General features: G+C 38.5%; 3 protein-coding genes, 1 long non-coding RNA gene and 3 pseudogenes across 29 annotated transcripts in view; 3 read left to right on the top strand and 4 right to left on the bottom strand.

Annotated features, from left to right (window-relative positions):
* Positions 1-203,690: 203,690 nt before the first annotated feature.
* On the top strand, positions 203,691-218,323 carry LOC129060844 (uncharacterized; annotated as a pseudogene).
* Positions 218,324-258,495: 40,172 nt separating this feature from the next.
* PXDNL (peroxidasin like) lies at positions 258,496-781,480 on the bottom strand. 7 transcript variants are annotated; one of them, XM_002819072.4, is made up of 23 exons: positions 773,176-781,480; positions 594,366-594,437; positions 536,114-536,185; positions 500,626-500,697; positions 445,771-445,842; positions 423,425-423,496; positions 414,764-414,933; positions 412,018-412,135; positions 397,298-397,467; positions 393,505-393,771; positions 388,981-389,097; positions 386,998-387,156; positions 363,981-364,093; positions 361,205-361,361; positions 350,695-350,803; positions 348,792-348,949; positions 345,604-347,098; positions 313,940-314,074; positions 311,220-311,428; positions 285,204-285,318; positions 279,000-279,129; positions 260,181-260,294; positions 258,497-259,417 (listed from the first exon to the last, which is right to left on the bottom strand). In XM_002819072.4, the coding sequence occupies exons 1-23, from the start codon at positions 773,337-773,339 to the stop codon at positions 259,286-259,288; spliced, it is 4,392 nt and encodes a 1,463-aa protein (XP_002819118.4). In that variant the 5' UTR covers positions 773,340-781,480; the 3' UTR covers positions 258,497-259,285. The 7 variants fall into 7 exon arrangements, with proteins under 7 accessions (XP_054417566.2, XP_054417567.2, XP_054417569.2 ...); XM_054561595.2 differs by lacking the exon at positions 773,176-781,480 and adding an exon at positions 617,944-618,957; XM_054561591.2 differs by lacking the exon at positions 500,626-500,697 and having other exon boundaries at positions 258,496-259,417.
* LOC134761880 (ribosome biogenesis protein BRX1 homolog) lies at positions 375,651-376,575 on the top strand (annotated as a pseudogene).
* On the bottom strand, positions 665,219-669,964 carry LOC112134676 (transcription factor BTF3-like; annotated as a pseudogene).
* Positions 781,481-781,566: 86 nt separating the features above from the next.
* On the bottom strand, positions 781,567-863,507 carry PCMTD1 (protein-L-isoaspartate (D-aspartate) O-methyltransferase domain containing 1). 10 transcript variants are annotated; one of them, XM_054560911.2, is made up of 7 exons: positions 862,731-862,938; positions 833,138-833,219; positions 824,557-824,958; positions 809,334-809,436; positions 797,179-797,350; positions 795,102-795,225; positions 781,567-784,699 (listed from the first exon to the last, which is right to left on the bottom strand). In XM_054560911.2, the coding sequence occupies exons 3-7, from the start codon at positions 824,861-824,863 to the stop codon at positions 784,332-784,334; spliced, it is 1,074 nt and encodes a 357-aa protein (XP_054416886.1). In that variant the 5' UTR covers positions 824,864-824,958; positions 833,138-833,219; positions 862,731-862,938; the 3' UTR covers positions 781,567-784,331.
* A 324-nt stretch (positions 863,508-863,831) lies between these two features.
* On the top strand, positions 863,832-916,126 carry LOC129061000 (uncharacterized). 3 transcript variants are annotated; one of them, XR_010141109.1, is made up of 4 exons: positions 863,832-864,023; positions 875,236-875,508; positions 876,871-876,994; positions 911,803-916,126. It is a non-coding gene; the product is annotated as an uncharacterized LOC129061000 (long non-coding RNA). The 3 variants fall into 3 exon arrangements; XR_008527921.2 differs by lacking the exon at positions 911,803-916,126 and adding an exon at positions 893,316-895,129; XR_008527918.2 differs by lacking the exon at positions 911,803-916,126 and adding an exon at positions 878,242-879,449.
* Positions 916,127-1,076,503: 160,377 nt separating this feature from the next.
* Positions 1,076,504-1,153,433, bottom strand: part of ST18 (ST18 C2H2C-type zinc finger transcription factor) — a 144,358-nt gene continuing 67,428 nt past the window's right edge. For 8 of the 9 annotated variants that reach the window (XM_054561605.2, XM_054561600.2, XM_054561604.2 and 5 more), the window contains 18 exons: positions 1,146,233-1,146,432; positions 1,137,934-1,138,725; positions 1,133,015-1,133,149; positions 1,131,300-1,131,390; positions 1,130,151-1,130,255; positions 1,127,529-1,127,722; positions 1,125,048-1,125,259; positions 1,115,901-1,116,146; positions 1,109,100-1,109,215; positions 1,103,292-1,103,354; positions 1,102,454-1,102,522; positions 1,099,146-1,099,208; positions 1,098,964-1,099,044; positions 1,097,650-1,097,871; positions 1,091,827-1,091,915; positions 1,084,095-1,084,198; positions 1,082,036-1,082,179; positions 1,076,504-1,078,998 (listed from right to left, as the gene is read on the bottom strand). In XM_054561605.2, the coding sequence (XP_054417580.2) occupies positions 1,078,858-1,078,998; positions 1,082,036-1,082,179; positions 1,084,095-1,084,198; positions 1,091,827-1,091,915; positions 1,097,650-1,097,871; positions 1,098,964-1,099,044; positions 1,099,146-1,099,208; positions 1,102,454-1,102,522; positions 1,103,292-1,103,354; positions 1,109,100-1,109,215; positions 1,115,901-1,116,146; positions 1,125,048-1,125,259; positions 1,127,529-1,127,722; positions 1,130,151-1,130,255; positions 1,131,300-1,131,390; positions 1,133,015-1,133,149; positions 1,137,934-1,138,725; positions 1,146,233-1,146,432 (3,067 nt within the window). In that variant the 3' untranslated portion in view covers positions 1,076,504-1,078,857. The remainder of the gene's footprint in view (positions 1,078,999-1,082,035; positions 1,082,180-1,084,094; positions 1,084,199-1,091,826; positions 1,091,916-1,097,649; positions 1,097,872-1,098,963; positions 1,099,045-1,099,145; positions 1,099,209-1,102,453; positions 1,102,523-1,103,291; positions 1,103,355-1,109,099; positions 1,109,216-1,115,900; positions 1,116,147-1,125,047; positions 1,125,260-1,127,528; positions 1,127,723-1,130,150; positions 1,130,256-1,131,299; positions 1,131,391-1,133,014; positions 1,133,150-1,137,933; positions 1,138,726-1,146,232; positions 1,146,433-1,153,433) is intronic. The other variant, XM_054561607.2, reaches the window with a different exon arrangement.

Below are 1,153,433 nucleotides of genomic sequence, written 5' to 3' on the forward strand. Positions count from 1 at the left end.
TTCACACAATGGGCTTAGGTACAACTTCTAACCACACACTGGCTGAACAAGCTATTCAGACTCAACAATTTAATTTCTAGGTATGTACCAAACAGGAATGAAAACATAGGTCCTTACAATAGCTAGTAAACACATATTCATAGCAGCGTGAGTCCTAATTGCCACAGAGTGGAAACAGCACAAATGTCTTTTAACTAATGAATGGATAAAAATCATGTGCCATATCTATACAATGGAATATTATTAGGCAATAAAAATGAATGATGTACTAATGCATACTACTACATGGATGAACAATGAAAGCTTTATGCTAAGTGAAAGAAGCTAGTCACAAAAGAACATGTATTGTATAATTTCATTTATATAAAATGTCCAGAAAGGGTCAATCGGTAGAGGACTTTTGGAGGTAAACTAATTAATACTTATCTTTTTTTTTTTTTTTTTTGAGACGGAGTCTCGCTCTGTCGCCCAGGCTGGAGTGCAGTGGCGTGATCTCAGCTCACTGCAACCTCTGCCTCCCAGGTTCATGTGATTCCCTTGCCTCAGCCTCTCGAGTAGCTGGGACTACAGGCGCGTGCCACCACACCTGGCTGATGTTTTGTATTTTTAGTAGAGATGGGGTTTCACCATGTTAGCCAGGATGGTCTCGATCTCCTGACCTCGTGATCCACCCACCTCGGCCTCCCAAAAGTGCTGAGATTACAGACGTGAGCCACTGCATCCAGCCTAATTGGCCTAATTATCTATTTTATAAATATACAAACACGACTGTATAAGAAGCGGAGGCTTTATTTCTCATATTCTCATTTTCTCTTCTCTTTAGTTTCTTTTGAATGAATGAAAACTCAAAACCGAGTTTTGTGTTTTATCTGTATTCCCCAAGTCCCCATGCAATATCATGCTTTATCCAATGTAATGCAGACTCTTAAATAAGCTCTTCTTTCAAGGTATTTATTTAAATCCAGTTACAGTAAACTTCCATAGATGCTCAGTTTTTTCATTCAGTTAATATGGTGTTGTATTAAATATAACTAAATGGACTAAATAAATGTCAGGACCCAGAAATCTTATTAAATAGAGATTTTCACTCTAATCTTTAAAAAAATAATATCTACTCATTCTCTAAGAGTGCTCTTAGCTTATTAAAATCCATCTCACTTCTGAGAAATCCAGACATCCAAACCCCCTAGATATGTGAATGATTCTCTTGCCAACTCACTCAAAATTATTTTTCTCTTGCCAACTCACTCATTAATTTCCTTTTCTGAGTATACTATAACCCAAGAAGATTTTGTCAAACTTTGTTTATATCACAAAAATAATAGTTTTTACTGGTTTTTAAAATTTAAAATATTATAATGTTGAATACACTTCCTCCAAATGACAATAGTCTCCAAAAATATTATCCAATTCACCCACCCAATAATTGCCATTGTTAAAATTTGCACATATTTACACACACACACGTGTCTTATTTTAAACAACAATATTTTAAATCCCACTCTGGACTGTAGTGAGGTTTTCTGTTTTTTTGTTTTGTTTTGTTATTTATTTATGTTTTTTACCTAAATACTTTAAAAGTTAACTATAGCATTTTACTTGCTTTTTTTTTTTACATTCCTACTCTTTGTGGATATATCACACATTACAGAACTATTTCTTTATTGATAGCCATTTATATTAATTCCATTATTTTCCTATTCCAAACAATATTATAAAAATATTATTGGGGTTATATATTTTTAAATACAATCCCTGTGATTGCTTTCAGGAAAAACAAAACAACAACAAAAATGATAAAAACAAAAAACAGAATAGGCCAGGTAAAGTGGATCACACCTATAATCTCAGCACTTTAGGAGGCGGAGGCAGGCAGATCTCTTGAGCCCAGCGGTTCCAGACCAGGCTGAGCAACATGGAGAAACCCCATCTCTAAAAAAAAATACCAAAATTAGCTAGGGTGGTGGCGGGTGCCTGTAGACCCAGCTACTCAGGAGGCGGAGGTGGGAGGATTGCCTGGACCCAAGAGGTCAAGGCTGCAGTGAGCCAAGATCAAACCACTGCACTCCAGCCTCGGTGACAGAGGAATGCCCTGTCTCAAAAACAACAACCATAAACAAACAAACAAACAAAAACAGAATTAGAAAAATGAAATACATGGGGAAAAGTCTTTTTGAACTGGGTAAGCTCATATCTGGTGAAACAAAGACAGCCTTGCAAGTGAATCTTCCAGGGAATCATCTGACAGGTCAAGGGAGGACAGTTATCTGAGAGGGAAGCTGGGAAGATGCCCCAGCCCCGTCCTGCTCCCACAGGTGACTGCTAGACTGGTGGTGCTGACTTTGACTTCAGGACTTTCGGTTTTTCAAGGCTAGAGATAGGGATTGGCCAACTCAAAAAGCCACATACCTCCCTGTTCTCACCAAGAATTAGCTGCTTTTTCTGAATAACAGTCTGGGTTTAATTTCCAGAGCCTGAAAATGTTGATGCTGCCAGTTTTTGGCATTTTTGTTGTTTTTTCTTTTGAGGAGGATAGGATTTTTCAATCTTTGCCCTGCGATTTTCCCTGACATCTGAAAACAAATTGATCTTTATATGACTCTTGTACTGTAGTCTCACTATAGACATTGTTACCTTTCATAGATATTTTGTAGTTTTCTTACAATTTCTACATTGATGATTCTTTCACCTACAAATAATGACACTTTTAGCTTTAGTTCTAAATTGTAATCCTTTATTTTTCTTTTTTTTTGTATTGTTACACTGCCTGGGACGTCCAGAACAGTGTTGAAGGAAAGTGATAAGAGAAAATAACATTGGCTTTTCTCCAATTTCAGGAAGAAAGCGCTTTCCCTATTAAGTATGTTACCAACTGCAAGTTTTCATCAATGCTATTTATCAGGTTGATAAAAGTTTCTTTTTATGCCCAGTGTACTGAGTTTTAATTGTATTATGATTAACCATTAAATTTTTCCAGAACCCTGTGTTCACGTTTCTTTATATCTGGAGTCAGCAAACTTCTTCTGTAAAGGTCCGGAAAGAAATTACTTTAATGTTTCCAGGTAATACAATCTCTGTCATGCTCTGTCATGACAACTCAACACTGATTTTGTAACACAAAAGCACCAAAGACCATAGAAAACCAATGGATGTGGCTTTGTAGACGTTTATTACACATGTGGTAGGCTAAATAGTGTCCACATTTTGGTTGGCCAATCAAAGATAAAGATAATCATGCGATTTTTCTTTTTTTTCTTTTCTTTCGTTTTTTTTTTGTTGTTGTTGTTTTGTTTTTTTGAGGTGTAGTTTCACTCTTGTTGCCCAGGCTGGAGTGCAATGTCTCAATCTTGGCTCACCACAACTTCTGCCTCCCAGGTTCAAGCAATTCTCCTGCCTCAGCCTCCTGAGTAGCTGGGATTACAGGCATGCACCACCACGCCCGGCTAATTTTATAATTTTAGCAGAGATGTGGTTTCTCCATATTGGTTAGGCTGGTCTCCAACTCCCAAACGCAGGTGGTCTTCCCACCTCGGCCTCCTTAAGTGCTGGGATTACAGACGTGAGCCACCGTGCCCAGCTGTAATTTTTCTTTTTAATCTGATCTGTTAATAGGTAAATTTCACTGAATTATTTTCAAGTGCTAAACCAGTCTTGTATTCTTAGGATAGATCCCACTTGTTCATGATAAATAATTATTATTTGATTATTATTAGATTTTACTTAACTCTATATTAAGTATTTTTTGCATCACTATGGATTTCTTGCCTTTCCACATTTGTATTTTTATCTCCTGTCTTCACAGTAACAATCTTACTCCCAAAAATATTGACATTTTCTAGTTTTCTCAAACCTAAAATATGCAGTAACTAGTTTAGAATTGCTCTGCCTATTCAATTACCAGAAATACACCTTCAAACTAATAATTTAAAATTACCAGATAATTTGGTATATACCATAGATCATGCCAAATGATGTAAAAATTTTTATTCCAGTCTGAAAAATAATCATCAAATTATATTTTACCTTGATAAGTGTTGAAGTGGTGATAAAAGAGCATATCCCATTTTGACACAGCTTTATATGCAATGTGTCTTTATTTCTACTGGACTACTAGAGAATAAAGCCAAAAACAGGTTAATGGGAATGATACTTTCCCATTTATACATATGAAAATCCATTTTGGTGCCCTTAGAAAAAAAAATGTTTCAATTGCTCTCTGAAAAGAGAAAGTACCCATATGCATTTACAAACATATAAAACAAAACACTGAAACACTTCTATAACCTAATTTCTGATTAGCGAATATTGCCAGATTTATCCACCTCTTTGCCCTAATCAAGTTGCTATTAATATAAACTCATTTTTGAACACATTATTAAGCCCAACTTTATTCTAATTGTTATAAATGTCTAATCTTTAAGAAATAGTATATAACTACTCTTATTAGTAGTTTACATGGTTTTCTTGTAGTTGATTTATAATCTTAATAAAGGAATTTAATCTAACCACCGAGTTTACTGTCTCAAAAAATCACGTGAGCAGGTATTAGTCACAGGTTTACAGAATAATATATATCCATCAGCTTTGCTTTAGGTGGGCAGCCAACCTTGACATTTAAACTTACTGAGAATAAAATAATGATATAGTTATGTTAACTGTTATTGACAAATATCAATTGTTTTTAACTCTTCAGAAAGTGATTCATTATTCTTCATAAATTCTTAATGACTACGATGGTCTGAGTGTGTCCTCCAAAATTAATATGTTAAAATTTAATAACCAATGTGATAGGAAGAACAAATGAGGCATTTAGGTAGTGATTAAATCATGTGGGTGGAGTTCTTGTAGATGGTATTAGCTCCTTAGAAAAGGGCTTGCAGAGGTGAATCCCTTCCTTCTGTCTCATCATCCATGTGTGGATACAGAGGATGCAGCAACACGGCACCATCCTGGAAGCAAAGGACAGCCCTCAACAGACAATAGACCAGCCAGCACCTTGATTTTGAATTTCCCAGCCTCCAGATCCATGAGACATAAATTTCTATTGTTTATAAATTACCTAGTCTCTGGTATTTTGTTACAGCAAAACAAAAGGACTAAGACAATGACCTCTTTTTTAAAAAACTTCTCTGTTAGTCTAATTCTCATTTTTTCTCAATGCAAAAAAACAACAACACAGGATTCTCACTTTGGGTACATAAATGTGGTAAATATGAGTTTTGTTACTTTAGTGTGTATTTTTCAGTGATAATATCCTACTTCCATAAATTTTCTAATTAATATTTTAGGTTTGGTAGAAAAAATTTGAGTCACAAATCCCTGCCCACAGTTCCAATATTATACTAAAGGTTCATAACTTTAAAATCCTAAGTTGGGCCAGGCATGGTGGCTCATGCCTGCAATTCCAGCACTTTGGGAGGCCGAGGCGGGCAGATCGTTTGAGGTCAGGAGTTTGAGACCAACCTGACCAACATGGTGAAACCTCGTCTCTACTAAATACAAAAGATAGCCAGGCGTGGCAGCGCGTGCCTGTAATCTCAGCTACTCAGGAGGCTGAGGCAGGAGAATGGCTTGATTCCAAGAGGTGGAAGTGGCAATGAGCCGAGATCGTGCCACTGCACTCCAGCCTGGGTGAGACAGCGAGACTCCCTCTCAAAAAAAAAAATTGCTAAGCTGTATTGTGGTATAAATCATGATTTTCTCACATATAGTCATACTACATTCACAATCTCTTTCTGAACCAGTAGTAGTAAATCACCAGCAGTGTCTTCTAACAATTAGAAATAGGTAAAAGACCACTTTACACTTAAAACATAACAAAAAAAGCTTATGATTTCTCAATTATTTTAATAAATAAATTTTTAGATTTTAACGTCTGTGTAATTGAGTGTATCTTTCAATGCATAAAAAACTCAGTCAGCTAAACAGCCATCATGAAATACTGCTCAATTCATGTAAAAATTTAGAAACATATCCATATTGTCATTAATTTGGAGATATGTACATTATTAGTTGTATATGTGTTTGGCTTAATTGGCATTTAATGTGTTAAAATAGACTAAAATTCAACACTAAACAAAAGGGAATATGAAAATAAAGCAGAATCTAAAAAGGTAAACAATAAATTTGATGAATATTCATCATCTAGAAGAATGACCACGTTTGTATATTAGCTTGTGAATAAAAAACTAAGTGCTTTAATGAACTTAAGAAGATACTTTCAGGTACAATCATGTGTCACTTAATAATGAGGATGCATCTTGAACATGCATTTTAAGGCAAATTCACCATGCAGACATCACAGAGTATATTCACACAAACCTAGATGGCATAGCCTACTACATACTTAGGCTAATATGGAATAGCCTATTGCTCCTAAGATACACACTTGCACATTATGATATTGTATAGAATACTGCAGGCAATTGGAACACAATGGTAGGTATTTATGTATCTAAACATAGAAAACATAGTGTAAAACGTAGTATTATGATTTTACAAAGCCAGCATTTTATATACAGTCCATCAGTAAATGAAATGTCATGTGGCACATGACTGCAACTTTGTTGTGTTCTAAAAGATTGCCCATGATAAGTATCTGATATGAAAGTGAGAAAAAATTGCCAAATTCTTCATAATAGATATAAGAAATTCACAACAAAGAAAGTCTGGTGTGACAGACTCATGCATAAACTAGAACTATTTTCAAACATTCATGTGTTAGAAATCTGTCTACTTTGACCGAAAGCTCCTTAATTTCTAATGGGATTTAAATCTTGAAAAAAATAAAACTATATAGAAAATACTGATTTATTCACAGTTTTTGACTTGCTTTAAAATTATAATTCAGTGCTACAAAGAACAAGGTCATGAATGCCAATTATGAAAAGCAGCATATCACTGTGAAGCTAAAAATAACTGCTGATCACAAAACGTTGCTTGCATATTTAAGTTTACCCTGTACAACAATCTCAAAGAATGAAATCTTCCCTAATAATTTTGCTGTGCTTTCTGAAAAACTGGATAGGTGTCAGGTGACCTGACAGAAAACTGAGTAAACATTTTATGGAATTGAGATCCTCCAGCTTTTTATTCTAAGTTGCCAAGTATCTTGATTCTTAATGCAGTTCATGGCACATACCAGAAAAGGTAAAAATGATCATGGTGAAAAATATGGCTAATTGATTCTGCCGCTGGTGGACTTTATGGTCAGCTACAGTCTCTCAACATGCCAGTCAACAGGCCTCTTAAAAAATCATTTGAAGAAAGAATATAATTTCAAGATTTTTTCTAAAAACATTCCAATAATACCTGCTGGTATAATCAAGAAAGTACCAGCACTGACCAGGCGCGGTGGCTCATGCCTGTAATCCCAGCACTTTGAGAGGCCGAGGCGGGCGGATCATCTAAGGTCGGGAGTTTGAGACTAGCCTGACCAACATGGAGAAACCCCGTCTCTACTAAAAATACAAAATTAGCCTGGTATGGTAGTGCATGCCTGTAATCCCAGCTACTCAGGAAGGCTGAGGCAGGAGAATCACCTGAATCCAGGCGGAGGTTGCAGTGAGCCGAGATCTCGCCATTGCTCTCCAGCCTGGGCAACAAGAGTGAAACTCCATCTCAAAAAAAAGAAAAAAGAAAAGAAAAAAAAGAAAGCACCAGCATCAAAACCTCCTTAATGAATATCAGCAACATGGCAGACAATACCAGAGCAGGGCATTCTGTTAAGAAAGGCTCTATCATCTCAGCTTGTTATAGCATATAAGTGAATCATTTTTTGAAAATCATAGACATCAATGTGCAATTAAAAAGCTGTAGAAATACCGAGTTGGACTCCAAACATGAAGCCTTTAAGAAATATCTTGATTGATATATTTATCTTATATTTTTCTTTCTTTATGCAAACAAGTGACATGAAACAATAATCTGTGTTTAAATAGGAGGAATTAATTTAAAAGTTCATGAGGATAAAATGAAAAATTTTAAAAATTATAATGTAATTCACTCTGCAATGTTTTTATTTAGTAGTACCTTATATAATGGTAAATCTTGCAATCTGGGTTATCTTATACTAAATGATATGGTGCCAATATTTTATCATTTAATCATAAGCAATTTTTAAAAGTCAGCTATTTAAAGAAAATGTTGTGTCCTATTAGGTTGGTGCAAAAGTAATTGTGGTTTCAGACAGTGAATTTTAAATCATTATAATTAGGCTGAAACACATCTTTATTGATCGAAATAGGAGCCATTACATTACAATCAACACATTTTTGTCAAGGAGCAATGTTTGTTTATTCCTGTAGCGTAAAAATCCATGCTTCAGGATTCGACAAACTCTTGGAAAGCATTTTCTGCATCCTGCTGGTTGTAGAAGCATTTTCCCTGCAAAAAAAAATTGTCAAGATGCTAGAAAAAGTGGTAGTCGGCTGGCAAGAGGTCAGGTACATACGGCAGATGAGGCAAACCTTCCAACCCAATTCATTCAATTTTTGACACATGGGTTGTGTGATACGCAGTCCTGTGTTGCTGTGGAGAAGAATTGAGCCCTTTCTGTTGACCAGTGGTGGAGGCAGGCATTGAAGTTTTCAGTGCATCTCATCCATTTGCTGAGCATAATTCTCTGAGATCATGGTTTTACCAGGGTTCAGAAAACTGTAGTGGATCAGACTGGCAGCAGACCACCAAACAGTGACCACGACCTGTTTTTGGTGCAAGTTTGGCTTTGGGAAGTGCTTTGGAGCTTCTTCTCAGTCCAACCACTGTGCTGGTCATTACTGGTTGTCTTATAAAATCCACTTTTCATCCCACATCACAATCTGATGAGAAATGGTTCGTTGTTGTTGCATACAATAAGAGAAGGTGAAACTTCAAAACAACGATTTTTTTTTTTTTTTTTTTTTTTTGGTTAGCTCATGAGGCACCCACTTACTGAGATTTGTCACCTTTCCAATTTTCTTCAAATGTCAAACAACAGTAAAATGGTCGACATTGAATTATTTGGCAACTTCTTGTGTAGTTTTAAGAAGATCAGCTTCGATGATTGCTCTTAATTGGTCATTGTCAACTTGCAATAGCCAGCCACTAAGCTCCTCATCTTCAAGGCTCTCATCTCCTTTGGAAAAGTTCTTGAACCACCACTGCACTGGACATTTGTTAACAGTTCCTGGGCCAAATGTGTTGTTAATGTTATAAGTTGTCTTCATTGCTTTACACCCCATTTTGAACTCAAATAAGAAAATAGCTCGAATTTGGTTTTTGTCTAACATCATTTCTATAGTCTAAAATAAACATAAAATAAACAAGTGGTAAGTTATTAGCAAAAAGAAAAGTGAAAATTGCCCATTAAAATGATGTATAACATGACCGCATTTACTTAAGAACGTATTCCAAAATCAAATGGCCAATTCCAACAATGCAAAAACTGTGTTACCTTTGCTCCAACCTAGTATCTTGAGGATCAAGGAAATGGCACTAAATATTTTTTCATTGTGTTCATGAAAATAATTCCTTAGCAATAGCAGTAGCACTCAACAGGAAAGAAGATAAAAACATAGAAATGAGATATTAAATATAAGCATATATATACATATACCTATAAACATATATGGCAATATAAATCTGTCTCTGTGCATATACACATTAGTTAAAATAAATTTGGCCAGAGACTGTCTCTTTTTCTTGAGTTTTTACATAACAAACTGCAATCTGACTTAGTAGGTAACCCAAATGAAAGCCTAACTTAGCATATTTTTTGTAACAACTAACTGAGTCTCTGTCAATCACAGTAGTTGAACTTCAGCCAGTCAGAGACTGCCAACTGGTGACCATGCTCAAATAAGGCCAAAGCTGTAACCATTTTTGCTGTTCCTGTACCTCACTTCCATTTTCTGCCTAGAAAAGCTGTCAACTCAAGTTGCAGAACTTGAGAAATGCTGTGAACAACTTTTGATTCTGAAAACTGCCCAATTTGCATCACAAATGTTCTTTGCTCAATTACACTTTGTTTAATTTGTCTAAAGTTTTTCTTTTAATTATGTGTGTGTGTGCATGTGCACATCCATGTGCAAGCACGTACGTATACTTTTAGGATGCCATCAGGCTGCCCACAGGTATGATATTAACTCTTTCATTAATTGTCTTTTATTGTCACTGTTTGTGTAACAAAACACAAGGAAAGAATCCCTAACATCAAGTGGTTTGCATGTCCATGGCATAGCATTGTAAGATTTTATTTTCCCATTTATGGCAAGAGTTAAAATGAGTTATAGGACATTTTTTCACACTCTTCTATAAAATAGATATTCCCGTTGCATGTTTAATTATCGAATTCCATTTTTATGATTGCTTATATCAATTGTTATTGCTGAATTCAAAGGAGTTAAGAGAGAAAGTGTTTCTCCCAACTTATAAAGTATCAATGAAGTTTAAATTAAACATAAGTTTCAAACACTAACTAGGTGCCATTTTGCCAGATACAATGAATAAAATGTGAATAAAACTCAGTTCCTTCCCTGAGGATGTTTGTGCTCTAGGGCTGTTACCTTTGACTAGAATTCAATGTTGTAGTGAGAAACAAATCTGTTAAATTAAATGATATCAGCTTTTGGGAAACTACTTCCTATTTGTGAATTCACTGGACATTTACAAAAGCCTATCAGATGCATTATTAGGTACAGGAGACACAAAGATAAATAAAACATAGTTGCAGTACCAAGGGGACTATAACTTTGTTCACAATATAAACACTATTAATATTTAATTATACTGCATTATATATTAAGATACAATTAATACATATATTATGGTATATATTGATGGCATAACTAATAAAAATAATGAATGCTTACATATATTATGGTATATATTGATGGCATAACTAATAAAAATAATGAATGCTTATATGTGTTAGACACAATATTAAGAGCTTTGCCTATATTATACTTGACGAGGTAGCTGTATCATTATGATTACCATTTTCAGTTGAAGAAATTGAGACACAGATATTGAATACCTTAAACAGGTAGTACCTTTGTTCTAGAATTTGGACCCAGGAAGTCTACTTCCAGAGTAAGGAAGGGAATAAACAATGATGATTAAGCAATAGCTATCATAGCAGTTTAAGCATAATTATAAAGAAAGAACAATTCACTCTTCCTGAGGTAACTGGAAATGTCTAAATAAGGAAACCAAGATTTAACTGAATTTTAAGAAAGAAGTCTACCTCTATTTTTTTTTTTTTTTTTGAGACGGAATCTCACTCTGTTGCCTAGGCTGGGGTGCAGTGGCACTATCTTGGCTCACTGCAACCTCCGCCTCCCAGGATCAAGAGATTGTCCTGCCTCAGCCTCCCAAGTAGCTAGGACTACAGGCATGATCTAATAATAGGGTATATAGGTTTTAATTAAATAGCTAGTGAGATTCCATCTGTGTCAATAGGGGAGCAAATGCAAATTAACTTTTTTTCTTAATTCATGGAAAAAAAAGAATGACAACCTGTATTTTTTCAAACTACCTCTTTCTAAACAGTGAACACAGCTGAAGATATAATTTTCCTCAGGCCTTTTTGAAAGATGTATGGAATTTACAAAAATTCAGCAGGGGATCATATTAAGTGTATTTCCATCAGCAGGAGTATTCTGTATTGTATGGTTTTCTCCTATGCAAATATTAAAGTTGAAGGTAAGTACATGAAAAATTGTTCATAATTTTAAAGGAAACCTTGAACTGATAGCCACATTCCTCCCTTCTGTGGGAAGAAATGAGCTTTCACTATACCTTAGGTTTTGATTTAAACATTCTTCTTGCTTTGAGAAGATAGAAGTAAAAGTTACTTTTAGTAGTACAGGGAGTTAAAATGCTAAGTCATAATAAGCCACTTTCAATATATTATATATGAACAGTATGTTTATAAATGTCCTGATTTTTATACAATGATATATACATTTTATAATTTATACATTCAAACAGTGAATGTATACATTCAAATATTTGGAGCAGTGTTTCTAATATGTTATTTGAGGAGCAAAACAAGAAAAAATTAAATGAGAGTGTAAAATCAGGAAGGAGTTTTTGTATTTTGTTTGTTAACTGTGTTGCTTGTTGTAGAAACAAAAATGTGTATGACAGAGTGTAATGGCAATGGCAGGCAGCAGTGATTTTAAAAACATCAGTGTCCGCCCGGTGCGGTGGCTCATGCCTGTAATCCCAGCACTTTGGGAGGCCGAGGTGGGTGGATCACAAGGTCAGGAGATCGAGACCATCCTGGCTAACATGGTGAAACCTCATCTCTACTAAAAATACAAAAAATTAGCCAGGCATGGTGGTGGGTCCCTGTAGTCCCAGCTACTCGGGAGGTTGAGGCAGAAGAATGGTGTGAACCCAGGAGGTGGAGTTTGCAGTGAGCCAAGATTCTGCCACTGCACTCCAGCCTGGGCAACAGAGCGAGACTCCAACTCAAAAAAAAAAAAAAAAAAAAAAATTGGTACGTTATGCCACATAGTGGTAGCAGTGAGAGCAAAACAAAAGCACCAGTAAATGAAACTCCTCTCCAGTTTGGTGCTTAAACCCTAAAGAGGTCAGCAGATAATTTTAGGGTCTCAGATTATAGTAAATATAGCAATGTCCAATTCCTGTCAATTAACTTACCAGAATTACTGTTTGGTGCTCAGTCAGGCTTTCAAGTCACAGACAACCCACAGAACCCCTGGGACTTACAAGTGGTGTATTAAAAATATCAAGATATATCATAAATGAAAACAAAATGTATACTTAAGCAGGAGAAGACAACCAGAGTAAAAAAATATCAAAAGTCAGTCTGGATTAACTAGAAGACCCAATATAGACAGTAGTTGATAAACAAAACTAGATTTATTTATCTCTGAGGAACAGAAGGAATCCATCATAGTCAAGGATTTATATCAGAAAATCCGCAAAATTATTCTAGACAGACAGAAAAACAAGTTTCAGATCATAAAATATTTACAAGGTATGCATAGAATTTTGAGTGAAAATTACTGTAGAGCGAGTGATTGTCACATCAGACTATCAAAAAGTTCAATAGTGCCAAAATAGAATACTAGAAAATATATATTATAGGAGTTGAAATCATTAAAAGATTTTTTCTTATTCTAAAAGAGATTAAGTCTGGAAGTTAACCTAAGACTCAAAGAAAATTATAAATCTAAATGTGTATATTAAATATTGGCAGGTAACTACCCCAAAAATGCAAAGTATAATGGCTGAACCAATGGAGGCAAAAAGAACAGAAATATTTTAAATGCAAAAAGAAGTTGATGGCTCTCATCAAACCCTGCAAACCTTTAGAGCTTGCAATTTAACTTGCCATTATTGTCAGGTTGTAGTTTGAGTTTTGCACACATATAAATAACTAATTTAAAAAAGGGCATAAAACCTTTTCCTGTTTGCCCTGAAAATAGTTGCTGGTGGTGTTTGTGGCTGTAATATTTACCCTGAGATAACTTTGCCACGAAATATTTCTTTTTTATTATTATTTTCATATAACTCTAGGATATCATTTTGGAAACAAAAGACATCATTGTATTTATAGTATTCTGGTTTTAGTAATGGGATTTACATTTACGAAATATAGTAATTCTGGGTTGCTGAAAATGCCAAATCCTAGAAAACACAGCATTCTTACTCATGAGTTCTTGAGCAGTTGCTGGCTGAAGATTCATTTGATGAATTCAGTTTTTCCAAAATAGACAATTCTGATGATTCAGACAATTCTTCTATTAGTTCTGTTTAGAAATAACTCCAAGAACAGCTGTTATATTTTATTTTCACATTGAAAATCAGTCAGATTTGCTTCAGCCTCAAAGAGTGTGTTTGTGTAAAATTAAATGAACACTGGCAGTGAACTGTACTTTTTCTTTTCTAAATAGGAAAAAGGTTTAAAGGAAACGAATTATAAACCAGTTTTAACTATCTTCATTATTATATCAATCTTTAATATAGTCTGGTCATTAAATTTTAATATTCATACTATTTTAATTAATTTTAAGGTACTGAAATTTGGATCTCCTCACTTACTAAATATGCGTATTAAGGAAGAAAATGTTTTTGATTGTTTTATGTTTAAATACTAATTGGGCTCCCCAGGGCATAAACTAAGAAAACAACTAAAAAATATATATTAAGGGTGTTGATGTTAAAAGCCAAACTATATAAAATATTTAAAGATGTTTATTCTGAGTCAATATGAGTAACCATGGTCCAAGCACAGTCACAAAAGTTCCTAAGAATGTGTGCTCAAGGTTGTTTGATTACAGTTGACTTTATACATTTTAGGGAGACAGAAGTTACAGGCAAAGACATAGATAAATACATACAAGGTATACATTGGTTCAGTCTAAAGAGATGGGATATCGTGAATTTGATGGAGGGGCTCACGGGTCATAGGTGGATTTAAAGATTATCTGACTAATAATTGGTTGAGAGAGATAAACTTTGTCTAAAGACTTAGAAAGTCACTAGAAAGAAATGCTTGAGTTAGGATAAGGGGTTTTGAGGAAGCCACAGTTCTTGTTATGTAGATGAGGCCTCTAAGTATCCGACTTCAGAAAGAATCGGTGGTAAATGTCTCTTTTGAGACCTTAAAGCTTATCAGAACCTAGTTAAATCTCTCCTAAATCCAGGAAAGAACTAGAAAGGGAAGGGGATTTTCTACAGATGCAAATTTACCCCAGAAGTGGGGTCCATTTAAAAATATGTCCAAGAAATGTATTTTGGTGTAAAATACTTTTATTTCCTTCAGGGCCTGCTATTTGTCATGTGATGCTATAGCAGAGTCAGCTTGGAATTTAGTGTCTTATTGTCACAAAGAGTCTATTTGGTCAGTTTCATGATCTTTGTGTTAATGTTAATGCTGGTCAGTTGTGCCTAAACTCCAAAAGAGAGAGGGTATAATGAGGCGTGTCCAAACTCCTTTCTTGTCATGATTGGGAATTCTGTTTTTCAGATTTCCCTTGGCCCATAAGAAGTCCACTCAGCTGGTTGGGGAGCTTAGGGTTCTCTTTTTGGTTTACAAGCAGAACTGCGAATTAGAATAATGCATTTAAGGGATTTTTAAGTTCTAGCTTTGACAGGTAAAGAGCTTAACAGGAGTCACTCTTATCTTTATAACAACAACAAAAGAACAAACTGAAGTTTTATGATTTTATTGGGCCAATCAGAAAACTGAAGTTGGAGGGGAGAATGACACCCTGAAATCTAAAGAGACAGACACATCCAGAGAGATACAGAAACAGATCTGTTTACCTGGAGCAGGAGTGCTGGAGCCATTAACTGGTACAAGCCCTGGAACAGTAATTGTGACGAATCACAGGAGGCTGGATGTGGGCTAGTGTGAGGGTGAGAAGCTTCTGGGAGCTGCAGTCTCAGAAAGCCAGTTGCACTTTCCAGGGCTTTATCTCCAGGAACCCACCAGCTTCTCACTGTAAAGATCCAAATAAGATCCCCATATGACTCTGGAAGAGGAGAGGAAGAGCAATCATTGAGAAATAGGCCTAGAGTGCTGGCCACAAAAAAGTCCACCCTCCAGGGAAACACTTCCTAGTGCCTTTTCTCACCTGAGAAAGGGCATTCCTCAACCTCCACCCACTCTGTTCTGACTGTCTCACATAAGGAGAGAAAAAATAAATCTCCATCAGAAGAGAATCACAGTGAAAGTTACTGCTCATAGTCACAGGCCCATGAAGAGACAGGTTTAATCATAAGATTGTAGAAAAATTTCTCTTTTTTGTACTTTAAAACACCACCAAAGGAGACCCCATAAAACAGTGATTTAGAGCTTAAATGATTCGAGATAGAGACTCTCTGAAAGAGGGATATCACAGAAACCAAAAGCCAAAGGGAGGCACAAAAACAAGGACACTGGAGGAACTTGAGGCCAATGGCACTGACAGTAACAGCAAACATTAAATAAAAAGCTAAAATCCTAACTATATTAGCATAAATCACCACAAGAAAGGCCCATTTACCTGAATTGGTATTAACAGATACAGCATGTTATCATTCTATGAAACCATAAAAGGCAACCAAATGCATGAAAAAATAGAATCTGAAGGAAAAAAAGCAAGGATTAGAAACAGATTCAGACATGATATATAAATGTTGGAATTTTTACCTAAAGAAATTAAAATTGATACAGGAGCTAAAAAGAAATTATTTAGGCAGATAGTGAGGGTAAGAGATCCTCAGTGGAATTTCCTTTTAATAAAAAGCAGCCCCCAAATCATTTCTTTTCTAAAAAAAAAGTTAGTCTAAAAAATCAAGCTACAAACATAGATAAGCAAACTAGAAGCTTGCATAGGTAAATGCCAGCAGCTGTGTGAATAGAAAAGGGATAGCTGAAAACCAGGTATGTTCAACATGGAGGTTCCATCTTCCCTTTACTTTGTCACCATGTGTGCAGTAAAAAGCAGGCAACATGGCGCAGATCAGGCGGGTAATCATCTGCATAACAAAAGATTAGGATGGGGTGGTCAGCTTCTTCACACACTGTGTAAATGGCACACCTGGTCCAACCAATCCTTTGTGCCCTGTGTAAATCAAACACCACCTTGTCAAGCTCATCTATAAAACCAACCACATCTTGCCACAAACAGCAGGGAGATTGATTTGGAACACCCTCCCTCTCTGCATGAGGGAGCTTTTCCCCTTAGCCTATTAAACTTCTGGGTTTTTTTTTTTGTGTGTGTGTTTTTTTTTTTTTTTGAGACAGAGTCACACTCTGTCATCAAGCTGGAGTTCAGTGGCGCGATCTCGGCTCACTGCAACCTCTGCCTCCGGGGTTCAAGTGATTCTCTTGCCTCAGCCTCCTGAGTAGCTGGGATTACAGGCACCCACCACCACACCTAACTAATTTTTCTATTTTTAGTAGAGACAGGTTTCACCATGTTGGCCAGGATGGTCTCGATCTCTCTCGATCTCTTGACCTCGTTATCTGTCCGCCTCGGCCTCCCAAAGTGCTGGTATTACAGGTGTGAACCACCGCACCAGGACTAAATTTCTGCTCTCAAAGTCATTCCTTGTGTGTCTGAACCCTTGGTTTCCTTGGTGTGAGGCAAGGAACATCGAGTATTACCCTAGAAAAACAATACTGCTTCAAAATAACTATAACTAGTATGATAAGTGCTTTAATGAAAAAAATGTAGACAGCATGCCAGAATATACAGATAATGAAAGCAGAGATAAGGTAACTCTAAAGAAAGAATAAAATGCAAATGTTAGAAACAATAATGAAGAAAAATTGCAATAGCATTGAAGAATGCCTTCAATAGGCTCAACAGGCAAAAAATCAGTGGTCTTAAAGACAGATTGATGGAAACTTTACAAGCAGAAATACAGAGATAAGAACAAATGGAAATGGAAATGGGGGGAAAGAATATCCAAAAATAGAATTACAAGAACCATGGAGCAATTACAAATGTGTTTGTGATTGGAATACCAGAGAAGAAATAAAGACTGGAGACATATATTTGAAGTACTGATAGATAAGAATTTGCTACAATTAGTGACAGAGACCTGACCAGAAATCTAGGGAGTTCAACAAACACAAATAAAATAAAACCAAAATATCTATGTTGAGACAGCTACTTAGTGGTGAGTGGCACATACAGCATGGACACCAGGAGGATTCACGTTCTAGGAAGGGTGGAGAAAGATGGTAGGAAATTTTATCATGTTATGCACAATGTACAAAATTTAAAATTTATATATTGTTTATTTATAGAATCTTCCATTTAACATTTCAGGCCACAGTTGACTGTGAGCAACTGAAACAAGGAAAAGTGAAACCACAGATAAAGGGGACAGCTGTATTTTATATGATCTCATTTTATAATCTCCTCTTGCTTGTAAATTTAACACAAAGAAAAACATTAATGTAATGACACCAATATTTTACCTAACTACACCAATGTTAATCTAATTATGTCATAGCTACTTTAAATCTGAATGGTGTAAATACAAATAAAAAACAAAGAGAGTGGGATGAATTAAAAAAATCCCAAATCTATGTTATCAATAAATAATTCCATTTTCACTAAAGACTTAGATAATTTAAAACTAAAGGAATGGTTACAAAAAAAACAAACAAAAAAAAAGCAAAGAAAGACAGAATATATGTATGGAATAGAAAAATCAAATTTCACAATAAACTAGGCCTAACATACATAGAATACTTCAGCCCAAAACAGAAGAATGTACATCCTTCTCAAATAAAATTGCACATTCTTCAAGATAGATCATACATTACAGATGAAAACAAGTCTCATTATGTTTTATAAGATGGATATCCAAATTATCTTCTCTGATTGCAATAAGATGAAATTAAAAAAAAAAAAAAGGAAGAAAACCTGAGGATTTGCTGGCAAGATGGCTGAATAGGAACAGCTCCAGTCTGCAGCTCCCAGCGAGATCGATGCAGAAGGTGGATTATTTCTGCATTTCCAACTGAGGTACCCAATTCCTCTCACTGGGACTGGTTGGAAAGTGGGTGCAGCCCAAGGAGGGTGAGCCGAAGCAGGGTGGGATGTCACCTCACCCGGGAAGTGCAAGAGGTCAGGGAAGCGCAAGCTCTTTGGGCCAAGGGAAGCCATTAGGGATTGTACCATACACTCTGGCCCAGATAATGCGCATTTCCCATGGTCTTCGCAACCCACACACCAGGAGTTTCCCTCCTTTGCCTACACCACCAGGGCCCTGGGTTTCCAGCACAAAACTGGGCAGCCATTTTGGCAGACACCAAGCTAGCCACAGGAGGTTTTTTTTCATACCCCAGTGGAGCCTGGAATGCCAAAGAGACAGAACCATTCACTCCCCTAGAAAGTGGGCTGAAGCCAGGGAGCAAAGTGGCCTGGCTCGGCAGGTCCCACCACCAAGGAGCCAGCAAGCTAAGATCCAGAAGCTTCAAATTCTCATGACTGCATAGCAATCTGAGCTCCACCTGGGACACTTGAGTTTGGTGGGGAGAGGGGCATCCGCCATTGCTGAGGCTTGAGGAGGTGGTTTTACCCTCACAGTGTAAACAAAGCTGCTGGGAAGTTAGAACTGGGCAAAGCCCACCACAGCTCAGCAAGGCCACTGTGGCCGACTGCCTCTCTAGATTTCCTCCTCTCTGGGCAGGGCATCTCTGAAAAAAAGGTAGCAGCCCTAGTCAGGGAATTACAGATAAAACCCCCACCTCCCTGAAACAGAGCACCTGGGGGAAAGGGCAGTTGTGGGCGCAGCTTCAGCAGACTTAAACGTCACTACCTGGCAGCTCTGAAGAGAGCAGTGGATCTCCCAGCACAGAGTTTGAGCTCTGATAAGGGACAGCCTGCCTCTCAAGTGGGTCCCTGACCCCCGTGTAGCCTGACTGGGAGACACCTCCCAATAGGGGCCGACAGACAACTTATACAGGAGATCTCTGGCTGGCATCTGGCAGGCACCCTTCTGGGATGAAGCTTCCAGGGGTAGGAACAGGCAGCAATCTTTGCTGTTCTGCAGCCTCCGCCAGTGATATGCAGCCAAACAGGGTCTGGAGAGGATCTCCAGCAAACTCCAGCAGACCTGCAGCAGAGAGGCCTGACTTTTAGAAGGAAAACTGACAAACAGAAAGGAATAGTATCAACATCAACAAAAAGGACATCCACTCAGAGACCCCATCCGAAGGTCACCAACTTAAAAGACCAAAGGTAGATAAATCCACGAAGATGGGAAGAAACCTGTGCAAAAAAAGCTGAAAATTCCAAAAACCAGAACACCTCTTCTCCTCCAAAAGATCACAATTCCTTGCCAGCAAGGGAACAAAATTGGATGGAGAATGAGTTTGACAAATTGACAGAGTAGGCTTCAGAAGGTGGGTAATAACAAACTCCTCCAAGCTAAAGGAGCATGTTCTAACCCAATGCAAGAAAGCTATAAACCTTGAAAAAAGGTTAGACAAATTGCTAACTAGAATAAGCATTTTAGAGAAGAACATAAATGACCTGAGAAGCTGAAATACATAGCACGAGAACTTCGTAAAGCATACACAAGTATCAATATCCGAATCAATCAAGAGGAAGAAAAGATATCAGAAATTGAAGATCAACTCAATGAAATAAAGTGAGAAGACAAGATTAGAGAAAAAAGAGTGAAAAGAAACAAACAAAGCCTTCAAGAAATATGGGACTATGTGAAAAGACCAAATCTATGTTTAATTGGTGTACCTGAAAGTGACAGGGAGAATGGAACCAAGTTGGAAAACACTCTTCAGTATATTATCCAGGAGAACCTCCCCAACCTAGCAAGGCAGGCCAACTTTCAAATTCAGGAAATACAGAGAACACCACAAAGATACTCCTTGAGAAGCCCAACCCCAAGACACATAATTGTCAAATTCACCAAGGTTGAAATGAAGGAAAAAATGTTAAGGGCAGTCAGAGGGAAAGGTCGGGTTACCCACAAAGGGAAGCACATCAGACTAACAGTGAATCTCTCAGCAGAAACCCTAAAAACCAGAAGAGAGTGGGAGCCAATATTCAACATTCTTAAAGAAAGGAAATTTCAATCTAGATTTCATATCCAGACAAACTAAGCTTCATAAGCAAAGGAGAAATAAAATCCTTTACACACAAAGAAATGCTGAGAGATTTTGTCACCACCAGGCCTGCCCTACAAGAACTGCTGAAGGAAACACTAAACATGGAAAGGAACAACTGGTACCACCCACTGCAAAAACATACCAAATGGTAAAGACCATCAATGCTATGAAGGAACTGCATCAATTAATGAGTAAAATAGCCAGCTAGCATCATAATGGCCGGATCAAATTACACATAGCAATATTAACCTTAAATGGAAACAGGTTAAAAGCCTCAATTAAAAGACGCAGACTGGAAAACTGGATAAAAAGTCAAGCCCCATCGGTGTGCTGAATTCAGGAGATCCATCTCATGTGCAAAGACACACATAAGCTCAAAATCAAGGGATAGAGGAATATTTACCAAGCAAATGGAAATAAAGAAACAAACAAACAAACAAAAAAAGCAGGAGTTGCAAACCTAGTCTCTGATAAAACAGACTTTAAACCAACAAAGATCAAAAGAGGCAAAGAAGGGCATTACATAATGATAAAGGGATCAATGCGACAAGAAGTGCTAACTATTCTAAATATATATGTGCCCAATACAGGAGCACCCAGATTCATAAGGCAAGTTCTTAGAGACCTACAAACAGACTTAGACTCCTACACAATAATAGTGGGAGACTTCAACACCCCATTGTCAATACTAGACAGATAAATGAGACAGAAAATTAGTAAGAATATCCAGGACTTAAACTCAGCTATGGACCAAGCAGACCTAATAGAAATCTACAGAACCCTCCACCCCAAATCAACAGAATATACATTCTTCTCAGCACCACATCACACTTATTCTAAAATTGACCACATAATTGGAAGTAAAACACTCCTTAACAAATGCAAAAGAATGGAAACCATAGCAAACAGTCTCTCAGAACACAGTGCAACCAAATTAGAACTCAGGATTAAGAAACTCACTCAAAACTGCACAACTACATGGAAACTGAACAACCTGCTCCTGTATGACTACTGAGTAAATAACAAAATGAAGGCAAAAATAAAGATGTTCTTTGAAAACAATGAGAACAAAGATACAACATACCAGAATTTCTGGGACATATTTAAAGGAGTGTGTACAGGGAAATTTATAGCACTAAATGCCTACAACAGAGAGCAGGAAAGATCTATAATCAACACCCTAACACCACAACAAAAGAACTAGAGAAGCAAGAGCAAACAAATTCAAAAGTTAGCAGAAGACAAGAAATAACTAAGATAAGAGCAAAACTGAAGGAGATAGAGACACAAAAATCCCTTCAAAAAATCACTGAAACCAGAAGTTGGTTTTTTGAAAAGATCAACAAAATAGATAGACCACTAGACAGACTAATAAAGGAAAAAAGAGACAAGAATCAAATAGATGCAATAAAAAAGATAAAGGGGATATCACCACCAATCCCACAGAAATACAAACTAACATCAGAGAATATTATAAACACCTCTACACAAATAAACTAGAAAATCTGGAAGAAATGGATAAATTCCTGGACACACATGCCCTCCCAAGACTAGACCAAGAAGAAGTCGAATTCCTGAATAGACCAATAATAAGTTCTGAAATTGAGGCAGCAATTAATAGCCTACCAACCAAAAACAGTCCAGGACCAGATGGATTCTTAGCCGAATTATATGAGAGGTACAAAAAGGAGTTGGTACCACCCTTCTGAAACTATTCCAAACAATAGAAAAAGACCTCCCTAACTCATTTTATGAGGGCAGCAGCATCCTGATACCAAAGCCCGGCAGAGACACAACAAAAAAAAAGATAATTTTAGACCAATATCCCTGATGAACATCGATGCAAAAATCCTCAACAAAATACTCACAAACCAAATCCAGCAGCACATCAAAAAACATATCCATGATGAACAAGTCGGCTTCATCCCTGGGATGCAAGGCTGGTTCAACATAAACAAATCAATAAACATAATCCATCACATCGACAGAACCAATGACAAAAAGTGCATGATTATCTCAATAGATGCCAAAAAGGCCTTTGACAAAATGCAACAATGCTTCATGATAAAAACTCTCAATCAATAGGCTTTGATGGAATGTATCTCAAAATAAAATAGCTATTTATGAGAAAACCACAGCCAGTATCAGACTGAATAGGCAAAAACAAGAAGCATTCCCTTTGAAAACTGGCACAAGACCATGATGCTCTCTCTCACCACTCCTCTTCAACATAGCATTGGAAGTTCTGGCCAGGGCAGGCAGGCAAAAGAAAAAAATAAAGGATATTCAATTAGGAAAAGAGGAAGTCAAATTGTCTCTGTTTGAAGATGACATGATTGTATATTTGGAAAACCCCATCATGTCAGCCCAAAATCTCCTTAAGCTGATAAGCAACTTCAGCAAAGTCTTAGGATACATAATCAAAGTGCAAAAATCACAGGCATTCCTATACATCAATAATAGACAGACAGCCAAATCATGAGTGAACTCCCATTCACAATTGCTACTAAGAGAATAAAATATCTAGGAATAAAATTTACAAGGGATGTGAAGGACCTCTTCAAGGTGAACTACAAACCACTGCTCAAGAAAATAAGAGAGGACACAAACAAATGAGAAAACATTTCATGTTCATGGAGAGGAGGAATCAATATTGTGAAAATAGCCACATTGCCCACAGTAATTTATAGATTCAATGCCGTCCCCATCAAGTTACCATTGACTTTTTTCACAGATTGGAAAAAACTACTTTAAATTTCATATGGAACCAAAGAAGAGCCCACACAGCCAAGACAATCCTAAGCAAAAAGAACAAAGCTGGAAGCATCATGCTACCTGACTTCAAGCTATACTACAAGGCTACAGTAACCAAAACAGCATGGTACTGGTACCAAAACAGATATGTAGACCAATGGAGCAGAACAGAGGCCTCTGAAATAATGCCACACATCTACAACCATCTGATCTTTGACAAACCTGACAAAAACAAGCAATGGGGAAACGATACCCTATGTAATTAATGGTGTTGGGAAAACTGGCTAGCCATATGCAGAAAAGTGAAACTAGATCCCTTCCTTATACCTTATACAAAAAGTAACTCAAGATGGATTAAAGACTTAAATGTAAGACCTAAAACCATAAAAAAACCTAGAGGAAAACCTAGGCAATACCATTCAGGACATAGGCATGTGCAAAGACTTCATGACTAAAACACCAAAAGCAATGGCAACAAAAGCCAAAATCAACAAATGGGATCTCATTAAACTAAAGAGCTTCTGCACAGCAAAATAAACTATCATCAGAGTGAACAGGCAACCTACAGAATGGGAGAAAATTTTTGCAATCTATCCATCTGACAAAAGGCTAATGTCCAGAATCTACAAAGAGCTTAAACAAATTTACAAGAAAAAAACAATGCCATCAAAAAGTGGGTGAAGGATATTAACAGAGAATTCTCAAGAGAAGACATTTATGCATCCAACAAACATATGAAAAAAAAAGCTCATCATCACTGGTCATTAGAGAAATGCAAATCAAAACCACAATGAGATACCATCTCATGCCAGTTAGAATGGCAATCATTAAAAAGTCAGGAAACAACAGGTGCTGGAGAGGATGTGGAGAAATAGGAACACTTTTACACTGTTGGTAGGAGTGTAAATACTTCAACCATTGTGGAAGACAGTGTGGCGATTCCTCAAGGATCTGGAACTAGAAATGTCATTTGACCCAGCAATCCCATTACTGGGTATATACCTAAAGATTATAAGTCATTCTACTATAAATACATATGCACACATGTAATAAACATGTATGTTTATTGCAGCACTGATCACCACAGTAAAGACTTTGAGCCAACCCAAATGCCCATCAATGATAGACTGGATAAAGAAAATGTGGGAGGAGCCAAGATGGCCAAATAGGAACAGCTCCGGTCTACAGCTCCCAGCATGAGCAATGCAGAAGACAGGTGATTTCTGCATTTCCATCTGAGGTACCAGGTTCATCTCACTAGGGAGTACCAGACAGTCGGCGCAGGACAGTGGGCGCAGCGCACTGTGTGCGAGCTGAAGCAGGGCGAGGCATTGCCTCACTCGGGAAGTGCAAGGGGTCAGGGAGTTCCCTTTCCTGGTCAAGGAAAGGGGTGACAGACGGCACCTGGAAAATCAGGTCACTCCCACCCGAATACTGTGCTTTTCTGACGGGCTTAGGAAATGGCACACCAGGAGATTATATCCCACACATGGCTCAGAGGGTCCTACACCCACAGAGTCTCGCTGATTGCTAGCACAGCAGTCTGAGATTAAACTGCAAGGTGGCAGCGAGTCTCGGGGAGGGGCACCTACCATTGCCCAGGCTTGCTTAGGTAAACAAAGCAGCCGGGAAGCTGGAACTGGGTGGAGCCCACCACAGCTCAAGGAGGCCTGCCTGCCTCTGTAGGTTCCACCTCTGCAGGCAGGGCACAGATGAACAAAAAGACAGTAGTAACCTCTGCAGACTTAAATGTCACTATCTGACAGCTTTGAAGAGAGCAGTAGTTCTCCCACCATGCAGCTGGAGATCTGAGAATGGGCAGACTGCCTCCTCAAGTGGGTCCCTGACCCTTGACCCCCAAGCAGCCTAACTGGGAGGCAGCCCCCAGTAGGGGCAGATTGACACCTCACATGGCCGGGTACTCCTCTGAGACAAAACTTCCAGAGAAATGATCAGACAGCAGCAGTCACAGTTCATGAAAATCCACTGTTCTGCAGACACTGCTGCTGATACCCAGGCAAACAGGGTCTGGAGTGGACCTCTAGCAAACTCCAACAGACCTGCAGCTGTGGGTCCTGTCTGTTAGAAGGAAAACTAACAAACAGAAAGGACATCCACAAGAAAAACCCATCTGTACATCACCATCATCAAAGACCAAAAGTAGATAAAACCACAAAGATGGGGAAAAAACAGAGCAGAAAAACTGGAAACTCTAAAAAGCAGAGTGCCTCTCCTCCTCCAAAGGAACGCAGTTCCTCACCAGCAATGGAACAAAGCTGGATGGAGAATGACTTTGACGAGTTGAGAGAAGAAGGCTTCAGACGATCAAACTACTCTGAGCTACAGGAGGAAATTCAAACCAAAGGCAAAGAAGATGAAAACTTTGAAAAAATTTAGATGAATGTTTAACTAGAATAACTAACACAGAGAAGTGCTTAAAGGAGCTGATGGAGCTGAAAGCCAAGGCTCAAGAACTACGTGAAGAATGAAGAAGCCTCAGGAGCCAATGCAATCAACTGGAAGAAAGGGTATCAGTGATGGAAGATGAAATGAATGAAATGAAGCGAGAAGGGAAGTTTAGAGAAAAAAGAATAAAATGAAACGAACAAAGCCTCCAAGAAATATGGCACTATGTGAAAAGACCAAATCTACGTCTGATTGGTGTACCTGAAAATGACGGGGAGAATGGAACCAAGTTGAAAAACACTCTGCAGGATATTATCCAGGAGAACTTCCCCAATCTAGCAAGGCAGGCCAACATTCAGATTCAGGAAATACAGAGAATGCCACAAAGATACTCCTCGAGAAGAGCAACTCCAAGACACATGATTGTCAGATTCACCAAAGTTGAAATGAAGGAAAAAATGTTAAGGGCAGCCAGAGAGAAAGGTCGGGTTACCCATAAAGGGAAGCCCATCAGACTAACAGCAGATCTCTCGGCAGAAACTCTACAAGCCAGAAGAGAGTGGGGGCCAATATTCAACATTCTTAAAGAAAAGAATTTTCAACCCAGAATTTCATATCCAGCCAAGCTAAGCTTCATAAGTGAAGGAGAAATAAAATACTTTACAGACAAGCAAATGCTGAGAGATTTTGTCACCACCAGGCCTGCCCTAAAAGAGCTCTTGAAGGAAGCGCTAAACATGGAAAGGCACAACCGGTACCAGCCACTGCAAAATCATACCGAAATGTAAAGACCATCGAGACTAGGAAGAGACTGCATCAACTAACGAGCAAAATATCCAGCTAACATCATAATGACAGGATCAAATTCACACATAACAATATTAACTTTAAAGGTAAATGGACTAAATGCTCCAATTAAAAGACACAGACTGGCAAATTGGATAAAGAGTCAAGACCCATCAGTGTGCTGTATTCAGGAATCCCACCTCATGTGCAGAGACACGCATAGGCTCAAAATAAAAGGATGGAGGAAGATCTACCAAGCAAATGGAAAACCAAAAAAGGCAGGGGTTGCAATCCTAGTCTCTGATAAAACAGACTTTAAACCAACAAAGATCAAAAGAGACAAAGAAGGCCATTACATAATGGTAAAGGGATCAATTCAACAAGAAGAGCTAACTATCCTAAATATAGATGCACCCAATACAGGAGCAACCAGATTCATAAAGCAAGTCCTGAGTGACCTACAAAGAGACTTAGACTCCAACACAATAATAATGGGAGACTTTAACACCCCACTGTCAACATTAGACAGATCAACCAGACAGAAAGTTAACAAGGATACCCAGCAATTGAACTCATCTCTTCACCAAGCGGACCTAACAGACATCTACAGAACTCTCCACCCCAAATCAACAGAATATACATTTTTTTCAGCACCACACCACACCTATTCCAAAATTGACCACATACTTGGAAGTAAAGCTCTCCTCAGCAAATGTAAAAGAACAGAAATTATAACAAACTGTCTCTCAGACCACAGTGCAATCAAACTAGAACTCAGGATTAATAAACTCACTCAAAACCACTCAACTACATGGAAACTGAACAACCTGCTCCTGAATGACTACTGGGTACATAATGAAATGAAGGAAGAAAAAAAGATGTTCTTTGAAACCAACAAGAACAAAGACACAACATACCAGAATCTCTGGGACATGTTCAAAGCACTGTGTAGAGGGAAATTTATAGCACTAAATGCCCACAAGAGAAAGCAGGAAAGATCCAAAATTGACACCCTAACATCACAATTAAAAGAACTAGAAAAGCAAGAGCAAACACATTCAAAAGCTAGCAGAAGGCAAGAAGTAACTAAAATCAGAGCAGAACTGAAGGAAATAGAGACACAAAAAACCCTTCAAAAAATTAATGAATCCAGGAGCTGGTTTTTTGAAAGGATCAACAAAATTGATAGACCACTAGCAAGACTAATAAAGAAAAAAAGAGAGAAGAATCAAATAGATGCAATAAAAAATGATAAAGGGGATATCACCACCGATCCCACAGAAATACAAACTACCATCAGAGAATACTACAAACACCTCTAGGCAAATAAACTAGAAAATCTAGAAGAAATGGATACATTCCTCAACACATACACTCTCCCCAGACTAAACCAGGAAGAGGTTGAATCTCTGAATAGACTCACAACAGGATCTGAAATTGTGGCAATAATCAATGGCTTACCAACCAAAAAGAGTCCAGGACCAGATGGATTCACAGCCGAATTCTACCAGAGGTACAAGGAGGAACTTGTAAACTATTCCAATCAATAGAAAAAGAGGGAATCCTCCCTAACTCATTTTATGAGGCCAGCATCATCCTGATACCAAAGCCGGGCAGAGACACAACCAAAACAGAGAATTTTAGACCAATATCCTTGATGAACATTGATGCAAAAATCCTCAATAAAATCCTGGCAAACAGAATCCAGCAGCACATCAAAAAGCTTATCCACCATGATCAAGTGGGCTTCATCCCTGGGATGCAAGTCTGGTTCAATATACGCAAATCAATAAATGTAATCCAGCATATAAACAGAACCAAAGACAAAAACCACATGATTATCTCAATAGATGCAGAAAAGGCCTTTGACAAAATTCAACAACCCTTCGTGCTAAAAACTCTCAATAAATTAGGTATTGATGGGACATATCTCAAAATAATAAGAGCTATCTATGACAAACCAACAGCCAATATCATATTGAATGGGGAAAAACTGGAAGCATTCCCTTTGAAAACAGGCACAAGACAGGGATGCCCTCTCTCACCACTCCTATTCAACATAGTGTTGGAAGTTCTGGCCAGGGCAATTAGGCAGGAGAAGGAAATAAAGGGTATTCAATTAGGAAAAGAGGAAGTCAAATTGTCCCTGTTTGCAGATGACATGATTGTATATCTAGAAAACCCCATTGTCTCAGCCCAAAATCTCCTTAAGCTGATAAGCAACTTCAGCAAAGTCTCAGGATACAAAATCAGTGCACAAAAATCACAAGCATTCTTATACACCAATAATAGACAAACAGAGAGCCAAATCATGAGTGAACTCCCATTCACAATTGCTTCGAAGAAAATAAAATACCTAGGAATCCCACTTACAAGGGACATGAAGGATCTCTTCAAGGAGAACTACAAACCACTGCTCAATGAAATAAAAAAGGATACAAGCAAATGGAAGAACATTTCATGCTCATGTGTAGGAAGAATCAATATCGTGAAAATGGCCATACTACCCAAGGTAATTTATAGATTCAATGCCATCCCCATCAAGCTACCAATGACTTTCTTCACAGAACTGGAAAAAACTACTTTAAAGTTCACATGGAACCAAAAAAGAGCCCACATCACCAAGTCAATCCTAAGCCAAAAGAACAAAGCTGGAGGCATCACGCTACCTGACTTCAAACTATACTACAAGCCTACAGTAACCAAAACAGCATGGTACTGGTACCAAAACAGAGATATAGATCAATGGAACAGAACAGAGCCCTCAGAAATAACGCTGCATACCTACAACTATCTGATCTTTGACAATCCTGTGAAAAACAAGCAATTGGGAAAGGATTCCCTATTTAATAAATGGTGCTGGGAAAACTGGCTACCCATATGTAGAAAGCTGAAACTGGATCCCTTCCTTACACCTTATACAAAAATTAATTCAAGATGGATTAAAGACTTAAATGTTAGACCTAAAACCATAAAAACCCTGGAGGAAAACCTAGGCATTACCATTCAGGACATAGGCATGGGCAAGGACTTCATGTCTAAAACACCAAAAGCAATGGCAACAAAAGCCAAAATTGACAAATGGGATCTAATTAAACTAAAGAGCTTCTGCACAGCAAAAGAAACTACCATCAGGGTGAACAGGCAACCTACAAAACGGGAGAAAATTTTCGCAACCTACTCATCTGACAAAGGGGTAGTATCCAGAATCTACAATGAACTCCAACAAATTTACAAGAAAAAAACAAACAGCCCCATCAAAAAGTGGGCAAAGGATATGAACAGACACTTCTCAAAAGAAGACATTTATGCAGCCAACAGACACATGAAAAATTGCTCATCATCACTGGCCATCAGAGAAATGCAAATCAAAACCACAATGAGATACCATCTCACACCAGTTAGAATGGCAATCATTAAAAAGTCAGGAAACAACACGTGCTGGAGAGGATGTGGAGAAATAGGAACACTTTTACACTGTTGGTGGGACTGTAAACTAGTTCAACCCTTGTGGAAGTCAGTGTGGCGATTCCTCAGGGATCTAGAACTAGAAATGCCATTTGACCCAGCCATCCCATTACTGGATATATACCCAAAGGATTATAAATCATGCTGCTATAAAGACACATGCACACGTATGTTTATTGTGGCATTATTCACAATAGCAAAGACTTGGAACCAACCTGAATGTCCAACAATGATAGACTGGATTAAGAAAATGTGGCACATATACACCATGGAATACTATGCAGCCACAAAAAATGATGTGTTCATGTCCTTTGTAGGGACATGGATGAAATTGGAAATCATCATTCTCAGTAAACTATTGCAAGGACAAACAACCAAACACTGCGTGTTCTCACTCATAGATGGGAATTGAACAATGAGAACACATGGACACAGAAAGGGGAACATCACACTCTGTGGATAATTGTGGGGTGGGGAGAGGGGGGAGGGATAGCATTAGGAGATATACCTAATGCTAAATGACGAGTTAATGGGTGCAGCACACCAGCATGGCACATGTATACATATGTAACAAACCTGCACGTTGTGCACATGTACCCTAAAACTTAAAGTATAATAATAATAATAAAAATAATAATAATAATAATAATAATAATAATAAAAAGAAAATGTGGTACATATACACCATGGAATACTATGCAGCCATAAAAAAAGATGAGTTCATGTCCTTTGCAGGCACATGGATGACACTGGAAACCATCATTCTCAGCAAACTAACACAAGAACAGAAACCAACACAGCATGTTCTCACTCATAAGTGGGAGTTGAACAATGAGAACACATGGACACAGGGAGGGGAACATCACACACTGGGTCCTGTTGAAGGGTGGAGGGCCTGGGTAGGGGATAGCATTAGGAGAAATACCTGATGTAGATGATGGGTTGATGGGTGCAGCAAACCATCATAGCACATATATACCTATGTAACAAACCTGCCCATTCTGCACATGTACTCCAGAACTTAAAGTATAACTTAAAAAAAAGAAAACCTGTAAAAATTCAAAAACGTGTGGAAATTTTTAAACACAGTCAACCATTAAGTCAAAAAGAAATTACACGAGAAATTTAAAATTATTTAGTAATGACTTAAATAAAAAAAAAACACAACATATCAAAACTTATTGGAGCAGTGAAAGCAGTACTCAGAGGGTAATTGGTAGCTGAAAATGTCTACATTGAAAAATGACATTGGGTCAATAATCTAACTTTACATTTTAAGCAACTAGAGAAAGATGAGCAAACGAAACACAAGCTAGCAGAAAAAAAAATCAAATAATGCTGAAAAAAACTAGGTATCCACATCCAAAAGAATGAACATGGTCAACCACACCTAAATACCAGTACAAAAAAAAAAAAGAAAATTGAAAGTCTGAAATTTAAGACCCAAAACTGTAAAACTTCTTAGGAGAAAACATTGGGGACATTTTTTATGACAGTATTGGCAACTTTCATGGATCAAACAACAAAAGAAAAAATTGATAAATTGAGCTTGCACTTTTGTGCATCAAAGTCACTACCGAGGAAGCAAAAAGACGACCAACTGAATGGAAGACACTATTGCAAATCATATTGTCCGATAAGAGATTGCTTTTCAGAATATGCAAAATAACTTCTAACATTCAGCAACAGCAACAACAAAATAAACAACCCAATTCAAACATGGGCAAAGGATTTTAATAGAAATTTTTCCAAATAAGATATGCAAAGGACCAATAAGTTCATGAACATATGCTCAACATTATTAGTCAGTAAGAAAATGCATATAAAACCACAATAAAACATAACAAGTGTTGGTGTGTGGGATGTGGAGAAAAAAGAACCCTTTTGTATTACTGATAGTGATGTAAACCAATGCAGCCACTGTAGAAACCAGTTTAGTGTTTCCTCAAAAATTAAATATACAACAACCAAATGAGTCAACAATTCCATTTTTCATTTTTTTGGTATCTGTGCAAAAAAACTGAAAGTAGAAACTTGAACAAATATGTGTTTACAAATATTCATTGTTGCATTATTCAGAATAGCCAAAAGATGAAAAGAAACCAGATGTTTATAAAAAGATGAATGGACAAACAAATACGGTAGAGTCATATAATCAGCCATTAAAAAGAAAAAAATTCTTATGCATGACATAATATGCCTGGACCTTGATAACATGATGCAAAGTGAAATCAGCCAGACATCAAAGGGCAAATATTGTAATTCCACTTGTATGTTGTACCCAGATAAGCCAATCCAAAGAGGCAGAAAGTAGAATTTAGGTTACCAGGAGCTGAGGAGGAGAAAAGAGTGAGACGTTATTGCTTAACTGGTACAAAGCTTTTCTTGGGGATGATGAAAATGTTTTTGGTATAGACAGTGGTAATGAGTTCACAACATTGTTAAGGTATTTAATACCTCCGAGTTGTACACTTAAAAATGGTTAAAATGATAAATATTATAATTTGCATGTTTTACCACAATAAAAAATAACTGGAAAAACAGATACAGCAATATATAAAAATATTATATACCATGACAAAGTGGAATTTTTATCATGAATGCAGTTTTGTAATTTTTTAAAATACATCAATATATAAAAATATATTAGGTACCATAGAAAAGGGCAATTTTCTCTTATGTATGCAAGGCTTTGTTTCCTATTTTATTGTATGTAATACACCATAAAAAGAACAAAGGGCAAAACCACATAATCATCTTAATAAACAGAGAAGAAATATGACAAATCCAACATCCTTTCAGGATTGAAACACTCAACAAACTAGGAACTGAAGGTCACAAAAGAATAAAAAAGAAAAAGGAATTGAAAGTGACAAAAGTAAAATGTTTACTCTTGCTTCTTCTATTCAACATTGTGTTACACATTCCAGCCAAAGAAATTAGGCAAGGAAAAAAGACATTTGGATTAAAAAAAAAAAAAAAAAAAAAAAAAGGCAGGAAGGAAGGAAGGAAATATCTCTATTTGCAGATGCCGTTACCTTACACGCAGAAAATTTTCAGTAATTTGGTCAGAAAAAGCTATTTGAAATAATAATAAAGTTAAACAAGGTTTCAGTATAAAAGATCATTGTAAGAAATATTTCTATAAAGTAGCAATGAACAATGGAATTATGAAAAACTTCCATTTGGAATAGCATAAAAATAACAGCATAAAATAACAGTCAGGGTTCTCTAGAGGGACAGAACTAATAGGATATAAGTATGTATGAAGGGGAGTTTATTAAGGAGTATTGATTTACATGATGACAAGGTAAAGTCCCGCAATAGGCTGCCGGCAAGCTGAGGAGCCAGGAAGCCAGTTTTAGTCTCAAAACCTCAAAAGGAGGGAAGTCGATGGTGCAGCCTTCAGTCTGTGGCCAAAGGCCTGATAGCCCCTGGCAAACCACTAGTGTAAGTCCAAGAGTCCAAAAGCTAAAGAACTTGGAGTTTGATGTTCAAGGGCAGGAAGCATCCAGCACGGGAGAAAGATGAAAGCCAGAAGACTCAGCAAGTCTGCTCTTCCATCTTTTCCTACCTGCTTTATTCTAGCCGTGCTGGCAGCTGACTAGAATGGTGCCCACCCAGATTGAGGGTGGGTCTGCCTCTCCCCGTCCACTAGTCCACTACTCAAATGTTAATCTCCTTTGGCAGCACCCTCACAGACACTTCCAGGAACAATATTTTGCATCTTTCAATCCAATCAAGTTGACACTCAATATTAACCATCACAAATAGTTAGGAATACATTGAACACAAAAAGTGTGAGAGTTTCATACTGAAAACTATAAAACATTATTGAGAAAATGTAAAGGAGATCTAAAGAAATGAAAAAGACATTCATACTTCCTGTATAAGAAGACAATATTGTTAAAGTGGCAACACTCCAGAAATTATTCAACAGATTCAACAATATCCTAGTCAAAATCACAGTCTGCTTTTAGTTTTGTTTTCTAAATTATTTATTATTTATTGATTTGCTTGTTTATTTATTTTTATTTTATCTTAGTTTCTTGAGTCGACGTCTTGCGCTGTCACCCAGACTGGAATGTAGTGACACAATTATGGCTCACTGCAGCCTCAAACTTCTAGGTGGTAGTGATCTTCCCACTTCAGCCTCTGAAGTGGCTGAGACTACAGGCACATGCCATCATTTGTGGATAACATTTTTTAAATTTTTAATAGAGCTGGGGGTCTCAATATGTTGCCCTGGCTGGTCTTGAATTTTTGGCCTCACCTGATCTTCCCACCTTGGACTTCCAAACTGCTGAGATTACAGACACGAGCCAGCTCCCCGCCTGCTTTTAATAGAGACTGACAGGATTATATTAAAATTTCATGTAGAAATTCAAGTTGCTAATAATAGCCAAAACAGTCTTAGAAAAAGAAAACTACTTTGGAGGATTCACATTCCCTAATTTTAAAATTTACTACAGAAAACAAGACAGGATGGTAGAAGAATATGAACAGACATACAGATTAATGGAATATATTTCAGTTCAGAAATGTGCCCTTACACTTATGGTCAGTTGATTTTTGACAATGGTGCCAAGATAACTCAATAAAACAAAATAATTCTTAGAATAAATGGTGCCGGGACAAGAGGACAGCCACATACAATAGAATGAACTAGGACCCCCTACCTCACAGCATGTACAGAAACTAACTAAAAATTAATCACAGACCAAGATGGAAGTGCTAAAAATATAAAACTCTCAGAATAAAACAGAATAAATCTTCATGGCCTTGGCTTTAGCAGTGGTTTATTAGATACGATGCTGAAAGTATAAGTGGAAAAACAAAAAATGAGTAAATTAGACACATCAGAATTAAAAATGTTTGTACTTTAAACAATACCATTAAGAGAGTGAAAAGAAAACCCACATGATGAGATGAAATATTTACAAATCACATATTTGATAAGGGTCTTATATCCTGAATAAGAAAAGAGCCCTTAGAAATCAATAATAGAAGAACAAATGACCTAATTAAAAATAAGCAAAGAATCTGAATAGACATTTCTCCACAGAAGATATACAAATAGCAAATAGACACATGAAAAAATGATGAACATCATAAGTCATGGGGAAATGCAAATCAAAATCACAGTGAAATTCCCCTTCAAATCTACAAGACCGGTAATTTTTAAAAGATAGTTAATTATAAGTGTTGGTGAGGACTAAGGATAGAAACTGGAACACTTATACATTGCTGGTGGCCATGTAAAATAGTGCAGTTACTTAGAAAACATGTTAGCAACACCTCAAAATCTTAAAAATAGAGTTAGCATTAGCGTATAATCTAACAATTCTACAAATTCTACATATATACCTGAGAAAAAATTAAAAACATAGTTTCACAAAAAAACTTGTACATAAATGTTCATAAAGTATTATTTAATAACAACTCCTAAATGGAAACAACACTAATGTCTATCAACTGATACACAGATAAATAAAATATAATATAATCACATTATAAAAAGGAATAAAGTACTGATATATGCTACAGTATGGATAAACCTTGAAAACATTACACTAACTGAAAGAAGTCAGTCACAATAGACCCCATGTTGTGTGGTTCCAATTACATGGAGTATCCACTATGGCAAATCTTAGAGAGACAGAAAGTAGGTCTGTTGTTGCTTAGAGCTGGGCTTGGAGTCAGAATGAGAATTAACTCCTAATGAGGTTGCTTTTGGGAGAGAGAGTTGTTTTTTTTTAATTAGATTGTGGTTATGAATACAAAACTCTCTAAATATACTAAAATCCATATAAATTGCACACAAAATTAGAAATTTTTACAGCATGTGAATTATATCTATGTAAACCCATTAATAAAAATATTGCTTGCTTTAGGAATAGTATAAGAAACAAATATATTCAGTGATAAAAATATGCTCAAAAATGAAGTATTTTTTATTATCTTTCCTTTTGTATTATTCATAATAGTATTCTTCTCTACTAATTTATTGAGTAGTTATAAGACAATCACTACTTAAAAGTAAAACAAATACTATGTAATCATTTGGAGTCCAGGTTCAGTTACTTGTTCTTGCCCTAAATAAACTACCTCCTATGTTAATGCCTTAAGTATTGTATTTTTCAGAAAACTTCATTAATAATGTATTAACATTACTGATGAATATCTTGGCAACAGTAGGGTTTTTGTACTAGTCAAATGCTGCAAATACTTTTTGAGTTTGTTTTTTATGTGGGTAATGTATATATGCAACTTTCACTAATTGTACAAAACTACCAGATCCTCATAGGTGAAATCAGCTATCTTTAGGGTACTGGTGAGTTTCCTATCTATGCCTAGGCCATTTTCCAGGTTACCGACAGTGATAAGATATTAAAAATGAAGTTATTGAAAGCAGTGAATAAACCACCCATTATGGTGGTTTATATATGGTGGTGTATATATAATATACACTTTATTTTAAGTTTCAACCCTTAATCAATTAATGCTTATGAAGTTGTCAAAATTCCCTTCAAAGTAAAATGATCTACCTAGGAGATATTGTTAGTCAGTATATAACTACGATTACTGATATGTTTTCTACCCTGATAAACATTATTTTAAAAAATATATATAGTTTTCTATATACATAAGTACAGAAATCATTGATATTATAATGCCTCAGTTATCCAAGGAAACAATGGGTAAATTATTATTGCAATAAGTTAAATATAATTCTTGATATTCAAAAGAATTTTTTTCTTTAATGACTTGGAATATTTTCTAAAGTGTAATAATTAACCCTCTGTCTTTGGAACATAATTCTGAATCTTCTGAAATTACTTTGTTACTCTATTTGACACACTGCAAATTTGTTATAATAAATGTATATTTTAATTTTGAGAAATAGAGATAGATCACGCAATTCTTGGCTTCTACTCATTAAACAGAGGTAGTGAATAAAGGTGAAATATATATAAAAAAATTATATTTTGTAAAAGTAAAAAAATCTAAATATGAGAACCAAAATTATTATTTTGAACAAATTATCTGTTTTGTTTGTTTTTTGATTTGAAAAAATAATACAATGCAACCACAAGGGCTCTTGTCATTTTTCTCCTTCTGCTCTTATCTAGGAGCAAGAAGACAGAAAACCTGGAAAAGCTACTACCTTAATTCCAGCAGTCAAACAACAGCAAAGGACTGTTCATTTCTGACCAAGAAAGAGCTGGCAGATGAGAAAGGCCTACCAACAAAAGAGCTAATTTGTTATGATTTGTGTGACTTATCCTGGCAGGAATCTGGCTTAAGATTCAGAACCTGAGCCAATCACTAGAATGAACTGTCTACTAAAATGAATGTAAGTATTGACATCTTCTTTCAAAATGAGACATGAAAAGTAAGAGAAAACAATCTCAAATAAACTCTTTTCTTAATTGTACAAATAATCTATACATTTATGCTAGGAATTTTTCTTTAAAATGTCTCTTCTCAAATGTTATTTATTATTAGATTTTACAATCCCACAAAATAAAATTACATCTAGATAAATACACCTAAACAGTATAATTAATGCCTATTAAAATACTCAATATGAGTATTTTCATATAATTGATATTATTTTGACAAATGTACTCATGCTGATATAATTTTCTTTGTTTAGTGAAATTCTGAGTATACTTTTGTTTTCTACTTTTATGTTTGCAAAAGTATTGAATAAAGATGTATTTTTATGAAAAAAATCAACTTTACTGTTGCCAAGGTTTTTCTTCTCCAGCTTCTTAAATGTAATCTCTTTTTCTCTCTCTCGTTCTGCTTTCATATATGTCTATGTATTATACATGTGCATCTGAAAGTTTTTAAAACTTCAAACGAAAGGTACTGGGTAAATAAAAATTATTATTACGGAGATAAATTTCTCATATTTTGAACTGCATCTTTTGCCCCCGAATTATTTAAAGAACAGCTAATAAAAAGCTTCTCAAAAATTTTTAGTGCCTCAACTTAATGAAATTGCTACAACCCCAGCTAGGAATGTAATTCTAAACATAATTTTGTCAGAATAATCCTGAGTAACTGTTGTTTAAATGGAAATATCCATATTATTAGTTAGGTTCTCTAAGACTGACACCTGTACATTGTTTATGTATCAGGTGTTTCTTCAATAATTCCTGCATCTCCTCCATTGGGTCTATCAAGTAATAATAAATAACAACAATAATAATAACAACTACAACAATAGCACCAAAACCCTTCCTATGTGCCAGGCATTGTTCAAAATGCTTTACATTAATTAACCATTTAATCATCAAGATGATCCTATAAAATATAGTAACGCCAATTTATGGATGAGGAAACTGGACATAAAAGTTTGAAAAACTTCCCAAAGTCACATAACATGTTAAGTGATGGGGCGAGGATTGACTCCTAGAATAATATTTTCAAGCTAAGCTTTTTACCACTGTGTGCTACTTTGTGTCTTCCTATAACACACACACACATACACACACACATGCATTTGCACATACAAACACATATATGGCTTTATTTAAATTTTCTTTAAACTCCATCCTTCTCCTACACTAATAACAATACAATCTTTTATTTTGTTTCAAGTAATATTCCATAGAGCCTTTGGTATACCACAAACCTCAGTGCAATAAGGCTGTAAAATTGAATTTATTGAACTACGAGTTGTCCCTCATGGTCTTATGCTGATTTGGGGTGAAAGACAATGCCTATAAAGACTATAATAAAGAAGCCCTCAATCAGCTCAGTAGGTAGAACAATTTCCACAAATACCTTAGGAGGTACTTTATTATGATGCTCATTTTATTAAAGTAAATTAATTCACCCAAATAATAACTCTCAAGGACAAGATCACTCCCAGGCATGATAACACTAGAATTCTTACTCTTCACCATTATGATATCAAGACAATAGTCAAGGCTTGGGATAAAAATTCATGTCTTCATGGCATCCGCATTTTGACAGTAGCTGAAACCAAAGGAAAATATATAGTTGCCCAAAGAAAGCAGGAAAGTTAAAAACAATGAGCTGGACTCACAAAACATAAGCATGAAATATATAGGCGGAAAAAGAGGTGAAGAAAATGTGAAAGGTAGGATAAATACTAGTTATGGGTGCTTCGAGGGTGGCTCAGAGCGAAAAAGTCAAGCCAGTTTCAATTTCAGAAAGGAAAGGGAGGAGCCATCAAATGAAATAGCATTTCACTAAGGAAAAAAGTCTTGAATCAAATGAAAGCATCTATGGAATTTCGGATAGTTTCAGCAAGGTGGTAGGCTTGGAAAACATATTTAAGAAGTAGAGCCTGGGCACAGTGGTTCATGCCTGTTATCCTTGCACTTTGGGAGGCTGAGGTGGGTAGATTGCCTGAGCCCAGGAGTTCGAGCAGCCTGGACAACACAGTGAGACCCTGTCTCTTAAAAAAATGTACAAAAATTAGACAGGCCTGATGGTGTGCACCTGTGGTCCCAGATACATGAGAGGCTGAAGTGAAGGATTGCATGAGCATGGGAAGTCAAGGCTGCAGTGAGCTGTGATTGCGCAATTGCACTCCAGCCTGGGAGACAGTGAGACCCTGTCTCAAAAATAAATAAATAAATAAATAAATAAATAAATAATAAAATAAAATAAGAGATAGAGGTTGTTGAGGGAATTGGATGTAAGAAAATGGAGATAGAAGACATAAAATCTTTAGATTTTTTGTTAGTTGTTTGTTTTATATAAACTTGCCTTAGGAAAAAAATAGCTATTTTCAATTGTAAGACAAGGTCAAAGTTGATTTTTTTCCTCCTTTGAGTTGACAGAAAAGTAAGAAAGTTTACAGCTGGAGGAAAAATGCTCTAGTCAAGAGAAAGAGATTAAAAATAGAGGTGACAGTAAAAGGAGGGAACACTTAACTAGAGGAAATTATTGGAAGACATAACAAAAATAAAATTAAGATTTTATTTTAGGAAACTTCACTCTTGGCTATTGATAGGGAAGCTTCACACAGGTGAATGCTCCCACTGAGAACAATTAGAAAAGATAAGTAAAATACCAAAAACTGTTTGGAGGAATTGGAGAGTTTACACTGTACTCATAACTTAAAAAGCCAGACCCTGGAGGAAAGGGAGCTTACGTAGGAGAACCTAAGTTTATGCAAGCCACATTTCCTCTTAAGCATTTGCCTACTGGTGGTTGAGGGAAAGGCTGAGAACGAAGAGAGAAGGCAGATGCTAACAAGAAGAGGAACCACCAAACTCCCGGCCATCCCATGGAGGAGACAGAACAAAATATTGGAGTTGATGGGTCAAGATGACCAGCGGGTAAGGGGCCAAAATCTCAGAGAGGAGGGAAGCACAGAGATGTGAAAGTGATATTTAGCACCTTCTGTCCTGTTAACACGTTGTCTACATTAATATATGTGGTAGACTGTATGATGATAATCTACATAGTGAAGGAGAATAAAAAACAAAGCAAAAAGGAACTGCAAAGCACAGTGCAGTTGTTGGCAGTATTGCCATTCTAGAAGACAAAATGGAATCAAGGATTCAAAAAGAAGGAAGGCTCTAGGAATCATCCCAAGCTCTCAGTTATTTCCCTCCAGATACTACACCCCAGGAGTGTGGGTAAACCAGAGAAAGACTGCACCTTACACAGACTATAAACAAGCCATGATTCACTTCAGTCCCTAATAGGTTTGAGGTTATCCAATTTTCTGTTCCCTGCACAAACTACTAGAGTACAGGATACAGCCTGTATGAAGGGAGAGAACATTATCTGTAGAATTCTCAGTTTTTCATATAAAATTATGAGCAGTCATTCAAAAATGTTGTAAGCATGTAAAACAAATAAAGTAGAAAAGCAGACAGCAGAAACAAACCTGCAGGTGACCAATATCAGAATGGGTGAAAACAAATACTACAGTTACAAATTGTATAACCCAATTAAAAAAAAAAGTATACCAATGGAAAAATGGGCAAAACTTGATACCCCACAATAGAAATTTCCAAAAGCTTCCAATATTATATGCTTCCAAAAGCATATTATACTGTATGCAACTTCATTAGTTGTCTGGGAAATGCAAATTATAATCTCAGGCAGACTCTACTAGAGACCTACCAGAATAGTAAAAAACAGAATGACTGATAAATTAAGGGTTAATAAACAGATGTTGTCACTGGAATCCTCATACATGGTTGGTAGTAATGAAAACTGTGCACCTACTTGGAAAACTCCTTGCAAATATCTGCTAAAATACATGCATACCCATTTATATGAAATTCAAAAACTGACCAAAGTTATCTAAGCTGTTACAAATCATCACAGTGTTAACCTGTGATGGGTAGTGACCAGACAGGAACACAGGAAGGACTTACAGAATACTCTTTTTAAGGTTCATCTCTATTCCCCAAATCACATTCTCTCAAGCCTATCTTTTTGTGTTAGCCATCGTTGTAGCATTGAGCTGAACATAGGTGTCCTTCAGCTACATTCTTTATGACTTGGATTCTGTGTCTCTTATCTTCTATCTGGAGTTTATCTGCAGCTGTCACATTCTATAACTATAGGAATGTTCTCAAACATACCAGAAATTATGTAAATATATAAATACAAGGTAGTCACTACATTCTATTGCTTTGATCAATATCAGCCAGGAAAAAAATTGTTGATATTACCCTTTTCTTGGTTTCTTATAGGGAGTTCTGAGATGTGTTCTGCACTGCTTTTCAGGGATCCCCAGCTACATGGAGCCCCAGGTACCCACAACACACACTAGCTCAATATACACTCTTGGATTGGATTTTCCTCCTTATGGGTTTTTCTAATTTCAAAACCTTCAATTATGTTCCCTTTAATTACTTCCTACTTTTAACTGCTTGTCAGCAATCCCTTGATTCAGGCTTTGCTTTTTGAGGAAACCCAATCCAAACATGTTGGTACTCTCAGATTCTGGAATAAGACCACTTATTGATCAGAAGAGAATCTGATCTTATTGCAGGTGAAATTAGAATATTGATAATCCCTCAATGTGTAATAAATTACAGTTACTAAAACATGATCAATGGTTGATTATACTGAGGTACAAATGAAAAATGAAACATTTGTTGAAGCCCTAGTAGACACTTGAATGTTATAGTGTGTATGATAATTACCTGGGTTTATTAAAAACTTTAGAATCTTTGAAGAAGACAGAAGCAGAATCAGATTAACAATCAACCCACCTTACCCTGAGAAAGCCAAAGATCTTCCATGGTAGCATTTAGAGACTCATCTCGTGCAGCTAGAAGATGGAGTGTGCTACAAATTAGTCTAGAATATAATTGTGAGAGGAACCAAGGTACAGGGAGAAAAAATGCCACACCTCCTCCCACTGCCAAGTGTCCTCTGGCAACATTAAGGAGTTGATAAGATCCCTCCTAGCATAAGCTAGGTGATAGGGCTTAAATGACAGAGGCAAAATGGATAAAATTCTAACCAAAGTGATATAAATATTATTGTGTGAATGCCTATATCCTCTCCAAATTCATATGCTGAAATCCTAACCCCCACAGTAATGGTATTAGGAGGTGGAGTCTTGGAAGGTGATTAGATCATGAGGGCATAGCCTTCATGATTGGGATTAGTGCTCTTATGAAAGAGACCATAGAGAACTAGCTCACCTCTTCCATGATGTGAGAACACCGTGAGAAGGTGACATCTACGAACCAGGGAAAAGGCCCTCACCAGACACCAAGTGTTCTTGTTTTTCCACCTTAGACTCCCCAGCCATGAGAAATTAATTTTTTGTTATTTTAAGCCACTCAGCTTATAGTATTTTTGTTATAACATTCTGAACAAACTAAGACAGCAAGAAGAGAGATAAATAAGAAAGCAAATAGGATGTTGTTTGGCTTAACCAGAGAAAACTAACAACAGCTTAAAAGCAAAAGATTGAATTCAGCTGTAACAATAGAAAAATGCAACTTTTCCTAAAATTTCCAGATCTAAGCCAGTACTTTGACTAGAGACCTACAATGAAACAGCAAGGGCAGTTCATCTGCGGAAAGGTCTTAAATACCACTGCATGTATATACAATAAATACTACCCAATATTTTGCCAAAAGGAGCTGAAGCCATTCACCAGAATAGAGAGGAGCAAAAAACAAAAATAAAAACAAAACAAAAATAAAAACAAAACAAAACAAAACAAAAAAATGCCATTCACCATTGTGTCAAATCAATGTGCAGGGAAGCACTCGATAGTTTTACAGGATGATTTTTCCTGCAGCTGATTAGGGTGGTGGCTCAAGCTAGTGATTCTATGCACATACAATGGGCTTTTCAATAAAGTACTCATGATGACAGAATGGGGCCTATTATTGGTTCAAAATTAAAGACTCCATCTAACTAAGGCCAATCTAAATACTGCTACTGATGGAGGACCAAGCTATTGATAGCAGAAACCAATATTTAGCCTTTGAAATTGCACTATTCCTCAAGAGGATGACCAAGTTTTCTAGTGGCACATTGATTAGATTGGATCACTTCTAGTCTGAAGTGGGTAAAATTTTGTCCTTACTAAAAGTGATATCTGTTCTGGAAATGAGCTTGCCCTCCCTGCTCAAAATACCTCTGCCAATACCATCATCTGAGGGTTTATAGAAGGCTTGATCTACTTTCATGAGTCCCGGAATAAGATCTCCTCAAACAAGGAATTTTTTTTCAATCATGGAAGTATGGCAATGGGCAACTAAACCAAAAGTCTCAGCGCTCCTCTCAGATATAGCTTCACTCAGAAACAGCCAGCCTGGTAGAAAGATGGAATGTAAAGTCTTATTAAGTGCTCAGCTAAAGTGTCAAGTAGGGGGCTTTAGTGCTGTCCTTCACGATGTAATATATGCACTAAACCAGTGACCGAATACTATACAGAATCAGTAGTGCCTAAAATACATGGATTTTTATACCAAGGCTTAGACCTAGAATCAACACTTGTAACTATCAAATGGTTGAGGAATTTCTATTTCATTTGTCCACAATTACATTGGATTAGAAGTGTTTGCATCCTTGCATCCGTGTGTGTGTGTGTGTGTATGTGTGTGTGTGTCTATGTGTGAGTGTTGGGATGAGCAGTACTTCCCTACAGGTAAACAGTAAGGGTTTCACTGAACCCAAAGCTGTGATTCCCCATGATGATGTTCAAGTTCTCATGCTGATTGGTAAGCAATAAATGAAGTTACTATATTGGTAGGATTGATTGGCACTGATTTATATGAGTGTCAAAGCAAGATGCTACACAATAGAGACAGAAAGGATGATATCTAGACCCCAGAATAATCACAGATTTATCTCTTGGTGCTATGTCCAGTTACGACTGTAAATGGGAAATCATTCCAATTATGGCTCAAATAAGGCAAAAGCAACCAAGAACTCTGATCCCTTGTACTGTTCACCTTACTGGATACAATGAGAAAAATCTAAATGAGTGAGTGATAATAGACATCATAAGCAGAAAAGGCAGCCCCAGATCAGTTATAGTTGGTGAGTCCATAAATTATTTTACTGGTCCTTTTGTGTTGAGTCTTTTGTAGAGATTGTGACTATCTGACATTTTGCAGTCTTTTGTGATAGTCCTGATTTAGTTAATGAAAAAGCATGAGTGGATCCAAGGTGCAAGGGATGAACTGTGCTGAACATCCATTGTACCCCATTCTTTTGGCCAAATGTTTACAGTTGGTCATTCACAGCAATCAGTTGAGCACAAACATACCTTGAGAACATATGTCCTTGATTTTATTGTTTATCCCTTTCTTCCTGCTCTGAAAATTCTCTTTTGCTGCACATAGGGCACCTGAAAGAGTCTACTGAGCCATTTAACCATGTGTACGAATCTGGAAGTGTGAGGGTGTTAGGACCTCTTGGGCAAATCTTGGGCAGTGCGAAGCAGGCATGGTCAGCAAATCTCTTCTTCCATGTGTACAGCAGACAGCCCTTCCCAGTTGGTCAGAGGATCGCCAGTAGGATTGAAGCCTCTTTGCACACAGTGATAACCAGTTCAATTTTCAACTATTCAGTTGGCTTTCTTTCTTTCCTTATTTCACTATTCTAAATTCTCCCAGTTTTATTCACTGAAATATTTCAAATTAAACTAGCTATATACAAGTTTTGTCTCCAGTTCTGCTTTTTAGAAGAACATAAGCTAAATATATGACAGTGTTCTATTTCATAATCTGAGTGGTTGTTACACAGAAGTAAAGAGTAATGAGTGTACTATTCAGCAATAGAAAGTTTATTTTAAAAACATATACTCCAACTTGGGAGATTCTAAGTAGATTCTAAGACCATGCTATCTCATGAAAACTTCTTACCCTAATAGAAATGATATCCACTTACTCTTAATATACCTTTTCTTAGCTCCTTGAAAATGTTCCATTCCATATCCTTCTTATCTTATACAAGTCTGTATGAGTCCATGAGATTTTTCTTTTCTCTCTTTTAAAATTGTCATTAAAAATAATTTTAGATGCAAAAAGATTGCAAAAGTTATTTTCATATACACTGAGCTTCCCCAAATGGTAACTGACATAATCACAGTACAAATATTAAAATCAGGAAATTAATGTTGATACAGCACTATTATCTAATCTACAGGCCTTATTCAAATTCATCACTTGCTTCACTAATACCATTTTCCCAGTCCATGACCAATTAAGGGTCACATTGCATTTACTTGTCATGGTTCCCTTGTCTTCTCTAATCTTGGGCAGATCCTCAATATTTCTGCTTTTTGTGACCTTGTCATTTTTGCTTCCATTTTAATACCACTATTTTTCTTTTTTACTTAACCAGACTAGATCGATATAGTTCAGTGTGGCCTTGTAACTGAGCTAAAATCAGTAACATATAAGGAGATATAATGTGGGTCTCTGCTCTTCCTGGCTGATGAAACTCCCTGCTTATGTTCTCCATACCATTTCCCTACTACCTGCCTGGATCAGAGGTAGTCACTCGGTGGGGAAAGGGGGCTGGATGTAGAAGACATGGAAGAAGGCAGAGCTTCTGTCATCTTGAGGCACTGATGTGAAGAATGGCCAACACAGACCTACTCACTGCAGGTATCATTCATAAGGAAGAAATAATTCTATTATGTTTGAATAATTTTGCATTTGTATCTGACTTATTTAACTAGTTGTTTGGGGGTCCATACTACCATAGCTAGTTCACAGAGAAAAAATGGATTTGAGGAGTTAGGGAAAGTGCTTAAAATAAGCAATGGGTTTCCAGATTGGGGGCAGGGGGAGTTAATGAGGGTAGAGAACCGTGATATGGAGATGAGGATGCAGGAAAGTGCAGGTGACTACAGGGATGCATGGGCTTTCTGAAGAATGACTACAATTAAGTGAATACACAGTGCAGTGCCAATTAATTAACAGAGACCCCACAGCTAGTCAGATTTATTTTCAAGCACTACAGACTAAGTGTTTTCCTGGAGTTGTATCAGACACTGAAAATTCCAGGGTCCAAAACTGAGTTCATGACCTTCCCACAAAATTCTCCTGTGATTTTTAGCTTAGAAAAATGCCACCACCACCCACACAGTTATTCAGATCCGGAAATCTCTAAACCACAGAAATAGCCTTCTAGTTTTTATGCAACATCCAGTTTTATCACCTCCATCCACTCCTTTCTCCAAATATTGCCCAAATTTTCACTTTAAAAGCAAATCTGATGAAAAGACCTCTCTCCTTCTCCCTTCTTTCTGCTCCCAATCCACTGTTACGAACCATGAATGTTGATCATTTCTTTTAGTATAAAAGCATAGTCCTTACTCTGGCATCTCTGGCATAGCATAATTCAATTCTTTGCCCCTTAAGATGCTCTATATTGTCACTCCAGGGATTTTGGATATGCTGGGTTTTTTTGTTGTTGTTGTTTATTTGTTTTTTGGCTTAGGAAACCTTTCTGCAACTACTGATGACTAACTCACTTCCCACACCTTAGGTCAACTCTCACTCCCTTTAGGAGACCTTCATTGAACCCACAGTGACATATGTTCCTGTTGACTCCCTATACTTCTCCATTTGTAGAACTCATTGTAATTATGGATAGGTGTTCAGTATTTGTACAACTGACTTAAAAAATAGATCCTTTGGAAACAGAGGATGCCCGTTTCATTCAGTAATTGTCTTGTTCAATAATTTGAATAAATGCAAAATGTATCTTCTCTCTAAATGGCTCCTACTGCATCCTCTATATCTTGACCTCCTTCCCCAGTCTGGTGAGCTGGCTTAAAGACACACAAGGAAACCTCAGTCACTTAGAGCATTATACAGAAACTATTAATTTTCAAAATCTATAAGTAAGTGCTTACAAGGTATTGTGGGGATACGTGAGTGAGTGTCATGATTATGCAGGGCAGGTTATACAGCAACACTTCAGGGAGGATTTAAGTGTTGAGATAAGCTTTACAGAAGGAGAGAAACTTGATTTGACAAGAAGAATTAGGATCAGAAAACCACCAAATGGAAAAATGTGTGCATTCATACACTCTGCAGAGTTACAGGCACGCAAAGATAAGCATTCATAAGCTCTTCTATCAGATATTAAAAATACACAGGAGGAAACGCACAACAAATTACACTAATGAAATGTGGGCAGTTCTCTCTGCACACCGTTATGCAGTGCATTATATTGCTTTTAGCTGAACAACTGAATAAAAAGGGTAACACTATTTGTGTTTTATTTCTTTTATGTATTGAGAAGTCAAGGTTAGGGGATTCTGGGATTCTGGGTCTATTTAGAGATTCAACACCAGAACTTTGGGTCTGCTTTAGTGTGATTTCACAGACCTCTGGGCCTGCTTGTAAGGGGACTACAGCAGTGCCAGGTAACCTATTCTGATATGATGATGCCCTAAGTGGCTCTCTTCGCTCATGACTCATCCAGTTTCTCGGCAGAGTAGATGGGGGTGAGGGGTGCAGATCTCTTTCAGGAACCTGTGACCATAGCAGATCTATTGCCCAAGGCACAGAAAGTCAATACAACACTGAGGGTTGCAGCAGAAAAAGAGCTTAATAATAGTAGGGCAGCCAAATGAGGAAACAGGAGGAAATCTCAAATCTGCCTCCCCAGGGAGTCTGGGGAAGAGATATTAAGGGGTTTAGCATGAGCTGGGGTATGAGGATCATTGATTAGTCAGAGTGCAGGGCCAAGTCATGGGACCAGGAAAGGAAGAAACTGCATTCTCGTGATGACTAGGTTTCTCTGTGAGGATCTTCAAACTGTTTGGTGTCAGCCATTCAGCCAGAATTCAGGGTCTAAAACACACCTTAAGCAATTCTTAAATTAAAACCTTATGATTCTAAGGTCAGCAGTCTTATCTATAGGAACAACAGGGATACAGATGGTCAGTGTCTAGAGCTGTGTAACTTTGAATTACAAGGAAGTAATTCAAAGTTAATTCAATTAATTAAGCCTGATTAATGCATGCTTATAACCATGTTTCTGCCCAGAACCCAGCATGTAATTCTTGTTAACATCGTAAGGACAGCATCCAACCCTCTATCCACACCACTTCAGGTCAGGATTGGGTAACAGAGCCATGTTGCAGCTGGGAGCCAGGTTATGGAGCTGAGTAGCTAACATTTTCTATACTGACAGCCAGCCTACATCTGAAAGAAAGGAATGTTCCCAACTATGGGTACTGTGTGGCCTATCAATAGTGTGTGCACATGTAGAAACCACACAGATATTACTTATTAGCTCTGACCAAATGATGAAGATCTTCAAGGAAGAAACAGTACTTCAACTAATGTGCACTTGAGAACCAAACTTGTTCCTGAACTTGGGAGGCATGGAAAGTAGAATGGTGGAAAAACAATCATAGCCCCTGTCCCTCAGGCCATTGAACTTGCTGGTGTCCCTCAGGCCATTGAACTTGCTGGAGCATCTTCCTCAAGACTTGCACATGGCTGGTTGCATTTTGTCATTTGGATACCTGCTCATATGCCACACCATCAGAGATGCCTTCCAGATGTCCTCATCTCAAGTAGCTATTTTCCTGCTGAAATTGCACCTGTCAAATGCTCTTTAAGTTATAAAGCTCTCCAAGTTAACACCTGGAATGTTATCGATGAGATATGTAGGAGCAAATTAATAATATAACTGGAAGAAAGACAAAATGACTAGGTAGATTGTGCTACAGCAAAAAATAAGTATTTGATCTTTTGTCTGGGTTCCTGGTACAAAATTTCTAAAATCTTTGGAATCTCTGCAGGGACAAGAGTGTCTTTTCTATGCTAATGAGACAACAGGTGGCTGGGGTCTCCTAGTAGCTTCAGGATAGGGGCTGATGACCAGAAATAAAAAATAACAGGCATGAATAGAGGGTGGAAATTCCCATTAGTCCCTCCCTCCTAATTCCCCACCCCATTCTTGGGACTGGGAGACAGGCTAGAGGCTGAGTTCAGTCACCAAAAGTCAAAGATATAACTAAACATGTCTATGTAATGAAACCTCCATCAAAACCCCTAAACAATGTGGTATGCAGAGCTTCCAGGCTGTTGAGCACATGCAGTAGCTGAGAGTGTGGTATACCTGGGAAAGCCACCGAAGCACCACACCCCTTCCTCCATAGCTTGACCTGTGCATCTCTGCCATTTGGCTGTTCTCGAGTTGTATACATTATAATAAACTGGTAATAGTAAGTAAAGTATTTTCCTAAGTAAGTTCTATGAGTCATTCTAGCAAATGATCAAATTTGATGGAGTATCCTAGGAACTGCTGACTTTGTAGTTGTTGAGGCAGAAGTGCAGGCAGCCCAGGCAACCCATCTGTGGCTGGCATCTGAAATGGGGGTTGTCTTGGGGACTCCCTTAAATTTGTGGAGTCTGATGCTAACTCTAGGTATTCAGTGTCAGAATTATGTTGAATACCCAGTTGGTATTAGACATTTAGAGAATTGGTTGGAGCTAGGAGGAAAAAAACTGCTCATTAATAAAAACATTAAATAAAGAGACAGACACTGACAAAGAAGGAAAAGAAATCATAAACTACCAACACTTGCTAATATAGAGACAAAAATAGTAAAAAAAAAAAAAAAAAGCAAATAAGACTGATACTTTATTAAGATTATAAGATGCCACCAAAAAGTGACTTTAAGAAAAAACATTGTTTCCAATGACAAGGTTCATTAAGGGAATATATTCAAAAATAGCAAATGAGTAAAACATTATTCATTTGATTGTGCCTCAAATGGCATTTGTTTTTGTTTTTCCACACTACACTGATATATAAAACGGCACTTGAAATAAGTCAACATTTCTTCTTAATAGAATCTCATAGTGAACAAAAAATAAAATTAACAGAAAATATAATATCTTAAAGCAGCCACCAACATTATGCATAACAGTAAAGTCATCATAAGGGTTATTTTCAGATAATATGATGGTAAGCTAGGAAAACAATAGAATTAGCTGCATCCACCTCCAACTACAACGACTCACAAAAGTGCGAATGAGGGTAAGATTCAGAAGACTCTTTTATGGATAAGACAGATTTTCTTCTTGCATCACTGATACCATCCTGATTCCAGCGTGAGTGCTAAGGAGAAAGACACCTGGAGACGTAGGGAGACAAGATAGGAAGGAAGTCCTTATTAGGCAGGTATAGAAGGGAAATGTTGTACCTTTCTATTTCAGAGGACTGTGGAAAGGAGAAGGTAATTAGAGGGATTGTAAGGTTGAAATCTTGGGTTATAATGCCCTCCTAACTGTGGAAATGGCTTTGAGGAAGAAGTGGGAGGTGAGCAGGAAGCTAAAAAAAAAAAGGAAAGAATTTGGCCCAGTTCCCATTTGGTTTTCCAAGAAGAGATTACTTCACTTTTTCATTTTAAAGAATGTTGGTCTTTAACAGAACTTCAATTATTTAAAATTTAACAGACATCAAAGTACAGAACATCAGAAAGTATTCTCCATCTGCACTTCCAAACATTCACCCTGTTGGAACAGAGGTCACTTGAATTTAAAGGAAATATATTTTAAGGAAACATATTTAAAATATTTTAATCCAATTTACTATACAGTTCTGTATTCTGATGAATCTATACAGGCATTTAACTACCACCACAAGATACAGCACAATTGCATCACCTAAAAACATTCCCCCTTGCTCTTTATAGTCAAGTCCTTCCTAGACTTACAGCCGTAGTAGCCGTGGAACTATGTCCTAGCAGTTTGAAAGCAAAAATGAAATCTGTTTTGTGCAGTTACTTTTTTTTTGTCAAAAAAGTTTTCTTTTCCGCTTATTTGGCATCATTTTAAAAGTACCTTTATTGGGATATGATTATTTCACTTCTTACTCCCAGTCTCTCTGCTCCTAGATGCAAAAATACTTTGACAGGAAAAGGTGGAAGAACCAGAGGCTAAGTAATCTGGAAGAATAATAATATAGAGCGTTTCTCACTCTTTTTTCTTTCCTCTATCCCTTGTTGAGCACGCATGCTGGAGACAGTGTGTGTACTGGTACTGTCTATGGAGCCCCACCTTAACATCCGTGCGGTAAAGGAAATATCCATAAGTTAGCATAAGCTCAAAAAGAAGAATACGGGAAATGATTAAGGAGCATGATGTCACAAAGACATCATAGAGAAAGGAAATTAACCTGTAGTCAAAGATTAGACAGCAGATCCCCCAACCTACTAGAAATTAAGCCAGATCTCAGGATTCTACCATGCTTGTGAAAAATAATGGAACCAATCACTGACAGAATTTGACGGCTCTCCTGGGGCAGACCACTACTCACATTGGTTTCAATGCTAGCTGAATACCTGAAGTCAGTATTAGACTCAACGGTGGAGTGAATAGCATCCACATGCATATAAGACCAGCCCGAGCACCAGCCTGAGATCGGGAACACCCTTCCTCCATCACCAATGCCATGAGTCTCTGAAACGCCCATGCCATCTTAAAGAGGAAACAGAAGGAAAATAAAACAATACCAAAAACAATCCAACACATATCTCCCAAATCAATGAATGATCCAAAAGAGAATATTTCAGTTGATAGAGGCTGAAAAAATATTTAAAGAGAGGTCTAATGGGTGTATTAAATAAGTTATATAAAATAGATACTTTTTATTTAAAAATTTAGGTATATAATTTTTTTATAAACTAGATAGCTAAACATTTAATATATTCCATTGCTTTTCTATATAGCAGCAGAAAATAAATGGAGACACCTATCAAGTTCGTGGATATAACCTACTATTGCAAACGTATTAACTCTCTACAAGACCGCCCATACAGTTAAATTAGTCTAATCAGAAGAAGAAAAATTAAGCAGGAAAACCAATAATTTTTAACATCAAGAAGCAGGACCTCCTTGTTTCTAAAGTTCATCTAATTATATAAAATTAGAAGTTATAAAAAATGAGTTATTGGATAGATATATATTTTAGAATATATTGTAGAATGTAATCAGTATATAAAAGAGGTTAATAACCTTACAATAGACAGATGAAGTTGGAAATTGATGGTTACTCAGTTACTATTGTGGGGAAAATAATTTTTGAAACAATTTTTAAAAATGTGATCTGTTGAGGTCACTAAAGGAAAATCCTACTAAATACAGAATTCACATTGTGTTTGTCTTTGTTTATGTCCTGTGCATGCAGAAAGACTATCTTTGTGTGGAGATATTTTACCTCTATATGTGAGTAAAATTAAAAAAGAAAATGCTGAGCTACAAGTTATTTTTAAGCATTCTGTGATCCATTAGCACTTTGTTTTCTTTCTTTTCTTTTTTTTTTTGAGACAGGGTGTGTCGCTCTCTCTCCCAGGCTGGAGTTCAGTGGCGTGATCTGGATTCACTGCAACCTCTGCCACCCGGGTTCAAGCGATTCTTCTGTCTCAGCCTCCTGAGTACCTGGGATTACAGGCTTGTGCCACTACGCCTGGCTAATTTTTGTATTTTTAGTAGAGACGGGGTTTCACCATATTGGCCACGCTGGTCTCAAACTCCTGACTTCAGGTGATCCGCCCACCTTGGCCTCCCAAACTGCTGGGATTACAAGTGTGAGCCACTGCGCCAGCAGCACTTTGTTTCTTTTAGGAATTTTAACAGTCAATTTTATAGATTTATGCCCACTGCCTTGTTTTACCTGCAACAAATAAACATAATTCTTATTTGGCCATTATCTGCATTGCTTTTGTTTAGTATATTGTCCCAATTTTTATTAAACCATAATTTATATAAAGTAAAATTAATCCAACTGAGTATACAGTTCTGTATTCTGATAAATCTATACAGGCATTTAACTATCACCAAAAGACACAGCACAATTGCATCACCTAAAAACATTCCCCCTTGCCCTTTATAGTCAAGTGCTTCCCAGACTTCCAGCCCCTGACAGCCCTGGGTCTGTTTCCTGTTCCTACATTATGAAAAAAAAAAAAAAAAAAGCCTTCAATTTTCCTTATCTGTCTTTTTTCAGTTTTCATTGTAGAGATCTTTTGCTTCTTTGGTTAATTCCTAGGTATTTAATTTTATTTATGTCTATTCTAAATGGGACTATTTTTCGTTATTTCTTTTTCAAATTGTTCACTGTTTGCATATAGAGATGTTACTGAGCTTTGTATGTTGATTTTGAATCCTGCGACTTTACCAAATTTGTTTACCAGTTCTAATAGTTTTTTGGTGGAATCTTTAGGTTTTTCCAAATATAAGCTCATGGCATCTTCAAATAAGGATAATTTTACTTCTTCCTTTCCAATTTGGATGCTGTTTATTTATTTGTCTGATCTGATTGATATTTTGTTTCTTTGTTATGAATTTAGGTATAGGTTTAGGTCAGTGAGAATTCTGTTGTGCCCTCCTAAGGGGTGTGTGTGTATGTGTGTGTGTGTGTGTGTGTGTAAAGGAGCGATCACATTCCATGGATTTGAGGAAAACCTTTCCCTCATCCTTGTGGTGAAACTTTGAAGGTAACAAACATTAAGCACTACAGTATTTCTCTTGGACTGTTTTTCTCACCCATCCTTACCCCCACTACTCTGAATGCACTGATATACTGAAATGTACCACTTTAGAAATCTAAGATTATACAGATGTGAGGAAGAGGAGGACTCTCAGGTAAAACTAACTTCTGTGGTTACAGATGGGAATTTCCTGAAGGATGGTGGAACCCACACTCTGAAGAGGAGGGGACTGACCACAGTAGAGGAAAGAGAGGGACCTCGAGACTGGGTAGCAAGGAGTTTCTACTCCTTAAAAGACACTGAGCATGGTGCTCACATCCGGGTTCACTGTGAATAGTGCTAGTTTTTTTATGTCATTGAAAATTCTTAAATTCTTCTTTTAGATTCATCTTATAACCATCAAACATATGTACTCAAATAATTCTTTTAAAATAGAACATGAATTTTCTGAGTCCCTCCATGTGCACAAATATTTTTCTATTAACTTTAATTATTACATACAAATTTCTGAGAACAAATGTCTTGAGTTATAATCCTTTCTCATTCTGCACTCTCTGAGGCCATTTGTCTATGCTTAGATAGAAGTCCTTTTTAGGCTGATGTCAACAAATTGTAACCTCTTTAGTTCAGAATACACATTTCCATTTTTAAGGCAGAAATGCTTTATTTAATACCATACTGTATAACTGCTTAGCTTCATTTGTAAAAAGATCTTCCTTGGGTCCAGCCCTCATTTTAATATTGGTTCTATTCTTTTTTGTCTATGATCCCCCCCAGCCCCTGGTTTTGATAAGATTCCCTTCAGCATGCTGTGCTGTAGAAGGTAGTGTTTTTCCCTCACTCATCGTTCACCTGAACCATGAGGCCCAGTCAACAAATGTTGCCCCTGAAACACACAAGACCCCTCCCAGGGCATTTGCTGCTCCCTGCAAGCTCTTTCTTTATTGCTCACCACTGTGGTTTACTTATAGGGAGCCCGTGTTTAAGTCGCCGTTCACCAGTTTCTCTCTGTTTGCAGAGTGTAATAGAATGAGATTATAAATTATGGGAGTTCTAGATGACAAAAATAACTGTCTAGCAGTCCACCTCCAAATCTATGTAAACAATGGAAACCAGAATGCACTTTGACTTTGTTGTCAGAATTCAGATGATATTTTTACTGTTTAAAGGTCAATGGAATTAGACGAATAACATAAAGCCTGTAGTTGTATTTACTTGGTGTCTCTCAAAGCAAATAGGGAGATCATTATCACTTTACTGTCTACAACTACACTCAGCCAAGGATAATTTTAATCAGAAAATGCAGCAGCCACCTCTTTACTGTGTTTTTGCAGCCTTTCCAAGCAGCTGGGCTACTTTTTCTTCCATTAGTACAGTCGTTCCTCCGTACAGTTTCCTCTGGAAAACTGGTTACAAGACTTCCCACAAATACCAAAATCTGAGAATGTTAAAGCCCCTTACATGAAATGGCATAGTATTTACATATAACCTGCATACCTCCTTCCAAACTTTAAATCATCTCTAGATTATTAATAATACCTAATTCAATGCATATGCTATGTAAATAGTTCTTAGACTGTATTGGCTTTTATTTGTGATAATGGGAGCGGGACAGGGAAGTGCTGGGAGAAGAAGGATAAGGTCCCTGGCAAGAGCTGCGCCCTCAGATCTGTGCCCACGGACCTAGTTGAGGACAGACATTTTTGTTTTCACAACTAAATGTTGCATTTTTCAAGACCACCCTTGCCCATCATGCCCCTATCTTGCGCCCATAAAAACTCTGAGACTCTAGAGGGCACAGACACATGTCTGCGGACGTCGAGAGGAACACATTGGCGGAATAACACACAGGCGGTTGGAAATCGAGGGGAGCCGAGGGCTCCAGCAGACGCCAACAGGCCATTGACTGCAGGACAATGTGAAATTCAGCTGCGGCAGTCATAGGAGAGTAGGGCTGCCAGCGGCTGACTCCAGGGGAATACCACTTTCCCACTCCATCTTCCTTCTGGCCTCCCCATTCACCTCGACGAGAGCTACCTCCACTTAATAAAACCTCGCCCCCATTCTCCAAGCCCACGTGTGATCCGATTTTTCCTGTACACTAAGGCATGAACCTGGGATGCAGAAAGCCCTCTGTCCTTGTGATAAGGCAGAGGGCCTGACTGAGATGATTACCACAAGCCACTTGCAGCTTGTGTTAATCAAAAACTGAAACTGAAAGAGCGCACTGTAACACACGCCCACTGGGGCTTCTGCAGCTGTAAACACTCAACCCTCAGACACTGCCCTGGGGTTGGCGCTCCCCACTACCTGCCCTTCGGCGTGCTCCCCTCTAGGGGTATGAGCAGTGGGGCACCAGAAGCGAGCCACACCCCCATCGCATGCCCTGCGAGGGGGATAAAGGAACTTACCCCGTTTCATGTGCAGTATTTTTTATTGTCACATTGTTACTTTTTATTTTTTACTTTTTTCGAATATTTTAGATCCACAGCTGGTTGAGTCCTCATATGCAGAGTCAGGGATATGGAGAGCTGACTGTAGTGCTCTGTGACAATCATTAAAGGCCAAACTCTCCCTCCTCCCAAGAACAGCTAAAGTGTAAATTAGTTATACTAAGCTCAGTCCTTCGGAGGTGAAATAAAGATCCCTTATCCATATCATTTCCCATAATATGTATTAATTAATCCTTTTTTAGCACTTTTCTTGATCTTTCATCTCTGCCTAAAAATAGGATTCAACTGTATTGTTTCTTCCAGCCCTTTCTTTCTCTTCCCCCAAATAAATGGCTGCCTAGAGCCATAATCTCCATTTTTTTCCAGTGACATCCTTTAATGTCTACTTATTCCTAACCAAAAATTCAGTGGATAGTGTTCCCTTTTACTGATCTCATTATTGAACCACTTCCCACAATGAGTCAAACAGATAGAATTAGTGTTTTAGAAGAATTTTCAAAAAGTCTTTTATATGAAATAACCATCAGCACTTGTTTACTATTTTGGAGTTCTGAATACTATTAAATTCACTTAATTATAAATTCACTTATATTATTAAGCAGCATCAAAAATTTGAATGTTCTATGTATCAGATTTGTCAGCTAGTTTTATGTTTTCAATAGAATAAATGTAATATTTTATGAGAATTTGTATTAATTTTCTCAACAGTCAATGACTCATATTCTTGTCATTAAAATGTCTTTCTTCATACTGCATTAAATTCTCACTTATAAAGTTTCTGATTTTGTTAGGGCAGAAATTTTTAGGTTCTGGTTTTGGGAACTGTTTTAAAGTGTGAGTTCAATAATTCATGAATAAATGAATGCTCAGATAGTAGTCATGAAATGTCATGAACATTTTTCAGGTTGTTTAAATTTATTCTTGACAGTTAAAGAATTAAGTCTTGTCCTTGAAATGTCTTATTTTATTTTCATATTCTTATATGAAATATTTATCAGTGAATTTACCTGGGGACATCACTTTAGATTAGAAATAGAAGACAATAACAATGACATGTGACGATTACTTTATTTGAAAGTGACTGTGTGGTGACCACGTAATTATGTAATGAGTACCTGAAAAGTTTAGGCAGTTAAACTTTTAGGCAATGAACTAGAGTTCCCTGCCAAGGTATTGATGACTAGCCAATAGTGATGCCTTTTCCTAGAGAGAAAAAAGCACCACGAATAGGTTGACTGAATTATTTGCAGAAGTACCCACATTGTACTGAAGCTAAAGACAGTAATTTGATGAGATCTCATTTGTTTAATATCTAGGGACAAATCTTTTCAGGAAATTGTGCTTATCTTTAGATAGATGAACTAGTAATGGCTTTATAATTAATGGTACTCTGTCAGTTAACTGAATACTTTCAGACTGTTCTGAGGTGGATCTATCTGCAAGCTTTATGAACTGAGCAGAAGAATAATGTTTTCAAAAGAACAAGTCATGTGTCCTGTAAAACGTGAAAGGTTTGAGATATAACAGGGCAAGTAGAATGACCAAAATAAAATTGTAAAGTAATAAAACATTCTCAAGTTCTGACTGAATATAATAAACACTCAATGACAGGCCATTATGTACCAGGCGCTGAATGCTTGGGGCTAGAGATTAATAAAACACTAGCTATTTTTGTTTTCTGAAGCTTCCAGTGGACTAGGAGAGGGGAGCATACAAACAAATAAATGCCCTATATGATAAATAAAAGTGCTTGGCAAAGAATAATTTTTCCACAAATGTTAGGCACTTTGTTTTAATGGGACTGGGAACTGAATGACAATGGGAAATCCCTGGAGAAAGTGGTTCACTTAGTTCAGTGAGGCTATGCAATCTTCACTTCCAGGGTGGTGATGCCAGAATTACTGAGTCCAGAAGGAGTAGCCACAGTTGTCCAGAGATAAATGAGGACGCTGTGAAACCCCAGCCTCTTGTGTCTTTGCTTGCAATAATCTCTCCACCACTATATGCCCATATAAATATTGCAGTGACTTTCACTCTTGCTCAACAATTTTCTTTGGTGATTAGACACTGCTATCACTTATAGCAATAGAAGTAGAACCAGTATTTGAAAATAGGCTGATTCACCATTTTTCAACACCTTCCACTGAAGTCATTAGCCAGCTTAAATCAAGAGTAACCAAAGGATGCTCTTTGCAATCAACACAGGCATTTCCATGACCAAAATAAGAACCAGAAATTACAAGGTCAATGAATCAACGTGTAGATTTAGACTTCAGAAATGCATCCAGAAAGTTGACACCTCAGAGTGCCTGATTTAAATTACACCTTTTCATTCACTGGTTTATGACTTGGAAAATGTATTCAGCCATCTCTGTGTCTATTTTTCATCAACATAATGGATTTATGAGTAATAAAAATTTTATACAATTATGATGATTAAATGAGTTAGTCTATATAAAGGAAGTGCTGTATTCTATATAAAAGCTCAAATTATTATGTTACCTTGCATCAACCTAATAATTTACATGTACTTAAATGATTTTATATGGTATTTCCCATATGTGATCCATAAGTTATAAACGAGTAGTTTTTAAAGTGTGTATTTTAGAACCTCAGGGCCCACCAGGGGTCAGACAAGGGAAGATAAAAGATGCAACGAAAGCCCCCAACAACCTATGGGAATTCAGAAACAATGGTATCAGGCTGCCAAGTATTTACAATCTTTATTATATCTTTTGCATCTGTAGGAATTTAAAGATTTTTATAATCTATAAATGTTGGATTTGATTTTCTTAAAGAACCTACTTCAAAATGTGTGCATCTAGAATTTATTCAACTATTTATATTTTAAAATATGCTTTTCTATAAATAATATCATTAAACACATGACAAAACCTACAAGGAGTGTTATGAAAGTCTCATTTTAAAGATAGAAAAATTCAGACTCAGGGAGATTAACTTCTGATTGTTCTATTGCTCACAGACTTACTTGGCGGGGCTCAAAATATACTCATTGTTTTCATATATAAAACACTATTTTTTCATTGATTTTTATTTTGACATAATTATAGATTTACAAGCAGTTGCGAAAAATAATACATAAAGATCCTTTATTCACTTTATCTAATTTACTTCAATGCTGACAGCTTACAAAAGTATAAAAAAATTCACAACTAAAATATTGATAATGATACTGCCCAGACCAACTTGGTCAGGGACACCCTAACCCAGCAGTGCTAGAGGAATTAAAGACACACACACAGAAATATAGAGGTGTGGAGTGCGTAACAGAGCTCATAGAAATTCTATAATTCGAATGTAGAATTACCTAGATTAGACTGACAACCCATACTATCATACATATATTTTCTCTTTTGAATATTTTTCTCTAAAAATAATAGCAATGAATACACATTTGTGGTTTCTGAAAGATTTAGCGATGTAAAATTTTAAAATAAATATTTTCTGTATTTTCAGGACCCAGAAGTACAGGTAAAATTGTTTATATGTTTTCTTTCAATTGTATTAGGTGTTGGACATTTTCCAAATAAAATTAGTATCATAGAATATATTGGATTTTATTTTCTTTATAATTAACATTACATAAACAATTTGTCAGTATTGTTTAAGGCTACATGATAGCTCATCCTATATATCAGTATACCAAACATTATTGACAATTATCTAACTATAAATATTGATTGTTCCCATTTATGTACCATTAGTAATACTGTGATAGATAGTAATGTGTGTTCCTAAGTGTTTGTTTCAGGTTACCTCCTGAATTAGTGAAGCGGCTCTGTTGTCTATTGTAAATACCCCGGGTTCATCATCTTGTGCCAAGAAAATTTAGGACATGGACACACATGAGGAGTTTAGAAGCAGAGGTTTAATAGACAAAAGAAAGAGAAAGGAGAACAGCTCTCTCCCTACTGAGAGAGAGGGGATTCTGAAAGGAAACACCAGCCAGTGGTGGATGCACTGAATTTTATAGGTCGGCTTGAGGAGGCAGTGTCTGATTTATGTAGAGCCCACACATTGGTTCGATTAGGTGTGCGTGATATTTACATAGCGCACAGGGAAGGCTGACCACCTCACCCTAGTCTTATTATGTAAATGGGCTTTCCACTTGACCAGTGCCATCTTGTCTGCTCCTTACTGTACATGTGGCTGGCAAAGAGAGAAGGGAGGATGGAATTGCTGTTTTGAACATGCTTAGTCCCAGGTAACTTTTTCTGCTGGCATTCACCCATGCAAACTTCCAGATTGCTTGTCTATGTCTGCAGCTCAATTTTACAAGCTGCTCTTTGTTAGAAAATGATTTTGGGACTGTTTTTCATTAATAAGGAAAACCTTACCGAGGACTCCTTACCCTCACCATCTGCCTAAGTAACTTCTTCTTAACTCCTATATCATTAGTCTGTTCTCACACTGCTATGAAGAAATACCCAAGACTGAATAATTTATAAAGAAAAGAGGTTTAATTGAATCACAGTTCCGCATGGCTGGGGAGTCCTCAGGAAACTTACAATCATGACAGAAGGCACCACTTCATAGGACAGCAGGAGAGAGAATGAATGAAAGTGAAGAAGGAAGGCATCTGTTCTCATAAAACCATCAGATCTTGTGATAACTCACTCACTATCATGAGAACAGCATGGGGGGAACTGCCCCCATGATTCACTTATCTCCACCTTGTCCCACCCTTGCCACATGGGGATTTTTATAACTCAAGGTCAGATTTAGGTGGGGACACAGAACCAAACCATATTACCTCCTAACAGTATCTTGACCTAATTGCTATTGTCTTTCCTTTATTATCAGACTACTACTGAAAAACTACAAGAAATGCTGAAAGACTGAAATGTCTAAAGATCAATATAGAAGTTGTATTAATGGCCCACAAAAAAAATTGTGGTGTTTCCAAGCAATAAAATTCTACAGATAGAAAAAGAAAAGGATAATTTATTTTAGAGTCCCATGAAAAGAATTTTTGCTCCATTTAACCCAAACCTCTGATTATTTCACATAATCATTGTATCTAACCAATGTAGCTGGGGTCTTTGACAAAAATTGATATATATAATAGCACTCTGTTAGACTCCATAAAATATGACAGAAGAAGAAAAAGTAGCATGAGCCGCTAATCAACAAGGATGTTGTATTAAATAAGCTTAGATTGACTTGAAAATGACCATCTGTAGCAGATAGACATTCCAGAGGACAAGTAGAGCTACTTATGCGATGCAGACTCATAGCATTCCTGTAAATAACACCTCTCTTTGGTCATTTAGAGTTCACCAGAGGATTGAAAAACCGTTAACAGTGTCTGAGTGTCTGTACCTGGCCAGGTAACTGTGATAGGTAAACAAAGCATGTTCTCATTCTCCAGGCATTTGCAGACTAGTATTGCAGTTATTTAAATGCGTAAACTCCTGCTGAATTAGGCAGACAGATTTTAATACAAATTATAGTAAGAGACGAATAAACTGCCATGTAAATAAGAGAGATTTATTCATATTAGGGAACTCAGGTAGATAATAACTTTATTAGACATCTATTCAACAAATATTTATTGAGTGCTTATCATGTTTTCCAGAAGTAAATCATATAACAGTGAACTAGACAGAAGTCTTGATCTCATATAGGTTTCACTGCAGCAGAGGAAGGCAAACCCCAAACAAATAAAACAGGAAAAATAGAGTTATCATTTACTGAGATGGGCACAACCAAGAACGGCCTGCCCTGAGGGACAGAGTAACAAAAGCTCAGTTTAACTTGGGTTAAGTTTAAAATTTAAATGTTTAAGGATAAGAAAGAGAATTTCAAATCAAAAGAAAATTTAAAAATTTTTTTTTGGAATTCTAGAATCTAATCCAAAACATAGAGCAACCAGATGGGCTGTTTAAATGAAGAAAAGTATGGGTGAGTTTTTGTAAGAAAGTATTGTGGTAGTTTTGTTCACCTGTCCACCATCTCCCAGTCTCCAGCCAGTGGGAGTGGTCACGGCTGTGAGTTTGGCAATCCATGTTCCCAATGTGCCTTGCTGGTACCAAGAGGCTAATACGCACCTTGTTCTCAAAAGACTGGCTCTTAAAATTCATGTTAGTATATCGTGTTTTGACTTTTTTGTGGCTCCCAGAGGAACAGGCACAAAGGCTGACCTTTATTTTGTTTTCTTCTTTCCTCCTTGGGTTGGGATGACTGTCCAGGCAGTGACACTAGTGGTCTGTCTAAAAATTTAGAGACATATTCTACCCATTCATACCTGGAGAAAGGGACAGTAAACAGGGAAAAATAAAATAAACCCACGACAGGAAGAAGGCAGAAAAGAAATTTCCTTGGAGGAATAATGGCTCAGAATGACCATTACATATACTGGGGAGAGAGGGAGTGGAATGTGCAGGCCCAGCACCAGATGCAGGCTCAGAAAAGACTGGAGAGGACCCTGTGCTTACCCTCCTGGCCGATCTGCAGACTCTGCAGAAGCAAAGGGAAAAGCAAAGCTGAATTATAAGCAGCCCAGTTTAGCATTGAGAGATTGCTCCAGCTCAAAGCCAAAAAGAAAAATATTTTTCTCTCTCTCCTTCTACTTTTTCTCTCCCTCTTTCCCCTCTGTGCTATAAATGTTTAATAAAATTACTTCTCTGTGATTTGGTGACAAGTGAGAAAGTGAACAGAGATGTCAGTGATCACACATGACAAGGAATGCAGTATTGCAAAATAGTTTGAAAAAAAGTTACTAGACCGCTGTACAACTACAGATCTCAGCTAGTAAACCTAGGGAAGGGTGAGACGCTGACTTCCAGAGTTACCGGAACACAATACTCAGAAGCCCAGTTTTTAACAAAACATTGTAAGGCATACAATGAAAAAGAAAAGTATGGCCCATTCAAAGGAAATATTAAATTGACAAAAACCATCCCTGAGGACATCCAGACATGAAACTTATTAGATAAAGACTTTAAATCTACTGTCTTGAATATGTTCAAAGGGCTAACAGAAACTGTGGACAAAAATCTAAAGGAAACAATGGAAACCATATGTGAACAAAATGAGAATATCAATAAAGATATAAAAATTATGAAAAGGAAGCAAATAGAAATTCTGAAACTGACAAGGGCAATAACTGAAATAAAAAATTCACTCAAGTTCAACAGGATTTGAACAGGTAGAAGAAAGAATCAGCAGCTTGAAGATAAGACAATTAATTTTCTGAGGAGAAGAAAGAAAAAATCATGAAGAAAAGTGAACAGAGTCGTAGGGATCTATAAAACACCATTTTACCATTTTACACCATATCGCCATTTAAATATAAATTTATTATATATTTTATAATATTTTATATATAACATACATAATATATATAATTTATATATAATAGTATACATAATATATATTAACATATATAAACTATGTATACTAACTATATATAAACATGTATATTAATCATATATACTATGTACATTAACATATATGTTAACTATTTGTATGTAGACAGAGATAAATATTAGCTGAAACCCCTTTAATAAGTGGTGCAGGAGTAACTGGATTTTCACACACAAAAAAATAAAATTAGGCTGGGCACAATAGCTCACACCTATAATCCCAGAACTTTGAGAGGCCAAGGCACACAGATTGCTTAAGTCCAGGAATTCGAGACCAGCCTGGGCAACATGGCAATAACCTGTCTCTACAGAAAATACCAAAAAAAAAAAGAAAATTAGCTGGGAGTGGTGGCATGCACCTGTAATCCCAGCTACTTAGGAGGCTGAGATGGGAAGGTCATTTGAGCCTGAGAGATTGAAGCTGCAGTGAACCATTATTGTATCACCTTACTTCAACTGGGCAACAGATTGAGACCCTGTCTCAAACAAAAAAGCAAGCAAACAAACAAACAAAAAAATGCTCTCAGATTAGAGGATTTAAAAATAATAGTAATAATGTTAGACTCCTAAATTCAAAATGGATCAGTGACCTGAATATAAGCACTAAAACCACGTAACTCTTAGAAGGAAACAAAGAGGTAGATTTTTACAGCCTTATATTTGGCAGTAGATTTTTAGGTATGACACCAAAAGCAGAAGCAGCAAAAGAGTAAAAAAGTCAGACTTCATCAAAATTGTAAGCTTTTTGTATCAAAAAAATCAGTAATAAAGTGAAAATAACTTACACAAAAGAGCATATTTACAAATATTATATCTGATAAGAAACTAATATACAACATATATAAAGAACACTTATGACTCAACAACAAAACCACAGACAACCTAATTAAAAACTAGCCCAAGGACTTGAATAGACCTTTTCCCAGAGAATATATACAAATGGCCACTAACCACATAAAATGATGCTCAACATCATCGGTTATTACGGAAATGGAAAAACACGATGAGATATCACTTTACTCCCACTAGCATGGTGATTTAAAAATAAAGAAAGAAAAGAACAATTGTTGGCAGGGATATGGAGAAATTGAAACACTCATAAACTCTGCTGAAAATGTAAAATGATACAGCCACTGTGAAAACAAATAGCTCCTAAAAATGTTAAACATAGAATTACTCTATGACCTGGCCATTCCACTCCTAGTTATATACCCAAGAGAATTGAAAACTTGTAGTCATACGAATACATGTACATGCATGTTCAAAGCAAGCAGCACTCTTCACAATAGCTAAAAGGTGGAAACATCCCAAATGTTCATCAATAGAAGAAGGAATAACAAATCATGGTATACATGCATAATAAAAAGTTATTTAGCAATAAAAAAGAATGAAATAATTATCCATATATGCTACAAAGTGATAAACCTCAGAAACTTCATACTAAGTAAAAGAAGGCAGGCACAAAACATCATGTATTGTCTGATTCCTGTTATATAAAGAATTCAGGTCAGGCACGGTGGCTCATACCTGTAGTCCCAGCACTTTGGGAGGCCTAGACGGGTGGAACATCTGAGGTCAGGAGTATAAGACCAGCCTGACCAACATGGTGAAACCCTGTATCTACTAAAAATACAAAAATTAGCCGGTCATGGTGGCAGGACTATATCCCCTATAGTCTATATCCCCAGCTACTTGGGAGACTGAGGTGGGAGAATCACTTGAACCCGGGAGATGGAGGTTGCAGTGAACCAAGGTCACACCATTGTACTCCAGGCTAGGCAACAAAAATGAAACTCCACCTCAAAAAAACTTTAAAAATAAAATATATAAATAAATAAATGTATTCAGCATAGGGTAAATTCATACAGACAGAATTTATATTGGTAGGTGTTAGAGGGTGGAAGGGGGGGAAATGGAGAACAACTGCTTAATGGTTACTGAGTTTCATTCTGGGGTGAAACAAAAATGTTTTGGAACTAGGTAGACACAGAATTTGCAGAACAATGTACTGAATGCCACTCACTCACTGAATTGTTCCCTTAAAATCAATCAATTTAATGTTATGTGAATTTTACCTTAATTAAAAAGATAATGTAAATGAACTCTGTAAATTGAATACATTGATGCACCAAGAAAAAAAGAAAAGAAAGAAGTAATTCAAGCTAAGATATAGAAGCAGAAAAGCACCGATAATATTCATGATCTAGTGTATAGCCCGGCTTCAAAGAATACAAAATAAATAACAAGGGATAATGGAAAATAAACCTAAGAAAATAATTCTACTGTGATTATGAGAATAGTTTTCATCATAAGTTGTACTAAAGCAATTGTAATGCTACTCATCATACAGGTGGTAAGTATTAAAATATGAAAGATACCTCATATTTTGTGGTACAAAAACTATTTTGCATTCTTTGTGGAAATACTGAATCAGTTTTAGGGCTCTACAACTTAATGTGAGCACAGACTAAAAATCATTACAGAAATCATTTCAGTAAGTCATCAAACACTGTAGACACAAGATATATATAAATATCCATATGCTCATTTTCTTTTTACTTTTAAAAAATCTAGAGAATGAGAAAATTCTCAAAGATGGAAACTAAATAATCCTCAGATTTATATAAAACACATTTTTGCTTTTTAATGGAAATAACTAATGCAATTAATAGTGGTTATGTTTTCTAATGAACATTTAATATAGTCTTTGAGAAATTACTTGTGATTACAAGTCATTACCAAATAATTGCATGCGGTATAGTGATTTGTGTCATGTCATTAATTCGTACTGGTGAAAGGGACCAGTATTTCTGAAGTCAAATTCTAGTCTTTTGTAAAAAAAAAAAAAACACTTTCTTTTTCATAATAAAAATTAGTACTGTTAAAGCAAACTAAATATGGCCTGAGAAGGACTCTGTACTTCTGTATTTGAGTCCTTGTGGGTGAACTGCAACCTAACTTAATTGGTAGACAAGATTAAAAACGTAACTCAGGAGTATGCACCTGTAAAAATCGCTGAGTCTTGGCCAGTCCCAGCGGCCATACTTCATACATGGCTGAGTGTTCAAACTGTGTTCAAATAAGGCAAACACGGAGCTGTAAACAATCCAGCTGTTTCTGTACCTCACTTTACTTTTTTAGTCTATTAATTTCTTCTGACCAGAAGGCACCCCTGGAGTCTCTCTGAACTGCTGTGAATCTGGGGGCTGCCCAATTCACAAATTATTCATTGCTCATATAAATCCTTTAAATTTAATTCGGCTCAAGTTTTTAACAGTACTCATAAATATAATCCTTTTCAATTGCCTGGTGTTTGCTGACAAATCATTGATGGGATAGAAATGTCATTTTCATTTAAAGAGTATATCGAAAATAGAGGAAGGGTCAGGTTGAAATTTACTTGATTTGGATTTAAATCATCAACAAAAGAAGTGCCCAGTTGGAGTAGGAGGCCAGATCGCTGATGACTGCCATTGCAGACATGACTTACCACATGTGTAGCATTTTCTTTTGAGATGATTTTCCTATGAAAATTGCCATTTTGCATTGAGTGCAATTGGAGTTGTCCCTTCCCTTTGCTGTAGTCAGTTTACCTAACAGTCGCCCTTGCCCTAAGGGTGCGGCTCAGGGAACTCCAGCCCAGCAAGGGCTGTTGCCTCAGTTGCTGTAATGGACCAAGCCATAGTGGAAATGGGGGTGGAACATGGGGCTCATTGCATTGCTCCATCCTGGGAGTTAAATGTCTGTGCTCAAACGTCAATATTCCTAACGATATGCTCTGAGGACCTTGGGCAAACTTCTTATCATGTGTTAGCTTCAATTTCCTCATTTGTAAAAAGAGGACAACCACAGTACTTGGGTTGTTGGGATTAAATGAAAACTGTGTAAGGCACTCAACTCAATTCCTGGAAGAATGAAAAAACATTCAGCAGATAATAGCAGTTATGATTATTGTGAGTAGTTGTCACCTAAGCAAACTATCCATAAACAACAGTTTGCATGTTTTTGTCTTACTGGGAAGAAAACAACAAGTGAGGAAGAAATTCCTAGTTAAAAATATAAAGCAAAATAAGTACTTATATTATAAAGCAAACAATTGTACACTGGATATTTTACAATATCACTTTCAAGGTTAAATGCAGCATTTGGCATTGAACATGCTTTCTCGGTGGGAACTCAAATATTATTCTATTTTTAGGTGCCTGGAAAAAATAGAGGTTCAAGAAATATCTGTAGGATAAATGAAAGAATTTAACAAACATTTATGAAATGAATTTTTTCAAAATAGCTATTTCATAGGCTAATGATAGCTAAACTAAGAATATTAAAAAATTGAAACCTTTTCTGTGTGTTTCCTATTTGTTCATATTATCAGGATGTCTTAAAAGACTATTCCATTGTGTCAGAAGCAAGGCCTGATATGCAAAAATTTGAGCTTACCAACCAGATAAATATCTGTCCTGGTAAAACATCTTCTCTTAAGCTGTGTCTCAATGTAACAAAATAAAAAATCTTAAATTCCTTTTTGTATAATATAATATATAATATAGTGGAGGCATATAATTATAATATACTATGTATATAATTATTTAATTAAAGCAATTACAAAAGAAAAGCACATGTGGTTGTTTGGGCTTATCAGCTTTTATCTCACAATCTTAAACTAAGGTGATATATCTATTGGTCGAAAATATCAGCTCAGGTTAACGTCTCAAAATTTCATTTACAGACTTTTGTTCTGGGAAAATACTCTGGACAGGTTCAAAATAACATGACCAACTCACTGATATTACTGATGTTATTTAGATTTCTACAAGCAGCTTTGATCAATCTCCTGTCACCCAGAGTAAAGAAATAATAACTTTGTAAGGAGTTGCCAGACGCCTGTGGTGGCAGCCCATGCATTTAATAAAAATGAATGATGGTGCAAGAGATTCTGAATCCCACATACTTGCTATAGCGTGGTTAGAACAACAGTGCTGCTCTTTCTCCCCACATCTCTGTAATCTGTCAAAAGCACATCTTATTTTTGAGGAAGAATTTTTATTGAGCACATATGTGCCAGGGCTGGCCTAAGGCACTTAAAATATCAATTCAAAATATGTATTTACAATAAGTCCAAAAACTTAGAAGTGATCTGAGGTAAAAGTTAAGCCAGGAGACCAATTTAATCAATGGAAGACACCCAGGTTTTTAGTCCTTGAATTGTTAATCAGAAAACAGAGATAGCAGAGAAGTCGAAACAGACTTAAGCCCTACCCTGAAATAGAAATGGCAAGAACAGTGCTTAAGGGGCTCCAGGTAACGGCATCAAAGGAGCACTTATTATCCAGCACCTCATGCAGCCTGTGGGCCGAGCATCTCACTTCAGCCCTTGGAAGCTGTTTCTCATCTCTATCCTCAAGTCATAGTAAACTGTTTCATTGGGTGGTTTGGAGGGCATTGCCTGTCATAGGCACTTCCTTTGCTTCACTTTATATTCATTAAGAAACTTCATTTCCAAAATTCTTATAAACTTGTAGATGATTCATTTAAGAGTGGGTTTCAACTTGCTGACTATTGGTTGAAGTCCTGTATTGATGACCACAACAAATGAATCAGGAGCAGATGACTGATAATGACAAACTTGTATGGTGACACTTTCAGATAAATCTAGAAACACCAGTCACCCTACAGAATCACCAACAGAATCACCAACCAGCCACCCTACAGAATCACCAACAACACAGCTATTTTAAATGAGACCAATGGATGCTTGGGCATAAAGAAATTAACAAATTGAAAGTCACATATTTATGTTAGACTATATGGATACTATTAACTCAAATAATCCAGAACTTCAGAGTCTCAGCAAGAAACAGCATCCACTTGAAAATGGTTTAAATAATGAGACCTAAATAAGAGACTATTAATAAAGTGTGGTCAGGATTAAGAAAAACAACATGATGTATGCTGAGATCTAAAGGAGCAACGGTTTGAGATTACAGCATGGAGGGAGCAGGGAGGAAACACCCTGACGTCTACTGCATTGTCCCTATAGCATCCCATCACTCTTTTTCAATTAGAAGCCAGCTGCTAAGGATCTGAATGATGACAAACATTGGGCAGAGCCTTGGAGATCACAGAGCAGGGCAGTGGGATCAGAGAATGTGTCTGGGAGAGACCAGCAGAGACTAACCAGCAAAACTCAACCACTTATCCACCCGGCATTCTTTCTTGCCTTTTGTTCACGTGAAGAAATTCTCATGCTAAGTAGAAGGGAGTCATAAAGTATCACTGGCCATTGTATATCACTATGTGATGTAAATTTCACACTTCCTTTTAGAACTTAAATTAGGATGTTAGACTCCATTTAGGCACCAGTAGAACACTGAAGGAGAAGTAGGAAGAAACGGTTAGGATAAAATACCCATACCTGCCATGACTGGCCTCTGTAAATGAACACTAGACCACGATTATGAGCATACCTTCCTCCTTCCATCATTCATTTTATGTTCCCCTTTTCTAAATAAGGTTGTGTCTTTTTTTTTTTTTTTGATAAGGAGTCTCGCTCTGTCACCCAGGCTGGAGTGCAGTGGCCCTGTCTCGGCTCACTGCAAGCTCTGCCTCCCGGGTTCATGCCATTCTCCTGCCTCAGCCTCCCGAGTAGCTGGGACTACAGGTGCCCGCCACCATGCCCGGCTAATTTTTTTGTATTTTTAGTAGAGACAGGGTTTCACTGTGTTAATCAAGATGGTCTCGATCTCCTGACCTCGTGATCCGGCCACCTCAGCCTCCCAAAGTGCTGGGATTACAGGCGTGAGCCACCGTGCCCAGCTGGTTGCGTCTTTAATCTTAATGGATCTGAGTCCTCAGTGGTCTCATCTCTGTCAAGGTGCTGGCCTTTAGTTTTGGACACAGGGGTACCACAGTGTGCACTGGGACAACTAGCTTCTACATCTAGTCCCTTCGGCCCAGATGGTTTCTTCTTGGCAAGGGGGACTAATCGTCTGAGCCAAGAGTGTCACCTTCTTCTCTGCTTGCCCTTCAGTGGCATATTGTGGCCAAAATGACCTAAAGACATGAGACATATCTCAGTTTCCAATTCCATGCAGCCTTTCTTGATGGAAGTGTTTGTTTTCTTGGGAACTAGGGTCTCCAAAAAACATCCAAGGGAGACATAAGAATCAGAAAGTCCTTAAAGGCTGAAAGTTGAAACTGTGAGGGATACTCACTATTAAACCCTCTACCACATCCCTGGCCCTGGACTCTTGTATTCTGGAGATGTGGGGAAACAGCACTATATATTAGTTCTGAATTTAAAGCAAATGCTGCAGCCAGTGAGTCCTTATTTCGATTTGAAGTATAGATGATGATAGACATGGAGATACATTACCAAGGTCTCCCTCAGGGACTGTTGTCCCAAGGCTGAGAGGGTAATCAGCAGACAGTCTTCACTGGTCTGCCCCTTCAGGGATTGCCCAAGCTCTGAAGAGCTGCCTCCTCTAAGATCATTCCCTTCCTTTATGCATCATATATCCAGTGACTTACTGAGATGAGTTGTAAAGTTCTGGATCCTTTGGCCCAGTGTGGAAAAACTCAGCCCTTTCCAGCTCCAGGGTGTCATGTAGAGTTTCTGAGGCTATCAGGTCTGAATAGCAGGTTATCTTCTTTACCTGTCCATTATGCTTCCTTCCCCACTTTCTGCAGATGTCAATCCTAAGGACATTCAATGAGAAGCATACCAGATATTACGCTCCCTCTTAGAGTCTATTTCTTAGACAAGCAACTGTCACATCCCATCTCTCAGATGATGCTGTCACTGTTCCATAATTCACATAGGATTTATCAAGCCAGCAGTTTGTAATGGAATTTGCAAAAAAAAAAAAAAAAAATCAAGTGGCAAGTCTCATACCACACTCCTTTCCCTGTAAAACAAATTCTTAAGTCAAAAGCAATATTTGTGGAACACCATCTTGGCAAGTAAAGAATTCTGAATGTCCACAGTGGACAATGCTGGCAGGAACATGTGGGCAAAGGAAGAAAAATTATATTTGAAAATCATCTCTTTCCTCATGAGAACATCACTGTTCCCTATGGGATGGAATTTGTCCAGTAGTTCCTACTACCCCTGGGAGGCTGGCTGCCCCCATCTGTAATTCCCAGGGAGTTGCAACATGTCAGGGACTCTGTGCTGGCCTCTGCTGTTAGCACTTAGTGAAAGTGGTAGCCAGACCTGTTTTGGTGAGAGGAGGTCTCTGTTATCGAACCCCTGCATGGCCTCCACCCCTGCCTGGAATGATGAGTAAATCCATTGCATAAGTGCTGGGAAAAGCAGGGAACAGAAGCTTGCTGACATCCACAGCTTGGTTGTCTTTCCATCTTCATCTGTTCCACCTGATGAAAGGGCATCTGTCTTACCACAGATACCTGCTGAGGGGTGGTCCCAGGATCATGGACATCCTCACACTCTCTGCCCAGTCTGAGCAACTCATCCATCTGGTCTTTCCTGGACCTCCTTACCCTTAATCTTCCAATCTTTCTTTTTCTGGGTTCTTGATCAATGAGGCAAACCATATGTATGCCTATGCCCCTGCCTCACACCACTTCTCTCTCCACACGCAGTGGACATTATTCTGTACTCTTGCAAATTTACACTCTCCACTGTATTCCAAGGCACTCTCCTGAGTGGGGCTCAAATATCACTTTCTATTTTGTCATATGTTCACAACCAAGCTGATTGATCTGTGAACCAAGCTTGGTCATTTCTTTATACATCACCCCCACAACACACACACCAAGAGGCAGAGACCTGGTGGACAGCGAGAGATACAGGGCCTGGGACACTTGCTAATGCATCTTACTCTGTTCTGGCTCTGACCATTTCTCATCTAGGAGATACCTCCCTTGTCTTTATATGGATTACTGTTGTGCCCAAATGATATTATGACTTGATGGCTTTGATATAGCTCAGCTCATGATGGGCAATTTTGGCCACAAGGTTTTTTAGTGCCCCATGGTCAGGCACTTCATATCTGTTAGGTCCAGTAGCATGTCAAAAATTGCTTTGTTTTGTTTTTTTAATGTATAATTCTCTTCTGCATATGACCTTACTTCAATGCCCTAAAGGTAAATGTTATAATTTTGCGTTTTGGCCTTACTCAGGAGGCCATGAGGGATGATAAAATAATTACAGTCTAATATGGTTGGATTAACAGGACATGTGTCCCAAATGATAGGACTAGCTGCACAGTAGTCTGGATCTTTTACAGAGCCCTTTTCTTCTTTAAGTCTTATTAAAAGTGGGTAATCCCTCCAAAGTGGGGGATCTTTTGGGTAATACAGCTAATGCACCTGGTTCCCAAGAAGCTGACTCTGAGCTGGAGATCTGTATGCATGAAATTCACTGGGGAGAATTCTTGGGAAAATACTTCGAGAGGAGTGAAGAAAATGGGGTTAGGCAGAGACAAATTGTTAAATTGTGATTTTAGTTGCAAAAAAGCTCTCAGCAAATCTTTCAGGGAGTTCTACATCTGGGATAGACTTTCAGACTTAAATTGGTGCAAGGGGTCCAGGCCTATATGTTTTTATGGAGGTATCCACTGTAAGCACACATGCTCTATACAGGGGACATAACCTTGGTCAAGGAGGCTCTGTTCAGTTAAAGGCAAATCCCCAAAGAGGAATCAGCTGAGAGCTGTCAAAGGCTGAGGGAATAAGTGTTTAATCTTGGAGGTGGAGGGGTGTAGGCATTAGATTTGCCAAATTTGCCGATAAAAGTACAAGGTGCTCAGTTTAATATGAATTTCAGATTAAAAAAAGCATAAACATATAATATTTAATCTTTGGGACATATTTATGACTAAAAAACTATCCGTGTATATCTAAAATATAAATCAAATTGGGTGTCAAACAAAAGGTTTTTTATTTCATCTAGAATGGGCAGGCAACAGAGTAAGATATTACTGCTCTAGCAAAATTTATTATTTTAATGTGAACAATATGTGATAAATACCTGACATAGATTGAATTGTGTTCCCCTAAGATTCCTATGTTGAAACCCTAACCCATAGGACCTCAGAATGGGACTGTATTGGAGACAGGAACTTTAAGGAGATAATTACGAGTTAATGAGATCCTAAGGGTGGGGTCTCAATCCAAGGTCCATTTAAGAAGAGGAAAGGACACCAGATATCACTCTCTCTCTCTCTCCAGGCATGAACAGAGAAATGACCACGTGTAGTGGAATCATGTGGCCATCTGCAAGCCAGAAAGAAGTGTCTGCCTCGTCGGACACCCTGGCACCTTGATCCTGGACTTTCAGCCTCCAGAGCTGTGAGAAATAATTTTCTGTTGTTTAAGCCACCTAGTCTGTGGTATTCTGTTTTGGCAACTCAAGCAGACTAATACAATATCCTTCCCCAATTAAGCAATTAATTGTAAAACAAAGAAGCAAGCAAACACAGTTGCTAACTAAATATTTAATTGACACAATAGAAAATAAAGTCATTGATACCCCTGTATTGGTCACTGTCACTAATATGGAAATTCATGTATACATAATAAAAAAGACAAATGATCTTTTGTATTAAATGAATACTAAGGCAAGCAAAGAATAAAACACTTATTATAGAAGGAAGACTTCTAGACAAAATGTTTATTGAATTTGTTTCATAAGCCATTAAAGTTTTCAGAAAGAGCTGAATAAACAGCAGCAAAGCTTTAATAAATTGAAATTTTCCACGAGAAAAAGCTAAAATTGGGATTCAAACAGAGATGGTGGACAAAACCTGTCCTGACCAGTTCTTTCAAGCCTGTTCATGCCAAAGAAATGTTTCTCATCAGAGTGTTTTCTTCTAACATAATTAGAATAAGTAATTTTAAAATACTATAATGGGGAGTTTTAAATTTTGTGACTAATTATATTTTATTTGCAATTATATTTTTATTTCCTAAATTAGTGTCTCTGAATATATTCTTAGTGGTCTAAATTTTCAATATAAATTTTTTTCCTGAGACTTTGCTGAGTTGCATATCAGCTTAAGCAGATTTTGGGCTGAGATGATGGGGTTTTCTAAATACACAATAACATCATCTGCAAACAGAGACAATTTTACTTCCTGTCTTCCTATTTGAATATGCTTTATTTCTTTCTCTTGCCTAATTGCCCTGGCCAGAGCTTCTAATACTATGTTGAATAGGAGTGGTGACAGAGGGCACCTCTGTCTTGTGCCAGTTTTCAAAGGGAATGCTTCCAGTTTTTGCCCATTCAGTATGATATTGGCTGTGGGTTTGTCATAAATAGCTCTTATTCTTATTATTTTGAGATATGTTCCATCGATACCTAGTTTATTGAGAGCTTTTAGCATGAAGGAGTGTTGAACTTTGTTGAAGGCCTTTTCTGCATCTATTGAGATAATCATGTGGTTTTTGTCATTGGTTCTGTTTATGTGATGGATTACATTTATTGATTTGTGTATGTTGAACCAGCCCTCCATCCCATGGATGAAGCCCACTTGATCATGGTGGATAAGCTTTTTGATGTGCTGCTGGATTCGGTTTGCCAGTAGATTTTCACATTGATGTTCATTGGGACTATTGGCCTGAAATTTTCTTTTTTTGTTGTGTCTCTGCTGGGTTTTGTTATCAGACTGATGCTGGCATCATAAAATGAGTTAGGGAGGATTCCTTTTTTTTCTATTGTTTGGAATAATTTCAGAAATAATGGTACCAGATCCTCTTTGTACATCTGGTAGCATTCGGCTGTGAATCCATCTGGTCCTGGACTTTTTTTGATTGGTAGGCTATTAATTACTGCCTCCATTTCAGAACTTGTTATTGGTCCATTCAGGGATTCGACTTCTTCCTGGTTTAGACTTGGGAGGGTGTATGCGTCCAGGAAATTATCCATTTCTTCTAGATTTTCTAGTTTATTTGCATAGAGATATTTATATTATTCTCTGATGGTAGTTTGTATTTCTGTGGGATCAATGGTGATATCCTCTATATCATTTTTTACTGAGTCTATTTGATTCTTCTCTCTTTTCTTCTTTATTAGTCTGGCTAGTGGTCAATCTATTTTGTTGATCTTTTCAAAAAACCAGCTCCTGGATTCATTGATTTTTTTAAACAGTTTTTCGTGTCTCTATCTCCTTCAGTTCTCCTCTGATCTTAGTTATTTCTTGTCTTTGACTAGTTTCTGAATTTGTTTGCTGTTGCTTCTCTAGTTCTTTTTACTTTGATGTTAGGGTGTCAATTTTAGATCTTTCCTGCTTTCTCTTGTGGACATTTAGTGCTATAAATTTCCCTCTACACACTGCTTTAAACGTGTCCCAGAGATTCTGGTATGTTCTGCCTTCATCCTAATTGGTTTCAAAGAACATCTTCATTTCTGCCTTCATTTTATTATTTACCCAGTAGTCATTCAGGAGCAGGTTGTTCAGTTTCCATGTAGTTGTGCAGTTTTGAGTGAGTTTCTTAATCCTGAGTTCTAATTGATTGCACTGTGTTCTGAGAGACTGTTTGCTATGATTTCCATTCTTTTGCATTTGCTGAGGAGTGTTTTACTTTCAATTATGTGGTCAATTTTAGAATAAGTGTGATGAGGTGCTGAGAAGCATTCCTATATACCGATAACAGACAGAGAACCAAATCATGAGTGAATTCCCATTCACAGTTGTTACTAAGAGAATAAAATACCTAGGAATACAACATACAAGGGATATAAAAGACCTCTTCAAGGAGAACTACGAACCCCTGCTCAAGGAAATAAGAGAGGACACAAACAAATGGAAAAACATTCCATGCTCATGGATAGGAAGAAACAGTATTGTGAAAATGGCCATACTGCCCACAGTAATTTACAGATTCAGTGCTATCCCCATCAAGCTACTAGTGTCTTTCTTTACAGAATTGGAAGAAACTACTTTAAACTTCATATGGAACCAAAAAAGAGCCAAGACAATCCTAAGCCAAAATAACAAAGCTGGAGGCACCACACTACCTGACTTCAAACTATACTACAAGGCTACAGTAACAAAAAGAGCATGGTACTGGTACCAAAACAGATATCTAGACCAGTGGAACAGAACAGAGGCCTCAGAAATAACACAACATGTCTACAACCATCTTTCAAAAGTCTGTTACAAACAACCAGTGGGGAAAAGATTCCCTGTTTAATAAATGGTGTTGGGAAACTGGCTAGCCATATGCAGAAAACTGAAACTGGACTCCCTTCCTTATACCTTATACAAAAAGCCACTCAAGATGGATTAAAGACTTAAACTTAAGATCTAAAACCATAAAATTCCTAGAAGAAAACTTGGGCAATACCATTCAGGACATAAGCATGGGCAAGGACTTCATGACTAAAACACCAAAAGCAATGGCAACAAAAGCCAAAATCGACAAATGGGATCTCATTAAACTAAAGAGCTTCTGTACAGCAAAAGAAACTATCGTTAGAGTGAACAGGCAACCTACAGAATGGGAGAAAATTTTTGCAATCTATCCATCTGAGAAAGGGCTAATATCTAGAGTCTACAAAGAACTTAAACAAATTTACATGAAAAACAAACAACCCAATCAAAAAGTGGGCAAAGGATATGAACAGACACTTCTCAAAAGAAGACATTTATGCAGCCAACAAACATATGAAAGAAAGTTCATCAGCACTGGTCATTAGAGAAATGCAAATCAAAACCACAATTTAATACCATCTCACGCCAGTTAGAATGGCGATCATTAAAAAGTCAGGAAACAACAGATGCTGGAGAGGATGTGGAGAAATAGGAATGCTTTTACATTGTTGGTGGGAGTATAAACTAGTTCAACCATTGTGGAAGTCAGTGTGGCGATTCCTCAAGGATCTAGAACTAAAAATACCATTTGACCCAGCAATCTCGTTACTGGGTATATGCCCAAAGGATTATAAATCATTCTACTATAAGGACACATGCACACATATGTTTATTGTTGCACTATTCACAATAGCAAAGACTTGGAACCAACCCAAAAGCCTATCAATGATAGACTGGATTAAGAAAATGTGGCACATATACACCATGGAATGCTATGTAACCATAAAAAAGTATGAGTTCATATCCTTTGCAGGGACATGGATGAAGCTGGAAACCATCATTCTCAGCAAACTACCACAAGAACAGAAAACCAAATACCACATATTCTCACTCATGAATGGGAGTTGAACCAAGAAAGCACATGGACACAGGGAGGGGAACATCACGCCCTGGGGCCTGTCTGAGGGTAGGGGCCTAGGGGAAGGATAGCAGTAACAGAAATACCTAATGTAGACGACGGGTCGATGGGTGCAGCAAACCACCATGGCACGTGTATACCTATGTAACAAAACTGCACGTTCTGCACAGGCACCCTAGAACTTAAAGCATAATAATAACTAAAACATTTAAAAATTAAAAAAAAAATCCCCTCTTCTTTTGGTCACTAATCTTGTGTGTGTGTGTGTGTGTGTGTGTGTGTGTGTATGTGTGTTTACCTGTTCCAGGTCATTTCAACAACCATTTCTTACTTGAAAACTGCCATGCAGCATGCACATTTGTATTCCATGATTGGATTGGTGCCCAGTGATCACCTAACTCTAAAATGTTTTATTTTAATGTTATGTCCCTTAAGTGGGAGTAGAGGACTCTCAGGATTCTAAAGAGGGGGATCCAGTACTTCTCAATCAACACTGAAGATTTCTACTTGTCTTTGGCAAAACAATCTCACTGTCTCTGTTAGCTTCCTCAATTGTAGGCACAAATTTATGGAAAAGATTATTGGTCAAAGGGGCATCATGATGTCTGCTTCTAGGAATTTGAAAAAGCATATTAAGATACTAATTTAGTCTGGTATCTCCATCTTCACAGCAGTGAATAAAGGACTTTAATAACCTTTGCATAATTTTTCAAAAAGATTATTGTGCATCTTAACAGAACATCACACATTAATCCTTAATGCTCTTTGAAATACAAAAGATTCAAAAAGAGCTACAGAAGAGGAATATCATCCTTAGGAAACAGTAAAAACAAGACAAAGAAGATAAAAAGAAGGCACATTGAGATGAATAACAATTTGCACTGAAGTATCATTAACTGCAGATGGTTAAGTTGAGTTTAGCATGGGCTGCAATAGAAACTAGAATGATTTAAGATAGGCCAATATAGTTCCAACTGGAGTGATAAGAATTCAAATTTTGCAGTCATTGAAAACCAGAGGCTAAAAAATGTAAATAGATACTTTTGTAATCAATTATAATTACTTAATTATGAAAATTATATATGTTCTAAATTACAAATGAAAACTGCATATAAGCATATTGAGATGAAATTGTAGGCACTGTGAATAAAGGATGATTAAAGAGGTCTCAGAGAAAATAAATTGGGGTTGGTAGAAAGGTTTTTATTTGTCTTTCTGGGGCAAAGCCAATGGGAACAGTAATACAGAAAAGTGAAAAATCATCTCAAATCTGCCATGGGTCTGACAACTTGATCTGTGGCTATGAGCCTTTAGAGGCCAGGGAATAGCACACTGTGGCATAATTTCTCCTGAGTGTCCCTCAGGTTGGATGCTGTTCCTCTCTCTTCCTCGTTCGCATGTTCAGTAATATTAAGGGATGACAAAAACTTTAAAAGTGACTCTCACCTCTTGTGTTTTCTGCCACTACTCACCCATTTTACCCGAGAAGAGTTCCAAGATATGGCTATGCCTTTAAAACTTCACAGAAAATGTTGCTGCATTTAACTCATAAATACATCTGCAAAACAGTATAGAAGGCTGTAGTGAGTTTATTTCCTTGTAGGAAAAATCAAATCTCACTCTTCTAAGAAAGCTTCTTGATAAATTAACATGGACATCACCCCAGCAGTCACAAAAGAAATCAGGATTAAATGAAAATTAATAACCATCTAATGATATGCCCTATTCATTGACATATGAAGTATGACTGCAATTTTCAGATAAAGTTATCACCTTTGTAATCTCTTGAGTATCTAAATTAGTGAAGAGAGGAGGATAGGGTTTACTAGTTAATAATATAAATATATATTTGGCTTTAGGATGACTGCTTTAGCCATCCTTTTGCTTTGGAAAAGAATCTTTTTTGAAGTAGGGTGGGAGGGCTCTAGTTCAATATGACTTTTAAAAGGAGGAAATTTTGACACAGAGACAGACACACACAGAGGGAAGATTATGTGAAAACACACAAAGAGAAAGCCATGTGAAGATTGGAGTGATGCTATCAGAAGCCAAGAAACAATTGGGGCTACCAGAAGCTGGAACAGGGAAGGAAGATTCTTCCTCTAAGATGTCCCAGGGAGCATGGCTCTGCCAACACCTTGATTTCAGACTTCTGAACTCAAGAACTGTGAGACAAAAAGTTTCTGTTGTTTTAAAAAAATCTGTTTTTTGGTACTTAGTTATAGCAGTTTTAGGGAACTAATAAGCCTCTTAATGCTTTTCATGATGGAAAACCATGATGTTGCCTGAGTGTTTGTGGCCTACAACCAGCCGCTGTAATAAACCATAGTGGGCTGTGCTCTTGGCGCCATCTTTCTGTTGTTCGGATGGTTCAGCATCTCCAACAAGCACATACAGGATGCTGTTTCTACAGGGCAGCTCACTGTCCCCTTTAAACCGGAATGTAAGAGATTTCTAGCCCTTTATGGGTGAGTGCATCAAACCTCACAACTTGAGCTTACTAGTGGTCGAAAACTGACGCATTTACTTTGTCAATTGTAAATTTAACACATGTTAGAAAAAGTCCTGATGGTTCCCTAGACAAACTCCCAAACTTACATTTGGTTTAGTTATAGACTTGCAAAGTGCTAGTTTTACAAATGAACTTTGGAAAGTATTTCACAAAATCAAGGCAATGGGAGTTCACCTTGTAGCACTCCCCTCACCCATTTCGATGTATGCTTTCCCCTAAGCCTTTTTGTTGACTGGAGTGAAGAACACTTGCACTTTAGCAGCATTGAGAGTTCTAATGGAGTAGACTGTGGAGGAGCTGGAGGAATGGTGCACATGTTTGTCCTTCTCACCACTTCTCCTTCCAGCATCCAATAGTCCAGTCCATAGCCCACTGGAAAAGGACAGATCCTGGCTACATAGGAAATGCTGCATTTTACATGGACATTGCATGTGCAGGCCTGTCTCTAAGCCCTTTCTCTAACCCACCTCATGCCATAACCCCTGAGGAATAATATGTAGGATTTTGATTGCCAATGAATTTGTTGGTGAAAATTATCTGATGGAGTATAGAACACCTTGAAAGTGGGTAAAGTTTAAAAATGAGTAGAGGATAGCAACCATGTATTGCTTGTTTACTGTTTACTGTACAAGAAAGGCTGTTGAAGATTCAAAGACTCTTCAAATAATTTCTCCATGAAGCAGGAAATATATTATTTTAATCATCATGTTTACTATCAGTAAGGTACCATTTAGTACAGTCTTCAGTAAGTACTTGGAAGTTGTAATTGTAAGCACGCTTAGATCTATCATGTCCTCCATGTCCCTACAAAGACATGAACCCATCATTTTTTATTGCTGCATAGTATTCCATGGTGTATATGTGCCACATTTTCTTAATCCAGTCTATCATTTTTGGACATTTGTGTTGGTTCCAGGTCTTTGCTATTGTGAATAGTGCCGCAATAAACATACGTGTGATATGCCTTTATAGCGGCATGATTTATAATCCTTTGGGTATATACCCAGTAATGGGATTGCTGGGTCAAATGGTATTTCCGGTTCTAGATCCCGGAGGAATCGCCACACTGTCTTCCACAATGGTTGAACCAGTTTACAGTCCCACCAACAGTGTAAAAGTGTTCCTATTTTTCCACATCCTCTCCAGCACCTGTTGTTTCCTGACTTTTTAATGATTGCCATTCTAACTGGTGTGAGATGGTATCTCATTGTAGTTTTGATTTGCATTTCTCTGATGGCCAGTGATGATGAGCATTTTTTCATGTGTCTGTTGGCTGCATAAATGTCTTCTTTTGAGAAGTGTCTGTTCATATCCTTTGCCTACTTGTTGATGGGGTTGTTTGTTTTTTTCTTGTAAATTTGTTTGAGTTCTTTGTAGATTCTGGATATTAGCCCTTTGTCAGATGAGTAGATTGCAAAAAATTTCTCCCATTCTGTAAGTTGCCTGTTCACTCTCATGATAGTTTCTTTTGCTGTGCAGAAGCTCTTTAGTTTACTTAGATCCCATTTGTCAGTTTTGGCTTTTGTTGCCATTGCTTTTGGTGTTTTACACATGAAGTCCTTGCCCATGCCTATGTCCCGAATGGTATTGCCTAGGTTTTCTTCTAGGGTTTTTATGGTTTTAGGTCTAACATTTAAGTCTTTAATCCATCTTGAATTAATTTTTGTATAAGGTGTAAGGAAGGGATCCAGTTTCAGCTTTCTACATATCACTAGCCAGTTTTCCCAGCACCATTTGTTAAATAGGGAATCCTTTCCCCGTTTCTTGTTTTTGTCAGGTTTGTCAAAGATCACATAGTTGTAGATGTGTGGTATTATTTCTGAGGGCTCTGTTCTGTTCCATTGGTCTATATCTCTGTTTTGGTACCAGTACCACGCTGTTTTGGTTACTGTAGGCTTGTAGTATAGTTTGAAGTCAGGTAGAGTGATGCCTCCAGCTTTGTTATTTTGGCTTAGGATTGACTTGGCAATGCAGGCTCTTTTTTGGTTCCATATGAACTTTTAAGTAGTTTTTTCCAATTCTGTGAAGAAACTCATTGGTAGCTTGATAGGAATGGCATTGAATCTATAAATTACCTTGGGCAGTATGGCCATTTTCATGATATTGATTCTTCCTATCCATGAGCATGGAATGTTCTTCCATTTGTTTGTATCCTTTTTTATTTCGTTGAGCAGTGGTTTGGAGTTCTCCTTGAAGAGGTCCTTCACATCCCTTGTAAGTTGGATTCCTAGGTATTTTATTCTCTTTGAAGCAATTGTGAATGGGAGTTCACTCATGATTTGGCTCTCTGTTTGTCTGTTATTGGTGTATAAGAATGCTTGTGATTTTTGTGCATTGATTTTGTATCCTGAGACTTGGCTGAAGTTGCTTATCAGCTTAAGGAGATTTTGGGCTAAGACGATGGGGTTTTCTAGATATACAATCATGTGATCTGCAAACAGGGACAATTTGACTTCCTCTTTTCCTAATTGAATACCCTTTATTTCTTTCTCCTGCTGATTGCCCTGGCCAGAACTTCCAAAACTATGTTGAATAGAAGTGGTGACAGATCATCATTCTCAGCATACTATCGCAAGGACAAAAAACCAAACATCACATGTTCTCACTCATAGGTGGGAAATGAACAATGAGAACACTTGGACACAGGAAGGGGGACATCACACACCGGGGCCTGTTGTGGGGTGGGGGGAGGGATAGCATTAGGCGATATACCTAATGTAAATGATGAGTTAATGGGTGCAGCACACCAACATGACACATGTGTACATATGTAACAAACCTGCACATTGTGCACATGTACCCTAGAACTTAAAGTATAATTAAAAAAAAAAAAAGATCTATCATGTCCTAGGCTGCTAGGCAGTAAGAAAAACAGCAATGTTCAGTTTGCTGCGCCCAGACTTGGCCTAGGTCCTCTCTCCACATTCTCTCTAAACCTCGCAAGGAGGCACTACAAGGAAGATGCCATCAAATTCAGGAATCCTCCTTTAGGAATCAGCTAGGGAAAATGACAATTGGAAAGACGGAGCTATTTGATTCTGGTTCTGTATCTTGTAAATGACAGAGTGAGAATTAAAAACAAGCCTCATCTTTGCCAAAAAACATGTTTTTGTTTGTTTTTACTTCATTAATTTGTCATAGTGAAAAAAATGGACTTTAAAAATTAGACTTAGAATCAAGTTTCTTATTTAGTTATATGACTTTGAAATATGCAGTACCTATCACAAAATCCCTCACATAGAAGATGCTCTAAACATAATTTCTCAATGTGTTTACTTGAGTTTAAGTTTCACTGACATCAAAATGGGCCCACAATACTTATTTTAGTGGCTTATTTATTAGGATTCTCTAAGACAGATAAAAAAGCCCGAGGTGTTTTGCTTTCAGTAAATGTCAGTTTTCACTCCCCTTTCTTCTTCTTTCTCTCTAATATTTATTTATTTAAACAAGAAATAATCAGAAGCTTTCAACATCAGTGTGTGTTAATATTGTATAACTTTTATATCATGAGATAACTTGGACAAAAGAATCTGCCTTATTTTGTATGACACGTTCTGTCAAAGCAAATGAGCCTGAAAATCTATTTCCTTACACAAGGTTACAGAGTTACGTGGAAATTACAGACCATAACTAACAATATATCATGCAAAATGTATATTCAAAAGGAAACATCAATATAAATAAAACGTCCTAATGTAAGACAGAGGACTTTTTCCTTTTTAATAAATAAGAAAATTTCAGATAATCTGAGCAGATAAACAGTGTGAAATTATTTTGCATTTAAATAAGATCAGTTTTAAAAAGAAGAAATTACTATGCTGGAACCAGCAGATGACACATTGAATTCAGTGGAGCTGCCTAAACAAGTTACTCCAAGTTCCGGCCTGGGATGATGGAGGAGGACACTCACACTCATTCTGTCCCTGATTATGAAAATATTTTTTCTTGTCATAATAATCCATGGTAAGATTGTGTCTGTCCACCTTGTTTCACCTCTTGATTGTAACATGGATTTTATCCCATTTCCCAGTGACCTTCTGTGAACGTTATGCAAGTTCATGATGATTTTATTCATTGTGGTGTACACGTGACTTGAAGAGTAATTGGAGAACCTGTTTTATTTTCCTTGGGAAACTAAATGAAAGCAACTATAACAAATCAGTCTTAAAAATATATATTTGAAAGGATAGGCTTATATTGAAAGGAACTTATAAAGTTTAATAGAAGAAAAATCTACTACAATTTAAGATCAGTGATTGTAGAGAATTACCTTTTACTGTTACGAGAGTTTTTTTGTATAATCCAAAGCATGGATGGCTTTGCTCTTGAGAAAATAAAAGTTCATGTATTGATAAAATTTTCCATTTTGCAGCTAAAATAAAATCTAACATATGGCCAAGGAAAATGTGCAAGGTACTAATTGGATTTGGCACAAGAATAAGTTCATTGGTGAACTCAGTAAGAGTGGAGAGGGAGGCTATTGATTTGCATTGATTATGATGGTGGTACCAAAAAGGTGAAAATAATTAAATCTACCAAAATGAGTCAAGGAATATTTGCAGAGGAAGGAACTTAACCTAGTTCAACAGACATGAGACCCTTTTCTTCAGGAATTGCTAGAAAGTAATGGGTCTCTAAGTATTTTAGAAAATTTTATTCAAATTGGAAAGAAAAACCAGATTGTCTCTATGGCTGGTCACAAGAAGGAAGAGTATACTAATTCTTTATTGATGCATAATAGATTACCATAAACTGAGGGGCTTAAAGCAACACACATTTATTGTCTCTCACTCTGCAGGAGTTAAAAGTTGAGGCATGGTATTACTGGGTTCCCTGCTCAGGGTCTTACAGGTGTCAGTCACAGTGTTGCCAGGGTGCATTCTCATCTGGAGGCCGGAGTGGGAAAGAACCCATTCCTTCACATTGTTTGCAGAAATCGTTTCCTGTGGTGTGTGACTGAGACCCTTGGCTGTTGCTGGCAGTAGGTTTTCAGTCACTTGTCTGCCTACAGTCACTTGTCACACAGACTCCTCCAACATGGCCAATTACTTCATTAAGCCAGCAAGGAGAGTCTCTCACTTGAGGGAGGGACCTCATCCCTCTTGTAAGAGCCTTTATCTGAGTAGGTCAGTCCCACTCAGGATGATCTCTCTTTTTCTTTTCTTTTCTTTTTTCTTTTTTTTTTTTTTTGAGACAAGGTCTTGCTCTGTCACACAGGCTGCAGTACAGTGACACAATCCTGGGCTCAAGCAATCTTCCCACCTCAGCCTCAAGTGTCTGGGACTACAGATCCACACCACCATGCCTGGGTAATTGTTTGAAATTTTTTATGCAGACTGGGTCTCACCATGTTACTCAGGCTGGTCTCAAATTCCTGGTCTCAAGTGATCCTCCCACCTCAGCCTCCAAAGTGCTGGGATTACAGGCGTAAACCACTGAGCCTGGCCCATGTTACTTTTGATTAATTTAACATTAACTCATTTGAGGCCTTAATTCTTTCACATTGGCCATATTCTACTAGCCAGAAGCAAGGAACAGGTCATACCCATGTCCAGGAGGAGGAGGTTATGCAGGATATGAACTCCAGTGTATAGAATTGAGAGGGCTCAGTAGGGTCTGCCTATCAAAAAGAGAAAATAAAATGTTGGAGATGAAGCTGAAGCTAGGGTTTCCTGAGTGGTAACTATGCAGTCTAAAAGAGAAAGTTCCACTAAGTGGTCACAGAACTCCCCAGCAGAGGCAGATTAAGACCTTTAGATACTGAAAATATTTTGACAATTCTATATGTAATTTAAAATAATGCTATTTATTTTATCCTAATGATTAAAATTGTCTTTTAAAAAATATTACATTAACAAATTGTAAATGTTCTAGGCTGGGTGTGGTGGCTTATGCCTGCAATCCCAGCACTTTGGGAGGCCAAAGCCGGCAGATCACCTGAAATCAGGAGTTCGAGACCAGCCCGGCCAACAAGGCGAAACCCCATCTCTGCTAAAAATACAAAAATTAGCTGGGCATGGTGGCGGGTGCCTCAGCTACTCAGGAGACTGAGGCAGGGGAATTGCTTGAACCTGGGAGGTGGAGGTTGCAGTGAGCCAAGATCGCACCACTGTGCATTCCAGCCTGGGCGACAGAACAAGAGTCCATCTCAAAACAAACAAACGAAAAAACAAACAAAAATTGTAAACATTCCCTTTTTGCTGTTTTCCTAGGCACATATGTGCTCAGTATGTTTATTGGGTGACCCAGTTTTGCTCCCTGTAAAAGATACACAATATTATGTACCTATACCTGAGAGAGAAGGGTATAAGTTGTGGGTATATTTTTTAACTCACATATTCGCCTATTATGTCAAGGAAAGAGAGGAAATATAATATAATCTATTATTTTCACAAGTGGCCAACTTTTAAGAATTAGCTACTTCTTTTCTTTTTTTTTTTTTTTTTGCAGGATCAAGGGAGGTTTTTATTGTTTGTGAGAAAGACTTGAATACATTTATATTTTTAAGGGAAAGAAGCAAAGAAATTGACAGGAGAGAGAATAAACAGCATGTTCATTCTCTGAACCTAGAGAGGAACAGGTACATTTATTGGCAAAGAGACAACTTACTCTGTGATTCACACGACCCAACTTAGAGATATTTGGATCCTTGAGTTCTCAAGCGAAATTAACTTGGTGCTAGGGCTCATAGAGGGCTTTAATGTAAAGTTTGACTTGGCTATAGAATTTTTGCCATACCAGGCTGGGCGCGGTGGCTTATGCCTGTAATCCCAGCACTTTGGGAGGCCGAGGCTGGTGGATCACCTGAGCTCAGGAGTTCAAGACCAGCCTGGCCAACATGGCGAAACCCCGTCTCTACTAAAAATACAAAAATTAGCCAGGCACAGTGGCGGGCACCTGTAATCTGAGCTACTCTGGAAGCTGAGGCAGGAGAATCACTTGATCCCAGGAGGCGGAGGTTGCAGTGAGCAGAGATCGTGTCACTGCATTCCAGCCTGGGTAACAGAGCGGGACTCTGTCTCAAGAAAAAAAAAAAAAAAGAATTTTTGCCATACCAAGAAGGGGGTTGACTTTGTCCTGCATTTTTTTTCTTTTATTATTATTATTATTATTATTATTATTATTATTATTATTATACTTTAGGTTTTATGGTACATGTGCCCAATGTGCAGGTAAGTTACATATGTATACATGTGCTACTTCTTTTCAAATAATTTCATGAAAGATCTATATTCATACTGAAGGGGAGGATTTGAAACTCATTAAGAAATAGTACAATTCTCTATTTAGTAGCTAATTGGCTACTAAATAACATGACTGTAATAATTGTTTATAAAGCTGCCTTCTATCCTGTTTTAGTTCTGATTATGCAATATACAAAATGAAGAAAAAGGTATAAATTATTTTAAAAATTATCTCTATTTATTACACACATTCTATAAATCTCCAGTTTTGTTCAGCAAAACTGCTGGTTCTAACTTTACGAAAATCCAGTTCAGCATTTCAGAAAAAAATAGAACCACTGATATTGAGTTTAGTTGCCTCTGAAGTCAAATTACAAAAGCAGGAAATTTTGAGCTACAAAAGTCTATAGGGCTACAAAATATTTTGAAGGTTGTTCTATTTTTCTTTTCCTATGCTCCACAGACATGCTTCCTCATAACTGTAGCACCTGCCTTACAAGGCAAATTCTATTCCAGACGTAACTGTTGTGAAGTGATTACAGAACAACACAGGGGAAATCAGAGCAGCTTCCTTTTCACTTCCAAGCTGTACACAACGTCAACCTCAGCAGCCCCTAATCAACGTTCCTATAGTCTCTACTTAGTGCTTAGTTGATGGGAGTTAACCTCCAATCCAAGTCCACTGGTGTGTAGCCCGATAAACCAATTTTTAGTCCTCTTGTTTATTTGGCTTGAGTCAGTTTAATTTTTAGTTGCCAGGAGGGTTCTGGGGGATTTAGAGCTACCTCTGCATCTCTAGGGTCTCGGCAACAAAGAATATAAAAAACAGTCTCAATCAAGAGGGTGATACACACTTATCACAGACCTTTCTCACTTACTGACTCCTTTCACAAAATTAAGTCTTTCACCAGGACTATAGGTGCATTAACAGGGCTGACTGTGTTCTTAGACCACTATCTTTGTTTTTAAATAATAGTAAAAACTAGTCGGGCGCGGCGGCTCACGCCTGTAATCCCAGCGCTTTGGGAGGCCGAGGCGGGTGGATCACGAGGTGAGGAAATCGAGACCATCCTGGCTAAGATGGTGAAACCCCGTCTGTACTGAAAATACAAAAAATTAGCCCAGCCGGGCGTGGTAGTAGTCCCAGCAAGTAGTAGTCCCAGCTACTCGGGAGGCTGAGGCAGGAGAACGGGGTGAACCTGAGAGGCAGAGTTTGCAGTGAGCTGAGATCGTGCCACTGCACTCCAGCCTGGGCGACAGAGCGAGACTCCATCTCAGAAAATAATAATAATAAATACCAAAAAATGTCAGGAAACCTATGGTTTTTAGAAATCAGGTATTGGAATGGATCTCCGATAAATTAGTTCACCTCAGTGCTCAACTATGATTCAACTGGTAATTTTGGAAAACAAGGATATTATTTTAACTACCTCACAAATAGAAGTCCATAACCACAGAAGTGAGATTAACTGAACGTTCAGTACCTGAGAATATAACAATATCCATTAACCATTGGAATGAGCAGAACATGAACCAAATCACACTCACAATGGAGACTCAAGGAAAAATGGACCAGAGATCCAAGGTAAAACATGCTGTTAAGCCTCATAAGGATTGTTTTTCTGTCCTGGAGCCAAAGCTAGCAGTAAATGATTCTATAACTGCCTAAAGAAGTATTTTTTAAGTCATATTTTGTATATCATTACAAAGAATGCAAGTTAACTACTGAAAAATAAATCTGTCTTCAAAAGAACATTAAGAAATATCTTTTGGCAAAGAGAAGCCTTAACTTTACTATCAGTCTTTAATTTGCTTTGCAAAGTCACATCATGTAGCTCAAGGTAAATGAAATATAAAGTGAAGTGACTTGTCTAAATAAAATAAAAACAAATTTGATTCTTTTCTACAAAATTATGGTAATAGCTTTTCTTGATTTTTATGTAGAGTGCTTTTTGAAGTGATACCAGGATTGAAAACTATAAAGCCAGAAGTTGTAACTCAGCTGAAATCAACAATGATATCCTATTCCATTAGAAAACTTAGTAGGAGAGCTTGCAGCTGGATTGGATACTGGAACCTTTGTGGCTGATAAAGAATAAACGATAATTATTTTAGAAAGTGTTCTATTTCTTTAAGAAAAAAATCAAGTAAAATGTCTATGTCATTAAAAGATTGTCTATGTCCAGATAGTTTATTAATGTGCTTTCACTTCTTCCTCTTCTTTATCAATGCATCCATAGTGGCCCACCCAGCCTGAACCTAAAGTAAATTCAAATATTCCTGACAAAGCCAGGCACGGTGGCTCACGCCTGTAATCCCAGCACTTTGGGAGGCCAAGGGGGGTGGATCACAAGGTCAGGAGATAGAGACCACCCTGGATAACACGGTGAAACCCCGTCTCTACTAAAAATACAAAAAATTAGCCAAGCGTGGTGGCAGGCGCCTGTAGTCTCACCTACTTGGAAGGCTGATTCAGGAGAATCGCTTGAACCTGGGAGGCAGAGGTTGCAGTGAGTCAAGATCGTGCTGCTGCACTCCAGCCTGGGCAACACAGCAAGACTCTGTCTCAAAAAAAAAAAAAAAAAAAAAAAAAGAAAGTTCCTGACAAGCTTAGGTGGAAAACCTCCCCTTTAAAATTATTTTCAAAGGTGCCAAAAATCTTCTTGGAGGAGAAGTTATAATAAAGAAAAAACAAATAAGAAACAATAAGCTTGACTCAGTGAGTGCCTTCTTCTAGGAGAGGAAGGGTGGTCCCGGGCAGGGTGTCCACTGTTGCTATTTGCTTAGTGCCCGGGGTTCACCCCAGTCCTGCCTGAGAGGACAGTAAATAAAAGTGAAAGATCGAGTTCACAAAACTAAGGGTGACACTGAGATTTAAGGAGCACCACTAAGGCTCCTCTCCATCAATTTGTAACATAAAAGGAGCAGAGTTTCCTTGCAAATATTCAGCAGGACACTTTACAATTTTTGCCATCTTGAGGTTTCTCCCACTTTAGGAGGAGTGGGAAGAGGTGATGGTGGTATACAGAGATGGCGGTGCTCAGGTTACCTGGTGGGAAACACCTGTTCTCAGCAGATGGCCAGTGAGAAATGACAGGAGAGATTTCCTGAACTTCTATAAAGCACACCATTAAAAATACTGTAGAGATACTTGAATACCACTTTCTTTAAGGATACAGGTGCAGAGAACTGATAGAATGAATATTTTTATATTTATTGGAATCATGTTAGTAAAAATAAAAAGCTACTGAGATCCAAGAAAATAAGCTTGTGCTTCAGTTCTTTAGAATATCAAACTCCTTCCACCCCTATTTTTTGGAAGACTGGTATCATTTCATTTATATTCTTGCCAGTTTCTGTTCTAATCATATAAGTGGATTTTAAAACTTTTAACTTTTCTTTCCAATGCCATAGGTGTCTGTGAATTCTTAAGAGCAGTATTATATGTAAGTGGGTCTTCTAAGCAGAAAGATTATTTATTGACTGTGACAGTTGGGACAGCCTGAGGGGGGTTCAGTGATGAAGTATGGTGGGAGCGAGGGCCTCAGGGACTGGGCACACAGTGATAGTGGGAGTAACCCTCTCTCCCACACTCTCCTCCTCTGATTCTCAGCTCTGTTCTCTGCATGTTGGTTCTCCCCATGGCAGGAAGGTTGGTTGTCAGGGCCCAGGCCTTACACTTACACTCTAGCATTCAAGCAGACAAGTGGGTAGCTGTCTATCTCCAGTTAAAAATACTGCAGAGAAGAGTGCAGATTGTCCAGGCCTAGGTCACCTTCTCATACTGAGCATATGATGAAATGTTCCGGCTATTTTCCATTTTGCATAAAAGTGAATGCTCAACAGTTTCAAGTTCCTCTTCATGAATATACTTCTTATACAGACTCATGTAAATATGAGATATCATTTGAAAAAAATGAGCCTTTGGTCAACATAAGAATTTTCTCTTTGTTTTACTGTTATTTTTAAGTTAGAGCAATAAACAATATTTTAAAAGTAATTTGCAAGTATAAAAAGTTGTTTATTTAAAACATTTCTTCAATTCTTCAATTTAAGTAAATAACTTTTTTTCCCAACTATGTAGAGTTGGAAAAACCCCAACTACTTATTAACAAAACTTTCCTTGTCTGTATCTTCTTCAAGAAATTTGATCTTTCTGGGTGGTAATAGCATCACTATACCTTTCATCTAAAGCCAACTTGCTAATGTTGGCTATTGCATTTGGTGAGGTAAGTCATCAGTATATCTGGTTCTAAAGCCACTTAAAATAATAGCAAGGATGCAAACTTCTTAATAGTGGGAGAAATTAGATGACTTGACAAATTTGAATTTTTAGTATTTACTGAATTTGTGTGATTACATGAATGAAAATGAATTTAAAGATATATTTTGTGATTCAGTAAAAATTTCAAGCTTTCTGTCAAGCAGAATTTTAACTTCCACTTCCATCAAGAGAATCTAAATTGGTATTAATATAATGAAATTTCCACGGCAAGGTCATAACCTGACTTCAGACTAAGTGTAGAAAAAGTAAATAAGTTGTAACATAGCTGATGTGCTGTGAGTTGACTCCACTTAAAGACGTAAAAATGTGGTAATCAGTGCATGTTGATATACTTTATTATGATATGTAATGTGTGAAAAATCATAGCTTATTTTCATAGATAAGTGTCTCATATTAACACCTTGAAAGTTTATCAATAAGATCCTGGAACAGCAGAAATAAAATAAGTTCATTCACAGAAAATAAGCATATATTTAGAAATGTTAAGCAGCATTTACATAGAGATTAAAACTTGAAAAGTGTTCTCATATTCATTACTACATTTGGTTCTTATAGCCTTGTAGTTATTATTATTTGAACAAGACAATTATGATTGAGAAATATTTCATAATAAAAACTAACTTATATTGATCTAAAATTCAGAATTTTTCTATGTAAAATGATTTCTAATATATAGGGAACTAATTGGTCAAAACTCATAAGCCAATCCTGGTATGATCGCAGTTTATTCTGGGATCAACTTCTAGCAAGCTGGAATCATCACCAGTTTTCTGTCAACTACAATGATACCCTTTCCTGTTTACAACATGTTTCTGTGAGGCCTTATTTTTCAAGGAGCAAAAGCATGAAACCTTTTCACCCACATGAAGCAATACTGCACACACCAGCAGTAACATCTGAACTTGTTCAGGTGACAGCTCACGGCAGAAAATGTTGAGCTTTTACAGATGTTCACCCTTTTTTTTTCAACCAACTTAGCTTATCAAATTTTCTTGAATTACTCAGTTAGAAACATGAGGAGGATTGTCAGTTCCTCTCTGACAAGGCCATATGTTTCACAAATCAAATTTTTACACCTCTCTTTGCTATTTAGTGATGACATTTGTAGTTTAAGTGCCTTCACCAAAACCTTTTTTGCCACATTTATATCTCTCTTTCAAATTCTTTAAAATATAATTATGCTCTTCACAGTGTTTAAGCCTTAAAATGATATACAATACTTTGAGTGAACTCTTCTCTTAGCATAGAGGGAGCATGCTTAGATGTTAAGTATCAGGCACTTTTGACATCTTATATATGAAGAGCTAAAGATATTCTCTCACCACCACGAAGGAATAAGCACCCCTCTTACCTTTTTAGTAGCATTCCTGTGCATGTATGATTATTTGATTCACTTCTATTACAAGAACATGTTCTGAGAAGTTATTTGATACCAGGTCATAACCCACAGATCTGACTTAGCAGATAAGAGAACAAATGAAAAAATGTACTAAAGTTGAAGATGCCAAGCTTGCTTGACAATATCAAACAGCATCAGTTTCAGTGATTTCAGTCCAGGAGAAGATGACTTTGATAGAAATACCAAGTTTTAGCAACTCCAATTTGCTTGCTGAATTTGATGTCTTTAAGTAAGCCATGCTATCAAAAAGCATTCTTTATACAGTTTCTGAAATGCTTGGCTGTTCAACCAAATGAGCAGTAGAGTCCTGAATAACTGTGATAAAAGTTCTTGGCAAAAACATTTAGAACATAAATGCTGTAAGATAATAAATATTCCACTTATTATAAGTCGAAGACAATTTTTTCTTACAGAGGTACTGATATCTGGGTTTCCTTCTATAGTGCTAATTTGCCATTTAAATATGTACTTTACTTTTTTTGCTTAAATAAAATGTTTGTACCTACATGCAGTATCTGTTCAACTTCTACACATAAATATTAATTTATTACATTTATTAGGTTTAAGCTAGAAGAAAAGAATGTTTTGGTCTACAACTAATAAGCTGACCAATACAGTAACAGATATTAGAAATCAGAATTTAATATCTGGTCTAGTTGATTGGAAGCCTGTGAGGATTAGCATTAAATTATAAAATATTTGGTAGCTCTGAATACCAGCAGGGAGCTATTACCTAGAATGAGGTGTCAAAGACAAGGCTTGGTTTCAACTGTGTGACTATTGACCCAAGCTGTTAGGATGGGCATAGGAGACACTAGAAATGGGGAGTGAGCTGGCCACTTTTATGTGCACTACAGGACTTAGCAGTTTAATATGAAAAGGTCTAATTTTAATTTCTTGCTTTGAACTATGGTCAGAGAATGAACAAGTTTCCATAACTGACAAAAGAGTTTCTAATCTTTGGTGGTATGTGGATCAGGGCAAAGAAAGAAAATCAGTCAGAGTCAGGTCCTAAATATTACTGTGTATATGTGAATAGTTGTTTTGTCTCTTATGTGAAATTTCCTATATAAAATTTAAGACACAGTGGGACAAGCTGAGCCGCTGACAAGTGAAGGATTGATGTTGGGGAGATTCAGGTGTGTTTTAGGCCTCTCTTTTTGGCCTTTTAGACGAAACACACTGCATCTCCATGCCAGGTGTGGAATCCGCTCCTTTCTCATCTGCCTGGACCCTGTGAGGACCTTACCTAAGGTTTTGGTGAGCAGAAGTGTGTTAATGTTCCTTAAGCATTACTGTAAAATGTTGAAAGACTCTAGGCCTCAATCTGTGTCAGATCACAGTATACCTCAAGGATCCTATTTCAGGGCCAACCTGGTAAGAGAAGGTGTATACATCAAACTAACTGTATTTTTGTGTTAATTAATATAAGAAAAAAAACTTAGAAAATAAGTGAAAATGGGCATTGATGGTGCTAAGTTGGAGAAGTAAACAAAGGTAATTCTTATTTGGGCCAGAATAATTAAAAAGAAAAAACATCATTGATTATTTTAATAGATATAGGAAAAGTGTGAAAAAGTATTAACTGTCTTTCGTGATACAAATATCTGCAGACAATTAATAGAAGGAAATGTTTTTAACCTGATAAAAGGTATTACAAAAAAGGGAGCCTGTGGGCAGTTCCTCAAAATGCTAAGCACATAGTTATCCTATGACCTAGCAACTCCATTCCTAGGGATACTCTATGTATACTCAAAAGAACTGACAATGTATATATTTACACAAAAACAAAATATGGTCTATCTCCACAATGGAATATTATTTGCTTATAAAAAGGAACACAGTACTAATATGTGTGGTTGAGCATTGAAAATATTATACTAGGCCGAGCGCAGTGGCTCACACTCACATTCTTAGCACTTTAGGAGGCCAAGGCAGGTGGATCACGAGGTTAGGAGTTCAAGACCAGCCTGGCCAAGATGGTGAAACCCCATCTCTACTAAAAATACAAAAATTACACAGGCATGGTGGTGGGCACCTATAATCCCAGCTACTCAGGAGGCTGAAGCAGAGAATTGCTTGAACCCAGGAGGCAGAGGTTGGCGTGAGCCAAGATAGTGCCACTGCACTCCAGCCTGGGTGACAGAGCAACACTCTGTCTTAAATATACATATATATATACACATATATATGTGTATATATGTGTGTATATATGTATATATGTATATATGTATATAAGTAAGTAAAATAACTTAGTAAAAAATAAAATATTATTTGACTTTCTGTATAGAAATGGTATATGGATATAGATAGCTGTTTGTGGTTCTGAGTTAGAGGTTCTACGGCGCTCCATTCAGAGTATATGGGAGGCCATAAGAAAATCCAGGGACTCAAAAGTGTGCTTCCTCAAGTTGCAAGGTCACTGAGCAGCTCCCCAGGTTTGTAGTTGGAAAAGGGGGGTTTAGAAGGGAAGGGTGAATCTCTTTTGGTTGGAACTGGAAGTTGTCATTTATTTTAAAAGATCTTTATGTCCCTTTTGAAAGATAATAATATTATAGCTACCATTTGCAATGCACTGTTCTATTATTATGATGTATGTATGCCCCAAACAACATATGAACTTCTTAAATATTCTATCTCCAGATTTCATGCAAGAGTATTCTGACACACAATGTTTAAGCAACTTGCTCAAAATCATTTAGCCAGTAAATGTTTGGCTTTAGAGAAGAATCTATGACCTTGCTGCAGGCCACCTAATAATTTGCTAGATTCTGAGTGATGACTTGATGTAAGAAGACTGTAGGAAGTTTTGTGTTCATTTTTATCCTCCCAAAACAAAACTAAAAATAGAAAAGTTCTTACTGTAGTCAAAACCAAAGTATAAACACTGATGACAAAAATTGGTTATATTATCATAGTCATTTTGTAATAAATACATGGGAATATTTAAAAATTATAAAATTGTCACAGATTTACTATTTTATTTAAAATGGTTCTAGGGAAAATCCAATTTTAATCTATCAGTTGTTCAAGTATATTCAAATTAATAAATCTATTTTTTAAGTTGAGAAATTTATGTTAGAACATAACAAATGAAAAATGGTAGGTTTAATTTATGCAAAGTCATCAGACTTTCATCATCCACTGATTCCATGCTCACCAAGCATCTTCTGAATATGTTTGTCTTTGCAAGTATATTTACTTTCAAGGAATTTTTTGTACATCACCAAAATCTTCTTCTGTCTTCTGTCTTCTTCTGTCTGAATCATGTATTCTTAAATTGCAATTTGGTTCACAGACTACTTCCTTGTGAATTTTGTCACCAAGAAATAATGCTGGATACCAACCCACTTGGAGGAATTGACCATTTCCAGTTTCTATACATCTACAGCTGAGGACCAGTCCCTAGACCATGCAGCCTCACCAGCATGATGCCTCCTGGAGAAACTAGGCACAGTGGGCTAGATGGATGCCCTAGAGAGCAACCCTCTCTTATTTCTTGTCAGCTGCAACATTGCCGTCCTCATGCGAAAGACTTATCAAACATATCTAAATTAAAAGTGTGGACTAACATGGCCAGCATTGGAACACACATCTCTCAACTTCAAGTCAAATTATTATTCTGTAAGAGTCTCTATGTCTCTGTCTCTCTCTTTTGATCTATGTACCTAGACATACACACACACACACACACACACAATTACTTAAGATTTAGTGAATAAGTAGTTCCCAGAAAAGTGGCATTAGCATACGGTTGCAAGTAAGCATTGTTTTTTTCTGACATTAAATTAACAAAACCGATAAAATTATGTCTTGTGTAAGAAAAAGTTGTGTAAAGGGAGAGTAGACTGTAACTCTAAAATGTTGAAGTCATTAATTTCTAGATGTAAAATATTTTAACATACTTTTAATTTTTTCTATTGTAACATTGATTCATATTGTACAAATTGGCAATTTCTGTTTTGAGATATAAAGCTATCTTTTTAAAATTTTGAGATATAAAGCTTTTTTAAATTTTGAGATATAAAGCTATTTTTAATAAATCTATCTTTGGTAGAGTATCTTTCTCTTTCTTTCATCAGTGGTAAAGCAGGTAAATAAACTTTGAAAGTTTTTGACTAAGTCTTGAATATTGTAAGGCAAAGCAGACATAAAGATAATTTGTGTTGGCTTTAGTACTAACTTACAATTTCCAAGGAAAGTGATATGATTATAAAACAAACAATAACCACCTAGTTTTCAATGTCATAGATATGATACTTAGCAGAATTCTTAATCTTTATCATCCAATTTATGTCATTCTTCTATTCATGGAATAATTCTTTCAAAACTCTTTCCATTCTCTAGAGGTATATCCCCATATATTTTATAACACAAATAGCTGACTTCCCAAATAAAGCATAATGGGATTTTTGAAATGCTGTTGTCTGTCAAGATTTACACATAAAACAATGGGTTACAAGAATCATAAATTCTGATGAAGAAAATGCTCTTCTGTGCTAGACTAGGGGCAAATTTCCTCAACAAAGGAAGGATTTTAGATATTGTTTATATGAAGTACTTTTTTCTAGAAAGAACATTTGATAAGTTAAAATGTTTATGCTAATAATCAAATGTTTAAAGCTTATTTCAAATAGTTTTAGACTGTGTTGTCATTAGAATAATATATTAGCATACAAAGCCCACTTTTGTCAAGTCTGGCAGCCTGAAGATGCAAACATGGACATGTTCTCAACCATTACACATAGTTCACTGGATCTCAGTTCACGTGCCATACAGAGTTCCAAGTCCCTGCATCTGCTTGCAACTGATTATTTCTTGGAATTCAGATATGTCATATGGGGTGCTTCACATGTACTCTCTAATATGTCTGTGAACTTCAAAGTGCCATCAGCTGTTTCTCCTTTCCCATTTCAGACCTCTCCATATTGCCCATTGCCAAGGGTCTTGAAGCCACTAGCAAGTGCCTCAGTGCCTACTCCTCAGGGGTTCCAGGAAATCCATCTTTTGTTCTCAAAATTTCACCACCACCACCATCTTCCCCTATACAGATAATGCCTTTATCTGTGTCTTGACACGATTCATCTTTAGATCAATACTCAATGACCAGTTACATTATTTTAACAACATAACAGAATATCTGTGTATTGGCTGGGTGAAAATCATTTATTTATTTATTTTGTTTTTCCACTGGTAGTAAATCTTTCTTTAGAAAACTTAGATTTTTATTAAGCTAGACTCAAGGATACAGTCATCATTTTAAGCTACTGCATGATTCCATTTTTTTCCTACATGACAGAACGAGGAACAGAACTGTTAACTTGTATTGCACTAAAGTGCCTTTCTATTCTCAGATCGAATTGCAAAAACCTTTTCTGTTATGCTTTGAATCATTAAGATATTGGCTTTGAAAGTCCATCAGGCACAGTAAGTGTTTATAGGTTTGTTCCAAAGACACCCTCAATACCATGTCGTGCCGTAAAATAAGCAAATGGAACCAGGGCTGGACTTGATTTAATTAGTTTTGTCTATTGGAAATCACAGGAGGCTTATAGAGACCTCTTAATTCCTCCAGGCTTTATTACTTGGTATATTCACAGCATGTATTTTCTGTATCACCTTATTAAAAAAAAAAAAAAACCAGGGTAACTACTAAAGATCACACTGTTTGTCCAGGCCATCCAAGTAGCATTTTAGAGGAGATGTAATGATTCTCAGCAAGAAGAAATGTTTCATAATTTTGATCTTTGGCACAAAAATTAAAAAGAGCAAAGACAGTGTTTGCTTCCTGAGAGACACCTTCTGTTGTGTTTTTCATCTGAGTCTTTTCTGGTACCCTACAAAACAGTGGCTTTAGAGATCTGTTTGGCAAGAGACAGATTTTAAGCATACTTAAATAGGACGGTATATTCTGCTTGATCCATATAAAGTAAAAACTTATGTCCGCTACATTTGATGATATATCTGTCTTTCTCCACTGAAATAATCACTTTTAATAATTACTAATGCTTCCCTCTAGAATTTTTTTATAACGATGAGAATATGATATTAATTTATGTAAATTTACCAACTTACATAAATTCATGTAAAAATGTGCCGAAATCACTTCCTGTAATTTGTTGCTCCACGTGAGACAAAAAGCCAACTACATGTAGATTATAGATCTAAATGTAAAAGACATGATGATAAAACTTCTCATCTCAAACATGGGTAACATATTAGTCAAAGTTCTTCAGATAATGAGAACTAATTGGAGATATAGAAAGATTGATAGTAAGGAAATAGTCTACTTGATTATGGAGGCTAGAAAGTCCAAAATCTGCAGAGCCAATGTCCCAGCTTGAGTCCAAAGGCAGAAGTTACTGTAGAAATAGGAAAAGGTGATGTCCCAATTTGAAGGCCTTTGGGGAAATTAGGTTTTTGTTCTATTCAGGCCTTTGTCTGATTGACTGAGTCCCATCTACATTAGAGAGGGCAATCTGCTTTACTCAGTCTACTGATTTAAATATTAACATTACCAAAAAAACCCACATAGAAACTTCCAGGATAATATTTGACCAAATATCTCAATACCCATGGCCCAGTCAACTTGACGTATAAAATTAACTGTCATGGGTATTATGAATATATATGTGGTTTGGAGAACTAGTTCTTGATAGAAACTAAAAAGGATTTAACTCAGGAGTTTGACACCAGCCTGGGTAACATGGGGACACCCTGTTTCTATTTAAATTTTTTTTTAAATAGTCAGGTGCGGTTGCACACATCTATAGTCCCTGCTATTGTGGAGGCTGACATGGGAGGATTGCTTGAGCCCAGGAGATCAAGGCTGCAGTAAGCCATGTTGGCGCCACTGCATTCCAGCCTGGGCTACAGAGCAAGACCTTGTCTCAAAAGAGAAGAGGCTTTAACCATAAAGAAAAGATTAATAAAATGCCACATTAAAATTAAAGTTAACAAATTCAGTTTTCAGTAGCTACAATTTAGGGAATATATTTACACAGTGAAATAAGCTTCAGCAATAAAAATAAATAATCTATTGTTATAAGCAATAACATGGATAAATCTCACAAGCATTGTGTTGAATGAAAGAAGCCAGATGCAAGAGTGAATGTTCTATAATCCCACTTATGCTAACTCTAGCAACTAACATATATGATCTTTAGAAGTCAGGTTAACACTTGCATTTGGGGAGAGTAAGGATAAAGATCTGGGGGTTATTTATAAGCTTACATTCACTTTGCGATAATTCATCAACATGTACATTTATATTTGTACGGTTTTCTTTATGTATAACATACATATAAATAATAAGTCAACTGCAAACTTTCTTATATTTAACAGCAGCAGTTAAATTGCCAGTCTAAAGTAAAATTTTGCTATATCTTCTAGAGTTATTAATCATCAGAGGAAGTGAAGACAAAAATAAATTTGCAAATCCAAGAGGAAGACACAATCAATACTTATTATAAAAACACAATTTTAATATAAAGAAAGATAATATAATTAGGGCTAACATGTATTACATTTAATACAGCTAAATCTAACGTTAGAAAAAATACATCTCAGATTTGTTTTAAAAAACACATAATATGTAAGATAAAACAAGTATAAACATATACTGACTCAGAAAAATTTAAAGTGAAAGAATAAGTGATGACATTAAATAAACACTGCAATTAAGTGTTGATTTTATTGGCAGAGTACTGAATGTCAAAATTAAGACAGCTTCATATTTATACAACAAAAAATGGACCCATAAGTTGCCTTATTCTCATAAACAAAAAGTTCTGTAATAAAGATATTATTGTTAGGAATTTGAATGTATCACATAAACTAGCATCAAAACAGAGAAACTTCAGATAGAAAAAATGACAGGGAATGCTAATAGATGGTTTTAATTTTCCTAGCTCCGCAATGTCATCAGTAGTCTTGATGCAAACTGCCAGAATATGTTGTTTGTCTTGTAAGGTATGGCCAAAAAATGTTCAAATTTAAAGGCTTTTAGGCCTTTAAATATGTTCTCTAGTTTTCCAACTCCTACATCACTCCTTATGTTACATCTGTTCTGCGCCTTGTGAAGTTCATTCAAATCTATAAGAAACAGAAATTTATTACACTAATAAAATCATTGCAGATTATGAAAAAGGAAGTAAATTTCCGTGTTACTTTATTAACTGTGATGGTTAATTTTATGTGTCAGCTTGACCAAGTCAGGGGATATTCAGATATTTGGTCAAACATTATTGCAAGTGTGACTCTGAAGGCATTTTTAAATGAGATTAACATTCAAATCAGAAGGCAGAGTAAAGCAGAGTGACCTCCCTAATGATGGTGAGCTTCGTCTAATCAGTGGAAGACCTGACTAGAACAAAAAGCTGACTCTTCTTGCAAGCAAGAGAGAATTCTGCCTTTCTGACTGCCTTTGAACTGAAACTGATTTTTTTTTTTTTTTTCTGGCTCTGGAGAAAAAAGCAGAAAAAAAAAACAAAAACAACCCTGTTTTTTTCTGGCTCTGGCTTTTGACAGCCTTCAGACTGAAGGTATTTCAGAATGTCTAATAATCACATAAGTGAAAACCTTTTATATCAAATCTATGCAATATTTCATCATCTGTGTATAATTTTCTATATTTTCCTAACAATACACACACAAACATTTTGTGTATTAGATTTATTTTTCTACACTGACTGCAAATTTTTATTTCATTTTGCTAAGAAGTGTGTTACACTTTTCTGCAATTTAGACCTCCCTTCCTGTGCACTGCCCTCTCTTACTGTTTGCCTGTTTTGTTACTGCCTGTCTTTATTTGTTGTAGAAATTATTTACATAATCTTAATAGTAATAAAGTCTAAATTATAAATGTAAAATGTTTTATCAGTTCTAAAAGTGATTGTGAATTGCTTTTTTCATTTTAGTATCATCATTTAAGAACCATTAAAATTCAGTCTTACTGTAGTATAATTTGTTGGTCATATCCATTAGAGTTTTTGTTTCTTTATCTTAATAGATAGTCATACTTTGGGCCAATAAAGATTACACCAGCTATTTTCTTCTAAAGTTCATATTTACTCTTATATTTATATCTCTAATTCATCTTTAACAAAGAGTAGTGTTTCAGTGTTTTGTTTATCCATATGAATAACCAGTGGTCAGAGTATAATTGGTTGATTTTTCCCCCATTGTTCTGTGTGTACCCGAATCACATAACAGCAATTATATAACACATAAAACAATTGTATAACCTGGATGTATTTTGGGATTATCACAACTTTCTAATACATTTTCTCTGGTAAAGCAATATTTGTCATCAATCTATTTCTTCAGTATAATTGGGGATATTTTTGGCCACTGACTTTTCCAAAATAAATGTATACATTGCTTGTTAAATTTTATTTGAAAACACGTGCTAACATTATTTATAAAGAATCACTGCTTATAGATACTTTTTTAAAAGAATCAATGTGCTTTTATTGACTATATTTAAGAATGTGGTATACCTCTCAGTTAAAGTCTTCTCATATGTATTCCAACAAATGCATAAAGAACAACAAATTATTCTACATGAAGCAACTACAAATATTTTCCCAGACTTATTTCTATTAGTTCTAAAGTTATCATAAATGTTAACTCTTTTAATACTTATATATTCTCATTCTTTGTGAGAACATTTTTGTGACGGTATTCAGAAATAGAATTGATTTTTCTAAACTTAAATTTAGTCACCTTGGAAATTATCTTACTTATAAAAATAATTTCTCCATAGATCCTATAGGATTTTCCATGTATCCTTTCAATTATCTGTTAACCATGACTCTTTGATTTTGCCATGTCAAATCATTATATCTTTTTTTAAAAAATTTTCCTTGCTGAAAAGGGCTGCCAATACAATATTGATGAGAAATGATCATAGATATATTCTTACACGATTTTAAATAAAACATAAGGGGATAATTCTTAAGCAAAATTTCCTATGATCTTTCTTACATGAGGAATTTTATTGTTGGATTCATTGATATGGTCAATCTAATTTTCCTTGTAAAATAAGTTTTGCATTGAATTATTCATAAATGTTTTAAAGTTAAATTATCCTGATGAAATTTTAATTGCTCATGATTTCTATTTTCATATAAAATTGTAGAGTTTACTTTGCTAATAATTTCCTTTTAGAATGGTGGTATCTACAGCTATAAGTGAGTTTGGCCAGTATTTTTTTCTGGATTTTGCAGTATTTGCTTTTATTTTGTCTTTAACACATATTGGCTTCAAATAAATAAATTAGAGAATATTCACTTTATTTGCAGTTTAATCCTAATTTGGTTAATGTAGCCTATATTTTTTAGAAATTACTTCTAAAACTATTTATGTTGTTGCTTTGAGCAGGCAAAATTTAAACTACTGATTCAACTGTCTTGATTTTTTTAGTTTTTTTTTTAATACCTATTTCCTTCTGTTTCAGTGTTCGTAAGTGATTACTTTGGGAAAATTTTCCCATTATTTTATATAAATTTAAAGTTGATTGGCATGACATTTTTTTCCTAGTAACATGTTAGGCACTATTGAATACATAACTTTGTCACTGCATGCATTTATGCAAACTGGTTTTCTTTCTATTTTTATTGATAAATCTTACCATATACTTTTCTGTTTATTATTTTTAAACAATCAAATCTTTGATACTCTATTGAGTGCATTTTTATTATATCAGTGTTTGATTTCACCTATATTGTATCATTTTTTTCTATTGTGAGCTTATACAGATACAGATTTTTTGCTAAATTATTAAGTTGGAAATTTGTTTCATTAATTTTCATCCTTTTAAACAAACATAAGCATTTAAGGGTCTGAATTTCTTTTGAAATACGCTTTAGCTACATCTCATGAATTCCTATCAAAAAATATTTTCACAAGTACAAAATTTTAAGGTCTTTTTGTACATTTGCATTTATCAATGAGATATTTACAGGTGGGATTTTACATTTTACTTCGATATATAATTTGTAGTTTATATTTTATTGTAAATTTATAATCCAATACTTTTGTTGTCAGAGAATGTCATATGTATATTAATTTTTTTGACATCTGTAAGAGTTGGATGTAGGGCTTAGAAAATAATCAGTATTCAAAATGTGTCTTGTGTGCTTAAAAATATTGGATATATCTAAATTTTACTTTTTATTTTTTATTTTCCAGCATTTTTGAGGTATAATTGTAACCATGGGACCAGCTCCAGCTGACTAATGATTGCTTAAGTTGTTTCAGGTGTTACAGAGCCAAAATTTCCCAGCCATGGGCAATGGAAAGGGCTTTAACCTCCTAACTCTGAACACAATCAGCCTGGCAGAACAGCAGAGACTGTTGGCATCACCAGGGACTAGCTGGGACCGCTGTAAAAGCTTGACTCACCCCCAGCTTGGAGAGACAGATTCGAACATTGCCTCCTGTCTACTTGCCAGCTGACTTGCAATAAAGCTTTTTCTTTTCTCAAAAGCTAGTGTCATGGTGTTGGTTTCTATGCCCATCACACAGTGAGCCCATTGCTTGGTAAAGTAATTAACAAACAAAATTCAAAAATAGTTAAAGTGTACAACTTTGTTTTGATATATGTATACACTGTTAAATGATTACCACAGTCAAATGAATTTGCATAGCAATCACCTCACATAGTTACTTTTGTGTGCATGTGTGTGTGCTGACAGTATTTAACATCTATCCCATTAGCAAATTTCAATAATATATTATTATTAACCATAGTCACCATGCTGTATACTAGATCTGTAGAATTTATTCATCCTACATAACTTGAACTGTGTGCTCTTTGACCAACACCTCCCCATTTCCTCCTCCCTGTAGGCATTGGCAACCATTACTCTCAAGTGCTTCTGAGAGTTCAACTTTCTCAGATTCCACATATAAATGAGATTATGCAGTATTTGTCTTCCTAAACCTGGTTTCTACATTTGCATGCTGAGTTTGCAAAATGTCCACAAAATTACATGTCATTTATGACATTCGGAATGGCTATATTCTTGTTTATGTTTGTTTAACTGATCAAATTCTTAGGGAACCATGCTATAATCCTGCATACTAATGTCAGATTTCCTTTGTAAGTCTATCAGTAATTTTTCACCTGGTGTATGGAAGGTATTTACCATAAAGTAAGTTAACCTCTGTACTAACTGAAATATAAACTCTATTCAGATTTTCTTAATTTTTTGCCTAATATCATTTTTTCTGTTCCAGGATTCAATTCAGGATACCACATTTCTGGTAGTGACAGGTTCTTAGGTTTTCCTTATTTTTTTATGACCCTAATAATTTTGATGACTACTGCTTAATTATTTTGTAGAATGTCCCTCAACTAGAATTTGCCTTATATTTTTCTCATTAGACTTGGACTTTTGGGATTTGAGGAGAAAAACCAAAGAGATACAGTTCATTTTCTTCCAGTATATTAGGGGTATATACTATCAACATGACGTCATCATTGAAGTTGACTTTGATCACCCAGTTGAGGAAATTACACAGGATTCTTTTGGTGCCATTTCGCTAGCCAGACATCTCCATGGTCAGCAGTGCCTCTGACTTGGTTTCACTTGGCTCTGTGCTCACCACTGGGCTCACCCTGCCCACTCAGCCCAACAGGTTGTGCTTGGCTCATGCCTGAATTTTGCAACCACCATGTGCTCTGCACTCAACCCGGGGCTGGGTCTGACATGCCATGACCTGCTTCCACCTTGGGCGCCTGCATCTGGATGAGGGGAACTCAGTGATGCCCAAAAACTCAGAAATGCCAGCAACTGCAGAGCCCCAAGTGGTGTTGTGGCTTTTGCCTGGGGATTCCCAAGGTCTGAGTCCCCAAGGACTCAGCATGGCAAACAAGGGCAGTGGGGAGCGTGTTGCAGTTCATTTGTGTTGTGGCTCATGTTTGTTCCCACCACCCGCAGTGCAGTGAATGGTGGAGTGGGGGCATGTTACAGTTTATTCGTGTTACAGTTCATTTTCCCCACTTGTAGCATGGTGAATAGGGATGTGTGGTGCCCAGTAGCTTGGCAAACTGGAGGGAGGGTTTGTGGTGTTACAGCTGCTTTCGCACCCTCTGTTTGGCAGGTTCTGTGTTATTGTCCCACGTCCAAGAGGAATGAGGTACACTGATACCAGAGAGTGAGCAAGATGGAGAAGAGATTTTTTGAGCAACAGAAGGAAAGTTCTCAGCAGAGAGGGGACTGAGAGTGGGTAACCCTCTGTGTGAGAGGGTCCCAAAAGTCAGTAGCCTAATGTGTGGCCGAGTCTGGGGCTTTTATAGGCTCAGAATGAGAGAGTGAATGCTGACTGGTCCATGGGTGGGCCTAGGAAAAGCATCATTTGACTGGGTAAAAGACATTGAGGAAGTTCTCACTCCCGTTGTGGACTCTACTCAGAACTGGCAGCTCAGTTCAGGCTTTAAATTATCTTTGGTTTGAAGGTTGGGTTTCTTCAGGGACCCACCCCTGTCTGCCTAGGAATTTGTCTGTCTCCTGCCACTATCAGTAATAATTGCCAATACTTACTCTCACTCATAAGTGGGAGCTAAATACTTTGTACACACAGACATAGAAAGTGGCATGATAGGCCTTGGAGACTCAGAAGGAAGTGAGGTTGGGAAGAAGGTGAGGGATGAGAAATTACTTAATGGATAAAATGTACATTGTTTGGGTGATGGTTACACTAAAAGGCCAGACTTCTGTGCAATATATTCATGTAACAAAACTGTAGTTGTGTCCCTTAAAGTTATACAAACAAAACAAAATAAAAACAATACCTCACAATTTATTTTTTTTAATTAACTCAAAATGGATCACGCACGGCTGGGTGCAGTGGCTCATGCCTGTAATTCCAGCACTTTGGGAAGCCAAGGTGGGTGGATCACTTGATGCCAGGAGTTCAAGACAAGCCTGGGCAACATGGCAAAACTCCATCTCTACTAAAAATAAAGGTTAGCCAGGCAATGTGATGTGTGCCTGTAGTCCCAGTTACTTGGGAAGCTGAGGCATGACAATTGCTAGAACCCAGGAGGCAGGAGTTTCAGTGAGCCAAGCTTGTGCCACCGCACTCCAGCCTGGGTGACAGAGAGAGACTCTGTCTCAAAAATAAAACATTAAAAAAATTTTTAAAAATGGATCATGAACATAAGTATAAGCCATCAAACTATAAAATTTTAAAATAAAAAATAAGAGAAATATAATCTGACCTTTAGCTTGGTGAAGAGTTCTTAGACTTGACATCAAAAGCACAAGCCATAAAAGAAAAAATTTAAATTGCATCTTATCAAAATTAATTGTTTTTACTCTATAAAAGCACCCATTAAGCTATAGGCCTGGAGAAAATATTTCTAAACCACATTTCTGACAAAGGACTCATGTCTAAAACATACAAAGAACTTCCAAAACTCACTGCTAGAAAAAAAAAGCCCATTAGAAAATAGACAAAAGACATGAGCAGACATTTCTCTGGCATCTAAGTGTATTAAAACATGGTCAGTATCATTAGCTATTAGGAAAATGCAAATTAAGGCCATAATGAAATATTCCTGCATGCCTATCACAATAACTAATTTTTTTAAATGACAGTAACAATGCTGACTAGAATCTGGAAAACCTGATTACTCATATATTGTTGCCAGGAATGTCAGCTAGCACAGCTTCTCTGAAAACAGTTTTTTAGTTTCTTTTTCTTTCTTTCTTTTTTGAAGGACTTTCACTCTTGTTTTCCATGCTGGAGTGCAATGGTGTGATCTTGGCTCACCGCAACCTCCACCTCCTAGGTTCAAGCAATTCTCCTGCTTCACTCAGATTACAGGCCTGCACCACCACACTCAGCTAATTTTGTATTTTTAGTTGAGACGGGGTTTCTCCATGTTGGTCAGGCTGGTCTCAAACTCCCAACCTCAGGTGATCCACCCGCCTCAGCCTCCCAAAGTGCTGGGATTACAGGCGTGAGCCACCGTGCCTGGCCCGTTTGTCAGTTTCTTACAAACTAAAAATGTGTGTTGGGGAAACCAGCCCCACACCACCCAGAGGGTACACTGAGTCTGGCACAGACAAAGGAGTTAGAAAGAGACAGAATAAGCCTTTAAAAGGCGGGTCCAGGGGACCAGAGCATCGGAGGCTTTCTCACGGCCCAGATCTCTTGGGCTCCACCCAATTTATAGGTTTGCAAGCTCTTTGTTGTTAGGGCAGATGGGAAGGTGAGGAAGGGATGAGGAAAAGGATTAATCAGTGAAGAAGAACTCGTGAGTCATTCAATAAGATGTATAGCAGTGGTAGTTTCTGTGAATTTCCTTGAGCAAAGGCATGTGTCTAAACTACTTAAGATCTTTAACTTATCGGGACTGAAACGGGTGGGAGCAGGTTTCAGGAGGAGCCAAGATGTTTGATTATGCTCCACTGCTTCAAGGGAGTGTTATCTCCCTGAGCAACCTGTGGAATGCTGCTGAGTGGTTATGCTCTCAGGGCATAAAGACATGAAGGCAATAAGGAGTCTTTTCTCCTCAGAGGCTGCCCATGGCTCCCCATGAGTGTCTCAAAAAGGGGAGACCAACTCAACTGGCACCCCAGAAACTCTCTTTTCCACAATGTGCTTGGCATGTAACCCAGGAATTGCACTCCTGGGCATTTATCCCAGAAAAATAAAAATGTATATTCACACAAAGTTTTGCATGTGAATATTTCTAAAAGCTTTATTTGTAATAGTCAAACCACAGAAAAAACACAGATGTGTCCTTCAACAGTTGAATGATTAAAGAAACTGCAGTACATCAATACCATGAAATACCATGTAGCAATAAAAGGGAAGGAACTATTGATACACCCAGCTTGATGGCTCTCCAGGGGATTTTGTTGAGTGAAAAAAGGCAGTTCCAAATGATTACATACTTTAAGATTCCATCTAATTAACATTACTAAAATGAGATGATTATGGTCCTGAAGAAGGCATTAGTGGTTTCTAGGGATTAGGTGAGAAAGAAAAAAAAACCTTTTTATCTGAGGAATGGGGAGCCCCTTTAAATTAACAAGCCCAGAGATGCATTTAAAGTGTCACAGCAGTCAGGTCTCAGTCCCCCTTGAGCTAAATAATTACCTCTTGAAGCCACTTGCTATGCTCTAGACTAACTCATGCCAAGTAGCTATAAATGCCATACACCCTATAGCTCAACAAGGTATAGCCCGTCACTAACCAATGTTATTTTGTAAGCCAATGACAATTCCTGATAAGCAATTTACATAATTGCCTCCTCTCCTGATTAATCATTTTTTTCTTTAAAACCTTGAGCCTCTCTTTTGTTCTCTGGAACACTCTCCATGGCAACCTGTAACTGTGCCCTGGGCTGCAGTCCTGGGCTGCAGTCCCAAACCTTGGCCCAAATAAACCCTCTATATTAATTTAGCCTCAGCTCCTGCCTTTTAGGGCAATGTAGTGATGGGTGAAGAGGGAGGCTGTGGCTTATAAAGGGTTGCACAAGGGAGGTTTGTGATGGAATTGTCCTCTAGCTTGACTGAAGTGGTGACTCTACAAATTCACACACAACAAAATCGCCAAGAACTAAATGCACGCGCACACACACACACACACACACACGACTACATTTAAAACTAACGATATTTGAATACAGCCAATGGTTTATATTAATATTCTCCTATTGTAATATCTTACTTTATCTAACCAAGGTGTTACCACTGGATGACACTGGGTAAAAAGTGTGTGGGCTCTGTATTATTTCTCACAACTGCATGTGAGCATACAGTTATGCAAATAATATAAATAAATCACTTAGACCAAATGCATCTTTTAGGTATTCAAAAAGTTAAAATAAAACCTTTATAATAATATTAACAATTATCATCATTATTATTAGTCACTTGTAATCTGAAGGCTGACCCCTTCCTCCTTATCTTCTCTCTAAGCTATAGGAAAATAATAGATCAAAGCTTGATTTTCTTCTAACAAGTTCATGAATCTTCTTAAAAATCATCCTGAACTGATTATCAATTAGTTCTGCATTAGCTCAGTTTTATTTCACTGAATAGCAACCTTGTAGCTATTTAAACAGAACTCACTTATGATGCACCAAGTACTGGATCTTCCCCAAGAGACATATTCATAGTTTATATTTTAAATTTTAAATATATTTTAAAATTTAAAGTGATTCATTTTAAAGTGATTCATTCCTGTCATAACATTGTCTTACTAATTAGGGACACATTTCTTCGCCATTCCCTTCCAAATCTCCCAAATGTGACATCTAAACAACCTCCTTTTAAGACTTGTTTCATCTATAAATGACTCCTTCAAGGTCATTGATACCTTTTTGCACTGCTGAGAACACTTTCTAAGTCCATTACTTTCTACCTACCTGACGTAAGTCCACGTTAATGTTTTCCAGTCATCTTTCACAGGAGTAGTAGAGTTTTGAAATTAAATCAGTAAAATAAAAGTCAGAAAATCTTCCAACTCAATCATCCTATTGATTTACTGAGAATGTTTAAACAGCTAAGGTAGTGATTTTTTTTCAAAGAAATCAATGTTTCATATTTTTTTTCACAGTGGCAAATACTACTTCTAAATTAGCTCAATTTATTAATATTGATACTTGAGTGCTGGGAAGGGAAGAGTGTGGTCCCTTTAAATGATATGGAAGTGGGGAAGGGAAGTGCTGGGTAGACTAGGGCATGGTCCCTGGCTAGGGCTGTACCCCTAGGGACCTAGGTGGATACAGACACTTCTGCCTTCGCACCCAAATTTTGCATTTTCCAAGACCACCCTGTCCCACTATGCCCCTATCCTGGGCCTATAAAAACCCGAGACCCTAGCGGGCAGACAGAGCTGCTGGATGGCGAGAGGAACACATCAGCAGAAGACAAATGGCTGGACATCAAGAAGACATCGAGGGGAGCACACCAGCGAAACAGCAAACCGACAGATGCTGGCGCTCCTGCAGGCCACTGATCAGTGGAACAAGGCGGAGTTTGGCCGGGGCATTTGGAGGAGAGCCGAGTCACTGAGTGGCCCAACTCTAGGCTAAAACCATCTCCCTTCTGGCTCTCCCATCTGCTGAGAGCTACTTCTACTCCACAAAACTTTGCACTCATTCCCCAAGCCCGCAGGTGATCTGAGTCTTCCAGTACACCAAGGCAAGAATCCCCGGATACAGAAATCCCTCTGTCCTTGTGACAAGGTAGAGGGTCTAACTGATCTGGTCAACACAAGCTGCCTATGGATGGCAAAATTAAAAGACCAAAACTAAAAGAGCATCCTGTAACACACACCCACTGGGGCTTCAGCTGTAAACATTCACCCCTAGACACTGCCAGGGAGATGGAGCCCCCACAGCCTGTCTGTCTGTATGACCCCCTAAAGGTTTCAGCAGGGGAGCACTGAAGAAGTGAGCCACCCCTCCCCCATCACACGCCCTGTGAGGGGGACAAGGGAACCTTTCCCATTTCAGTATTATTAAGACTGCTTGCTAATAACAGTGATTTGAAATGGATACTCTTTCAATATGTTAATATACAAAATATGCCCATGCCTTTATGTTTTTTACAATTAACATCATTATGTGTTTCTTGCCTTGAGATCTTTTCCAAGGTGCCCAATGATATTAATTGCTTTTTGAGTTACTTCTTGAATTGAAGTGTCTTCAAAACATTAAGCTGAACGCAACAAATTAGTTTAAAAGGAAGTTATTTTTACTGCTCTCTATATCAACTCTTTAAATATTCTGACCTAATAGTCTCAGGCCAACTCCTATTTTTGCTTTTGAGAAGCCTCACTTTAGGGAGCAGTTGGCTCCTCATACCCATTTCATGTTTGAAAATCTAAGCCTCTAAGCAGACATTCCATGTTTAAAGGGCTCCCAGAACTCCTGTGAGGTGAAAGTAGAGGTGGGGAAATGTGGATTGGTCACTGTGACAGTTGCTCACTTGCTTTTGTCACATAAAGACAAGCCCTTGAGCTCTTGCATAATGGTAGGAATGATTGAGGCTTGGCCTCATGCTTTTTATAACGTGGGATTTTTATGCCGTGTTGTATTTTCTTTCATCTTTTCCTGGCATGCTAACTATTTTGCATACACAATCTCTTAACCGATTTCATTTGCTCAGGGATCATAAACATTTTATATGCTATTGAAAGAAATTTTTGCCTTTGATGTAGGATGCCTGGAGCTTAAATTTAAAATGTATCATTCATTACTGCACATTTTTCAACATTCTAAAATATATTTCAACCAAAACTATATCACAAACCAGAATATGTAACACTGACACGCTATTTGAAAGTTACAAGGACTAGGTCATTATCACCATTAAAATCATCCCTGTTTTGCCTCTATATGGATGGATTCACATAGAAGTCTAAGTAAAAGAGAATTAAAATACAGCTAAGATGTTTAATTCTCTATTTCATATAATTATGTATAATAATGCAAATAAAATAGTCTGTTGAATCATAATGGTGATTAAATAATATAATTTTAGCAACTCTATCTTTAGGAATGGAAGATAGAGTGCAGACTATCCTTTAATAAGTATAATGGCAATAACTAATGCAGTCACCCATTGGCATCCAGTGGGGATTGGTTCCAAGACCCCAACGATACTAAAATCCACGGATGCTGAAGTCCCTTATATAAAATGGCTATTTGCATATAATCTACACACATCTTCTCCTATACTTTAAATCATGTTTAGATTATTTATAATACTTAATATATAAATGTTATGTCAATTGTTATCATACTGTATTTTAATTTGTCGGTTTAAAATTTTTTAAATATTTTTTATTAATAGTTGATTGAATTTATTGACGTGAAACCAATGAATAGATGGCTGACTGTATATAGATACATCTTTACAGTTAATGAAGAAATTTTATAAACATAGTTGACTGTCATAAACACACACACACATACACACAACACACAGTTCATGTCTTTCCAATCAGAAAACAAACATAGAATGGGTTAGCTTTTCTCAATAAATTTTCTTAGAATATACTTTATGTCCCCAGTTGTCTATCAAATGGTTCATAACTCCTTTGGCAGTTTCAGAAGAAATGGCAGAGGCAATTTGGTCTACAAACATTCCTCAATTTGCATGTATTTCCCATCGATAGTTTTTACCTGGAGATTTTCTGATGTCTGTCAGTACCTTGGGTCATTTCAAGCAAAAAAGAAGATTCAATAAAGCTGATCCTAATGTGAAAGGTTGATATATTTTTAATCATGATTTTTTGCATTCAGCACTATTTATTTGTATTAATGAGATTTTTGGTGCACCCTTAATTTTGTACCTAATAGTAGTAACAAGCATGGCTAATAACTCAATTGGTTCATATCTAACTTAAATTAGTTAGGTGCCATTCCTCTTGGACAACCTATTTTCACATTGCTTACTTTTGTTGTATTTCTCTTATTAAAATATCGTTCATTGTGCCAGCAATTCATCAACATGCATCACTGACTTAAAAGGATTAATTAAAGCAAAGAATAGTAATTACTAATGAAGATAATACTAACATATAAAGTATAAAAATAAACAACTGATAATATAAATGTAAATGGTGAACATGAATTGTGGAATGTGATTTGGAATGTGAGTGAGAAGTAAATATTGAAATGTTCTGATTGCACGAACGTTCTGAAAAAGCAGACTTTGGCTAGAAAGAACAAACATAATCATCTAAAAATTATCGTTCTACTATTGAAAATCCTTAGTTCCCTGTATATTATCTTTTGCAAATTTTATTAGAAAGTGGCATAAATCTAACAAACATATCATTATCATCTTCTGAAAATTTTGGTTATCTAAAATTGAATTTAGGTTTTCTAAAGTAATACATTAATTTTTGCCCAGAAGGCTTACAGAAAACCTAAACTAAGGAAATATAATTTAAAGGAATACTAGTAATAGCAAAAACTTTTTCAAGTTACTTTATTACTAGCTAGGCAGAGTGACCCACACCTGTAATCCCAGCACTTTGGGAGGCCAAGGAGGCTGAGGAGGAAGGATTGCTTGAGCCCCAGGAGTTTGAGGTTACAGTGAGCTATGATCACGCCACTGCACTCCAGCCTAGGTGACAGGGCAAGACAAGTGAGACCCTTTCTCTCAAAAAAGAAAGAAACAAAAACGCTTACTGAGAAAATTAACAACTTATACCGAAGTTAATTTTAAAAAATCTTATGATTGAGGCAGAAACAGAATGAATGTTGGCAGAATTAGTTATCATTATAATGCTGTGGAAGTTGCACAAAAGTGGAAGAATGATTAATCTTACATAAGCGAAGTCAAAAGAGAACATGAAGCATCCCCTGCCTCAGCCTCCTGAGTAGCTGGGATTACAAGGCATCAGCCACCATGCCCAGTTAATTTTTTTGTATTTTTAGTAGAGACGGGATTTCATCATGTTAGCCAGGATGGTCTCAATCTCCTGACCTCATGATCCGCCTGCCTCAGCCTCCCAAAGTGCTGGGATTACAGGCATGAGCCACCACGCCTGGTGAGAACATGAAGCATCTCCTAGCGCACATGTGGTAGTCATTTAAGGGAGAGTGCTTCCTCGGTGGTTTTCACTAAGTCGGAAAGTTTCTCATAGTTACTGAACATTTCTTTGAGCCATGGCAGAGACTGAAATTATATTTCAGAATTAGGCTGCATTTCTAGGTACAGCAAGAAAATGCCTTAATGCCAGCCAGCAGAGTTGTCTGTTATATCCACAGACAATCCTTGGTGATGGATAGCAGACTTCAGGGTCAAAAGACCCAGAGCGAGTATGGCTTCGGTCAATTCCCGACATGACTGCTGGACTCTCAGTCGTGAATGGGCAGTAGTGGCAAGCCACACTTACACAGATTTGTTCTCTGTCCAAGGGACAGACACACACTAAATTTATGAAAATGAGAGATAGGATTTTAAAAATTCTTCAGATATGCATATTTTAGCTTATTTGGTTCACTGAAATTCCTGACACTCTCACTTCACTGATGAGGTGTTTTTTTTTTTTTCAATGTTCAGAAAAAGTTATTGTCATTTCTTAAGAAAGCAAACTGTGGAGAAAGAAACTCAACAATTGAATAATTCATTGAATTTTACCCAATTGTTAAGTCTTTTAAAACCATGTCTAAATTCGACAACAAAGCATGATGAAATTTATTCCAGACATGAATGCAACCAAAGAGACGATAGGAGATTATTTCCTTGCTTTCTTCAAAGCCAAAACCTTAGACTTTCAGTATGTTTATTACTCATGTACCATGAAAAATGTCTCCAAAGTTTCTGAAGTTGTCAAAGGCAAGTCGTTTCCAGTACTGTTTTACAAAGCTTCCAACACCCCTTTCCTTTTCCTAGGAGTATGATTTTGAATTAGAAATGTCTGCCTTAAATAAAGATCAATTATAGAAACTAATGGAATACTAAATCTTGCTTATTGCTCAAGCTTTCTCTTATTGAGTTTTATAAAAATTCATTTGTGAAGAATTGCAAACAGTATAATTTCCTGATATGAGTGTGCAAACATACACGTGTACACAGAATGCATATTATTGCAACTTTAGTTTTTCTTAAATTTGTTTTTTCATGTGTGGTATAAACATGATTAAGTGATTCACAGCGGCCAAAAGTTTGAGAAATATTATTCTAAATTTAATATAATTTTATTTTTACTTTAATACAATATGGCATACATAACAATTAACTATCAATTGTCATTAATTTATTAAACATTAATTAACAAAATTTATTTGACTGTGAAATGAACAGTTCAAACAAATTAAAATGTTGTTTGCTTTATGATTCTTGTCTCATCACATTTGTGAAGAAAGAAGTAGCTACAAAATTTTTTTAGTCCTATGGATTATCTCTAATTGCTAAGAAAATAAGGAATTTACCTCATCTGGTGTATCTTAAGACCTTGCTATATTCAAAGTTGTAAGTGTGTATTTTATCCTAAGGTGGGAAGGTTTGTAGGTCATAAGTAGAAAGGAGGACTTTTTTGAATTATATATTTAGAAAATCATTTTGTAGAGATAAGCAATGGGGAATGCTAGAATAAATCACAGGGTACTGGATTAAAGTCAGTGACATCAGTATGAACCACTTAGCTTAATATAAATACTGATGGACATCTATGCATACATACATATATGTGTGTGTGTGTGTTACAGAGGTGCGAATAGATACAATTAGTATCCATTCATACATATATTTCATAGTTCTGTGCACTAAAAAGGCCTAGAAACAATAACATCCCAGAAGCACATCCAGTGCCCTTATCTTGATTTCTGATACCATTCTCCAAGTATAGGAACAAGAACTCTGGAGAAATGGCTCATTCAAGTGTTGGGAGAGAGATTATACAAGATGAGACTAGAACATCTTGCAGATCCAGAAAGTAAGGAAGTACTAAAAAATAAAATGATAGGGTTGACTGAAAGAGATACAGGAGCCAAGTGAAAGAGCTCTCGATGGCAAGCTGGAAACATTGAAGTGAAAATAAGTAAAATCATATTGGAGGATCACCCAAAGCATAAAATAAATATTAATGAGTTCTTACCAATATAATTAAATGACTAAATAAATAAGTAAATGGAGGAGAAGAGAAAAATCTCCCAAGGAGAATACCAAATTATCTAGATATTCCTTTGTCAAGAAACTAGACCACTATAGGGACTACCCTTAGCGACTTGTTTACAAAGAGTATAGTAAAGAAGTGAGAGGAAGTAACTTGACATGGAGACACCTGGGGAATACTACCTCAGTCAGATGATCAAGATGAGCGTCATCAGTGATGAGTCACGTTGACAGCACCACCCTTGACACGCATGACATGTTGGAATTGCACTTACCTCGGTCGTCTTCTCCCCAAAACACAAAACCCCAGCCTGACTTTGAGAAAAATGCCAGAGAAACACAAGCTGAGTGACATTTTACTTAATCTCTCTGACCAATACTCCTCAAAACTATTGAAGGCATCAAAATCAAAGAACATTTGAGAAACTGGCACAACCCAGAGCAGCCTAAGGAGATACAGTGACTTAATGCAGTATTCTGGAAGGGCTCCTGGAGCTGAAAAAACACAAATAGGAAAACACTAACACATCCAAATAAAATATGGAGCTTAGCTTAAAAAATGAACAAAAAATTACTCTGGCTACTCTAGAAAGAATGAGATTTGGGGCATGTGCTTGCCTACATAGTACTCTTTCTCCCTTCTTTATAATTACCTATGTGTACTTAGCTAAGATCCTGTATTTCCCAAACTCGTTTGAGGGAGCATGCCTCTATTTACTTACTAATCAGATGTAAGCCAGATTGTGTGGAACCTCTGAGAAGTCTGCTGAGAGACAGCTGTTTCAGCTGGGTGGCAAGGTCTTACCCACCACTTCTCTGTGCAGCCTGAGATAATGACATGATGGAAGAAGCTCTGTAGCCATCTTGGATTAAAGTGACCTTGAGGATAGCAACCTCACAATGAAGATGGCTGAGTAGAGGATACATAAGCATGGGTCCCTGATAACTGTAGAAACATCACACCGGGTTTTTATAACCTACCTTAAAACTGCTTATTTTGCAAGAGAAAAGTGAGCCTTTTTATATTGAAGGCATGAGTTTTCTGCATTGCACACTGAACCTAATCTTACATGACATAGGCAATATTTGGAAGTGTCAAGGCTAGTTAATAGAGTATTAGTAGTGTGAACCATTTGACATTGCTTTTCCTGTAGGTGAAAAAAAAATCAAGCATTAGCAATTTAATTTTGTTCATTCTAAATAGTATTAGTCTAAATAAAAGTGTGACTTGTTCTAGGATTTGGAAATGGAAAAATCAGAAAGGTTCAGGGTATATGTAAAGATCAAACTAATAAGACTTAATGATGAATTATATATTTTGAGTAATTGAAACAGACGAAATGAATGTGGCATCTAGCTTCCAGGCATTAGCTATTGGATGCATGCTGGGCAGAAATTGTTAGGTGAGCTGAGGTGAGTGCTGGGCAGAGCTAGCATCTGGCTACTGCCAACCAACGACACCTCTCAAAGCAGGGCAGCAGTTCTCCCTGAAGCAGGTCCGAGTCCAGCATGTCTGGGTACTACAGTCTTCCAGGAGGTTGCCTTATTTTTGTCACTCCTTACTTCAAATCATTCATCACCATCCCTGATATATTTCTCAAAGAAGCAAACACTAATTTGCTGTGCCATCCCCTTGTTTGCCAATTTTTAGAGACTTAAAAAAACAAACTACTACACCAAGTTTTAACATTTTTCTCTATACATTTTAACACTCAGGTATCTGTTCCAAACTCAGTACTCCTCACTTTCCTACCAGAAACCTCATTACCAATTAATCTACATACTGTCCTTTTCATACACAGAGGTGTATTTCTTCCTCTGTGTCTTCTTTAGCTTCTCCAAACCTATTTCCACTCCTACTTCTCTACCTGAATCCAGTCTCTTCTACCTGCTCTTCCCTTCCCCCATCACTGAATCCAAACAGTTCTTCCTTCCTCTGATCCTGTTCAGCACTGAATTATAACATTATTCCACAGACATGTTTAATAAGGGAGTGCTGTGACTGAGCCCTTAGATTTGCTGCATTTGGTTCTTCTAATGATGTTATTAACTCCTTAGTAGATAGAAACAGGCCTTATGTGGCTATTTTTGGTATTTAGTATTCAGTTTAGTATTTATGTTAGTCATCAACACAACGTAGCTTAAAATTATAACAATTGCTGTAACTTCTCAGGGTGGTTCACCAAGTAAAGGCAGTATTTGGTGTAGACACGATTAGTCATTTCTAGTCATTTGTGACACCTTAAATGGTAGAATATTACATACAATGATACATTGTCTTTGTTTGGTAAAGAACAATGTCAAAAAGACCAGTTATTCAAATCTGCAAGCTAGAATATCAATATTGGTCATATTTAAATTTATTTTTGTAGAGAAAGTTTTATAGAAGCATAAACTATGGCTTAAAGAACAATTTTAAAAATTGAAGTCACACCATATATCTTGTTTTATTAATTTATGTTACCATAATCCCTTCCACACATTTTAGTAGAACTGCTAGATCCCAAGAGTACATTTGTTTTGAAAGATTTTGCAGCCACATTTCCTCCAGATGTGAAAACACAGTGCATATGTCATCTCTTTCCTATGAAAGATGATGCTCTTGGCAGAGTTACCATCTAAAATACCCAGGACCACTCTACACAGACCACGTGTGTCATCCATCATTTTACTCAGAACATTATAGTCCTAAAGAATGATTTCTTTTTTACCCTGAGGCCTGCATAACTTTCAGGAACAGCTATGGAAATGTTTGCCAAATGAGCCACATTTCTAGAGAGGGGGTGACTGCTATTTTGGTTGATCAAAACGTATCATTTAAATTGGATAATTCTAACATAGAATGTGAGGCATACCACTTTTCTAGAAACATGAAATATTTCTATTTCAAGTCAGTCATTACTCAGTGGCTTAATGCTATACGTTCTTACCTGAACGTTGTCTTTGGACTATTCTTTTTGTGTTCCTTTTGTACACTCACTTGCAGTTTGTCTACTTCATTTTTTGTCACTTTTCCGTGGGTTCCTGTTAAAACACTTGATACCCTGGCTAACCTAACAATAATGAGTCAAATTGGAACTCAGAAAGCATTGTGCCACTGGCTTCACTATAATGTTGGTAGTATTACCAATATTTTCCAAATGGAGAAACAATGATCAAGCAAAAAGCAACTATCCAAGGATAATCAATTAATAAATATGTGACGCATATTCAAATGCAGGTTTCCTAAATCTGCATGCTTCCATTGTATAATTATAGCTTTCATAAGTTGTGTGTTTTACATTTGCATATACAGGCACAATTCCTCTTTACTTTTGAAATAAGTCTTGAAATAAGTCTTCAACTTCAAAAATGAGCTACTCTGCTTCCAATTTAAACAAAATACAATTTAGGAGGGTTAGAATAAAGGAAATAATATTTAGGGAATGCCTGCTACATGTCTGACATTAAGCTACAAATTTTATATGTTAATTAATCATTTCCAATTGGTAGCTTTCATCTAGCATTTTGTAGAAACTCTTAATCTCATTGGCAATTAAAAGTGCACTGCAGGGTGGATGAATTCAGCAAAGGCAGTCTATCCTGGTGATCCTTCCTATTCACAGTGTATAACTTCATGTCATTTTTAATTAAAGATAATAAATTGGTTTGACGTGAATAGTTCAATTTCATGCATACTCATTTATTTCAATTATCTATTCAATAATTTATAGTCCCAAGCTTATAGAACATTTTAAGGTAGTAACTAGAATCCTTAGTTTTTTCATCCTTTGACATTTCATGGGCTTTCATATTAATATATGAAAGGGACTTTCAAAGTGTTGAAAATTCAACAGGGCAGAAAGCAGACAATGGCCCTATTGTCATACAACAGGGCTGACTTTGCAGTAGGCTAAATAGATAATAAATGTAGTAAAGAAATACTAACTATAATTTTTTTTTAAAAAAGTCTAGTCAGGCACAGTGGCTCACACCTGTAATCTCAGCACTTTGGGAAGCCGAGGCGGGTGGATCACCTGAGGTCAGGAGTTCAAGACCAGCCTGGCCAACATGTTGAAACCCCATCTCTATTAAAAAATACAAAAATTAGCTGGGCGTGGTGGTGTGCACCTATAATCTCAGCTACTTGGGGAGGCTGAGGCAGGAGAATCGTTTGAACCCAGAAAGTGGAGGTTGCAGTGAGCTGAGATCATGCCATTGCACTCCAGCCTGGGCAACAAGAGCAAAATTCAGTCTCAGAGAAAAAAAAAAAGTCCTTTGTTTCATTAGGCCTTTCTCCCCTTGTTATCCAGCCTTATTTCAAAGTGGCAGTGAGAGTTTTTAGCCCCTCTTTATTTTTATTCATTCAGATCAAATGCCTACCATGATGAGCAATAATGAGGAAACAGGAACTTCCAAGAACCTTCATGGAGCTCACCATAGAGGTTATATAGTGTCCTTAATTACCATCCATCATTCCACCTGGCTTTTTAATTGCAACTTTTTCTAAACAATCTGCTTGTCCCTGTTTTACTTACTTATAAGTAACAGTAATTTCTGCCAAACACATTTCTCATCTGTTAAGCACAATGGACACATGCAATTAACACATTAACTAGGGTAGACAAAATGGGTCTCTTTAACAATGAGTAAAAGAGCTAGGGTAAAAATGCTGATGTGATGTGTCTCTTTTAAAAATACTTTTACATGATGTGTCTTTAATTTAAATTCTTTGATGAGTCTGAAAGAAGAGAAATTCAGTGATTTAAGTGTTCATTTTTTAAGGGTGTGCAGACTTTCTCTGTGTAACATTTATTTACTTGCTTCTGTTTTATCGAGCCTTTCACCTTCATTTAATTTTGCTGATGTTCTAATGAGTTGAAATTTGAAAAAAAAGAGCATAGTTTTATATTGATAAAGATGGACCCTGAAAAGAATAAAAAGAACATGCAAATCTCATTATTACTTTTATAATTTGGTTTATGCTTTTAGCTTTCTGTGTTAAAAAAGGGTCCCATGACTAAATATCTAACCAGAAATGTTTGAAAAGCTGTTTGAACACATCGCTATTTTTTTGGAAATTGCCTGTCTACATTCCTTGGAGAATGTTTAATTGTTGTATTTATTGTAGCCAATTCTTTGGAAAATTAACAGTATCTCCTAACTTGCTTTTGCAATCTTTGTTAGCATGCAAAATTACAAATAAGGATAAGAGAAAATAATCTAATAATCAGTGTGAAATATATATATTTGAAAATGTCTTTCTCCTATCCTAAAATTCATAACAAACCTAGGCAAAAATAAATTATAGGGGACAATCAAAGTCTACCCTTTCTGTGATTAGAAATTTTGTGACATTCTTTTCTAACCTCTATTTGGGTAGCACAATTGGAGAAAATCCTCTTAATGGATGCATGAGAGTCATTGATCATAGACGTTTCCATGTCTACTTCTTACTACGCAAGGGAATTTGTGTTAATGAAATTATACAGTTTCTCTTCATTTACTTAGAGGAATTCTCTCTTTCTAGCTGCATAGTGGGGGATAATATCCTCAAGGATATGGAGACAAAATAATTCATCCTATGCCAATTTATTGTGGTAGGAAGACAAATTCTCCTACATTAACATAAGCCTGTGGGAGCTCCTTCCAGGGACTGATGGCAATATAGAAATACATAATACACCTAATGTAAAAGATACAACTACCATGTCTCTAGAGTAAACAGAAGAAGGATACCTTATTCATCTTGGAATAGGCAAAGACTTCTTAAAGAGGGCACAAAAAGCATTAACCACAAGATAAAAAGGTTGACCTTATTAAAATAAAGAACTCAACAAATTAACAACGCTCCTTAAGCTAGTGAATACATAATGAAGACTGGGAGGAAATAGCTTCGATACATACTGAAGAGAGGTTTTACTTCCATAATATATAGAGAACTCCTAAAATCAACCAGAAAAGTGGAGAAAACTATTTATCAGAAAATTAAATGTTAAAACGAGAATGAAATATTACTGCAATCATTCTCAACTATCTGAAACAAAAATGAGAGACAACAGCAAGTGTAATATGGACACGGAGCAATTAAAACTCCCATACAGGCTGGGTGTGGTGGCCCATGCCTGTAATCTCAGAACTTTGGGAGGCCAAGGTGGGAGGATTGCTTGAGGCCAGAAGTTCAAGACCAGCCTGGAAAACATAGTTGACTCTCATCACTACAAAACACACACAGAGAGAGAGAGAGAGAGAGAGAGAAAGAAAATAAAACACTCTCATACATTGCTGAGTGGAAGTGTAAATTGGTTGTCCACATTGGTGAATCATTTAGCAGTATCTACTAGAGCAAATCATACATACACACTATGACCTAGCCCTTCCATTCCTGCCAATGAGTGCTTATCCTCAACAAATTATATGCAAAAGAATGTCCATACTAGTGTAATTCGTAATTGCCAAAAATGAAAACAATTCACATGTCTAAAAATACCAGAATGAATAAATATAGCAAGACATGTTTATAAAAGTGTATTTGACACAGCAACAAAATAAAACTAATTATTATCATAAACAAGAAGATAAATAAATTTTACATCACAAAAAACCTTCATGCTGAGTAATTTCATTCATTTGGAGTACAAAACCAGGCAAAACTGGTCTGTAAAGATGGTGAGCTGACTCAGAGGTGTCCCGAGGAGGTCCTCTCAGGTGGGTAATGTTCTATATGCTGATTTGCTCAATGGCTTCCTCCTGACATGCTCCTTTTGCCCAAATCCAGTAATAATCCATAGGTCCTATAATCTACAGATGCTAAACATTTGGCTCAACCTCCCATGACAGAGAAAGGTGGACACGGGAGCAGGGAGATCTGAAAGGACAAATGAATACCAATCCCATTTCAAGATTTTGAGCGAATATGTTCTAGAGCAGGTCTGGAATCATCCTTAGTCAAGAGTATAGCTTCTTATTTCAGTCTTCTGTTCATTTTCTGGCAAAAGAGTATTATGATTAATTAGGTCAAGAGAGTGCCACCAAATAAATTTGTAAGCATAAAATAATGTCTTAAAAAGTAAGAGACATTAATGTAAAGTGGTTAAGAGCTTGGATTTTGGAATCATAGCTGGGTCTAATCTGTGCCCCAAGGTTCTTATTTCCAAACTTCCAGCACTAACATTTACATTGTTAAGATGTGTGAGGATTCAGTGAGATATTGAAGTTGAAGCTTTTGATACAAGGCCCAGCACACAGTAAATGGCAGCTAACTGACATGAAGAAGTTGTGTTGCAATAGATGAAGGTTGTATAGTTTTCAACCCAGGTCAACATGAAACAAATGACTCCCGAAGTAACTTTGAGGTACATGGGGATGAGAGAGGGTTCTGAAAAACACGGTTAGTCAAATATATCAGTCAAGCCAAGCACAGAAAATGAGTGATTTAGGACATTATACTTAGAGCAGATGGAATTTTGAGTCCCTGGAATATTTTTTAAATCATGATTAATGAATATAGTAAATACAATAGAAAATGGAAAACTGGTAAGAGATCACTGAGAAAGTTTCTATAATAGTCAGTAGGACTCAGTCCAAATGACAAGGACATCAGAAATTGAATGAGATCAGCATGAAATAGGACTATAAAGTGCTAACTCACTTTGTAGGGAAGAATTTGTTAGCCTCAAAATTGGCGTATTCAGGGAGAACAATGGCTATCGCTGGGTTCTGAATCCCTTCCCTCCCAACGAAGTAGAACAAATCACTCTTAACATGACTAAGGACAACAAGTCCACATGGGACTACAGTTTCAGGAAATATAGACGTGACAATCTTCAAATTATTGTAAATAGCGACAAAATAATAACGAATCTGATAGATTCAAGCCCCCATGCACTGCTGTAAGCCTGAGGACACCAAAGGGCTAGAAAGAGCCATGGAGTACAAGAAATACAGCAGCCAAATAAATAACCAATTCCAGTCAAATCCTGTGCAGAGGGGAAACTATGCTGCAAAGAACATCATCGGTCAACTGAAAAAAATAATATATAGATCGTTAGATTTTTAAATACCATTTTTTAAAGCAAGCTGAAGAGAGTATCTATAGAAAGACTTTGAGATTTGAGTAAATAGCAGTGCTGGCCCTTTATAGCAGGGAACTGGTGACTGGTTGTGGAAAGGGTCAGAGAGGTGTTTGTACTTTTTAAAATGTTTCACCATGATTATGTGTATGTGTGTGTATGTTCACACATGTATGTGTGTATATTTCTAATAATAAATACTTTTTCTGAGTAAAGTGGGAGTTTTTTAAAGGCAACAAGCTCAGTTGCACAGAACATGGGCTCTGGAGTCAGATATATTCCATCTCCTCCCACTTCCTGGTTTACCTCTGTCATGTTATTTAAATTCTTAAGCCCTAGCTTTATGTCTAGATTACATAAGGATGATTTATGGTTGTTATTAGCAATAAGTGAAGGGATTGGTATAGACTTCTGAAGTTTGTTAGCTCCCTCAATATGTTGAAAGTGATTACCATTCGGCTCTGGGTACCAAACTGTTTACACAGACAGCTACAGTGACAACTAGGGCACCCATGCTACCTGCAGGTCAGAACAACACTCTGTAGTCACTCTGCTCACTAAGATGAGGAAATATGGAACATATTTAGAAAGGGGCACAATAAAATGCTGTTGGGGCGGGGGTTTAAAGGGCCTGAAAATCCTAAATTTGCAAGGCCACCTATTCCTTAAACAAAGTGAAAGAATTTTTTGTTTGCTTTGTGTTTGGTTCATTTTAAGAGACTTGTGACGTCTCTTATATTGATAACGGTTATTTAAAACTTTGAAAATTATACATGAAAGCTCTCAGTCTATGTGAGGAAAACCTTTAACCTCAGACACATGGAAACTTTGGCTCAGTGTACTTCATTTTAAAAAGTGAAGAATTTTTATTTTTGACCTCAGGTTTATGTAAATAATTAAAAATTACTTAAACACTTAAGCACTCTTTTCTTGTTTGATTCTTTTGAACAACAACAAAAAAAACTTTTCAAGACAAACTCCATGAAAATGCTTTGCTTTTTACTTTTTTTTTCCCTATGGATAACTTTATGGCAAATGCTCCAAGATGTCAAAAACTTAAAATAACTGTGCATTCAGAAAAATATTTCAAAAATAAAAAATTTCGAAGAAGAGTAAAATGACTAGAATAAACAATGTGGATATTTATTTATTCTTATACTTTTCCAGTCAAATACATTTGAGGTCATTTTTTAAAATAAATAGAAATAACAAAATGGAAACTATAGATGAAGAAGGAAGATTGGAATACTTCTCAGCAACAAGGAAAAAGAGGCAACTGAGAGGTCCTGCCCCTCCTCACTTGAGGGAAGGCTCCCCAACACCTCTCAGGGTTACACACGTATTTTAAACAATGACAGTAACAACAAAGGGTCACCTAGAATGACAGGTACATGCTATTGCCTCCATAATTAAATTTAAAATTGTATGTCTTTGTGGAAAAATACAAAAGTTAAATATATTCCAGAACATCAGAAACAAACATATTTATATTTTTATCAGAGAAATAAGCCTTTTGATTTTTCCTTTTAAAAATATTTTTATTTTAGAAGAGATTTATATTTATAGAATTATTGCAAAGGTAGAGCAGAGAATCCCATGCATCCTAATCCCTAGTTTCCCTTATGAATACCTCATATCAGTATGGTACGTTTGTCACAATTAATAAAAAATATTGCTATATTATTAACGAAAGTCTATAAATTATTCAGATTCTCTGTTTTTGTCTATTTTTTTCTGTTCCAGGATCCCATCAAGGATACTACATTTTACTTTGTAGTTATATATCCTTAGCTTGCTTTTGGTTGTGATAAGTTCTCAGACTTTGCTTTTGAATGTCATTAGAATTTAGAAAATTATTTGTCAGATATTTTGTTGAATATCAATCAATTAAGAATTGTCTGTTGTTTTTCTCCCGATTAGACTGGGGTTATGGGTTTGGGAAGTAAAAACACAGAGGCAAAGTTCTATTCTCATCACATTATATCAAGTGTATGTACTATCAGCATGACTTGTCACTGTTGATACTAACCTTGAAAATCTGGTGGAGGAAGTTTTTGTCCATTATTTCCACCATAAAGTCACTGTTTCATTTCTCCCTTCTATAATGTAATCTTTAAAAGAAAGTCACTATGTATAGCACACTTTTCACTTGGTTCCTCTGTCCTTTTGATATATCCCATCATTGTGTGTGTGTGTGTGTGTGTGTGTGCATGTGTATGTGTGTGTTGTGTTTTAACGTTTTCTTATTTTCTGATCCTACAAGATGCTCAAGGCTGATATTGTATTTCCTGTCCCAGCCATAGAGTAAGCCATTTCTTTAAGGAGTTCTGGTTTCTTTTGTCAGTGGATGGTACTAAAATCCAAGATATGGGATATCTTTTTATCTAGGGCTTTTCAACTGACAGGGCAAGAAGATATATAGGTGTGTATATATCTGTGTATAAAAACATATGCATAAATATTTCTATATATTATTTTATGTATGTTAAAGTAAACATGATTTCATACTGATATCTCCAACTGTAATCACTTCTGCGTGGAACAGTCGCAACTTCTCCCTTGGTTTATCTGTAAGCTCCTACTTCAACACTTAAAAACAGGGCTCTCACCCTCTGCCATCTATTTACTAAATTGTTCAATTCCAGTGTACATGTATGGTGGCTTCAGAGTTATTAACCCATATCCCCATGGGAAACAACTTTATCAACTAGAATGTAATTCTTATGCAGTTTCTTTTGTCCAGTTTCTTGTGCACGGACCCCACACTGATTTTCAAAGATATTTAGGTGACCAACTAATTGCCGACTTCCATCAGTAAGGTTTTTTCTGACATTTTTAATACTATTAGATTATTTTGTCACATTCTATACCTCATCCTGTTGTCACCCAATCTCCTAAATAATTTTCTAAATTTGCATACATTAAGGTGCAATCTTTGTTCTGTAATTTTCTATGGGTTTTGACAAATGCATAATCACATAGATACACCATTAGAGTATCATAAGTAATAGTTCCAATGCCCTATAAAATGCCCTATGTTTCAGCTATTCATAGGGCTGAATCCTCTCTCACCCCAAACATCTGGCAATCATTGATGTTTTTTATTGTCTTTATAGCTTTTCCTTCTACAGAATGACATATAATTGAAATTGTACAGTATCTGGCTTTCAGTCAGGCTAGCTTCTTTCACAAAACAATAGGAATTTAAGATTTATGTCTGGGCTGAGCGCGGTGGCTCACGCCTGTAATCCCAGCACTTTGCGAGGCCGAGGCGGCCAGATCGCGAGGTCAGGAGATTGAGACCATCCTGGCTAACACGGTGAAACCCCGTCTCTACTAAAAATACAAAAAATTAGCCGGGCTTGGTGGCGGGCGCCTGTAGTCCCAGCTACCCGGGAGGCTGAGGCAGGAGAATGGCGTAAACCAGGGAGGCGGAGCTTGCAGTGAGCCGAGACCGCGCCACTGCACTCCAGCCTAGCGACAGAGCGAGATTCCATTTCAAAAGAAAAAGATTTATGTCTGTTTTTTTGTGGTTATATAGTCCATTTTTTATCACTCTATAATATTCCAGTGTATGGGCATTCCACAGTTTGTCTATCAATGTCTATCCATTCACTTCTTGAAAGACATCTGGCTTGCATGTAGTTTTAATAATTATAAACACATCTACTAGAAATACAAGCATGTAGGATTCCATATGGACATAAGTTTATTGGAGTGTAATTACTGCATTGTATGGTAAGACTATGTTTAGCTTTATAAGAAGCTGCCAAACAGCCTTCCAAAGTGACTGTGCCATTTGCTTTCACACTGTGAATCACCAAGAGTTTCTGCCGCTCTGCATCCCCCCAGCCATTTGTATTTTCAGTATTTTGAATTTTAAACATTCTCATGGGTGTATATCATATTTTACTGTGGTTTTCATTTGAAATCCCCTAATGACAAATAATGTTGAGTACATTTTCACGGGTTTATTTCCTATTTGTATAACTTCTTTGGTGAAATGTCTGTCCAGATTTTGACTACTTGTAACTAGGTTGTTTGTTCCTTATTGTTGATTCTTAAGAGTTCTTTGTGTATTTTTGATAGGAGATTTTCATTAGATTTGTATTTTGCAAATATTTTCTTCCAGTCTCTGGCTTGTTTTTTTTATTCTCTTAACAATGTGTTTTGCAGAGAAAAAAAATTTAATTTTGATAAAGTCCAAATTACCCATTTTCTCTTTCTTGGGTCATGCTTTTGGTATTGTCTCTATAAAATTGTAATTATAATTAAATCATTGGTAAGTATTTTTTCTCTTATACTTTCATGTAAAAGTTGCATATATTTTACATTTTACAGTTAGGTCTATAATCAACTTTGAAATAATTTTGTAAAAAGTCTAAGGTCTTTGTCTAGGTTTTGAATTTTTTTTAATTTTTTACATAAAGACATTTTAATTTTTCCTCAGCATTTGGTTGAAAGACTACCCTTTCTTCATTGAGTTGAATCCTTTGTCAAAAGTCACTTTACTATATTTCTGTCGGTCTATTTGTGGTATCTCTATTCTGGTTCATCCTTCTATATGTTTATTCTTTTGCCAATAGCAGACTGTCACTATTATTTGTGCTATGTGGTAAGTCTTACAATCAGGTAGTTTGAGTACTTTGACTTTGTTCTTCAGTCCTGTATTGGCTGTTCTAGGTCTTACCTTTCCATACAAACTTTAGAATCAGTTTGTCAATATTTCAATCTGTTCCAGCTGCTGTAACAAAATGCCATAGAATGAAGCTTTAGCAACAAGACATTTATTTCTCACAGTTCTGGAGGCTAGGGTGTCTGAGATCAGAGTGCCGGATAATTCTGTTTATGGAGAGAGCTCTCTCTTCCTGGCTTGCAAATGTCTACCATTTCCTGTGCCTTCCCATGGAGAAGAGAGAGAACCCTCTTTGTCCTCTTATGAAGGTCACTAATCCCATCACAAGGACCCCACTCTCATGACCTCATCTAATCTAATTAATTAGCTCTCAAAGGCCTCATCTCCACATATCATCACACTATGGGTTAATGCTTCAATATATGAATTTGGAGAGAGGTGCAAAATTCTATCCATAACAGTCAATATCTACAAAATATCTTGCTGGGATTTTGATTTTGATTGTGTTGACCCTAGAGATCAATTCGGGAAGAAGTGATATCTTAACAATATTGGGCCTTCCAAACCATGAATTTGGACTATCATTTCATTTATTTAGATTTTCTTCAGCTTTCTATCAATGTTCTACATTTTCTTCACACATAGGTTTTTTATAATTTTAGCTTAAATATTCTATTTATGTGCTATTCAATATTACATTTTTAACTTCTAATTATTCATAGGAAAGTAACTGAATTTTTGCATAAATTAAACTTATAAGTTGTAGAAGTTTTTTATGCAATTCTTTGGGATTCTCGACATATAAAACCATATAATCTACAAACAGAAAGAGCTTATTTCTTTTCAATATGTATATATTTATTTTCCTTGTCTTTCATACTGTAGTAGGTGGGAGTTCTAGCATTATGTTGAATAGGATTTGTGAGAGGACCTTCTTTGTTAAGTATGATTTTTACTGTAGGTTTTTTGTGGCTACTCTTTATCAAATTCAGACTGTTCTCTTTCCTTCATAGCTTGCTGATAGATTTTATAATGAATGGATATAGCATTTTGTCAAATTATTTTTCTGAGTCAATTGATATGTTTATATTATTTTAATTCTTTTGTCTGTTGATTGGATACATTACATACATTTATTTTCTAAACTTGCACAACTGTAGTAAATCCCACATTGTCATGATGTACTTTTTTTTGCATTATTAGAATTAATTTACTAATATTTTGTTAGTATTTTTGCATCTCATTTCATGAGAGATAATGTTCTGTTATGTTTCTTTCTTTTTATCTTTTATCTGGTTTTTATTTTAGGATAGTTCCATACTTATAAAATAAATTAGAAAGTTTTGCTCTGCTTCTATTTTCAGGAAAAGTTTATGAATAATTGGTATCATTTCTTCCTATGTTTTGTACAATTCACCAGTGAAACTATTTTGACTGTTGATTTATTCTTTAGAGAGCTATGAGTTATTGATTCAATTACTTTAATACATATAAGCACTGGCAATTTGGGCTGCCTTTTTGCTTTGTGTGAGTTACGGTAGTTTGTGTCGTCCAAGGAACTGGTCTGTTTCATCTAGTTATCAATTTTGTGGCCAGATAATTGCTCAAATACATTTTCTTTTTAATTCACTCAAAGGGCTTGATGATATTAGTGTTGATCACTTTTGTATTTCTGATATTGGTAATTTCTTTATTCTCTCTCTTTCTTTCTTTCACCTGCCTAGAAATTTATTACTCCTATTAAACTTTTCAAAGGTGGATTGTTTGCTAATTTAAATTTTATTAGTTTCTGTTCTAGTTTTTGTTATTTTCTTATGTTTTCTTTAGCTTAAAGTGTTCTTTTGTCTCTATTTTTAAGGTGAGAGCAATATTATGGATTCTAGATCTTTCTTCTCTCTTAAATATACTTTGAATGCTATCAATATTCCTCTAAGCACTGTTTTGCTGCTTTCCACTCATTTTGATAAAGTGCGTTTTATTTTCTTTAGTTCAAAACATTTTTAAATTTCTCTTAAAAATTCTTATTTGATCCATATGTTACTTAGATGTAAGTAGTTTAATTTTCAAATATTTTCAGATTTTCTAGGTGCCTTTCTGTTACTCTTTTCTAATTTAAGTAAATTATTCCTAAGGACATATTCAGTATGTTTTCAGTTTAAATGTTTTCCTTCATTTTATTAATGTGGTGTATTACACTGATTGATTTTTATATGCTAAACTATCCTTGCATTCCAGGAGTAACCCTCACTTGGTTTTGGTGTATAATCCTTTTAAAGTGCTGCCATATCCTGTCTGCTGGTATTTTGTTGTAGATTTTTGCATCAGTATTCAACAGGGTAACTGATCTGCATTTCTTTTTGTTTTCGTTTTTGTTTTTGTTTTGTTTTTCCCTATAGTTCTTTGTCTGGCTTTGTATCAGGGTAGCACTGGCCTCATAAAATGAGTTTGACTGTATTTCCTCCTCTGCAATGTTTTAGAAAAATTTGAGGAAGATTCGCATTAATTTAATTCTTTTAAAATTTTTAAGGTGTGTTTATGATGCAGATTGTGGACTATCTTGATAAGTGGATAAATGTTTCATGCAAGCTTGAGATGAAGGTGCATTCTTCAGTTGTTGGATGTGACATTCTATAAATGTTAACTAGATCAAACTGATTGATAGTGCTGTTCAAATAAAATATATCTTTACTGCTTTTCTGGCTGCTTGAGCTATACATTACTGATAAGGTATGCCAACATCTCCAAACATAATAGTGGATTTATCTACTTCTTCTTTCAGTTCTATCAATATTTGTCTCACATATTTTGATTATCTATTGTTTGGTGTTTATGCATTTAAGATTTGTATGTTTTCTTGGAAAATTTGCCCCCTTATGATTGTAAAATGCTCTCCTTTTCACTAATAATTTCCCTTGCTCTAAAGACTTATTTGTCTTTAGTTAATATAGCCACTCAAGCTTTCTTTTGATTTTTGTTAGCAAGACACATTTTTCTCAATCTCTTTACTTTTAACCTGTCTTTATTTTTAAAGTGGACTCATTGTACACAACACATAGTGAGTCTTGTTGCGTCATATACACTGACAATCTCTGCATTTTCACTGGCATATTTAGACCATTCAAATTTAAGGTGATTATTCCTATATTTGGAACAATATTAACTATGTTTGTAACTCCTTTCTATATATTGCCAGAGACTTCTTTTTCTGCCTACTGTGGATTTATATGAGTATTTTTATGATTCAATTTCATCTTCTCTTTCAAGATATCAATTATGCCTTTTTAAATATTTATTTTATTATTATTTTTCTTGATTTCTTAACTTTTATTTTAGATTCGGGGTAAATGGGCAGGTTTGTAACATGGGTATATTTCAGGTCACTGAGGTTTAGTGTATGATTTATCCCACCACCCAGGTAATAATAATGTTACCCAATAGGTAGTTTTTCAACCCAAACACCCTTCTCACTCTCCCCTCTCAAGCAGTTCTCAGTGTCTATTCTTCCAACTTTGGTTTATGTGTTTCCAATGTTTATTTAGCTCCCGCTTATAAATAAGAATGTGCAGTATTTGGTTTTGTGTTCTGGTGTTACCTCACTTAGAATAATGGCCTGTAGTCAGAGCACTTTGGGAGGCTGAGGCAGGTGGATCACGAGGTGAGGAGTTCAAGACCAGTCTGGCCAACATGGTGAAACCCTGTCTCTACTGAAAATACAAAATATTAGCCAGGTGTGGCAGTGTGCACCTGTAATCCCAGCTACTTGGGAGGCTGAGGCAGGGGAATCACATGAACCCAGGAGGCGGAGGTGGCAGTGAGCTGAGATCATGCCATTGCACTCCAGCTGGGCGACAGTGCTGTGTGAGACTCTGTCTCAAGAAAAAAAGTATTTTTTCATAAATCTGTTGGCCATATGCATGTCTTCTTTGGAAAAATATCTGTTCATGTCCCTTGTACACTTTTCCTTCTTTTCTTTCTTTATTTTTTTGAGACGGGGTCTTGCTCTGTTGCCAGGCTGGGGTGCAGTGGTGTGATCTCAGCTCACTGCAACCTCAGCCTCCCAGGCTCAAGGGATTCCCCTGCCTCAGCCTCCCAAGTAGCTGGGATTACAGGCAGGCACCACCACGCCCGGCTAATTTTTTGTATTTTATTAGAGATGGGGTTTCACCGTGTTGGCTAAGACGTTCTTCATCTCCTGATCTCATGATCCGCCTGCCTCAGCCTCCCAAAGTGCTGGGATTACAGGCGTGAGCCACCAGGCCTGGCCTCTTTGTACACTTTTAATGAGGTTGTTTGTTTTTGTTTGTTGAATTAAGTTCCCTGTAGATTGTGGATACTAGACCTTTTTTGGATTCATAGTTTGTGAATATTTTCTCTCATTCTGTGGGTTGCCTGTTTACTCAGTTGAGAGTTTCTTTTGCTGTACAGAAGTTCTTTGGTTTGATTAGGTTGCACTTGTCAATTTTTGGTTTTGTTGCAATTCCTTTTGAGGACTTAGTCATTAATTCTTTCACAAGACCAATTTCCAGAATGGTATGTATTTCCTAAGTTTTCTTCTCAGATTCTTATAGTTTTAGATCACACATTTAAATTTTTAATCCATCTTGAGTTAATATTTGTATATGGTAAAAGGAAGGTTCAATCCTCTGCATATGGATAGCCAGCTACCCTAACAGCATTTATTGAACAGGGAGTCTTTTCCCCATTGCTTCTTATTGCCAACTTTGTCAAAGATCATGTGATTGTAGGTGTGTTGCTTTATTTCTGGGTTCTTTTCTCTGTTTCGTTGGTCTGTGTGTTTGTTTTTGTACCAATACCATGCTGTTTTGATTACTATAGACTGATAGTATGGTTTTATGTCAGATAGTGTGATGTCTTCAGCTTTATTATTTTTGTCTAGTATTGTGCTGGTGATTCGGACTCTTTTTTGGTTCTATATAAATTTTAGAGTAATTTCTTTTTCTAATTCTGTGAAAAATGACATAAATATTTTCATAGTAATAGCAGTGAGTCTGTTCCCCTTGCAATATTGTCATTTTAACAACACTGATTCTCCCTATCCATGGGCGTGGAATGTTTTTCCATTTGAATGTGTCTTCTTTGATTTCTTTCAGCAGTGTTTGGTAATTCTCATTGTAGAGATCTTTACATCCCTGGTGAGTTGTTCTACAGGGGTGGTTGTAATGTCACCTCTGTCATTTTGGATTGTATATATTTGAATCTTTTGTTTTTCTTTATTAATCTAGCTATCGATCCATCTTGTTTATTCTATTGAAGACCAACTTTGGGTTTCTTTGATCTTTTCTATGGATTTTTTACATCTCAAATTCATTCAATTCAGGCCTGATTTTGATTATTTATTGTCTACTGCTAGTTTTAGGGTTGGTTTGCTCTTGTTTTTGTAATTTTTCTAGGTGTGGCATTAAGTTATTAATTTGAGTTCTTTCTAACTTCTTGATGTAAGTGTTTAGAGCCATAAATTTTCCTCTTAACATTACTTTAGCTATGTCCCAAAGATTCTGGTATGTTGTGTCACTCTTTGTGTTAGTTTCAAATAATTATTTTTATTTCTGCCTTAATTTTATTTCTAACCAAGTCATTCAGGGGCAGATTGTTTAGCTTCCATGTAATCGTGTGGTTTTGAAATATTATCTTGGTATTTATTTCTACTTTTATTGCACTGTGGTCTGAGAATGTGGTTGATATGATTTCAGTTTTTTTGAATCTGTTGAGACTTGCTTTATGGTGGAGGATTTGGTTAATCTTGAGTATATGCTGTGTACAGATAAGAAGAATGTATATTCTGTTATTGTTGTGTGGAGTGTTCTTTAACTATCTATTAGGACAAATTGGTCAAGTATTGAATTTAAGTCCAAAATATCCTTATTGGACTTCTGCCACAATGATCTGTCCAATACTGTCAGTGTGATTTCAAATGACACTATTCCTGTATGTTTATCTAAATCATTTTGTAGATCTCTAAGAATTTGTTTTGTGAATGAGTGCTCCAACATTGGATGTATATATATTAAGGATAGTTAAGTCATCTTGTTGAATTGAACACTTTGTCATTATGTGATGCCTTTCTTCATCCTTTTAAATGGTCATTGTTTGTTAAAGTCTGTTTTATCTGTTATAATAATAGTGATGCCTGCTTTTTTAAATTTTTGTTTGCATGATAAATATTTCTCCATTTCTTTACTTTAAGCCTGTGTGTATTGTTACTTGTGATATGGGTCTCCTGAAGAGAGCAGACAGCTCAGTCTTGCTTCTTTATCCAACTTGCCACTCTATGCTTTTTAAGTGGAGCATTTAGCCTGTTTACATTAATCATCAATATTGACATGTGAGGATTTGATCTTGTCATCCTATCATTAGCTAATTGTTATGTAGACTTGATTGTACAGTTACTTTATAGTGACAATGGGCTGTATACCTAAGTGTGTTTTGTGATGGCAGATATTCTTTCATTTCCATATTTAGCACTGCCTTTAGGACCTCTTGTAATGCAGGTCTAGTGATAACAAATTCCCTCAGGATTTTCTTGTCTGAAAATGATTTTATTTCTTCTTTGCTCAGGTGGCTGGAATATGAGATTCTTGGCTGGAATTTCTTTTATTTAAGGGTGTTGAAAATAGGCCCCCAATCTCTCTGGCTTGTAAGGTTTCTGCTGAAAGTTCTGCTGTTAGTTTGATGGGATTCCCTTTGTAAGTGAACTTCCCCTTCTCTCTAGCTACCTTTAAGAATTTTTTTTTCATGTTGACCTTGAAGAATCTGATTACTCTTATGTCTTGGGGATGGTCACCTTGTCCAATACCTCACAGGGGTTCTCTGTATTTCTTGAATTTGCATGTCAACCTGTCTACTGAAAATGCAGAAATTTTTATGGATTATTTCCTCCAATATATTTTGCAACTTGCTTGCTCTCTCTCCTTCTCATTTAGAAATGCCAATGAGTCATATGTTTACACAGTCCCATATTTCTTTACATAATCCCATATTTCTCAGAGGTTTTCTTCATTTGTCTATATTCTTTGTTCTTTATTTTTGTCCACCTGCATTGCTTTGAAGGAGATATTTTCAAGCTCTGAGATGCTTTCCTCAGCTTAGTCTATTCTGTCGTTTATGCTTTCAATTGTTTTATGAAATTCCTGTAGTGAATTTTTTATTTCTAATAATTCAGTTTGGTTCTTTCTTAAAATAGCTATGTCATCTTTTAACTCTTGGATTGTTTTGCTGTTTTCCTTAGATTGGGTTTCAACCTTTTCTTGTATCTCATTGCACTAGATTGCCATCTAGTTTCTGAATTCCATTGCTGACTTTTCAGCCATTTCTATTTAGTTAAGAACCAATGCTAAGGAGCTAGTGTGATCCTTTGTAAGTAAGAAGACACTCTTAACTTTAAGGGTTGCCAGAGTTCTTGCACTGGTTCTTTTGCATCTGTGAGATCTGATGTCCCTTTATTCTTTGAAGTTGTTGTCCTTTGAATGGGGCTTTTTGTTTTTATGTTCTTTATTGCCTCTGAGGGTTCGACTGTGGTATGAGTTATGTATAGTCGAATGGCTTCATTTCCAGATGCTTTCAGAGGGCGAAGTTTAGGCTCAGCAATCCTGGACTGCATGCTCCACCCTGGGTGGCTGGAATCAGGCCCTTAGCTTTGTCCTCTGGCCCTTGAGGTGCAGCACCAGCTGCACTGCAGGGCTGAGATGCTCCCAGACCACTGGCAACAGCACTCCGTGGGGGTTGTGTGCAAAAGTGCACTGGCAGGCAGCATGGGGGCAGCATGTGAAGGTGCTCCAGTGGGGTTGTGGCAGAGTCACAGCCAAATGTATTCCAGTAGGGCAGTGATTGGTGGGGGGCATCTTGGAGGGACATACTCTCGTGGGGGACTGTCAGCAAAAGCGCTGTGGTGGGGTGACAGGGGTTTCCTGCAAGAGCACTATGGCCATAGAGACTGCAAAAGTGCTTTAGTGAGAGAGCTGAAGATGTTTGCGAACTGGTGTTGTCAGGCAGGGACTCTGGATGGGGCCAGCAGAAAGGGGGTGAGGGTGCACAGATGAAACTCACCCCTGTGCCAGAAGAAAGGCAGCCATGTTCTCTCCAGGTGCAGCAGATAGTAAAGTTAAAGCCACCTGGAGGAATATGGAGAAATGTTGGGGGATGGGTGCCTATAGCTGTGTTCCACCACATCCTTGCCCCCACTAACTCAACTGGGTTCTGTGCAGATTCAAGCTCTGTCTTTGCCAAATCTCTGGGCAGTTTCTCCTGCCAACTCAAATGACCATGGGGATCATGGGATCATCTAGACTAGGATCCCGGAGATCTGTGGAGATAGTGAGCTGTTCTATATTTATTTCGCTCACCCCTTCCTTAGAAGCCATTCAGGATCAGGAATGAGTCCTGATGCTTGGCCTCAATTATACTTCCTCTGATTTGTTTTTTTTTTAGTGTTTTTCTTGCAGCTTACAACATAAATTTTTAGCCACTTCAAGGCTACCTTAAAATGATACTATTTTTCATGTTACTTCAGGCAACTTATAACGGAGGATCCAAATTTTCACTCTAACATCCCTTGTGACAAAGCTGTCTTTCATTTAACTTATTAATAGGCTGTAAATGCATGATACTTTATTACTATTATTACTTATAATAAATAGCTATCTTTTACATCATTAAGAATTATAAATAATAAAACATATTAATTTGCCAAAAGTCATTACTTCTCTGTTGTTCTGCATTTCTTTATGTTGATTCAATATTCTGACCTAAATGGTTCCTTCTTCCAGAATAAAAAATAATAATAAACCTTACAAAGTAGGTCTGTTGGCCATGAATTCTGTTTGTTTTTGTGTGAGAAAGACTATATCTTTTTATTTTTGAAAGGTAATTTCACAGGATATAGAATTTTAGGTTGGTAGTTTTTGTTCTTTCAACATTTTAAAGACATAACTATTTTCAACTAGATTTTCTTTTGTTTATGTGGTTTCCATAAAGAATCTGATGTTTCTGTTATTCTTCCTCTATAGATAAAGTGTTTTCCTCAACTCTGGGTCTATTTGGAAGTTGATCTTTGTCTCCTGTTTCCTGGAGTTTTAATATATGTTTAAGGTGAAAGGTTTTTGGTGTTCTTGTTTTTGTATTTATTTTGCTGGATGTTCTATAACCTTCCTGAATCTGTGATTTATTGTCATTAATTTTAAAAAGTTATCAGCATCATTACTTCACAACTTTCTGCTCCATTCACTTTTTATTCTCCTCATGATACTCAATTTCACATATACTGCATCATTTTCATTGTTCAACAGTACACAGACATTCTGTTCTATTTTTCATCCCCCCAACTTCACCTTTTAATTTCATTTTGGGAAGTTTCTGTTAACTTATATTAATGCTCACTGATCCTTTACTCAATGCTGTCTTGCTTCCTTGCCTACTGATGACTTCAAAAGGCATTTTTAATTTGTTATAGTGTTTTTTATTCTTAACATTTACCTTTGATTTTTAATTAAAAATCCCATATCTCTATTATGCATCTGGTCCTTTATGTTCTTTTTTATTAGAGCTCTTAACACATTAGAAATCTTTTTTGGTATTTTGTTTGGGGGATTTTTGGTATTTTTTTAATTGAGATAAGACTTAAATAACATGAAATTAATCTTTATAAAGTGAACAATTCAGTGTCATTTAGTTTATTCACAATGTTGTACAACTATCACCTTTATCTAGTTTCAAGACGTGTTCACCGTCCCAAAATAAACCGGAGGCACATCAAGGAGTTATCCCCTACTACCTTCTCCCCAAAACCACCAATCTCCTTTCTGTTAAATGAATGTATTTATTAGGCTAGTTCATATAAATGGAACCATACACTGTGTCACTTTTTGTGCTTGGCTTATTTATATTAGTATAATGCTTTCCAGGTTCATCTATACTGTCGTACATACTAGATTTCATTCCTTTTTAAGGCTGAATAATATTCCATTGTGTGGATATACCACCTTTTGTCAAATGTCAAATGTCCCTTGATAAGCATTTGGGTTGTTTCCACCTTTTGGCTATGTGAATAGTGCTGCTATGGGTATTTATGTGGAAATATTTGTTTGAATATCTATTTTTACTACTTTTGAGTATATACTGAGGAATGAAACTCCTGAGTCATATGGTAATTCTATGTTTAAAATTGTGAGGAACCTCCAGAGTGTTTCCCATTGTGGCTACAACATATTGAATTCCTATTAACAATGTACAAAGGTTTTCATTTCTTTATATCTTTCCCAACACTTGTTATATTTGTCAGTTATTATTATTTTTTGATTGTCACCACCTTAGTGGATGCAAAGTGATATTTCATTGTGGTATTACTATGTATTTTGCTAACGATTAATGATGTTGAGGTTCTTTTCATGTGCTTATTGGTCACTTGTATAACTTTGTTAGAGAAGAAAATAATAAAAATAAGAGCAGAGATCAATGAAATAGAACACAAAAAAAGAGGAGAAAATCAATAAAACCATAAGTTGATTCTTTAAAAGATTAGCAGATTTTTAAAAAGTCTAAAATGTTGGAGCAAGAGAAAAGAGAGAGTCAAAATACAAATTACTAATATCAGAAGTGACATATTGATACAGATCCTACATGTTTTGAATCGCTTCTGTCAATAAATTACAAGACTTAGATAAGTTGTACAAGAATATTGAAAAAATTAATTCATTAACATAAATGCAAGAATAAAATTAACATTACATATTAATCTTAAGGAAATTACATTTGCACTCAAAACACTATAGAAAAAATGTCAAAGCTCTAATTTCTTCACTGGTGAATTCTGCTAAAGTTTTATGAAAGAGATCAATAATACATTTTTAGAAAATAGAAGAAAAATAGCTTTACAATGACATTATAAGAAACAAATGTTATGACCAATTATTCTTCACAACAGACTGGCCAAAAGAAAACAAACAAAAGTAGTATAAATCAAGACTATTATTAAACAAGAAGTGTAATCTATTATTACAAAGTGGGATTTATGTTAGAATTACAAATTTGCTTTTACATTAATAAATATATTAATGTAATTTAATACTTAAATCATAAATAGAATAAAAGACTATGTGTAAGGTTTAACAAAAACTTTCCTTTCCCTTTATTCATGAAAATTTGGTCTTTGGTTGATTTCCTGCTTTTGTTTCCATAGAAATTAATGGCATGTTTTACTAGACAATGCTGCTTATGGAAAAGCTAACCCTGGATAGGTACATTGCTCCTCTAGTGGCAATTACAAATACAGTATTCTTTCGTTATCCCCAGTTTTGTTTCCACATCTTCAGTCACTCCAGTCAACCATGGTCCAAAAATACTAAGTGGAAAATGACCCCCCAAATTCCTAAGTTTTAAACTACATGTCATTCTGAGTAGTGTGATGAAATCTTGCACCATTCTGCTTCATCCTGACTAGGATGTGAATCTTCTCTTTCTCCAGTATCTCCACTCTGTGGGGATCTCCTGTCTGCCTGTTAATCACTTAGTAGCCATCTCGGTTAACAGATGGATTGTGGTGGTATCACAGCACTTGTGTTCAAATCACCGTTATTTTACTTAACAATGGCCCCAAAGTGCAAGAGTAGTAATAATGGCAATTTGGATATACCAAAGAGAAGATGTAAAGTGCTTTCTTTAAGTGAAAAGTTGAAAGTTCTCAACTTTATAAGGAAAGAAAATCAAAGGTATGCTGTGATTGCTAGCATCTATTGAAAGAACAAATTTACCTGTGAAATTGTAAAGAAGGATAAAGAAGTTCAGGCTAGTTTAACTGTCTTAACTCAACACTGTAAAATTACAACCACAGTACATGAAAGGTGCTTAATTTAGATAGAAAAGGCATTACATTTGTGGGTGGAAGATATTAGCAGAAACGTGTTCCTTATTATGGCAATTGGGTTCAGCACTGTCCGTGGTTTCATTTCAGGCATCCACTTGGGGTCTTGAAATGCATTCCCTGTGAAGAAGTGGGCACTACCACAAACAGTGTGGCCCTTCTATCTTTCAGCTTTTTTAAATGAGATAACTTGTGAATGGGCAGGTTATAGGGCACTGAAAACTATGGTTATGGAGCTATTACAAGGATTTGGTGAGGGAGTGCAGCTTCTAAGCTAGTGGAGCTCCTACACCAATAGGAATTTTTGATAGAAATCCACATTTATAGTTGTATATATTCACTGCATTTTACCATGGGTCTTAATGCAGACACCAACTCGTTTTAGGTAGATCTGTTTAATACAAGCAAAGAGTTTGATATACAACTCACTGAATCATGCAGTAGTTCTTATAATGTCAACATATTCACTTTTGATAATCAGTTATTTTATTAGCCAAATATTCTATAGTTTTAAACATATATCTTCATTGAGAATCAAACCATGCATTTTCTTGATGGTGGGATAAGAAAAATAGTGTTATATTTCAATAGATCACTGTAAGTGATCTATTGAAGTATTATTCTTTAAAAGTTAGGCAATACTAATTAACTAATTATCAATCAATTCTGCAATATGTGAAATTGCAAAGCAGGTTATAGTTTATAATGATCTTACATGGTTCTCTTAATCTAATTGTATTTTTTTCTTTATCATTTTCTCTACTAAACACTGAAATTACAAGTTTGTTCTCTTGAGTAAAAAAATGTTAATGTATTCCTCCTGCTAAGATCAAACTATATTTTTTTGGTGACTGGAGGGTATGTGTCCTGCTGAGGCAACATAAATTGCTACACTTCCCTAAGAGTGTTCGGTTCCAGTAACAATCTACCCTGCCAGGTCCCAGCAGGTGAAAATGACTCACTTCTAAATCTAGTGAATATCCAGACACATTTAACATCTTAAAGTGTAGTTTCCCCAGATGATTTTTAATATATATGATATTTGACAAAATTATTTTATGGATTGTTATCCCAAAAAGAACCACTCAAATCTGCAGATTATAAGCACTTATTGATTAATTACTCACACTTGTCAAGGGGTTATAAGGTTATGACAATTTGATAAAATTCACAGACAATCCGGGCATGGTGGCTCATGCCTGTAATCCCAACACTTTGGTAGGCCAAGGCGGGTGGATCAGGAAGTCAGGAGTTTGAGACCAGTCTGGCTAACATGGTGAAACCCCGTCTCTACTAAAAATACCAAAAAAAGTAGCCAGGTGTGGTAGCAGGTGCCTGTAATCCCAGCTACTGGGGAGGGTGAGGCAGGATAATCACTTGAACCCGGGAAGGCAGAGGTTGTAGTGAGCCGAGATCATGCCACTGCACTCCAGCCTGGCAACAAGAGTGAGACTCCATTTCAAAAAAAAAAGAAAAATTACAGGCAGAAACAAATTTTTCCTCTTTTGGAAAATACACATTTTTAAGTCCAGTCTCCAGAACAATATTAGGTGAATGTAGGCTGTGATGATTTGAACTTTGATCTTTTACATTTGCTGTGACACTAGAGTTGATATTTTGACACTGAAACATAATATAACTACATCTGGCTGGAAAAAGGTCAGGAAAAGTGGAAATTCATAACAGTATAGTATTAATGAAAATCACACCAACTCCTGACTCCTGTAAGGAAGGAAGTTATAAAAGTTGGGAGGTGTAAAATGCCTAAATTATCTTCACCTCTTCTCATTTCTCACCCTCTGCATCCTTATCTCCCGGGATGTTTTGGAAATCTCCAAGGCCAGCAGAAAAAGGCAAAATATTTTTCAAGTGCTTAAAGGAAAGTACTGTTAACCCAGAATCCACTTCCAGCACAAATATTCTTCAGGCATAAAGGGGAAGTCATGACTTTTCAGATGGTGAAAAACATACAGAACTTGTCCCCAACAGGTATACCCTAAAACAATGGCAGAAGGAAGTCCTCTAACCGTCGCGATCTATGGCTAGGCAGTATTCTTAGAACTGACATGAAAAGCATAATCCATAGAAGGAAAAAATAACAATATATAGAACTTCATTCAAATGTTTAAAAGTTACTCTGCTGAAATTCTCATTGTTTTTTACCCACAAATAAGGCCTGTCTCTCTCTCTCTGCTTTGAAAACATTTTTCTTAGTTTTTAATTTTAGAAATTTGAAGATGATGTGTCTTGCTGTGAATGTATTTAAGTTTATCCTGTTTGGTGTTCACTCAGGTTTATGTCTTTTGGGAATGTTCCAGCCATTATTTTTTCAAGTACTTTCTCAGCCAGCTTTTCTTTTTTCTCTCCTTGCAACAGTTTGATAACATGAGTGTTAGAAATTTTATTACAATTTTCTCTGTTTCTGAGGCTCCATTCATTGCTTTTTAGTCTATTTTTTCTGTCATTCAGATTGAATAATTTCAATTATTGTATCTTTCAGTTCACTTTTTCATTTTATGCCCCCTCCATTCTACTGTTACACACATATATGGAAGTTTTATTTCAATTATTATATTTTTAAGTTCTAAAACTTCTATTTTTTTGTTTCTTTCCTGAGACATTTCATTTTCTTACATTTGTATAAAGCATATTTATAACTGCTCCCTAAAGTATTTTAATAATGGCTGCTTGAAAGTCTTTAGTAATTCTAACATCTATATCATCTTGGTGGTGTTGTCTGTGGATTATCTTTTCTCATTCAAGTTGAGATCTTCCTGTCTCTTGGTATGATGCATGATTTTCCATGGAAACCTATGGAAACAAGCTGGGATCTTCAGACTCTGCTATATCAAACATTGCCAGAACCCTTAGGGCCAACCTGAAGAACAAACCCCTCTCAACATTATATTAGTTTATCCCAGTTATTGAATGCAATTGTACTTTGTTCACTCATGTCAATATACAGTACTTCATTTCTATTGAGAGAGTACACTTATTATATACACTTTTAAATATATAAATTGATAGATTATACTTTATTTCTGTGTATACAGATAAACTTTATGTTGAAGGCATTTTATATATTTTTCAAATCTTGAAGCTTATGAATAGCTCTGCAGTGATAATCCTTGATATATCTTTTGGTGAATACACTTCCTTATTTTAGTTCACTAGCTACATAAGAGTGGAATTATTGAGTCATAAAGTATACATATACTCAGCTTTGACAGATAATTCCAAACAGTTTTCTGATAAGGTTGTACTAATTTATGTTCCCGTTAGCAGTGTATGAGAGTTTCAGTTGTTCCACACTCTTGACAGCCCTTGGATCACTGTTTTCTTTTTATCATCAATGGTGATTGTGACATTGCACTGTGGTTTTAATTTGCATTTCTTAGATGGAAAATATAGTGCTTCATGTGTTTATTGTACATCTGAATATCCTCTTATGTGAAATGTCTGTTCAAAACTTTTGCCCGCTTTATGTAGAATTGTCTTTTTCTTTATTATTAATATATTGGAGTTCTTTATATACCATGAATATTCATGTGTTTTGGGATCTATATCTATACTGACATAGATATAGATCTATATCTATACTGACATAGATATAGATCTATATCTATACTGACATAGATATAGATCTATATCTATACTGACATAGATATAGATCTATATCTATACTGACATAGATATAGATCTATATCTAAATAATTATCTTCTATGTCTCTGTAGGCTATCTTTTCAATTAATGTTGTCTTTTGATCTGAAGTTCTTATTTATAAATAAGTGTGATTCAGCAATATTCTCTCTGTGGTTAGTGCATTTTTTCCTCCTTTAAGAAATGTTACCTCCTTTAAGGTCATAAAAATATTCTCTGTATATTTCTAAAGGTTTCATTGTTTATATTTATATCTATAATTTATATTTATATAAATATAAGTCTACATATTTATATCTATAAAAAAGTGGAATTGATTATTGTAAAAGGCATGAAGCAGAGACAAGAGGTATTTTTAAATCTAATAGGTTAAGAATTACTTATTTCCAAGACCATTTTTTTCCACCACTACATTGCAGTATTACATTTTTTCATTAGCAGGTGAATTACTTCTATTCCTGGATTCTCTCCTTGTTTCAATTTCACATTGCCTTATTTACTATCACTTTATAATAGATCTTAATATATATACATTTATAAATTTATGTATTCTATAAATTTGCTATGAATTTAATTTATCAAGTTATAGAAAATGTTTAAAGAAATGTTAAAAGAATAGTTATAACTGCTAATTTCATATTATTTATACCTGTAGCAGTCAAAAGCATGGGATCTGAACTCACATTGCCTTACTATATCTTAATTTCCTAATCCATCAAATTAAGTATAATATTAGGACCTATCTCAAGGCTATTCTAAGTTTTAAATTAATTAACAAATATTAATTATTTATAGAATGCTCAGTACATAGTACACAGTTGAGGTTTGTTAATATTAATAATTATCAGCATAAACATATATGCATGTGTGTACATACACACATAAATATACATATACATATATACATATATATGAAAGTACAAGAAATTCTAGAAGTTTGTTAGGACTTATTTACAGAACAAAATAATTTCATTTGAGCGCAATCAACACAAATTGTTTACAGTTAAATCAATGATATTTACATACTAATTTAGATGTACTTACTCATTTGGTTATATCACTCATTCTTAGAAGTTCTTTCAGAAAATGAAGGCATATTTTTCTAATATGAACATGATCATTTTAAGTTGGAGCCTTCAGTAATTTAGAGTTCTATGATTTATCTATTTATTAAAAATACTATGATATAAATAGTATAAAAAGCTGCACCAAGAATATAGGCTATGTGGTGGCAGAAAGCTGTATACAGCTTTAACAAATAATTTTTGAAATATAATATAAATTATACTTAAACATGATATCATCTGTATCATAGATCAATTGAATTAATTATATACTATATTCTCTTTTTAGTTCAGATGATATAAACATGCAAGATTCCTAAACTCAATGTGATTCCCTCTAAAAACAGCAAAAGTCTTCAAAAATCTCATAGGAGCCACAAACTTTTATTAATCTTCTTAAACATCCAACCAATAATTGCAAAATAGAGCATCAACTTGCTCATCTTTTATGAGAGAACATTGGCAAGTTTGAATAAATAATAATTTTAAATTATCTATTAAAGAAAAATCCTTCTTTATTCTTTCAATTTTTTAATTTTAATTGAAAGACAGCCTTGTATGTTTTAATCATGTACATACGGTGTTTTGAAGTATCTATAATATTGTGGAATGCTTAAATCTAGCTAAAAAACAAATGCATTTTTGTGATTTGATAACACACAACTTCACATTCTTTAATCTTTTTAAAAATAGAATGTATCATAATAATAGTCACCTTCTGTGCAATATATTTCTTGAAATATATTCCTTCTATGTAATTGTAGTTATGTATCTTTTGAACAAAAAGGATATTTTTCATATGTAATAAAAATTTTTAGTTTTTATTTTTTATTTATTAAATTTTCTGTATAAAATAAAATTCTTCATGTGATTTTTAAAATTTTCTTATATCTAAGAGAGGTGAACAGGTCTAATTATAATAGTATTTGAGGACAAATTTACATTTGTAAGTATAAGTTAGCTATTTGTTTGTTTCTGGATAAGTCCACAAACATATCCAAATATTTTTTCCAGATAAAGCTGATAATATCACACAAATATCAACTTTTCCTGCAGAGTAAAGTTTATATTAATTAATAAAAATTTTATAAGAGTTTGCAATCTTATACAATCACTTATTACAATCTTATATAATATTTGATAAGAGTTTTGCAATCTTATATGATCTTATATAAGATCATCATTTTGATCAATGATGAACTGCACATTCATCTCATAAGATTATAATGAAGGGGCTGTGCCTGGTGGTACACACCTGTAATCCCAGCAATTTGAGAAGCAGAGGTGGGCAGATTGCTTTAGCTGAGGAGTTTGAGACTAGCCTGGGCAACATGGTGTAACCCCATCTTTACAAAAAATACAAAAGTTAACTGGGCATGTGGGTGTACACCTGTAGTCCCAGCTACTCTGGGAGCTAAGGTGGGAGGATTGCTTGAGCCCAGGGAGTCGAGGCTGCAGTGAACCCAGTGCCACTGCACTTCAGCCTGGGTGACAGAGTGAGATCCGTCTAAAAAAAAAAAAAGATAATGGAACTGTTACCACCCCTAAAGACCTTCCAGTGGAACAGGATATTGATGATCCTGATCCTGCATGTAGGCCTAGCCTAAGGTGTGTGCTTGTATCTTAGTTTGCAATTAAAATTTTAAAAAGTAAAAAATTTTTAAAAATAAAAAAGTATATAGACAAATGATAGAAAAAAATGTTTTTGTACAGTTGCACAGTGTTTTGGTTTCTTCTTTTTTTTTTTGAGACAAAGTATCACTCTGTCACCTAGGCTGGAGTGCAGTGGCATGATCACAGCTCACTGCAACCTCCACCTCCCGGGTAAGCAATTCTCATGCCTCAGCCTCCCAAGTAGCTAGAATTACAGGCATCTGCCACCACATCCAGCTAATTTTTGTATTTTTAGTAGAGACAGGGTTTCACCATGTTGGCCAGGCTGGTCTCAAACTCCTGACCTCAGGTGATCCACCTGCCTCAGCCTCCCAAAGTGCTGGTATTACAGGCATGAGCCACCGCACCCAACCGTGTTTTTGTTTTAAGCCAAGTATTATTACAAAAGAGTAAAGGAGTATACAAAAAAATAAGTTTATAAGGTAAAAAAGTTATGCTAAGCTATGATTAATTTATTATTAAGAAAAGAAAATGTTTAAAAATTAAGCGTAATGTAGCTTAAATGTACAGTTTTATAAAGTAATGCACAGTAATGTCCTAGGCTTTCACATTTAATCAACACTCACTCATTGGCCTAGAGCAAATTCCAGTCCTACAGGCTTCATTCATGATAAGTTCCCTATACCGGGCTACAATTTTTCATCTTTTATACTGTATTTTTACTGTACATTTTCTATGTTTAAATACACAAATACTTATCATTGTGTTACAATTGCCTATAGTATTCAGCAGAGTAACATACTGTATAGCTTTGTAGCCTAGAAGCAATGGGTTATACCATAAATCCTAGGAGTGTGGTAGGCTCTACCATCTGGGGTTTAATTATGCATTTGTCAGATCATATCCTTATTATTAAGTGATGCATGATGATAAATCCTAATTCTGAAAAGAGTCAGGCATACTTAGGTACTTTTTTATTATCTCCCTGCACCTTGCCTAGCAGACTTAGCCTCAGGCCCTTGGCCAAATACTGACCATCCTGAATGATTTATGGCTTCAACTACTCATGAGACACACTCCCAGGGATTTATGATCTAGATGTACATAAATTTATGACTTAACTACTTTGATGTAAGTGATTGACAGACAGACACTTGTACAGATCAAGGGGCTAAATCAGTTTATAAATTTAAACCAGCCATGTACAGAGATACAGGCATAAATAAATGATGCATAGAATCTTTGAGACAATCTCCTTATCCTCAGAGTACAACTATGTTGGATTTATATTCTAGCCTACTAATGATAGAAGTTGGAAAGTTGATGAAAACATCCACTTTTCTTACAAACAAGGTTATATTTTCTCTTCCTTACATTTCTACAAATCTATTACTTGCAAGCTATTTTTCTATATGCTCTCAGATAACTTATACTATAACTTCTATCTATGACACTTTGGTACTAAAAACTGCTAAGATATTATATGTGCTATGCAAATATATAACATAAATATTATGACTTGCAAAGGTCAAGAGTGTTGTATAAAATCTTATTTAGTTGAATTCAGTATAGACCCCCAAATGATTAATTATATGTGAAAAAATATAATTTTTAACCAAGATAATGCCAAATAAAAATGATGTACAGGATTAAAGAAAATATATCAAGAATCTGCCCTTGAAAGCCATTGTAAGTTGTCAAATAACCACTAAAGAATATTTAGCTCCCTACAAGAGACAGACTTCTGGCTAAAGACAGCTACATATTCAAAGTAAAAGGGTGGAAAAAGATATGTCATGCAAATGTAAATAAAACAAAAGCAACTAGGAGTAGCCATTCTCATATCAGAAAAATATTTTTCCTTTTTTTTTTGAGATGGAGTCTCAGTCTGTGCCCAGGCTAGAGTGCAGTGGCACAATTTCAACTCACTGCAACCTCCACCTCCCTGGTTCAAGCAATTCCCCTGCTTCAGCCTCCTGAGTAGCTGGGATTACAGGTGCACACCACCACAGCCCGGCTAATTTTTGGTATTTTTATTGGAGATGGTGTTTCACCACGTTGGCTACACTGGTCTCGAACTCCTGAACTCAGGCAATCTGCCCACCTCGGCCTTCCAAAATGCTGGGATTACAGACTTAAGACACTGTGCCTGGCCCCAGATAAAATACTTTAAACCAAGAACAGTAAAAGAAGACAAAGAAGGGCAAGGTTCAATACAAGAAGATATATGTATCCTAAATATATATGCACCCAACAATGGAGCACACATAATGATAAAACAAATGCTACTAGACCTAAGAAAACATATGGATAGCAATAGGAAAATGGTGGGGGAAGAGCAATTTCAACACCTCACTGACATCACTAGAGAGATCATTGAGACAGAAAATCTATAAGGAAACTCTGGACTTAAACTGTACTATAGATCAAATGAACCTAATAGACATTTACATAACACTCTATACAATAAGTGCAAAATATGCATTCTTCTCACCTCTGCATGGAACACTATCCAAAATTTAGCATATGCTGAGTCATAAAGCAAGTATCAATAAATGCCAAAAAATCAAAATCACATCAAGTATCTTCTTGGACCACAACTGAATAAAATTTAAAATTGAAACTAAGAGGAACTCTCAAAACTACATAAGTACATGGAAGGTAAACACATTGGTCCAGCATGACTCTTGGGTAAACAATGAAATTAAATAGAAATCAAAAAAATTGTTGAAATGAATAAAAATAGAGACAAAACATACCAAACTCTGAAATATATACCAAATATATACCAAAAGCACTGCAAAGGCAGTGCTAAGAGGAAAGTGTATAACAATAAATGTCCACATCAAAAAAATAGAAAGATCTCAAATTATTAACCTAATATCAAATCTCAAGTAACTAGAAAAACAAAAACAATTCCAACCCAAAGGTAAGGAAAGAAATACAAAGATCAGCATAGAACTAAATGACATGGAGACCAAAAAAAATGATACAATGAATTAATTAAACAAAATATTGGTTTTTTAAAAGGTTAAACAAAATTGGCAGACCACTAGCTAGATTAACCAAGAAAAAATGAGAAAAGAGTCAAATAAGTGCAATCAAAAATGAGAAAGAGAGGCATTTAAACTGATGCTACAGAAAAACAAAAGACCATCAGCTCTAAGCACACAAACTAGAAAACCTAGAGGATGGGACTGTTTGTTTTTTTCTTGTAAATTTGTTGCAGTTCCTTGTAGATTCTGGATATTAGCCCTTTGTCAGATGAGTAGATTGCAAAAATTTTCTCCCATTCTGTAGGTTGCCTGTTCACTCTGATGGTAGTTTCTTTTGGTGTGCAGAAGCTCTTTAGTTTAATTAGATCCCACTTGTCAATTTTGGCTTTTGTTGCCACTGCTTTTGGTGTTTTAGACATGAAGTCCTTGCCCATGCCTATGTCCTGAATGGTATTGCCTAGGTTTTCTTCTAGGATTTTTATGGTTTTAGGTCTAACATTTAAGTCTTTAATCCATCTTGAATTAATTTCTGTATAAGGTGTAAGGAAGGGATCCAGTTTCAGCTTTTTACATATAGCTAGCCAGTTTTCCCAGCACCATTTGTTAAATATGTAATCCTTTCCCCATTTCTTGTTTTTGTCAGGTTTGTCAAAGATAATATAGTTGTAGATGTGTGGTATTATTTCTGAGGGCTCTGTTCTGTTCCATTGGTCTGTATCTCTGTTTTGGTACCAGTACCATGCTGTTTTGGTTACTGTAGGCTTGTAGTATAGTTTGAAGTCAGGTAGCGTGATGCCTCCAGCTTTGTTCTTTTGGCTTAGGATTGACTTGGCAAACCATCATTCTGAGCAAACTATTGCAAGGACAAAAAACCAAATGTCACATGTTCTCACTCATAGGTGGAGATTGAACAATGAGAACACTTGGACACAGGAAGGGGGACATCACACACCGGGGCCTGTTGTGGGGTGGGGGGAGGGGGGAAGGATAGCATTAGGAGACATACCTAATGTAAATGACAAGTTAATGGGTGCAGCACACCAACATGGCACATGTATACATATGTAACAAACCTGCACATTGTGCACATGTGCCCTAGAACTTAAAGTATAATAATAAAAAATAAATAAATAAATAAAAAGAAAACCTAGAGGAGATAGATGAATTCCTTTAAACATACAGCAGATCCTCAAGTTTGAACCAGGTATAAACAGAAACCCTTAACAGACTAACGATGAGTAATGAAATCGAATCAGTAATAAAAAATCTTCCAAGGTGGGGAAACGAACCAGCCAAGACCAGACCTGAATTTCACCAGACATATCAATAAGAGCTGGTAACAAACCCACTGAACCTATTTCAAAAAATCAAGAAGTGATTCTTCCCCTAACTCATTCTATGAAACCAGTATCACCCTGATACCAAAAATCAGTCAAGCATACTACCAAAAAAAAAAAAAAAAAAGAAAGAAAACTACAAGCCAACATCCCTGAGGAACATAGATGCAAAAATCCTTAACAAAACACTAGCAAGCTGAATCCAATAGCAAATCAAAAAGATAATTCATCACTTTCAAGTTGGTTTTCTTCCAGGGATGCAAGAATAATTCAATATTTACAAGTCAATAAATGTGGTGCATCTCATAAATAGAACTTCAAAAGCATAAGATCATCTCAATAGACATAGACATAGGCAAGGTGTTCAATAAAATCTGACTTTATTCATAATTAAAAACTCTCAATAAACTAGGCATTGAAAGAACATACCTCAAAATAATAAGAACCAACTGTGAAAAACCCAGAGTCAACATTATACTGAACGGGGAATAGTTGAAAGCATTTACCCTAAGAACTGGAACAAGACAAGTATGTCTATTCTCACCAGTTCTACTCAACATAGTACGGGAAGTACTAGCCAGGACAATCAGGCAAGAGAAAGAAATAAAAGGCATTCAAGTCAATGAGGAAGTCAAATTTTGTTTGGTGATTACATGAATGTATACCTAGAAAACCCCAGATTCTCCTCCGAAAGCCTCCTAGATTTAATAAACAAATTAAATAAAGCTTCATGATACAAAGTCAATGTACAAATATCAGTAGCATTTCTATACACCAATGACATTCAAGATGAGAAACAAATAAATAACACAATTCTATTTACGATATTAACAAGAAAGATAAAATACCTAGGAATACATTTAACCAAGGAGGTGAAAGATCTCTATAAGGAGAAACTATAAAACAATTGTGAAAGAAATCATAGACGACCCAAGCAAATAGCAAAATATTCCATGCTCATGGAAGGGAAGAATCAATATTATTAAAATGGCCATACTGCTCAAAACAATCTATACATTCAATGCAATCCCTATCAAATTATCAACATCATTTTTCACAGAATTAGAAAAAACAACACTAAAGTTTATATGGAACTAAAAAAACCCCAAAGATCCAAAGCAATTCTAAATAAAAAGAACAAATCTAGGGGCATCACATTGCGTGACTTCAAATTATACTATAAGGCTAGAGTAACTAAAACAGCATGATCCTGTTCCAAAAAAATAGGCACATAGATCAATGGAACAGAATAGAGAACCTGAATATAGTACCACATATCTACAACCAGCTAATCTTCAACAAAGTTGGCAAAAATAAACAATGGGGAAAAGACATCCTATTCAATAAATAGTACTTGGAAAATTAACTAGCCATATGCAGAAGAATGAAGCTGGACCTCTATCTCTCACCATATACAAAAATTAAGTCAAAATGGATTAATGACCATCTTGACATAAGACCTGCACATAAACTTCTGTACAACAAGAGAAATAATTAACAGAATAAACAGACAACATACAGAATGGGAGAAAATATTTGCAAATTATGACTCTGACAAAGGACTAATATCCAGAATCTTAAAAGCAACACAAACAACTCAACAAGAAAAAAACAAACGACTTCACTAAAAGCTGAGCAAAGGACATGAACAGACATTTCTCAAAAGAAGAAATACAAACAACCAACAAGCACATGAAAAAAGTGTTCAACATCACTAATCATCAGAGAAATGCAAATTAAAACCACAATGATATATCATTTTATACTATCAATAAAGGCTTTTAGTAAAACACCAAAAACAACAGATATTGATGCGGATATGGAGAAAAGGAAACATATACTGTTGCTGGGAATGTAAATTAATTTAACCTCTATGGAAAATAGTATGGAGATTTCTCAAAGAACTAAAGACAAAACTACCATTCAACACAGCAATCCCACTATTAAGCATTTATCCAACGGAAAATAAATTGTTATATCAAAAGGGCAGCTGCACTTGCATGTTCATCATGACACTATTCACAATAGTAAAGCTGACCAACCTAAGTGTCCATCAGTGGTTGACTGGATAAAGAAAATATGGTACATATCCACCATGGAGTAGTATGCAGACATAAAATCGAAGTAAATCATGTCCTTTGCAGCAATGGAGGTGGAGCTAGAGGTCATCATCCTAAGTGAACAAACTCAGAAAACCAAATACTACATGTTCTCACTTATAGGTTGGAGCTAAACGATGGGTAAATATGGTCATAAATAAGAAAATAATAGACATTGGGGACTCCAAAAGCAGTGGGAAGTTGAAAAACTAACAAGCACAGGATCACTATTTGGATATTGGATACACTAGAATCCTAATCCCCACCAGTACGCTATATACTCATGTAACAAAAAAGCACATGTACCTTCTGGATTAAAATAAAATAACATAAAACAAAATAAAACTTTACAGTTTTAAAAAAAAAAAAACCTGTTGCGGCTGGGCACATTGGCTCACGCCTGTAATCCCAGCACTTTGGAAGGACGAGGCAGGCAGATCACAAGGTCAGGAGTTCAAGACCAGCCTCACCAACATGGTGAAACCCCGTCTGTACTAAAAATACAAAAATTAGCCGGGCTTGGTGGCACGTGCCCGTAATCCCAGCTACTCAGGAGGCTGAGGCAGGAGAATCACTTGAACCCAGGAGGCGGAGGTTGCAGTGAGCCGAGATGGCCCCATGGCATTCCAGCCTGGGTGACAGAGCGAGACTCCATCTCAAACAAACAAACAAAAAAACAAAAAAACCTGTTGCTAAATTAGCAGTCTGATTCAGAAAATATTTACTTATTTTACTTCAAAATTGACCCCAAGTTTTGTGCCCATATCCATTAATACATTATCCAGTTTTTTATGCAATCATTATTTTACTCTGAGGCAATAAACATTTGTATTTTTCTTTGGAGTGCCAATTTCATCAAAGTTGCAATTACATGTATAAAAGCAATGTTCAATATGCCTGAATTGCTTGTTTCAAACATAATTTATTGATGAAACAAACATATTTCCAGCTCTTTTCTCAATGGTTACTTCCACTAGAAAGGATAAAAAATAAATAAAACATCCATGTATAATTATGGTTTTGTAGTTAAGGACAACCCTGTGACATCATTTTGGTCAAAAAAGGATTTACAGAATTATAACGGTAGGGTATAGAACGTCTTGATGCTTTTAGAGTAAGGGGGCATTCACAGCTGTTGCCATTTCTCCGTTCTCCTTCCCAAGCTTCCCACCTTTATAATGGTCATGATGTTTGGGACTATCCCAAGTGTCTCACAGGAACGAGCTGACAAGCATAATGGAATGATTTCCAGAATGGCTACATGAGGGGCTTAGCAATTCTTTTCCCAGTAAAACAATGAGTTAACTGGTAAAATATATAAGAAACATTCACCTAAAGTCTCTGAAAATTGATCTAATTGCATATAGCAAATGGAGAAACAGTTATTCAAAAACACCTGCTAACTTTCTGTAAGAACAGCAAGAATCTGTAGCATTTGAACCGCAATCTGCTTCAACTAACTTCCCATGCGTGTTGTAAGGAGTCTCTACCCTGACAGTACAACCAAGAAAGAAGGCTCCCTTTTCCCACTGGTGGTAGCCTGAATAGTATTTCGCTCAAGTAGGAGCATGGCACTGGTAACTATTATCTCCCATACCCCAGCTCTCTGTCTTAATCTTAGAAGTCTTAATCCAAGAAGGCATAGCAAGAGGATTACGGTTCCCTTCCCTCACCCAGCTGACACACATAGGGCAGAATCTCTATCCAGACATGTTAAAATAATACTAGGGCCCATATCTTTCCTGCCACAGCTAACTGGTATGACAGAAGTTCATACTAGGAAAGAATGATGGGAAGACCAGGGGCTATCAACCCTCTCCTCCACTCCCATGCCCACTCATGGAACAGTGGTGTCACTCTTGAAAAGAAAAATATAAGAATCAGAACACCTGAAAAATGTAAGCTATAGAGAGAAAAAAAGAAAAGCAGGTGCCAGAAGCTGCCTTAAAGAGAGCTCAGATCTTAGATTTAGTGAACAAAAACTTCAAAACAGCTATTATAAATTTTTTCAAAGGACTACTAGGGACCATATCTAAAGAATTAAAGTATAATGACAAGTTTTTATCAACTAGAGAATATCAACACATAAATAGAAATGATAAAGAAGAATCAAATGGAATTTTAAAGTTGACAAGTACAATAATAAAAAGTTACTGAAGGGCTCATCAGTGGATTTGAGTTGACAAAAGTAAGAACAAATGAGCTTGATAAAATTAATAGCTAATTCATGATCAGAAAAACAGATAAGAATGAAGAAAAAGTTAACAGAACCACAGATAAATATGGTACAACTTAAGCAGGCCAAAATATGCATAATAGGAATACCAGAAGAAGAGAGAGAGAAAGGAACAAAATACCATTACAAAATAGTGGCAGAGACTGCAAGTTTGATGAAAAAACACAAATACTCTACATATTTACGAAAATAAACAATCCCTAAGTAGGATAAATACAGAAACATCCCCACCAAGAAACATCATAGTCAAAAGGTTAAAAGCCAAATATAAAAAGAAAACTGTGAAAGCAGCAAGAGAATAAAAACCCAGGCCGGGCACGGTGGCTCAGGCCTGTAATCCCAGCACTTTGCAAGGCTGAGGTGGATAGATCACCTGAGGTCAGGAGTTCGAGACCAGCCTGACCAACATGGTGGAACCCTGTCTCTACTAAAAAATACAAAAAAAAAAAAAAATAGCTGGGGTCATGACGGGCGCCTGTAATCACCGCTACTCGGGAGGCTGAGGCAGGATAATCGCTTGAACCCGGGAGGCAGAGGTTGCAGTGAGCCGAGATCTCACCATTGAACTCCAGTCTGGGCAACAAGAGCAAAACTCCACCCACTGCTCCCCCCAAAAAAAAGAAAGAAAGAAACAATAGGTGCAAGAGGTTCTGAGATGGCATATTAAAAATCCTGAAGACAAAAAGATAGTCAACCAAAAATCTTATTCCCAAGTATATATATTATTCAAAAATGAAGAAGAAATAACGATGTTCCAAAACAAGAAAAACAGAAAATTGTTGCTAACACACTTGCCTTAAAAACATACTAAAGGAAATTCTTCGATGTGAATATGACAACAGACAGTAATATAACTATACGCACTCCCACACACAAAATAGTGTCAGTAAAGGTAATTTTGTAGATAATAATAAAAGATAAAATAACTATCTGATATAGGTTTTTTTTTCTTCACTTATTTACAAGGCACAGAGGTTGAATTAGTCATTTTTAAATTTCCCACAAAGAAAAGCCCAATTCCAATGGCTTCACTGATGAATTCTACCAGACATCTAAAGAAAACTTAAGGCTAATGCCTCATAAACTTTCAAAAAGTTGAAAATAGAGAACACATTCAAACTTAATTCTGTGAAACTGGAATTCCTTGATATTAGGACAAGAAAAAGACATCACAAGAAAAACTGCAGACCAATGCTTCTTATTAAAATAAACATGAAAATTCTCAACTAAAGGTGACCTTCCTCAATCTGACACGCGGCATGTATGAAACACCCAGAGCTAATATCATAATAAATAAAGAAAAACAATGCTTTCCCTCTAAAATAAGAAAGAGGATAATGATGTTTGCTCTCACTGCTTCTGTTCCACTGCATACTACATGTTCTAGCCAGAAAAGTTAAGCTAGAAAAAAAAAGTCCAGATTAGAAAGAAGTAAAACAATGTCTATTTACAGATGACATAGTATTTTATACCTACAACCCCCCAAATTTACTAAAATACTAATAAATGGATTCACAGAGATTAAATGATACAAATTCCACATACAAAAATTAATCATCTTTCTATACATTAGCAATGAATAAAGTAAAAAGGAAGTTAAGAATGATTTTATTTATAATAGCATCAAAAGGATAATAAAATACATAGAAACACATTTATCAAAATAAGTGCAGTATTTGTAAACTGAAAACCACAAAATATTGTTGAAAGACATTAAGTTCTAAATTATTCATATAGCAATGAGTTAAGATTATTAAAGTGACAATACTTCCTCAAATTTTATACATATACCATGAAATTCAAAATTCCAGCTAGATTTTTTGGAGAAGTTAACAACCTCTTCCTAAAATTCACATGGAAGTCAAAGAACCAGAATAATTAGTTAAAACAATGTTGAAATAGAAAAAGTTGGAGGAGTCACAGTTCTCTCTTTCAAAAGCTACAAGAAAGGTATGTGCTGGAATAAGACAGTGGTGCTGGAATAAGAATAAACATATGGATAAATGTATTAAAACTAAGAGTTGAGAAGTTAACCCGAATATCTATGATCAATTGATCTTTGGCAAAGAGTTCTTAGCCATGACACCAAAAGCAAGATACATAACTTTTCCTCTGGAAAAGATCCTGTTAAGAAGATGCAAAAACAATTGACAGACTGGGAGAAAATATTTGCAAACGTGTTATCTGACAGAAATCTAGTATCTAGAATATATAAAGAACACAACAGAAAAATACAATCTACTCTAACCAAAAATGGACAAAGTCATCAAGATTTATTTCACCAAGGATACCTGCTGCCAAATAAGCAAACGAAAAGATGTTCAACATCACCAGTCGTTAGCAAAGTGCAAACTAACACCATGATGAGATGTCACTTTGTGCATATTAGCAGAGAAAGGCAACAATATTATATATAGTATTGACAATACCAAAATGCTGACCAGGATTTGTAGAAACCGGTGTTCTCAATCATTGGTGGTAGAAATTTAGAATTGTACAGACACTCTGTAAAATAATTTTTCAGTTTCTTAACTGAAAACATAAGTAATCATACATTTAGTAGATAATCCAGCAATCTCCTTACTGGGTATTCATCCCAGAGAAACAAAAAATTATGTGCATGCAGAAATATGTACATGATATCTCACAGAAACTTTATTTAAAATAGCCCCAAACTGGAAACAATTAAAATGTTTCTCAATAAGTGAATGATGAGATATACTTCTATGCTTATATGGAATACTACTCACCACTCAATAGAATTAACTATGAATACACACAACTTGTATGGATCTCAAGGGCATTATGCCAAGTGAAAAAAGTTTATCTCAAAATGTTGCATACTATGTGATACCACTTATATAACATTCTTAATATGACACAATCACAGGACTGGAGAAAAGATTAAAGATTCCCCAGGGTAAGCAATGGCAAACGGGGTTGGGGGAGGGCTGTGACTAAATGGGTTGCACAAAGGTGATCTTTGTGAAGGTGAAATAGTTCTGTATCTAGATTGCAGTAGTGGTTACACAAATATGAGCATGCGATAAAATGACATAGAGTTATATTTACACATTGAGCCAATATTAATTTCCTGTTTTGATGATGTATTAGAATTATGCAAGATATATTGAGGGAAGCCGGGTAAAGGATGCAGCTCTTTTTTGGAATATCTATGCAACTTTCTGAGGTTATATAATTGCTTCAAAATAAAAATTTAACAAGAGAAAGAAATTCACAACACAGTTTTATCTAAAAAACATAATACTAAGTGAAATACACCAGTCAAAAATACTATTTATTGTATGATAACATTTATAAGAAAACGCCAAAATCGGCAATTATAGAGAAAGACAGTCTGCAAGTGGTTGCCAAGGACTAGAGGTGAGGTGGGGCGGGACAATGGTGAAGAAGTGGTAGTAGGTACAAATTTATTTTTTGGAGTGATAAAAATACTCAAAAATTATACTATGATTATATTTGCACAACTCTCTGAATATACTACACCCCATTGAATTGTGTACTTTAAACAGATGAACTTTATAGTGTGTAAACTATAACTCCATACAACTGAAAAAAATGAAGAATATCTGAAAGTCCCTGAGGTTTACTGAAGCCCTAGCCTTGGCCTTGAGCTGAGAAACTGGCATCATCAGGATCCACCGAAACTTGATGGTTCTGCAACTTGCTGTGTTTCATAAGCACTAGATACTTTGAAAATGCAGATAAAGCTCTAATTAATTATTTTCAACCTTTGCATGGCATTCCATTGTATGAATACACAATGTTTATGTGTTCTTATTTCTATACATGAGTAATTTGTGTATTTCTCCTTATACTCATAAAGGGGAATTTTATATTGAAGAGAACAATTTTTGTGTTATGTCATGAGCCTATCTTAAACTTTCTAGATGAAGGCCTATTTTTCTAGGAAGCAATGAACCAATTACTCTCCTACTGACACACTATGTCATCCCTGTTTTTGAGGCTGTTTCCTGTACTTGTTATTGTCAGACTTTATTTTTTTAGTGAATTGCTTTTAAATTGCACATCATTGTGATGTTACTTTGCATTTTCCTAATTTCTAGTAAAATAGAGTAGGTTTTTAAATGCTTATTTATTTTACATTTACAAATCAGAAAAAAATCATTATATGATTTATCCATTTTCTATTATTTTAATTGCAGCATTTTTCTTTTATATTTGTATAGTAATTGTAGGAATCTTTATTGCAAATATCCTTTCCCAGCTCCTGACATGCTATTTTTGTTGTTTGTAAAGTCTTTTTTAGGTTCCTAAAGTCTCTGTTCTAATGGAGGAGAAATAATAGTTGTCTTTAAAATTGGTGTGCATTTTATATAATTGTTAATATTTTATTTTCATACTTTGATTTTTCTTAAACCAAAACATCTTTCTATGTTTTAGATAAGGATATTTTTTTTCCGTATAGACAATCAATAGCCCCAGTATAATTAATTAAATACTCCATTCTTTATGGATTCATACCACCACCCTAAGATGCTGACTCCAGAGATGTTCTGAGATTTATTTTACTACATATGTGAGTGCACTACCTTGTTGTCATTACCATTGTGTATTATATATAAGCCTGTAGTTTTCAGGACAATGAAATGAATATAAATTCAAACTCATGACTGATGACATATGATTATGAGTCTGCTGGATGAAATTTGTCCACTCAGTGCCCAGATGAGGCAGATGAACTTGATCTTGTTGTTTCTTTACACCAATGGGGAGATGTTTTGATACTCATTCTTTCACTGAAGATAAAGCCAAGCATCAGCAGTTTCTCAGAACCCATACGGTTAAAACATCTTATGTCACCCAATGTTCAGCTTATTTTTAGTATAAAAATTCACTATTTTAAAACAATTTTATTTTTTGATATTTGAAATAGCTGAGATAATTTGAGATATTTTATATCTCCGATTATAATCCTCTAAGACAGAAAGTTCTGAGCATATTTCTAAGGGGGAGGGGTGTGGAGACTATTTTAAGATATTTAATTAACTTCTAAATAAATACCATACATACCACCCCACAACTCTGTCAAAGCAAGTTAGTCATATTTGCTATGCATTTCTTATAAAATCACTAAAATGTTTCTTGTATAACATTTTCAAAATTCCAAGTCACCTATACTGTAATATACTGTAGTATGTTTTCACCTTCAAGGAAAACCTATTATGTGGCATTAAACAATTGCTTTCCCAAGCTTTGCTACAGCTTACAATTTTTGTTATAGAATGTAATTACTGTTTTTTGAATCCTGAGATTAGCTGTTGTAGACTACACACATAACAGCTCATGTTTTCTTCTTTGCTTTTGTTATGCATGAAGGTATATTGATAAACTCTCTCAATTTAATCACTGAGTACATTACGAATGAAATAGATGTCTCTGAAAAAATTTGTATCAAAATAATTTTTTTAATTTCAAGCTCATTTTTCAGTAAACCTTATTATAAAATTAAAAGTGATTATCTTTAAGAAAACATTTAACCTTCGGCCAGGCACGGTGGCTCACGCCTGTAATCCCAGTGAGACGTGACAGCGTGCTGGCAGCCCTCGCAGCCCTCCCTCGCCAGCATGAGTTCCGGGTGGGTGTGGGCTCAGAGAGGCCCACACTTGGAGCCGCCAGCCGCCCCTGGCACTGAGGGACTTAGCACCTGGGCCAGCAGCTGCTGTGCTCGACTTCTCACCAGGCCTTAGCTGCCTCCCTACAGGGCAGGGCTCGGGACCTGCAGCCCACCATGCCTGAGCCTCCCCCACGTGGGCTCCTAGTCAGCCCCAGCCTCCCAGATGAGCACGGCTCCCTGCTCCATGGCACCCAGTCCCCATCCACTGCCCAAGGGCTGAGGAGTGTGGGCACACTGCGCAGGACTGGCACGCAGCTCCACCTGGGGCCTGGTGCCAGATCCACTGAGTGAAGCCAGCTGGGCTCCTGAGTCTAGTGGGGACTTGGAGAATCTTTATGTCTAGCTAAGGGATTGTAAATACACCAATGGGCACTCTGTATCTAGCTCAAGGTTTGTAAACACACCAATCAGCACCCTGTGTCTAGCTCAGGGTTTGTGAATGCACCAATCCACACTCTGTATCCAGCTACTCTGGTAGGGACTTGGAGAACCTTTGTGTCCACGTTGTATCTAGCTAATCTAGTGGGGAGATGGAGAACCTTTGTGTCTAGCTCAGGGATTGTAAATGCACCAATCAGCGCCCTGTCAAAACAGACTACTGGGCTCTCTGTAAAATGAACCAATCAGCAGGATGTGGGTGGGGCCAGATAAGAGACTAAAAGCAGGCTGCCCTTAGCCAGCAGTGGCAACCTGCTCGGGTCCCCTTCCGCGCTGTGGAAGCCTTGTTCTTTCGCTCTTTGCAATAAATCTTGCTGCTGCTCACTGTTTGGGTCCGCACTGCCTTTATGAGTTGTAACACTCATCTTGAAGGTCTGCAGCTTCACTCCTGAAGCCAGCGAGACCACCAACCCACTGGGAGGAACGAATAACTCCAGATGTGCCACCTTAAGGGCTGTAACACTCACCACGAAGGTCCGCAGCTTCACTCCTGAGCCAGCGAGACCACGAACCCCACCAGAAGGAAGAAACTCGGAACACATCTGAACATCAGAAGGAACAAACTCCGGACATGCCACCTTTAAGAACTGTAACACTCACTGCGAGTGTCCACGGCTTCATTCTTGACGTCAGTGAGACCAAGAACTCACCAATTCTGGACACACCAGCACTTTGGGAGGCCGAGGCAGGGAGATCACGAAGTCAGGAGATCGAGACCATCCTGGCTAACACGGTGAAACCCCGTCTCTACTAAAAATACAAAAAAAAAAATTAGCAGGGCATGGTGGCGGGCACCTGTAGTCCTAGCTACTCGGGAGGCTGAGGCAGGAGAATGGCGTAAACCGGGGAGGCAGAGCTTGCAGTAAGCCGAGATCGCACCACTGCACTCTAGCCTGGGTGACAGAGCGAGACTCCGTCTCAAAAAAAAAAAAAAAAAAAAAAAAAAAAAAAGAAAACATTTAGCTTTCAATCTTTTCTCTATACAACCAATTTAAAAACTCACATATTTTAGAAACATTCTAATTTGCCGACAAAATGTGAGAGCAATTTAAGTATGTTTTAAAAATATGAGGCATGAAAGTATGAGAAGCTATGACATTGGTTTGTCAGAGATTCCACAGGCACTAGCAATGTCATCCCAACAACATACAAGAAGTTTTCATTAGGATTACACACAACTGGCCAGAGTGGTATTGCAGACTGCAGCTGATCAGCTTTAAAGTTTTTAAAAATAGAAAGAAGAAAAATTGACAAATAGGTAATACATGTATTATTAAATACCTTTTGTTGGACTGTTACCATCACCTATATCAATACTTATTATTTCTATTGCCAAAACATTATTCATATACACTGAAAAGACAAACAAAACACAATTGTTAATGTTGAGTTTCCTTGCATTTTTTCCTCCATATTCATGAGGAAGTCAATGAGAAGGAGGATCATAGAGGTCACAAGATTAGTGAGGGCCCCCAGCATTAGAAGGTAAGTGGTACTGTTTTTTGTTTATTCTTTTGTTCAGATTTTTCCCAGCCAAAGGTTTTCAGGTCTACAGATCTTAGAAGGTGATTATTAAAGTCTAGGAGCTATTTCTTTTTAAATGAATGTATTGCTCAACTAATTCATATTTGTTGTGGAAAAACTGTAAAATACAGATAAGCATACAATAAATAATCACTTCAGGTCCCCACAATTAAGGCAAAAACCCTATGCCAATTGAAACAATTTTAAATGTAGATATGTGTGTTTTATGAACACAAAGAGTGAAACTGCCTTTGACTATGACAAGTCTAGAAGCCAGAAAATTCTGCTACTCTATTGCTAATTATAATTCTCATAAATATAATAAATCTCTTTTCTCAAATTCAAATTCAAACATGTCACTATTTTTTAAAATAAAGAAATCCATCCCAATGTACCCTAAAAAGCTCTGTGCTTTTATTTTACATGATCTTCGTCTTTCATAGCAGAAGGCAAGAAATTTACCTAAATTTATCTAAGCTTTGGCTTTTTTTGGACAAATAATGTTTATATATCATAAAGTAAACAGCATGTGTCAACACAAAAGAAAGAAAGCTGTGAAGTAATTTGAGGCTCCACCTCAATATTCTAATTTTGTGGTCTCCTTTATTTCCTTGAAATAAGGGAAATGGAAATTAGGATGGCATTTAAGGGGAAGAAGATGTAGAGACTCTAAGGAAGAAAATGAGCAGGATCCTTGTAGCTGTTTCCAGTGTGCTTACCTCTTGTGGTAGGCAGAAGAGTATTTCTGGTTTCATTACCCATGAAGAGGCTTCCAAATGGATGCTTCCCCATAGGGTTCCTAAGCAATCATTCCATTAGTCAATGAATCAAGAGACACTCAGTGACCACATCATTAGACTAATAGCACATTCAAAGGTTGTAATAAAGGAAAGTTAAACAAAGCCTCTGCTTCTCACAGAAAGTCCAGAGTCAGAGACATACCTCTTGACCCACATTCCACACCCAAAATATTCCCTTGTCCTCTTAACTAGGAAACTGATTTGTCTTTTCTTTCCATTCTCTGTGACCATATACTAATTAAACAAATATGTGTTGGGTGTCAATAAGAAATAATTCCTGTCATTAACAAGAATCCCTCCTTAAGTTCAAACTTGAATCTTTCCGATTTCAAAGCTGCTGCTCTCATATAATAAAGTATACTGCCTTTTACAGAAATGGTATTATTTCATTTTCCTTCCGTAAGTTTTTGTCTAACATGTGTAACATACATGTAAGGAGATACAATCTCCATCACATTGATGAGAATCTGAAAACTAGAAAGATTCAAGCAAGCTTTCCAAGGTAAAAAGTAGGTAAATTGCAGAGCCAATATATGAACGCGGTTATTCCAAATATGTGAGTGGAGTAGAGATGAGGTGGACAAAGACAGTGCCCAGTTTCTGACCCTGGGTAACTTCCTGAGTGGTAATGCCACCTAAATTAGGCATAGCATGTTTGAGGAAGAAGAAAAATCAGTGATCATTGTATCAGTTGAGCAAACAGAAATTGGAGGTAAGATAGAAGACAAGGGTTTTCAAGAATTTTGCAGACCAAAGTCAAGGAAAGGTTTGAGAGTATCTAGATGCGCAAATAAGATCAAATCAGCATGAAACTTTATTAGTTTAGTTGCTTAGTTTGTTAGGTTAGTGTGTTTCTAATAAGATGACAGAAACTTGAGGATATTTGTTGACTTGAGAAGCAAAAGGCAGAGATGAAGGAGCAACTGAAGAAGGGAATTTGGAAAGAGTGTTCTAATGAAAAAGTAGAGAATAGGATCAAGAAACAGGAGTGCAGGCTTAATTTAGACAAAAAACACTGATTTCAATCAAAAAGACATTTGATTTCAATAACCTTAATTAACTTGCATGGCATTCTTCTTTGATCTCACTAATTTTTTACTACCAATATTTGTCTACCTGTTACTTTGAATCTTATGACAATTGAATTATTTTTAATCAACTTCCTTATGAATGTATTACACAAATTTACATGGTATGGTTTTTAGTTTTGTGATTGGACACTGCATGATATTAGTAGTCATTAGGGTAGTCTGCATACTCCAAAGTGTAGCAGAAAGGGGGTGACAGAAAGATCCTCTGTAATGTTGAATCTCAAAAACATTCCTATCAGTATCAGGCCTTCAAGTTGAATTGGGCGATTATTACTACTTCCAATCCATGGGCATAGTCTTGTCTTCAGAATTCCAAATCTCAAAACTATGATAAAGTGACTAAAACATTACTAATGTAATCCATTTCAGATGAACTGCCACATACATATAAATAAGCTATGATGGTTTAAGGAAAGAGCCATCAAATCTAAAATTTTAAAGCAAAGTTTCCAGGTTAAAGCTTCAGTTCTGCTAACATGGTTGACTCTTGGACTCTTGGTTTTTTGCCAGTGGTGGTAAGACATCTTTGTATGTTTCTGAAACTTTTTAAATATGTTTATGTATGTCAGTGGAGGTTGTTAATCTAGATGTTACTTTTCTCTATAAATAAGCTTCCTAGTCATCCAGCATTTTGGGTAATAGCATAGTTACCATCTCATTAAAAATGTGAATCCCAATGAAGAAACATGTTTCTAGAATGAAGCACTTTCTTTCTTTTTACCAGGTCACTGTAACAGAGATGAGGCATTTGATTTCAATAACCTTAATTAGCTTCCATGGTATTCTGCCTTGATGTCACTAATTGTTTACTAGAAATATTTGCCTACCTGTTACTTTGAATTTTATGACAATTGAATTATTTTTAATCAACTTCCTTACGAATGCATTACACAAATATATACGGTATGGTTTTTAGTTTTGTGATTGGACACTGCATGATATTAGTAGTCATGTCCTTCCACAAATATTTTGTGTCCCAGCCCTATGTTTGCTTCTTTATAACTTACCACAATGAAAGTTTGCTTATGAGTGTTTAGTAAGTTTTTGCCGGTATCTCCACCTGGAATATAAGATACAAGCACAAAACTGTCTTTCTTTTCACTATTCAATTCTCACTGCCTAACCAAGGGTGTGGATTAGCCACTTAATGTTTGCTGAAGTAATGCTTGAATGAGCCAAATCATTGTAAATGAGCCAATTGATTTGCTTTCTACAGACCTGGATTTTGATCTCCCTTTTTTTTTAGTTTAATAACTTTAGACTATTTCAATGATTTTCTTTAGCAGTAAGATGGATGGATGGATAGATAGATAGATAGATAGATAGATAGATAGATAGATAGATATAGATAGATAGATATGTGAACTTTACCCATGATATGATTTAGATCTGTGTCCCCACCCAAATCTCATGTCAAATTGTAATAGCCAATGTTGGGGGTGCTACCTGGTGGGAGGTGATTAGATCATGGCGGTGGTTTCTAATGGTTTAGCACCACTCCCCTTGTACTCTCTCATGATAGAATTCTCATGAGATCTGGTTGATTAAAAGTGGGTAGCACCTCCACCCTCCCTCTCTCTTTTTCCTGGCCATGTGAGATGCCTTCCTTGCTCCCCGTTTGCCTTCCTAAGTTTCCTGAGGCTTCCCAAGAAGCAGAAGCTGCTATGCTTCCTGTATAACCTGCACAATCATGAGCCAATTAAATCTCTTTTCTTTATAAAGTACCCAATTTCAGGTATTTCTTTACAGCAGTGCGAGAATGGATTAATACAACCCATTTCAACTCATTCTAGAGGAACAAACATATATCTTTTTACTTTGTTCTAAATTACAGTGGTTTGGTTTTATATGTGTGCTTGCATCTTGTTTACAAAGAATTATATTTTTAAAATCCAGCTGTGCTTTAAATAATCAAACAAGTGGATTATAAAAGTATTTTCATTTTAACCATTGTAACTACAGATGCTGCCAAGTTGTTAAGCTCCTGAAAATAATCTCTTACATCTCTTTAAGTCCTTTAGAACACAAATGACAAGTGAGTCCCCTGACATTTCTTTTGATGTCCGTAGTATGTATTTATCTCTTTCTCAGAAAGCTAATTATTTGTTTTTTCCTTAAATATCCTTTTAGAAAGATATCATCAATGTTTATTCTTTTTTCGTCCTATTGCTTGACCTCATTTGTAGGTTTTCCACAAAACATAACAGCTTGGATTTGCTGAATGGCTCATCACACAAATCACAAAATATAAATTTTGCTTTGAGGTTTTTGTCTCTCCCCGGCCCTAGTTTAAGAATCCTTAACATGATTTACAACTTCTCCCAATTTCTTTTTACCTCACTTTCCCATTTATTAACGTCTTTACAATTTTACTCTCCCTTCTAAATATATTTCTTCTCACCACAAATCAATTGTTTTAATACACTCGTGTGAGGACAGGGAGAGCACCCTAACCCTGGAGAGGGGTGACAGCCTGAGAGATTAGAGCATTATATGAGAAATTTGACTAAAATTAGAAAAGCAACAGATGCCTTTCTCACGAAGATGTCTCAGGAGCATGACTTGACCCAGGAGGCTTAGTACATTGTCCTGGGATTTGGCAGTGATGACGGAAAATGTGCAGTGCCTTGGTACACTTGCCTGTTTAAATCAGTGTTGCCAGTCATTGCCTTTGCCCTGAATTTTTAAATATTGACTTCCATATTTGCAAGGCAAATGCTCTTAATTTCTGATGCAGTTAGTGAAGTCTGCCATCTACTTTGTCCCAAGCCCTTTAACTGACATAAAGAGAAAGGAATTTTAAGAATCGAAGTATGTAAAAGCCAAATTGTTCTCTGTCTCTCTGTCTCTCTCTCCCCACCCTCACCCAAACACACACACATGCACACACACACACACAAAGAAATAACAGTCCAGAGAGTTTGAGTTATTTACCTGTTATCACAATGGATGGGACACTTTCCCTGCCTCTCATTACATTTATGCCTGCAGCCCCTCAGGAAGAGCAGAGCTTAAGAAGAGTCTGGCTCCCTGATCTCCATGTAACTCTACCAACCAGAAACATATGACCAAAAATATAAATCCAGGTATTCAGATTTCTAACGTGATCATCTGGAGATTTAAATGATTTTTTATGATTAATCAAGATGATCTAAATAAACAAAAATACTTATATGAAGTATATTTTGGCCATATGATAAGAGTCATACAAATTCCAACTCTTCTTGGTTGGTTAGCATGTTCAGAACCCCTGAAGATAGAAAGATATATCAACAGGTAAATACAACCTCTCTATGTTTATGATACATTGAAATTAGAAGCAACAGGAAAAAGAAGGTGAATGGAGGTAAACGATTCACTTGAGCAATTAGAAATATGGCCAAGTTCTGCTATAAACATACTTTGGGGTTTTTTTTCTTTGTTGTCATTTTTCTTTGCTGCACCTGAGCAAAACTATGTTCACCAACCACATTTGAGGTGCAGTCATCCTTTTTTTTTTTTTTTTTTTTTTTTGAGATGGAGGCTCACTCTATCGCCCAGGCTGGAGTGCAGTGGCTCGATCTTGGCTCACTGCAAACTACGCCTCCCGGGTTCACGCCATTCTCCTGCCTTAGCCTCCTGAGTAGCTGGGACTACAGGCACCTGCCACCACGCCAGCTAATTTTTTGTATTTTTAGTAGAGACGGGGTTTCACCGTGTTAGGCGGGATGGTCTCGATCTCCTGACCTCGTGATCCGGCCGCCTTGGCCTCCCAAAGTGCTGGGATTACAGGCGTGAGCCACCGTGCCTGGCCGGTGTGGTCATTCTTAAATACACTTTGACATGGAGATGGTAAACCCAATAGAAACATGACTCATCCCCAAATGTATACACTATAAATTCATGATGCCAAACTGAACAATTAAAAGTTTAGAAGGATTAGTCATCCACAATTTTTTAAATAACTATAATTGCAAATAATGTACTTTACATTATACTGTAGGATTTAGTAATGATTGAATAAAACTCAATATAGGATAATTACATAAGATTACCCCAATAATACCTGTATTAATAATAATGCCTCTACCTGCTATCAGTGATGAAAAAGAGCATGAGTAGGAATCCTGATTAGCTCAATTAAGACTCATAATAATAACATGAGTACTTCGTGATATGCACAATGTTTCACATTAAATATATTGGGTATATTGAATATTATGAAGAAAAATGGAAAATTCTAATTATGAGATAAAACTACAAAGATAAGTGATATCAGAAAATGGGAAGTAAAAAATATGGTCTTTGTCACCCAAGAAATAAAGGTTTTAATTTTTCTTTTCTCTTCATTTATAGTTTTCATAGATAAGATAGTTAATATTTAACTTGATATTCTTGAGTAAAGTTGAATTACAAGAATTTCAAATTTGCGCTATAGATTCCAAACTACTTTGGAATATTCTCCACACATTTAAGTGACATCTTTTTCAAAGCACCATGGCTTTAGAGATAGAAAGGGTTTGACAGGGTGCTATTAATTATGAAATTTTCACAATTATTTTCAAAAACTAGCTGGAATTTTTATAAATAATGTATTAACCTGATTTGATGAATCTAGTTAGTAAATTATCTCCCACACTTTTTTTTTATAGAACCTAATGGTACTTGTGGAAATACATTGATCTGACTCCATCAGAAAACACTTGTAATGGTAATGAAAACCTAAGTACCATAGATAAAACACAGCAAATGAATTTCCTAATGTTATGAGAGCAATATCAAGCACAATGTGAATGTTGCTATTAATTCTTGTTTTCCATTATTGTTGCAACATGTTGTTAAAAGCATTTGTGAATTCAAAATAATTAAATCTTTTGACCTACTCAAAAGAAATGATCCCCCAAGACATAGCTTCAAAAATCTAATTTTCCTTCAAACTGTTGTATATTTGAGGGCTTTAATTAATTCATTAGTTTATTTAATATGATAAAATTAATCTTGATTTTGCATTTCATTTTAATAACTTTGATAGCTTAAGAACTGCATTTGATCTTATGATAATTTTGCCTGAGATGTGTTATTATCTTGAAGGATTTCTTCAAATTCCCATTTGCAAATAGTCTCAGAATTTGCAAGTGTTTACTTGTTGAGCACAAATGCATTTAAAGGTAAAAGTAGCAAAAATGCAGACAATCACAAATAAACATTGAAAATAAACACAAAAATGTGTTTCCAAGCTTCTTTATATTCTTTTCTTATGGACTTAGCCTCTGATTGGAGAAGTGCTAATGTGAAGCTCGAAGGCTTCCCCCAGGAGACCTCTGATGCCTCTTTTAAAGTGTATTATTCAGACTAGAGTGAGCAGCTGCTCCTGTGCCCAGCTGTGAATGGTTCTGAAAGCTTTCCTCTACAAGTCACTCATCCAACTCTCATAGTTCACAATAATCATGCTTTAGGTTAAGGCCTTAAAATGTCCCCATTAAAATACATATGAATTAATTGGCAATGTGGTGGCAGGTAGAGGGAGACTAGATTAATCCAAAAATTTTGAAAATATTTTTAAAGGGTTTTATGAATAACTTTTATTCATAAAGTTTGAAACTTAATTCCACGTTAATTCGTTCATTCACAAATATTTCCTTGCATGGGCCAGACACTATTCTTGGTATAGTAACGATTCAGGCACAGGTACCAGGGGAGCATTCTGCTCTGCTGTGGCCTGCAAAGGACCTTTGGGTTTCCTGAAGCTCTCACTACTTATCTCACCTAGTGTCACTTAGCCTGAACTGCTTTGTATCGTATATTGCATGGGATAGCCATTTCCTCCACCCATGGTGTGTCAGCTACTAGAGGGGGCAATTTTATTCTACATACAGCACTGATCAATGTCCCACTGTGAAGTTTAGAGGATGCTGATGGGATGCGGACTATTCTGGGCAGTATGCAGCAGGTCTAGAGATTGAACACGTGTTTTACGCATGTATATTCTTTGATTTCCAACTCACGTATAGTGTCTTCTAGCTCTATTTCCCAATGACCTATTTGAGCTGACTGGCTCATTTCCTACTGAAAATAAATTTGAGCTTCACAGGAAAATATCCTGATTTACTTAATTGCAAAAGACATGTCAATATTTTAATATCCAACTTTTCAATTCCAATCATTAGGAACTATTTTCATAATATGTTTAATTCAAGGACTTCTAAAATATAAGCAATGATTTGGGAAAAGGAAAGATGAACTTGGAAGGAGCAGAGTCTCTACAGTAAAAAATAATTGGTTCTGTTCTAGCTGCATGGCTTTATTCATGTAAGTCCTTCAATCACAGCAATGTTTACTTAGTATCTACCATGCACTAAAAAGACATACAAGACATTGAAGACATAACTCTGAAACAATAGGCACCTTATCAACAATGAGCTTAGGGTCTAGGAACACTACAGTCATGAGGTATGTACAGAAAGCCAGGGGGATAAATGGAAACCACAGCTATTGTATTTTGGGGGATCAAGGAAGGAGTATTTGGAGAAATACAGCAGAAATCAGCCAAAAGAAGAAGGGAGATAAAGGATAAACAAATTCTTTCCGATAGAAAAAAACATGGACATAAGCTGGACAGATGACATACAGTAGAGTTCATTGATGAAACCAGTGTGAATTTCTATATTTTCTCTCAAAATGGGAAACATAATGCTTGTTATACCTACCCTACAGGGATTTATTTATAAAGAGCAAATGAAATGGAAATGTTAGAGAATAAATATGAGAATTGGAGTATTTCTAGCTTCACTAGGGTGGCTTCTATTCATAGTAAAGACTTTTCTAAAATTCTTATTAACTATTATTCAGTTTGTTGAAGTACAAGTAGAAAAACAATTTTAGTTAGTCAAATGTTTAAATATTATTTCTCTATGTATAAATATACTATATTTTATCAATTCTTTACAACATTTTTGTATCTTAGCTAAAATCCCTTATATATTGTTACATTATAAATTTAACATATCAAATTTTTTAAATACCTAAATGTCTAACAAAAATTACCAGTTATTTAATGTCCTATAAATCTAATGAGTTAAGCTCATAAAGTTGATAAATTTTAAATTCACATAAGTATTTCAGTGTTGCTTACAATCTTAATGAAAATCCCTTTATACTTTTTAATATTAAGTATAAACATAATTAATCTCTTTATACATTTCAAACAGAAAAATGAGGTTTATCTGTTAGGTCTCTAGTCTACCAAATTCTTTTAAATGTAACAAATACCATAATACTAAATATAAATAGTTGTTACAAATATAACACAAAAATATTCAAATGATGAGTTTGATTGGCTTCGAAATTTTGAATATTTATTTCTGGTTATTCTAAAATTCATATTCAGTGCTTATCTACTACCAATTGTATTATTCCAAAAAAATCAGATTCTCTTTTCAGTATTTTTACATCATCCATAGAGATATTTGATCAGAATGCTGGTGTCAATTCTTGCTTAATATACTAATTGAGGCCATGAACCCCTGTAGTCACAAAAACAAATTTCTATGATTTACTAAGAACTATAATCTTACATATTCACCTGATTTAAATCAGAAACCTATCAACCAAGTTTTCTAATCTGTTCATTGAACTCAACTAATTAATTTACTGCCAAATTCTATTCTAAAATATTGTTCCTCTTTCTCCTATGTGATAGGACCACAATTTATGTAGCTATTTTTATTATATCCCATTAGATTTTTTTCATCTCTCAAAAGTTTGTCACATAATTCACATTTGACATACATCAGTATCAGGTACTGCCCTAGGCACTGATGTAGAACCAAGAGACACAAAATTCATTCTCCCATGAGGCTTACATTCTCATGGGGTCAGTATCTGATTAGGGCTTACATAGAAAATTAAATAAGATTATGGAATAGTAACCAAGTAACTTCTTTCATTAGTTGGTCAGATAAGCCTTTTCACAATAGAAAATGAGCAGAAACTTGAAGATCAGGGAAGAAATGTGACTGAATGGAAGGAACTGCTAGTGCATTAGGATTGAACATAATGTATTTAAGTGTCTCAAAATCAGGCAAGCAGGCCAGAACATAGTAAATTAAGGAGGGAAGGGTTGGACAGATACCTGCAGGCCAGATCTTTCAGACAATATTAGGCAAGGATAAATGGAATAAAAAAGTCACTGGATAGTGTTAAGCAAGGGTGTGCATGGGTGCATTAAAAAAGAAAAACCTACTGATTACCATGTGTAAACTAATTTTAAGAAGCTAGATTGTAAAGTAGTGAGATAAGAATGCAATTAATCAGGTGTCAGTTTTTGGGAACTCAACTGAGGAAATAAACATGAAGGTGGTAAGGAATGGTCCGACTCAGGATATATTTTAGGGTTAGAATATGTATTGCTGAGGGACTGAATCTGGACTTTGAGGGTAGAAGGGAAAATCAATTATTACTGTTGATGTATTACTCTGAAATTTGGAGTTTGAGAATCATGGTTGTGAGAGTTCTACTTTGGACATGTTAAGTTGGAAATGTCAATTTAACATCCAAATGGTGATGTCAAAGGCACCATTTGATATACATCTGGGGTAATGGAGAAAAATCAGGGTTAAGAAACATATTTTAGAGTCATTGACATATAGGTGTATTTAAAGCCATGAAAGAGCTGAGATAATACAAAGAGTAGGTAGATAAAACAAGATCAAAGGGCCTGGGAGCAAGTGATGCAATATTTTGTAGATGAGAAAAAAAGAAAGATGAGCCAGGAGGAAAAAAAATAAAAGGAAGAAAGTAGATGGTGAAATATTTTATAGAAGGAAATACTGAGCATTTTTTTTTCTTAGAAGCCCAGGGAAAAAAGAGTTCAAGATGGGAGGCATGGTCAACAGTGTCAAATACTGAAATTCAGCTGGGTGAGATATAAACAGACAAGTGAACATTGGATTTGACAACACAGAAGTAAGGTCAGAGCCTGACTAGAGAGAATTGAGAAGAGAATATGAGGTAAGGAAATTATGATAGTGTCTGTAGAAAATTCTTTCAACAAATACACATTATCTTGTTATTCTTGTTAGTCTAGTAGAGAGATGAGACAATATCTAGAAACCTACGTGGCATCAAGGGGTCAGGAGACAGTTTAGTATTAAAAGAACACATGATTTTATGCTGATATAACTAAAACAGTAAAAATAGATATATGCTTATGCAGGGGAGAGAAGAGATAACTGGCAATAATTTAATATTTGAGAAGTAAGACCAGATGAGATCTAGTACTCAAGTAGAGGTGGATCTTTGGTAGGATGTTTGGTAGGAACTAGAACAGTTTATTTTTATAACAAGAAAATAGAAAGTAGGGAGTAAGAAATATAGTAAGAAAGTATGACCAGATTGCTTGGTCATATTTGAAAGGCTCCAAATATCCATTTGAAATCTGTGATCATGAATTTGAGTTAGACTCTTTAGCACTATCTTGTCATGTTCTCAGGCAGAATAGGGGCTAAATGAAGCCTGCAATCTTTGATTTTCTGTCAAAGTAATTTAACCGGAGAAAGAAGTGAGAGAACTAAGAATGTCTGCAAAAGATAAATTATAGCAATGTACCATGAAATCCAGGCTGGCCAGGGAGGGTTTGACAGCACAATAGGGCAACTGACAATGAGAAAAAGAAGTGGTGATGCAGCTTTGTTGTTGGTGATGAGGTTAGTGATATAATATGGAAATGGACCGGATGGTGCTGCTAAGTAAAAATATTGTCAGTGAAGAGATGCAGTGAAGGCAAATATTATCTACAATTGTTGAAGTCACAAGGAATAGTGATAGAAAGGGAAATGGGAAGGGAGATGTTAAGCAGGACATTAAAGTCACAAATGAATGAAATAGAAATGACTAGGAGACAAGTAAATTATAAGTAACAAGAAGAGGTAGCAGAGGTAACATGAAAGTTTAAAATTCAGAATGAAGACTTAATAAAAAGGAATAGTAACTAAAAAAAATTGCCATTTTATACTCTAGCCTTAGAAATATAGCCATAGAAATATAGATGGCCTATAACAAATACCCAAATATAAAAAAACCCACAAAACTAATGCAAATTTACCCCTATACAGTGTTTAGCTTGTTAAATATATGTATACTGAAAAAACTCAAAGTCTTCTCTACATCTTCAAGTAAGAGTTGGTAATCTTTTTTCTGTAAAGGGTAAGAGAATAAATGTCTTAAGTTTTATAGGACATGCAGGCTCTATGGCAATTACTCAACTCTACTACTGTAATGTGAATGCAGCCATAGATAATATGTAAATAAATTTTCGTTTGTGAAACAATACAACTTTATTTATAAAAACAGGTGATGGGTTAAATCTGACTTCCTGGTCTTAGTTTGCCAACACTTGAGTTAGAGTCCAACAACCAATTTAATTAGAATCTCAATTTTAAACTCTAGTGGATTACAAAAATCAATAATAGCAATATGTTTATATCTGTGTCTCTAAATATATATTTAAGTGGAAGTATTTGGAATTGAATTTTGACCTATGAATATTTTGCCTTACAAATATTTGAAATTTTGGAGATTAAAGATGACTGAGTTATGCATAGTTGTTCAGCATTCTAAAGACACAGCATGTTGACAAATTCAGTATAACATACTTATCATCAACTGGGCGCGATGGCTCATGCATGTAATCCCAGCACTTTGAGAGGCCGAGGCAGGCGGAATACAAGGTCAAGAGATCGAGACCATCCTGGCCAACATGGTGAAACCCCGTCTCTACTAAAAATACAAAAATTAGCTGGGCTTGGTGGCATGCGCCTGTAGTCCCAGCAACTCGGGAGGCTGAGGCAGGAGAATTGCTTGAACCCAGGAAGCAGAGGTTGCAGTGAGCCGAGACTGTGCCACTGCATTCCAGCCTGGTGAATGTTACCTATATGTATTTCTTCAAAAGGTAAAATGAGATAAAAGATGCTTGAAGAAAAAATTGTCATACTAGTTGTTCTTAGAGGAGTTCATTTAAATAAAATTTTTAGATAAAATTGTACATCCGTCATTCATGATTACAAGATGAAATAAAAATGAAGTTAAGATAAAAATGGCTTAGTGTAACTTGCAGTTTCCCATCTGGCATCTAAGGGCTCCAAAAGTTATCACTTCCATCTCTACAAGAAGATAAAAGAAACTGAACAAATTGAAAATCGCCAATTGCTTTTTGATCTATCAGATAATTGAAGTCACGAAGTCAATCACTGTCCCCCAAAATTAGAGAGACAAAGCAAACTAACACAGGAATACAAAAACAAAATACCACATGTTCTCACTTGTAAGTGGGAACTAAACATCAAGTACATATAGACACAAAGAAGGAAAAAACCACAACAGGGCCTACTTGAGAGCAGAGGACGGAGGAAGGTGAGGATCAAAAAACACCTATCAGGTACTATGCTAATTACCTTGGTGATAAAATAACCTATACACCAAATCCCCATGATATGCAATTTACCTATATAACAAACCTGCACATGGGCACTTGCACCTAAAATAAAAGTTTAAAAAAATTGGAGAGACAGACAGGCACATACAAAGTATCACAATATATCAGAGCAGAAGTCAAGGAGCAAAAACTGCTGCTAGAGCCAGTAGCGAGGTAAGAAAACTTAACTGTAATTTAAAAAGTGTTGAAGGCTTAGTGTGGACAAGATAAAAATCTACCCCTAGTCATATCAGATTCAAACTGCAGAAAATCAAGATGAGAGAATATTCAAAGAAGTCAAAAGCAAAAATACACTTTACCCATAGAGAAGCAAGGATAAGATTATATCTGACTTCAGACACCATGCAAGTAAGAAGAGTATAATAAAATATTTAAAACAGTGAAAGAAGAAAATGTGACCAACCTAAATTTCTGTTTTCTATAAAATTATCCTTCAAAGGTAAAAGAAAAATACAGATTTTCTGAGATAAACAAAAATTGAGAGAATTTGTTACTATTAGACCCGCCTTGCAAGAAATGTTAAAGCAAATTCTTCAGAAAGAAGAAAAATTATATAGGTCAGGAAGTCATATCTACATTTTATTAGTCTGCTTGTGCTGCAGCAACAAAATACTTGAAACTGGTAAATTTATAAATAATAGCAATTAATTTGTCCACAGTCTGAAGGCTGGGAAGTCCAAGATCAAGGTGCTGGCAGATTCATTGTCTGATAAGGACTCTCTCTTTCTGCTCTCAAGATGGTGTCTTGTCGCTGTGTTCTCTAGAGGGAACAAATACTGTGTCCTCATATGGTGAAACGGGAAAAAGGGGTGGTAGATTTCTGAAGACCCTTTTATGAGGCTTTAATCCTATTCATGAAGACAGAGCCCTCATGACTTAATCACTTCCTCAAAGGCCTCACCTCTTAGTACTATCATGTTGGGGTTTTTGTTCCAACATATACATTTTGAAGGAACACATACATTCACACCATAGAGCCTGCAGTAATAGCAGCCTTGAGAACATTCATTTCTCCTTGGCTTCACCCCTAAGGAGGTGGCATAGGATTCAGAGCTTATTTTTGGAACTATTTTCACAATTACCTGTAAATCGGTACCTGGGGTGAAGGTATTACCTACTCTACTGTACCTTTAAGAAGTTTAACAATAGCAATTTGATGTCAAACTTAATGGTATGAATGTTATCACTTGTGAACTAATAGTACCTTGCATGGATATGCTTAAGATTAAACATGGGCCTAGAACCATTGAATTGGGAAAAATGAAGAAACATTTTAGGAGAAGGAAAATACAAATTTTTGTAATTGCATTCTTTACTTGTGATTCTCACTCTTCTCAACCCAATAAACCTTACTTCCATTCCTTATGTTCCCTCATAGTCATTATAAAGACAAGATCATCCACACAATTAGGTCAACCTTTCAAACTTTTTTTTTCTTATCTGCTTAAGGAGCATATATTTCAGTTGTTCATTCCAATTTCCAATGAGATAACTGCTCTAAGGCTGACAGGGATGGGGTATGTTCATGTTATGTTTTATTGCCTGATTTTTTTTTGTCTTTTTGCATTTCTTACCAAAAAAATAATTTCAGCTTCAATCAAGAATTTGGGGAAAAGACTATAAATCATGCTGCTATAAAGACACATGCAAACGTATGTTTATTACGGCACTATTCACAGTAGCAAAGACTTGGAACCAACCCAAATGTCCAACAATGATAGACTGGATTAAGAAAATGTGGCACATATACACCATGGAATACTGTGCAGCCATAAAAAATGATGAGTTCATGTCCTTTGTAGGGACATGGATGAAATTGGAAATCATCATTCTCAGTAAACTATCACAAGGACAGAAAACCAAACACCACATGTTCTCACTCATAGATGGGAATTGAACAGTGAGAACACATGGACACAGGAAGCGGAACATCACACTCTGGGGCCTGTTGTGGGGTGGGGGAGGAGGGAGGGATAGCATTAGGAGATATACCTAATGCTAAATGGCGAGTTAATGGGTGTAGCACACCAGCATGGCACATGCATACATATGTAACTAACCTGCACATTGTGCACATGTACCCTAAAACTTGAAGTATAGCAATAAAAAAGAAAAGAGTTTGCAGTTTCAAACCTTTGATTGTATTCTTTGAGACTACTTGCGTTACAAGTTAATTGAGAAATGGGTTAGAATAAGCGTTCATCTCAGTTAACACTCATTTATTATACCTCAAAGAGATCTAAAAGGCCAGCAATGAACTCAAACCTTTTATTAGGGAATTGTATTCACAGCTGTTTTCAAGCATTTATTTCCTATGAGTGATAGGTGTTATTTTTTAAATCACATTGGTGGTTTTCACTGATGCAAAGAAAAGTGTTATCTCTCTGCCCATTGATGAGTGGCTTAAACGACTATCTGCCTCTGTATTTCATGAATTCAACTAGCAAGCTTAGGAAACAGACTGAGGCATCTGAGCTGGTACCTGAGCTTTGGTTTTGTTTCATTGTCTTATTATTTGGGAAGGTGATAAACAACTCATAACCAATTAAATTGTCATAGAAGTTTACATATGAAGTGCAGTTATCTGGAGCAATCAATTCTGCCCTGTGTTTTACTGAACAGTGTATGTTTGATATGTAGACATTAGCAGAAAACTGATTTATAGTGCTTAATATTATTAATAATGAGATATTCATTAGTGACACAGGTTAATGAAATATCACTATAAATAATTATGTGTAATAACTCATTACCCAGCATAAATGTAAATGCTCTTTAGTTTCAAAATTTTTGTAATATTCAATCTCCCTACTTTGAGAGAAAAGCATTTACTAGTTGCCTGTCAATTATCAAAAATGCAACTATGCCATAGTGACTTACCATCCCTTTTCCAGTTTTTTGTTTGTTTGTTTGCAAAATATTACTTGTCTTTGCATGAATCTAAAGCACCTAGTTACATTATGTGGTTCATTTGGCTCAAATTTTAATGAAGTATATCCATTAAATTATCCTGATACACCTACTCTAAATTATGAGTCTTCTAAATATTTCAAGGAAATTAACAAAGGAACGTATATGTTGTCTCCCTGTAACTGAATGAAAATTAGGTAAAACAGAAATGCCAGTGAAGAGTCATTATTATTGTAATGAGAGAAAAAATGAGGTAACAAAAGGATCATGCAGAACAGTAATGTCTTTTGACATGTCTCACAAGTCTGAAGTGGGCGTGTAGAACACTCTCCCTGACCAGCTCAGCCTCTGCGCTCTGTGCTGTCGAGTGCTGCCCACCCATCAATGTGCAGAGGCAGCCTGTGGGAAAGGTTACCTCATGGGCAAAACCAGCACTTTGTAAAAAGCTTGAAGGAAGTGTTTTTATCTAAAGCTTGACAAGCATCGATTCCACATAATTTGATTAAAACATCTATTAATGTCAACCTTTAAAAATAACAGTGAAAAGCAAACAAACAACTCCATCCAAAAGTAGGTAAAGGATATGAACAGACACTTCTCAAAAGAAGACCTTTATGTGGCCAACAAACATATGAAAAAAAAGCTCATCGTCACTGGTATTAGAGAAATGCAAATGAAAACCACAATGAACTACCATCTCATGCCAATCAGAATGGCAATTATTAAAAAGTCAGAAAACAACAGATGCTGGAGAGGCTCTGGAGAAATAGGAACGCTTTTACACTGTTGGTGGGAGTGCAAATTACTTCAAACATTGTGGAAGACAGTGTGGTGATTCCTCAAGGATTTAGAACCAGAAATACCATCTGACCAAATACCATTTGACCCAGCAATCCTATTACTGGGTATATTCCCAAAGGATTATAAATTGTTCTACCATAAAGACACATGCACAGGTATGTTTATTGCAGCACTATTTATAATAGCAAAGACTTGGAACCAACCCAAATGCCTATCAGTGAAAGACTGGATAAAGAAAATGTGGCACATATATGCTGTGGAATACTATGCAGCCATAAAAAAAGAATGAGTTCAGGTCCTTTGCAGGGACATGGATGAAGCTGGAAGCTATCATTCTCAGCAAACTAATACAGAAACAGAAAACCAAACACTGCATGTTCTCACTCATAAGTGGGAGTTGAACAACGAGAACACATGGACACAGGGAGGGGAACATCACCTACCGGGGCCTGTCGAGGGACAGGCCAAGGGGAGGGAGAACATTAGGACAAATACCTAATGCATGTGGGGCTTAAAACCTAGATGACAGGTTGATAGGTGCAGCAAACCACTATGGCACATGCATACCTATGTAACAAACCTGCACATTCTGCACATGTATCCCAGAACTTAAAATAAAATAATTAAATTTAAAAAGAAGTTGTTCAAATAGGACTCAGCTCAATGTCTCTGAAGTTCTCTCAGTCTTCTCACCTCTCTGTGTTGCTTTTATGCTTCAAGTTTTACACCTGTTCAAGGCCCAGAGGAAGAGGGAACCGACTTTCTGCAGCTCACTCTTTTTTTGTTGTTTGTTTGAGACAGAGCTTGGCACTGTCATCCAGGCTGGAGTGCAGTGGCACGATCTCAGCTCACCGCAACCTCCACTTCCTGGGCTCAAGCTATTCTCTGGCTTCAACCTCATGAGTAGCTGGGATTACAGTGGCCCACCACCACCCCCGGCTAATTTTTGTATTTTAGTAGAGACAGGGATTTGCCATGTTGGACAGGCTGGTCTCGAACTCCTGACCTCAAGTGATCTGCCTGCCTCGGCCACCCAAAGTGCTGGAATTACAGGCATGAACCACCGTGCCCAGCCAGCTCACTCTTAAGAGTCAAAAGCAAGACTCCCTAGTCAGCCCTCACAACAACCATTGTGTCTTATTGGCTTATAGCTGGCCAAATGCTCATTTCTGAAATAATGTTTTTGGCCAAGAAAATTGGAGCAACTAATATTGTCTGAAGAAATCACTGTGTAAAGGGAGATGGGAGTAATCTAATTTAGGTAAAATAATCAATGCCTATCATGAAGCAGGAAAAATGATCAATCTCTTCTCAAAGCACAGAGCTACTAAAGATAGAAGGACACATGGAAGCATTTTGGAGAAATAGCCACACTACCCACTGTACTTCCTAAGCAGAGAGATCTAGAAAGAAGAAAAGTTCCTAATTTTCAAGTCTTCAGGTAGGTCATTTCTATTTTGCATGTATCCACTGCCAGTATGTGTGGTATCCTGGGACTCTAGGCATTACAACTTACCTAAGAAATTAGCTCTGACCTGTGTTTGGTTCACATGAGTCTATAATGAGCAAATACAATATAACAAAACACTTGTACTTTTCATAAATCGGTACATTAGTAATGTGTTCATGCTTCAATAAAGACAATATTAGAATACTTAATAATAAAGTGATAAATATTATGTCAATTATGAAATAACTATTTTACTAAATAACGAATCAAGAAATATTATTTTTAAATGCCAACAGCCTGATCAAAACTTCAGTTCTACCAGTTTTAGTAAAAGCATGTCTATCAGTTTTGAGGTGGTTCACTAATACAACAAATGTCAATTTCTAAATAATTATAAACAATACAGAGAAAGAAAGCTGATTCTCAAATGCAGCAAATAAAGTCAGGAATAAGTTTGCTTTGTCCAACAAATACTCACCCAACAACCATCACACATTTAGCATTTGATTATGCATGTGTTAGAGAGGCATGCCATTCCATAATACAAAATTATAACTAAAAGCCATCTGTTTCTGCTTATGTTTTAGCAAGTTTTTATAACATGAAAACAGCTATTTTTCACCAGAATAGAGAGCTGGTTTGTCTTAATGTAGCTGGTCCTTAAATTTGACATGCCAGTCAAGCCACGAGGGGAGAACAAAATATATAATTTGATATACCAGCAATGTCATTACAAGAGAATGAAATGTAGAAGCCTGTGTGTGTGTGTGTGTGTGTGTGTGTGTGTGTGTGTGTGTGTGTCTGTGTGTCTGTGTGGTGAGGGGTGTAATAGAAAGATAAAATTAGAAGGGAAGAAAATTTTACTTACAAACAATAAGCATTACATAAGTTTCAGATGATTCACATTTAAAAGATATACTAATATTGATTTTTTCAAAACACTCTACTTAAAACAAAACAAAAACAGCAAAATCTCCCTGAGATTACTTAAATAATTTAAGGTAAGCCGTCCTCTGTCCTCATCCCACTTGTATGGAACACTTCACCACAAACGTAAGGAACCTTAAACAATTTCTTCACCATCACTCCTCCATTTCACAAATGAAGAAACTAACCAAGTCCACATGAGGCAGAAAAGAAAAGTCCAGATTACAACTTGGATACTAAAACTTTATCTCCACTGTATCAGACTATTTATCTGATGCAAATCATTCCCTGAGTCTCCACCTAATCTGCTAATTTTCACCTACATACAGTTACTCATTAAGATCCTTCAGGAATTCAATTGAAATTCTTTTCAGTCAAACATTTCCCTAATCCTGTTTTCCACTAAAATTCGGCTTACATTTAATAAATTCCAGGAAGCTATTCATGATCACTCACATACTTCTTAAAGTCCCTTGTGTCTGATCATTAAGATTCATTGTCAATAATCATACATAGAGATGATTAATAGTATATTGGTTTCATACTCATTACACATAGTTCAATAAGTAGTTCATTTAACTGTAAAACGTATCCAATGTTAAAGTAAATTACAAATAATGTGAGAATTTAACCAAGGCAAACTTTTGGAATGAGCTGTCAATTTCACTTCATTAAGGTTTTGGTGAACATTTACTTTCTGTTTTCCAATTGTGATTAACTTTTGAACTTCTATGCCTCATGCTAACTTAAATGTTACACTGATTATGGCAAATAAGCATAGAATCCACAAATCCCCTCTATGAAAATTGGCAGTATTAAGTAAAAATTAGTATCATCACAAAGCATATCAACTGTGCTTTCTGATCTAGCTTTTAATTTATGACCACACTTCTCAAGTGGGTCTTCAGCTTTCACATGCTCAACTCCCAAAATTCTATTAAGCTTTCCCAATAGCCCTGCTACTCACTGTGCTGAATGAAATATTTCTCTCCCTTTCTGTCTTCTACAACTGCCAGCACCCTGTTTATTATTTTCTCTTAGTGAATCACCTTCATTTGTATTTCCTGAGAAAATACAACCACCCAAATCTCATGTTCAATTGTAATCCGCAGTGTTGGTGATGGGATGGTGGGAGGTAATTGGATCATGGGGGTGGATTTCTCACGAATGGCTTAGCACCGTCCCCTGGGTGCTATCCATGAAATAGTGAGTGAGTTCTCATGAGATCTGGTAGTTTAAAAGCGTGTGCCATCTCTTGTTCCTGCTCCAGCCAAGTAACACGTCTGCTCTCCTTCACCTTCCACCATGATTGTCAGTTTCTTGAGGCCTCCCCAGAAGCCAAGCAGATGCCAGCATCATGCTTCCAACCATGAGTCAATTAAACCTCTTTTCTTTATAAATTATCCAGTCTCAGGTATTTCTTTATAGCAATGCAAGAACAGTCTAACTCAGTACACTTTATCCTTTATTCTTTACTTTCCAGTAAACCTACATTCAATCAATCAGAAAATCCTACTTTGAAATTACACCTTGAATGTGTCCACTTTATTCTATCACTTTTTACTGGTAATGCCTTCCAAACAGGTCTCCATGGTGACTTTCTTGTCACATTCATATGCAATTCTTCATGCAGCATTCAGAAAACTCTTCCAAAAATGCAGAAGTTCTCTTGCTCGAACCTACCACTGGCTGTTAATAATACTTAGAATAAAATCCAACTTCCTAGATCCATCATGATCTAGCCTCTGCCTACCTCTCCAGTCTCAACTTCTCTTCTCCTTGTCTCCTGTAATCCAAATGCCAGATCTTTTTGTTCATCTTCAAATTTTATATATACCTTCACTCTAGCAATCTCAGCTTTAGCAATTATTTGAAAGTTGAGTGACTTATTTTAATTCGCTTTACTCCTTTTTCAAAATCTAAGTGCTATTGTTCTCATCCTTCGATCTGATTGGTGGTTAGCAATTATTTGAAATTAAAAAAACAGGTAATAATGTCAGATTTATACAGATATTTATTGTAGTGCTGTTAATGATAATATGAGATATTAAAATGACATGAACAATGTGAAATGTGTTTAATAAACTATCATCTTACATGGAGTAAATGAAATAATAGGTTCAAGAGTAAATTTATTGATGTGATAATATATAATATATACTAGTAAATGAAAAAACTTTATAAAAGTTTCCATGGTAAAATTCTGAATGTATGAGAAATAATAAATAACCAAACATGTAAAAAATGGGATATATACATTAATATGTTAACAGTAATAATTTAAGTATTAGAGAAAAGTTAATTTTAATCTTATTTGAGCTTATTTGTTTAAATATATTCTATAATAATGTGTATCACTTGGGAAATTAAGAAAATGTATATCTATAAAATATTGAGGATTATATTTATGAGAAGATTTTGAAAACACAGCCAGTTGATTGAGCCCTCATCTCCCTTTACTGTGAAATGCATGGGACTACCTCTTCAAATAAATACCAGGACTTAGAGGGGACAGCGTTTGATGCTTTGGGTTATATTGGGGGTTTTGATGGAGATAACTGGTGTGAGAATCCATCCAGTAGGGTGGGAGCCTAACAATAGGAATTGGAAAGGAGTTGATATTAAGAAGATCTGTCTTTGCTGATATCTGGGGACTCCATGAAAGAAGGAAACTGTTGACCATTCTGAGTCCCCAGAGTCCCAGAAAGCAAGAGTGAGTATAAGGATGATGTCTTTTGGGACTTCCAAAAAGTAAGAATGAGGCCATAGTAAAACAAAGAGCCTTTCTTCAAGAACTTCAAAACAGAACCTGCTTTTAGACCTCAAGTACAGGGACAGAAATGGGAAGCCCATGTGCATTTTGTCCTCACTGAACCTCTGCTGTTTAGAATGCTGCAGCCACCTTGCCTAGGTACACAGGAGCTGACAACAGAGAAGCGGAGTGCCAATCTGAATTCACAAGAACTTACCACAAATCAGTTCGAAAGATGAGAACAATCGGACTTAGATTTTGAAAATGGAGTAAAGTGAAATAAAATAAATTACTCAACTTTCAAGTAAAGTTTATTTCAAAAAAGAGAAACAAATTTTAAAAAGACATTGAAACAAACAAAAAACTTCAAAATGCACTGATCGTTTTCTACTGCTCTGTAACAATGGCAACACTGCAGTTTAAAAGGCAGATGTTTGTTTTCTACAGTTTTCATGGTTTAGGAATACAGGTTAGGAGTACTGGGTCCTATATTCAGGGTCTGCCAGGCTGCAATGAAGTTACCAGCCGAGCTGCATTCCCATCTGGACATGCAGCCATTTCCAAACACGTTCAGGTTGTTGGAAAAATTCATTTCCTCCCAGGTATAGGATTTAGGGCCCCAGCTTCTTGCTGGCTATTGTCTGAGAGCTACTTCAGTTGACATGGGACATCTCTGATGTGGCATTTTTCTTCTTCAGAGCCAGGAGGAGTAACATCCATTGACACTGTCATATTCTATTGATTAGAAATAAGTCCCAGTCCTGCCCCCATTCAAAGGAGGAGATTGTGTGGGAAGTAAACACCAGAAAGGAGAAGTTACTAGATATCATCTTAGAGTCTGTCTGCCAGACAAACAAAATTATGAAAAATGTAACTAAATTAAAGGAATTGGGTCATCACTGAGACCTATAATGAGCAAGAAATATATCAAGTCAGAGATCAAAAATTAAGAGGTTAAAATCATGAGGGGAAGGACAGGGAACTGAGTGATGGAGTCAGAAGACCTAATGTATGATAATCTGGAGTCTTAGGGGTCGAAAACACACACAGGATAAAAGAAATAGAAGATCATGGAGACACAGTAATCAAATAAATAACAGAAAAATAATTCTTTTTACGTGATGGAAACAATGTAATAGAAGCATTGAAGTCTGAAAATCAAATGGGTTCATCGAGTTCCAATCTATATTGAGGAAAATACACATACACACACACACAATTTATACATACACATATTTACACACACACACACACAGAGACACCAGGGGATCTTCCTGAGTATACAACAACTAGTCTACATTTTCCAGTCTTCTTTGAAAGCAGATGTAGCCACAGATGAATAGTTTTTGCTAATAAATTCTGAAAGGTATAACACTTCCATACCTGGCCCATGGAAACTTATGAAAGCTCTTCATGTTCTCTTTTTACACACACGGTAGGTGGAATGGAAGCCACTCCTAAGGCAACTTTGTAAAGCACACTTGAGCTGGTAGAAGAATCATCAGATGTGATGACAAGCTACAGGGAAAGCTGCCTGCTGCCTGGTTCACCTGCCGCAAAGATAGAGCATATTTGTCAGTAAGTTTCATGATCACAAAAATAGAAGTAAATCCTTCAGTTGCCTCTTAGAATCAACACTGTAGAAATAAAGACGAAAATACAAAGAACATATAAAAAATAATATTATTTTGAAGTCTGTGGACTTTGAACAAATAGAAGTTTTATAATTCGGGGCTTTGCTATAGATACACTGATATATCCACATCAAGATATATCATTCAGTTATTCAAAAGAATAAATTAGAATCAGTGAGTTGAAATGATTTCCATAGTGTCTCATCCTTGGAATGAAGAAGAAAAACAAAAAGTGGGAAAGTGTGTTTAATGAAGCGTCATTAAAAAAGAAAAACGTCAACATTAACTTTTAAAAAAAAAAAAATCACTTTATGAGGTGGGTGTGTTGGCCAACACCTGTAATCCCAGCACTTTGGGAGGCCGAGGTGAGTGGATCACCTGAGCTCAGGAGTTCGACATCAGCCTGGGCAACACGATGAAACCCCGTCTCCACCTAAAATACAAAAAAAATTAGCCGGGCTTGGTGGTAGGCCTCTGTAGTCCCAGCTACTCAGGAGGCTGAGGCAGGAGAATCGCTTGAACCTGGGAAGCAGAGGTTGCAGTGAGCCAAGATTGCAGCAGCATGGGCGACACAGCGAGACTCTGGTTCAAGAAAAAAATATCACTTTATAAATACTTCTATGTTTACAAAAAAAGAATGCTGAAGGATATACATGAGGTTGTTACAAAGACAACTTAAAGAGAGAAAGGAAATGGTACTGGGAATGGGAAGAAGAATGAGAAGAGGATCCAAGCAGAAAAATAATTTTAATACACTAAAAAGAATTAATATGATCACATGCATAATTAATGTAAAAGCCTCTTTAAGTGTACACATGTGTAAGGAAGTTAAATAGATATTTCTTAAACAATTTTAATTATCTCAAATTCGCTTTCTATAGTTATATGGCAGACCTAGAACAGGATAGTTGCCAATGAAGTGTAATGTGTTGTTTCTCAAAGATATTGGGGGGCAAAGGATGCATGGAAAAACACAGGCATCCAATTGTTGTCCTAGATCCTGTATTACAACCTTAACTTTTTTTAGAAAATTTATTTTCTCTCATTTTACTGTTTTTAAAAAATTCAGATAAATGCCAACTGTTCCAATCTATTCAAACTGAAATGATGCAAATATCTATTCTATTATATATGCATTTATCTCAATATTTTGATCTTTTATTCATCTTAATCTCAGTTGTTTTGAAAGCATATCAAAATTGAAAAATATAAGAATGATCTGATAAATTATTAAATATATTATATATTCTTCAAGAACATAAATCTAAACTTTGTTACCTGGGATTGTTTTAAAAATGGATTTCCACAAACTAATCATCTGCTTTCCTTGTTTCTATCATTTTTACATGTTAGTATTTTGCAAGAAGCTAATTTATTCTTATGGCTCGTTTCGAAATTTTTACTTTAAGAACTTTCATTTTGACAGAACTCTTTACATGTTTGGCTTAATAATAATTTAGTAATTTAAATAAGCCAAATTGCTCTTTTGCAATTTTTAAAGTAATAATCTCCATCTGCATTGCATTACAAATGTATCAAAACAATGAGAAATATGTTAATATTCACAATATGAAATATACAAATTTAAGAATGATTTTAGGTGACATTATTCTATATACAGAATAACCAGTAGCCAGAAAACAAAACTAAACACTCAAGTTGTTACTTGTACTTTGTGAAGAATGACATTTTCTCTCTGAGTCTTCTTTCAGTCTCTAAGAATTGCTGGTTAATTAAGTGAAATCTTTAAAAAGCCTTTGGATCCTCAAAGTTTTGCTGGATGGCACTTGAAATTCCTGATGTGCGCAGTTTGTTTTCTATAGCTTGCCATTGCTGTCTCATGTCAGAATTCTTCAGTTACTCCATTTGTTGTTGTGATTGGTTTGATTTAGTTTCATTTGGTTTTGGTTTTATTTGCCTCAAAGTACGATACTACAGATCTCTTTTCCATTGGGTAGTCCACTTCTCTGCAGTACACAAAGTAGATATTCATCATCTCCAAAATTTTAGTGATTTTTTTCAGTGACTAATTTGTCACTCACAGACCTAACCAATGAATATCTAAATATGATACTAAAGAGCTGCTATTTTTGAAATAGTTCATTTACAAAAATAATAAATTTCATTTTATTCCATCTATTAGAAATATAAATATTCACATTTAATTTCTGTAGAGCATTTTTCCACCGCATTCCAATAAGCCATGTATAATGGATGTGGTCTACCCCGTGAAAGAAAAAACAAATGGTCTGATCTCTGGCACTGTCTTTTTTCCATCAGATCAAGGAAGTACATGCAGTGTAATAATATCACAATATCCACACATGAGGAAAGTCATCTAGTCCTTCTAGTCCACACTATTTTGTGTGTCCCAAATAAAATCTTGTAGAAATCAATACTGATAATAAGAAGAAAGAAAAATAAACTAGCAAACCAAAAACGTTTTTTGTTTGTCTATTTCAAAAAAAAGTGATCTATTTATATCTCTTCCTTTGAGAAATGTCTGTTCAGATCCTTTGCCCATTTTTTAATTTGGTTACTTGTTTTCTTGCTTTTGAGTTGTTTTAGTTCCTTATATAATTTTAATATTAGTCCTTCATCAGATGTATGGTTTGCAAATATTTTCTCCCAACTCACAGGTTGTCTATTCACTTAGTTATTTCCTTTGCTGTGTGGAAGATTTTTAGTTTGATGCAATCCCATTTGTTTGTTTTTGCTTTCGTTGCCTGTACTTTTGGAGTCCTATCTAAGAAATCATTGTCCAGGACAATGTTGTGGATCATTTCTCCTATTTTATTCTAGTGGCTTTACAGTTTAAAGTCTTACATGTAAGTCATTTATCCATTTTGAGCTGATTTTTAAAATACAATGTGAGATAAGTTCTAATTTAATTCTTCCACCTGTGCATATCCAGTTTTCCCAGCACCATTTATTAAAGAAACAATCCTTTCACCATTGTGTTCTTAACACCTTTATCAAAAATCAATTGACTGAGAAAAGTTGGGTTTATTTGTGGGTTTCCATCCTATTCCATTGGTTGATGTATCTACTTTTTATGTCAGTGCCATGCTGTTTTGGGTTAAAATAGCTTCATAGTGCATTTTAAATAAAGGTGTGTGATATCTCCAGCTTTGTTATTTTTGCTCAAGATTGTTTTGGCTATTTTGGGACTTTTTTGGTTTCATATGAATTTTAGGATTGTTTTTCATATTTCTGTGAAAAATTGCATTAGAATTTTCATAGGAACTGTATTGAATCTGCAGATTATTTTGGGTAGTATGCATATTTTAACAAGATTAATTCTTCCAATCTATGGACATGAGATATCTTTTTATTTAATTGTGTCTTCTTCAATTTCTTTCATGATATTATATAGTTTTCAGTATACAGATACTTCACTTTCTTGGCTAAACTTACTCCAACATATTTTATTTTCTGCAGCTAAATTATAAATGGGATTGTTTTCTGGATTTCTTTATTGAATAGTTTATTTTTACCACATAGATATGTTACAGATTTTTGAATGTTGATTAATGATTGGCCAACAGCTATTTTAAAAAATTTCAACATCTCTAATCGTTAGAGAAATGGAAGTTAAAACCACAAGATATCGCATCCTGCCTGTTAGAATGGCTATTATCAAAAAGATGAATGATGACGTGTTGGTGAGGATGTGGAGAAAAGGCAATCCTTGTACACTGTTGGTGGGAGTGTAAATTAGTACATCTATTTTGGAAAATAATATAGAGGTTTCTCAAAAAGCTTAAAACATAATTGCCATATAATCCAGTGCTTCTGGGTATATATCCAAAGGGATTTAATTAGTATGTTAAAGAATATCTGCACTTCCATATTCATTTCAGCATTTTTTTACTTTAGCCAAGAAAGCGAAGCAATCTAAGTGTCCATCAATGGATGAATGGATAAAGAAAGTGTGATTATATAGATAGATAGATAGATAGATAGATAGATAGATAGATAGATAGATAGATAGATAACGGGGGAGGCTATGCATGCATCAGGGTAGGAAGTTATGGGATATTCCTATACCTTCCACTCAATTTTGCTCCTAACTTAAAATTGTTTTTTACAAAATAAATCTAAAAAAAAAAAAACCTTACAATAAAAGTGAAACTTTTAATAGTATACAGTATTTCCAAAGTGAGCATCTCATGTTATATTATAGCTGCCCTGTTTATTTATTTAAATAGATGCCTATATAATAGAATTGAACTATCCGGATTTTGTTAGTTGTTCACAGCTCTGATTTTGTATATATATAATATAAAAATATATAAAAAATATATATACACACACACACACACACACACACACACACAGAGGCAATGGAATACTATGCATCCTTAATAGAGAAGGAAATCCTGTCATTTGAGACAATATGAATGAAACTGGAGGATATTACACTATGTGAAAAAAGACAGGCACAGAAAGGCAAATACCACACGTTCTCACTCATACATGGACTCTGTCAAAGTAGATCTCATAGAAACAGAGAGTAAAAAGGTAGTTACCAGAATCTGACGGTGGTAAGGGGAGGAGAGAGAAAGAGAAGATGCTGATCCAAGGGTACAAAGCTTCAGTTAGACTGGAGGAAGAAGTTTTAGTGATCTATTGCACTCCATGTTCACCACTGGTAATAATACTGTATTGCATATTTCAAAATTGCTAAAATTTATTTTTAATGTTTTCACCACAGAAAAAGATAAATTGGGGAGGTGACATATATGTTCATTAGCTCGATTTATCTTTTAATAATATATACATAGATCAAAACATCACACTACCCTCAAAAATATACATAATTATTGTTTGTTAGTTAAAAATAAGTTTTAAAACTCCTGGGGAGTGAGTCTCTAATAAACTTTCCTGGCAGACAGCATTTCATATGTGTTGCCATCCATGTCCTGTGTAATTACTGGGAGATAATTTTTGGAAGCTTGTGCCTGATTTCCTGAGACTTTCATGCACCTTTTTCCTTTGCTGATTTTGCTTGATATCTTTCTGCTATAGTAAATTAGAGCTGTGAGTACAACTGAAAAAAAAAAACAATTCAATTCTATTATATAGGCATCTATTTAAATAAATAAACAGGGCAGTTATAAAATGAGATGCTCACTTTGGAAATATTATATATTATTAAAAGTTTCACTTTTATTGTAAGGTTTCTTTTTTAGACTTATTTTTACAAAAACAATTTTAGGTTAGGAGCAAGGTTGAGAGGAAGGTACAGGGATATCCCATAACTTCCTACCCTCATGCATGCATAGCCTCCCCCATTATCAATTTCACCACAAAGGTGGTACATTTTTTCTAACTGATGAACTTATATTGGCACATCATTATCACTGAAAAGACTATAGTTTACATTGTGGTTACTCTTGGTGTTGCACATTTTCTGGGTTTGGGCAAATATATAATGACATGTAGTTATCATATAGAATTGTTTCACTGCCTTTAAAGTCCTCTGTTCTCTACCTATTCATCTGTCTCTTCTAACCATTGGCAACCACTGATCTTTTTACTGTCTCCATAGTTTTGCCTTTTTCAGAATATAATGTAGTTTGAATCACACAGTATGCAGCCTTTTCAGACGGGCTTCTTTCACTTAATAATATGCTTTTAAGATTTCTTCATGGCTTAAGAGCTTATTTCCTCTTAGTGTTAAATATTATCCCATTGTCTGGATGTATCTGTTTATCCATTCACCTATTGAGGGTCATCTTGGGGGCTTTAAAGTTCATCAATTATGAATAAAAAGGCTACAAATATCCATGTGCAGGTTTTTGTGTGGACATAAGTTTTAAACTCCTTTGGGAAAATACCAAGGAGCATGATTGTTAGACCAGATGGTGACAGTATGTTTAGTTTTGTAAGAAATCATCAAACCATCTCCTAAAGTGTCTGTACTGCTTTGTATTCCTTCCAGCCATTAATAAGGATTTCTGCTGCTCCAGATTCTCACCAGCACTTGCCGGTGTTATGAATTTGGCCCATTTTAATAGGTTTGTAGTGGTATTTCATTGTTGTTTTGATTTTCATTTACCTGATGGCATATATATGATGTGGAGCACTTTTTCTCTCCCTATTTGCCATCTATATATCTTCTTTGGTGAGGTTTCTGTTAAGGTCTTTGGCTTATTTTTAGTTGATTGTTTTATTATTGTTACATTTTAAGAGTTTTTTGTATATTTTGGATAACTGTCCTTTATTAGGTATGTTTTCTGCACATGTTTTCTTTCAATCTGCAGCTTGTGTTTTCACTGTCTTGACAGTATCTTTTGCAGAGTGGAAATATTTAATTTTAATGAGGGTCCACTTATCAGTTACTTCATGGATTGTGCCTTTGGTGTCATAACTAAAAAGTCATCATCGAACTCAAGGTAATCTAGATTTTATTCTATGTTATCTAGGAGTTTGATAGTGTTGTGTTTTACATTTAGGTATGTTATCCATTTGCAGTTAATTTTTGTGAAAAGTGTAAGATCTGTGTCTAGATTCCTTTTTTTGGCACACGAATGTCCAGTTTTTCCAGCACCATTTGGGAAAAACATAATCTTTGCTTTATCATCTTGCCTTTGCTTCTTTGTCAAAAATCAGTGGACTATATTTATCTGGGTCTATTTCTAGGCTCTCTATCCTGTTCCATTAATTAATTGTCTATTTGTTCACCAATACAGTATTGTCTTCATTATTCTAGCTTCGTAGTAAGTCTTAAAATTGAGTAATACTTGTCCTCCCACTTTGTCCTTCTTCAAAAAAGTCATCAAGTCTGGGTCTTCTGCCTCTCCATGTAAGCTTTACAATCAGTTTGTCAGTATTCATATACCACTTTTCTGAGATTTTTATGGGGATTGCATTTAATTTATAGATTGAGAAGAACTGACAATATTGAGTCTTCCTATTCATTAACATGAAATATATCTGTTTTGTTAGTTCTTCTTTGATTTATTTTATCAGAGTTTTGGAGGTTTCCTTGTATAGATTTTGTACATTTCATTAGATTTATACATAAGTATTTAATTTGAGGTGAAGTGTTAATATAAATGTATTATGTTTTTTATTTCAAATTCCACTTGTTCATTGATGGAATATAGAAAAGTTGTTAACTCCTATTTATTAAACTTGCATCCTGCAAATTTGCTATAATTGCTTATTAGTCCAAGGACTACTTTGTTGATTCATTCCATTTTTCTGCACAGATGATCGTCATCTGCAAATGAAAAGTTTTATTTGTTTCTTACCAAAATGTCTATCATTTATTTCCTTTTCTTATCTCATTGTAGTAGCTAGGACTTCCAATACAATGTTGAGAATCAGTGGTGAGAGGACATACTTGTTTTGTTTCTGATCTTAGTGGGAAAGTTTCTAATTTCTCACATTAAGCATGATGTTAGCTTAGATTTCCTGTAGATGTTCTTTATCAGGTTGAGTAAGTTCACCTCTATTGCTAATTTACTGAGAGTTTGTATCATGAATGAGTGTTGGATTTTGTCAAATTATTTTTCTGCATCTATTGTTGAGATCATTTGATTTTTCTTCTTAAGCCATTGATGTGATAAATTACATTAGTTGATATCTGAATGTTGAACCAGCTTGTATACTTCAAATAAATCCCATTTTTTATCATGGTGTATAATTCTTTTTATAAGTTGTTGAATTCAATTTTCTAATTGTGGGTTTTTGCACCTGTGTTCATGAGCAATATTGGTCTATAGTTTTCCTTTCTCATAATATCTTCATCTGATTTTGATATTAGGGTGATTCTAGCTTCATAGAATGAGGTAGAAAGTATTTTCACTGCTTCCATCACAAATAAAGAGATTGTAGAGAATTTGGTATAATTTATTTCTTAAATTGTTTGGTAGAATTCTCCAGTGAACTCATCTGAGCCAGATTCATCCTGTTTTGGAATGTTATTAATTATTGATTCAATTTATTTAATAGACATAGGCCTATTCTGATTGTCTATTTCTTCTTGTGTAAGTTTTATCAGATTGTTTCTCTCAAGGAATTTGTCCATTTCATTTGTTATCAAATTTGTGAGCATAGAGTTGTTCATAGTATTCCTTTGTTATCTTTTCAAGGTCCATTAATGTCCACTTAATGTACTGATGTCTCCTTGTTCATTTCTGACATTAGTACTTTATGTTCTCTCTCTTGTTTTCTTAGTTAGCCTAGCTAGAGGCTTGTCAATTTTATTAATCTTTGTGAAGAAGCAGCTTTTTGTTTCATTGTATATTCTTATTAATTTCCTGTTTTCAATTTATTGATTTCTGCTATTTCATTATTTATTTTATATTGCCAATTTTGGATGTAATTTGTTCTTTCTTTTCTAATTTGTTAAGGTGGAAACTTAGATGATTGGGAATACAACAATCATCTTGGCAGGGTTTTTTTTTCTGTTAACACTCAAGTATTTCACTTCATTTTTTTCTTGCTTATATGGCTTCTGAGGAAAAGTCAGATATAGTTATGATATTTTGCTTCTCTATAACTAATAGGTGTCTTTCTCTGGCCTCTTTCAGATTTTGTTATTTATGTTTGACTTTTTTTACTTTGAAAATGATACACCTAAGTGTAGGGTTATTTTGACATTTATCTTGTGTTATATTCCCTCAATTTCCTGAATCTTCAGTTTGGTGTTTGACATTAATTTGGAGGAATCCTCAGTCATCACTGTTTCAAATATTTATTCTGTTCATTTTTTTCTTTCTTTCCCTTCTGGTATTCTCATTACATGTATGTTGCATCATTTGTAGTTGTTTCACAACCCTTGGATATTTTGTTCTTTTTTTCATTCTTTGTTCTCTTTGCTTTTCAGTTTTGGGGGTTTCTATTGATACATGCTCAAGGTCATAAATTTTTTCCCTCAGCAGTGTCCAGTCTACCAAAAAGCCCATCAAAGGTATTCTTCATTTCTTTTACAGTGTTTTGATCCTTAGCATCTGTTGTTTCTTTCTTTGGATTTCTATCATTCTGTTTGAATTGCCCATCTGTTCTTGTATATTGCCTACTTTAGACATCGGAGCCCTTAGCATATTAATCACAGCTGTTTTAAATTCCTTGTCTGATAATTCCAATATCCCTGCCATGTCTGGTTCTGGTGCTTGATCTGTCTCTTCAAAATGTGTGTGTGTGTGTGTGTGTGTGTGTGTGTGTGTGTATATATATATATGGGGAGAGAGAGAGAGAGAGAGAGCACCTTTTAGTATGCTTGCACTTTTTTGTTGATAGTCAGGTAAGATGTACTGTATAAGAGGAACTTCAGTGAATAGGCCTTTAGTAATGTGGTAAGGTGTGGGGCTGGGAATAATTCTATAGTTTTATGATTAGGTCTCTGTTTTTCAGCAAGTCTCTGCTTCTGAGCTGTGGCTTTCACAAGTGCTTCTCCATTTTTTCTTCTTTTCTCTTATTCCGCATGCAAGGCTAAAGTAGGCTGGACCTGGCTATTTCCCTTTTCTCCAGTAAGTTATGCTCTGACATAACTGCAGCCGGCTTGGCTCTGGTTAACTGTATTAGTCAGAGTTCTCTAGAGGGACAGAACTAATAGGATAGATGTATATATGAAGGAGAGTTTATTAAGGAGTATTGTCTCACACAATCACAAGGTGAAGTCCCCAATTGGCCATCTGCAAGCTGAGGAGCAAGGAAGCCAGTCTGAGTCTTAAAACCTCAAAAGTACAGAAGCTGACAGTGCAGCCTTCAATCTGTGACCAAAGGCTCGAGAGCCCTGGCAAATCATTGGTGTAGGTCCAAGAGTCCAAAATCTGTAGAACTTGTAGTCTGATGTTCCAAGGCAGGAAGTATCTAGCACGGGAGAAAGATGAAGGCCGGAAGACTTAGCATGACTACTCCTTCCAACTTCTTCTGCCTGCTTTATTCTAGCCATGCTGGCAGCTGATTAGATGGTGCCCACCCAGGTAGAGGGTGGGTCTGCCTCTCCCAGTCCACTGACTCAAATGTTAACCTCCTTTGGCGACACCCTCAAAGACACACCCAGGAACAACCTTTTACATCCTTCAATTCAATCAAGTTGACAATATTAACCATCACAAGTCCACCCCTTGTCAACTTGAACCCATACACATCTCCAGAAATCATATATAATCTTCAAATAAAGACAATAGTAAGGTCATAATTATTCCTAACATAATATGGCTATCCTTTGTACAACCAGAAACACACTAATCCTTAACCTAAATGCTATTACATAAAGTTAACAAACACTTAAATGTTGATATGAAGTCAGTAAACATTATGCCACATGATAAAGAAAAAAATGAAAATGAAAATATTTTCTTACTACAAGTGTATACATGCACAAACACGTTCTTAACAAAATAAGGAGGAAATACTCATCACAATTACATTCCTTGTTTCTGCAACTGGTCATGTGTTTATAGCTGGTATTGATGACTATCTTCTTCTACTACTCATTCTGTATTCCCTTTGCTTTTAGCAAGCACCTCAGTGGGTCATGGATTTTTTACCTGGTGGGGTGAACCAAACCTTCATTCCTGAAGAGGCTGGGCCATTAGTATTCCTGCCTGGATTGGGTTGTTGTAGTTTCTCATTGACCTTAATCACAGTGCATGGTAATACTGAGAGATGCCCTAAGGAATCTCCCATATTTCACACATTCTTCCTTACCTCCACTGTGAGTAGTAGACTGATTTCATCTTGCTAGTTCAGATCAATCACTACAGCCAACACTGTACCTCCCTTCTTAGCCTGTTGACTTAGAGGTAAGAGGAGCCCAAACTGGCCAGGTGGCAATCTTAATTTCCAGTTTAATGGAATTGTTGTTGTGTCTCCTGGTGGCAGCATTCCTCCCATTGAAACTAAGACCTCTTGAGCAGCAGAACATAATGTCTTGGGAACAGGAAGCAAAATTTTGCTAGTGGAAAGGAGGTGATGGTGAGTGGTGCCATTTCCACTTCTACCCCTTGATTCCCAGAACCATGAATCCTGGCTATAGGAGAAACAGTACCATATATTGGCACCATTCAGGGTATACACAGCCTTCTAGAGTACTTATTTCTCAAGTTAAGAGGGCAAAACTTGTTATGAACCAGAGTGCCCCAGCATATTTCAAAATGGTTCATTTTCCTTTTTTCCTGCTGGAAGTATGAGGGGATTTTTCTGGTTTTACTGTGAGAACACTGTGGGGCTCCAGAAGGTAAAACTCACAAAAGCTTGGTGGAAACCTGGAGACTTAATTCTTAGATTTGTCCACACCTGGACTCCAGCAATTCCCAATTACATTTCAGGTTCTCCTACTCCACAGAGGTTCCTGTGGAGTTTCTTCTCTAGCATGTTGTAATTACTTTTCTCTATCTATCTCTTCAATTTTGGTAGCAGTAGTTTGCCTTGTGACCTCCCTTCCCTTATGAATCTCAGAAGAGTTGCTGATTTTTTATTGCGTTTACCTTTTTTCCTGTGATTAAGACAAGAACAACATCCGAGGTCCTTACATGTGGAACCTGACCAACTGACTTTTAATATGAATTAAAATTTTTATATTTCTGACCAGTTCTTTTTTTCTAATATTTTTAATAAAACATAAGTAAATGACTTTTCTACATCTTCATCCTCATCAACTATAAAAAAAAAAAAACACATGCCTTAAAAGATTCAGGAAAATAAGCATTTTATACACTTTCCATATTCTTATACAGAAAACAAATTTCAGGCACCTTAAGCTACTCTTATAGGTTAAACCCATCTTCAATAACCTCATTTTGTAAACTGCAGATTAAATGTTTTATACTTTAAAGTCACAATGTTTTAAACTTTTTTATTTAGTCAGTTTGTAACCTAGTCAACAAATATTTGTGAAATGCCTACTAAGAAAGTAGGCACTGTGTTAGACTGAGAATGGAAGAAGATAAGAGGTGTTTTGTTATTATAAACACTACAGTATTTTATAGCAGACAGGTGTGGAGAAATATAATTATACCATAATAAACTTGTTATATTCGTATAAGTTGCAAAGGGCTTAAGGCGCCATCTGTCCATTTCAATTGTATATATGAACAGAATTCAGATGAGAAAGATTTATGGTTGTCCAGTATGGACTTAGGCTAATCTTTAGATATTATAATATCTAATTAATGATTATGCAACTTTTACTGTAAAAAGTAGAAATGTAGGGATATCAGCTGATGTGTTTACAAAATATCTTTCTTTTCTTTCTACTTTTTACTAAAGTAGTCATAACAGCAAAAGATGAAACTTTATTGTAACTAATAGAAGAAAATTATTTCATTTCTGTTATTCATATGACACATTTTATATTTGCAGCAAAATAAACGTAATATGTGCTAGAGTGCAAAGTTCTGTAATGAAATTGAAGGTGGAGAGGAGAAAGCAAAGGCAATCTCTACCAGGAAGGGAGACAGAAAAATATCAGCACCTGACAGAGCAGAAATGCCCTTAGGAAAAATGTGGCAACTGAAATAAATTGTAAACTAACCATAGCATAGGGATTAACAGGGCCCTTGGAATTAAATTTCTACCCAATTTACTTTGTCTAATGCTGTCTTTATAGTAAATTTTAACACTCAGACCTCAAATAAATAATATAAATTTTTAAGCAAGGTATTTTTCAAGAATTGGCTGATTTTTTTATGCCACATAATATGTCTCTACTATTAAATTATAAGTACTACACTCCTATTCTTCTATATTCTTATTCTATTATTATCTTCTCACCAAAATGGTTATTAAATTTCATTCCTTTTCCCCTACAAAGACATCTTGCTGTTTTACTCTTTTATTATTTTTCTTTTTTCTTTTTTTCTTTTTGAGATGGAATTTCACTCTGTTGCCAGGCAGAAGTACAGTGGCGTGATCTGGGCTCACCACAACCTCCGCCTCCCTGGTTCAAGTGATTCTCTTGCCTCAGCCTACCGAGTTGCTGGTGAGAGGTGACAGCTTGCTGGCAGTCCTCACAGCCCTCGCTCTCTCTCGGTGCCTCCTCTGCCAGGGATACCACTTTGGCAGCACTTGAGGAGTCCTTCAGCTGGCCACTGCACTGTGGGAGCCCCTTTCTGGGCTGGCCAAGGCTGGAGCCGCTCCCTCTGCTTGCGGGGAGGTGTGGAGGGACAGGCACCTGCAAGAACCCAGGCTGCTTGCAGGGCTTGCAGTGCTTGCCAGCCAGCTGGAGTTCTGGGCGGGCGTGGGCTTGGCGGGCCCTGCACTTGGAGCAGCAGCCAGCCCTGCTGGCCCCGGGCAATGAGGGGCTTAGCACCCCGGCCAGCAGCTGCAGAGGGTGTACTGGGTCCCCCAGCAGTGCCAGCCCACCGGCGCTGTGCTCGATTTCTCACCCGGCCTTAGCTGCCTCTCCATGGGGCAGGGCTCAGGACCTGCAGCCTGCCATGCCTGAGCCTCCCACCCCCTCCATGGGCTCCTTTGCAGCCCGAGCCTCCCTGATGAGCTCCAACCCTTGCTCCACGGTGCCTAGTCCCATCGGCCACCCAAGGGCTGAGGAGTGCGGGCGCACAGTGCCAGACTGGCAGGCAGCTCCACCTGCAGCCCCGGTGGGGGATCCACTGGGTGAAGCCAGCTGGGCTCCTGAGTCTGGTGGGGACTGAAGAACCTTTATGTCTGTTTGGGGATTGTAAATGCACCAATCAGGGCCCTGTGTCTAGCTCAAGGTTTGTGAATGCACCAATTGACACTCTGTATCCAGCTACTCTGGTGGGACCTTGGAGAACCTTTATGTCTAGCTCAGGGCTTGTAAATATACCAATTGGCACTCTGTATCTAGCTCAATGTTTGTAAACACACCAATCAGCACCCTGTGTCTAGCTCAGGGTTTGTGAATGCACCAGTTGACACTGTATGTAGCTACTCTGGTGGGGCCTTGGAGAACCTTTGTGTCTAGCTCAGGGATTGTAAATGCACCAATCAGCGCCCTGACAAAACAGACCACTCGGCTCTACCAATCACCAGGATGTGGGTGGGGCCAGATAAGAGAATAAAAGCAGGTTGCCTGAGCCAGTAGTGGCAACCCTCTCGGGTCCCCTTCCACACTGTGGAAGCTTTGTTCTTTTGCTCTTTGCAATAAATCTTGCTACTGCTCACTCTTTGGGTCCACACTGCTTTTAAGAGCTGTAACACTCACGGTGAAGGTCTGCAGCTTCACTCCTGAGCCAGCAAGACCACGAACCCACCAGAAGGAAGAAACTCCAAACACATCCGAACATCAGAGGGAACAAACTCCAGACGTGCCACTTTAAGAGTTGTAACACTCACCGCGAGGGTCTGCGGTTTCATTCTTTAAGTCAGTGAGACCAAGATCCCACAACTTCTGGACACATTTTGGTGACCCAGATGGGACTTCTGCCCATTGCCAAGTGGTGAGACAATCGCCGAGTAGTGAGACCATCGCCTATTGCTGAGCGATTAGACCATCACTTATCGCCAAGCAGTGAGTACCCTTTCGCTTGCTATTCTGTCCTGACTTTCCTTAGAATTCGGGGGCTAAATACCCGGCACCTGTCAGCCAGTTAAAAGCGATTAGTGTGGCTGCTGGACTAAAGACATGGGTCAGGCTTTCTGGGAAAGGGCTCTCTAACAACCCCCGACTCTTCGGAGTTGGGACCGTTGGTTTGTCTAGAACTAGCTTCTGCTTTTCCTGTACTTCTTGGCTGAGCTGAGTTTCGACAGAGAGGAAAGCCATGCAGCTTCGGGGTCCCAACAACAAGTTGGTTGACCCTGTGGCCATGAGTGGAACTCTCAAAACATGTCACCCAAGCAAGACTCGCCCATCTATCCTATCTATCCTGACCCTTGCCTCCTGGGTCCTAATGCCTGCCGGACAAACTTCCTCTCACCTCTCTTCTCTGAGGTTAGTCCCGCTTCTAAAAATTGCTACCTGTCTCTGGTGATTTTCTAGTTTCTCCCATAAGAATGATTTCTAGTATAAACTCTAGGACTCTGTTACCTTCTTTAGGCACCCAGGCTCACCAATCAGAAAGACACAATCTTTGCCCAAAGCCCCGTTGTAGTGGGAACTACCTGGAATTTTAGGATCCCTCCTCAGACTAACAGGCCTAACAAAAGCTATTCCTGAAGCCAGGATATGGGGAGCCTCAGAAATTGTATCCTTCCTATTCATATAAGTGAGGACAAGAGGTGTCACTCCTACAACTCTGGAGATCCCTTCCCTCCCTCAGGGTATGGCCCTCCACTTCATTTTTGGGGCATAACATCTTTATAGGAAAGGGGTAAAGTCCCAATACTAACAGGAGAATGCTTAGGACTCTAACAGGTTTTTGAGAATGCGTCAGTAAGGGCCACTAAATCTGATTTTTCTCGGTCAGTCCTCCTTGTGGTCTAGGAGGACAGGCAAGGGTGCAGGTTTTTGAGAATGCATCAGTAAGGACCACTAAATCTGACCTTCCTTGGTCCTCCATATAGTCTGGGAGGAAAACTAGTGTTTCTGCTGCTACGTCAGTGAGCGTAACTATTCCGATCAGCAGGATTCAGGGACTGTTGCGGGTTCTTGGGCAGGGGTTGTTGCTGCTACTGTGTCGGTGAGTGCAACTATTCTGATCAGTAGGGTCCAGGGACCGTTGTGGGTTCTTGGGCAGGGGGAGAAACAAAATAAACCAAAACCGTGTGTGGTTTTGTCTTTCAGATGGGAAACAATCAGGCATCAACAGGCTCACCCTTGAAATGCATCCTAAGCCATTGGGACCAATTTGACCCACAAACCCTGAAAAAGAGGCTGCTCATTTTTTTCTGCACTATGGCTTGGCCCCAATATTCTCTTTCTGATGGGGAAAAATGGCCACCTGAGGGAAGTACAAATTGCAATACTATCCTGCAGCTTGACTTTTCTGTAAGAGGGAAGGCAAATGGAGTGAAATACCTTATGTCCAAGCTTTATTTTCCTTGAGGGAGAATACACAACTATGCAAAGCTTATAATTTACATCCCACAGGAGGACCTCTCAGCTTACCCCCATATCCTAGCCTCCCTATAGCTCCCCTTCCTGTTAGTGATAATCTTCCTCTAATCTCCCCTTCCCAGAAGGAAATAAGCAAAGAAATCTCCAAAGGTCCACAAAAACCCCTGGGCTATTGGTTGTGTCCCCTTCAAGCTGTAGGGGGAGGGGAATTTGGCCCAACCCAGGTACCTGTCCACTTCTCCCTCTCTGATTTAAAACAGATCAAGGCAGACCTGGGGAAGTTTTCAGATGATCCTGATAGGTACATAGATGTCCTACAGGGTCTAGGGCAAACCTTTGACCTCACTTGGAGAGATGTAATGCTACTGTTAGATCAAACCCTGGCCTTTAATGAAAAGAATGTGGCTTTAGCTGAAGCCCAAGAGTTTGGAGATACCTGGTATCTTAGTCAAGTAAATGATAGAATGACAGCAGAAGAAAGGGACAAATTCCCTACTGGTCAGCAAGCCATCCCCAGTATGGATCCCCACAGGGACCTTGACTCAGATCATGGGGACTGGAGTCATAAACATCTGTTGACCTGTGTTCTAGAAGGACTAAAGAGAATTAGAAAAAAGCCCATGAATTATTCAATGATATCCACCATAACTCAGGGAAAGGAAGAAAATCCTTCTGCCTTCCTCAAGCAGCTATGAGAGGCTTTAAGAATATATACTCCCCAGTCACCTGAATCACTCTAGGGTCAATTGATTCTAAAAGATAGGTTTATTACCCAGTCAGCTGCAGATACCAGGAGAAAGCTCCAAAAGCAAGCCCTGGGCCCTGAACAAAATCTAGAGGCATTATTAAACCTGGCAACCTCAGTGTTCTATAATAGGGACCAAAACGAACAGGCCCAAAAGGAAAAGCGAGATCAGAGAAAGGCCACAGCCTTAGTCATGGCTCTCAGACAAACAAACCTTGGTGGTTGAGAGGACAGAAAATGGAGCAGGCCAATCACCTGGTAGGGCTTGTTATCAGTGTGGTTTACTAGGACACTTTAAAAAAGATTGTCCAGTGAGAAACAAGCTGCCCCGTCATCCATGTCCACTATGCTGAGGCAATCACTGGAAGGTGCACTGCCCCAGAGGATGAAGTTTCCGTGGGTCAGAAGCCCTCAACCAGATGATCCAACAAGAGGACTGAGGGTGCCCGGGACAAGTGCTAGCTCATGTCATCACCCTCACTGAGCACCAGGTATGTTTAACTACTGAGGGCCAGGAAATTCACTTCCTCCTGGACACTGGCACAGCCTTCTTAGTGTTAATCTCCTGTCCTGGACGACTGTCTTCAAGGTCCATTACCATCCAAGGAATCCTGGGACGGCCTGTAACCAGGTATTTCTCCCACCTTCTCAGTTGTAATTGGGAGACTTTGCTCTTTTCACATGACTTTCTTGTTATGCCTGAAAGTCCCACACTCTTATTAGGGAGGGACATATTAGCCAAGGCTGGAGCTATTATCTACATGAATATGGGAAACAAGTTACCCATTTGTTGTCCCCTACTTGAGGAGAGAATCAACCCTGAAGTCTGGGTATTGGAAGGACAATTTGGAAGGGCAAAAAATGCCCACCCAGTCCAAATCAGGTTAAAAGATCCCACCACTTTTCCTTATCAAAGGCAATATCCCTTAAGGTCTGAAGCTCATAAAGGATTACAGAATATTTTTAAACATTCTGTTTAAAATATAAAATATTTTATAATATTTTGAAACATTCTTTCAAGGCTTACTAAGCCTTGAAAGCTCAAGGCTTAGTAAGGAAATGCAGCAGTCCCTGCAACATCCCAGTTCTGGGAGTACAAAAACCAAATGGTCAGTGGAGACTAGTGCAAGATCTTAGACTCATCAATGAGGCAGTAATTCCACTATATCCAGTTGTACCCAACCCCTATACCCTGCTCTCTCAAATACCAGAGGAAGCAGAATGGTTCATGGTTCTGGACCTCAAGGATGCCTTCTGTATTCCCCTGCACTCTGATTCCCAGTTCCTCTTTGCTTTTGAGGATCCCACAGACCACACATCCCAAATTACGTGGACAGTCTTGCCCCAAGGGTTTAGGGATAGCCCTCATCTGTTTGGTCAGGCACTGACCCAAGATCTAGGCCACTTCTCAAGTCCAGGCACTCTGGTCCTTCAATATGTGGATGATTTACTTTTGGCTACCAGTTTGGAAGCCTCGTGCCAGCAGGCTACTCCCGTAGACCTCTTGAACTTTCTAGCTAATCAAGGGTACAAAGTGGCTATGTCGAAGGTGCAGCTATGTCTATGACAGGTTAAATATCTAGGCCTAATCTTAGCCAAAGGGACCAGGGCCCTCAACACAGAATGAATGCAGCCTTTACTGGCATATCCTCACCCTAAGACATGAAGACAATTGAGGGGGTTCCTTGGATTTACCGGCTTTTGCTGACTATGGAACCCTGGATACAGCCCCTCTATAATCAAGGAAACCCAGAAGGCAAATACTCATCTAGTCGAATGGGAACCAGAGGCAGAAACAGCCTTCAAAACCTTAAAGCAGGCTCTAGTACAAGCTCCAGCTTTAAGCCTTCCCACAGGACAGAACTTCTCTTTATATGTCACAGAGAGAGCTGGGATAGCTCTTGGAGTCCTTACTCTGACTCGTGGGACAACCCCACAACCAGTGGCATACCTAAGAAAGGAAATTGATGTAGTAGCAAAAGGCTGGCCTCACTGTTTAAGGGTAGTTGCAGCAGTGGCCATCTTAGTGTCAGAGGCTATCAAAATAATACAAGGAAAGGATCTGACTGTCTGGACTACTCATGATGTAAATGGCATACTACGTGCCAAAGGAAGTTTATGGCTATCAGACAACCACCTACTTAGATACCAGGCACTACTCTTTGAGGGACTGGTGCTTCAAATATGCACATGTGTGGCCCTCAACCCTGCCACTCTTCTCCCAGAGGATGGGGAACCAATCGAGCATGACTGCCAATAAATTATAGTCCAGACTTATGCCGCCCAAGATGATCTCTTAGAAGTCCCCTTAACTAATCCTGACCTTAACCTATACACTGATGGAAGTTCATTTGTGGAGAATGGGATACGAAGGGCAGGTTATGCCATAGTTAGTGATGTAACCATACTTGAAAGCAAGCCTCTTCCCCAAGGGACCAGTGCCCAGTTAGCAGAACTAGTGGCACTTACCCGAGCCTTAAAACTGGGAAAGGGAAAAAGAATAAATGTGTATACAGATAGCAAGTATGCTTATCTAATCCTACATGCCAATGCTACAATATGGAAAGAATGGGAGTTCCTAACCTTTGGGAACCCCCACTGGATGCCACAAGGAAGTTATGGAGTTATTGCACATGGTACAAAAGCCCAAAGAGGTGGGAGTCTTACACTACCAAAGCCATCAAAATGGGAAGGAGAGGGAAGAACAGCAACGTAAGTGGCTGGCAGAGGTAGGGAAAGACCAGCAAGAAGGAAAGAGAGAAAGAGAAAGTCAGAGAAAGAGACAAAGAGAGGAAGAGACAGAGAGACAGAAAGTCAAAGAGGGAGTCAAAAACAGAGACAAAGAAAAGGAGTCAGAAAGAAAGAGGGACAGACACAGAAAGTCAAAGAGAGAGTTAAAAAGAGAGGAAGAGACAAAAAAGAAGTCAAAGAGAAAGAAAGAGAGATAGAAGTAGTAAAGAAAAAAAAACAGTGTACCCTATTCCTTTAAAAGCCAGGATAAATGTCTATCTACCCAGCCAAGGCATATTCTACTTATGTGGATCCTCAACCCATATCTGCCTCTCAGACAGTTTGCAAGAAATAACAAAATCTATTCTTACTTTACAATCCCAAATAGACTCTTTGGCAGCAGTGATTCTCCAAAACCACTGAAGCCTAGACCTCCCCACTGCTGAGAAAGGAGGACTCTGCACCTTCTTAGGGGAAGAGTGTTGTCTTTACACTAACCAGTCAGGGATAGTATGAGATGCCGCCCTGTGTTTACAGGAAAAGTCTTCTGAAATCAGACAATGCCTTTCAAATTGTTATACCAACCTCTGGAGTTGGGCAACATGGCTTCTCCCCTTTCTAGGTCCCATAGCAGCCATCTGCTGTTACTCACCTTTGGGCCCTGTATTTTTAACCTTCTTGTCACATTTGTTTCCTCTAGAATAAAGGCCATCAAGCTACAGATGGTCTTACAAATGAAACCCCAAATGAGTTCAACTAACAACTTCTACCGAGGACCCCCGGACTGACCTGTTGGCACTTCCCCTGGCCTAGAGAGTTCCCCTCTGAAGGACACTACAACTGCAGTGCCCCTTCTTCAACCCATCCAGCAGGAAGTAGCTAGAGTGGTCATTGGCCAAATTCCCAACAGCAGTTGGGGTGTCCTGTTTAGAGGAGGGATTGAGAGGTGACAGCGTGCTGGCAGTACTCACAGCCCTCACTCTCTCGGTGCCTCCTCTGCCTGGGCTTCCACTTTGGCAGCAATTGAGGAGTCCTTCAGCCCACCACTGCACTGTGGGAGCCCCTTTCTGGGCTGGCAAAGGCCGGAGCCATCTCCTTCAGCTTGCAGGGAGGTGTGGAGGGAGAGGCACAAGCGGGAACCCAGGCTGCGTGTGGCACTTGTGGGCCAGCTGGAGTTCTGGGTGGGCATAGGCTTGGCAGGCCCCGCACTTGGAGCAGCCGGCCAGCCCTGCTGGCCCCGGGCAATGAGGGGCTTAGCACCCCGGCCAGCAGCTGTGGAGGGTGTACTGGGTCCTCCAGCAGTGCCAGCCCACCAATGCTGCACTCAATTTCTCACCAGGCCTTAGCTGCCTTCCTGTGGGGCAGGGCTCAGGACCTGCAGCCCACCATGCCTGAGCCTCCCACCCTCTCCATGGGCTCCTGTGTGGCCCGAGCCTCCCCAATGAGTGCCACTCCCTGCTCCATGGTGCCCAGTCCCATCGACCACCCAAGGGCTGAGGAGTGCAGGCGCATGGTGCGGGACTGGCAGGCAGCTCCACCTGCAGCCCCGGTGGGGATCCACTGGGTGAAGCCAGCTGGGCTCCTGAGTCTGGTGGGGATGTGGAGAACCTTTATGTCTAGCTCAGGGATTGTAAATGCACCAATCAGCACCCTGTGTCTAGCTCAGGGTTTGTGAATGAACCAATCGACACTCTGTATCTAGCTACTCTGTTGGGACCTTGGAGAACCTTTATGTCTAGCTCAGGAATTGTAAATACACAAATTGGCACTCTGTATCTAGCTCAAGGTTTGTAAACACACCAATCAGCACCCTGTGTCTAGCTCAGGGTTTCTGAATGCATCAATCGACAGTCTGTATCTAGCTACTCTGGTGGGGCCTTGGAGAACCTTTGTGTCGACACTCTGTATCTAGCTAATCTGGTGGAGACAAGGAGAACCTTTGTGTCTAGCTGAGGGATTGTAAATGCACCAATCAGCATCCTGTCAGACCACTCAGCTCTACCAATCAGCAGGATGTGGGTGGGGCCAGATAAGAGAATAAAAGCAGGTTGCCCGAGCCAGCAGTGGCAACCCGCTCGGGTCCCCTTCCACACTGTGGAAGCTTTGTTCTTTCGCTCTTTGCAATAAATCTTGCTACTGCTCACTCTTTGGGTCCACACTGCTTTTATGAGTTGTAACACTCACCGCGAAGGTTTGCAGCTTCACTCCTGAAGCAAGCGAGACCACGAGCCCACAAAGAGGAATGAACAACTCCAGACACACCTCTTCAAGAGCTGTAACACTCACCGTGAAGGTCTGCAGCTTCACTCCTGAGCCAGCAAGACCACGAACCCACCAGAAGGAAGAAACTCCAAACACATCCGAACATCAGAAGGAACAAACTCCAGATGTGCCACCTTGAGAGCTGTAACATTCACTGTGAGGGTCCGCGGCTTCATTCTTGAAGTCAGTGAGACCAAGAACCCACCAATTCCGAACACACTGGGACTACAGGAGCGCACCACCATGCACCGCTAATTTTTGTGTTTTTAGTAGAGATGGAGTTTCACCATGTTGGCCAGGATGGTCTTGGTCTCTTGACCTCATGATCTGCCTGCCTCGGCCTCCCAAAGTGCTGGTAAGTGGTGACAGTGTGCTGGCAGCCCTCGCAGCGCTCGCTCATTCTCAGCCTCGGCACCCACTCTGGTCATGCTTGAGGAGCCCTTCAGCCTGCCACTGCACTGTGGGAGCCCCTCTCTGGGCTGGCCGAGGCCAGAGCTGGCTCCCTCAGCTTGCAGGGAGGTGTGGAGGGAGATGCAAGGTGTGGAGGGAGAGGCACAGGCAGAGGCAGGAACCAGGGATGCACAGCACTTGTGGGCCAGAATGAGTTCCAGGTGGGCATGGGCTCAGTTGGCCCTGCACTTGGAGTGGCCAGCTGGCACCACTGGCCCCAGGCAGTCAGGAGCTTAGCACCCTGGCCACCATCTGCGGAGGGTGCACCAGGTCCCCCAGCGGTGCCGGCCCACCAGTGCTGTGCTTGAATTCTTGCCAGGCTTAGCTGCCTCCCCACAGGGCAGGGCTTGGGACCTGCAGCCCACCATTCCAGAGCCTTCCCCCAACGCTGTTGGCTCCTGCATGCCAAGCCTCCCTGACGAGCACCGCCCCCTGCTCCGTGGCACCTGATCCCACTGACCACCCAAGGGCTGAGGAGTGCAGGTGCACGGCCACTGGTGGGCAGCTCCCCCTGTGGCCCCAGTGCAGGATCCACCAGGTGAAGCCAGCTGGGCTTCTGAGTCTAATGGGGACTTGGAGTACCTTTATGTCTAGCTAAGGGATTGCAGATACACCAATCAGCACTCTGTGTCTAGCTCAAGGTTTGTAAAGGCACCAGTCCATACCCCATGTCTAGTTCAAGGTTTGTAAATGCACCAGTCAGTGCTCTGTGTCTAGCTAATCTAGTGGGGACTTGGAGAACTTTTGTGTCTAGCTCAGGGATTGTAAACGCACCAATCAGCACCCTGTCAAAACGGACCAATCAGCTCTCTGTAAAACAGATCAATCAGCTCTCTGTAAAATGGACCAATCAGCAGGAATTAGGTGGGGCCAGATAAGGGAATAAAAGCAGGCTGCCCGAGCCAGTATTGGCAACCCGCTGGGGTCCCTTCCACACTGTGGAAGCTTTGTTCTTTCACTCTTTGCAATAAGTCTTGCTGCTGCTCACTCTTTGGGTCCGCACTGCCTTTATGAGCTGTAACACTCACCGTGAAGTTCTGAAGCTTCACTCCTGAGGCCAGAGAGACCATGAACCCACCGGGAGGAATGAACAACTCAAGACGGGAGGAACGAACAGAACAACTCCAGACACACCACCTTAAGAGCAGTAACACTCACCGCCAAGATCTGCATCTTCACTCCTGAAGCCAGCGAGACCATGAGCCCGCCAGAAGGAAGAAACTCCGAACACGTCCAAACATCAGAAGGAACAAACTCTGGACACATCATCTTTAAGAACTGTAACACTCACCATGAGGGTCCGCAGCTTCATTCTTGAAGTCAGTCAGACCAAGAACCCACCAATTCTGGACACGCTGGGATTACAGGCATGAGCCACTGCACCGGGCCTATTATTTTTCAATGACCTTTATTCTTCTTGCTTTAATATATACTTTATTTTTATTTCATATAACTATTTATTCCCCTGAAATTGCTGAAAAAATAACTACTTCATTTGGATAGAGATTGAACAAATGATAGTGACTCAAAATGTTTATTGGTGATTAAATTTATTGATTACACATACTAATTATTTCCAACTCTACTTCTTTCAGGTGGTTAATAACAGGAAAACTCTGACCTGTTATGTTCCTTGAGACTTCACAACAAAAACTACTATTTATTTACTACTACTATAAGTTTACTAAATTCCTCTAATTTACAGGGTATTAATTTACTGGATACTTAATAGGCATTCTCAATTCAATTCTTACATCAATCATATAGGATATATAATATATGACAATAGTTTAGAAATAAAAATTATACTTTGACAAGTTTATTAATTTGTCCAAGTAATGCAACTCAGTAGAAAGTCAGAATTTAAACACATCTACTAAGTATGTGATATTCTTTATCATCTATTTTACCTACACAAGGGAAAAAATATGAACTTAATTCAAAAGACTATATGTCCCTCAGATGAAATAGAGGAATCCGAGATGATCTCAGGTATGAATTAGCCAAATTGCAAACAGAAATGAAAGGAAAACAGGAAAGATCCAAAATTAGGAACTGTGTAGATGGAAAGCCAGATGTTTCAGAAACCTAAGGAACAGGAAGAAGGCCTTGAATGAGCTCTTCAGATGGCCTCCAGCCATCTGTCATTAAATTGAAAGAAATGCTTGAGTTGAACAAGGAAGTAAAGAAACTAAGCAGTGGCTAATTTCAGAAGAGCACTTTGATTTTGGCTACTGGCAGATGGAATTGGGTGGAGGCAACAGATCAGAAGTTTACCATCTAGGTCAGGGCCTCTAGAACCTAGAGCCTGAGGCCAGGATTCAAGTGTTGATACTTTATTTGGAAAGTGCAGGCCCAGGGCTGTGAATGCAATGAAAAAATGGAAGGGAAGCACACAGAGATGAAAGTTTCAGGATGAACCTCAGAGACATGGGCGATTTCTCACGCAGGGCTGTAATCCTATCTCAAAGTAGTTTACACAAGGGACAGAGGAAGGGGGTGCGTTGGCTTCACTCCTTCCCATGCCCATTTCCTGTCAGTGGAGAGTTTCTCATGGTGGGTCATTCCAGGTTGTGTCCCCCAGTCGCATGTTGGTGTGCAGAAAGCATGCCACATACTCTCTGATGTGGCTTCTCAGCCAAGCCAAGGAATGGGAGTGTGACTCAATCTGAGGCGTGGCATGCAGGTGGCATGTAAGCCACAAGGTCTGGGCCTTCATGAGGACTCCAGCCAGCTAGGAAGCTCAGCAAGGGTGATGGCAGCGTTGCCCGGGCTGTGCGTGGTGCCGCTATGAAGGAAGCAACAGCTGAATCAGAAACATCTGTTATGGTGCATTACCTATGAAACTACAAGCCTGGACTGAAAATGTCTGTGAGTTTTCAAGTCTCAAACTGATATTTATGCTCTCAAACTTATCCAGTCTATTAATTTTGTATGCCTGCCTTAACAAGTTACCACAGACTGAGTGGCTTAAAAATATAAATTTATTTTCTTATATTTCTGGAGACCAGAAGTCCAAAATCAAGGTGTTGGCAAGGCCATGCTACCTCTGAAGGCTCTAGGAGAGAAACTTCCATTTATAATGAGATTCCTGGTAGCTCCATACATTGCTTACCTTGTGGCTGTCTAACTCCATTTTCTGCCTCCAACTTTGCCACTTTCTCCTTGTGCCCATGTCTCTTCCTTTTCTTTGTCTGAAAAAGACAGTCATCTTTGCTTTTAAGGCTCATTCAGATAATCCAGGATTATCTCATCTCTCAATCCTTAGTTATATATCCAGAATCCTTTTTCAGATAAGGTAACATTCAGGGATTCTAGGAATTAGGATATAAAGCTATTTTGGGAAGCCACTATTCAATCCACTACAGGAATATGTTGTTAAATGCAACAGTCTTCAAAAAATGAATACTCTCTAACATCCACTGTAAATGTGGCCTGAAGTACAAAGGTCAATGAATAATCTTCCAAGGGGCTGAGTTGGAGGCCCTGGAGAATAAGATAAGGGACTTTTTCCACGTTTCAGCACTAGGGAAAGATGGATAGGCTAAACCTGAAAAGATGCTGTAGCTGGGGCAGAGAATATTTGTAATACTGTCCAGCAGGATTTAATAGTTGCTATAAAGTAATGCCATCTTGGTGTTTTCCATCCTTTCCTGCTCTTAGTGGGGATTACTGAAACTGACGCAACAGTCCCATAGATAGTTTTTTGGATAAACAGAAATTGACCCTCTGGTCTTAAAGCTTGAAGCTTACATTTGTTTCATCTGAGTTCCTTCCTCAGGAAACCACCTTCAGGTCTCAAAAAATATTAAAGAACTGAAACTCACTAAATCACCACATCCAGACAATATAATATGCGAGACCCTTCATTCATCATGATTGCTTCCTTACTCCTCCCTAGTTCCTGTTTCCTTACACATTGTTACATTTCTTCCCTGCATGGAAACCTCTAGTTTTAGTCTGTCAGGGAGATGGATTTGAGACTGAACTCACATCTTCTCTGCTGCAGCACCAGATTAAAGCCTTCTCCCTTGGTAATGCTTGTTATCTCAGTGATTGGCTTTCTGTGCGGTGAGCAGCAGGGCCTAGGCTGAAGCCCTGGTGTTTTTGGTAACATTACATCATGAATAACTTGAGTGTGCTTCACCACTGGAAGTATCCAAGTGTGTGCATGCAGGAGAAGGTTGAAGGGGAGCAGGCAATTTTTCTTTGTATTTTTAAGAGGCATGGTCTCACTCTGTCATAATTTGCCTTTAATTTAAAAGTTATAGGGACTAACCTCCCAATCTCATGAAAAATACTGCACATTACACACAAATCCTAGATTTAGTGGTTCCACCCCAATTATCTTGACTGAGTAAGGGATGACTATCTATTGCATGAAGAAAGGTAAATGGGGCCCCCTGGCAGAAACCGCTAGTACACACACACACACACACACACACGCGCGTTCTTTCTTTCTGAAGAGCAGAATTGTAGCTTGTGGTTACAATATAGACTACATGGAGGCTGCATTTATCAGTCCCTTTACTGCTAGCTGTGGCCACATGACTGTTCAAAACCAATGGATGGTGAGCGAATGCAGCACAGGTGTGTCCTGGAAAGTCTGTAGCATGCACATTGCCATGCCATTTCTCCCTTCTTGCTGGCTGGAGTAACCAGAAAGACCTTGAAAGTTCCATGATCCAGAGAGAAGAACCATTGTCAGTTGATGTCTGTGAATGATTTTTCAAGACAAAGACACTATGGAACTGCTCAGTGAAGTATAGGACACACTGCGAATTCTTATATATGTGAAAAATAAAGTACTTTGTCCTTTGTCTTATTCTTTTGAAGTCTTTTATTGTGGAAGCTAAGCCTTTTATTTTAAAAGAATTTTAGATAGTTCACTTCATTTAAAATTATTGTTTAGCAATTATTATTGTTACAGAATGCACTAGGTGTTGTGGGGAAGAGAAAAAACACAGGCAGGTAGAGATAATCAATGTTTTAAGGAGCTTTAGGTTATTGGAGGTATCCGAAGAAATAACAGAGTAAAATACCAGACAAATAACTAGAATATGAACTCTCATACAAGTTCTAGAGCAGATCATAGGAAGAGCCAAATGTGCATGGGGAAATCAGAAAAGACATGGCAGAAAAATGTAACGTTTGGACTGGAGATTTGGTTCAAACAAGAGGTTGTCAGGTGTGAATCCAGAGGAAAGAAAAGAGCAGCTGAGCAGTTTTACACACTATAGTAGGAGTTATTATGTGCATATTCAAATCTGTGATAAGCACATACCATGTGTAAAAAATTAGCTACATCCTGTGAGGAATATAAAAAAATAATGACTGCCTCTCCTCTCAATGGACTTGCAAGATAGCAAGGAATATGACACAGCCACAGAATTCACACTACACACAGAATTTAATGAGTGCTACAAGGGACATATAAATAACCTGTTAAAAAGGAAGAGCTTCTCAAAATTCTTAACCCTTTCAAGCAGCAATATTGTTTTCATTAGTAAAATTAAAAAGGTATATAACAGAACCCACAATGTTATCGTTTTTAATGTTAAATGAGCTAAGGACTGCAGAATGTGTGAGTGCCTTAAACATGCTAAGCATGCTGGTGTGGAGATTGTTGTTGTTTTCTTTGTGGTTGTTGCTGTGTTTTGCATTGGGTCCTGGAGGTTGTGTAGAGTTTGGATAAGCAGACTTCACATCAATTTTGGTAGAAAGACTAGCTTGCACAAACTGTAAAATCAGGAATATCCAGGGACCATTCAGAGCATAGGGGACAGTTTGCTTTCAATGTGACATGATGTAGACAGGGTAGCAGATGACATCCCTTCACCGCCATGCTGAGGGATTTGGATTTCTTTTGATTGGTGGGGACAGGCTATGCACTGAATGCATTTGAGCAAGGAAGCTACAAGTTAAAGTTATCATAAGTGTTTTGGCTGGATTAAATTTCAGAAAACCTGGAAGTAGAGTGGCCCAGATAAAAGGCTATTTTCAATCTAGTAAGAGGTAATTAAAGTGTAGAGATAGAGCCACAGATGTGGGGAAGAAAACGAAGGGAAGAGTTTGAGAAGCATCACAAACATAGAATTTATAGAACGTAGCAATTGATTACATATGAGAACTAGTAAAGTGAGAAAGAGAAAATAAAAAAGCTCTCAGGTTTTTAAGTGATCAGGATAATGAAGATGCTAATTTCAAGAAAGAAGTAAACAAAAAATGCTGGCTTGTTTTGGATATATTCTTTGATGCAATGGTGGAACATTTTGGTAGGATTCTCACTTAGCAGTTGGAAATTTCTGATTGGCAGTTGGAGTGAGAGCTAGCTAACATGCAAGCTGTGCTCAGCAGAGAGAGCTGAGGCAAAGAATATAAAGTAAGGTTGTTTTGATACTCTGGCCTGGAGATTACTCTGCTCTTTATTTCGAAGGGGGCATTCAATAAATATGCATGTCAACACAGCTGCGGAATTTGGCAATACCTCTGTCTCTTCATATTTATACCCGCAAAGTGCAGACCTCGTTAACAGCCCTGTTATTCCGCATCTGCACCCTTGTTGCTCAGGATGTCAGACAATGCTGCCAATGAGCCTGAGAGTGTATGTGTAATTCCTTTAGAAGAAGAATACAAATGTTAGTTTGGTCTTCATCTCCTTAAAGGTGTACTGTTTGTCACAAGGCAGAGAAAAAAATATGAGATTCTGAATAGATTAGTAAAACTCTACCTCATTGTCATAAAAAAATAAAACCCTGAAGAACCTACTTTCTTGTTTTCAATACACTCATTAGGTTCATTACTTCAGTTGATTCATTACTTTATCTTTCATATCTGTCTTGGTGATGGAAGTTTATTTGAAAGTTTATTTCCCCCAATTTTATAACAGTTTCCAACATGTGTCCATGTTCCAAAGAGCTTCTGTTTTTTCTTCCAAACAACTCAGTATTCTTCATTAAATATCCTAGTATTATCAGTATCTCCTGCTCTCTAACTCTTTACACACGTGCACAGACACATGTTATTGAATAATTCATAATTTAGGATAATTCATAATCTTCCCAGAGGTTACAATAACTCATCTAATACTGAAAATAAAATTCAAAAGTGTGAATTACTCCCTTCTTCAGTTACTATGGATTTAACAAACTGAGAGGTAGCTTCTTCTTTGAATATTTTTACAAGTGGAGATTAATGTTACATGACATATTTGAACCACTTATTTAATTATTTACTTGTAAATATGATCCCTGGAATTAGCTGACTTAAAATATTGCCCTGACCACATTTTGGCTATATATTTTTTAAGTCATTATAACTCTCTTAAGTGAAAGATATCATTTGTAAAATAGATGCATAATTGGTCCTCATCCCTCTGGAATGTGAGCATGAGAGATAACTTAGTAGTGCCAGAGGTGATAATTAGGGGTAATGGCAGTAGTCATTCTAGTGACAGTAGCAGTGATAGTAGTTAGTGGTGGTACTATTGGTAGTAGTGATGGATCAGTTAAGAATTTACTTCTAAAGTCCCAATGGATATTGAATAGGGGCCATTCTGATGTAGGTAAGGATATAGGACTATGTAGAGTTGCCCAAGGATAAAATGAAGAGTTAGGAGAGAGAAAGCTAAGACTGACCTGGGACAACTCCCCAAATTGAGAAGACAAAGGAGGATGAGCCAGCAGTGGAAAACTCAGAGAAAAAGAAGGGACAGGGGTCAAAGAGGAAAGAGCAATGAACCTTGCCAGATGCTGGGGAGAGTTTCAACAATCTGAACACTGAACGAGTGTGGAATGGGTTGAAAATTATCTATCTTCAAGGCAGTGAGAACACAATACAGGTAATAATAGGCTTAAGGAAAAAAAGGTGGTAAACCTAAATATGCCATATGAGATGTTTTGTGATAAAAGAAAAAAGAAGACAAAGATACGTCAGTCATGGGAGGTTGAGAAATGAGCATTTTTGCAAATGAAGTACAGAAACACAGCCAGGCCCATTTGTTTTCACACTGTGGATGGCCGCTTTCTCTGACAGACAGAGCTGCCTCCCTAGGACAGAGTTGAGAGGCTATGACAAAGGCTGCATGATACACAAAGCTGAAAGTACTTACCTTTTGGCTCTTTATGGAAAACGTTTACCAACTCCAACTCTACGTGATCCTGGGAAAACTGATTTTGGAACTTACAGATAGAAACGTGTTTACTCTTCCTCGAATATATGTATTCAAATACATAATATATATATGTTTTTTTAAGAAAAAATATTTGTGCAGATTGATTACTTATGTAGATACCAGCTCTCTCTTCTTGACTGATTAGCTTCTAAGTTCCATAAAGAATCCACTGTCCCATGATAACCTTTTTTACTATGTCACTAAACAAAACCAATAAATTCCATCATCATTCTATCAATTACATAAAACTAAATGCAAATAAAAGTTTAAAATTTTTCACCAAAATATACTTAGAAAAGCAACTTTATAAAAATAGAATGATTTTCCACATTTCCTACTATTTGAAGGTGCTTTTTAGAGTAAATGGTTGAATTTATGTATAATAAATCACAACTTGTGAGCATATTTAATCATTTTTATATTACAATTATTTTTAATATGAGTCACACAATAAATTATCACATAATGAATTAAGGAATAATAAAAAAGCATTTATTACTTGCAAATATGTATAGTGTCATGAGTAAAGAGAATTAACAGACTTGTTAAACACCACCTTAGTGAGTTATGGTTTCTATAGTGCTCAATAAAAACAGATGTCAAATTTAATTCAATTTAATTACACATTTCTAAGAATATGTTGGAGTATATTAGATTTTGAAAATGCTAAAAAATTACTCATTGGCTCTAGGCACAAATAAACAGTATGTCTCATATATTTCAGGAAACAGATAATAATATCTGACTTCTCAATTTTCATGAGAAGCAAAATGGAATGTGCTATTAAAAGCCTTAATGCTGCACGTGTTGCAGCTGCCAAATTCTAAAATTTCAAATTAATGACTGTACAATAAACATCAAAATAATAAGCAAAATAATTAAGAGTGAAGCCTACATATGGCTTATATGCTTTTAACTAGGCTTTTAGAGTTTGCAAAGACCAAGAGCTGCAGCACTAATTTCGTTGAGAGATTTTTTAAAAATTAGTGTTCTTCAGAGAATCTAGATGAATATTCAGAAACAGTTAAGCATGCTAAGTAAACTTTCATATAAGAATGTTTTTTAAAATTGTGTTTGAAATGTAGCCAACACTTTGGTGTTGATTTTCCCTTAGACAGTGTCAATATTTTTTAAATAAACCTAAAATGTTTGAAATTTATCTATTTGTATATTTTGTAATGAAATTAAATTTACTGCTAAGTTTATCAAAGTTTTTAGAATTCTTTTTAAATGTTTGTGTTATAATATTTTTGATAAATATACCTGAATTTCTAGCATAAAAATTCTTAAATGATCAAGCCAGGCACAGTGGCTCATGCCTGTAATCCCAGCATTTTGGGAGGCCAAGGCGGGCAGATCACCTGAGGTCAGGAGTTCGAGACTAGCTTGGCCAACATGGCGAAACCCCGTCTCTACTAAAAATACAAAAATTTTCCAGGTGTGGTGGCGTATGCCTGTAGTCCCAGCTACTCAGGAAGCTGAGACAGGAGAATTGCTTGAACCCGGGAGGCGGAGGTTGCAGTGAGCAAAGATTGCACCATTGCACTCTAGCCTGGGTGACAAGAGCAAAACACTGCCTCAAAAAAAAAAATTAATGATCAACAATGACTTGGCTTTTATTGTTATACATTCTCTTGGAAAAGTGAGCAAAACTGCCTTTGATAGTAAGAAAAAAATATTTGTTTCTTTTGAACTTGAAAACATTTTAGAGAAGAGATAGAGTAGATGATAGTTGAGTCACTAATAACATCTAGATGCCTTAGCTGCAGAGAACAATCAACTCCCAGACTTTTTTAGAGCTATCTTCTCAAGGATGCAGAGATATTCTGGCCTATCTGTAACACTTACTCTGAGGATAAGGCAACATCAACTAGAACATTTGCTACTTAAGATATGTTATTATTGAGAACTTGGGTCTCTCAAACTGATGCTTCAGAAGGTTGCCTCTTGCTCAACAAGAACAAAATGTCAGGACTTTCTCTGGGGCTCGATGCTGTTGGCCATGAAGAGTGTCCAGGAACTGACCAGGTGCAGGCTCTGTGCCAGGCAGACCATGACATGAATCCAGCTTTGCTGTCACTAGTCCACCATCCATTCCTGCCTAGGGAGAGCAAAGTTGGGAATTCAGTAAGAAGTTAAAGATAAAAAGGGACTGCTATGGCAACAAAAAATGCTGGAATTCTGTTCTCACACACTCTGCATAAATGTCACAGGAAAGGGGCTCAAAAACCACTTCTCCCATGGCCTGTGTAGGACACAGGGACTTCAGAGGCACATGGAGATGACTCTAGGTGGAGCTCAGACAGTGTACAGAGAGGGCTATGACTGGAAGGGGCTGTGTTCTCCCTATGGCAGGGCACAGGGTGTGCTTTCTACTGGCCAACTGTGGATCTCGTGAAAGAGATCCAAGGTAAGCCATCGCTGACAGATCCCATAGCATTGAAGAGGGCTGCGTGGGTGCTTGACACTGACAAGAGCTGCTGCATAGGGGCTGAGTGGGAGTCACCTGCCTCCACCTGGAGGAGGTTTCACCTGACTCAGAAAATTACCAGGTTCCCTGGTTGGGAAGTCTGAGAAATCCACCAGGGCCTTTACCTAAAAGGCAGCTTTTAATTCTTTTGGAGATTTGTGAACATATTGGAAATATGATTATTATTAATAAGTTGATAGAAACTTTATACCTCCTGGCATTCTCTAATTCTTAATTTGAAGCTCAAAAAGGGAGCTCTTTATTTTCCTCTACTGAATTAAGAATTCCTTTTATATGTTTGCCATTTCAGCAACCTTGCCAAGATATCTGTCACCTCCTAATTTCTTATCTTCACTCTCTTCCTCTCTCCGTGGGGTCTCCAATGTCTCCAAACTTTTGTTGGTCTCTACATAAACTTTAAAACAAAACAAGCAAACAAAAATAAATAAAGCCTTAACTCATTTCTCCTCCTCACTTGAGAGGAGCTTTTTTCCATTGTTATAATTGTGAAACAAATGTTATATGCCATAGCTACTATTTCCTTACCAACAATTTGTTAGTGTCATGAAATGTGTTCTTTCACACTTACTCTATCAAAATCACCCTTCCAAAGACCTTAACCATTTGCATCCTACCTACAAAAAAAAGTCCTGTGCTTTTTCTTCATTTATTCGCAGTCACATCTTGAGTATTTTTGTTTTTTGCGTCATTTCTATGGTGGGTTTCAGGTGTCGGAAATACTGAATAAAGCCTCATTGATGCAATGAACAAGAATAGATAATTTTTATTAAAAGAGGAGTTTTTGACAAATGTGGTTAAAATTACAACTGTAAGAAGTAAATGAAAGATTTATAAGACAATATAAATATATATGATTTTTTGAACTAAAAAATTACAGTAACAATACTTAATAAAATATGAAGATAATATGGCTTCTAAGGAATCCATCATACCAAAAGGTTTTTTTCCTCTTCCAGCTGCAGTAGAGATAAGAGAATTTACCCAACAAACATATTGTCTATAATTTGACGTATGAACATTACACTGAATATAACTCAAAATGCCAGCACTCATTAGTAAGTGTAAAATTGTGCTAAGATTAAATGACAAACCTTTGACTTTTTTGTTTTTCATTTGAATATGACTTTGTATATTTAAGAATATCATAATTTCAGGAGTGTGTTAATAAAGTTTCTGTCTTGATAAATTACTGTCATTATCTCTAATAATTTAAATTCTATAAATACATACACACTTAGGAAAATAATAATTGCATAATTCCTAAGAAGATAATTGATAACACATTAAAGTTATGGAATTTTAAATAAGTTTACCCATATCTATTGCATATTAAGAATTCTTGGCTGGGCATGGTGGCTCACGCCTGTAATCCCAGCACTTTGGGAGACCAAGGCGGGTGGATCATGAAGTCAGGAGATCAAGACCACCCTGGCTAACACGGTGAAACCCCTCTCCACTAAAAAAATTAAAAAAATTAGCCAGACGTGGTGACAGGTGCCGGTAGTCCCAGCTACTTGGGAGGCTGAGGCAGGAGAATGGCATGAATCCAGGAGGTGGAGCTTGCAGTGAGCTGAGATCGTGCCACTGCACTTCCAGCTTGGACAACAGAGCAAGACTCCATCCAAAAAAAAAAAAGAAAGAAAAGGATTCTTGACAGAGTGAACATCCTTGCCCTACTCAGAGGGGTACATGTGAAGTGCTTCAACAACACACCAGTTGTATCTGAGTCTATATTGGCAGTAAAATGAAGAAAATGCTAGAGATTTAAAACACTTTAACAGGTTTATTGATGGTCTAAGCTAAATGGGAGATGAATAGGAAAGAGCTTTGTTTATTTACCCTCATTGCCTTCAGATGGCTTCTAATCCATTTCTACCTCCAGCCTCTTCCCCCCTCCAGGGCATATCTCACAGCTTTTCTGTTGGTCCTGAGCAGGCTAGTGCAGAAGCTCTATCTCACATGCAATGCAAGAATTCTTCCCACCTGCCTGCTTAGCCATGAACCTTGGCTGGGTGGCCTGCAATGGGAAAAGGGATTGTGCCAGTGTCTTCCTCTTTCTATATGACTCCTTTTCTTCAATGAATTCAAGAATAGGGCAGTGGAGAGTCAATTAGAGGAGACAGTTCATACATGAGGTAGTACATGGCACAGCATGGATTCTGTTACTAGAGTTCTCTCTTGTCAATACGACAATGGTCAACATGCTTCTTATTTAGTATATCTCCAAATGTCAGTATGCACATGCAGTATCTTATGGATTCTTGAAAGTCTTCAGCACTTCCCAGTGCAAGCAGAACATTCACTAATTGCCGAGGAGACTACTTGTTGCCAGTTTTTCTGTAGTAACAGAGATTAACTGAACAAATGGAAGCCAAGCTAAACAAGATAATTCTCAGCTTAAACTGTAGCTTTCAGTGACTGCCTGACTAAGGTCTCACTGATGGGAAATGGAAATTATATAAACCATTTTCACATATTTCACATATAGCTGAGACTCAGCTAGTCTCAGCTAGACCTCAGAGGTGTCACATGCCAGCTTTGACCATACAAAGGAGGACAGTGTCCTAGGAGATGATGAAACAACAGATGGAAGGATCCTGGATCCCTGAATGATTATGTGGAGCAGAGATGCCTCTTCAATCTGCACCACCAACCTCTGAAGAGTTATGTCAGAAAATCTGTAGGCCATTGTATTGTAGGATCTCTTTTTTATTAGCTTAGACATTTCCCTTTCTAATAGTCCAACTGAACTACTATGACTTACTCTCAGCTCCTGCTGTGTCTCCCTCATTCTGACAGACAGCACCTTCTTGGAAAGATCTTACTATAAGGATTCTGACCTGTCTACCTCCTGAGTTGTCCAAGATACCCAAGAGAAATTTACATACCATTGCCACTTCAAATAATGAAGGCACTGCTCCATGTAGCTGCTGCCAACCTCCTGCTTTCTGATTTCTACAGGTAGAACACAGTAAAGAGTCAGTGCATCCTGCCTCTGAAACATGCTGTGAGAAGGGAGATCTCAGCGTTTACTTCCTCCATACCCTGGCCTCTCCCTCAGCACCCCTGGAGTTTTACATGTGGCTCATTGGAGAAAGACCAATGAAAGGAGAATGCCAACTGCCTCCACACTGGGTAGCCAGTTTTTTCTAGCTTGGATAATTCTTTTCAGACATTTAGACTGGGATGGGGTTAGTTATTAATACTCCCTCAATCTGTTCTCTATTCAGCACTGTAATAGTTAATTTTATGTGTCTACTCAACTCAGTGCCCAAATATTTGTTCAAATATTGTTCTAGGTGTGTCTGTGAGGGTGTTTTTGGATGAGATCAACATTGAAATCAGTTGACTGAGTAAAGCAGACTGCCCTCTGTGATATGGGGGGCCTCATCCAATCAGTTGAAAAAATGAATAGAAGAAGAAAGGCCAACCATCCCCCTGGGCTGGAGGGAGTTTCTGTTGCTTGATTGCCTTTGAACTGAGACACTGGCTTTTTCCTGCCTTGAACTGAAACATTGTCTCTTCCTGGGTCTTCAGCCTGATGACCTTCAGACCTGAACCACACAATCAGTTCTCCTGGGCCTCAGGCTTTGTACTCCAGCTGAAACTATACCATTATCTCTGTGAGGTCACTAGGTTTCAAACTACCCTGCAGATTTTGGGACTTGTTAGTCTGCATCCAAAATCCTGTGATCAATTCCTTATAGTAAATCCCTTTATATGTATGTGTACACACACTCACACATATATTCATATACACATTATATATACACATATGCATACACACACATATACACATTATATATACACACATATATACACATATACACATTATATATACACATATACATACACACATATACATATACACATATACATACACACATATACATATACACTTATATACATACACACCTATATACATATGCACACTATATATACATACACATATATACATACACACATACACATATATACATATACACATTATATATACAGATATACACATACACACATATATACATATACACATATATACATACACACATCCATACATATATACATATACAAATTGTGTATGCATACACACACACACACACACACACACATACACATACACATACACATCCTATGTGCTCTGCTCCTCTGGAGAATCTGACTAGCACAAGCACCTTTCCTTTGAACATGGGTACTTATCACCTAGTCTCCTTAACTTTGGGACTTTAATTAAAATTCTGAGACCACAAGAAAAATTACACTTATTATCTTAGTAAATATGTTTTAGTATCAAATCCAGTGAGAAACAGAAAAAAATACTTCGATATAACATGTGTTTTTGACCTAAAATTAAGAACAAAAAAACCCTTTTCAAACAATGGAAGCAACTAGAAGCTAAAGGATTCCAGGAATGGGGGTGGAGGGGAGAGGACTTGATCGGATTTTGTGTCAAATAAAGATTACTTATATGGTAATTTTAATATTTAATGAAATAAAGATTACTAATATGGAAATGTCCTTACTTCCAACGCATATTGGTAAGCAGACCATTTAAAGTTAGATTTCAGCACTATTTCTGTCTCTCTCTTTTGTCAGATACCAAATGAGGTCAATTAAGAAATAAACCTGGCCAGGTGCAGTGGCTCACGCCTGTAATCCCAGGACTTTGGGAGGCCGAGGCGGGCAGATCATGAGGTCAGGAGATCGAAACCATCCTGGCTAACATGGTGAAACCCTGTCTCTTCTAAAAAATACAAAAAAAAAAATTAGCCAGGTATGGTGGCGGGTGCCTGTAGTCCCAGCTACTTGGGAGGCTGAGGCAGGAGCATGGCATGAACCCGGGAGGTGGAGCTTGCAATGAGCCCAGATCAGCCACTGCACTCCAGCCTGGGCGACAGAGCAAGACTCTGTCTCGAAAAAAAAAAAAAGAAATAAACCTAATTGACATGAGTTTGTATAAATAAATGCTGTTTGACAATTTTTCTTAGAAGTTGTGAGTAAAGTAAGAGGAATAATATATTTCTGTGTCTATTCATTTCAATAGATTTTAAGATCAGATGATTTTGGTTACATGGATGAGTTCTTTAGCGGTGAGTTACGAGATTTTCCATGCACCTGTCACCGAAGCAGTGTACACTGTACACAATATGTAGTGTTTTATCCCTCAGCCCACTCTCAACCACCTCCCAAAGTCCCCAGAGTCCATCACATCCCCCTATATGCTTCTGAGTCCTCATAGCTTAGCTCTCACTTATAAGTGAGAACATATGATACTTGGTTTTTCATTCTCAGTTACTTCTGAGTTAGAATAATGTCCTCCGGCTACATTTAAGTTTCCGCAAACAATATTATTTCATTCCTTTTTATGGAATGAAGTATTCCATGGTGTATGTATACCACATTTTCCTTTTTTTTTTTTGAGACTAAGTCTCACTCTGTCACCCAGGCTGGAGTGCAGTGGTGCCATCTCAGCTCACTGCAACCTCCATCTCCCGGGTTCAAGTAATTCTCCTGCCTCAGCCTCCCAAGTAGCTGGGATTAAAGGCACCCACCACCATGCCTGGCTAATTTTTGTATTTTTAGTAGAGACAGGGTTTCACTATATTGGTCGGGCTTGTCTCAATCTCCCAACCTCAGGCAGTCTGCCTGCCTCAGCCTCCCAAAGTGCAAAGATTACAGATGTGAACCACCACAACTGGCCCCCATTTTCTTTATCCATTTGTTGGTCAATGATCACTTAGGTTGGTTCCATATCTTTGCAATTGCAAATTCTGCTGCTATAAACATGCATTTGTATGTGTCTTTTTAATGGAATGACTTATTTTCCTTTGAGTAGAGACCCAGTATTGAGATTGCTGGATTGAATGGTAGTTCTACTTTTAATTTTTAAGGAGTCGGCATACTGTTTTTCAGAGTGATTGTACTAATTTACATTCCCATCAGCAGTGTAAAAGTGTTCCCTTTTCACCATATCTATGCCAACATCTATAGTTTTTCTTTACATTTTAATTGTGGACATTTCGTATTGTTAATTTTAAAAACTATTTGCACATCCACCAATTTGATTTCCTGCAGCAATTCTGAGATCCACCCAACTCCCTTAAATGGATGCCAGAGAGGACCCCAGGGCTTAGAGTCACCACTGTTTTCATGTCAGGGCAAGGAGAGGTATTCGGAGAATTATACTTTCCTTTAAGTAAAAATTTTGTATTTTTAAATTATTTTAAGCAGGAATGATTATTTTCAGCTTTTATTTTAGATTCAGGGGGTACATGTGCATGTTTGTTACCTGAGTATACTGTGTGATATTAAGGATTGGAATACAATTGATGCTGTCACCCAGATACTGAGTACTCAATACTTAATTAAGTACTCAATACTTAATTTTTCAACATTTTTCCCCCTTCCCTTTCTCCCCTCTTGTATTAGCCTGTTCTCATGTTGCTAATAAAGACATACCTGAGACTGGGTAATTTATATAGGAAAGAGGTTTAATTGACTCACAGTTCTGCAGGGCTGTGGAGGCCTAAGGAAACTTATTAATACAATCATGGCAGAAGGGGAAGCAAACACGTCCTTCTTCAAGAGCTGCAGGACAGAGAAATGTTGAGCAAAAGTGGGAAAAGTCCCTTATAAAAACCATCAGATCTTGTGAGAACTCACTATCGCAAGAACAGCATGAAGGTAATCAACCCTATGTTTCAATTACCTCTCACTAAGTCCCTCCCATGACATGTGGGGATTGTGGGAAGTGCAATTCAAGATAAGGTTTTGGTGGGGACACAGCCAAACCATATCATTCTGCCCCAGACCTTTCCAAATCTCATGTCCTCACATTTCAAAATCAATCCTGCCTTCCCAATGATCCCCCAAAGTCTTAACTCATTCCAGCATTAACTCAAAAGTCTAAGTTCAAAGTCTCATCTAAGAAAAGGCAAGTCCCTTTGTGTCCAAAGTTCATTCCTTCTGGTGGGTTCATGGTCTCTCTGACTTCAAGAATGAAGCCACAGACCTTCGCAGTGAGTGTTACAGCTCTTAAAGATGGCACAGACCCAACAAGTGAGCAGTAGCAAGGTTTATTGTGAACAGCAAAAGAACAAAGCTTCCACAGTGTGGAAGGTGACCCAAATGGGTTGCCACTGCTGGCTGGGGGTGGACAGCTTTTATTCCCTTATTTGTCCCCTCCCATGTTCTGTTTCTGTCCTATCAGAATACCCTTTTTTCAATCCTCCCTGAGATTGGCTACTTTTAGGATCCTGCTGATTGGTACTTTTTTTGTTTTTTTTTTTTTGGAGATGGAGTCTTGCTCTGTCACCCAGGCTGGACTGCAGTGACACGGTCTTGGCTCACTGCCAGCTCTGCCTCCTGGGTTCATGCCATTCTTCTACCTCAGCCTCCCAAGTAGCTGGGACTACAGACGCCCTCCACAATGCCCAGCTAATTTTTTGTATTTTTAGTAGAGACAGAGTTTCACCATGTTAGCCAGGATGGTCTCGATCTCTTGACCTTGTGATCCACCTGCCTTGGCCTCCCAAAGTGCTGGGATTACAGGCAGGAACCCAGCCTGATTGGTGCATTTTACAGAACACTGATTGGTGCATTTACAGAGTGTTGATTGGTGCGTTTATACAGAGTGCTGATTTGTGCATTTTACAATCCTCTTGTGAGACAGAAAAGTTCTCCAAGTCCCCACTTGAGCCAGGAAGTTCAGCTGGCTTCACATCTCAATCCTCCCTCTAAACAAGACACCCCAACTGCTGTTGGGAATTGGGTGATGACCACTCTAGCTACTTCCTGCTGGATGGGGTGAGGAAGGGGCCCTGCAGTTGTAGTGTTCTCCAGAGGGGAAATTCTCTAGGCCAGTTATAGGGGGAACCAGCCCCCAATATTTCAATGTAGGTTCTTTCTATTATCCATAAATGTTGGCTGGCTGAAAAATAAACAGAAAGAGTACAAAGAGAAGAATTTTACAGCTGGGCCTCCGGGAGTGACATCACATATTGATAGGACTGTGATGCCCACCTGAGCCACAAAACCAGCAAGTTTTATTAAGGATTTCAAAAGGGGAGGCTGTACAAGAACAGGAAGTAGGTCACAAGATCACATGATTCAAAGGGCAAAAAGAAGAACAAAGATCACATGCTTCTGAGGAAACAGGACAAGGGCAAACTCAGAACTACTGATAAGGGTCTATGTTCAGCTGTGCATGTATTGTCTTGGTAAACATTTTAAACAAAAGAAAAAAGGGTTTGAGAGCAGAGAACCAGTCTGACCACAAGATTAACAGGGTGGAGTTTCCCAATCATAGTAAGCCTGAGGGTACTGCAGGAGACCAGGGCATATTTCAGTCCTTATCTCAACCACATAAGACAGACACTCCCAGAGCAGCCATTTATAGACCTCTCCCCAGGAATGCATTCCTTCTCTAGGGTATTAATTATTAATATTCCTTGCTAGGAAAAGAATTTAGTGATATCTTCCCTACTTGCATGTCCATTTATAGGCTGTCTGCAAGAAGACCTTATGGTTATCTTCCCTTTTTCCCTGAAAATCGCTGTTATTCTGTTCTTTTTCAAGGTGCACTGATTTCATACTGTTCATACACACATGTTTTACAATAAATTTGTACAGTTAATTCAAATATCATAGTGGTCCTGAGGTGATGTACATTCTCAGCTTACAAAGACAACAAGATTAAGAGATTAAAGACAGGCATAAGAAATTATAAAAGTATTATTTGGGAATTGATAAATGTCTATATTCAAATGAAATCTTCACAATTTATGTTCCTCTGCCACAGCTCCAACTGGTCCCTCCATTTGGGGTCCCTGACTTCCTGCAACTTCCAGTCAAAACGCCAGTGGGTTGATCCAGGGGTCCTTGGTAGAAGTTGTGAGTTGAGCTCATTTGGGGTTCCATCTGTAAGACCATCTGTAGCTTGATGGCCCCACTCCTGGAGGAAACATATTTGATAAGGAGGTTAAAAATACAGGGTCCAAAGGTGAGTAATAGCAAGATGGCTGTAATGGGACCTAGAATGGGGAGAAGCCATGTCACCCAACTCCAGAGGTTGGTATAGGAGTTTGAAAGGCATTGTCTGATTTCAGAAGCCTTTTCCTGTAAATGCCAGGTGGGATCTTGTACTATCCCTGACTAGTGTAAAATCAACACTCTTCCCCTAAGAAGATGCAAAGTTCTCCCTTCTCAGCAGTGAAGAGGTCTAGGCCTTGGCGGTTTTGGAAAGTCACTGCTGCCAAAGAGTCTATTTGGCATTGTAGAGTAAAGATAGATTTTGTTATTTCTTGAAAACTGTCTGAGAAATCCTTTGAGAGTGACTGGTAGTAGGATAGTGAAGTGGACAAACTTGCTATTCCGGCTCCTGTAGCAGTGGCCATTCTAACCCTATAAGTAGGGATATTAGTTGTATGGTCCTGTGCTGATGGACTTGAGCTTTGAAGAGCACCAATAGGGTCTGATGTCCTGGAGCAATGTCAATGTTGGGACTCAGGAAGATTAAGGTGCAGGTGCCTGCCCAATTGGTGGGGAGGCAGATACAGGTTGAAGTTCCACGTAAGAAGAATATGCCTTGGCTGTGTAGACAGAACTGGTTGTGTATGTTAAAAAGGTGTGTGAGTTTGTTGTTTTCATTTTCCCATACTCCTAGAGTACTTGCCAATGTGGCTCCAGTGAGTAGCTGGAAAGGGGTGTTGGGAGCAAACTAAGTGGCTCCCTGTGTTCTATTTTCCCATTAGAGAAAAAACAGTTTTGTATCTGCTAGGAACCATTCAAGGGAGTGATTGAAAGAGGGGATGAGAAGTCATGGTGGGGGCACTGCTGCAGGGGGCCCAGGGGTGAATCATCATTCAGGGAGCATGTTTGCCATTACAAAATCCAGACTGTTTGTTAAGCAGGGAGAAGTTGATGATTTTTGGAGGCCCTGAGAAGCAGAGGAGCCATCTGAATGGGGCTGTTTGGGTGACTCAGAAGTTACTATGATCAGTTGGGGCTTGAAGTTGAAGGGTGTAATTACACCGATGGGATAGTAGGTGCCCCAGGGGCAGGCCTGATAAAAGCTTGTGTTGGATGCATAAGGGGGCTTGGAAAGTTAGATGGTATTCGTGGTTACAGGGCCCTGTAACCACATGGGTTAAAGGGCTTTTCTTTGCTCATGTAATAGGTGAGGTTGGAAATGTAACAGCATAAAAGTTGGATTGCGCATCCTGTTAGGGTATTCTTCGTCCTATCAAAGATGGGGAAGTTGGCTAACGATTGCATATTTAGAAGTCAGAAAGGATCTTTTCCTTCATAATGAGGGTGGTAGGTTAAGTTAGTAAAGACTCAGTTTTTTGCAGGAACAAGGGTGGCAATGCAAGCAGTGACAGATAGAGAGACACAAAGCCAACAGTCATTTGCCAGGGAAGGGTTGGACTGGTTTAACTGAGAGTGGGTTAAGTTGAGAGTTTTGTAGAGGTAATTAGGAGCTAGTGGAAGGGGAGGGGTGACTATCTGGGGTGTCCAAGGAAGCAGGAGGGATAGATAGGCAAAGAGTAAGTAGGAGGGTAAAGAGGGTGCCCTAGAAGATGAGATCATTTTATCCAGTCTGAGTTAAAGGTAGGAGTAAATTGCTGTCAGAAGGAAGGATGATAGAAAAAAGATTGACGTGATTAGGATTTTTGTCCCTGCAGAAGCTACAGTATATAGTCCTACTGCAAAGAATATGGTAGTATACTGCTTAATAATGTGATGAAACAGAAAAAGGATTCCATTAAAGGAGAAAGGAGAGGTGTTAAAGATATGTAGGTTTTCACTTATCTTTTTAAGTAGGAAAGGCTTTTCCTCAGGATCAGCTGTAGGAGTCTTTTTAGTCTGGGATGTTTTCTTCTGAAATAGGAGATGGAAGCAATCCAATGGCTTACAGGTTTATCGAGGCTGGTCTGGCTGATCTTGGGAATCCTGAGCTGTCAGTCCTGCAGGTTCTTCAGGGGATGTCCAAAGTTTAACTCAGGTGTGCTAATCCAAGATTCCACTCCTGCCACCATCACTGCAGTGGGCGTAGAGAGGATTACTGAATATTGTCCTTCCCACAAAGAATCCATAGATGGGGAGGTAGAGGGGAGGGATTTGACCAACACTAGTTCTCTTGGTTGAAACCACTCCATTCTCTTTTCTCTGTGACATCCTTTGGGTAGGTTTTAAAGGTTTTGTTGATATTTTGCCAAAGAAGTTATATATTTGACCAAGTTGGCTGTTTCCTGATCAAGTAGGAGGTCATTTGTGAGAAAAGGTCATCCATACAACATTTCATATGGACTGAGCCCCATTTTGTAAGGAGAATTTCGGATTCTCAACAAGGCCATGGGCAAGAGAGTAGTCCATAGGAGATGAGTTTCTTGTGTTACCTTCCATAAATGCCTCTTGAGTGTTTCATTTGCCTTCTCGACCTTCCCTGAGGATTGCGGCCTCCAGACTCAGTGAAGGTGGTATTGTATCCCTAGCGCCCTGGAAATTCCCTGATTTACCGTGGCTTTAAAAGCTGGACCATTGTAGCTTTGTAAGCCTTGGGGAAGCCTACATCGAGGAATTATTTCATGAATTAGATCTTCAAACACTTCCTGAGCCTTCTCTGTCTTGCAGGAGAAGTCTTCTATCCAATTTGTAAAGGTATCAACACAGACCAACAAGTGTTGAAATCCCCTTGACTTAGGCACATGGGTGAAGTCTAACTGCCAGTCCTCTCCAGGATAGTGACATATTTTTTGTTCCCCCAGAGGGGCCTTATGATGAAGCAAGGGGTTATTCCTTTGGCACACCTCACAGGCTTTGACTACTTGTTGGATTGTCCAGAGGAGATTTGGCCCTGTAAATAGGGATTTGGCCATTTGATGAGTGTTCTTAATACCCATATGAAAAGTTTGGTGCAGGGTCTTAAGTATTTTCCACTGGCTGGCTTCAGGTATGAGTACCTTTCCCTCTTCTGTTGTTAACCACCCCAAGAGGAGAAAACTATGCCCCTGTGAAAGTCCCCATTCTGTTTTGGTCAGGGAATACTGGGGCTTAATCTCTTGGAGAGGATTGTTCCATACCAAGGGTCCTTCCATAGGTATTTCTAATGGGAGGTTCCACCTGGCAGCAATTTTGGCCTCAGCATCTGCCCAGTGGTTTCCTTTTGCCTTTTCTCCTTCACCTTTTTGATGGCTTTGGCAGTGTAAGACTGCCATCTACTTGGGTTTTTGTATTGGGTGCAATAACTCCATGATTTCCTTGTGGTATTTAATGGGGGTTCCCCCAGAGGTTAGGAACACCCTTTCTTTCCCTATTGCAGCATGGGCATGTAGGATTATATAAGCATACTTGCTGTTTGTATACACATTTATTCTTTTTCCCTTTCCCAGTTCTAAGGCTCCGGTAAATGACACTAGTTCTGCTAACTGGGCTCTGGTCCCTGGGGGAAGAGGCATACTTTCAAGTACTGTTACATCACTAACTATGACACAACCAGCCCTTTGTATCACATTCTCCACAAGAGAACTTCCATCCATATATAGGTTAAGGTCAGGGTTATCTAAGGGGACTTCTAAGAGTTCCTCTTGGGTGGCATAAATCTGGTCTACAATTTGTTGGCAGTCATGCTCGATTGGTTCCCCATCCTCTGGGAGAAAAGTGTCAGGGTTGAAGGCTGCACATGTGTGTATTTGAAGCACTGGTCCCTCAAGGAGAAGCACCTGGTATCTAAGCAGGCAGTTATCTGATAGCCATGAACTTCCTTTGGCACCTAGTATGCCATTTACATCATGAGTAGTCCAGACAGTGAGATCCTTTCCTTGTATTATTTTGATAGCCTCTGACACTAAGATGGCCACCACCACAACAAACTGTAAACAATGAGGCCAGCCTTTTGCTATTACATCAATTTCCATACTTAGGTATGCCACTGGTTGTGGGGTTATCCCACAAGTCTGAATAAGGACTCCAAGAGCTATCCATGCTCTCTCTGTGGCGTATAAAGAGAAGTTTTGTCCTTTGGGAAGGCTTAAGGCTGGAGCTTGGGCTAGGGCTTGCTTTAAGGTTTTGAAGGCTGTTTCTGCCTCTGGTTCCCATTCGACTAGATGAGTATTTGCCGTCTGTGTCTCCTTGATTAGAGTATAGAGTGGCCTGGCCATCTCGCTATATCTGGGGATCCATAGTCAGCAAAAGCTGGTGATTCCAAGGAACCCCTGCAACTGTTTTAATGTCTTAGGGTCAGGATAAGCCAGTAGGCTGTATTCATTCTTTTTTGAGGGCCCTAGTTCCTCTGGCTAAGATTAGGTCTAGATATTTGACTTCTTTTAGGCAGAGCTGGGACTTTGATTTAGATAACTTGTTCCCTTGATTAGCTAGAAAGTTCAAGAAATCTAGATTAGACTGCTGACATGAGACCTCTAAACTGGTAGCCAAAAGTAAATCATCCACATAATGAAGGACCAAGGTGCCTGGACTTGAGAAGTGGCCTAGATCTTGGGTCAGTGCATGACCAAACAGATGATGACTATCCCTAAACCTTTGAGGCAAGACCGTCCATATAAGTTGGAACATGTGTTCTGTGGGATCCTCAAAGGCAAAGAGTAACTGGGAGCCAGAGTGCAGGGGAATGCAAAAGAAGGCATCCTTGAGGTCCAGAACAGTGAACCATTTTGCTTTCTCTGGTATTTAAGAGAGAAGTGCATAGGGGTTGAGTACAATTGGATATAGAGGAATTACTGCCTCATTGATGAGTCTAAGATCTTGCACTAGTCTCCACTGACTGTTTGGTTTTTGTACTCCTAGAATTGGGGTGTTGCAGGGACTGCTGCATTTTCTTACTAAGACTTGAGCTTTTAAATGTCTAACAGTATCCTGTAATCCTTTATGAGCTTCAGGCCTTAAGGGATATTGCCTTTGATAAGGAAAAGTTGTGAAGTCTTTTAGCTTGATTTGAACCAGGTGGGTATTTTTTGCCCTTCTGAATTGTCCTTCCAATGCCCAGACTTCAGGGTTGATTCTCTCCTCAAGCAGGGGACAACAAATGGGTTCCCCATATTCATGTAGATAATAGCTCCAGCTTCAGCTAATATGTCTCTCCCTACTAAGGGTGTGGGACTTTCAGGCATAACAGGAAAGGCATGTGAAAAAAGCAAAGTCTCTCAATTACAACTGAAGAGGTGGGAGAAATACCTGGTTACAGGCTGTCCCAGGATTCCTCGGTTAGTAACAGACCTTGAGCACAGCCATCTGGGGGAGGAGATTAACTCTGAGAAGGCTGTACCAGTGTCCAGGAGGAAGTCAATTTCCTGGCCCTCAATGGTTAAACTTACCAGGGGCTCAGTGAGGGTGATGACATGAGCTGGTGCTTGCCCCAGGCACCCTCAGTCCTGTTGTTGGATCATCTGGTTGGGAGCTTCTGGCCCAGAGAACCTTTGTCCTCTGGGGCAGTATGCCTTCCAGTGATTTCCTGGGCATAGTGGACATGGGCAAGGTGGCAGCTTGTTTCTCGTTGGACAATCTTTTTGAAGGTGTCCTTGCAAACCACACTGATAACAAGCCCTACTGGGTAATTGGCCTGCTCCATTTTCTGTCCTGTCTGAACCACCAAGGTTTGTTTGTCTGAGGGCCATGCCTAAGGCTGCAGCCTTTCTTTTATGTCACTTTTCCTTTTTTGGCCTGTTCTTCTCGGTCCCTATTATAGAACCCCAATGTTGTCAGGTTTAATAATGCCTCCAGATTTTGTTCAGGGCCCAAGGCTTGCTTTTGGAGCTTTCTCCTGATATCTGCATCTGATTGTGTAATTAACTTATTTTTGAGGATCAATTGATCCTCGAGGGAGTCACGTGACAAGGGAGTATATTTTCTTAAGGCCTCCCATAGTCACTCAAGGAAGGCAAAAGGATTTTCTTCCTTTCCCTGAGTTATGGTGGGCATCATTGAATAATTCATGGGCTTTTTCCCAATTCTTCTTAGTCCTTCTAGAACACAGGTGAACAGATGTTTGTGACTCCACTCCCCATGATCTGAGTTGAGGTCTTAGTGGGAATCCATACTAGGGACAGCTTGCTGGCCAGTAGGGAATTTGGCCCTTTCTTCAGCTATCATTCTATCATCTACTTGACTAAGATGCCAGGTATCTCCAAACTCTCAGGCTGCAGCTAAAGCCACATTCTTTTCATCAAAAGCCAGTATTTGATCTAATAATAGCATGATATCTCTCCAAGTGAGGTCAAAGGTTTGCCCTAGACCCTGTAGGACAGCTATATACCTATCAGTATCATCTGAAAATTTCCCCAGGTCTACTTTGATCTGCTTTAATTCAGAAAGGGAGAAGGCGACATGTACCTGGGTTGGTCCAAATTCCTCTTCCCCTACAGCTTGAAGGGGACATAACCAATAGCCCAGGGATTTTTGCGGTCCATTAGAGATTTCTTTGCTTGTTTTCTTCTGGGTGGGGGAGATTAGAGGAGGCTTATCATTAATAGGAAGGGGAGCTGTAGGAAGTCTAGGATATGGAGGTAAGCTGAGAGGTCCTCCTGTGGGATGTAGATTGCAAGCTTTGCATAGCTGTGGATTATCCTTCAATGAAAAGGAAGCTTTGACATAAAGTATTTCACTCCATTTGCCTTCCCTCTTACAGAAAAGGTCAAGCTGCAGGATAGTATTGTAATTTATACTTCCATCAAGTGGCCATTTTTTCCCATCAGAGAGAGAATATTGGGGCCAGGCCATAGTGCAGAAAAAAATGAGCCACCTCTTTTTCAGGGTTTGAGGGTCAAATTGGTCCCAATGGCTTACGATGCATTTCATGGGTGAGCCTGTTGATGCCTGAGTGTTTCCCATCTGAAAAAAAAAAAACAAAAAAAAAAACCCACGTGTTTATTTTTTTTTTTTCCCCTGCCCAAGAACCCACAACAGTCCCTGGACCCTGCTGTTTGGAATAATTGAGCTCACTGAAGCAGCAGCAGAAACACTAGTTTTCCTCCCAGACCACAAAGAGGACTGAGGAAGGTCAGATTTAGTGGCCTTTACTGACGCATTCTCAAAAACCTGCCCCCTTGCCTTTCCTCTTAGACCACAAAGAGGATCAAGGAAAAATCTAATTTAGTGGCCCTTACCGATGCATTCTTTTTTTTTTTTTTTTTTGGACAGAGTCTTACTGTGTCGCCCAGGCTGGAGTGCAGTGGCACAATCTCAGCTCACTGCAAGCTCCACCTCCTTGATTCATGCCACTCTCCTGCCTCAGTCTCCCAAGTAGCTGGGACTACAGGCACTTGCCACCATGTCTGGCTAATTTTTTTTTTTATTTTTTTAGTGGAGGCAGGGTTTCACCATGTTAGCCAGGATGGTCTCGATCTCCTGACCTCATGATCCACCCACCTTGGCCTCCCAAATTGCTGGGATTACAAGCATGAGCCACCATGCCCAGCCACTGATGCATTCTTGAAAACCTGTTAGAGTCCTAAGCATTTTCTCCTGTTGGTATTGGGACCTTACCCTTGTCCTATAAAGATGATATGCCTCAAAATGGAGCAGAGAGCCATACCCTGAGGGAGGGAAGGGATCTCCAGTGTTGGAAGAATGATGCCTTTTGTCCTCACTTCTCATCATATGAATAGAAAGGGTATAATTTCTGAGGCTCCCCATATCTTAGCTTTGGGAATAGCCTTTGATAGGCCTGCTAGTCTGAGGAGGGATTCTAAATCTCCAGATAGTACCCTCCCCAATGGGGCTTTGGGCAAAAATTATCTTTCTGATTGGTGAGCCTGGGTGCCTAAGGAAGGGAACAGATTCCCAAAATTCATACTGGAAATCATTCTTATAGGAGAAACTAGAAAAGCACCAGAAACAGGGAGTGGTTTTTAGAAGTGGGACTAGCATCAGAGAAGAGGGGCGGGAGGAAGTTTGTCTGACAGGTGTTAGGACCCAGGAGGCAAGGGTCAGGATAGATAGGAAAGGTGGGTGAGTCTTGCTTGGACAATGTAACTTTAAGAGTTTGGCTCATAGCTGCAGGGTCAACCAACTTTTTGTTGGGACCCCGAAGCTGAATGGCTTCCCTCTCTGTCAACACCTGGCTCAGCCCTGAAGCACAGGAAAAGTGGAAGCTGGTTCCATGCAAACCAATGCTGGTTAGAGCGCCCTTTCCCAGAAAGCCTGACACCCACGTCTTTAGTCCAGCGGTCAACAGGTGCCGGTGTTTGGCCCCCAAATTCTAAGGGAAAATGGGACAGAATAGTAAGCAAAAGTGGTCCAAAGATACTCACTGCATGGCAATATCTTAGACAAGCCCCCAAGATGTGTCTGGATTTGGTTCCTTCAGGTGGGTTCGTGGCCTTGCTGACTTCAAACGAAGCTGCGGATCTTTGCAGTGAGTGTTACAGCTCTTAAAGATGGCACAGACCCAAAGAGTGAGCAGTAGCAAGGTTTATTGTGAAGAGCAAAAGAACAAAGCTTCCACAGTGTGGAAGGGGACCAGAGTGGGATGCTGCTGCTGGCTAGGGGTAGCCAGATTTTATTCCCTTATTTATCCCCTCCCATGTTCCATTTCTGTCCTGTCAGAATGCTCTTTTTTCAACCCTCCCTGCGATTGGCTACTTTTAGGATCCTGCTGATTGGTGCGTTTTACAGAACACTGATTGGTGCATTTTACAGAGTGTTGATTGGTGCATTTTACAGAGCATGGATTGGTGCATTTTACAATCCTCTTGCCAGCTACCCAGCACTGATTGGTGCATTTTACAATCTCCTTGCTAGCTACAGAGCACTGATTGGTGTGTTTTTACAGAGTGCTGATTGGTGCATTTTGTAATCCTCTTGTAAGACAGAAAAGTTATCCAAGTCCCCACTCAACCCAGGAAGTCCAGCTCGCTTCACCTCTCACCTTCTGCCTATGAGCCTGTAAAATCTAAAACAGGTTAGTTACTTCCTAGACACAATGGTAGTAAAGGCATTTAGTAAATACACCTGTTCCAAATTGGAGAAATTGGCCAAAATAAAGGGGCTACAAGCCCCATATAAGTCTGAAATCCAGTAGGGCAGTCATTAATCCTGATCTCCTTTGACTCCATGTCTCACATCCAGGACATGCTGATGCAAAAGGTGGACTCCCATGGCCTTGGGCAGCCTCAGTGGCTTTGCAGGGTATAGGCCACCTTCCAGCTGCTTTCATAGGCTAACATTGAGCATCTATGAGTTTTCCAGGTACATGGTGCAATCTGTCAGTGGATCTACTATTCTGGGGTGTGGAAAACAGTGGATCTCTTCTCTCAGCTTCACTAGGCAGTGCCCCATTGGGAACTCTGTGTGGGAGCTCCAACCTCACATTTCCCCTCTGCCCTGCCCTAGCAGAGGGTCTCCATGAGGGCTCCACTGCTGCAGCAAACTTCTGCCTGGGCATCCAGGCATTTCCATACATCATCTGAAATCTAGGCAGAGGTTTCCAAACCTCAATTTTTTACTTCTGTGCAACTGCAGGCTCAACAACACGTGAAAGCTGCCAAGTCTTGGAGCTTGCACGCTCTGAAGCCACAGCCTGAGCTGTACCTTGGCCCTTTTTAGTCATGGCTGGAGCAGCTGGGGTGCAGGGTACCAAGTCTTGAGGCTGCACACTAGGCTGCATACAACAGGGAGCCTTAGGCCCTGCCCATTAAACCATTTTTAACTCCTAGGCTTCCTGGCCTGTGATGTGAGGGGCTGCTGTGAAGGTCTCTGGCATGCCCTGGAGACACTTTCGTCATTGTCTTGGTGATTAACATTAGGCTTCCTGTTACTTATGTGAATTTTCTGCAGCTGGCTTGAATTTCTCCCCAGAAAATGAATTTTTCTTTTCTATTGCAGGGCAGGCTGCAAATTTTCCAAACTTTTATGCTCTGGTTCTTCTTGAAAGCTTTGACACTTAGAATTTCTTCTGCCAGATACCCCAAATTATCTCTCTCAGATTTAAAGTTCCAAAGATCTCTAGGGCAGGGACAAAATGCCACCAGTCTCTTTGCATAGCAAGAATGAACTTTACTCTAGTCCTAACAAGTTCCTCATCTCCATCTGAGATCACCTCAGCCTGGACTTTATTGTCCATATCACTAGCAGCATTTTGAGCAAAGCTACTTAACAAGTCTCTAGGAAGCTCCAAACATTCACACATTTTTCTTTCTTCTTCTGAGCCCTCTAAACTGTTCCAACCTCTGCCTGTTAACCAGTTCCAAAGTTGCTTCCACATTTTCAGATGTCTTTACAGCAGCACCCCAATACCTGGTATCAATTTACTGTATTAATCTCTGCTCACACTGCTAATAAAGTCATACCCAAGACTGGGTAATTTATAAAGGAAAGAGGTTTAATTGACTCACAGTTTCACAGGGCTGTGGAGGCCTCAGGAAACTTATTAATATAATAATGGTGAAAGGGGAAAAAACAGTCCATGGGGTGGAAGTGCTGAGCAAAAGGGGAAATGTCCCTCATAAAATCATCAGACCTTGTAAGAACTCACTCACTCATGCGAACTGAGGGTAACTTCCCCCATGATTCAATTACCTCCCACTGGGTCCCTCCCATAATGTGTGGGTATTATGTGAACTACAATTCAAGATGAAATTTGGGTGGGGACACAGCCAAACCATATCACTTCTCTAGTAGTTTTCAGTGTCTATTATTGCCATCTTACATCCATGGGTACCCAATATTTAGCTTCCACTTATAAGTGACAACATGCAGTATTTGGTTTTCTGTTTCTGCATTAATTTGCTTAAGATAGTGACCTCCAGCTGCACCCATGTTACTGCAATGAACATGATTTCATTCTTTTTTATGGTTTCATAATATTACATGGTGTATATATACCACATTTTCTTTATCCAGTCCACCATTGATAGGCACTTAGGTTGATTCCATGTCTTTGCTATTGTGAATAGTGCTGCGATGAACGTGTGAGTGCATGTGTTTTTTTGGTAGAAAATTTGTTTTCTTTTTGATATACATCCAGTAATGGGATTACTGAATTGAATGTAGTTCTGTAGTTCTAAGTTCTTTGAGAAATCTGAGGGACTTATACTTTATTTTTATTTCATTCATTACATTTGCTTTGCTAGTTATTGAATTTATGCTTATTAATTTGTACTTAATTACTTTTTATACAGACATGGTTTGTCGTTTCCTACTCCAATTTTCATATAATAAACTGGGGTTTTTATAAATGAAATGCAAACATGATTTTCATAGAAAATATTAACTCGACAACTGCTTGGTAAAAACACTCAACTTTGTATTCAAAACAATATCCCAGAAACCCAGGTGCCTCATTCAACCTGTCTATATTCATTACATAGTTTACTTTTCATTTGTTTAAAAATCATATTCTGATAGTATTCTTCAAGGTAAAGTTTGTATTGTTTTGTATGCTCTGAAAGAAATTAAACTGTGTCTGCATTGCTGACATTGTTCAACCTTCTGTTTTTGTTCTTATTTTGTCTGGTCTAGAAATAGAAATAAAACCTTGGAATGTCAAGTTATAGAAGACTGAGCATGTGTCACAATACAGACGATGTTTCTGAGGGAAAAAGTAGGAATTGGCAGTCCTAGTGATTTTCATGCTATCAGCATCCATGAGAGTTTGCAGAGGGGGAGAGATGGGCAGCAATTAGAGGCTGACATGAATACAGATAAGCTGGCTGCCTATAAAAATATATATTAATAAAGTGTTCAACAGCTGAATTTAAAATTCATGCAACAAAGGAAAAACACAATATCTGCATCCTTTGGTTAAATGAAACAACACAAATAAATAAACAGTAAAGCTTACAAAAGTATTAATGAGCCTTCTCACTCTCCCTTTCAGGCTTTCAAAAAATCCTAAGTATAGCAGCCAGAGGGTAGGGCTCATGACAGGCATGGGGCAGCTACCAAGTAAGTAGTCTGATTTCTTTCGTTTTCTTTTCTTTTCTTTTCTTTTTTTTTTTTAATGGAGTTTTGCTCTTGTTGCCTAGGCTGGAGTGCAATGATGTGATCTCAGCTCACTGAAACCTCCACCTCCTGGGTTCAAGAGATTATCCTGCCTCAGCCTCCCAAGTAGCGGGGATTACAGGTGTGCACCACCACACCTGGCTCATTTTTTGCCTTTTTAATAGAATGGGGTTTCACCATGTTAGTCAGGCTTGTCTCAAACTCCTGACCTCAGATGATCTGCCTGCCTCGGCCTCCCAAAGTGCTAGGATTACAGGTGTGAGCCACCTTGCCCACCTGGCTTATTTCTTTATTGAAAGTCCTGCTCCAGCACTGAGCATGACACTTAAAAGATGGAAGACTTTCTAATTCATTAGAAACATTACAGGGAGAACCCTTTCCCAGTGCACAGTGGCATCATGTTTGGCAGCATGGAAACTGCCGCACTTGCTCCCCTGACCTGAGGGAAAGGGTTTACCTTGAAGCCAGCAGTGCACTGAAATGTGCCTCTGACTGGGAATGCCTGGTCTCTGGTCAAGCTTGTCTGGAGCCTGCTTGGGCTGACAGTCCACACCTAGACTCTGCACACACTGCTGCATTCCATGCATGAACAACACTTGGCCCAGGGAGGCTTTCTAGCAAGGCAGCACTATATCTGGGAAAGGGAAAGGGTTTTAGGGTCTGTATTAGTCCATTTTCATGCTGCTGACAAAGACATATCCAAGACAGGGCAATTTACAAAAGAAAGAGGTTTATTGGACTTACAGTTCTACATGGCTGGAGAGGCCTCACAATCATAGTGGAAGGCAAGGAGGAGCAAGTCACATCTTACATGGATGGCAGCAGGCAAAGAAAGAGAGCTTGTGCAGGAAAACTACCATTTTTAAAACCATCAGATCTCGTGAGAGTTACTCGTTATCATGAGAACAGCATGGGAAAGACCCGCCCCCACAATTAAATTACCTCCCCCTGGGTTCCTCCTGTGAAACATGGGAATTCTGGAAGTTACAATTAAAAATGAGATTTGGGTAGGGACACAGCCAAACCATATCAGTGTCATTCATTCTGGGTTCTCTTCCTATTTTTGCCATTTTGAGTGATCTTATGCACATCATTTAATGTTACTAAGCCTCAGTTTTTTCAATTGCAAAATGACCACACTTGCCTCACAGTATTGATGTGACAATCTAATAAGTTTGACAGCAAATATCAAATTTAATTGTGAAATGCGAAAATCATTCCACTTAACTTCAAGACCAAGAGGAATGTTCTTTGTCATTACTTCTACTCAAAATTGGGTGGAAGATTCTAGTCAATATAGTAATAAAAAATTATGGAAAAAATAGAATGTATAGGATTAGAAAGGAAGAAACAAAAATTTGAATACTCATCTAGAGTACCATAGTTTGCCCAACAAACTCAAGATAATCTAGAAATATATTAATAGGACTAAAGAACTCAAAAGAGTTTCTAGCTCTATTATCGATATAAAAGTTGGTTGTACTCCTGTATGTCAGCAACAAACATACAGAAAGCATACTTTTAAAGGCATACATTTTATAATACCTGCAAGAGTTTAATATTTACAAGAATTCATCTAAAAAGATATGGAGCACATTGATGAGGGAAAATGCAGTACTACTGAAAAAAAGACCAGAAAAGACTTAAGTAAATAGAAAGACATAGTGTATCATATGTGAAAACACTCAATACAGTAAAATATCATTTGCCTAAATTTACCTATCAATTCAATGCAATTTCAACTAAAATCCCAATGGGATTCCTTTTAGGGAACTTTTAAAACTGACTTAAGTGTTCATATGGAAATGCTAAGATCTAAATCTAGTCAAGACACTCCTGAAGAAAAGAGTGGCTACATTAGCCCTCCTAGATATCAAGACCTGCTATAAAGCTATGGTGATGAATGTCTTGTAGAACTGTCACTAGGATAGATGAATGCAACAGAGCAGACAGCCCAGAAATAAACTCACAACACAAGGAAACTTCTTAAGTAGCAGAGGAGGCTTGAAGAAACAGTGGAAGAGTGCTTTGATAAATAGTGCTGTTTATCCTTGTTGAAAGATTATAATTAGATATACATAAAAAGTAAATTTCAGGTAAATCCAAGATTAATGTGTGAAAAAATAAAAGTACTTTAACATTGTTTTTGAAAAATAATTTCAATAATTTATGAAAAAATTATTGGAGAATATTTTGTACTCAAGGCTAGAAAAGTTTTCTTTGAAAAGCTCAAAATTGTAATTATAAAGGAAAAACTGATAAAGTCAACTATTTTAGAGCCTGACACTTCCATATTACAAAAAATACTATGACAGGTAGAAAGACATGTCTAGACTGGAGAAAACATTTGCAATTTTTCTCCAGTGACAACAGATTTGAATGGAAGATACATAAAAATCAATATATATAAATTTCATATATAAAATAATATATTTATATATAATATATACATATATTACATATTATATATACATATATTACATATTATATATACATATATTATATATTATATATACATATATTACATATTATATATACATATATTGCATATTATATATACATATATTACATATTATATATACATATATTATATATGCATGCATTATATTATATATACATATATTGTATATTATATATATTTATATATATTATATATTTATATAATATATAAAATAAATATATATAATATTTATTTTATATTATATATAAAATAAATATATAATATAAAAATATATAATATAAAAATAAATATATAATAAATATATATAATATATTTATATATTTATATATTATATATAAATATATTATATATTTATATATTATATAATATATATTATATATTACATATATATTACATACATACATATAATATACATATACATATATACATATATGTATATATACATATAATATATAATATATTGTATATAACATATATAATATAAATTATATAACATATATAATATATCATATATAATATATGTGTATATATAATACATAAATATATATATATTATATATATATTTTTTTGAGTTGGAGTCTTGTACTGTTGCCTGGGCTAGAGTGTAATGGTGCGATCTTAGCTCACTGCAACCCCATCTCTCGGGTTCAAGCGATTCTCCTGCCTCAGCCTCCCAAGTAGCTGGGATTACAGGCACGTGCCGCCACGCCCGGCTAATTTTTTGTATTTTTAGTAGAGACGGGGTTTCACTATGTTCGCCAGGCTGGTCTTGAACTCCTGACTTCGTGATCTGCCCGCCTCGGCCTCCCAAAGTGCTGGGATTACAGGCATCAATATATTTTTTAAATGAGAATCCTAATTGAAAATCAAGCAAACAATATGGAAAGGTAATTCATAAAACTTATAGGACATACTAGTGGAAAATAAGCATACAAAAATACTCTCCTTTTTATTTCTTGGCAGAGAAATGCATATTAAAATCACAATGAGAGAGAACATAGCAAGAAGATTTTGCAAGTCTGACAATGCTAAGACTCCTAAGTAAGCATATGGGGACATAAAATTTCTAGCATTCAGCTAGTGGAATTTTAAATTTGCACAACTACTTTGCAGAGTAATTTGGCAATATTTGAGAAATACATGCATACACTATGAACCAGCAATTATATTAAATACATTCACGTATACACATGTGGGTATACATTCATTGCATTCTCTCTACTATTCTATTAAATATTTCATAATAAAAATATGCTTTCTTTGAAGGTGAAGAATGTTTGCATGTGCATATACCCAGATGAGAAGTAATTTAAATCTTTTTAGCTAACCTGAAAACTTACTATAATATGTGCTTCTATAACACATTATTTTATTCTTAATTGTGTCACTAATAACCTCTCCACTTTTGGAAAATTGTTGTAGGCATTTAGGTTTCCTGTTAGAAAGGGAATTATTGAATAAAAATAATTATATCTCATTCATGTCTCTATCTTCCCCACTATCATCGTCACATATTTTGCATTTAATGTGTGCTCAAAAACATTAAGAGTTTATTTGAGAAGCTTGGCGCTCACTATTCCAGGTCCAGCAAAGAAGCAGGATATCGTTTGGGGTGAATGTCCAAGAAAGAGTCTTGGAAAACTATTGTTTCTGAGCTACATATATGCACAAGCTCTGGTTTATGGATTCTTCTGAATTTTTAGGACTGGATGGAATACTGACAGGATAGTGTTTAGGGGCTCATCTCCATTGACATAATTCCATTCCAAACATCCAGTGTGGGTCAGTATCCCCAGTGTATTGAGATACCCTGGGAACCAGACTCTGGAACTAGAGGCCCGTTACACGGTGCACCCAGAAAGCAAACATGAAAGCTTAAAAGTAGCAGTGTGAGACCGGGCACGTTGGTTCATGCCTGTAATCCCAGCATTTTGGGAGGCCGAGGCGGGTGGATCACCTGAGGTCGGGAGTTTGAGCCCAGCCTGACCAACATGGAGAAACCTCATCTTTACTAAAAATACAAATTAGCAGGGTGTGGTGGCACATACCTGTAATCACAGCCACTCGGGAGACTGAGGCAGGAGTGTCACTTGAACCCGGGAGTTGGAGGTTGCAGTGAGCGGAAATTGCGCCATTGCACTCCAGCCTGGGCAACAAGAGCAAAACTCCATCTCAAAGGAAAAAAAGAGTAGCATTGTGTTCCTCAGGATGAAAACTTTATTTATTTGTCTCCAGGGTTTAATATAGTAGTTACTGTCATTAAGAATATTATGTCTAGTTTTAATGTTTTCTAGCTACCCTTTTAAATGTACTTTGGACTAATTTGTTTTTAATCTAATTTTACAAATGTTTAATTGCATTCTGCTCAACCACTAAGCAAGTATTGTGATACACTGTCAGTAGTTTTGATTATATCATAAATTATGCGTTTCTGTCAAATGGTTATTTTCCATGTCTTTTTTTGTGACATATAAGGATAAATAACTTCAAGATATGAGTAATACATCAAACAAAGTAGAGCTCAATAGTATTAATCCACTTTTATGTAAAAATAAATTGCTACTTTTTTGGCATTCAATTCCAACTTACTGCCTGTTCACAGTGATATCTGCTCATTTGACATTCTTGAAGAAAAACAGAACTGAGACAGCTGAAATGTATCATTCTTTCTATAATAAAAATCTGAAATATACATCTGTCAGATGACACAGTTTCAGTATAATAGAGGGATACTCAAAAGCCAGAATAATTGATTCAACTTGTATACTTTATTGATTCTTGGCTGGGAATACATAATAGAGCCCAATATCTGGAATAATTCCTTTACCTTTTTTTTGCCTTTTTAAAATTAAATGTTTTATTTTTAGATTTTGTGGGTACATAGTAGGAGTATATATTTCTGGGATACATAAAGCGTTTTGATACAGGAATGCAATGTGAAATAATCACATCATAGAGAATAGGGTATCCATCCCCTCAAGCATTTATTCTTTGTGTTACAAATAATCCTATTATACTCTTTTAGTTATTTAAAAATGTACAACTAAGTTATTGTTGACTACACTCGCCCTGTTGTGTGTTCAAATGGTATGTCTTATTCATTGTTTTTAACTATATATATTTTGTACTCATTAACTGTTATATAAGTTTGATATATAGAAATCAATGTAGTTGTGATTGACACCAAAGTCCTCTGATCAACAGCCATTTGCAACCTTTTTCTCCTATGTAGCCATCCCACTACAGAAACTGTGAAACCTAATCACTCATGTTCCAAGGTTCCTTTGCTTTTATGGGTTCTGAAGCAGCGTGGTACTAGCCAATATAAGAGAAATTGACTGGAGGAAAGAGGTTCTGTGCAGGTTTTGATTTTCCAACAAAAGAGACAGAAAGCCTTAAGTATAAATGTCTCCTGGTGTTCACAGTTATATGAAAAACCTGAGGCACCACACATGGCAGGAAGAGCAAGAGTGCATCAAAGAGGTTGGCTCTGCCACTGTATGAATGCTGACAGACACTATATTCACACTTCTATTTTTAAGACATTATAAATAGGCTGATATTGTTTGGCCCTGTGTCCCCACCCAAGTCACATCTCAAATTGTAATCCTCACATGTCCTGGGGAGGGGCCTGGTGGGAGGTGATTGTATCATAGGGGTAAACTTCCCTCTTGCTATTCTTGTGACAGTGGGTTTTCATGAGATCTGGTTGTTTGAAAGTGTGTGGCCCTTCCTGCTTCACGCTTTCTCTCTCTCTCTCTGCTGCTGCCACGAGAAGACATGCCTTGCTTCCCCTTTGCCTTCTGCCATGATGGTAACTTTCCTGAGACCCCCAAGTCATGCTTCCTGTCAAACCTGTGGAACTGGGAGTCAAACCTCTTTTCTTCATAAATTACCCAGTTTCAGATAGTTCTTTACAACAGTGTGAAAAACATAATACAAAGGCTAAAATCTGCTCACAAACAAAAGGTACTTCTAACTCAAACACCAAATAAATAATCTTTCTATTAATCTGGCTAGTTGATTTATAAAGAATTAGTTTCTATTTTTTTCACATATCTCTTACAATCACATACTACTTTTAATTTTTTCTTTATAGTTCAGATTCTCACATCTTATGCCAGAAATTCAGTTAGCACCTTTGTCATTAGAGCATTAGATGAAAGAGTGCATTTAGCTGATAATGGGTCCATTATCATCTGTTCTCTGTGTCTCATCCATCTTGTCTTGACATAATCTAACCCAAGTATAAAATCTGGGTCCATAGGATAAAGGGATAAGCCTCTGAATAGTTCTGGCTAACAGAAACTTTCTTCATGATAGAAATGCCCTTTAGTGTGCTGTTCAAAATGGTAGTCACTAATCACATTTAGCCATCAAGCATATGAAATACGGTCAGCACAAATGAAGAACACAAATGTTAATATTACTTAATTAAAATTGAATGTGTCTTTGCCTTGTGACTACCATATTGGACAGTAGAGACTACAGAAACCAAGAGACAGCAGTCTAAGTTCACTATGACTGGGGCTTTCAGACTAAATTTTAGACTTAGTTGTCTCTGGTGCCTTCCTGTCTAACCAAATTTGCACACGTTCTTCAGACTTAAGTTTCTAAAGCACTAGGTGATTTCACCTGGTTGTTCAAAAGCTGTATGGGATACTCATGCCTTAAAAAATTAAATTTCAACTTCTGATATTGACATTCAAGATTCTTCATAACTTAGACTCTCTTTGTCTCCTGAAGTTCCTTCATATATATGTTTACTTTTATGAAAATCGTCTACTCATTGTGTTCTAATACATTCGTAATTTTCTTTCCTGTTTGCAGTAATCTTACCACCTGCAATGTCCTGCATGCGTCCATAGGTCAAATTTAAAAGTTTTGTTATCTTAACAATATTAATTCTCTAATTCATAGACATAGAATGTGTTTCCACTTATTTAAGTCATCTTTAATTTTTCTAAACAATATTCATTGTTTCCAGCATAAACATTTTTCAGCTCCTTTGTTAAATTTATTCCTAAGTATTTTTGTTAAATTTATTCAAAGTATTTTATTCTTTTTTGATGGTAATAGAGTCATTTCCTTGATTTTTTTAATTTTGCTTATTACTAGTTTATAGGAGTATAATTGAATTTTATATATTGATGTCATATTTCTGCAATGTTATTGAACTTGTTTATTATTTCTAGTAGTTGTTAGTGGGGTTCTTAAGACTTCCTGTATATAAGATCGTGGTTTTCTTCAAACAGAAATAACTTTACTTCCTTTCCAAACTGAACAAACTGAATGCTTTTTTTTTTCCATTTTCTTGCCTTATTGCATGGCTAGAACTTCCATCACGTAACTGAAGTATTGAGAGTGGGCATCCTTGTTTTGCTCCTGATCTTAAAGGCAAAACATTGTTTTACAATATTAAATGATTATATGAGCTTTGGGTTTTACATAAGTGCCGTTTTCAATTTGAGAAAATTTCCCTCTATTTCTAATTTGTTGAGAGTTTTTATTGTGAAAAGATGTTAAATTTTGACAAATGCAATTTCCACATATTTAAGATAATTTTCTGAGTTTTTTGCCCTTTATTCTATTGATATTGTATATTATATTAACTGACTTTAAGATGTAAAACCAACTTTGCAGTCTTGGGATAAATTTCACTTGGCTGTGCATATATCATATATATGTTGCTGTGTCCTGTTTGCTAGTATTTAGTTGAAGATTTTTGGATCTATATTCGTAAGCGATATTGGTCTTTGATTGTAATATATTTGACTGATTTGGGTATTAGAGTAATACTGGCCTCATGCAGTTTGTTTGAAAGTGTTCCCTTTTCCTGTGTTCTTTGGGGGAGTTTGCAGCAGTTCTAGAAGGGAGATTTATAGCAAAAAAACACATCAAAAAAAGAAAGATCTCAAATAAACAACCTAAAGTTACACCTCGAGGAACTAGAAGAAGAAGAACAAACTAAGCACAAAGTTAATGGAAGGAAGGACGTACTAAAGAACAGAGCAGAAATAAAAGAAATAGAAACTAGATCAATAGTAGAAAAGATCAACTAAGAGTTGGTTTCTTGAAAAAATAAACACAATTGCAAACCTTCAGCTGGACTAAGAAAAAAGGCTCAAATAAATAAAATCAGAAATATAGAGGATATATTAAAACTGATACCACAGAAATGCAAAGGATCATAGGAAACTATTATGGACAATTTTATACCAACAAATAGGATAACCTAGAAGGAATGGATACATTCCTAGACACATACAACCTACCAAGATTTAACCACAACAAAATAGAATATCTTAAGCCCAGCTGAATTCTACCAAACATTTCAAGAACTATCAGTCTTCTCAAACCTTTCCAAAATAGTTAAGAAGAGGCAATACTTTCAAACTCATTTTTCAAGGCCAGTTTGATCCTGATATTAAAGCTTTATGAGGACACTACAAGAAAATAAAACTACAGGTCAATATTCCTCATGAACACAGATGCAAAAATCCTAAAAATATATAGCTAACTGGGCTGGGCACAGTGGCTCACACCTGTAATCCCAGACAGGGTTTCACCATGTTGGCCAGGCTGGTCTCGAACTCCTGACCTCAGATGATCCTCCTGCCTCAGCCTCCCAAAGTGCTCGGATTACAGGCATGAACCACCGTGCCCGGCAATTTCTGCCTTTTGATCAGGTTTTTAGACTAACTTTAAAATGTATATATTTCTCTCAATCAGCTCCCTAAGCATGAAAGAGTACATTTTCACAAAATTTATCCCTACCAAGTGTATATGGTATACTAGTGCTGCTTAAGATTATAGCTAAAAAACTGTTATATTTTTGTTTTGCTTTACTACTACAGGAAGCCTTGAACCTATTTTGTTTTTGATGTTATACAATAAAGTGATATGAACTTTAAACTATATTATTATAAAGTAGATGCTGCTTTTACTCTCCAGCCAGGATACTTTAACATCTGTCTCAACTTTCCTTGCACAGAAGAATATTAAAAATGTGTTTTGAGAATGAAAATAGCTGCTATATAGGCTTAACAAGTCAATGTTGGATTTTTTCAAATATCTCAATTGCAAAAGCAGAAAAGTGGTGTCATATTGATGTAGAAGATAACACATATACTATATGTGTTTATCTTTCCCTACAAATTTTCACTCTGATTATTGGGTTCTTAGTTATTGAATATTGATTCCCCTTGCTTGCTTCTATTTTTAATGTTTGTTGATAACTAACCTCAAGTATAGACTGGATTTCTGTCCCAGTCTCAGTACACAGTCAAGCATGCAAAGCCCAATGTCCATGCCCAGTCTCTACTTTGGAAAAGGGGCAGCCCCCTGAGCTCTGTGATACTCCCAGACATACCCATTATCTGTCTTGGCCTTTCTACTCCACAGGTAATTTAGGATTTTGTGCCAGTGTGTTTGTTGTAGGCCTGAGATTTGCATGTGTTTTGGCGTGGGGGTTGGGGGAGGGTGAGGTCAAATCTAATGGTTTGTTGATACTATTAAAAAGAAACAAATTCACTTACCTTCCTAATCCCAGTCTTTGGAAACTTAAAACTGTGTAGATTTCTTTGTATACCTACATCAACAAGACCACTTTTCTGCTTTTGCAATTGAGATATTTCATGATTATACTATTTAAATGGCTGTAACAGAGGTCTTTATTTTTTGTCTGGTTGTTCTAGTGTCATTTCCTTTGCAAAAAATATTTGAAGATGGTGAAAGTGTTGTGGGTGGCCTCCCAAAATTATAGCTGGTTTTGAAACTACCACTGTTGCTGCTACCCATAGAGCATTTTGCTACTTGGAACATTGCCTATGGCTTCGAGTCAGTATGACTTCATATTTAAAGGTCAGCTCAGGTTTTTGGAAGTCAAGCCACTCCATTTTGGACTGCCATCCGCAACCCTGAAGCCAGTGTGGTGTGCTGGCTCCTGTAATTTCCTAGCTATTAATGTAATGACACATGGCTTCCAACTGTGCTTCAGTAAATTGCTTCTTCTTAAGATCCTTTAGTGCACACTTGGATCTCATAGTGCACACATATTTCAGTTTTAAAGCAAAAAGAAAAGGAAGAAAGAAAAAAATTCTATCTTATTGCCTGAAGGTAATTGTGTAAAAGAGCCATTCCCGCATCGTGATACAAAAAGACTGGCTCATATTTCATGCTGATTTCTTCCCTTTGCTCACACAGGAATCTCCAGCAGTGACAAGAAGAACACATGAATCTTTCATCTATAATCAAGAAAGTTAGTTTATACATTAAACACTTTCAGGAGATACATATTTTATATGTCTGATTAATAAATTTAACATCCATTTAGTCCAACAAAATCAGTTTAGAAGACCAAAATACTCTATTGTGGCCTTCGTCACTTACAAATAGGAAGTGATTAAATAAATGAATACATTATTTATAAAATTTTCTCTTCAAGATTGCAGAAAACTCACTCATACCATGGGAATTCTTTGAATAAAAATATAATTCGTATCTTTTCCATAGCCTACTATCATGGAGATATATTTGTCAGGAGAAATGATTTTAGTTAACTTATGCAAATATGAACTGTTTTTAAGAAGAATGGATGAGAGCAAAAGAAAATTTAAATAATTCATAAATGTCAGAGTTTTACAGAAACCAAATGAAGGATTTTAGCATGAGGGAAATGAGAAGATAGTGCATTCCATTAAAAGAGGCGTGTACTAAAAGTGACTGGGGAGAAATCTTATTCTTTGCGACCCAAACTGCTTTAAATTTTTCAACATGCCATCAGTCACAATATATAAACCAAAGAATCTACTCCTAAGAATTTGTTTCTTTACTGGCCCTGTTTTCACATAACAATAATTAAACCCAGTTATAATAAATATGAAAGGATTTGGAACTATTTGCAGCAACTAATGTAAACAGTGTTCTTTACAAAAATAAAGGCAAAATAAAGAATTCCTGGAGATCCAGATGCCTAGATTTTCTAATCTGGATTATTTTAATTGAGTGAAGAAATCATAACTGTATTTTGTCGTGCGAGGAGAGTGCAGAAGGATCTTAACCAAATGTTGTTTAGGATTTGCTTTTGAAGTTTTGTCTTGTGTAATTTATGCATTAAAAATACGTAGTTTGTCACCAGGGACAGCGGCTCATGCCTGTAATCCCAGCACTTTGGGAGGCCAAGGTAGGCAGATCATTTGAGGTCAAGAGTTCGAGACCAGCCTGCCAACATGGTGAAACACTGTCTGTACTAAAAATTCAAAAATTAGCTGGATTTGTTGGTGCATGCCTGTAATCCCAGCTACTTGGGAAGCTGAGGCAGGAGAATCCCTTGAACCAGGGCAATGGAGGTTGCTTTGAGCCGAGATCATGCCCCTACACTCCAGCCTGGGTGACAGTGCCTCAAAAAAAATTAAATTAAAAAAAATGAAAAGAAATGTAGTTTGAATGGAGGTAGGAGAAAGGTCAGACAAGACTCTGGGACTATATATATACACACACAAATATATACAAGCATATACACATGCATATACAAATACATATATGTACATGATACACACATACACTGTGTGTATGTATATTCCAAAGAAACTTTGCTTCTGTGACAGTATCAGTCAAATAAGTTGGTTTGCATGACTCTTCTATTTTCATTTAAACTTCAAATCCTTTGAGAGCTTTGGAGGACATCCTTTACATTTTCTGCTGCTTAACATCCGAGGCAACATGATATTCAGTACTCTAAGAAGCAGTGTTGCTTTCTTTCAAGGTATGTAACTGACTTTTAACATACAGTCCCATGCCACAAGGCCGTGACTATACATACTGGTTATAAAACAGGCAGTATACATTTTGGCCAACATTATGCTCTTTTTTTTTTTTTTTTTGAGACAGAGTCTCGCTCAGTCACCCAGGTTGGAGCGCAGTGGCACCATCTCGGCTCACTGCAAGCTCCACCTCCTGGGTTCATGCCATTCTCCTGCCTCAGCCTCCCAAGTAGCTGGGACTAGAGGCACCGGCCACCATGCCGGGCTAATTTTTTATATTTTTTTAGTAGAGACGGGGTTTCTCCGTGTTAGCCAGGATGTTCTCGATCTCCTGACCTCGTGATCTGCCCTCCTCGGCCTCCCAAAGTGCTGAGCCACCGCGCTTGGCATTTTTTTTTTTTTTTTTTTTTAGAAGGAGTCTTACTCTGTCGCTCAGGCAGGAGTGCAGTGGCACAATCTCGGCTCACTGCAAACTCTGCCTCCTGAATTCAAGTGATTCTCCTGTCTCAGCCTCCCGAGTAGCAGGGATTACAGGTGTGCTCCACCATGCCTGGCTAATTTTTGTAATTTTGATAGAGACGGGACTTTGCCATATTGGCCAGGCTGGTCTCAAACTCCTGACCTCGGGTGATCCACCTCTCTCGGCCTCCCAAAGTGTTGGGATTACAGGTGTGAGCCACTGTGCCCGGCCTCATGCTCTCTTTTTTTAAAGATACCATTTCAAATGCCTTGTCATTCCCAATAGTGGTGATATCTCAATAGAAGGGTGATTCCTAAGCCGTCATCAACTAGAAGGCTCTACTTAGGTGTTTTTCCCCACTGGGTATTTTTATAACCCTCCACTGCTAGTGCAGAGGAGAGACAGTGACTAAAAGACTGTCACTTTCTTTCCAAAATGTTCTAAGATTCAAGCTTATTTCTCATATTTTCCATTACTCCCTTCCACCCCAAATGCCTACAGTGGCGTGGCCTATGCATCAGAGTCCTGTGTACCAAGTGTTCTGTGCTTACCTGTGGTCAGAGAGAACTGCAGAGGCTAAAAATAGAAATCATTCAGATATGATCAAAGTGAACTAATGCTCATTACTCAATTACACTTCACAATTATAACTGCTTTCCACAAGTTTTGATATATATTATTTTTTTACTTTTTAGTTTTGGGTTCAGTCTAAATAATTTATAATTTCCATTCTAATCTCTTTTTATATGAAAGTGTATTTTTTATGAAAGTGTATGTATATGCTATCATTTTGTTAATTATTAGTTTTCTATTTTGATTGTATTTGTTATGAAGTAACATGCAGTGTAAAATACCACTTGGTCACTGAAATTTGTTAAAATATAAAGTGCAACACAGGGTCAGTTTTTCAAAATGTTTCTTATTTTCCACCAGCTCCATTCCTTCTCTTAGTATCCTTCAGAATTTTTTACTATCTTAAGTTCTTGGGGTGCTTATAATCCTGTTTGTTGTGATTCTTGACTAATCTGTGTGATGAGCCATTTCCTCATATGGTTTGTGATTTCTTTATTGGGACAGGGCAACTGTTCACATCCATTTCCTAGCTTGGGATTTCCAAACCTTAAGGCTGGTGTCAATTTGGCTGCAGACTTCCACAGGCCATGACATAAGAGTTTCTTCCATCCCAAGCTGGAATAGAAAGGACCTTCTCTGCAGCATCCCTGGACTGGAGATCAGATTTTCCAGGTATCCTCCATGGGAAGGACGTCTTAAGGAGGCAACTTGGTTTATGCTTATAGTGTTGTCCTGGCCCCAGGCTGCACCATCCAATCCCGAGTGTGAATTTAAAACACCAGCCTCAACTTTACTGGGCCCTATATCTGACTTTATTTTGCCCCTGGCTCGCCTTTTATATCTCTTGATTTAGGTTCCTTCTGTTATAAAACTCAGAGATTTTCTGTGTTTTTTTCCTCTCATATTGAATTACATATTTCATGTTCTGTATCATATTTTGTTCAGCATTTTAGAAATGTGAAACAGAACAGGATTCTGGTTAGTTCAGTTTTCCATGTCATTAGAAATTTGGGGTATGGGTTTAAAACATAAAACATAGTCTTGCAGTCTCTTTGCACTTCTAGTGTCTGGGCTTTGATTTAACACTGGCCACTAGAGCTCCTTGTCTTCACTGTGATTCGTTCATTACCAGGATCAAATTGGAATGTTCTCCAGATTCATCAGCATAGATCTGTGTGGCTCCAGCCTGCTCCTTCAGCTCTGCCTCCATGCTCTGCCCTTCAGAGTTACTGGCACATCCAGTTCATGTGTTTTACCTTTATACATTTTTTCTTTCTTTTGTGGGCAAACGATATCATATTGTCAATCACATATTCCATTCCCTGACAGCTAGTCATGCTGTTTCTTTCACATGCTTTTCCAAAAAACAGATTACTTGATACTTTCCACTTCTAAACAATTCTAAATTTCTAAAAATGCAGATTCTCTTCTAACTTGACTTACTTCCTTTTCTCTCAAGATATCATTACCACTTGACATGTGTAAGTCTTATCAGTTTACGTAGCCTTTACCCAGCTCATTTATTTTGATGTGGTACTTCCTTTTAAAATATGATAAATGGAAATTTCTACTACACACACACAAAGGCACATACACACATACACATACACACACACACATCCTAAAACTAAAAATAGTCATTGCACTTAGACTGGAGAAATGAAGGGCAGGGTATATCCTTGGGAAATACTTGAAATTTTTACCATTTGCAATATTATTTTCAAGAATAAAAACAACATTAAAAACATAGACAAGTGTTATACAGTAAAATATACAAAGCAAAAAGCAATTTATATGACTGAATATAATGATGTCTATAAAGTTGGCTGAATTTTCAAGTTTTCTTGTCAATCAACATACAGTTTTTAAAATCCTCATATAGTCAATCCAGTTCCATTTTAAATGATAATTTCATTCTGTTATTTTAATATTTGTTTATGTTATATGAGCCAGTCATATTAACCATGTGATATCCAAGTTAACATGTGGTCAGTGTGTAAAAAATAAAATGAGCAATCACATAGGTCTTGCTTAAATGGCAGTAAGATGAAACAACGGCAAATGACTATTATGAGAAACCTAAACTTTACAAAGTTCTTTCGTAATTGTCATTTTTTTGTTTGTTTGTTTGTTGAGACAGAGTCTCGCTCTGTCGCCTAGGCTGGAGTGCAGTGGCATGATCTCAGCTCACTGCAAGCTCCGCCTCCCAGGTTAACGCCATTCTCCTTCTTCAGCCTCCCCAACAGCTGGGACTACTGGCGCACACCGCCACGCTCAGCTAATTTTTTGTATTTTTAGTAGAGACGGGGTTTCACCATGTTAGCCAGGATGGTCTCGATCTTCTGACCTTGTGATCTGCCCACCTCGGCCTCCCAAAGTGCTGGCATTACAGGTGTGAGCCACCGTGCCCGGCCAGTAATTGTCATTTGTTACTGTCATCTGCAGGTAAGCTTACTGTGACTGTTTCTGAGGAACGCATTACACTTACATTCATAAGATTTAGCTGCATTTCACAATGTTGGGCTTTAAAAGGCCACCAAATGTCAAGCATCTGAGATTTGTTAGGTTTTATCTTTTAAAACTTAGTATAATTAAAAATTATTTTGGATTTTGAAAGGCCATGAAATATGAAGCTTTTATGGCATATTAGGATTTATCCTTTGACACCTTTTTAGTAAACATTAACTTGGATCTTGGGAATCACTAACACATTTTAAAACAATGAAATACACTACAAACTCTAGAAACATCTTTCCTCACTCACGATACAAAAGCCACCAGAATATTTTCTCTAAAACTAATACTGCATTTTACAAAAGAACTCTAAATATCGGGAAATGATGCCTATTTTTAAAAGTTTATTTTGTAATTGAAAAACAGTAGCACTCTCTCTTCGAGACCCTCTCTTGGCAGGACACTACATGAAATCTTTCCTCAAAGGGTTTGGCTGTCATGGTGGCTTATGCTTGTAATTCCAGTGCTTTGGGAGGCTGAGGAGGGAGGACTGCTTGAGGCCAGAAGTTTGAGATCTGCCTGGGGAACACAGTGAAACCCTATTTCTACAAAATTAAAAAAAAACAATTAGTTGGACATGGTGGTGTGTACCTGTAGTCCCACCTACTCAAGAGGTTGAGATGAGACTATTGCTTGAGCTCAGGAGGTGGAGCTGCAGTGAGCCGTGAAGGCACCACTGCACTGCACTCCAGCCTAGGTGACAGAGTGAGACCTTGTCTCAAAAAAAAAAAAAAAAAAAGTCTTGGCACAAGGTATTCTTTAAAAAGATCTATCAGCCCCACATATAGGTACATATTTTTATATCAGATTTTAAAGGCTCTGATCTAATATGAAGTGAAAATCACCTAAATTACTTAATACTCAACTGTGAGTATAAATACACTAGTCTATGGGGTTCTGTGTCAAATGCCGTAAGAAAGTGCCCAGATTAGAAGAACCCCACAGCAACACCTTTTGTAAAAGTCAGAAACACTTTCAAGTCTGCTTATAGTAAATTCAGATTGCTCCTGAATTTCAGGCTTGGTTATATTTCAATTTTGACATCTCAGGAATGGCAATAATGCCAAGTAAGAGGAAGGTGGATATTGAGCAGTTCTACTTTAAAGTCTTTTTCTCTCAGAGAGTTTGCATTTTTCTGCCACACGCAGAACTAACAAGCTCCCTAAAATAATGATATTCCTTCACTGACTTTTTCCTTATGTCCAAGGATTTAGCGACTAATGATGGTTAAGATAAGTGCCTTCCCAGCAAAGTCTGACAATTGTCTAGGTTGTAGATCTGAGAGAGGGGGGTCAGTGGGGAAAACAGCATCACAACATTGTCACGAATGTATCACAGACCCTTCCAGATGTTTTCTGTAAGTGCAAAACTCATTATTTCAATATTCCTGCAGATATGAAACCTTGAAACCTCTCTGAATTCCAAAATTAGAGATTTTCCACAAAACTCATATATTTTTTAAATATTCCATGATATTCTTTTTATTTCCAGGTGTGGCATATAAAACTGACAGCTTACAGTAAGAAATATTTCTTATGATCAAACACTTCCTATGCACTTCATTGCTTTTAGTTTTGAATTATTTCAAGGTATGTTAGAAAATGAAAAAAATAAAAGATCTTCAGTATATGTAAGATTAGATGAACTAAGTTGCTTGTCAGTGGTTTCCATATCAACAATGTGACTACAAGTTAAAAGTTCTGAAGTACTAAATGTCTCTTCCTGAGAAATTTCCCATTCGAGGCTCAAGAGCACAAAACTTTTATTAGCGCTTCTCTGTGGAATCAGTTGGCATTCCTTGGTCTCTGCAAACTGGACAGCAGTTTCCTTTCACCAATTCAGGACTGGGACAGGGAGCTGGGGGACAAATCTCCACCACACAGGTGACCTGGCCACTCTGAAAGGCAGCATGCACATATCACCTCCATGTTTCTTATAGTCAAAGTACTTAAAAGACAAATAAATGTTTCTTATAATACATAATCTAATAAGCTGACTGTCTCAATATAATAAAAAATGCTCATGGTATGAGCTCATTTTTGCATGGTTTCTATTGATTCTTTCTTTCTACACATTTGCAGCACGAAGACCAAGCCTGCCCTATAAAATGTTACCTACCTTACTATACCATATGGTAGGATTAGCTGAGGAAGTTCATGCATTTCTAGATGGCTGGAAAGAATCAGCTCTGTTCAAAAAGCAAACTAAATAACAAATACAGAGCATTTTTATTTTCTTTTGTTTTGGTAGACACCATGACAACACTTTTTTATTTTTCCATAGAATTATGTAGGTTTACCAAGTGCCTTTAGGCAGCATTTATAGTGAGCCTGACTGAAGAATAATGAGATGAACTCAAGTCCCAGGTTGGCTCAGTTTACTTACTGACATAAACTTCCTTAGCCTTGGTTCCTCGTCCATCAGTGAACATGGAAAAAGCTTGTGGTCTCTGGCGACTTCTCATTAGATTGTGACTATACTCTTTTATTAATAAGCAAAAGCCTCAAAATTTCACACCAGTACCTTGATCTTAATAATATGCCTAGAATCTACTGACATAAAATATATTTTTTCTCCTTTTGAGTTTTTCAAGTATGCTTCAACTGGCTGGCTAGGAGAAGTGAAACGGGGAGTTGGATGGGAAAACTCGCAGCACAAACCTCACAGACGCAGTGAGTGCAGTCTTCTTTCATCCAGCGCTCCTCGGCCTTCCTTGGAACCCCTTTAACATCTGTACACCCTGCCTGCCTCAGGCGTGCCTCCAGCTTGTTTATCTGAAAGGGGAGGCAACGGAAAGAAGAGTGGGAATTGAAGCGGATAGCAACAAAGCCAGTCAATAACATGGTTTGATGAAATGCTCTATTCTGTAAGCACACACCTAGAAGGCAAAAGAAACTTCAAAGCCTACATAATTTTTCTTAACATTTTCCCCCAGAACTTAATGAGCTTGAATCATCCAGTATCCAAACTAATAAACAGTTCTGTAGGTGTTAAAAAATATTGAACATGGACCTAGAGTCTGAAAGAGTTAATTTCTAAATGAAGGGGAATTAAAATCAAATGAATGAAATTACATATTTGGAAAATCTTCTCAATAAGCATAAATGTAAATTCAACTAATAAGTATTTTATTTATTTTTTGTTGCCCAAGTTGTTATAAAATAATATTTATTTAACAAATATTTATTAAGTTTCAAAGATGAAAGCAAGCAGACCAGGGTCTCTCTGACTTTACAATTTGGTAGAAAGGCCAATAAACCACAGCTATAAGCCATTAGATAATGAGGGTCTTTAGGAATCCCAAAGGGAGCAGAAGGGAAGGTTTGGCTTTGTGTCCCCACCCAATCTCATGTTGAATTGTAATTCTAAATGCTGGGGGAGGGACCTGTTGGGAGGTGATTGGATCTTGGGGGCGGATTTTCCCCATTCTATTCTCGTGATAGTGAGTTCTTATGAGATCTGATGGTTTAAAGGTGTGTGGCAGTTCCTCCCCCATTTGCTCTCTCTCTCCTGCTGCCATGTGAAGAAGGTGCTTGCTTCCCCTTTGCCTTCCACCATGATTGTAAGCTTCCTAAGGCCTCCCAGTCATGCTTCCTGTTAACCCTATGGAACTGTAAGTCAACTAAACCTATTTTCTTCATAAATTGCCCAGTGTCAGGTAGTTCTTTATAGCAGTATGAGAATGAACTAACACAGAAGCCACATTCAGTTCTGCCTCAGGGAATGAGGGGATGCCTGATATTATGGACTGAACTGTGTTACCCCAAAATTCATAAGTTGAAGCCTTAATCCCCAACGTGACTATATTTGGACATAGGGCCTCGAAGGATGTAATGAAGGTTAAATTAGGTCATGGGAGTGGGGCTCTAACCCAATAGCATTGGTGTCCTTGTAAAAAGAGGAAGAGACACCAGATGTGCTCATACAGCGAAGGCCATGTGAGGACACAGGGAGAAGGTGGCCAGCAGCAAGCCAAGGTGTGAGGCCTTGGAAGAAACCATCCCTGCTGACACTTTGATCGTGGACTTTCAGCCTCCAGAACTGTGAAAAAACAAACTGTTTAAGTTACCCATTCTCTTGTATTCTGCTATGGTGCCTGAGCAGACTAATATACGATATATGGAAAAAAGCATTTGAGCTGTGAAAGATGACCATGTCTTTCAGGAGAACAAGCAGGGAAAGGCATTTCAGGCAAATGGAAAAAAAAATATGTGTTAAAGCATGGGCACCACAAACAGATCAGTATTTCAGAAATGTACATTACTCTCCCCTTCTTTGTTGGGGAGATCCACAGAGAACGTGTTAGTGGGAACTGAAGTGGGATGAGTGGGCAGCAAAGAAAATTAGGCCCTTAAAAGTCACATAAATTAATTAAGTGCAGTCTCCAGGCAATGGGAAATAACATCACAATGATCACTCCAGTGGCAACATGAAGGATCACTGGCGAGAAACTAACATGGAGACCAATATGGACTCCACTGAGGAAGGAGGGAGGGAGACAAAAAGAGCCATGTAGCAGGTAGAGGAGATTGGCTAGATGTGGGTTTAAGGAGAATAGAAGAACCCAAAAAATCACGATGAACTCAGACTTCATTTAGAGAGCAAAAAGTCTTGATGTGAAAGAATTTTGATTCTGTAAATTCTTTTCACCGCTTTTGTGTTGAAGTAGGACAGGAGGGTTGGCTCTTGGAAGATAATTTAGCATGAGTGCCTACACTTAGGCAGTGGCATCCACCCATTCATTACCCAATAGGTATATTCAGTACCTGATATGTACCAGCTAATACACTAATAAACTAGCAGGACTTGACCCCTGACTTTAGGTGAGCAGTGAGAATGGAGAGGATGATAAGACAAATATTACAGTGCAGGCTTGATGACAAGGCTTCACAATAACCAGATGTGGACCAAATAATCCATTGCTTGAATGGGATCATGGGTTTGAAGTATGAAAATCACAAAAAAATCTCTGAAGATATTAATGAATATGTCCTAGCAGACTAGGACACATAGAAAACTTTTATTTCCAAAAACACTGGGAAAATGCATATCTATTCTAAACTTTAGGCACTTAGGACAGTAAAGCTTTTTCAAATTTAAATACAACAAATTAATAAATTATTTAAGGGAAATAGTTTTGCTTTTTTTGTTTTGTTTTGTTTTTTGAGACAGTCCTGCTCTGTCATCCAGGCTGGAGTGTAGTGGCACCATCATGGCTCACTGTATCCTCAACCTCCTGGGCTCAAGTGATCATCCCTCCTCAGCCTCCCAGGTAGCTGGAACCACTGGTGTGTGCCACCATGTCCAGCTAATTTTTTGTTGTTGCTGTTGTTTTGTAAAGATGGGGTCTCGCTATGTTACCCAGGCTGATCCTAAACTCCTGGGCTCAAGCAATCCTTCTGTCTTGGCTTCCCAAAGTGCTGGGATTACAGGCTTAAACCACCACACCCTGCTCTAAGAAGGGAAATAAATAGTTTAAGAATCTTGTATGTACCAGGGCCAGGTGTGGTGGCTCATGCCTGTAATCCCAGCACTTTGGGAGGCCAAGGCAGGGGGATCACCTGAGGTCAGAAGTTCAAGACCAGCCGGGTCAACATGGTAAAACCCCATCTCTACTAAATATACAAAAAATTAGCCGGGCGTAGTGGTGGGCGCCTGTAATCCCAGCTACTCGGGAGGCTGAGGCAGGATAATTGCTTGAACCAGGAGGTGGAAGTTGCAGTGAGCTGAGATCGTGCCATTACGCTCCAGCCTGGGTACCAAGGGCAAAACTTCATCTCAAAAAAATAAATAAATAAATAAATAATAATAAAAATAAGAATCTTGTAGGGATCATAAGTATAAGAAATACAGTGCATGGCACTTTTGTTCCAGGCTTAACTAAAAAGTCTTGATGATAAAAGGATGTAACTTTCCTTTTCCTATCCCCCTATGTGTTCACTGTATATAGAAATGCCATTAATTTTTTATATGTTTATCTTGGGTTTATGTTGTATCCTGTAACCTTGCTCAACTCATGTATTCATTTTAGGAGTATTTTTGTAGATTCCTTGAGATTTTCTATGTAGGCAGCTGTATCATCTGAAAATAGTTTATTTCTTCCTTTTCAATCTATAGGCCTTTTCCTTTTCTTGACTTATTGCACTGGCAAGAACTTCCAGCATTAGGTTGAATGAGAATGGTGAGAATGGACATCCTTGCCTTGTTTGCAATACCTTGCAGTTTTATGGGGAAAGCATTCAAGCATTCACCATTCAGCATGTAAATGGCAGGGTGATGTTTCCCTTTTGCTGCTTTCAAAATGTTTTCCTTTTTATTTTGTTGTCAAAAGTGTGACTATGTGTCTTGGTGTGCATTTCTTTGGAATTGTCCTCACCTTCTCTCTTCTTTCTATCCAAGACTTGAATGACACAAATATTGGATGTTTTATTATAATCCCACAGGCTTCTGAGGCTCTGCTCATCTTGTTTTTGTCTATTCTGTCTCTGTTGTTGAGCATGTATAATTGCTAGTCTTCTATCTTCCAGTTCACTGATTCTTTCCCCTCTGATCTATATTCCATTTTGAGCCCATTGACTGATCTTTTTTATTTCTGTTATTGTAGTTTTCAGTTCCAAAATCTCCATCTGGTTTCTCTTTGTGTCTTGTATTACTTTGATGAAAATTTTCATCCATTTTTCATTTGTTTCCAGTGTGTTTGAAATTGCTCATTGAAGCATTTTTTATGACTGCTTTATTTATTTATTTGTTTGTTTGTTTATTTTGAGACAGAGTCTCACTCTGTTGCCCAGGCTGGAGTGCAGTGGCATGATCTTGGCTCCCTGCGACCTCCTGCCTCAGCCTCCTGAGCAGCTGGGATTATAGGCATGTACCACCACACCCGGCTAATTTTTGTATTTTTACTAGAGACAGGGTTTCACCATGTTGGTCAGACTGGTCTCAAACTCCTGACCTTGTGATCCACCTGCCTCGGCCTCCCAAAATGCTAGGATTACAGGTGTGAGCCACTGCACCCAGCTTATGACTGCTTTGAAATCTTTTTCAGATAACTGCAACACCTCTATCACTTCAGTGTTGATTGCCTTTTTTCATTCCATTTGAGATCTTCTTGGTTCTTGGTATGATGAATAATTTCCTATTGAAACCTGGAGGCTTTGGATCTTACTTAAGCCTTCTATTTTAGGTGTTTCCCTCTGAAACTGCTCTGGCATGGGAAGAGGGGTCCCACATCATTACTGCCATGTGGGAATAGAAGTCCAGGTTCCCTCCTTGGCCTCCATTGACACACAAAGGGGTTCTCTTCATTACTGCTGGGTGGAGTTGGGGTTCTGGCTCCCTGTCAGGCCACCTCATAAACCTCCTGGATGGGAGGCATAGTGTTCTGTGATTCCTCCCCACGTGGCCTCCATGCACTACAGGATGGAGAGGGGCAGGGCAGCCTCATCATCCCCTGGTAAATGGATAGCACCTGGAACCTCCACTAGGCCTTCTCTGCAACCACCCCAGTGAAGAGGGAGGGGAGCTTCATTCCTCCTGGGTTAGGACGGAAGTCCAGGCTCCCCTTGTGACCCCAAGCTTTTGCGTGCAATCATCTGGCACGATGACTCCCTAGTTTCCTACTTGGCTGTCTTGGACAGCAGCCTCAAGGGGTCCTTAGGTGCCTCAGTATACCCTGGGAAGAGTGAAAGCCACCTCCTCACTTGGCCTTTGCTGGTCTTGCTGGAGGTGGGGGCCACAGTTTCTTCTGTGCTGTTTGGCTGGGGTAGAGTGGTTATTGTCTAGAAGTTACCTGTATTGCTAGGCCTCCACTTTTCTGGCCTGTTGTCTAGAGGGACTCAGGTTTTGTTGGGCCTTTTTCTGTGTCTGTTGATGTGCTCTGATTTCTGGCTTCTTCAGTTTCAAGCCTGACCTACATGAGGAAAAACTACCCAGGAAAGAGTATCACATTGTTCCTGGAGCCCAAGGTCCCTGATCAGTCTGCTTTCTTGCTCTTCATCATTCTGAGTCATCTTATGTTTGTTTTAAACGTGATATCCAGGGGTTGTAGCTGTCTATACTATAATCAAGAGGTGTCCGTGTGCAGTGGCTCATGCCTGTAGTCCCAGCACTTTGGGAGGCTGAGGTGGGTGGATCACTTGAGGTCAGGATTTCAAGACCAGCCTGGCCGACATGGTGAAATCCCGTCTCTGCTAAAAATACAAAAATTAGCCAAGCGTGGTGGCAGGTGCCTGTAATCCAAGCTACTCAGGAGGCTGAAGCACAAGAATCGCTTGAACCTGCGAAGCAGAGGTTGCAGTGAGCCGAGATTGCACCACTGCATTCTAGCCTGGGCGAGTGAGACTCAGTCTCAGAAAAAAAGTAAAAATAAAAGAAAAATAAGCAGGAGGCAAAAATACATCTACTCGGCCTTCCCAGAAATAGAATTCTCATTAGACACTATTTCACGTAACATTTTTACTTAATTTATTCAAACTATTGCAGTTTTAGATTTCCTAAGGATATATAATCAAAAGTGTAGCCTTCTCAGCCTCACTGCATTCCCCAAAAAGCAGCTGCTGTGTCGAAGTAGATAATACTGACAATGATTGTGTCATTGCTCTGCATTCCAGAAGCATCCTTATCTGCATGGTTCCTGCTTGGGGTTGAGCTGCATCACTCCCCAAATTCAAATCTTGAGGTCCTAACCCTCTGTACCTCAGAATGTGATGTTTTTTGGAAATAGTATTGCAGATGTAATTCGTTATGATAAAGTCAGAGTAGAGTGAGCCCCTACTTCAATATGACTGATGCTCTCATAAACAAAGGAAATCTGAACACAGATTAGCACACAGGGATAATCCTATGTGAACAAAAAGACAGAGATCTACAAGCCAAAAAACATCACATTCTGAGGTACTGTCTAATGAGACTTCTATTGCCTATCTCCTTCTGCAACAGCAAGGTATACTCCAGTTAGAGATGCTCCTTCCTCTGGGTTGGAAGATTGAAAAACTGTGGAGGAGAGACACAGCTGAACCCCAAAGAGCATGCAACATGAGTGAAAAACAATCCTCCTTGTTGCCGTAAACCAAGATTTGGGTTGTTACTAGAGTGTAACTTAGCAAAACCTGTCTAATTCATGGCTTAATCTAGACCAAGTCGCTGTATAAAATGCAGTGAAAGAAAAAACTTTCATCACAACAACAACAATTACCAAGTTATCTTCTTCAGTGATGGCCCTGATACAATCATATAAGTGTCTTTTCACTGGGAGCTGTACGGAAACAGTTATGGAAAATTTAGAAGAGCTTTCTTATTAACCAATTCATGTTGCTGAAAACCTTTTGTACTCAAAATTAGAAGGCGTAATGGAAAGTACTGCAGAATTGTAATTACATAAGCTTGAACTATAAAGTCAAGGGCACTCCAAGACTCAATGTTGTAAAGTTCAATACTTTTGCTCAGTGTACTTAAGATGCATCTCCAGATGTTTTATGCAAGAGCATAGCCCATAAACCTGAAGAGCCACATCTCCTACAAGATACCAGGACTTTTAAATTGGCAAAGAAATCTCTCTGTGTTCAGAAATATGAGTAAAACATAAAGCAACTCCAGCGTTAGTTCCAGCATGTAGCAAGCTTGTAAATCATCACTCCCATCCTCACGACAAGAAAAATTGGACACACTGAAACTCAATAAATTTCTTAGAGAGCTAAGGTTGCAGGCCAAACCACTAAGGTGAAATCTGAAGAGACAGGAGGATAACAAGAGAGGCAGCAACCAAGATCTGCTTGCCTGGGACAGACTGACTGAGCTGAGCCATACTGGTGGAAACACCCTCATGGTTAGTTTTATGAGCCAGCTTGGAGAGCGCTTTTGGATGAGATTAACATTTAAACTGGTGAATTCTGGGTAAAGCAGATTGCCTTCCATAATGTGGGTGGGCCTCATCCAGTAAGGTGAAAGCCTGAATAGAACACAAATAGCAGCCTCCCAGAGCAAGACTGACTTCTCCAGCAGATGGCCTTCCACTTCATCTGCACCATCAGTTGTCCTGGGTCTTCAGCCTGTCAGGCCAAGATTTTGGACTGTCCAGCCTCCATAATGGTGTGAGCCAATGCCTTTTAATACACATATCAGATGGACAGACAGACATTTCCTATTAGTTCTAGTTCTCTGGAGAACTCTGACTAATACAAACTCTTAAATGGTAAATTTTAAGAAGTTGCTGGAGGCTTCCTTCACTTTTTTGTTCCAGTCAGGGCCTGAACGAATTGAAGGATGCCCCCCTACACTGGGGAAGGGCACCTGCTTTTCTCAGTCCACCAATCCTAATGCTAATCTCTTCAGAAATGCTCTCACAGAAACATCCAGAAATACTGTTTGACCAGATAGCTGGGCATCCCAAGATCCAGAAATTGACACATAAAATTAACTATCACACTCAAAGTGGCAGGGGAAAGAATCTGTTGACCTGAAGATATGTCAATAGTAACTTCCCAAACTAAAATGCAAAGAGAAAACTGAGAATGAAAAACTAACAGAAAATCTAAGAACTACAGGGCAATTTAAAAATGTGAGCATGACAAACTACTAGGTGTTACTGTCTTAGTGAGGTAAGGTATTCAAGAAGTTTACCTTAAGGAAACTTACGAGGTTCTCATAGAAGAGATCCAAGAAACAGCCCTTCCTGGCCCTGGCAGCGGGAGGGGAAGATATCCTTCATGAAAAACACCTAAAGCCTTCTCCATAAAAAAGGCCTCTATACCAAGGGAAAGGACCTTGCCAGGGTACAGTACTAAATCCTAAAACAAACTGGGAAAAGGGATTCTTACTCACTGAATCCTACTCCAGGCTTCCTGACTCACTTAATCAGGAAAAAGCCAACAGAAAAACCAGGGGTCAGCCCTTCAGTGAAATCAATTAGCTGCACACCAGCCAGGGAAAGGAGTAGGAGGTGGAGAAAAAGCCACAGTACTGGAGCAACGCTTGTGAAAATCATAGCCTCAGAACATAAGCCCACTAGAAAGCTGAGGTTTCATCAGAAGATGATAAAATATTTCCCATCCCCACACCTGACCAGCACATCAACAGGATGCCAGCATAATAATAGTGATTACTGCTGAAGCAGCTGAAAGACACAGACTCTCTCTCAGGAAGAATACATAAGAAAGGCCAAAGTCAGTAGGAAAAACAAAAACAAAGACACTGGAGGAATTTAAAGCCATGGCATCTACAGCTACAGGAAACACTAAACACAGCACAACATTCAGCCTTTTTAATACAAAAACCTAAAGCAAAGGCTTATCGACTACAGTTCCTATTACCCAAGACATCATGTATGACTTTAAACAAAATTTACAAGGCATGCTCCAAAGAAAGGGAAAAAATACAGTTTTAAGAGGCAAAACAAGCATCGGAAGCAGACCCACATGAGACACAGATGTTGAAATTATCTGGCAGGGATAAAAATAACTATGATTAATACATTCATGGCCCTAGTAGAAAAAGTAGGCAACATTCAGGAAAAGATGGGTAATTTAAGTAGAGAAATAAAAATGCCAAAGAAGAATTAAAAGAAAATGTTAGAAATCAAAACTATAACAGAAATGAAGAATGCCTTCAATGGTTTCATCAGTAGACTTAATGTATTAGTCAAGATTCTCCAGGGAAATAAAACCAATAAGATGTGAATATAAAGAGATTTACTATAAGGAATTGGATCCATGTTTATGGAGATTGAGAAGTGTCACAATCTTCTGTCTGCAAGCTGGAGACCCAGGAATGTCAGTGGTATAGTTCAAAGGCTGGAGAGCCAGAGAACAAATGGTATGGATCAGTCTGAGTCTGAAGACCTGAGAACCAGGAGTGCTGAGGGCAGGAGAGGCTTATGTCCCAACTCAAGCTGTCAGGCACAGTTAATTCAACCTTCCTCCAATTTTTTGTTCCAGTCAGGCCCTGAACAAATTGAAGGATGCCCCCCTACAATGGGAGGGGCACCTGCTTTTCTTAGTCCACCAATCCTAATACTAATCTCTTCAGAAACACCCTCACAGAAACATGAAAAATACTGTTTAACCAGATAGCTAGGCATCCCATGATCCAGAATTTGACACATAAAATTAACTATCACACTCAAGGTGGCAGGGGAAAGAATCTGTTGACCTGAAGATATGTCAATAGTAACTTCCCAAACTAAAATGCAAAGAAAAAACTGAGAATGGAAAACTAATATAAAACCTAAGAACTACAGGGCAATATTAAAAAAAAAGTGGCTATTCAGCATCCCTTATAATTCCATATGAATTTTTGACAGCCTGTTTCATTTCTGAAAAAATGGTATCTTAGTTTGCTAGGGCTGTCATAACAAAATACCACAGATTGGGTAGCCTAAACAACAGAAATTGATTTTCTCACAGCTCTAGAGGCTGAAAGTCCAAAATCAAGGTGCCAGCAGGGTTGATTTCTTCTCAGGCCTTTCTCTTGGCTTGCAGATGGTTATCAACTACATTCACATTATGAGGTACTGGGGATTAGAACTCAACATGAAAATTTGAGGAAAAGACACAATTTAGTCCATAACACTACACGCTTTGAACCCCTAAAATTCATGTCTTTCTCACATGCAAAATAATCAATTCACCCCATCGCAATAGCCCCTAAAGTCTTAATCCATTCCAAGCCTCAAATCTCATTAAAATATCATCTAAACCAATTATGGGTAAGACTAGAGTATGATTGATCCTGAGAGAAAATTCCTCTCAATCTGTGAACCTGAGAAACCAAACAAGTCATTTGCTTTCAGAATACAATGGATAAGGACTTCCGTTAGATCATAGCAGACAGGAGGCAGGACTAGATTGCAGATCCGGATACTGCAGCATTGCGGAGGCTTGCATTGTGAAACTTAACTCCAGATCAACTGCAAGAACAAACCAGCAATCCCGAGAGGATCCACAGACCCTCTGTACGAAGCAGACTGCTCCTGCAGGACCCAGGAGACACCCCAAATACTGTAAGTGCCCCAACTGCAGAAGTGGGTAAAGGAAACCCTCCTTTCCCGGACACACACCCCCACTGGAGAAGCTCAAGGTCTGTTTGTGGGAGATGTTCCCGACTTTACCTGGAGCTGAGTTGAGTTAGAGAGCCAAGCCAAGTGAAATACAGGGGTGGAGGAGGCAGCAGGGAGGCCCTGGGAGCTTGCTGAATCCCCAAGCAGCCCATTCCTGCCTGACACCACAGGGATCCATCAGGAGAGAGGCTGGAGGAGCAGGGGATAAAACCCCACTGGAGAGAAGGACTTCCTTAGCTGAACTTTGTAACAATTTCAGTGGGGACAGAAGCTTCCTAGCTAGAACTCTGGGGAGGGCATGAATCCAGCTTACAGACATCACAGGCAGGGGAAGAACTAAAGCCCTTTCCTTTCGTAGCTGGGAGGCGGAAAGCCTGAAAGCTTCTGGCAAGTTTTCAAGCCCGCCCTCCACCTGGAAACAGACTAGGGGCTGTTGCAGGTGGCACGGTGGCAGTGGGACTGGCCCTTCGGTTTGCATGGGAGCTGGATGAGGCCTGTGACTGCCGGCTTTTCCTCACTTCCTTGACAACCTGCATGACTCAGCAGAGGCAGCCAAATCCTCCTAGGTACCAGGTTCACAACTCCAGTGACCTGGGAATCTCATCCCCATCCCCCACAGCAGCGCAGCAAGACTGGCCCAAGGAGAGTCTAAGCTCACACACGCCTAGCCTAGCCCCCAACTGATGGTCCCTCCCTACCCATCCTGGTAGTGGAAGACAAAGGACATATAATCTTGGTAGTTCTAGGGCCCGGTCCCTCTCTATTCTACTACAGCTGATGCTTTCTGCGGAGGACCACCTCCTGGCAGGAGGTCAACCAGCACAAAAATAGAACATTAAACCACCCAAGCTAAGAACCCTCATGGAGTCCACTTCACCTTCTGCCACCTCCACTAGAACAGGTGCTGGCATCCATGGCTGAGAGACCCATAGACAGTTCATAGCACAGGTTTCTGTGCAGAAACCACCAGGACAAGCCAGGGGCTGGGTAGACTCGCTGGATGGCTAGACCCAGAAGAGAGACAACAATCACTGCAGTTCAGCTCACAGGAAGCCACAACCACAGGAAAAGGGGGCGAGTACTGCATCAAGAGAACACCCTGTGGGACAAAAGAATCTGAACAACAGTCTTCAGCCCTAGACCTTCCCTCTGACGGAGGCTACCCAAATGAGAAGGAACCAGAAAACCAACCCTGGTAATATGACAACACAAGGCTCATCAATGACCCCAAAAATCACACTAGTTCACCAGCAAAGGATCCAAACCAAGAAGAAATCCCTGACTTACCTGAAAAAGAATTCAGGAGGTTAGTTATTAAGCTAATCAGAGAGGGACCAGAAAAAGGCGAAGCCCAGTGCAAGAGCTTGTATCAAAAAAAAAGATACAAGAAGTGAAGGGAGAAATATTCAATGAAATAGAGTGCTTAAAGAAAAAAAACAATAAAAAATTCAGGAAACTTTGGACACACTTTTAGAAATGTGAAATGCTCCGGAAAGTCTCAGCAATAGAATTGAACAAGTAGAAGAAAGAAATTCAGGGCTCGAAGACAAGGTCTTTGAACTAACCCAATCCAACAAAGACAAAGAAAAAAGAATAAGAAAATATGAACAAAGCCTCCAATAAGTCTGGAATTATGTTATATGACCAAACCTAAGAATAATCGGTGTTCCTGAGGAAGAAGACAATTCTAAAAGCTTGGAAAACATGTGTGGGGGAATAATCGAGGAAAACTTCCCCAGCCTTGCCAGAGACCTAGACGTGCAAGTACAAGAAGCACAAAGAACACCTGGGGAATTCATTGCAAAAAGATCTTCACCTAGGCACATTGTCATCAGGTTATCCAAAGTTAAGATGAAGGAAAGAATCTTAAGAGCTGTGAGACAGAAGCGCCAGGTAACTTGTAAAGGAAAACCTATCAGATTAACAGCAGACTTCTCAGCAGAAACCTTACAAGCTAGAAGGGAGTAGGGCCCTATCTTCAACCTCCTCAAACAAAACAATCTTCAGCCAAGAATTTTGTAGACAGCGAAACTAAGCAGCATATATGAAGGAAAGATACAGTCGTTTTCAGACAAACAAATGCTGAGAGAATTCACCATTACCAAGCCACTGGTACAAGAACCGCTAAAAGGAGCTCAAAATATTAAAACAAATCCTGGAAACACATCAAAACAGAATATCTTTAAAGCATAAAGCACACAGGACCAATAAAACAAAAATACAAGTTAAAAAGCAAAAACAAAAAAAAAAGTATGCAGGCAACAAAGAGCACAATGAATGCAACAGTACCTCACATTTCAATACTAACATTGAATGTAAATGTCCTCAATGCTCCACTTAAAAGATAAGGAACTGCAGAATGGATAAAAACTCACCAACAAACCATCTGCTGCCTTCAGGAGACTCACCTAACACATAAGGACTCACATAAACTTAAAGTAAAGGAGTGGAAAAAAGCATTTTATGAAAATAGACACACAGACAAAACAAACTTTAAAGCACCAGTGGTTAAAAGAGACAAAGAGGGACATTATATAATGGTAAAAGGCCTTGTCCAACAGGACAATATCACAATCCTAAACATACATGCACCTAACACTGGAGCTCCCAAATTTATAAAACAATTACTAATAAACCTAAGAAATGAGATAGACAGCAACACATTAATAGTGGGGGACTTCAATACTCTACTGACAGCACTAGACAGGTCATCAAGACAGAAAATCAACAAGGAAATGATGGATCTAAACTATGCCTTGTAACAAATGGACATAACAGATATATACAGAACACCCCATTCAACAACCATAGAATACACATTCTATTCAACAGCCCATGGAACTTTCTCCAAGATAGATCATATGATAGGCCATAAAATGAGCCTCATTGAATTTAAGAAAATTGAAATCATATCAAGCACTCTCTCAGACCACAGTGGAATAAAATTGGAAATCAATTCCAAAAGGAACCCTCAAAACCATGCAAATACATGGAAATTAAATAACCTGCTCTTGATTGAGCATTGCGTCAAAAACAAAATCAAGATGGAAATTTAAAAATTCTTCAAACTGAATGACAATAATGACACAACATATCAAAATCTCTGGGATACAGCTAAGGTGGTGCTAAGAGGAAAGTTTATAGCCCAAATGCCAACATCAAAAAGTCTGAAAGAGCACAAACAGACAATCTAAGATCATGCCTCAAGGAACTAGAGAAACAAGAACAAACCAAACCCAAACCCAGCAGAAGAAAGGAAATTACCAAGATCAGAGCAGAACTAAATAAAATCGAAACTAAAAAAGTACAAAAGATAAGTGAAACAAAAAGGTGGTTCTTTGAAAAGATAAATAAAACTGATAGACCATTAGCAAGATTAACCAAGAAAAGAAGAGAGAAAATCCAAATAACCTCACTGAAAAATGAAACGAGATATTACAACTGACACCACTGGAATGCAAAAGATCATTCAAGGCTGCTATGAACACTTATACACATATAAACTAGAAAACCTAGAAGAGATGGATAAATTCCTGGAATTCCTACGCATCCAGAAGAAAAAATATATATTCCTTCCTCATATACTTAGAGTCCAGAAGAAAATCTAATATGAGCTTATTAGGTCTTCTCATCTAGAAACTTTCTGCCTCACCAGGCACCTTGTACATTGTTTTGACAATCTTGATTAGCTAATCTCCAGCCACACTGAACATCAATCTGTTCCTTACATATGTCATAACCTACTTAACCTTAACTGTTCCACCTTCTATAATTGTTATTTAGTAATAACATTACCTGTCTCCTAATTTTAAGAAAGCCTCCGGAGTATCTTTTATTCCTTCCTTTCAACCATCTACATTTACTTGTTTAATAAAGTGAGGAGGCTGGATTTGCTGGAACAGTTCTAATGTATGTGTTTTTTTCCAGACCTAATTAATTTTAGATTAACAAATTATAGTGGCCAACATAGTGATCCCCATATCTCTGTTTATATCAGTTTATTTGTTTTATGTAATTGGCATTCAGAACAGAATTCTGTCTTTGTGACCACAAAGTATTTTTCTGGCCTCATGTACCATCTTTCCTGGATCTCTTTCCCTTTGTGGTTTTGGGTTAGAGTCTACCAACGAGAGGCACTGATAGAAGATTTGGAAGGAGACACCATTACTATCTTAGTGCAGTTGTCAGCAGATGCATAAAGGAGCGCTGGGCTTGGGGATCCTGTACAAATGACTGAGATGTGCTATGGCTTCCTGGTGAGCTCCTTTCAGTAGCTGTTTCCATGACCTTTGTTCTCACTGCTCCAACAATTGTGAGAATCTCTAACTTCTTTTATTAAAACCTCTCCTATTCGTAGTACCTCGAGTACACGCATGCACACATTTTTGTAATATCTGTGAAGACCTCATTAACATTTTTATTATAATTAAAGGTGTAAATTCTTATATCTCATCTCATTGTTCATCATATACCCTACACACACACACACACACACACACACACACACACACACACTTCCATGCCCTCTCCACAGTCAGGTAAACTAGATACAATCTCAAATAGAAATAATAAAAAGTTCTGAGTGTAATTATGGCTCTAGTTATTCCCACAATAATCAGAATCAAATGAAAAGGGCAAATATAATTTACTGGACCCAACTACTTACACAAGAGCTATAACATGTATGGAAATTTGCAGACCACTTTGGTTAGCTTGATGCCATCACGGTGAATAAATCAAGACCAAAAAGTATCATTCCTAGACATTCAAAAGTCACTTAACAAAGGTAAAACATCAACAGTGTGAAATGTCAAGACAGACCTTATGTTGCAGACCATAGATGTAATGTCACCTAGAGTTAGAAAGTAAAGGTAAGAAATCTTTGGCTGAAGTTTGGAATCCCCTCACATCTAAAGGATGAGTCTCAAGAACATTAGTAATCTCCCATGATGAGGCCCATTATGGTATATAGATTCTCTTAAACATTCTAGATTCTGTTTAATCTATTTCTTCGCTGCTAATTTCATTTCCAGAAATATACATGCCCTTTATCTCTATGCTCATTTTTCACAAAACAAAGGGTTTTTGTAAAAAGCAAACTTTTCACAGGACTTACTGCATCCACAATGGTGAGTAATAGAAAAACCACAAAGTGGCATACACTGAACAATCAGAAATTTCCTTCTCCAGCTAACAGGCTCACTGTTACAACCTACCTTTCAATGTGGACCATTAAAATTTATGTCTCAGTATAGTAAGTGACAGATCAGTAGTAAGTGCTAATTTCACAAATAATCAGGGCTTGTCGCATCTCAAAAGACCGTTGGCCCTCACAAAAGTCTGTCTTCATCATCCCCATCTACCTTTGGGTGCTCCCCATTCTATTATAGTTGCACCTGACAGTCACCCAGGAAATCTGCAGTTTATCATTGCTATCTATCCTGGGTCCTTTATTTTTCTCAATCCCCTTTAGATGATCTGGGTTGATTTCTGGCTTTGGTCAATATTCCTTATTGCTGGTGTTATGTCATGTTTATTTATTGTTTAATTCCTATCAATCAGGCATTTGCTACATGTCACTCAGTGTACATGAGGCACTGGGAACTACTGCAACTTCTTTCCACCTCTACAGCCTAGTCATAGCTTGAGTAAGTCTCTGACCTCTATAAGAGATCACAGGACCTTCTAATTCTCTCATTGAACCTTGCCTAGCCTGTCACACACCTTAGATTATGGAGAGATATAGAGCTAATTTTTCATGTTCCAACACAAAGAAACTGGCTATTTTTAAACACAGACTTTGTATCAGGCTCTGAAGATACCCGTGTGAAATAGTCTCAACTATGAAGAAATTAACAATGGAATGAAAGAGACAGACAATTAAACAGGCGAAAACACTCCATCTTGATAAATTTAGAGATAAGTACTAAGAATGCTACTAAACACCTAGAAGGGGCAACTACTGCAGTCTTGGGGTATGTTTAAAAACATACATCTCTGGGATGTTTTTAATCACTACAGCACATATCAAATACACAATGATCGCCATCAATATGTAATGAAATGGAAATTGAACTGAAATGTTGCTCGTGGACTCTACCTGTGTCTGTAAATCCATAAATTAAATTTATGAAAAAATAGTTTGTTGAGTGATATATGAGTTAATGTTTAAATTGTTTGGGCCCACCTTCTCTAGCCCAGCTCTGAGGACTTTTCTTTGCTGTTATAACATCTCTTCCCTGATACACAATAACTCACGAGGACGAAATAGGGTTTCCGGACTCTGTGATGTCCAGAGTTCTCAGTCACCCCAACCATTGCATGCTATCTATCTTAAGGGTAACCTTCTAGAAGCAATGCCTCACGTCTTTCAGATTTTTATAAGGCTCAGATTGGGCCGGGCATGGTGGCTCAGGCCGGTAATCCCAGCACTTTGGGAGGCCAAGGCAGGAAGATCACCTGAGGTCAGGAGTTTGAGACCAGCCTGGCCAACATGGTAAAATCCCATCTCTATTGAAATTACAAAAATGAGCTGGGCATGGTGGCGGGCGCCTGTAGTCCCCCAGCTATACGGGAGGCTGAGGCTGTGCTTGAACCTGGGAAGCAGAGGTTGCAGCGAGCTGGGATTTCACCACTGCACTCCAGCCTGGGCAACAGAGCAAGACTCCATCTCAAAAAAAAAAAAAAAAAAAAGCAGATTGGATGGCCAGGCACAATGGCTCACACCTGTAATCCCAGCATTTTGGGAGGCCGAAGTGGGCAGATCCCCTGAAGTCAGGAGTTCGAAACCAGCCTGGCCAACATGGCAAAACCCCATCTCTACTAAAAATACAAAAATTACTCGGGCGCAGTGGTGGACACCTGTAATCCCAGCTACTTGGGAGGCTGAGGCAGGAGAATCACTTGAACCTGGGAGGCAGAGGTAGGTTGCAGTGAGCCAAGATCATGCCATTGCACTCCAGCCTGGGTGACAGAGCGAGACTCCATCTCAAAAAAAAAAAAAAAGGAAAAAAGATTCAGATTGGACAAGTGATTTCGATGGTGGCTATTTCTGGTCAAGTGAAGGCACTGATACAGACCGCAGCTGCAGGCAGCTTAGCCTCCCAATGCGAGCCTCTCAGGGAAGCATATGCACCTGGTAATCACACCCCTCCACCTGGGACTAGACGTGTTCACATCCAAAAGAAGCAATCATATTTTAAGGGGCTTGTAGTTCACAAAGTCCTTCAGTTCTAGAATCTCTTTGGATCCTCACAATAGCCCTGAAGTTCAGATGAGGATATTTGTTCTGAATGATTAAATAAATTGACTGGGTCAGGCCAATAGTGAGGGCAGAACTTCCTGATGGCACAGCCTGGGCTCAGCCCATCCTCCTACGGGTGTTTTCTGCTTTCAAGGCTTTGATGCTATGAAGAAAAGCATATACCTCACAGTGACATTACTGTCTAAGAAGCAGACAGCTTGGCACCATGCCTTGAAAGAAATCAGACATATATTTTTGAATAAAAACATCTACATTGCAATTTCCAATACAAGTCTTTTCCTTCTTGTTGATTCATCCTCAAGTTTTTGCAAAAATGAAATAAGGCATGAGCCAGAACAACTGACAAAATAAGCAAAAGTATAGCGGGGTGTGGGAATGTTGTTTTCCACAACTTTGTTAGAAAAAGAAAGCCAGAGAAAACAGTAATTCCTAAGAAGCTTCTCTGACTCTACTCCAAGAAAAATTGATAAGAAAAGTATACATCGTGCTGTTAAAAATTATCTCCATCTGTGGAGATGAAGCAGGCATCAAGCTCACAGTTATTCAGAAAAGTGCTGGTGAGGCAGTCGGAAGCAGCAAGTGGAGCCAGTGCCGACCAAATTCATGCCCATCAGAGCCCCGAGCATTAGGTAGAAAGGATGAGGCTCTCTGCCTGTTTGTAGTGTGTTTCCCCAAGGCCTCCTTTCCTAACTCAATTCTTATTACAATACTACTCCCTGCCGGTGCAGTGACTCACACCCATAATCCCAGCACTTTGGGAGGCCAAGGAGGGCAAATCACTTGAGTCCAGGAGTTCAAGACCAGCCTGGCCAACATGGCAAAACCCCATCTCCACTAAAAATACAAAACTTAGCTGGGTGTAGTGACGGACGCCTGTAATCCCAGCTACTTGGGAGGCTGAGGCACAAGAATCGCTTGAACCCAAGAGGTGGAGGCTCCAGTGAGCCAGAATTGTGCTACTACATTCCATCCGGGGCAACAGAACAAAGACTGTGTCTTTAAAAAAGCAAAAGTGAAAACAAAAAAAAAGCAGTACAACTCCCTGTATAGGTTTTTATTATTCTGATACTGTGCTGTAATTGTGGAGAGTTACTGGACAAATCTTTTATGTTTAGTTATTCCAATGCATACAATAAGGACATGTTATTTGAGGAGAAAACAAACCTGCTCTCTGAGTGCTGTGATGGTTTCCTGAATTTCCACTGCAAACGTGCTGAAATCTTGGGAGAACTTTGTTTTTGCCAGAACTGTCACATTTCTAGCATCTTCACCCACATATATTTTATCTTGTTGCCTATTTATAACAAGAAGCAAATAAAATGCTGAAAAATAAAAGTTGTGTGAGAATTTTAAAATATCATCAAATCTTCTTTGGTCATTTGGCACATACAAGGCATTGTGACTGGTGTTCTGTGTGATCTTAAAAGGAAAATGGTATGAGTGGAATTCAAAATTGAAATTAAACAGCAGATAAGATGATAATCCAGAGTGTCACATCTGATTCATGTAATTTATCTAAAATTATAAGAAAGTATTTCTTATGACATAAAGGAAATGTCATGTTGTATTACATATATATTTGATATATTATTTAGACCTTAAAGTATGTCTTTTGCTAACAAATTCTTCATTTCACTTTAAACAGTGAAAGAGCAGTGACAAATTTAATGTAACATATTATCCAGTAGCCAGGTAGGGAAGCTGCTTTCTCTATTATAAATTCATGGCAAGAACTAAAATAAGATAAGGATACTATGAGTGACAAAAATCTAACCTTTAACCTGATGCAAAATAGCTCAGTCTTGATAATAAAAGGATATAAGGAAAACTTGGGTTGAATTTAAGATATGTTTCTTAGAGTTTACTGAAACTTTCAAAAAACAGAAGCAAATAACTAATTTGGGAAATAGAAATGAAAGTTCTTTCTATTTACAATTATCATGTATTGTTAAAAATATTTTTAGATAGATTTGATTTATTGGGTATGATATCTGCATTTCAAGTTCTCAATGTTTTTCCAAATTTTATAAAAAGTTGTTCCTTGTGAAGAAACCATTATAACTTTCAAAATTGTTCTGCTTTATTCTATTTGAAATACGTCTTCCATTGTTTACCAAGAAAATGGCTTGCCAGAAACAGTACATTCTATGAGCTTCTAAAACAAGTCATAAATCAGAGACATAATATAGAGTTTACATCAATCAGGGAATTTAAAAAGGGGAAACAAAGAAAAATAACAAAAGTTACCAACAGCAATAGTTTAGTCACTGGATAACTCCATGTCCTCTGAGACACTGTGAGCTAGAGGCACCATGAATCAGTACTGACCACATGCTAGCTTCTATACAGTACTATGTTAAAACAGTTTAAATGTACAAGTGTTGTTAGGGATAATATTAATGCAAATGGTTGGACATTTTACTTTCATAATGCTCTCTTCTGTAAATCTTCGGTGTCTAATCAAAGGTATTTAATCCTGAAGAAGCCTGAATGAACGTATGGAAGATATAACCAACAGTCAAAAGACCACACGTGGGAACACGGGGAAGTGGCTGATGTTGGTGAGCCCAGATGTTGTGGAGTAGGACAGTATTCACAATTTAACAAATATGTGTGGGTATGGGCCACGCATCAGGCATTCTGCTCAGGTAGATGGGTGCAGGATGTGAGGGTGCAGCCGTTAGGCTCCTCACATTCTTTCAAAACAACAGTTGGCAAAGAAGCAAGACACATAGCATCCGCATTAGGAAGACAAATAAGAGGTATAACCTTGTATTTATAGGCAACAATACTACATTTTAAGCTTTACTGATGTACAACTGATACACACAAAAACACACATATTTAATGCATAAATTTTGATGAGTTTGGACATGTGCATATATACCTGTGATATTACAAAGTACTAAATATAAATATATTCACCACCTCCAAAAATTTCCTTATTTTTTTTCACGTGTGCATGTGGTTTGTTTTGGTTTCTGTTTGTTTGTTTTTATGATGATATGAGATCTAGCTTCTCAATCTATTTGAAAGTGTACAGTACCATTTATTAACTATGGGTACTAGGTTGTGCAGCGAATCTCTAGAACTTATTTGTCTTGCATAAGTAAAACTCTTTACTCATTGAGCAACAATTCTCCATTTCTTCCTTCTCCTAGCCCCTGGCAACCACCATTCTATTCTCTGCCACTAAGAATCCAACTATTTTAGATACCTCATATAAACAGAATCATGCAATATCTTCCTTTTGTGACTGGCTAATTTCACTTAGCATAATGTCCTCTAGAACTACAATGACATAGCACCTCACACCTGTTAGGATGACTATTACCAAAAAACAAAAGATAACAAAAGTGTTAGTGAGGATTATACAACGTTGGTGGAAATGTGGGTTGGAGTAGCCACTGTGGAAAACAGTATGGAGACTCCTCAAAAAGCAACATGGAACTACCATTTCATCTAGCAATCCCACTCCTGGGTATACAGCCAAAATAATTGAAATGAGGATATCAAAGAGATGTCCGCACTCCCATGTTACCTGCAACATTATTCATAATTAGCACAGTATGGAAACAATATAAGTGTCCATCAATGGACAGATGAACAATACTGTATTGTACACTGACAAATGTGTTAAGAGGTATGATCTCATGTTAAGTGTTCTTATCACAATAAAATAAAATTAATAAAGTAAAATAAAATATATAAAAAATAAGGTTTTACCCATAAAAAATAGTATATGCTATTTAAGAAGATTTGCAAAATGCAGTAAACTATAAGAGAAAAATCATCAGTACTCAATTAAAAAATAGGGGAGGGGTGACCTATATTCATAAGACTACACTTTTAACATAATTATTTATATTTTTAGTTTATTATTTCATTTACAAATAGGTTTTTTCCATAGTAAAGGTAGCACATGTTATTTTGGAAAAAAATTGTTTAAGCAGAAGTTCAGAAGAAAAAAATGCCACTTAAATTATTCAGGAAAAATGATTCTTTTATCTCAAAAATTACTTTGCATTGTTGATTTCAGATTGAAAAAAAAATTTAGAAATCTCTGAAAAGCACACAATATGAAGAATAAAATCCCTGATAGTCTCAAACAAACATGAATGCATAAATAAGTAAGAAGGCAATGCCTTCTGCCTGGGAGCAGAGCAGTAATGAGTCTGGGAAGCTGTGTAAAGAGAATCCCATGTCAGGTCCATGTAGTTAGTGCCTGCTCTGCACAGGCAGGAGTCAAAGTGCTAGCATACACTTTGTGTCACTTAACTGCTTAGTAGTTCTACAAGACACTTTAACTAGCCTGTGTTTCAGGTAAGAATACTGCAGCTTAGAAAGTTGTTAACATGTCCACAGTATATAGAGCTGTTAAACTGCACAGCTGGGATGCAGATTAGTATTCAAAAAAAAAAAAAGGCCTTGCTCTTAACCAGTACATAGTCTATTTTCCATCCATAGAGAGTGATGGGTAATTTAAAGAATGATCAGATTTACATTTTAGACAATTTGGAAGGATAGAAGAGAGGCAAAGAGCCCAGGTAGGAAGGTTATTGCAAAAAAATGAAAGACAAAAACCCAAGACACTGTGAATTTTGCTATATTTCGGATTCTTACCAAAAACATAAAACTCAACATATTGCTTATAAAAGAAGACTCTTGGATATAGTATTGAAAGGAAGCTTTAATTTGTGACCAAGACAGAAGAAAGGAAAGATAGAGAAGAGAGGATAAGTGCAAATAAAATGGGCACACAGAGAAAACAAGAAGTGAAATTACAACCGCAGTTATTTGTGCATGTTGGTTGAGGGAATTTGACCTCCTCTGGTCTAAACAATTATGGTACATTTAAGAACAACAGAAACAATCTATAAAGGATTGCTAAAGCGTGTGTTGTTATAAAACAAAACAAATCAGAGCTCTTCTTACCTTTTTATTGTCAGATTAATGATAAACTGAACTCATAATTGTAAGGTGTATGTTTGAGTAAAAGTTTGATAAGATTGGCAGGAGGCTAAAAATAAAATTAACCAATCTTTAGCTGAGGCAACATCTGAGCTGGGCTTCAATGGGGCCACCCAGAATATTAAGTGTTTTGATAATAAGTTAATTTTATCTCAAAAACAAGCAAAATGAGTCTTTGTGGTAAAAGCTGGGTGTGGCTGTAGAAAAGGACAGAAGGTAGTAATGGGTGTCGTTATCCATGCCTGTGCTTGTGGACACGACTGGAAGGGACTGATCCCCATCACCATCTTATAAAACAAGAGAAATTGCCCTCCAATATGTGAGTCCGGTACCCACTTCTGATGACACACTGGTAAAACGCTTCACCTGAATCAATGGAAAAACAGATGAAATTCCAAATAAAAGGGCCAAGTGAATGTTTCCAACACTCAGATTATTTAAAAATGGTTCTCACTAGGACTCCAACTCCTGATCAGAGTTCTAATTACCTTGCAGGGATTAGCTCCAGGAACACAAAATATATTTCATTTCCTTACCCTGGAATTTACAGCTCTTCACTCTTTGCCTCAACCTTCTTTCAGAACGTTCTGGAAGAATGTTCTTCATTCCTAGTTATTGAACACACCAACTCATTCATTCATTCATTCATTCATTCATTTTGGGGGTTTTGTTTGTTTTTTATAGAGGTCTATAGACAGTCTCGCTCTATCACTCAGGGTGGAGTATAGTGCCATGATCATAATTCATGGAAGCCTCAAACTTCTTAGCTCAAGACATTTTCCTGCCTCAGCCTCCCTAGTAGCAGGGACTACTGGTGTATGCTACCATGCCCAGCTAATCTTTTAAATAAAAAAAAAAAAAACTTTTTTAGAGATGGAGTCTCACTTTGTGGCCCAGGCTGGTCTCAAACTCCTGGCCTCAGGCGATGCTCCCACCTCAGCTTCCTGAATATTTGGGACCAACTCATTTAGACACATGAGTTGTCCCATTCTCCAAACACACCTCACTTCCCTTTGCTCATGTTGTTCTTTCAGACTTGGACTCCCCTAACTGCTATCAAAATCTTAGCTTATCCTTCAAGATCCCTCCTCTGTCTACCCTGTCAAAGGGCCCCAATAAGAATTAATCACCCCTTGCTCTGCACTACTCACTCCATGATTGCATTTCACATCAGTACTCATATAAGCACTTTCGTTAAGTGAGTTAATATTTGTTTGATGCTTAAAAGAATGTTTGGCATGCAGTGAACACTATAACAGCATGTGTCATTACAGAATGTGTGTTATAGAATGCCTGTAAAATGCTAGGTACTATATTAGTATTTAGTGCTTTACATATGTATCCTCAAGTTAAAACAATAATCCTGTATAGTAGGTATTACATGCCCATTTTACAGCGAGGAAATGGAGATTTGGAAATTTTATATAACATGCATAGTTATGAAGCAGTAGAAACAGGATTTGAATCTATGTGCCTGACTCTAAAGCCTTCACACTTCTGTCCAACAACACTATCTCCTCTCCTCAATTTTAAATCTTAGAGTACAGGGCCCATATATTGTTCAAGTTTACAACTGTAATTGAAGAAATGGATGCCAAAAATGGATTTTGAATTTGACTAAATTATACCACTTAGAAGGCAGCTACGGACAACAAAAATAGGATATATGGTTCCTTGAAAGAAACTGCATGGCCTATGAAGCTGTGAATTGCAATGTTTATTTTGGTAACTTAATTTCACAAGTATGTACTGACTCCTTATTCAATGAAAAGGAGCTACTGGACATATCTATGCCCAAGGTAGTGTTTCTGCTTTCAGAAGCTTCCAAGTCAATGGTAGGGAGAAACTTTTTAAAGCAACACTTTGTATCAAGCTAATATACAAGCTACACATAAGAAGTCCTAAGGGATTTCAAAGGAATAAGATTGACATTTCTCAATTTTCTAAGAGTTCAAAAATATTCCATCTTGGTCACAAATCAAGCCTTGCTTGCCATATATTATTCATGAATTCAAATCAACTTAACATGAATTAACTTAAATAGATACTGTTACCTTTCTCGCAAACAATATGCTATTTCATAGTTTCAAAAAGAATCTGAAAAATATCAACTCATAATGTCATTTAAGGTATCAAAACTAGCATCTAATACACATAGTTTTCTGCACTTTATTGAGAAAAATTCATTGCCAAATACGCTCTGGTTGGGCTATTGCAGAGTGAAATGGAACCCAAACACATTACAGAATTCATTCTGTGTTTGCTCCTTTTCATGTGATTCATCCTATATGTAAATAAGTTAACTGTGGTCTCTATTAAAAAAGATAAAAACAAATTGTAGGTTTGAAGCAAATCTATAGTATGTTGCCTAAAGAAATGAGATATTTCTATACATACCTACTTCTTAGATGACTTGACTCCATATCTTTATCATCAGGATAGCTGTATTGAGCTGAGCGTTTCTTTTGAGATTCTTGTGTCACTGCTCTGAACTGTCCTCTACCCCTACAGTCTGTGGGGAAAGAAGTAACCACAATAGCATCATGTGAGATGGGATGTCATGATCTCATCTAGATCATTTCTTTAACAGTCAGAGAGGGCAAGAGTACCAAGAAGAAAGAGTAGACAGCGAGAGTGAGAGAGATTCATTTAGTCCATTCCATTTTGCTGGGTGACCACAGTCTCAGATACCTGCTTTTGCATGTCACTGAATCTCTGTTTTGCAGCAGCAAGTGGGATGCAAGGCAGTCTGCAGAACCTCTGGAGGAGCCCCAGGGAGAGTGATGTTGAATCTTAGTAAGGGCATGGATTACACGGCGTCTTTTATTCACTAAGGACTTGGCACAATGAAGAAAGAAGCAGTAGAGTCCTGGGTGGAATGCTTGAAATTTGGCAACTCCTCAAAATGTCTCAGGCACACCTGATACCCACTAGGGATTTGTTTTTTAAGATACCCCCTATTGCACAACTGTACTGTGTCCTCCAAGTGGTTAAAATGGTAAGTTTTATGTTATGTGTTTTTATCACAATCAAAAAGATATGAGAATAACATGAAAAACTTGTTGCAAATAAATATGGAACTTTAAAAAGTGGTCTCTGATATAGTACGGATGTCCCCCTCAAACCTGCTGTTGAGATGTAATTCCCAGTGTTGGTGGAGCCTGGTGGGAGGTATCTGGATGTGGGAGCGGCTCCCTCACATCTTTGTGCTGTTCCTGCCATAGTGAGTGAGTTCTTGGAGATCTGTTGTTTACAAGTGCGTGGGACCTCCCCTACTCTCTTGCTCCCACCCATGTCATGTGCCCTGCCTCCTGCTCCCTTTTGCCTTGGCCATGAGTGAAAGCTCCTTGAGGCCTCCCTAGAAGCTGAGCAGATACTTGCACCAGGCTTCCAGTATGGCCTACAGAACTGTGAGCCCATTCAACTGCTTTTCTTTATAAATTACCCAGTCTTGGGTATTTTTTATAGCAATGCAAAAACTGCTTAATACACTCTCTAAAATTTCATATGAAAACAGATGGTCTGGAAACTAAGATATTTTGAAAATGAAAAAGAATGATGTAGGAATCAACATTCCCAGATAGTAAAACTACTATATATGAAGTTCAAAAATAAAAATTATTAATATTGATGGGAAAATACCTGAAAAAATAAAACAGGATAACAACCCGAGAGCATCTTACCATGCAATCGAATTTAACACAGTATATTAGGCAGCATAAATTGGAAAATAGGGAGAGAGTACTTTTGTTATGGGCAGCTAGCAAGTTATTCTTAAAAGAAGAGAAAGTGAAAACCACTTACATCTTCACCTTATCATATGTAAATTAAATTCAAGAGGAATATGACATGAAAGATAAGCAAACATGAATATGAAATTTAGGATGATTTTTAAAATAACACAACAAACTGCAAATGCTATAACACTAAACAAAATAAGAGTAAAACTTACACATATGAACTCACTGATATTAAAACATACCAGAAATAAACTAAAACGAAAACATCCCAAAATTACTACAGTGACATTGTCTAGAATACTGGTTATGTTTGTTACTTTTTTTCTTTTTTATTTCTACTTCTACCTTTTGTTTTCAATTAAAAACATCTTTATTTATAAAATCCAAACACAGTTCACTGAAGAAAATCCAAGCCTTCTTATAAGATTTACAAGTTAATTATCATATTGTTGTATATTACCATAATTGGATAAAAAATTTCTGGAGGCTGGGTGCAGTGGCTCATGCCTCGGCCTCCCAAAGTGCTGAGATTACTGGCATGAGCCACCGCGCCTGACCTATTGCTACTTCTATAACGATGAAGCCAAGACATTCTATATAAAGCTGTACATTATACTAAGGGACCCACAGGTGCTTATTTTCCCCTACTGTTATGCTGTTACCTCAACTTAGTACTTTACTGATAATTAATAACGCATAAATATTTGCAGCTCTGAGTAAAAAAAAAAATACATAGAAATATTTACGAAGAATACAACTAAAGAAAGTGAACTTCAATCATAAAATGAAACTCGGTCTTTCTATTTCTGAATAGCACACAGCTTTTGTCAATAAATATTTATGGAGATCGTACTGAATTAAGGTATTAGGCTAGGCACTGTAGAGAAAATAAAAATGGATAAGGCATGGTTCCTGATTTTCAATAGGTTGCAAGTATTCTCCCCACTACAATGCAGCATCTCCAGCTAAGCCAAATATCTTTCTTTCCAATTCTCATATAAAAAGGAAAAAATATAGAGAAAAGGCTCTGCAGATAAACTCTCATCATCTATGGTCTTTCATTATTTTTTAGAAAGATAAAGCTTTAGAATTTATTTACTTTAAAGCACTGATAGATTGTTCAAGGTCATATAAATAAAACCCAAAAAGCAAAGAATCATGTATATAACACTGCAGGTATACAGAGGTGAGTACACCTGAACAGAAACAACCCACCAGACTGCAGTGACATGGCAGGTTTCTTGTAATGTGACAGCTAAAATGTTGTAGTTCTGACATCATTTCTTTTAATTCACTTCGTTATTTATTCCTAGATACTGCCAAAGAAGTAGAGTATTCTTGATTGCTGAATGTTTGGCTCTTAAGCAAACAACATTACGTTTACATTTAAATGCAATGTTAGTATAGTAGATGCTTTGATTTTATCCCTATGCATATTTATCTTATATAAATATATACATATGCGTACATATATATGTGTATGTGTATATATACACACATGTTTTCAAGCTCTGTTCTTAGGCTTTACATGAGTTATTTATTTGAAACTTTACAATAACCCATACTCAATATTATCTTCTCTATTGTTAACCTGAGGCACAGAAAGATTATATTATCTTGTACAGAGTCCTACAGCTTTTCAACAGAAGAGACAGAGTTTAAATCCGGACGGTCAGACTCAAAAGCCGTAACACTACAGCACAGAATGAGGAAAACAGAAGAAGGTTAACTCCTAGATTTCTGGCTTATGCAACTTGCAAATAATAGGGTCATTATTTGTTAACTGAATGAATGGATGGATGAGTCTAGTGTGGAAAGTAAAATGAAATGACTTAAATTTAGATCAGTTTAAATTTCTGGTCTATGTGTGACATGGGGGCATGAAATACAGCAGATATGGTGTTTGAAGACAGCAACAGATGTGGATGAAGATACAGCCAGATAACTTGTGTTCAAAAGGGATAACAGTGGGTGGGTGTGTGTATGTGTGTATGTATCTTCCCATTCAGGGCAGCCTTGGTTGCCCCCACCCTGACCCTGCTCCTGCCTTTGCTTTGTGAATGGTGACCTAGATTCTTAATGGGTGAAACAAGGTTCTTCCCTATGCAGCACCTTCTTGCCTCTCCAGTTTCATTTCTCCCTAATGCACAATCCACAGCCAGTGATCCTGCTCCAACTTCATTTGCTCTCACTTGAGTGACAAATGCCATAGGTGTCATGTCAGCCTTCTCCAGGAAGCCTTTCTTAACTGCCAAGAGCAATTCGAATGTAAACTCATTGCACTCTCTCAGCACTCTGGATACATTGGGTCTTACTCCTCTCATTCTCTGAGAAGAGCAGAAGAGAAGGGCCTTGTCCTACCTACCGGTTAATACTCAGCACATGCTTGTGGCACGTGCCTAGTAAATACTTTAATAAAATTAGAAAATTCTCAAGACAGCAGGTTGCTTTCAGAATATGTCTGAATATTGCAGTTCATTGGAGTGGATTGACAGTCCGTGGTGAATAAACAAGGTCAAGTTTGGGAGATTGAGCTATAGTAGCTCAGGCAATCCTATGTCTTTCCATGAACTGATCAAAACTATGCAACTATGCAACACTAGTATCCCAATGCTGCATTCCATAGATTAAAAATATGTCAAAATTGATTTTTCAAATTGGCAAAAATATATCTGATTTTCATTTTCAACACTTTCAACGCCTCTTATTTGCTTGCAAAAAGGGAAAAAGTACAAATAACTGAAAGCAAACTTACAAAACTGACAATAAATTTGGGGAACACTTTGAGAATGAATGCATTCATATTGCATATGAAACATCTCTGTTGTCTGGGGTATATACCCTGGTTCTTTATCTCTTACCAAGAAAAAGTCAGGACACGGACACACACGAGGAGTGGGTTTAGAGGCATAAAGTTTAATAGACAAAAAAGAAGAGAAAGAGAAAAAGCTTCCTTATGCTGGGAAAGCTGGTCGCCCAAGACAGGGTCTCTGGTTTGGGACGGAATGCAATCAATTTTGTATAGAGGCTTGAGGAGGCAGTGATTGATTTACATAGGGCCCAGGGGACTGGTCTGACCAGGTATGCCATTTAGATAGCCTAGGAAAAGACTAGCCCTCCCACCCTAGTCTCTTATTAGCAAATGCAGCTTCTTCTTTTTTTTTTTTTTTTTTTTTGAGAGGGAGTTTCACTCTTGTTGCCCAGGCTAGAGTACAATGATGGCATCTCGGCTAACTGCAACCTCCGCCTCCCGGGTTCAAGTGATTCTCCTGCCCCAGCCTCCTGAGTACCTGGGATTACAGACCCACACTACCCAGCTAATATTTGTATTATTAGTAGAGACGGGGTTTCACCGTGTTGGCCAAGCTGTTCTCGAACTCCTGACCTCAGGTGGTCAGCCCACCTCGGTCTCCCAAGTGCTGGGATTACAGGTGTGAGCCACCACGCCCAGCCGCAAATGCAGCTTCTACCTGGCAGCCGCCATGACACCCACGCACGTGCTGACAAGGAAAAGGGGGCGGGAACCGCCATGTTGGATGGACTTGGCTCTTAGCCACAGGTATTTACATATGCATGGGTATGCTTGCAGCCTGACCTTTCAGACTTCTTTTTGTTAGAGAAGAAATGATTTGGGCTGCTTTTTATTAAAGGAGAATTCCACTGAGAAATTTTACCCTCGCTAACTTCCCAAAATAATTTCTTAATAACTCCTGTATTAATAGCAAAGTGGCTTCTAGTTCTCATAAAGGAACTGAGTATATTAATACATCATATCTTTAGATGATGTTTCACCTCAATTAGAATCAATACTGAACTATCCCCACAATTGTTTTGAAGTGAGATGGTTCCAGTAGCACCCCATTAATATTTCTTCATACTCTTACTGGTATTTCACTTTCTTATTACAATTGTTTTAGGAATCTATCACAGTGTTAACAGGTTACTACAAATGCAATGGCTTAAAATGATACAAACGCATTTTTATGGATTGCTGTGTATTCCCTCAAAATTCATATGTTGAAATTCTAATCCCCAGTAACTCAGACTATAACCTTATTTGGAAATAGGGTTGTTGCAGAGTAATTCGTTAAGAGATCACACTGGAGTAGATGGGCCACTAATTCAACATGATTAATGCCCTTATAAATAGAAGAAATTTCGACACAGCCATGAACACAGAATACTGTGTGAACATGAAGGTAGAGGTCGGAGAGATACAGCAGAAGCCAAGAAACAATGGATGTTGGCAAACCATGAAAAGTAGGGTGAGGGGCATGGAATGCATTCTCCCACACAGCCCTCAGTTGGAACCAGCCCTGCCAGCACTTGATCTTAGACTCCCAGCCTCTGGAGTGGGGAGACACGTTTTGCTGTCCCGTTTGTGGTGCTTTGTTACAGAATCCCAAGCAAACTACCACACGCAGCACATCACACCTTCCATGGCCAGAATGCAGGACTCCTGGCACAGGTTAGCAGGTCCTTTGCTCAGTCTCATGAGGTTCCAATCTGTTAGTGGGGCTACATTCTCATCTCATCAGGGGCAGAATCTGTGTTGGCAGAACTCACTTCCTCATGGTTGTGTTACTGAAGGCCACCTGGAGGCCACCCACAGTTCCCTTCCATGAGGCCCTCTCCATAATAAATAAAAATCAGAAAAATGTTATCTCCACAACATAGTGGTTTGCTTTCTCACAATCAGCAGGGGAATCTTTCTCCCTCCATCTAGTAAGACAGAGTCTAATATAAGGTAGCTTCATCATGGGAGGGACATTTCATCACCTTTGCTGTATTCTGCTGGTTAGAAGCAGGTCACAGGTTCTGCTCTCACTAAAGAAAAGTGATGACATGAGGGTGTGACTCCTCAGGGTTACATTAGTGTGTGGTCATCTCAACAACCATCCACTGCGCACTGCTCTCAACTTGCTCTCATGAATCAGGAAGATAATTCCCACCATAAAAAAAAATGTACTGTAGTATGGAGATTTTGCAAAAAGCTAAAAATAGAACTACCATTTGATCCAGCAATCCCACTACTGGATATTTACCAAAAGGAAAAGAAATCATTATTTCAAAAAGGCACCTGCACTCATACATTTATCACAGCTCTACTCAAAAGAGCAAAAACACGAGATTAGCCTAAAAGTGCATCAATGGATTTAAAAATGTGGTATATATACACCATGGATAATATGGTTTGGCTGTGTCCCCATCCAAATCTCATCTCTAATTGTAAGCCCCACATGTCCAGGGAGGGACCTGGTGGGAGGTGATTGGACCATGGGGGTGGTTTCCCCCATGCTGTTCTCATGATAGTGAGGGGGTTCTCACGAGATCTGATGGTTTAAAAGTATGACACTTCCCCTTTGCTCTCTCTTCCTCCTGCCAGCTTCTGAAGAAGGTGCTTTCTTCTCCTTTGCCTTCCGACATGATAGTGAGTTTCATGAGGCCTCCCCAGCCATGTGGAACTGTGAGTCAGAAACCCTCTTTTATTTGTAAATTATCCAATCTCAGGTAGTACCTCTATAACAGTGTGAAAATGGACTAATATGATGGAATAATACTCAACCATAAAAAGAGTGAAATCATGTCTTTTGCAGCAACGTGGATGGAACTTGAGGCCATTATCTTAAATGAAATAACTCAGAAACATAAAAGCAAATAGCGCATGTTCTCACTTATGAGTGGGAGCTAACAATGGGTACACATGGATAGACTGAGTGGAATAACATGCTGGAGACTCTGAAAGGTAGGAGAGTGGGAAGGGAGTGAGTGTTGAAGATTACCTATTGAGTACAATGGTACAAAGTATACAACTAAAAAGCATTCCTATGTTTCAAGACTCCAAGAACGAAAATGGCGACAATCTTCTTCTAATTTTCAATTTCATTTTTCTCTCTTTGTCATTATTGGAAAAAGTATGTTATTATTATGCTATTGTGTATATTACTATGTATTACATATATTATACCTATATAATACATATTAGATATTAGATGAATATATAATTTCTTATAGTTATTACTTCTCCTTCCTTTATTTTTTAAGCCAGCTATAGATTTATTCATCAATTCCACTTATATCTTTATTCAGGCTTTCTCAGTACATTCATATTTATTTAGCTGTCTTTTCTCTAACATTTTAAGCTGTGTGTTTTGTTAATTTATTTTTATTATTTCATTTTTAATAAAACTACAAGTTTGTTTCTGTATTTACCTCTGTTACCCATAAATTTTGATAATAATGTTGTCATTAATATTTTTAGATATTACACTTCTTGTTGATAAAATATTTATTTGGTCTAATGACTAAAAAATTCTAAGTAGCTATTTTCTTCTAAATTTGATTATTTTAGATTAGTTGCACTGTGGTAAAAGATAATGAAGTCTGCTTTTGGGAATTTAGTGTTCCTAGTGACCTAGAATATAATCAATATTTGAGAATCTTTATGAATATTTGAAGATAAAGTTAATTTAGCTTATAGGGACAAAGTTAAATACATCTTTCACAAATTGATCTCATTAGTAATATTCAAACACGATTCTATTAAGCTGTGCTGAATGGATGCTAAGCTATTTTAAAATTGAGATTGAAAAAAACTTCGTTTCAGTTAATGCTTTTCTTACTTACATTCAACTATGTATTGTTATTGCCACTCCTGTTTCTGTGTGCCTGACTTAACTTTGATGTATGCTTTTATATTTGACCATTATCAATATTTTGCTTATGTATGGCCCTTGTTAATGGTATGGAGTTAAAAGCTGCTTTTTGGATAGATAAAGCAGTCTTCAACTTCCAGTAATTCTCTTAATGCACTGAAACTTCAGGCACATTTGGGTCTTATGAGGATTTTAATGTTTCCTTTTGTTCTTCAATGTTTCCTTTAAACTCCACATTGTTGGTTTTCCCTAGTGATCTGCAGAGCATATATCCTGTTTACCAAATATTTTGCCTTTTATGGGAACATATTTGAAACCAAATTTCATTAATTATCAATGTCATACTTTAGCAATATTAATAATTACAAATGTAATGAGGATTTCTAAATTTTCTAACTTTTATCATTTATCATCATGCTTATGCTAAGACAATTTTATCAGTAGAATTTTGACTTATTTGATTATGGCACAAACAAATGGACAATTACAAAATTTGCTGAAATAAGTAGATTGGTAACAAGGACTTGTGAATGTTGTTTAATTGCACCTGCAATGCCTAAAGTATTACGCGAACACTCTTGATCCTACTGATTAGCTGATATGAAAAATTAGCTTAAATTGATGTTAAAATGTCAAGATTGTTGCATTTGTAATTCATTAGCGTAAGATTCTAAAAGGGAAGGTCATCAGCTACAAGACAGTTCTCATGTTTACTAAAAGGCACGTATCTAATGGGAAAATACTAAGAGGAACATATCTGATGGGAAAATACTAAGAGGCACTTATCTGATGGTAAAATAAATTTCTAGTATTAAGAAACCATTTTATTAAATTAAGCAAGTTGGTGAAGCCCTGCTAATGAATTACCTAATCCTGATATAGACAAATTTTTCTTTCTTATGTGATATAATAGATTGTAAATAAATGCAGAATGCTGTATTTGGAAGATAACTTATCCTTAGAACTTATGAGAGGGTTATTTTCAAGAGAATGCTTTGTACTCTTTGTAAAGTCAACATCATCAGTAGAGTTTGATTAATCATCTATATCACTGAACACTCATTCTGTTTTGTATCATTTCAGGGCTACTTATTTGCCCTTTTTCCTACTGTAATGTTCTCACCTTGATTTCAACAAGTTTTTCACACAAGATATTAGGTACTAACAGACCCAAGGAGAGTGGGAGATGTCCTTATGGTGTTCTATTGAAAATAGCAAAAACTGTCAAAGACAAACCTGAGATCACTGTTGCAATGTAATTGCTTCATTAAAGCTTTATAGGAGTTGCTGAAATCTTACTTCTTTAGTAATACTTCGAAGGCATTTTATAAGTTAATCATGAAACAACCACAGCATCATGAAATACAATGGTAATAAAATTAGTCTCTTATGAAAGAAATTAAACTTTCATTAGTTTACAAACATAAGCACAATTTATTTGAAAGAAAGTCATGAGCAAACCTAAATATATTTATGTTTGTACATAAAATATACTGTATTTACAATTACTTGATGCTCTAAAGACAGAACTTAATGTGAAGTATGCAGCTGGAAATTACAACACCAGATGGTTCAATAAATCCCAGTAGAAAATATACATCTGTTGACTCTGTGCAATTGTTTTATTTGAAGGAAGTTTTATTTAATTGAGTGGTATAGTGTCTTAGTACATCACTTATCTTGTCTTAGGAAATATCCCACCTGCCTTAGGTGTAAGTTTTTAATTTCTAAAATAAATGAGAGTAAATCATTTTCTGCTCTATATTGAAGAGAATGCTTTCTGCTCTATGCAAAGTCAATTTTATCCGTAGAGTTTTGACTGACTTATGACACAAACAAATGTGTCAATTGTAGAGTTTGCTGAAATTAGTAGATTGGTAATAAGAACTTGTGAATATTATTTAATTGCATCTGTAATGCCTACAGTATTATGCAAAGACTCTTGATCTATTGATTAGCTGATACTGAAAATTAATTTGATGTTAAAATGTCAAGATTGTTGCATTTGCAATTTTTTAGCACAGGATTTTAAAAAAGGCCACCCAGCTAAAGAAGAGTTCCTATATTTACTACTTGTGAAAGAGATTTGGAGAAAATTATAGAAAGTATAACGAAAGGAAAACTAGCAATGAGGTGACATGGTGGGGTGAGGAAAACAAATGGACTTGGCAATGGGGAGTCTGAGCTCTATCCCTAGGTCTGCTAATAAATAACTGAGAGCAAATAACTTAAACCTTTCCAACTTTTGCTTCCTAATCTTAAGATGAAGTGTTGGTTTTTTTGGTCTTGTTTCTTAGTCAGATACTCTCTTAGGTCACCTCCAGCTTCAAAAATCTATAACTGGCTGGGTGTGGTGGCCCACGCCTGTAATCCCAGCACTTTGGGAGGCTGAGGCAGGCAGATCGCCTGAGGCCAGGAGTTTGAGACCAGCCTGGCCAACACGGTGAAACCCCGTCTCTACTAAAAATACAAAAATTAGCTGGGTGTGGTGGTGGGCGCCTGTAATCTCAGCTACTCAGGAGCCTGAGGCAGGAGAATAGCCTGAACCCGGGAGGGGGAGGTTGCAGTGAGCCGAGATCGCGCCATTGCACTCCAGTGGTGATAAGAGTGAAACTCCATCTCAAAAAAAGAATAAAAAAAAAAAAAAAGAAGAAAATCTGTACCTAAGATAGCTAAGGAAAGAAAAGAACCTAGGAATTTAATGTGAAATGTTCTATAAAGTATGTTAAGTGATATAAAATATTAAATCTCAAAGAAAATTTGAAAATTTTTGCTTTATCTTTTATGCTGGCAAAATAAGATTCTTGGCTTTCTCGTTATAGTCATTCGTTTATCAATCTTGGTTACTGTGATCTTTTGATAACTACAAATTTAGCATTTGTCTCATGAGGTTTCCCTTTTCCCTTTTCCTTAAAAGCAAATCAAATCAAACAACATTTTGAAAACTTGCTGCTTATCACTTCACCAGCTACGGCTCTGTTGGAGCTCTCTTGGTTCCTCATCTTTTCTTAATATTTTCAGTGGGCACTTACTGTCTCCTAGGCCTTACCTATAGCTCTGAATTAGTATGTCTCTGCTGGCTAAAAGAACAAAAACTCCAATCAGGCAGCTGATTTATCTGATAATTATCCCCCAAACCATCCTACTGTTTATATAAGCTCTGAGTCAACTTGTAAGTTGTTTTGACATAATTTGGACACTGTCAATGGAATAGCATTTTCTCAGGTACCCAGAAAAATAAAAACACCTCCTCAGGACAACAAGCAACATAATCTTTGGCCAGAATATCCCATTATTTGAATCAGAATATAGTCTCATTATCCTTACCAGTATTAATCCTTCCAGAGTGCTGTATTAATGGACCAAGTTATAAGTATACTGGTTTTCTCCCACGTATCTTGTACCAAAGACATCCATCCACCTGAGGCAAGAGTATATACAGAAGCAGCACAGAACTCCTGGCTTGCCTCTGCCATGTTTCCACATTCTCTAGTACTATCGATGGCAGTTCCTGTGCAAATCACAGCATTCCCAGAATGACTTCCAGTAAAATGCTGGGTGGCCCAAAGATAAGTGATTATACAGAGAATATCAAGAAGTGGTCCCTGAAGGAGGTCATCTGAGCAGACGATATCTGATGTGGCTTCTTCGGATGCATTTGCACATATTTTTTCACACATATTTAGATGCAACTTGCTCATATTGACAAAATCACAGTCAGTATACACACACAATAGAGAGTATAAATCTATGTGTCAAAATAACATGGGCAGAGAAATTAACCCACAAGGTAAAAGAAAGAAGTTGGCAACACCAGAGTGGAACAAATAGGATGCCCAGGGAAGAAAGGATCCCTGACTTTTTTTGGAGATTAACCACATGATTTTTATTTTTTTCCTAATGGAGGGCTTGTAGGTTTATTTTTGAGTAGGAAAGAAATATATCAGATTGGACAATTCTGTCAATATCCACAACATACCTTTAAAGCTATGCTTACTTCTGGGCATCACACTTTAATAAATACCTTGATGAATTATAATGTTCTGAAAGAAAAACTGATAAGTAAAATCAGAATAATGAAGCAACTCTAAATCATGCAGCATGAAGAAACTAGGGAGTTTGGGGTGGAGGGTGTCTGTTTAGTGCAGAAGAAAAGATTCATTATAAAAAAGAAAGCCATCTTCACAGGATAAACATGTCATACGAAAAGAGAATTAGAATTATCCCACGTTTCTCCACAAGGAGAAAATGACCAAATAGAAACCTGTTATGATAAGTTTCATCTTAGTATAAGATTAAAAATGAAACCTAATGAATTATCTTTAAATGAAATAGATTCTCAGACGATGTGGGCTCAGAGCCCATGGGATTTCATCTTCTCTCTTCCCAGGCTAAAAGACAGGAGGGGGCTAGATGAAACAGTAAACAGTAGTACCAGTTTTGCTTTTCACTTATGATAATCCTGAGGATCCTTCTAAGAGCTTTTTCGTCTTCAAAGAAATCAGTGTTTTAGAACTGAATTCCAGGTCACCCCTTAGCTTCAGATCAAAACTGGTTTTCTCAGACCTTGTGTCGGTACATTCCTGGTCCCCATAATAGTGTGTAAAAAAATGATTAAACAGGATCTTCTGTGACCTTAACAAACCAAATATGCTGATTAATGCTGTCAGACAGGAAAGCTCACATGCCCGTGCTCTCCCTGAAGAGCTCAGGCCTTGATCAGCATGCACCTCAACCAAAGACAAGAGCAATGGTCTCCCCTGGCCCCAGCATGAGGTCCTCATCACAGGACGCTCATTGCAGCACGCAGACACTGAGCTTACAGGGATTCGGGAGCACAGTACCCTGAAGATAAGCACCCCAAAGATGGGCCTTCTTCCCCTCCCCCACAACCCCAGGGGACAGGCCTCCCCGGGGCAAGTGGCATAGGAACATAGAGGCCACAGTGTGCTTGAGAGGACAGGGGAACCCTGGGGAAGAACGCAGCATATAATCCTCCTGAAGGCTGCAGGCTTGAAGGAACCACGCCCAGCCCTGCCCAACTGAGGACTCAGAGCAGCTCACCTCTGAAAGGACTTCATGTTCAGATTTCTGGCCGAGAGCTTCTGCCCTCAGAGCCTGCAGTGTGTCTCCACTTCTCAGAAGGCCAAGAATGAACTGAATAAGTGGGTTGTCTTCCTGCTTTAGCCTACGGAGGGCTGATGTCACAGTCCAGCCCAGTGAAGCTGTCTGTCTCCTTCTGCTAGGTTTCTGCCATGGAGATAACCTTGACAACTTGAGCCAAGATAAAAAAGTCACTGTCCATGAAAGGATCCTGAACAGTCATCAGAGAGAGGAGCCACTTTCTCAGTGAAAACATGACCCAAGAGATGGAGATGACAAAAGAACATCTGTTTAAAGTAGTAACAATAATAAATAATAATAATAGAAGCAGTTAGGGCATTTCTGATGCTGCAGAAAATGATGTCCTAAAACTTAGATGATCAGATGATATTGGAACTAAGAAGTTAAATAGATAATTTTAAAAGGAGGTTGATCTCTGTTGAGACTGATTAGTGAATTTGATATAAGTGGTCATGTGCAAAAAATATATCAGAGCATTAAGCAAAAATATAAAAGAGTGATATGAAGGAAAAGAAAAGAGATTTGGAAGGTAGACCTAATGCTCAAATAAAAAATGTTTCAGAAGGAAAAAAAATATTTGGAGGATACATACAGATATACAGTAATTAAGGAAATATATGCTATAAATTTCCCCTTGTTGAAGAAATGTGCAAATCTATGAATTGAAATTGTTCCCTAAGTTTGATACTGGATTGATAAGGAAAGTTACATCTAAGCATATTCTGCTCTAATTCTGAACAAAAGATCTTACAGAATCCCATTTAAAAAGAGTTAGAGACACCTATTTAAGCAGGGGAAAAAAATCCAGACTGGCACCTATCGCACCTACCCTTCCAATTGCAATATAAGCAACTAGAAATCAGGAAAGGAACACTGGCAAAGAATGGGAAAGACCACAGTCCAGGAATCCTGTGCAAGTAAGATGCTCTTCACTGTTCAGCGGGAAAAAGATACTTGAGTATAAAATACCATTTGCAGAATACTTTACACAAGTACTCAATTTGAAAGCATTACTTGATAGGCCACTTTAGGAAAAGAGGAAAGCAAAAAAAAAAAAAAAAAAAAGCAATGAGTAGTAAAGGCAAGCATTTTCCACCTATATATGCACACACCTATACATGTGTACACTTACTCATGTGTATCCTGGACATGTATATACCTATACATGCATGTACACAACCATTCATGTATACGCTTTTGTGTACACATATAAACATACCCATACATGTATACAAATGTGCATGTACACACCCATATGTATACACATCTATGCATGCATACACTCAAACATGCATACACTCATACATGTGCATGCTTACACATGTACACACATCTACATATACACACCTGTACATGCCTATACATACAATACCTATTCATGCTCATGACTATACATGTACATATGCATAACTTAAACATGCATATATCATACATGCACATAGATATACATGCCTATACAATACATACATCTACCTGTACATGCTTATGCATACACATGTATATATGTACACAACTACACATGCACACACCCATATGTGTACACACTCATGCATGCACATACCTATCCATGTACACAGTTATATACACACATACATACACATGTTGTTAAATTAGGTTTAGCCCAAAGCTACTTTCTTACATATTTTAAGTTCAGCCTAAAGGTTTTTCCAGACATAATGAACTGTAACCTAACTGGATGTGTAAACAGACTGTAGTCTACCCTTGTGTCAATCACTAAGTTTTGGCCAATAAAAGGCAGCCAACTGTTCAAACTGTGTTCAATAATGCAAATGCTGGTCTGGAACCAATCTGGCTGTTTCTGTACCTCACTTCTGTTTTCTGTACATCTGTTCTCTTTTTCTGTCCATAAATCTTCTTCCACCACATGGCTGTGCTGGAGTCTCTGAGCCTACTCTTGCTCAGGAGTCTTCCTAATTCACAAATCATTCTTTGCTCAATTTAATTTGCATAAAGTTTTTCTTTTAACAGATGGTGTCAGAAGTGGGACCTGAAGTAGAGCTTCCCCTGATGCCCAGGAGCAACATGTGACCAAGTGAGGTCCCTGCCAGGCCCACTGTGGCCACTGCTCTCTCACAGCAACTGGGGATCATGGTATTCTCTCTCAGATTCCAAAGCTCCACGGATTTGTTTTTAGCTCTCTGAGCTTGTTTGAGCAAATTTTTTTATCTGAACTGGGTTCGGAAAACACAATAGAAACTGGACTGGATGCAGAATCACGTTGGATCTGATATTAACTGGCTTGGATCCAGTTAGAGGCCTCTTATGTCTGACCCAGTCAGACAGAAACTGATAATAAATGGAAATATTGCAGGAGGTATAAATTTTAGCTTTTGGAAATTCACAGGGATTTTTGTGTTCTACCCCTTCCTTGCACTTTTCTCTTTTTGGGTGCTTAGGTAGGAAAAAAATCATTGACTAAGTTGATCAAGGAGATCTGATAGCCAAAGCCAAGATGTAAGGTAAAAAGGAGATCCTTAGTTTCTAAAGAACCAAATAATCCACCTTCCAGCTATGCCTACATTTGCATGTATAAATATCAGACTCTGTAAGCAGCAAACACTTACACAAGTGGTAAAATCTTACTAAAGGTAATTTAAAATTAGAATGGAATGTTCCAAATGAATAACACCAGACTTTAAGCAGTGCATCTGAAAATGAGAATTCCTGGCCAGGTGCGGTGGCTCACGCCTGTAATCTCTGCACTTTGAGAGGCTGAGGCAGGCGGATCACTTAAGGTAAGGAGTTTGAGACCAGCCTGGCTAACATAGTGAAACCCCATCTCTACTAAAAATACAAAAATTAGGCAGGAGTGATAGTGGGCACCTGTAGTCCCAGCTACTTGGGAGGCTGAGGCAGGAGAATTACTTGAACCCCAGGATCTTGCCACTGCACTCCAGCCTGGGCAACAGAGTGAGATTCCATCTCAAAAGAAAAAAAAAAGAAAAGAAAAAGAAAACGAGAATTTTTGAATTAGTCTTATCTAGGGATGCCTATAGATATTATAGATAGGCAGAAACTTCTAAAAAGATTTTAATACCTTTACTGGTTTTTAAAAAACTTTTTATAAACGGCAAATAAAAAGTTTAAGTGACTAATTGATAAGAAAATATCTGTTCACCTTTTGGTTTAGTTATTATTCTATCCCAAAGGCAAAAAGAAAGCTATCCTAAAGTGTTTACAAAAGATAAGACCTCCGGTAAAGTAGGCTTCCTTCTTTCTCACAGCAATCCATGCTGAATCCAGTCATGGAAAATGCTTTCTTTGCCCTGTTCCTTAATGGGCTCCATGCTGAACTTAGTAATTTTAGCTAAGAAACAGTAGCTAAGTTAAAAAGAACACCCATGGAACTAAAATATGCCTTTCTGGAATTTAACTGGCTATCTTTAAACCTTTTTGTAAAAGAAATCTACATTTATAAAGGAAATCTCCATTTTTAAGGATATTTGCCTATGTACATGAGAAACTCTTGCCATTGTTTTCAATTTACATAACAAGTCAAACCTTTTTTAAAGTGCTTTTCGGACTATCTTGTCTTAACTGAACTTTTACTTCCACTATTTTTTCTTTGGTTTGAGCTGATGATACAATATTTAGGTCTAAAGTCTTAGCTCTGTGCTTTTGAAATACAGATTTTCTTGTTTGGCCTGGGAGTTGGCCCTGTAGAAGTACAGATTTGGAGTTGCCTGGCTGGCGGTTGCTTAGGGCAATGAAGCATGTGATTGAAAGAGGGATAGTCTAAAGAGAGAAAGGAAAAATTATTTATAAGCTAGCTTTATGAATGCTAGAAGATCTGCTTCTGTCTGTGTTCATATGTCTACTATATATGTTAAGTGTATGTGATAAAATTTGGTAAATAAAACTAGTTTTTAAATTGTTGGCAAAATATGGTTTCAAAATTGTCAGTTAAATAAGTAGGTACTTGTTTGATTTGACTGTGAGCTTACGGTTTGGTTTTGAGAGTCTGGATTCAGCGATTTGGACAGATAGCCATGGTGAGGCCTGGGGCTAAGTTCTCAGTTCCTAGAACAGCAGCTATAAGCCAGAATCAAACCCAACATGACCCCTTCTTCCCTGGCCCAGTTTTGCCTCTTGGCTTTTCTGGGAGGGGTTGTATCCTCCAGGCATCCTCCTCACAACTGTTTTCTGTCCTGACTTCTACATCAGGCATGAAAATTCAGGACTTAGACAAGCACTGCCCTTCATAGTCCTCCTGGGTGCCACATGGCTAAATGGCATATAGGAGAAGACATTAGGGAAGGTACCTGGGGGAAGACATTAGCAAAGGTACCTGGGGGAAGACATTAGTGAAGGTACTGTAGCAGGATGAGCCGTAGACAAAACCCCTCAGACACAGAGTTAAAGAAGGAAGGGCTTTATTCAGCCGGGAGGGTTGGCAAAACTCACTTCTGAAAAACCGAGCTCTCTGAGTGAGCAATTCCTGTCCCTCTTAAGGGCTTACAACTCTAGGGGGTCCACGTGAGAGAGCAGTGATCGATTGAGCAAGCAGGGGGTACGTGACTGGGGGCTGCATACACCTGTAATTAGAATGGAACAGAACAGGACAGGGATTTTCACAGTGCTTTTCCACACAATGTCTGTAATTTATAGATAACATAACCTATTAGGTCAGGGATCCACCTTTAACTACCAGGCCCAGCGCGTGGCACCAGGCTCTATGTCTGTGGATTTCATTTCTGCCTTTTAGTTTCTACTTCTGCTTTCTTTGGAGGCAGAAATTGGGCATAAGATAATATGAGGGGTGGTCTCCTCCCTTAGTACCTGGGGGAAGACATTTTCAGTGCATGTCTTCTGGTTGTATAAAAGCTTTCCCATGCACGAGGGCTGATGTTATAACAGTAGCTAAAAGATTATTCCTGGAGAAATAGCCAGAGATAGGATATTTATTTTACTGGACAAGTTATAAAACAGTTAAATAAGGTATTATAGATACTATAGTACTGGGCAAAGCTAGCTGAATTGACTGAATTGTTTTGGTCAAAGGTATTGTAGATTAATGACAATCAGATCCATTTCCAGTGTAAAACATAAGTTGACACCTTTATTATGTCATTGAAAGGCCTATCCCCCTAACAATACAGTCTCATGTATCTTCCACTAATAAACTCTGACATAACTAAATGCTGCAAAGCCTTAATGCACTATGTCAAGGTGTATTTTCACAAGGTAAAGAAAGCTTTACATGGTGATCTGACTGAGGACAATCTAGAAACTGAAGACTGAATTTTCTGAGAACAACATCAAAGTTGGCCTTTGTCATCACATTGTAGCAAAACTTTGAGACCTTGAACCTTGGGTTTATGACCTCACAACTCAGAAGGTCCCCTCCACACTCTCACTGTATTCCCACTGGAAACCTTAAGGTTAAAGCTAACCAGGAAAATTTCTCCCCAGAAGAAGATGACAACATTGATGTGGGTAGCTTTTTCTCCAGATCAAGAATCAAGACTTCTCTGCTATCATAAGACTCTTATCTTTCTATTTTTTTTCCTTGCTTATACTTCTATGAACAATAAAAGTGAAAAGGGAGACAGTTGTGTGGACTCATAGGCTATACTTTTATTTTGTGAAAGATATTGAAGCCAGCCTTATATACATAGACAACTTTATGCTTTGATAGGTGGAAGATGAAGGGCCAGTGTAAGTGAGAAATGTTCATGGTACATTTGTTGTCTCATAATCAGTCAGAAACAGAACATTGATACCCTCCTCTTAACCTACATCATAGGTTAAAGAGAAAATTGCTGCCACCAGTTATGGAGAAAATTAATAGGAAGCCTTCACTCTTCCAAATGGGCATCTTTTGTTAGGTTTCTTTTCCCATGGTTTGGAGTAAATGAAGCAATGATTAGAAATTTATCCCTCATGATAGGCTCTTATAGCAGATAATACTGTAAATGCTATGTTATACAACAGACTTTATTTTTTTTTCTTTGTTTTATTTTAGAGATGAAGTCTCGCTCTGTAGCCCAGGTTGGAGTGCAGTGTCATGATCTCGACTCACTGAAACCTCTGCTTCCCGGGTTCAAACAATTCTCTTGCCTCAGCCTCCCGAGTAGCCGGGATTACAGGCACCCACCACACCCAGCTAATTTTTGTATTTTTAGTAGAGATGGGGTTTTACTGTGTCGGCCAGCCTGACCTCAAACTCCTGGCCTCAAGTGATCTGCCCACCTTGGCCTCCCAAAGTTCTGTGATTATAGGCTTGAGCCACCAGGCCCAGCCGGTTATACAACAGATTTTAAATGCTCCGTTGAAAGTTGTGCTAAATAATAAAATTGCTCTAGATCACTTAGTGATTAACAGAGAAGTGTCTGTGCAGTTGTTGGCACTTCTTGTTACCCATGGAGAAATATGTCACAGGTATTATAGAGATTCAGTTGTAAGGAATTAATGAATAGACTGCTTGGTTAAAGTGAGTAGATTCTTTACCTAGCACATTCTTTGATCTATTTGATTTTATTTGGTTGGTTTGGTTTATGGGACCCCAGGTAAGGAGCATACTCCAAGCTCTTGGTATTATCCTCCTGATAATCATAACAGCAGTCTCCCTGCTGCGTTGTATTCTCTCAAAAATTTTAAATGTTTTCATGCAGCCATCTGTAGAATGTCAAATGGCCTTTCTTCAACTGGAATGACAAAAACTCAAAGAAACATGTGATCATGAGAACATCGTAGCCTATAAATGATATGCTGAGACAGAAAACCCAAAATGATGGTAACTGAGAGTGGTGATAAGGCCCTAAGTATTGGTCACATGCTCACCTAAGTGAGAACCTTACCAAAAAGGGAGAGGAGGTTTTTAAACAAAATTATGGGAGGTCATTGTTTTGGACTGAGCTCCTGCATTAGGCCCCAACAAACCAGACAAAAGCAAAATGGAGGCACTTACGCTAAATGCAACATAACCAAACTGAAACTTTAAGGAAGGAGATAGGTCCTAAAATGACCATTTTTCCCCCTGTAAACAGTAGATTCCAACAAAAGAAGGTTGCCCCTACTGTAACCCTCATGCACACACAAAATTACTTGACATTTATGATGATGACAGAGTGACATTGATTCGTAAAGTTCTAGTCTATCTCCCAAAGTTGAGAGGATGACCAAAAGAGGGAAATTGCTAAATTAAGTTTAGCCCAAAGCTGCCTCCTTACATATTTTAAGTTTGGCCTAAAGATGTCTGGGCATAGTGAACCTGACTTGAAGTGCAAACAGACTGTAATCAACTCTTGTGCCAGCTGACCCTCATAATCAGTTGGCCAATCAAAGGCAGCCAACTGTTCAAATCGGGTTCAAATAAGGCAAAACCCAAGCTGTGACCAATTTGGCTGTTCCTGAATCTCACTTCTGTTTTCCATACATTGCTTCTCTTTTTCTGTCCATAAATCTTCTTCCACTACGTGGCTGTGCTGGAGTCTCTCTGAGCCTGCTCTGGCTCAGGAGGCTGCCCTTTGTCAATTAAAGTCTGTTAAATTTAATTTGTCTAAGGTTTTTAATAATGTACACATCTGTGTGTGTACACACCTATAAATGTATACAGACATAGAAGATACGTTTTACGTATTTATGTATATAATGCATATGGAAATAATGGGAAAAATAAATAAGGCTAATTTGAAGAGGGAAGCTCTAAATAGCAGTAAATGAAGTAACTAAATTAAAGAAAGTCCCCATATTAATGAAGCCCTCTGTACACTAGGACCTGACGGTGGGCAGTGCACAGGAAGAAGGAGCAGCACAGGTGAAATGCAGCAGCTACTTTGTTACAGAAAGGACCAAGGGACTGAAAGAAATCTACTTAAGCTTAAAAAAATTCAAATAAACTGGGCGCAGTGGCTCACATCTGTAACCCCAGCACTTTGGGAGGCCGAGGCAGGCAGATCACAAGGTCAGGAGTTCAAGACCATCCTGGTCAACATGGTGAAACCCCTTCTCTACTAAAAATACAAAAATTAGCCAGGTGTGGTGGTGGGCGCCTGTAGTCCCAGCTACTTTGGAGGCTGAGGCAGGGGAATCGCTTAAACCTGGGAGGTGGAGGTTGCAATAAGCCGAGATCGCCTCACTGCATTCCAGCCTTGCGACAGAGCAAGACTCCGTCTCAAAAAAAAAAAAAGAAATTCACATAAAAGGAAGCAAGTACGTTGCTGCTGAGTAAATGATGAAACAGTTTCAATTTAGTGGCAAGCCTGGGATGTTCACCCTCACCATTGTTAACACATAGCATTTGCAGAGAGCTCATACAGATTAATTAAAGGACAAAGACCATGAACACACAATGCACACAGCTAATCCCCGAAACCAAAAACCATGGAAAAAGCTGTTTAAACATACTAACAGAGAAATGAAAATTAAAATGAACTTGAGATAATTAAGTTTTTACTCACTGCACTATCAAAAAACCAAGGGCTATATTACCAATTGCTGGTGGGGAAATAAAGTGGGTATTAATATAATTGTTTGTGGAATCGTCATGTTTATCTTTTTAGAAATAAATCTGACAACACTTTTTTTCATTAAAAAGCCTATATCCTGTACCTCAGCAACTTTACTTTGGGAATTCTATAAGAACATAGCCTATGGAAATATAAGCCCTGATATGCAAAGTATGGCTGCATGAATTTTGGTATATACAATCCTATCCATTAAATACTAAGCAATATTTTAAAGGAATTACTTATACAACAGATACATAGAATGACTTGAGGAAATTTATGAAAAAAAATGCACAACAATGGATTTAGTTAAGGGCAAAAAGAAAAACAAAAACACCATGCTGTTTTAGAATAGTTTGAAGAGAAACTGAAATTCATGGGTTAAAAACTATGGATAGGGCCGGGTGCAGTGGCTCATGCCTGTAATCCCAGCATTCTGGGAGGCCGAGATGGGTGGATCACCTGAGGTCAGGAGTTTGAGACCAGCCTGATCAGCATGGAGAAACCACGTCTCTACCAAAAATACAAAAATTAGCCAGGTCTGATGGCGCAGGCCTGTAATCCCAGCTACTCGGGAGGCTGAGGCAGGAGAATCGTTTGAACCCAGGAGGGAGAGGTTGCAGTGAGCCAAGATCCAAGATCATGCTGTTGCACTCCAGGCTGGGCAACGAGAGCAAAACTCTATCTCAAAACAAAACAAAACAAAATGGTGGATAACAAAATTCTTCATCGAACATAATAAATGACACAAAAACTACAAACCAAGTCCTTAACACCCCAACTTTTTCCAGTTTGATCACCCATACAAACCCATAGCCTTACAGCTAAGTGACAGAAATCCCAGCTCCATTATTTAGATCTCATGCTTTCTACCTACAAAGAATAACAAGATATAATGATGTAAATCTTGATTGCACTTATATTATCACTGTTTAAACAGACTCAGAGTCCATTTCAATGTGTTTAGGAATTTAGGAGAAGAGTTTCTCCAGGATTTAAAAAAAATGTAGTTAAATTTGGAAGATGCTGGTATCAGTATTAACCAGTAGGCTATTATTCATGGGAAACAAAAAATGGAAAAAAAAAATAGCCCTGTTGAAAATAAAATTTTTCTTTAAAAACAACATAAAGAGCTGAGGGTCCATTTAATCATACGTTTCATTCTAACAAAATGAACCACTAGGACTGCTTGGAGTGGCCATTTACATCCCAAACGGAGGTCTCTATTTTACTCTAGGATAATACCAGTTAAAACAATTAAATCCGCTGGGCATGGTGGCTCACCCCTGTAATCACAGCAATTTGGGAGGCCGAGGCCGGCAGATCACTTGAGATCAGGAGTTCAAGACCAGCCTGGCCAACATGGTGAAACCCTGTCTCTACTAAAAATACAAAAATTAGCTGGGCGCAGTGGTGAGGGCCTGTAGTCACAGCTACTCAGGAGGCTGAGGCAGGAGAATCACTTGAACTCGGGAGGCAGAAGTTGCAGTGAGCCGAGATTGTACCACTGCACTCCAGCCTAGGCAACAGAGCGAGACTCTGTTTCAAAAAAATAAAAATAAAAATAAATAAGTAAATCATTTAAACACCATCCCTTATTTTAATCTGAGAGTGAGATTAGCAAAGGAGAGTGAAGAAATCTATTAATACAACATGAATGAACACACAACAAAGACAAGTGTACTGAGTAGTGACATAGTTTCTAGGTCATTTAATACATCTTCTCTGTTTGGGAAATTCACAACTTCAGGTCTCAGGGATGGACTCAATGCAGTCAATACCAGCACTTCTCAACTGCCTTACTTAACTCAGACCATTAAAATGTATAACCTACCTGAAACTACGGAGCCACAGTCTAGAAACTAGTTCCTCAGAGATCTGAATGTTCCAGCAGGCCCCTAATCTACATAGAGCAATGTTTCTGTTAATTGGGAAGTGTAAGAAACCCATCCCATAAGAAAGTGGTCCACTTTTGAGCAGTTACTAAACACCTTTTTTTAAGCCACTCATTTTAAACTTTTAATTTTTCTGAAAAATCCATGCTTGTTAGTCAAAATGTACACAGAAAAATACACATGTATCCATTTGTAATGGTTCTCATTACAAACATTACATTAGGATTGGAACTATATCAGGCATATTCATATCTTTAGGTAATTTTGCTACTGACATGACTTCTGAGCATTTTTATAGTGCCATAAAAAAAGCACTGTATGTTTGTATCCAATTAAGGAGTAGATGTTTACTGCTGGCTTATTAATTTCCAGACATTTTTTAAAGACATTCACAGAGAAAGAGTATTCTTATTATTGATTGGGACCACAGATCTTGATAAGAACGCCACACAAACTCAAGACCCCAACTCTCCTCTGGTCTGTTACATCCTTGCATTGCATTTTCCCTAACAAACATTGCCCACAGCAGATTCATTACCATTTAAATAACCAGAGGAGCCCTCCTCCAAGTCTTCAATATGGAACAATGGCCATGGAGGGAGGGCAGCAGAGGAACCACCCTCAGTGGGGGCCTGCTCCCTGTCTCTGTGCCATGCACCTACCCTACAGGTGCTACCAGGTGGCGGTGCGCACAGAGGAAAGAGCCGAGGCCTTCAGGTCAGCTGTGGGACCTTAGAAAATGGATTTCATTTCCAGGAGCCTTATTTTCCTCATATGTAAATCAGGGATAATAACACCCACTTTGAAAGACTCAGGACAATTATATGAGCTAGGTGTTTCCATGAATCACCTATCCATGGCCAGAGGTGAGAAGAGCTAAAAATGGTGTGTGTCAGTATGAGGGGCACACAGCCCTGGTCTCTACACGGAGCCATTGCTCCCTTGCAGGGCACCGCTGTGGTCATCACAGCCCACACCCTGCCATGCCCTCTATCTCTCCCTCTGCTCAGCAGGCCCTGTGTCCCACCCCAGGGACATTGGAGAAGAAGCAAAGGAGTGTTACTAGTTGCCATTCGTATGGTTTGTATATTGCTCTCTGCTCCCCCAACATTCTGAAGAGGGGGGACTATTTCCTTATTCCTGGATCTAATCACTAAGAACCTGAGGTAAGAGAAAGAATGCCACCCTCCCTGGAGTACCACATTCCTTTTTGCTGTGTCCGATAAAGCACCACCACAGTGAAAAAGACAACCCTGACTCAGGTGTCACTGAGTCTGGCTCTGTCACCCAGGCTGGAGTGCAATGGCACGATCTGGGCTCACTGCAACCTTTGCCTCCAGGGTCCAAGCGATTCTCTTGCCTTAGCCTCCCAAGTAGCTGGGATTACAGGTGCCCACCATCACGCCTGGCTAATTTTTGTATTTTTAGTGGAGACGGGATTTCGCCATGTTTGCCAGGCTGGTCTTGAACTCCTGACCTCAAACAATCCACCCACCTTGGCTTCCCAAAGTGCTGGGATTACAGGCAAGAGCCACCACACCCGGCCAGTGTTCTATCACACTTCTAGCAGTGGCTTTCAATTTCCTCCCCTGACCACAAGTCTCTAGTACTACTTAGGTACAGAGAATGATCATTTTAGTCACAGAGAACATCAGAACTCCCAGGCCCATGGCCACTACACGGAGCAGGCATGAGGCTATGGTGGCCCTTGTGTCATTGGCGTCCAGAGGAGCTGCAAGTATCCTCCATGTGACAGACACCTGCTCAGCTGTGAAGACGTCAGCATGTTCTGCTCCAGAACCATCAAGTCCTCAGTTCACCTCTAGGTTTCAACAAACAATACATCTTTTCTCTGGCCCTGGCTCCACCACTTACTCATCTTTGGACTTTGAGAAAGTCATCTAATATTTCTGAGCCACACTTTCATCAAAGGAGAAAGAAATCCACATTTCTAAAGGGATATTGTGAGAACAAAACAGATGCTTATAGAAGCACCTTAGGGAAAGTTTGGTTTATAAACGGTGATGTTGTAGATATCACCAATTCTGTTGTGCCATTAGGGAAAGTTTTTTCCTGACTCTATCAAAATTTCCTTGTACTTCCAATGAGCACTACTGCAACATCTTATGAAGAATCAATAGTCTAAGTTAGCCAAGTTACTATAAACTTTCATTTCTCTCTTGTTAGATGAACCCCAAGAAGTAGATATAGTCAGTACCAAGTGATTGGCATTTGATCTTTGGTGCAGAAATCTGAAATGCAGTAAGAAGGCAGAGGCCAGTTTTGCCAGCAAGTGTCCCCATTCTAACAAGGTTAGTGTGGAATGGAAGAGGATGGGCAGCTTGGGAGCCTCTGTTTTTCCTGGTGTCCACCCCTTCGTCATCCGTCAGATTTCCAAAAGGGAAGGTCCGTTTTGTTGGCTTTTTGTGTATCTTTGTTTAAATCGCATAATCTTTACCACTGAAAACAATTCAAGCTTGCAAACATGCACATCAACCCAGATCGTGCTCATTGCATTATTACTGACCTGCACAGCAGTCTTGCCACACTTGCAGGTCCACCTTCGGGATCTCACTGCAGCTCAGGTAATCCTGTGGGTATTCTGCTTTTACAAAGACATCAGCCTGCACTTGCTGAATGCTGTCACCATTGTCACAAAGCACCCGACCCAGGGATGCCTGCTTCAGCTGAGTGAGTTGTGCCGGGGTAAATACTCCAGGGTTTTCATACCAGAACCTGGTAGTCAACAAAAAAAAGCATTGTCATGGGTCTGTGGCCTGAGAACTCAGCTGCATGTCAAACAGCCACAATGCACCAAGAAGAGCTCAACATAAAAGATGCATACTCAAGGAATTATGCTTGTTCTCCAACTGAATATCCTTTTAATTTTCTCCAATATTTACAACGTTCTTAAATCACATGCTTCTGAACTATCACTTTCTACTCAAGCTTTACAAAATGATTCAAAGGAAAGTTTTCTAAGGTTTTCCTCCAAAAAAGAAAAGTCCATTATTACATTTTTAAATTTTTTTTAATTTTTAAGTTTTTTTTGAGACGGAGTCTCATTCACTCTGTAGCCCAGGTTGGAGTGCAGTGGCATGATCTCAGCTCACTGCAACCTCCACCTCCCGAGTTCACGCAACTTTCCTGACTCAGCCTCCCAAGTAGCTGGGATTACAGGCTCCTGTCACCACGCCTGGCTAATTTTTATATCGTTACTAGAGATGGGGATTCGCCATGTTAGCCAGGCTAGTCTTGATCTCCTGGCCTCAAGTGATCTGCCCACCTTGGCCTCCCAAACTGTTGGGATTACAGGCATGAGCCACCGCGCCTAGCCCTATTGTTACATTTAAATTCCATGAACTAACCTTAGAAAGTGTCTGAGCAATGTAATATTAACATGTTTGCCTAAGAAGAAAATAGCACTTTTGATAATTAATATATACTATTTGATTATATCTATCAACTAACTAGAATAAGCACATTCAATTTTAAATGAAAGGATACAATCAATTTTAAATAAAAGAACTATTAAAGTCAATCTTTGGGTACATTCAGTAAAGTCAATCCTTGGGTTCATTCATTCAGTAAATATTTGAATATCATATGCCAAGCACTTTTTTGTGCTGGGTATAGAGCAGGAAATTAAAATGGTAGGCAAAAAGACTTCTTGCCACTATCTTGATGTTATGGACTGAGCTGTGTCCCCCTAAAATGTATATGTTGAAGTCCTATGCCCCAGTACCTTCGAAGGTGACTCTATTTGGAGACAGGGCCTTTACATAAGTATTTAAGGTAAAAATAGACCGTGTGTGTGAGCCCGAACCCAGTACGACTGGTGTCCTTATAAGAAAAGGATGTGGACATAGATAACAGAAGGAAGACCATTTGAAGACACAGGGAGAAGATGCCGTATACAAGCTGAAAGAGACGCTCCAGTAGGAATCAACTCTGCTGATGCCTTGATCAGCATCTAACCTCCAGAATTGTAAGAATAACAAATTTCTGTTGTCTAAGCTATCCACGCTATGGGGCTTTGTTACAACAGCCTGGCAAACTAATATATATGGGGAAGACAGCTTAACCCCCAAACTGAAGCTTTTTCAATTATTTTCAGTCTTTCACTGAATACATTTTTAAACTATTGCCAACTGAGCACATTAACCCAATTATGTGAGTCAAGAAATACAGTGTTAAAAATTATTTTAAAAAATTAATGAAATATACTATTAATTGTTACCAATGTGCAATAAAGGGAATTAAATCCTTTGCTACTTGCTCTACAATTTGTAGAGGGAAGAGATTTAAAGTAAAGAATAATTGTTATTGTAACTTTAATTAAAAACTAAGCTCTGGGCTTTGTTTCAAGTCTTATATACATCATCTCTGCAATAATACAAAAGGTTATATTGTCAAACAGATTTACAAGATTCCTAGATCTTACTCAACACTAAGCTTCACTAATGATTCAGAAGATATCATGCCCTGGAACATACTTGATTCCAAGCAATAGAAGAGCACGTGTCCACTCAGGAGAGGCTGCTTAGGTTTGTATTTCTTGGTTTTTATTCTTGGTTAGTCTTGGAACAGTAAACAGATTACATGACTAACTTACATTCTCCAGCCTGCTGTTTCCCATTATTTCATGATTAAATTTATTTACAATGAACACTTTAGATAAACCAAGAAATTTTAGAGAAGAGTTCCCAGTTATCTTTCCACTCATAAATGCCCTCATAATGTAATTTTACAAGGAGATCTGGTCTAGCGTCATCAGGTCTTCCTCCATGAGAATGAAGGGAGGGAATCTCAAGGCTGCTATCAATTCCTTCCTTCTCAACATCATTGAAGGCTGCAGACATCCTATGGAATAGGTACGATTGTTACTCACACTTTACAGATGAGGAACCTGGTTCCGAGTGATACATGTCTAAAGTCAAACAGCTGTAAGTGGTGAGACTCAGATTTAAGCACAACGTAGTCCATCTAGCCTTCATCCTCTCAATCACCAACTTCTATTGCCTTTTGAGAAATTATTTTTCTTCCCTTCTTACAAAGATTTACAAAAATAGATGTTATCTGATAATATTGGTGGTTACAAAAGTTCTGTCACCTAATGCTGTCTGATATTTATTATACTCAATATGCATTAAATCATAAAAATATGAATCACAATGTTATACATATACATTTTGGGTCAAAAACAACTTTTGTGATATTTAATAAGTATAACAGATAATCCTTCACCTATCTCCGTCTCTTAGCCGCTGAAACTGGGTAACAAACAGGCACATAAGTGTTGGTCCCACTCTCGTACCGGGAATCAGGTCTTCAACCATAAGGGCGGGCCAGAGGTCAATGTCACCTGGAAAGCTGTACAACCTGGAACAGAGACAGGCAGATAGCACATGCCTGAGACTGGAAGTGGAATTGAAAATATTCCTTATATGAATGACCACTAAGCATTATTTTATCCACACAAAAAAAGAAAAGTAGATATGATTATTACTGTATTCTCATTTCATGGGGGAAAGCACTCAAATGAAGGAACCCTCAGGGATCACCCCGTAGGCAGGAGGCAGAGTCATAACCTAACCAAGAACATATGACACCAAGCCTCATGCAATGTCCCCTGTGCAATTCTTTATAATTATTCTCTAAGCATATGGAGTATAACTGTATATATATATATATGCAAGTGTGTGTGTGTTATGTCATGTATAAATGCATCTAGCTAATTCCTTCAGAAATACATGGAAAATTGACAATTCAGCATTGAGAAATATCCACGTAAGTGTATATGCTAGGTATGCTAAAAAGTCAATAGAAAATCATAATTTGCGGAGATGATAAGATAATAAGTGTTAGGTAAGTTTTCTCTTGCTAAAAAGGCAATAAGTATTTGATCTAAGGTTTGAAGCAACTTTTAAAAACAACAAACAAACAAAAAAGCACAATGCAAATGTTGATTATAAGCCAACAGCCTTGGCTCACCACTCAGAGAAAGAAAATATGATCCATATGCTTGACGCTCCCAGTAGGAGCCACTCTGATTGTTTTTTTTTCTCTGTACTCTAATGATAAACGTGACACCAACTTTACTTGTCCCTTATTTTATTTTATTTCATACATATGATTCCCTAAACTACAAATAGTTTAGTTTGCATGTTTTAGCCTTGTCACAAATGGAAATATAATATTCATACTTCCTTTTTTTTCACTCAACAGTTTACTTGGCAACGCCATTGTGTGGTTGCATATATTTGTACTTTTTTCATTTTCTCTGCTGTATAGTAAACAGTCTATTATTGGAAACCATTCCAATTTAGTTTAGTTACACTGATGATGAATACTTGTGAGGTTTTTCAATTTTTACACTATGAACATTCTCTACATGTTTCTTCATATGCACAAGAGTTTCTCTAGACTAGGCGTCAGCAAATTTTTATGATAAAGGGCCAGAGAGCCAGTATTTTCAGCTTTGTGGGACAACTATGGGTTCTGTTGCAACTACCCAACTCCTGTTTTGCATAAAAGCAGCCATAGACAACATATAAACAAACAGACATAGTTGTGTTCCAATAAAACTTTATTTACAAAATTAGAAAAATAGGTCAGATTTGGCCACTTAGCTGTGGTTTGCAGATCCCTGCTCTAGATTATGTTGGGCAAGAGCTAGAATTCTGAGGGCAGAGTATAATATCTTCAATTTTAATAGTTAATGCCAAACTGCTATATGAAATTGATGTATGATTCATATTCCCATAATGAGTATACAGGATTACTCTATGATAGATATCCATATGTATATCTTCAATTTTAATAGACAATGCCAAACTGCTATCCAAAATGGATGTACAATTCATACTTCCACAAGAAGCATATCAAAATTCTCAATGTCACCTGGAGAGCTATACAGCCTGGAACAGACAGTCATATTATTACTTGACACATTGTAAATTATTCCATTTTACTTTATTTTGTTAGTCAACTCTCATCACTACCGCCCTTCCCCACTTTCTCCTTCTTGGTTTCTGATAATAGGTGGACTTTTTAGATTTCCAAGTGCCTGCTTGAATGTTTGAGTGCTGTTTAACTCCGGTTTGAATGTTGTGTTATTGTTTCCTCCTGTTTCAATTCTTTTTCTGAGAGATTTTTCCTCTGAAATGTTTTGATTTGCATTTCTGTTTTCTTGTTACATAGCTTTATTTGAAATACATCTCTCTCTCTCTTTCTCTCTTTTAATTCCTATGCATTTCATGAAATGAATTTCTGGTTGGGTAGCATACTCTTCTTTCACTACAGGGAAGTGCAGTCTTTTTGATGTCTGTTTTGGTGGTGATGGGGAGAAGTGGGAGTTAACATGTTTTGTTTCTCTTCTCTTTTTTTTTTTTTTTTTTTTTTTTTTTTTTTTAGACAGAGTCTTGCTCTGTCGCCCAGGCTGGAGTGCAGTGGCACGATCTCAGTTCACTGCAAGCTCTACCTCCCGGGTTCAGGCCATTCTCCTGCCTCAGCCTCCTGAGTAACTGGGACTACCGACGCCCGCCATGACGCCCGGCTAATTTTTTTGTATTTTTAGTAGAGACGGGGTTTTACCGTGTTAGCCAGGATGGTCTCGATCTCCTGACCTCGTGATCCACCCTCCTCAGCCTCCCAAAGTGCTGGGATTACAGGCTCGAGCCACCGCACCAGCCTTGTTTCTCTTTAAGTGCTAGAGCATCCTTAATTTCATTTCATTCTGCTTTAATGTCACTATCAAATCTGAAGGGGCACTCTACCCTTTCTCTAAACACACACACATACACACACACACAAAGCCATCTCTGGACACTCTCAGATTTGTAACTGGTGTTGATAACTTCCAGGTTTCCAGAATTTCACTTGACAACTTAGTACTTGGTGCTGGAGTTTTTCCTTCCAAGGGATTTTTTTTTTTTTAAGAGACAGGGTCTCACTTTGTTGCCCATGCTGGACTGCAGTGGTGCAATTGAGAGGTGACAGCGTGCTGGCAGCCCTCGCAGCCCTCACTCACTCTCCTAGCCTCCTCGGCCTCCGCGGCCAGAACCCACTCTGGCCGCGCTTGAGGGGCCCTTCAGCCCGCTGCTGCACTGTGGGAACCCCTCTCTGGGCTGACTGAGGCCGGAGCCGGCTCCCTCAGCTTGCAGGGATGTGTGGAGGGAGAGGTGCAAGAGGGAACAGGGGCTGTGAACGGTGCTTGCGGGCCAGTGCAAATTCCGGGTGGGCATGGGCTCAGGGGGCCACACACTGGGAGCAGCCAGCTGGCACCACCAGCCCCAGGCAGTGATGGGCTTAGCACCCAGGCCAGCAGCTGTGGAGGGTGCGCCAGGTCCCCCAGCAGTTCCGGCCAGCCAGTGCTGTGCTCAAATTCTCCACCGGGCCTCAGCTGCCTCCCTGCAGGGTAGGGCTCAGGACCCGCAGCCCACCATGCCTGAGCCTCCCCCACACTGTGGGCTCCTGTGCATCCTGAGCCTCTGGGATGAGCGCCACCCCCTGCTCCTGCTCCACAGCGCCCAGTCCCATCGACTGCCCAAGGGCTGAGGAGTGTGGAAGCAGGACACGGGACTGGCAAGCAGCTCCACCTGCGGCCTGGTGCAGCATCCACTGGGTGAAGCCAGCTGGACTCCTGAGTCTAGTGGGGACTTGGAGAACCTTTATGTCTAGCTAAGGGATCGTAAATACACCAATCAGCACTCTGTGTCTAGCTCAAGGTTTGTAAATGCACCAATCAGCACTGTGTATCTAGCTAATCTGGTGGAGACTTGGAGAACGTTTATGTCTAGCTAAGGTATTGTAAATACACCAATCAGCACTCTGTCTAGCTCAAGGTTTGTAAATACACCAATCAGCACCCTGTGTCTAGCTCAAGGTTTGTAAATGCACCAATCAGCGCTCTGTGTCTAGCTAATCTAGTGGGGACTTGGAGAATTTTTGTGTCTAGCTCAGGAATTGTAAATGCACCAATCAGCACCCTGTCAAAACAGACCAATCAGCTCTCTGTAAAATGGACCAATCAGCAGGATGTGGGTGGGACCAGAAAAGGGAATAAAAGCAGGCTGCCCCAGCCAGCAGTGGCAACCCACTGGGGTCCCCTTTCACTGTGTGGAAGATTTGTTGTTTTGCCCTTTGCAACAAATCTTGCTGCTGCTCACTCTTTGGGCCGGCACTGCACTGCTTTTATGAGCTGTAACACTTGCTGTGAAAATCTGCAGCTTCACTCCTGAGGCCAGCAAGACCAGGAATCCACTGGGAGGAATGAGCAACTCAGGACGGGAGGAACGAACAGCTCCAGACGCGCCACCTTAAGAGCTGTAACACTCACTGTGAAGGTCTGCAGCTTCACTCCTGAAGCCAGTAAGACCATAAACCCACCAGAAGGAAAAAACTCTGAACATGTCCAAACATCAGAAGGAACAAACTCCGGACACATCACCTTTAAGAACTGTAACACTCACCGCGAGGGTCCGCGGCTTCAGTCTTCAAGTCAGTGAGACCAAGAACCCACTAATTCCGGACACACAATCACAGCTCACTGTAGCTTTAAGCTCCCGGGCTCAAGGGCTCCTCTTGCCACAGCGCCAGGATGCCCCAGCCTTTTCTGTATGTTTTCTTCCGTCCTTCCCATTCCTTTGTCCGTGGAGATTTTTTTAATTGGCTTACCCTTCTTTTTCCCAATCCCACGAACTTCCAGCGAACATGGAGTTCCAGTGGCAGCTCCGATAACTTGTTATTTTCAAACTTGCCGTTGAAACTCATGCTATTTTCTGTCTCTCACTAATTCTGAAGGTATGAGTCATGTGTTATTTTGTGTTCTCTTTGTTGATCTTACAGATTTGGAGAAGGCTGTGGTGAGAGATTTAGAAGTAAGGGACAATTATTTTCTTAGGTCTAACCTGAAAATATGTCTTTTTCAAAAAATTTCTGGTAATCTGAGGAGTGTGAAATGGTGTTTCATTATGATTCTGGATCTTCCTAATGAATTATACAATTGAATATCTTCTACATGTTGATTGAAAATTTAGTTTTTTCTTATGTGAAATGTGTATTTATACCTTTTATCCTTTTTTAATTGGATTTTTTTTCTTACTGTTAATTCTCTACATATTCTGAATGCTAATACTGTGATCTATGTCCAAATGTATTCCTTGTATTTGTGGTGCTTTTAATCATTCTCATTATGTTGGATTCTGATGAAAATATTTTCTTAATCTTAAGGTCATTTCATCAATATTTATATAAATTTTACAAGTTTTTGTACCTTACTGAAAATTTATTTCTTTCCCCAATGCCATAGAGATATTCTCTTTTATTTTTTGTGAAGTTAAAATTTTGCCTCTCAGACTTAATTCCCCTATCTATCTGGAATTGATTTTCATATATGATATGAGATCAGAATCCATACTCATTTTTAATCCAAGGGTAGCCAGTTGGTACTGCACCACTCACTGAATATGTCCTCACTTCTCACCGATGTTTCTTGCAGCTCTTTCAAATATAGTATTTCCATATATGAGCCCTTTTTCTTGTGGCTTTCTATTCTATTCTATTGTCTTAATTACTAAAACTTTATAGCAGGGTATCCAATCTCTTGGCTTCCCTGGGCCACATTGAAAAAAGAAGAATTATCTTGGGCCACACATAAAATACATAACACTAAGAATAGCTGATGAGCTAAAAAAACACACACACACACACACACACAAAACTCATAATATTTTAAGAAAGTCTATGAATTTGTGTCGGGCCACAGTCCAAGCCATCTTGGGCTGCATGGCTCCCGCAAGCCGCAGGTTGGACAAGTTTGCTTTATAGGAAGGGTTGCTAACTGGAACATCAAGCCACCCTACCATGTTCCTCTTGGCCATCAGCTTTACCAATTTAATTTTAAAATGAGCTGTTGATGCCACAAAGAAGCACTACTAAGCTCTTCATTGGCACTACAATAAATATATCATTTGGGGGAAGTACTGACATATCAATATGACTGAATCTTTCTACACCTGAGAATGTTAGTTGTCTCCACTCTTTAATAACTATCTGTAAGTCTTCTAATTATCATTACAATACAATGCACGGCTTGTTAGACTTTTTCTTTACCTTTTCTTCTCTTTGGAAAAGCGATTTTTCTTTATATTCATTCCCATTTACTACATAGAGTATTTGCAAAAAAAGTAATATGGCAGTTTTATCCTTTCTGATCTTTATCTTTTTCTTATGTTATTGTCTTGGTTGTTTTTTTCAATACAATTTTGAAGTTGCTGCCATTTATGTCTATTCATGTTTTTAAATGGAATGCTTCTAACATTTAATTAATGCTTACAATAGATTTTTGAGATGTTCTTTAGTTAGGATGTTCCATTTTTCCTAGAATTCTAACAGCCTTTCTTAAATTCTAGAGCAATGTTGCATTTTATATGGAATGTTTTTTCTGCCAATACTGAAATGATCACCTTTTTCTTTTTAATCAGCTTATGGCCTAAATTATATCAACACTTTAAAAATCTTGGACCAATTATATTACTGAAATGAACCTATTATGGTCATGTTATATATGTATGTATATATGGCATTCAACTTGAGTTTTCAGTGCTTTGTTTATAATTTTTATATACATTTATATGAGATGTTGTCTTGTAAATTTCCTTGCCTCGTACTGTTACTGTTTATTTTAATATCAAAATGTTACTGGCCTGAGAAAGTAAGTTAGATAGTGCTCCTTCTTTTGCATTCCCTAAATGACTCCATGGGCCTTTGGAACCACCCAAATTACATTTATAAATGGAACACTAGGTTTGATTGAAGAGCATATGTCAAAACTTTATTCTGAAAATCTTCTTTCCCACTTAGGTCTTCTAGAGTCTTTTGCCAAAGCACTTTGTTTCTCTTTATTGTTCTGTGTCTTATCCTGTGTTTCCAATAAAATGAGTAAAAAAAAAAAATTTTGTCCAAGGCTGCACCAACCTCCAAAGTAAGTAAACAATATTTTGTTAGGTAAGAACTAAATTTTAATTATTGCTATGAGTTGAGTTGTGTTCCCATGAAAAGATATTAACATGGGGAAGTCCTGGCCCCCAGTATCTGCTAATATGGTAATACTATTTGGAGGTAGGATCTTTGCTGATGTAATCAAGTTAAGATTAGGTCATTAGGGTGGACCCTGATCCAATATGACTGGTGTCCTTATTTATTTATTTATTTGTTTATTTATTTATTTTTGAGACAGAGTCTTGCTCTGTCGCCCAGGCTAGAGTGCAGTGGTGCAATCTCGGCTCACTGCAAGCTCCACTTCCCGGGTTCACGCCATTCTCCTGTCTCAGCCTCCCGAGTAGCTGGGACTATAGGCACCCGTCACCACGCCCAGCTAATTTTTTTTATTTTTTTACCAGAGGCCCAAAAGATATGATTTAATAAGAAAAATAGAAACACTAATGACAGGTTAACTGCTAAATTATGGCTACTGCTGACTTTAACTTTCATAACAATAGTGAATTTTTTTTAATTATACTTTAAGTTTTAGGGTACATGTGCATGAATGTGCAGGTTTGTTACATATGTATACATGTGCAGAGATGGGGTTTCACCATGTTAACCCAGGATGGTCTCGATCTCCTGACCTTGTGATCCGCCCGCCTTGGCCTCCCAAAGTGCTGGGATTACAGGCGTGAGCCTCCGCTCCCGGCCATGGTGTCCTTATCTTTATTTATTTATTTTTTTTCTTTATTTTTTTTTTCTTTTATTATTATTATTATTATACTTTAGGTTTTATGGTACATGTGCGCAATGTGCAGGTAAGTTACATATGTATACATGTGCCATGCTGGTGCACTGCACCCACCAACTCGTCATCTAGCATTAGGTATATCTCCCAATGCTATCCCTCCCCCTGTCCTTATCTTTAAAAGAGCAGTTTGAACACAGACCAAGAGTGAGAATGCTGTCCTACAGCAGAGGCAGGGACTGAGGCACTGCAGCTGCAAGTCAGGGAAACCAAGGGTCGCCGGGAAACCACCAGAAACTAGGAAGAGCAAAGGATTCTCTCCTCCAAGATCCTGAGGAAGCATGGCCCTGCTGACACCTTGATTCCAGATTTCCAGACTCCAGAGCTGTGGGATGATAAACTTCTGATGTCTTAAGCCACACAGTGTGTGGTCCGTTGTTACGACAGCCTAGAAAACTAACATAATTATGACCTTCCATTGACTTTATGCTAAATTCACTCCTAATTTTTAAAACAATTTTCCTGCCAAACATGAGACTATTGTCCTAAATCTTACACCTGCTTATTTTTAGTATAATGTAATTTTAATGTATCTTTGAAGAGACCCTTCAATTAATTTTTTAATAGGCTTGATTTTGTACAGCAGTTTTAGGTTCACAGCCAAACTGAGTGAAAGGTACAGAGATTTATCATACACCCCTGCATTACTTCTTTAAAATAAGTTAAAAAAAAAGATATATTGATCTCTGAATGGTTAGAATTAAATTATGCAGAATATGAGAAATAATAATAATGGAAATCAGGAAGTTACATAGGGTCAGATTTATGTCTATGAACTGTAAGAGTCCAGAAAAAAATAGTACTTAGAAGTTTTAGAAGTTAGAACATTGAACTTTCCCAGAGAGTATAATCCTGGCTTTGTTAATTTCAGTTCTTCATCATTGATCTGTTTCTCATGTCTTAAATAATTCAGCTAAACATTAACTATTCCTATCCTTATTGTTCTATATTACTTTACCATGGCTCACCACAGCAGCTCCAAGAAATGTTGGGAGTCTTCGTGCATATCCTATACAAGTAATTTATTAATCATGTAAAGCCTATGTTTGGAAAAATAAATCCTCTCCACTTTCCTTAGAGGGAAGTCTGAGATCCATAAGCTCTCAAAACATTTCTTATTAATTCATCTGCATTACTCTGGAGAATGTCAATTCTATTTTTTTTAACTTTTTCAATCGTAGACATTGTAGCTCTTCTTTTGTGGTTATAATTGGTCATTAGTAAGATTATAAAGCAGCTTCTGTATTAATAGCTTTGGTATATCATTTCACTTGTCAACTTTTGTCCCCAAACCTAATGTTAAACATTTGTTCCATACCTTAAAATGATAATCCAATACAAAGCGGCATGGTTTTATGAGAGCAAAGACATCTGTAATCTGAGATGGCATCCGAGGGGACTGTCCCTGAAAGTGAGAATGACAATACACACCAAGCCCCTTTCTGTTGTGTGCAGCAGCAAATACAAAGGGCACTGGTACCTTTCGCCAGAATTCCCCTAAATGCAGACAACATGAGAGAGTACTGCCCAAAGCAGGGCTGCAAACTGCCATCTTAAAATCTCCTGGCTTTGGTAATGTACCATCTAACTGTGTTTAAATTTACCTTTTAACCTTTTCCATGATTGCAAACCAAAAACACACATGGAATAATAAGAGTAAACAGTCTAGCTATATTAAAAAAAAAAAGTAGTGCTTTTATCGGTATTTTGATATAAGAAAGTTGAAAGAAAAGATTTGCAGACCTTGAAATGAACTATTTCATGCCACAAAGACCACAGTGTCAATCCATATCTAATTTCATAATGACAGGTTGACTTAAAGTCAGCTTTAGAAGGAAGGATAATAATAATAATAATAACTTTCATTCAACTGGATCATTCACAGAGACACAAGGGCAGAGGTCCTGTATGGAATCCTTTCAGGGTTATACATGCTCACCTGATTCAGAGAGTGCAAGATAGATATGCAGCAATGTATGGTGTTAATGAAACAAATAAAAATCCTTCCCCAAAACACAAAGGAAAGGTGCTTTGTGATAAAGTGTCCTTGTGGAAAAGCTTTCTGAGAGACATCTGGATTTTCAGAGCAAATATGATCATTTAGTAGCTTTTAGAGAAAAAATATATTTGAAACATGTCCTTTGGCAAAAAAGGCAAAATGCCCTTGTGTACTTTCACACAGAACAAAATTTCCTCTGCCTCAGGATGACTGCATCAATTTAAGGGAAGTAAATGACATTTTACATCAGAGAAATTAAAACAATGAAAACATCCTAGCCCACTAGCATGATTAGTCAGATCAGACACATGGTACAAAACAATCTTATGGTTACCAGCACAGAAATAAAGGTGAATGACAAAAAAAAATCTTATGGTTAATTTGTCATTTCACAACACCAGACAGAAAAATTGTTTCTTTACTTGGAAGAAAATTTTCCCAGAATACTTTTTATTAAAAGCTATCTTGGGACTCTAGATATCTAATTTCCTCAAAAATCTTAAGGACATCACATTTTTGTAAAAATAAATTCTTCTACAATTAAAAACGTATGCATTTTAGAAAACTATATATAAAACTCTATGTTAACAAACATATCTGTAACAGAAATAGCACAGAAAAGTAAACAAATGGGAAAAATGACTCAAGCGACTTTTATTTTTAAACAAGGATATAATACTATTCATTTTTTGCTTTTATGGGAGGAGGAACTTTTCTTTCTACTACTACTTTAAAGGAGGAAAATAATCTAAGCTATTTATATAAGATTTTACATAGAACTAAAATGTGATAGTCATCAAATTTTCAAAAGCAGAGTACAGAATATAGAACTCTGTAATTATGTCTAGTAATAAAAATAATCATTTATACTTTGTTTTGTGATTAGAGGAAAAAGGAAAGAAGGGATATAAATATAAGAAGAAAATTAAGAAACTGAATAAAATCAATGAAGGCAGAGACATCAAGAACAAGACAGAGATAAGTCCAGACAGTCATTGAGACTGAGATAGACTTCCACATAAGAAAAGAGACAGGTCCATATCCAATAAAAATTCACATGTATTGAACTAAGTAGCATATTTGAACAATACTTACAGCATGACAGCTATTAACAATTAAATCATTTTTTAACTCCAGTGGATAAATTTGCTTTTCACTGTCACCTTCAGGATGAAATACAAATAAGATTTTAAAGCTATTTTATTAAATTCTACCTACATACGGTAACCCTTTGAAATCCTGGGCCTGAGACATGTTCTCCTTTTATTTAAAAGGTTGACTAAATAAACATCAAGTGTTAAAGACACAGAGTCTCCAGGTGAGACTCCCTACATCATAACAACAGAAGCAGAAAAATAGCTAAAAAGGAAAAAAAAAAACAAACCACTTTCCACTGTGTAGGACAATGTCATTAAATATTATGTTTACACACTACATAAGATTAGTTAGCATACATTCTGGGGTAAGCTACAGTAATAAATCATGCTTTTAATTTCTGATTGAGAAATTAAAGATTAACTTTCCATTCAATCCACATATTCCTAAGGATTCCCTGAGTTTTCTAGCCACCAATCTAGACTAAAAAAACGGCTAATTAACAGCCCCTGATTTAAAGAGCATAGGCCAGTCAGAAGGCATAAACAGATATTTAAAACATAAACTACGTTTTTATACCATGTGATATGGTTTGGCTGTGTCCCTGCCCAAATCTCATCTTGAATTGTAGCTCCCATAATTCCCATGTGTTGTGGAGGGAATCTGGTGGGAGATAACTGAATCATAGGGTGGTTTCCCCATACTGTTCTCCTGGTACTGAGTAAGTCTCACAAGAGCTAATGGTTTTATAAGGGGTTTCTCCTTCCACTTGGCTCTCATTCTCTCTTGCCTGCCACCATGTAAGACGTGCCTTTCACCTTCCACTATGATTGTGAGGCCTCCCAGCCGAGTGGAACTGTAAGTTCATTAAACCTCTTTTTCTTTATAAATTACCCAGTCTCCGGTATGTGTTTATCAAGCAGCATGAAAATGGACTAATAGACCATGGTATTGATATAAAAGCAGATAATGAATAAAAGAATAGGTCTCCATTGGTGGAATTCAAGACACTTAACAGAAATGTTGGGTGATTTATTCTTTTTTTTTTTTTTTTTTGACATAAGACTCTTGCTCTGTCACCCAGGCTAGAGTGCAGTGGCGCGATCTCAGCTCACCACAACCTCTGCCTCCCAGGTTCAAGCAATTCTTCTGCCTCAGCCTCTGGAGTACCTGGGACTACAGGCACATGCCACCATGCCCGGCTAATTTTTGTATTTTTAGTAGAGATGGGGTTTCACCATATTGGCCAGGCTGGTCTCGAACTCCTGACCTTGTGATCTGCCTGCCTCAGCCTCCCAAAGTGCTGAGATTACAGGCGTGAGCCACTGTGCCTGGCCGGGTGATTTATTCTAAGCTTCAGAAATCACACCCCTATGTCATGACACTGGAAGTAGTAAGATAGATGATGACTGATAGAAAAAGAGATAAAGATAGATATAGAGAGATGACAGAGAATTAGAAGCAAGTGATAGATGACTGATAAAGAGAGGTAGAGATGATATAGAGATAAAGAGAGATAATAGAAATAGATAATAGATATATAGATAGGTAAGTGGATAAATAGATGATAGATGGAAACCTCGTCTCTACTAAAAATATAAAAATTAGCCAAGTGAATAGAAATAGATAATAGATATATAGATAGGTAAGTGGATAAATAGATGATAGATGGAAACCTCGTCTCTACTAAAAATATAAAAATTAGCCAAGTGCGGTGGCACACACCTGTAGTCCCAGCTACTAGGGAGGCTGAGGCAGAAGAATTGCATGAACCCAGGAGGTGGAGGTTGCAGTGAGCCAAGATAGCACCACTGCACTCCAGCCTGAGTGACAGATGACAGAACAAGACTCTGTCTCAAAAAAAAAAAAAAAAAAGAAAAGAGTCTTTTCTACATGCCAGCCAAGTGACAAGCATTTTATTTCTATTACTCTATTTAATCAACTGTATACACTTGATTTATAAATTTCATTTATGTCCTCAAAACTGCAAAACTATTTTGGCTTGATGCTCTGACTTTTTTCCAATCTTATGAAGTCCATTATGATGTGAGAGCTTCTCCACTCAAATCTGATTTCCCACTGTTCTACTCTTTCACAGTCAGAGATGAACTAAGCTTATACTTCATTCAGCAAAGGAAGCCTATAGTTAGGACCTCCTCAACTGTCCACCACAAATCATGCCACTGCATAGATCTCATAATTACCACCCACTCTTACAATTCTCCCTTTTAGACAACATTCTAAACTGATGAAAATTATGCAGTTATAAAAATGAACAGGCTTCATTTTGTTTCTCCAGCTCATAAGTCCCAATAGGGCCTATTGCATTGAAATTTAAAAGCAATGTTAACTATGGTAATAGAGACATGTTTTGTTTCCAGGTGGGCATGCTCCAGTGAGGGGCCATAAGGAGGTCTCATTTTGTATGCCAGGTCCCATCAAACAGAGTAACTGCTGGCTCTCATGAGAGCCATGTCTAGAAGAAGTCAGAGATTGCCTCTACGTTCGGTAGGAAAAAATCCTATGAGAGTTTAGCAGTGTTTGTCACAGAAGCAGTAGGGGAGACTGGTCACACAATTGCTAGTTTTTTGCCTGTCCTAAGCCAGTGAGTGCTTCGTCATTCACTACAGTATCAGTTGTGTACCTTTTATTAAGCAAATAGGTGGAATAAAGTAGGTATAATAAATATTTATGAATTAACGTAATTACTAATTGAATGAATACATGAATATTACAGTAAAAAAAGATGTTTCTACTTCAAAACTGCTAAAAATGTTTTTGTTGTTTTTATTTTCACCTTAAATATGTTTTCAAGTTTTATTGAATGTCATTTTGGTATACTCTGAGATGACTGAATGGGTTTTATAACTGTATATTCTAATATAATATCCTATATTGATACTAACTCAGTTTTATATTCTGGACTTATATTAATTATTCCTCCTTAATCATGTTGCACTATTCTTAAACTATTCATGATTTGACTGACAAGCATTTTTTTAATGTTATTCCCTATAAAAAATGACTTTAGGGTTAACATTACAGATCCTTTCTTAAGGTTTATACCAGAGGCATGCTAATTTCAGCTAATAAATCAAGTAGCTTATCATCTTTTTATATATTCCATAATACTGTATAATGTGCTCTTTAAAATTTGAAATATTTTGTCTAGCTAGAACTCAGAAACTATTAAAAGTAATTTTTCAATGATTTCAAATGGATGTAGGCTCTGTTTTGATATTGGCTTTCTTATTATTCGAAGACCAAATAGAAAATTATTCAATTACTATGATTTTCAAGCTATCTTTATAAAAACACAAATAGTAATTTCTTAGAAACCTGTTTTTTTATGTTTTTGTAACTTAACTTTCAGTTTGGGAACATATTAATCAATTAGTCTTTTTTTCATCTTTTTACTTTATTAACTTTTGCTTTTGTATTTATTCTTTCCAACTTGAGTTAGACACTTAACATAAGTGAAAAATATCTGCTATGCTCATCCTGTGAGATTTTTGGTTGTTGATTACCATAGCCTCGCATATCTAGACTGATGCAGGTTTCAAATACATACATTCTACTTCCTAAGTGAAATGTTCTGCAGATGAGTACATTGGTACTGGTTCTGTTCATTAAATGTGAGGACTCAAGTCTTTCTTCAATTTTATAACTCTTCTATTGCTAACCCTTCAAACTGGATCTCTCTCTCTCATTCCTGTTTTCTACCTCTTGGAACTTCTATAAATATTTGATGTTTTCAATCTTTTCTCTCTATCTCTAAATCTCTCTTATTATTTATTCTTCTCATCTGTCTGTACTACTCGCTGAGTGAATTCTTCAGATTTATCTTCCAGTTCACTATTTTTTTAATTCAGCTATTTCTAGTATGCTGTTTCACTATCTACTGAGATCTTAATTTAAATTATATATATCATGTATTGAAATTCAGTTTTTCAAATACCTGTATTTTTACCTTTTCCTTTTAACATGGTTTCTATTCATTCTCTTACTTAATTTAATGTTAAATGCACATACTTTAGAGTCTCTCCTATTGTTTTAATCTCCCTAAGTTCCATTTTTATTTTGTTTTGTTTTGTTGCTTTTCATTTATTCTCATTGCTGACTATCTTGCAGCTATGTATTTCCTGATATGAATTTTAACTTGCATGTGTGAGAAGGAGAGAACTTCTTGGTAGTTTGGTTTGTCATTCCCGTGATTGTCTGTATGCACCAGGTCGTAAAAGAACGCCTAGAGAGTGATTTCACACGTGCTTGTGTGAGGATTTCAGGGGTTTCATGTGCCCCTGGGCTGTTTTTCATGTTAATTTATCTTCTTGTCTTTCCAGCACCATGGTGTTTGAGTAAATTCAGATTCTTTTCCTGTGTAACACAGGCTGGGATTTGAATTTCAAAAATTTTCCTGTTTCATTTCAGCCTCAGTCCCTGATGTTTACTTGAGAAACCGTATTGCTGCTTCCTCTTTCCTGACGGGAAGGCATTTTCTAGTTCCCTTCATCCTTGCAGAGATGAGGCAGGATTTCAGGCTTTCTGCAGAGAACTCTGTTTCAGGCCTCTGACTAGGTGGATTCTGTATCTCCTTACCCTGTATGGGTACTAAAACCTCAACTTCTGATCCCTCAGAGCGATGTCTATGACTGATAATCATGGGCCAAGACAGCACATTCATTCCTGATTTCTCCCTGGCTTTTAAGTTTCCTTGTCCTTTGTGACATATAAGAATTGCCCATTTGTTTGAGCTTCTTTATGTTTAAAGCCATTCTTTATAGTTTTACTTTTTGTTCAATGGTTCTATGTATTTTTTAGCAAAAAGGAAGCTTATTTTACTGAACTGATTATTTGCCAAGAAATTCTCAAACTGCCAGTGAAAAGAGGCTATTAGTCAAATGCCTTATAAAGCAAATCATTCTCTGTTCTGTTTAAAGTAGCTTTTATGTCACATTTCCTCATAGTGGAACAGGCAAGAAAAACAAAGAAAAGGTTTTAATATTATATATAGCACAAATGTTTATATATTTAATTCATTTTCAATTATTATTTCAGGTAATTAAAAATAGAAAATAAGCTAATGACTTCACTAGCTATGGAAAAGATGCCCCCCACCAAAAAAAAAAATCTATTCTAGCTAAAAAATGTTATGAAGTACCATTCATTGTTAATGAGAAAATGAGGATATAGGCCAAACTATCCAAATGTTGCAAAGAACATCTGGCATTATGCAAAATGAAAGTAAATGTTGACTTAATTCAGTCTTTAAAAACATTCTAAACTGATTCAAACTAGTTTTTGTCTGCCTTAGGCTCATAAGTATTTGCAAAGGAGAGTATTTTAGAGCCATTTAAAAGCATTCAGTAAGTTTCCTGTGGCAACCAATGAATAATATGCCCAGGGAAGTGGAAACTCAGACAGATCATGCAATTTGCCGAAGATCACAAAGTTAATTACTAGGAACCCAAAAAAGCACCTAGGTAGTATTTTCAGCACATTTTCCGAAATTCTCCGCCTTCTCCATATTAATTCTGGATGAAATAAGTACAAATATTAATTCACAGATATCTTTATTATAATTTATAAAGCCTTTAAAATATTTTCTGTGTATTCTATAAATTTGCATGATAACAGTTACTGGTCTCTTCACACAAAAACATAAAGCACATTGACTGCTTTCCTCATTTCTAGCCAATAAGTGATGTGGATTCAGGTTCTCTGAGGATCTCTATTTGTTTAATGCGGTGATAAGCCGACCTCACTAAATGGCATAAAGCACAGATTATCAACAGCAACAGTGGTGCCATTTCTATTGTGAGGTTAGGAGAAATTGATTGGCATAAAAATTAATATCAAAGTTCCTCAAATTTAACGTAAAGAGAAGATTAGAGAGTATACAAATGGGAGTATTCTCACTTACAGCCATTTGAAAATATATTTCCTGAGCAAAAGAAAATACTGAGTTACACATCACTGACTATGAATTTCACTTAATTTAAAGCCAGTCTCCTGTGTTTTCATTCTGAAGTATACATTTTATGTGAATGTCATGCCACTCTGAAACGAAAAGGAAAGAATTGCTACCTATGGAAAGACAGGTTTCCACCTTTACTTAAAGAATGCTTTTTCTTTAATTTTCCTGGATTTTAATTTCCTAAATTTCCATAATTGGAGACCAATGCAGATTCACTTACACATGGCACTCAGATGTGTGCATAGACTTAGCATCCAGGCACTCTGTCAAGTGCTTGACATACTTTAAATTATTTCATCTTCTCAGTAAACTGATGAGACACATACAGTGATCCTCATATTAGGGATGAGAAGTATGAGACTAAGAACAAGTACAAAAGGCTCCACAGTGAGAAGGAAATGAAGAGAGCACATATAACACCATGGTCTGACATCAGAGCCTTTATGCCTGTATTGCTAAGTGCTGGGTTATGCTGTTTCTCATAGCCTACTTCTGTGCTAAAGCTGAAGCAAAACAGAAAATAAAAACAAACATCGGTAGTTGTGTCATAGCAGTGCACCACCCTTCAAAGATGCCCATGGCCTAATCTTTGGAACCTGTGAATATGTCACCTTACATGGCAAAAGAGATTTTGCCAATGTGATTCACCAAAGGATATCAAGAGGGGAAGACCATTGTGCATTATCTGGGTGGGCCCAATGTAATCACAAGAGTTCTTAAAAGTGGAAAAGGGAATAGGAGAGTGAAAAGAAGGGGCCCCAGTGAAGGAGTGTGGGCAGCCTCTAGAAGGGGGAAAGATGGGGAAACAAATCCTCCCATGAAGCCACCTGAGAGGGCACAGCCCTGATTTTAGCCCAGCAAGACCAATTTCCGACTCCTGACCTCTGAACTACAAGACAATAAATCTGTCTTCTTTTAAGGCATCTATTTTATGGTAATTCATTACAGCAGTCACAGGAAATAATATAGTAGCTAAAAGCATCAACTTTGGAATCATATAGATTCAGATTAAAACCCGCATTCTCCAGTTGACAACTCCATGTCCTTGGGAAAGTTAACACCATCTCATGAGATAACAAAAGTGTTAATGGAAAGTGTGAATGTGCCCAGGGCATATACAGAAGACATCCGCCTCAAACTATTCTATATATGTTGGAGCACGAATAATTATTTTTAAAAATAGCACTTCATGTAATAAATTGTCTTACAAAATGAGAGGTGATGTATGTCACAAAACACTCCTTTTTGTGCAACAAACGCCAGCCAAATATGAAGGAAAAATTATTACTATTAGACTAAAGCTATCCTTTCCATAAAACCTAAGAGGTTAACAAGAAAAATATGGCTTCCATTTGGGGACTTTTTTGATATGACTGTCTCATATTGAGGTGAGAAAATTATAACTCTGAAGAGGAACAGTATCATTCCCAAGTCCTGAGATATATTAGAAAAACTCATCAAAGAATATCCTTCTTCAATCGTGCTTTCATTCTGTAACAGTAGGCATCGGCAAACTATTCTTAAAGGGTGGCTAGTATACCCTTGGACTTTTCAAGCCATACAATCTTTGTTGCAACTATTCAACTCTGCCAGGTAGTGGGACATACAGAATGTTAAGTAAATATGTCTGGCTATGTAACAAACTATTCATAAGAACAACGGCCAGCCTGCAGGCTGTGGTTTGCCAAACCCTGCGTTAAAGTGGCATCTTGAACTGAAGGGTGTTCACTCTAACTGAAGTTTTAGCATTCACAGTGCCCTCTTTTATTCTCAAAAGTGCCCTGGGGTACATAGCCCTGGTCCTATGGCCACACAGGCCTAGAAGTCTCTGCTCTGCCCAGGATCCCACAAAGGCACTTGATTGCGGAATACAAGGTGTATTTATTCACCTTGGAAGACCCCAAGTGTAGATAGGGACTGTCCTAGACATATGGCACAATGATCATCCCATGTCTGCCTCACATTTCACAAAGATGAGCACATTCAGCAACCCCATGAGATATAACCTGCTCAAAGGAAGGGAAAGGGTGTGTCATGGGTCTGTATTTGCTGAGTAACAACTACCCAGAGGCAGAGTTCCCAGGAAGCAAGTGAAGATGACTCTACAGAGCCCTAACCACAAGGGCCACTCCCAAGACCCTAGAGAGAGCCTGCAAGGTATTCACGCAGTCACAAGTGTGCATAAAGTGTGTGTGCATATAAGCGTCAGGCCCTCCTTGACTTTGTAGACACTATTCCAGATGCTGGGTGAACACACTCAACAAAAGAGCTCTCAGAGGACTGGGATGGGGCTCAACAAATTCAGAACTATCACCTGCTCACTCACTCTCCAGAAATCATCAATGCAGGTATGATGTTCAATTCACTTGTGCTGCCTCTCCCTCAAATTCTGGTTTATAACAGTGACTTAATAAATGTCTGTGAAATGTAGATATCAATGCATTCAATGCAGGAGAAAAGGTAAGTCATTCTAAAAGAAAATATTTTTAAAAAATGATTTAGTGAGTTAAAGAGATAAGAAAAAAGGGAATTCAAATTATGAGACAAAAGAAACAACCAAGATTTTTTAAGTATATATTGAATTGAAAAATAATGGGTGAAGCTGTGAAAGAGAGGATTTAGAGAGATTAAAAGACGATATAATTTGGTTTCAAAGAGGATACAAAATGTTACAGAGGAACTGAAAAATCAGTAGAAGACGGGACACTGAGAAGAGATACATAGAAAAACAGGAAATAAATGGCTATGTTCCTTCTTGCTTGCTTGCTTTTGTTTTGGCAGAGAATAAAAGAGCTTTCCAAAACTTTAAAAAATCTATTACTGCCTATGAGACCCATACTTAACTCCAATTTACTCTCAGGGCAGTTAGCCCACCACCCCCAACTCTGCCAGCAGAATGCCACTGAGTAATGGGACTGTCACAGGACAACCCCACAGCTCCTCACTGCTCCTTTCTTGTTTTTCTATGGGAAGATTATCTAAGATTATAGCTAATTTATGACTACCTACGCCTCTCTTGCTACAGGTACTGACACTAATGGATCTTAGCTGCACTTGGCTGTGCAATAAATCAGTTCTATAGATCAGCAATAAACACAGCTATAGCAGGGAACGCAGCTTCAGCAGACCACCTATGCCTGCGAGAAGAAAGGGATGGGCTAGACGGGGAATGGGAATTTGACTGCAGGATTCATGTGCGTATGATGTGTGATTTGGATGGATGGCTAAACTGAGTTTTTTCTCTTTCCACACGCCAACGCCAGACACCTGGTTGCAAGCCTCTGGCTGCAGGCACCATATGTGCTGCTGGATGGGGTATTGCAGCACAGGGACGTGGGAAGACCCACTGTCCCCAGAGGCCTTCCCGACCGGAGTGCAGAGCGCCTGTATCTCCACATGACTCAGCAATGACTGTGGCCTGAGAGTGCCTGGCTGCACAGAAACATCAATCTGGGATTTAAAAATAAACAGGCTGGGTGAGGTGGCTCACGCCTGTAATCCCAGCACTTTGGGAGGCTCAGGCAGGTGGATCACCTGAGGTCAGGAGTTCCAGACCAGCCTGACCAACATGGAGAAACTCCGTCTCTACTAAAAATACAAAAATTAGCCGGGCATAGTCGTGCATGCCTGTAATCCCAGATACTCAGGATGCTGAGGGCAGGAGAATCGCTTGAATGTGAGAGGCAGAGGTTGAGGTGAGCCGAGATTGCACCATTGCATTCCAGCCTGGGCAACAAGAACGAAACTCCGTCTCAAAAGTAATGGTAATAATAATAATAATAAACAAATAAACCATTCATACTGTAGTCCAGATATTCCTTCCAATCAGTCCTGCTACAAGATCTTGTGTTGGAAGCAATTTTCAAGCTTTTCCTCATGGATGGAAAAAAGGACTTACTTACATTTTTAGCTTCTAAACAGTCACTTTGCACTTGAAACCTGCAAACTTATTTGCTATACTTTATTTTTGAATATTTTGATGGCTGTCTCTGCCATAGCCACTCAACTGTAGTCTTCACACATCTGTCATATATGCCCATATATATTAGGTCTGATACAAAACCAAAATATGTTATTAAGGGTTTGGGCAGATATATAAAAAGTTGAACACATTTCAGTTTACTGCTGTTCTTAAAGTGATTGTCAACTGCAGACCATTCTTGTACTTATGAAATAAAATATAAGTATGCCTGCTAACAATTCCAATTTTAGTTCCTTAGCTAGAAATGGGTTTTGAATCAGTTCTAATGTTTATATTCATGTTACAATTATGACCAAATTATACTACTACTTTTAAAGATTTTGGAACTGTTGTTTAAATTTCTGGTTTGCTATTTAGATATGTTAAAAATGCAAATTGTTTACATAGTTCAAATCCCTAATCTAAGGCCACAGGAAATATAATACCTCAAAAACAAAAAACTAAACCAACAAAACTTATGAGATTCATCCATTAATCCTTCTGCTCGTTTAACAAATACTAAGAATCAGGCATTGTTAGACACTTAAGGAGATAAGCCCTACTCCTCCAAAATGTTCACATTTTAATGTGGAGGTTGCACACATAAATAGTTGCAACGTACTGTAAGCATTTTAATCTCAATAGGTGCAAAGTCCTGCAATATTACTAAAGAAAAAATAGCTCTGCAGGGGTAACAATATTAGGTGCCATAGAAAGGAAGAAATGCATTGCAGGAGGACATAAAGAGAGCTGCTGTGAACACTCAGGTCTAAGTAGGAAGAGGCCTTTTTTTTTTTTTTATACTTTAAGTTTTCGGGTACATGTGCACAATGTGCAGGTTTGTTACATATGTATACATGTGCCATGTTGGTGTGCTGCACCCATTAACTCGTCTTTTAGCATTACGTGTCTCTCCTAATGCTATCCATCCCCCCCCACCCACCCCACAACAGGCCCCGGTGTGAAGATAAATAGTTAATTATGGTAAAATCTTTCATTTAAACAATTGCTCAGGAGCTAAAATTGTAAAGGAAAAATATAATTTAGAATGAATGTAAGCTTCTGTTTCTGGCTATGGTGTGATGGAAAGGAGACTGGTTTTCCCATTATAAACAATCACAAAAGAGGACAACATGTGTGAGCCCACAGCTTCCAAACACTGGACAACAAGCAGCCTAAGACTGAGGAGCCTGAGAAGAGGGAAACTCATGACAATGGCCTCAGTTTCCCTTTAGGAGAAATCTCCCCCACACTGCACAGGGCACTAGAATCCCAGCACAGCAAGGTGCAGCTGCACTCAAGAGGCTGCCATCCCAGTTCTGGAAAGCTGAAGCAGCTGGGAACAGGTGGCAGGACCTGCAGTGGGGAGCGGGCAGACATTTACCTTGGGGCCCCTCACAGTCCTGGGGATGGCTGGCTGACACCTGAGCAAGAGGAACTGCATGAGGTATACACAGGGCTACTGCTGCAGGAGGTTGAATCAGAACACGGTGATGGCTGTAACACCTCAGTAATACCCAAAGAGCAGCCAGACAGCAGCTTGCCAAGTCTTAACAGAATAACTTTTATCCTTATAAGGATAAACTCTACTCAACAGAGCTGAAAACCAAGCCCTGCCAAGATTAGCATGGCCAAAAGCATTTGGAAGTTCAGCCACCTCACATCAGCGGAGCTTAGGAAACATTCCTGGGGTTTCTACTTTTCCACCCAAATGAAGCATAAAGCAAAACCTATGCAAATGCAAGGCGGAATCACAGTAATTGATATGCATTTAGAAATTACAAGACAGAGAAGGAAGCAAAATTGGAATTCACACTTAGGAAAGTAATGAACCCCTGAATGATGGCTGTGATGTTTAATTTATCAGAAAAGGACATTAAAGCCACTATTATACATGTATTTAATAAATTAAAGAAGGTATGCTCTTATTGAATTAACATTTAAACAAATGTAAAAAGAAAATTAAGAATCATAAAAACGTAAATTCTAGAACTAGTACAATAATCAAAATGAAAATTTCACTTGATATATGTAAGAGGAGATTGAAGATGACAGTAGAAAGTCTTTGAACTAGCAAGAAAAATCAATAGAACATTTCTAACCAGAAGAACAGACAGGAGAAAAAAATTAAGCAAATATAATGTCTTCTACACTGCCAGTGGGAGTGAATAATATTACAACCGCTTTGGGTAACAATTTGGCAGTTTCTTATAAAGTTAAATACAGAGTTACTAAGTGACCTAGAAATTATACTGTTAGGTTTTTTATTCAAGAAAAATGGAATCATAGGCCCACAAAAAGACTTGCACGTAAGAGTTCATCCCTGAGTTATTCAGAAGAGATAAATACGGGAAACAACCCAAATGGCTGCTTCAAATGGAAGAGTAAACAAATATTTGTATATTCATACAAACAGTACCACTCACAATGAACAAAATATATGATCTACAGGTGTACTTCACAATATAGGTGAACTCCAAAAACATTCCAAGCAAAATAAGCTTAAAACAATACATACAGTATGATTCAATTTATGTGAAGTTCTAGAAGAGATAAAACGAATGTACAGTGAGAGGAATCCAATATGTGGTTGCTGGGAAGAGTCTGGGTGAGAAGACAGACTGCAAAGACCATGAGCTATGCTTCTGGGATGATGACAATGCTCTTTGTCTTCACTGGGGTAATGATTACAGAGGTATGAATGTTGTTCAAAGGCATCAAATTGTACACTTAAAATGTGTGCATTGTACCACATGCCACTTTTGATACATGATGTTAATTGAAAATTTAGTTTAGTTTAGTCAGATTTTGGTGATTTAAAGACAAAATGCATTAAATTGCATTCAGATGTATACTCCAGTGGTAAAATAGAATTTAGAAGTGAAATAAAGCATAAAGTTTTCTATAAAGTATTTGCTATGATTTTCTATGGTATATAATGAGGAACAACTGAATATCTTTATTTCTGTAAGTGTTAGATTTTGATAACATAATGGTAAAGATTTCTTCAGTTGAATTTTTATAATTGTAAAATAATCTATCATAGTACTAAACAATTTTCAAAGGCAGGTATAAAAAGTAGATTCTAAAAGTGAAGAAGTTATGTACAGGTTGTGAGTATCCCTTATCCAGCTTGGGATCAGCAATGTTTCAGATTTAGAATCTTTTCAGATTTGGGAATATTTGCACATACATAATGAGATATTATGGGAATGGAACCCAACTCTAAACACCAAATTCATTTATGTTTCACATACACCTTAAAAGATATATTGCAGCTGAAGGGGGCTGTGGAAGTCTTTTTTCCCTTGAGGATGCTTTTGTGCACCTGTTTTAACTGAAACTGGTCATATAAGTTCAGGATGGAATTTTCCACTTGTGGCATCATGACAGTACTAAAAAATTTTGGATTTTTGATTTTTGAGCATTTGAGGAATTTTGAATTTTTGGATTAGTGATGCTCAACCTGTATATATTTATTACTTCTAAAACACAATTACTAAGAATCACCACTGTCTACACAACTGATATTAAATTAATGTCATACTTTAAGGCGTTAAATTATTTTGCATTCTGTTTTTGCTAGACAACTAGAGCTGCATGCCTTCTAAGAAATGGACCTTTGAGGATAACTGACTGACAACCCTATTTTTAATATGGCCTTGTCAGTTTTTATTTGCTCAGGCATGTGTGTCTTCTGTGTTGCAGGTCTGTAGTGTTGACAGAATGAGTTTTGATTGGTTAAGTGTGTGCATTTTTAACTTTTTGAAATTGGGGTTAAGGTCATGTAAGAATCAAACGTGTCGTTCTCTGTTGTAACTTCTCCTTCCTTTTTATAAAAGATTATAGTACATCATAGTTCGTTGATGCCACTCAATAGTTGATGAAAAAATAAATTGGTTGGAATAAGTGTAAAAATCTAGTTTTCACCTAAGAAAATTTGTCTTGTCAAAGGTGTTCAAGCAAAGAATAATTTTCAAATCAAAGCCTCTTGGAAAATTAAAATGAGTCTCACCCAAGCATGTACCACTTCCCCTAATGAAATATCTAGAGAGCAGCTGCTTTGTGCTAGGCCCTGGGCTGAACTCCAGGGATTCAAAGATAAATTAGACAATTTATTTGCAACCAAGGAGTACATACTCTTGGAACCTGTCATTCAATTAATATGCTCTCTAGAAAAGCAGAAATACTGTGCAATGAAAATGACCAGGGGTAGCAAGGCTCTAAAACTGGCATTTAGAGTCAAACAACAGGACTTGGTCTAATTGTATAATACCCTTATAAAAGTATTGTTTAGAAAAAAAATGTGATACTCAAAACCCTTGTGCTAGCTTTACCATAAAAGATTATGTAAACCTGGGAGCCAGGAGAAAGCCATCATCAGTACACCATATGCATAAGTTAGCAGATAGGAGATCTGAGGGAGAAAGAAACAAAACACTGAACAGAAAGCAGCTGAGACTAGAGATGAAAACAAGACGCTGGTCCTTCAGAGGCCCAGCTACGTTTGAGCAGCTCAGTACCCTTCTGTGACATAAAGAACAAAGTCACTGCCTCCAAATGGGATAGGAGAAAAAGACTGGTCCTTAACTAAGAGTGCATGGTAGTCACACATCTGGGGGATGCTGTTTGGCCAAGAGAGCAGCCATTTGAAGGCATATGGGAGAGAAGCACCCTTTTCCTATGTCTGAGATGCCAGCAAGGAAGAGACACTACATCAGTGAAGGAATAGGGGGCACCCAGGAATCTGTGAGTCTTCTGAAAATACACACAGATTTGGGTCTATTTTTCTATCTTTTCTGTATCTTCCTGCAAAAGAAGGTTCATAGATTCTACTAGATTTGGGAAATGGTCTTACATGAAATGGTCAACAATCACTGTTTTACAGCAATTAAAGTTGCTCCTGGGCCTACTAAACACTCAGGAAAGGTGAAGGGGTGGTGTCGATGCAAAGTCTTTAAAGGCTGGCATGAATATGAAAGTTGATAAATATTTAGCAGAGGAATGACAGCTGAACATACAGAAGAAGGAAAAGCCACGCCCACGGGAAAGGGGCAACCTTTTCGGGCACAGGAAGACAAAGACAGAGAATGCAAGTTTTTGGGAAGGAATCATGTGGTTTGACCTCCTGAAACCCAAGAGTGGAAAGAGGAAAGAAATTAAGAATTTTTTGTTAATTTGTCTATTTTTAATATCGAGTAAGGCTATCATAAAATAGGTACATATACGGAATATAAGTTACTTAATTGGTGAAATATGAGCTATTCTTTTAAGGAGCAGAGGCAGAGCTGGGCACAATGGCTCACATCCGTAATCCCGGTACTTTGGGAGGCTGAAGCAGGCAGATCACATGTGGTCAGGAGTCCGAGACCAGCCTGGCTAACATGGTGAGACCTGGTCTCTACCAAATATACAAAATTAGCCAGGCGTGGTGGCATGCACCTGTAATCCCAGCTACTCGGGAGGCTGACGAAGGAGAATCACTTGAATCTTGGAGGTGGAGGTTGCAGCAAGCCGAGATCGCACCACTGCACTCCAGCCTGGGTGACAGAGCAAGACTCCGTCTCAAAATAAATAAATAAATAAAGTCGAGGCAGTTACACATCCCTGTGATTATGAGTGAAAAATAAACTTATACTTACTCAAAACCAAAAGTAACCGTATCCACAAAAAATTACACACAGTATTATATTTTCAGAAGAGGATTCAAAAATAGCTTTAAAAATGGCCTCTCTGGGAATTTATGTTCACCATTCAGTGAATAACTGATCTTCACCTTCCGCTCATTACATGTTTTAGAAACAATAAAAAGAAATAGAGTGGCCAGGTGCGGTGTAATCACACCTGTAATCCCAGCACTTTGGGAGGCCGAGGCGGGTGGATCACGAGGTCAGGAGATCGAGACCATTCTGGCTAACATGGTGAACCCCCGTCTCTACTAAAAATACAAAAAAAAAATTAGCCGGGTGAGGTGGCGGGCGCCTGTAGTCCCAGCTACTCGGGAGGCTGAGGCAGGAGAATGGCGTGAACCTGGGAGACGGAGCTTGCGGTAAGCTGAGATCGTGCCACTGCACTCCAGCCTGGGCAACAGAGCCAGACTCCATCGCCAAATAAGGAAAAAAAAAAAGAAACAGTGTGATTCTTGAGAGCAAGAATAATCTTATAAAAAGAAAATAATTCATTTTCATATAATCCTGGAATAAAATAAGCTCTTTAAAAAATAAAAACACTTTCGACCAAGAAAAAAAAAGAAAAAAAGGTTTCCTGAGCTCTTGGTACTGAAGGAGGCAGGATATTTGTACATGTCACAAATCCTTCTGGCAAATGCTGTGGTCTGTGGATCTGACAGCAGTGAACTCAGACGAGTAGATGCCAAGGAACCCCACCCAGCCTCCACCCACCTCTCCCTGAACTCCTCTGCTGTCCTCTCCTCTAGGGGGCAGTGTTCCATGTACAGTTCCACTTAGGAAAAAGTGTCAGTTTGCCTGGTGCATCTTAATGTTTTGGGGGTGAGATGAGTCTGATGCTAATTTTAGGATTGGACTCCTTGGTGCAGCAAGACCCATGGCTTTTCACGTCTCACACATATCACACGGGCCCTGGTGCCAGTCTTTACCCTACTTCTCATGTATCTCAAATGTCTTTCTTGGCACTCACAGCCAAGTCTTTCACAGACAGCTGCCATCTGCTTTAGGATTGGGTTTCCGCACTGCTATGATCTAAACATGTCTCCCCAAAATTCAAATGTGGAAGCTTCATCTCCGATGTGATGGTATTAATAAGTGGGACCTTAGGTGGTGATTAGGTCATGATGTGTCCGGAATTGGTGAGGTCTTGGTCTCACTGACTTCAAGAATGAAGCTGCAGACCCTCAGGTGAGTGTTACAGTTCTTAAAGGTGGTGTATCCGGAGTTTGTTTCTTCTGATGTTCAGACATGTTCAGAGTTTCTTCCTTCTGGTGGGTTCGTGGTCTCTCTGGCTTCAGGAGTGAAGCTGCAGACCTTCACCGTGAGTGTTACAGCTCTTAAGATGGCGCGTCTGGAGTTATTAGTTCCTCCTGCCCAGACTTGTTCATTCCTCCCGCTGGGTTCATGGTCTCACTGGCCTCAGGAGTGAAGCTACATACCTTTTGGGTGAGTGTTTCAGCTCATAAAAGCAGTGTGGACCCAAAGAATAAGCAGCAGGAAAATTTATTGCAAAGAGTGAAATAACAAAGCTTCCACACGGTGGAAAAGGACCAGAGTGGGTTGCCACTCTTGGCTCAGGCAGCCTGCTTTTATTCCCTTATCTGGCCCCACGCACATCCTGCTGATTGGTCCATTTTACAGAGAGCTGATTGGTCTGTTTTACAGAGAGCTGATTGGTCTGGTTTGACAGGGTGCTGATTGGTGTGTTTACAATCCCTGAGCTAGACACAGAGTCCTGATTGGTGCATTTACAATCCTGTAGCTAGACATAAAAGTTCTCCAAGTCCCCACCAGATTAGCCACATAGAAAGTGCTGATTGGTGCATTTACAAACCTTGAGCTAGACAGAGTGCTGATTGGTGTGTTTACAGTCCTTTAGCTAGACATAACGGCTCTCCAATTCCCCACCAGATTAGCCAGATACAGAGTGCTAATTGGTGCATTCACAAACCTTGAGCTAGACACAGGGTGCTGATTGGTGCATTTACAAACTTTGAGCTAGACACAGAGTGCGGATTGGTGTATCTACAATCCCTTAGCTAGACATAAAGGTACTCCAAGTCCCCACTAGACTCAGGAGCCCAGCTGGCTTCACCTAGTGGATCCTGCACCAGGGCCGCAGGCAGAGCTGCCCACCAGTCCCACGCAGTGCGCCGGCACTCCGCAGCCCTTCGGCAGTCGATGGGACCGGGTGCCACGGAGCAGGGGGCGGTGATGGTCAGGGAGGCTTGGGCTGTGCAGGAGCCCATGGCAAGAGTGGGAGGAGGCGCCGGCGTGGTGGGCTGCAGGTCCCAGCCCTGCCCCGAGGGGAGGCAGCTGAGGCCCTGGGAGAATTGGAGGGCAGCACGGGGACCCAGCGCACCCTCCACAGCTGCTGGCCCGGGTGCTAAGCCCCTCACTGCCTGGGGCCGGCAGCGCCGGCCAGCCACTGGGAGTGTGGGGCCCACTGAGCCCACACCCACCCAGAACTGGCGCTGACCCGCCTGCGCCTCTCTCTCCACACTTACTGGCAAGTAGAGGGTGCCGGCTCCGGCCTGGACCAACCCAGAAAGGGGCTCCCACAGTGCAGCCGCAGGCTGAAGGGCTCCTCAAGCACGGCCTGAGTGGGCACCGAGGCCCAGGAGGTGCCCAGAGCGAGCGATGGCTGCGAGGGCTGCCAGCATGCCTTCCCCTCTCAATGAGGGTGAAGCCCTCATGAAAGTTATTAATGAATTATAAAAGAGGCTTTACACAACATTTGCTCCTTTTGTCTTCCCTCCACTCGGCCATATGAGGATACGGGGCTCAAGACACATCTTAGAGGCAGAGACAAGGGCCCCCACCCAGTGGACTGAAGTGATTTAAAAACAAAGTCCTAAAACCACACTTGTAAATTAATACAAAAAGGAAAAGAAGTAATAAGGTAAAGAAATACTATGTAAATTAAACTACTTTAAAGCTATATCATCTTCAGCAGCTCCTGAGAAATTGCAATCTACATATTTGAGGACTGACACTGTAAAAACCATTCCAATTTATGTTGCACTCATAGTTGAATGAGTATATGTTTCATATTTTACAAATTTGCCGTTAATGAAAGGGGAAAGTCAGGCATCTGTGACAGCCTAAGCAAAAAGCATCTGGCTTCTACTTGACTTCTGGCAATCCACCCATGCCAGTCAGCAATGCTCTCCTCCTCTGGCTGATGCCAAGCACCAGGCTGCGTAGAGTTCCACTAGTTCAAACATTCTCCCAGGCAAGGATAATGACTCAATGTTTAGGCCGCATAGACTCTTGGGGCCAATATCCCATAGGCATGAAAGGAACACATAGAAAGGCCACTGAGTGAATGCTCAATGCAGTCTCCCCAGCTGCTGTCCATCTGAAAGGCCACTTATACTTCCCATCGGCCACTGTAAGGACGGACAGTGGCCGGCAGTGGAGGCTAATACAGCTAACACTAGAACCACATGATTGAGGAGGAATTTGGGACAGGAAATTTGTAAGAAGAAACATTCCGGGTACTCTAATTTGTGGTGAATTTACAAGTTAGCTGCCAATTGAGAAGTGGGACTCAAATTGCACAAGACGTCATACCCCTAACTTTTTCCAATCCAGATAATCTATCCACAGGAAACATTTAAAATTCTGATAGGACTGCATACATGGCCACAAGCCTATCTGTGCCATCTTTGAGGTCTCCTGGATGACTCTAGCAGCTGTTGGATTCTTGGCTGCTATACTAGTCTCCCTTCTTGCAATACACCTTCCAGATGCCTGCCAGTTACCATGTCAGGGAAGAGTCTCTCTTCAGGTCACTCCTTGCTTTAGAGTTAAATATGGAGTGAAGATCAGATTCCCTTGCATGGCACACAGCCTCTTTAAAAGGAGTCCCCTATTACCTCTTTGTTCTGTCCTCCTGACACTCAACCCCATGCCTTCCTGCTTCCAGTCCCTCGCCCCAGATGCCACCTGGTGTTCCCCATCATCTAGCCTCTTACACTTAAACTTCTAAGACCAGATCAAGTGACATCTCTTATCAGTGGCTTGCTGTGAGCCTTCCATTTCTCAGCTCTGTGTACTCACAGCATTTAATCGCGACTTCTACCAAGCCCTTTCCACACTGGTCACAGCAGCTCCCTGGCTCCCCCGCACGCTGTCAGGCTTTCCCCGTGTGGATGCTGTTCCAGTCATCTCGGCTCCCACGCCCACCACAGGGCTGGATCTGAGCAGATGTGCAATATCGTAATGCCCTGACAACTGAAATGATCATGTTATAATAAAACATCTACTGCTAACATTTATTGATTGCCTATGATGCAGGAGGAATGGGGCCAAGTATCTGATGCATTTTATGTAATTTAATCTTTAAACAATTCTGAGAAGAAGGTGCTACTTTCTCATTTTATAGGTATCCTGAGATTGAAAACTTTTTACTTTTCACAGGCTCTCGGTGGGTGGTAGAACAGAGATTTAAACCAGGTCTTCGCGAATCCAAATCAATGTCCTTTCCAAAAGAAATGTGCAAATTCAATCTGCAGGGTACTCTGATTTCTTTTAAATACATTACACATTTTCAAAGTTTGATATTCCACATGTGACAAATTCTATTGACACAGAAGTATTTATAGCCTTAGTTTTGCAAAGAAAGGCCTAATCTTGACAATTGGCTATGGAACTTATAATTTTAAATTTCTTTGAAATATTTCACACAAATATACCTTAAAATATTAATAAATATTAGTGTCCTATATTTAACCTACTACAGACAAAACTTCTTTGTGAAACTGTTTTTAAAAAAATATTTTTAAAGGAGGAATGTTGGTGACCATGAGGAACAGTTGAATCTCATTCCTGGAAATGTATACTTGTAATTTTAATGAAACTTCAAATCCCGTATATAGAAAAAGTAACAGTAATACTTTACTGAAAGACATTAAGGATGAAGTGAAAAAGCTCCAACTTAAATTCCGACCATGAATTTAGAACTATCACAAAAAATAATTTGTTTTTATTATCACTACTTTTCTCTCCCTAAGAAGGCCTATGTGATGGGCCAGTTTATTTTATGAATTTATATCGAATGCATGGCCTCATATCAACAAAAGGGCCTTGCTTGGATTACCACGGAACACGAATGGGCTAGATATGCTTACCTCACCTCTCCTAACTGAAATGCAAGTTAATAGGAGGCAGCAATATTTGCATTTCCAAGGAGGTGGATAGAAAAAGGAGCAGAAAGGGGGATTTCAGTTTCTGCTGAATCCTTCCTTTAATATTAAACCTCTCCAACAATAACAAGTACTAAAAGCTCTGCAACACCCCCAGGGAACCAAATTCCAGCCACACAAAATGACCTTTAACACTTTTACCTCTCCTAAGAAATGTTTAAATCCAGGCAACATTTGCATACTTACTTTCTCAGTTTTTGTCTAATCTCTGAATCTTTAATTTCATTTTGAAGATCCTCAAAGTTCTTAACTGAAGTCAAATTACAGAAAACTCTGAAGTCAACATATGGTGGGATCCCGTGGTCTCTACCCCTTTGAATGATGGTGGCAGCCGAATCCAGGGCCGCAGAATAAGCCGCGGAGAAGAGCCTCTGGGTCAGCTCAGGACTGAGAAGGTAGGAGGGTGTCTGCCATTTAGCAGCCACGCCAAACAGCCCCCGGAGAACCGGGTCTATCCCACCTTCCTTGATTATTCTGGACGGTGAAAAGAGCGCTTTATGGAACGGAAGGTGGCCTTCGGAAATTTCACCTAAGGTGGCATTCAGTCGGTAAAGAATAGGATTGATTAATGTGTGGCCAAATCTAAAGGCTGCAGTAGCAAAAGAGTTAATGATGCCCGCATTCACGTTGGGGTTGTAGCCTCGGTAACCCCTCAGCATCCTAGTGCCAGGGTCCCCCAGGACCTTAGGCAGCCAGTGGCTGTAGGTGATGTGCTGCAGCTCCGCGCCCACGATCTTCCTGGCTTCCTGGTAAACCATGTTTCCCTCCCAGTGGGGGTTCAGGGCGGACAGCTCCGTGGCCACCCTGTTGTGTTCCCGGAACCACAGGGTGTGCATGGCGGTCAGAGCCAGATGCTCGTTGGCCCGGTGGTCCCCGGCCAGGAAACAGGGGCTGTCCTGCTCCTGTCGCGCGCACTCGGTGGGTGGGCCTGTAGAAAAGGGCAATAAGGGCTTTCCGGAGGGAGGCCAAGGAAAGCCTGTCCTCAGGAGTCCCCGAGGCACCGAAGGGTCTCTGAGAGCCTGGGATTCCCGCTCCGAGCTCCCGTAAACGTTGGAGCCATCGATGTAGGCTGTTTGCTGGTTGATCTGCTCTCGTGCATAGACTGAATCCACCGTCGCAGAGGGACGGCCGCTGGCACACGCGGGGCTGGAGCGCGCGAAGAGCATGCAGGGCGCGTGGGTGCCCCGGGGGTCGGCGTGCCGGGTGTTCATGGGGAAGCACGGAGGGTCATTGGTGCAGACGGAGCTGCACGGCCGCCCATCTGAGAAGCGGGCTGTGCTCAGCGCGGGCACTGTGTGGTCCAAGTCGTGCTGTAGAAACCAGCCCCAGTGCATGAGCATGCGTGTGTAGCTGTGGTCGGGAGTGATAGCCGCCGCGCGCGCCCACACTGTGGCGACCAGCCGGGGCGGCGGGAGGGGCTGGCGGGAGCCCACAGGAAGGCAAAGCCCGCGGGGCGCGCGGATGCCGTCCTGGTAGGCTGGCTGCAGCAGGCGCGCGAAGGCGGTCAGCGCCGCACCCCACGTGGGCTGCTGCAGGTTGTTGCACGTGCCGTCGTGGGCGCGGTACTTCGCATGAAAACACGGGTCGGAGCAGTTGGGCAGAGGCCTGCGAGCTGTGCATCCAGATAAATTGGCGATGAGGCTGAGGGAGCGCGGGGACACCAAGTCATTGTACCGGAATTCTGAAAGGCAAGCGGCGAAAGCCGTGAGGAGGGAGGGCCTGGGAGGGCGCGGGCAACTTGGAACTCCAGGTGCTGCGGGAACCACCTCCCACCCCGCCCGCCCTGGGTGAACAGAGGCCTTTCTTACTTCCAAAAACATGTCGTTAGGTCATAACAAAAGGGGGGATCATTCTATAACGCTAAAAGATGTTTCCAGAAGATCCTGGGATTACTTTTGAGCGTTCATCCTGTAAACAATGGCTAGCTGCTAGAAGGAGCAAAATGGAAGGAGAGCAAAATGCCAGCCAGACACTAAAAGATGTTTCCAGAAGACCCGGGATTACTTTTGTGCTGTTCATCCTGTAAACAATGGCTAGCTGCTAGAAGAAGCAAAATGGAAAGAGAACAGGTGCCAGCCAGCTCCTAACTTCTACTCTGTGCCTTTACAAGAACGATGTTGGCAAGGATTTGTTCCTCCACATCCCAGAATTGTTTTGTTGATTTTTGTTTGTTTCATTTCAGATTTTTTTCTCTCAAGTTTTGTGCTTCTAGAGAACAAGGTCAAAGAAATATCAATATGGATCATGTGAATATTAACCCACATGATACTTGACAAGGAGGAATTAAGCAGCAACTTTCTGAACTACTATAAGCTGTCATTCCCTGGCAAATTGGCAAAATAATAAGGGACATGCTTGGAGCTCTACCTTTTAACAGGGCTTAAAATTCCAGCATTCTCCCAGCGCTACAAAGACTGTTCACTAAGTCATACTAAGAGTTACCATCCTTATTTAATCTTAAGAAACTGGCAAGCAAGAATGGGACCATTTGCACTTTATCCGTGTTAGCCAGTCCCTGGCTGGATCCTGAGATATCTTAATCTTGGGTATCTGGATATTTTGGCTAAGGAAACTTTGAAAACCCATCATACTGGGTGACAAGGGACAGTTAAATGCCCATTAGAGAAATTGTACAGAGCTCTAAGGGCTGAGGCAAGCTCACAGATAGGCCTTCTCCACCACGTCTCGGTTGATTTCCTGAAGGAGAATAAAGAAAGAGTAAGTCGATAGAAATTGATGCTGTACTCACAGCACAAATAGTATATAGCAAAGAATCACATTCATTTATTTCATTTGAAAGAGAACAACTTAGAAAATCTGAAAGCTTTCTATATCATCTCATTGACATTTACTAAGTAGATGTCTGGTTTTAAAAAGAAATACACAAGAACTTGGATATACCAAAAAACAAAACAACAAAAACAACAACAACAAAACAAGAATCAAAAGAACTGGGGAGGGATTATAAATATTATAAGTGGTAGAAGAAATTTCAAGTAAATTCACTGAATGATTCAGGTGACTGCAAGGATAAGTAGAAGAATATCCCCCTGGTAATAAAGCATTTCTCTATAAGACGCAATAATATCTTTTACATTTGACACACAAGTTCACTTAATGTAGGTTCCCTAGATTTGTTCTCTATACATACAACTGTTAAAAGTTGAGACAAGTTTGAATATATATTTATCATCCTTAGTTTGGAATTACAGTTCCTATGAGAAACATCTGCATTTATTTGGTAAAAGTAGTGAGTAAATTAATTTCTAAATCCCATGATATTCTGGAGATTAAAAGTTCAGTGTCCATTGCTAAGGTAGTGGTCAGTTTTGCTGTGGGCAGTAGGCTGAGAACAGAATGGCTTTGTGGCTGACCTTTCCCTTCCAAGTCCACATTGAGCCCCTGCTTCACACGTTCCCGTATCAGCTGCAGCGTGTGCTCAAAAATCTCCCCTGCTCTTGCCATTTCCACAATCAGTGGGTCACGTGGGTAATGAAACTGAGCCAGCAGATCACTGGAGGTGTGAAGTTTTCTGCAAATGACAAAACACATGATTCTTTACAAGGCAAAACAGCAGAATCCATGAAGCTTGCAAATACTGTGCATTTAAAAAGGCATTTCCCAAACGTTCGAGAAGAATGAAAGCTCCACCACAATAGAGGCTCTACAGAGGAGCTGTGGGTTCTTTTCCTATTTTGCTAACAACTTATTCCAAATGTTAGTCCCAGTGCTGAACTCAAAAATATATATTTTTAATGAATGGATGATTTAAACAATAGTTTTATGCAGTAAACAACATCTATGGTGGGGTTCTAAACTGGAGGGGTCGGTTGATGAATGGATTCTAGGAGGCTCAGTCAACCTTCTGAAGTACTATGCAATTCTCTCGGTCTGCAGGACTTGGCATTTTGTGTCTTCTCTTTCCCTGAGTGTAATCTCCTAGAAATTCCTCCTTGCCTTTAGAATCCTCCTCACTCTACCTGTAGAGTTTCACTGAGAGCTCTGACAAGCTATCACTCCATCTTCTCTAGTACTCCTGTATCCTTAAATATGTCTCTTATATACTCATCAAAATGTACTTGAATTGCTGACATATTGTCTCCTCCGCTAAAGAAAGAACTAGGTTACTGATGAGATGCTGACCTATTATTTATCTTGTATCCCAAATACCAAGCCCACTGACCAGCACATAATAGCAGTTTATGCACAGTTTATGCACATTTGTAGAACTGAACCAAATATGTTAAAAAGAAATTTAAAAGCACTGAGAATGTGAAGCAAACTGTTTTAGAGACTTTGATCAACTGAGGCACATCTCATCCTCTATGTCTTGAATCTTAATAACTTGAGGTCACAGAATAATAATAATGATGCTAATAGCTCACTTTGGTTAAGCACTTTCTATTCTCCAGGCACTGTTGAAGCACTTTTTACATATTATCTTATTTTTTCTTCCTAACAAGCACATCCAAGAAGTAGATCCTACTGTTATCCCAACTTTACAGGCAAGGAGCCTGAGGTACAAAGATGTTAAGTCACTTGCCCAAGGTCACCCAGACAGAAAGTAATGAAGTGAGGAATCAAGAAGAGAATATAAATCGGCTGCGTGGTTCTAGAACACACATGCATGACCACAAAGCCATTCTATTTATGGATGTGCAGGAAGCCAGAAGAGACTCAGTTTGGGATTTTATGATGTCCCTTTTTGACCACTAACTGAAAATACTGAATATATACTTTATTCGATTTATGATGAAACCAACAATCATTTTTTTGTTAACGCATCCTGATGTTACAAACACAGAGAAGTTAATGGGATTGGAAGGTTTCACTAGTCCATGAACATTCCAATTCAAATTAAAATAATGTAAAATGCCAAATAGCCTAAACATAATGTTTGTCGTAGGCTCCCAGTTTATACCAAGGTGTGTTCAACTTGATAATCATTCTCAATTCACACATTGCAGGAGCACTGCATCTGACACTGTTTGGTGGATGCTGAGGTAACCCAGCCAATTGCCTACTGTCTATTGTCAGCCTGTATAGCATGGAGCTTTGGCATAAATTAATGCCATTTAGATTCTATGGGGAAGAAGTTTCCCCTTTTTTAGGGTGAACTGATAATGATGGCTAGCCCAGATGGGGACGCATACACAAAGACTAAAGAAAGCACTATTTTGCAATCTTATGCACTATAATGTGACTTACGGAGATGATAAAAACTAAAGAGAACAGAAATGAAAACAAGTTTTCGATCTATATAAAATAAATTCTTACTGTGAAAACAAATGTCTTCGTGTGGAGTTAATTGCACTGTCAACTCTCTGTACAGCATCAAGAATGGAAGATTCAACAAAGTCATCGCCAGCTTGTCTACCCTGCATAGCTTTGAAAATCAATTCCATGATTAAAAATATCAAACAGACCTTGAAGTTAGGCATGATATGATATGAATGGCATTACATTTTTAAATGTAATGCCATTACATTTAAAACCTCTAAGACAATGAAAATGTTATACAATATCTACATGATAATGCCCATTGCAGAGAGGTAGGTAATTATCTTGAAGCAAAGCTTCATCTAACAATAACAATGTTATTTAGGGAATTAAAGTATTCCAAAATCTAGTAAAGCTACGTAAAATATTTCCTTTTGAACAATGCTGATTCACACGGGATCCAAGTTTGTCAGCAATTTGTCATCTTGGAGAAGGTATGAAATACGTATCTCTTCAGCCACCTTGCTTTAATGTTAAACATTAAAGCAAAGTAAATATTCTCCCATCCCACAGAGGCTTCTTAAGGCAAGAATTGAACTCGCAATAAGATTTATGGGAAAATTAATTTATGCTTTTTTTATAGCTCTCCAACATGTGAAAATACTGCAAAGTTGAATCCTATAGACAAAGGAGGCTATTTACTTACAGCTGATCATTTCCAATCTATTGAATCTTCTTCAAATAATGGTTTAAGATGTTTAACAGTAAAGGAACAAATACTAAATAAAAATAATTACGAATGAATATTTACAGTTCATATCAGAGAAATAATCAGCACAGTATCTAGTTCATTTTTGAGATACTAAAAGTACAGCAACATTTTATATGACACAGGCAATGAAAACAATAACTTTTTAGCACTGCTAAATATTGAAAGCAAAAGTCAATATAGCTTTAAATGTTGAGTTTGAAAATAATGTCATTTAGGGGAAATAAAAGTGATTAAAAACTTAATAGGAAGGTATTGTATGTATTATCCAAAAGAACTCACAATGAAGTAACTATTATAAGCCTAAGTCAAGGTGTTACCACAATATAGTATGATGCTATTATATATGTACATATCTATATATGTGTTTCTATATATATTTAAGCATATATATTTGACAATAGATGGGCCTGTATAGCATTCTCCATCTAGATATTACAGGAATATTCCTGTATATTATGACCGTCTATATACCCTAGATTTTATTGTCTTAAAAAGACCACCAACATAAAACAATTTTAAGAAAAAAAAATACCAATGGTATGGGAATATTATAAGGAAATAATAAAATTCAGGACCATACTGAAAATCCTTCTTGGCAAACTAGATTATGTGCAGCAATTGTGAGTAAGTAGGTGGCTCCACTGTCAAGTCATTGCAGCCTTTATGATGACCACAAGATTGAGGCTCTAAATGGCCAATGTCGCCTTTCCTAGTCCAAAAAATACATGGGATTGACCACACATTAGCTAAAGATAATTGAAAGAAAAAAAGACAAAAATTGATTAATTCAATTGGATGAAATTAACAATTTCAAGTAAGAACATGAACAAAATAAATAATAAATGACACAAATAGCTGACAATATTTGCAATCTCAAACTCTGACTCAGAAATGATATTCTGTTTCATACAAAGAAACCTTATAATACACTAAGAAAACAATATATAGGCAAGTTATAAAAGAGGAAAGCTCAAAAGTTGATAAGGATATAACATGCTCAAAATCACTTGTAACCTCAGAAATGAAAAAGTGTCAATGAACTATCATTTTATGCTTATTCTAGCAAAAAATAAAAAGCTGATTAAAGCCAAATTTTGACAGGAGTGAGAGTTCCTATAAATCCTTAGGCAGCCAGATAGGACTGTGGAATTGACACCTATTTTGGGGATTGTATTTAGAGCCATTTTTTGGCAGGGGGGAGATGGCAGTTGTTACTTTGTAAAATTGCATATGCACACATCCTCTCATCCAGCAATTTCAATCCCATGCATATATGCAGAAATATAATTGAAATCCACAAGGGTATGTATGAGAATGTTTACTGCAACTTTGTGCAGTAGGAATTGTAGAAAATTGGTTGTACAGCAGTAGAAGTATGGGTGTATTAGTCTGTTCTTGCATTGCTATAAAGAACTACCTCAGAATGGGTAATTTATAAAGAAAAGAGGTTTAATTGGCTTACAGTTCCTTGGGCTGTACAGGAAGGATCACTGGGGAGGCCTTAGGAAGCTTACAGTAGTGGCAGAAGGTGAAGAAGAAGGAAGCACGTGTTACATGGCTGGAACAGGAGAGAGAGCAAAGGGAGAGAGGCTACACAATTTTAAACAACCAGATCTCGTGAGAATTCACTCATTATCACAAGAACAGCAAGAGGGAAACTCACCCCAATCACCTCCCACCAGGCCCCTCCTCCAACATTGGGAATTACAACTGGACATGAGATATGGACAGGGACACAAATCCAAACCATACCAGTGTGCAAGGAAAATGTGTTGGATGTTCAACGTGGAATGTCATGCAACAGTTAGAATTGTCTGGGCATACATGGATGGACACTTAAAAGATGCTTAAGGTAAAAATTAGAAAACTAGAAAGAGATTACCATAAAATGATTGAATTAAAATATATAATACTTAGATGTAGTATACTTGTTACATATATAGCAACGATGATGAAAGCAGAATATGGACATAAAAGGTAATGAATTAATTAGTTAACCAATTGAGTAATCAATCAATATAATTACTGTGATTATGAGAAAACAATACTATAAATATAGCTACATTAGTCTGCTATGTGTTCAAAAAAAGTCAGTAGGAATGAGCCTACTTAATTTACTTTTACTTTAGAAATAAAGAAACTAAAATCAATCAAATCAATCTGCACTGGCATGTATGACTTGATTATTTAATCAACATATTAGCTTTTTCTTTGTTCCTTTTACTCCTTCACTTTTGGACCTCAAATATAGAAAGCAGCATTAACTACACACTTCTGTTTGTGGCAAGTATTGTCATTGGGCCACTGCATCTGGGAAAAATATGTTATCAAAGGTCTACTTGGATTTGGAAGTAAGAAGGTTGTGTGCTAGGACTGTTACCATACAGGACATAGTGCTATTGAGATGTCAAAACTTAAAAGGCTATTCACAATGGTGGACAGAAGTTGATATAAAGTATAAATTTCAGGAAACCATCATTTAATATGTGAATGTGAATTGGATTGATATTTTTGCTTTTATTCTGTTTATAAAATTGTTTTGCTGTTATAGTTGTATAAGATTTACAAGCATAGGGATTTTGCAGCACTTGTCTTCATCTTTTAGCTCATCCATTAAATGGAGAGAGCAAGCCTTGCTCAGCACAGAGCTCAGGGCTGATGTGATTATCAGACAGCAAAGATACACAAAGTTCTTTTAAAACTGCATGTTGCAATGCACATATAAGGTGGCTTTCATGATTAATGTGTTTTAAAACCTATAGGCAATCTGTATCCTCACATGATTATCAATTGATACTGTTATACTGTCAATATGATTTGCTATTTATTTATATGAATCAGAAGTCAACCAGTGTGTAAAAGTGAAAAGGAGAAGAAAATTTTAAAAATGGAATAGTATGCAAATATTCTTTGAAATATTTAAACTCTAAACTACACAAATAGAACACATAAAGTTGTACAGATCCTTAAAAGCACATTAAATATGTGATATAGTCAAACAAAAACATTCTTGATAATAAAGCTTTCTCGTTTTTATGTCAGTTATGATTTTTTAAGTTTATGTGGTTTAAGAGTAAACTAAAACTAACTCTTTTATTATTCATTTGATTTCAGTGTTGTTTTGTTTGATTTGGTACAAACTGCAAAAATATTTTTATAAATTTCTTTAGAACAGCACTGTGTTATGTAAGCAAATCCAATGTGTTGGGGACACATTAGAATTAATCAATACTGTTGTAGTTATTTGTCTCAAAAATCATCTCAGTTAATGGCTTAAGGAATAGAACAATCAGAAAATTCTAAGCATATTTTCCATCTTTTTATGCAAAATTTTACAGGAGTAGAGGGACAATTAGATCATTTTTCTTTGTTAAGTCTCAGGGTTAACAAAAATGAGAAAAAGGCTTCAGTATATTTACAAAATAAACATTTTTAAAGTTATTGATGCACATCTACTTGCAATCCTATCCCTGCATCTATGAGGCTATCACCACTATTGATGGTAAAATCCAATGGTAATATTGAGTCCTTTCAGAAAAGGGGGAGCTTAGGCCACGTGGCCACTCACTGCTCTGCATGAAAGGCCTGGCTCTGGGTGACGTGGGGACTGGACCTAGAGATGGGATGCAGAAACAAAACAGCTGTGCTCATCTGTCACCCTTGCTAAAAAATGCCTAGACCTCAATAAAGGCTGAGATTTTTTCACAATTACCAATTGGGTTTTGAGTATTTTTTATCCTCCCCCTTTTTCCCTCTGGGGAAGAAAATTAGCAGCTAATGTAACTATCATAACCAAATAGGTCTTATCATATTCAGTCTTTCCCTATAAAGAGTGATGCTAACACTGACACATGTGAGGGCTGTCCTAGGACACCAGAGACAGGTCCACAGCATACACACTGATGGTAATGACTGCCTTTATGAAATCATTTTCTTTCAACAGCAGAGAATCTGTCTTACTCATCACTTTGCATCATTAAACATGGAAACCAATTCATTGCCCTGGAGAGCTCCACTGTTTTTTCAGAGACTGGAAAAGGAGAGGCACCATCTACTTTGTTTAAGGTTATGGTGCTTAGATTATGACGTTTTATTTGTTTTCTTTATAATGTTTAAACTATTCAAACACTACAACACCAAAAATCTGGAAATGCTACTTACACATATTAAAATGTATATGTTAAAATTTTGAGAGCATTTATCTCAGGATAGAAGTATGTGGTCACTGTATATTTTATGTATAAAATGGATGAGAAATGTGTTACCTTTAACATAGTTAAAGGTAGTTAACTATGTTACTACTATATAACTATATGTATATACTAATATATAACTATATAACTACTATGTAAACATAGTTAAAAGTTAACATAGTTAAAGGTAATACAAACATATGTGTATGTATACTAGGTAGATGCTGTTGTTTACAAAAATTTTCCCCACTCATTGTATTATTAAAGTTTGACAAAATAAAATAGAAAATAAAATTAAAAGCTTGGCAAGATAGCAAAGATTGTCATGTATCTCTTAATTAGTTTGTAAACTAACTTATACCTTATTCAGAGTAAATTTTAAAATGTAGTAAAATAGCAATTTAAAACTCTTCAATTACCAATTTCACTTCATTAATGTTTGAATAAATATAACTAATGAAAATATTTTGATACTTTATTGTCCACTCATAACTCTGCAACAACTTCAGTGGCTTAGAAATTGATGTTTGTCTACACCATGATAAATATTGGGATTAAAATGTCAAATAATTCAAATAGTGAATTGTTTATACGGAGTTCTGAAAAATAACTAGAACTCACAAGAACCGAATAGGTTAATTAATGTATAGCATTTGGAGCACATGGTAAATGCTCAATAAATGTTAACTCTTTATTTTTACTACTGATATTTCTATGAGTTTAGTATAGGTTATTTCATTAACTTCAAAGAAAAGGTCCCACTAACCTAAAGTCAGCTAATGTAGCCTTAAATCTTCAATCAGTTTAGTTTGATAATAATTTATTGGGTTAAGGATACAGTTGAAGTAGCAAATATTATGGGTGGGAGGATAATTTGGAAAGTTATTTCCAAACCTACATTCAAAATGATGAAAGGCTGAGCCATAGAACAGGAGTCACATAAAGAAGAGAAGTGGAAAAGAAGCAATTTTAGGGAAGGAAAGACCAGGGAGGCATTGAGTTGGAGTAATGGAGCTGGGGAGGAAGATAAATTGTGAGGGCTCAGCTTCCTGCTTCTGCTATGAAGGCATGCTGGGAGGAGACAGGGTCTTCGGGGAAAGACCAGGGGTTCAGATTCGAATATGATCAAGATCAGTTTTTAACATGAGGAATTGCAAGGACTGTGGGTCCACCAAAATGAGGTGCCCCACAGACAATTAGACACTTGCCTAGGAATTTCAGAGGAGATCACATTGCCTAGCATTATTTTCATACAATTTAAACCAGTATATGCACGTTACATGCTCCAAGTTTTTCATTTCATAAATTCTGGGTCATCTTTGCATTTTTCACTTTGTCCACATATTAGTTCAAATGTCTCAATGGTAAGAATTTGACCACAGACATGCCATAAAGTGCTTCCTCATTACCATTGTACTATTTTCGTAACTATTGTTTGAATTCTATCATGGAAACATAGAAATTCTATGCCAAGAAATACTCTTGAGAGAGTTCAGGTCCATCTTTTTAAAAAATAAGAAAATCAATTCCAGTTATGGGTAAGGAAGTTATCTAAAGTGGCCGAGATCAATGAAGTCTGATGGCTTAACCCAGGGTTTTCTTCTCACTATCTCACACTTCTAATGTTTCATATAAATGTGTTGTGTCTTCAGTCAAACCGAATCATTTTCATGAGCACGAAGTGAGTCTATACTTCACAGCACTTCCTAGCACTTCGTAGTTAATATAATATAGGGAGAGTTACAATAAGTTATTAAATATTTTTTAAAAACAATAAATATATAAATATTTTATCTAAATAAAATGTGTAGCATTTAGATACAAAATATTATCTAGAAAAAAAGAGAGAAGTGGGCAAATAGAATTAATATTTGCTGATATAAAATACATTGACAACATCCTAAACAAAAGGATAGATTCCCAGGAAATACTGTTTCAGTCTTACAGGTTATTTATGTAAACTGTTTACAAATCTATTAACTCTAAAGGGAAAATGAGCTTTCTGAAAAAATTACAACTGTGGAAATCTTTTTGTTCTTTTGCTATCATAGATGCCCTGCTATAAACATCAGTCAGTAAAATGTAAATTTTATATAATGCCTATATGGTTGTGTACTTTTCATTATTGTGCATTACTTTCTATGGCTGTAATTCCCAATGTAAATTAGAAACTCAAAAGTCATGATCACTTACTTGTGTCACTTACTCCACAAATGGAATTACAACATTCTACAATAACTAAGTGGGGGCATCAAGATTGGAAAATCGTCCTGTAATGTATGAACTCTTCCTTTTAGTTATAATGACCTGATGAATGAAAGGGTCTCAGTCATAAAACATTCAGAAAATATTACTTTAGTTTGCCATATTTCCCCTTATTCTGTTAATTTGGGTTTTATAAACACATACACACTCCTTGTCTTGGATCTTAAATTTACTCAAAACTTTTAAATTTGTATTCTTTCATCTTTCTTTTACTTTATTAAAAAATATTTCTAACATTATGAAACTTATTTGGTATAAATTACTTTTCCCTCATATTGACATATAAATGCCCCAGAGACAACAAAGTTTTTCTTTGTTGAATAACATTTATTTTATTGTATTATTATCTCCTTATACCCTGTTTCAACACCATAGAACAGAATATCATTGACTGCTATCACCATTCTAAAATCTGGTAAATAAAGTGATTAATACATTTTACTGAATGTTTTACTTTTGTTTTGTTTTTGAGATGAAGTCTCACTCTGTCATCCAGGCTGGAGTGCAGTGGTGTGATCTTGATACTACAACATCCACCTCCCAGGTTCAAGTGATTCTCTTGCCTCAGCCTCCCAAGTAGCTGGGACTACAGGTAAGCGCCACCATGTCTAGTTAATTTTTTGTATTTTTAGTAGAGACAGGGTTTCACCATGTTGGCCAGGCTGGTCTCGAACTCCTGACGTTGTGATCTGCCTGCCTCAGCTTCTCAAAGTGCTGGGATTACAGGTGTGAGCCACTGCACCCAGCCTGAATGTTTTACTTTTAATATGTATGTATAATTACAATTAGTTAAATTTCTGTTAAAGAAAATGAAATTCTTGTGTTGGAGATTCTGAAATGTTTTTTCACTGTGATTACAGTGCTTCTGTGTATATGGAAGAGCAAGACAGAGGGGCAATACAGAGAGAGAGGATGTTTGTTTGTATGTGTGTTTGTTTAATGGTAAAGATTTTTAGCATTTCTAAAACATGGTGATATTAATATAAATTCTCTAATAATTTTTTCCCAAACTATCTCAAGGGCATTTTTCCACAGGTCTCATAAATAGTTGAATAGCAAAATGTGAACTCCATAAATTTATAAGAAGCACAACTACCACAGATTTTAAATCAGGAAAATCATGAACTCATAGAGAATAGCAGAGTGAGACTAAGATTTTGTAACATTAAGAAATTTTAGGTCAGGCGAAGTGGCTCACACTTGTAATCCCAGCACTTTGGGAGGCTAAGGTGGGCGGATCACCTGAGGTCAGGAGTTCAAGACAGGCCTGGCCAACATGGTGAAATCCAATCTCTACTAAAAATACAAAAATTAGCCTGGCCTGTGGTAGGCACCTGTAACCCCAGCAACTCGGGAGGCTGGGGCAGGAGAATTGCTTGAACCCGGGAGGCGGAAGTTGCAGTGAGCTGAGATTGTGCCACTGCACTCCAGCCTGGGCAACAGAGTGAGACTCTGTCTCAAAAAAAATAAAAAGCAATTTTATATGATAAACAACCTCTGACATTATTAGGACAAATATTTGCTAGTTACTAAGCTACATTGTTACAATTTTAAGAATATTATTCTACAAAAGACATTTTTACAATATGGATACATTTTATTTAAAATACCTAGACCAGGGGTTCCCAACCCCAGCACCTTCAGAATAAATCCATACTCTTCACTGAGGTTTGAAGATCCTATGGCAGAGGTCCCCAACCCCCAATACTGGTCACAGCCTGTTAGTAACACAGCAGGAGGCGAGCAGCAGGCAAGCGAGCATTACTGCCTGAGCTCCACCTCCTGTCAGATCAGCAGGGGCACTAGATTCTAATAGGAGCACTAACCCTATTGTGAACTGCACATGTGAGGGATCTAGGTTGTGCACTCCTTATGAGAATCTAATGCCTGATGATCTGTCACTGTCTCCCATCACCCCAAGATGGGACCATCTAGTTGCAGAAAAACAAGCTCAGGGCTCCCACTGATTCTACATTATGGTGAGTTGTAGAATTATTTCATTATATGTTACAATGTAATAATAATAGATATAAAGTGCACAATAAATGTAATGCACTTGAATCATCCCAAAGCCATCTCCCCACCCCGGTCTGTGGAAAAATTGTCTTCGACAAAACCAGTTCCTGGTGCCAAAAAGGTTGGGGACCAGTGACCTAGGCAAAATAAATGCTCAGAAGTTTGATATTTCAGAATATGTAAGTGGAAGAATGTGAAAGTATTCATATGATAGGAAAATGGCAAATTTTTATAAATATGAGTTGATAAGCTAAATCTATTTTTAATCAGGCCTGTGTTATGAAATATTATTGTACTTAATGGAACAGTTACCCAATCTCTTTTATAAACCCATAAGGCCTGCAAAAACTAAAAGGTAAAAAAGAATCTGCAAAACCATATTTATGAAATTTGTTCATTTTTAAGGAAACTGAAAGCTGAGCAAAGCCCAAAATAGCACTCCAGATGCTTGTAGCTAAACTCATTTATTTCAACTGTGGATTGTCAATACAGCAAAAACTCCTGAACCCATTTGCAAAAAAAGCAACACTAATGTCAGCTCCCACATGCAGACATGCTGTGCTTTCCTTCAATGCCTCCCCATGTAAAGAACACACCAGGCAATCTTAACAGCCTGTCTCCACTTGTAAATAATCTCAGCTGAGTTTCAGTACAGTCTACTCAAGTCTGCCTACAAATGGACTCTCCCATGTCCCTTGTGAACTAAATAATCAAAAAAAGAAAAAAATTTTTTTATAAGACTACAGTAAACAGTATTTTAAAGTCATTATATATAATCAACCTGCAGAGGGTTCCAGCTATATAACCAGATTAATGATAGAATGTAAAAAGCTATGTCAATTATGTTGGCCAATTATAAATGCCTGCAAACATTGAGATATTTGTTCTGTGGTTGTAAAGTTTACTTGGGAGTTTGATGGATTGATTTCTAATTTTAAACTGAGATTAAATATACTAGGCTAGAGTACATAGTACATGTTGAATTCCATATTATGCTTCCACCTCAGGCTCTACATTTTGGCTATAAATACATCTTGCATTCTATAATTTTTGGCTTATAAGAAAACATGATATACATTTGCAAATCTTTGCTATTTATGTTCTTTTTTTAAATTGTTATTTTTCACTTTATATCCTTTAAGATTGTTTATATTTAAATTTTTTTATTTTTAAAAGAATAAAACAACTTTGACTATAAACACACTTGACCAGAAAGAAAGTATAAGAAAGCATGATTAGTGAGGTCAGTCAAATAGGATTGGGGTAGAAGCTGTTCAAAGACAGTTATTTGGATGTTGTAAATGGAGCTATAGACACCTACCAGTGACTGTAAGAAACATGTTGGTCACAACAAGGCCAAATGAATTCTGAGCCACACATTCATATCTTCCCTGGTCAGGGAACCCTGCGTCATAGATAGTCAGCGTGCCTTCACCATCCACGTGGAATTTGCCACTCTCAGTAATCTGCACACCTTCCTAGGGAGCAAAAAAGAGTTGTCACTGGATGGCTGTGGTTCCTTAAAAAATCATTTATTTACTTTTTTAAATGTGGGTTCATTTATTCAACAGATATCTATTGTATGTCTGCTGTGTGTCAAGTACTGGAGGAGATACATGAATCTAGTGGAGGGAAGGAAGAGAGGAAAAGAGGTTTCTAGGAAGAGTGGTTTTTCCCTCTCTCTAATTATTAAATATGATAACCAAAAGTTCAATCATGTAATTATTTAACAGAATAATTATTTTAAAATTATCACTCCAATGAATGGATAGACACAATTGATTCATATATTGCTTATTGCTAAAGATAATTCTGACAACTACATTTGGTCGGGCACAGTGGCTCATGCCTACAATCCCAGCAGTTTGGAAGGCTAAGGCAGAAGGACCACTTGAGCTCAGGAGTTCAAGACCAGCCTGGGTGACATAGCAAGACCCCATCCCTACAAAAAAAAAAAATAGAACAAAAGTCATCCAGGCATGGTAGTGTGTGCCTGTAGTTCTAGCTACTCAGGAGGCTTAAGCAAAAGGGTTGCTTGAGTCCAGAAGTGTGAATCTGTAATGAACTATGATCATGTCACTGTACTGTAGCCTGGGCAACATAGTAAGATCCCATATCTAAAATAAAAAAGTTAAAAATTAAAGAGGAGAAGTATGCTCACAAATCCATCATCTAAAAACATCAAAATATTTTTATTAACATATTTCTAATTTCCCTTCTATTTCTTCCTTGTATGTACTCATATGTTTTGTATAGCTACACTGATATGTGTATTATATATATACACAATTAAAAATATAAGAAGATAAAAATAACTACATTTTATATGAGCTATTATTAAAGTGCATTTACTTTTAATTAATATAGATTTACATGCATTTTCATTATTATGGAGTTAATTTTAAAAAGTAAAAGAAATTAGCCTTATGAAATTGCAGTTAAAATGGTGTGCCCCTACCCTGCCTCTCCCCAAAAGACTCACAGGAAACAGAGAATGGGAGATATTTTTCCAAAAGAACTCACACTCCAGCTATAGCCAATAGGCCAGAATGTAACCATGAACGTTTAGAGTGAAAATAACATTTCACAGGTCTTCAGATTCTCACAGCTGACTTTACCCCATGCTTGAAAACAAGTCTAGGTGATTGGTAGCTGGTAAATCAGAGTAGGGAGTGAGAAGTTGCAGGGCCCTACCAGGTGAGAGGGCGGATGAGAGAGACCAGACACAAGGCATGGATGAGGCAACCAGGTGCACAGGTCACAGGGCCTAGTGGGTCCTTCCTTCAGAACCACACCTTCCCTGTCTCAGGTTGGGCCACTATTAAATTTTCTTTCAAAGTTGCTCCCTTCTCCTCACCTATTGCCAGAACTCCAGACTAAATTTATTGCTCTGAAATATTTGCTTGGAGTCTCAGCAATCAGATGGCTTTCCAGCACATTCCTTATCTGCTTATGGTAGGGCGTTTCTATTGCTGGTAGCAAAGTATGCTAACTCATACCTTTTCCAAACTTGTCAGCTGAAGAGGACTGTTATGAAAAGTAAATGTGACAGTGTGTGTAAAATGTCTGGCATAGAGTCAGCACTTAGTTTGTGATTAAAAGCTACCTTTTACAAAGTAGACGCTGAGATATTCTGCTGATGTGATTATATAATGATGCATGTCATAGAGTGTCAAATAAGGCTTTAGAGACTGCCCAAAATGTATATTTTTCACACTTTCTATTTTTAGCATAAAAATATTTTAATATATAATATCAAATTAAAAGGGGGTTATAAAAATATTCAGACTAGTGAGAGGACATGAACCGAAAGACTCAAGATTGAGACCCCTAAACTTACTCTTCATAGAGACTGGCATGTGAGACTTGCTACAGCACAAAAGAAGGCCTTGTTAATATATGGTAGCAATAAAAATAAGCCAAGTGGTTTTGGAAAACAGCTTTGTAACCTTTCACAGATTTTATATTTTGTCAAAATGTTTCAAAAACTGACATTCAAGTGTGCACATTTGTAGATTTTTAAGAACACTGAAATCTGAGACCAACCATTTTGTTTTGATGAAAAACTTAAAACAGAAGAAGTAGTTATGTTGGAAGAATATGGCTTCCAAAAGATGTAAGATATATAAATAAGGAGCTATTGTTTCTTTAAAGCCATTCAGGTTTTGAAACTTCAGAACTACTTTTTCTTGTTTCTTTAACACCAAGCTTTCCACTTCTTTCCTGTTTCAGCCAATGACCTACTTTTAATCCACTTCTGAGTTATTAACTTAAAATGGTTTCTTATTAGCCACTAAACTCTTAATTTATATGTGTCAAAACCAATTTTCCTTAGAGGAATTCAGTTATGCTTATGAAGTTTTCATCACCAGGCAAATTAGAAAGGATAAACCTTATCAAAACACAACCAAAATCAGATAGAGTCACTTAAAAAAAAAGAAGAAACAGGAAATAAACCTGCTGCAATGTAAAAAGTATTATTTGCTAGCAAAAGTTGCAACAGTAAAAAATCAATATGAGAATCATTACCTCCATTTCAGTGGGTCAATACATCTGTCAGTGTTTTTAATATTATGTACTTTTAGTTGAGATCTTACCTTATTCCAAGTAATTATGGGCTGTGGCTCTCCTTGAGCATGACATGAAATGTTTATATTCTTTCCAAACTCGACACTTGTATCCTGAGGAAGTTGAGTAAACACTGCAAGAGCTGTGGAAACAAACCAAAATAACTTCTTGTCAAATAATATCATTTTTGTCAACATATACCAGCTGAGTCAAAGGTATGAACCCGAATGCCATATTGGTTAAGCACAGTAGTTTTTTAAAAATCAATTACTTGGACGTCTAGGGGAATAACAAGCATCACACCCAGGCTGGCGGCAGGTACAGCAGAGGCCAGAGCAGGAATTAGGCAAAAGGAATGCACTGAAACTTTAACTACATTTGCCTTTTTAACATGCATCTCTTCAGCTGAGCTGTGGGTACAGGATTTTCATTATTCTTTCTCAGTACTTTTTGTTAAGTGTGAAATAAAGCTATATGGTAACATCAAAATTTATTTGTGGCTAAGATAAAAAGATCCAGCTCTTCAGTGAGCATCTCGTTTCCTCAAAAAACACAAACTACCATAACACAACTAATATGAAATAGATAATTGAGATAGCTCTATAACTATTAAAAAAATGAATTCCTAATCCTTAAAACTCCCCAAATAAGAAATCCCCAGGAAGGAATTAAAATTATTTCACTGGAGAATTTGACCCAGTGTTTAAAAAAATTAACAGCAATTTTATAGACTCTCCTCTATAAAATAACAGAGGAGGGAATACTTCCCAACTCCTTTTGGAAGGCTCACCCAAATATCAAAACCAGACGACAACTACAAACAAAGAAAAAAAAGACTACAATCAAATACTTCTCATGAACATATACACAAGAATCATTAACAAAATATCAGCAAATAGAATTTATCAATACGAAAAAGTGTATACACCATGAGCAAGTAAGGTTTATTCCCAGGATGCAATACTGGTGCAATATTTGAAAATAAATCAATATAATCCATCATATTAATGGCTAAAGAAGAAAAGTCACATAATAGTATCAATACATAAAAAGTGTTTGCCTATATTCAACCCTCGTTATGTGTTACAGACCTCTCAGAAAGAAAATAAAAGTAGAGGGGAACTTCCACAACTTGGAAAAGAACATGTACAAAAGCCCTAGAGTAAGGAAACACAGTGAATACTTTTCCCATAGAAAATAAGGCAGGGACCAGTACCATGCTGTTTTGGTTACTGTAGCCTTGTAGTATAGTTTGAAGTCAGGTAGCGTGATGCCTCCAGCTTTGTTCTTTTGGCTTAGGATTGACTTGGCGATGCGGGCTCTTTTTTGGTTCCATATGAACTTTAAAGTAGTTTTTTCCAATTCTGTAAAGAAAGTCATTGGTAGCTTGATGGGGATGGCATTGAATCTATAAATTACCTTGGGTAGTGTGGCCATTTTCACGATATTGATTCTTCCTACCCATGAACATGGAATGTTCTTCCATTTGTTTGTATCCTCTTTTATTTCATTGAGCAGTGGTTTATAGTTCTTCTTGAAGAGGTCCTTCACGTCCCTTGTAAGTTGGATTCCTAAGTATTTTATTCTCTTTGAAGCAATTGTGAATGGGAGTTCACTCATGATTTGGCTCTCTGTTTGTCTGTTATTGGTGTATAAGAATGCTTGTGATTTTTGTACACTGATTTTGTATCCTGAGACTTTGCTGAAGTTGCTTATCAGCTTAAGGAGATTTTGGGCTGAGACGATGGGGTTTTCTAGATATACAATCATGTTGTCTGCAAACAGGGACAATTTGACTTTCTCTTTTCCTAATTGAATACCCTTTATTTCCTTCTCCTGCCTAATTGCCCTGGCCAGAACTTCCAACACTATGTTGAATAGGAGTGGTGAGAGAGGGCATCCCTGTCTTGTGCCAGTTTTCAAAGGGAATGCTTCCAGTTTTTGCCCATTCAGTATGATATTGGCTGTGGGTTTGTCGTAGATAGCTCTTATTATTTTGAGATACGTCCCATCGATACCTAATTTATTGAGAGTTTTTAGCATGAAGGGTTGTTGAATTTTGTCAAAGGCCTTTTCTGCATCTATTGAGATAATCATGTGGTTTTTGTCTTTGGTTCTGTTTATATGCTGGATTACATTTATTGATTTGCGTATATTGAACCAGGCTTGCATCCCAGGGATGAAGCCCACTTGATCATACTGGATAAGCTTTTTGATGTGCTGCTGGATTCAGTTTGCCAGTATTTTATCGAGGATTTTTGCATCAATGTTCATCAAGGATATGGGTCTAAAATTCTCTTTTTTGGTTGTGTCTCTGCCTGGCTTTGGTATCAGGATGATGCTGGCCTCATAAAATGAGTTAGGGAGGATTCCCTCTTTTTCTATTGATTGGAATAGTTTCAGAAGGAATGGTACCAGTTCTTCCTTGTACCTCTGGTAGAATTCGGCTGTGAATCCATCTGGTCCCGGACTCTTTTTGGTTGGTAAGCTATTGATTATTGCCACAATATCAGATCCTGTTATTGTATCAATGAACAGAACAGAGCCCTCAGAAATAACGCCACATATCTACAACTATTTGATCTTTGACAAACCTGAGAAAAACAAGAAATGGGGAAAGGATTCCCTATTTAATAAATGGTGCTGGGAAAACTGGCTAGCCATCTGTAGAAAGCTGAAACTGGATCCCTTCCTTACACCTTATAGAAAAATTAATTCAAGATGGATTAAAGACTTAAACGTTAGACCTAAAACCATAAAAATCCTAGAAGAAAACCTAGGTGTTACCATTCAGGACATAAGCATGGGCAAGGACTTTATGCCTAAAACACCAAAAGCAATGGCAACAAAAGCCAAAATTGACAAATGGGATCTAATTAAACTCAAGAGCTTCTGCACAGCAAAAGAAACTACCATCAGAGTGAACAGGCAACCTACAGAATGGGAGAAAATTTTCGCAACCTACTCATCTGACAAAGGGCTAGTATCCAGAATCTACAATGAACTCCAACAAATTTACAAGAAAAAAACAAACAACCCCATCAAAAAGTGGGCAAAGGATATGAACAGACACTTCTCAAAAGAAGATATTTATGCAGCCAAAAGGTACATGAAAAAATGCTCATCATCACTGGCCATCAGAGAAATGGAAATCAAAACCACAATGAGATACCATCTCACACCAGTTAGAATGTCAATCATTAAAAAGTCAGGAAACAACACGTGCTGGAGAGGATGTGGAGAAATAGGAACACTTTTACACTGTTGGTGGGACGGTAAACTAGTTCAACCATTGTGGAAGTCAGTGTGGCGATTCCTCAGGGACCTAGAACTAGAAATACCATTTGACCCAGCCATCCCATTACTGGGTATATACCCAAAGGACTATAAATCATGCTGCTATAAAGACACATGCACACGTATGTTTATTGCGGCACTATTCACAATAGCAAAGACTTGGAACCAACCCAAATGTCCAACAATGATAGACTGGATTAAGAAAATGTGGCACATATACACCATGGAATACTATGCAGCCATAAAAAATGATGAGTTCATGTCCTTTGTAGGGACATGGATGAAATTGGAAATCATCATTCTCAGTAAACTATCTCAAGGACAAAAAACTAAACACCGCATGTTCTCACTCATAGATGGGAATTGAACAATGAGAACACATGGACACAGGAAGGGGAACATCACACCCTGGGGACTGTTGTGGGGTGGGGCGGAGGGGGAGGGATAGCATTAGGAGATGTACCTAATGCTAAATGACGAGTTAATGAGTGCAGCACACCAGCATGGCACATGTATACATATGTAACTAACCTGCACATTGTGCACATGTACTTTAAGTACCCTAAAACTTAAAGTATAATAAAAAAAAAAAAGCATAAAAAAAAAAAAGAAAGAAAAGAAGGCAGGGATATCTGTTCTCTCTAGTCTTATTCGACACAGTGCTGCAAGTTCTGGCCTGTGCACCATGGCAAGAAAAGGGCATAGAAAGCAAACAGAATGGAAAAGAAGAGATAAAACTGTCCCTATTTGCAGATGAAATTATTGTCTATGTAGAAAATCCTAATATATATCAAAAATACTCCAAAGTGAGTTCAGCAAGGTCTCTGGATACAAGGCAAATGTATTAATATATAGATAGTATTTATTTTATATACAATCAATGAACATATGGACATAGATCTTTTTAAAAAATACCATTTACAATTGCTCAAAAGCACAAAATAATTAGGTATAAATTTAACAAAACATCTACCGTACTTATAAACTAAAAACTACAAAATACTGAAGTACAAAATCAAAGATTTAAAAAAATGAATAAGCATATATGCATGGATTGAAAGTCTAAAGACAGTAAATATGTCATTTCTTTATAAGTTGATATACAGGTTTAATACAATTCTCATTAAAATCCCAGCAAGATTTTTTCATAAATATAGATCAGATTATTCTAAAATTTATGTGGAAATGCAAAGGAACTAGAATAGCTAAATGGTTTTGACAAAAAAGAATAGTGAGAGCAACTGATCTACTGGATTTTAAGACGGGTCATATAGCTGCAGTAATCAAGACTGTGTGGTATCGAGGAAAACAGAAGACACAGACACAAATATCAATGCAACACAGCAGACAGCCCAGTAATAGACCCACACAAATATGCTCCATTGATTTTAATGAAAGAGCAGAAGCAGTTCACTGGAAGCCTTTCAACCAACGGTAAAATAGCAAATGGATAACCATAGGCGGAAAAATAAACCTTTCCCTAAGTCTCATACTTTATAAAAAATTAACTCAAAATGGACAACAAACTTAAATATAAAATGTAAAACTATTATTAAAAAAAGGAGAAAATCTTTGATATTTAAGCCAAAAGTCCTTTGACTTTGCACAAAAAACTTGATCTATTAAAGAAAAAAAATGATAATCAGGATTTCACCACAATAAAAAATTCTGTGCTGTGAACACCATGCTGAGAGTATCAAAGGGCAAGTTATAGATGGAGAAAATATTTGCAAACCAAATATGCAGAAAGGAATAGTGTCTAAAATATATAAAGAACCCAAAAATTCAATAGTAAAATACCAAACACTTCAAACAGAGAATGGGCAAAAGGCATGACATTGTACTGTAGAGGCTATACAGATGGCAAGACAGCATATGAAAAGGTGCTAAAAATCAGAAGTCATTAGGGACATGCAAATTAAAACCACAATGTAATATTATTACACACCTATGAAAATGGGGAAAATACAAAATAATGACATTACAAATTTCAGGCAAGGATGCAGGGAAACTGAATTACTCATACATTGTTGGTGGGAATGTAAGATGGTACAGACACTCTGGAAAAGAGTTTGGAAACTTCTTTAAAAATTTAAACATGTGGCTGGGTGCAGTGGCTCGTGCCTATAATCCCAGCACTTTGTGAGGCCGAGGTCGACGGATCACCTGAGGTCAAGAGTATGAAACTAGCCTGGCCAGCATGGTGAAACCCTGTCTCTACTAAAAATACAATAAATTAGCCAGGCGTGGAGGTGCGAGCCTTTAATTCCAACTACTTGGGAGGCTGAGGCAGGAGAATCGCTTGAACTAAGGAGGTGGAGGTTGCAGTGAGCCACTGCACTCCAGCCTGGGCGACAGAGTGAGGCTCCATCTCAAAACAAAATAAAACAAAAAAAGTCCAAAAGTGCACAAGCCAAGTCCTGTAGTAGTAAAATATGTAGCATTTTAGGAAAGCTACCAAACTGTCTTCCTCGTGTTCTTTTTTTCTTTTTTCTTTCTTTCTTTTTTTTTTTTTTTTTTATGAGACAGGGTCTGACTCTGTCACGCAGGCTGGATCTTCGATTAAGGAAATAAGAGCTTTCATCATCTCTTCCTTGTATGTTTCTGTATTTCTGAAAAAAAATATAGTAACATCAAACATTTATTGCTGAGAAAGATAAAAAGGTTCAGTTCCTCTGTTGGAATCTTATTTTTCTTATGTATTTAAATCTCATGGTATATTCTAAGTTAACACATGCATTTCAGAATGCTGAGACCATGGCTGATTGATGCCTGACAATGCATAATGGACATCTCATGAGGACCAGGGTCAGCCTGTGTGGCAGTGATGCTCCTGATCCAATCATGAAGTCTCCAGTGTCTCACTCTTCACATCATAGCCTCCTTTGTCTGATGTCCTTTATCGCCAGCTGCTTTCACCTCCTGTCACAACAGTTGCTCAATACCACAAGCTGTGCCATCACTTATAATATTTTGGAAATATCTAACACCACACTCTAAAGCAAAGGTCTTCTCACTATGCCCTTGCATCTCCTCATTTGGACTTTATCTGGACTTGGAAGGCGATCTGCTTCTTTCCTGTCGACCAACAATCTTCTAGTCTCATTCCCTTTCCTTTTCAGCCAAGCTCCTGTGAATAAATAGAAGCTTAAAAGATCCAATCCTTCAGGATGAATCCCAAGCGGCTAACTGGGCTTACATTTAAAATAGAGCCACACAGTCATTTCCTGACTAGAGGTGACACACATGCTCTGAGTTCCCTGAAAACACACACACACCTTTTTAACTTCAAGACCTTCAGAGCTTACCTGAACCAACCAATCAGAACTCAGCAAGTTTGAATCCTTCATTTGCATAAATGGACCTGATTGGGAACATGGGTGGAAACTTTTGCTATAAAACTTGAACTCTCTCTTTGTTTTCTGGAGCTCACCTTTGTTTTACACTAAGGGCTCTGTCTCTCCAGTTTGTAAACTGTTCGCTGGAATAGTCCCTGCTTCAAATTCTTTTGCAAAGAACTTTTGTTCAGGATCCCAAGTTTTGTCACCTTTACCACTTTTCTTACAAAATGCTAAACTCCTTTACCCCATTGTCCTTTCATTCAACAACCCTCCACCATTTTCTTGCATTTCTTCTCACAAAATATCTGCAGTAAAAATAGAGTGATTCTATGTCCTGGATTGTCAGGAACAAACTGCCCTTGTCAATTCAGATCCTATTTCACATCAACAGCAACGAATTTCAAGCACTTATTTCTCTTTCAAGTCACCTACTTCATCTCTTGGAATACCCTTCTCCTACACAATATTGACTTCTCCACAAAGAAAACAGAAGCCATCAGACTATAAATTCCTCAACTCCTACACTCTTCTTCCACAGAGGTATCATTCAATCCATACAACCATTCTTACCTCCCCTCCTATCCTCATCTAAACTGAAAAAAATAACTCTTCTCTTAAAGGTCAATTGGATCATTAGATTTGCAAATCTCACCCCATCTTGCCACCTGAGTGATCTTAAATTATTTAATGCTTATGCTCTTCCGTCTTTTCAGCCTCTCCTTCCTTTAGAAAATACCTAGGAAAAACAGGCCCTTCCACTTATTTCTGCATGACCCAGCCCCATCTTCACTGCTGTCTCTTTACTGTTTCCCTCTTCACTTGTTTCCAAGAAACCAATAAGTTTCTTGGAAAACAAAAACATTCTCTGCTCATGGCACTTCTATACCCTTTATGTCACAGCCCACTTCATTAAGGCTTCAATTTCCTTGACTGTATGAAACTGCCTTTGTTCAGGCCCTTAAAAAAATTCCAGTCTTTATTGAATGCACCTTTTTGTGGCTTTTGACACATTTGATTCTCTCCTTGTGGGAATAACTTTTTCTTAGCTGCTACGACTCTTGTCTCCTCAGGGTTTTTGTGTAACCCAGAGGCTGGGAATTCCTCTATAATATCGCTCGTAGCTTTTTCTTCTCTCTACATTCCAAGGGGGTCCAATTCTTGGTCCTCTCACCTTCTCACTTAATGCACCACCTTAGTTCTAAATTAGTTCATTAATAACCATGGACTCTACATCTTAGGTCCACGCTCAGAAACCAGCCATTTCATGGACATCTACATTAATTCTGAGCAAGCATACCGATTTAACTTTTTCCCAAGCTGTATTGACTGTGTTTTCCCATTTGTTAATTGAATTCTTTTTATTAAATTTGGGAATTCTCTCTATATTACAGATATCACAACACACTTGTCAGATATATATATTGCAAATATCTTCTATTTCTGATTTATGAATAGAGTATCCAAATTTTAATGTAGATAAGATTATCATCTTTTCTGATAGGCTAATAGTTTTCTGTAATTTGTTTTGCAAATCTTTCTATACTATCATAATGATTTTTTCTTATTGAAAAAGAGTTAAATGTTTTAAATCTTAAAGCTTTTTTATCTGGAATTGATTTTGATGTGTAGGGTGATGTAAAGATGTAATTTCACCTTCCCCCTGTGGATAATGAGTTGCCCAGAACTATTATTGAGAAGCCATAGTTTCTGCAGCCATGAGCAATGACACTGCTTACACATACGGGTTTTTTGTTTGTTTGGTAAGTTGTTAATCCTTGAGCCAGTCATACAATATGTTGTCCCTGAGCAGTATACAGTAATACCATCTTGCGATTTGGATGATCTAGGTTATTTTTGTTATTCCATATGCCTTCCAGAAGCATCCTTTCAGTTTCCATCAAGAACTCTTTTAGGGTTTTGATTGGAATTGCATTGATCTATAAATCAATGTTGGAAGAATTAGCATCTTTACAATAGTAAGTCTATCTTCTTCAATTTCTTTCAATGACATTTTATTTTTCTTCTACACAATTCTTTCACGTCTTTTGTTAGATTTATTTTTAACTTATACTTTCTTGTCATTTTAAGGAGCTTTGCTTTTAAAATAAAATTAGGCATTTTGTTGCTGGCATGTAGAATGAAAAATAGTTTTTACTTGTTAATGTCATATCCAATGATCTTGCTGAACTCTTAGGTCTGATAGTTTATTTGTAGATGTTTTTGGATTGTGTATGAGGAGAATCCTATTATATACAAATAAAATTATACATATTTCTTCTAAAGTCATAACATTTGTTTTCTATGTCTTGCCTTTTTGTAAAGGCTAGGACCTTCCATTACAACATTGAGTACATGCAATCTTCTTCCTAATTTTAAAAGGAATATTTCGGCCAGGCGCAGTGGCTCATGCCTGTAATCCCAGCACTTTGGGAGGCCAAGGCGGGTGGGGATCACTTGAGCCCAGGACTTTGAGACCAGCCTGGCCAACGTGGTAAAAACCTGTCTCTATTAAAATATAAAAATTAGCTGGATGTGGCAGGGCGCCCCTGTAGTCCCAGCTACTGGGGAAGCTGAGCCAGGAGAATCACTTGAATCTGAGAGGCAGAGATTGCAGTGAGCGGAGGTCGCACCACAGCACTCCAGCCTGGGTGACAGAGTAAGACTCTATCTATAATAATAATAATAATAATAATAATAATAGAAATATTTCTAACATTTCACCTTTAAAAATGTAATTTTCTATTATTTTTTCCACAAAAAAAGGGTTTTTTTGTAGAAAATATTTTATTTCTATGTTGCTAAGATCTTCTCTTAATAATTAGTTAATAAATTTGATCGAATGTTTTCCCTGCATCTATTAAAATGATTTGTCCTCCATTAATCTAGCAATGTCAGTGGAGTCAGTGGGGCGATATTTTGTACAGAGATTAAGATTTGGCCATAATTTCCTTTATTAGTTAATTTGAAATGTATTTCCTCTTATATTATCTGCAAAACTTTGTTTAAGACTGGGTTGACTTTTAGGACATTTACAGAATTCACCTGTAAATTTGCTGCCACTACTCCTTTCTTAGCTTTTATTTAAACAATTAATTTGCTGGTTTTCTAATTCATCATTTTCACTTTTCCGGTTTGAAACTTATAATCGTATTTTTATACTTTACTATTTACCCTTAGTATCTGTGGCATTCATAATTACGAGCCTGAAATTAATAGATTAGCCAACCTATTAACCAACATCTCATCTCAGATATATAAGAATATTATAAAACTTTAACTTCAATAACCATTTTTCCAACATATATTCCATTGTAAGTCAGTATTTAATTGTGTAATTTTATTCAATGTCACACCTTAATGATTACAATTATTATTATTGAATGTAGAAAATATTTTAATATTATCTATATGTTCATCAGGTTCTTTTATTCACTATTGAATTTCTTTTTTTTTGAATCACAGCTCTTTTTAAGATTTTGTCCTTCTTCAAGAAGATAATCTTTAGCCCTCATTCTTGAACACTTTGATGGGTATACAATACTATATTCTCAGTTTTATTTTCTGAAAATATCTTTATTTAGCTCCTATCCATGAAGGAGTTGATGCTTATATAATATTAGATTTACAGTTATTTTTGTCAAAACACTTTGAAGAATCAATTCCAGCATCTTTTGGCTTCTGTTGTTACTGACATAAAGCCTGTTGTTAGTTTAAATGCTGTAAGTGATTTGCCTTTTTTCTCTGACTGTCACTTCACTCAGCTCTCTGCTCAAATGTCATGTCCTTCTAGAGGTATCCCCTGACCTCTCTTTTTAAATGACATGTCCTGGTACATTTTTCTGGCCCTATGCCTTGTTGCTTCTTCATCACACTTAACACTCTCTGGAATACACAATATTTATTTCATTTTCTTTCCCTTCAGATGAGGAGCATCTTTTCCAAGAGAACAGGGATTCTTCTGCTGTATTTACTGCTAAGTCACCAGTGAGTAAAATAGTGATACCACATGGTTTGTACTCAATATACATTAAATGTATTTTGTACCATGTAACAAATGGTTCCAGAATGTTTGCTAATAATCTTTTTGGAACTACTAGGAAATAAGAAGGTTAAAAATACTAGAATTAAGACACTATGAATTCTAGTATGCTCTACTGCAGATTAATGGCATTGATATTATTCCCCCCAAATTATGATAATCATGAGCATTTATTAGATGAGGAAACTGAGTCACAGAATTATGACAGAATGTAACACAGATCAGTTTGCCATAGACACAATATATCTTGATTTTAGCATTCTATAGACTGCCTCTTTCCAGAGATGAGGTAGTAAAAACAGGGTAGAAAGGAGCTCTTTATAAAGGACACATAATAATTGAACATCTATACCCAAGAAATATCAATTAATAGATCAATGTCACCCAGATAAAGTGCTCTGTCCTTTCCACATTTCATCAAATACATAGACAAAACCACACAAAAAAGTCTTCATTGGCCGGATGCAATGGCTCAGGCCTGTAGTCCCAGCACTTTGGGAGGCTGAGGCGGGCAGATCATAAGGTCAGGAGATCGGAGACCATCCTGGCTAACATGGTGAAACTCCTTCTCTACTAAAAATACAAAAAAATTAGCCGGGCATGGTGGCACATGCCTGTAATCCCAGCTACTCAGGAGGCGGAGGCAGGAGAATCACTTGAACCCAGGAGGTGAAGGTTGCAGTGAGCCATGATCATGCCATTGCACTCCAGCCTGGGTGATAGAGCGAGACTCTGTCTCAAAAAAAAAACAACAAAAAAAAACTCATCAGTGTTTTTTGTTTGCTTGTTTTCGTTTGTTTGGTTTTTTTTTTTTTAGATGCAACATATTTGGAAGAGAAAATAATTACACTGGACTCTAGTCAAGAATGGGAAGGTATCATTGCAGCCTGGTAGAATGGCTGAAATAAACAAGTTAAAATTTTAAAAAGTAATAAATTTGGGGAATTTTTCAGATTAAATAAAATTTTCTTTACAAATAGAAGATGTAGATAATGAGAACAAATAATTAATGTGGAGGCAAGATGGCAGCAACCAAGAGGAAGCAGCATGGAGGCTGGCAGTTCAGGCGAAGAACCCAGAAAGAAGTGAAAAAGAGGCCGAGCAGCCAGCTAAGTTGGGCGCCACCACAGAGGAGGTGGAAGAAGAAGATAGAGACTGGATTCCAGGCCCTGTTTGCAAGGGAGAGTGAAAAAACAAGGAATGTCATCTTTTCTTCCAGAGGAATAAATAAATTTCAGAACAAGGCATTTTATGCAGGACTTGAGAATGTTGATGCCTCATTCTAAAGCAGATACTAAAATGGATAGTAAGCATAAATAATTTGAGATTAGCCAGTTCTGTGAAATGAAAAACTGTAATAAATGCATCTACTTTGAAGCTAAGAAAAAAACAGGATCTCTTTATGTAGTTTTCAAATTCACTTCATGGACCATCTGCTAAAGTCCTTGTTCAAAATATTCATACCCTAGCTGAACTAAAGATGACTGGAAACCTTTTGAAAGGTTCTTGCCCCTTTTGTCTTGACCCAGCTTTTGATGAATTACTACATTCTGCTTTGTTAAAAGAACTCTTAATTCAGATCTTTAGTACACCGTGGTATCATCCCAAAAGCCAACCATTCATGGGCCATGTGTTTACTTTCACCATTTTGAATAATAGGATATGGTTTCAGAAGTTTCATATCATAGAAGAAGGTGTGCTCTTGTAGAAATAGGACCTTGTTTTGTCTTAAATCTCATAAACACTATTCAGGGAAGTTTTGGAGGACCAACTTTATATGAAAATTCTCACTACCAGGCGCCAAAAATGCATTGCCATGTCATAAGATCCATCACACCTGCAAAATACAGAGAGAATCAGCAAGTGAAAGATGTGCAGAAACTGAGAAAGAAAGAGCCACAGATCCTTCTTCCACATGATCCCACTGTTCAGACTACAGTGGAATAAAATTGAAAATCAATTCCAAAAGGATCCCTCAAAACCATGCAAATACATGGAAATTAAACAATCTGCTCCTGAATGGTCACTGGGTCAACAGTGAAATCAAGATGGAAATTTCAGAATTGTTTGAGCTGAACAATAATACACAACCTATTAAAACCTCTGGGATAAAGCAAACACAGTGCTAAGAGGGAAGTTCATAGCCTTAAATGCCTACACCATAAAGTCTGAAAGGGCACAAACAGACAATCTAAGGTCACACCTCAATGAACTAGAGAAAGAAGAACAAACCAAATCTAAACCCAGCAGAAGAAAAGAAATAAAGATCAGAGCAGAACTACATGAAATTGAAGCAAACAAAATACAAAAGATAAATGAAAAAAAAAGCTGGTTCTTTGAAAAGATAAATAAAATTCATAGGTCATTAGCAAGATTAACCAAGAAAAGAAGAGAAAAGAGCCAAATAAGCTCAATTAGAAATGAAACAGGAGATATTACAACCAATACCACAGAAATACAAAAGATCATTCAAGGCTACTATGCAAACCTTCATGTGCACAAACTAGAAAATGTAGAGGAGATGGATATATTCCTGGAAATATACAACCTTCCTAGATTAAACCAGGAAGAAGTAGAAACTCTGAACAGACCAACAGTAAGTAGTGAGATTAAAACGGTAACAAAAAATTTATCAACAAAAAATTCTAGAATTCATAGCTGAATTCTATCAGACATTCAAAGAAGAATTGGTATCAATCTTATTGACACTATTCCACAAGATAGAGACAGGGGGAATTTTCCCTAAATCATTCTATGAAACCAGTATAATCCTAATACCAAAAACCAGGAAAGGACATAACAGAAAAAGAAAACTACAGACCAATATCCGTGATGAATATAGTTGCAAAAATCCTTAACAAAATACTAGCTAACCAAATTCAACAGCATATCAAAATGATAATCCACTGTGATCAAGTGGGTTTTACACCAGGGATGCACAGATGGTTTAACATATGCAAATCAATAAGTGTGATACACCACATAAACAGAATTAAAAACATAAATCACATGATCATACCAATAGAAGCAGAAAAAGCATTTGACAAAATCCAGCATCTCTTTATGACTAAAACCCTCACCAAAATTTGCATAGAAGGGAAATATCCTAAGGTAATAAAAGCCATCTATGATAAACCCACAACCAACATAATACTGAATGGGAAAAGTTGACAGCACTATCCCTCAGAACTACTTCTATTCAACATAGTACCGGCAGTCCTAGACAGAGCAGTTGGACAAGAGAAAGAAATAAGGGCCATCCAAATAAGTAAAGAGGAAGTCAAATTCACTGTTTGCTGATGATATGATTGTATACCTAGAAAACCCTAAAGGCTCCTCCAAAAAGTTCTTAGAACTGATAAATGTATTCAGCAAAGTTTCAGAATACAAAATTAATGTACACAAATCAGTAGCACTGGTATATACAGGAGCAACCAAATTGAGAATCAAATCAGGAACTCAACTCCTTTTACAATAGCTGCAAAAAATAAAACAAAATAAAATAAACTACTTAGAAGTATACCTAATCAAGGAGGTGAAAGAGCTCTACAACGAAAACTTCAAAACACTGCTGAAAGAAATCATAGACGACACAAATGAATTGAAACACATCCTGTGCTCATGAATGGGGAGAATCAGTATTGTGAAAATGACCACACTGACAAAAGCAATCTAAAAATTCAATGCAATTCCCATCAAAATACCACCATCATTCTTCACAGAACTAAAAAAAGCAATTCTAAAATTCATATGGAAGCAAAAAAAGCCCACATAACCAAAGCAAGACTAAGCAAAAAGAGAAAATCTAAAGGCATCTCATTACCTGACTTCAAACTATACTATAAGGTCATAGTCACCAATAAAGCATGGAACTGTTATAAAAATAGGCACATATTTGGGAGGTTGAAGCAGGCGGATCACGAGGTCAGGAGATCGAGACCATCCTGGCTAACATGGTGAAACCCCGTCTCCACTAAAAATACAAAAAATTAGCCAGGCATGGTGGCAGGCGCCTATAGTCCCAGCTACTCGGGAGGCTGAGGCAGGTGAATGGCATGAACCTGGGAGATGGAGCTTGCAGTGAGCCAAGATTGCACCACTGCACTCCAGCCTGGGCAACAGAGCCAGACTCCGTCAAAAAAAAAAAAAAAATGGCACATAAACCAATGCAACAGAATAGAGAACCCAGAAATTAAGTGAAATACTTATGGCCCACTGATCTTCAACAAGGCAAACAAAAACATAAAGTGGGGAAAGGATACCCTATTCAGCAAATGGTGCTGGGGTAATTGGCAAGCCACATGGAGAAGAATGAAACTGGATCCTCATTGTTCACCTTATACAAAAATCAACACAAGACTGATCAAGGAGTTAAATCTAAGACCTGAAAGCATAAAAACTGTAGAAGATGACATCAGAAAAAACCCTTCTAGACATTGGCTTGGGCAAAGACTTCATGACCAAGAATCCAAAGGCAAATGCAACAAAAACAAAGATAAATAAGTGAGACTTAATTAAAATAACAAGCTTCTGCACAGTAAAAGAAATAATCGGCAGAGTAAACAGACAACCCACAGGATAGAAGAAAATCTTTACAATCTATGCATCCAGTGAAGACTAATATCCAGAATCTACAAGGAACTCAAACAAATCAGCAAGAAAAAAACAAACAATCCATCAAAAAGTGCGCTAAGGACATGAATAGACACTTCTCAAAAGAAGATATACAAAGGGCCAACAAACGTAAGAAAAAATGCTCAATATCACAAATGATCAGGGAGATGCAAATCAAAGCAAAAAATGTGATACCACCTTACTCCTGCAAGAATGGCCATAAGCAAAAAAATCAAAAAATAATAGATGTTGGCATGGATGTAGTGGAAAGGGAACACTTTTACACTGCTGGTGGGAATGTAAACTAGTATAACCACTATGGAAAAGAGTGTGGAGATTCCTTAAAGAATTAACAGTACAGGCCAGGTATGGTGACTCACGTCTGTAATCCCAACACTTTGGGAGGCCAAGGTAGGTGGATCACTTCAGGCCAAGAGTTCGAGACCAGCCTGGCCAATATGGCGAAAAAATATCTCTACTACAAATATAAATATTAGCAAGGCATGTTAACACGCACCTGTAATCCCAGCTACTTGGGAGACTGAGGCAGGAGAATTGCTTGAACCCTGGAGGCAGAGGTTGCAGTAAGCCAAGATTGCACCACTGCACTCCAGCCTAGGTGACAAAGTCAGATTCCATCTCAAAAAAAAAAAAAAAAGAATTAAAACTAGAACTACCATTTGATCCAACAATTCCCCTACTGGTTATTTACCCAGAGGAAAAGAAGAAGTCATTACACCAAAAAGATACTTGCACATGCAGTTTTATAACGGCACAATTTGCAATTGCAAAAATATGAAACCAGACCAAATGCCCATCAATCAACAAGTGGATGAAGAAATTGCGAGACAGATATACATATATATGTATATATATATGTGTATATACACACACACACACACACCATGGAATACTACTCAGCCATAAAAGGGAATGAAATAATGGCATTTGCAGCAACCTGGATGGAATTGAAGACTATTATTCTGAGTGAAGTAACTCAGGAATGGAAAACCAAATATTTTACGTTCTCACTCATAAGTGGGAGCTAAGCTATGAGGATGAAAAGAGATAATAATGATACAATGGACTTTGGGGACTCAGGGGAAAGGATGGGAGGGTGGTGAGGGATGAAAGACTACACATTGGGTACAGTGTACACTGCTTGGGTGATGGGTGCACCAAAATCTCAGAAATCACCACTAAAGAACTTATTCATGTAACCAAACACCACCTATTCCCCCAAAACCTACTGAAATTAAAAAAAAATCCATTGAAAAATAATAATAATAATAATTCATGTGGCAGTGACTTCTGGGGATATTACCAGTGAAACATCATGAATGAGTCCACACCATCCATGAAAGCTCTCCCACATTGCAGCTATCCCACAACACTCTACATAGCCCACAACACATATTGCCCTTACTGACTGACCGTGCACATTTATTCAATATTTACCTTCTGCTTACAAAATATATTTTAAAATTAAAATAATAGCTAAAGCATCTATCTAGGAAGGAAATTACACATTTGAGTCTGAATTGGGACACAGAGAAATACCTGAGACCAGGAAGGGCCTGAAAACACAGCAGAGTATTAAGGGGGCTTTTCCAGCTGTCTTAGTGTTGCTGCTGAGGCCTATGGCACAGGGAGAAGAGTGAGATGTGTCCCAGCCATGAGGTGCAGAGAGCCAGCAAGATCGCACTGCCTCTCCCCAGTGGGGCTTACTGAGCAGATCTAGAGCCTGTCCAGGTGACTGTGGGAGAGAGGGGCCCATGTCTTTGGGCAGTGCAGTGCTGAGGGGAAGAGACATCATATGGTTTGGTTCTGTGTCCCCACCCACATCTCACTTTGAATTGTAATAATTCCCACGTGTCAAGGGCTGGACTGGGTAGAGACAATTGAATCATGGGGGAGGTTTCCACCATACTGTTCTCGTAATATTGAGTTCTCACGAGATCTGATGGTTTTATAAGGGGCTTCCCCTTCTGCTCAGCACTCATTCTGTCTCCTGCCGCCGTGTGAAGAGGTGCCTTCTGCCACGATTGTAAGTTTCCTGAGGTCTCCCCAGCCATGCAGAAATGTGAGCCAATTAAACCTCTTTTCTTTATAAATTAGCCAGTCTCAGGTATTTCTTCATGGTAGCAGGAGAACAGACTAATACAAGGCCCTTCATTTTCTTGGATATGGAGAAGAGAGTTGCCTCCCATGAAATTGAAAGTGTCACACAGAAGCGGAGACTAGCATTTACTTCCCTAGTTAGATGTCTGCTTGGTCAGTGGACTTGATGACATGGTAGAGGTGAACAGCAGCAGAGAACTAGAAAGCAAAGGCAGAGCTGAGAGACAGAGCAGCATGGCAATGTGACATGCTATAACAAGTCAGTGCCAATTTATTTTAGTGCAAAAAAATTTGAAATCCATGCACAGTTTTTTCCTAATATACATTCTCCATGAACTTTCTGAAGTCCCTCAATACTGGTATACAGATAGATCACTGTGATGATTACAGATTGATCACTGTGATGGTTAGTGGTATCCACAGAAAATGGTGACTTAAGCTATCTTTCAGGTAGTAAATGCCCTGTAGAACTGTCCATTGAATGAAGAAACCCTGTTAGCTGGGGTTGGTTCTAAGAGGAGGTAAGATTGGCTGAAAGACAAAATGCTGGAGCTGGATGTCCCACATCAGGGAATAGAGTACTGGAAGGACTTCAATATGGCCTCTGAATAATACACACATGAAGCCTGGGGGCTGGCCACACAGAGCACCCTGATGACCAAGTAAGGCCACACAGCAACAGAAGGAGAGGTCGCCACACTGCTGGCTTCCAGTCAGCAGGCTTTTCTTCTCCTTTTTTCTGTACCCTCACTGGGAAGGACACCTCCAGAACAAAACCCATGTGACATGGACCCAGGGTCACTCTTCCATATGTCTACTGAGTTATTCCCAACTCTTTTATTATTGAGTTGCTTTCTTTACTGACAGAAAATGCTACCTTTTTCCCACATTAATTCCCAGATAAAATGGAACAAATTTGTGGTTACATATTGTTTTGTAATGTACTATCTGGGTACATTTTAATTATTGTAGGTTTATCATGTGTTTTAGTGTCTAGTATGATTAGCCCTTGATTCTGGTTTTTTTTCAGAGTTTTCTTGGTTATTCTTTCTTGCATATCTTACCTAATTTTGATGTTTTATCACTCAACTGTATGTTAAATGACAGTGATGACAGTAGAAATCCTTGGTCTGTTCCTTTCTTTATGAAAATATTATCTCATTTATTGATTAAGCAAGATTCTAGCTAATGAGTTCAGTAGACCTATTTTATCATGTTAAAGAAATATCTATTAGGACCTAAGTTATGAAGAGTTTTTGATGAGAATGAATGTTGAATGTTTAACAAATGCCTTTTTAGTAGCTATGGAAATACTCATGATTCTTCTTCCTAAATCTATTAATATAAAATATGTCGATTAATAAAATATATTCTTTTCTACTGCTGTTTTGTTCTTAAATTTCTGGAATAAATACCACTAATGTTTTTAATGTGCTACTGGATTCTTTGATATCTATGATTACGTTTATTTATTTTCATTTTGGATTTCTGTGTGGATATGTAAGAGCTTTGCTTTTTTTATTTTTAATTAATTCTCAGAGTTTTATTATCAAGATTATGCTTGTTTTTAAAAAATACCTTATGGCATTAATTATTTTCTAATTCTCTAAGCAATTTAAGTAACATTGGAAATGTTATTTAAAGGAATGATAGTTCCTCCTGGAAAAGCACCCGACCACATGATTTAGTAAAGGTAGCTCTTCCACAGGTTTAACGCATGGAATAATTAACAACCTCTACAGCCATGCCAGAGAGTCATAATTTGAGTATCTGTTCTGCTCTGATCTCTGGCAACTTGTTTTCTCCTTGTAACATTCTGTTTAGACTTCTCTCTCTTTTGACATAAATTTTCATTAGTTACATTTTTCTGTAAAATTACTAATTTTATTCATTGCTTACAAATATTTGCATATAATTATCCAAAATCCTAGTGGAAAAAATAAAATGCATAAGTAAGAGTTAGAAGCATCTCTGGAGTCAAAAGACACTGTCAAAAACACATGAGGGATATGAAGACAGATATGAAAAAAGCCAGCATAATGCTCTGAAAACAAAGAGCTAAAAGGGATTGAAGAGAAAGAGAGAGAGCTAGAAATTGGGCAAAGAAGATCAACAGATGAGTGGCACCCAATCATTTTGGCCTCAGGAACCCTTTACTTTTAAAAATTATTGACAAGCACTAAGAGCTTTTATTTATATGGCTTACATGTAGCTATGCTTACTGCATTGTGAACTCAAACTGAGAATTTAAAAATGTATGTGTTCATTTTAAAATTATGATTATAAACTCATAGCATTTTTAATAACATATTTTATTAAAATTAATTATATTTTCTACAAAAAAGTAGTGAGTACAGTAGCATTGTTTTACAAATCTCAATAGTAGAAGAACTGCTTTCAAATTCAATCTCTTACAATTAGTTGTTTTGGTTGAAGTCTATGAATAAAATATTACCTCACCAAGACATGTTTTTAAAAGTACAGGAATATTTTTAAGGATTTTTCAGATAACTGTAAACATTCTTTTATACTATACCAAAATTTGACAACTGATAGCTCCTTTTTTTTTTTATTTAAGTTTTAGGGTACATGTGCACAATGTGCAGGTTAGTTACATATGTATACATGTGCCATGTTGGTGTGCTGCACCCAGTAACTCGACATTTAACTTTACTCGTCACTTAACTTTAGGTAGCTTCTTTTGACAATTTCCTTTATCACAAACTACCGAAAGGATATGTATGTAAAGGTCAAGATTTAATAAAAGCAATATTTCCCCCTGTTTCATCAATAACAGCATCAAGTAAAATTACTTTTCTTTTTTACTTTCTGCTACAAACAAAGGATATAATGATATACTCCTACCATTTGGCACCCTCTGTCTTGGTTCAGGCTGAGGCTCCAGCAGTTTTACCCACCATGACTTTTGCACCATCAGTGCAAATGTCAACCCAGTGAAGAGGCAAATTACTGACACTATTATGAGAAAGTTTTAACCTAGGAAACCCCCTCAAGGGTCTCGGGATCTCCCTTAACCAGCAACCACAGAACACACTTTGAGAAGCATTGCAACATACACAAAATGTGGAGGTTCCCCAAAAAGAAACAAATAATGAGACAGAAGTGATATTAAAAGAATTAATTCAAGAGAACATTCCTTAAACAAAATAGTATTTGATTCTTCATAGTAAAAAAAACACCTAATACCCGAAGGAAATTCAACACTAAGACACCTTAGGCAGAATAAGACTGTCATAGATGTGCAATATGCCCAAAATATAGGTAAGGAAGCTGATTCCGAGCTGGAAACAGATGAAGGTTCTGCAAAGTATTACCGGGAACAGGTACTGGGGGGAAAATATTCCTCATAATCTCAGAGATAAAATGATTCAACCTGCTATACTTTTTCTTGAATTCATTCACTCTTCCATTCCCACCATTGTGATCCTAGTTTATAGATCTCATAACATATCACTTGGTGACAGCAGTAGCTCCAGTGGTTTCTGACTTTCATTTTTCTCCATTCCAACCTGTCCTGTCCTCTTTAGGTTAACAAATATTATTTTTCTATTTTTTTTTTTTTTTGAGATGGAGTCTTGCTTTGTCGCCCAGACTGGAGTGCGGTGGCATGATCTTGGCTCACTGAAACCTCTGCCTCCCAGGTTCTAACAATTCTCCCTCCTCAGCCTCCCACCTCAGCCTCCCGAGTAGCTGGAAGTACAGGCACATGCCACCATGCCTGGCTAATTTTTGTATTTTTAGTAGAGACAGGGTTTCACCATGTTGGCCAGGCTGGTCTGGAACTCCTGATCTCAGGTGATCCACCAGCCTCAGCCTCCCAAAGTGCTGGGATTACAGGTGTGAGTAACCACCACTCTCGTCCCAGATTAATGAATATTCTGAATAATCGATCTGATCAAGACTTTCAATAGTTCTATAGTCTGAAGTCTAGATCTGATGTGTTCCAACTCAACCAACCATCCCAACTAACTCCTTCCATATGGCTCTCACCTGCCACCATTCACAAAATCTGGTGCTACACTTAGGGCCTTTTGTTCTCTAAAAAACTTATTTGCTTCCATATTCATGCCAATTGCTAGTGGTATTTTCTCACCTACGGATATGTGGTAGATTTATCAAATTCTTATACATATGTCAACTCCTAGATTAAATGGTGTATTCTAACACTAATTTCAACAGGGGCAACTTACAGTGGTCTTAGAGAGTCGAGGAAGCCTCCTTAGGGGAAGTGAAGTGGCTTCTAGACTGAGATCTAAAGCATCAACAGGAGCAAGTCAAGTGAAAGGATTCGGCAATAGGGAAAAATCAAGATGAGGCTCCTTAGTGTCCTTACCTCATATTTGGTTTTAATAATATGTGTGGACTTACTATTGGTCCCATTTTAAAAGATATAATGTAAATACCACCTAATTTTTGGATTTTAGTTGAACACCAATTCAAAAGTAGTTTGAAACATTCTGCAGACAAGCTTTTGGTATTTCCTCTTAGACAGAAAGTTTTGTCAGGACACGTCATAGCCTGACAACTTTCCACAATTGTATTTTCAAATCTTCCCACTCGTTTGAGTTGCTATTTGCACATCTTCCCTACAATCCTTTTTCCGCCTCATAGAACCTCAACTTCCTTTAAAAAAAAACATTTAATGTCTAAAATATAAGGGGAAAGTAATTGCTAACAGACCATATGTAGACAGTAGCTCAGTGTAGGCCTTCATCTGTGTTTAGGCATCATGAACATGTCAGCATTCCCAATGCTTCTTCTCACACCTACACTGACACATGCAGGAGAGCTTTGCTTTTCCTTCTCTTATGCTCTCATCAATACATGTTACCTCTGAATTGAGATCTACTACATCAGAACAAATTGTAGCAAACTGTGGAGAGACTTAGGAAATTATATCAAAATGTAAAGCAGTGCTAAAAACGCAGTGTAGGTGCTATGCATTTTGTAGTTAAGTTCCATCATTTCACCATAAGCCAGAAACTAAGAAAAAATTTCAATAGTAATTAATAACAACCATTTTTCATTTTTACATTGGAATTATCTCTAAAAATTCAAACCTTGATTTTTTTCCCTTTTTATATATCAGGTGACAATAAATTATGGATGAATAACACAATCTCATTCCACAATATATATTATGTAGGATAAACCTAAGTACAGTTGTCACATGAAGAGTCTGAAGGGGAGTGTCTTCACTGTATTCCCAATACCACTCAGCATAAAACATACTTCAGTGTCAGAGTGAGATTCAGCATGTCAGGCCGAGAAGCTGCATTCTTTTGTAAGATAGTCTAGGCAGGTAGGACTAATTAATCCTAGTAATTGTAAAAAATTTTGTAAGAAAACCTGAAATGGCATTTTTAAGGAAAACATAATCTAATTAGTATGAATGAAAATAGAATTCTAAAAACTGAAGTTATATAAAAGACTGATTGGAAGAAGATATCAAATTTGCATTTCTTAGATCATAGACTATCTATCTATCTATCTATCTATCTATCTACATATATATAGATAGTCATATATGTCATAAGATCCCTGTCGGGTGTGTTAAAGGCAGAGGCAGAGGGCACACTTCAGAATGTGAATATGAATCACAGTATATATTACCTTTGGGTTTTACAGTCAGCTGCACAGACACCGTTTTCACCCCCAACGAACTGACTGCTTGACATTCATATTGGCCTTGATCATGCTGTGCTGCATGGTCAATTCTCAAAGTGCCAGAGGAGAGAACCATATGCTGGCCTTCCACAGAGAGCTGCCCTCCTGCAAAAAGAGGTAAAGAAAGTATTCTACATGGCCCAGAGCACTGGAAGCCAGAGCTGCTGGCTGTCCTGGGTAAAGGGTGAGGCCTGTCTTTCAGGAAATTCTCGGTGCTAGGGTGTACTGTGTGTGTTCTGCCCTAGCATTGCAACCCCAGAAACACAGCACCCCCATGCCGCTTGTCCTGAAACTCTGCCACTGTATCGTAAGGAATTCTCATCTGTCACCAGAATAGCCCAGCCTCCTAATGAATTTTTAATCTTCATGTTTGTGCCCCTCAGCCTTACTATAATCAGAAAGCAAATTTCAAAACCAATCTGATTCTTAAATTTGATTTTCAGATATCTTCGTGACAGTTGTTTACCATGTGTATGCAATATTTGGGATACAATAATGTGATTGAAATATGTTTAAAATGCAGAGGCAGCATTTCGAAAATGGTGATTTTGTGACATTCGTGCTGTTAATCTACACAGTCAACCAGAGGCCATTGTACTTTGCACTGCTGAGCTTATATGAGCCTCTGAATCCTTCTTAACACTTTATTCTTATGGTCATTAACAATTAAATGAGATTATCATTTTCAACTAGTTCAGTGAAAACTTGTATCTTATTGAATGTCTTGTTATAGATGGAAAAAGGAATAGCTAATCCTATTGAGTGTACACACAATGTGCCATCAACTGTTCTAAATGTTGAAGAGTATAAATTATTCAAATCAAACCCCACAACCACCCTATGATGTAGGAAACATCATCACCCCCAACCCAGCAACAAAGACTGGCAAACAGCAGTTAACAGGTTTGCTCAAGGTCACATGACAAGCAAATGGAGGAGTGGAGATGTGAACCAAGGCTTTATGGTTCCAAAGTCTACCTCCTATCAACTAATCTCATAAAGAATAGAGCAAAAATGTTAATACAAGAAATTCATAAATGTAGATTTTGAATTTTATTTCGTACCTGAACTAATATGGAAAGTAGGATTTCCAAGCCTGGAGGAATCTTAGACAAGCTCTCAACCAGCCAATTGTCAATCCTGTTCTGTTATGTGCCCAGGTTCCCTGGAAGTGTCTGGCCCCTTGGTGGGGCATAGGGGGTTAGATCCTGCCTGCCAGGCCCACGGCCCACCACCCACACTTCAGGAACAGCAGCTCTTTTTTGGAGCTTCACTTCGGATTTCATTTCACTTATGATTTCATTTTGTACTAGAAGAAAATTATCCCACTAAAAAAAAATGTTTAAAACTGCTACACTTGCAGCCAGGCGCGGTGGCTCACTCCTGTAATCCCAGAACTTTGGGAGGCCGAGGTGGGCGGATCACAAGATCAGCAGATCAAGACCATCCTGGGTAACACGGTGAAACCCCGTCTCTATTAAAAATACAAAAAAAGTAGCCGGGCGTGGTGGCAGGCACCTGTAGTCCCAGCTACAGGCTGAGGCAGGAGAATGGCGTGAACCCGGGAAGCGGAGCTTGCAGTGAGCCGAGATTGCGCCACTGCACTCCAGCCTGGGCGACAGAGCAAGACTCCGTCTCAAAAACAAACAAACAAACAAACAAAACTGTATGATTTCCAGTAATTTTATTTTAAAAATCAGGAAGCCGAGTCCCAGAGGGGATGATCTCAGGAAGGCCACACACTCAAATGCCAAAACTCAAAACACCACGAAAATTATGATGATGTCATGTTTAGATCAAAGATTATTTTCTGTGTAATTTTTTCATGTCCATGATATACCTTCGATAATTAATTTAAATTATGTTTTTTACTCTCCACAAAAGAAGGCACTTATTTTCCCCCACAGTTACCTGCAGATGTTCTAATACCTGTTTTTGTCCAGACAATTACAGGAGGTGGGTTGCCATCAGCTTCACAGAACCACTCTACAGCATGTTCTTCCAGCACCACTTGATCCTTGGGGGTTACTGTAAATTGCGGAGGAGCTAAAGAGAATGAAACATACATCAAAATTGAAAATTATTTTACAAATTTTCAGTGCCAATAGAAAAAAGAAAATGTGTTCAAATATGTCGTGTGATCAGAATTTGTTTACAATTGTATATAAACAAGGTTATAAAGAGTGTGGAGGTGCTTCTGTATGTTTGTGCCTGTTTGCAAGGAAGCCAGAAATACACACATCTGGTCTGCAAAGCAGAACAGCAGTAGCCAATGAGAAGAAACCATTTCTAAATTTTATGGCAGCTGTTTCCCAAGATTGAATCATATTGGTTATCATTTTACTAGATGTGATAAACATATTTAAAGCTACAAATTGTACTTTAAACTATTAACAAAACCGTTTTCTCCAAACTTTCACATGCACAATAAAATTTGAAACGAGTTGATCTTTCGATTTCAGAAAGAAAAATAAGCTCCTTAAGATAAATGTTCCTACAACACTTGAAATTATACTTTAGAAAAAGTCATATTTATGTCAAAATTCAGAGTTCCAAATATTCAGATTTTGTATTATTGATTTTGTATAAATAAGAAATAGCTAATAGCTGCATATGCCATTCCTGAAAAGGGATTCTGTCCGTGACTCTTTGATTGAATAAAAAAATAAATCAATGTGGCCATTTAAGAAGAGCGCAATGATCCCCAGTAACGCCTAAGTGATCAAAAGAACTTTCGCAGATGACTTTGTAACTGGAAAGGGGTCCCAATCCAAATCCCAAAAAAGGATTCTTGGACTTTGTGCAAGAAAGAATATGAGGCAAATCCATAGAGTAAAGTGAAAGCAGGTTTATTAGGAAAGTAAAGGAATAAAGAATGGCTACTCCACAGGCAGAGAAGCAGTATAGACTGCTGGGCTGAGTATACTTATAGTTATTTCTCCATTATGTGCTAAACATGGGGTGGATTATTTACGAGTTTTCTGGAAAGGGGTGGGCAATTCCCAGAACTTAGAGTTCCTCCCCATTTTAGACCATAAAAGGTGACATTGCCATGGCATTTGTAAACTGTCCTGGTGCTGGTAGGAGTGTCTTGTAACATGCTAATGCATTATAATTAGCATATAATGAGCAGTGAGAACAACCAGGGGTCACTGTCATCACCATCTTGGTTTTGGCAGGTTTTTGCCAGCTCCTTTACTGCATCCTGTTTTATCAGCAGGGTCTTTGTGCCCTGTATATTGTGCTAACCTCCTATCTCATCCTGTGACTAAAAATCCCAAACCTGCTAGGAATCCAGCCCAGCAGGTCTCATCCTCATTTTACCCAGCCCTCATTCAAGATGGAGTCACTTTGGTTGAAATGCTTTGACAACTTCACAAATCATTTCTCTGCCTTGTTAGATTTTTGCACAATTCCTACTACCCCCTTCTTTTCACCTGCATCTGGAAATACAAGAAACATGATAAAGTAAATAATATTTGGCAAAGTGTATTTGTTGCAAGTTTCATACTGTGTGCAAGTCCTAAAGAGTTTTTTAAAGTCTTCATCCATTCTAAGTAAGGTGCTGGACTAAATAACTATGGTATAAAATAAATTTCCAAGTCACACAAATTCATGGAAACCCTCAGGAATGCCTGCAAGCTATTTGTAATAGAGTTCTAGAAAAGTCAAGCTGGAAAACAGCCCACAAATCAGCAATCTCAGGCTCCTCACTGCACAGATGAGAAAATTTAGACTGTGGGAGGTAGGATTGAATTTCTCTCAGTCAGAACTAATAAGTAGAAAAGATAGTAGAGAATCTGGGCCACTCAACCCCCAGCCTGATGTTCTTACCAGAATATTACACTAACTCCCAAAATTACTAGGAACAACTTAAAAAGAACAAAAATATTTCTACATTAAAAAATAGATTCATGACACAGTAAAAGAGCTATACAACAAAAGATGGTAGTAGTTAAGAGAAATAATGTAGTCCTGGTTCTAGTGTTGGGAAATTTGATTTCAACTTTTGAATAATAATAACTTTAATAATTATTAAAATATTAAAATTTTATTTTATTTTAATTATTAAAATATTAACATTTAATAACTTTAATAATAATTAAAGTTCACAGTTAGCCAAGTCTGTGTGAAAAGAATTGTTAAACTTCACGTGTTCTCACTTTTAACAGAACCCAAGATCCACATCTTAGCAAAGTATAGAAAACATTTAAGAAAATAGTCAATTTACATTTGTTTCTAACACTAAAATGAGCAGCTTGCTAGGTCGATGAAGAAATTAGGAACATCATCAAAGCAGGCAGAGAAGGTGGAATAATTAGACAAGAATGATGAAGCTGATGTCTTTGGACTTTCCATTTAAAATGATGGCCTTCTGAGTCCCACTTCCAGTGCTAAAAAAGCACATGCCGAGATGAAGTGTTTTGCTATTTTATTAAAATCTAAGATTCTGGCTACTCATTAAGGTGCTGCCTCACACATAAAGCATTTTGATTTACACTGTTGATGACCATAGGCCTTTTTACCTATATGTCCACACTGTGATTCATATCTTTCATTGAAGCTTTTTTGTGTCATTTTATTTATTATTTATATTTGCTCCAGTCAGTCTAAAAAAGGAAGTTTATCTGTGGGTAACTGTGATCTCAGTTTAAACAGACGTTAAAAGATCAAGAACATGGATAGAAACCTGTTAAAATGACACAAAAGGATACATCTTAAAATGTTTAATCTATGATTAGGCAAATAAAATCAGCCTTTTAAATAAATGTATAGAATGATTAATGGACCATTTCAAAATCAATTAAAAATCTGGGCACATAGATCCAAAAGTGACAAAAGTACATGGTCACAAATAACAAAGGACAAGCAGATGGCCATTTCAGTGCAAACTCACTGGCAACAAGAAATCATTAGCATATTGTGGTAGAAGAAATAGGCAGGATGGTAAAGGTTACCAGAGTTCTGTTAAGCAATGATTGACACAGATGGGCAGATGGAAGCATAGGAAGGAAGTACATGGAAAAAGCTGAGAAACAAAAGCCTAGCACAGTGTGGAATACAGGCAACCACTAAAGTGTGAAAGTGATCAGGCATTAGGTTTCTAAAAAACAGACATTGAACACAAAATGATGTAAGCAAAACAAAACCCAAACACAATTTCTTTGAAGGCATTTTTCAATCTCAACATATTAAAAGTTTAAAAATAATGTTTGGATCCTTTAAAAGTAATTTCCCCCAGGAGTTACCAAAGACCTCAAGAAAATATTTCATTTCTGTGCCTTCTTATTAGAGAAAGGAAAGTATTTTTGGGATATTAGCAGTTCTAGGGAAAAACACAATTTTTTTTTCCTGAGACATGTAAATAGGAAAAAGAAAAGTATTGATCTATTGCTACTTAAGGAGTTGATGCTAAACAGTTCAATTTAGAAAACATTCTCTGAATGCAGGAAGCCTAGGCTGGAGGAAGCCTTGTGTTTGTGGGGGCCAAGACCACTCTTGGGGCCACTGGGCCTCACTGTTCTGAAGCCCTCCCAACTCAGGCACTGCACTAGGCTGGCCACTTCCATTTTTCTCTGTTCTGTGTTTCACAGGGTTCAGCATTTTTGTAGATAACATCCTGTGCAACTCTTAAAATAATGAAACTTAACTCAATCAAAATATGCATGATATCAGGAAGCCCCTAAAACGGATCATGTAAATTACTGTACTCTCGTCAACTGATGAAAAACTATTTTAGAAAAAACTGGACCTTTGATATGACTCCAATAGCACTTATATTCTGCTGTTTGCTAAACTCTAACCCTACAGGAGGATGGCATGCAAGCACACATGCACACACACACAGACACACACACACAAACACATCCACACACACACACACACACACGCATGCACACACACCAGAAAGGAAGGGGCCACCCCAGGCTGAGAATTAAAGTACAAAGAAGAATGTGCCTTCTTTACAACACGATTGCATGCCCATGCATATAAATTAATTTCTGGATTCAGAATAGTTTTATTATTGCTGTTGTTACACAGCCTGGCCTCGTAGGAGCCTTCAGCATGTCCTCAAGCTCTGTTGAGTAGACAGTTTGGTAAGTGACTATGAACACAGGGCACAGCCTTTTCACTTTCATATCTGTACTGTCTTTCCTGTATCTGTAAAATATTCTGAAGCACAAATATCTCTTGACAGTTTCCTTCCAGATTAATGACTCCATCTCTTTTGTTGCTAATGGTTGATTCTGACCTTTGGATAAAAATTGAAGTAGGAAAGAAAAAAACAACTTTTAACTTGAAACAGATTAGCTTTGAAAATCTTATTGTGTCAAAAATAATTGGCAAATAAAAATGTCTCTCCACTGATGTACATAACATTATTTAAGTTGAAAAATAATTTTCTGAGTGTGGCAGGAGGAACATTTCAATCATGACCTTCTGCTCCCATACCTTGTACAATTATGTTTGCTGCAGCTTGAACAGAGCCGTGGCTATTGTTGGCGTGACAGGTAAATCGACCGTGATCCTGTTGTGTGATGTTCTGTAAGTAAAGCCCACTGGACGTTGCCACGTGCCTGGATCCATCCAGCTCCAATCCGTTGTCCCTGGTCCAAGTGATATGGGGGTGTGGGTAGCCTGTGGCCATACATTCCAAAGTTGTGCTGGTGCCAATTAAAACCTCTGTGTCCTGAGGCTGGATTACAAAGCTTGGTTTGGCTGATGGTAAAGGGGAAACAAAACAAAATCCAGCAAGTAGCAGTTAGGAAGATTTATTTATTCTGCATTGTGGTTTTAAGATTATTGTCATTTTCAAAACGCCTTTAAACTAAAATATTACACAAATATATATATATAAATGTATATATATATATACATTTAATTCCCAGAGAATTAAATCTAAAATAATGAAATGTGGATTTGCTGTAAGTACATACTTTTTTAAAAAGATTGCTTGCCTTGATATCACGATATATTATAGATACTGCGAAGCACCTACACAATACATATTCCTTATTTTAGGGGCTAAATGTTTAAACATTCCCTCTTAAGAATACTCACTTTTTTTAAAACTCAGTTTAGGCACATGTCACCAGGAATAAATAAAAGTGCTAAGTCTAAGTAGTCATTTCTTCCTCCTGTTTGCTACCTGGAATTCGGGCAGGAATGCGTTTGGTTTACAGGAGCCACTTTGTGATTAAGAGATGAAAATTATGAGGAATAAAGAAACCTATGTGCAAAGCAGATCTAAGAGCAGAAAGAAGAATATTATTGGCTCACTGGGGTAATGTGGCAGCTCTGTGACAGACTACCCTTGTCCTACTTGTGGTATACAATTAAAATACACATGCACACACACAAACACACACACATAGAAGCTATGCATTTAAGCCATATCTAGCCAAGCTTTCAGTTACTTTCAGCTAAATATATTATAAATGGATTCATCAAGTATCCATGTAAATAGAAAATTTAGACTTTCATATAAGGAGTTCCACTCTTACAAATTCATAGGAGTTTCTCTTTTCTGGGAATCTCAAGCAAAAAGTAAATATTTGCTAAGGTGTTAAAAATGCCTAATGACTGATTCTAAGTTTGGGGAGAGGGGATCATCCATTCCTGAGATGAACATACTCTGGAGAGTGGAAATAAATTAAATTAATCCAATTCAACCATAAATGTTTAATTTAATTCCTAACAATATCGAACGTCTTAAGTATATTAGTAACATGCTGGATGTTGGAAAGATACAGAGATGAACAAACACACTCCTCCTTGTGTGCTCCTACTCTAGCTGCATGAACAGAGGACAGAACACATCATCTGTAAAACCATAACGTGCCTCAGAAAGAATTGTCTCAGAGTTAGGTGTAAATGTGATAGGAGAACATTCTGGCAAGAGGTTAGGGAAAGCTATTATAATAATTGAAATAAATGTTCTGAAGGAAGTGAGTGACAGTAGAACTGGAAAAGGAGATAATCTGATGCATCTTGGAACTAAATTTTTAGAGAATTGTGGAAGAAGGAGTAGCACTAGAGGGTGAATCGGAGGTTACTGGAGGAGGGTAATGATACCAATAGAGATAGCAAACACAGAATGCTGTGGGTTTGTGTGGGCAAATATGTTTGAGAGATGTAAAGATTTACATGTGAAGATAAAAAGAAAGTCCTGGCAATGTCCATTGAAATCTCAGGAAGGATCTCAGCAATAAAGACTATAAATTTTACATGAAGTATGAAAGTTGAAGGTTTGGGAAGAGCTCAGACGGAAGAGGAAAAAACTGCGATTAGGGCACGGGGGACTAGAGAAAGGGAGGGGAGGACAGCGCTATAAGGAACATCACATTTTAGGCAGGCAAAAGAGAGTTAAAAAGAGAATTGAGGACATTAGGAAAGGATCAAGAGGAAGTCATGTTCTCAAAGTAGAAATGCTCCTGTGTGCAGGGTCAGACTTGACCTAGAGGCAGAAGGGAAGGAGGCTTTGGAAGGAGACAGTGGTGTTTCAATCAGAAATTACTTGGTGTAATCCCAGCACTTTGGGAGGCCTAGGCAGGAGGATCACTTAAGGACAGGAATTTCAGTCTGCAGTGAGCTATGATCATGCCACTGCACTCCAGCCTGGGTGACAGAGTGAGACCTTGTCTCTACAAACATTTTTTTAAAGAAATTACTTGGGAACCATGTGAGGAATTATCATATTCAATCAAACACTAACTCAAGTGTCTTTTTCTCCTGGAAAAACTCTTGATTCACTGCAATTTCCTCCATTCACTTTGCCACTGCCCTATCCATGCCGCCACCAGCTCTCTTCTGCCCTGTGGCAATTGCCGCTGCTGACTTCCTCATCCTGACATGCCTATCTTACAATGCCCTCCTGTTTGTTCTCTGAAATGCCGCCAGGGACATTTTTCTAAAAGAAAAATCTAATTTTGATCATCTCAGTGTAGCGTCATGAATAGCCTAAGTGATCTGACCCCACTTTATACCTCACCAAATCTCGTGTCATTCCCAGCCTCTCCTCTGTATGCTCCAGGATCTCCATCTCTTGAATGTGCCTTGCTCTGTCTTCCCTATGCTGTCTCTTCTCCTAAAATGATGCTTCAATCCTACTTCTCTGGCTCTCTCCCACTTGTTGTTGCTTTCAACTTAAAGGTCAATGCTCTTGGGAAGACTTGAGTGAATGCAATTCTCCAAGGCTGCTGCTCCAAGTGCTCCCCTCCACTGGGATGGGCTGGAGCCGGCTCTGGAGAGCCAGTTGTCAAATTTTCAGTATTCTGCAAGCTGACTGCTACACTAAGCCATTCTTAAAATTTTAACTAAATAAACTTACAATCAAATAAATTTTATTAACATCAAAACTAACAAATTCATCCCTTTTTTTACTACATTTTATTATTATCTTCGGTCTCAGGGTTATTATGCCTACTGTGTCTGCACGATAGAAATGCTCTATTATGATGAACTTCTGTGCATCTCTTCCCAAATCCACATTCAGTGATATCATTTCAGTAACTAGGAATTAGCCATGGTGAGATTACTTATGCAACAGATACTGACAAATGCTGTAAGTCAGGGCTCCCTGCTCCTCAGAGACAATTTACAAACATTTACCAGCACACAGCTGTCCTTTATGCTTCTCTCCCCTCTCCTTACACATCATAAAACTTATTTCTTGAATTATGGCTATCATCTAATAGATGATAGTCTCAGTAAGGTGAGAGACAATGTATTTCCATCATGTCAACATGCTATTAATGAAAATTTGTTGCAGTCATTATGTCTGGTTTATATAAGCCACTGAAATTATGACAAAGCAAAGCCCCTGGAAAGTTGAATAAGGAAGGTGGTTGATAACCATGCAATCTTCAACAGCTAGCTCAGTGGGCATTCAATAAATATGTGTTGGATTAATTCATGATGAATGAATGATTGAATGAATTTCTGAAAAGAGTAATATTCCTGCCTAGGTAACAATGGTTCACTCTGCATAAGGATGCTGGATAGCTGGATAGGGAATCAAAAGTAGAAAAGTCTTGGAACCACAATGTGCTGTACCAGAAAGGAACTAAGGCAGGAAATTAAAATAAACTTCAAGAGAAAAAATTCAAGTTTCTCTAAAACGAAATTTAAAAATTCACAGCCAATGGGAATAGTTTCACTTTGAAGCATTACATACTGTAAAGCAGCAGTATTGGATCATTTTCCAGTGCAGATAATTGATAGAACTAGAAAATAATAGTTTTACCTGGAAGACTGGAGTATCTGAGCATGGCACTCTGTGTCTTGGCTTCCCCGGCGGAATTTCTGGCCATGCACTGATAGACACCTTGGTCTGACTCTCTGGTGTTTCGGATCATGAGCGTGCCATCATCAAACATATTAAGTCGAGTATCATCTTCCAAATCCAATGAGTGGCTGGAAATATATATTATACATGTATATTATTTAATCCCATTCATGTTTAAAACTCTTAACAAGACTGAGAATATAGTACTATATAGCTATGTTTCATGTCTACCCAATTAGTTAAATTTATTTTATCTGAATAATTTTAATTATTTCACTTTAAATCCTAGTTATCGTCTTCCTTTTTCAAGATTACACCCTGAACAAAGGCTCTGAGTCAACATTTGATAGAGGGAAATGAGGTTGAGATGTTCTGCCTTCCTGAGTGGCATGAATTTAGACACTGAAGCAAGCGCTCCCGTATGACAGACACGTCAGCACATTTTTATACATTTGAATGCCCACTTTTCAGAAAAGAAATCACCAGATGGTAATATGTAATCCTTTTACCTCCTTCCATGAGTCATTCAGTATTCTTTCATATTTTGTTAAAGTGTAAAAGAAATATTCCTATTCAAACCAGCACGGGCTCAAAGCCAAGTATAATTATATGACTGAGCAATAAATAACACACCTAATCTACCAAGTTGTTGAATATTAGGCCCCCTTCTCTGATGTGCACCATTTGGATATACTAGAAAAGTCCCATTTATCAATTAAGTGCATAATCCATTGAGTGCAAGTAGGTTCAGATGTGCAACACCATATCACATCAATAATCATAAGAAAGGGAGTGCCTGCATGAGTTATTTTTAACAATAAATGCAAAGCTACTGACACAGAAACATATGTTAGAAATTTTTACAGATTTTTTTTCTGGCCAAGATTTTTTTCCTTTAAAAATATTTAATGATTATGTATGAGAAGGTATATAGATTTTCACATGTGTATGCTTAGTACTAATGAACGTGTTAGGCATAGATAAAGGAAACCTACTCTCCTCCATCTTCATCACTCAATACATATTTTCTAAACACTGACTAGGTGTCACCCACAAAAACATCATTCCCAGAGAAAGAAAAAGTCCATTAGGAGAATTCCATAGTTCTCCCTTTAACTCATGTATTTGTTTTATAAAGACAGGTAGACATTTTCCCACTAATTTCAAAATGTACCCACACTAAAGAATAACAACCTATTCCCACATAGGTAAAAACAGTAAAGCTTGTTAAAGAGATGAATAAATCGTCATTCTTATCTAACCATGTTTGTCGTGAAAGATAAGAAAGAAACAGACAACGGCCATATTTGACTTTTATGTTTTAGAGCAGAATCACAGAGTGAAGACAGGAAAGATGGAGACAATCTGATCTTCTTCAGCCATTGGGTGAGAAAAGCCCAATGTGAAGAAGAAGTACCAATTAGCCAAAAAACAAATTCGAGTTTTTGAACAGACTAGTTTCACAAAAAACAGGCATGCTTTTGAATAGTCAGCAATGCAAGACAAAGGCAAGAAAAGAAGAAACTGGATGCTCCTATCCATATCACCTGCGAAGTTTCTCAGTGTAAGTAGCATGAAACGAACATCAGAAAGAATGTTTTTTCAAGGCCGGGTGCAGTGCCTCACGCCTGTAATCCTAGCACTTTGGGAGGCTGAGGCAGGCAGATCGCCTGAGGTCGGGAGTTCAGGAAATAATATTTTTTCTTAAAGTTCCCCATTCAAGGGGTTCATTTAGTATTAAGCAATTTAATTATTTTAAATGCAATTCTAAAATTATCTAACACTGAACCCAAATAAGACTACTTGCAAACGAATATGACAAATGACGAAATCACATTTTTCAGAAGGTGATTTAAGTTCCTGGAATTTTGTTCCAAAACTTTGTAGCCCAAAATTTCAAAGGCTACCAGATGTGTATGTGCTATCTATCATCTGGCTACACAATGCAATAGAATTCACCAAGATTCATTATACTAAAAATGATATAAAACAGGCAGTAGCACATCACACCCATAAATTCAAAATGCATCATTCCTTTTCCTAGTAATTTCCCTCTTTGTCCATAAACTCTTCGTTATGCTCATAAAACTTGTTTGCTCATGAATCATGGTGTTCCTTCCCAAAAAATCAAAGTCTTCATGTTTCAATATATTCCATTCACATTGTCAGTTTGATGCAAATCGCAATCATGTGTAAAAACACAAAGGTTTGCAGAGGTAGAATATATGTGAATATATTCTATTTTTCCTTGAAAAGGTACAAATAAACATATTTGATTTAATGAAGACATATAAATAACTTCTATTAAGGTGTTTCATTACAACAATCATTTGTTAAGTGCTTTCTAAGAACTAGGTGCTGTAGCTAGATACCAGAAGTATTGACAAATAAGTTATCACCACACAAATTAAAACTATCTTCTATGGCCATGCACAGTGACTCACACCTGTGATGCCAGCACTATGGGAGGCTGAGGTGGGAGGATTGCTTGAGGCCAGGAGCTTGAGACAAGCCTGGGCAACACAGTGAGACCCTGTCCCTACAAAAAAATCTAAAAATTAGCCAGATGTGGTGGCATAGGCCTGTAGTCCCAGCTACTTGGAGGCTGAGGCAGGAGGATTGCTTGAGCTCAGAAGTTCAAGCCTGCAGTGAACTATAATTGTGCCACTTAACTCCAGCCTGGGCAACAGAGTGAGACTCTGTCTCAAAAAAAAAAAAAAATCTTCCATATACAAAACCACCATCAACCACAAATTATAGTATAGTTGTAAAGTTTGCTTATAATCTACTGGAACTATCAATCATATTTACCATGTTTACTAGAATTTGAATTCATTTAGAATGGCCTAAATTTCCATAGCTAAACCTCAACATTACGAAAAGTGTGGAAGACAGCCAACTAGATGCAGCCAGGAAGCCCTTCTCCCACTAAGAGAAGCCAAAATATTGAAAAAGCCATCACACTTTAAACAGATCTTTTGAGGGAAAACACTGAGAGTTGCTAGAGGGGAAACACAGCCACTGAGGCTTAATAGGATGGAAGCTGGGAAGCCTGCACAGAGTCGCCAAGTGCCAAGACCCGTTCCTAGTCCTGATCAGGTCCTAAAGAAGAAGTGAGTGAAGGAAACTGCAGGGCACCACACCCCCACAATGGACCTCTGGGATCTTAGCTGCAAGAGATCCCACGACCCCCATAGACATTTTAATTGGCGGAGGATCTGTGGGAGATAAGGCAGAGGCAGAGCTTGAGCCTGCATGGAGGCCAGGTTTTACACGTGGGGCAACTCCAGCAAAATGTGACCATAGGTTCCCATGCCCCAAGGCTCTCCATCTTGCTCTGAGTCACTCCAGCACCTGCTGACTGCTGGGCTGGGATAGAGCAGGGCTGCCTTTCCTACAGGACTGGGGCCAATCTGATTGCATGCTCCCTTGTCTCTGGACCCTCCCAAGGCCCCCACCCGGCTGCTCCCACAAGAGCATGCACACAACACAGCCTCCACTACCCAGGTTGAGTGCTTTGCCAGCAGCCTAAGAGCACTACAGCCTCCCCAGCACAGCCAGTGCTAGACCCCAAAGGGCTAAAGGACAAAACCACAGGCCCAATCCCATCCTCCCAGGGTCCAGGCACACAGCTGAAGGATATCAAGCTGAGATGTGTGACTAGAGATGAACAGAGGAGGAAATGCCAATCTCAGAACACTGAGAAGAGTGAAATGCAGATTTGTATTCTGGCACAGGAGCTGGGTGTGCCTCCCCACCACAGGGCTACTATGGGAAGGGTGTGGCCTTTCTGCTAGCCACAGCCTCTGCCTGAGGGAGCTCCATGGCCTGAAACACCTGACAGCCCAGCAATCTGGGTGCAGAAGGCTTGGGACAAAACCAGCAGATCGAGTAAGCTAGAGGGCAGCCACCAGGAGACCTAGTCAAGGGAGCACAGGCTGGGCAGTCCCCGTAGCCATCTTCTGGGCAAAAAACCCAAGCCGTGGGCACTACACCAACTGCATAGCCAAAACAACTCCACCATGCCTGGGGTCCTCTGCCATTGACCTCCTACACAAACACACCACCCATAGACATATCACAAAGCACAGAGGACCAGTGGGCCCCTAGGGAGCTGCAAGTCTCGGGTTTCCCCTAAGAGTGAGGGCAGCACAGCCTGTCAGGGCTCCTTTGGGCCTAAGAAAATGTAGGTGTGTCAACAGTGATTGGAGGAGGGTCTTCCAAGGCCCAGGAATAGACTTGGCAAGGAAGTATATCTCTCACTTCCTGTCTCCCTCACCCCCAGAGCACTGTAGCAAATAAGAATAAGCTGAAATACAAAAGAAGTACACAGCTGAGGAAGAGTCTATCTGTCAGCCCTTACTCTTAAGCACCATCTACTGAATTGCAGCCTGAAATACACCACCAAACAAAAATTCTTTCAGCACATATCACCCATGAAACACAATGCAAAAATCTAGCCACAAATTAAGTTCCCACACAGGGCCTTGATATTCGGAAAGTACACAGAAGCAAAGTCAATCAACTATATTCAACATACAGCACAGTCAAAACCTCAAGGGAAATAACATAAAAACAAAAAGCCCCATACAACTGACAGCAACTTCAAAGAGATAAAGGAACACCAGCCCTCTCAAATGAGCAAGAATCAGGGCAAGAACTCAGGCAATTAAAAAAGTCAGAGCATCTTATTACTTCCAAATGACTGTACTGACTCCCCAGCAATGGATTCTAACCAGATTGAAATGGCTGAAATGACAGACATAGAATTCAGAATCTGGATGGCAAGGAAGTTCAATGAGATAAGGAGAAAGTTGAAACCTAATCCAAGGAAGCCAATAAAATGACTCAATAGTTGAAAGATAATGTAGACATTTTAAGAAAGAACCAAATTGAACTGGAATTGAAAAAATCACTACAGGAATTTCATAATACAGTTAGAAGCATTAACAACAGAACAGACCAAGCTGAGGCAAGAGTCTCAGAGCTCAAAAACTGGTTCTTCGAATCAACCCAGTCAGACAAAAAGAGAGAAAAAAGAATTAAAAAGAAGGAATAAAATCTCTGAGAAATGTGGGATTACATAAGGAGACCAAACCTACAATTCATTGGCATTCCTGAGAGAAAATGAAGAAGAGTAAACAACTGGGAAAACATATCTGAGAATATAGTCCACAAAAATTTCCCCAATATTGCTAGAGACATCAGCATGCAAATTCAAGAAGTTCTGAGAATTTCTGGGAGATATTACACAAGATGCCTCCAGGACACATAGTCATTAGATTCTGTGAGGTCAACATGAAAAAAAAACCTTCAAGGAAGCTAGAAAAAAGGGTTAGATTTCTTACAAAGGGAGCCCCATAGGGGCTAACAGCAGACTTCTCAGCAGAAACCTTGCAAGCCAGAAAAGATTGGGGACCTTTTCTCAAAATGCTTAAAGAAAAGAAATTCCAACCAAGAATTTCATATCCAGCCAAACTAAACTTTATAAGTGAAGGATAAATAAAATTCTTCCCAGACAAGCAAATGTTAAGAGAATTGGTTAACACTAGAACAGCCTTATAAGAGGAACTTAAGGGAGTTCTAAACATGGAAACAAAAGAATGATGCCTACCAGCACCAAGACATATTTAAGTACATACTCCATAGATAGACCCTATAAAGCAACTACACAGTCAAGCCTACCAAACAACCAGCTAAACAAGAAGATCAAAATATCACATATCAATATTAACCTTGAATGTAAATAGTCTAAATGGTCCATTAAAAAGGCACAGAGTGGCAAGTTGGATTTTTAAAAAGACCCAAACTTTTGCTGTCTTCAACAGACGCATCTCACATATAATGACACTCAAAGGCTCAAAGTAAAAGGATGGAGAAAGATCTCTCATGTAATTGGAAAACAAAAAAGGGTAGGAGGTTGCTATTCTTATATAAGATAAAATAGACTTTAAACCATCAATTATAAAAAAAAGGACAAATAAGGGCACAACATAATAATAATTAGTTCAATTCAACAAGAAGGCAAAGAAATTCTGAACTTAAATTTGACACTTGACCAACCAGACTTGATAGATAGCTACAGAACACTTTATCCAATAATAACAGAATATACATTCTTCTCATCTATACATGGAAGATGACCATGTACTTAGCCATAAAGCAAGTCTCAATAAATGCAAAAACATCAAAATCATACCAACCATACTCTCAGACACAATGTAATAAAAATAAAAAATGAATACCAAGAATATCTCTCAAAATATGGAAATTAAACAGCTTAATCCTGAATGACTTTTGGGTAAACAACAAAATTAAAACAAATCAAAAAATTCTTTGAAATTCATTAAAATAGAAACATAACATACCAAAATCTCTAGAATGCAGCAAAAGCAATGTTAAGAGGAGAGTTTATAAAGCTAAAAGCCTACATGAAGAAGTTAAGAAAGATCTCAAATTAACAATCTAGAGGAACTAAAAAAAAAAAACTCAAATAAACTAACCCCAAAGTGAAGCAGAAGAAAAAATATAACTGGCTGGGCACAGTGGCTCATGCCTGTAATACCAGCACTTTGGGAGGCTGAGGCAGGAGGACTTTTTGAGCCCAGGAGTTTGAGACCAGCCTAGGCAATGTAGCAAGACCCTATATCTCCAAAAAATGAAAATATTAGCTGGGTGTGCTGGCATGTGCCTGTAGTCTCAGCTACTCAGGAGCCTGAGGTGGAATGATTGTTTGAGTCCGGGAGGTCAAGGCTGCGGTAAGCCATGATTGCACCATTACAATTTAGCCTGGGTGACAGAGTGAGACCCCATCTCTAATTTTTTAAAAAATCAATTTTTAAAAATAAAATAACCAAAATCAGAGCAGAACTACATTAAACTGAGACACAAGATCCATACAAAAGATCAATGAAACCAAAAGTTGGTTATTGGAAAGGATAAAGAGGATTGATAGAACATTAGCTAGATTAACAAAGAAAAAAAGAGAGATGTTTCAAATAAGCACAATCAGAAATGACAAAAATGATACTACAACAATTTCCACAGAAATACAAAAGACCCAGAGAGTCTATTAAGAGGAAATGGACAACTCCCATAAACACACAACCTCCCAAATTAAACCAGGAAGAAGCTGAAACCCTCAATAGATAAATAATGAGTTCTGATACATGGGCACAGGGAGGGGAACATCACACACCAGGGTCTGTCGGGGAGGTGGGGAGCTAGGGGAGGGATAGCATTAGGAGAAATACCAAATGTAGATGACATGTTGATTGGTGCAGAAACCACCAAGGCGTGTGTATACCTATGTAACAAACCTGCACGTTCTGCACATGTATCCCAGAACTTAAAGTATAATAATAACAATAATAATGGTAATGAGTTTTGAAATTGAATCTGTAATAAAAATCCTACCAATCAAAAAAGGCTTGGACTACATGGAGTCACAGCCAAATTTTACCTGACATACAGAGGAGAGCTTGTGCCAATTCTACTGAACCTATTCTAAAAAATCAAGGAAGAAGGATCCTCCCTAGCTCATTCTATGAAGTGAATATCATCCTGATACTAAAATCTGGCAGAGACACAACAAAAAAGGAAACCATGGGCCAGTATCCCTGACAAACATAAATCCCAAAATCCTCAACAAAACGCTAGCAAACTGAATCCAGCAGTAAATCAGAAAGTTAATTTATCATGACCAAGTAGGCTTTATTCCTGAGATACAAAGTTGGTTCAACATATGCAAATCAACACGTCATTCACCACATAAACAGAATTTTAAAAAATTATATGATCATCTCAGTAGATGTGGAGAAAGCTTTCTATAAAATCCAACATTCCTTCATGATTAAAAAAAAAACCCTCAACAAACTAGGCATCAAAGGAACATACCTCAAAATAATAAGAGCCATCAATTACAAACCCACAGCCAATATCATACTGAATGGGCAAAAGCTGGAAGCATTCCCCTTGAGAACCAAAACAAGACAAGGATGTCCACTTTCACCATACCTATTCAACATAGTACTGGAAGTCCTAGACAGAGCAATCAGGTAAGAGAAAGAAATAAATGACATCCAAATAGAAGAAAAGTCAAACTATCTCTATTTGCTGATAATATGATTCTATACCATGAAAACCCTAAACACTCCACCAAAGCCTCCTAGAACTGATAAAGGACTTCAGTAAATTTTCAGGATACAAAATCAATGTGTAAAAAATAGTAGCATTTCTGTACACCAATAATGTTCAAGCTGAGAGCCACATCAAATATGTAATCTCACTTACAATAGCCACAAAAAGAAAAAATATCTAGAACTACATCTAACCAAGTAAGTGAAATATTGCTACAAGGAGAACTACAAAACATTGTTGAAAGAAACCACAGATGACACCAATAAATAAGAAAGCATTTCATGCTCATAAATTGGAAGAATCAATATTGTTCAAATGGCCATACTGCCCAAGGCAATTTACAAATTCAATGCAATTCCTATCAAACCACCAATGTCATTTTTCACAGATGTAGAAAAAAAAACCTATTCTAAAATTCATATGAAACAGAAAAAGAGCCTGAGTAGCCAAAGAAATTCTAAGCAAAAAGAACAAAGCTGGAAGCCTCACATTATCCAACATCAAACTATTCTACAAGGCTACACTAAACAAAACATGGTGCTAGTACAAAAACAGAAACATAGACAAACAGAACAGAATAGAGAACCCAGAAATAAAATTGCACCTCTACAGCCATCTGATCTTCAACAAAGTCAACCAAACTAAGCAATGGAAAAGAATTCCCTATTCAATAAATGGTGCTGGGAGAACTGGCTATCCATATGCAGAAAGATGAAACGAGAACCCTATATATCACCATATACAAAAATCAACTCAGGATGGATTAAAGACTTACATATAAGACCTCAAACTGTAAAAATTTTAGAAGAAAACCTAAGAAATACACTTCTCAACATCAGTCTTGGCAAAGAATTTATGGCTAAGTCCTCAAAGCAATTGCAATGAAAACAAAAATTGACAAGTGGGACCTAATTAAACTAAAGAGCTTTTGCACAGCAAGATAAACTATCAACAGAGTAAATAGACAACTTACAGTCTGGGAGAAAGTATCCACAAACTACACATCTGACAAAAGCCTAATATCCTGAATCTACAAGGAACTAAACAAATCAACAAACAAAACACAAATAACCCTATTAATAAGCGGGCAAAGTATGAGAACAGACACTTCTCACAGGAAGGCATACAGGCAGCCAACAAACTTGTGAAAAAATGTTCATTATCACAGATCATCAGAGAAATGCAAATCAAAACCACAATAATATGCCGTCTAGCACCCGTCAGAATGGCTTTCATTAAAAAGTCAAAAAATAACAGGTCTTGTTGGGGCTGCAGAGAAAAGCTAATGCTTCCACACTGTTGGAAATGTAGATTAGTTCAGCCACTGCAGAGAGCAGCTTGAAGATTTCTCAAAGAAGTAAAAGTTGAGCTACCATCCAACACAGCAACCCCATTACTGGATACCCAAAGAAAAACAAATCCTTCTACCAAAAAGACCCGTGTGTCCATATGTTAATTACAGCATTATTAGCAATAGAAAAAACATAGAATCAACACAGGTTCCTATCAATGGTGGACTGGATAAAGAAAATGTACTACATACACACCTTGGAATACTATGCAGCCATAAAAAAGAATGGAATCATGTCCTTTGCAACAACCTGAATGCAGTTGAAGGCCATTATCCTAAGTGAACTAATACAGGAACAACAACGACAACAAACAAATACTGTTTGTCTTTACAAACTTACAAATATTCTCATTGTAAGTGAGAGCTAAATATTGTAAGTCTGCAAACTTACAAATATTCCCACTTGTAAGTGGGCACTAAATGTTGGGTACATATGGACATAAAGATGGGAACATTAGACACTGGGGAATACATGATGGAGAAGTAGGGAGGAAGATAAGTGTTGAAAAACTACCTATCTGTTACTGTGCTCACTTCTTGGGTAATGGTTCTGTCATATTCCAAACCTCAGCATCATGTAATATACTTTTGTAACAAACCTGCACTTGTACCTCCAGAATCTACAATAAAAGTTGAAAAAGAAATAGAAAAGTGTGGTTTGTTTTTCAATCTCTTTCATCAAGTCATTGTCTTGCTCAACATCTTCTAATGGGTCTCAAAGTTTATAAACTGAAAGCCCAAGTCATTAGTTTTGCCATTATTATGCAATCTTTTTCTATTTCTCCCCAAGGTAAAACCTTAATTCTCACAAATTTGCTCTACACACTTTCCTGAAACTAACCTTCATTCTGAGCTTTTAATTATTCTTTCTTCAGCCTGGCAGGTTTCTCTCATCTTTGAATCTATTCAGTTATTCTAAAACTACTTATTAAGTGCTGGTAATCATTTCATTTTCCTACTGAGATATGTAAAGAATCTCTAAAATTATCTGGACAAATGGCTGTTTTCTAAAATTTGTTTAAATTGTACTAAAAGAAAAGGATTTTTATGAAATTGATTCTTGGCTATGAGTTGAGATTTTGTATCTTTGCATGTGATCAATCTTGATAAGTGTTCTATAACTTATTGAAAAGATAGTATGGTTTAGATTTGTATGTAGTAGATATCATCAGTGTTTTAAGCTATGTTTAGATATTGCTACTAATTTTTGTTCCTAATCTTTCTGGGAAAGCAGTATTAAAATTTCTTGCTATAATTGGATTTGCGTAAATATATCCCTATAATTCTCTGAATCTTGTTTTATTCTTCAGCAGCTATTTTGTTAGGTATATAAAGGTTCATGAATTTTAAGTTCAGATGAATTACATCTTTTATCATTAAGTATGAACTAATGATATGTGATTACACTATAATAGTCTTACATCATCCTTATCTTGATCAGTATAACATGGTTGATATATTTGTTTACCTGTCGACTTTCCACCTCTCAGTGTCATAATGTTTCAGATACGCCTCTTATAAATAGCATATAGCTGGATTTTAAAATTCAATATTATGTCTTCCAATAGACTATTTATTGTCTTCACTAATGTATTTAAATTTATTTCTGATGAGTTATTTTATATTTTCTCTTTCCCAAGCCTTTTCCCTGCCTTTTTAATCCATCCCCGCTTCCCTTTTGTGGATTGATCCAGTTTTCTTTATCCACTTTTTTCTTCTCCTAGTCTGGAAGGATCTATTTGTTAGTATTCCATCTTAATTGTTAATATGCACTCCTGACTTAACAGAATTCACAGTATCACTCTTCACCTCGAAAATGAGAGATGTAAAATAATTTAACTATGTTCTCTCTCCTTATAACTCTTCTATTAATATTGTCTAACGTTCTACATTTTTCTTACTTTAAAGTTGTTCAGTCCTTAATTTAATAATCTAAGTGTATTCATATTTATCAACATGTTTAAAACTTTCTTTGTTCAACTTTGCTTTTTGCAAATCACACCTTTCTTATTGGATCAAACTCCTACTTACTGAAACACATCTACTTGTAGTTCTTTCAGCAAATACTCCTGAATAAAGCTCTATTCTTTGCCTAAAAATGTTTTTATTTTACCTTGTAAGATAATTTAGCTGGATGTAAAACTGAAGGAAATCAGTTATTTTTCCTTAACACCCTAAATATATTTTATTGTCTTCTGTCTGACGTAAAGTTTACCACAAATATAACTGCTGTACATTTGAAGGTAATCTGCAAATTACTTGGGAATGAAAGATTTTGTCTCTGACTTTCAATGTTGTGATCACAATGAAGAGTATAGATTTATTTTTTAAATCCTATTTTGGAATCAATATAATTCTCATTCTGAAATTTTCTGATTTTTTTATTTCTGGATAATTCTATCATTACCTTTTCAAATGTTGCCTTTAGCTCATTCTTTCCTACCTGTCTTTCTGGAACTCCTACTGGATAGACACTAGATCTTTGCATTGTAGTCTCCATGTCTCTTAACCACACTTAAATCTGGTTATTCCCACATACCTACTTTCTAATCCTCCAATTCTACCTCTGGTTGTGTCTAATCAGTTTTTAATCCACTCCTCTAAGGACCCTAAATCCAGATCCTCTCCAGGGGAGTAGAAAAGGATAATGATAATGAAAGAAAACATGGGTAGCTTCTGAGTTGGGGTATTTTTTTCTTAGCCTGGTTCATGTTGAACAGATGTTTGTTTAAAATAATTTGCTATACCACACTTTATGCTCCACGCACTTTCAGGATATATATTATCTTTCTATAAAAAATACTCAACAATAAATAATCAGTAAGTTAATAGTTGCTCATGTTAAACATTTCTTGTCATAAACTCTTCTCTTTCATCTTTAATTTTTTGATATAAAATGATTAACATTTTAACAGACATTTTTACCGATACTTTTCTTTATTCTATTCTTTCTTTTTAGATTTCTTTGTTTTCCTTTCAAACACATCTTAGCTTCTTTAGTCACTATATTTGAAACTTTTATGTCATAAGTTAAAACAGGTAATGTGATTTTTTCACTTGTTTCTTTCTAAATACTAGTGAGTATCTTTGTAACCCTGAACACATCATTTTAAAATTTAAATTGAAAGAAAGCAGAAAAAGCAGTTTTAAGACATTACAAGCAGTGATTTCTGTTTCTCAAGTGCACTTGAGCAATCTAAAGATGGAAATAAATTGAACACTTCTATCAATTGAAGTCTTTCTCGTGGGCTACTTTCCAGATTTAATAGTATTCATAATTGCCTTCTATACAAGCTATTTTTAACCTACACTTACTAGACTTTTTACAAGAATTTAAAACACATGGCTGAGTTTCTGGCTACAATTATAAATCCAAATTATATACAAAAAGCAAAAAAATTGTATAATATATTTTAGAATGTTTTATACAGACAGGCAAGAAAAATCAGAGTTGATTATACACGCGACAAAAGAAAATCAGTGAAAGTCTGTGCAAGAATGGAAGGGACACATGAAAACCATGGTAATTATCATTATCATAACTAAAGATAATATAATTGTCCAAGTGCTATCATTGAATTGTATTAGGTATATAGTGCACTTTATGTTTCTATTTTATGTTAACTACCAGTTCAGGTTTAAAACAGATATACAGACCAGTGGAACAGAACAGAGGCCTCAGAAACAGTGCCATACATCTACAAATATCTGATCTTTGACAAACCTGACAAAAACAAGCAAGGGGGAAAGGATTCTCTATTTAATAAATGGTATTGGGAAAACTGGCTAGCCATATGCAGAAAGCTGAAACTGGATGCCTTCCTTACACCTTATACAAAAATTAACTCAAGATGGATTAAAGACTTAAACGTAAGACCTAAAACCATAAAAACCCTAGAAGAAAAGCTAGGCAATACCATTCAGGACATAGGCATGGGCAAAGACTTCAAGGCTAAAACATGAAAAGCAATGGCAACAAAAGCCAAAATTAACAAATGGGATCTAGTTAAACTAAAGAGCTTCTGCACAGCAAAAAAAACTATCATCAGAGTGAACAGGCAACCTACAGAATGGGAGAAGATTTTTGCAATCTATCCATCTGACAAAGGGCTAATATCCAGAATCTATGAGGAACTTAAACAAATTTACAAAAAAAAAAAATCAAAAAGTGAGTAAAGGATATGAACAGACACTTCTCAAAAGAAGACATTTATGCAGCCAACAAACATATGAAAAAAAGCTCATCATCACTGGTCATTAGAGAAAAGCAAATCAAAACTGCAATGAGATATCATCTCATGCCAGTTAGAATGGTGATCACATCTAACTTTTTTAACATTTGTTATTACTATTTAATTTTATACTCACAGGTTTTTGGACTCATTGGTTTTATGTTTTATCAAACAGTACCATGAGCATAAAATAAATGACTAGCCATTTAAATAATTTTGCGTTATCATTTTTGCCAGTTTGCTTAAATAATCCTATACTGATTTACCATAGGAAAGTTGCAATGTCAAATATGAAGTATCAGTTTAAATCTGAAATAACTTAGATGTGGCTATATCAAATTATATTCAGCTTTAAAACAAACTAGTTTGTTATTAATCCCAACATTTCCTTCTAGAAATAACACAGAATTATTTTAGTCAGTTTCAGAATCACTGATGTCTGGAAATGTGTAAGTTTTTTTTTTTGTTTGTTTGTTTTGAGATGGGGTCTTGCTCTGTCGCCCAGGCTGGAGTGCAGTGGCACAATCTCAGCTCACTGCAAGCTCCGCCTCCCAGGTTCACGCCATTCTCCTGCTTCAGCCTCCCGAGTAGCTGGGACTACAGGTACTCGCCACCACGCCCAGCTAACTTTTTGTATTTTTAGTAGAGACAGGGTTTCACCGTGTTAGCCAGGATGGTCTCAATCTCCTGACCTCGTGATCCGCCCACCTCGGCCACCCAAAGTGCTGGGATTACAGGCATGAGCCACGGCGCCCAGCCGGAAATGTATAAGTTTTAAGAAAAAGGCCTTAACGTAGCTTGAGCAAGTCAAAAGATAAAAGTTAAAAGGCATTTTATCTTTAAGAAACTCTGAAAAATTTAGTAATTTCTTCTCTAGATAAAGGAGTTAAATTGAGTTTAAAAGATTGCTGGAATCAGAAAGAGAATCACAACCCATGTCCATGTTCAGTGTTTACTTGTTGTGTATCCAAATAATCTCAGGTTTGGGGTTTCCTTCTGCCCGGCAGGTGAAGTAGACAGTATTTCCTGATGGTACCTCCACATCCTGGGGCTCAAAAGTAATTCGGGGGCTCTCTGCAACAAAAGAATTATCAACATAGTTTTCAAAGATACAAAATTATGGCCTTCCAAGATGCTGAGAAAGAGATGTAGGCAATTTAAATTTATTTCTACATTAAAGTTTTACACATCGAACTGCATTTACCCAGTAATACATGTACCAGGTTAGAGATTAGACATATATTTGACTTATACTTTAGAAGTTTGAAAGATTCACTGCACAAAGGGATCTCCAATGAAGTAAATTAAGTAAATTTTCCTGTGCTTTTATTTCTAGGAGCTCAATACAACCATATTTATGGAAGGAGTTTGATTTTATGGGTCAATTTTTCAAACCAAGTACTTAAACTGAGCTTGCAGTTTTGCAGGCACTCTTCCTATACAATTAGCCATCTAAGCACCCAACCACCCACTTTACACAATTTACAAGTGATAAGTCTAGACCTCAAAACTGGTTGAGCAAAATTCTTATCTATATAAATGAATGATTACATCTTCCAATAATAATTGAGTGGTAAAACATGAAAACACTTAAATTATTTTAATAAGAAGATGGAGTGACTGATTTTGTAATGAATCAGGTAATATTATTGAACTTAAATTATAAAGAACAATGTACAAAACGGACTTTTAGTTTTCTGTAGTTTCACCTAATTCTCTTTAAACCTTTCTAAATAATAAAACTCTTCCTTTTATAAGTGCCTTATCTGAAATTTCCTGTCATTAACCGTGACTATTATATCTTTAGTAATCTTGCTTACTTCATTAAAAGTCCATATAATTAATATCTTGGCTTTATTCTTTTTAGATAAATGATTTTATTCATTTGTATAATTAAAAAAAAATAATTCAACATCAGTTATGTGCCAGACAAGGCGCTAGGACAAGTGATGAAGCAGTGTTCAAAATAGACAAGGTCTCTGTACCAAGGGGTTTACAGTTTCATTGAAGCAGTAGAAAACACACACACACACACACACACACACACAAATGCATATAAACATATGCGGCAAATGCTTAGATGGAAAATAAACGATGTTTTGATGGATTATAAAAAGGGACCTGATTCAGTATGGAGGGATAGGTAGGTCAGTGGGAATGGGGTTTAAATGAAGGCTTTCCATGTAATTCATATTTAAGAGGAGGACCATTAAAAGAAGTAGAATCAGAATATTGTATGCAGGAAAGATAGCATGTAAAAAGTCCTTGGGTTGAAGAAAGGCTTAAGAACTTCCAAGAATGGAGAACACTGAGTTGGCTACGACACTGAGAAAAGAGTAAGTGACTGGAGGGATAGCATTAGGAGATATACCTAATGTTAAATGACAAGTTAATGGTTGCAGCACACCAACATGGCACATGTATACATATGTAACTAACCTGCATGTTGGGCACATGTACCCTAAAACTTAATGTATAATAAAAAAAAAAAAAGAGTAAGTGACTGGAGGAGCAGAGTGTAGCCAGGAAGGACCGTACAAAAAGAATCAACCACGTTAAGAATTGTGTGCTTTATTTTAAGGTAGGAACCTATATAAGGATTATGGGTAAAGAAATGATGTAATAAGATGTGTTTTTAAACAATTTTCCTAAACATAAAGGAGCAAGAAAAATGAAAGCTGGGATATCAGTTAAGATGTGAAGCAATCCAGCCAAATTTGACTGTGGTTTGAACTGGAAGTTAGTAGTAAAGATGGGAGCTATGAACAAGCTTGAGAATTTTTGGGCAGTAAAGACCACGTCAATTTTCTTCTCAATTTGAATATAAATTAATTATATTGATATGATTTTTAATTACTTGTTTAGAGAAATTCAAAAAATGGCTTGCCAGTGAGGGAGTGGAAAGCAAATTTTTGCTGTAATTACAGCAGTCATTGAGTAAATCTCCAAGACACTGAATTATCACACACACGCGTGCACACACACGAAGGTACTCATTTATTTCTATTTAAACCGAAATACAGGAATGGAGATACATAGAGATATATTCTTATATTCACATGAAAAGCTTTAAATGAAAATCAAATAATATTGTAAGCAGCTGTAATAAATTATTTAGGTAATGCTTATTGCTTTAGTAAGGTTGTCAGAATATAACCATATGCTTATTAAATCCAAGGTTTCCATTATTTAAAAATGTACAAAGAGATGGTAAAACTGATTTTCATTATTTTAGTCATATTCATGGTCCCATTATACATTTAAAAAATCAATTACTGGATTTGTTGAGGGGCTTTCTCAGCAATGAATATTAGCAATTATTTGATTTAAAGTTGAAACCCCTAAATTACTGATTATTAACACTAAGTCATACCAAGGAATAAGTGGAGATTTTAATGTTGGACACCACTTCTGGTGACCTTGTTGAAAATCAGTTTTCTCAATATTTCTCCTCTGAAATTATGGAAATTAGATTAAATGTTCCTCAAAGACTCTCTCAGCTCTTAATTTTATGTTGATAAAACCTTCTTTAAATGAAAATGCAGATGATGGAAAGGAAATTGGCCATACTTTTACCACATTCCTTAAAAACACTTTCTGATAACACGTTCTTCTACAATGCAATATTATATAATAAACCTTTACAAAAAGAGAGCAAATGAGAGACATTTCTATCTTATACACACATTGAAATTTACGTACGGCAATTGAATTCCTCTATTGTTACTGAAGCAACTGCACGCCCATGGAGTCTCCTGGGATATTCACAGGTAGCTGCAGCCTGGGTGTGGCCGTGTTGGGCAAAGCCTTGTAAGAGCTCCCCCAGCCACATCAGATCACAGTCACAAACCAGGGCGTTGGAATCCAGACGCCTAGGCATGCAGGCAAGAAGTACAACTGTTAAAAGGGACTATTAATTTCTATGATGAATCTTTTGAGTGGTAATATTTAATTTCCCCTGATTTACCTTGTCTGTTACATTTTTGACTCCAGGATTCTATTAACCAATAAACAGATTTTAAGAATCAGTTAACTCATTGCATATCTTGCACAGAGTAGACACATTTTCAAATTAACCATGTTTTTGAGAAGCCACTTTAAAACTGGAAAAGCGGTTTTCCCTTAATGTGCACTATGTCTATTATAAATAAATAATTGTGAGGTGAAATGAATCCTTATTTTTTTCAGAGAAATGTAGAATTAAAACTGTAAGTATGGCCAGGTGCAGTGGCTCACGCCTGTAATTCAAGTGCTTTGGGAGGCCTAGGCAAAAGGATCACTTAAGGCCAGGAGTTTGAGACCAGTCTGGGCATTCTAGCTAGGCTCCCTCTCCAAAGATAAAAATTTTCTTTAATTTCTTTATAGTTTCAACTTTTATTCTAGATTCAGGGGGTACATCTGCAGTTTGTTACCTGGGTATATTGCATAATGCTGAGGTTTGCAGTCCTATTGATCCCATCACCAAAGTACTGAACATAGTATCCAATAGTTTTGCAACCCTCACCTCCCTCCCTCCCTTCCCTCACCAGTAGTCCCCAGTGTCTGTTGTTGTCATTTTTATAACTATGAGTACTCAATATTTAGATCCCACTTATAAGTGAGAACATATGGTGTTTTGTTTACTGTTCCTGCATTAATTCATTATTTCATTCTTTTTTATGGCTGTGCCTACAATTTTTTAGTTAGCCAAGCATGGTGGCACCCACCTGTAGTCCCAGCCACTTGGGAGGCTGAGGTGGGAGAATCACTTAAGCCCAGGAGTTGGAGGCTGCAGTGAGTTATGAAGGCACCACTGCACTCCAGCCTGGGTGACAGAGTGCGACCCTGTCCCAAAAGCAAAAACAAACAAACCAACCAACAAACAAAAAAGCTGTAAGTACTGAAGTGTTCCAGTTTGCTTTGTTTATGTGTTACAGAACAAGGAAGCTGTAATGTGGTAGTGGTATTCCAATATTTTTGGATTACTCAAAAGAGTGGTAGAAGCTTTGCTGCCCAAAGGAGGCTTATAAATGTGATGTGTGATTCACGCAGCTCCCCCAGGAGGTTGGCTTTTTTCTTTTGTAAACTCCTTGGCATCATTATGGATAGGCATGTGTTCTCTGTGTTTTCCACTTGCTCTAAAGGACAGAAGCCAAGCTTTCCTTTTTTATAATGCTCAAAGTCCCAGTTAGAAGGTCCCCCTCTGAAATTGCTACATGCAGACTGTAACAGGAAGGCTATGGCTCTTTTCATTTCTTTATGGTGTTTCCTAAGATAGGCACACAAGTTATTCATTTTTGCCAAGTTATACTATACTTCACTAATTTTCCTATCATATTTTTCCTCATGAAATAAAATAGATCACCAAAGAGATTTATGGTACATACTTCCATTCTTGCCAAAACGTGTGGCAAAAAGGTACAGAAATGATTAACACATTTTTTCATTTCTCCCAATGGATTAAAAAGGGAGCTTTTGCTAAGTAGAATTCACAAGTCTGTCTATGGTGGCAGTTGGATCACACTCTATGCAAGGAAGTCCAGCAATAAAAGAGTAATGTGAACATATTTTATGATAGGTGTTAGATTGCTTATACCTGATTGTAAGAAGTAGTGTTCAATGTGACTGGAGGAGAACACAAAATGCCATAATTTTAATAACTTTTAATCAAAATTATTCATGCACAAAAAGTCCTTACAAACATGGAAAAACAAACACACAAACACAAATTAAATCTAAAGATACCAATTTGCAAATAAAAAAATCACTTCATTGTATTAATTTGGAAATTTGCATCAATATCATGTTACTGGAAGAGACAAACCTGAAAGTAAAGAAATTGTGCTATTCTCTGGATTTAGAAACTAAAACACTTCCTAAAACAACTGTATACATTTTAATAAATTTAAGAAAGTTTTATTATCTGACAGTTTTGTAAAATGTTTTGTAGATACCCAATTCATAAGACTAATTTTTATAACTGTATCTAAATTTTATTATATTACCCTGAAAATGATAGCTATATTTAGTAGTTTTAAATTGCTAAAGGGAAAAGATTTGCACTTATTGAAAAGTTAGTTAACCATATAGATATTATTTGCTGTAATGTTTCCAACAAGACTTCACACTAACGTGAGAATATAAAGCCATGGCTAAAGTAGGGAATTCTGTCAGCCATGTCGGGAGTGAGATGTAAGTCATAAAAGTCAACTAGCACTTGTTCAGGACAGTGCTGTTGGTTCAGTGGGCCTCGGCTGTTCCTTGCCACTGACTGACTTATTGTACCAGCTACGTGGCTATAAAACAGATCTAGTTCAACAGTATGGTGTTTGAAGTTCACATTTATATTTTGAGTTTAATGTCTTGTAATTTTATCAAAAGGGAACATACAAGAACTTACTCCTCTAAATATAAAGGAGTAAGTTCTCGCTTCAGCATCACCATGACGTTCCTCTGAGTTGAACATAAGCAAGGATGTGAATACACATCCCCTGGGAGCATCCTGAGCATGGCAACCTCACCATGCAGTTGCCCCATTTCCCAGAGGTCATCACTGCTTGCTCATCACCTTCCCTCAGTCATACCTTCCCTTAATGCGTCCTCATGCTTATGTGTTTTGGTAATAACTGAGCACAGGATTTCATTTCTTTCTAATTATTATTTTCAACTTAAGATATCCATAGTGGGGATGCAAAACATGAAGAAAACAACAAAAGGATACAGATTTTCACTTGCCAGTTAAAAACTCCTTTTACGTTTGGAAAATAATCTAGTAGTAAAAGTACACTTTTATATGATAATCTGAGTAATCTTTATAAATAATTTTCAAATTTATCATGAGAAAACGTTTTCAAAATTTTGCCTATAATTTAGAGCCATGAATATTGAAAACCAAGAAGCAACAGAGTCAATCAATAAGAAAGATGGTTCTTATGAATCTTTATTAGACTATACTAAATATTGAATACACTATGTTTAAAATCATTATCATTTTACTGTTCTCCATTTTGAAAGTGCTCTTACATCAAATATCATACCAAGTATAATAAATGAAAGCCCTCTGATGGTATGCAGTCAAGAATCACAGCACTAAAATAATTACTCACTTGGAATATATTCTCTGCTCAATGAAAAATTTCAAAGGAAGTAGTGGTGCTAGGTAAATTAATCTTTTCTATTTGAAAACAGTAACACCTCACTTGTACTTACACAATCCCTTTCACTTAAAGATCCAAAAACACTTTTAAACAAAACAAAATCAAAAATATTTTATTGATTTTTACAGTCCACTTGTGAGGAGTGTGGTTGTCATGAATTAGAAATGGTATGGTACAGATGGAGAACCCAGTGTCAGTTGACCCTTCAAAGTGCCACGCCCAGAGTCAAGGGCAGAATTCCTGCTGGTTTCTCTGCCCTCACAAGCTATCAGTGAATGGACACTCCTCAGTTGAAAAACTTTATTGTTGAAGGTGGAATTCATTTAATAATAGATGTAGCCCTCTATTGCTCTCCTGTATTCTGTTGTTCTCAACTAAATTGTAGCCTAATTAGGACAGGAGTTGAGGATTTGGAATAAACAGGTGCCCAGTTTCCACCCTGTCTTGGACCCATCGGGATTTCATGGACCCTAAGCAGGTTGCTCAAATCATCTGTATATCAGTTTCCCATAAAATAAATTCATAACATAAAGATAGTTTGTCAAAATAACAAACTAAAAAAATCATCTTAAAACATTTGGAATAAGCACAGTGCATGCATGTAAGGTGCATACTGGCACATCACTGTAAGGAGAACTCCCTCAGCCTCTTTATTGGCAGTTATTTTTGCATGTGTGTTCCAGCAATGGAGTGAATGCTGTTTAAGTAAATGTAACAGGAGGCTAGAACAAAAAAGTTGCTACTAAGATTCAACATGAAAGAATAATAAAAAGAGATTAGAAAAAACTAAGGGATTTGGCACTTCAAGATTTTCTCTGAGTCACAGAAGGCAAGAATGACCCAGATAGAAATTTATGTAGACAAGAAACACTGCATGGGAATTATAATTGCAAATATACAAAGACAGTGACTCTAACCATAACTGATGTAACAAATCCAAAAAAAGAGAGAAAACAGACAAGTAGAAAATAATACACAATATTTCTCCCACCACCAAAATGGAACATCCTATGACCCTGTTACAAAATGTCTTGGCATTTTGCATATCCCACATAGGATTAAAAAACAAGAATAAATGGATGTGTTATTCCAAATGGCTGTTGCAGCCAGTTCTGACAAGTAAGAAAACTTTGGCAAAAAACAGAGTCATCATGGATGGAACTGGAAGCCATTATCTTTAGTGAAATAACTCAGAAACAGAAAGTCATATACCTCATATTTTCAAGCTTACAAGTGGGAGCTAAATAATGCATGCACACAGACGTAGGGAGTGAAATAATAGACAATGGAGACTCAAAAAAGTGGAAGGGTGGGGTGAGGGTGAGGGATGAGAAATTATCTAATGGGTGCAGTGTACACTATTAAGGTGATGGTTACACTAAAAACTCATACTTCACCACTATGCTATATATCCATGTAACAAATCTGTACTTGTACCCCTTTACAGATAGATTAGATAGACAGATAGACATGGTCAGTTGATGACCATATCCAAGACTTTTGAGGGCTTGGATACAATCAAAGAACACCAAGAAGACTGGGAAGCAGCATTATGTGTGTTTGACCTGAGAATTACCAAGAAAGGAGGAAATAAAGACTTGAAGAAAAGGATTAGGAGTGGGTGAAATGCCTCCTTGATTAAACTCTAAGATTGCAAGCATTATTTCTGGGCACAACTGGGCCTGGATTTATTTTCCTCAGGGCTCTGATTTTTACTTAATCATAACATTCTCTTGCTCATGGACCTGTGTCTAGGAACACAATATTAGAAGAGCAACCACAACAAAAGTGGCCTCTGTATTAGGCCATTCTTGCATTGCCATAAAGAAATACCTAAGACAGGGTAATTTATAAGAAAAGAGATTTAATTGGCTCATGGTTCTGTAGGCTGTACAGGAAGCATAGTGCCAGCATTAGCTCTGGGGGAGGCTTCAGGAAGCTTTTACTCATGGCGGAAGGAGGAGCAGAAGCAGGTACTTCACATGGTGAAAGCAGGAGAAAGGGTGGAGGGTGCCACACTTTATAATGACCAGATCTCAAGAAAACACACTCAATATTGGGAGGACAGCACCCAGCCATGAAGGATCTGCCCCCATGAACCTCCCATCACACCCCACGACTGACATTAGGGATTACAATTGCCATGAGATTTAGAGGGGAGAACATCCAAACTATATCAGCCTCTGATATGGTTTGGCTGTGTCCCCACCCAAATTTCACCTTGAATTGTAAAAATCCCTACATGTCAAGGGTGGGGCCAGGTGAAGATAATTGAATCATGGGGGTGGTTTCCCCCATACTATTCTCATGGTAGTGAATAAGTCTCACAAGATCTGATGGTTTTATAAATGGGAGTTCCCCTGCACAGGCTCTCTTGCCTGCTGCCATGTAAGACATTCCTTTGCTCTTTCTTCATCTTCTGCCATGATTGTGAGGCCTCCCTAGCCATGTGGAAATGTGAGTCCATTAAACCTCTTTTTCTTTATAAACTACCCAGTCTCATGTATGTCCTTATTAGCAGTATAAGAAGAGACTAATATAATAAATTGGTACTGGGAGTGGGGCACTGCTGTAAAGATACCCAAAAATGTGGAAGGGACTTTGGAACTGGATAACAGGCAGATGTTGGAACAGTTTAGAGGGCTCAGAAGCAGACAGAAAAATATTTGAAAGTTTGGAACTTCCTAGAGACTTGGAGGGCCCAGAAGACAGGGAGATGTAGGAAAGCTTGGAACTTCCTAGAGACTTGTTTAATGGCTTTGACCAAAATGCTGATAGTGACATGGACAATAAAATCCAGACTGAGGGAGTCTCAGATGGAGATAAGGAACTTGTTGGGAACTGGAGTGAAGGTCACTCTTCCTATGCAAAGAGACTGGTGGCATTTTTCCCCTGCCCTAGAGATCTGTGGGAATTTGAACATGAGAGAGATGATTTCAGGTATCTGGTAGAAGAAATTTCTAGTTAGCAAAGCATTCAAGAGGTGACAAGGCATAAAAATTTTGGAAATTTGCAGCCTCGTGATGCAGTAGAAAAGAAAAACCCATTTTCGGGGGAGAAATTCAAGCTGGCTGCAGAAATATGCAAAAGTCATGAGGGGCCAAAGGCTAATCACCAAGGCAATGGGGAAAATGTCTCCAGGGTATGTCAGAGACCTTCACAGCAGCTCCTCCCATCACTGGCCTGGAGGCCTAGGAGGGAAAAATGGTTTCATGGACTGGGCCTAGGGCACCCCTGATCTATGCAGTTTCTGAACATGGTGCCCTGCATCCCAGCTGTTTCAGATCTAGCCATGACTAAAAGGGGTCAACATACTTCTGAGGCCATTGCTTCAGAGGGTGCAAGTCCAAAGCCTTAGCAGCTTACATGTGGTGTTGGGCCTGTGGGTGCACAGAAGTCAAGAATTGAGGTTTGGGAACCTCCACCTAGATTTTAGAGAATGTATAGAAATGCCTGAATGTCCAGGCAGAAGTTTGCTGCAGGGGTGGGGCCCTCATGGAGAACCTCTGCCAGGGCAGTGTGGGAGGGAAATGTGGGGTTGGAGCCCCCACACAGAGTCCCTACTGGGGCACTCCCTGCCTAGTGGAGCTGTGAGAAGAAGGCCAACATCCTCCAGACCCCAGAATGGTAGATTCACTGACAGCTTGTACTGTGCACCTGGAAAAGCTGCATACACTCAAAACACCCCATGAAAGAAACCAGGAGAGAAGCTGTGCCCTGCAAAGCCACAGGAGCAGAGCTGCCCAAGGCCATGGGAGCCCACCTCTTCCATCAATGTGACCTGGTCGTGAGACATGGAGTCAAAGGAGATCATTTTGGAGCTTTAAGATTTGACTGCCCCACTGGATTTTGGACTTGCATGGGACCTGTAGCCCCTTCATTCTGGCCAATTTCTGCCATTTGGAATGACTGTATTTACCCAACACCTGTACCCCCATTGTATCTAGGAAGTAACTAACTTGCTTTTGATTTTACAGGCTCATAGGCAGAAGGGACTTGCCTTGTCTCAGATGAAACTTTGGACTGTGGACTTTTGAGTTAATGCTGAAATGAGCTAAGACTTTGAGGGACTGTTGGGAAGGCATGATTTGTTTTCAAATGTGAGGATATGAGATTTGGGAGGGGCCAGGGGCGGAATGATATGATTTGGCTGTGTCCCCACCCAAATCTCATCTTGAATTGTAATAATCCCCATGTGTCAAGGGTACTAAATCATAGAGGCAGTTTCCCCCATATTGTTCTCATGGTAGTGAATAAGTCTCATGAGATCTGATGGTTTTATAAATGGGAGTTCCCTGCACAGGCTCTCTTGCCTGCCACCATGTAAAATATTCCTTTGCTCTCTGTTCATCTTCTGCCATGATTGTGAGGCCTCCCCAGCCATGAGGAACTGTGAGTCCATTAAACTTCTTTTTCTTTATAAGCTACCCAGTCATGGGTGCGTCTTAATTAGCAGTATGAGAACAGACTAATACAGTCTCCAAGGCCCATGATGGATACACCTGTGTGAGTTTTCCACTATGTGCTCTCTGACTGACATCTGGGAAGCAGGCATCTATCCTTTTCTGATAACTGGAACTTGTACTTGTGTTTGGAGTTGAGGATTAGTGGGGGGGTTGGGTAACCACAAAATAAAGACATCAACAGTATAGAAGGCTACACACAGATGGGAGTGAAGAGACAGCTGGAATGAAAGAGGGTGGAGGAGACACAGGTGGAAAAAAGTGATGGACATCAGCCCACGGACGGGAGCAGGGAAGCTGTGGAGAATACAGACCTTGCAAGCATGGGGATTTTTGTTTTGTTTTGCTTAATGCAGGAGGAAATGAGTAGGAAGACAACTCCGTACAACAAGGGAAAACTGAAGCCTGGCCCGAGGAGTCAGACTTTTTTGGAACTTCTCACATCTCTTATCTCATGAAAAAGTTAAAGGAAAAAGAAGTCTTGGGAGTCTTTAGATTTAGCCAGCAAAGATTTTAAAGACAAATGAGGAAAACTTCTATTTTAATACTCCTTTTGAATGTCACTTCTAAGAGAATACATGAAAGCCCAGAAGACTATCTGGGTTCTCTATCACTCTGCAGTTAACAAAACCATTTTCTCCCTAACATGCTAGAATTGCAATGTCTTTCACAGGAAAAGCAGGGGAAGGCAACCAACCATTGTTTGGGATTGATTTTGGAGGAAATTTTAAGGTTTTTGTGTTAATGCCCTTGCTTTCACTTACAATCTTTTTAATGAATCCAGATTAGAAAAGCTCCCAGCCAGAATTTTAGATAATTTGTTGTTATGCAAAAATCTGAAAAAGAAAAGATAAACTTTAATCACCATACAATAATAATGAGTTTGACAAACAAAACCTTTTTTTCACCTAACTGTGAATCCAATATCTTTTTTGAAATATTTCAGTGAGAAAGGGCAAACAGAAGTCAGAGTGTCATTTATACAACCATCTGTTTTAAAGATTTACATATCTCTATCTACCACTACTATATGGGTATTTTTTCACATCTGTGTACTTTTGATTTTTTTAGTTGACTTAGTTAGAGATTACAAATGATAAAGAGAAATACATAAAAATAAATATTTAAGTATGAGGAAATCAAAGTAAATAGTCAATGTATTCATTATCAGCAGGCAATGTATACATATATCAAATCAGCATGCTGTACACCTTGAATGCATACAATTTTTATTTGTGAACTAAATATTTTAAATTTAAAAATAATGGCACAGGCCAGGCGTGGTGGTTCACGCCTGTAATCCCAGCACTTTGGGAGGCCAAGCTGGGCAGATAACTTGCGGCCAGGAGTTCGAGACCAGCCTGGCCAACATGGTGAAACCCTGTCTCTACCAAAAATACAAAAATTAGCCAGGCATGGTGGCAGATGCCTGTAATCCCAGCTACTCCAGAGGCTGAGGCATGAGAATTGCTTGAACTAGGCAGGCAGAGGTTTTAGTGAGCTGAGATTGCACCCCTACACTCCAGCCTGAGTGACAGAGCAAGACTCTGTCTCGGAAAAAAAAAAAGGCACAACAATATATGACAACAGATGCCTACAGATGTAGCATGAGTAACTGCTGTAATCCTGCAAATGTAGGATCACGTGGAGATGTGCAAGCTCTGCCTGTCGCTTACTGGCCAGCAGTTTTGCTGATCCAGAGTCCCATTGGGTGCTGCTATGGTTACTGCTTAGCCAGCCATTTCTACATGTCCGGGGCTGGATCACAGAGAGGTGCACTTATGAGGTCGTGCCCCATGCCAGGTGATGGAGGGTGGCGGGAGGAGGAGAAGATCCAGGCCTCAGTACTTCTCCCTCTCCCTCCACCTGAGCAGTCTTGCACTGGCTTTGGCTCCCTCCATGCTGCCTTGGCTATACCCATTCCCCTCATTATGACCAGAGAAATTATGACCAAGAAAAGCACCAGCCAGGGACTGTCTAGTCACCAGGACTACTGAATACATATTCAGCAAAGAGCCTATGGGTGAAGAGAGAAAACACGATGGTCTCTGCAATATAGAGAAAAGATGGAGATCAGTTTTCTTAAGACTCAAGGATATGAGCATAAATAATCAATTTATATCTTAAACTTAATAATTAGCTACATCCAGCCACTTTGTGAGCTGTACTTCATGACTAGTATCTCGGTCACAAAATTAAATAAAATCATGTGGCCATATTTTCTTATCAGTGTCTTGGCTTTATGTTTTTGGCTTTATTTTAACTGTATTAAATGTTAAGGTCAGGGGGAGTGAGCTGGGGCCAAACTATTTCTACTATTTTGGGAACTTGAATTTCACTGATGCATATCTGAGAAGATAAAAAGTTTTCCTGATCCTTCCTATTTTGATTCCCTGTGCTTATCTTTACCGGCCCCATGTAATTCACCTAACTCAGAAGCAGTAGCTAGAGAAGAAATGAGGACGTGAAGATGGATATTGAGAAAGACTCTCTTCTTGACCAAACTCTACTCAGGTTCTCCTGAGCTCTTTTCCAACTAGACCTGACTTTCAGATTTCCATGTCCATCTCTACATTGTCCAATTTTAGCAAGAACCCTGCTGCTAAGTTTAACCAGCACCTCCCACCCCTTGATACCTGAAATTCCTCATCCCCATCATTTCCCAGGTGATATTTGATCATCACCAAGATCATCACCCTATCCTGTTAAATAGGGTCAGCCTGAGCCTTTCTCCTAATGTTTCCTGTAAGTAATTTTCCATCCATTGACTCCACCCTGCTCCTGGGCTATCAACTCCCACTTGCTCATGGCGTATTTGGAGTTCAGCCCAATCTTTCTCCCCCAGTGCACAACTCCATTGCACTGGTCCCTATACCTATCACCATGGTCCCCCTTGAATAACATCTTTCTTGCCATGCTTTAACAAGTATTGTTGAATAACCTTTTCTTCAACAGTGTGCAGATGGATGACACAGTAATTCTCATTCTCTACCACAAGCCCTAGCCATATGCCATTTCCTTATCTTGGGGAACACTGGAATAGAGTTTCAGGATGGAGAAACAGCTTATAGTAGATTGCACTGAATCTCGGGAAAAGCCAAATTACCAGGACAATTTATGCCTGCTTCATTTTTGCTAGGTGAAATGAAAGCTTTCTTCATTATTTTATAAGTGGTGCAGTTCTGCAAGATAACAACAGTAGAAAGACTGTTGTTCTTTCTTTAAACGTATTTTAGAGGCTGGAAATTGCATCCATGAATGAATATTGAAAGATATTATCTATTTTCCAAGCCAAGCAGACCAGAATTAATTGCTTAACAGGCAAAACAAATCAAAACAAAAGTAAAACATTTCCATCATCACAGATTTTGAAGCAAGGTATGTAAATATTGAAAAATCATTCTTGAATTTTTTTCTTAATTTTGTACAAATGGTGACAAAATATCCAAAGTAGTGATATTTTACATCAGTTTATATCAAACATGTTATATGATTCCCAAATCAGATATTACTGCTACTTGATATTTCTATAACAACTTGCTTTCAAGCAGATTAATCTAAGTGCCAGTCCCTTTATGTATAAAGGAAAAATTATGATAATAATAATTGTCATTGTTTATCTCCTAGAATACTATCCCAGTAGTATTCAGTAAATTAAAACAGTAGTTCTGTTCCAGCAGTACTGATTTGCATGGGGTGCAAAAATGTATGCTTGTAGTTTCCTTTTGTCCTTTCTTCTTTCCAACTTTCCTGAAATTAATTTTCAAAACAGTTATGCAATGTATTTGTTCATTTCTGCTTGTAGATGACTTTGATTGCTTTACTCCCAATAAGAAGCTAAAAAGCACTTCTTCCTATGTTAAAAAGTTTATTTATATATATATATATATATATATATTTTTTTTTTTTTTTGAGACGGAGTCTCATTCTTGCCAGGCTGTAGTGCAGTGGCACAATCTTGGCTCACTGAAACCTCCGCCTCCTGGCTTCAAGCAATTCTCCTGTCTCAGCCTCCCAAGTAGCTACAGGAGCACGCCACCACGCCCAGCTAATTTTTTATATTTTTGTAGAGACGGAGTTTCACCATGTTGGCCAGAATGGCCTCCATCTCTTGACCTTGTGATCGGCCTGCCCCGGCTTCCCAAAGTGCTGGAATTACAGGCAGGAGCCACCGCACCCAGCCGAAAAGTTTATATAATTATTTGCTGCTGCTGTCTTCTGTCAAAGACGCTTGATCAAAAAAATAATATTTGAGCAGTATCTACTTTTATACAAAGTTTATACAGAGTTTATACAAAGACTTGTCTCCTTCCTGTGACAGAAACATGCGTATTATCTAAAAAAGTCAAGTCATGAATGAGCATTTTCTTCATAAATGTTCTAAGAAAGTAAATCTTCTGCCTGAGGTTTAGGTTAGTGTTTCAAGATGTATCCCTTGAAAATCCAGGAGACTTTTGAGAAGTAGAGTAAAAGTCATATTCAGCTCCTACTTCTTGAGAAAACTTCGTGAAATGGCCTCAGCTTTAGTGAGGTGCATACCAGATAGAGAAAACATTGTCCAGTCTGGTCGACTCCATGTTCTTTAATACCAACCACAATTTTTAGCCAAAAAGTCCAAATTCTGTAATGCTTGACCTACTTTAACGAAAGCACTACTTCAATTTTCTGCCTGAGCACCAAGCTCTAAAGTAACTTGAACATTTTAAACCACATGGCTCCACTAAATGTGCTTGGATTCTTTTGCTTGGTAACATAGTAGTAAGAAGTTGATTGTGTTTGAAGATAAGACTTCTCTTTTGGAGAAAACCTAACTTGGTAAAGTGAAGATTTTCAAATCAATCCTTCTTTTAACAGAAAAGAGGAAGATGCAGGACTTGCTTGATTGTATTGAGATCATGACTTCATTGAAAAAAACATTCCTACCCAGGTTAGAGGTTAGTACTTATGAATGTAATACATAGGGACTTTTGTCAAATCATAACAATAAAGAACCATTCTAGGCATTGTGCTGCTCCTGCTGAATGCACGTTACTTGACTATGTGCAGTCTGCAGATAAAGTCATGGTAAAGTTGCTTGAATTTAGAAATGCCTTAATAGGATAATTTTAGCAATACAAATATTATTTCAGCAAACAAATTTCAAAGTTACGGGGAAAAGAATTTTAGTCCAAAATAGTGAAGTAGATATGCAAATCTTCCTCAATCTCTTTTGAGTCTCCACTGAAATAATTACCAGGATGCTTAATAAGAACAAATACATCCATATTCATCAAGAGGGCAGAATGTGGAAGGTCACCAACAGATAAGAGTATTCAGCAAATTCTGGAAAAATAAAATACATGAGAAAATGTTGACAGATGAAATAGGAGAGAAAGCTGCAGCCCAGAGAATCCTATGAGGCAGGAGCAGTCTGACTGTGTGTCGCCCAGAGACCCCAAACAGTTAAGGCAGGGGTTAGAGGAGGGAGAAGTGAGATTGCAAACAAGGGTTCACAAATACCTGGATGGAGAAACACAATAATTAGTAGCCACCATCCATACAGAACACCGACAGCTAAGAGGAAAATGTTATTGACATAGTGACAGATGAGATAGACATAGAAATAGAGATTTTTTTCCAAAAAAATTGAACAAATTGAAAGAAGAAAAGTAACGGAATTTTTGTGGAGCTGAAACTCAAGAGAAAAAGCCTTCCTCATTCTGGAATTTTAGGAAGATAAATCTGCATTTTACATCCAATTGTTCAAACTCAAATTTACACCAAAGGGGAAATTTTGTAAGAAAATAAACTTATCTAAAGGAGAGCAGATGAAACTCACACTACCAATTGAAATGCTACTAATTTCAAATATCAATAGACAATGAAGAATCACAAGGCATGGGAGGTTAATTAGGAACATGAAAAAGAAAGACCAAGATTTTAAAAAAGGAAAACAATGCCAGAAGAAACAGGGAAATTCCAAGAACTAGAGAAAAAAAGTAAGAAAGCATTACAATTATTACATGTACTCAGAGACTTCAATATATATCATACTTATAAAACAAGGATAAGTTTCTATAGAAGATAAATGGGAAACAAGAAAGATCTCTTAGGAATTAAACTCTGATTAAAAAATGTTTTTATGCACACCAACATAGCACATGTATACATATGTAACAAACCTGCATATTGTGCACATGTACCCTAAAACTTAAAGTATAATAATAATAAAATTAAAAAAAAGAAAAAAATGTTTTTATGTAGCAAATGTTAAAAATTAAGTAAAACATACCAGGTTAGGAATCAAAATGACAAAATAACAGATATTATGAAACAAAAGATAAAAATGTAGAGATCCAGATGATCTAATATTCAATTAAGGTATCTCTGGAAGAGAAGACAGAAAGAATAAAGGGAAACATAGTCAAATAAATAATTAAAGAGAATCTTTCCAAATTGTGGATGGATTTGTCTTTACATTGAAAACTCCAATAATTGAAAAGTCTCATTCCTTGATGTAAATTTATAAGATCTTATTTTTATTTTAACTATATGTTTATTTACAGACAGGGTCTCACCCTTCACTCAGGATGGAGTACAGTGGCACATCATGGTTCATTGCAGCCTCAACCTCCTAGGCTCAAGCAGTCCTCCTGCCTCACCCTCCCAAGTAGCTGAGACTACAGGTGCCTGCCATCATGCTCAGCTAATTTATTTTTATTTTTATTTTTTGTAGAGATTGGGTTTTGCTATGTTGCCCAGGCTAGTCTGGAACTCCTGGGCTCAAGCACTCCTCCCACCTCAGCCGCTCAAAGTGCAGGCCATTACATTTGGCCTGTAAGATTTTTAAAAATAAAGAATAATCATAAAATTTTAAACCTCTCTGTGAAAATAAAATTGATTTCCTATAAAATGGAATCATAATAGGCTAGAAGAAATAGAATGGACTCTTCAAAGATCAAGGGAAACTTCTTGAACTTATAATTTTATAACAGATGACCTATCAATTATGAGGAAATAATACATACAATTTCAGGCATTCAAGGATTATCAAAACTATCTCCCTTAAGCCTTTTCATATTAAGTTCTTCAACATGTATTCCAGCAGAACAAAGAAGTAACACAAGAAAAAGGAAGAATGGAGACCAGAAACCATGGACTTCACTCAAGCAATTAGTGAAGGGAAATCCCAGGTTGATGGCAGATGACACTAATCCTAATGAAAAGCCAGTTCAAATTAGAAGACAGGGGTCTCTGGCATAAAAGAGAAATCACATGGTTTATATAATTTGATTGTATAAAAAATGTGAAGATATTGCAAAGACATATAATGCATTTAGAATATCCAGAAAAAGCAAAAAATATATAAGAAAATAACAGTTCAAATATGAACCAAAGACATGACATTATTTTAAATAATTTAAATCACACAAGAAAATTGCCCTTTTATTAAGGCAATTATTTTTGAAGTGGCCAGATTCATAATATTTACACATAGAGAAAGAAATAAAATCTGAGCATGTTTCCTGATCCTACAATAATTTAGTTAAAATGATATATACTTTTAATTGTTCAAGGTAATTTATGGTCAACAGCAAGAAATTTCATTGTAGTTGCAGGATAAACATGTTGAATATCTGAGTAATATAAAGATAATAACATAGCTAACAGAGTGAAGATGTAAAAGGTGAAGAAAATGCAAGTAAGTATGGGATTGGGTAGTAGTTTCAAAACTTTAGATAAAGAAGACAGGCTATCAAAATTAATGCAACAAGAATTAGAAGGTCAATTACATACCAATGAATGGACTAAATATGTGTATGTATATATATATTTAGTGGACTTTATTTATGAGTCACATATACATATATATATACATACAGTTTACTCACCAGTATGTAATTGACCTTCTAGTGTGTGTGTGTGTGTGTGTATCACACAGGGATAGCATAAGCAAGATAAATCCTCATCTTCAGAGTGAAAATTGATATCTTCTACAGTTGAAAATGAATGAAATAAAAATCTATTACCTAGATGTGATGGTTAATACTGAGTGTTAACTTGATTGGATTGAAGGCTGCATTGATCCTTGGTGGGCTTGTGAGGGTGTTGCCAAAGGAGATTAACATTTGAGTCTGTGAACTGGGAAAGGCAGACCCACCCTTAATCTGAGTAGGCACCATCTAATCAGCTGCCAGCGTGGCCAGAATAAAAAGCAGGCAGAAGAACGTAAAAAGACTAGACTGGCTTAACCTCCCAGACTACATTTTTCTACTGAGCTGCATTCTTCTTGCCCTCAAACATCAGACTCCAAATTCTTCAGGTCTGGGACTTGGACTGGCTTCCCTGCTCCTCAGCTTGCAGATGGTCTATTGTGGGACCCTGTGATAATGTAAGTTAATACTCCTTAATAAACTCCCTTTTATATACATCTATCTATCCTATTAGTTCTGTCCCTCTAGAGAACCCTAATACACTAGACAATTATGATGGCAACAACCAAAGAATATAAAAGAGAAATACCTAAAAGAAGCTGCCTCTGAAGAGAGGGTCCAGGCTCGAGTTTTCTTTCAGGAGCTCTATTGTATGATATGATTTGATATCACATGTCTGTACTACAAGGTTAAAATAGATGCAAATATATTTAGACAATAGGAAAGAAACCAGAAGCTAAAACTTTTTTAGTTGGTCCATTCCCCACCTTCCAAGCCCATTCATGGATCCCAAGCTAAGAAGTCTCTTCTATAAAGGCAAGCCCCAGCACCACTGCCATGGGCCTGCCTGCCAGGGCTTCCACACCTCCCCAGGCAGCAGGATTCTCCCCTTCCCATCTTCGCAGTTTTCAGGGCTGCTGTTGGTGAGGATTCTGAGTCTTGGTGGTTTATTGGCTACGCAACAAAAATACAAGGCTTGGTGGTTTATTGCTACACCACAGAACACAAGGTTAACAATGTGACAAAAAAATTTCCCCCAAATTAAAGTTGGTGTCCCATGTGTTTTGAAGTTATTAACCATTGTGATGCTAAATCTTGAACAATCCATCTGTCTTGCACCAGGGCTGTCCTGCACAAGGCTGGCTCCCTGCTCACACAGGTTAGAGCAGAAAAGGAGAAGTATAACACACTTTCTTACCTCATTTCGTAAGAATGTTTGCACAAAGCAAACAAAAGCAAACCATGTGATTTTATGCCTTGCAACTGCTACAGTTCTATAGGCAAATGAGGTTGCAGTAATTGCATAAGAAAGTGGTTGACTGGCTCTTTTTAGCCTTTAATTTTACTGATCTATTTTGTATATTAATTAAGGGCATTCTTTTTTAAACATAAATTTTTAACTCAAATTTTCTTTTAGGGAAAACATTTTTCTGCTTAAGGTTAGCTATGTAATTCTGCATTTTCTTTCTTTTCAGAGAGAAATAGCATATCATCAGCTAGATACAATAAATTTATTGGGGTGGAGCCAAGATGGCCAAAAAGGAACAGCTCCAATCTACAGTTCCCAGCATGAGCGACACAGAAGACGGGTGATTTCTGCATTTCCAACTGAGGTACTGGGTTCATCTCACTGGGGAGTGTCAGAAAGTGGGTGCAGGATAGTGGGTGCAGTGCACCAAGCATGAGCCAAAGCTGGGCGAGGCATCGCCTCACCCGGGAAGCACAAGGGGTCAGTGAATTCCCTTTCCTAGTCAAAGAAAGGGGTGACAGATGGCACCTGGAAAATCGGGTCACTCCCACCCTAATGCTGTGCTTTTCCAACGGTCTTAGCAAATGGCACACCAGGAGATTGTATCCCACGCCTGGTTCAGGGGGTCCTACGCCCACGGAGCCTCTCTCATTGCTAGCACAGCAGTCTCAGATCAAACTGCAAGGCAGCAGTGAGGCTGGGGGAGGGGGGCCTGCAATTGCCCAGGCTTGAGTAGGTAAACAAAACAGCCGGGAAGCTCGAAATGGGTGGAGCCCACCACAGCTCAAGGAGGCCTGTCTGCCTCTGTAGACTCCACCTCTGGGGGCAGGGAATAGCCAAACAGAAGGCAGCAGAATCCTCTGCAGACTTAAATGTCCCTGTCTGACAGCTTTGAAGAGAGTAGTGGTTCTCCCAGCACCCAGCTGGAGATCTGAGAATGGAGAGACTGCCTCCTCAAGTGGGTCCCTGACCCCTGAGTAGCCTAACTGGGAGGCATCCCCAAGTAGGGGCAGACTGACAACTCACACAGCTGGGTACTCCTCTGAGACAAAACTTCCAGAGGAATGATCAGGCAGCAACATTTGCTGCTCACCAACATCCACTGTTCTGCAGCCTGCGCTGCCGATACCCAGGCAAACAGGATCTGGAGTGGACCTCCAGCAAACTCCAACAGACCTGCAGCTGGGGGTCCTGACTGTTAGAAGAAAAATTAACAAACAGAAAGGACATCTACACCAAAACCCCATCTGTACGTCACCATCATCAAAGACCAAAGGTAGATAAAAGCACAAAGATGGGGAAAACACAGAGCACAAAAACGGGAAACTCTAAAAATCAGAGCACCTCTCCTCCTCCAAAGGAATGCAGCTCCTCACCAGCAATAGAACAAAGCTGGATGGAGAATGACTTTTGATGAGTTGAGAGAAGAAGCCTTCAGACGATCAAACTATTCCGAGCTAAAGGAGGAAGTTCGAACCAATGGCAAAGAAGTTAAAAACCTTGAAAAAAAACTAGACGAATGGCTAACTAGAATAACCAATGCAGAGAAGTCCTTAAAGGACCTGATGGAGCTGAAAACCAAGGCACAAGAACTACGTGATGAATGCACAAGCCTCAGTAGCCGATTCGATCAACTGGAAGAAAGGGTATCAGTGATGGAAGATCAAATGACTGAAATGAAGTGAGAAGAGAAGTTTAGAGAAAAAAGAGTAAAAAGAGATGAACAAAGCCGCCAAGAAATATGGGACTATGTGGAAAGACCAAATCTATGTCTGACTGGTGTACCTGAAAGTGATGGGGAGAATGGAACCAAGTTGGAAAACACTCTGCAGGATATTATCCAGGAGAACTTCAGGAATCTAGTAAGGCAGGACAACATTCAAATTCAAGAAATACAGAGAATGCCACAAAGATACTCCTCGAGAAGAGCAACTCCAAGACACATAATTGTCAGATTCACCAAAGTTGAAATGAAGGAAAAAATGTTAAGGGCAGCCAGAGAGAAAGGTCGGGTTACCCACAAAGGGAAGCCCATCAGACTAACAGCTGATCTCTCGGCAGAAACTCTATAAGCCAGAAGAGAGTGGGGGCCAATATTCAACATTCGTAAAGACAAGAATTTTCAACCCAGAATTTCATATCCAGCCAAACTAAGCTTCATAAGTGAAGGAGAAATAAAATACTTTACAGACAAGCAAATGCTGAGAGATTTTGTCACCACCAGGCCTGCCCTAACAGAGCTCCTGAAAGAAGCACTAAACATGGAAAGGAACAACTTATACCAGCCACTGCAAAAATATGCCAAATTGTAAAGACCATCGAGGCTAGGAAGAAACTGCATCAACTAATCAGCAAAATAACCAGCTAACATCATAATGACAGGATCAAATTCACACATAACAATATTAACTTTAAATGTAAATGGACTAAATGCTCCAATTAAAAGACACAGACTGGCAAATTGGATAAAGACTCAAGACCCATCAGTGTGCTATATTCAGGAAACCCATCTCACGTGCAGAGACACACATAGGCTCAAAATACAGGGATGGAGGAAGATCTACCAATCAAATAGAAAACAAAAAAAGGCAGGGGTTGCAATCCTAGTCTCTGATAAAACAGACTTTAAACCAACAAAGATTGAAAGAGACAAAGAAGGCCATTACATAATGGTAAAGGGATCAATTCAACAAGAAGAGCTAACTATCCTAAATATATATGCACCCAAAACAGGAGCACCCAGATTCATAAAGCAAGTACTTAGAGACTAGAAAGAGACTTAGACTTCCACACAATAATAATGGGAGACTTTAACACCCCACTGTCAACATTAGACAGATCAACGGGACAGAAAGTTAAAAAGGATATCCAGGAATTGAACTCAGCTCTGCACCAAGCAGACCTAATAGACATCTACAGAACTCTCCACCCCAAATCAACAGAATATACATTCTTCTCAGCACCACACCATACCTTTTCCAAAATTGACCACATAGTTGGAAGTAAAGCACTCCTCAGCAAATGTAAAAGAACAGAAATAACAACAAACTCTCTCATGGACCACAGTGCAATCAAACTAGAACTCAGGATTAAGAAACTCACTCAAAACTGCTCAACTACATGGAAACTGAACAACCTGCTCCTGAATGACTACTGGGTACATAACGAAATGAAGGCAGAAATAAAGATGTTCTTTGAAACCAATGAGAACAAAGACACAACATACCAGAATCTCTGGGACACATTCAAAGCAGTGTGTAGAAGGAAATTTATAGCACTGAATGCCCACAAAAGAAAGCACGAAAGATCTAAAATTGACACCCTAACATCACAATTAAAAGAACTAGAGAAGCAAGAACAAACACATTCAAAAGCTAGCAGAAGGCAAGAAATAACTAATATCAGAGCAGAACTGAAGGAAATAGAGACACAAAAAACCCTTCAAAAAATCAGTGGGGGGGGAGGAGCCAAGATGGCCGAATAGGAACAGCTCCGGTCTACAGCTCCCAGCGTGAGCGACACAGAAGACGGGTGATTTCTGCATTTCCATCTGAGGTACCGTGTTCATCTCACTAGGGAGTGCCAGACAGTGGGCGCAGGTCAGTCGGTGAGCGCACCGTGCGCCAGCCGAAGCAGGGGCGAGGCATTGCCTCACTCGGGAAGCGCAAGGGGTCAGGGAGTTCCCCTTCCAGGGGTGACAGAGGGCACCTGGAAAATCGGGCCACTCCCACCCGAATACTGTGCTTTTCCGAAGGGCTTAGGAAACGGTGCCCCAGGAGAGTATAGCCCGCACCTGGCTCAGAGGGTCCTACGCCCATGGAGTCTCGCTGATTGCTAGCACAGCAGTCTGAGATTAAACAGCAAGTCGGCAGCGAGGCTGGGGGAGGGGCGCCCGCCATTGCCCGGGCTCGCTTAGGTAAACAAAGCAGCCTGGAAGCTTGAACTGGGTGGAGCCCACCACAGCTCAAGGAGGCCTGCCTGCCTCTGTAGGCTCCACCTCTGGGGGCAGGACACAGACAAACAAAAAGACAGCAGTAACCTCTGCAGACTTAAATGTCCCTGTCTGACAGCTGTGAGAGAGCAGTGGTTCTCCCAGCACGCAGCTGGAGATCTGAGAAAGGGCTGACTGCCTCCTCAAGTGGGTCCCTGACCCCTGACCCCCGAGCAGCCTAACTGGGAGGCACCCCCCAGCAGGGGCAGACTGACACCTCACACGGCCGGCCAGGTACTCCAACAGACCTGCAGCTGAGGGTTCTGTCTGTTAGAAGGAAAACTAACAGAAAGGACATCCACACCAAAAACCCATCTGTACATCACCATCATCAAAGACCAAAAGTAGATAAAACCACAAAGATGGGGAAAAAACAGAGCAGAAAAACTGGAAACTCTAAAAACCAGAGTACCTCTCCTCCTCCAAAGGAACGCAGTTCCTCACCAGCAACGGAACAAAGCTGGACAGAGAATGACTTTGACGAGCTGAGAGAAGAAGGCTTCAGACGATCAAATTACTCCGAGCTACGGGAGGATATTCAAACCAAAGGCAAAGAAGTTGAAAACTTTGAAAAAAATTTAGAAGAATGTATAACTAGAATAACCAATACAGAGAAGTGCTTAAAGGAGCTGATGGAGCTGAAAACCAAGGCTCGAGAACTACGTGAAGAATGCAGAAGCCTCAGGAGCCGATGCGATCAAATGGAAGAAAGGGTATCAGCCCTGGAAGATGAAATGAATGAAATGAAGCAAGAAGGGAAGTTTAGAGAAAAAAGAATAAAAAGAAACGAGCAAAGCCTCCAAGAAATGTGGGACTATGTGAAAAGACCAAATCTACGTCTGATTGGTGTACCTGAAAGTGACGGGGAGAATGGAAACAAGTTGGAAAACACTCTGCAGGATATTATCCAGGAGAACTTCCCCAATCTAGCAAGGCAGGCCAACATTCAGATTCAGGAAATACAGAGAACGCCACAAAGATACCCCTCGAGAAGAGCAACTCCAAGACACATAATTGTCAGATTCACCAAAGTTGAAATGAAGGAAAAAATGTTAAGGGCAGCCAGAGAGAAAGGTCGGGTTACCATCAAAGGGAAGCCCATCAGACTAACAGCGGATCTCTCGGCAGAAACCCTACAAGCCAGAAGAGAGTGGGGGCCAATATTCAACATTCTTAAAGAAAAGAATTTTCAACCCAGAATTTCATATCCTGCCAAACTAAGCTTCATAAGTGAAGGAGAAATAAAATACTTTACAGACAAGCAAATGCTGAGAGATTTTGTCACCACCAGGCCTGCCCTAAAAGAGCTCCTGAAGGAAGCGCTAAACATGGAAAGGCACAACCGGTACCAGCCACTGCAAAATCATACCGAAATGTAAAGAACATCGAGACTAGGAAGAGACTGCATCAACTAACGAGCAAAATATCCAGCAAACATCATAATGACAGGATCAAATTCACACATAACAATATTAACTTTAAATGTAAATGGACTAAATGCTCCAATTAAAAGACACAGACTGGCAAACTGCATAAAGACTCAAGACCCATCAGTGTGCTGTATTCAGGAAACCCATCTCACGTGCAGAGACACACATAGGCTCAAAATAAAAGGATGGAGGAAGATCTACCAAGCAAATGGAAAACAAAAAAAGGCAGGGGTTGCAATCCTAGTCTCTGATAAAACAGACTTTAAACCAACAAAGATCAAAAGAGACAAAGAAGGCCATTACATAATGGTAAAGGGATTAATTCAACAAGAAGAGCTAACTATCCTAAATATATATGCACCCAATACAGGAGCACCCAGATTCATAAAGCAAGTCCTGAGTGACCTACAAAGAGACTTAGACTCCCACACATTAATAATGGGAGACTTTAACACCCCACTATCAACATTAGACAGATCAACGAGACAGAAAGTCAACAAGGATACCCAGGAATTGAACTCAGCTCTGCACCAAGCGGACCTAATAGACATCTACAGAACTCTCCACCCCAAATCAACAGACTATACATTTTTTTCAGCACCACACCACACCTATTCCAAAATTGACCATATACTTGGAAGTAAAGCTCTCCTCAATAAATGTAAAAGAACAGAAATTGTAACAAACTGTCTCTCAGATCACAGTGCAATCAAGCTAGAACTCAGGATTAAGAATCTCACTCAAAACCGCTCAACTACGTGGAAACTGAACAACCTGCTCCTGAATGACTACTGGGTACATAACGAAATGAAGGCAGAAATAAAGATGTTCTTTGAAACCAACGAGAACCAAGACACAACATACCAGAATCTCTGGGATGCATTCAAAGCAGTGTGTAGAGGGAAATTTATAGCACTAAATGCCCACAAGAGAAAGCAGGAAAGATCCAAAATTGACACCCTAACATCACAATTAAAAGAACTAGAAAAGCAAGAGCAAACACATTCAAAAGCTAGCAGAAGGCAAGAAATAACTAAAATCAGAGCAGAACTGAAGGAAATAGAGACACAAAAAACCCTTCAAAAAATAAATGAATCCAGGAGCTGGTTTTTTGAAAGGATCAACAAAATTGATAGACCGCTAGCAAGATTAATAAAGAAAAAAAGAGAGAAGAATCAAATAGATGCAATAAAAAATGATAAAGGGGATATCACCACCGATCCCACAGAAATACAAACTACCATCAGAGAATATTACAAACACCTCTATGCAAATAAACTAGAAAATCTAGAAGAAATGGATAAATTCCTCGACACATACACCCTCCCAAGACTAAACCAGGAAGAAGTTGAATCTCTGAATAGACCAATAACAGGAGCTGAAATTGTGGCAATAATCAATAGCTTACCAACCAAAAAAAGTCCAGGTCCAGATGGATTCACAGCCGAATTCTACCAGAGGTACAAGGAGGAGCTGGTACCATTCCTTCTGAAACTATTCCAATCAATAGAAAAAGAGGGAATCCTCCCTAACTCATTTTATGAGGCCAGCATCATCCTGATACCAAAGCCTGGCAGAGACACAACAAAAAATGAGAATTTTAGACCAATATCCTTGATGAACATTGATGCAAAAATCCTCAATAAAATACTGGCAAACAGAATCCAGCAGCACATCAAAAAGCTTATCCACCATGATCAAGTGGGCTTCATCCCTGGGATGCAAGGCTGGTTCAATATACGCAAATCAATAAATGTAATCCAGCATATAAACAGAACGAAAGACAAAAACCACATGATTATCTCAATAGATGCAGAAAAGCCCTTTGACAAAATTCAACAACGCTTCATGCTAAAAACTCTCAATAAATTAGGAATTGATGGGATGTATCTCAAAATAATAAGAGCTATTTATGACAAACCCACAGCCAATATCATACTGAATGGGCAAAAACTGGAAGCATTCCCTTTGAAAACTGGCACAAGACAGGGATGCCCTCTCTCACCACTTCTATTCAACATAGTGTTGGAAGTTCTGGCCAGGGCAATTAGGCAGGAGAAGGAAATCAAGGGTATTCAATTAGGAAAAGAGGAAATCAAATTGTCCCTGTTTGCAGATGACATGATAGTATATCTAGAAAACCCCATTGTCTCAGCCCAAAATCTCCTTAAGCTGATAAGCAACTTCAGCAAAGTCTCAGGATACAAAATCAACGTGCAAAAATCACAAGCATTCTTATACATCAATAACAGACAAACAGAGAGCCAAATCATGAGTGAACTCCCATTCACAATTGCTTCAAAGAGAATAAAATACCTAGGAATCCAACTTACAAGGGATGTGAAAGACCCCTTCAAGGAGAACTACAAACCGCTGCTCAAGGAAATAAAAGAGGATACAAACAAATGGAAGAACATTCCATGCTCATGGGTAGGAAGAATCAATATCATGAAAATGGCCATCCTTCCCAAGGTAATTTACAGATTCAATGCCATCCCCATCAAGCTACCAATGACTTTCTTCTCAGAATTGGAAAAAACTACTTTAAAGTTCATATGGAACCAAAAAAGAGCCCGCATCGCCAAGTCAATCCTAAGCCAAAAGAACAAAGCTGGAGGCATCACACTACCTGACTTCAAACTATACTACAAGGCTACAGTAACCAAAACAGCATGGTACTGGTACCAAAACAGAGATATAGATCAATGGAACAGAACAGAGCCGTCAGAAATAATGCCACGTATCTACAAGTATCTGATCTTTGACAAACCTGACAAAAACAAGAAATGGGGAAAGGATTCCCTATTTAATAAATGGTGCTGGGAAAACTGGCTAGCCATATGTAGAAAGCTGAAACTGGATCCCTTCCTTACACCTTATACAAAAATCAATTCAAGATGGATTAAAGACTTAAATGTTAGACCTAAAACCATAAAAACCCTAGAAGAAAACCTAGGCATTACCATTCAGGACATAGGCATGGGCAAGGACTTCATGTCTAAAACACCAAAAGCAATGGCAACAAAAGCCAAAATTGACAAATGGGATCTAATTAAACTCAAGAGCTTCTGCACAGCAAAAGAAACCACCATCAGAGTGAACAGGCAACCTACAAAATGGGAGAAAATTTTCGCAACCTACTCATGTGACAAAGGGCTAATATCCAGAATCTACAATGAACTCCAACAAATTTACAAGAAAAAAACAAACAACCCCATCAAAAAGTGGGCAAAGGACATGAACAGACACTTCTCAAAAGAAGACATTTATGCAGCCAAAAAACACATGAAAAAATGCTCACCATCACTGGCCATCAGAGAAATGCAAATCAAAACCACAATGAGATACCATCTCACACCAGTTAGAATGGCAATCATTAAAAAGTCAGGAAACAACACGTGCTGGAGAGGATGTGGAGAAATAGGAACACTTTTACACTGTTGGTGGGACTGTAAACTAGTTCAACCATTGTGGAAGTCAGTGTGGCGATTCCTCAGGGATCTAGAACTAGAAATTCCATTCGACCCAGCCATCCCATTACTGGGTATATACCCAAAGGACTATAAATCATGCTGCTATAAAGACACATGCACACGTATGTTTATTGCGGCATTATTCACAATAGCAAAGACTTGGAACCAACCCAAATGTCCAACAATGATAGACTGGATTAAGAAAATGTGGCACATATACACCATGGAATACTATGCAGCCATAAAAAATGATGAGTTCACGTCCTTTGTAGGGACATGGATGAAACTGGAAATCATCATTCTCAGTAAACTATCGCAAGAACAAAAAACCAAACACCGCATATTCTCACTCATAGGTGGGAATTGAACAATGAGAACACATGGACACAGGAAGGGGAACATCACACTCTGGGGACTGTTGTGGGGTGGGGGGAGGGGGGAGGGATAGCATTGGGAGATATACCTAATGCTAGATGACGAGTTGGTGGGTGCAGCGCACCAGCATGGCACATGTATACATATGTAACTTACCTGCACATTGCGCACATGTACCATAAAACCTAAAGTATAATAATAATAATAATAATAATAATAAAAGAAAAAACAAACAAACAAACAAAAAAAAACAAAACAAAACAAACAAAAAAAAAATAATAAGTATTATTTAAACCATTATCCCCAGGAGATGATGTAAACCTTTTTCAGAGCTGATATGTCTTGCTGTATCCCCACCCAAATCTCATCTTGAATTCCACCCTGCCATGTGGGACTGTGAGTCAATTAAACTTATTTCCTTTATAACTTAAAAAAAAAAAAAAAAAAAATCAGTGAATCCAGGAGCAGGTTTTTTGAAAAGATCAACAAAATTGATAGACTGCTAGCAAGACTAATAAAGAAGAAAAGGGAGAAGAATCAAAGAGATGCAATAAAAAATGATAAAGGGAATGTCATCACCGATCCCACAGACATACAAACTACCATCAGAGAATACTACAAACACCTCTATGCAAATAAACTAGAAAATCTAGAAGAAATGGATAAATTCCTCGACACATACACCCTCCCAAGACTAAACCAGGAAGAAGTTGAATCTCTGAATAGACCAATAACAGGCTCTGAAAGTGAGGCAATAATTAATAGCTTACCAACCAAAAAAAGTCCAGGACCAGAACGAGTCACAGCCAAATTCTACCAGAGGTACAAGGAGGAGCTGGTACCATTCCTTCTGAAACTACTCCAATCAATAGAAAAAGAGGGAATCCTCCCTAACTCATTTTATGAGGCCGGCATCATCCTGATACCAAAGCCGGGCAGAGACACAACCAAAAAAGAGAATTTTAGACCAATATCCCTGATGAACATCGACGCAAAAATCCTCAATAAAATACTGGCAAACTGAATCCAGCAGCATATCAAAAAGCTTATCCACCATGATCAAGTGGGCTTCATCCCTGGGGTGCAAGGCTGGTTCAACATACGCAAATCAATCAACATAATCCAGCATATAAACAGAACCAAAGACAAAAACCATATGATTATCTCAATAGATGCAGAAAAGGCCTTTGACAAAATTCAAGAACCCTGCATGCTAAAAACTCTCAATAAATTAGGTATTGATGGTACGTATCTCAAAATAATAAGAGCTATCTATGACAAACCCACAGCCAATATCATACTGAATGGGCAAAAACTGGAAGCATTCCCTTTGAAAACTGGCACAAGACAGGGATGCCCTCTCTCACCACTCCTATTCAGCATAGTGTTGGAAGTTCTGGCCAGGGCAATCAGGCAGGAGAAAGAAATAAAGGGTATTCAATTAGGAAAAGAGGAAGTCAAATTGTCCCTGTTTGCAGATGACATGATTGTATATTTAGAAAACCCCATTGTCTCAGCCCAAAATCTCCTTAAGCTGATAGGAAACTTCAACAAAGTCTCAGGATACAGGATACAAAATCAATTCGCAAAAATCACAAGCATTCTTATACACCAATAACAGACAAACAGAGAGCCAAATCATGAGTGAAATCCCATTCACAATTGCTTCAAAGAGAATAAAATACCTAGGAATCCAACTTGCAAGGGACATGAAGGACCTCTTCAAGGAGAACTACAAACCACTGCTCCATGAAATAAAAGAGGATACAAACAAATGGAAGAACATTCCATGCTCATGAGTAGGAAGAATCAATATCATGAAAATGGCCAACTGCCAAAGGTAATTTATAGATTCAATGCCATCCCCATCAAGCTACCAATGACTTTCTTCACAGAATTGGAAAAAACTACTTTCAAGTTCATATGGAACCAAGAAAGAGCCCGCATTGCCAAGTCAATCCTAAGCAAAAAGAACAAAGCTGGAGGCATCACCCTACCTGACTTCAAACTATACTACAAGGCTACAGTAACCGAAACAGCATGGTACTGGTACCAAAACAGAGATAGAGACCAATGGAACAGAACAGAGCCCTCAGAAATAATGCCACATATCTACAACCATCTGATCTTTGACAAACCTGACAAAAACAAGAAATGGGGAAAGGATTCCCTATTTAATAAATGGTGCTGGGAAAACTGGCTAGCCATATGTAGAAAGCTGAAACTGGATCCCTTCCTTACACCTTATACAAAAATTAACTCGAGATGGATTAAAGACTTAAATGTTAGACCTAAAACCATAAAAACCCTAGAAGAAAACCTAGGCATTACCATTCAGGACATAGGCATGGGCAAGGACTTCATGTCTAAAACACCAAAAGCAATGGCAACAAAAGCCAAAATTGACAAGTGGGATCTAATTAAACTCAAGAGCTTCTGCACAGCAAAAGAAACCACCATCAGAGTGAACAGGCAACCTACAGAACGGGAGAACATTTTTGCAATCTACTCATCTGACAAAGGGCTAATATCCAGAATCTACAATGAACTCAACAAATTTACAAGAAAAAAACAAACAACCTCATCAAAAAGTGGGCAAAGGATATGAACAGACACTTCTCAAAAGAAGACATTTATGCAGCCAACAGACACATGAAAAAATGCTCATCATCACTGGCCATCAGAGAAATGCAAATCAAAACCACAATGAGATACCATCTCACACCAGTTAGAATGACGATCATTAAAAAGTCAGGAAACAACAGGTGCTGGAGAGGATGTGGAGAAATAGGAACACTTTTACACTGTGGGTGGGACTGTAAACTAGTTCAACCATTGTGGAAGTCAGTGTGGTGATTCGTCAGGGATCTATAACTAGAAATACCATTTGACCCAGCCATCCCATTACTGGGTATATACCCAAAGGATTATAAATCATGCTGTTATAAAGACACATGCACACGTATGTTTATTGCGGCATTATTCACAATAGCAAAGACTTGGAACCAACCCAAATGTCCAACAATGATAGACTGGATTAAGAAAATGTGGCACATATACACCCTGGAATACTATTCAGCCATAAAAAATGATGAGTTCATGTCCTTTGTAGGGACATGGATGAAACTGGAAACCATCATTCTCAGCAAACTATCACAAGGACAGAAAAAGAAACACTGCATATTCTCACTCATAGGTGGGAATTGAACAATGAGAACACATGGACACAGGAAGGGGAACATCACACTCTGGGGCCTGTTGTGGGGTGGGTGGAGGGGGGAGGGATAGCATTAGGAGATATACCTAATGTTAAATGACGAGTTAATGGGTGCAGCACACCAACATGGCACATGTATACATATGTAACTAACCTGCACATTGTGCACATATACCCTAAAACTTAAAGTATAATAAAAAAATAAAATAAATAAATAAATTTATTAATATAAGGTATTAGAAAAACTGAAGTAGCAGAGTAACTTCATTTGATAAAAGACAAAACAGAAGAAGGATGTCCAAGTGCCCTTGTGGTTTGTCATTGTTTATTTAATAAGCCTTTACTGAAATACAACATTCATCTGGAGAAGTGTAGACATCGTGATGTAGAGTACAATGCCTTGCCTGAAAGTGAACACAGCTGTGTAATTACCACCCAGGAAAAATAAAGAATACAAAACATTGCCAGGCCTACAGAGGCTCCTCCTGTCATTTCTAATGGCCTCTCTCCTGCTAAAGGTAAGCACCATTCGACTTCTCAATACCACATATATTTCTGCTATCTCTTTTAAAATTTCTTTTGAGAATAAAATAGAACTATGCAAGTTCCAGTGTTTAGATTATTCTTCTCAGAATGTTTGTGACATCCATCCGTGTTGCAGTATAGTATTATATTTTATGAATATACAACAGCTTATTTCTGTCCTCTTTTGTTGTTGGAGACTTGAGTAGTTCTCAGTGTGGAGCTACCAGAAAAAATGCTGCTGCAAATACAAGAACACATCTTCTGGTGCGTACATGTGTGCATTTCTGCGGTGTATATACCTGAAAGTGAAACTGCTAGGTCATAGGGGATGTATATGTTCAACTGTACCAGATTCTGCTGTAAGGTTATGTTTGTTTCTTTGTTTTTGAGATGGAGTCTCACTCTGTCACCCAGGCTGGAGTGCAGTGGCACGATCTCGGCTCACTGCAACCTACGCTTCCCGGGTTCAAGCGATTCTCGTGCCTCAGCCTCCCGAGTAGCTGGGATTACAGAAGTGCGCCACCAGGTCCAGATACTTTTTTGTGTTTTTAGCAGAGACAGGGTTTCACTATCTTGGCCAAGCTGGTATCGAACTCCTGAACTCAGGTGATCCGCCCACCTCGGCCTCCTAAAGTACTGGGATTACAGGTGTGGGCCACCTTGCCCAACCCCGATGTAAGTTTTTTAAATAGCTTTCCCTCATTTGTGAAATGCTTCTTCCTCTCTTTTGCCCTATTTTTAATTGGCTATTTCACCTTTTCTCCATTAATCTTAAACTATAGAAAGCTTTATATTAACTCTGTTTTATAGTGCCAAGATACAGGCTATGCCTCTAAAGCTTACAGCAAAGTGGCCTGATCTCCACGGCAGTCAGATGGGTTGTATAAACGGAAAATGTAAAGCAGAAGCAAAGGGCATCTAAAGGGTCAACACTTACAGTCTCTCTAATCTCAGAAGGTCTCCAAAGGTCTCTGGCTGTAGCGTTTCTAGTTGGTTGAAATGAATATACCTGGAAGGCAAAAAATCAAGTTGGTTATTCCTTGTGCTGGTGAGTAAAATAAAATGTTTGAAGAATTAGCAATTGCTTCAGCAGAAATTGTGAATTTCACTGGCCCCAACCACTATATATCACATACGAAAATCAGAAGCTCTGAGATATTTTGTCTCTTCTGTTCATCACAGTCCTGGGTCTAAAAACCTGATGTTCCAAAGGGGAATCCGATGCCCCAGAAAGGGGCATGATGCTGCCCCTTGAGTCAATGCTAACTGGTTGTTGAAATTACTCTTTTACTCATTAAAATGTTTAAAGTAAGCAAAGTTAGGGTAATAATTAAGATTACAAACATAATAAGATACATTACAAGTGACCACATGCTTATTTACATCTCAGAACAGGGAGAAGTGTCCTGTCTGACGGAGTCAAAGTATGGCATATTTGATGTCATATGATCATCATATTTGAAATGAATTAATCTTAACCCTGGGAGATGCATGAGAAGTAATGTGTCTTGTTTTAATCCTTTTGGAATTTCGAATTAGACTTTTTCAGACCTCGGTATCCCCTCTGTGCAACTGATCCAGGAGTTATTTCCTAAGCTTCCATTTCAGAAAGGCTTCTCTTAAAGCAGGGCAACTGAAGACAGAAAGGCTTGCATTTCCTTCAGAAATCCTGTGATGAAATGCAGAAGCGTGCTTCCAAAGCAGACAGCTGAGCAGACCTTTGAGAAGCAAATCTTCCCAACAGACAGAAAGATCCATGGGGAAGGCTGCACACTCCTCTTAGAAAATTTAAATGTATTCCCTGCACCTGACTTCTGAACACAGCTTTTTCAAATAATCTCAATGAAACCAAAAGTGATATATACCAGTCTATAGTGAACTACTGAAGAAAGCACTGCAGATACAAAGTTACCATGAAAAGTAACAAAGTTTCACACCAAACTGGAAAAGAGGATATTGTACATTTATGTGGGAAGACACAGTGAATGATACTTGACTTTGTCAATGGGAAGCTCTCTGACTTGAAGTAACGGCAGGCAAGTAAAAAGAAAGCTTTACAGCCCAGGTTTGCATGAAATGTATTGATTTCATCACAATTAGAAACACTTTTGAAAGGAGAAAAGAAAAATGTTTAAGAAAAAGAAATACTTTTACTTCATTCCTAGGCTTCCTTCTTATAAATCATTATTACAGGAAAAGCACTTCAGACACCTAATGAAAAAGTATAATAATCACAGCAGAATGAAAACCATGTCACTGGAAAGGTATGATTGTTTCAGACTGCCTTAGGTTGGATCCAGAGTCAGTGCTACACTGTACTACTCTCTGAAATTCAGCATCCTGGCCCGCATCCCACGCATTCCTCCCAAGGGTTCTGTTCATTTTAAAAGTGGTGACATTTTACAGTGGTGACATTGTATAAGACCTGGCAATAATTGCTGTTGGGTTAGCATGAAACAACTTTACCTTGGTTGCCTTGAATTATACACACACTCACGCTCACTAACAGACTCACACATACTGACACTCTCAGCTTCACACATACTTTCATACTGACAGACACACACTCTCACATTGTCTCACACTGACACACTCTGACACACTCACATGAACACATCCTCACATGCTCACAGACTCCCTCATACTCACACATGCTCACACTCACACACATATACTCATACACACTACCACACTTATGCTAACACACACACTCTTGGACACTCGTGCACACCACACTTGTTCACATACACTCTCACATACACTAACACACACCGTCACACTCAGATACATATCTACACACTTGCACACACTCGCCTAATCTCACACACTCACACACTGTCATGCTCACACTCACACTGTCTCATGTACACTAACACATTTTCACACACTGACACATGTATTCACATATATGCTTACATACACTAACACAGTCACACACACATACTCATTCCCACGCACTCACACACTGTCCCCCACAAAATCATTACCTGTGTCATTGGTCTAGCACATTAAAAAGGAGGTAGGGGCTGGGAGAGTGAAAGCGGATGTGGGGGAGGAGTGTTAGGCGGAGACTGGCTGCTGAAAGCAGGGAAGAGAGAGAAGTAGACTGCAATGAAGAAAGAGTTAGAAGGAGGGTCCATTACAAGGTTTCTCTTCCCAAGTGAAATGTATTGCATGGTTGGATTCCAATCTCTGTGTACATTGGACAGGCCCAGGCCTGTAGAGTACAAATAGACACTTTATGAAGACTAGGAATAAGTGCTGATGAGAGCATCAAACTTAGCATAAAGTAAATAAGAGCAACAGCAAAAAAAAATGTATTGTCCTAAGTGCTTTACATGTATTTAGTCATTTTTAATTTTTGCAACTGCACTGTGTGGTAGGTTCTATAAATACCCCATTATTTAATTAGGAAAAATGTGATACAGAGATAAAGTAATTTGTTCAATTTCACACAGCCAGCCTCTCTAGCAGCAAGGGGGTTGGCCGTGCAAAGGCTCAGCTGACACAGAGCACCCAGAGGTGATGGAAACCTGATCCAAGAATCCCGGAGCAGAGCCTTTCTCGGGTATGGAAACAGATACTCCACAGGGAGAAGGAAAGTGCCCAAGGCCACAAAGCCAGTCAATGGTAAATCCAAGCCACAAACCCAGCAAAACCCATGCTCTCTACACTCCTGTTCTCAGTTTGCCTACATTAGTGGCTTTTTAAATGTGAAGCTGTGGGGTTCTTAACTGGAGGCAAGCATCGCATTCCAGTCATAAAACAACCTAACAGGTCACAGGAAAGGAGTCACAAGCCGGGTCTGTGGTTTAGCCAACCTAACAACTCCCAGATTTTCAAAGTGAGTATTCTAGCTTATGTATAAGCTCAACAAAAGTGGTTTTTTTTTCCTTTCAACTTTTTAATGCTTTGAAACAATTTATTATAAAGAAAACTTGAGTTTAGCATAAGAATTTTCAAGTAGCATTAGTATTCCTGCCATCATTGATCAAATGTGCATCCTCCATAGTTTGCACAGGTGTCTGCGTTGCTAGAACTAGAAAGAAAGACAGCTTTCGCTTGGGAGGGCATCTTACATACTGAGCCACCTAAAATTGGAGCAAAGAGACAATCTAAGAGGTAGAATAACATACAACAGCTTATCCAATATCACATAGCTACTATGTGATTTATTATCCACAGTAATTAATAAATATCGATTTAATATTTAAATATTTCACAGGTAATAATTAAATATTTCACATAGTAAATTCATATTTACTATGAATTGTGCATAATTCATGAGAAATGCATAATCTCCTTTTCCACAATGCGCCCACTGACAGCCCACTAATCACAGAGCCCTGTCTGTTCCCCATTCCAGCCATGCTTCCCTAGAATAAATCACTGCAATCTTAGACTCACCCAGAGATGCCCTGAAGGACAAATGTTTTCTGCTGGACTTCAATCTAATACACAGTAGGGTAAGCAACTGGTATTGGAATTCACTACTAATGAATGAGAAAAAAGCATGTAAGTAGATTTTGTTCCTTGCAGGAAAGTAAGACAACCCAGAGAGTTCTGTTTGATTATAGTGCAAGCATATTTAAGTTTTGTGTCCATATGATTTGACAAATTTTCTAACAAAATCTTTTTCAAAATTTTTTTAAAACTTTAAGCCAATTTAAAGCAGTAGGATGTTTTAGGTTATATGTGTTTGATTTATGTGATGGCTTTAGCAGATTCAAATAAGGAGAGAGTTAGCTTTGATCTCCACTCCCTTCTGTGCCTTGATAAGATAGCAAGACTATCCTCTCCTACACCTTATTTTTCTAGGCTGTGGATAACTCTGCCATTTTTGGATATCTATTGCAGGTAGATAAATATGAATGATTACTTGAGAGGATTTTAAATCTGTGTAAGTCACTTCATAAAGTCTATATGTAGATGAATTAGTAGTTATCCCTTCATTTAAAGCAGGCAGGAAATTATTGCCACTGTCACGTCATGTTGATTCATACTTAGCTTCCCCAGATGATGTCATCAACACCCACGGCTTCAATTATTATCTCGATGCAGAAGATCTACAAATTACATCTCCAACCCAAATTTACCTCTAGGACCTAAATTCATGCACCCAATGTCTTCTTAAAATATCCTCTAGGTGTCTCAAGGAACCTCAAATCCAACATGTCTGAAACCCAGCCCAGGATCCTCCTTCACCATACTGGCTGTCCTCCATTTTTGCTTGTCTCAATTTATGGCACTGCTGTATATCTATTTGCGCAACTCAGAAAACTAGCAATAACTCCTCTGTCTCCCTCACTCCCTGTATCTTACCCAATTCTGCATTTTTTATTTTGCCTCCTAAATATCTCTTGAATGTATTCCACTCTCCTCTTACCCACTACTTCCACACTAGAGTAAACTATGCCCTCAGTTACTAAAATACAAGAACAAACTGGTCTGCCTACATCTATCTGATCTACCCTCAATAGAAATATAAGACCCTTAAATGGCTTTTAATTTCTATAGAAATAAAGACAGAATTTTTTAACAGAGACCAACAGGCTGGTCTTTCCTGGAAATGCCCTTCCAGTATCCCCTTTATCCCCTTCTTGCCCTACCTCAATCCCAGTGCTCTGGCCTCCTCCCAGCCACATATCTGCCATACCCCTGCCTACAGCAGTCTCTGAATGATTGTCTTTGTAGCCCAGTAAACCTTCCCACCATTCTTGCCTGGTAATTCTGGACATGTTTTCAGATCTCACTTGCTCTTTCCTTGGAAAGATTTCCCTGAGCTCCTGGTCAAATCCCCCTGTTATGGGCTCACCCAGCATTGTACTGTTGCAATGTTATATTTGAGTGATTATGTGATCCATGTCTGTCTGCCCTAACTAAACTCTAAGATCCATGAAGACAGAAATCATATTGGATTTAAAGGAATATTCACATCCCTAGTTTCTTAGCAGAGTTTGACAAATAGATAGTCAGTGCATAGTTGATCACTGAAAGAATGAATGACCAGCCAGTATTTTTGCATGAGCATTGTCTTTGCAAAGGTGAGGATAAGACATTGAACTTTTCATATGTTCTATGGTATAAAACAAAAGATGGGAGTATGAACCCTAATAAAAGCTTTCTGAGTTAATATTGGCTCAACAATCTATAATGGCATTACATTTCCTTGGGGAAGAACCATCCCAAACATTTACACAAGCCTGACTTTAGTAAGATCTGTAATAACGTATGTTTAATTGTATCTCCTAAAACTTTATAGAATCCTTGAGCACTAATGAACCTAGAGGGCATCTAGCAAAGTCTTCCTGGGGCTTCTCCAAGAGAATCCATCTCACTCCAAAGGGACATGTTTGAATCACACATTTTTGTGAGCACTGACAACACATTTGACATCTCTTATCTGAGTAAATATTTACACAACCACCCCGAGGTATCAGGCCACCAAAGTGAGGACAAAAATCTTCCTATGATCTTTAAAACATGCAGAGCAAGAACGTGTGGCCAGAGAATGACAGCAAAAATAATAGAGACAGAATGATTCTCAGTGTGAGAAGTTGCTGGTATCGCTTTAGCTTTCAGCGTGAACTCACTGAGCCACATAAAAACAAATGTTCTGTGTCGTATGATCACCTTGGCAACCTCGATCTAAGGCAAGAGCAGAGATGGGGAGAAAAACACTATGTTTATCTGTATCTAACTGCACAATAAAAATAGCATATATGGTCAATGTTCTCAACCTTTTTGTAGAAAGTGTCTGCTTTTTATTTTCTCAAAATCCATGAGATTGTAAAGAAAAAAGGAGTACTGTTGGTAGGAGGCTGCACACCAGAGTGTCTCTGTGTGTCTCTGTGTGTCTGTGTATGTAATTTTACATGTGTCTATATGTGTGTAACATAAGCTAAGGACATCTGAATCTGAAGCCTGAAATACAGGGGATATTGAATATAAGATGTCAACAATCCTAGCACATGAAACAGAGCTCAGAGGAAAAGCAGTTTGCTGACAGCTGGCTTGGAGATCCACCATGTCCTGCCTCACATCCACAGGCTGGGTGCATTGAGATGACACCAACTTTCTGTATAATAATCTCAGCTAAGATTAAAATAGGCATGTTTTAGCTTCATGGCGCAATAGCAAGCAAGAATTATCTATTACACCAACAAATTATTCATACCATTCAGGAATTAATTAAACATCTGAATGAAGATCCTTATTTCAGAGCACGATAAATTATTTCAACTGATTTTAAAGGAAAAATTGACTGAATTATCATAATCTGTTAGTTTCCAGAGAAAAGCTTTCCAGCATCTCATTTGCATGCTGTGCTAAAGTCAATAACAATGTATTCTACCAAAATTCATTATAAAGAGAATTATGTTTATTCTTAAAGAGTTAAAACCAGTTAAAAACCATACTGCACAAGCTTCACTCCTTGGGAAGTTATTTCAATCCTAAATTAGAATAGTTACAGAAAAAGGCTGGGCACAGTGGCTCACGCCTATAATCCCAGCACTTTGGGAGGCCAAGGCGGGTGGATCACGAGATCAGGAGATTGAGACCATCCTAGCCAACATGGTGAAACCCCGTCTCTACTAAAAATACAAAAATTAGCTAGGCATGGTGGCGCGTGCCTGTAATCCCAGCTACTCGGGAGGCTGAGGCAGGAGAATCGCTTGAACCAGGGATTCGGAGGTTGCAGTGAGCCGAGATCGTACCATTGCACTCCAGCCTGGGTGACAGAGTGAGACTCTGTCTCAAAAAAAAAAAAAAAGACTAGTTACAGAAAAAGCCATGTTTCTACAATAGTTTAGATACAATATGATTGAGAGTTATGAAAAATATTTCTCACTCTTTGTTCAATCTCTATCTCTTTTTACCTGAAATAATAGCTGTAAATGTTCCATGTAAATCCAGTCTCTTCTTTCCAATCTACACTATGTTGAATTATTTGGTGGTTCTTCCCAAAAAAATGAGGATTAGACCATCCCCTTTATTAAGGATCATCAATGTCTTCTCACTGTCTTTGGCAGGAATTCAAGGCTTTTCAAGATTCAGCGCCAACCTGTGACTTTCCCCTCCCTCATAAGTCTGAGCACCCTCTAACCAAATTCATTATCACTGGAATCTCTCTTATTTTTTTCATAGTGTCTAACAGTCAAAGTGTTTTCTCACCCATTTAAGCTCAACAGTACTTTTTTTTCCATTAAGGACTTAGTGACTGCTTGTGTCAGATGTAACTTCATTCCTCTGGCTCCTTTAGTATATTAAAACATTCATAAGTACTTATTGAGTGCCTGTGAAGTGTGAGACAAGATCCTTGACCTTCTCAGAGATTGGAATTAGGTAAGTGGTAAAATACAAGGAATCAATGACCACAGTCTTGTAGAATATGTATTATGATAATGGGATGCAAGGAATACCATGAGAACCCAAATATTTACATTAGATTTAAAGATAAAGAAAGGTTATACAGAGAAAAGGGTTCTCTACCTAACTTTTATGGACAAACAGTACTGACCTAGGTACAAAAGAGAAAAGACAGTGTAGAAAGTGGGGAGACAAATGTATGTGAAGTGCAGAGGCATGAAAATGCAGGACTCTTGTACAGAACAGTAAGGAGCTGAGCGGGACAGAAGCACTGGTTGCCTGCAGAACTCTGGAAAGATGGACTTGGGCAGGAACCGAATCACACATTTCCTTTGTGCTCAACAAGGTGATTTTAACTTTACCTTAAAGATATAAGGACACATGACAAGATTTAAAGAAATGAAATTTCTTAGTGAAATTTTTATTTTACAACATTGCCAGCAGCTGTGCAAACAAAGGACTGGAAGTTAGCTAGAGAGAGACTCCAGCTAGAGCAATGGTTTGCAGTGGTTTTCAGCTTAGGATGATTTTCTTTTGTCCCCCTCCATCCTCCCAGGGAATATTTGGCAATGTCTGGAGATGCTTTTACTTGTCGCAGCTGGAGGTGGTGGTGCTACTAGCCTCCAGTGGGTAGGGACCAGGGTGTTTCTCAGTGTCCTATCCTACATGACCTGGGCCAGCCCCACAACATTATTAAGCCCAAAATGTCAACAGTGCCAGGTTGAGAAACACCTGAGCTAGAGCCTGCTTTATTTTCTGAGCAGGAAGGAGTGGTGGTGACAATGCCTGCCATGTGGAGCCTCAATTGAAGGCTGCAAGAGCTTTTCCAAAGGATCCTAGAAAAATGAAATGATAGAAAACTATTAAAGGGGTGTCAAATAAGAAGGGGAAAGAATTAATAGAAGCAAAGTGAGGAAGACCCTGCACAGGACCAATGGTACTCGATGGCACCGAAAGGGCTATTGGAAGATGTGACTGTAAAAAGCAGGCAGGAATGTGTCCCAGTAAAACAGGCTGGAACAAAGGAAATGGGCATTAACTCACAATCGTCTCTTGTCACAAGGAAAGCTAGTGAGATGTCTATTAGCTTTGCCCTCAATTTTCCCCTTAAGGTAAAAGGCAAAGTCAACTGTGAAATGTAAGAGAAATGTAGAAAAGAAAAACAGGGGTATGAATTTTGAATTGTGGCTACGTCATGCAGGACAAGGAGCTCAGCTCCTTTTGATCAGGACAAGGATCTCAGCTCCTTTTGATCATTGCTGCTAAAGCTGGGACTGAGTTCTTAGTCCTTTCCCTAGTGGATTTTCAGCAGCATTGGAATGTGTCGGTTAGTCCCTCTCCCTGCCATCTTCTTCCCTGGCTTCCAGGACGCCATCTTCTCCCACCTCAGTGGACCTCCTGCTCAGGGCCCTTCACTGCGTCCTTCTCTTTCCTCAGCCTCCTGGACTGGAGTGCCTGGGGCTGAGTCCTGAGGCTTCTCCTTTTTTCCAGCCAAACTCAACGGTATCCAGTACCAGGAACATGAGCACTTTCAGGTGCCAAAGATACCCACATTGCACAGCCAGCCCTCACCACCGCCTTACATTGGAGACCCATGCCCTACTGCCAGCTCCATGCCCATGTGGCTGCCTAGTAGACAACTCAAACTTGTTGTGTGCAAATCTGCAGTCCTGATTAGTCTTCATGCCCACTTCCCAGCATGTCCATCTCAGCTGAGGACCACACTTCCTTCTAGTTGTTTAGGGCAAGAATCTCAGTAATTCCTTTGACTTCTTTCTTTCTCCAACATCCTACATTTAAGTGGTTGGTTGTAAAAGAGATCCAGATGCTGCACCCATCCCAAACTTACCCTACTGCCTCCTTACTCTGAAGCCACACCACTTCTGGCCTAGCAAAGCAAACCAACTGGTCCCCCACCCTTGCTAGGCCATAGCCTATTGTCTACATAGCCGTCCTTGTTGAGATAGGAGATTTTAGATGCTCTCACCACACACACAAAGCAAGAAGCGTATGAGGTAAGACATAGGTTAATTAGCTTGACTTGGCCATTTCACAATGTATACATATATCTAAGCATCATATTGTACATTATAAATATATACAACATTTATTTGTCAAATACATTTTTATAAAGAAGAATGCAAGAAACACAGAAGTCAGAGTGACCATTATAAGGCCTGTTGGATCAGGCATGCCAACTGTCCTTCAAAACCCTCCAGTGCTCACTCAGAATAAAATGCACATCGCTCACGATGATACAAATCAAATCTGTTCCTCTGAGCTACACGGTTCTGTGCTAACTGGGCCTGTCTCTCTGCTCCAGCCACATCAGCATCCAAGCTGTTGCTCTCACATGCCAGGCTCACTCCTAACTTAGGGTGTTAGCAGCAGCTGCCTTTCTGCCTGCACTGTGCCTCCCTGGCATGCATGTGTCTCCTTCCCTGCCCACCAAGCCTTTGCTCAAATGCCACCCACTCAATGAGCCCAACTGCAACCCTTCCTTTTTCCAATTACAACCACATTCCCACATCCTGGCACTTCTCAACCCCTCCCTCCTCTGGTTCTGCATATATATATATATATATACACACACACACACACACACACACACACACATACACACACACACATAAGTGTATATATGTGTGTGTGTGTATATATATACAGATTTAAATATTTGCCAAAGACTTGCATTATACTATGCAATATACTTGTTCATTTATTAGTTTTAAAGCTTGCCTTCCCTGCTGGAATGTTAGCAGGTCCCTCAAGGTCAGAGATTTTATGTTTTGTTTAGTGCCACAGCCCAGCTCCTAAGAGAGTTTTGGCATGCAAAAGACACCCATTAAAACGGAAAAATGACAATATTATCTATATTGCAGGGCTGCTGCAAGATCAGAGATAATGCCCAACAGACCCTTAGCACAAGTTTCTAGAAAGGCAGAAGGCCAAGTCACCTATGAAATGTGGGGGGAGTATTGGATCTAAGGCAAGAAAGGCACATTGGGAAAAGTCCGCAGAGCCAGCAAGAGAAGGAGCTCCATTGTGCTCCTTGTCATTGCCAGACCATGGTCAAGTTTTAGTTTTCACCTTTATTGACCCATCGAGAGCATGATCTTACTGAGAAACTCATCTCACCTAGTTCTAGAAGATCATGCTCTCTAAGACACCCTCTTACCAAACATGAGTTTCCGGAAAAAACAAATTGTTTGAGAATCTACTTGAAATTCAAGATGGGTTTGTTGTGACTCAAAATAGTATAGCTATGTGATTTTGTGGTTTCCTCCAACACAGTGGAGTAGAAAGAAGAAATAAAGAAATAGAAGCTGAGGTTGGCTCATATTTGAATCTAAAGGACAGCAGGAGCATAGGACAAAGCATACAAGGGAAAGGAACTATAGGCCACATGCAGAGGGACTTAAATCTGGAAGGCATGGATAGATTTTAGATGAGATAAAACCGTCCCATGAGAGCAGGCCTGAGACATGACCTAAGAAGCACACGAGACCTGAGGCTCATCAGGTGATATTTTGGAATTTAAGATTCCTGGGGCCGGGCACTATAGTTCACGCCTATAATCTCAGCACTTCGGGAGGCCAAAGCGGGTGGATCATCTGAGGTCAGGACTTTGTGACCAGCTTAGCCAACACAGGCAAAAACATTACTGTGTTTGCCTGTGAATACTGAGATATGTAGGGGCTGGTCTGTATTTTTTTAAGCACTAATTAAAGGGTTTCAGGCTCAGGAAATTGATGTTGTCAGTGCTGCAATTTAGGGTCACAATTCAGTCAAAGGTGGTACAATGTAACAGATCAAGGGATGAGTTAGCTATGAGGATGCTATCGTGGTCTAGGAAAGAAGAAATGAGACAGCGGGTCTCATGTGAAGCAGAGGTAATCCCAAGAGAAAATGCAGAAATGGATCCCAGAGGCTTTTACAGGGGCAGGATGGGGCAAGAGAAGCTTGAGCACTGGACACATGTAGGCCTGCACTCGTCTTCTTATTTGACCCCTCAATCACTCTGTGATGCTGTGGCTGATGATACTTCACGCCAGGGCAGTGGAAGACTGCAGATCATCTGTAAAAATCACCTAGCACCTTCCCGATACATAGCAGAAGTCCAAGGCAACTAGAGAGCACAGGAGGTTGAGAAAATCCTTATGGCTTAGAACTTTAGACAGGGGCTAGCAGTATTTGGCCTCCTTCCCTCCAGAGTTAATAGAGCATACAATAGAGCAATACCATAATAGAGGGGCTGGTTGCTGATGGAGAAGTGACTCCCAATGCAGGCCTCTTTGTGAAACACTGGAATGGACAACTTGGTTGGTGCTGAGGTCAGCACGGGGACTTTTACTTCCTGCTTCCAAATTAAAATCATCGGGTCCCCTTCCCAAGCTTATGTACAGAGATATGCAGGGCCTGGAGTATGTACTCCAAAGCCACTCACTGACCAGTTGCAAGGAGGGGGCTGCAGGCCAGACTCAGGCAGGCAGGGCAGAAAAAGGATGACTGAGGTCACTGCAGAGCCACCCTGATCCGGGGACATCAATCACCAACCAATCAAATGCACTCCCCCCTTTCTAGGGAGAAGTGTCTGAGAAGGGGGATAAATGCCCAGGATGAAGAGTGCAGTGCTCCCTCTCATGGGTACAGTAGGCTTGAGAAGAAATGTGAGGAAAACACAAGAAAGGGAGAAGGTAAAGCCTCCTTCCCCAGTATACTGTATCTGCTATATTTCTTCTCAGCCCTGAACCTGAATGCCCCCATCATCCAGGCAAGTTACTGGCTAAAAGATTTCAGTTGAATTTAAAAGCAAAGGAATGGCTGCCGGCTCTGACATCTCCTTCATGCACCATGATTTTATGGCACTGTGGCCGTGGACAATGCTCGTCAGATCAGACGGCTCCCTCTGAAACCATTCCCATTAAAAAAACTCAAGTGGGGAGGTGTGCACAATTTATACACCTACTGACATTTCGAAAACGGAACAAGTACAGGGTATTTCAGAGAAGGGCAGCATAACGTAGAAATTTCAGAACTCTTGCCACGAAGAAAAGAGAGCAACAAAGTTAGATCCAGGGGAGGAAATAAATGTGTGAAGAGGAGCAAAGACTGAGCCTCCTGAGATGTGAGGACAGGGGTAAGAAGTAGACCTGACATGACACGGATGGTGGGATTTCTAAGAAGTGAGAGAAGCACAGAGAGAAGTCAGAGAAGAAGGACCGAATCACAAAGGAGGAGATATTCCAATACATCCCCCTCTCAGCCATAAAGTGAAGATCTCTTTGGAAGAGTAATATAGAAAAAGGGAGATGGCGGCATTGATTCTGTAACAGGGAAACAGCAAATGAATGAATATAACACACTCCACTTTTGTTTAAGGGGTCTTTACCCAATCCTGCATGTAGGCTAGGATAACTTTAGAGCACTGAGATAAAATGCAGAAACAGCCACATGTAGTTTTTGAAGCTGACTCTGGGATAAAAGGGGAAGTATGTAAACAACTAATGATGTTTTGTTGAAGATTTACAAAAGCACTATGACCTGGCCAAGGACAAAGTTTACAACCTTCTTGGACCCTCGCTGGTGCCCAGATGGCTGCAGTCACGATCACGTGACTCTTGATCTCAATTCCCTCCTCCCCACCCTGCTTCCCTTAACATAAAAAAGAGTCTGAAATCTATACTGACTTAAGATGGTTACTTAGGACACTAGTCTGCCATCTTCTCAGTTTGCTGGCTCTTGAATAAAGCTGCTTTTCCTCCCACCAACTCTCAAGCGGCAAGCCGCCCAACCTAGGTTCTGTTCCAATTATAAGGCAAGGAAGGCATCCTGGAAGGGTCTGTGCCTGCATGCTGTGGAATGATCCACCTCTCCCTCTGCCTCTTGAGTTTTCATACAAACAAAATCAATTGTACACAAGCATCAGGAAGCTAAGATTTGTTCAAACAAAACAGGACTCTAGCTAGCAGCAGTGTTGAAGACCTGGTTGCGGAGGGGAGATGAACAAGTGGTGGGTGGGGTGGAGGAGTCATGATGCAGGCTGATGCCCACAGGTGAGGCTGTGCTGCTCTCCAGGTGAGGCTGTGCACTTGCAGGCAGGGCCTCGGCATAAACATTCTGAGGATGGAAGCAGTGAGGAACGGGAAGTACGAGAGGTCAGCACTGACATGCCCTGCACTGTGCCTTGTGAAAGCTGCTTCATAAACATCAGGGCCGCCCTGAGCATGAAGGTGGTGGGCCCACATCTTAGTAGGAGGGGAAGATGAGTCACACTGTGCAAGGGACCAGGAGAAGCCTCAGCTTGCACACCAATGCAACCTTACTGCATTCTTTTTGTGACTTCAGACAAGCATGGCATTTGATTACTACAACAACAAAAACTTTTAAATAAGAAAGAGAATGAAGCTATAGTGAAAGTTACAGAAAAATTAGCATTGGTCACTGATGCACAATATTGAAACATTTTCTATAAATATATTTTCTCACAATAGTGAAAGAGAACAACACACTATAGATTAGTATTGGCATGCATGCATGCCTGCCTCCTTTATTCTAAATTGGCTTTAGAAACTCAAATTCACTTTCTAAATGCATATACTGTAATAAGTTATATTTAAGTTTGCTCCACAAGATTCTAACCAACTATAAAATTCTACAATGTTCTAAATATTCTGGCCTGGAAGACTCTCCCAATTCAACCCATAAAACCAGTTTCCAGACGTAGACGTAGTTGATTGTCACCTGGGGACTTACACCTCAGAGAGAGCTAGACACAGCTATAACCAAACCTGACCATAAATGAATATTGTTTCTCCTCTATTTCTATAACAATGGTTTTATTTTACATTTCACTTCTGGATGTAAGCCATATACAAATTAGAGGAGGACAGTCTGCCATGAATAGAGCCCCTCACAGTTATTGAAGAACACAGAGCTCTATTCCTCACTGAGGAAGTGGGTTGATGTTTGAAATCCTGAGCATATTTACATTGCATTGAGAATAAATGGCTTTTATCTCAGCTGGAGCCATAAGAAATAAACTAATAGTAGGCTTTTAACATTTAGAGGATAATACGGAAGAGAAAGATACTAGGACAAAACCATAATGATAGTTGTATGAAATAATCAATGAATAAAATTGCAAAAAAGACTCAATTGTTTCAGTCAGCAAATGTAACATATTTCCAAATTGCAATCCTTATTTCTTTCCTTTTAAATCATTAATTTCAGATGTAATAGAAAGTGTCAGGTTGCTATATACGGAACCATCCCTGGATGAAGCTTTCCAAATGCAACATTTAAGACACTGGGCAGCAGACTCAATACTATATTATGAAAAATCACATGCTTTGATAATTCAAATGTTTATGATATAATTATCTGTAATGCACCAATCCTTCAGGTAGCATCTTCCAATAGTACAATCTAAATGCCTTCCAATACATAGGACTGACAACGGAAGGTAGAATATAAATCAATTGGTGCTCCTGAACCCCCTGTTCAATACTTTGAGCAAATGACACCACTTAAGTATGTCCATGCCCCCATCCACTAGGCCACTCCACAAAGTCCAAGCAACTGAGCAAGACCCTCTGGGGCTTGATGGAAAGCCCAGAGACATAATAAATACAGCCCTGGAAATGGGAGAAAGTTATATCCCCACACTGACCTCCAGAAACCAAAGTATTGAAGAAAAGAGGCATTTGAGACAAGCCAATGTCCTTTTCATTCCCACAATCATTGCTGCTCTGTGCAAAATTCCCATTTCATAACGTACACTTTTGGAGAAACATACTTGGAGAAACTCTGGTCTGAAGCATCATGACATTGTCTTAAGCAGAGGAATACATAGTAAATAATAAAGAGAATTAGACCTAAAATTACAGTAGATGCAAATAGCAGCGTGAAGCCAGGAGGAGGTTGCGTCCTCGCCAGAGCTGAGCCTCACCTTACAGGGGCATGAGAACCTCAGTGTTGAAGTCCCCAGGTGTGATGCCTGCTGAGGAGGGAAGGGGGCAAGGACAGTGAGGGACAATCGGGGTGATATGGAAGCACCCTGGTCATGGGCTTGCAGGCTCTTCAGGGGCTCAGTGGAAGAGAGCTTAGATGGAAGAGCAGGGGGAGATCATCCACAGAAGCTAAGGTTCCAGGGGGCAGGTCACACCCTAGCTGGTCTGTGCTGCTGTGAGGCTCCAGGGGTGGAGGCATTGTAGAGAGGTGGAGAAGGAACCCACTGTGAACACATACCTGAGAGTTCTGGGAAGCTGACTTGGAAACAAAGTGCCCGGCATCCATGTTCTCCAGGCACTCTTGACACACACCACTAAACATGTACCCAAGCGCACTGTGGATGCTTCTTTAGATGTTTCTCTTCCCTGCCCATGGCAAAAGTCCTTGGGAGCTGTGAGGAAACCACATTCCTTGGCTTCATTTTCTGTTCCTGTTGTCCTCCCTTGTGAACATCTCACGGGATTGATGGACTGTCGGCCTCCTCCCACAGGGGAGAGAATAAGCTCTTGGCTTGACTTGTCTGATCTCTAGAAAGTAATTGGAACTCCCTGAGAGCTAATGTTCTTACTTGTCACAAGTGAAAATAACAATCTTTTGGAAGTTTCATGGGTGTGAGTGAAATATTCTCATATATAGACATACAAAGCACAAAGTACAGACTGTCACAATAATTGTGATCATTTTGATATCAGATTTCTATTAGTTTTTTCCTCTTTCCTAATTTCATGTTTTACAAGATTTTAAAGTACTCACCTGGTTATAGTTTTTATATTAATAAAGATATATAGCAGTTTTTAAAATCCTCTAAGTAACTTTATAAGCCTCTGGGGGGTGAAATTTCAATTTAGGATCATAACTGAGGTATAAGAAGACATATTTTCAATAATAAAACAATTGAAAAGATATAGCTTCAGCTTTGGGTGGATTTTCTTTCTGTGTTTCTGACTTTTAAAGGATATTATTAAAGCCTCTGTTGAAATAAAATTATGTAACTTTAAAAAACAAATTTTATATTTACAAAGATCATTCTGAGATGAGTAACAGCATCCTATAATTTAAATCAAAGAAACATGTTACATTTCTTCTATTCAATTTATGTAAAATATGCATGGTGAAAAGCAGAGCCCTGATTGTGAAAATACAGCACAGCCACTTTTGATTAGAAACACAAATTCAAGTCAACTCTAGAAAGAAGTTAATTTTCATTTGGCCTGTAGAGCAGATAAACTGGTATTTAAGCCTGAGCCTCTGTGAGTATCTTGGCTTTGACAGACACAAATTACAGCCTTTCCAAGAATATACTTTCATTTGTATTTCTCCTTCAAAGTAAGAGGATTGATAGTCAGAAAATCCACCATGATAAGTAATTAGGGTTTGTTCATGGCGCTTTATTTTACTTTAAATTGACATTCTATCCCAGTATATTTCTAGACAAAATTAGTTTTACAATATTAGCATTTTCTAGAGAGTGCCATATTCTTCTCATCTGCCAGAATGAGATGAGACATACAAGGAAATGATATAACTTGCCTCAAGTCACACAGTCCTTTCTGTTCTTGCCATTAGCTACATCGTAAATCATTCCTTGGTAGTAAAATGCTGCCAGGGCCCCTTTAACTGTTTCCTGACATTAGGGACAAATTAAGATGTATAAATTACGCATTTAATAGATGCTCCCTGCCTAAAACAGTTAAAATGCCTCTGAGGTCCTACTTCAATACCAAAGCCTGACAAATAAAAGAATTAGAAGCTAGCAAGCCATAGAGCTTGACACTATTAATTCCTATTTATTATTAAACCCAATGATCAGAAGTTCTAATTATCCAACTTTTATTTCACTTTAGCATATTCTGTATATTCTTCCTTTTACTTTCTTTTTAGGAAAAGTATAAAACAAATAAGTAGAACACTAGTAGTGATTTATTTCAATTCATTGTTACCTTTCACTACTGATGCTCAGCTCTGATTGAATATTATATTTGCCTGGACAACTTTTTTAAAAAATCTAGAATTTTTAGATTTTTTTATCAGGTATCCACCCTGAGAGATTCTGATTTCATTGGGCTGGGTGGTACCCAGGCACTGTTATTTTTCAGAAATTCTCCCGGTGATTCTTACATAAAACGCTAATAGAAAACCATTGTTTTATAGCAATAAAATATAGATGCCATATCATAACCAAAATATACTAAAATATATTGAAGTAGTTTCTGAAGAAAATATTAGTATATAGTGAGCAAAGTGCTTTTACTGTACTCAAGTTTAAAACCAATAATAATGGTATATATAATAATGCCCAGGGTGCTAAAATAGTAATAGAACCCTTTCCTATCCATTGTAGACACAATTGACTATGTCTTGCTCATGCTTTCTAAGACTTGGTCTAGCTTCTTTGCCAGAGCAGTAGATTTGTTATTTCTAAAATGCCAGTGCAAAATAAAATGTATCATACTAGCATTCTATGGCACATCAAAGATGAGTGATAACATTATTATATGTGTAATTGCCTCTTATATGTTTTATCAAGGGATAATTTTATATGCTCTTGTTCTTTTTCCTAACGTGACAAGCTTTCAACTAGCTTCAGAGGGAGAGCCGAGATTAATTGCAATCTAGTACATTGTAACTGTTGCTTCCTGTTTGTGAAGATCAGCATCTAATCAATAAAATATTAACGACTATTTTTTTAGCCCTTCTAAATTAACAGCTAAAGGCAAAGAGTTGTTTTTGTTCTCCACTCTATTTCTTTATAGTTGGGTGTAAAATCAAATGAAACGTAGTTTTCGGTGTGATTAATGTTGACTTTAACAGATTGCTTCTGTTTGGTGTAGTTAGTTCCTTAATTTATCTTCATATAATTGCAAGGCTGTGTCTCTAACAAACCTCTTTAAGGCTATTGTTTCTTAACAGTGTTCTTCCTAACGTCAGGGTCAGTGTATCTTGTTTTGTTTTTATCATAGACTTCTTTAACATGTTAATCTTTTTGAAGCACAAATAAAAAGTAAATGGTTAACTCTCATACCTACTGAATAAGAACTTCTGTGAGGACTTCTGTAAACCCACAGACGGATTCCAATGCTGAATTTCCAATTGGTCTATGAGAGCTCCTGGAGCTCCATCTGGGCACATGTCACTGATTCTTGGGCCAAGACTGCCAGAGTCCCTGTTCTCAAGGAGCACACAATACTTGGGAGAATCAAATGTTTCTATGCACATCAAACCTATGCACATTAAACAATCACAGCATAAAACATATATATATATATACACACACATATGCATACAAGCATAGAACATATAATATGCTCAAAACTGTGGAATACAGCTGAGTGTTTTCATTGGTAGAGATCACCATGGACTGAAGTTGTCAGGTAAGATGTTAATGTAATCTTGATTTGTGTCCTGAGAAACTCTTATAGAGGCAGGAACATGACAAAGAGGTTAGTGATGGGAAAATAGCGTAAATCATAGCAGAAAATAATACTAACCTCACTAGAGGATTCGCTGCACTGCAGAAAAAGGAGGAGGTGACTGACAGATTAGATTACACTGCACCCTGAGAATGAGAGGGAGAGAATCTGATTTCCTCACTGTAGGAGACATGGAGCAATTGCATATTAATGAGAAAGAAAGTGGCTGAGGATGAGTCTGACAGAGACACAAAGAATGGGCTCAATAGGAGAAATGATGGTAGCAGAAAAACCTGGGAGGTGGTAATTGCAGATGTCACTTAATGAAGGGAGGTACAAGTGAAGGAAGAAGGGGTGGGAGGAAGGAAATAATTAAAGGCTAATATGAAAGACAAAAGGGACAGGAAATAAACAAGGACTCCAGAATTTTGGTCAGAAATTTTTTAAAACAGAAATGGAAACTTTGGGATAGGAAATTGATTTGGCCATTAGGAAAGTGAAAGTACTGACATAAGATGGATTTTTCTTATTTTGAGAATTTGAGAAGAAATACAAGTAAAAATTGTCATTGGTAATTTTAATTCTGTGATGGTAGGATAAAAAATTAAAGTAAGATAAAAATCTAGATTGGATATGTAGAATAAAACTAACATATAAATAATATCTAAGTACAAGAGTGATCAAGAATTTCCTGAAGAAGGCCGGGTGCGGTGGCTCACCCCTGTAATCCCAGAACTTGGGAGGCTGAGGCAGGCAGATCACCTGAGATCAGAGGTTCAAGACCAGCCTGGCCAACGTGATGAAACCCCATCTCTACTAAAAATTAGCCAGGCGTGGTGGTGTGAGCCTATAATCCCAGGTACTTGGGAGACTGAGACAGGAGAATTGCTTGAACCTGGGAGGTAGAGGTTGCAGGGAGCAGACATTGCACCACTGCACTCCAGCCTGGGCAACAGAGTGAGATGCTATCTAAAAAAAAAAAAAAAAAAAAAGTTTCCTGAAGACAATGGAGAAAAAGAAAACAAAGAAGAGGAGAAGGAGGAGGAAAGATAAATTGCTTATCATATGGAAGGGCTCCAGCTGGAATGGCTACACACATCTCAAGACTGAGTTCATTAAAAAATAAAGCAAGAGAGTTCATCAACAACAAAAACTGCAATGATTGTGTAAGTGCCGAAAGGGTGAGTTCTCTCAAGGGGTAAACAATAATGAGAGATTGGGGCATCCCAAGAGACTGGAAGTCAGCATTCCTGTCCTTACAATAAAAACAAGTTCAACGAAACGAAAATAACTACTTTTTTTGGACCCACCAGAGAACTGAGGTCTCAGAGCAGTGAGCCATCCCTAAATCTGAAAAGACAGGCACCTTCAGGCAGAAAAAAACCACCTGAGATTTGCTTACCTAGGGCGGAACACCGCAGGATGCAATAGTCTGGGGGGAACAGCAAGGTGGGAATTTGGAGGAGTTGCTGGCGTCCAAGTGTGGACTGCGGTTGTGGGGATCTGCAGGCTTTTCCTCCAGGAAGGCGTTCACTGAGACCCACAGAAAGAATGCAGGGGAATCTGAGGGAGCTTCCCTCACACGCGGCAGGGAAAGGGAAAGAATTATCACAGTGCTGTCTGCCCAGGCCCTGCTCCCTCACAGAATTAAAGTCTCAACCTTGGGAAGAACACGGCCAGAGGGCAATAGTGAAATCCCGCCCTATCTGCCCCTCTTCAACCCAACTCTAGCTTCTGTTTTCCCTCAGAAAAATAAGTAAAAGAAAGAAAAGAAACCATCCGTCTAGAAGGGCGAGTGCTTTGAATATGTGGACTGGAACCTGGCTGCAGGGAAGGGACTGGGGCATGGAAGTGACTGGGGCCAATCACTCCACGCCGCACCAGGAGGAGGGACGGAAACACGTGGGAGAGCCACACCCTGGAGACACTGGCCCGCCATGCACCCAGAGGACCCAAATCTCATCGGAAGATCCGAGGACATCCACCCACCATGTCCTCCCATCTATGCTAATAAAGCTCCAGGAACGGGAACTATGGGTCAGAGTGAGAAAAGCTCTAAGGAGGATCACAAAGGCCAAACCCGAAAGGGGAGGCGAAACAAGGTGCACCAGAAGAAACAGAGACTCTCCTGCCCTCACGGCCAACGAACTTCACACTGCCCAGCTCCTGCAGAGCAACGCAAATCCTCACACTGAAGCCTGCATACCTCAGCACCTGCTGCCTTGCTCAACACTCCTGGCCCTAGAACAAAAAAAAAACTTAGAGGCATACCAAAAGTCAGAAAAACACAAACATTCCGAAGAAAGAAAGCAATCACCAGAACCAGACCCAACATGACCAAGATGTTGACATTTATCATACAGGGAATTTAAAAAAACTATAACTAGGCCAGGTGCAGTGGCTCATGCCTGTAATCCCAGCACTTCGGCTGGGTGGGAGGAGGCGGAGTTGGGAGGATTGCTAGACGCCAGGAGCTTGACACCAGCCCAGGCAACAGAGCACATAGCACGACCCCGTTTCTGCAAAAAAATTTAAAATACTAGCCAGGCATTGTATTCCTGCCTGCAGTCCCAGCTACCTGGGAGGATGAGGTGGAAAGATGGCTTGAGCCCAGGAGTATGAGGCTACAGTGTGCTGTGATTGCATCACTGCACTGTAGTCTGAGTGACAGAGTGAGATTCTGTCTCCAAAAATATAAAAATAAAAAAGTCTTTACCAGAAAAAGTAAATGACTTATAAGACTAGATAGATAATCTCAGAGAGATGGAAACTATAAAAAAAATATTTTAACTCAAAAACAATAGCAACAAAAATGCTCCAGCCTCATTAGTGTATTTGACATAGTTGAGTAAAGAGTAGCTAACTTGAAAAAAGTCAACAAAAGTTGACTCAAAGAGAACTGAACTAAAATAATAATAATAAACACATATCCAAGAAATGTGGGAAAATGGCAAAAGTTGTGATGTGTACCTAGTTAAAAACAGAAACTGGCAGAATAAATATTAAAGAAATAAACAATGGCTTTTTATAGAAGAAATAATGGAAATAAAAGTTTCCAAAATTCAAATATCAAGCTAAAACTCCGAGGAGCTTAGAAACACCAAGCAGGATAAATATCAAAAAACCGCATCTATGCATGACATATTCAAACTGCAGAAAAACAAAGACAAAGAGATATCCTTGAAGTCAGTCAAAAAAAAGGAAAAGAAAAAAGAAAAAAAGATAAACTTATCTACAGAGGAACAAGGATAAAAATTACATTGAACTTCTCATTAGAAACCATGCAAGCAGAAAGAAAACAGAGTGAATTATTTAAAATACTAAAAGAGAAAAACTGCCAATCTAGAATTCTATACCCAGTGAAGTTGACTTCAAAGGTGAAAGAGAAATAGACTTTCTTGGACAAACAAAAACTGAGGCAAAATAAACATAACTAAGAAAATTCTTCCGGCAGAAAGAAATGAAATAGGTCAGAAACTGGGATCTATACAAACAAAGAATGAGCATCATAGAGAGAAAAAATTGAGAGAATAATCTTTTATTTTTCTTATTTTTAAGTTCTCTAAAATTCTAATGAGAAAAGGAAATACAGTGCAAACTTCAAAACCAGCAAGTTGATTGAACCTGGACTATATGGAATGGGAATCAAATAGGAAGGAATAATATATTCTAAGTGATGTTTTTCAGAAAAAGATCATCAAAAATAAGAGAAACTATTTAGCAAATCTGTAAAAAGGTATTTGTAATCCCTCTTGTTCTGGGTTTTCTGTTTTAACTGCCATCGGGTCAGGTCTGTGGAATGAGTTATGAAATGAGCATGGGTCTAAATGAGAAGATGACCATGCCCCACAGGCAGCCTGGCACGCTGAGCTCCAGCATTAAAGGACTCGTTGAAAAACTTAGAGTAGAGTAGAGGAAACTAGAACAAACTACCAGAGAAGTTCATTTTTCATTGAAAATATAATACGTCCATTTTCTTCCATTGTAATTGGCCTTATAAGAGAATGTAAGGCCGGGCACGGTGGCTCTCAACTGTAATCCCAGCACTTTGGGGGACCGAGGTGGGTGGATCACCTGAGGTCAGGGGGTCAAGACCAGCCTGGCCAACATGATGAAACCCCATCTCTACTAAAACTACAAAAATTAGCTGGGCATTGTGGTGCATGCCTGTAATCCCAGCTACTAGGGAGGCTGAGGCAGCAGAATCGCTTGAACCCAGGAGGCAGAGGTTGCAGTGAGCCAAGATCGTGCCATTGAACTCCAGCCTGGGCAACAAGTGAAATCCATCTCCAAAAAAAAAACAAAAACAAAAACAAACAAACAAAAACAGAGAATGTAATAGAAGTCTCTTTTCATTTAATAAAATAGTTTATCTTTGTGGGAAACTTAAGACCATTAACTGATTTAGTTTATTTACCTAGAGATGGAATTACCTACAACAGTGATACCTTTGTATGAAATCAAGCTTCACCAAAAGAGAAAGATAACTATTTTAATGATAGTTTAAAATTGTATATATTCTATTTTAACCTATCATTAAAAAACCAGCCAAGTATCCTGCAGTTTAAGAAAAACAGAGCATAAGAGGAGCACAGTTAAATATCTATGATGTGTCTAAAGAAATAGTATATGAAAAGTCGATTAGGATACTAGGATTTTTGAGTGATATAGATATAAAGATATTCTCACTTATGATATAATGTTGTGAAACATCTATAAGATTTTTCCACTTCTATTATTTACTAATATGCTTTTGATAATAATAGCTGTAAACTACATTTGGCAAATAAAATTTTCTATCTATGCAAGTTGTGTATCCCATCAACATAGCCAACAATCCGTGGCATATGGGAAAATCACTGACTTGTGGTCTAAAAACCTGAATTCTAATTGTGTTCTGCTATTAACTTATCTTGTGATTTTGAGAAATTCAGTTCTTTCTCAAGTATCTAGTTCTTTTTCAACATTTAGCTCTTAAGTGTATCAACAGAAAAACAAAACAAATAAAACACAGATAGAAGAATTCAGCTAGATGATGCCCAAAGTCCCTTCCAGCATGATATGAAAATGCTTTCAGGAAAATGAAAGTTAACATTATCCCAGGAACCTAGTATTACTGCAAACTGCACCTGCTTTTGTAGTTGCTATCATGGAGGCTCCCACACTCTTACTTTAAGGTTGGCAAGCATGATCTTCCCCTTTGTACAGGAGGTCCCTCAGGCCCGGGGTGAGCCTGAGCAATGACAGGAGAAGAATATTAATTGATTCAAAATTGAACTAGACCAGGCAAGATTTCTTTTTTAATCCCTGAAAGAAATCAGAGAATTCTCTGATCTTTCAGAGATGAAATCAGGGCTGGAAAAGGAAAATCTCCATGATGTTTAAAGAGAGCAATGGGGAAAAAAAGTTAGAATCATGTCTCAACCGTGTCAAGATCAATCCTTTCAATAAATGCTTTAAGCATGTAACTGGAGCCTCTGCAGCAGTATCTGGGCACCCCACTGCCTGTGTGGCACCACCCATACGATGGGCTTGTCCACAGGGATTTGCCACCTCGGTTCCTCATGGCACCCAAGGGATTATGATGGAGTCATACCAATTGATATATGACCTTGTTTTAAATGCAATCCTTTTATGACACATTGTTAGATACGCTCCCTAACATGACATCTAGTTGTTTTCATCCTCTGAAAAGCTGTTATCTTGTAATGAAAACAGATAACTTCAAAGCACATAACAGGTATACAATAAATAGTAGATCTTATTAAATTAAAGTTAAAAATTAAAGTTCTTGCTGAGAAGCACGTTGTAGAACTTGGAAATAAATTTTTTCTGGCTGGCATGTCATTGGCAATTGGCTTGGTAGCCTCCTTTTTCTCTAAAAGGGCAATACATTTAAACAGTTATAACAGATTTCAAAAACCACTTCCTAAATCTCTTTCTCTAAGCTTTGTGAAATACCATCACAAATCTCAAAGTTTAGGCAAATCTTTCCACCTAATATGGAGTGAAGCACAAAACATAAATGTATACAATTGAGTTTTTATTTTAGATGTGAAACTTTTCTTATGACGCCACCATTAACTAAAAAAAAATGATTTCTATAAAATAAGTACTTCTCAATTAATTTTTTACTTATCTTTCAAAAGGTATCTTTTGAGCAGTTTGAATGTATCAGGAAAATGCATCTTTTACTTTTTGTGTGTGCCTAGTTACAGAATGGGAAATCATCAAATTCTCTTCTGTGGTCACTGTTCTACTGAAATAGAAACAGCACAATTTCAGAGGAAATTGCTCTTGGGAGTTTTCCAACCCAATACTGCAATCTTGAGATTTCCGGAATCTTTGAGCAAGCTTAAGGTTAGAAATGCAAAAGTTCCAAACCAACCTAGAAAACACTGAAACTGTTGACTCATACACCCTCGACTTGCTGGAACAGGGGCGTGTTGAACTCTTCCTGATGAGGCACCATCCCAGAAGACTGAGAACTAACATGAAGGAAGAACAATTTTAAAGCAAACACTGCTTCTGCATTTTTAAAAATTGCTAGCTAAGTTTATGTGTCACGTTTATAAAAAAAAAAAAAATCTTTAAAGTCTTCACACATCACTTTCCCCACAACAGGAAAAGTGCAGGAAAGCTCTGCAAAGCCTTATTTACTTTTCCTCTGACCCACTCATGATTTCTAATGGCATTGTCATTTTTGTGAAGATTACATATTCTTTAAATGGGTAGATTTTGTGGTATGTAAATTACAGCTGTTCAATAAAGCTGTTAAAATGATAAATGGGTTGAGAAAAATTCAAATGATACAGAAAAGTGCATTAACAAACCCTAAAAACCCAACTGTCCAGTAATTACCACATGTAACATTTGTCACTGTGCCTCGGTCTGCTTCGCTCTCTATCTGTAATCACACACACTCAGAAACGTGTCTCCAACTTAATATAACATCTCTTTTCCCTCCTCCATTTTGGTAAATAAAGTTCTAACATGGAGACAGAAGGAAAATCAAGGCCCAGCTAAAAGCATCAGCCTAGGCCAAAATGCTGGACAAAATAAAAAACATTCTAGTGTGGTGAGTCTGATGCTATAAATAAAAATAAAAATAAAAATAAAAAACCCTAAAACCAATGATCCTGGCTCAGGGAAGATTTTGGCAGCCTGTCTGTCCTCTTAGCAGAGCAACCCCTGAGCACTGAAGGAACCAGAGCATGTCCGTGGTCAGCAGTCGCGATGATGGCAAGCAGATAGCAGGGCCAGGGGACAGCTTGTCACCAGGGAAATGTGCAGTCCAGAACTCCATTGTGAACCCTCCCACATATTTGCCCTAAAGACACAAACACTGGTTAAACGGAGCTGTGGCAAATAAGAAAGAGGAAAACTCAACCCAGAATACTGCGCTGTGTTTCAAATGGCATGCTCACTCATACAGCTCTTGTTAGAGGGAAATGCTGCTGAAACTCCAGAAATTTTTCCATCTGAAATATTTTGCATATATAGTTTCTTTCCCTCACCGAAATGAAAATGTCACTGAAATGCCATCATTTTACTATAATCTGTTCTCGGAATGTTCCCAATGTGTGTGTGTCAATCACAGGAGTCCTGGATCATCCAGGACAGACAGGTGGACGCATTCTTGGTCTCTGCAGCTGGGCATGGGGCCGGCGAGGCAAGTACTGCGAGTTAACAGTGCCACCTTCAGGGCACAGACGGCATAACAGAACATATCAGCAACAGAAACAGCTCTCTGTTTCAGAATGAGAAATCTTCCCATACCACTAAGTAGCTGATCTGTTTTTTTTTTCTTTTTTTTTTAATTTCATTTTGTGAGACAGCCTACGAGGTCAGTGCCAATGTTGATATTCAGCATATGAAGCCAATAGTGTCTAAAGGTTATGTGACAGATGGTAGCTGAGGTTATACATCCATCTAGAAGGGATGTGAGAAAAAAATGTCCAGCAGTTAAGGAAAGTTTCCATTTGGGGTATAAAAGCTAAGGAGACTATTTTATTGTCTCTCCATCCAACCTCCTCCTGCCTCTGCTATTTCTGTCACTAAATAATTGTTCTTCCTGTCACTGAAGCTCTGCATTCCCAGGCACACAACACATCCCTCTGATCGAATATGTTCTTTCCTAACATGTGATGTGATGTGAGGGGCATTTGGCGTGGAATGGGAATTTAAAGATGCTGTTGCTAATAATGACCAGGTCACCTCAGAGAGTGCCTGGACCACCATTACCTCTCTATCCTGATGACTTTCCATTTATTCTTCCAGGTCAGCCTTGCGTCTCCTGCTGCCTACCAGACATCTCCACCTGGGTGTCCTGCAGGCACCTTCACATTGGCACAGCAAGGCTTCCTCCTGCCAGCCCCCTCTGTGCTCCCCCCTGGGAATTAACATCATTCACCCGGTCAACCATGAGCCTCTCTTCACCTTCCTTTCCACTCAGCCATCTGCTTCTGTAGCTTCTACCTTCTTCATATACCTCTTCCCCTTCCCCACTGCAAGGGTCTTCAATTTGACTCTTTTTAAAAAAGCTTTTACTTTTCCTGCCTCTCAGTTTGGATGCATGCAGCCTATTTCTTGAACAGTTGCCACAATATCTTCCCAAAATGAAGGTCTGATTCTATCACTGCTCTGCTCCTCCTGATCAGCCAGACACCTGAGCTTGCCATAGAAGACCCACAATGAGCTGGGACCTACCTACATGGGTTCTTGCCTTCACACACCCCCTTCCTACCTCCTGCAAGGATGTTGTTTCAGTTCCCTACCTGCCATGTTTTCATGATTTAGCACATTTGCTCCCCGCCACCTCATATTTCCATTTGCTTGATAGGCTCATTTTACCTGCCTTCTACCCTCAAATTCCAATCCACACCTGGTAAATATTCACTCCTCATTGTAGACCTCCACCAGAATAACAAGGAGAGCAAACAGGTTGTAGCATTTCATGGTTGCCAAACACTGTTCCAGCTGCTTTATATGAACTATCCGATTTGTTCTACAACAACCTTGTGAGGTGAGTATTATTATCCACAGGAGATGTCATGGCCTAGGGCTCGGAACAGCTGTCTAAGTGGTATGACTTTTCTGAGTGTAAATACTTAAAGTGAGCTGCAGGCAGTAATGGTAGTGATTGCCAACACAGGTCTGGATCTCATAATCCTTATAACTTACATGTAGGAGAGAGAACCATCTGCAGGAGTGTGAAGGAAGGCTAGAGTTGTCATCACGAAATTGTGCAGAGGGTGCAACAGTGGGAATCCATGATGGAGAGACAGAGGTTACTTGTACTTAGCCTTGAAGAGAGAATCAGTCAGGGAAAATATGCAGAAAAGGAAGCTTTCATGGAGGTTAGGAGTGTGGATCTGGGACCCAGCTCCTGGGTTCCACTCCTGGCTCCAACACTTACTGGCTGTTTGTGCTTGGCCAAGGAGTTTAACCTCAATGTGCCCCAGTTTCTTTATGTGTCTAATCTAGTAGTTTGTGTGCAAGATAATTTGGAAAAAGAAGAAACCAAAGGTATGAGAATTAATCAGAGGGCCATTGCAATATTACAACCAGGAGAGGATTCAAATATTAATAAAAATGGTCACTTGACTCATCCTTAAGTTATTTATACAACTACCATGGGACTGAAAACAACAGTCCCAGCTTCTCCTGACAGCTGAGAAGGTGACTCAGGGATGCAGAAAATGAAGAAACAAGTTCTACCAGCTAGTGTCATAAAGATGCAAATAATTTCACTTAAGGATATAACAAAAACTGAAGACAAAAAGTGTGTTCACCATAGTGCTATTTGCAAAATTTAAAAATACGCAGAAGCCCAACAATAAGTGTTTAAAATGAATTATAGTACATTCACATAGTTAATAAAATATACAGCCATTAAATTGTGTTATCAAAGAATGTTTAATGTTGTTATAGACAACCCCTCAAAGATGTAAATGCATTAATCTCCAAACCTGACCATGTTACATTCCATGACAAAAGGGACTTTGCAGACGTGATTAAAATTAAGAGCTTTGAAATGAGAGATTATCTTGGATTATCTGGGTAAATCCAATCTAATCACACCAGTTCTTAAAAGTGGAAAAGGGGGCAGAAGAGCCCATCAAGGAGATGTGGCAGAGGAAAAGGGCAGAGATTCAGATCACGGGAGGGACTCACTTTGCTGTTGCTGGTTTTGAAGCTGGAAATGGGACTGCAGGCCCAGGACTGCAGGCAACCTCTAGAAATTGGGTTTTTACAGTTTCCACAACCGCAAGAAACTGAACTCTGCCCACAACGCAAGTGAGTAGGAAGCAAATTATCCCCTAAAGCATCCAGAAAGGAGCACACCCATGCCGACACTTAGACTTAGCCAGGCAAGACCCATACCGAAATTCTGACCCACGGAAATGTAAAACAACTAATTTGTATTGTTTAAGATGCTATGGTTGTGGTTATTTGTTATGGGAACGAATATAGTTACAAATCTGTATATTGTTATACAGTTATAAACATTATGGACAATGTCAGGTTTTTTAAAAAGCCCAGCATAGCACTACATAGATACTTTAACGTCACTCACATCCCAGTTGTATATACACATGCAAGATGAAAAAGAAGTACACAAAAATATTTTTCAGAGTTTGGGGATTATGGGCATTTTCATTTCCTCTGGATATGTTACCCATCGTCACTCCCTCTTATCCCTTCTCCCACTCGCTGTCTTTCTGGATGCTAATCCAACTGGGCTTCTGCCTCCATGTTTGCACCTGGAGCAATAGTAATGGGTAACTAGTTTGCAAAGTCGAATGCTGCTTCCACTATCATCTTACTTGACTTATCAACAGCATTGCCCACAGGTTATTACTCCTGAAGACCTAAAAGTGTTGCTTGTTGGGCTCTAGGAAGCCTCCCCTAGGACCTTGTAATTTCATTTGCCTTTTCTAAGTCTCTTTTGCTGTTTCATTCTCACCTCTCAATCTCCAGATGTCTGGGTGAATTGGGATTCAAACATTAGATCTCTTTCTGCCACTGGGTACACTCTCCCTAACCCATCTCATCCATCCTTTGAATTTAAAGTGTATCCACACAATGATGACTCCCAAATATTGATCTCCCAAGAAGCCCTCTACTGTGAACTCCAGATGCACATAGCCAGCTACCTGCCCTTAAACATCTGACAGCCACCTGCAGTCTAACCTGTCCAACCTGAGTTCCCAATCTCTCCCCATAACCACTCCCCTTGCACTCTTCCATATCTCGGTACCTGAAAACTATTCTTCTAGGCCAGACACTATGGACGTCTGTGAGGGGCTGTCCCATGCTTGGTAGGAAGTGTAGCAGCATCCCTGGCCTCTACCCACAAGATGCCTATAGCAACCCCCCTTCCCCAGCTGTACAACCAAAAATGCATCGACATTGTTAAATGATCCCTAGGGAGGCAACTTCCTCAACTCTCCTGTGAGGAAGCACTCATCTAGGCCATGAGCTTTGGAGTTCTTGTGGATATAGGTTGAAGATAAAGCAGGTAGACTATCAGATGATCAAGGGGAGATGTGGGGTCGGCAGCTGGGTGTGTGCATCTGGAATTCACGGTAGAGGTCTAGTTGGGAGATCAATATTTGAGAGTCATCATTGTCTGGATACAATTTAAATTCAAAAGATGGATGAGATGGATTAGGAAGAGTATACATAGCGGCAAAAAGGGATCTAGCGAGTGATTTCTAAGTTCTTCTCTTCTCCTTTTTGCTCACTTTATAAATCCATTTGTTCATGACATCTGTCTTCCTTACCTTCAACCTAAATCCACAGTAGAAACACTTCTCCCCTGCTCCTCCAGGTCCCTGGCCTCTAGTCTTCCTCCTTCTCTCTACTAAATAGATCAAAGCAGCCAGAATGATCCTTTCAAACATAAATCAGATCTGTCATTGCTCAGCTGGAAATCCCCAGTATCTTTCTCCTGCTCAAAGTAGAGCCAACGTTGCTGCCATGACCACCCGGACTGCCCACTGCTGCTCAGGTGTCTCTGCGGCTCTCCACTCACCCCAGTACAGCACATCTGCCCAACCAGCTCCCTGCTTTTCCTTAAACACACAGTGCCTAGAAAGCTCCGACCTCCGGCCTCTGCCCTCACACTCTGCTTGTAGTGCTCTGTTCCTGAGGCTCCTTCTCTCCCTCCAGGCCTCAGTTCTGCTGTGAGGGCTTCCCTACACCCTATTTAACACCACACCCCACTCTTGCACCATTTCCTAGTAGCTACAACCCTCTGTCTGCTACTCCACATATTAATGTGTTCCTTTGTTTCTCTCTCCTCCCTAAAAAGGAAGAACCCTGAGGCCAGTACTTCGTTTTTTATTCACTGATTGATTTCCAATGCCTAGACAGAAAATGCCTAGCACAAAACAGATGCTCAGTAAATATTTTGAATGTGCACAAGAATAAATGAATGGGTAAATGAATGAACTGTAAACGCAATAAAGTCCAAATACGGAAAGTTACTGTCTGTGACTTTTAAATTTTAAAGCAGTCTATGAGCCTCTCATATGACACTAACAGGAAGAGGGCAGTGGCTAAAACTTCCAGGTCTACAGGCAGAAAAATCTCCCCAACAAATGCCCCCAAAAGTGTGTTAGCTAGAGCCATCTAGAGCTACTAAATTGCTTAACCAAGGAATTGATTCCAGTGGAAGGAGTTATAATTTTGCCCATCAGGATGTGACATGCATTGTAGACCAGTGATGACTGTGTCCTTCAAGATCTCCATGTTCTCTAACAAGTCTTTGCTTGTTTGCTCTTATTAAACCTGTTCTATTCCTCCCTCCACTCCACCGCCCCCAGCATATACTGAAGCCGGGGAGTAGATAACCTGTCTGCCAGCCATCAGCCCCTGAGGGCCACATCTGGAGCAGCTGTGGAGAATGGCATGGTGCAGAGATCCCAGGAACTCAGCTGCTGGCTGGAATGAGACGGGCTCAGGCTGGTCCCCAGGGAGAAGGTAGGTGCATTCAATAGCAAGTAAGGCATGAACACAGAGCTTTGCTGGGTCAGCAGAGAGATGGAGCATGAGACACTGTGAGGTGGGCTTTTTGCTACTGTATTGTATATAAGCCCTAACTTATACAGATCTATGGCAAGAAGGAGCTTAAGTCAAGTGAAGAAGATAGGGATGAGATGTAAGGAACAGTGGAGAGAATCTGCAAAGTCTTGGAGGTGATAGAAGAGGGAAGGCATTCAAAGAAAGGATGCAGATTGTCATCACACACCACAGTAGACAGCACACAAGTTCAAGTATAGAAACAGGATTTGGCCATTGCCAAACTCCAATCAGAAAGTAATGGTGAAGAGCTCCCCCCACCATCATCATCCACATTCAGTTGCAGACATCCCAAGAAGCAAGAACACTCCCCAAACACAGTTTAATGTATACCTTCTCTTGACTAAATTTTGCTACAACAGCTTGCAAATCCTTGCAATGGCTTCTTGTGTAGATCAAGATTATAAATTGAGGTTGTAGGGTCTGGTCTGTCTACAGTGCAGAATGCAGGTAAGTATGACTAATGCAAGACATGCTTCTCTTAAGCTGGCTTAGTAATAGCCTTCCCATTAGAGGCACTGACACTAGAAACAACTTTTATACTTACCACTTGAGAATCAGTGGCCAGAATTAAGAAAAAAAAATATTGCTAAAACAGCAAAGCCTGTTATTTTTCACAGTATTATATAGTGATATTCTCATGAAGACCCAAAACTCAAAAGCAAAAGACTTCAGTTTGTATTGGGCAGTACCGTTCACCAACTGTGCAACAATGTGTGAGTAGCTGAAACTCTCTGAGACTCTGCTGCTTCTATAACCTTTCTGACAGCAATGATTACCTCACTGTTACTAGAGCATTAATGCCACAATGTGTACAAAAACACTGCTAACAAGGATGCCTGACACCAGTGTGTGATGTTATTACTATTATTGCTATTTCAGTAGAACTGAGAGTAGCATCTTTGAGTTTGTTTGTTTGTTTGCTTGCTTTTTGGTTTTTAACTTCTCCTTTGGTAAGTCATTTGTGCAGTTTCAATTGAAAAGATGTAAGCAGAATGTAAAGGCTTCGGACAGCTTGCTAATTCAAAGTGTGGTCTCTGACAAAGTCTTCCCAGCCATAGTCTTCTGGTGCTGTCTCTTCTATTTTCTCCTTTCACTACCCTGGAACATGGATGCAGAGCAGCCTTCACTAAAGCTATTAAAACAAATGATAGAATAATCTGTGTTCTCAGATGTAATCATTGAGTTACCACACTAACTCCCAAACGCCTATACCTGAACTTCTTGTTGATTTAAATAAATGAACCTCTTTTTTGATTAAGCCACAACTCTGGCTTAATGTGAAACTGAATGCAATTCTAATTGAATCAAGTAGGAAAAAAAGGAAAAGAAAAAAAAAGTGTGGCCTCCTGACAGCCACAGCAGCATCTCCAGAAGCTGATTCAAGAAGCAGAAACATGGCCCCATACTACAACTTCTGAATCAGAATCTTCTTTTAAAAAATATCACCAAGTATTTATATGCTGTTTATTTATTTATATTTATTTACTTTTTTATTTTTTGAGGCAGAGTCTCGCCCTGTCACCCAGGCTGGAGTGCAGTGGTGCGATCTCAGCTCACTGCAACCTCTGCCTCCTGGGTTCAAGTGATTCTCCTGCCTTAGCCTCCGGAGTAGCTAGGATCACAGGCATGCACCACCACGCCTGGCTAATTTTTGTATTTTTAGTAGAGACAGGGTTTCACCATGTTGGCCAGGCTGGTCTTGAACTCCTGACCTCAGGAGATCCACCTGCTTTGACCTCCCAAAGTGTTGGGATTACAGGCATGAGCCACTGTGCCCAGCCTCATATGCTGTTTAAAGTTTAAGAAGAACTGGTATGAACTTCTCTTTTCTTCTTTCTTTTTCTCCTTTCTCCCATCTTTCCTCTCTTATTTTCCTTAAAAAAGAAGAAAATATTCCTTAGTCCTTATAGAATCTCACAAGACAGGTATAGTGGAGATTTGCTCTTGCCCTCTGCCTGCATTCGCTCTCTTTTACTGTGACTACAGTTCTTACCATGTTTCCAGCTTCTGTGACCTGTGTAAAGTTGACCCTGGCCCTGGACTTGGGGGATGGAACAAGTGATTAAGTTCAGTGCAACCAGAGCATGTGGACCCCTGGCCATGGTGATCCAGGCCAGCAACGGGCACCTGACCATCCCAGTCAGTCCACTCAGGGCCACACCCTCTCGGGCCTTGAAATTTTCCTGGATATTTGAGTACCAAGTTCTATCTTAATGAACAAGAATAAGGATAAAACGAGGAGGCTAGAGCCGAAGCATCCTTTTAATACAGTTATAGAGCTTGAGAATAAAACTGACACCAAGGACACAGGAACTGGAAATGGAGAGAAAAAAACCTTGTACTAAGGCTGCATCTAGACTATGAGGCCTCATTTTTTGCTTAAGCAAGTTGAGGTTGAGTTCTTTATCACTTACAGTGTAATGTATGCTTAATTATATACATAAAGGGAAGAAAAAGAACAGTAGCTAAATGGGAATGTTGGCTCAAGAATGGGTTTTCTTGGTAAGAAAAACTTGAGCCTAGGCTGAAAGGAAAAAGGTAATGAAGGCGTGGAGGGGAAAAGCAAAAGAGAACAGGAAGGACCCAGAGAGTGAGTATGACACCATCCAGGGAACAGGCATGACAGTGCCTAGGACGGGGTGGCACCGAGTTTGTTCAATATCCCAAGTCTTTCAGTTTTTTTAAAAAAATGCATTTATTCTTTAAGCTTTTGGATTCCTCTTTCTTCATAATATATCACAGATTTCATCTAATTTTCAAAGGTTTATGCTTGGAAAACATGAATATTTGCTACAACACTAAATGGAACTGAAGAGGTCTGGTCCCCAACAGTTTTCACACAATTGCATATAAAAGAATGTCTGAGAAAGTGATTTTTGCAACAAACGTGCTCTGAGGTGTAGAAAAGTAAGTTAAGAAGATAACATTTTCACGACTTCTATTTCTTAGGTACCTGAACTCAATGTTTATAAAATTCCATTTAAAGCCCAAACCTAACATGCTTATTGGCTGGTGCCTGGCACAGCTTTTATGCCAGATAAAGGCAGACTTTAGATAATGGGGCTTATAAAATACTGGTGATGACTGTTAGGCGAGGGTTGTAGACAGAAAAGGAAACATAAATCCCAGATAAGACTCGGATAGTATCTCTAGGACATGTAATACCTTTAAGGTAGAGATAATGATTCCTAACCCTGACCACATATTAGAGTCTCGTGGGGAACTTTGAAAAAAACCACTGATACCAGCACCCTCCTCCTGAGATTCTGATTCACTGAGTGTGGGCAGGCAGTGCCTAGGTGATTCTAACATGCTGCAGGCTGGACACCCTCTGGCTGGGGACACTGCTGAGCACCATGATAAGACAGAAAAGTTTCCACTAATCTCAACCTATCCTCTTAAAACATAACTTAGAAAAGGAAACTTAATCAGAAACTCAGACATATAAATTGGTAGCAATTGCTTACATAGTCACTTCAAAACATATTCAGACCTATAAATTTTATTCTCCCCTCTAGCCATTTTAAAAACTGCACTGCTTGAAGCTGGACATGAGTCCCCTACCTCCCTGTGATCCCAGCCAGTCACAAATACCTGTGAGCAAGCAAAGAGCAACAGGGGGGAAGAGGGACGTTCAGTTCCACCCGCCCCCCCCCCCGCCCACTGACCTATTTCTCAGTGTGAGTGTCTGGGCCTTTTCCTTGGAAACCTTGAAGAGCCCCCAAAGGATATCAGAGAACTTCTCTGTTTTTAACATGTGCTTCCTATTGAAGAACAAACTTGGGCATTTTCAAAGTAAGTTATGCTCTTTACATCATACGGGTTTTATCTAGAATTGCACAGAAGATGGAAAGGTCTTCAAACCCTATTTTTTTCATGCGGTGCCCAGAAAAGAGGTTTTACCAGTGTTAGATTCATGAGAAGGAATGTCAATGAGGAATCAGGATGGAATAGATCGGAAAAGCCACACCACTTCCAGCTGGCATGACATGCAGCCAATCCTGCCCCAGAAAAGGATGCTCTCACGACTTAACAATAGAGAATATTGTATTACTATTTTCTCATCAAATGTATCTCAAACTTGTTACAAAGAATTACATAATGCAGAATAGAGCTATTCCTAGAGAGGTACTTACAAATAGACTTTTACTGATTGCAGGGAATACGGTGAAATTGCAGTGCCCAAAACTGCTCTCCAGCCCTCGTATCCCTGAGGTTCTGTGAAAGAGAAACCAGTGATTCTACCCAAGATACACAGGATGCTGTTTCCAGCCAAACATGCGCTTTGATTTTTCTAAACAATTTAGATAACTAAAATTTTTGCTCTGGTATAATTCTGCCAAAAAATAACACATTTCGTTTGTCTGTACATTTATAGTGTGTTTGGTGATAGAAATTCCAACAAACTGATCCATAGATTCAATATAGTTTCAATCAGAATTCAGAGGGCTTTTTTTTTCAGACTGAGGGGATGATTAGAAATAGACAATCTAATTCTAAAATATATATGAGAATGTAAACAATTTTTAAAAATAAATCGGCCGGGTGCAATGGCTCACGCCTGTAATCCCAGCACTTTGGGAGACTGAGGCGGGTGGATTACCTGAGGTCAGGAGTTTGAGACCAGATTGGCCAACATGATGAAACCTCGTCTCTACTAAAAATACAAAAAATTAGGCGAGCGTGGTGGTGGGTGTCTGTAATCCCAGCTACTCAGGAGGCTGAGGCAGGAGAATCACTTGAATCTGGGAAGCAGAGGTTGCAGTGAGCCGAGATCGTGCGAGTGCACTCCAGTCTGGGCAACAAGAGCGAAACTTGATCTCAAATAAATAAATGAATAAATAGATCAAAGTTGGAGACACTTTACTGTCTGATTTTAAGACTTGCTATAAACCACTAAACAAAAATAAGGGGAAAATCATGCAACTATGTGGTGAATAATAATAATGTATTTGTCTTTGCTTTTCGTTTTATGTTTTTTGTTTCTTCCTTCCCAATCTGAATTCCTTCCATTTATTTTCCTTTCCTTATTAGAATCATTAGAATCTCCAGTAAAATACTGAGTTGAAATCATGTAAGCAGACATCTTTACCTTGTTCTTCACCTTAAGAGTTATTCAGTCTTTCACCACTGAGTATGAAATTCACCAAGGGTCTTTCCTAGATGTCTTTTACCAGGTTAAGGAAGTTCGCGTTTGTTCTTAATTTTGTAGAGGTTTTCTGTCATGAATGGACATTAAATTTTTCCATATGCTTTTTCTGCATATATTGAGATGTTTTTATTATTTTTCTTTTTTAATCTGTTAATATAGTAAATTACATTTTTGTTTTTCAAATGATAAACTAACTTGCATTCCTAAAATTAAACTTACTTATGCATGATATATTTTTATCTTTTTCTTATATTGCTGAACTCAATTTTCTAATATTTGATTAAGGGATTTTGCTTTATTTTAATGAGAAATATGTTGAAGGTTTTTCTTATGTCTGTGCTTTTGGTGTCATAAAATAATTCTAACTCATAAAATGAGTTGAGAATTATCCCACTGTAAGAATTTGTACCGAATTGAATTTGTTTGTTTCTTAAATATTTGTTAGAATTTAACAGTGAAGATATTTGGGTGTAGAGTTTTGTTTTGTTTTGTTTTAATTGGAAAAGTTTTAACTTCAAATATGATTTCTTTAAAAGATTTAGTTATGCAGTTTATCCTCTCTTCTTGAGTTAACTTTATAAGTTGTATTTTTCACAAATATTTTCATTTCATTAAGTTGTCAAATTTACTAATATAAAACACTTCAGGATGCTCCCTTTATCCATTTAATATGCATATTATCTGTAATGAGATGCCTCCCTTCTTGATATTATGTGTCTTCTCCCTTTTTTATGGTATTTCAGCTTGAGGTCTATCAATATTATTACTCTTCTCAGCTATAATTTGTTCTATTGACTTCTCTCTATTGTTGTTCAGTTATCTACTACCTTTTTTTTTTAGACAGAGTCTCGCTCTGTCAACCAGGCTGGAGTGCAGTGGCACAATCTCAACCTCCGCCTCCCAGGTCTTCTGAGTACTGGGACTACAGGTGCACACCATCATGCCATCTAAATTTTGTATTTTTAGTAGAGACGGGATTTGTCCATGTTGGCCAGGCTGGTCTCGAACTCCTGGCCTCAAGTGATCCATACACCTCACCCTCCCAAAGTGCTGGAGTTACTGGTGTGAGCCACTGAGTCTGGACCAGTTATCTCTCTGGTTTCTCTCTCTATGGTTTAACTCTTACCTCTGTTGTTTCCTTTCTTTTGCTTCCTTTGAATACAATTCTCCATTTTTTGTCCTGATTCTTAAGGTAGAAGATTGCATCACTGATTTGAAGTCTTTATTAATTCCAAATATCACCATTTAATTTTATAAATTTCTATCTAACTTCTACTTTCTCTTTAGGGATTAGATATATCCCCAAAATTTCTGAATACTGAGTTTTCATTCTTATTCTGTTTGAGATATTTAACTTTCCTTATAATGTCTTCTTTGACACATTGATTACTTAATAGGTCTAAATATTTGAGAATTTTTATGATATCTACTGTTGTGTTCTAGTTTAATCCTGTTTTGATAGGAAAATATATTTTATATGACTTCAATCCTTTAAAATTTATTGAGCTTTATTATGTAATCCACAATATAGTCTATCTCGGGGAATGATACTTATGTGGTTGAAAAAGTTGTGTATTCTTCTGGCTTTGGGTGTAGTGCTCTATTAATATCAGTTAGGTCAAGTTGGTTGATTTTGTTATTCAGGTCTTCTTTATACTTATTTTCTGTTTACTTGTTCTATCAGTTACTAAAAGAGGAGCATGGAATTTGTTTATTTCTTTTTTCAGTTGTATCACATTTTGGCACCTTGTATTTTGTAACTCTTGTATGATGTGCTTGCCTGGTCATTTTTGACTGGATGATGGAAACTGTGATTTTTAGTTTCTTGGGTGCAGATTTGGTTATTATTTTTTTCAAGAGTATTGGACTTTCAGCTGGTTGCAGTGGCTTATGCCTATAATCCCAGCACTTTGGGGGGGCCAAGGCGTGCTGATCACAAGGTCAATAGATCGAGACCAGCCTGACCAACATGGCGAAATCTCGTCTCTACTAAAAATGCAAAAATTAGCTGGGCGTGGTGGCACGTGCCTATAGTCCCAGCTACTCAGGAGGCTGAGGCAGGAGGATCACTTGAACCCGGGAGGTGGAGGTTGCAGTGAGCCAAGATCGCACCACTGCACTCCGGCCTGGTGACAGAGTGAGACTCCATCAAAAAAAAAAAAAGAAAGAATATTGGACTTTTGGACTTTCTTCTGCCACACAGTTACATTTCTTGGGATCGGTTTGATCCTTTCAGGTTTACTTTTGTGCTTTATAGAGCAAGCCCAGAATGATCTTCATAATAGGGCTCATATAGCCTTTCTACTAAGGTGACACCTTTCTGAGGGCTCCATCCAATGCTATGCAGCAAGGTCTTTCCACACTAGCTGGTAGTAACACAAAGTATTCCCCACCCTGAGTGATTTCTGGGAAGTTTTTGGCCCAGGAATTTTTACTGGTTCTTTTCTAGCCACAAGTAGTTTCCTCTGACACGTGCAGATCAGTATCCAGCCAAAGATTTTAGGGGAAGCCTCCGCAGGTTTCTAGGGCTCTCTGTGTAGCTCCGTGCTCACTGGTCTCCTACACCACTAATTTTCACACTAGGCTTCCTGAGCCCCAGTCTCTGTATCCTCAACTTGGCAAGACTGCTGGTCTCTGGTTGGGAACCCTTCTCTGTACTTCAGCATGGAAACCACCTCTGGAAAACACCAAAGAAAACTCACAGAGATCACCCCGTGTGTCCCTTGCCTCATGGACCACAGCCCCTCACAGTCTGCTCTCCAGTTCTCCAACACTGCCGTTTCATGTTTTCTGGTTTTCTACGAGTATTTTTAAGCAGAATATTAATCTGGTCTCTCCTAAGCCATCATGGTTAAAAGCAGAAATTTGTCTCTGTTTTACAATTAAATGAAAACTCTTCCAGATATTATGTATCAAAGGTGCTTTTTGTACTAATAAGTTGCTAGTCATCATGATGGAAAAAATTACAGTACATAAAGTCTTTTGTAAAGAACATTTACCACCACAATAGTCTATGTTTTATTCTGAATTTCAGGCTTTAATTTATTTTGAGAAAGGGGGAAAAAAAGAGTATCCTCAACATTTAAAAACTGGTTTCGCACTCAAGGGCAGTCCATGGTATTCTCCTATTAAATATTACCTAACAGAACACAACCTCCGACAAGGTTACCCTGAGACCATGATAAAATGAGCCAGAGCAATCCTACTTTATAATTTTGTCTCAGCATAGACAAAAGCAGGTTTATTGTATATTATGGACTGAATGTTTATGTTCCATATAATTCATATGTTGAAATCTTAACCCCAAATGTAATAGTATTTGGAGACAAGGCCTTTGAGAGGCAATAGAATTAGATTAGATCACGAGGGTAGGGCCCCTGTGATGGAATTAACGCCCTTATAAAAAAAAAAAGAGAGAGAGAGAGAGAAGTCGACCAGGTGCTGTGGCTCATTTCTGTAATCTCAGCACTTTTGGAGGCTGAAGCAGATGAATCACATGAGGTCAGCAGCTTGAGACCAGCCTGACCAATATGGTGAAACTCTGTCTCTACTAAAAAATACAAAAATTAGGCTGTGATGGTGGGAGGCGCCTATAATCCCAGCTACTCGGGAGGCTGAGGCAGGAGAAACGCTTGAACCCAGAAGGCAGAGGTTGCAGTAAGCCAAGATTGCACCATTGCACTCCAGCCCAGGTGACAAAGCGAGACTCCATCTCAAAAAAAAAAAAAGAAATAAAATGAGAAACTCCTTTAAAATAAACTAGACAGATCAAGAAAGGTCAAAAGAATTAAGTTAATGATACTTTATATCACTGGCTAAATTTAATTGTGTATTTAAAAATACGCCATTTAAAGTTAGCTCTGTCAGAAAGTAATTGCTGAAATAATAATAACAAAATAATTAATACAGTAACAAAGAAAATAGGTATTATTATTTCAGAATCTGCTCCTACCAAGTGTTTCATACATTACCTCTAGATTTCAGAACCAGCCTGTCAAATCACTGTAATTATTCTCATTTTATAAACAATACCAAGAAACTCTAAGACTTAGAATTTTAAAGCGGAATTCTCAAGATCAAAGAGCTAAGTGCCAAACTTTCACTCAATTCAAACTCAGGTCTGTTTGATTTCCAAGACTTTATGCCTGGTGATACTACTCTGCCTCTTTCCATAAATTTAGTAGATGATAAGATAAAAAGTTTGTATTTAATACATGATGCAATATGTAGCAGTTTTACACAGGTGTAGAAGCCTGCTGTTGTTTAAAAAAGGTACTCTAGTAAAATATCCCACTTAGAAATAAGTAAACAGGTAAAGAAAAGAAGAGGTAATAAATATAAGGCTATATACTGAAGAGGAAATGTAAGTTAAAAAATAATGACTATGGGCAGATCACAAGGTCAGGAGATTGAGACAATCCTGGCTAACATGGTGAAACCCCTTCTCTACTAAAAATACAAAAAATTTGCCGGGTATGGTGGTGTGCACCTGTAATCCCAGCTACTTGGGAAGCTGAGGGAGAAGAATCACTCGAATCCAGGAGGTGGAGGTCGCAGTGAGTCGAGATCACGCCATTGCACTCCAGCCTGGTGACAGAGCAAGACTCCATATCAAAAAAAAAAAAAAAAAAAGAAAGAAAGAAAGAATGACTAGTCAAAGTGGATTATAACACTTCTAGTTCAATGGTCATATGAGGAACATGGCTAGAAGATATAATTTTTACAAAAGAGATATTTGGTGCCTACTAAGGAGGCAAGAAAAAAGAAAAATTTATTGGCAAGGATAATCAATAAAAATATGAAAATATGTCAGCTCTATCAGTGAAATAAAGGCAGAAATTGTAGATGAGGAATAACTGAAAGCAGGATGATTGATTAACATCAGCATTATTAAACAGTGCTTTCTAAGAACATACCGATTACTCTTGTTCTGAAAAGTGGAGTGATTAAAGAGTCCTCTGTGCCATTTGTAGAGCAGAAACATCCAGCTAACAGGATGTGTATATAAAAGGAGAAAATAATACCTAATCAAAAGGTCTTTACCTTTGGTAAAAGTTCATTATATCCTCTCAAGTCTGATCATTTTAAAGTATGATATGCTTTATGCAACTGAGCATGCTCATGCAACTGAGCATGAACTTTCCTGAACAAAATCTGGGGTGGAGGGTGAACATGAAGTGCAGATATGAGCACAGAAGCTCCAGCAGATGGTGCAGGCAGGTGGGGAGGGGTGAGGCCTGATAATAAATTATCATCCATTTTCTTTCATAAAAATCTGATGATTATAATTCTTACAAGATGATTACTCTTCCCTATGCTATCTTCTGCACTGACACAATCAATATAACATCAGGTTATTCTTCAGAACTATCTAGCCCTCACTGATGCTTAAAGTAACATTTTTGTTTATTCTATGACATTGTTGTGTTTACCAAATTTCTCCTGATGTAGCCAACACATAGAAAATAACCTAATGCAACATAAAGAGGACATTTATACTTGAAGCCAATGTAGTTTGGCAAATTTTCAATCAGCAAACAATCAAGAATAAGGCTAACAAATCCTTCTTCAATATCCCTTCCTCACCCCCCACAACCTACTTTTTAGGGTCAAAGGCTATGTCATGAAGCCAACAGAAAAATCAAAAAGTGTATTTTTATACGAATTGTGAATATTTATGTCTGTAGCAGGATTGGCATTTCTATACTGTGCTACTGTCAAGACCTCTGAAAAGATCTATTATTTATCTCTGCCTTCCTCAAAAATAAATTTAATTTAAAATGGATGATGTACAATAAGAAACATTAAAATAAAGGCAGTATAAAGAACAAATATCTCAGGCACCTTAAGATCTATCATTGTTTTGCCAAGATATACTGAAATAAAATTGAATTTCAGAGTTATGATTAAAATTATGATAAATTTTAAGGATTATAGATTACATGTTTGGAAACCAAAAATTCTCTTTGAATAGTGATTCACAACAGCATGGAATCAGTTTTAAAATAGAAAGCAAAAATGTCTGTTTTCTTGGCTTTAAATACTAAGATTACTCAATATTAGTAAGACCAGTAATTATTATCAGAATATAAAGCACTTACTGCTGAGAATTATGTGCATTTTAAATGGGAATTAGAACTTTTCATATGCTAATTTTTATAAGCCATCTGTAAATATATTTGATGAAAAACATCACAGTGATAAGGGCTTTCCATTTTGTCTTTATTTAAAAATGTGTACTTGATTGGTTAATGTGATGATTCAGCAATATAGTAAAAATTACCTAAAGCATTACACAATGTAAAATTATTTTTTAAAAAGATAAAGGCACACATTTTATCACAGTGATAGTTTAGTAGTCATTGTCTTAGTTTGTTTTGTACTGCTCTTAAAAAAAATCACAGACTGGGTAATTTATAATGAATAGAAACATATTGGCTCATGGCTCTGAAGGCTGGAAAGTCCAAGATTGAGAGGCCAATCATCCCCTCAATCCCATGTCATCCCATGGCAGAAGGGCATCCCATGGCCTTATGTCATCCCATAGCAGAAGGGCATCCCATGGCCTTATATCATCCCATGGCAGAAGGGCAAAGAGAGGGTGAGAGAGAGCCAAAAGGGAAAAAAGCACATCCTTTCATAAGGAACCCAATCCCAAGATGTGGAACTCACCCCCACAGTAATGGCATTAATCTATTCATGAGGGCACAGCCTTCTTGGTCTAATCACTTCTTAAAAGCCCAACCTCTTAATACTGCTACAAGGCAATTAAATTTCAATCTGATATTCAGAGGAAACAAACATTCAAACTTAGTCTGTCTTACATACAAAATATGTTATTTTCATCTCTATAGCCTCAAAATCTTAACTTATTCCAGCATCAACTGAAAAGTCTAAAGTCCAAAGTCTCATTTAAATCAGATATGGGTGGGTAGGGGGGATGATGGACAGAAGACAGGACTAACAAGCAGCTCCCATTTGGACAGACAGAACAGCATCTGAAAACTTACATTGTGAACTCTTGCTTCAATAACCACTATAGCAACACATGAGGAAAACCAAAAGAATTCACAGACCCTTTATAGCAGCCGCTTGCTGCTACAAGTGCTGTGAGACAGCCAGAAAACTGTGAGTTCCTAAATTGTTAGAAGGGGAAAATTCAGCCTCTGAACATGCATTCCCACTGGGCAACCTAAAAATCCAGATCACAGGAGAAGGATTTAACCTTACCTATAGCTGAAACGGATTTAAGGACCTGAATCTATAGCCATACCACCCTGAAAGTGCTTGATCTTGTTTGATCTCAAAAGCTAAGCAAGATCTGACCTGATTAGTATTGGATGGGATTTAGGGAGCTGAGTGAAATGTAAAAGTAGATAAAGCAGCAGAAAGAGCCCTGTAGGCACTCCTGGTCACCAGCTTGAGTCCAGGGAAGCCATTCCTAGCCTTACCTCACAGAGGTCCTTGGGGAAGGGAAGGCAGCTAGCAGAATTGGGGAGGGGCCACAGGGTAAAGGAAGCTCTTAGTTGAATTTGGTAATAATTGCAACTGAGCATGAACTTTCCTGAACAAAATCTGGGGTGGAGGGTGAACATGAAGTGCAGAAATGAGTGCAGAAACTCCAGCGGATGGTGCAGGCAGGCAGGGCAGGGCGAGGCCTGAGAGCCCTACTTGCTTTCTCAGTCAGAAGGCTTGTAGCCTGGGGCAAGATCTCAGCCCTGCACAGAGGCTGCATGGATATAAACTCAGTGCAGATGGGTGGGGCACAGCAGGAGCGAGACTGGCCTTGCTGAATCCATGAGAGCAGGGTAAGGCCTGTCACTGCTGGCTTCCCCCAATTCTCTGAAAACCTGAATGAAGCAGCAGAGGCATTCATAATCCCCCTTGGATCATAACTCCATTGGCCAAAGAACCACCCGCTCAATCCCCCACAGTGGCCGCAGCAAGCCCCACCAAAGAAAAGTCTGAGCTCGGTACTGCCCAACCTGCCCCCACCTGATGGTTTTCTCTACCTGCCCTGATAGCCAAAGGCAAAAGACATAAACTTTTGGGAGCTCTATGGCCCCACCCATCACCTGAGAAACCTGAGTACCTATCCTGACCAATGTAGGGCAAACCCATATCCCCCTCCTATTGCCACAGCTGGTACTCTCTAGAAAGTACCACCTCCTGGCTGGAGGCCACCAACTCAAGCTATTATTTCAACTCATAACAGAACAACCCTGCTCCAAAGAAGGAGCAAACAACAGCAAATTTCACCAGCTGCAACACCCTGGCTAACCACAGATCCTGACTCTGACCATGTGTTAGCTTCACCACTAACATAATCAGCATTCAAGAAAACCAGCACACTAAATAAAACTCCAACAACGGACTCCAACATAGTCCACTTCACTTCCCCACAACCTCCACCAGAGCAGAGACTGGTATCCATGGCTGGGAGACCTAAAGACAGATCACATCACAAGACTTTGCAGACATTCTCCAGCACCAGCCTACAGCCCAGTAGCCCTGCTGGGTGGCTAGACCCAGAGGGCAATAATGGTTACCAAAGTCTGGCTCTCAGAAAACCCTATCCCTAGGGGAAGGGGGAGAATGCCACATCAAGGGATCACCCTATGGGACAAGAGAATCTGAACAGCAGCTGAGTCCCAGATCTTTCCACTGAAACAGTCTACCCAAATGAGAAGGAACCAGAAAAGTAATTCTGAAAGTATGACAAAACAACATTCTACAACATCCCCAAAAGCTCACACTAGCTCTCTAGCAATGGATCCAAACAAAGAAGAAATCTCTGAATTGCCAGATAAAGAATTCAGAAAGTTGATTATTAAGCTACTCAGGGAAGCACCAGAGAAAGATGAAGAAGATATTTTTTTTAAATACAGAATATGAATGAAAAAGTCTGCAGAGAAATAGATAGCATAAAGAAAACACAATCACAACTTCTGGAAATGAAAGACACACTTATAGAAATACAAATACACTGGAAAGTTTTGAACAATAGAATCATACAAGTAGAAGAAACAACTTCAGAATTCAAAAAAAAAAAGGCTTTTGAATTAACCCAATCTGACAAAGACAAAGAAAAAAGAATTTTAAAAATGAACAAAGCGTCCCAGAAATTTGGGATTATGTTAAACAACCAAACATTAGAATAATTGGTGTTCCTGAAGAAGAGAAATCTAAAACTTCTGAAAACTTATTTGAGGGAATAATCAAGGAAATCTTCCCTGATCTTTCTAGAGGTCTAGACATCCAAATACAAGAAGCTCAAAGAATACTCAGGAAATTTAACACAAAAAGTTCATCACCTAGCCACATAGTTATCATGTTATCTAAATTCAAGATGAAGGGAAAAATCTTAAGAGTTGTGAGGCAAAAGTACCAAGTAGTCTATAAAGGAAAACTTATCAGATTAGCAGCAGATTTTTCAGCAGAAACCTTACAAGCCAGGATTGGGGTTCTATCTTTAGCCTCCTTAAACAAAATAATTGTTAGTCAAGAATTTTGTATCCAGCAAAACTAAGCTTCATAAATGAAGGAGAGATAAAGTATAATTCAGACAAACAAATGCTGAGAGAATTCACCTCTATCAACCCAGCACTACAAAAAAATGCTAACTCTTGAAACAAACCCGCAAAATACACCAAAATAGAACCTCTGTAAAGCACAAATCTCATAGGACCTATAAAACAATAACACAGTGGAAAAAAACAAGGTATTCAGGCAATAACTAGCACAATAAATAGGACAGTACTTCACATCTCATTACTAGCATTGAATGTAAATGGCCTAAAGGATCCACTTAAAAGATATGGAATGGCAGAATGCATAAAAATCCAACAGCCAAGTCTTGCTGTCTTCAAGAGGTCCACCTAACACATAAGGACTGACATAAACTTAAGGCAAAGGGGTGGGAAAAGGGATTTCATGCAAATGGAAACCAAAAGCAAGCAGGAATAGCTATTCTTACATCAGACAAAACACACTATAAAGCAATAACAGTTTAAAAAGACAAAAAGAGACATTATATAATACTAAAAGGATTAGCCCAATAGAAAAATATCACAATTTTAAATACATATGCACATAACACTGGAGCTCCAAAATTTATAAAACAATTATTACTAGACCTAAGAAATGAGATAGATGGCAACACAATCATAATGGGGACTTCAGTACTCCACTGACAGCACTGGACCGGTCACCAAGATGGAAAGTCCACAAAGAAGCAATGGACTTAAACTATACCGTAGGAAAAATGGACTTAACAGATATTTACAGAGCATTCTACCCAATAACTGAAGAACATATATATTTTTTTCATCAGAACATGGAACATTCTCCAAAATAGAACATTATGACAGGACACAAAACAAGTCTCAAGAAATTTAAGAAAACTGAAATTATATCAAGTATTCTCTCAGATCACAGGTGAATAAAGTTGGAAATTCACTCTAAAAGGAACTCTCAAAAATATACAAATACATGGAAATTAAATAATCTGCCCCTGAATGATCTTTGGGTCAAAACTGAATCAAGATGGAAACTGAAAAATTGTTCAAACTGAATGATGATAGTGACACAACTTATCAAAACCTCTGGGATAGAGAAAAAGCAGTGCTAAGAGGAAAGTTCATAGCATTAAATGCATACATCAAAAAATCTAAAAGAGCACAAACAGACAATCTAGGTTCACATCTCAAGGAACTAGAGAAACAAAAACTAGCCAAACCCAAAGCCAGCAGAAGAAAAGAAATAATAATAATCAGAGCAGAACTACATGAAATGGAAACAAACAATACAATACAAAAGATACATAAAACAAAAAGCTGGTTCTTTGAAAAGATAAACAAAATCAATAGACCGTTAGTGAGATTAACCAAGAAAAGAAGGGAGAAGATCCAAATAAGCTCAATCAGAAATGAAATGGGAGATATTAAAACCAATACCACAGAAATACAAAATATCACTTGAGGCTACTATGAGCACATTCGTGTGCATAGACTAGAAAACCTAGAGAAGATGAATAAATTCCTGGAAATATACAAACCTCCTAGATTAAACCTGGAAGAAATAGAAACTCTGAACAGACCAATAACAAGTAGTGAGATTGAACCAGTAATAAAAAATTGCCAACAACAACAACAAAAAGTCCAGGACCAGATAGATTCACAGCTGAATTCTATCAGACATCCAAATAAGAATTGGTTCCAATCCTACTGAAACTATTCCAAAAGATAAAGAGGGAATCCTCCTTAAATCATTCTATGAAGCCACTATTACCATAATACCAAAACGAGGAGATGTTGTAACAAAAAAAGAAAACTACAGACCAATGTCCCTGATGAACATGATGCAAAAATCCTCAACAAAAACCTAGCTAAGCAAATCCAACAGCATATCAAAAAGATAATACACAATGATCAAGTGGGTTTCATACCATGGATGTAGGGTTGGTTTAACATACACTAGTCAATAAATGTGATACACCACATAAACAGAATTAAAACAAAAAATTGTATTATTATCTCAGTAGATGCAGGAAAAGCATTTGACAAAATTCAGCATCCTTTATGATTAAAACCCTCAGCAAAATTTTCATAGAAGGGACATACCCTAAGGTAATAAAAGCCATCTATGACAAACCCACAGCCAACATTATACTGAGAGCACTACCCCTGAGAACTGGAACAAGACAAGGAGGCTCACTTTCACTACTTTTATTCAGCATAGTACTGGAAGTCCTAGCCAGAGCAATCAGACAAGAGAAAGAAAGAAAGGACATCCTAATCGGTAAAGAGGAAGTCAAACTGTCGTTGTTCGCCAATGATATGATTGTACCAGAAAACCCTAAAGACTCATCCAAAAAGCTCTTAGATCTGATAAACGAATTCAGTAAACTTTCAGAATACAAAATCAATGTACAGAAATCAGTAGCACTGCTATACACCAACAGTGACCAAGCTGAGAACCAAATCAAGAACTCAGCCCCTTTTACAACAGCTGAAAAACAACAAACAAACAAACAAAAAACAAACAAACAAATAAAAACCTTACAAATATACCTAACCAAACAGGTAAAAGATCTCTAAAACAAAAACTAAAAAATGCTGCTGAAAGAAATCATAAATGACACAAACAAATGCAAACACACCCTATGTTCACAGATGGGTAGAATCAGTATTATGAAAATGACCATACTGCCAAAAGCAATCTATAAATTCAATACAATTTCCATCAAAATATCACTATAATCCTTCACAGAACTATGAAAAACAATCCTAAAATTCATATGGAACCAAAAAAGAGCTCACAAAAGCAAGACTAAGCAAAAAGAACAAATCTGGAGGCATCACATTATCTGACTATAAACTATACTACAAGGCTATAAATACCAAAACAGCATGGTACTACTGGTATAAAAACAGGCAAGTAGAACAATGGAATGAAATAGAGAACTCAGAAATAAAGCCAAATACTTACAGCCAACTGATCTTTGGCAAAGCAAATAAAAACATAAAGTGTGGAAAGGAGACCCTATTTAACAAATGGTGTTGGGATAATTGGAAAGCCGCATGTAGAAGAATCAAACTGGATCCTTTTCTCATCTAATACAAAAATCAACTCAAGAAGGGTCAAAGACATAAATCTAAGACCTGAAACCATAAAAATTCTAGAAGATAACATTGTAAAAACTCTTCTAGACATTGGCCTAGGCAAAGACTTCATGACCGAGAACCCAAAAGCAAATGCAACAAAAACAAAGATAAATAGATGGGACTTAATTAAAAAGCCTCTGCACAGCAAAAGAAGCAATCAGCAGAGTAAAAGACAGCCCACAGAGTGGGAGAAAATATTTGCAAACTATGCATCTGACAAAGGACTAACATCCAAATCTATAAGGGAACTAAAACAAATCAGTCAGAAAAACACAAGTAATCCCATCAAAAAGTGGGCTAAGGACATGAATAGACAATGCTGAAAAGAAGGTATACAAATGGCCAACAAATATATGAAAAAATGCTCAACATCACTCATTATCAGGAAAATGCAAATCAAAACCACAATGCAATACTACCTTACTCCTACAAGAATGGCCATAATGTAATTAAAAAACCAAAAAATATCAAATGTTGGCGTGGATGTGGTTAAAAAGGAACACTTTTACAATGCTGGTAGGGCAACCACTAATACAACCACTATGGAAAACAGTATGGAGATTCTTAAAGAATTAAAAGTAGAACTACCATTTGATCCAGCAATCCCACTACTAGGTATCTACCCACAGAAAAAGAAGTTATTATATAAAACAGACACATGCACAACCATGTTTATAGCAGCACAATTTGCAATTGCAAAAATATGGAACCAGCTTGAATGCCCATCAACCAACAAGCGAAAACGAAAATGTGGTATATATATACCATGAAATACTACTCAGCCATAAAAATGAATGAAATAATGGCACTTGCAGCAACCTTGATGGAGATGGAGACCATTATTCTAAGTGCAGTAACTCAGAAATGGAAAGCCAAATATTGTAGGTTCTCATAAGTGTGAACTAAGCTATGAGGATGCAAAGGCATTAGAATTATATAAGGGACTCTAGGTACTCGGAGTAAGGATGGAAGCGGGGGTGAGGGATCAAAGACTACACATTGGGTGCAGTGTACACTGCTCAGGTGTTGGGTGCACCAAAATCTCAAAAATTACCACTAAAGAATTTATTCATGTAACCAAAAACCATGTGTTCCCCCCAAAACTATTGAAATAATAATAGTAACAATAATAAAAGATAGACAAAAAATTAAATAAATCAGATATGGGTGAGACTCAAGGCATGATTCATCCTGAGGCAAATTTCCCCACAGCTGTGAGCCTGTGAAATCAAAACCAGTTACATGCTTCCAAAATGCAATGTGGGACATACATAGAACAGACATTCCAATTACAAAAGGGAAAAACAGGCAAGAAAAAAGGAACAATTGTTGCCAAGTAAGTCCACAATCCAACAGGGTGAACAACATTAAATCCTAAGGCTCTCGAATTATCTTCCTTGACTCTGTGTCCTGCCTCCTGGACAAGGTGGGGTAGGGGTTGGGCCCCCAAGGCCTCAAGCAGCCCAAGCCCTATGGCTCAGCACACCCAAAGCTCTCATGAGTTGAAGTCTTGTGCTGCAGCTCTCCCAGGCTGACATTGCACACTGGCAGCTCAATAGTTCTGGGATCTTAGTGGCAGTCCCACTCCCATTACTCCACTAGGCATTGCCCTCGTATGGACTGTCTGCAATGGCTCTGCTCCTGTGAAAAGGCACTGCCTGGGGCCCCAGGCTGTCCAAAACATCCTTTGAAATCTAGGTGGAGACCATTTTTGACCCCACAGCCCACTCATTCTGTGCATCTTGAGAATTAATACCAAACTGCGGACTCTGTAAGTAAGTGTATAAAATATGCTTTTTACTGATGTTCTTCGTCATTTAGTTTAATGCCTTGCTGTGAGAAGTTTATATATGCACATTGAAAACATGAAATGAATGTGTTACTTCAAAGATGCATTGTGAGCTCCTTTATTACAGTGAATTGAATCGCTTCCCAAACAATGAACTCTGTAAACAAATGTACAAATACACATTTAAAAGATGTTCCTTATCATTTAGTTTATTGCCTTATTGTGAGGGATTTTATATATATATACACACTGAAAATATGAATCTGGACATGTTACTTCAAAGATGCATTGTGAAGCACTTTATTAAAATGAATTGAACTGTTTAACACAGTGAACTTTTTAACCACATGTTTAAAACATGCTTTTTAAAGATGTCCCTTGCCCTTGTGTTCTAAGCCATAATGTGAGGAGTTTATACATCCACATTTAAAAGATGAATCGAAGTATGTTACTTCAAAGATGTATTGTGAGCTGACTTATTACAGTGAATTGGACTGTTTACCATTCTGTGAATTCTGTAAACAAGCATATAAAATGTTTTTTAAAGATGTTCTTTACCAATAAGTTTAAAGACTTATTGTGTGAGGTTTACAAATACGTACTAAAACATAAATCTGCTGTCAAGTCTTACCACTTGCATTCCTCAAATTAGGGGCACAATCCACACCTAAGCCCACTTGAGTGACAGCTGAGGTGACCAAGGAGCACTGTTTGGGAATTTGGGGGGCAGAGACTTACGGTGGTGTAGGGTAGTGAATGCTGATTTTTTTCAGGCATGCTGAGATGCTCTCTTGAGGCTGCCTCAAAAATCTCTGAAATGAATTGGGTGTCATTCTCCCATTGTCTTGATGAATGGCACCTGGCTTATTTTATCTACTCTAATCCCTTTATCAAAGGATCAATTGGCTGCACCCTTGCACTTTTTTTGTTCTTTACTTGGCCAGGCTGTGAATTTTCTAAATCTTTATGTTCCACTTCCCTTTTAATTATAAATGTCATCTTTAAATCATTCATCTCTTCCTACATTTTACTCTAGGCATTTAATAGAAGCTGTGCAGCTCCTTCAACGTTTTGCTTAAAAATTTATTCCACCAGATGTCCCAGTTCATTCTCTTAAATTCAGCCTTACATAAAGCCCTCTGGTATAGACACAATTCAGCCAAGTTATTTGCCACGTTAGAAAATAATGGCCTTTACTCCAGTTTCCATTACCTTGTTCCACATTTCTGTCCAAGACCCCATCAGAATTGCCTTACTGTCCATATTTATACCAGCTTTCTGATCATAGCTACTTAAGCAACCTCTAAGAAGTTTTAGACTTTCCCTACAGCTCTCCTTTTCTTTTGAGCCCTCGCCAGAACTGCCCTTAATGATCTGTTCATGGCAATACAAGCTTTTTCTATCCTGGTTCTCCAGATTCTTCCCATTTGTACCCATTATCCAGTTCCAAAGTCACTTCCAAATATTCAGGTGTTTGTCACAGTAACACCCTACTCTTTGGTACCAATTCTCTTTCTGAGTCATTTTATGCTGCTATAACAGAGTACCACAGATGGAGTAATTCATAATGAACAGAAATTCGTTGGCTCACAATTCTAGAGGCAGGGAATTCCAAGATTGAAGGGCCAGCATCCTTTAAGGGCCTTCCTGCAGTATAATCCCATGGCAAAAGGGCAAGAGAGGGCGAGAGAGCAAGAAGAAGCCAAGTTTGTCCTTTTATAAGGAACCCACTCCCATAATAAAGAGCTTCCTCCCACAATAAGAAACTCACTTCCACAACGACAACATTAATCTATTCATTACCTTTCATGGTCTAATCACCCCTTAAAGTTCCCACTTCTTAATGCTGCTACAATGGTAATTAAATTTCAGCATGAGTTTCAAACCATAGCAGTCATGTAAAAGGAAATTAATAAGAGACAAAAGTAGAACAAAGGCAATTTAAAAACTTTTTTGGATTGGTTGACTGTTTTTTAATACTATAACCTAACAGTTTGGCCTTCTATGAAAAAGAAATTTAGATTTCTTCTAACCATATTTATTACAGAAATAAAATCATGTTTTGAAATTAAGAAACCATATTGAATATGGAAACACATTTCAGGATCAAAAGCTCCTGATATACAGAAATCCTGCCAATACTTAAAAACCAGCCTGCATTCTACATATCCGAGTTTCAGAACTATCCCATAGGTTGTCATCAATGGGAAAAATCTTTTTAATTATCTAATTAGTATTTGTGTTTCAAACACTTGTAATTGAGAGAAATCTATGAATAAAACATCAAATTGCAGTTTAGTAGCAGTATTAGTATACGATATGACTTTTTGATATTGAAGAATTCATATTTCACACTGAAATTATGATGGTGAATCTGAGGTTTTCATGAAGTATCAAATGCTAAAAAGTACACTAAGATAGCAGTCAGTTTGAGTTGTAATAATAATGCTACAGAGCTAGGCATGAAGGCTCATGACTATAATCTCAGCACTTTGGGAATCCGAGGCGGGCAGATCTCTTGAGGCCAAAAGTTCAAGACCAGCTTGGCCAATGTGGTGAAACCCTGTCTCCACTAAAAACATAGAAATTAGGCGGGCATGGTGGGGCATACCTGTAATCCCAGCTACTTGGGAGGCTGAGGCACAAGAATCACTTGAACCCAGGAGGCGGATGAGCTGTGATGGGACAACTGCACTCCAGTCTGGGCAACAGAGAGAGACTCTGCCTCAAAAATAATAATAATAATAATAATAATAATACAGACTCTTAATTTGGGGCAAATCATTTAACTAACATTGAAGTTAATTTTATTATCTGTAAAATGAGAGGTATAATCCCATGTTTCAGAAGTTCTAATGTCAGTTAAAAGCTTGAACTTGTTTCATAAATTATAGTCACAGCTATAAATTACCTTCTATAAAATGCCAATTTTAAGTCAAGTAAGAAACATTTTTGCTTAATAAACATTATTGCTCTTTGCATGCAGTACCTTAACATGCACCACAGAAATATGTGCATTTCAGGATTTGGAAACAAAGGTTCACGGAGGGTAAGTTGCCCAATGTCACACAAGTAATAAATGCAGTGCTGGAATTCCAGCTGAGTTCTGTCTGTCTTTCTATCCTTATGCCAACTCAATCATACATTCTGATTTTTATCCAACTGATGACAGATATTCAATCATTCAAGCCACACGGAAAAGCTTAAAATAGTTGTTCAACTATCACATAATGGCATTTAAAAAGCTGTCTATTTGAACTGTCACCATGAGTGATTTAATAAAAAAGTTTCTATTACTTACAGATGTTCCAAAGATATGAGTCCTTTAAATGTTTGCTTATCTAGTGCATGGATTTCGTTCTTATACAGGTACCTGGAAAATATATAGAATCTCATTAAATTATAAATTAGTAGAGATACCACATGTCTTAGATACAAACTTTTTAAACTATAAGCTGTGGACCTTAGGAGCTTTGTGGGATGTCCATGGATTCTCTAACAATATATAGAAACTGTTATTTCACTTAAATGTGTACAATCGGTAAGAGTTCTAAGCCTCTCATCAAATTCTCAAATGGATCCTTGGTTCAAAATATTAAGAAACATAGAGTATTTGTGGAGAAATTCTGACTAATGGAGTCATATATACTGAGTAACAACTTCTCTAAGAAAAATATAAGTTTGACTATAAACAATTTTTTAAAATTTATTTTATGACACTCAATATATTCAACTGGTAGTTATAAAGCTGGCAAATACCACCATGGGATTCATCTTAAGAGGATAAAAGCATCTTAGAGATGCATAAGATGAATTTTGGTCCTCCTGTGGCTGCTGTTGAAAATCTGCAGGAAAGAATACTATAAATGGATTTATAAATACGATGATACAACTAATCTTTACCAAAGGGTTTAAAGAAAACAATTTATGTGACATATGAGCACTTTCTCCTTTTTCTTCAACCATAGGTTAGTAAGGTGATTTCTTCTCCACACTGTTTGTTAATGTCATGAAAATGAAGCCCTGGATCTTTTCTACTTGTGCCTCTCAGGGTTTGGGACAATCAGAATTCCTGAAACCTTCTATCAAGTGTCTTGCATATCAAGTATCAAATGTGCTCTTGCATATTGTCAGTGCATCAGGATCAGCTGGTGGTTTGTTAAACACACCAATTCTAAAGCTCACCCACAAACCTAATCAATCGGACTCTCTCAGGATATTTTCTAGATAATTCAATTGCAGCTCATCTGCAGTCCTGCCTTAAAGGCCATCAAAATCACAATTCTGCCTAAAAATAAAGAAGGGACTGATTTTCTATAATTTGCTTAGTTAAGCTTTGAAAGTTCCAAACCAGTTTCTTTTCCCCCAGTTTAGGACTCCAGTTTCTAAAAGTAGCAGTGACTAGTGTGGATTTACATCTAACTAGATATTGTTTTTCCTCAGCATTAATTGATACTTCAGAAGATTTTGTTTTTACTCCAAATCTCAAAAATATAGCTACGTGTTAGAATTCAAGAAATACAATATTCTAGAACCATGTTTCTTCAAACAGTTTATAAGAAGCATTGAGAAGTGGTCTCAAAACTCACTAGTAGTTCTCAAGTGTGGATGTATGCAAATCATAGTGTAGGTACGTGAGTCAGTAGTATTTGTAAGGCCTCATTTTGAGTTCTAGCCAAGCCTTATAGTGATGTCTGGGTCCCTGCCTCCACAAATTCTGATTTAATGATGGGTCCAGGGTACAGACTAGATATTGATATTCTTCATAGCTCCACAGGAGATAATAATATGCAGCAAGGTTGAAAGCTACTGTTACTAGGTACAGAACAGGTGAAAGTATTCAGTAAATGTACCCCACTGGATTCAGAAATACCTCCTGGTAAAGGCCCTTAGACTATTAGAATGTTGAGAGCCACATGACTTCAAGGGTGTCATGTCTTGAGGCATAAAGAAGTTGACTTCTACTGAGAAGCATACAAACACTATACTTTGTTTTTACTATTATCGTCAGTTTCAAATAATGAGGGATTGTTTCATAAAGATAAAATGAAATCATAAAATATTCATGAAGGAGTTTCAAAACTTAAAACTAAAGGTTTCCCATAATGTTTTATCTCAGATACACAGATTCACTTTAGATTGTTATATTGTAGAAAACGGTTCAGGAAAAATAAGCACAAAGTAGGGGGAAAAGAATAGAACTTCTGCAATCAGATCTGCACAAATTGATTAAATCAGTAAAGTATGAATTCCAGGTATGTTACTACCTATATTCAAGTTGTAGGACCAACAGGTTTGTACGCTCGCTGAAGAGTAACAGACCAATACTCTGAGATAGCAGAGTTTGCAGCAGAGAAAGAGTTTAATTATCAACGGGCAGCCAAATAAAGAGACAGAAAGGACCCTCAAATTCTTCACCCCGATGAGTTCTGGGCTGGGGTTTTTAATGGATTAGTGGAGGGAAAGAGGTTAGAAAATTGGGGTTGTTGATTGGCTGGAATAAGGGGGATATTATTTGGATATGGAAACAGCATTGTTTGGTGAGTCAGCTCCTCATCAGGTCCTTCAGACCTTATTGGTGTGCATAACCTAAAAGGATATCTCAAATGGAAAACTTAACATTTTATAATTCTCAAGTTGTTATCTACAGAGCAGTTAAGGAGAACTATAATCTTCATGGGTCTATGTGATTTTACGACAATAGGCACCAAACAGCTATGAGGAAGGGGTCAGAGAGCAGCTGATCTCATGATGAATGCTGATGTGCTGAAAGTTTCGCTTATTTTTGTTTCTTCCCCCCCCCCCACCTTCTTTCCTGATTAATTTTATAAAGTTTATAGGGACAGTTTCATTAACAGCAGTCACACAGCTTCCAGTTTCCCATAGGATAATGGTATTCAGCTAAATTCAAATCTCTCCACACACCTCTGAAAACCACACAGTTCAACAAAGAAGAAAAACACATCACCCAGAGCACAAGCTACCATAAAATCAGAGAAAGAGAGCATTAGCAACTTCAATTTACATTTAAGTGGTGAAAACACTAAAGCATCTCTAGAGTCCACCCTCAGCAGAGTCAAGTGGGAATCCCCACTTTTTACAGATGAAGGGACTGTGGAAGAAGGGGTAGAACAACAAAGGGTGAGAGTACCACCCTGATGAGAATTTAAGATTGAGAAAATTAGAACCCTGGCTCCTAAGGAATTGAAAGAAAGGGCTTGTAAAATGAGTGGGAGAAAGCACCTTGCTAGCATGGGGTAACTTGTGGAGAATTGGTATTAACAGGAAAGAAGAAAGCAAGAAGTCAAAGGTAAAATAAATTAGGACCAGGATTTTAAAAATCAAGATTATTGTGTACCAAGATAATCACTGTAAGGAAAATTACCTGTAAATACTAAAGGAAAATTAAGAAAAACAAATCTGATACTAAATTTGATAGAAATAGAAAACCTAGAAATAGTAATTTTGATCAAAATCTAAATAAAAAATCAAAAAGATATTTCTCAACTATTTCATTTACAATAGCTTATAAATAATAAGCTACCTAGGAACAAACTTAACCAAGGGGGTTAAAGACTTCTACATTGAAAGATACAAAACATTACTATAAGAAATTAAAGAGAATGTGAATGAATTGAAAGATTTCCCATACTCATGGCCTTAAAGATTTAATATTGTAAAAATGTCAATACTACTCAGAATGATCTAAAAATTTAATACAATCCCTATCAGAATTTCAATGGCATTTTTTTTTTTTGCAGAAATAGGGAATCTCATCCTAAAATCTATGTGACATTTCAAGAGGCCCTGAACAGTTAAAACAATCTTGAGAAAGAATAACATAGTTGAAGATTTTACACTTTCTGATTTCAAAACTTGTAACAAATGTATAGTAATCAAAACAGCATGGTACTGGCATAGAAACAGATATACAGACCAATAGGAAGTCCAAAAATAAACCCTCACATATATGGTCAAATGATTATTTACAAGAGTACCAAGAATACACAATGAGGAAAGGAAAATCTGTTAAATAAATAGTGTTGGGAAAACTAGCTCTCCACATGGAAAAGAATAAAACTGGAACTTTGTCTTATACTATATACAAAAATTAACTCAAAATGAAGCAAAGACCTAAAATTGTTAGAAGGAAACATACAGAGAAAGCTCCATGACCTTGGGTTTGGCAAATATTTCTTAAATGTGACACCAAAAGCAAAGGCAACAAAAGTAAAAATAGGTAAACTGGACTACACCATTTAAAAGTTTTAAATTTTACAAGATTTAAAAGTTCGGTATGTCAAAGAATACAGTCAGCAGGGTGAAAAGGCAACTTGCAGAATGGACAAAAATATTTGCAAACCATATATCTGATAAGGAGTTAATATCCAGAATATACAAAGACCTTCTACAACTCAGCAACAACAACCAAAAAAAAACCATTTAAAAATGGGTAAAGGACTTTAATAGACAGTTCGTCAAAGAAAATGTACAAGTGACCAACAAGAATTCACTAATCATTAGTGAAATGCAAATCAAAACCACAATGAGCTATCACCTCACATGTTAGGATGGCTACTTTCAAAAAGACAAAATAAGCATTTGTGAGGATGTGGAGAAATAAGAATCCTGTACACTGTTGGTGGGAATGTAAATTGGTACAGCCACTATGAAAAACTGTATGGAGAGTCCTCAAAAATTAAAAATTCAATTACCATCTAGCAATTCCTAGGCAAATATACTTCTGGGCAAATATCTGAAAGAATTGAAAGTAGAGATATCTGCACACACATGTCACACCAGCACTACTCACATAGCCAAGAGGTAGATTCAACCCAAGTGTCCATTGGCGAGTGAATAGAAAAACAAAATGTGGTATATATATACAATGATATATTATTCAGCCTTAGCATTTCAGGAAGCCAAGGCAGGAGGATCACTTGAGCCCAGGGGTTCAAGTCCAGTCTGGACAGATGAGATCGCAAGATCTCATCTCTACTAAAAAAAGTTTGAATTATTTTTTTTTAAAAAAAAGGAAGGAAATTCTGACACATGCTACAAAGTGGATTAACATCGAGGACATTAAACTAAGTAAACCGGTCACAAGAAGACAAATACTATATGATTCCTCTTGTATGAGGAAGATAGAGTAGTAAAGTCATAATGACAGAAAGTAGAATAGTGGTTGCCAGGGGCTACAGAGAGATGGAAATGGAGAGTTGTCTAATGGGTATAGAGTTTCGGTTTTGCAAGATTAAAAAGTTCTGGAGATTGATTACACCACAGTGTGAATATACTGAATAATACCAAATCATTTAGAAATGTTTAAGATGGTACATTTTATGTTTCGTAATTTTTACCACAATTACACTTTTTAAAAAATGTTAAACAGACATAAAAATTATCTAAATTATATAAAATAACTGTGTCTACATAAAAATTAAAACTACATCCAAAACATTGACAGTGATAACAGGCCTGGGGTTTTGCACAAATTTATTTTCTTCATTGTTCTTTTTCATATTTCAATATTTTCTAAGATGATTATATATTGATATATTGCTTTTTCATATTTATTTCATATTTATTTTTATTATATGAGTAAGAAATTATATCCCTTTATAAAATATACAATTTTAAAGAAATAAATCAAACTCATCTACATGTTCTTCACCCTGGATAATAACATTACTTTTAAAATGTGTTGTTTTATATTTTGTGTTATCTTTTTTTATAAAAATGATATTTAGTGTATAAAATATTATGTCACTTTTTATCTTTACAACTGGAAGACTTTAACCAACTTATTTTATCCCTCCATGCTTCATTAAATTTCTTTAGGTAACTAAAGATTCTTTCCCTAATTCCAAAAAAAATTATGTGAAATTTATAGCCCCAATAATAACTTATACGAATGAAATCACAGAAATCAAACATCATTTATTTCCTTTTAAGTCTCACATAGCTATTATATAGGTTTGACACTAAAATGTTGGGGAAATGCTTGCTGAACTAATGTATTAAGTTTTTCACTCCACCCTCTCAGTGTAGATAAAAATTATTGGGCTTTTGGACCAAGGAGTGTTATAGAGGCGAGCAATGAAAAGCCTAAACCCTCCCCATCAAACATAGAATTAGTTCCAAGGGAAGAGTAATAAAAATCAAAACAGTTGGTAGGTGTGAGAATAGAGTCTGTACCCCCATTTCCTGATGGTTGCTCTGGAAGATGACAGACATCACAGATAGGTTTCTAATCTACCATGGGACCATAGAGGTGCTGAGATGGCTGCAAGATGCATCAAGGCATAAAACTAACCTGACAAATCACTGAGCTCTTCAATGGGGTGGGGAAGAGAAAAAGGGTTTTGCAGGCCTTATAGTGGGTGGATGTGACACCAAGAGTCATAGACCTGCGAGGGAGTTGCAGTTGTAATGGAGATGTCACAGTAGAGGTTGGTTTGCTCTTGCAACCCTGTGACAAGAAAAAAACAGAGTAGCCCCAGATGTCATGACTGTGCTCAAGGACTACCTAGACTTGTGTTTCACGTCACAGAATGAGAATGATCACAGACTAGAGAGCAAGCATAATACCTCCATGAAAACAACCAAGAGGTCTCATGAAGCCATATGGAGCCTGGGCTGCCATCTTAGCCCAGGCTTCCATAACAAAAGTACATAGTCTGGATGGTTTGAACAATAACAATTTATATGCTGACAGTTCTAGAGGCTGCAAAGTCCAAGATCAAGGTCTGGCACTGTTTGGTTTCTGAAGTCTCTCTTCCTGGCTCGCAGATAGCCACTTTGTCACTGTGCCCTTACATGGCACAGAGAGAGTGAGAGCAAGCCCTGATGTCTCTTCCTCTTTCAAGGACACTACTCCCATACAGGGGCTCCACACTCATGACCTCACCTAAACCCAATTACCTGCTGAAGGCTCCACCTCCAAATACCATCACACTGGGTCTTAGGGCTTCAAGATAGGAGTCTTGGGAGGATACAAACATTCAATCCATAACAGTATTTTGGATTGAATAGAGAGAAAAGAATGAGTAACAAAGATTCTGAATGGACTCTATTTACCCCAAATGGTAAGTTTACCCAAATTGGGCCAAGATGTTTTCTGCCATTATGTGGAATGAGGTCCAAAATAATAATTGGCTTACAAAAAAATTATTTTTTGCACTACTCAATACATAGACTGATAAATTCACAGTTGATACATACCCCATTGTAAACATATTTCCATGTGAAGAACTACACAGTAAGTTGCAAAAGTTGCACACCTCAGTCTCTGTGTGGTATCATGCTCTGCTCAATATATTTAAAAGACAGTACAGAGCGATGTAACTTTCTATTATCTACAAAAATTCCATGCATATTTTCAAGTAATAATATATGTGAAAATAAAAATGCAAAATAACTTAAAATGTGAAATAAATCTAGTTGTTAATTCAAAGTTGGAAATTCATTTCTATACACACAAAATCTAAAAGTCATGAAAAAATGTTTGACTGCATGAAATGTCAAGGAAATTGAAATCTTGTTTTCTAAAATATCCTACATTTAATTACCTCCCAGTATAAAAGGACACTTGCTATTCAGATTTTATTTTCAATTACTATTTTTCACTAGAAGAAATCCAACTCTTTGAAGACACAGCTGCTTCCAGGTCTGGGGCAACAAAAGTATATGACACAATGTTTGACAAAAAGCACTCAAAGTCTAATGGGATTATGTCAAAACGACGAAAGAGTTAGCTGGAAGAGTCTTCCACTGGCCAAATTTGGGACTATTTGTGGGTTAGAAAAAGGGATAATAGAACTGATTATAATACGTAGAATTTATTTTATTTCCAACTTTTATTTTGGGTTCTGAGGGTACTGTGCAGGTTTGTTACATACGTAAATTTCAGGTCACAGACGGTTGGTGCACAGATTATTTTGCCACCCAGATAATAAGCCTAGTGCTCATTAGGGAGTTTTTCCATGCTCACTCTCCTCCCAACCTCCACCCTCAAGTAGGCACACTGGTGCCTACTTGGACACATTTGTGTCCATCTGTACTTAACGTTTAGCATTTCATGAGTCCACTGAGATAAGGGAGAAAAAGAGAAAACGACAGAGACACAACATGATGGGGCATGGGAACAGATTCCTTCTTTTAAGAAGAATACCAGCTAGTACAGGGAGTCATCAAATTAGGAAATCATAATTTTGCAATACAATATAAAAGTATATTTATGCAAGGCTCATCAATGATGCCAAAACTATTGGTGAAATTTTGCATACGGGAAAGCAATTAACTTTGATACATTAACCTTGAATCTTATAAACCTTGCTATAATCACTTATTAGTTCTAAGAGATTTGTGTTGATTGTTTGGGATTTTCCTGATAAGTAATCATGTAATTTGCAAACAAAGACAGTTTTATTTCTCCCTTCCCAATCTATTGTTTCCACATTTCATTAGCTAAGGCTTCCAGTACGATGGTGAATAGGGATGGAGAGAGGGGACATTCTGGCCTTGTTCCTGAGCCTAGTGGGAAAGCAATACAGGTTAAGCATCCCTAATCCAAAAATGTGAAATCTGAAATGCTCCAAAATCCAAAACTTTTTAAGTGCGGACATGATGCAAGGGTAAAATTCTATACCTGACTTCCTGTGAGAGGTCGTAGTTAAAACTCAGTCACACAACATACAGCTTATTCAGTGTCCCCAAGGGAAAAGGGCTCTCCCAGCCCCCTTCAGCTGCAATGTATCTTTTCCTAAATAAATAAATAAATAAATAAAGTGCACAGTAACTTTTTAGTTGAAAAACCACATCATAGGTGGAGGCTGAAAGCCTGCCATTGTTTGTCGTTGCTGTTGTTCAACAGCTGACGCAGGTATCTGGTGATGCCACTGCCCTGCTTAGGTACTCTGCACACAATATTTTTTCACTGTAATAATAATATGTCATTTTTTACTATTAAGTACTTATGTGTGAATAAGTATAAAAAAAAGATTCCAAGTCAGGAATGAGAGTACTGTCAAACAACAACAGATTGTCTATATGGATGGCTGAGACAGTGACAACTTTGCTTTCTGATGGTTCAATGTACACATACTTTGTCTCATGCAAAAAATTATTAAAATATTTTATAAAATTACTATTAGTCTATGTGCATAAGGTTAATACATGTAATGTATTGTGAAACATAAATGAATTTCATATTTATATGGATTCCATCCCTAAGATATCTCATTATGCATATGCAAATATGCCAAAATAAAAAAAAATCCATAATTCAAAGCATTTCTGGTCCCAAGCATTTCATATAAAGGATACTTAACCTGTAGTTTCTCACCATTAAGCATTATATTAGCTATAGGGATTTTTTTTGGATCTTCTTTATTGAGTGAAGAGAGTCCCCTCGCTTCCTAGTTTGCTCAGGTTTTATCACAAATGGGTGTTCAATTTTGCCAAATGCATTTTATGCATCTGCTGATATATCACTTTTCTTCTCTAACCTGTTGATATGATGGATTACATTATCTGATTTTCAAATGTTGAACCACCTTTGTACACCTGGGATAGTATAATTACTTTTATGCAATGTTGGATTTGATTAGCTAATATTTTGTTGAGGATTCTTGCATTTATATTTATGAGAGATATTGGTCTGTGCTTATTATTTCCTGTAATATATTTTTCTGGTTTTGGTATTAGGGTAATGTTGGCCTCAGATAATTAAAGTTAGGAAGTATTCCCTCTGCTTCTGCTTTTCTGGAACAAATTATACATAATTAACGTCATTTTTTCTTTAAATGTTTGGTAGAATTCACCAGTAAAATCATCTGAATCTGGTGCTTTCTGTTTTAGAAGGTTATTAATTATTGATTCAATTTGTTTAATAAATATGGGCCTACTTAGATTATCTCTTTATTCTTGTGTGGTTTGTTACATTGTGTCTTTCAAGAAATTAGTCCATTTTATCTAAGTTACCAAACTTATGGGCTTAAAATTGCTAATAATACCCTTTTATTATTCTTTTAACATCTATGGTTCACTAGAGATTGCCCAATTTTATGTGTGATATTAGTAATTTGTGTTTATTCTTTTTTTTTCTTCACTATCCTGGCTGGGAATTTGTCAATTTTCACAATTTTTTCAAAGAACCAGTTCTTACTTTTGTCAAATTTCTGTATTGTTTCCCATTTTCACTTTTATTGATTTATGCTCTATTTTGTAATTATTCATTTCTTCTGCTTGTTTAATTTTATATTGCTTTTGTTTCCCTTGTCTCCTATGATTGGAGGTCTAGATTATTGATTTTATATCTTTTTTCTTTTCTAATATATTCATTCAACACTATATCTCTAAGGACTGCTTTCACTGCATCCCACGAAATCTGATGAGTTGTATTTTTATTTTTATTCAGTTCAAAATATTTTTAAATTTCCCTTGAGACTTCTTTGATCAGCATGTTACTTATAAGTGTGTTTAATCTATAAATATTTTGTTATTTTCCAGCTATCTTTCAGTTATTAATTTCTAGTTTAATTCCACTGTGGTTTGAGAACATACTTTGTATGCTTTCTATTTTTTTAATTAGATGAGATGTGTTGTATGGCATATAATATGTTCCTTCTTGGTGAATGTTCTATGTGAGCTTGAGAAGAATGTGTATTTCTGTTGTCACTGGGTGGAGTATTCTATACATTTCAATTAGACCCAGTTGAGTGATGGTGCTGTTCAGTTCAACTACATCCTTACTAGTTTTCTGCCTGCTGGATCTGTCAATTGCTGATAGAGGCATGTTGAAGCCTTCAACTATCATAGTGGATTCCTCTACTTCTTCTTGCAGCTCTAACAGTTTTTGCCTCACATATTTTGCTGCTCTACTGTTAGGTGCGTATACATTAAGGATTGTGTGTCTTCTTGGAGAATGAATCCCTTTATCATTACATAATACTCTCTTTATCCCTCAATACTTTTTGTTTTTGTCCTTAAGTCTGCTTTATCTGAAATTAATATAGCTACTCTAGTTTTCTTTTCATTTGTGTTAGCATGATGCAACTTTCTCCACCTCTTTATTTTTAATCTATCTATAATTGATTATACTACTTCATGGGTAGTGCTGGTACCTTGTAACAGAGTACAGTCATCCTTCAGTATCCATAAGGGGTTGGTTTCAGGACCTCTCGAGGACACGAGAATCTGTAGATGCTCAAGTTCTGATATAAAATGATGCGACATTTACATATAACCTATGCACATCCTCCTATATACCCCAAATTATCTCTAAATTACTTATAATACCTAATACAATATAAAAACCTATGTAAATAGTTGTTGAACTGTTTAGAGAATAATAACAAGAAAAAAGTCTGTAATGTTCATATGGATGCAATTTTTTCCTAATATTTTCAATCTGTGATCAGCTGAATCCATGGATGTGAAACCCATAAATATGAAGGGCTGACTGTATTTCCAATTCCTTTTTTCTATCCCTTTTAACAATTATTCCTGTCATTCCACTTATCCATAAGCTACCAAATTTATTGTATTTATTTTTATTCTGAACAAACTATTATCTGTTATATCAATTAATAATAAAAAATAAAAGGTTATATTTTACCTTGATTTATTCCTTCTCTATTGCTCCACCTTCCTTTGTATAAATCTGAGTTTCAGATCTATATCATTTCCCTTCTCTTTAAAGGATTTTTTAAACATTCATTGCAAGGCAGGTCTACTAGTAACAAATTTCCTCAATTCTTGTTTGCCTAAGAAAGTCATTATTTCCTCTTCAATTTGAAGGATTTTTATCAATACAGAAGTCTAAACTGGGGGTTTTTACTTTCAATGTTTTAAATATTTTACTTCATGCTCTTTTTGCTTGCATGTTTTCTGAGAAGTCCGGTGTAATTTGTATCCTTGTTCCTATACAGGTAAGGTGTTTTTACCCCTGGCTTTCAAGATTTAATTCTTTGTCTGTTTTTCTGCAATGTGAATATGCTATGCCTAGGTGTAGATTCTTTGGTATTTATTCTGCTTTGTGTTCTCTGAGCTTTTGGGACCTGTGTTTCCCATCTGTCATTATTTTTGAAAAATTATCAGCCATTATTACTTCAAATGTTTTTTCTTCTCCTTTCACATTTTCTTCCGATCTGGTGTTTCCATTACACGTATGTTACACCTTTTGTTATTATCCTGCCTTTCTTGAGTATTGTGTTTCATTTTTCCATCCTTTTTCTCTTTGTATTTCAGTTTATGAGGTCTCTATTAACATATCACCAAGGTCACTGATTCTTTCCTCAGCCATATCCAGTCAACTGGTGGGCCCATTGAAGGCATTCTTAACTTCTGCTACAGTGTTTTTATTTCTAGAATTTCCTTTTCATTCTTTCCTAGAGTTTCTGTTTCTCTGCTTAAATTACCCACCTATTCTTGCATGTTTTCCACTTTTCCCATTAGAGTCTTTGGCACATTAATATAGTTGTTTGAAATTCCTGAGTGAGCGAGCATTCCAAAATTTCTGCCGAATCTGAGTCTAGTTCTGATGCCAGCTTTATCTCTTCTGGCTGCATGTTTTCTTGCTTTTTAACTTCCCTTATAATTTTTTTAAAAGGTGGAAATGACATATCCTGTAACAGGAACTGTGGTAAATAATTTTTCAGTACTGAAAGGTGACTTGCAGCTTATTTTCATATGGTTCAGTAAAATGTATAATGCATACAAATATATAATATGCGAATTTCTAATTAATTTCCATTCAATGGTGGTTTTACAGGTGTTTACTTTCCTGCATGCTTACAAATTTTCAAAGTAAAATTTGGAGCGCAAATATGAAAAGATTAGGATGCTAATAACTAAAACACACGCTTTTTGTTCTTTCAAAAATGTTATGATGACCATACAGAGATAAACACACATGACAATTGTATGTCACTCTATGAAGGCAAATAAACATTTCTTTTATTTAAAAGCAACATAATTTAGTATTCAATATTATCCCTTCAAAAAGGATTAGGAATTTCTTCCAAGATGTGAAAATGCTATCTAAAAATAACATTAACTTAAAATTTTTGGTACTACTGAATTATGAGATAGTTTTTATTATATTTACTTATCATAATTTTTTCAAACCATTAAAATATTGTAAACATTTTGAAAGGAAGATAATTCTATATAAGGAAAAACTGTAAATCTAAAATCAGATTAATACTCCAGCAAAACTGACAGCTAATTTAATTCTGTAAAGCCATGTTTCTGACCAATAATACATCAGAGATACATGGGCATGAAAATCTTCTAAAGTGCCTTGCTTGAGACAGTTTTTCCAAAAAAGAGTTAAAATTTTTTCTCAGTAAATAATGCATTTAGATGTTTTACAGAAAATGGCACAATTTTCTGCACGTGCTTTTGTTGCCTGGCATCACTGCGAAGCTGCAGAGCAGCTTTGGCAGCACCAACTTCCTCATTTCTTAGTTACAGTGTTTACAACCAGCCTCAGGCTGCAGGGACCGGCTCAGAGAAAGACATGAGCAGTGAGACACAAGGAGACATTTGCTGGGATTCTCATATATTAAAAAAGTTTAATCTCTCTTCCTCATGAGCCATCAGAAGAAATCCATCATTTTCCCTGGATGGGGCAGTATGAAGAGTCTGGCAGAGAAGTGTTGCTAACTGGAGGGGAAAACATGACTCTGTTGGGTTCCACTAGGTAGAGCTAAGGATGAATTAAACCTGGGAGAGGCCCACCCATCCTGAGAGATGCAGATGAACTAGGCTCTTGGCGAAATTGTTTGAGCCAGTAGGTTCATCTTAGTCAGCATTACTTCTAAGATATTTATAACTACCTGAGCAGTTTGTGTTTTTATTTGTTTGTTTTGGTCTATTGTCACCAAGAGAATCTAAACTGACATTATACTTTTTGAAAAGAAAGGAAAGGAAACAAAGGAGAAAAAAAGAAACTTTCATTTTTCTTTTATCATTGCCTCCTCATCCTTTTCGTTTATGAATTCTTCCTAATAATGGCTTCAGCAACATGAAAACCCACCAAATCTGAAGCATTTTTATTTTTAACAATACTACCATGGGAAGTTGTCCCCTGTCCTTTTATCCACTATTCACATAGGTTTACTAACAATGGTGTATACTTATAATGTTACATTTTGCTCATTTGATAATTCCAACATTCAAGCTAGAATTCATAAGGGTCAAAGAAGTAGATATAAACTGTATAAAATGGTAAATGAGAAATATGTATGAAATTCTTACTCATAATTCAATACATTCAAAAGGTATTATATATATCATAACTAAAACAAATGATATATATGCAATAGTAGTTAAATAGGCAAAGTTTGTGCTGAAGTCATTTCTATTCTCACTATATTTGGGGGCAAACTGAAGTTTCTCCTGTATCCTAAAACTGTGTTCTGCATTATTTCAGAGTGTAATAATTCACTAATTTCCAAAGATCTTAAACAGTAATAGAAAAAGACAATTAAAACTTTTTAACCACTTATATCAGTTCTTTCTTTCTGAAAAAAAAAAATTGTCAGATAAGCCAATGACAGTAAAATTCTATCTATTAACATGCACAAACATTCCAAAAATATTTTCACTTGAGATTAGAGTGTGGTCTTCCAATAACAAATTTATGTTAGTTCTACAACAATCAAAGCTAAGAAGTTAAATCATCATTTTTGATTCAACATTTATTCATTTTGGAAATAAGGTATTATATTATTGCCAGTGAGCTCCAAGAATACAGTCAACAGCTGAGAAACATCCTCACAGAATCCAGAAAAATATATTTACATAACAGATATGTATGGAAAATAAATAATTTGATAAGAATTTTATGTTGACATGTTTCATTAAATATTTATGCATCAACCTATGTATTTACACTGATGATGTCATTTTGAGAGAGATTGTGCCCAACTGTAAAAATAAGGCTTAAGCTAAAATGATTTTTAAACTATAGAAAATGGATTATACATAATCTATAAGACTCCTTCTAAGGGCAAAGCTTCTGGAGTTTTGAACTAAAAAACACATTTTTAGAACATTCTTCTCAAATGCTAATCTAAACTTTGCTTTAAAATCTCAAGGCTGTCAACCAAAAGCGTGTTAAGCTCAATATCATAGGACAGAAATGTGAGTTTTGACTCAGTTATGGAACTGTCAGAATATTAAGCTTATTTGTGTAGTTAGAGAATTAATACACAAAATCATAAAACTAATCTGAAAATTCAATGAGGCACTTATAGAAATATTTTGTAAGACAGCATACAAAAGTAAGATATTAAAAATTACTATCAGTAAGGTGTTTGGCAAACAAATGATGATCAAGAAATGTGTAGAATAAGTGAATGAATATAGATTATCCCTTACTTACAATAGTTTCCCTTTATGACAGTGCAATAGCCATATGCAGTCAGTATGCTTTTGACTTACAATGGGTTTTCATCCAGATAAACCCATCGTAAATTGAAAAGAGTGTAGATCAAAAATGCACTTTCTACTTACAACGTTTTAATTTATAATGGGTTTATCAGGATATAACCCCATCATAAATTAAGCAGCACTTGTATGTAAATTAATAAAAGTAATCAATGCATAAATAATTGCATGAAAATAAATTTTGGAATTCTACTTCTGTTATATACCAGAAGAATTGAAAGCAGCTACTCAAACAGATACATACAAAGCAATATTCATAGCAGCATAATTCATAATAGCCAAAATATAGAAATAACATTGAACAGATATGCCACACTTAAGCAAAATACAGTATATCTGTACAATGGAATATTATTTGGCCTTAAAACGAAATGAAATTCTGATACATGTTGCAACATGGATGAATCTTAAGAACATTACCCTGAATGAAATAAACCAAAATGAAGGTGAAAATACTGAATTATTCATGAAGAAATAGAATAGAAACAATTAGTGGAGACTGAAAGTAGAATGGGTGCTATGAGGGGCTGAGAGTGGGAGGAATAGAGGATTATTTAATAAGTATAGTTTTTGTTTGGGATGATGAAAAATTCTAGAAATGGATAGTGGTGATGGTTGCACAATATGGTGAATGTACTTAATGACACTAAACATTAAGTACTAAGCAGTACTTAATGATATTAAAATGATTAAAATGGCACATTTTATGTAATATATGTCTTACCACATTTTAAGCAATAAAATTTCATCACATATTGGAGAGCTGTGATTATTAGCTAGTTCTCTTTGTTTAAAAACACACACACACACGTAAAAGTAAAAATGCTCAAAAGTGCCTTTCTCATATTTATCCCACTAAATACAACTAGAAATCTTGGACATTACATATAAGACAAACATAAAAAGCCTCTGAAAGGTAGAAAGCAAATCTCTCAGGAACTTCAGGGCCCAAGATATGACACAATGGTAATTTTCTAGGTTTTCTTTTTGCTCATTTATTTCAAACTTAGAACGGAACAAGCAAAAGCCTATAAAATATCAATAAGTACAGATGACAAAAAGGCCAAACAAATAAGGGAAGAAATAAGTCTAGCAAGACAGAAAACTTTTAGAAAATAATAACTCTGTTCTAGCCAAACACTGCAGAAGAAACTATGGTTGCACTCCCACTCATGCCATTAAAAGTCAACTGGGAATCCTAGATCCTCACGCTTGTGAGGCTATATTGAGGCACCCAACACACCCATAGCTGTGTTGTCAGAGAAGGTAAAGTAAGGAGCTGGAATTTTCATTCCCAAATGGTGATAATAATGAAACCTGCTCTAGTATCAGTACAGACCACATAGAAAGCCTTGACCTCCACCCAAACCAGCAATAAAGAGCTGTCCTTCCTGCTCCCCACTGGAATGGTGTCAGAGGAGAACCAGTGGATAATCAGTATTTTAACTAATATGAAGCAGTGATGATGCCACCCCCACTACATGATATCAGTGCAGTTCATATGGGGAGCAATGATAAAGCATTTATACCCCTCTTGGCAAAGAAAGTATCAGTGGAGAGCCCACACTCCCAACTCCAACTAGAAGTAACAAGGAATCCCACCACTATGTGGGAATCAATGGAAGCCACATGGGAAACCTGGACTCCTACCTGCACCTGACAATAACGAGGCAGCATTCTTTCCTTTGACAGCAATGTAGGAGGAAGTCAGCTAAAACAGAAAATTCAAATAAGATCCAGGATCTCCTCTCCCTCCCAAAAAAAATGTCAAAGTCTTTACCCCCAGTACCTCAGAATGTGACTGTATTTGAAGATAAGACCTTTAAAGAAGAAATTAAGGTAAAACAAGGTCATATAGGTGGGCCCAAATTTTATAAAATTAGCATCCTTAGTATTTCAAAGAAAATGAGATTAGGACACAGACACAGAGTAAAGACTATGTAAAGACAAAGAGAGAAGACAGTTATTCTGTCAGCCAAGGAAAGGGGCTTTAGAAGAGACCAAAATTACATTTCTATTGTAAGCCACCCAGCCTGTGGGACTTTCTTACGGCAGCCCTAGCAAAGTAATACAGACGACAACAGCAAGATGACAGAGATGTTAGGATTATATAATAGAGATTTTTAAAGAACATCATAAAAATGCCTCAGGAAGCAATCACAAACAAGCTGGAAATAATTTTTTAAAACTAGCCTTAAAAAACAAATAGGAAATATAAAAAACACCCAAACAGAAAGTTTAGAACTGAAAAATACTTATCTACTGAAGTAAAAAAAACTCAATGGATGGGTCAGTGGCAGGATGGAGACGACAACAGAAAAAGAAGTGAACTTGATGAAGAGCAGTAGATATTACTCAATCTGAACACAGAGAGAAGAACACAGACATTAAAATATAAACTGAGTCTCAGAGACTTGTGGGACTATAACAAAATATCTGGTATTTTTTTTCAACGCAGTCCTAGGAAGAGAGGAGAAAAAAAGGGTGAGGCTAAAAAGTCTTTAAAGAAATAATGACTGAAAACTTCCAATTTTGGCAAAAGAAATAAATCTACAGATTCAAGTTGCTGAGTAAGCCCTAAACAGGGTAACCCAAAGAAATCTAAATCAAGATACTTCATATTCAAATATCAGAAAACTAAAGAAAAAGAAAATCTTGAAAGCAGTGACAGAGGAAAGAGAGCTCGAAGAATCGTAGGTATGACAGTAGATTTCTCATTAGAAACCACAGACGCAAAAGGAATTCGTATATTTTTCCAGTAGTGAAAGGAAAGATTTTTCAACCCAGAATCCTATATCTAGCTAAAGTACTCTTCAGGAATAAAGGGTAAACCAAGACATTCTCAGATGAGGGGAAATTAAGAGCATTTGTCAACAGCAGAACTATTTTGAAGGAATGGTTAAATGAAATTCTCTAAGAGGAAAGAAAATAATACAAGAAGGAAATATGAGGCGTCGAGAAGAAAGAATAATAGAAAGAGTAAAAATCATGAGTAAATACATTTTACCTTTTCTCTTCAGCATCCTAAATTATGGTTGATAACTGAATAAAAAATAATAGCATTTTCTGAAGTAATTCTCAATGTATGTAGAGAAAATAGTTAAGACAATTATATTATAAATCAGGGAGGGTAAAGGGACTTAAGGAAAGATTTTTATATTTAAATAGAATGATACTTGAGGAGAATGTGATAAATTATGTATATGTATTTAATACCTGAGCACCCACTACAAAAGCTGCACAAAGACATAAGAACACTAACAGATAAATCAAAGTAAAATTCTAAAAAATGTACAAGTAACCAACAGGAAGGTAGAAAAAAGAGAAAGAAAAGAAAAGGGAGAAAATAAACAGAAAAAAAATAAAATGTGAAATTTAAACCCAATATATCAATAATTACATTAAATAAAAATAGTCTAAACACACTGATTAAAAGACAAAGGTTGCCCCTGAATCCTAGCACTTTGGGAGGCCAAGGTGAGTAGATCACTTGAGGTCAGGAGTTCTAGACCAGCTTGGCCAACATGGTGAAACCCCATCTCTATTAAAAATACAAAAATTAGCCAGGTGGGGTGGTGCACGCCTGCAGTCCCAGCTACTCAGGAGGCTGAGGCAGGAGAATTGGTCGAACCTGGAAGGTGGAGGCTGCAGTGAGCAGAGATCACATCATTGCACTCCAGTCTGGGCGACAGAGTGACTCCTTCTCAAAAAGAAAAAGACAAAGATTGGCAAAACATATTTTAAAATATGACTAGCTATATGCTGTCTATAAGAAAATGAGTTCAAGTAAAATGATATGAAAGTAAAAGTATGAAAAAAGTTAGGTCATGCAAACATCAATCAAAAGAAAACAGGAATGGTTCTATTAATATCACATAAAGTAGGCTTCCAAACAAAGACAATGACTAAAGATAGGGAAGAATATTTTATAATTATTTTAAAAAGGTCAGTCCACCAAGAAGACATAGAAATCTTAAATGTATGCTCCAAGAAACAGAGCTAGAAAACTTGCGAAGCAAAAAATAGAACTGATGAGAGAAACAGATAAATGCATAGTTATAGTGAAAGATTTTAATACCCTTTTCTCAACAATTGTTGGAAGACCTAAACAGAAAATCACCCAGGAAATAGAAGAACTCAATAACATCATAAAACAACACAGTCTAACTCACATTTTTAGAACACTGCTCCAAAAAAAAAAAAAAAACTCAATTCACATCCTTTTTGAGTTCCCTGAGAATACATATCAAGATAGATCATGTCCTGAGCTATAAAAGAATCCTCAACAATTTAAAATATTGAAATCATACAGAGTATATTTCCTGAACACACACAAAAAACCAATAGCAAAAAGATAACAGGAGAATATCTAAACACTTGGAAACCAAACAACTTACTTACAAATAATCCATAAGTCAGAAAATCTGAAATGAGCTAAAAAAAAAATCGGACTGAATCAAAGTGAAAATACATCAAAAATTAATGGGATATAGATAAGATAGTATAGAAAGGAAAATCTATCAAATGACATGCTTACATTATAAAAGAGCAAAAGTTTTGAGTTAATAATCAAAACAACCACTTCAGAAACATAGAATACAAGAGCAAAATGAACTCAAAGCAAGAAGAAAATAATAAAAATAAGCAAAACTTAATGAAACTCAAAACAGATAAACAACAGAGAATCAGAGAACTAAAAAAAAGCCGATTATTTTAAAAGATTAATAAAATTGAAAAACCTCTAGCAAGACTGACAAAGAACAAAAGAGAGAAAACACAAATACCAATATGAGAAAATCACTACAAATCTTGCAGACATCAAAAGGATACCAACGGAACGCAACAAACAACTCTACACATATATATTTGACAAATTAGAAAAAATGGACAACTTCCTCAAAAAGCACAAACTATCAGTTTACTCAATGTGAAAGAGATAATGTGAATAGTGCTATAACTATTTAAAAAATTGAATTCAGAACTTAAACATTCTTGAAAAAGAAATCTCCAGGCCCATGTAGTGTCATTGAGGAATTTTATCAGACATTTAATGACAAATTTAATATCAAATCTACACAATGTCTTCCAGAAAAAATAACAGAGAAGGAATACTTCTCAATTCACTTTACAAAGTTAGTATTAATGTGATACCAAAACCTGAGAGATAGTAAGAAAAAAGGAAACAACATACCAATAACCCTCATGAATATGGATACACAAATTGTCAAGAAAATATTAGCAAATATATTTGAGCAATATATTTAAGAATTATACTCCATAATATAGGGAAGTGTATTTCAGGAATACAAAAGTAGTTCAATATTCAAAAATTAATGAATAAAATCCACTCTCTACATATTTATGTGTGTATGTATGCATTTATATATGTATGTATTTGTGTATACATGCCTACAGACAGGGTGGATTTTATTCATTAATTTGAAAAGATCAATATAATTGAAAAACCTCTGGCAAGACTGACAAAGGACAAAAGAGAGAAAACACAAGTACTAATATGAAAAAATCACTACAAATATATATATTTTATATATATATAAAATCTATATATATTATATATATAAAATCTATATACGTAATATATAAAATCTATATATAATGCATATAAAATCTATATATAATATATAAAATCTATATATAATACATATAAAATCTATATATAATATATAAAATCTATACATCATATAAAATCTATATATTATATATAAAATCTATATATTATATATAAAATCTTTATATTATATATAAAATATATTATATATAAAATCTATATAATATATAAAATATATTATCTATAAAATCTATATATTATATATAAAATCTATATATATTCTGTATATAAAATCTATATATATTCTATATAAAATCTATATATTACATATAAAATCTACATATAATATATAAAATCTATATAGATTTTATATAATCTATATATATTTATATATATAAAATCTATATATTATATAAAATCTATATATTATATATATATAATCTATATATAAAATATATAAAACCTATATATAATATACAAAATCTATATAGATTTTATATATATAAAATCTATATAGATTTTATACATATATAAAATATACATTTATATATGTATAAAATCTATATATATTATATATATAATCTATATATATATATTAAAAAATCACGCTAAAAAAGAAGTTACATAGTCACAGCAATAAATAAGGAAAAAACCTTTGACTAAATTCTATGTCTATTCATGATCAAAGCTCCAGGAAAATAGAACTATAGGGAAATTTCCTTAACTTGGTAAAGAGTTTGACAAAAAACCTACAGGTAATCTTATCAATAATGGTTTAAGAGTGAATCCTTCCCTCTAAGGTCAGGAGCAAGGCACGAATGTCTGCTCTTACCACTCCATTGGAAGATCTAGGCAGTGAAAACAGATCGGGAAAAATACAAATAAGAAAGAAAGAAAAAGAAACAAAGAAAGAAAAGAAAGAAAGAAAGAAAGAAAGAAAGAAAGAAAGAAAGAAAAAAGAAAGAAAGAAAGAAAGAAAGAAAGAAAGAAAAAGAAAGAAAGAAAGAAAGAAAGAAAGAGAAAGAAAGAGAGAGAGAAAGAAAGAAAGGAAAGAAAATATATTCCTGTTTACAAATAATATGCTTATGTATGTAAAACATTTCAAAGAATCTACCCCCCAAAATTACCTTAGAATTTAAAAAGTGAGATCAGCAAGGTCACAGTATACAAGGGAGTATGAAAAACAGTTGCATTACTAGTTTCTGGCAATGAAAATGTGAACACTGAAATTATACTAAAAAGCAATACTCTTTGCAGTCACTCAAAAACAAAATACCTAGGTAAAAACCTACCAAAAGCTTTAGATTATGTTTATTTTAAAACTATAAAACACTGATATTAAAAAATTAAACAGATCTAAATAAATGGAGACTTACCTTGTTCATGAATTTAAAGTTTCATAGAATAAATGTCATTTAGCCCCAAACTGCCATACAAATTTAAAACAATCTATAAAAATTCAAGCAAGACTTTTGTACATGTAGACAAAATTATTTTATGTTTTAATGGAAAGGCAAAGAATCTAGACTAACTAAAAATTTTGAAAAAAAAAAATAAAATGGAAGGAAACTGTCTACCCGGCTTCAGGATGTATTATTTAGCTACAGTAATCAAGATTATTTGGCAAAGGGGTAAGCATATAGGTAAATGTAATAAAATAGAGAGCCTAGAAATAGACCCACAAAATATAGCCAACTTATTTTTGACAAAGGTGCAGAAGCAATTCGGTGGAGGAAAGAAAGCATCTTAACAACAGGTGCTGATGCAACTGAACATTCATGGCAAAAACATGAGCCTTGATCTAAGCCTCACACCTTTTACAAAAACTAACTCTAAGTGGGTTACAGAATTAAATGTAAATATGTAAACTATAAATATTTTAAGAAAAAAAGTCAGGAGAAAATCTTCTGATGGATAGGCAGGAAAAGAACTGTGAGACTTGACACCAAAGGTGTAATCCATAGAAAAGAACTTTGATAAATTGAACTTCATCAAAATGAAAACACCTGCTCTTCAAAAGACCCTGTTAAGAAGATTAAAAGTAAGTTACAGACTGGAAGAAAATATTTGAAAAGTACATATCTGATAAAGGACTAATCTCTAGAATATATAAACTCTCAAAACTTAACAGTACAAAACCCCACAATCTCATCAGAAGTTAAGCAAAAGACATGAGCAGACATGAATAGAAGATAAACAGATGGTAAATGTTCATGACAGATGTTCAACATCATTAGCCATCAGAGAAGTATAAACTAGAACTGCAGTGAGATATTCCTATACACACATCTGAACGGCTAAAATTAAAAATGGTGACAATGCAAAATGTTGGCAGGGGTACAGAGAAACTGGATCACATACTAGTGAGAATATAAAATGGTACAGCTCCTCTGGAAAACAATTTATCAGTGTCTTTAAAACCAAACATCCAATTACCATGTGACCCAGCAATTACACTCCAGGATGTTCATTCTAAAGAATAAAAAAATTAAATTCACCCAAAAATAGTTGTGTACATTTTTATTTAATGTGTGAAGCAACGTTAATCACCACCCTAAATATTTTAATTCTTAATAGCCAGAAACTGGAAATAACTCAGATGTCTTTCAATAGGTGAATGGTTAAACAAACTGGTATATTGATACCATGGAATATTACTCAGCAATAAAAAGTAATAAACTATTGGTATTATGCAAAAACCAGGATGACTCTCCAGAGAATGATGCTCAGTGAAAAAAGGCAGTCATAAAAGGCTATATATTTTATGTTTCCATCTAAATAATATTCTTAAAATAAAACTGTGGAAATGGAGAATTTACTGGTAGTTGCCAGGATTTGAAGAAAGCGTGGGCAGAGGGAAGCAAATGTGGCTATAAAAGAGCAACATGAGGGACCTTGGGTGATAGAAATGTTCTTTGTCTTGACTGTATCAATGCCAGTATTCTGGTCATAGATTGCATTATATTTTTGCTATATTTATCATCAGTAGAAACTGGATAAAGAGTAAATGTTATCTCTCTGCGTATTATTTCTTACAGTTGCATGTGAATTTATAATTATCTCAGAATAAAACATTTTATTTAAAAAATGTCTGTTGAATGAATGGAGATTGAAATGAATGAATAAGTTAACTGAAATCATTTTCCCTGTAACTGTATCTAAGTCCAAATTCCATTCTCTGGAACTACTAAGATTAATTTAATCCATTTTATCATACAAAACTAATTTGTTCCACACATCTGTTCATTAGACTTTTGAATACCATGTTCCACCAAAGTCATCCATTCTACAGATTAAAAATACAGTTGATGTTAATAATAATTTATTTAACATGTGTAAGTACCAGAGACTGCATATCATTGCCTGGAAGACAAAAGTAGCTAAAAAATTCCTTGATACCAAGTAGCTTATCACTTTGTAGAATAGAAGGATACAACAGCTATATGACAAACTCAAATATTGAAATCAGAGGGAGAGAAAAAGAAATAACGTCTCACATGTGGGAAATACCTCTGGTTGGGGAAATCTAGAAAAGTTATATAAAGGGTGTGAGCTGCTGGCTGTTCATGAAATAGGTGCATAATAGAAGGCAAACTCCAAGGACAGTTTTTTGAATAATTAGTAAATATACAATGCAAAACAGTGCTGAGTCTATTTCTCCCTCTCTTTTCGCAAACCTGAAAAGGATTCTCTCACTATGGACCTTACCATAGTGAAGAGGCAACAGGCAGAAAGGTGGCTGATTAAGAGAACTGGTCTTGAGTAGCCTGAAATCAAAGAAAAATCAGGAAAGAGGAAGGAGTGAGAAAAACGTCTGGAGGAAAAGAAATCTTGTAGCCTTGGATCATTCTGGTAGGGTAACAGCATGACTGATCCCAATCATCTATAAAGTTGACGTTGTATTACCAAACAACTTCATAAAAGCATATGCTTGGGAGGCCGAGGTGGGCAGATTGCCTGAGCTCAGGAGTTCAAGACCAGCGTGGACAACATGGCAAAACCCTACTATCTCTACTAAAAATACAAAAAAATTGGCTGGGCGTGGTGGCATGTGTCTGTAATCCCAGCTACTCAAGAGGCTAAGGCACAAGAATTGCTTGAACCTGGGAGGCGGAGGTTGCAGTGCAGTGAGCTGAGTTCACACCCCTGCACTCCAACCTAGATGACAGAGTGAGACCCTATCTCTAAATAAATAAATAAATAAATAAATAAATTTTAAAAATTAAAAATTAAATGAGAAAATAAAGCATATGCACCAGAAAAAGAAATGAAGTAAGTTATCTTTGTGAAAAATTCATGAAGGCGTAAAATTAGGCATCAAAGAGTTTGAATCAAACTGAAACATCCGTGTTCATCGGGGATACTGGCTTGCAATTTTCTTTTCTTGTAGCATCCTTGTCTGGCTTTGATTTCAGAGCAATTCTGGCCTCATAAAAGCAGTTTGGAAGTATTCTTTAATATTAAATCTTTCGAAAGATTTTGAGAAGCATTGGCATTTGTCCTTGACATGTTTGGTAGAATTCAGCAGTGAAGCCATGAGGTCCTCAGCTTTTTTTGACGGGAGATGTTTCATTACTGATGCAATCTGCTTACTCATATGCCTGTTCAGATTTTCTATTTCTCCCTCATCAATCTTTTTTTACCTGTCACAGAAAAGTTTAATTACATGGAACACATGGGAATATATTAGGATTTTTTTAAAGCAGGTTACAAAATGATATAATTTTTTTAAATTTATGTGTATATATAAAAAGTGTACTTTTAAGTTTCCTATGGAGCTATGGACTGAACTGCATCACCCTAAAATTCATATATTGAAGCTCTAACCTCAAATGTGACTATATTTGGAGATAGGACTTTTATGAAATAGAGTTAATGAGGTCATGGGTTAGGATCCTAATCCTACAGGATTATTACAAAGCACGTGTACTGAGGAAAGAGCTTGGCTGTCTGCAAGGAAGAAAGCACTCACTAGAACTTGACTATGCTAGCACTCTGATGTCAGGTTTCCAGACTCCAGAACTGGGAGAAAATCAGGGTTTGTTGGTTGAGCCATCTAGTCTATGGTATTTTGTTATGGTATCCTGAGCCGATCAAGATATACAGTAAATGCATGTTATTCTCATGACTAGAAAAAGATCTTTACAGCAACAGCAACAACTTTGAAAGGCTCGACAGGTAAATTTTATTTAAAAAGTGTTGCACACAAACACTTGTCCATATTCAGGGTCATAGAGTTCTTTTGAAGGACAATGTTATGATACTTTATAAGAAATCCTATATTACATTATCTGATACTTAGTAACACTGATATTTATCACTTATTACTCCTTCTTACTCTTGATTTTATGATTTGAGCAGATAGAATGTAAAATGTTCCTCATACAACCTGCTGAACTGCTTGGCTTCTGGTGAGGGCTACAGGAAGCTAACCATCGTGGTAGAAGGCAAAGGAGGACCCAGCATCACATATGGAGAAAGGAAGCAAAATCTTCCTTATCAATCTTGAAAGGTTGCATATTTCTAGAAATCTTTCTTCTAGGTTATCAAATTTTGGGGTGTATAGTTGTTCATAGCAGTCTCATTATCTTTTGTATTTCTGTGGTATTAGTTGTAATGTCTCCTCTTCCCTCCTCAAACTTCCTGAATCTCATTCTGGACATTTTGACTCCAAATGCATAGGACATGGTAACACACCATTAAAATATTAAGATAGAAAATAAATGAATAATGTTCCTCTACTATATCAGTTCATAGATTTTATGAGGACAGAGCCAAATCTTTTTTGCTCACCACGACATAACTGGAGCCTAGTATAGTACTTGGCATGGTAGGTGTTTATTACATTATTGTTGGATGGATGAATAGATAAATAGATGGATAGATGGATATTAGATAGATAGATTGTTGGATGGACGGACAGACGGATGAACACGTGGAAGGAAACTAAAATTTCTTAATCAAAATATGCTGACAAAGTAATTATATGTCAAGATTATAAAGTAATGCTACCTAATTTTCACAAAGAGAAAATAGTTGCCAGTACAGAGAGAAAAGATAGACGTATAGGAAGGCTGGATGAGTGGCCCAAAGAGGACCTTCCAGAGGTTCCTCTACTTGGCCTACAAAATGAATTTAGTCAGAGCATCTAAATATATTTTATTCTTTTGGAAACTAATTTTCCCTATCCAATGTCATAAAAAATCAATAAGTCAATTAATTAATAAGATATGTTACTTCCTTGAAGATTGGGCTATTTTTCTCAGGTAGTCGGCATATTCTTTCATTGATGGCAAATCTGTATGAGATTCAGATGACAATGAGGATGCTTGATGAAAACAGATTCAGAGCTAGATGATGCTAATGCTTGTTCTCATTGAGTTAAGATCATTTGATGCAGCTATTTCTCTAAGTGGGTAAACCTGCTGAGTGACCAGTCCACCCCACTCTGTAAGGCAGGGAATGCTTTCCCAGGAAGGGTAGGAGAGGTGTCACTGCTCTTCACTCCCACCCCAGACTGCCTGCTCTGCTTCTGTTCCTACAGTTTTTCTTAGAAGGCCCTGGTATTTTCATATTTGTGTCCTTGGTAAAATTAATTGCTGTGTTCATCTATCCCATACATAAAACCTTACAGGTTTGTTGCACAGATTACTGACAATGTACATCTCTAATAACATAGTAGGTAAAAATAAGTGATCTGTTATGTGATCATCAGAGTCATGGAGCAGGATGTATTTTTAGGAAGACACAATATCCCAGCATAATACAGTTGCCAAGAGAGTATGTGAAGGTGGCATTTCAGAAGGATATCAAATTCCACATACCAGGAACTTTAGAACTCAGAGTTTGAGGAGGTGATTGTCATGAAGGCTGAAGATATAAATAAAGTTGAATCTTATATGTTCTGTTAATGAGATTTTACTTCGTCCCAAAAGCAATGGGAGCCATTGAAGAACTCTAAGAAGAATGGGCTAATCAAGTCTTTTTTTTAGAAAAGATGACTAGTCACCCTTCAGAGATTTAGAAAGGGAAAGATTTGGACAAAGAAATAAAGTTTTGTACAGGCAAGGGTGATGGATATGGAGGATAGAAGGTAAGAAAGCACAATGCAGGTAGATAGGAGGGGAATAGAGCAATGTCAACCTAGAAACTTTAGGACTTAACAACTAACTAGACACAGCAGGAGAGAAAATGGGAGAAGGCCAATATGATGCACAAATATTTAGTCTGGATGACTATATGAGTCTGTCATCATTTCATAAAATAAGAAGCACATTTGAAGGGGAAAGGAAGGAGTGGGTTTGAAGGGAGAAAGATAATGAGTTAAATTTAAGTCACATTGAGTTTGAAGCTCCTGTGGGACATATCAGTGGAAATATTGAGTTAGAAATTGCATGTGTATGGATTGGGAAACATAAAAGCAATCCAGACTAGAAATAAAGATTTGGGAGCCAGGAGCATCTACATAATGACTGAAACCATGGAAGCAGATATGTTCCACCGCAGGGAGGTGTAAAGTGGGAAAAGAGAACAGCACATGGGCAAGAACTCAGGGTGAAGGAGTCCGAGCAGGCAGGTCAGCAAATGGCACACCAGGAACATGCAATGTCACTAACACCAAGGAGATTAGAGGGTGAGCAGTCAATGCAGGAGACCATGAAGCCTCATGAAACATAATTAAACACAGAATGGTTCTATATGTTTAACAACATGAGTGGCCTTCATCAAAAATCCTTTAGTAGAGTGGTAGGAATGGAGTCTGGTTTGGAGTGAGTAGAAGTAAGTAAGAGCTAACTACATGGAGACAGAAAGCTTGGCACACAAACCCTCTTCCCCCATGATTTGGTCCTTGTGAAACTTGCTAGCCTTATTTCTCATCATGCTCCATTCAGGCCCTCCCATCCATTCATTAAAAGATACTTGCCATAACACAAACATACCAGACTGTTTGCTGAATTTTCTCACAATCCTCTTGCTCCTTCCATCAAGTCCAACCTGCCGCCCACCCCTTGTGGCTCTCCAAATAGATATGGCCCCTTTTCTCTTTGAGCTCCTACTGCATAATCCATCCTGGATACTAACCCAGGATGTGCTTGATTGTGATTGCAAAATGTACCTCAACCCCTGGAAGCCCCAGACCTATATGAATGTGACAGAGTGCAGAAATGGCAAAAAATTCCTTCCATTCCTGATTCATACCCCTTTGCAAGGTGATTAAGCTGCTTCATCCACCAAAATATGGAGCCTGTTTCTCCAGTGCTGAATCACATCTTGGTCATGTGGCTTAACTGGCCAAATGGAACACTAGCAAACATGACACAAGCAAGGCATGGAAAACACTCATCCCTGACTATGCTAGGGATAAGATCATTGTGTAAACAAGCACAATCTAGCTGGCTAGAGAAAGAGAAGCCACATGGAAAAGAAAAGCATCCCAGCTAATACTGAGAAATTGCCAGCTATGTGAATAAAGTCATTCTAGACCAGAAGGTCTGACCCAGCCTAGACAAAAAGAACTGATTCAGTCCATGGAACAATCATGAGAGATAAAAATGCTTGATTGTTTTAAGCCACTAAATTCTACAGTGGTTTGTTTCACAGCAAAAGCTGAGAGAGTGGACAAGAAACCACAAGGAAATTGCACTCATTTTGTTAAGATTGTCATTAAAACCCAGGGAGTGAGAGATTTCAGAACTGGTGAGAGTTGTGTTCTTCAAGCTTACACTATTAAAGGTCACATTCTTCAATGGCACTTACTTGCCTAATATTTCAAAAAAATCTTTTTATCTATAGGATACAATAGGAATGGGGCAGACTCCCAATAAATTCAAAGAAACTGGAGAGAAATGGAAAAGGCCAATGCTGAGGATACAATTGCAAGTCACGCATTCAGCCAATAATTTAAGTAGGTGAGTTTGTGCAAAAGGAGCAGCATTTAGTAATAGGAGTTCAAAAGGACAAAGCTGCTCAGAGCTGGGCTAGTAGGAAGAAGCTGTAATTCAGAGAAAATACTAAACTTAGAGAATGATAACCATGGCCAGAAACAGAATCACAGATTTGAATATGGAATAAATTTCCTCTTCAAATGCTAGCATTGATGCCTAGTTTATCGCAAACATGCACAGAGATGCATCAGTTTTTTGCCCCATGGGTAATTTGAAACTTGTGAAATTATCAGTGCCCTTAAGTAACATGACTATTATCACATTTTGTATTACAGTGATTTGATATCATTATCAATGTCCATAAGTAACAAGATCATTATAATTTGGATGTCAAGATGTTTCTGAATAAATAAACTTTATTTTTGGAGTTTATCATTGGATTAAGTCAAATGGTTAAAAATAATGAACATTGCAAATGCTATTCTTAAGGGTTGCTAAATCGAAGAAAAGAAACTAAAGTTTAAGTGTCTGCTAAACCAAAGAAAAGGAGAATTTTGCTCTTAGATCTTCAATATATCTTAGCTCTAAAATTCAGCTAACATTAAATGAATCACTATACTCAAAGATATTCTCAAACAATTGTATTTTTTTAATTTGAAAGCACAATTTGTCTTAAGACATTTCGATTTATTTTTGCCCAAGGGGATCAGAGATACATTTTGGATCAAAACACACTAGAATTTCAGATGAGTTTACAAATGCTTGTGTCTTAGAGGAAAAGCTATGCTATCCTTTGTGTTTGGCAGGGTAAAACTGCAATTCTGTGGTATAGTCAAATGAAAATTAACCTCTTGAATATACAAGCACTATAACTACTTTATGTAATGTAAATACTTGTAATCTTTAGGAAAATGCACGCTATAAATAATTGATAAATACACATGTTGTTGAAACAACAGAGGCATTTAATAGTGTTATCATTCCTCTCTTAAGAATAATTAATTCAACATAACTGAGAGTCTTAATTAAGCAAATATCAAGCATTTATTGAGTACTTTATGTTCATACATTTATTCAACAAATATTTAATGAGTAGTTCCTGTGTTCTAGATACTAATTCTAGACGCTGACCTATGTGATAAATAAAGACAGCATGGCCACCCGACCTCACAGAATCCAGTGGGGAAATCAGAAAATAAATAATTTAACAAATAGATGAGAAAAAATAAACTTTTGTGGTATATGCAATAAATGAAATACACAGGGCACCATGTTAGGGAGAAAAAGAGAAGTATTGGCTGGCTTAAGGTGATTGCTAGAGGACATGACATTAAAGCTGGGACAAGAAAGGGAAAATAGCCAAGGAACAAACAATAAGCAGGACATGCCCAGGGTCAGACAGTAGAAAGGCAGTGCTTACCATATTTGAAGAAATAAAAGAGCAATGGATCAAGTATCAAGAGCAAAGAAAAGATATAAGAACTTGCAGGTACTGTATGCATTGAATGGGTCTTCTAACTCACAACCCTCTTTCTCTACAAAATTCCCTGGTTTGAAAGGCAATGATTACTCGGCAATGTTATTGAAAACATAGCAAAATTTACTGCAGTGGGCACATGAATGTGTTCACCATGTACTGCTTCACACATCTGTTATCCTTGCCTTTTAAATAACAAGTCTTACAGGAGCCCAGACTCTTTTTTCACTTAATAACTAGTGTTTTTAATTGGCCAGAGCATTGATTAGAAGTTGTGTGAAATGATTTTTTGTTCTCACTCAGAGCAGAGAATACACTTGTGTATGTAATTGATCCAAGCCTCTGCAACATTGAACACTTGTCTTATTCAAAATTAATTTCCTGCTAATAACTGTCATTTTACTTATTTCCTCATTGAATGTTAGTGCTAGTAATGAGATTCCTTCTAAATTGATATTTGAAAAGCCACAAAGGTTCTTGTTTTGTTTTATTAATTTGTTTGTCTTACTATAAGGGAGTTACTCTTGACATGCCAATGAGCAGAGAACTACAGAGCAGGATTGAGATGAAACACAGGGAGAAGGTCAAGCTCCTTCACTAACGAGGAGCAGGCTTTGCACACCCCAAAAGTTTGAAGGATCCTTAGTAATATGTAAAATATGGAAATAAAGAATGGCATGCACCTGGGCATGTGCTATGGTTTTAATGTTCCCTCCAAAATTCATTGAAATTTAATTTCCAGTGTAACTATGATAAGAGGTAGGACCTTTAAGAAGTGATTAGGTCATGAAGACTCTTCCCTCATGAATGGGTTAATGCCATTATCACAGGAGTGAGTTGGTTATCACAGAAGTTTGGCCCTTTTTCTGTCTTGTGTGTTTGTTTGTTCTTCCACTATGTTATGACACAGCAAGAAGGCCCTCTCCAGATGTGGCCCCTCAGTCTTGGAGCTCCCAGCCTCCAGAACCATGAGTCAAATAAACTTTTCTTTATAAATTACCCAGTCTGTAGTATTCTCCCATAGTAGCAGAAAACTAAGACAGAGAATTGGTATTGAGAGGTGGATCTGTTGTTCTAACAGATACCAAAAAACGCAGAAGTAGCTTTGGAACTGGGTAATAGGTAAAGGCTAGAAGAGTCTGGAGGAGCAGGCTGGAAAAACCCTAGATTGCCATGAACAGAATGTTAAAGGTAATTCTGTTAAGGGCTTAGAAGAAAAAGGAATCTGTAGAAAAGGTATGCAATGTCTTAGATATTAAGTGGTCTTGGCCAGAATGTTGATAGAAATATGGACAGTAAAAGCCATTCTCATGAGGTCTCAGACAGAAATGAAGAACAAGGTATTGGAAGCTGGATTAAAGGTCACCCTGTTACACAGTTGCAAAGAACTTGGCTGAATTGTGTTGGTGTCCCAGGACTTTATGGAATGAAGAACTTAGGGGTGATTAACTAAGATGTCTCATGTGAGAAATATCTAAGGAGCAGAGCACTCAGGTTGCTGCATGGCTACTTCTAACCACATGCATTGAGATGCTAGAGGAAAAAACTTAAAGATGGAATTTATAATTAAAAGGTAAAAACCAGAAAGATTTGGAAAATTTGCAGGCTGGCCATGTAAAGAGTAAAAAAGCATGTAAAAGAGAGAATACTACAGGTGTGCCCAAGTGACCATTTGCTGAAGAGGTTAGCACAGACAGTGATTCAGGTGCTATTCACCAAGTGAACAGGACAAAGACTTCAAAGGCATTTCAGAGGCCTTCAAGGCTGCCCCTTCCCATCACAGGCCCTGAGCTCTAGAAAAACAGAATAGTTTCAGGGAATGGGCTCAAGGTACCTTCCATGGACTTGCTGCTCAGAGCCACATTGGGTCTCTGCTTCCTGTGTTCCAGCACAGTGCATGCCTCAGCCAACTCCACCTGTAGCCTAAGTGGGTTCCTGCAGTGTGCATGCAGTAAGCCTTGACAGCATCCACATGGTATAAGTCTCCAGGCTCACAAGAGCTGTGGGAGTATGGCTCCCTTCACCTAGATTTCAAAGGATGTATCAAATAACCTGAGAACCCAAGCAGAAACCTGCCACAGGTAGAGCCTCCACAGAGAGTGCTCACTAGGGCAAAGCCTAGTGGATCCGTGGGATTGGGGCTGCCACTGAGACCCCAGAGCTACAGGGCCACTTGTAGCCGGAGTGGAAACTCCGGCCTGGGAAGGTCATAGGCATGAGACTCCAACCCAAGAGAACTGAAGCATGGCTGAGCCCAGCAAAGACATGGGGTTGTGGCCACCTGAGGCTTTGGAGACCCAAATTCCCCAGTGTCCAGAAGGTGGCAAATGGAGTAAATGATTATTGTGGAAGTCTAAGGTTTAACATTGCTTTCCCTATTATATTTTGAATTAACTTAGGGCCTCTTGCTCCTTTCTTTTTGCCTCTCTCCCCCTTTTGTAATGGGAATGTCTATCACATGCCAGCACCATTGTCATATTTTGGAAGTAGATATCTTGTTTTTTTTTTTATTTCACAGGCTTACAGCTGGAGAGGAATTTGCCTCAGGATGAATCACACCTTGAATCTCACCCATACCAGATTCAAACAAGATTCTGGACTTTGGACTTTTGAGTTTGTGCTAAAATAAGTCAAGATTTTTGGGGCCACTGAGATGGAATAAATGTATTTTTGTATATAAGAAGGACATGAGTTTTGTGAGGCGAAGAGGCAGAATGCTACAGTTTAAATGTTTGTTTCCTCAAACTCATATAGAAATTTAATTGTCACTGTGATGGTATTAAGAGGAGGGACTATTAAGAGGTGATTAGGTCATGAGGGCTCTGCCCTTATAAATGCAATAATGCCGTTATCGTGGGAGTGGATTAGTGATTGAGGGATTTCAGCCCCCTTTTTCTCCATGTCTGTATGCTCATTTTTCCTTCCATTATGTTAGGATGCAACCCTTTGATCTTGGACTTTCCAGCCTCCAGAACGATGAGCCAAATAAACTTTTTTTAAAAAAATTAATTACCTAGTCTGTGGTATTCTGTTACATCAGCAGAAAATTGACTAAGACGATATGTTAGATTTGTTATGAAAGGTTAGGCGAGCAGATGGAATTGACTGACGTAAGAGGAAACTGAAACTTTAGGACTCAGTAATTAGCAGAGCTGTGGGAGACCTCTATGTTAAGCTGAGGTGTCTCAGCTGAACACAGGAGGCTTTGAGGCTCTTGACCTGGGGTTTAATAGGAATTTCAGTGGTTTTGGAAGATACTACAGTTGTATAAATTTGCTCAGAGCTAAAGATTGGAATGGTGTCTTCTCTTTAAGAGAATAATTAACTTTTTAGCAATGTGCTTAATTAATCTGCAAATGAACATATTTGTATAAAAATGTTCATTATCGCCTTAACATTTTTTTTTTATTTTTTTTGAGACGGAGTCTCACTCTGTTGGACAGGCCGGAGTGCAGTGGCGCCATCTCAGCTCACTGCAAGCTCCGCCTCCCGGGTTCACGCCATTCTCCTGCCTCAGCCTCCCAAGTAGCTGGGACTACAGGTGCCCACCACCATGCCTGGCTAATTTTTTTGTATTTTTTAGAGACGGGGTTTCACTGTGTTAACCAGGATGGTCTCCACCTCCTGACCTTGTGATCTGCCCGCCTGGGCATCCCCAAAGTGCTGGGATTACAGGCGTGAGCCACCGCTCCCGGCCCATTATTGCCTTAACATTTTTTTAAAAAGAAAGTTGTAGCACTCACTCTAGCTGAGATAAAAGCCCTTGTAGTTTGTTTCTTCAGCCTCCAACACCATATCCAATCATGACCTCCCAATATTCAAATTATCAAACACCAATGTTTCTGAGTCAAACAGGCAGTTGTTTAAAATATCTTTATTCCCATTTACCAATAATACACAAAAACCATTACAATTGTCAGTGATCATATTTGTGACCTAATTTTTCAGAAATTTGGTTCTTACCCAAGTTTATTAAAGTTCCTAACTATAATGTGTTCACTGGCTTTGGAAGATCTTGGATGGATACTCTGTTGGCATAAAGCTCCTTTAGCCAACAAAAAAAAAAACCCTTTTCTGGGTGTATGGAATTTTTTAAAATTACTGAGTAATTAAATTTGAATGTGAAATACTGGAAACCCATTCTGTTTTTATTTTTCTCCAATTTAGAACTTGTGGCAGGAGAAATGTGCATAAATATTTGAATGTTTTCAGATGCGCAATCTATTGAAAGCAATAATTTATTGCACTTAAGACATGTTCATATGTGAGTTTTATATAAAGGTTAAAACTGCTTTTCACGAAGGTAAAGAATTATTTTAATTTAAAGTAAACACACACAAAAAAGGCAAAAATAGTCAATCAACACCATAAGGCATTGTTGTTTTTTCTTATAACTTACAGATACAGCAAATTTTCCAGTCCTTCGAAAGCATTTCTGGAAATCTTTCTGATGTGGTTGTTGTTCAGCAGACTGAAAAAGCAAAAACAAACAAATAATTTCCAAATGAGAAACAGACTCTGCAAACATTAAAATAGTTCTGCTAAGTATAGTGCTTTACACAACAGAAAAATATTTACTGACATGGTTCACTAAATTTGGAAATTTATACTTTAATTCCCTATTCAAAAAAGTGATATAAAACATTAATTTGTCGCAAAGACTTTTCAAAAATAATTTATATTTATTAAATTACCCTAAAACATTCCTAAAACAACATTGCAACCCAGAGGTAAAATTCTTGTTCTCCTGAAGCATAACATCTAAAAGGAAAATTATCAACATAGTCATGGTAACAAAGGAACATATTCCTAAACAGATGGAGAGTATTGAACACTCAGGCTTAAGCATCTTCCTTGGAAAAATAAATATCACAGATATTGACACACAGTAGACTTTCATTGTGTATTTGTTAAACTGTCAAACCAAGAGTCAATTACACCATAGGAAGTGAGGCTCTTATTATAGTAGTATCCAATGGTCCAAAAATGATTTCTAAAAAATCCAGGGAGAAAAATAACAGGTGGCAGAAATAAATTGAATTTGAACCATAAAACAAGTTACAGAAAAATCAACTTTCAGTAACTTTAAAAGCTTCAGTAAAAGCACCCTGGCAAATGAAAATTATAAATTTTTTTCTAGTAAAAACACTTAAAATTTCTTTCAAATTTAAATTATTATGGCATGTCTAAATATAGAGGGAAAGTCTGCTAATTAGATTGGCACACATGTTCCTGAATATTCTATAATGTCTAAAACCCTCAAAGCTTCTAAAAATCTACTGCCAAAGTCCAATGCTGGAGGATTCACTTTTAGTATATTATAAAATATTTGTTTTGTGGGGTTTCTGTATGAATGATTAGGAAAACAGAAGTGTTTTGGCCATTGGAGCAGGTGATTATTTCAGTTATTATGCACAATTTCACAGACAGCCTAGAGATCCTCAAGCTCATCTGTTCCTAACTGATTCACTGTAGGCCTCACTGTTAAATTCTCCAAACAGCATCTGAAGTGGCTGACACCTCACCGATGGCACCAGAGCCATTTCTCACCATTTATGACTGCCTAGTGTCCTGGCCATTGGGAGGCAGAACAACCAATCTACAGCTTGCATTGGAGGTGATGCCATACAGAGATAATGTCAATTTTCATGGATAATTCTAAGCTTCAGTCAATGAGCCATTCAACTTTATAGTCCACCATGTGTTCAAGGAATTTTTAAACAGGCTGAAAGCAATATAACTAGTTAATGTGTAATTAATACCAGACACAAACCTTGTCCTGGGAGAATTTGCTGTTTAGGTACTCTCTCATTCTATTGTTCAAAATCAATTAATGCACTTCTGTTAGGTCCCCAAACCACCACCATGCAAATATATTTACTTGAAGAAATGACTATTCTGTCCATCTTAGTCTATTAAATACAACATGCACCAATGCATGTAGAATAAACTATACATGTGTGTATACATACATATGTGCATGTGTGTATGTAATTTGCACGTCTGCTACGATGCGTGTGTATGTGTGGTATGTGACACATGTATATAGTCTCAACCTCATATTAATCACAGATCACAAAAAACAATTTGAGTGACTATTTTCTTAAATCTTGCAACGATGGTGCCTAGGAGAGAGAAACTGACTCATTTCATACAAAAGATGTCTTTGGGTATTAGTGTTAATTATCTTTCAAAGCCACAATTAGAAATGGAAAAGATATTATATACCATAATTAGTCTTTCTTCAGTATATTAAATGTGCTTGAAGCCTATGTTTCTGCATACTCTTTTAGAGTTATTTAAATTTTAACAAAAATAAAACATAAGATTTCAAAAAAATTACACTAAAATTGTGATGTGCATAACCTGAAGTACGAGATCAAACAATTTAACTTGTTTTCTTGAAATTTTTTTTATTGCTGACAAGAAACCAACTCATTAAAATGGCTCACAGTTGAATGTGTTTTCCAATCACAAGTACATATTTCTTGTCAAGTTTTATTCAAAGCATTATAGTTTCCATAAAAATATCTTTATTATAATTTTAATGGTTGGAACCTTACCCAAGTAATGTTTTGGTTAAGTGGTTATAGAAACTGTCATTTATGTTATTTTGTTTTATTATTCAGAAAGAAAATGCATTCAAAATTTATGAGTGGGTCTGCTAAAATTCAGGGCATAAAACAATACCTAACATTATTTCATCAAAAATCAGCACAAGCTTAGGGAAATTTGTGGCTGTACCCTATATCCTCATGATACCCATGATGCCAAAGGAACAAAACAAAACAAAAAAGAAGCAAGCAAAACTCCCAAGAAGAAAATGTAAAAATGTTACAGTTTTTATTGAGAAAATAAAACAATTTCTGAAAACAGGATCTCTGAATATGCTGATGATCAAACTTTTGGGGTAAAAGAGGAACCAGCAATATAGACCAATGGCCCAGTTTATTAGCTGTATCTTTTTTTGCTGAAACACAAAGCCTTACCCAGAGTATGCCCATATACACTTGCATATTTACTATTATAGAAATGTATACTGTGTGGTTGGAAATATTTTATTAAAAAACCAATAAGTGTCTGCTAGAAAAGATTAAGGCTATTTGCATAGTCATCAATTCATCAAAGTGTAAAATAAAAAATAAAAATAATAAAATTTATAAAGAAAAATAGAACTGTCTCCCACCTCACATAAAATTTCTACTAGGATAATGCCAAGATTTACTCCACAAGTGAATCATTATCTCTACATTTAAATACAAATAATATATTTTTTGTAAGGGGCAATCATGTTGGTCTGTTCCTGCTTGTTATGGTTATGCTTATTTTCATTTGGATACTCCAGAAATATGGTTCTGCTACTCTTAACATGAAAGGGTTGTGAACTTCATTTCTGTGCATACCAAAGTAAACATAGTATGAAACTTTCAATGAGCATAAACCATTATTCTGGAGTGATCTGCATAGTCATTAAGCAAGAGATTCATGGCAAAAGTCACCTATAACTACCCTTGATAATCTGTCACAGCCACAGAAAAATATTTATATGATCATAAACAATGCATAAATCATTTGCAGTTCAAAACTGTAAGAAAAAAAGAGGAAAGGGAACAAGGAAAGGAAGTCAGGCTGATTTAAAGAACATAAATTTATTATTTTTTCCAACTTTTATTTTAGATTCAGGGGGCATATGTGCAGATATGTCACCTCGGTATATTGCATGATTCTGAGGTTTGGGGTATGGATAATCCCATCACCCTGGTGCTGAGAATAGTACCAAATAGTTTTCCAGCCCTTGCCACCCTCCCTTCCTCTCCATTCTAGTAATCCCCAGTGTCTATTGTTGCCCTCATTATGTCCATGAGTATCCAATGTTTAGCTCCCACCTATAAGTGGAAACTTGTAGTATTTGTTTTTTTGGTTCCTGCATTAATTCACTTAGGATAATGACTTCCAGATGCATCCATGTTGTTGCAAGGAACATGATTTCATTCTTCTTATGGCTGCACAGTATTCTATGGTGTATATGTACCACATTTTCCTTATCCAGTCTACCATTGATGAATACCTGTGTTGATTCCATGATTTTGCTATTATGTAGAGTGCTGTGATTAACATATGAGCATATGTGTCTTTTTGGTAGAATGATTTGTTTTCTTTTGGATATATACCCAGTAATAGGATTGCTGGGTCAACTGGTAGTTCTGTTTTAAATTCTTTGAGCAATCTCCAACCTGCTTTCCACTGTGGCTGAACTAATTTACTTTCCCATCAACACTGTATAAGCATTCCCTTTTCTCCACAGCCTCACCCACAGCTGTTGCTTTTTTTTTACTTTTTAATAATAGCCATTCTGACTATTATTATAGAGGTAGTATCTTATTGTGGTTTTGATTTGCTTTCATCTGATGATTCGTGATGATGAGCATTTTATCATACATTTGCTGGCCACATGTATGCCTTCTTTTCAGATGTCTCTGTTCATGTCCTTTGCCCATTTTTATTGAGGTTATTTTTTTTTTGCTTGTTCAATTGTTTAAGTTCCTTAAAGATCCTAGATAGTAGACCTTTATCGGATGCACAGTTTGCAGATATTTTCTCCCATTCTGTAGATTGTCTGTTTACTCTGTTTTTAGTTTATTTTGCTGTGCAGAAGCTCTTTATTTTTATTAGGGCCCACTTGTTGATTTTTGTTTTCTTTGCATTTGCTTTTGAGGACGTAGTCAAAACTGTTCTCCCAATGCCCACGCCCAGATGGTATTTTGTAGGTTTTCTTCTAGAATTCTTAAAGTCTGAGGTCTTAGATTCAAATATTTAATCCATCTTGAGTTAATGTTTGTATACAGTGAAAGGTAGAGGTCAAGTTTCATTCTTCTACATATGGCTAGCCAGCTATTCTAGCACCATTTATTGAATAGGGAGTTTTTCCCCCATTGCTTATTTATGTCGACTTCATCAAAGATCAAATGATTGCAGGTGTGTGGCCTTATTTCAGGGCTCTGTATTCTGTTCCAGTGGGCTATGTGTCTGTTTTTGTACCAGTAAAATTTTGTCTTGGTTTCTGTAGCCTTCTAATATAGTTTGAAGTTGGGTAATGTGATGCCTCTGGCTTTGTTCTTTTTTTAAGATTGCTTTGGTTTTTGGGGCTATTTAGGGTTTCATATAAATTTTAGAATAGTATTTTTCCAATTCTGTGAAAAACTACACTGGTAGTTTGCTAGGAATAGCACTGAATCTATAGATCACTTTGAGCAGAATGTCCATTTTAATGGATATTGGTTCTTCCAATCCATGAGCATGGAATATTTTTCCATTTGCTTGTGTCATCTGTGACTTCTTTTAGCAGTTTTTTTGTTTTGTTTTCCTTGTAGAAGTTTTTCACTTCCTTTGTTGGATATATCTGTAAGTATTTGTGTGTGTGTGTGTGTGTGTGTGTGTGTCTACTGTAAATAGGATTGCATTTTTTTCTTTTTTTTTTTTTTTGAAATGGAGTTTCACTCTTGTTGCCCAAGCTGGAGTGCAATGGTGTGATCATAGCTCACCACAACCTCCACCTTCTGGATTCAAGCAATTCTCCTGCCTCAGCCTCCCAAGTAGCTGGGATTACAGGCATGTGCCACCACGCCTGGTTAATTTTCTATTTTTAGCAGAAAAGGGATTTCTCCATGTTGGTCAGAATGGTCTCGAACTCCCAACCTCAGGTGATCCATCTGCCTTGGCCTCCCAAAGTACTGGGATTACAGGCATGAGCCACTGTGTCTGGCCTAGGATTGCATTCTTAATTTGGCTGTCAGCTTGAGGGTAATTTATGTATAAAAATGCTACTACTACTTTTTGTATGTTTATTTTGTATCCTGAACTTTGTTATCAGTTCCAGAAGGTTTATGGTGGAATTTTTAGAATTGTAAGGCATAAAATCATACTGTCCACAAAGAGAGGTAATTTGACTTTTTTTCCTATTTTGATACCTTTTATTTCTTTTTCTTGCCTGATTGCTTTTGCTAGCACTTTTAGTACTATTTCGAATAGGAATGATGGGTGTTGGCTTCCTTGTCTTATTCCAGTTCTCAAAGGGAATGCTTCCAATTTTTGCCTGTTCAGTATGATGTTGGCTGTGGGCTTATCATAGATGGCTTATTATTTTGAAGTATATTCCTTCAGTGCCTTGTTTCTTGAGAGTTTTCATTACGAAGCGATGTTGAATTTCATCAAAAGCTCTTTCTGCATTTATTAAGATGATCATATGGTTTTTCTTTTTTAATTCTGCTTATGTGGTGAATCACATTCTCACATTTATTGATTTTCATATGCTGAACCAATCTTGAATCCCAGAAATGAAGCATATGTGATCATGGTGAACTAATTTTTTGATGTGCTGCTGGATTCAATTTGCTAGTATTTTGTTGAGGAATCTTATATCTATGTTCTCCAGGGATATTTGCCTGTAGTTTCATTTTTTATTGTATCTTTGCTAGGTGTGTGTATCAAGGTGATGCTGGCTTCAGAGAATGAGTTATGGAAACGTGCCTCCTCGATTTTCTAACATAGCTTTGAGTAGAACTGTCAACTCTTTCTCGTACATCTGGTAGCATTCAGCTGTGAATCCATTTGGTACAAGGCTTATTTTGGTTGACAGGTTTTTATTACTCATTCAATTTTGGAAGTTGATATTGGTCCATTCAGCATTTCAATTTTTTCCTGATTCAATCTTGGGAGATGTGTGCTTACAGGAATTTATCAATTTCCTCTAGATTTTCTAGTTTGTGTATATAGAGGTGTTCATAAGAGTCTCTGAGGATCTTTTGTATTTCTGTAGGATTCATTGTAATGTCTCCTTTGTCATTTCTGATTGTGCTAATTTGGATCTTCTCTTTTTCTCTTTGTTAATCTAGCTAGTGGTCTATCCATCTTGTTTGTCTTTTTGAACAACCAACTTTTGGTTTTGTTGATTCTTTGTATGGATTTTGGGTCTCAGTTTTATTCATTTCTGCTTTGATTTTATTTACTTCTTTTCTCCGGCTAGTTCTGGGGTTAGTTTGTTCTTGTTTTTCTCACTTTTCCAGGTGTGATATCAGATTGTTAATTTGAGATCTTCCTAATTTTTTGAGGTAGGCATTTATTGCTTGCAACTTTCCTCTTAACATTGCTTTTATTTTGATATGTTATGCATCTGTTTTTATTTATTTACAATAATTTTTTTGATTTCTGATTCATTGTTTACCCAAAAGTCATTCAGATTCAGAAACAAGTTGTTTAATTTCCATGTAAGGTTGTGGTTTTGAGAAATGAAATTGATATATATTTTTATTCCACTGTAGCCCAAGCATATGAGTTGCTATTCTTATATCAAGATATAATAAATTATATCTTATGTAAATTATATAATTTATATAATAAATTATATCTTACATAAATATATTATATCTTATATCAAGATATAATACAATTATATCTTGGTATAATTTTGATTCTTTTAAAATTCATTGATACTTGCTTTCTGGTCAAGCATATGGTCAATCTTGGGGTATGCTCCATATGCAGGTGAGAGAATATATATTCTGTGGTTGATCCATGGAGTATTCTGTAATGTTTATTAGGTTTAACTGGCCAAGTGTTGTGTTTAAGTCTATAGTTTTGTTTTGTTAATTTTCTGCCTTGATTCTCTGTCCAATGTTGTCATTGGGGTGTTGAAGTTCATGACTATTACTGTGTGGCTAAGTCATTGTAGATCTAGAAATACTTGTTTTATAAGTCTGGGTGCTCCATTGTTGGGTGTGCATATATTTAGGATAGTTAAGTCTTCTTGTTGAAGTGAACCCTTGGTCATTATGTAATGCCCTTCTTTGTCTTCATTTTACTGTTGTTGATTTAATCTCTGTTTTATCTGATATAAGAATAGCAACTCCTGCCTTTTTTTCCATTTGCATAGCAGATTTTTCACTAACCTTCTGCTTTGAGCCTATCGGTGTCATCATGTGTGAGTTGAATCTCTTGAAGACAGTAGATGGATGGGTCCTCTTTTTTTATCCAACTTGCCACTCTGTGCCTTCAAAGTAGGGCATTTAGAACATGTACATTCAAGGTTAATATTCATATGTAAGAGTTTGACCCTATTACAAAGTTGTTAGCTATTTGCTTTGTAGTAGTTTCTGTTGTGGTTTTTTTTTTTTTTTTTTTTTTTTTTTAATGTATAGGGTCTGTAGGCTATTCACTTAAATGTGTTTTATGGTAGTAGGTATCATTCTTTTGTTTCCATGTTTAGAACTTCATTAAGAATCTCATGTAAGGCTAGTCTAGTGGTGACGAGTTCCCTTAGCACTTGCTTGTCTGGAAAAGACTTTATTTCTCCTTCATTTATGAAGCTTATTTTGGAAGGATATGAAATTCTTGGTTGGAATCTCTTTTCTTTAAGAATGATGAAAATAGGCCCCCAAACTCTCCTCGCTTGTAAGGCTGTTAGCCTGATGGGCTTCCCTTTGTATGTGATTTTTTTTTTCTTGAGCATTGACTTTGGATAGTCTGGTGACTATACGCCTTGGTGATGTTTGTTTTGTGTAGTATCTCACACGTGTGCTCTAGATTTTTTGTATCTAGATGTCTACATCTCCAACTAGATTAAGGAAGTTTTCTTGAATTATTCCCTCAAGTACATTTTCCACGTTGTTTGCTTTTTCTCCTTCTCTCTCAGGAATACCAATAATTCATAGGTTATTTTCCTTTACATAATCCCATATTTCTTAAAGACTTCACTTATTTAAACATTTTCTTCCTTTTTTTAAATCAGATTATGTTAATTCAAAAGACCAGTCTTCAAGCTCTGAAATTCTTTTACCTGCTTAGTCCACATAAGTTTATTATTAAGTGAATTTGTTAACTTTTTTCTTTCTTCATGCATATTTCTCAAAAAAAGCAGATTTACATGTTAAATATAGGAGTGACAAATTCTAAGACTTCAAAATTCAAATGTTATTTGAAACAAATGTTATTTGAAAGAAAGATCTAGTTATTCCGAAAATTTATTTTAAGGATCATGTGTTTCTTTTGATGTACATTAGCTTAAAAAAATCCTTTGTCTCATATTTTCACTTCGTTGTGTATCTTTTCTTTATCAACTTATTAAAAACCCTTTGTAAGCAAAAAATTAAACATTTGTTTATGTTTTAGAATTATTTTTTCAAAGTTTATGTAATTTCTACTTTTAGCTTTCTTTATTGTTTGTATTATACAGATGTTTTAAATTTTTATGTTATAAAATTTATTGTTCTTTTTCTTTATGGCTTTGGATTTTGTATCATACTTAGGCTTTCCTGAATCTAAGATTACATTAAAATCCCAATATTTTTCTTAAGCTTTATAGTTTCATTTTAATGCTTTAATCTCTGAATCATCTTGAATTAATATTTTTTCCAAATTATTTACATATTATCATTACTATTGAGTGATATATTTATAGTTTCCCCTGTGATATGCAATATTAATGTAATTATATGCAAATCTCCAACATGTATCTGGTTCCCTTTCTAGACATACTGCAATGGAAATATTTCCAATATTATTGTTTTTTAATATGTTACTCTTTATATAGGATAGTTTCTACCCCTCTTTTCTACTATTTTAATCATTAATTTTAAAGATTTTTTTCTGGGTATATTTTAGGAACATCCTTCAAGCTTCAAAAATTTCCTTTGCATATTTTTACCAATATTCAAATTTTACCATATTGACTTTACCTATCTAACAACATCATTCATTTTTCTGCTTATCTAAACCATCTTTTTAATCTTAGTATGTTTTTGAAGTAGTCACCTTGTGTGTGCTATGTGTTTCTTAACGAGTCTATTGATACTTCTTATATCTTCCAGTTTGCTAAGTTGGATATTTTCTTTCATCGTATTTTGTAACAGATGACTTTTTGAATATAGGATATTGATTTTTTCTTATCAGTTGTTACTGTATTTCCTTATTATATTTCCTTATTGTTTTTAAGCATTTCTAAAGTGAATGTGGGTTGCACTATATAAGCATATCCTGTAATGACCATGATTTTTTGCTCTCTTTTCCATAATTATAATTTATTTCTATCCCAGACCTAATAATACTAGATAATATATCTTTAAAATGAGCTTTCAAATAATGATGATAATGGACATTCTTTGAGAGTTTTGCCCTTAATAATTATGATAGTTTCAGACTAGTCAGGTTGGAAGAGAAAAAATTGTAAAGAAAATATTTACCAGGCAACTCTATTACTAAATCAGGAAACAGGGCAGTGACAAAGTAGTGTCCTTTTGCTCATGCTTTCTCTTACCACAAGTAATCACTATCATAAGCATTACTAAAGATATGACTTTTTTTTAGATCTATACCAAAACCAAAGAAGTAGTACATTTTTCATAATACTGTCAACATATCATAATTGCTTTAAGAAACCTTCCCCCAAATTATAATAAAATTAGTTTGTTAAATTATTCAATTCCTAAAATCCATTACTAACACTTAAATATTTACCCATAAATTTAGGCTTCTAAACAGTTTTAGGTCTTTCTGTTATTTTCAGACATTATTAATTTCAAGACTTTTTACCATCCTGTATCTGGATACACAATACATCCGTATATACATCCAAACAGACATGCAACTGCTATTGTGTCATCTTCTGACACACAGAGCAAATATCTCGTCAGAGTTTGTATACTATTAGGAATATACATCATCACATGACTTCCATTTTAGTAGAACTATAATGCTACCATGTATCACATAAGTAATCCATGACAATTATATAAAAGTTAGAAAATACATATTTGCCCAAGTAAAACTAAAAGAAACAACACTATTCAGAAATACCAAGTTAATTTTGGTAAATATCTTCTAAGTTTTAGAATTACCTAATATTTATAAATTGCCCATGATCAGCAGCTAGTAATTTTGTATTTTCTTATATTTTTGCTTTGTACCATACAAAATATAAATATTATTCTAGGACATATTTATGATAGATATAATGACATATACTAAGTGAAAAGCAATTATTTTCTCTCATATGGACATATAGGTCACAAGATTAAATAATTTTGAATGAGTCAAGATGAGAAACTATCAATTTGATAAAGTAATTTTAAAGAATTGCTGAAACATAAAAGAGGTCAGATTGGTTACTATTTTCCGAGACTTCCTGGTCTTTCTTCCAGGTTTGGCCATATGACTATTTGTTGCCAGTGGGTTATGGTCATATGCTTTATGTAATTTTAAAAGAAAAAAAGAAAGAATCTGAATTCAAAAATGTGAAATGCATACAGACAGAGTCATTATTAAAATTATTAATATAAATATTCATTATTAAAAAGAAAATCACAAGGCCATGTTTAATATCAATCTGCTAAATACATTTTAAAATCTAAGATCGAAGATGAGGCTCTTAAATGTGTGAGTTTAATAATGAATCATTTAATTTCCTAAATGTAGAATAAAAGAAAAATTATAGTTAGATGTTGTTGGATTTGAATGTGTCCCCTAAAAGTTCATGTGCTGGAAACTTAATCCCTCTGTTCTCATGAATAAATTAATGGATTAATGAGGGCCCTGCCCATTGAGTTAATGGTGCTATCAAAGGTGTGGGTTTGTTATCTCCCTCATGAATGAATGAATATTGCTATCACAGGAGTGGGTTCATTATCTCCGGAGTGGCTTTGTTATAAAAACGAGCTCTCTGACTCTCTTGCTCTTGCCCTCTCACCATGTAATGCCCCCTATCATGTTACGAGGCAGCAAGAAAGCCCTCACGAGATGCTAGTGCCATGCACTTGGACTTCTCAGCCTCCATAATTGTAAGAAATTAATTTATTTTATTCATATATTATCTTGTTATAGCAACATAAAATAGACTAAGATCTCTTTTCAAAAAAAGAAAAGATGCCAGATGCCATGAGATTATGAATTGTGATAAGATTAACATTCAGCAAACGAAGAAAATCTCCTGTTGTTAAATTACTCATATATGTGCCATGAGAGGCTGAAGTGACATTGCCATGGAGTATCATAGAGTTTTAGACATAAAGAGATCTCAAAAGTTATTTAACTTTGAATTTTTTGTCTGTTTTGGCTTTTATGATAACAAAACTAATGAAACATGAATTTATCTCTCATCATAGCATATTTTTAGGGAATGGGTCTATTTGTGCCTGCTAGCAGCGGATCCTTCATGTTCCACGGGGAATGCAGAACATACGATGCTTTCTGTTTGTGGTTCTTGCATAGCTCATTGTAAAAGGCAAAATACAATTAACCTTTAGGTATATGCATTTGCCACAAGTAGAAATAATACTCTAACTATAAAGTTCTTTAACCAAACTTTTAAAAGCAGAGTTTTAAAGAAGTTCAAACTAGCCTTTAACATCTAGAACTGTGCTGCCCAACTGAAATATAATCTGAGCCACAAATGCAAGTCACATATGTGATTTCTAATTTTCTAGTTGCCACATTTTAAAAAAGTAAAAAGAACCGGGTAAAATTGATTTTTATGATAATATCTTTATCTAATCCAATGTATTGAAATGATTATCACTCTAATGTGTAACCAATATAAAAATTATAAATAAGATATTTTATATTCTTATTTTCAGATGTCTTTGCAATCTGAATGTCTTTCACACATACAACACATAGCAACTTGGACTAACTACATATCAAGTGCTCAACAGGCACCCACCTGTGGCTTATACATTTGGCTACCATATTGGACAGCATAGTTCTTTTGCTCACTGTCAACAGTCTCCTACAAAATCTTTCCTCTCTAAAAATGTCCTATAACCCAGGAAGAACTCACATCACCATCACCTCTTCATGCAAAGTAAAACTTATGTGTTTGGGATTTTTTATTCTGATACAATAATGTACTTAAATATATTGTGGAATACAATTTACTTGATCCATATCTTTAACTGAACACTTCAGAAACCAATATTTATTGACTCTCAGGCTCCATGATCCCATAGACTGATCTGTATAGTAGTGGACATGGGAAATGGGGAGGGACACAGCTAGAAGCACTTTCCTAAACTCTTCAGATGATTGTCCATATGCAGCTCACAGATCTCCACCTGCCAAACATCACATGCCATTTTTGAGAGTTAATTGGCACTAATAGAAGTAATTACTATGATCTCATTTGCTTCTTCCAGAGCCTTCAATCCCTAATGTTCATAACAAAGGAGGCATGAAGCCCAGTTATTCTTGGCTCTTGGGCTGGTTGTGATCATCATACCTTAACCAATTTTCTACCCACATTGCCAGTAAGTGCTGGGGCTGCTAACCGCAATTGTTGGGAACCCACTCCACCTCTCCCCACCAACACTGCTTGGCACTGTAAGAAAGCAGAGAGGGGCCAGGCGCAGTGACTCATGCCTGTAATCCCAGAACTTTGGGAGGCCGAGGTGGGTGGATCACCTGAGGTCAGGAATTCCAGACAAGCCTGGCCAACATGGCAAAACCCCATCTCTACTGAAAATACAAAATTAGCCAGACATGGTGGTGCATACTTGTAGACCCAGCTACTTGGGAGGCTGAGGCAGGAGAATCGCTTAAGCCCAGGAAGCAGAGGTTGCAGTGAGCCGAGATGGCACCACTGCACTCCAATCTGGGCAACAGAGTGAGACTCCATCTCAAAAAAAGGAAGAGAGGAAGGAAGGAAGGAAGGAAGGAAGGAAGGGAGGGAGGGAGGGAGGGAGGGAGGGAAGGAAGGAAAGAAAGAGAGAGAAAGAGAAAGAAAGAAAGAAAGAAAGAAAGAAAGAAAGAAAGAAAGAAAGAAAGAAAGAAAGAAAGAAAGAAAGAAAGAAAGAAAGAAAGAAAGAAAGAAAGAAAGAAAAAGAAAGAAGGAAGGAAGGAAGGAAGGAAAGAAGGAAAGAAGGAAGGGAGGAAGGAAGGAAGGAAGGAAAGAAAGGAAAGAAAGAAAGAAAGAAAGAAAGAAAGAAAGAAAGAAAGAAAGAAAGAAAGAAAGAAAGAAAGAAAGAAAAAGAAAGAAAGAAAGAAAGGAAGAAGAAAGAAAAAAAGAAAGAAAGAAAGAGGCCGGGCGTGGTCACTCACACCTGTAATCCCAGCACTTTGGGAGACCGAGGCAGGCAGATCATGAGGTCAGGAGATCAAGACCATCCTGGCTAACATGGTGAAACCCCGTCTCTACCAAAAATACAAAAAAGTAGCCTGGCGTGGTGGCGGGTGCCTGTAATCCCAGCTACTGGAGAGGCTGAGGCAGGAGAATGGCGTGAACCCGGGAGGCGGAATTTGCAGTGAGCCGAGATTGAGTCACTGCACTCCAGCCTGGGCGACAGTGCGAGACTCCGTCAAAAAAAAAAAAAAACAAAGGAAGGAAGGAAGAAAGAAAGGGGCCCAAAGTCATGATGTCATCAGGCTCGTCTCAGGACAACTTTTTCATTGACTTCCTGGTTTCGTTTTTATTACAAAGCCACAGAGCATTAATAGGACAAAGGTAAAGAGAAAGTATTGCGAGCCGGGCGCGGTTGCTCACACCTGTAATCCCAGCACTTTGGGAGGCCAAGGCGGGCGGATCACGAGGTCAGGAGATCCAAACCATCCTGGTTAACACGATGAAACCCCGTCTTTACTAAAAACACAAAAAATTAGCTGGGCATGGTGGTGGGCGCCTGTAGTCCCAGCTACTCGGGAGGCTGAGGCAGGTGAATGGGTGAACCCGGGAGGCGGAGCTTGCAGTGAGCCGAGATTGCGCCACTGCACTCCAGCCTGGGTGACAGAGCAAGACTCCGTCTCAAAAAAAAAAAAAAAAAAAAAAAAAAAAAAGAGAAAGTATTGCACTGAGTGAGGCCTAAGGAAAAGCATATGTTTTCTCTGAATGTAATTTTATGTATAACTCTTGAATATGAAAATACTCAAATTGACGAGGTGGTCTCTCAAGCCACTTACCCCAGTCCTCTCCCAACTCTATCAGGATTAAGTGGAAAATTCTAGAGATTTCACTGTTAGCATCTCCTTGTTCTCATAAAGGCATCTTTAAGGATTTACAGTTCTCTAAGGATGAATGACAACCTTGAAAGAGAGACTCCAATGCACTGCAGGGAGCAGTATTTAATAAATCAAGGTCATGTGTTCTAATTCTCAATAAATCTTCTTGATTACTTACTATTTTGGAGTTTGACTTTTCCCATTTGTAAAAAAGAAAAAGTAATAACAACTGATATCACACAGTTGATTAAAATATTGTGCGTAAGAATAAAAAACTAGAAAAAATTCAAGTGGTAATTTATAAAGTATGAGGACTCCAGTGGGGGCAGGTGGTAATAGACTACCTGGAAATATGGGATTGTCCTTGGGAGGACACATCAGGAAGTGTCCTCTAGCCCGGGGTCCTTGACCCCTGTGCTCTTAACCTCTGGGGCCACATAATTCCATGTTGGGAGGGGTGATGTCCTGTGATTGTAGCGTGATTAACAGGGTAAATTCAGAAGTGGGAACCAGGTAGCTAAAGTGAATTAAGCCAAAATGGGTCAACATGGTGACAGAGATGAATAGAGTTGGTAGGAAATAGGAAACAAAGGTGAAACACGCATAGATGGACAAATGCAGGTGGAAGGATAAATCCAAGAACAAGAATAACATGGGAAGAAATGGGAAATCTCAGAAAGAGTTAAAGGGAAAATAGCAGCGAGAGTTGTGAAAGCAGAAGAAATTATTCTGGAGGGCTGCTTACTGCTTGAAATGCCTTTTGTTTCAACTTGTTCTTCACAGGATTTGGGGAAGCTCTCAACATTTTAAATGTACAGAGAGAAGCGCTTCTGGCATCACCAGCTAACAACCAGATAACCAGATCACACCTGGACAATTTCTGGGAACTGGGAGTTCTCTGTCTCACTGTCTATGTTTGCAAAGCCCCGTTTTTCACTCGCTTGTCACCATTTGCTGAAGGAGATCAAGTTGCAAGGTCACGTTACTGGCCTTCTATTAATATAATAATCTTTCCATTTTTTTCACCATGCAGTTCTAGCAACCAGGAATAGGTATAATAATTCGCATTTAATTAAAGTCAAAGAAAAGAGAGCGCAAGAATTTGTCCACAGGTCAAGTTCCTTTAGGTGGTTACCCTAGAGGCAAATTACACCTGTTGGTCCTTGTGAGAAGAGACACCCATTTTAAGCAACAAGAATCCTGTGCCATTTGGGACTAACTGGGCTTGGAGTCCACATTAGATTACATTGTTTCAAGTTCCTTAGGCATCATTAGCACCATCCATAATTGTGGAGCTATAAAGAATACATTTTTAATAAACTAGTGTGAAGGTTTTATTTACAATAGTATATAAATATTAGAAATTAAAAACTATACATTCGCTATTATAATTCTATTAGTATTCAGTCTTCAGGACACCAGTTATTAATAGATAGACCTTCCCCTCTCTTTATATCAAAATATTCCTGGAAGAAATTTAATAGAGAAACTATTTTAGGGAGGAGGGTGAGTATATTTATTCATTTTCTATTGCTATATAACAAATTACCACCAATTCAATTGCTGAAAACAATACTTCTTTATTATCTCAATTGGTTTAGGAGTACAGGCATGGCTCTGTTGCATCCTCTGCTAAGGGTCTCACCAGGCTGAAATCAAAGTGTGGGCCAGGCTGAATTCCCATCTAGAGTAAGGGTCCTCTTCCAAACTCTTTCAAGTTGTTGTCAGAATTCAGAACTTTGCAGCTGGAGAACTGCAGCCCTCAGCTGCTACTGGCCACACTTCTCCATAGGCATCTCATGGCATACTCTGTTTCTTCTTCCAGCCTCTTTTAAAGAGCCCATCTGGTTAGGCCAGGCCCACACAAGATGATCTCCCTTTTGATTGACTAAAAGTCAATTCACAGACCTTCACTAAATATGAAAAAAATCTCTCCATCTTTGCAGTAGTGTGAGTAATCACAAACACTGAGTCTAAGCAACATGAGTGACATGAGTGATGCCCATCATATGCAGAGGTCCTGTCCACATTCCAGGGCAGGGTCATTGTATGGGTATTAGGGGGTCATCTTGGAATTTCTCCTATCACCTTGAGTTTGGGATTAGTAATTGAGGCAGATTGCTTGACTTTATTTGCATATCCAATCAAAATATTATTTTTATTATTTTAATTAGCATGCCATATAATAATAAAAATGTTAAACATGAAAAAACTATGTTTTATTTAGGGATATATGACACCCTTATTAGAAACAGAAATAAGTATTTAGAAATTTAAAATAGCAATTTCAGCATAGCAGTTACTTTTATCATGAAAAAAGAGGATGCAATTGGGTTTATTGTTGGTTTGTTTTTTAAGTGGGATGGTAGTTACATGAGTGTTTATTATATTGTTTAGACCTTTTAAGGAGTCTTAACTATTTTATGATAAATGTTTAAATACAGTGATTAAACGCTTTTTTGTGTAATTGACTCTGTTTTCAAAGCTATATGACAAAGCTTCTGCCTTCAACAATCTCAAAAATCTAACAAGAATCAGAGAAATAAGAAATGACAAATGTCCTACAAATTTTTGTGTGAAAAGGACTATGGGATAGGTCATGCACCCAAACCAAGGTTTGAATGAAAGAAGCAGGAAGTTTCCCAGGAGGGAGCACGGCACTCTGGAGGAGGAGTGGGAACTGTCTGCTGAGTGGGAGGGGCGAGCCCAGAGATTCCCAGGAGGGAGCACAGCTTTCTGGAAGAGAGGTGGGAACTTTCTGCAGAGTAGGAGGAGAAAAGCCAGAGTTTCCCAGGAAGGAGCACAGCACTTTGGAGGAAGGGTGGGAACTGTCTGCAGAGTAGGAGGAGCGAGGCCAGGAGCAGCTGGGATGCTGAAGGGAAGGCCTGGGGCACCAGCGATGGGCAGCTTGGAGGGGGCTATGGGGAAGCGGGGAAGCCAGAGGAGCAGATGCAGGCAGATCTGGAAAGACCTGGGTAACTCTGCTATGCTTCCCCTTCTTCTCTTGAAAGCACTGGGGACTCAAGAGTCCTTTAACCAAAGGAATAATGGTACTGACAAATATCGACCTGGCAACAGGATAAAAGTGGGTTCCTTTGTTAGTTTGAATTGGAGGGAGGTAGAGGAAGGTAGAGGAAAGGAGGCTGGAGTTTTGAAGAGCACATTGGTGATTTTGCTCCTCGCCTCCACTCCTCCGCTCTTTCCCAGCAACCCTGTCCTGTTCTGTAGGGCCTGGTTCCTCTGTCCTCTGACCTCCAGTTGGCTTCACGAAATGGGCAGCAGCAGATATAGGAGGAGAAAAGTGAGTAAAATTGAGATATTTACTCCTACCTACAGATTTGTGGGGGGCTAACAGCTGCTATCGAAAAGCCCACAGTTCATGCTGAGTATCTCTCTCCATGCAACTCTCTGCATCTCTATACCTGGTGTTTGCTTCTTCCCCTTGTCCCTTTAGGGGTGGTAAAGTCTGCCAGGCATGGTTCTATGGTCTGAACATTTGTGCCCCCCTCTGCCCCCAAATACCTGTGTTGAAATCCTAACTCCTAATGTGATGGTATTAGGAAGTGGGACCTTTGAGAGGTGATCAGGTCATGAGGGAGGAGCTCCCTTTAATGGGATTAGTGCCCTTATAAAAGAGACCCCCACAGAACTCCCTCCCCTATTCCACCATGGGAAGACACAGGGAGAAGTTGGCAGCCTGCCTCCTGGAAGAGCCCTCGCCAGCCCCTGGCCGTGCTGGTGCCCTGACGCAGGACTTGTGGCCTCCAGAACTGTGAGAAATAAATTTCTGTTATTCATAAGCCACTCTATGATATTTTGTTATATAACAGCCTGAATACACTAAGACAAATGGGATATTGCATTTTTCCTTGTTTTTCTACACCATGTCTGAACCTTTGTGAGAGTTCCTTAACTAAATTCTCTTCAGAATGCCCAATCTGTATGTCATCTGTTTCCTGTCAGCACACAGGGCACCTAACTTGGGAGGTTACTGCTGCGATGTAAGGCAGACCCGGCAAGGACCTAAACTAAGGCTGCAGATAGGGAGAGGAAGCATCAGAAGGATTAGATGGAAAATTGATCACAGCTGATAAGCAATTGACTATGGGGCCATAAGTGAATATCAAAGGTTATTCTCAGGTTTCAGATCTGGATTACCAGAGGATGCTGTCACTGTTTACCAAAAAAAAATATATATATATGTATATACATATATATATTTTGTATATATATATGTATATATGGCCAGAGGGATGTGAAGATGTTAAGCCAGGGTTGATCATGAGTTCAGTTTAGGAGAGAATATATTTGAGGTGCTTTACAGGCAGCAAAGTGTAAATGCATTGATTCAGGTCTCAGGACTGAGATAAGGCCTAAAGACATAAATTTGAGCATTACTTGGTGTACAGGCAGTATGTGAAGACAAGAAAGTACACATGATCACCCAGAGATTTTAGGTAAAGAGGATCCAGGGAAACCTCACAGCTTAAGGAGCCAGAGGGGTCGGGGGAAGACAAGCTTGCAGAGAAAAAGATGATTTCAAGGATGGAGTGATCATTACTGTCAGAATTACTAAGAAGTCGAATAAGAGAAAAACTTGGCTGTCCACAATAATTTAGCAACTGCTTCTCATGGACGTTGACATATTGTAACTAAAATGTCACTTCCTCAGGTTGTCTCTATTTTTCTCCATTTTCTTCATAGGATTAATGATGATATTTACTTTTTATATGACAGGCTCACCCTCTAAAATGCAAACTCCATGAGGCATGTCTTCTGTTGCTTGTTCATCCTTACATCAGGGGAGCAAGCATGGTTGAATATGCATTGCTTAAGTGAAAGTCATTGAACCAGGAGGCCATTATTATCTTTTGATGTTGTCTCAACCTAACCATCATCCAAATTATTCTATTTATGTAGTGTTAGGTGCCCCAGTCTCTCTGTCCTAGGTTTCTGGGCCTGAAACAAAGTGCGCTGAAGAAGCAGGAAGTGATTCTGCACTGCTTGTGGCATTAGCCTCCCTCCCACCTGATGGTAGTGCCATCTTCATATTTTGTACACTATTGACTAAGTGAACAGCTATTTTCATGTATTCCTTTAAGGAAATGATATGTCAGAAATAACTTTCAGAATTATGGAATCTAAGAGCAACAGATCAGTCAGCACCAGTCATTCTCTTATAATTTATCTTCCATTACTCTACCGATTATTTCAGCCAGATTAGTGTTGTTAAATTAAGATTAGCCTAAAGCTGTCCCCTTACATATTTCAAGTTTGGCCTAAAGGTTTCTTCATACATAGTGAGCTGTAACCTAACTGTATGTGTAAACAGACTGTAACCTACTCTTGTAACACGCAGTCGAGTCTCAGCCAATTGCAGGTGGCCAACTGTGCAAATAAGGCGAACTCCAAGCTATAACCAATCTGGCTGTTTCTCTACCTCACTTCCATTTACTATACCTTATTTTCCCTTTTTTGCCTATAAACTCTGGCCACATGGCAGCACCTGAATCACTCTGAACCTATTCTGGTTGGGAGTAGAGATGCCCAATTCACAAATTGTTATTTCCTCAGTTAAACTCTGTTAAATTTAATTTGTCTAAAGTTTTTCTTTTAACCCTGTATTATAGAGATCAACTTATAAATTCACTCAGATGATTTTTAAAATAGACTTTAGATTTTTTTACATTTTTATTATCTACAAGTTTTATGAAAATAATGATCATCTGCCTGTATCTGACATAGTACAAGAATTTAAGAAAAACTTAAATGTATCCAAAAAGGAAGGAAATATAAGACTCCTCAGAGGGCAACACGATCTGGAAATATTTCAACTTCTTAGTAGAAGAAATAATCTCAAGATAGAAACTTAAAAAGTACAAGATGATAGAAGTAAATATCTAAGCAAATAAAAAATTATCTCATTTTCAGTTAATTTGAACAAAAACAGATATTTTGGTTATTAATTATGTACTTCGAATTCCATTTTATAGTTGAACTTCAAAAAGTTTAATATTATATTATGTTCATAGAAAATCAAATGCAGATTTTCATACCTTTTCCTATGACTTCAATCAGACATGCTCAGTGGTTTTCTACTCAGAATGTGCAAGTTAATCTCTATGTTGTAAATGGCACAAATTTCCACTAGCAGTACAACATAAAATAGCATGTCTGAGCTCACAAACCTATTCCTTCTTACTGGCGTTTTTTAAATGCATGAGAATTTGCTCATTTAAAAAAAATCCTTGCCATTTTTTTCTGTTTCTCAGTCAACCTAAGAAGCTGACTTGTTATTTTTTCATCAGTTTCTCTATGAAAATTATATGAAATAGAAAATAGACAATACTATCTGTGTAAATGGTTTTTGCCCAACCATAAGTATTATGGGCACAAAAATATTTATTTCTGTGATGTCAGACTACACTATATTTTCTCTTGAAATACATATTTCAGAATTAATCAAAGCAAAATTAATTTTTTTAGCATTGTTAAAGTAGAGAATTCAAACTTAAAGAGTCTGGGGGGAAAAGAGAGGAAAAGGCTGGAAATGGAGTCACAAAGTCCTACATAAATCTATGTAAGGTGTTGCACCTAGAAACAGGAATTTAGTTTGAGAGTTATTTTATTCAATGTGAGTGAAATTTCAAAGCTTCAATCACTGGCAGGTTTCAAGTATTCATTTTAAGGTAATCTCCTTAAGACAGATTTTACCAATGATGAAAATTATTTAAATAACACACTATAACAAAATTATTGAAATAATCACTGAAATAACACATTTACAATTCATAATAAGTCAAAGATACAATTTGACAAATGAGAATTTCCAATATGATGTTGAGATCAGCCAGCTGCATACATTCCTTGCTCCTCAGTGTTGTAGCCCGTCAGTGCATGATGACAGTGCATTAGCATGGCAGCAAAGAATGGCCATCACCACGGCAGCCTGAACATGGTGCCACTATGAGACTGTCCATGCAAGTGTCACCTGCCGTCCACCACCCAGCCATTGGCTCTGCCCAGTGACTGCCTTTCTCTATCAAAGCAATGGCCCCACATGCTAAACCACAAAGATCCACTCCAACTGACATACAAAAGTATCTGGTGGGTGGGGTGGAGCCCACACCTGAGACGGACTAGCCTGGAGCAATTAAGGAGCAATCAGGTTGTGCCTCTGAAGATGTCTGCACACATGTAGGGACCAACAGACAGCTCATTTTCAGTCTCGTATTTTGAAAAACGCAGGAAATTGTACATTCAAAAAATCTGCACAGATGGTTTCTGGTACTTTTCTAAAGCATCCATATGAGAGCAGCCACAGATAGAAGGGAGGACACAGCCATGTGTGTAGGTTTGTCTGAGAGAGATCACCAAGGCCCGCTCTGGGATCAGCCACGATGCCATACTCCCTACAACTTACCTTCAAAAGAGATTTTCTTTGGGCCAAAAACTAAACTGAAGAATGTATTTCTAGGGAAAAATACACAGAAACACACACACACACACTCACACGCATACACACACACAGACACATTTGTATCCATAGCTATATGGATATCTGTGTATGTACAGTGTTCCCTGGGTATCTGTGGGGCATTGATTCAAGGACCTTCCTCTGACACCAAAATTCAAGGATGTTCAAGTTCCTTACGTAAGATGATGTAGTATTGGCATATAACCTACATGTGTATACTTTAAATCATCTCTAGATTACTTACATACCTAAAATAATGCCTACACATCACTTCATTCCCATGGATTCAATGAGGTACATGGTGTGAAATTCAACTTTTTCTTTTGAAACTTTGTGGAATTTTTTTTTTTCCAAATATTTTCAATCCGAGGCCAGTTGAATCCAAATTTGAAACCCACAGATATGATTGATTGACTGTACTTTAAATCATCTCTAGATTGCTTATAATATAATATGATATAAATGCTATGTAAATAGTTGTTATTCTATATTGTATTTTTATTAGTATTATTTTAATTGTTTTTATCGTTTTCTTTTAAATATTTCTATCTGTGGTTGGTTGAACTCTGAGAATCAGAACCTGTAGATTCAGAGAGCCAACGATACTTACATGTATATCTAAAAAAGAAAAAGGGAGTTTGAGAAGAATTGGGAGAATAGACTGTTAACAGGGAGTCCCTGGGGAAGCTTGAGAGGAAGAAATGAAAAACACAATTCGCCAATTTGTCAGTTTGGCCAAATGGCATCTCAACCTTCCTCAATCACTACAAATTAAATAAATGCACATGAAATTTAAAAGCAGTATAATTTTAATGGACCCATTTCTTAAAATTAATTGACATTGAAAGACAGCATTTGTTACTGTATATTTGGTCATTTCAATTTGCAAAAGATTAACAGGAGGTAGCAAAAAATAATGCAAATAAAAGATACAAACACTCTGCCAATTGTTTTAATTAACTTCAAATTAGAATTGCATTCTTCAAGTATGATGCTTTTCTGTTAAATGCTATAAGTGTCTTGGTTGTTTCACTGCCACTGCAAACAGCAATGCCAAAAAGAATGCTGGATTTCCATCGAGTTTTCACATGTGCCACCTAGTGGCTAGGAAGCTTAGAGAAATATGACTTTGAACAGATAATGACTTCAGGCTCAGTCAATACTGCATGAAAATCTACTAAACATTAGTAAGCTGGTGCTCTCTAAGTGTTGGGACTTTCAGGTTTAATTGCTAACATTCCATTTTTTTGTCTTTTACAAAATGTCTGTAGCAAGTACGCATTAATTTTGCATTAAAAAAATGAAACAAGCACAGTAATTTAAAAACACAAATGACATATTGGTTTAAGAGATGCCCAGCAGAGCTACTTCTCCCACTGATAATGGAAAAGGAAGAGAAAGCCAAGAAAGAGGTTTTGACCATTGTCCTTTTCTTTTTCCTTCTGCCTGTAATGGAAAACACACAAACACACATGCATGCAGGTGTACATGCACACACTGTGAGGGGTCTTCCGTGACAGCCTTGCTCCAATACGGGGATTTCCAAGTGGTTATAAAATGCCTTTTGAAGAAAATCCCACCATTTTGAAAGTCGCTGCTTCTTTTCTGACTGCCGAGTTGCAGCTCCCTGGTGAGTCATTGTGCAACAAAAATGGCCTTCTGGGCCCCCAGGCGCTGCCTCGCCACGCAAGCTGCCAGTCACCCGGCCCTCCAGATGGCAACAGCAGGACTGAAGCTAAAGGGCAAAGACACTGGCGATTACCAGAGCAGAGAATGGGACAGAAATAGGAAAAACAAACAAAGCAAAGTCTGAAAGGCGAGGGCCTACAACCTGGAAATCAGTAGGTGTTGGCATTCAGGAGAAAGTTCTTTTCCTTGGACTTCAATATACTTAATAGTAAACGAAGAAATTGAATAAAAACTTGCTGGATGGATTGACTAGGGGCAGAATCAGGATGCAGCTGCAACATGGAACTGCTATGATATTCCTCCAGTAAACCTTATCTGCTTTTAAAGAGAAAGTGCAGTAGTCTCCAGCTACCTACTGCATGGTTCATGTTTTAGTTCTCCTTTCTCAGCTCATGGTGAAGTCGGCCTGAGAGTGTGGAACCTGATAGGAGGCCTCGCAATAAAAGTCAGTGCCTGGGGCCTTTCCCAGGGAGGAGCAGGTCTGCAGAAGAATAAACTTGAAATCAAGCTCCCTGTGGAACTGATAATTCCTAAAGAGAAGCAGTGAGGTACAGTGACTGACGTTTGGTGCTCTGCACTCATGCAGACTTAAGTTTGAATCCCAGATCCAGGTCCACCCTCCTAGCCTGCAAAATAAGAAACATAATAACACCTTCCTTCCCTTGTACAATTGTTCTGAGTGGTGCCGAGTCTGGATCTTCATGAGCACTCAAAAAATGTTCATGAGCACTCAAAAAATGTGGTTCTTATTAAAAGAATGGTAAATCTCCTGAGCTCCAGCATTCTTCTATGCAAGCAGATGCTTTAGTATTTCTTTATATTTCAAGAAGTATTTCTAGACTGGGAAGCACAGTTCTGAGAGTATGACCTGTAATATAGATCAGACCTCTCACAGGGTTCAGAAAATGATACCCCAAAGTGATAGCCTCCGAACTAGCCCCAGAAGCAAAGTCTCTCTCTGACCTTCTGCTCTTCTGTCTCTCACCATTCATTCTCCCTCAAGTCTAGCCATAATAACTAGAATTCTTCTTCCACAAGGTGGACATAGAAACTAGAATTCTTCTTCCCCAAGGTGGACGTAGAAACCAGAAAGCCCTTTCCCTAAAGTCAGCAATAAACCATAAAAATATTTCTCCAGCCTTCCCTGCCTTTCTGTGTAAGGGCTGGCCATAAAGAAATTCTCTGACCTATTTTGTTTAATGGTAGATCATATGACCCCCTTTCCAGAAAGGGTCTAGCCTCACACCTTGGAGAAAGGAACACTGCATGAAGAGGCCAAGAAGAATCTGAGCAGACAGGCCTTGCCAGGTAATATGATTTGGGTCTGTGTTCCCACTCAAATCTTTGTCCAATTTTAATTCCCAATGTTGGAGGTGGGGCCTGGTGGGAGGTGATTAGATCCTGGGGGTGGATTTCCCCTTTGGTGCTCCTCTTATGATAGTGAGTGAGTGCTCATGAGATCCAGTTGTTTAAAAGTCTGCGGCACCTCCCTGCTTTCTCTTCCTCCTGCTCCAGCCATGTAAGGCAAGCCTGCTCCCCCTTAGACTGCCACCATGATTGTAAGTTTCCTGAGGGCTTCCCAGGCATGCTTCCTGTACAGCCTACAGAACCGTGAGCCGATTAAACCTCTTTTCTTTATAAATTGCCCAGTCTCAGGTATCTCTTTATAGTAGTGCAAGAACAGACTAATACACTGGGTTTTCTCACTCCATCTGTTAGCATTAGATCATACCCTTTTCATCCAATCAGATTTCCACCCAGCTGCTCATTTTTCATCAAACCTAGGCATAAAAATGGGCAGTTTCTCTGTATTTGGGGGCCTTCATTTTGAAGGCTCCCATATCACAGAAAGCTTTGATTAAATAAATCCGTTCTACTTTTCTATTGTTAGCCTGTCTTTTGTTACTGGAGTATCATCCATCACCCTTATGATGGGGAAGGAAAGGCAACATGCCATTTTGCCCTCATATCTCAAAAATGTTGTGAAAACCTTTTCAGTTCTAAAACACCTGAAAATATAGTTTTGAACAAAATGAAGATGTTGTAAAGACAAATTTGGATAAAGTTTGTCAATGAATTGAGAATAATAGCCAAAGACCAGATAAAATATATGGCCATCTTTTTTAGATATCCCAAAGTAATTTTCTACATTTTGAAGGTTTCATGAATGCCTCTAATCCTGAAGAGGCCAAAAAAAATCTCAATATGTGAGGTGGAAAATAAAGAAGTTTCCAGATCTGCTGTACACAACAATGTAGTTTATTCCTAGAGTGATTTTAGCTACCACACGGCCAACATTTTCCCTTAATTTCTTGCCTATTACTGTTTTCTTGGAATTCCAGGTATTACAAAAGCCAAATTCATTGTGTGAGCATGGCATTTGCATATTTCCAGCCGAGACTTTCTTACAACTCAATCATTTTTTTTTTTTTTTTTTTTTTTTTTGAGATGGAGTCTCTCTCTGTCACCCAGGCTGGAGTGCAGTGGCACGATCTCGGCTCACTGCAACCTCCGCCTCCCAGGTTCAAGCGATTCTCCTGTCTCAGCCTCTCAAATAGCTGGGACTACAGGTGCACGCTGCCACGCCCGGCTAATTTTTTTTGTACTTTAGTAGAGACAAGGTTTCACCGTGTTGCCCAGGCTGGTCTCGAACTCCTGAGCTCAGGCAATCCACCTGCCTTGGCCTCCCAAAGTGCTAGGATTATAGGCGTGGGCCACCATGCCCGGCCTTAAATACTTTTATTGTTACAAAAATAGTTTCTTCTGACAACTTAATAAATTCCTTTTGTGCACTTCCTCAGGACAATATATTGTAATTTTTGTAAGCCGCTACAGATATGAGAATGAGATCGCTAAATACCAATGTTGTTTGCCCTTTAAGAGCTTAGTCATGGATTGATTCATGAGTCACCTTTTCATAATATTACTAATATACTATGAAATAAAGATAAACTACTTTCTATCTTGCTAATTCCTCCCTTTAAAAATTGGTAGGAGCGTATATCAAATATATCTGTATTTAAATGGATTTTATAAATATTATTCTCAAATTTTCTCTGCTCTCATGCATAAGGATATATTACAAATATCTACACATCATAAAATTTCTACCCATCTGTAGATTCTAGAATAGTGGTTGATTGCTAAATAGTAATATACAAACATGTATTCTGTATAATATAAATAGAATGATAACAACAGTTGGTATTCTAAAACTATAGAGCACTTAAAATAATTGCCTGTTATGTGTTGGTATAATTAAAATATTGTTGATAAAACTATTATGCATTTATATAAAATAACATTACAAAAGAATGAGTGTGTGTGTGTCTGTGTGTGTGTGTGTGTGTACAGCAAAAGTGTTACATAGTGCAGCAGAAATTCAGACTTTGGAGGATATGGTAGACAGGATTCTAAGATGCCAGACCCCAGGATCTATTCCTCAAGAATAGGACTTTGAATATAATGAGATATCATGCCTGTGACTATGATACCTTACATATATAAAAGTAATTTTGCAGGCCAAGTGTGGTGGTTCACACCTGTAATCCCCACACTTTGAGAGGCTGAGGTGGGCAGATCACTTGAGCCCAGGAGTTTGAGACAAGCCTGGGCAACATGGCAAAACCTTGTCTTTACAAAAAGTACAAAAATTAGCTAGGCATGGTGACTTGCACCTGTAGTCTTAGCTACTCAGGAGGCTGAGGTGACAGGATCACTTGAGCCCAAGAGGCAGAGGTTGAGTTGCAGTGAGTCGAGATCATGCCATTGCAGGCCAGCATGGGTGACAGAGTGAGACCCTGTCTCAAAAAAAAAGAAAAAAGCAATTTTGCAGATGTAGTTAAGTTTACTAATCAGTTGACTGATTAACTGGGTGGTTCTGGTTTAATCTCAGGAGCCCTTTAAAAGTAGAGTTTTCTGTAGTTCTGGCAGAAGGGGAAGTCAGATTCAAAGCATAAAAAGGATTTAGTGGGCCTTTGCTGGCTTCCAAGATGCAGGGGCCACCTGTCAGGACCAAAGAGGGGCCTCTGGTAGCTGAGAATAACCCCACCCACTGGCCGGCAAGGAAGCAGGAATCTCAGATCCACAATTCCAGGAACTGAACCCTGCCTGAGTGAGCCTGGAGGTAGGTGTTTCCCCAGAGCCTCTGGGTGAGGGCCTAGCCACAGACTCCATGATGAGAGTTGAAGCTGCCAGACTTTGAGCCCACAGAGCTGTGAGCTAATAAATGGGCACTGCTTTAAGCCACTGTGTTTGTGGGAATTTGCTATGCTGCCATAGAAAATTAGTACAGAGGAATACTTTGTTGTTTGGGGTTATATAAATGCCTGAAAATCTGCAATGCAACAATGTATAAATTAAGCAATGTGGATTAATATTAGAAATAACCTAGAACAATACCTTACACATTTTTATTATGATGTATTAACATTTAAGAAGCAGAAACCTAATAAAAAGTGACTGCATAATAACATAATAGCCACGAACAACCAGATGAACAAGCAGGGGTAGAAAACGCTCTGGATAAGGACATAAGGGAAGCTGGTGCTCCTACCAAGTGATCAATACAAATAGCTCACCTGGGCTCAGTTTCTTCTGCAAAGGAGTTAAGCGTACTAATTTATTTCTAATGATTGATAAAGACTAAACCAACTCTCAGTTCTCTGAAGGCACCTACCCTGGGCCCACTCTGGCCCGAGCTCCTGCGCTCATTCTGCCTGCCTGCCCACTGGGCCACACTTGCTAGGCCCAGCTCACCTCAACATGGAACAAACGGGGGTGCTAAGCAGCTCAGCAGTTTCACATTCATATCTAAGTGGAAAGACAAAAGGAACTGCTGCCTTCCCTATTATAGGTAGCTGTTCAAAACCTGCTCTGCTCAGTATAAAGCTTCTATTGTTACTTCAATAAGAAGTACAAAGGTTTCCATACTTCCTGGTTTAAAATTTCAATTTTCAGTTTTTGTTAGGCTGTATCTTCTTTTTTTTTTTTTTTTTTTTTTGCAATTTTTTATTATTATTATATTTTAAGTTCTGGGATACATGTGCAGAACGTGCAGTTTTGTTACATACATATACATATGCCATGGTGGTTTGCTGCACCTATCAGCCCATCATCTACATTAAGTATTTCTCCTAATGCTATTCCTCCCCTAACCCCCGATCCCCCAACAGGTCCCAGTGTCTGATGTTCCTCTCCCCGTGTCCATGTGTTCTCTTTGTTCAACTCCCACTTATGAGTGAGAACATGCAGTGATTGATTTGCTGTTCCTGACTTAGTTTGCTGAGAATGATGGTCTCCACCTTCATCCATTAACCGCACTACCCAAAGGGCCTCTTTCCGTGTCCTCTCTCTGGCTACAGGCTCTAAGACGAAAAGGCTCCGCCTCTGCTGGAGAAAGCGGTTCCCCAGGGCAGGGAACAGAGGCAGAGAGCAGCACTCTGGGCCCCAGCTTGTTTAGGTCTGATGTTGGCACCACCCCTAAGCTAGCCTTGTTTCACCCAACCTTGCAGTGCCTCAGTTTCTCCAGTGGGTAATAGCAGTACCACAAGGAACTGTTAAAAAGATCACATGAATTCTGTATGCAAAGCACTTAGAAGAGGTGGTGATAAGTGTCGCTAAGTCTTCCCTATTCTGTTGCTCCAGGCTGTTTCACTCTCCACCTAGAAGCACATGTATGTGCCTGTGCATGAGCATGCGTGTGTATTTGGCACATTATCAATATTAGCATGTAATTATGCATTCTCTGCCCTCCTCCATTGTGGAGAAGGTGTTGGAGGGCTTTTTATCTTTCACTGTGGACCATCCACAGCACGCAGCAGACCCACGGGCACGCCTCCGGCTCCATAAGTGCTCTCGGCAGGACCGAGTGTGCAGAGCGCAGCCCAGCTGTTGTGTTCCTCCCTTTCTCACACTGCTATTTCCATTCTTTTGCTGTTTTGAAAAAGGGATGCCATAAAGTTTGTTTAAAGTGTGTGAAACTAGCAATCAGGATGAGTCCACAAGCCAGGCACGGTGGGTGACTCAGACCTATAATCCCAGCACTCTGTGAGGCCAAGGTGGTAGGCTCACTTCAGGCCAGGAGTTGGAGACCAGCCTGGTCAACAGAGGGAGACCCCCATCTTTACAAAAATTTAAAAAGTAGCCTGCTGTGGTGGTGTATTCCTGTAGTCCCAACTACTTGGGAAGCTGAGGTGGGAGGATAGCTTGAGTCTGGGAGGTCAAGGCTGAAACAAGCTGTGATCATACCACTGTACTCAAGCCTGGGCGACAGGGCAAGACCCTGTTTCAAATTACAAAAAAAAAAGAAAGAAAAAAAAACAATCCACACAGGTAAAATACCTCCTTCTTCCTTGTCAGAATTCTATCTGCCCCCGGAGCATAAAGTCAGCCAGAAGTGACTCTGAAGATCCACCTGACCCCAGATACTGGGGAGCCAAAGGACCACAGATCGGTGGTATTTACCTCTCTATGCAGCACCAGACCAGGCCTTGCCGGGAGTAATTCATCCAACCCAAGGCGGGGAGAAAATACAACAGTAAGTCAGGTGTTGTTTTGTTTTCTACTTTAACCACGAGATAAGTACTTATTACCAAAATTGTTTTCGTACTATTACTTTTGAATGTAGCATTTTCACATTGCTACTAATCATAGTATTCTTACTGCAGTCATTTTATGTTATACCGTAGGAAATATTCACATTTGTTCTCATAGTCTGTTATAGCTCTGTTGACTAGAAATAATATTTTCTAAAACAAACTATAACTCACTATAAATAATCACGAATATAATTACCAACATTAAAAATAAAGAAATCAAATAGAAAGTGTTTAGAGCCTATTCTACCTTAACATGTCTTTCTGATTATATATATATATTATATATTTTATATTATATATATAATATATATGTCCTTCCTTTTTCAGACTGGAGTCAACATCATTAAAATCAAACCCTGCCCAATGTGACATAGCCAAGGTCTCAGGATTCCCAGTCTGAAAGCCAGAGCTTAGGTGTCATATCAAACATGAATCTGCAATCAGTGAGTGAAGATAAAGGAATTATGTATATTTGATGGTCATCATTACCCATCTATTATTGTGCAGATGTTTTATTAATAAAACTTACATTTTACATAATCACAATTCTAAATGTTAAATAGTTAACACCTAAATCATGAGTTTTAAATAATTTAAAAATTTTTATAGTTATTATGAAAAGTTATCTACCATGTTCAAGACATATTCCTAAATCCTGGGGGATACAAAGATAATAAAATACAAACAATGAAAACCTGAAAAGTTACTGAAGGTACCTGAACAGGTAGCTACACAATAGAGAGAGCATTTACTTTGGAGTCAGAGTGAACAGTCACTGCACATAAGCTCTTGCATAAGTCACCCAACATCTGCTCCCAGGGAAAATGATGACTTTATCAGAAACTTCGTTAGCATCCTTAAGATGCTAAAGACAAAAGCAAGCTAAGATTCTTTCTTCAATAGAGAAAAAAGCGATGTATGATTTTAAAATATTACTCTCAAATTATGTAGTGCTCCCATGACTTCTAAACATCACCACCATCAAATATTTATAAAGGCAAATATTAGTAAATAGAATAATCCTCAATCCCAAGCAGGTCAAATCACACTGACTAATTCAGTCATTTTACAACCAACTGCATAGACTCTTTTAAGATTCATTTAAATTGAAAACCAGTATAAAATATAAAATACATAATAATTTCTTTCTCTTAGAGAAAAATCTATTCAGACTGTGAAAAATGTCAGGGTTCAAATTTCTTGCCATGGTCTGGAGGGATAGCAGGAAGAAAAGTAAAAATTTTGATCAGAGCATGATAGCACATGACTGGAATTGCTTAAAGGAAAAATCAAGTTGGTAAGCTGGAAAGAACAATGTAGAAAGTTATAGTCACACAATTGAAAAATAGAGGGAAATTAAAATCAGCATTGAAATAATGATTTCCTGGCTAACGCTCAATAATTGTCTCTCTTTAAAATATTTATTTAAAACAGATTTTTTTAGTACTCTGTGATCTGGCATTTTCTCTCTCTCCTCTTCTTCATAATCAGACTTACTTAACAGCCAAGCAAAGATTTGAAGTTTGCCTTTAACTATTTTATAGTCTTTGAGCCTTCTCAAAATAATGAGCAAATTAGAATTTCATTGTATCATACCAGAAATAAGTTCTTTTACATACAAATGTCTCTCATAAAGCAATAATCTAAAGATGCAACAAAAAAATGTAATTTTAAAACCTAATTTTATTGGTGTGCTAAAAATGTGCTAATCACCACCATCAAATGACCTGCATTAATGAGGAGGCAATAACAAAAATTATTTTATCATAGATGATAATGAGAATGAACACATATAATACTTGCTATGCACCTGCCACTGTTCTGATAGTTTTCTATCTGCCTACTTACCTGTCTATGTCTACCTGACTACTCATCTATACAACTACATAAACTGTGACAATCTTCAGTGGCTTTTATTCTATCTGATGTATGGATATAAAAACTACAGTTTGGTTATGACAAGCAAACCATTCTCTATCTCAATCCATGCTTCTAAAACTTCATTTGGTAATGAGGGTGCTCTAATGGCAACAGCTGTCACTCATTGTGGTGAGATTCCCAGTTTGGCTGACTTGCAGAGGGCCCCTTCTTTCTTTAATTTTTTATTCTACACTAAACTACTCCCTCTGCTATCCTCACAGCTTTCCCAGGCAGCAGATATGTGCCCTGTTTGGAGCCTCCAAACAAATACCCAAGCTTGCTGCACTCAGTTTTTACCTAACAGCACCTGGCACAGTTAAACTTAGTTATGTCAGCAACCATTCAAGAGTAGACCCAGAAAAGTGTAAATACAACCTCTTTCAAAAGCCAATCAGCTCGTCAATGTGAACCAAAGAGGCAATTTCTATTTTGACAAATATTTAATTTAAATACCCAAATCAGTAAACCTAGTAAAATATTAATATAACTTCATACACAAGCCAGTTTGTTATTATGAATCAAAGAGGCAATTTTTGTGATAAAAATGTAAGTGGTGAGTGATGGCAGAAAGAATCAAAGCTGTTGTCATCCAGGCCCTGTCCACTGAGCAGCCTTTGATGTCTGTTCACATTAGCTGTGCTTTCTTGAGGTTGCCCAGTCATACTTATATTGAATCCATATTTTCTCATAATAGAGATTTTAAAACTTACAAGAGCACATTTAATAAGTTTTTTTTAACATCAACAAAGCATATATCTTTATTTGACTGGATATTTTTTATTTGGGTAATCATAAATGGTATATTTTCCTGAAACAAATTAATCATGAACCATGTGTAAAGTAGCAAGCCAACTGTACTTTTAGGAGTACAATTAAATTTCTCTGTGACTTTGCTTCCAGCGATTCTGGATAAATTTGAATACTAGCAGGTCACCAGTGGTTATCAAGTTAAAGAGAGAAAATTCAGAGCAGGGCCTCCAAAAGATAAAATCAAGACACTTGGAAAAATTAATAAGTGAGATTTAATAGGAAGTCAGCTATTTTTAATTATTTGTACATGATCATCCAATTTATTGAAAATTTTAAAAATCTTAAACAACCTTCATTAGGCAATTATGTTCATGTGGTTAAGGAATACACATTGAATATCAATTATGCACTACTAGACATATACATTTATTACATTTCATTATAGTGGCAAGAAACAGAAGATAAAATGTCAGAATAAAAAAAACACCATGAGACAAGGTGAGGTCAGCAAACACAGAATAGTAGGTAGCTCCAAGGGGTCCTCAGAGAAACATTAAAATATCAAGCAGTAACTGTCAAAACCAACTTCGTCAGAACTCTAGAAAAGTCAAAGGTTTACAGCAACAAAGCAAAGGCTGAATCAAGAAAAAAACAGCTTATAAATTGTAAGAAAGCTTTGTGGTGTTTTTACTTGCCCTTGCCCCACCCCCATCCTGGGTTCAAAGGTAGTCTTGAAATCAGCAGTCCAGGGTCCTGGGCCCTGGTTCTGGAGGGAGCAAAGCAGATTCATTCTCAGAGAATTCTCAAAGTATTTGTCCATTAGAACCTGTCTGGGGCCTACCTAAAAGACTGAGACAAGGTGCTTGTCTTCATTTCACTGAACTTAGAATTCACTCAGGGAAGAAAAGCAGCAGCCATTCCTCAAAACCATTCTAAAGCCAAAAAACAACTCACGGACATGTGGGCACAAGATTACAGTGTAGGCAAATAACAGAGCAGCAAAAGCCTAGAAGGAAAGTTGAGAAAAGGTTTTCTTTGGAAAATTAGGATATTCAAAATTGCTGTGTACACTGGGAAATTTAGAAAGCCACAAGCATATCCAGAACTGAACTCAGGCTCAGAAAAGACCCGAGAAAACCCTGTTTGCATTTTTTGGCTGATCTCTTGGTTTAACACAAACAGAAAGTAAAGACTGAGACAGAGTTGTAAATGGTCTGACTATGCACTGAAGGAGTCCCCAGGCACGAGTCAATCTACAAGCTTTGGGAGAGGCTTCTCTCTTTCCTTCTTTCCTTCTTTCCTTCTTTCTTTCCTTCCTTCCTTCTTTCCTTCTTTCCTTCTTTCTTTCTTTCTTTTTCTTTTATTTCTTTCCTTTTCCATCTCTCTCTGTTTTCTTTTCTTTTCTTTTCTTTTTTTTTTTTTTGAGACAGAGTCTTACTCTGTCACCCAGGCTGGAGTACAGTGGTGCTATCTCAGCTCACTGCAACCTCTAACTCCTGGGTTCAAGCGATTATCCTGCCTCAGCCTCCTGAGTATCTGGGACTATAGATGCATGCCACCACACCCAGCTAATTTTTATATTTTTAGTAAAGATGGGGTTTCACCATGTAGGCAGGAGGGTCTCAATCTCCTGACCTTGTGATCCACCCACCTTGGCCTCTCAAAGTGCTAGGATTACAGACGTGAGCCACCGCACCCAGCCTCTATTTTCTTTTTTTTATTTTTCATTTTGATTCCTGGCATTAGGGAAATCTCTACCAAAATTCTAGCTGAACACAAGTAAAAAGAACAGTCTTCAGAGACTACATGTAACAAAAAGAAGACTTTACAAAAAAGTGATTTAGAAAAGTCACTAACAGCAAACAGCTACAGACCATAGCAAACAAAAACAAATCTTGAAGAGGGGAAAAAAACTGACTTCCAGAGTCACCATACTATCTATTCAAAATATCCAAGTTGCAACAAAAACTATGAACCTTGCAAAGAAGCAAGAAAGTTTGTCCAGTTCACAAAAGGCACTAATGAAAATTGTCCCTGATGAAACAAACACAAACATTGGACTAACTAGACAAAGACTCTCAAATCAACTGTCTTAAATATGCTTTAAAAAAGCCAAAAGAAACCATGGCAAAGAGATAAAGGAAACTGGGAGAACAATGTATGAACAAATAGAGAACATCCATAGAGAAATAGAAATTATGTAAAGGAAGCAGACATAGTGGAGATGAAAAATATAAAAAGACATATTGTAGCTGAAAAATACAACAGCCAAATGAAAGACTCACTAGAGAGTTTCAACAGCACATTTGAGAAGGCAAAAGAAAGAATCAGCACTCTGGAAGATAGGTCAACTGAAATTATCCAGCCTAAGGAGCAGAAAGTAAAAAGAATGAAGAAAAATGAACAGAACCTAAGAGACTGTGGGACACTATCAAGCATGTTAACATACACATAAATGAGAAATCCCAAGAAAAGAGAGAGAGAAAAAGGAAAATAAAGAATACTTGAAGAAATAGTAGACAAAACCTTTCCAAATTTGATAAAAGATAAGAATCTGAAAATCCAAGAAGTTCAGTGAGCTCCAAGAAAGATAAATGCAAAAGTTCCACAGAGAGACAAATTATTATCAAATTTTGATAGCCAAAAACAAGAGAATGTTTAAAGCACTAAGAGAGAAGCAACTTGTCATGTACAAGCGATCCACAGTAAGATTAACAGCAGATTTATCATCAGAAACCATGGGGACATGAAGGAAACAGAATGACATTTTAAAGTGCTGAAAATTTTTTAAAATGTCAACAAGTCTTTTATATCTAGCAAACCTATCCCTCGAAAATGAATAATAAGATGCCATACTGCCCAAAGCAATTTGCAGATTCAATGCTATTCATAGCAAACTACAAATGACATTTTTCAAAGAATTAGAAAAATCTATTTTAAAATTAATATGGAACCAAAAAAAAACCCATATAACCAAGGCAATCCGAAGCAAAAAGAACAAAACTGGAGGCATTACATTATCCAACTTCAAACTATAATACAAGGCTATAGTAATCAAAACAACATGATACTGGTACAAAAACAAACACATAGACCAATGGAAAAGAATAGAGTCCAGAAATAATGCCACACACTTACAATCAATTGATCTTAGACAAAACTGACAAAAACAAGCAGTGGGAAATTACTTCCTATTCAATAAATAATGCTGGGATAACTGGCTAGCCATATGCAGAAGATTAAAACTGGATGCCTTCGTTACACCATATATAAAAATAAATTCAAGATGGATTGAACACTGAAATGTAGCATGTAAAACTATAAAAACCTTGTAAGATAACCTAGAAAATATGATTCTGGACATAGGCCTTGGCAAAGATTTTATGACAAAGATGCCAAAAGCAATTGCAACACAAACAAAGAGTGACAAATGTGACCTAATTAAACTAAAGAGCTTCTAAGCAGCAAAATAAAGTATCAACAGAGTAAACAGACAGCCTACAAAATGGGAGAAAATATTTGCAAACTATGCATCCAACAAAGGTCTAATATCCAAAGTCTACAAGGAATGTAAAGAAATCACCAAGCAAACCACAAACAACCCCGTTAAAAAGTAGGCAAGGGACATAAACACTTTTCAAAAAAGTCATACACGCAGCCAACAAGCATATGAAAAAATGCTCAACATCACTAATCATTAGAGAAATGCAAATCAAACCCACAATGAGATACCGTCTCATAACAGTCAGAATAGTTATTATGTAAGAGTCAAAAATAACACATGCTGGCAAGGTTGTAGAGAAAAGGGAATGCTTATACATTGCTGGTGGGAACATAAATTAGTTCAGCCATTGTGGAAAGCAGTGTGGCTATTTCTCAAAGAACTTAAAGCAGTATTACCATTCGACCTACCAACCTCTTTGTTGGGTATATACCCAAAGAAATATAAATTGTTCTGTCATAAAGACACATGCATACCTATGTTCATCACAGCACTATTCATAACAACAAAGACACAGAATCAACCTAAAAGGCCATCGACGGTAAACTGGATAAAGAAAATGTAGTATATATACACCATGGAATACTGTGCAACCATTAAAAAGAATGAGATCATGTTCTTTACAGCAATATGGATGGAGTTGGAGGCCATTATCCTTAGTAAACTAATGCAGGAACAGAAAACCAAATACCACATGTTCTTACTTATAAGTGGAAGCTAAACAATGAGAACACATGGACACAAAGAAAAGAACAACAGACACCAGAGCCTACTTAGGGTGAGGAATGGGAGGAGGGAAAAAATTGAGAAACTACCTATTGGGTATGATGCTTATTACCTGGGTAATGAAATAATCTGTACACCAAACCCCATGACATGCAATTTACCTGTATTACAAAGCTGCTCATGTACCCCGAACCTAAAATAAAAGCTTTCTAAAAATGAAGATATTAAGACATTTCCAGATAAACAAGAGTTAAGAGATTTTATTGTTAGTGGACCTATCCTACAAGAAATGTTAGAGGGAATCTTTTGAGCTGACATGAAAGGACACTAAATAACAGCTCTAAACAATACAGAGAAGTGAAAATATCCAGTAGAGATAACTATATAGGTAATTATAAAGGACACAATTATTAAATTTCAGGGTTTAAGTCTTCTTTTTATTTCCCATATGATCTAAAATGTAAATACATAAAATAATAGCTATAAATTTATGTTCACAGGCACACCATAATAAAGATGTAATATGTAATAGTAACAACATAACAGTGGAGGTACAGATTGTATAGGGCAGAGTTTATGCTATTGAAGCTAAGTTGATATCAATTACCTCGTGTCTCATTTCTCAAGGAAATGGGATCAGAATCAAAATAGTAAAATAAAAAATTAATTAAGTGCAAAAGAAGGTAGTAATGGAGGAGAAGAAGGATAGGAAAGGTATAAAACATACAGAAAACAGGAAAATGACAGAAGTAAGTCCTTTTTTACCAGTAATTATTTTTAATATAAATAGATTGAGTTCTCCAATCAAAAGGCAGAGAGCAGCAGAATGACTTTTAAAATATGATGCAAATAATTTTTTTGGCTATGACCCCAAAACAACAAGCAACAGGGCCCCAAATTATACGAAGAAAAAAGGACCACTAAAGGGAGAAAGTGATAGTTCTACAGTAATCGTTGGAGACTCCAATACCCTACTTTTAATAATGGATAGAACATGTAGACAGAAGATAACGATATAGAGGACTTGAAAAGCACTGTAAATCAACTACATCTAACAGGCTATATAAATATATTTACACCACAACAGGCAGGGTGTGGTGGCTCACGCCTGTAATCCTAGCACTTTGGGAAGCCGTGGCAGGCAGATCACTTGAGCCCAGGAGTTCAAGACTAGCCTGGTCAACATGGCAAAATCTTGTCTCTACAAAATGTAGAGAAAAATGAGCCAGGCATGGTAGCACATGCCTGTAGTCCCAGCTACTCAGGAGGCTAAGGTGGGAAGATCATTTGAGCCAAGAATTCAAGGCTGCAGTGAACTATGATTGCATTACTGCCTGGGCAACAGAGTGAGACTCTATCTCAATCAATCAATCAATCAATCAATAAAGTATTTAAAAAATAAAAATAAATAAAAATATTTACACCACAATGCAGTTAAAGAATAAACATTTTTTCAAGTACTTATGGAACATTTAAGATGGACCACATATCAAACCATAAATCCAAGTATTAATAAGCTTTAATAGACTGAAATAATTCAAAATATCTTCCCTAACCAAATAGAATGAATTTAGAAATCAATAACAGAAGTAAAACTGGAAAATTCATAAATATGTGGCAATTAAACTATATACCCTTTTGTTTTTTGTTTTGTTTTGTTTTCTGTAATTTTAGATTTTCTGTTATTTTAGATTCAGGGGGTACATATGTAGGTTTGTTACATGGGTATATTGGGTGATGCTGAATTTTGGAGTATAAATGATCCTGTCATACAGATAGTGATCGCATTACCCGATATGTAGCTTTTCAGTCCTTGCACCCTTCCCTCTCTCACCACTCTAATACCCCCAGTGTCAATTTGTTCCCATCTTTATGTCCATATGTACCCAATGTTTAGCTCTCACTTACAAGTGAGAACACATGGTATTTGGTTTTTCTGTTTCTGCATTAATGTTCTTAGGATAATGAGCTCCAGCTGCATACATATTACTGCAAAAGACATGATTTCATTCTCTTTTGTGGATGCATAGTAGTCCATGGTGTATGTGTACCACATTTTCTGTATCCAATCCACTGTTGATGGACACCTAGGTTGATTCTGTCTTTGTTATCATGAAAGTGCTATAATGAACTTATGAATGCATGTGTCTTTTTGGTAGTACAGTTGTTTTTCCTTTGGGTATATACCCTGTAATGAGATTGCTGGGTCGAAAGGTAGTTTAAGTTCTTTGAGAAATCTCTAACCTGCTTTCCAGATAGACTGAACTAGTTTACATTCCCACCAACAGCATATAAGTGTTCTCCTTTCTCTGCAGCTTTACCAGCATCTGTTGTTTTTTAACTTCTTAATAATAGCCATCATCTGCAGTGAGCTATGGTCATGTCACCGCATTCTAGCCTGTGTGACAGAGCAAGACCCCATGTCTAAAAAGAAGAAGAAGAAGAATAGCCATTCTGACAGGTGTGAAATGGTGTTTTATTGTAGTTTCAATTTGCATTTCTCAGATGATTAGTGACATGGAGCATTTTTTCATATGTTTGTTGGCCGCTCGTATGTCTTTCTTTGAGAAGTGTCTGTTCATGTTCTTTGCTCACTTTTTGATGGGGTTATATGTTTTTGGCTTCTTTAATTGTTTAAGTTCCTTATACATTCTGAATACTAGACCGTTATTGGATGCACAGTTTGTAAATATTTCCTTCTATCCTATAGGTTATTTATTCTGTTGATAGTTTCTTTTGTTATGGAGGAGCTCTATAGTTTAATCAGGTCCTGCTTGTCAATTTTTGTTTTTGTTGCAATTGCTTTTGAGGACTTAGTCATAAATTATTTCCCAAGTCCAGCATCCAGAATGGTATTTCCTAGGTTTTCTAGGATTTTTAGAGTTTGTGATCTTATATCTAAATCTTTGGTGCAATTTGAGCTAATTTTTGTATACAGTGAAAGGTAGGGATCCAGTATCATTCTTTTGCATATGGCTAGCCAGTTATCGCAGCACTATTTATTGAATAGGAAGTCTTTTCCCCATTGTTTATTTTTGTTGACTTTTTCAAAGATCAGTTGGCTGTAGGTGTGCAGCTTTCTTTCTGGGTTCTCTATTCTGTTCCATTGGTTTATATGTCTGTCTTTGAATCAGTACCATGCTGTTTTGGTTACTATAGCCTCATAATATAGTTTGAAGTTGGGTTATGCGATGCCTCTGGCTTTGCTCTTTTTGCTTAAGACTTCTTCGGCTATTTGGGCTGTCATTTGGTTCTGTATTAATTTTATAATAGTTTTTTACAATTCTGTGAAAAATGACATTGGTAGTTTGATAGGAATAGTGCTGAATCTGTAGACTGCTTTGGGCAGTGTGGCCATTTTAATAATGTTTATTCTTCCAATCCATGAGCATGGACTGTTTTTCCATTTGTTTGTGTCACCTGTGATTTCTTTCAGCAGTGTTTTGTACTTTTCCTTATAGAGCTCTTTCACCTCTTTGGTTAGATGTATTCCTACATATTTTATTTTTTGTGGCTATTGAAAATGGGATTGCACTCTTGATTTGGCTCCCAGTTTGAACATTATTAGTGTATAGAAATGATATTGATTTCTGTACATTTACTTTGTATTGTGAAACCTTACTGAAGTCATTTATCAGTTCTGGGAGCCTTTTGGTGGAATCTTTAGGGTTTTCTAGGTACAGAATCATATTGTCAGTGAAGACAGATAATTTGACTTCTTCTTTTCCTATTTGGAAGGCTTTTATTTCTTTCTCTAGTCTGATTTCTCAGAATAGGACTTTCAGTACTATGTCGAATAGGAGTGGTGAGAGTAGGCATCCTGTCTTCTTCTAGTTTTTAAGGGGAATGCTTCCAGCTTTTGCCCATCCAGTATGATGTCAGATGACAACACACTCTTTAAATGACAAATGGGTCAGAGAAGAAATCATGAGGGAAATTTAAAAATAATTAGGACAGACAAAAACAAAAATACAATATACCAAAACTTACAGGATGCAGTGAAAGCAGTGCTTAGAGAGAAATTTATAACTGTAAAGGCCTACATTTTCAAAAAGTATAAGATCTCAAATGGATAACCTAACTTTACATCTGAAGGAGTTAGAAACAGAAAAGCAAGCTAAATGCAAAGCAACCAGAAGGAAGAAAATTAAGATTAGAGTGGAGATAAATGAAATAGAGAAGCGAAAAACAATAAATAGAGTCAATGAAACCAAAAGTTAGTTCTTTTAAAAGATCAATAAAATTTTAAAAACCTTAGCTAGGCTAACCATGAAAGCAAGAAAAATAAAAAGTGAAGACAATACTAATGACTTTATTAAAAGAGATAAATAAGATATGAGAGTACTATTAAATTGTACACCAACAAATTAGATGACCTAAATAAAATAGAGAAATTATTAGAAATAGACAAATTACAAAAACTGTCTCAAAAACAAGTAGAAAATCTGAGTGGGGGGTGAAGTACTTTTTAAGAGACTGAATCAATAATCAAAAACCTCACAACAAAGAAAAGCTCAAGACCAAATAGTTTCACTGGTAAATTTTATCAAATATTTAAAGAATTAATACCACCTCTTCTCAAAATTTTCCAAAAAAATAGAAGAGGAAGGAACACTTCTTAACTCACTCTATGAGTTTAGTATTAGCCTGCTACTAAACACAGACAAGACACCACAAGAGAAGAAAATACAGAACAATATCTTTTAGTAATAGTGATGCAAAAATTGTTCCACAAAATACTGGAAAATTGAATAAAAAGCATAACATAAACATTATTCACCAGGATCAAGTAGATTTAACCTAAGGATGCAAGGATAGTTTAACATAAGAAAGTCAACCAATGTTATGCACCACATTAATGGAATGATGGAGGAGAAAACACAATCCTATCAAATAATACGTAAAAAGTATTTGACAAAATTCAACACCCTTTTATAATCAAAAAAGAATACTCAAAAAACAAGTAATAGCAGGAAATTTCTGAACATAATAAAGGACATTTATAAAAAATCCAGATAACATTATACTTAATGGTGAAAGAAACCTTCCCCCTAAGATCAGGAACATGACAAAGATGCCTATTTTCATGACTACTATTTAACACTATATTGGAAGTTCTAGCCAGAGCAGTGAGGCAATAAAAAGAAATACAGGCATCCAAACTGGAAAAGAAGAAGTAAAACTATCTCTATTCATAGATGGCATAATGTGTATCTAGAAAATCTCAAAGATTTCAGAAAATAACTACTACAGATAATAAATCAACTTATCACAGTTGCAGGTACAAAGTCAACATGCAAAAATCAGTTGTGTTCTGTACATCAGCAATAAATAATCTGAAAAGGAAATTAAGAAAACAATTATACTTATAATATCATCAAAAAGAATAAAATGTCTAGAAATAAATTTAACCAAGGTAAACATTTATACGTAAAAACTACAAACATTGCTGAAAGAATAAGGAAGACCTAAATAAATGAAAAAGGTTTTCATGTTTATGAGTTGGAAAGCTTAAGATGTTGAGATTACAACTACCAAAGTGATACACAGATGTAATACAATCCCTATAAAATTTCCAATGACTTTTTTTTTTTTTTTTTTTGCAAAAGTAGAAAACCTATCCTGAGTAGTGGTTCTCCCAGCATGGAGTGTGAGATCTGAGAACGGACAGACTGCCTCCTCAAGTGGGTCCCTGACCCCAGAGTAGCCTAACTAGGAGGCAACCCCCAGTAGGGGCAGACTGACACCTCACAAGGTTGGGTACCCCCCTGAGATGAAGCTTCCAGAGGAATGATCAGGCAGCAACATTTGCTGCTCAGCAACATTCACCGTTCTGCAGCTTCCACTGCTGATACCCAGGCAAACAGGGTCTGGAGTGGACCTCCAGAAAACTGCAACAGACCTGCAGCTGAGGGTCCTGACTGTTAGAAGGAAAACTAACAAACAGAAAGGACATCCAAACCAAAACCCCATCTGTATGTCACCATCATCAAAGACCAAAGGTAGATAAAACCATAAAACCACAAAGATGGGGTAAAAACAGAGCAGAAAAGCTAAAAATTCTAAAAATCAGAGTGCCTCTCCCACTCCAAAGGAATGCAGCTCCTCACCTGCAATGGAAAAAAGCAGGACGAAGAATGACTTTGACGAGTTGAAAGAAGAAGGCTTCAGATGATTAAACTTATCCGAGATAAAGGAGGAAGTTCGAACCCATCGCAAAGAAGCCAAAAACCTTGAAAAAAGATTAGACGAACGGCTAACTAGAATAAACAGTGTAGAGAAGTCCTTAAATGACCTAATACAGCTGAAAACCATTGCACAAGAACTACGTGATGAAGGCACAAGCTTCAGTAGCCAATTCTATCAACGGGAAGAAAGGGTATCAGTGATGGACGATCAAATGAATGAAATGAACTGAGAAGAGAAGTTTAGAGAAAAAAGAGTAAAAAGAAATGAACAAAGCCTCCAAGAAATATGGGACTATGTGAAAAGACCAAATCTACATCTGATTGGTGTACCTGAAAGTGACAGGGAGAATGGAACCAAGTTGGAAAACATTCTGCAGGATATTATCCAGGAGAACTTCCCCAACATAGCAAGGCAGGCCAACATTCAAATTCAGGAAATACAGAGAACGCCACAAAGATACTTCTCAAGCAACTCCAAGACACATAATTGTCAGATTCACCAAAGTTGAAATGAAGGAAAAAATGTTAAGGGCAGCCAGAGAGAAAGGTCGGGTTACCCACAAGGGGAAGCCCATCAGACTAACAGCGGATAACTCAGCAGACACTCTACAAGCCAGAAGAGACTGGGTGCCAATATTCAACATTCTTAAAGACAAGAATTTTCAATCCAGCATTTCATATCCAGACAAACTAAGCTTCATAAGTGAAGGAGAAATAAAATACTTTACAGACAAGCAAATACTGAGAGATTTTTGTCACCACCAGGCCTGCCCTAAAAGAGCTCCTGAAAGAAGCACTAAACATGGAAAGGATCAACCGGTACCAGCCACTGCAAAAACATGCCAAATTGTAAAGACCATTGAGGCTAGGAAGAAACTGCATCAACTAACGAGCAAAATAACCAGCTAACATCATAATGAAAGGATCAAATTCACACATAACAATATTAACCTTAAATGGAAATGGGCTAAATGCTCCAATTAAAAGACACAGACTGGCAAATTGGATAAAGAGTCAGACCCATCAGTGTGCTGTATTCAGGAGATGCATCTCACATGCAGAGACACACATAGGCTCAAAATAAAGGAATGGAGGAAAATCTACCAAGCAAATGGAAAACAAAAAAAGGTAGGGGTTGCAATCCTAGTCTCTGATAAAACAGACTTTAAACAAACAAAGATCAAAAGAGACAAAGAAGGCCATTACATAATGGTAAAGGGATCAATTCAACAAGAAGAGCTAACTATCCTAAATATATATGCACCCAATACAGGAGCACCCAGATTCATAAAGCAAGTACTTAGAGACCTACAAAGAGACATAGACTCCCACACAATAATAATGGGAGACTTTAACACCCCACTGTCAACATTAGACAGATCAATGAGACAGAAAGTTAAAAAGGATATCCAGGAATTGAATTCAGCTCTGCACCAAGCAGACCGAATAGACATCTACAGAACTCTCCACCCCAAATCAACAGAATATACATTCTTTTCAGCACCACATCACACTTACTCCAAAATTGACCACATTGTTGGAAGTAAAGCACTCCTCAGCAAATGTAAAAGAAAAGAAATTATAACAAACTGTCTCTCAGACGACAGTACAATCAAATTAGAACTCAGGATTAAGAAACTCGCTCAAAACCGCTCAACTACATGGAAACTGAACAACCTGCTCCTGAATGACTACTGGGTACATAACGAAATGAAGGCAGAAATAAAGATGTTCTTTGAAACTAACAAGAAAAAAGACACAACATACCAGAATCTCTGGGACACATTTAAAGCAGTGTGTAGAGGGAAATTTATAGCACTAAATGCCCATAAGAGAAAGCAGGAAAGATCTAAAATTGACACCCTAACATCACAATTAAAAGAACTAGAGAAGCAAGAGCAAACACATTCAAAAGCTAGCAGAAGGCAAGAAATAACTAAGATCAGAGCAGAACTGAAGGAGATAGAGACATGAAAAACCCTTCAAAAAATCAATGAATCCAGGAGCTGGTTTTTTGAAAAGATCAACAAAATTGATATACCACTAGCAAGACTAATAAAGGAGAAAAGAGAGAAGAATCAAATAGACGCAATAAAAAATGATAAAGGGGATATCACCACCGATCCCACAGAAATACAAACTACCATCAGGGAATACTACAAACACCTCTACGCAAATAAACTTGAAAATCTAGAAGAAATGGATAAATTCCTCGACACATACACCCTCCCAAGACTAAACCAGGAAGAAGCTGAATCCTTGAATAGACCAATAACAGGCTCTGAAATTGAGGCAATAATTAATAGCCTACCAACCAAAAAAGTCCAGGACCAGACGGATTCAGCTGAATTCTACCAGAGGTAAAAGGAGGAGCTGGTACCAGTCCTTCTGAAACTATTCAAATCAATAGAAAAAGAGGGAATCCTCCCTAACTCATTTTATGTGGACAGCATCATCCTGATACCAAAGCCTGGCAGAGACACAACAAAAAAAGAGAATTTTAGACCAATATCCCTGATGAACATCGATGCAAAAACCCTCAATAAAATACTGGCAAACCGAATCCAGCAGCACATCAAAAAGCTTATCCACTATGATCAAGTGGGCTTCATCCCTGGGATGCAAGGCTGGTTCAACATATGCAAATCAATAAACATAATCCAGCGTATAAACAGAACCAAAGACAAAAACTACATGATTATCTCAACAGATGCAGATAAGGCCTTTGAGAAAATTCAACAACCCTTCATGCTAAAATCTGTCAATAAATTAGGTATTGATGGGACGTATCTCAAAATAATAAGAGTTATTTATGACAAACTCACAGCCAATATCACACTGAATGGGCAAAAACTGGAAGCATTCCCTTTGAACACTGGCACAAGACAGGGATGCCCTCTCTCACCACTCCTGTTCAACATAGTGCTGGAAGTTCTGGCCAGGGCAATCAGGCAGGAGAAGGAAATAAACGGTATTCAATCAGGAAAAGAGGAAGTCAAATTCTCCCTGTTTGCAGATGACATGATTGTATATTTAGAAAACCCCATCGTCTCAGCCCAAAATCTCCTTAAGCTGATAGGCAACTTCAGCAAAGTCTCAGGATACAAAATCAATGTACAAAAATCACAAGCATTCTTATACACCAATAACAGACAGACAGCCAAATCATGAGTGAACTCCCATTCACAATTGCTTCAAAGAGAATAAAATACCTAGGAATCCAACTTACAAGAGATGTGAAGGACCTCTTCAAGATGAACTACAAACCACTGCTCAATGAAATAAAAGAGGACACAAACAAATGGAAGAACATTCCATGCTCATGGAGAGGAAGAATCAATGTTGTGAAAATGGCCATACTGCCCAAGGTAATTTACAGATTCGGTGCCATCCCCATCAAGCTACCAATGACTTTCTTCACAGAATTGGAAAAAACTACTTTCAAGTTCATATGGAACCAAAAAAGAGCCCACATTGCCAAGACAATCCTAAGCCAAAAGAACAAAGCTGGAGGCATCACGCTACCTGACTTCAAACTATACTACAAGGCTACAGTAACCAAAACAGCATGGTACTGGTACCAAAACAGAGATATAGACCAATGGAACAGAACAGAGCCCTCAGAAATAATACCACACATCTACAACTATCTGATCTTTGACAAACCTGACAAAAAAAAGCAATGGGGAAAGGATTCCCTATTTAATAAATGGTGCTGGGGAAACTGGCTAGCCATATGTAGAAAGCTGAAACTGGAGCCCTTCCTTACACCTTATACAAAAATTAATTCAAGATGGATTAAAGACTTAAATGTTAGACCTAAAACCATAAAAACCCTAGAAGAAAACCTAGGCAATACCATTCAGGACATAGGCATGGGCAAGGACTTCATGTCTAAAACACCAAAAGCAATGGCAACAAAAGCCAAAATTGACAAGTGGGATCTAATTAAACTAAAGAGCTTCTGCACAGCAAAAGAAACTACCATCAGAGTGAACAGGCAACCTACAGAATGGGAGAAAATTTTTGCAATCTACTCATCTGACAAAGGGCTAATAGCCAGAATCTACAAAGAACTCAAACAAATTTACAAGAAAAAAACAAACAACCCCATCAAAAAATGGGTGAAGGATATGAACAGACACTTCTCAAAAGAAGACATTTATGCAGCCAACAGACACGTGAAAAAATGCTCATCATCACTGGCTGACATGGTGAAACCCCATCTCTACTAAAAATACAAAAAATTAGCTGGGCATGGTGGCAGGCACCTGTAGTCCCAGCTACTGGGGAGGCTGAGGCAGGAGAATGGCATGAACCTGGAAGGTGGAGCTTATAGTGAGCCGAGATCGTGCCACTGAACTCCAGCCTGGGCAACAGCGTGAGACTCCGTCTCAAAAAAATAAATAAATAAATAAAGTTAAATAAGTAAAATAAAACAATCATAATATTTTAAAAAGATCACATTTGATCAGAGAACTAAATAAAGTGAAGGAGACAGTCATGCCAGTCTCTAATAGTCTGGGTGGAGACCAGGGCAAATATATAAACCCTGAAGCAAAGGCACATTTTATATATATACACATATATATATATGGGTTGTTTTTGTTTTTGTTTTTGTTTTGAGACGGAGTCTCACTCTGTTGCCCAGGCTGGAGTGCAGTGGCACTATCTCAGCTCATTGCAAGCTCCACCTCCCAGGTTCATGCCATTCTCCTGCCTCAGCCTCCCAAGTAGCTGGGACTACAAGCACCTGCCACCACTCCCGGCTAATTTTTTGTATTTTTAGTAGAGATGGGGTTTCACCGTATTAGCCAGGATGGTCTCGATCTCCTGACCTCGTGATCCACCCACCTCGGCCTCCCAAAGTGCTGGGATTACAGGCATGAGTCACCATGCCGGGACGATATTTATATTTTTTAAAAAATAAAAGCATATAGCAGCAGCAGCAGTGTGAAGGGGGCTGAGTCTAGGAGCTCACGTCAGAGAAGGGCCCCAGGCTGATTGTAGATGGCCACATAGGTTGTGGCGGGGACACGGATCCATAGGTGGAAGAGAAGACTTTTGAATCAGTCAGGGTTCTCCAGAGAAACAGAACCAATAGGAAATACATGGAGATATAAAAGAGAAGATTTACACGGGAATTGCCTCACATGGTTGTGGAAGCCGAGAAGTCCCATGATCTGCCCTCTGCAAGCTGAAGACCCAGGACAGTCCGTGGTACAGTCTGAAGGCCTGAGAGGTGGCCGGCTATTGGTTGCAGATTCCAGTTTTGAAGTCTGAGAGCCAGGAGAGCCATGGGTAAAAGATGGATTTGCCAGCTTAGCATTCAGGCAGAGTGCAAATTCCTCCTCCCTCTGACTTTTTGTTCTATGCAGGGCCCCAGTGGATAGGATAGCACCCACCCACACTGGGGACAGCCATCTGCTGTCCTCAGGCCACCAATTCATGCTTATCTCTTCCAGAAACGCCCTCTCAGACACACTCAGAAATCATGTCTAATCACATATCTGGGCATCCTGCGCCCTGATTAATTTAAAATTAACCATCATACCACCAACGGTTGGTGTTGAGCAGATGATTGAGATCATATAACATCTATTTAGAGGATCACACGGCTGCTTGAGGAGCTGGTAAAAAGAGACAGGGAGACCATTTAATTAGCTTTGGCTTTAGGTGAAAGGCAGTGAAGCCAGAGTGACTGCTGATAGCAGTGAGGTAGTGAACAGATCAGATTTGAAGTACATTTAAAGATAGAATGAAATGCATTTGCTGATAGATGTAGGGTTTGAGGTAAAGAGAGGAGATTAGAACGACTTTAACATTACAGGCCACCTGATAGAATAAAAGTAACACAGCCCGAAATGGAGAAATTTGCAGGAGGAGCAAATTTGGTAAAATATATGAATCAAAAGTTTGATTTTATAAATACTGAGCTCGGGATGCTGACAGGCCTCAGATGTTGTGCAGACAGTTACATGAAATCGAAGTTCAAAGTCATAGTGAAAACATAAATGTGGAGGGCTCAGTGTTGAAAACCATGGTGCTGGACATGCTCACCTTGAAGGTGAGTGTAAGGAAAGGGCTGCATGCTGAGCTGTGAGTCATTGCAGCATAAAGACTGAGAAGAGGAAAGACAGAGGGAAACGAAAACAAGAGCCAAGCAATGAGTTAGGAGGATACCAAGGAAAGGGCTGTGTTATGGGATGAACTGTGTTCCCCGAAATGCGTATGTTGATGCCCTAACTCCTCATGTGACTAAATTTGCAGGTAGGGCCCCCCAAGAAGGAATTAATGTTAAATGAAGTCTTAAGGACACCGCCCTGATCCAGTGACACTGGTGCCCTTATAAGGAGAGGAAGAGACAGCAGGATATCTGTGTGCAGAGAAAAGGCCAGTGAGGATGCAGGGAGAGATGACATTTACACACCAAGGAGAGAAGCCTCGGGAGAAACCAGACCTGCTGGCACCATGATCTTGGACTTCCATACTCCAGGACTGTGAGAAAATACACTTCTGTTTTTAAAGCCACCTGGTCTGTGGCATTTTGTTATGATAGCCATAGCCAACTAATACAAGTGATAACACAAAGTGCAATTAAGGAAAATATTTCAAAAAGGAGGAGTTGACCCCTTGTGTCAGATATTGCTGATTGAGCAAGCAAAACAAGCACTGAAGAACACCCACGGGATGGGGCACTTCCATGGCAGCCGACGGTTACCTTTCAGTGGCGTGGTAGTGTTCCAGACTGACCTGGGTAGGTTTAAGAGAGGAAGGAAGGAAAGCACACAGATAGAATGAGAAATGACAACACTTCTAGGAGCCTTGCTCCTAAGGGGAACAGGAAAATGGGGAGCAGGAAAATAGGGAGATAGCAAGAGAGAGGGAGAGAGGTGTCAGATCAAAGGAAGCCATGTTACAGAAATTATTAAATGTCAGTATGTTTGTGTGAAAAGTACAAAAGAAAATGACAAACTGATGATTAGGAGAGATAGGGGACAATCGCAAGAATTTGCCACTGCCTGGGAGAGAAGGGAAGTGATCCAGGGCACAGGTGGTTGTAGAAAGGGGCCAGGACGGTTTATTCAGTGCAGCAGGTGTGGAGAGAGAGCCGATGGCCTGGGAGTGCAAATGCCTATTACTACTGGTACTTCAATACATAGATATGCTGTAAAAAGGGTACAACATACTTTTAAGAGAAACGTATGCTTTTGGGTGTTTTCACCATTTTGGAGATTTCTTTTTGGAAGTCAGGATGTATCATCCCTTATACAGGGTCTATGAATTCAGAGTAACATAAATTGAGGCAAAGGCAAATGATAAGAAGTCTCTAAGGAGACTTCATGGCCCAATTAGTAAAGCCCACGCCTTAGAGCCAAGAAATATCTTGGATGTGCCTATCAGAGAACGGCAACACAGAGTTTTTATAAGCCAAATTTTCCTGGCATCCACCCCAGAAATTTCTCTCTATTTCTGGCCAGTATCAAAATACCGACACATGACAAGAAGTTGGGCCAAGGCGAAAATGAAGGTGAAGAGAACTTCTCAGAGAAGGTGAGTGATGGTAATTGTGCTGCTGAAGCTTCACCTATGTGTTCTGGAAGTTCCCCAAAACGAGGCAGAGAGAAACTAAACAATTCCACTGAGCACTGTGCAAGCCTTTTGGAAAATACAGCAGGTTCTATATTTGCATTACGTAGAAAAATGTGAGTCATCATTTTACAATGCAGAAGTTAAAATTTCCCCAAATCACAAAGAGATGGTAGTATATGAGGGACAGTATTATGGAGTGACTAGGAGCATGAACTTTGTAGCCAGAGCCCCTGTGTCAAGGAAAGATCTACCACTGCATTTTTCTGCAAGACTGACAAAGCTAGCTGACTTCTCTGTGCATCAGTGTCCTCAGCTATAAAATAAGGATCATGATAGTGCTTCATGGGGTTTATTAAATCACAAGTAAATGGAAAACACTTACAATAGTGTCTCCATAATAGTGACTTTATTTTTAATATTTATTATTAGAATTTATAGTTAGACACAGAGAAGGGACTCAACAATATTAGCTTCTTTCTTTTTACTTTTTGCCTATTTTTTAATATCAAGAAGAGCACTGTAAAATATAGAATATTTGATTCTTAGATGGTATGACATCTTGGGCTTCATACAATGTTTCCTTTTATGGTGTTAGTTTCCAAAGTCCCATAAAGTGTAGCCTTTTTCATGCATCATTCTTCTTTTTGCAACTCAAAATTAGGGTGTCTAAATATATGTCACTCTTACAGCACAACTACTATAATTACTCTCATTACTACTATTACTACCACCACCAATCATAACTAACGATAATAAACTTTTACCTTTCTGTAGTAGGCTGAAAAATGGCCACCCAAAAATATCAGATCGTAATTCCTGGAATCTGTAAATTTTATCTGATAAGAAAAAGGGATCTTCGGGGATGTGATTAAATTAAGGATCTTGAAACAGGATTATTCAGAGTGCGCCCTTAATCCAATCACAACTATCCATGTAAAAGAAAGACTCTACAGACACTGAATAGAAAGCAATTCTTGGTGAGAGGTAGAGGCAGAGATTGGAGTGATGTGGACTCAAGGCAAGAAACACCAAAGGATGCCAGCAGGCCCTGGATGCTAAAAGAGGCAAGGAGAAGTTTCTCTCCCAGAGCCTCTGGAGGGAAGGCAGTCCTGCCCACACCTTCATTTCAGGCTTCTGGTCTCTAGAATTGTGAGAGAATCCATTTCTTTTGATTTAAGACACCAAGCCTTTGGTGATTTTTTTTTACAGCAGGCCTAGAAAATTAATATAACTTCTTTGCATTCCTCACACTATATTTTACATGTATTATTTTGTTTAATCATTACATTAATTATATGAGCTATGATTATTCTCTTTTATAGATATGGAAACTAACATCATACAGCTAATGAAAGTCAGAACTTGAGCTCTCACCCAGGTAGAAGATTCTAAAAGCTATCATTATGTTTATACTTATGCTGTTATAATGATTTCATGAGTTTTTACTAAAATGTTTTACTATGCTTAAAAACTATGTCAAAAATCACATTTAAACAACATAATAAAAAATTACAAATGAGTAGAAATTCCAAATTTGATTTAGTGCTCATACATTTCCTACTTATATACTTTCCTTTTTCTTCTACTAACAGGACACACAAGTGAAGAACAATGAATAAGAGGATGAAACAATTATATGGGTGCAAACATTTCATCATTAATTTTTAAGGGATTTTTAAAGAAAAACTAGTAAAATTTCTGTGTCAAACAACATGCTTTAAGAAAAGAGAAACCTCTTTGGCTGGTAACTGTGTCTTCAGCCCTTCAGACAAGACACGCTTGAGGAAGAAAACAGCAGTAGTTGCAGTACCAACATAGACCCCAGCCTTGGTTTAACTGTCATTTTCTCATGAATCTGAAAACAGCCTTTTCAGCTTGAAAGAGGAAAGTCGGCAAATAACACACCTGTTATGAGACTTGAAACTTTCCCATTAAACGTACTGTGTTTTTAACCTGTAATTATAACAATTTTCCTTTTAAATCTTGTCTAGAGCTGCATCTTTTATTCTTTTGGAAACTGGGTAAATGTTTAATACTAGAAGACGTAATCTCTTAGCTTTGTAGGTGAAGAAACTGTGATCCAAGGAGTAAAACAATTTACTCAAGGTCACATATTTAGTCATTGTAAAGCACCTACCACAACACTTCACATATACCATGTTTACAATAAAGAGAAAATCCTTTTATAATTTTTAATTTTATATTTCTAGTTGGGGGGAGTCCATAATATATTTAGTATTGTAAATTGTGCATATATTAATGCTATTTCTTTCTTTTTAATTGTTTTTATTTTACTTTTTATTTTTGATTAAACATTTTATTGACTTTAGAAAAATTCTCATTATTGATCTGTTTCTCAGATGAAACATTCTTTGGACAATGAAAATGCAGGCCAGGCGTGGTGGCTCATGCCTGTAATCTCAGCACTTTGGGAGGCCGAGGCGGATGGATCACCTGAGGTCAGGAGTTTGAGACCAGCCTGGCCAACATGGTAAAACCTTATCTCTACTAAAAATACAAAAAATTGGCTAGGTGTGGTTTTGCATGCCTGTAATCCCAGCTAGTTGGGAGGCTGAGGCAGGAGAATTGCTTAAACCCCTGAGGCAGAGGTTGTGGTGAGCTGAGATCTGCTACCATACTCCAGCCTCAACAACAGAGAGAGACTGTTAGTCACCTTTGAATCCAGTTAGTCACCTTTGAATTGATTCCATAGGAGTACTGTATCTTAAATGCTCCTTTATTATATACAGCAAAATAGTATTATACACAGACAAAGTCAAGAGATTAAGAGTAATATTCAAAATTTAACAATGTACAGGCATAGATTAAAAAAAAATAAGTCTTCCAGTAGATTTTAAAATCAACTATTTACTAATTGGAAGTTTGCTCTGATCTGCCCTGATTCTTCTCACTCACTCTATAGCCACCCAAAATGTTTCTGCCGTGATCGAGTATAAAAGTTTGAAAAATAGACAAGACCATTTAACTTGGTTTTATTCTCCTGATGCTGTGATTTTGTTTTGTAGGATAATGAGGAAGAGAAGTTTATTAGGAAGAGATCAGCCAGAGTCCTTTTTACATTGCCTTACCATGACCATTTTCCAATAAGCTAGCACTGTATTCAGTGCTGAGGCCCTATTGCTTGTGGAAATTGCCCTAGGAGAACTACCTCCAGGATCAGATCGGGTCAATAGGCAGAAGAATTAGTCTCATGTTGGTGAAGTCCAGTGCAATTTATGCTGCAGTGCCAAGTTTGTAGAGATAAATTAGTCTATTAGCCACTAGTGACAAGGTTGATTGTTGAACAGCAAAAGTAAGAATAATGTATTTAGTTTTGAATTCGGTAAGAGCAAAGACAAAATGACCTAACTCTTATCAGTGGTTTTGCCACAAATCGATCACTAGTTCATCATATGCCACTATCTTCTCAATACAAGCTTTACGAAAAAAATCTACAACTAATATCTTGTGCTGTCCCCTGAGACTGTATACAGAGTGGAAAGGAAAACTGTTTATTTCCAAAGGACATGATTGTGTAATTACAAAAATCCAAAGGATATAAGCTAATGAGTAGAATTAGTGAGGATGAATTTAGTAAGGTCACTGGATACAATATCAATATACAAAAATCAATTGCATTTTATCTACTGGCATGAAATAAATAGAACATATAATTTAATGCCATTTAACAACAATATTAATACATACATTAACTAATTATATGTGATATTTAGTTAAACACTACAAACTGCACCTATATCTATATAGCTTACCTATAAATAAAGTGTAGTATATAATTTGGAAGCGATTCAGCCAAATTAGAATAAACACACATAGATGAGCGTGGGGAGACAGAGAAACGTGAATGTGGGAAAATGTTAACTAGTGAATTTATGTAAAAGGTACAAAGCAATTATCATGCCCTTCTTTTGAGATTTGGGTAGCTTTGAAATTTTCAAAATAAAACGTCAGAGGAAATGTTAGTAAACTTAAGGTTTAAGGAGTTAAATAACTTGCCACGCTTCACAAAACAATTGGAAGGACCAGAAATACCCCCCAACTCCTCCCTTTTGACGTTCTTCTCAAGGTTCTTTTCACCTTGCTTTCCAATTAGGCCTTCCTTCCAGAAGGCAGATGAGTGAGGAGTGTCAGCCCTAGAATCAGATCTTCGTATTTCTGTTGTTGCTATTTAAATAGCGGCATGCGTTTATTTTATTTTTGTGGTATAGTCTAACCTTTTGTCCTTGGCATTTATTAGCTATTGCTGTTCCTCCAGGGCTCAATCATCTTTTTTATAAGCATAATTGGGTTGTCCACAATTGAATTTCATCCTGTTTCCCAAATGTATTACTCTTATCAGTTTCATCCAGAAACTGGAAGGCGGAGGCACCCTGGCAAGTCACAGAGCTCTGCCAGGCACCACTTGGCTGTGCTGCAGCGGGTGAAATTCAGGGTCTGATAACAGATCCTTGATCTTACCCTCTAGCTCTTAGGCTCCAGCAATACATAACATTTCCAGATTTTTTATTAAGTAAACCTCTTAGCAAGCTCGTTTAATACAAAAATGCCAACTCTTTTTGAGAAAACCCTCTCTTTTACAATATAGAAGCAATGTGGTTGGCATTTTTTTAAATTGTAAGGAAACAGTGGAGTTTCTGTGCAATTTACTATAAAGGCAACCCAAGGAAATAGAATCACCAGATGCTTGATTTCACTTTGTGATGCTATGTTGGTATAAGAGCCATATGGTCAAAATTTTTAATATTCTTCATGAAAATTTTAACTTTATTTTTAAAAAATGTGTCCTTATTTCTTTTGCTTTTACAATAAATTAGTAAAGACCTTTGGGTCTTCACTTAAGTGGTCTAACAGAAATTCCTCTGAAGTCTCAGGAGTGGTAAGTGTCTCATTGCTTAACTCATTTTCTATACAGAAATCTCTCTCTCTCTCTCTCTCTCTCTCTCTCTCTCACTCTCTATCTGTGTCTCTGTCTCTCTCTCTCTCACACACACACACAAACACACACACACACCGACCACATGTACACACAACTTACTGTTTAAATGATCTACCATGTGTATTCCAGGGAAGTACTCTTCCTGAATGCTATCATGAGAAACCGTATAGTCCAGCAGTTAACAGATCAAACTCTGTGGAACCCTGACTCTGCTCTTTTCTATCTGCCTCAATTTGGGTAAATTACGTTACAGCCATGAACCTCAATTTCCTCACCTGTAAAATGAACATAGTAACACCTACCACAAAGCATGAGAGAAAGGAATGTAGATAATGTATATAAAGCAACTAGTATAAAATGAGGCTTGCAATTAACAACATAATTACTATTTTATCATGGTTTTCTAATAAAAAATATTTAGAAACAAATTAATATTATCCATGGTTTCTGCCAAGTGAAGAAGTGGATTGTTCATCAATAATTAGTGTTCATCAATAATTGTGTACTCTAACTCCAAAAAGTGGCCAAACCCCAATAGATTTTATCAGTTTGTCACACTCCTTGAATTTTTTAAATGGCAACTATCTCCAATGAAAATATTTGATAACATTTTATCATATTCACAATTGAATCAATGGATAAAATATTTGGTTATCTATCATATATATGTTTCAGTAGACAGTGGTGAAAGGCTTCACCCAGAAATACTCATTAGAACATACTCAATAGGCTGGGCGTGGTGGTTCATGCCTGTAATCCCAACACTTTGGGAGGCAGGTGGATCACAAGGTCAGGAGATTGAGACCATCCTGGTCAACATGGCAAAACCCTGTCTCTATTAAAAATACAAAAATTAGCCGGGCATGGTGGCAGGCACCTGTAATCCCAGCAACTCAGGAGGCTGAGGCAGGATAATTGCTTGAACCCGGGAGGCAGAGGTTGCAGTGAGCCGAGATCGTGCCACTGCATTACAGCCTGGGCGACAGAGCAAGGCTCTGTCTCAAAGAAAAAAATAATAATAATCAAATGCAGATCTTTGGGCCCATCCTGAGAACTCCTAAATTAGGATCCCTGGGGAAGAGGGCTAGGAATTTGCATGTCCACAAGCACTCCAGGAAATGTTTTGCTACATTGCACTTTGATAATCATTGCTTTATTGTAAAACAAAGAATAAACCCTGCAGTCCTTACTTTCTTATGTTCTTACATCATCCCAAACAGAGATACTGTGATAAAAATATGTGTGTTCCAGCATCAGTTACTGGAAAGAAACCAGATGGGAGAAGCATAAGTGTAAAGTTATGATCTCAACTCTAAAGTTAGAAGGGCTAGCTTGGCCTGAATATGGTGAGTTCAGCCAAGTTGATAAAATTGCTAACTCTATCATGAGAATATTATGACAAGAAGACAAACACACCCACATGGGTGTAGCCTCACTGAACATTCTTAACTTTTAGTGTGTTCACGCAGTGGATTAATCTAAATGCAGCATAGGAAGATTTTACATATTGAACCTCCGGTCATCATCTCTCATAGGTCTCTTCTCCTTATAGCACTTACTATACATACGGATTTTTTTTTATTACAGACATATTACAGTTGGGTGTTGGCTACCTGACTGCCCCACAATGTCAGACCATCAGTTCTATCATAGCAGGGGCATGTGCATTCGGTTCCAAATACAAAACCAGCCAACTGGTAGCCCATAATAGATAATAGATACTGTTGAGTGAATAAAATAAATGCCTTTAAACTTGGAAACGTTTACCGGTGCTTAGCCATAAAGTTGTCATTTTTTTCTCTACATGGTATGTTTTCATTTAAGACTATCATAAAACAGCATCTCTACGTGATTCTAAAGTTTTTCTTTGTTTTTACAGTATCACAAATAAGAAGGCCTAGTAGCATACTGAGTAGAGCATGGGCTTTGCAGTTAGGAAGTTGTGAATTTTAATTTCATTTCTATTGCTTTCTTGCCATGGGACTCATAGACAAGTTACTTAACCCCTCCTTCTCTCTATTTCTTCTTCTCATGAAGCTTTTCTAAACCAATAGAATACAAATAAATTGGATAAATAAGAATCTCTTCCATGTTCAAAAGGTTATAAAAACATAGGCAGTGTAAAGAAGCAGCAGAATTTTCCCAGTTATAAGACATCTACAAGGTGTCATTCTTCTACTAGCTGTTCTTGCCACTCAGAATGACTTTCACAGTAAATTGCAATCCAACTAGCATATAATTTTAGGAACCTTACAGATAAGCAATAACTACTCACAGTGTGTTCAAATTCTTGAGTTTCTTGAAGGCGCTCCCTGGAATTTCTTTTATTCTGTTAAACCTCAAGTCTCTGGGAACATAAAAAGGTGAAGAACGATTATAATATGTTGACTGTGTTCTGCCATTATTTCCAGAAGCTTGAAGGCTGAATCTCCTTTTATGATCAAACATACAGTACTAAAGGACTAAATATAATTAAGACAGAACTAGTGCACATCATACACTAATCATTAGGGAGGTGCACGGTTTACAGCAAATTGTGCATCTCTGGGGCCATATGCTTGTCACAGGATGCCAGACAAATGTGGCTATTTATAGAGCTCTGCAAAGTGTTAAAGACAGTTACACCATTTATTTTAGGTTTTATTTGTATGCCAGTAAAACAAATTCTATACATGGCAACATGTCAATTGAGTACATTTAGTTTGGAAAATAATTGATATATTAGATGTCACATATCAACTCACACCACTGTTTGAATTTAGCAAAAATTATTAATTACTTAATTTTTCTTCACAGTATAGGAATACAATGGCCTTCTACGAAGTATTAAATCAACAGAACAATTAGTTTGAGAGAGACGTTACTCCACAACCAACATTCTCTTTCATGAATCCACGTCTTTTTTATTCAGCATGTAAATAATTGTCAGCTATGTGCCACCTATCATGTTAAGTAATAGGGATGCAAAGATAAGCAAGATAGGGTCCGTGCTACTGAGCACAGATAGTTCAGTGGGGGGATGTCAAGCAAGTTATTACAGGACTAGGGTGTATAGTGTTTGTGATACAACAGAGGATCAAACAAATGCCATGCACACTTGGAAGACTTAGGGACTGCTCTGCTAGAGCCCCTCTTTCAGTTGAAGAACGAGGCACCCCACTCCATGTCATTATGGTAGAGACATCAAGCAGGGGCCTCCTCCTGCCTGGAACAGGGTGGTTAACTGGGGGCAGCATCTCCACGGACATAGTGTTTCTTCCATGGGGAACATATGACCCAAGCCAGGCCAGCTGGAGGTGTTCTTAAGCATTGACATGGCTGCTGAATAAAAGTCATGTTCTCTCTCTGGGGTTCAGAGCTCTAAGGAAAATGAACATCTAGGGCCACTACCTCACCTTGTCCACTCTAGAAAGCGCCAGCCTAGGAATAAAGCCCAGCAGAAACACATAGGGCCAAAATAGCAAATGAAAGAAACAAAGCCCTGGACCCAGGATTGCCTGAGACCAAATTTACTCCTTGACTTTCCAGATCCCTGACACCAGAAACTGTCAGTTAGATAAACTAATTTGAGCTGAATTTCTCTCTCTAATGCAAGGAGTATAGAAGAAAGATGAAGTAATTTGCTTGGAAATGTTAGGCCCAAGGAGAAGTATATCAGGGAAATTTTATAGGATGCTAGAGTGGCAGTAACAGAACAAAATGAAAACAAAAAACTACCTTTACTTCCCCTCAATTAATTTCTCAAAATAAAACTCTTCACCACCATAAAAAGTTGTTCTATCTTAGAATACTTGACTCACAAAACTTTATAAGAGTACCTTAAAGTCTATCATCTATCACTTTATCTTTCTCTAGACTTTGCCAAAATGAGCAAAATTTTATAGGAGCTATTGTTTTCAATTAAAATTATTAAATAACTCAGTGACTCCTTGCTAAATGGAATGCACTGCTTATACACCATCCATTGCTGTTTGGTATGTCTAGACTATATCGGTAAAAGAAACTGTAAGTTATATGAGATCCTCCCTATAAACATATAAGACATTAAGTTATATAGACCCAAATACCCTGGAAACCACTGGTTTCTCTTACAAACAGAAGCTAAAAATTAGCAGTTATAGAAAGGGCTTTCCTCTTGCATTAAACAATAATCCTAATAATTCTCCCAAAATGAGATTCCAACAATACAACAAGGAAGCAAATATAAAAAGATAAGCCATTTTCCTTATTTTAGGCTTTGAAATTTCTGAAAAATTCAGAAAAGTACAAATGAGAAAATAATAATCCTTACTGCCTACATCCAGAATTAACTACTATTAATATTTATACCTTGATATAGTTGCTTCTACTCATAATTTCACGTGTGTATTTTTACTACATAAATTATATATAAAAACACATTGTAGATAAAATGAGCATCTTTTAAGCACCATCTTAAGTTTAGCTTTGCCTCCCACTCCAGATGTAACCACTCATGTATTTGACGCTCCTCTTCAGACATAACATTTCTATGTATGTGGATAAATACAAGATGAAATGTAAACACATACAGATACTCCTTGACTTATGATGGGGTTATGTCCTTATAAATCCACTGTAAGTTGAAAACATTGTAAGTCAAAAATGCATTTAATACAACTGAACTACCAACATCATAGCTTAGCCTAGCCTACCTTAAACACGCTCAGAACACTTGCATTAGCCTGCAGTTGGGCAAAATTATCTAACACATACCTTATTTTGTAATAAATGTTGACTATCTCATGCAGTTTACTCACTATTGTACATTACATCAAAATTGTAACCATTTCACAACATGGTAAAGTCAAAAATCATAAGTTGCACCATTGTAAGTCAACAACTGTCTATATATGAAAATAAACCTAATATATAGGCAAATTTAAAATATTTTGTGCTTTTAAATTTACAAAAAACCTATCAAATGTTATATGGTTGTTAAAACTTCCCTTTTCCCTTCTACTACATATTTTATATGTTGTTCCTTGTCTATACATAAAGGACTAGGTATTTTTATCTAACTTCTCCACAGTACTCCACAGTGCAGACAGACCACACCATTCCTTTATAGATTCCTTTACTGACAGACATTTTGGTTGTTTCCAAATTTTTGCAACATTATTTACTAACAATATTGCAATAAATATGCATGCATGTCTCCTTGTACACTTGAAAAAATGTTTGCATATGCTAAATATTTGGAATTGGGATTGTTAGATTGTAGGGTAGGTACATCTTCAGTTGTACAAAATGATGCCATTGCAAATTTGTTTTCAGCTACATACATTATAATGGTAATATAACTGAAAATAATGTGAAAAGATGCTTGAATTCATCACCAAATTATAGATTTAAACTTATCACTGGATTGATTTGAAAGCCAAGGTGCTATATGTATCTGTTATCAGAATTCCCTTCTTGTTTTTCTCCACAAGTAAGCAGACATAAGCTCTGCCACAAAGACAGACTTGCTTGTAAGCTGGTGCCATAGCAAGGTCTCCAGGGTACCCAGGCTCAGTGGACTGTAAGACTCTGCCCACTGACTTTTGCCACACCCTATTCTCACCAATGAGGCATGCTCAGGGACTCTCTTCCTGAGAAGCAGAGTGTGGGCTGGGCTGGGTGCAGTAGCTCATGCCTGTAATCCCAGCACTTTGGGAGGCTGAAGCAGGAGGACCCTTGAGCACAGGAGTTCGAGACCAGCCTGGGCAACATGACAAGACCCCATCTCTACAAAAAATACAAAAATTAGCCAGGCATGGTGGTACACACCTGTGGTTGTAGCTACTCAGGAGGTTGAGGTGGGAAGATCACTTGGGCCCAGGAGGTCAAAGCTATAATGAGCCATGATCACACCACTGCACTCCAACCTGGGTCACAGAGTGAGACCCTGTCTCAAGAAAAAAAAAAAAGAAAAGAAAAGAAAAAAAAAAAAAAGAAAGTATGGTTGGACACCCAAAAATTTTCTCCAGATTGACTTAAATTCCAATAAGTCATATTCAAATATACCAAAGTGAATATGTTAGCACTCGATCCTCTTTGGCTAGTACATTCTGGCACATAAATTTTTATAGGTAAGTACATTATAGGCTGAAATTCTAGGAAAAGATACCCCTTCCTAATTTGAATCCCAGGTCTTTAGGATTGCATACAGGGCCTTGCAGAGTATATAACCTATCATAGGGTAAGTATATTTCTGAAAATTAGATTATTTAAATTCAAATGGCCACCAAATTTGGATAATGATACTTTCTGTGTAAGTATGTACGTTTACCCAGAAATACAATTCATTTCCCATAATGCCTCTATTTTACTCAAGATCAGTCACTAGCAATTTCATTTATACAAAATTTGTCATTCATATAAAATTTCCCTTAGCCTAAAATGTAGCATTGTATTTTTACTCCTTACATAGAGTGGAAACTGAGTTATTTTAGCTCCTTCATCCCATTGTAATATACATAATATTGATGAAATAATATTTATGATAACAACCCCTGTGTAACACAATTTTCATCCCATTCATTGTTTGTTGGAACTCAGTTCAGAAGCAATCCTTGTCATTGTACCAAGATAAAAGTTGGGCACATGGAATTTGCTGGGAGTGGTTAGACAAGTGTGTCTGTCTGTCTCCTCTACTCTCCCCAGAACAAGCTGATGAAGCTGGGGAAGAAATGTTTAATGCTCTTCTGCACAAGCAATTTGGAATCAACATTTTTAACTACTAAGATGTGAGTTTCTAGCTCAAACTCAATTAAGAAATTCCTGCTGCCAAAAAGAGATGAAAATGACTCCCCGTGGCAGATTGAGGATGAAGAAAAGGGATGGACAGAGAGCAACATGAACTAGCTCCAAGCGAACTATCATAGCTCCAAGTCATGTCAGTTGGTCCTCAAGTTAACAGCGCACACCAGACTCATCTCACAGCCCATTATGCCTCCTCTCAGTGGGTTACTTGGAGTTACACCATGTGGATGTGCAGAAATGTGCAGAGAAAGACCTAGCAGAGTGATAGAAAAGCCCAGGCCTTGTCTAAAATCCAGAAGTTCCCAGTGGATTTTAGGGCAAATTTTACATTAACAATAAACAAACAGAAATTTAATATAAAGAATAGAGTTATCTATGACTGTCTAATTCACAAATTGCAGAATTAATTAATTAATTAATTAATTAATTTATTTATTTATTTATTTATTTTGAGAAGGAGTCTTGCTCTTGTCACCCAGGCTGGAGTGCAGTGGTGAGATCTCAGCTCACTGAAACCTCCACCTCCGGAGTTCAAGCGATTCTCCTGCCTTAGCCCCCTGAGTAGCTGGGATTACAGGCGGCTACCACCACGTCGGGCTAATTTTTGTACTTTTAGTAGAGACAGGGTTTCACTATGTTGGCCAGGCTGGTCTGGAACACCTGACCTCAGGTGATCTGCCCACCTAGGCCTCCCAAAGTGCTGAGATTACAGGCATGAGCCACCGCGCCCAGCCCAGAATTTATTTTAAGATATTAAATAGTGTGTGCAGTACAGATGGTGCAGTCCAGTATAAGTTGTAAGATAAATGTGATCCTCTTGAAATACTATGTGTAGCTGAGACTGAATGCAAAATGTTAAGACATAAAATCAAGTCTGAACTGGAGCCCCTTCCTGAGGAGACCCAGGCCACACAGCACATCCAGTGAGGTGTGGGGCCTCCTGGTAATCCCTGGGTTGAACACAGTCTCCAGATTTGTTGTGAGTAGATGCCTGGCTATCATAGCTAAGAATCTCATGCTCAGAGAGCAAAACAAATGAGCTGAAACATACAGAGAGTGCTGTCTTACCAGACTGATTTCTGTTTGTGTATGGTACTTGTTTCTCTCAACTCTGAGAAATATTCTTTCTCAGACAGGCAGAAAGCCTGTCTTCCTGAGAAAAAGATCAACCAGATCTGTACCTGAGCCAAAAGCATTCCTATTGAAGGTAAGGATGCAATTAAGTCACTGGAATGGCACAAGCCTGCCACCGCAGAAAGAAAGGCAAACAGGTTCCTGTCTCCCTGAGCTACCATGAAGGGCAGGAGGGAGAAGGTGATTCCTAAAAGCTGGGCTGTTATTTTATTGAGAGACACGCACTCCTGTGCACTCCTTCCTGCAGCCCATTTTTGGCATCAGAGTGAGGGCAGACTCTGCTCCCTGTAGCCAGGCCGTCAGTCACTCCGATCAGCCCTGCTCCAGCTCCCCGCCACAACCCCTCCCTCATGCGATGCCCTTTGCGACTGCCCCTCATCCAGCATTTCAGGACGGTGCTGGGACACCGTCGGGACACTGCTGCACTGCCGGCCTTGGAGTCAGGGGAAGAATCAAGGAGATTTTTCCACACCTCTCCCTGTTGCTCTAAAACAAGTCTTCTTCATCATTTCATTTGACAGCCCTGTCATTGTAGAAATTGGAAATACATTTTCCAGGCTTGAGACAAGTATCTGGAGGACACCCTCCATCTTGCCTGATTCCCAGTCATGCTCCCAGCTGAGGAAGGCTCCTGAATTTTCTCGAATCTCCAGTGCACTTCCTGCCTCCCAGCTGCCTCAAGGCCAGAGCTTGAGGCCATCTTCCGCTGTTGTTTGTCGGCCCAGTATTAACCTGCTGTGGTGGTTAATTTTAGAGATCAACTTGGCTAGGTCACAGCACCCATGGAACTCAGCTTTTGGTCAAACACCAGTCTAGATTTTGCTCTGAAGGTATTTTTTACAATATTATTAATATTTAAATCAGTGGGCTTTGGGTAAAGCAGATCATGCTCCACACCGTGGTTGGGCCTCATCCAATCAGTTGAAGGCCTTAAGAGGAAAGCCCCAGGTCTGCTGAGGAAGAGGGAAAGCTGCCCCCAGACTGCCTTGGACTTGAGCTGCAACATCAGATCTTCCCTGGGTCCCCAGCCTGCCGGCTGCCCTGAAGATATCAGAGCAGCCAGCCCCCACAATTGTGTGAGCCAATTCCTTAAAATCTCCCTCTCCTTATACACATGCACATCGCCTGTTCCCTGGTGTGCAGCTGTAGGTCTGGCAAAATCTGTAGGGAGACCACAGTGTGAGGAAAGCCAGAAAGGAAGGGCATTCCCTGTGGGAACCTTGTCTGCAGTTAGTGCGGGGCAGGTGGCAGTGGGGTGATTTTTTCTTTCTTTTCTTTCCTTTTCTTTTTTGGTACATGTTTGATACTTATCTACAGATCTCCAACAATGGCTAAAGCAGCACTTATACATAAATAGGAATACTATAAAGGCTTCAAAGAAGACACTCAAACAACTTTGTAAAAGTTCTTCTATCTAGCGTCTTCACTTTGCTCCTCAATGAAATTCCCATCCCACATCTACACTATTTTCCAGAAATCAATTTAATTCCCTCTCAAGCTCATGGATTAGACCAAGGAGAGCTGAGACTTGCTCTGCTAAAGTGTTTGTTCACAAAGTCCCTGGGATCAGAAAATCAATTATAATTGGCCTTCCTTATTTTCGGGTCTGCAGATTCAATGGACTGCAGATCAAAAATATTTGGAAGAAGCAATAAAAAATAAAAATATGGCTGGGCGCGGTGGCTCATACCTGTAATCCCAGCACTTTGGGAGGCTGAGGCAGGCGGATCACAAGGTCAAGAGTTCGAGACCAGCCTGGCCAATATGGTGAAACCCAGTCTCTACTGAAAATACAAAAATTAGCCGGGCATGGTAGCAGGCCCCTGTAGTCCCAGCTACTTGGGAGGCTGAGGCAGGAGAATCTCTTGAACCCAGGAGGTGGAGTGAGCTGAGATCGTGCCACTGCACTCTAGCCTGGGTGAAAGAGTGAGACTCCATCTCAAAAAATAAAATAAATAAATAATAATTTTAAAATACAACAATAAAAATACACATTTTAAAAAATAAAGAATCATAACTATTTGCACAGCACTTACATTGTATTAGTTATCATAAGCAATCTAGAGATTATTGAAAGTATGGGGGAGAATGTACATAGTTTATAAGCAAATACTACACCATTTTCCATCAGAAACTTGAACAGCTACGGATTTTGATATCCTGGGGGTTCCAGGGACCAATCCCCCTCAGATACCAAAAAAACAGTGTACTTGATGAGTCTTACTGTTGAGCACTGTCAGGCACTCATGGGAAGTTAAAATAGGTCAGCAGCAAGGGAGCACACATATGTATAAACATAAAAACTAAGGGGTGCACATTTCATCAACATCCCAGTTTTTATAAACATCCAGTACTACTTTTATAAACTTGAAAGACTTGATCTTTCTTAAACGAATCTGGCTTGCCAATCAATTGGCCCAGCCTTTGGCTTTACCTAAGAGAAAGCCAAAAGGGAAGTGGAGAGAACAGGAAGGCACTCACATACTCATCCCAGCTGAGGCTCCACCCACTGTTTCAAGGCAGGTGTTAACATGATGATTTTAGAACTGAAGAAGTTAAGACCCAGAACATCAGATTCCCCTCAAAGCAAAGCCAGTGGCCACGGGAAATGGCCCTCAAGTGTATCTGCTGACACAGCAGGCACTGCCTCCATTGCCCCGCCTGCGCTTAAATGTGTTGTGAGGAAGCTGAGACCCCAGTGATTGATCAGCAGGCCCACCATTGGCCGACTACCAAGGGTCCGAGGCTGCACCGGAAAACCCATCTCCTGATTTCCTTGTTAGTACAATTTCCCCCTCATTATCCTAAACCAAGTTCCCACTTTTCTCAGGCAGGGCAATTAGTGTTCCACGTTAAACAGGGATCCTTTTTCAGGGATTATGTGGTTAGAGCTTACACACACCCTTTATTTCCTCTAATGAACTGACAATGACCGAGTTAATGGAAGGTGTTAACCAGTTCAAGGCAAGTCAGCGTTGACAGGAGTATGCGGCCACCTCTGCAGATCATTAAAAGCATCTGAAAGTAAGGAGAACATTGCAGTTTTGACGGTGGTATCCCTGTATGTGGGAACCCAGAGTAAACTGAGAAAACCCAGACAGAAAGTCCCTTCCAGATTTCTTCATCTGCTACATACCTGGTTCTTCCAGCAGGTGTCACTAAAAGGTAGCCCTCTTACAGGTCAGAGAGCTGATCAAGAGAGATGAGGGGGCCATGGTGGGTGCTGTAATCCCAGCACTTTGGGAGGCCCGAGACAGGCAGATCACTTGAGATCAGGAGTTCACGACCGGCCTCGCCGACACAGTGAAACCCCGTCTCTACTAAAAATATAAAAATTAGCCGGACATGGTGGCACACGCCCATGATCCCAGCTACTTGGGAGGCTGAGGCAGGAGAATTACTTGCACCTGGGAAGCAGAGTTTGCAGTGAGTGGAGACTGCACCACTGCACTCCAGCTTGGGCGACAGAGCGAGACTCTGTCTCAAAAAAAAAAGAGCAAGAAAGAGAAATGAGGGGGTTTGATCTGTCCTGAACGTTGCAGTGGGAGAAGGACTAGGCTACATCTGAACAGCGTCATTGGGTCACATTCATTGGCGTGTGAAAATAGCTTCCAACTGCAAAGTCTAACTCTGAGGTCACTATACACCATGTTATATAAAATAATGTCTGTCACTTGGAAACAAGAAGCTCTAAGTGAATTTTTACACAAAACTAAAGCATAACCTCTTGAATTGCTAACTTTTGTCATTCTGGAGAAAGTGAGTTTAGAAGTAATAAGATTTAACTTTTCAAATGAATTAACGTAATTCACAGTTTTAGGATCATTGTTATATTATGCAATGATTTCCACTGTTTCTGTGCCCCACACTCCATGTTAAATGTGGCTCCTCCAAATGCCCATGTGCCTGGGATGAAAAACTGGCATTACTGGATCTCACTAGACAATACCAGCCCATTTGCACGTGAGCCAATAAACACAGCATGAAGACAGAAAATGATGGAATCGCTGAGATCAGACTTGGCTATATTTTTATCTGGCATTATATTTACCTTGATTGTCCTTCCTGTCTCCTACTGCTCAGCTGCTGCTTGACTCGGGGGGGAGTCAGACACATCCTCCCAGCCTGGTTCTTGACCATTTATATAGTGACCTGGGACTCGGCAGGAGTGAGATGTACTCCCAGGTGCCCTGCGGTCCCACTGTGGATGAAGCTGAGCCTGTCTGCATAGCTGTCACCCATCTCCACACCCTGGCCTCCCCCAGCCCTCCCAGGCACACTGAACCTGCTCATCACAGCCTGGTCCTACTGTTTTCCAGCTCTATGCAGGTGCACATGTGGTTCTTCTTCTTGGAATGCCCTTGCCTTTCTTCTCTCCTTCCTACATCCGTGGTGAAGTCGAGGGCACCACATCTCCTGGGAGCACCGGCGCAGGAGGTCAGGAGAAGCACAGGTGGTGGCAGCTGCCCTGCCAGCTGCACCATCTGCTCGGGTGCCTCTTGCTGCCAATGCCAGGACTGGCTGCCACACTGGAATGCGGATTTCAAATTCACCCTTCCTTTCCTGAGAGAGACATTCCCTGACAACTGTGATCTGGGAACCCCTGTGCTCCCCTAAGGCCTTTGCAATGGAGGCAGTTAGCGCAGTGGCTGGGAGTCCAGGTTTCAGCCAGGGAAGCGAACCTGGAGTGGGTCTCCCTGGACACCCCTGAGCCCGGCGGCTTGGACAGGCCCACACTCTCAGGACTCCTCATTGTGAAATAAGCATAATGATGCTCAGTACTAAATGTGAGGATTTATCCAGAGCATTTAGAATAGTGGCTAGTAAGTGCTTGTAGTCATGACATGACCAATATCAATACAGACATTGCTTTTATAACATTTTAAACACCATGTTATCATTGTCTCATAACAGTGTCTCTGTTCCCACCCAACACAGCCAAACTGAGAGTTCTTGAAGAGCAGGGAAATGTCTAACTATCTTCCTTACATGCAAAATAAAGCATAAATACTGACACAGAGTATTGAACCAAAATAATAGCAATAATAATATTGCTAGTGAATGAATCACTTATGGCTCATAATTGGCAAAATTCAAAGTATTCTTTCCTTCCAATCCAAAATCAATTAAGGAAAAGAAAAATCCAGCTAACAGAATGTACATTCCTCTACAAGGATAGCCAAGCCGGTCACTGTCACTTGCAGTTCTGTGCAGATCTACCTGAGTGTTGGGAAATGTGTACTGTATACCACAAAAATCAGATCTCCATACACCAACCACTTCATTCCTGTGATAATGTGAGGAAGCTGACAGAGACAGTGGATTTTTGCAATAGTCTGGAACTGTCAACTATGCGATGTTCTTTTGGGAAACTATATATTTCTGTCAAAATTTTAGTGACTTATTTAACATTTTTGCTTTATCTCTTACACCGATATTTGGATACCAATGATAACAACTGAAAAAATATTTAGCAATTTTGTTGCATTTCTTCTTCAACCCACTGCAAGCTAACCTCCTCCTTTACCACTTCATTCAAATCGTCCCGGCCTAGGTCACCTCTGAATTCTTGATGCATAGTCAGTGAACTGGAGTCATCATTTTATTTGATCTTTCGGTGGCATTTGATCATGTTAGCTCCCTTCCTTTTTAAGCTATCCTTGATCTCCTTTCTCTTTAAACAGTCTGTCTCAGACTCTTTTTCCAGACCATGTTCTTCTGCCTGCCTCTGTATGAGCCCTCTTCCCTCTTCCCTTGACCTTCCTTTAGCAATTCCATCCACTCTTTGGTTTCCATGCAGCTACATGTAAGTAAGTAAGCAGAAAGTATATGCATGAGGAAGCATAAGTGTGTGTCTATACTTAGGGAGATACATATACATATAGACGTGCATATATCCATATACATACACATAAACCAAATCTTTCCCTTTCTCTTAGATATTGACCATGCCCTACACACTTGACATTCATCTACGCATTTGACCTCTCTAATAAATGGGTGTACCAAAGATACCTGTCAACTTTACCCAAAGTCTTAAAAAATCCTCCTCTTCTCACTATTTTTCTATTCTCAGCCCAGACGCAAAATCAGAGTCCTAGGAGCCACCCATTCTTTCCGACCCTACACCTCCATGCAGCTACCAAGTCCTCTGCACCTCCCAAGTCAAGTCCCATGGCTGCATCATCACTGTCCTGATGGGCCATTCTCCTGCACTCTATATGCCCCTCTTGCATGCAGCTGTGGGGGATTTTTGTAGGAAAGCAAACTATGTTGGTTTTTCTGTCAATTTATTTTAATTCTCCCAGTTTAAAATCCTTCCAGGCATGGCTGTCCATCACCAGCAGAGCCCAACCATAGCTGCCTGTGTGTTCTGAGACCCACCCCAATTTTCTGTTTCCCTCCCTTAGGCTTGCCTCTGACACCCTGTGCATGAGCCCAGCCCAGTGCTTCCCACCCCAGCACACTGCAGGACGTGTCATACTCATCATCATCCCACCCAATTTCCTTCTAGAATTCCTTCTCACCATCCAATCCTAGAAAATATCCATCTGTCTTCAAAAATTCTGCTCAATCACGATCTCTTCCATAAAGCCTTGAATCTGATAAGAAAGCCTGAATATGCCCCGGATGTGATAGCCCCTCCCTTGGCTACTGTTCTGTAAGTGCCCCGACAGCCCACAGCTTCTGTGCCGCACAGAGCATAGCCCCAAGTCACTGTGTTCATTCAACAAAAAGATGAATTAATGAATGTTTTACACTCCTTGAAGGTCCAACAAAATGTACCTTTTCCAAAAACAGTGTGCTTTTCTTTCTCAATCTTCCATGTTAGCTTTACACGTGGTGTAAACTACTAGCTTTACAAGTGGTGAAAACTGCACAAAATGTATTTATCTACTACTTATACAAAAATGGTTGCCCTCTTTTCTTCACCAATTTGATATTTTTCATGGCTGGTTTACTGCAACAGTATTTTTGTGCTGTAATTTTCCCTACAGTGAGATCAGCAATAACTTCTCATCCGAAGAGCTATGGATGCCAAATACATAAAGGTCTACAACCTCACTACACTATAGAACTAGATAGCAACCCAGAGAAATCAATGTGCCAAGAATGTGACCACAAGAGCTAAGGGCTATTCACAGCAGAACTGTTTGGAAGTACAGCTTCAGTTCTTCTTGCTAAAAACGCACAAGGAGGGGGTTGCTTTTTCTAAATCTGTTTGCACTAGAGACATGCTTAGAATTAGCCTCTAGTATATGATTACATCACGTTTGCTCATTCCATGGCAAAAACCTTTTGTTTTAAAGGTCAGAAATGAGTTTTCATAAATCTGCTTCCATCTGCATTCCATGCCTGAAAATCATTCTGTGTGAAACGTCAGCTGACACTGAACTCGCCTGCAACATAGCTGAGCACCGGGTGAGGAGGCACCGGACTCACCATTTCTCATGTCACAGGTGAGGAATTCTTGTGCCAACACCAGAATTTACCACCATTGTAGCCATTTAAAAGAAGAGCCAACCAGCTGGGTATTTAGGTGAATGTTATTCTTCCTCTTCCACAAGTTTTTACCATAATACAAGGCTTCCTTCTCGCTCGCTCTCTTTTTTTTTTTTTTCTTGAGATGGAGTCTCACTCTGTTGCCCAGGCTGGCATGCAGTGGCGCTATCTCAGCTCACTGCATCCTCTGCTTCCTGGGTTTAAGCAAGTCTCCTGCCTTAGCCTCCTGAGTAGCTGGAACTACAGGCAAGCACCACCAAGCCTGGCTAATTTCTATATTTTTAGTAGAGATGGTGTTTCACCATGCTGGCCAGGCTGGTCTCGAACCCCTGACCTCAAGTGATCCGGCTGCCTCGGCCTCCCAAAGTCCTGGGATTACAGGCGTGAGTCACCATGCCTGGCCACCAGGCTTATTTCTGACAGGACCATGGTAATAAGACAAAAGGCTAAAAGGAGAAAAGCACTCTTAGGATAAGGATTTTGCTTAACCTATGGTTTCAGCAGGGTCTACAACATGTCTGTACAAATGTATATGACTGCTGGTGCTGTATTTCAGTTCAGAGGATCCAATCATAATTCATGTCACATAATATTCTCCATATCCCATTTACATACAAAACTCTGGCATCATTATCAATATTACTAAAAATTCCAATAGTATATTAAACAATATCATCTTCTTTTCAAAAAATTATTCTTCCTTTAGGTGATATGTGTGGTAAACACTTTAACATATTTTTGTCAAATATTCCAGAAATTTATAGAAATATTAGCTAGTCAGTAGGTCCATAAACTTTTAAATGTTCTTGCATATAATAACTGATCAATAACCATTTGTTGACAAATGATAGATGGATGGATGGGTGGACAAGTGCATGGATGGATGGATGTAAGCTCTTTGGAGAAAATAAATATTAATTAAAATAAGTATTATTAAAAATAACACAGTAGCTTGCATACTGAAGTCACTCAGATATTCCATGATAAATAAATCAATGAATTAATGAATAATAATGATGAATATATTAAAATGTCAACTTATTTTCTTTCAGGTGAACTAAAAACAATTATTTCAACATTATGCTGAAAGAAATTTTGTTAATCAAGTATTTTGATTCAGATTTTTTAAATAAGGAAACACTGCAGAAAAGTTCACGGAATTAACTAGGATCAAAAAGAGAACTAGACTTTAAGTCTTCTGACTTTGATTAAAGTGATATTCCATTAGAGCACATTATTTACTTCTAGTAACTAAAAAGAAAAAACTTCTGTTATGACCTACTTTCAGAATGTATTATAGTGAGTGAGGGAATACTGTACAATTCATTGTAGTTTCTAGTCAGCAGTTTTATTGTGTGACTGGAATGATGGAATAATTATAATTGCTTACTTAGGTTTTGGAAACATTTCCAACCTCCCAGCCAATTTGTAATTTAAAGCATCCTTTAGTCTCTTAAGAGATGGTTGGTTGGTCAGACTTTGGAGGGGTAATTTCAGGGTTTCATATGGGCTATAGATTGGCAGGAATTTACCACATATATGGGCATACACATACACACAACACACACTTCAAAAGTTAGATAGAATTCCTGATTTAATTAGCTAAGGATTAGAAAATGACTGTCAAAAGCAAAATGTCCATGCTGGGCAGAAATAAATTTAGCTGAGCTTCCCTGACCCCTGGAATCCAAAACAAAGACACGCTAATCTAATGGAGAGGATTTCTTAACCATTTATAAAATTGTACTTTTTCACACACATTTAAAAAAAATAACTCCATGAATACCTTAAGAATATAAATAAACTCCATCTTTTCATATGTTCACTAATTCAACAAATTGTGAACCATGAAGTAATACCATTATGAAGATTTCTTGCTTCAGGCTGAGCACGGTGGCTCACGCCTGTAATCTCAGTACTTTGGGAGGCCAAGGCGGGCAGATCACTTGAGGTCAGGAGTTCTAGACCAGCCTGGCCAACCTGGTGAAACCCTATCTCTACTAAAAATACAAAAATATAGCCAGCTGTGGTAGTGCATGCCTGTAATCCCAGCTACTCGGGAAGCTGAGGCAGCAGAATTGCTTGAACCCAGGAGGCAGAGGTTGCAGTGAGCCGAGATCATGCCATTGCACTCCAGCCTGAGCAACAAGAGTGAAATTCCGTCACACGCACACACACACACACACACACACACACAAGATTTCTTGCTTCAGTTGGAAGAATTACATGAAGAGAATACAATCATGCCTGACTTAATGATGGGGATACGTTCATAGAAATGTGTTGTTCGATGATTTTGTCCTTGCGCAAAGATCATAGAGTGTATTTACACAAACCTACACATGGTAGAGCCTACTACACACACAAACTATAGAGTGTATAGGGTGTACCCTATTGTTCCTAGGCTACACACGTGTGCAGCATATTATTGTACTGAATATTGTAGGCAATTGTAATACAATGGTAACTATTTGTGTATCGAAACATAGATAAGGTATAATAAAAATATGATATTATAATCTTATGGGACCACCATCATATGTGGGTCATCATTAACCATAACATCATTATGTGGCACATGACTGTATCTCCAATTTTTTATTTATCATTTTAAAATTTTTCATTGCTGATAAAATGTGATGCAGTAGAAAGATCACTAGATTTTACAATGAGATTTGTTAACCCACTGCATGACACTGGCAACTCTCTTTAACATCTAGAAACCAATGTGTCCCCCAATGAGGAAAACAGGAACTGTATTTGGCTCTGTACTAAGTGGCACTCCTGGCAAATTTAACAATTACGTATAAAATTATAAAATCACCATTAGTCTGTATGAGCTTAATAATTCTTACTGATATCTTTTCGTTGCCATGCATAAAGAAGAATGCCATGACTCAATATTCTATTGAGACATCTTAAGAAACTTCAAAATGAAACAAGACTAAGAAAAATAAGACTTTAAACCAAGTATTGGGTTCAAAGAATATGCAAAATCTTTGTAAAGATCATTTATGTTAGCCAAGAAACAATTGTTGTGTGACTTGACTTGAACTAGTATGAATTTTGCGGTATATCCTTATTTGGAAGACTTGACTTGAAATAGTATGAATTATGCTGTATATCCTTATTTGGAAGAGATCGACAGATAGAATTCCATTCGATTGCAATTGAAGCTGGTGACTAGAAAGAACCAATGTTTTCGTGGGTACACAAATACACATATTCATGCAGAGAGAAAAACAGCAGTTGTGCATGGTACTTGAAATTCATTTGCCCCAAACAAAAATTTTATAGTGTCCTCCTTCTTTGGAATTAGAAGCTACAATTCAACCTGGGAAGTTTTCTCCTTTTGTGGTCTTCCAGAAATAACAGCAACAGAGACCTCTATAATTTTTCACTTTTCACAAAATCTATTTAAAAAATAAAGGGTTGAGTTTTCTCCAGAGTAGAAAAAAATTAAACATTCTACCATCACCAACATTTTTCAAATAATCTACTAATTTTATTTTCAGAGTTTACTTACAGTAAACTGGAAGGAAAACCAGAAACTAAGTGGAATTGTTCTTCAGTAGCCCCAGGTCCCTGTCTCTCCAGACTGCTCCCCCAGGACTGTGGCCCCAGACCAGCTCCCAGCAGGCTCTGCCAAACACTTGATCACTTACAGACCTTCATTCCACTCTCCTTTATCCCAAATTGCCCTGAACCTCCATTCTCGCTGACTTCATCATGTGTCAGAACACTGCACACTCACTTTCTCTCCATCTACTCTCTATCTCACACTCACCAGTGTATAGTAGTCATAAACATTTCAGAATTAGACAAATTTGAGTTATTTGAAGAAGGTTGATGAGCATATATTTTAAATAATTATTACCAAGAATTAGCATGGTTTCACCAAGAATAAATTAACTATTGCAAGTCAAATCATTCTTTATTTTTTTGAGACAGAGTCTCACTTTGTCACCCAGGCTGGAGTGCAGTGGTGCCATCTCAGCTCACTGCAAACTTCGCCTCCCAGATTCAAGCGATTCTTGTGCCTCAGCCTCTCAAGTAGCTGGGATTACAGGTGCACACTACCACACCCAGCTAATTTTTGTATTTTTAATACAGACAGGTTTCACCATGTTGGCCAGGCTGGTCTCGAACTCCTGACCTCAAGTGATCCGCCTAGCCTCGGCCTCCCAAAGTGCTGGGATTAGAGGCATGAGCCACTGTGCCTGGCTTCAAATCATTCTTTAACAGAGTCTTGGAAACTGACTAATGCAGCAACCATAATAGAAGTGGCTTTAAGTAAATTATCTCACAAGGACCAGGTGGAAATGTTGTCAGAAGCTGGTCCATAGCTGCAGGATGAATGGATTAATTTCACATTAGAAGGAGGTTTCTACAAGAGTGCTGGAATCCTTTGGCTTCATTTCTGCCTGGCTCAACGTGGTATTAATGAAAAGGAGAATAGTAGAGAAGGAAATGCCAAAATTACAAATAACGTGAAGCTTTTGGGGAAAGGTTATATGTTGCCTATTAGAGTCATACTCTACGTGGTTGTTGGAATCATGGCACATTTTAAATATAAGAGAAATATAAAAGAATTAAATGTTCTTTCCAATACAAATAACATATTATATAAGTCTAGGGTGAGGAGAAATAACTTTGGGACTTAATTTATATTATAAATTAGTGCTTTTAAGGACTACACACTAGGTACTCCCTGAGGTTCTATAAACTAAAAATAATTAGTTCTGTGGAAAGCTAGTATTAGCCAGTATTAGTCAATGAAAAGAACTAAGAAAATATGATACTGTGTTATTAGACTATAGAAGAAAATTCACCAATTTTAAGAAAATATATTCCTGATTTGCTGTGAAATTCTTTGGCTGTGGGTGAAAGTTACAAGAAAACAGGATTAAATTCAGGAGAAATAGATTCAGATGGTGCAATGCAGATAAACCATATTAGAGGAGAAACGATTGAAAAAAATCTGAGGGGTGTTAAACTTTGAAAAGACTTGGGAAATACGCACACACATTCTTCAAATATTAGAAAGTATAGAAATTCCAAGTTTTACACATGTATGTTTAACTGAACTAAGTGACCAACAAACAGAGAATGATAAATTATGGTACATCAATATTTAACGATGTGGGGAAATGTTCACAACATAAAATGTAGTTCTGAAAATAGTGTATCAAGCCAGAGTTCAATTACAATTTCACAGCTGAATGTGTTTATAAGCACATATAGGAAAACCTATAAGAAAAGTTACTAAATGCTAATAGTGACTATTGCTGCAGGGTAGAAATATAGGTGAATTTCATTTTCTTTTTTACTCTTTGTTACGTTTTCCAAACTTTACGCAATCAACAAATATTTCTTTTATAAGTTCAAACAACGTGAGTTACAATAAAAAATAAACTTATAGGTTTCCTCCAAAAAGATAAGAAGAAAGATCAGAAGCTATAGGGAGGCAGATTTCAGCTGAATAAACATTTTAAGTTCCTAAATCAGGAAAATGAATGACCTTGAGAAGCAAGCAATGCCCTTGACTACAGGCATTTTGATAAAGACTAAATGATGATCCAACTGGTATAGCATAAAGAAAAATCAATTAACAGATGTTTTTAACTTTTTCAATCCTTTTAATGCAAAGAATCTATAATCCCTTAACTGTGCAAACCAAGATTAGAAACCCAAGAATGCAGAAGCCCTGCCTCTCTACATAGTTTAGTTAAATATGGAGATGATGAACAGAAAAACATCAGGCCTTCAGCAATTTAGACTTAAAAGTTTAGCCTTTTATAGGTTTTTGGATGTGGGCATAACTTTTTTCATATGTAATTAAGGCATGCCACCAGGTCACAGACGCCAAATAAAATAAAAATCCCTGAAGACTTAAATAAGAACTTAAGAAGTTATTTTTAAATGCATTGGTTAAAACAATAAGACTAAAAACTTGAAGCTGCATTGAGTGTATGGGCCCTACATGTATTTTCTTACTTTCGATGGTTTTCAACCATTTAATTTCAGAAATGCCTTTTCATCTCTTCAATACTCAGCACCTCCGAATTACATACATTTTTCTTCTATTTCCTATGTACTAGGAACAGGATTTAAGTCATTGCCTCTCTTCCTCCAACTATTGCTGAGAAGGCACTCTATTGCATATCCTAAAAAGACAAAAAGATTGCATTGCGGCTTTGTGAATCTGCTCAGTGACGCATGAAACTCAGGCTGACTGGTACCGAGATGGGTTCGATGACTCAAGCTGAATAGCCCTGGGAGCTGGAATCCCTCAGCACTCGTTAACTGAAACGTAAAGGAAATAATGGCAAATTGACTGTCTTGAATCGAGCGTAAGGGAGAATGCCTGAAATAATTAGATGTCATGACTTTGGAAAGAGAAACTTCTTGCAGATTGCTTCCTTCAGATAACCTCAGACTCAGGAGTTTTGTATTGTTCACTTAACATAAGTGACTATGATTGAGTTATAAGTTCTCTAGGGAAAGCAGCACACTGAAATGGATTATATCATGAGTTTAGCCTGGATGAAAGTCTTTACTCTGAAATTCCAAGTGGCATTGGTGTGGCTGTTGGGGCAGCTTGCTGTGCTGAGGAGCATGGACCTGAGCTTCAGGGGTTTGGCTCCTGGTCCTGCCATACCCATCACGGCAGCAAAAGTGACTGCCCCATGGGCGCTGTGCAGCCTTCTTACACTTTGCCATGTTAAACTGGCATGCCGCTCCTATTTTATATGAAACGTAACTGAATATTAACTTGCCCAAGCATAAACCAAGCCCGGTTTCAGGTCCAGATTTGTCTCATTCCAAAGCGTTTAGTTAACACTCTGCTACCCTTTGTTAGATGTGGACAAATTACATTATTTCCCCTGGACTTAGATTTCTTAATTCGACGACCTGGAAGGCCTTCTCTAGTAGAAACGGTCCATGAGTCCTTGGGAAACTGAGAACTAGCTCTGAGCTATTACCTGCCATTTATTCTACATGGCCCATCATTTGCTAAGCACTCTCCTACTTCTTCAATGCACCTGTTCCACACCCTTGGAACTCACTTGCTCTTATAAACCCTAGTCATTTCTCCATTTGGAGCAATGTTGCTCCCCTTTTCGAGGTCTGAATGTCTCCCCTCCAAATTTCAGATGTTGCCAATGCGATAGTATTAAGAGGTGGGGCCTTTAAGAGGTGATTAGGACCTCTTTTGTGGATGAGATTAAGGCCCTTATAAAAGAGGCTTCCTGCAGCATTGGATTCACTTGCTTTCTACCTTCTGCAACCTGAGGATACAGCATTCCTTCCCTCCAGAAGACACAGCAGCAAGGCACCACCTTGGAATCAGACAGCATCCCTCATCAGACAACCAAACCTACCAGCCCTTTGATCTCAGACTTCCAGAACTGTGAGACATAAATTTCTGTCCTGTAGAAATTGCCCAGGCTCGGCCAGGTGCGGTGGCTCACGCCTGTAATCCCAGCACTTTGGGAGGCAGAGGTGGGCGGATCATGAGGTCCCGAGTTCAAGACCAGCCTGACCAATATGGTGAAACCCTGTCTCTACTAAAAATACAAAAATTAGCTGGGTGCAGTAGCACGTGCCTGTAGTCCCAGTTATTCGGGAGGCTGAGGCAGGAGAATCACTTGAACCTGGGAGGCAGAGGTTGCAGTGAGCCGAGATCGCACCACTGCACTCCAGCCTGGGTGACAGAGCAAGGCTCCATCTCAAAAAAAAAAAAAAAAAAAATTGCCCAGACTTATAATCTGTTATAGCAGCACAGACAGATAAAGACACCCTTCAATGGTTTTCCTGCTGCAATGGAGCTCCACTTCAGTCAATATAGAAAGCAGACTTTCTAAAAGTCACGCATATAGATTCTTAACCCATTACATCTCTTATAATTTTTGTCTGGTCATCCATTGCATAACATTCAATAATCTGTGTTGTTTGGAGCAAGTTACTAACAGCTCTAAGCCTTTGTTCCTCCTTATAACAGGGTTAAGATAATCACATGGAAGAACAGATATAGACGGTAAGTCCTCAGTAAACGTGCCTTATTACTTAGATTGTTGTTGACTCTATTACTGACGCTGTTATCTTTACCTCCTAAGAATGCTCCACTTGCATCTTCTAAACCCTTTGGTGCCTTCACCTATGCTGGCCATTTGCTCTCTGATGAGTGTCCACTTTCTCTGTGGTTCTCCCAGAATGGACTCTTTTTTTTTTTTTTTTTTTTTTTGAGATGGAATCTTGCTCTGTCACCCAGGCTGGAGTGCAGTAGCATGATTTTGGCTCACCACAACCTCTGCTTGCCAGGTTCAAGCAATTATCCTGCCTCAGCCTCCCGAGTAGCTAGAATTACAGGCACATGCCACCATGCCCAGCTAATTTTTGTATTTTTAGTAGAGATGCGGTTTCACCATGTTGGCCAGGCTGGTCTCGAACTCGTGACCTCAAGTGATCTGCCTGCCCTGGCCTCCCAAAATACTGGGATTACAGGCGTGAGCCACCATGCCTGGCCAGACTCATCTTTGACCACCAGTCCTCCCTATCCTGTTCTCCAACAGCCCCTGTGCCAGAATTGTCTAGCTGCTCCTACCTGGTGTAGAATTACCAAACCGTGTGGAAATAATGTATCTCTTGCCAAATGCCTCCATCTCTTCTATCACAATTAGTTTTTTGAATAATTAGGATAGGTTCATTTTCATATTCTTTTCTCATCACTATATATTATCTAGCTCAGTGTCATATATCCCTTGACCAAGTAATAAACATTCTTTGATGAAAAAGAAGAAGATCAATAAGTAACTCTGTCAAAAATTTTTTCAGACAACCCAGGAATAAACACCTCAGGGCTAAGGGTAGCATTCCAGGTGGGAATCACCTCCTGAAATCGGTCAAGATACGAAGAAAAACGAACCAGAGAGCACAGAGGCTTATCCTCTTAACTGAATCATTAAGCCAAAACAGTTCCAGTTGCAGTAGCTGCAGGATTCAAACAGGATTGTTTACTTGAAGCTCTAATGTAGAAGATGAAAGCCTACTGCTTTGTTTCTAATTACTTCTCCCGTTTGTTTTGGTGAAGTGGAGGAAAATACTTAGTAAGCATTTCTGTTGCCAAATAGCTGAGTAATTTTCCGTTGTTCAGAGCCTGGCATCACCCTGCATACCTCTTGGTCATTATCGCATGATCTCCTGATTATTTTTTGACACAAACGGATAATCTGTGTAATATATTACCTACGTTTCCTATAATCGGCCAAATCATTATTCTCTGCTGCTTAAAGCAACAGAAAAAAATGTATTCATCTACTCCATTCAGGAGAAGAGAAATTTCTCAATTGTTTGATGAGGATTTAGAGTGATAACCTAGTTAAAACCTAAAGACTTGCTTGATCATACAGTGACTGACCAGTTCCAGTGCATAAAATGACTCAATCCAGAGTGATCTGAGAGCCTTGCTTATAAAACATCATCTTGTGCTATATTTCCGGTATGCAATAGAACTGATAGCTCTTGTATTAATTAATGGACTTAGGTGTTAAAAAGTTAAAAATAAATGAATAAATAACAATTATTTTGAAGTCACTATTTCCAAAACAAATGGCTTTTATTTAGGAAATAGCCTAAAACATAATGTAGAATGATGGTTTCTTCTAAATCGACATATACTACTTCATAAAAAATCTTTTCCCAAAATAAATCTTTGGATAATTTATAACTTTTCTAAAAGCACACTAATTTATTTATCATTCCACAATGAAAGTAAATATAGAACCTTCAGTTTAACTCCTGAAGTATTTGGTAGCTGCACTAAACCATAAGGGTAGCTGGGTTCCAGCTAATACTGCTAGAAGGAATAGGGACTCCTTCCTCAGAAAGGCTATGATGAGTTCCTGGACTACGTGCTGAATGACAATAAAGAGTTTGCAGGGCTTAAAATCACATAACTAAGAAGGGCCATAAAGATTTTCTCATAAAACCTCTTGTAAAGAGAAGGCATGTTGCTCACAGAACATCACGTATGAAGAAGGATATCTTTGGATCTCCATTGCGGCATAAAACATTATTCTTGAAGCATTTGTCCTGACACAGCTCCGGCACTCCTCAGTAAAAGGAGAAGTAGGAGGCATATGGTGGATCTTCAAGAACCCAACTTGAAGAATTACATTCTTGGGTAACTTAATGTCATCAGTTCTCAGACTTGTTTCTTCAGTAGAGATCACTGAAACACTTAAAGCAGAGCACCTGCTTGTCATGTTGTAATGGGTTACTTAAACATTTAGTCCACACCTATTTTTGTGTGTCCCGAAAGTACTCTGTAGAATTTAACATAAAAAAATAGAAGCTGATAATGATTTAACAATTACTACTTATTTTAACTGGATTGTTTTGACTACATAAAACCAAACTCAATCTATCAGCATTTGTTTCATACCTACCACATGCCTGACGTTGTTCTAAGTTCTGGAGAAATGATGAGTGAGACACAAATCTTTGAAGACAAGGGTTTCAAAGAATCTGGTTTGGCAGAAAAAACATATAAGCAAACAGTCCCAAGAAATCAGGTGGATGCAATCCTATGATCGAGGTAATGCAGAGGAAAAAACTGGCACTTTTCCCACTCTAAAGTTATAAGCATTCCTTTCTTCCTTTTAGTTGAAAATTTGTTTTAGGCTAGACAATGCATCCTCTTTATTTTGAAGCCTGGGAAATGGGCTGTTACAGTGGAAAGAGTACACGCATATTGGACAGAGAAACCTGCTCAGAAGTCTAGGCCTCGTACTATAGTATTATGACATCAGGTACTTTGCATAAACCCCTTAAGCCCCAGTCTTCTCATCTACAAATAGGGATTCCATGAGATATTATGATGCATATAGATCAGCTAAAACACCCCAGGTCAGTCATAGGTCTTGTGCAACCTTGAACAAATTACTTAACGTATCATTTGTAAATAGGAGTAGGATTTGCTAAATCGGGGTGGAGAATATAGAGATTGCTGACATAAAGTGACTGACACATCATGCTCAATAATTTATATCTACTATTAGTAGTAGTATGACTTTATGCCCACCCTTGGATCTACGTGCATCCTTTTGATTTAATGTGGTCATTCCTGAGGAGTCAGGGACTAGACATTTTGCTTTGCATGTGGGCTTCATGTTTTGACTTCCAGAGGGACATTTTGGCATGTGGTGCAGTGTTGTGCATGCTTTGTTAGAATTTCAAAGCCTGGTAGTTGAATGTCCTTACCTTGCACAGAACAATGGCCTGATAAGTGCTCATTTCATGAATAAGCATCGCCTTCTGGAAGCTAAGCATCCCATCAGAACAACTTCACCAGAGTCAGGATGCTTCATGAAAGGGCCAAAGTTGTCCCTGTTTGTGCACTCATAACTCTCTCCTGGGACACATGTTCATTAGCTACAAAGAATTGTTTCATTCAATTTTAAGTTATTCCCTGAAACTTGTATGTGAATGAGACACTGTAAAGTTCACAGGCTACTTCTATTCCTATCACTTATATTTGATTTATGCTTGAAAATATTCACTTTGTCTTCATTTACAATAAGCTCTGATGATTTCCTTCCCATTTATGATGGAGCATCCAAGTCTCGAGGCTCATGCTGATGACCTAGCACTGTGATCTCATCTTATCCACAATGGAGAGTCACTGCGTAGGCAGAAATGGTTTCACCAAAGGCCGGGTGTCTGTGTGGTGCCTGCATGTGGGGTGCATGTGGCTTGGGAAGAGGCTTTTGAGGTGTGAAATAGAGTTGTTATCTTCAAAACACAGAAAACTAGGAATAATACTCTTTGCTTGGCTGTTTCTTGAATTTTCCAGAGTTTTCATGAGTGCCTTGACAATGAAGTTTATATCTAATAGTGCACAGGCATCTTCCAGTGACAATTTTATAAATGAAGGTGTATTACAGAGAAAAAAATTGTTTTCTTGATATATTTAATCCTGTATATGTGTGTTTAAAAGAAACTGATTACATATATACATATTTTCAAAAACAATGCTTTTTTTGGTATTATTTAGTGAAACTAAATCCTAGTGGCAAACACAAATTTACTTTTCTTGAGTGGGGAAAAAAATGCCAGTAAATCTCTGGTGCCTTCCTGTCATCTCACGGAGGTGCGAGGCCACAGCAGTGACCACGGGTGCCCTGCAGCCGGGTGGCCAGACAACGAGTCTCCCATGTAGTACTACTGCTCGCTCGCTGTGTGATCTTGGCAGGTTTTTAGTGTCCCTGTGCCTCAATTTTCTCGTCAAATTGTTTCTGTCTCATAGGACTGTTGTGAAGATACGTGATTAAGGAATTAATGAGGTGGAACACATTCAGTTAATCAGCAGGAGATGGTGCTATTTTAGTATGGAATTTCCCCTCACACCACATTTCTAGAACTAACTGAACCCTAGAAGACCAGGGTTTTGGGATTTCCCCAGAAAAGTCAGTGGGACATGTTGTGGTTTTTTGTCCAGACACATGTGGTTTTTCGTCCAGAAGAGAGCTAACTGTCACCCCCAGAGCCAGAAGGGGATCTTAAGACTGTCGATTCAATACAGGACTGGTGCACTTTTTCAGTGGACCTGAGAATGCATGGAGCTGACCCATTCAATGGACCAAACTCTTTATAAGAACACAGGAAAACAACGAAAGAAGGAGGTTTCTTCAGATTTCGTAGGACAAACACAAACCCTCCCATCCCCAAGACCCCAGCCCCCTAACGCCACCAGTCACCCTACGGAAGTCCCCATAAGAGAACTGCTCTTCATCGTTGTTTTACCTCTTATTTCCACACCCCACCCCACCTTGGCTATCAGTACCAATCCCGGAATTTTTTGTGCATTTCTCTCTGAACTTTCTCTCCCACTTCTTGTCCTACAGAATCAAAAATGGGTATCTGGTTCCCTGGTATGTATTCATTCTTGAGGTTCCCTGGAGGAGTCTACATGCATCCTCTGGTTTTCCTGGGCAAGGGCCCTGGGGCCCTCAGCCCACACACTGCTGCAGATCTGTGGGTAAACAGGGCTGCAGAGTCACCCAGGGCCTGGCATGTGTCTCAAGCCCTGCTGCCCTCTCCTCCCACCCCGTCTCAGGAAATGTCCAGCACATGGCCACGGACAACAATATTGTTATGTTAATTAATCGAAAAGAACACTAGCATTTTCAAAACAATCCAACTTGTAAATTGAAACCATAGCTTTACTGCAGTTTTGAAGCATTTTTTTCCACATATGTGCAATGCCATATTTGTAGCACATGGTCTGCACACAGCACCCACTGAGACTCCACCTCTCAGTGGGCACTATGTTTCCACTGGGCATGAGTACACTCAACGTTCTTCATTATGAGATCTGTATAAATCTATCATACAAAAGACAGCAGATAGGCTAAGATCACATTTAAGATATATTTCATAATGTACTAGTATACGCTTATTGTAAAAATATTTTAAAATATGAAAAGCTATAAAGCAGAAAAGTACGTAGAATCATACCATTCAGAGATAACTGTAAGAGGAAAGTGATTTTTACATTCCAGTGCTAAAATACATTTAGCAAATTATGTTATATAAATGCTATGGTTAAAAAAACAGCTATCATATCTTGAACATTACAAAGACCATAAAATGATCTGCATAGAATATTTTAAATATGATCTTACATGCTCAGAAAGAGTTTTATAGAAAAAAATTCCATCCAGAGAATTTTTATTTGAAAGGACTGCCGAAACAGTTGGCATTTTCTGGATATGTTTGCTACTGTGGGCTACTGTCTACCATTGCATTGTTCAAATATTAAAAACCAAAAGAGAATAGGCAATGACACCAAGAATCTTATAGCAAGTCTTTTGCCTCATCTCCTCCTGCGAGTGCTGAGGAACTCTTTGAAGGGGGTGAGGGGCCTTTGTAATTGGTACGGTGTTCACATGCCTGGAGAATGAGCAGCTCTATGTATGCATTCGGGGCCCTCTGTTCACACACAGCTCTGTCCTTAACCTGTTTGCTGCTGAATGACTGGGCTGCACATCTGCGACAGCCTCATGCCACTTACTCTCCCCTAGCCTACCTCCTCTTCAGCTGCAATCAAGCTCGCCTTTGTTAACCCAAATAGTCTGATTTCTTAGAAATGTGTATAATATTATTGCTTTTTCAGTAAGAAGAAGCTCAGAGACAGAGTAGAGAAACAAATGATACAGCTATGACCATACGAGAGAGAGAGAAAGTTGTATGATTTGACTAAAGCAGTGGTTCTCAATCCAGAGGTTATCAGCATTTCCCAAAGGGCTTGTTAAGAAGGGATTGCTGGGCCCCACCCCAGCGGTTGATGAAGTAGTAGTGCTGGAGTGGGAGGTTGGGAATTTCCAGTTTAACAAGTTCCCAGGTTCTGCCAGTCCTACAATTAAGGAACCACCAGAGCGCTAATATCTCTTCAAGATCCTGATTTCAATCATTTTTGATAAATATTCAGAAGTGGAATTTTTGGACCATATGGTAGTTTTATTTTTAATTTTTTGAGGAATCTCCATACTGTTTTCCATGGTGGCTGCACCATTTTGCATTCCTACCAACAGTGTACAAGGGTTCCAATTTCTCCACATCCTTACTAACACCAATTGTCTTTCATATATATACATATGCCTATTAGAAATGCAAATCAAAGCCACAGTGAGGTATCACCTCACCCCAATTGATACCTCATTTGGTATCAATTAAGGCAATACCTCATTGTGGCTTTGATTTGCATTTCCCGAATGATTAGTGACATTAAGCAATTTTTCATCTGCCTGTTGTCTTCTTTGGAGAAATGATTCAAGTCTTTAGCCTATTTTAAAAATCAGATTTTTGCTTCTTTTTGCTACTGAGTTATCGAATCTCCTTATATTTTTTGGAAAATAATCCTTTATCTAATATTGGGGAGAGGGGAATGGGGAATTAGTAAGAAACAGACATAAAGTCTCAATTACACAAGAGGGAAGAGATCCAGAGATCTGCTGTACAACATTGCCCCCGGAATTAGCAATGTGGTATTCTACACTTAAAATTTTGTTCATAAGTAAGATCCTGGAGCAAAGAAGAAGCTCCCCAAGAGGTGGTTTTTTCTTGTCTTCTCCTCTAAGCTCCTCTAAATTCCCTGAACAAAAAAGCCTCTTGATAGAACATGCTTTCAAGCTGTCCTGAGTTTTAGCAGGACTATAAGAAAAGAGGTAGAGATTCCAAGGCATGCGAGACTGATGTGTAGGCAAACAGCTTCAGTGTAGCAAGGAGGAAGGCAGAAAACACAATCAGATTTCAAGGTTCACTTTCCTCTTCCCCCTCAAATACATTGTTCTTACCTTAAGTGTTCCAAAATGGATTTTCTGCCCCTTTCCCTCCCACCCACTTACATGTCAAAACCTCCAGATTGAATAAAATAATGTATAAAAGAAAATTACACTTGACAAATGAGCCAGTTTAAATTAGCAGTTCAGAATCACTACAATAGGATACCAATATCTATGCTACGTGTTCCCACCTAGAGGGCAGTAAATCAAAGCTGCGTTTGGTTTTATGGCTGCTAGCACATGCATCCACATGCTTATAAAATATCTATGATTTCTAACAGGAAAGGAGCAGTCATTGTGTCCAGTTCACAGATCTCACATAATCTCTTTGCAACTGATCCACTGTCAAGGCCAAAGCAAAAGTTAAGACTAGGATTTACCAGGTCCGATTAAGTATTCCATCGTCACCATGAACATAAGTGTCCCAGCGCAAAGTAGTCTGGATGCTTCTAGACAGTGTAAAAGGCATTAATTCCAGGATAGCCCCCAAGATTCCCATATCCTCAACTTTCAAAATTTCCAAGCAGACATTAATCGAGGTGGAAAACCTGTGCATAATGATCTAAGCCCAGAACCCAGCTCCATTTTACACACTGCATATGCTTGTATAATTCTCTTCCATTCAGTGTGGGCAGAGCCTATGGAATGTCACTGTGTGATTATACTGTTACGTGCAAAAGGAATTTTGGAGATGTGATTAAGGTTACTAATCAGTTGACTTTGACTTAATCAAATGGGAGATTATTCAGGTGGGCCTCACTTAATTGCATGAGCTCTTTAAATCTGGGTCCAGAAGTTAGAGGAAAAGTCAGAGATTTGAAGCAACAGACATTCTCTTGCTGGTCTTGAAGGAGCAAATGGACATTTTGTGGAGAAAGCCACATGGAAGAGAGCAGTGGGCAGTCACTAAGAGCTAAGAATGGTCGCCAGATGACAGCCAGGAAACAGGACCTCAGTCCTATGACTACAAGGAAGTTAATTTTGCCAACAGCCTGCATGGCCTGCAAAGAACCCCAGCCTCAGGTGAGACAGCAGTCCAAGCTGACACCATCTCAGCTGTGGGAGACCCTGATCAAGAACCTAGCCATGGGATGCCCAGACAGCTGACTGGCAGACTGGGAACTAATAAATGGATATTGTTGGCAGGAACTCAGTGTTATTCAGCAATAGAAAACAAATTCAGACAATTTCTGTTTGTTTGTTTTTGTCATTGGCACAAACCAATGTGTCTCACTGTGCTGCTTTTATTCTCTTCCCTTCCTATTCTGATTATAGGTATTGCCACCCTCTGACAACTCTACTAGAAACCTCATGTAAAATGCAAGTGGGTTCTGGGCTCAGATTATTATGCACAGTTTTTCACCTAGATTAATGTCTGCTGGGAAATTTTGAAAGTTGAGGACATGGGAAAGTTCTTTACCAATTAGGTCTGCCCCACATAATACAGGTTGTCTAACAGGCCATGCCTTCATTCTTCAAATGCCAGTTCATGTTCCCCAATTACTATGGCAACCAAAATAATAGCCCTACATTTGGCAAAGCCCTCACAAGTAAAGCCATCTCCCCAAAAACCACTAATTTAGCCCCATATAGCTGGGCTCTCCTGGGCTCACCACTGCCTACTTAGCCTCTCTGGGAACTCTGCTGTCACTTATTCTCTGGGTCAGGGCTAATATCATTTTCTCCACTCTGAATTCTTCTCTATCCTCTTCAATTTTAACCCCTTCTTTGTTTACCTACATACACACATACATACATATACACATAGGCATTGTAGTGTTTAAAACAAAAGTTGGCTTCAAAGCACTCATCAAATCTGTCTTCCTCTTGAAGTCTCAGAACCTCATCTCCCTTATTCATACACGCTAATGAACATGTTGTCTCCCGACTTCTTGAATCCATTTTTTACTTTTATTGCTATATTATTTATCAAGAATATTGGCATATTGTTATGTTTTTGTGTTATCCATTACGTTTCCCGTTACATTTTTAAAGGAGTACCTGCAGCAACAAATATTTAATGAATTAATGAATATTACATAAGGAGTATAAGTAACATGATATATTTTAGCACCAATTTAGATATTCAAATTTCAGAAGTTCTTCCCATTGAGTAAATTCAAATACCCTTGCCACACTCTGAGATGGAATGCTTAAAGACTAACATCCTCTGCCACTAATATTCTCATTCTTTCTAATGAGCCATAGGGAAGTATGTGTAATCTCTGTCCTCAGTTCTTCCTCCCAATGGGATGAGCAGGAGATCAATCTGGGAAACAGATTCACTCTCGAGCCAAGTACACTATGAATTTGTTTTTAAATAGTCCTCTAGAACTCTCTTGGTAATGTGATAACAGCCCAAAGCAATGGCTTGGCATGTCCATGTCCCTGGAGATAACGTAATATAAGAAACCACAGCCATGCTTTCTTCCCAGCCTGGAATGATTCATAGTGGCCATGAGCCAGTAGTTGGAGTAACAGAAGCATGGAAGCCTCTGCCGCCCCACTGCCTCATATAATGAAATAGGAATCAGCGAAATAGCAGTAATTGCTAGTGGTTCTCCTCCTGTTCCCCAATCAGGGGGGCGAGGTCTCTAATTTAATAAGTCCTACTTGACTAGCAGGCTCCCAGACCAGTATTTGCAGCACTCATTGAGCAGGATGCCTGGAGACAATAGTAGTTTTTATAATCATGTTGCTTTATATGCATGAGAATTAACCTAGAATTAATGGAAAAAAGTTAAATCCTCAACTCATCTGAAATATCAAAATCATTTCCAAATAGATAAGAAGTTAAATCTAACTCAAAAAAGCCAAATACTAAAAATATAAGATTTGAATGATGAAATATTCTGTGGGTATAAAAAATGAAACAAATGACAAATGATTACTTCAAAAGATATGTATAACTTTAAAAATGTAATAACTCACAATAAAAAATAAAAAGCGAAAGGCAAATAATCTAAGATGATTATTATAAATTAGAAAGGGTTAATAGTCTTATTATTTTGCCTTTTACAAATAAATAAGGAAAACATCAAAAACTCCAGTAGAAACTTTGATAAAGATTAATAAAGGGATTTTTTCAGTAAAATAAATAGAAATTAATTCTAGACTTAAGAAAATTGTCATTCTTATTAATAACCAAATGAATGCAAATACAATTTCTCATCTTGTGGTAAGACGTGATATGACATGGTAAAAGTTTAGATAATAATATGAAAGAGTCTTAGGAAGTAGTAACTACAAAACAAAATATATATGTTTCTGTTTAATATAGGTTAAATAGTCAGCGGTAGCAAGAATGTAGCAAAACCAAACACTCCTGCTATGAAAACAGAAGCTGTCAGCCACCCTTCTCTAAAGCAATTTGTCATTATATTTTAGGAGTCTCAATATGTCAGATGCTTTAGTTTAACAATTGCATTTCTAGAAATATGAAAAATAACAAGATATGGTAAAAATGTTGATGATACAATGTTTAAAAAGCATGTCTATAGTCATTATCTCAACTGTATTATATACGGTATATAGCTAGAAGTAAACCTAGCAGAAAATGTTAATTATAACTACTTCCAGTTTGTGAAAATGAATGTTGCTTCTTTTCTAAGTTTTCTATGTGAGAATGTAAATAATTTTATTATTAGAAGATCACAAAAGACCTATTGAATGGAATTAGAAAAGTCACATGACTGATTCCACTTGACCCAACAGTTTTATTGGGTTCTTTCTGTGTGGCAGGCCAAGTGTAATCACCAGAGATTGATGTTCTTGTGTTCATGGAACTCATCATCCAATACAGGAGACTGATACTTTTTAAAAATAGTTATTGTAATCAAGTATGACAAGAGTGATAATGAGAATGGAGCTGTCCTAGTGAAGAAGCCAAAGACATTCCATGGGAGTGGAGGGAAAGTCAGGCCTCAGTCACCAAAGCTGTATGTAATGAGTGAACCATGGCCCGTGTGCCAAATATAGCCTGAATAACTTCACTTTAGACCCCTCAGAATATTTCCAGCATGAAGGATTAGAAAGCTGCGAATGTGCTGCCATTTTTAAAATAGCACAGATATTGACATTTCAATTTCTACACAATTCCAATGATCTCAATGATATTCTTCTGCTCAATGAAGTAGGAAATCTAGATTACAAGAAAATATAGATTTTCCTAGAGCAAGAGAAAATCATTTACCTTTGGCAAGAAAAAATCGTGATCAGTAAACATTTTTTCCTTACATGTCTTAATATGACAAATCTTGCTAAACAGCCACTGCGGCAGATCAGTATGACCAGAGGCAATGCCACTGGGGGAGGGGAGCCAGTGGCATGGGTGCGGGAAGACTGGAGTCAGAAGCATGTCAGCCTCATAGTCAGGCAAAGAGACTGCGACCTTATCTTTCAAGTATCTAGTATTCATTTAAGAATTTTAAGAAAAAGAATAAAATAATCTGATTTGTGTTTTAGAAAGGACATTCTGTTGGCTGGGGAATTTACAAGAACCACACACAGAACACACTGCAGAACAGAAAGTGAGGTCAAAGCAACACATTAACAATTTATGGAGGCAGGTCTGGGTTCAATGATAAGAAAGTTGAACAAACACAATTTGGTGACCCTGTGGACTGCGGCCAGTTGGAGGAAGAGGGTGGAATCTTGGATGATCCTAAGTTTGCTGACACAGGTGACAGCAAGAACATCCAATGGTAACATTTAATTTTTATTAGCCCCTCTATTCTAACCTCTGATGTTTGCAGTTCCCATCCTGACAGCATGGTGCCACAACCATATCTGCACAGTCACTACTCTTTAAGGAGAAATCAAGCACTAGCCAATCTGAAGACAGAAAATCAACCTGAGGGGAACAGATGTTTCCAAAATAAAGGAGGGCATGCATATTTTTTAAAGAATAATCTAATTACAAAAGCTAACTTCATTATTATTGCAAGAAAGCCAGGTGGATTAGATCTCCAGGAACAGCACCATCTCTATCCTTGAGCAGAAATCTTCGTAACCCACCAAGTTTCAGGGCCTTGCTTTACATTGCTGTAAACGAGGAAGTTCAGACATCTCTCGGCTGGATGGGCCCCAGCACATCTCCCTCGCCATGCCATTAGGAATCGGGAATCGGCCTTTCAGACACTCCTGGCTGGGAATCACCCAACAGTCGCACTCCTGGGGCTCCCTGTATGGGGCCCATCTTTTCAAACAGTAGGTTGCCAGCCCACAAGTCTCTTGGCGCCCAGCCACAGGTCAAGGATGAAGCCACACAGAATCTTCTTGGGCATCTATTGAAGTGTGGGAGCTGCTCTGCAGCAGGAGGCTCATCTGCCCAAGCAACCATGCTGTCAGCTTCTTCATGATTTCTTTCAGCTCTCTGCACTCAGCTCCAACTTATGGGCCATCTCAGACATCCAGATTTTTTTTTTTTTTTGCTTCATTTTGGGGATTAATATGCAAATCTGCTGCAGAACGTCTTTAAATATTTATGACCTGCATTTCACAACCTCTCTATTGATCAAACTAATGCAGGGCAAATCTTTCTATCCTCTTTTGACTCATTAGTTTGCTTGGGGAAGTGGTTGGTTATCTCATCCTCATGTGTACCAGTTAGTCTTATGGGTGATACCCCAAGTAATGATACATTAAAAGGCTGTTATCTGACTTTTTTTTTTCCTAATAAGGTAACCGCTTCCTTAATTTCCCACCCCAGTGAGCCCTATGCTGAAGGAAGAGAAGATAGACCATGAGTATATTTACGAGAGTACCAAAACAACAGGGAAGTTTCTGGAAAGTTATCTCCTAGCACCTTTGATTCCGGTAATATAAGGAAATAACATGGAGAGGAGCATGGTTCTAAGAAAACAGGATTTAGCCATTCTGAGGCGAATGACATTCCACTGAGGCACAGTGTGGGCCATCACTCAACTAGCACAGATTTAGCTTTTAACATCTCTGATAAACATGAGCCTTCAGCACAGGTTCACTGCCACAGGGATGTCTCCTCGAGGTTCACAGGCTGCATATTCAATTTCCTTCCAAACAGCTAGTGGAGAAAGTCTAATAAAGACTATATCAGACTCTGTGAAGTAAGAAAGAAATACTAAATAAAGTCATGTCCTCCTAACCTCTCTAATAATAAAACCGAGCTTTTTATATTTTCCTTTGTGCAAAGACCAAACCAACACAACTGCGTTTGGACTGTCAATGGCTGATGAGCTAACCTCATATGTGGACAAAAGTACTGTTTTTCTAAAAAACATGGCTATTTAGCTAGAGACAAACATTTACAAGTTAGTTTGACTTAAGAAAGTTAATTTAAAATGAAAAAAAAAACACCTAAATGTAAAATAAAGTTTAAAGTTGAACAAAACCTTCTAAGGAAGGTCATGAAAAGTCATTAAGACAAAGGCACAACTAATTAATAGTACCGCTAAACAATGCCAAGACAATCCCTCTTTCTTCCCTTCTTTTCTTTCTTCTGTGATGCATACTTCTAAAAGCACTACCTTATGAACATTTTTACCATATCTTGTTATTTTTCAGAACACTCATCCTCAGCCTAGGCCAGCAGAGGAAGGAAGGCAGATGTGTGACTCCGTACATCCATAGAGGAAGCTTCAAAGGTTGCATTTCAAATCTCCACCCTCTTAGGTGATCTAACTAAGCAGTCTCTTACTAATTCAGGTCTCCATTGAACTTATAACCTAAATTTGAATTGTTCATAGGTAGAACCAATACAGCCATAAGCATCTGAGGCAAAAGTAGACTCGTGCTGTTGCAAGTAGCAGCAAGGGCCCCTGATTAATGTCTGTAATATAAGCCATCCCTCTCCATCCCCTCTTTACCTAGGCCACCCTGTAAAGGACAACAAGCCTTAAAAGCAGAGTCTGAGATTTTTCATTACTCGATTCTTTCTGTCAACGTGTGCTATATTACAAAACTACAAGGATCTGACTGATGAGCATAAAACAATATCCAATACTAATTACATTTGCTAATTATCATCGGTTCTCAAAAGTCTCTTTCCAAGAAACACAAAAAGAAGCCCAGAGAAAGACAACTATTAAATTATTTGAATATTAAATCATTTAAAATATTTTTCAGTCAGTATCCACATGGGAATTTGGAGTGGTAAATATAGTAAGTTCAAGGGGAATAAAGGAAACAGAAAAATTAAGTTTTACATGAGGAAAGTCCGTGAAAGTATAACACATTTTCTTTGCCTTGTTTACAAAAACCCCTCAAACAAGTCTTTGAAAATTTAGTAATAAATCAAAAGGTCAAAGAAATGAGAGGTTGTGGGTGGGGGCCAAATTTCACTGGAGAATAACCCAAGAGAAAATCAAGGAAGAAGTCATTGAAATCAGGAAGGGGAGCGGCTTCCAGATAAACACATCTTCCCATGCCAACACCGTAATTCTAAGGCTTCAAGTCAAAATGGACTAATTTCTTAACTATGATTAAACCACAGCTCACTAGGTGTGGTACACCACAGTCTAAAATGTGACTTCTCCCACTGAAAATACTCTTTGCTTTAACAAACAAGTAAAAGTTCTCATCTTCCCATGGAAAACATGCCCTAGCAGAGTTACGTAAGTTCCTGTCTCAACTATTCCAAATTGAAACACAAAAATTACACAAAATACAATAGTTAAATACATTTTACAGATTATATCTATATTTAGGCTCACATCAGAAGTCACAATTTTGTAGCTTCAATCATTATTCTTGCTGGAAAATTTGAAATTTATTTTCAGGCAGATTCTCCAGACTTAAACATAATCTATGTCTTCAAAGAGATCAGAGCCTCTATCTGTCCAAAGAATATTACTCAGTATCCTAATATGCTCAAAATAACTGAAATTGTTTATGTCAATTCTAACATAAAAAGAAATGCCATGAAAGCTGCAGACAATAAGAAAATCTTTTCCCTTTAGTACAGGAGGGCAGCACAGAAGAGTAAACAGTCCAATTTGTTCAAAACACTGAGCAAGCTTAGCGTGGTAAAGAATGTACTGAAGATTTGTATCTAAGCTCTAAATCACTGCTACCAGTGTATGCTGTCATTACATTAGGATCAATAGCAATACAAGGTATTTACTTCATGAGAAACACTAGGTTTATGCTCTACATTATTTATCCTCATTTTACACAAGATAAGCACAGACTGAGTTTAAGTTTCTTGCACAACATAACCTGTTCAATCTTTCAAATTTGAAACATGGCCAGGCACGATGGCTCACACCTGTAATCCCAACACTCTGGGAGGCGGAAGTGAGCAGATCACTGAGCCCAGGAATTTGAGACCAGCCTGGGCAACATGGCAAAACCCCCTCCCTTCTAAAAATACAAAAATTAGCCAGGCATGGTGGTGTGCGCCTGTGGTCCCAGCTACTTGGGAGGCTGAGGTGAAAGGATCAATTGAGCAAGGGAGGCAGAAGTTGCAGTAAGCCAAGCTCACGCCACTGCACTCCGCCCTGGGTGACAGAGCAAGACCCTGTCTCAAAAACAACAACAACAACAAAAAGGAATTTGAAACCAGCACTACTATCTCTTTGATTCAGGCTTTTAATACATAGACTATAAACGACACAAAACATCTTTCATTGTTGATAGGTATGTGATCAAAGCATATATTGTTTTGAGGAAATCTCTAGAAACCAAAATTTTATCTTAATGAAGATGATAATATATTCAAAGTCACCAAATCACACTTCTGTTTTTCAAGTAATATTCCAAAACATCACTCTTTTTGGGGAAAAAGCCACTTTCTTCTTATCACCTTCCACCCACCAATGGGAGGCAACATGTGTTAGCCTAGTATCCTGTGGAAAAATGCTTCACCATGGGAGGCCGAGGTGGGCGGATCACTTGAGGTCAGGAGTTCGAGACCAACCTTGCCAACATGGTGAAACCCTGTTTCTGCTAAACAAAATACAAAAATTAGCTGGGTGTGGTTGTGTGTGCTTGTATTCCCAGCTACCTGGAAGGCTGAGGCTGGGGAATCACTTGAACCCAGGAGGCGGAGGTTGCACTGAGCCAAGATGGTGCCACTGCCCTCCAGCCTGAGTGATAGAGCAAGACTCCATCTCAAACAAACAAAAAAAAAGCGTTTCACTAATAACTCTGTGACACAACTGAGGGAGCACTCACATTCAAGCCTCGCAGATATGTTAAATAGACCAACAGGAACTTAGGTGCCCACGTTCTCACATTTACAGTAACCCTTCATCAAAGAGAGCTGCTGATGCCTTAAATCTTGATTCGTATATTGTCTGACACTAAAAGAACCACATGATTCCCAAACTAATCTCTAGTAGCTAGGCATTGTCAATCATGCAAGTGCAATGAATTTTAAGCAAAGTCATCTGGGGTTTTTCCCTGGCTTTTCTATTAGCAAGCTGTGTGATCTCAAAGCATTAACCTCTCTATTCTCCAGCTTTTCCATTTGTAACATAACAAGGCAAGATTAGACTTAACTCTATTTAAAGTTAAACAAACAGACAATGAGCTGTAAGGTAGACATTAGGACCATCTGAGTGTACTTTCTAGAATAAAATTTTATGAAATCTACATGCATCCAAATCTTATAATGTTTTATGATACATTGCATTTAAAGTATATTCTTAACATTTAAGCTCTAAGACTTCTATTGTCTTTTTCTGGCTACAGAGACGTTGAAACCAATAAACCACACATTGTGATTCTATCTGAGTGGGTTCAGAGCCTCTCTGAAGGCTGGGCCAATAGGTGAGGCCATGTGCATAACTATGTTTTTTAGAAATGAAAGGATGGATGCTAAGGGCTGGATACCTTCAGAGGCTGTGTCAGCAGAACCTGTGCTGCTGTCTGTACCTGCTGTGTTTCTGTGGTTTGCTCTGACTGTAACAGCACTTTTATTTAATCATAGCTCCCTTTGCTTCCCACTACCCCACTTAATCAATATAGTTTTTTGCTTAAGAATGAAAGAAAAGGTGTAAATAAATGAATTATCATTTCCTATCAGTAGTCATGCTTAGTTTCTCATTTAATAGGGGTTACGTTCAGCTTCAGCAGAGGATTTTTGCAAGAATGAATTGGTATCACCTATTAAAACACTTAGCACAGAATTGGCACATATTAGGTTCCCAACTTATCATTATTATTACCAATTATATCAGGGAGACAGATCAGAGCAGTAAATTCCAGTGCTACAAAACACACACACACACGTACGCGCACGCGCATACATCTTATGTTTGGTGTCATTATGTTTTGGTCTTGGTGTCATAATGATTATTTAACAAATTCGTTGGATGAGTGAGACCTCAGAGACAACAATCCATAGCACAGGGCACCCCAGCATGCTCATTAACTGTTCCCTCCTCAAGTGAAAATGGCAGCCATTTGTATGAGGCAGTACGGTTCCCCTCACTTGCACATTAAATGATTCAACTCGTTCGTTATTTTAAGAAAACATGAGCTTTCTTCTGCTAGAAAAGCTAAGGTGACTCTGAAAGCAAGTGAATGTGAGAGCTGAGAAGCTTCAAGAACTGAGTGCCTGGGGACTCTGATAATTGGAAGGTTATTTGATCTCTAACTCCATGCTCCCTCGACTATTACTGAGTATCCTTCACAGGCTAGTGGTTTGGACAACCAGCTTTTGCAGTTTCCTCAGGGAACAGAACAAGGCTGATACAAAGAAGAACATTTAGAGGTGAATAAAATTTCGGCTCCCAATCTCCTAAAATACTGCACAAAGGTACAAATTCAGGCCCGACATTGTCTGAAACAAATGTCATGCATTTCATTTCACCATGATCTACTTTAGTTCTTGGCCTTGTACACTTGATACAGCAATGAAAATAGCACTGGTTTCATCTTAGGCAACAGAGAGACCCTGGCTGCTGTGGACTTAATTGTGTCCCCCTAAAATTCTTATGTTGAAGCCCTAAACCCCCATCTGACTGCATTAGAGACAGGGCCTTCAGGGAGGTGATTAAGGTTAATTGAGGTCGTAATGGTGGAGCCCTGATCCAAGGAACTATTGCCCTTATAAGAAGAGGAAGAGGCCCAGATCTCTTGCTCTGCCATGTGAGGACACAAAGAGAAGGCGGCCATCTGCAAGCCAAGAAAATTCCCACTATGCTGGCACCCTAATCTCAAATTCCCAGCCTCCAGAACGGTGAGAAATAAATTTTTGTCATTTAATCCACCAAGTCTGTGGTCTTTGTTATGGCAGCCCTCACTGACTAAAACACTGATTCAACTGGGAGGATCTTCTGGGCAGAGCAGGATGCAGGAACCTGCTCCCCGCTAGACACAACTCAAGGCACATGACTTTCTCTGTGCCGACAGGAAACACACAGATCCATTCACAGGCATATGCACATCCACACACATCCACACACAGGTCCACACACATCCACACACACAGGTCCACACACATCCACACACAGGTCCACACACATACACACACAGGCCCACACATACACACACAGGTCCACACACATCCACACCCAGGTCCATACACAACCACACACACAGGTCCACACACATACACACACAGGTCCACACACATACACACACAGGCCCACACATCCACACAGGCCCACACACATCCACACTCAGGCCCACACACATACACACACTGGTCCACACACATCCACACCCAGGTCCACACACATCCACACACACAGGTCCACACACATCCACACACACGCCCACACACAGACCCACACACAGACCCACACACATACATACACACAGGTCCACACACATCCACACACACAGGTCCACACACACACACACCCACACATAGGTCCACACACACACACACACACACACAGGTCCTGACACACACACAGGTCCACACACATACACACACAGGCCCACACACATACACACACAGGTCCATGCACATCCACACACACCAGTCCACACACATACACACACAGGTCCACACACATATACACACACAGGTCCACACACATCCACACACAGGTCCACACACACACACACACACACACACACACACAGGTCCACACACATCCACACACAGGCCCACACACATCCACACACACAGGTCCACACACATACCCACCCACACATAGGTCCACACACACACACACACACACAGGTCCTGACACACACACAGGTCCACACACATACACACACAGGCCCACACACATACACACACAGGTCCACGCACATCCACACACACCAGTCCACACACATACACACACAGGTCCACACACATATACACACACAGGTCCACACACATACACACACAGGTCCACGCACATCCACACACACCAGTCCACACACATACACACACAGGTCCACACACATATACACACACAGGTCCACACACATCCACACACAGGTCCACACACACACACACACACACACACACAGGTCCACACACATCCACACACACAGGTCCGCACACATACACACACACAAGTCCACACACATCCACACACAGATCCACACACATCCACACACAGGTCCACACACATCCACACACAGATGCACACACATACACATACACAGTTCCACACACATCCACACACAGGTCCACACACATCCACACACAGGTCCATGCACATACACACACACATCCACACATCCACACACACAGGTCCACACACATACACATACACAGTTCCACACACATCCACACACAGATCCACACACAGGTCCATGCACATACACACACAGGTCCACACACATACACAGTTCCACACACATCCACACACAGGTCCACACACGTGCACACACACATTCTACTCTGCAACAGCCTTTGCTGATTATATTGTTGCTGTTTCAAAGCAGAAACCAATAAACAGTAATAGATGCATCTCTTAGGAAAGTTATAGGTGAAGAAAGCTTTTTAGATTTTCACTTAAACATGGAGAAATAGGCCGGGCACAGTGGCTCACACCTGTAATCCCAACACTTTGGGAGGCCGAGGTGACAGGATCACTTGAGGTCAGGAGTTCGAGACCAGCCTGGCCAACATGTTGAAACCCCATCTCTACTAAAAATACAAAACTCAGCCGAGTGTGGTGGCGGGCACCTGTAATCCCAGCTACTTAGGAGGCAGAGGTAGGAGAATCACTTGAACCTGGGAGGCAGAGGTTGCAGTGAGCCAAGATCGTGCCACTGCATTCCAGCCTGGGCGACAGAGCAAGACTCTCTTTTTGAAGGGGGGCGGGTTGTGAGGGGAAGAAATATACTAAATAAGGAAATAGCAAAGGTAATTATTTTTATTTTTAAAACATTCACTGGGTTTATTGGCTTACATATATTTAATACAAGCATATATAGTGTGACAGGTCCTCACAGGGTTACTTAAGGATGTATGTCCACTGCCTGAACCCTGCAGGCCAGGCAGTGAGCCAAGGCCACAGTGCCCAGCCAAGAAGTAGATGTCCCTGAGAGCTCAAACATCTTGGAGAGTATCTGAGAACCTACCAAGGAAAACAGTGTCTTCACACACACATATTAAGCAAAAAGCCAGAAAATTAGATTAAAAGTAGCTTAGAGACAGGGGTGATGCAGGTCCCTAGAGCATCCCTGCACCATCCAGGAGTGCCCTGTCTGTAAGTCTTAATAAACTCATCTATTCATCAAGCTGAACTTGTCTGAGTCATTCTTCGGTCTCTTGGCACCTTCCTAGTTTCAAGGGGGACATTACAGTCCAAAGTTTTTCTCATAACAGCATATTTTGGAGATATTGTGGGTTCTGTTCCAGGCCAACTCAATAAAGCAAGTATCACAATAAAGTGAGTTAAATGAATTTTTTGGTTTCCTGTACAAACATGTTATGTTTAGACTATACTATGGTCTTTTAAGTGTGCAATAGCACTATGACTTTAAAAAGTACTTAAGTAAAACATACTTTATTGCTAAAACATGCTAATGACCATCTGAGCCCTCAGCAAGTTCACAATAAATTTTTCTGGTGGAGAGTTTTGCCTCAGTGTTGATGGCTGCTGACTGATCAGGGTAGTAGTTGCTGAAAGTTTAGGTAGCTGTGACGATTCCTCAAAACAATTCAATAATGAGGTTTGGTGCATTAATTGACTCTTTCATGAAGAATTTCTCTGTATCATGCAATGCTCTCAGTATTTTACCTACAGTAGAACTTCCTTCAGAATTGGAGTAAATTCTCTCAATCTTTGCTACTGCCTTATCAACTAAGTTGGCGTGATATTCTAAATTGCTTTGTTGTCATTTTAACAATGTTCACAGCATCTTCACTAACAGCAGATTCCATCTCAAAGAAACCACTTTTTTGCTCATCCGTTAAGAAGCAAGTCCTCATCCATTCACGTTTGATCATGAGATTGCAGCAATTTAGTCACATCCTCAGGCTCCACTTCTAATTTTAGTTCTCTTGCTATTTTTACCACATCTGCAGTTATTTCTTCCACTGAAGTCTTGAAGCCCTCAAAGTCATCCATGAAAGTTGGAATCAACTTCTTCCAAACTCCTGTTAATGTTGATATTTTTATTATACCTTCTCTCATGGATCATGCCTGTTCTTAACGCTATCTAAAATGGTAAATCCTTTCCAGAAAGCTTTCAATTTACTTTTCCCAGGTCCCTCAGAGGAATCATTGTCTATGGCAGGTATAGACTTAAGAAATGTATTTCTGAAATTATAAGACTTGAAAGTCAAACTTACTCCTTGATCCATATGCTGCAAAGCAAATATTGTATTAGCAGGCATGAAAACATTAATCTCCTTGTACATCTCCATCAGAGCTCTTGGGTGACCAGGTGCTTATCAATGAGTGGTAATATTTTGAAAGGAATCTTTTTTTATGGGCAGTAGGTCTCAGCAGTGGGTTTTAAATACTCACTAAACCTTGCTGTAAAGAAATGTGCTGTCATCCAGGCTTTGTTGTTCCATTTCTAGAGCACAGGCAGAGTACATTTAACATAATTCTTAAGGACTCTAGGATCTTCAGAATGGTAAAAGAGATGTGGCTTCAACTTAAAGTCACCACTGCATTAGCCCCTAACAAGAGAGTCAATCTGTCCTTTGAAGATTTGAAGGCAGGCATTGACTTCTCCTCTTTATCTATGAAAGTCCTAGATGGTATTTTCTTCCAATAGAAATCTGGAACCGCCTTCATCAATTATCTTAGCTGGATCTTCTGGATAACTCGATGCTAAGCACTTGCACTTTTATGTTATAGAGATGGCTTTTTCCCTTCAACCTCATGAACCAATCTCTACTAGCTTCAAATTTTCTTCTCTAGCTTTCTCAAATCTCCCAGCCTTCATATAATTGAAGAGAGAGTGTGGGCCTTACTCTGTGTTAGGCTTTGGCTTAAGGGAATGTTGTGGCTGATTTGCTCTTCTATCCAGATTTCTGCAACTTTCTTCATATTAGCAATAAGGCTGTTTCGCTTATTCATGTGTTCACTGGGGTAGCACTTTATTTTCCTTCAAGAACTTTTCCTTTGCATTCACAACTTGGCTGTTCGGCACAAGAGGCCTAGCTTTCAGCCTATCTCAGCTTTCCACATGCCTTCCTCACTAAGCATAATCATTTCTAGCTTTTAATTTAAGGTGAGAGACATGCAACTCTTCCTTTCACTTGAGCACTTATGGGCCATTGTAGGGTTATTAATTGGCCTAATTTCAATATCATGTCTTAAGGAATAGGAAGGCCTGAGGGAAACAAATGAGGTAACAAATAGCTGGTCAAGTAGTAAGAACACACAGGACATTTGTCAGTTAAGTTCACCATCTTATATGGACATGGTTCGTAGCATCCTAAAACAATTACAATAGCAGCATCAAAGACCACTGACCACAGACCACCATGACAAATATGATAATAATGAAAAGATTTGAAATATTGTGAGAATTACCAAATTGTGAGACTGAGACAGGAAGTGAGCACATGCTGTTAAGAAAACAGAGCCAACAGACTTGCTGGAGGCAGGGTAGTCACAAACCTTCAACTTGTAAAAAGTGCAATCATCTGTGAAATGCAATAAAGTGAAGTGCAATAAAACAAGGTATGCCTGTATACACACACACACACACACATACCAACACACACATATACACAGATGCATACAGACACATATACATACCCACACATATACACGCACACACATATATATATACATACATACACATGTACACATGTATACACACATACAAAAATAAATACACACATATACACACACATACCTACACCCACAAGTATATGCACATGTATACACACGTACAAACATACACATAAATACACACACACAAACATATGCACACCCATATGCACACACATACATATTTACACACACAAGCATACACACATATACATATATACACACATATAAACATAACATATATACACACAGACACACACAAATACACAAATATACATACATACACATTTACACATATACCCATATACACATGTATACACACATACAGACACAAATACATGTGCACACATACACACACAAGTATATGCACATGTATACACACATATAAACATACATAAACATACACACATGCATACACATACACACAGACACACATACACACATAGACACATATACACATAAATACACACATACACTTATACACACTCATACGCACACACATATACACACACATACACACATATAAACACATACACACAAATGCATATACACACATATGCACACATACACACATATACAAATACACTCACAAATATATACACATATACACACACTCATATATATACACAATATACACACATATACAGACACATACACACATACACAAATTCATATACACACATATACATACAGACACAGAGATGCACACACAGATACACACATATATACACACAGAGAGAAATTCTAATACAATACTATCCAAGTTTCTTATAGAAAGCTTCCTAACATTGAACATTGTCATTTTTTTTTCAAAATTGTATGATTACAAGTACATTCAGGATACTAGTTTCTAAATTAGATGACAAATTATATGAATTATTATTAGCAATTCAGTTACTAGCATTTACCATTTTTGCCTTCATATTTTTTCAATAATATTATATGTATATTACAGGTAAAAATAAAAACTGATGGATGCAGGCGAATTTCAAACAGTGAGACACTGGGCTCCTTCACCCAACCTGCATTATATGCTTCTCTTTCAAATTCAACAGGTCTTCAGATACTGTTTTGAATAATTTGCAGTGACTATCACTTCAGAATAGATTTAATGCATTATTCAATTATAATCATTTTCTCCTTGCCTTAGAGGAGGGTGAGTTAGAAATTCCAGGGCGGGCTTAGCTTTCAGGCCAAAAAATTATAGAACTGTTCTTCCATTCTACTTTGCCTATACTAAGTGATCCTCTTGGTTTTGAGTCTTTGGTAGCTAATTAAAGCAATTAGCATCATCTCTGCAGTCATATATTTCACACTGCATTCCACATTGCTGTAATTAAATCGATTACCAAAACAATAGATTTACATTAGTGGGAATTCTCTTTTCCATTATAAATTTTTCTAATTCTTGCAAAACAAATTTTATCTCTGTCTGACAGTCTGATTGTTTTTCAATAAAGGGAAGTTGAGATACTCAACTATATCTTGATTTAAAAGCAAGGACAAGATTTTTCAGATACGGGAATTTTCGAAACGCAGTCTCTTTGTTTAGAACCAAGTCCAGTGATTCTTGGATGGGAAATCTTGAAGCCAGTGGTTCTCAGCTCGGACTGCCCATGAAATTCACCCAAGTGAATTTTTAAACTCCTGATGCCTAAGCCCCATCCCAGCCATTAATCAACTTATTTTTTGTTACAACACAAAAAGTGAAAACACTGTATTAATTAAAAATTACTTATTTAAATATGTTTACAATACTAGAAAAATAAATGTTTTCCATCCAGGCTCACTTTTGAAACAACTTATTCTGGTTTTTATTTTTTCCCAATTTTTCAAATACAGAATGGTCAATTTGCATAATGTATCTGATAAATATTGCAGAGGCACACCCTGTTATTTTATCCATTTGTCTTCTGTAGTAAGCTGGATGAAGAAAGACTGACTTTTAGACTGACTTCAGAATGACTTGTTTGCTAATTGGCATTGACTCTGCTACTTCCGTAAGTGATGGAATGCTGGAACTGAGAGCTGAAGTGGAAACGTGACTCTTCCACATCAGAGCCCTGGGAAATTTAGGGTAAGAATTGAATGAGAATGGTGGTAAAGGTTTCAGTAATAAAGTTTGGCAATATGTTAGAGGAAAAAACTTGTTTTAAATCCAAGTACATAGCCATGCAAACAAATCTTGCAGTTTTCACTAGAACTTGCAGGTCAGAATCAACTAACACGCTCCCTTTTTCCAACAATCCTGTTCGAAAGATTCTAGCATCGTTATCAGGGTGTGGTGAGGTATGAATTTCAATCCTGCTTTTTATTAACTGTGGCACATTGACAAGGTACTTAAGCGGGGTGCCTCAATCTCCCCATATATCACATGGATGTAATAACAGTACCTATGCCATTCCACTGATAGGAAGATTAAATAACATCACCGACTTCAAGAATCATTGTGAATTGTTATCATGTTCCCAGAACTGCACTTAGAGCATCAGAATTTGGTCTAAGTACATCAATGGCACCCACTTGATCAGTTGTTGTCAAATGTATCCAATCAATCCAGAAATATATTGAAATGCAGAAACAAAAGAAAACTTCCGGGGTCTGTTTTCTATTTCAACATAATCTATTTGGCCACAAGAAGGGATTGTGGAATCTGAAAACTTGGGTAGATTCCACATTTTTCATTATCTCATTTTTATCATCACATTTCCTCTATATTCAGAATAATCTTTTTCAGTAACAATCTTTTTCTACACTTTACATTCACTAATGCTATCTGAACTCCTTATTAATCAGCTAACGTTGAATGTGCATACAGCACCAGGTATACTGTGTGCAAAGCTGCTGAACCCATGATATTTTGTCATTAATCTTAGTTTTCTGGGAACTTCTTTTAATTTTCTGTGCTATCTAAGTAATTTAAATTGAATACATTAATCAAATTTTTCATTCTACATGGGAGTAATTTAACAGTAGAGCACAGATTCTTCAATTTGAGGCTCTTTTCATATGAAAAAAAAAGATAGTAGCATTTCTCATTAACAGCTGTGCACAGAATGCAGCCAAAGAAAACATTTCTAAATATTTCCCCAACAATTACATGTTATTTATGGAAAATTGATCATTAATTTATCTGTTAATTTTATTGCATTTTTCAAATAAACCAGTACAATAGTATCTTTGCCAACAATCTCAGGATTTGATTTGTCTTTGTTTTTGTTTCTCTACCTTTTATTTGCCATCTTGCAAACTATTAACATCAACTTTAACCCAAAGCTTCTCAAAATGTGGTCACTAGAATACCTGCATCTGGTATGCCTGATAAAAACACTAGAATCCAGACCCAGCCTCACTGAGCCACCCTATCAGAAACTGTGGCCAGCAAGTACTGCCTAGTCCTGAGAGTAACTTCTTGTGTCCACTCATAATCAATCCCTGTAGGATTTTCTATTTAATTTAATGTGTTCATACATTTTTAAAGAATAAGCAATTTAAATGCAGCATGATTAAAAATCCTTTTGTAAATTTGAGTTGCATAGTTTTTCACGCCAAAATCTTTTCTTGGACAATTAATTTAGAATGTTTGCCTTTATTTCTTCTAATGTTTTCCAGAGCAAAGCAGTATAAAATTATGTTAGTATTTTTATTTTATCCGTGTTTCAGTTGGGAAAAAAACTATTATCACAAGTCTTTCTGACATGGCAAATCCCAAAACCAACTTACTACAAATATGCATGTACTCATGGCGTTGCCTATAAAATAGAGAACTACCAAGAACATTGAAGCCCCATGTATGTGCCCCTTTCTGGTCTCATGCTCCCATAGAGATGCAATCACTAACCTACACTTTTCTCTTTATCCCTTCCTGGATTTTCTTTCAATTTACCATATAAATGTGTACCCATAGACAATACATATTTAAGTTTTACATGTTTTAAGCACTATATAATGTGGGATCATATGCATATATTTTGCAAATTGCTTTTTTAACTGATGTTTTCAGGAGTCATTTATGTGGATGTGTGTAGTAGCAGTTCATTTATTTTTTACTGCTGTATAGTATTTCATTTTGTGAGTATACCATAGTCTGTGCGTTCAACTATTCAAAGATAGTTGGGTTGCTAACAGTTACTTGCTGTTACAAAGATGTCATTAGTAGTCTTGGTCATATTTCCTAGTGTCTGTGTGCAAGAATGTATCTAGATTATGTACCTGGAAATTAAATTACCTGCTCTAAGTTATGCATATATTCCACTTTACTAGTTAAGAACAAATTGTTTCCCTGAGTGTTTGTATCAATTCAGACTCCCACCAGCAGTGTATAACACTTCTCATTGCTCCACATGGATGACCACACTTGGGGTACTCAAACTTTAATTTTAGCCAATGTGGAGGATATGAAATATACATTGCTGTTGCAATCAACTTGCAACCTCTGATTTCTGATGAGGTTAAGCATTTTTTGGTGGTTTATTGGACATGAATGTGATCTCTTATATAAAATACCTTTTGTATTGTAGTTTCCCTTCTACTCTTTTTCCATTCTTATTGATTTCTAGGACTGTGTATATTCGAGATCTTAATCATTAGTCTGATATGTGTAATATATATACATTTTCTTTATTGGACCTTAGTAAACAGCACCTACACATAAACACTTTATACTAAATTCTCATCTCAGGGATATTGGAGCCATTCAATTAATGTGAATTCATGCCCCAACACTGTGGGCTGGCTTATGGTTAGGATTTCTCAGAAAAAAATAAATAAATGGTTTCCGTTTTTTCACTTGGTGATAAGACTGAGACCAGAAAGAATTTGTACTGCCCGCTGGATCATCCTTTGACTGAGGCTTTGATTCTCAGGCATGGGGGGTCTCCACATAACTGAAGGGGGTCCTGGGCCACCAGGGAAGTGACCCACCCTCTAGGAGACCTCTGCCCCAGGACTCAGTCACTTCTCTATGTCCGGGCTCTCTCTTCACCTTAACATTTGAGAATAGCCCTCATTTTTTCTCATGTCTACTGTAAAACTAAAGGAAAGCTCTTGTTACATGTCTTGTACTGGAAGAGCTCCTTAGGTTACTTGGTCTGGCATACTGCTAATAAAACATCCAAGAAATTAAATTAAGGACGAATGCCACAGGGACAATAACATGGTTCATAGTGACAATAAGCTTCATGGGAAGCCCATGGTCATCTAAACAGTAATTGTACTGCTTAACTCTGAGGGAGAAGAAGGAGGAAGAGTAGGAGGAAGAGAAGGTAATAATTTCTCTATCAGGAAGCGCATATTACTTAAACAAGATAAATTAACGCGGTGAGATAATGTGTGTAAGAAATAATATTTTCTGTATTAGGAATTCCTTGTTTTACTTAGATTTGTAGTCCATTTAAAATAAAGGAGTGAGCGTGTTTATTCTCTCAGTCAATTGATTTCCTTCTTTAATGTCAGCTACAGCATTCAGCTTCTGGCAAAGACAGACCAAATAGCTCAGACAAATCCTCCTGGTGAAAACACTGTGTGTGTGTGTGTGTGTGTGTGCGCACACGCACATGTGTGCAGATTCTTAAATGCACACAGATATTCATAATTTACATTTATTTTAATTGCGTTTCCAGACAAAGTGGAAAGAATAAGTTAGAAGCAGTATTTAAAAGGATAATGGCTGAGAATTTTCCAAAACTGACAGAAGGCACCAAGATGAAAATAGCTAAGACTTGGCCGGGTGCAGTAGCTCATGCCTATAATCCCAGCACTTTGGGAGGCCAAGGTGGGCAGATCACCTGAGGTCAGGAGTTCGTGACCAGCCTGACCAACATGGTGAAACCCCGTCTCTACTAAAAATACAAACATTAGCGGGGCTTGGTGGAGCGTGTCTGTAATCCCAGCTACTCGGGAGACTGAGGCAGGAAAATTACTTGAACCTGGGAGGTAGAGGAGGCGGAGGTTGCAGTGAGCTGAGATCGTGCCACTGCACTCTAGGCTGGGTGACAATGAGAGCGAAACTCCATCTCAAAAAAAAAAAAATTGGTAAGACTCTTTACCTTCAATACTTCACAGTCTATTTAGATCAATGAGTAAATGCATAGTTAAAATCCTGGTGTCAAGGGAGGAAGTAGGGAATTCACACAGGAGGAACACCCAATGCAAATTGGAGCCATCAGAAAAGGCTTCCAGAGTAGATTTTGTGAGAGCTAAAGCATGAAGAGAACAACTACTTATTTTAACATAGTTATATTTATTTTCATTAACTACCATAATAATTTGAATTACTTTTATGGTAATCATTTTCTTATTATGCAAATGAAGGAGTAACAGGATTGAAATAGTAAAGTTGAGTTTACAAACTGAGCACCAGAAAAACAAATAAAAGAGACTAATTTTTAACATCTTACCTATTTGAGTTTCAAAGATTCCCTCAGAAAAGCTTAGATTTGTCAAACATTTGAAATAAATGCCATTGGCAAATCAAACTTCAATATGAGGTTTCTTACGCTCTTCTTTGCTAAGAGTGTAATTTTCCCAACTCAGTGAATTTCTTAAAAAGACTATCAGACATCAACCTTTGAAGCTTCGATTCTCAGGTATGGAGAGTCTCCACATAACTACCCATTGAAGGGGTCTCTGGGTTTTCAGCAGAAAAAAATGCTTGGATTCCAATGAGTTCTGCTCTGTGTAGCATTCAAAAGAGAATTGTACCATTACTGAATCTACATAGGTGGTTTTACTACTTATGATAGCCTGAAATTTAAACCCAGTTCTCATAAACAAATTTATGAAATAAGCTATTTGAATAATTTGTTATGTATCATGCTCACTTCTAGTAGAACTGAGCATCTCTGATATTTTCAGTGGTTTGTTTTGCTCGCTCTCTCTCTGTCCAGTGGAATAAATAATCTTTTAATAAAAACAGAGGCAGACACATGACAAGCAGTTCATCATGTGAGGAAATTCACATTTAGACAAGCATGCTTTCAAATATAGAGTCCCTTTTTAAATCTTTCAGGGGAATTTTTAAGCTCTATTGAGACATAGTTGATATTTGTATATTTAAAATGCACTTAATGTATATATTTTGATGAGTTTGGACATATGCCTATACTCATGATACCACAGCCAAGTACTACTAAACATACTCATCACCTCCACAAATTTTCTTGTATTTTTTTGTGGTTTCATTTTTGTTTGGTTTGGTTTGTGGTAAGAGCACTTAACATGAGATCTATCATCTTAAAATATTTTAAAGTATACAATTCTGTTTTGTTAACCACAGATACTGTTCTGCAAAACACATCTCTAGAACTTATTTGTCTTGAGTAATTGAAATGTCATACCCACTGAGCAACAAATCCCCATTTCCTCCTCCCCACAACCACTAGCAACCACCATTCTATTCTCTGCTTCTGTGAATTTGACTATTTTAGATCCTTCATATAAATGGAATCATGCAGTGTTTGTCCTTCTGTGACTGGCTTATTTCACTTAACATAATATCTTTCAGGTCAGTTTATGTTGTCACAAATGGTAGGATTTCCTTTTCTTTTAAGGCTGAATAATAGTCCACGTGTGTGTGTGTGTGTGTGCATATATATATATATATGCACACACACATACAAATATATATATAATATTTTCTTTATTCATTCAGATGTCCTTGACCTTTTGTGTAGCAAAGGTCAATAAATAAATTGCATCATAAGAACCACAACTAAATTAAAATCTTCTTGATATTTACTCATGCACTGATTCATTAAATCAATAAATATTTCTAAAAGGCCCACTTTGTGCCAGTCTCCTGTACTAGCTCCTGAGAATATATGTCGAGTAAGAGAAAGTTTTTGTCCTCTCAAAATTCCAAGTTGAAAGAGAGAAAAACAGGTAAGTTAGAGTATGATGAGCACGTTGATCGTGATTCACCTGGAATGACAGAGAAGGGCACCTGAGTCATCCTGGAGCAGGAAGGGGAGGCCCTGGATCTGGCCTGTCAACAAGACAACTGGCTCCAGGAAGTCACCGTCTGTAGTCATTTATCTTTTTATCTTCCATAAACACCTACTGTAGGCTCTGCACAATGGAAGTGAAAAGACAATGGAGCTAAGAAAGCAGACTAAAATAAAAAGGGAGCTCACAGAGAGAAGAATAATGTAAAAGAAACAGAACGCTTAAGAACTTAAATTGTAGGAAATTGTAAAGAATAGAATTGCCATTGCAGAGAAGTGAAGTACGTCACCAATGCGGAGTACAGGCTGAAATTCAAAGGAAAAGAACACAGATATAAAAATCAGAGAGCTCATAGATATGGAAGAAAAATAATGGAGACCCTTTGTAGGAATAATTAGAATCCTTGAAGAAGAGAACAGAATCTATGGGAAAGAATGCTGAAAAACATGATAGACCAAAATGTTGAACTGAGAGAAGACCTTAGGTTCAATTTATACCAAACAAAATTGATGAAAAATAATTAATTGCTAAACCTGTGTTCCATAGGACATTAGTTCAAGTGTTGAAGTTCCAGGTAGGCACTGAAATTCAGAGAGAAGTCAAAGCTGGAGTTATAAATCTGGGAGTTACTAGCTTGTGAGTATTTAAACTGTGGGACCAGATGAGATAATTAGGGAGGGGGGCAATAGGAGAAAAAGATGATTTGAAATGACATGTTTGGGGATTCCAGCCTTTCGGGTTTAAGCAGAAGACAAGTAGACTGCTAAGGGATGAAGAAGGAGCCCTGCTGAGGAAGAGGAAGTGAGTCAATTAGCAGATAAATGTAGAAGTGTGGTAAGCCTCATTAGTAATCAAATAAATGCAAATTAAAGAGATCAAATTTGATTAATTGTATTGGCAAGAATTAGCAAATTTCATTACTAATGTCAGTTGGAAGTCAAACTTGCAAAATGTAATTATAAATTTTGAACATCTTTTGACCCCAAATCCCCCTTTCTTTTTTTTTTGAGACGGTGTCTCTCTCTGTCGCCCAGGCTGGAGTGCAATGGGGCAATCTCGGCTCACTGCAAGCTCTGCCTCCCAGGTTCATGCCATTCTCCCACCTCAGCCTCTCAAGTAGCTAGGACTACAGGTGCCCACCACCACGCCCGGCTAATTTTTCTTATTTTTAGTAGAGACTGGGTTTCACCGTGTTCGCCAGGATGGTCTCAATTTCCTGAACTTGTGATCCGCCCGCCTCGGCCTCCCAAAGTGCTGGATTACAGGTGTGAGCCACCACGCCTGGCCCCCCAAATCCCATTTTTAAGAATTTATTCTAAGAAACTGACCAGACAAGAGCACAAGAATGCAAACTCATCATAGTATTGTTTATAATCAGTAAATTACTAAATTTCTACAAAGAAATGAAGGATAAGTTAATTATGGTACATGAACATGGTGACATTTTATGTAGTCATTAAAATAAAGAGGATATCCATGTACTTAACTATATATGTATATATGTATGTACCAACATCATTTACATGATATTCACAATATAGTATAACAAAAATATTGTTTATAGAATATCATTAAACAAAATTGATTATAGTTACACAAAGTTTTGCACATATTATCTATGTGAAATTTTAGTCAATATGCAAATGTCTATGCACACAAATAGTCCAGAATGATAGACTCTAAATGTTAATGAGGAGTAGAAGTATTGACAACTTTGATTATAATGTTTATATTATTCCATAAGCTCTTTTATAATAACCATCTATTGCCTTTTTAGCCAGAGGAGCCAATCAAGGTATTTTAACTTTGAAAAAAGAGACAAAAATACTTCCTGTCCTCATTCCCCAGCTTTCCCTTTTGTCTGCTCTGCTAATCCCTTTAACTGCACCACCCCCAGTGTAGGCTCTGAGACTCCACCAAAAATTGATTCTGGGCAGCCAGACAAAATCTGTCTTGCTCTAGATTTTATATTGTATCACTTTTATAGAAGCAAATAGATTTCTCCTTCCATTCATGTGAACATGAAATTGTCCCTTTTTAAATTTTTAGAATCTATTTTAACTGACAAAGAACAATTATACATATTTATGGTATACTATATGATGCTTTGATATATGTATATATTCTGGAATAGCTATATCAGGCTACCTAACAAATCTATTACTTCACATATGTATCAATTTTTTGGGGGGTGAGGACATTTAAAATGTGCTTTTATAGCAATTTTCAAATACACAATACAATGCGACTAACTATAGTCACGATGTTGTGCAATAGACCTCCTGAACTTATTTCTCCTAATGAAAACTTTGTATCCTTTAACCAATCTCTTCACATACACCACCTCCCTTAGGCCTTGGTAGCCGCCATTCTGCAATCTGGTACTAATGAATGAGTCTGACCATTTTAGATCCCCCATAGGAGTGAGCTCATGAAGTATTCATCTTTCTGTGCCTGGCTTATTTCACTTAGCATAATGTCTTCTAGGTTTGTCCACGTTGTCACAAAGGGCAAAAACCATATAGTCATACCAATAGATACAGAAAAAGCATTTGACAAATTTTAACATCTTTTTATAATAAAAACTCAACAAATTAGATATAGAAGGCATGTACCTCAACACAAAAAAGGCCATGTGTGGCAAGCTCACAGCCCTCACACTCCATGGTGAAAAATGAAAAGCTTCTCCTCTAACATCAAGAACAAGATAAGAGGGGGCAGGAGCCAAGATGGCCAAATAGGAACAGCTCCGGTCTACAGCTCCCAGTGTGAGTGATGCAAAAGACGGGTGATTTCTGCATTTCCATCTGAGGTACTGGGTTCATCTCACTAGGGAGTGCCAGACAGTGGGCGCAGGACAGTGGGTGCAGCGCACCGTGCACAAGCCAAAGCAGGGAGAGGCATTGCCTCACTCAGGAAGCGCAAGGGGTCAGGGAGTTCCCTTTCCTAGTCAAAGAAAGGGGTGACAGGCGGCACCTGGAAAATCGGGTCACTCTCACCCCAATACTGTGCTTTTCCGACAGGCTTAAAAAACGGCACACCAGGAGACTATATCCCGCACCTGGATCGGAGGGTCCTATGCCCATGGAGTCTCACTGAATGCTAGCACAGCAGTCTGAGATCAAACTGCAAGGCAGCAGCGAGACTGGGGGAGTGGCGCCCACCATTGCCCAGGCTTGCTTAGGTAAACAAAGCAGCCAGGAAGCTCGAACTGGGTGGAGCCCACCACAGCTCAAGGAGGCCTGCCTACTTCGGTAGGCTCCACCTCTGGGGGCAGGGCACAGACAAACAAAAAGCAGTAACCTCTGCAGACTTAAATGTCCCTGTCTGACAGCTTGAAGAGAGCAGTGGTTCTCCCAGCACGCAGCTGGAGATCTGGGAACAGGCAGACTGCCTCCTCAAGTGGATCCCTGACCCCTGACCCCCAAGCAGCCTAACTGGGAGGCACCCCCCAGTGGGAGCAGACTGACATCGCACATGGCTGGGTACTCCTCTGAGACAAAACTTCCAGAGGAACACTGAGACAGCAGCATTCGCGATTCACGAAAATCCGCTGTTCTGCAGCCACCGCTGCTGGTACCCAGGCAAACAGGGTCTGGAGTGGACCTCCAGCAAACTCCAACAGACCTGCAGCTGAGGGTCCTGTCTGTTAGAAGGAAAACTAACAAACAGAAAGGACATCCACAGCAAAAACCCATCTGTACATCACCATCATCAAAGACCAAAAGTAGATAAAACAACAAAGATGGGGAAAAAACAGAGCAGAAAAACTGGAAACTCTAAAAAGCAGAGCGCCTCTCCTCCTCCAAAGGAATGCATTCCTCACCAGCAATGGAACAAAGCTGAGCGGAGAATGACTTTGACGAGTTGAGAGAAGACTTCAGACAATCAAACTACTCCGAGCTACAGGAGGAAATTCAAACCAAAGGCAAAGAAGTTGAAAACTTTGAAAAAAATTTAGATGAATGTATAACTAGAATAACCAATACAGAGAAGTGCTTAAAGGAGCTGATGGAGCCGAAAGCCAAGGCTCGAGAACTATGTGAAGAATACAGAAGCCTCAGGAGCAGATGCGATCAACTGGAAGAAAGGGTATCAGTGATGGAAGATGAAATGAATGAAATGAAGTGAGAAGGGAAGTTTACAGAAAAAAGAATAAAAAACAAACAAACAAAGCCTCCAAGAAATATGCGACTATGTGAAAAGACCAAATCTACATCTGATTGGTGTACCTGAAAGTGATGGGGAGAATGGAACCAAGTTGGAAAACACTCTGCAGGATATTATCCAGGAGAACTTCCCCAATCTAGCAAGGCAGGCCAACATTCAGATTCAGGAAATACAGAGAATGCCACAAAGATACTCCTCGAGAAGAGCAACTCCAGGACACATAATTGTCAGATTCACCAAAGTTGAAATGAAGGAAAAAATGTTAAGGGCAGCCAGAGAGAAAGGTTGGGTTACCCACAAAGGGAAGCCCATCAGACCAACAGCAGATCTCTTGGCAGAAACTCTACAAGCCAGAAGAGAGTGGGGGCCAATATTCAACATTCTTAAAGAAAAGAATTTTCAACCCAGAATTTCATATCCAGACAAACTAAGCTTCGTTTAAGTGAAGGAGAAATAAAATACTTTCCAGACAAGCAAATGCTGAGAGATTTTGTCACCACCAAGTCTGCCCTAAAAGAGCTCCTTAAGGAAGCACTAAACATGGAAAGGAAAAACCGGTACCAGCTGCTGCAAATTCATGCCAAATTGTAAAGACCATCTAAGCTAGGAAGAAACTGCATCAACTAACGAGCAAAATAACCAGCTAACATCATAATGACAGGATCAAATTCACACATAACAATATTAACTTTAAATGTAAATGGACTAAATGGTCCAATCAAAAGACACAGACTGGCAAATTGGATAGAGTCAAGACCCATCAGTGTGCTGTATTCAGGAAACCCATCTCACATGCAGAGACACACATAGGCTCAAAATAAAAGGATGGAGGAAGATCTACCAAGCAAATGGAAAACAAAAAAAGGCAGGGGTTGCAATCCTAGTCTCTGATAAAACAGACTTTAAACAAACAAAGATCAAAAGAGACAAAGGCCATTACACAATGGTAAAGAGATCAATTCAACAAGAAGAGCTAACTATCCTAAATATATATGCACCCAATACAAGAGCACCCAGATTCATAAAGCAAGCCCTGAGTGACCTACAAAGAGACTTAGACTCCCACACAATAATAATGGGAGACTTTAACACCCCACTGTCAACATTAGACAGATCAATGAGACAGAAAGTTAATAAGGATACCCAGGAATTGAACTCAGCTCTGCACCAAGCAGACCTAATAGACATCTACAGAACTCTCCACCCCAAATCAACAGAATATACATTCTTCTCAGCACCACATAACACTTACTCCAAAACTGACCACATTGTTGGAAGTAAAGCTCTCCTCAGCAAATGTAAAAGAACAGAAATTATAACAAACTGTCTCTCAGATGACAGTACAATCAAATTAGAACTCAGGATTAAGAAACTCACTCAAAACTGCTCAACTACATGGAAACTGAACAACCTGCTCCTGAATGACTACTGGGTACATAACGAAATGAAGGCAGAAATAAAGATGTTCTTTGAAACCAACGAGAACAAAGACACAACATACCAGAATCTCTGGGACACATTCAAAGCAGTGTGTAGAGGGAAATTTATAGCACTAAATGCCCACAAGAGAAAGCAGGAAAGATCCAAAATTGACACCCTAACATCACAATTAAAAGAACTAGAAAAGCGAGAGCAAACACATTCAAAAGCTAGCAGAAGGCAAGAAATAACTAAAATCAGAGCAGAACTGAAGGAAATAGAGACACAAAAAACCCTTCAAAAAATTAATGAATCCAGGAGCTGGTTTTTTGAAAGGATCAACAAAATTGATAGACCGCTAGCAAGACTAATAAAGAAGAAAAGAGAAAAGAATCAAATAGACGCAATAAAAAATGATAAAGGGGATATCACCACCTATCCCACAGAAACACGAACTACCATCAGAGAATACTACAAACACCTCTACTCAAATAAACTAGAAAATCTAGAAGAAATGGATAAATTCCTCGACACATACACTCTCCCCAGACTAAACCAGGAAGAAGTTGACTCTCTGAATAGACCAATAACAGGCTCTGAAATTGTGGCAATAATCAATAGCTTACCAAATAAAAAGAGTCCAGGACCAGATGGATTCACAGCCGAATTCTACCAGAGGTACAAGGAGGAGCTAGTACCATTCCTTCTGAAACTATTCCAATCAACAGAAAAAGAGGGAATCCTCCCTAACTCATTTTATGAAGCCAGCATCATCCTAATACCAAAGCCGGGCAGAGACACAACCAAAAAAGAGAATTTTAGACCAATATCCTTGATGAACATTGATGCAAAAATCCTCAATAAAATACTGGCAAACAGAATCCAGCAACACATCAAAAAGCTTATCCACCATGATCAAGTGGGCTTCATCCCCGGGATGCAAGGCTGGTTCAATATAAGCAAATCAATAAATGTAATCCAGCATATAAACAGAACCAAAGACAAAAACCACATGATTATCTCAATAGATGCAGAAAGGGCCTTTGACAAAATTCAACAACGCTTCATGCTAAAAACTCTCAATAAATTAGGTATTGATGGGAGGTATCTCAAAATAATAAGAGCTATCTGTGACAAACCCACAGCCAATATCATACTGAATGGGCAAAAACTGGAAGCATTCCCTTCGAAAACTGGCACAAGAGAGGGATGCCCTCTCTTACCACTCCTATTCAACATAATGTTGGAAGTTCTGGCCAGGGCAATTAAGCAGGAGAAGGAAATAAAGGATATTCAATTAGGAAAAGAGGAAGTCAAATTGTCCGTGTTTGCAGATGACAGGATTGTATATATAGAAAACCCCATTGTCTCAACCCAAAATCTCCTTAAGCTGATAAACAACTTCAGCAAAGTCTCAGGATACAAAATCAATGTGCAAAAATCACAAGCATTCTTATACATCAATAACAGACAAACAGAGAGCCAAATCATGAGTGAACTCCCATTCACAATTGCTTCAAAGAGAATAAAATACCTAGGAACGCAACTTACAAGGGATGCGAAGGACCTCTTCAAGGAGAACTACAAACCACTGCTCAATGAAATAAAAGAGAATACAAACAAATGGAAGAACATTCCATGCTCATGGGTAGGAAGAATCAATATCGTGAAAATGGCCATACTGCCCAAGGTAATTTACAGATTCAATGCCATCCCCATCAAACTACCAATGACTTTCTTCACAGAATTGGAAAAAACTACTTTAACGTTCATATGGAACCAAAAAAGAGCCCACATCACCAAGTCAATCCTAAGCAAAAAGAACAAAGCTGGAGGCATCACGCTACCTGACTTCAAACTACACTACAAGGCTACAGTAACCAAAACAGCATGGTACTGGTACCAAAACAGAGATATAGATCAATGGAACAGAACAGAGCCCTCAGAAATAATGCCACATATCTACAACTATCTGATCTTTGACAAACCTGACAAAAACAAGCAATGGGGGAAGGATTCCCTATTTAATAAATGGTGCTGGGAAAACTGGCTAGCCATATGTAGAAAGCTGAAACTGGATCCCTTCCTTACACCTTATACAAAAATTAATTCAAGATGGATTAAAGACTTAAACATTAGACCTAAAACCATAAAAACCCTAGAAGAAAACCTAGGCATTACCATTCAGGACATAGGCATGGGCAAGGACTTCATCTCTAAAACACCAAAAGCAGTGGCAACAAAAGCCAAAATTGACAAATGGGATCTAATGAAACTAAAGAGCTTCTGCACAGCAAAAGAAACTACCATCAGAGTGAACAGGCAGCCTACAGAATGGGAGAAAATTTTTGCAAGGTACTCATCTGACAAAGGGCTAATATCCAGAATCTACAATGAACTCAAACAAATTTACAAGAAAAAAACAAACGACCCCATCAAAAAGTGGGCAAAGCACATGAACAGACACTTCTCAAAAGAAGACATTTATGCAGCCAAAAAACACATGAAAAGATGCTCACTATCACTGGCCATCAGAGAAATGCAAATCAAAACCACAATGACATACCATCTCACACCAGTTAGAATGGCAATCATTAAAAAGTCAGGAAACAACAGGTGCTGGAGAGGATGTGGAGAAATAGGAACACTTTTACACTGTTGGTGGGACTGTAAACTAGTTCAACCCTTGTGGAAGTCAGTGGCGATTCCTCAGGGATCTAGAACTAGAAATACCATTTGACCCAGCCATCCCATTACTGGGTATATACCCAAAGGATTATAAATCATGCTGCTTTAAAGACACATGCACACGTATGTTTATTGTGGCACTATTCACAATAGCAAAGACTTGGAACCAACCCAAATGTCCAACAATGATAGACTGGATTAAGAAAATGTGGAACATATACACCATGGAATACTATGCAGCCATAAAAAATGATGAGTTCATGTCCTTTGTAGGGACATGGATGAAATTGGAAACCATCATTCTCAGTAAACTATCACAAGGACAAAAAACCAAACACCGCATATTCTCACTCATAGGTGGGAATTGAACAATGAGAACACATGGACACAGGAAGGGGAACATCACACTCTGGGGACTGTTGTGGGGGGAGGGGGGAGGGATAGCTTTAGCAGATATACCTAATGCTAAATGACGAGTTAATGGGTGCAGCACACCAGCATGGCACATGTATACATATGTAACTAACCTGCACATTGTGCACATGTACCCTAAAACTTAAAGTATAATAAGAAAATAAAAATAAAAATAAAAATAAACAAGATAAGAACGCCCACTCTCACCATATGTATTCATTGTAGAACTGAAAATCCAGAGAAATCAGGTAAGAAAAAGAAATATATAAAAGATATCCAAATCAGAAATGAAGAAGTTAAATTGTCACAGTTTGCAGACATCATGGTATTAAATACAGAAAACTAGCAATTACACCAAAAACTGTTAAAACTTTGAAATTATCTTTTTTATTTTATTTTATTTTATTTTATTTTATTTTTGAGATAGAGTCTTGCTCTGTCACCCAGGCTGGAGTGCAATGGTGCAATCTTGGCTCACTGCAACCACCTTTCGGATTCAAAGGATTCTCGTGCTTCAACCTTTCAAGTAGCTGGGATTACAGGCACACACCACTATGCCTGGCTAATTTTTGTATTTTTAGTACAGACAGGGTTTTGCCATGTTGGTCAGGCTGGTCTCAAACTCCTGACCTCAAGTGATCCACCTGCCTTGGCCTCCCTAAATGCTGGGATTACAGGCATGAGCCACCAAACTCAGCCAAAATTATCTCTTGAACATATCAATGCATTGTGATTGTTTGCTTCAGTTATACATATGGCTTGTCTTCAGATTATAAACATTACAAAGATCTAATACAGTTGAGAGTTTGTCATGAAGCTCCAGAATTATGAAAAAGAGATAATACGTGGTTGGGAACCAGACAGCTATGAGTTCTAAAAACTACATGTATTCTATTCTCCAATTAGTTTTGTCAACTTACTTTTGTTAAGTGACTTTGTTTTGTTAAGGAACTTTGCATTCTACAATTTCCAAATGGAAACGCTGGCCTAGACCACTGTTTCCAAAAGTATATATATATATATGTAGTATACAGTTATTTTATAGTGTGTCAACAAAAAATACTTGTAGCTATCTAATTTTCATTAGGCATATCTGACTGCCCTTACCTTATTCTCATTTTTCTTTTTATCCAGCATTTATTGTTACTGAAACACCAGGGGTTTGTTCTAGGTCCTGCTGCTTGCAGCACAGAAAGCCAATCACTGAGACAACAAGTATTGCCAAAGAAGAAGGTTTACTCTGGTACTGCAGCCAAGGAGATGGGAATTCAGTCTCAAATCCATCTTCCTGATTGACTAAAACTATGGGTTTAAATAGCAGGGAAGAAATGCAACAATGTATAAGAAACCAGGAACTAGGAGAGAGGCAAGGAAGCAATTATGAGGATGAGGCATCTGGCATGTCATTGTCTGGGTGTGGTAACATGGTAAGTTTCAGTTCTTTGATTTTTTTTTTTTTTTTTTTTTTTTTGAGAGGCCTGAAGGTCATTTCCTGAGGAGGGAACTCAGATAAAACAAATGTAAGTTTCAACCTTTAAGACCAAAGGGGTCCATTTCTGTGTTTATCTATAAAAAACTACCTATGGTACTACTGGGTTGATTTCAGCTAATTTTCATTAGGCACATCTGACTGGCTTTACCCTACTTTCATTTTTTCTTTTATGTAGAATTCATTACCATCTGAAATACTATAGCATATGTTTATTTACTGTGTTTCTAATGTATTTTCTCTCTCTCTCTGCTAAAATGTAAGCCCAATGAGGGCAGTAGGTTTTCTCTGTTTAACTCACTCATATCCCAAGCACCTAGAATCATGCCTCGGACATAGCACTAACTTAATAAACATTTGTTGAATAAGTATTTGGACATTGATCACATGTATCAAAGTTAATGTAAACAGACAACCTTAGTTCTTATAGTATAAGAAAAATATAATGACTTTAGCTTCTATAGTATAAGAGAAAAAGTCTACATTCTATCTATGGCACATTTACAGACAAATCTAGATTAAACACAATACTCAGGAAACTGTATAATTGGGTTTATTGAATTCCTGGCAACTGTTAAAATATTCCTTTCAAACTTCTGTTTTGAAAATACTTCTAATACCTTATGATTAATGGGTAAGAAAAATATGACTTTTTTCAATTATTCATAATTTTGCAGAGTCTCAGAGCACTCATTCTAAACATTACTTCTCATTATGCAACAATAAACCATAGAAATAAAAAGTCTGGAAGGCTGAGCTGAAAGGGTACTCATCACAATTAAATCTCTAACATGAGCTAATTTTAAGGTTATTTTTATCTTTCTCCTAAAAATGTGAGTCAATAAAAATTCTGCTAAACTATTATTTGGAGTTTAAATATGTCTGGCTATTTCTAAATGACTTAATATGAAAAGCATTAACTTAAAACAAGCAGACATTTGAATCTTTAGAAAATCATGTTAGATAAACTTGTACTTTAGGAAGTATTTATAATATCAGCTTGCTGCTATGCAAAGGCATAGCTGCCCTAAGGCTAAACACATAGAAAGTTTCACCTGAAATAGATAGCGCCACAAGGCATTCCTTATCTCAGGTTTGATATGCCTGTCTTTTTTAAATAAAGGAACTTTAAATTCCTAGGCAGTCTTATCATAAGCAGCAGCTGGCTAAATGTAGAATGATTATGTAACTTGGCATTCAAACAAGGACACTTGAGAATGAAATGAAATACCTTTAACCATCACCCAGAAACAGAGCCTTCTGTCACCCATGCCAGTTGAATAGGCAAGGCTGGCCAACATTGTCCTCACACCTCGTTGAGCCAGTTTCTGTCAAGTAATCTGAAGATAAAACCACAGGCCCATGTATATTAAGGGCCAATTGTTTCACCACAAAAAAATTCATTAAGTGTAAATTAATATGCTAAAAGACTTGGTTAGTCAAAACAAGCTTTATCCTTCAAAGTAGAAAAAAATTCAATGAAGAAATAAACTGCTTGCCATTTTTTTGAGGAATCGTTTGTAGTATAAGAAGAGCTGATTAACAAAATCTGATTTACTGTTGCAGGCCTTTAATCTCAATTAGGGTTGAAATGTATTCCCAACAGATAATAATGTTAGATCCAAGCAAAATAGTCACTTGTTTTATTGTAATAAAAGTGATCTACCAAAAAAACCCACAATCTTACCTTTCCTCCATATCACTTTAATTCCCTACATATTTATGTTTGCAAAATCTGTATAATAAAACCATGAATTGTTTTTTGGACTTTTCAAATGAAGAAAATTTTATAAAACCACAAGAGCCAGTAATTTTTATCACACTGAAATGCTTTTTAAAGCTATTCAAAATGGATAGTACATTGAGTTCAACTCCTTTTTAAGATTAGAATACTGTAATAAGTAAAATTAAGTCACCCCTAATGATTATAGCATAAATTGGCTACATTATGTAGAATGTTATCCTTTAGGCCTTATATTTTTGACTTAACAAATATGTCCATACTTTGTGTACCCAGATTCTCTCTTTTGCCACATGGAAGGATGACTTATCATTGGCTAGATTACACTTTAATGAATTCAAGACATCATTTCTCTAATTTAGTAATATTGCTGCACTATTATCCACCATCTTCATTTCATAGCACTGAGGAATAGCATTCTATTACCACTATACTGTTGGCCATATAAATACATCTAGAGCAAACAGACACTTCAGTCATTCTGTGAGGCTCTCTGTGCTTTTATTTTTTTTTTAATGGCTCAATGGGAAAAAAAAGATTTTGGGGGTATAATATTGTGGAAAATGCTTAAGTTTAAATATTGAGATTGTTAAATATTCATCTCCCATTACCTGTTGCTATTCTGAAAGCATTTGAAAATCAAGAAGGTATAACATTTTCACACAGAGAACAGTTCAGAGGAGAGGATAACAGTCCAAAGGAAAAATAAACGACAAGAGGGGAAGGAAAATGGTAACATAGGTATTTGTTCCATTGCACCATTTTGTAAAGTAAAACAAATCTCCTGAATGGACAAATGAAATACCTTTCCATTCAGACACCTTTTTGCTTTGGTATTATCCTCTGTTTTCCCACTCAACTTACAAATTCAAAAGCTGCAATTGTCTTTTTTCAAGGAAACAGAGAAAACATTACTGAGTTGTTAATATTCTTTCTTCTACCAAAGAATAAATTGTAAGTGCCATAAAGAGAGCATGTCCAACCTCTCCAGTTGTCAAATGAAAACCCTTCATGAGTTTCCACTATGGGGAACACCATGAGGGCAGCATTAGTTGCCAATATTTTTTGCCATTTTCCTCAGCTCTTTAAAAGGCCTCTATTGCTTCTTAAAAGATAATTATTAAATGTAGTGTATATCTGATAAGGGATTAATATCAAAGTATTTTTTAAAACTCTGACAACTCAACAACAAAAGACAAACAACCCAATTCAAAAATAAGTGAAGGACTTGAATAGACATTTCTCCAAAGAAGACATACAGAGGGTGAAGAAGAATATGAAAAGATGCTCAACATCACTGATCATCAGGGAAATGCAAATCAAAACCATGATACGATACACCTGATTTTGAATGGCAAAACAGAGAGGGTGAGAGATTGAGTTAGTTGCAGAAAGACATGGCTAGTCATCAGCGAAGCAGGGACTTCAACTCTGACTGACTCCACCAAACACAATTTTAATCACTACACTAAGCAGTAGAGAAGAATGAAAAAAATGTCTTTTGAGTCAGACACATTAGGTTTGAGCATCAATTGTGCCATGTACTAGCTAAGTGATTGAGGTAAGTGTTGACTTCTCTGATTCTTAGCTTCTCCAATTCTATAAACAGGCACCTCACTGACTTCCTGCGGCAGAACGTAACAAAAGAGCAACACGTAGCACAGCACCTGCCATATGAGGAGGTCTGCAAATGCTACAATAGAAATAGTTTATTCACCCTCCAAAGATCCCTATGAATACAGGGCGGGGTTTCTAGTCAAGTTAATGGTGCAGAGGTACCGGGTGTCAGCTGACTCAGGAGGTACAGTAACCTAAGCCAGGGGTAACTTCGTTGCTTTGGATATTGGTTCTTCTGATCAGCAACCCAGTGTTTTATCTGTGCTGCCTGTATTTCTCATCACGCACAGTAAACGACGTTACCTGAAAGTTCAACAGAAGTTTTTTTAAAAAAATAATGCTATTCAGTCCACTTGGAAGAATCTTACAATATGCAAATTTAAATTCAAGAGTTTGCCTCTACCCTTTTGATTTATAGATATGGATGCTGTACTGTGATTGCTCAACCATAGACTGGCTTGACACCTACAGATCTCTGTATCATGAAAAGTTATAGTCACGCCCTCAGCTAACACTCACTGACACCCCATAACAAAACTCCATGGAGAGATTCAGTCATTTGTCAATGTCAGAAACAAAATTCCATGTGGGTGCCTGCTTTCAAAACACTGAATTCCCCATCTGGCAAGATCCTAATGAACAAAGGAAAGATCTATGTTTAATGAAGCAATACCCTTTTGGTAGATATTTCTTGACAGCTGTACCTTGGGGCCATTGCATTTCTGGCAGACTGGCTACACCTTCAAAAAGACAAAAATCCTAAAACGATCATGTATTCAAATGCTGAAGGGCACAACACATAAATTCCCCTTTCCCTCTTGCTGATTCCATGGAATGAGACTAACTTTCAATCAAGCTAGTTGAAGTGAGGTGTACTTAACTAATTTCACTTTATGCTATGTGTTTTTTTAAACTACTGCACTCTTGCTGTGAAACAAGGCTGAATCAATGAAAGCCAAATGTACCTTTAGTGAGGAAAAGGCCCCGTGAGCAATAAAAGACATTTTAGAATCCATAAGGATAATAGTGTAAGAGCTCCAAATGTGTGCCATGATTTTCTCCATATTACTTTTTGTGTATCTAATTCATATTTCAGAAAGTAAATAATAATATGGAAAAGTAAAAGAACAAGAAGAAAACATTGGCAGCACTGGACCTACACCAGGCATCCCCAAAGGCAGGTGGAAAACGATTGCACCCCTAGCTCCTGTAATTGTCAGGAAGAGCAGAAAGGGCTCCCTCAGGCCCCTCATAGCAAGCAAGGGGAAGAGATGCAAGATTTTTCAAAAGGCAAGATTCTAATCACTACCCTAAGATTTGTAAATCCAAGAACTCTTTTTTGTTGTTGTTTTCTACTCTATCAGTTAGGAATGATTTGGGCTGCAAATAACAGAAAATCCTAAACAGACCCAAACAGATGAACTATCTGCACCATACAAGACCAGAGGAGGTTGTCTAGGTGGCTGTAGTTGCTCAGCAGTGTCAACAGGGACAACCTTTGTGCTTTATTATCCTTAGTATGTGGCCTTCACACTCATCATGACAAAATGACTTTTGTCTTTACCAGTGGGAATGAGAAAGAAGGGGCTTACCAATTTTATCTGTCTCTCCCTTTTAAAAAGATGCCCTTGATTCCTGCTCTTGCAGACGTCTTATAATGGTATAGTTTCCCTGAAAACAGAGCTTGAGATAAAGACGTAGCTTCAGGGAGTTTACATAGGAATGTGATGTCAGGGAGCAGGTGTGAGGAATGAAGAAAGCTGGAAAGGGGGAAAAACCATTCTAAGGACACATTATCCAGTTGGCCATCACCACAGATGACTTGCAAAAGAACTACGGAGTCTTCCAAATGCTTCTCAGAACTTAGACCTGGCAGATAAAAGGGGACACATCTGTCTGTTGCTGCCCTCCCATCAGTCACAGGTGCTCCATGAGTGCTAACATCCCACATCTCTAGTGTGGGCTTCCCATGTTGCAGGATCTGAGAAGCCCCACAGCAGAAAATGAAAGCCATGACCTGGGCTGGAAGCACAAGCTGCAAGGCTGTCCCTGCATAATCAGTGCTTGTGTGTGACCAGAGACCACAGGGCAGCTGGAATCAGAGGAGGGGCTCAGGGAAAAGGAAATAGTGCCCATGAGTGGGGCCAGGATAGGCCTCATTGGCCCAACCTTTCTGGCCTCTGCAGCAGCAGGAGAGGGAGAGAAGATGAGTATTTGTAGTCAGGCAGTGTCACCCTGCAGGATTCTGTTGGCAAAAGGGAACGAGAATGGATGCTGGGCAAGCCACCACCAGAGTCAGCTGCCACTCCCTGGCTAATTATAAAACGGGTTTCCAAAAACTTATTGTCACCTAAAAGCAAAGTAAGAGTCATGCTGATTATGTTTTCTTTTAAACTGTTGTCCTTTGAGCAAATGAGCTAGATTTTGTTTTTTTAATTACTACAACTTGTGCTAAATTTTTCTCTAATCAAGAGAAAGCAGAGAGTGGTCACCACTTGTCTTAAATGTCTTGCTTTTGACACAGCTGCCTGAGGAGGCAGGCCTGGTTGGAAGGAACAGGAGCGTGGGCAAGAACACAGGAAGGAAAGCAAGGCCTGGGATTGATTGTCCCAAGCAGACCCCAACACCACAGCCACAGTCAGCCGCAGGGGTCTGGAAGGAGGGAGACCGCCTTCCATGTGGGGGCCAGGGACTCAGGGGGAGGAGCTGGGAGATTGTGGGGGACTTCCATCTTTAGCCCTGGACCCAGCAGTGAAGCTCTCCACCCTTTAGTGAGTGACAAAGACTGGGGAGGGCCAATGTCTTTGGCTGTACTGGAGGTTAGGTGAAAAAAAGTAGAAGTTATCTGTAATTCAATCATGCATACACTTTCCAGCATTCATCTTTCTGGTTTTCCTCTCAAAAAAGATAGTAGCCTTCCAAAGTGAACCAAGAAATACCAACCGTGGCTCGAACTTCAGTTTGCCTCTAACTGCATTTTCATACATTGCCCTAAAGGGGCACACTTCTCATTGCTTACTAGTCACATTTGCTTCAGTTATAGTTTTCATAGAATTCTTTTGAAAAGTATGCTGTGACATCTCATTCCCTGTGCTATAAAACTCAAAGATGGACACATCTGCTTGAAGTATCTTGTTTCACAGTCTCCACTGTGACAGCTCATATGCCCCCCAAGGACTGCCCCTTGGCCCCTCTGTGGTGTATTAGGGCACACTCATGCTGATCATCTGCATGAGCTCCTCCACTGATTTTACACTTTAAAAGCTGGATATTTTCAATTCACCAGAATCCTGAACTAGTCATTTGTGTTAAAAATCAGACTTCCTGAGTTTGGGGGAGGTTTTATACAGAAGCAAATTGTTCTTAAAAAACAACTTATGTGACATTTTATCCTTTATGTCTGAACTGTTTTTTTAAAGCTATGTTTAATACTCAGTAATTTTTTATTACACTTTGAAAATGTTTTTGGAAGGGTTTTCATTCATGTTTATTTTCCCAACTTCCTACTTTACTGTCAGCTGTTATTTGTAAATAGATACTATTTATAAATCAGACTTATTGGCATAATTGTGGTGTTATTTATATGAATCACATGTGAATAAGTATGTTCTTTTTTGAGAATTTATACATAGTATTTTTATTTTTATTAAGCAAAATTTTAAAAAGAAATGTGCTATCCTGATATTCTGTAAATATTTTGGGTATTTTCTGAGCAGCATATAGATGAAGTCTCATTTGAATAATCCCTAAATTCAAGTTTATCAAATTAATTTAATAAACTCTTGAAAATTAGATATATTTCTCACTTCCTAGCTGGATATTTTGGTGAAGCATCTAGGACACCAACACCACCACCTTTCCAGCAGAATAAAGAGCATATTCACACAGTCGGCTTAGTGGTTGTGGCGCTTTTCCCTCTTGCTGCCAGCTCCCCACTGGCCCTGTGCAGGCTCCTGCCTAGGCTGGTGAGGGCAAGATAAGGGAAGTGTTCAGTACTTCCAGGCACAACAAAGGGAACTCCACAGGCTGACACAGACGCTCGCTCGCATGCAAGGAAAATCTCATTTTCCTCCCAAAGCTGTCCCACCACGGCCCCAGGATAACCGTGGCTCTTCCGGATAGTGACAGGGAGGGAGCTGAAGCACTGTCTCAGAGGCTGCAGAGCCAGTGAACGTGTCTCAGAGCCCCCTGGCTGAACCCCAAGACTCAGAGCTTTGCCTCCAGGTTGAGCTTCAACCTGCAGACAACCTTCAAAGGGCACACCAGCACCCCAGAATCAAGCATGGATGAAAGTGAGGCTGGCACTGAAAATGAGCAGAGACCACGAAAACTAAAACACTCTTCACACTCAAGAACGCACTTCTTTTTTTTTTAATTAGGCAAAGAACTTTATTAATCTTTGTTTCAAACTTTATTCCCAGGTTTTTTCAGCTTAATTAGCTGCAAAGAATGAATTGTGTATAAGCAAAAACTAAAAACAGCTGCAGTATCCAAGGGACTTGGGCTTAAAAATATTATAGATTTAGATTTTATGAGATCCATAAACAATTTTGAAAAGCAGTCATAATATAAAATAGCAGCTCCCAGTAACTTCTTCAACTTCTATTTTCTTTAGAAGTTGACTCAGTGCTATACCTAATGCTAAATGACGAGTTAATGGGTGCAGCACACCAACATGGCACATGTATACATATGTAACAAACCTGCACATTGTGCACATGTACCCTAAAACTTAAAGTATAATAATAATAAAATTAAAAAAAAAAAAGAAGTTGACTCAATTCACTTTGCCTCATTCTTGGAAGCCTCATCAAAATTCTCCACAAGATCAGGAACTTCATTATCATCATCATCATTCTCTCCGGCAGCAAGTGGTGCTTTTCCATCTACAGATAGTTTGGTGGAGCTCCAGCCAGTCTCCTTAAACTAGTCAGTCTGCACCAAGCTGGTTTACAATGGTAAACCAGCTGGTAGCATTTCTTTCAGCAGCTTTGTCCCAGCATGGCCTGTCATGGTGAAAGTGTTCCCAGAGATACCTGACCTTTAGCGTTGCTAAAGTGGATTGCTGTTCATTGGTTTGTAAACATATTCACCTCTTCAGTACCAGAGATAGTGTTTACCCCTAACTTCTTTAAGGAGAGCTGAATTTTTTTCTAATCTGCTGCAGCTGTTCTATGGACCACCTTCTTCCTTCCGCAAGCAGTTGCTTTCTCACCAGTGCACACTGGTGCCTGCAGTCGGCTGAGCTTTCCCTGGTTCATGATTGTTGCTTTCAAATTGTTGGAGAGGAAAAGGGGCAGCAAGAGGGACTAGTGAAATGGGAGAGTTCCCTGATCCACCTTGCAGGACATGCGACAGGGATGTGGCTCATCTATTTGGCCACCATGCACACTCCAACCCCTATGGGAGGGGGAACACACAGACGAGCAGGTGCAGGAGCCAGGGCCAGAGCCCCTGGGCTCTGACCCCACAGCAGCATCCAGGGGTGGTAGCCTGAGACTCCTGAAGCCCAAGTGGGCACGTGTCACAGTGCACTCTTCTAGCTTTGCGGTTCGCAGATGGCTTACATGTTAACCAACTCAGTGCCTTCTCGGTACCTGAGTCCTTGTTCAGCATCCAGGAAGAATCAGGTCACACACAGACTCAGGGATGAATGTGGGGTTTTTATTGAGTGGTGAGGTGGCTCTCAGCGGGATGGATAGGGAGCTGGAAAGGGGATGGAGTGGGAAGGTAATCTTCCCCTGGGGTTTGGCTGCCCAGTGGCCAATCTTGTCTCCAACTGTCCCCAACCAAACTCCTCTCAGCATTCAGACACTCCTTCTCTTCTTTATGTTGCACCATTCTGCCATTCTTCTGCTCTTCTGTTTGTCCCCTCATGGAGCCTGGGGTTTGGGGTTTATATGAGTACAGGATGGGGACATGGTAGGCCAAAAGGCAATATTTTTTTTCCTATTTTAGGGAGCAAAAATAGGAGTGCCTGTTCTCATTTAGGGCCATGGGTTTCCAAGCTTGGGGGTGGGGCCTTTTCCAGGGAACTTCTTTTTTCTACCCAGTATTTCCCTGTCTCCAGTCTGTATCACTAGGGTTGGCACTCAAGGGGTCTCAGGTAGAACAGCTGAGATTAGGTGCTCCACATGGAGATGCAAAATGGCCTCAAGAATTCATTTCTATAGCATATACCTGCCCCACACACAATGAAAAAAGAAAAGAAAAGAAAAAGACACAAGATAGAGCTGGAGCTATATTAGCCAAAGTCTACAAGCAGAACATCTGGGGAAAAAATCTATAAAGGACAGTTAGTCTCCCTTCTGGATAGTATTCAGAAAAAAATCTTTACTTTTCTAATTAGTGTGAAGTTAACTTAGAGAAAACAGGAAAGTGGTAAAGGAAACACAAATTGAGAGTCAAATGGACCTGGATTCAAATCCAGACTCGAATTTACTATTCCTAATTCATCTATGCCTTGCAGATACAGATTAGAAAAGGAAAAATCAAAACTGAAACCAGACTCAGATGCTGGCTTCCCAGAACTTGTGCCCTATCAGGTAAAAGAGACACTAGACAGGTAGTCCTGCACGGGCGATATCAGTCTCAAGCAAGCCCTGAGCCAACCCAACTACCCTAGTGCAGAATGTTAGGAAAGGCTCTGCTGTGGCCCAAATGGAGAGAAGTCCATCAAGGAGAGAAACACATTGTGTGCATTTCCTCAGTCACAGAGAACTGGGAGGGCTCCACTGCGAGAGCAGTTCAGGGTCCCTATGTGGTGGGAGCAATTCAGCAGTGAGCCACTTGCCGAAGGTGGGCCCTGAGCTGCGGGAGCACCAGCAGGTCGACGAAGTTCCTCTGAGCGAGGTGGGGCTATTTCCTAAGGGCAGTTGGCAGCCACTGAAAACATTTGGTAGGGAGGGGGCGTGGTCAGGCTTGCCTTTATAGAAAGTTTATTTTTGTTGACTATGAGAGGACTGCATTGCAGACGGTAAAACTGGTAGCAGGGAGTCTGATGGGAGCCACTTGGAATAATCCAGGAGAGAGATGATCTGCACCTGAACAAGACAACTGTAAGGCAGGAGTGGAGAAGAGGAAATAAGATGGAGGAGTTTGAGGGTTGAATTGAATAGGAGTGGAGGGTGTAGAAAAGGGAAAAGGGAGGCACCGAGAGGGATGGGCCTCTCTTGGCTATCGCTGGACCAGGGGTGGGGGTGAGGTGCTACTCACAGAGCAGTGACCCATCTAAGACAGGAGTGGGTTGGGAGGACAGGTGGAGACTGTTGGCCAGAGCTCAGGAGAGAGTTTGGAGCTACAATGGCTATTTGGGGAATCTCCGCAAGGTTGTTAACCGATGGCATCCAAGTAGAAGAGGCCACAAAGGGAGCGTATGTAGAGAAAGGATCCTAGAGGACAGGCCCATAAGGAACAGCTGCTTTTAAGAGCAGGCAGAGGAAGAGATGTCATCAGAGGAGATTGGGAAGCATGCCCCGGGGCTGCTGGAGAACAGAGACCCCATCTGTTTGGTTCTCCATTGCAGTCTCAGGTCTCCAAACAAGGCCTGAGACAACAGACATATTTGTTATGTAAATTAGCTGCTGATGACCACATGACATTGCAGAAAAAAAAAATCAGATCTCAGGAAGAAGAGCATTCTCAAGAGAACCTGAAGTTGTGTTTACCTGTGGAGGGTGTTTCTGCCCTTCGAGAGTAGGCCACTGTGAGCCACCATAAATAGTTCTCCTTAGTCCATAAAATGCCATGGACATTACTAGCAAAGTCTACCATAGGCAGAGGTGAGTAACAGGCTTTGTGTGGGTCGCCCCAGCCCTGTAGAAGCCAGCTTAGCCCATATGAGACCTGAAATAGTCTGAAAGCTCTCAGATCCCTGTCCATCCTTTTTATCATCTAAGGATCCCCTGCCCTGTCCTTGTGAGTGCCATGAACTCTATTGCCTTTCTCAGCAATCACTAAAATTCATGTGTGTTTCAGTTCACCCCAGCCCAGCTCTTCCTCCAGGAACTACCCCCTAATTGCTCCCCTCATCCAGGAGCCAGACTCCTCTAACTCTCACAGACTCCACCTATTGTCCTTGGACACTTAATTTTTTTTTCTTTTCTTTTTTTTTTTGGAGATGGGGTCTCACTCTGCCACCCAGGCTGGAGTGCAGTGGCACCATTATGGTTCTCTGCAGGTTCGAACTCTGGGTGTTTATTACTAATTTCTGGGTATTTGCTGTCTTTTCTATTCAACCATGTAACAAGGTGCTGAGAACAGGTCATTTTATGGGTTTTCTGCACCCACAATGTCTAGAAAGTATCACATCTTCCATAAATATTTGTTGACAATCAATAGTCCCATCCTCATTCCCATGGCGCCATGTCCATCGATCACAGAAATAATACGACATTTGCCACAGTGCGTGGGCATGTTGGTGTTTTTGTCTTTCCCATTAGCAAGAAATAAGAGCATTAGAAATAAAAGATATGTTTTTATTAGTAGTACTTGAAGAAATCTGAGTAAACTGATTGAAAATTCTATTTATTTTTGTAAACGTGTTTCTAACACCACTTATTTTATTTTCTTTGATCATTTTAGCTACAAAATAAAAGTAGCACTTCCAGAATAGAAGGCTTTTATAATAAGAACACATTCAAGGTCAAAGTGTTCTCTTTCCTTCCCGGGAATGTTGTACTGGCCTCTACCATGGAAGGAGAAGAACATCTCCCACCTCAGGCCCTTGAAGCTCCTCGTTGCATTAGCTGCCTGGTTGTGAAATCTGTGTTACCAAGCACTCCCAGGCATGAATTATAAGTCCTGGGAGAGTGGGAACAACTAAAGAACATTTTGATTGGGGATAGAACCCAGTTCTCTTTAGTAAGACACCTTAAGGTGTTTTGCGTTCTGCAAGGACAGATAGTAAATGGTCAACAGGCAAGTATTCACACACAGGTAAGACACAGGTCATCTTACATGTGTAAGCTGATTTTATGGGCCCTAATTTTTCAAAAACTTTGCTTCATTAGGCTTAAGTGTGACCACTGACCATTTCAACAACATTGACCTCTCTGTTTTGGCTCAGTCATTAATTATTGATGTAGCCTTGATAAAATCACTTCAGTCTCTGAACTTCAGCTTTAACTGTAAAATAAAAAGGATTTGTCTCATGTCATCTTGAATCTCTTAAAATTCTATCCTTGATTCTGAGACTTAAACATTGCAGAAAGAAATGCAGCATTTTTTGATGCCCTGTGTGTATCTCTATTGCAGCTCTAACTGCAATCTATTCAAATCAGTTCTTGAATAGTTCATTTCTCCCACTAAAACGAGCTCCATGGGAGCAGGAATGAGTCCTATTACCTCTGGGGCCCCAGGTAGAGCAAAGAGCTCTCAGCACCCATGGGTCCAAAGTCCCTTACCAAGTAGATGAACACGCCAGCTCTATGCCGGCTCTCATACTTCTGGATCCTCTAGCCTGCTTACATCCCACTTCACCTTTGGCTTGGTGAACCCAAGCGAAATGGAATTCATTGAAAGGCCCATGATGGCTGCCCTTACCTGCCTGTCTTATGTCTCTTTGTGCCCACAGAAAGCACCTGGGACCAGAAAAACGTAGATGTGACTGTGCAAAAACATAGAAGATGAGGAAGACAGGTCTTCACACTTGTCTATAAGGCCTTTTTATTAATCACTATTCTTTGCCGTTCACCTGAACTATTCTTTAACTCACATTCTAGGTTAGAAGATAGCAGATTCCTAGAATGTTCAACATTACCTGATACTTAAAGCAGCACAAGGCTTCACCTAAAATAAATCTTGAAGTGACTTACAAAGCTAATGAATCTGGTGTGACTCCTTTCAATATTTTCATTACATTGAGCCACTAAAAGCTCATTTTAAAAAATCTAGGATTTGAAAGAAACAACCTACTATACTGAAAAGTTTAATTTCATTTATCACCATTTTGGAATAATCTACCTGAATAAAGTTTCAAAGTACTTCTAGATTCTTAGACCCAGGCAATACTTTATAGTTTTAGTAAGGACTTTCAACCCTTTTCTTCCAGTTCAAGAAAGGCTCTGTCATCTTCATAAATGACAGAACAATCATGGTCCTTGGCGGGCCTCCCTCCACGGCCAACAGTGTGAAGCCTATCTTGAATGAAAGTCTAACTACTCCATTTGTACTTATAAGATGACACCAATATAATACAAATTGGAAGAAATGTTTTGCATCAAGAAATAAATTGTTCCTGAGATGCTAGAAAACAAGTATTTATAATAAGTGCAGATTAGGAACAAGATAGTTTGCATGGGAATTTCAAACACTGACCCTAAGTGCCTTATGTTGCTTGTACTAAAGAGCATGGCATTTTGTTTTGTAATTTTGCTTTTAATCTGTAGTATCATTTTACAATTACATACACTCAAATCAAAGTAAAAGCACATAAAAATGATTCCATAGTACTGCTACACAGTGGGCGTCCATAAACATCTGTGACATAAACAACATAACAAAAATGAATGAAGTTAAACAATAATGCAAAATACTGTAAAAACATTTCTCTTCATGGCAATGCTGGTGTTTACAATTGTCTACTGTTGCAGGATCACTTTGAAGAATACAAAACCCAAAAATTTACTTTGGGAATATAGAGTTGTTAAAGCAAATAAGAGGAGACCCTTGGCCTAAGGTTTCCTCTGTACCCAGAGCACTATGTAAGCAAACTGAAACTTGGCTTGGAGGGCATTTTTTTATAACTGACTTAAAAAAGGAAAAAAAAAGAAGAAACACCTAGACTCAGTCAATCACAAACAGTCAAGCACCAGGTTAGCTGTGGAACTAGGGATCTACAATCACGCTATGCCTAAATGAGGCAAACACCTATGGTAGGCAATCAGGAAATGTCTTAACTTTGCTTCCACGTTCAGCCTCTGAAAGCTCACTGCTCACTCTAGCAGAGCACTCTGAGCTCTGCCAGTTTTGAGTGCTCCCAAGTTCATGAATTGTTCTTTGTTTAAATAGATTCTGTTAAATTTATTTTCTCTAAAGTTTTCCTTTTAAGAGAGTAAACAAAAAAGAAAAGTTAAAAGTAAAATTTTGTTCCCTTAAATTTCACATATGTATTCTATTGCTTAATGTATTAAATACAGTCATGCACCACATAACGATGTTTCAGTCAGTGATGAACCACATGTGCGCTGGTGGTCCCATAGGATTACAATGGAACTGACAAATTCCTATTGTCTAGTGATGTCGTCACCATAGTAAGGTCATTGTGTAATGCATTACTCACATGTTTGTGGTTATGATGATGTAAACAAACCTACTGTGCTGCCAGTGGTATAAAAGTCTAGCACATACAGTTATGTATAGTATATAATACTTCATAATGATAATAAATGACTATGTTACTGATTTATATATTTATTATACTTTTAATCATTATTTTAGTTACTCCTTCTGCTTATATATTTTTTCAGAGTAAACTGTAAATTAGCCTCAGGCAGGTCCTTCAAAATGTGTTCCAGAAGAAGGTATTGCTGTCATAGGAGATGACAGCTCTATGGGTGCTACTGCCCCAAAGATGTTCTACTGGGACAAGATACGGAGGTGGAAGATGGTAATATTGATGATCCTGATCCTGTGCAGGCCTAGGCGAATGTGTGTGTTTGTGTCTTCGTTTTTAACAAAAAGTATTAAATGAAAAAAAAATTAAAATTTTAAAAATAAAAAATGTATAGAATAGGGAGATAAAGAGAGAAAATATGTTTGTACAGCTGTACAATGTGTTTGTGTTTTAAGCTGAGTGTTATTATAAAAGAATCAAAAAAGTTAAAAAAATTAAAGTTTATAATGAAAAACTTTATAGTAGGCTTAGTTTAATTATTATTGAAGACAGAAAATTTTTTTATAAATTTAGTGTAGCCTAAGTCTACAGTGCTTATAAAGTCTACAGTAGTGTACAGGAATGTCCTAGGCCTTCACATTTACTCGCCACTCACTCACTGAATTCCCCCAGAGCAACTTCCATCCTGTAAGCTCCATTCATGGTGTGTGCCCTATATAGGTGTACCAGTTTTTGCCTTTTATATGGTATTTTTCTGTACCTTTTCTATTTTACATATGTTTAGATACATAGATACTTACCCTTGTATTCCAGTGCCTACAGTACTCAGTTCAGTAACATGCTGTATAGGTTTGTAGCCTGAGAGCACAATGACAGAATCATCTAATGATGCATTTCTCAGGACATACCCCCATTGTTAAGTAACACATAACTTAAACTAGACTTCACTAAAATTAAAAACTGCTATGTGAAAGACACTGTCAAGAGAATGAAAAGACAAGTGACAGACTGAAAGAAAATATTTGCAAAATATATTTCTGATAAAGGATAGTTATCCAAAATATACCAAAAAATAAAACTCAACAATAAGAAAACAAAAAATGGGTAAAAGCCCCACTAACACCTTACCAAAGAAGATATACAAATGACAAATAAGCATATGAAAATACACTTAATATCATATGTCATTAGAAAATTACAAATTAAAACAATGAGATACCACTACACAATCATTTAGAATGGCCAAAATCCAAAACACTGACAACACTAAATGCTGGTGAGGATGCTGAGCAGCAGAGACTCTTATTGGTTGCTGGTGGGAATGCAAAACAGTAGAGCCACTTTGGGAAAGTTTGGCAGTTTCTTACAAAAATAAGCATACTCTTGCCATGTAATCCAGCATCTGTGCTCCTTGGCATTTACTCAAATAGAGGAAATCTTAATTCACAGAAAACCTGCACACAGATGTTTATAGAAGGTTTAATCATCATTGTCAAGACTTGGGAGCAAATAAGATGTCCTTCAGCAGGTGAATGGATAAACTTTAGTACATTCACACCAGGAACTATTAAGCAGAAATGAGCTATCAAGCCATAAAAAGACATGGAGGAAACTCAAATGCACACTACTAAGTGAAAGAAGCCAATCTGAAAAGGCTATGTGCTATGTGACACACTATGGCATTCTGGAAAAGGCAAAACTATGAAGACAATAAAAAGATCAATGTTTGCCAATGGTTAGAAGAGAAGAGGGAAGGATAGGTGGAGCACAGAGTACTTTTAGGACAGGGAAACTATTCTGTATGATAGTATAATGGTGAATATATGCCATTACACATCAGCCAAAACCCCTAGGATGTACACCAAGAGTGAACCCAAGTGATAACTATGAACTTTGAGTAATAAATATGTGTCAATGTAGGTTCATCCCTTGTAACATCTCATTCAGGGTATTGATAGGGGGTAGCTTGCAGGAGCAAGATGGCATATGGGCCCTCTCTGTTCTGTCCACTCAATTTTGCCATGAACCTAAAACTGCTCTAAATAATAAAGTCTATTTTAAAGTGTCAACATAATCAAATAACCTTTCCTGAATTATTTCCTTCATTACACATTTTAGATTTCAAAACCAATTTTTATGTCTAGCTCATTCTATGAATATATGATTGCTACATTTTCACAATCTGGGTGTCATCAAACTATAAGCCTTATTTTGGAGTGATAGGAAGAAAACCCCCAAGTAATCTCTGAACAGTTTACCAATTGTCTACTATGTACCATTGATGTGTCTATATGCCATGGATGTAGAGATGATTAAGATGAAATCTCTGTCCCTAATGGCTAACCCTCTAATTCTCTAATGGAAGAAGACAGAAAAGTAAACAATCAATAAACATTTATGTACAAATAAACACTGACATTGTATATTAGTCTGTTCTCATGCTGCTAATAAAAATATACCCCAAGACTGGGTAATTGTTAAAGGAAAGAGGTTTAATGGACTCACAGTTCCACATGGCTCGGGAGGCCTCATATTCACGGAGGAAGGTAAAAGAGAAGCAAAGTCACGTTTTACATGGTGGAAGGCAAGAAAGCATGTGCAGGAGAACTGCCCTTTATGATACCATCAGATCTCATGAGACTTACTATCACAAGAACAGCACAGGAAAGACCCACCCCCATGATTCAATTACCTCCCACCGAGTCCATCCCATGATGTGGAAATTATGAGAGCTACAACTCAAGATGAGATTTAGGTGGGGACACAGCCAACCACATCATTCTGCCCCTGGCCCCTCCCAAATCTCATGTTCTCACATCTCAAAACCAATCATGCCTTCCCAACAGTCTCCCAAAGTCTTTATTCATTTCAGCATTAATACAAAAGTCCACAATCCAAAGTTTCATCAAAGACAAGACAAGTCCCTTCCACCTAAGAGCCTGTAAAATCAAAAGCAAGTTAGTTACTTCCTAGATACAATGGGGGTACAGGCATTGAATAAATACACCCATTCCAAATGGGAGAAATTGGCCAAAACAAAGGGGTTACAGACCCCATGCAAGTCTGAAATCCAATGGTGTAGTCAAATCTTAAAGCTCAAAAATGATCTCCATTGACTCCATGTCTCACATCCATTCACACTGATGCAAGAGGTGGATTTCCATGGTCTTAGGCAGCTCCACCCTTGTGGCTTTGCAGGGTACAGCCCCCTCCTGGTTGCTTTCAGGAACTGGTGTTGAGTGTCTGCAGCTTTTCCAGGCACATAGTGCAAGCTATCCGTGGAACTAACATTTTGGGGTCTGGAGGATGGTGGCCCTCTTCTCACAGCTCCACTATTACACTGTGTGGGGGTTCCCACTCCACTTCCCTTTTGCACTGCCCTAGCAGAGTTTCTCCGCGAGTGCTCTGCCCTGCAGCACACCTATGCCTGGACACCCAGGCATTTCCATACATCCTCTGAAATCTAGGCAGGAGTTCCCAAACCTCAATTCTTAACTTCTGTGCACTCACATGCCCAACACCATGTGTAAGCCATCAAAGCCTGGGGCTTGCACCCTCTGAAGCAATGACCTGAGCTTTACTTTGGCCCCTTTTAGCCATGGCTGGGACACAGGGCATCAAGTCCTGAGACTGCACACAGCAAGGGGCCTGGGACCATTTTTTTTCCTCCTAGGCCTCCAAGGCCTGTGATGGGAGGGGCTGCTGTGGAGACCTCAGACATGTTCTGAAGATATTTTCCCCATTGTCTTGGCAATTAACATTGGACTCCTCATTACTTATGCAAATTTCTGCAGCCAGCTTGAATTTATCCTCAGAAAATGGGTTTCTCTTTTCTATCCCATCATCAGGCTCCAAATTTTCCAAACTTTCATGTTGTACTTACTTCCCTTTTAAACATAAGTTCCTATCCCAAAGCATACATTTGTGAATACATAAAACCAAATGCTTTTAACAGGACCCAAGAGCACTTTGCTACTTAGAAATTTCTTCTGCCAGATGTCCCAAATCATCTCTCTCTAGCTCAAAGTTCCACAAATCTCTAGGACAAGGGCAAAATGCCACCAGACTCTTTGCTAAAACGTAGCAAGGGTCACCTTTATTCCAGTTCCCAACAAGTTCCTCATCTCCATCCGAGACCATATCAGCCTGGACTTTATTTTCCATATCACTATCAGCATTTTGGTCAAAGCCATTTAACGAGTCTCTAGGAAGTTCCAAACTTTCCTACATCTTCCTCACTTCTTCTGAGCCCCTCAAACTGTTCCAATCTCTGCCTGTTACCCAGTTCCAAAGTTGCTTCCACCATTTCGGGTATTTTTACAACAGCGCCGCACTCTACCAGTACCAATTTACTGTATAAGTCTGTTCTCACCCTGCTAATAAAGACATACCTGAGACTGGGTAATTTATAAAGGAAAGAGGTTTAATGGACTCACATTTCCACATAGCTGGGGAGGCCTCACAATTATGGCAGAAGGCAAAGGAGAAGCAAAGACACATTTTACAAGGCAGCAGGCAAGAGAGCATGTGTAGGGTAACTCCCCTTTATAAAATCATCAGATCTCAAGAGACTTGTCCACTGTCATGAGAACAGCTTGGAAAAGACCCATCCCCACAATTTAATTACCTCCCACTAGGTCCCTCCCATGACATGTGGGAATTATGGGAGCTACAACTCAAGATGAGATTTGGGTGGGGACACAGCCAAACCATATCACATGGGATCCCAGGAGGGTTTCAACAATCTATTCTTCTCTGTTCACTACAAACCCCAGGTGCCCTGTGGCCATTTTTAGAGCAATTTGTCACCTTGAGTAAGAGTCTAAATTCTGTTTGTCTGCTTTGTTCTGGCAACAGTGCCTGTCACATGGTAGGTGCTCAGTAGTTATCTGTGGATGAGCATGACTTCTAGAAACAGTTGCTTTAGAACGAAATCCAAGAGTAAATCTAAGAAGAAAAGGAAAACCCTGTAGTGATCTTACTTGAGACTGTAAAAACATATTCACTAGCATTCTGAAGAATACAGATAAGTAGCGTATTTTCCTCCCCCTTCCCTCATTTCTATCCCCAAATGAACCCTATAAAGCAGTTTAAGGCTATGGGCTTCCAAAATGTAACTCAAGTGTGCTCACCTGCTGGATTTTGGTTTTATAAAATTAGAACAAAGTAAAAGATTTGCACACCCTATGTTTTAGTTTCTTATAAAACTAAGCATATTCTTGCCATTTCTTGGTGATTTGTTCTCAGAAAAGGAGGAAACATGAAGAAGGGAAGAACAAAGTGAGGGAGGAATATAAATAAAGGAAAAAACAGGCCAGGTATGGTAGCTCACGCCTGTAATCCCAGCACTTTGGGAGGCTGAGGTGGGCAGACCACTTGAGGTCAGGAGTTTGAGACCAGCCTGGCCAACATGGCAAAACCCTGTCTCTAATAAAAATACAAAAATTAGCTGGGCATAGTGGCGGGCACCTGTAGTCCCAGCTGCTCGGGTGACTGAGGCAGGAGAATCGCTTGAACCCAGGAGGTGGAGGTTATGGTGAGCCAAGGTCTTGCCACTGCACTCCAGCTTGGGTGACACAGCAAGACTCTGTCTCAAATTATATATATATATATATATATATACATATATATAAAATATATATATAAAATATATATACATATATGTATGTATATATATCATATATATGTATATATGATATATGATATATTTTATATATATTATATATAAAGGAAAAAACAAAAGAAGGGATATGAGAAGGTTTGCTTGAATTTTGAGTAACATATCTGCAAAAGAATATTCCATTTTATGTTAACAAACATCTTGAATAGATGTTTTATGGTTAACTCTAGACATCATTGACTTAGAGTATATCTTTCAAGCTGAGGAACGATGTTCTCACCTTATCAGCAAAGGGCTGTTAGTTCCTGTCATTACATGAAACCTCACTGTCAGCATAATGCGGAGCTTTGAAAGATCAATAGCATAGCACCTTTTTACGTTTCTTATTTGGATAATTATTTTAGGACTTAAAGCTCCAAAATTTTTTATTTTCAAAAAAGAGTTTGTTAGGGAAGGTAGAGATAAACAGTGAATTCAAACAAACTAGTTTTTAAATTATACACTGAGAATAAGAATCAAAGAAATTAAAGTAAAATAGGACATATTAGAAAATACTCTTTCAACACCCTAAATTCCTTTTGGCATACAGTTTAGGTGAATTGGTCTATTTAAGTCTCACTTGACCTTTCAAAATGGTGGAAATTACTTGGTTGTGATAGTTGGGTTCTGAAACAGGAGTCTAAGTTGATGAATGAATAATCTCTAACTCTTTAGGAACTCACAGCTCATCAACATCAACACATAATATTTATATGACAATGTTAACATCTTAATATAAGAGAGATAAAAGACATAGACAATAAAAATAGGCATTTTGCCTAGCAATTTCAAGCAAGTATTTTTCTAAATACATGGCAGAAATACCAGACAAAACCATCTGGTATTTCCTATGTTGACACCTAATAAATCAAGTAAAGACAATATGTTCTACTATGCTCTTTAAAACCTCCAAGGAAAATTAAAAGACAGTGTTAAGTCAAGCATGCAGCTGCTGAGACTCAAAGCAATATTACAAAGCAAAATTAGAACTGCAGAAATCTGAGCATGAAAGGCAAATACAGTGAAGGTCTTGGAAGTCTCAGGTTTAAAACACTGAATTGAAATAAACATAATAGGGATGGAGAGATTGGGGAGATGTTGATCAAAGGATATAAAATTTTGGTTAAACAGGAAGAGTAAGTTCGGGAGATCAATTGTACAACATGGTGACTATGGTTAATAACAACATATATTCTTGAAAATTGCTAAGACAGTATACTTTAAGTGTTCTCATTACAAAAAAGATACGTATGTGAGATAATGCATGTTAATTGGCTTGATTTAGCCATTCTACAATGTAAACATATATTGAAACATCATGTTAGATGCCATAAATATATACAATTTTTGTACATTTAAAAATAAATTAAAAATGTGGCCAGGTACAGTGGCTCACGCCTGTAATCCCAGCACTTTGGGATGCCGAGGTGAGTGGATCACTTGAGGTCAGGAGTTTGAGATCAGCCTGGCCAACATGGTGAGACCCTGTCTCTACTAAAAAAAAAGACAAAAATTAGCTGGGCATGGTGGTGCGCGCCTGTAATCCAAGCTACTCGGGAGGCTGAGGCAGGAGAATCACTTGAACCCAGAAGGTGGAGGTTGCAGTGAGTCGAGATCCTACCACTGCACCCCAGCCTGGGCGAGAGAGCGAGATTGTCTCAGAAAAAAATAAATAAATGAAATTAATTAATTAATTAATTAATTAAAAATTGTTTTAATCATAATTAATTCTTCAACTTAATAGCCTAAAAGGAGATAAAAATTCTATAACTGTTTCTGGACAGGTTTAGGGGGTTCCTGCCAGAAAATGTTATCTTTCCCCCACCTGCCTACCACCACATCCTAAACCTAATAAACTCCCAAGTTGAATTGTTAATGACATTTTAATTGAGGCCTGTACCCTTGAGAGAGCCATAATTTTTAAATTAAGTTAGACATTTAGAAGATAACATCATTGACATTTTTCCTGTGATTTTTATATCTAAATAAATTAAGAGAGGGGATTTCAAAAGTATTTATCATTCGCAAGAAACAGCTCTGAGGAGAGGAACATACATTTATGTCGCACAGAATATGGCATTGTTATGTACATTTGTATAGACTGAATGTACACTATGCCAGTTGATGTTTATCATAGACCTAAGACAGAAAAGAAACTTTTTATGTGAGGAATGTGAACCTCTTTAAATTATCATGCCCAGAAAGGCATTTAAAAGGTGACAGCAGACATATCTCACTCCCCTTTTAACTAAAATGATGACCCCTTAAAGCCACTTGCTAGGCAGGCTCCAGACTGACTGACTCCAAGTAGCTGTAAAATGCCATACACCTTATGGTTCAACAGGGTACAGCCAATCACTAACCAGTGTTATTCTGTAAACCAACGAGAATGCCTGTCAAACAACTTTGGATCAGCCCACTCTTTGTTCCTGTTTGTCTTTAAAAACCTGCTCGTAACAAAGGCAAAGGGAGCATTCCCCAAGGCAACCTGAAAGTGTGTCCCTGGCAGCTATCCTCACTTGGCTAAGGTCAACTCTATAAATTATATTTTGTGCCCCAGTTTTTTCCCTTAGGTAGACAGACCTTTGTGGTACATAAGGGCAGTTGTAAAGAATAAATGATAAGTTCATCATTTCCTTCATCCCTTATTTCAACAAATATTCATTGCTGAAATCTTAATTTTAATTAAAATGTTTGGAAAGCAAGAGTCTTAAAACTAACAAAAGAAAGCAATTCCACTTCTTTCTTTAAGTGTTAACTATATACAAAGTTTTAAGGTTGACATTTTTAATACCTAAAATGAATTTCTTTATCCATAAGAGCGGTTGTTCTTTAGATACCAAAACAACTCTAAAAAATTAATTGGCACATAATACAAAGAATTTCAAACTAATTTTCAAAATGTACTCCCTGGATTGTTTTTTCATTCCCACAAACTTGGCACCTCTGCATTCATCAATATCCTCAAGATTCCAGTTTGAATTTCCAACTGCCCAAAGACACCTTCATTTTCGCCACCAAAATGACCATCTCCTTACCACATTTCTCTCATTTGAAAAAAAAATGCAAATAAAAGATAAAACTCTGTTTTTCTACTAATGGAAACATCATGTGTCCTCTACTCTAAACCCTTACGGTAGTTTCAGCAACAATGACATCTGATTTTATTGCATTTTTGTTTTGTTCTGCGACTTCATATGTGACAAACTTATGTGCCCAAAAAGAAGCACTGCATGAGACTTTAACTTTCATGTGGGCAATGACCAAGACTACCTAATTCAATCCCTTAGGCTTATCATTCAGGTGCAGCCTGGTATCCAGCAGGCATTAATGTGCATTTCTTCAATGAATAAAGGAATGAGCACCCTGCTCGAGGCCCAGCCAGGGCCAAGCACTCCCCTTTCTCCTCTTTCTACCCTGATGAAGAGTTTCTCTCCCAACTAGACAGGAAGACCTCATGGTCTTTGCTCCTTTCACCCGCATAACCAACTCATGGCCAAGACTTATTCATTCTGCCTCTGAGACAGTTCTCCATCCTGCCTGCTCCTCCAGTTCACCCTGCTGATGTCTGAAAGATGTTCACATTCAGTGCAGTTATCTTTCTGCAAAGTTCTCTGTCAGACCCCCCGCACCACTCCTTTCTGCCCATCTCTTCTCACTGGCCCCCATTAATACTCATTGCTCCTGCTAGTGAGAGGTGACAGCGTGCTGGCAGTCCTCACAGCCCTCGCTGGCTCTCGGCGCCTCCTCTGCCTGGGCTACCACTTTGGCGGCACTTGAGGAGCCCTTCAGCCCACCGCTGCACTGGGGGAGCCCCTTTCTGGGCTGGCCAAGGCCGGAGCCCACTCCCTCAGCTTGCAGGGAGGTGTGGAGGGAGAGGCGCGAGCGGGAACCGGGGTTGCATGCGGTGCTTGCGGGCCAGCTGGAGTTCCGGGTGGGTGTGAGCTTGGCGGGCCCCGCACTCGGAGCAGCCAGCCAGCCCTGTCGGCCCTGGGCAATGAGGACTTAGCACCCGGGCCAGCGGCTGCAGAGGGTGTACTGGCTCCCCCAGCAGTGCCAGCCCACCGGCGCTGTGCTCAATTTCTCACCAGGCCTTAGCTGCCTTCCCGCGGGGCAGGCCTCAGGACTGCAGCCCACCATGCCTGAGCCTTCCCCCACCTCCATGGGTTCCTGCGCAGCCCGAGCCTCCCTGAGGAGCGCCGCCCCCTGCTCCACAGCGCCCAGTCCCATCGACCACCCAGGGGCTGAGGAGTGCGAGCGCACGGCGCGGGACTGGCAGGCAGCTCCACCTGCAGCCCCAGTGCGGGATCCACTAGGTGAAGCCGGCTGGGCTCCTGAGTCTGGTGAGGACGTGTAGAACCTTTATGTCTAGCTCAGGGATTGTAAACACACCAATCGGCACTCTGTATCTGGCTCAAGGTTTGTAAACACACCAATCAGCACCCTGTGTTTAGCTCAAGGTTTGTGAGTACACTAATCGACACTCTGTAGCTAGCTGCTCTGGTGGGGCCTTGGAGAACCTTTATGTCTAGCTCAGGGATTGTAAACACACCAATCGGCACTCTGTATCTAGCTCAAGGTTTGTAAACACACCAATCAGCACCCTGTGTTTAGCTCAAGGTTTGTGGGTGCACCAATGGACACTCTATCTAGCTGCTCTGGTGGGGCCTTGGAGACCTTTATGTCTAGCTCAGAGATTGTAAATACACCAGTCGGCACTCTGTATCTAGCTCAAGGTTTGTAAACACACCAATCAGCACCCTGTGTTTAGCTCAAGGTTTGTGAGGGCACCAACCGATACTGTGTATCTAGCTGCTCTGGTGGGGCCTTAGAGAACCTGTGTGTCGAAACTCTGTATCTAACTAACCTGATGGGGCCGTAGAGAACCTTTGTATCTAGCTCAGGGATTGTAAACGCACCAATCAGCGCCCTGTCAAAACAGGCCACCCGGCTCTACCAATCAGCAGGATGTGGGTGGGGCCAGATAAGAGAATAAAAGCAGGCTGCCTGAGCCAGCATTGGCAACCTGCTGGGGTCCCCTTCCACAGTGTGGAAGCTTTGTTCTTTCGCTCTTTGCAATAAATCTTGCTACTGCTCACTCTTTGTGTCTACACTGCTTTTATGAGCTGTAACACTCACCGTGAAAATCTGCAGCTTCACTCCTGAACCCAGCAAGACCACGAGCCCACCAGGAGGAACGAACAACTCCAGACGTGCTGCCTTAAGAGCTGTAACACTCACTGCAAAGGTCTGCAGCTTCACTCCTGAGCCAGCGAGACTATGAACCCACCAGAAGGAAGAAACTCCGAACACATCCGAACATCAGAAGGAACAAACTGCAGATGCGCCACCTTAAGAGCTGTAACACTCACCGCGAGGGTCCGCGGCTTTATTCTTGAAGTCAGTGAGACCAAGAACCCACCAATTCTGGACACACTAGCATGCTTTCTATATGTAGATGGGATTAAGATTTGTGCTCACTGAATACCTGTCCCTGTCGATTTGTGAAGCCCCCAGTGACTGACATGGTATGGCCACCTGACCACCCAGGGGCCCCAGCTGTCAGTCTCACTCTTCCCTAGTCTCTCGTGTGCTCTGTCCTCTAGTCATGCAGATGACTGGAACCACAAACAAAGGATTGTGATGCTGGCAGCAAAGTTCACATTGAGTATTGGGCAGACACACCAAAGTCAGTAATGCCCACCAACTGGACCCCACAGGGCCTTCTAACAGGCTTTTCTGCATCCTTTTATCCCACTCACACTACAAATATAGTGAGCTTTTAAAAGCAAGTCTTACTGACCTTCCTCCTAAAATCTGTCAGTGTTTTCCTATTGTTTTCAGGGTTTTGTTTTAAGTAGAAATTTACAGTGATTTATGAGACTCTGCCCCTGATAGCCAGCCCTGCTCTCCAGGCTCAGCTCACCTTTGCTCTTCAGCCAAAGTCACCATCTTCTGTCTCCCCAAACGTGCTGTGCTCCTTCCGGTATGCATATCCAGTATGTGACTCTTGCACCTAACATTCCCTCTGCCAAGAACATTCCACTTTCTCCCCACTTGGTAATTCCTCTTCACTCTTCAGATTTGTCCTCAAATGTCACTTCCTCAGATTAAATCTTTCTAGGGCCCCCTCTTTACAATTTTATATTGCAACTTAGCTAAATTGGAAACACACACACACATGCACACACACACAAGATACTCTATGGGAATACTACAAACAACTTTACGCTCATAAACTTGACAGTGTAAAAAAAAAAGGAAAACTTCCTAAACAAAAAATCACAAACTACCAAAACTCAATTGGGATGAAATAAACAAATTGAGTAGTCTTATAACTATTAAATAAATTGAATTTGTAATTTAGAAATTCTCAAAAATGAAATAGTCAGTCCCAGATAGTTTCATTGGAGAATTCTAACAACATTTTTTAAAGAATAACACCCACATTGCACAATCTCTTCCAAGAAATAGGAGACTAGAGAACACATCTCCACTTACTCATTGAGGTCAGTATTACTCTGACAACAAAATTAGTCAAAAATAGTACAAAAAAAAGAAAACTACAGACCAATATCTCTCATGAACGTAGGCAGAAAAGTTCTTGGCAAAACATTATCAAATCAAACCCAGCAAATATAAAAGGAATTATATATTTCCCATGACCACCTGAAATTTATTTCAAGTGTACAGGCCTAGTTCAACATTCAAAAAATCAACCACTATAACCAAATCACAGTAAACACAGTAAAGAAAAAAATATATAATCTTATCATTTTACACAGAAAAAGCAATTGACAAAATCCAACATCTGTTCATGATTAAAGAAAAAAAAACTTAGAAAACTACAAATGGAGCAGAAGTCACCCTGATAAAGAGCATCTATAAAAGTCCAACAGTAAACAATGGTCAGTGGTAAAAGACTGAAAGATTTCTCCTAAGATCAAGAACAAGAAAATGATTTCCCCTAAGATTAGAAACAGGAGCATCACCGCTCTTATTCATGATAAGTATCAGAAGTTCTAGACAGTGCAATAAGGCAAGAAAAAGAAATAATAGGCATAAAAATTGGAAAGAAAAAATAAAACTGTTGTAATTTGTACACGAGAAAATCACAGATTACAAAGGAATATACTAAAAACAACTAAAAATCTCCTAGAAATAACACGTGATTTCAGCAAGATTGCAGGATATAAGATAAATACACAAAAATCAATTTCATCTCACGCCTGTAATCCCAGCACTTTGGGAGGCCGAGGCAGGTGGATCACAAGGTCAGGAGATTGAGACCATCCTGGCTAACACAGTGAAACCCCATCTCTACTAAAAAAAACATAAAAAATTAGCTGGGCATGGTGGCGGGCACCTGTAGTTCCAGCTACTCGGGAGGCTGAGGCAGGAGAATAGCATGAACCCAGGAGGTGGAGCTTGCAATGAGCCAAGATAGCACCACTGCACTCCAGCCTGAGCAAAATAGCTAGACTCCCTCTCAAAAAAAAAAAAAAAAATTTCATTTCTATATGCTAACAATGAACTTGTAGAATTCACAATCTGAAACACAAAACCATTTACAATCACACCAAAGAAAATGAAATACTTAGAACATGTGTATAGGATCTGTATTCTTAAAATTACAAAATGCTGATTAGAGAAACTAATGAATATCTAAATAAATGGAAAGATATACAATGTTTGTGGATTTAATAACTCAACATAATAAAGATGTTATTACTTCCCAAATTGATCCTGATGTGTAATGCAATTCCTATCAAAATTTAACAAGGTTCTTTTTCTAGTAAAATGATATGATTATATAATTTTTTCTTTACTGAGTTAATGTGATTGGTTATAGTGATTGGATTGATTACATGTCCTTGCTAGTGTGAATAGTGCTGCAAAGAAGATACGTGTGCATGTATCTTTACAACAGAATGATTTATATTCCTTTGGGTATATACCCAGTAATAGTATTGCTGGGTCAAATGGTATTTCTGGTTTTAGATCCTTAAGAAATCAGCACGCTGTCTTCCACAATGGTTGAACTAATTTACATTCCCACCAATAGTGTAAAAGAGTTCCTATTCCTCTACACCCTCACTAGCATCTGTTGTTTATTGACTTTTTAATAATCGCCACTCTGACTGGCATGAGATGGTGTCTCATTGCGGTTTTGATTTCCATCTCTCTAATGATCAGTGATGTTGTGCTTTTTTTCATATGTTTGTTGGCTGCATAAATGTCTCCCTTTGAGAATTTTTCTATTCACGTCCTTTGCCCACTTTTTAATGGGTTTTTTTCTTGTAATTTTGTTTAAATTCCTTGCAGATTCTGGATATTAGACCTTTGTGAGATGGATATGTGATGAATTACATTTATTGATTTGCATATGTTGAACCAGTCTTGCATCCTGGTGATGAAGCTAACTTGATCACGGTAGGTAAGCTTTTTAATGTGCTGCTGGATTTGGTTTGCCAGTATTTTATTGAGGATTTTCACATCAATGTTCATCTGAGATACTGGCCTGAAGTTTCCTTCTTTTGTTGTATCTCTGCCAGGTTTTGGTATCAGGTTGATGCTAGCCTCATAAAATGAGTTAGGCAGAAGTTCCTCCTTTTCAGTTGTTTGGAATAGTTTCAGAAGGAATGGTACCAGCTCCTCTTTGAAACTCTGGTAGAATTTAACTGTAAATCTGTCTGGTCCTGGTTTTTTGTTTGTTTGTTTTTTGGTTGGTAGGGTATTTATTACTGCCTCAATTGTAGAACTTGCTATTGGCCTATTGAGGAATTTGACTTCTTCCTGGTTTAGTCTTGGGATGGTGTATGTGTCCAGGAATTTATCAATTTTTTCTAGATTTGCTAGTTTATTTGCATAGAGGTGTTTATACTATACTATTATTGTGTAGAAGTCTAAGTCTCTTTGTATGTCTCTAAGAACTTGTCTAATGATTTTAGGTGCTCCTATATTGAGTGCATATGTATTTAGGATTATTCATTCTTCTTGTTGAATTGATCCCTTTACCATTATGTAATGTCCTTCTTTGTCTTGTTTTATCTTTGTTGGTTTAAAGGACAGACAAGTTTATTCTAAGTTTTACAAGGAAAGACACAGAATCTAAACAGCTAAAAAAGACAATTCACAAAATTTGAAAAAGAAGAATTTACTGAGAAGAATCAATCTAAGAAATGTCAAGGATTACTACATAGCTACAGTTTCAAGACAGTGTGGTATTAGAGGTGAAGTAGACATATAGGTCAATGAAACAAAATAGAGAACCCCAAAATAGAGCCATACAAATATATTCAAATAATTTTGACATCAGAATAATTAAAATAAAAGATTGTAGTAAGGTCACATGTCAGTGATCAGGTGAACTGATTACTCACACATCACTGGTGGGAATGTAAAATATCACAATTCTGGAAAAGAATGTGGCAGTTTCTCATAGAACTAAATGTGTACTTACCATTGACCCAGCAATTACTCTATTTGGCATTTGTACTAGAGAAATGAAAACAAATTATCACAAAAATACCCGTACATAAAAGATCACAGCGTTTTTATTCATAACACCCAAAATGTGGAAACAACAAATTATGCTTCAGTGTTTAATCAAAGGGTTAAACAACCTGTGTTACATCCATACCATGGAATACTACTCAGCAACAGCGAAAGAAATGAGCTCCTGATGCATGCCACAACTTGGCTGGATCTCAAGGGAATGACACTGAGTGAAAAGCCCATCTAAAATGTTACATACTGCATGAGTCCACCTATGCAGCACTATTGAAATGACATTATTAAAGAGACAAGAAGAGATTAGTGGTTACCAGGAGCTAGGAAAGATGAGGAGGGATGACAGGGACTATAAAGCGGGGCAGGGTCAATCCTTGTGACGAAACTGTTATTTTGACTGTGGCAGTGATCACACGCATCTACTCAGGTGGTAAAGCTGGAACTAAACTCCCATGGTTGGGGGAGAACAGTGTACACATAAAAACAGAAAATCTGAATAATATCCCTGGATTATGTCAGTGTTAATTTCCTCACTGTGATATTGCACTATAGTTTTGTAGGACGTTAGTTACCATTAAGGGATACCGAGTGACTGGTATACAAGATCTCTCTGTATTATTTCTTACAACTTCATGTGAATCCACAGTTATCTCAAGCAGTCTTTTAAATTTAGACAAAAGGGGGGACAAAACATCAACAAATGAAGAAAATGTTTATATATATAAACATTTTATATATATAAACAATATAAAAATTTTACATATAAATGTATATATATATCAGAGAACAAGATGACAGAAGAGAAGCCAGACAAATAAGCTATAACAAATTTCATGGACAGTGGCTGTTTTGTTTGCCATGGTAGGCGTTTGATAATTGTCATATGAAAATAGAAAGAGAATGTTTCCTGATAAGAAAAATGTGACCCAAGCCCGAAGCACTTGGCAGATACTGTAAAGACAATCAAATGCAGCATGCTGAAAGAGCACAGGCTTTGGAACCAATGGAGCCTGTTGGTGATCTATAATTTAATCAAAAGTTTCCTAAAATTTAATAAATTCTGAAATATAAGTGGAACAATAGGTAGTCATTCAGTTCCAGTAAACCATTTATGCAACGTTATCAATTTGCAGAAGGGCAAAGGGACACCAAAATGCTCTTCTCACTTCATTTGAAGTTAAAATTCTTTTGCCATCTCATTAAATGAAACAAAAGAAGTGCCTTTAAAAGTACACTACCTAGAAATCCACGTGAGAGCCAAGATGGAATGAAGGAGGTAACTTCCACTTTTAATAATCCCTACTTTTGTTTTTGTTTTTTTGAGACAGGGTCTCATTCTGTCACCCAGGCTGGAATGCAGTGGCGTGATCTCGGCTCACTGTAACCTCCGCCTCCCAGGTTCAAGCTATTCTCCTGCCTCAGCCTCCCGAATAGCTGGGATTACAAGTGCCTAACACCATGCCTGGCTAATTTTTTTTTTAAAAAAAGAGTCTCGCTCTGTCCCCCAGGCTGGAGTAGTGCAGTGGTGCGATCTTGGCTCACTGCAACCTCTACCTCCAGGGTTCAAGCGATTCTCATGCCTCAGCCTCCCAAGTAGCTGAGATTAGAGGTGCCTGCCACCACACCCAGCTAATTTTTGTATTTTTAGTAGAGTTGGGGTCTTGCCATGTTGGCCAGGCTGGTCTTGAACTCCTGACCTCAGGTAATCCACCTGCCTCAGCCTCCCAAAGTGCTGGGATTACAGGCATGAGCCACCATGCCCAGCCAATTTTTGTATTTTTAGTAGAGAAGGGGTTTGACCATGTTGGTCAGGCTGGTCTCAAACTCCCGACCTCAAGCAATCCACCAGCCTTGGCCTCCCAAAATGCTGGGATCACAGGTGTGAGCCACAGTGCCCGGCCCCTACTTTCATTTTGTTTGAGGATGTTTATCTTGGTCAGTCGGGAAGATCTGGAGTAAATGTTGGAACCTCTGTCTCTCTGCTGAGAGAGAGAGAGAGGAAGGAAGGAAGGAAGGAAGGAAGGAGAGAAAGAGAGAAAGAAAAAAGAGAAAGAGAGAAAAAAGAAAGGAAGGAAGGAGAGAGAGAGAAAGAAAGAAAGAAAGAAAGAAAGAAAGAAGGGAGGGAGGGAGGGAAGGAAGGAGGGAAGGAAGGAGGGAGGGAAGAAGGAAGGAAAGAAGGAAGGAAGGTGAGAAAGAGAGAAAGAAAAAAGAGAAAAGAAAGGAAGGAAGGGAAGAAGAGAAAGAAAGAAAAGAGAGGAAAAGAAAGAAAGAAAAAGAAAGAAAGAAGAAAGGAAGGAAGGAGAGAACAAGAGAAAGAAAAGAGAGAGAAAGAGAAAAAAAGGAAGGAGGCTGGGCACGGTGGCTCACACCTGTAATTCCAACACTTTGGAAGGCCAAGGGGGGTAGATCACGAGGTCAGGAGATTGAGACCATCCTGGCTAACACAGTGAAACCCCATCTCTACTAAAAATACAAAAAAAAAAAAAAATTAGCTGGGCGTGGTGGCAGGCACCTGCAGTCCCAGCTACTCAGGAGGCTGAGGCAGGAGAATGGCATGAACCCGGGAGGCGGAGCTTGCAGTGAGCCGAGATGGCACCACTGCACTCTAGCCTGGGCACTTGAGCAAGACTCCATCTCAAAAAAAAAAAAAAAAAAAAAAAGGAAGGAAGGAAAGAAAGAAAGAGAAAAGAGAGAGAAAGAAGGAAGGAGAGAAAGAAAAGAGAGAAAAAGAGAAAGAGAAAGAAAAAGAAAGAAAGAAAAGGAAGGAAGGAAAGAAGGAAGGAGAGAAAGAAAAGGGAGAGAGAAAGAGAAGGAAGGAAGGAAAGAAAGAAAGAGAAAGAAAGAAAGAAAAAGAAAGAAAGAGAAAGAAAGAAAGGAAAGAAAGAGAAAGGGAAAGAAAGAAAGGGAGGGAAGAAAAGGAAGGAAGAAAGAAAGAAATCAATTTTAAACTATAGATGGAAATGACATTTACTGATATAATACTATTAGTTAATTTTAAGATGGATGTTTATGATACAGCAAATTGTTGAGAAACCCACTTATTTGTTATTTTGTCATCTATTGCTTACTTTGAGAAAATACCAAGTGCCTGTAAGATAACTTAAATATAAAACTGGCTCTAGACAATTGCTATCCAATAGAATGAAATCTTAAAGGACCTTTCATCAGTAATTCAATGGTATGTCAAGATTAAGATTCTAGCTTTCAAAAATGCTCAAACGCTACTCAAAGAAAAAATAATACAAAACAAATAGAAGAAAGTCAATCCAACAAACAAATAACAACAAAAATAACCCTGATTCTGTTAGTCCAGCCTCTCTACCTTGCTTCCATTTAAAAATCCTATCCATCTCTCTAGCAAGTCTTTAAAATACAAAATTATTTTCAAATTTATATACTTATAAAAAGCTAATTAAAAGAAAGTATGAACTAAAGCAGCAGATTTATTCATTTTCAGGCTACCTGATCTAAACCAGAAGGCAAATGGCCACCCTGTTCCCAGAGTCATGTCTCCTTTCAGGCCGTGATGGTGGAACATTACCTTGCCTCCATCCTGTCCTCTAACCTTCCTACTCCTTCAGGTGCAGAAGCACAGGCACCCTGATCAACCTCCACACTCTTCCGAGAGTCACGGCAACATGAGAGAAATTCTCCATCACTACCATTTTTTTTTTTTTTTTTTGAGATGTAATCTCACTCTGTCGCTGGAGTGCAGTGGTGAGGCTGGAGTACTGGCAGTGGTGCGACCTCAGCTCACTACAACCTCCGCCTCACAGGTTCAGGTGATTCTCCTGCCTCAGCCTCCCGAGTAGCTGGGATTACAGCATGCTCAGCTAATTTTTGTACTTTTAGTAGAGAGAGGGTTTCACCATGTTGACCAGGCCGGTCTTGAATTCCTGACCTCAGGTGATCCTTCTGCCTCAGCCTCCCAAAGTGCTGGGATTACAGGCGTGAGCCACCGTGCCCAGCCCTACCATTATTTTTTAAGACACACAATTCCATAGATCTTTAGCAAGACTTTCTATTAGCAAGACTTCCATCTCCAGAAAGCTCCAGAGATGTAGGCATCATCTCTAGATTTAGTTAAACCCCTCATCTTCAAGAATTCTTTCTCAAGGGACAGTGCCAAAATGCAAAATGCACCTGCAATTAAAGAAGTATCCATTTGAGGAATCAGGTGTCAGTCTTCTCTTCTTGAAGGACTTCTCAATCTCTCCAAGACACTGCCCTAGAGCAGTCCCACCCCTAGTAGAAGAGGGAGTGGCCACCAACCACAGAACTCCTTGAAAGCCCAAGGACACTGGTAACAGTTGATTTTCTCCCCTGTCCTGTCTTCATCTAGAACAGGCAGAGGGTGTCAGGCAATGGATAATTATAGAAGGGTCTTGTCTGTGTCCTATTAGGGTATCATTAACTTTCTTTATAAGAAGGGGAAACTGAGCATCCATTATTGGCATTGGTGAGTCTTGGTTACCATTTCTGGGGCAACAGATAAGTCCCCCTCAAAAGCTTGTTACACATGTAGTGTTTATCTCGGGGCTGCGGTATTAAGGAGGTGGATAGGTGAACTTCTATTATCTACTTTGTAAGCTCCAGTAATGTCTATTTGTTGCTTCTTGTGGTTGAAGAAAATGTTTTTGTTGTTTTTTTGTTTGGTTTTTGAGGCAAGCTCTCACTCTGTGGCCCAGGCTGGAGTGCAGTGGTGTGATCACAGTTCACTGCAGCCTAGACTTCACTGGCTCAGGTGATTCTCCCACCTCAGCCTCCCAAGTAGCTGGGACTACAGGTGCACGCCACCACGCCCAGCTAATTTTTGTATTTTTTGTAGAGACAGGGTTTCGCCCTGTTGGCCAGGCTGGTCTTGAACTCCTGGGCTCAAGGGACCCTCCCACCTCAGCCTCCCAAAGTGCTGGGATTAAAGCGTGAGCCATTGTGCCAAGCCAAATGTGCTGTTTTTATAGTTAACAAAGCTATCAAAAATTTTTAAGAAAAACAAAAAGTTATAGACTAATATGGAAAATATTTTGTTGTAAATAAAAAAACTCATGATGGAGTTTTGTTTGTCGATAGCACGAAATTCAGGCTTCTCCCTGTGAGACTCAAAGACCTGATCCAACCTTGCTTCCTGGTGCCCATCCTCTCCACTGGACATGGGTACCCCAGACACACACACCATGCACTGCTGCAGGCAAACACTGTGCTCCTTCACTTTTCTTTTTAATTGTCAATGTTATTTCATTCTTCTACATTGCTCTTTGCCATCTTTGCCACCACCATCAGGTGAACTCAGTTGCTCTCCAGTATTTCTAAGTGAACTCAAAGTGTAGAAGGGTGGGAGAAGTATGAGTTGATTTACTCATTTACTCACAGTGGAGAATTACAAACTAACCACAACACAATGTAGACAGAAACAACATGTGGCATGTTTAATGTGGCATGCAAGCAAGGATTAAGAAGAAACTCATTTTCCCCTGGAATGCCAAGGAGAGGTCCAAGTTGATGCCTCTTTTTTTGAGCTGGGTTTTGGGTAGCAATTGAACCGGGAAATAAGGGGAGTGGCAGAGCTAGGGCAATGCTCCAGCTGTCCAGAAACACTTCCAGGCTACACCTTGACACAAGTTCAAGTACAATTAGCTGGTGTCACAGTAGCTCTGTCTTTTAGCTAAATAGGATCGAACTTGGGTCAATTCCCGGGCCATAGTTTTAATGAATTCAACCTGGTCATTGAAGCAATAAAACATTTGTTTGTGTATAAAAGTCACCTTATTCCAAAATAGCAGGAGTAGGGAAAGAGCTCATTCTCAGAGAGCAGCCTGCCTTGGGGTCCGATCTCTGCCTTCACACACAAGCTGGCAGGATGGAAAAGGGTTATTTATCCTCCCTGGGTCGCAGTTTCCTCTTGTATACATAGCAGCAATAACAGTACCTCTATAAGTATCTGAGTGTGAGTGGTAAATGAGTTAATATATTGAGAATGATTAGCAAGGTGATTTACTCAAGCTCATTTGAATAGTTTGTTAGTGCAGGACACAGTCAGAGGGCTTCTAACTCAAAGCCTCCTAGTCATATGACAGCAGCTGCTAAGCTACTAAGTGACAAATCATAAGACACACTGGGGACTTACACACACATGGTCAGTTTACATCAGTAATTGATTCTCTAAATAACAAGTTAACGTTTGCCTACTTTTTTGAGATTGCCTCCAAATGAATAAGGTGAACTGAATAAATTCGATTTCTTTCTTTTAGTGCATGTTTCAGAAGTGGGGATGGAAAGGGTTTTGTCCTCAGTGGAGATCATCTTTCTGTTCATTGACATGGGCCCTTGGAGGGAGAGCTGGGATTGCCCCAGACGGTGAGCAGCTCAAACCCTGCATCGTGGGTTGGCAGAAAGGCAGGCGGGGTGGCACACTCCTGAGTGCCACTGCATTCCTGCAGGCCACCCGGTCCCAACTGGAGCACAGCATCACTGCCTGGGCCAAGGTTCACTCTCCTGGATTAGCAAGAACAGCTGGAAAGTTTGTTTGGGCATGGGGGTGAAGGAGGAGTTATTTTAAAAAACTGTGAACAAGTGACCATAGAATTAAAAAGAATTGAGGATCTGGACAAAGAACAACATGAGGTCACGAGCCCCTGGGCCCACTCAAGTGTCCAGAAGCCCCTACCTTCCTTAGTAGCCTCCTGCCGTGGGTCTTTCCCCCTGGTTCATAGGGAAAACACTCATCAGTCCAAAACAACCTGCCTTAAAATACTCATCAGTCCGAAACAACCTGCAAAACTACTGGGAGAGTGCAGTGTTTGTTTTCAAAATTAGGGCACTAAAAATAAGCAGAATGCATTTCATTTAAGAAACTCAATTTATTTAAAACTACCTATTGTCTCCTTCAAGTTCCTCAGAGTTCATTATGAATTTGAAGACATAACTAGTTTAAGTATGATAGGATAAATTTAGCCAAAACCTGAAAAAATCAAGTTAAAAGGAATAGTTATGAATTCCTTTAAAAATCATTTTAAACATTTTGGTATCATTATTAATTACATGCTCTAAATTATTCATTGATACTAATTATGTAATACAAGGAGGTACAATTACTTCAAGGAATGTCTGCAGATGATTATATAAAAATAATCTTCTAAGCTACATCCTATGACACTCTTGGAAGGTTTAAGATTTAAATAGATACTAAGTCATGGGTCACTTAACGACAAGGATATGTTCTGAGAAATATGTCCTTAGAAGATTTCAATGTTGTGCAGACATCATAGAGTGTCCTTACACAAAGCTAGATGGTAGAGCCTACCATGCTCCTAGGCTATATGGTATACCCATCCACACCTGTGCAGTGTGTCACCACACTGAATACTGTAGGCAACTGAAACATATTGGTAAGTATAGTGTATCTAAACATAGAAAAGGTACGGTAAAAATACAGCATAAAAGATTAAAAACGGTCCGCCTGCATAGGGCACTCACTTTGAATGGAGCTTGCAGGATAGAAGTTGCTCAGCGTGAGTCAGTGATTGAGGGGTGAGTGAATGTGAAGGCCTAGGACATTACTGTACACTACTGTAGACTTCATTAACACTGAGCACTTCAGCTACACTAAACTTATTTTATTTATTTATTTATTTTTGAGACGGAGTCTTACTCTGTTGCCAGGCTGGAGTGCAGTGGCGTGATCTCGGCTCACTGCAACCTCCGACTCCCTGGTTCAAGTGATTCTCCTGCCTCAGCCTCCTGAGTAGCTGGGATTACAGGCACGCACCACCATGCCCAGCTAATTTTTGTATTTTTAGTAGAGACGGGGTTTCACCATGTTGGCCAGGATGGTCTCGATCTCCTGACCTTGTGATCCTCCCACCTCGGCCTCCCAAAGTGCTGAGATTACAGGCGTGAGCCACTAGGCCCGGTCCACTAAACTTATTTTTAAAAATTTTCTTTCTTCAACAAAAATTAACCTTAGCTTATGTAACATTTTTACTTTACAAAGTTTTTATTTTTTTCCACATTTTTATCCTTTTGTAACACTTAGCTTAAAACACAAACACATTGTACAGCTGTACAAAAAAAATTTTATATCCTTATTTACAAGCTTTTTAAATTTTTTTTTCGTTTTAAACTTTTTTGTTAAAAACGAAGACACAGACACACACATTATCCCAAGCCCGCACAGGGTCAGGATCATCAATATCACTATCTTCCACCTCCACATCATATCCCACTGGAAGGTCCTCAGGGGCAAAAACACGCATGGAGCTGTCATCTCTATGATAACAATGCCTCCTTCCCGATACCTCCTGAAGGACCTGTCTAAGGTTCTTCTTGAGTAGGTTCATTTATATCAACATCACCACAAACACCTGCGTAATGCATTGCTGTATGGCAGTAAGACAGCTATGACAGTGATAGGAAATTTTCAGCTGCATAATAATCATATGGGACAACCGTCATATACACTGTCCATCATTGACCAAAACGTCATTATGTGGTGCATGACTGTATTATCTGACAATCAGTGTAAACCCAGTATAACATTTAAGCAAGGGCTCTTTGTAAATCTTTCCTTAGTTCCAGATGGCAGGAGATGATGGTCTCTTATTTACTACCCTACCAGTTATCAAACCTACCTGAAAGTCCTTTTCTTCAAGCCAGATATTGTTAATATCTACTGTTCCTAGTTTATAAATTGAACTTTATCATAGGTATGTATGTATAGGAAGAAATAGTACATATAGGGTTCAGTACTATCCGCGGTTTCAGGCATCCACTGGGGGCCTTGCCATGTATCCCCCATGGAGAAGGGGGGATGGTTGTAAACAGACAGTTTAGACAAAGAACTCTTCCCTAGCTAGGGACAAAAGTTACAAATGCTTTGGTAGTTTTTAATTTTCTGCTGAGGCAGGTAAAAAATACAAAGTCTATCCAGAGAAAATGCCAGTTATTTTTTTTTTTTGAAAAGTTTTAATCTTTATAGAGGAAAAGTGCTTTCAGACAGTTGCAAAGATTTTTCAAAAAAGAAATATCATTGCTCTTATTTTGCCAAGAAAAATTGAGAGACTTCATCACAGGTCATATCAACATGTTCTGGGTAATAAAATGCTCAGTCATACAAGGCTAAATATGTAAGCAGATCTGCTCTAATCTTAATTATCTGAAAGCTCAAAATTACTGATAAAATATAATTTACAATGACATGAGACTCTATTGACATATATCACTATTAAAGATCATGCTTTTAAGATCAAATACTATTAAATCTTAATTTTTGAGTAATTCCTTTACACACTTTGTCCCTATCAAAGTATCTTTTATTTTGTTCTAAAATTTTACCACCACTTCCAATCCATGACTTCTCCATAACAAATGAATAAATGAATTGGCATGTTTATTTTACATTATGCTGGAGCTCATGTTTTCTCTGATATTTCACACAATTACTTCAGATAGTACATGACTTTGTCTGACCTCAAGTCACCACAGATTCGAAAGGTCTCAGGAGAAAAAAGGGAATTTGATTAGAATATTTGGTCTCATTAAAAACTAAGTCCTCCAAGCATGCCATCTGATCATGCCCAGATTCCACAGTGAACAAACTATAAGAAGCTGGGGCTGGGGTGGGAAACAGATGTGTGCTTTAATACTTTTTCTTTCTGACTTCCTCATAATTCTACCCAGTCCTCAATAATCCTAAAAGAAAATAAAGGTTTAGAAAAGTAAATTCTTGTAGGCTTGTACTTTCCTTCTAATTTCCCCTCTTTATCAGCTAAGAGAAATACTTCTGTACTTCAACTCAGGCATAGAAGTGTTCCCGGAACAAACTGAGGGTTGGGCTGCTATTTCTCGTGGCCCAATAACAAGATGCAGATGAACTGGGGAGGAAGAGAGTTTTTATTTCTGCCACCAGTTACAAGGAGAAGGCCTGGAAATTATCACTAGACCAACTCAAAATTACTAAATTTTCCAGGGCTTATACACGTTCTAAACTATATGTCTACCTGTAAGTGTGCATTCATCTAAACAAATAAGTGCTTAATTTCTTTTAATCTATAACTAAGCTCTGAGTCCTGAAGACCTTCCTCTGGAGCCTCAGTAAATTTACTTAAATTCAGTGGGTCCAGGTGCTGGGGAGATTACTCTTATCTTGTCTCCTGTTAAATCACGGAGGTTTGGGGAGCTCTTTTGGACCCCTAATAAACTTGTTTGTGGAGGCCTGGGGAGTTTCTTCAGACCCCCAATAAAACTTGTTTAATCCTAAATGGGTCCTGTTAAGAATTCTTTCATTATCTTGTCATGCTTTAAGGCCCATGAAAGGCCTATGCAAGACTCTTGGTGGGCTTTTCTTACATTCCAGCCTTTGTATAAGGGCACTGGCCTCTCAGCTTTTAATATTTAACCACTCAGTCAGTGCTGAAACAGTTGCTATGGAGGACTATGTTAGTGAGACCTGGCCTGCCACAGAAGGGCTATTTAATACAGATCATGTATGCCAGCATCATGAACCTCTGTCACCTACAATCTCCTGACTAAAGGATGTGGGGTGGGTTTGGGTGTGCCCACACCTGCACAGTAAGGTGTACTGTCCTCATTGTTCATTTTCCCAATGCCCATCTTATTTAAAATTACTGTTCATGCCTTTAGTGATATTTGTATATAAGAAAGCATCAAGTTATACCCTAGGGAATCTGTTTGGCATTGAAGGAAAAATCTTGACTTTGATGGCAGATGGAAGTTAATTTGGTGGTCACCTCTCAGCTCCTTGTGAATACTTTCCACATTATAAAGTCTGCTCACAGAGAATGAGCAGCCATGGGGCATACCCAGGGGCACAAATGTCTACAAATGGGGTGGCTGTGATGTCTCAGATCAAGACCAAGGTGTCTGCCAGAGTCCTGGGGAAAGGCTTCGCGGCGACTGCCAACATGCGGCTGCCTCCAGCTAGTGCCATTCATCCTGCACATCAGTGAATATTTGGCCATTTACAATGGAACAGTAAATATGGAATAGCACAATTATTATTCAGAGCACAGATTTGTCCTACAAATGGATTTCTCTTGATTGCGTAGCATCTAACAGGGAATATAGTTTCTGGAGAAATGAAATTCCCCTTTCCATTGTCCATTTCAATTTATCCAAAGCCATAATGTGCTATTGGCTATTTAAGACCAAAAAAAAAAAGAGGTATTTTTGAATATGAATCACTCATTTCCCTGTTTAAGCTACTGTCACATGATTTCCCAGGTGGGAGATGATTGATGAATACCAAGCAGAATCCTTAACAAAGAGTGTCCTGAAGGAAAGAGTAGACAGCCACAAGAATTATAATAATCCCTCATTTCTACCAGTTGGAGGATGAGAATGTATTTCAAGTGCTCATAAACTGACATAATTTCATTTGGAATTGCCTTTTAATCAAAAAAGAAGAGTATCTTTTTATGTGTTCATTCTGATCCATAGTATCACATGATCATCCTTAAACAGGAACTCAATGAATTACTTTAATCTGTGCATCGCATACTAAAAGGTTCATTGGGGTTTTTTTGCCTGAAGCAAGCAGAATAAAAAGAACAGAGAGAAATTCAGCTGAGGTCATATTGGGAATATTCCTTTACAAGGAAGGAAAATGAAAAAGAAATCAAGTACATAACAGGGAATAAACCTTGATGAGGAAATTATAGCAGATGAAAGCTGATCATCTACAGCAAACAGGGCAAAGGTGGTTCCAAAAGCAGATGTACAATTAAATCAGCAAGGCTCAGAGATATTGATCCACAGCCTGGCTGGACTGCAGCTTGGCTCCTTACACACAGTGGGCATTCCTTTGTCTGATTTGATGAAAGTCTCACTTAACCTCAACCGATTAATATGCCTCTGGCCCTGAAATTACGTATCTCGATTATCAAGCCACTGGAGACCTGAGGCTTATTTCTACATTTTTCTCTTAGCTATTTTGATAACAAGCCCCAAGGATTTATACAGAAAGTTTTGTCAAACTATTCTCAGTCTCAGAAAATGTACAGTGTTTGTTATGTGTGTATTTAATACAAGGCTACAAAATGACTTTCAAAGCCCGATGCAACACGATAAAATTGGAAGTTCTTATTTCACATATGTGGAGGGAAGAGGATTTTACTATAGGAATTTATTCATACTAATCTCTTAAAAATGTAGACTGTCAGTGAAAAAAAAATGTAATGAATACCCAGGTGCCAAATCCTGTGAGCACTGGGAAGTGTGGTTTTATGTGCCCTCAGGGGCTGTTGATTCCATTGCGGGTGGTGCTGAGAGCACACAAAAGAAACCCACCACAGGACGCAGCCCCGATGAGAAGCCTGCCCAAGGGCAGGGGAGAAGCCATGGCTTCTGGCTGAAGGTAATAAAAAAGGCTTCCCTGAGAATGAGCTAGTTCATCCAGGCCTTGAAAGTCAAGTCAATTTTTTTTTTTTTTTTTTTGAGCCGGAGTCTGGCTCTGTCACCCAGGCTGGAGTCCAGTGGCGCGATCTCAACTCACTGCAAGCTCTGCCTCCTGGGTTCATGCCATTCTCCTGCCTCAGCCTCCCTAGTAGCTGGGAGTACAGGCACCCGCCACCACGCCCAGCTAATTTTTTGTATTTTTAGTAGAGATGGGGTTTCACCGTGTTAGCTAGGATGGTCTTGATCTCCTGACCTCATGATCTGCCCACCTTGGCCTCCCAAAGTGCTGGGATTACAGGCATGAGCCACCGCGCCCGGCCAAAAGTCAAGTCATTTCTGACAGGTCATTTTTAACAAGTAGTTTTTAGAGAAGTAGGAGAAGGCAATATTTGTTCATTCAGCATTTAAAAAAATATATTTTTTAGAGATGCGGTCTCACCAGGTGGCCTATACTGGCCTCAAACTCCTGGCCTCACGGGATCCTCCTCCTGAGACTGGGATTACAGGTGTGAGCCGCAGCACCCTGCACTGCAAACAATTATTAAATGCTTACTCTGCACAAGTTACTAGAGAACACAAGAGAGAACACAGGGAATGATGAAAGTTCCACCATTCAGGCTGGCCTCTAACATCTGTAGAGTCTGAACAAAAGGACAAATGGGCCCCATCCATCTAAACAGCAAAATGTAGTAAATTAAACTGTAAATAAAATATGTTCTATTCTCCTATCTTGAGAAGCATACCTTCATAATGATAAAATGTCAAAATTGTGGAGTCATGGTCATATATTCATGATGATGGAATAGAATGATTTTGTTTTTGTTTTTGAGACAGAGTCTCGTTGTTGTCGCCCAGGCTGGAGTGCAGGGGCACTATGTTGGCTCACTGCAATCCCCGCCTCCTGGGTTCAAGCAATTCTCCTGCCTCAGCCTCCTGAGTAGCTGGGATTACAGGCGGCCACCACCACACTCGACTAATTTTTGTATTTTTAGTAGAGACAGGTTTTGCCATGTTGCAGGCTGGTCTCAAACTCCTGACCTCAGGTGACCCACCTGCCTCGGCCTCCCAAAGTGCTGAGGTTTCAGGCATTAGCCGCCATGCTCAGCCTATTACCCAGTTTTGAGATGTCCCTATGATGTGCTGTGATGGTAGATGAATAAGAAAATCAAGACACACATAACTCATAAATGTTCATCTATATATTTCATAAAATTTATCTTTTACCTTTTATTAACAAAATCACTAATTGTGTGTTCACAGTCAAAATTTTCCATGTAATTTTCTTCTGTTGAGGGTAATGCTAAAATTAGGCCATCTTTCTTGAGTCACTGTAGTTTATTTCAGTATAGAGAAATTTCATTCTGCTAAGTCAGCAGCAACTGTCAATAAAATTCTTTATTTTTAAGCAATATTTAGACTCAGAAAAAAATAGATTTTACATATATTAGGTTGATGCAAAAGTAATTGCGGTTTTTGCTATTGCTTTCAATGGAATTAGAAATTCTAAGGACAGGTTGCAAATAAAATTATCATTATCCTAGGATAAAACTACAATATTTTTAAATGTATCATATACATGAGTATCACATGTATTATAAATCACACCATCTCTTAAAAAAAAATCTGAATTCAACCGGGTGCAGTGGCTCACCCCTGTCCTTCCAGCACTTTGGGAGGCCAAGGTTGGCAGATCACTTGAGGTCAGGAGTTCAAGACCATCCTGGGCAACAAGGCAAAATACCATCTCTGCAAAACATACAAATATTAGCTGGGCAAGGTGGTGTGCCTTCAGTCTCTGCTACTTATGAGGCTGACGTGGGAGAATGGCTTCAGCCCAGCAGGCAGAAGTTGCAGTGAGTCCACATAGCATGACTGCACTCCAGACTGGGTGACACAGTGAGACCCTGCCACAGAAAAAAAAAAAAAAAAGAGAGAGAGAAAGAAAAAGAAATGCCTGAACCCACACAATATTTCTAAATTTTTTAAAATTTTTCTTTGCTGAAATATTTCATAGAAAACCTATAATTTAGACATCTCAGTATATAATGGTGAGAAAATAGTATCTATATACATTAGTTTTGGAATTATTTGTACAGGAAGCTTCATAGCAATGCAAATATTTCCATTTCCTTTTTCTAATGTCCTTATATTTTACAGCAATGTTACTTTAGATGTATCACATGAAATATCTTTCAATTTAGAAAAAAAACTTTAAAAATTATTTTATTGTAATTTTTTCTCTCACTTCATTATGCATTAAAAGATAATTTCATTTTTATTTTGCCATTCTAGATAGTTTTAATTTTTTTTAATCTGTACTACATGTTCAGACATTCTAGCCTCAAATTCCAAAATCATGTCTTCTAGACTTAGAAACTATCCATTCTTCTCAAGAAATGTTGGATAGTCAATGTCAAAAGAAGCATCAATCTGTTTGGCTAAAAATTGGATATTTGTATGTTTAGAACATCATACCAAAGTTTTATATTGGCAATTACTTCTTTTCGTCAAATAGTACTAATTGTTTTGCTATTTGTTCATATTTTTTCAGTTCTAGCCGCTGTATCAGGTATACTTTTCTCTGATAGTGATTTTTTTAATATTCACTTAATCAAGAACCTAAGTGCTTCCATCACAAATAATTTCATTGCCCAGAGGTGGTCTTGAAGATTGGCTATAAAACATGTAACAGTAGTAACAAGGATATACTATCTTTGAACTTAAAATAAGGGTCAATTCCTCTAGACTTGTTTTCCATCCAGTGAAAATTCGCAGTCATTATTCCGAATCAGATTGTTTTCTAAAAGAAAACCTCCTGACATCAAGGATTGAAAGGCACCCTCCAGGATCAGCTTCTGTAAGACAGCAGGCTCCGCAGTGCCCATCATCTGCACCCGTGGCCGGTTCTGGGAGGACAGCGTTCCTTGTCTATCAGCTGGCCCAGCTGCCTTTGCTGCTTCTAAGCTGGGAATTAGATGGGAACACTTTTGTGATTTATTCTTGTGATTTTGATCAGTATTTCAACCTTTGCTTAGTAAAAAATATAAACTTTCATGGAGTTTATCAGACCTGATTACATGGGATATGATGAGAAAAATTTTCTTGCTCATCTCCATTGTTATGGCCAGTAGCAAAAGTCTAAATCATCTGCAATGTCCAATTGGCTTGTTTTTATTACTTTGATCAGTAATTAAATCTGGAAAATGTGTTATGTACTCTTTGCAAATTGTATATGGGTCATGCTTGACAGAAGCCTACTCTTTCTTTCATTGTTTCAGGAATTTAAAAATGTAAGCAGATTGCCTCTGAATTTCTTTGGTTTTTTTCTGCTGCTTCCGCCCCTTTTCTGAGCTCTATTTTTGTCTTCTATTTCTAGCCCCATCTTGACATGAACTTATTCTTAGTGATCTAAAGAAATTTAAAAAACGTAATTGTATCCAAAGACTACAAAATTAGAATATATTCTCATGAAAATACCAATTAAATATAAAAAACTGAACATATTTTTCATGTACTTTGAAAAGTTTTTTTAATAATATAAACTACCTTAAAATTAAAGGCAAATGTAAATAATAATGTCAAATTTTAAATCAAATTTATTGAAATTAAACTAAAATCTTTTTCTTATGAAGATTTAATTACATCTTATTAAATATTTTTACAGAAGTAAAGCTATTTATAATTAAACTTTCAAGGCCTTCCTAGTCACCAGTGGAGTCACCACCTCACACGTATTATAGCTAAACATACATATATATGAATGTAAGAATATTGTGAATTTAATAATAAGATGAATTGTCTAATATTCCTTAGCCACCGTGTGCAAGTATCACAAATTCCATGCTAATGTATGAGTAATTCCCAACCATATTTGGTTCATAAAGAAATGCAAGGAAATAGATGTTCAACACTACATGGAAAAAATACTTTGCAAGAATTCGAATGCTATTTCACGCTGAGGAAAGGGATTTGACAAGTGATATGGTTAAGCTTTGTGTCCCACCCAAATCTCATCTTGAATTATAATCCCCATAATCCCCATGTGTCAAGGGTGAGACATACTGGAGATAATTGGATCATGGTGGTGGTTTTCCTTATGCTGTTCTCGTGATAGTGAGTTCTCACGAGATCTGATGGTTTTATAAATGTTTGGTAGTTCCTCCCAGATGCATTCTCCTTCCTGCCACCTTGTGAAGAAGGTGCCTTCCCTTCACCTTCTGCCATGACTGTAAGTTTCTGAGGTCTCCCCGGCCATGCAGAATTGTGAGTCAATTAAACCTCTTTCCTTTATAAATCACTCAGTCTCAGGCAGGTCTCTACAGAAGTGTAAAAATGGGACTCATACAGCCAGTTAATGTGCTTGTGCTTTCTCTTACCTACAAATTTCCACAGCTCTAATCCTCCCTGAGCAACAAAGCAGTGACTCTCTCCAGTGTTGCCACTGCTATTACCTATGAATCTTGGCAGATTTGGAAACTCAGTATCACCTTTTGTTTTGAGGACAAAGAGCAAGACATGGGGAGAAGCATTTCCTGGGGCTGGAATAGAATGGACCACGAGAATAGGAGTCAGGGTTTCAGTGCCAGCACTGAGCACTGGACCTGATGTACAGAGGCTCCCGGGGGTTCTTTGTTTGCCCCCGCATTGGTTGAAGAAGGTACCTCATCTACTCAGTCTTGTGATACTCTCCCACAGCCACTAAGCTCTAGCCAACCTCACTGCCCTCTTTCAGTCTCTGTCCAAATTTATTCCTGTCTTAGAATTCACATCTCTGCTTGGCTGCCTCCTCTATCTGAAAGCGTCAATTTAAATGCCACCTTCTCTGGCAGGCCAGCCCTGATGAAGTTTCTAAATAAGCTCATCCCCCGCCACCAGTGTCCCCTCACTGCACTCCGCTTCCTGCATAGGACGTCTCAGAATTTGCACTCTGTATTTGGTCATTTTCTCTTGATTATCTATGTCCCCGATTTCAGTGTGAGAGCCACAGGGAGGACCATGAAGCACTCTGACCAGCACAAAATAGGCACGCCCTAAATACTGGAGGGAGAGAGAGAGAGTAGGAGAGCGTAGAATCCTCCTCAGGCAGGAATGACTGATGGATTAGTTCTCCATTTAAAAATACTTCCAGAAATGACCATTCCTTTGTCATGCTTTAATAGCTGTGCTGCAGGAAACTAAATAGCAATAAGCAAGAAGAGCACAAGTTACATTGTTCTTATACTTGACTGAACGTCAAAGGAGCCAAGTTCCCCACCTGCTCCAGTTTCCTAGACAGATATCTGAACATTTAATTTAACGTGGGTCTTCATTTCCTGCCCAGTGAAATATCTTGCTTGGTGACAGGGTTGTTACAAGGATGAATTGGCCAAGGCAATGCGCTCGGGGCACCTAGCAGTCCTCATGACCTCAGCCGCCCCAAAAGCTCAGGTGCTGTTTCTTGAGGGTCCACTTAAGGCCCCTCTCTAACTTCTCTATCAGTTCTGAGGCTACTTTTCTCCAGGTAAAGTAAGGAACTCGAATTTCCTAATAATTAGCTCAGAACCCAAGCTACCCTTGTTGGAATTTATATTTTATAAACAAAAATGTACTTTCATATGTTAAAACTCGGAAGTCCATCAAAAACTGATTCCCTGTCAAGACTAATTTGGAAATCTCTCATTCTTAACAAGTTTAAAGAGTAAAAGTATATATTAATTCTTACGCAAATACAAGTTAAGTTTCACACTTGATTGCCTAACTCCACATTCTAGCTGGTGTTTAGTCTAAGATGCTAGACCAGTAGGAATGAATAAGAGGGTTAGTGAAGTTAGTAAAGCTCACAAAGTAGTATGGTTTACTAAGCTTAATTTAAAAAAAAAAGCTATTGTGAAATTACAATGAGTAGCATTGTGTTCTAAATAAATATTCAGAGCACAGAAATAAAATGAATCCTCCCTTGGAAATTTGTCACAGAGTGTGAGACAAACATGTACACTGACTTACTCATTTACTCAAATGCAAATTTTGCTGTTTGATGAAGTGCTTGAACTTTCTAACTCCATGTATGTATTGCAATGAGATTTAGATCACCTTCTATTTGAATAGCACATCATTTATAAAGCAGTTTTTACAATAATATGAACTGGTGGCATTTTAAAACTTTAGCATTTAACATCCACTATTTGTACCAGCAAAGAGTGCCCATGGTCATAATCATGCGTGTACATTGGGATTCCAAAGTAACTTTGAAATTCCCTTTGTTTCTTTATAACAGTAATATTTGTGTGCTTTAGTTCATGGTGAAATCCCTGTTCCCAGCCAGGTTCATGGTTAGCCTGAAGGAAATCACTTAAACTTTTTTTTTTTTTTTTTGAGACAGAGTCTCGGTCTGTCGCCTAGGCTGGAGTGCAGTGGTGCGATCTCAGCTAACTGCAAGCTCCGCCTCCCGGGTTCACGCCATTCTCCTGCCTCAGCCTCCCGAGTAGCTGGTTCGACAGGCGCCCGCCACAACGCTCGGCTAATTTTTTTTTTTTTTTTTTTTTTGTATTTTTAGTAGAGACGGGGTTTCACCATGTTAGCCAGGATGGTCTCGATCTCCTGACCTCGTGATCCGCCTGCCTCGGCCTCCCAAAGTGCTAGGATTACAGGCATGAGCCACCGCGGCCGGCCTGAAATCACTTAAACTGTTTAGTAGCTCCTTGAATTGAATGAGAGGCATTACTTGGTATTTACAAACAGCAGGGTTCTCCAAAATCCCGTGGCATTTGCTGAGAATGTATCATGAAGAACATTTCCTAGAAGCTAACAGCTCTGTTCCTGATACTTGCTAACCTCATGGCTTTGGTTTTACTCATCTGTAAAACGGGATGAGAAATAATTTCTGCTATAAGGGATTCTTTTGAGGATGAGATGAGACTGTATGCATGAATTTCTTAGCTCATATCCAGTGCTCAATAACTGTCAGCCATTATTTTATTATTACCCCTGATAAATATTAAGGGTATGCCTCACCGTATTTATGTATGCATATACAAATATGTATAATATGCATATATAATGTATATTTACAACAAAAAGCTAAGATTTAAAGCTCTTAATAGATTTGCTCATGTCAGAGTTAAAATTTAAACTGGGGTTTTCTGGTATTCTTTTTTAAAATGTACTTCCAACTGTGATGACTGTACTTACCTTATCTGAAATATTTCACTTACTTTAGTGCCTCTAAAGTTTGTTGTCTGAGAAAAGATATTCCAAAGATGCTTAGTGAAAAAAATAAATATAACAGAAAATTTCACCTTATTTAAATCATTTCACTTTCTAGATTAAAATTCTCTTTTAAACCTAACACTCATAATGTATTGCATGCCCACACACACTAATTTTTTAAATAAGTGTGCATTTTTTGGAAGCTGTGAAATGTTTCTATACTCTACAGAGCAACTGGAAGATAGAGAATCTTAGAGTGTAGGATTAACAGAGAACATGGGAAATAAAAGTAAAGCATATCTGAGAATAAAACAATGAGTAAATAGGGCTCTGCTTTTAAGATTTATTTCTGTATAAATTCAAAGGCATACATCCATTGAATAAATGAGCTGGAAGAAATGAGGACTATAGCTCTGATTTTTTTATCTTGCCTAAATTCTTATCTAAGGGGCCTGGGGAGTCATGCCCTACAAACCATACATTCTCACCAGATACATATTGTGACTTACTTTTCAATCTGACTCTGGCATAACATTATGAGACAAGGAAAAAAATATTTAATCCCAAAATATATTTCCTTGCCATACCTTGAAATTATCCTGCAAAGTCTCTTGTGGGAAAAATCCATGTTCTATAGAGAATCCCCTTCCCCCTTTGTATTCCTTCCTTCCTTCCTAATCCAGGAGATAATCAACTAAGAGCCAGGCAAGCTTTTAAGTCCAATAAGAAACAGTTTACAACCTCTTGCTCTCTCTGAAGTCTGCTATCTGAGAGCTTCCTCTGCACAATAAAACATGGTCTCCACAATCCTTTATCTTTAACCTGAACATTCCTTTCTATTGATCCCAGGTCTTTAGGCAAACTCAACCAATTGTCAACCAGACAATGTTTAAATTTACCTATAGCCTGAAAGCCCCCACTTTGAGTTGTCTCACCTTTCTGAACCAAACCAATGTATTTATTAAATGTATTTGATTGATGTCTCATGTCTTCCTAAGATATATGAAACAAAGAGGTACCCCGACCACCTTGGGCACATGTTCTCAGGACCTCCCGAGGGGTGTGTCACGGGCCATCATCACTCATATTTGGCTCAGAATAAATCACTTAAAATCATTTTACAGAGTTTGACTCTTTTCATCACCAGAAGCTATATAGATAATCAACCCCAGCCTCTCATCTTTCAAATGAGAAAACAAGGCAAAGGGAAAAAAGAAGTGTAACAGCTTTCTTGAGATATACTTTGCATAAAATTTATCTATTTAAAATGTACAGTTCAGTGGTTTCTAGCATATTGACATAGTTGTACAACCGTCACCACTACCTAAGTTTAGAATATTTCCAACACCCCATAAAGAAACTCCATATCCATCAGCAGTAATTCCCCCATTATCCCTTATACCAAGCCGCAGAAAATCACTAACCTGCTTTTCTGTTTCTGTCATTTGTCTATTCCAGATATTTATATAAATGATATCATAAAATATGCCGCATTTTGTGACTGGCTTCTTTCACTTAGCAAAATGTTTTCAAATATTATCCATGTTGTCGCGCATGTATATATATAACGAACCTGCACATTGTGCACACGTACCCTAGAACTTAAAGTATTAAAAAAAAAAAAAAAAAAGAACCATAATGGCGGAGTATGACCTTCCTGGGGCATTCCACTGGAAAAGGGATGAAGCCCCAGGCAAGAAAGCGCCAGACTCCAATAAACACACTGCGCATGCTCACCTCCCAGGTGCCAGTAGGCCACTGCACATGCTGGCAGGTCACCCTAAGGGAAGAATCAAGGAAAAAGGGATGCAGGACCCCAGAAGTATGCCAACATATAACACCGAGTCAAAGGTCAAATGCCGCACTTGACCTCCAAGATGCCTGCTTGGGCCTCTTCCAAGTGTACTTTCCTTTCTTTCATTCCCGCTCTAAAGCTTTTTCATAAACTTCCATTCCTGCTCTGAAAAAAAAAAAAAAATTTATTCCTGAATATTTTATACTTTTATGAATGAAATTTTCTGTTTACCACAAGTACATACAAATAAAATTGCTTTGTGTATATTGAACTCAAAAAAAATTATCCATGTTGTAGCATGAATTAATACGTACTACCTTTTATTGCCAAATCATATTTCCTCCTCTTCAATTTTTTGGAAAAATTTCTGAAGAATTGTTAATTATCCTTTAAATATATGGTAGAATTCTTCAGTGAAGCCACCTGGACCTGGGATATAGCTATGAGAATTTTTTAAATTACTAATTTAATCTCTTTACTTCTTATAGATATATCCACTCAGATTTTCTAATACTGCTTAAGTCTGTTATGGTAGTTTGTGCCTTTCTAGGGATTTGTTCATCTCATCTCGATTATCTAATTTGTTCATCATATTGCCTTATAATCCCTTTTATTTCTATAATTTCAGAAATAATGTCCTCTCTTTATTACTGACTCTAGGAATTTGTAGTAATTTGAGTCTTTTCTCTCTCTCCTTTTTGGTCTAGCTAAAGATTTGTCAATTTTTTGACCTTTTTAAAGAACAAGTGAGGGAAGAGCCAAGATGGCCGAATAGGAACAGCTCCGGTCTACAGCTCCCAGCGTGAGCGACGCAGAAGACGGGTGATTTCTGCATTTCCATCTGAGGTACCGGGTTCATCTCACTAGGGAGTGCCAGACAGTGGGCGCAGGTCAGTGGGTGCAGGTCAGTGGGTGCACACACCGTGCACGAGCCGAAGAAGGGCGAGGCATTGCCTCACTCAAGAAGCGCAAGGGGTCAGGGAGTTCCCTTTCCTAGTCAAAGAAAGGGGTGACAGACGGCACCTGGAAAATCGGGTCACTCCCACCCGAATACTGCCCTTTTCCGACGGGCTTAAAAAACGGCGCACCAGGAGATTGTATCCCACACCTGGCTCAGAGGGTCCTACGAACACGGAGTCTCCCTGATTGCTAGCACAGCAGTCTGAGATCAAACTGCAAGGTTGCAGCGAGGCTGGGGGAGGGGCGCCCACCATTGCCCAGGCTTGCTTAGGTAAACAAAGCAGCTGGGAAGCTCGAACTGGGTGGAGCCCACCACAGCTCAAGGAGGCCTGCCTGCCTCTGTAGGCTCCACCTCTGGGGGCAGGGCACAGACAAACAAAAAGACAGCAGTAACCTCTGCAGACTTAAATGTCCCTGTCTGACAGCTTTGAAGAGAATAGTGGTTCTCCCAGCATGCAGCTGGAGATCTGAGAATGGGCAGACTGCCTCCTCAAGTGGGTCTCTCACTCCCGACCCCCGAGCAGCCTAACTGGGAGGCACCCCCCAGCAGGGGCAGACTGACACCTCACACGGCCAGCCAGGTACTCCAACAGACCTGCAGCTGAGGGTCCTGTCTGTTAGAAGGAAAACTAACAAACGGAAAGGACATCCACACCAAAAACCCATCTGTACATCACCATCATCAAAGACCAAAAGTAGATAAAACCACAAAGATGGGGAAAAACAGAGCAGAAAACCTGGAAACTCTAAAAAGCAGAGCACCTCTCCTCCTCCAAAGGAACGCAGTTCCTCACCAGCAACGGATCAAAGCTGGACAGAGAATGACTTTGACGAGCTAAGAGAAGAAGGCTTGAGATGATCAAATTACTCCGAGCTATGGGAGGATATTCAAACCAAAGGCAAAGAAGTTGAAAACTTTGAAAAAAATTTAGAAGAATGTATAACTAGAATAACCAATACAGAGAAGTGCTTAAAGGAGCTGATGGAGCTGAAAACCAAGGCTCCAGAACTACGTGAAGAATGCAGAAGCCTCAGGAGCCGATGCGATCAAATGGAAGAAAGGGTATCAGCGATGGAAGATGAAATGAATGAAATGAAGCGAGAAGGGAAGTTTAGAGAAAAAAGAATAAAAAGAAATGAGCAAAGCCTCCAAGAAATATGGGACTATGTGAAAAGACCAAATCTACGTCTGATTGGTGTACCTGAAAGTGACGGGGAGAATGGAACCAAGTTGGAAAACACTCTGCAGGATATTATCCAGGAGAAATTCCCCAATCTACCAAGGCAGGCCAACATTCAGACTCAGAAAATACAGAGAACACCACAAAGATACTCCTTGAGAACAGCAACTCCAAGACACAAAACTGTCAGATTCACCAAAGTTGAAATGAAGGAAAAAATGTTAAGGGCAGCCAGAGAGAAAGGTCGGGTTACCATCAAAGGGAAGCCCATCAGACTAACAGCGGATCTCTCGGCAGAAACCCTACAAGCCAGAAGAGAGTGGGGGCCAATATTCAACATTCTTAAAGAAAAGAATTTTCAACCCAGAATTTCATATCCTGCCAAACTAAGCTTCATAAATGAAGGAGAAATAAAATACTTTACAGACAAGCAAATGCTGAGAGATTTTGTCACCACCAGGCCTGCCCTAAAAGAGCTCCTGAAGGAAGCGCTAAACATGGAAAGGCACAACCGGTACCAACCACTGCAAAATCATACCGAAATGTAAAGAACATCGAGACTAGGAAGAGACTGCATCAACTAACGAGCAAAATATCCAGCTAACATCATAATGACAGGATCAAATTCACACATAACAATATTAACTTTAAATGTAAATGGACTAAATGCTCCAATTAAAAGACACAGACTGGCAAACTGGATAAAGACTCAAGACCCATCAGTGTGCTGTATTCAGGAAACCCATCTCATGTGCAGAGACACACATAGGCTCAAAATAAAAGGATGGAGGAAGATCTACCAAGCAAATGGAAAACAAAAAAAAGGCAGGGGTTGCAATCCTAGTCTCTGATAAAACAGACTTTAAACCAACAAAGATCAAAAGAGACAAAGAAGGCCATTACATAATGGTAAAGGGATTAATTCAACAAGAAGAGCTAACTATCCTAAATATATATGCACCCAATACAGGAGTACCCAGATTCATAAAGCAAGTCCTGAGTGACCTACAAAGAGACTTAGACTCCCACACATTAATAATGGGAGACTTTAACACCCCACTATCAACATTAGACAGATCAACGAGACAGAAAGTCAACAAGGATACCCAGGAATTGAACTCAGCTCTGCACCAAGCGGACCTAATAGACATCTACAGAACTCTCCACCCCAAATCAACAGAATATACATTTTTTTCAGCACCACACCACACCTATTCCAAAATTGACCATATACTTGGAAGTAAAGCTCTCCTCAATAAATGCAAAAGAACAGAAATTGTAACAAACTGTCTCTCAGATCACAGTGCAATCAAGCTAGAACTCAGGATTAAGAATCTCACTCAAAACCGCTCAACTACGTGGAAACTGAACAACCTGCTCCTGAATGACTACTGGGTACATAACGAAATGAAGGCAGAAATAAAGATGTTCTTTGAAACCAACGAGAACCAAGACACAACATACCAGAATCTCTGGGATGCATTCAAAGCAGTGTGTAGAGGGAAATTTATAGCACTAAATGCCCACAAGAGAAAGCAGGAAAGATCCAAAATTGACACCCTAACATCACAATTAAAAGAACTAGAAAAGCAAGAGCAAACACATTCAAAAGCTAGCAGAAGGCAAGAAATAACTAAAATCAGAGCAGAACTGAAGGAAATAGAGACACAAAAAACCCTTCAAAAAATAAATGAATCCAGGAGCTGGTTTTTTGAAAGGATCAACAAAATTGATAGACCGCTAGCAAGATTAATAAAGAAAAAAAGAGAGAAGAATCAAATAGATGCAATAAAAAATGATAAAGGGGATATCACCACCTATCCCACAGAAATACAAACTACCATCAGAGAATATTACAAACACCTCTATGCAAATAAACTAGAAAATCTAGAAGAAATGGATAAATTCCTCAACACATACACCCTCCCAAGACTAAACCAAGAAGAAGTTGAATCTCTGAATAGACCAATAACAGGAGCTGAAATTGTGGCAATAATCAATAGCTTACCAACCAAAAAAAGTCCAGGTCCAGATGGATTCACAGCCGAATTCTACCAGAGGTACAAGGAGGAACTGGTACCATTCCTTCTGAAACTATTCCAATCAATAGAAAAAGAGGGAATCCTCCCTAACTCATTTTATGAGGCCAGCATCATCCTGATACCAAAGCCTGGCAGAGACACAAAAAAAAAAGAGAATTTTAGACCAATATCCTTGATGAACATTGATGCAAAAATCCTCAATAAAATACTGGCAAACCGAATCCAGCAGCACATCAAAAAGCTTATCCACCATGATCAAGTGGGCTTCATCCCTGGGATGCAAGGCTGGTTCAATATACGCAAATCAATAAATGTAATCCAGCATATAAACAGAACCAAAGACAAAAACCACATGATTATCTCAATAGATGCAGAAAAGGCCGTTGACAAAATTCAACAACCCTTCATGCTAAAAACTCTCAATAAATTAGGAATTGATGGGACGTATCTCAAAATAATAAGAGCTATTTATGACAAACCCACAGCCAATATCATACTGAATGGGCAAAAACTGGAAGCATTCCCTTTGAAAACTGGCACAAGACAGGGATGCCCTCTCTCACCACTTCTATTCAACATAGTGTTGGAAGTTCTGGCCAGGGCAATTAGGCAGGAGAAGGAAATCAAGGGTATTCAATTAGGAAAAGAGGAAGTCAAATTGTCCCTGTTTGCAGATGACATGATAGTATATCTAGAAAACCCCATTGTCTCAGCCCAAAATCTCCTTAAGCTGATAAGCAACTTCAGCAAAGTCTCAGGATACAAAATCAATGTGCAAAAATCACAAGCATTCTTATACATCAATAACAGACAAACAGAGAGCCAAATCATGAGTGAACTCCCATTCACAATTGCTTCAAAGAGAATAAAATACCTAGGAATCCAACTTACAAGGGATGTGAAAGACCTCTTCAAGGAGAACTACAAACCACTGCTCAAGGAAATAAAAGAGGATACAAACAAATGGAAGAACATTCCATGCTCATGGGTAGGAAGAATCAATATCATGAAAATGGCCATCCTTCCCAAGGTAATTTACAGATTCAATGCCATCCCCATCAAGCTACCAATGACTTTCTTCACAGAATTGGAAAAAACTACTTTAAAGTTCATATGGAACCAAAAAAGAGCCCGCATCGCCAAGTCAATCCTAAGCCAAAAGAACAAAGCTGGAGGCATCACACTACCTGACTTCAAACTATACTACAAGGCTACAGTAACCAAAACAGCATGGTACTGCTACCAAAACAGAGATATAGATCAATGGAACAGAACAGAGCCGTCAGAAATAATGCCACATATCTACAAGTATCTGATCTTTGACAAAGCTGACAAAAACAAGAAATGGGGAAAGGATTCCCTATTTAATAAATGGTGCTGGGAAAACTGGCTAGCCATATGTAGAAAGCTGAAACTGGATCCCTTCCTTACACCTTATACAAAAATCAATTCAAGATGGATTAAAGACTTAAATGTTAGACCTAAAACCATAAAAACCCTAGAAGAAAACCTAGGTATTACCATTCAGGACATAAGCATGGGCAAGGACTTCATGTCTAAAACACCAAAAGCAATGGCAACAAAAGCCAAAATTGACAAATGGGATATAATTAAACTCAAGAGCTTCTGCACAGCAAAGGAAACTACCATCAGAGTGAACAGGCAACCTACAAAATGGGAGAAAATTTTCGCAACCTACTCATCTGACAAAGGGCTAATATCCAGAATCTACAATGAACTCCAACAAATTTACAAGAAAAAAACAAACAACCCCATCAAAAAGTGGGCAAAGGACATGAACAGACACTTCTCAAAAGAAGACATTTATGCAGCCAAAAAACACATGAAAAAATGCTCACCATCACTGGCCATCAGAGAAATGCAAATCAAAACCACAATGAGATACCATCTCACACCAGTTAGAATGGCAATCATTAAAAAGTCAGGAAACAACAGGTGCTGGAGAGGATGTGGAGAAATAGGAACACTTTTACACTGTTGGTGGGACTGTAAACTAGTTCAACCCTTGTGGAAGTCAGTGTGGCGATTCCTCAGGGATCTAGAACTAGAAATTCCATTCGACCCAGCCATCCCATTACTGGGTATATACCCAAAGGACTATAAATCATGCTGCTATAAAGACACATGCACACGTATGTTTATTGCCGCATTATTCACAATAGCAAAGACTTGGAACCAACCCAAATGTCCAACAATGATAGACTGGATTAAGAAAATGTGGCACATATACACCATGGAATACTATGCAGCCATAAAAAATGATGAGTTCACGTCCTTTGTAGGGACATGGATGAAATTGGAAATCATCATTCTCAGTAAACTATCGCAAGAACAAAAAACCAAACACCGCATATTCTCACTCATAGGTGGGAATTGAACAATGAGAACACATGGACACAGGAAGGGGAACATCACACTCTGGGGACTGTTGTGGGGTGGGGGGAGGGGGGAGGGATAGCATTGGGAGATATACCTAATGCTAGATGACGAGTTGGTGGGTGCAGCGCACCAGCATGGCACATGTATACATATGTAACTTACCTGCACATTGCGCACATGTACCATAAAACCTAAAGTATAATAATAATAATAATAATAATAATGATAATAATAAAAGAAAAAGAAAAATAATAAAAAATAAAGTTACCAAAAAAAAAAAAAAAAAAAAAGAAAAGAATATTCAACCCAGAATTTCATATCCAGCCAAACTAAGCTTCATAAGTGAAGGAGAAATAAAATACCTTACAGACAAGCAAATGCTGAGAGATGTTGTCACCACCAGCCCTGCCCTAAAACAGCTCCTGAAGGAAGCGCTAAACATGGAAAGGCACAACCGGTAACAGCCACTGCAAAATCATGCCAAAATGTAAAGACCATCGAGACTAGCAAGAGACTGCATCAACTAATGAGCAAAATAACCAGCTAACATCATAATGACAGGATCAAATTCACACATAACAATATTAACTTTAAATGTAAATGGACTAAATGGTCCAATCAAAAGACACAGACTGGCAAATTGGATAAAGAGTCAAGACCCATCAGTGTGCTATATTCAGGAAACCCATCTCACGTGCAGAGACACACATAGGCTCAAAATAAAAGGATGGAGGAAGATCTACCAAGCAAATGGAAAACAAAAAAAGGCAGGGGTTGCAATCCTAGTCTCTGATAAAACAGACTTTAAACCAACAAAGATCAAAAGACACAAAGAAGACCATTACATAATAGTAAAGGGATCAATTCAACAAGAAGAGCTAACTATCCTAAATATATATGCACCCAATACAGGAGCACCCAGATTCATAAAGCAACTCCTGAGTGACCTACAAAGAGACTTAGACTCCCACACATTAATAATAGGAGACTTTAACACCCCACTGTCAACATTAGACAGATCAACGAGACAGAAAGTCAACAAGGATACCCAGGAATTGAACTCAGCTCTGCACCAAGCGGACCTAATAGACATCTACAGAACTCTCCACCCCAAATCAACAGAATATACATTTTTTTCAGCACCACACCACACCTATTCCAAAATTGACCACATACTTGGAAGTAAAGCTCTCCTAAGCAAATGTAACAGAATAGAAATTATAACAAACTATCTCTCAGATCACAGTGCAATCAAGCTAGAACTCGGGATTAAGAATCTCACTCAAAACCGCTCAACTACATGGAAACTGAACAACCTGCTCCTGAATGACTACGGGGTACATAACAAAATGAAGGCAGAAATAAAGATGTTCTTTGAAACCAACGAGAACCAAGACACAACATACCAGAATCTCTGGGATGCATTCAAAGCAGTGTGTAGAGGGAAATTTATAGCACTAAATGCCCACAAGAGAAAGCAGGAAAGATCCAAAATTGACACCCTAACATCACAATTAAAAGAACTAGAAAAGCAGGACCAAACACATTCAAAAGCTAGCAGAAGGCAAGAAATAACTAAAATCAGAGCAGAACTGAAGGAAATAGAGACACAAAAAACCCTTCAAAAAATAAATGAATCCAGGAGCTGGTTTTTTGAAAGGATCAACAAAATTGATAGACTGCTGGCAAGATTAATAAAGAAAAAAAGAGAGAAGAATCAAATAGATGCAATAAAAAATGATAAAGGGGATATCACCACCGATCCCACAGAAATACAAACAACCATCAGAGAATACTACAAACACCTCTACTCAAATAAACTAGAAAATCTAGAAGAAACGGATAAATTCCCCGACACATACACCCTCCCAGGACTAAACCTGGAAGAAGTTGAATCTCTGAATAGACCAATACCAGGAGCTGAAATTGTGGCAATAATCAATAGCTTACCAACCAAAAAAAGTCCAGGACCCGATGGATTCACAGCCAAATTCTACCAGAGGTACAAGGAGGAACTGGTACCATTCCTTCTGAAACTATTCCAATCAATAGAAAAAGAGGGAATCCTCCCTAACTCATTTTATGAGGCCAGCATCATCCTGATACCAAAGCCGGGCAGAGACACAACCAAAAAAGAGAATTTTAGACCAATATCCTTGATGAACATTGATGCAAAAATCCTCAATAAATACTGGCAAACCGAATCCAGCAGCACATCAAAAAGCTTATCCACCATGATCAAGTGGGCTTCATCCCTGGGATGCAAGGCTGGTTCAATATATGCAAATCAATAAATGTAATCCAGCATATAAACAGAACGAAAGACAAAAACCACATGATTATCTCAATAGATGCAGAAAGGGCTTTTGACAAAATTCAACAACCCTGCATGCTAAAAACTCTCAATAAATTAGGAATTGATGGGACGTATCTCAAAATGATAAGAGCTATCTATGACAAACCCACAGCCAATATCATACTGAATGGACAAAAACTGGAAGCATTCCCTCTGAAAACTGGCACAAGACAGGGATGCCCTCTCTCACCACTCCTATTCAACATAGTGTTGGAAGTTCTGGCCAGGGCAATTAGGCAGGAGAAGGAAATAAAGGATATTCAGTTAGGAAAAGAGGAAGTCAAATTGTCCCTGTTTGCAGATGACATGATTGTATATCTAGAAAACCCCATTGTCTCAGCCCAAAATCTCCTTAAGCTGATAAACAACTTCAGCAAAGTCTCAGGATACAAAATCAATGTACAAAAATCACAAGCATTCTTATACACCAACAACAGACAAACAGAGAGCCAAATCATGAGTGAACTCCCATTCACAATTGCTTCAAAGAGAATAAAATACCTAGGAATCCAACTTACAAGGGACGTGAAGGACCTCTTCAAGGAGAACTACAAACCACTGCTCAATGAAATAAAAGAGGATACAAACAAATGGAAGAACATTCCATGCTCATGGGTAGGAAGAATCAATATCGTGAAAATGGCCATCCTTCCCAAGGTAATTTACAGATTCAATGCCATCCCCATCAAGCTACCAATGACTTTCTTCACAGAATTGGAAAAAACTACTTCAAAGTTCATATGGAACCAAAAAAGAGCCTGCATCGCCAAGTCAATCCTAAGCCAAAAGAACAAAGCTGGAGGCATCACACTACCTGACTTCAAACTATACTACAAGGCTACAGTAACCAAAACAGCATGGTACTGGTACCAAAACAGAGATATAGATCAATGGAACAGAACAGAGCCCTCAGAAATAACGCCACATATCTACAACTATCTGATCTTTGACAAACCTGAGAAAAACAAGACATGGGAAAGGATTCCCTATTTAATAAATGGTGCTGGGAAAACTGGCTAGCCATATGTAGAAAGCTGAAACTGGATCCCTTCCTTACACCTTATACAAAAATCAATTCAAGATGGATTAAAGACTTAAACGTTAGACCTAAAACCATAAAAACCCTAGAAGAAACCTGGGCATTACCATTCAGGACATAGGCATGGGCAAGGACTTCATGTCTAAAATACCAAAAGCAGTGGCAACAAAAGCCAAAATTGACAAATGGGATCTAATTAAACTAAAGAGCTTCTGCACAGCAAAAGAAACTACCATCAGAGTGAACAGGCAGCCTACAAAATGGGAGAAAATTTTTGCAATCTACTCATCCGACAAAGGGCTAATATCCAGAATCTACAATGAACTCGAACAAATTTACAAGAAAAAAACAAACGACCTCATCAAATAGTGGGCAAAGGACATGAACAGACACTTCTCAAAAGAAGACATTTATGCAGCCAAAAAACACATGAAAAAATGCTCACCATCACTGGCCATCAGAGAAATGCCGATCAAAACCACAATGAGATACCATCTCACACCAGTTAGAATGGCAATCATTAAAAAGTCAGGAAACAACAGGTGCTGGAGAGGATGTGGAGAAATAGGAACACTTTTACACTGTTGGTGGGACTGTAAACTAGTTCAACCATTGTGGAAGTCAGTGTGGCGATTACTCAGGGATCTAGAACTAGAAATTCCATTTGACCCAGCCATCCCATTACTAGGTATAGACCCAAAGGACTATAAATCATGCTGTTATAAAGACACATGCACACGTATGTTTATTGCGGCATTATTCACAATAGCAAAGACTTGGAACCAACCCAAATGTCCAACAATGATAGACTGGATTAAGAAAATGTGGCACATATACACCATGGAATACTATGCAGCCATAAAAAATGATGAGTTCATGTCCTTTGTAGGGACATGGATGAAACTGGAATCATCATTCTCAGTAAACTATCGCAAGAACAAAAAACCAAACACCGCATATTCTCACTCATAGGTGGGAATTGAACAATGAGAACACATGGACACAGGAAGGGGATCATCACACTCTGGGGACTGTTGTGGGGTGGGGGGACGGGGGAGGGATAGCATTGGGAGATATATCTAATGCTAGATGACAAGTTAGTGGGTGCAGTGCACCAGCATGGCACATGTATACATATGTAACTAACCTGCACATTGCGCACATGTACCCTAAAACCTAAAGTATAATAATAATAAATAAATAAAATTTAAAAAAGGAACAAGCTTTTGGTTTTGTTGATTTTCTCTATTTTTCTCTAGTCTCTACTTCATTTATTTCAGCTTTGAACTTTATGATTTCTTTCATTCTGCTTGCTTTTGGTTCAGTTTGCCTTTCTCTTTCTAGTTTTTTTTTTTTAAGTGAAAGTTTATTTATTTGATGTCTTTTTTTTTATAATATGGGCATTTACAACTCCAAATATCTCTCTGGCCATGACTGCAGCTCCACCCTATAAGTGTTGTTATGTTTTTACTTTCATTCATCTTAAAGTATTTTCTAATTTCCAGTAATATTTCTTCTCTGAATCATTGTTTATTTAGATGTGTTTTGCTTAATTTCCACATGATTGTTAATTCCCCCATTTACCTTGTATTATTGATTTCAAATTCTATTCCAGGTAGTTAGAGATCATACTTTACATTTGTATTATTTCAGTCCTTTTTAATTTAGTGAGGCTTGTTATATGGGCTACCATATGAACTATCCTAGAGCATGTTTTACGTGTACTGAGAAAAATGTGTACCCTGCTGTAGTTGAATGGTGCATTACATAGATGTCTGTTAGGTCTAGCTGTGTTATGGTGTCATTCAAGTTTTCTATTTACTTGATCTTCTGCTTAGTTACTCTATCCATTATTGAAGTATTGAATTTTCCAACTATTACTGTTGAATTGTCTATTTCTCACCGTCAGTTTAATCTGTTTGTGTTGCATGTGTTTTGGGGCTCTGTTATTGATTGCATATATAATTATTGTGTCTTTCTGATGAACTAACCATTTCATTATTTTAAAACAGTCTCCTTTGTCTCTAGCATAAATTTGTCTTCAATTGTATGTTGTCTGATATTACTACAGCCACTACAGTTCTCTGTTGGTTACTACTTGCACGGTTGACATGGTTTGGCTGTGTCCCACCCAAATCTCATCTTGAATTGTAGCTCCCATAATTCCCACATGTTGTGGGAGGGACCCGGTGGGAGATAATTGAACCATGGGGGCGGTTTCCCCCATACTGTTCTCGTGGTAGTTAATAAGTCTCATGAGATCTGATGGTCTTATAAGGGGAAATTCCTTTGGCTTGGATCTAATTCTCTTTGCCTGCCACCAGGTAAGACATGCCTTTCAGCTTCTGACATGATTATGAGGCCTCCCCAGCCACGCAGAACTGTGAGTCCATTAAATTTCTTTTTGTTTATAAATTACCCAGTCTCGGGTATGTCTTTATCAGCAGCATGAAAACTGACTAATACAACACTATTTCATTATTTTCCTTTCAACTTATTTGTGTCTTTGAAGCCAAAGTGTGTCTCATTAATAGCATATAGTTGGTTCATGCTTTTTAATGCATTCTGCCAATCTCTGCCTTTTGATTAAATGTTTAATCCATTTGTATTACTAAATAATTACTACAACTATTAATAAGGTAGAATTATATTAATTTGTATTATATTTCATTAATATTATTATAAATAAAGATAAGGTGGGATTTACATCTTCCATTTACTTTTTGTTTTCTATATCTATATCTTTTTGTTCCTCTATTTCTCCATTACTGCGTACTTCTTTGTTAAATCAAAATTCTCTACTGTAGCATTTTAATTCCCCTGTTTATTCTTTTTTTTTTTTTTTTGAGATGGAGTCTCACTCTATCACCCAGGCTGGAGTGCAGTGGCGCCATCTCGGCTCACTGCAAGCTCCGCCTCCCGGGTTCACACCATTCTCCTGCCTCAGCCTCCCACGTAGCTGGCACTACAGGCACCCACCACCATGCCCGCCTAATTTTTTGTATTTTTTATTAGAGACGGGGTTTCACCATGTTAGCCAGGATGGTCTCCATCTCCTGACCTCATGATCCACCCGCCTCGGCCTCCCAAAGTGCTGGGATGACAGGCATGAGCCACTGAGCTGTTTATTCTTTTACTATATTTTTGGAGCTGTTTTCTTAGGGATTACAGTTAACATTTTAAACAACTCGTTTGCATTAATACCACCGTAGTTTTAATAGTATAGAAAAAATTTTGCTCTACAGCTGTTCCCTTCCCACTCTTCTATATTACTATTGTCATGCAAATTTCACCTCCGTATTTTTAAAATCCATCAACAGCATTTTGTCATTATTATTTTATCCAGTTTTCTTTTAAATCAGAAGAAACAAGTTACTAGCAAAAATAAATTTACACTTTTACCCATGTAGTATACTTTGCAGTGCTTTTTCTTTGTATGGAGTTGAAGAACTGGTTAGAGTCCTTTATTTCAGCCTAAAAAATTCACTTTAGCATATCTCGTAGAGCAGGTCTGCCAGGGATTAATCCTCTCCATATTTGTTTATCTGGGAATGTCTTAATTTTCCTTCACTTTTGGAGGATAATTTTGCTGGATATGCAATTGTTGTTTGACAGTCATTTTCTTTCTACGCTTTGAGCATGTCATCCCACTGCCTGAAGTCTCCATGGTTTATGATGAGAAATCAGCTATGAGTTTTATTGAGGATTATTTTATTTGTGATGCATCTTTTTTAAAAAAAAAAAAAAAGATGTCTTCAACAGATTGATTATGGTCTTTCTAGGGATGGATCTGAGTTTATCCTATTTGGAGTTCATTGAACTTCTTTGATGTGTATAATTGTTTTCCATCAAATTTTGGAATCTGCTGGAATTATTTCTTTAAATATTCTTTCCATCCCCTTCTCTCCCTCATCTCCTTTTAGAACTATGATCATGTGTATGTTGGTGCCCTTGATGGTACCCCATGGAGCTTTTTAGATTCTCTTCATTTTTCTTCACACTTTTTAAATAATTTATACCTCTACTGATGTTTTCTATTTGGTTAGACATCATTCCTATGTCTGTCTTTCTATTCTTTAGATATAATTTCCTTTAGTTCTTGGAACATATTTATAACAGCTGATTTAAAGTCTTTATCTAGTTAGTCCAACATCTGAGTTTTCTTATGGATAGTTTCTATTGATTACTTTTCCTATGCTTGCCCCATACTTTCCTCTTTCCTATATATGTTCCTCTTTGCCTTTCTATCTCTGTCTCTCCCCCTCCTTCTTCTACCCTCCTCCTTTCTCTGTGAAAACTGAACATTTAACATAATATAATAAGGCAACTCTAAAAATCTGAACCCCTTCCTAGTTTTCATGTTTTTGCTGCTTGTTTAGTGATTTTCTTGAATGAGTTTCGTAAAGTCTGTATTCTTTGTCATGTGAGGCCACTGAAGTTTCTACTCAGTTAGCTAATTGTTAGTTAGCTAATTATTAGACAGAGATTTCCTTAAACACCTTGAACCAATCAGTCTCCCATGCTTTGTTCAGGGGCTGTATATGTATGTGTCCTGAGGCATGCATTCAACACTCTGAAAGCTTACTACTATGCCTTAGTCTTCACTTCCTGTTTTGCAGGGCCTCAAAGGTCACCTACAGATACTCTTTTCAAATCTTTACTGCATATTTGCATGCTCTTCTAGATCCCCTGGAATATGTTAGATAAACATGTTTTCAAAGCCTGCTACAGGTGTTTCATTTTCTAGATTTTCCTTTTAAGATTTTTGGCCATCCTCTTGTTTGCCCTAACTTGTATCACTGCCATGGGCAACTTTGATATATTAAACAATTGCCGCTGATGTTTTCAACCAAAGCCCAGAGGATAACAAGTTACAGAGATAGTTATGAGTCAAGTCAAGTCTAGACATTTGTGAATCTGAATTTTCCAAAAAGTTTCCAGATAGAACAAATAATGACAATCATTGTTCTTTGTTTAGGATCTCCAAACCTGTTCTTTCCTCTTAGTGGTTTCTAGGCTCCTGATTTTCAGAGTTACTGTGACTGTGAGGCTGTTGGTTTTCAAGGCTACTGCGGAGCTGGGGTGAAAGTGAAGGGAATCAGCTAAGTTAAAACATCACAAAGCAGTGAACAAAGCTCACGATTCTTACTGAGATTCAGTCACGTTGTATAAATGTTCCTTCAACTGTTGAAAGCCTTTAGTTAATTTCCAGACTTCTGATTTTTTTTTAATTTATTTTGTCAGATTTTACCAGTGTTTTTTTGTTTTGTTTTGTTTGTTTTTGCTTTTGTGGAGAAGTGGATTTTTGAAAGTCCTTGCTCTTCCATTCCAAAAGTGTTTCCTCTGGCCAAGAGAATTTAACTGACTTGTTCAAGATCAACAGCTAGTTGATAATTGAGGCTTTATATGAGCAGAGTTTTATGTCAAATTTGGTGACCTTTCTGCTATAATAGGAGTAAATAAATTATAGGAAGTTAACTTCATTATATTCAAGTTTATATATGAGTGAAACTTCTGGGAAAAAATAACTCATGAGAAAACTCATGATGTCAATAACAACCAAGTTCTAAATTTTCAGATAATTATATTAGTACAGGGCTAGAACAGCTTTCTCAGCATTCAAAACAAGCCATGAATAATTTAAAGAAAAAAAGGAAAAGGAACTTGCGAGCTCTAAGCTGGGTTGAATCATTTATATGCAGATATGTGCACACACACTCACATTATAACTACAAAACACAGAAGTGCGGCATGTCCAACAACCACCATTCTATGTATTATAAATTAGGCCAAAACAGAATGAATAAGAATGCACATTGGCCAGGCATGGTGGCTTACGCCTGTAATCTCAGCACTTTGGGAGGCCAAGGTGGGCAGATCACGAGGTCAGGAGATCGAGACTATCCTGGCTAACACAGTGAAACCCCATCTCTACTAAAAATAAAAAATAAAAAAAAATCAGCTGGGAGTCGTGGTTGGCACCTGTAGTCCCAGCTACTCAGGAGGCTGAGGCAGGAGAATGGCATGAACCTGGGAGGCAGAGCTTGCAGCGAACTGAGATTGCTCCACTGCACTGCAACCTGGGCAACAGAGTGAGACTCCGTCTCAAAAAAGAAAAAAAAGAATGTGCATCACTGGCAAACAGAGGAATTGTGGAATGAACTGCACATTTTCTATTTGAGTCATATCAAAGTCATTCCACCATTTATTAATGGTTTACTATGTGCCCAACAGTTCGTATGGGAAGATATGCTGATTGCTCCTCAGAATTTGTAGTTGAGACCCAGAATCAGATGAAGACTCAGCCAGCCCTGCATCCACTCTCATAAAACTGGTCCAATAGTTACCATTACTCTAAAATGCTGCCCAAATATTGGAAAAGCTTGATGAATTCAAATCTCTGCCAGCTCTGGGCTCCTGCCACCTGTCTCTACTCTTATTCCAACTCATGATGGGATTAACCTTTAGCTTGTTTTCCACTTCTGGATTTGTGGCTGAGTAGACTTTATTCTGGTTCATGATATTTGATAGTTGAAGCTGCCTTCATAGCTATTAGCCCCAGTTTCCAGGTAGTCTTGATTACTCTGGTGTGAAGCCTTTGCCTGTTCTCTCTAGTCATCCAAGAACCATGTGATTTTAAGAATTTGATTGTGTCCTACTTCTTCAATGATGCCTTTTTTTCCTGTGATACATGTTTTGACATGTAATTATAGATATTTCATACTAAAAGAAACTTAGAACCACCATGCATTAGAACTGAAACTGAAAGCTAATCTGATTAGGCTCACCAATCTTGACCTGCCTTGCTGGTTCTTAGTCACTTGCTTTTAGTTGATTTTAAAAACCATATAGCTAAAAGTCATGTAGCTAAACAATATATAACTAAACTCCCACCATCTTTCTTATAGATGGTATCTCCGATGCATAGGTCACCATGGGAATGTTTGCTTAAGGTGTTTTCAGGAACTTGGAGTCAGCTCTTGTCCAGTTCAAGCTAGCTGAGACCACTGACCCTTCAACTGGACCTGAGTGAATGTCCAATGGGTGAACTTTTGAGGTCAGAGGGCCAAAATCTCCACCCTCAGATCATGGTAATGATGCTATTTTGTGAACATGCATCCCATGAAGAGCTATGAAGCTTGACTATATTTGCACAGATCACTCATTACCTCATTTTTCTTTATACCCTATCACCTTTCCCCATGCTTCAGACCACCTTGCTCCTCTATCCCATAAATATCCCTAAAACACCATCTCCAAGGAGACAGATTTGAGAGCTGTTCTCCCATCTCCTCACTTAGCTGCCTTGTGAATAAAATCTTTTCTCCACTGCAAACGTGTCATGTCAGCAACTGGCTTACTGTGCAACAGGCAGAATGAGCCTGGTTTGGTACAGAACCACCACACACCATTCTTTCAACAAGCTCTGATTGAATAGCTATGATCAAAGTGACAAAGACAGTCTTGGCCTTCATGGAGCTAATAGTAAAGCGAAAACAGGGCTCCAAGAACACTGGTTTAGCGGGAGGGGCTCAGCATGGGGACGGAGGTGTCCAAACTTCTGCTCTGAAGGAGTTTTTTCCTCTGGTTTTTTGCTTGTTACAGAATGTAACTAGCTTTTCTCCCCATTGGTCCATGAGTCCAGGAAGCAAAAGTCTTTATATAATCCTTTCCATGTTTCCTGCTGTCTCCTCCTGTCTCTTGATCAGAATGCACAGGCCTTCGGCAGGATCTGAGATGTCAACTACTCATCTAATTTAAAGTCAAAACAGGTACACCATAGTTCTAAACCAGGAAAATCACTCTTATATCACCAGTGAGATAGATGTCTTCATAGCAAATTAAGGTGGAGAGAATGAACAGGTTAAAGTTGGGAGAAATATTTCAGGATACCTTGGGGCAGTGAGCCATGTGGTGCCCGCTCTCAATGATGGATGGAGCTGCTTGGCAGGCAGCTATCAGAGGGAGGGCAGCTCTTCATGTATAAGACATAAACATCTCTCCAACAGTGACCACTACTGCACACCACACCATCTTCCCACGAAAGGAAAGTGCTGTTCCCACCAACCATCACAGACCCATGGACAGCAGCAGCAGCGATGGCAGAATCTTGGAATCCTAAAGACAATGACACACATTCCATAGCATGCTGCTATCAGCCTTGTCTCTGGAAGCCAAAAACAACAGCAAAACTGAAGAGCGTTTTAAAACCATGGACCTACAGTTTGATTTTCAAAAATATGTCCAAAATAAAAATATGTTCAGCCAAATTCACCAAGTGACACAAGAAACATTCTGTGCTCCTGATAAATCTCAACACCACAGAGAACGTTAAGGGAACATTTCAAAACAAACAAAGCCAATCCACAGCAGTCCTATATGACAAACTTCAGCAAACAAAGATTACATTTATCCATTCATTTACAGCAAACACTGAATTAGAGTTATAAACAGTACACTTTACAATCTACACCAGAAGTTTATAATTTAGAGGAAAAATAAACATATAAATTATGAATAATGACACAGTCTACGCACTGTAATCCTCACATGGCCCACAGTGACATGCAAAGTGCCCTTTGGTGTGTCAGGGATGGCTCCTGACCCTGCTCCCTGACCAGCAGTCCTTCAGATGCCAAAGACCCCTATCCTTAGGGACAGGTAAGGAAAGACGACCTTGCAAGTATGTCACTTGCTTTTGGGGTAGTCCTTGAGCACAGAATAGAGACAGAGACAGAGAGAAAAAGAAAAAGAAACACAGAAGCAAAGAAAGTCAGAGAACAAGAAAAAAGAGACAAAAGAGAGAGACAGAGAAACAGAAACTGAGACAGACAGAAAGAGACAGAGAGACAGAGAGAAAGAGACAGGGCTCTTCTACCTGGAAGCAGCTGAGCATGAAGCTTCTGGACCAGGCGGTGCTGCCTGTGGGTGGCAAGGGCTCCCTTGATTCCACACCTCGGCTACTGGTCCACACACGTGGTTCCTCTGCCTGCCTCTCCTCCAGCTGTGGCACCGATATATATCTGCAAGCTTCTCTGACACAACACAATTCCCCAGAAAGCAACAGTATCCAGCCAGAAAAGAGAGAGTGGGTCATGTAAGGAGGTGTGGTCCAGTGGAGCAGCTGGGAGAGTCCACTGTGGTCCCCTCTTCCTCCAAGCCCACACCACCCCTCGGTGTCTCTCTCTCTCCTGCTCACCTAGTAGGTGACTCACCCTGCACACCATGTCTCACCTTCCTCGTGTTTCCCACTCTCTTTGATGAACCAGCAGCACTGCCTGGCTCTGAGTCTCTCTCTCTCTCTCTGTCTCTCTCTGTCTCTGTCTCTCTGTTTCTCTCTGTCTCTCTCTCTATACACACACACACACACACACACACACACACACACACACACACATACAGCTGCTCCAATGGGTCACACCTCCTTGCATGCCCCACTCTCTCTTTTCTGGCTGGACACCTGTGCTTTCTGGGGAAATTGTGTGGTGTCAGAGAACCTTGTGGACTTTCAGGAGCCCATTTATTTTTTCAGAAGAAGATTCTGAGAAACTATTTTGAGGGTGGGTGGGAGAGCCTAGAGCCAGGGTGGCCTAAGCTCGTCTAGGCAGAACTCAAGCAGCTGCTGTGGTCATCAGCAAGCTGGGCAGAGCAGGGAGACACAGAAACCATCAGGCCAGGTCAGCCCTGAGGACTCCAGGAAGGTTCTGGGGGAATTCGTTCAGAGCAGGGGGAGGCTGAGGATCGTAAGTTCAGGACTGATCTTATTTTTGCCTTCAGGCTGGGGCGACCCAGTGTCTCTAGGGTTATATGAAGTCTGTGTGGAAGGTGGGAAGGAGGAAGAGGCTGAAGACATGGGGCTGAGACAAGGTAGCATGGGTCTGTCCTGCAAAGGTCAGGGGCAGAGTTAATGAAGTTAGAGTTACCATAGAACCAAGAAGACCAGGGAACCAACTACAGGGAGTGCCACAGGAATGCCTTGGAGGGTCCAGCTTGGAAAACTGAAAGGCACTGACCCCATTAAAGGCAACAGCAAGGCAACTAGACACGGCATTCACTGCACACTAATGTGCCTGCTATGGTTCTAGGTAAATTACACATACCTACTTCAACCCTTACAGCAACACAACTGTGCTCTAGAGCTTCAAAGATAAAGATGTAGCCTGGAATATGAAGAGAATGGGCTAAAATAGTTTGGAATAAAGAGGGTCAGAAATAGCAGGATGATAATAGGATGAACTATGGATATATGCAAACCCACACATTTGAAAACAAAAGCACTAGCTAACATTTGACTATTTGCTCTATGTCAGACACCATGCTTAGCCTTTACCTATATTATCTTATTTAATCCTCATGACAAACAAGGAGGTAAGTAGTTTTCTTACCCCCCTCCCCACCCTTCTTTTTTAAAAAATCAGATTCAAGGTCAGTGCTAGAAAGGCAGGGAGCCAGCCGCAGCTTCTGGCTCTAGAGCATGCGGTGGGAAGCATCACATTACAGCCATTCTTTCACTCGGCCACAGGACACAGATACAGGCTTCTGTGGACCCTCTGGGAGAAGAAGGGGCTGTAAGACAGTCTCACTGCATAATGCTACTAATGAGCAGGGAGGGACATCATAGTGCAGAGAAACAGACTCAGGGTGAACTAGACACCAAAAAGGAAGACCAATAGCCCAACCACCTTCTAGAATTCCACGACCACCTTCTAGAATTTGTTCCCAAGTTTCCATCTCAGGAAACGAGAAGGGCAACCCAGATTTATTTTTGTACTGGGACTCCTCTTTAGAAGTCAAATGAAGTCAAATTACTTTGCTACAGTTTTACAATGCTAGTTACTTTTATTCACATTTATTAAGTTTAACATTCTGCTAAGAAACAATGTTTTCAGACTTTCACATTGAAAAGTCCTTCCTTAATTAAGCATATACAATTTACCATTTTCAGCAGTAATCCATTTGCACAACTAATTCCTCAAGATTATTCCACTGAACTGAATCTTTATGTGTAATGTATGAAAAAGTGATTTGTAGCCTTTCTTTCTTTCATGAAATACTAGCTTAAACATTAGCACTGCTATGGGGATTAAGATTCAGAAACTCTTAGGGACATGTAAATTGAGATAATGAAAAGATAGTTAATATGTAGAATAGAATTTTAAATGAGCATTAAATACTAATTGTAAGTGTAATTTCAGCACTTTGAAATGAATGCTTTTATTTAGTCTAATTTAGAAGAAAGTCATTTAAGTAAAATTCTGCAATTTTAACTGTTTAATGGTAGTTGAAACAACAGGATTCTTTCATTTTATAATATTCAAAACTTTAAGCAACTGTTTAAACTGTGATTTGCATTCTGTTTCTGCTACTGTTTGAGAGGAATATCAAAACAGTTCTCTCCACTTAAAAGCAATAATGTTGCACCTCCTAAGATTAAAAGGAATGTAACTTCCAATAGTACTCACTAGTTAATAAAATATTTTTTACTAACTGTCATTTTTAAAGGCTATTCTTTATTGCTTTCCAGAGAAGTACGTTCAGTGTTACTTTTTCTAAATTATCCATGGTTAGAAAGATTAAAATATTAACAACTTTAGACTGAGTAGGTGTTTAACCATGCAAACCTTCTGACTATGTAAGTTCACAAAAGAGGCTTAAAAAGGTAAATTAGGGGGCTGGGCACAGTGGCTTATGCCTGTAATTCTAGCACTTTGGGAGGCCAAGGCGGGTGGATCATGAGGTCAGGAGATCAAGACCATCCTGGGTAACACGGTGAAACCCTGTCTCTACTAAAAATACAAAAACTTAGCTGGGCATGGTGGCAGGCGCCTGTAGTCCCAGCAACTTGGGAGGCTGAGGCAGGAGAATGGCGTGAACCCAGGAGGCAGAGCTTGCAGTGAGCCGGAGATCACTCCGGCACTCCACTCGCACTGCACTCCAGCCTGGGAGACAGAGTGAGACTCTGTCTCAAAAACAATAATAAAAATAAAAATAAAAAATAATTCCCCTATGTTGTTTTATAAAGTTTACATAAAATGTCAAGAAAAATACATTTAATATCATAATACATTTTCAATCCTCAGAATACAATCCTCAGATACATGATACATTTTAAAGTTATTGTAAAATTTTACTCTGCATAGAATTCACACAATCAAGAGGTTTCTGAAAGTCTATGGTAACAGAATGATTTATTTCCTTCTAAAATTAAATATGTACCTAAGTATAATGTAGTGGGTTTTGTTCTCCCATTAAATACATTGAACATATATTTATACAATTGTTATTCACTTAGGTAGGTTGCTTATTAATTACTATCTATCCATCCACAAAGGCCATTACTACAAATTTATAGGCTGATCTGATTACTAAAATAAGAAGACTCAGTAGTTTAAGACTGAAAACAAAGCTAATGAAATTTTGCATCCCCCAAAGAGAAGAAGCTATGTAGAGAATGAGCAGAAAATCAGCTGTCTTAATATTTATTAACTTTATTATGGAATTAATTAAAAATACCAAAACCAACTTAAACGGCTCATTATATTGCCATTCCAATGGGTAACATTTTCAAGTCCATATGGAATACATTTCTCTGATTCTCTGCAGGGTTCATCAGTGTCACCCTGTGTTGCAGGAAGTCAAGGACCTTGAACGGAGGGACTGGCTGAAGCCATGGCAGAAGAACATAAATTGTGAAGATTTCATGGACATTTATTAGTTCCCTAAATTAATACTTTTATGATTTCTTATGCCTGCCTTTACTGCAATCTCTGAACATAAATTGTGAAGATTTCATGGACATTTATCACTTCCCCAATCAATACTCTTGTGATTTCCTATACCTGTCTTTACTTTAATCTCTTAATCCCATCATCTTCATAAGCTGAGGATGAATGTCTTCGCCTCAGGACCCTGTGATGATTGTGTTAACTGCACAAATTGTTTAAACAATTTGAAATCTGGGCACCTTGAAAAAAGAACAGGATAACAGCAATGTTCAGGGAACAAGGGAGATAACTATTAGGTCTGGCTGCCTGAGAGCAGGGCGGAACAAAGCCACATTTCTCTTCTTTCAAAAGCAAATAGGAGAAATATCGCTGAATTCTTTTTCTCAGCAAGGAACATCCCTGAGAAAGGGAATGCATTCCCAAGGGGAGGTCTCTAAAATGGCCGCTTTAGGAACGGCTGTCTTTTACGGTTGTATAAGGAATGAAATAAGCCCCGGTCTCCTGTAGCGCTCCAGGCTTATTAGGATGAAGAAATTCCCACCTAATAAATTTTGGTCAGACTGGTTGTCTGCTCTCAAACCCTGTCTCCTGATAAGATGTTATCAGTGACAATGCGTGCCCAAAACTTCATTAGCAATTTTAATTTTGCCCCAGTCCTGTGGTACTGTGATCTCGCCCTGCCTCCATTTGCCTTGTGATATTCTATTACCTTGTGAAGCACGTGATCTCTGTGACCCACACCCTACTCGTACACTCCCTCCCCTTTCGAAAATCACTAATAAAAACTTGCTGGTTTTGCGGGTTGGGGGGCATCACAGAACCTGCCGACATGTGATGTCTCCCCCGGACACCCAGCTTTAAAATTTCTCTCTTTTGTACTCTTTCCATTATTTCTCAGACCAGCCGACACTTAGAGAAATAGAAAAGAACCTACGTGAAATAACATTGAATTATCGGGAGCTGGTTTCCCCCAATAACCCTGACAAAGTCTCTCTCCTTGACTAAACCTTATACAGGCTCCCCTGACCCCCTCTTCTCAATGAGGCCTTGACCTGGCACCTTGCTTTTGGTCTGCTAGTCCAGTGGTAGCAAGAATACTGCTAAGTTGGATTTTTTAGCAAGAATTCCTCCTACCCTTGATGTCCCCTCTTAAGTCATTTTCCATCCAATGATTCCCTGATTCTGCTCACTTGGTCTAATTCCCCAGCTGTCTTGGCTATATTTAAAGTAGAGCCCCATCTCTTTCCCCTCCTGCAATGGTCTTGACACATATCACAATAGTCCTAAATAATTTTTTCTTTAACACTCTCCCTTCTGTTTTGTTCTGGTTTTAATGCTGTTTATTAGCCTAGGAACAAACGTAGACATAGACACTCCACAACAGATGGCCCCTCTACACCTTACAGCTGGCAACTTATGATATGTCACTATGGGTTTACAAAAGTCCAGATTCAAACTTCCAATATTTTCATATTAAAGTAAAAGCAAAGCAAGTATACAAAGTAAAATGCTTTAGCTACTCATTTCCTATATGATGTCTTACAGCCACATGCCCATTTAATATATGTGAAATGGGTGATAGTCTCTAAAACCTGTTAAATATCACTGCTTCCTCCCATGGTGGGAATACAAGTTCCAATCTTCCAACATTGACCCAGTAGGGTGACTGTGGCAAGTCGCTTAATGCCTCTAAACCTGCTTCCACATCCCCAAAGTAGGAATAACATTATTATCTACCTTATAAGATGGCTGTGATAATTAAATGTGTCAATACACACCAAGTGCTTGGGATGACACTTGGAATGCAAGAATTCTTAATCAACATAAACTGCACAAAAATAAATCAGAACAAGAAAGTGAAACCATAGCTGCCACTGGGTACCAACTGCCAGATAAAATATCATCATCAGCCATTCACAGAAAGTGGTCCATTTATTTTCCAAGTTTATGTTCAGTTCTCAAGTTTCAGTTCAGTGAATTTTTAACACAAATTTAGTCAGTACCAAGTACACAGCCTTCATGAAGTCAACTGGATGTCATAAGTTATTCTTTGGTGTCAGCCAGGCAAGGTGTCTCATTGCCTGTAATCCCAGAACTTTGGGAGGCCAAGATGGGCAGGTCACCTGAGGTCAGGAGTCTGAGACCACCCTGGCCAACATGGCGAAACCCTGTCTCTACTAAAAATACAAAAATTAGCCAGGCATGGTAGTGGGCACCTGTAATCCCAGCTACTCGAGAGGCTGAGGCAGGAGAATCACATGAACCCGGGAGGTGGAGGTTGCAATGAGACGAGATTGTGGCACTGCACTCCAGCCTGGGAGACAAGAGCAAAACTCCGTCTCAAAAACAAAACAAAACAATAACAACAAAAAAGTTATTCTTTGGTGTGTACTGGAAAATACAAAAGGAACAGAAATATAGAGCCAGGGATGAAAGCCATAGATATTAGCAAATGCTCACAACCTCAAGACCTGAAGTAAATACTTATCAATTGGCTGGGCACGGTGGCTCACGCCTGTGATCCAGCACTTTGGGAGGCAGAGGCGGGTGTATCACGAGGTCAGGAGATCGAGACCGTCCTGGCTAACACAGTGAAACCCCATCTCTACTAAAAATACAAAAAATTAGCCCGGCGAGGTGGTGGGTGCCTGTAGTCCCAGCTACTGGGGAGGCTGAGGCAGGAGAATGGTGTGAACCCAGGAGGTGGAGCTTGCAGTGAGCCGAGATCACGCCACTGCACTCCAGCCTGGGCGACAGAGCAAGACTCTGTCTCAAAAAAAAAAAAAAAAACTTAATAAATAAACAAAACCAGTGTGACCTTGTATTCCTTCACAAAAGATTTCTCACTACTATAAATTTCATGACGGCGACTTTGGAGGGCGGCTACTAGGAAGTTCTTTCCTGTCTCCCACATGCCAGGCTATGTTTCTTAACTCAGCCTATGTAATATCCTCATCACTCCTCTCCATACACATTTTTTAAGACATAATTTGCTAATTGAGTGGTTACTGTGGATCAGGAGCTCTTGAGGGATGTTATGCTCATTATTTATTTCCTACTCACAACTTTTCCAGTGAGATATTATTATTATTACAGAAGAAGATACAGGCTCCAAGAGACTGCACATGTTGCCCAAAATGACAGGACTGGAAAGTGGCAGAGCCATTATCCAAGCTCAAGTCAGCTAGACTTAACATCCAGCTCATTCTTCTCTGCTTTGGAGCCTCCCACGCTTTCACTTTTAAATGAAAGATAATGATAATTCTTAAAATAACTGCCATGTCTTCTTTTTGGCATTCCAATTGCTGCCAGAAGCTATATTTTATTTCTGATTCAGTTCTTGCAAGTATTCTTCCTTTCCAACAGTATGCTCTTTTACTTTCTAAAGAACACACTGAATTTTGCTATTTACAGTTCTGAGATTTAAAAACTGACAATCTAGGAGGAACTTTTATGTTGCTGATGACTTTTCACTGGATCTTGACTTTTTTCCACTTCAGGGATATCACCCTGACCTGGCTCTCATAGGATTGTGAAACACTATATCCACTGATAACCATAAACAAAGAAACATGTTAAAATAAATAACCACTAATAAAAAGGGGGTAGAGTAGAAAAGAGAATACTGTAGTGAGACTATGCATAGATATTAACATTTTATGTTTATAGGTTGATAGCTTCCCATCAGCACACGAGCTCTATGTGATTAAAACATGCCCTCCTCCCCTATGCACCTCATCAACCAGTTTCCAAGTGTCCTCTAGGCCAAGGCTGTGTGCAAGCGAAGGCCACACATATCATGATCTGACAGCAAGGTGAAGTCCCTGTGGGCACCTATGTGAGTTTCCAGCGTATCTGAGAGAGAACCACCATCCAATCCAAACAGCGTGTCACAAAAATCCCAGATGTCGGGAAACCCTGACAGTAAGAGTGAGGAAAGGAATCAAAACAGGCCCAGTGGAAATGGCACAGTACAGTCATGCAGGGCACAGAGAGGAGGGGATGGGGCTGACACTGAGAACTGGCCCATTACCTGGAGAAAGCCTGTGCCCAGAGAAGTCAGGCCCAGGCAGCAGAAAGAAAGGATGAGCAGAGACGGGGAGTGCTGATGGCACGCAGCTCCCAGTTCTGGTCCACCAAGTATGTGTGCCCATAAATTCCATCTCATGGATAGCTCTGACAACTGTGCATGTTCTTGGTAACCAGAAGGCTGCCACATAATAGTTGGCTGTCTTCATCCCTTTTCAGCTGTGACAATGATAGCAGCACAACTTAGATCAAATATAATCACACACAAACACAAGGCAGGCGGGGACATCACTTGGCAGTTGCAGGCTGTAAGGGGGCATCTTGAGCCTGGCTTTTCAAAGCACTGTTCCCACTGTCACACTATAGTCACCAGAGAGCTTGTTAGAAATGCAGAGCCTCAGCCTGGTGTGGTGGCTTATGCCTGTAATCCCAGCACTTTGGGAGGCTGAGGCGTGTGGATCACCTGAGGTCAGTAGTTCAAGACCAGCCTGGCCATCATAGGAAATCCCATATCTACTAAAAATACAAAAATTAGCTGGGCGTGATGGCAGGTGTCTGTAATCCCAAACTACTGAGGAGGCTGAGGCAGGAGAATCACTTGAACTCAGGAGGTAGAGGTTGCAGTGAGCCAAGATCATGCTGCTGCACTTCAGCCCAGGCGATACAGTGAAACTCCGTCTTAAAAAAAAAAAGAAATGCAGTGCCTCAGGCCCTCCTAGGACCTGCTGATTCCAAACAGGCTGTATAACCCAGTGATTTGCATGCACAATAAAGTTTGAGGGACATTAATGTAGATAGTTGAAAATGCCACCAAAATGAAATAATATATATTTTCTCAAAGAAAATTCTCAGACACCCAAAAATACATATATAAATTCCCATATGGGTTTCCAAGAACCCCAGGTCAAGAAACACCATTCTAGGAGACCGTGCACATACTTGTTTATCCTACAATGAGAAACCTTGAAAACTCATGGATGGGGAGTTTCTCAGTCAGTTTGGGCTGCTGTAATAAACTACCATACACTGAGTAGCTTATAAACACATCTCACAGTGTCTTCAAATAATGGAATAGCTGAGGGAGCTCTCTGGGGCCTCTTTCTTTTTCTTTTTCTTTTTTTTTTTTTTTTTTTTTGAGATGGAGTTTCACTCTTGTCACCCAGGCTGGAGTGCAGTGGGGCGATCTCAGCTCACTGCAACCTCCGCCCCCAGGTTCAAGTGATTCTCCTGCCTCAGCTTCCCGAGTAGCTGGAATTACAGGTGTGCACCACCATGCCCGGCTAATTTTTGTGTTTTTAGTAGAGACAGGGTCTCGCCATGTTGGCCAGGCTGGTCTCGAACTCCTGACCTCAGGTGATCCACCCGCCTCGGCCTCCCAGGGTGCTGGGATTACAGGTGTGAGCCACCGCACCTGGCCTCTGGGGCCTCTTTCATAGAACACTAACCCCATTCATGACGGTTCCACCTTTATGACCTAATGAGACCTCCATCCTCATGACCTAATCATTTCCCAGAGGACCCACCGCCGATACTAACACATTGGGGGTTAGGATTTCAACACATGAATTTTGGGTGTCACAAACACTTAGGGGTCTACAGCACATAGGTTAAATAAAATATTTATATTATAGACACGCATTGTGGAAAGGAGACCTCTATAAATCAGAAGGCTGTTTCCTTTGTGACAAATGTTTTCTACAATGAAAAATGGGAGAGGAAGCATGCAGCCTCTTATTTCTCTGACTTCGTGTGCCTTGTATAGATGCTTGGTGCACATGCATGCACGTGGCCTTGATTTGCTCTTTTCCGCCATGTTGTTTGAAAGTGTTAAAGAATGAGTATACTTGCAGCCATCATAAAAGAGCTGCTGATTCAAATGGCTTTGGGCTGCAAAGTCACCATTAGCTGGCACTTCACAATGCATGGAGATACATCAGCTTTCTGAGAACACCTCAGTTTTCCTGTGGCTCTTCATCTAATTATATAGGCTTTGGTCTCTTGATATTGATTCACTTTACAATTTTTCTGATTTTTACTTTCTTCTACTCATAACCTTCCTTTTAGTGGAAACTGTTCAGTGGCATAACTGCATTCACATAAAACATGTTTCCTGGGCTCCTCCCCTGCCAGAGATAGGAAAAGGCCAAGGAAAATATGTTACCACAGGGGAGAAACAGGGTGGTCCACCCTGGCAAGAGGTGCCTGATATCTGCCGCTCACATGAGCTCACGAACTCACTGATCCTTGCTATTCAATATCCATTTCCAGATATTATCCTCTGATGTCATAATCCAATCCAGAGCAAGAAAAGCAAAAGCCCTCTTGGAACACAGGCACATGTGTACTCTCACCACCAGCCTTGGCCAAGGCTGTTCCTGCCCAGAACACCACCCCATCCTCCTCATGGTGACTTCCAGTTCATCCTTAGCTATGGCCTCCTCACCACATGTGTTCAAATGACCTGCTGCTACACAGTTAACACAGTGTAGGTCAGGAATTTGGGCAAAACACAGTAGGGTGGCTGGTCTCTGCCCATTGGTGTCTAGGGGCTCAGATGGTAAGAAGGAAAGACTTACCTCACAGGACCATTGCCAGGAGTGCCCACCCACAGCCTCTGGGGGCTGGACCCCTACAAGGGGCCTACAGCTCCAGGAGTGAGTGTTCCAGCAAATAGAGCAGTGCTGCCTGGCCTTCAGAGATGCCTTGGGCTTCCCCCTTATTGTGTGGATTAAAGCAGTCACAGCACCTCCAGGTTCAAGGAGAAGGGCTTAGCTCCAAGCTCAAGGGCAAGAGGGTCAAAGAATCGGCCACCATGTTTCAGAGCCACGAAGAAAGAGAAGTGTTGAATCCTTAAATATCAGGATAAATGCTTCTCCTATCAGTTCCCTCCTATGGCAGGACTAATCACAGCCTTTGGAAGGTGTTTACTCTCATTCTCCATAGACTATCAGCTCCTTAAATAACGTATTCATCATCTTCTGCCTAATTATTGCTACAGTGCAGGGCACATAGTAGCCACTGATAAAATATTTGTTGAACAAATTGTTCCACACAAGAATACTTACAGATGCTTCTTAATCTCTTCTCATATGTATTGACTTACACTGAATAATCTGTCTAGCATATTCTCACTCCTTTATGGCGTGCTAAATACAAGGAAGAATTTCAGTCTATGAGGCATGGCTTCCAACCAACATCTCCAAGTCATGCTACTTATCATGAAGCCAACATATCTAACAACAATTTTCTGGGGTTAACATAACCTTATCCCATAAAATTTCTCTTATAGGCAGAAAATTCACTTTAGTGGCTTATGAATGTCCTGAATATATCAGACTGTTTCCCTACTGAGCATTCCCTCTGTATTCAATTTATGAAACATGACAATCTGCAATTTTAATATTAATAAAGCAAATTGACTTACAAAAAGGGTACAGCATTCTTGCATCCACAGTGGCTAATGGCTTAGGCAATAGGCAATATCCAGACATGCATACAATTTTATAAAATTTGAGTTAAAATGTATTATTGCATAATTATGAGAATAGCTTCCTCCTGGGTAAAAAGTGTCAAGATGGGTTAAAAATCAGTGTCGTTTTACTTAGAGACCAAATTATTCCAGTTTCTTTTGCTACAGGATAAACTAATAAGTTGTAAGCAATTGGTGCCTTGAAACCAGCTGGCATCATGTAGCTGTGCACAACCCAAACACCATCAAGTGAAGTGCTTTATTATGTCCACCAGGATGTATGCACAGCCCAAAGTGCCTGCAACTACTGGACACTGCAGAAAACCTCCTTCTGCTGCTGAGTCCAATAACACGTAATGCCTTCACTAATAAAGAATAAAGTGGTTCCAAATAGTTGTCCTTAGGGAAGAAATACAGAATGGAAATTGAATAACTTATCCCAGCTAGATGCTTTTGATTGGCCTTCTGGAATGTTCACATCCCTTTAAAACTTGGCAGAGTTCACCCCAGCAATATAGGAGATGGAAGCCAAAAAGATAACACAGGATACTTTGAATTTCAGTTTTTTTCTACTCATGCATTATCATAACTAAACCATATAAAAATAATGCTCTACTACCTTTGATATGGAACAAACAATGGATAAACTACTGGAAAGCCATTGCTGAAATATACATATCTAAATTTGGGGGAAAGGTGATCTCTAAACAACAGGGAGAAATTCCATGTGTAACAAGAATTTTGAATGAAAGGAGCATATTAGCCAGATAGCCAAGTTCCTACCACAGCATCCCCACAAAACTGTTGATACGTTTAGCGAGCCTTAGAAGTAGTCTCACTGGAAAGAAATTGGTAAAATGGAATTAAACATTTCAAGTCAATAGGGCTAAAATTATGTTTTTAGATAGATTTGGAGGTTCAGTTCTTGAAATTCCAAAGTCATGATTGTTCATGTCTTCTGAAAGATACACAGACTGTGATTAAATATTTTCTTTCCCCCCAAAAAAATCAATTTGAAAAACATGTGAATTAGCAGGTATATGTTGATAGAATAGATATGGCATAACAACACTACTTAGAAATCTCTGCTCAACATACTCTTAGTTTAGCAAACTGTAAAGTCTTATGAGACCAAGAACTATACAAGACTCTCCTCTTTTTTTCTAGCAAGAAGTGGACATATTTGATAAATAATTTTACTTTCTCTGTCAACTCTTGAAAAGACATTTCAATAAGACATCACTTTTATATTTGTTAATGTGTTAAAGATCCCTGTAAAACTACCAAGGAACCAAACTGCATATTTTACCAGTCAAAACTAATTATTTCTCCTTAACAAATTATGCTTTTCTATTGTTTTTACTAATTCTTAAGCAGATCAGTCAGCATAATACACTCATACCAGAATCTCGTTCATGAACTTTATATGTTTCTTTCATATCTGCCATAAAGGCAATGGGAAATCATTGTAAGTAGCAGAGTAACCATAGGGCCTTTATACAGTTCATAAACATTAAATAGAAAATATAATAGTCGGATATTCGAGTTGATGTACTCCTCTCATTATAGTCAATCTTAGCATTGCTCCTAATTGGATCAACGTCGCATGGAAACAAGTGCAACATGCTTCTAGTAATAAAAGACAAAGGAATGCCTGAACACATAATAGTGTGCTTGCTCATCAGAGAGGCACTTATTACGAGGCACAGAAATTTTTCCTGAAGTTAGAAAAAAAAAATCATTCTGCATTGCTTCCCTTTACAATGTTGCTATAAATTTCATAGTATAGAATAATACATGTAGAAAAAATAATATAATACTTTAGTACCCAAAGCAACTGAAAACACAAAATCACTCATTTAACCCCCCTCTTTTTAGCAGGAAAAATTATATTTCTATTAAAATTAAAATACATTCATATATAGGTTTTTCTTATTGAAATAATGTAAATGCCCCAGAAAGCAATGCTTCTATGATCATAAAATTATAAACAAACAACCAAGACACATTTTAAGTATCAGTGGTTATATATTTCTCTCAGGCAAATGTTCTTCAGTGAAACTCCTGGGCTTATCATCAAGACCTTTAGTGGAATTAAACATTTTAGATGGAACAAGCTGTTTCTAGGATGCACTTGATCATGGTCCTTTACCCTCTTCTAAAACTTGTCCTCACTCTAACTCCAGAATCCAGTGTTTTGATTTTATTACCAAAAATACAATGCTGGTTGTTTGTACCTGCCAAAAAAAAAAAAACTTGAATGAAATGATTAACATGGTTCATTAGATAATGCCTGAGGACATGCACATTCAAGGCATATTTCAAAGAAACAAATGCCATTTTATTATTACGATGATTCATACAATGCACATTAGTAATACATGTACAGGCAGACTTTTTCTTACTGTGCTTTGCTTTACTGTGCTTCAGAGATACTGTGTTTCTTACAACCTGAAGGTCTGTGGCAACCCTGAGTGGAGCAAGTCTACTGGTGACATTTTCCCAACAGCATGTGCTCACTTCGTGTTTCTGTATCATATTCTGGTAATTCTGCCAATATTTCAAATGTTTTTATTATTATTATATCTGTTATAGTGGTCTGTGTTCAGTGATCTTTGGTGTTATCATTGTAATTGTTTGGGGAACCATGAACCACAGCCACACAAGATGGTGAACTTAAATGTTGTGTGTGTTCTGACTGCTCCAACCAGCTGTTTCCCCCATCTCTCTCCCTCTCCTTGGGCCTCCCAATTCCCTGAGAAAGAACAGTATTGAAATTAGACCAACTAATAACCCTCTCACAGCCTGTGAGTGTTCAAGGGAAAAGAAGAGTGGCAAGTCTGTCACTTTAAATCAAAAGCTAGAAATGATTAAACTAGTGAGGAAGGCATGTCAAAAGCCAAGATAGGCCTCTGTACCTTAGACCAGAGCAAAGCCCTCACTCTCTTCAATTTTGTGAAGACTGAAAGAGATGAGGAGGCTAGAGAAGAAAAGTTTGAAGCTAGGAGGGGCAGAGCAAGATGGCAGAATAGAAGACTCCACCAACCATCCCCGCTTCAAGGACAGCAATTAAACAACTATCTATAGGAAAAAAGCACCTTCGTAAGAATCAAAAATCAGCTGAGCACTCACATTACCTGGTTTTAACTTCATATACTGAAAGAGGCACTGAAGAGGTAGGAAAAACATTCTTTTTACTTTTTAAGAAAACAATTTTTTTTTGAGATGGAGTTTCACTCTTGTTGCCCAGGCTGGAGTTCAGTAGCACAGTCTCGGCTCACTGCAACCTCCGCCTCCTGAGATCCAGTGATTCTCCTGCCTTAGCCTCCCTAGTAGCTGGGACTACAGGCGCCTGCCACCACCCCCAGGTAATTTTTGCATTTTTAGTGGAGACAGGATTTCGCCATGTTGGCCAGGCTGGTCTTGAACTCCTGACCTCAAGTGATCCGCCTACCTTGGCCTCCCAAAGTGTGGAAAAATATTCTTGAATCACTGATGACAACACTTCCTCACTCCCCCACCCCCATCTTCACCCCCACCCCCATGCCCACCCCTTCAATGTGGTGCTGAGAGCATTTCTGTGCCCTGGGAAGAAGAGAGCCAGCAACTGTGACACACTGAAGCTAGCAGAGGCTGTTCATGAAGTTTAAGGAAAGAAGGCATCTCCATAACATAAAAGTACAAGGTGAAGCAGCAAGTTTTGATCTAGAAGCTGCAGCAAGTTATTCAGAAGACCTGGCTAAAATCACTGAAGAGATAAAGTTCCAGGGAGGAGCCAAGATGGCCGAATAGGAACAGCTCCGGTCTACAGCTCCCAGCGCGAGCCACGCAGAAGACAGGTGATTTCTGCATTTCCATCTGAGGTACCGTGTTCATCTCACTAGGGAGTGCCAGACAGTGGGCGCCGGTCAGTGGGTGAGCGCACCGTGCGCCAGCCGAAGCAGGGGCGAGGCATTGCCTCACTCGGGAAGCGCAAGGGGTCAGGGAGTTCCCCTTCCAGGGGTGACAGACGGCACCTGGAAAATCGGGCCACTCCCACCCGAATACTGTGCTTTTCCGATGGGCTTAGGAAACGGTGCCCCAGGAGAGTATAGCCCGCACCTGGCTCAGAGGGTCCTACACCCACGGAGTCTCGCTGATTGCTAGCACAGCAGTCTGAGATCAAACAGCAAGTCGGCAGCGAGGCTGGGGGAGGGGCGCCCGCCATTGCCCAGGCTCGCTTAGGTAAACAAAGCAGCCGGGAAGCTCGAACTGGGTGGAGCCCACCACAGCTCAAGGAGGCCTGCCTGCCTCTGTAGGCTCCACCTCTGGGGGCAGGGCACAGACAAACAAAAAGACAGCAGTAACCTCTGCAGACTTAAATGTCCCTGTCTGAAAGCTGTGAGGAGAGCAGTGGTTCTCCCAGCACGCAGCTGGAGATCTGAGAACCGGCTGACTGCCTCAAGTGGGTGCCTGACCCCTGACCCCCGAACAGCCTAACTGGGAGGCACCCCCCAGCAGGGGCAGACTGACACCTCACACGGCCGGCCAGGTACTCCAACAGACCTGCAGCTGAGGGTTCTGTCTGTTAGAAGGAAAACTAACAGAAAGGACATCCACACCAAAAACCCATCTGTACATCACCATCATCAAAGACCAAAAGTAGATAAAACCACAAAGATGGGGAAAAAACAGAGCAGAAAAACTGGAAACTCCAAAAACCAGAGTACCTCTCCTCCTCCAAAGGAACGCAGTTCCTCACCAGCAACGGAACAAAGCTGGACGGAGAATGACTTTGACGAGCTGAGAGAAGAAGGCTTCAGATGATCAAATTACTCCGAGCTATGGGAGGATATTCAAACCAAAGGCAAAGAAGTTGAAAACTTTGAAAAAAATTTAGAAGAATGTATAACTAGAATAACCAATACAGAGAAGTGCTTAAAGGAGCTGATGGAGCTGAAAACCAAGGCTCCAGAACTACGTGAAGAATGCAGAAGCCTCAGGAGCCAATGCGATCAAATGGAAGAAAGGGTATCAGCCCTGGAAGATGAAATGAATGAAATGAAGCGAGAAGGGAAGTTTAGAGAAAAAAGAATAAAAAGAAACGAGCAAAGCCTCCAAGAAATGTGGGACTATGTGAAAAGACCAAATCTACGTCTGATTGGTGTACCTGAAAGTGACGGGGAGAATGGAACCAAGTTGGAAAACACTCTGCAGGATATTATCCAGGAGAACTTCCCCAATCTAGCAAGGCAGGCCAACATTCAGATTCAGGAAATACAGAGAATGCCACAAAGATACTCCTCGAGAAGAGCAACTCCAAGACACATAATTGTCAGATTCACCAAAGTTGAAATGAAGGAAAAAATGTTAAGGGCAGCCAGAGAGAAAGGTCGGGTTACCATCAAAGGGAAGCCCATCAGACTAACAGCGGATCTCTCAGCAGAAACCCTACAAGCCAGAAGAGAGTGGGGGCCAATATTCAACATTCTTAAAGAAAAGAATTTTCAACCCAGAATTTCATATCCTGCCAAACTAAGCTTCATAAGTGAAGGAGAAATAAAATACTTTACAGACAAGCAAATGCTGAGAGATTTTGTCACTACCAGGCCTGCCCTAAAAGAGCTCCTGAAGGAAGCACTAAACATGGAAAGGCACAACCGGTACCAGCCACTGCAAAATCATACCGAAATGTAAAGACCATCGAGACTAGGAAGAGACTGCATCAACTAACGAGCAAAATATCCAGCTAACATCATAATGACAGGATCAAATTCACACATAACAATATTAACTTTAAATGTAAATGGACTAAATGCTCCAGTTAAAAGACACAGACTGGCAAATTGGATAAAGACTCAAGACCCATCAGTGTGCTGTATTCAGGAAACCCATCTCACGTGCAGAGACACACATAGGCTCAAAATAAAAGGATGGAGGAAGATCTACCAAGCAAATGGAAAACAAAAAAAGGCAGGGGTTGCAATCCTAGTCTCTGATAAAACAGACTTTAAACCAACAAAGATCAAAAGAGACAAAGAAGGCCATTACATAATGGTAAAGGGATTAATTCAACAAGAAGAGCTAACTATCCTAAATATATATGCACCCAATACAGGAGCACCCAGATTCATAAAGCAAGTCCTGAGTGACCTACAAAGAGACTTAGACTCTCACACATTAATAATGGGAGACTTTAACACCCCACTGTCAACATTAGACAGATCAACGAGACAGAAAGTCAACAAGGATACCCAGGAATTGAACTCAGCTCTGCACCAAGCGGACCTAATAGACATCTACAGAACTCTCCACCCCAAATCAACAGAATATACATTTTTTTCAGCACCACACCACACCTATTCCAAAATTGACCATATACTTGGAAGTAAAGCTCTCCTCAATAAATGTAAAAGAACAGAAATTGTAACAAACTGTCTCTCAGATCACAGTGCAATCAAGCTAGAACTCAGGATTAAGAATCTCACTCAAAACCGCTCAACTACGTGGAAACTGAACAACCTGCTCCTGAATGACTACTGGGTACATAACAAAATGAAGGCAGAAATAAAGATGTTCTTTGAAACCAACGAGAACCAAGACACAACATACCAGAATCTCTGGGATGCATTCAAAGCAGTGTGTAGAGGGAAATTTATAGCACTAAATGCCCACAAGAGAAAGCAGGAAAGATCCAAAATTGACACCCTAACATCACAATTAAAAGAACTAGAAAAGCAAGAGCAAACACATTCAAAAGCTAGCAGAAGGCAAGAAATAACTAAAATCAGAGCAGAACTGAAGGAAATAGAGACACAAAAAACCCTTCAAAAAATAAATGAATCCAGGAGCTGGTTTTTTGAAAGGATCAACAAAATTGATAGACCGCTAGCAAGATTAATAAAGAAAAAAAGAGAGAAGAATCAAATAGATGCAATAAAAAATGATAAAGGGGATATCACCACCGATCCCACAGAAATACAAACTACCATCAGAGAATATTACAAACACTTCTATGCAAATAAACTAGAAAATCTAGAAGAAATGGATAAATTCCTCAACACATACACCCTCCCAAGACTAAACCAAGAAGAAGTTGAATCTCTGAATAGACCAATAACAGGAGCTGAAATTGTGGCAACAATCAATAGCTTACCAACCAAAAAAAGTCCAGGACCAGATGGGTTCACAGCCGAATTCTACCAGAGGTACAAGGAGGAGCTGGTACCATTCCTTCTGAAACTATTCCAATCAATAGAAAAAGAGGGAATCCTCCCTAACTCATTTTATGAGGCCAGCATCATCCTGATACCAAAGCCTGGCAAAGACACAACAAAAAAAGAGAATTTTAGACCAATATCCTTGATGAACATTGATGCAAAAATCCTCAATAAAATACTGGCAAACCGAATCCAGCAGCACATCAAAAAGCTTATCCACCATGATCAAGTGGGCTTCATCCCTGAGATGCAAGGCTGGTTCAATATACGCAAATCAATAAATGTAATCCAGCATATAAACAGAACCAAAGACAAAAACCACATGATTATCTCAATAGATGCAGAAAAGGCCTTTGACAAAATTCAACAACCCTTCATGCTAAAAACTCTCAATAAATTAGGAATTGATGGGACGTATCTCAAAATAATAAGAGCTATCTATGACAAACCCACAGCCAATATCATACTGAATGGGCAAAAACTGGAAGCATTCCCTTTGAAAACTGGCACAAGACAGGGATGCCCTCTCTCGCCACTTCTATTCAACATAGTGTTGGAAGTTCTGGCCAGGGCAATTAGGCAGGAGAAGGAAATCAAGGGTATTCAATTAGGAAAAGAGGAAGTCAAATTGTCCCTGTTTGCAGATGACATGATAGTATATCTAGAAAACCCCATTGTCTCAGCCCAAAATCTCCTTAAGCTGATAAGCAACTTCAGCAAAGTCTCAGGATACAAAATCAATGTGTAAAAATCACAAGCATTCTTATACATCAATAACAGACAAACAGAGAGCCAAATCATGAGTGAACTCCCATTCACAATTGCTTCAAAGAGAATAAAATACCTAGGAATCCAACTTACAAGGGATGTGAAAGACCTCTTCAAGGAGAACTACAAACCACTGCTCAAGGAAATAAAAGAGGATACAAACAAATGGAAGAACATTCCATGCTCATGGGTAGGAAGAATCAATATCATGAAAATGGCCATCCTTCCCAAGGTAATTTACAGATTCAATGCCATCCCCATCAAGCTACCAATGACTTTCTTCACAGAATTGGAAAAAACTACTTTAAAGTTCATATGGAACCAAAAAAGAGCCTGCATCGCCAAGTCAATCCTCAGCCAAAAGAACAAAGCTGGAGGCATCACACTACCTGACTTCAAACTATACTACAAGGCTACAGTAACCAAAACAGCATGGTACTGGTACCAAAATAGAGATATAGACCAATGGAACAGAACAGAGCCCTCAGAAATAATGCCACATATCTACAAGTATCTGATCTTTGACAAAGCTGACAAAAACAAGAAATGGGGAAAGGATTTCCTATTTAATAAATGGTGCTGGGAAAACTGGCTAGCCATCTGTAGAAAGCTGAAACTGGATCCCTTCCTTACACCTTATACAAAAATCAATTCAAGATGGATTAAAGACTTAAATGTTAGACCTAAAACCATAAAAACCCTAGAAGAAAACCTAGGCATTACCATTCAGGACATAGGCATGGGCAAGGACTTCATGTCTAAAACACCAAAAGCAATGGCAACAAAAGCCAAAATTGACAAATGGGATCTAATTAAACTAAAGAGCTTCTGCACAGCAAAGGAAACTACCATCAGAGTGAACAGGCAACCTACAAAATGGGAGAAAATTTTCGCAACCTACTCATCTGACAAAGGGCTAATATCCAGAATCTACAATGAACTCCAACAAATTTACAAGAAAAAAACAAACAACCCCATCAAAAAGTGGGCGAAGGACATGAACAGACACTTCTCAAAAGAAGACATTTATGCAGCCAAAAAACACATGAAAAAATGCTCACCATCACTGGCCATCAGAGAAATGCAAATCAAAACCACAATGAGATACCATCTCACACCAGTTAGAATGGCAATCATTAAAAAGTCAGGAAACAACAGGTGCTGGAGAGGATGTGGAGAAATAGGAACACTTTTACACTGTTGGTGGGACTGTAAACTAGTTCAACCTTTGTGGAAGTCAGTGTGGCGATTCCTCAGGGATCTAGAACTAGAAATTCCATTCGACCCAGCCATCCCATTACTGGGTATATACCCAAAGGACTATAAATCATGCCGCTATAAAGACACATGCACACGTATGTTTATTGTCACATTATTCACAATAGCAAAGACTTGGAACCAACCCAAATGTCCAACAATGATAGACTGGATTAAGAAAATGTGGCACATATACACCATGGAATACTATGCAGCCATAAAAAATGATGAGTTCATGTCCTTTGTAGGGACATGGATGAAATTGGAAATCATCATTCTCAGTAAACTATCGCAAGAACAAAAAACCAAACACCGCATATTCTCACTCATAGGTGGGAATTGAACAATGAGAACACATGGACACAGGAAGGGGAACATCACACTTCAGGGACTGTTGTGGGGTGGGGGGAGGGGGGAGGGATAGCATTGGGAGATATACCTAATGCTAGATGACGAGTTGGTGGGTGCAGCGCACCAGCATGGCACATGTATACATATGTAACTTACCTGCACAATGCGCACATGTACCATAAAACCTAAAGTATAATAATAATAATAATAATAATAATAAAAGAAAATAAATAAATAAATAATTAAATAAATAAAATCACTGATGAAGGTGGCCACACTAAACAACAGATTTTCAATGTAAAGGAAACAGCCTGCTATTGGAAAACAATGCCATCTAAGACTTTTGTAGCAAGAAAGAAGTCAATGCCTGGCTTCAAAACTTCGAAGGACTGGCTGAACTCTCCTATCAGGGGCTAATGCAGTTGATGACTTTAAGTTGAAACCAAATTTTATTTACCCTTCTTAAGATCCTAGAGCCTTTAAGAATGATGCTAAATCTACTTAGCCTATGCCCTAGAAATGGAACAACAAAGCCTGGATGACAGCACATCTGTTTACAGCAGAGTTTACTGAATATTTTAAGTCTACCGCTGAGACCTACTTCTCAGAAAAAAAAAAAAAAAAGATTCCTTTCAAAATATTACCACTCATTGACAATGCACCTGGTCACCCAAGAACTCCGATGGAGATGTACAAGCAGATTAATGATGTTTTTCATGCCTACTAACACATTATTCCTTCTGCAAGCCTGGATCAAGAAGTAATTTTGACTTTCAAGTCTTAATATTTATGAAATACATTTCTTATGGCTACAGCTGCCATAGATAGTGAATCCTCTGATAGATCTGGACAAAGTACACTGAAAACCTTCTGGAAAAGATTCACCATTCTAAATGCCATTAAGAACATTCGTGATTCATGGGAGAAAGTCAAAATATCAACATTAACAAGAGTTTGATGGAAGTGCATTTTAACCCTCAGGGAAGACTTAGAGGGGTTCAAGACTTCAGTGGAGGAAGTAACTGCAGATGTGGTAGAGAATCTCAAGAAAACCAGAATTTGAAGTGGAGCCTGTGATGTGACTGAATTGCTGCAATCTCATAATCAAACTTGAACAAATGAGGTCTTGCTTCTTATGGATGAGCAAAGAAAGTAGTTTCTTAAGATGGAGTCAACTCCTGGTGGAAGATACTGTGAACATTGTTAAAATGACAACAAAGTATTTAGAATACTACATCAACTTAGTTGATAAGGCAGTAGCAAGGATTGAGAGAATTTACTCCAATTTTAATAGTTCTACTGTAGGCAAAATGCTATCAGACAGCCTCACATGCAAAAAAGAAATCTTTTGTGAAGAGTCCATTAATGCAGCAAACTTCATCTTATTTTAAGAAAATTCCACAGCTTCCCCAGCCTTCAGCAATCACCATCCTGATCAGTCAGCAGCCATCAACAGTGAGGGAAGACCCTCCACCAGAAAAAAGCTTACAACTTGGCGAAGGCTCCAATGATCATCAGCATGTTTTAGCAATAAAGTGTTTTCAAATTAAGCTGTGTCCATTTTTTAGACATAATGCTATTGCACACTTAATAGTCTACAATATAGTGTAAACATAACTTTTATATATCCTACAAAACCAAAAAAAAATTGTGTGACTCACTTTTTTGCAATATTAGCCTAATTGTAGTTGTCTGGGACTAAACCTGCAATATCTTTGTAATGACTGTATGTAAATTAACTAATAATTTTGAGGACCATTAATGATTTTGAGGACCAGAAGATATTCCTCCTCTGGAGGTAGGAATGAAATTATTGTCACCCAGAATGAGTGGCTGAGAACGGGGCAAGGATGAATTCTCCAAAGGAAAGTCCCCTGTTGAGAAAGTGGTGGGGGTGCAAAAGCCACCACTCAATTGTTCAAGGAAAGCCTTTGGAGTGGAAGAGACAGTAATCATTCCAGCTTGGACATGAAATGAAAAACCAGGAGTAGAAATGTCATAGATAAAGATGTATTTGCACTTTCAGTCCTATGGAGTATAACTAGTATGAGCTGCCTGGAGTCTGGTATCTCTCTCAGGGCTCCTTCTTTCCCCTACATGTCAAAAATCCTGCCCCATAGGGAGTTAGTCGAACCAGTGGTTCCCTTTCTCACTACTGCTCAGGACCACCTGTGAAGTTGAGTGCTCACAGTCCCACAGCTCCTGGTCCCAAGTGCTGGGATGTGTTCTTGGCCTCGGTTCAGCTTTTCTGGAAAAAACAACCTCATTTTCACATTGCGGATCTCAAGTAGGGGTGTTCCAAGCTCTGGCTCCCAAGGCTTTAGGACTCAGTGCCCTATGCTTCAGTTCTGCACTAACTGCCTTCCAGGGCACCAACTACTCCACAAGGGCCAAGTCAAATGAACCCCAATACTCCCTGTCCTGTGGATCCAGAATTAATATTCCTGATTTCTCCCTGGGAATGCACACCACTAGTGCCTTTCCTTTTTCTTTTTCTTTTTTTTAATACCCCATTTATTTGGACATAGTGCTATCTGCCCATCCTTTTTAGGGCAGCCTCACTGAATACTTTCCTATTTTCCCTATTCTGTAAGACAAATTTCAGGTTCTCAGTAGTCACCAGTGTTGCAAAGAGTGGCCTATAGTTTTCTCTCCTCATTGTACCCATTTTTTTTTTTTTTTTTTTTTTGCTGTATTTTTATGTTACTCATATGGTGAGTTCACTCCAAGCTGGAGATTTATCGTTGATTGATATATATAAGAATATTTCTAGAAAAGATTTGTCCTCAGAATGCCCTGCCAAAGAGGTAAAATTCAATTTTTCTCTTTTCTAGGAAGGATAAGCATTAACAAGCACAGATAGTGAACAAAGGTGAGACTGGGCGTGACACAAGTCTTCAGGGATGAGCAATGAGGGGTACTCAGTAGTGCCAGGGCAGCTATTGGATATAGTCTTCATTATATAGATGGAGAAAAAAAGGAAAACCCAGAGGCTTGGGGATTAAATGATTTGCCCAAAATCATACAACTTCTTAGCGCCAGAAGAAAACAGGTATTCTGACTGGTGGCCTTCCATGACATCATGCCTGTGCAAATGACAATCACATCACAATAAATAACAAAAAAAAACTGTAGCCATTATCTTCTATTTTGCACTCTGCTTGCACTTGGTCTGTTTTTACCTAACATACACCAGACTTGAATGACAAGAGGCTTATCTTTAGAAGATAAAATCCACCCAAGGAGTATCCTTCAGGGCAAAGAGCCACAAAGAAGCTTAGAGTTTAGAAGGAAGAACAAATATAGGAAATTAAAGGGAACTTGTGTTACTTATCTTTAGACTCAATCATTTTTAAAAAATGAATTATTGTATTTATTGTTATTATTGCCCTAAATATATATGCAAAATATTTTTCTAGTAAATTTTTTTCATTATTTTTCAAGTCTTGGAAGTTTAAGCCATCAATCTAAGATGTAACAAGACTTACAGTGAACAATCTAATGCTTGTTTTTTAAAAATGTCTCTAATGCATTGAAGTCTATGAGGTTATTCAAGGATAATTAAATGTGACTTTTTAAAAGGGGAAAAAAGCACAGTATGATTGTATGGGAAAAGAAAACAAAATTAATTAGACACAGGCCTGGGAACAAGTCAATTTTTTTATGTTAATTTTCATTAATAGATTTTTTTTTTTTTTTGCACAAACCCTCATTTTGAAAGAGAAATGAAATGAAACACCATTCAAAAGGAAGAGGAGGACTATTCTTTGTCAACCACACAGGCATTCAAATGGCAAGTGTGGGATTTCCTCCACCACAAAGTGAGGTACAGCTGGCCTCAGACTCCAAAGAATGAATATTCAAAGAAACAGTAAATTACTTTAAATTTTGCCTTTAAATTCCTATCTTGTTTGCTAATACTTTGGTGGAAGTTTCTACCACCTTTTTAAGATAAAGCCTTCTGTTTTCTAAGACGAGATCCTGAGTTGCAAACCTTTTCTTATTTTCTCTTCTGGCATCCAGGAGCAACTAAGGGCAGCATTATTTTTTCTATGAGGCACAGAGATTCTAGGATCCCTTTCTTTCCTAGCCTACACGTAGGCCCATGCCGGAGGCTCAGCTCTCTGCAACACTGTCCACACTGATGGGCGAGGGAAGGGCCTGGAGGCGGCGGAGGGCAGCGGGGACGAGGTCCGGGTAGGCCCAGCCCTGGGTGCCAGCAGCCCTTGCTCCTGCTACAGCGTTGAGGAGGGCTGCCACTCTTTATATATATATATATATATGTGTGTGAAAAACATTTATTCTGGGAATCTAACATCTGGACAAAAAATATTGGACTTTCGAAAATGCCTACACCAAATTGTCTTATTTCTTCCCTCATACAGAATTCTGTACAGAATACATACAGAATAAGGAGGTGAAAAAAACTTTAAAAATAATATTGCTCCAGTTTGTCTGCAGGTATGTGATTTAAAATATCTCTGTTCTATTGAGGTATAGGCTGCAAACTTTGGTAAAATTAGAAAAATTAACAAACCCTTTTTAAAAAATACAAAACAAGTCCCCCCCCCCCAAAAAAGAGTCAAACAAACAAAAAATCCTAACGTATCTTTCTTGGTACATATACAGTAACCACAAAAAAATTTCATTTGGAAAATGTGTTCATTAAAAAAAAAAAAAAAAATCCCTCTTGTAAGTTCTCAATTGCCGAGTTAAAAAACGGCATTTAAATAATCTGTTAAACTCAAACTGTTCCCAAGCACCCGCCCCATGTCAGGAAGAACTGGATGACCGCCATTTCTACAACCTGCTGCGGGGAAGCCAGTGGAGCAGGCGAAGTGGGGCTCCCGGTGGGTCAGCGGGCGCAGCTGCCTTGCGCTGGCTCCTAGGCTAGGGAGAGCCCCGCGCTGGGTGGGGGAAGTTCCTGCCCCCCTCCGCTGCCCCACCCGATAGGCCCCAGGCCCCAGCAGTCTCCGTGCCGCCCTGTGTCTACCTGCGCTCTCTGCCCCGGTCCGCGAGGTCTAGGGTCACTACATCGCCTGTCTCCTGGGTACGCAGGGCTCCCTGTGCACTTAGAGCACAGCCACCACCCTGGACCGGTGTGGGTAGGCCCCCGCCTCCCCTCCTCGTCTGCTTCTACATGTCCACCCTTCTTGTGCCCGGCCTGTCCCCACCTTGTGTGCCTGTATGGCCGTGCTCAGTCCCGACCTCGGAAAGTCTGCTCCTTCTTGCGGTTGAGATCCTAGGACCAACACCCTCTCCTCACTCCAACCAGACTAGCGAATCCTCCCGCCCCGACCCCAGGTCTCACAGCCCCAGCACCAGAGAAAAGCATCTCATCAGGCCCTGCTGCGACAAGGAGGGCTCCGCGGGGCAGGGCCTTGCCTGTCTGGGCCCCAGCAAGGAACAAGTGCAAAGCTGAATCTGTGAAGTAATGGAACCCTAAAGGTGCTACCTGCTTCCCAGGGGAAGTCGTGAGAACTGATCTGTGTGCCTGTGTCCTACTGCCTTTAGTCAAGCGCCAGGCACACAGGAAAGAAACACTTGCTGCAAAAAAGCTACCGGCGCATCATTAATGCGGCCAGAGCCTTCACATAACAAATGCTTATTGCACACATCCTGTATTCCAGGCACCGTGTTAGGAGTTTAGGATGCAGTGCTCATGAAGATAGAATGATCCCTTTTGTGGAGCTTATAAATGTCATGGGGAAAACATTAAATAAGTAAATACAAATGTTGATTAAAGTTGTCAGAAAACTAGTACACAGCATGCCACTGAAGCATAGAGCAGCAGGACCCAACCTATGAAAACATTTGTGTATGGGATCCTCAAATCCCAAATCCTGAGGCCTGCCTGTTCAGCCATGTAAACAGCCTCACCGGGAGGCCTGCCTTCCTTGCAGGTCTGTCAGGAGGCTCCTCTATTTTTGCCCAGCGCAGTCCCTCTCCAGGGCTCCCTCTCCAAAGCTAATGCTGGCTTCACTCCTCTCCTATACCCAAGAGATTTTAACTCAAAAGTGAAAACTTCTCCCAATCTGCCCCTTCTCCCTTGCTTCTAGGTACTTTCTAGATCTCCAAAGTTTTCTGATTTTTTCTAGACCACCACCCTCTACCTCCCCAGGGATTCCTTTTTATTTTTAAAAACTCTAAAGCTCCAGGCTCCTACAGCTGTGTGTGCACAAAAACAAACAAAACCCTTAAGATTCTCCTTCTTCCCCACACATATCTTTCAAGGGAAAGATGAGGGGGCAATTTTCCAATAGCACAAATCTCAGAATTCTGATAAATACAAATTAGAGATAGGGAAAAAATACTACGATACACAAGCTATGGTTTCAATTGGTATGAAACTGTGCAGAACTTTGACGATCATGACTTGGAGAAGTAGGAACTTTTCCTGTGTTCAGCAGGGACTTGGAAGAATTGTCCCCTTTCTATTACACAAAGATGCTTGCTAAAATATAGTGGTGATTTGGGACCAAAGCAAGATAAAAGCACAATGACAATTATATGAAAATAAGTGTGCCTCTGTACTGAAAACCCCAAGTCTACGAATTTATTAGATTACCATCTTCTAAACATACTCTCCAGTATCTCATGTATCTCTCACACCCAGTAAAAACTTTAGTTTGTGGGAAAAAAAGAATGTTTCTGAACATTAAATCATCATTTCAGGAACTTGCAACCTTAGTAAAGTCATGCTAGGAGTGAGTGTTTCCAGTGCTTTCTCAACAAAAATAACTTTTTGGCTTCAAGAGACACTAGTTGATCATTTTCGTAATCTTTGTAAATACACTTCTTTGTACCCTGCCTTATTTTTTAAAAAGAGATCCAGAATCTTTTAGAATTTACCATTTTCACCTCTGGGTTTTAATGGATGCAATAATACTAGTACTAATAGGTGCAGCTCACATTTGAATAGTTCCTGGTACATCGTAAATAAGCACAAAATTATAGGCGAGGAGACTGACACCAAAGGATTGAAGCTACTTGCCCAAAGACACACAGCTCATAAACTGTGAAGGGAAAATTCAAGTGCAGGCAGTCAGGCTCTGGGATCCAGGGTCCTAACTACTGAGCTCTCTTGCCCCTCAACTAGATCTGTGAGCCAGAAATACATTGCAGGCAAAGCCTAAGCTTTCTAAGAGATGTCTTCTTACACAGAGAAAGACCGGTAGATCATGTGGTCACATGACTTCCACGGGCTTTATTCTGTGAGACTCAGATAATATTCACAACTGTGTAGTCCAAATTGGCCAGGACTGTGGGTGACAGTGCCTTCCAAACTACACAGAGGTGACCTGCAATCATTCAGGAAGGCACCCTTAACAAACAACTGCTCAGAGCTTGAAGGTCATGAAATGAAAAGCCATTCTCTAACAGTCAGAGAGTACCCAGGGACTGGGTCAACCCAACGCAGCTGTGACCATGTCATCCAGGTGACTTTCTGCTGCCTTAATTCCATCTCGTTGGTCAAATTCATTGGACGGAGAAAAGTATGGAAGGGTACACAAGTAGTTTTGCATAACTTATCACCCCTGCCGGTGCATGCAACCCTAAAAGTCAAGTGTTCATATAGCTTCCCCTTAGTAGAGTTAGCTTCCCACTCTCTCTAGACAGTTCAGGTTAGTACTTGTCCTGCTTTACTAGATAGTGGCAAAGAAAAATTCAATAGGGGATATAAAATCCTTCAATGCTTAATCATTATAGGGGCTGTTCTTGAAAGTTAGATTTTTTGTATAGGCTCTATTCTCAGTACAAGGACCTAGATGCCCAGGTGAGTAAGATTTAGCAATAGATTGTAAATCTGATGATGTCCCACTTACAAAAAATAAATTCTTTTCTGTTTACAGAATCTGTTACCCTTCTTTTGCATTCAAAAAATTCAAAGAAATATTAAAAGAAAAATATAATCAGAAATTATACAAAAAAAAGAAAATAAATGATTTAGAAAAAGTAGGTAGAAAACATTGAGTTTTACCTTCTCCCTTAAGAAGAGCAATCGGCTACTTGAAATCTTCCTTGAGGGGCCAAGATGGCTGACTAAAAACAGCTGCGGTCAGAGGCGCCCACTGAGAAGAATGAAAATGGCGAGTGAATCCTGCACCACAACTGAGGTATCGAGGTTCTCTCATTGGGACTGACTAGGTGGTTGGCATGACCCACGGACAGCAAGGAAAAGAAGAGTAGTGTGACAGCCCACCTGGGAGCCACACAGGGCAAGGAGAGCTCCTACCCCCAGCCAAGAGAGGTGATGAGTGATAGTGCTACCCTGTCTGGGAAACCACGCTTTTTCCACTGATCTATGTGACCAGGAGATCCTCGTGAGCCCACACCACCAGGGCCTTGGGTCCCAAGCATAGAGCTGTGCAGATTCTCAGCAACCACTCAGCTGGAGACTGCCTAAAACGACCGAATTCCCGGCAGGAGAGGTGTTCATCATCACTGCAGCTGCCTGCTGCCTAAGACAACTGAACTCCCAGGGCAGGGGTGGCAGCCATCACTGCAGCTCCAGTCTGCCATTTTTCCCCCTGCTGGTGCTGGGGAGACTGGATGGTTTGGACCCGGGAGGAATTCCCCACAGCACAGGATAATGGCTGTGGTAGATTGTGGCCAGACTGCCTCTTCAGGCCAGACCCTGACCCAGCCCTCCTCACTGGGCGGGGCCTCCCTGCAGGAGTTTCCGCAACTCCAGCCATGGGTTTAGGGACGGCACTCTGATCTCCCTGGGACTGAGCTCCTGTAGGGAGAGGCAGCCGTGGTCTCCATGAATCAGCAGACTTAGTCTTTACCCCTGCGGGCTCTGAGAACCAGGCAGTCTGGACAAATGTGATGTCCCCCAGAACAGCACACCCTATCCACCAAGGGGCAGCTAGAGTGCTTTGTTAAGCAGGTCCCAGATCCCATGCCTCTTGATTGGGTGAGACCCCCTACAACAGGGGTTGCTAGACACCTTATACAGGAGTGTTCCCACTGGCATCAGGTTGGTGCCCCTCTGGGACAGACAGCCCAGGGGAAGGAGCGGCAGCCATCTTTGCTGTTCTGTAACCTCCACTGATGACACTTGCACGAGGGACCCAGGTCTGGAGTGGACCCCCAGGAAACCACAGCAGCCCTATGAAAGAGGGGTCTGACTGTTAAAAACGAACAAGCAAACAAACAGAAAGCAACAACAACAACAGCATCAACAAAAAAGTCCCCACAAAAACTCCATAAAGGTCAGCAGCCTCAAAGATCAAAACTAGATATTATCACTCACGAAGATGAGAAAGAATCAACAAAAAATGCTGGTTCTCAACAAAAAAATGCTGGTAATTCAAAAAGACAGAGCACCACTTCTCCTCCAAATGATCACAACACCTCTCCAGCAAGGGCGCAGCACTGAGCAGAGGCTGAGATGGATGAATTAACAGACGTAGGCTTCAGAAGGTGGGTAATAATGAACTTTGCTGAACTAAAGGAACATGTTGTAACCCAGTGCAAAGCAGCTAAGAACCATGATAAAACATTATAGGAACTGGGCACAAGGACTCACGCCTGTAATCCCAGCACTTTGGGAGGCCAAGGTGGTCGGATCACTAGAGGTCAGGAGTTCAAGACCAGCCTGGTGAACATAGTGAAACACCATCTGTACTAAAAATACAAAAATTAGCTGGGCATGGTGACACATGTCTGTAATCCCAGCTACTCAGGAGGCTAAGGCATGAGAATCACATGAATCTGGGAGGCAGAGGTTGCAATGAGCCAAAATCATGCCATTGCACTCCCCTGGGCAACAGAGCAAGACTCTGTCAAAAAAAAAGAAAAAAAAAAAAAAGATGGAAAAAAAGTTACAGGAGCTGTTAACCAGAATAACCAGTTTAGAGAGGAGCATAAATGACCTGATGGAGCTGAAAAACACAACATGAGAATTTCACAATGCAACCACAAGTGTTATTAACCGAATAGACCAAGCAGAAGAAAGAATTTCAGAGCTTGAAGACTATCTTGCTGAAGCAAGACAGGCAGACAAGATTAGAGAGAAAAGAAAAGGAATGAACAAGACCTCTGAGAACTATGGGATTATGTGAAAAGACAGAACCTATGACTGATTGGGGTACTTGAAAGAGATGGGGAGAATAGAACCAAGTTGGAAAACATACTTCAGGATATCATTCAGGAGAACTTACCAAACCTAACAAGACAGGTCAACATTCAAATTCAGGAAATCCAGAGAACCCCAGTAAGATCCTCCATGAGAAGATCAACACCAAGACACACAGTCATCAGATTCTCCAAGGTTGAAATGAAGGAAAAAATGTTAAAGGCACCTGGAGAGAAAGGCCAGGTCCCCTATGAAGGGAAGCCCATCAAACTAACTGTAGACCTCTCAGCAGAAACCCTATAAGCCAGAAGAGATTAGTGGCCAATGTTAAACATTCTTAAAAGAATTTCCAACCCAGAATTTCATTTCTGCCAAACTAAGCTTCATAAGCAAAGGAGAAATAAAATCCTTTTCAGACATGCAAATTCTGAGGGAATTCATCACCACCAGGGCTGCCTTGCAAGAGCTCATGAAGGAAGAACTAAATATGGAAAAGAAAAACTGTTACCAGCCACTGCAAAAACACACTGAAGTACAAAGACCAATGACACTGTGAAGCAACTACATCAACAAGTCTGCAAAATAACCAGCCAACATCATGATGACAGGATCAAATTCATACATAATAATATTAATCCTTAATGTAAATGGACTAAATGTCCCAATTAAAAGACACAGAATGGCAAGCTGAATTAAGTCAAGACCCATCAGTGTACTGTATTCAAGAGACTCATCTCGTGCAGACACAGATAGGCTTCAAATATAGGGATGGATGAAAATTTACTAAGAAAATGGAAAGTAGGAAAAAGCATCCTAGTTTCTGACAAAACAGACTTTACACTAACCAAGATCAAAAAAGACAAAGAAGGGTATTACATAATGGTAAAGGGATCAATTCAACAAGAAGAGATAACTATCCTAAATGTATATGCACAAAATACAGGAGCACTTAGATTCATAAAACAAGTTCTTAGAGACCTACAAAGGGACTTAGACTCCCAAAAAATAATAGTGGGAGACTTTAGCACCACACTGTCAATATTAGACAGATCATCAAGACAGAAAATTAACTAGGATATTCAGGACTTGAACTCACCTCTGGATCAAGTGGACATGATAGATATCTACAGAACTCTCCATCCAGAAAACAACAGAATATACATTTTTCTTGGTGCCACATGGCACTTACTCTAAAATCAATCACATAATTGGAAGTAAAACGCTCCACAGCAAATGCAAAATAACTGAAATCATAGCAAACAGTATCTCAGAATACAGTGCAATCAAATTAGAACTCAAGATAAAGAAACTCATTCAAAACCACACAACTACATGTAAATTGAACAACCTGCTCCTGAAAGATTTCTGGGTAAATAATGAGATTAAGGCAGAAATCAAGAAGTTCTTTGAAGCCAATGGGAACACAGAGATAATGTACCACAATCTCTGGGACACAGCTAAAGCAGTGTTAAGAGGCAAATCTATAGCACTAAATGCCCAAAAAGCTAGATGCAGGGGTCTGTCCTGCAGACCCTGACCCAATGATGGATGAATAAAGTACACTGACACACAGTTATTCTGCTTTGCCAGTTCAGCTGAGTGTCTGGGCCACTATTTGCAACCATGGCCCCGACTTGCCAGTGAGACTTACATTTATTCAGTAAAGATTAATTGACAAAGGTCATGACTAAACACACCTGTGGGTAATTAACCTGGTCACCCCAACCCCAGAGAGAGACATCATGCACCCGTGAATGATCAAAGGTTGGTCTTAAGACCACATGAGTAAATAAGCTCATTAGGTAAACTCCTCACATTCCTTTGTACTCACTTTAAGCTATTTACTTAAGGTGAGGATCAGGTTGCCTTCAGCTATAATCCTTACTAAAGCTATGCAAACTTCTCGGCCTTCCAAGAAGGTTTGTGGCTATTACTATAACTATCTTTAATATTTTTCCCACCAGCCTGAATGAACCCCCACAGCTAGAAAGATCTCAAATTGACACCTTAACATCACAATTAAAAGAACCAGAGAACTAAGAGAAAACAAACTCCAAAGCTAACAGAAAACAAAAAAATAACCAAGATCAGAGTGGACATGAAAGGAGATAGAGACACACACAACAACAACAAAAAAAAAACCTTCAAAAAAAATCAATGAATACACGAGCTGGTGTTTTGAAAAAAAAAAATAATAAAATAGACTACTAGCTAGACTAATGAAGAAAAGAGAGAAAAATCAAATAGATACAATAAAAAATGACAAAGGGGTTATCACCACTGACCCCACAGAAATACAAACAACCATCAGAGAATACTATAAACACCTCTATGCAAATAAACTAGAAAATCTAGAAAAAATGGTTAAATTCCTAGACACATACACCCTCTCAAGACTAAACCAGGAAGAAGTCAAATCCCTGAATAGACCAATAACGAGTTCTGAAATTGAGGCAGAAATACATAGCTTACCAATCAAAAAAAGCCCAGGACCAGATAGATTTACAGCTGAATTCTACCAGAGGTACAAAGAGGAGCTGGTACCATTTCTTCTGAAACTATTCCAAACAGTTGAAAAGGAAGGACTTCTACCTAACTCATTTTATGAAGCCAGAATCATCCTGATACCAAAACCTGGCACAGATACAACAAAAAAAGAAAACTTCAGGGCAATATCCTTGATGAATATCAATGCAAAAATCCTCAATAAAATACTGGCAAACCAAATCCAGCAGCACATTAAAAAGCTTATCCATCATGATCAAGCTGGCGTCATCCCCAGGATGCAAGGCTGGTCAACATATGCAAATTAGTAAATGTAATTCATCACATAAGCAGAACTAAAGATAAAAACCACATGATTATCTCAATAGACACAGAAAAGGCCTTCGATAAAATTCAACACTGATTCATGTTAAAAACTCTCAATAAACTTGGTATTGATAGAACATACCTCAAAATAATAAGAGCCATTTATGACAAACACACTGCAAATATCACACTGAATGGGCAAAAGCTGGAAGCATTCCCCTTGAAAACTGGCACAAGATGAGGATGTCCTCTCTCACCACTCCTATTCAACATGGTATTGGACATTCTGGCCAGGGAAATCAGGCAAGAAAAAGAAATAAAGGGTATTCAAACTGGAAAAGGGGAAGTCAAAATGTCTCTGTTTGCAGATGACATGATCCGATATCTAGAAAACCCCATTGTTTAAGCCTGAAAGCTTATTAAGCTGATAAGCCACTTTGGCAAAGTCTCAGGATACAAAGTCAATGTGCAAAAATCACAAGCATTCCTATAAACCAACAACAGACAAGCAGAGAGCCAAATCATGAATAAACTTCCATTCACAATTCCTACAAAGAGAATAAAATACCTAGGAATACAACTTACAAGGTATGTGAATGACCTCTTCAAAAAGAACTATAAGCCACTGCTCTAGGAAATAAGAGAGGACACAAACAAATGGAAAAACATTCCATGTTCATGGATAGGAAGAATTAATATCATGAAAATAGCCATACTGCCCAAAGTAATTTGTAGATTCAATGCTATTCCCATTAAACTACCACTGACATTCTTCACAGAGTTAGAAAAAAAAGTACTTTAAAATTCATGTGGAACCAAAAAAGAGCCTGTATAGCCAAGATAATCCTAAGCAAAAAGAACAAACCTGGAGGCATCATGCTACCTGACGTCAAACAATATAACAAGGCTACAGTAACCAAAATAGCATGGTACTGATACAAAAACAGACACATAGACCAATGGAACAGAATAGAGATCTCAGAAATAAGACCACACATCTACAATCAGCTGATCTTCAACAAACCTGACAAAATCAAGCAATGGGGGAAGGATTCTCTATTTAATAAAAGGTGCTGGGTAAACTGGCTAGCCATATGCAGAAAATTGAAACTGGACTCATTACACAAAAATTATACCTTATACAAAAATTAACTCAAGATGGATTAAAGACTTAAATGTAAAACCCAGAACCATAAAAGCCCTAGAAGGAAACCCAGGCAATACCATTCAGGACATAGGCACAGGCAAAGATTTCATGATGAAAACATCAAAAGCAACTGCAACAAAAGCAAGAATTGACTAATGGAATCTAATTAAACTATAGAGCTTTTGCAAAGCAAAAGAAACTATCATCAGAGTGAACAGACAACATACAGAATGGGAAAAAAATTTTGCAATCTATTCATCTGACAAAGCCTAATATCCAAAATCTGCAAGGAACTTAAACAAATTTACAAGAAAAAAACAAAACAACCCCATTAAAACATGGGCAAAGGACATGAACAGACACTTCTCAAAAGAAGACATTTATGCAGCCAACAAACATATGAAAAAAGGCACATCACTGATCATTAGAGAAATGCAGATCAAAACCACAATAAGATACCATTTGATGCAAATCAGAGTGGTGATTATTAAAAAGTCAAGAAACAACAGATGCTGGCAAGGCTGTGGAGAAACAGGAACATTTTTACACTGTTGGTGGGAATGTAAATTAGTTCAACCATTGTGGAAGACAGTGTGGTGATTCCTCAAAGACCTAGAACCAGAAATACCATTTGACCCAGCAATCCCATTACTGGGTATATACCCAAGGAATATAAATCACCTAGAATCAGAAATACCATTTGACCCAGCAATCCCATTACTGGGTATATGCCCAAAGGAATATAAATCATTCTATTATAAAGATACATGCACACGTATCTTCACAATAGCTAAGACATAGAATCAACCCAAATCCCCATCAATGATAGACTAGATAAAGAAAATGTGGTACATATACACCATGGAATACTATGCAGCCATAAAAAGGAACAAGATAATTTCCTTTGCAGGGACATGGATGGAGCTGGAAGCCATTATCCTTAGCAAACTAATACAGGAACAGAAAACCATACACCACTTGTTCTCACTTATAAGTGGGAGCTGAACAATGAGAACACATGGACACAAGGAGGAGAACAACACACACTGGAGCCTGTGGGGGCGGGGCAGGGAGGGAGAGCATCAGGATAAACAGCTAATGCATGTGGAGTTTAATACCTAGGTGATGGGTTGATAGGTGCGGCGAGTCACCATAGCACACATTTACTTATGTAACAAACCTGCAAGTCCTGCACATGTATCCTGGAACTTAAAATTAAATTAAATTTTAAAAAAAGATATTCTTCCTGAGAAAATGTGAGGTACAAGTAAATAAAATAATTATTACTATAACTAAGATTGGGAAGTTTAAAAATATAATAATTGATTGTTTTCTTGGGCTGGTGCCATGAGAGCTGTCTAGGATTCCCATGCAAACAGAGTTATAGTCCCTACTTGGTGGCTGCTTTTAGCTGACTTGGAACATTTTAAAAATAAATTCTCAACACTGCAACAGCTTTTCAACTATACTTGTCTTTAGAGTTGGCCAAAATATAGACCATGGCAAAATCAGCCTCTCTCTAACAGGGCAAGGTGAGCCAGGAAGGGAACGGCTCCAGGTAAGGAGGCATTCTGATCTAGGTATGAAGAACAAACCATTTTACTGTGCACCTACATCTGGTTTAAAACAAGGGTGCCAACTAGAGAGATGGAGATCTTTGTAAGTTTCTCCCTACCTATGCCCAACCCTCACAGCATTACAGGATTAACCATCACATCAGCACTCAAATATTTCTTATATCTGCTTGTCAGAATATTTAGTCTCTAATTCTCTTTTCTCCCTTACCTCCTTTTCCCTAGTAATTTTTGTCTTTGGAATCTATTTTCCTCTTTGAACAGGCATATACTGCAAGCCTTTTCTGTAAAAGTAGTTATCAACACAGGTGAGGTAGTAGGTGAGGCTTACAACTAAAATCGTTTCAGTCCAGGCAACTCCCTGTTAAACACAGAGTGGTCCACAGCGCTCTTAGAATGGAGGGCCTGCCCCATGTCAAACTTTCAAACGGGCAATATTTTCAGCACCCCTCAAGTTTCACTGGGCCAATTGGCTCATTCCTGCATGCAACACACTTTATGTTAATATCCCAACATAAAATATGTTGGTATGTAAAATATTTTATGTTAATATATTTTATATTGTCTATCTTCTCTGTTCTCTGCCCTGAAGGAACTCAGTCTCTCAGAAAGACAAGTTAATAACGCTAATTCCACATGGTATATTACCTGATTCAGATAAGACAGGAAAGGTGTGTCATGCAGCCTGGGAGTAACAGGGAGAAGAAAGGCTTCCCCGAGGTGAGCTCTGAGCTGCTTCTGCAGAACAAGCAGGAGCAGACTCAGTGTGGAGAAAATGGCCATGGATGCACTCCTGGCAGGAAGAACTGTTGCGGGAAGTCAGGGACCCTGAACGGAGGGACCAGCTGGAGGCGCAGCAGAGGAACATAAATTGTGAAGATTTCATTTTAATATGGACACATATCAGTTCCCAAAAGTAATACTTTTATAATTTCTTATGCTTGTCTTTACTGCAATCTCTGAACATAAATTGTGAAGATTTTGTGGACATTTGTCAGTTCCCAAAAATAATACTCTTATAATTTCTTACGCCTGTCTTACTTTACTCTCTTAATCCTGTTATCTTCGTAAGCTGAGGATGTACATCACCTCAGGACCACTATTGTACAAATTGATTGTAGAACATGTGTTTGACAATATGAAATCTGATTGTAAAACATGGGTGTTTGAACAATATGAAATCAGTGCACCTTGGAAACAAACAGAATAACAGTGATTTTAGGGAACAAGGGAAGACAACCAAAGGTCTGACTGCCTGCAGGGTTGGGCAGAATAGAGCCATATTTTTCTTTTTGCAGAGAGCCTATAAATGGACGTGCAAGTAGGAGAGATATCGCTAAATTCTTCTCCTAGCAAGGAATATTAAATATTAAGACCCTAGGAAAAGAATTGCATTCCTGGAGGGAGGTCTATAAACAGCCGCTCTGGGAGTGTCTGTACTATGTGGTTGAGATAAGGACTGAAATACGCCCTGGTCTCCTGCAGTACCCTCAGGCTTATTAGGGTGGGGAAAAGATCCCACCCTGGTAAATTTGAGGTCAGACCAGTTCTCTGCTCTCGAACCCTGTTTTCTGTTGTTTAAGATGTTTATCAAGACAGTATGTGCACAGCTGAACATAGACCATCATCAGTAATTCTAATTTTGCCCTTCGCCTTGTGATCTTTGCTTTGCCCTTTGCCTTGTGATCTTTATTGCCCTTTAAAGCATGTGATCTTTGTGACCAACTCCACATTCGTACACCCCCTCCCCTTTTAAAGTCCTTAATAAAAACCTCCTGGTTTTGCAGCTCAGGCAGACATCATGGACCTACCAATATGTGATGTCACCCCCAGAGGCCCAGCTGTAAAATTCCTCTCTTTGTACTCTTTCTATTTCTCAGACTGGCTGACACTTAGGGAAAATAGAAAGGACCTATGTTGAAATATTGGGGGCTGGTTCCCCCGATAAAGAACAGTGTGCACAAAGCCCATTTGGGTTCCTGCCTCTCTAGACTTTCTGCTGCACCTTCATAAACACAATCCACTTATGTTCTAATTGTATTGGGGCTGGACTGGTAGGCACTAATTTAATAAGCTGAGGTCATTCTATTTAGTTAGATAAAATGTATATCTTTCATTGGGATATTAGCTGAACTGGTAAGCTGTTGGGAAATCTACCTTTGGGGGACCTCTAGGTTTGTTTCAAACCATGCATGTAGGCAGGTGCCTCTTTTACTTATTCCTGGGGCTCACACTCCAGGCGACATGAGTAGATGAATCTTAAGATCTGTGTTGTTACTCTTGGAAATCATTTGCACAAAATATCATGCATGTCTCTCATAGCATATGTAACCATTAGCACTCTGTAGCATTTGTGGTTAAATGAGGGCTTTTAGTTCTGATTTTTTTTTTAAGAAGTTAGTAGACAGGAATTTTTTTAAGTATTTTTAGCTGGAGTCATGTTCAACGTTTTTTTTTTTTAATTTTAAAATGCATGCGTAAAACAGTCAGAATTGCACAGTTACTGTTTCTTGGTGTTTTTACTACTCCGATGAAGAATCACTGGAGAAGACCAACAAAGTTATGTAAATTAATCAGAAGGAGCAGCAAAACAACATGGATTTTAAATATAACTCTGAGTTTCTCCACTTCATTGTCTAGAGCAAGCTTGTCCAACCCACAACCTGCAGGTCACATGTGGTCCAGGATGGCTTTGAATGTGGCCCAAAGCAAATTCGTAAACTTTCTTAAAACATTATGAGATTTTTTTGTGAATTTTTTTTTAGGTCATCAGCTATTGTTAGTGTTAGTGTATTTTATGTGTGGCCCAAGACAATTCTTCTTCCAGTGTGGCCCAGGAATGCCAAAAGATTGGACATCCCTGGTCTAGAGTTTGACAATACAACTGTGTTGTGTCATTTGTTGTGGCTACTCTGTTGCCTGAAACAAAAGGCAGAACATATGAATGCCTTTATATTGCATTTGAAAAGGGTCTGTGATTTGAATTTTGGTCAGACATGGCCACTTTTATATAATAGCAAGAACAAGGGCTGTGTGATATACCCCTTCGTGAATCCTGTGAAGTAGCTTATTGAACTTCATGGCAGAATGGAATATACAGATTAACAAAGAACATACCAGGATGTTTAAGTTATATTGGTAACTATTTGTTTTTGATAAACATTTACATAACTTAAACCTACATCACCTTGAGTAAAGTTAATGTTTCATTGAATAAAACAAAACTTTATAAACATTATTTGTGAAAGATGTCTAAGCAAAGGAATACATTTACAAAATACTGTAGTAGCTGAACATCCAGCTATCCTCAACATTGTTCTAATATTTATCTCTCCCTTGGGGGCCAGAAGCATCAATGTCAGACCTATTCTGCACCTGGGTTAGAACATGTGCTGCAGCAGTGAGGCTTCCAGAGGCCTTGGCTCACTGTGGGTTGGAGGCCTGCCATCTGTCCTGCTGGGTTCCCTGCCTCCCAATTAAGGAGGTCTGTGTCCTGCCTGTTGATCTAGACAGGAAGCTCTCAGTTACTTGCTTATATCAATATCTCAGCTAGTATCTCTCTTTGGAAACTGTGAGGTCCAACAGAAAACCTATCCATTTCTCAGCTCTCACATCCTTCCTCTTCCCACACTACTCTCATTCCCTTTGCCTACCACACAAAAAAACACTCCCTGTCCTTCATAAAAACAAACAGACCAACATAAACAACAAAATTCACTTGACCCTGTCCCTCTCTTCCAACTTCTTAGAGGTGGAATTTGCACTCTGCCACCTCGAGCTCTGACAGATGTGGCCCCCCTCCTCTCTCTTGAAGAACAAACGATACTGTCTTCTGGGCTCCTCCTGAGTCTTTGGTAGACGTGTTTCTCTGTCTCTTCCCTCCTTTTCCCCCAGGACCACTGTGTTGCACAGCTGCAAGGGAGGCACATTTCCCAGCACACTTTGGAGTTGTGCAGTACACAGCCTACACAACCACTGGTGACGGTCTTGGCTTTTGTTCTTCTTTGTGTTTACTTGACCGTGGAGCGTTCCAGAATTCTAGCCTATGTGGCCTTTTCCCATTCTTCCCTCTGGGAAATCTCATTTCTTCTGTTCAACCTAATTAATGTACACCGTTAGCCCAATGACTTTCAGAACTGCATGTTTTGCCTCTATCTCCCTCCTGAGCTTATATATTTCTGAGCCCCTACCCCTTCTACCAGAATGCCCAGGTAAAACACAACAAAATTCAACAATGTATGAACCTCAAATATCCAAGACAGGTCTCAGTTAATTTAGAAAGTTTATTTTGCCAAGGTTGAGGACACACTCCCATGACACAGCCTCAGGAGGTCCTGATGACATGATAGAGCACAGTTCGGTTTTATACATTTTAGGGAGACATGAGACATCAATCAGTTTATGTAAGATGAATATTGATTTGGTCTGGAAAGGTGGGACAACTTGAAGCAAAGGAGGACAACTTGAAGTGGGGAGGGGGCTTCTAGGTCATATGTACATAAGAAACAAATGGTTGCATCCTTTTGAGTTTCTGATTAGCCTCTCCAAAGGAGGCAATCGGATACAGATATATCTCAGTGAGCAGAGGGGTGACTTTTAGTAGAATGGGAGGTAGGTTGGCCCTAAGCAGTTCCTAGCTTGACCTTTCCCTTTAGCTTAGTGATTTTTGGGGCCCCAGGATTATTTTGCTTTCACACTCTCAATGATTCAATTTTTTTTCTCCTCTTTTTCACTCATTTCACTGTCTTTGTTGCCCACCTAGCTGACAAACGAGGACATTCACCATCCCTTTTTACTCCATAAATACAGAAGCAGAATTGGTCCTTCTAACACCAGACTTGTATGTCATTCAACTTTTCCCATGTGCAGTAGCTCTCCAACTAGCACAGGGACCACAGCTTTGCTGCTCAGGTTGCGGCTACTCCCCAGAAAGCTATTATTCCATAACACATCCCTTCACTTCATTTATAGAATCTACAGTAGGGTTGAAAGGCAGCGCTTAGTGTAGGGAACACTGTTCTAATACTTTAATCAGCATATAACATCTAAGTACAGGCTGTTGTAGGATATCCTGGCTACACTGACCTTCTAAAACAATTTGTCTGTCCATTTGTTTCTTGAAGGATGACTCCCAAGTCTCCAGAGTACATTACACCCCAGCCAGTGGTGCTGGCCTTTACTCCTATACCTCCTCAAGCTGTCCCCTCCACATTGTCCCTATGTCCCTTCTCCTGCTTGGGCTCCATCCACACTCACCTGCCCTTCCTTCCAGAACAGCCTCTTCCAGCCCCTCTCTACAGGACCACACTGGCCTGAGTCAGGAGGTCAGTGACAGCCCACTTTCAGTTTCATTTCTCTCCCCAACAAGTCAACCACTGGGGGAAGTTTGAATGTTGACACACTTCATCTGGGTCCCATTATGCTTCCCCTCAACAATGCCAGGTGGGGGAAGGTCCAAGGAGTTCAGGCCTGTTCATTACTGCCAAGTGGTCATTCAAAGCCAGTAAGTTATGTCGGTTACAAACAAGCTACAAAAAATTTTGTAACAAAGGTAAAAGTAAGCCCTATTTAGTTGTATTTTATATATACATATATATATTAAATTATAAAATTTTATATATAACATAAAACTTTATATATAATTTAAATTATAAAATTATATATATGTTTGCTGCCTCAGATTGCAGCTACTATTATTCCATAACACATCATTTTATATATATAAATGATATATATATTATATATAATGAATGGAAATTGGAAGAGCTGAAGGAATTCTATTTTCATCTTGAACAAGGTGAAATTTTTTATCAGCTGGACACACTTTTTCATGACTGAGCATAAGACATTTTCCATTTCCCCACCCCCATCTTGTTCCTCGAGTTTTGTATTATTTGGACAGCAAAGAAAGCTTTCCACATAAAGAAAATGTCTTTAAATTAAATGTTTAGAATTTCGCATTGTGAATACTTTTGTATTTATGACTTTTAGGAAAATCCTCGATCATTAAAATAGCCCTAAGCTTAAAACTTTTTCTAATCAAGGTGGTTTTTAGAGCATGTTCAATTTGTAGTTACTGAGTCCATTTCTTAACCAGTAACTAAGGAAATTAGGAAAGTACAACCTAATGACCCTGGAATAGGATGGAGTCAAATCACACTCACCATACACTGCTTCTGATTACTGAACAGGCTCCCTAAAGATGCTGTGTTCATTACTGGACAATTTTTTGTTTGCAAATTCTAATTCTGAAAGATTTGTTTTACTAAAATCCACAGCATGAAGAGTGAGATTTTCTCAATGGCAGCAGGCTTTTTGGTAAATGATATTAGTTTAGAAACACAATATCTTTATAGGCAGAATGAAATTAAAATTTGGAGGGACAGTTTTGCATTTTTCTAAACTTAAAACCCTGATCAACTGTAACCAATCTTTAAAATAATACAGTTTTCTTATCTATGATTTAGGAAAATATTTTCTGCATTCAGGCTAAAATTTTAAAACATGTAAAAATGGAAAAAATCAAGAAAGTTTTAACACTACTACTAATTAGCATTTACTAAGCATGTTGGCCATTTGCAGAGCTAAATATATTATTTACATCATTTCCATGTTACAATGACAATAAACATACATAAGGGTGGTTTAACAAAAACTATTGGTTCTGCTGCTGGGGAGAAATTCATTCAGCTTCCATTTGCCTTAGTTTTCAAAAATTAATTGGCCTTTTTTCATAATTGTTATTGTCATCTTTCATGATATTGCTGACATAAAATGCAATCCTACATCAAAGATTTTTAGCCCCAGAGGAGTAGAGGAGCAATTTTTACAGGCTTTACATATACTTCTCAGCTTTTATACCATTTCTCTACTGGAAGTCACAAACTGAAGGTCCTAGGCAAAAAGCAACCTACAAATATGCATGGTTGGGCTTGTGTATTTTTGCCTTTCCATTTCTAAAAATGTAATTAGCTGTTAATATTGAAAAGCTAGGGAATGTCACTTTTGGCTTCCATATTTTCTTGAAACTATGGCCCAAATCCCCAAAGGCCATCAATTAGCTAAGTAGCTGGCTGCCCCATTAGCAAGAGCTGCTTCTGCCTTCATTACCGTCCCCACACACTCCAAGCTTCAGGCTAGTTGCTATTCATCACACAGTAGTCTGTCTTTCATCTACCCCACTTCCCTCAAATTATTTACTGGCAGGTTCCCAGAGATATTTAAGTTTGTAATTCCTGTCCTGAATTGCAAACATGATACTAATAGCGAAAACTTCCATAATGTTTACATAGTGTTTACATAGAGCTAAACAATTTTCTAGGTACTTAAAATGCATTAATTCATTAAATCTTCAAAATAACCAATAGGGTGAACAGTGCATCAGTCTGTTTTCACACACGTGATAAAGAAATACCTGAAACTGGGTAATTTACAAAGAACAGAGGTTTAACTGGTTCACGGTTCTGCAGGCTGTACAGGAAGTTCAGCAACTTTCGCTTGGCTTCTGGGGAGGCCTCAGGAAACTTACAATCATGGCAGAAGGCAAAGGGGGAGCAAGAACTTCACATGGCCAGAGCAAGAGGAAGAGAGAGGCAAGAAGAGCTACATACTTTTAAACAACCAGATCTTGTGATACCTCACTCTCGCCATGACAACACCAACCGAGGTGGTGTTAAACCATGAGAATCCGCCCCCACTATCCAATCACCTCCCACTGCGCCCCACCTCCGACAATGGGAGTTACAATTGAACATGAGATTTGGGTGGGGACACAGATCCAAACCGTATCAAACACTGTTAGCATCTCCATTTTTACAGATTAGGAAACTGTGACACCAAGAAGTTAAGAATTTGTCCAAGGCAACACATTTTGTAAGTGGTGGCACCAGACTCCCAGACAGGGATCTGGCTGAGGGCCTGAGAACCCACCATTAAGCTTTATTTTAAAACATAGTGGAAGGCTCTGCATGACAACACTGACAACATCATTTCAGTTCTGCTCATTACATTTAGAGGTGTGTGTCTATGGGCGCTAATCTCTTCTTTGAAACACCTAGGAAACAAAATTTAGGTCGAGTTGTACCTCACGTAGCTCCAAGACACTTGATTAGACAAGCAGCCCCTTCTCCAAGGCTTTGCTGCTATCTACCAAAAAACTGTCACTACAAAAGGACAAATGGCTGGTTCTGAGTCTGAAGGCAACTTGCAGAACTGTGCTGTCCACATAGCAATAAGCAGTGCTCCCAAGTTCAAGAATCCTTTTAGTTATTACAGTAAGACTTATTTTGATATTTGCATGCATATAAAATTAATGAAATGCTTTATAGAAAATCTATGGATAATATGTCATTTTCTATGTAAATACCATCAAATTGGACTTTTTATTACCAAGTCCTCATTTCATGATTATGACTGACAAATGTGTGGCAATGATCCTCTTAAACATTTATATCTCAAAATTCCAAGAATTTTAAGCTATTTCCCTCTGCCCAAGAATGGACTTGAAACACCGCAAGCAGTTTTGTCTTCCATGAACATGACACAACCCACAAAATATTTATTATAGAGCAGGAAACCTCTTTAGTCTTCACCTTTCAGCATTTTTCTTCTTTTATTTTTTCTTAAATTTTTGAATTTGTTGTCTTTTTTTTCCTTTAAAAATAGACCCTAGAAACAGATCCTTTTCTTCTTTTGTGGTGATTTGCCCTTCTAATTATCTAAATATGACTTAATTTAATCTAAATAAATTTAAATGTTTGGGTTTCTTATCTGAATATTAAAGATGAGAAGATAGGATTTGAACTCAGACCTGTTTGACTTCCAAATTCTGGTTTGCCCTACTATCCCGTAATACCTCCTAGATGCCGATTAGTCTAAGCGGCTGCTCCACAAGGCTTTTAAGCATTCAAGAACTCTACTGGACCATTTGAGGGTCTGTTCTGGAGACAGACAGTGCTTCAAGTGCTGAGGGCTCAGGACTTCACCCTCCCAGGAGGTACACACAGTACAAAGCCTAACAATTTGTCAGCACATAATCAATTGAAACCACACTCTAAAGTTAAATTAGTTCCTTCCAAATGGGGCAGACATGTGCTGACCAATTAAGAGGCCCAAAGATTTGGGAGTAGAGGATGAATAGGAATAAATTGAGAAAGTATGCAGGAAAATTATTGACGGAAGAATGAAGATGAGAATTCTCAATGGTAAGTTCTGGAAGATGCTGGAAGAGAACTGAATCCAAAACAAATATATTTATGTCAACTCATCATTGCTCACATTTTCTAGTCTAACAGAGCAGAACCATGAAATTGTTTGAAAAGTGAAAAGCCTCTTCTAAGTATACAAGCAGGGAGAGCAATAGGAATCGTAAATTAAAAGGACACAGGTCCTAGCAGAGAAGCAATGAAGCATTGGGTAACAGGGTTTCCAGGGAATTTATGTGAACTTACAGAACTGTGGTCTGCTGTGGTACCTGAGGAATGTGGTCCAGCATCAAGTGCATGCAGCGGACGGTGCTCTTAAAGCAAAGGCACCGGCTGGGGCAGGGCAATCCTGGTAGGCACCACCTGGCCAGGAGAAAGAGAGTGGTCCAGCAGAACAGTCTGGGCTCCATCGCTCCATTCGCTGCTGGCCACGCGAAGAAGCAGCCAGAGGGAGAGCAGCAGCTGCAGCTGCAGCAGCAACCGCAGTGGTGGTGATGGTGGCTGCTGGACTGAGCCAAGTTTGGGAGCCGTGGTGGAAAAGCGGCTCCCAGTGAAAGGACACCCCTCTGACCAATCCAGGAGGAGGGATATCACATTACAGGGCTGAGGGCACAAGCAGCTCTAGGAGGCACTAGACTCCCAGAGGCGAGGATGAGAAGCTTTTCAATGCAAAAGCCTCTTTCTAAAACACAGTGTTTTAGGCAGCATAATGCAAACAAACTTTTCCAAAATTACTTCCACTGCACATTGGATGAAAAACCCAGCCTCTTAGCCTCCAGCTGTCCTTTTGAAGCCCAAGTTGATTAAGAATGTATTGAAACAATGCAGAACAGCTTTTCTTCTTTTTTATCTGGTAACATTACCAAACCCTAAAGGGCAGGCAGAGTTCTAATTCGTTCATCTAGGTGCACATATTCTTTCCTTATTCCAAACTATGCTCTTTAAAAAAATGATTTCATTTCCTTCTATATATTCTGCTGCTGAAACCCAACACATTTCACTCATGTAAGACTCAAACAGGCTATTTCTGACTTCTTCTTTTAATATTTAACGTTTAAATTTATATGCTTAAACCATGAACTCACATACCTCCTTGAAGAGGAGACAACTGATGGACAAACCTAAGTATGTATATGTAAAGTCAAACAGGTGCAAGCTCCCTCAGGACACACTGGCAGCAGTGGCTCTGCTGGTTGCAGACTTTTCATCAACAGTTTGAACTGGCCATCTTTCCCTGAAGTGAGCAGCACCTCGTTGAGGACATGTGTGAAAACTTAATAAGTATGAAAACATCTACTTTTTGGTCATTCTGTAAGCAGGTATTTTTAAACAGATTTTTGGCTTTATCCTTAAAGACTAACATTTTCAAACAAAAATGTTTTAAATACATAAAAGTAATAGAAAACAAATTAAAACTTGCATGGTCAATCCCAGATGATCAGACTAGTAGACCAATCTTAGGAGGAAAGTAAGTTCATCCTTCTCTCTGCAGAAATGTTTCAGTCCCTTTCTTCAGCCTACATTCTACTGTAGGCGAATACTGCCCTCTTTTGGCAAAATGTTCATATCTAAATATGTGATTTTGGGGAGATTAAAATGTAAAAAGATCTAAAAAACAAACTAATCTCCATGAACAAGAATGATTTATTTTAAACTTTACATTTGACATTGTTCACATGACTTTTATTCTCCAAGTATACCAATAAAGCCAAAAAAGGAAATTTATTCCTTTAAATCCTCCCCAACAATCACTATGCTCTTGACAGTGCCTGTGATTTGGAGGACATAGACAACACCTGCAGGTTTGTGCCTTGTTTGCAGTTCAAAATGTAAAATACAAAAAATATAAATAATATAAAATATAAAAATATCTTGCATTCATAAAGTAGACTTAAAAAGGGTAGGGGCTCAGAAATATGTAAGTTCAGGAGGGAGATAAAGGCAAGACATGCGGTTCTAAAAGTCATTGAGCTAAGGGTGTATAATAATTAGGTTGAAGGGAAAAAATTCTGCAAGTTTTTGTGTCTTGTTTTCAGTTCAAATTATTAAAAAAAATCTTGCATTCATAAAGCTTTTTTTTTTGAGATGGAGTCTCACTCTGTTACCAGGCTAGAGTGCAATGGCGCGATCTCGGCTCACTGCAACCTCTGCCTCCCAGGTGCAAGTGATTCTCCTGCCTCATCCTTCTGAGTAGCTGGGATTACAGGTGCCCGTCACCACACCTGGTTAATTTTTTGTATTTTAGTAGAGACGGGGTTTCACCATGTTGACCAGGATGGTCTCGATCTCCTGACCTTGTGATCTACCTGCTCTGGCCTCCCAAAGTGCTGGGATTACAGGGGTGAGCCACCGCACCCGGCCCATAAAGCATTTTTTTTTACAGGAAAAAAAAAAATACAAAAAACTTTCCACTTTAGAAACCTAAATTTATGTTGAATGAAAAAAAAAATCTACTGATTACCAACTGTCAGTATAGGACTAAGAACTGCAAGCCATGGCCCTGCTCATGGTTGGAAGTCCTTTTGGACAGTGACTTAGGCCAACTTTCCAGCTGAAAACGACTAAATGCGCTAATTTATTAAAATACTTTTAAAATTGCACAAATGCATCAATGTGCTATTACTGAGGAAATCAGTAAGACATATACAAGAGTCCAAAAAATGAAGTGAACATAAGCCAGCAAGGTGGGTAAACAATGAAGGCCAATGCAGCTTGAGACTGTCTGCTCACCCCTGTGAAAAGAACTGCAGGAACTGGAGTAGCAGGGATACAGGAAAAAGAAAAGTCCTTTCTTACGAGAGAGTCTTATTTCAAAAATCTCCTGTATAAAGCCACAGCCATATCTTAAGGATGAACTGGAAATAATTCTGCCCCCTGCCTCCACTTCCACCCACCCACCTATACAACCCAGAAGACACAAGTAAAATGACCTATTTCAAAGCTTGCTATGGGGAGGCAGCAAACAAATCTTCCTGGAGGCGTGCTATCTCCAAAGTAGCCTTCACATGGATTTTCGGGCCACTCTACTTGGATGGTACAAAAAACTTTTAAGTGGAGCACTTAAAAAGGTCATAAGTTGGCAGTGCTCCTTGGCAAAAACAACCTGGGGACTCTAATAATTCCCACAGTTTACAATACAAGCTCAGTCAAAACCCACAAAATACAAAAGAAACAGAAACAGTGTTATGAAAGCTAGCCATCAAACCTTATGAACATGAGCCCACTTTAAACGTTCACATACTGGAATCCAACATAGAATAGAATTAGGCAGTATGTTTACAGAGTTGAACATATTAATAAAGAGTAGAAGACCATAAAAACAAACAGACAGACGGAAAACACAGAACTATAAATTAAAATACGACAAATATTAAAACTCAATGTAAGGGTTTAACAGCAGATTTAAAGCAACTAAAGAGAAGATTCGTGATAGGAAGATATTATCTAAGGAAATCTAGATTTCAATGCTGAGAAACATAAAGTTGAGACATTTGTAAGAAAAAACACGGCCAAGAATTTCTAGAACTGATGAAAGAGATGAACCCGCACAGCTACAAGAATAGGCAGAATAAATGAAAAGAAATTCATACCCAGGCACATTATATCAAACTACAGAAAATTAACAGTGCCAAGACAAGAATATTAACAATGTCAAGATGAAATCTTTAAAGCACACAGAAGTAAAAGACAGATGACCTTCAAAGGAATGGCTGTCAGTTGACTTTATGGCTACAATGAAAGCCAGAATGCGAAGAAATCATAATTCCTGTGTTTTAAAGTGTTGATTTAAAATTCTATAACAAATGGACATTTTTTTTCAAGAACAAAGTCAAAATAAAACATTTTCAGACAGAAAAAAATAAGAGTTAGCTACAGTCTTTCATTAAAATAATTTGAAAAGATGTACTTTAGGCAAAAGAAAATTGAGATGGTCCAAAATGAAGAAGGAATAATGAGCAAAAAACAAGTGTAAGTGGGAGTAAAACTAAGCATTGGTTAGATAAATAATAGTTATGGTGTACCATAGGGGCTTAAAATTATATAGTTCAAACATAATAGACTAGCATATAATTTTGAGGTAATGACTCCAGAGTTTATCGAAGTATTCTAAAGTGGCTTGTATCAAGTAGGAAGAAACTAACTTTAGAAGTTTGTAAGTTAGGTGAGTGCATTAAAATGTCAAGAGTAATCACTGAGAACAGAAAAAATAAATATATAACTTTCAAACTAATAATGGACAAAAAACAAAAGAAACAATAATCAATCCTAAAAAATGGAGAAAAAAAACTTGATAGGTATATAGCACAAAATATCACTCTATAGTAACAATGAAAATGAAAAGAATGCCATGCTTCAAGTAAAATTCAAAGACTGCCAGAGTAACTTTTAAGAAACTCAGCTATATGTTGTTTATAAGAAACACACCTAAAACATAAGGATACAAAAAAGGTTGACAATAAGAATAGAAAAATATACTAGGTGACTACCCACCAAAAGAAAACTGCTAAATGAGTATCAGACAAAATAGACTTTGAAGCAAAGAATATTACTAAAGAGTGCTCCTACATGATGTTAAAGGTTCAAATCACCAAATGGACATAATCCACATATTATCACACCGAAATAAAGCAAAAATCAAAAGAATTACAAGAAAAAAACTGACATTCTACCATCAAAATGAGAGTTTTTGCCAAGTCTCTCTCCACAGTTGATAGATGATGTGGGCACACACACAAATTTACTTAGGCTATATTGAATTTGAACACAATTTTAACTTATTCAATTAGCATTAACAGAACACTACAATGAACATCTGCAGAACATTCTTTGTAAACACACCATGCTATTTACTTAAAAATGACCACATAAAGGCAGTAAAATAAGAAATAAGGCTCCACCATCATTCTTCACAGAATTAGAAAAAACAGTTCTAAAATTCATATGGAACCAAAAAAGAGCCCACATAGCCAAAGCAAGACTAATTAAGCAAAAAGAACAAATCTGGAGATGTCACACTACCTGATTTCAAACTATACTATAAGGCCGCAGTCACCAAAACAGCATGGTACTGGTATAAAAATAGGCACATAAACCAATGGAATAGAATACTCAGAAAAACAAACCCAAATACTTACAGACAACTGATCTTTGACAAAGCAAACAAAAACAAAGTGGGGAAAGGACACCCTTTTCAGCAAGTGGTGCTGCGATAATCAGCTAGCCACACACAGGAGAATGAAACTGGATCCTCATCTCTCATCTTATATAAAAGTCAACTCAAGATGGATTAAGGACTTAAATATAAGACCTGAAACTATAAAAATTCTAGAACATCGGAAAAACCCTTCTAGACATTGGCATAGGCAAGGATTTCATGACCAAGAACCCAAAGCAAATGCAATAAAAACAAAGATAAATAGCCGGGACTTAATTAAACTAAAGAGCTTTTGCATGGCAAAAGGAACAGTCAGCAGAGTAAACAGATAACCCACAGAGTGGGAGAAAATCTTCACAATCTGTATGTCTAACAAATGACTAATATCCAGAATCTCCAACAAACTTAAATCAGTAAGAAAAAAACAATCCCATCAAAAAGTGGGCTAAGGACATGAAAAGACAATTCTCAAAAGATGTACAAATGCAAAAAAATTAGCCAGGTGCGGTGGCAGGCACCTGTAGTCCCAGCTACTTGGGAGGCTGAGGCAGGAGAATAGCATGACCCCAGAAGGTGGAGTTTGCAGTGAGCCAAGATCACGCCACTGCACTCTAGCCTGGGCGACAGAGCGAGACTCTTCTCAAAAAAAAAAAAAAAAAAGAAAAAACAGTTGTACAAATGGCCAACAAACACGAAAACGTGAAAAAAAAAAGCTCAACATCACTAATGATGAGGGAAATGTAAATCATAACCACAATGCGATACCACCTTACTCCTGCAAGAATGGCCATAATGAAAAAACAGTAGATGTTGCCTTGGATGTGGTGATCAGGGAACGCTTCTACACTGCTGGTGGGAACGTAAACTAGTACAGCCACTATGGAAAAGAGTGTGGAGATTCCTTAAAGAACTAAAAGTAGAACTACCATTTGATCCAGCAATCCCACTACTGGGTATTTACCCAGAGGAAAAGGAGTCGTTATACAAAAAAGATACTTGCACATGCATGTTTATAGCAGCACAATTCACAATTGCGAAATCATGGAACCAACCTAAATGCCCATCAATCAACGAGTGGATAAAGAAACTGTGGTATATATATATATATGATGGAATACAACTCAGCCATAAAAAGGAATGAATTAATGGCATTTGCAGCGACCTGGATGAGATTGGAGATTATTCTAACGGAAGTAACTCAGAAATGGAAAAATCAAATACCGTGATAACATCTATGTTCTCACTGATATGTGGGAACTAAGCTATGAGGATGTAAAGGCATAAGAATACAATGGACTTTGGGGATGTAGGGGGAAGAACGGGAGGGGGGCGAGGGATAAAAGACTACAAATAGGGTGCAGTGTAAACTGCTCTCGTGATGGGTGCACCAAAATCTCACAAAGCACCACTGAAGAACTTACTCATATAACCAAATACCACCTGTTCCCCAATAACCTATGGAAAAATTAAAATAAAGAAATAAGGCTGCTCTTGCTCATCACTATTCAGTTACACTGGAGGCCACAACTGGCAAATCTGGTAAAATAAAAAAACCCAGAAGAAAAAAAATAAAACTGTCTGAAATTTATTCAAATATATGATTTCCTATACAGAAAACCAAAAAGAATCAAAAGAGATAGTATTGGATTTAATCAATGTACAAAACCAATAAAAGGAATAAAATACAATTTTAATAAACTACATCATTGAAAAATATAAAATATCTGCAACTAAATCTGACAAAAGATATTAGATCTTAGAGCCAAACCATACTTAATAAGGCCTAACTAAAAAAAAGAGAAGTGCCATATTCATGGACTGGAGGACTCCATATCATAAACATGTTAATTCTTGCATAAACTGATCTATAAATTCAAAGTGATTCTCAAGGAACTCCCAAAGAGGAGTGTGTGTGTGTGCGTGTATGTAATCTGAGAAGCCAATTCTGAAATTTATATTAAAGTCTACAGTCTACAGGTTCAAGAAACTCCTAGCACATAAAGTGAAGGGATTTATCTTCCTAGATCAAGAATTATTGTAAATCTCCAGTAAATAAAATTGTGTAGTGTTGGCAACGGGTTATATAAACTGACTAATAAAACATAAAAGAAAGCCTAGACACATAGCAAAAATATATGAAAATTTACGATAAAGTTAACACTGCAGATCAGAGAAGAAAAAAGAAACTTCAAAACATGGTCCTCAAACAGTTGATCAATAAAGTAAAAAAAGAAACTGGACTATTATTTCTCACCATACACAAGCATCAATTCCAGCTATTGTGCAGATTTAAATGTGAAAGGCAAAATCACAGACCTTCTGTAAGAAAATACAGGTTAACATTTCCATGACCTTGAGACTGAGGGTGAAGGAAGATGAATCTGACAATTAAAATTGAAAATGTCAATTCATCAAAAAACACCATAAACAGAGTAAGAAACCATAAACTGAGAAAAAATACTTGCAACACATATAATTGACAGTGGAATAATATCTAGACTGCAAAAGGAAATCCCACAAAATGATTTTTTAAAAGAAACTACCCAATAAAAAAATTCACAAAAGACTTGAACAGCACTTTGCAGAAACGAATCCTAAAACCAAGAAACACTTGAAGATAAAACCCCCTTAATAAATAACCTTCATAAGTAACAAAGTCCCCTAAGAAGATACGTCACACTACTAAACAGACAAAAGTCTGTCATGTGTAGGTGAAGATGTGGAATAACTGAGACATTTAAACGTTGCTAGAAGAAACATACTGTTAAACTATTTTGGGAAGCAAATTTGCACCATCTAGGTAAAAGTGAATAGAAATGATTGCTTATGACCAAGTAATTCTACTCCTAGATGTACACCCTAAGCACTCTCACACATGTAGTCACAAGACATATAAAAGAATGTTCACAACTGAACTATTTGAGGGAACAAAAAATGGCCACCAACAGTAGAATAAACTGTGAAGTGTGAATGTAACAGAACAACATACGACATGGGGCAATCTCAGAAAGGTAATGTGAAAAAGAGAGCTGCTGAATGTGTACAGTAGGATCCTAGCATGTATGAAGCCAAATACATTGTTTAGAGATGCAGACATGTGATTGAGAACAAAAAGACAGATTATGATAAACACAAAATCCCTCCTCCTGAGAAGGGAGGGATTAAGATGTGGTTGGGAAGGGGCACACAGGAGACTGTAAAGCTATTAGTTGAACCTAATGGGTACACACACATGTACCTACATGTACACTAAATTATTTCTTATACTTCATGAATATTTTATAAATTTCCCTACTATTTTATAAAAATAAATTTTAAAAAACTTCCATACTCTTCAGAAGTGGCAACAGTCAAAAGACAGTGAAATGTCCAAATAAAGATAATTGTATGCCATAATTGAGCATATCCATAGGTGTACTGAGATTGCCTAAATTTAAAAAGAAGAAGACAAACATAAAAGTCAGGCCATGGGAGAAAAATGCTTAATTACACGTAATTGTTTATTTAAAATAATTTTCCAAGTCTTCCAATGATTTAACAGGCTTTGCTTCACTTTTATCATCTCAAACAGCTATAAATCAACACACACTTTTTGTATTTTATTTTACTACTATGTATGCTATTTTAATAACATTTTTCTTTATTAATACTAGAACCAAATATATTGACCAATAAGCAGTATAGATTTAAATTATCTTCTTGGGTAGGTCTGAGGTTGCTGATGGATTCTTGGGATTGATCTGATGCTAGAAGGTATCTTAGGCCCTATCTCTAACTCACTGTATGTTTCAGGCAAAACATGCCACGGTTCTAGGTCTGTTTCCTCATCTGCAAAATAAACACCCAAATTAGATGATACTTATTGTTTTAACTGGCTATAAAATTCCAATACTACATTCCCCATCATTTTCACTTACTTTTACTTAATCTTTATTTGCTACTTTTCCACCTATAAAGCATAATTTTCCATACTCAAGTAAACATAAATTCATTAAAAAATAAACACAAACCCAAAATATTCTTATTCTAATATATCTGCATTAATGGATAAAAAGGCTTTAGCTTTAATTTTAATTTTTTATTTCTACCTCTTAAAGTCAATGATAAACTCACAAGTGTAAAATGAATGCATTTAAAAACATAAAAGATACATTTCAATGACAAGAAATATGCAATGATCATGAAAATCTACTGTACACTTTGCCACGGTCAAAGAATGAAAGACAATATGGAAAAGCCAATCTTCAATATATCCTTAACAAAAACTCTCTCCTGCATAGTAAAAGCATCATCTAAACAGCAGCTCCAACCAAAAAAAAAAAAAAAAGGGCAGGGGAGATGGGACAGATAACTTTTTCTCCAGGTTTTCCAGATAAAAACATGTGGTCACCAGGAATTCAAGGTAACTAGGTAACTTCAAAAGCAACACTTAATTCAAAATAAAATGAACATTTCTGACAGATGACAACAGTATGAAAGTGATTTTTTTCTTTCCTAGATACAAATGATATCGGGCATTTCTTAACAGTTTAGTAATCATCTAACTGTAGAAATAACCCCAATTCCACCATCCCAGCCACTGGTATAAAACAAATACCTTCCATGAAACTGTCTTTCACATAACTAAAATATCCTCACTTACTTGGAACAATTTCATGCTTACACATGATCACAAACACTTGTTTTTAGATGTTGTGGAATTACTGGAGCTGAGATTTCTGAAACAATATCTGAATCTTAGCAGAGAGATAATAATCCTTTCATTATACATTGATTGGGCTTCCTTAACCAAATCTGAGTAACTACTGTAATAATAATGCTGGTGGTAGTCCATGATACTCTCAAATTTTCCCCTTTAAGAAATATATAATCCATGTAACTCTAGCAAATATGTTACACTGTACACTTTCTTAACAAGGAATGGCTGTTTTCAGGCCTTATTAGGAAAACAAACAAACAAACAATGGCAGTTACTACCTGTTTTTTATCACTGAGAAGCTAAAAAAAGCTCAAATATGGACAGTTTAATTGTGTGATATTAAGTAAAAAATGAAAACCATTAGTTTTACCAAAAGAAACACAAAAAATATGGGAAGGAGTGAAATGAACATGGCATAGGTCCCAAAGATTACACTATGATTCTGAACAGGATTTTCAAAACAAAGGGTATCTACATACAATTTCTGTGAATATTTCTTATACTAGAAAGATCAAAAGCAAATATAGGCTCAGCCCTACCTTGTCAAAGATAAATATTCAGATAAACTAGAAGTTCCATCTGCTAAAGTGCATCCGCTGACCAGGTCTACCCTGGCCCTGCTACTTACAGCCATCCAAGAAAGTGGCCTCACTCATGCTCATTCACTCGTTCTGTGTCCTATCAAGAGTCACACATAACAATGGTTTTGCTTTTTTTAAAAAATCAAATACTTTATACAGTGAACTACAGAAAAAACAATTCTAAATATACTTTTAAAATTCTAGAGAGTTAAGATAACCTCATTTTTTTAAATACTGAAAATGTAAAGGGTCCATATAAAGAGTTGTATTAAGTATATACTTTCTATTTTAATAACTCACTTGCTGTGCTCTTAAAATCTCTATGAGAGAGGCAGATATTTTACCCATGTCTTTTGGCAAGAGATTCAAAAGCAAAAGTAGCAGGGCTGTAAAATTTCATAAAATTTGTGGGATTTTTTAAAGCTGAATTATTCAATATCTTGTATTGTTATTGCACTCATCTATTGCCCGGAATATATATACAGCAACTCAACAACAGTGATTGCAACAAAAGTAAGGTAAATAGTCTACAAAGCATTTGATTTCCTTATTAGATAAATGAAGTTTTCATAGAGGAAATGCAAACAACTGCAATTCAGATCAGGTTATATAAGCTTAACAATTATTTAAACCATATATAAAATTAAATCTAACCCTCATCACTACAAATCTGTAAGGAATCAGAAAAGGATTTATAGTACACAAATCTTGACTACTGTTGCATTCCACTTTGAAATCACTCTGAGCTAAAACATTTTTCCAAGATTTAAAGAAAAATAGATTTTATAAAAGGGATTCTTTTATTCACTGAATACATCATTTGTGTTACTGACAGAAACAAGTGATTTTTTTTTCCACTATAATTTGCTCTGATGAAAGAAATAATTCTCTCTTTTAACTCCTAACAAATGCTACATTTTCAAGACTAAAGGAATTATCAGTAGGCATTCTTTCTTCTTGATCTAAGTTATTTGTCTCTAAAATATGTCAAGTAAGCTTTTAAAGATTCAGGGAGGGGCAGCTTCATGATTTTTTCTCTCAGTAAATTTTGAGGTGGCTCCTCTGGCTTCATCGCTTCATTGTGATCTTTTTCTTCCTCTTCTTTGTTATCTTCTTCCATTTTTTCATCCTCTTCACTGTCTAGAGGCTGAGGAATAAGCTGATTACCCACAAATACGTAAGTGTTAATTCTCTGTTTAACTCTCTTTCTTTTCCTTTTGGGTGGAGCCCTTTGAGGAATCCCCTTGGCCTGCATCTCATCATTTATGAAATTTCTAAGTGTACGTCGAATGTAAATACGAGCCAAGTCCTGTAGATTCCTGACAGCACAGGGAGCTAAAAACAAACACAAAACACAACAAAGAAAATATTAAAAATAAAACTATCTATTGTTCATTTTTTTTCATAGAATAAAATGTGTTTCTTAGCATATTTTAGAAAATACAGAAAATATGAAAACTCTACCTTTCATCTAACAAAGGTTTTGGAGTAGTCATTATATGCCAAGGACCGATAGACAGCACAGAAGTTAAAATGTACAGGGGCATGTGTGTGTGTCTGTGTGTTGGCATCTATATGCATAAAAGTTCTCTGGAAGCATAAGAATTTAGAAACAGGGTAAATGACCGTGAAGTAATTAGGAGACAAGACCAGGAGAGAGACTATCCTGCGTATCTTTTATACTTTTTGATGTATAAATCATATGAAAAGTACTATTTATTCATAACAACAGATGTGAGATCCCATCCCCTATGAAGTTTTTGTTTGTTTTGAAACAAGGTCTCACTATAGCCCAGGCTGAAGTGTGGTGGCACAATCATGGCTTACTGGAGCCTCAACCACCCAGGCTCAGGTGATCCTCCTGCCTCAACCTCCCAAGTAGCTGGGATATAAGCACATGCCAGCAAACCTGGATAATTTTTAAATTATTTGTTGAGATGCGATCTCACTATGTTGCCTAGGCAGGTCTCTTTAACTCCTGAGCTCATGTGATCCTCTCATCTCGGCCTCCCCAAATATTGGGGTTACAGGTGTAAGCCATCATGCCTGGCCCTCTACATGTAAAAATGTACAAAAACCATCTGCTCTGCCCATCTTCCAAAACTGTTCACTAAGTTATTTAACATTCATCATCAAGTAAGTGTTAACCTATATCTGCCAGGCACTGTTGAAGAACCCATGCAGACACATTGGATGATTTAGACTACCAAGTCTGCACTCCCTGCACTTATGCAACTTGCATAATCAGGGAAGAGTGGCTAAACAAAAATCAATTCTAAAGAAGAAAAATAAGGAATACAAGAAAAAAAGCAAAATGCCAATGATATGATAGAAAGTGGGATTCCGGTTTCTTTTTTTTTGAGACGGAGTTTCGCTCTGTCACCAGGCTGGAGTGCAGTGGCGTGATCTCAGCTACCACAACCTCTGCCTCCTGGGTTCAAGCGATTCTCCTGCCTCAGCCTCCCGAGTAGCTGGGACTACAGGCGTGTGCCACCACACCAAGCTAATTTTTTGTATTTTTAGTAGAGATGGGGTTTCACTGTGTTAGCCAGGATGGTCTCAATCTCCTGACCTCGTGATCCGCCCGCCTTGGCCTCCCAAAGTGCTGGGATTACAGGCGTGAGCCACCGCGCCTGGCCCTGGTTGCTTTCTATTGGGTGGTCATAAAGGTCTCCCAGAGAAGATCCTGTCCTAGCTAAGATCTAGATAATATAACAGCCATGTATACATCTTGAGGGCAGAGGGAACCTAAAAGGTAAACGAGCTTAACATGTTCAAGGAGCCGAAGGAAGACTAGTGCAGATGAAGTTGGGAGCACGAGATCAGCTGGAATACTTTGGTAATCCACTAGAAATATGAACACACTCTGACGGAGGGTGGCAGTATAGATGGGAGAGATGGACAAATTTCAGGTATAATATATTTTGAAGCTAGGATGGAAATGGATTGGCTGTAGGGGATGAGGGAGGGAATAAAAATAATCAAGGAAAACATTTAAGGTTTTGGCCTGAGCAACTGGGCAGATGCTGCTATCAGTGACTGACATGACAAAGATACAGGGGAGAACAGGTTGAGAAGAAAATTTAAAAATGTACTTAGTTTGTGTTAGATGTGAATTGTCTATCATTTATCCTAAGTGGAGATTTCAGAGATAATAACTACAATGTTATATTCGTCACTATTTTCAATGTTTTACAAGTAATAACTGAATGCTAGGAGATTACATACTGAATGCAGGTTTTTACTGCAGAGTGTATGTTGCCTTTCCTATCATAAGCCACCATAAGATCATGACTCTGGAGCTCAGGGGCAAGGTCGGGGCTGGAGATGCTAATCTCCTGTCATCAGCCCATCGTGACATGCAAAGACCAAGAGTAGAGGAAAGCACCCAGAACTAAGCCTGAGAGAGCTCTGTAAAGGGACAGAGTGAAGAATAAATCTACCCTAAAGTTTTAGAAATTATAAAGGAGCTAGGAAATAGAAACTATATCAGTCTTTTCAGCTGATCTTGGCTCTTGAATTTTTCTGTTACTGGTATTCTCTGTCAACACTGTAATTATGTTCTTCCTTTGCCAACACTGTAATTATGTTCTTCCTTTGCCCACACTGTGTGCTATTCCAGCGATGTATCTTTCAATCCTAAATCATCAGAGGAATACCTGAAATTTATCAAGACCAACTGGACCCAGCACGGAAAAAGATTCAGACTTGACTTCAGTAGCTGCTAACACTCAGAACTCCTGAAGTAGCATTCATGTGAGCTTCATTTAAAAGTTCTTTTGGGCCAGGCACAATGGCTCAAGCCTGTAATCCCAGCACTCTGAGAGGCTGAAGCAGGTGGATCACTTGAGCCCATGATCTTGAGACCTGTCTGGGCAACATGGTGAAATCCTGTCTCTACAAAAAAGAGAAAAATTAGCCGGGCATGGTGGTACACGCGTGTAGTCCCAGCTAGTCAGCAGGCTGAGATGGGAGGATCATCTGAGCCTGGGTAAGTCGAGGCTGCAGTGAGCCATGGTCATGCCACTGCAATCCAGCCTGGGCAACAGAGTGAGACCCTGTCTCAAACAATTAAAAAAAAAAAAAGTTCTTTTGAATGACACAAAACCTTTTAGATAAGTCTCAGTCCTAATTATTTAAATATCCTCCATATTGTCTATTCCTTAACGGTCTCATTTCCAATGCCTCCAGTTATGAGATTAGGATTTAACAGATGAGACAATACTAATCCTGACTGCTAGGAAAACTTATTTTAAATTTAAATAGAAAAACAGGGAATCCTCCCTAACTCATTTTATGAGGCCAGCATCATCCTGATACCAAAACCTGGCAGAGACACAACAAAAAAAGAAAATTTCAGGCCAATATCCCTGATGAACATCGATGCAAAAATCCTCAATAAAATACTGGCAAACCAAATCCAGCAGCACATCTAAAAGCTTATCCACCACAATCAAGTCTGCTTCATCCCTGGGATGCAAGGATGATTCAACATATGCAAATCAATAAACGTAATCCATCACATAAACAGAACCAATGACAAAAACCATATGACTACCTCAACAGATGCAGAAAAGGCCTTCGACAAAATTCCACAACCCCTTCATGCTAAAAACTCTCAATAAACTAGGTATCGATGGAACGTATCTCAAAATAATAAGAGCTATTTATGACAAACCCACAGCCAATATCATACTGAATGGGCAAAAACTGGAAGCATTCCCTTTGAAAACCAGCACAAGACAAGGATATGCTCTCTCACCACTCCTATTCAACATAGTATTGGAAGTCCTGGCCAAGGCAATCAGACAAGAGAATGAAATAAAGCATAGTCAAATAGGAAGAGAGGAAGTCAAATTGTCTCTGTTTGCAGATGACATGACTGTATATTCAGAAAATCCCATCATCTCAGCCCAAAATCTTCTTAAGCTGATTAGCAACTTTAGCAAAGTCTCAGATACAAAATCAATGTGCAAAAATCACAAGCATTCCTATATATCAATAACAGACAAACAGAAAGCCAAATCGTGAGTGAACTCCCATTCACAATTGCTACTAAGAGAATAAAATACCTAGGAATACAACTTACAAGGGATGTGAAGGACCTCTTCAAGGAGAACTACAAACCACTGCTCAAGGAAATAAGAGAGGACACAAACAAATGGAAAAACATTCCATGTTCATGGATAGGAAGAATCAATATCATGAAAATGGCCATACTGCCCAAAGTAATTTATTGATTCAATGCTATTCCCTTCAAGCTACCATCGACTTTCTTCACAGAATTAGAAAAACTGCTTTAAGTTTTATGTGAAACCAAAAAGAGCCTATATAGCCAGGACAAGCCTAAGCAAAAAGAAGAAAGCTGGAGACAGCATGCTACCTGACTTCAAACTAAACTACAAGGCTACAGTAACCAAAACAGCACGGTACTGGTACCAAAACATATATATAGACCAATGGAACAGAATAGAGGCCTCAGATATAACACCACACATCTACAACCATCTGATCTTTGACAAACCTGGCAAAAACAAGCAATGGGGACAGGATTCCCTATGTAATAAATGGTGTTGGGAAAACTGGCTAGCCATATGCAGAAAACTGAAACTGCACCCCTTCTTTATACCTTACACAAAAATCAACTCGAATGGATTAAAGACTTAAATCTAAGACATAAAACCATAAAAATCCTAGAAGAAAACCTAGGCAATACCATTCAGGACACAGGCATGGGCAAAGACTTCATGTCTGAAACACCAAAAGCAATGGCAACAAAAGCCAAAATTGACAAATCATATCTAATTAAACTAAAGAGCTTCTGCACAGCAGAAGAAACTATCATCAGAGTGAACAGACAACCTACAGAATGGGAGAAAAATTTTGCAATCTATCCACCTGACAAAGGGCTAACATGCAGAATCTACAAAGAACTTAAATTTACAAGAAAAAAACAACCCCATCAAAAAGTGGGCAAAGGATATGAACAGACACTTCTCAAAATAAGACATTTATGCAACCAACAAGCATACGAAAATGCTCATCATCACTGGTCATTAAAGAAATGCAAATCAAAACCACAATGAAATACCATTTCATGCCAGTTAGAATGCAATCATTAAAAAGTCAGGAAACAACAGATGCTCGAGAGGATGTGGAGAAATAGGAACACTTTTACACTGTTGGTGGGAGTGTAAATTAGTTCAACCATTGTTCAACCATTGTGGAGGACAGTGTGGCGATTCCTCAAGGATCTAGAACTAGAAATACCATTTGACCCAGCAATCCCATTACTGGGTATATACCCAAAGGATTATAAATCATTCTACTATAAAGACACATGCACATGTATGTTTATTGCGGCACTATTCCCAAGAGCAAAGACTTGGAACCAACCAAAATGTCCATCAATGATAGGCTGGATAAAGAAAATGTGGCACATATATACCATGGAATACTATGCAGCCGTAAAAAAAGGATGAGTTCATGTCCTTTGCAGGAACATGGATGAAGCTGGAAACCATCATTCTCAGCAAACTATCACAAGAACCAAAAACCAAACACTGCATGTTCTCACTCACAACTGGGAGTTGAACAATGAGAACACATGGACACAGGTAGGGGAACATCACCACACCAGGGCCTGTCAAGGGATGGGGGGCTAGGGGATGGGAGGGATAGCATTAGGAGAAATACCTAATGTTAAGTCATGGGTTGATGGGTGCAGCAAACCACCATGGCACATGTATACCTATGTAACAAAACTGCACATTCTGCACATGTACGTACCCCAGAACTTAAAATATAATAAAAAATAAAATAAACTTTTACTCCAAAATTACAGTTCAGGTTATCTCTAACACACACATTTAGGCTCCATTTGTTTCCCAAAAGGTAGGCTGTATGTAGATTGTATTGGAGCCTAGGAGTCAGAAATCATTTTTGTTAACAAAGATTGAAAAGGGCATTTTATTTAGGTTAAACCATACAAAACTAATGATTTAGGGGTCTTTTATGACCTTCAAAAACAGCAACTTCATATAGCTCAATGTGATATAGTCCCACAATTTATGAAGTCTCTTCTGCCCCTGAACTTTAAACAATGAATCTTTCTTTTTAGAATGTCTTCTCCTCAACCCCAAACAAAAAAAACCACAGAAAGAAATAGGATTTTTAAATGTAATAAAATTAGTGGTGAATCAAGATGAAAAATTATGACTCCACTTTAGTAAGTTGTTTAATATGAGCAACTTGATTACTACAAGATACATTTGGCAAAAAATTTATATATATATTATTTTTGGGATTTTTGGAGCCGCATTCTTTCATATTTTAGTTTCCTGCAATTAAGGAATAATGTCCTCTCAACAGAAAGCTATTTTGACTTACTTCTACACAACCACAAAAACTTATTCTCCATACATCCTATTAAATTTTGGCAAATATCAATTTTCAAAACTTTCTTCATGCTCTGAATATTACTATATGAAGGTTTTATTTTTTAGAAATTCACATAATTCCTGACTTATTTTTATAAGTTACTGTTGGTTACTGATGACTTTTCTCCTTATTGTAGAATTTCAAGTACAGTAGTCTCCCTTTATGCACAGTTTCACTTTCCACGGTTTCCGCTTTCTATGGTCAACCAAGGTCTGAAAATATTAAATGGAAAATTTGAGAAATAAGTAATTCATATGTTTTAAATCGTGTAGTGTAGTATAATTGCATGCTGTCCTGCCTGGGATGTGAATCACCCCTCTGTCTACCATTTCCGCACCATACATACTACCCACCTGTTAGTAACTTAGCAGCTGCCTCAGTTATCAGATTAAAAAACATAATATATATATATAGGATTTTGTACTATTTGCAGGCCCAGGCATCCCCTGGAGGGTAATGGAACATACCCCCAAGGAAAAGGAGGGATGACTGTATACACAGAAAAGGGTCAATGGTTTAATAACTCCCATTTATCTGGGCACTCAGCTTCAACAATTATCACTCTTCCCATCACCACTCCCAGATTATTTTGAAGAAATATTTATAGATACATCATTTAGTCTGTAAATATTTCAGAGGTATAATGGATTTTTTTTAATTTAGGCTCCCCTCCATTTTACCCTTTTCTATTGAATTTACTCCTATTTTACATTCACAGTTACAAATGTCATTCACTCCAACCAATGGCAGTCTTACCAGCTACTTAGATTTGTGCTGAAATTCTTAAAATGAGGGAAAATGGAAATTGTGCATTCATAGCATATTATCTGTCATTAATGAATTATGTTATTATAAAAACATATTTATAACCAAAATGCTTCTAAAATAAACTAAGAAAACTATCAGATAAAAAATGGAATGACTACTGATAGAATTCTGAGATTTTAACAGTGTCAGTTACAAAGTAAAATAGTTAAACAGCTGCTGCACAGAAATCAACAAGGGATTCTATAAGCATTCCTAGGTATGATACTTATGGTTGGGTCACCGTCAAAGCCAAGCTGTGTCAGAAAATTTTTTTCATTACTTCCTTTTATTACTTCCCATCGAGTTAGGATGATTTAAACAAAATTATCATAAACTATAATTCTAGTGTTTGAAAACTAGGAAGGAGAAAACAGTTTTGTTACTATTGTTGCAAGGAGTTTAAGTAGGGACCAGTAACTACAGTATAGTCTACTATAATAAATAGTACTAATATAGCATAAATATATAGAGTACACAGATAGTCCCTGACTTACAATGGTTCAATGTAGGATTTTTCCACTTTACAATGTGTTTATCAGGATGTAACCCCACCTTAAGCTGAGGAGCTCCTTATGTCTCATGATGGGGTTCTGGTTTCTACTAAACAAGTACCACTTTTGCGACCAAAGTAAGGTCGAACCATCCTAAGTTGGGGACCATCTGCTGTGTTGCCAGCATTAAATACATTTTCCACTCACAATATTTATGATTTACAATGGGTTTATCTGGCCATAGTTCCACCATAAGTCAAGAAGCATCTGTAGTCTACTAAAAAGTAGACTTCATGGAAATAATCATATAATGCATACACAGCCAAGTGATAATCACTGATTCTGGTGCTAGAAAGAAATGGATGTCTTGTACTTTTCTGTGTCCCAGAGAATACCCAGTGATACCCATTTTTGACTAGATAGGAAGTTTAAATAAACATTTCAACACAGTAACCTCATGTTTCCAGTCTCTCTTATGATAATCCTTTGTTTTTTATCATTCTTATTTTAGCTTTAATTTTCTTGTTTTATACGGATTGTTATATATGGATTAAAGTCCTTTTTGTAAGTAGCGAAAGTATACATTACTAACAAGTATATTTGAAAAAAGTGGTTGCTAACATTTTCTGAATTACGAAAGGTTGAAAATTTTTTAGAACTGACTGCTTAATTTCTTTCTAAATGAGATCACAGTAAGAGCACAGAATCAGAATCTATGACTCTCACAAATCTGTAAAGAGTGGTCAACATATCGCCTTTGATGGTGGCTCCCATTAGAGAAAAATGCTTGCAAAGCATTCTCCCAAGGTCAAGCTGAAGAAACATTTATGCCACTAACACTCTCAGCAAGCAACACTCACCACAGAGCCATGCGAGCCTCTCTGCATCATCGCACACATTCTTCCCAAGGGTGGAGGAATGGCTAGGCTTGTATATTTCAGGTGTGTAAAAAGCAGCTGGCCATGTCTGGCTGTCATTCCTTTCTCTTTTCCTCCGGGATGTGCCTACTTTCGTCTGGGAGTCACACACATTGACTAGGCTCTATTCACCATGTATTTACAGGTAGACTCCCATGGTGGCAGGCTGGCGCCACTGCCTGAAACTGGGTGGGTGGTTGGGTCTGCCTAATGTAAGGGTTGTGAAACCCGGTCTCTACTAAATATAAAAAACTAGCCGAGCATGGTAGTGGGAGCCTGTAATCCCAGCTACTCAGGAGGCCGAGGCAGGAGAACTGCTTGAGCCCAGGAGGTGGAGATTGCAGTGAGCCGAGATCGTGCCACTGCATTACGGACTGGGTGACAGAGTGAGACTCCATCGTAAAAACAAAACAAAACAAATATTACTCCATATAATTTTCACAAACACCCCAAAAGTCCCAAAGTCATGCAGCTCAAAAGAGAGTAGAATGAACACTGAAAATAAAATTGTATCTTTCTATAAACCCAAATTCCTATGCAATAAATTCATTTAAAAGGCAAACTAAGTCAAGAGGTTCCTTTTTGGTAAAGAATTTTACCTCATGGTTAAAAAAACTATGATCTAAGTCAAACCAATTAATGCCACCCTCTCCTCTCCATTTGCCCCATTAGGTTGATCACTCCCTCCTTGAAACTTTTCTTTCTTGGTTTTCAACACCCTGGGGACCTGACCCTAGTTTGCCCCCACCACCTTTGTTGGCCCCTCCTTCGCTAATTCATCTTCCTCCATTTTATCGCTAAATTGGTGGACCTCAGGTCCAACTCCAATATCTCCTCTTTATCTCCACTCTCCGCTAAATGACCTCATCCATTTCTGTCTAACCCTAGCCTAAAATGCCATGTTCATGTTGAGGGGTCTCCATTTATAACTTGCTCATGAAGCAGGTTCGTGCCACCTGACATTTGTCTGTATGGTAACAGACAACTCAAACACAGTGAAAGGAAAATGTCAGACCTTTCTATACCTATTTCCAATTATGCCACTTCCAGTCTTCCTTGGCAACAGTAAATAATGCCAGCACTCAGCTAGCCTCAAGGGAAAAGGAATTCCTCTTTTCCCTCTACCCACACTCCCGAGTTAGCTATTCTTCTGCCTTTACACAACACTATCCACACCAACATCCACTCTCCTGTGGGTGTAAGAAAAGCCATCTGACTGGCCTGCCTGCCTTTTTTTCCTATGATAATCCATCCTCCACAGCCAGCCAATGAGCTTCCACCACTCTGGACCTTATGCCTGATCTGGGAATGACCAAAGTTCTCTTCAGTCTAAAGCCTTTTGTATTTATTGTCTCTCTGTATGAAAAAATGCTGCCACTAAATCTTGATGTGGCAAGTTCTTTTATATCATTCTGGTCATAATTTAGATGTTGCCTTGGCAGAAAGTTCTTCCTTACCACCATACCTATAGTAGATGCCCTTCCCACAACCAGTAACTTGCCACCATATCACAAACTATAATTAATAAATTTGGTTTTGGTTTGACCTGCCCCTTCTTCTTTTGTTTCCATGAAGGTAGCTAACAGTGTCTGGTATAAGGTGAAGGCTTTATTTTACCAAAAAAAAAAAAAAAAAAAATTGAGGCCCAGCGCGGGTGGCTAACGCCTATAATCCTAGCACTTTGGGAGGCTGAGATGGGTGGATCACTCGACGTCAGGTATTTGAGACCAGCCTGGCCAACGTGGTGAAACAGCGTCTCTTCTAAAAATACAAAAATTAGCCAGGCGTGGTGGTGCACACCTGTAATCCCACCTACTTGGGTGTCTGAGGCACAAGAATCGCTTGAACCCAGCTTGAACCCAGCAGGCAGACGTTGCTGTGAGCCGACATGGCACCACTGCACTCGAGCCTGGGCAACAGAACAAGACTCTGTCTCCAAAAAAAAAAAAAGTTGAATAAATCTACCAAATATCTTACCGCGTAAGTATTTAATTCTTCATAATTACATAGTCTTAAATCCCAAGCATAAAAGCCAAACACCATAAGTCATAATTCAATCAGAAAATATGAAGAGCTACTTACGGAGTCCTACAGAATCTGGTTTGCCATTATCATTCTTACTTGGTTGCACAAGTGGAGCAAATGAAACAGCAAGGATATTTTTACTTTCCCAAGTGTTCTGTCCAGTTCGCATAATCTGTGTTAACTATTTAGAGAAAAAAAAGAAAGAAAAAAAGTGAACAACTTAATCCCAACAATGTGGTCACCTTACAGTCAAAACTTTGTTTTAAGGGAACAACTGCCAGTTAGAGCTACACAATCACTTAAATTTAAATGTGACCAAATTAATTCCATTTAAATATTTACTATAAGATATAAAAGGAATGAAAATATTTGCTGTTACTACAGATATTTTAATGCAAATGGGATACTCAAATATGGCCAAGTGAGTCTGTAATGTTAGATTTGTGATCTGACAGTGTCTAGGAGAAGCACTACAATCTATACATGCCATTGCCTTTCAAAATACATGTCTGAGACAGGTTCAGTAATTTGGTTAAGGCATTATATTAATAAGACCATATTTTGACTACATGTTGACTTCATGCTCTTCCATGATACTAATGGAATACAGATTCTAATTCGACCCCCAACTTGATATTTCACAAATAAATGTAATTACAAAGAGACTAGAGTTTTATCATTTCAGCAAATGCCCATCACTGGTCACAGGAAAAAAATATTAGCTGAATACACATCTTGTTCAAGTTTAATTAGTATATTCGACTTCTATCACAAAAAGCAGCTCGTTATTATATTTGATGTTTGTAAAATAGTATACAGTAAATGTTTAACAAAATATTGATGAGGAAGTCACATTTTACGTATTTGAAAATGTATCGTTAAAGGAAAACAAAACAAAAAACAAATTGTTTAACTGGGAGTTTAAGCCCTGGAAGCATTCTAATAACATTCTTCCATGAACTTTTAAAAATGAATATTTATATACACTGCCTTTTTAATATCTAACAAATGACTTGCTACAGAGCACAGTACATGGTGATAGTGAGATCCACTGAGCTGCCAACGACACATGGTGATGTTAAGGGACCCCCAACATGTATAAACTCCACAACTATCATGCTAGGTCTCAGTCATCTTAGATACTCTACCTCTACTACACAACTACAAGGTTATTTTAAACATTTCAGATTTCAGTTAATGTGAATATTAGAGGTATTTTTTAAATGTGTTTTTATTAACTTTTTAAAGTAATTTGCTTTTGAAAGGTATACCCATTTTCTGAGTAAATTAGTATTTTATTCATTATACCTAATAATTCCAAACCAAGGCTAAAAAAATAAATTTAATAATGTTCATAAATAGCTGCAGAATATTTTCAAATGAGTCTATCCGGTACTAATGAAGATTTTTTTAGTTCACTTGTTTTATTAATGAAGTTAAGTAGTTCAAAATCAAACCACAAACAGGATTTATTTTCTTTTCTGAGACAGGGTCTCACTTTGTCACCCAGGCTGGATACAGAGGCACGATCATGGCACACTGCAGCCTCAACCTCCTGGGCTCAAGTGATCCTCCCACCTCAGCCTTCTGAGTAGCTGAGACTACAGGTGCATCACCACGCCTGAATAATTTTTGTATGTTTGTAGAGACGGGGTTTCGCCATGTTGCCCAGACTGGTCTTGAACTCCTGGGCTCAAGCTATCTGCCTGCCTCAGCCTCCCAAAGCACTGAGATTACAGGCATGAGCCACCATGCCTGGCTAGGATTTCCTTTCAATATGTTCAAAGAACTGAAGAATATGGGAAACTGTGCAACTAGTAGAGATCATCACATTCAACTTTTGGGTAAGCAAAACAAAGGAGGAAGCAGCTTGCTGAACACCAGGCACAGGGAGTAGTTGAGCTGAGTTGAAAGCCCAAGTTACCTCTAGTCATAGTAGAGAGATCTTTTCTCTATCTCCTTTGTTTAAATAACTAAGATGTTTCAAGTTTTTTCTAAACAAATAAGATAGATCTGGTGAAAAGTAATTTTTTCTTTAAACATTACAATATACCTTTCACTGAATAAAATTTCTTAACCTTAAACAAATTTGCTTCCTTCCTAGGCCACTAAAGAAAAGGAGAGTGGAAGTTACCTGATCCTCTATAGGCATGACTAATATGCCTCCAACTTTTAGTAATATTTTCATGTAGTTTTCATGGTCTTTCTGGACTCCAGCTCCACAATAAATTCGATCATACTGATGACTGTCAGATGCTATCTGGAGGCAATTACCAACAACAAATGCAGGTTCACAGAACTCAAATCTGCATTGAAAAACAAACATATTTTAATTCAATTAAGCAAAACATTAGATCTAAAAAATTTACCATAATCCAGTCCTTTGAAATAATGAAGTTACCAAAATTAATTGTAAGGATAAAATGATTATAAACTTTATTTAAATATAATATTTATTAAGTTTAGCACTCATCAAATGTATTGTTTTATTATCAATGACATAGGACGGACATGTGTTTTCAAAACATTAACATTTTTGGGCACACTGAAACTTCACTTAGGTCTTCAGAAATAAATATAATGAAAAGCCCATCACAACCTCAATATTGTGACACCCCCAAAATAACATAACAATGAGAATCATAAGGATCAATAAATGAGAAAAGGCTTCACTTTGCATCGTCCTTTCCAAAAAAGGTGAGGGGCCAGCAGAAATGAGAAGGGTTTGTGTAGAATTCATCTCAGTTTGACATTTTTGCTGAAGGTAAAAGTGGGAGAGCTTTATCAAAAAAAGATACGAGTGTCCTGACCACATACCCCTGCAACCAGTAAGGTTAGAAAGAGTTTCTAATAAATTTTGGCTGAGGAACATTACTGAATGGGACAAAGACCAGAATTAATACTGTTTTTTTCATGTTGCTGCTTTGGCCCCGATGATCTCCCTAAGCAACAGCAGATATGATTTCAAAGGTATTTTATCTGGGCTGCTTGTTCCTGGTAACAGTGGTGGTTCATGGTACACAGAGTTATACTTTTACAAAGTATCCTATTTGGACTTCTACTTTATTTCTTAAATTTTGATAAACAAAACTGAAAACAGGCTCTAATACAAACGTAATTAAAACCCCAATGCACTAATGAGACAGGTAATCTTTTTAAAATTAATTCGTATCCTTTCACTTTTAAGTTGAATAAAGTTAATATGATCATAGAGCAAAAGCACACTATTATTTGAGGATGAAATAATTTATATTAAAAGGTTTGGCATGCAGTGAAAAATAACACTGATTTGAATCACAGTCACTTTTACTCTGTAAAATATATCCTGTCCTTTAGTAATTAATAGACTTATTACACAATAAGTTTCCATTCAGAGTCTCTAAAACACAGACACATTATAAACATCTATTTCCTAAAGAAGAAAATTTACCAAAATATATGTCCTGTCCTTCATTTCTTGTCTTTTTGTTGGAAGGGTATAAAAGGTGGGGTGGGAAGGGTCAAGGGTGTCCCTGTACTACTGCCTTCATGCCCCCACGCTAAGGCAGTCCATGCCCCATTATTTCTTTTACTATAACTGTCACCTCACTGATCACATTTTTCAGGGCTCTCTTCCATCCCTTTGCTCTCTACTGCACAGGATAAGTTCAAGCTCCTAGGAGTGCTACGTGGGGAATCTTTATGAGTCTACCATCAAGTCATTCTACTAGACTCCTTTCCTGTCTCTGCCCCAGCCTGAACATACTACTCTGCAGGCAGACTGAATTACTTGCTTCTAATTCCTTACAGGAACCATCACACAGTGTTTTGAAATCCTGTATCTGTGTATGTGCTGTTCCCTTAACTTAAAATATCCTTCCCCTCTCCTTCTACCCTTAATAAATGCCTGATATCCCTTTCAAGATATAGTTGAAATATCAGCTTTGCAATGAAATCTTATTCAATTCTTTAATAGCATCTCATCCTTTCTACTTGCACAGCACACACACAATGTGAATTTACCTAGGTTAGAGAATAATATTTAATTTCTCTTTTATATTCAAAACTATGCCATAATCTCGGATTGTTTAAAATATGTCCAAAATATAATTTTTGGCTTTTAAGTAATTAGATACTGTAGATCACATGGTTTAATCATCTTACCAAATTCACAGTAAGCATTCTTTAAAAATAAGTTGGACTATTTCAGTAAGGTCTATCTAAAAATCTTACAGAAATTCATTTTAAATGCTTTAATTTTATCATAATTTATTTCAACCTCATAATTTTCAGGATGTGACTAGGAATTTAAATAATTAAAAATTTTTGAATTATTAAACCACTTTATCAAATATGTTAAATCAACTAAAAAATATGCTTACAGTTTTAAAAGCTTCCTACTAGTTAAAAATATGTGGTAGCTTACAGAACTATTGCCAAGGAAATCACCATTACAGGTAATGACAACCTACAATTAAAACCACTTTTCATTAATTAGCGGTATTTTATACATGTTCATCACAGGAAAATAAATTAGAAATAATTTAGTGTGTGATTCTAAAATTAAATGTGTGACACTGGGCAAGTTAGTTTATAGCACTAATTGCACACTTCCTTCAGTCAAATACTATTTATTGAGCACTAGCTTTGTGCAATGACTGAGAATACAATGGGAGACACTCGTGTCTGTATCTAATGGAAGAGACAAACATCGAACAATCCTATTAATTGAAATATAAATTACAACTGTGATAAATGCTCTAAAGGGAAACTGACAGGCATGGGGATCAGAGAACGGCTCCCGGAGAAATGGCAAGCTGGGATCTGAAAGATGAGACAGGACAATCTAGAGCTGCACTATCAAGATGAAAGCCACCAACCACTGTGGCGAGTAAACGCTTAAAATGTGGCTAGTTCAAGTTCAGATCATCTGTAATGCACATGGGTTTTCAGAGACTTTTTAGAACAATGTAAAATATCTAATTCTTTATATTTGCATATTAAAATATACATACTTTTTAATAGTCACCTAAAATGAAAATACTAAATAACTATCCTTTTACTTAATAAAGACTTGCTTCTAATACTTTCTTAACACAATCTTCCCTTTGAAACATTTTTAAAATTTATTTTCCTGCTGTCTTTGAATATTTCTTCTGAATTTAATTGTATCTCCATCACCTATTAGTCCTCAATACATGTATTAAATAAATGAACTAAATTAAAAAAAAGAAACATAAATGTTTTAACTTTTCTACCTACCAATGTTGAATATGAACCCAAATTTGACAAATTAAATATGACAAATTAAAAATCTCAGGAGTAGAAGAGAAGCTTTTCTAGAAATAAAGTTGCAGAAAAAGCATATGCTTATGGTACTTCTTCTAATTGTTTTAATTTTTAAAATATAGACACAGAGTCTAGCTATGCTGCCCAGGCTGGTCTCATACTTCTGGCCTCAAGTGATCCTCCCACTCCAGCCTCCCAAAATGCTGGGATTACAAGCATGAGCCACTGCAGCCGGCCACCTATGGTACTTCTCTGTAGTAATATAATGGTTTATGTTTTGTTAAATTGGTTACTATAATAACTGGAGCTTCATGTTACAGAATACAGTTTTTTCCCAACAGGCCAAAAAAGGAAAAACAAAACAAACTCTTACCTCTAATGAATAATCAACTCTCCTATAACTAAAAGACAGGTTTTTCTTGGGCCAGGGGGGCCTTTCTGAAGATCTCAAATCAACCATCCTTATTATTCTAGTAAATAACATGAATGTTTTTCCCTCTAATGTAAAGCAGAACAAGTGTATCTACTTCTATCTAAGGGAAATTATTAATACAAAGGATAACTGCAGAGAAAAATCGAATCTCTAAATTAATAAATTTCTAGTAATTGCAACTCCACTTCTAGCAAACACAAAAGGGGTCTTCATACTTTCATTTAACATGTTTAAATTGATTTCCTTTACCAGAATACTCAAATTTGAAAGTTTCCTTGAATTTAAGACAATATTCAAAAAGGGATATACCATTACTAAATTTAAAAATAAAAATTGAAAGATATAAATAAAATTGGACAAAAAAGGATATCTTTAAATGTTGGCACTAAGAAATCTAGAACATATTAGAGAACTCATCTGCCAAACACACTACAAAGAAAACTGTAACACTACCAATTTTAGTGTCCTATCTAGGGATTATTATTTAAATATGGCTTAACCTTTTCTAGCCATAATACATGGAACTTCACAATCAGTTAAAGAAAAAAGCTCTCAAACTGCATATTCTTACTTTTTTTCAATCTGTAAAGCGATTATGGATTAACTTTCCAATAAAGTACTTATAATATGAACTTAGGTTTTTCTGACTGGGCACACTGTTAAGAATCTTAGACGTTTTGTATTCTGATACTAATATCATGACTTATTTATCTATTTATTTATTTTTATTTTGAGAGGGGGTCTTGCTTTGTTGCCCAGGCTGGAGTGCAGTGGTGCGATCTTAGCTCACTGCAACCTCCACCTCTCAGGTTCAAGCAATTCTTGTGCCTCAGCCTCCCGAGTAGCTGGGACTACAGAGGTGGACCACCACAATCAGCTAAGTTTTTGTATTTTAGTAGGGATGGGGCTGTACTAGTAGAGATGTTGCCCAGGCTAGTTCTGAACTCCGGCAATCTACCTGCCTGGGCCTCCCCAAGTGCTAGAATGACAGGCGTGAGCCACCACACCTGGCCCACAACTTATTTTTATACAGCATTTCATGTAAACAAATTCATACCAATCAGGTTATACAGCGGCCAAAATTTCAGTTAATATTTTTTCCAAAAGTCTATGATTACAATTTTTCAGGTAGGCCAGGTGTGGTTCTTCACTCCTGTAATCCCAGCATTTTCAGAGGCCAAGGCAGGAAGATCACTTGAGCCCAGAGTTCTAGACCAGTCTGGGCAATGTGGCAAGACCCTGTCTCTACAAATTTTTTTTTTAAATCAGTTAGGCATGGTAGCACACGCCTATAGTCCCAGCTACTCCAAAGGCCAAGGTGGGAGGATCGCTTCAGCCCACAAGCTGGAAACTACGGTGAACTATGACCATGGCACTGCACTCCAGCCTGTGCGACACAGCAAGACCCTGTCTCAAAGAAAAAAAAGAATTCAGGTAAATGTTTACTGATATTTATACATATATTTATATATGTGAATAACTGGATGATTGATTCAAGACACAGATAGTGGCTACCATGTTATCGAACAGAGTAAATTACAACTCCTATTGATTCTTCCAAAGTAGAGAAGAAAATAAACATTTTTCCTCCTTAGGCTTTGACTATCTTCTGAAAGCTGTATCTTACCTAAGTTTCCACAAACCTATAGAGGTAAAGGACATATTTTAAACTACAAATACAATTTCTGTATAATCTCTAAGACTGAACAATAAACTCAACAAAAGTTCTTAGTTTATTACAAAATAATACTACACTATTTATAAAATTACACACATAGGTTAAAAACGGTGAAAGAGAAAATCTGAAATCTACCTTTTTATATCAACGACACAATAAATGAAATCTGAGAAGAAAAAAATGGCAAAAAGTCTACTAAAATGATACTTAATATGTGTTTATAATTACTTGTAAAAGAATGGTTGGTGTGTTCCTTCCCTAATTGTTATACTTGATTTAGGAGTTCATTAAAATTTTATGTTTGTAAGTAAAATAAAAAGTAGCAATCATTTTTATTCTTTGAAAAAAATGTTCAAAACAAAATTTCCAAAATAGAGATGACCCACACTCCTAAATTACACTACCAAAAATGTTACATGTATACAGAAGAAAAAAAAAAATCAACAGTCCTGAAATGTGTATAATAACCACAAAATCATTCATTCTAAGCTTATAATCATTTATTGATTTAAACCTGAAAATCCAATGAATATTCTCAGACTCTCTTATGCAGATAAGGAAAAATAATTGAAATACTCTTAATAAAATGTACCCTGAAAATCATTTATGAAAAAATATAGAGCACACAGATATCTCGGTTTAGAACATGAACACTTGCCCAAAATAACACCAGGATTCTAATCACTTACCTTAGCAGTGGTTTTCTTTATAGGTGCATGTTGGAATATCTTCATCTTGAGATGGACAGATGATTTCGTTCACAGCAGGGACCTTGCCAACTTGCCCATATAATTCTTTTGATAAGCTGCTAGGAGATCAGGGTGACCTAGCCTTGCCCTGTAGCTTCCCTCTTAGACGGATAGTCTAGGTCTAGGAGCTGACTGAGAGTAGAAAAAACAACATTCCCCTTCAATACACTGTTGAAGTGGGGCTGACAATTTGCACACCTAGTTTATCATGTGCCACAGGATGCTGTTATTGAAATTTTAGACAATTATTCCAGTGGAATAAAGAAATTTCAAGGACGTGGAAAAGAATCCTACCTTGTTCTCACACCTCATCCAAAACAACCTGCCAAATGAATCAAAAAACTTCTTTTTCTTGAAATACTTTGTCAAAATACACATTTTGAGTTTTAAGAGCCATGACTGCTTTATTAAGACAAAATAAAACTTCAGACTTTTCCATTGTGAAGAAAACCAAGGGAAATGTTAAACTCTTGATCTCCAGATACACTGATACCATTCAAGGACTCTTATAATCAATAATTAAGCTATTTAATTACAATTTTTTGAAAAACAAAACTTTACATTTTCAAGTGTCTTCCATTTCAAATGAATCAAACTCATCTCGGAATAATTCAAGCATTATTCCAAGCAATGTGTTGCAAGTAAATACAGTTACTGTTCATTAAAGAAAGCATCAGAGAAATTTATAGTAACAAAAACAATCTCCAAACATTTTACAGGAAATGTGACAGGTAAGTCATATAAAGGTGAGCCTTTTATTGCTGAAATTGTATTTCAACAATTTCTTCTCCTAAAAATGTGTTTGAAGCCATGAAATTTTTCCCCATGCCATTTCTAACAGAGGTTAAAACATATAACCGATAGTCCTGATGACTATTTTCAAGGATTTCTCTGTCTCAATATCTGAATGTCTGTCATAATTTTAAAATGTATTTACATATCTGTCATAACTTTAAAGTATATTTACAATCTCTAACAATAATTAAACTACTTCTAAACATTATTAGAATACCAAAATGTTCACATATTTGAGAAATATTTTGGAATAATATTGACTATATAATGAATTATATATAGGAAAACTCCTTTAAATAAGTGTAATTCTCATAAAGATGAAGTGAATAAAAGATGACAGAATATAGAAGCACCTAATTTTCAAATGCAAATCATATGTGAAAAATGAACATATAATTTAAAATAAAATTAGGATAGTAGATATGACCATGTCAACTAAATCTTCTAAAATACAAGTCTACTCTAACTCTACATATAAAACTTATACCTCATCTAAATATGAGTAATGAATTGCCTCCCCCACCCATCCCTGACCCCAATAAAAATTCATGCCATAGGCAAGTCTCATTAATGAACAAGGTATGCTCTTTAATATAAATGCTATAGTGAATTAAATGCATTAACAGCATTCCTTAATTCTAATGTGAAAAAAGTAAGTGATGAAAATAAAAGTACTCCTTCAACTTTCCTATCTAGGAAACTTTCCTATCCAAGAAACTTTCCTATCCAAGTTGCTAGGCTGTAATTCATTGATGGCAGTACCTTGCTGGAAACAAATATTAGAATAAATCAACATTTACATCGTAAGAGCCAAACAGAACTAAGTAAAAAGACTCCCAGGCTCAGGTTACAGCCTCTTTTTCTAACCCTCAGTTTTCTCATCTGAGAAATGTGAACACCAATTAATATTGTCTCTAGAACTGTGGATAAAACATTTAGAATGGTTAACACTAATGAACAGACAATGCATATTAGGTGCTATTATTTTTTATCATCTCATTATTGTTTTCATTACTCACATCATGACTCATTTATATGGCAAACTATACAGAGACAATGGTCTTCCATTCATATGGAATGAAAATCTCCAATAATTCAAACTACATTATACTCATTTGGCTACTGACACTGTGATACTTTCAAAGTCACAGCTATAAGTCACCTAAAAGGGGAGGAATATAGGATCTATTGGCCTAATTAATGCTTTACGAGAAAATGGCCCTCTCCAAAGCATGCATTCTAGGGAGCCAAATCAAATACATACATGTAAATGCATTACATATGTGTGGCTATAAATAAATGCTATACTAATAATTCATTTTCAAAGTATTTACATGGTAAAAAGTTTATAATTCAGGCTCCTTTAACATACTCTTCTAATAAAGCTGGAGATATTTTTTTAACTGTACATGAGCAAATACTGACTCATAATTTGACTTCCCCAATATCCTCCTTTCCTCTCAAAAGCCAGATATCTAAAGGCCTTTACTTGTCTAGCTAAAAACAGGATGTTTAGGAGAGCATGTATAAAAGTACAATAGGAGTCAGCAAACTGTTTACAGACAGCAGGCCAAGTCCAGACTACAGCTCGTAAACAGAGTGTTTTTGTAAATAAAGTGTTACTGGAACACCCTGAAGCCCGTTCATTTTCACGGCATTTGCATCCAGTTTTATACTGCAAAGGCAGAGTCAGGTGGTGGCAACAGAGACCATCTAGCTTAGCAAGCCTAAAAGATTTACTAACTGGGATTTGTGGGAAAAACCTGCCAATGTTTCAGAGGACCCTTGAAATCACATCATTTTTATAAGAGAATTTCAGTGAATTTTAAAATACCATATGTATCAAAGGAATACATCAGACATGAAACTTCCCCCTTCCCTCCCATCTCCAGTACAGTAAATCCAGCGCTATGTACTCTCCACATTATTTCATTTGATGATATAAGACTAAGACATACAAAGTTTAAAAGTACTTACAATACTTTTTTTTAAAGAAAGAATACTACTTTCAAGACACAGGAATCAAGCTCTATACAACATAAAAACATGTTTGTATTTTATTTGGAGAAAGGGTCTCAGTCTGTCGCCCAGGCTGGAGTGCAATAGTGCAATCTTGGCTTACTGCAACCTCTGCATCCCATGTTCAAGGGATCCTCCCACCTCAGCCTCCCAAGTAGTTGGGAATATAGGTATGTGGCACCATACCCAGCTAATTTTTGTAATTTTTTTTTTTTTTTTGTAGAGACGGGTTTTGCCATCTTTGCCCAGACTGGTCTCAAACTCCCGGGCTCAAGCAATCCACCCGCCTTGGCCTCCCAAAGTGCTAGGATTATAGTGTCAGCCACCACGCCCAGCCTATATTTGTATTCTTAAAAAGGTCATCTAACATTATATACTCTAATGCTGATTAGCATATGGATTTTACCCCCTCTACTGTATTTGGGAGTTTACTATGATCTTAAATATATGTATATAAGAAAACTTTAAAAATGCAATTCAAATCATGACATGGTAATACTTTTGAAAAGGGGACTCATTAAAAAAGATCCAAACCGACAGGATAAAAAAAACTGGAAGAATATTAGGTTTCAGCTATTTATTCTCTCTCCATTACACATAATCAAGGATAATCTGGTACTAAGGAATATACAAATGGCAATTAATTTTCCTCAGTTATCTTATATTTTGTTAACTAAAACACATATTTTGATGAACCATACATAATTAAATAAAACTGCTTAGAAATGAGATTTTTAAAACCACTTTGCACAGCAACTTTGTAAAATATTTTAAACTTGAAAATAAGTTTAAATATTATCCACAAACATCAAGACAAATTGAAAATAATCAAAACACATGTAAGAACAATATCATTTTTATAATTTGTCACTGAAACCAAACTGTATAAAAGGAACAAAAAAAAAAAATTGAATCCAGCCACTCATGACATTATGCAAAATGAAACATTTCCCTAGTACCTACTACTCCTTGTATATAAGCTACTTTATAATCTAAAATACATAAGAGTAATGTTTTAGTACACTGAAAAGATTAGGATAATAAAATTTTCAGAACTGTCTTCTTCAAGACTAGTTCATGAATATAAGAATCTGTTTCAAAAATAAGCTGTAACAAACATTTTAGAAAGAACTACATATGATAACTAAAACAAGGCCATTAAAAATTACAGAGAAACATTTATACCAGTCATATCACTGTATTTTATGATTCATCATTTTATGAACAAACCTGTATAACACAGTAACGAAAATAAAACTAAAGAAATATAAGCCAGGGAAATTTGAGTATTTTACAATTACAAAAAAAAAAAAAAACAATTTCAGAGAATTTTTAAAAATTGAGATACTTATGTAAGTGGTCTTCAAACTTATCTGTGTTGTGATTATTTAAATTACATCAACATAGAAACACTTCAAATCACAACATATTTTACTGTTTCCCAGGACTATACCCTCTTGCCAGCAATAAGCTTGAGCTCTAGACACTTGCACAGAGTTGCTTCACTGATTCAAGTGTCTTCCTTGAGTCTGTTCAGCTCAATTAATGACCCAAAATGGAATTATCTGTGTCTTCATGTATTAATAGGTGAAATCTATTAATAACTAACATACAACAGAGCTTAAAATAGGCCTTAAAAAATTGCTTTTACTAATACTTTTATATTTTCTAAATTCAAATGTACTCAAAAAGCCCTTCTGTGTACATTAAGTTTCAAGATCAAAACAAACACTTAATAGCAATTAAATAAAATGAACAAAATTCTGTAGTTCTAACTGTATAAAAATACATTCATGACTACATCTTAAGCACTTACCATGCCACTATAATCCTTAAGACACAGAGAAACAGTAAAGACACAAAAGGATGCTAAAATTGAATCCAAATTTCTTATCAAATAATTTGGACTAAAAACTTTTATTTCTGCCAAACGTGCTTTTCTTGGAACTAGGATATGAACCAACACAGTAACCCTTGAAAAACGAATCAAAATGTGCATTACGTGTTGTTTATAAAGACAAGCATAAATAAGATAGGATGGTGCTCAGTAAATTAATGCAGAAAATACAAGTGGCTTGCTTAAATTCATTGAACTACAGTAAAAAAAAAACCTGAGCATTTCCCAACTGCCCCAGGCCTGCCTGCAATTTTTAACACAGTTACAATCACACCTAGGTAGACACAAGACCTTGCCTTCACTGTTAAAGTACTGAGGATTTTTCTCCATTACATCAGGTTTCTGTTCTTCAACCAATCAAATGCCACTTGCCAGACGATAAATACAAACTGGGATTGCAAAGGGGAATTAAACAAACGCACAAGAGGAAGGGGAGGAAGGGCAAAGGCAGGAGGGGAAAAATAAACATTCCTCTGAAGATATTCACAAGGTTTTTTGGCTTCCTCTCTCTGGTGGTGCCCTTCAATCTAGATCTTTCTAGAGAAAAGCCCTCAGTTCTGATGTAGCCCCCTCCCTCAAGTTGTTGATGGTCATAGCCAAGGGTTGGAGATAAATGAGGGCCCACTCCCAACAAGCCAAGTTGAAATTCTCAGTGTTTTTGCCTAAAACTTTGTTCTTTAAAGTGACTGTTCTAAGCTTGTGTTTTCTATCCTTTTTAACACTTTTTCTCTTTGAAAATCAGATACACAGCGAAATGAGAGATGTAAAAGGTCTCCAAATTTTACACAATTTCAAAGAGCTTGTGGATTTCAGCATAAGTGCTCTTGATCTACAGCAATGCAGAATTTTAGGATTACACACCAAATGGACTTTTCCTGCCAGCCCAAGGACCAAAGCCTGTGCAATGTTTCTTCTAAGAGGAGTTATATTGTGAGTTCAAAACAATGGTTTTATAAACCAGTTTCTTATAAACAATCCTATCACAAGATATATCAATGTATTTCTATGATCATTTCTTCTGGATATATTAACAAAGTAGCTGAATATGTTAAAGTCCTTTGTATACTGACAGGTACCACCTCTTATGTTACAACTGAAGAGGACAGAACTACTAAATTACTATCCAAAAGGTAAAAAACCAGTTCCAGACAAATACTGCAATCACAGCATTATTACACTGTATCTCCAGAAAAGATACCTGAATGTTTAATGAATTCAACATTACTAATAAAGTGGTAGTAGCAAAAAATCACATTATTTATAATTTACTATAGAATTACATATCGTAAAAGTTATAGCACAGAATAATCTTAACTTTTTCTCATTTTATGGTGCACTGATTTTTGCTGCATTCAGTTGAGCCAGTCAGGATCAATAATAGTGTTCAACAGACATGTTGCATGTATTTATTAAGTGATTTCAAACCAAAACTATAGATATGAATACTTACTTATCAAAGCTATCACTATTTTTGATGAAGCTCTCCAGTTTTTCCTTGGCGTATTCCACCACATCTGAATGAAGCTCAATCCCATGATTTATTCCAAAAGGACCTGCAATCGTAGCAGCATTTTTATAAAAAATATTAATAATATGCCCTTACAGAGCTCTTTTAAGTTCTGCTCATTTATACATCACAGGAGTATTTAAAGATGGCTTGAAATACGCAAATACTTCCTAGCCACAGACTTAAAAGTTGAATGGAAATCCACATACATTGCTTTAATGTAAAAAAAAAAGGGAAAAAAAAAAGTTCGCCTGAGTTTTCTATCAAAAACTACTACCAGGCGTAAGGTTGAAACCTACAGAGTTCTCCCAAGAAAGTAGCTTATCTGGCAGGACAAAACTGCCAAAAGAATAGTATTTCTAAGTGAAGTTTAAGTTACTTGCTATTATTTTATCATTTGCTAAAAAATTGGTAATTCAAAATACCTAAAACCATGGGCTGACACAGATATCACATGAATATCTCAGGGCATCGCTACCCCCAGCCAGTAGAGGCTAAATTCTCACCCCATTCCATGCCTTTTGGAGCTCCCAGTGCCTAGCAGAATGTGGCCATTGTGCAGCATCCTAGACTTGACTCTCATGCTCCACCATCTTTTACACTTCTCACTTAGGCTTTCTCTTTATGTATGCCCATGGATGGACTACCTCCCAGGAAAAGGGGAATGAATAGAGGAGAGTTTTCCCAGCCCCCAGAGATGTTATTGGGCTGGCTCTTTTCCCTCACCCTGAAAATACGAGGACTCAGTGTCTCCTGAGGCTACTGTACATACATACTAACCTGCCCCATGACACACATGAGAATGTAACACACAAATCAGTTAGTCCCTTTTCAACTTCTGAAATTGAGCCAACCAGGTTTTCCACTCAACATTTTTGTTTTACTTTGACATTGGTCCTGGAAAGTGTCTTATTTTCAGTATCTTTAGGAAATACTTAACTGGATGTGCCCTCTACCAAATGTCTAAAATGACAGTGCATATTTGGATTGTTTCTACTGACCATTAGGTACTTTTAACCATAAAATCACAATCATAAATTGTCATGTTTCAATGTTCAAACAGTACATGTAAAATATGGTTTGCCGTCTAGGAAATATCCAAACTATAAAAATTTAACCAAAATGTTCAGATATAATCTTCAAACCAAAATCAGATAAGGACAATGCCTTCCCCTACTATACTTTTATAAAAACATTGCTTTTACTTGAAAAATGTGTTCCAATAGGAAAATTAAATAAAAAGGTGCTTGATTCATCAAACACAACAGAATTAACTTCCTTTGCAATGTTTTTACATTTTATAAATTGTCCTGGTTAAAGCAATGTCACACTTTTTGCTTGTTTCCTTCCTTATGAACTCTTAGCCTTCAACTGAAAACTGGAACATCTGCCCAAAATCATTTATGACTTCTTGTAATTCCTGTTACTCCAGATAAACTAAGTAAAACTAAAATTTTTATATTCAAAATAATAAAGCAGCCAAAAAAATTAAACTTAGAAAAGCACACAGTGAAGTCACTTTTCAATATATTAAATGTAAATATTCTGAGAATTGGAATTTCAAAAGGTGTCAATATATAAAATGTTTTAAAAAACCAAATAGTTTTCCTCATTTAAAATAATGCAAATACAGGCAGGATGTGGTGGCTCGTGCCTGTAATCCCAGCACTTTGGGAGGTCAAGACAGGCAGATGGCTTGAGCCCAGGAGTTCAAGACCATCCTGGCCAACGTGGCAAAACCCTGTCTCTATTAAAATACAACAATTAGTCAGGTGTGGTGGTGCACACCTGTAATCCCAGTTTCTTGGAAGGCTGAGGCATGAGAACTGCTTCAACTCAGGAGACAGAGGTTGCATTGAGCCAAGATCTTGCCATTGCACTCCAGCATGGGTGACACAGTAAGACTCTGTCTCAAAAAAAGAAAAAAAATTAAATAAAACTACACTTACTTAACATTATGTACATAGTAAGAAAAATACTATCCTATGACATAAACCTAATTTCCCTTTCTTCCTTTTAGGGTGATCCATTGACTATAAAACATGAGATGTTTACATTTTCTTTATCCATTAAGAACTTAGGGCCAGGCACGATGACTCACACCTATAATCCCAGCACTTTGGGAGGCCGAGGTGGGAGGATTGCTTGAGCCTAGGACTTCGAGACCAGCCTGGGCAATACAGCAAGGCTTCGTCTCTACAATAAACTAAACAAAAAAGTAGCCAGGCTTAGTGCTGCATGCCTGTAATCCCAGCTACTCGAGAGGCTGAGGCAGGAGGATTGCTTGAGACCAGGAGGTAGAAGCTGCAGTGAGTTAGTTGTGTTGCTGCCATTGCACTCTGGGCTGGGCAACAGAGAGAGATCGTGGTTTGTTTGTTTTAAAAAAGAAGAAAGAAAGAAAAAAGAGAAAGAAAAAAATCAGTTACATGTTTATAAAAAAAGAAAAACCAGGGCTGCATAGTTAGGAGTTCAATTAAAAAGGTTAATATTGCTGGCACTCTTATGTTTCCTATAGGACTCTATGTTCCTGCCACTGCAATCCAGGCTGGGCAACAGAGTGAGACCGTATCTTTAAAAAGAAAAAAAAGAGGAGAGAGAGAGAAAAAAAAAAAAAAATCTAGTTACATTTTTATGAAAAAAGAAAAACCAGGGCTGCATAGATACGAGATCAATTAAAAAGGTCAATACTGCTGGCACTCCATGTTTCCCATAAGACAGAATATATAAATATAACAAAGGTGTTAAGAATCTGTAATCAAGGCTTCTAATCCATAGTTCAAACTGCATTATTAACAGAAAGAATCTGAATTTCAAAGTTCTAGGCTCTCAGTTAAAGACGCCACTGGTCTCTTTTTCGTTTTATTTTTCCTGCTTTCTGCTTATTATCTAAAAGCAAAGTGTCAACTTTTGCAAATAAGCTTAAAGAAAATTTCTTAATTTTTTTTCACATAACTTGTTTTTCGTACTACCTTGACACAAGGTATTTAATAATGAAAGATAAAGACAATTCATTAATATGTAAAGGATTTGACAAACAACATAAATACACATGTAAAATATGCTACGCATTAATATTGAATTGTAAACACCATTTATGATTTTTTATAGATGAAACTGTTTAATTTTCAATGACATGGAGGCACATCTTTAATGATCACTACTTAACAATGTGAATGGTAACTAACATGTTCAAAGTAAATTAAAAAGAAAAATGCATTAATAAAAGGCAGAATTTAAATAGCAATGTCACCAACATCTCATTTATTTAGAATGTGATATACACCTTGAATGCATTAAGTGTATAAAAATGCAATGCAATGCTTATTACAACTCACAATTGGTATCTGTATTAAATAGAACAACAGGAAAATAAAACAGAAAATTGAAAAAGCATACATAGCTGCTTCCGAGAAAGGGGACTAAGATCTAGGGTGGTAAGGAAACATTTTTATCATTATATGCTCTTGTATAAAATTTGTTTTAACCATTTGCATGTATAACTTTTTCAATCAAAAAACAATGGGATACTGAAAGATTAAAAAAAAGAACATAAATGTTCAAATAAATAAACAAGTAATATATAGCTCATAGAAAGGTACAAGTTGTCAATGGAAATAAGTGAAATGGTATCCAAAAGATGACGATATTAATAGGCCAACGGAGGCATGAATTTGACTCTGAATTCCAATGTTATTTTGTTTTCACCAATGTAAAGATTTTTCTATGAAACAAGGGCTTAATTTTTGTAACTTTTTTTTTTAAAGAAAATGTTGACCTTTAATAGCTAAATATTAAAGAGAACATAGAAACATACAGCGAAGTCAAAGTTTATTAAAACAAATACAGTTATTAGAAATTCCTAGGTATCTTTACATAAGAAATAATTTTTAAGGTTGACAAACCCCCCATTGATAACAATAATATAGTAAAATCTAGGCTGCTTTCAAGTTTTCAAATCACATTCATTGCGCTCTTAAGAGTGCTTTTCTAATAATTGGATCTAATCTAGTTCATTTATCATTTACCAATTAGTCAAGAACCCAAAGCCAAGCTTGCACATAAAAGTAAATAATTATTAGGTTTAGGCATCAAGTGTCTATGCAATACAATTTTTTTTATTTATGTCTATGTTCACCCCTTGTAATGTCCAACATTTTGACTGTGGTGCTGATGAGTAGAAGACTGAGGCAGACCAAGGAAACCTGAGAGTTCCACACTGCATTTGAATGAAGTTCACTGTGCCTTTAGTATTTTGTGTAAAGCTAACTTACAGAACATAGCCACAGGCAAAAAGTACTTCACAATACATAAAGTTCTGAAGATGAAATAATTCAAGATCCATCATTTCAATTGAGGACTCTGAGGTCAAAATACTGGTGTGGTGAGAGAGACAGTAGATTAAAGGTCAGATGTCTTGGTTTCCAATACCAGTTCCTCCTAACTGTTGTATAATCTAAGACCAGTCACTTTAAGACTGGTTGCCACTGTATAAAAGTAGTCCCTGGGAAAAAGCATTAAATTATGTAAAAGTACTTTGCACACTATAATGTAATAGACAAACTGTTGTTAAAAAATTATGATGTGCTCTCTCCCCATATACAGAAATAGTTACAGAAGCATAATTATAACCTACATAAAGGGTTATCAACCCTGACTGCCTAGTAGAATAACCTGGGGATTTTTAATTTTTAAAAGTAGATTAAATTTAATTTGATTTCAACTGTAAATGCCTGGGTCCTACCACAAACAGATAAAATGGAATCTCTCAGGGTATGACCCAGGGTCTGCAGATAATCCTAACATGCAACTGGGGCTGAGCAGTACTAGCCACCCCTCGTAATTACGATGAAGCCCCATCTGAATTATTTTTTAAAATCTGTTTTGGACTATCCAAATCTCTGTTCTCATTATAGTAAAGTAACATCAAGAGTTAATAGCTACCAATGAAAGTATTTTGGCTAAAACTAAATATTCACCACAAGGGGGAGTAGGTGGATCAGTCATTAGGTTTCTATGAAACTAATATAAAGTCAGTGAGAATTAAAATATAAATATAAAAGGATCTTTCAATAAATTACAATGATATTTTATTACTAATTTTAGTTAGATAAAATAAGTTATCTTTATAAAGATTTATAAGCAACTTTGTAAGTATTCAGGGACAGTAACGGGTAAAAAGTCGACAGGAATAGGTTTCACTCTTTCTTTTCACAAATATCCTGTGGTATAATGCACAAAAATAAAACAGACCAAAGGTGAATAAAGGAAAAAGGAGGAAAGCAATCGGCAAAAGGCTAAGTAATCATTACCTAGACAACTAAGAGAAGCTGTTCTAATATATTCCGAACACTTATTAAGATATATTTAATTTCTTATTTCTCCCATTCAACTATATCACATTGGGAAAAACATCAAACACTGTCAAATTTGTCCTGAGTCTTGCCATGTTAGCTTAACCACTCTGAAGCTAATAAGATTAGACCTTGTTCTTTGCTCTCCAGTTTTGGGGAAGGCATCATGAAATAAGTCCTGGAATTTACCAGAAACAAGTTCTAGTCCCTCAGGCTCCTCTCAGTCTACGGCTAAGTAAATGCTACTCTCTTTTATTACACATGAATCTTAGAAATATGTTTACATAAGATCTCAAAGTGTTGGTTTCACAGTTACAGAGAATGGAACCAAGGCCCTAAGTAAACCATATCTCTAAAATGTCAAAATATCAACAACAGATGTCACAATTAGTTCATTTACATATTTCTACACAATGTGCTAATATTCAAGACTAACAGGTCAAGAACAACCTATGACTATACCTCAAAGTGTGCAATGGAATATTAAAATAGATTAAATTTCTAACAAAGCAAATTCAATAAGCTGAGAAAAAAATTTGTTAAGGTATAATACAGAATAGTTTCAAAAGCTAATTTAAACAGCTTCAGATTTTGACTCAAATTCTTTTTTTTTTTTTTTTGAGATGGAGTTTTGCGCTTATTGCCCAGGCTGGAGTGCAATGGCACGACCTTGGCTCACCACAACCTCCGCCTCCCGGGTTCAAATGATTCTCCTGTCTCAGCCTCCCAAGTAGCTTACAGGCATGAGCCACCACGCCCAGCTAATCTGGTATTTTTAGTAGGCACAGGTTTTCTCCATGTTGGTCAGGCTAGTCTCAAACTCCTGACCTCATGTGATCCGCCCGCCTCGGCCTCCCAAAGTGCTGGGATTACAGGCATGAGACACCGCGCCCAGCCTCAAATTTTTCTTAATGCAATCATTTTCCCAGGAAGACATTTCATCAGCTCTTTCATTCCACTGCACATCTATTTGTGAAGTACATGAAGATACCTGGGACCAGCATGGTGATAGATTCACATAAATACTCAATAAATATTTACTAGACTAAATGAAGAACAGCCAATAAGATTAACACCACACTTTTATTGCTAGTTCAGAAGCATCATGCACAATTTCAAGGGTAGGAGATGTGTCTTGAACACTTCCGTATCCTCAGCAGCTGGCACAGGGTCTAACATAATACTTCTTTAAGGAATGATAAAGTACACAAATGTAGCTACAGACTCAAATTTAAAAGATTCACAAAGTTTGAAGACTGAAACAAATGATATCCACAAAGCATAAAAATATTCTTCATGTCTTGATTTTAAAATAGTGCCTGACCAAAAAAAATGTTAAATCTATATTATCTGATGGTAGGGATGATGCATGCCACAGAAGTAAATGTTATTAAGTACATTCCATCCAAAATTAATTTCTTATTAATTTTAGCTGCTTGTTAGAAATCTGTCAAAATTCAACAAATATTTTCCTTTTATTCCTAAATAAATTTGCTTCTGAGTCCAAGCCAACTATCATCCCTATAAAGCATTATGTATATGCAAAAATCGCAGTGTCCTCAGAGCTCTATAAAGTTATCGTCAAAGTGGGGAGGCAACTAGGTAAAATACAGGAGAGGAAGAGAAGGAAAATATTTCACAGTATGCCTTTTGATACTTTTGAATTTTCAGCCCTGTGATTATGTTACCTACTCCACAAAATAAAATTAAAGAGGAGAGACTGGTACTCAAGTTTCTGCATTATGTAATTTAGAAGAAAAAAGTACTCTTCACTACGAAAGGAAACAGAGGAGAAAGAAAAGAATTTGTTAAACTTTTTGTCACGTGTGGAAGAGGGCAAGAAAAAAATAATTGGGGACAGGCCTCACTTCTGGAATCTTTTCTACACTGGAGAAGAAACAGGATGCAGGCACCACATGTTTAAGAACCCAGCTTGGAGTGCAGCTTGGAAGATTAAGAGTGTCCAGAGCTCAGCTGCCAGACCTTGGAGGCAGAAATCTATGAATCCTCTTTGCATGTGGATGTTACTTGAAGAAAGAAGAAAGATTCACCCTTCACTACAGGATAAAGCCAAAGTTGTTCATTCCCAAAAAAGGACAAAGTATTTATAAACATAACACACAGAGATGTGAAATCCAAGGAAACAATTTTTGGCAAGGGTGTAGGAGGGTAGATGGACTGACCCTGCAAGAGCCAAACCCAGAGAGAATGTGAAGGCGGGTTCCAGACGACACCAAGAACTCCAGCAGACCAAGCAGCCCTGCCAACTCCAGTCAACCTCTGGCTCTAACCTGACGCATTCAGTCCAACATCCAACTCAGCCTAGGGAAGACTTTGTCACAGAAAAACAAAGACAATTCCGCAGGTGCCAGCTCCTACACAGGGAGATAGAGATTCACAAATTTTACACTTAAGGAAACAAATTCAGAAAGGTTTAGTACTTTTCTCAAAGTAACACGCAGTCAATTGTCATTATTTACTGTATAACAGTTATGTTCTAAAAAAAATACAGCAAACATTGAATTAGCAAAAGATGAACTATTGCTCCTTAGGAAGATATGTACATACATAAATATATTAAATAGATTATAATATTAAATCCTGAGAACTCATCCTGGTAGAGACTATATTATTTATTTTACAAAAGAGAAAATAAACTTAGATGTTAGTGACTTGCCTGAGCCACCCCACGAACTGTTGCCAGAATTGGGATTCAAGCCATCAACAGGCCCCAGTGCAGACTGGGAGCTTGTGACATGCCTTTGGTCCTCTCTGTATGACCACAGAGACAAGAAGGCAGAGAGAACTTCACTTTATCCCACCTTAGCTAGGAAGATGCAAAGCAGGAGACTCAAATTTTTGTTCCTCTCTGCAAGCTCGCTAGTGATCATAAAAGCAGTGTGAGTTTTGATTTGGGCGGTTCAAATAAGTATTAGTAAGTAGGTGAATGCTCAAGAGACAAAATTTGCAAATAGTAAGGATTGGCTATATTTGCTACATAGACAATCTTGGTTGGGAAACAGTTAATCACAAAGATAAAACTCAAAATGCTCAGAGAACCACCTAAGCCACTTCACATCACTGGAGAAATTTCTTCCTAACTTCTAAGAATAGTATGAAAAAATATAACCTGAGGAAATTACTATGAAAATTCTGTAAAACCTGTATTGATTTCTAATATTTATTATTTTATTTACTATTACCCTGTAATCAGCAGTAACACTATCCATAAACACAAAATCACCTGGATGTTGATTTTCAGAGTTAGCAGCAATCAAAGAGGTGGTTGTCAGTAATGACTTCTACTCCACAACCAGTGTTAAGTGAGAGGGGGAAAAAAAAATCTAAAAAATAGAACAGTGGTGGCAATTCCATATAGAGCACAAGGGCAGAAAAAAGATGCCCAGAAGCCTAACTAGGACTAAGAAATTATAGTTCAAATAGTTAAGAGTTTCATGAATTTCATAAAATGTGATTAGCCTAAAATAAAAGGTTGTTTTCAAAACAGATTTGCTGACAGAGCCCCAAATAAATAACATATCAAGAACAGATGGGCCAGGCGCGGTGGCTCACGCCTGTAATCCCAGCACTTTGGGAGTCCGAGGCGGGCAGATCACAAGGTAAGGAGATTGAGACCATCTTGCCCAACACGGTGAAACCCCGTCTCTACTAAAAATACAAAAATTAGCTGGGCATGGCGGCACATGCCTGCAATCCCAGCTACTTGGGAGGATGAGGTAGGAGAATTGCTTGAAGCTGGGAGGCGGAGGTTGCAGTGAGTGAAGATGGCACCACTGCACTCCAGCCTGGGCTCTGACAGAGCAAGACTTGTCTCAAAAAAAAAAAAAAGGCCGGGTGCAGTGGCTCACGCCTGTAATCCAAGCACTTTGGGAGGCCGAAGAGGGTGGATCACCCAAAGTCGGGAGTTCGAGAACAGCCTGACCAACATGGAGAAACCCTGTCTCTACTAAAAATACAAAATTAGCCAGGCGTGGTGGCACATGCCTGTAATCCCAGCTACTAGGGACCCTGAGGCAGGAGAATAGCTTTGAACGTGGGAGGCAGAGGTTGCGGTGAGCCGAGATCATGCCATTGCACTCCAGCCTGGGCAACAAGAGTGAAACTCCATCTCAAAAAAAAACACATAATTTATAATTCCTAAAAAGAAAAAAAAAAAAAACAGAGCGAGGCATGGTGGCTCACACCTGTAATCCCAGCACTTTGGGAGGCCAAAGTGGGCAGAACACTTGAGGTCAGGAATTCAAAACCAGCCTGGCCAACATGGCAAAACCCCGTCTTTAATTAAAAAAAAAAAAAAATTCGCCAAGCGTGGTGACGCGCACCTTTAGTTCTAGCTACTCAGGAGGCTGAGGCAGGAAAATCAACGGAACCTGGGAGGCACAGGCTGCAGTGAGCTGAGATCGTGTCACTGCACTCCAGCCTGGGCAACAGGGTGAGACTCTGTCTCAAAAAAAACCAAACAAACAAAAAACTCCTTTAAAAAAAAAAGTAACAGAGTATAGAGAAAAAACTGAGGTTCAGTTTGATGCATAAAACAGAGTATATCTTATACAGAAACCTTGATACCTGCAGAATGTGTTTTTTGTTTTGTTTGTTTTTGAGATGGAGTCTCGCCCTGTCGCCCAGGCTGGAGTGCAGTGGCACGGCTCACTGCAAGCTCCGCCTCCCGGGTTCACACCATTCTCCTGCCTCAGCCTCCCGAGTAGCTGTGACTACAGGCGCCCACCACCATGCCTGGCTAATTTTTTGGTGTGTATTCCTAGTAGAGATGGGGTTTCACCACCTTAGCCAGGATGGTCTCAATCTCCTGACCTTGTGATCTACTCGCCTTGGCCTCCCAAGTGCTTGGATTACAGACTAAGCCACCGCGCCTGGCCCAGAATGTGTTTTATCTTACCAAGAAGAATGAGAGTTGAGGGACGGGGAAACTGACCACCTTGGATCTCCCTAATCTTTTGGCCTAAAGTAAGCTAATAAAGAACATTCTTTAAGAGGCACTTAAAAGAGCATGAAAAAACATTTGAAAATTATATTTGTGATAAAGACTTATATCCAAAATATATAAAGAATAATAACAACTCAATAATCAACAACTCAATTAAAAAACAGGAAAAGATTTGACTAGTCATGTCACCAAAAAAATATACAAATGGCCCATAAGCACATGAATAGCTGTTCCATATCATTAGTCATTAGGGAAGAGCAAATTAAAACCACAATGAAATACCACTTTATATCCACTAACACGGCTTTTTAAAAAACGAAGTAACAAGTATTCGTGAGGATGTGAATAAACTAGAACCTCATATAATGTTGGTGGGAATGGAATATGGTGCAGCCACTCTGGAAAACACTTTGTTGGTCTCTTAAAAACATAAGTTTACCATACAGGTCAGCAATTCTACTCTTTAAGAATCTACCTAAGAGAAATGAAAATGTATATCCACACAAAGATTTGTACCTAAATGCTCATAATGGCATTATGCATAATGGTCAAAAACTAGTAACTCAAATGTCCATTAACTGGTGAATGGATAAACAAAATGTAGTGTCTATCTATATGATGAAACAGCATTCAGCCATAAAAAGGAATAAAGTATTCAGACATGCTATAGCATGGATGAACCCTGAAAATGTAATGCTAAGTGAAAGAAGCTGGATTCAGCAGACCATATATTGTATGATTTCATTTATATGAAATGTCCAGAAAGGACAAAATCTATAGAGACAGAAAGTAGGTAACTGGTTGTCAGGGACTGGCTGAATACTGGGAGGGGATGCAACTAGGCATGGGGAATAATCTTTTTAGCACATTGGAAGTATCCTCAAACTGGATTGAAAATCACTGAATTGTACTCTTAAATGAGTAAACTTGATGGTATGTGAATCACACCTCATTAGAGGCAGAGTGAGCAAGAGAGAACATGCATAAGCATGCAGGCAAAAGAGAGAAAGCACGAGCACTGAGGTCAAAGGCAATATAGGTTAGCTGAATAAGGACCATTTAACGTCCCATGACAAAGAGAGAAAGAGTGTAGAGGTCAAACATGATGGCAGCAGATAGCTTAACTAATGCTTCTGAACAATATGGCAACTGCAGTAAGTTTCCTGCTTATCAACTGTTTCACCTTTAGGAATGAATGTTGTAGCAGCAAGGTAGTGGCATCCACTGTGCTGGATGGCACTGGCAGTCTCCCCAGAGTCACTCCTATTAACTAGGGAACTAGGCAAGAGACTAAGAGAAAGTCATTAGGTGGGATGAATCTGTATATGTTTTTTAAGATACCCAGAATTTTTATATTATGGGTTATACAAGAAAATGAAAATGAATCCCTAAGTAAAAAGGATCAGGATTCAGAATCCCTACCTGAATCACTAAGAGTTTATCAGAATAACTTGCCTTCGTGGTTCTGATACTCAATTCAGTTATGGAAAACAGAGGTAAAATACAGGACGTGGGACGCTGCTTTATTTGCATCCTGTTTGTCAATGGAATTCCCTGAGAACGAAACGACAGTACTGAGAGGAGAATCAACTAAGTACTAAATCTTTACGAAAACCCTTAGTTCAGGGAAAATATTTAAGGAGAAGCAAACAGGACATGAAGAATTATCTTCAATTTGAAATTGAAAAACGTCTCAATGAGACATCTCAGGAGTTGGAGTGATCTATTCTCCACTGTCTTCGATAAAAGTAAATTTATGAATAATTCCCTAAAGTGTGCTTTAGTCCTAAGAAATTTTCTGAAGAAAATCCAATACAAAAATTAACCATGCGTGTTGTTGTACTACCAGCTACTCAGGAGGCTGAGGCGAGAGAATCACTTGAGCCCAGTAGGTCGAAGCTGCAGTGAGCCAAGACCGTGTCACCACACTCCAGCCTAGGCAAGAGAGTGAGACCCTACCTAAAAATAAATGAATAAATTAATAATAATAATAATAATAATAATAATAAAAGAAAAACCTGATTTACTCTCACTGAATTTGTGTTTCTGGATTTGTGTTCCTGGAGTGAAGTGGAAATTCCCCAAGGAGTATCTTCTTTAACTGTGTTACCAAATCACAAACGCCCCACTCTCACTGAATTTGTGTTTCTGGATTTGTGTTTCTGGAGTGAAGTGGAAATTCCCCAAGGGGTATCTTCCTTAACTGTGTTACCAAATCACAGATACCCCACTCTCCCTGCTTTGGCCGGGACTCTTCCAGAGTTTACTACTAAATATGTAGTACCCACAGGACCCACTGTCTATGGGGAGCACCTGTTATCCCTATCTTGTGAGTGGAAAAGAAAAATGGCTGAGCCATAGTGTTATAGTTTTTTGTTTTTAATAAAGAAAGAACTTCTGTTAATAAGGTGACTGTGAAGCAGTGGAGCCAAATTTGATTCACTATACTCAATAATCACAGGGAGCATGTGAGCATCCTCCTCTGGATCCAGTTCTAAGTGATTTTTATGGATGTATACCTTCCCCTCCATGACATAAAACACACACAAAACACAAACTAAAAACAGAGAGCAGGGTAAAAAAAGATAAAGCTTCCTCAGAAGCCTGGTGAATTTAAGACTTATCAGCTGTAATCATAGTTTTACAGACTGTTGTTCCTGCTTCTCCTTCGTTATCTTTCTCACCAAAGGAATATTCCTAATCAAAACGAGAACAACTATATCTTGGTCTTAACTTAGCAGGATCACACGAAGATAAACCCTGGAATAGTATCCAGGAGCCACTGCCATATATGTAACTAAAGATCCATGACTCCCTAGAGCTTTGTAACAGGAGGAAACTATCTAGTGCACTGTAGATCATTTACACAATGGTCTCTTTCCCCACATTGCCTATGTCATGATTAAAAGACATTCATGATACAGTAAGTTTCACATATGCCTACAGTGCCATCTGGTCACAGACATCTAATCTCTTGGAGCCTGGGACTAAGGCAATGAGTCTAAGAAGGCAACCTCACTGCTGGCAAGATTGCAAATTATGATGCATACCTCCCCCATCCCAAGTTTGGCTAGACTGACCGCCCTCAGCATGAGCCAGTTGGCACATACTAGAGAAGGGGAAGACAGAATAAACAGGCACTTTCAGGCTGGCCAAACATGGTATAAGGCTTGGACTCCAGCCCAGAGTTGCCAGAGCTGGTTAAGAAATGTTCAAGGACAGCAATTCCCCCCCCCTTTTTTTTTTTTAAAGAAGCAGCTCTCCCTACTCTCACCTCTAGATTTTGCAGACTGTCTCAAACCCTAGAGATTCCTTTTTCAAAGAAACCGGTGACAGAAGTGACAGATATCTGGAAGTTCCAACCTGTTAAGAAATTCCTGTCTCAGGACAGGGAGGAGCGCCAAATTTAAATGTAAGCTTCTAAATTTCTCTTTATCGATGAAAATTAATAATTTCCTATCACTTTTGAACAGTTCTTATAGATTAGGAACTAACCCAGTTGCAGAATGAAAGGCTTCCAACCCCACTCTTTCAAATGAAACAGATGGGAGGGAGGTCCCATGACTAATAGAGTAAGGAACTAGCTAGTGTGTAGAGAGGAAATTTCAGACCTGACTATACCTTAAAAGTCATAATGTGACCACATAATTTATTGTCCAAACTCAGACACTTCGAGGAATGAAAGGACATTATTAATACTGACACTAGGATAACAGAGATAAAGTAGGACTGTCCCAGCACACTGGAACAGAGTCACCCTACTAGAGGATATGTCATTCTCTATTTAAAATTCTTCAATGATTCCCCATCACTTCAGAATGAATTCTACACCACATTCTTATCCTTATTAACTTAGGGATATACCTCAACTATAGTACCTATCAGACTAGATGAAGGCTGTTGATTTTCTTATGTCTTCTCAAACCCCACCCCCCTAAATAATGCTCTATTTTAACGTATGCCACACAGTAGCGGCCAGTGAATACGGCAGCTGAACTAAATGGCTTGGTAAACTTCATGGTTGGTCATCCTCCATCCAACATAATGTTTTACAGCAGATTTTCCTCCACCCATGCGTCTTCCACCTATATTCCATATTATCCAGTTCTCACTTCCTAGATATGTGACTTTCAGGCAAGTTATTTAACCTCCCTGTGCCTTCGTTTACTTGCCCATATAAAAGGATTAATAATAGTCTGTACTTCAAAAGAGTATTAGGAACATTGAATGAGTTAATACACACACACTACTTTAAACAATACCTAGCATTTAACACCCAGTAAGTTCTTTGAGGGCAGAAATCTTAGTCCCTTTTGATCATTGGCATATGCACATGTCAGGAACAATGCTTGGCAGAGCAAACACTCATTAAGTATGCTGAAAGCTTAATGAACATATACTTCTTTCTTCTCTATTTTTCTCCAATTCCTTGCTTTACCCTAACAGTGCCACATCTTATATATCCCACATTCTCCTGTCTCTCTTAACAAAAACCTGGCACAATGCTCTTAGATAACTATCAAACTTTATATGCCAGAAGACAGAACACTCTACCTGAAATGGATTAAATATTACTCTTGAGTTTCCTGCCTACCAGCGCTTGACTTTAAGTACAGACAATGACTAACAGAGAACAGTTAGTTCCCAGAGCTACTGTAAGTTGAGGTAAGGACTGGGAATGAAAAGAGATTACTACTGCTTTGTGTTTTCACATCTAAGTAAGGAAGATACCTACATTGAGTATATACATCCAAACATACTGTACAGAAAGTTACAACTCCTATAAATCATAAACCATAATACAAAATGGCTTATTTTTTAAAATAGAATTTTACAAAAATAAAATTACCTAAAATTAAGCCCACCATTGTACTTAAATATCCGGTTCCACTTCCCAGGTTAAGAAAAGACAATCCTGGTTGAAGTTTCAATGCTTCCATAACTTCAGAATAAATGCAAGGTGCTGACAAGTGGATGTTTCCATGCTTCCAGGCTAAGTCTTTGTAAGCATTGTCTCTGTAGCCTTCCAAATAGTAATCTCCACGATCAATCGCTCTGAAGGCTTGCTCCACTCTTTCAGTACGAATATACTGAGCTTCTTTTAAATTATCAATTAAGTCATCATTATCTTCCCCAGCACTCACAGCTCCTCCCATGATAGTATTCAAATCAAATCATAAATTTAAAAATGAAATAAAATTAGTAGAAATGGCTTCCAATATTGCACTTGATTTCCAAAAATAAATTAATCCTGGAAGGGAAGAACAAAAATAAACAGGTTTAAATTAATGCTCAAAAGCAAAATAACTTGTTTATTAAATGTATGTCATTATAATTAACTACCATTTCTCACGGAAATATTCTGCTCCAGCATAGTGTTAAACTCCTTCTTAACGATATTATTTTATTTAATTCATATAGTAACCACAAAAGGTAACTTATATGATCTCATCTGTACAGATGGGAAAACCGGAACACAGAAGTCAAGTAAGTCACCTAGTACCGTGAAGCCCATTATGGTGGCCACTAGTCACACATGGCTACCTAGATCTAAATTAATAAAAATTAAATACAATTTAAAATTCCATTGGTCAACCTACCTGTATTTTAAGTGTTTAATAGCTACTTGTAGCTAGTGGCTACCATACTGGACAGTGCTGCTCTGCAAAGTGACAGTGTCAAGACTTGGTCTTAGGTCTTTAGAGTCAGAAACCATGTTGGTTTTTTTTTTGTTTGTTTTGTTTTTTGTTTTTTTTAAGATAGGGTCTCACTCTGTCACCCAGGCTGGAGTACAGTGGCATGATCTTGGCTCATCCCCTCCCGGGCTCAAGTAATCCTCCCACCTCAGCCTCCCAAGTAGCTAAGATTACAGGTGCATGCCAACACGCTCAGCTAATTTTTGTATTTTTTTGTAGAGACAGGGTTTCACCATGTTGCCCAAACTAGTCTCAAACTCCTGAGCTCAAGAGATCCGTCCGCCCTGGCCTCACAAAGTGCTGGGATAACAGGCGTAAGCCACCGTGCCCGACCTCCATGCTCTTAATCACTGAGCCACACTGGCTTCTTTATAGTACAGTATAGTATAGTATAGTATAGTATAGTACAGTATAGTATAGATTAATTTTAAAAATTAGTTGATTTTAAATTCCTGAACTTAAAAACCACAATTCAAAAATGCACTACATAAATTTAAAACGTTAACACACAGAATAACATATTACTCGAAACACTGAACATAAAATGCAAAATAAACAAACCCCACACTGTTTATTAATGCGCTTGTGTGCTGATTGTTTTGTTTAGTAAACCTTGTTGTGACAGAAACCACAAATTTTATTAATAACTTCAATAGTCCAAGCACTAGAACATGTTTTATACACATACACACACATACACACACTGAACTTCTTTAACAGATTAAACTCAGCATCTGAATGGAAATGTAAGTGCAATTTGAGAAAACTAAAAAAATTTCAAAACATAACACTGAATATACAATTTAAGCTTTATTCAACTATAGCTAGTAAGTTAATATATCAATTTCTGAATTAATAAATCAGTAGAGGAGAAAGTGTGAAATGAAATACCCATGGCCAGTAACAAGAGTTATGACAGTTAACTCTGGCAAGGCTGTACTCCAACTCTTGACCATAGAGAAGTATACCAATTAGGGTCTCAAGTATCCCCAGGGTCCTCAGGCCCCTGGCACCACTGAGGCAGCTCCCCTAACAGAGCCTATCATATTGTCTTTGTCTGTGTCCACTTTGTCTTTTCCTACAATTGCCTTAAGAACTTTTGGAGTAGAGGAAATACTGTGAATTCATATTTAATTCATTCAAACTCACTTATAGGAAGTTGCCTGGCTCTAGCACCCTCAGTCCTCAAAAATACATAAGTACAAGGGCTTACAGCACCCTTCTCCTCAATGAATATATTTTGTAGAATGCAGTGCAATAGGAGATGTCAATTCACTATTCCTTCAACAGGTCTTAGCTGTGGCATCTCAACTTGCTGAGTCTAATTGTAGCATTTCAATACTTTTTTTTTTTTTTTTTTTAATAACATGGCCTTTAGCACAAGTCAACTTTTTCATCTGGCACTCAGAGTGAATCTCTTCCTAAGGTGAAAGAAAAAATGGTTATATTACACTAGGAGATAGTCTCTGTCAGTATCCAGTGTGGCATTTGCCTAAGGATTTCATAAGAATAATTCTGACTACAAAGATATTTGGCAAATTGCTGTACCGTAAATGCCACAATTTACTAAAAAATTATTCCCTTTGAGTGGGCTCTAGGGCTTAAGAAGAAGATCTGACTCTCCTTAGGTCCTTCTGAATTCCATTCAATTCAAAATTATCATAGCAAAAACATTATCATAGCAAAACAATCAATCAAATATGGTCTTTACTACATAGCTCACATTTCTGGTGAGAAAAAGGCAAGAAGAAGAATGAAATAAATAAGAACTACCACCATTTACTGACAGACACTGTACTGAGTGTTTTTGTAGCTCATTAAAAATTACTATAACCCAGGCCAGGGGCGGTGGCTCACGCCTGTAATGCCAGCACTTTGGGAAGTCAAGGTGGATGGGGGGATCACCTGAGGCCAGGAGTTCAAGACCAGCCTGGCCAGCATGGCGAAATTCTGTCTCTATTAAAAATACAAAAATTAGCCAGATGTGGTGGCTCACGCCTGTAATCCCAGCACTTTGGGAGGTCGAGGCGAGCAGATCACTTGAGGTCAGGAGCTCAAGACCAGCTTGGCCAACATGGTGAAACCCTGTCTCTACTAAAAATACAAAACAAAATTTAGTTGGGTGTGGTGGCACACAGCTGTAGTCCCAGCTACTCGGGAAGCTGAGTCAGGAGATTTGCTTGAACTTGGGAGGCAGAGATTGCAGTGAGCTGAGTTTGCACCACTGCACTCCAGTCTGGGCGACAGTCAGATTCCCTCTCAAAAAAAAAAAAAAAAAAATTATCCAATCAAATGATTTTTAAAAACAATGACTGAATGGATTAGAAAAGCAAGATCCAACAATATGCTGCCTATGAAAGACTCACTTTAGCCTTAGGACACACACAGATTGAGAATAAAGTGATGAAAAATGATAACCAAAAGAGAGCAGGGATGACTATACTTCCATCAGACAAAATAGACTTTAGGTCAAAAACTGTAAAAAGAGACAAAGAAGCAAAGAAGGACATTATTTTATGTCCTGTTCAAGAGAACAGAACAATTTTAAATATATATGCAGTCAATATTGGAGCACCTAAACATATAAAGCAAATATTAATAGATCTGAAGGATGAGACTGACTGAAATACAATAATGGCAGAGGACTTCAAACTTCATGTTCAACAATGGACATACCATCCAGACAGAAACAGTGGACTTGAACAACGCTTTAAACCAAATGGACCTGAAAGACATATAGAACATTCTACCCAACAGCAACTGAAATGAGTATTCCCCAAGATATATTATATGTTTGTCTACAAAATAAGTCTCTATGAATTTAAGACTGAAATTATACCAAATATCTTTTCTACTCGTAATGGAATGAAACCAGAAACCAGTAACAGGAGGCCTTTTGGGACATTCACAAACACACAGAAATAAACAATATGCTCCTGAAAAACCAATTGGTCAAAGAAATTTAAAGAAAATAAAGATATCTTGAGACAAATGAAAATGGAAACATAACATACCATAACTTATGAGATGCACCAAAAGCAGTTCTAAAAGGGAAGTTTACAGCAATAAATGCCTGTATCAAGAGAGTAAAGATTTCAAATAAATTCAAGAAACTAGAGAAAAAAGAACCGGTTAAACCCCAATTAGCAGAAAGAATGAAATAGGTTTCAGAACAGAAATAGATAAAATAGAGAACAGAAAGAAAACAGAGAAGATCAGTGAAACTAAGAGTTGGTTCTTTAAAAAGATAAACAAAATCAAAAACCTTTAGCAAACTAAGAAAAAAAGAAAGCTCTAACAATAAAGTCAGAAATGAAAGAGGAGATACCACAACTCAGAAGATATCACAGAAGTACAAAGGGTCATAAGAGACTATGAACAATTATCCACCAACAAATTGGATAACCTGGAATAAATTCATGGAAATGTACAACCTACCCAAGTTAAATCAAGAAGGAACAGAAAATCTGAACAGACCAATAACAAGAAGACTGAATCAATAATTAAGAAATCTCCCATCAAAGAAAAGCTCAGCACCAGATGCCTCAAGGTGGAATTACGCCAAACATTTAAAGAACTAATACCAATTCCTTCTCAAATCTTTCCAAAAAATCAAAGTGAAGAGAATACCTACAAATTCCACTTACAAGGCCAGTATTGCTCTGATACTGAAGCTAGATAAGGACACTACAAGAAAAGAAAATAACAGGCTAATATCCCCGATGAAGATATCTGCAAAAATCCTTAACAAAATACTAGCAAACCAAATTCAACAGAACATTAAAAGGATCACTCACCACCAAGTGAGACTGATCCCTGGAATACAAGGATTGTTGAATATACACAAATCAATAATGTGATGGATGTACCATATTAACAGAATGAGGACAAAAACCCTATGATCATTTCAATAGATGCAGAAAAAGCAGTTAACAAAAATTCAATATCCTTTCATAATAAAAACTCTCAATAAATTAGACATAGAGGGAAGATACCTCAACATAATAAAGGCTATTATGAAACTCCCACAACAAACACACTCAATGATGAAAAGATGAAAGGTTTTCCACGATCAGGAATAAGGATTTCTATTCTTACTACTTCTATTCAACACAGAACAAAATTCTAGCTGGAACCATTAGACAAGAAAAAAAAATTAAGGGCATCTAAATAGGAAAGCAAAAATTGAAAATGCCTATGTTAATTGGTAATATAATCTTACATGCAGAAAACTGTAAAGACCCACCAAAAAACTATTAGAACTGCTAAGCAAATCAGTAAAATTGCAGGGTACAAAATCAACACACAAAAGTCAGTAGCATTTCTTTACACTAACAACAAATGATCTGAAAAAATAATTAAGAAATCAATCCCATTTACAACAACATCAAAAAAAAAATACCTAAAAGTAAACTTTAACCCAGGAGGTGAAAGATTTGTATACTAAACACTATTAAATATTGAAAAAAATTGCAGACAACACAAATAAATGGAAAGGTATTCCATATTCATGGACTCACAGAAATAATAGTTAAAATGTCTGTACTACCAACAGTGGTTTACAGATTCAACATAATCTGTATTAAAATTCCAATGACAATTTTCACAAAAATAGGAAACAATCCTAAAATTTGTGAGGAATCATACAGGCAAAAAGAAGAAAACTAGAGGCCTCACATTATCTGACTTCAAAATCTATTACAAAGCTATAGTAATCAAAGCAGCATGGTACTGACATAAAAACAGACACAATGACCAATCAAAGTAGATGGAGAGACCAGAAATAAACTTCACATATTTATGGTCAATTAATTTTCAACAAGGATACCAAGAACACACAATTAAGAAAGTACAGTCTCTTCAATAAGTGTTGCTGGGAAAACTGGATATCCACAAGCAGAAGAATGAAATTGAATCCTTATCTCACACCATATACAAAAATCAACTCAAAACAGATTAAAGATTTAAATATAAGACCTGAAACTGTGTAACTATTAGAAGAAAACATAGGGGAAATGCTCCATTACATTAGTCTAGGCAAAGATTTCTTGCATATGATCCCAAAAGCACAGGCAACAAAAGCAAAAACAAACAAATGAGACTGTATCTAACTAGAAAGCTTCTGTACAGTAAAGCTTTACTAATTGTTTACAAGCAGTAAAGTGAAGTGATAACATATATTGTAAAAAAAACAAAAAAAAAAACAAAAAAAAAACTGCAAACCATACATCCATACATCCAATAAAGGATTGCAACCCACACATCTGATAAGGGATTGCAAACCATACATCTGATAAGGGATTAAGATCCAAAATATAAAATGAACTCAACTGAATAGCAAGAAAACAAATATGCCAATCAAAAAACAAACAAAAGACCTAGTAAACAATTATCAAAAGACATATAAACAGCCAACACATACAAAAAAATGGTCATCGCAGAAATGCAAATTAAAACCCACAATGAGTTATCACTTTACACCTGTCAGAATGGCTATTATCAAAAAGACAAAAGATAACAAGTATTGGCAAGGTTGTAGAGAAAAGAGAACCCTTGTGAACTGCTGGTGGAAATGAAAATTAATACAGCTTTATGAAAAATAGTATGGCTCCTCAGAAAACTAAAATCAGAATTATCTTATGATCCAGTCAGTAATCCCACTTCTGAGTCTATATCCAAAAAGATTGAAGTTAGTATGTCAAAGATATATCTGCATTCCCATGTTCACTGCAGCATTATTCACAATAGCCAAGATATGTAAGCACGCTAGGTGTCCATCATCAGAGGAATGGGTAAAGAAAATGGTGTGTGTGTGTGTGTGTGTGTGTGTGTGTGTGTGTACAGGAATTTGAGAGAAAGAAGAAAAAGGTAAATATAGACTTACATTATATATATATATAAAATCCATTTATATATATATAAATGGATTACTATTCAGCCTTTAAAAGAAGGGTAATTCTGTCATTTGCAATAACATGTATGAACCTGGAAGACATTATACTAAGTCATAAGACATACTAAGACATAAGACAGGCATGGAAAGACAAACACTACATGAGCTCACTCATGTGGAACCTAAAATGGTTGAACTTATGAAAGTAGAGCATAGAATGATGATTACCAGAGGCTGGGGCAGGAGGGCAGATGGGGGAAAGGAGAAATGCCGATCAAAGGGCACAAAGTTTCTGCTAGACAGGAGAAATATGCTTTAGTAATCTTTACAGAATGGTGACTATAATAAATCATAATGCACTATGTTTTCTCAAAATTGCTGAAACTATAAATTGTGGATGTTTTCACCATACAAAATGATAGCTTTGAGAAGCACATTTTTTAACTGGCCTGATTTAATCATTCCACACTGTAAACATATATTGAAACATCATATTGCACCCCATAAATATACAATTATTCTTTGCTAAAGATTAAATAGGATTTTAAGGAAAAACCAAAACTATAAAGAGAATTGTATTACTTGGTGTGGGGGGGTGTGGGAGAATGACACACTGTTTACATAGTCAAAATACTATAAACATAATTCCTTATTTAGTTTTAATACTCGTTTAACCACACTGAGTGAGAGAGAAGAGGAAAAGAGGGGCATGGGAGCTAAAACCTCATCTATGATGACAGAAACTAAATCTGTCCAAAAGTAATGAATAAAAAGGAAAAGCAGCATCTTAAGTTAGCAATGTGTACGTTAAATACCCTACAAAATGGCTATATGTGTTAAGTTCCTTCTGGAATGTGAGCCTGGGGGTGAAAACAGGTGAAGCCAGGGACTGCTATGCTTTGGCATCAAGGCTTGCGGTATCTTTACAAATTGTGTTACATGTATTATTTGAACAAAATTGGCAAGTAAAGGTAAAATTAAAGGGGTTATAGAGAGAGCACAGATAAAGTATAATAAAGCCATATGGAAAATTTCCTAGGGAATAAAAATACATTTAATAAGACAGTCTAGGGCAGAAAAATAAAGATACAGAAAGAGAAGATTATTACATAAATAATAACTTAAACCACACCAAAGAGTTTCACAGATACAGCTCTGCTTACCACATACATTATTGCTGAATGTGGAAACTGAATTATAAATTACGTTTTTATTATACTCACTGATTTGATGATAATGTGCCTTTGCAGAAAACATGAAAATAAAGTAAAATTAAAATTTTCATAATGCTAGCATTCAAAGAACCACTGTCATTACTAACTTTTAAGCAACCATATACTTCGTTTTTTTAAACATATGACTGGTATTATACTGTATATATTGTTCAGGACTTTCACTTAATAAAACTTAAGCATTTCCTAATACCATGAGACATTCTTTCCAAATCCAGAAGTATGATATTCTACCACACGGATACAGCAGGATGTAACCAATTCCCCCAATGTTAGACTATGATTAATCAATATAATCAATATTAGAATTGATTATAATTGATGTACACTTGAGAAGCTCGTAAACTGAAGTCTGTAGTGAATACTGTGATAATTCAATAATAATCCTAACTTGAAATGTACAATTTTTTTTATGAAAGTAAAATAAACACTAATAAAAACCCTGTGCAGCATTAGGTCATCAGTGTCTGCCATTTGTTACTTCTAAGATAATCTCATTTCAATCATGGAAAAGTCAAATACAAGTCAAGAGACCAAGGTGTAGCCATGGTTCCACAGATAAATTTGCTGTATTGATCCGGCCAAATCCCCAAAATGTCGTTTCCTCACCTGTGAAATAAAAAGGCTATATTCTGCAGCTCCTAAGGTCCCTCAGAGCTCTAATTTCCATGCTATTTCAGCATTGGTCAATCTGTAATTCAATATAATCAAGTTTTAGTTATCTAGTAATGGCTGCTGTCCATGCCTTGGCACTTCTGTTACTTCGGTCACAATTTTTACTGCCTCACTCCTGCCATTTTCTTTTCCACAAAGAAGAAACAATTTTAGGAGTGTTCAAGTCCTGCACTAAACAATAAAAGCAAAATAAGGAATTTGAGAGAAAGACGAAAAAGGTAAATATAGAAAAAGATCAAGTGGAAGAACAGAATAAAAGGCTGAACAACTTAAGCAGTTACATAGTTATGTCTGTTTGAGAAGGAAGTCATCATGTTTACTCACAAAACACAGTTTCACTCCTTGGTATTTTTCTCTCTGCTGTGTGTTGGGTAAGGGCTGCACAGAAAATAAACGGTACATTCACATATGCACACCTGAAACTATTTGCAAAGTGTTCCAAACATTTCTTGCTATTATTCCAAAATTTAGAATTGTGACTTAAATCTATTTAGGAAAGAACTGTCAAAGGCCCCATACAATATTATGGTGTCTCTTAGGCAGTTTAAGGATGCCTTATGGAGGATTAAGCACTGACAAGTTAAAGGAGGTAGGAAGCAGACCAATGGCAGGCAGATGTTGCAAGGTGGGAGGAGAACAAAATGAATGCTGACTCACTTTCCTTTCCTCCTAGCACCCAGAGGGAAGCAGTCAACTGCTCCTTGCTGCTCCTTTCTCTGAAAAACTGAGGACTACGCTCACCCAGCTCTAGAGGGAAGCTTACTCACCAGTGATCCAAAGGAAAACACACTAATTGTGGCCATGAACAAAGAATGCTCCTCATGTCCTCAAAGCTCTTGTCATGGGATTCATGGACCAAGCCTGCTTTAAGTGCAGAGGCAACTATATAGGGAAAAAATTTTTCTCAGTGATGGGACTGATAAAGAGATATGATGAAATATAAATAAAGAATTATTAAAGAAAATAAATGGCTAAACTAAGGTTCACTACTCACTTGCCAAAAGCTGCAAAGAACATCCACTTTACTCTGTATTCAATGATGAATACAAATCTTAAATTTTGTTTAAGTAGTGATAACATATAGCAGCAATTTCCTATGTGCCTACTACATACCTAGCACTGTGCTCTAGTTCTTTACCATACTTCTATGAAGAGTCACAAGATCATATGAGAAGCTCACAGCCCTTGAATAACTGAAACACTACTCAAATCCAGTCTGTGAAGCTATGAAACCCTCTGACACAGATCAATTTGCTCAGAGGCTCCTGATGCATAATTCAAAACTAAACTTTTCATTAACTTTTAGCTGAAAAGATGTTCAATTCAGCTGTCTCTTACAATCTCCCATTTTTTCTTTTTCCTTTTAGTACTCTCAGCTTCAAAGGAAGAATGAAGCAGCAGGGAGCGGGCCGGGGTGAGCATCTGATGTCATTTATTGGTCTTGCAGCCTCAGGCAAATCACTTAATGAGATCTCCACTTTCCTTATCTATAAAATGAAAATAATTACATCATAAATTTGTGATGATTAAAAAGTACACTGAATATAAAGTTTCTAACATATAGCTGGTCCAATAATACCAACTTTCTTTCATTTCTGTGACAGAAAGCGCACATTCTAAACTCTCATTTTTAAGCACAGAAGACTGGAAAGGGAAAACAAAAAAACACTGCTTCTCAAATCTAGCAAAGCTATTGCCTACTGACCTCCTTAAAGAGGAACTGAAGAGTGGAAATGGAAATCCTGAAGTGAGAGGTGTCTAAAAGAAAAACAGCCAAGGACAGTACATACAGAAGTCTGTGGAAGAATATTTACATTCACACATAAGTTGACTGAAAGAGAGAAGTTAAAGCGAAGAAAAGACAACACAGTTATCTTCTGCCATGCTCTAGGCCATCAACTGTGCTGAAGGGCTTAAATTAAGAGTAGCTGCCCTTCCGTGCTCACAGGGACTCTCAGAAGGAAGGATGAGCTTACCTTGGCTAAGACAGCAGTCAGATACCAAAACTCTTTGGTTTAATTCCATCTCACTAGCTAACTTTTGCCCTGGCTAATACTTCTTCCTCTAATAGAGCATTCGTTACATAATTTGGCAAAAATTGTCTTGTAAAGTTTTCTTTGGTTCCACCTATCTTTTCTGTCTAGACTGTAAACTCACTGAAGAGAAAAATAACATCTTATATTTCATATATTTATCACAGTTGCATGGTCTTAGCGAACATCTAAGAAACAACTGTTAGACTAAGTGTAAAACACATGAAAGTTATAGTTTTCTACTTTGGAAAGTCCTTTCAAATTTCAATGTTCCCAACGGCTACAGCAAAGTTGAAGTACATGAAGTATATGTTTTCTTCTATATTCTCTTGACTATCTTTCTTCCCCTACCCCTCCAATTCAATACTACAAATAATTTTTTAAAAAGAAGCTCTCTTGGAAACATCCACATTGCACATTTTGATACATGGTGAGTTTTAAGATGCCTATATTCACAGATGTAGCTTCCAACTTCCTCCACATCCTTTTAATTTTCATATTCCACTTGGCTTGGAAACAGTGTGAACTCCAAGATAGAGCAACAGTAGATGGTAGTTCTATGACAGTTTTAGCGTATAATATTTGAAGTGATAAAGTAATATATAAAACTTTAAAGGACAAGATATGAGGCTCATCTAGCTGAAATTTTATTATTTTGAAAGTTATAGGACTTTGTGGATCCCCAAAGCCTTTCCTCCTCTCCCTTTTACTCAACACAAGACATTTTCAAACCTATATTACCACACGTATCTCCCTAAACACAACTGCCTATTACCAACACCCTCTACATGCAAAGATCCACATATCTTTCAGCTAACAAAATTAATCCTCAGGGAATAATGGCCTCATATTTAAGGATTACTGACTGCTTAGTATTACCTGGATTTTTCAAGAAACAGAAGTGCTACACTAACCATCCTTAACACTTTTTAAAATATATATCCTTATGGGAGCTGCAGCCTAGAAAAACCTTTAAAACAAGCTGTTCACCTCCTCTAACTCAGGAAAAGTCTATAAACAAAAATATGTTCATTAACTGGCAATAGTTCTTAGGATGTACTAAGATCAACAGGGAAGCATGATTGAAAAAAAAAAACACACACATTTTCAGCCCTCCTGGGTCAGGATTTCATAGTGGGGCTTATTTTATTTGAAAAGCTATGAATTTATAAAGAACAATATTCGAATATAAGAATATTCCAAAGCAAAAATGCACAACTGGGGACTACTCATCACTTCAGATGATCTGTATCTGTTCCCTTCCATGAATATACCATAAAATAAACCAAAACATGAGCTCATATCAAATATACTCTTTCCATATATTAATGTACTGTGGAATGCAAAACTGGCCTTGTCACACTATATGATTTTAAGTCATTATCTTTTCTGGCTTTGGTTTTTTCACCTGCAAAATAAAGTCATTAATTCAAATTATCTCAATGACTCCTTTAAGAACTTTCAAAAAATCCAAGCATATTTACTTATTTACAAAGACATACATAGGTTAACTACAAAGTTTTTGGACTTATAAAATGGCATCTTTCCAAAGTCCAAAATGCTAATTTTATCTACAGATCAACACAAGTAAAAGCTATATAAAACAAAATAGCTAAAGTATTATCCATAAGTTTTCAAAGCACTTTAACATCAATTCATACAATTTCTTAAGTACCATAGGAATAGAGGCAGGATGCAAAGTATTACCTGCACCATAAAAATAAAAACAAACTGAGAAAGAGTAAATTACTTGTTCTGGATTTCCCATACAATAAAGGGATATTTCAATCTTATTCATAAATCTTATGCACTACTAAAAATATTGTAAGAAGAAACCACGACAAAAAAAGTCTGAGACCCCTGAGAAATGCACACTTAAAAAATGATACTATAGTTTAATTTCATATACTGGAGCAAATTATTATATCCCTACTTTTCTGAATGAACCAGAGAAAGCTTAATCAATTCTTGAAAATGTACTGTCATCATCAAATCATAGTAATGGTATAGGCTCTAAAGTGCTGGGAGGGTCACTGATACAGTTTCAATATTGTCACAACCCAAATCCCATGTTGAATTGTAATCCCCAATTGCAGGCAGTGATTGGATCGTGGGAGTGGATCTCTCCTGTCTTGGTGCTGTCCTCACGATAGGGAGTGAGTTCTCTTGAGATACGTATTTTAGAAGTATACGGCACCTCTCCCTACTGTCTCTGGCTCCTGCTTTGGCCATGTAACCTGCTTGTTCCTGATTCACCTTCCAGCATGAGTAAAGCTTCTTGAGGCCTCGCCAGAAGCCAAACAGATGTCAGTACCCCACTTCCTGTAAAGCCTGCAGAATCATGAGCCAAACAAGCCTATTTTCTTTAAGAATTACCCAGGCTCAGGTATTTCTTTTTTTTTTTTTTTTTTTTTTTTGAGACAGACTCTTGCTCTGTCAGCAGGGTGGAGTGCAGTGGCGCCATCTCAGCTCACTGCAAGCTCCGCCTCCCGGGTTCAAGCTATTCACCTGCCTCAGCCTCCCAAGTAGCCTCCCAAGTAGCACGCACCACCATACCCGGCTAATTTTTTGTATTTTAGTAGAGATGGGGTTTCACCATGTTGGCCAAGATGGTCTTGATCTCCTCACCTGATCCGCCCACCTTGGCCTGCCAAATGCTCAGGTATTTCTTTATAGCAATGCCAGACTTGAACCTTAAATTATTAATCTGTCATCAATGATTCCACGAGTCAATAAAACTCACTTAAAGACCACCACCCAAATTGAGTAACCAAAATGTTTGTGAAAGCTTTTTAAACTACAGTTCAGAACTTCCCCCGCCCCCCCCCCCCCACCCACCCCCCACCCCCAGGGCTGCATTTAACAACTTCTTCAACATGGAACCAGCAAGTTAAGAAAGACTCAGGCACACCAGGGAAAGAATTTCAAAGAATGATTTCAGGTCCCAGAGATAGCCTTTGCTCCAGAAAACCAGTCTCTTAAATGGTTACTGTATTTTCAATAAACTGTTTAAAAATTACTTTCAACTTGGTTATAATAAATTCATAAAACTAAAGACCTTTAAAATCGTAAAGAATTATTTCATATTAATTGGTCTTCAAACTGTAAATAGCAGCCAAACAGCGTGAGTAAAATTACCTTTATTAACAGTGTATTTCAAAATACACTTCGTATTTTAAATTCAACAAGTGCTCTCAAATGCTCTTTAAAATGCTTTCAATAAAAAATTACTCAACAGCATTACCTAGCATTTGGATATTTAAATTTTTAAGTGTTTTATACAAAAAGATTTCATGTGATGATTTCCTCATTCAATAAACAAAAACTGATCACTTGTTTATGCCTCAGGAACTATAAGAAGTATGAGGATTCAGGGACCATAACTCCAGAAGCTAAACTCAACTTAAAGAGCTCTCTTATGCGGTAAGAACTGCAGAAGACATCACTCCATTTCATTAAGAAATTGAGCCTCAGCAGTTGCCTTGTTCAAGATGACACAAGTTAGTTGCAAGTTATATATTCTCAGAAAAGAGAAAACCTACATCAAATATTAGAACATAGGAATACAAGGCCAAAAAGATCTAATGTATTCATTTGCTTGTATTTCTTAAAACTAAGTAAACATAATGCTTCTTTTAAAAATAATTTCTTTATTTCAATATTCCAGTTACTTACAGCAACTAATATGACAGAAACTTACGACAGCTTGTAGAACATTTTAAGGAAAAAAATACCAAAAAGTGAACCACTATAGAAAACAAAGTCAGGTTTTCCTATTATTTTTATTCTTAAGGGATTCACTCTCTTCACAGAAAAACTTCATGAATTATTTTCAACCTCCAAACACATATTATATAATTCAATTTAGTAAGTATTATCTAGACTAAATCCACACAGGTTATGGTGGTAAGTCATAACACTCAACAAATGTAAAATTCTACTGGTCACAATTCAATAGGATTTATATCAGTAGGAATATAATTTAATTTTACTTAACTCACTTGCTACCCCTTAGAAGGATCATTTGTAGAATGAATATTAGTATATCCAATCATAATTTCATATCAAGTTGTATGTTCATTATGAGTCATAGTCTAACAGAAAGTGCTCTTTTCAACATGAATAAAAATTACATGTAAGTAAAGGATCATATAGTGTGGGTGTTTGGACCAGTGGCTCATGCCTATAATCTCAGCGCTCTGGGAGGCCAAGGAGGGAGGACAACTGGAGTTTGAGACCAACGTGGGCAACATGGAGAGACCTCATTTTTACAAAAAAAATTTAAAAAATCAGCCAGGCATGGTGGCACATACCTGTAGTCCCAGCTACTTGGAAGACCGAGACAGAAGGATCACTTGTACCCAGAAGTTCAAGGCTGCAGTGAGCTATGATTGCACCACTGCACTCCAACATGGGTAAGAGAACACGACCATCTCAAAAATCTGTGTGTGTGTGTGTGTGTGTGCGCGTGTGCACACATGCATGCGTGTGTTATCACTATTATATCGTTACTGATGTAATACATATAAACTGTCTACAATAGTCCCTGATGCCTACCACATGCTCAATAGGTGTTGCTTCTATTACTTAATACAGAAACTACTTAATCCTTCCATAAACAAACATATTCCCATTTCAAGAAACATTAGTCAAGTTGATAAAACCGGGAGATTTTTGTACAGTTACTAAATACACATAAAATACTTTTGATTTTAGGTGCGAATTTTCAACAAGATCTCAGCAGCTTCATGGTGTTTCTGAGGGAAAACAAAGCATGGAAAGACTGGGTATGGCCTAGACTATATCCTATGATGTTGGATGGAAATGGAGGAGTCAGTGAGAAGTCAACAGTTTGAGTTTTAACATATACATAAACGCACACATATACAAAATAGAAAACTGCAGAAATACACACATATACATATTTTTCCTTGCTTATGAAGGCCTAGAATACACAGGCAGATGTTAAGAAACCCACCAGTAACCATTAGAAAATCTAGTACCCAGAGCTGGGTTTCTAAATACTGTTCTCCTAGCCAAAGAAAAGAAACTAGGGTTCCTTGGTAAAATGGCTGACTCTAAAATTCAGGCAGGGAAAATATGAGTCTGAAACACCTTCTTAAGACAAAATATGGAAGTCCTCAAAAAATGAGATGTCAAAGATAAAGAAGCCACCTTGAAGAGTCTTCTGTTGGCCAAACTGAATACATTTTGGGAATCTAAACAATAGAGACTGATGATAATAGTCATAAAATAAAATGAGAATCAAAGAGTCCATACCTAAATGATGAATGAACAAATAAGTTGGGGGAGAAGGAAAAGCTCTCACAGTAGAATGGCAACTAATAAATGTAGAAGAAATAATGGTGTTAGAAAAACACCAGTGGATGCTAAAACCAGTGTGTGAAAATTTGGTGAGGAACAGGATTATCTGCATAATCTCAAAGTATCTCCCCACAAATTACCAATTAATAAAGGGACAAAATAGTAACTTCACAACGGAGAAACCCAATGAATGCCATCTGAAGTAGTCAAAACTAACTTCACCAACATTGGGCCTGTTTGAAATGCTTGCTTCTTGGTGCCGTAAAGAAATAGTATTTGAATATAAATTTAATTTTTTTAGCAAGGTCATTTTTTTACTTTTTGTAGAAAGGGTACACTCGCCAGCAGTTTTGCCATGAGAGTACACTGAACAAAGGAGACAGGGTCATTTATAACCTGATGCAGTCACTTTACTGCTCTGTCTGGTTTTCATTCGCTGGAACAGGACCTTACATTTTGTATCTGTCCTGATTGGATAGTAACTTAGAACTTTTTAAAAGAGGCAAAGGTAGAGGAGAACAAAGGAAGGAAGAAGTAACTTGCAGAATGCTGAGAAAGGTAAAAATGCTTTTAAATAAAGAAGAGGAACAGGCTATGACTTAATGTTCGCTTGGACTCAGTATAAGCATGCTAGGGCAAATATTTAGGCTAAATTGTGGGAGCTAAGAACATAAAGTACATTAATTTTTTTATTACGGCTAGCAGATATTTCAGAATGTTAGTACAGGTCTTTGAATTAATTTTGCTTTTAAGAGAAGCTACTATTTATTCCTAATTAGATGGGGAGGAAAGTCTTTGAAGAGGAACCTTTACTTTTTACAGGCCAAACCAATGCACCTACTGATATATGCCCTGAGATGGATACTCATCACATCAGTGATATTATTCCTGGACTAGAGCATAAACTAAGGGGGAAAAAGATACCTACAGGACACATTATTGAAAACAAGTGGCAGAATATGAATACAGGTTATATATAAATGGCATTGTATCATTATTAAAGTTCCTGATTTTAATAACTATACTGTGCTTCTCTAAGAAAACATCCTTGTTCTTGGAAAATATGTACTAAAGTTAAAAAAAAAAAAAAAATTCTACTCCAAACTACTCCAAATGGTGCAGAAAACAGAGTGTGTGTGTGTGTGTGTGTGTGTGTGTGTGTGTGTGTGTGTGCGCGCGCGCACGCGCGCAATAAAGCAAATGCATCAAAATGCAAGCAACTAATGAATCTAAGCAAAGGGTATATTGGAGTTCCTTGTACTGTTGTGCCAGTTCTTCTACAAGCTTGAAATTCTATCAAAATAAAAAGATACATGAATGTAAGCCATTGTGAATCTAAGCAAAGGGTGTATAGCAAGCTTGTCCAACCCACAGCCCATGGGTCACATGCAGCCCAGGATGGCTTTGAATGCAGCCAACCAGAAATTCGTAAACTTTCTTAAAATATTTTGAGATTTTTTTTTTGAGTTTCTGTTGTTTTTTTGGTGTTTTTTTTTTTTTTTTTTTTTAGCTCATCAGCTATCCTTAGCATTAGTATATTTTATGCGTGGCCCATGACAATCTTTTTCCAATGTGGCCTGGGGAAGTCCAAAGATTGGACACCCCTGGTGTACAGGAAGAAGTTCCTTGTGCTATTTCTCACAATTTTTCTGTAAGTTTGAAACTATTTCAAAATGAAGTTATATAAATACATGAATTATGAGTTAAAATGCAAGCAAGATCTTCATGCCTGTAATCCCAGCACTTTGGGAGGCTGAGGCAGGAGGACTGTTTGAGCCCAGGAGTTTGAGAACAGCCTGGGCAACATACTGAGACCCTCATCTCTACAAAAAATTTAAAAAATTAGCCAGGCATGGTGGCTCGTGACTATAGTCCCAGCTACTCAGGAAATGGAGGTAGGACGATCCCTTGAGCCCAAGTGGTGAAGGCTGCAGCAAGCTGTGATCACACCACTATACTCCAGCCTGGGTGACAGAGTGAAACCCTGTCTCAAAAACAAATAAAGCCTAAGGGGAATATGCAGATTAATCGAAGAGAAGGCTATTTTGTGCAGACAGGAAACAGATGAAAGACAATCTGACTTTTAAAACTATGAGTAAGGCTCATGCCTATAATCCCAGCACTTTGGGAGGCCAAGGTGTGAGGACTGCTTGAGCCCAGGAGTTCGAGACCAGCCCTGGCAAAATAGTGAGACCCTATTTCTATAAAACATTTAAAATATTAGCCAGGTGTGGTAATGTGCACCTGTGATCCCAGCGACTCGGAACTCTGAGATGGGAAGATTGCTTGAGCCTGGGAGGTTGAGGCTGCAGTGAGCCGTGGTCATGCCACTGTAGTCTGGCCTGGGAGACAGAGCAAGACCCTGTGTCTCAAAAGAAAAAAGAAAAAAAGCAAGAACTGAGCAATCAGCAAAGATAATTCCTTCACAGTATATATGTCCTAAAACTCACTCCTAGATCTGTCACTTGAGGGGGAAAAAAAAAAAGAAAAATCACCTTAGGAATGAATGTCATATTGTTATTCTCAGTTTAAGTTGGAAAAAAGTGGCATGACTAAAATAAAATAAAGTTGGAAATGTAACAGGAAACTTATAAAAGCCAAAACCAAATTATAGGAACAAACTATAACAAATCAACAAAACTTTAAAGAAAACGGTAAATTAAAACTAAAGTCAGTATATTCATGTTCATGATCGTCCCATCAAACTATCATTTAAGAACCTGAGGTGGGCTATAGGAATTCATATATAAATCAGGTCAAGGAAAACAAAGATTAATAGGAAAATGAAACTATGTGAAAACTGAGTACTTAAAATTTACAAGTCAACAGGTTCTACTCAATTAAAGCTCAGTCACACACCTGCCTCTGAGCAACCAAAGCAAAATGAAATAACCAATAAAAAAGAGAGACAACTGTGTATCTCATTTCAGGTAGAGAAGACATTCTAAATTAAAAAGCCACAGGCAAAACGTAAAAATGATAAAGATGATGTATTCTATCTGGCAAAGCACACACTAAAACATCAAAACACAAAAAACAAACTGGGGGAAAAAACTGCAACATGTGGCAAAGGGTTGATATCCAAATTTATAACAATTATTTACAAAGAAACATTTTTAATTTTTTTAATAAAAGGGCGAAGGCCAGGTGCAGTGGCTTATGCCTATAATCCCAGAACCTTGGAATGCCAAGGCTGGAGGATTGCTTGAGGCCAGGAGTTAGAAACCAACCTAGGCAACATAGTGAGACCATCATCTCTAACACCAAAAAAAAGAAGTTTAAAAAAAAAAAGTAGCCAGGCAAAGTGGTGGCATGTACCTGAAGTTCCAGCTACTCAGGAGGTTGAGGCAGGAGGATCCCTTGGGACCGGCAGTTTGAGGTTACAGTGAGCTACAATAGCACCACTGCACTCCAGCCTGGGCAACACAGCAAGATCCTGTCTCCTTTTAATGAAAAAAAAAGGGGGGGAGGGGGGCAGAGGAGACAACAGATATTTGCCAGAAGAATTACTAAACCACCAGTAAATATGAAATTATGTCCAACCTCAGTGGCAATTAAAATGCAAAATTAGAAAGACAACTTTAGGCCTATAAGATTCATAATGATGTTTTTAAAAAAAACTTATTGAAAAAGGTGTAGGAAAACATGTTTTGTATTTTCGTTTCTTACTATGTTTTCTTACATATTAATAATAATCCCCCACTTCCTATCCTTAGGAAATATCAACTCTTCAACCTTTATTAGGAACTCTAGCATCTCTACTGTAGTCTTCTCTACTCCCCAACTCATACCATAATCAGGGGCATCCTCAATGTACATGAACAATCTTTTCAATCTCCAAAGGAACCTTTGGACTGAGGACTTTGACACCTTTAACACCTTTAACTGAGGACTTATATCACCCAATTGTCCAACCTGAATCCTTACTTTTTTCTCTGACCTGATTTTATGTCTACTTTGCTTGTTGTCTGCCACTACAGTCAATGTCACTAGTCTACCCCAAGGATCAGCAAACTTTTTCTGAAAAAGCCAGATAATAAACATTTTAGGATTTGCAGGCAATAGTTTCTGTCCCAACTACTGAACACCACTGTTGTAGGGCAAAATTAGCTATAGACAACTTAAAAGTGAAAGACTATGGCTTTGTTCCAATACAATTTTATTTCTGGACACTAAAATTGGAATGTCGTATCATTTTCATGTCATAAAATATTCTTCCAACCATTTGAAAGTAAACACCATTCTTAGTTTGCAGACCACACAAAAAAAGACGGTAGTCCAAGTTTGGCCCATGGGATACAACTGGCTAACACCTACTCTCATCTTCTTCCCAAATCAACCCCAAGAACACGGCTTCACTTACTGAGTCTTCATTACTCTCAATCCTTCATTCTAACTTGCTGCTTCACTCATCTTGCAAACTTCTCATCATGGAACAAATAATCTCTCTTCTCCATGGACTGTTTTATATTGTGAAGTGTTACTTAAGAAAGAAATCCAGTGCCTGTGTTGGTGCCACTAAAAATTTGTATTCTTCAAGCTTAACTGGATTTTCAATAATGCCCAGCAATATCTCTGTGTTTATTTACCTCTGGCTCCCACCCGCACAGCAAATTCATTACCACTACTACAACCAACAACCCCTCAAGACCAGGCTCCACAAGGGTCCTTCTTCGTCCTCCACAGAAAAACAGGTCATAAGACAAAACACTTCAATTTGCCAGACTGTCATCCTAATCCCATCCCATTTGACAAGAATATTACAAATATGACAGCATCTATATTTACATCTACAGACAGGCAGAGTGCAGTAAGTTCAACCTTCATTTGGAGCCCAACAGATCTGATTTTGCCCACCTTAATTAATAATTACTACACTTAGTAGTTGCCTGGCATTCAACCAACTGTTTTAGAATTGTCTTTTAATTATTCTTCAAAAAAACCTTCCAGGTAGGTTTTATTATACCCATTTTACAAAGAAAAAAATTTAGAGCTGGGCTTAAAACCTCGGTGTAAGTCAAAAGCCACAGAACTTTGCTCATATCTGGGCTCCATTTTTTTCGATTTCAAAAGTGCATTATCTAATCTGAGCCCTGAATACTATTTCAGGGGCACCTTCAGCCATCTCTCCTCCCACAGCCTTTGCTGAAGTTCCCGTAACCACAATACACTTCTTCAAGCATCCATGTTTTTGCATATGCATTAAGTCTCTACCTAGAAAGTTCTCCCTGTTCACTAAGATGCCACTAATGAGTCCCCCCCTCTTAGAAATCTCTAAGTCCAACCCCAAAACACTTATAAGCCTTAGTCTTTTCAGGCTGTCATAACAAAGTACCATAGACTGGGTGGCTTAAAAAACCCAAATTTATTTTCTCAAGCTAGAAGTCCAAGATCAAAGTGCTAGCAGAATCACTTTCTGGTAAGGCCTCTAGGCGTCTCTTCCTGGCTTGCAGATGGTCACCATCTTGCTGTGTTCTCACATGACCTCTTCTTTGTACACACAAAAAAGCATGAGGGAGCTCTCTGGTGTCACTTTTTAAAATGACGCTATCGGATCAGGGCCTCACCATTATGATCTTAATTACTTCCTCGGAAGCCCCATATTCAAGTACAGCTGCATTGGGCATGGGGTAGGGGGCGGTCAGGGTTTCAACATATGACTTTTAGGAGGACATGAACATTCAATTCATAACTGTACCTTGTTTCAAAAGCTCTCAAACACCCTGAGCCTGTGTATCTCTGTACCATCTCTCCACAAAGTGATTATCCGGTTTCCCACCCACTTGACTGTGGCCTCTTCAAAGTAAGGGTCTATATGCTAGTCTCTTGTTTACGTCTGACACTTAGTTGAATGCCTTATAACAAAGATACTATTCAAGACCCCTGCTAATGAGTAACTGAGTGTAGTTTCTCAGTTATTTAAGGTCATGAAAAGAACAGAAGACATATATCTATGTACTTGACAAATTATACACTCCACTGGACATTAACATAGCCTGTTTGGGGTATTATATTTCATTGGAGAGAAAACCCAAGTCTTTAAAAGCTTACAATTTAGTTATGAATATCATACTTAAAAAAAAAAAAAAGAAATAAAAAACGGCCGGGCGCAGTGGCTCACACCTATAATCGCAGCACTTTGGGAGGCCAAGGCAGGCGGATCACAAGGTCAGGAGACAGAGACCATACTGGCTAACATGATGAAACCCCGTCTTTACTAAAAATACAAAAAAAAAAAAAAAAATTAGCCAGGCGTGGTGGCGGGCGCCTGTAGTCCCAGCTACTCAGGAAGCTGAGGCGGGAGAATGGCGTGAACCCAGGAGGCGGAGCTTGCAGTGAGCTGAGATCGCGCCACTGGACTCCAGCCTGGGCAAGAGTGAGACTCCAACTCAAAAAAAAAGAACAGACAAAAAAGGTAAAGTAAATGCTTCAGAGTTCAAAATGAGAGCAAATCAACAAGGAATATAATAGCTAGATGGAATAAAACCTATGAAGCCAAAAATATTATCATCAGATTATAAAGTATTTAAACTTGTAATTTTCCATGGCCTGAATTAAATTAAGTAGCAAAGACTGTAGTACAGATGCCACAGTTCCCATTAAAGGTGAAAGAGTTCATACTTCAGTGTCCTAAGGCTAGCAAGTGGGGAGATTGTTATTAAGAGTAAAATGTATATATATGCATAGATAGATACTAAGAGAGGGACACACACAAAAACACAGGGAGAGGAAAGAAATTCAACAGATTTTCTTCTTAATTATTAATGCAATATTAAACCACAGTAAATCTCACAAAAGAGTAAATATTTTACACAATTTTATAAATATTAAGTATAAGGAGGTACACAAAGGTTGGCAAATGCCCAAGATATTTTTAAAACATGTTCAGAAAGTCAAACTGAAAACAACCAAGGTATGTGTATTTTCTAAATCATTCCCTTCCCTTGATGTACAAACCTAGCTAGCATAAGGTTACAAGAGCTTTTTTTTGGCACCTGAATTCTCTGCAGTTGAATTACTGTGACAAAAGCAACAAAATGAGGCCAAGTAAAAAATCAGTCGTATTATACTGTTGACATTTAAAAACCTCATTCCAGAACTTTAAAACCATTTGCGTTTACAAAAACAAAGACATAGTTCATAAATATTCTTGTGCAAATAAACCCAAAAAAATAGGCACTTTGATATTTGTGAAAAGCAGGTCAAGAGAAATAATTATAAAGAAAATCATAAAATTATCTAGTTCGCTCTGTCATTCACCAGACAAAACTACTCGTTCAAGGGCGTACTGACAGAATTTGTGGCTCCGTGTCTTGAGTTTCTTTTCAATACATCCTAAAATAAAAGCGACAAAATGTGACATTTTCTGAGATAAAATGCCTTCTTTGGATCTGTTGCTGTCTGCTGAACATTACCTATCAGTTGAGATTGAGACAATGTTAAAGCCTTATATTGTTAAAATAAACCAGGTGTACCTACCTCTTAAAGCTATAGACAGAACCACTGATCTGAGTCAGTGTAGTAAAAACAAGCAGTGCCTAAATATTTGGTCCAGGACTACGGCTCCATTTTTATATTTCAGTATGAGAGAATACAGGAAGCAAGCAGGAAATAGCCACTATCAGCTGACTGGGAACAACCAAACACAAAAGCAGGAATTGGCCTCTAAGTCAAAAGGAATGTACCATCATTTTACCTAGAAGAAAACTTTCTGAATGGCAAAAGGGAATAAAGTAACAAGTATGTTCTTCAATAAAATCCTAGTGTAGTAATATGCTGCCCTGATCCCACCAGGGATTAGGCACAAAAAAATATTCTTTTTAATACCCACTGTCTCAATCCCAACTGATAGGTACTGTTCAGCAGACAGCATTGGAGAAAACACTGCAAGGGGAAAGGACTTTGCTTCCCGGCCTGGTGCACTGCTTGGCAGGCTTCCCCAGCATGAGGATGCTGCAGTGCAGGACAATAGACAGCTTTCCCCAGCACTCTCTTTTGGACACTGTAGAACACAGCCTCTAGCAAAATGCCTCTCTATGAACATCTTTCTATGGTATCCTAGAGGATAGATTTCTGGCAAATTCCATCAACTTCTCTGCCATCCAATAAGCCATTGATGAACCCTCTCCAACAAGACCTGATCTCAGCCTAGGATGGGCCTCTTCTTTGGGTGCTCAATTGTAGTTCTGTAAGTAGTGGCTGTTTCTTACATCTATTTCTATATCCTGTAGCACTCTCTGTACTTCCTACTGGCTCGGTTACAGTAAATAATCCTTTACACTAAACATTCTCTGCTCAAATTACTGCATGATTTCTCTTTCCTGACCGGACCCAGATTTATATAATCCTGAAAACCAGAAAGACTACACACAAGCCACTGAAATAAAGACAGCAGTTGAGCAATAAAATTAACTAAAATACAACAGATACTGATACTTGGCCAAAGCATCCACAACCTCCTCAATTTAACTTAAATTACTATATCCCACAAACATTCTCTCATCCTTTTTATTTTAAGTATTGGGGGGCGGGGAGGATATCTTCGCTTCTTGGCAAAATTTTAAACACTTGTCACCACATTTTCTGTGTTAAGAGAGCTGTCATGCTGATCAGAGAGGGGAAGTTAGACGCCAGCCCTGACTAAGAGTACTGAGGGGGGCAGTTACCAATTCTGCCATCTTCAAGTTCCTGCCTAGGACAATATATCATACAAACTTTTAGACAGGAGGATGCCTTAGTGGCTTCACCTACTGCAGTCGGCTTGAAAAGAGCTTGTTAACTGAAGCACATGTTCTTTCTGGTGCCCTTGCTTCTCTCCTATAAACTTACGTGATTATTATCACAAATGGGAAATGACAAAATAAAACCACTGAAAAACTCCTTGAATTTCATGTAGGCATGGGTAGGCAGGCTAAAAAATACAAATTCACAAAGGAGCTATTTGCAGAAAAACAATTTTACAATAAAGCAACAGTAAATGACACTAAATAAATCACATACTTTGCCACTGTATTAAAATGCAATACACTCAACATCACAGAAGAGTGGTAACTGTCGGATAGACAGCCTTATGTCTCTACAGGGGCATACGTTGTTCGTGCTGGGTCAGAAGGTTATACGTGTCTTGGAAAAACAAAAACACTTTCAAAGATAACAATTTTTTGTAATTTGTGTTATCCAATGACATCACTATAATTTCTCCTTTAACAACTAGTGAGCCTAGGGTGGAAATGCATTTTTAAATGTGTACTTACAGTGAATGCACAGGGATATTCTTTCCTACTAAGAACAAAGACTATGTACAGTTTCTTAAAACACAAGGCTCTTTCCTCCAAACTGGTAAGAATCCTTGCAGCAAATTCACAAGGACCTCAACTTCTGTCTGCCTTTCTGCAATTTAAATAGCTGTTAATTTCGTCCCTTCCTCCAACATACTGCCGAAGAGACTTCAGAACAGCTATTTTTCCTTTCCCCATTCGACTTATTCAAAATCATCATCCTCTTTAGCAGAAATTTTCCAGTGCATTCAGTAAGTTTCTAGATTAATTTCACTGGGGAGGGAAGTTCTATCATTTCAAATTTAGAATATCTAAAACTATAGCCCCTCACCTTTCAGACCAGCTACTCTTCAATTACTCCCATTCCCCTTAGTGAAAAGCCCTTTTGTCAATATCCTTATCAATTTTTGATAGATTACTGCAATGAACTTCAAGATGATCATACCTGTAGTTATCCCAATTTCAATGGGATTCCTATATGCCATTTTGATTCATCTGCCCAGTATACAACTTTTATCAATAAAGAAAAAAAGAAGCTCCAAAAATCCAGAGGTGCCCCCAAGATTCTACGAAAATGGGAAGAAATCTCACCTGGCAGGACTCAATGCCACCCCCATTTAAACACAGCTGCACTAGTTTTATCAGTTTTATAAATGTCATCTTAATCTTTTGTTGGGGAGAGGCTGTTTAGAAATCATTTCCATAAGGAATCAAATGGTCACAGTATATTTACCTGTATTAGTTTTCTATCACTGTCATAGCAAATTAGCATAAACCTAATGGCTTAAAACCACACAAGTTTATTATCTGATAGTTCTGGAAGTCAGAAGTCTGACACAGGTTTCATGATACAAGTCTCACTGGGTTAAGATCAAGGTGTTGGGGAGACTGTTCCTTTCTGAAGGTTCTTTGGGAGAAATCTGTTCCCTTGCATCAGTGTCTAGTGTCCATCTGCTTTTTTTTTTTTCTCTCTTGCCTCATGACCCTTTCTTTCTTCCATCTTCAAAGCAAAAAACATGACACTGATTCCTTTTCTGCTGTCTCTCTGGCTCTCTCGCTCTGCCTCCTCCTTCCACTTTTAAGGACCCTTATGATTACACTGGGCTCATCGGGATAATCCAGGATAATCTTCCTATCTTAAACTGATTAGCAACTTTAATTCATCTGCAACCTTAATTCCCCTTTGCCATATAAGGTCACATATTCGCAGGTTCCAGGGATTAGAACATGGACCTCTTTGGGGGGGCTACTATTTGCCTACCACATACCCAAACTTTGACTCCTACTCTTCAGGGTAATGCTGTTCCATAGGGAATCAGATACAATCCATCTTAAAATGTACACTGGCAGCCCAAATCCATCCCTTCTCCCATTTCTCATCCGGCATACAGGTGAAGAAACACTATGGCAGAAAGGATCAGCAGCAGAAATATGCTTATTATTCCTTGACAGACTTGGAATTTATTTTCTCTCACAGGTAAATAATGCAAGGTTATATTCTTAAGATAGTCTAAAATCCTCTAACTAAAGCAATAACTATGTATAAACTAACTGAACACCCTGAAACTCAATTTTAAGTAGCAACTAGAAACTGCAAAAAAATAAAACTATCAATTATTTGGTATGGTAATTATCAAGCTATGCAATCATTTTCCTCTGTTTAAAATAAATTTTAAAAAAAAAAGAGTATGCTCAGTCCCAACATTTGAGAACAGTTTCACAAAAAAAGTTTTCATAATTTCTTTTTTTTTTTTTTTTTTGAAACAGAGTCTTGCTCTGTCACCAGGCTGGAGTGCAGTGGCAGGATCTCAGCTCACTGCAACCTCTGCCTCCCGGGTTCATGCGATTCTCCTGCCTCAGCCTCTCAAGTACCTGGGATTACAGGCACATGCCACCACACTCAGCTAATTTTTTTGTATTTTTAGTAGAGACGGAGTTTCACCATGTTGGCCAGGATGGTCTCAATCTCTTGACCTCGTGATCCGCCCACCTCAGCCTCCCAAAGTGCTGGGATTACAGGCATGGGCCACCGCGCCCAGCCAAGTTTACATAATTTCTAATATCTTACTCTATTAGAAGAAACTGTGCCTAAATATAAACTTCAAGTTTAAAACTGTTTAGAGTTCATACCTAATTCCTGACCTTACTTTTAGGATAGTAGAAAGCTACCATATAGATTCATTCTGAGTGCTTATAGAAGTTCAGTCCAATTGAGTAAGACCCTGTATATCATGGTCCATACCTTTCCTTAGCTGTTGGCATCCAACAGGATATAGCAGCAGATTCAAAATTGTCAATTCAATGCAGGAGGATTCCAGGTTGGCCTCAAGAGGGAGCATCCTTTTAAAAACAGATTCCCCTTCAGGTAAATGACTTTTGTGTATCACAAAAAAATGAATGGGAAGATACAGTAGATAACAAAATATTAATACATTTAAGAGCAGGACCTGATTTTCGTAATGCTCCCACAGCAGAAGGCACTAAAGGGTATGAAAACAAACAAGCAGGCCCTGACCTTTATAAATAAGCTTTGGGTTAACAATGAGAAAGAGACCCAGAATCAAATATATTCATGAAAGTCTGAACTCATAGCCTTTATTTTACCATTGGCCATTAACCTTTCTATGACCTACCTTAGTTTTAAGAATCAAATGAAATAATGTGCATATTCAAATTTAGTAATTTTTATCTAGCACCGAGTAAAACAAATTAATGTTACTGGTAACTGAAAAATACTCCTTTAAGTTGTAAAGATTAAAAACAAAGTAATGAAAGTCTTTATATAGTGTATTAGTTCTACAGTCTTAGCGAATTAACCAGCATAACTCAACCATTTCTTAGTGGCTCAGGGTCATCATGAGGAATATTATGATAATGGTATGTCACGAGCACCTCAGAGACCAACACACACCGTAAAAGCATTCCGCCATCTGGAACTGCTTTGCTCTCTCACTGCAGTAACTTCTCGTTTCTTTTTTGTGTGACTAGATGATTCAAATCTGCTTTATTTTACACATAAATATGTTGGGTCTAATGTGACTCCACAGTCTGTCCCTGACTATACAGGACATATTCTCCTTGCTTTTCCTAGGCCTTTTGTTGTTATTGTTAACTCCTCACTCACTGCCTACAATATTGGTAAGAAAGCATGAGGTTATCAGTCCAAGTTTGGCCTCTACTTAAAATGGATATTGCTTCTAGGTTAGGTCCGTCACTTTCTATCAAGTGTTAACTGACCTCATAATCTCTGAAAAGTAGTATATGACTCACAAAATAATATATAACCTTTATTACTGATTATTAATGCAACTATCATTAATTGAACACTTACAGCATAAAGCTTTGAGGTGTTTTAAGTATATTAACTCATTTAAATCTTCATAAAATTTCATGTAACAGCATTATTTTTAGGGATGGGAAACGAAGGAAAGGGATTAAATAACTTCCTTAAGCTTTTACAGCTAGGAAGAGGCAAAACTGAGGTTGAGTTCTAGATCTATCTGACACCAAACCCTGTGTCCCTCAACACTGTTGATTGCTGAGTCTGATATCATCATTTTATAGAAAATAAAGCAGATTGAGGAAACTGAAGTCACTCTGAGTCTCAGTTCATGCATCTATAAAATGGGAATAACAATACTTTCCTACCTCTTTGACAAGATGCAAAGTTATACGAAAATGTGAAAATGTGAAAAGTATCAAATTTAACAGGGTCTCATGCTGACTACACAATGCCAGGAAGCACTATTTCCACAAAAAGTGTCAGTTTTCCTGAAGCAGTAAAGAGAATGCCATTTATATTAGATTCCATGTTAATAGTGTCTCCTGAGCTGTGCACCACAGATGGCCATATGTAAGTATATATGTGTGTGTGTGTGTACACAGAAAAATATATATTAGTGTGAAGTGAATTAATTTTATTGTGCTGCCTAGATACAATAAAACCAGTGATTACTAAACAGTGATAACTAAACAAGTCCTTAACAAAAAAAAAAAAAAAAAAAGCTTATATAAAGCCTTTTTCTCATAAATAACGAGGTAATTAAACTACTTTAAGTCCATGGTGATTACCTCCCTTTTCTTTAAAGCCAAATCAACTGCATTCACAGATATTTATATAGATCATTGTAGAAATGCCTACATCTTTCTATTTCTAATTTCTCTGGTTCATAAAAGAATAAAGGTTCAAATTACTCTATTTACAGGGAAAAGTCAAGCCTATTAAAAATGGTTTAGATGTATTTAAAATAATTCTTTCACAATGGGATTTACAATGCATGGTAAATCAGTATGTATCACTGCTAGGCTTTTCCTTGAAACTAAAATTAGAGTGACTGCCTTTGCATGTTCCAAAATTTGTTCTTATCCAATTGAGTATGAAGACTGACCAGAAAATTTAAAATCCGCTCTAGCCACCAAGAGACTACAATGAAAACATGAAAATTTAGAATATCGAGACTTACAGGAGTAACACGGATAAACCATCCTTCTAAAACAAAGACTGTTTTGCAATTGCTTTTTGAGCTATGACATTTCTAAATAGATCCTTCTACTCAAGGCCCAGTATTTTAAATATGGACTCCAAATTATAATGATACATAGTCAGAACAAAACCTCTGCACTACTTACGCAGTAGCAGCGACAGGGAAGCACCGACTGATCCATCCACCAGCACACCTGTGGTTCCCATAACCAATAGCTAAACACCCATGTGCTTGGCTGTATAAATGTAGAAATCCCCTAATAACGTTAAGTCAACGCCTTACCACAACCTTGGTTACTTAAAACATCACTTCCTAGCACAGATGCATCCAGGTCAGAGAAAATGCAAGCACTCACATGTTCCATACTTCTATCACCAAATACATCTGCCATAGGATTACATGGCAGCAAGACTTACAAAGCTGGACACTTCTAGTGGTGTTTTCATTAACACAGAGGTCCCTCACAATTAAAAACCATACAAGCCTTAGGTGATAACATCCCCGTTAATCTGTTTCTCCTTTTCTTTATCCATTATTTTCTAGTCTTTCCACAATAAATCTCTACTGCTGTTATACAGGGAAAAAAGCAAAATCAAATAAATGAGCTTTTACTTATTATGTTCACAATATCTAGGAAAGTATAATTGACCAAAGAGAATCACAGGAGCTCAGAAATGGGTCAGTGCAAATGAACCACTGTTAAAAATAAATCTAAACTATATGAATCTAGGCAGCATACACATACCACCCTAAAAATAAATGACATGAGGCCGGGCAAGGTGGCTTTCTCCTCTAATCCACTTTGGGAGGACAAGGCAGGAGGATGGCTTGAGCCCACGAGTTTGAGACAAGCCTGAGCAACATACTAAGACACCTATCTCTACAAAAAATGAAAGAAAAAAACAATTAGCTGGGCATCGTGGCACATGCCTGTAATCCCAGCTACTGGGGAGGTTGATGTTGGATTGCTCAAGGTCAGGAGGTGGAGGATGCAGTGAGCCGAGATTGCACTACTGCACTCCAGACTGGGCGACACAGCAAGACCCTGTCTCAAAAAAAAAGAAAACAAAAAAACACTCAAATCCCAAATTTAGCATAGAATGCCTGGAAAATAAAGAGAATATATCATTATTCAGTAAATTATATGCCACTAGTTAAAAAAATATATATATATAAAAAAACAAAATATATAAAATATATTTTATATATATATATATATATATATCTTGAGAAACCTTAAATGATCTGTAGAAATAACCTGATAAACTAGCTACAGAGGCTAAATAGGTAGTACAGTTTACACAATTAACAGTGTGTATTTACAGCCCCCTTGGATCTAAAGGAATCAAAGAACATTCACTATATAATTACCTGGTATCCCACCATCACCTTCTTCTCTTGTTAAAGATTCTGACTTTTACCATTCATTCCATGTACTTGTTATTCAACAGAATTCTGACTGACATTTTTAATATGCACGAATATATTGTTTCTGTTTATACATAAGTCTGAAAGCATTCATACCAAACTGTTAAAAAACCATCACCCCAGCAAACCATGAGGAGCAGACACAGATGATGGGGGCCTGCTTGTTTAACTTCATTTAATTTAGTAATTTAAATCTTATTTCTGAATATACAATAATTTTTCAATAAGAAGATTAATGACCACACAAAATATTGTAGGCCACAACATTTCCTTCTAGATGACACAAAGGTATCTAAATTCATCCCCTGAATGGGTTTCCTATGTTAAATATACTAGCATAGGCCATAGATCCAGACACCAAACTCCAGATACCACGTATCATTTCTAAACACTGAACTGCTAACATATGCAGAGCTGACCCTTGCCCAGAGTGGACCATTGGTCATGGCAGCTGCTACCCAACACCACTACCATCCCAACTCTTCCAACTCGATTGTCAACTATGGATTTTAGCAAATGTCTTCACATAACCCCACAGTTCTCTCCATTCACTTACACACTAATCATCAGGTCAGAAAAGGAACCAAAAAGCCCATTTCAGCTTTCAAACTTTATTTTCCCCTACAAAGAAAGACCACCTACTTTTTACTTTTCTTCCTTCAAAGTGTTGTCCCAACGGTTGTAATAGTCAGAAACTAAGTGCTCATTAGTAGGGAATATAGTTAAATCAATTATAATTGAAATACAATCTATAGCTGTAGCTATATATAATACACTCTGAGGCTGAAATTTTTTTTTAAGAATGAAGTGGTTCTTTATCACCTCATAGAGATATATCGTCATGTGAAAATCCAAGTGAAAAAACAGCAGTGTACCTCATCTTTAAGTAAGTGGAAAGAAAATTTATTTATATTTCCTTGTACACACAAATAAAAGAATAGTTTCCATTATATCATTCCAGAGGTAAGTGACTACTTCCCAGAGGGGAAAATGGGGGGCTGAGGAAGATACATTTCCAGTTTATATATTTTTTGTATCACTTAAAATTTGCAACATGGGATATATTAACTATTTTTAAAGTCAGTGAATTATTTTAAGCTCACTTACAACCTGTATCTTCAAAGAAGTATTTATGATTACTTTAATATTTTATAAAGCTAAGGGCAGGTAGACTACAAATGGATTAGTTTGAGAATCAGTCTCATTCCTTTATGAGCATGCATTTAACAGTCCAAAAAGAAAACGTCTCTTCCCATCACCAAGATATCCTACATTCAAAATTCTTAACAGAATTATATTTTTACTTTATAAAGCAAGAATTAATTACTTGTTAGCTAAACTATAAACAATACAGGGCACAATGGCAGATATAAGAAAAAACTGTAACTTCTGCGTGATAACCATTAACATTGATAGATTATTTTAAGAAAGTCTGAAATTTCATATGAACTCTTCAGCAATGTAAGAATTATGTATAATCTGTGTGAGGGCATTTCAGCTGATTGTACAGCTGGAGCTTCCTGATATCACCAAAAGGAAGAAAACAATAGTAAGTATAGACAGAGTTGTACTCCATCTTTCACATCTATGTAAGCTTAAAGAAACTGTAAGATCAGAGAGTTTAGGAGAATATTGCAGCTCATTAGAAAACTTGTCTGACTCAACAGCATGGAAAATAATTCAAATGCTGAATCATTAATTTTTTTTTAAATTTATATACAGTACCAAGAAAGAATATGTGCACATGGAAAGACAAAACTGATTTGTCTTAAATAAACAACATAATTACCTTATAATCTGAAAACAAAGAATTCATGATAGCCTACAACAAGAAATTTAGTTCTGTTGTGAACATACACAATTAAAAACTCAAACAAGCTAGTGTGTGTGACACACAGAGAGAAACTAAAATCAAATATACTGCTTAAATACCAATGAAAGAGGTAGTTTACCAGTGATCATTTTCATACTTATTTACCCATACTTCCTGAGCACCCATTGGAAGACACAAGGAACAGTAAGACATAGTTTGTGCTTCAAGCATCTTATATTATCCAATTACATCTGTTAGAGTACTCAAAACAAATTTAGAGTACAAAGTATCATCACAGGTTAAATAGCAGTATCAATGTGCAGGAGATTTTACTACTATACTACACAGACTGGGAGGTGGGGGCTCTAGGGAAATACGGTGTATGCTATATAAACTAGACTTTTACATGGAGGACTCCTAAAGGCAGAGATGGGAGAAAGAAAAAAATTCCAAGAAATGGAAATGCATGAGAAATCAAAAAAGTAAAGTAAAACTGAAGTTTACATTCTTTTTGGAACAGCTGCTGGGACAGAAAGAATGTAACTTAATATTTTAAACTAAAACAAGAAATAAGTTTTGAAAGTGGCACTGAAGTCAAATAATGCAGTTTTGAAAGGCAACACTGAGGAACTCGGGCTTACTTCCAGAGTGGATCAGGAGCCACTCAGCAGAGGCACCGTGGCCAAGAACACAGACTTGCAAGAAGACATGGTTGGGATTCAAATCCCAGCTCTTCTACCTACTAACAACTCCTTCAAGATCATGAAGTTCCAATTTCTTCACCTGTAGAATGGGGATAATATAAATTATAATGACCACGTGAGAACAAAGGATTCAGCACACTGACATAAACACCCAAGTGGGTTTGTTTTGTTTGCTTGTCATCAGGCAGGGAACATGATCAGGACTACATTTAGGACAATTAATAAGCAGTATTCACAATGAATGACAAACCTAGAGATTAATGTCTCTTGCCATGTATATGGCTGCTAGAAGAATTGAAGAAAGATAGAAGAAATCAGGAACCACAATGCAGTAAGATGACAAAAAAAAAAAAAAAATTCTAAGAAAGAGAGAAAAGAACCAAGGATGACCTTTTGATTTTGAGTCTAGATGACTAAGAAAATGCAAAAGTCATTAATATAAACAAGCAAGAAGAATCAGGCTTGCAAAAAAAGTTTACTTCTGAATCTACTGATTCAAGATTACAAAATGACAGCTACTAAGTTGATCAGGGAGAACATCATTGCCAAATCTGAAGCTTAGGAATGAAAATAAAGCTGATGATACAGAATTGGAAGCCTGAGCAAAGAGGGCGACGGGAATGAGCAGTTGAAACCACGGATCTGTGTAGGACTGCCAAAGAAGAGAACAAACTCTAAAAAGGAAAAGAACTAAACCTAAGGTAACACATAAAGGCAACACCTATTTATACTTCAGGAAGTAAGAGAGAAAAACAAAGGCCCCAAGAAGGGAGAGTTGGAGGTGCCAGTTTGTGAAAGTCACCAAGACAGACCTTCACAGCATTTCACATTCTATAGCTCTTTCAATGATCATTATAACTTTAGATTATAAACTGAACTGACTTCATCAATTGATAATGATTATCATAAAAGGTTTTTAAGAGCCTGCAAGTTACTGAAGAGTGCTCAGTAGAAAACACAGAAGAGTGTTTTATGCAAATTAGTTTTTAAACTCCAAGAATATTTTAAGCTCTAGAAATCATACCTGATGCATGTCTTGTATCAAGACATAAAGTTGATTTATTTCTGGCTACCCGTGCATATATGTTCCAAAAAGGATTTTCAGGTTAAACTGGAAAACATGCTATGTCTTCCCATCAGCAATATCTCTCATTAATTTTTGAGAATATACATACACATAGTGTTTGATTCTCAATCCTTCCCCACTTCAACAGCTGAAAAAATCTTACCATATTCTAAAAACGTCTTTAGGGGGCTGAAATATTTCTGTGTCACCTAACTATAAAACCCACTCACATCCAACATCCAATGTTAAGTTGACCGAGAGATAATCAATGGCAGATACGCCATTTAGGTATGAATCCAATTATCTTCCTTAACAATTGCCAGTAAAATGTCAAAGCCTTTCCTGTATTTTTGGTTTCTTCTCAAATATAGATTACAACTGACCACACTTTATTAATTTTAGTATTTGTCCCATTTCTTTTTTTTTTTCTTTTTTTTTTTGAGACAGAGTCTCACTCTTTTGCCCAGGCTGGAGTGAAGTGGAACGATCTTGGCTCACTGCAACCTCCGACTCCCAGTTTCAAGCAACTCTCCTGCCTCAGCCTCCCGAGTAGCTGGGATTACAGGTGCCCACCACCATGCTTGGCTAATTTTTGTATTTTTAGTACAAACGGGGTTTCGCCACGTTGGCCAGGCTGGACTCGAACTCCTGACCTGACCTCAGGTGATCCACCTGCCTCAGCCTCCCAAAGTGCTAGGATTACAGGCGTGAGCCACTGCCCCCGGCCGCCACATTTCTTCCAACTACGTAGTTGCCACATCTAGTGGAAAATGAAAAAAGATTAATAAACCATATTATGACACCCTATTGTCTGTCATTATGCATTTTAAGGGACTACCAAATATTTTAAAATACCAATAATTACATAAGTAAATTTTAATCTTTTTAGACTTTTTTAGGGCCCTCTTGGTATTCTTTCCAGTACATTAGTTACAAAAAAGTTCAACTACGTTCATAAAAATGTTTACTGATATGAGACTATCCTTCCGAGTTTGTAAGGAATACGCAGCTGTGAGAGCTACAATTTACAATAATATCCCAATTTACCATGGCACCCAGCAGTGTCTAAAGTAACACAAACCCCCATCTTCTTGGTTAACAGCATAAGATCAAGGAGTTTAAAATTTTAGTAATATGCCACCAGAAACCTCATCTAAAAAAATACCACTATAGTTTCACACTATATTCTCTAGACTATTTTAAATACATGTGATTATATTCATATAGTTATTCTGTAAGGAACATTTCAAAGAAAGCAGAAAAAACCGTAAGGGCAACAATTTTTCATTCATAGGAGGTAAAACAAGAGCAGAAAACACAGGTTCTTGGATTAAGCACTCCTGAATATAAACACGCACTATTACAAAAAAAAAAAGCAATGGGATCTTGAGCAGTTCTTTTTCTCGAAGCCTCTGTTTATTACTCTATAGAATGAGAAGAATGTCACTTATGTTGTTATGAGAAATACATGAGCATATTATTACCAAAAATAACTAAAATGTCATGGATATTTTTAATTCCTTTCAAGCACAGTTTCCAAATAATAAACTACTACACAATTTGGCTTAAAATTTCAGGCTATGCATGTTTAGAACCAGACGTTGTTAGTGATTATCTTCCTCAGTTGTTCTTTCCCTGGAAGCTAGCACCAAGATGAACACGGTACATTTTTAATAAATACAAGCTAGTGATTAAATCAACAAAGTCTCCAGCTCTTCTGCACACAGAAATACAGTATGCAATGGGAATTTCCTAGCTTTCTGTCTTACTTAATAGTAGGCAGTGTAGTATCACCCTTCCACTTCCAGTTTACTCCCTATGGCTTACTTACCTAAATATTTAATCCCTGTTGCTTTTTTTTCTTGTCTCAGGCTAGGGCCACTAGCTTTCTATCTTTTCTACCTTACCTTTCCTTCACATATTAGCTACTTCATGTTAAAGGAATTACAAGTGTTCAACTGACCATATGGAATTAAAATTTACTTAGAAAAAAATGAAATAAAAAAACCAAAAAGTAAACTAATTCAGCAACTTTATGGAGTCATCTAGCCTCATATAAACTACCATTAAGCAATACGTAAACATATTACTCAATCTGCTTAATACGAAAGTAATGTCGTCTGGCCTCAGACATTCTGAAAGTTTTGCCACATTGTTTCAAAATATTGGCTTGTAGCCCTTTTCAAAGCTACTGATTCTTGAAAAATTGGCGACCATGTTTAACAATAAAGAAAAGGCTTCCCCGAGCCTACGTAGATTGGATTCTCTAATACACAGTAATAATGTTTTTAAAAATAATGAGGTGTGTAATAAAATGGAGGAATATCCATGATGCACTGTTGGCTAATAAAACGATATACTGTACTATATATGATCCCAATCTTGTTTCTAAAGCACACTCATTAAATGCACAGAAAAAAAAATCCTGAATAACTACCCTCCACACTTGGAGACTGGCCACCCTGGGTAGTAAGAAGGAGAAATATGGGGGGAAGGGCGCGAGAGAGGGCAGGTTTCCTCATTGTTTGGCTGCCTCATGTTTTTCTCAAGGAGCACGCAGTACTTTTGTAATTAAAAAAATAAATAAATAGGGGAAAAACACTGCTAAAAGCATACGTTTTTCCTCCGTAGCAAATTCTTCTGATTTGTAATGTTAAAAATATATCTCTGGTTTCTCGATTCTAAAATGAGGACACACGAAAACAAAATTATAGAAGTTCAAAAAATCTTGGATTTGCAAAATTACTCCCTCGGGTTCTGCCCATGGGTCCTCCCCATGCCGGCGTCTGAAATTCCCCAAGCAAAACGCGGGCACTGCACTTCCCCTGAACGGTAGTAGACGCTCAAAAACACAAAAAGAGCCCAGGGCGCCTGCTATAACCTCTCAGTCCCCTCCCAGCCTCCAAGGCTTCCCCGAGTCTACGTAGACTGGATTCTCTTCCTCCAAAACCAAAACAACAAAAGTCACTGGGCGGATCCAAAACGGCCCTAAGGGGACCGCGGGCATCTCAAGACGCCAGCCTCGGGACTCTAGTCCCCAAGCCCAGGTCAGAGCCGAAGAACGGGCCGAGGACGCGGCGCCCCGGCCTCCCTCGGGCCCGCGACCTCCCCGGCCCCAAGGACCCTGGCTCCCGACCTCCAGGCTTCGCTGGGCCCCTTTCGACTCCCCGACCTCCCGAGTCCTCCGCCCCCGGCCCGTCCTTCCCCCAACCTGCCCCGCAGCGCCTCAGTTTCCCGGCCCCCGACCTGCCCGCTCTTAAGTCCCCCTGCCCCCGACTCTCGGCTGCCGTCCCCCTGGCTCTCTGGCCTCCAAGAGCATCCCAGTCGCCCGCCGGGCCCCAGCACGCGGGACTCGCACACCCCACGACCCCGAGCCCCCACTGGCGGCGGCGTTACCTGTGGCGCGGGCAGCGGCGCGCAGGCCAGGCGCTAAGACTCGGCGGCGTCCGCAGCAGCCAGACGCCGCTACCACCACAATAACAACACGGACGCCACCGCCGAGGGGAGAGGCGGGGCCCGGACCCGCGACTAGAGCAGCCAGAGCGTCCCGGACTCCGGAGCCGCCGGGGTCCGGGCATGCGCAGAGAGCCACGGGCACGGTGGCAGCTCCCCGCGGACGCCAAAGTCAACAAGGCCGGGAGACGCCCCCATCTGGCCCCGCCCCCCTCAGGGCTCGCTCCGCCCCCAAACCCAAACAACGCGAGGCCTTGACAGGCCAAAAGACGACGGCGGTAGGGGAGATCACGCGAGAGCATGGCCTCCACCTCGCCTCCCCACCCCCATCTCCACGTTCGCGCACCGGCGCTGGGGTGCCGGCTTTCAGTGGTTTGAGGGCTACGGCTTGTCGGGGCCTCGCCGCACAGTCCCCTTTGCATTGAAGGACAAGGTCTTACGGCGTAGGAGCATTTTTGAGGTGCATTCCTGGGTTTGGAGGCGAACCCCCAATGGTTACCTCCATAGAGACTTTGAGAAGGGCGCTTACTGGCTTAGGTGAAGAGCGAAGGCTCAAGACTGTGCCGCTTTATAGTGGCCCTTTGGCGTCCAGAAGTTCCCCCCAGCGCGCGTCTTAAGCACTCCCGCCGCCTGGGCCCCGCCCTGCCTGCCAGGAGCCCTCCTGCTTCAGCTCCCGGACGCCCGGCGTGGCCGCCTTCTCGCGTCTTGCTGACCCGGGGCGGGGGCGTGTGCTCCTCCTGCAGCGGACGGAAGATGCTGGGCCACGCAAGTTTCCCTGGGCTTGCTTAACCACCCCAAAGCCCATTTCCAGAAGGAAAGGGTGTTGAGGAGGAGGGATAGAAAGTCGAGAAGAGGGCCGGGTGGAGTGGCTCACGCCTGTCGTCCCAGCACTTTGGGAGGCCGAGACAGGCGGATCACCTGAGGTCAGGAGTTAGATACCAGCCTGGCCTACGTGGTGAAACCCCGTCTCTAATAAAAATACAAAAATTAGCCGGGTGTGGTGCCGTGCGCCGGTAGTCCCAGCAACTCGGGAGGCTGAGGTAGGAGAATCGCTTGAACCCGGGAGTCGGAGGTTGCAGTGCTGAGATGGCACCATTGCACTCCAGCCTGGGCGACAAGAGCGAAACTCCATCGCAAAAAAAGAAGTCGAGAAGAGGAAATGAGACATAGGGGCAGGCGAGCCGGGAAAATACTGCTACTAAGGATCCTAAAGCAGTGAACATGCTGTTAATACTTGTAAGACTCCTAGCAAACTGCATTTAATTTTTTTCAATTAGTTTTAGTGTACATAAAGGTATGTCTTTTCCAAATACTGTGCTTTTTGAAGTGTTCTTTGTTGTTCATTAATCTTTGTGCGTTTCCCTCCAGTCTTTAATAGTAGGTTGTAGCATGATTTGCTTCCATCGTGTGAATTCTGTTCGGTTTTGATTTTCAAGTATGAGAGTGAGCGTAAGCTACCCTTATAGGTTACCTAGGGTAAGTTAGAATTAGAACGTCTTTATGCTAGGGTTACTACTCCCCACCATAACCAACCATCTGCAAAAGCGTTCAGAAAGAACATGCTAGCAAGGTCAAAAGCTTCAAATCACGAAATAAGAACTTGAAAACAAGAGCAAAATTGCTGCTGAGGCCCTCTGCCATTTAACTCAGAAAGGCTTCACTTTATTTAGGTTTAAAGTATGAGTGCATATTCAGTGGACATTGAGCTCCGAACTGTTCAAAATCTCTATTCATCTGCATTCTGGAGTAGAGCTGCGGGTCACATGTATTAGCTCCAACTTTGGATTTCTGCTTGGACCCAGGGCACTCCTAACCGTTGTGGGATCATATAACAATCTTACAGGATGAATTTTCTGTTAGTCCAAGCAGAAATTTTGGCACATGAAAACTATCTTACCATAAACAAACAAAAAAAGTACAAATGGTAATCTAAGGAAAATAGCTAAAATCATTAAACAACTCTTACAGCCTTTTCTCCTGTTTTCTCTCCATTTTTTAAAAACATATTTTCCTTTACTTTCTTCCTTCTGCTATGGGAATTTTTCAGGCTTCTAGACCTTTTTTCTCTTCTGCGGCTGTAAAGTTAAACACAGGTCATTTTTTAAATAAGACTGCTAATAAACACCTTCTTAATAACACCAAATGCTAGTCTTGTGGGTGAGTAGTTGAACAGCAAGTAAAGCACTCTTATCACCTCTGTAATTTTCCTGTGGTAGGCACACCCCATCTCTACCTTCATGTCATTTCTGATTATGCCTCCATACCTTACACATATAATTCATTTTTGGGGGGGCGCGACAGAGTCTTTTGCTCTTTTGCCCAGGCTGGAATGCAGTGGCGTGATCTCTGCTCACTGCAACCTCCACCTCCCGGGTTCAAGCAGTTCTCCTGCCTCAGCCTCCCAAGTAGCTAGGATCAGAGGAGCGCACCACCACGCCCTGCTAATTTTTGTATTTTTAGTGGAGATGGGGTTCCCCCATGTTGGCCAGGCTGGCCTCAAACTCCCATCTCAAGTGATCCACCCGCCTCGGCCTCCCAAAGTGTTGGGATTACAGGCATGAGCCACCACGCCTGGCTATAATTCACTTCTTGTGTGTGACTTCCTACTAATTTGTAATCATGAAAGTTGGGCACATACCCAGTATGCTCACTATTTCTCTGCAGGGCCTGATACAGTGGCTGCTACAACATTGATACTCTGCATTTGTTGAATGAGTAATTTAAATTTTAAATCATCATCTAGAATCATTTAGAGATTTATTTAGACTTTGATAAATTTAGATAGCCCACACACAATTTATTCCTAGAGTTCTTGATACATTGTTACAGTAAGTTTGGTCCTGGCAACAGCAATAACACTTACTGTAATAACTTAATTCTTCATACGAGGTTGCTTCACTTTTATTATTAAGCAGAAAATACCCAAAGTAAAATTGAGCTATTTGGGACTCCTTTCAGAATACTGTGTAGGCTGAAGCATTGTTGTATCAGAAGTGCTCTGTTATTTGAATGCATAAGGTATTCAACAAACAAATGCTTATTAAATTAAATGGTATGCAGCATACAGCTACTCTCACCATGCTAGGAGTTCACATTTTTCATATGCGTGGCAGTTAGCACTGGTGCATGTTTCCTTCAGCCTCAGAAATGGAGATGTCTGCGTGTTGCCCAGATCTACCTTGAAGACTCTAGTTGCTTCCTAACACCTACGTTGTAATGGCACTTGATTATGTTTTATAGAGCCACGTCTGGTCTGTGAGGACTGAAAGGATTTCCTCATCTTAACTCTAATTTGGCCTGCAATGTCTAGGGAAAACCCAAAACTAAAATCTAACTAAATATGGAACTTTTTTTCTGCAGTTTGATTTCTTTGTACCATTTTCAGTACAGTTAAATTCATCACCTCCCCACCTCACCATCCCCCTCCCCCTGCAAAAAAAAAAAAGCAAAAACTGAAGTATTTTCTCTCTTAAAGAGAACTGTCGTTGGCCAGGCACAGTGGCTCATGACTATAGTCCCAGCCCTGTAGGAAGCAGAGGTGGGAGAATCATTTGAGCTCAGAAGTTGCAAGCTTTCAAGATCAGCCTGAGCAACATAATGAGACCTCATCTCTACAAAAAATTTAAAAATTACCTGAGTGTGGTGATGCATGCCTGTAGTCCCAGCTATTCCAGAAGCTGAGATGGGAGGATTACTTGAGCCCAGGAGTTAGTTTCTAATTGGATGTAGTCTGCACAGGCAGATTTCATTTTCATTATTAAAAAGGTCAGTAATTTCTGAAATATTCACTTGACAATAGGATTAAATGACTTTGGGAAAGCATAATTTTATTTTAAATTGCACATATAATCCCTCAATTACATAGATTTCAATGCTAGGATAATCTTCCAATAAAAGGAAATATAAGTTATCAACAAAATGAATTTCTTTTAGAAAAATAAGCATTTATAATTTATTGTCTACAGTAAACAAAAAGTGACTTTAACTCAGAAGTTAAAATTACTCTTATATGGTGCTTAATCTATATAGATATCTTTCCTTTATTAAAAATTCTGCTTCTTAAAAAACAGAATCATGGAGTGGAGAAAAAGTAAAACTTCTGCTTAGAAACTAAGTGCACCAAAACTGTGGATAAACATCTTTTTAATGTATATGTAAAATTTAATATTTTTTAAAGAATCTATTAAAGTTCAATAAACATTTTCTGACACAATGATAGATGCTGAGGATATTGCAATAATATATGATATAGCTTCTGTCTTAATAAACTTACATTCAAATAATAGAAGGAGGAAAGTGACCCTTGACATAACAGTAAGGGTACAAATAAAATACTGTTGCTCCATAGTAGTGTTCCATGGCAGAAGTCAAATTTGAATCAAGCTTTGAAATTTGAATAGAATTTTTGAATTATGGAGATAAAGAGAATAGTTATTTTAGGGACATGGAATATAAAAGAATAACGCTTACATAGATAATTTGTTTTCAAAGAGCAGAGATTAATCTGATTTAGCTAGAACATAGAATGCAAAAAGGATAATAGGAGCTAAGCCTAGAAAGATAAGACTGCAGCCAGATTTTGGTGGTCATTAGATTGGATGCAACAGGCAGCAAGGAGCCAAAACTTAAGTGTTCACTTTTATGTAAATGTAGCTGACGCAAGTACCTTGTATTAGAACTAAAAATTATGCTGTATATAACTATTACTGTAGTTAGGTAAAACCATTTCAGAGTCTGCTTTAGTGATTCATAGCATAAATGAAGTTACTGTGTTTATGTGTGTGTGTGTACGTATTATATGTATGTATGTGTTTTTTTAAGTATGACATTTGAATTCTGAAATGAAGATGAAAAAGGCTTTGGTCAGTAAGCCCATCTTTCTTGGTCAGATACTGAACCACAGTAGTAAGTCCAGGCACTGAAATGATAATTCATATGTATGGATTCTTCTTGGCTCTAGGTTGATGAACACAGCAATTATGAAGAGTTGACTAGAACCAACTTTAATTCCACTAAATAGAATAGTTTGCTAAAAATAATAGTAAAAATAGGAGCTGTGACAACAAATTCATTATTAGGGCAGAAGAGACTTTGAAATGAAAAATCCTAAAACAAAAGCTAGCCTAGATAATGAACTCTTTTTTTTTTTTTTTTTTTTAGCAAAAATACGTCAAAATGTTATTTCAATTCTATGTTCCTTCAAGGAGCTATTTACAGAGAGTGATCCGTACCAAAGTCTCTGGAAAAATGTTCAGTGTTACCCAACTTGAAGGTCATGGCTAAGTGATAAATGTAGTCTCAAAAACACAGGTGGTTGGATCACACTGTTTCCACTGCCCCTGCTGCCAGGACTAGCTATAAACCAGTGTGTAACGTGAGCAGCATGTATTGCAGCTATCCCCCCTCCTTTCTTTTCTGTAACCTCAGTAAGCAGTGCCCTCAGGCTGCCTGCAGCTGTGCGGATGCCCCGCTATGGTGTCATCCATGCCTTCTCCATCAGTGCTGTCCTTTGACCCCAGCTTTCTTCTCCTTATCTGCAGTGTGTCCTGCTGGACCCAGGACTCAGCTAGAACCGCGTTAGAAAGACCATGTGATTAAAAAAAAAAAGTTAATGACAAGATACTTAATATATGAAATCAGCTTTATTTCCCTCCGGGAATATTTTTATTTAAACAGTTCTTAAAAACTCAATCTACAGTTTTTACAAAGGAATTAAATAATGATGTTCTATTACTTATAGGGAATTTGAGGCCTCCGGAGTAAGCTATAGCTAGATTGTTTTAGGCAGGAGGACTTTCTGTGTTCTTAGCTTCCCTCGGTTTCTAATTAAAAGGTTGAAGAATGAGATACATCTCTGACATATTAGTTTATATAGTTGGCCTTCCATATCCATGGGTTCCACACCATAGAGTCAACCAACCACAGATGGAAAATATTCCCCCAAAAAATGGATGGTGGCATCTGTACTAAATGTGTAGACTTTTGTTTGGTCATTATTCCCTAAATACATGCTGAATTTCCTACCAGAGACAAATCTTCAGTCATATTTTTTATATATGTATATCTTAGGCAAGACTTTAATAAACCAAGAAATGGTTAATTTTCACAAAATATATGTTAATAGACCATTAATGCTAGTGCATGAATTAGCTTACGGTTTTTGTTCCTAGCTACTGTTTTTTTGTTGTTGTATTTTTTGGAGACAGTCTCACTCTTGCCCAGGTTGGAATGCAGCAATATGATCGTAGCTGACTGCAGTCTTGAACTCCTGGGTTTAAGCAATCCTCCTGCCTCTGCCTCCTAAGCAGCTGGAACTACATGCATGTGCCACATCATGGAGCTAATTTTTAAATTCTTAGTAGAGATGGAAGTCTCATAATGTTGCCCAGGCTGGTCTCAAACTCCTGGCCTCAAGTGATCCTCCTGCCTCAGCCTCCCAAAGTGCTAGGATTTACTAGTGTCAGCCACCGTGCCTGGCCCTAGCTACTGTTTAAGTTCAGGAATATCAAAGAAAAAAAGCACCAGATGGCTGGGCACGGTGGCTCACACCTGTAATCCTGGCACTTTGGGAGGCCGAGGCAGGCGGATCACGGGGTCAGGAGATCGAGACCATCCTGGCTAACACGGTGAAACCCCGTCTCTACTAAAAATACAAAAAATTAGCTGGGCGTGGTGGTGGGCACCTGTAGTCCCAGCTACTCGGGAGACTGAGGCAGGAGAATGGCGTGAACCTGGGAGGCGGAGCTTGCAGTGAGCCAAGATTGTGCCACTGCACTCCAGCCTGGGCGACAGAGTGACACTCCATCCCCCCCCCCAAAAAAAGAAAAAGAAAACGAAAGCACCAGATAAGGTAAACAGGAAAGGAAGACTTTATATAACATTTACATTGTATTAGATATTATTAGTAATCTAGACATTATTTATCGTATATGGGAGGATGTGCATAGGTTATATGCAAATACTGCCATATTTTATATCAGGGATTTGAGCATCCAGATTTTGGTATCCAAGGGTGGGAAGTCCTGAAACCAACTCCCTATGGACACCAAGGGGCAACTGTATTTTTATTTTACACCTTTTTCTTTTCCCCTAATGTATTTTAGCAGATAGCCAATTGTGCGATTCCTTGCCTTGGTGACATAATGAAGTTTTTGGCAGGACAAAAAGCAGACTTTTCTTGTACAGCAATGACCCCAATTTCCTCCCCACACTATAAATGGAAAAGAGGAATATGGATGCATTGAGCAGTAAAACAAGCCAAATCTGTTTACCCAACAGCATCATAGCAGGTGGCAAAACCTCAGGGGAAATGGATGCATGCTACACATAGGCAGGAGTTTTTCACTTGGGGTTTCCACCTTTGCCTCATTTCCTCATGCCCCACATATAGAATCGAATCTGCAGAACTTCCAGAACTGAAGGGTCCATCCCAGCTAGGACAACAAGCCTCTCACAACCAATGGCTTATGACCCACAGAGCCTCCTCAATGATTTGACCATATATGAGATTCCAGAATATTTTAATCATCCTGTAGATAGGAGACCTGAGAGTATAACTCAAAGAAAAATTTCTCGTTTGTTTCAAAAAATATGAGCTCAAAGTCAAAAATAATTTATTAGTTATTTTAAAAAATTTAAATAGTTAGAATATACTTGGCTTACCAGATTTTCTAAACTGAGCTATCCTCTTTGACTAGGCTAATTACCTTATGATCTAAAACTTAAACAATCTCTTGTGGTTGTTTAATGACATTCCAACATGTCATCGGAAAATATTCTTGGAAAGCTGTCTGGTGGTCAGGTGTTCTCAACACCTCTACTTTTGCTTGCCACATACTTCAGATGACCACACAGCCTGGTTTGCTCAAGTCAGTCCCAGTTTATGACTGTTATCCTGATGGAATGACTAATGGTGTCCCATGTCACTCTCAGAAGCGTCCAGGTTTGGATGATAAATCATATATATATATATATATCTGCATATAATTTATATATAAAAATTGTAATGTGTATATATATATTATATGTATCATATATACAGATATAATTTATGTATCTATTATATATCTATATAAATTATGTAGTTATAATTTTTGTCATTAAAAAATTAGTTATATAGCCCTATTTATAATTTATATATTATAATTTATATATATTATATCTATATCTTATATAGAGATATTATATATATAAATATATGTATATCTATATAAATTATATGGAGAGATATATATAATTTATCATCCAAACCTGGACACTGCTAATAGAGAACTCATTTAACTGTATCAGTCTGGATAGGCTAGATTATGCTGCTCTAACAAATGACACAAAATTGCAGTGGCCTATCATGGCAAGAGTTTATATATCAGACAGTATTCCAGGGCAGCTGTCCTCCATGAGTTGGCTCAGTACTCCTGACACCATCATATTGACATGTGCTTCCTATTGTTATGATGGAAAGAGAGTTCTTGCAGTGTCTTATGCCAGCAAATAAGTGATCCTGCCTGAAAATGGCACACATCACTTCTGCCCACATTCATATGGCTCAGACTACCTGCAGAGGGGCAGGTACTTTTCCCATTTTCCAAGAACAGAATATGAGTGTGAAAAGTCCCAGTGTTACATATTCAAACAAGAAGCCACATACCAATGAGATTATTTATTTTAATAATGAAAAATGTATTCTTATATGGGCAGATAAGTTCCTTTGCCACTACCTTAGTCACAATCTTGGTAATGATAAGTCTTTGAAGATACTAACTTAAAACAGTTCTTATGGTCAAGATAAGAGTTTTTAAAGTTTTGTCAGTAAGCAAGAGGAGTAGTAGCAAAGAAGAAAACAAAATCCAAAACATGATTCAAGATCCTTTTAGATAACAGGAATAATAAAAAATAAAAGTTGTAAAACAGAAACGCATACTTCACAAATATGTGCGTTTTATAGTCCCCTAACTTAAATAATAGGAATAAAAAACTGTAAGGTTTTTTATTTCTTTATTTATTTATTTTTGGGACAGAGTCTCAAGCTGGAGTGCAGTGGTGCAATCTTGGCTCACTGCAACCTCTGCCTCCTGGGTTCAAGCAATTCTGCCTCAGCCTTCTGAGTAGCTGGAATTTCAGAACCCCACCACCACGCCCAGCTAATTTTTGTATGTTTAGTAGAGATGCGGTTTCACCATGTTGGCCAGGCTGGTCTCAAACTCCTGACCTCAGGTGATCCACTCGCCTTGGCCTCCCAAAGTGCTGAGATTACAGGTGTGAGCCACTGCGCCTGGCCAAAAACTGTAAGTTAATTCATGTACATGCATTAATAGTCTATTATATATCTATTGGGAAAATTAGCTGTTTCTGACTGTAGAGACAAGTTCTTTGTTTCAGTAGAAAACTATAACACCCCCTTGTGGGTTACCAGATTCTAGTCCTGTACATTGACTTTGAGCTATTTTTCACCTCTTTGTAACCCTACATGGTTTTGTTGCCTACTTATAAATGGTACTGGACTCTGCTCTTTCGCACATAGCGTCAGTCTTTATCAAATTTTCAATTCTTCTAGTTTCCTTTAATATCTGCCTACAACTCTCCAAACGTTTCTGATTTACTTCTACCTTCCTGACTTAACTAAAACCTGCCTATCCAGATTCTTATTGGGACTCTAGGTTGTCTTGTAGCCAGCCTTTTCTCCTAGATCTGCAGAAATCCTGCAAGATAAATTTCCAAGTGCTTATCATCACAAAAGATCATGTTAGGGCATCCTTCATGCCCAGAGCTACTGCTGTGGAGGCCACTCAGGAAGTTCACTGGAACTCCCGCCTCTGCCACACTCTGCTGCAGGAAATAACCATGATCGTGACAATCTCACCAAAACCTCCCTGAGGTCTGCGTCATCACCAAAATGTTCAAACTGCAAACCAGAGATTGGTTTGCAGTGGCAGTTGGATTGCCACTGCCATCTTTATTCCATCTTCTACAGGTGCTTCACGCCTAAAGTATAGAATCACCAGCTGGGTTCATAGTCGGCTCCAACAATTAATTTTTGTTTTTCTTTTATGTTCATAGGAATACCCTTCATTAAATGCTCTTGCCATCTAACAAAAAATCTTTACTGCAAGTCTCAAGAGAATAGCTTTTCCTTAATGAACAAAAGGCAGCCAACTTAAAAATGGACTTACTGTTTAGAGGAAAGAAAAATGTCTGTTCTTTCCTTGAACAAGAGAAAAGACTGACCAAACTTTATCTGTGTGTGTGTGTGTGTGTGTGTGTGTGTTTTGGGACAAGGTCTCACTTTGTCACCCAGGCTGGAGTGTGGTGGTACAGTCAGCTCACTGCAGCCTCCAACTTCTGGATTCAAGAGGTCCTCCCACCTCAGTCTCCTGAGTAGCTATGACTACAGGCATACTCCACTGAACCTGGCTAATTTTTTTTTTTTTAGTATACAGATAGGGGTCTCACTTTGTTGCCCAGGCTAGTCTCAAACTCCTGGCTTTAAGTGATCCTCCTGCCTCAGTCTCCCAAAGCATTGGGTTTATAGGCGTGAGCCACTGCACCCTGCCTGACCAAACTTTTGTCCCACTACTGTCAGCCCTCTTCTTGGCTAGGCTTCATGTTTGACCTGCTGGGCCTGGTTTTGCAAGAATCCCCACAGCCTTGGTGCTTGTATTAGTCTGCTCAGGCTGCCTTATGGCAAAATACCATAGACTGGGTGGCTTAAACAACAGATGTTTTTACACAGTTCTGGAGGCCAAGGACAGTTTGCCAGCATGGATGGTTTCTGGTGAGAGCTCTCTTTTTTGAGTTCAGATGGTTGCCTCCTCACTGTGTTCTCGCATGGCCTCTTTTCTGTGCACCAGCAGGGAGAGAGAGTATGTCTCTTCTCATAAGGACACTAATCCTAGTGAACCAGGGCCATATTCTTATGACCTCATTTTAATTTTAATTTTAATTTTAATTATTTCTTTACTCCATATATAGCCACAGTGGGAATTAGGGCTTCAACAAATGAATTTGGGTGGGGAGGGAGGACAAAGACGTTCACACCATAACAATAAATCAAGTTCCCCTTAGTAGTTTTTCATCCACTAACACCTCACCTTGCCCACTGGCTATAAATCCCCAGGTATCTAGAGTTGAGTTCAGTCTCTCTCCCTTATTACAGTTGTCTTGAATAAAGTCTACCTTGCCCGTTTAACTTGTCTGGCACATTTTTTTCTTTGATAATCCTGAACTTAAACAGTAGCCAGGGCCAGGCATGGTGGCTCACAGCTGTAATCCCAGCACACTGGGAGGCTGAGGCAGGAGGATCACTTGAGGCCAGGAGTTTGAGACTAGCCTAGGCAACATAGCAAGACCCCATCTCTACTAAAAATTTAAAATTACCTGGATGTGGTGGCACACGCATATAGTCTCAGCTACTCAGGAGGTGGAGGCAGGATAATTGCTTGAGCCCAGAGGTTCAAGGCTACCAGTAAACTATGTTCACATGACTGCATTTCAGCCTGGGCAACAGAGTGAGACCCTGTCTCCAAAAAAAAATTTTTTTATGAAAAGAATTTAAAACAATAGCTAGGAATAAAAACCATAAGCTAATACATATATTTGCATTAATGGTCTATTAGCATCTTTTGTAAAAATTAACCATTTCTTGGCTTATGAAAGACTTGCCTGAGATATTAGTATGTAAAAAATATGAAGTTTTTAACTCTGGTATGAAATTCAGCATGCTTGAAATTGTAACATACCTATGATATGAAAACTCCTCAGTGAAAAGTATTTCCCACTAGATGTGGAAACTATTGCCCAACTAGATGTCACTGGCCATCTGCTATGATGCATCAAAAGAAAAAATAATCTAGCTAACTCTTACACCAAATAGTTATTGAGTGTTGGGGTAGTATTTGGTGCTAGGAAGAAGTCAAGGACATATGTAAGACAAAGGCCTTAACCTCAAATGCACTTGAGAGTGCCTGAAAATACATGTATAAAATCTTTCCAACTGTATACGGTAAAGTAAAATAACATAACAAAATCTTATTGGTGTATCAAAGGATTTCAATATTTTCTACCTCACTATTAAGAAAAGTATGGGGAGCCAAAGAAGTTGTTTTAGAATGGTGGCATCATTTACCTCATACTACCCAGCAAATGCTTTTTGTAATGAAAACCAGACTTAGAGAGGTGAGTGCCTCTTTTAAGCCAGGATTAATTATAATTAATATGGACAGAGTCATGTTAATCATGTAAAACCAGACTAGCTGGACTTAGAAGGAGATTAATATTCATAGTGACAAGGAAATTCTGAAGAAATCTTGCCACAGACAGTATTCTATTTATGGAGTACTCAACCTGGGATTGAAGAGCCCACCATCTTTTTCCTTTATCGAAAGAAAGATTGTAAGTCTTTCTTTTTCTTTTCTTTTTTTTTTTTTTTTTTTTTTTTTCTCTTTTGAGGCAGGGTCTTGCTCTGTTGCTCAGGCTGGAGTGAAGTAGAACATTCACAGCCCACTGCAACCTTAAACACCTGGGCTCAAGCAATCCTCCTGCCTCAGCCTCCTGAGTAGCTGGAACCACAGATGTGCACCACCATGCCCAGCTACATGTCTTTCTTTTTGGGGGACAGCAGAAACCTGGACAGAGGAGGAATCCTGATACCCAGTTCTGAAACAAAGTGGCAGAATTTGTAGTACAGAAGAAGGATCTTGTGACTGGTATTCTGTTATCCACAAGGGTAAGTGTTCCCAAATAAATAAAACTGGGATATGAAATGGTGGAGTGTGTGGTGCCTGTTCATGAAAAAAAAAGGTCTAGATTGCAAGAGTAATATTAGAGGACTTTGGAGATGTTTTACAACCAGAGAATAAAAGACCATCCTTTTGTCTGACATGGTACAGTTTTGTGCCCCTTACATGCAACAAGAAAACAAAAGCTAAATAAAATCATAGGTCCTGATTCTCCAGTGCTTAGACACACTTAATTTAATTTTTGAAATACTTAAGCCTACATCAGAGATCATTGAGTATTTATTTGGGGGAAACAGAGGAGGCAATGGCTCACCCCTGTCAGAGTGGATCAACAACATGCAGACATTCCTTATTATGAGAGATGGGTAACTGGAGTCTGCTTACCCTACTTCCAAAGCTTAAATATTCAGCAGTCAAAAATTGATATAGAGCTGTACAAAGGAATTGGAAACATTCATCTTTTTTTTCATTATACTATCTCCAGCATATAGAATGGGACTTAAAATGAAATACAGTAGCCCCTTGTTTGAATCCACCCCACCCTTATATTCACTCCCCAGAATCAACAAGTTTTAATTATTTCTGCTTTTAGTCCTATACTTCTATATCTCTATTACTTCTTCTTTAAATAAGGTAATTATGCCATTATTGCTTAATTCACCAACTTGGTTCATTAATTTTTATCAACTTTAGGCTATTATGAGAATTTAGATTTAATGCCCCCATACAGTTTTATCAGCATTTGTTTTTTTGTTTGTTTGTTTTTCTTTTTTACCTTTGTAACTTTGGCATTTACCATTGTAACTCAAGATCGTATCATGTTCCATTTACAAAGACAGACTGTACCTACTCTGCAACTGAAGAAATGGACCGGGCATGGTGGCTCATGCCTGTAATCCCAGCACTTTGGGAGGCCGCGGTGGGCTGATCATGAGGTCAGCAGTTCAAGACCAGCCTGACCCATATGGTGAAACCCCGCCTCTACTAAAAATACAAAGATTAGCAGAGCATGGTGACGTTTTCCTGTAGTCTCAGCTACTTGGGAGGCTGAGGCACGAGAACCACTTGAACCCTGGAGGTGGAGGTTAAAGTGAGCCAAGATCGCGCCACTGCACTCCAACTTGGGAGACAGAGCAAGACTCCATCTCAAAAAATAAAAAAAGAAAGAAAGAAAAACGGAAATGTATTCCTTTGATCCTCCTTCCACCTCTATTCTGTCTTTCCATCTCCCAACTTTTATAAGCTGTGTTTTTGCTTTTGTGTATCAGAGTTGATCATGATTATGTTCTATTCTGCAACCATAGGTCTCTGCCATCTTACTATGTAGGTTAATTTTTTTTTTTTTGTAGAGATGAGATCTTGCTCTGTTACCCAGACTGGAGTGCAGTGGCATGATCATAGCTCACTGCACCCTCAAACTCCTGGACTCAAGTCATCCTCTACCTCTGCCTCCCTGAGTAACTGAAACTACAGGTACAAGCCCCCACACCTAGCTAATTTATTGTTGTTATTATTATTATTTTGTAGAGACAGGGTCTCACTATGTTGCCCAGGCTGGTCTCTAACTCCTGGCTTCAAGCAATCCTTCTGCCCTGGCCTCCCAAAGTGTTGGAATTACAGGTGTGAGCCACCACTGTGCCCAGCCCAGTTCCCTCATTACTAGAGCTATGTAAATATTGTTTTCTTCAGAAACAATGTACCATTTTAGAAGAAATATTCAAATTGATATTCGTTTCCTATAGCCTACCATTTTCTTAAAATCATGCCATGTTTTCATTTTGCTTTCTCACAGATTTTTTTTTCTTTTAGAAATTGCTTTTGTTTTCCTTGTTATTAAAAAATTTTTTCTTCAACGTATTTCTACTATCTTTAAAATTCATATTCATTCTTTTATTTGAATAAATTTCTTTTTTTTTTTTTTTTTTTTTGAGACGGAGTCTTGCTCTGTTGACCAGGCTGGAGTGCAGTGGTGCAATCTCAGCTCACTGCAAGCTCTGCCTCCTGGGTTCACGCCATTCTCCTGCCTCAGCCTCCCGAGTAGCTGGGACTACAGGTGCCCGCCACCATGCCCAGCTAATTTTTTTGTATTTTTAGTAGAGATAGGGTTTCACCATGTTAGCCAGGATGATCTCCATCTCCTGACCTCATGATCCGCCCACCTCGGCCTCCCAAAGTGCTGGGATTACAGGCGTGAGCCACTGTGCCTGGCCTATTTGAATAAATTTCAATTTTTTTTCTGCTTTTACTTTTTATTTTTAAATAATTATATACTCACAGGAAGTTGTAAAGATAGTACAGAATTTCCATGTACTCATCATTCAATTTCTCCCAGTAGCTATATCTTACATAATTATAGAACAATATCAAAACCAACAACTTGATATTGGTGCAATATGTATATAATTTAATGTAATTTTATCATATGTAGATTTGTGTAATTGCCACCATAATCAAGATAGAACTCTTCTGTCGCCCCAAAGCTGTCCCTTCTAGTACCCCATTATAATCATATCCACTCCTCACCACCACTATCCCTAACCCTTGGGAACTACTAATCTGTTTTCCATCTCTATATTTCTTTTTTGGTAAGAATGGTTTAAAAATAGAATCACAGTATATGACCTCTTGAGATTGCCTTTTCCTTTTCACTCGGAATACTGCCATTTACATTCATTGAAGTTGTTGCATATATCAGTAATACCTCTTTTATTGTTAAACAGTATTCCCTGATGATATGGTCTGGCTCTGTGTCCCCACCCAAATCTCATCTCGAATTGTGATCCCCATGTGTCCAAGGAGGGACCAAATAGTAGGTGATTCCCTTCCCTTTCCCCTTCCTGTTCCACTTCCCCTCCCCCTCTTCCTTCCCTTCCCTTCCCTGCAAAACTGTGTGTCAATTAAAACTCTTTTGTTTATAAATGACCCAGTCTCACAATGTAGCTTTACAGCTTTGTGAAAATGAACTAATACACCTGGTATGGATGTACCAGAGTTAATTGAACCATTTACCTATTGAGGTACACTTAGGCTGTTTTTTTCTATGTTGGGCTATAACAAATAAAGCTGCTGTGAACATTTGTGTACAGGTTTTTCTGCAGACAGTGTTTCTTTCACTGGGATGAATACACAGAAGTGCAATTGCTGGGTCCTATGGTAAACATATGTTTAGGTTTTTTAAGGATGTGCAAAAAAATATTTTCCAGAATAGCCATACCATCTGACATTCTCACCAGCAACGTCTAAGAGATCTAACTTCTCCACAGCTTTACCAGTCTTAAGTTCACTACTTTTTACATTAATTATTCTAATAAGTAAGGATGTTGAATATCTTTTCATGTGCTTAGTTGCCATTGGTATATCCCCTTCAGTGAAATGTTACTTTGGGTCTTTCTCTGATTTTCTAATTGAACTTTTTTGATATATTTAATACCTCCCAAATTTACATTTTTGGAAAATGTTTTTTTGTTTGTTTGTTTGTTTTGAGACAGGATCTCACTCTATAGCCCAGTCTGGAGTGCAGTGGTGCAATCACAGCTTACTGCTATCTTGACCTTCTGGGCTCCAGCAATTCCCCACCTCAACCTCCCCAAGTAGCTGGGACCACAGGCATGCGCTCCCATGTCCAACTAACTTTCTGTTGTTGTTTTGTAGTGATGAGGTCCCACTATGTTGCTCAGGCTGGTCTCCAACTCCTGGGCTCAAGCAGTCCTCCCTACTCAGCCTCCCAAAGTGCAGGCATGAGCCACCACGCCCAGCAAGAGTTCTTTATATGTTCTAGATCCTTTGTCAAATATGTGGTTTGCAAATACTTTTTCCATGTCTGTACTTGTCTTTTTATCTTTTAACAGGGGTTTTCATAGACTAAAACTTTTAAATTTTGATGCAGTTCAGTTTATCATTTTTATCTTTTATGAATTCATATTTTGGGGTCATGTCCAAGAATTCACCAAACTTGAAGTCCCAGGAATTTTCTATTATCTTCTAAAAGTTTTAAAGTTTTATATTTAAATCTGTATGATTCATTTTAAATTAATGTTTTATATAGGATTTGAAGTTTAGGTTGGATTTCATTTTTTCCTATAATATCTATTTGCCCCAGGACCATTTATTGAAAAGACGATTCTTCCTCTATTACATAAGCTGTTGCTATTTTAGCTGGTTTGCTATTATTTTGTCAATAATCAGTGGCAGTCCATATGTGGAGTTATTTTGGGGTTCTTTACTGTGTTCCATTGATTTATGACTCCATCCCTACACCAGTGCCACCCAATCTTTGTTACTCTAGCTAAAAGTTTTGAAAATTAATAGAGATTTTGTCTACTTTGTTGTTCTTAGAATTGTTTTAGCTGTTCTAATTATTTTGCCTTTCCATATATAAATTTTAGAATGATCTATATCTACATATATTCTGGGATTCTAATAGTGTCACGTGCATCCACGTGAAGAGACCACCAAACAGGCTTTGTGTGAGCAACAAGGCTGTCTATTACACCTGGGTGCAGGTGGGCTGAGTCCGAAAAGAGAGTCAGCAAAGGGTGGTGGGATTATCATTAGTTCTTATAGGTTTGGGGATAGGGGGTGGAGTTAGGAGCAATATTTGTGGGCAGGGGATGGATCTCACAAAGTACATTATCAAGGGTGGGGAGAATTACAAAGAACCTTCTTAAGGATGGGAGAGATTACAAAGAAACTACTTAAGGGTGGGGGAGATTACAAAGTACATTGATCACTTAGGGTGGGGCAGAAACAAATCACAATGGTGGGATGTCATCAGTTAAGGCTATTTTCACTTATTTTGTGGATTTTCAGTTACTTCAGGCCATCTGGATGTATACATGCAGGTCACGGGGTATATGATGGTTTAGCTTGGAAATTGTGTTAAATTTGTACCTCAATTTGGAGAGAATTGGTATACTATATTGTGTTTTCCCATTCATGGCCACAGAATATCTCTCAGTTTATAGTATCATTGATTCTTTTGTCTGTGTTTTATAGGTTTCACCATGTAAGTCCTGTATATATGTTATTAGATTTACATCTGAGTATTTCACCTTTCTTAAGTAATTGTAAGTGGTACTGAATTTTTAATTTCAACCTCCACATGTTTATTGCTAGAATATAGAAATGCAATTGATGTTTGTAAGTTGATTTTGTATCCTGCCACCTTGCTAAACTCAGTATTTCTAGAAGTTTTTTGTGTCTATGTGAGCATATTTCTTAGGGTTTTCTATGTCGGTTTTCATGTCATCTGCAAATAGAGACAGTTTGTTTCTTTCTTTCCAATCTGTATGTCTTTATTTCCTTTTCATGTCTTTTTGTGCTGCCTAAAACTTCTAGCACTATTTTGATTACACATGGTTAGAGGGCATATCCTTCCTTGTTTCTGATCTTAAGAGGAATTAACAGCCTTTCATAAATGAGTATATGTTATTTATAGGGTGTTTTTATAGATGTTCTTTATAAAACTGAAGATATTCTCATAATATGCTGCTGAATTTTGTTTGCTAATTTTTTGTTGAGGATTTTTACATTTATATTTATAAGGAGTGTTTGTTGGTAGTTTTATTTTCATGTAGTGTGGTCTCCCTGCCTGGCTTTGATATCAGTGTAATATGAGCCTCAGAAAATAAGTTAGGAATTGTCTGCTTATCTTCTATTTTTTTGGAAGACTTTGAGAAGGGTTGGTGTTAATTCTTTAAACATTTGGTAGAATTCAACAGTGAAGCTATTTACTCTTTGGCTTTTCTTTGTTGGGAGATTTCTCATTACTGATTCAATCACTTTACTTGTTATGGGTTTAATAAAATTTTTTATTTCTTCTTGAGTCAATTTCTTCTTGAGTAATTTGCATATTTCTGGAAAATTGTCCACTTCACCTAGGTTATCTAATTTATTGTAGTACAATTGTTCATAGTATCATCTTATACTTTTTTTTTAATTTCTGTAAGTTTATTGGAATGTCACCAATTTTATTTCTGATTTTAGGTTTTTGTGTCTTCTTGCTTTTTAAAAATATCAGCTAAACTAGACTGATTTTTTTTTTTAAAAAGTAAGAAGATGCAAAAACTTTTTCAATTATGTTGATCTTTTCAAAGTACCAACTTTTGGTTTTGTTGATTATTTTGTTTTCTAATTTCATTTATTGTTGCTATAATTTTTATTATTTCTTTTCTTCTGTTAACTTTGGTTTTAATTTGTTCATTGTGTCAGTCAGAGATCTTCAAAACCAATAGAAGATATACAAACCAAACATTGATTTAAAGATGTAACACCAATTATACATAATCTCTTCCAGAAATTAGAAGAGGAAGAAACATTGTAAATCATTCTATGAGGTAAATGTTACCCTAATAATAAAACCAAAGACATCAGAAAAAAGAAAACTACAGACCAACATCTTTCTTGAATAAATACGCAGACATTCTTAACAAAGTAATAGTAAAGAGAATTCAGCAATATGTAAGTTGGCTTTTCCTTTATTCGGTGTTCACTTTGATTCTGTTTCCCACCTTTCTGGCAAAGCTAATTCTGAGAGGTCCTGCTTGATTTTTTTGTGTTGTTTTTGTGTTCTGGCAAAGCAAATTCTGAGAGTTCCTGCATGATTTGTGTGTTGTTTCTGTGGAGGACAGGGTGCTTGAAGCTGTATACTCTGCCATTTTTACTGATCGCTGATTATTTCTTTAAAGTTTCCTCGGCTGACTCTAATGAGGAGCCTAGGTAAGAGCCATTGAAGTCACTGCCTCCTTCCCCACTGTAATTTATTGCCACTATACCTCTAGTTATATCAAATAGCTTGTTGCCGTGGAGTCTGCTCATGCATTTGTTACTGTCTTTGAACTTTCAATGCAGGGTATTCTACCTTTACTGACTCTTCCAGGGAGAAACATACAACCTCTTTACCACTTTTATAATTGCATATTTGTTTGCCTTCTCAACTGAATTGACTCTTTGAGGGCAAACACGTTCTCTTACTCACCTTTCATACCATAATGTCAGACCCATAGTCAAGAGATGTTAAGTGAACCACAAACTATGTGTAGTAAGTGCTTGCTAAAAATACATCAATTAAAAATGGTTTCTGGGTCTTAGTCTAAAGAGAAACAAACACTCACAATCTTTTGCTTTCTGTTTGGAACATCATTTTCTTTCTCAGGCAACAGCAGCCCCAGTAAGGGTAACCAAAAGGTATGAACAAAAATAACTGCAGTAAGAGAAATAGTTCTCAGTCTCAGACCCTACCAGTTTAATAAGTGGAGGTGCTACCTCATTTCCAAATGCATTCCTTCCCTTGGAAATGTGCAGGGATGAGTGCCTCCTGTGTCTACCTGCTGCAGCCCCGGGGCCATGCTCTGTTCTGCTGTCTTGACCTTAACTGCTGCAGCTTCTCTGGGTCTTGCAGATTAAGGATGTGTCACTTCTCCCTGTCACTGTCCATGTCATCCCAAGTGTCCATGCTTCCCATTTCACTGCCAAGCCATGGGCTCTGGTAGCTATGGATCCAATCAGACATCTAATAGCTACAGTGTCTTAGTGCATTCAGGCTGCTGTGACAGAATACCACACACTGCATGACTTAAAATCAATAGAAATTTATTTCTCACAGTTCTGGAGACTGCAAAGACTGAAACCAAGGCACCGGTAGATTTGGCGACTGGTGAGGGCCCACTTCCTAGTTCATAGACAGCTGTATTCTCATTTTGTCTTCATATGGTAGAAGGGACAAAGGAGCTCTCTGGGGTCTCTTTTATAAGGGCACTAACCTCGTTCATGAGAAGTCCACCTCATGACCTAATCACCTCCCAAAGACCCCACCTCCTAATATCATCACACTGGGAAGTAGGATTGTGACATAGGAAGTTTAGGGGGATGCAAACATTCATTCTACTGCATATGGATTCAGGCATTAACTCTATCCCCTATATTTTAAAACATTTGTTGGTTTAAGAGGTATCACTGTATTTCAAACAGAGGTGGCCTTGAGAGCTCAGACTTTTATAGAATATATTATTCAAATGCTCTTTAGTCTCCTAACTCTCCAACTTGAAGACTTGAGCCTTTTTGTGTTAAAAATGTGAATTCTCACCATTCTCTCTTTCTTAGAATCAGAGTCTTAGTTCTGAGTTGGGCCCAGGAGTTGTAGTTTGTGACATATGCCTTAGGGGATGCTGATGCAGGCCTCATGGGCACAGGCAGCATAGAGATAACTATTGTCATCATTGTTTGCCAGTTGTAAGCACTCTAAGCATCACAACAGTGCTTACAGTTCACCTGAGGTTCCACCTGATTCACATATTTATTTGTAATGATATCTGGAAATTAACAATTAAAATTTTTAAATTTATATTTTTAAATTAGAACAAAGCAACATGTATGTCCTGGTTAATATAAATCATATATTGCTGCTGGACTTATAACAAAATCAACAGTTCCTTCACCCCATCCTTCCTCACCCTTGGCCCACCTATCCCTGGGAAACCCACTTTTAATCATTCCTTTTTAATTTTGTTGTGGTGCTCATTTCTTTAATCAAAATTATGTTAAGTGCTGTTTAATACTTATTTTCAGACATTGTCATCCTCTTGCAATGACGGTTGCAGAGATTCTTCACTTAGTACACTCATTGCTGCTCTCCTATTTTTTATTTCTTTGACTATATCTTCTGTCTTTAAAAAAATCTACATAAGCCTAAATTTCCTGTTCCATTGAGCACAGGCAGTCTCTTGAGTCCCTACTCTATAAAAGGATGACATTCACTTCCACACTTTCTCTTTACCTCTTCTTCCTGCCCCACCTTCCAATCTATGCAAGTGCTCAAGGTCGATGTCGTTTTTATTATTTATAATAAAATTATAATTATAATTAAATTATAAGTGTTCTTCAACCTGGGACTTTATGAATATAGACAATAAAAAGGATTTAATGATAAAGCTTACTATGGAATGAGAATCATATAGTTTGCAGTTTAAGTAGCATAATTTTTTGCAACAATTATGCCTAACATATATTAATATGCTTAAATGGTATTCTTAGATTAGCTTTCACTCTTTCTTCATTTAAAATGGATAAAAACTTTAGCCAGCTAGCTTTATCTATTGTATATTTTCCCTCTTTTCTTGTTGCTTGAGTTCCGTCAACCCTGTGCAGTTTTTGCCTACTATGTATCTGCACCAAATGCTTGCTGCTTACTTGTAGCTGAATCTTGTTAAAGAAAAAAATTCTATCTGGGCATGGTGGCTCATGCCTGTAATCCCAACACTGTGGGAGTCTGAGGCTGGAGGATCGCTTGAACCCAGGAGTTAGAGGCCATCCTGGGCCACACAGTGAAACCCTGTCTCGACAAAAAATTTTTTTAAAAATTAGCTGGGCATGGTGGCACACACCTGTGGTCCCAGCTACTCAGGAGGCTGAGGCAGGAGGATCACTTGAACCCAGGAGTTTGAGGCTGCAATGGGCTGTGATTGATTGCGCCACTACACTCCAGCCTGGGTGACAGAGAGAGACTCTGTCTCTCTATAAAAAAAAGAAAAAGAAGAAAAAGTTATTCAATGATGCTTGTTAAAGTACAGTTAAGGAAGACTGTATTCAGGATGATCTCAATAGGTATAGGGACCATTGTAACAAGGTCTTGCATAGCAATGGGGAGAGAGATTGGGCTTAACTCCAAATACATCATGGGCAAGTGGGAGTTGATAGCCAAGGAGTAGGGTTGGAGTCAATGAATAGAAAATTAGTAAGAGATAGCATAAGGGAAAGGGGAATTCTGGCTAAACTGACCTACAGGATTCTTGCTGAAGGCAGGCAGGGTGATCAGGCATCACCTGGTGGCTGGTGGGGATGAGGAAACTGATCAAGATATTGAGGATGATCCAATATTGAGAATGGGAGCTTCTTGTTAAACTACCTAAGCAGTATACTTTGCTAAAACTGGATTTTATAAGAAAGCACACAGATAGGCCTAGCAGAAGATTCAGAAGCCTGACTAAAGTTTGGCCAAGCAAGGAATCTATGTCAGTGGACAAGGTGGACTTTGATACTCAAACATCCTTTGACCTAGTCTTGGGTACAATTGTTTCACATATCTTGACAGCAGAATGCAATATGCTATGCTCCCTTAGGAGGAAATTATAGCATCGATCTCAAGTGCTTACTTAAAGAAGTTCTCAGTCTCTGTACCTCTAATGGCTCCAGATTTCAATTTCTATTAATAGCTTCCATTTGATTTCTAAGAATGTCTTTCTTCCACAAAAGGTGGATAAAATACTTGATTTTGGTTTTATATAATCTAAGAAGGGTGTGTGTATATGCTCACCTGAATTTTAATAGTTAGAATTCTGGTAGACATACAGCCTGTTACATACTATGCAGTTTATATTTTACTATCCTTTATTCTCTCTTTATCTCATCTGAAACATCATCTCCTCAGAGAAGTTTTCCTTCTTGTCCCAGCCCCAGTCACTCTCCATCCCAGGTCCCCTTTTTGTTTTCATTGTAGCTCTTATAGCTATGTGCAGTGATGCCATATGTGTGTTTGTGAGTCTCACCCCACTAGCATGTGAGTTCTGTGCTAGCAGGTACTTTGTTCCTTTTTCTCTCTCAGTGCTGTATCCTGAAAGCCAACAGTGACCAGTAGGGAGTGGCTTAGTGAAGATTGTTAGAAGGGACAAAATATATCTACTTCCTGGTACAGAACCAGGCTATGTTTCCCAGCAAGCTGCGCAGTGGTTTGGCCAAATGACTAAATGTTCATGAATGAAATGTGAGCAGTGGTGATTTGTGCTTACTTAAGGCATAAGTGGAGACTTATGCCTTACGACAGTGTCTGCATTCTCCAGGGTCTCCTTCCCTTTCTCCCAATGATCCAGCTTCAGCCAGGCAGATGTCACCAATGCCCTAAGGGAAAGAATGAGGTTCCTGAATATGAATCGCTTCCAAAAGTAAAGCTGCCCCACCAAAAAGACAGCTTATAGCTTGCAACTGTTAATGTGAAAAGAAGTAGGTTTTTTGTCTGAGTCTTTGTATTGTTGAGGCACTTTGTAATGGTAGTGTCAACGAAAAGTCAAACTCTGTAAAATATTTAAAGATATTTATTCTGAGCCAAATATGAGTGACCATGGCCCATGACACAGCCCTCAGGAGGTCCTGAGTACATGTGCCCAAGGTGTTTGGGGTGCAGGTTGGTTTTACAAATTTTAGGGAAGCATAATCTATCAATCAAGTACATTTAAGGAATACATTGGTTTGTTCCAGAAAGGCAGGTCAACTTGAAGGGGGCAGAGTTTCCAAGCTATAGGTAAATTTAAACATTTCTGGTTGACAGTTGATTGAGTTTTTGTCTAAGGACCTGGGATCAATAGAAAGCAAACATTCAAGTTAAGATTGTTAGGGACAAATTGCCCCGTAAAAGCTTCTTGGTACTGCCAACAACCCCCCTCTAAACTTCTCCGGGCTACCCCTCCCCTTCCCCTAAGACTTTTTACATTTCTAAGCCCTTATCTAGGCGCCTTGGTGGAGCCAGCAGACCACTTATCAGACCTTGCTGCAATGAGCAAACCCCAATTACAAACCATCCAGACCACACAGGGGGAGCTCGTGGGAAGCATAAGCAAACTTTACCTACACCCCCACGTATCATAAACATCACAAGGTGGTTTGTGGCAGAATTAACAAGCAAACAACCCCAGGGTCTCTCTGCCCCATATAAACCCCTCATTTTTTAAGCTCAGGGCTGCCTCCTCTGTCTGGAGCAGCCGGCAGGTTGAATAAAGGTTTGCCTGAACTTGGGTCTCTGTCTCTTGTCCTTTCTCTCGGCTGACCTTACAAAGATAAAAGATTGTGGAAACCAAAGTTCTTTTGACGTCTCATGGCGGCTCCCCTTAGAAACAATAGATACAAATGTTTCCTATTCAGACCCTTTAAAGGGTGCTAGACTCTCAGTTAATCTATTTAGAATTGGAGGGGCCTGGAAGGAAAAGGTCTAGCTGTGTTAATAGGGATTCTTTACAGATATGAATTGTCCCCCACAAAGGATGGCTTGCAGAGCTATTTCAAAATGTGACAAAAAACATGTTTTGTGGGTAAAATACTTTTATTTTCTCCCTTGTCTCCTGTTATTGACAGAACAGGAGCATCACCATCTTGGACGAGCACCACCATTTTAAAGTTCACCTTAATCAAAAACTGCCTAAATCCAAAGGGCATCAGCCTAATGGCTAAGGTCAGCATGATCATAAACCACAAATGACATTTCTGACCAGAAACATTCCAACCATAAGATAAGCCTGTCCCCGACCACAGACATGCCAGCCCCGAGATTACCTCCCCTCCGGCTGGAGAGATGTCAGCCCCAAGATAACCCCCCTCCTGACGGAAAGATGTCAGCCCCAAGATAAATAACCTCCCCTCTGAGCAGAGACATTCCAACCCTGCCATAAACTTCTCCCCTACATGGAAACATTCCAAGCTTGTGATAAGCTCTCTCACCCTAAAACCAATAAATTCTCATAGTCTGTAAGAGATAGTATTCCTGATCAAAATCGGCCAGAAGCCCCTCTCAGGTTTATTCTCCAAAATAAACATGTCTTTGACTGTGGATCCACTTTTCATGTTTCTTTCCTCTTTCTTTAATTTACAGTTAAGCCAGAATCAGGTTTGGAAAATAAGTCACAATATATAGGGTTAAATAAAACCTGTCTGATGAGAATCTATGGTTTGTAGGGCATGACTCCCAAGACGCCTTAGATAGGAATTTGGGCAAGATAAAAAAAATCGGAGTTTAGTCCTCAGTAGCTTAGCTTTTTACCCTAATAAAGTAGGTCTTAAATAAGTATTTGTTGAACAAAATGTTAGGGCTTAGAAACTGATACTCCAAGATATGGTAGTTTGATATGCTGAACTGAAGGAGCCTCAAGGTCTCTCTGACTCTCCCCTCTCTCTAGTCTCTCAATCCTCTGTCTCTCCCAAAACACAGGCTAAAGTTGTTCTCTGAAGTTCCCTTGTCTGCCCAAAGTCCAGACCTATCAAAGAAGAAATCTCTGATTTCTTCCCTGAGTTTTCATTAACTGAACTTATTACTGAAACACCAGGGATTCTGTCTAAGACTTGCTGCTCCATGTACAGAATGCCAATCACTGACTCAATGAGTATTGCCAGGGAAGAAGGCTTTATTGGGTGCTCAGTGGAGGAGAACAGGAGGTCAGTCTCAAATCTGTCTCTCCAACTGACCAAAATTGGGATGCTTATGATGCAGGATTTTTTGCTTCTTAGTTCACCTAAAATCCTGGTTCTTGTTACATAATCAGGAAAAATTAGGCATGTGGAAACATTGAAAGGTGAGGAGAGCAGAATTTTTAGAAGAAAGCTCTCAGTGAAAGAAAAAGGGAGTCCTGACAACAGGCTCCCACCTCACAGATTGAATACCAGGGCACCACACACACAAGCTGAAGAGTCCAGGCTCCTCCCTGCTGCATAAGGTGCTAATCCCTGGTGGCTCCACCCCGTACTCCCAGTGTGCAGGCAGGCCCCCAATCCATTGTGGGCATGTCCAGACAAGGCCCTGGGCATGTTCCCCATCTGCACAAAAGCGTCTGATATGAACACTTGTGGGATGGATTGGAGATTCTCCAGGTGCCCTCCCTTATCTGCCTCCTGCATCTATCATTTATATAGAAGGGAAGGCAGGGAAAACAGAAATTAGGGAGGAGTAAGGAAGCAATTATAATGGATATGAGGTCTGGCATCTCATTATATGGATGCGGTGATCTGATGAGTTTCAGTCCCTTGCCTGAGGGTCAGTTTCCTGAGGAAGGAACTCAGTTAAGACAAATATAAGTTTAAAATTTTAAGATGGAGGGTCCATTTCTGTGTTATTCAAAAACCCATATATATCATTTCTATGAGACAATTGGGCCTATTTCAAACTCATATCACAGGAAGCAAGAAACCATTGTCTGCCCTGCGGGCCCAAACAGAGTTTGTCTCAGGTCACTGCATGTTTTTCAAGCCCATTGAATTCCCCTAAAAATAATTTACTACCCCCTAAAATAATCTGCACTTTTCCATCATCCTTTCCCCTAAGAAGAAAGGTATATAACCATGTGTACTTTATGGTTGATGCAGCAATCACTCTATGATTTCTCCTGCCCCCTGCACACTAATCAATGGGTATGCCATTTCTCCTATCAATCTGCCTTTGTCAGTTGATTTTCAGTGAACCTTCAGAGGGTGAAAGGAAAGTTTTCATTAGCCCCTACAGAATGAAAGAATGAATAATCGTATTTCCATTTATAGTTGGGGAAACAGAATAGAAACTTATAGGTGTTGCTCAAGGTCACCTAATTTTGGATTTAATCCCAATTCTCATTCCAAAGCCCATGATTTATTCTGTGGACTAACAGTTCATTCTTTTTTAAAAGAAATTTTTTTTAATTGTGTTTATAGAGACAGTGTCTCACCATGTTGCCCAGGCTGGTCTCAAACTTCTGGGCTCAAGTGATCCTTCTGCCTCAGGCTCCCAAAGTGCTGGGATTATAGGCATGAGCCATTACACCCAGCTAGTTGTATCTCAAGCTTTAGCCACATGAAGACCACCAGAAGAGCTCCTCAGGTTGAGACAGAAATAATACAGGGTGCTCACAGGAGAAAATTCTAGGCAGCAGTTTCACATGGCTAGCCAAAGAAAACTGTTGAAATGGCTGCATGAGCTAGGGGATGAGAAAACCTGAAAACCAGGGAGTGGACCAAGCTGACTGAGACCAACTGGACCCAACATGGTGCTGGATTTGACCTAGGTTTTACCTAGGACCTCATTATATGCTCAGTAAAACATTAAATCCATTACCCACCAGTGCCATGACAGTTTTGGGAACATCTATATTTGTGGTAAAAATAGGTGGTACCACAGTTCCAAGGAATCTTCACCTTTTTCCAGGAATCGGTGTGAATATTCCTTGGTTAAAGAAGTGGAAGCCTCAAACCCCATTGGGTGCTACTCTCTCTCAAGTACAACTGCACTCCCTACTCCCCTTTCTTGATTACATACTTCTTGCTTCACAATAAATCCCCATAGCCTGAGAGGTCAAGGTTGCAGTGAGCCTTGACTCTGCCACTGTACTCCAGCCTGGGCGACAGAAGGAGACACTGTCTCAATCCATCCATCCATCCATCCATCCGGGTATTGCAAGGCGTTAAAAAAAAGTCCCACACAAATTTAGGTTTTATTTTCAGATAAGCTCTTCTATCCATCCAGAATGAAAAGGTATCACAGGTTACTCACTTGAAGCTGCATCCTCCTTAGAGGAACTTTCACAGAAGCTGTGTCCTGTCCTCCCTTTGCTGATTTGAAGCCCAAATTTCAACCCATGCAGAATCTTTTAGGGAAATTCTCAAGACCATGTTTATATTTTACCACTATAAAGGTGGACTGTAGTTTCTGCAGATGACCACATTGAAAAACATTTCTTCTTTTATTGAAAATTAAACTATTTCCTACGTGTTCTTTGCAGAGAGGACCAAGAGCTGGCTCTGAGTCTCTAAGTCCCAGTAGTGTGGGGAGTGACAGCCTCCACCCTAGTGTCCTGGGCTCCACCCCCAGCAATTTGTAGTTGCAAGGTCTCAGACAGCACCCAGAGTTTTGGGGACTTCTTTTCCAAGTGTGAAAGGAGGTTCCTTTCCAATCATTATGTTTTAAATTTACTTCAGAGCTCCAAAGGACCCCTGACAGAAGAGTTTTTTAATAGTCTTTTTATTTTTCACCCAGAGTTACACTTACAAATAACAAGGTATTTTATGCACCAGTTGCTTCACATCTTCTACTGGAGCAAACTTTTTGTTCGTAGTGTTTTGTTATTGGCTGATATGTTTCAAAGTTCCAAGAACTTGGGCCTCAAACTTCACAGAGAGTTGACTACAAAAATGTTCTTTCCTTATTTATCATGAGGCTAACAATAGTACCTACCTCATAGGCTCATCTAGAAGATTCCATAAGTCAATGTTGATTATAAAGCACTCAGGTCACTGCCTGGCACATAAGGAGTGCCATTTATCAGTTTGTGAAGTGAAACCATGGTCAAGTTTTGTAGTGGCTGCTTTGCCCTGGCCAAGGGAAACTGCTGCTTTCTTTTATAACTGTTAGTAGCATTAAATTGCAACTCTACCTTTCTTATTTAGGGGTACTAAGGGGGGAACTTCACTTTGTGACAAAAATATAACAAAATCTTAAGCATACAGAAGTGCTAGAGCAAGGTGTAAAAACAAAAAGAACATCTTTATTAGTCCATTCTCACATTGCTATAAAGAACTACCTGAGACTGGATAATTTATAAAGAAAAGAAGGTTAATTGGCTCACAGTTCCATAGGCTGTACAGGAAGCATGGCTGGGGATGCTTCAAGAAGCTTACAATCTTGGCAGAAAGTGAAGGGGAAGCAAGCACATCTTCACATGGCCAGCAGGAGAGAGAGAGAGAGAGCAAAGGGGGAAGCCCTACATACTTTTAAACAACCAGAGCTAGTGAGAACTCACTCACTATCACCAGAACAGCAGCGGGTAAATTGACCCCATGATCCATTCATCTCCAACCAGATCCCTCCCCCATTATTGGGGATTACAATTCAATATGAGATCTGGGTGTGGACACAAATCCAAACCATATCATCACTTTATGCTTATGTTCTGTTCCCATGTTGGCATTTATCTGGAGCCTGGAGTAGCAGTGCCAGATGTTCCTTATGACAGTTTATCAAAGCCAGCTTTGCAGAGGTGAAGGAAGCATTGCCACATGGCAGTGAGCCAAGAGCACAAACTGTGGGATCCAAGAGTGGCCAAGGCTTTCTTGCTACATTTGGGAAATGGTATTTTTGATACGTATCTCAGATAATTCTGATAGAGGTGGCTTTGTTACAGACCACAGGCTCTTTGGCTACCCATATAATGGAAATTAACTCATGGCCAAGCAGATTTTCTGGATAAGACTTTTATTATGGGGCTTATGCTCAAGTGCAAGGGAGACAGCAACGGTGAGGTGTAAAGATCCTCTGGCTAGCTCCCAAAAAAACGCCATTAGGGATTTTTTTTTTTTTTTAATTAGACAAAACATGGGAATTGATTTCAAGACTAGTGTATGCAGGCTGGGCTGGGCAAAGCATGTGAAGGGTGGGGGATGCAGGTCAGCATGCCTGGTTGTGATGGTTCTCTTGAGTAATGAACCACCTGGTGGTCTGGTGGGGACAGCGAAGCAGTAATCAATTTATCAGTTTTTCTTCCCAAGGAAGGACACTCGCAACCTTGTTTGATGTTTAGCTCTCCTAAGGCCAGTTTCTGGAATTCTCTAAGTAAAAGCAATGGTTGAACATTATGAGAGCACAGAAGAATGGCTATTTGCTTTGTGTGACAGAAGCCTCAGGGTTAGTGGGTATACCATCCATGAAGTAGTGGTGTGGGTTTTGTGAAGAGAAGAAAAAAATAAAAAATGTGTGAAGGAGAAGTCATGTCCCACTCCTGTTCTATCTCAGTCTGAGGATTGCACTTCGAGAAATGCAAGTCACCCTTATTAAATTTCAATCAAACTTATAACTTTTGAATACATATTGTAATTTTATTTATTTATTTATTTATTTAATTTATTTATTAGTGACAGAGTCTGACTTTGTCTCCCAGGCTGGGGTATAGTGGCATGATCATAGCTCACTACAGTCTCAACCTCCCGAGTTCAGGCAATCCTCTTGCCTAAGCCTCTTGCATAGCTGGGACTACAGGCATGTGCCACTACACTTGGCTAATTTTTAAATTTTTTTTCGTAGAGATGGGTCTTACTATGTTGCCTAGGCTGGTCTCGAACTCTTGACCTCAAGCAATCATCCCACCTTGGCCTCCCAAAATGGAATTACAGGCGTAAGCCACCATGTCTCTCCCATATTATAATTTAATTGGACAAATTGCCTGAACTTTTCCATTCTTTGTCATTTTAGATGAGATAGAAATAAAAGACTTAGCCCTCTCCCCTCTCCCCTCTCCCCTCTCCCCTTTCTTCGGTCTCCCTCTCCTTCCTTCTTTGGTCTCCCTCTGTTGCCAAAGCTGGACTGTACTGCCGTGATCTCGGCTCGCTGCAACCTCCCTGCTTCCGGCTCCTGTGATTCTCCTGCCTTGGCCTGCCAAGTGCCTGGGATTGCAGGCGTGCGCCGCCACGCCTGACTGGTTTTTGTATTTTTGGTGGAGACGGTGTTTCGCCTTGTTGACCGGGCTGGTCTCCAGCTCCTGGCCTCCAGTGATCTGCCCGCCTCGGCCTCCCGAGGTGCTGGGGTTGCAGACGGAGTCTCACTCACTCAATGCTCAATATTGCTCACGCTGGAGTGCAGTGGCGTGATCTCCCCTCGCTACAACCTCCACCTCCCAGCCGCTTGCCTTGGCCCCCTAAAGTGCTAAGACTACAGCCTCTGCCCTGCCGCCACCCCATCTAGGAAGTGAGGAGCGTCTCTGCCTGGCCGCCCATCGTCTGGGATGTGAGGAGCCCCTCTGCCCGGCCGCCCCATCTGGGAAGTGAGGAGCGCCTCTGCCCGGCCGCCACCCCGTATAGGAAATGAGGAGTGTCTCTGCCCGGCGGCCCATCGTCTGGGAGGTGAGGAGCGCCTCTGCCCGGCCGCCCTGTCTGGGAAGTGGGGAGCGCCGGCCGCCCCGTCTGGGAAGTGAGGAACGCCTCTGCCCGGCCGCCCCGTCTGGGAAGTGAGGAGCGCCTCTGCCAGGCCGCCCCGTACTGGGAGGTGAGGATTGCCTCTGCCCGGCGGCCACCCCGTCTGGGAGGAAGTGAGGAGCGTCTCTGCCCAGCCACCCCGTCCGGGAAGTGAGGAGCGCCTCTGCCCGGCCGCCACACCGTCTGGGAGGAAGTGAGGAGCGCCTCTGCCCGGCGGCCCATCGTCTGGGAGGTGAGGAGTGCCTCTGCCCGTCCGCCCTGTCTGGGAGGTGAGGAGTGTCTCTGCCCGGCCACCCCGTCTGGGAAGTGAGGAGCACCTCTGCCCGGCAGCCCTGTCTGGGAGGTGAGGAGCGCCTCTGCCCGGCCGCCCTGTCTGGGAGGTGTACCCAACAGCTCCGAAGAGACAGCGACCATGGGGAGCGGGCCATGACGACGATGGCGGTTTTGTTGAAAAGAAGCGGGGGAAGTGTGGGGAAAGGAAGGACAGATCAGATTGTTGCTGTGTCTGTGTAGAAAGAGGTAGGCATAGGAGACTCCATTTTGTTCTGACTAGGAGAAATTCTTCTGCCTTGGGATGCTGTTGATCTATGGCCTTTCCCCCAGCCCCCTGCTCTCTGAAACATGTGCTGTGTCAACTCAGGGTTAAATGGATTAAGGTCGGTGCAAGATGTGCTTTGTTAAACAGATGCTTGAAGGCAGCATGCTCTTTAAAAGTCATCACCACTCCCTAATCTCAAGTACCCAGGGACACAAACATTGCGGAAGGCCGCAGGGACCTCTGCCTAGGAAAACCAGAGACCTTTGTTCATGTGTTTATCTCCCGACCTTCTCTCCACTATTATCCTATGACCCTGCCATATCCCCCTCTCCCAGAAACACCCAAGAATCATCAATAAATACTTCATAAAAAAAAAAAAAGAAATAAAAGACTTAGTAAGAGTTATGCTGGAATCTTACATGCAAATGCATGTTCTTTGAATAAGAGCAGGTTTCTTTATTTAGCATTTCTAATTTAATTCTTGACATTAAACCACATTAGAGTCTTTAATTCTTTTACTGTTTTATAAACTGCTGAGAAGCAATTGAGAGATTCAAGCAACTCTGGTGCATGTATTTTTAAAAACATACCATTTGTCTAGGTGTGAGCCCAGCATCTAAGCAATGAGTGTAATTTTGTACCCTGGGATTTTGTTTAGTGTGCCTGCAATGCACCATGGAAGAAAGTCCAACAATGGTTTAACTAGGTTTATCAAAAATAAGGAAAAATTCAAGATGGATCCTGCTATTAAAATATGTATTCTTTTAGCCATAGCATGTATTTAGTAAATGAAAGTGTGTGGGGTTTTTTTTTTTTTTTTTTTTTTGAGTTGATAGACATGAGAATATTTGCAGGTGAATATTATCCAAGGCTTAATTTGTAACTTTGTCCTTGTATGAGTATTGGAAAATGGCTCATGTCTGACAATTTTTAAAAAACAGAGCCACAAATAAATATCACATCTCATAGAATTCATGGTTTTCCCCAAGAAGAAAATTACAGGAAATAGAACTGTTGAATTCTAGGAAGTTGTCTACACCAAAGACAATGGCATTTTAAATCTTGGCATTCCTTTTAAGTCACGCCTTTTTAGATAAGCATGTGGGACAGTGGGGGTTATCTACAGTGAATTTTGGTTATGTTTTTGGTATTACGAAAGCTCTGATCTTTTCAAAATGCTCAAGTTTACTATGTTATAGCCCAGCACCCTGCTAGTCTTAGTTGAAAATAAAAAGGAGCATACCACTGAAAAATCAGCGTTTGTTTTCTTCAATATCTCTTAAAGAAAAAGAACGCCATTTAGTTAAAAAAAAATGTCTTCTGTCTTCCAATATGACATAACAGAACCTCGAAGGATTTATATCTTGGAAGGTGAAACCATCATTCCCTGGTTAAAATGATTAATTTCCAAAAACAACAGAAGGTAAGGAGTAGAGGAGCTACAGTGTCACACTGCATGGGAGAGAAAAGCGAAGTTGTTACCCTATTTAAAACAAACAGATAGAGAGAAAGAAACTCAGAAAATGCACACAGGAAGTGATTAGCGGCAACTGAACAAATGGCAGATGTTAAACGAAACAGCATCAGGACAAAGGCTAAGTGAAATCATACAGGCTCTGAGTGATTTTATTAAGGATGATATTTATGACTTAAGTTTGGAACAGTGCATCAAGAAGATTCAAGAGTAAACTCTCTGGCCTCATCATAGGTGAGGGCATTGTCTTTCTGGCCTGAGCTATTTCCTTAGCCTCTTAAGTGACCAGTCCGTTCTGAGTCTCTCCCAACTCCAGCCCAACTTTCATACGACCACCGTGACAACCCTCTACGTTAAGGCCTTTATACCTTGACCATTACTTGGAGAACAAATCCCAAACTTCTTAATAATAGTAACCCGGCCAGGCGTGGTGGCTCATGCCTGTAATCCCAGCACTTTGGGAGGCCGAGGTGGGTGGATCACCTGAGGTCAGGAGTTTGAGACCAGCCTGGCCAACATGGTGAAACTCCATCTCTACTAAAAATACAAAAAATTAGCTGGGTGTGGTGACGAATGCCCATAATCCCAGCTACTGAGGAGGCTGAGGCAGGAGAATTGCTTGAACCCAGGAGGTGGAGGTTGTAGTAAGCCAAGATTACGCCGTTGCACTCCAGCCTGGGCAATGAGGGTGAAACTCCATCTCAAAAAAAATAATAAATAAATAAAAAATAACCCATAATACTTTGGAACTGTAAGATCTATGTAAAACTGAGCAAACCCTGACAACTTTACAGTCTGTGGAATACCAATAGCCCTGAAAGAGTTATAGGGATTTCAGGGCTTGTTCTGCCTCCACACTTCTGTGCAAAGGCTGTCTTTGGGTACCACCAAGTTGTTTTGGTTCCTTGGAAACCTAATTCCAAGGAAACCTAGTTTCTTGGTCAGTTTCCAGAAGAAAATAAATCAGTGATATGGTCACACAATGTATCTACTTCGGGGTATAAAGAGTCACTGAATGCCTGTGGTTCTTTCTTGAGGAGGAGCTACATTGTGTACAGGCTAGACACAGTGGTTCTCTCCCTCCCTTTTCTCTTCTCTCTCTTCACATTCTTCCCTCATCTCCTTCTTTGGGGCAAAACAAAGCTTCTCTCACTGTTGCATGTGAGGCTTTTAGCGATGCTTTCAGCTGCCTGGACATGACTTTTGGGTCTCACCATCTATCTCAAGGTGCTAAAGCATTCTTCCCACTAAAGAGAATTCTCCAGTGCTGGGTATTTTCTTGTTGTCCCTCAGAATTTTCTTGCTGTCCTGCTCTGTGGTCCAGGAAGGGTGGGAACTGCATTAGCAAAAAAACTCTTATCTTAGGCCTCCAGGTAGGTTCAGCCAATGGGAGGCAGCAAGAGATGGCACGGTCCTGGGGGAAGGCAAGTTGTGGCAGGGACCTCCCCTGGCCCCTGCTCTGCACCAGGTCCCAAGGGTGCTCTGTGTTTCTTCTAGTTGCCCTCTCTGGGTTCTATCTTCCTTCCTTTTCTCCTTCAGGCCTAGGGCTGGCAAAGTCTCTCTAGGGGGTGACATTATTCCTTCTTGGAATCTTTAAACTCAGACCCACCTTTGCAGATATCTTGTTAATGCTCCTCAAATAAACCAGCTTGAATGTGCCAAGACCCTGAGTTCCTATGAGGGATGTGGTGCCTGACGCTCTAACAGTCATAGTTTCTCCACTTGCTGACACATAGCGTAGGAAGCATTTACAGTGCAGCCCCACTTTATGTTCCCATGCTCACCAAACCTCCTACGTTTCTTTGACCCTAACAAGTGTTTTAACTTCATGTCTTTGTGCACTTGGGGTTTCCTCCTGCAATGGGGTGCCTTTTCCTCCTTTTCTGCCTAGCACCAATCTCTTCATCTTCAAAATCCCTAACAAATGCCACTGGTCTGAGAAGCCTTTCCTCTTACCTCCTCCCCAGAAAGACTTGAACTCTGTGCTTCCATGCAGTAATTTATGGCATGTCTGTCTCCCCACAGAAATTATATCTTCATTCGTTTATTCATTCCCCCCAAACAAATATTTGTCAGTTATCCTCTATGTTCCAGGCACTGTGATAAATTCATGGAAACACAGCATCGACAAAACAAAGTCCCTGCCCTCATGGAGTTTATATTCTAGTGAGGGGACAAACAATACATCCGTGAACAGGTAGATTGATGATTATCCAGTAAAGGTGAGTAGTATGGAGATAAATGAAGCAGGCCAAGAGATGACCTGTGTTAGAATGAGAAGTCTCCAGATGAGGACAGAATTGTTGCCAGGAGGTCTGAGTGAAGAGCTGGTAGTTGAGCAGAGACCTGGATGATGTGAGAATATCTGAGGATAAATCTTCTAGCCACAGAAACAGCAGTGCAATAGTCCTGGGGGTGGGGAGGAAGTGTGCTTAGCATGTTTGAGGAAGGGCACAGAGCCAGTGGGTTGGGGGAGCATTAGGATGTGAGATGAGGGCCACTCAGGGCGGGTGAGCCTAGGATGTCTTGCACCACAGGATCACAGATTTGGAGTACCCTGGAGAGCTATGGGTAGGGGCTACCCTAACTTGACTATTCTGTTAACCCCAGTGGTTTGTCTAGAGCCTGGCTGAAGGGATGACTAAATTGTAGTAGACCTCAGTTAATTCTGTAATTTTTTTTCTTCAGTAGCCAATATAACTTTCCCAAGTGTTATAAAAATATCTGTGGCTTGTTTTAAAGATATAACACCAGGCAGTACAGCTGACATCAAAAATGACAAGGCTGAGAGGTGACAACCCTCAGCCAACCCTGTCACCTCCTGGTGTCTCTGCCTCTGTGTCTGTCTCTTCATAATGTGGAAAGTTTCATTCATGTTGGGAGCAAGCCCCCCAAAATCCGGCCATAAACTGGCCCCAAAACTGGCCATAAATAAAATCTCTGCAGCACTGTAACATGTCCATAGTGGCCCTAACGCCCAAGCTGGAAGGTTGTGGGTTTACGGGAATGAGGGCAAGGAACACCTGGCCCGCCCAGGGTGGAAAACCGCTTAAAGGCATTCTTAAGCCACAAACAAAAGCATGAGCGATCTGTGTCTTAAGGGCGTGTTCCTGCTGCAATTAATTTGGCCCATCCCTTCGTTTCCCTTAAGGGATACTTTTAGTTAATTTAATATCTATAGAAACAATGCTAATGACTAGTTTGCTGTTAATAAATATGTGGGTAAATCTCTGTTTGGGGCTCTCAGCTCTGAAGGCTGTGAAACCCCTGATTTCCCACTTCACACCTCTATATTTCTGTGTGTGTGTCTTTAATTCCTCTAGTGCCGCTGGGTTAGGGTCTCCCTGACAGAGCTGGTCTCAGCACATTCAGATCTCAGGCTCCAGGCAAACTCTCAAACACCATGCAGCATGCTGTGTGAATTTGAAACCAGGAGGCAAGGATGCCATTCTACCTATCAAAGCCATAAGCTTATTTTTCGCAAAATTTGTCCAGTTAGGTCTATGCTCTTAAGCCATTTTTCAAATTATAAATGACAGCAAAAAATAAAATGACTTACACTAAGAAAAACAGATGCCGATAGCCCATGTACTAACTAGAATTATCTCCTTGCTAAAATATATATTTGTCGGGTACACAGAGACATACAGAGGAAAATAACAAACACTGGGGACTCCAAAAGCTGGGAGAATAGGGAGGTGAGGGCTAAAATATCACCTAATAGGTACAATATTCAGTATTTGAGCAACAGGCACACCAGAAGCCCATACCTCACCATTGTACAATATATCCATATAATAAACCTGCATATATCTTGAATATATATATATAATGCTTTATGATACTGTCATTCATGAATCAAAATGTGTAACTACCTATAAGAGATACTTTTCTTTTGTAAATTTTAGCATAATACAAATATGGCAAAGTAAGGAACTACAAAAGAACAGAAAACAGTTGTCCTCTGGCTTCCCACTGAATATTTATTTTAGCTTCCAGATCATGCAAATATTTGAATAGAAGGAAACTGCATTGTAGAAATTTATTTTAGTTACAATGAGATTAATGGCATCTATTAGATATATTTTGTGATTTAGTGTTCTGAAAGGAAAACTGCTTAAAAATATATTTTTAAAATTTCATAACTCTACAATTCTGAATTCTTTATTCATTAAATAAATAGCACATTAAGAAGGCTGGTTATACTTGAATATAAACAGATTGGTCACAGAAATCTAAACCTATGCTTAATTAAATTTAACCAATAAACCCAGCTTCCCACCAGGGTGTGAGTGTTGGCACACAGCAGATGATCCTCGTTGTTTCAGTAACATCGCAGGGATTTACCCAAACCACTGTGATGCCAATCCAACCAAAGCTCCTGATGGAAAAGCTTCAATCTCAGGAATTCAGTTTGGCAACTTGCCCTGTGAAGAAGATGAAGCTATATAGAAATGTAGCATAAAGTGATTGCTTTCCTAAAGATTGCTTAATTACCATATTTTTTTTAATTTTGGAAAAGAAATCTTTAATAAATAAAATACAACAAATCCACCAGACATCAAAAAAGGAGAAATGAGATTTAATTTCATTGTAAGAGATTTGGTTTAAGCAGAAGAGAGACCTTTGTAACAGAAAAACTATCTAGACTTAACCATCCTAAGAGATATTTCTTACCTCTTCTGTAATAATATGGCAGAAAGCCAGTTTTGAAATGACTGAGGTGTTTTAGAGGTTAAAGAAATGAATGTTTTTGAGAAATTAAGCAGTCTTCTATTCAAATAATTGTGGGTGTTAAACATTTTTAGAACTCATCTTTATCCTTCATTATTAATAAATTGATATTATGTAAGAGTTCATTTTCATTCTTCATCAGTGCTGCAACTCTTTATCCATTAAACAATTAACTCCCCATTCCTCCTTCTCCCCAGCCCTTGCTAACTGACATTGTTTTCTGTCCCTCTAAATTTGACTACTCTAGTTACTTCATAAAAGTGGAATCACACAGTATTTGTCCTTTTGTGTCTGACTTATTAGTGTAATGTCTTCACGGTTCATCTATGTTGTAGCATGTGTCAGACTTTCATTCCTTTTTAAGGCTGAACAGTTTTTTATTGTATGTATATAACACGTTTTCTGTTCATCCATTGGTGGACATTTTTGTTGTTCCCACCTTTTGGCTACTGTGAATAATACTATTATGAACATGGGTGTATAAAGATGTGTTTGAGACCCTACTGCTTTCAGTTCTTTTGGGTGTTTACTCAGAAGTATAATTTATGGATCCTTTAGTAATTCTTTCAGAGGCGTGTGAACCAGAGCAACTCCATCTTAAATACGAGCTGGGTAAAATGAGGCTGAAACCTACTGGGCTGCATTCCCAGACAGTTAAGGCATTCTAAGTCACAGGATGAGATAGGAGGTCAGCACAAAATACAGGTCACAAAGACCTTGCTGATAAAACAGGTTGCAGTAAAGGAGCCGGCCAAGACCCACCAAAACCAAGATGGCCACAAGAGTGACCTCCGGTCATCCTCACTAGTAGACTCCCATCAGCACCATGGTACTTTACAGGTGCCATGGCAATGTCAGGAAGTTACCCTATATGGTCTAAAAAGGGGAGGCATGAATAATCCACCACTTGTTTAGCATATCATCAAGAAACAAAACATAAAAATGGGCAACCAGCAGCCCTCAGGACTGCTCTATGGAGTAGCCATTCTTTTATTCCTTTACTTTCTTAATAAACTTATTTTCACTTTGCACTGCAGACTCGCCATAAATTCTTTCTTGCACGAGACCAAAAACCCTCTCTTGGGGTCTGGATTGGGACCCCTTCCTGTAACAATTCTATGTTTAATTTTGGGGGGAACTGCCATACTGTTTTTTTCTGAGCTGTACCATTTTACATTCTTACCAGCAACGAACAAGGGTTCTTATTTATCCACATCCTTGCCAGCGAAGTGGTGTAACTGTCTAGGGTAAATACCCGAGCTTCACAGTCTCACGCCAGAGAAATCAAGGATGCAGACACACGAAGTGAGTTTAAGAGCAGAGGTTTAATAGGTGAAAGAGAAAAGAGAACATCTCTCTCTCCTGCAGACAGAGAGGGGTTCCCAAGTGGGTCTTCCGGTTTCATGGTAAAATGCAGGGGTTTTTATAGACAATCTTGAGGAGGTCGTGTATGATTTACATAGGGCCCAAGGGATTGGTTGGAACCATGTGTCATTTGCATAGTGCACACAGAAGCTGGCCATCCCACCCTAATCTTTTTAAAATTTATTTTAATTAATTAATTTATTTAATTTTTTTTTTTTTTTTTGAGACGGAGTTTCGCTCTTGTTGCCTGGGCTGGAGTGCAATTGGCTGATCTCTGCTCACCGCAACCTCTGCCTTCCAGGTTCAAGCAATTCTCCTGCTTCAGCCTCCCGAGTAGCTGGGATTACAGGCATGCGCCACCACACCTGGCTAATTTTGTATTTTTAGTAGAGATGGGTTGTCACCATGTTGGCCAGGCTGGTCTCGAACTCATGACCTCAAGTGATCCGCCTGCCTCGATCTCCCAAAGGGCTGGGATTACAGGCATGAGCCACCAGGGCCCAGCCCCACCCTAATCTTTTATTATGCAATTGGGGTATCTACCTGATCTGCACCATGTTGCCTGTCTTTTTAGTGCACATGTGGCCACAAAGAAAAGGGAAGTGGGAACCTCCACGTTGAACATGTCTGGCACCCAGGTAGCCCTTTTCTATTGGCGCAGCTGCCAGCATTTACCTATGCAAGCTTCCAGCTTGCTTATTTATGTATGCAGCTTGATTTTACAGGCTGCTGTTTGTTAGAAATGACGTGATTTGGGGGCTGCTTTTTGTTGAAAGGGAAGCCTTGCCAGGGATTCTCTTACCCTTACTAACTACCTAAATATTTCCTTTCTAGCTCCTGTATCACCAACACTAGTTATTTTTATTTATTCTTTTGATAACAGATTCTTTTTAGTGAGTGTAAAGTAGTATCTCAATGTGGTTTTGATTTGTATTTCCCTAATGATTAGTGATGGTGAGCATCTTCTCATACGGTCATTGGTTTTTTGAATATCTTCTTTGGAAAAATATCTATTCAAATTCTTTGCCCAGTTTTGAGTTGGATTGTTTGTTTTTTGTTGTTGAGTTGTTAGGTTATTAAAATATATATAATTTTCAATATTAATCCTTTATCAGATATATAATTTGCAAATATTTTCTCCCATTCTATAAGTGGCTGTCTTAGCTAGGACAGCCATAACAAAATATCGTAGACCACATGGCTTAAGCAACAGAAATTCCTTTTCTTACAGTTCTGGAATCTGGAAAATCTGGTTGATTTGGTTCCTGGTGAGGACTTTTTTTGCAGTCTTGTAGGCGGCTCCCATCTTGTCCTGGGGCATTAAAAAAAGCCAATTATCATCTTAAAGATAAGGTTGAAAGCTACCTCTGTAAAGCAGGCATTCTCCAAATGGAGAGGAGACGCAATGATTTAGTTCATCATAGGAAGTGTGGCACCACCAAAGGTTAACCTGACACCTGTCTGAAGATTTGTTTTCAAGTCCCTGCTCAGCATGGTTCCCTTTGTGACCTCCAGAAAGTCATTCAGATTCTTTGGACCTTATTTTTTTCATCTCTAAGCTCTCATTTCATTCTGATTTCTATTTAGACAGATTATAGGCCTAGGACTCATGTTTTTCTTCTTAGCATTGAAAAGGCTATTCCAAGAAACCCACTTTACCATGAGAATCTAATCTGCAGAGGATACAAGAACTTGAAGTAGTTCAAATTATACTTTTAGAACATGTTCAATCCAGAGTCATTACTCAGTTTACCTTCTGTATTTCTTTCTTTCCCCATACTCATATTTTTTTAATTTAAAAGATTATGTGGTACCATAAATATATTTTGTAACTAACTTTTTTACATTATTTCATGTAAGGTCACTTAGTGTTCTAACTTTATTAGCAAATTAATTTCACTCAGTATTATTGTACAAGTTATTAAAATTTTATTGCTAATAATTTTCAGTTTTAATTAATAAGCATTTAATATTCAACATTATGATGCCCATGTTTGAAGTGTAATTTCCCCTTGCTTAGATTACTTTTCAATGCCCACCAATAGTGTTTACAACACTAAACATTTCATATTATGGTAAATAAATGATGGTAAATTTAGGATAAGACATGTTTGGATTCAAGTTTGTAGACGTCAGTGCACTTTGAATGTATTGACTCATCTTACAGCTGGTCACTGTTAGTGGATTACTACGGTTTGTTATTCCTGTTTTGCTGATGGGTAGCACATTCAGAACACGGGGTTTGCACACCATTAGTAAAGATAGAACTCCAACTTCCTGTGTTGCTAGTTTTCTCTCTTTAAGATTCTTGACAACTATGCAATCAGCTTCTCTTGCTACTTAGAGTTAAATGGGTGTTGGAAAGCTGTCACTATTTATTCTTAAAGGATTTCTTTAGATTGTGAGAAGGGCTTCTGCCCAGGAAGCTAGTCTGGTCAAAGTGTTGCATACATGAGAGGTCCGAGCACATTCACAGGTCCCTGTAGCTGTTAGCACCTGTCTGTGAGCAACCCTTGATCTTTGATCTCTTCTTCTGGTAGATGCTTTAATGGTGAGAAAAACCATATTCTGTGTGATTCCTGATGCCATATGGCTACTCTGGCCACTGAGAGCTGCCAAAACAACTAAAATAACAGCCTAACCTTTCATTTTCATTTTCTACTTGAGTAGGAATGTGAAACTTCGCAGCTTTTATCTGGGTTGTATGTTCAAGTTTATTTGCTTGCTTGTTTATTTATTTAATGTGCAATTATTATAGTATACATCAGTCAAATGTAAAACTTTCAGATATATCCATGGGATTACAATACTTTTGTATATTATATGAGTAGTTTAAAATTTTATTCCTCTGTTTTCCACTTTTCCATTTCAATCACCAGATTTAAAATGTCACATCTCTTTGAAAGAACTTAAAGGCAAGATGTTTCCTAGTATCAGCAAGCATCAGGACTGAAACAGCCTTTGCAAAATTATGACAGTGAGAAAAAATTGACATCAGAACATTATCACAGTGAAAAATCTGCTTGCCTCTAACCTCTAGCCTACCCATGTTCATTCCTGGGCACAGGCCAAACTAACTTTGGAAGGAAATCAGTTTATAGTTTAACTTTTTATTTTTTTTTTCTGAGAGAGTCTCACTCTACCGCGCAGGCAGGAGTGCAGTGGCGTGATATTGCCTCTCTGCAGCCTCCGGCTCCCGGGTTGAAGCGATTCTCCCACCTCTGCCTCCAAAGTAGCTCGGATTACATGTGTGTACCACCACGCTTGGCTAATTTTTGTATTTTTTGTAGAGATGGGGTTTCACTATGTTGGCCAGGCTGGTCTCAAACTCCTGACCTCAAATGATTCATCCTCCTCTGCCTCTCTAAATGCTGAGCCACCACACTCACCTTATAGTTTTACTTTGAAACAAAGATAATAATAGCCCTTTCCAGGAAAAACAAAATAACAACAACAACAAAAAACAAACCCTCCTTGAGCCAAAGACCCCAAGATTCCCAACCTCCCCAGTTGCTCCTATGGATAACGTCACTACTCTAAAATCTCAGATTGGTGTTTGAGGTATTTTTTCCAACCCTGCATTCTGATAGCTCAACTGGCACCACCAGACTAGTAAAGTGGCTCAACTGATTGTGTGGCCCCCACCCACAAACTGACTCAGTGTAAGAAGATGGTTTCGAATCCCTATGATTTCGTTCCCGACCCTATCAATCAGCATTCCTCATTTCTCAGTCTCCTGCCTGCCAAATTATCCTTTAAAAACCCTAGTTCTTTATAACTTAAAAAACAGACTGATTTGAGTAAAGTCCAGTCTCTCATCTAGCCAACTCTCTGTGCATTAAACTCTCTATTGCAATTCCCATCTTGATAAACTGACAGCATCTGGGCAGCAGGCAAGAGGAACCCATTGGGCGCTTACAGGACCTTTGTGATTTTGTGCTGCTTGTCTCAAGTTGTAGGTTCAGGATATGATGGTGGAGACAAATGACCAAGTTCTGCTTTTGGTTAGGCCCAGAGGGCATCACCTGTGCATTTCCATGTAGACTCCACATTGTGAGATGCAATGCCACAGTCCCACCTGTCTGACCACTTCGTATAGTAGGAGATATCCTGCAGATGACTCCAGCCAAAGGCGTTGATGGCAAAACCAAATCAAAACAGATAACAGAAACAGGAGGAGGAGTCAATATTAGAAAAAAACAAGTCACTGATATCAGTAAAACCACTGTGATAAATACTGTGGAGAAAGAGTGGTCATGAGTTGGACTCACTCGGATCAATAAAGCATTTTATACCTGGTGCTGTTCCTAGATGCTTGCGTGCAGCAGTGTGCCAGAAGTAGAATGAAATCTGTGGAAATCTCATAACTACTAGCTTCTGAGTATATGTCCTTTCTAATTTGTAGAGGAAGATTGATCCTAAGATAATTACCTGAAATTAAAGAGGATGTCGACATATATATTTCCACCCTTGATGTCTTCCCTAAGCTCCAGATTCATATATCCAGCTGTCTCTTGGAAAAAACCAAACTCATTATGTTTCCCCAAACTCATTCTTTTTTATGTATATATTTAATGTGTATATATGTGTGTATAAGTACACACACATATATGTGTGTATATATATATATATATATATATTTTTTTTTTTTTTCTTTTAGAGACAGAATCTCGCTCTGTCATCCTGGCTAGAGTGCAATGCTGCTATCATATGTTACTGCAGCCTTGAACTCCTGGGTTCAAGGGATCCTCCCACCTCAGCCTCTCAAGTAGGTAGGAATGCAGGAGTACAGGAGTGCACCACCATGCCTGGCTATATTTATTTTTTCAATCTCACCTCATTTATAGTTATGAACTCATTGTATGTGTAGTGCCAGTACAAATTAGAAATTAAATCAATATTTTTTAAACTAAACCGACCCTGATGATGTAAGTTCACGTCAGTTAGGATCCTTTCTTCTACTTTTAGCATATTCTAAGCTCAAGAAATCAGAAGACATATTTTTCCTTAGGAATGTTCTTAAGGGACACTTTTTCCCTTTCTATAACTCTCAGACAAACTCCAACATTGTCTATTGGGAATAAATAACACTCAGTGAAGAAAACTGGAAGAAGAGGAGAGAGGAAAGGCAAGGCCATCCATATAATGAAGAGAATGTTGTCTAGAAATGAAAATGACTGAGAGAAGGAATCATGTAAGTCAACCAGCAACAAAAGCCATTCTACGATTGCAGAACTCAGGTTAGGGCCTAAAAATTGTGATAAGTTGACCTCTAAGTTCCCCAAGGCAGAGGGAAGTGGTGGGTTGAAGCGTTGCAGGATAGGATACTCGGAGGATCTCCTCAGAGTGTGGCATCCTGAGCCATTGCTGCGAGTCGCTCAGATGCACTGTGCATGCCTGACAGGGCATGATGCTTGGCCATATAGGGGCCACAGGAGAAAACTTCTCCTTCACCCTCTGAAGATTCACTAAAAAGTGAACTCGCAAAAGGCAGATTTGTTGGAGAAAAGGAATACAGATTTATTAACATGCACACAAGGAGAACCACAGAGTACTCACCCACCCCCTAATGGGGTTCAGAAGCTTGTCTGCCATCCTGGCAAAACAGGATGTGGGAGGGAGAGAAGAGGAATTCTGTTGAGGGGATTACTAGGAAGAATGAATAGATCAGAGAATAGAGATTAATTTTTACGTTGTCTTGTGAATGGGTCTGTTCGGGCATGGTTACATTCTTGGTCTTATAGGGAGGGGAATTTAAAACAACTGTTCTCCTTAATGGGTTCGGCTATTAGGCAGATAAAGAAATGTTAACTCCCTTCTGTGCTTTGGGAGAAATGGTAGGAGGTGGGCTGGGGAGAAAGACCTTGAGGCTTCTTCAGTTCAGCATGTCAAGGTGCCATATTGTTGGGGTATTAACTTCTGAGCCCCAACAACCAGCGCCTCACCTCCTAGGACGCCTTGCCTGGGTGCTTCCTTCTCTGCTTCCACGGCCCCTGCTGCTCCTGAAATTGTATTGTCCCTGGTCCCCTCTCCGCTCGCTGCGACTCTTTGAGGTCCTAGGTAAAACAAGGCAGCATGCAGGACTGCTTAGATCTGCCCACCAGGTCTCATGACCTCCCAGCCACACGGGCTGATTGTTTCTGCTCCTTGAAAACTCTGGGCATGTTTCTGCCGGCAGACCTCTGCACCTGGGGCTTCCTCCTGTCATTCAGGATCTGCACAAATGTCACCTCATCAGAGTGCTTCCCCAGTCACCCAATGCGCAGTAACATCCATGTCATATCCCTCTTTAAGACGCTCTTCATAGCACTTATTGTTGATGTTGAGAAAAGAAAAATAGCTTAGCGCAGTCTGCACTATGTGAAGTACGCAGGCGCAGAGAGACAGGAGCAGGGCCTGCAGTCATTCCACCACGCTCCCACCGTGGTTTAAAGCCATTTAGTTCCTGACTAGCCGCCTCACCCAGTATCTTCACGTTGTGGGAGTTTGTGATACAAAGAACAGTATGTAGTCCATCAATAGCTTATGTTATTTTAATGTAATTTCTTGCTGAACAACTTAGGAACTGCCTCTTTCTTTTACTTTAAAAACCTATTTGTAACTGTTGCTAACTGGATGTATGTTGAGGGCAACTCCAACCTATGGAATTGCAACTGAAACCACCTTTGCAAAGATTACGATTACTACAGTGACAGAAATCTAACAGGGCTGACTCCACCTTGCTTCTGACCACCTAGCTGTCCCGGTTAATTCCTAGGTAGAGGCCAAGTTAACTTTGGGAGGGATTTTGTTTCTAGTTCAACCTTAAAACAAAGATGATAATAGCTCTTCACAAAACTAAACTGCATCTGTAAAACTAATGAAAGTCCACAAGAATAAGATTATGAGAGGGGCCTGAACTCTGCTAAGATGTAGGTGTAGTTTCTATAATCTCTTACTGCTCCAGAGTCATGTGGCAGAAGGCACAGGATTCATGACTTCCCCAATTGCTCTTATAAATAACATCATGATTGTGGAAGCTAAGATTGATTTTTTGAAATGTTTTTCAAACTGACTGTATCCGGACGGTGACTCATGACCCATCAGGTCCTGTGGCCCCACCCAGAGGACCATTTTCCACATCCCTATGATTTCCTCCCCAACCAATCAGCACCACCCATTCCCTAGGTCCCTGCCCACCAAATGGTCCATAAAAACCCTAGCCACTGAGTCCTTGGAGTGTCTGATTTGAGTAATAGCTCTGTCTCCCATGTGGCAGTCTCATGTCAATTACTCTTTCTTTCCTGCAATAGCATGGTCTCAGTGAATTGGTTTTGTCTATGCAGCAAGCAGGAAGAATTCATCTGATAATTACACAACCCTCAAGCTTGGCCCAGATAAACTCTCTTATATTAGTTTTGCCTCAGGTTCTTCCTTTTAGCTCAATAATATTGTTATTTTTTTATTTGCTTACTTGTCAGTTGACTGTTGTCCCCGCACAAGAAAATAAACTGCACAAAAGGAGGCAGCTGAACTCTCATTTACTGGTGTAGATTCAGGATCTAGAGTGGTGCATGCAATTCTCAGAGCTCAACCAATGGTTGTTAAGTTAGTGGATAAATAAAATGCTGACTTGATGTAACATCAGCATCATGGGGTAAAACATTGTATCTCAATCTTACTTCAAAGGAGATTTTGGTCAAGGCTCCCCTATAAACAAAAATCTTCCTTCTCTTAACATGTAAAGTCTATTTACTAACTTGTAAGGACCCTTTTCTAACTTGGAGAGGGTGAAGGCCTGACAAGATAAGACAGAAGGCAGGTTATCTGAGGGAACTCTTGAGTAGAAAAGGAAATTGACAGCCCAAAGGCTATAACAGTGTCCAATCCTGGAGATTAAAGTGGGGGAAATGCCACTGAAAGCAGGTCTGGGTTTCAGAGCTCCCTCCCTCAATTGTGATGCATACTATAAGATCATGGTTCTGAGGTTCTGATTAGCATGTGTTTTTTTTTTTTTTGAGACAGAATCTCCCTTTGTCACCCAGGCTGAAGTGCAGTGGTACAATCTTGGCTCACTGCAACCTCCGCCTCTCAGGTTCAAGTGATTCTCCTGCCTCAGCCTCCCAAGTAGCTGGGACTACAGATGTGCACCACCACACCCAGCTAATTTTTGTATTTTTAGTAGAGACAGGTTTCGCCATGTTGGTCAGGCTGGTCTCGAACTCCTGACCTCAAGTGATCCACCCACCTCGGGCTCCCAAAGTGCTAGGATACAGGTATGAGCCACTGCACCTGGCCAAGCATGTCCTTTTAAATCTCACCTGGTATCACAGGGAGAGAGGGGATGAGAAGGGGTTTTAAAAGGACATGCTTTTAAATAGACATGGTTTTGAAACCCCTTCTCATTCCCTTTCTTTCTATAATACCAAGTGAGAAAAGATAAGATAAGAACTTGTGACCGGGTGCAGTGGCTCACGCCTGTAATCCCAGCACTTTGGGAGGCTGAGGTGGGTGGATCATGAGGTCAGAACATTGAGACCATCCTGGCTAACATGGTGAAACCCCGTTAAACCACTAAAAAATACAAAAAATTAGCCGGGCATGGTGGCGGGTGCATGTAGTCCCAGCTACTCGGGAGGCTGAGGCAGGAGAATCGCTTGAACCTGGGAGAGAGAGCTTGCAGTGAGCCAAGATTGTGCCACTGCACTCCAGCCTGGGTGACAGAGTGAGACTCCATCTCAAAAAAAAAGAAAAAAAAAGGTAAGAACTTTTATCTGAAGACTATGAGGCCTTTTAAACAATCAGGCCCAGAGATATAAATCTGGGGACTACGTGTCCTTTTAAACCTTCAGGCCCAGAGATTTAAAACTTCTTCTCATTCCCCCTCTCCCTATGATACCAGGTGAGAAAAGATAAGATAAGAACTTTTATCTGAGGACTATAAGTCCTTTTAAACAATCAGGCCCAGAGAGACATAATGAGACAGCAATCATGTCCTACTTCCCCACTGAGCTACATATTCCCGTCTTCAAATTGCTTGCGGGTGGACACAGTGGCTCGTGCCTGTAATCCCAACACTTTGGGAGGCCAGGACAGGAGGATCACTTGAGACCAGGAGTTCAAGACCAGCCTGGGCAACAAAGTGAGAACTCTGTCTCTACAAAAAATAAAAAAAAAACAAACAAAAAACCTGCTCGCTCTTGCCACAAGTAGCTATCAATTAACCTAATAATGCCTCACTGGACACTATAACCCATACCCAGTACCTTAACAAGGTATAACCAATCACTATTTAATGTCATTTCTGTAAACCAATGTGAATTCCTGACAAACACTTAGTATGAGTCCAGTCCCTGTCCCCCTTTTCTGCCTTTAAAAATCTACTTGTAACTGCTGCTACTCAGAGTGTATATTCGGGGCAACTTGAATAATGCTCTTGGGTTGCAGTTCTCAAGCTTGGCCCAAATAAACTATTTCTGTTAATTTTGCCTCTGTTTCTCTTTTTTTTAGGTCAACACAGATTCTCGGAATTAAACATTTCCATGTCCCAGAGGATCAAAGTCACTTGCAAGAATACCTCAAAATGTGTTTGTCAAGAAATTACACTTTCTCTTGATTTTGTGGACCACTTTCTAATTTCCAACCCAGACAAAAGCCTCCTAGTGAAGCTGGTCTTTCCTACCACATCCCCCTACCCCCCAGCCACTGTCCCATCCCTGGATGGCCTGTCCACAGAGAGCACTGCCTGTATGGCCGCTGGGGGAGGCAGCTGCATCCCAGAGATGACGGTGTGCAGGGCATGATGAGGAAGCTCTTTGTGTGGCCTGGAGACATCCCGGGAGCTGGCTGGCGCCCACCTTCTCTCATTTCCTTACCACCTTCTTTCTTGTGTTGCTGTTTTCTCCTTCCCAGCTCTAAACTCCCCATGGTGCTGGAGCAGCCAGAGAAGAAGTGTTACTAGACCTGCCACTGCTACCTACAACGAACCCCATTCTGCACACAGTGGCTGCGGACTCCTTTTTCCCAACCACAGACCAGAATGCATGTGAAAGACGATGTGGCTGTTCTGCAGGTTGGAGCGCTAGGATCGGAAGAACTCATCTGTATCACATATGATCCAGCTGAAAGTCCCTACAAACTGGGCCCTCTGTGTCTTTAGAGGCAGCTTCCAAGGGCAGGAAGACTTCCAGAATGCGGGACTGAGCGTGCTGCTAATCTTGTTCTGGTCGAGAGACTGATGAGAGAGACAAGAATTATGGAGCGAGAAAAGCAGCAGCAGCAAATCTGCAGAGGGGAATGCCAAACTCGCTACTGTGTTTTTTTTGTGTGTTTTTTTTTTTTTTGATACAGAGTTTCACTCTGTCACCCAGGCTGGAGTACAGTGGTGCCATCTCAGCTCATTGCAACCTCTGCCCTCTGGGTTCAAGCAATTCTCCTGCCTCAGCCTTCCAAGTAGCTGGGATTATAGGCATGTGCCACCATGCCTGGCTAATTTTTGTATTTTTAGTAGAGACAGGGTTTTGCCATGTTGGCCAGGCTGGTCTCAAACTACTGACCTCAAGTGATCCGCCCGCTTGGCCCCCCAAAGTGCTGGGATTACAGGTGTGAGCCACCATGTCTGGCCTGCTGTGATTTTTCATTGAACCTAATTAAATCATTTTTAGCCCCTATTTTTGGTACAATAATAGAACTTAGGTTGTAATCAACTGGTGAGTTCTTTCCACACACTGCACAGATAAGATCAATCCACAGAGATCACAGCACTCCAGTAAAGAAAGAGTTTGATGTGAGGCCAGCCACGTGGGAGAACTGGAGTTATCACTCAAATCAGTCTCCCCAAAGGCTTGAAGGTCAGGATTTTTGTGGACAATTTGGTGGGCAGGGAGCTAGGGAATGGGTGTTGCTGATGGGTGGGGGTGAAATCATAGGGGTGTGGAAAACAGTCCTGATGTGCTGAGTTTTCCTCTGGGTGGGGCCACAGGACCAGCTGAGTCATGAATCCAGGTGGGGCCAGTGTGAAGAACATCTCAAAAAATCAATCTTAGGTTCTACAATAGTGATGTTATCTATAGGAGCAATTGGAGAAGTCACAAACCTTGTGACCCCTGGCCACATGACTCCTGGGCAGTAAGAGATTACTATGTCTACATTTTAGCAGAGTTCATGCCTTTCCCACAACTCTAATCTTATAGCCCTTCATTAATCTTACAAAGGCAGTTTTCAGTCCCTGAGCAAGGAGGGGTTTGTTTTTGGGAAGGACTATTATCATCCTTTATTTCAGGTTAAACTATAAACTAGATTCCTCCCAAAGTTAGCTTGGTCTGCATCCAGGAATGACAAGGACAGCTGGGAGGGCAGAGCAGGATGGAGTCAACTATGTCCAATTTATCTTACTGTCATAATTTTTCAAAGGCAGTTTCAAGGTTACTATTCTCATGATTCAACACATCCTCAAGGAGTGAGATTCAGTCTGTGTAAGTGTGTCATGACTTTCTATAACACGCCTTGTCATGCACCCTTCTACCCTGCTAGAATTGGAGTCTGGCCTCGGCTGGTTCCTACCAGCAGTACTGCCATCACCTCATCCTCATCTGCCCCATCTGTTGTTTTGGAACCACTTGTGTCCTCTGAAATGCATATGTTGAAGTCCTAACCTCTTGTGCCTCAGAATGGGACTATGTTTGGAGATAGGGTTTTAAAGAGGTAGTTAAGGTTAAATGAGATCATTAGTGTGAGCCCTGATCCAAAATGACTGATGCCCTTATAAGAAGAGGAAATTTGGCCACTTATACTCACAGAGGAAGAAATCATTTGAAGACACAGAGAGAAGAGGGCCAAGGAGAGAGGTCTCAGAGAAACCAACCCAATGACACTTCGTCTTGGATTTCCAGCCCCCAGAATTACTGGAAAATACATTTTTCTTGTTTAGGCCACCCAATCTGTACTGCTTTGTTATGGCAACCCTAGCAAACTAATGCAGTCACCAACCTGGGGTGAAAATGGGACATTCCCAACTCTAGCTGTTAGGCCAAGCTTATTTGTAATAGATTCTTGTTTTCAAAGGATATAGATATTGAGATTCTCAATGTATTTGTTAAAATACATTGTTTCTTGTTAAAAGCATAAGGCTTTGAAATGTCTTTGTGTTGCAGATATGTAGATGTTCTGAGTCATAATTTTTGGAAAATGCTTTCAAAGGAAAGGAAATCTGCTGGACAAATAGCATGATTAATGGGGATCTAGTGACAAAATAATTGGCCCTAACTGGATTTGTGATGTTTTTGCAACTTGAAATTAGCTTCAAAATCCAACAATAACACGAAAGAATGTTCAGTATCACGAATCAAATTAAAACCACAATTAAACCACCTCCTTTCATTAAGGTAGCTACTATATAAAAAAGAGTAAAACAAAACAGAAAATAGCAACTGTCGGCAAGGATGTGGAGAAATTGGAACCCTTGTGAAACCATCCCACAGTGTTGACAAGAATTGCCTGCTGGGTTCTGGACAGAAGTAGCTCCAATTAAGTACTAATCAGTCTGCACTTGGGCCCACTTCCTCGTTGTCAAAAGTCATGTAGCCGTAGATGCTGACCATGTACATCTGCATTGTTCCTATAGATAGGATCTCTGACATTAGAATCATTAGGCTTTTGTTTAAGGATCACTTACGATGTTTTGCACACCCCAAATTCCAGCAGCCAGTTTGAAGACTCCCACAGAGTAATGGGATCAGCATGAGAATACAGCTTCTTCATCTCCCTATCCCGTGACTTCACCCTCTACTCTTCCAACCAATCAGTGATCTCCACATTGCAGCCCATTCCAACACTCTTAAAAACCGCTACCCCCAAACTCCTCAGGGAGACAGATTTGAGGTTTCTTCCCATCTCATTCAGTGACCCTATGATTAAACCCCTTTCCCTGCTACAACCTGGTGTCTCCGCTTATTATTTGCTGTGTGCATGGGGCAATGAACCTATTTCAGTTACACTTGTGCACTGTTGGCAAGAAGGTAAAATGGTACAGCCCCTATGGAAAATGGTATGAAAGTTCCTCCAAAAATTAAAAATAGAATTCTCATGTAACCCAGCAGTCCCACTTCTGGGCATATATATCCAAAGGAAGTGAAATCAGTATTTCAAAGAGACCTTTGTACACCCGTGTTCATAATAGCATTATTCACGGTAGCCAGAAGGTGGGAACAATCCAATGTCCATTGACAGATGCACAGATAAACAAAATACGATATATACATAACAATGGAAAATTATTCAGCATTGAAAAGAACTGAAAGTCTGACATGTACTATAACATGAGTTAACCTTGAGGACAGTATGATAAGTGAAATGAGTCAGAAGCAAAAAGACAAATATTGTATGATTCCATTTACATAAGGTACCCAGAGTAGTCAAATTCACAGAGACACAAGGTGTCCGCTGGAATGGTGGTTGCCAGGGGATGGGGGAAGGGAAAATGGGAAGCTGTTGAAATGAGTCCAGAGTTTCAGTTTGGAAATGATGACGGAGCTCTGGAGACTGGTTGCACCACAATATGAACATAGTTAACACTATGGCATTGTACATTTAGAAATGATTAAGATGGAAAATTTTACTTTAGATGTATTTTACCACAACTAAAAATTTAAAAGAAAGAAGAAAACAGCTATGAAGATTTCTAAGTCTTGGGCCTTATTTTGCCATGAGGAAAAATAAATACATCCCATAAAAAAAAATCCTGAATGGATCTGGTAATGTTATTGTGTATGTAAAGTCATTTTCTTGAGCAACATAGGGAATAGTCTTTAATCTTTTGGAATATCACAGGGAAAAAAGCGGGTAAAAGTCACATTGTTCTGCCTCAATTCACCAGAGTTTTTATGGAACTCAATTATTGGTTAACAGTGGAAGTTCTTGCTGGATAATTTTTCACTTTTCTGATCATCTGGGGTAGAGTTTTAAGACTTTACTAGTTGCTCCAGGTACAGAGCTATAGGATTCACTTGGCCATGTTGCTCTCCCATTTCTACATAGTTTTAAAAATTATAGAATCTCTCTTTTCATGGTGTTTGGTTCTATAATCATCAGCGGCTGATAAAAAAAATCAATGTTCTACCTCTTGATTCTGATGGCCATTTTCATACTCATTGTAGGAACTACAATATTGGTTTCTGTCTGAACTTGCAGCTGCAGAGCATGAGAGAAATAACCATTGAACTCTAAATAACTGCTTTCCAGATTTTGTGCTGGCTATCTAATTCAAACTGTTTATCTACTATCTATCTATCTATCTATCTATCTATCTATCTTCTATCTATCTATCTATCTATCTATCTATCTATCTATCATCTATCTTATAGCACTGTGGAATTTAATTAAATTAATTTAATTTAATTAATAGTTAACTATTGCAGTCTACAGAATGTTAAAATAATTCTGACATTATTAATGTTCCTAAACCTACCAGTAAGCCTCACAGAGAAAATAAGTTCGTTGGGCATGACCCTTAAACTTTAAGAGTATTATTTAATAAATTAATGGTTCACTGAACCAGATCATCTGTATAGCTTTATAAACATTTACTTGGTTTTATAAACAAAAACCTACCACGGAAAATCTAATACACCACTCTTGAAGGCATTGTAGAATACAAAATTGTTATTTTAAGGAAATATTTCCAGTTAGATTTCATGTAGCCAGTATTAGCAGGGATGTTAGGGCAATGGGAATTAGGTGACAATTTACATACAGCCTCTGAGAAAAGCAAGAAACAACCCACTGTAATGGAGACTATATTAAGTAGTTGTAAGGATCTTATCAAAATTAAGAGAATCCTGGCCAGATGCAGTGGCTCATGCCTGTAATCTCAGCACTTTGGGAGGCAGAGACAGGGGGATTATTTGAGTCCAGGAGTTTGAGACCAGCATGGACGACATATTGAGACCCTGTCTGTACATAAAAATTAAACAAGTAGCCAGCTGTCATGACAAGTGCCTGTAGTCCCAGCTACTAGAGAGGCTGAGGTGGGAGGATGGCTTGAGCCCAGACAGTCAAGGCTGCCATGAGCTGTGATTGCACCACTGTGCTCTAGTCTGGGTGACAGAATGAGCCCTTGTCTCAAAAAATTTAAAGTTTTTAATTAAAATTAAAAATAAAATAAAATTTAAAAAAATTTTAAAACTGAGATAATCTTTAAAAATATTTACCCACACTTAATACCCTTCCAGAAGCATTGCTGTTGAAAGAGGTTGTAAGGTAACAAGTGCACCTGGGCCTTCTCAGATAGGGTAGTGGCCCACCTGAAAGTCTTTACTGCAGCAGAATTTTCAGTTGTACACACACTCTTGCATGATTATTAACATATGGCAGAGGGCAATAATCACCCCCAAAGAACTATAATACTGTGGAAAACATTTTTTTCAAATAAAATTCCTACATTTCAATAATTACATTAAGCACACCAATCTTGAAACTATCATGTGCCTTTGTCAATTTTCAACGCCTTTATTGAGATTTTAACTGACATGCAAAATCATCACTCACTGCAAAAGTACACTTCAATGATTTTTCGTAAATACTACAGAGTTGTGCAATTATCACCAGAATCCAATTTTAGAACACTGCCATCTCCCCAGAAAGATAATTCCCACCCCTACTCTCACCCTTTGGCCATCATTGATATGCTTTTCAGCTCCAAGAATTTGTCTTTTCTGAATATTTTATATCAATGGTGACATATAATGTGTGGGCTTTTTTATTGGTTTCTTCCAGGTAGCCTAATATTTTTGAAGTTCAGCCATATTTTTGCATCTATCAGTAGTCCATTGCTTTCTGTTGCTTGATAGTATTCTATTCTATGGATATACACTTTTTTTTTTTTTTTTTTTTAAGATGGTATCTTACTCTGTTGCCCATGCTGGAGTGCAGTGGCACAATCATGGCTCACTGCAGACTTGACCTCCCAAGTGCAAGCAATCCTCCCACCTCAGCCTCTAGAGTAGCTGTGACTACAGGGGCTTGCCACCACACCCAGGTATTTTTTTTTTCTCTCTTTGTAGAGATGGGGTCTCACTACATTGCCTAGGCTGATCTCAAACTCCTGGATTCAAGAAACCTTCCTGCCTTGTCCTCCCAAAGTTGGGATTACAGGAGTGAGCCACTGCACCCAGCCTAAGACATTTTGTAATGCACTCACCGCTTGATATACATTTAAATTGTTTCCAGTTTGGGTCTATCATGAATAAGGATGCTATTAATTTTCACATATGTATCTTCATTTATTTATTTATTTATTTTTATTTATTTTTTTTTGAGACGGAGTCTCACTCTGTTGTCCAGGCTGGAGTGCAGTGGCATGATCTCTGCTCACCCGGGTTCAGGTGATTCTCCTGCCTCAGCCTCCTGAGTAACTAGGACTACAGGCTTGTGCCACCACCACACCCGGCTAATTTTTGTATTTTTAGTAGAGACGAGGTTTTGCCATATTGGCCAGGCTGGTCTTGAATGCCTGACCTCAAGTGATCCGCCCGTGTCAGCCTCCCAGAGTGCTGGGATTATGAGCATGAGCCACCGCACCTGGCTCTCACATATATATCTTTGTATGGACATATGCTTTTACTTTTCTTGGGTGGATTCCTAGCAGTGAAATTGTTGTGTTGTATGGTAAGTTCATGTTTAACATTTTAAGAAATTGTCAAACTCTTTTCCAAAGCAGCTGCACCATTTGCATTCCCACCAGCGTATATGAGGCTTCCACATTTTCCACTTCCTTGCAATCCCTTGGTACGGACTGCTGCATTCTTTACAGCCTTGTCACTTGGTTTTTATGATAAGTGATGCTCTTGATTGTCGGGTTTCTCTCTGAAAGGCCATTCACACTCCTCACAGTTGGGGATGAGGAGGAGGCAAGGATATCAAAGATATCTTTATGAGGCAGAGAATGTGGCTTAGATTTGGGGCAAGTAGATAAGGTTTCTAATAATGTCTCCTCTGAACGAAAATTATTCCCCGCAGCCTGCAGGCTTCCCTCCCTTTCTCCTGCCACCATCCGGATGACTCCCAGCCTCCCCAATGAAACCACCTTGGGGAGGAGATGAGCAGGAAGCCATGAGAGCAGGCAGCAAAGAGCCAGGCCTCGAGGTCCAGGTGAGCATCGTAACCAGTAGATATCAGGGAACAGATGAAAGTCAAACACCGGCTTCTCCCTGCTCACAGAAATCAATTCATACGTGGAAAGCAGTGCCCAAGGCTGAACTTGTTCCTCAGTTAGAGTTCTCTTTTGGGGATTGGAGCAGCAATCCCCACTTACAAACATCAGCAATGAGGAAAAGAATCCCCACCAAATTTGTGGCCATGACATTTTTTGCTCATACACATTTGTAAACCTTTCTTCCCCATTTTCTAACCACACTAACGTTGATACCAATACCTATGTGTACATAGAATTTAGCGCTATAGAAAACGCTGCTGCATGAGTAATCTTGCTCCAGGCTTACAGAGGACGCTGATCTCTAAAGGCTGCAACAGCCTGCGAGTCACAAAGCCGAATAGTAGAGCTGAAGCTGAGTGTCTGTGGCTGCAAGTGTGGGCCCTGCCCTCGCATCCTCACTGCTCAGCCTCAAAGCGGAACCCATCTTTTTTTTTTTTTTTTTTTTTGACAGAGTCTTGCTCTGTCACCCAGGCAAGGGTGCAGTGGTGAAATCTTGGCTCACTGCGACCTCCAATTCTCAGGTTCAAGCGATTCTCCCACCTCAGCCTCCTGAGTAGCTGGAATTACAGGCTTGCGCCATCATGCCCGGCTAATTTTTGTACTTTCAGTAGAGACGGGGTTTTGCCATGTTGGCCAGACTGGTCTCGAATGGCTGACCTCAGATGATCCACTCGTCTTGGCCTCCCAAAGTGCTGGGATTACAGGCGTGAGCCTGGCCAGCAGAACCTGTCTTTAGGAGACTCACAAAATTGCCCTGTGTGACCGCTTACTTTCTAAAAGGGAACGCAGTATTTGAAATACAGAATCACAAATTAAATCAATATTAGTAAAAATAAAGCAATACTAATATAGGCACTACCAAAATTAGCAGATTGTTTTCACAGTACCGGAGCCAATAGAAATGTACACTTTTTTTTGCCTTATGTACAAAGGTGATGTTTCGCTTCACACCAATGATCTGAATGAAAATGACTTCCTTGATAACTGCAACTGTGCTACTGCCTTATAATTACTCTGTAACTCAGAGCTCCTTAACAGCAGGGAAACACACACCAAATAATGATTCTCAACTCTTCCAGAATTCCTCCCTTGTGGTCATGCTTGCAGTTGTCTGATTTGTACCTTAGTAGTATCATCTTACATGTTCTAATAAAGTGTTCCCAAACCATGTTCTCTGTAACACTAGAGTTCAGCAAGTTAGTACTAGATGTTCTGTAAAAAAAAAAAAAAAATTGTGACCAAACAATTTCAGAAAACATAGGTTAAAACAAAGTTAAACAGATTCTTTAAGGATTTTCTGAGTCTTTATTATTCCATTGAACATGTGGATTGTCAAGAGGGACTAGCCTATTCATTGTTTCCCAAATGTATTCATTTCAGAATTTTTTAAAAATTAATATATTGTGGGGTATTTTTTGATATATTAATATATTGCGAGGTATTCTCTTTGTACTTGTATTCCCATCTTTGAATATGCAGCCATATTGAGATATTGACATTAATTTGCCTGAAAAAAAAAAAAAACTGCATAGAGCCACTAAGTATGGTGGAAAGTGTTTGAGGGTTGAATGTGATAAAGCAAAGATATTAATCAGTTATCTTGAAGACTACAAAGCTTGTTTCCTTCCACGTTATGAATTTATGGTAAGAATAGCCATTGTCAAAAATACTCAGACCATTTATTGACTATTAAAGATGAGTCACCAGGCGTGGTGGCAGGCACCTGTAATCCCAGCTACTCAGGAGGCTGAGACAGAAGAATTACTTGAACCCGGGAGGCAGAGGTTGCAGTGAGCCGAGATCATGCCACTGCACTCCAGCATGGGCAACAGAGTGAGACTCCATCTCAAGAAAAAAAAAAAAAGATGAGTCTGAAACTATTGTTATCCTATGTCAAGCTTCCTTATATCCTCTAAGATAGAAACCATTACCCTTAATTTACCAGAAACAAGGCTTAAATAATTGAAGTAATTTTCCCAAGATCATTCAGCTAGTAAAAGTTGCAAAGCTATGATCCAAAGCAAAGTTTGTACAAATCTGTATCCCAACTATTCTCTGTACTTCTCTATTCTAAAATATAATCTCTACTTCAAGTGATTTAATATTCTGTAACTATTAGAGATTTGATTGATGAGGATTATGACCATATAGAATTTAGAACTTTTGAAATAAAGATTACAGAGCAGCAAATATTATTCTGGCATTAATTTTCTTTCTTTCTTTTTTTTTTTTTTTTTTTTGAGACGGAGTTTTGCTCTGTCCCCCAGGCTGGAGTGTAATGGTGTGATCTCACCTCTCTGTGATCTCGGCCTCCCAGGTTCAAACGATTCTCTTTCCTCAGCCTCCCAAGCAGCTGGGATTACAGGTGCACACCACCACACCTGGCTAATTTTTTTATTTTTTATTTTTAGTAGAGATGGGGTTTCACCATTTTGGTCAGGCTGGTCTTGAACTCCTGACCCCAGGTGATCCACCTGCTTTAGCCTCCCAAAGTGCTGGTATTACAGGCATGAACCACCATGCCTGGCCTTAGTTTTCTTTTTCCAGGCTTTGGCAATTAATTTTCACGAAGTCCTTGAGAAATTATAATTTTCTGGAAACAAAATAGAAACACTGTAAATACATTTAATATAGTAACACTTGATAATTCTGCTGGAAAACAAAAACACTCCTAAATGTTGTGAAAAACAAGCTGTGGAGTGCAGCTGTAAATTCCTTCATATCAGATTCTAGTACCAGATGCTGTGAGAAAAGATTTAAGAGAGAGAGAGAGAGAGAGAGAGAGAGAGAGAGTGTGTGTGTGTGTGTGTGTGTGTGTGTGATGTTACTTGGAGAAAGATCAAATTAAAATGGAAAATGGAGGTCTTTTTATAGTCTCCTCATTTGCACTCCAAGTTAGGAAATGGCTGTATAAAGAGATGATCTCCAAGAACCTTTATAGGACTGATGTGGCTTGACCAAGACAAATATAAATAAAGAGTGGACAGTGGAGTCATGGCTTAGGGTGTGACAGCAGCCTCTAGTACTTGAAGAATTATACTTTGATGAGAGATTAAGCTTTTGTATCACCTGGAGGAAGAATCCTGATGAATGGGTTGTGAAGGGGTCAGTCCACCAAGGTGGTTAAGCCTGAACCTGGAGTCCAGCAGCTCAAACTCACACGCCAGCTCACTCCTCAGTAGTTATGGGAGCTTGGACATGGTAGTCAATTTCTTTAACCTTCATTTCTTCATCTTTGTTCTAAGGAAACTCATACTAACTTCATAGGGTTATTGTAAAAAAAAAAAAATGAGATAACATTTGTAGTGTGCTCGGTCCATTGCCTGGTGCTCCATAAAAACGCTGTAAGTGGTAGTCATAACAACACCGTCATTGGGAGTCAGAATGTGGCTGAAGATAAGTTAGAACTTCCTAAAAGAAGGAGGTAACTTATTCTGGAAGTGCTAAAATTTAACTAGGATTGTCTCCAGTTAAGGAAATTAGAGAGACAATTTAAGATTGCAGATGGGCTTGCTGCATTCCCCTGACCCCTATCTCCTTTGTCTCTCAGCTGGTGGCTTGCTTATGCTGAGTCACCTCTGCATTTTCCGAACAGATGACAGAACATTAAGTGATATGGGCGTTAGTTTGAGGCCAGATGACAAAATTCACAAGTGTAGGAGTTAGTCCTCTAAATGGAACATAGAAAGGATGGGGGACAGGTGAGCCCCCCAGATTTGGGCTTAGCCTGGGAGGGTACTTAGCTTCACCTAGGAAGAAATTCAAGGACAAACCAGTGGTGTTAGACAATACCTTTTATTGAAGCAACAGTGTACAGCAGTAGCAGAGGGACTGCTCCTTGCAGAGCAGGGCTCCCCCATAGGTAATGTGCCCAGAGTAACAGCTCAGAGGCAGTTCTGCAGGCATATTTACACCTACTTTTAATTATATGCAAACCAAGGGAAGAATTATGCAGAAATTTCTAGAAAAAGGGTGGTAATTTCTGGGTCATCAGGTCTTTGCCAGGGAAAGGGGCAGTAACTTCTGAGTGTTGCCATGGCAATGGTAAACTGACATGGCACACCAGTGGGTGTGTCTTAAGAAGAAGTGCCTTCACCTTTTCCCTTTTTTGGCTAGTTCTCAATCTGTTCTTGTGTCTGAACCCTGCCTCGAAAGTCAAGTCCCACTTCCTACCTCAGAAGGAGCTGGGCAAATACACCTCTCCCTCCTTTCATTCTGCTGTGGACTACTCCAGAGTCCTGCATCAGGACAGGCTGGTTAAAAGGCTGTCTGTAATTTGCAGATGACTGTGGCATGTTGTACCACACAGTGTATTGTCTCATGTTCCTTTGCCTCACTTTGTCTTTTCCTCACCTCACCATTCTGGCTGTGCACCTCTCAGATAAGCATTCAAAGCTGAAGCCTTGAGTCTGGCTCATCTTCGAAAAATAAAATAAAATAAAAAAATTTTAAAAGGCCAGGCACGGTGGCTGGTGCCTGTAATTCTAGCATTTTGGGAGGCTGAGGCAGGCGGATCACTTGAGGTCAGTAGTTCAAAACCAGGCTTGCCAACATGGTGAAACCCCATCTCTACTAAAAATACAAAAAATTAGCTGGCGTGGTGGTGCATGCCTGTAATCCCAGCTACTTGGGAGGCTGAGGCAGGAGAATCACTTGAACCTGGGAGGCAGAGGTTGCAGTGAGCTGAGATCACGCTACTGCACTCCAGCCTGGGAGACAGACTGAGACTCCATTTCAAAAATAAATAAAATAAAATAAAATAAAAAAGATCTGGACTAACACAGGTATTTCTTGAAATCTAAGATTTGCTTTCATTGTAAAACTAACCTTTGACTTTTATCTCATTAGACAGGATGCCACACAGCAAATCAACTGATTTACCTAGGATTTCTCTACCTCTTTGAACTAAGTGAATCATGTTTTCATGATATTAGGCATTTACGTAATACCTTTGGGGCCAAGTGGCCTCTTCTTTCATACAAAGTGTGATATTGCTATAGGGAACATTAATCTTATGCAGGCCAGGGTGCTGATTATTCTTGAAAAAATGGTATATGGTGACTTTTTGCCTTTTCTGCTACTTTGTTATACCCTAGTACACTGTGACACCTCCCACTGGTAGTCAGGAAATGGTAAATGATGTGCTGCCTGTGTTGAAGATGTGACTGGAGTCACCATTTTATAGATTTGAAGCTTCAGGGGTTAGGGGCTAAAATCCTAGTTTTTGTTTGTTTGTTTGTTTTTGTAGTTAGGAATAACTGAGAGCTGAGAGTACAGTTGTTTGTGCATTTTCTATAATATGTGCCCTTTGTGACTTCATGTTTATTGATCCTGTTACTCACTAGACTCTGTGACAGGTGCTGGAGTTAAAATGATAAACTGGATAAACATGGTCCGTACGTCTGTGTAACTTACAGTGTGGTGGAGGAGATGGTGAAAAATACAATGACATAAACAAAATGAATAAAATAAAAATGGTGACACATGCAATGAAGAAAAAAGTGAAATCAGGGCACTGGGAAAGAGAAACAGAGGGAAACCTGCTGTGGAGGATAGTCAGGGAAGTCCTGTCTTAGACGGCAACATATAAACCCAGCCCTGCAAGAAGCAAAGAAGCTGGCAGTATGCAGAGTGGCCATGGAGTGCTGAAGGGGTCCAAGGAAAGAGGCCATCCAGATGGGCATTGGCATTGCGTTCTGTGAGCTGGGTTTTTTTTTTTTTTCTTTTTTTTTAATTTTTTTATGAGATGGAGTCTTGCTCTGTCGCCCAGGCTGGAGTGCAATGGTGCAATCTCAGCTCATTGCAACCTTCGCTTCCCAGGTTCAAGGGATTCTTCTGCTTCAGCCTCCTGAGTAGCTGGGATTACAGGTATGTGCCACCATGCCAGGCTAATTTTTGTATTTTTAGTAGAGACGGGGTTTCACCAAGTTGGCCAGGCTGGTCTAGAACTCCTGACCTCAGGTGATCCACCCGCCTCGGCCTCCCAAAGTGTTGGTATTATAGGTGTGAGCCACCACGCCCAGCTGAGCTGGGGTTTCAATTTATGTACAACCAGAAGCTGCTTGAGGATTTGAAGGAGGGAATTAACACATGCTCCAATTTAGGTACTAAGAATTTTACTCTGGTTTCTGTGTGAAAACTGATTTGAGTAAGGGGGAGACCAGTTGGTAAGTTGTTGACATGATTACAAACCCTATAATGAGAAGTGACCTACACCAGTGAATGGGAGAGAGAGTGGTAGATGATTCCAGATATGTTTTAAGGGGAAAATCGACAGGATTTACTGATTGGTTGGATATAATGGGTAACAAAAGATAGGGATCAAGATAGATCACTAGACTTTGACCTGAGATATTAGGAGGATGGTGGGAAAGATTGGGAAAGAGGGGTATGCTTAGAGGGAAAAAAAATCATTCCAATTTGAATGTTTACAGAGATATTTAAATAAAAAAGTCAAGCAAGCAGTCAAACATGTAAGTCTGGACTTCAGAGGAGTGTTCTGGGCTAAAATGATAAATTTACAAGGCATCTGACATAGTTGATATTTAAGACATAAGATAAGATGAAACCACCTATGAGGAATGTGTAGAAAGAAAAGAGCACCAAGGGTCTAATCCTGAAGAAAGCTGGCAAAGAAGATTAAGGGAGATCAACCAGGTAGGAGGAAAAAACCAGAGAGGGTAGAGCCCAGGAGCTAAGGGAGAGAGTGTTGCTGGAGTAGGGCTGGGCAGCTGTGTTGGATGCTACTGAAAGGTTGCCCAAGATAAGGGCAGAGAAGTTCCCTGCACAGAGTGACAGGGAAGCCAATGAGCTTGGCAAGGCTGGATGGTGTGATCAAGGCTGGAGCTAGACTGGATTTCCTCAGAGGAAAGGTGAGCCGAGGAGGCCAAGTCAGCGTATGTGTAGACAGAAAACATTTCGGTGGTGACTGGACAAAGGATCAAGAGATGGTTTCTACACTGGCAAGGAGTAATCTTGGAGACAGGAAGAGACTGGTGATTCAAGAGACAGTAGACAGAAGAAGGCGCTGTCTGGGGGAGACAGGTAGAGAGATGCACCAAACTACAGATAATGAGATTGTCCCTGGGTGTTAGGAGTGTGTTAGTTTTGCTGGAGCTGTCATAATCAGGTACCCAAACTGGGTAACAGGGATAACAAAAAGAACCGTTTCATGGTTCTGGAGGCTGAAGGTCCAAGATCAAAGCGTTGGTGGGGTTGGTTCTTTCTGAGGGCTGCGAGGGAAGCATCTGTGCAGGCTTCATCCCTCAACTTGTAGGTGGTGTCTTCTCCCAGGTCTTTACATCGCCTCCCCTTTGTGTGTGTCTGTGCCCACATTTCCTCTTCTTGTAAAGACACTAGTCATATTGGAGTAGAGCCTACCCTCATGACCTCATTTTAACTTTACATCTTTAAAGACCCTGTCTCCAAATACAGCCCCATTCTGAGTTACTGGGAGTTTAGAATTTCAACATATGAATTTGGTGATTGGGGATGTTGGGGGTGGGTGAGGGGATATAATACATCCCGTAACAAGGAAAAACGTTTCTTTTCCTGTAACTGAATGAGAAAGGGTTGGGGAAGGCAGGGCTAGGTGTTCAGATTGGTGGTGAAAGGTAGAAAGGTGCCTGATTTCATGGCTTCTAGTCTCAATGCAACAACTATGGGTAAAAGATTAGAAAAGAAAAAAAGTTTGAAAGAGCTGTCTGGGGAAATGGGAGCATTATATTACTAAAGAAACACAGTAGGATTCCTGGGCAGCAATAAGGGCCCATTTCAGTTTTGTGGTCATGAATTTAAAGTGAAACCATTCAGCTCGGTTTGTAATTTCCTGTAGCAACATGCAGCTGCTCTGGAAGGCAGAAGGAAGCAGATGGGATTGTACCAGGCAAGCGTCACTCACCACTAGAAATTAAAATAGTGTGCAATTTTGAGAGAGGTTTAAAATAACACAAGCATTTAGATAGAAGCTATCACTCTTTTCCCCAAATATTAACTGTTGCCAATTGCACCTCTCTCTGTTTCTGTTCCTCTCTGAGCTTAAACAAATCAACTTGCATTAAGTCTTTTCTTAGAATCTGAGACTTTCTGCAGTCCACATCATGTGTCTGGGTTTCAGATTACCTGAACCTAATAAGCAGGACCGTCTAGACTAGAGTCAGGGGTGTCCACAAGCAATCCCTGAGGGAGGACAAAAGTTTGCCTGAGGCCAGAAGGTCAAACCAAATTCCTCCCTGGTGAAGAACTTGCGATTCATTTACTTTCACATTTCCTTATAGCTGGGGAGCTAGGAAAAGGTTACTACTTTTTGTGTTCACAGCCTAAAGTGAACATTTATTTATTCAGTCAGCAAATAGTGTTCTGTGTGCTCACTGTGTGCAGGTGCCATTCTCCTCAGTGTTAGTGAACAAGAAAATGTCTGCATATAAAGTTTGGTAGTGGAGTTGGAAAGGATCACAAAACTAAACAAAATCGTAATGTTGTTTTAGACAGGGATAATGCTCTGAAGAAACAAAAGCATAGTAGAAAGTTAGGGAAGGTTGCATAAGCTCATGAGACAGGGTGATTGCATGAGCTCATGAGGGGTTGCATTTGGGCAGAGCATGATGAAAGACAGAGAAAAACACACTTTAGATCTGGAATGTTGCTCTTTGCAGTAACTTTTTGCTAAATTGCAGATTAAATGATGATAAATCTGCCTTGTGAGGGATTCTACTTCCTAAAACACAGTAGTTTGTATACAAAGTTTGATTTACCATTGCTTTGATTATAAACATGCAACAATGTAAAAAAGTTCTATTATAAAATTATTAGTGAGTACAGAATTATTATTTCCAATGTATCAAATGGTTCCTCTATTATTTGAAATCTTAGTGGATGACTAGTGTTCATAAAATGTTAATAGAAACCTGGAAGCCACTTGGATTCTTGATTTTCATGGACAACTGAGAGACACCAAAATAGTGCTCCTTAAATCATTACAACTGCAAAATAGGATTTAGTACATAGTCAACTCTTGTAACATAGAAGATATTTCCATAACACAGCATTATCACATGACCTTTTTCCAAATATAAATTCACTTCTCTGCCAGGTTTATGACATGATAGCTAAACAACTTTGGTATTAAAACCAGTGGAGACAGTTAGAGAGACAAATAAGGAAGGCTCCCATGCATATGACATATTATATAGATGTGTGTATTCATGTCTAGGATTTCTATACTTCTACTTATTCAAGAAATCTAGAAATACATAAGAGAGTAGATTTTCATTAAGTAAGTTCTAAGTATGTTACTTCCTTAGGGTGTGGCTTTTATAGGGCAGTATTTGGCATCTGGTTATTTGTCACATAGTTGAAAATATGCTGTTGACACAATCTCAATCATGAGCAACACCCACCAGGAATGGTGAGCTCTGGAGGTGTCTCAGAATCCCAGTGGACCCTCAGCCTCCTTTTTCCCCAGTAAACGACTGGGAAGAAAATCAACCGCTCAGTCAGAGGTGACTTAGGGAGATTGTAAGGTAATACCAGGCAAACAGTTGGTCTTTCAATCACTGGTTCAGTATGTTTTTCTCTACAGAAGGTATAAGTGTTCCATGTCTTGCTCTCTCACTCCTAGTTAACAGCTGAAATATGTGGCAACCATTTAGGCTATTAGCTATTATTTACCAAAGGTGAATGGAGGTAGTTTTATCTTCAAAAGTGTTTAAGACTGGAATCATTGAGGACAATGAAGCTAACATTAGACATATGCCATCCCAGACTCCTTTATTTACCTAAAAATTAATGATAAGACTATAGCAACATTCTAGCAGTCTTTGCTTTTTTTAAAATAACAACTTTATTGTGATGTAACTCATATGCTGCAAAATCTACTCTTTTAAGATGTACAATTTAGTAGTTTTAAGTATATTCACAGATATAGTCTATTCATAGCATATTAACAGTATATTCTAATTTTAGACATTTTGTAATACCGCAAAAGAAACTTCATGCCCATTTTCTCCTGCCAGCCTCTGGCAAACTTTCTGTCTATATTAATTTACCTATTCCTTATTAAATTACTTTCTTGTCTATAATTATGTCTTCCGATTGATTCTTTAATTATTAAAAATATCCTTTATTTCTAGAAACAATTTTTGCCTAAAGATCATTTTGTGTAATGTTAATATAGCCACTCCATCTTTAGTTTGGTTACTATTCTCTTACAAGATCTTTTTCCACATTTACTTTCAACCAATTTGTGTCTTTGATCCTCAAGTGTATCTCTTGTAGACAGCATATAGTTGGAGCATTTTTTTCTTTTTTAAAACCTATTTTGCCAATCTCTCCCTTTTTATTGTAATGTTTAATCAATTTACATTTAACATAATTACCAGTGAGGTAAATTTTACTTCTAGCATTTGGCTATGTGATTTCCTCACCTGTTACATCCTGTTGGTTTCTCTTTTTTGTTAGATAGGTGTTTCTTATTGTATCATTTTACTATACTTTTTACTTCTTGATTGACTTCTTACTATCTATTTTACTCACTACTTTAGATTTTACTTCTTATTACTTTTACTATATTTTTGGGAGTTATTTTCTCAGTGGTGCCCTAGAGATTACAACTAGCATCCTAATTTTAAAAATCTTAATTTCAGTAGTATACAAAAACTTCACACAAAAATAACACTCTTTCCTCCCCCACCTCCTTTGTGCTATGATTGTCATTCAAATTACCTTATACATGACAGGCTCATCAATACATTTTAAAAATTATTGCTATATGCAATTTTCTTTTAAATCAGATTGGAGAAGAAAACAGTTGTGTATGTATTGTCTTTTATATTTGCCTATGTGGCTATCTGTATCAACCCTCTTTATTTCTTCATGTGGATTTGAATTACTGTCTAATGTCCTTCATTTCAGCCTGAAGGGCTTCGTTTAGTATTTCTCGTACAGCAGGGCTGCTGGTAATAAATTTTCTTTTGTTTTTCTGGGAGTATCTTAATTTCTTCTACATTTTGAAGAATAGTCTTGCTGCATACAGAAATTTTGGTTGGCAGTTGTTCTCTTTCAGCACTTTTACATATGTCGTCCCACTGTCTTCTGGCTTCTATAGTTTTGGATGAGAAATCAACTGTTAATCTCATTAAGAATCACTTGTATATATATAATGTATCATTTTTCTCTTGCTGCTTTCAAGGTTCTATTTTTGTCTTTGTCTTTTAGCAGTTTGACTATGATGCAGTTTGACTAGAATGTAAATTTATTTAAATTTATCCTATTTGGGGTTTATAGAGTTTCTTAGTTGTCTAGATAAATGTTTTACATGAATTTATCTAAAATTTAATAACAAAATAATAACATAAATTTCAGCTTTATTTCTCTAAATATTCTTTTTGCCTCCCTTTCTTCTTCCTCCCCTTTCTAAGGAACTCCATTACATGTATGTTGGCATATTTGATGGTGTTACACAGGTTTCTGAGGCTCTCTTTATTTTCTTCATCCTTATTCTTTGTCTTCCTCAGTTTGAATAATCTCCTTTGATTATCTTCCACTTTTATGAGTCTTCTGCCATTCAGGTCTGCTGCTGAGTCTTTTCAGTGAATTTTTTCTTTCAATTATTATACTTCTCAACTCCAGAATTTCTATTTGGTTAATTTCTACAATTTCTCTCTGTTTTTTGGTATTCCTCATCTGGTAAGGTAACATTGTCATATATTATTTCTTGAGGAATTGTATTCTTTAGTTCTTTGACGTATTTATAATAGCACATTTAAAGTCTTTTAGCAGTAAAGTGCTATATCAGTACTATATCAGCAATAAAGTACAGTATCTGAGCTTCCTTGGAAAGAGTTTCTATTAACTGCATTTTTTCCTATGCACAGGCCATACTTTCCTGTTTCTTTGCATGTGTCATAAAATTTTTGTTGAAAAGTGAACACGTAAAATATAGTGCAGAAAAAGAGAGCATGACCAAAAAAAAAGAACAAATTCTAGAAATATAAAACAGTAACAAATAGAGTAGATATTAACTGAACTATATCAATCACTTTAAATGTGAATAGTCTAAATATACCAGCTAAGAAATAGAGACAGATGGAGTGGGTAAAAAAAGTCTCAATTATATGTTGCTTACATGAAATTCACTTTATCATGACACAGATAGATTAAAAGCAAAAAGATGGATGGATGTTTAGTTGTGCAAACACTAAACAAAAGAAAGCTGGGGTAGATATTTATCCAGAATAAAGAACATAATTACATAATGATAAAGGAATCAATTATCCAAGAAGACATAACATCTTTAATGTGTATGTGCCTAACTACAAAGTGTCAAGATATATGGGATCAAAACTAATAGAACTGCAAGAAAAAATAGAAAAATCTATGATTATATTTGAAAACTTCAACACCTCTCTATTGTAACTGACAGATTAAGCAGGCAGAAATTCAGCAAGGATATAGTTCAACTGAAGACTTCTATCAATAAACTGGATCAGACTGACGTTTAAAGAGCACATCATTCAACAACAGCAGAATGTACATTCTTTTTAATTTCACATGGAACACTTACTATAGACTATGGAGATGATAGACCATATTCTAAGTCATAAAACACCTTGAGAAATTTCAACAAATACAAATCACACAACATATATTCTTACATCATAATAGAATTAAACTAGAAGTCAACAATAGAAATATAACTGAAAAATTCTAAGTATTTGGAGACCAAATAATGCAATTCTAAATAACACATGGGTCAAAGGAGAGTCACAAGAGAAATTAAAATGTATTTTGAACTAAATAAAATCATAATTCAACTTATTAAAATTTTAGAGATGTAGTAAACACAATGTTTACAGGGAAATTTACAGCATTCAATAGATATAGTAAAAAAGAAGAAAGATAAAAATTCGTAATTTCACCATAGGAAACTGGAGAAAGAGGAAGGATACAAACCTAAAGCAGGCAGAAGAAAGGAAATAAAATTAGACCATAAATCAATGAAATTGAAAGCAGAAAATCAATAGAGAAAATCAACAAAACCAAAAGCTGTTTCTGTGGGAAGATCAATGAAATTGATAAAACTGTAGCCAGGCTAACAAAGACAAAAAGAAAGAGTACAAAATTCTAATATAGGAAATGAAAAAGGAGCCATCACTGCTGATACCATGGACATTAAAAGAATAATAAAAGAGGGTCAGGTGTGGTGGCTCACGCCTGTAATCCCAGCACTTTGGGAGGCCAAGGTGGGCGGATTGTGAGGTTAGGAGATCAAGACCATCATGGCCAACATGGTGAAACCCTGTCTGTACTAAAAATAATAATAAAAAATTAATTAGCTGGGCGTGGCAGTGTGCACCTATAGTCCCAGCTACTCGGGAGGCTGAGGCAGGAGAATTGCTTGAACCTAGGAGGCGGAGGCTGCAGTGAGCTGAGATCGTGAGTGCCGGAGTGAGACTCCATCTCAAAAAAAAAAAAGACTAATGAAAGAATATTATAAACAAGTCTATGCCCACAAATTTGATAACCAAGATGAAATGGACAAATTTTTTTGAAAGGCATAATCTAACAAAATTCATTCAGGGAAAAATAGGTAATATTATTAAGTCTTATTTATTATAGGAATTGAATAAACAACCAATAAGCTTCCAAAATGGTAGCATCAGGCCCAGATGGTTTCACTGGTAAGTTCTACCAAAGAATTAAGTGAGAAATAATAGCAATTCTTTACATTCTCTTCCAGAAAATAGAAATAGAGGGGCTTCTTCTGTACTCATTCTATGAGGTAGCATTTTCTTAATACCAAAACCAGAAAAAGACCACTGGAACAACTAGACATCTCATGTAAAATACATGAATAAATCTATATACAAACTTTAGACCTCTCACAAAAAATTAACTCAAAATGGATCATGGATTTAAATGTAAACCATAGAAACTTTACAGTTTTATAACTTCCAGAAGATAATAGAGAAAATCTAGGTGGGAGATGACTTATTAGATGCAACACCAAAAGCACTATCCATGAAGGAAAAAAATGGATAAATTGGGTTTCGTTAAAATTTAAAATGTCAGGTTTGTGAAAAATACTGTCAAAAGAATGAAAAGACAAGCTTCAGAGTGGGTGACAGTGTTTATGGAATACATATCTGATAAACAACTTTTAACCAAAATATACAAATAAACCCCCACCTTTTTTTTGAGACAGGGTCTCACTCTGTTGCCCAGCCTGGAGTGCAGTGGCACAATTTTGGTTCAGTGTAACCTCTGCCTCCCGGTCTCAAGTGATCCTTCCAAGTAACTGGGACTACGGCTAATTTTTTTTTTTGTAGTTTTTGTAGAGATGGAGTCTCACTATGTTGCCCAGGCTGGTCTTTAATTTCTGGGCTCAAGTGGTCCACCTGTCTCAGCCTCCCAAAGTGTTGGGATTATAGGAGTGAGCCAGCGTGCCCAGCTCAAAGAACCCTTAAGCTGGACCGTAAAGAAGAAAACAACTCAATTTAAAAATAGGCAAAAAAAAAAAAATCTGAACAGAAAACCTCATCAAAGAATGTACACAGATGGCAAATAAGCATAGAAAACAATACTCAACATCATATGCCGTTAGAGAATTGCAAATTAAAACAATAGTGACATTATGACACACATACTAAAATTGCTAAAATCCAAACATCTGACCTTACCAAGTGCTGCAAGAATGTGGAGCAACAGGAACTCTCGTTCTTCACTAGTGGGAATGCAAAATGGTACAGCCACCTTGGCAGACAGTTTGGTAGTTTCTTACAAAGCAAAACATAATCTAACCATGGAATTCAACAATTATGTTCCTATTTCCCCAAATGAGTTTAAAACTTATGTTCATAATTTGCTCCCCCCCCCCATGGCATTTTTTAAAAAAAATTTTGATTCAGGGGGTATATATGTGGATTTTTATATGGATATATTGTGTAATGCTGAGGTTTGGGCTTCTACTGAAACTGTCACCCAAATCATGAACACAATACCCAATAGGTAGTTTCTCAATCCTTGTTCCCCTCTCCTTCCTCCCCATTGGAGTCCCCAGTGTCTACTGTTTACAGATTTATGTCTACTCACACAACTTGTACACAAATGTTTATATTCATAATTGCAAAATACTGGAATCAAACAATATATCCTTCAATAGGTAAATGGATAAACAAAGTATGGTACATCCATATAATGGTATATTACTCAATAATAAAAAGAAAATGAGCCATTAAGCCAAGAAAAGACATGGAAGAACTTTAAACCCATATTGCTGAGTGAAAGAAGCCAGTGTGAGAAGACTGTATACTGTATGGCCCCAACCATATAACATTCTGGGAAAGGCAAAAGTATGGAAACAGTAAAAAGATCAGATGAGCACAGGCAGCCTCAGTCTGGTTGACTTTGCAGAGCTACGGAGGGCAGCTTCTGCTTGGATTTCAGGGGTTCAAGCAGCAGGAGGCTTGACCCAGGGCTCGTTGTGGAGCAAGTGAAGGTGCAGATTGCATGGCACCTGCAGAAAGGTGCTTCTGGAAGCACATTGGGAAGGTGGGTTGGGGGCTCCCAGGACAATTTCAAGCAGAAGTGCATCCTCATGTGAATAGACTGCTACATGGACACCTGGAACACCGTGTCCTGTGCCCACAACTCCTGGCTTCAGCGAGAACAAGCCAACATGTGATCAGGAGGCATGACACTAGCTGGAGGGCCACCCTCCGGCCTCCCTACACCATTTCTATTTCCATGTATGTGCATTATGAGGTGGGGGCCAACATGTGCGCACTGACTGCCCATTGCTTATGGGGATGGCACCGTGCCTGAACAGATGGGACTGTGTTGCTCCTGGCCCCCACCCTGCCCCCTGTCCCTTACCCCCTGCCAGTGAGTGTAGCTTGGGTCTGGTTCTTTCCTAAAGTGCTGGCAGCCCAGTGGCACCTCCTTCAGGCCTGAGGGTAGGTGGTTCCTCCCCTGGTGTGCCCAGGTCATCTTTGTGCCCTGGGCAGAGAACCCTTGTTTTATTTTATTATTATCATTTATTTCAATTTCAATCAGAAGTGCATCCTCATGTGAACAGACTGCTACATGGACACCTGGAACACCGTGTCCTATGCCCACCTGTATTTTGGAGTACAAGTGGCTTTTGGTCACATGGATGAATTATATAGTGGTAAATTCTGAGGCTTTAGTGCACTGTCACTGGAATAGAGTACAATGTACCCAATATGTAGTTTTTTATCTTGCATCCTTCCTTCCCCCTTCCACTTCTGAGTCTACAAAGTTTATTATATCACTCTGTATGCCTTTGCGTATTCATAGCTCAGCTCCCACTTGTAAGTGAGAACATACGGTGTTTGGTTTTCCATTCCTGAGTTTCTTCACTTGGAATAGTGACTTCCAGCTCCATCCAAGTTGCCGCAAAAGACATTATTTCATTCCTTTCTATGGCTGAGTGGTATTCCATGGTGCATATATACCATATTTTCTTTATTCACTCATTGGTTGATGAGCACTTAGGTTGGTTCCATATCTTTGCAATTGTGAATTGGGCTGCAAAAAACATATATGTGCCTGTATCTTTTTCATATAATGACTTCTTTTCCTTTGTGTAGAGACCCAAAGGTGGCATTGCTGGATCAAATGGCCGAACTACATTTAGTTCTTTAAGGAATCTCCATACTGTTTTCCATAAAGGTTGTACTAATTACATTCCTACAAGCAGTGTATAAACGATCCCTTTACACCACATCCACACTAACATCTATTGTTTTTTGACTTTTTACTAATGGCCATTCTCCCAGGGGTAAGCTGGCATCTAATTGTGGTTTTACTTTACATTTCTCTGATGATTAGTGATGTTAAGCATTTTTTTCATATGTCTTTTGGCCATTTGTATATCTTCTTCTTTTTTACATTGCCACCATAGAAGCACTGATTGTGTAACTTTTGAGAAAGGTTTGTACATGTTATTTCCCCTTTTTTTGATGGGATTATTTGCCTTTTTTCTTGCCGATTTGTTTGAGTTCCTTGTAGCTTCTGGATACTAGTTCTTTGTCGGATGCATAGTTTGCAAATATTTTCTCCCATCCTATGGTTTGTCTGTTTACTCTGATGATTATTTATTTTGCTGTGCAGAAGCTTTTTAATTTAATCATATCCTATTTATTTATTTTTGTTTTTGTTGCATTTGCTTTTTGGGTGTTAGTCATGAATTCTTTGCCTATGCTGATGTCTACATGAGTTTTTCTAATGTTATATTCTATAATTTTTATGGTTTTGGGACTTAGATTTCAGTCTTTGATCCACTTTGAGTTAATTTTTGTGTAAGTGAGAGATGAGGATCCAGTTTTATTCTTCTACATATGACTTGCCAGTTATCCCAGCACCATTTATTAAATACCCAATTTATGTTTCTGCATGCTTTGTTAAAGATCAGTTGGTTGTACATATTTGGCTTTATTTCTGGGTTCTCTATTCTGTTCCATTGGTCTACGTGCCTATTTGTATACCAGTACCATGCTGTTTTGGTCACTATAGCCTTGTAGTATAACTTGAAGTCTGGTAATGTGATGCCTCAAGATTTGTTCTTTTTTGCTTATGATTGCTTTGGCTATTTGGTCTCTTTTTTGGTTCCATATGAAATTTAGGATTGTTTGTTTTTTCCAATTCTGTGAAAAATAATGTCATTTTTTATGGGAATTGCCTTGAATCTCTAGGTTGCTTTGGGCAGTGTGGTCATTTTCACAGTATTGGGAGAACCCTTATTTTGACCTTGTTGGAGTAGAGAGTGGTCAGACCCCACCTGAGCTGTGACCCCTTGAGGGTGGACAGATAAATTGCTAGAGGAGGGGCAGAGAAAAAAGCAGGAAAAAGATCAGTGGCTGTCAGTGCTTCACGGTGAGGGGATGAGGAATGAGTAGGTGGAGCACAGTGGAGTTTTAGGGCAGTGAAACTATTCTGTATGGTGCTATAATGGTGGAGTCATGTCTTTAGACTGATAGAATGTAAAACATAAAGAGTGAAACTTTCCCAGCTTGCCAGGAGACAAAAAAAAAAAAAAAAAAGGGGCCAGGCGTGGTGGTTCATGCCTGTAATTTCTCGGAGGCTGAGGTGGGAGGATTGCTTGAGCCCAGGAGTTCAAGACCAGCCTGGGCAACATAGTGAGACCTCATCTCTAGAAAGAAAAAGAAAAAGTTAGTTGGGTGTGGTGGTGTACACACCTGTAGTCACACCTATTCAGGAGGCTGAGGCAGGAGGATTGCTTGAACCCAGGAGGTTGAGGCTGCTGTGAGCTATGATTATGTCACTGCACACCAGCCTGAGCAATGGCTGGAGGACCTGTACCAAAAAAAAATAAATAAAATAAAAAATTAAAAAAGAATGAACCCTAATGTAAACTATGGACTTCCGTTAATAATAATATATCAATATAGGCACATCAGTTATAACATATATATCACACTAATTCATTGTTAAGAACAGGGGAGCTGGCCTGGTGTGGTGGCTCACACCTGTAATCCCAGCACTTTGGGAGGCCAAGGCAGGAGGATCACTTGAGCTCAGGAGTTTGAGATCAGCGTGGCCAACATGGTGAAACCCTGTCTCTACTGAAAACACAAAAATTAGCCGGGTGTGGTGGCAGGCAGGTGTAGTCCCAGCTACTCAGAAGGCTGAGGCAGGAGAATTGCTTGAACCTGGGAGGTGGAGGTTGCAGTGAGCCGAGATCACAACATTGTATTCCAGCCTGGGCAACAGAGCGAAACTCCCTCTCAAAAAAAAAAAAAAGAAGAAGAAAAGAAACAGCAGAGCTGTGTGAACTCTGTACTAGCTGCTTAATTTTTTATTAAACCTAAAATGGCTCTACAAAAGGAAATCTATTAATGAAAACACTATTATAATGTTGCAACTCTTAAAACCAGATTCCCCTCAATCCCCAGGGTCTGTTGTTGTTTATGTTGCTTTTTGTTTGTTTAAAGTTTACAAGTAAAGCCTCTATTCTTTGTTCTGTGTAGCCTCTGAAGTATCTGCCTGGTTAGCTTAGCGGTCAGTTAATGATTAGACAGAAACTTCCCTGAAGGCCTTGAGCCAATGTCTCCCACTCTTACAAGGGGCTCTGAGTACACAGTGGGGCACATCTGCAATGCTCTGGCAGTTTGCCACTCGGCCTTAACCTTGACTTCCTGTTTGCATAAGGCCTTAAGGTCACCTCCAGGTGAGAGATTTGGGACCTTTTCAAGTCTTTACTGGTTATGTACACAGCTTTGTACATGTGTGGGTCTTTATTTTTCCTATGATATCTTGGACGTATTCAAAGTCTCCTATTGATATCTCATTCCCTGAATTTTCCTTTTAATATTTGTGGCCAGGCTCTTGCTTTTCCCAACTGTATCTTGGGATCAGGCTTCCGGGAGCTCCGTCATTGTCCTGTTCCCTCTGGTGGCTGCTGACTTTCAAAACAGGAACAGCTGCCAGGCTGCTGCCTTTCAAGGCTGCCATGGGGATAGGTGCAGAGGGGTGGAAGAGGCTGTTTACAACACCACGAAGCTCACTGTTTCTGCCGAAATTCTGCCATGCTCTTGAATAAATATTTCTCAGATTGTTGTGAGCCTTTGGATAATTTTCAGAGTTGTGAAGATGTTGATTCTGACCATGTTGACAGTGTTCATGTTGCTTTTTGGAGGAACAGATTTTCAGAGGTCCTTATCCCACCAATTTGGAAGTGTTTCTTCCAGCCTTCTTTTCTTATCTTTCTTTCTTTTTTTTTTTTTTTTGAGACAGAATCTCACTCCGTCACTCAGGCTGGAGTGCAGTGCCGTAATCTCAGCTCACTGCAATCTCCGCTTCCTGGGTTCAAGCAATTCTCCTGCCTCAGCCTCCCAAGTAGCTGGGACTACAGGTGCATGCCACTGTACCTGGCTAATTTTTGTATTTTTAGTAGAGACAAGGTTTCACCATGTTGGCCAGGGCGGTCTTGAACTCCTGGCCTCAAGTTATCTTCCCACCTCGGCCTCCTAAAGTGCTGGGATTACAGGTGTGAGCCACCATGCCCCACCTCCCAGCCTTACTTTTTACATCAGCTTTGCTCCATACAAGTGCCAGGGGTTACATAGGTAAACCTTATTTAGTTAATCTAATCACTGAAACATTTACATTAAATATTAAGTAATTATTTTAAATATATGAGGTGTGGTTATTTTTAAAAAGTACCTGCTAACTTATTTTACTTCACTTAAGGCCTCAGATTTTAATTCTCGAATTTATCATGCATGAGAACCCTGACTCTTGCTCCTGACTGTACTTTAGAATCACCTAAGGAACTCTAAAAATACTGATGCTGAGGCTGTACCTCAGGCAAATTGAATTGGAATCTCTGTGGGTGGGACCCAAGCCTCTGCAATATTATTTTTAAGCTCCTCAGCTTATTCTTATTCTCAGAGAGGGTTGAAGGTTGACAATCCCACAGCGTTGTCTGGCACTAATTGATTTGACCTACTTTTTGAGTATTCAGACAAAGAAGGGGGAATGAGCTCTAGAAAAAGCAATGAACAGTGATTGCCACCAGAGGTAGGTCAGCCTCAGGAGTGTCTTCAGTGGTGAATAACACAGGGAATGTAAAAGTACTGAAAACTGAAAATCACAATACAAATAAATAGTTTTATTGTGTTTCAAAATTATTCTAAGAACCATATATGTACATATGCCCATCTGTAGGAAGTGGTTAATTCTGATATATTATCATATATTGGATATTTATGGAAAGGTTCCAAATGCAAAGCTTCTATTGACACCAGGACATGCTACCCTCTTGGCATTGATGTATGACAGTATGCTCATTATTGCCAACCAGAAAAGTGTCCCTAGCTTCAATGTCCAGAGTTTTTATTGGGGCTTCATTTTGTAGGCATGATTGATTGTTGATTGATTACCCCATGGTTGAACTCAGTCTCCCCACCAAAGGTTGGGCTGATATCCCATGGCCAAATGGACCTACCATGAGTCGACTTGCTAACATGAACTATTAGCTCTGGTCTGCAGGAGGATGAACATGAAAAAAAAGGCGCTCCTATCGTTCCAAAATTCCAAGGTTTTAGAGAGTATCTCTCAGGACAAGGTCAAATTCTTTCTTACACATACATGGAAACTAAGATTTAAGCTGTTAGGCTGGTGTTATTTAACAAAATCATAAAAATTGAAATTTGTAATTATGAAAATTGTGCATATATTTACACATGCATGAATTGCCTACAGAAATAAAAAGCAATGTTTTTATTTAGGAAAACAGTTTGTCAGAATGTACCAACAAGCCTTTAAAAAAGCATACATTAGAGTCAGTGATCTCATACCGTGACTAATTCAAAGAGTAACATCAAATATTCAAAAATTTATGTCAAAAAAATGAAAAACAACTTAAACTAGAAAATGCTCACATTTGAGGGAGTTTAATGCAGTTATTTTCATGCATAAAATTGAGAAATGTTTTTACATAATGTTACCTGAAAATGTATGTAAAATTATATGTGTAACATGATTCAACTTATATTTCAGAAGGCATACTAAATTTTGTGTAGTAGTTATCTTTAATTCCTAGGAAAAAAAGTAAATTGCTACCTCATTTTGCTTTGCTGTATGTTTCAATTTTTCTATAAGCTGGAGTTCTTAAAAAAATTAAAATTTAGGCTGGGCATGGTGGTTCTCACCTGTAATCCCAGCACTTTGGGAGGCTGAGATGGGTGGATCACTTGAGGTCAGGAGTTTGAGACCAGCCTGGCCAACGTGGCAAAACCTCATTTCTACTAAAAATACAAAAAAAAATAGCTGGGTATTGTGGCATATGTCTGTAATCCCCCCTACTTGGGAGGCCGAGGCAGGAGAATTGCTTGAAAATGGAGGTAGAGGCAGAAGAATCGCTTGAATCAGGAGGTGGAGATTGTAGTGAGCCAAGATCATGGCACTGCACTCCAGCCTGGACAACAGAGTGAGACTCTGTCTCAAAAAAAAAAAAGAAAAATTAAAATTTGAAACAGACATTAAGTAGTTTTGGGTTTGACATATTTCTTATTGAGGTTCCAATTGAACATCGAAAAGTGATTTTTTAAAGACACAAGCTATTTAGAAAAACAGGATTTAGAATAGACTTTTGTTGACTACATTCTATGCAAGATTTTTGGGAGTATGTAACTTTCTTGTCTAGGCATTTTTTGCGGGGGTAGAGATGATGCAGGACTTCTATCGATATTCAAAGAATATGCAAACTCAAAAAAGTTAAGAACCACTCAGAGAAAATTTACAAAAAGGAACACAACAGGTGAAACTGTAAACAGAAGAAGTAAGAGTAATATTTTGATGGGGAAAACAAGTCATAAAGGGTTTTCTTTCTTTCTATTTTTTTTTTTTTTTTTTTGAGAAGTGTCTCACTCTGTTGCCCAGGCTGGAGTGCAGTGGAACGATCTCAGCTCACTGCAAGCTCCGCCTCCCGGGTTCACACCATTCTCCTGCCTCAGCCTCCCGAGTAGCTAGGACTATAGGCGCCCTGCCACTACGCCTGGCTAATTTTTTTTGTATTTTTAGTAGAGAAGGAGTTTCACCGTGTTAGCCAGGATGGTCTCGACCTCCTAACCTCGTGATCCGCCCGCCTAGGCCTCCCAAAGTGCTGGGATTACAGGTGTGAGCCACTGCGCCCGGCCAAAGGTTTTCTTAATACAAAAAGAGCTAGTATTGCAGGACAGTTTAAAAGGTATGGGTTTTGAAATTGGTGGATCTGGGGTCAAAGTCCAGTTCCATCACTTAACTAGAATTGTCATGTGAGCAAAGTTATTCAGCATCCCTGCTATGGTTTGAGTATTTGTGTTCCCGGCCCAAAATTGTGTGATGAAATGTAATCTCCAATGTGATAGTTGTAAGAGGCGGGGCCTTTGAGGAAGTGATTAAGTCCTGAGGGCAGAGCCCTCAAGGATGGGATTAGTGCCCACATAAAAGAGGCCAGAAGGAGTTTGCCCACTTCTGCCATGTCAGGACACAGCAAGAAGTCACCATCTATGAAGCAGACACCAAATCTGCTGGTGCCTTGATCTCAGACTTCCCAGCCTCCAGAACAATGAGCAATTTCTGTTGTTTATTCATTACTGCAGTCTAAGATATTCTGTCACAGCGCTGAAATTGACTAAGACACTCCCACAGTGTACTGTCTATATAGTCCAAGTCTAGAATGTTGATTAAAGCTGGGTGAGAGTTGCTAAGTACTGTGCTCGACAGTTTACGTGTAGCAGTTCATTGATCTAATGACCCTAGGAGGCAGGTAATATTGTCCTCATTTTAAAGGTAAGAAAGGTGAGACTACCCAACAGGATAACAAGGAAACCTGCAGTCAGTACTTAGCATATGCTGGCAAAGAAAACTAGAAAGTGCTCCTTTCAACACCTATTGAGTGTAACAATATTATTCTTGCCGCAGAGCCATTCCTATCCTTTCCTATCTGCTCCTCCCCCGATATATTGAAGATGGCTGGAAATACAAATTAACATTTTTACTTTAATCCACATTGATACCCTTGAAGGAGTAAATATTCCAAACATGGCCAATTAAATTTCCCCAGAGGGACTCTGAAACTCAGGTCAGACTGAATGTTCATTGAATAAAACAAGTCTGTTGAGAGATTTTACTCCAAGACAAAAAGTCTGTAAATAGAATATAGTAATTTATTGTTGAGAATGATAAAGTTGTGATTATTGAGAATACCAAATTATACCCACTTCAGGAAGACTCCTTCTATTCATTCTCCATCCACTCCACAAATGTTTGTTGAGCAGCTAATTAGTGTCAGATCATCTATAGGATCTGGGCACAGCAGGGAACAGACAGACACAAACCTCCTTCCAGGCATGTGCTCTTAAGAGTGCCTTATGTGCTCTTCATGCCTCTTATGTTTAGACATTTCAATGAGCATACACACCACGGGGTAAATATGGATTTACATATTTCTGGAAAATTCCTGGTTAAAATTGGATCTCAAGAAACTACGGTATTAGATTACTTGAAGCAGTATACCTCTGCCACCTGGTGACACACACCGCAAATTTTACGGATAATGCCTAAAGCAGTGGTCCCTAATCTTTTTAGCACAAGGGACTGGTTTTGTGGAATACAATTTTGCCATGAACTAGGGTGGGAGGGATGGTGTTGGGATGACTCAAGTGCAATCATGCAATTTATTTCTATTATTATTACATTGTAATATATAATGAAATAATTATACAACTCATCATAATGTAGAATAAGTGGGAGCCCTGAGCTTGTTTTCCTGCAACAAGGTCCCATCTGGGGGTGATGGGAGACAGTGAAAGATCATAAGGCATTAGATTCTCATAAGGAACATGCAACCTAGATCCCTTGAATGCACAGTTCACAATAGGGTGGTTTGTGCTCCTATGAGAATCTTTTTCTTAATTTATTTTTTATTTTTCTTATTTTTTTGAGACACAGTTTCACCCTTGCTGCCCAGGCTGGAGTGCAATGGCTCTATCTCGGCTTACTGCAACCTCCACCTCCCGGGTTCAAGTGATTCTCCTGCCTCAGCCTCATAAGTAGCTGGGATTACAGGTGCCTGCCACGACGGCCAGCTAACTTTTTTTTTTGTATTTTTAGTAGAGATGGAGTTTCTCCATGTTGAGCAGGCTAGTCTTGAACTCCTGACCTCAGGTGATCCACTCGCCTTGGCCTTTCAAAGTGCTGGGATTACAGGCGTGAGCCACCGCGCCCAGCCATTCCTATGAGAATCCAATGCCACTGCTGATCTGACGAGAGGCAGAGCTCAGGCAGTAATGCCAGTGATGGCTAGTGGTTGTAAATACTGAAGCTTTGGTTGCTCGCCCGCCGCTCACCCCCTGCTGTGTGGCCTGGTTCCTAACAGGCCACAGACCGGTACCAGTCCACAGCCCAGGGGTTAGGGACCCCTGTCCTAAAGGAAATAAGGTCATTTGTTAATCTTATAAATCTTGCGTTATAGGACCATGTTGTGATACTTCTAAATCACATTTGTGTCAAAAAAGTTGTCTATTTTTTTAATAAGACGACTGACACCAATAAAAATTAAGTGAAGAGTAACTCTTACTTACAAAATTTCCAGTCCAAAATATTTTTGTAGTGGATTTCAAAGCACTGCCCGAGGAGTGGTGAAACTGCCTTTGCAAAATTATAACTGAGGAGATTATGACAGTGAAAGAAATCAGACCTAACCCACTCCATCTTGCTTCTAACCTTTAAACTGTTCTTGTTCATTCTTGGGGGTAGGCTGAACTAACTCTGGGAAGAAATTCAGTTCATGGTTTGACTCTGAAGCAAAACTGAAAATAGCCCTTTCCCAAAAAGACTCCCTTCCTGCCTGGGGACCAGTCTACCTTTGCAGGACTAACAAATTAGCTACAAGATTAGAAATTACAGTTTAGGGGTCGTTCAGCATCTGGCTCCAAGTGTCTGAACCTTACCAAATTGGTCCTGGTGATAACATCACTATTGTAAAACTTAAGATCAGTTCTTGAGATATTTTGCAATATCTCATGCAATATCTCATAGCTGCACTCAGTGGATCAGCTGACACCATCTAGACCAGTAATCTGGCTGAACCAGTTCTGCCATCCCACCCAGAACAGAAAGCAGCAAGAAAAACTCACTATGATTCCACCTCCAACCTGGCCAATCAGCACTCCCCACTTTCCAAGCCCCTACCTGCCAAATTTCCTTTAAAAACTCTGATCCCTGAATGTTCCGGGAGACTGATTTGAGTAATAATAAAACTCTGGTCTCCTACACAGCTGGCTCTGGGTGAATTACTTTTTCTCCATTGCAAGTCCTTTGTCTTGATAAATTAATTGGTTCTGTCTAGGCAGCAGACAAGGTGAACCCATTGGGTGGTTACAGTAGTCCTAAAAGGAGTTACAGACTTAACTCTTACAACACAAATATTTATGTGATGTTGTTGGTAAGTCCATTCCTTGCCAAAATTGTTAATTAATATTATTGCAAAGAAAACTTCACTTAATCTCTTCCTTTTTGTTCATTCTTTCCTTTTCTTTTTGTGGCAGTAATGAAGAGTAGCAGAAGAATGTATTACTCGGGGTTCTTAAAGTTCTTAATCTACCAGAGTTTGTAACATGATTCTTATTTCTTTTTACCTAGTAGCATAGATGAGACAATTCATGTGTTTTGCTAACAGAGCAAATGTAGTCAATGTTGAAATGTAAAACTTCATTAGTTTCTATATGGGTCACTTAGCTTTGTGGTATCTCATGGCCATAGGATGTGGCTTTAACTAACTCTGGTCAGCCATTGTGAAAATATGCACTGAAAGTTATCCAGCAGATTGGGTGAGAGGCAATAACAAGGTAGAAATCCACCAACACCACAGAAAACCAGCTTCAGGCAACTATCCTCCTTGGTAACTGGCTGGCATTGTTATTCTAAATCTGAGGTAATAAACACTATGTAACAAATTATTGACGGATTATTTATTATTCATGACAGTCCAGATGAACAGATATCTTTGCGTTTCAAATGAGTGATGTCCAGTGACAGATACACTGTCACAGATAGAAACCTTTTAAGAAAATTATTTATTTTATTTGTATTTGACATTACAAAAGGGCTTTAAAGCACCAATCCTTTTCCAGTCATTATAGGAAAGCCTCACACACGTACATGTTATATGAAAGCCTCACCCACACGAGCACGTAGACGTGCTTGACAAAACCATGGAGCTGAGCTGCATAAGAATGCTCTGTCTCAGTGTATACTGCTCAGGTGATGGTGCACCAAAATCTCACAAATCACCACTAAAGAACTTACTCAAGTAACCAAATACCACCTGCTCCCCAAAAACCTATGGAAATAAAAAATTTAATATAATAATAGTAAAGAATGCTCTGTCTTTCTGTTAGAAATAAGAATGCCTCTCTCAGTTGTTGTTTCACACCCGACAGTCAAGGTTTCTGTTGTGGGGGTGGAGGCAGGGCTAGGTAAAGAGTTAATAACATTTACCTATGGGCAAAAAAAAAACCAAAAAATTAATTAGAAAATTAGTTTTACACAATAGTGGTTGGCTATTGATATTTTTTCTCAGAAAACATTTTAATGTTTAGTCCTTTCCATTGTGAAAACCCAAAACCAAGAGTACACTTGTAGTGGCTTCTCTCCCTTAAGGTTTTAGCATTCAAACTTGCGAATTACAATTAGATTAAAAAGTTCAATACTTCAAAGGGGTTGCTGAGTTCTAAGGAGGGAATGACAAACTGTTAATTTTGTTCTCCTAATGCAGCCTTTAGTGATTTTCAAAGTGACTGTGTTTATAGAAATTATTTAAGCAGATAATAGAGCAAACCTTTTTTTTTCTGAGACAGTGTCGCTCTGTCACCCAGGCTGGAGTGCAATGGTGCAATCTCGGCTCCCTGCAACCTCTGCCCTCCCGGGTTCAAGCAATTCTCCTGCCTCAGTCTCCCGAGTAGCTGGGATTACAGGTGTCTGCCACCATGCTCAGCTAATTTTTTGTATTTTTAGTAGAGATGTGGTTTCACCATGTTGGCCAGGCTGGTCTCGAACTCCTGACCTCAGGTGATCCACCCACGTAGGCCTCCCAAAGTGCTGGGATTACAGGTATGAGCTACTGTGCCCAGCCGGAGCAAACTTTTTTTTTTTTTTGACATGGAGTCTCATTCTGTTACCCAGGCTGGAGTGCAGTGGCACAATCTCAGCTCACTGCAAACTCCGCCTCCCGGGTTCAAGCGATTCTCCTGCCTCAGTCTCCTGGGTAGCTGGGACTACAGGTGTGCCACCACACCTGGCTAATTTTTGTATTTTTAGTAGAGACGGGGGTTTCACCATGTTGGTCAGGCTAGTCTCGAACTCCTGACCTTGTGATCCACCTGGCTCGGACTCCCAAAGTGCTGGGATTACAAGCGTGAGCCACTGTGCCCAGCCAGAGCAAACTTTTAACACACTAAACAGCTATGATCATTTGTTGACCATAACTCTAATAAATGTAAAGGAAGCAAGAATACTTTTCAGAGCTTTCCCAATCAGTCAGAATACGCAGTGGCTCTCTTAGAGGGAAGCATGGGTGATAATAGGACACACTTTGCAGAGTATCATGCAAATAACATTTTTTGATGACCTACATTAATTTAGGTATTCAGCTGTGAGACTGTTACATAATTATCTCTACTTTTATTTGAAGTAACATACATGCTTGTATATTTGAAAGTTGGTCATATAGATTGGGTCATTCTTGTCACACTCACCTGAAACAGAGTCAAGAGCCAGGGGGAAAAAGCACTTAGGGCACAAAACATTGCTCCAGAACTGTAATCCACTGCAAGCTGGCTATTGAAGCTGGCTACTGTAGCCTGAAACCAGGTTTACCTAATAGCTACAGAAATAACTTGTTGCAACTCCACCAGTCACGCACAAATCAGAGCTTGCCAGCTTGCCAAAACTTTACTAGTGCCAATTAATTTTCTTTCAAAACAATATGTAACATTGCTCCTTTTTGTAAAATGCCCAAACTTCTCTTTGTTCTTCAGACACACTGAAGAGCATCTCACCTGTGTGTATGCCCCGAATTGCAATTCTTGCTTCCCAAGTAAAATGTTTTAAATTTAGAGATTTATCTCTATATTTTACATGATTTTGACATATTTGTAGTTTTTGTTTATTTTGTTTGAGATCAGATCTCGCTCTGTCACCCAGGCTGGAGTGGAGTGGCATGATATAGTTCTCACTACAGCTTCGAATTCCTGGGCTCAAGCAGTCCTTCCGGCTCATCCTCCCACGTAGCTGATACTATAGGTATGAGCCATTTTGCTTGGCTAATTTTTTTTTTTCTTTTCGTAGAGATGAGATCTTAGTATGTTGTCTAGGCTGATATCCAACTCCTGGGCCTCAAGTGATCCTCCTACCTCAACATCCCAAAGCCCTGGGATTACAGATGTGAGCCGTTCACATAGTTTTAAAAGTCAAATTGTCCTTCATCAATTTCCTGTCTCCACCTCCCTATCCCAAATCTTCCTCCTAGTTACAATCACTTTTAGCTTATTTAGCAATGTCCAATGGTCTTACTTTTAAATATCATATTTTGTGGTCATTTTTTGTTTTTTTTGAGATGGAGTCTCACTCTGTTGCCCAGGCTGCAGTGCAATGGTGCGATCTTGGCTCACTGCAACCTCCACCTCCTGGGTTCAAGTGATTCTCCTGCCTCAGCCTCCTGAGTAGCTGGAATTACAGGTGCCGGCCACCACACCTGGCTAATTTTTGTATTTTTAGTAGACATGGGGTTTCACCATGTTGGCCAGGCTGGTATCAAACCCCTGACCTCAGGTGATCCACCCTCCTTAGCCTCCCAAAGTGCTGGGATTACAGGTGTGAGCCACCACGCCTGTACTTGTTGTCATTTAAAATTTGTCTTTATTACTCATGATTTTTTACTTTCTATTATGGAAAATGAAGATTAAGCCATGTTATCCACCCACAACTTCCTTTCTCTCCAGCTTGCTATTATATGGTTTTATGGGACTTTGCATTCAGCATGATTAGCAAGTTCAGAGGAAAGCATGCTTTTTGGCAGCCACCTTCCCTAATCCTCCAGCATGCAATCTGGCCCTATCTAACTCTAGGCCTCTTTTCTAGTATCCCTGGTACCCTGTGCTCCAGGCACAAAGGGCGGTTTACCCCTCTGAGTGCACCCCGGGGCCTCAAATATTTTTCTCACCCAGGGCCAGCTGTACCTGCCTCTGCACCTTGCAGACCCCTCACCCCTTCAAGCCTCACCTCTTCAGAAGCCTTCCCCACCTGGCCAAGCAGAGGCTGCCACTCCCTCGCTGCACTCCCATGACACCATCCTAGTACCTCTGCCACAGCCGTTATTGGGTTAAAGAAGATTAGCGGCAAAATGGATCATTTAAGATTGTTTTCATCCTGTCATGTTTTTCCAAACCAGAGGTGGAAGGGACAAGACTAAAAGCTGAAGAGACTAGAAGTAGAAAAACTAGCCTTATTTTATTTGTTTTTTTTTTTTTTGTAAGACTGAGGGAAATGCAAGCAGTATTCCTAGGGTCTCCATGCACATGTAGAGAGTCTGGGAAACATGTCTTAAGTCCATGGGGTGCATGGCTGGTGCCTTCCCTCCTGATGTCCCCAGCAGTCACCGTGGGCCAGTAGGCTTGACTCCTGAGCGAGCATCTGGTGTCCTCGTGAGACTCAGCTCCAGGAGCCCCAAGGGGAACCTGCTTGCTATCACACACCTTAGTGGCTTCTTTCCCTTCCTGTTTCATTTCTCCACCCTCTACCGGTAGAGTTTCCGGGAATCAACTCCCAAATCATTGACTTACATAATCCTTTTTTCAGAGTCTGGTCCTGGGAGAACCTAAGAAAGGACTTGACTCATTTCAAAATTACTTAAGGTTGCATGCACTATGCCCGGACCGACCTCACTAGGGTCAGGATCTGAATGTGCCTTCCTTTCCTGCCAGATGGGTGGCAAAGGCCTTATATTATTGATCTGACTCTTAACAGATTCTTTGTGAAATGAATAAATGTATGGATGAATGAAAGATGTCCTATAGGAGCCATAAGATAATATAAGGGATTTCTAAAATTCAACAAGTTAGATTCCCGATTGCTTCTCTATTTCAGCAAACACATCCACTCTTCAGGAACTGGCTCATCTTAAGGAGTGAATAGGCTCATTAAATTTTTAGTGACATTCACACTCCCTTAATGAGTTGTTTTTTCCCAACTTACATAGAATATTATTGGCTTTAAATATATTTTCACTATTTAAAAATAATAATAGTGTTTCAGCAGAGGAATTTTTAATTCAGAGTTTAATGATCCTAGAGACTCATTGCTTTGCTTTCTTGAAATACAGAACCAAAACATTTTCATCTCATCCTAAATCACTTTTATGAAGCTAATTTTCTCCACCACTGAATTTAGAGGAAATCCTCTTAATTTGGAGCCAGACATTACGTAAGATGTGTGGTCTTAAATATATAAGTAAATATTAAAATAACATATTTTCTATATTATGGAGGATATTTAAATTGATATTTTAAAGAATCAATATACAGGAGCTGAAAGGAATAAGTGTTATTTTTAGGTTGTCAGGAATCAGGTTTAAGATATTAAAAAAATATATAATATATATATACACATATTCAGCCAATGATGGTTGATACCTTTCATATCACATGCATAGTTGGAAGGCATTATAATTTGGTGGCATCCAAAGCAAATGTTATTTGTCCTTTCTCTATCACTGCATGTGAGCACAGCTTCAGGGATAGCACACTTCATACTTTTTAACTCACATTCATGTGCTGCTAGGGTTTTGCTATAGGTGGAATATTTGTGTCTCTCCAAAATTCATATATTGAAGCTGGCTCAATACCAAATGTGACAGTATTTGGAGGTGAGGATTTGGGGAGGTAATTAGATCATCATGGTGGAGCCCTTATGAATGGGATTAGTTTCTTTATATAAGAGACACATGGGAAACGATCTCTCTTTCCATGAACTGAGGACACAGTGAGAAGGTGGCCATCTGCAAACCAGAAGGAGAACCTGAGCTAGCAACTAAATAGGCCAGCACCTAGGTCTTGGACTTTCCTGCCTCCAGAACTTTGAGAAATAAATATTTGTTGTTTAAAACCTACCAAGTCTGTGGTGTTTTTTAAATAGCAGCCTGAGTTGAATAGCAGGTTTCCAAGAGTGAACTTTCACATGAGGCTCACAGGAGGGCTCAGGAGGATTTGGCGGTGGGGATGGGGGTTGGGTCTCAGAAGACCATCTTGTCCCTGACAGTCCAGCATTTGGTGAGTGACACTGGTCAGGTCACTTTTCTGGGCCTAAGAATTTCCAACTCATAGAGAAATGGTACGGTCTGCCCTTCACACTCTCTGAAATAGTGTGAGGACGAGATGAAACACTGATATGAAAAATGCCTTAAAATCCGTAAAAACTCATACATGAGTAAAGGTTTTGTTTATTCTAAGATTAATGTCTGCCATTTCTATCTTATGGAGGGAGAGACAATGAAATATTTTAGGTGTAAGGTGAAGGAAGAAGAGAGATAAGTGAATACACACCTTATTGTATTGATTGGATGTCAAATCAACAGACACAGATTTTTCCCTTTAATTTCCACTGCTCAACCTCTCAGGTTCCTAGTTTTCTCCTACCTAACATAAAGGTTTGGAATGGTTTCTAAATTCTTTTGAGATACTATGAGGAAAGTTTTCTACTAAATTTATGGATCACTTTTAGAAGGAATTTACTAAATATATGCTGTGGTTCCTTTGGAAAAAGTCCGTACTACAAAATTATGTTTATTTAGAATTAAAATTCCATTTTGGAATGTAAGCCCTTCTCATTTCTATCACACCTCAGTCATTTCTGTCATGAACAGTAGGCACCCCCATAAAGCCTACATAATTTTCTAGGCTGACAACGACTCGCTTCTTGACCAAACTCTAGTCAGGCTCCTCTGAGCCCTTTTCTTGACCAGGCCTCAACCTCAAACTTTGCCTATGAAAACTTGAAAACTGTAGACTCTCAGCACAGATGAGTTTGCCCACCTTCTGCACTAAGAGATTGAATAAACAGTCACATAGTTTCTAACAGCTCAAGGCCATGCCCCTAGAATGATGACTCCAAACCCCGTAAGTTTTCGCCTGGAAAAGCTCAAGGCTTCCAAAACAATTCACTGTGTGTTCCAGCTAAAACCTGCTCGTCTTCTAGGCTCTGTGGGAGGGTACGACCCTGTCTTCCATGAGCACCAGTTAGCAAACCCAGATGGCCTAGGCACTTGGACCAGCCCCTGACTGATTTTTGTATTTTTTAACTTCTCTGACTCTACTGAGCCCCCACTGGCCCTCTTCCTACTCCCTCATTCTCCTTTTATAACACAAAGTCACCTCTGCACAAATCTGTGTTAAGTTCAGTTCATTCTGGACTCTTTTCCGTATTGCAACAGTTATTCCTGGTTAAACGCTGTCCTTACCACCTGAACTAGTGTCCTGCTTTGTTTATCTCTTGACAAGGCCCAGTGCAAAATGAAAATACAGGTCCCATGTTCAAAAAGCATGAAAAAGTGTTATTACAGGTACTAAAATATAAAGTTTTTTTCTCTTCATCTAACATCTATTTCTGAACTGGTTTTTGTCTCTGTTTTCATTTTGTTGTTTAATATTAAGTAAAGAAGATTTAAAATTTTAAATATTAGCATGAAGTTTCTCATTCATCTTTATACTGTACAATGCCATTTTTAAATGTAGGTGTAAAGCATTTAACTCTTATCACAGAAAATGCATAAGTTATACTTGTACATGTCTATGCATTTCATTTTTAAGAGAATAGTGAAAATACTTGTGATCTGAGAGACCAAAATAGATGCCCCATTGTCAACTAAGATGAACTCTAAAGTTAAGGAAAGAAAAGTTACCTATGGGTCCAGGGTTCAGGGCAGCTGGCATGGCAACTCCCTAAATTTCTACAGCTACAAGAAAAACCATGGTCTTGCTAAATTTGCTAAGAATAGGAGCTATTAAACAAATTATCACATTCCTCCTAACTTTGATTTATAACTCAGATCACTGCAACTCTGTACAGAGGACTGACCTTACAAATACTCTTTTCTGACAAGCAACTGCAGACCTTAAGCTAGTTTCAGCAGCTTATAGAAACTGCACACAAACTGTCCCTGTGTCTTGTAGTTCACCTTTTGATGTAAAGAACCAAATTCCATCTGATTTGTTTGTTTGTCTGTTTTTGACGTGGAGTCTTGCTCTGTCACCCAGACTGGAGTGCAGTGTCAGGATCTTGGCTCACTGCAACCTCTGCCTCATGGATTCAAGCGATTCTCCTGCCTCAGCCTCCCGACTAGCTGGGATTACAGGCACCCGCCACCATGCCCGGCTATTTTTTTTGTATTTTTAGTAGAGACAGTGTTTCACCACATTGGTCACGCTGGCCTCAAACTCCTGACCTCAAGTGATCCACCCACCTTGGCCTCCTAAAGTGCTGGGATTACAGGTATGAGCCACTGCAGCTGGTCCCACCTCGTTTTGATGCTAAAACCCCACTCCAAAGTAAACATGGGATGTACATTACATATATGTTTACCCATTGCATATGTGCTTGGCTCCCCTAATAAGTATGTCTAGCTTTCCCCCTCAACATGCTGAATCCATAGGACTCTATTATGTAACACAGACCTTGCAGGGCATAAAACCCAAGCTGCCCTTTCCCTCTTCAAAGAGAGCACCTTCGATCCTTGCTACAAACTGTCTTTTCCTGATTTGCAAATTGATTGCACCAAAAAAGCTCTCCTTTCTACTGTTTAGCAATTCTGGTGGTCTTTTGGAGGACACATTGCACAAAGTAACTTTCTATTTTGGTTCTTGATATGTGCACATTCTACCAATGCTCTCTGCCTTTGGCTTAGCAACAAGTAAGGGAGAACTGAAAGGTAAAAGTACTCTGTGTTGCCCCTTTTCCCTTTTCTTCCCATCACTATCTTCAGCGAATACAGGGAAGAATGTAAGCAGGAATGAATATGAGAGGACTCCTTGGTGGTTCATATTTCTTATCACACTTTCTGCCTTCTACTGGCAAGTTCTGGCTTGCAGGGAAAGCCTGTCCTCTCTTGGCAGTCTGCCATAGACTTTATTTTTATTTTATTTTATTTTTTTGAGACAGAGTCTTCCTGTCACCCATGCTGGAGTGCAGTGGCGTGATCATGGCTCACTGCAACCTGTGCCTCCTGGGTTCAAGGGATTCTTCTGCCTGAGCCTCCTGGGTAGCTGGGACTACAGGGACATGCCACCATGCCTGGCTAATTTTTCTGTATTTAGTAGAGACGGGATTTCACTGTGTTGGCCATGCTGGTCTCAAACTCTTGACCTTGAGTAATCTGCCCTCCTCGGCCTCCGAAAGTGTGGGATTACAGGCTTGAGCCACCGCGGCTGGCTGATAGAGTTTAGGCACTCACCTGGTCCTCACTTTGAATCTCTCTGAACTCCAGTGTGGCCCAGGTCCATTGGAATTCTGTTGTCATGGGGCGTCAGTGGGCTCTATGTATCAATGAGGCTACAAGTAGAGGCCCTGATCTCCTGTGCTCATGCACAGGCTCCGTTGTCCCATTGCACCTCACTGACAAAGCACAAGTTCAGAGATAAAATTATTAAGAATTTTAAACCAGTAACAGCAGAAAATTTAGCCAACCATGGGTGCTTCTGAGAGCCAGGCCACACGTGACTGCAAAGGTTGTGCAGTAAGCCGGTGCTAGCTCCCATTGCACCAATTGTTCACCGTGTCCTCAAGACTGCATGACTGATTACAACTGTTCACTGGTTTCCTCTTCTGCTTAGAATACCCTCTGCTCTCTTCTCTAAGTGGCTAATTCATTCTAAACTGGCAACTCTACCCAAGAGATCATTCTTGATTTGTGCAGGTGGACTTACTAGTTATTTCTCCTTTGTTCCAATAGCATTTAGATTATTTGCCAATGATCACCTTCATCATTTACAACACTGTGAAGACCTGTGCATTTATACACAAGAATAAACAAGAGTCCAGGCAAGGTTTTACTTATCATTATCTTTTCCCTTCTCCCTCCACCCACTGACTGCATACAGTAGGAACTCCAATGTTGGCTGAATAATAGGCTAAGTCTTTAAAATGACAAGAAACACTAGTAAGCATGAGTATAAATTACAATCTTAGGATCATTTGACTCCAAATAGTCCTAATTTTCAATCTTTCATTTAGCAAACATTTATCAGGCTCTATTGTAGGCCCTCTATAGAGGAGAGAAGGACAGAGGCAAATCCCTGTCTCCTGGAGCTTATGCTTCTAGTGAGGCGGGGTGTGATGGTAAGCTTTCAGCAGTAGGTAATTGTGTGATGTGAGCTCAGTTAATGCTACCAAGAGAAAGGAAAGATGGTCAAAGGATTGAGGGTGGCAGGTGCTGTTAAGACAGGGCTGTAAAGGAGGCATCTGAGGGCAGGCGGGAAGAAGTGGGGCGAACATATGCTCACCTTCTGGGGGAGAACACCCAGGCAGGCACCTGGGAGCAGGGACATGGTAGATATACTTGAGGAGGAGCAAAAGGCTGAGCATGAAACTTTAAAGAGAAACAGTATGTTTGCACAGCTTCCAAAATATTTTCTCCTCACTATGGTACTTTTAATATAGATCCATACACAATTTGATACTTCTCCCTCCAGGGGTGAAGCTTGACTCTCCTCCCCTTGACTGCAGACTGGCTTCTAACAAATGGGGCACAGAAAGGGAAAAAGAGCATCTTCACAGTGGAGAAACCTGCCATTTCCCCTCAGGACTTGGAAGATAATGTTCATCGCTTAATAGCAACTTAACGGGCAGTAAGGATTCTGCTGCCAATTTGGTTCTCATTCCCCCAGCTTCTATCTGAATGCTGTTAACAGTTTCATTTGTCCTTTGGGTTCTTTTATTTTATCAGGATATGCACAGGTGTTGGTCTGGGACTACTTACCCAAGTGGTATCTGATTAGTGATATTAGTTTGGACGTTTTTCCCCTCCAAATTTCTTGTTGAAATTTGATGCCCAGTATTGGAGGCTGGGCTGAATGGAAGGTGGTTGAGTCATGTGGGGAGATTCTTCCTTCAATGGCTTGGTGCTGTCCCTGCAGCAAGGAGTGAGTTCTCTCTCTATTAGTTCATGTGAGAGCTAGTTGTTTAAAAGAACATGGCACCTTCCCCTCTGTCTTGCCATGTGACATGCCAGGTCCCCTTCTGCTTCTGCCATGGGTGGAAGCTTCCTGAAACCCTCACCAGAAGCAGATGCTGAAGCCATGCTCCTTGTCCAACCTGCAGAGCCATGAGCCAAATAAATATTTTTATTAATTACCAGCCTCAGGCGTTCCTTTATAGCAGCACAAAATGGATCAATACAATTAGCAATTCGAATTTAAAGATGTATGTTTCAGCCCAGTGCGGTGTCTCACACCTGTAACCCCAGCATTTTGGGAGGCTGAGATGTGAGGATTGCTTGAGTCCAGGAGTTCAAGACTAGCCTGGGTGACATAGCAAGTTCTCATCTCTACTAAAATTCAAAAAAATTTGCTGAGTGTGGTGTGCATACCTGTAGCCTCAGCTACTTAGGGGGTTGAGGCAAGCAGATCACTTGAACCTGGGTAGTAGAAGATGTGGTGAGCTGTAATCCCACCATTACATTGCAGCCTGAGGAACAGAGCAAGACCAAAAAAAAAAAAAAAAAAAAAAAAGGACTCGTGTGGGGGAAATATTATTCTTGATTTCTTTCCCTCTATTATTTCATTTGTTTTATCCTTCTAGGACTCCTGCTAAAAGCATGTTAGAGTTTGTGGATTTATCCTTCCTGCCTCATAAAATGTTTTCTAATATTATCCATCTCTTTATCTTTCTCTTTTATGTTCTTGGAGAAATTTTGACTTTGTCTTTTGACTCTGTATTTTAGATTATTAATTTATTTTAATCGTGTCTATTTTTTAAAACATGGCTGTTCTAATTTTTAAAAAATTTTTGCAATTGCATTTAAAACCATTTAAAAAGTCATGTTTATTAAGTGAAACTTACACAGAATAAAATTTACCCTTTTTAGGGTATAGTTCTATGAATTTTGACAAAGGCATAGGCTCGTGGAACCATCACCACAATTAAGATATGGAATAATTCCATTTCCCTAAATTACAATCACATTTTAAATTATTGTTTTGGTTCCTTTTTCTATACAAAGTTGTTCTTTTAGCAAAGCGGGAGGCATCTCACCACCCAACTTCAAACTATACTACAAGGCTACAGTAACCAAAATAGCATGGAATTGGTACAAAAAAGACACATAGACCAATGGAACAGAGTAAAGAACTCAGAAATAAGACTGCACATCTACAACCATCTGATCTTTGACAAACCTGACCTGAAAAAACAAACAATGGGGGAAAGGATTCCTATTTAATAAATGGTGCTGGGAGAACTGGCTATTAATATGCAGGAAATTGAAACTGGACCCCTTCAATACACATATAAAAATTAACTCAAGGTGGATTAAAGACTTAATGTAAAACCTAAAACTATAAAAACCCTAGAAGAAAATCTCGACAGTACCATTCAGGACATAAGCATGGGCAAATATTTCATGACAAAAACACCAAAAGCAATTGTGACAAAAGCAAAAATTGACAAATGGGCTCTAATTGAACTAAAGAGCTTCTGCGCAGCAAAAGGAACTATCATCAGAGTGAACAGACAACCTACAGAATGGGAGGAAATTTTTGCCATCTATCCATCTGACAAGGGTCTAATATCTGGAGTGCACAAGGAACTTAAACAAATTTAAAGAAAAAAACAACCCCATTAAAAAGTGGGCAAAGGACATGAACAGGCATTTCACAAGAGAAGACATAAATGCAGCCAACAAACATATGAAAACAAGCTCAACATCACTGATTATTACAGAAGTGCAAATCAAAACTACAATTAGAAACAATCTCGTGCAAATCATAATGACTATTATTAAAAAGTCAAGGATCAACAGATGTTGGTGAGGTTGCAAAGAAAAGGTAATGCTTTTACACTGTTGGTGGGAGTGTAAATTAGTTCAACCTTTGTGGAAGACCATGTGGCAATTCCTCAAAGATCTAGAAGCAGCATTTGACCCAGCAATCCCATTATGGTTATATACCCAAAGGAATATAAATCATTCCAATATAAAGATACATGCACACATATGTTCACTACAGCACTATTCACAATAGTAAAGACATGGAATCAACCCAAATGTCCATCAATGATAGGCTAGATAAAGAAAATGCAGTATATATACACCATGGAATACTATGAAGCCATAAAAAGGAAGAAGATCATGTCCTTTGCAGGGACATGGATGGAGCTGGAAGCTGTTATTCTCAGCAAACAAATGCAGGAACAGAAAACCAAACACCACATGTTCTCACTTATAAGTGGGAGCTGAACGATGAGAACACATGGACACATGGGGAGGAACAACAGACACTGGGACTTGCTGGGGGTCTGGGGTAGGGAGAGCATCAGGAAGAATAGCTAGTGGATGCTGGGCTTAATAGCTAGGTAGGTGATGGGTTGATCTGTGCAGCAAGCCACCATGGCATACATTTATGTATGTAACAAACCTGCACATCCTGCACATGCTGCAAGTGTACCCTGGAACTTAAAATGAAACTTGAAGAAAAAAAAAGTTAAAAAAAGAAAGCTTTTTTTTTAGAACAAATTAATTTTGTTCTAAAATATTTTCTGTTTCCTGAATTATTTTAGACTTTTCAGAATCAATTGCTCTGTCTGGTGATTCTCTGCCCTCCCCCACAGATTGCTGATGAGGATTTCTCGGCAATTCGTCACAGGTCCCTTTCTCTCTCCAGCAAGTCTCTCGCTTGAGTGAGAGCTGCATGCATGCAGGATCTGTGGAGGCGTGTGCCACCCGTAAGGGGAGCAGGCTGTGTGCACGGCAGGCTTTACTTTAGGGCCAGTGGGCACGATGCAGTCAGGTGGACTGAGGTTCCCAAAGGCAGCAAAGGAAAGCCGCCTTCACCTTGGTTGTGGACTTCCACTCTGGGTGAAAGTTCCTTTCTTTATTCTTTTATGCTTGTCATGAAGGGCCAGAGGTTCTTGAGACACACGTTCCCTCTCTCAGGTATCTACTCCCCATTAGAAACCTTCCGGAGACAGTAGTTCTCTTTCTTCTGATGGCGTGTTTCAGCTGGAAAGCGCTTATTGAGACCCACTGCTGATTGCTACTGTTGTCTCTGTGTGTGTGTTGTGGAGGTGGATCTGGGGGCAATCGGTCCACCTGCTCCACAGGAGGTATCACGGCCCAGATCCCTTGGCCTCGCCTCGGGGCTTAAGGTTCCCTGCAGTGCGCGCCTTTGGCTTGCACTATGGTTTCCTTTACACACCTCAATCTGTCCTCCAGGAATTGCTCAAAAGTTCTCTTCCATTCATACCTATTCCCTGTTTCCCAGCACTGTTGTGGATTTCTTGTTTCCATCCTTCTTTTTTTTCTTTTGGCCTCTCTCTGTCCTTCCCTTCTTCCCTCTCTGCCTCTCTCCCTTCTTTCCTCAGTTCCTTCTTCTTGTGTGTTGCGTCATTTTTAAGGGATTTGTGTTTGGAAAGAAATTGGACTCTGTTCTCAGTCTACTATCTTAATCCAATCTTTATTGTTTATTTGACACTTTATTTTGTCAAAGTCAAATAAAATAAAGAGACAAATCCCTAAAATGAAAATGCTTTATTTGGGAGGAAAGAATCACAGTTCAGGGCATACACGCAGACTGGAGGGTCTTTAGTGAGTCCCAAGGAAAAAGAGGTTAGAGGTTTCATAGAAAGGAGAAATATTGCATATTGCTGTTTCAGAAATTTCATTGGCAGGTTCTGAGGAGCTGGCAAGTTCTGATTGGTGAGCGATGGCAGTGGGCAAAACTAGTCTTAGAATTATAACAGGTTGTTTCGGTAGTCATTAGATGAAACTGTTTTCAAGTTACAGCAGGCAGTTTCAGCTGCCAGGCTTGCAGAAAATTACATTTTTGGAGCAATATTTTGTGCCCTGAGTACTTTTACCCTTGGCCTCTTCATTCAATTTGTATGATAAAGAAGAATGACCCACTTTATATGATAAACTTTTGCAATTTGTATACTCATTACAGAGGCAACGTAGTATAATGGTTGAGAGAGTGTACTCTGGTATCAGACAGCCTGAGTTAGAATATCAGCTCTTTTGCATAATATCTGTGTGACCTTGGACAAGTTGCTTTATTTTTCTGTGCTTCAGTTTTATCTGTAAAATGGGATAAAAAATAGTTTCCATTTTTATCCCATTTAGTCTCATAGAATAGTCTTCTATGAGACTGTTCTCTAAGGATTAAAAGTGAATATATGTAAGTCACTTAGAACATTGCCTGGCACACATATTATTATTGTTTTATGTAATATGTTCTTAAAATTCAATGAGTTATCTCTTTAATTTTTTTTAATGTTTGGTTTTATAGATTGCACCAACAATTCATTTTATTTACTTATTCTTAAGGTAGAGCAACATTATTTGATAAAATAGTTGCACAATATATCAACAACTACAAACAACTCAAATATGTAACAATTATAGAATTAATAAGTAAACCACAGAATATATTATAAATTAAAAGGCAGACATAGAAAAATAGATTCATGAAAATTTTTGTATTAAAAAAGACAATAAAAAATAGAATAATGTTATTTTTCCATTGATTTTATATATAACTTTGAGTTCTTAAAGAATGGAATCAGAAAAGTTGTACTTTACCATTTATTAACATGGTGGATTATTATTTTAAAGGCAAAGGTAAAGAGAAGAGACACTGTGATTTATGTGACAACCATGCCAATTTTCAGGTACCTCTAAGCTCTTCCAGTCATGGTCATAGACAATGCCTGCTTTCACCGAGGCTGTCTGGAAGCAAAGCCTCCACCACCATAATTGCCACTGGGACCCACCCTAGTCTAAGGAAATGATTCCAAGACACTCTATTTTTCTTAAATGAAATAGCCCTTTGTGTCTCAACCTTTTGAAGGCGGCCCAACCCACCTATATTACAACACCACAGCTAGACTGAGATTTTCTAGCAAGATTTTTCCAATGAAGAACAAAGCTTTATTGTAGCTTAGATGACAGGACTCCAAAGAAGTCTGGAAAAGAGGAAAAAAAAGCTCATATTAAACAATAGGCAATATAATGTAAGTTAAAATAGAAATTAGGATACCATTGGTGAAAAATATTTTACGTTTTCATTTAGGGCATGTACTGGGATAGGATGGGTGAAATATTTTAGAGTGTTTATTTCCTTCTGGTATAATTTAGGATCTGAAAACCAGATATATATATGTATATATATATATATTTTTTTTTTTTTGAGATGGAGTCACTCTGTTGTCCAGGCTGGAGTACAGTGGCACGGTCTTGGCTTATTGCAACTTCCACCACCTGGGTTCAGGTGATTCTCCTGCCACAGCCTCCCAAGTACTTTGGATTACAGGCGTGAGCCACCACATCCAGCTAATTTTTTTTTTTTTGAGACGGTGTCTCACTCTGTCACCCAGGCTGGAGTGCAGTGGCATGATCTCGGCTCACTGCAAGCTCTGCCTCCCAGGTTCATGCCATTCTCCTGCCTCAGCCTCCTGAGTAGCTGGGACTACAGGTCTCCGCCACCATGCCCGGCTAATTTTTTGTATTTTTAGTAAAGACAGGGTTTCACTGTGTTAGCCAGGATGGTCTTGATCTCCTGACCTCTTGATCCGCCTGCCTCGGCCTCCCAAAGTGCTGGGATTACAGGCGTGAGCCACGGTACCTGGCCTAGCAAGGTATTTTTTTTTAAGTGTGGGCAAAACATAGAGAACTAGGGATTTGGTTAACATGGGATTTAAATAAAATACACCATTTCTCCAATTTTGACATCTAAAAATTATCTGCATTAAAATATTTTTAAAAGTGCAATCATATTCAATGCTAGTATTGCAGGAACAAAACACATTTATATACAACTTTTTTTTAGCTAGTGTGTTCTTCAGCACATACTACTATCTTTTAAAAATTAATTTGTAAACTAATCTACAAATCATGAAAATAGTGTTAAGCTTGTCATCATTAATATGTTGCTTAATCTTTGTGTTTTAAATATATAAACAAGGTGTTTACGTTAATTATTTTTCTTTTAGCACATCAAACTTAGTATAGTAATATGGATAAGCCCTGATTTGTATACCTTTTAAAACCACATTTGGAAAGATACATTACATTTCTTAACAATGTCTCGCTGATTTTTTTTTTCAGTTTTCAAATTAAGAGAAAAAATGAAATGTGATAACTGAGAAATATGAAGGAGTCTATTTACTATAAACTAGTTTACAGATTGAGTTAAAATAATGAGATGAGGAGACTTCTGGCAGACACACAGGACTTGTTTACATTTTGATTGCAGTTTAATAATTTGCTGATTGCATTATAATCACAGCAATATTGCATTTTAATCACATGCATACATTTGGTTAACTAAATTAATGCCTTTAAATCACAATTTGATTTTTGCTAATACATAACCAGTTCTTTTTCTTTCCCTGCTCCAATGAGGATAATAATCCGTGAGCATGGTTTTGGATCAATTCTTTTTGGTAAACTCCCTAGCCACATTCTGTTTCTTGCCTACTAAAGACATCATCTTTCACACAAATGCAGAATAATGAATAATGCTTCATAGAATAATGTATAATAAACTGGAAGCAAGCCTCATTTAGCATAAACCTGCAATATTTTTTGTGTGACTAAAATCCACAATTACTGGAGCAGAGAATTGCCCTGCTCCTCCCAAACTGTGTGCCTTTCCTTCATGGTGCTGAGGCCGCTTGGTCTCAAGTGGGCAAGTGGTTAGGATGAGTCCTTGTAGAACGGGGTCACAGGACAAGTCACACGACCTTTTAGAATCTGCAAACACTGTTGCAAGTTTTCAGTGTACCCCTCTCTCCATTAGTCAAGCATGGACTCATTTTTAGTAGAAAAAAATTACAAGAAGGCAGAAAATTATTCACAGTCCCACTGCCCAGATAATCTCTGTGCCATTTAAAAAATAAAACATGGGGCCAGGCACGGTGGCGGCACGGTGGCTCATGCCTGTAATCTCAACACTTTGGGAAGCTGAGGCAGGCAGATCACCTGAGGTCAGCAGTTCAAGACCAGCCTGGCCAACGTGGTGGAACCCTGTCTCTACAAAAATACAAAAATTAGCCAGGCATGATGACGGATGCCTGTAATCCAGCTACTCGGGAGGCTGAGGTGGGAGAATTGCTTGAACCCGGGAGGCAGAGGTTGCTGTGAGCAGAGATCGCGCGACTGCACTCTAGCCTGGGTGACAGAGCGAGACTCCATTTCTCAAAAACAAAAACCAACCAAACAAAAAAACACGGGAAATACATGAATGCTAGAAAATTCAAAAAGTGTACAAAATAATTTGTAGTGAAAAGTAAATCCTTTGCATTTCTTTTCACCTCATTCTCTTTCTACAAAGCCAGTGCCTTGAGGTCTTTCGAGGACATTTTTTGTGTCTTTCTAGCAGGGTGGAAGGATGATGCCCCTGGGGTGCTGGAGGCAGGGAGGCAATGGGCTCAAGCTTTTTTTTACCTCCCTAAGCTCTGGGTGTGGGATGCAGAGGCCTTGGGAACAGAGCAAAGACTGAGGACGGGTCTGACTTAGGGTGTTGGGTGGTGCAAGCATTTGGAGGGGTGGCTGGAGGGAGAAGGTGACTCAATCCACTGAGAGTCATCAGAACAGACTGGTGTGGTTTGAACCCTGAAGTAGGGACCAAGGCTGGAATCACACACCTGGAGGCACAGTGGATGAAAGGCCTCAGAGAAAACCATGAGGACAGGATGCAATAAATTGACCTGCTGGTAGGCTTCCTATGAATTTCAAAGCCAATGAGGCCAGGAAAAAAGACAGGAGAGAAACCCTGAGAAGGGACTGTAACTGGAGTTAACTTGAGAGTGATGGGGTTAAACAGAAGCAATCACATTGGCAGGCAAGATTAAATTATTTCCACCATCAGTAGAAATGTGTGTTTCAGAGCTAAGTTAACTTCTTTCTTTTTTTTTTTTTTTTGAGACAGAGTCTTGTTCTATCACCCAGGCTGGAGTGCGGTGGCACAATCCTTACTCACTGCAACCTCTGCTTCCCAGGTTCAAGCAATTATCCTGCCTCAGCCTCCCAAACAGCTGGAATTGTAGGCGTGCACCACTATGCCCAGACAATTTTTGTATTTTTAATAGAGATGGGGTTTTGCCATGTTGGCCAGGCTTGTCTCGAACTCCTGACTTCAGGTGATCTTCCCGCCTCGGCCTCCCAAAGTGCTGGGATTATAAGTGTGAGCCACCGCTCCCAGCCTAAGTTAACTTCTGTAATACAAAAACATTGTTTTAGTTATGACTTTCATTAATAACCTTGTTCTACTTGAATTTTATTACTCAATCCTTACAGCTTTAGGCAATACTATTATTTCATTTTTACAGATGAGAAAACTAAGGCTTAGACTGATGAACTGACCCAAAGTTATATAGCTAGTAAGTGATGCACCTAGGTTTTGTGTTCAGATCCCCAGAGTCCAAAGTTATTTTGCCCACTGGATCAGTCAGGGGACAGTTATAAAATAGAAACCACACCATTACTTTAGGAGAGAGAATCTACGTAACAACTGTTAACTAATAAGGAACAACTGGTGAGGTGGACACTAATTTTTCGTAGTGGCAACAACTTCAGAAAGCAGCTACTACCTTTTGCGCTGGGGAGAACAAAGGGAAGTGGTTGGAATCAACAGAACTTAGATACTTGGAGAAGGGCCTCTGCAGAGTTAGGCCTCCGTCTGAGGGCACGTGATCAGGCTGGACCTGTAAATCCACTAATGCTGTTGAAACAAACTACCACAGCCAGTGTGAGGGAAAATTACTGGCTGCCAGGAAGAGGAGGCGGAGGCAGGATAGGCAAGAAACAGGAAGTGGTGTCTCCGTTCTTCTTCCTTCAACCTCCCGGTCGGTCACCCTCTTGCATGCTTAGGTTGCTGAAACCTGACATGGAGCCAGTGGCCAGAATATAAATGTGCTCTGCAGGATCCTAGCAGAGTTAGAAGGATGGGTTCAAGGCTGACAGTACATTGGTAATTGACATAGTCAATGCACACTCCTTTCCACACATTTTTGGATTTTCATACAATATCCAAAACAACTCCCTACATCTTCCTAATTAGCTGCAATTATCCTTAGTACAAAGACTTTCCCAATCTCTCCTCCAAACAAGGACACACAAAGTCCCAATAGTTATAGTCTGTATTTCTGGACACTGTTAATCCTATTCAAATTCAGTCCCAAACCTATGTGAATATTCTGTTACCTAAGCAGGAAACTATCATGCTAACTGTCACCACAGATTTTGAATAAAAAATAAAGAGAAGGAGAAGAGAAAATGAGTTAATGCTGCTCTAGTCCTCTGACTTTCTTTTTCTACTACTTACTGTATGTTTCCTTTGCCCTCTTACAGGAAATGAACTGATTGTGATATTTTACCTGACAGAATGACCCAAACCTTCCTTGCCAAAGTTTTTGAATTATCAGTGGTTCTGCATTTTTGTAGTAGTTGTTTTTGTTGCTACAATTTTCCTGGAAATTTTAAAACTGCACATAGATATACTGAGAAGCACTCATAAAAGCCCCTTGTCTTCCAGACATTAATCCATTTTGCCCCTATGGTGTAGGAGAAACCCAATTTCTTCTTGATAATCAGGATCGAATAACCAGAGAAGTAGCCTCCTTCTTTGCCTATTGCTTCAGTAGCATGAGGATTCCAAAAGGCCAAATGCTGTTCTCTGCTTACAGTTCAATGGAGCTATCAAAAGGCCCCTGGTGAAAGAATTTCTGACATGTGAACCAAAACCTCTAGACTAGCAGAACTCAAAGTTTCAGTAATGGGAAGTGAAATTTTGTGAGAGAGTTATTAGGTATTGTCATTGGTTTTCTTATCCTGATAGAGGATGTTTCAAAGGCTTCCACTAGGCCTTTCCTATCATAATGGACCTTGCTCCAAGGGTCAGAAGGTCAATGTGGGTATTCTGCCAGTTGTTGAGTGTGTTTATTCCAATGATAGATTTAGCAAAAGCAGGAAAATAAGCATAAGTTTGGTTCATGTACCTACTGGTCCACTTGAGCCCAAACTTCATTGATCATCTCACCATCATAACCCTTGCTTTGACTGCTATACAACCATGGCATTTGGGTCCCCAGGAAATAGTTCCAAATCAGTGCCTAGTAATTCCCAAAACATCTAAGTACTTCCTTTTTCCAAATAACAGTAACTTCACTAAATGGCCTCAGGTCCCTTAGGGAGAGCTACAGGAAAGGACTTATAGTATATACTTAGATTAGCACAGCAGGGTCCTGCAAAGATATACACCTACACATTTAGCACCATAGGGTGTTATAATACTTTATTCTGGATAATATCATGAGAACCCATTCCCGTATAGATTCCTCAGCTTTCTGTTAACAGAAATTAGCAACATCTTGCAATGGTTTTTGTGCATAAATAGTTTCCTCCAGAATTTTACTTTGTAATTGTTCCCCTGGAGTTGCTGATATATAGCACTAGCTCTGGGTCTATAAGAGGTGGCCGTGTTGGATCTTAAGGAAAATAGACATCACCTCACATGGAGACTATACCAGGTGAGCTTACTGCATGTCTTCAAATGAGGGAAGGCTAGTCTCCTCAGGCCTGGAAGGGCAGGCTGCTGCCGCTGGAATGGAAAAGTCAGAGAGACTTGAGAGTTAAAGATTCTCAGCTTTTTCTGGGTTCACCTAGATGTCCTTTAAAAAGTCTAGGATCCCATTCCTTCTTAATCAATGCTGTAACCTTAACTCAAGAGACTTGGCGATTTCAACTTATGCTGTTATTTCTGCAGCCTTTGGAACTGAGATTTGTGTACAATTTTTAACACTAGAACAATGTAGCTACAATAAATAAGAAACTCTTTTAGGGCTTCTGTAGAAGCTTTTTTTGTTCTGTGATTTTGAGGGTTTAAACACCTGAGTTGTGCTTCTTTTCTTTTCCATATTTTTGTCTTTGAGAGGGGGTCTTGCTATATTGCCCAGGCTAGTCTCAAACTCCTGGGCTCAAGTGATCCACCTGCCGTAGCCTCTGGAGCAGTTGGGACTCCAGGTATGCAGCTGTGTCCTGCCCGGTCATTTTCTTTCTGTGAGCAATCCAGGGCACTTAGAGGAAGCTATTCCAAATTATGGTCTTTGTAGAATTCATTCCTGCAAAATGCCAATGGCAGCAGCCACTTGATCCTGTGGTCATTAATTACTCTCAAGCACAGGTAATTAGTTATGCCTAATCAGGATGCTCCTATGGGCCTCGGAGGACTAGCTCCTCCTCCCAGCAGGGAGGTCAGCACCACACTTAGGCCCCAGTCACAATCCAAAACATGCCTTTTTGGGATATACTTACTGGGACCACTCATAGCACAAATTTCTATATTTTCTTTAGAGTCAAATCAAGAGACAGAACCACACAAGTTATTTTAGCAGATAATTTAATACAAAGAATTGTTAACCAGGTATTGAAGGACAGACAACTCAAAAACCCAGATATCACCGAGGTAGCAACCTCAGGAAGCAGATAATATCCCTAGGGCTGGTGGAACAAGAAGTTGGAATATTTAAAATTTAGAAGCTTGGAGACCCACGGACCCCAGAGACACAGATCTATGGGATTAGGATGCCCTTTGGCTGATGCTGATGTAGACACTGTGGGGCTGGGACCTTGGCTTCTAAGAAGGGACTGCCTGGTGGCTGATGTTGTTGTATTTTATATACGTGTGTATAAAATATGTGTATGTGTATATATATTTATACAATAGATACTTTTTTGGAACCATTTCAAAATAAATATCAGACATCATGATATTTATGCCTAAATACATCTCTCTTATTCTCCTTTTACATTATTATTCCCATCTACCCCAAATTTTATATTTATTCAATAGTATTTAATATCCAGTCCATATTCAAAGTTATCCAATGGTTCATGAAAATCCTTCAAAGTTCTTTTTGTTTTGTAAAATTCAGGACTCAATAAAGTTTCCCTTCTTATAGTTGGTTGCCCTGTCTCCTTTAATCTAGACCAGCTTTTCTTTTCCCTTTCTTTTTTTTCCTTCCTTTCTTTCCCTCCATCCCTCCCTCTCTTCCTCCCATCTTCGCTTTGTTTTTTATGACATAGACTTGTTGAAAGGTCCAAACCACTGTTTTCATTGAATGTCCCAGTTTCTGGATTTGTCTGATAGTTTTCTCATGATTAACCTTGGATTAAATATGTAGGGGAAGAATACAAAATCTATAATGTTGTATACTTTCAATGGTAGCAATGACTCCCAGTATATCAAAATTACCCACCTGAAGTGGTAGATACTAAATGACACTGTCCCTTTCCAAAATATAACATAATAATTATAGTCATTGGTCAGGTACTAAACTGGGTGCTGCACATATACTATTTGCATTCTCAAAACAATTCAGTAGGCATTATTTATACAATTTTACATATAAATACAGTGTTAGAGATGATTGCTGCCCAACATCCATTTTCTTCTTTTTTAGCAGCATAATTCTGATTATATTTGTAACTGACAATGTACCTAGTTAAAAGCCTAAATCTCTACCCTCTCTTATTTAGCTAGATGAGGTCATGTGACCACATTCTGTTCACTGAGATGTAAGTGAATGTATTGTTTGAGATTTCTGTGAGTCTATTGAAGGAACTTAGCTGGGCTTCTGACTGTCTCCTTTTTATTCTTCCTGCCTTTTGGACTATGAAAGTGGTAGCTCGAGCTCCAGGTGCCATATTGGACCATGAAATAATTTTAAAGATGGAAGTCACTGAACTCAGGATTTAAGGGTGAAAGGGCAGAAAGATGGAAAGTCTCAGGAGGGCAGATAACTGTGGAGCTTATATGTAATAGAAATGCATGTCTATGTTATTTGTCACTGCCATTTTGGATTTTCCTTTATATAACCAAACATAATCCTGATACAGAATTCCAGAAAGATTAGATACATTGCCTTAGATAATGCATTTTGTGAGCAGCAGATCCAGGATTCAAGCCTAAGTTACGGTCTTCCTGTGCATCTCATAAAAATAATGCGGCAATGAATAATAACACATAATATATTCATACCAATTCATACCACTTCATTGATTCAACACACTCTAACAACTCCACTGGCAAAGTTTATGGTACCTAAATAAACTAGCAAAAAACTATGTTACTTTATGTGAGCATCAAGGCAGGATAAGACAATTTTTTCAAAGTTCTAACAATCCATCATCCAGATCACAGATTGATAAAAATCTGTTTTAATCTCAGCAGTGAGCTTTATCTGCAGCAAGCTTTCTATAGTTGCAGTTTCTGAAAGAATACAGCTGTAGAAAGCTCTAGAAATGGGGAACTTTTTCAGGCTACTGCTGATCCAGTCCCAAACTGTTGGGGAAGCTCTGTGCCCACGTGGCTGAGGCCAGGCTCGCTCTGCTGGCCTGGGTGCTGCTCTCTTCTGGGAGAAGCTGCTGTTGAAGTGCACGGTGGCTTCATGGCACAGGCTGAGAAAATAACCCTAAAGGAGCTAAAGAAAACTGGCGTCTTTTCTCTGAATTCATGATCCCCATGTTCTTTAGAGTTTAAAGCAGAATAAATTTTTACTGATTCACTAGCCTTGATTTTATATTTTAAACAATAAAGTCTAAATAAATAATGTGGAAGGACCACTTGTTAGAAAACATAAATCTCACCCAAAATGATAAAAGAAATTTGGTTTCAACCTCTCTGAGACCATTGTCATCTTTTGCATTTACACATTCACTTTAAGCCATCTTAGGTTTTTGATGATGTTTTAATAATTAATATAGTAAATTAGTCTGATTAAAATAATTATAACCTAACAAATTAAACTTTGTATTTTGTTTAACACTTAAACATATATTGGTGAGTTAGATAATGATTAACAATTACACCACTAGGGCCCTGATTTAATTAGTATTCTCTTGACAGGTACAGTTGCTAGGTGATAAAAATTATACATTTTGTCATTTCATTATAAATTGTCATTATAAATCACTTAATGATTTCAAAGAAAAAGACACTTCCCTTGGTCCCATATGATATTATGAAGTCCCTAAAAGAAGATTTGCTGTTCGGAAAAGACAAATTGAGAGATTTTGTATGCTAACCATTCAGTTCTTACTGACTACTTTAACATAGTAATAAGGTATAATAACTTTGAGACTAACTGTAGAGGCATTTCAAGGTGAAGCATGTGGAAATGAGGGGAAAAACCATAGGAGGCTGGGAAGCCACAAGGGGACTGATGCAGCTGGAAGGCTGTGCGTGTAAAGTGTCCCTAATGATGTCATCATGGAGTCGCCATCCAGCCCTGGAGGGTTGATGGTCTCCCTGAGGTTCGTCCAGGCAGCATGATTGTCCCTGGACTTTGGTAACCATATGGTAGACCACCTAACCTGGGACACTTTTGAGAATGAAAATGGGCAACTAAATTCTAAAAATTTTATAATGTTTGAAATACCAATTTATTAACCAACATATTGGTATTATTATAGGGACAGACTCATAACATTACATTACATTAACAACTATTACATTAACAACTATTTTCAAATATGAATTCTAAAAATAGTGTATATGTATGTATGTTAAAATATTTAAAACTACCTTATATTGATGATATCATTAAAATAATACAAGCAGAATTATTATTCTTGTTATATATTCGAATCTTTAAATTAATGTTTTAGACATTTAAAAAACACTACGGCACTGGTATTTTTCTGAAACTATTTTTTTTCATTCTGTAGCCCAGGCTGGAGTGCAGTGGTGTGATCTCAGCTCACTGCAACCTCTACCTCCCGGGTTCAATCGATTCTCCTGTCTCAGCCTTCCGAGTAGCTGGGATTACAAGTACGTGCCACCATGCCTGGCTAATTTTTGTATTTTTAGTAGAGACAGGGTTTCACCATGTTGACCAGGCTGGTCTTGAACTTCTGACCTCAAGTGATCTGCCAAGCTCGGCCTCCCAAAGTGCTGGGATTACAGGTGTGAGCCATCAGGCCTGGGTGAAATTATTTTTTAATGTAGCTTTTATTTTAAGTTTTTTAAGATAAAATTGCCTGCAGTCTTTTCCAAAGTTGCATTTAGAGGTAATAAAGTTGAAATTATTGATACTTTCCCCTGACTTCGGTCTATGGACCATAATAACTTTTAGTTGAGAAAATTCTCTACAGGTGTTGAAGCACTTAGCCTAGGGTTAATTCTGACAAGTAGAAGATGATGTGTTTGGGGATGATAATACGAAACATTTTTGTTGGAGGCATGGTAAAAACAGGAATCTTACTAAGTCGAGAAAGCTGTGACACAGAAAAGACTTGGATTTGGCTGTGGTGCAGACATAATTCACGGTTGTGTCCACGCCAGCTGCAGTGTTGTTTCAATCTACAGAAAAGCTGCAGCTGTCAGAATGCACACTTATTTGTAAATACGGCAGTTTCTGAGTGCAATTTTCTTTAATCTGCAAGTGCCTGCAGGTGTCTGTAAAAGGGAGGTGTGAGTACTACCGCTGCTGGCCAGGGTCAGGGAGAGGCAGGTGCTGGCAGAACCAAGCATACCTCAGTTAGCCTCTGTTGTCACATGTGTCTCACACACTAGTAGCCGACTGAGCAGCAAGTATGGAGTGCAGGTCCACAAACCCATTCCAACTTCTTTTAATGCACATATTAGTACTGCTTAAAAGTTTTTGTTTTAAACCCAGTAAAAGTGTGAAACTGGATGATTTCGAAGGGCACTGGGCATCATTCAAGACTGTTCTGGCTGCCGCAGGACAGATGGCCATCCCTCTCGCGCTCTAGATCAGTGTTCTTAAGTAGAAAGAAAATGTGAGCCGGACATGTAGTATTATTACATTTTCAGGTAACCATATTAACAAGTAAAATAAACTGGTAGAATTAATTTCAGTATTTTCCCAATATATCCAAAATGTTATTTCTAATGTAATCAACATAAAAATAGTTAATGAGATATTTCACATTCTTCCTTTTTGTGCCAAGTTCTTGAAATCTTTTGTGAATTTTACAGTTGTAGATCCTCTGTTTGGAGAGCCACATTTCAAGCCTCAATGACCACCTGCGGTCGGTAGCCACTGCATGGGGCAGCGAAGCTACAGATGAGAAACGTGTATCGTGCATGTTCACCACGGCGCCTGAAACTGTACAGCTCGTAAGAAGCAGAGTCGTTTTTGAGCCCAGGTCTGATGACGCCAAGGCCGGTGTCTCACGCCTGTAATCCCAGCACTTTGGGAGGCCGAGGCACGAGGATCACCTGAGGTCAGGAGTTCAAGACCAGCCTGGCCAACATGGCGAAACCCCGTCTCTACTAAAAATACAAAAATTAGCCAGGCGTGGTGGTGCATGCCTGTAATCCCAGCTACTCAGAGGCTGAGGCAGGAGAATAGCTAGAACCTGGGAGGTGGAGGTTGTAGTGAGCCGAGATGGCACCACTGCACTCCAGCCTGGGTGACAGAGCGAGACTCCATCTCAAAAAACAAACAAACAAACAAACAAAAAAACCCAAGAATGGATGAAGTTCAGATGAGGTCCTATGGGTGGGACCTAATCCAGTATGGCTGGTGTCCTTATCAGAGGAAGAGATTAGGACACAGATACACACAGGGAAGGTTGTGTGAGGACACTGGGAGATGCTCTTTACCGGCCATAGAGAGAGGCTTCGGGAGAAACCTCCCCTGCCCTCACCTTGGTTTTGACCTTCTAGCCTCCAGAATTATGAAGAAATAAGTATCTGTTGGCTTAGCCCCCCAGTCCTTGGTACTTTTATCCGGCAGCCTTAGCCAGCAAGTGCATGTGGCACAGGCTGAACTGCTCCATCTGTTTCTGGATCGCGCTCTGCTTTTAGGGCTGTTCGTCTCAGACGCCCTGCTTCCCGGGTAGGTCTGACCTGCTGGCACATTTTCACTATTTGTATTTCCCTTCTCTGAACTCCTTTTAGACTTTCATTATTACACCCAACCTATAAGACAGATGCTGTCACGATTTCCATGACTTTTGTGAGGTCAGGGGGCAATAGTACAAATTAGAAGGTATAAGTCAAGCTAAAAACTGTTTTTAAATGCCTGTTCTAGCCTCATACCTTTCCAAATAGTGAGGGAGTCCAGGCATGACGTTCCAGCTCTGGGCCTTTCTGAGTGCCCCTCTAGGATGCGGTGGTGGACCGGGTGGTCTCGCTTTCTGCTAGCCGCGTCTCCCTTCCACACCATTGCAGCCTGTGACTCTCAAAAGCCTCTGCTGGGCCAGTCCTCCTCCGGACTAAGGATACAAATGGGGGCCAAGCCCAGCCTCTGGGGCACAAGGCCCTGGGGCTGCCCATGGGCAGCTTGGGAAAGGAATTGTGAGTCCCTCATAGCTGGAGGGTGTGGAGGGGACATCCTAGGACGACTTAAGGGGCAAGGGCCATGGCCTGGGCCCATCTTTCCTGCATGTAAGGAAAGCGCTGAGCTTCATTTTAGTTTTCTTTACAAGTAAACTGACAGGGACTTAGCTCTCCTTTAGCCACTCGCTTATTATTCCAGCAATTCCGCAGAATGACTTGAGTTCTATTCACCATAATCGGTTCAATTCCACCGTTGTATCAACATTCTGTCCTCTTTTCGAGCAAGCATAAACCCTGCAATTGCACAGCCCCAGGCACTGTCTATCTGCTTATGGTAAGGATGGAGATTTCCCCTCTGCAGGGGAGCAGCACCTGCTCTTCCCCTCTCGGGGCTCAGCCACATCCTGTTCCAGCCCTGCCCTCCAGCGGCGCTCAGATGCAGCTGCCCTGCCCTCTGCTGGACGCCTGGGCACGGGCGCACGCACTTCTCCCTTCTCCAACTGACTGAAATTCAGGCCCTCCTGCAGTGTACTTTTACCCACTTGTTAGGAAGGAAAAGTGGGTTTACTATGGTCTGAATATTTGTGTCCTCTAAAAATTCATATGTCGAAACCTAATCCCTGGTGTGAGGGTATTGGGAGTTGGGGCCCTTGGCGGTGATTGGGTCTTGAGGGTGGAGCCCTCATGAATGGGGTTGGTACCCTTGTGAAAGAGACCCCAAAGAGCTGCCTCCCCACTCCACCATGTAAGGACACAGCAAAAAGACAGCCGCCTATGAACCAGGAAACAGGACCTCAACCAGACCTAGCATCTCCTGGTACCTTGATCTTGGACTTCCAGCCTCCAGGAGTGTGAGAAATAAGTTTATGTTACAGCAGCGGAAACTGACTAACACAGGATTGAATGAATTTAGATTTAGATGATTGAGATTGTATTCTCCTTTACTTTGTGTAATCTTTTAGTTTATGAAAAACTAGGATTGTTTTCATTAGGTATTAAAGCTGTCAAAGTACTTACATATTTTACTTAAATAGTACCTTGTGCAAGGAGAAGTGAATACTTTTAGATGTTTCTAACTTAGTTAAAAAAAAAAGTCCTGTTCATAAATAATAGCCTACTTAACTGTAATAAAATCTATGAGGTCTTAGTAGTTCACTATGACGTGACAGTTGACTAAAATCAATCTCCTATGAGAAAAATTGTTTATAACTTTAAGGAAACAGTTTTCTACAATTAATATGCTTAAAATATAGTTTCAAAATCTTAAGGTTACAAATCCTTGGAATTACTAAGGTAAACCTTCCATTTGTATAGAAAAGTGTTTTTTGTTGTTGTTAAGAAACCAACAGAAGGAAGGAGATACACAAACATAGAGTGACTAGAGATGTAATTTTCTTCATAAAATTTTTCTTGGAAGGATCATAGCTCACTGCAGCCTCAAATTCCTGGCAGCCTCAAATGATCAGTCCGGGATTATAGGCTCTGGCTGCTGGCCCAGCTCTCTTGTCTTTCTTTCTAAACGCAACGTAATGGATAAGCTGCTACTTTGTATTGTTAAAGCGCATTTGTCAAGGTTTTCTTAGTGAAAAACTAGGATTCTTAGTTTCAACTATGATCTAAATCAAGTTTGAGTCAAAGAATTTGGGGCCCATTGTCTTACAGATTCTTAATCATTGCCATGGATTTATTTAAAATAACCTTTTTTTCTGCCATTTCTGTGACTTCCGTGATTTCTGCCATATATATGTATACTGTTCTCTTTCATATCTTTCACTTTTTATACTGTTTGCCTGAAATTACTTAAGATTTTCTTTAACTGGGCTGACCCCAACATCCAGCAAGGGAGTGGAGCTTGGTAGTGTGAGAGATTAGCAGCCTAGCAGCCTTTCTAATTTGGCCTCTGGCTGAGGTAGGATTCAAGAGCCTGGTTTTGTTTTCCTGAGTTTATTTTTTCTGTCTACTTTCTGTTTATGACAAGTAATACTGTCATGCCACTTACGGTGGTAGTAAGAATATAAGCTTTCCTTTTAAAACGAGTCACTGTTTTAAAGTAAAGATACCAATATTTACTGTACATATAAAAACAGTAAAAATGCGAGGTTATTATTCGAGTTTAGAAAACAGCCCTAATTCAGCCCTTATCAATTCTCCTAGACTGTTGTAAGAGCTTCCAAGGTGTTCTTCCTGCCTTTGTTTGCCTGCACACTGTACAGATATTTCCTCACACAAAAACATGAATCTGCTGAAGTTACTTCCTTGCCCCTTGATCACTGAGTGGCTGCAGAATGCCTTTTGCCACTGGCTGTAAAAAAATGGAAACTCTTTGGTGTGGTATGAATAGAAGGGTGCTCAAAATCTGAGCTGTTGCCATCACTTTCTCCTATGAACTCTGTGCTTAGAGTAACTCTGAGGTAACATACGTAATACTTCCCTAAAATGGATTTGTATAAATACATAATAATCTCGTATTGCTAGACAACCTAATTAGGTTTTCTTGCTATCTTTTAACTTTTCCCATTTAACAAACATTCATTCATAAATTCTTTAGTTTTCCCAAACTTCATTTTTACCCAGTCTATAAATGGAATAAACTACATAACATCAAGAACATCTTGTTGGGCTTTGTTGCTGCTAAACTGTATGTGCTATTAGCAGCATTTGAATACCAATGATATGCTGGATCCTATTCATAATGAGACACCCTTATAGCATTTTTTAATCCAGTCTTTTGGTGGATATTACAGGCTAGTAACTGTGCCAGTGCTCAGATTACAATGGTGAACATTTCTGACATGGCTCCTGATCTCTTGGAGCACACACCCTGGGGGTGATATAGGTAAATAGGCGACTACAATCCAGGTGTGTTAGGGAAAGCCCAGAGTAATTTAAAGGAGCTTTTGACTGATACTTGGGAATCAAAAGAAGTGCATCTCAGCTGAGACCTGAATGATCAGTTAACAATTAGCCAGGTGAAGACAGAGAAGAGGGTCTTAGCAGAGGGAATAGCATATGTACAAGCCGGGAGATAAGAGCACATAGCATATCAGTACCTGTGAAGCATCATAAACTATGCTTAGGTCAAGGCAAGCCACCTGAAGCTCTTGAACATGGCATGCTTCTGTTAACAGTGACACCTTCGTTTCTGTGAATGCGGCACATGGAAAAAGGATGTGTCACAATCCATGAAGCTAAATGTCAAAGAGAAAAGAAGACTTTCATTGTCATCAACACTGGGCTACTTTCCTTTTCTAAGGAAAGGACTTGGTAGACACTTCTTTCCAGCAGAGACTGCTCTACAGGAATTAGGGAGGTACAAGTATTTTGAGACATGAACAACAGTTGACCTTGCGAGGTTTGAAATAAACATTTGATGGGAAGGTAAAAGCAGATGAAGATGTCATTTCAGAGCCTCCTCTTGTGTATTCTTTTGACAGGAATTAGGCTGTCATTCACCTTTGGGGTGAAGCCAAGTCTCTTCTGGAAATTCATTGGCATGGGTTTTGTAGTTACACCTGTAGTGTGTGGAAGTTTACAGGACGTACTCGAGGGTCCAGTGTGAAGCCTCTCTCTGTCACTCAGCAAGTGTGTGATTTGGGGCTGGTTACTTCATCTGTCTGTGCCTCATTTCCCTACCCTGAAAATTGGTGCTAACATTAGTACCAACCTCAACATGCTTTTGTGAGATTAAAATTAAATAACTACAGCACTTAGTATAGTGCGGGGCATGTGGTGGGCACCATGTAAGTATCTGCTATGCTATTATTTGCTGTCAGAATGCAAAGGCACAGGTTCACTGTTTGGGCTAGAGGCCACTGATGCATCTAAACCTTCACTTACTTACCCTCTTCCTTCCTCCCTCCTGAAGTGGTTTGAAGCAAACCCAAGACATACCATTTCATCCACAAATATTTCAGTATGATTGAAATCTAATTTAACAGTTGCATAATACTCTACCAAGTGGACCTTTTAAACCTGTATTTAAACATTCCTTTGTAGCCTGCCAGATTTTTAGGTGGCAGATTTTAGACTTTTTACCATTGAGCATAAATTGTTTTCTGTATACATAGTATATGTTTCTGTATATATATTTATATAACATACATATATATTTCTATATGTTTAGAATTTTTTCCCCTAAATTAATGAGACCAAAGGGTATGAACTTTTTAAAGATATTTACCTGATACATATTCCTGATTTTTAACATTTAGGATAAACATTTAGTGTTAATGAATACTCTATTCCCACAAGCAACATGAGACCAGGGATTTAGTTTATTTTGCTCAATGCTTTATTTCCAATAATTCGACCAATGTCTAATACCTAATAATGCTAAATAAATGTAAATGAATGAATGGTACTCCTTTTATATTGTTCCTGCTAATATTCATTCATTCGCTGGACAAATATTTGTTGAGGACACTCTCCATTCCAGACTTCATGGCAGGTACTGGATACACAGGGGGAAATGGTATTGCCGCCATTCCTACCTTCATGGAGCCGGTCGTCTCCTTTAGGGTTTTCAGCCGAGTTCCCAAGAGGGAGGTGCAGGGCTGGTGCTGGCCAGCAGACCCTTGGCCTGCAATGAGATCAGAATGGAAATCAGAGTGAGCATTCAGAAACACATGCAGCGACGACATAACAGAGTAGTTTTACATTTTATGCATCTTATAATAACAAAAATTTATTTGTATTTTGTATGTTTAAAACAATCACTTTCCTAGTAATTTATTTTTATTGTATTCTTACAAAAGTATCTGTCCAAGAAGAGGGCAGAAAAATTAGCCCTTCACTAAAGATATAATGAAAAGCAATATTCTGCTTGATTTGGGTGCATGAGGAAAATACTAGAACTTTTTTGCATGTATTCATGTATTAGAAAGGCAAATGAACTTGAAGAGTGTTCAGTTTGGGTTGACTCTGTGTCAAAATGAGGCCTGTGTGGCCACTTTTCAAGAACAGTTGCCAGGCCTTTCCAGAGAACAGTGTGAATCCACTACACCTGGGATCAAGAGCATCACCTCTCTGTTTGCTTTCAACATATTGTAATAGTTTATTACAATAGTTTGGCTGAGCCTAGTTAAACGTACTTGCAGATTACATTATCTGATACTAACTAAACCAACACTACAAAATGAACAGGAGACTAAACAGATTCATGTGAAGAAATCATGAAGATAATGGCAACAATAAAAACACAAGCTAAAAATAAGAAATGGTAGAGTTATCACTCTAACACCTAAAACAAGCTTGTGGCCGGGTGCAGTGGCTCGCACCTGTAATCCCAGCACTTTGGAAGGCCGAGGCGGGCGGATCACTTGAGGCCAGGAGTTCGAGACCATCCTGGCCAACATAGCAAAACCCTGTCTCTATTAAATTTTAATTAAAATTAAATTTTAATTAAAATTAAAAATACAAAAAATTAGCTGGGCATGGTGGTGCGTGCCTGTAATCCCAGCTGCTCCAGAGGCTGAGGCAGGAGAATTGCTTGAAACCAGGAGGCAGAGGTTGCAGTGAGCTGAGATCTTGCCACTGCACTCCAGTCTGGGCGACAGAGTGACTCTGTCTCCAAACAACAACAACAGCAAACCAAGCTCATTATCAGTCACATATAAGGCAGGAAAAAAAATCAGACCTAACAATAAATCACACAAAAATTGAAATTATCAGTAAGAAAAATTTGAAAAATACATTTATACCAGTAATAATGAGCCTCACCCCAGTGTTTTGATAGATATGTGAATACTAGCAAAAAGCAACCATAGATAGCCAAATACCTGCAAAGCAGACATCTGGAACAAAAAGACAAATCTCTACATTTTTGTAGACATGTTAATTAAGATAGAAGGTGCCTGGTAACCACCCAGTGCTGTGTATTGGTTGCTAGGAAAAAAGTTAAAATCTCAGCACAAAAGCCTCTTTTTATGTCAATTTTTTTTAGTTTTTGTACTCATAGCAAAAGGAAAAAAGCTACATCATATTGAAGAACTACCAAAGACCCTCAGGAACACAACTGTGGTTGAGGAAGGTGGATCGTGCTTGTTGCCGCAAGAGAAAACAAACACCATGGAAAACTGTGGATGTCTCAGGAAGAGAGTGTTGAAAAGAAACTATTGTAGGATTTGGGTTTGGAGTAGGTGATTTTGAAAGAGGGTTTCAGGGAATGGGGCTTTGGTAAGAATCAATACTGTCAGGAGTCAGGGGCAATTTTACAGTTGGATGGCTGAATCCTTTCTTACAAGATGAGAAACAAGGCTGAAGTTGTGATTTATAAAGAAGCAGCAGTTACTTATACTAGCCAGGAGAGGGAGATGTTTGGTCATTTTGTGGTTTGAAAAATGTTTTTTCAAGAATTTTTCATTTTATTGTGGTCAGAACACTTAACATGAGATCTATTTTTTAATGAATTTTAAGTGTACAATACATTATTGTTGACTCTAGGTACGGTGTTATACAGCAGATCTCTACAGCATATTCATCTTGCTTAACTGAAACTTTATGTCTGTTGATTAATAACTCTGCATTTCCCCATTACCAAGCCCTAGTCACCACCATTTCAGTCTTTAATTTTATGAATTTGACTATTTTAGATACCTCATATAAATGGAATCATGCAGTACTTGTCTTTAAATATCCGGCTTATTTCACTTACCATCACATTCTTAAGTTCTTTCATGGTGTCATATTGCAGAATTTTCTTCTTTTTAAAGGCTGAATAGTATTTCATTACACACACGTGTGTTTATGTATGTACTTTTTTTTTCCTTTTTGTTTTTAGAGATGGGGTCTCGCTATTTTGCCCAGGCTGGTCTTGGACTCCTGGGCTCAAGCAGTCCTCCTGCCTCAGCCTCCTGAATAGCTGGAACTATAGGCATGCACCACTGTGCCCGATATGCCACATTTTCTTTATCCATTCATCCATTGATGATTAAACAACACTTAGATTGTTTTCACTTCTTGGCTGTTGTGAATAATGCTGCAAATGAGTATGGGAGGGCAGACATCTCTGCAAGATCCTGATTTCAATTCATTTGAATACCTAGGAGTGGGATGGTTGGATCATATGGTAGTTCTCATTTTAATTTTTTGAAGACCCTCCATACTGTTTTCCACAGTGGCTGCACCATTTTGCATTCCTACCCACAGTGTGCAAAGTTTCCATGTTCTTGCTAACAGTTGTCCTTTGTTTTTTGATAATAGCCACCCTGGCAGGTGTCAATGAGATGATACTTAATTGTGGTTTTGATTTGCATTTCCTTAATACTTAGAGATGATAAGCATTTCTTTTCCTCCTTTGCTGTCTTTCTTTGTGTTTTGTTTTTCTTATACTCTTTGTGTTGATGTCTGCCCATTAGACAAAGCAGCCACCTCTGCTGGTCTTCATGGACTGGCCTCATACAGGAGATGACCCCCATCAGTCAGACTGGGCAGAGATTCTGGGGGCCTCTACCAAATCTTTACCTTTCCAGGAAGAGGCAAGCAGCTATGAATTTTGTTCAGCCACTCTGTGGGGAGTGGGATGGGGAGCTATGGTTGTTGCCAGCCCGAGCTGCTGTTTCCACTCCCCTCCTGGATGGTAAGCTGTGGTAGACCTCTCTGAGTCACTTTAAGTATAGCAGGACAGTGGTCAATCTTCTGGGGAGCCCCTTTGGGAAAGTTGGGATGCTGGATATGGGAAACAACCCTTTCCCCCCTTGGGAGAAACCAGGAGCTAAGAGGTCTCTTTCTGATTATATGGCACTGCACTAGGGACAGGGACTCCAGTGAGTGGGTGTCTCAAAGTTCCCTACCAGCTTTGGTGAGTCAGCTTTCATGGAGCGCAGGAGCTTGTCACTTACTTTCTGAATTTCTTTTTTTTTTCTTTTTTTTTTTTTTTGAGACGGAGTCTCGCTCTGTCACCCAGGTTGGAGTGCAGTGGCGCGATCTCGGCTCACTGAAAGCTCCACCTCCCAGGTTCACGCCATTCTCCTGCCTCAGCCTCCTGAGTAGCTGGGACTACAGGTGCCTGCCACCACACCTGGTTAATTTTTTTGTATTTTTAGTAGAGACAGGGTTTCACTGTGTTAGCCAGGATGGTCTTGATCTCCTGACCTCGTGATCCACCCGCTTCTGCCTCCCAAAGTGGTGGGATTACGGGTGTGAGCCACCATGCCCGACCTCTGAATTTCTTACAAAGGGCAATTGTCTTGATCAATCATGGTTGTCTTAATCAATCATGACCACAGAATGACCTTGTCTGATTTTTGTGTTCTGTGAAACAGTTGTGTTCAACACTGTAGAACACCCAGGCTTAGCTGTGAAAGCCAAACTAGCACCAGGATGTCAGCAGCATGTTGATCTTTTCCAGAACTTTGGCACCTATTCTGAGGAACCAGGAAGCCACTCCAGCATTTGAACAGAAGAATACCATTTTCGCCTTGTGTTTAAACAGGACCACCTGAGATGCTAGGTGGAGAATTTATTTTATGATATGGTACCTTTATATATTTAGGAAGACTTAAAGTTATGCACTCATCTTTCATAAAGTGGCTTCAAATACTCCTTTCTGGTGATCAGATTTTGTCAAGGCGTCTTGCATTATATCTTACTGAAAATGGCAGAATACGACCTGAAAAATAACAACCTTGATTTTTTTTTTTTTTTGAGGCAGTGTTATCCAGGCCGGAGTGCTGTGGCACACTCCACTATAACACCTCATAATTAAACCATTAATTAGTTCATTTAATAAACTAATATAAAAATTAGTTGTTATTTCTCTTTTATCAAAAATTCAACCAAAGTTTTGAATATTAAAAAAAATCTGTAAAAATTTTACTTGGGTCTCTCTGACATCTTCACTGCACTTAATTACATTAGTTTAAACAGTAAAAAAAGAAGGAAAATGCTAGGCGCATTATATTATACTGTAGAAGTAAAAGAGAACTTTGTATTTTGCTTAGTTATCCTTTTATTTTAATAAAAGTTGAAGCTTCTCAGTCAGCACATACAGTGATACACACTCAAGCAAACACATAGAAAAGCATCTCAGAGGTTGTGTCGAAGCGTAATAAAGCTTGTCCTCCTTTCTGGAATTAAATGAGCATTTAGAGAAATGTAATTTTTGCCAGGCTGCCTGATCACAGAACGTCTCTGAGCCTGTCATGCCAAGCTTGAATAACCAATGTGAAGATCCTCTTCAGTTAACTTTCTTTAAAATTTCATACCATTCTGCACTGACAGATATTCCTTTTTACTATCAATCACTTAAATATCTAATTATTAAATATTTAAAATATTCAAAAAACACAGTAAAAAATGTAACAAGAACCTACCACCTGGATTTCACAGATGTCAGCATACTTCCATGAGAAAAAAATAGCCTCAGATATTTTCATAGAGATTCACGGACTTAAAGTTGTGATTTTGTTGACAGGCAGTGGGGAGGGAAAGATTCTATTTGATGTCAAATGGATGTAATATATCCATCTAATTCAAGCACTGTTGATGCTATTTAAATATTTCTATAATATTTTCACCACATCTTTGTGATTTTAGGTTGTCTATTTTCCCTCTGCTATTGACCCATTCCTTGTGAAATGCTACTTAGGATTTAGGATGTCTAGACTATGAACAATTTTATAAAATGTGTTTTACAAAGTGAAAAAAAATTTTTTTTGAAAATAGTTCTGAAAGTGAAGATGCCTAAATAAATATTTTTAAAATGATGTTTTTTATATTTGCCACCCCTTCCTTTTTTTTTGCCACCCTTTCCTTTTATTCTTGGCATCTACTTTCTGTTGTTCTTAATCTTCTTTTTCTACCCTCAAACAGTCCTGGAAGATCTCAGTTGAAAACAATTCCATCTTCCCTTAGTATTCTCTTTCTTGGTTATGTCTACCCTAAGAGTTTGGGTAAGATATTAAGTTGTATTATATTTTCTCTGAATTAGATACGGTTCTAAAAGAAAAAAATATATGTACCTAGATACCTACATATCATTCTGTAATGTATATATTTTCTAAAAACTATGAGATATAATTATATCTGTGAGATTATATTTCATAGTTTTTAGAAAATTAGAATTTAAAAAGCCAAAGTTGTAAAACTAGAATTAAAAAAACCAGAGTTGTAAAATCAGGTGCATTATTGTTGATAACCACTATTTTGATTATAATTATGTTACTAATACATAGAATTTGGTACTTGATTATTTTTCACTGTCAATACTGAGAATGTATTCATGTATATTCCAAATTAAAAGAAAACTAATTCTAATATATATATATCTATGTATTTTTCTCTCTCTCTCTCTCTGACTCTCTGTCTCTCTCCTCTCTTTCTCTGGCCCCTAGGCTTATAATCTATATCTTTTACATTGAGAAAATGAAAGTATCAGTTTATAATTCCTGCCAAATGACCACATTCAGCCACAGTCAGTATTTTGAGAGTACAAGAATAAATTGAGCAAGCAACATTGGAATATGCACTTGCTCCTTACTTAGGCAATATTCCTGACAGGCCAAGTATGGATGGCTTTAGCACCCACTCACCTTCCTCAGGCCCCTTTTGATCAAATGTATGCCACCTCATCAGCATCTCCAATCTGTTCTTGACTTTCCATCTCAATAAGACTTTGTACTATTCTCACTCTGCTCCTCTTCACTCTGGCATCTCCCGTTTCTACCCATTTTCCACATAGCCAGTGATATTTTATATCTTATACAACACTAATCTGACCATGTTCTGCTTAAAAACCAAGCTAGCATGCAAGGAATACAAAACTAATTTGGATGTCTTTTGTGACCTTCATGAACTTGCTCTGGCTTGTCTTTTCAGCATCATCCTCAGGTACTCATTACAGCATATAGCCTACCATGTGGCAATTAGTCCTTCCATGAAAACTGTGTGTTTTATGTCTCTGTGCTCTTTTTGGCAAATTGTTTTTTCTACATGCAATGTATTTTCTTCCCCTTTTTGCTTGGCACAACATGACATAATCTTCAAGGCCTAAGTCAATTGTCACCATCTCTCCAGGAAGAAAGAATCATGCACTATTCTGTGGCCCCATTGCTGTGTGTCCAATCTTAGAGCGTTGATCAAAGTGTATGCAATTGGTACAAATCTAACTCCTTTGAGAAAGCCAAGTCTTTTATTAAAATAGCACAAGCTTTGGAGCACAGGATTTAAATTCCATCACTGCCACCTTCGGTTCTGAAGACTTTAGATACAACCTTTTCTATGCAAACAGAATAATCATGTCTATCTTGGGGTGCTATTATGTACGAAGCAATCAATAGATGTATTGTTTGTTCTCCATACATGCTGTCCAGATTATGAACTCTTTATGGTTCTATTCATCCTTCTATCTTTGTATCCAGTACCTAGCATAGAGTCTAGTATGAGGTAAACTCTCAAATATTTATTGAATGAATTATAGCATATGTAAGCAGAGATTAACTATAGGCATTGGAAGAGAATGCAACTGAAAAGTATATGATATACTCTATTAATATCAACTCTAGCTGGACTCGAGGTATAGTTAACACAGAGACAAAATTGTATCTTGTCATCTTATAATAAAGTATTTTCAATTTGACTTCTGATTAGGTAGGCAAACCAGAAACCCAAATTCTACTTCCTTGATTTACTTGTAGAAAATTATTTTCGGGCTGAAACAACTGGCTTCTATCCTTTAAACTCAGAATTTCTAACTCACAGGTCCTCAATCATTTGAAATTTGGTTAAATACAAAATCAAACCTAATTCAGACCATTAATTACAGAGCTCCTAATGTTCTATTCAGCTTTGATAGCTATATTCTCTAGAAGAAAACAGCAACAATTATAAAACAGTTATTTCTGTTGGCTAGGAAATTTCAAGTTCTTTGGGATTTTACCCAACTCTACATTTATTCACATATTTTTCCCTCTTGTTAGGAGTAAGGTGCATGGGGAAATTGCACAGATTAGCTTCAGCTACTTTGCATTCAGCATCACTAAGAGTAAGCCAGGGCTGTGAAGCAGGAAGAGTGGACAGATGTCATTTTGCCAGCCCCGTGTTTATTCCTCCTTCTAGTCATAGCACCCTCATTTTGCATTAGGGATTTAACCCCCTGCACTGCCTCAGTCTTGCCAGCACTGTAAACCAAGGCGTTCTTTCCTGTCCCTTGCCATCAATGGTGACCTATCTAGGCCAACCAGACGCTCTCCACCCATCTCAGACACCACACCCAGATGTCAAGGTGTCTACTCATTCCTGCTTCCCAGGTCTCCAGAGCTGCCCTTCATTCCAGTCTGCCCAAAGGCCAGTTCTGCAGCTTCCCTTCAATTCTGGGAACCACCTGAGGTCCTTACAATAAATCCCTTTTCACTTACAAAGGGTGGGTTCCTGTTACTTATAACCAGGGAATCCTAACTAATACATACAGGAAAATTTATTTTACAGGGAAAGATATTTTAATCCCGGCATTATCTTATGCAATGTCAAGTAGTTATACCCAATTAATCCACTGTAGAATAATCAATGTCTGACAACAGATGGCTCCTGTGACTGGGAGCGGGCTGCCAGCCCTTCAGAGCTCGGCTTTCTCATCTGTAAAATGATGATCATAAAACTACTAGATACTCTTTTTTTACTAGGCTTGCTGTGACAGGAAATTTTTAAAAAAAGGAATGAAAGTGTTTTTCGAATCACAAAGCACTCTGTAACGTAAGGTATTTAGCTTACATTTATTCTTTTAACAAACATTTCCTATAACACAAACTGTTCCTACAAAAAAATTACCATGAGGATATTTTTGTGTTCATAGTGAGTATTTCAAAGAAGTAGTCAACTCTATCCAAAAGTGTGAAATCCACATATCTGAAAGCTGACAATGTCCAGCAGGTGTGATGGCTCCTTGTTTTGCTTTGGTTTGCAACAATCTCCAGATGGCCATTGCTTTGTTTTGTGTTTAATGAGTATGCATAGTAAAGAGTATATACTTAGATATTTTGAGAGAGTTTTGAGGGAGAATATCATGATATCTAATCAACAATTTCAGTTGGCCTTTTTCTATGTCAAAATGTAACATCAGGCTGGGTGCAGGGGCTTACGCCTGCAACCCCAGCACTTTGGGAGGCCAAAGCAGGCAGATCACTTGAGGTCAAGAATTCAAGACCAGCTTGGCCAACATGTCAAGACCATGTCTCTACCAAAAATATAAAAAATTAGCTGATGTGGTAGCGCATGCCTGTAATCCTAGCTACTTGGGAGGCTGAGGCAGGAGAATCTCTTGAACCCAGGAGGCAGAGATTGCAGGGAGCTGAGATCATGCCACTGCACTCCAGCCTGGGAGACAGAGTGAAACTCCATCTCAAAAAAAAAAAAAAAAAAAAGAAAAAAAAGTAACATCAGTCTTCTTTGTCCTTCTTGAGGGGCAGCGATGTATAGTGGAAAAACACACTTAATGTCAACTGGAGCATTGGGGTCCAAGGCCAGGCTCCTCATTCATTACCTTTGTGTCTTTAGGAGATTGGTTTTCTATTCTACACCCTTTCCTTATCTGCCAAATAAACCTAATCTGTCTTAAGTTGTAAGAATTCAATGAGATCATGAATTCTTTCTGAAGTGCAAAGCACTAACAAAATGTAAGTCAATGTTTATCCATCAAGAGTTATTATTTGCCTCCAATCAAATAGTTACTTATACTACTCACATTTCAACCATTTCATGATTACCTTCAACCAAACAGGCATTCTTGCCTTTTTTTTTTTTTTCCACTAGGGCATTCTATGATTGATATTAAGAAAGTACAATGTGTAAATCAATGTCGTTTAGACGAGGCTGCTCTGTGTGAACAGGGACAAGCAGCAGTGCTATCCTCTTGGAGCTTGTTAGAGGTGTGCGTTCCCGGTTCCACTCCAGACAGGCTGAGGCAGAGCCCTGTGGCGGAGCCCAGGAATCCATGTTTGAGTATTTGAGTAGGTGTCTGAGCAGGTGCTTGAGCAAGAGGTTGAATAGATGTTTGAGCAGGTGCTTGAGCAAGTGGTTGAATAGATGTTTGAGCAGGTGTTTGAGCAGGGCCTTCAGGGGATTCTGATGTCCACTTAGGTAGAGAAGCACTGGCTCAGGCCTTTCCATTCCAGCTACTCATTTCTACACCAAATGTAATTTTTCATTTTAGTCATAATAACTATAATATTAATGATAGTACAATCGTAGTGATAGTATAATAATAATTATAATAACCATGTTGTCCCCTCCTTCCTTTAGGTTTTCATCTGTAGCCTGAGTGACCCCAAAAAGATCACACTCTTCTGTCCACCAAAACCTTCCAGAGGCTTCCTGTACTCACCTGAAGTAAAATCCAAAGTGCTGACTATGATTACCAGCTCCCCTGGCTGGCCTGCTTCGGGATGGCTTTTCCACCAGCCTCCCGTTCAAGGCCTCCCCTTCTGCCACTGCGGCCTCTGCATTGTTCCTGAGCATGCCAAGCACATTCCCACCTCAAGGCCTTGGTGCTTGCAGTTCGTCTGCTTCTCTCCTGGTCTATGCCTGGCTGGTTCTTGTTTCTTTTGAATTCTGACCAGGTGCACCTCATGAGAGAGGCCTTCCTTGACCTCCCTCCTCCATTCTTCTCACAGGCCCCATCTGACATGCTTGCCCTCCCCCTCCCCTGCCCCCATCCCCATGTGAGCCCCATGAGAGAAGGGCCTCTGTCCTTAGGCAGATGTGTTTCCCCAGAACCCAGGACAGGACAGCCACACAGGAGGAAACCAACACGCTTTTCTTAAATGATGGAATAAAGTACTGACTGTGTTTCAAGCACTGGTGTGGTTTGGCTCTGTGTCTCCACCCAAATCTCATCTCCAGTTGTAATCCCCATGTGTCCAGGAAGGACCTGGTGGGAAGTGATTGGATCATGGGGACAGTTTCCCCCATGCTGTTCTCATGATAGTGAGGGATTTCTCACAATATCTAATGATTTAAAAATGGCAGTTTCCCCTGCTCTCTCTCTCTCCTGCTGCCGTATAAGATACGTCTTGCTTCCCCTTTGCCTTTCACTATGATTGTAAGTTTCCTGAGGCCTTCCCAGCTATGTGGAACTCTGAGTCAACTAAGCCTCTTTTCTTTTTAAATTACCCAGTCTCAGGTATTCTTTACAAGTGAAAGTGGACTAATGCAGTTAATTGGTACCAAGGTAGTAGGGCATTTCTATAAGATACCTGAGAATGTGGAAGCAACTTTGGAACTGGGTAACTGACAGAGGTTGGAACAGTTTGGAGGGCTCAGAAGAAGACAGGAAGATGTGGGAAAGTCTGGAACTTCCTAGAAACTTATTGAACGGTTTTGACCAAAATGTTCATAGTGACATGGACAATGAAGTCCATACTGAGGTGGTCTCAGATGGAGATGAGAAACTTATTGGAAACTGGAGCAAAGGTCATTTTGCTATGCTTTAGCAAAAAGACTGGTGGCATTTTGCCCTGCCCTAGAGATCTGTGGAACTTTGAACTTGAGAGAGATGATTTAGGGTACATGGCGGAAGAAATTTCTAAGTGGCAAAGCACTCAAGAAGTGACCTGGATTTTCCTGAAAGTGTACAGTTATATGTGTTCACAAAGAGATGGTTTGAAATTGGAACTTATGTTTAAAAGGGAAACAAAGTATAAAAGTTTGGAAAATTTGCAGCCTGACCATATGGTAGAAAAGAAAAACTCATTTTCTGGGGAGAAATTCAAGCCAGCTGCTGAAATTTGCATAAGTAATGAGGAGCCAAATCTTATTAGCCAAGACAATGGAGAAAATGTCTCTAGGGCATTTCAGAGATCTTAGCAGCAGCCCCTCTCATCACAGGCCCAGAGACCTAGGAAGTAAAAATGGTTTCGTGGGCCAGGTCTAGGGCCCAACTTCTCTGTGCATCCTTGGTACTTGGTGCCCTCTGTTCTAGCCACTCAGCTCCAGTACTGGCTAAAAGAGGCCAAAGTACAGCTTGGACCATTGCTTCAGAGGGTGCAAGCCTCAAGCCATGGCAGTTTCCACATGGTGTTGGGCCTGTGGGTGCACAGAAGACAAAAATTGAGGTTTGGGAGCCTCCACCTAGATTTCAGAGAATGTATGGAAAAGCCTGGATGTCCAGGCAGAAGTCTGCTGCAGGGGCAGACCTCTCATGGAGAACCTCTGCTAGAGCAGTGCAGAAGGGAAATGTGGGGTTGGAGCCCCCACGCATAATCCCCATTGGAGCACTGCATAGTGGAGCCATGAGAAGAGGGCCACTATCCTCCAGACCCCACAATGGTAGATCCATTGACAACTTGCACCATGCGCTTGGAGAAGCTGCAGGCACTCAACATCAGCCTGTGACAGCAGCTGTGGGGGCAGAGCTGCCCAAGGCCTTGGGAGCTCACCTCTGGATGTGATATATGAAGTCAAAGGAGATTTTGGAGTTTTAAGATTTAATGACTGCTTGGTCATGTTTCAGACTTGCATGGGACCTGTGGCCCCTTTGTTTTGAGCATTTCTCCCCATTTGTAATGGGAGCATTTACCCAATGTTTGTACCTCCATTGTATCTTGGAAGTAACTAACTTGCTTTTGATTGTATAGGCTCATAGGTGGAAGGGACTAGCCTTGTCTGAGATGAGATTTGGACTTTGTACATTTGAGTTAATGCTGGAATGAATGAATTCAGACTTTGGGGATTATTAGGAAGGCATGATTGTATTTGGCAATGTGAAAAGGACATGAGATTCGGGAGGGGTCGGGGTGGAATGTTAAGATTTGGATCTGTGTCTCCACACAAATCTCATGTCAAATTGCAATCCCCAGTGTTGAAGGTGGGACCTGGTAGGAGGTGACTGGATCATGGGGGTGGATTTCTTATGAATGGTTTAGTACCATCCACTTGGTACTGTTCTCGAAATAGTGAGTATGTTTTCCTGAGATCTGGTTGTTTAAAGTGTGTGGCATCTCCCCTTCCCCATTCCCTTGCTTACTACTGCTCTTGCCATGTAAGATGTTTCCCCTTTGCCTTCTACCATGATTGGAAATTTACTGAGGCTTTCCAAAGAGCAGAAGCCTCTATGCTTCCTGTATGGCCTGAAGAACTGTGAACTAGTTAAACTTCCTTTCTTATAAATTACTCAGTCTCAGGTATTTCTTTATAGCAATTCAAGAATGAACTAATACAGATATAAATACAAACGTTTTATTTACTAAGACTGCCAGCTTTTGGCTCTCCTTTCTGACAGCACAACAGAGTCCTTCTTATGTGTCCAAAATATCGAGTATTACACTTTGACTGAGCACAGCTTCCTCTCTGGATGTTTTTCCTCCACTATCTTGAAGAATAGTTCAATGCAAAATGTTCTATGAAATGAAAAGAAAAGTAATAATTTAACCATGAGAAAAGTTTTTTGTTTTCTTTTTTCTTTCTCTCTTTCTTTCTTTCTTTTTTTTTTTCTTTTTTTTTTTTGAGATAGGGTCTTATTCTGTCACACAGGCTGGAGTGCAGTGGCACAATTTTGGTATAGCCTCAAACTCTTCCAGGCTCAAGCAATCCTCCCACTTGAGCCTCCTGAGTATTTGGGACTACAGGCACGTGTCACTATGCCTGGCTAATTTTTGCATTTATTTGTAGTAGTGGGGTCTCCCCATGTTGCCCAGGCTGGTCTTTAACTCCTGGCTTGAAGTGATCCATCTGCCTCAGCCTCCCGAAGTGCTAGGATTATAGGCATGAGCCATTGTGCCTGGCCTAGTGTCTCATTCTTAATTATGAAATAATAGCCAACAATCAGTAGCCATTTGAGGAAAGCCAATGAAGAAAGAAACTAAGAAAGAAAGAAAAAAAGAAAAAGGAGGTAAAGAGAGGAAGGAAGAAAAAGAGAAAGAATGAATGAACCAAAATAGGAAAAAAATAAAGGAACTCAATGGGGAAAAATGATAAATATGTTAGAATAAAACAATAAAAATTATATTTAAAACCCTGGAAAAATAAGAGATGACATTTTATTCAAGAAAACATGTTAGAAGACTAAGAAAAGGGCAGAAAAAGGGAAAAACAAAGAACTCTGAAAAATATATAAGAACTGAAACAAAAACTCAGTTGAAGATTGAGAAGATAGAGCAGAGAAAGCCTTCCAGAAGCAATTAAAAAGTTATAAAGAGAAAAACAGGAGAGGAAAGATAATAATTTTTTAAAAAGTCTGTGAGTTTTTATGTCTCTTTAAGAATTTCATTAAAAGAAGAGAAAAAATGGAAAAGAAGAAAATATTTCTTAAAATGCAGTTTTTTTTTTTTTTTTTTTTTTTAATTTGAAGGACATGGCGAGACACGGTAACTCACATCTGTAATCCCAGCCCTTTGGGAGGCTGAGGTGGGAGGATCCCTTGAGTCCAGGAGCTTGTCTGGGCAACAAAGTGAGACCCCCATCTCTATATGAAAAAATAAATTTAAAAAAAATTTTTTAAAATAACAAAAAATCTGAAGGACCCTAGTTTCTGGGAAATTTAAGAAGAATTAATGATAGGGACATAGAAAATCAAGCTAATATAAATGATTTAATTAATAAAACTGTACAGAAAAGAAAATGTGTTAAAGTCTCCCATTATTATTGTGTGGGAGTCTAAGTCTCTTTGTAGGTCTCTAACGATTTGCTTTATGAATCTGTGTGCTCCTGTATTGGATGCATATATATTTAGGATAGTTAGCTCTTCTTGTTGAATTGATCCCTTTACCATTATGTAATGGCCTTCTTTGTCTCTTTTCATCTTTGTTGGTCTAAAGTCTGTTTTATCAGAGACTAGGATTGCAACCCCTGCCTTTTTTTGTTTTTTATTTGCTTGGTTGATCTTTCTCCATCCCTTTATTTTCAGCTTATGTGTGTCTCTGCACATGAGATGGGTTTCCTGAATACAGCACACTGATGGGTCTTGACTCTTTATCCAATTTGCCAGTCTGTGTCTTTTAATTGGAGCATTTAGCCCATTTGCATTTAAGGTTAATATTGTTATGTGTGAATTTGATCCTGTCATTATGATGTTAGCTAGTTATTTTGCCCATTAGTTGATGCAGTTTCTTCCTAGCCTTGATGGTCTTTACGATTTGGCATGTTTTTGCAGTGGCTGGTACCAGTTGTTCCTTTCCATGTTTAGTGCTTCCTTCAGGAGCTCTTGTAGGGCAGGCCTGGTGGTGACAAAATCTCTCAGCATTTGCTTGTCTGTAAAGGATTTTATTTCTCCTTCAATTATGAAGCTTAGTTTGGCTGGATATGAAATTCTGGGTGGAAATTTTTTTTCTTTAAAAATGTTGAATACTGGCCCCCACTCTCTTCTGGCTTGTAGAGTTTCTGCGGAGAGATCAGCTGGTAGTCTGATGGGCTTCCCTTTGTGGGTAACCCGATCTTTCTCTCTGGCTGCCCTTAAAATTTTTTCCTTCATTTCAACTTTGGTGAATCTGACAATTATGTGTCTTGGAGTTGCTCTTCTTGAGGAGTATCTTTGTGGCATTCTCTGTATTTCCTGAATTTGAATGTTGGCCTGCCTTGCTAGATTGGGGAAGTTCTCCTGGGTAATATCCTGCAGAGTGTTTTCCAACTTGTTTCCATTCTCCCCGTCACTTTCAGGTACACCAATCAGACGTAGATTTGGTCTTTTCACATAGTCCCATATTTCTCTGAGGCTTTGTTCATTTCTTTTTATTCTTTATTCTCTAAACTTCTTTTCTCACTTCATTTCATTCATTTGATCTTCCATCACTGATACCCTTTCTTCCAGTTGATCGAATTGGCTACTGAGGCTTGTGCATTTGTCATGTGGTTTTCGTGCCGTTGTTTTCAGCTCCATCAGGTCCTTTAAGGACTTCTCTGCATTGGTTATTCTAGTTAGCCATTCATCTAATCTTTTTTCAAGGTTTTTAACCTCTTTGCCATGGGTTCGAACTTCCTCCTTTAGCTCGGAGTACTTTGATTGTCTGAAGGCTTCTTCTCTCAACTCGTCAAAGTCATTCTCTGTCCAGCTTTGTTCCACTGCTGGTGAGGAGCTGCATTCCTTTGGAGGAGGAGCGGTGCTCTGTCAACATTAGACAGATCAACGAGACAGAAAGTCAACAAGGATATCCAGGAATTGAACACAGCTCTGCACCAAGCAGACCTAATAGACATCTACAGAACTCTCCACCCCAAATCAACAGAATATACATTCTTTTCAGCACCACACCACACCTATTCCAAAATTGACCACATAGTTGGAAGTGAAGCACTACTCAGCAAATGTAAAAGAACAGAAATTATAACAAACTGTCTCTCAGACCACAGTGCAATCAAACTAGAACTCAGGATTAAGAAACTCACTCAAAACTGCTCAACTACATGGAAACTGAACAACCTGCTCCTGAATGACTACTGGGTACATAACGAAATGAAGGCAGAAATAAAGATGTTCTTTGAAATGAACGAGAACAAAGACACAACATACCAGAATCTCTGGGACACATTCAAAGCAGTGTGTAGAGGGAAATTTATAGCACTAAATGTCCACAAGAGAAAGCAGGAAAGATCTAAAATTGACACCCTAACATCACAATTAAAAGAACTAGAGAAGCAAGAGCAAACACATTCAAAAGCTAGCAGAAGGCAGGAAATAACTAAGATCAGAGCAAAACTGAAGGAAATAGAGACACAAAAAACCCTTCAAAAAATTAATGAATCCAGGAGCTGGTTTTTTGAAAAGATCAACAAAAATTGATAGACCGCTAGCAAGACTAATAAAGAAGAAAAGAGAAAAGAATCAAATACATGCAATAAAAAAAGATAAAGGGGATATCACCACCAATCACACAGGAATACAAACTACCATCAGAGAATACTATAAACACCTCTATGCAAATAAACTTGAAAATCTAGAAGAAATAGATAAATTCCTTGACACATATATCCTCCCAAGACTAAACCTGGAAGAAGTTGAATCTCTGAATAGACCAATAACAGGCTCTGAAATTGAGGCGATAATCAATAGCTTACCACCAAAAAAAGTCCAGGACCAGATGGATTCATAGCCAAATTCTACCAGAGGTACAAGGAGGAGCTGGTACCATTCCTTCTGAAACTGTTCCAATCAATAGAAAAAGAAGGAATCCTCCCTAACTCATTTCATGAGGCCAGCATCATCCTGATACCAAAGCCTGGCAGAGACACAACAAAAAAAGAGAATTTTAGACCAATATCCTTGATGAACATTGATGCAAAAATCCTCATTAAAATACTGGCAAACCGAATCCAGCAGCACATCAAAAAGCTTATCCACCATGATCAAGTGGGCTTCATCCCTGAGATGCAAGGCTGGTTCAACATAAGCAAATCAATAAATGTAATCCAGCATATAAACAGAACCAATGACAAAAACCACATGATTATCTCAATAGATGCAGAAAAGGCCTTTGGCAAAATTCAACAACCTTCATGCTAAAAACTCTCAATAAATTAGGTATTGATGGGACGTATCTCAAAATAATAAGAGCTATCTATGACAAACCCACAGCCAGTATCATACTGAATGGGCAAAAACTGGAAGCATTCCCTTTGAAAACTGGCACAAAACAGGGATGCCCTCTCTCACCACTCCTATTCAACATAGTGTTGGAAGTTCTGGCCAGGGCAATCAGGCAGGAGAAGGAAATAAAGGGTATTCAATGAGGAAAAGAGGAAGTCAAATTGTCCCTGTTTGCAGATGACATGATTGTATATCTAGAAAACCTCATTGTCTCAGCCCCAAATCTCCTCAAGCTGATAAGCAACTTCAGCAAAGTCTCAGGATAAAAAATCAATGTGCAAAAATCACAAGCATTCCTATACACCAATAGCAGACAAACAGAGCCAAATCATGAGTGAACTCCCATTCACAATTGCTTCAAAGAGAATAAAATACCTAGGAATCCAACTTACAAGGGATGTGAAGGACCTCTTCAAGGAAACCTACAAACCACTGCTCAATGAAATAAAAGAGGATACAAACAAATGGAAGAACATTCCATGCTCATGCACAGGAGGAATCAATATCATGAAAATGGCCATACTGCCCAAGGTAATTTATAGATTCAATGCCACCCCCATCAAGCTACCAATTCTTCATAGAATTGGAAAAAACTACTTTAAAGTTCATATGGGACCAAAAAAGAGCCCCGCATTGCCAAATCAATCCTAAGCCAAAAGAACAAAGCTGGAGGCATCACGCTACCTGACTTCAAACTATACTACAAGGCTACAGTAACCAAAACAGCATGGTACTGGTACCAAAATAGAGATATAGACCAATGGAACAGAACAGAGCCCTCAGAAATAATGCCACATATCTATAACTATCTGATCTTTGACAAACCTGACAAAAACAAGCAATGGGGAAAGGATTCCCCATTTAGTAAATGGTGCTGGGAAAACTGGCTCGCCATATGTGGAAAGCTGAAACTGAATCCCTTCCTTACACCTTATACAAAAATTAGTTCAGGATGGATTAAAGACTTAAATGTTAGACCTAAAACCATAAAAACCCTAGAAGAAAACCTAGGCAATACCATTCAGGACATAGGCATGGGCAAGGACTTCATGTCTAAAACACCAAAAACAATAGCAACAAAAGCCAAAATTGACAAATGGGATCTAATTAAACTAAAGAGCTCCTGCACAGCAAAAGAAACTACCATCAGAGTGAACAGGTAACCTACAGAATGGGAGAAAATTTTTGCAATCAACTCATCTGAAAAAGGGCTAATATCCAGAATCTACAATGAACTCAAATTTACAAGAAAAAAACAACCCCATCAAAAAGTGGGCAAAGGATATGAACAGACATTTCTCAAAAGAAGACATTTATGCAGCCAAAAGACATCAAAAAATGCTCATCATCACTGGCCATCAGAGAAATGCAAATCAAAACCACAATGAGATACCATCTCACACCAGTTAGAATGGCGATCATTAAAAAGTCAGGAAACAACAGGTGCTGGAGAGGATGTGGAGAAATAAGAACACTTTTACACTGTTGGTGGGACTGTAAACTAGTTCAGCCATTGTAGAAGTCAGTGTGGTGATTCCTCAGGGATCTAGAAGTAGAAATACCATTTGACCCAGCCATCTCATTACTGGGTATATACCCAAAGGATTATAAATCATGCTGCTATAAAGACACATGCACACGTATGTTTATTGTGGCACTATTCACAATAGCAAAGACTTGGAACCAACCCAAATGTCCAACAATTATAGACTGGATTAAGAAAATGTGGCACATATACACCATGGAATACTATGCAGCCATAAAAAATGATGAGTTCATGTCCTTTGTAGGGACATGGATGAAGCTGGAAACCATCATTCTCAGCAAACTATTGCAAGGAGAAAAAACTAAACACCGCATGTTCTCACTCATAGTTGGAAATTGAACAATGAGAACACAGGCCCACACACTGGGGCCTGTTGTGGGGTGAGTGGAGAGGGGAGGGATAGCATTAGGAGATATACCTAATGTTAAATGACGAGTTAATGGGTGCAGCACACCAACGTGGCACATGTATACATATGTAACAAACCTGCACGTTGCGCACGTGTACCCTAAAACTTATAGTATAATTAAAAAAACAAGCAAACAACAAAAAAAGAAAATGTGTTTATATACTCTGATTGGCTCTGGAGTTAAAAAAAAAAAAAAGATTGTCAATAGTGTTCACACTCAGTATTAATCAGGAAACTGTGATCTGCTTCTAAATTTTCCTCCCAGTAGAATAAATTCTTAAATTTCCCACCAGTGCTCTCTGAACGCCTTTGGACCTGGTCCTCTGCAGAGCCCACACCTCCTGCAGTTTATCAGGTCCCATTTTCCTTCTTCTTTAGAATCCCCCATGCTCAGACTCCTGTTGGCACTGGGTGCTCCCAAGCTGTGCTGCATGGCTGTCCACTTGGGCCCAGCTTCCCTCTTTTCTGTGTCTCATGGCCTGTTCTCTGGAACCTGCCTCTTATTCTATTCTGATCCATGCTTGGTGTCAGGGAACACACCCTCTTTTCTACAGAACTGTGTTTTAAGGCTGGAGAAAAGCAGCGGCAACCAGGACCTAAATCCCTGTCCTTCACATCGGTGTCAGGAGAATCTCTCTAAACAAATCAACAAACATATCTGAGACAGTTTCTACCTAAAACTGGAAACAGGAAGGTCAATGCTGAGGAAACAGCTAAATGAATTGAATGTGGCAGGCTCTGAGGGGGATGCCCAGGAGGGATGAAGGGGCAGGACAGGGGCAGACTATGAGACTTTAATGGCATGGAAATGTATCACTGCAATGGTTCAAACATTAATTTTAAATAAATACATAATATAAAAATTTTAATAGATGTATTTAAATAAATTTTAGATAATAAGTATAATAAATTATACTTTTCAGGAAAAGTATAATTTCTTTTTGATACTTTCCCTATACTATTTGTATATTTTCCGTTATTTTCTATACTTTCCTAAGAATCTATGATAAAAATATTCCTGGAACTGGTTTTGTAACTGTATGTGTGTACCAGTCAGGGGACCTGTGGCGATAAGAAGACACTCTTTAATGAGGATCATTTTAGGAAGATTTAATAAAAGGCTACATACAAGGAGTGGACCAAGTGTAGGAAACCACCAGGGCTGTGCCCAGAATGCAAAGGAAGGTCGTTTGCAGCCACTGCACTAGCAGAGCTGGGGCCTAGGTGGAGGGACTCACTGGCTAGGCTGGGGAGGGCCAGATGATAAAAGCATAGCTTCTCCTTCCTCCCTCAGTTGTCCTGCCCAGGCTCAGGAGCTCCTGGAGGCAGTGCAGGGCTGAGGGAAAAAGGATGAAGGCTGCATCTGCAAGAGGCACATTGAAATTACCTGCAAGACAGGTATGAAAGCAAAACGAGGCATGCACTCCTGCCAACTTACTTCAGGCACAACACAGGTGAAATGCGCCTAGCTCAGCCCCCGTATCTGGCAAGTCTCCTGCTCTGTGCCCAGCAGAAACTGGGACTCTGACATCTGTGTAAACACCTGGGCCCTATTTCTCTTCCTGTTCAGTCCAGACTTCTAGACTTTGGCCCCTGTGCAACTGACTTCATTTTCTGAATTTACAAGCTGTTTGCCTTCTTCACCTCCACTAATCTTTTGTTGTGAGCAGCGTCATTTATCATGCACTACTTGCCCGAAAGGCAGGCAGCACAGAGGGATGTAAGTGCGTGGGATCAAATCCCTATGGCTACATGCCATCTCCACGACTTGGGAAATCATTTCATCTCTTTGAGTCTCATTTTCTTCTTCAGAGCATTGGGGAAAATACTTCCTAAGTTTTCTGCGAGAACTAAATAAGATAATGTATATGAAGCAACTAGTACAATGCCCAATAAGTGCCATCTCTTTCCTTTATTCCAGACAGAGAGGGCATAAGACATTCAGAGAATGTCGAAAGGGGGTTGTGAGAGTAGACTTGATGAATTCCAGGAATCAAGGGAGAAATAGTTTCATAGGAGAGAAACCCCTAGACGTTTTAGAAGCAAGTCAAAGAAACTGCTGTGAAAAGTAAGGCCTGCTCTCTTCCACGTTACAACACAGGTAATGGACTAACTGTTATGTAAAATTTGGTGTCTTCACTTTAAAAATAGGGTGAATCATGATTGTCCTTCTCTGCTATGGTAATGCACAGCTAGTGCTGAGAACAACATCAAGCTCACAGAGGGACTCATGCCGGTTAGTTTCAGGTGGTTTCTTGAGCCTTTGAAACTTGTCCCATGCTCGCCACTATCCAAATTTCTTGTTGCCTTTTGGTAGAATAAAAGCCAACATATAACAAGAGTGTGATTCTTTACTCTGAAACAACAAAGAGGAGGGGAACTGGAGTAATAAGAACAACCCTACAGCCAATCTTTAGAGAAAGGAATAGAGTGTTCTATGAGAAATGCAATGTGCAGAAAGAAAGAAAGCGAGCTCAATTTTTAGAGGATCCATTTGCTTTAGGAGACCCAGCTGTCAGGAGGCCCAGGTATGATTTTCTGACTCAAAAATATCTGCTGCCCATCTGCAGGCTCCTGTTTGCACCCAACTGTCTTGTGCATTTCCAGAGTTCTTCTACGTCCGGTTCTGGGGGCTATGTTTCCACACAGCATTCTCTGGTGTGTTTGGGAACATGTCTTCAGCCATAAAAGCCAGGCACTGCTGGTGTCTTCTCCATGAAGTCATGCTTCAAGCAGTCACTTCCACCATCCCCAGGCTTTTGTGCTGATGTGTTTGCATTTATCTTTGTGCCTGGATCTCTTTGCTGCTTCTGAGCAATGTGTACTGCCAGCTGTGGTGAGGAGTACTCTCTGGTAATGTCAATGAATATGTTCACTATATATTGAGCTTTGCCCATCATTGCAAAGCAGAATTCAGCAGAATATGAGATATGTACGAAATGTTCATCTTCTGTCTGAAGCTTTTCTTGTCATTGAGTTATTATATTAGTATTAGGGACTTTTGTCCATTCAGCAAATGTTTGTTAAATATCCGTTACATACCAGATACTGTAAGGCTGAGGATAGAGAAGTTATAGATAGAAATAGCTAGGCACGGTGGCTCACACCTGTAATCCCAGCACTTTGGTGGGCCAATGCAGGAGGATCACTTGAAGCCAGGGGTTCAAGACCAGCCTGGGCAACATAGTGATATCCCATCTCTACAAAAGAAAGAATGATTAAAAATAGCAGAGCATGGGGGCATGTGCATGTAGTCCCAGCTACTCGGGAGGCTGAGGCAGGAGGATCACTTGAGCCCAGAATTTTGCAGTGAGCTAGGATTGCACCACTGCACTCCAGCCTGGGCAACAGAGCAAGACCTTATCTCATTAAAAAAAAAAAAAAAAAAAAGAGAGAGAGAGAGAGACATCTCATCTTCTTGGGCCTACTGTCATGTTTATAAAATGGATTTGAGATTTTGCATATATGCTCATCCTAAAGTAAAAGATGACAGCCTTTGAACTACCAGGATTTGATCTGAAAAGTCTCCTTGGACAAGGCCAAGAGAGTGGACAGTGCCTTTCCCAGCTGGTTTATTTCCTTAAAAATCCGCTGGGGTTGCTATATAGGAGTCCATATTAATTTTGTGAGGGCAAGCTAAGAAAATGTTTTCTTAATTAAAAATATTTATGTTTATCACAAGTGGTGATAAGAAGATAGAGACAGAAATGCTGCATTGGGATGGTTATCAGTAATGACTTTTTGAGTTTTTCAGAATGATACCTGGAGTCTTAAAAATCAAAGTTGTTTTTCTTCATCGGATTTTTCAATATAATCAATATGTTAAAATATGCTTGTTACGTTGAATAGCAGATCTGGTATTTTCAGACTTTAAGAAATACTTAGAGCCATGGAGTACTGAAAACATGACGTAGTTTTCAAGTTAGAACAGTGTGAATGGCGAATTGTACTTGCTTCTGGGTGAGCAAATAGTATTCTGCCATTTAATCCTATTATCAAAGTGAGTTAACAGAATCCAATTTAAATACCAGTTCAGATTTGTTTATACAGATCTGAAAAATGAGCATATACTGTAGATCTTCTGGCATCTGACTCTGAGATGAACACTTGTTTGTTTCAAACTTTCTAACATGCTTCTGATAAACTGAAGACCTCTGTGTGTGTGGGGTGTATGTGAGGGCGTGTGTGTGATATGTGTGTAGTGTGTGTGTGACTGTGTGTGGTGTGTGTATATGAGTGTATGCCGGCAATAAATACATCCCTGAAATTTGACTAACTTTTACTTTTTCCATCTTCATTGAAAGAATGCAAATCCTATTCCAATAGCAAGCTTTTTTCCTTGACTAGTATTCAGATCCGTCACAATTTTCAGGAAGAAAAAGGAAATGTAGACATTCATAGACTTGAGCTGATTCTGCACCAACATGTTTGTAGTAAACCTTTGTTTTATTATTGTTGAATAATAGTGTCATATTCAAGGACACGTTAGATATGCAGTTTTTCACTCTATAGAAAAAGCAGGAGAGAATGAAAATTCATAAGTCAAAATGAATTGAAATAAAAATAAAGCTGAAAAAGGGCAGAATAATATATCTTACAGGAATTCAAAAATCACAATCAGACATGCAACTTACAGAGCCGTAAAAGATTTGATCTAGAAAAGATCTTAATAATAAAATTTATTTTCTATGTTATCCTCAAGTAGTCATAATTAAACTTGTTCCAAAATTTAAAGTGAGTCAACATTCCTAAAAGTTGTTTTGACATTGAGAGCTCTTTTCTAGAGGAAAAAAAATTCCTTTATTTCAACACATTTAAAATAGAATAAACTTTTAAAGGAAGCCAATGTAGAACTTAGTGCTAATTTTTGGAAAAGTTTGCTGATTTTTTAAAATCTTTTTTAAACTTGAAAATTTAGAGTACATATAAATAAAATAAAGACCAGATAGGTATTAATTCAGATGTATTTTTGCCCTTGTCACTAACATTTATGACATATAAATGACCAAAAATGATGTTTTTATGACATGTAGGATAGAGTTTTAAATATTGGTATGTGGTGCTAGAGTTAGTAATGGAATCATTTGTTCAGGTAAGTAGGCTGAAATCATGTAACTAATTCACAGAGTACCTTTACAATAGATGTTATTTTAAAAAATACAAACATGACAATTTGTAAATGTAATTCCTCTGCTTACTAGAATACTTTTTCATTTCTAATAGTACCCCAGATACTCAAGCTATATTTGGAAGGTTGAAATTATTTTCATAAAGACACAATGTAGAACGAACTTCAGGCCTTCTTTGGTATTAAATTTGTGAGGGACCCTCTTGAAGCCCACTACAGTGAAGGCATGATTGGATGTTTAATTTTTTTTTTTTTTTTGAGACGGAGTATTGTTCTGTCGCCCAGGCTGGAGTGCAGTGGGGTGATCTGGGCTCACTGCAAGCTCCGCCTCCCGGGTTCACGCCATTCTCCTGCCTCAGCCTCCCGACTAGCTGGTTGGACAGACGCCGGCCACCACGCCTGCCTAATTTTTTGTGTTTCTTAGTAGAGACGGGGTTTCACGGTGTTAGCCAGGATGGTCTCGATCTCCTGACCTCGTGATCCACCCGCATCGGCCTCCCAAAGTGCTGGGATTACAGGCATGAGCCACCGTGCCCGGCCTGGATGTTTAAATTTTTTTGAAATGAATCCCTGAAGCTGAGTCTATGCAGTATTATAGTCATGAGCCACATAGTGACATTTCAGTCAATGGTGGGCCCCATATGTAATGATGGTCCTATTCTGTCTAATACTATATTTTTACTGTACTTTTTCTAGGTTTAGATATGTTTAGATACACAAATACCGTTGTGTTCCAATTGCCTGCAGTATCCAGTGCAGTCCCATGCTGTGCAGGTTGGCAGCCTAGGAGCAATGGGCTGTACCATATAGCGCGGGTGTGGGGTGGGCTCTACCATCTGGGTTTGTGTAAGTGTACTCTATGATGTTCGCACAGTGTCGGAATTGCCTAACAGTGCGTTTCTCAGAAGGTATTGCTATCATTAAGCAACACATAACTGTAATTGAAAGGACTTTGTGGAAATAATCTAATTTGGAGTGAATAACCATACCAAGTTCAGATGAGTAAATCTCAAGGTAAATACTTGGAGAATGACTTATTTAGTTAATTAGTTTGGTAGGGCTGCCATAACGAAGTAGCACAGACTGGATGACTTAAGCAAAAGAAATTTGTTTTCTCACTGTTCTAGAGGCTGGAAGTCTGAGATCAAGATGTCAGCAGGGTTGGTTCTCCTGAGGGCTCTCTCCTTGGCTTGTAGAGGTTGTCATCTTCCTGTGTCTTCAAATGGGCTTCCATCTGTGTCTCTCTGTATCCTAATCTCTCTTTTTTTTTTTTTTTTTTTGAGATGTCTCGCTCTGTTGCCCAGGCTGGAGTGCAGTGGCGAGATCTCGGCTCACTGCAAGCTCTGCTTCCGGGTTTCACGCCATTCTCCTGCCTCAGCCTTCCGAATAGCTGGGACTACAGGTGCCTGCCACCATGCCCCGCTAATTTTTTGTATTTTTAGTAGAGACGGGGTTTCACCGTGTTGGCCAGGATGGTCTCGATCTCCTGACCTCATGATCCGCCCGCCTCGGCCTCCCAAAGTGCCGGGATTACAGGCGTGAGCCACCGTGCCTGGCCCCCTAATCTCTTCTTAAAAGGACACCCGCCATACTGGATTAGGGCCCACCCTAATAACCTCATTTTAACTTAATCACCTCTTTAAAGGCCCTGTCTGGAAATACAGTCCCTTATAAGGTACTGGAGGTTAGGACCTCAACACATGCATTTTGAAAGGACAGAAATCAGCCCACAATATTTAGCTTTTACAGCTTAAATTAACCTGACAAATTTTGTGTCAGCCTAGAACTCTCAACACTTGGAACTTGCCTTGGTATTCTTCCGTTGTTTAAAATGTTCTCATTTCCTCTTTAGAGTCCCAACATTCAGAGTAACCAGATGTTTCAGTATCTTGGAGAGGAAACTCAAAGAGTAACAGATATCTTACAGAGGCAGGACCCCTTCACTCACTCAGGGACTGCACATGGCAAGCTCTGCAAAAACAACTTGAGACTTGAGACTCTGGATGGGGGCTGGCACCCTTGCCTGCTTTCGGGGTTTCCTTCCTCTAAGACCGAATGCTTCCTTCTCTGTGCTTGGGTGGTTCACATGCAGGTAGGTAGCCCTGGACCTCTGTGCTTTTGTCAAAATCTTCTTTTCCTAATAACCTTAAGATCCCTCCCACCGCCATCCATGAGAGACATACTTAGCATGTTCCAATGTTTTATTTGCCTTTTCATTGCTTTCCAACCCAAATTGAGAAATTAAAACACAAACCCACTTGCTCCATATCTCCCTCTCTCTCTGGGCGCTTTTTGTTCTACTTTCCCCAAATCCTTCTCTAGATGGTTGAGCAATAGACAATACTTGGTGATTCATTTCTGTCATTTTCCTTCTGCTTCACTTCCATGCTGTTGATTTAGCATGATCTCATTACTTCTTATCTGCAAAGTTAACTGTCTGTCCTTTAAGTAAACTGGTCATTAATATCTCTCATTGCTTTTAATTTTCACAACTTGAATTGGAAATGGAAATTCACTCTCTTGTTGTGGTGAATTGTCCTCTACAGTCATCTGAGAGTCATCTGTGACATCTGCCTTCCCTCTCCATTCATGTTGTTTTCACCAGTTGCTATGGATGGCTCCTATCCCCACCTTCAACACACCCCTTCTTTTCATTCCCTCTGTCACTGCCCAGTTCCCACCCGCATAATCTCCTGCCTGGATTAAGCCATAAAAGCCTCCAGTCTGGTTGCCACACCTCAAATATCACCCTTGCCTCAACACATTTGCTACAATGGTGGTGGAATAAAGGAACTTTCTAAAACTCATACCCAATGGGATGATACTCCTGCTTAAAATTCTTCAAAGGTTTCCAACTAAACAAATTCTAAAATCGTTTTCATGACATTTGAAACCCTTGAGAATAGAATTCGTCCCTATTTCTTGCATGTTTCCCAGTCACATCTGTGCTAGGCTGTGCTGACCCCTGGCCCTGTCACTGGGAGGCCTTCCATGACCTCAGTCTGCCCTTCTAATGGACCTAATATGACACTTGCTTATTTCATACACTGTAGTCGATTATTTTTTACTTGTCTGATTTTCCTTCTAGAGTCTAGACAAGGAGCCTCAATAAGTACAGACTTCTCCCTTTAGATTGTATTTGTCTTTGCATATTTAAGATAGAGTAAGTCCTCAGAACTTACAGTTGGATTAATACGTGTTTATAAAAATCTGAGGCCAGACTATATTCCTAGTAACTTTTTAAAAGTTATATAATTATCAATAATTTCTTGAGTAATTGTCATTATTTACACTTCACATATTTCCAAGAAACTGAGTTATCTAACAAGCTTATACCATGTTAATACAGTGAGGCTAAAATGGCAGGAGTTACCCAATGCAGAATGAATTGGTGTGTATAAAACCATCTCGACTGCTGGGGGAGAACAAACGAAAAAGTAAAAACAAACACACACAAAACTACCTGTCAATAGCATTTTTTTTTAAAGGTTGTTAATTGTGACTCAGAATTTAGTTTCTGACTTTTAAAAATCTTTAACTATTAAGCTGTTCTCTTATAGCTGTCATGTTTTTTCTATTGAACACATTTCCCCTTCCCCTGTCAAACAGGGCTTGTAGTAAGATCACGGTCAGGATGATCTTGGTCTTTGGATTCCATTAGGGTCATATTTAGGACTTGACTGGAGCAGGGATTTGGCAGCTGCTTACCCCTCTCTAACCAGCATTCTGTTTGGCAAAGCCTGCCAGGTGCCTGATTGTGCAGAGAAATGGGATGGGATCACTCAGTGTGACAGTCAGGAGAGATTTCACAGATCACAAGTGTTTGGAGAGGCAAGTCAGAGCTGAGCCATGGAAACGTGGCTGCATTGCACTGAGTGGGAGTGGCCTGCCAGCAGGAGTCCAAGGTCATGGGAGTCACCTCACCTTTGGACAAGGGCCCAATGCAGAGATGCCTCAAGGTACACCACCAGTACATGTAATTCTTTTGAAAATTCCAAACTATGCTGTTTACCTGGTCAGCCTGCAAGCACAAGGAAATTGGAATTTAACATGACTTGGTGGATAATAAGCCTTTAAATAATGACATTTTTACAGTCCGTCCTCAAAGGAGTACAATGCCAACTTTGTTGTGAGGCAGATGGTGGGGAAAAAGGTGGATGTGAATCTGATCATTTAGCAGGCAAATTAATTTATGTGACAATAACCAGCCTCCAAATTGGGTTTATTGACTCATTACATTTTCTCCCTATGAAATTTAGTAAAATGCCAAACTCTACATTTTAGAGGAGCTGAAGGTTATTTTCTCATTTTAAAAGGGAGCACATTCAGCATTTGTTTCAATCTACATAAATAATGCTCTCCCAGCTTCAAGAAAGTCGGTGATTTTTTTTGTAGTTTAAGGAAAATACATTTGTAATAAAATTACAGTTGCTTAGGCAATCCTCATTTAATCTTAAAAACAATCAATTACTTAATTCATGGATCACTTTTTTTTGGAGCCAAAGTAATTTTCCAAACAAAACTAAAATAAATTAGACCAGTAAAACCTCAAATTATCTTTTTTTTAAATTTTTTTATTATTATACTTTAAGTTTTAGGGTACATGTGCACAATGTGCAGGTTTGTTACATATGTATACATGTGCCATGTTGGTGTGCTGCACCCATTAACTCGTCATTTAGCATTAGGTATATCTCCTAATGCTATCCCTCCCCCCTCCTCCCACCCCACAACAGGCCCCAGTGTGTGATGTTCCCCTTCCTGTGTCCATGTGTTCTCATTGTTCAGTTCCCACTTATGAGTGAGAACATGTGGTGTTCGGTTTGTTGTCCTTGCGATAGTTTGCTGAGAATGATGGTTTCCAGCTTCATCCATGTCCCTACAAAGGACATGAACTCATCATGTTTTATGGCTGCATAGTATTCCATGGTGTATATGTGCCACATTTTCTTAATCCAGTCTATCATTGTTGGACATTTGGGTTGGTTCCAAGTCTTTGCTATTGTGAATAGTGCCACAATAAACATACGTGTGCATGTGTCTTTATAGCAGCATGATTTATAATCCTTTGGGTATATACCCAGTAATGAGATGGCTGGGTCAAATGGTATTTCTACTTCTAGATCCCTGAGGAATCACCACACTGACTTCTACAATGGCTGAACTAGTTTACAGTCCCACCAACAGTGTAAAAGTGTTCCTATTTCTCCACATCCTCTCCAGCACCTGTTGTTTCCTGACTTTTTAATGATCGCCATTCTAACTGGTGTGAGATGGTATCTCATTATGGTTTTGATTTGCATTTCTCTGATGGCCAGTGATGATGAGCATTTTTTCATGTCTTTTGGTTGCATAAATGTCTTCTTTTGAGAAATGTCTGTTCATATCCTTTGCCCTCTTTTTGATGGGGTTGTTTGTTTTCTTCTTGTAAATTTGTTGGAGTTCATTGTAGATTCTGGATATTAGCCCTTTGTCAGATGAGTTGATTGCAAAAATTTTCTCCCATTCTGTAGGTTACCTGTTCACTCTGATGGTAGTTTCTTTTGCTGTGCAGAAGCTCTTTAGTTTAATTAGATCCCACTTGTCAATTTTGTCTTTTGTTGCCATTGCTTTTGGTGTTTTAGACATGAAGTCCTTGCCCATGCCTATGTCCTGAATGGTAATGCCTAGGTTTTCTTCTAGAGTTTTTATGGTTTTAGGTCTAACGTTTAAGTCTTTAATCCATCTTGAATTAATTTTTGTATGAGGTGTAAGGAAGGGATTCAGTTTCAGCTTTCCAGATATGGCAAGCCAGTTTTCCCAGCACCATTTACTAAATGGGGAATCCTTTCCCCATTGCTTGTTTTTGTCAGGTTTGTCAAAGATCAGATAGTTATAGATATGTGGCATTATTTCTGAGGGCTCTGTTCTGTTCCGTTGGTCTATATCTCTGTTTTGGTACCAGTACCATGCTGTTTTGGTTACTGTAGCCTTGTAGTATCGTTTGAAGTCAGGTAGCGTGATGCCTCCAGCTTTGTTCTTTTGGCTTAGGATTGATTTGGTGATGTGGGCTCTTTTTTGGTTCCATATGAACTTTAAAATAGTTTTTTCCAATCTGTAAAGAAAGTCATTGGTAGCTTGATGGGGATGTCATTGAATCTATAAATTACCTTGGGCAGTATGGCCATTTTCACGATATTGATTCTTCCTACGCATGAGCATGGAATGTTCTTCCATTTGTTTGTATCCTCTTTTATTTCATTGAGCAGTGGTTTGTAGTTCTCCTTGACGAAGTCCTTCACATCCCTTGTAAGTTGGATTCCTAGGTATTTTATTCTCTTTGAAGCAATTGTGAATGGGAGTTCACTCATGATTTGGCTCTCTGTTTGTCTGTTATTGGTGTATAAGACTGCTTGTGATTTTTGTACATCGATTTTGTATCCTGAGACTTTGCTGAAGTTGCTTATCAGCTTGAGGGGATTGTGGGCTGAGACGATTGGGTTTTCTAGATATACAATCATGTCATCTGCAAACAGGGACAATTTGACTTCCTCTTTTTCCAATTGAATATCCTTTATTTCCTTCTCCTGGCTAATTGCCCTGGCCAGAACTTCCAATACTACGTTGAATAGGAGTGGTGAGAGAGGGCATCCATGTCTTGTGCCTGTTTTCGAAGGGAATGTTTCCAGTTTTTGCCCATTCAGTATGATATTGGCTGTGGGTTTGTCATAGATAGCTCTTATTATTTTGAGATATGTCCCATCAATACCTAATTTATTGAGAGTTTTTAGCATGAATGTTGTTGAATTTTGCCAAAGGCCTTTTCTGCATCTATTGAGATAATCATGTGATTTTTGTCTTTGGTTCTGTTTATATGCTGGATTACATTTATTGATTTGCTTGTGTTGAACCAGCCTTGCATCCCAGGGATGAAGCCCACTTGATCATGGTGGATAAGCTTTTTGATGTGCTGCTGGATTCGGTTTGCCGGTATTTTATTGAGGATTTTTGCATCAATGTTCATCAGGGATATTGGTCTAAAATTCTCTTTTTTTGTTGTGTCTCTGCCAGGCTTTGGTATCAGGATGATGCTGGCCTCATAAAATGAGTTAGGGAGGATTCCCTCTTTTTCTATTGATTGGAATAGTTTCAGAAGGAATGGTACCAGCTCCTCCTTGTACCTCTGGTAGAATTTGGCTATGAATCCATCTGGTCCTGGACTTTTTTTGGTGGTAAGCTATTGATTATCACCTCAATTTCAGAGCCTGTTATTGGTCTATTCAGAGATTCAACTTCTTCCAGGTTTAGTCTTGGGAGGATGTATGTGTCAAGGAATTTATCTATTTCTTCTAGATTTTCAAGTTTATTTGCATAGAGGTGTTTATAGTATTCTCTGATGGTAGTTTGTATTTCTGTGTGATTGGTGGTGATATCCCCTTTATCTTTTTTTATTGCATGTATTTGATTCTTTTCTCTTTTCTTCTTTATTAGTCTTGCTAGCGGTCTATCAATTTTTGTTGATCTTTTCAAAAAACCAGCTCCTGGATTCATTAATTTTTTGAAGGGTTTTTTGTGTCTCCATTTCCTTCAGTTTTGCTCTGATCTTAGTTATTTCCTGCCTTCTGCTAGCTTTTGAATGTGTTTGCTCTTGCTTCTCTAGTTCTTTTAATTGTGATGTTAGGGTGTCAATTTTAGATCTTTCCTGCTTTCTCTTGTGGGCATTTAGTGCTATAAATTTCCCTCTAATCACTGCTTTGAATGTGTCCCAGAGATTCTGGTATGTTGTGTCTTTGTTCTCGTTCATTTCAAAGAACATCTTTATTTCTGCCTTCATTTTGTTATGTACCCAGTAGTCATTCAGGAGCAGGTTGTTCAGTTTCCATGTAGTTGAGTGGTTTTGAGTGAGTTTCTTAATTCTGAGTCCTAGTTTGATTGCACTGTGGTCTGAGAGACAGTTTGTATAATTTCTGTTCTTTTACATTTGCTGAGGAGTGCTTCACTTCCAACTATGTGGTCAATTTTGGAATAGGTGCTGAAAAGAATGTATATTCTGTTGATTTGGGGTGGAGAGTTCTGTAGATGTCTATTAGGTCTGCTTGGTGCAGAGCTGTGTTCAATTCCTGGATATCCTTGTTAACTTTCTGTCTCATTGAGCTGTCTAATGTTGACAGTGGGGTGTTAAAGTCTCCCTTTATTATTGTGTGGGAGTCTAAGTCTCTTTGTAGGTCACTAAGGACTTGCTTTATGAATCTGGTTGCTCCTGTATTGGGTGCATATATATTTAGGATAGTTAGTTCTTCTTGTTGAATTGATCCCTTTACCGTTATGTAATGGCCTTCTTTGTCTCTTTTCATCTTTGTTGGCTTAAAGTCTGTTTTATCAGAGACTAGGATTGCAACCCCTGCCTCTTTTTTGTTTTCCATTTGCTTGGTAGATCTTCCTCCATCCCTTTATTTTGAGCCTATGCGTGTCTCTGCATGTGAGATGGGTTTCCTGAATACAGCATACTGATGGGTCTTGACTCTGTATCCAATTTGCCAGTCTGTGTCTTTTAATTGGAGACTTTAGCCCATTCACATTTAAGGTTAGTATTGTTATGTGTGATTTTAATCCTGTCATTATGATGTTAGCTGGTTATTTTGCTGATTAGTTGATGCAGTTTCTTCCTAGCCTCGATGGTCTTTACAATTTGGCATGTTTTTGCAGTGGCTGGTACCGGTTGTTCCTTTCCATGTTTAGTGCTTCCTTCAGGAGTTCTTGTAGGGCAGACCTGGTGGTGACAAAATCTCTCAGCATTTGCTTGTTTCTAAAGGATTTTATTTCTCCTTCACTTATGAAGCTTAGTTTGGCTGGATATGAAATTCTGGGTTGAAAATTCTTTTCTTTAAGAATGTCGAATATTGGTCCCCACTCTCTTCTGGCTTGTAGAGTTTCTGCCGAGAGATCAGCTGTTAGTCTCATGGGCTTCCCCTTTACGGGTAACCCAACCTTTCTCTCTGGCTGCCCTTAACATTTTTTCCTTCATTTCAACTTTGGTGAATCTGACAATTATGTGTCTTGGAGTTGCTCTTCTTGAGGAGTATCTTTGTGGCATTCTCTGTATTTCCTGAATTTGAATGTTGGCCTGCCTTGCTAGATTGGGGAAGTTCTCCTGGATAATATCCTGCAGAGTGTTTTCCAACTTGGTTCCATTCTCCCCGTCACTTTCAGGTACACCAATCAGACGTAGATTTGGTCTTTTCACATAGTCCCATATTTCTTGGAGGCTTTGTTCATTTCTTTTTATTCTTTTTTCTCTAAACTTCTCTTCTCACTTCATTTCATTCATTTCATCTTGCATCACTGATACCCTTTCTTCCAGTTGATCTAATTGGCTACTGAGGCTTGTGCATTCATCATGTAGCTCTCGAGCCTTGGTTTTCAGCTCCATCAGGTCCTTTAAGGACTTCTCTGCTTTGGTTATTCTAGTTATCTATTCCTCTAATTTTTTTTCAAAGCTTTTAACTTCTTTGCCATTGGTTCAAATTTCCTCCTGTAGCTCGGAGTAGTTTGATCATCTGAAGCCTTCTTCTCTCAGCTCGTCAAAGTCATTCTCCATCCAGCTTTGTTCCGTTGCTGGTGAGGAGCTGCATTCCTTTTGAGGAGGAGAGGCGCTCTGATTTTTAGAGTTTCCAGTTTTTCTGCTCTGTTTTTTTCCCATCTTTGTGGTTTTATCTACCTTTGGTCTTTGATGATGGTGACATACAGATGGGTTTTTGGTGTGGATGTCTTTTCTGTTTGTTTGTTTTCCTTCTAACAGACAGGACCCTCAGCTGCAGGTCTGTTGGAGTTTGCTAGAGGTCCACTTCAGACCCTGTTTGCCTGGGTATCAGCAGCAGTGGCTGCAGAACAGCATGTATTGGTGAATCGCAAATGCTGCTGCCTTATCGTTCCTCTGGAAGTTTTGGCTCAGAGGATTACCCAGCCACGTGAGGTGTCAGCCCGCCCCTACTGGGGGGTGCCTTCCAGTTAGGCTACTCGGGGGTCAGGGACCTACTTGAGGAGGCAGTCTGCCCCTTCTCAGATCTCAAGCTGCGTGCTGGGAGATCTACTACTCTCTTCAAAGCTGTCAGAGAGGGACATTTAAGTCTGCAGAGGTTACTGCTGTCTTTTTGTTTGTCTGTGCCCTGCCCCCAGAGGTGGAGCCTACAGAGGCAGGCAGGCCTCCTTGAGCTGTGGTGCGCTCCACCCAGTTCGAGCTTCTGGGCCGCTTTGTTTACCTAATCAAACAACTAACCAGGCAATGGCGGGCGCCCTTCCCCCAGCCTCGCTGCCACCGTGCAGTTTGATCTTGGACTGCTATGCTAGCAATGAGCGAGACTCTGTGGGCGTAGGACCCTCTGAGCCAGGTGTGGGATATAATCTCCTGGTGTACTGTTTTTTAAGCCTGTTGGAAAAGCGCAGTATTAGGGTGGGAGTGACCCGATTTTCCAGGTGCCGTCTGTCACCCCTTTCTTTGACTAGGAAAGGGAATTCCCTGACCCCTTGCACTTCCCGGGTGAGGTGATGCCTTGCCCTGCTTCAGCTTACGATCGGTGTGCTGCATCCACTGTTCTGCACCTACTGTCTGGCACTTCCCAGTGAGATGAACCTGGTACCTCAGTTGGAAATGCAGAAATCACCCATCTTCTGCGCGCTCACGCTGAGAGCTGTAGATCGGAACTGTTCCTATTCGGCCATCTTGGCTCCTCCCAAATCATCTTAATAAGTAAAAAAAAAAAAAAAAAGAAAGAAAAAAAAGAAGAAAGAAAAAAAGAAAAAATGGAGAGAAAAGAGAATGGACAAAAGATTTTAATGTCATCTTAGCTGCTCTCTGAGTTGAAGAAATCTGCTTACTATGGAAAGGTGATCTTATTTGATCTTCTAAGGTCAACTGAGTAAAAAGGAAAGATTTTCATGATAGAAAATCAAGAAGAGAAACAGAAACACAGACCCTTTCTTAAACTGTGTGGTAGGTTATACCATAAAGTCTTACAGCCCACAACTTAGAATTGCTGTCTCCAGAGCACAGGTTCAGGGATGTCTGTGGCCTTCCGAAAGCTGGCCGGCCATGGCATGCCGCCTCATCACGCTGACAGCTGAAGGCTCCTGGGACAGGTGCATACTTCACCCTCCTGGGACCCCCCCAGGACCTACCCAGTTATAGGCTTCTGGACCAGCTCAGCTCCATCTTTTTAGAGCCACATTCTCTCAAAGCTTTGTCATTCCAGTTTTTGCTCCTCTCCACATGCTAAGAAAATCAGGTAGAGATTTCTTTTCTGATGGCAATACAAACATCAGCAACTGTTTTTAAATGTATTTTTAAATTTTACATAAATACATTGACACAGAGAGGGGAACATCATACACCGGGGCCTGTCAGGGGGTGGGGAGCAAGGGGAAGGAGAGCATTAGGACAAATACCTAATGCATGTGGGGCTTAAAACCTGGATGACGGGTTGATAGGTGTAGCAAACCACCATGGCACATGTATACCTATGTAACAACCCTGCACATTCTGCACATGTATCCCAGAACTTAAAGTAAAAATTTAAAAAATTACATAAATACACTCTTGTTGGCAAAAATGTGAACAGTGGGGATAGATATAGACTGATGAGGGCATGCTCCCTTTTCCTCTCTTGAGCAATGAGGTATTTGGCTGTGTACTTATGAAAGCAGGGGTATGAATATGCTGGTATCGCCCGATTTGTTTTGAAATCAATAAGGTGATGTCATGATGATGGTTCCCTGACTTGTATTAGCCACAGAACAATGTGCATGTGCCACATCACTGCACATACGATACCTCAGGCTTTTAATGGCCGCATGGTATTCAAAAGTAAGGGCGCATCCATTTTGTGCATCATAGCTTTTTGTTTCCTTCTCCGAGGCAGATGACAGGGGATACATCTTCCTTTTTGTGGTCAAAAATTCTGACTTCACCATTTCCTTATGTCTTTCTCAGAAGGAACATCTGGTAGGAGACATTGGAAAATAAGTGTAACAAAGCATGTGAAGGGTTAATAATCAACAATTTATTTAGAAAGCAATTTATCAAGAAATTATTCCTATACAATGGCATGCTGCCATTGCTGGTCCATCCAAAATATCCCCTGGTATGGCTGCATTGTCATCACGTCCTCACATGGCTCCTGCTGGCCCAGGTCTCTGCAGAACCCTCCTTGTCCTCTGCCTTTCCTTCCTCCCCCTAGCATGGACCTCCATAATGTTCTTCCTAAATGCCAACCACGGTATCTTGTGCTCAGAACCTATTAATGGCTTTCAGCAGCCAGACTTGAATGAACTCTGAGTTCCCCACAGTGACATCCCTAGCCCCTCACAGCCCAACTTCAGTTGTAGCCAGGGGAGTGAGTGTTCTGACCGGTCTCAACAGGTGACCAGCTGTGATCCCATCATTGATCCTCCCCAGGTCTCAGTTTCCTCACCCATAAAAGTAAGGTCTTGACTGCATAACCTATGTCATTATTTTCCATTGTGAGACTCGCAGCCTATTTCAGCATTGATCAAAGAGTTCCGAAGTTCTCTTTGCCATGCCAACTCTAAGATCGGCAGTATCTTTCATACCCACTTCAATGCAGTTTAAGATCTTTTGAGGGATTTTGCTTCAGTTTTAAACATATGAGTATTGATGTTTATTGAAATCCCAAAGCTGGATGAGACCTGGCTCATTCTCACATCCTGGCACCACTTTGCAGCCAGTGACATGAGGTGCCTCTGCCAGCAAGGCCTGTTTTAATCAAAAGCTTTCATCTGAAATGCAATTCACAATTTCTGGGTGGTAAAGAATGAATCCCCACAGGATGACAGTACAAAGCTGTAATGCTAAGCTCTTTAAATGCCTTTGACAGGAGGTAAAAGGTCTGGAACACACTTGCTTCAAGTACTCTTTGCAGGGCATCATCCTAAAGACAAGGAATGAATAGGATAACGCCCCTGCCCTCAGGCAGATTAGAGTCCAGTAGCAGATAAGCCATGACTACACTGTGTCAGAATGTGGAAAATGTCACTAGAGAAGCATTAAGAGCTCTGAGAATTCATAGAAGGGACACAAGCACTTGTGACTGGGAAAAGGAAGGAAAGATTCATAAAGAAAGTGGAATTAACATTGCCTGGCTTTGTCATTGTTATTAGTAGCAGTTAAAGAGGCTATTAAGAAGGAAGTTGGAACTGTAGTTTAGAATTATGTATACAGTGAAGTAGATTTATTTTCCCTCACCTCCCCACCTAGCATAATTGTCAGCTGATTCTCAGAGATTAAAAAATCCTGTGAAGGGACAGATGTCATGCCTCCCCGGAGCATACGTCCAGGCATTTGAGTGGTGGGAGAGCTGGAGAGGCAGAATTTCAGGCGGGAACCAGAGAGCTGGAGCTACCACTGTTTATAAGTCTCAACCAGCCTAGCCTTATCCAGTAAAACCCTTGTTACCATGGTTGAGGTTTTATTGGCTATAATCCTGCATACTTTGGTTCCTTCTCCAAGCCTGGGAGCAGCAGGAAAATAGATGCAGAAATCAGACAGGTGGTCCAAGTCATATTCACTGTATTCCTGAGGAGCCTAAGGTGGGGGGTGCAGAGGGGTCTGGACACGACTGGGCTCTGCAGCAACCCCATGCCCACTTCCTGCTACCTGTGTTAACTTGACCTCCCAAGCCACAGGCCTCCCTGCAGGGGAAGGGTGACTGAAGAACAAGCATAGCTTGCAGGTCGTGAGGACAAGCAGCTAGCCGCAGAAGAAAAGACAGCTATGCATACAGACGCGGTTCCCTCTTGGAACTGACCAATCTGAAGAGCCACATCTCCTCTGGGGACAATTGGGAAGCCACGCCTCCTTTGGGGATAGCAAGTGTCCAGCAGAGGCAGTGGCCAGAGGCCAGGTGTGCTTCTCTAGCAGGAGCCTCCCACAGTAATAGCCAAGGCACATAAACATTCCTGAGGGCCTGTTCTTTTATTTTTATTTTTATTTATTTATTTTTTTGAGTTGGAGTCTCACCCTGTCACCCAGGCAGGAGTACAGTGGTGCCATCTCAGCTCACTGCAACCTCTGCCCCCTGGGTTCAAGCGATTCTCCTGCTTCAGCCTCCCAAGTAGCTGGAATTACAGACGCCTGCCACTGCGCCCGGCTAGTTTTTGTATTTTTAGTGGAGACAAGGTTTCACCATGTTAGCCAGGCTGGTCTCAAACTTTTGACCCAGGCAATCTGCCTGCCTTGGCCTCCCAAAGTGCTGGGATTACAGGCTTGAGCCACCACGCCTGGCCACAATTTTTACTTTTTTTGAAACAGGATCTTGCTCTGTAACCCAGACCAGAGTACAGTGGCACAATCATGGCTTACTGCAGCCTCGAACTCCTAGGCTCAAGCAATCCTCCCATCTCAACCTCCTGAGTAGCTGGGGCCACAGGAATGTACCACCACACCCTGTCACTTAGTTTCCTTAAACAGGCTGCGATTCATCCCCAAATGCAGGAAATGAGCAGTTTTCTTCATCAGCTGTGCTCCAGTTTATTTGAGGTGGGTGCCCTGACATTCAGGTTTGCCTGCAGCATTGCTCTGTTGAACCAGCTTAATTATTCCCATTTTGCTCCAGAACATTGTTGTCCCAAGGCTGACAGTCATTTCCTATTCTACTCTTCAGCCCTTGGTATGTACATTTATATGCATACATATGCTCATCTATGTATACATGTACATATATAATACACACGTGGTGTGGTGGCTCACGCCTGTAATCCCAGCATTTTGGGAGGCCGAGGCAGGTGGATCATGAGGTCAGGAGATCGAGACCACCCTGGCTAACATGGTGAAATCCCGTCTCTACTAAAAATACAAAAAATTAGCCGGGTGTGATGGGGGGGCACCTGTAGTTCCAGCTACTCCAGAGGCTGAGGCAGGAGAATGGCATGAACCCAGGAGGCGGAGCTTACAGTGAGCCGAGATCATACCACTGCACTCCAGCCTGGGCGACAGAGCAAGACTCCTTCACATACGCGCACGCACACACACACACAAACACAAATACACACATGCATAAGCAAATCACTGTTGGTATCACAGTTAACCCAAGCAAAGAACCCAGCAGTTAATATCATCTAGAACCACGTGGTTGGCACCAACCTGAGACCAACCAGGGAAAGACAAGGTGACATCTGACAGAAGAAAGAAAATTGATGTCAACCATGAGGCCATTATATAGACTTGGGTTTAATGGCAGGACTCTCATCAGGCTCATCATAGTTGGGGAAAAAGCTCATCTCCGCAGGCTCATCTCCTCAGTGCTTTGAAAATTTTCTTGCAAAATTTAGACATTTGCACTGCTCACAGCTGTAGACCCTAGATTTCTTTAACATTTATTTTTGCATTTAATTAAATTAATTTTTTAAAAAATTTTAGATTCACTGAGGGTGTACATGTGCATGTTTGTTTCACGGGTGTATTGTATGATGCTGAGATTTGGACTTCTACTGATCCAGTCACATAGTTACATAGTACCCAATAGGCAGTTAACATAGTACCCAATAGGCAGTTTTTCAACCCGTGCCCCCTTCCTTCCCTCCCCACCCTGGTAGTCCCCAGTGTCTATTGTTGCCATCTTTATTTCCATGTGTATCCAATGGTTAGCCCCCACTTATGAGAACATGGGATATTTGGTTTTCTGTTTCTGTGTTAATTTGCTTAGGATAATGATCTCCAGCTGCATCCATTTTCCTGCAAAGGAATTTCATAAAAAAGAAAAATCTCATTCTTTTTTATGGCTGCATAGTATTCCGTGGTGTATATGTACCACATTTTCTTTATTCAGTCCACCATTGATGGGCACCTAGCATGATTCCATGTCTTTGCTATTGTGAATAGTGCTGCAATGAATGTATGGATGCATGTGTCTTTTTGGCAGAATGATTTATTTTCCACTGGGTATATACCCAGTAATGGGCTTGCTGTAGACCCTTGATATGTTGAGGTGCATTTCTTTCCCATCCAGCATAATCAAACCTCTATTTCTAATGCCCCCTTTTTCTGGTGGCCCTGACCTTTTAGGATTGAGCTGAGGACAGGACTCTGATTAATGCCACAGCTCCTGCGCCTTCTCCTGAGCTTCGTCTGTGCTGCAGTGGCTGCCACCACTGCCTCTGGCTGTTGAGTTGCAGGGACTGTGCTGTCTGCCTCCCTTGCAGGAGTTCTCCCCTGGAGAGTCACTGTTGGCAGATGAAGAAACACAGCTTATGCTGTGGAAGCCAGAGCCCTGCGGCTTCTGTAGAGGATCAGCCCTGCCAGTGTTCCTCCTCCACACCCTTCCTCTCCTCACTTCGCATTTCTCAGGCAATGAATATCTTGTGATTCTTTAATAACAACATAGATGCTTCTTTCTGCCATGTGATTTTCTAAAGTAGTGTAATATCCCTCTAATATTCTATTTTCTCTGCCGTTCCCTTGATCTCTTCTAAAATAATCGGATGAATTTTTAGAAGTTTAGCTTTTTAAGGAAACATTTGATCCCTCCCTTTGCAATTTGCTGAAACCGAGTGCTTTATTTATTTCCATCGTTTTAGACCTATATATTTCCAGATGTTCTTAGATTCTACCTCACAGAAAAAGATATGCAGTCAAGGAGTTCTGGGTCAGCTGGCAGCGTCCATCCTCTTGCCTCCCCACTATGTAGGGAAGGTTACCTGGGTGATTTGACATTATACACAGCTTTAACCAAGAACCGGGCATTTCAGCAAACTAGTGACTCTAGGACTGTGGTTCCCAGGCCAATACCATCATCCCCTGAAAACTTGTTAGAATGTACATTATTGGGTCCCACCTTATACCTGCTGAATTGGTAACTCTGGGTGTGGGGCCAGCATCTGTGTTTAAACTGCTGATGCTCAGTCAATGTGTTAGCTCAGGCTTCTTCAGCAAAAACACCATAGACTAGGTGGCTGAAACAACAGAAATCTATTCCTCACAGTCCCAAAGGCTGGGCTGTCCACGATACAAGTAGGGGCCAATTGGATTCCTGGTAAGGGTTGTTTTCCTGCTTTGCAGACAGCTACCTTCTCACTATGTCTTTACCTGGCAGAGAGAGAAAAATAAAGTCATCTCTTTCATGTCTCTTTTTAATCCTCTTATAAGGGCACCAATTTCATTCATGAGGGCTCTACCCTCATGACCTAATTACCTCTCAAAGGTCCCACCTCCAAATACCTTCACACCAGGGGGTTAGGATTTCAACATAGGAATGTTAGGGGCCCACAGACATTCAGCCCATAGCACTCAAGTTTGTGAGCTACTGCCTTAAACAATATCTAGGCTCTGACCAGCTCAGCCACATCGGGTTAGGAGGAAGGCCTTCCTTTATTCCCTGGCCCACTGGAGAGTTCTGCAGGGTTCATGGATGTGGCAGCTCACCTTCTTTAGACAGCTAGCATAGCAGAGGTCATCGTAGCACTGTAGTGAGAGCTCCCCACACTGCCTGTGCTCCAGCCAGCTCCAGTGGTTCACATAGAGCAACTCAATAGTCTTCACGACAGCCTTAATGAGATAGGTTCTCAGTTTATACTCATTTTTTTATCCCTGCCTCTCCCCTAACTGTGGGCAACCAGTGATTCTTTTACTGTCTCCATACTCTTCCTTTTTCCAGAATGTCATAGAGTTGGAATCATACATTGTGTAGCCTTTTCAGGTTGGCTTCCTTCAGTTAGTAATATGCATTTAAGATTTCCACGTCTTTTCATGGCTTGAGAACTAATGTCTTTATACCTCTGAATAACATTCCACTTTCTGGATGTACCAAAGTTTATTTATATATGCATCTACTAGTTTTATATTCATTTTACTGACAAGAAAGCTGAGGCACTTTGGGTTAACAACTTACCCAACCCCACATACACAATGGGAGGCAGGGGCAGGGCTGGGACCGAGGCCCCATAATCAGCAGCCATGCTTATTGCTAAAGAAACCCACTGTCCTCAGCTGACTGGGTCTGAAGCACCTCTATTCCGTCACTCACAAATACTCAAGCACTCAGAGACCTCCTTCACATAAACCAGTCTTCTGAGCCTCATTAGTTCTTATAAAAATAACTCATATAACATACTTGTTTGAAATCATATCCTCAAACATGTGAAAAGCCCACATGGCTTCTTTCCTGTGGATTAGCTTTCTCTAAGAAGCTATTGAGAAAACATTTCACAAAAGATGTCACATATCAGGTTGCCACACATTGATGGCCAATCAGGGCCATGCATTTCCCCCCTACACATAACTGAAGGCATGTGCTACCAAAAGAGCATTGGTTGTTGGACTTGGAACCTGTTTGCCAAAAGGAAAGCAACTGCCCTGAACCTCAGGTTCAAGAAGGAAGGAAGGAAGGAAAGAAGGAAGGAAGGAAGGAAGGAAAGAAGGAAGGAAGGAAGGAAAGAAGGAAGGAAGGAAGGAAAGAAGGAAGGAAGGAAAGAAGGAAGGAAGGAAAGGAGGAAGGAAGCAGGGAGGGAGGGAAGGAAGGAAAAGAGGGAAGGAAGGGAGGAAGGGAAGAAGGAAGGAAGAAAGGAAGGAAGGGAGGAAGGGAAGAAGGAAGGAAGGAAGAAAGGAAGGAAGGGAGGGAGGGAGGGAGGAAAAGAGGGAGGGGAAGAGAAAAGAAGGAGAGGAATTAATATATCCCTCCCAGGCTTGTGAATATGAAGTGAGCAGATGAGCTGGAGAAATCTAGCATGAGCCTCAGCAGAAGGTGCTCAGCCTGAATACTTTCTCCTTTCAGCCAGAGGCCAGGCAGCTCCAGTAGCTCTGTGGTTCCTCTGCTTGCTTGGCTTCTTGGATTTTTTGCTCCTGTGGCTCCCATGGCCCTCATAGCTCCCCTGGCCACTGGGCATTGCTCCCAAGAGCAATGTCCTGTCCTGGGGCTTCTCCACTGAACCTAGAATTGACCACTGAACTCCAGAGGTTGTAAGACCAAGGATTACTCAAGCATCCTTAAACCATGAAGGTTTTATGGTAATAAGTCCTCAAGTCACAGCGATTAGAAATGTTAGGTGCCCAGAATATAAAGTGATTTATAAAAATACTTTCTGTGTAAAATGCCATATTTTGCATATATAAAAATAAAAATGGCAAAATGTGTTTCTTATGTGCATACAAAGGTACCCTGTATTGAAAGTATTTAGCTTAAGTTTGAGCACTCCTGGAGAAAACATTGACAAGGCAAAAGGCAGGCACCTGGCACCTCCTCACCTCCCTGGAGCAGGACTCAGCTTGTTCCTGGAGAGGGAAGTACAGACAGCCTGGATGTCAGGGGCCCCGGTGCCTTGCTGATCACACTTGCAGCTGAGAAATGTAATATTTCTCCTCCTGTCAGCATCACTGGACCTATTTGCTGTGGGCAGAGCAGCTTTTCTGTAGTTAGCTGGTGCCAGAGCCACCAGAAATGCAGAAGGACTGTGGGAGCCTAACCTTGTTAGTCTTAGGAAATTAAGGCGAACATTTTCTCTTTAGCTGAATGTCCAAAAATTTATTTTTCTTTCTGAAGATACTTAGGAGATTCTTTGACTCAGCTGTAGTAGTGAACATTTCATTAGAATTGAAAATGAGTATAAAAATCATCTCATTTTATTAAAGCAAAGAGCTTCTTTCAGAAAGTGGCACCGTGTGTGAGCCCAGCCTTGCTCCTGCTGGTGAGAGGGCAGGCTTTGCAGAGTGTGGTACTCTGGAGCACTTTGCAGAGTGTGTGAGCTCCTGGAGCTCAAGCTGGGGCTCCTGGAGTGTTTTCGTCCATGTAACTGTGTGGACTGAATCATGTGCCTCGTATCCACCTGCTGACATCCTAATCCCAGTACCTAACAATGTGGCTGTATTTGGAGACAGGGTCTCTAAAGAGGTAGTTAAGGTACATTGAAGTCTTTAGGGTGGACCCTCATCCAATATGACTGGTGGTGTTTTTATAAAAAGAGGAGATTAGGACACAGACAGAGATGCCAGACAAGTGCACACATGGAGAGACACCCCTGCAACATCTGGGCAAAGGCAGCCATCTGTGAGGCAAGGAGAGAGGCCTCAAAGAAACCAAACTTGATGACATCTTGATCTTGAACTTCCAGCCTCCAAAATTGTGAGAAAATACATTTCTGTTGTTTAAGGCACCCAGTTTGTGGTATATTGTTATGGCGTACTAGAAAACTAATCAGTAACAGATTCATTTCATTTTTCACTTTTGGTCTGAATGAACAATAGGGAATGAAGCATTTACCCTGATTTAGCTCCACAATCTCCCTTTTTCCAAGAAAGCAAGGATAACATGTGTGAGCTCTATCTTCAAATCCTTATCTCTTACCAAGTGGTATGTTTTGTGAGAATAATAACAGATAGATTATAATTTTGAGTCAATTCCAAAGTTAAAAAATCCACTATGATTAATCCAAATTCTTCTAAAAATAAACATGACATATACATTCCATTAAATTAGGGAATGAAACCATTTTACAGTCGGGAGGACAGCGTCTGACTTATTGAAGCACAACACTATTCAATGAAGTCAGGATTTTAAGGGTCTTAGTGAAATATTTTTCAATATAAAACCAACCAGTATTCATAAATTGGAATGTAAATTTGCCTTGCTCAGACTTCGGCAATTGCTTCTAACAAAGATAATTTTACAAGACTTTTAAGTGTGTGCTTGAATGATTATTCTAGCTTCCCAGACTTGATTGCAATCGGAACTGGCTACACTTCAAAATCCATTCTTCCTGGTGGAATGTTGGGAAGTTCCTGGACTATAAAATAACATGATCTCTGCCGCTAGTTGACACATCTGTGTCTGCGTGCCGTTGTCAATCCTTTCGGGGAACGTCTTGATTCAAAAAGCCTGAAAACTTTCAAAAAGAAGAAGTGACTATTGTCCACATTTGTGTTGTATGCGTTCATAAAAACGACCAGATGTTACTGTCATTAATTGTCTGAATACCTCTAATCAATGACAAAAAGCCTAAAAAAATTTAAAGGTGATTAACAATGATGTTCTAAAAGCTTTCTTTAATGTGCATTCATCTGCAAGTGTCAGAGACTTTTAAAAGGTTTTGTATATATTGATATTAAAGCAGTCTTTTTTGTGTGATGTTTTGTCTACTTGCTTTTGAATAAGTAAAAATAAAAACCTGTTGTAGCTGATAGCAATTATAGCAAAAAAATTTCAGCCAGTCTGCATTTTGGCCAAAGGATGTGACCTGAACTTTTGATTCTAATTCTTGCTCACATGTTATTTCAGATTTCTTGTTGCATAATTAGAATAAAGGCCACTAAACAAGTGAAATGAATGTTAAAACATGAGTGGACAAAAATGTGTCCATATTGTCTGATTTCTTAAGCTGGATTCATGGTATATGAGTGTTTGTTATATTAGCCTCAGTACTTTTTGATACGTCTGAAATATCTCATGATTAAAAAAATGAAAAAAAAAAAAGATCTGTTCCCAGCATTTATTTATTTCTCTCTTTTGTGGGTCTTCTGACAACTCTTGGCTCCACCCTTCTGTGTAGGGTGGGTCCTAGGGGTACATGGGCTGTCGATTGCAGGTCTCAGGACTAGCTTTGGCATAATGTACCTTGGCTTTTAGTCTGTTTGTGCCATCATTTAAAAAAGATACTTGGATGGATTCTTGCATTGAAAAGCACATAGTAGGGGATCAAAATGGATTTCTGATGATTGGGAATATCATCGTGTTTCAGGAAGCTCATGTGGGATTGTTAGAGATTTAAAAGAAGGATTCCTTTGATACGGGGGTGGGAAAAGCAGAAAAGCCCCTGTCAGGAGGTACCCATCACCAGTGACCGGTGAAGGCAGGTTATTTTTTTAAGTGTTGAAAATAAAAGAATGTTGGAAGCAAAGTAGCTGCTTATTAAATAAGGAGTGTGAGAAGCATTTGGGTAAAGGAGCTCTACATTTAAAGCCCTGACCTACCTATGCAAAAATATTGCAAATTTGTTATCTCACAAGGAATTATCAAGGAACTATTATATTGCAAAAACTATGAGTAATACATTGGTATGATATACAGCCCAAATTCAGAAAGTTTACAAAAGTACCACTGATTTAATAGTAATGGTTTAGAAAAAAAGAAAGTATGATTTCATTAAAAATACATATTATTGGCCGGGCGTGGTGGCTCACACCTGTAATCCCAGCACTTTGGGAGGCTGAGGTGGGTGGATCATGAGGTCAAGAGATTGAGACCATCCTGGCCAACACGGTGAAAACCTGTCTCTACTGAAAATAAAAAAAGTAGCTGGGTGTGGTGGTGCATGCCTGTAGTCCCAGCTACTCAGGAGGCTGAGGCAGGAGAATCACTTGAACCCCGGAGGTGGAGGTTGCAGTAAGCCAAGATCGCACCACTGCACTCCAGCCTGGTGACAGAGTGAGACTCTGTCTCAAAAACAAAACAAACAAACAAACAAAAATATCATTTGTAAAGCACGTACTAATTGCAGAAGTGTTAAAATGTGAAAAATCATGCACCTTAGATTTGAGGAAATACGACACTATAGGAATTGACCTAAATCTTCACATACTGTATCCTAGAGTGAAGAGGATAGTGCAGACTTATAAGAGCTTATGCAAAGTGCTTTAGGTCAGGCATGGTGGCTCATGCCTGTAATCCCAGCACTTCGGGTGGCCGAGTGCTGGGATTACACTTGAGCCCAGGAGTTGGAGACCCACCAGGGCAACATGGTGAGACTCTCGCCTCTACAAGAAATAAAAAAAATTAGCCAGGCATGGTGGCACTTGCCTATCTTCCCAGGTACTAGAGAGGCTGAGGCAGGAGGATCACTTGAGCCCAGGAAGTCAAGACAGCAGTGAATCATGTTCCCACCACTGCACTCCAGCCTGGGCAACAGAGTGAGAGTGCTATCAGAGTTGGCTAATGTTATTAATCCTAGTTGCATGACTTTGGGAAAGTTGTTTAACTACTTTAAGCCTTGGTTTCCTCATTTATAACATGAGATTAATCATATTGTCTACTTCATATGGCTAGGGGAATTAAGTGAACTATCAGATATAACATGCCTAGTAGTGTTGGGTAAGATCGTAGAAATGGCCATGGTTATTGCACGCAACGTCAGGAGTCATCTGTGGGTCTCATTCATGCCTATGTCCCTGCTTGTTTATTTTCTGTGTTCCCTCTGTCCTCACAACAAATCAACCTAAAGTTCGCATTTCTCCTACATGTTTTTGTGATTTCTGCCCTGGAATCTGGAAAAACAGAGATCATTGATTGAGTGTCATGCAGGTTCTCTCAATAAATTACCTCATTTAATCCCCTTGACAATTTCTGCAAAGTACATGGGATTAACCTCATTTTGCAGATTTACAACTAGGGACAGAGACATTAAGTGACTTGCTCAAGATTCTAGAATAGTGAGGAATATGCCCAGAAATAAGAATTAGATCTCCAAAGCCCATGCTCTTTTGACATGATTTTGTTCAGTACAGTCAAGCACGGCTAATTATTTGAATAAATAACAAACCTGGTTTCCCACTATGCTTTCTTAGATTTTTTAAATATTGTTTCCTTTCCCCATCCCCCACCCATGTTTAAAGTAGGCATCTGTTTTTGACATCCTCTCATTACTTTTACATCATGTGGATGATTTATTAGTCCATCCCTTCTCTGAGACCTGCACTTCTTCACTTTGGATTTAGTTGAGGGCTGTGTATTATTGCACAGGGAGCATAGCTAGGGAGATTCACCTAGTCTATGGGCAATGGCTCAAAGTCTGAGACCACTAATCTGCTTCTGCCTACTATGGCTATTTCACATAAATGGAATCACACAATATGTGGTCTTTAGTGGCAGACTACTTTCATTTAGCCTGATGTCCTCAAGGTTCATCCGTATTGTAGCATGTATCAGTACTTCATTCCTCTTTATGGTTGAATAATATTTCATTGTGTGTATACTGTAATTTGTTCATCCATTCATCAGTCGGTGAACATTGGGTTGATTTTACATTTTGGCTCTCATGAATGGTGCTGGTATTAATGTTCCTTTACAAGTATTTATTTTATTACCTGTTTTCAATTATTTGGATATATACCTAGCAGTGGAATTCCTGGATAATCTGGAAATCCTGTGTTTAACTTTTTGAGGAAATGTCAAACTACTTTTTCACAGTGGTTGAATAATTTTGTAGTCTTACCAGCAATGTATGAAGGTTCCAATTTCTCCAAATGCCCACCAATGTTTGTTATTTTCATTTTTTAAAAATTATAGTTATCCTTTTGGGTGGTAAATGAAATCTCACTGCGGGTTTTGACCTGTGTTTACCTCATGCAGGCACCTTTTTGATATTTGTATATCTTCTTTGGAGAAATGTCTATTTATATCCTTGCTTATATCTTTTCTATTTTTTCATGATGACATTCTTTAAAAATTTTTTTTTAATTTTTGTGGGTACATAGTAGGTGTATATATTTATGGGATACATGGGATGTTTTGATATATGCATGCAATACATAATAAACACACCATGGAGAATGAGGTATCCATTCCCTCAAGCATTTCATTTATTCTTTGTGTTATAAACAATCCAACTACACTCTTTTAGTTATTTTTAAATATACAGTTAAGTTTTTATTGACTATAGTCACCCTGTCATGCTGTCAAACAGTAGGTCTTATTCACTCTGTTTTTTATACCCATTCACCATCCCCACCTTCTCTCAACAGTCCCACTACCCTTCCCAGCCTCTGATAACCATCCTTCTACTCTCCATGTCCATGAGTTCAATTGTTTTGATTGTTAGATCCCACAAATAAGTGAGAATATGTGATGCTTGTCTTTCTGTGCCTGGCTTATTTCACTTAACATAATGATCTCCAGTTCCATCCATGTTGTTGCAAATGATTGTATCTCATTCTTTTTTATGGCTGAATAGTACTCCATTTGTATATGTACCACATTTTCTTTATCCATTCATCTGTTGATGGACACTTAGGTTGCTTCCAAATCCTAGCTATTGTGAACAGAGATGCAACAAATATGGGAGTGCAGATATCTCTTTGATACACTAATTTCCTTTGTTCTGGGTACACACATACAATTTTTAGTATTTTGAGGAGCCTCACAACTGTTCTCCATAGTAACTGAACTAATTTACCTTTGGCATATCTTCGTGTGTTATTTGTCTTTTTATTATTGTGTTGTAAGCATTCTTTATATATTTTAGATATGAGTTCCTTATACATGATTTACAATTTTTTTTCAGTTTGTGGGTTGTCTTTTTCACTTTCTTGATAATGTCCTTAGATGCACAAAACATTTACATTTTAAGTCCAATTTTTTTATTTTTCTTTTTTTGCTTGTGTTTTTGGTGTCATATCTAAGAATCCATTGCCAAATTTAATCTCATGAATATTTATTCCTGTGTTTCCTTCTAAGAGTTTTGTAGCTTTAGGTTTCAGTTTAGGTCTTTAATCCATTTTGAATTAATTTTTGTATAAAGTTAAGAGTTCAAATTCATTTTTTCTTTTCCTTTTTTTTTTTTTTTTTTTTTTGCATGTGGGTATCTGTTTGTCCTAGGACCATTTGTTGAATGCATTATTCTTTTTTAATTGAATAGTCTTGGCATTCTTGTAGAAACTCGATTGATCATAAATACATGGGTTTATTTCCATTTGATTCCATTGATCATATATCTATACTTATGCTAGTATTAATTTGTCTTGACTATTGTTGCCTTATAGTAAGATGTGAAGTCAAGAATACTAACTCCTTGAATTTGTTATTTCAAGATTGTTTTGGCACTTCTGAGCCACTTGAGTTTCCATACAAATTTTAGGATCATCTTGTCAATTTATACAAAAAAGTCTGCTGGTATTCTGATGTGGATTGCATTGGATATATTGATTGGTTTGGGGGGTATGAACATGGGATGGCTTTACATTCATTTATATATTCTTTAATTTCTTTTACTAAGGAGTTGCAATTTTTACAGCATAAGTTTTACACTCTTTTTGCTAAATTTAAAGCTAAGCATTTTTTGATGTTATATATAAAGTTGTTTTCATAATTATATTTAAAGATTGTTATCAGTATTTAGAAATACCATTGATTTTTGTATATTGGTCTTATATCCTGCAACTTTGCTAAATACATTCTAATAATTTTAAAATGGATTAGCTTGGATTTTTAAAATTTACAAGGTCATATTATCTGTGAATAGAAATTCTATTAAGTCTTCCCTTCCAATCTGGTGCCTTTTATTTCTTTTCCTTGCCAAATTTCCCTGGCTAGATCCTCTAGTATAATGCTGAATATAAATGGTAGGAACAGATATTCTTCTTTTATTTATGACCTTAGGAGAAAGTAACCAGTTTTTCATATTGAGTATGATGTTAGCTACGGAATTTTTACAAATTTCCTTTGTCAGGTTAAAGAGATTTCCTTCTATTTTCAGTTTGCTAAGTGTTTTTTTCATGCAAGGGCATTGAATTTTGTCAAATGCTTTTTCTGCATTAATTGAGACCAACGTGGTTTTTGTTTATTATTCAATTGATATAGTATATTACATCAATTAATTTTTACATGTTAAACCTCACATTACTGGTATAAATTCGAATTTGGTCATAGTGTATAATTTTTGTTTTTTACTGTTTCAAGTTTTAGCTTGCTAGTATTTTGTTGAGAATTTTTGCATGTATATTCATAACATATATTGGTTTGTAGTTTAAAAAATCTTTGGCTGGCTTTAGTGTCAGGGTAATAACTAGTCTCATATAATTAGTTGAGAAGTGTTTTCTCTTCTTTTTATGAAGGAGAATTGTTTATGAAGAACTGATATTAATTCATCTCTAATATTTTTAGAATTTATTAGTGAAACCATCTTGGCCTAGGCGTTTCACGGAGGGTAGTTTTTTGATTACTAATTTAATCTCTTTATTTGTGATAGGCCTATTTAGATTTTTATTTTTTTATTTTATTTGAACTTTAATTTTTTTTTTGTTTGTTTGTTTGTTTTGAGACAGGATCTTGCTCTGTTGCCCAGGCTGTAGTGCAGTAACACAATCATGGCTCACTACAGACTTGACCTCCTGGGCTCAAGCTATCTTCCCACCTCAGTCTCCCAACTAGCTTGGACTACAGACACGCACCACCATGCCCATCTAATTTGTTAATTTAAAAAAATGTTTTATTATTTATTAATTTTTTATTTCAATAGTTTTTGGGGAACAGGTGGTTTTTGGTCACATGGATCAGTTCTTTAGTGCTGCTTTCTGAGATTTTGGTGCACCCATCACAAGAGCAGTGTACACCGTACTCAATGTGTAGCCTTTTATCCCTCAACCCCCTCCCACCCTTCCCCTCGAGTCCCCAGAGTTCATTATATAATTCTTATGCCTTTGTGTCCTCATAGCTTTAGCCCCCACTTACAAGTGAGAACATACAATGTTTGGTTTTCCATTCCTGAGTTACTTCACTTAGAATAATGGTCTCCAACTCCATCCAGGTTGCTGTGAATGCCATTATTTTGTTACTTTTTATGACTGAGTAGTATTCCACGGTGTGTGTGTGTGTGTGTGTGTGTGTATGTATACACATATATATGTATACGTATACATATATATACTGCTGTCTCTATATCTATATCTATATATCTCTCTCTATATATATAAAATCTATCTATCTATCTATCTATCTATCTATCTATCATCTATCTATATATATAGGTTCCATGGTGTGCGTGTGTGTATATACATATATACACATATGTGTATATACATATACACATATGTGTATACTTATACGTATATATGTATATATACTCACACACACACCATGGAATACTACTATATATATACACACACACACACACACACACACATATATAACATTTTCTTTATCCACTCATTGGTTGATGGGCATTTAGGCTGGTTCCATATTTTTGCAATTGCAAGTTGTGCTGCTATAAACATGTGTATGCAGTGTCTTTTTCATATAATGACTTCTTTTTCTCTTAGATACCCTGTAGTGGGATTGCTGACTCAAATGGTAATTGTACTTTTAGTACTTTAGGGACTCTCCACAATGTTTTCCATAGTAGTTGTACTAGTTTGCATTCCCACCTGCAGTGTAAAAATACTCCCTTTTTACCACATCCATACCAATATCTGTTATCTTTTGATTTTTAAATTATGGCCATTCTTGCTGGGGTAAGGTGGTATCACATTGTGGTTTTGATTTTTAGTTCCCTCATCATTAGTGATGTTGAGCATTTTTTCATGTTTCTTGGCCATTTGTATATCTTCTTTTGAGAGCTGTCTATTTTTTGCCCACTTTTTGATAGGATTATTATTATTATTATTATTTTTTTTTTTGCTGGCTTGTTTGAGGTTCTTGTAGGTTCTGGACATTAGTCCTTTGTCACATGCATAATTTGTGAATATTTTCTCCCACACTGTGGGTTGTTTGTTTACTCTGCTGATTATTTCTTTTGCTATGCAGAAGCTTTTTAGTTTAATTAGGTCACATCTACTTATTTTTGTTTTTGTTGCAGTTGCTTTTGGGTTCTTTGTCATGAACTCTTTGCCTAAGCCTATGTCTAGCAGAGTTTTTCTGATATTATCTTCTAAAATTTTTATGGTTTCAGATCTTAGATTTAAGTCTTTGATCCATCTTGAGTTGGTTTTTGTATAAGGTGAAAGGTGAGGATCCCGTTTCAATCTTACACATGTTGCTTGCCAATTATCATAGCACCGTTATGTTGAATAGGGTGTCTTTTCTTCACCTTATGTTTTGTTTGCTTTGTCGAGGATCAGTTGGCTGTTAAGTATTTGACTTTATTTTGGTTCTCTATTCTGTTCCATTGGCCTATGTGCCTATTTTTATACCAGTACCACGCTGTTTTGGTAACTCTAGCCTTGTAGTATAGTTTGAAGTCAGGTAATGTGATGCCTCCAGATTTGTTCTTTTTGCTTAGTCTTGCTTTGGCTATGGAGGCTCTTTTTTGGTTCCATATGGATTTAAGAATTATTTTTTCTAGTTCTGTGAAGAATGATGATGGTACTTTGATGGGAATTGCGTTAATTCTTTATATTACTTTTGGCAGTATGGTCATTTTCACAGTATTGATTCTACCCATCCATGAGCAGGAGATGTGTTTCCATTTGTTTGTGTCAACTTTTTGTTTCATTTATCTTCTATGATTTCTTTCAGCAGTGTTTTTAGTTTTCCTTGTAGAGATCTTTCACCTCCTTAGTTAGGTTTATTCCTAAGTACTATTTTTTCTGGCTGTTGTAAATGGGATTGAGTTCTTGATTTGTTTCTTGGCTTGGTTGTTGTTGGTGTATAGCAGTGCTACTGACTTTTGTATACTGATTTTGTATCCTGAAACTTTGCTGGATTCATTTGGCATATCTAGGAGCTTTTTGGATGAGTCATTAGGGTTTTCTAGGTCATCAGCAACAGCGATAGTTTAACTTCCTCTTTGCTGATTCGGATGCCCATTATTTCTTTCTCTTGTCTGATTGCTCTGGCTAGGACTTCCAGTACTACATTGAAGAGAAGTGGTGAGAGTAGGCATCCTTGTCTTGTTCCAGTTCTCAGGGGGAATGCTTTCAACTTTTCCCCATTCAATATACTGTTGGCTGTGGATGTGGCATAGATGGTTTTTATTAATTTGAGTTATGTTCCTTCTATGCAGATTTTCCTGAGGATTTTAATCATCAAGGAATACTGGATTTTGTCAAATGCTTTATCTGTGTTTGTTGGGATGATCATAAGTTTTTTCTTTTTAATTCTGTCTATGTGATGTATCACATTTATTGATTTGTGTATGTTAAACCATCCTTGCATCCGTGGTATGAAACAGTTAGCTGTTTCTTAGATACAGTTAGCTAGTATTTTGTTGAGGATTTTTGCACCTATGTTCACGAGGGATATTGGTCTGTAGTTTTCTTTTTTTGTTAGGTTTTTTCCTGGTTTTGATATTTTGGTGATACTGGCTTCATAGGATGCTTTAGGGAGGATTTCCTCTTTCTCTATTTTTGGAATAGTTTCAGTAAGACTGGTACCAATTCTTTGAATATCTGATAGAATTCAACTGTGAGTCCATCTGGTTCTGGACTTTTTTTCTGGCAATTTTTGTATTACTATTTCTATCTTGCTACTTGTTACTGGTCTGTTTGGAGTTTATATTTCTTCCTGATTTAATTTAGGAAAGTTGTATATTTTCAGGAATTTTTTCATCTCCTCTAGATTTTCTCATTTGTGTGTGTAAAGGTGTTCATAGTAGCCTTGGATGATCTTTTGTGTTTCTGTGGTATCAATTGTAATATCTTCTATTTCATTTCTACTTGAGCTTATTTGGATCTTCTCTCTGCTTTTCTTGGTTAATCTCACTAATTGTGTATCAATTTTGTTTATCTTTTCAAAAACCCAGCTTTTTGTTTCATTTATCTTTTGTATTATTTTTGTTTGTTTTAATTTAATTTAGTTATGATCTGAGCTTTGTTATTTCTTTTCTTCGGCTGGGTTTGGGTTTGGTTTGTTCTTGTTTCCCTAGTTCCTTGAGATGTGACCTTCAATTGTCTATTTGTGCTCTTTCAGACTTTTTAATGTAGGTATTTAATGCTATGAACTTTCCTCTTAGCACTGCTTTTGCTATATCCCAGAGGTTTTGATAAATTGTATCACTACTATCATTCAGTTCAAAGAATTTTTAAATTTCTATCTTGATTTCATTGTTGACCCAAATATCATCCAAGAGCAGATTATTTAATTTACATGTATTTATATAGTATTGAGGGTGCCTTTTCTAGTTAATTTCCAGTTTTATTCCATTGTGGTCTGAGACAGTACTTGATACAATTTTGATTTTCTTAAATTTATTGAGACTGTTTTGTGGCCTATCATATGGTCTATCTTAGGGAATGTTCTAAGTGCTGATGAATAGAATGCATGTTGTTGGATAGAATGTTCTGTAAATATCTGATAAGTCCATTTGTTCTAGGGTATAGTTTAAGTCCATTGTTTCTTTGTTGACTTTCTGTCTTGATGATCTGTCTAGTGCTGTCAGTGGAGTATGGAAATCTCCCACTATTAGTGTGCTACTGTCTATCTCATTTCTTAGGTCTGGTAGTAATTATTTAATAAATTTGGGAGCTCTGGTGTTAGGTCCCTATATATTTAGAATCATGACACTTTCCTGTTGGAGTAAGACTTTTATCATTATATAATGTTCTCTTTGTCTTTTAAACTGTTGTTGCATTAACATTTGTTTTGTCTGATGTAAGAATAGCTACTCCTGCTTGCTTCTAGTTTATATTTACATGGAACATCTTTTTCCACCCCTTTACCTTAAGTTTATGTAAGTCCTTATGTGTTAGGTTAGTCTCTTGAAGACAGTAGATACTTGGTTGATGGACTTTTTAATTCATTCTGCCATTCTGTATCTTTTATATGGAGCATTTAGGCCATTTATATTCAGTGTTAGTATTGAGATGTGAGGTACGATTCTATTCATCATGCTAGTTGTTGCCTGAATACCTTGTGTTTTTTTTTTATCCTGTTATTGTTTTATAGACCCTATGAGAATTTTGCCTTGAGGAGGTTCTATTTTGGTGTATTTTGAGGTTTTGTTTCAAGATTTAGAACTCCTTTTAACATTTCTTATAGTGCTGGCTTGGTAGTGGCCAATTCTGTCAGCATTTGTTTGTCTGAAAAAGACTTTATCTTTCCTTCATTTATGAAGCTTAGTTTTGCTGGATAAAAAATTCTCAGTGGAAATTATTTTGTTTGAGGAGGCTAAAGATAGAACACCAGACCCTAATTTCCTTTATAGGTTACCTGATACTTTTGTCTCACAGCTCTTAGGATTCTTTCTTTTGTCTTGACTTCAGTTAACTTGATAACTGTGTGCCTAGGTGATGATCTTTTTGCAATGAATTTCCCGGGTGTTCTTTGAGCTTCTTGTGTTTGGATGTACAAATCTCTAGCAAGGACAGGGAAGTTTTCCCCAATTATATCCTCAAGTAAGTTTTCCAGACTTTTAGATTTCTCTTCTTCCTCATGAACACCAATTATTCTTAGTTTTGGCCATTTAACATAATCCCAAATTTCTTGGAGGCTTTGCTCATTTTTTAAAAATTCTTTTTCCTTTGTCTTTGTTGGATTGGGTTAATTCAAAAGCCTTGTCTTTGAGCTCTGAACTTCTTTCTTCTACTTGTTTGATTCTATTCCTGACACTTTCCAGTGCATTTTGTATTTCTCTAAGTGTGGCTTTCATTTCCAAAAGTTATGATTGTTTTTTCTTCATGCTATCTATTTATCTGGAGAATTTTTCATTCATATCCTGTATTGTTTCTGGCAATTCAGAGATTTCTTCTTGGTTTGGATTCATTGCTGGGGAGCTCGTGTGATTTTTTGGGGGTGTTATAGAACCTTGCTTTGTTGTATTACCAGAATTACTTTTCTGCTTCCTTCTCATTTTGGTAGACTATTTCATGGAAAGATCTGGAACTCAAAGGCTGCTGTTCAGATTCTTTTGTCCCACAGGGGGATCCCTTGATGTGGTGCTCTCACCCTTTTCCTAGGGATGGGGCTTCCTGAGAGCTGCAGTGATTGTTATTGCTCTTCTGGGTCTAGCCACCCAGTGGGGCTACCTGACCCTGTGCTGGTGCTGGGGAATGTCTGCAAAGAGTCCTGTGATGTTATCTGTCTTCAGGTCTTCCAGCCATGGATACCAGCACCTGCTTTGATGGAGGTGGCAGGAGAGTGAAGTAGACTGTGTGATAGTCATTGGTTGTAGCTATGTTTAGTGTGCTGGCTTTCTCAGATGCTGGGTATGCTAGTAGTGAAGTTGATACATGGATAGGCTCAGGACCTCTGGTTAGCCAAGATGTTGCAGGCATTGGAATTAGCTATTTTAACCCTATTTCTTGGGAGTAGAGTTATTCTGTCATGATTTGCTGTAATGGCCTGAGTTGGTGGCCTCCAGCCAGGAAGTGGCACTTTCAAGAGAGCACCAGCTGCAGCAGTAGAAGGGAGATATAAGCTTGCCCTAAGTTGGCCAGGATGAGTAAGGCCAGGGTAGGCAGTGGGCAGGGCCATAAAGTTCCCCAGGGTTTATGTCTTTTATGTTCAGCTGCCAGAGTGGGTAAAGAAAAGCCATCAGGTGGGGACAGGGTTAGGCAGGTCCGAGCTCAGACTCTCCTTGGGCAGGGCTTGCCACAGCCACTATGGGGGATGAAAGATGGGTCTCAGGCCAATGAGGTTATGTTCCAGAGGGGATTATGGCTGCCTCTGCTGTGCCATCTAGCTCGCCAGGGAAATGGGGGAAAGCCAGTAGTGATTGGTCCCATTCAGTTCCCATGCAGTTGGCGAGGCTGGTCTTCCTCCTGCAGTGCTCCGCTAACAGTGATGAGTTTAGATCCAGGCAGCCAGTGCGTGGGACTCAGACCTTACTCTAGGCCATAAGCTTCGTTGCTGAGAAAGCAAGCACAGCTTTCAGGCCTCATCACTCCTCATCTGCCCACAATGCCAGCAGCGGCTATTGTGCTCATATCTGCAGCAGTTCCCATTCAATCCCCAGATTCTGCTCAAGGAAATTTGTGCTCAGTCAAAATTATTACAAAATTCAGCTGGAAACTTCTTTTACCCTGTTCACCCTGTGACCCCTCCCTAATTCCACTGGCTGCCTTCCCCAAGGCCCCTGTGAGATATAGCCAGGGTTGTCTTCCCTGGGCCCAGGCTGGATATTGGGAGTGCCTACAAGGCTCTTCCTGCTGCTGCTTCTACTTTTATGTTTTGCATGGCTCCCTAAATCTGTTTCAGCTCCAGGTAAAGTTAAATCCTTCTCCTGGGATCTGGATTTTCAGGTTCTCCAGTGGGGATGTGTTTTCAGAGGTAGGTTTCCCCCCTCACACTTTGGGAACTCACAGTTTTTCACCTGTCTCATGGAATTTACAGCGACAGGCCACTCTTTTTAAAGGATCTGTGAATTCTTTTGGTTTTCTTGGTATGTTCCTGCAGCGTTTCTTGGAGCAAAAGTTCATGGTGTGAGTCTCCACATGTTCTATCTGTCCAAGTGGGAGCTGCATGTTAGCCCTGTCTCCTATCCGCCCTCTTCCTTCACTCTCCCTATTCAGATTTTCTACTTCTTCTTAAATCTGTTTCAGTAATTTGTGTTCTCTAGGAATTTGTCCATTTCATCTAAATTTTCTGATTTATTGACACAATTGCTTGTACTATTTCTTTATAATCCTTTTTCTTTTACTAAGATTGGAAATAAAGTCTTCTCTTTCATTTCTGATTTAGTTTTTCTTTTTCCTTTTTTTGGAGACGGGAGACGGAGTCTCGCTCTTTCGCCCAGGCCGGACTGCAGTGGCCCTATCTCCGCTCACTGCAAGCTCCTCCTCCCGGGTTCATGCCATTCTCCTGCCTCAGCCTCTCGAGTAGCTGGGACTACAGGCACCCGCCACCACGCCTGGCTAATTTTTTTTGTATTTTTAGTAGAGACAGGGTTTCACCATGTTAGCCAGGATGGTCTCAACCTCCTGACCTCATGATCTGCCCACCTCGGCCTCCCAAAGTGCTGGGATTACAGTTGGGAGCCACCGCGCCTGGCCTTTGTTTTTCTTTATCTTTGAATATAAAGTATGTCTTGTGTTGACAGCATGTATTTCAATCTCGTTTTTCTTAAATCTTGTCTGACAATTTGCTTTTTGATTGGGTTATTTAATTTGATAACATTTAATGTTATTATTGCTATAGTTGGATTTACATCTAACTATAACATCCAATTTATGGAATTGGAATTCCATATATTGGATTTGTATCCAACTATAGCAATAATAACATTAAATGATTACATGCCATTTTGCTTTTTTGTTTTTGTTAATGTGTCATGTTTTTTTTCTGTTCCCTTATTACCCCTTTTTTGCTTTCTTTTGCATTTAGTGGATATTTTCTAAAGTACTATTTTTATTTCTTCAATAAAATTTTGCTATTCTTTAAGTTGTTTTCTTAGTAGTTGCTCTAGGGCTTACAATATGCACCTTAACTTACGAAAATCAGCTTCAGATTTGTATTAATTTAATTCCAATGAAATATACAAATGTTGCTTATATGAAGCTCTATTCTGTTTTACTTTTTGTGGGATCATTGTTATACATATTACATCTATAAATGTTACAAATTCAACAATACTTTTTTTTCATTTTGAGACAGAATCTCGCTTTATCACCCAGGCTGGAGTGCAATGGCGCAATCTCGGTTCACTGCAACCTCCTCTTCCCGAGTTCAAGCGATTCTTCTGCCTCAGCCTCCTGAGTTGCTGGGATTACAGGCATGTGCCACCACCCCCAGCTAATTTTTGTACTTTTAGTAGAGACGGGGTTTCACCATATTGTCCAGGCTGGTCTTGAACTCCTGACCTTGTGATCCGCCTGCCTCGGCCTCCCAAAGTGCTGGGATTACGGGCATGAGCCATCATGCCCGTCCTCAACAACATATTGTTATAAATGATTATCTTATACAATCTTATAAGTGTTTTAAAGAAGCTGAGAGAGAAAATGAAAGCAAGTAAATATTTATAGTCTTTGTTATATTAACCCTGTTTTTTAAAATTAGTGCAGGTTCTCTTCATTTGTTCTGTGGCTTTGAGTTGCCATCTGAAGCCCTTTCCATAGTCTCGTATAGCTTTATTCCAACTTACCTCCTTTGTAATGTTATTGGCAAATATATTGCATTTTTATATGTTATAGGTCCAGCAATAAAATTACATATATTTTTGTTTTTTATCATTAATTTTTAAACCAGTTAGGATAAGGAAGGGAGAGAAATACGCACTTTTGCTGTCTTTTGTAAATACATGAATACCTTTAATAATTAGTTTTTAGCTCTTATTTTTTCCATGTGGATTATAATTATTATCACTTGCTTTCATATTAAATAAAGTTCTTTAGTATTTCTTGTAAGGTAAGTCCACTAGCAACAAATTCTCTTAGTGCTTGTTTGCATAGGGGTGTCTATATTTTGCCAGCATTTCTATAGAATAACTTTGCTGAATATAAGATTCTTCATTGATAGTTTTTTTCCATTTCTTCTGACCTCCTTCATTACTTTTCTTTAACTTAGTTTTTAACTGACAAATGCAAATTGTATATATTTATGGTGTACAAAATGTTATTTTAAAGTATGTATACATTGTGGAATGGGTAAATTGAGCTGACACATGTATTACCTCACTTTTTATGGTGAGAACAGTTAAAATCTACTCTCTCAGCATTTTTCAAGAATAAAATACATTGTTATTAACTATAGTCATTATGTTGTGCAATAGATCTCTTGCACTGATTCATCCTAGCTAAAGTTTTATATCCTTTGACCAACATCTCCCCAAACACTGTTTTCCCAGACCCCAGTTAACCATCATTCTCCTCTGTACTTCCATGAATTCCTTTTTTAAATTCCACATATAAGTGAGATCATATGGTATTTGTCTTTTTGTGCCTGGCTTATTTTACTTAACACAGTGTTCTCCAGGTTCATCCATGTTTTTGCAAATGACAGGATTTTCTTCATTTTTAAAGGCTGAATAGTATCCCATTCTGTATTACTGCATTTTCTTGGCCTGCATAATTTCCGATACATCAACTATAATCTTACTTGGGACCCTATCTAGGTAATCACTTATCTTTCTCTCGCTGATTTCAAGATTTCCTGATGAGGTTATTCCACTTCCTTAGTGTATGGTTTTAATAATTTTAAAGCTTTGTTAATATTATTTTATTCAATTCAGAAAACAAGATGTTATCTTATGGCTTCATTGTGCCATTATTTTATTATTTCATTCTGCCATCTTGCTTCAGAGGAGCCTCTCAAATAGAAGAAAGACGGTGGAAATTTGCAGTTTCATCAGCCTCCTTCTTGAGACCTATCTGAAAAGACTTTACATCTATCTTGAGGCAAACCAAGAATGTCCAAAAACTAAGCCTCTATATTTCTGGTGTTGTCTGGGTACAAGTGTCATAAGATACCTCTCTCCCACTTTGTAACTTAACATCAAGAAATGTGTGACCTTATGAAAACATACTGTGACCATCACCAATGACATAATCCACCCCTCCGTGACTTACATTTTAGAATTGAAATTAACAGTCCATGGATGGCATTGATGTTCAATAGCACAATTGTGCCATCTGTTTCAACACCACAGTTTGGGGGATTTCCACACAGTACATTGAAAGATTATTTTAAGAGGTGAATTTATGATGAAGACCCCTAATAGTGCCTCTTTACTAAACCAATTTGGTATTTATAAATGCTGAGGGGGAGAAAAAGTTACTGAAATTGCATCACCACCTTCAGAAAAATTTTCAAAGGGCATATTTAATATTAATGTAGTGTACAATTACTCTTGGCCTCCTGCCAAGAGTGCCAGCAGAACATAGGCTGTGAATGTCCCAATGTGCCTGAAAATTATTTTAATTTACAAAAACCTACTCAAGCTGCTGTTTGTAGATTTGAATTTGAGGGCAGATTCTGCAAAAAAAGTAGAACATTTGCAAAAGTATGCAAATAGACATCAGAATGAAGCCCTAGGTTTATAGCCCGTTAAAGTACCTGAGGTCACAAGACCCAAGAGGAGCTATTAAAGAATATTCAAAAGGACAAGATGCTTCAGGAGTCTGCAGACCTTGCAGGAGAGTTCAAATGTGGTTATAAGAACAGGAGGGAGGCATGTAGCTCAGATAGCTGTCTCTTATAGAGTCTTTTTCACCTCGCCTTTTCTCTTGGTTCCGTTAATTCCCAATTTCTCTCTCCTAGACTCTCTTTCATTTTATTAAGCTGCAAAAATCAGCTTTCTTTTCCTCTCCATCTCCTTCCAGATAACACCGTAAAAACCTTATTTTTCCCTAGAAAATATATTTTCATAAACTAAGAGCCATCTATTTTAAAATGAATTATGTATCCTTTTTAGTATTTTACAAAGCATTTTCTCCCTTAGCACTATATCACATTATCATATTTTCATGTTTAATACAATATTTTTGTATTGAAATTATGGAAAATTGCAAATTATGATTAGACTGAAAGAGGACAACACAACACTTAAGCAGAGCTTGCATGAAAGACTCCGAATTGGAGCTTTTGTATCTTTGTTAATTATATTTTGGATTATGCAGATAGTATTTTGCAATGGGACAGCAGAACATCAGTTTTCTCTGAAGTTCTGCCATCAATTGGTTAATTCACGCAATAAAAATTTATTCCAACATTAGTTAAAAACAACCACCACAGAAAGTCTTTCTATTTATGGAATAGAAAATATGTACATTCTTTGTAGAATTATGTAAAATTTTCAAAAAAAGTCTCTATGATGGAGCTTTAAATATAAATTCTAGTGCCAGTAATTAAGTATATTTATTTTTTATTAGACCTGTTTTGTTTTTATGGCACAGTGGCCAAAGCTGAAGAAGAATGCAAAAATAACTTCATAAATATCAAAATATTATATCCAACCATCAAAAATGTAATACTAAATGTGATGTGTATACTATTTCCATTTTATAGTTTAAAGAAGTTAATTTTAGTTTAAAGAAGTTAAGTCACATCCAAAATCATACTCAGAGTAACCAACAAAGCCAAGATTTCAAGTCTGTTTGTCTAATTTTATTTTTTTCTCATTCACAAGGAAACAATGTTTGCTTAATTTTGAAGTTCATGCTAATGCCAAGTGGAAAAGCAGCTGCTCAAAGGATCTATAATCTCAGTGGTTATCAAAATAGTCACTTTAAAAAATATATATATATATTTGTATAAATAAATATGGAATGTGTCCTTAGGATGGCTGTGACTTCTCCTATGACAGGCATAACTAATATCTTATAGTAACCGAGACACCTGCTGAGCCTGCCCCATGCAGTCACCACACCCATGGTCCTGCAGTGGGCACACAAGGAGAAGGAAGTTCCCATGTCTAGAAATTAGAGTCTCAGTTATGGGAAAAAAGGATGGAAGAATAAGCTTAGTTGTTTCAAAAACATCTCACTATTGTCATTTCACTTCATCATCATCAAGAGGCAGTGGGGAATATTATTCCCATTTCTATGTGAGAAGACAAAACTTAAAGGTAAGGGATTCAGTCACAGAGCCAATGTGGTAGAATTGGACTCTGACTCAGGTCCTCAGACTCAATATCCCATATTCTTTCTACCCACTAAGTGAATGAATACTTAATAATTAACTCTAAACAAGAAGAAAGAACTGGTTGGTGAAACAAAAAGTGAGTGGACTCTTAGAAGAAAGTTGGCTAGAGTGTATTTGTTGCTGCAAAACAAACTTAAAACTTTATATTTGTTGCTGCACAACAAACTACTTAAAACTTGGTAGCTTAACACCACAATCATTGTAGGTTACGCATTCAGAGAAGGCTCAGCAGGACGGTTCATCATACTGCAAGTGATGTCTTCTGAGACTGGAATGTACAAGATGTTCACTTCACTCATTTCTGGCTTCTCAGCAAGTTGACTTCAGTAACTGAGGGCTGGTTGGGGCTGCTTAACGCGGATGATATACCTATGCCTAGGATTTTTGGATTTCTTTGTTGGCTATGTTCCTTGATTCTGCACTGTTGTAGTCTCAGGAGTCTCTCTCTACCTCTCCCCTTCTCTTCCTCCCCTGGTATCCTGTTTACATGGTGTTACTACATGGTTTCTTCACATGATCTTTCCAGCAGCCTAGCCAGATGTCTTGCTTGAAAGCTCAGGGCTCCCAAGAGTGCAAAAGTAGGAGTTTACAGAGCTTCTCAAGATTGGTCAGAACTGGCACAACATCTTTCCTGACATATTTTAAAAATTAAGTCACAGGCTCAGCCTAGATTAAATAATAGGCATGAATAATGAGAAGTATGGGTAAATGGAAGTACTAATTTAACGAATTACCATAATCCTGACCCCTAATGATTCACATTTCTACCATATACATTATATATTCACTCTCTAGAATGCCTTCCAAAGATATCATTCTATTATGACATAGGGCTCAGGCTTGAGGTCCAGGGTCTCCTTATCTAATTTAGGTCCATGTGCAGATGATGCTCTTCGGAAGTGGGCTCTCTAATGAAATCAAAATTCAAGTTGTCTTCCATACCCCTAACACACATAGGTAAGGCTGTGCCAGGAAAACCAAAAAGACATTCCTATTTACAAAGGGTGAAAACAGAAGGCACATGGTAGCCACTGATTCATAGAAATTTTGAAATCCTGTGAGGCATAAATTTTTCATTCCTTGACTAGGTCCCAGTTCTACCCTCTGGGAGTGTTTCTTCATGGCCCTTGGTTCCACCCTCAGAAGCAATTTTTTTCCTATGAGAAATGGCTTTTATTTGGAGTTGAGTGGTTTTCACAGCCTGTATGTTGGGGTTCCCAAGACCACCTCAGGCCCAGTGATCTACTAGAAAGACTCACTGGTCTTGGAAGCTTTATTCATACACTTATGGTTGATTACAGTGAAAAGATACAGATTAAAATCAGCAAAGGAAAGATGCAAATGGTGTGACTTCCAGGAGTAACCTGGTGCAAGCTTCCAGGTGTCCCATTCCTGTGGAAGGTACTTAATTCTCTCAGCAAGGATGTATGACAACCAGAGAAGCTCCCCTGAACCTTGGTGTCCAGTGCTTTTGTTGGGAAGTCACTCAGAATTCTTTTCCCCTCAGCAAAATAGGCATTCACTGTAAGTCACACTGTCAGCATAAACTAATTGTCAAACTGGTACTGCATGTCCCAAGGCCTCAGGCATACCAAAACACTCATCAGGCAGCATATTCCAGGGTCATAGAGCTCATATCCCAGGAATCAGCCAAAGACTAGTCCTGAACACAGACTTTCCCTCAGAATGTGCAGGGTTTGAGTAACGTGGGTCTACTGAGTTAACCCTTTCTTGCACGATTTAAAATTAGTTTTTCATTTTAAACTCTCTCTGGTCTTTTGAGTTCAATATAGTATAATTTCTTTAGAAAGTTAATACATTTTCTATGTATCAAATTATAAATTCACTTTATTCAATAAAAGCTGTACCCATAAATATCTTCAAGACAGATCTCTTTCCACTTGGACCTCAAAATCAGAGTGATAGGGGATGAATTAAGATTCTTAAAAGCCCCACTGTCTATCTGAATTGTTCCATAATGACTTAAGTCTTTCTGAAGTCTTAACAAAGTGTTTCACATATTTTTGTTCCTGTGATAACTCTTTTACTGGGAGGGCCCTGGATTTGATATTTATTCTGAGGAAATTACTAATTCACTCTGAGAATCTTTTGCTATGAGAGATGGGATGAGAAACAGTTTTATGTTGGAATCCTAAAGTCATGGTTTTTCTTTATATTTACCCTAAATTCTGCTTGAAAACAAAACTTTTTTCTATCTTATTTTATTGCTCCATGGTTTTATTATAGGCAGCTGAAAGAAGCTCCTTAGGCAGATCCATCAATTTATTAGGAGCTATTTCTCCTGTCCATTTACGAAGGCAACAGTTCTGAGTATTCTTCTGCCCCCATTTTCTTATGGAGCTTCTGGTCTTCCCTCTCGACGAGGCATCTTCAGGCTTGCCTCACTGCCTGGCCTCAAAGCTAATGTGGCACAGACTGGTGGTAAAGTCTTCTACTATGATGATCGTTTTGGCAATTTCCCTTAAAATTCCATCAGGTTTTGCTATATCAACATGAATCACAGAGCCACTTTTTAAGGTGCATACAAGTTCATAATTTCCTTATATCTATTAGCTTAATTGTTCCTTATAATTATTACCTATCATCTCACTTCAACTGTCTTAACGCTTTATCCTCAAAGTCTCTTTTGTTTGGTATTAATATCTCTGCCCTATCTTTTGGTTTGCCAGTCATACCTTTTTCTAGATCTTTATTTTCAACGTTCTGAGCTTCTTTGCTTTACTTCTGTCTTACATAAGCACCATATTGCTGGATTAAAAAAAACTCCTTCCAGTAATAATGGTTACAGATACATTTAGACATGATTCTATCATCTTATTTTGTGTTCTGTTTGCCATTTCTGAGGCCAGGCCATTTGATCTGAGACCTTACGGATGAAAAGCATCCAGCCTTGGGACGTGCCCTTTGGAGGCAGAGAAAAGAACAAATGCAAAGAGAGGAGGCAGAAAAGCACTTGACAGAGTCGAGGACTAGGAGGAGGCCATTGTGGCTGAGGTGTAGTGAAAGAGTCCTGCAGGGTGGAGTAGCTGCAGGGACCCCCATGGTGGAGGGGCTTGTAGCCATGGTGAATGTTGAAGGAGTCCTATGTCTCCCTGGAGAGGGCTTTCCATTAGGAGAAGTGTCCTGGCTTCTTTCTGTCTGAGAGAAACCAGTGAGTTCACCACATGGTGAGACATGGAGAGTGGCAGAGCAACCCTTCTGTGTTCTCTCTTTGTTGGGGATCCACCTGCCTGCAGAGGGCACGTGTCAAGTTCGTGCTCCACCATAGGATGAACTCGCCCTCCCCTGTGCTGGGACCCACAATTGTCCAGCAGTACCACTGTCTAGCCCAGGCCTCTGTGCCAGCAGCTCACCGGCCCACACTCAGAGGCTGCATTCCCCAGTGTTGTCCCAAGTAAAGGTTATGCTTCAAACTCTATATGCCTGGCTCCTGTGTCTGGTAGGATACAGAAATAGTATTTAGTCAGCCCAGGGGAAAAAGAAACAAAAAAACAGTATCATACAACTTATGTACTTTTTTCAAACTCCAATGGGAAGATTTTGAAGGATTTTAAGTAGTAGTTTGGGTTGAAATGATCTGATTTATGCTCTATAAAGATAATTTTTACTACTTAGAAGAGAATGGAACATAGCGGTCAAAATTAGAAGCTAAGAAGAGAAGTGAAATGAGTAATGGGAAGGAGTTTATGATATTCCTTGGACTTAGTGTTAGCAATTGAGTGGAAAGCGCTGCTAGGAGTTTCAGTGGAAAGCCTGGGAGGGTATCACCTTTAGGGGTTTATACATAAGAACTGTGTTTGGGGTTTGTGCTCCTTACCTGAATAGCACAGTGCAAAAGGATTGAGGGAAAACCTTAATATATAAGGGAACAGAAGCGTATGCAAAATCTAGGGATAATATATGATTTTTCATTATTGAATAAAAGTTTGGATTCACTTGGAATAATGAAAAAAGGAAGGAGGAGAATGTCCCAAAGTATTTTCCTTTTTGGAATTGAAAGTTTTCAACTATAAAATTTAACAGCTTGATGACATGAAAGGATGAAACTCTTAAAAAAAATGCTACAAAGTGGACTAAAACCATCACAACCACTTGCAGGAAAATATCTACAAATAGATTGTACTCCCATTATTAGATTGGTGTTAATAATTATTCAGGCGCCAAATGGTAGTTTGGAGAATTACTGAGGGAAGATTTTCAGACCAATTCTCCTATTTGAGACATTCTGAGACTCAGAAATGTGTGGAATTGAATTAAGCACTTGTAAAACAACTTGTTTTCTCTTCTCTGTTACAAATAAGCCTCTCTAGCATTCTGGTTGAACCTCATAGACAAGGCGAGGGGAGAAAAGGACCTAACATTTATGGAGGCCAGTGGGGTGAGGTCCGCGGTTAGTCTATAAGGTTTCAAGGGGAGTTAAGACCCTGTTGCTGCCTTCAAGGTGCTCATGTGGCTACTTGATCTCACAGCAGTTCCCCGTGACAAGTAAAATTGCTCCTGTTGGATGAGGATACTGAGGCTGAGAAGGAGGGAGTGAGAGGATGAAGGGAACCTGCCCAAGGTCTCCCCTGGTGTGGCGGGCTGGGAATCTGACCCAACCTGGCTGCAGGGAGCAGCAGAAACTGAAGGTTCAAGATATGCTTTACGGGTAGGAGAGCATCAATAACAAGGAGTTCGTTATTCATTCATTAAAGACATGCAATATATTGCCAGTGTAGCCATACCAGGCATATGGAGGGAAAAGAAATTACAATCATGAGAAGAGATGTGTCCTTTCTCTCAACAGTTTACAACCTAACAGGAGGTTGGTACAGTAATTATGAGAAAAATGCAATGTGGAAAATACTATGATAAGAAATACTATGGGTGTCTACACTTCACTCCTTAACAACTTATTCTGGTAACTTAGCCCCCACAGAATTCCTGGGCCCCCTCAATCTCTTTTGATCAATATGAATATTGATTATCAAGGGCTTATAATCATACTTGAGCAAATTAATAGCTCTATATATGCATAATTGGTTGATTATTTGCGGGTTATATATGACTCTTCCCGCTCTAGTCACTCTCCATTATCCCACAATTTTCATTATTTCATATTTCCTCAAAATTTTCAGGGAACACAGGAATTGCGGAAACGAAACTCAGTAACTGTGTATCTTATTTGCATATTTGGTTAAAAAGAGAAGATCAAAGGTAAATTTTTAAACTACCTGTGGATTTCAATTATTCATGCCTTCATTGGCTTCTCTTTTTATTTCCAGAAAAGTTTATCTGCCTTTCCAATAATTTGTCTCAATATTATTAAGAAGTAGGTACATTAAGCTAAAATCTTAAAAAATTGAATCAATGTGAAAATTTTAAAAATTAATCTTGAAAGATATAATAAGTTTATGGTGATAAAATTTAAAAGTTCTTATGAAAAGGATATTTAAAAATATTTCAACTATAATTTTATTAACCCAAGATAACCACTGACAATATTTTGTTATAATTTTACATTGTTCTGGAGCTTACTTTTTTTTCTTAAAAGTATGTAAGACTTTTTTCTGTATTAGTGCATATGCAGTTGGCCTTCTGTATTCGTGAGTTCCACATCTGTATATTCAACTGAGGACTGAAAATATTCAAAAAAAAAATGGCGTCTGTACTGAACACGTACAAACGTTTTTCTTGTCATTATTCCCTACACATTACAGTACAAGTACTATTTAGATAACATTTATATTGTATTAGGTAATATAAATAACCTAAAGATGATTTAAAGTATACAGGAGGGCCGGGTGCAGTGGCTCATGCCTGTAATCCCAGCACTTTGGGAGGCCAAGGCAGGAAGATTGCTTGAGCTGCGAAGTCCGAGACCAGCCTGGCCAATACAGTGAAACCCCATCTCTACTAATAATATAAAAATTAGCTGGGCATGGTGGCGCAAACCTGTAGTCCCAGCTACTGGGGAGGCTGAGGTGGGAGAATCGCTTGAGCCCTGGAAGTCAAGGCTGCAGTGAGCTGTGATCACGCCACTGCACTCCAGCCTGGGTGACACAGGGAGCCCCATCTCAAAAATAAATAAATAAATAAATAAATAAATAATAACAACAAAAGTATACAGGTGGATGTGTGTAGGTTATATGCAAATACTACGCCATTATATATCAGGGACTTGAGCTTTGTTGGCTTTTGATACCCACAGTGAGAGGTGGGGAAGAGGGTGTCCTGGAATCAATCCCCAGATACTGAGGAAGACTAACTCTTCATCACCTTTCAATGGTCATATAGCATTCTACTGTAAAAATGTGCCATAAATGACTAAACTATCCACTTGCTTAACAAGATATTTCTATATACTCCTTATAAACAAGGCTTCTACGAGCATCTTTGCACATATATTTGTTTTATTAGTTCTCATATTTAGAAATAAAACTGCTAGGTCAATGGTACTAACATGTTTAAGGCTTTTGATACTTATTGCCAAATCTTCCTCCAGAAATGAAGCAATCAATGCTTCTGACAGCAGTCTAGTAGAAAGCTTATTTTCCAAAACCCCCCATCATTATTAATTTGATGAATAAAGATTGTTCATTTTAATTAAAAATTTAAAATCTAATACATTAACATTTTAAAGTATAACCTTTTGATTTTTAAAAAGTTGTATGCAAATGAGCACAAAATAGGAAGAATTAAACACCCACTCTAAGCACTGAGCACACCAAGTTTAATGAATGACTTGAAGGAAAGCTCTTTTGGATTTCACACCAGGTAGGAACTGAGAAGCGCTAAGGATTAGGCCCAGCAAGGAAGAATAAAGGCAGGAGAAGGGATTTTCAGTCATGGCTGTTATCAGCCTTGGGCCCGCTTCACGAGGAAATTTGAGACAAGCTCAAGCTTTGGTAAACCCTCGTATGAATTGTCTGGAGATGCCTGGGGAAAGAGAATGAAAGTGAGAGGATAAGGAACCCTGGGACAGGAACCCAGTTGGAAATTATTACAGGAGAGTAATTAAAATGCCATGACAACCATCTGAAGCTGAAAGAGAACAGTGCACTGGAGTCTAAGGCTTTGTCTTTTCCCAGCTGTAACCATTGCCTTTCTGTCTCCTTCATAGACCTCAATCACGGAGATCCATGAAGGGCAGTCATCACTGATACCTTGCTATTTTTTTGATTATGTAAAAAATGTTATTATACAGGTGTCTTTACTTTGCATTAATACATGATGCATCTCAGGTGAACATGTTGAGATAGTTTCCAGGGAAGTTGGTAGGGAGGGATGATGGGGAAGACACAAAAAGTGTCTGCCCCTTCTGAAGTAGGATTGCCAAGCAGCTGGCTAATGAGAGAGGACAACAGTGTGCCTTCACCAGCACTCCCAAGGACATAAATAAAGGAGTTAAATCAGCACCTGCTATATCCATACAGGCAGTCCAGAGTGTGCAGAGGGAGCATGATGGGGTGCAGCCTCCCAAGAGTCTTATATCAGCCTCCATCCTGGACAGAAAAACCTAACTTCCTTCTGGAGACTTCCAACTGCCCATCCAACTGATAAAGCAAGAGCAACAAAGAGACAATTGTGGCTGCTCACAGATTTGCAGGTGGGAAATGCAGAAAAACTCTGGTCCAGGGCAAAAATAGCTTCTCTTATGTGTCCCAATTCTTCTTCATCATCTCTACCACTGAGAACACCAGTAGTGGGCATGGCAGCTCATGCCTGCAATCCCAGTGCTTTGGGAGACCAAGGCAGAAGGATCATGAGCCAAGGATTTTGAAACCAGCTTGGGCAACATAGTGAGACCCCATCTTTACAGAAAAAAAAGAAACAAGGAAAGAGAGAGAGAAAGAGAAAGAACGAAGGAAGGGAGGGAGGGGAAAGAAAGAAAGAGAAAGAAAGGAGAAAAGAAAGAAAAGAAAAGATAGCCAAGTGTGTTGGCATGTGCTTGTTGTCCCAGCTACCCAGGAAGCTGAGGTGGGAAGATAGCCTGAATGGAGGAGTTTGAAGCTGCAGTGAGCTGATTATGAAACTACTCCAGCCTGGGTAACAGAACAAGACCTTGTCTCAAACACACACACACACACACGCACGCACGCACACATATATCAGTATAATGTATATGACCAAGCATTTCTAGAGACCCTTTATAGGCATGATTGCTGTCTCTTCCTCATGGAAATAGTCCTGTGAAGGCGGCAAGCTATGATTCTTTTTAATTCTTGTGGCACTTTTAACTTTCCTATTAAATGAAAAGAGGAACCAGCCTATTGAACTTTCCTCAAATACAGAATGATTCCGTGCACAATGGCTCATCAGCTCTGTTACCCCAGAAAAAGTAATATGGGGTGCTGGGGACCTTAAACAGTCCTGTGGTTACACATTAGACTCTCTATCTGCCCTTCAAAAGAAGGTAGGGCTCAGAACTGGTTTGAACCTCTGGAAAACAAAAGAATAAATCTCCCTAGCAGATGGCTTGAATAACTCCAGCAGAAGGCTGAAGCTAATGTAAATCATATCTAAATGTTTAATAATTTTTAAAGTAGAGGATAAATGGATAATAGAAAATTTTGGCTAGCCTCAGTCTCTTATTCCTACATAATGAACATCTTGTTCGTTTTCAAAGAATCACTATTTAGTTTGGCTGAAACATTTGGGACATCATTAATCTTGACCAGAGGTTTCCAGCTATAGTATTTATTTCAAATCCAAGCTTGTGATAGTTGAATTAAAATACAAATATTACTTTTTCTCTCCACAATGTCACAAAACAAATTTTTTACTCATGGTATACATCAGAATAAATTTACCATGTGTTAATGGTTCTCCATTCTAAAGTTAGAAAGTACCTACCTTTTAGGAATTTCAACTTATATTGTAATTTTTTTCTACTGTGAATTTGATATTCTAGTATAATCTGTCATCACTAGAATCATTTCCCTTAGGTCCTCTTAGGGAAGTGGCTGTAGAATCTAGAAGAAAGATGTTGATTTGATCTGTTCATGCATAAATAAGCTTGCATGTGGCTCAGCCCCAAACAGAAAATTATATTAATGTGGAAATATTCGATTAAATGAGATTACTGGTTCCTGAACAATTCTCTTGATGGGCATAGAATTTCTTTTGTTTGTTCCAATATGTTTTTTGAAGCAAACTCTAACCTTCTTAATTTTGCTTTGATCTAACATCCATTGTAAACTGCAGCCTTGACCAGATGACTTTTGTTCTAAGAGTATTAGCTTCTATTATCAGTGCTTGTGTTAAAAAGGAGACTCAGAGGGAGACACAAGGAGTTATAGAGAGGCAACAAAATGACTGCAGGAGTTGAAATTCTTTCACTAAGAGGATTTTAATAATATGTCCGTCGAAGAAAAAATACCTAAAAGATCATCCAATCCAACTTCTTATTGTATTATTGTGGAACATTGAGCCAGAGGACATAAATGGCTTAACCAAGGTTAGAGGCAGGTAGAAAGCTAGAATATGTGTCAACTGAGTTTAATTTAATGTTCTTTCTACCTTGATGTCTCTATTCATCTATCCATCTATACATCCATCCATCCATCCATCCACCCACCCACCCACCCAACCATCTATTGATCTCTATACCAATATCTATGTAATCATGACTCTCTCTCTCTCTCTCTGTGTGTGTGTGTAGTATTTTGGGGTACAATTTTTTGAAGTATTTTGTTCTCAGAAAGTATTTAAATTTGAAAGAAAGTCTAGAACAATTTCCTCCAGACTATGTGACCTTGATTCTTGAAGGAAACTCAGAATTTGAAATAATGTAAACATGGCTTACTAAAGAATTTAACTGACTAATTCTGAATTGGGGATTTAAATTACATATTACTCACATTAACATATTTTTATCACCTCTATACATCATAATTAATTTATTACTAATTTAATATATTGTTGCAAAGTCACCTAACCTGCCAAAGAAATGAGGTTGTGGTAGCAAAGCTCGACGAATATACTACTTGAAGGAAAAATGCTTCAGAAGGAAGATACACAAAAATATTTGGATTACAATAAAAAAAGATAGATCAATAAATCTCTGCTTGGCCCATGTGTGTCTCCTGACCTAAGTAAAACTTTATTAATATATTTTTGCTTTAGATGTTGTAGATCAGAAATTTACTTCTCAGATTTAGTTCCTAATGATGATAATAATAATAAAATGTTAACAGCCAATGTGCCAAGCACTTTTTAATTACACAATCAATTATTTTAGAAATAAGAGAACCTACGTTACCTCTAAGATTCTGACTCAGAGCCAAGACATTAACAAAGGTGAGGAGAGACTGATGGAGGAAGTGGTTACCTGGGAGAATTCAGATCCCTAATAATGCAGAACATCTGTTTCCTTAGTGTACAAGGGCAGGAGGAACAAGAAACATTTATTAATTAAAGAAGTAGAATATGATATTCCTCCACTACTCATCTATGCATTATTTTCTTCACTTTGACAAAAACTGAGGACGAAAAATTTCTATTATTTGTCCAGAGAATGTGCTTAGCACTTTATGAAAGTTACCTCACATCAACCTTGAGAGTAAATAGAATTTTATCCTATTTCAAGAAGATGGACATCACCCAAATTCTGTCCCTGTTAGCCAGTATGTCACTCTCCTATACCCATCTGCAGACCCACCCAGCTTGTTCTGTCTGCACCTCCCTCTTTCAGTCTCATACCCTCCTGGTTCTTATCTCTGTTTCCTTTTTATAACCCCACTCTCGTTCCTTTGTACTTTGCGTTTGATCTTCCTAGCTGTCCTTGAAGCTCCTTAAGGTTTTTGCTTTATTTTTTTCTGTGGGAAACTGGGCTTGTCAGTTCTGTGTGATTCCTCTGGCCAGGATGTTAATTCCAGCAAAAACCCAAGCCTTGGGAGGCCCAGCTAGTGGGTGGTTGACAAGACAGGATTCTTTTGGTTGAAGTGAGAGAATCCCAAATCAAATTGAGCTTCCATAAGAATGGCAATTAATTGTTGAAAAGAAGGTTCTGGAAACACTGTGCCCTGACATTTCCTTTCCCCTCCATTTATCACTGAATCATGCATCTCCTCAGGTCTGTGGCCACTATCACCTGCAAAGCTCTGGGTTTGGGAGAGATCTCAGGTTCTGCTGAATGTCCCTGGGCACTTTGTTCTATGGTGACAGGCCAGGCAATTAGCTCACAGGCAGCTTAGTGATAGTGACTGAAGGGCTGAAGATGCTAAGGCAATCTTGAAGGTAAGGGATCTGTGGACCCCAGGGGGAGAACATCAGTCCTGTGTGATGGGTCCCTACTGGCTGGATCTTTGAGGCTAGGCAAATACAAGGACACTGGAAAGCAAGAAGCTTGGGCATGGCGAGGACCAGGAGGATAGTGTCAGTCTACTTTGCACTGAAAGTCCATAGCAAGAGTGGAGGGGAAAGAGACAGCAGGAGCCCAATTTGTCTTCCATTCTCTAATGAGCAATTGGTTCAAGGAAAGGCTGAAGAGGGGTGAGATGTCTGTATCAGATATTCCAGGAAATGAATCCTTGTTCCTAAGGGAGTGCCATAGGAAAAAGGGGACCGTCTTCATCCTCTGTCTACATCAGCCTGAGCTGTGGGGAGTACAGGTGCTGCTCAAGAGAGTAGAGCACAGAAATGGGAGGACCCTGGAGTCTGGCTGAACTCACTGAGCCAATGAGCCAACCAGCCCCGAAGCTTCCCACATCTCTAGACACCCTATTGTGTGAGATGGCACCTGTCCTTGTTTAATTGAGTTGTAGCCAGGGTATGTCACGCGCTGCCCAATGCAACCTAACTGATGCAACTTAACAAGAGGTTACAAAGCAATTAAGTTAAATGGAATTATTTAACTACAGAAATGAAGGATGGGGGTGGAATGATAGAGAACAACAAGAGACAGTTATATACAGAGAGAGGAGACAGAGATAGGGATAGAGAACCTACAACTATATGTAAGGGGAAGAAAGTGTTAAGAGCAGCTGCTTAATAGAAATCATTACAAAGTATATACAGTAGTACCCTTTTATCTGTGGTTTTGCTTTTTCCGGAGTTTCAGTTACTCATAGTCAACAATGGTTGGAAAATATTAAATAGAATATGCCAGAAAAAAACAGTTTCAAGTTTTAAATTGCAGACCATTCTGTGTAGCATAATGAGATCTCACGTTGTCATGCTCTGTCCTTCCCGGGATGTCAATCATCCCTTTGTCCAGCATCTCCACACTGTTCATGCCCCCGACCCAGTAACCACTTAGTAGCTGTCCCAAGCCATCAGATCAACAGATCACAAGCAGATGATATTTTGAGAGAGAGAGAGACCACATTCTCATAAATTTTATTACAGCATATTGTGATAATGGTTCTATTTTATTATTAGTTATTATTGTTAACCTCTTCCTGCGTCTAATTTATAAATTATTTATCAGAGGTAAAAATGTATGTATATAGGGCTCTGTATTATTTGTGGTTTCAGGTATCCACTGGAGGTCTTAGAATATATTCCCCGAAGAGAAGGGGGACTACCATAGTAGAACTTTGGAAAATGTGTAACACTGGACTCCAAAGCTGCAGGAATCTGACACTTCGCCAAAGACAAGGAGTTAAATTACTCCTTGAATTACCGGGGATGTTCTAATCTTTTTTTTTTTTTTTTTTTTTTTTTGAGATAGAGTCTCACTCTGTTGCCCAGGTGGGAGTGCAGTGGCGTGATCTCGGCTCACTGCAACTTCCGCCTTCCAGGTTCAAGTGATTCTCCTGCCTCAGCCTCCCGAGTAGCTGGGACTACAGGCGCCTGCCACCACACCCATCTAATTTTTGTATTTTAGTAGAGATGGGGTTTCACCACGTTGGCCATGCTGGTCGCGAACTCCTGACCTCAAATAATCTGCCCACCTTGGCCTCTCAAAGTGCTGGGATTACAGGCGTGAGTCAGTGTGCCCGGCCTCTAATCTCAAAAAAACTCTTACATATGGCATCAATTAGTAATTTACTTAATTAAAAAATTCATTCAACATGAAAAATTATATACTTTTAATAGTAAGGAAATGTGATCACCCACATTTAGTATTATTTTAATCACTTGAAAATGTACTTCTACATTCTCACAGCAGTATTGCCAATTTATCCACCTACAGCACGAATCCCTCTCCCACCAGCAACCAGCCTTCATAAAAATGGAATTTGGAAAATCACAAAACTCCAAGTCCCTAATGAGTGTTCGAGTATTTACTGAAATTTATCATATGGAGCACGTGAGAGAGAATACCATGAGTTGTAAAATGACAGAACTGTTATTTCACATTTTTAGCTAACAACAACTTTTAATGCTAGGATGGACTTTTGAAAGCTGAGACTTATGTTTCCCACTAATTTTTAAGAAGTTTATCAACTACGTATTTTTTTTCCTACCAAAAACTGTGTTTTTTTTTAATCAGGCAAGTTTCCCGGATTTACTCAGAACAGGTCAAATGCTCCTTTACCTTGGATAAGAAACACTTCGTTTTTGTCTCTGAGTTTCAGACCTGCACACCAGCGCTGGTGCAGGCAAGGTAAACAGCACACGCTGACTGACTGCTTTTGTGGCTGAAACGAGCTACCCAGGGGCCCCAGTGGGGACGTTTGTCTGAGCGCCCCTCAGCTGCCCAGGGAGAAACTGCAGCTACTTAGTGTGAGCAGTTCCTCTCTTCCACACTTTTTTTTTTCTTTGTTTGTTTTAAACAAGATAGAAGAAGAAACAAGATAATTAGTCTGTCAGCCTGCTGCTTATATCTCAGTCAGGGTGGACTTCACATGACAGTCTTTAAGACTGGCTGAAAGGTTAAAATTTTTAAAAATCTAATATGGTATAAACAGAGTAAGTGATACGTTTTAAAAGCATATGAGAGGCTGGGCACGGTGGCTCATGCCTGTAATCCCAGCACTTTGGGAGGCTGAGGCAGGTGGATCACGAGGTCAGGAGTTTGAGACCAGCCTGGCCAATAAGGTGAAACCCCGTCTCTACTAAAAATACAAAAATCAGCCGGTCATGGTGGCAGGCACCTGTAGTCCCAGCTACTCGGGAGGCTGAGGCAGAAGAATTGCTTGAACCCAGGAGGCGGAGGTTTCGGTGCCACTGCACTCCAGCCTGGGCTACAGAGCAAGACTCCGTCTCAAAAACAAGCAAACAAAAAAAAGTATATGAGAAAAAAAGAAAAATAAATAAAAGTTCATTGGGGATTGTTGTAGTTTGCTAGAGCTGCCATGTTAAAGTACCAAAAACTGCATAGCTTGAACAGGAAATATTTATCGTCTCACAGTTTTGTGGGCAAGAAGTTTGAGATCAAGGCACGGGCAGGGTTGGTTCCTTCTGCGGGTCCTGAGGGAAGGATTTCCTTGGCTTGTAGGTGGCTGTCTTCATGTTCATAGGGTATTCTTCCTGTATGGTCAGTGCCCTTATCTCATTTTCTTCTTTTTCTTTTTTTTTGAGACAGAGTCTCACTCTGTAGCCCAAGCTGGAGTAAAGTGGTGTGATCTCTGCTCACTGCAACCTCCACCTCTGGGGCTTAAGCGATTCTTCTGCCTCAGCCTCCCGAATAGCTGGGACTACAGGCATGCACCACCATGCCCAGCTATTTTTTTTTTTTTTTTTTTTTGTATTTTAGTAGAGACGGGGTTTCACCGTGTTGCCCAGGGTGGTCTCGAACTCCTGAGCTCAGGCTATCCATCTGCCTTGGCCTCCCAAAGTAATAAGATTACAGGTGTGAGACACCGTGCCGTCCTCATTTTCTTATAAGGACACCAGTCATACTGGATTAGGACCCACTCTAATGACAGCATTTTAATTTAATTACTGCTTTAAAGATCCTATCTCCAAATGCTGTAGTCGCATTCTGAGGTGCCAGGGGTTAGGACTTCAACATATGAATTTTGGGGCACACAATTCAACTCATAGCAGGAATAAAGTATTTTTGTTATAAGTAATTTGCATACAGAAGAGCAAAAACAATGTGAACAGAATCACAATATGTGGGCAATACCTAGGCCCAATTTCGTAGATATAAATGAACTTAGATTTCATTTTTAAAATACTGCTGAAATAATCTGGATATATTTCAGACAAGATCAGGCACATTCAGAGTGGTATGGCCATACACAATCAGGATATATTTCAATGATTAAGAACTTAATGCAAAGTAACAGATGACTGTAGCAGTTTCTTACAAAATTCAATACAGCAAAATTAAATACCACAATATGTTTCCACTTGAGGTGTGTAGAGGTAGTTTTCTTTCTTTTTTTTCTTTGAGATGGAGTTTTGCTCCTGTTGCCCAGGCTGCAGTGGCACAATCTTGGCTTACTACAACCTCTGCCTCCCAGGTTCAAGTGATTCTCTCACCTCAGCCTCCCGAGTAATGGGGATTACAGGTGTGTGCCACCACATCCAGCTAATTTTTGTGTTTTTGGTAGAGATGGGGTTTCACCATGTTGGCCAGGCTGGTCTCGAACTGCTGGCCTCAGGTGATCCACCCACCTCGGCCTCCCAAAGTGTTGGGATTACAAGCGTGAGCCACCGCGCCCAGCTGCAAAGGTGGTTTTCTAATATATTAAAGCAGAGTAGAATTGAACAAGACAGAAAAGTTGTTCTTTTATAATGATAATTGCTGACTTGAGGAAATAAACCTAAGTCAAATAATTGAATTTTAAGAGTTTCTAACAACGGTAGCAATTTATGACATCTAAGATAATTGTATCTCCCAAATGATTATTAGTTTTGAAATACGCGATACAGTTTGGTACAAAGGCTCATTTTTTTTTTTGAGCACATGAAATGTCTCTTGAATAGTAGTCAGACTTCCAAAATTTTGAACGTTATATAGTAATTTAAAAAATTAGCATATTTCCTCTGAAGAAATATTATGCCAGTGAGGCAAATCTATCAAGCAGGTTTTTAAACATCTTTCTTGAGGCTTCACTGGTGTACAATAAACTGTACATACTTAAAATGTGCATTCTTTCACATTTCTGTAATGGGTGAAACCATCATCTCCATCAGGATAAGAGGGTGTACATTGCACCCTAAATTTCCTGGTCTTCCTTGGTAATCCTTCCCTCTAGCCTCTCCTCGACCCTATACTCCAAACCCAGCCAAACGCTTGACAATGTTGCACTTGACCTGAGCCCTGTGCTCCTGAAAAACAGTAATGATGAAGAAACCCCCCTACAACCTTTTGTTTTCAAAAATCTTCCCGACATTTCCCAGAGAAAGAGCTAACCATAAACCCAAATATTCTGAGATAAGATCCTTTTCCATCTTTCCTCATGACTCCCGTTTGCAGACTCAATGAATCTCTTGTTTAGCTGCTTCCTTTTCTCGGAGATGTTCCTTATAAATGAACATTCTCCCTATCGCCATAACCTGAATAAAATCATCTCCGGAATTGTCCTGTGCTTTTGGTTTGTCACTGTGACTCCTTTGGTTTGTCACTGTGACTTGGTTTGTGCTGTGACTCCACAGGATTAGACCTCATATGTGAAGCCCTGTTCACTCCGCCCAGTAAGGAGGCCTTCTTCACAGGGCTCTTTCCTGACCCACCATCTGTGGACCAAGGGTATGTCCAACATTTGGTCCTGTGCTCTGCCTCTTGTCCAAATCCTCCCCTTGTAAGATTTTGATTATGCTTCGTTTTGAGTATTCACTTGATATGTGGTGCCAGCTTCTTTTGATTTTATTGTCTAACCATTTGGGATTCTCTGTAAATGAAATGATGATTTATAGAAATCTTATGTCTGCTATGTGAAAAATGACAGAGAACCTGCTTTGTTTTTCTTTTTTTAAAATTTGAGACAGGGTCTTGCTGTGACACCCAGGTTGGAGTGCAGTTGCACCATCATAGCTCACTGCAACCTCCCAAACTCAAACGTACCTCCTGCCTCAGCCTCCTGAGTAGCTAGGACTGCAGATGGGCACCACCACACACGGCTAATTTTTGTATTTTTTGTAGAGACAGGATTTTTCTTTTTTCCTTTTTTTTTTTGAGACGAAGTCTTGCTCTTGTCCCCCAGGCTGGAGTGTGATGGCACAGTCTGGGCTCACTGCAACCTCCGCCTCCTGGGTTCAAGCAATTCTCCTGCCTCAGCCTCCCATGTAGCTGGGATTACAGGTGCTTGCCACCACACCCAGCTAATTTTTGTATTTTTAGTAGAGACAGAGTTTCGCCATGTTGGCCAGGCTGGCCTCAAACTGCTGACCTCAGGTGATCCACCTGTCTCGGCCTCCCAAAGTGCTGGGATTACAAGTGTGAGCCACCGCACCTGGCCGAGATAGGGTTTTTCTATATTGACCAGGCTGGTCTTGAACTCCTAGGCTCAAGTGATCTGAATGCCACAACCTCCCAAAATGCTGGGATTACAGGTGTGAGCCACTTCACCTAGCCTGTTCATCTTTTCTGATTGTCTATTTTGAGCTCAAATCAATTAAGGATTCATACTCTCTGGGAAGAGAACAGCTTGTTGATATGGCCTGGTGAGTTTTGTAATTCTGTGTTACTTTGACCCATGGCTGAAATTCTGAACTGAAGCTATAAGCTTTCTCTCTATGTCATATTGTTTATGTTTCTATGTCTGTAATTTAGAAAGACATTTATCTCTCATTGTGTGAGTGTGTAATATTTTCCTACCTCCGGATGGTATTAATAACTTAAATTATAAAAATATCTTAAAGGGACACTACTCTGATTGGCTTGCAGATAAACATTTATATCATTGAATATTCCTAAAATTCCCAGAAATTAAGGAAATTTAACTTCCACTATTTACAGTGTTCTAAAAAATTTTATTCTTACCGAAACCAATTCAAACAAACATTTTCTCTACTGCAATCAGCTGAAGACAATCACAAGTTCAACTGCCTGGCCCCACCAGCCTTTGTCTCTTTTCCTTCTTCATCTTCTGCCACAGCCCCTGCTGCCTCCACTGCCAATGTTAATGCTCGAGGAAGGTCCTAATGATCTCCAGAGGCTTTATCCAAAGAACAAATTTCCATTATTATCTTATTGGGCCTCTTTGCTACATTTGATCGTTTGATATTAACTTTCTTCCTACTTCAGAGCTTCTGCTTCCCTGAATTCCATGATACTGTCTTTTTCCCAGGGCTTCTCCGTTTCTTTTTTCTTTTCTTTTCTTTTTTTTTTTTTTTTTGACAGAGTCTCACTCTGTTGCTAGGGCTGGAGTGCAGTGGTGTGATCTTGGCTCACTGCAACCTCTACCTCCCAGGTTCAAGCGATTCTCTTGCCTCAGCTTCCCCAGTAGCTGGGATTACAGGCACGTGCCACCATGCCTGGCTAATTTTTGTATTTTTAGTAGAGATGGCGTTTCACTATGTTGGCCAAGCTGGTCTTGAACTCCTAACCTTGTGATCTGCCCGCCTTGGCCTCCCAAAGTGCTGGGATTACAGGCATGAGCCACCGCACCTGGCCTAGGCCTTCTACATTTCTGACTGGTACTTCTTGGTCTTTTTTTTTGGTAGGTCTCTCTCACCCACTGTAAACATCACACTCCTCACCGCTTTTCTCTTTTGTATTCTCTTGTTTTAAGGCCACTGAAAGGATAAAGACTTCCTTTGAGTGAATTACACACAGTGGTCCCCCTTGTTTTTGTAGAGACGGGTCTTTCTCTCTTGCCCAGGTTGGACTCCAACTCCTGAGCTCCAGGGTTCCTCCTGCCTCAGCCTCCCAAGTAGGGAGCCCCTTTTAAGTAGATGAATTAGCAGAAGGCAGAGCCATTTCCTCTTGTGCCACAGCCTAGACCGGGACGTAAGTTTGGTTAGGACTAGATTTTACCCTCATTCATGTCTTGCAGGTACCATTGAGCCAGTGCAAAACCTATGCAGTTGTACCGGGATCTCTCACTGGGTAGTATTCTTCATACTCGTGGTTTTTTGTTTGTTGTTTGTTTTTTGTTTTTTAGGTTCTTTTAATCCTTGCTGTTCTTGTTGTTTTGGGAAATGCAATTTAAAAAATGGGGGGGGAGGTAGGTGTAAAAATGTCTAGCTGCACCAGAGCTCTCCTATTTTAACACATCACCCCGTCATTGCACTCTGATAAATGAGATTGGCATGTATAATCAAAACAAGATTCACATCCAACTTTCATGTTTTCTGAGAACAGCAGGACACACAAAAGCACCTGGTAATACGTTTTTTCTGGATAAAATTACAGATTTTTTTTCTTCAGACTAGTTTTTCAAGAAGGTTTTTACTCACCAGGTTTTTCAACTCCTCTGTTTAATGATAAAAATTTTATAAAAATATATAGGTGTTAGGAAAATTCTTCAGGAACTATTGGAGGAAGGCAGGATAAACAATTTGCTACATAAGGAAATGGATGCTGCTAAAGAACGTGTATATTTAATGATTAACATTTTTAAAAACCTGTTTGTAGTGTTTCTTTGTATAATTTCTTTTCTATATTTACTTGCTAATGCAGTTGCATGTCAAAGAAGAATTTGCAAGAAAAAATGCAGATATTAAATAACAATGAAAAAATTATTGTTATTTCCACTAGAAGTCAGACAAGAGAAACATATGGAGATTTTTTTTTCCTGAATCCTTCCTGAAATACAGTAAAGAAGAGCTGCTTGCAATATATATTAAACACAGTCACAGACTTTGCACTTCTTTCAGCTTTTCCATTGAGGGAAAAGAGAATGAGTCTATTACTGTAAATTATATTGTTGAAAGTGTAGCAATTTATTACCCTGATTTTTTAAACAAAATGAATAGTTTATAAACTAGTAACAAAATTGTAGGCTTTTATAATGTTATATTATTTATCCAACTGTTGCTAAAGTGACTCTCCTAAGGATATATGAAATTCCATATCTTTTATTAAAGGCAAACAATGTGAATCAGAGAAAGGAATTCATAATTCTATTATAATAACTAGATGGCCACACACATCTTTGTAGTGAATATATATTAGACATTATAATATGTCTTCTTTAAAAGTTACATTAAACATTAAAACAGTAAAATCTGTATATGGTACTGGGAGTTTTGTTTTTCCCCCTTTGCATCCACTAATGTTGAAAGACTGAAAAGCTGGACTTGGGGTCAGGGAAACCTGGTCTTAATTCTGGGCCAGCATCTTGGTGGCCCTGTGATCTTAGGCTAGTCATCAACCTCTCTGGAGGGCACTGCTTGTGCTCATGATGGTAGAGGTCTCATGGAACAATGCCAGCAGCTGTGACTGCTTTGAGCAGTGACCAGAAATTTTGTGGGGCAGGAATTTAGAGTGAGTGGCGACCAGGAGAACGTACTCTTTCTGAGAACCCTAATTTGTACTGGAGAAGGTGCTGGAATGCCCATAGGATATGTGGTAGAGACTTGAGCTAAATTACAGTTTCCTTCAATAGCCAAATGATTCAGAAGCTAGAACTTGAGGATGTTCCTAATACTTATAAATAATGCTGCCCAGAGCTATTTTTTTATCTTGTGACAGACTGTGCACCAAAACAGACTTTACAGGTTAAATGTCCATCTTATTAGCTCACTGTACCTCATTGCTGAGTGTCACTGATATGTCACAATTGCTTATTGTAGGCCCCAGGCTTCCTCCTGTCTTCTCTCACCATTCATTTGTGACACCTGGTTTCTTTTCCTTTATTGCCTTTACCCTAGTCAGTTTGCACCGCTCAATATTTACCTAAAAACTCCATCCCGCATGTTACATCTTTCCTCTTTTCATGCTGTTTCCTTCACTTAGAATGCCCATCTTTTATCCTTTTTTCCAAAATTCCATTTATTCTTCAAATCCCAGCTCAAATGCTATTGCTTCCATGGGGCTTTCTTTGGTCTCATCAGAGTTATTCTTGTGTGCTCTCAGAGCATTATTTTGAGGATATTTTTTCCCTCTATCACACTGCTTGCTACATTCTGCGTTGCGATGTAGTGATGAGAAAGAAGGCTTCTTGGTGAATGGAGTGCAGTTGAGTTGCATGCTGTGTGCACCACCCAGGTCTCTAACTACCAGGGCGAAGCACTGAGCTCCCAGCTGCTGGGAGTATGGGTGACTGGCCCCTGGCAGCTGAGTCCCTTTCTAGAACCGAGCTGACTTGACCGGGTCATATCCCCTTTCCTGGGCTGCTAGTCTAAGGACTCATCTATCTGGGATGGGTGGGTTTACAAAGGGCGAGTCCCCTTGACTCAAAGTGAAACAGCTCTGCAGGGCTGTCTCAGTTCCAGAGCTTCCCTTGGCTCAGCCAAGATCTTGGTGGTGACTATGTCATGGTTCAACTTTTCCTTCTGTCCTATCCTGCTTTCTTCTCACTCCTTAGGACTTGATCCCAAGGGCATTCCCCATTAAGTTTCCTCCATGCAAATTTCACCTCAGCATCTCTTTCCTGGGATCCCACCTTTCCTCATTGGCAGCACTTGGCCTGTGTCTACGGAGGTACTGATACTGTGTTGATTCAGCAGAAGAGAGGTTCCTGGTCCTACCTTTTAAGCAAAGCTCAATATCAAAAAGGTATCCAGTCTAGCTCTTGTTCTCATGACGTCTTTGAGTTGTTTAAAGGACGGACTTACCTAGAAGACTGGGTCTTTTATTCTTAGGTGGAAATGCAACAAATATTGAATTAAATTAAATCTATGTTTCCTACAGTGGAAGAAACAGTTAAAGAAAGGTAAGAAACTCATCCGAGATCACACATAAAAGAACTAGATCTGCAACTTGGTCCTTTCCACAGTAAAGATATCTTCCCATCCATATAGAGTCTGTGACTTACAGTCTCTGATAGTCTTTGTTCCAACTGAATCGTTATAGAAATTAAAAACAGAAAAGAATAAAAAGGAGTTTAGCTCTACATTGGTCTTCATGTTTCAGGCCCAACTTTGTTGCTGAACTAAAATCCAGACATTCCTTGTCTCTCTGAAGCCTGGGCTCTTTTCTGGGTGTTCTCTAGCAATAGTTGGGAGAGTCAACTTGGACACAGAGTCATGAGTAATTCTGTATGTGCGTCCACAGTAGTTTTGGATTAAGAGCCCCCAGGTCTCCAGCAGGAATGTGCACCCTCTGCCCTGCTAGGCATCAACTATCTTGGGCACCCCTTGGGGTTTCCGTGTCCAGCAGTGCAGTGCTGTGGTAAGGAGCTATGAGATGTTGGCAAAACTGGAGAGTGAACTGAATAGGGCTCAGGCTTCTGTCTCCAGCATTGTATCCTGTCTTAGTTCATTTGTGTTGCTATAACAGAATACCTGAGATGGGGATATTTAAAAAGAACAGAAACATATTTTCTCACAGTTCCAGAGGCTGGAAAGTCCAAGGTAAGGTGCTGACAGGTTCAGTTGTCAGTGACAGCTGCTAAAGTCCTCACACAGCAGAAAAGCAGAAAAGCAAGCTAGCCAGCTAGTTAAATGCTATGTGAAGCTTTTTTTTAAAAGGACTTTACTCCTGTTAACTTGGTAGGAGTCCTTACCATCTAATCACCCCTTAAATGCCTCACCTTTTCATACTATCATATTGGCAACACCTGAATTTTGGAAGGGACACATTCAAACCGTAGCCTACCCCAAATCTATGGTTTGAATTCCTGATGGACCTGCCAAAGCCAGTAGAGTAAATGGCTGCAACACACCCAAAGTGGGGGTTATGGGCTAAATTTTGTCCCTCCCCATTCATATATTGGAGCCCTAACCCACAGTATCTTAGAATGTGACTGTGTTTAGAGACAGGGTCTTTAAAGAGGTAATTGAGGTAATGAGGGTGGGCCCTAATCCCATAGGACTGGTGTCCTTATAAGAAGAAAAGATTAGGATGTAGACACACAAGAAGGAAGACCATGTGAAGACATGGGGAAAAGACAACTGTCCACAAATCTACAAGCCACGGAGAGAGACCTCAGAGTAAACCCAACCTGTTGACAACTTGATCTTGGACTTCCAGCCTCCAGACTGTGAAAAAATAAATAAATTTCTGTTATTTAAGTCTCCCAGTGTGTGGTATTTGTTATGACAGCCCCAGCTGTCATACAGTGGGTTAGCGTTAGGTGTATGCCAAGTGAGAAGCTTCCTGGAACTCATCATTTCCATCTTCTTCTCTGGTAAGGCAGGACCACGTGTCCTGAAGGGAGGAGGTTACATCCACTTGACAGTTTCATGGGCCAGCTGTATGAGATGAATTCTCTCTGTGGTTCTAGGTGGGAAATTACTGAGGGAAGATGATCTTTCCTTCTGGCTTTGGGGAGCTGTTCTGCAGATGATCCCTGAAGAAATTGCACATAGTGCAGTGACGTCTGCTTGGCAATCCTTGGGAGAAACAGGACATGCCACGCTATGGCTATGTTATGCTTTTGCCTTATCACATCTTTGCATTCCCTAAAGGTAATAAAAGTAAACTTAGTATGGGAATTTTTAGAAGAAGCCCAAACATTCTAGAGACACTTAAAGGACATTATAAAGAGAAATTTGTATTAAGGTCTACAAAATGGAAGAGGGAAAATCAATAGTCTATATATCTATTAACCAGGGCTTTTGAAAAATTAAATCAGAGAATATGTCAGACTAATTTTCGAACAGAATACTGCATAGGGTTGACTGAAAGAGAATTGTTAGAGCAAAAAAGATGGAAGAAAAATTACAGTGAAGTGCTAAAAGGTGATGAAACAAGGTCATTGTTGTTACTGTCTATGTAATACATGTAAATCCCCCCTTCCCGTTTTAATGAATTACAATCCACACATCATGTAAACCAATCCTTTCACTAAAGAGTTAAAAGTTTATTTATAAGTGACATAAGCTTTCCTCACACTCTGTGTCCTAATCAAATCAGGTGTTTGAGGAATCAGTTACAGAAACAGCCTCAAAATCATGGAAGGACATTCAGAAAAATGTTATCCACTCTGGTAGGAAATGAGTTTTGAAATTAAGAGTATCGTGGGAAATGTGTGTAATTCAGTCATAGGAATAGGCTAAAAAAGGCTATTGAACAGTTGATTTACTCATTGTTTGGTGCCAGATCCAAATGTAATTGCAGTGGAAAAATTAGCACTAGATTATTGCATAGCGGTTTTGAAAACCTGCGTCTTGGCCAATTTGTTTTTCTGAATCAATATAACATTAGCTAACGTGAGTCAGGCTGTAATATTTTTCAGGCTCTGCCTACTTAGTGCCAAAAACCTTTAGATGAGAAGTGAAAACTGTATTCATATAGATGCAGATGTTTTTGGCTCTAAGACACATATTTCGCTGAAGCACCATACGGTTTTTGCTAATATGAATTATAGTTTTTCGGAAGTTTCGGGTGGGAACAACAACAACAAGGATTAGCTGGCTCAGTAGGATTTTGTGAGGCTGCCTGTCCCTGCCTGGCCCTTCTGAAATAGGCCAGGCGCGGACAGGCAGCCTCAATCAAGACAACGGACTCAAGTGGTTACCGGGAGGCGGATCCCCCAAGTGTTTGGCCGCGAGCTGCTCCCCTAACCCTTGTGGGGTCTCAGCCCGGATCCACCAGAAGTTTCTGAGACCAGGATTCTTGCGAATGTGAGAGTAGGAGGTGTTCTTAAGGAAAACTGGTCTGGGAAGAATGGTGAGGGAATGGGAATATGGATGGGCAGAGGGCCAGGCTAGGGGCTCACCCTACAGGGGAGCTCTGGGGGCCTTGTAGCTCCCGCTTCCAAGCCTTGTGGGTCAGGGAGAGGGAGCTGGGGTAGAGAAGGGCACTGTTCGGGGAGCGGGTGCAAACCCCCGGGCCCTGCCACCCTGGCGACACCACGGCAGCCTGACGGGTGCGTGCATCAGTGGGTGCCTCAGTGGTGTGCACCCCAGGCAGGGGGCACACCACTGTTAAAGGAATCCAGGGCGCTGAGACCCCAAACCCCCAGGCAAGGCTGAGAGGACCCTCCCGTCCCCCTTCCCGGAGCCGCCTCTGGTGGGACTGCAGCTTCTTGCTCAGACTTCAGGACCGCCCCAGACCTCAGGGCCTCCTCTCCACTTCGCTCTTCTTATCCCTGATGATATACTTGAGCTCCGAAGTCTCCATCCTCTCTGGCTTCCTTTCCTGTCCATACACGTAGATTTTCACACGATCGGGGGGGTGGGGGGGGGGGAGTTTAGCCGCGGTTACTGCAAATAGGTGGGAGGGCGGCGGGGGGGACTCCGACGTGCCCCTCAGTGTGCCAGGCGAAGCATGTGTCACATTTCAAGCCTGAACTTATGTTTGAAACTATCCTGGATTATCTCCACTTTACGGTAGAAGCTGAGGCTACTTCTTAGCTCAGGGCTGCTGGGAAGTATCCGCCCAGACCCGACAGGACGGGATGGGGGGAGTGCTGCCAGGTCGCGGAGGGGAAGAGAGGTGGGCACAGACTTCCACCTGGGGCGAGTCTGACCGAGATAAAGGGGCAGGTGGAAAAGGCTGGGGCTGAGTGCGGTTCCGGGAGGTTTCCGGGCCGTGGGGGGGCTGCAGCAGTCTTCAGGGAGGCGCTGCAGGCCGGGTGGCGGCGGCGGGGCGGCTCTGGCGTGGCCCCTGCGCTGTGTGCTCCAGGGAGAGTTGGGGCTGGGAACGCTGCGAGGCCTCTCCTGGCCCTACCCAGCGAGAGGTTAAATAACTTTCTGCAGGCACCGTTGGCCAGCAGAGGGCTGGGGCTCAAACCCTATCCTTTTCAGCATACCCTGCCTAGTAACTGAGTTCTCCACATTTTCTAGAACTTTATGTATTTCTGCATTTCATAGGAGAAGGAATTGGGGTCTAGACAAGTTCAGTGCTTTTTTTTTTTTTTTTTTCCCTGAAAGGTCATACGGTATTAAGAATGGTGGAAATGGAAAGAAACTCCAGAACTGGTGATTATGTTACATGAGTTATTGGGTAATTTTTCAGGACACGTCAAGTATTTCTAAAACTGAAAAGCAGTACCGCGCTGAAGATCAACAGTGATCGCAGTTGATATAGAATATATAAATGAGATAAATACTACAAAACTCTACTCTTTAAAAGTTAACCCCTTGTTCTCACACCTGTTATCATTCAAGAACCTTGAGCAGAACTGGGTCATATATTATTTTACATTTGGGAAAACGGGAATAGGGAGCATCTGGTGGCCTTTTTAATGTCACTCGCTGAGTCCTTTCTTCACTGACTCATTCTCTCAGTTATTCCAACTCTGTGCCGGGGCCTCTCCCCATTCCTGAGAACAGTGAGGACCAGGGGAGAGATCTGGTCCTCCTGTAGCTCGTGTTTCAGCTCCACAGTCATACGCAAATTTTGAAGTGTTTGGTGTATCTGAAATCCCAAATACATGCCCATCCTGTCGGTGGGGATGTTAGGCTCAGTGGGAGTGGAACCCATTGGGATGGGTGTCCAGGAAAACTGGGCCTTTTAGTCCCTTCTAGTTGAATCATATGGGTAAGTGCATATCAAACTTTGGGCATATTTAATCCATTAATGAGTGTCCAACAATTTCAAATGTCCATTTTTAGGAAGAAAAAAAGACTGTTCACAATTTTAAAAATAATAAAACAAAAATAATACTTATAAAAATAATGAATTTTAAAATTGCAGTAAAAGGGATACCATGATTTGAACAACTTTCATCCAATTCTACCCAGGATAAGTAAGCCACAGGTTCAAGCTCCACAGGCACTTGGCTCACATCTCCTGGTGGAGAAAGTGAGATGTCCGCCCCCACATCCATTCTCTCTTCCTACTGAGGAACAGAACTCCCAACACCAATGCTTAGCTATGCACATTATTACCCAGAAGAAAAGACTTCCCTCGAGTTAGGTAAGGCCATGTGACTAATTCCAGCCAATGAAATGTAAGTACAAGTGGAATAGGTGGTATCTAGGGTGGCTGATTAAAGGGATCTGGCTGAGCTCTGGGGGTTCCATTTTTGCTCTTTGGTCTTTCCTCCTTCCATAGTGTAGGATGCAGGTGAAATGGCTGGAGTTCTAGCAGCCATCTTAGATGATGTGATAACTTTGAGGATGACAGGTTGATTGATTAGAAAGGTAGATGAAACTAAAACCTCATTGTATTGCTTACCAGCTGACTTCTTGTCAGAGAGAGAGAGAATTTCCTATTTTTTTAAAGTTACTCTTTCTGGGGCTTTAATGTTGTCCAGATAAACCAAATCTAATACAATTAAGTGTATTACTCTTTATTTCTATTAAATTGGGAAATCCTAACATAATTATGTCATTAAGATGATAGCAATTGTTCAGTGGTTCTGACAGGAAGTTCTGGATATTTGAATTGAAACTGGACCCAGAAATAATGCTGCAATTTCTTTCTCCTTACTAATTTCAATTTTTCAAAGGTATTAAGGTGACAAACATCCCACATTCAAACACTGGGAGATTAAGTGTGAACTTGAACAATAGCTCTAAGTGGAGTCCTAATTCATTCCTTGGTTATATCTGTAGGGCTGGAAGCATTTTGGAAACTATTTGGTCTTAGTGTCATTTATAAATATATATTCTAATAATGAGCCATTGATTTCTTTCTTCAGTGAGTGAAGAAATAATTGAGTAATCAAGTACTGTGAAACATTGAACTTCAGGTGATTGGACTGTTTGATTCATAGTTTGCTTTATTCAGGATACCCTACCATCTTGTTTCTCAACATTAAAAATTGTGACATTTTGGCTTTAAAGTTTGGGTTCAGTGTTCGTAAGATGCTGAATGTGTTTGAGATCCAAAATTGACAAAGCTCAATGAAATCTTAGAGATGGCTTTAAGTAGCATTATCAGGGTAATGAGAAAATAATTTTATCTCATTCTTTATTCAAAAAAATGTTGGGGCCAGGCATGGTGCCTCACATCTGTTATTCCAGCACTTTGGGAGGCCGAGGAGGGAAGATCTCTTGAGGTCAGGAGTTCAAGACCAGCCTGGTCAACAGAGTAAGACCCTGTCTCTACAAGTAAATAAATAACAAAAAATCTTGAATTGCACCTACACCTTCTCCTTTATTAGAGAGCATACTAATATGTGAAAAAGTAAACTCACTTTCTAGTTCTTCACCAAGCATGTGCTCCCTCTCTTAATAAATTTTCAGTGTCCCCTATTTCCTCCAACACAGCATTAAGATCAAGAGACATATTGCAGTGCCAGCTGCTGTCTGCGAACGAAGCAGTTTCTGGATGGGCATTCAAGTTTGGCCAGTTTTATTCCAATATTAATGCCCTTCTTTTTTTCACACTTAGCAGGTGCTCCAAATTAGTACTAACTAAGTGTAAATAATGGATTAAAAGTAGTAATTAATTTAGCAAGAAATCTCACAGGCTTTGGGTAATAACAGCACAGGTCTCCTTCACTCACTTTGTGGCAGCATTTTATAATGTATGCAAGTGTGGGCTCCAGACCCACTATGGTAGAGTTAAAATCCAAGCTCTGCCACTTAGGAGCTTTGTAATCCTATCTTAAGGAATCTCTGTATGCCACTAAAATGTATGTGTGGGAAACCTAACCCCCAAGACGATGATATTAGGAGGTGGGGCCTGTGGGAGGTGATTAGGTCATGAGGGTTGAGCCCTCATGAATAGGATTAGTGCCCTTACAAAAGACACCCCTGAAAGTTACCTTGATTTCTTCTGCTTTTTGAGGATGCAGCAAAAAGACAGCCATCTATGAGCTAGGAAGCAGGCCCTCACCTTGCCTTGATCTTGGTCTCCCCAGACTCAGAACCATGGGAAATAAATTTCTGTCATTTACAAGCCACCCAGCCTATGGCAGTTTGTTATAGCAGCTGACATGAAATAAAACTGTGCCTCAGTTTCCCCATCTATCATTGGTGAGAGTGTTAGTATCTGCCTCATGGGAATATGCTTCTTTAAGTTTTAATTTTTATATTGGAATTCCCACCTCTCCATTTCACTTCAATAAGTGTTTCGTGTGCTTGATTCATTTGTGTGCATCAGAAATATAATACAGCAAAACAAGACAATGAAAACGTAATCAACTTAAGCAATACGGCACAAACAATATGAAAATACACCTGCTGAGAAGAACTGCACCCCATTCACCGAATGGTAGGTAGCCTGCAAAAGCCAACCCAAGCCATTCTATAGCTCTTCTGTAATTCTCAAGAACCTAATGATAAATGGAATTTCTGTGAAAATGGTAATTAAATTATCCTGAGTAGCTTGGACCACAGGTACATGCCACCATATCCAGCTAATTTTTGTATTTTTAGTAGAGACGGGGTTTCACCGCATTGCCCAGGCTGGTCTTGAATTCCTGGGCTCAAGTGATCCGCCTGCCTTGGCCTCCCAAAGTACTGGGATTACAGGCAAGAGCCACCATGCCCATCCTATTCCATCTATTAAGGTCATCTTGTGAGCCAGAATTTGGTTATGTAGATGGGTAATTGTTTAAAAAAAAAAAAGCTAAAATGAGTAGGTTTTCAGGTTGCATCAAATCAGGCACATTTGATACATTTGTGGATTTTAGAGTGTGATTTAGCCACTTACTTTGTCTGATCATATAAAAATTTTCATTCTTTTTAGATATTTTCTGTTTTGGGGTGTTTCTCCCTCACAAAAAGAGAAAAAAAGCATTGTGATTTCTGAGCTATAGAAAACATAAAAACGAGGTTATTTCCTTGGCTTTTCTTTTTGAACACGTTTTTTGTTTCTTGCAGAAAAAATGGTAAAACAGCACTGTTAAATAGAAATTTGGTGAGAGCCACACATGTAATTATATATTTTCTAGCATTCCCTAGCATTCACACTGAAAATGAATAAAAATAAGAGGAAAAAATTCATTTTAAAACTAGACTTTATTTAACTCAATATATTCAACATATTTTTATTTCAACTTGTGATCTTGAGCCATAATTCAGTGCTCCACAGCTACTGTTTTAAGAATTGCAGCCAGGCTGCGATGGAGGAGAAGCCAGTGGGGCAAGAGGCTAAGAGGAGAGATTGGAGGGACGGATGGCAGAACTCCCTCCATGTGATGGGGAGAAGGCTCCACTCAGTGCTGAGAAGAAGATGCATACAGCTGTGCTCATGCTACTGAGCCACTTTACGAATGCTTTAAAAAAATCTCCTGATTATCATAATTCATAATTTACAGAATTGTTGTGGGAACTAAATAATATGTGTAAAGTACTTGGGAAATTTCTGGTGAATATTAAATGCCTGATTAATGTTAAAACACACAGACACACCTTTATGAAAAACTTCAGGGTGTCTTGCAGTGCCTGTGGGGACTTTGAACATTTCCAAGCCCATGTGTTAGTTTCTGCTGCTGCCCTTGAGGAATTTGTACTGACATTTGACTTACTTTTAAAAACCTCATGTTATCGGGATGAATAAATTTTCTTATTTTTGTTTCTTCTCCTTTCCTCCATTCTTCCTTTCCTGATTTTGTAGATTACATACAGTTTTCCTGCTGAGCTAGATGAATCTCTGGCGATGAAAAGGGTACATGGGAGAGATAAAAACGTTCCTTTTTTTTTTTTGTTCACAGAAATATCCAAGAAAGTTGTTGAAAGCATTTACAGTTACACTTACAGCTTTTTGATGATTCAGAATTGAAGCATTAATGTACCTAATTACCAAAAAGCGGGGATACGGATGGAAGACACATTGGTGGGTGTGTGCAGACATTACTTGGGTGTGTCAAATGCTGGCTGCCACAAAATACAACCAAAATAATCTACTGATAAAACAAAACTGAGTTTACCTTGACAGAATCTTAACAGCATGTGAGGAAAGGGGGCTAGCAAGTATAGGCTATTTATGTGATTTGAGGGGTCAGGCTTAAGGAGGGCCCTTGAATGTGAGGGCATGATTAGAATTGGGCAAGTTCACAACTTAACAATTTAGGAGAAAGACACACAGCAAAGCCAAGGTTTCAAAGTGAGTCTCAAAGAGTAAACAATCACTTGACATGAATGAGTGTCCCGAGAAGGGGTATTTATTCTGAGAGTACATTGAGTAGTTCTAGTTTTATCTGGTTAGAGTAAATGGATTGTTAGGAAGTTCTTGGAACAGATAATGAAGATGTTTTCCATTTTTTATCCTGGGCAAGAATTTCCTGGAATAGTAAATTCATGTTAATGGAGCCAATCCCATAGTAGAGGCTTGTCCGTGCAGACATTGACCGGTGGCCCAGGCACACAGCCAGCTGCGTGGGTGTGGATGTTTTTGGTCCTTGGGTCTTTGATGAGACACAGAACTTGAGCGTTCTCTCTCATATTTTTGAAATTCAAGTATACTAGTCTCAGGGATCAATATTTACAAAGATTTCTGATGGTTAAAAGTTTGATCCTTTAAGAGCATTATTAAAGTGTGTCTTCATACATTTTGTGTTGCTATAAAGGAATACTGGAGGCTGGATAATTTATAAAGACAAGAGGATTATTTGGCTCACGGCTCTGCCGGCTGTACATGGAGCCCCGTGCCGGCATCCACTCTGGTGAGGGTCTCAGGAAGCTTCCCTTCATGGGGAAACTTGAAGGGGGCCTGGACTGTGCAGAGGTCACATGGCGACAGAGAAAGCAGGGCGGAGTGAGGTGCCCAGCTCTCCTCAACAACCAGCTCTCTCAATGAATGGAATGATAACTCACTCACTCCCCACTCCCACAGGGGCAATTAATCTATTCATGGGGCATTCATCTTCATGACCCAAACACCTCCCATTAGGCCCCACCTCCAACACTGGGGATTACATTTCCCCATGAGGTTTCGGGAGTCAAATATCCAAATCAGAGCAGCATGACATATCCCCAAATTGCCACTCACACTTTCAGATATCTAACCCATAAATCTAACCCTGGATTTCATTTAAAACTGAACAAGGCCATCAGTTACAGAAGGAAAATGACTACATTTATATATGAGAATATACATCTGAGTGGAAAACTCTACTAAAACAGCAGCTGTTTTTGAAGAGCAGGGAACTTTACATTCTCTTTATGTTTTAAATATTTAATAGCTGGTAAAGGTCAGGACAAACTGTCTTTTTATTTGTCGGAGGCCAATTCAAAACTGTCAAGCATACACAAAGCAGCTAATGACAGAACAAAATAATTATATTGTTTTGCTCTAAAAACAATAAAAAAAGAGCGATTTGCATTTTTCTTATTTTTGGCTATTTATTATAACCAATATTAAGATTTTTCAATCCCAATTCATCAAATACATTATTAGGATGTCACATTTTTATGATATGCTTTTACAAGAAAAATACATCATAAAGTGTGGTGTAAATGTGAAAATGATGCTTCTTTGAACAACTTTTCCTGGAATGGGCCCTGGCATGTATCTTAACTGTTTCTTGCTGAATGACTGTGCACAGAGGCTGGTAAGGTGCTGGCCAGCACAGCAAGTATGGCTAAGTGCAGTCGTGGTGGCCTGCAGAAGGGACAGGAGCTTGCCTCTGGGTCAGAGTTGTGTTGAATACTGACCCTGCTACTTATCTGTGGGGCATCAAACAATGATTAGAGTTTACTCTCTCTAACCCTTGGTTATCTCTTAGTATAATGCTGATCATAATAATTCTGTTGCAGCGTGGCCATGAAGCTTACAAGAGGGAAGTCAGGGATGTACTTGTTATCGTAGTGTTAAGATTGAGGAATATTGGAATATGTCTGGATCCTGGCATGTGTCTTAATCTTACCTCATTCTTATTTTCTTTCCTCCAGATACATCTGACAGGTGATGAGACAGATTCTGTTGGTTAGAGCACTTAGGTTGAGAGGTCTACATGAGGCTTAATTATTTCTAAATGTGTGAGTCAGTGAGTCCTGCTATTGTCCTCATTAGAGAAGGACTATCCACAATAGAATTGTTTTTGTAAGAATAGTGAGAAGGGGCTTGCCTTGCTTTAATCAAGCACATCTGGGGTGGAATCCTGGCTGCACTGTTTCCTAGTTTTACGGTCTTGAGCAAGTTACTAACTTTGCTAAACACCAGTTTCCTCATCAGTTTAATTGTGCATGGTGATATTTGCTTGATACATTTTGTCAGATGAAGTATACAAAACATCATTGATTGTGTCTGACAGCGTGGATAGTTATTAGCCAATTAAATCTGCTTACTTTATAATTATCTGCTGAATAATGAGAGGAAATAGCAGGGCACTTTTCCCAGACCACAATAAAATGAATGTAATGTGTGGAAAGAGATGTAGAAAACATTAGTTTTCACAAATATTAATAAAATATTTATGTACCATAACAAGTTAATTTTTAAAACTTTTTCTAATGGGGAAAATCAAATAATTATTCACCCCCTTCTTTTTATTCAGGTCCTTGGTTCCAGTAGAAGGGTTTTAGTCCTGTGTCTGAAGGCCCCAGGACTTTTCTTGGGATGGTAACAATAGTCTCTATACACTGGCCTGAAAATGATCTCGGGAACACTCGTTACCAGTTTTTATTTGTACCACACCCCACATACACAGCACTGAACACAATTTTCTTGCCCTGATGTATGAAATGTTAATCATCTGAATTGCTGGAACAAATTGTCTGCAGTGAAATCTGATCTTGTCATTCTCTGATTTAAAATTTTTCTTTCACATGCTGAAGTCTGTGGAAATTAGAACTCTTTAGCATGCCAGTCTACGATATGACCTCCTCCTCTTCCCACTCACCTGGGCTTTGGCCTCTCATCTTCTCACTTCTCACCAGTTTTTCAATGTTTTAAATACATGAAGCTGAGGCCATGATGATTGCCATACTTTTGCACGTGCTGTTGTCACTGCCTGCAGCACCTTTTCTCAAACTTTCCCTGCTAAATCAGAAGCAGTATTCTTCCCGGAAATCCAGGTTTGTTAGATAACCCTCACATGGTTTCCACAGGAGCCTGTGTGTACCCAAACTGAAATACCTATTACTTATTTCATTGTCTCCCACGAGGCTGAACTCCTATGGGAGTAAGGAAGTGGGCCCGGCATAATTGTGTTCCAAGTAAACATCTTTTTGATGAATGGATGATTCTTACTCACCATTTCCGGTAAGACCGGTGCTCTTCTTATGACGTGTTGTTGACAGAGTTGTAGACACTACTTGTTGGTATAAAATCCCAATCAGAGGCCGGGCGTGGTGGCTCACGCCTGTAATCCCAGCACTTTGGGAGGCTGAGGTGGGTGGATCACCTGAGGTCAGGAGTTCGAGACCAGCCTGACCAAGATGGTGAAACCCCATCTCTACTAAATACAAAAAATTAGCCGGGTGTGGTGGCGCATGCCTGTAATCCCAGTTACTTGGGAGCCTGAGGCAGGAGAGAATTGCTTGAACCCGGGAGGCGGAGTTTGCAGTGAGCCGAGATTGCGCCATCACACTCCATCCCGGGCAACAAAAGCGAAACTCTATCTAAAAAAAAAAAAAAAAAAAGTCCCAATAAGGGCAAGATGCACACGCTTGACTAAGGGTAAGCTAAGAGCCTGACTGAGCAGATTTGCATTTTGTGATCCATTTTATGCACATCTTCAACACGTGAGTGTGGTGACTAAATAAAAGCTATATTGTGCATTAATGGTTATGTTTTGGCTCCTGGTAAATGAAGGTTTCCCAAGTACAACTCTGGCTTTCCTCTTTGGACCCAGACTTCCCTTCGGTCAATCTGGCTTCATTACATGGGTTAAATAGATTTTTTTTTTTAAACCAGATCAAATGTAAGTGGAAACTTATTCTAGAGATGTATGAATCTGGGCAGAAACTGAAAAATTAAATTAGGCTGACTGACATTAGATAGAAAGAACACATAAGCAGAAGAGGTGCTACCAATAATTTATTATTTTTTTCTTTGATTCAAGTTTCTTTAATTTTAGCTTATATGAATCTAGAGATATACTCCGTATCCAAGTAATTTTGGAATCAGGAGGGTGGGCCCTCTATCTTGCCACTTATTAGATCTGAGTGAATTTGCTGCTACTGCTAGCAAAGGTATCCCTTATGTCAAAGCATTCCCTGTTCTGGAGGTGAATGCCACATCAAAGGCAGTGACAGCTTGTCAACTGGCCAAAAGTCCTTCCACTTTAAGGCAAGCAAACCGGCTGTCAGAACAGAAATGTCTCTGAACGACTGGCAGGCTCAAGTGCACTCTGGGGACCTCACCAGGGCTCGTTCTGGACAGTGGATTCCATGGGAAGGGGATACTAGTCTCCAGATAACAGCCTGAGAAAGATCACATCAAAACTCGTTATCAATTTTTATTTCCTACCATACACCAAATGTACAGCACTGAACACAATTTTGTTGCTTTGATGTAAGAAATATTAAGTGTTTGGAGAAACAGTATACAAACAAACTACCTCAAATTAAAAAAATGCATATATCATTGCCTTTTTGTTGTTTACAAAAGACCCAATTTACAGTATTGATCATTAACATAGTTGAAAAGAAAACAAATTCAGTGCACATTACAAAACACATCAAGTACAAAGTAGGCAAATAAATACAAACATACTTCACAAAACATCCTGCTCAAACTAGGCAAACACAAATAAATTAACCTGAAGTCATAGTAAATTATAGTAATAAATATGTAGGTTGGTAAGAGATTTCTTTTAAATTAAATAAAATATATAACAAACTTGTTAAAATATTTAGCAAATTAAACGTTTGTCTTTGTAATAAGTGAGCTCATTTGTATGCATCTATGAAGTACTGTATAGCAAAATGTTTGCAAGTACATAACTGTAATAGAAAATTTTGTTTGGTGTCCCATTTATAATAGACAGCACATATAGTAGCTCATTTTTTAAAATTGATTTTTAAATAAACACCGTTTCTACCTAAGAACAGACAGTTCATCTTCACTAAACTAAGATTCAAGGGTTCAAATGAACTCCAAACCAAAGATAAGCCCCACTTAATGCATAACAATGACCAAAGTTTAATGGGAGTGGAATTATTATTGAGTATTGTTTTTCATTTGTGCAGGTAACAGTAATAACAGTGGAATATATCAAGCCTGTGAATGCCATCACTTTCCATCTAAATATCCATGAGGTTAATAAAAAATAAACACTTTTGTTTATAGCACAGAAAATTAAGCCCACACTAAGTTCATGTGTACATTTACACAGAGGCACGTCTGCACATGAAATGTGTGTGCACACCAAAAAGGCAGTTTAGCTGGTTGTCTATACCTTTTCCTTAAAAAAAATAAATATAAAAAAACTTTCGAAACAATGCTTAACTACTTTACAATCCCTGAAATAGACATTGCCTTTACTATAGAAACTATGAAACTCTGATCCATTCAGAAATTCAAGATTGTGGGCTCAATTTGAAGTGTGGATGAGTCTGTGTGTGTGTGTGTGTGTCTGTGTGTGAGTATGCCTGTGTGTGTCAGTGTGTGTGTATATTTTGTAGCATTTGAAGTTTTATGGCAAGATTTCTATCAAATTGAATTTTGTCTTGTTTCCTATGGAGGGTGAGACCCAAGTTGCCAGTGTTTGAAGTAATCATTCAGATTGGAGTAGCATTTTTTCATGTGTTACTATATTTTCCATTCCTTTCCAGTCAAACCAGTAAGATAAATGCTATTTCAGGGGATATGGTATCTACAAAATTTTTCATTTGGATGTGTTTGCATTTGCTAAGTACAAATCTACACCAGTATTGTCACTTGTATATTGTACCAACATGTGGCAGGAAAGCCTGGCTGGTCACACCAAGTCTTATTTTTCATCTTGGGATATGAGTTGCCAAAGATCTGATAGGACTTGAAAAACAAACAGACAAATCTGCATCACTAAAAAAGCTTATGTTTCTTTAAAACATTTCAAATAAATAATTCATATTAACGAAAACCGTCCAGCCAAGTCGAATACTTTGCTGATTGCTATATTTAATTATTGCTAACAAATTCTGAGCAGGCTGTTTTCCAGCATCCTGTGCTTTTGTGAGTGCGGATTCCCCACTAGTGGGCGCCATTTGTCTTCTTATTCCTTCCGTGCAGCTCATCTTACCACAAACTCGTTTATAAATACAAAAACCAGTGAAAGGTGGGGGAAGAAGTGTGCAATAAAAATCAAACTCAACTATAGTGCAGTCCTTAGACAAGGATTTCCTTCACCCTTTCCTGTTTCCTCATTAAAACCCAGCAAGAAAAATGACTTGAGAATAGCATTTCTATTTAAATCCTATTGGAAAATAAATTAATAAACACACTTGTAAAAATATGGCAGACTTCAAAATGCAGTTAAAAGATAAAAAACTCTTTGATTAGTAATAAATAAATTATAAAAATGTCACATTTATTTTACATATACTTTACAAAAAAAGAGTACAATGAAGAAATAAAAGAAAAACATATGAAAATAAATAAGATCTAATAATTGACTGCATTGCTTTTAATCCAAGAAGTCTATCATAGTTTTTCTTTCCTTTTTATATCAGCTGGGGAAAATAAAATTAGTGCAATGTTGCAAATTGTAAATGCAGTACGGCAACCTCCACGCCTTAGCAGTACACGAACCTCTAACAGATCCATCTGGAGTTTACTGCTGTTGGTAATTTCTGTTGCCCGGCAGCACTGTGATCCTACACATGGATACCCTTCACTGCCTGTTTGATACTTTCCAGTAGAGCTTTGCATTCCGGGGAATAGTCCCGTTCCAGATTGCTGTACATGTCTGTGAGTGTATTTACATATGCTTCAAAATTCTGCTCACTGATAGGTCCCTAAATGGAGACAAAATACATTGACCCAATCACAGTGGTTCAGGCTGAGGGAAAAGAAGGACCCAGTGACATCGAAGATCAGTGATCCGGGAGTCGGGAGGGAAGGCAAGGGTGCATATGGCTGCTGGAGTTGCAGGGGATGGAGAGAGACGGAGTGTGTGTGGGATTCATCTGTTCACTCTTAATTCCGGAGACGAATATGACTGGCTTGTACAGTATTTGGGGTTGATTTGGAGCACATAAAGTATATGTCTGGCTATGGACTCGTACTCCACAAAACTTTTCTGCTTCTCTTGGGTGGCAGCCTCAGCCTTGACTGCACATGCCTTGCACAACATATGCCTCCTGTTTGTGGAAGGTGAATATTTTTGAGGCTGGGAAGGAAGGGTTGCTTGTACTAAGTGGTGCCTTTAACAGCACTGGCAGAAACTTAAGGAATTTAAGATTTGAGCAAGTTGCTCAGTAACAGTTGTGATGGAAAATTTTCCTTCTCCATCCTCAGATCCTTTCAGCCTGTTTCTCTCCTGTGGCATCATTGTAACATACTTTTAAAAATTTCTCAGTCTCTGTAAGCAGAATATCAGTTTCACAAAGTTTAAATTTATTCATCCCCTGTTTTTTTTTTTTTTTTTTGGAGACAGAGTCTCGCTCTATTGTCCCAGCTGGAGTGTAGTGATGTGATCTCAGCTCACTGCAACCTCTGCCTCCCGGGTTCAAGTGATTCTCCTGCCTCAGCCCCCCAAGTAGCTGGGATTACAGGAGTGCACCACCACTATCAGCTAATTTTTGTATTTTTATTAGAGATGGGATTTCACCATGTTGGCCAGGCTGGTCTCAAACACTTGACCTCAGGTGACCCACCTGCCTCGGCATCCCAAAGTGCTGGGATTACAGGCGTGAGCCACCACGCTTGGCCTCCCTGGTCTTTTTGTATGTTTTGGTCGCTCCTTTACCCAGTGTGGTGCTTCAAGGAGAGCACGTGCTGGATACGTGTGAATTTCACACAAATGTGAAACGGAATGAATGTCACAAGGGGAATGCTACTCAGTCATTTCTGTTGCCACCATTTTCCCTCCTTTTTAAAAACACATGACACGAGACTTACTTCGCAAGGTGCTTGGAAGAAAGGACATTTAAATGTCAAAGTATTGTTATTGTTGCTATTTAAGGAAATAAGCTTTCTAAATTTGAAGCTATTTGGTTGTGCTCTGCTCGGCAAAGCGCTGATCTAAATTATTAGTATTGTCCAATTGTGATTCTTTGTCCCCTTCTCTTTCCTGCCTTTGTTGTGCCTTGTGTTTCTTGGAGAGTCAGGGGATTGGATGGGAACCCAGGTAGCACAGTGGATAAAGGCCACTCTGCAGGGCCGGGCCCACTTGCCTTGTGTTAGCTTTGGAAACTTGATCAAATTAAGTAAGCTCTCTGAGCCCTGATTTTCTCAACTATGGAATGGGAATACTAATGCTCGCTCTTTGGTGCTTTTGTAACATTTTGTGTGATCAGCACTAAAAATCACCACTAGAGTGCCCTGTGTGGTCAGTATACAAGGCACAGGTTAACTTGTGTCGTACCTATTTTTTATGGCAGTGGTGAAGAAGAAAATACTAAGGAATGCATATTCAAAGTATGATTTATGCAACTTTAATAAATAACATTGCAATGATTTTTAATAATTACCTTAATCCTTACCACAGTGGTATCATTTATTTTGCTTTGTGTTCATTATTACCTTATTGATTTTTTGGCTGGTGGGAGTCAAGAAACATATTTGGAATTGGTTAAGATAAGAACTCCATGCTAGGAACTTGGGTAAAATGGAGGGGCTTAATGTTTTAACCAAAACCAATTATATTTCGCTTCTATAAATAATTTCATATATAAAATAGGCGTCTTTGGAAAAATTACACTAAAAATTTAGGTTCTGAGGAAATTAAAAGCATTTAGCAATGTAGTCTCTCCTCCAAAGATTTGTGTGTATTTAAGAATATGTAAAAGAAGTTAATTTTCTATGAATTCCAAATACAGTCATGCAATGCATAACAACATCTCAGTCAATGATAGACTGAATATATGATGATAGTCCCATAAGATAACAATAGCATATTTTTATGGTTTAGATATGTTTTTCCATGTTTAGATACACAAATACTAATAATTGCCTAAAGTATTCAGTACACTAACATGCTGCGCAGGTGAGTAACCTCAGAGCATTGGGCTGTACCATATAGCCTGGGTGCAAAGTAAGTAAAGTAGGGTCTGTCATCTTTGTTTGCGAAAGTTCACTGTATGATGTTCACACAATGTCAAAATTGCCTAAAGACACATTTTTTAGAACGTGTGCCCATTACTAAGTGATAGAGGACTATAGTTGCATACCTAAAAGACACACTTAGATTTTGAAAATGAGGATTCCTTGTTCATTTTTTTTTTGCTTTTTATTTTATATGAGGAGAACTGAAGTAGGTTCTTCATACTTCCATATGAAGAAAGCACCTAGTCCATTGGGAATTGAACATTTTTGGTTACAGTTCCTGATTTGGGTGGATGATGCAAATAATGGTCTCAGATTTTGTAAGACATGGAATCTTCTACTTGGAAATACATTTTCACTGAGGGAGTTTTGCCCTTCAACTTTCATTTATTTATTTATTTATTTATTTATTATTATACTTTAGGTTTTAGGGTACATGTGCACAACGTGCAGGTTAGTTACATATGTTCACATGTGCCATGCTGGTGCGCTGCATGCCCTTCAACTTTCACATGACATTATGAACCGAGCTTTAAAAAATCCTTTGTTTTTAAATGACTTTGGCCTCTAAAAAATTCTTGGCCTTAATATAATTTAAATAAATGCATCTACCACGTTCCCAGAGAGGGAGATTACTCCAAGCCGGACTGTGATGAAGTGTGGTCACTCTGTGACTGCTCACAGGTCTCCTCAAAGCTCAGTCGTGGCAACCCTGTGGGTAAATGCATGATGACACTGCAAACGCTTGTAATGGAACAGCAAGCAAGGTTTTGGCCTTGAACTTACCATCTGTGGAAGCTGGATGTCGGCAAGGCTTGAAATGAGAGCTTGGCTTAGACCTGCCAGCTCTTTCAGCAGACTTTCATTGTTCTGTTCTATGAGTTTGTTCTCCTCCTCTATCGTCTTTAAATTGCTCTCCATAGAGGTGATCTACAACAGAAATAACTTGGGAATGTGAGTAGTGGAGTTTGGAAGGAGCGCAAAAGGTTTCTCCCTGAAGGAAAATGCACCAAGTGCATCTGAATACTAAGAGATACATGCGTGCAACTTCTCGACATGAAGCTGCAGCCCCATTGGATTGTTCGAAGTGCTGGAATCACATCCCCAAATTTTCATCTTCAGCCCAGACTTCCTCATGAATTGTAGAACTTCTCCACATGGCTGTATGATGGATATCTCAAACTCAACATGCTTAAAGCAAACTTTGCTATTTTCCCCAAACCTGCTCCATCCGCTGTCTCCCTTTTCCAGCTAGCAGCAACTCAACTGTAGTACAGATCCCCCATGGCTCTTTCTTTCATACCTCACTTCCACTGGCACCTCCTTCAAAATAATCCAGGATGGGACCACTGTCCCCTCCACACTGCTGCCCCCTGGGCCCAGCCACCAGTGTGACTGTGCTGCCTTCTCATGGGTGGCCCTGTGTTTGCCATTACCCCATCTAATCTCTTCTTGGCCTTTCCTCAACACAGCCACCAAGATGAGCCTCTTAAAATGCAAGTCAGCATGTCAATCAGATGGGATTGTGTTACTCGTTGGCTCAAAACTGTGCTACAGTTCTGCACACATTCAGAATAAAAACCAAGGTCTTTAAAATGGCCTAAGATGCCCCGTGTGAGCTGCCCTGTTGTCTCTGAGACTGTTCTCCTGTGACCTGCCCCAACCAGCTCACTCACCTGCGGCCACACTTCTCTTTGCTATTTCTCAAATCCCCAGACCTTCTCATGATGAGCACTTTTGCACTTGCACAGTTTCTTCTGTCTAAAACACTCTTTCTCCATACCTGTTTGGCTAACTCCCTCATTCCTCAAGTCTTTGCGATGGCTTTCTTCTCCCTGGGGGCTGGTGGTCCCATTTAGTATTGAAATACAGCCACTCGCCCAGCCCCCTGCCATTCTAGCATACAACACCATTGATCATTTATGACTTCTTTGTTTATTGTCTGCTTCCTCCTTCTAGACTATAGGTGTCAGGAGGGCAGAGGGCTTTGTGTTCTTTGCTAATGGTTTTCTAGACGAATTCCCATGATTTCTAGACAAAAGTGTCAATCTGTGGACCAGATGGCCATTAATTGATGATGGCAACAATGGTCACTCTGGGTAAGGAAACCAAAATTTCAGATGGATTAAAACTCTTTGTCTTAAGCTGTTGTGTGAGGACTTCCAAGAGATCCAGTAACCATGGTGGTATAAAAATCCTGCATTTCAGAAGAGGAGAGAAGAGAAGGGGAGAAAGACAGTCCTATACTCTGTCTCATTCTTTTGCTGCTAACTTGTTGCAAGAGAGTTATGATTCGTGTTTTAAAAATCTTGGACTGAACTGTTGATTTCCAGGAGATGAGGCAGACATCACAAAAAAGAATGCAGAATTGAGAAATTGCTTGGGCTTTTAGGTAAAGAATTTGCTCAAGAAAATGTTCAGTAAGATCTGTTTCTAATAAATACTTATACATTCAGTGGTGTTCCAAAAACATTAAATGAAAAAGTTGCTATATTTTACTTGAATTTTGAATAAAACCAAGGATTCTTACCTTTCCATCACATTTTTTTTTCTAATGCACCAGAGACTCTTTGGTTATAGGACGATCTGCCTTGTTTGCTTATGAAATCTTTGATGCCACCAGGGCAAAAACATGAGAAAGCTTGCCCACAGCTACTGAATAAATGGTAACCTGGGATGATCCACCTATTCAGAATTTTACAATAATTATGGAATCTAGAAACACTCAGCATATTGACTCTAAGATACCATATATTTTCACACAAGCTTTAAAAAGTTCAATGTTTTGTTTCCACCAAAGATTATGATTACATTAAGGATCATGAATTACTTTTTTTTTTTTTACCTGGGTCTGAAGTTTCATCATATCTGCTTCAATTTTAAGGTTGGATTCATTCAGTTCCTTTATTTCTTCATCCAAATGCCTAATTTCTTCATCACTCTCTATTCCTGTAAAGAGTAAGACTACCTTAGTTCGAACTGAAAACTGTTAACAAATGAGTCAATATATGTTTAATTTGTGATTTGCTACTTGAAAATGAGACTTTCATTTAAAGTGTTTTTACCAAAACAATGCATATCTAGGATTCTGAAAAGTGGATAAGAGAAGTTACAGATTTAATTTATTGGTAAGAAAGAAAAGAGGGAGTAGAAAAGTGCCACCGTTGCATGTAGCTCAGTTATGTCCCAGGGGTGCTGCCAGACGCATTTGTAAATATGTCTTCAATTACATCTCACCGCACCCTACAGTGGGACTCACTCCATTATACCCTCCTCACATATGAAGACACCAAGCCCAGAGAGGTTAAATGAGGCCTCAGGAATCACTGACAGAAGTTAAATAACCTGCCCAAGTTCAAATTAAGAGGCAGAGCTGGGATTAAACCTCAAAGCCCTTGCATTCTCTTATTCAAAATGCTGCAAGGACAGTTTTATGCTGAGTAATTAAATATCTGTTTAGTTGAGTTAGACCTTAGGACCCATGATGGGAGGCAGAGCTGTGGAGCTGCTGGCAGGTGAATTAGAGTCCAGAAACACATTGGCAGAGTCTTCCACATGGACATGGATGAGGAAAATGTAATTTAGGGGGAAGGACATCAGTTTGGGAGTTTGACTCCTGTTCTGCAACTTGGGCAACTTAACTTATCTTCTTTGTGCTTCAGTATCCTCTTCTGTAAAGTAGTCATGCTATCTACACTGTGGGAATGAATGCAATAAAATGTAGAGTGCTAAACATGCCACAGGCTCTCAATGAATGGGGGTTATTTCCCATGATTACTTTGTAGAAGGAGTATGACTACATTTGAAAAGTTTCAAGAACCTGGGGAAGGTAGTTAATATTAAAGGTGTGGGAAGCAGGATTGGAGGTAATTTACCTCCTAGAAGAATGAGTCTGAACCAGAGTGACAATGAAGAAGGACATGTGAACTTCCACGTAGAGACTTCATAGGAGCAATTTCATGAGAGGAGGATAAAGGGTACTTGGCCTGACAATTGGTTTGAAAGAGATCTGGCTCTTATACTTTCCTAGGGTGACTACTTCGGGAAACAATCCATTACCTCCTGAAGGTGGATGTTCACATTCTCTATGACCCTACAGTTTCTTCCTTAGGTACACACCCAAAACAAATGGTTGTACACAGGAAGCATGCATAAGGTGTACACGGCAGTGTTGCTCACCAAAAGCACAACTTGAAACCACATGCCCACCAAAAACAACACGGGTGACTCTTAGTAATTTAGTGCGAAGAGAAAAAAAGTAAGCCGAAAGTTACATCACATACAGCATGATAAAACAGATGGCTATTCTGTGGGTACTTACTGCTTTATTAAAAGTAACTACTGAATAAAGTGAGCCATGCATGGACCAATGAAGAGAGTGTGTCATAAGATTGATATAACTCTGGGCTCTAAGATTTAATGAAAAAAGGAAAACAAACCAACATATAAGACTTAGGTACCTTAGTAGTTAGACCAGTTTGAATATGAGTCAACAGTATGACATGGCTGCTAAGAAAACAACCAACAGTTACCCAGGACCATACTCATGGAACTATAGAATCTGGGACTCAGGATTCATTCTGCACTGGCCAGCTGTGTCTGGAGAATTGCACTGCATCTTGGAGCCCCATATTTTACTGGTTGGTGTGCTGGTCCAGGGATCTCCTCTCAGACAATTGATGGGTAAGAACTGGGGAAGAAAGGACTGAAATATCTGGATTCTCAATGAAACAGGTATTTGGAGTGCTATCAGCACTTGAAATTTTTCTGATTTGAGCAATTGAAAACTTCTATTGTTACAAATTTCTTTGACATATTGTTTTTCTTTTCTGTCTTTTTACAGTAAAATTCCACCTCAAAGAATGCTATTTTCTTACATAATATCTGGTGAGGCAGACAAAAACCAAGGAGATGCTTGTAAAACATGAAGTGTTCCGAAAGAAGCACAAAGGGTTCTGGGAGGCCCTTCACTGGAGAAGATGCACTCCTTTCAAGACTTTCAAGATCAGAAGGAGGCAGGCCTGTGAAAAAGCAGCCAGCAGCTGAGCATCCAAGAAGAGGGAGGAAGCCCAGAGCCCAGGCTGGGAAGGGAATGAATGCCCCGTGGACAGCAAGAAAGTGAATGATGGGAGCAGGCCATGGGGACATCCTGGGAGCTTAGGTTTATTCCAAGTGCAACAGGAGCCAGGGAAGGGTTTTAGGTAGGGGAGCTGGGGTGATTGAGCTTAATTTTCACAAACGTAATTTGGAGCTTTGAGTAGAGGACAGATTGGAGAAGAGACAGAGCAGAAGCGGGGAGACCCATGAGGAGATGATTGCTGGAGTCCTGGCTGGGTGTAGGGAAGTGAGGTCAAGAGAAGGAGACAGACTCAGGATCTAATCTGTAGGCAGAATTTGCAGGACTTGTGAGGGCTGGAGGTAGGGGGTGAGAGAAGAGAGGAATCGACCGAGAAGAGAGGAATCAACCCTGACTACTTGTTTCTGCCAGAGCAGGTGGGTAACTGCAGAGCTGTCTCCGTGATGAGGCAGACTGGGAGGCTGAAACTCGTAGTAGGATAAGTAAAAGTTCAATTTTGGCTAAGTTATGAGTGCTTGTGAGAAGACTGTTTAAGTGACAGCCTGGGTTCTTGGTTCTGGGATTTCGTTAGGATTATGTTTCGCTGAGGGCCAATGTTCCTGAAGACACCCCAGCCTCTTAATCAAGATGGGGCTGTTTGGAAGATGCCTAATAACAAAAGATGGCTGGAGCTTGTGAGGGAAGATCATAAGATGAGATCTCAAAAAAGAAACATTGTCATGGGATCTAATAGATAACAGGCTCCCTATACATGCTCATAGAATTAATCAATGAAGGAACTAATGTTTTTATTATAATTTCTTGGATCTGGGGAGCTATTTTAGCCACAGGATCAAATTCAACTAATTTCTTTGTAATGTTTCCTGTTAACATATCACTTTATCTGTTTCCACGGAGTTACTCATCTGCCAAACTTCTTTCCATGCACACAGTCTTTAAGAACCTTTGGATTTCACTCTGCACTTCGAAATATTAACTCATATGATCCTCATTTAAAAACCATGAGGTAGAAACATTTATTACCTCAAAGTATGGATGGGAAACCAAGGTACAAAGTAAGTGGTACAGTGGGGATTCAAATATAAGCTCTCTGGTTCCAGAATATGTTCTTTTAACCATGAAAATACTATGTTTATTCATAGATGTTTCATCTGCTTTGGAAGTATCAGTAAAAGGTGTGCCCTGATGTTTACAGACATACTTCTAGTAGAGTGTTGGACTAGCTAGGTATTGCTGATTATCAAGGAAACCATATAAACTATCCACTAAATTATTAATATTATTATTATTTTTTGAGTCGGAGTCTCACTCTGTCTCCAGGCTGCAGTGCAGTAGCGCAATCTCTGCTCACTGCAACCTCTGCCTCCCAGGTTCAAGCGATTCTCCTGCCTCAGCCTCCTGAGTAGCTGAGACTACGGGCATACGCCACCATGCCCAGCTAATTTTTTTATTTTTAGTAAAGACAGAGTTTCACCATGTTGACAAGGATGGTCTCAATCTCTTGACCTGGTGATCTGCCTGCCTTGCCTCCCAAAGTGCTGGCATTATAAGCGTGAGCCACTGCGCCTAGCCTCCGCTAAATATTTTACTTAACTCTTCAGCGACTTTGATTCTCTATATAATCCATTTATGTAAAAGCAATAGATTATGCTTTCTTTTCATTTAATAATTCTAATGTTTATTTGGTACTAATCTGTGCCTAATTTGCATATTTGGTGATTACATCATATATTATATTTCCTTTGTATTCTGTATAATTATGCAAGCTATGTATATACCTGTATAGAGCAAGTATTCTCAACTTATAAGGCTTTAAGTATTATAGTTATGTTTTTTCATATTATATAAATGAAGCAATTCTATTATATTTCAAACAAATTCTATTATATTTCTTGAGTGAACTTCTATTTTTTATTTATTTATTTATTTATTTATTAGATGGAGTCTCACTCTGTCATCCAGGCTGGAGTGCAGTAGCACGATCTTGGCTCGCTGCAACCTGTGCCCTCCGAGTTCAAGCGATTCTCCTGCCTCAGCCTCCTGAGTAGCTGGGATTACAGGCGCCTGCCGCCACACCCGGCTAATGTTGTTTTTTGTATTTTTAGTAGAGACGGGGTTTCACCATGTTGGCCAGGCTGGTCTTGAACTCCTGACCTCGTGATCCACCCTTCTCGGCCTCCCAAAGTTCTGGGATTAAGGCGTGAGCCACCGTGCCTGGCCGAACTTTTATTTTTAAATTGAGTTTACATACCAAAATTGTACTTTTTTTTATTTAGGGGAAAATGAGTTAATGTAAATTTGGCTATTCAGTTACTAAAGGAGTGAGGAGAGTTAATATCCAGAAATAAATTATATATAACAATATTTAGGACACATTATTTTGTCACATGAGAAGAGCTAGAAGGAGCTCCTAAATGCAAGACCATATACATAGATCAATTATCATAACTTCTGCTTGTTTCTACAAAGCACAGAAGGACTGGCATTCTTTTTTATACAGATGGCCTAATTTTATTATCAAGGACTAGTAAAAGTCTTTAAAAATTAATGTGGCAATTTAATTATGGCAAGGATGGAGAACTAAGGATCAATTATTCTAAAATTAATGTACACATTTTTTGATATAGACCTTCCATGTTTGAAATGGTTTGTACATAATATTCCCCTAAAATATTATCTAATTCAGCTAATTACATGAATGATTTGTACCTAGTTTAAATTAACATAGTATGCTAAAGGTAAAGCCATATGCACTTTGTATTTCATTGCAATTTGATTTGACGTTTTTAATGTCTGAAGGTGTGTTGGTTTACACCTACTTTAAAGATCATCCAGAGAACAATTATTGTGGCCACACTTTAAGGTAAGGGATCATGAAACACAGCATTGTTAGAACAGACCCCCAAATCACTTTAGGTCCTTCTTGACCTTCAGTGAACCACTGACCTGAATTCAGGTGGGCTTTTTCTCATGCAAAGTCATTGTAGGTTCTTAAGCTTTACAGAGCATCAGCCTCTACTTTCTTGGATTGTAAAACGTGTACTTTTCCAGTTAGTTACCTGTCCACATAGAATGACTGCACCCTGACACTTGTCAATGGGTTCAGCCCAGCTTGCTGCTGCTCTATATTCTTTGAAAACTCAGCTGAAGATGCTAGACATATAGGGACCCTTTGAAGTGTATGTGCTCAGCCCTGCTGCTCCTGGGTCTCTGCAAGTCTACTGTGGGTTCAGACAGACCACCTGCTGCTGGCCCCCTGCAAAGCTCTATCATAATTTGATGTAATGCTGTCAGATGACTGTTTTCTTTTTATCTTTCTTAGGAGTGGCCTTGTAATTTATATTCTGTTTACAGTATGGATGGTAGTGGTGTTCTCATAATGAGAACTCATAAGAAATATTTTCTTCATGCACTGGGTTCCAGAAGGAGTTTTGCTCTGAGTTTACTTACTACCATGTGATTCACGTGGCGATTATAGCTTTCTTTTGTGTTGGCTTCTAAAAGGCAAGGTCAAATTTGCAATCCTTATTTATCCAGCAAGAAATGACTCTTCGCACACGTCTTAGTGTCCTCAGGCTTGCTCTGTCTTGCATTCTTATCTTCGACTTTCCTTTGTCTCATTTTTGAATTAATTTTTTTTTTGAGACAGAGTCTCACTCTGTTGCCCAGGCTGGAGTGCCGTGGCACTTTCTTGGCTCACTGCAACCTCTGCCTCCAGGGTTCAAGCAATTCCCTGCCTCAGCCTCCTGAGTAGCTGGGACTACAGGTGCATGCCACCACATCGGCTAATTTTTTTGTATTTTTAGTAGAGATGGGGTTTCACCATGTTGGCCAGTATGGTCTTGATCTCCTGATCTCGTCATCTGCCCACCTCGGCCTCCCAAAGTGCTGGGATTACAGGCATGAGCCACTGTTTCTGGCTGAATTAAATTTTTAACCAGCATTTAAAAAAAATTTCATGTAGCTTTGCAGTCCTTATCCTTTAAATACTATTTGAAATAAGGAAATAAATAAATACACATTAAATTGTCCCAATTTCACTACATATGTACTGAGAGGTATTTAGGGAATGGGGAGTATTTCCAAGGAGCAGTCAGAACATCTAGTGAAAAGCTCTTTTCCTGAGCATGTGAATGTTGGAAAGACTGGAGGAGTCAGGCCTGTCCCCAGCAGTCAGGGCTTTATTCCTCCTCTGCACGTACACTCCCCTCCTTCGGTGCTTAGCAGTGAGGACCCACGGAGGGAGAGCATCCCCCCCAAAGGATCGCTTTAAATAAAGCAGGTGAAGGCCTTGGAAGGAAACAGTAGGAAGCTCGAGTGCTTTCCCTCCCTTTGATACTGCATATCTTCTTTTTAAAATCACACACAAATTAAAAAGATTGAGCAATGCTTTCAGGGAAAGTAGCAACAGTGAAAGTCCCCAGCTCAATTCTAGTCATGTGCCAAAGATGCCATCAAATAAAGTCTCCAGAGCAAAATAATTGCTCTGTCATTGTTTCTCAAATGCTTTGGAATAATCTTTGATGGAAAACAACACAGGCCCCAGATAATGCTCATTAGAAATCTCAAGAAAATGCATTCAAGAATCAAAGGAAAATTGGAGGATCCAAACAGAGAACTCAGAAACTGTATCTCTGAACTTGGAGAGGGGATTGACACTAAGGAAATATCTAGGGAAATATAGACGTAGGTAAAGATCTGGATGCTAAATCCAAACCTTCCAGAATCTCTATAAAAATATGTTGATCACAGAATAACACAATTGAAGGATTCAAATACAGATGCCAGAAACTGCTTCCTGAAATTTTATAGCAGATTTATACCAGAAAAACGCGCACGTACACACACACACACGTACACACACACGAGAGAGAGAAAACACACACATGTCAGAGAGACTGAAGGACACAACTTCCACTAGTGTATCTGTGTTGTTGTTGTTTTGTTTAGAGGTAGGATCTCTTGCAGTTGCCCAGGCTGGAGTGCAGTGGCACTATCATATCTCACTACATCAGCCTCGATCCTGGGCTCCTGGTCTCTACAATCCTCCTATCTCAGCTTCTAGAGTAACTGGGACTACAGGTGTGCCCCACCACACTGGGCTAATTTTTTTTTTTTTTGTAGAGATGAGGTCTGGCTGTGTTGCCCAGGCTGGTCACAAACTCCTGACCTCAAGCAATCCTCTATCCTTGGCCTCCCAAAGTGCTGGGATTACAGGTGTGAGCCAGCATGCCCTACCAACCACAAGTGTATCTTAATCCATCATACCCCACTGCCTGAATTTCTCTGTTGGGGATCACTCCTTATTTAAAAATAAGGAAGACACCAAAAATTGGTTTTTAAACAAAGTTATAATTTTAGTTCAAATCTGAGGAAACCTTTCTTCTTGTACATTAAAATTATGCTTCCCACCTAGAGAATACTTTGACACATGAAACTCTTTGGGGAGCCAGGGTCTACATCCTGGAGGAGGTGGTGACAGCCAGCCCTGTGCTCTTACCTCCAGTTGCTTTGAGCTTGATGGTCATGAGTTCTTCAGAAACCTTGCCCTTTTTGATAGCTTGTGCATTGAGAGGACATCCAGATAAGCTGTGAAAATAGAAATTGTACTAATGTATGAAATGTATATGATTTCTTATAAAAATTAAAATGTTTTATTCACAACCTATTTGTGTTTTTGCTGCCGATTAATTACATTATAACCCACAGTCTGTAGAGAGTAATGAATACATACCCATTAAAGCAAAGGCCGAAGGCCCTCAGATAATGTAAAATGTTTTGCTTTCTTTCCTTAAATCAAGGTACAAATAGTTGCTGCTGATACACAATTATTATTTAATTTATTTTGTTAAATTGCTATTCATCTCCATTCAAGTAAGTTCTTTTGTTTAGTAGTGGTTACTTTATTTTCTGTGTGAAATTGTACATATATATTATGAATAAGAATTGTTCCCAATTAGTCAAAATTCCATGAGTAATAAAGCAGAATCTAGTTCTTCCTGCCTTTATATAAAATGTCCCTTGACCTTTATAGAATGACTCAATACGAGCCAAAATAAAGCCCTACCCCATGCCCCCATGGCAAATTCAGTTTGGTTATGAGAATGTTTTTAATTTTTTTCTTTAACTTTTACAACATTTTTCATTAAAAAAAATCTCTACCCTGGAAGGAGAATAAGAGGAGCTGCCACAAGTGTATTCAGATGCAATCACTGCAGAGGCAGTCTATTACATTGCAGTGGTGTTTATAACCCTTTCCATTTAGTAGCGGCACTCTTCAGCAGGGTTTCTTTCCCTTAATGTCATCTGTTTTATTTAAATTGCACCAGCATGATAAATGACAACATTGAAGAAAACTTGATTTTCAACGTTTATGATCAGATAATTTTGTTGTTCTATCCAGTCATTAATTCTTTGGCAATCTTGCTATGTTTTCGTAGAAACAATTTTTAGATCAAAATAGTGATGATCATAATCAGTCATTTAAAGTCTTTTTTTCTGCAGAAAGTTAGTTACAACTCATCTATAAAGAAATCATTTCACCCTGAAGCTTGGGACATTTGGCAGAGTGAAAGAAAATATTTCTGAAGCAAAGCCCTTAATAAATGTGTGCTTAATTACTTTATTTTTTCAAGAATACTAATTATTCTACACTAAGAGTCTATGAAATATAGAAAATAATAGACATATACTATTACATATATAGAAAAGGTTATGCAGTTTGCCTAATTTGATAAGCTATACATTTTTCTACACAGAAAAAGAAAATAATGAAAAGCACAAGCTCAACTTGGAAACTGTGTCTTCTATTTTCAGAAGCTTCTCACTGTCAACTGTGGCCTATAAAAGTTTCATTATCTGTTTTATGAGGGGTTTGCATGTCTGTCTTGTTTTATGTCACATATTGTATTCTGAGAAAATAATCATGAATATTTATTTGGTAAACTGGATATTTAAAGGTGCAGGTCAGTAAGTCCATCTGTAACATAATGGATATTAATACCTCATTAGAACTTCTCTGATCCTCACCCTTAAAGGATCTACTCTGTTCAGACAACATGCCAGAAAACTTTCAGGGTGACACAGTGTTGTGGAAAAGTTAATGAAGCGTCCATCCATAATTACATGACTTAGAAGCAAAGAATATAGTTATGAAAGAGAGGCTTTGCTTCCAAAATGCCACTTGATTTTGTATCTTCCAATGTAGAGATTTCATATCTTCCAGGATGTAAAATGAATCTTCAATTAAAAAAAAAAAGGGCAGGAAAAACATTTTAAAAGTCCTTTTTCCTTTTGAAGGCAGATTTTAAGAGGCTGAGTTATTTCCTCCATATTGGAAAGGCAGAAAAAAACGTGCCTTATATGGTTTTGACCAAAATTACCATTCTATTATGACATATTAAGGGATTTTTTTTTTTTGAGGCGGGGTCTCACTAAGCCACCCAGGCTGAAGTGTACTGGCACAATTTGGCTCACTGCAACCTCCACCTCCTGGGCTCAAGAAATTCTCCTGCCTCAGCCTCCCAAGTAGCTGGGATTATAGGTGCACACCACCACACCTGGCTAATTTTTGTATTTTTAGTAGAGACGGGGTTTCACCATATTGGCCAGGCTGGACTCGAACTCCTGGCAGCAAGTGATCTGCCCACCTTGGCCTCCCAAAGTGCTGGGATTACAGGCGTGATCCACAGTGCCCAGCTGCAATTTTAAATTATATCTTCATCTGCCTTCTTAAAGCAAAATGGCAGGTGATACAATGTATGTCGTGAACATAATTGCTTACAATATATTATTAATAAGTTTCAATAAAATCACAAAGATATGGCATAGCACTAAATGAGTTCTGTCAATCACAGGACTTCTGATTTTAAAACTACAAACATCCATAATTGTGTGTGTGTTTTAACATATCACTTGTCTTCTCAGATTGCTATTTTTTTCAAAGGGAAAATTTTGTCACATAGAGATTTAAAGCAAGGTTTGAAGGTAGTTATTATATAAATATAATATGGATATAGTGTGTGGGTCAAATTGTTCTTAAACGTCCTACAAAGTGTGTTTTGTAATTATTCCCATTTTGGTTGAGAAAAATCTATGCACTAGTGCCTGTGACACCTCAGCTTGGTACCTGGCCCATGGTGAGGACCCATCATTAAACCTTAGGGGAAGTGGGATGACACTGGCTCTCATGTGCCAACCTGTATTCAAAGCAATTCCATAACTTTCCTGTGCTCGTTTCATCTTCTGTCAACTGAGGATAATTATAATACCTATAGCTCACAGGGTTTTGCAAAGGTTTAAAGGAATAAACCATACAAGTTACTTATAAGGGTGCTGTCTGTGGGCAAGAACCCTGAATACATGTCAGCTATTACTAGGTAACAAGTGATGGGAAAGAATATGAACAACCTCAGAGATTTCAGATTCAAAATACATAACGTACAAAAGCCAGTTGTGAGTTATATTCCAAGTCATATAAGTCATCCTGCATATATACATATAGGTTTAATATTATCTTCACAAACAGGAAAGAAGATCATCTGTGTTGAACCCCTACTGTGTGCCAGGCATAAGCAAGGCGTTTTGCCATATTATTCCATTAAATTCTACACATAGGCCGGGCACAGTGGCTCATACCTGTAATCCCAGCACTTTGGGAGGCTGAGGCAGGCAGATCATTTGAGTTCAGGAGTTTGAGAACAGCCTGACCAACATGGTGAAACCCCATCTCTACCAAAAATACAAATTAGCTGGGTATGGTGGTCCCAGCTACTTGGGAGGCTGAGGCAGAAGAATCGCTTGAACCTGGGAGGAGGAGGTTGCAGTGAGCTGAGATCTTACCACTGCACTCCAGCCTGGGTGACAGAGTGAGACTCCATCAAAAAAAAAAAAAAAATTCTACACACAGAAAAGAGAGAGCATTCCACCTTAAAGAGAATACCCCACATTAAATACAGTCTCTTAAATATTTGAAATCACAAGAGAAATTCAATTCCATTAAATTCTACACATAGAAAAGAAAGAGTATTCCACCTTAAAGAGGATACCCCAAATTAAATCCAATTTCTTAAATATTTTAAATTGCAAGAGAACTTTCGAGTCAAGAATGCTGAAATCTGAATTACCTTTGTCTAAATTCTTCACTGCTTTCCATCTCTTAGAAAATAATAACTTGGAGGCTGGGTGCGGTGGCTCATGCCTGTAATTCCAGCACTTTGGGAGGCCAAGGTGGGCAGATCACCTGAGGTCAGGAGTTCGAGACCAGCCTGACCAATATGGCAAAACCCTGTCTCTACTAAAAATACAAAAATTAGCCTGGTGTAGTGGCATGTACCTGTAGTCCCAGCCACTCAGGAGGCCGAGGCAGAAGAATCATTTGAACTGGGGAGGCAGAGGTTGCAGTGAGCCGAGATCGAGCCCACTGCACTCCAGCATGGGTGACAGAGTGAGACTCTGTTTCAAAAAAGAAAGAAAGAAAGAAAGACAGAAAGAAAGAAAGAAAGAAAGAGAAAGCAAGCAAGCAAGCAAGCAAGCAAGCAAATAGTACCTTGCCATTAGTATTGCCCCCTATATTTTTGAAATCAGAATTTTCTTTTTCTTATTATGAAATACGTAATATGTAAACAGGAACCAATGATGTGTATTTGCAGTTAAAAGAATATTCTATTTTTAGAGATGGGGTCTTGTTCTGTCACCAGGCTTGAGTGCAGTGGAGCAATCATAGATCACTGCAGCCTCAAACTCCCAGGCTCAAGCAATCGTCCTGCCTCAGCCTCCTGAGTAGCTGGGACCACAGGCATGTACCACCACCAAGAAGCACTACTTATTTACCCACTCCACTGTTAGTGGGCACCGAGGTTGTTTCCAGTTTGGAGTTAGTAGAGCAACACTGCTCGGATGTGGTCAGACAGATCTCTGGGTTCTCATATGCAGAGATCCTCTGGGCATAAGTCTGGGTGTGTGCTGGGGCAAGTGCATTTGTTCAGTTTTCAACTTGACTCTTTAAAGATAATTTGCTTCTTAAAGTGTCACTACCAGTTGCTCTGCCACCTACAGAGTATGGGAGTATCTGTTGCTCCACATCCTCACCAAGCCTGGGCATCATCATTTAAAACTTCTTCATAATTTTTAAAGATAACTTCACTATTGCTAACTGAGGGATGTGCTCACCACAGTACAGCATTAATATTTCATTAGCAGTATCAACATGGATATTACTGAGGTCATTACAAGGAAGTCAAGCTACTGTACAGTAAATGTGCCATTAGGCACACTTGATTTGTGACCGAAGTTCCCGAATATGAAATAATAATTCAAACTCAGAATAAAATAATGTGTGCTATTGTGGACATAGGTCTACATTTGAAAACCATCAAAAAATAAACTACTTGAAAAAATCAAGTTTTCTCCACAAACAGGTTTTACTGAATATTTAAATATCTTTAAACAAGCAATTCCCGGAAGGCTTTATTTTCTGATATCATCCATATATATCTTTAGAACTGAGCAAAATCTCAAAAAGCCCCAATTTTGCTCAGTGTTTACACTGCTCATATACAAAACATCAATGGTTTCCTAAAGCTTCATTGGATTTTAAACCAGCATCATATACAGTGGCCCAAAAGACAAGACAGGACTCCGCTGATGGAAGAAATATGTAGGGAAACTTCTAATCTTTTCCTTTAGGTGGAATGTGAACCAAAAAGCTGGACAAAGATCACTGTTGCCCAACAAAGGGCTTGGCTGAATGCATGACATTCGGTGGTAAAGGAATTCAGTCATTGGGAAACTATAAAAGGGTTTCTAGATCTCCTGTATCCTGCTGCACACTTTGCAGTCACTGTGTCATTTTCTTTCTGGCTGCTGTGGATGAGTCACATCCTCCCAGTAGCAAAATAACTACAATTTTGCCCCCAAATTGAGCCAGTCCATAAGACAGAGGGAATGCTATAAATATATAAAGTAAAAGTTTGCAATTACATAACATAATAGAATAGATATCACCATTTGGAACTGAAGTAAACCATTAAATGACTGAACCGTTAAGAAACAGCAGCCTAAGCAATATTTTAGAATACAAATAAAACCAACTGTACATTTTCTAGAGCACTTGAAAACTGTGTAGTAATTTTAAGAAATAGAGAAAATAACATTTTTCATTCTTCATGCTCATCCAATATCTATATAGAAAGACTTCATGTTATGACATCTCAACTGCTACAGTGAACAACCTTTAGGGGGTTGTTCACAACCCTCTCCCCAAGGCAGCCTAGGTGACAACCGATCACAACACTACAACAAAAAGACAGAAAACTCACGTTACCTTCGGTGGGTGACAAAAACATTATTTACATGGCCCAGCCCATTGCAGCCTGGCAAGGGACAATGTGGTAGCTCTTGCTTGTTCAGTTTCCAGGAGAGGGAGGCTCCATTGAGAGGGTTCTCCTTCTGTCTCTTGGCAGCCAGAGGACAGCCAGAAGCTGTGCGGTGTGATGTGTATTTACCTGATATGTGACCTTGGCCATCACACCCTATCACAGGACATCTAGAGAGAAAGCAGAGACATTACCAGCCGGGAAGAAGGCAGTGATAGTCCTATGCTCTCCAGAGAACAAACCATGCAATTAGAGAGTTTTAATAAAAGATGCCACCATAACTAGCAAAACAGCATTGCGTAAGCAGGCTCTGAGCTACACGATTTTCATGCATTATCTCACTTAATATTCACTACAATCTACTGGGTAGAGAGTATTATTATCCCATTTTGTAGATGAGGAATAATGAGGCTTAGAGAGCTCAGGTAATTTGCCACCCATTTTATAAGAAGTGGAGCCAAGTTCATGCCCACACTTTTTAGGTCTAGAGCCAACCATATAAGGACTATGTTATGTTGCTTCCGAAGACCAAAGGTATAACATGTTAACTGCCTTAACAGATGCTACGTAGCACATCACTCATAGAATTGGAATTTGAGTTTCTAAATGTTTAAATATTGCATTTAGAACTGTTGTTGAGAAAACAACTTAAATTTCTTTTTTTTTAAATTGAACAATGGCATTTTTAAATATGTAAACACAGTGGAATTCGTGTATACAATAACAGAAGCTTTAACAAAACATGTAGCGTGGTGGCACACTCTGCCACAGCTTAGCTGATTGGTATCAAGCCTTGTCTTTGGTTTCTGAGGCCTCCTGAGCCCTTCTGTGCTGGGAGACCGCACTCCAGAGTCTTAAATTTCTACGTCTATATCTGCATATATCATCCATGACCTTTCTTAAAGGAAGGAATTCAATTTAGATATAATTTCACCTTAAGCAAAATTAAAGTTTCAGGGGAAAGTGCTGCCATATTTATCATTGTATAGCACTTCCACAATACTACTTTCCTTTAAAACAATTGAGAAACGTATGAAACTGTTACTTTTTAAAACAATCTTTTGCATTATCAAAGAGCTGTGGAAATGTAGCTATAAATTGGAAACTTTTCTCAAACCACCAAATAGTTTGACTCTTGCTTATATTTAATAGGGTACACCTTCCCTGAAACTCAATCCGTGTTCAATTGCATCCCAACCAAGGTCCCTCCCATTTTACCAACAAGAGACAGCTGACCCCCATGTCTCAACTGTTGCACTTACTTCAGTTCAGGGTCTTCTTTTTCCTCCTTGGTAGGGGTCATTTTGACACCACCTTTCCTTGCACGAGGGCATCCGGACAAGCTGAAATAGGGACCCGACAAAGAACAAAGCAAAATTATGTGATCTCTCTGACTGCTGCCGATAAGCTCATTTCCACATCTCAGAAATAAGATCAATCCTACCTTCTGTGGGAAGCGTAGTTTCCAGTCACGTGCCCCGAGCCATCGCAGCCTGGGGTTGGACACCTGGAAGGCACAGGAAGAGAGCATGGGCCAAGAGGTTGTAGTCGGGGGAGTGGGGGTCATACTCAAGTTATTTAGGTTCTTCGGTAATCACATTAATGTTCCAAGTCTCTGTAGTTCACGTGGAGGGAGGTGGGGTCACACAGCCAAATGTAACTAAAAACAATGAGCTGCTTTTTGTGTGAGACTGTTTTTGCTTAAATATAATTATCTTTTGGTTAATAATCAATTTAAATATTTTTTAAGGATATATGACTACTGAGTGACAATGGATTAGTTGTTATTTATTGTACATTCTTTTTTTTTAACCTCATATAGAAGGGACTTGAAAATCAGTCCACAACTTATTGCTGGGCTTCTGTCTACATCATGCAAAGTTCTTACCTTTTATGTAAAAAGAAAAGTTTTCCAAATTATTATTATTATTATTACCATTATTATTATTATTATTATTATTATTATTATTGAGACAGAGTCTCCCTCTGTGGCCAGGCTGGAGTGCAATGCTGCGATTTCGGCTTGCTGCAACCTCCAACTCCCAGGTTCAAGTGATTCTCCTGCCTCAGCCTCCCGAGTAGCTGGGATTACAGGCACATGCCACCATGCCCAGCTAATTTTTGTATTTTTAGTAGAGACAGGGTTTCACCATGTTGGCCAGGCTGATCTCAAACTCCTGACCTCAGGTGATCTGCCCTTCTCGGCCTCCCAAAGTGCTGGGATTACAGGTATGAGACACTGTGCCCCGCCTCCAAATGATTTTTATGAATAATTTATTTTCTCTGATATGCTGTGCGACTATGATAATCCATTGATTTCAGATGAACAACAGTGATACACGTGAACTGCAGAGACTTGGAACATTTATGGGATTATCAAAGAACCTCAATAATTTGCACCTCGTCTGTCCTGCTTCATGGCCCAAGTTAAACAGTCTTTGGGGGAAAATCCATCATAACTATATCAACAATCAACCATTAAATTTGGAATGAGAAAAGTGAAAGATGACAGGGAATCCAATTTCTACTAGGAATGCTGATTAGGAATAGCTTTCAAAATATTCTTAAATATAAAAGTTTATGCAGATTTTCACGTTTTCGCTGTCTTTTTAGAAAATCCCCAATACAAACAAAACCTAGAGGCCATCACAAAATACTTGCTTTTCTGAACGCACACTGTGGTTCAGATCAAATTTCCATTTGAGAAAAACAATAATCCAAAGAAAAATGTGTTTACTATCCCTTTCCTTAAATTCCATTCCCCTGAACTTTCACAGAATGCATTTATATTCAAGCCTGAGTCAGAAAATAGGGAACAAATGCCTTTTTTTTCTTTTTTCAAATGTAATATAAAATGAGCACGAAACTCTTCTGGTTAACCAGAGCAACCTGCATTGAGTCTTTTATCAACCATTTAAAGACATAATATGTATCTTCCATTATAAGAAAGTTTTACATGCTGGTCTTTTTCTATTAACATTTTTTAGTGAAAAAGTGGTTTTATAGCATATTGATATGGAAATATCTGTGCTGAGTAACCGTTTTTGGGCATTCTCCATGAATATCTAAACAAGAGGTCAATAAAATGTCTCTGATTTTTCTTGATGGAAGAAATTTTCTTGTATGGAAAAAACCAAAGACATTACTTATTAGATAGCTGTATAAAATATTAAATATGAATATTGCTATAGGATCTCTCAATTTACATGTTTTCAGTGTATTACCAACATTTTTCTAGAAGCAAGTTTTAGAGAAAATATTTAAGAGACCCAATAGCTATAATTAAGATGTGGCAATGTAGAAGTTTAGAGCAATTCAGTAACAAGTTTTGGTACATCTCACTTTTCAATCTGTTAATTATTAGTCTCTACTTACTACTTATATTTTAGTCTAGAAAAATGACAGTCAATAAAATGACTTCTAAAATCCACACTGACAAAGTAAATTGTACTTTATACAGAAAATGAGAAGTGGCCAGGCACGGTGGCTCACATAATCCCAGCAATTTAGGAGACCGAGGTGGGCAGATCACCTGAGGTTAGGAGTTTGAGACCAGCCTGGCCAACATGGTGAAACCGTGTCTCTACTAAAAATACAAAAAGTAGTCGGGCATGGGGGTGCATGCCTGTAATCCCAGCTACTCAGGAGGCTGAGACAGGCAATCGCTTGAACCTGGGAGGCGGAGGTTGCAGTGAGCTGAGACTGTGCCGTTGCACTCCAGCCTGGGCACCTGGGCAACAAGACTGAAACTCCGTCTCAAAAAAGAAAAAAAACGAAAAAAGAGAAAAAGAAAGAAAATTAGAAAAGTATATTTCACAGTTTATTTTACTATTTTTGGTACTAAGATTCCAAATTTTCATATCTGTCCATTATCACATCTTCTTTCATAAACTTAGTCTTTAAAATTTTTAGATAAAAAAATTTTAAACAACTTAAAAAAGTGAAAGACTAACAAAATACTAAGAAAATATAATACATGAAATGTTACATGTGTTTTAGACACCAAATGCTAATGCTGCTGTCTACGCATATTGTTTTACCAGTAGATGTAGTAATACTCATTTTTTCTAACGCTTTATTATTTGTAAAAAAATGTAATTAGTTTTGTTTAATCCTATTTCTTTATCTTTTAAAATTTATGCCCTATCATATTTTTAACGAGGTAAAAGGTAGATTATAAATGTTTATTGTTCTATACATAATATAAAAAGATATGAAAATAAACAAATGAGAACTTTGTATTAAAAGAAGATGAGCAGGAAAAATGAAATCACAAAGTAAAAGTTAATATACATGTGACTTTGAGATCTTGCAGATGAGGCAGGAATGAGCCCAAACTGTTTTTGGCACCCGAGTGAAAGGCAGTTGTGTGAATCAAAATACCCAGCAGGTTAAGGATTATGCAATTTCTTTAAAATTAAATGGCAGGTATGCTTTGAGACTCCTTCACAGGTCTGATTTAATACATAGATTCTGAAATTTACAGAAAAAAGTATTGTGTTAACTATTACATAACTCTTTTAAAAATTATTATAAAATGACAAAGCCCCGGAAGCAAGCAAATTAACTAAATTAAATTACAGTGATTTTGTTTCAGTCATCCCAGCGCTTTAGTGAGAAAGTGCCTTTGCTGTGATCCCAGCAGGCAGGACATACTGCTTGTTGCTGATCACTTGGGCAATGAATGGGCACTGAACGAGAGGGTCCTACCGTGTGGATGAAGGGCAAGCCGGCCATGCTTCTCGCACTTACTTAAGCTCCTGAGAGTTGGCAGCCATGAGGGATTTTAGAGTCTTATCTGCTAAAGGACATCCAGAAACACTAGAGAGGGATGAGGAAAAAAACACAACACAACACTGACATATACAAATCTGAGTCAAATGGCATCTTGAGTCGTGAACATACGTTAAATTATTGGTGACTGGGGATTGGGAAAAAAAATAACTGGCTTTGAATCTGGCTTTTCTCTTCTCGCCAGTCTGGGCTGATGGCACTTCAACTATTTCTCATAGATTCAGATTTTCTGTTTATCAAATGAATGACTTTAGCCCAATGAGACCCCCCAACTCTAAAGCTCAGGGATGCAATGATCACCCACACACAGAGTCCATTCCTGCTGCACAAACAGGTGATGGTGCTTTTCCAAAGGGAAGACAAATCCCATCAATGGAGATGGTGAGTAGAAAGATTAAAGCAACTCCTTTGCACTGTTTAATCTCTCAAATGCTTCAATTTGTTATTTGCCCAGGATTGAGGGTATTACTTTTCCTGGGGCAAATGGTCAATTTGAGTCACTGTTGTATTTATTCCTCATTCCACATGAGTCCTCAAGCCACACAGAACCAAAGCCTGACATGAGCTCAACTTTTCACTTATAACCCAGACTACAGGATCAGAAAACCATTTTGACCAAGAATCATGATTTTCTTATCACATAATTTTATTTCTGAAAAAGAAAATAAACCAAAAACCCAACCAACTCACTCTCCATTTCCTGCTTCAGATAATACATAGATAGAAAGGGTGAGAATAAGTATTTAAAATAGAACAAGACCATGAAAATCTGACTGCACATGAGGTCATTGGGTACCTGCGATGAGATGCATAGTTTCCTGTCACGTGGCCACTGCCATCACATCCTGGTGTTGGACAGCTGAGTCAATAGAAAATATATCATTAGAGTCAAGCGCATTTCCCAGGTTCATTTCCTCTGCCCAGTAGATTACGGAGGAGGTAGCTTCTCTGTGCAAGATAAGTTAACACAGTATAGGACATACAGAAGCTAGTGTACCAAGGATTTATATTATATAAGAACCAGTGGACTACCTAAAAGAAAACTAAAAATCATAGCATGATGAGTTACTTCCTTAGGTATCTGTTTCAACATCACATTCGATTATTTGATTCCATTGACGTGGGAAAGTGATGTCCTAGTGATGTTGTGAGTTAGCAATCAAAGATGTTTTGATTCATTTGAAAAATGTATATGTTGCCAGGCATGGTGGCTCACGTCTGTAATCCCAGCACTTGGGAGGCCGAGGCAGGTGGATCACCTGAGGTCGGGAGTTCGAGACCAGCCTGACCAAAATGGAGAAACCCCGTCTCTTCTAAAAATACAAAATTAGCCAGGCATGGTGGTGCATGCCTGTAATCCCAGCTACTCGGAGGCTGAGGCAGGAGAATCGGCAGAACTCAGAAGGTGGACATTGTGGTGAGCTGAGATTGCGCCATTGCACTCCAGCCTGGGCAACAAGAGTAAAACTCTGTCTCAAAAAAAAAAAAAAAAAAAAAGAAAAAGAAAAATACGTATGTTATAAAAAATAAATATTAGAAACCCATGCTTTACTATGATAGCAGATCTTAGGAACACCAGCACCCATTATATGACATATTCCAGAAAGAAATTTTTGTGAATTTTTTAAGAGCAAGGCAACCTAGTAATTTTATAAACATTTTAGAAACCACTGAAAATCTTTGACTAAAATGTAAACTGACATTTTAGGTGGGAAAATTGCTTACAGTATGAAGCAGGCAAGAAGTTTAGTCTGTAAAGAATTCAAGCAATTTCACCTAAAGCTTGAAGCCAGCAAAGACAATTGCTAATTCACCATTAGCCTAAGAATAGGCTCGCAGGCCATCTGCCAAGAATCTCACTCCATTAAGATGTGTGCCCCTGCATTTCATTTTATCTCTGAACCTGGTCATGTCCTGTCCACCTTATGTGTGTTGTAAAAATAATGTAATCAGCTACTCAGGAAACTGAAGCAGGAGGATCGCTTGAGCCTAGGAGTTCGAGCCTGCAGTGAGCTATGATTGTGCCACTGCACTCCAGCCTTGGTGACAAAGTGAGACCCCGTCTCTAAAATAATAATAATCATGTAAGAAGGTAGTTAGTTATCCTTAGCAGTTTTCTTCCACAATTAATAGATTCCTTGGTTTCTCAGTCATTTAGTTTCCTCTGATGGTGTTTGAAAGTCACTCATTTGTAATAAGCAGGTGGACCCCAGCCTACTCAGTGTTATTTGCGGTGGTGTCAATAATCAGAGGGGAACATCAACTACACCAGTCACCCATCTGATCTTTTTTTGACATCCTGCCTAAAGCGAGGACTTATCCAGATATACAGAATACATGTTTTAGCCTTTTGAAGGGACATTTTGGGATAGACTAACGCTATTTCTATATTTTCTGAGTTATCACTTTCTAAGTATTTTTCTTCCTGTGATCCACTTTCCAATCATTTTCAGGTATCTAAAGAAACTATAAGAGTTAGAGCATTCCCATCTTTCAAAGGAATGTTTGATTTTCAGGGTCTGATCCAAGCTAAGTCATCTATCTCCTTTCCCCATCCCTTTTCCTGGATAAGATATCAAAAAAAAAAAAACTATAAAAGCTATAAATATATGTTAAAAAGTAAAGACAAAAACCAGTTATTAACATTTTGGCTGAGTTATCTTGCAAGTGCCATTCACTCACTAAATGTAAAAAAATCTTTTCTGAACATTATACAACTGGAGTATTCAGAGTGAGAGGCGTTTCAATTGCCTGGGAATTCCCACTTTAGAAATACATCGCCATCTAGTGTTAAAAACAGCATTGCATTTTTTATATATATATAAATATATATAAAAATATATAAATTATATAATTATATATTTTATATAATTATATATAATATGTAAATATATATAAATTATATATAATGTATAAATATATAAATATATATAAATCATATATAAATATAAATTATATAAGTATATATACTAATTATATATAAATATATAAATTATATAATTATATAAATATATATACACATATATACACACATATAATTTTTTATTTATTTATTTTTTTTGAGACAGAGTCTCGCTTTGTCGCTCAGGCTGGAGTACAGCGGCGCGATCTTGGCTCACTGCAAACTTTGCCTCCTGGGCTCAAGCGATTCTCCTGCCTCAGCCTCCGGAGTAGCTTGGATTACAGGCGTGTACCACCATGCCCGACTAATTTTTGTGTTTTTAGTAGAGACGGGGTTTCACCATTTTGGCCAGGCTGGTTTCGAACTCCCGATCTCAGGTGATCTGCCTGCTTCGACCTCCCAAAGTGCTGGGATTACAGGCATGAGCCACTGCACCCGGCCTATTTTATATTTTTAAATTATTCCCATTAATATTGCCAGGAGAAGCCAAGAAGTGCCAGAGGTTTTTCAACATCAGCTATAAATTACCTATAAAATATGATAACGAAATATGCATTCAATTAGCTGATAATTTATTTTTAAGTTTGGTGGTATTAAAAGGTCAAGAAATAAAGAACTGGAGACAGCATTATACAGGGGAAAGTTGCAGTTTAGAATTTTGATAGCTAGACTAAATTCCAAATCTACAGTGAAAAATTTTACATAATGACATGTGCCAATATTAGTTGGGTGATATATTTTGGGAAGGTTTTCAGATGAAAATACAAAAATTGGAAGAAAGAAACTAGCTAGTTTTCTCAGTAAGTGGCACTGAAACCGTAAGGAAATTCTAAGATAATTAGTGATGTCCAAAAAGTCCTAATCTAAACAAAGTTTTTGGTAAGCAATCAAGGTACTGTTAGAAACATAAAGCAAAATATAATAAGGACAGGGTGACATGGAATGTAGCATGACTTTCACAAGACAAATATACCAACTCAGACACATTCAAATAAGTGATATCCATCAAAGCACTCACCCTGTCTAATATGCATGAATTAGGCTGGGCATGGTGGCTCATGCCTGTAATTCCAGCACTTTGGGAGGCTGAGGTGGGTGGATCACCTGAGGTCAGGAGTTCGAGACCAGCCTGGCCAACATGGCGAAACCCTGTCTCTACTAAAAATACAAAAATTAGCCGGGTGTGGTGGTGGGCGCCTGTAATCCCAGCTACCTGGGAGGTTGAGGTGGGAGATTGAACCTGGGAGGTGGAGCTTGCAGTGAGCCGAGAATGCACCACTGAACTCCAGCCTGGGCGACAGAGCTAGACTCCATCTCAAAATAAATAAATAAATAAATAAATAAATAAATAAATAAATAAATAGATAAATAAAATGGATGAACTAAGAGGTCTCTGAGAGAGTAATTTCTTAAGAATTTTTGGAATGATTATATTCCAAAAATCATTCAATATCTTTTTGAAATCCTTCCTCTTTTATATTTACCCTTATACCATGGAGAAGTGCCCTTTGCAAAATAATCATGCTTCATTTTTCTGACCCAAAATGGTATTGCAGGTTAATTTTCAATCTTTTACACTACATTTAGTTTGGGATGACTTTTAGCAATTTCCAACAATCTACCTTCAAAGGATAAAATTTTGCCATTTTTGAAGATATTAAAAATAACACATGAAAAAAATACATTCAAAGATGAAAAGTTTCAAACAGCAGGTCCACGTGGGAAAAGGTGTCTGGCTGGCCTAAGTGGCTTCTAAGAAGTTTCTAAGAAGTTAGAAGTGACTTCTAAGGTCTCAAGTCACTGAACCTGAAACAGTGTTCAAGCCGATTTAAGTTCCAGCATGTTTGGAACCATCCGTTGTATCGTCAACCACCAAGCCCCAGGTGGACATCAAGTTTACAAGGGAGAATGCTGTTTCAGCCAGTAATGTTTGCCTACAAAATCCTTCGAGAATGCAAAGTCTAAGCTTATTTTAAAGTCACTCACATATCAATAGGGCAAACTGATGACGGACTCGGAATAATTTTTACTGAACACCTACTATGTGCAAGGCCCTGTTCTTGGCACCAGCATTTGAAATGCATTCCCTGCTCCCAAGTCACTGTCCATGTAGGTGGGGAAATAAGAGGCAGCACAGTGCATATTATGCACCAATGGTGTGGACAAGGTAGAGAAGAGGAAATAAGGGGAAATAAGAGGTTGCATAGTAAATATTATGCATCAATGATGCGAACAAGGTAGAGAGCAAAGACGGAGGAGAGAAGACCCCCCCGTCCCCACTTTGTGCCCTCTGAGGCTTTGTTCTTGGTAAAGGAGGCAGAAAATAGAGAGCGGAGGGAAGTGAAGAAAAGATCTGGGAATGGGAGCATCAGGGCTGAGGGTGGGGAAGCACAGTAGCCTGACGGCCTCTCACATAAGTGACGTTTGAGAGAAGAGCTGCGCTGAGGGAGGAGAGGATGTGGGCACTGCAGAAGCTTTGGGGACAGCATTCTGGGCAGAGGGAACAGCAACCCTAAGGCCCTGCCTAATTCCTAGAGAGCTTAGGGGAAGCAAGAAGCCCGGAGTGGGAGGCTGGGGGATGCGAGCACTCACTTCCCCTGTGGGGTGGTGGGTGGGCATCTGGTCACAGCGGGGTGGCAGCCAAGGAGTCCTCAGCAGGAGTGAGTGCAGATACCAGGAAGGAAGGGTCCCAGGATGGAGCTCAGGGGCACTCTACTCTTTAGAGGGCTACACATGAGTCTAGAAGGGCTAGCAGTGAGATGAGGGAAGAGTCCAGAGGTGAGGCATCCTAGAGGCCAAGTGTAGACAATGGATTGTGGAGGAGGGAGATCAGCTCTGTGGCATCCTGCTGCCTGTCAAGTAGGAACAGGAGGCTCCACGACCAAAATTCTGACAGGGGAAGGGGATGCTGAGGGAAGGGAGGTCCCTGGAGATCTGTCTGGGAAAGATTCAGGAGGGAAACTGCATCACACAGTAGCAACAACTTTCTTGACACGTTCAGCTGGAAAAGGAAGGGGAGACAGAGAGTCCAGGTGGAAGCTGGGTCAGGAGAGGTTTTTACAGGTTTTTTTTGGAAAAGTTTAAACATATTTTTTGATGAGGGATACAGAAGAGAGGGCACAGGCCTGATTCCTAAGTGGACGCGTTACTCCTTGCTGTAAACTCTCATTAACTGGCAGCTTTAAATAGATTTATATATGAGTAGACTTGATTAATATTTAATCACTTACACATGGGAAACAGTTTCCTGCATTTGATTCACTCATTCACCCGCTAGTACATAACTCGTACTTACTGCCTTCGGGTACCCTGCTCTTTAACCTCTTCTGGGCCTCAGAACCCCTTTGAAAATGTGATGAAAACTAGTAACTCCCTTGCCCAAATAACAATTTGCATCAAGTGTTAGAAGGTTATAGAGTCCCCGAAGCCAACCCTTAGATCTGGGGGTAAATGGTTATCAGGTTAAGAAGCATTTCTAATTGTGTTATCTTATTTTGTTTTTTAATCAACAGGTTTTTAATTCCGTTAGCATGAGATCATGTACACCGTCTTAGCTCAGGTTAGACGCGTGTTTAACGTTTAACTTCTGACTGGTAGAAATCACCCTAACATCAGCTGTATAAGCCAGGATATTGTAACTAAGTCATGAACTTGAATCTTCATTCCGGAATCTTAGAGGGCATGGCATTGGGCACTACTTACGTGATTAGTTCCTTTTTGAGATCTCTTGCATGAAACTTGGGTTTAGGGCTTGGTATAGAGGCCTCTCCAGGAAACTTTTTTTCCTCTAAATTTTCTAGAGAGCTCACTGGGTCTTTCTGGAAAACAGACAAAAAAACAAACAAACAAAACAAAGAAGCCATTAGGGAACCCTGGAAAGACAACTAGATTTAAAATCATTGAGGCCAGATTTGAGTTTTGGCTTTGGACTTGGCCTTGGCTGAAATACCTTAGAGGATTTGTATAAGAAATAAATAAGATAGGCCAGGCGAAGTGGCTGATGCCTGTAATCCTTGGCCTTTGGGAGGCCGAGGCAGGCGGATCATGAGGTCAAGAGATCGAGACCATCCTGGCCAACATGGTGAAACCCCGTCTCTACCAAAAATACAAAAATTTGCTGGACGTTGTGGTGCATGCCTGTAGTCCCAGCTACTCAGGAGGTTGAGGCAGGAGAACTGCTTGAACCCGGGAGGTGGGGGTTACAGTGAGCTGACATGGCGCCACTGCACTCCAGCCTGGCGACAGAGCAAGACTCTGTCTCAAAAAAAAAGAAAAGAAAAGGAATAAATGAGATAATAAGAATATGTCCTGGTTGTTACAGATCTTTATCCTAAGTGAAGAATGAAAAAGTGTAATTGATATGGAATACCTTTCAAAAGTTCACATTTTGGCAAATATGATTACAGAGGTAGGCATTTCTTGAGCCGTGTAATTACTATTTTATTATGTTTCAAGGTTTCTTGTAGTAGGGATGCTCCCTAGAGAGCACAGGAATCGTTTATATGTCCAGCAGTCATAGCAGCAGTAAAACCAAAGAAACATTGCAAAAATGAATCACGCAAACTTTTAAACAGAAAAGGGGGAATTTTTGGTTAACTTAATGCCCTTTTCTAATGTACAAATAATTAAGATCTAAATTATTTGTTTAGATATGTAATAACTGAGGCTACAGTATTTAGGCATTTAATTTGATCTTTCTGGATAATTGCTTTTATTTTTATATTACTTCCTGTTTTTCTGAAATTACTTCTTTTGCTAAATGGGTATCTTGTAGCACTTTCCTTCCTGGATGGAACTTCTTGTTGGATATTCCTAATTTTTATGCTCTTCTCTTAAGTTTGATACTGACCTTGATTTCATAAAGAAGACTCACTAATCCTTTCAAACAATTTATTTACCAAGTGATGTATTATTTCACAGATAACAAATGATGGTTTTTCTCTATCACATAATTAGCTTACTTTCATCATTAATCTTGTATCCGGTAAATATAATACTTTCTGGATTTAATATTAAAATCAGATGAACTAATATAAAAAACTGTCTTCTAAATCTCAAAAGTACTGATACATTTAAGGTAAGTAAACTATTTTGAATCATTCAAAATAATTTTTTTAAATTAAATGAATATAAAAATACTATAGCAAAATATAATTTTAGTAATTCTGAGTCTATATTCAAAAGCAATGAGAAAAAAACAAAATTCCTGGATTTTCCCAGCCAAAGAAAAATTCTAAATGCTGATCTCGGTCATCAAGGCAAATGTAATTTTTTTCATTAATTACTTGGCTAACAATTCGATCAATTATTTTACACAAGAGCATACTGTAGTAAATACATTGATTGGTACACTGTCTCAAGTGACATTGTCTTCAGATTACATTAATGAAACCTGATTTAGTACAATTTATCCATATTATTGATGGTGTTAAGTGTTTCATCTTGTTTTACTGGTAAATGTTTGAAAATAGAAGCCGATAAAAAGACAGGATTTAAAAATAAAGAGAAATGTATGCTTGATAATAATTCCACACTAGGATGCAAAGAGAAGTGCTAGTTTAATGCTGCCTCCATGGGATCCACAGCAAAATAGATGATTAACACTTACCTTTTAAAGTTTTATGCTGTAAATGGCTAAAATGAAAATATTCCAAACTTTAAGGCCTTAAACCTGATAATTCCACCATCTACTTTATTTAGTCCTATCTGGATTTGGCCTGAGTAGTATTTTCCACTATAATTTAGAAATATCTTGGCTTTTTGAAAGTAGATACAAATGCTAAATCCGATATTGTTTCAACATGGAACAGCCTTTTTCTGTTTGGATGCTGATTTTTTTTTTAACGAAAATGGCATTAAAAAAAAGAGCCATTTTATTATTTATGGCAAAGTTATGAACAAAGTCTCTCTAAGAAGACATGTATATTTACAGATTATCACAAGTTTCTAGCTGTTGTTTTAGGGCTGAATCTATAATTATGGAAGGCAAGAGAATGGGGAATTTTGAAAGAAATAATCAATTATGAAAGTTTAAGTTATTTTACTAAATAATATAAACATAAAGCTTGCAGGATATATGTTATTTATTTTGGTATAGTAATATGTGGTAATGTTTCAACAGGATAATTTTATTGCATACGACCTTTTAAATATTTTGTAACTTTAACACATAGACTCATATGCATACAATCGTTTTATGAAATAATTGTCTTTTCCCCTTTTCTTTGCTCAACATTCTACCGTTAGAAACCTGCAGAGAGTATATGTATTAAAATCCAGGTGGCTGTCACTAAAATAATTAGTTTTGTTATGGAGGCATTTTATATTGAATGAATTCCTAAACGGCAGCCAGTGTAAATCAATAGCATTTGTAAAAATCTTTTTCCTAAATTTAAAGTATAATTTTGAAAATAATAATTTTATTTTGTGGTTGTGTAAAAGAGGATGTATATATGTGTGTGTTTAGAGAGTACGTGCATGCAGTGAAATTCCTTTAACGTACAGATGGAAGTTTATATTGATTTCAGTAAAGACCAGGACATAATGGTAACATGAATAACAGATAATAGCATCTGGCACTCTTAACATTTTCAGCCCTGAAATCTTTGGAGAACTGACAGTTGAATGAAACTGACAGCCTTAGTTATTTCTCAATACTTTCCTTTCGAGATATTTTGAGTTTTTTCCAGATTCAGGAATTTTTTTTAGAGGGCATCTGGACAGGCTATTTCACTGAGAGAGACAGACAATATTTTCTGAAAATTACCACAAAAATTAAGCAACTGTTGTGCATATGAACTAGATAACAATGAATTAGAAATAATCACTCAATTTCTGGTTGTGTATGTGTCTTATGTGGTGGGGGGAGAGGGAAGTGGCAAAGGGAAAGATGTGGGTGGGAGCAGGGACATACCACATTCCAGTCTCCAAATGTGAACAATAGATTGTCTGGAACACACATAGCTATTCCAGGGAAGCTCACTGGAAAGTGACAAGAAAGGATCAGTCCTGGAACTGTTTTTTGTGGTCACATTGTGTGGACTTGCCTGGATCACAGGAGCTCCAGTCCTGCACCCGCAGAAACACTTTAGTCAACTGTTGCTGCCAACACACCTTGCCACCTGCCATTTCTTCATTCTTCTCTTTTTTCTTTCCTATTAAATTTTTCTCAATATCCCCTAAGCAGTCTCCAGTTTTTGGTGATTTTTTTTTCTTTTCCTTTTCCTCATTTACCTTCTTCTCTTTTTTTTCTTCGGTGTAGGGAATTCCAGGCCTATTACTTAATTTCATATGACCAGGAGCAACAACTTTACCCCCCTCACATTTCTCCTCTAAAAAATTTGATAATAATCCTGCTTTTCAAGATTGTTGGGATAATGAGACATTGCGTATAAAGGTTCCTTATCTTTATTTTATTGTATGTGGTATCCCTCTGATAGCTTGTCAATAAGCGCATTTAATACAATCTAATTTTTCAAAATAATATCTACCAAACATTACATTTTTCATTTTCAAGATTCAGAACAGGATGTGAAAAATACTGTTAGTAGATTACCTTGGCACAGATGAGGGAACAGAGAACAAGAGTGAGAAACCATATCAGGAGTTAGAGTGATTCAGAAGTACTTTTATGTGTGTGTCTCCACCAGCCTTAGCTTCCCCAACCAATGAATCACCCTGTTCAGATAGCTGGGACAATAAGCATTTAGCTTAAACAAATATTCTGTCAGCTCAAACCTAGGGCAAGCACATTGAGTCCAAGAGCTCACTTAGCATCTCCAAAGTCCTCTCTGATACTCTTAGTGACACTGGATTCCCACACGGCTTCTAAATTCCAGATGTCACAATACTTAGATTGAAAATTGTAGCAGTCCAAGCCTGGAGTAAGTAAGCCATTCTGTAAAGAGCATCAATCCACTCTGAAGAATCCCATTTTGTGTGTGTGAATTTGCTGGGAAATGAAACACTGTCCCAGATATATACGCATGAGATAAAAACATACTCAAGTTGAATCTATAAATCTACCAAGATGAATCCAGATGATTTTTTGAAATTAAGCAAAAAACAAGATTAAAAAGTAACATAAAATATTTCTTATGAAATCTCGTTTTCTGGCTTTCTGGGTGATAAGAACTGTGGCTAAGGAAGTGATAGGAACGGGTTTCTGAGAATATGAAGAGTGCAATGTTGACATCGTTGCTGAGGGCACAAAAGTATAATCAGTGTCAAACAACGCAAGACACCCTAGATGAAGATGAGAACCTACTTGAAGCAAATGTGTTTTGTTGCTACCCAGGATTGGAGGCTTATGCCTGACACTTTCTGGTGAATACATTCGCCATAACCACAAGGATGAGTGCAGAAAGCCCAAGTGCCACTCTGCATATGGCATCGAGATACTCCCAGAAATGAGAACATGTTGGGATTTTGAACCTGCATGAAGCAGTTATACTTAATTCATGAGACACTGTCCTTCCTGTAACATAAGGACTTCTACTGGACCCACATCCACACATCCTGGGCCAAGGGTCAGGTTTCCCTTTAGGTCTGTAGATGCAATGTGCCATGATCTGAGCAGCAGTGGCCTGGCTGGAGATTAAGCAGTCATGTGAATTAAAGTGCATTCCCTTACCCAAAGCTAACTCGTATGTCGTAGGACTGTGTCAACAATTTTGATCTCATCACAGTTGTGCCTCTTAACCTGCCCACTTCCTGGCTTGCTGCTTACTTCCGTTTCAGACAAGATGTGCAGGATACTCGAGGGATGTGAACACTGACAGACTTTTAGATGATACACATAGACATAATTAGGTGTAACTTCTGTTTTCTGGCACAAGCCTGAGGTGGCAGTGTGCACAGTGGTCAGGGGAAAGTTGCACACTTGCCAGTTTGTGGTCATCATTTGAGGCAAATGAGCTTCATAAACTTTGTCGGCATCAGTTTCACATTCATTATTGTCAAATATGTATTATTTTAATAAATGATTCTTCTAAGATAGTACTATGATAGATTGATTAAGGCCATCCTTGGATGCTCTGGGTGAATTTTGAAAAGCCAAGCAGAATAAAATGACTAAGGCCAGTATGACAGAATCTAATCAAAAGCTTCAGTGTGTGAATCCCCTCATGCTTCCACGTGATGGCTTGAGTGGTGGAGACACACAGGCTACCTCAGATGCTGAGGGTGTCTCCCAGGGGTCCACACCCAGCCACCTGATGCAGTTAGCCATTCCTACCTCTCCACATTGTGTGCCTGTGCGTGCTACTCTGTTTATCAGTGTATTTGGCTACAGGTCAGTCTTCTGAGCACATGCATGACTGTGGCACACATGCATGGTGGAAGTGTGTCCTATTCATTGCTGTATCTCCAGGTCCCATGTCACTGACTGGACTTGGAGATGTTGGCAAAACTGTGCTGAAGGAAAGAAGGAAGAAAGGAAGGAAGGAAGGGAGAGAGGGAAGGAGGGGAGGAGGGGAGGGGAGGGGAGGGGAGCGACGGGAAGGGAAGGGAAGGGAAGGGGGAAAGAAAAATAGTCCAATCTTGTGATCAAAACTGTGTATGTTGACTTATATTTTGAGATGTTAAGCATGTGCAAAAATCAAATTAGATCTCACCACCCAAAGTCTCTAAACTTCAAAGAGCTATAAAAGGCGCTGCACACTTTTGCAGAGAATGGCTATTTCAGTTCTTTACACATATCAACTGGCAAGCCCATCAACAACTTCCCTGACAAAGAGCAAAATAGGATTACTTACTGTGACAATTAAGGTCACATCTGCAATTACATAGAGTCTAAACAATTGAGGGTTCTGGCTATCAGTTCTTTTGAATGACACTGAGTAGTCCATGGCTAATCAGGCCTAGTCAGGTGGCTCAAGCCATAAGGCGAAGGTTAGATGAATTCCTGCACTGTCGCACCATCTGGCTTTCAGGGCCAAAACCACCTCCAAGATAATCAAATGCACAAATAGGTCTCCTTGACTTCAAGATTAATTCAATTTAGACATCCAACATTTCAATCCAATGCCTTAAACAATTAGTCTATACTTAGGTATGCTAACACAGTTCCTTCACAAAACCATAGAAAGAAATTTGACATGACTCAAAGATTCTTACTTGACCCTGATTTGATTTCATCTTCAACCCTCCGGTTCAGAAAGAATTAGTAAACTGGCATTTCAATATTGAGCAATACATTGCCCCTTACAGCTGCTACATGAAGGGATAGATAATATAATCTCTTGTGCAGGGCACAAAATTTCAGCCTTAATAGGAATAAAATTTACTATAGTGACATTATTTTAGGCAAGTGATAATAAAAGTTGGATTTGTTAATGAATTTCCTCTGACATTAAAAATCATCACTTTATCAAAATCTAAAACAAGGTACAGAATTATGTATTATCTAAACAGGAATGTGAAATATAATTTAGGAGGGAAAAGCTAGTGATACCCTGCAATCATGCTGTCTTCAACTTATTGATTGACATATGGAAACAATACCTCTTTCTCCTCCTCTGTCTTCCCGTGAGTTTTGCTATAGTTGATAGGAGTGTCCCAGCCCTCTTGGTCACAAAGAGCCTGATAGAATGCTGCATTGACCAGAATGCTGCTTGTTTTGAATGGGGAAGAGGAAGGAGTTGGAATAGAAGTGTTAGAGGAAGTTAGGGGTGCAGACTTGTCCAGGATTCGATTTTTTTTCATGCTTAAGTCCAATGTGCCATTTTCATCCACTTCTATTTCGGCTCCCTGGTATACAATAGGAAACAGAAAAACATTTAAGCAGTTTGCAGTTACAGCCTAGCCATGTGGGGCTTTTAAGGGATCATTTTAAATGTAAGCTTTTATGTAAGTATATCTGCTTTTAAATCTAGCGTTCTGATTTGCGTTGGGTAATGTTCAATTCTTAGGAGACTTTAAGAACAGCCCCATTAGTGAGCTTTGTGTTTCTGGGTTTAAACAAAGTAAGCTTAATGTAAATAAGATGCTCCAAATACTAAATGTATTGGCTAAAACAGTTTTATGAAAATATGTGTGTGTGTGTGTGTGTATACACACATATATACACACACACCCCCCCACACATTTACAAGTTTAGCTTTAAATCTTCTTTTCTAGTTTACAGAATTATCACTCCCAATTCATCATTTAAAGCATTCACATTTGTGTTTATCAAAAGGCATGTATAACTTTCTAACCCTTCAAATCATAATATTAATCTCACATGAGAAATATGCAAAAATAACCCACTGGAAGAGAATTTTTATTGGAATATTAAACTAATGTAAAAGCAACATTTTACCCTAGGCTATGTGAGCTGGAAACGCTTTGCTAAATTGGGGGGGGGGCAGGGAGAGGGAGGCAGGCAGTGCAAACCATGCTTCACCCCGGTGGTGGTGGGGGGCTGCTTTGGGTAGCAGCTGACAGCCTGACTGAGGTTGAAGCCCTCTAGTGCAAACTTAAGAATACTATAAAACGGCTTATTTTCTCCACATTTAGTGTGAGACTTAAAACTAAATCCACTGCACAATATTTCTTCTTGAGATACCTTCTACCTTTTGCCATGTGTTATTTCTTGGTTTTGTTTTTTCTGTGTCGGGAGGAACAGTACCTCATTCTGTATTTGGTTCAAGCTCCAGCAAACTGCTCACGTGCCTCGGATGTTCTACAAGATTCGCACACTGGGATGGCTCATGTTGTGTCATGAATTGTGAACATTACTATGCAGTCATTCTCAGAAGGTAGGAGGAAGCTGCCTGTCATTTTTCTAAATGGGTCGAATAACACCTTTCTGGTATTTTCGCCATCATCCATCAATTTAAAATTAACTTCTTGACAATTTGGCTACACTCTTTTTTTCTCTTGGCTGGCCACTCTTCTTTGAATATTTAGCAAGATCCTTAACTCTTGTGGTAACCAGCTACTTCCCAGGGGATTTGTTTTAACTCTTCCCTTTAAACAACCCCCACTCCCAACCCCCAAACAGGCGCCACTGGGCTGCATCAGCTGGGCTTCCTGCTTGTGCCCGACTTAGAAAATAAAAACCCTTCTTTTATTTGCTTATTTTACCTGCAAAGTTTGTATTTTCAATCTATCAGCCTACGAGATAGATATGCTTTACTGTATTTGTGGGAGGTAAATACACTTCTAATATGTTGTACTAAGATGCTTTGGCCGTATCTTTCTGTCCCTTTTTAGTAAATAGTTTAATCTCTCGTGATAGTTTTAAGCCCCGAATTTGGCAGTACAGCTTATCCGGGATAATAACTTAGTAACCACAACATCTTATGCCATCTGTATAATATCAAATACATTTTTATACCAGCATTAATAAACCTTAGTTACAAAAATCCAAGATATTAACCATATCAGTGCCACGTGTGCTCTCTCTCCATGATCTCACAATGTATTCTGCCAGAAGCGCATCAAAACAATTTTTGGCTTCATAGCTGATATGTAAATAGCAATGAAACAGAGCTATAGTAATCAAGTTTAATGGCCAATGTAAAGTAAAATGCTAAATATTGTAGTTGCTGACATTTTTCATAAAAAAATAAAATAAAAACTTGGGTTAAGACTGCACAACCAACATTCACATAAAATTCCAGACCTCTGTGACAGATGGCTTAGGAAAAAGAAGCCATGTGACTGGGCTGCAGAGTTTTATAGTGCAAAACCCATAAATAGTGCAGATTTGATTTCTCTGAAAAATATCAACTCTTCCAAGACAAGATTAATATATATTTTAGTTTTTACAGGCAAAAATTCTAAATAGTCCATTAAGACAATGATAGATTCTAGGAGTTGTTATGATTATACATTTCGAGTCAATTACTCCTAATGTTTAAAAGAGGCGCTTTCCTACATCCTGCGCCCAGCCTGCTGCTCTGAGCACCTGACTTCACTGGGAGAAAGCGGGCGGCTCACTGGGGAGCAGGGTACAGATGGGCTTTAAGTGAGCGCACAGATGCCTTCAACAATTACATGCAGTACCAGAGAAGGGTCCCTTTTTGCCCATAGATGGGCGATCACACGTTTACAGCATGGGCTTTTATTCAGAACAGTATCAATGGGCATCACTTCTCTCTGTGCTTGAAACTCCAAATGGCAGCACAAAAAGGAGGGAGGGGCTGGGGGAGCTGTGGCAGATATGCATCCCCCACCCCTTCAAACTTCTAATATTCTGATTTCTTCAAACGCTATTCTGGATCTTTAGTTTAAGTATTTAAATTTAAAGTTCTCTTGGGGGTAGGTATAGGATTACTACTATTCATGTTCTTTCTGACTTAGAGGGGACATCCCAGGCCATCTATTTCAGCCACTTTTGAGCTATTGATGCTACCTACGTTTTATTTATCCATTAAGTTATTGAGAAAGCACTTCATAGTTTTAAGACACTATATTCTAGGGAAAGTAAAATTGGAAAATAGGTTGTTTCTGCCTTCAATAAATTTATTTTTTATGCATATAGATTTTTAGTGAAGGTAATTTTACAAATTTAATATAAGTTATAATTAAACTGAAGGTTGAACTAATTACTCATTGTAATCCTTACCTTTACTATAAAATAAGAAGTGAACTAGATGGCCACCAGCAGAGAAATACTTAACGAAAATATGCTATCCCTATTTAATGGTGCATTATGTGGTCAGGAAAGTGATAATTATGAACACTGTTTCTACATGGAAAATACTTGTATCACTGACAGCAGAGAACAATGTGGCATTCCTACTATGTTTACAACTAGGGAAAAAAGAGAGAAATGTGTTTTCCGAAAAAGAACAAAAAGGAAAACACAAAAGCGATTGTAGGTTCTTGTATGTAGAAGATAGGCTTGTGGCTATTTTCTTCTATTATTTTTCAGGCAAATGACAACATTATATTGTTTTAGCAATTTTAAGTGGTCACACATTCAAAGTTTGTGGTGAAGTAAAAATAAAATTGGAATTTTAACTTAAATGTTATCTTGTGAAAATTATTAATTTTCCAAACATTGATAAAACAAGAAAGCACTGTTTTCCTGACTTGGCAAGCTGTCTTATGAATACAGGATGGGTCACCTGCCATCTTTTCCCTGTTGACTTGGCTGAGAGGAAGTGCAAAACTAAGTGTCCTTCTGATTAGGTTTCTGCCATAATTAGCCCCTGGCTTTCATCTAGCAGCTGATGTTTTTTATTCTTGCTTCAAGGTTTTTTGTTTTGGGAGTATCTTTTCCATACTGAAAGCTATCTTAAATATGTTTTCAAAGTAGGCAGGGTATTAACAGTAAACAGATGAAATGAAAATATCTTACTCTTACTAAACGGTAATTATTAAAGCTGTTTAGATTATAAATTTGTGAAATATACTCAATATAAATAGATGAGAAATGATCAGAGGAGAAATAACTAATGTAAAGTGTAAAATTTAAGTGAAATTTAAAACAGCTTCCCCAAGGTCTTTGGGACTTGGAATCATGGTCCACGCTGGTTGGCCAGCAGCTTAGCTACTCTAAGATCTTAAGAAGAGAAGTTAGACAGGCATGAGTTCAAATTTCTGTTCCAACAGTTATAGTTGTGCCACTCAGAGAAAGTAATTTAGTATCTCTGTACTACTGTTTCTTTATCTGCGAAATGGGATAATAATATCTGCTTTACAGAAATTCTAGAGGGATTAAAAGGGATTAATGTAAGCCACATGCTTGCTTATAGTACCTGGCACATAATACATCTTCCATGAATGACAGCTGATAATCATAATAATTTGACTGAGTTTGTTTTTTCAACTTCTACGTTAGATTCAGGGGATTGGACTAGGTTTTTGAATACGAAAAGAGACATGTTCTTAGGCTACTGTGCACAGGGCTAAAAAGCCAATTATTAAATAGCTAGTTTCCTTGCACCTGTATCAACCAGTGCCTTGTGATCCCTGACCCAAGACCCTCATAACATTTCACCCAGAATGTGTGGCAAATCTGCCCTGCTCTTAAAGTTACCAGAAAAGGCGGCATCAGGGTTCTCATTGCCCAGAGGGCCGCCAGACTTCCTGATACCAGGCGGCAAGAATGGCGGTGCCACATCATGTTATTTCTAGGCCTTGTTCAAGCACAAAACAGACTTTGAACTTTAAACATTTCAAGCAAGTGTCAATTTTTTGTTTTCTTTTAAGGCACACTCTGCATATGCCATTTTGTCTAAACAGGTGGGGAAAACACCAAAACAAACAACAGAATGCCTGGCAAGCAGCAGCGATGAGGATAAAGATAGACTGCAAGGCCTGTTCCTACCTCTGGTGATCACGGTGGGAGGAAGGAAGAAAACGGGAGTGCATCTGCCTGGAGCCTGTACCGGAGGAAGATACTCAGGAGGCCTAGCAGACCCAGAACTCTCTCCCACCTGTGGCCCCGTGGCAAGACCAAAGGGGAGCTCTTTGGAGCTGTGGCCCCTTTGTGTCTTCCAAATCATATTAATTCCAAATTAAAATGAAGGATATTACATGCATCTTACAACAAAGTTCTAGAATCAGGCCGAGTACGGTGATTCATGCCTGTAATGCTAGAATTTTGGGAGGCTGAGGCAGGAGAATCTCACTTGAGCCCAGGAGTTGAAGGCTGCAATGAGCTATGATCACACCACTGCACTCCAGCCTAGGTGACACAGCAGATCCTCTCAAAAAAAAAAAAAAGAAAAAAAAGTTTTAGAATAAAAATAAAGCTGATATTGTGGCTCACGCCTGTAATCCCAGCACTTTGGGAGGCCGAGACAGGCAGATCACCTGACGTCAGGAGTTCGAGACCAGCCTGGCCAACATGGTGAAACCCTGTCTCTACTAAAAATACAAAAATTAGCTGGGTGTGGTGGCACATGCCAGTAGTCCCAGCTGCTCAGGAGGCTGAGGCAGGAGAATTTCTTGAACCCAGGAAGCAGAGGTTGCAGTAAGTGAAGATAACACCAATGCACTCCAGCCTGGGTGACAGAGTAAGACTCTGTCTCAAAAAAAAAAAAAAAAAAAAAAAAAAAAAAAAATTAAATTAAATAAATAAAGCTAATACTTCAGACTAATTTACCTTTAACCATTATGTCATCCACTAAGCACTGATAGTGTTAATTGTTTTCCCCTGATTTAATTCCTCAAAGAGATACTTAAAACATATGTAGGCAATATTGGTGGTACAAATATGTTATATATATGTTGGATTGTATTTTAACAAATAAATAATTCCTTTGAAAATCTTCTGCCTCTGGGACATAATGGGCTCTGGTTTGGGCAGTGATTGGCAATGTCACAAGCACTGGTGCCTTCAGGCTGGGGTGTGATGGGAGCCTGCGCTTGAGGGATGCTGGTTGAGTGAATGGATGACCATGTGAACAGCAGCATGAGCCTTCTGTGTTGGGAAGGGGTGGATCAGTGACGTCTTCCAGTTTTGGAGGCCAAGAGACTTTGCAAGGAGGATAACATTTTGGAATGTCCATATCATCCTTCATTATATTTTTAGAGTATGTAGGAAATCAAAGTTTTTTTGCCCCTCTGAAAACAACCTCTGCTCCTATGATCTTCTATGAGATCATTTGCAATTTTACAAAGCACCAATTCAGATTGCCCATTAAGCTTGGAGTCCGTTGTGAGATTGCATAGAGCCAGTTAATATGTATTAGCCCCAATATATGGGCATGAAGGCAATTTCAAATTTAGTGTTCTTTGGCCTGATGTCAAAAAGGTTGTGCCCATGGGTGACAGTAAGATCTGTAATTCATACTCCTATGGGGTGCTTTATGCAAATGAGAGTTGCTCATTTTGTAAAGGAAAGAACTGGATGCAAGCAGAGGGGAATTGAGAAATCAGCCCTCAATCAAGTTCTGGTCAAATTCCCTGCAAAGCCACCATGCCTGCCCTGGATGAAAGGAAGCTCACCTCTTCAAGCTTAGCTCTTTACCCAGAGCCATGCAAGGCGGGTACAGCTCCCAGAGGGTCACTTCTTTTCTCCTGCTTTGTTGGTAAGCTCCTCAAGGGCAAAGTCTATGACTGACCCTAACCTGTGGCCGGGGCAGTCCAGCACTTAGAGACCTTTGGTTGGTTCAGCTATGAGTCCATCACCAGGATGTCTTGCTAATATATCCAAAGTGCTCAGCTGTGAAAGTTTGGAGTAAGGAGAAGCTGTACATTTCAAGACGCTTATTTCTACACATGAAACTCAAGAGATCTATGGATTTGAGCTATGAGAAATAAGCGTACTAATAGTCTGCCATGGTGGAAGAATCAAATAATAGATAATCAGGCTAGCATTCAATGTGGAGGTGAAGTCTATCTCTGCTTAATCCAGTAAAAGGCAGCACTGACAACAGGAAAGGCCTACATTAGGCATGGTTTCATTAGAAACTCAGTTTCAGGGTGAATTACCTTGGCTTTCTCTCACTTTTGCTAAAATAATTATCTTGCTAATTCAGGAATAAATGAGATTCTCTTCAACATTAAGAAAATAAGATCCAACCAGGACAGAATTCTAGAAATTGTTACAGTTGTGTGCAAATGTGTGCACACGCGTGTGTGTGCATGCACTGGCAGAAGGATTCTGCACAAAGTGACAATCTAGGGCGCCACGTTTATCCCATTTTAGCAACTACTATGCAAAGGAGACAATTTCATGGGAAAATGGTTTTTAGAACTCCCAGCATAATAAACTCCTTTGGGAAGTCAATCTGTGTGCTCTCTGTCTCTTCCACCCTTGTTACTACATCAATTGTTTGGCTTCTGCGGTTAAGACTTGGTTGGCACTGAAAGGCTGAGGCGTGCAGCGAGCTCCTGTCACCTGAGCATGCAGGATGAGCTCCGTGGAGCAGTCTGGCACGGAGCGCTCCCACCAGGAGCCCAAGAACACACACTGAAAATCGACTATTTGATTTTTTGAAACGTGTCCATTTAACAATTGCTTTTCTAACCAAAAATACGTTTTTAAAATAGAACACATATTGATAAGGGAAAAAGCCCGTAATTTTAGTCATCTTTGTTTGATATGTTGCTCGGTGTCATTGTCATAGAAGATGGAGAAACTAATGGTGAGAGGCAGAATTCTGAGGAACAGGAATACAGCTACAGGCACAGATGGACAGCATTCATTCTAGAACCACTTACCGTAGTCATTTCAGTAACATCAATAATTATAATATTGGTTCCTGTATTCTCATAGGACAGCCAGAACAACCAAACAATAAGGCACTAAGAAGGAAGCGATTTTAGTATTTCTCCAAGTAGATGCCTACTAGAATATATACCTTTTAAAAGGAGGAATTTATTCAGATCAAAAAAATGAATTTAAAAATAAAGCTGCATTTAAAAATTCCCTAAATCACCTATGTAAATAATTTGTGACTAGGAATCTTTTGAATTTGGATCACCTAGTATACATATGTATACATTTTTTACTTTTAGAGGATGTGTTTCTCTTTGTTTAAGAACCTCATTTGTTTAAAAATTGTTTTGGAGTGGTTTTTGGCCACCAACTCTTCCTGGGGTTTACTTGGCTCAGCTTTGTCCAGAAGCTAATTCTGATTCTTCTGTCAAATGCTCGGTGGCACCGTGTTACCTGCTTTCCTGAAGGCCTGGCACAGCACAGGCAGCAGCTGACCATGCCGGGGACCAGCACACTTAAAGGGGAAAAGAGGAGCCATGGTCTTCAAGTGCCCAGGTTTCAGGGTTAGCATATAACTCAGAAAATCTCCCACATAAAGGAGGGTAACATTTATTCTCAAGTAAGTCTGGGCAACTTATTTCAGTGGCTTCAGCCATCTAGGTAGGGAAATCATTTCTTTGAACTGAAGCCCTTTCTGTAAATAGGAGTTCCTGCTCCAGCTGACAGCAGGGGCAAATGGCTGAGCCGCTTTTACAAGCTCTGTGGATCGCTGTGACTGTGGCATCAGAAGCCCTTTGCTGTCAAAGGGCATGAAGGATCTTTGCTTTTCTGTTTTCATCAAATTACCTCTCATTGTCAATTGGGAAGGAAAGGAGAGGGTATTGGAGAAATGTGATTAATTTCATGGGCTTCAGAAATGTGGTGTTTTTAAAACTTCACAGAATATGATTTTGTATTTGAATGCCCTGAATTCTCAACCCTCCCTGAATCATCTCCTGTTGATTTAATGTATTCAGGTTCTACCATGTGTCTCTGGAGAATACTGTGACAACTTAGACTATCTTGTGTTACACAACAGTAACATATGCAATGATAAAATTTCATGGGTCAATTTTGCAAATGTTTTACAAGTCACCGTTTGATCACACATTTCTTACCATCTTTGATTTGCAGACACTGAAAAGCTTCCATTGTTGAGATTTAATAGCAATCCTCTTTTCTTGTGTGCCAAATTCCCCATAGCAAAAATAGCTTTGAAATGTGTAAATTCTCCCCAACCCATCTCTGTAACTCACTTCCCCCCAAATTTTGGTACCCCAACTTCAAGAGGAGCCACAGAGCAGGATGTGCACACTTTCATCCTTCTTTGACCCCACCAAGCTCATCCCTGCCTGCGTTTCTCTGAGCCTCTTCCTGACACAGGGAGGGGATCGCTTCAGAGGTTGGGGAGCAGAGTGGTAGTGAATGTAGTTAGGAACATGAAAGGCAGTTTATTCTCACAGTTCAGTCGCTGGCCCACCCTCCGGGCTCTTGGACTGGCCTACCTTGGCATGCAGACTCTGTGGCTTGTTGGAGAGGATGTCTGTGGCTTCCCTGCAGCGGGTGGAAAGGTTCAGGATGGCAGCAGCTGCTGCTATGTGGGTGTCTTCACTACATTGACCGTAGCTGTAAGAGCTGGCACGGCCAGGGCTCTGGGTGTGGGCGCCTGCACTAGGCAGTCGATTAGGAAATTTCACTGGATTTGAAAAATGCTTTGCTGTTGAAGAGAGATTTGATTAGCAATTGCATATACATGGTTTTAGTCATTAAATAGATTTTTTTTTAAAGATGTAACTTCTTGCATTAAAATATGTGAAGAATAAATTAAAACACGTTCCGTTATCCATGGGAACATTAAATGAAGGTTATCCAGACCAGTTTTCACAGAGATTCAAAGAACAAATGACGTAATTGCTGGGAGAGAATGCCTATTCTCTTAATATTTTTGTATTTACACTTCTTATGACAAAAAGTCCATAACTAATGTTATGGGGCAGGTGCACCGGCAACATTTGTGGCAAAAATTTTAGGTAAAAAAACACACTAGCAAAACCTACCAGGGACTACAGAGAGTTTAAGGCATGCCCATTGGAAAACTGCATATATGTGAGGACCAGTGATTCCAGTGGCGGAAAAAAAAAAATGTGTCCTTTCAATATTTGTTTTCACAATAACAATTTCTACTTAGACATGGAATTGTATTTTTATTATTTGATATGCAGGCTTGTTTTGTCCTTAAACCAGTAGAAGTTGTTCTTCATCCAACTAGATGGAACTAAATAGATGGTGGAGTCTTTAATGAGCTGGCATTTTGCATATTTAGGGAGAGAGAGATGAATAAAGGGCAGGGAGGAAATGTTCTCAAGGTGAACAGAAAGGCAATTTAGTTATCAAGGCTGAGTTTCCATTTTATGTTTCTGTTGTGGGTACCAAGGCATTACTGAGAGACAGAATTAAACATATTTCTTTTCATTCTTGAGTATTTGTAAACATCACTCAAGGTTACAGGAGAAACACTCAAGATTTAATGTGAGCTAATATAAAAGCATTTAGCATTTTATTTTATATTAATTTTTTTATTTTAAATATTTGATTCTTACTTTTCGTAAAACAAAACTTAAAACACTGGCAAATGTTATATTTCTATAATTACAAGAATATGAAAATATCACTGAATGTTTTGCACTTTTAAAAATCAATGTCCGTACTATATGAGTACATTGAATGCTCTTATTAACTAGCTTCGCTGGAATTAAACATATATGTATGTATGTATATTGTGTGTATATACAATAAAATTGTATATCTGTATAGGCACACGCAAAATTACATGGATAGATAGATATAAAACTGTGTGTGTATAACTTTTCCCTTAAATCTAACAGGTTGTTAGTGGTTATTTATGTTAGTTGGAACTTATTTTTGGTAAGATTAGGTAAAATATCTTTTAGAGTGTAATGTACCTCTCCCTGATAGGCAAATTCCTTTCAAGTCTGTCTACTACTGGGTTTTACACGAAAATTCTAGTTCTCTGAAAGAATTCATCAACATCACACAATGAGGTAAACATTCTGTGCTCTTAAGAGCACTCAGTTTCTATAGCCTGGTGTAAGTTCAAAGGGATTCTATGGCTATGCAGAATGTTGTAGAAAATTCATTGTCTAGGAGAACTCAATGTGCACATTATTTAGCTCTTTCCTTTGTGGAAGTTAAGTGACCATAATGAAGAAATCATGACCTCTATTGGTTCCCAATATTTACTTTCACACCCTTTCATTAGAATGTTTAAGGACTCCCAACAACTTGAAGAAATGTGTAAGAAGAAAAAACACCAGGTTTCATATATGATACCATATTTGAGTTATGGTCTTCTATATGGATGTGTTAGCATTAAAGAATATTAGTGTATTTTAAGTGTTTCCATATTCATGCTCCAGTTTGGGAGTAAAGATTTCCACAGCCACACAATTTTTTCTATTATAGTAAAATCCTGACTTTCAAATTGTTTCTTAGACTTCTCACCTTCCCTTCCACCTTTAGTTTGAATGCTTTTGCTGAGTTAAGTAATATTTTAAACAGCATTTCAACATTTTAACTATTAGATTTCTATAATTTCAATAAAAATAAATATTACTGCATTACAACAGTCATCACATTTTTCAATATAGTAATCCAAACTCCAGCTAACTGTGAGTTAAATATTTCTTTAGAATTATTGTACTGAGATTCAACAATAGCATCATATTTGTAGAATAATTAATTCATTAACTATTCACTATATTATGTGTAACTTCAGTATAAAATCAATAACATTGATCAACTTATTATTGTTTTCTTTATTGTATTTCACTCGAATATATTTTCTCTCCTGCCAGCTGTATGTAGTATATCATACATTTAAGTACAGCCCCCTGGCCCCCAATACACACATACACCCATACACAAGAAGCATTTTGGGGAAATGAGCATTAGAGATCAAAGCTTACATTCAGGAAATGGTGGTGTTTTTCGTCCTTGCACTGTTTGTATGAGAGGGCGTTTACCGAAAACTTGGGCATCAAAACTGGCATAATCAAATGGTACTTTTCCAAACTTCTCTTGTTCTTTTGACACTGTGGCTCTGGGAGAGGTGATGGCTTGTGACGGGAAATTGAATTCAATTTGCTTCACCAAGCTTGTCCTGGAGAGGGGGGCGAAGCAGTTCAAAAGAAATACAATGAAACTACTGGTGAGCACATTAGTGTCAGAATTTACAGTAGATACATGTGTCACTCTTGAAGGTATCCACAGAGACACTGAACAATAAGAGAGACGGGGCCATGGCAGGACACAGCAGCATGCTCCGGACCCATAGGGCGAGATGGAAAGATGCTCTGGGCTCTACGTCACTACATGATGCTGCGTACTCTGGGTCCTAGTCCTCCCATCAGCAAATTAAGAATATACAATCCTCCATTCATCTTATGAAGATCTCATGAGCAAATTTGATGCTTATTAGCATTTTGAGTTCTTAAAGTTCTTAAAGGAAATTCATGTCAGGTGGGTGCGGTGGTATACGCCTATAATCCCAGCCCTTTGGGAGGCCAAGGTGGGTCGACCACCTGAGCTCAGGAGTCTGAGACCAGCCTGGCCAACATGGTGAAACCCCCGTCTCTACTAAAAATACAAAAATTAGCCAGGTGTGGTGGCACACACCTGTAATCCCAGCTACCCAGGACACTGAGGCAGGAGAATCACTTGAACCCAAGAGGCGGAGGTTGCAGTGAGCTGAGATCATGTCACTGCACTCCAGCCTGGGAGACAGAGCAAGATTCCATCTCAAAAAAAAAAAAAAAAAAGCCGTGTTACCATCAGTAAATACTGGTTAAGGCACTGACAAGGTGTGCACATTCTGCTTGTTAGAATTGTTCATTAGATTGGCAATGAATAGTCACAATTGTGACCAGTGAGCAAGTGTCATTATATTCTGTTCAGAAGTGATGCTAGGCTCTGCTCAGTCCTGCAGAGCTGGCAGAAATCTGATGCCTAAGAGGGGCAGTGCAGACACCAGAGATTTGATTCCTGAATTGGGAGTTTCTTCCTGGGCTTTTCACCTTTTTTGCCTGCCTTCAGTCAGAATGTTTTTGCTGATTTAACTAATACTTTAAATGGCACTTCAATATTTTATCGATTGAATTGCCATCATCTCAGTATGAATCAAAATTACTGCATTATAATATCTATCATATTTTCAACATAATTATCACAATCTAAGCTAAATGTGAATTATATATTCTTTTAGAATTGTTGTATTTGGATTAAACAAGGGCATCATATTTGTGTAGCACTGATTCCAGCCAAATAAAACACAAATGATTTTCTGCTGTGGTCTAATGGTAAGAGAACATAAACAAATATAACTTTCAAAATTTAGCAATATTAAAGTATATATTTTTCTCTTTTTTCCACCAAAAACTGTCAAACTCCTCAGAATGCCAAAGTTTCCAATGAGTTTTTTTTGGATTAGATTTTACAAAAACTTTTTAGCTGCTATATAAAAATATCTGAGCAGCTAGTTGATCTTATTGCCTATATAACTTGGTTTAGAGCCTTAAAGCTGCATATATATTCTAATCTAAAACAATATTAATCTTTTAAGAAATGAGCAAAATGAAATTCAATATTCTTTCTATATTTGCTAACTAACTTACTTGGGGAGAAACTAGAGTGTACAGTCATACCAACCAAGAATCTTACTTTAAGATTTTTAATTGCTACTTATTCAGTAATTCATAATTTTCACTTGACATATGTTCTTCACGCATGTGATTTAAATGCCAATTTTGACTCTTTTCATCAAATCTATAGAAGCAAAATATTAAGGGAAGCCGTATCTTGAAAATGTTGAAATGTCTAATAACTGGTTTTAGATTTCAGTGACTCAGTAACAATAGTTATCTGATCACCTAGCTTAATCCTGAAATCATTTTCCCTACAAAAATGATTTTATGGCAATAAACATATAACTTCACATTAAATATCATCATATATACTTTAGTATTTAGATATAAGATCTTCCAAATTTCTAGATATCACCAAGAGCCTGGGAGCTACCAGGACCAATAGGAGGTATTTTATTAATAGCTGTCAATCATGGAATGAATTTTTGTTTTAAATACATTATATGTGTTTGTGGAACTGAAGGATGAATATATAACAGCACATATTTAGGAAAGGCAGGAGTGACTTCTGATGGCATTTTCTCCAGGCAGAAAGGTGAAGTCAGTGATGAAAGGGTGTTCATCTGACTTGTGGGTATACTTAGTAACCCACAATTCTGATTAATGTAGGCTATGGTATATTAATTCTTTTAGATTCACCCCTATTATGTTACCTTTGCAAAGAGATGACTTTCAAGTTAAACTTCTGGAGAGTTTAGTAGTTCATTTCAGCAACGATGTCATTAACTAGACAAGCCTCTTGTCTAGTGGGGTGGGCTGCACATCCAGGTCTACTGGGGCTGAGAGGGGAGGTCAAGCCACAGGGAACTGACTCATGAAGGACCAGAGGCCCCGCTGTGCAGGAGCCTGGATGAAGAGAGCACCGAGAACATCGTTGGGGGTTCATACCTTTGGGCCTGGTCAGGACACTGCCCAGTTTGGGGAGAATCAAGCTGATTTTTATCCTGGGACATTGCCAATTTTTCAGCTGCAGCAATTGGACAACCAGAAAGACTGTTTAAAAAAAGAAACACAGGAGGATTTTAGTTAAAATGATAATATGATTTGTTTTGGCATGTGCCTCACAGCACACTTGGCACACACTAAATGTTAAGTCATATTAATAGTTCACTTAGCACCACGCACACACTGAAAGATCCCAAAGGGTTTTGCAAACTACAGTGTCAACACTTGCTCCCATCCCCATCTCAGAGGTGAAAGGTAACAAACTCATTTTAAACATAAAAACATTATGTAAGGGATAAATAACTAAAGCATTTGGAAACTTCTTAATATTCTAAGTGAATGTGCTCATTCCAATTGCAATGTGTCCAACTCTAGAAGTTAGCATGATAACTCCTTGACTTATCTTAGCATCTTTAGAAAAATTTTAGGAACTCAGTTTTTCATCTTAGTTGAAATTCAAAGTGCAGAATGTGAAGTTTGCTGGCATAGCGCTTATAAGTCAAATAGTACCTCATCGCCACATAATCGACTTGTAATATAAAATGTGAATATCAAACAATCAGCATTTTCACCCCAAATATTTATAGATACACAATACATTTTCATGTAAATGCACATATGTGTGTCTTATGCTAGTCGCAATTTCAGTGAAGTGATGTTTACCCTACACCTGGTTTATAGTTACAACCATTGAAGCCCTGTTGGTACCTTTTTAATGTCTATTGGACAGGATCCAGGATAACCTAGAAGCAACTCTTTGCAATGTCAAAACAGCAATGGTGAGGTTCTGGAGCAAAAGACAGCGCATTCTATTTGTATGATTATATGAATAGGTAACCGCAGCAACTTCAAATATAATATTTTTCCATTATCATAACTGGCTGCTAATACACAAATTTCTAAGAAAGGAAATGATGAGGTCCTTTCTTTTTGACAATGCACATGCTGAGAATATTTCTTCTCTATTTCAAGTGTCACATATTGGATAGTGATGCAGCAATTTTCATCACACATTGGTAACCCATTATTTTATTGGAGGAACGTTTCTACCACATTTTTTTAAATGCAAAATGATTATCGTCTGAGAATTACCTCCTGTGGGTGTTGCGGTTGCTGTTCACATGACCCCTTCCTGTGCATCCTGGCGTGGGACACTTGAGCACATTTTCATGCATGGCAAGAACTAAGCACAAAACAACACATAAAGGAAAGAATACTTTACCATAAATACAAAGCACACTAACACATGTGTCTCTCAACTTTGCATTTAAATGACTTTAGTTCCATCATCCACCACGCTCTCTCTCTCTATTCAGACACAAACAAGTGAGCATGGAAGAACTTCAGAAATTAAATACAGCAAGCTTGATCAAGTTTTAATTTCTCTAAACTCCATGTTATGTTTACGCTAGACTTCAGTGAGATGATTCTGCTTATATTTAACGTAAACTGAAAAGCTTGTAACCTTCCCTTCACATGAATGTGATTTTCCCTGGGGGATGGAAGGAGCACACCATTTGTCATGTAGTTCTTTCTATCTTTTCCCTGCAGTTTGAAGTTCTGCGTATGGTCTTCTTTATTTTCTAAGTGATATTATTTTGATTATTTGTCCATCCACCCCCTACTCCCCACACCCCACCACCATTTGGTTACTGGGAGAAAAGTATGGTTGAGCGAAGAGCCAGAGAACCAGTCTGAGGAACTGCTAATCTGACAGGACAGCGCTGAGCTGATTAGACTTAGTGACTTGCAAAATCTCACTTTTGAGAAGAATGATGTTGAGCACTTCCATTTTTGCAATTTGTTTTGGCCCAAAAGATGTCTCAATAATTAGGTTCACAAAGTAGAAGATGTAACAGGTCGATATTATACAATGTAGAAGGTGGCAGCCCTCTGCTTCACTGCCGGTGGATAGCTCACAGTGGGGCTGAGGGTGGAGAGGGGGCCAAGGCTTGCTCCTACTCAGGGCCCTCCACTGCTGCAGGATGTCCTGAGACAACACCAACGAGTATGTTCCCACTGCGAGAGGAGGCCAGGAGGACAATGGTGACTGCTTTCTGATGCGTCAAGGCTGACTGGTCCTGAGCTTAAGGAATCCATACCTCCAGGTGAAACAGAACTGTGTAGTCATGCAGTTTAATAACCATGTTTATTTTGATATTCTGGTGATTTAACATCTGGGGCCTTGCTAACTCTGGAGGGACTGCACCTCCCAGGCTAGCCAATTCCCAGAAAGAATGAACAACTTTCCCACAGGCACACTTTAAAAGTGCAATCCAGCCAATCTGGAACACAGCCCAACTACCTCCTTTACTGGGAGCTCACCCTCTGGGGCACTGTTGCTCTGCCCTGATCGCTCCAGAGGCAGGTACCAGACAACTAGGGACAGCCCCTATGCCCTCGAGCCTACTGAAATCAGTCAAACTGGCCAGTCCTAAGGCTGCTTACCCTGCCCCATCAGAAACCACCATAAAGACTCTGGCCCACTGTTCGCACTCCCTCTACCCCTGAACTCCCTGGTGCTTTCCTGTGTGGCCCTCTGTGCTGTGGCCTGGCCCTTCCTCTGGGCACTGTGAGGAACTAGCTGTCTTTCCTATGGCAATTGTCTCTTGATCTTTTGGCTTTCTTGTACTTTGAATTTTCTATAAATACACTATATTTTAAAACCCACAGCTAGACGGAATTGGCTTGACACAGTTTAAAAAAGTTCGTTTCCATTCCTAATTCCAAATTGGGAGACAAAGAGGATAACATCTTGATGATCTGGCGTGCATAAGCAGAAGCTTTGAGGGACAAGTGTTACTCACTTTCCAGGGGAACCCGCACTTTGTGGGGGCACCCCGAAAGGCTGCGGTGGTGGGGGTAGAGCCCCGTCACGTGTCCCGTGCCATCACACCCAGGGATCGGGCACTTGGTCTCCCTCTTTTCAGGCCTTGGTGAATCTATGGAGAAATTAAATTGAGAAATGCATTTAGTTATTCTTGCTTTTCTTCCCATTCAATAGAATGGCCTTGCAGGGTGACATTCTCACTTTATTCAGTTTTACTGTTATAAACATTCTTCTCACATTGCCTTGAACAAGACCCTCAACTAAGACCTGTGGAAACAGAAAACATGTTTTCAATTTTCTTGGTTTCCTAAGTAAAGGCTGACACAGGGCAAGGGAGTGTTAAAATACAGAGATGGTTTTAATTTGTCATGTCACATATTGTAGTTAGAGCCTTATTATGAAAAATCAACCCTGTGCTAGGGGATGAACAGGCTCCCGAAAAGAAAAAATAGTGAGAAAGAATTTATTTAAACCAAAACCATTTCTTATTGAAAGTCTAGAAAAAGCCAGACTCAAAATGACAAAAACAAAGAAACCACCATATCTGAGAAAGACCTGTCTGGCCTTGGCCCTGCATGTCCTTGGGCTTGGGAGTGGAGAGCAGAGCCTGCTCCCTGCAGAGCAGCTGGCGGAGTTAGGACAGGGCAAGGACACTGGCTTGTGTCCTGTCTGTCCAGTGCTAGTGATTCACAGTCTCGAGATTCCAACACCCCCACGGGTTGCCACTTGGGATCAGCATGCAGTGAGTATGGGGAAGAAGCTGCTGATCTCACTCTAAATGCAGAATCCAAAAACTGAGGCAGCAGGAAGACTTGGAAGGGAAATGTTCTTGCAGGAGACTTACAGAAAATAGAAGTGCAAAGAGTGCAGGCCACTGAGCAGCGGTCCCGAGAGCACCCCCAGGAACACAAGTGTGGGTGGGGCATACGGGAGCAGCCAGGCATGGCAAGTGACACCTGCTCATGCATTTTCTGGGAGCCTGGGGAGAGTGAGGCTCCAGACAAGCTTGGGGTTTGATTTTCTGGCACACACTTTGCCACAACTTAAAAGGTTATATAAATATATGCAATAAATGAGGACCAAACATGAATACTGGTGAGCTTAGAACTAACACAGATGAGGCCTTATTCAGAAATGTTCACATTCATGACTGAGATGGCAGATAAAGGTGAAACAGAGGTGCACTCTTAGAGCCCAAATTGCCCCTCTAACTTGTGCTGGGAATAACACCAACCGTGGGGAGAGCCTGTCCCACGGCACTTGGGGCACGGAGAAGAAAGAGCATGAGAAGATGCACAGGAGCCCTCAGAGAGGAGCAATGCAGGAGGAAAGGAGGCTATCGGGGTCTGCAACATGAGGCCTCAGGAATAATGAGCACACTAGATGCTAAGAATGGAAACAGGCAGTGTGGTTCTGCCCGAGAAGATGCTGACGATGGAACATGGGGCCTGCGTGCAAGGGTGTGGAGCCTCGTGTGCTCCTGTGCAACGGGGCATGAAGTCTGGCCACTGTCACGGGATGCGACAGACATTTCCGGGGTGCTGTATTGTGTGTGCAGACGTGCCTCTGCCATACCATGGCACCCCAGTTGCTGGATGATAAACAGTCCTGGGCAGATGGGGCACAGCAGGTTGTATGTAATGCAATTATATGGGGGCATGGATTCAGCAGAAGCGGAAGAGCCAAGGATCCTTCGGGTCTTTCTGAGCTGAGGGTCAGGGTGGTCAGGAGACAAGGCAGGAAGTCTTAAATGAGCAACGAACGGCCAGATGATGGGGCTGCGGCCAGCAGCAGGCATTTACATTAGGAAAGATAGGACCTAAATGTGCCGGTGTCAATACTATTCTCTCTGCATTTCGTAATAGACAAATTAAGAGTTTTGTGATGCTCTATGATTTGTGGATATATGTTTTATTTAATCCAAAAATAGTGCCAAATTTCAAGTTGATGTGAAATCTGTAGATCACTAGGTCCAAATTCTTAAAGTCTGATTAGGGGAACTGAGGGGGTCTGACACCATAGGAGAGTAAGTTAGAAAAAAAGGAGAATAGCAGTAATGTGTATTTTGATGCCCTTCCTCTCTTGGACCTTGCCCAGGTAAGGTCACGTTTCTAAACCACATTGAAAGGATTGGCGTCGCACACTTCCCCTCCTCACCACACTTTTTGTCTGCAGGAAGCCGGAGAGGGTGCTAGAGATAAGGCAGCCTGGCTCCTGCCCAGGTGCAGCCCACTGACAGTCCACCGTGCCCCTTTGTCTGTAAGTCCCCCCTCTGCTGGGCGAAACAAAGATGCAGGGAAATGCTCTGGAGGGCAGAACCTGTTTGCATAATAAGAAGCCAGAGCTTGAGCCTGGGGCGACTCTCAGGCTTGGCTCTTCCTCTATTTTCTTTGTACAATGTTGCGTAATGAGGGTGACCTTATACTCTGGTGATGTTACACCTTGGTTTTCCTGGGACTGTCCTCATTCACACCTAATGTACTCATGTAATGGTTCATAGTGTTCCCCTTTTCATAGGCAGGACAGTCAATGACATGGCGACTGTACTTACATTGCAACCTAAATCTCACTAAATGCTTAGTGGCCAGAGTGTAACCAAACTAATTTTAGAATTGCTGACTCATCTGAAAGCGGGGGTAAAATGAGATTTTAAAACTCTTGAGTTTTCTCCTCAACAGAGAAGTTGCATAGGCAAGGTGTCTGGGAGGTTAGGCTGGTATTTTGGAGAATATGGCTGTCAGTTGGGATAAGCATTGACTTAACAGCATGGAGTGCATGTCAGAGAGAAAAAACATCCTTCTTGTGCCATTGGATCCCACATCGGGAACAAGGAATAGGAAAGGGAATACTCAGTTTGGACTCTGCAGGTCTCCTCTAGACTAAGCCTGTGGCTCTTCTTCAATGTGGGCTTCACCTTCTTCACCTGTTTTGCTGACTAGCCTGCCTGGTCTTGGTCTTGCAGAGGCTGCCCCCATGCCTCAGGCACTAGGATATACCACTGACTCATCCAGCCCTAGTAGGAATTCGGTAAGCCTCCAACTGGCCCAAATGTTTACAAACACAGATTATATACCCTGAATTTTTGAAAACCAAAAAAAAGAAGTTTTAAAAGCTCTATAAAATTATCCTAAGGATCATCAAATACTTTAAGATGTGGCTCAAATAATTAAGTTTCTCTAAATACTAGGTTTCATTGCCTGTAAGGTATCATCAATTGTTTAACAAAACAAAAGAAATCATCATTTTGTGTGCTACTTAGAAAGAAAAAAATGACTGGTAATTAAACTATCGCATACTCTTCTGAGTTCAGAGATGATAAAATAGAAAAATGATCACGCCTGTAATCCCAGCACTTTGGGAGGCCGAGGCGGGTGGATCATGTTCGAGACCAGCCTGGCCAACACGGGGAAACCCCGTCTTCACTGAAAATACAAAAATTAGCTGGTTGTGGTGGTGAGCACCTGTAATCCCAGCTACTTGGGAGGCTGAGGCAGGAGAATGGAACCTGGAAGGCAGAGCTTTCAGTGAGCCGACGTGGTGCCACTGCACTCCAGCCTGGGCAACAGAGCAAAACTCAAAACTCAATAAATCAATAAATCAATAAAAATGGAGAAATGATATCTCTTAGGATCAATAAAATACAGTATGTCCGAAATTGTGGATTTGGGGAATTTTGAGTAAATTTCAATTTTTTTCTGATTTTGTAGTTTACTTAAAAAGTTAAATACAATAAGTTGCACATTAGCGGGAGTGCACAGAGCTAGATACAGTGTCCTGCCCTGAACCACAGGCTAGTCATTAATATTCTGTCCCCACTCCAACCCTTGCAGGATGTTTGCATGGCATTATCTTGCTCCTCACTACATGACACCATTTTATCCTTTTTTGTTTTCTCAGCTCTGAGATGCAAGACATTATTTGTCAAGATTGCAGGTGAGTGCTAAAATGGATTTAAAATGACAAAATATACAATTTGTTTCTGGATAACTCTCAGCAATCAGAACTTCTCAACCACACTAACATGTTATTCTTGTAAGCTCCTTGGTTCCACTGCCCTGATTTTTTCTAAGGTACTCCTTTCCCTAATTTTGTGGCTCTCAGGTTTCAGAGATACCAAGAATCACCTGGAAACTTAGAGAAAAAAATGCAAATGCTGGAGCACTGATGATGATGGGATCTGAAAATACTCATCTTAAACAAGCATTCTAGGCACTAAGGACTGCTCTTGGGAAGCTCCATAAAACTGCTAGAACTAGCATCAGGCTCATCTGGTGCAAGACTCCCGGGAGAAAAAGCAGGGGGAATGCTCCAGGGAAGCAGGAACATACTTTTCTCAAGGTCTGAAGAACAATTCGAAAGCCTCCTCAAAGCACACCTACTCTCTCATTCAAGTTTGTCCCAGAGATGTATGAGCCCTGAGTTAGAGAGCCAGTGAAAGTGTAGGCTCATAAATGCATTAACATCTAGGTTTATCCTAAAAAGGACCAGAGCATCCTGCCTGGCTAGCAAGTTAGATAATCCAAGAATGAGGGTGGGAAAGAAAAATTAAGTTTCTGGAAGATTTAAGATCCAGTAAATACTGATGTACTTCCAATAATGTCAAATAAAGTTATTTCTAAAGGTATGATGCATTTTTAAAAAACAGTTAAATTAAAAGAAATAGATTCAATGAACCTTTTTTCATGTGTGAAAATACTCCAAAACTAACATAGCTTGACTGGAGGATAATCTAGAGAGTGGGGGAAAAGAAAGAAACTGTTTATTTTACAATTATAAATTGATTTTTAAGTTGCATTAAACTGTTAAAAAGCTACCTAAAAGAATAATCAAATCTGACTTTTTTTTCAAACCCTAAAGCACTTTTATTCCTAAAATAAATGCAAAAATGTGTCTTACGTTTATTGTTAAAGATTTGTCTTCCACCCATGTCGATAACTTTGGTTTGCCTCCTTTCCCCTGCTAGGTGCTCCAGCAGGAACCTATCCAGCTCTTTGTAGGTGTTATGGAAAACACAACCTCGCTCAGCCTGCAGAGCAATTGCCTGCTCCAGCAAACTTAAGTTCCCCTTGGCCTTTTCCAGGTCACTACACTCTTCTGTCATTACTGCCAGGCTCTCGCTATCTTCCTCCTCAACGTCAGGGAATGAGGGCTGGGCATTGCCATCCAGGGGTTCTGCGATAGCATTCTGCGGGTCTTTCCTTTCTGTTTCAGAATCACACCTGTTCTCACAAGGGATAAATTTGTCACCTTCAGTTTTTATTTCAGGAACTTCCAATAGGTCTTTTTTATGATCTGTTAAAACATACTTTGGGACTCTAGGTGGTTTGGTTTCTTCTGAGAAGTTGGAGCCACTGTCCCAGCCATTTTCTGCACTTTCAGAGTTACTTTCATTGTCATCAGAGGAGCAGAAGGGTGGCTGAGAATCATCAATCTTGTCTCTTCCATCATCAGAATGAATCAGAAAGCACTCGTCTGCTTCATCGCTCTCTGCTTTTAAAGACTGGATGCCACTGTCATTTAAATTTTCACTTATAGTCTGAACAGATACATTTTTTTCAAATTTCCCCAAGTGCGTTAAAGACTTGACCATGAGCTCTTGATAACAAGAGTATCTGTCTTCCTTCCTACTGGAGTTTTCTTGTGCAGTTGAAAGAAGACTTTCATCCATAGGTTTTATCATGATTTCCTCTATGGAAAAAGAAAACCAATATTTGAAGAGCAAGAACAAAAAATATTTTAGGAAAATTGCAACAAGTTATATGTATATAAACATATACATTCACATACATATGTACATACACATACATATATGTACACATATACATACATAATATGTGTAATATATCATCTCTATTAATTTTATAAACATTGGGGAGAAAAACTTATAACCTCTTAAGAGAAAACTTAGACCTTAATATTCTAAGAACTGTGTTAAAAGAAATGAGCTATTATAATTTCCAACATGTTAAGAGGTAAGTACTTCTGGGGTATTGACCAAGACAAGAAGTAGATACTTAACAATAATAGTATTTGCTGAATGTGAAATTATTCTTACTGTACTTCTTAGGTTCCCAACTCTTAGCCAACCAGAAGAAAATCAAATATATATAATAGTATACATTGTAAAGGAGGTATTAATCAGTTTCTCTGTATATTTTCAAAGCCATTTAGTTTCAGATTTTATGGAATGTTAGTATGTATGTAATGAAATGAAAGTATGTAAGCTTTCCATACTTTCAGATTTTATGGAATGTTAGCTAAGATACAAAATACATCTTTCTGAGGCTTTCAAGACTTCCTGTTTACCTTTGTAATTGTCACCCTAAAATTCCATATTGAAGGAAACACAAACAGGGAAATTAGCATGATCAAATCATATCTTGAATAGTAACACATTTTCTGGTCCATTACTTGCATGCACTTGTGTAACAAGGAAATGAGACAAGGTGGGGCATTGGAGGGTGCTGAATGGTAACTAGCTGTTCTCAGTACAAGGCTGCTTTGGGTCCTGAACGTGAAGGCACCCCGTGAGGAGCCCCCCGTGCCTGTCCGTCCAGGACAGTCTACGGGGTGGCTGTTGTCCCAGGCAGCCATTGTTGTCAGTGTCACCCCCTCTTGCTCTGCGAGTGGCAGGGTTGGGGTGACAGAGTGTATAGACGACAATCAGCCTACCCAAGTCTGTCCCAGTGCAAGACACAGCAAGTGAGGGTGGATTCACAGGTGACTCCAGCCCAGGCCCAGGCACTGGGGTGTGTCCAGCTCACACCAGGCTGTGAAGTGCCTGCAACAGTGCCCAGACATCCAAAAAACAGGAGGACTGTTTCTGTGTCTCAAAAGCAGGGTGGGGGGAAGGGAACCACCCAGTAATAAGCCCCATTAAAGACTGTTAAAGACACCAAGAGCAGTGCATTCTGTGCTAATAAACATCTTTGGAGGGAAGAAAAGCACAGCCATCCGGTGTGAGCACTGAGGGAGAGAGTGTCTGTGCGGAAGACAATGTGTCTTTTTGGTCTCATTTAATTTTTTATAAACATTGTCTCTGACAAGGACACTCAAAAATACATCTCCATCATCTTCCTTTCTGGTAATTATCTCCCTAAATCAACAGTGGACTGCCAGGATCAAGTAAATATTGCCATAGTAACTAAAAGCATTTTTGGATGAAGGGAAGAATTCAGTCACAACACCAGCCCCTGTAAATAATGCTGATTATAGGGTGCAGTCTTTTGTTGGGATCTATTCAACATAAACTGAAAAATTTAACATTTTAGTTCCTAGAAAAGAGGCTGGATAAACAGGCACATAATATTTGATAAGATAGCCTATCCTCTCCTGAATTCATATCAGAGGAACTCCAGGTTTAAATAATATATTAAACATAGTCTAAAATGCAAATGAAGTTTTTCTCAATATCACAGTTGGCTATTAAGAGAAAGTGTAAAGGGTTATGATAATTTTAAAGTATTATGAACTACAGAAAACAAATAAAAAGCATTTTCAGTGAATATGCTCAATTCATTGAACTATTCTCTCACTCCACTTAACTACCCACATGTGTACGATAATGATTTATAGACATTATACCTAATTATGCATATTTGGGCTGTGTTAGAGTGCTAACAAAAGCTCTAGAAAGCAACAATTACCTCTGTTGCTTAGCTACATAGTTTAAAATATTCCTATTAAGTGCAGATCACCAGAGAGGCGGGAGTGACAAAAATGCACATGTGCACGACAATGCATTTCACTGTGCTGCTGCCAACTGCTCGCATTTTGGGTCATTTCCAGTTTACATAATTGTTTGGTTCAACTGTTTGTTATATGCTAAAAGAAAATATTTATTAATTATTCCTCAGAAAAAGAGGATCCCCACCGACAGAGGTGCCTGCACAGCACACGCTGGTTTCTAGGGATGTTCTGCAAATCTGCAAACCAACTTTCCATATTCCACCCCCCTCCCAGGCTTTCACTGGAGTCATAAGAAAAAAAGTTGGGTTTGCTTTGGAAGCTGAGAGATCTGTGATGGGGTGCTTGTTTCTCCCAGCTTTGCAATGGGTTGCCTTCGTTTTCTCAGGCTGTGTGTGTTTATTTTCTCTGGGGGCCTGGTGGTTTATTTTGTGCCTCTGCCACTGAACCAACCTAAAAAGCCCTGTTGTTAGTATCAGGTGGACCTAGGCTTGAGTTCTGATCCTGACGCCCTCTCTTGCAAGCTCGGTGGGGCTGTGTCACCTGCCTGAGCTTGGCACCACCGTTGGCACATTGAGGACAATAGTTATCACCCTGTGCACCCTGTGGAGGCCACATGGGAATACCCAATAGGTATCGAGTCAAGGGTGGCTCTCTTGCACCTGCCCCAGCTACTATTTTAGAAGGTAGTCATGGCAGGGATTCTATGCAACCTTTATCATAAATAAGATGGGCTTATTTTTTTACCTAGGATAATTACTAACATTGACCCCCAAGGACAGGCAGAGTCCCACTATTGAGAAGGCTCAACTCAGTTCATCCCCACTCCCAGCACACTATGCCATGTTCACCAACTGCCTTTGGAAACTGTGAGTGAGTGCACGATGTGCGATGTGGAGGAAGAAACCTCTAGGGGTATGAGGTGATGTGGCTGGCCTGGCACTACCTGCTATGTGACCTTGGACAGGCCCTTGGTTGCCTGAGACTGGGTCCTCATCTTCAAAACAAGGAAGATCCAATGATCTGATGACTGGATGGATAGTTCAAGGATCCCTCCTAGGACAACAAACTGTTATGTTCCTGGCATGGTGTTCAGCTGTTTATTTCATTTAATTGTCACAATAAGCACAAGAAAGGCATTTTCTACTCCAGTTCACAGAAGGGAAACTACAATTCTACAGCGGGCTGGGCTTGCTCGAGACCACATGGCCAGCCAGTGCAAGACTGAGACACAGGACCAGGGCTACGTGGCTCCCACTCCATGCTCTGCCCTCTGAAACATACTACTCCAGGTCCCACAGCCGTGGAAGGCCATATGTCCTGGTTGGTGTTTTGGAACCACAGTGACCCTTAGGAGAAACAGCTAAGAACACTAGTAGTTCATTATTTTCCCAAGTTCGGATATTTTCGAGAGTGAATTCATATGAAGATACTAGAATGCAATTGTCAGCTAACTTTTTTTTTTTTTTGAGACGGAGTCTCCCTCTGTCGCCCAGGCTGGAGTGCAGTGGCTCAATCTCTGCTCACTGCAACCTCTGCCTCCCAGGTACAAGTGATTCTCTTGCCTCAGCATCCTGAGTAGCTGGGATTACAGGCAAGCGCCACCACACCTGGCTAATTTTTTTTTGTATTTTTAGTAGAGACGGGGTTTCAGCATGTTGGTCAGGCTGGTCTCAAACTCCTGACCTCGTGATCTGTCCGCCTCGGCCTCCCAAAGTGCTGGGTTACAGGCATGAGCCACCACACCCGGCCAATTGTCAGGTAACTTTCAATGAGAAGAACGATGATGTTCAATTATAAATAAAATAAACAACATGACCAAACAAAAACTAAAAGTGATCCAACCTCAACTTTCTTAACAACAAAACTCTAATAGGTCAGAAAAGTTCTAGGGTCAGCTCTTAGGAGGGCATAACCAGAGGGTTACAGCCAGTCAGCAGACTGTTCACTGGTCCAGGCCTTTCTTCATCCTGAGCGCATTCACAGTGTGGGGAGGGAGCAGGGGCTGGAGCTGGGATGCTTTTCTAGAGTAAAAAGTAAATGTTTCTGCCTGATACATACAAGTTCACAGTTGTTTATTTACTTTAAACCAAGACCTCTACTCGGAGTTTTCTGGTAATCCTACAGATACATACTAATGAATCCTGGCATAGATGTTGGCTGTTCTGCAACGATACAACTTTAAAACATCCTCTGAAAGTCACAACATATTTTGAGTTTGTCTCCTTTAGTAACACTGGATATTATTATAATTGGATTTTAGTTCTGTTTCTGTAACTAGCTAGGTTACTTTTATAGGTAAATTGGTTTTCCAGGCCTCTTGAATATGTACATTTTGCTGAAATGAAAAATGAATTCATCTTTCAAAGTTCCAAAAGCAGAGTGGTTTATCCCTTATTTGCTATTAGTTGAAAGATAATATGTGTTAAAAGTGTCCTCCCAGCCCCTAGAACTTCTATGACTGTGACATATTTCCCCATGAGCTTGTGGTTATGCTGCTGGGGACCCCACACCTGGGCTGGGTTAATCTTCCTTCCGGAGACTCTCATTCTCCCTGCCTGTGTCAGGAAAGCCTATGCTTATCACTCTTCCTCCCTTCTGGTAGTACTTTGCAAGCTCGTCTCCTCAGGAAGGAAGAGGTAACTGCATGGTTTGTCCACGTTCTCTTCTATCCCCTTAACGGCAACCTGTATCTTTTTGAAAGACAGCAGTTTGAGGATATGGCTGAAGTCTGTGCCATAAAGTGGAATAAAACTTTAGCATTCAAGCTCCTGACCTCAGTCTCTTCCTGAGCACTATCCCTTCTCTCATCATCTGAGCTTCCCAGCTGCAGATGATATAATTGGGCACACACCTGGCCAGGTAAATACCCTGGGGTAACCAGAGTATATGAGCGGCTAGATGAAAAGCCCTATGCTGACTTGGGCACTAACTCAGCTCTCTTTCCTCCTAGGGGGGTGGGGGGTAACTTCAGAGGGCTGAAGGCAACTTAGAATCTTTGTTCTTTTGACCAGGCATGGGGCCTGCCATTACTGGAAACTGTGACTTCATGATTTGACATTGTAGGAACTTTGACCATTCTGCATCCTGAAGGTAGTCAGTGCGTGAGGACAACTGAATTACAGAGCATAGTTAGCTGGGAAATAATTATTTTGCTTGTCCTTCCAGTTGTTTCCTAATTATCTTCTTTCTAACACCTATAAGATCCATTACTTTCAGCGTCAAATCTCTTTGGTCCCCAGTGATTTCGTCTGTAAAACTGTGCCCATAATCACACACACTCGTGGCATTATGCGGACTAATCGATATCATTTACGTGTCTGGAATATATTAAGAACTCAAAAACAATGGTCACCACTGCTGTAATTTTAGCATATTCATTATTATTAGTAGTAGTTCTAATATGAAATATAAAAATAGTTAACCTGTTTTTGTGAACCTGCAAATAGATGTCCATCAATGCTTGTAACTGTGTATTTAACTGGAGGACATCTGGACAATATATTCACTTGGTTAATATTAAACATGTACAGTGGTTAACAAACTACAATAGAAGGTGACAAGTCAGCAAGCCAGATATAGTCTGTCTTCACAACACTTACAAGAATGTGCTGATGCAAAAGCACATACATTTTCTTAAACACTTGGCTAATTAATGTTAGCTAGATGGATTATACTGCAAGTCTAACCACAAATGATTCAAAGACTTTCCCTAATACTAGATTCAACCTGCAAATTTTCGTGAATCAACAAATAAAACTAAGCCCGGCACGGTGGCTCACACCTGTAATCCCAGCACTTTGGGAGGCTGAGGCAGGCGATCACTTCAGGTCAGGAGTTTGAGACCAGCTTAGCCAACATAGTGAAACCCTGTCTCTACCAAAAATACAAAAATTAGCTGAGTGTGGCTGTAATCCCAGCTACTCAGGAGGCTGAGGCAGGAGAATTGCTTGAACCTGGGAGGCGGAGGTTGCAGTGAGCTGAGATCCCACCATTGCACTCCAGCCTGGGCGACAAAGTGAGACTCCGTCAAAAAAAAAAAAAAACAAAACAAAACACCAAAACAACAACAACAACAACAACAAAACAAATAAAATTGATCAGTTCAAGGAAACAAAAAAAAGTCAAGGGTGACTATAATTTACAGATGAGCTATGAGGCTTTAAATAACATACTAAATACAGAAAAGCCAAAGAATTTACTTAAATACCTTCAAATCAGAATACAACTTTGTTTTAACCATATAATTGCAAACTCTACTTTCAAGCCAATATTACTGGATCTAGGATGATTCTGAACTGAGATTTGTGCTCACTCATAAGTATGCCCTTAAATCTTTTCTATTAATTCTTATTGCTAACTATAATTCTATATGCCATAAAAATTTATTACATAAGAATCTCATTGCCTTTTGTTTGCATAATTACTACTTATTTTTAAGTAACAAATTATTTAGTATATTTTGATTCCTTTAAAATTCACTTTCAGAAACAAAACTATGTTTAGTAGAATATACACCTAGTTTCATTTTCTACTAAGTCAAATTTTAGATCTTAATTGTTTTCTATAATTTTTGAGAGTTTTTGCATGTCCCTCAGCTTTGCCTTATGCACAAAGTGATCGGTGATATTCCAACTCCTAGAGGCATGTGACTACCAGGAACTAATGTGAGTAACATTCAATGGGGAAATAGAAATCCTAAAGTTTTGAAACAGTAACTACATTTCACTTAGCACACAAAAGGTGTTTGATGAGTAAGTGAAGAAGCGAATCAATTAACTAAAATGTGCACCTAAAGGGAAACTTAAATAACTTATTTTTGAAATAATGGGCACAGTGATATCTTTTCTATAATACATCACTTTCCTTCAGTCTCCTTCTGAAGAAGACTCTAGTCTGCCAACTTGAGGTTGCTTCTATACTTGATTGCTATAAGCATTTATTCAAAAATATTAAAAATGTTAAGGCCACAGACCACTTGCATTGGTTCTTGTTGTTATTACCAGTTATATTTCGGAGTAAAAACAATACATGTTGATAAAAAAATTAAAAAAAATTTTAACTGTAATATATACATATATATATCATAATCACTAATGAACATTATATATAATGCAATCATTGCAAAGGTGTCTTAAAGTTTAAATATGCGCTTGAATTTAAAGGATTCTTTCAGGAAATCCTTCCTATTAGGAAGAAAAAGTACTCTTCAACTCTAAGACTTAGTATCTTGTATTTTCTTCAAAAAGAGGCATAGTTCAATTGTCTGCTTTTGAAAACGGATAGGGCAAGACTCTCTGTTGCTTACTTATGGACCCTCCACAGTCACTGATTAAAAACTGGGTCCTCAATAAATGAATGTCAAGTAAAATAAATGTTTGATTTTGCTTCCAAATCTGAATATACTTTTACAACCATACAAACCATACAAACCACACACTCTACATGAATTAGCATAGAGTCCTTGGAGCCAGGGAGCAGGTAAAGTTTGGGCTCTCCTCCTTGCTACCTGCGGTAGAGTGATCATGTGTTTCCAAGGGGCCATCGTCCTCTGTCCTGTCACTGCGGTCTTCTTGGCAGTCTGCGTTTGGGCTGTAGTGTCGGGGCTTCATTAGCAGGGATTTCCTTTTGTTGACTGGAACCCCCAAAGCCTGATCTTCAGGTCTTCTTTTCTTTGCCATGGAGCAATCATAGGCAACACTGTAGTGACTGAGGAAAATTAAGAATAGGGTAAACTAGCATTTACTGCTGTTTGGCATTTAACTTTCATGAAGTCTAACCTAAAGCCTTTGGAAACTTGGGACTAGAGGTTTAGGGTTGGTTACTGGCACTAACAAAAACATCCCATCTGTGGACTCCACTGAACTGTGTGGATTCTATTTTACTGCCTATCAAAAGAGATTTTTTTTAAAAAATCATCTTTAATCCTGAGTAAGCATATGTTAATCTGTGCTTTGCTTGGCACTACACTAAATACCCAGGGAGGGATGAAACAAGATTTGCACTGGTTTGCTAATCCTAAGAAACAGCTAATGTGAAAAATATACCACCAGATACAAAAAAAATGTGTCCAGTATGGATAAATCACAAGGTTTTTCAAATAATTGTTTGCTACTGAAACTGCTTATCTCTGCCACAGTTGTGGCTCAAACTTGAAATGTCACATATCTTGGACTTTCACTTAAAAGAAAGGAGCACAGAGCAAGGGGGCTAGCTATGAACATCCTGTCTCCCTATCTCCAGTCATCAAACACAAAAAAAGTGGAAAGATGCTACATGGCATTCTGCCTTCTGATTCTCACTCACTTGGCACACAGAACAAATAAAAGGAGGAGAAATAAGATTGGATTTCACAAAAATGGACAACAGTTTATCCTCACTCCTGTTTTCATATGGTTTTATTTGGAAATGTTCCTGAGGGTGGCCCTTTCAAAATAGATTTCCTACATATAGCTCACTCAGAATTAATGCAGATCACTCTATGTGTGAAGTTAAGACAAACATTCTCTTGGCAAGATCCATGAAAATCCGAGGGTTTAGCCAACTGCGAGTCTATAAGAGATATTTATTAAATGTACTTTGAAGAAAAATGTGGAGCTTTAGATGAAAAGATCCAGAGAAGAGAATCTTAGACTCAGAGTAAAAAGATATGACTTACTCCATCTCTAAAAGATGACTAAATCCTCAGGAATATTACTAAATAAAGAAAGGCCTTAAACCATTATTTTACAAGCATCAACGCAAAAGATGCTGGCCTGTTCATGAAAATGATTCGGTTATAGTCACACAAGAACTCTTGGCTTTAGAAGAGTAGATTCAAAAACTTCCAACGGGGGTAAAGGTGTCATTTCTTCTAAGAAAGAAGAAAAAAGATCCTGGAAGAAGAGATAATTAGAGGGCTGGAAATGTCTTTAAGAAGATTAAAAAGTATAGAATTAAAAATCACCCTGATAGGTAAAAGAAGAGTGAAGTTTCTAAATCAAGCAATGTGCTTTCACAAAACTTCTCTGATGAACCTAAATGTAAAAACCATGTACAGAATATGGAGCAAAATGGAATATAACCAGATGACCGTGGGAGCAAACACCACCATGATAAGAAGATGGGGCAGGAAGTGAGGACCAACATGGACTGCTCTGCTCGTTTGTCAAGGAAAATACAAGTCTACACTGTAGATTATGATGTAATGAGAGCCAGCACAAAGAAGCGGAAACACCTTTACGCTTGCCTTCTTTGTCAAAGGAGACTGGCTTTGAGGGGCTGAACAGGGAGGCAGAAGAAACAGATCAAAGGGGCATAGGAACCTCTTGAATTTCCTGAAGAGAGTATAATAACTGTGTGAGTGTCGGATGAAGAGGATAGTTAAAGTGTCCTGAGTCAAATGAATTTCCACCAAAAAAATCCTTGCAAAATATAAAACTAAGATCATTAAGCCATTATCATGAGCCAAGATTTGTAGCAAATGGGAGAGGCTCCTAAATAATTCAGATATTAAAGCAGGGAAAGGAAGTGGATTCTAAAAATCATAGTAATTTAAGCATAACATTGGTATTGGGAAAAGAGCTAACAAAGAGTATTAAAGTGAAGATGTTTTAGGATCCCGATTTCAATTCTTCTACATAAATATCCAGAAGTGGGGCTGCTGGATCATATGGTAGTTGTATTTTTGAGAAACATTCACCCAGTTTTCTATGTTCATTGCATTTCTGTGTTCATTGCAACTATCCCCAATAGCCAAGATGTGGAAACCACCTAAATGTCCATGAATAATTGACAAATTGATATGTGGTGCATATATACAATGAAATACTCTCCATTCTTTAAAGAGAAGAAAATATTGTAATATGCAACAACATAGATGAAGCTTGAGGACATTATTCTCTGTGAAATAAGCCAGACAAATGAAAGACAAATGCTGTATGACTACACTATAAGTATCTACAATAGTCAAAATTGTAAAATCAGAGTGGGATGGTGGTTGCCGGGGGATGAGGGAGGGAGAAATGAGAGTTACTAATCAAACAGGCATAAAGTTTCAGTCCAGCAAGATGAATTAGCTCTAGAAATCTGCTGTTCAACACTGTACCTAGAGTCAACAATAGTGTACTGCACACTTGAAAATGAGCTCTCATGCTGCATGTTCCATAATAGAACTGAGGAAGGAGAAGGAGAAAGAGGAGATTATTTGTTGGCATCAGGAAGCATTGATCAATGAGACCTCGGGTGGCAGGGATGGTTGATAAAAAATTGGTCATTAAAAAAATTCATTTCTGACTTTGACGACTGGGGTGATGAATGGGCCTGAACTCATACTACCTTTAAGATCCTTACAAACTGTATCTTGTTAATATCATCATCCAAATTTACTTATAAAAACAAGTAACATTCCCAGAATCACATTAACTGCTAATAGTGGGGCCAGTATTTGAATCCAAGTCTATAGGACCCCAAAGCTCATGCCCTCTCCTCCATTTTACTACATCAGGACATAGATGTGGGTAATTTCTGTATGCATTTGACAATTGGTTAGAGTAGAACCTGGATGAAACAGCAACCTCTCTAACTAGAAGAAAGATGCCTGCCACAGGACCTTGCCCACTGATTTGAGTGAGGATATACACAACAGTCATTCAGCCTGAAGAAGATACTGAGTTGCAGCAATGAGAAACACCTTGCAAAATAATAAACTAAGACACTCTCAAAATGTCCATAGCCTGGGGCAGGAGAATGAACCTAATGAGATGGCAGTTGATGACTATAAAAATAAAATTCAACATTTGGGTCCAAATAATAACTGTGTGAGTGTAGGATGAAGAGGATATGTAAGGTTTTTATCAGAACTAAAAGTTTAGCTTATAATAAACTATTGTATTTGATAATAAGAGTATGTGAAATCACTTAAGTAATACTAGCTGTGTAATCTGCAACAGATAGTTAAATTTTTGGAATATCAAATTCTTCATCTACCAAATGGAAATAATAACTTCTATATCACAGGTTTTGTGGATAAAAGAGATAACATCTGTGCTAGTAGTGACAAAAATAGGTAAAGATGGAATTGTCTTGGCTCCCAGCTCTGGGCTCTCTGGACTCCATCAACACTGGCTAATGCAGCATCACAAGCTTTCTCCCTGGCACGCTACAGAGATTTACGCAATGCATGTATGTCCATAAATGCATTCTACTTTTTAACATATTATTTATATTTACATAAATTGTATTAGATTTACACATAACATTTGCTTGAAATCTCACATTCTGTGCATTTCTCCACTGGAAAATACCCACCGCCCAGGCAGCATTTGGAGCTGAAATGAAAGGCTTTATAATAAATATTACTCTTTGTGTGTGCATGGAAAATGGTCCCTTTTCCTAGTTTTCCCTGAGGGCACACTATTTTGGCTTTATTGTGACACTTCACTGTGACACTGCAATGAGGGAAAGCCATGCTTTACATGTCACTGAGAGAAATGCCACAAAATGCTAACATATCTTCTCAAGGTTGCCAGAAATCATTTCCACTGGGTTGTGTTTTCCCATCTGCGGAGCTCTGAAATGTTAAGGAAATAAATGAGCTCTATTATCTATATTTTTCTAGTAGATGAAAAAGAAAGAGAAAAAATACACTCAGCCCTGCATTTATTGTTCTATTCAATCAAACTGTTGCTTTAAACATCCAGCGTCCCCCAGGAGACTTTATCAATGCACCAAATATCTTTCAACTCTATACTTTTCAGGTTTTGACTGTATTAAAATATATTTAAAATATCTGTATTTTTTACCTGAAATTTTTGATTATATATTTGAGAAATATACCTTTTACTTAGAAACTTGAATTCTCATTTGAAATGGTATTCCCTTTGATACAATAGTTGAATGAAAATTTTTTTGAAAAATCATTGAAGCAAACCATAATTAGATAACACTAGTGATCAATTCTGCACTGGAAGTATGTTTAGAAGTCAAATGTGTTGACCTTTCAGGTTTCAGAAAAGATACATTAGGAAACTGTGAATCCTCCACATCTAGAGTTTTCAACTTATCTACTATAGTAATAAATTCTCAACGAAGTTTTCAGAAGGTATGTAACATATTTTTAAAATGTAGGTTCAGCAATAGACACATTCTGGGCACACATCCCCAAAATAATAAAATGCAAAAATAAACAGAGATTGTGAACCTCTGAGTCCAAGGAAAACACTTACATGCTTCAACATTTTCATGGAAAATTCATAGCAGGTATTCCTACTGATTTCTTCTAATTAGACAGAACACCACAGATTCATTGAAAGGGGCCAAGAAGTATGAATCTGAATTAAGACTAAGAAGATTGATAGAAAAGAAACAAAAGTAACAAAGGTATGATGATTGAAAAAGAAAAAATTAAACTATTATTATTTGCAGAGGTATGATTATGTTTGAGGAAAATCCAAAGGAATCTACAGATACAATTTAAAAACAAGTAAATTTAGTGAGTTCACTATTCAAAAATTCATTTTACTTCTATAAACCAGCCACAAACAATTAGAAAATAAAAATTAAAAAACATTTACAATAGCATAGAAATATGAAATACCTAGGAATAAATCTAACAGATGTACAAACCTATACACAATAAAGAACAGTGAGAAAACTAGTGAAGGCCTAAATAAATAGAGAGATGCAAAGTGTTCATGGATGAAAAGATTCAGTATAGCAATTTAAACTCTCCCCTTCTTTATCTATTAGATTCAATGCAATTCCTACCAATACCTCCAGAGGATATTTCTTAGAAGTTTACAAGTTAATTCTACAATTTCTGTGGAAATGAAAAGAACCAAGAAGAGCAAAGACAATGTTGGAAAAGAACAACAAAGTTGGAAGCCTTACAATGTTGAATGTCAAAACTTATCATAAAACTGTAGTAGCTGAGATGAGGTATTATTGGTGCAAATATTAAAAAAAAACAGACTAATGGAACAGCATAGATGTTCCATTTATTGGGTCCAGAAATAGACCCACACATATACGGTCAATTGATGACAAAGGCATCATTGGGCAAAGGGTTTTTTCTTCAGTGAACAGTGCTCAATTAATTGGATATCTATCTGAAAAATAGATCCCTCTACTTGTACCTCACAGTGTATACAATAAACTCCAGAAGAATGGTGAATTTTCACTGTAAAATAATAAAACTTCTAAAAGAAAATGTGAGATATTATCTTCAAAATGTGAGATAATGTCTTCACGACCTTGGGGTAGGCAAAATTTTCTCGAGCAGTTTACAAAAAACACTAATTTAAAGGAAAACACTGACAAATCAGAGCACATTAAAATGAAAAACTTTAATTTATCAGAAGTTGCCAACCAGTAAGGGGAGCCTCCTATTAACATTCCATTTCTCCATCCATTTACACAAGCACTGTGAGGTTGTGAAGAGCCATGATCCCGCTCCTTGATATGCACACTCTTCTGTATGTATGTCATGCTATATGGTTTTTCAAAGACCATTAAGAGAGAAGAAGCAAGCCAAAGAGTTGGAGAAGGTATTTGCAGTACCTACATCAAAAAATAACTTCTATACAGAATATATAAAGAATTCTTCCAAATAAATAAGAAAAGACAGACTGCCAATTTTAAACCTAGGCAAAGTACACGGGCAGTCATTTCACAAAAGAACTTTTGGCTGATACACAAATGCAAACGTGCTCAGATTCTTTCGTCTCCAGGGAAATGCAACACTTACACTTAGGTACTGCTCATGCCAACTGGGATGGCTAAAATGAAAAGACCGACAAACCCCAAATGTCGGTGAGGATCTCAGGCAACTGGAACGCTCATACACTGCTAGCACAGGTAAATCGGTATGGCTGCTTTGGAAACTGCTCAGCAGTATCTACTAAAGGTGAACACATGTCTACCCATGGCCCAGAAATTCCATTCCTAAGTGCACACCTGAAAGAGCCATGTCCATATATGCACAAAAAGGTATGTTCAATAATATTCAAAGCAGTAGTCTCTCCCAAACTAGAAACATTGCATAGTCCTTTGACTGCAGAATGAATAAAAGATGGTAGAATACTCATGCCCCTGAATATGCTAGCCATGAGGAAAAGGCAACTGTTGCTACAAATAACACTGATGAATCCCATACACATATGGTTGAGTCAAAGAATCTAGGCAATGAAAGTGCATACGTAATGTCCAAAGCCAGCACAATTAATCGATGAAGGCGGAGTCAGGGATGATGACTTTTGTGAGGGTCACGGCTGTGGGAGGTATGAAAGAAATGGCTGGGATGCTGATAAAGTCCTGTTCCTTGTTCTGGTGGTGGTTTCATGGATATGTCCATCTAGTGAAAACTCATAAGGCTATACATACATAAGTTGTGAATTTTTTGGATATGTGTTATACTTCAGTAAGTTTACTTAAAAAAAAAGAGTCTTAGCAGGTCCATTTGCAGCCTGGTATAATGTTCAGCCAATGTGAGCTGCAAATTTCTTTGATTACCAAAAGTATTTATAGACTAAAGTCAAAAGTCCTGACTTTAATTGTAGGTTCTAAACCCAGTGGAGCCAATGATAACAGGTAAAATGTAGTGAGTACTTGCAATATGCCAGGGAGTGCTCTAAATTATTTACACGTATCAGCCCACTGGATTCTTGTAATAATATCCTGAGGTTGATACTATTATATCTCTAAAGCTCAGAGAGGTTGATTTGTCAAATATA

This window comes from Pongo abelii, chromosome 7 (genome assembly GCF_028885655.2).
Source record: "Pongo abelii isolate AG06213 chromosome 7, NHGRI_mPonAbe1-v2.0_pri, whole genome shotgun sequence".
NCBI classification, from domain to species: Eukaryota; Metazoa; Chordata; class Mammalia; order Primates; family Hominidae; genus Pongo; species Pongo abelii.

Bases quoted from the DNA above. Each gene is read 5' to 3' on its own strand.
- PXDNL (XM_002819072.4), bottom strand. From the start codon at position 773,339: ATGGAGCCCAGACTGTTCTGCTGGACCACTCTCTTTCTCCTGGCCAGG. The intron at 594,438-773,175 runs GTAAGTTCACAT...TTATGTTCCCAG, and splicing joins CCACAGCAGACCACAGTTCT to AGACTTGAGGTTTAACAGAA. The intron at 536,186-594,365 runs GTGAGTAGTTAT...TTGCTTTTTCAG, and splicing joins CTCAAGAATTTGAACACACT to TCTGCTGAACAACAACCACA.
- PCMTD1 (XM_024250574.3), bottom strand. From the start codon at position 824,863: ATGGGAGGAGCTGTGAGTGCTGGGGAAGATAATGATGACTTAATTGAT. The intron at 809,437-824,556 runs GTAATTTTATTT...CTACGATTGCAG, and splicing joins AATGGTGGGCTTAATTTTAG to GTCCTTTTGGAATAAATCAT. The intron at 797,351-809,333 runs GTAAGTATTCAT...TTTTCAATGCAG, and splicing joins AATAGTGATAGCTTTGATAA to ATTTGAGTTCTGTGAACCTG.